Source organism: Mesoplodon densirostris, chromosome 2, assembly GCF_025265405.1.
Source record: "Mesoplodon densirostris isolate mMesDen1 chromosome 2, mMesDen1 primary haplotype, whole genome shotgun sequence".
In the NCBI taxonomy this organism is placed as follows: domain Eukaryota; kingdom Metazoa; phylum Chordata; class Mammalia; order Artiodactyla; family Ziphiidae; genus Mesoplodon; species Mesoplodon densirostris.
The window spans coordinates 130,390,089-131,543,521 of record NC_082662.1 but is presented as its reverse complement, the minus strand read 5'-3'; the positions used below and the strand labels follow the sequence as shown (position 1 = coordinate 131,543,521).

At 37.8% G+C, this 1,153,433-nt stretch overlaps 4 protein-coding genes and 3 pseudogenes across 4 annotated transcripts; 3 read left to right on the top strand and 4 right to left on the bottom strand.

Moving 5' to 3' along the window:
* Nucleotides 1–54,856: 54,856 nt before the first annotated feature.
* LOC132476120 (ferritin light chain-like) lies at nt 54,857–58,302 on the top strand (annotated as a pseudogene).
* A 10,542-nt stretch (nt 58,303–68,844) lies between these two features.
* Nucleotides 68,845–71,949, bottom strand: LOC132483140 (UDP-N-acetylglucosamine--peptide N-acetylglucosaminyltransferase 110 kDa subunit-like; annotated as a pseudogene).
* Nucleotides 71,950–96,650: 24,701 nt separating this feature from the next.
* Nucleotides 96,651–147,978, top strand: LOC132476113 (centrosomal protein of 78 kDa-like). The gene is given in 19 exon segments (XM_060077859.1): nt 96,651–96,707; nt 96,804–97,089; nt 97,092–97,139; nt 97,142–97,195; nt 99,761–99,941; nt 100,032–100,108; nt 101,174–101,276; nt 103,260–103,435; nt 109,856–109,991; nt 111,182–111,220; nt 112,647–112,785; nt 123,114–123,191; nt 124,647–124,813; nt 125,638–125,809; nt 126,132–126,179; nt 126,724–127,114; nt 132,479–132,565; nt 147,465–147,674; nt 147,743–147,978. Coding segments are annotated over 19 exon segments (2,685 nt in total).
* Nucleotides 114,050–115,020, bottom strand: LOC132483139 (RNA transcription, translation and transport factor protein-like; annotated as a pseudogene).
* Nucleotides 147,979–228,569: 80,591 nt separating the features above from the next.
* Nucleotides 228,570–843,534, bottom strand: RGS7 (regulator of G protein signaling 7). Its single transcript, XM_060088393.1, has 18 exons — nt 843,390–843,534; nt 842,090–842,220; nt 838,729–838,806; nt 534,518–534,614; nt 399,545–399,595; nt 356,613–356,719; nt 352,127–352,178; nt 306,892–306,956; nt 305,957–306,033; nt 305,769–305,850; nt 249,997–250,071; nt 244,835–244,933; nt 243,561–243,622; nt 242,442–242,552; nt 241,073–241,198; nt 234,034–234,220; nt 231,100–231,189; nt 228,570–228,644 (listed from the first exon to the last, which is right to left on the bottom strand). The coding sequence occupies exons 2-18, from the start codon at nt 842,165–842,167 to the stop codon at nt 228,570–228,572; spliced, it is 1,512 nt and encodes a 503-aa protein (XP_059944376.1). The 5' UTR covers nt 842,168–842,220; nt 843,390–843,534.
* A 178,720-nt stretch (nt 843,535–1,022,254) lies between these two features.
* FH (fumarate hydratase) lies at nt 1,022,255–1,072,324 on the bottom strand. Its single transcript, XM_060088392.1, has 10 exons — nt 1,072,157–1,072,324; nt 1,059,591–1,059,725; nt 1,051,342–1,051,452; nt 1,049,405–1,049,581; nt 1,046,324–1,046,506; nt 1,043,748–1,043,913; nt 1,042,406–1,042,609; nt 1,040,698–1,040,825; nt 1,025,153–1,025,306; nt 1,022,255–1,022,631 (listed from the first exon to the last, which is right to left on the bottom strand). The coding sequence occupies exons 1-10, from the start codon at nt 1,072,286–1,072,288 to the stop codon at nt 1,022,489–1,022,491; spliced, it is 1,533 nt and encodes a 510-aa protein (XP_059944375.1). The 5' UTR covers nt 1,072,289–1,072,324; the 3' UTR covers nt 1,022,255–1,022,488.
* A 23,867-nt stretch (nt 1,072,325–1,096,191) lies between these two features.
* Nucleotides 1,096,192–1,150,749, top strand: KMO (kynurenine 3-monooxygenase). The gene is given in 16 exon segments (XM_060088391.1): nt 1,096,192–1,096,266; nt 1,117,095–1,117,164; nt 1,118,717–1,118,814; nt 1,120,023–1,120,112; nt 1,126,214–1,126,262; nt 1,129,760–1,129,847; nt 1,131,263–1,131,428; nt 1,134,266–1,134,337; nt 1,135,261–1,135,382; nt 1,136,945–1,137,092; nt 1,145,007–1,145,064; nt 1,147,489–1,147,571; nt 1,148,786–1,148,887; nt 1,148,978–1,149,037; nt 1,150,547–1,150,684; nt 1,150,687–1,150,749. Coding segments are annotated over 16 exon segments (1,482 nt in total).
* Nucleotides 1,150,750–1,153,433: the final 2,684 nt, after the last annotated feature.

Sequence of the window (1,153,433 nt, the reverse complement as noted above, 5' to 3'; positions counted from 1 at the left end):
AAAGTCAATCAGTTATACATATACATATGTTCCCATATCTCTTCCCTCTTGCATCTCCCTCCCTCCCACCCTCCTTTTCCCACCCCTCTAGGTGGTCACAAAGCACCGAGCTGATCTCCCTGTGCTATGTGGCTGCTTCCCACTAGCTATCTATTTTACATTTGGTAGTGTATATATGTCCATGCCACTCTCTCACTTTGTCACAGCTTACCCTTCCCCCTCCCCATATCCTCAAGTCCATTCTCTAGTAGGTCTGTGCCTTTATTCCCATCTTACCCCTAGGTTCTGCATGACCTTTTTTTTTTTTTCTTAGATTCCATGTATATGTGTTAGCATACGGTATTTGTCTTTCTCTTTCTGACTTACTGGTTGAGTGTCTTGAACTGCTCAAACTTTAAGGTCCATCATCTCTAATTTCCACCTTACCAAAACCTCAGACAAGAAACAGGAGAAAGGGTAGTGCCATCCATAATTCATTCCCACCACACCTACAAAAATAATCACAAGGAACTTGTGTAGAATACCAATTCTTTTGTATTAGGAAGGCAGTTTTCAAAATTAAATGGTATTGGTTCATTTGGTTGTTTAATAAATATCTTGCAGATGCCTATCATAAAGCCAAATACCAAACTGACCATTTAAGTTGCAGGAATTTGTACGGTCTTGATATTTTACTATTTTAAAGTAACAGTTTACATTTGAGTGCTTACCACAATATGTAATACCAATAAGCTCCCTAGAAATCTAAACATTTATAAAATACACCAGATGCTACTGTCTCATGCCTTGCTTTGCAATCCTGGATTGCTTTCTACTATGGAGATGATGTAAGAAATATAAGCTAGATATCTCTTCTATGGGATCACCAGCCATGTCTCAACTAACTTTTCTCAGTGGAGACTCTCAGTACATACATATTTATTTATTATAAAACTCTTCGGTACTGATCATTAGGTAATTCCTGTAAAGGTGGGCGCGTAATAATAGTTAAGAATGTCAGCCCCATTTCATTTCAGCTTGATCCACTGCAGGAAAGCACAAATTAGATGAAAGCAATTTCCCCAAGAACAACTCACTTCCTTGAGATGAGACATAAACTTGGGTGAACAATGATTTGTCACAATTTATTTTTGAGGGTAGTGGTTTAAAAAAAGTGCTAATGTAATCTTTTCAGAATGAATCCTTTTAAAAATGCATTAATTCTCCAGTGAATATAGCTTATAATTAAAAACCTATACATGTAATTTTACTTTTCTAAATTTTTACATATGACCATATATAATAAATATGGAAACCTTAAAATCTTCATTATCTTTAAAATTTGATGGCCTTTAAATCTGAATTTGGATTTGGTGAGTCTGACGGATTATTCTTAGTGACTCTATTGGGTACCACCAATTCAGATTCAACATTATTTCTGCAAGTCTCAGAAGCATTAAGTTTTTTGAATGGATAGAGGGTATTAACATCCTGGTGGTTTTTCACTACATTGAAATGACCAGAGAACCTGAGTGTGAAAGATCATGGAGAGGAGTGTAAGAAATGGCACTAAAGGTATCACTGACTTCTCTCTATTTACTCAGATTCTGCAGGATACAACAGAAGGAACAAAGCAGGTTGTGTTGCTGCTACTGTTGCAATGACCAAGGATCCTCAGTCTCATAGCCATTGCAGTCCATTGTTTAAGATGTGAGCTTGTTGTTGCTTATTCAGGCAAAAGTCAGAATGCTTATTTGTTTTATGTCTGTTTTTTAATGAGGGTTTGATTAGACAGCAATAAAGACAAAAGTAAATAGGAGAAATGTTTATTAATAGGTCCCTCCATCCCTATCAACCAAAGAAAAGGCATACCTTAAAATACTGTCGTGAAATGTCTAGGGTGTGTCTGTCTGTGTTCTTGCCACCCTTCACCTTTAAGTAGCTTTTCAAAAATATGTTATAAACATGTTGCTTCATCCTTGCCCTTTTAGCCTGTTAATGTCTAACTTAAGTAAAGCAGGATGCAATCCCCAGCAAGTTATCTGTTTCTCCTTTCTTGGACCATGCAAATCAAAACAGTCTTCTTCTAAGGAGGGTGGTGAAAAGTTGTGCCAATTGTGTTCATACTTCAGCTCTTCCAACGTTCTTTAGTTTATCTTAAATGAGACATTCTCATCTTTGGGCTTTAATTATTCTGTTTAAAAATAAATTTTCAAAGATACTCTGAAGAGAAACTAAGAAAAAAACAACAAAATAAAAGATTTACCATAATGCAGGTACATAAATATGAACTAAAATACTTTTAAATTAAAAATTAATCTTTTTTATTTTAAAAATTAATCTAATTAAAATTACAGATTAGGCTGGATAGAATTGATCCATTGCTGAAGCTTAAAAACAAACTAGCTATAAATGTTACTAGTTTTCTACACTGCTGTTACAAGACTTGACTGACATCCGTGATGTACTCTGTAATATTTTTGAAATGATGAAATGTGTGATCCAGAGACTTGAAATATTTCAATACTTGTGTATAGGAATTTTCTTCCATGAACTAGAAATGAAAAAAGTGAGAATGTTTCCTTGCTCAAATCACATTAAGTGGATTCCCTTACATTACTTGCATTCATTTTTAAGATAGTCATAAATGGTTACATAAAATACAGGAATATTATCTGTTGAAGAAGTTGATGGTTTTTATAGTCAATGTATGTATTCAAATGATAAATGTTTCTGCATAATCTCTGACCCAACAATACCATTCCATGCCACTCCAAGAATTCTTCCATCAAAAGTAAAAGCTCCAGGACATCAAGACATGAACCTCTATGTCCATTACCACATTTCTTGAAATCATAAAACTGTTTGGAACTTAATAAATGTTTATCAATGGGTTTTGACTGAATGAAATTATGGCTCACTCATAGTACACATTACTGGGCATCTACTAAAGGTAATATGGTAGTGATATATGCTAGATATCATTAATATAATAGAAACACAATGTACTAAAAGTGTTTTGCAACTAAAAATCACTATACATTGTATGGCTTTAAAAAGGAATGAAATGCTGCTACATGCTATAACATGGATAAACTTTGAAAACATTATGTTAAGTGAAAGAAGCCAGACACAAAAGGACAACTATTATATGATTCCACTTATATGAGGTAGTTAGAATAGGCAAATTATAAACCCAGAAAATAGAATAGAGTTAACCAGAGGCTAAGGGGAGGGGAGAAATAAGGGGTTATTGTTTAGTGAGTACAGTTTCTGTTTGGGATAACAAGAAAGGTCTTAAAATGGATAATGGTAATGGTTGCTCAACATTGTGAATGTACTTAATACCAATAAATGATACACTTAAAAATGGTTAAAATGGTAAATTTTACATTATGGGACATTTTACCAAAATAAAAAATAAAAATATACTATAAAATAAAGTACAAATTTACCTCATACTAGGCATACTATGAAGTTTGCATAAAATTGCACTTATTTTAGGAGCTTATATGGTTATTATCATATTTGGGGACATGTAAAGAAAGCAACAGCTTAAGTAGTCCTCTTGAGTTCTTTCTCTCCATCTTTCCAACCTGGTGTTTTCTAGATTAATGGTTTTGTCACGCCTCTCTTTGAATACTAGCATCAGTAGGAATGCTAGCTAGTACTGGTTTCCTTAAGTATCAGCTAAAAAGTTTAATGTATTTTTTATGCTGGTAATTGTTTTAGAACCTGGGAGGGATGTCATTGTTTTCTTAACTTGCCAAAAGCAAATACAGTACTGTAGACAGCATTACTAGAAAGAAATAGTAACTTTGAAGTAGACATATGTCCATCCTAAGCAAACTGAATATATTTCAAAGCAGACCACACCACTCAACTGCTGGCAATGTTCTTCCACATACTTGGCAGTATACTACTCGAAGTCTGAGAACTGTTTCTTTTTTGTAAAAATGATTTTGATTGGAAAACCCTGAATAAATCCTTTGGAATGTGTAACGTTTAGAGCTCCTTCTGGGATTCCTTTTCCATGAATCAAGGTTCTTTGATTCACTATCCTCCTTGGCACTTGCTTCCTAGTCATCTCAGCAGCCTTTGTGCCAGTGCTAATGAAGAGCTCCCAGTTTAGGTCCTAAAGCAGGGAGAACAATAAAAGGAGAACCTCATTTCAAGTACCAGAAATGTCTGGGCTATAAAGGACACACATATTGTCAAAGTAAGCCCAGAGTGGGGTGACATCACCAAGGTCATTCCTGGCTCCACGTCCCCCACAGGAGGAACAACTAACAATTATTTGGAAACAGGACACTATTTGAGAGAATCCTAGAACATGGAGGTGAGGCTGAAGCACCCCCGTGCACCACAGAGACCAAGACAGACTGCATTAGAAGGGTGAGAAAAGGAGCTGGACCACACTGCCCCTCCCCCAAGCCAGTGGAGCACCATGGGTGAGGTCTCCCCTGAACCTCTGGTTCCTCCAGTAGGGGAAGAGAACTGGGGGACAGCAAGCACCACCACTAGCATTGGGGTTGCTTTGTGGGAGCCACTGCTCTAATCTGCTCCACTGGGATTGCAGGGGAATCTGCAGGGTTTGACCACTAAAAGTTGGACTTTTAGTGATGAAGGGGGAAGGGGCATGCAACAGCCAGCACATGGATTGTGACAGATGGAATTCATACCTGCAGTGCCCAAGTAGTGATCACAACTGGCACCTTTGCTTATCTACAGAGCCAGGTTGGTGGGACACTACAACCGGGGAACTCAGCAGGGTACAGATCCACCTGATATGCATCTGGCCCTTGAACCTGGTTTGCCCATACCCAGGGAAAGAGCAGAGTCACAGCCCACCCACTGTGGAGAGTGTCTTCTGGCCATCTGACCAAAAGGGCTGGCAATAAATCCTGGAAGCTATTTGGCCCAGTCGTGCTCCAGCCAAGAGGCAGGCAGCCAGAGCTCATCACTGGCTCTGGTACAAAGCAGAGCCAGTATCAGGTGTGGAGGGATCCTGTACCATGCACAGGCAGGGAGATTAATTCATATCCAAGGCTGAGAGGAGCTCCCAGCTCCTCCCAACTGGGGAGCCTGTTTGAGAAATTAAGAGTCGCCTGGAGTGGTCCCTCCTCATCCCACCCAGGCAAAGGAACTGGGACTAGCCCCATCCCATCTGCTGTGGAGAGTGTCTTCCTGGCCCATCTGACTAGAAGGATTGGTGACAACTCCTAGAAACTGTGTGGCCCAGCAGTGCTCAAGCCTAGAGAAGGGTAGACAGAGCTGATAGTCTGCAAAGCCAAGCCAGTGGCCTTGTTCAGCCACAGAACGTGGAGTGTGGATCAGCTTGAGCTAAGACAACAAAGAGCTTTACTGGCTTTAGAGCTGCTTCTCCTGCTGCACCCAGGCAGGAAATCTAATTCATAGCCCTACTCATCACTGAATACAGCCTTCAGCACGTCCAACTGGGGAACCTAACCAGAGAACATGGGAAGCTGTACAGCCCATTAAACAGCCCTAGATACAGTGGCACTTGAACAGACAGCACAGCCTGTGGTCTCCCCCTTCTGCAGGGCAAAACCACTGCCCTCACCTGACCAGGGAATTAAGTGCACACTCTGGCCTGATTTGGGTTCCCAAACAATGAACTATACAGGCTCTGGGTCCTGTCCAGAGCCAGGTCCTATACAAGCTCTGATTCTCTGCCAGGAAACTAATTCATAGCCCCATGTACTCCTACTACTGAATATAATACCCAGTTAAGTCTGGAGGAAGAGCCCAATTATTCAGATATGCAGATACCAATGTAAGGAATCAAGGATCACAAAAATTAGGCAAATAGGACACCACCAAAGGAAAGTAATAAAACTCCAATAACTGACCTTAAAAAAATGAAGACCTGGGCTTCCCTGGTGGCGCAGTGGTTGAGAGTCCGCCTGCCGATGCAGGGGATGCGGGTTCGTGCCCCGGTCCGGGAGGATCCCACATGCCGCAGAGTGGGCTGGGCCCATGAGCCATGGCTGCTGAGCCTGCACGTCCCGAGCCTGTGCTCCGCAATGGGAGAGGCCACAACAGTGAGAGGCCCACACACCGCAAAAAAAAAAAAAAAAAAAAAAAGAGAATATCTATGAACTGTCAAAGAATTCAGAATAATCCTCCTAAGGAAGTTTAGTGAACTACAAGAAAGCACAGACAGCTAAGTGAAATTAGGAAAACAATGCATGAACAAGACAAGAAGTTTGACAAGGAAGTAGCAACATCAAAGAAACAGGAACACTAGATTTTAAAAATACAATAACTGAACTGAAGAATTCAATAGAAAGTTTCAAAGGTAGAATCGACCATGCAGAAGAAAGAATCAGCAAACTGGAGGACAGGACTTTAGAAATTACCCAGTGAAAGGAACAAAAAGGAAAAGAATAAAAAGAGTGAAGAAAGCCTATGGAAATTATGGGACACAATAAAGTAAACAATGTTCATGTATGGGAATTCCAGAAGAAGAAAAGAGAGAGAGAAAGGGAAAAAAAGTATATTTAAAGCAATAATGGATGAAACCTTCCCAAACCTAGGATGAGAAATGGACATCCATATCCATGAAGTCCAAACAAGCCCAAATAGGTTGAACTCAAATAGGGCTACTCTGAGACACATTGCAATTAAATCATCAAAAGTCGAAAACAAAGAAAGAATTTTAAGACCAGCAAGAGAAAAGAGAGAAGTTACATACAAGGGAACCCTGGGATAATTGGATATTCACGTGTAAAAGAATGAAATTGGACCAATATCTTATACCACTCACAAAACTAACTTGAATTGGATTAAAGACTCAAATGTAAGACCTGAAACTATGCAACTGCCAGAAGAAAACATAGGAATAAAGCTCATTACATGGGTTTGGTAATGACTTTTTGGATATGACACTGAAAACACAAACAACAAAATAAAAAATAAACAAATGGAACTACATCAAACTAAAAAGCTTCTGCACAGCAAACGAAAACAAAAACAAATCAACAAAGTGATTGAAAAGACAACCTATAGAATGCGAAAAACATATTTGTAAACCATATATCTGATAAGGGTTAATATCCAAAATAAATTAAAAATTCATACAAATCAATAGCAAAAAAAAAAAATTACCCAATTAAAAAAATGAGCAAAGGACCCGAATAGACATTCCTCCAAAGAAGACACACGAAAAGCCAACAGGTACATGAAAAGATGCTCAATACCACTAGTCATTAGGGAAATGCACATTAAAACCACATTGAGATATTACCTCACACCTGTTAGAACAGTCATCCTCAAAAATGTCAAGAGATAACAAATGCTCGTGAGGATGTGGAGAAAAGGGAAGCCTTGTGCTGTTGGTGGGATTGTAGATTGGTAAAGCCAGTATGGAAAACAGTATGGAGGATCCTCAAAAATTAAGACTAGAACTACATATATCTAGCAACTCCACTTCTGGGAATATATCCAAAGAAAATGAAAACACTAACTCAAAAAGATATCTGCACCCCCATGTTCATAGCAGCATTATTTATAATAGCCAAGACATGGAAACAATCTAAGTGCCCATTGATGGACAAATGGGTAAAGAGGTTGTTTTATATATTTATAGATATATACGTATTATATGTACACACACACACACACTGAAATATTATTCATCTGTAAGAAAACAAAGAAATGCTACCATTTGAGACAACAGAAATGGACCTTGAAGGCTTTATGCTAAGTTAAATAAGTCAGAGAAAGAAAGGCAAACACTATATGATCTCACTTATATGTGGAACCTAAAAAAAAAGAAAACAATCATAGAAAAAGAGATCAGACCTGTGGTTACAGGAGACAGAGGGTCAGGGGAGGGGAAATTGGAGGAAGATGGTCAAAGGTACAAGCTTCCAATTGTAAGATAAATACATACTATGGACATCATGTACAACATGATGACTACAGCTAACACTGACGTGTGATATATAGAAAAATCGTTAAGAATAAATTCTAAGCATTCTCTTCACAGAAAAGTATTATTTGATCTCATTTATATAAATTTGTGTGTTTGTGTGAGAGAGGACAGAATACAAAAATGCAAAAAGAAAAGTTGTAAAGTACGAAGCTGCTTAGGTTTATATCTCAATCTATAACAGATAACAATTTGTTTAATTTTAATAGGTACAAAAATAAATATTAAGCATACAACAAGCAAAAAGAAAAACTGAGCCCAGCGTAGATGTCCTTAAAGCATTTGCAAAGGAGGGCTTTATTAGGTCCGCGAACACCTGCAATTACAGGCAAAATTCTATGTGTGTGTGTTGTGTATGTACTTGGGGAGTGGACGCATAGCCTTTATTGAATTATTAAAGGGGATGTTAAGACCCAAAAGTTTAAAAAGCACTGGAAAGCCTGACCACAAAACCATTTTAAACTACTCTGATTATGTTTTTATAGTTTTCCTTCACTCGTTAACACTTCAAAGAACAGCATGTGAATGTGGAAAGAATCTCTGCCATTTAGGTAAGATCTCTGAGTCTCAGTGTAAAATTAGCATATAGTAGAAGGATGAAATTATACACCACAGATGAAAGTACCTAGCAGAGCGCTTTAAGACTAGTACTTATTTATGCAAGACATCTTCCCCTGCTTACTTGTTTTCAGTAGAATGAAAGCATACTGAAAGCTGGTACAATGTCTTCTTTAAAGTTTTCTTTTGTAATGCTTACTATGCTTTTTGATACGGATGAGCCAATATCCACTTAAGGGCATGTAAGCTCACAATAACTTTTGTTGAATATAACTGTTTGAATGTACTTTCACTATATTATTATATAGGGATTTTAAACTAAAATGTACCTGCACACACTATTTAGAGCCTAACTTGGATATTAGAGTAGGTGGATATACACCCCTGGAAAATAATAGCTAATTTCTTCACTAAAATCAAATTGCTGAACATCTACTTTGCATATACATAGCTAGGCACTGTATTATGAGTTTCAGGTAATAAAAAGTTGTTAGTCAAAGACTCTGCTCCCTAGGGTTATTTTACAACAGCAAATCATGTTCAAACTAAAGGATAGACCAAAATAGAAAGTGCCACAGGCATTTAGACAAGGGAGAAACACATCTGAAATGAGAAGGAAGGTGGGTATGGGGAAGGGTTCATGGAAGAGGCAGTGTATGCTGTGAGCAAGGTTTCAACGTGTAGCAGGGTGAGTGAAAGGAACAAATGAAGACATATAGTCGTGATATCATGAGGCACAAACTAGAAATAAACAGCACTTGTTCTAGGCTGGTCATGAGGTAATTTAAGGGGATTAGTGAGAAACTAGATAAAGAGATATCTCTTTATGTATTACTTATTAATAATACTTTTGAACACAAGTATTTAATTTTTAAAAAAAGAACAATATAGGGATAGGAGACTAGGAGGTACAAACTATTATTATAAAATGAGCTATAAGGATATACTGCATAGCACAGAAAATATAGCCAATATTTTATAACTATAAATGGAGTATAACCTTTAAGAATCGTGAGTCACTATATTTTACACCTGTAACTTATATAATATTACACATCAACTATACTTCAATTAAAAATGCTATTTTAGTGAATAAAACACTAAGCAGTAAAATTTTTTAAAAAAGAACTTAGAAGAGAACTTAAAAATAAAGACATAAAGAGCAGGTTGAAACAGCGCAGAAATCTGGCAATTAAGAGGCCATTGATAACTTTCAAAATAGCACTTTTTCTACCCATTCTCAGTGGAGGCAAAGCCTTATTAATCCTACTATTTCTTTTTCTGTTTTTCAAAATCTCAGGATAAGTCTATTTCAATTGTAGCTAATGGCAGTAATGCAGCACCAGAAAATGCCTTTTGTAAAGAGAGGGCAACTTTGTGAATCCTAAGTGGGTACTCAAGTCTTAAATTACTGATAACACTGACCACCCACCAGACTAAATGTTTTTCTTTACGTGACTGGAAAGCAACAGATTGATTTCAATTCTATCTTGTCATATCTACAAAAAAGTTCCTACAGTTCATTTAGCAACTAATAGAATACATCCTTCTATTTGGTATTACTCCTCCTTAACACGGGGCAATTAATTTTTCCTTTCTCTGGGAAACGTTTTTAACAAAGGAAATAGAGTCATAAATTAGTTTCGGTTAGGAAACCATACAACTATTTCTACCTAGGGCTTGGAATTTAGCAACTTTCCTCAGAAATTGTTTAAATATAACGAAGTCCAAATTCAGAAATACCTTAAATTTAATTATCTTAGTTGCACTAAAATAACAAATTCTATTTTCTATCTTGTTTTCTTTCTTCCCCAGAAGGCTTCTCCAACCCTAATCCATAACTTCATGCATTCATCTCACCTATACAATCACTGGCAGGTATGATGCCGGCTTTGGCGGCTCCAGTCCCCTAATCCTGACCCATTTCTTGCCAAAGAACTCAGCTTCTTCAGAAACAAAGTAACAGACATTTCAATTTCTAACCATCATTAGCATATTTTCATGTACTAATACTCAACATAAAAACACCTTTCAAAATTACAGAAATTTTTACTGTACTTAAGATCAATTGCACTCACCTGTATTTCATAAACCTTGGGCTACTTTCTAAAAAATGAATTATTATTTTAATATGTTTTTCACTTATTATTCAGAATAATTATTCATATAATTAAATATTTTACAATTAGGTAAGAAAGGTGGAAAATAGTTTTGCTCTTCTTGTTCTTTGTTCTCTCTTCTAGTTGGTGTGCCTGAGCCAAAATTTTAGAATATTGAAAATTTAATATTTCAAACCCAAACCGCATTTAAAGATAATAATAACAACCAGCCAAAACAATATCGGTCCAGAGGTTTGCATGGTCCGGGGAACAGTTCTCTGAGGGGGCCATTTGGAGTGGGATTTGCCCACCCGCCTCCACTCCTTCTGCCTCATATACTGAAGATAGAGACAAAGAAACCAACTCAACTCTTTCCAAAGTGTATCTATAAATAGAGAATTTGTAATCAGAAAAACAAGAACGATATATAATAGAAGTAACATGATTTTTCAGAACCAGTATCTTGTTCTAAAGCAATATTTAAAAAAGAAGGTAAGAAGGTTAGCTATAAACCCTGGACCTCTTTTTCATTGGTCTCCTATTTTAATTTGTTAAAATAAAATCCATGGCCTTTTGAGTCAAACTGTCTCTTTAATTTCAGATTTAAAGATAACAAATCTCTTTTTAAATGGAATATTGGCACACAGACACCACACAGTCTGGCTTATTGCAACTGTTCTCTGTTGGTGAAGTGGCACATTTGTAATCCCCACCATAGCAATCTTCACCATTTCACAGAATATCATTCAATTGTACATCCCTAGGTGGGCAACAAGAATCGGCACTTGAGCTCAGCAGCAAAGCGTTTGTGGGGAAATCCTAGGTCAGAACCCCTAAAAGGGGAGACTAACTTGAGGATGCCCAAATAACCTGAGGTTTACCTTGGCCACCTCCCCTGGCTTTCTGACTGCCTGTGGGAAAAGCCTCTCTGGAATCTCTTTTGAGGTTATTGGGGGAATCCTAGGACAAACACACTGCTTGCTTTTGCAGGAGGACTTGCCCCATACCCTACCCAGCTAGGTGTCTCACAACCTAGCTGGACTAAAAAAGCTTCAAGAAAAACGGGACAGACTGACATTTGCATTTCTACTTCCACCTATTCTTAGGCACGTGGAGCAAAATATGTAGGTATAGCCCTCTTTCTCACACCCCAACAGATTCTGCTGTCCTCGAAACCCATCTGGTAGCTGCAGTGACTACAATGAAGGGAGTTATCGGAAACCATGTTGGTACTGGGTTTAAAGGATTTTTCATGCCATGCATTTTGGGGAAGGACACAGATAATAGTCCAAACATGGTATAAGGCCATGTCCTTTCTGGGTCCTTGAAAAATCAGTCAGGGAACAGAGGTGGTGGACAGGAGCTGACAAGAGCTGGCTTGTTAATGAGCACAGCATCCCCGGGGTGGGGGGTGGGGGAATCAATGAAATGATTGACAAGAGAAGATGGTAAATGAAGGGAGAAGTGGGGACAAGTGCTGCTCAACCCAAGCTGAACTCCAGGAGGTAAGTTTCTCCTCTAATTTGAGATTCTTTCTAAAGGTTCAGTATTGAAGTGGGTGTTTGACGTTGAAATGTGCAGACCCATTCTAATAACTGGAAAGGGAGAAGACTGAGGAAGGCAAAAGGAGAGGGAAGATTTCCGATTACTTCTCTAGGCTGCTGACAAGAACCTGCTGCTCGCAAACCAGAAATTAACCAAGCGAAGGTTGAAGGTAGCAACGTAAAAGTGAAACTCAAATTATTTTACATTCTGAATCCTCTTCAATATCGAAGCGAGTGTGGCACAGCAATGGTTGATTATCTTAAGATTACAGAGGCTGACCGCCTTCTTTGTTTGCCCAGTAACACCGCTCCTCCAATAATCTCAAGCACTTGGCTGATTAATATTTCAATTCCAGTTGCTGCTCTTTTTCCCATTGCAGAAGGCGGCAGGGATATTCCCCTTCTTCCCTCTGTATTACAAACCCCATTACTAACCAAGCAGAAAGCACCGCGCAGTGTGGCCGAGGCTAATAATAGCCGGGCTGCTTACCTTCTCCGGAGGGATCGAATCAGCGCATGTCCCCGCGCCGGCTGCCCCGGGGCCGCAGTGCCGCCGCGCCGGGTCTGTGCTTGGTCAGTTCGGCCGGCCCCCACCCCACCTGCCAGCTGCAGCAGCTGCTCCCGCCGCTCCGCCGCCGAGCTCCGGCCGCAGGAAGTCATCCCCCGCGCCGGGCCGGATCGCCACATTCCGCGCCAGCCGCGGGGGGAGAGGGGCCTCTCCCTGCTGCGGGGACCAGCTCCTGGAAACTGCGCTCAAAGATCGCTACCCTTCCCGGTTGTAGGGTTATTTTCTAGGAATGCTTTTACAGAAGAAGCGTCGCCGGCTGGTGGACCGAGAGAGAAGAGCCAGAGTGACTTTCTCTGCAGAGCGCCTTACCTCTGAGCGCTCCCCTGTCACTCCCGCGGCATGGACAGCTCCATTCCGCTGTGTGGGTTTTCCACCCTCTTCATCTTCCTTATCTGTATTGTTCATTTCGCTGAATTTGAGAGTGGGATTAGCTTTGAAGATATCATTCAAACACTCCGAAAATATTTTAAATTGGCGACTAGTTTTTCTAAGCCCCTGTAGCAAGCTCCACTTTCCCTCAACACACACACACACACACAGTTACTCGCACGTACACACCCAAGCCAAACCACTCACAATTAGGAAAGCTGGGACCTCTCGCCCTCTTGCCTACGTAATGGAACAGGAAACTCCCAAAGGAGTGGGGAAGTAGGACCGGCTAGCGAAAGCACTCGAGGAAAGAGAGAGGGGTCGCCCCAAGATTTTGTTGCTGTTCAGTAGTGTCCTTAGTGGACAGATGTTCCCCCTCTAACCCCCTGGCCCCGCCCCAAGTGGAATGGCTGGTCTGGTGACCGCTGTAACAGTTGGAAACAAAGAAGCTGAAGCCACATTAACAGGTGGCTGCATCTCTTTCTTTCCCGCAGGATTTATCAGAATTGGCTTTAGGAATAATATTAGCATATACATATATAATAAACCCTTTCCTTCTCTCTTTAAATTGGCACCACCTATTAACAGGTTTCTCTCTCTCTCTCATTTTCCTCCCTCCCTCCTTCCCTCCCTCCCTCTCCTAAGCTGACCAGATCATCAGTTTCCGGACTTAAGGGGGAAAAAAGGCCAAGGATGTACTCTCTTTACAGCTGAACCAGGGCTTATTTTCCCGGTGTTCAGCCATTCCCAAGTAGAGAGGCTTTTTGACACTAGGGTTCTCTGTGAGTGAACTTCTCACATTCAGCTTGCTTTTGGAATTGCCCATCACTAGGTCCAGGCCAGTTTTATCCTTGGATTTGTCCAGCAACCTAAACAGTATAATTGCACAAGGCCAAGGCAGTACTTTTAATCTAGGAAGAGTTCCCAACTCTCTGTTTAGCAGTTCCAAAATTAGGAGGTAGTGTAGCAAACAGTTTCAACAAGGCTCAGTAAGAATTCGTGACCCTAGAATGTGGGCTTTTTAAAAGCTGGAACAACCTAATTCATCTCTCTGAGTTTCACTTTCATAAAATTAGACCTCACCAAAGAGCAGGGGATTCTTAATATGTATCAAAGTGTATGTGGAATCTGGATGGGAATATTACATCTTTAATTTCACTAACCTCTAGCTGCAATTTAGTATCTAGCATGTCCTTTAAATCTAAATGCAGATAACAAACCACAATAATATTAGGAGTACCTGTGACTATATCCCCAGCAGATACCACAGACAATTTCCTAAGGCAGTTTTTATAGTTATCTCAAAGTATCACTAGTCTGATGTTACAATCAAATCATCATTACCTTTTTTGCTTTATCTAATAGACTATATCTATTTTAGAATGGTTTTAGATATACAGAAAAATTAAGGGGATAATACAGAGTTCTTATATATCTCATTCCCAATTTCCTCTATTATTGACACCGTACACTAGTGTGGTACCTTTTTTACAATTAACGAGCCAATATTAATACAATAATATTAACCAGAGTCTGTACTTTATTCAGATTTCCTTGGCTTTTGCCTAGTGTCCTTAATTCCATTTCAGGCTTCCATCCAGGACACCACATTACATTTAGTTATCAAGCCCCCTTAGGCTCCTCTGGGCTGTGGTAGTTTCTCAGGCTTTTCTTGTTTTTGATAACCTTGACAGTTTCTTTTTTAAATGTATTTATTTAATTTATTTATTTTTGGCTGTGTTGGGTGTTCGTTGCTGCGCGTGGGCTTTCTCTAGTTGCGGAAAACGGGGGCTACTCTTGGTTGCAGTGCGCAGGCCTCTCATTTCAGTGGCCTCTCTCATTGTGGAGCATGGGCTGTAGGCGCGTGGGCCTCCGTAGTTGCAGCACATGGGCTCAGTAGTTGTGGTTCACGGTCTCTAGAGCGCAGGCTCAGTACTTGTGGCGCACGGGTTTAGTTGCTCCCTGGCATGTGGGATCTGCCCAGGCCAGGGCTCGAACCCGTGTCCCCTGCATTGGCAGGCGGACTCTCAACCACTGTGCCACCAGGGAAGCCCCAACCTTGACGGTTTTGAGGAGCAGTGATCAAGTGTTTTGTAGCATACCTCACTAATGTAAACTGTCCAATGCTTTTCTCATGGTAAGACTGGGATTATGGTTTATTGGGAGGACAACCAGATAAAGTGCCTTTTTTATAACATCTTATCAAGGGTACATGCTATCAACGTGATTTGCCTGTTGATGTTGACCTTGATAACCTGGCTGAGGTCGTGTCTCAGATTTCTCCACTGTAAAGTTACTCCTCCACCCCTTCCACACTACACTTGTTGGAAGGAAGTCACTATGTGAAGCACAAACCCAAAGAGTGGAGAGTTATGATCCACCTCCTTGAGGACAGAGTATGTACATAAAGTATTTGGAATTCTTCCACACAGATTTGTCTATTTTCCCCTAAACATTAATTTATTCAATTACTGATATTTATTTATATCAGTATAGACTCATGGATATCTATTTTATCCTTTGGGTTATAATCCAATACTACTTTATTTTGTTGTTTGAATTGTTCCAGCTTTGGCCATTGGGAGCGTTTGCTTTTGGCGCCTGTGCTCCTTTGACATACTCCCTTTGGGGTGTGTGAGTTTGTGTGTGTCTGTGTATCTGCATTTAGCATGCATGTTTGTGTGTGTGTTTAACACTTCCTGACTTTCTGGTACCACAAGATGCTCCAGGCTCATTTTGTGTATTTCCTGCCCCAGTCCTAGAATCAGTCATTTCTCTGAGGAGCCCTGATTCCTTTTATTGGAGAGTAGTAATAGAAACCAAGATCTGGGCTCTAGATGTGCTGTTGCTAATGGGCTATTATTTGATTAGGCTCTCTTAACTGAGAGAACAAAGAAATATATATGTATACTAACCCATGTATATACACATATCAGTAAATATTTCTATATATAACTATCTATATCTATATTGAGCTGAGTGTATACTGATGTCTGCAACTATAATGCATTAACGCTGAGATTAGTTTAGCCTTCTCCTCTTGTTTATCTGTAAATTCATACTTCAATATTGAGAATGTGGCTACCACCATCCACCATCTATTTATTTAATTGTTCAATTTCAGTACACATGTATCAGAGTTGTGAACCCACCTCCCCAACATCACTATTTTTAAGTATAGTAGTTAATAGAGTCTCTGTTGTATCTCGTTATTTAATGAGTTTAAATACCCATTCGTTTCTATATCACAAATTTGGTTTTGAAAATATTCTAATGACTGCACTTAAAACATAGTAACTCGTTTCTTTTGAGATTCTATGTATTATATTTTATGAATTTAAAAGTGTTATTTTAAGACTCTTTAAATGGGCTACTCCATATTGTCAAAGGGATCCACAGTAAAAAGAAGGTTAGGACCCCAACCTCACAAAGATTATTGTCAGTTTATAATGAGATGATGTGAAATTGTCTGGTGCAAATGTTGGGAGCTCATGCTTGATAAGTGTTAGCTTTGTCCACTTGGGCAGGCTTCTTTCTCCTTTCAAGTTCTAAATACCTTGGAAGAGAGAACATGCTAAACCTATGGTTAATAATTTATAATGTAGTGGAAGGATTTGCTAGGTATCAGGGTTGGAGGTAAAGGTCCATATAAGGTTGACGGAGGATGAGTGATTCCACTGCAGAAGTTTGTACTTGATATAAATTAATATAAGTGCAAGCAATGTATTTTAAGTTCATTCTAGAGGAGTAGTTCAGAATAGCTTCACAGAGGAGAAGACCTGAGCTATCTTGGGAGATGTTTAAACAGATGAGGAGTGGAGCCGGAGTTGGGAAGGCAAAGGCAGTGTAGCCTTAGAATGCAAATGTTCACAGACATGATCTTGTGGCTTATTCACCATCCTTACCAACCTAATAAGGACACCTGCTGGTAGCTGCATCATCATCATCATCACCATCAACATCATCACCATCATGTTAATAAAGAATGGATATATTTGCCAGGTAGTCAAACAAGCTCTTTGCACGTAGCACCTAGATGTTTTCTACGATCCACCTTATGAGTTCAATCATTGTAATTATTCTCATTTTTCACATACAAAAATGAAGACTTAGAGAGATTAAGTAATTTGTTCAAATCTTGGTGTGTGCCCTCTCAACTCCATGCTCTTTACCTCTGTGCTTAACAGGCTAGGATGATTTGCCCATATTAAGGGCTCAGATATTGGTTGATAAGTATAATAATCTCATAAAAGGAAAAGTGAAGTCATCTACTTTGATGTTTATGATGCAGTTTGGTGAATGCACTTAAGTGCCAATAGATGAATAATAGAAGTTAGAAACACACAAAAATAGAGAAGAAAAATTCATATGTGTATGTCTGCTGGGAACAAAAAATCCTCCTGAATGTCTAACTTCTTAGTAAATATCAGGATATCACATACACATCATTAGGCAGCATCAATGGAGGATCCTCTGTACCCTGCAAGAGGGCACTGTTATAGATGCACAGAAAGAAAATTCATATTTCCTGTACATTATAAATAAGGACATACTATGATCACTCTTTAAGAATGAAGTAATTTGAGTTTTTAAATTTTCCATATCAATTGGTGTATATGAATCATGTTAGGTGAAGAATTATTGGTTGATTGGACATTTTATGTTTTAATTCTTTACAGAAAACAGTAAACAAATCCTTTTAGGCTTAAAATATCACATTCAGCAAATGAGTTATTATACTGAAGAAAGTGTATTCAGTAAAGTGTCTGGAATCTAAAATAAGAAGTAATTGAAGGAACTGGGAATAGATGACATGAAGCAAGACCAGGAGAGAAGTAGGTGGTCGCTCTAAACTATTTTAGGAGTTGTCCTATGAAAAAGGGTTTAGACTGTCCCACACTGAAGATTTTAGACCAAGTAGACAGGTTTAGGTTGATAAAAGGATGAATATTTTGACAAGTAGAACCTTTCAACTATAAAATGGACCGACTGCATTTTAAACTCAAGAACTCCCTGTTACTGAAGTGCTTTAACAGAGGTTGAAGTTAAGCAGTTGGAAAAGTAAGAGCCTTTACAGTGAGAAAATTCTATGATTCTATGGTTTTCAACTCATAAATTTGTGTAGTTCATCCATTTTACTCATTGTATACACTTAAGTATATTGTTCCTTGAAATGGCCATTCAAAGTTGTTTCCTGTGCCACACACTATGAATGTTAGGGTTGGTCCTGTGTAAATCTTACCCCCATTGAATTAGTATTAACCCTAAACAAGCAGCTTTCTTACATAAGGAAACAAAAAAAGAGGTTCAGAAATGTCCAAACTAAGTTTTTATAAAACTGTGTTATCAAATCTAATTTATCAAAAAACTTCAAACAGGGGCTTCCCTGGTGGCGCAGTGGTTGAGAGTCCACCTGCTGATGCAGGGGACACGGGTTCGTGCCCCAGTCCGGGAAGATCCCACATGCCGTGGAGCGGCTGGGCCCGTGAGCCACGGCCGCTGAGCCTGCGCCTCCGGAGCCTGTGCTCCACAACGGGAGAGGCCACAACGGTGAGAGGCCCGCGTACTGCAAAAAAAATAAAAATAAAAGGAAGATGCAGACCTGTATGCTTCAGGATTTTCTCACCAAAACCCCACACAATTTCTTTACTATTCCAGCCAAGTATGGCCTAGCCCTACCCTCATCCCTGTTTTTCTTGGTTTAGTAATAAAGAAAGAGATGGGAATAAAGAAGAGATATCAGGTAGAAAGATATAAAATAGTGGGGAAAATAATATAAGTGAAGTCAAGTACCACCATCATTTACTAGAAGTGAACTTTCAGCACCAGCATTAATATTTTTTCCTGTTATATCTGTAAATGATAATAACTAATATGTACATAACAATTTTCAATTTAAACAAATCTCATTTTTATAACTAACTACTTCGCAACAAGTAACATGCTAAGGCAACATCAATAGATGAAAAATGGTAGTCCCTGGCCCCAAGGAATGTTGCCCAGGAGAACACAGATATATGTAAACAACACAAGCACAATACAGTGTGGCGAGTGCAACAATCAGGCATGCAGAAGTGCAAGGGTAGCAAAAAGGAGCATGTGATCACAACACTAAAAAGAAGACTGCACAAAAGACATAATATGTAAACTGAGGTTTGAAAAATGAAGTGGGTTTCCCAGGTGCCCCATAGGGAGAAAGGAATTCTTGGAGGAGGGAAAAGCATAAATGAAGACAGTGAATTGTTCATATAATCCAGAAGTGAAGTAGGCAATGGCAGGAGAAATGATTGGACACAGGCGTCATGAATACTTGCATGTCTGCATTTTAGCAAGTCCATTCTAAAGGAAACTTTGAGGATCAACTCGGGGGTGGGGAGCCGCTGGGGGGACAGAACTAGTCATTGCTGCCAGAAACACGGGAACCACTTTCTACCAACCCACCAAAATAACGACTTCAAAGGCAACATGGTATCACAGAAAAGGTTTGTTTTTTTGTTTGTTTGTTTTTAGTTCATTAGGTCTCACTTAAAATTCTGATTCCACAATGCACTTGCTTTGGGATCTTGAACAACACTCATAACCTCTGCAAGTTTCAGTGTAGTAAGTTTATGTGATTACCTTCATCTGTAATATCCCTGTGTTGCAATCTTAATGGAAACTCAAGTTCAGGTCAAAGACAAGTTTCTCTGTGACCTCTCCTCTGAATTGATTCAAAAGCCGTCTCGCCCGTCCTCATTTGGCTTCTCTTATGGAATCTCATAAAAACTTCTATGACCTCTTTCGGGTTTTTTTGTTGTTGTTGTCTGTCTGTTTGTTTTTTAATTTAAGTATAGTTGATTTACAATGTTGTGTTACTTTCAGGTGTACAGCACAGTGATTCCTTTTTCACATTCTCTTCCCTTATAAGTTATTACAAAATATTGAGTAGAGTTCCCTGTGCCAATAAGGAGATCCTTGTTTTATCTATTCTATGCCTTATTTGAATGACCGTAGCACTCGTTGTCTGTATCATTTTTATGTCTCTGGTTGCTTTGTGACTGAAAATGAAAAATTTCTATTTGTTCATTTCCTTCCTTAAAAATGTGTTCATTTATGTATTTCATATTTATTGACTACATCTTAGACACCGTGTTAACTGCTGGTTCTAGATGTTAGTAAAATATAGACCTTCCTGCTCAAAAGGTCACAGTATTTATGGGAAAACGAAAAAATGAACAACCTATATCTCAAAGAGCTTTGTACTTCCCAAAGAGAACACACCTAGTAGGTACAATAAATACATGTATCATACATAAATGTATAAATAGTTAATGGGATTAAAAACTAGAGATAACTGCTTTTCGATTCTGAGGAAATGATGATTATATTTCACCAGGAGCTCAATACCACTCTGAGAATGAGGGCTTAACCCCCGTCCTGACTCACTGCATTGCTTTTCTGTATAAAAATACACAAGTCTGTATATGCGCTTTAGAAAAAGGCTTATCTGGCATGAATTTCAGATAGCAAGAAGAAAACTTCAAGAAGTTCAGAGAAGCATCCAGCAGCTCAGATGATTGGCACTAATACAACTTGCTTGACAGGAAAATTGAGCTGTAAATCTCACAAAATTAGATGATCTTTGAAGAATTTCAAAACCTCCTGCTATTAATTGGAAATCCTAGAAGAACCGCTTCTTTTAAAGCATACTGATAATATGCTTTACAGCTTAATATTCAGAAGCCTATGTTTTGGCTAAGTGAGCTTCAGGAAAGAAGGAAACTTGTGGTTCAGTTCCATCTACTCTGCAACCTCTGGTCAAGACAGCTACTTCTGTGCTCAGCCATCTTATCATCTGTAAAATGGAGGCAACTCTAAGAAAACATAGTTACAGCGATGTGGCACAGTTTCATGTGTCATTGTCTTCATTTGTTTCAGAAAACCAATAACATCTAAGCTACTACTGCAAAGAGTGCAATGTTACTTGGGGTCATCTAGTGCAGCTCTGTCAAAGTAAAGAAAAGAAAAGGGGCCTAGAATAACTATAATTTTCCCAAGAGGACACTATTATTTTATGGTAACTCTGGGACAAGAACCCTGATCTCTTTGATGCCATTCCATTGTTCTTTCGCTGGGTTCTGAACAACCCAGAGAAAGAAAGAGAAATGAAACTCCTATGTGCTGTGTCACTGGTACAGGACGTGGCCAGATTGGAATTGGATCACTACATATTAACAGGTATTTGGGGAATTCTTCAAACTAATTAAGATATATACTAGGTCCATAAAAAACAGTCTGTTTTCTGAAGATGATTCTGTGGCATGAACAGAACTGGTAACTGAAGGTGTCTGTGTGCTGCAGTTCCAAACAGCATGGATGAATGCTTGTTTTCTGGCACCTTGAAGACTCCATCCCAACATACACATTAAAATAAAATTAACATTTCAACTGGGTCATATTTAATTATGCATGCTCTTGTAAGTCAGCAAAATATTCCATATATCATTTAAGTTGTCACTCACTTTCTTTTTTTTTTTTTGCAGTACACGGGCCTCTCACTGTTGTGGCCTCTCCCGTTGCGGAGCAGAGGCTCTGGACGCGCAGGCTCAGCGGCCATGGCTCACGGGCCCAGCCACTCCGCGGCATGTGGGATCTTCCCGGTCCGGGGCACGAATCTGTGTCCCCTGCATCGGCAGGCGGACTCTCAACCACTGCGCCACCAGGGAAGCCCCATATCTGGTTTTCGTATTCGGACTCTTCTAACTTTTTATATATATTGGAAAATAACTGATGTCTTTCTAAGGTGTATATCTTTGATTATGTTTTCTATTTTCATAAAGCTTCTTGTATTCTCTACTCAAAACAGGAGTAAATAATGGCTGCATATAACTAATCATAATCAGCCATTTTGTCCAGATCTTTAGATGTGTTGGTATAAAGCTACCATAGTATTCTTTTGTAATGAAAAAAAAATGCTCTCTGTTTTTTAGCTAGTCCCATCTCTATCATATTTGCCAAATATTGCTTATTTTATTGGTGTTTGTAAAGAGCAAGCTTTTGGTTTTCTTTGTCACGTTGACTGCTTTTCTTCTCCAGTTTTGACTTTTCTCTGGATGACTTTTGTCCTTCCACTCTTTGGCAGTTACCTTGTTCCGTCTCTATGTCTCCTGTCCATTTCCTGTAGCTTCAAGAGCCATTTTCCACAACTCAACGAGCTCTGCCGGCTGTGTCGTGGCCACTTCATCATGTGCCATTAAAACTTCATCTCATACACGGGGTGAAGACTCGGCAGTCTTATTTTGCTTTCAAAATTGTTCTATAGCCTTGGATCCTTCTTCTTCTCCTAAATTAGCACTATCCTCAGGGAAAATTCTAGTGGGCCTAGAATTCTAGGCTTCCTTTCCTGCAGTTTCATAATCAAAGAAAAAAACATTTCCACCCTTTTTTTGATGTTGATCAAAAATTTAGCAACACTTCTTTGCACTGTATTCAAATCCCCAAATATAAGCAAGCCTTCATGCACACAGGCTCACTGAAATGTCATAACTTTAAACTATGTATGACCTTGAACAATGACCTTTCCAAATACTCCACACTCCTTCTAAGTGTTCAGACTTTTTCATTCCTACAACATCTTTTACATATGGTCGATTTGTGTCATAAGTTCTTCCTCACTCCCACTTCTGAGTATATATCCAAAGGAAATATCATCATAATTTGAAGAGATATCTGTACTCCCATGTTTATTGTAGCATTATGCACAAGAGCCAAGGTATGGAAACCACCTAAGTGTCCATAGTAGATTAATGGAGAAAGGAAATAGGGTATATATATAGAATAGAATATTATTCAACCTTAAAAAAGAAGAAAATCCTGTCATTTAAGTCAACATGGATAAAACTGGAGGCCACTATGCTAAGTGAAATAAGACAAAGACAAATAGTGCATGATGTCACTTATATGTGGACTCTAAAAAAATAATGAAATAGGGCCTCCCTGGTGGTGCAGTGGTTGAGAGTCCGCCTGCCGATGCAGGGGATACAGGTTCGTGCCCCGGTCTGGGAGGATCCCATATGCCGCGGAGCGGCTGGGCCCGTGAGCCATGGCCGCTGGGCCTGCGCGTCCGGAGCCTGTGCTCCGCAACGGGAGAGGCCACAACAGTGAGAGGCCCACATACCGCAAAAAGAAAAAAAAAAAAAAAATGAAATAAATCAACTCTTCCCTCCCTGGACATTTTCCTCAGCAGAATCTAGCAGCCTCTACTATGAGTCTTATCTCTTTTCTTTTTATTGTTTGTACCAGATCACAACCCCAGGGAACCTATGTATTTACTGATGTATATCTACATTATAGTTTACCATTGTTCTTTTCCTTTGTAATTCATTCCTTCCACTTCTGGCCTCAGAACCTCATTTTACTTTGGAGAAGTCCTTGTGATTCAGGTAGGCTGTGTGTCTCCTTCCTAGGCTGTGTGACTTGGGGCTGGCTAGACACAGTGTTTCACATATACTCTATATGTCTTAAGTACTTATTTCTCTGTTTTCCATCATTTTCCCTCCAAATTTTTGTGTAGTTATTTTTTAATTGACATTTGTATTCCTTTCTTTTGTTTGACTAAGGTACTGTTCAACCAATCTTCTGAGTGCTTAATTTCAACTTTTTTAATTCTAGAAGTTTCTTTTGGTTGCATTTCACAGATAATTTTTGCTTAAATTGTACATGTTGCCCTTCTTTTAATACATTAATCATAATTTTAAATAATAGTTTCATTGAGATATAATTTACTTTCCATATTATTTAAAGTGTACAATTTAATGTGTTATGCATCTACCACCACAATCAATTTTAGAACTTTCATCCACCCACCCAAAGAAAAAGAATCTATTATAGGTCACTCACTCCCCCATTTCTCCAAACCCTAGGCAGCCACTAATCTACTTTGTCTCTACAGATTTGTCTAGACTGGACATTGCATACGAATGGAATCATACAATTACTTAGCATGTTTTCAAGGTTCATCCATGTTGTAGCATGCATCAGTACTTGATGTCTTTTTATGGCTGAATAATATTCCATGGTGTGGATATTACTATGTTTCATTTATCCATTCACAGTAAATGGCCATTTGGTTATTTCCACTTTGGGGCTCTTATGAATAATGCTGCTGTGGTTGGATTTACGTGCAAGTTATGTATGCAGGTCTAGATTTGTTTTTTAAATTAACAGACTATTTCGGAGCAGTTTCTGGTTTACAGAAAAATTAAGCAGAAAGGACAGAGTTCTCGTACCTCCTTAGCTCTCTACCCAGTTTCCCCTATTATTAACATCTTACATTAGCGTAAGAGGTTTGTTATAGTTAATGAACCCATATTGATACATTATTACTAACTAATGTCCATGGTTTACATTAGACTTCACTCTTTGTTTTGTACATTATATGATTTTTGATAAATGTGCAATAACCTGTATCCACCATTACAGAACCATACACAGGAAGTCTCTTTGCCTTTAAAATTCCGCGCTTCACCCATCCTTTTCTCCCTCCCCGCAACCTCTGGCAACCATTGATCTTTTGACTGTCTCCACACTTTGGCCTTTTCCTAAATTTCATATAGCTGCAATCATATAATATGCATGTAGCCTTTGCAGATTGGCTTTTTTTCACTTAGCAATATGCATTTAAGCTTCTTCCATGTCTTTTCATGGCTTCATAGCATTTTCTCTTTATTGCTCAATGCTATTCCTTTGTACCGATATACCATAGTTTGTTTATCCATTCACCTATTGAAAAACATCTTGGTTGATTTCAAGTTTTGGCAATTATGAAAGAAACTGTTATAAACATCCATGTGCAGGTTTTTATGCGGACATAACTTTTCAGTTCCTATGGGTAAATACCAAAGAGCATGATTACTAGATCACTGTATGGTAAAAGTATGTTTAGTTTTGTAAGAAACTGCCAAGTACCCTGCTAGCAGCAAATGAGAATTTCAATTGTTCTGCATCATCAACAACTTTGGTATTTCATTATTTGGATTTTAGCTATTTGAATAGGTGTGTAGTGGTATCTCGTTATTCTAATTTAAAATTCCCTGATGACATGGAATGTGTAGCATCTTTTCATATGCTTATTTGCCATGTGTCTATTTTCCTTGTTTAATCATAGTTGTTTTCTTTTGTTTTTTAACCAATGCCTACTAACTCTTGTCCTCCTGTGTCTATTTATATTGTCTTTTTTCTTTCTTTCTTTCTCTCTTTTTTGAGCTTTTGATCATTTAGTCTTTTTCCTGGTATGTCCAATTATTTTTTACATTAAAATTGGGCTTAACTTATTTTAGGAAACTATAAAGATACCTCCACATTCTGGATGTTGTTATTGTTCTCTTGAAAAGATTTCCTTTTGCCCATGGCAGACAGTTACTATAGGGACTGGAAACCTTAGTCCATTCTCAGTTGGAGCTCATTCAAAGCCTTTTTTTCCATCTGTGTGAAGGGTGCTCTATTTCTGTCTTGTCCTTCCTCTACGGGTGGTGTTGCCCTTTGGAATTAACCATGTGAAAGTTTGGATTCTCCCTATTCCCAACTACCCTTGTATTTGTTAGGCTTTAAATGTAATGGTTCCCGCAGCCCTGTGAGACTAAGGATACGTGTAGCTTGTCATTCCATTAGTTGTTGCCTTTAGCTTGAGCTCTTGCCGTTTGGCTTCTGTGGTTACAGTCTTTTGAACTCCTTGGCTTTTCAGCTCCTAGGCTGTAACATTTGAATCAGCAAATGCCCCAAGGAGAAAAGCTGCACCAAATGTCAAGCTTGCATCTGTGTTTCCCTTCTCTCCAGAACTTGGCCCACATGTCTTGGTGTCTCTCTAACATTCGGATGCTGGCGAACAGATGTTTTCTTACTGTAACCAGGTTTTCTAAAATTTCTTTAGACCTCACCTGATCTTATGTTATTATTGAAGTATCATCTCAATTAGCCCTAGGAAGAAAGTTTACAATTTCATGTTTTTTTTAATTTTCTATATTACCTCAGTTTCTGTAGAGACCTTTTACCTGATAGTTCAGTCTAGTTCCTGTGTTACCAGTAAGATGGAGATAGGTGGAGGCTAAGAATATTGGGGGGAAAATCACTGATGAATGGTATGGCTCGTTCTTTTGTTTTTCCTCTCCTTATTTACTCTGGCAGCCTACATTTGCCCTTCTTGATTTGACCCAGTTGCCCAGATAAGCAACCCACTCTGGCAAAGACATGACTTTACTCTCATAAATGTCTGCATGTTAGGATAAGTTAGATGATGAACACCATGCCAAAGTTCTTTCTGTGACCAGTCAGAATGGCCATCATCAAAAAATCTACAAACAATAAATGCTGGAGAGGGTGTGGAGAAAAAGGAACCCTCTTGCACTGTTGGTGGGAATGTACATTGATACAGCCACTATTGAGTACAGTATGGAGGTTCCCTAAAAAACTAAAAATAGAACTACTGTATGACCCAGCAATCCCACTACTGGGCATATACCCTAATAAAACCATAATTCGAAAAGAGACATGTACCACCATGTTCATTGTGGCAGTATTTACAATCGCCAGGACATGGAAACAACCTAAGTGTCCATCGACAGATGAATGATAAAGAAGATGTGGCACATATATACAGTAGAATATTACTCAGCCATAAAAAGAAATGAAATTGAGTTATTTGCAGTGAGGTGGATGGACCTAGAGACTGTCATACAGAGTGAAGTAAGTCAGAAAGAGAAAAACAAATACCGTATGCTAACACAGATATGTGGAATCTGAAAAAAAAAATTCTTCTGAAGAACCTAGGGGCAGGACAGGAATAAAGATGCAGACGTAGAGAATGGACTTGAGGACACGGGGAGGGGGAAGGGTAAGGTGGGATGAAGTGACAGAGTGGTTTGGACATATATACACTCCCAAATGTAAAACACAAACTAGTGGGAGGCAGCCACATAGCACAGGGAGATCAGCTCGGTGCTTTGTGACCACCTAGAGGGGTGGGGTAGGGAGGGTGGGAGGGAGACACAAGAGGGAGGAGATATGGGGATATATGTATATGTATAGCTGATTCACTTTGTTATAAAGCAGAAACTAACACAGCATTGTAAAGCAATTCTACTCCAATAAAGATGTTAAAAAAACAAAAAGTCAGAGAGGAAAAAAATTCAAAAGAATTAGCCACACTCCTCCAATAGATTCTCTAACATTTAGCAGAACAGAATTCACACTGAATCTGGTTTATGAGTAAAAGACAAGTCAACTTTAAAGTGGATCAGAGATGACAACATTTATTTTCCATGTGGCTGCTTTGGAGCCATATTTCTGCTGACCACTCAAAACCTTCCTCTTGAGTATTCTGTGATATATTAGAACCAGGAATAAGGGGTGTTAGTGCTGGAAGGGTCAGACAGTGGTCTGCGATTTAATTCACATATCCTTTCTGCACCAGACTCTTTAAGATCATTGAGTTATCCTAAGAATTTTGAAGCTGTAGAATTCACGACAGTACATTACAATATGCCAATATTACTATTCTCCTGCTCTGACATTCTCCACTGATGGACAGATGAAGGAGAAGGAAGGGCAGTCAGCAGTAACTGAGAGTAAATGAAACTGGAATATTATAATTCAGTATCATTTGAGTGACTGAATTGGCTGGCAGAGTGTTCTCCAGTTAAGGGTGAGGGAAGATTAATTCTGCACATGACACCACTACTGTATTTATACAAGTCTACTGGGACAGTTGTTTGCCTTGATTTGTTTTCTTCATTCATTTCAGTCAGACAGCTGTGTTGACTGATTTTCCTTTTTGATGTATGAAATGACTGTTTGACTGAATTTACCATTTACTTTACACTAGTGCACTGGAAAAATGATACATTCGTCAAATTGGATTGGCAGGTATGAAAATGTTTACCCCAGAACTAGACAGAAATATAATATTGCCTTCTACAGAAATGTAAGTCATATGCCCTGGATTTTGGGGAAATGTTCCAACTTTAACTATTTTGCCAAATTTCAAAAATGTAGGGTAACTGATCCCATAGTAAAAATAAGAAGATCTGTGAAGTCCAGATAAAAATAGTTTGGTGTAGGGCTTCCCTGGTGGTGCAGTGGTTGAGAGTCCGCCTGCCGATGCAGGGGACACGGGTTCGTGCCCCGGTTTGGGAAGATCCCACATGCCGCAGAGCGGCTGGGTCCGTGCGCCGTGGCCGCTGAGCCTGCGCATCCGGAGCCTGTGCTCCGCAACGGGAGAGGCCACAACAGTGAGAAGCCCGCGTACCACAAAAAAAAAAAAAAAAAAAAAAAAAAAAAACCAAATAGTTTGGTGTGACTCTGACAATCACATAACACAAAAGAAAAAAGTATTATGACATAAATTTTAGTGATTTTCATACTTATTAAGAGGTGTTTCTATGTTAAACTTTTGAGTCTTATTCTAGAAGTTCTTTAGGAACAAACACTTCAAATATATTCATAGAAAACCCTCTTTATTTATAATTCCATTCTTCCAATATTTATAGTTACTATGACAGGCCACTTCTCCACATCCCATCCCATGATTCTCTGCTCCTATTGAACATTTGGAAATTGGTGGCATGAGCAGGAAAGTGAAGCAGTTTTTGAGATTACTGAATAATGCTGATTTTATAAAGACTGCTTTCTTCCATTGTTGACAAACTTATTATGGTACCGATGGTTGGATACTACTCTTAGAGATGAAAAAGGTCTTAAGGAATCTTCCATATTCCATTCACCAATCTGTGTTCTTGTTCAAAGCAAAATTAATTCCTTTCAAAATTAACATATTAGCTTAATAATACTTTTTATTCTTAAAATAATCTATCTGGGAGAATGGGAATTTTTGGTGAGAAAAAGTGACAGAAGATGGGACTAAAAGAGAGTTCGTAGAAAGACAAAACAGCATTTTTTAAATGGTGGGTACGAACTTCTGTTTCCAACTATATCAGTTTACCTTAGGAAAACATACTAGAAAGGCCAGATAAATCATAAGCAACATTGGACTGTGAGCGTTAGAAAGCTACTGAGGTAGCCATGACCTAGAAAAGTAAAATAGAGAAAGAAACTCACTGAAGTGAGAACAATATTCTGCACATGCTTTTCTAGCCCAGTCATTTAGAAACTACTGATGAAGAGCAAAAGGCTGAGAAACCAAATGTGGCTCCTAAGAGGTAGAAAAGCCAGTAGATCTTAGGACAATGTCATAGGACTAAGGAAACCAGAATTGGAATTGAGAAATAACAAGGCAGCTAGAATTTTAAGGACCAAAATCACAGAGAGAGTAAAGATTCAGAGAACGGAGCTGGATTCAGCAACAGTGTTCCCTTGCAGTATTTTCCATGTATAATATGTAGACAAGGCAAGATGCTAAGAAGTCAAACAAAAGCTAACTGAAGTCAAAGCAAAGACTTAGTTGGTTCATAATGCTGAAGAGACAAATTTGGGGTTCAGAACCTATGAAAGATTTGTGGCCCAATGGTAAACTAATGATATGAATTAGGACATTGAAATCTCTACATGTGTGTGTGTGTGTGTGTCTGTGTGTGTGTGTGTGTGTGTGTGTGTTAGGAAGGTTGAGGCAACATCTACATTGAACCTTATAAAGAAGGAAAATGAGTATGAAGTTGGTCCAGTGACTGAGGTGATCTTCCCCTCTGCTCCCTACCTAAGAATAGGAAATTCTCTCCTCAAGAAAATACAGTTGACCCTTGAACAATGTAGGGGTTAGAGACACTGACTCCCTGTGCAGTCAAAAATCCACATATAACTTTATGGTCGGCCCTTCTTATCTGTGGTTCTGAATCTGAGGATTCAACCAACCACACATCATGTAGTACTGTATTACTTATTGAAAAAAAATCCATGTATAAGTGCATCTGTGCAGTTCAAACCCAGGTTGTTCAAAGGGCAACTGTAATGTCATTCAGATTCTATACAACTTGTCATATCCCAAGTCTGGTATTCGCTGAAGAGCCACCAAGACTACCAAGAAAAGGAGAATTAGAATAAAAAACAAAACAGAATCAGAATCATAGATGACCTAAACATTAAAGTTCATACATATTTTGGTAAATATTATCAAGTTCAAGAAAATAGATGACAAGGTGGAGAACTTAACTTGACGACAAGAAACTATAAACTGATTGAAGTTGAACTGATAGAATTAAAAACTATACGAAATTTAAAACTCGGTACTGGATTGGACACAGGTAAAGAGAGGTAAGTGAACTGGAAGATAGAGTAGTAACAATATTAAGACTAAGGCATGGGAAACGAAAAGAATAAAAAGTAGACAAAAGCGCATTTGAGACGCATGGGCCACAGTAAATATTTTTTATCATATGTGTAAACTGGAGTCCAAGGAAAAAAGGAGAGAGAGATTGGGATGAAAACAATATTTCAGAAATATTAACAGCTGAGAGTTCTCTAAAACTACAAAGAATATATGGAGCCATAAATTCAATAAGCATTAAAAAATGCAACAAGAACAAATCCAAAGAAAACCACACCTGAGATCACCACAGTACAATTCATGAATAGCAAAGAAAAACATGACATCTTAAAAGCTGCCCGATGAAAAAGAGAGAGATTACTTTCAAAGGAACAATAGGATTAAGATTACAGCTTTCTTCTCAACGAAACTGACTGGATACTAGAAAATAATGGAATAACATTTTTAAGTGCTAAAGAAAAGAACTGCCCATTGGGAATTCTAGAGGCAGAGAAAATGTTGTTTGGAAGGAAAGATGAAATAAGGAAATTTGCAGACAAACAAAATTTAGAAAATATGTTCTCATCAGAACTGACTGAATTAAATTATAAAGGGAGACCCGCAGGCTGAAGGAAGATTATCATAGACGAAAATAAGGACTTTATAAAGAATTATGTATAACAGAAGGAATAAATAAGTGGATAAACCTAAATAAAATCTAACAGCACAAAAAAGTAATAATAAAATATATCAAAAATTAAAATGCATTAAAACAAATGGAAGAGAAAACGTAGTAAAAGATATTTAAGATCTCAGCATTGCTTGAGAAGCAGTAAAAGAGCTAATAAGTCATGGTACATGTGTAACTGCTACTTATGTAAAAATAACAAGCTAATACAAGGGAAAATGGAATTTGAAGAAATCTAAAAGGAAGAAAGAAGAGCAAAAGGAACATAACAAGGTGGGACAGATAGTAAACGAGGAGTAAACGGTCTACAAGAAAATACCTTAACTGTAAATACTCAAATTAAAGGACAAGGATTATTAAAACAAAAACCGTAATTCTATGCCACCTACAAGAGACAAGAGTCAGATTGAAAATTAAAGGATTCAAAAATTATGTCCTAACAACAATAAGTAAAATTGAAGAAGATTTTTTTAATGTTAACATAAATTTGAAAGCAAAAAGTATCACTGGCGATAAGGCAGGATAATAAAACCCACTGTTACTTTACAAGGAATATATTAGAAATCTAAACTTCAATGCAATAGATGAAGGGAAATTCCAAGAAACTAAGTAGAAATAGAAAAATCTAAATTACCTAGAGCAGTAACATAGAACCACAACAACAAATCAGCAGATTAGAGAAGATCTGAATACCAACATTAAAAACTTTGGCCTAAATTTACATAAAACACTGCAACAACAATGATGGAATATATATATTATGCAGAAAATGTTAGGTGCACATGGCACATTTATAAAATTGACTATATTCCGGTTATAAAACAAGACTCCGAATAAGCAAGAAATTTAAAAATATATAACCAATATTTTACCAAATAGTTGGATATTAAAAACATACTTCTGATCATTATGTAAGTCAAAGATAAAGTCACAATGGGAATTAGAATTATATTAATTGAATGATAATGAAAATATGCCATAACCAAACCTGTGGGTTGCAAATAAAGCTGTGGCCACAGAGAAGTTTATGTATTCAAATTATATTTTCTAAATGTAAACGGGAAAGGAATAAAGCAACTAGAAGATAACCTATCACCCTGAGGTAGGCAGCTCCTGAACTGTACCTGGTGGGGAAGGCAGGGCAGAACTTCAGGAGGCCAGCTGAGAGCACGGTGAACGCCACGTCAGGAGCAGTCTCCAAGAAAGAGCATTTAATGTACAAAGGGATGACTGAAATATTTTTAAGAGCTAGCACCCTGACTCCTCTTAAGGATGACTTAACTTTGCTGGGGAAAAAACAAGAAGTGCTCGATGTAGAAGGTGAATAGCTTTACAATTCCCAGGAGAATCTTGGTACCAGGACCACATAATGAAGAACTTGGAGTCCCCGTGGCTAATCCAGCAGAGAGAAAAGGAGAAACAGAGATGTGAGAGAAAATAAAGGGAACTCTTGGTGCAGTTTGGTGCTGCTGCAGGCCCAAGTCCAGGTATGTGCTCTCTAGCTCCCCATCTTAAATAAAAGCCACCATGTTCCTCAGTCTTTCAGGTACTTAGAATTTCTCTTTAGAACCTGAAAATGGGGTCAGGTTTCCTGTCTGCATTGCTACAGTCCAAAATAGAGGCAGGATGGTTGAAATAGTTCTCTATCTGGCAGAGGAGGCCTTGAAGCTGTGAGCCACTCACTGCAAACCAGCAGGACATGAAGGATTCTTGAGCAGATCTGAAGCTACTGGGAGGCCTTTCAGGAGTTAAATCCCTTAGTAAATACCGTACCTCCAATTCTCCCTCTCTGTCCAGTCTTCCTCCACTCACATGGGGACCCAAAGGGGCTAAATGAGCACTCTTTGACTTGTACTTGGTGGTCCCAGAACTTGACTTGGGCTTGGAGACTTCCATGAAAAGTCTGCCTTCCACCTACTGGCTTGGGTTTCTTGGTCTCTCTGCTCCAGGCTAATCCCTTCAACCTGCTTTTTCCATTTCTGCCAATAATCCCCCTCTCCAGACCTTCCTAATGCTCTTCTGGGGTGGGAGGAGACTTACTGAGGGCAATGTTTATTTCTAGAGGGAGAGGTGACCACATGACCTCACAGTGGCCGTCCCCTTGATTACTCAGTTTCTGTCTAGATTAGTCGTGGGTGTCTGTGCACCCCAGCCTCACCCCCAGGAGGCTGTAGATCACTGTCCTTATCTCAGCCCTGAGCCTCTCTCTATCCTCCTTCCCTCTCTCTCCTTACCCTTCTTTACCCACAGACTCGCAGGCTTTCTGGACCTCTGAGGAAGATAAGCACGTCACAGAACCTCTGCTACAGAACAAAACATACTGAAACAAAGCTATTGAAACAACAGAAAAAGAATACATGAGGATTGTTTTTCCTGAGCGTTCAATTACCTAGGGGACCTTCAAGCAAACTTTGATTGATAAATCTAACCTTTCTTTCCTTGGCAATAGTTGATCACACTGTGAGGAAAACATGTTAGAGAATGGAAAAATAATATTTGGATTTCAATGAAATAATAAAGATGCAGGGACTATCTTTGACTTTTTCAAGGTGAGAAGAGAGTTTACATTGTGATTATTGATGGCAGGAATCCCCTTTAAAACAGGGCCAGTCTGCATGATGCATTTAAAAATCAACCTTTTCAAATAGAGCCATAGCCCCCACAAGATTTCTTGATTTCTCTGGGGTCAGATAAACCATCACATTTCACAGTGGTGCCCTGTATATGAAAGTGATAAACATAATCTGGAAGCATGGCAGTGGCTAAAAGTATGGAACTGGCAGCCACACGTTGAAATGATTTTTTGCTTTTAATTCATTGCATAAAATGCTAATGTCCAAATTCAGGCAGGTAGATCTTACCAACCATCAAGAGCTTCAACCCTGCTAACAGCTAAGTATGCACTTTTAAGCCCTACTTTGACTGCTCCAGAAACTTACTGGGTTTCTTTAATGCCTCTATTACTATTTCCTTTGTGTCATTTTGTTTTTCTTTAAAAACATAGCTGTGTGACCTTGGGGAAGTTATATTATTTCCTTGAGACTTGGTTGCCTTCTCTGTGAATATCTGGGTATAATTTTAGGATTGCTCAATAGAATTTTTGGTGATAATGAAAATATTCTATATCTGTACTATGCAAAGCAGTATTCAATAGCTACATGGAGCTAATAAACATCTTTGAAATATGGCAAATGCAACTGAGGAACTGAACTTTTAATCTTATTTTAAATTTTGTTTACATATAAATAATGCCACATAGCTAGCATCTGTTGACAGTACAGATCTACATAATATTTTAAGGACACTCTCCACTCAAAAACTCTACCATTCATTAACCCAATCTAAATATTTTTGCCCTCTGACAAACAGAAAATAATTTATGCTTCCCTTGAAATTATCTGTCAAGACCTTTATCAGTTTGGGGACATTATATTCTTAAAATTGACTTTGCTTTATGAAACTTTAATAATGTTGGAGTTCCCTGCCCTTGCTATTACCTTTGTGATGATTTGAAATATTGTGGATGATCAAGGACCATTTCAAGAGATCATGGAGAGAAACCTCCTTCTGGATTTAATTTCATTATGACGATGTCAAAATGCTTAATTACTTAAAATAAAACCCATACCGTTTTTATGCTATTATATTCTACATGTAGCTGGAAAAATGTTTAAAATATTTTTAAAGAACTGCACATCTATTTTTGAAGCTGATTTGGCTGTTCAAGGCTTGCTAGAACTTTATCCATCTCAGTACTATTTCACTTAGCAAACAAATGCAGTTGCCATAATTGCTGCACATGTGTCTGTGTTCCATTCTAGGTTATATGTTTTTGAAGTTAGAAACTATATTTATATCACAGCCCCTACGTATAGCACAATATCCATTGCTAATTCAGATTGTGTTTTAAGATAAGAGACAAAATTTAAGACTTTTATTATAGTCATAAACATCTAGCAAACCAACCAGAAAATAAAAGCTAGTTTTCAATTGGTTGGCCAAGAACAAAAAAGAGAGGAATACCTAGTGCAAAACCATATCTCTAATAACTACTGTTGGATTTAGAGCATGCAGATGCTAAACTTATTTTAAAATATCTTCTTACCAAAGATTTGAGGTTGGACCTGAAAAAATTATATCAGAAGTGAAAATAATTATGTGGTCTGACCAGCCTGGATCACACAAAGTAAGTGTACACTATATATAAAGTAGATAAACTACGAGGTCCTACTCTATAGCACAGGCAACTATATTCAATACCTTGTAATAACCTATAGTGGAAAAGGATCTGAAAAAGAAATATATATATATATATATATATATATATATATATATATATATATATATATCTGAATCACTTGGCTGTACACCTGAAACACAACACTGTCAATCAACTATACTTCAAGTAAAAAACAAAACAAAACAAAGTAAGTGGAAAGGGAAGTATAGTTTTATAAATTCACCTCTGATATCCAATGGACCAACTGAAAGACAACAGAAACTACAACTTTCTAGGAGATAGGACATGGCTAGCAAACCAGGCCGTTACCCTTGGTAATGGTCATACCTGCCAAAAAATATACAGACTAGCCTGCATTCATGAATACATAGGTATTCTTCACTTATCTGGCATTATTAGGCAATGAGGTATTGTATGTTAGGAGAAGTTTTTTTTAAATGACAAATTTAAGAGGAGTTATTTTAACCTTCACTCGGTAAATTTTTCCTAAAATTAAGAAATGTATCCACTGGTGTATCTAATGTTTCCGTGATAACTCGGGGTCATCAGTTCAATCAACGTTTGCGTGAATAATGCAAATGGAAACAAGACAGGCATGCTTAATGAAACTGAAAATGACATAGCACTGGCTGGAATACCTGATGAGAGAGCAAGAAAAAAACAAAAATGAAAACAAACCGTGATCAAGAAACAATCAGTCAAGTTCTGACTTTCTGTACTTAGTTTCAAAAAGAGACACCACAAATCCCAGCGAGAGACTCCAGCAGCATTAGCTGTCTTTCTCCTTTGTTTCCACCTTCCTTTCCTTTTCCTTCTACCCTAGATTGTTCCAGGAAATGTTTATAGCTGCTTCCAAGACAAATGCTAATACTTACTTTCTCTCACAAAAACTTCACAATATGTCACGTGATAAATAGTGTGGAGGTAAAAGACAATTCATCACAGGGACATCTCCTATGAAAATAAAATTAGAAACTAGCTTCTAAACATGCAGAGAGAAGGGCGTGGTGTCAGGCACTAATTTCCTTGCAAATTCCTCTCCATTTCTAATAGACGTTCTTATTTACCAAGATCCCTTTTTATTGGTGTCCTATTCCAGACTGCTCCACTCCGCCCATCCTCATCCTGTAAAATACATTCACACTCTTTTGTGACCCTACCTATTTGCCCATTAAATAATCAATCATAGAACTGTCGGAATTAAATATAACGTGAAATTAAAATACTGGAGTCACTTGGAGAGTTTAAGCAGCTCCACCAGAAAATACTGGACATGGATTTAAAGAGGCTGTGTGGGACGTGCTCTTGTCCAAGTTCTTTCTCAAGAAGTATCTGAAATAAGCCTAAATTCAGAGTTAATCAGATTGGCCTGCTTTCTCAGGTGGACTGGAATTCATTGCTCTTTCCCCTCAACTCCCTGATGTCAGTGGCACTTTCCAGAGATGAGGTGGACTTCTCTGCCTACTGCAGAAGCTCAGTTCCCCCGGGGCCCATTCCCTGTCTGAATCCCACACTTGAGGCCAGGTGCCACCCTTCCCAGAACATTCGTGGTCTCATTTCAGTTTTTGACCTGCTCAGATTGAGTCCCTGTAGACTCTTTCTCAGCTTGAAACCTGATCTTCAACCCCTTTCCCTGACCACGATGGTTACCTTCCTACTTTAGGTCTCAGGTGCTTTAGCTATAAAATGATATAGTTGCCCTTAATTCTAAAGTCTTCTTTCTAAAGCTCTACAATGTGCTGGCTCCTTGAAAATGTTTCTCTTTGCTGGTTTTAATTTTGTAGAGAATTAAAACCACAGCTACTCTAAAAGACGGTATGTTACATTGGATAAGGGAAGTGTGTTTTTGTAGTTAGATTAACAGGGATGGAAGACGACTTAGTATGTTTTAAGATACTCATGATCCATTCTCGTGAGAGTCAGGAGAAGAAGGGGAAGAGAGTTAATAAAATACCAAACCATTGAGACAAATTAAGTTAACAAAGATGTAGCTGATTAGTTACTACTTGAATAAGCCACACATATCCAATTCAAGTTTTCCTTTATTTTTCTAAGGAGGGATCCCAGTGAACTGAGTCCCATGTTCAGGAACTCCACGTTCAATGGCTTAGTCTTTAAAAACTGTTATGTTGCTGGAAGAAGAAATATTTCCCATCAAGTCCTAATTGATGTTTAGCTATCACGCACATTTGAAATAAATTTATTACTTCGCCTGATCTCGGTGTAATACATTCCAAAGGGGCAAAGGGCACACGAAAATTTATGGAGTCTCCATCTTCTACACTAAAGTGTGCAATAAATTACATAATATTGGGCCGTGAAATTCACAAGCTATAGAAACCACACCATTAGCAATGTATACAGTGGTAAACAGCAGGTAATGATAATGATATAAAACAAAATAGACTGTGTATGTTGGCACTGCTGCCAATAAAGCAATCATTAAATGCATTCATATGCATCTACGCTAGGTAAGCTCTTTGAGGGCAATTGCTATGAATTCTACATACCTGTCAGGATACTATATAGAGCCCAGTTTCTATGGCCTTTATTCAGAGACGCTGAGAAACGGTTACTGTGGGTAAATTCAGACCTTTTCTCAATATAGAATTTGGTCAACATGCATTCTGAACAGCAAAATTTCACACTGCTTTCAATTTTCCTACAGTACTTGCCACCTCAACAAATGCAGGATTAAGTATAATGGATTATAAGAAGTTAGAAAGGAAAGATGGAAGAAAAGAAGGAAGGTAGAAAAAAGTTGCGTATGGAGTACATCAACATTTACGTAAAGAGTGGACCTAAAACTAACCTGAGGTTACCCTAAACTATTAGCATATGATATAGAAGCGTAAATGAAAAAATAAAAAAAAACAGCAAGGAAAACTCAAAGATTCTTTGTTTTTTCACTTTACTGCATATACACGTCCGTCTTAAACAATCTATATGCTTATATCCAATAAGAGAGCATTGTTTTGCAAGGCTATTTGGGTTCTATCAGCATGTAAAGGTCGGACAACTCAACTTTAGCAGAGTTAGCCTTCAGGTGAATAATTGCTTCTTTCAGGTTGTGAGCATTTCAATTTTCCAGAAATATTTCCCAAAAAATGAAAACTAAAAGAGTCCTAGGACAGCATCCTTTAGAAGTTTTATAGTATCAAGGTTTTTGGAGGAAGAGTATTCTTGTCGATTATCAACACAATGATTCCAAGCAGGTCAATTTATGCTGAGAATATTATATAACAGAACCCACTTCACCTCCATTATACTGACAATGATCTTCCTTACTTCAACCTTGTGCTTCTTAATAAAGTTGAAAATACTGAGCCAAGAACAGACAGTGACAATGCCAGAGACTCAGATGTACCTATAGGTGCCTTCAGACAACATCAGCCACCCAGGCTAAAGTCCTGGTTTTAAAACATCCCAACATGAATGAATCTCAAAAACCATATGCTGAGCAAGTGAAGCCAGATCAAAAGGGCACCTACCGTATTATTCAACTTACATGAAATTCTAAACTGGGCAAAATTCATCTCTAAAGATAAAAATCAGATCCGTGGTTTCCTTGGGGTGGGAGACGGGGATACTTTTGCAAAAGCCTAGGAGGAAACTTTCTAGGGTTTTAGAATTGTTATCGATCTTATGGGGGTGGTAGTTATACAAATGTGTACATTAATTAAAAGTCATTGAACCGTTGACTAAACATGTCTGCATTTTATTGTGTGTAAATGATACCTTAATAAAGTTGATTACAAAATGAACCAAAAACAAAACAAAGAAGAAGAAAAACCTCTCAAGACCTCAAAGGAAATACACTGTTTTCTTCCAGGGTACCAGATTGGAAATGAGGCACTGGTCTGTTCTACCCTCAGATTATCCCGAGGATTATCTAGTCTATTTTAAAGCACTAGAGTCCCCTATCAGAAAAACTCACCCCATGTTTAATTACTTTGATTTCTTCTCTGCCTCTTCTCCCACATGGTGAAGTCATTTACGGAAGAAAAACCAGCTTTTTCCAACTTTGCATCATCACATATTCTTTCCAAAGCTACTATTTATGGAACAAAATTTGGCTACACTTTGTAAAAATCTAGTTTTTTGAGCCTTACAAATCTTAACAGTTAACCTATTGCCTCCTTTGGAATTTGGGAAAAAAATTAGTTTGAAAATGAATAGCTGAGATTTGACATTTTTGTGTTTTGTGATTTTCTCTTCCCCTAAGAGAGAAGTGAGTAGGAATGAGAAACACATACATAAAGAAAAAACAAATTATCTTGCTGCCTTTGCATGGTTATAATTTATAGGAGGCCCTTTTCAACAATAATCTATTATCAGAATCAATAAAAATAATCTCCATGAAGGCCAGGCCAGGATATTTGTCTCTTTTTCAGCAGATTGCAATACAAACCACATTCATGGATATGCTTCTTCATGATCTTTGTAATACTGTAACAGCTGACCATTTCCTCATGCCTCTTCACCTTAACTTAAACCTGGTTTTTCACTAATGACCTCACATTTCCTTCTCTATCACTTGGTTGTCGGCCTCTTTTCCAACTCCAACTCCAACTCGCATTTCACTCTGGAACCAAAGGAAGACTCACACCTTCCTGCTTTTTAGTGGTACCTCAAGGTCATTACCATATTGTGATCAACCTGAAGAACAGCCAGACAATTGTTATTGCAGAGCCATCTGAGAGTTTGTAGCTCTAAAAATTAACTAAGGACCACATTTGTCAAAAATACCCTAGTTTAAGATTTTGGTAATATAGCAACAGTAATTCCGAAGTCATTTATGGCGATCAGTGTGGGAAGCACCCTCCTTCGGGAAGATCCTTTGCCATACAATACACTTTCCCTGTCAGGTAATAAGGAAGCACGACTGTGGAAATTAAACTTTTGTGGAAAGAAATACGTGGCTTCGAGAAGGCTTGAAGTTCATACATTTTTCTTGAATTAGATTCCCCATTAATTACATTACCCACAGAGAGGTAATTATCAGAATTATGTAAGCAATTAAGGAGATGCTACTCCACATTCTTTCAGCTTGTTGACCTTTCTCACTTTATTTCATGTGGCTATCTGAAACATCAGTGATTTACATGTCTTTCTTTTTTTTTAACAGATTTCTGTGTGTGTGTGTGTGTGTGTGTGTCCCCATGATGAAAACATCATTAAAATAAAATATCATGAATAGACTCTTAAGAAGCAGAGTCTACTTAAAGTCCTGGAAAATGTGAAAGCACTAATATTCATGGACAACTCTACACTCTGAATGCTACTCCAAATTTTATTGATCTCTATTTTGTCTAGGAGTTTTTCAAATTTTCTACCATGATCATTTGTTAGTTTTATAATTACATAATAAAGGCATTACATCATACAATCTTTTGTTATCCATTGCAGTTTTAAAACTATTCCTTTCCTTGTCCTCAGCAGATATGTCATAGATTATTAGTACACAAGCAAAGACTTTCAATGTAACAGTACTTTATAGTGAGAAGAACTATACTGAGCTATCTCTATCCTAAGACAATGCACTAGGAAAGCACTAGGAATACTTAAGCACTAAGAATACAGAGAGAATCAAGGGGCAAGTTCCTTGCCTTCGAGTATACATAATCATTATAGCAAATGCTTAAATAGCACTTAGTATATAACTCACCACAGCAGTCTTATTATACTCCTTTTAAATAGGTGAGCAGAGGAAGCCACAGGGAAGTCATAGGGTAAAGCCAGAATTTGAACCTAGGTAGACTAGTACACTGTCCACGGCTTTAACTACTATGATAAATATATATATATATGATATATATATATATATATATATATATATATATATATATATATATGTCATATATATATATATAACTCCAAGTATTCTGAAGTTACAAAACACTTATCTACCAAAACTCAAAAAGGAGCACACAAAATTGCATAGAAAATAAACATGTAAAAGGTCATAAATAAACCACAATATAACCTGCTCCACATAATATACTGACTGCAGTGTCCTGGGCCTCTTCCATCCTTAGGTAGCTGGAAATTACAACAAAATAATACTTTTCACTTTTGGAAGCCACACTATCTCTCATACCAACCAACTAATTACTTCCTTATAGAGAATAGGAAATTAACCTGAATATCAGAAAAAAACCATATATATATATATAGCATTACTGATGTAGAATCTTTATTTAAAGACAATAACTTCAATAGCAGAGGGAACTTTACCACTGCAGGCTTCAGATAACCTCTATATTTCTCAGATTTTATGCTAAATCATAAAATGCCATATTGTGTCTGAAGCTATTTTTTCAATAGTCCATTTACTTAAATGGACTAGCAAAGCAGTAAATACTGAGGAACATTTTGGCTCCCAAATCCTAAAGCCATTCTGATTATGCCTGGGTCATCATGGGGACATCATCGGAACTACCAGAGGACTGGCAGAAATACCAGTGGTCTAGCCAGCTTATAAATTAGAAATTATACAGAATCCAATTTTATTTTTTGTTAAGTAATTCCTATGAGGTTTTTGGGATGTCAGTGTAAAGTCCTTTGATGTGTAATCTTTATCCATTAGATAGGGAACAATGCCAATCCCCATCATAAATACGTTCACAATCTGACACTGAAAATCCACTGTAGGGCATAGGACCTGCAAATAGGATATGAATCACACACATCCATCCACTCATTCAGACAATCCAGAAATATTCATTTTTAAGTCTACTATATGCCAATAATGTACCGGGCTCTAAGATGCTAAACCATGCTAAATGCTGAAACAGACATACTCAGTTCTGGCCCTCCTGGAACTTATGACCTACAGAAGTGCCTTCATTGTAAATGGTCAGGACTCAGCCAATGCTATTATCATCAGCAGGTGACCAAATGATAGAGCTTGCTTTCTAAACAAGCTCCACACTCTTTGCTTTCAACATTTTTGCTTTCCTTCAAGCCACATAATCCAGTGGTCAGTTTCTCCCAGTTAGTGAGGTTTGGGGAAAATGTACCCAGTGAACAATTCCTTGTGGCCTCACTCTTTCCTCACACTCTCCTCTGTGCTCTTGAGCTAAAGAGACCTGGATTCAAGTCACTTGCTCTAACCTTGTTATTTTAAAATAGGGCTGCTCCTGCTTTGAGGATTTCCACGGGATCAACACAGTAGCAAAGCGGCACTGAATCAGAAGCAGGTAAATTTCAAAATGACAGCTCTAAAAATATCCACTCTCCTTTTGTTCTCCTCCTATCCCTTTGCTCTGAACACCTCTGCTCTGAGGCTTTGCCTTTACCCTTCTCTGATTACTGCTCCAAAAGGGTTTCCAAGAACCGGGAGTATTTATGGTTTCACTTGCTCCCAAGTCCTTGGTGGAAAAGGATGCTTGCTTTCTGATTCTTACTAATTCCACACTCACATTGTTAACACAAAAATCATCATTTAAAAAAACAATTTCCTCAGCTTCATATTTCATCTGGGCCAACACTGAAAGAATATTTTCAAAGAAACAATATCCTCTCTCCTTTGCTCTTCTGAGTTTCACGTTTTTACCTCCAGTCTCATTTTCAACCCTTATTACGGGATGCATCACCAAAATAGAAGAAAGTTCTTTCTGCTTTCCCTGTACCAGACAATTATTCTACTTTGTTCTGTCTCTAACGAACAGAATGCGAAATCAACACAAAGCCTGATTATGCGACCTCTTCCAAGGGAAAGGTCTGAGAGTTGTCTATTTACTAATGAAGCTCAGTGTGTATTAAGGGTTGACTGAAGCAATCATCAGGAATTTTCATCCCTTAAATTAGTGTTTTCCACCAGATGCACATCGTTCATTTCAGATAATATAACTTTTAAGTTCAGGATACAACTGGACAAAAGAAAAGAAAAAAAAGTAACCAACACAACATTTGCAGTAATAACACAGTAACAGCTATCATCCTTCCCTGAGGAATTCAGCCTACTTTATGGACACAATTTAGTACAAACTCATAAGAAAGCTAACAAAGCCCAAAACCACTTCACAAGAGTGTAGAGAGGTAAAGGTCAAAACTTATTACTGCCAGGCCCAGCAGACAATGGCACCTACCCGAAAGAGCACAGGACGGGAAAACCTGGAAGCCTGTGTTCCAGTTTTGGTTATTCCTGTAAGCATTGGTATGATCTGAGTGAACTCAGCCTGCCCTGCTTTTTCCATTTATAAAAACCTACATCATCCTCTCATTAGAATGAAATGCCACATCTGAAAAGTTGCAGATCTCTTTAGGAAAGAAACAAAACTCATGTTTCTAACCAAAATGGAATAATTCAGTCAATGGAGACATAATAAAAATCTGCCATAAAGCAACTGTTTACTTGAAATCTATCTTTTGTGGTGTATTTATATGGGTAAGGAGTGTAAGGATATCATAAGTAGAGTTACAAATTCTTCCAGATATCAAGGTCATTGAGTTCACATTCCAACTTTGACCTTGACCCAAGTTTACAGAGATGTAACATGTGCCAATACCTCATATCCACCATACATGGGAGAAACAAGGTATGCAGACAGATCTTCTAAGTATCCCATATGTAGTGGTTTTAATACAGGGTCTCAGATTCGTTGCCATTCTTCACATCCAGATGTGGGCATTTCCCCTTGAATTTGGGCAGGCTTTCCATGGCTTCAAACAATAGAGCAGGGGTCAGTAAATTATGGCTGGTGGGCCAAATCTAGGCCTCTACCGGCTTTTATAAATGAAGCTTGATTGGAACACAGCCATGTTCCTTAGTATATGTATTGTTTGTGTCTGTTTTCACATCACAGCAGCGGAGCTAAGTAGTTGCAAAAGAGACTGTATGGCGTGTAAAGCCTAAAATATTGACCGTCTGACACTTTATGGAAAAAGGTCTCCAACGCCTGCAATAGTATAAAGTGATGCTATGTAACATCTAAGACTAGGTCATAAAAGGTCATGCAGCTTTTGCATGATTCTCCTGGAATGCTTCAACCCTGAACGCTCATTCTTGGGATACTCTATCTTGAATCCTAACTACCACGTTATGAGAAGTCCAAGCCACATGGGCATCCATCTATAGGCACTCCAGGCAACAGTCCTTGTTGGGCCCAGTCTTCAAGTCATCCCATCTCAAGGGCCAGACATGTGAATTAAAATTATCTAGATGATTGCAGCCCCAGCCATTTGAATCCTCATGAGCTGAGGTTTCAGACATCAGTCACAGAGTAGAGACAAGCCATCTCCTCTGCGTACTGTTTGAATTGCTGACCCACAGAATCTGGGCACATATTAAAATTTTTGTTTATTTCACCACTAAGTTTGGACTTCTTTATTATGTAGCAATAGATAACTACAGCACTGTGTCTGTACACAGGAGATCTACATTTCACAGAGCACATACTTTTAGATGTGAATGTTGACTGCTCAATTTCTAAGAAGAACGTATACACACATATAGGTACAAAATATTTATGTATATGTAAATATTAGACCTATATAAACTAATCTATATTATCCATAAAATGAGGGGCCCTTGATAATGGCTAACATTTCTTTTCAGTATTTATTGTGTTCCAAGAACTGATAAATTCTTGCATTGTATGAATTTTCTTTTTTAACCCTCATAGCAACTCGCTGAGAGAAGTAATGTTATCTCTATATTATAGATGAGAAAACTGAGGCAAAAACAGATAACATGCTCAAGAGTACTCAACAAGTAAATTTTAGAGTCAAGATTGGAACCCAAGTTCTCAAGGTTTAGATCCCTTACTCTTAGTCACCAAGCTATATACTGAGTAAGGAGATGAAAGCTGAAGCCATTACCTCATGCTCAAGAAGTTAGACAGAAACTTAGCAGGCATGGTTGAAAGAAAACAGGACTTGGAGTCGTAAGTCCAGAGCCTGAGTTATGAAATGAATTCTCCTCTCATCTAGATATAGGTTTGTTTTTAGAAAATGAAAAAGATCACTGCATATTTTGATGGTTAATTTCTGTACTTAATGATTACAAAAGAATGGAATTTTACCAGGGAGCTATTTTGCAATGACATAACTTATTGATTCAAAATCAAACCTTTATTATAAATTCTTGATTCAAAAGCAAATCTTTATTAAGTCTCCGTTGCATCAGAAGTCTTTCCCATTCTTCATTTCTTTTAAAACCCTTTCCTGTCTACTCTTGGCCAAAGCTTGAAGCCTAATTTAACATTTGGAAATAAAATAATGAAATAGTCATAACACAGCAATTCCAATGCCTACTGAAATGGAAGCTCTAAATAATTTTTCAGATAATTTAGGAAATTAAAAATATTTACATCATAGATGCAAAGAGAGAAGTTACTTGTGTAATAAAATAAATGGTGAGACAAAAAGTTTCTGGTCAAGTAGATTTGTTTAAATATGAACACTAATTTGAGCTCTATCCCGGTGCTAAAACCCAGTGACAGGTTGCATACAGTTTCTAAAGGGATAGTTCAGTGCATTGGGTCAAATTCATGCCATAAAATGTGGTATTATTAGTAGTACTAGAAGACAGAGTGTGACTGTCTTCTTTGGGACATAGATGAAGACCCCAAGCTAGACAATATCAAGGACAAGTTATGTAGAATAAGATATTATCTCAGTCCTTGGAACATGTCATCTAGGATTGAACAAGAGATAGATTTATTATGAAGTACATGAAACCAGAGACAGTAAGCAATGAGTGGTAGTTGGTTAAAATAGACAGGTTTTAGAAGTAGAGGCAGGGATGTAGAAAACAAACTTAGGGTTACCAGGGGATTGTGGTGGGGAGGCTAAATTGGGAGATTGGGGCTGAAATATACACACTGCTATACATAAAATAGATAACTAATAAGAACCTGCTCTTCTTATTAGCACAGGGAACTCCACTCAATACTCTGTAACGGGCTATTTGGAAATGACTCTAAAAAAAACTAAAAGTGGATATATGTATATGTATAACGGATTCATTTTGCTGTACACGTGAAATTAACACAACACTGTAAATCAACTATATTCCAATAAAATTTTTTTAAAAAATAGGTTTTAAGAACCATAGTCAGGGAGCAGTGTGGATTGGAAAGACCTGGCAAGAAATATTTCTGCATCCTCAGACAATGCTCCCCAAGCCGGCTATTGCAAGGCTGAGCATTTAAGAGATCTTTGACCTAAGGAGGACATGAGATTAACAATCAACCCCAATGTGCATGAATTATTCTCCTCTGTGTTATCAGAAATCAGATGGCATCCTAGAGCAAGGGTCAGCAGATCTTTTCTGTAAAGGGTCAGATAGTAAATATTTTGGATTTTGTGTACCATATCTTTCTGTTGCAACTGCCTATCTGCTGCTGTAGCACAGAAACAGCCATGCACCATACGTTAATGAATGGGTGTGGCTGTGTTCAAGCAAAATGTTATGTACAAAACCAGGAGTCAAGCGAGATCTGATCAGTGGGCCAGAGTTTGCGGACCCCAGTTCTGGGTCAGTGTTCACAGCTGAATGAGTCATGAGGCCTTAAGTTCCAGTTCTCATTGTACTACTTTCTACCTGGGTGAACTTGGGTTCATCCTTTTATTTATATGGGCCACTATATTAGTCAAGCTTCTCCAGAAAAACAGAACCAACAGCATGTGTATACAATGTGCCCATATATATTGATAGATATAGATATCAATATTGATACCTAGATCTATATCCATATCTATATAAAGATAGAGAAAGAGAGAGAGAGATTTTAAACAATTGGTTCACACAATAATAGAGGCTTGGTCAATTCAAAATCTGCAGGTTAGGCTGTCTAGAGACTCTAGGAAGAGTTGCAGTTCAATTTCTGTAAGTCTTCTGGCAGAATTCCTTTTTGCGACAGGGAGGTCAGTCTTTGTTTTATTAAGAGCTTCAACTGATTGGATGAGGCGCACCCATACTATGGAGGATAATCTGCTGTACTCAAAGTCCAACACCAATTTAAATATGAATTTCATCCAAAAACACCATCACAGAGACTACCCTGGTGGCACAGTGGTTAAGAATCCGCCTGCAAATGCAGGGGACACAGGTTTGAGCCCTGGTCTGGGAAGATCCCATGTGCCGTGGAGCAAATAAGCCCGTGCACCACAGCTACTGAGCCCGTGCACCTAGAGCCCATGCTCTGCAACAAGAGAAGCCACTGCAATGAGAAGCCTGCACACCACAACAAAGAGTAGCCCTCGCTTGCTGCAAATAGAGAAAGCCCACGTGTGACAATGAAGACCCAACGCAGCCAAATAAATAAATAAATAAATAAATAAATAAATAAAATTGTAAAAAACACGAAAACACCATCACAGAAATATCCAGAATAATATCTGACCAAATAACTGGGCATGGTGGCCCAGGCAAATTGACATAGAAAATTAACCACCTAAGCCATAGTTTTGTCATCTTTTACTGAGAAATTTGACTTATCTGAACTATTTTGATAACTAGAAGATACCGTCTAGAGGTAACACCCTCAGGTTTTTACATGGTAGTCAGCAGAGGGAAAGAGCCCATTTGTCCAGTCAGATGACACCTAAAGATAAAATTCTGTCTTCTCTTTCCAACCCACAAGGATGAATGCCAAAAATACATCACTTATATCTGCTTTAGCTAACATAAGATAGGTCTGGAACAGACCTATGCTCCCAGTAAGCCTCATGAAATGCTATTTCATTAAGGGGAGACTTTACTTGCTAAGATTAGAAGCAAAAGAGGGTGGTGGATGAAACACTGCCCAAGGATATAAGTTCATGCAAGGAAGCAGGAGAGAGAAGATGTGCGCTCTAAGCCAACACTAATTCCACAGCATCAGGTTATAATTCAGGGAGCACAACTGCTGGGGTTTATTTCCCCCTCTTTTTTTCCCCCAAAGAGGGACAAATCAAGCATACTGACAAAGGAAGAGCATTAGTCACCACAGATAAATTCCTTTTCAGAGGTGATCTTGCAAATAATTTGGCTCAGTGTAGACTATGATTTGGTTCCAAAAACCATAAGCTAGAGCATTTCATTCCAGGTCCCTCCTCAAATATCCATGATAGGTAGAAATTTGGCATCAGTAGTCCTTGAAATCTCCCCAGGTGATTATAATATGCAACCAGGGCCGAGAATCTGGAGATGTAGAGAGAATTTAAATTGAACTTTAGTTAAACAGTAACACGAGCTCTGACTCTACTGGCTGGAGCTAGAAAAGGGATTTGCATTTACTGGGATGAGAAGATAAAGAAAACCAGGGAGAAAATCAAATGCTTTACACCTGTGCTTAGCTAATTGTTACTCAGATAATTCAGACAATCTTACAGCACCTGAACCCTGAAATTCCTTAGTTCTGTTTAAAAAAAAGTAACCTTCAAGTAACTGAACTCTGAGAATCATGTAAATCATAAAGAAAAAGAAGAAATCTTATTTTTTGAATTAGTTGATTTCATATATACTGTTTCACTTTCATGATGTTAATTAGTTAGCTTTCTTTCCATTTTATGTTTGAGGAAAGTAAGGCTTTAAAAATCTCAGTAATTTTCTCAAGGTCACTTGTTAAGGGTGTGGTAGGGAGCATAATGGCTCCTAAAAATGCCCTCACCCTAATCCCTAGAACCTATTAATATGTTACCTTACATGGTGAAGAGGACTTTGCAGATATGGCTGAAGTTATAGACCTTGAGATAGAAAGATTATCCTGGATTACCTCATGGAACAAATCTAATTGCATGAGTCCTTAAAAGTAGAAAACCATTCCCAACTGTAGAAAGAGAAAGAGAGAGATGTCCTAATAGAAGCAGAATCAGAGAGATTCAACATTTTGGGTTTTGTAGGTGGAGAAAGGGGACTCTGAGTCAAGGACTACAAGTGACCGCTGGAAGCGGATAAAGTCCAGGGAACAGAAACACCCCTAAGAGCCTCCAGAAAAGAATGTAGCTCTGCCAACACTTTTTTTTCTTTTTTAACCATCTATATTGGAGTAGAACTGATTTACAATGGTGTGTTAGTTTCTGCTTCATAACAAAGTGAATCAGCTATACGTATACATATATCCCCATATCTCCTCCCTCTTGCATCTCCCTACCACCCTCCATTCCCGATCGCACCCCTGTAGGTGGACACAAAGCACAGAGCTGATCTCCCTGTGCTTTGCGGCTGCTTCCCACTAGCTATCTATTTTACGTTTGGTAGTATATATATGTCTATGACACTCTCTCACTTCATCCCAGATTACCCTTCCCCCTCCCTGTGTCCACAAGTCCACTCTCTATGGCTGCGTCTTTATTCCTGCCCTGCCCCCTAGGTTCTTCATAACCATTTTTTCTTTTTTTTAGATTCCATATATATGTGTTAGCATACGGTATTTGTTTTTCTCTTTCTGACTTACTTCACTCTGTATGACAGTCTCTAGGTCAATCCATCTCACTACAAATAACTCAATTTCACTTCTTTTTATGGCTAAGTAATATTCCATTGTATATATGTGCCACATCTTTATCCATTCATCTGTCGATCCTGCCAACACTTTTACTTTACTCAATTGAGACCAATGTCAGACTTGTAAGGTAATAAATTGACATTGTTTTGAGTCACTATATTTGTGGTAATTTGTATGAAAGCAATAAAAACTATTACAGGGGTCCTATAGGAGCCAGGCTATATATTTATACTTAATTATTTCTGAAATGAATTTAACCTTGTGATTGACAGCAGCTTCCAAGGGATTCCACCACACACCTGAGACAAAAGCAGCCTAATACAAAGCAGTGACAGCAGCAGGTCACTGCCCCACACTTGGGGTAGAGGGAGACTTGATCTACTGTAGCAGCAGCATAGCCTGAATGGGAACCCATCCTCCTGTGGCACTAGTCCCATCAACATTAGTCTAATCTGCTAGAACCTGCTGCACCAACAGGCCCAACATATACAAACCCTCCAACTCAGCAGCATTAAGTGAGCCAGACTCAGTGTTTCCTGAAACTCATATCCAATGGCACTGGAAAGCCCAGATATCACCTAATGTTATGAAAACATTAAAAAAAAACAATAACAGAAGACTGGGAACTTCAGAAAGAAAAGGGGAACAATGGAATGGGTGAAAACAAATGGGGTATATATAAGAGAATATCATTAGCCTCATGAGTTTCTTAAATACTATATAATGGTCAAAGCAAATATTATGACACCATCTGATGTGGTTCTCAATGTAGAGAAAGGAAATACTATAGAAAGTCATACTTTAAACCTGGGGAATATTAAGAGACTAAATGGAAGTAAAATTTTGGAACTTCACTTGAAGTAATAAAACACTGATTCCAGTAGGCTATGGTAAGTTACATATGTATACTGTGATGCCAAAAGTAAGCACTAAGAAAACTATACAAACAGTATACACAAATGATTATAAATAAATTAAATTAAAATGGACTTATTAAAAAATGTTTAAGTAACCCACCAGGCAAAATAAGAGAAACACAGGATTGAGAAACTAAGGTAAAAGACAAAACAAAAAATAAAATGGTAGGCCTAATCTTTAACATAGCAATAATTACATTAACTGTAAATGATCTAAATAACCAAGTCAAAGACAGAGATTGGAAGAGTAGATTAAAAATTCACAAGCATGATCCAACTATATACTGTCTATAAGAAGTTTACTTTAAACATCATGATATAGGTAGTTCAAAGTAAAAGGAAGATAATGATATATCATGTGAATGTTAATCAGAAAAAGTAGGAATGGCTATATTAATATCAGATAAAGTAGACTTCAGAGCAAAGGAAATTATTAGGGGCAAACAGGGTCATTACATAAAGATAACAGGAATAATCCACCTAGATGACCTAATGATACTAAATGTGTGTGCACCAAACAACAGAACTTCAAAATATATGAAGCAAACACTGAAAAAAGTAGTAAAAGGAGAAAATTTTAAATCTACAATTATTATTTGAGACTTCAGCACAGCAATTTATAGAACTACCAGAGAGAAAAATCAGCAAGAATATGGAAGAAATGAAAACATCATCAATCAATAGGATATAACTGACATTTAAAGAACACACTCAGTAACAGCAGAATACATATTCAAGTGTCCATGGAATATTCACTCATATACTATATACTGGGCAATAAAAAGAACCTTAGCAGATTTAAATTGTAATGTGCCTAAGTGTTGGATGCTAAGACTCAGAGGTTTTCTTATTTCTTTCATTTATATATTCATAAAAAATTAGCAGATTTAAAAGAATTAAAATCATAGAGTATGTTCTCTAGCCATAATGGAATCAGACTAGAAATCAATAACAGAAAGACAACAGGAAAGTCTTCAATCACATGAAAACTAAACATCACAATTCCAAATAACTCATGGGTAAAAAAGACAGCATCAAGGAAATATTGTTTAATGCATAGAATAAAAGAAAATGGAGATATAACAGATCAAAGTTTGCAGAATGAAGTGAAAGCAATGCTGAAAGGGAAGTTTATAGCACTAAATTGGGAAAGAAAGTGTTTCAAAGCAATAATCTAATTTTCTATATTACAACAGTAAAAAAGGAAGAGGAAAAAAACACTAAACAAGCAGAAAGAAGGAAATAATAAAGATGAAATAGAAATCCATGAAACTGAAAACAGGAAAATAGGGGGGAAAATCAATGAAACAAAAGGCTGGTTCTTGGAAATAAACAATCTAATCAATAAAGATCTAGCAAAACTGATAAAGATAAAAAGATGGATGGCACAAATCACAGGTATCAGAAATGCAACCAGGGATACCATGACATATCCTGCAGGTTAATAAGGGACAAGTTGTTATGAACAAGTCTACACTATAAATTCAAAAATGTAGGTGAAATGGGCCAATGCTTCTACACTCAAAACTACCAAAACTCAGCCAAGATGAAATAGATAATCTCAATTTTCCTGTAACCATTAGAAACACTGGTTTTTCATTTAAAAACTCCCAAAAGGAATATTCAGGTTTAGATGTTTCACTTTTACCCAAGACATAAAGAATTAACACCAATTTTACATGATTTGATAAGAAAGAGAAGTAGAAGGAACAGTTCCTAATTAAATTTATGAAGCCAGTATTACCTTGATACCAAAACCAGACAGGGATAGTATAGAAAGAAGAAAACTACAGACCAATAATTTTTATGAAATTGGCTGTAAAAATCCTCTGCCAAATATTAGCAAATTAAATCCAGAAATATATAAAAAGAATAATATACCATGACCAAGTGGCATTTATTCTAGTTATGCAAAGTTGGTTAAATATTTGAAAATCAAACAATATTATCCACCATATCCAATAGATTAAAGGGAAAAGTCATGTGATCCTATCCAATAATGCAGAGAAAGCACTTGACAAAATCCAATCTCATTTATGATTTTAACAAAAGAAGAAAAAAGAACTCCAAGCAAACTAGGAATAGAAAAGGAACATACTGAAACTCATAAAGATGATCTACAAACAACCTATACCGACATTATATTTAACTGTGAAAGACTGAATGTATTCTCTGTAAGATCAGAAACAAGGCACGGATATCTGCTCTCACCACTTTTATTAAATATATTACTGGAGGTTCTAGTAAGAAAATAAAGCAAAAATAAATAAATACATACATTTAAAAGTTAAATTTTTAAAAGGTCATTTAAAAGATAAAAGGACTATTCCTACTATGTTGAATAGGAAGGAATATATCCTACTGAATGTTGAAGAGTAATATATCCTATTATATTGCCTAAGGAAAAGTAAAACTGTCTGTGTCTGAAGAGGAGATGATAATCTAAATGGAGAAAATACCAAGGAATCCACAAAAAGCTTGAGAAATAATATTAGTTTGTAAATGTTTTAGAGTACAAGATCAACACAATTTTATCACATTATATATTAATAACAAATGTGTAGAAGCTTAAATTAAAATATGTGATGCCATTTATAACTGACCTAAATAAATACTTAAATACAAGCCCAATAAGACATTTATAGGACCTCTATACTGAAAATTACAAAATGCTGATGAAGAAAACATTTAAAGTCCCAAACAAATAGGGAGACATACCTTGTTCATGGATTAGAAAACACAACATAATAAAGATGTCAATTCTCCCCAAGTTAAGAGGCTTAACACAATTACTCTTAAAATGCCCTCAAGGTTTTTGCAGATATAGACAAGCTTTTTCTAAGATTTATATGGTAAGAAGAGGCTGAAGAATAGCTAAAACAATTTGTAAAGGAAGATTAAAATGGGAGGAATTAATCCACCCAATTTCAAGACTTTGCAGTAATTTTGGAGGGTGGATACATAGATCAATGGAATGGAATAGAGAACCCAGAAATAGACTGACATAAATACATTTAACCTGTTTTTGACAGCAGTGCAAAAGCTATCAAGGAAGAATAGACATTTCAAAAAATGGTACTGAAACAGTTGGACATCCCTCGACAAAAACAAACAAAAAATGAACCTTAACCTAAACCTCCACACCTTACACAAAAATTAAATCAAAGTGGATCATAGTCTTAAATGTAAAAGCAGGACATTTTTTGAAAAAAAAATAGGAGAAAATCTTTGGCATCTAGAACTAGGTGAATAATTCTTAGACTTGACACCGAAAGTATGATCAATAAAAGCAAAAACTGATACATTGGATCTCATCAAAATGAGTTAAAAATGCTTCATAGAAGATCCTTTTAAGTGGATGAAAACTCAAATTACACAGTGGGAAAACATATTTGAAAATCCCATATGAGACAGATGACTTGTATCTATAATATACAAAGAACTCTCCAAACAACTTAAAAAAATCCAACTAGAAAATAGGCAGAAGACAGGAACAGACATTTCATGGAAGAGAATATACACATGGCAAAGAAGCACATGAAAAGATGCTCAACATCATTAGCATTAGGGAAATGCAAATTAAGACCATAATGAGATATCAGAGAATAACTAAAATTATAGTGACAACATCAAATGCTGGCGAGTACGTAGAAAAGTTATATCACGTCACTGGTGGAAAAATAAAATGGTTTAGCCACTCTGAGAAACAGCTTGACAGTCTCTTTTAATCCTAAAAGTAGATTCACCCTACAATGCAGTAATTGTACTCTTGAGCATTTATCCAAAAGAAACAAAAACTTAATTAAGTTCCCACAGAAACTTACACATAAATATTCAGAGCAGTTTTATTTATAATAGCCAATAACTGGCAACTACCCAAATGTCTTTCAATGGATGAATGTTGAAACAAATTGTGATAAAATCTTATGATAGAATACTACCGAGCAACGATAAGGAACAAATTATTAATATATGCAAAAATTAAAATGAACTTCAAGGGAATGATGCTGAAGAAAAAAATTTTAAAAGCCAATCTCCAAAGATTAAGTAATTCATGATTATGTTTACATATTATTCTTAAAATAACAAAACTGTGGAGATGGAGAACAGATTAGAAGTTGCCAAGGGTTAGAGATGGGGGTAGAAGGTACAGTGGGGAAACTTTGTGAGGTTTTTGTGGTCCCAGTACAAATAATACAGCACTCTTGGTTTTAATCCCTAAAGATGTTTAAAAACAATTCCTAATAAGAGTTGTCCAGATATTTAGCAATGGCAGCAGATTACAGGTATAGCTCCCCAACATGACAACTTCAAAAGAGATTGTACTAATTCAATGCATATGTTAATTTTAAAAAGGCCAGTCACAGTACTTAAATGGTATATATCTTAACGATATTATTCTAAGTATCTAGCTATACCAGATGGACTAGCAGGATTTTCTGTACATTCAATCTTATTTAAGACAGTAAATCTTATAATAAGAGAGTTAAAAAAAGAAAAAGAAAAAACAACAAACCTCAACTACAGTTGGGTATTCTCATAGGAAGATGAGGTGAAAAAAGTAGCAGTGGTTCAAAAGCTTAAGCAGTGGCACCTAAATTTGGCTGCATATTAGAATCATCTGAAGCACTTTTTAAAAACCCTCACACTGACTGTTGGTCATCCTAGACCAATAAAATAACTTTAAATCTCCTCAGACGATGCCAGTGTCTAGCCAGAACTGAGAACCAGCGGACTAAGCAGAAGGGGATGTTTCTACAAAGATTTCTTAACAATAAGTCCTTTCACCCAATCAGATTTACCTTCCCACAAAGGGGTAAAGAAGGCTAGATGTTGTCCATACTTGCTTCGCTTTAATTAGCACTTGTGACTTGCCCAAATCCTAGATCATGTTTCCCCTAAATTTCATGTTATTCCCTAAGTTTTTCAAATCCAGGGCTAAGGGGTTTGCCAGGATGAGATTTTAAGTGTTCACACAGGGGAAGTCCCTGGCAAACCAGGAAAGTGGTCACTCTACATTGAATTGTAAAGTATCCTAATTAACCCTGCCACTGCTTCCAGATACTAGTCTGTGCCAACCAGTGGAGAAAAGGCATTCTCCATTACTACCACGGCAAATGCTGCTGTACTTGCCTTGGCTACTCCCTATCTTTTCCAGGCGTCACTCCCCTTAACCTGCTGGTGGACGCTTTGGCAGCTGACAATGCAGATATTTTCAAACTTTAAGGTGAATAAAAATCATCTGGAGGGCCAGTTATAACAGAGATCACTGAGCCCCACTAGAGTTGCTGATTCCATAGGGCTGGGATAGGGCCCTAAAACTTGAATAACTGACACATTATCAGGGGACGCTGGTAAAGCTGGTCAGGTTGTTACCAAATGCAGGTTCGTGTGTCTGAAGCACAGTGAGGCCAAACAAACCTAAAGGTTGGAGTCTGGAGAAGAGAAAGGTTTATTGCAGTATCGAGCAAGGAGAGGGGTGGTCCGTGTTCCAAAACCCCTGAAATCTCCAAAGGATTTCAGCAAAGCATTTTTAAAGGCCAGGTGAGGGAGGGACATCCCAGGGCATGTGATCAGCTCGTGCACAATCCTCTGATTGGCTGATGTTGAGGCCACAAGGCAGGTAACATTATCCATCCTTAGGTGCCAGAAGGTCTGGGGGCTACGTGCTCATGATCATCAAGGAGTTCATTTCTTCCATTGGGTGGTGGTTTTTAGCATCTGAAAACTCAAGAAATATGCCTGAGATACTATTATCTGAGTACTTCAGAGAGAAACTACAATAGAGGATATGCGGGATGGGTCTGTCCTAGGAAGGCCCCATAGGGTACTGCTTGGTTACAAGGTGACCATACTTTGAGAACCACTGCTCTAGTGGCTTGGAATGTTAAGAAAGCAATGGAAGAATCCCTTCCCAGATCTAGATTCTAGTATCACCAGCTATTTTGGTGGGAGGAAGGGTAAGTTTTGTCCTTGCTTGGACTTCTTGTTCATTTATATCAAAGCCTATTTGAGGCAGTGCATTTGGCAGTCCTGCAGATCTGTCTTTTGCTTCAACAGTGTTTGGAATGAACAGACCCAGGGACGCTCCTTGCTCCAGCCACCGACCACCCTCCAACCTTTCTTCCTTTTGCAACCTTTGGAATCAGACACTCAGCTATCCTCAGCCTCCAGGACAGGCCAACACCAGTTTATGAGCTTAGCTCCTTATCACTGATCAACCACGAGTTCCCAGGTTCGTCAGAATTATTCCACCGAGGTGGAGGCCCCCGTCCACCGCCTGTTCATCTTGCATCTGTGGACACTTACCTCTCTCTGAGCATCTATTTCGACAGCAACAATGGGACTCTGGACAGTATGGGCCACATTTTTTGCCAACTGGCTGAGGAGAAGTGTGAGGGCGCCCAGCGCCTCTTGAAAATGCAAAACCAGTGCTGCGGCCACGCCCTCTTCCAGGATGCGCAGAAGCCTTCTCAGGATGAGTGGGGTAAAACCCAGGATGCTGTGGAAGCCGCCATTCTTAGGGAGAAGAATCTGAACCAGGCACTATCGGATCTGTGCGCCCTGGGTCCTGCCCTTGCAGACTCCCAGCTCTGTGACTTCCTGGAGAGCCGCTTCCTGGAGGAGCAGGTGAAACTCATCCAGAAGATGGGCGACCACCTGACCAACCTCCGCAGGCTGGCTGGTCCGCAGGCTGTGCTGGGCGAGTATCTCTTTGAAAGGCTCACCCTCGAGCCAAACAGGAGTCTCTGAAGTCCAGCCGCATCTGAGGAGACCCTCTGGCGTCAGAGCTTCTGCCTGAAGCCCCGCTCTGAAGCCACTAGGCAGCTTTGTAACCGCCCTGGAGCCCTCTCCCAAGCCTTGGACCAAATGGAGACAATAACGCTTTTTGCAGAAGGAAAAAAAAAAGCCTATTTGAAATACAAACAGAATAAAGCGAAAAAAAGAAATATATACATATATTCATGTTCTTTTAACATATGAATTGCCCCACTTTATCTGTGTGAAGTAAGTTTGTTCCCATTATTGGGCTGGTTCTCAAGCTTTGCTGCTCGTTTGAATTACCTAAAGAGCTTTGAAGAAAAACATTGGTGTCTGGGTCCCAGCCCCAGAGATTTTGATTCAGTAGGTCTAGGGAGGAGCCTGGGCACAGGGAGGTCTCAGAGTTCCCCAGGTGATTCTAATGTGCAGCAACTTTGTGAACCACCTCTTGGCTTCAATGCAGCTAGTCATCAGATATTAAATCTAAGACACATGGACTACTAGTGTGTGAGCTCTGTCGCTAGGTGTATTCCATTTTCTTCCTCCTGGAAGATTCGTGCCAGGGAAAATGATTGATAGTTGTGTTACTTCTCTGAAATGGATGGAAATTTCCAATTAGCATGAACAGGGGAGGGCGAATGGGTGAATGCAATAAGGTGTATCATTTACGTATTGCCCTATGTGTATGGCTAGAAGCTTTTGCAACTGAGGTCTGCCCTACTTTTCATGCTAATGGTAATGCTTGTCCTCCTAATGCAGGTGTAAACCTTATAAGCCCATAGGTAGACAGCATCACAAAATATTTACCCCTCCCCACTGGCCCACTCTCAAGCTTCACTCCCCTTCCCCAATACACAAATGTACATCAATGCACTTGAGACCAATACCAACATACTGACCTTCAATTCTTCTACTTTGCAGCTTCCCTCTTATCAGGAGATGTCAGCATTTAGTGCAAGGACAAATGCTTGCCTCTTGAGGAGTAATGTAGACAAAGCCTCCAAGAGACAAATAGCCCTTAGGGAGAGGGAAATAGTCTTTCAAAAAGGTTGATGCCCAGAGGAGGCGTTTTCAGTCATCTCAGCTTAGAGGTCAAATATCCAAAATTAAAAAGGTTAAAAAAAAAAGAAGAAAGCAAGGAAGAAAAGAAGGAAACAATTTTCTTATCTCATAGTAATAAGGCAGTTTTCCTTAAAAAAAAGACTCAAGCCTTAAATTCTCTTTCCTAATCAAAATGTGCTTTTCCATCTTTAGACTATTCCTCTTATATCGTGTATTATTCATGATGTTTAATTCTTGAAATAGCACATGGCTGAAAACAGAAGCTAACCTCTTGTTCACTATGAATTAAATCTTCTTTTCCTAGGACCCGTCTACAATGTACAATTTGGGGTTGGCCAACATAATTATTTTCTCTGAAATACGTTACAGCATTTTGCCTTTTCAATATATAGTTATACAATACATTGTTAACACAACATATTTAATATAGTCAATATAGTAAATACAACTATAACACACATGATATGATGTCACTTTGGTGATTTTCTTCATCCATGTAATTCTGAAATTTGACAGTATAGTTTTCGTATTCTAATGAGCTGAGTATTACCTTTGCAAGGATAGAAAAATAAAATAAATTCATAATATTCTTGTGTGGTTTGCCCCTGGGGTGGATTACCATAATGGGGGGATATTTGAGCCTTTCCCCAAGTCATTAAAAATCCTCCAGCAAGCAGCCCCTTGTCCTCTCCAGGGAGTGGGGGGAAAGGATCTTTAATCATAATAGTCCTGGGGGGAGAAATCTCGGAAATAAGACATCTGCTTCTGTGCCTTGTTGTTTTGCAGAATAGCAATGATTGCCTTAGCAGCTTCTATTGCCATATGTATACAATAAGTAAATGAACATAAAATTGAATGAACGCATAAAAGAAGGATAAACCCACCCACCTTAACAACCCCACTCTCTCAAATGCTGTGCCCCGAAACATGAAAGAAAGAATCACGGGATCATAAGGATTAATAAAATAACAGTCTCTGTTAACAATATTGACAGGAGGTATAAGGATAATTTGTCTGATGTGGGACCAACAGCTTAACTAACTGCTTAATTCTTTTTTTTAAGGGCAATTCATTCATTTATTGTTTAAAGATTGCAAGACAACATCTGAATTTTTGTAGCACAATTTAAATGTTTTACTTTTTTGATAAAGCAGAGTATAATAGCAAAAACAATTAGTTTCCAGTAATATCTATATCTCTATTCAGAATTAAGTCTTCCACAGACATGTAACCTGGAAACAAAAGCCTGTTACAATAAGCAAAGCTTCAACGGAGTGGCTACTTTTCAGGCCAGGGAAAGGTTCATCCCTATAGGAGGATGATGTGCTATGTAAAATGGCTGCAAGGTCACAGCCTTGAGGGCGTTGGAAGTCTAGTATCCTATTCCACATTAAGTAGTTCGGGGAACTTCAAACGTCCGTTCATCTGCAACCAAGCTGGCAACCTTTAACTGATATTTCAAGCAGGTAAGAAATAAATGAAAAGAAATCCCTACATTGATGTTCCTTGATTTACACTGTTAAATGGTTCATTAACATGTAATTCTGGCTAAGAATTACATTTGAGACTCCTTGCCCAGATTTTGGTTAACAGTACAAATCTTTCAGAAATTCATGTTTTCATTAATCAATAATTTGTCAGCTAGGATACGTTCAGGCATCAGCTACAACTTCAAAATAGGTGCACTGCCTCAGCGCTTTGGAAAGACATAATCTAAAACACTAATAGCAGACAAAATATCTGTTACTAGACAGCATAGGTGCAGTACAGCAAGACAAAAACATATTCATATGTGCCACGGACCAGCCTCAGAAAGAGGATTTCACCGCCCAGGGTCAGAAGGGACGGGGTAAGGAACTGAAGTAGCACCGTCGAATGGGGTCAGAAGGACCAAGACAACTGATGGTTGCAAGGCAAGTTTTATTATGCTACAGTTGCAGATTATATAGACAAGAAAAGGGAAGGTTGCCAGACGGTGGTTTACATGATCTAATGACTGTCTCGGCTCAAGGTTAACTTCCCTGGGAGAAAACCCATAAACCCAGAATCATCCAAAATAACCTGCACGTGCAGGGTGGAGACAGATTTGCTTGTCTCATTTTCCATTCTTTCTGATTTCTGGGCCCTGGTGATTTATCTCCCATGGAATGGATCAAGGAGGGGAACAAGTAGGGACAGTCCCTTCGAGCAGTGGCGGCATGCCTGGCATGTCTGTAGCCTGCTCTCAAGGCTGACTGCTTCCCACAGGTCCCCCTTTTTTATTTTTTAATTTTTGCTGCAAAATAATTCCATGAACCTTAGTGCCGAGAGTAGTATACTGTTGCATGAGGATACGAAACAGACATGAGAAGATTATTATCAATAATAGGCAAATTATGGCCAGGGTAATAAATCCTGACAACCCTCTAGTAATCCACGACTAAGGGTTTAACCACTTTAAATGATCCAGTAAACTTTGAATTACATCTTCTGGTGAAATATCATCAAGATGTGCATTTTGTATATCCTGAATTTCAGCATTTAATTTCTTAAGATCAAGACTAATATTATCTGACCAAACACTCAGCAGATGCATTTCTACTTCTTCCCATTCCCAAATACAGTCATTGTACTTGTAAGGAATAACACAAATCCACGTATACTTTGCATGACAAGCTAAACGCATCCTCAATTTTAATGCTGCCATCTGATCTCCAATCCTCAAAATTGCATTTTTAAATCCATCTAACTTGTTATTAATCTGTAAATCTATGTGACTTTGTAAAGATTAAGCAAGACTGGTATTTTGAGATAATTGATTAGCAAAGTGAGCATGATTAATACTCTGTGAAAGAGCAAGACGGGCAGTAGCCGCAGTAGCAGACAGAGCAGCCAAGGCAAGTAAACTTACTATTAGCCACCCAATAAAGCATCTCCTTCTCTGTAAGGCTTTAGAGAGTTCCACCCATGCCTGTACTCCAGTATCTTCATACCAAGGTTCTCTCAGATGTACAGGCACCATAACATATATGGGTTGCCTTAGTATAAGCACAGATTGTGTTCCTGCAGAAGGGAACATACAACTGCTAAAAATACAATGAACACAGCTAATATTATATCCTCCTTTGGAAGAATTACCAATGTTAATAGAACCAATCAAAAGTGTATATGGAGGAGCAACACAAGTTATAACAGGTGTATTGGAATAAGTTAGAGCTAGTTTCCATATATCCCAGTTCTTTTGAAATGTGATAAACCTATCTATGATGGGAATAGAAGAGAGAAGAATTGACCTCTTGGTATGATCTGTAGTACACCATATTTGGTTATTATTCCAAGATGCATTGCAACATTCAAAATTGGATCCAGCAAAGTTAATGGTCATAAAAGGAGGAAATTGAGTTTTTGATTTTCTGTTAAGAATAGTAACCTTATGTCCAACTATAAGTATCCCTTGTCCTCCAAGAAAATGCTTCATACAGAAATAATTTCCTGAATCTTCACCTGGAACCTTGGCTATAGTAATAGCGGAATCCCGAAGTGGTGAGGCATATGAGATTCGACCTCTAATATTAATAGCTTGCCCATTTTTATACCAAATGATGGTATCCTTAAGATCCTCTCGTCGGCTGGTAGCCGGGCCTGTAAGAGTAATGTTGGTTCCTGTAAAATGAAGGTTCATGCAAGCAAAACAGTGTAATAAATGAGTGATAACATGTTTAGTAGCTTCTCGGGTCTGTGCTGTAGCACAGAGGAAACCAGAATAAGTATCAATAGTGACATGAACAAATTGTAATTTCCCAAAAGACGGGATATGAGTAACATCCATTTGCCATAAATGACTAGGTAATAATCCACGAGGATTAACACCATAATGTGGAACAGGAAGGTGAGGTAAGCACTGTGGGCATTGCTTAACAATTTGTCGGGCGCCTTCACGAGTAAGGGAAAATTCTTTGCGTAACGTAGCCGCCGACTGATGGTGTAAAGCATGCGATTACTGTGCTGCTTGTGAAGCAGTTTGATCATAATTTACCATAATATGAGGGTGTCCAGGACATGGACCATGAGTATCAACAGTATGAAGATAATGAATGCAATACCTTAGCCATTCTTGACAGCATGACGAACGGAAAGGAGGAGGACGGTAAATTGGGATATGTCCTGCTTTAGGGAAAAGAGATTGAGGAGGAAGAGGAACTTTAACTTTATTTTTGGGAGGAAAACGCACAGGATAAAGATCACGTTTAGATCGAGTTAAAACATCTGCAGTCGCATTAAGTTTAGACAATGGACCAGGCAAGTTAGAATGAGCACGGATATGCAGAGCTGCAACACGACCATCGTGGGAACGAATAAGCTGTTGAAGCAAACGAAAAGAGGATGATAATTCAGGGTCATTAGTATGTCCTCTGGTCGCAGTCTCCAGAAGAAATAATAAGCTGATAAGATATTTACTATCAGAAAACAAATTAAAAGATATAGAAGGCAAATGTTTAAAAGCCATAATGACAGCATACAGTTCAACACGTTGAGCTGAAGTCAAGGAAGTTTGTTTAATGAGCTTGGTTCCGTCGTCAATGATTACAGTAGCCACTCCTGAAGAAGAACCGTCTGTAAAAACCAAAGGTACATGAGGAATAGGCTGTTGCCTAATTATAGAAGGAAAGATGTAACAGTTAACTTTGTCGAATTGGATCAATTTATCAGCAGGGTAATGGCATTCCAAGCTACCTGAAAATCCTGCAAGAGCAAGACCCCATTCATTACTATGTTGAAAAAGCCAATTTTGTTGACTAACTGAATAAGGGATAATAATTTGAGAAGGTTCTATACCCAGAAGTTGTAAGCATCTAGTTCTACCTTGCATTATTAGCTTACTACTAAGTTCAAAATAAGGGTTAATCACCTTAGAGGATGTAGTTTTCATATGAATCCATTCAATAATTCCAACAGTTTGCCAGAAGATGGCAGTAGGCACATGAGGTGTTGGACAAGCAATTAAAGAAATTGGCAGGTGAGTATGCATTCGAGTTAATTGTGCAGAGCTGATAGCTCTATTAACTATTTGTAAAGCTTGAAGTGCTTCTGGAGTCATAGAGCGTGAAGTAGAAGGATCTGAGTCACCTTTAAGAATATCAAACAAAGGCTCTAATTGAACAGTAGTAAGTTTTAAGGAAGGCCTTGGCCAATTAATATCTCCAAGTAATTTTTGAAAATCCTTTAATGTTTTTAAATTATCAACTCGAATTTGCAGTTTTTGGGGCCTAATGGTAGTGTTATCAATATATTTTCCCAAATAGAAAAATGGAGATTGTCTTTGAATTTTTTCTGAGGCAATGACCAAGCCAAATGATTGTAAGGATTGTTGTAAAAATTGAAAAGCAGTCTCTAATAAAGAAATATTATCTGTGGCTAAAAGTATATCATCCATATAATGTATGAGATATAACGTTGGAAACCTTTTGCTCACAGGAGTTAAGGCCTGAGCCACATAGTTTTGGCATAATGTAGGACAATCTGCCATGCCCTGAGGCAATACTTTCCATTGAAATCTCCTCATGGGTTCCTTAAAATTTAAGGAAGGCAAGCTAAAAGCAAAATGTTTTCTGTCTTCAGGAAACAAAGGAATAGTGAAAAAAACAATCTTTTAAATCTATAACTAAAAGATGATAATTGTGTGGTATGGCTGTTGGAGAGGGTAGACCTGCTTGAAGAGCTCCCATTATTAGCATAGTTTTATTAACAGCTCTTAGATCCGGTAATAACCTATATTTTCCAGATTTTTTCTTGGTAATAAAAATAGGAGTATTCCAAGGACTATTGGAAATTTCTAAATGCCCTAATTGCTCCAGTACTAATTGCTCTGCAGTTTCTAATTTCTCCTTTGTGAGGGGCCATTGGCCCACCCATACAGGGTCATCACTCAGCCAAGTAATTGGATCAGCAGTGAGTGGAGGAGAATCCAAGGCCCCTAAGAAAAACCCAAACCTTGTCTATCATTTTTTATTTTCACATCAATAGGATAGACAGTTCCTTGTTGATTTGTCCCCAGTCCTTTTGTGGGAAGAAATCCTTGATCCAACATCATATTAGAGACTTGAGAATTTGGACTATAAAGTAATACTCCCATTTCTTTTAATATATCTCGGCCCCAGAGGTTTAAAGGCAGCCTAGGCAAAACATAAGGCTGGAAGTATCCTGAATGGCCCTCACTATCTTGCCATAATAATAACTGACTACTTTGCATAGGAGAAGAACTCTGTCCTATTCCTTGAAGTTCTGTAATAGTAGGACTAACGGGCCAATGTTTATGCCAGTGAATCTGTGTCATAACAGAGACATCAGCTCCAGTGTCTAACAAACCTGAAAAAACCTTTCCATTAATGGTACATTTCCTTTCTGGACGTTCTTTCCCTATCTTCTGAATCCAGTAGGCAGCATTAGATGATCCAAAAGCCTTTGTGTCTCTCTTTTGATGTTGTAAAATTTGTCCATGAGGTACAAAGGGCAAAAGTAGCAATTGTGCAATTTTATCCCCAGGAGAAATCATTATTATATTTTTAATAGTTTGTGCCATGATTTTTATTTCTCCTTCGTAGTCACAATCTATGACTCCTGGCATAATAGTTAAACCCTTCATGGTGACACTACTTCTTCCCAATAATAGTCCCATCAAACCCTTGGGTAAAGGTCCATAGATGCCCATAGAGAAGGCATGAGGACCCATTTCAGGAGTTAATACATATCAGGCGGAGGTACTGTGGTCCAGTCCTGCGCTTCCTGCTGTATCTCTGGAGAGCAAAGATATTGTATGTTTTTGTTTTTGGTTAATGTCTGATTGATAGTTTGAGGAGGATACACAGACATTGCCCTTATTATCTGTTGGGGCCGGGGAAGGCCCCGGGAGGAGTTTCCCGACAGTGGTGTTCCATCCTTGTGGGCCACTGAGCGACAATCTCGTGCCCAACGTTTTCCCCTATTGCATTTAGGGCATAAACCAGGGATTTTCTGACCATCTGGAGGGTTTTGAGTAGGGAAGGAAGGACCAGGGTTACAGTGAAAAGATCTACATTCTCCAGAAAAATGACCTGCCTTTCTGCATTTAAAACTAGTCTTTGTTCTCTTTGGATTGTTTTTAAACCCCACTTTAGTTAATGCTGCAGCCATAGCAGCACCCTGTATATAAGCAGGCCCAATGTCTGCACAAAGGCGAATATAATCCTTCAATGTTCCCCGTTTTCTCCAAGGTCGAATCGCAGCCTGACATGCATTATTAACATTTTCAAAAGCAAGTTGCTTAACTACAATTGTACCAGTGAGTCCATCCACAATGAGCCTCCCCACCGGCTGTAACAATCTATCTACAAAATCAGCATATGGTTCATCAGGTCCCTGTCTAATTTTTGAAAGATCCTCAGTTTTGTGTGTAGAAGATAATTTCCTCCAGGCTTGTAATGCCAAATGATTTATTTGAAGATAAGCAACAAAGGGATAAGTTAATCGATCTTGTAAAGCGATATATGGTCCTTCCCCAATCAGCATATGATAATCAACTGTAATATCATGGGTAGCATTCTTTTCTGCTTGTTCAGCAGCCCGTTCATAAAAATCAAACTTCCATATTAAATAATCTCCACCATTTAAACAAGCTCGTGCAATAGACTGCCAATCAGCAGGGGGAAGAGCTTCTCCTGTAATAGTGTCAACCATAGCAGTAGTAAAAGGAGCAGTGGGCCCATATTGAGCACAAGCAGATTTTAAATCTTTCAAAACTTTAAAAGGAAGAGCCTGATGCTCCCTAATAGCCTGTTGAGGATTATTAGGATCAGGTCTTTCCGTGACAGGACAACAGAAAATAGGATCTTCTCCTCGTTTTATTGCTGCTTGTACAGCACGTTGCAAGGGACTGAGCATTTTTACAGATGGAGAATTTTGAGGAAGACAGTCCTTACTAATTTGCAGCTTTTGCACTGACTTATCTATTATAGCCATTAGAAAATCATCCTCAGGATATTTCTCTCTTTTATGTTTAAAAGCCTCATCTGTTAAGTCAAAATGTTCCTCTTCATCTGAAATATTTAAATTAATTAGCTCTTTCGGTTTAGGAAGTGGCGACACAGTAGCTGATAATACAGTCTTTTCTTCTGTCAGAGGCTTATGTTTTTCTGACTTTACATTCAAATCAACACTATCATGAGAAGAACCTAAACATATTTTTATCAGATTCCACAAACTAAATGTAACAACGGCAGTATGAGTAGACCCTCGAGACTCATAATAATTTTTTAAATCTCCAACTTTCTGCCAGATTTCTATGTCACAGAGCCGCCATCAGGAAACCAGGGAGATACATCATGGATATGCTGCAAAAATTCAGTCAACTGTGAGGTAGAAACTTTATTACCCCGAGCTTGAAGCATCAAAAGTAAAACCGGAGCAAATAATTCACGCTCCTTTGAGCCCTTTTGCCCCATCTTATTTTACTTCTGACTGTTGCCTTATGCCTCTATTAGTTTCACTTTTACTCGTGTCCACACATATTTTGCATAAGGGTTCTCTTACCTGCACTTTCTTTTTCTTTTCATTGGCTTCACGCTTCAGGTCCCTGTTCGGGTGCCACTTGCCACGGACCAGCCTCAGAAAGAGGATTTCACCACCCAGGGTCAGAAGGGACGGGGTAAGGAACTGAAGTAGCACCGACGAATGGGGTCAGAAGGACCAAGACAACTGATGGTTGCAAGGCAAGTTTTATTATGCTACAGTTGCAGATTATATAGACTAGAAAAGGGAAGGTTGCCAGGCGGTGGTTTACATGATCTAATGACTGTCTCGGCTCAAGGTTAACTTCCCTGGGAGAAAACCCATAAACCCAGAATCATCCAAAATAACCTGCACGTGCAGGGTGGAGACAGATTTGCTTGTCTCATTTTACATTCTTTCTGATTTCTGGGCCCTGGTGATTTATCTACCGTGGAATGGAACAAGGAGGGGAACAAGTAGGGACAGTCCCTTCGAGCAGCGGCGGCATGCCTGGCATGTCCGTAGCCTGCTCTCAAGGCTGACTGCTTCCCACACATATGTTGGCTTGTTTAAGCCTCAAGCCCTCGATCCTTTGTTGAAATACAATAATTTCCTTCCTATGGTTTTCAATACCAAAAACTCAACCTCCAGGAGGGCTAAAGTCTAATTTGTACTCCAAACCAAGTAGCAGTGCAGTTCGCTACTACTGAGGCTGAATCCATAAAGACTTCAAGACCACGACCAGAAGACAAGTTATTATATATAATACCCTAGAAGGCCTGAAACATAATTATCATATACATAGCTGGTCCTTCAGAGCTTTTTACCTATAACATGTTTTTTGATGAAAGTTATTTAATGTACTGGAGATAACTGTGACTTACTGATCAAATATTTGAATATTTATACTTACCTGGGATTTCATTTCTGCTGAAAGAAAAAGGAAGAACAGGACTCACCTAAAAAAAACCAAACTTTAGAAATGAAAGTAAAAATCTTATCACACACTCTCACTTTTGGAAGCAGCATAGAGGGGCAGTCAACGGTAAAACACTGGTGAAATAGGTCAAAACTCTAGGACAAAAATCCATTATTATTATCGTCAGTGACAGTACCACAACTGTGCCCTTCATAATTAATAAGTACTCCTAAGAATCTTCATTTGGCACCAGATGATGTGTTGAAGAGAAACACTCTGGGAGGTTGTGAATCACACTTGGTATTTTGTTAGCCAAGTTACAGGAGAATTTTTAAAGTGGGGGGAAGGGAAGAAGGAAACGGACCAGAAAAAGAATTGAAGCCATCATCTACAAACCAACAAAGCACTGAGAGTTCCAAACGTTATGTCAGACACTAAAGTGACTGATATAGGCTCAAGTGGTTTATAAAACCTATAAAAAGACTACACCAGCAAAGTCCCCATTTATCGGTAGAGTTCAGAAACTAAAACAAGGAATATTTTAGCTTAAAACCTTATCTCAAGAGAATCATATACACTTCACATGAATAAAAATACCTGAAACCAAACATTTTTAAAAGCTCCAATACCCAAGATATAAAGAAAAAAATTAATTCAGAAGACTCAATCAATCCATGATAATCACAAAACGGCTGGGCAATCTCTATCTCCCTTCCACACTAACCATCCATCCCCTGGGAGACCAAGGGAGATCAGACCTTCCAGACTTACCTTCCAGACCCTCCAGACACCTGGCTGCTGCAAAATTCGATGGAGACTCCTTGTGGAACAGCAGTTTCGCATCTCTTGGGTCTCTCCCTATTGTGATCATGCAGGAAGCAAGTCTGTCTGTGCTATTTCTTATCATTGTCTGTCACCCATCTGCACCATGATATTGAAAAAGTAGTTCCCTTTCCCCCAGAAGGTTGAGGCTCAGCTACAGGGGTAATTCTCCTGGGCACACAGTCGTTATTTAGGCCGACTCAGTGACTTCAACAGGCTTAATCATGTGATCAGGTTTGTTGCCAGCTGCATAATGCTCCCACATGTGTAGATAGAGCCGCTCTAGTTCCATTGTGTATTGTTTGGTGCTGAACAGAGGGCTAGATGTTTTCTGCTTCCAGACTTTGCCACGAATTTTCTTCAGGTATTCGAGATCAGTTCCCAGTTTCACAGCTATCTCTTCATATTCTTGCCTATTTTTAGCAATCAGCTCAAGACAGCCTAAACAAGTGAGCTGGGAACCTGCAACTCGGGAAGCAAGAGTCTCTCCTGGCATAGTCACCATGGGGGTCCCTGCCCAAAGGACATCCATCCCTGTGGTGTGGCCATTACAGAGTGGAGTGTCCAAGCAGACATCAGCCAGCTGGCCTCTCCGAACATGTTCCTCTTTAGGAGCAACAGGGGAAAAAATGATACGGTTCGGGGGAAGGCCCATATTTTGTGCGTACTGTTGAATATTAGCTTCTCCTGCTGCTGGAAAACGCAACAGCCACAGTACACTATTGGGAACACGCTTCAGAATATTTGCCCACATCTGCAAAGTAGATGGGTCAATTTTGTATAACTGATTAAAGTTACATTACACAATGGCATCTTCCGGTAACCCATACTGAGAACGTGTGGTTACAATAATGGTACGGGGAACCTCCTCTCCAGTGGCAGCCTTATTGTTGATCAGGGTAGTTGCCAGGCCATTGCTAATACTGAATCCATTCATTGTAATCTGAATTTGTCCTCTGTTAATCATTTCAATAACTGCTTCTGCAACAGTATTCATAGGAATGACAGGCATATTAAGAGCTGTATTACTGCTGTCTGCGTTGTCTTCTCCATCAGGACATTTCATCTTGACTATTTGCACATCTGATAGACTATCAAGAAATGCTTGGAGGTCGATGCCATTCAGCACAATCCGATTGTCATAAAGGTGCCCATTGGACTTAAAATCGATGACGGCTTTTTTCTTCAGGTGAGGGAACATATTAGCATGATCACCAATAAAGAACGTATGGGGCATATAAGCCAGTTTCTCAGAATACTGCTCAGCAACTTCAGCAGGTGACGTTTCCTGATCAGTGATGATATAATCCATGAAAAGCATGCCACTAGTCCCAGGGTACCCCAGCCACATTGCCTGAATAGGAGCTGGCCTGAGAGCAAAGAGTTCATTTCGAGCACCCCTGGTATAACCATTCATATTTACAAGGATGTGTATACCATCTTGATGGATGCGATCAGCTGCTTTCCCATTGCATGGAATCTGAGAAAGATCAGTGAAATGATTGGCTTCTGCCATCACCTTCGCTCGGCAGTTTGTGCCATCATGTGGGCTCAGGGCATAACAGAATATCTCAAATTTATCAGAATTGTGCATGCCTGGAATAGACTGCATAAGGTGAGAAGTAGGATGGTTCCCAAAGTCAGAACTCACGTATCCTACATGCAGTCGACCGTCACTGAGCTTCAAGTCTTTTGGATGTTCATATGGTGGTTTATGAAGGGCACTTATATTAGCCAAGCAGAGGTTCCCATGCCTCTCAGCAATAGCCTTTCTGAAGCCATGAGGAAGAGGATAGAGCATACTATGATGAGGCTGCACAGAAGGCAACCTATTCTTCTCCAACTGGTCAGCCACAATGCTGACTAACTTCTTCATTCGCTCATCATAGTCTGTCCAATCACAGACAACCTGCAGGCAATGAGCCAAATTACAATAAGCGTCAGGAAAATCAGGTTGAAGCTTCAGAACAGTGCGATAAGAAGCAATTGCTTCTGGAATATTCCCTGAATCCTGGTGAATGGAAGCCAGATTGCTGTGGGCATCCGCAAATGCAGGGTTGATCTGAACGGCACGAGTATAACACTGCAAGGCTCCCTGAACATCCTGCATCTCCCATAGAGTGTTTCCCATATTACAGTACGCATCAGCAAAGGTAGGACTGATTCGAATAGCCTCCTTATAATGCATCAGAGCTTCGTGCCGTTTTCCCTGCTGCTTCAATACACTTGCTAAATTTGAATGGGCATCAGCAAAGTCTGGGCAGAGCTCTAATGCTTTACGATACAAGCGAACTGCCTCTTCACTGTTTCCCTGTTCTCCTTTGATATTGGCTAGGTTATTCAGAGAGTCTGCATGGGTGGGACACAGCCGGAGAGCTGTATGATAACAATCTTCTGCTTCAGCAACACTGCCCTTCTCTTTGAGAGCGTTGGCTAGGTTGCAGTAAGCATCAGGGAAATGTGGTTGCAATTCAATAGCTCGCCTGTGGGTGTCTATTGCCAGATCCATCAGGCCTTGCTCGTAGTATACACAAGCCAGGTTGCCATGTACCACTGCATGATTTGGACTCAAGCTTAGGGCATGAAGGTAAGCTGCCACAGCTCTGTCAAAAATCCGTGCCTCATTGAAGACATTTCCTAAATTGATATAAGCATCCAGAAAATTGGGGTCAAGGGTGACAGCCTTTTCAAAGTGATGAATTGCAAGCCAAATCTCCCCTTGTGCATTGAAAACACAGCCAAGATTACTCCAAGCTACTGCAAAGTTCGGTTGCATCTCAATTGCTTTCAAATAACATGCCTTGGCTTCTTCTAAGCCACCCAGGGCTTTGAGCAGGTTCCCCAGGTCACTGCAAACACAGTACAAATAAGGATTGTACTGAAGAGCAGAGACGTAAGCTTGTACTGCCCCTTCCATGTCGCCTGCTGCTACCAAAGCGGCTGCCAGGTTAATATAACCATCGATGAAATCTGGTTTGAGACGCAACGCATGCCGGTAATGCTCAATTGCTTCCTGCAACTGCCCTCTTTCCTTGTACACATTCCCCAAATTTGAATAGGCTTCTGCCAGAAGAGGGTTCTGTTTATTTGCCAGAGTACTAAAGTGGGCAGATCTGTCCAGCCTTCGACCCTGGAAGTGTATAGATGAAAGTAATAAAAGTACACCAGTATTGCCTGGCTCTTGTCTCCACAGCTGCATGCAGTGTCTCTCAGCTGTCTCAAAATCTCCTGCCTGATATTCTCGATGTGCCAGCTCAGCTAACCCTTGGAAGGAAAGCATACATTTCGTTAGTTCTGTGCTGTCAGCCACGTTGCCCACGGAAGACGCCACCTGGAGCTTCTGGAGAGAGTGAAAAAAGGGGGTAATGGAGTCCCGCTGCCGCCACTACTGGCAAGAATGTTTCTAGTGGTAGCAAACACGAGCGCAGCAGCCGTACCACTGCTTTGGCATGCGTAAGCGGCGGCAACAGTTACAGGCACCGAACCTTAGGAACTATGGTTGGCCATCTACCTCTCATGCTCTTGAAATCTTAATTCTTAACCCTGCCCTCTTCCACCATTTTTCTCCTAATCAGGGAATAAAAATTACCTATCCATTTGCCTTAGAAGAAATCAAAAGTCAGTAGGCCAAACACTTTTTAAAATATTGTTTTCTGTCCAGTTGGAAATGAAATACATGATTTACTTTTCTTCATCATTCATATAGTCAACGTGGAAAACATTAGGGTTGTGAATTTCAATACAGTAAGATGAGAAAATTTTAAATTTGCCTTCCCAAACCACTAATAAGTAACCGATGTTGTATAGAATACTAAAATCTTAGAGACTGAGTTTGATATTTTAAAAGTTCTGCAAACATTAGCTAATTTCTCCTCATCAAATTTCTCATGCCTCAAACCTGAGTATTACTTTTTAAAAGATAAATTTATTTATTTTTATTTATTTATTTTTATTTTGGCTGCGTTGGGTCTTCAGTGCTGCGTGCAGGCTTTCTCTAGTTGCGGCGAGCGGGGGCTACTCTTTTTTGCGGTGCCCGGGCTTCTCATCACAGTAGCTTCTATTGTTGTTCCACAACTCTATGGGTTCCTTTTGAGGTCCTACGAAGAACCCTAGAAATTAGTTCATGTCATTATAGGTTTTTGCAAAATTGTCAAAAGTGAGATATTTTAATTTCCATCAGGTAAGTCCAGCGTCTATTTCTTTGTCAATTTTCCTTCTATCATATTCTGCTATGTTGGATCATATTGGATTGGTCACAGGCTTTTTTGAAATCTGGATACGGAGATGTTTTAAGTGAGGCTATTATGTGATTTTCAGACACCACCATATGTAATTGACTATATAATATCCCATTACAGGAATAACTTCCAGTACTCTTACTGACTACCCTACAGACATAACTAGCACAAGACACAGAAGCGTAAGGACAAAAACCACCTTACAATATAGCCATGTCTTGCACTTCACAGCTCTCAAAGCATGTGCGTTTGAAGAAGAAAAAAAGAACTGAAAAGTATAAAACCAGAAGTTATTCTGTGGAAAATTATTTCAATCATCAGGCATGTGAAAGATAAGTCAAAGATTCAGTTTTCTTCAATGCTTAGTCAAAACGGAAATTTCCTTCTGTCAAGAATATACTCCAGGGCTTCCCTGGTGGTGCAGTGGTTGAGAGCCTGCCTGCCGATGCAGGGGACACGGGTTTGTGCCCCAGTCAGGGAAGATCCCAAATGCTGCGTAGTGGCTAGGCCTGTGAGCCATGGCCACTGAGCCTGCATGTCCGGAGCCTGTGCCCCACAACGGGGAGAGGCCACAACAGTGAGAGGCCAGCATACTGCAAAAAAAAAAAAAAAAAAAAAAAAACCAATATACTCCAGGGGCTTCCCTGATGGCACAGTGGTTAGGAAGCCACCTGCCAATGCAGGGGACACGGGTTCGAGCCCTGGTCCGGGAAGATCCCACATGCTGCAGAGCAACTAAGACCGTGTGCCACGACTATGGAGCCTTTGCTCTAGAGCCCGTGAGCCACAACTACTGAGCCTGCGAGCCACAACTACTGAAACTTGTGTGCCTAGAGCCTGTGCTTTGCAACAAGAGAAGCCACCGCAATAAGAAGCCTGCACACCGCAACAAAGAGTATCCCCCGGTCGCTGCAACTAGAGAAAGCCTGCGCACAGCAACGAAGACACAACACACTCAAAAATAAATAAATAAATAAATAAATAAATAAATAAATAAATAAATAAATAAAAGAATATACCCCATCAATAATGTGTGTAATGGAATGGTGTGAATGAGTATTTTATCAGAATTCCTGTAATGCACAAACCTATAGCAGTACTGAAATCAGTAATGCATTTATAATAGTAAATATTTATGAGGAAGTAATCCATAGAGGTTTTCTCAAAGTTAACAATGAACATTAATGCGACATTATCAATAATAAATTGTGACGCTGAAATAAACTTTCTAAACTATTAATAACTAAAAGCAAACTCTAATCAACCATGTGAAAAGAAATCTATGTCTATAAACTACAAAGTTTATTTCTTAAAATTTTATTTCTAAAACACATAAACTGTCATATGAGGAGGCAGTTAAAGAATATATAGCTACAAGAGTGGGGAAAAAGTTTTATAGAGACACATCTGGCAGCAGTTAATTTTCAAATGTCATTTTTCTAGATTTTGTGACACCTACAGTATTGATATTTGAAAGCATTAAAAAAATTGTATTTTGAAGATTTGCTACTTCCAAGTAGAGTAAAATATTTTGAAGCAAAACAACATTTCCACTGAGAAAAATTTAAAAAGCCAAATAAAATAGTCAGCATTCAATCAAAAAGTTCTAGACATACCAAGAGATAGAATCATATGACTAAAATTCTAAGAAAAGAACAGATAATACACAAATATTTATATAAGATATTGTGTATATTTATCAGGAAAAGTCTTTATCAAGAAAAGACTTTAAAATCATCAGAATTAATATTACATTTTATTTATTTGTATATTTTATTTATATATAGATATTTATATATTTATATAAAGAACTTAAAGATAAAGCCCTAGTTAAGGCAGTGACCAAAGCAGTAGCAGTGGGAGTGAAAAGAAATGGTTATATTCAAGGATATTTTGTCAGTAAAAGTCCAAGATCAAATGTCTGACTGCATACATGGGATGGATAGACGGAGTGGGAAAAATCAAAGTGAACTATAGAGGTTCTAGTGAAGATGGGGTTGCCATCACCCAACCCAAGGGGTTGCGATCATCCCCAAGGTCTAGGAGACTCAAAGGGAAGGTCATGGTCGAGGAAAAGTTAGTTGCTGGGAAAATAAGACTCCCAGTCTCTCCATCTCCTTATACTAGTTTTTTTTTTAAACATCTTTATTGGAGTATAATTGCTTTACAATGGTGTGTTAGTTTCCGCTTTATAACAAAGTAAATCAGTTATACATATATATATGTCCCCATATCTCTTCCCTCTTGCATCTCCCTCCCTCCCACCCTCCCTATCTCACCCCTCTAGGTGGTCACAAAGCACAGAGCTGATCTTCCTGTGTTATGTGGCTGCTTCCCACTAGCTATGTATTCCTTATACCAGTTTTGTTTTTCTGCTCATATACGTAGCAGCATTTCATTCAAGGGGAAAGTCATTGATCTGACTGGTCAAATTAAACACCATAGTTCAAGGCACATTTACAGTGGTTAGTTCCTCCACAATTTAGAAAGTAACGTTCACAGTTTCCCTCTTCCTACACTGTGGAACACATTGGCCATTCCTCCAAAGTTTCCACTCCATAGAGTGGACCAGAGATGACGTTAGCCCAGAACTGAGAGCTTGGCATGAGATGATGTCAACCCCACCTAGAGCTCTGGCATAAGTTATGACCCAACCCAGCTCTACAGAGAGTTCTGCATGGAATCTTGTCTCAGCCATAATAATGTGATTCTGTTTTTCATTTGGTTTTCTTCTTTGCATAACTTTCCCTGGCCACTCTGACAAACAAAATTTCAGGAAATCCTGGGCCACTCACTAACTTTATTCCATCTAATGTTATCCAGATTCCCAAGAAAATTACTAACAATAAAGGGGGAAATTTGGAACATGGTGAGTTTTAGGTGCCTGAAATATACAGGTAACTGAATCCAGTTAAGTAGCAAATTATTTGGATCTTAAATATGCCAGTAGAAGAGCAGACTAAGCTCAATTTAATGTACTCTTACTGGAGACACATGTAAATTCTGGGTCAGTTTTGAAAATGTTAAAAGCACATAGCTGAGATTAAAAGAAAGAAAGGAACACCTGCATGTTTCAGAAAGTAACAGAGAAATTAAATCCAGAGAAATAAGAGCAGACTGATGTGTATGGGTTCCATTCCTTAGTATAGGCCTTATGTAACTAGAGGCTGGAGCTAGAAATCTAACATTACCTTGAGGCCAGGAATTTAGACTCAGGATGGAACAATATGGAGAAGTTAGTACAGATATCCTATAGAACTTTCATGAGGAACTGCTTAGTCCATTAAGAGGGCCAAGGGAGGTGGTGAGGAAGATTGATATCTCTTGAAAACCTTCAGGTACAGAAAACATCAACACCTCTGAAAAGTAGGCCTGTCCTTCCCAGAGTTGTGATGGCCAGGTTGTCACTAACCTGTAAGGCCCTGTATGAATCAGAAACTGCAAGGAGAGTAATTCAAAGAAAACCAGATGCAGGATGGGTGTGGCAATAAATCCTAGGACCCTATCAGAAACAAAATTAAAACCACTCTAGAGGGAAATTTTAACAAACCAGGGCAGAGAGTATCCTAACCAGAATAAAATAATAATTCTGAGGAAGTTACTTTACTTATTTAAGTAAGATTCAATGCATTCCCATGGCCAGGCCCTTTTGAAGAATTCTAAAACATATACAAACAATTCATTTACATCTTATATATCCCACCATCCAGAGCAAAATTCACTTAAGAACTGTACTGGTGGAAATTGGGCAGCACTATGGAGAAAATAAAATGTGTTTACCATCAAAAAACATGAAGGTAAGAAAGATAATGTCTAATTTTTTAATTATCCTGTGGTTTCTTGAAATCTTTTGGAAACCCAAACTAGAGAAACCTAGGAGGAAATGAAGATTTAAATATTTAGAGATTTATCAACTCATCTATAAAAGCTTTATTAATCTCTTCTTTTAATAACATTCCTGAGAGGTATAAATGTGTCCAGTGATAGGGTTGAATAAGCCTGAGAGAATTTCAATTGTTTACTATTCTTGGTCAGCTCTTAAGACCTTTCAGGAGCATTTTGATTTTCATGGCCTCATCCAACAAAAGCAGGATATTTTACAGAAAGTCCTGGTCCACTTTTCGGCTTGCTTTTGTGTTTATGTTTTTGGTTTTTTCACATCGGGCGGTACATTAGGCTACCTATTGCGTACTCCCTCATTCATGCATGCATTCATTCAAACAATATTGACTGAGTTGAGACATTTAATTAACACTCAATAAATGATGTTTAGATGAATGAATGCGCTTTCTATCAAAGTAAGTGTAAGTACTGAGAAAAATTACAGAATGTATGATCCCAGCCCCACAAAAGCTTATAACTGTGTTGAGGATATAACATATGCTGATGAAATAACTAATATATCATATTGGACAGTGTCTAAGTTCAAAAATGAGTTTTTATAAATAATCAGAGCCTAAGGAGCACAAAGAAGGGACAGTTCATTATGGGTTGAATCTATCAATAAATGTGCATTTCAGATGAGGTTTGAGATTGACCTCAAAGAAGAGGACTTAGATATATGAACAGAGAACAAAAAAGGCATAGTGATAGCATGTGCATAGACAGTATGGCCAATATTTATGTTCTTCATTAAAGATAGTCAGAGATAACCCAAATGTAACTGTTTCCATGGGTCCATTCTCAGTATCCAAAGAAAACGGCAAATCCTATCTTAGTAAAACTAATGAAAAACACAGTCTTTAACAAAGAGATTGTGAAGGAAAGAGGGAGAGAAAGGCTTGCATCCCACACCACACAACAAAACTTATTGAATTATTTGTTTAATTGTCTCCCTCTGAAAATTTCCTCTCCCTCTCTCTGTACGTGTCTCTTCTCCCACATCTGGCCACACTCTACCAGCCATCTTTCCAGATCTTTCCAGAACTCTCCATCCTAGATTCATTAGGCCACAATTTAAACATCTCACAGGTCTCCAGGATGCATCCCCATCACTTATTCCACAAAGACAAACAAAGGACCCTTCTCAGGATCACGTTTCTTTGAAGGAAGAGGTCATGAGGAGTGATTATAAATAATATAAGGTGGAGAGCAGTGACTTAAAATACCATTTTTCACCTTAGAATGTGAATACAGGGAACTTCGGGAAACTAGAAAATTTAGAAAGGATTCACTGATAATTATTTATGTTCAATTAATAAAATGTAATAATACAGCTAAACTCTGACAGATTCACTTTTTCAAAAGTTGCTTTCACACACCTTCACTATTGGGATGTTTGATAAGCACACCTTTCCTTCTTTACTTTCTTCTTTCTTTGCAGATACTGGCACCAAACTTTCAAACAATAGGAACCTTCCCATAAGTCCCTTGCCAGGCAAGATTAAGGTATAACAATCCAAGCAAAGTTTTGAAGAAGATAACTGCTTGAAAGCACAGGAAAAGAGCTGGGTTTCTCTTATTCAACAGTCACATAATGAGTAATGTGAGAACTGGTTTAAAAAGTCTCTCTGCATGAGGGGCTAAGGTTAAGATTAGAACTTCTGAGGCCAGAAGAGCAAAATGACTACAACAATCCACATATTTTCAAGAGCTGCCCTTTGGACGTGAGGGATTGATATTTCCCACTATTTTTTCAGCAACCCAACTGGTGTCTTTATTAAACGACATAAGAGAATACAGTGTGGCCAAGAAGGCTTAGATTTCCTTAGCCCCAAGTCAGATATTCTCCAGTGACTGTCCACTCAAATGAAAAAGAGAGATTTACAAGAGGAAACTGGATACAACTGAGTGTACTTTAATTTTACCTGAATTATTTGTTTTGTTTTCAATTCTCCGCTGAAGTGCATACATTAACACATTTTTAAGAACATTTCCTTAAGTTGAAGTATTCATTCAGTATATTCATTTACTATAATTTAGAAAAGCCAAACAATTTAGGCAAATTCATTTCTATATTGCCACAACAGTGTATTGTGAACTAAATGACACCTGGCAGTTCTTTACTCAGATACTAACTCAATTAGAAGGCAGAACAAGGATACCTACCCATTCAGGGAAGGAAAGGTCACTTAGCCTCTGTAGCTCTCTTAGGTCTCTTATCATCACAGTAACAAATTGAAGACTAAAAACCATATGATCATCTCAATAGATGAAGAAAAAGCTTTTGAAAAAAATTCAATATCCATTCATGGTAAAAACTCTCCAGAAAGTGGGCATAGAGGGAACATACCTCAACATAATAAAGGCCATATATGACAAGCTCATAGCTAACATACTCAATGGTGAAAAGCTGAAAGCATTTCCCCTAAGATCAGGAACAAGACAAGGTTGCCCATTCTCACCACTTTTATTGAAGGTACTTTTGGAAGTCCTAGCCACAGCAATCAGACAAGAAAAGTCAATAAATAAAAGGACTCCAAAATGGAAAGGAAAAAGTAAAACTGTCGCTGTTTGCAGATGGCATGATACATAGAAAATCTGAAAGACACCATCAAAAAATTATTAGAGCTCAAAAATGAACTTGGTAAATTTGCAGGATACAAAATTTATATCTAGAAATCTACTGTATTTCTATACACTAACAGTGAACTAACAGAAAGAGAAATTAAGGAAACAATCCCATTTACAATCACACAAAAAAAGAATAAAATACATAAGAATAAATCTGCCTAAGGAGGTAAAAGACCTGTACCCAGGGAACTATATGACACTGATACAAGAAATTAAAGATGAGACAAACAGATGTTAAGATATACCATGGTCACGGATTGGAAGAATTAATATTGTTAAAGTGACCATCATACCCAAGGAAATCGACAGATTCAATGCAGTCTGTATCAACATATCAAGGGCATTTTCCACAGACCTAGAACAAATAATTTTAAAGTTTGTATGGAAACACAAAAGATCCTGAATAGTTAAAACAGTCTTGAGAAAGAAGAACACAACTGGAGGAATCATGCTCCCTGGCTTCAGACTGTGCTACAAACCTACAGTAATCAAAACAGTATGGTACTGGCACAAAAACATCGATCACTGGAACAGAATAGAGAGCCCAGAAAGAAACCCATGCACTTATGGTCAATGAATCTATGACAAAGGAGGCCAGAATATGCAGTGGAGAAATGTCTGGGCTTCCTTAGGGATGGTTTCATCAATTAATTTGTTTTCTTAAATGGACCATACTTTTCCATGTCTTTGTATACCTTGTGATTTTTTTGGTTGAAAATTTGTCTTTCAAATAGTATAATGTGGTATCTATAGAAATCAGATTCTCCCACTTTCCCAGGGTTTCCTGGGCTTTTGATTGTTGGAGGCTGTAGTAGTCTGTTTGTTTAGGGACCTTTCCAAACTATTTTTGCAATGACTGTTTTCCTTATCGTATGTACGCACTGAAGTCTCTGTTCCTTTAGTTCATGTTTAGCTAATGTTTTGACAGAGATTTCCTTGAATTCCTGCACCTAAAACAAACAAAAATAAATACACACAAGCACATCCACATGCACACTCAAAACCACACACCTCTGCCCATTCTGCAGATTGCTGGATCACTCCTTCAACATTTAGCTGACCTGCATTGAGTTCAGGGCTCAGCCCATGGTAAAAGCTTAGAGACTCCTCTGGTGTTTTCAGAACATGCATCTTATCTAGAGTATGCATGTGGCTTTCCTAATTTCTCTGGACACATGTGTACTTTTTGTAGGTTCTAATTTCCCAAAGAATCTCCCCCAACTTTGGCTCCTGCATCTTATGTGGTCTATTGTATTTCAATGCACAGTCTTCTGCCCCAGCCATCTGTGCTTTGTTAGTTCACCTTGCACTTTTTTTGAGCAATGACCGCTGCTTTTCCAGACTGTGTTCCAAGTTAGCTAAGACAGAGATAAGCATCTTGTGTCAGTCCTTCAGGTAGCTCCCAGAACAGATAGGTTAGAACAGATACACATAATAATCTGAGAGTACGGTCTCTTCTGCTCCCTCCTGAAGCAGGATTGAGGGTCCCATACTAGGAATGGTCTGCTGCTACTTTAAGACTATCACTGCATTAAGACTCCACCACTTTAACACCATCACTACACTAACAGTGGATGGGGCAAGGGCAAGTAAAAATGCCACAAAGCTTTCCTGCCATTTTCAAATTGCCTCTTCCCTGGTTCACTATGTGTTTGGTTGCTATAAATCTTTGGCTGATTTCAGGACTAAGAGAAACTCAAAGAACCCCACAGCAAAAAACAGTATAATCAAACTCTCAGAAGCCAAAGGACACAGAAAGAATCTTTTCTCCCAAAGGAGAAAGAAAAAAGAAATTTGTTACAAAGCAGGGATCCTCAAAAAGATTAGAGCTAATTTCCTATATGAAACCACGGAAGCAAGAGGCCAGACATATTTAAAGTGCTGAAAGAAAAAAAAAATTGTCCACCAAGAATTCTATATTTGGTCAAACTGGTTGCAAAACTTAGGGAGAAATTAACGTATTCCCAGATGAACAAAGGCTGAGGGCATTTATTTTACAACTTCCTACCACTGCCCTATGAGAAATGTTAAATCGAACCTTCAGGTTGAAATGAAAGGACACTAGACAGCATCTCGAAGCTGTAAAAAGAAATAGAAATCTCCAGTAAAGATAAATACATGGGCAAATACTAAAGCCAGTATTGTGTTATTGGCTTGTAGCTCTACTTTTTATTTCTTACATGATTGAAAAAACAAATGTATAAAATAATCATAAATCCATGTTATTGGGCTCACAAAGTATAAAGGTGTAATTTGTGACAATAATAATGTAAAGAGGAGGAACGGAACTGTAGAGGAACAGAGTTTCTGTGTGCTACTGAAGTTGGTTTCTATTGAAATTATATTGTTTTAACTTTAGAATGGTAAATGTCATCTTCTTGATAACCACAAAGAAAATATCAATAGACCATATGCAAAAAGAAATGAAAAGGGAATCAAGAGTTCACCATAAGAAAATCGGCTAAGCACAGAAGTCAGTAATGGAGTAAATGAGGGGCAAAAAATGCATAAGACATACAGAAAACAAGCAGGAAATAGACAGAATTAAGTTCTTCCTCATCAGTAATTTTTGAAAAAGTAAGTGGATTAAGCTCTCCAATAAAAAGATAAACATTGGCAGAATGGACTTTAAAAACAACCATAATCCAAGTATATGCTGTCCGCAAAAAACTCACTTGATTTCAAAAGACACAAGTTGCTTGAACGTTAAAGCATAGAATAAAATATCCCATGCAAATAGTAACAAAAAAGAAAGAAAGAGAGACAGAAAAAGAAAGGAAGGAATGAAGGAAGGAAGATAGATCTGGGATGGCTATGTTACTATCACACAAAATAAACTTTAAATCAAAAACTATCACAAGAGGAAAAGGAGGCCACTATATGTTGATAACAAGTTCAATCTATCAAGAAGATAGAACACCTATAAACATATATGTACCAAACAACCCCCAAATATGTGAAGCAAACATTGACAGAATTGAAGGAAGAAATAGATAGTTCTAAAATAATAGTTGGAGATCAATACCTTGCTTTCAATAATGGAAAACACATCTAGACAGAAGATCAGTAGAGAGGTAGGGGGACTGAATAACACATTTAACCAACTAAACCTAACAGCCGTATATAGATCACTCCACTCAACAACAGCAGAATACACCTTTTTCTCAAGTACACATGGAACACTCTCCGGGAAAGACCATATGTTAGGCCACAATACAAGTACCAATACATTTTTAAGAAATTGAAATCATACAAAGTATCTTCTTTAGCCACAGTGAAAGGAAGGTAGAAATCAATAACAGAACCATTCATAGCCATTTCCCATCATGCCTGCCACACATGATATAAAGCAATGAAGGGAAAAACATAATTTACCACTTAGAAAAGTGGGAAGGAGGACATACCATTGACACAGAGTGTGTGCTGTTTCCCATTGTCAGGGCTAGAAATAAATTAGCATCATTTATTCATTAGTGTGTTAATTTCTTGGTCAATCATTGGGCAGCCAGTGCTTCTGCCTGATGGGAAGATTTCCTATACACTGTGTTGAGTGGAGCCAACCTTGAAAGGGACATTTTAAAGGATTATACTGTGATGGGCTTCGCAGTACCCTTCCTCCTATGCCAGTATTTAGGCTGGGGTATTTCCATGGAGTGTGTACAATCGTAGGCCCCAGTTCACCAGAATTTAGTTTGACTCGTTCTGTTAATACATTCCCTCAGTACTTTGTCTTTTGTATCCTTTTGCATTTACTTCATTCTTTATTATCACTGCGAAACAACTTTGTTTCCTGTTCAGATGCCAAAAAGTGGATATCAATGCCTCCTGAGTTTTACACATCACAGATCAGTTTTGGATATCAGGGACAGAGACAACAGCTATTTCCAATGACTTTGAGACATACTTTGAACATGTGATTAGCATGTTGAGTGCTGAAATGTGTGTCGAGCTCATTATACGTGCTCTAAAAGGTTTCAAACTGCAAATATTTAAAAATCTCTATCTTTGAATAGTTTTCCTGTGCTGTCCCTTTGTGTCAGACTGTTAATGTGCAGTCTGGCACCTTCAAATAATGTGGCTTTGTAACCAATTATTTACATGTTGTTTTATCCACAGAGAATCATTTTTTAAAAAATAAATTTATTTATTATTTATTTTTGGCCATGTTGGGTCTTTGTTGCTGCACACAGGCTGTCTCTACTTGGGGAGAGCGGAGGCTACTCTTCACTGTGGTGTGCGGGCTCCTCATTGCTGTGGCTTCTCTTGTTGCGGAGCACGGGCTCTAGGCGCTGGGGCTTCAGTAGTTGTGTCACGCGGGCTTCAGTAGTTGTGGCTCATGGGCCCTAGAGCACAGGCTCAGTAGTTGTGGCACACGGGCTTATTTGCTCCGCGGCATGTGGGATCTTCCCGGACCAGGGCTCGAACCCATGTCCCTTGCACTGGCAGGCGGATTCCCAACCACTGTGCCACCAGGGAAGTCCCCACACAGAGACTCTTAAGGTCAAAACATACAACTCGATTAACTACACTTCCTCCTGTTCACATTTCCCTCATCTTTTCTTCATCTTCTGTCTATGTTTCCTTGGCCCTGTTTATATTAAGTGCTTTTGCCATTATATTTGATTGTATGTATTCCGGTGAGTTACCACAATGCTTTATGAGACACGCTAGGATACAAATGCATTTAAGTTATATATATATATATATATATATATATATATATATATATATATACACACACACACACACACATATATGTGTAGTTTGCTTGAGTGCAGTGTTTTTTGTTTTCTGTACTGAATTCATTAGCATGGGTTGGTATAATATTTAGCATAGGTCGATATGTAATTTGTAAACTAATAAAGTCTTAAAAGTGAGGAAATAAGTCTTTCAAATTTAATTATTTATTTTAAAGAGCAGAATAGCATACATAAACAGGTGTCTAATGAAAACTTGTATTCTAATTTGGAACTCTCATGAACACCTATTTTTTTGTTCTTCTAATGGTATGATCGTAGGCCAGTTGATTATTTTTATTTTTATGGCTTTAACTTTAGAATAATGAAATATTCGTAAATTTTAAAAAGTATTTTTCTTTATTTGATGGGGGTGGGATACTGGAGAAATGAAAGGTCAAACACCTATTGAGGAATCCATACTTGTCTATATAGTGTGTACTTTTATTTCAATAACTGATTTAAAATTCCTAAAAGGATGCTATAATAAGTTATTATGCCATTTTACAGACTGAATTAAGTGAATTTCAGGGAGGTATGAAACTTGCCTAAGGCTATCCAGCTGCCAAGTGGTAGAAGTGAGAATTAAATCCAGGTATACCTATTGCCAAAGTTTCTGCTCACCTCTTTACATCATCCACTTTTAATAGCCAATGCTTTTCTGCTTACAAATATGACTGAGGTTTCCAGACAGTCAACATTGCTTTTTAATCAGATAGAAAAATTACTGCTGCTTCTCTAAAGACATATTCCTTTTCCATTAAGTGACTTTAGTTGTTCAGATAATACTTCCAGACAGTAGTCATCATACAGTTGGAGACTAAGAACAGAACTCAGGGAAAGGTCTAGCACTCAGTAGAGACCAACTGGGCTCACTGATGGTACTTATGGTCATTTCCTCTAGACTAACATAATCTTATTAATAAGACCCTAATAATTCACAGTACTGCCCTTGCCTGATTGTTTGTTCTTCTCCCTCTATCACTCTCTCTTTCCCCATATGATTATTATTTTTGACAATTTTTGGTGAATTAAATTCAGGGATTAGTATTCAGGAGCACTAGTCACAAAAGCAGAGAATCTTAGCTCACACCAAAGGAAGAAAATAGAGAAAAAGTATAAATTATATGAATACACACTTATCACACATGTATCAACTATATGTTGCACTTCTCCAAAATCTATTCTGTATCTGCACATTTATTGTATATTAGCAGTAAGACAAGAAATGAGTGTAACGCTCTGTTTACAAGATACAGAAAACAGACCCAAATATGGAAATTACTAGCGATGAGAATGGGGAAGAAAGACTACAACAAGGAATGTAGATCATATTTTTGTTTCTTAGCTATGATGCCAAATATTGAACTTTCACCTTGAGACAAGGAGGCCATAAAAAGTTGTATTAGTTTCCTAGAGCTGCTATGACAAAGTACCAGAGACTGAGGAGGTTAAACAACAGAAATTTACTCACTCACGGGTTTAGAGGCTAGAAATCTGAGATAAGGTGTCAACAGGATTGATTTCTTCTGAGGTATCTCTTCTTGGTTTGTAGATGCCATGTTTTCCTTTGGTCTTCACATGGTCTTCTCTCTGTGCATGTCTGTGTCCTAATATTTTCTTTTTATAAGGACACCAGTCATATTGAATTAGAGCCCACCCATTTGACCTCATTTGACCTCAGTTACCTATTTAAGGGCCTTATGTCCAAATACAGTCAGATTACGAGGTATTGGGGGTTAAGACTTCCACATATTAACTTGAGCAGGACACAGTTCAGGTGATAATAGAAGATAAGAGTAATTTAAGCAAGTAAGTAACTATTGTTTACAGTGAGTTGCTTAAGGATATGTATTTACTCAAGAAAAACAAGAAGAAATTACATAACACTGTGTGTTATACAAAGATATTAAATTAATCATCATAACATCCTGTGAGATGGGCATTAAATTAGACTAAGCAAGAGTAAGCAACTTATCCAGAATTGTACAGTTGGTACTTTCCAGAATTTAAACCAGGTATTTTCCCAGTTCCATTCTATGTTATATATTCATTTCATTATTTGAAATGAATTTTGAGTCTTCATTTTGCTTAGTTCCTGAAGTTATATGGGGATAGAATGGAGTTGGATATTTTCAGTGACATTCACACATGGGGAAGGAAATTGAGTCCAGAAGCTTCAGCAATGTTTCCATGGAGAACGCTAACAACAGAACCAGAAACACCATTATCCTTTTGGTTCAGTGATCTTTCCTATAGCACTACAAGAATCAATTTTAAGAAGCCCCATGTTTTCCAAACTTTCACCAATGGGCTCTGTAGGGTCCTCTAACAATATCTAAGAGACTAACTAGTTTCACATTCCAAGCCACTTAAGGTGAGGAGTTCTGATTGTTCTCTGTGAGGAAATCAAGTGACAATCATAGCTGGTAATTTAGGATAGTTTCTTCAGGGCCCAGGCAAAACCTAATACACAAGTGATAACCATTGTTAAGTGCATCTTTGACAAGGATTCATCAAGTATCAAAGAGGTCTACAAATTGGGAGAAATTATGATCAAAGACAAACATAGACCACAGATATTTAAGTAATGCTCAATTATTTATGAGTTTAACTTTGGTTAACCTCATTTTCCTTCTTCTAGACAATTTCCAATTTATCTCCACAAAGAGACCAGAATACTTACCTTCCAAAACAAGATTTATTGTGTTCCTTTAATTCAAAGCATACAGTGACTTCTACATTCACACCACCAAGTTTTGCTAGGAGAGAAAAGGAGACATTATATTTTGTCTTGAATTACATATGCCACCATACTTGACTTAGCTCATCCTACTGGAAGCACTTTGACGGCAGATTCTACAGTCTTGTCTTACATCCTCTACGGAATCAAGCCAAGGGAATCACACATAGTTACAGCTGGAAAAACGTTTGTTCTGGGTTGATACTTTTAGCCTTTACCACCAAGACTTTATCACCAAGATCTATCTTGACAGTCTCTAAACAGGAGACCTTCTTGCCTTCCGTTTTCATATTGACAAGGAAGGTAAAGGGAAGAACTGAGAAGTACACAAAGTCAGCTAGCAGCCAGCACAGATAAATCATCTGTGGAAATATTGTTTCTTTCAAAAGATATAAACATAAGAGGAAGTCCTAGTGTTTGAAACAATTGTGCATAATAAAAAATTCCATGAAAACCTAGAAATCCAGATGCAGATCAGTAACATATTGGCTAAATAAGCTGTTATGTTCATGCAATGGACAAGTGTACAGACATTAAGAAGAACGAGATACTCTTTTCTATGAGATTCTCTTTCACTGAACTCATCAGTGCTGCAAAAACAATGTTACATAATACTTTTTCTTTAACATTATATCAGGCATCCTCATCTTGTCCTGCATTTATTGCCAGTGTTACTAAAGTTTATCATTTACCTCTTTCTCTTGTAGACATATAATTTCTTCTTATTTTGGAAGCATTCATCAATCCCTATTTTACTCTTTCTTTTAAATTACAAATGAATATTGAATTTTATAAACTATCTTTTGCGGGATATTTCAAGTGATTGTATAGTATTGCTCTCCTTGGACCTTGTTATATGGTAAATTATATTTTGTTATTTTATATATGCTATTTATTATATATCATATTGTTTACTAATTACATTTATTATATTATAATTACATTATAACTAAGGTAGCATTTTGTTTTAGATAGGCAAAACAACCAGTGGAATAGGAAGCATCTTAAAATTAGATGCAAGAGCATAAGGGAATTGAGTTTAAAATAAAATTCACATTTTGGATCAGTAGCAAAAATTATTCAACAAAAGTGGGAAAATATGGCTATCGTTACTAAATTCTAGATACAGCAAGTAGTTAAAAGTTAAAAAATAATGAAACTGTAAAAGTATCAGAAACCTGGGAGACATGAAATAAAGTATTCATGAGGAATACCTTTCTCAGATACAAAGAAAAAAGGATACATTTAATTATATAAGAAATAAAATTTGCCTCATGGCAAAATGCACTACAAAGGTCAGAAAACAAGCAAAAGAAATTGGGAAATATATTAAGAAATGGATATGCTTTCTTTACAACTTTTGAGGAAGCACATGTTTCTTTTTCCTTTAACCTGTTATGGGGGTATTAATCTATAATGTAAGTGCATGGTTCCTTTCCTTTAACCTGTAATGTGAGACTTAATCTATACGGTAAGTGCATGGTTCCTTTCCTTTCATCTGTAATGTTGAGTGTCAACATGGGGCACTGTTTCCAAGCACACACTTTGGATGTTCCTGTACTGGTCCCATCACTGACCATCCACAAAAACTTACAAATGTTGCTTCACTTTCCTGGGGGTTAGAGTCTTAGCTAAGAAATGGAAGCAAAATAGAACTTTCCCGCAGGGATGATAGAAGGTTTAAAGGAGTAAATATGTAAGTGACTTAGCACAGTGCCTAGTACAAGAGAGATCAATATAAGTACTTATCATTTTTTAAAGAGACAAATGAAAGAAATAAAATGTGGTGCTTTCAATCTATTGATATATATCCTTGACATTAAACTACCTTTTCATTCATTGGATTACCTAACATGCTCATGCCTTTTCTTACTCTAGTGAACTTGGGTAGCTAATATCATAGTTTAAAATTTTTGCTTTTATATTTACAAGTAAATTTGACCTGTAAATTTCTTTTTCCTTACAGTCCTAATCTATTTTCAGTATTAGGATTATATAGACTTCATAAGATGAATAAAGGAGAATTCTTCCTTCGCTATCTCTAGAAGTTTTTCTTTGTTCATATTGATGTTATCTGTTTAATAGAAGTTCCATAGAATTCACCTCCCAAATGATCTGGCTGGGTCTGGTATTTTCTTGGTGAAAGATTGTAAACTATTGACATAATTCCTTTACTGGTGAAAGAACTCCAGCTATAAATTTCCTCTTGTGTCAGTTTTGGTAAACTTTAGGAGCTAGGATATTGTCCACTTTACAGAAATGTTCAAATTTACTGGCATTTCATATATTCTCTGCTGTAACATTGTCCTGATTCTTTCTGTATATTATTTACTTATGTTTTTGTTTTGCTTAATCAAAGTGTGTTTTTTAAATCTTTTCAAAGAATATTCTTTTGACTTACTAAATCACCTCAATTTTATACTTTTTTCTGTTTTATTAAGTTCTGCTCATGTATTTATTATCTATTTTTCTATGTTCTCAGGGTTTATTGTTTTACTCTTCTGATGTCAATTAAAACACTTGGTTATTAATTTTAAGGAATCTTTTTAGTTATAAAGAGTTGAACTTTTTGAAGATTCCAGCTTAGTTGTAAGTATCTAAGGGTCAGCTCGTCCACACTGTTGCTAGCCTAAGGCTTAGTTCACTCTACCGCAATGTATATATTGACATTTTTTCCCCTCGACTTTCTGTGTTTTGCTACTTCTCACTTTTCTTTGGAGAGAAGCCCTTTGAAATAACCTTAACTTATTTTACAGCCAATAAGTCTTTAAAATAATGTATATTTTTAAAAGATAAATCTACTTATATAATTAGGCAGAAAATCTGACCTGCCATATTTTTAAAAACAGCATAAATTCACACTTCTCCATGATTAATCTGCTGTATTACACAACCTTTGAGTCTTTAGCTTTATCAATGACATGTATTTGAAAAATGTTTTAAAGATCCTACCCAGTCTTTTAAAACATCCTTGTTCCTTGTTTCAGTTCTAGTTTTATGTATATTTTCTGCCTTGCACCTGATTGTTCCGACATCTGATGGATGGCCTTGGGAATATAATTCTGGTATTGATTGTTTTTTGCTGATTCTCTCCACTTCTAGCTGATTTCTTCATTATTGTGTAAATTTAGATCATGAGCTCATGTTTAGCTAAACTTTATCTGTGGGAATGCTATAGGCCTGTGTTGAAGGTCTACCTCTCCAGAAAGGGTTTAGTTTTGTGTTTGGAATACCACCGATTTGGGAGCATTTTAAGTTAATTTCTTAGCTTCTGTTTGCAAGACCGCACATAAATTTGCAACCCAAACACTGGGAACACAGATCTGGGGTTCAGAATTCTCAAGATTTCCTACCTGTTTCCTACCCAGAGCAGAGGCCAAGAGAATTTGGTCTTAGTCTCCCTTTGCCAGCAGATATTTGTTCTCCTGGCACACCCTTTCATTGAAGGTGAAGCTAGGGATAGATAGGTTTAGTTCTAACTTCCCATCTAGTAGGGATGGAGTCTTACCTCCTGCCTCTCACGTGGTTATGGCCATTTATAAACAAGTCTCTATGTCAGGTGTGTCATTAAACTATGGCCTGTATTACAAATCCAGACAGATGCCTATTTCTATGGCCTGTGAGCTATGAATAATTTTCACATTTTTAACTGGTAACATTTTAAATGGTTACCTAAGTACCTAAATAATATCCTCAATTTTGCTCTTTGGTCTACAAAACCTAAAATATTTGCCACTTGGCTCCATAAAAACAGGATTTCCAGCTTCTGTTCTAAGCTATCAAGATCTTCAATCCACTCCTAATATAGCTATAACTCTCACACATGTACCACCCTTCTTTCATGGGTCCTGGAAATTTCTACTGCATACTTCAAAAATCAACCACGCACTTAAAAATAAGTTGTGTACATTTAACCTAGCATACCTAACCCTTTTCCTTCAGGAGAGTTTTTCAAGTAATCTTGCCCACCGTATTCTTTAGAGCTTCATTAATAATGGCAAAAAATTAAAACAACTTAACATTCAACAAATGGGAATTGTTCATAACAATTATAGAAGCACATACAGTAGAAAACTATAAACTCTTATTGAAACAGTGAGACATAACTAGTTTTATTCTTAGAGAACTATGTTTATTTAGGTCCCTTTTGTTTAAATAAGTATATTTCTGTGTATGTATGTATATAGTCATGTATTTATATACACATACATTATTTGTATTATATAGATATATAAACGTATGAAATACATACCTATACACATACCTTTGATTTATATTTGTATACATACACAGGAATATAATTATATATATTATATAGTTATATACATTGAACTGAAAACTGGTAGTATACATATATATCGTGTATAAATGTGTGTCATCTATGTGCATGTGTAGAAAAGCAGGTTGAGAGATATGGAAGCATGAGTTAGACAGGGTTCACGATTATAAAAGTAGTTATGTGTAGGTAGTGAGGTTAAGGCCCATTTGATTGAAAATATTGCATATTTTTACATCAATTGTTAGGATGAACAGATTCCTATGTAAATAAAATTATAAATAGCTATACATACTTGTATGTGTAATGTATAATTAAAATATATATAGTTTTATAGATGTATATATTTATATTACATAATATAATTGTCTTATACTAATACATTACGTATTGTGTTATATAGAATATATTAACTATAGTGTATTATATCTGATAATAATAATTATATATTTATAATATATATAAATATATATATTTATAATTTATATATTATGATATAATTGTTTTATAATCAATTTTACAGGATATATCCTATTAATATTATGAACATATTAACCATATAAATACATTTCATTACCCATATATTTTGTATATAATATACACTAGGCAAAAATATATATTAATATAATACATAATTGTTATACATTAATATAAATATTAGTATATTAAATTTATATATCAATATAATATTTAATATTGGTATATTTATGTTATATTTAATATATACATAGCTAATGCTCTTTAAAGCCATCTGCTACAAGTAGAATAAGACCAGGAGTATGGCCAAAGCAAATTCTAAAAATATTAGATTACTTATATTCATTTATATGTCATTTTCCTGGAATCTGCATCTGGCTATTAGAGAGGACACACAGCAAAATCAACACAAAGTGCCCAGGAGGACATAGGATCCTTTATTTATCGGAACCTCAAAGGAAACACAGTGCTATCCAGTCCCCCATCAAAGAGCCAAGAGCAAACCTTGAAGCACCCAGTAAAAGCCCATTCAAGCAAAAAAGCTTTCCCACTTAAACTGGAAAAAGTTAAGTTCCCAAGAGACCCCCTACACCAACCACCGAAGCTCATTTGGCAGTAGAAACAATAATGTTCACCGAACAACAAGAAACCCAAAACAATAGTTGTTTTAGCACAAACAAAGAAAAAGCAGCTAATTAGTGTCTCTCCTGTTTGAAAGAAGGGGGTGGGAAGTGGGCAGAAGACCTGATAGGAAAGATAAAAAGAAAAGGAAAAGGAAAATAAGTTTCCAGTTTGACACTCAAGCTGTCTTCTGCATCCATTTTGTCAAGACCACCAAGTCAATGTGGAGGCTTTTTCCTCTTTCCCTTTTCTTTTCATGAGACTGATCACAACCAGCACTGCTGATCACAACCAGGAATGCTGTTGCCTACATGTGTGAATGAGCTGTGAGTAAAGTACTGAAGTAGAGGACACCTGAAGTGAAACGTCTTCATGAATGTCCATGTGGCTGAGCAGGAAGTTAACCTTTCACAGATGTGCTAAAGAAGAAGAGTTGGCTTTTATTTTATTTACTTTTCCCCGCACTGTGTTGAATGATTATCATCTACAAGTTCAGGCTACTTCTTCCTGAGGATTAATGCACTGGGAGAGCTGAGAGAAAACTGAACAGTAGAGCTGTCTTTTTCTTGACCAGTTCACCTTACTTTCCCAAACTCTAAGTCTTTCCCTAATTCTTTCTCCTTTTTATTGTAGCAAAATGAACAGAACACAAAATTCACCATTTTGATCATTTTACAATTCACTGTACCATTCAGTGGAATTTAGTACTGTCACAATGTTGTGCAGCTATCACCGCTGTCCAGCTGAAAAACATTTTCATCACCCCAAGAGGAAACCTACACCCATTTTAAGGAGTCAGTCCCTATTTCCCTCTGTTCCAAACCCCTGGCAACCACTAATGTATAATATTTGCCATATGTATGGATCTGCCACTGCTGGACATCTGGCATAAATGGAACCATACCATATGTAGCCTTTCGTGCCTGATGAGAAGTTGTGCAGTGGTAGGAAAAACTAAAATGCGATGTACTGTATGATGTATGTTTTACTGAAGTGGCTTGGTCAGATTATAATGATTTAGGATAAAATCACGTAAAGCAAGCATCACAATTCTCCAGGAATGGTCTGAAGAATGCTAATGTTAATTATGAATATGTGAATCCTAAATCTTTCATTTGTATTGACCTTATCTCATTAATTCTTCTCCCAACACTGCTATAACTAGAGTTGAGTTCTAAAATGTACCTTCCTCTTTTCCCATAGAAATTGTCCCACAATTTCAAAAAGTTCTCAAAGGTGAAAAAGTGCACACGACGTTTATCACGTTTGCAAATGCCAATGGAAATGCTAGGCTAACACTGTCCAAAATGCAATATTCTTCTGTGAGAGCACCCAACTTTAAACAAATACACATATTCTAAATACAGCTTAGATCTGTGACATGTTTTGGCCACTGAAGTATGAGCAGACATGATGGCCTTAAATGAGCAGAAGAGGCCTTAAATGGGCTTGTGCGGTTGGGCTCACCTCTTATGTTTCAGTGAACTTTTAGAGAAGACAGGACCTGGGAGCTGCGGCCTCACAGTTGGGCTCCAGACAAAGAGGTGTGTGACAGACCTCAAACTGACCCAAAACACGGAGCAAAACTAGCCATCTAGAGGTCTAAAAGAGAGCCACTGCAGCTAGCCCATAGGTCCAAGAGAAATAAATTCTTGTTTATGTAACTGACTTTGGTGTGATTTGTTCCAAAGCATTATCACAGCAAGAGCTGACTAACACAACATCCTCCAAATCATTGTTATGTAAATGGATGCCACCATGCCTACATTTAAGGCAACTGTGTACTCAAATTGTGAGAATTCTTGAACTCTTGGTGCCTCTCCAACACAATGTACCTGGCTAAATTTCCACAAATAAGTTCACTAATATACCACAAAGATCTCTCTAAACTTTTATTAAATGTAATGCAAAGTTCTTTCTTTTCATTTTCTGCTTCTACATAGTTAAAATGCTATTTATCAATGTAAAACGGTTCTTGCCGTTTGGCTTCTGTCGTTAGAGTCTTTTGAACTCTTTGGCTTTTCAGCTCCTAGGCTGTAACATTTGAATCAACAAATGCCCCAAGGAGAAAAGCTGCACCAAGTGTCAAGCTTGTGTCTGTGTTTCCCTTCTCTCCACAACTTGGCCCACATGTCTTGGTGTCTCTCTAACATTCAGACGCCAGCGAACAGAAGTTTTCCTACTCTATCCAGCTTTTCTAAAATTTCTTTAGACTTCGCCTGATCTTATGTTATTATTCAACTATCATCTCAATTACCCCTAGGAAGAAAATTTACAATTTTTAGAGAAAACGGAACCCTGGTACACTGTTGGTAGGAATGTAAACTGGTGCAGCCACTGTGGACAACAGTATGGAGGGTTCTCAAAAACTAAAAATAGAACTACCATATGACCTCGCAACTCCACTCCTGGGTATAAATCCAAAAAGAACAAAAACACGTGTTTTCAAAGACATGTATTTGAAAAGATACATGCACCCCAATGTTCGCAGCATCAGTATTTACAATTACCAAGATATGGAAGCAACCTAAGTGTCATCAACTGATGAATGGATAAAGAAGATGCGGTACATATAACCAAATGGCATACTACTCAGCCTTAAAAAAGAAAGAAATGTTGCCATTTGCGGCAACATAGATGGACTTGGAGGACACTGTGGTAAGTGAAATAAGTCAAACAAAAACAAACACTGTAGGATATCACCTATATATGGAATCTAAAAAATACAGCAATCTACCGAATATAACAAAAAGAAGGGGAGACACAGATATAGAGAACAAACTAATGGCTGCCAGTGTGGAGGGGGAGGAGGGGGCAATACGGGGTGGGGAAGTGAGAGATGTAAACTACTGGGTGTACGATAGGCTCAAAGATGTATTGTACAACACAGGGAATATAGCCAATATTTTGTAATAACAGTAAATGTAAAGTGACCTTTAGAAAGTATATAAAAACTTTTTAAAACAGAAATCATACTGAAAATTGGAAACAATTTAAATGTCCATCAACAGGAAAATGCACATATAAATTATTGTACTTCCCTACATGGGAATCCTACATAGTGAGGAAAGTACATGAACTAGACAGATCCTTATGTGTCAGCATGGATGAACCTAGCAAAGATAACACTAAAAAAAGCAAGTAAGAAGAGAAAACATAGTAGAATACTATATGAGGTTTAAGAATATTTAAAAATGTAGCCTAAATAGAAAGACATCCATGCAGTGATGGAGACCAAGTTCAGAAGAGTAGTTACCCAGGGTCAGCTGGGGAGTGGCTGTGTTTGGGAAAGTGGTCACAGCAGGCTCTTCAACAGGAATGGTAATGTTTCAGTTCACACGCTGGCTGGAGGACGGAGGAGTGTCTGCAATGTTATAATGTGAGCATCTAGGGGATCTGATGCGCGGGAGCTGGTAGAGGGTGGAGGCATCCAGAAGGTGGTGGTAGAAGAGGAACGTTGTATGCATAACGCCTAAGGCCTGACCAGAGGACGACCACTGTTCTAGAAACTGGACACAAATCCAACTTCTACGACCAATGTTAAAAGACAAACTGAGGCATATTTAAAATAAGACTTTACATGAGCAAAAATAGATTCAATTCAGGCACCACCAAAGCGGAAATGGTGAGGAGCACTCCAGCCACAGGAGCTGCAGAGATGTTTATTTTAAAAGGGCAGAAGCAAAGCAAGGAAATGACTGACTTGCTATAACTTTAAAGCGTAGTTGGTGGTTTGTGACTTGTTGTCCTCAGCAGTGTTCGTCACGCTGAGGCGTTGACAGGCTTAGATTTTTGTTGGTTTACATAGGCGGCCGCATCACTAGAGCCACCGCAGGCTAACGGCCTCCTTGCAGGGTTAATTTACTAACACCAGTTGTCTGAGTCCTTACTCGTACTCAGTCACTTCACTTCCTACGCCTCAGTTTCTTTTCTGGAAAGTGGATATTCAGTAGTACATTCTCTGTGGAGTTGTCAGTACCAAACAAAGTGATTATTAGTAACCACGATCATGTCCTGAATGCATGGAACACGTCACCAGTTGCCAACTACCGTGTCAAGTTAGCAGAAACTACAGAAATTAAGAGCTCTCCGCATAAATTCACACACCCGTGCACCAGGTAAGGGACCACAGGCAGACGTTCACTCAGCCTTTCGTGTGTCCCTCACGGAGTGCAGGCTCTCTCCTGGGTGGGGGGAGCACAGACACCTACGGGAGTTTACTTTTAAAATGCGTCGATACAACCAGGTCTCAGTTTTGTTTGGATGAGTCAGCAAACGCTTTTTGGAAACCCCAAAGTCTCCACACCTCGTACGTTTCGCGCTGCCTGAGTCTCAGAGTTCAAGCCCCTACTCTTCAGGCCGCGTCACCGTGGGAGACAGGGCTGCGTGCGGATGCACGCGAGCGTGCAGACGTCCTCGAGCCCCGCCCCAATGGTCCCGCCCGCTGACGTAAACCCCAGCCCCACGGCATGGAGGGCATAGATTCCTCCGCCAACACCAGGCCACGCGGGGTCTCTGGAGCGCGGCGTGGGCGGGTTGGCGTAGCTGGGGCCCGTGGCCCTATGTCTTCTGGCTGCGACGCCGATCCTGCGCACGCTGCGGGGCTGCAGCCGCCGGGCGGTGGGCGCCCGAGGGGCCGGGGCCCCCAGGCGGGTGTGGCCATCGTGTCCGCAGCCAGCGTCCCCGAGGCCGTGCTCGGGCCATGATCACTCGGTGAAGCTGCGCCGGGACAGTGCGGCCGACTTCTTTCCGCGCTCTGAGGACCTGTGCGCGCTACAGGACTTGGTGCCTCTGCCCTCCGTGCGCGCTTCCCTGTGGGATGCCCCGCTGGACTTAAGGCCGACCGCCTCCGCGGGGTGCACTGGGCGCCGCTCCTGAGCACCCGCTGCCCCTGATCTGTATCCAGAGCTTCTTCCAGCCACGGCTTGTCGAGACAGGTTTGTACTTCCCGCTTCCAGGGCCCCTCGTGTTGGCGCTGAGAAGCGGGGTTTTCGATGGTGCAAGGTGGAGGGTGGGCACTAGAACCAGTGCCCAGTGCCCGGGTGTGCGTGCACTAGACGGGGCATGCGGCCTAGGACTCCTGCCGGCTCGGTGACCCCGGCCGAGTGCCTTAAGGCTTCTAGGTCTCAGTGTTCTCATCTGTAGCGTGGGCTTAACAGGTCCCAGTCTCTGTGGTGGTTACAAGGATGCACTGTGTTAATGCTTCTAGACTCTACAAAGTAGAAGAACACTTAGCACAGTTTGGAGCATCGTTAATTGTTGCACAGATGTTACCTGGTGTGTTGAATGACTTTGCCTGGTACACACCAAAGCGATTAGGAAATGGATATATCCCAGCTTCATTTCCTTTCCATTAAAACAGGGTTCAGGAAAAAAAATTTTTTTTCAATAGTCGTATCATACAGTGCAAAGAGCACCGGTGTGAAGGCAGCTTAGGGTTTGAATTCCAGGGCTTATGCTGTCTGTGGCCTGGGCAGGTTTCTTTTGGACTACAATTCCCACACTTGTAAAATGACATTAATAACCACTCTTTCTGTGGGTTCTTAGAATTAATTAAGCGGGTTATGTGTGTAAAGTAGCCTGTCACTTGAATGAGTTGTCAGAACCAAGGGCTGCTGGAGACGATGCTTCTGCCCTAGGTAATCTCCCCTTCTACTGGGCGGCAGGTAAACACAAGCACAGTAGTCAGTGCTCTGGAAGAAGTGAGTTCTGGTGCTGCAGAGCACAGAATCTTTTTTTAAATTTAATTATTATTTTATATTGGAGGTTACTTGATGTACAATATTGTGTTAGTTTCAGGTGTACAGCAAAGTGGTTTAGTTATTCATGTATCCATTCTTTTTCAGGTTCTTTTCCCGTACAGTTTGTTACAGGATATGGAGTAGAGTTCCCTGTGCTATGCAGTAGGTCCTTGTTGATTATCTGTTTTATATAGAGTCGTGTGTATATGTTAATGCCAAACTCCTAATGTATCCCTCCCTCCGATCTTTCCCCTTTGCAGAGCACAGAATCTTGGAAGGGGAAGTTCAGGGTAGGCTTCTTGGAGGAGGTGCCATCCTTTCTAAGGATATGTAGAAGCTCCTGGGGTGGCAGGAGAGAGCAGTGTGTGTTGAAGTTTGAGAAATATAAGAAAATATAGCAAAACTAAGGCACAGGGCTGGAACTCAGGGTTTGGGAAAGAAATGAGAGTTGATACTGGAAACCGAGTGGGGCCCAGCAGAAAGGGGCCTAGTTTGTCCTGTCAGAAGTTTGGATGTTTATCCTGAAGGCTGTGGGAAACACTAAAGAACAATGAGATGGACTTCTGGTTTAGCGGCTCACTCGTACCTCCATGTGGAAGGCAGTTGATTGGGTGCAGGGTGAATCGTAATCTAAGGGTCCCACTGAAGTTCTAAAAGGTTGGACTGGATTTTGGAGATCAGAGACAGAATGGGTGGGGCCTGGTGAACAATTAGAAAAGGGAGGGCAGCAAGCGTGGGTGACAGTTTACAGCTGCATCTTTTTGTGAGATACAGAGCACAGTAGGAAGGGATTGGGGGTGGGGAGAGGATCTTACTTGATCTTCAGTGCTTTAGAGGGGCCTGGTAGACGGGTCTGGACCCAAGGTACAGATCTGGGCTTTTTGGGAGGACAGGTGTGTGAAGGCATGGGAGAGACTTAGGTTACCCACAGGGCGATACAAATAATCATAGGTCTGAGAGTTTTTTAAGTGGGTATATTTGAGGATGTTTGTAAGCTGTGAGAAAGTAGCCAGCAGAGAAAAGGTGTGAAGATCTAGGAGAGGAAATGATTATTCATTTGTTTTCAAAAAGCTGAAAACTTACCATGTGCCTGGCCCTTTTCTAGGATCTGGGGCTCACACCATCTGTTATCTCCTGTGCAAGGACAGTTCAGCTCATCCCCTGGTGAAGAGAAGTCAGATTATTCTTTGAATCCCATTCAGTTGTAGGAACTGTTCTGTACCTCTGAAGGGACTTTACTTAACCAGAGTAATAAGTTAGAAATCAAAAGGAATTATAGCTGGAAGGGACCTTAAAGGCCACGGTACTTAATTTTGCTAATAGTTTACATTGAATGTAAGAAAAGTTTATTGTAGAGCCCATTCTCTTCAGAGTTCCTTCACTGAACTTTCTTTATGTCTTCCATCCAGCAGGAGGCAGGTTTGAGTGTCTTTTCACAGATACTCCCTCTCCAGTTGATGCACCTCCTCCTCCAACTCTGCATAGCCTCATCTTTCTAGATTCTACTTCAGGGTTATCATGAAGCCGTCACTTAGATATAACTCTTTGCCTCCATAAGCACCTCTGTGCATAAAGGTTATGTTTATCTCATGTGATTGAAATTTTGAGTTTATACATCTCCCTCCTTAATGAAGGCTTTAAGGGCAGGAGTCGTTTCTTATCCTTAGCACAGAGCAGATGCTTTTGTTTTTATTTAGATGCTTTTTAATGATGATCAAATGTATGGTTTAAATCACTCATTTTACAATAATTTTGCTTTAGGTTGTGACAGAAATGAAGTTTACAGAAGTCGTGTTCCTGCGATAAGAAATAAAGATGTGACCTTACAGTTGTGTAAAGCTCTTAAATGCTGTGTAAGTATGTCAGGTGTGCTAAGGAACCTGGAGCTAAGTGGGCTAGTTCTGAGAGAGAGAGAGAGAGAGAGAGACGTAACTATGTTAACAAAGGTAAGCCTTCACTGTGTCCTGCCAACATTTGATAGTTGCTTTTGGGACAAACTAAAGCAATAAAATTTTAAACTGTTCCTGCCCATTAAAGGGATTGAATATTGGGCCACTTTGGTGCACCTGTGTCTTGCGAATTGTCCAGTTGGAGATGGAGGTTTAGAAAGTGAGTTTCAGTCTTGTTTAAGTCTCTTCCCATCAGACTGGTCTCGTGATTTCCTACACACCATGTCTGTCTACCTTTTCCTATCTACCTTTTCTTGGTGTTGTTCATGCATGGATTGTCTCCTGTACCTGCTCAAACCTTGGTCCATTCTCATTTGTACCATGGAAGTTTGTCATGCTGGATACTGTCAGAATTAATCTTACTTAAGTTTGTGTTAAGCCACAAACCACACGTTTTGTCTATTTTCTGTTTTTTGTGTTTCTTTATATTTTTATGGTTTCTCTTCAAGAAATATTATGGGAAGGGAAATAGCAAGATGTAAAGAGCAAAAAAGTCATCATTCTCCTTAAATTGTTAGAACATCTATCTGCAATCATAATTATAATGCACTGTGGTATGTGTTAAAATAGGAAATATATGTAACGTCCCATAGGAGCAGCAAACTCAGTGGTGTTGGTGAGGGTGTATGATGGAAGTAATCACAAAGCAGGTGATTCTTGATTGGGGTCCTGAAACATTAGTGTGCGTTCCCCGTGTCCATTAGTGGTCTGAAGGGGTAAGGAAGCCTGCCTTTCAATTTGAGGGAACAGAGGGTTTGAGGTCCTCTCTGTTCTATTGCTCTAGTATACTGCATAGCAGCTAATAAAATACTGGGTTTACAGTTGACATTTAAATCGTGATTGATCATCAAGATTGGCATGTATCATTGGAAATGAAAATCGGAAGAGTCTTATGCTTTTTAGGTTTTTCTTTTTTTTTCCCTTTGTCTCAAAAGTATGTAGTACTTTACTGAGTGGTTGGGAATAAAGTTTGCAGTATTCAGTGTATTCAGTTTTAGTACCTAAAGAGAATTAAACTGTTGCTGTAAACTGGTATAACACTTTGTTACTGACAAATTTTAGAATGCATCAGTTCATCAATCACCTGTTTGGGAAGATTGTAGTTAATGATTTTAAGAATTGGCTGTAAACCTCCAATTGACTCAAGAAAAGCAGATAAGTCAAGATTGACAAATGTATAGGCTCTTCATCTTACTGTGTGTGTGTTTTTTTTGTTTCCTTTTAGTTACTTGTCAAGGTGTAAAGAACTCTATCACTCTTAAGACAGTAAACTTCACGGGGTATAATCTGACATGGCAGGGAGCAGATTACATGGCCAAGATCTTAAAGGTGATTTTATGTTTAAACTTTCATGTAAACATATGGGATTGAAACACATTAATATGTAGATACAGAGGGCAGTTAATTTTTGTCTTTTGATATCTGTGAGTGCGTCTTTCGTTTTGTTGAAAGAATAAGACCAGTTTTCAGTTTGGGATTCTACCATTCAGTAAAGATAGTCCACTTAATTTTAGAAATAAGAGATTTAATATATAATACATAATACTTCTATGTATTTTTAGTTACTGAAAACATTGATTTTGATGCTGTGAAGAAACTCTGCCATTATAGTCTTCAATATTTAAATGAATCAAGTGTCTATTAGCTACTGTAGTTTGTAAACTAATAAAAATCACTACATCGGCAACTTGTAAATACAGTTTTGAAACTAATGCCTTAACCACTTTACAGTGGTTATAATTACTGTATTTAGGCCTAAATTATTTAATAATTTGACATGAAGCCTTTTTAGTAGTTCGATGGTGCAGACCAGGGATAGATAAACTATGGCTGGTGGGCCAGATCAAGCCCGTTGCCTGATTTTGTAAAGAAAGTTTTTTCGGAACATAGTGGCACCATTGTTTACATGGTAGCTATGGCTACTTTCAGCCTACGCCAGTGGGATTGAGTAGTTGCAACAGAAACTGTATAGCTCACAGAGCTGGAAATGTTTAAATTTAGATTTTGGAAATTGAAAAATTCTTTGAGCCTATACAGGGCAAGTCCATTGACCCCTGGGGAAGAGAACAGTCAAGAACTTTGGTGCCGAAGCCAAATGGCCTAGGTTCAAATTCCCTTTCTCCCTTTTCATAGCTAGTGACCATGGACAAATCACTTAACGTCTATGCCTCATTGTGAGGTTTAAATGAACTCATTTGTATAAATAGTGCTTGGCACATACTAAGCACTGTGTAAGTGGTTGCTGTTATTTCTGCTTGGAGCTTTTATAAGCTATTGTTAATGGGAAAATGACACTAATGATTTTCCTTTTAGAGTGTCAAAGGCACTTGGAGTCTTTTATGTTTTCAAAAATGTAACAAGACTTTTTTCATTTAAAGTCAGTGTTCCCTCTTACCAAAATTGATTTTATGAATATAAAGAATTGAATGTCTTTAAGACAAGACTTGTGGTTAAATGTCAAACCATTATCTTCCCAAGGCACATCAAACTGGCTGTGCATAGTCCAGGCCTCTAAAGTTTGTGTGCATACCCTAGGTAGCATGTGAGATCCATTTTGTAAATATAGTTTTAAAAATAATGCCTGGGACTTCCCTGGCGGTCCAGCAGTTAACACTCTGCGCCCCCAATGCAGGGGGCCTGGGTTCGATCCCTGCTCAAGGAACTAGATCCCACATGCAATAACTAAAAGATCAGGCAGGCCAAAACTAAAGACCCGGCACAGCCAAACAAACAAACAAACAAATAAATAAATAATTTTTAAAAATAAATAAAATAATGCCTTAGAAGTTAGGAAAAGAAAATATTAGAACCTATTTAGCTTTGTATCATTTAAAAATATCTATGTATCTTATAATGTACATAAATTATATGTATAGAACTTTGTGTATATAATTTGTGAAAAAATAAGATGCGTATTAAAAAGTTTTTTTAGCGGTTGCCCAGTCAGGTGTTTGGAGGCCATTGGAGGACAGAAAGATGAAATTTAGAGCCTCAGCAATGATAGAATTTAGAACCAATTCCCTGACTTAGAAGATAAGGAAATAATTCTTAGACTGTAATTGAGTTGTCCAACTTTACGTAAGTGTTCATAAACAGGTCATCCAGTGGCTGGAATCTAATCACTGACCGACTAGAATGTGGGTCACTGGACTCGTAAAGCAGAACTGACTATTTAATTTCTCAGCTTGGCTCTCCTGGCATATATGCTTGATATGTGTGTGTATAAATCTCTGACATAATAAGCCATACTCAGTACGCACACCCTGTTTCCTTATTCAGGCATCTTAATTTCATCCCATTAAATCTTTGACATATCAGACTACCAGAAAGCATGAAGAAACCTGGGCTGAGAGTCTTCGTTCCAGGAGACCTGATCTTGACTGTATGGCTGGTTTGAGGCGCATCACTCTGAACTGCAACACGCTCATTGGTGACCTGGGTGCAAGTGCTTTTGCAGAATCTCTTAGTGAGGATTTATGGCTTGGAGGTAAATTCTAAAATGGAAAATATTGAATTTTTAATATAATATATGCTTAGCTTTTGGCATGATACTGTTGTGATAGGATTTTTTAAGGCCTCATTTTTCTGATCATTTTTATGTTGCTTTTAAACTTTCTCTAAGAGTTACATATATACTTTACAGAAAATACAGAGTAACAAGAGAACAATTACCTATACATTTAATACCCAGACATAATCACTGTTCATTTTGGTGTATATATTCTCAGTCTTTCTATTGTTTTCTATAAATATATTTGTACACTTAGGGATTACAAAAATAGAATTGTAGTATACTTGCTATTTCATATTCCTGCTTTTTTCACTTAATGAGGTATCATGTAGTATTCCATCCTATTGATGTCCCATAGTTTAATCAATTATTTGCAATTAGATTTAGACAGTTTGCTTTTCCCTGTCACAAACAATGTGAATACATTGTATATACATCTCTGTGTCCATCGGGATTACTTCTGTAGAATAAGGTACTACAAGTGGAATGACTAAGTGTGACATATTTTTAAGTCTTTTGATACACATTGCCAAATTACCACCCAGAAAGGCTATGCCAATTTGTAGTCCACCCCAAGAGTGGATGTGAAGCCTGCCTCTCACAAACACTGGCTGGTAGCACTTTTAAAAAACTGTAAGACTACAAAAATGAGTACCTCTCCCTTTTTTATGCAAGTGGGATTACTCCAAATTTTATAACTTTTTTCAGTTAATTCAGTATGACCATTTTAGCAAGTCAGTAAATTTGCATCTACTGCATCATTTTTTTTTCTTTTTTTTTTTGCGGTACACGGGTGTCTCACTGTTGTGGCCTCTCCCGTTGCAGAGCACAGGCTTCAGACGCGCAGGCTCAGCGGCCATGGCTCACGGGCCCAGCCGCTCTGTGGCACGTGGGATCTTCCCGGATCGGGGCACGAACCTGTGTCCCCTGCATCAGCAGGCGGACTCTCAACCACTGCGCCACCAGGGAAGCCTTACTGCATCATTTTTTTGGTGACCCTTCAGTGTTCCATTATATGAATATGCCACAGTACACATAGCTTATCCAATCTTGTATAAAAGGTATGTCCAGTTTTTCAGTTACAAATAGTACTCTCATATATATCCTTACCTATATCTCTGACTATTTATTTTGGTTAAATTCGTAGAAAGAGAGTTATTGGATCAAAAGAGTATAGACATTTTAAAGACTTTTCTTACACAATCTTGGCTTAATCTGATAGGAGAATAACCACATTTTGTTTTATTTTGTATTCGTTTGATTTACTGGTGAGGTTTACTGGCTGTTTGTATTAATTTGGCTAGTTGGTTAATTACACCGTGTGTCCATTCTTCTGTAGTGAGAGTTTGTAAGGGTTGTATCATATCCTGTCAGATCCATACGTCTGACTTGCTATTTCTGTATGTCATGGGGTGTTGAAAGACTCCAGTTATTTTAATGTGATGGTCCACTCAACACTTCAGTAAATGACTCATGATAGTTTCCTTTCATGTAATATTTTTTAATACCTGTGCTTTTGCGATGACCCCTTTTGTTTAAATGAGTAGGTTGTTCAGCCCCAGAACTACTAGAATTCATGATCATTTGTTCTGGTTTTTGTCTGACCTTTTACTGTGAGAGTTCTTGACCATCATAATTTCATGATAGGTTTTTAGTATGTATTCTCTATTCACACATTGTTTGAATTTGTTATTATTTGTATCCTAGAAAACGGTACTTTTCTAAAGTTGTACTTCCCTTATGGTTTTAGCAGATAATTTTCTAATTAAAGTGATTTATACCTGTAAATTTTTCTTATCTCTACTGTGAATAGAGGTGAACCTAGATACTAAGCCTGCTTCCACCAAGAACATTATTTCCTTCTTGTGCAACCTCTGAATTCTTGAAAGGAGCACTTTATTCATTTGTCAGTTTCACAAGTAATTTTTTTAATACCTTCTGTGTGCCAGATGTGGATGTAGGCACTACGGATAAAGCAGTGAACCAGACAGACAAAAGTCTTGCCCTCATGGAGCTTACATTCTAGTGAAGGAGTTCAGCTAGAAATGAGTAAACAGATAAGTAATATAATTTTAGAGAGTAGGAAGTGCAAAAATATCTTAATGTAAGGAGAGTGAGTGGGGGCAGGTAGGACTCCATTGGACAGATATGTTAAGGGACAGCTTCACTGGAGAAGTGGCATTTGAATGGAGACCTGAATGAAGAGAGCAGCAAGCCATAGAAGAGCTGGTGTAAGCACATTCCAGGACAAGGGGGCAGTGAGTATGTGGGCATGTAGATGGGTGACGTATTTAAGGAAAAGCAAGGAGGCCAGTCTGGGCAGAGTACTGAGTGAAGAAGAGTGTGGTATGACATGAGGTCAAGGAGCTAGCCAGGGGTCTGCTCTTGTAAAGTCTTGAAGGCCAGAGTAAAGATGTGGATTATTCTAAATGAGTAGAGGGTTTGAACTGGAAAAAGGCATGACCTAATTCATATCTGAATAAGGTGACCTGGTATAGAGAAGGGACTTGGGAGGATAAAGAAGAGGAACAGGGAGACCAGTTAGGAGACTATCACAGTGCTCCAAATAAGAGATGTTTATGGCCTAGGTTAGGTTGGAAGTTTGCAGCAAGTGAAAAGTGGTTGAATTCAGGTTGTGTTTTGAGGGTGTAGCTATCAAGACCTGCAGATAGATTAGATGTGAGGTATGAAGGAAATAGTAACAAGGAGACAAGTCGTTGATGAGTATGTGTGCAACTGGGTGGTATCACTTAGAAAAAGGGGGCTGATGGGAGGAGCAGCTTTTGAGAGAATATCAGGACTTTGGTTTGTTATCTTAGATGCCCTGGTTTGATATCTTAGATGCCTTTAGGTATCTAAGTGTCTGGACGGTGCTCAGACTGTACTTTGTATCCAAAGGTATCCAGAGCCACTTTAGATGCAAAATGTTTAAAGTTGACCTTTGCTGCTGCCAAAATAGTAGCCACTGTGGGCAGTCTGCAAGATGGCATCTTAGGTTTCTGAGGAAGAAATTAGAATACACAAAGGGGGAAATAAGTGTATAATTACATAATGTAGATTTCATATTTAAATTTATGGGAAAAGCAATAATTAGTTGGCTTTTGGTTTTAAATGGAAATAGCCACTCATTGGGAAATAATTATTCTAATTTCAATTCATTTTACTTTAGATCATTCTGTGATGAAAACAGTTACCAGAAAAGTTCTCCAGATGGAAGGAGTGCCAAGTCAGAGGTATATAACATGTTTCAGTTCTCTCAGAAGAATTTCTCTTTAATGGCTTGTTTTTCTTTCTTTCTTAAAAGAAAATTATCAAGGTACTTTCTGCCATCTTAAAACTAAGTTTTTAGTCAAATCAAATGGCTTTTCTGTTTTTGAAAATGTTGTGTGATGATTTAATTTAGGTTCCCAGATAGGCAGATTGAAAACCTTTTAACTTTTTATTTTCTGGAACATATAATCGTTAGTCACAAATAGTCTTTTTTTATTTTTGGTGATAAGAATGAATAGCAGGAGCACCATTTGTGAAACCAAATCTAATATGAAACTGTTTCTTGTGAGTAAATTTGAATTTTGAAACAGCAAAACAATAAGGTTTAATATAAAGCAAAATAAATTTTTATGTTTATGATCTGCCAATTTCCCAGAAAGAGTTTTGTGGTGAGTTTAGTTACATACCAGATACATTAAAATCACCAATGGACAACAGATCTTTTATTCAGGTGCGCTCTGAAAGTTTTAAAAATTTGTTGATTTCATATCACTGAACGGTCCACTTTAAAATGGTTAAAATGATAAATTTTCTGTTTTGTGTAGTTTACCACAATTTTAAAAAAATGTGTTGTTTGAAGATTTTTGGGTTTTATAAAGGTATTGTATTAGCATAAAAATGAAAAATGTAAAAGACCACCTCTAATCCCATTATCCTATCAAGCAATATTTACATTTTTATTTTCTCTTCCTGCTGTCTATAAACATAATTCCACATAGCTTCAATATAATTTGCCATTCTTATCTTTTCGCACTAAATTTAAATTCTATGATTCCTAGTTATACTTTTTAACATTGTATTCACAAGGTTTCATTGAGTTGGTCAATTTTTTAAATTGGTGAAAAATTGGAAATAACCTAAAATAAACTATTGTAAACATCTTCATAAATACAGCTTTTTTTTAACTTAAAGATGTATGTTTTTGATTCTCTATTAATCAACTTGCTTGGACAATAGTGTATTAAATAAGTTGTTAAGAGTGTTTATGAAGTCAAAAAAAGCTTATGATTGTCTGCCAATTGTTATTTCAAGAGAGTGGTATTTTAATAATCAAATAGTACATACAAAGAAGTTAAGATTTGTGATATCACACTAATTAGATACTATTATTAAAAATTTATATCATATGTAAAGCATTCTTAAAATAGCTAAGTTGACTTTTGCTATGATATTAGAAATGGAAATATATATAAATAAAACTTGTATATGTAAAACATATTAGGAATTCTGTAAAATTAGTACAGAATAATAGGGCATCATGGAATGAGAAGAAAACAGTTAAACATTTTTTTTTATTTAGCATGATTAAACAAAATGGAAATGTAACTGAAGTATACAAGCTCATTGAGCTATTTCAAGAGTAATTTTATTTCTTGGGCTTTTTTTTGTATTTGCCTCAGTTATTTGGAGACATAGAGGTAAGCCAAATCAGTATCTGGGTATATACCTAGATCCAGGTGAGTATAGGGGTGAAATAATGGTGTGAATTGTGTCACATTTATATTGTAATTATGTATGCCTAAAAAGAGATGGGAACTTTTATTAGAAATTTTTTTTATCTCCTAACAAGAAAAGTGTAATTTAAAAAATTTTTAATACAAATGTATTTGCATTAGTTTCTGAAAGTAAAGGAAGGGTATACACATACAAACCACATGCATACAAACATTTTTTTGACGGTAATTAAGTTAGAAAACACAATGAAATAGCACAAAATGAACTGAGCTCCTATATATATATATATATATATATATATATACATATTTTTTTTTGCGGTACACAGGCCTCTCACTGCTGTGGCCTCTCCCGTTGCGGAGCACAGGCTCTGGACACACAGGCTCAGTGGCCCCGGTTCACGGGCCCAGCCACTCCGCGGCACGTGGCATCCTCCTGGACCGGGGCACGAACCCGCGTCCCCTGCATCAGCAGGCGGACTCTCAACCACTGCGCCACCAGAGAAGCCCGAGCTCCTATATTTTTTTAAGAGGCACGTAAATCACACAGGATCGTGTGGTGATTATCAGTAAGCTACACTCTATGAAATATTTGTCCTATATTACCGCATACACCCCATTTTACCCTGCATCCTAATGCTGCTAAAATATAGTAGAAAGCAGCAGCATAGCACACGGAGATCAACTTGGTGCTTTGCGATGACCTAGAGGGGTGGGATAGGGAGGGTGGGAGGGAGGCTCAAGAGGGAGGGGATATGGGGACATGTGTATGCATATGGCTGATTTGCTTTGTTGTGTAACAGAAACTAACACAGAATTGTGAAGCTATTATACTCCAATCAAGATCTATTAAAGTAAATAAATAAAATAACATAAAATATAGTAACTCTGAAGGATAAATATAACCATTTTAACCTATGATGTTTGTTTTCAGTAAATTCAAATTAAATATTTAAATGTGAATGTTAATATATGGCTTGTTCTAAGTAAAATATGAACACGTAGTTCTAGTTTTTCAAACCAAATGTTTCATATAAAGATACTTGCCTCTGTACTACTGAAATATAGGATAAGTCTCCACATTTCACTCTTTTAATCCAGTGGGTTTCATTTGCTCTTTGGGTGTTTTCTATATGAAATCAAAGGAGCAGTGAAGGTTGACAGGCTTATAGGAGGGTAACATTGACTCACCTACCCCCCAGCAACTTGCAGCCTTATAACTTGTATTGGTTTTACATAGAAACATTCATCTTAAATTTAAATTTTGTTCTACTTCTGAAGATTCTGTCTGGCAGAAGTCATGGATGTATCTCCGTTTCTGTGTCCTTGAGATTCAGAAATGCCAAAGGTGTTATAAGATTCAGTAAACATGAGTGTTTCTGCATGATACATAAAATGTATCATACATTGGGACTTTAAAAAAATATTTTTTCATTTCTGCACATCTCAATACTTTTGTTTTAGTTAAAATAACTTGTTACTGTAGAGAACTTATATTTTTTAAAAATGCTGGCTTATGTAAAACCTTTGTACAAAACGATCCTCTTTTTAATGGCCTTGGCATCATTGTCAAGTGCCTGTTTGATTCCTTTCAATGTGTACACGTGTGACAGTTGCTCTGGAGACCTTTGGTGCATCTTGACTCCTTCTTTTCATGTTTTGCCAAACATAGGCTTGGCCGCAAAGCAATCTGTACATAATGGAAGGAAACACTCTGCTGGTAAAGAATGTTATGGTCCTGAACCTCTACCACCTGGTGTGTCTGGTTTTCAGCCCTGGCGTACTGCAGAACGTGCAAAAGGCAACAGGTAATGTGTTGGCATTCCCTGTCTTTTTCAGTCATTTAGAGTTCTTTATTTTGGAACTTCTCTTATGTGGGTGGTCTCTGGTGCTTTGTATACAGGAAAAAAGGTAACTCACACATGGCTTCTGCCTAATGAGCCCTCTAAGGAAGAAAAATAAAAAGTAATTGGGAGTTTCAAGTTGTTTCTCAAGTGTCACAGGAGAGGTAACCCCGTGGGAGTCTTGAGGAGACTAAAATTATCACCAATTGTGCATGTGAGAAAAGTTTCATTAAAGGCAGGTGTAGTTGAGTGAAGCCCTACAGCACAGAAGTAAGAATTTGGATTTGTACGAATGGGAAAAAAGCCATTTTAGGCATGGGAAATAGTTTAATGCAGAATGGATGAAAAATATGCATTAGACTTATTCTAAATCAACTGGCTTATTAACTCAGTAAATCAGATTTAGTGAGTCAAACTAGCTTTACCTGATTTCTTATCCAGGGGATGGGTGTTCATAGTAATTTTTGTCACAGAACAGTAAATAAAATGGTTGAACTATAGCTTTAGGCTTGCTAAGTGAAATAGATTGCTCTAGATGATCTTCAGGTGACTTACTTGGTAGTATTCACGAAATTGGGGATTAACAATTGCTTAAGAAAACAAAGAGAATTGATTTTAAATAGTACTTGAAGTAGTTACTGTGTAAAATATCTGTTCAGTTGCTCATGTTAAATGGATGTTTATAATCCCCATTGGACAACTGACTAATTATTTGCAAATGGTAATGTGAATTGCTGTTGCATGAACTATAGTGTTGAATCCCCAGTCTTTGCACTTGAGTTTAACAGCTCTGTGGTTTCCTATCTTCTTCTTGAGACACTTAATCGCAGGTCCATCCTAGTCACACAGGGTGGTAAATTAGAGAACGATTAATATCACCATTTAAAGAAGTGAGACTGAAATCTCAACCGCCCTGAACATAGGAACTAAAGGGGCCTCTCAGCAGTTCAGAGAGTTATTACCAAGCCAGTCGGCTGAATTCTATTCTGTTTTCTCCGTAGCAGAGCACTCCAGGTCCTGGTTTTGAGCTTGTTTATTTTTATACACAATTCTGTATGAATACTATCCATAATACTAAATAGTTGTATTAACTGGGTTTAACTGGTGATGTATTTACATGAAGATCTAACTTCGTTTTGTTGATATCTTTTTAGGGGCTTTCCATTCATCAAAGCTCGTGATGTATGTAATCAGTTGCTGGTGTGTAGCTATCATATTTATGATATATAGGGCTTGAATTGGGAAAGGTGGATGGTCATTCTTCTTGCTTTTTAAACGGACAGAGCCTTACAAGAAGCATTTCCCTCTCTGAAATAAGTAAGTCCATGTAAAACATGTTTGGTCACTCTCCCAATGCAACTGTGTAGTTGTGTGGATTTGGCGCACAACGGGCAGCCTTGTGGTTATGTCTGTAAACAAGGAAGCCTGTTTTCCAGTCCGCAAATCAGCTGTTACCCAGTGAAACGAACTTGACTGCCATTTCTGACCCCTCACATGGAGCTGTCATACTCAAGAATGTTCATATGTTTTCAAGAAACGTTGTTTGCGGGCTATATGTACAAATTCCCGACCTGAAAGCCAAAATAAAGCAACATCTCCCAAACTTCTGTTCTCTCACCAAGGTCACATACATTCCCTTGCTTATGGCCTCATGGCAAGCTAATACTGTCAGTATCAGATTCTCCTTCCCAGTGGTTCTGGGAGACTGCATAGTTGCTCTGTGAAAGGCACCACTGCTGAGGTTGAGAGAAGAGCATCTTGGATGTCAGTCCTGCCCTTGCATCCCCAGAGAGAGGGGTGTGCACCTCGTTCTCCTGTTAGCGTTTTCCTATGCTGCAGGGTTTGCTGCTTGTTGTCAAAATGATGTCCTAGTGACTTGTCTTCTGCGTGGTTCTATAATCCCAGCACAGTTCTTTATGATCTGTAGACTTTTATGGGGTTGTGGCCAGGACAGTTTTTAAATGTTTGGAAATGTCCTATTGAAGAACATTGCAGTGGCAGTGAAGCTTGATGGGAGAATTGTATTACTGTTACCCTAGTTTTGGCTTAAGGGTGGTGAGAAGATGAAAGCTTCGATGGGTCAGTTGTAGTTGTGTATGTGTATGTGATTTATTTTTTAAAATTCTAATGTCTATTATTCACAGCTTAGATATGTTGACATTCTGATTATTCATCAGTCCCTTTACTGATGTATTTTCTATGAAAAACTACATTTTCTTCCACACTGTTTTTGTGTGATGGGGAAGAATAGATTTTTCATTTGCAGTATAAAGTTGATCTGAGAAAAAATGTTTACCTTGGATCTTCACTTGGCTTCTGTGAAAGAAACTTAATAAAATAATATGGGCAATTCCCATTACTAATCCTAACCATGTACAACAGAGGTCTGTAGAGTAACATAGCAAAAATAAGTTCCTGTAATTTTACTTAGTCATTGCCTGTTTTAGACTAAGGAGCAGTGAGAGACATTTATAAATAACGATACCTCAGATCACTTTTGTTAAATGTCCTCTAATACTTGGATATTTGGATCTGGCTTGTGTTATCTTTTTTACAATCTTGTCTTCTTTCTTTGCACTTTAGTGTAACAACTCTATGATTTCTTATCTTCTTCCTCAGACACTCAGGTCCATCAGAATTTCCTGTGACTGTGACAGTAGAGAGTCCTTCCTCGTCAGAAATTGAAGAGGTCGATGATTCCTCAGAAAGTGTTCAGGAAGAGCCAGAGAAAATCCGTTTGAAACAAGAAGCATTCTAGGTACAAAGTTATCACTTTAAAGCTATAGCAAAGATTATTTTTCAAATGGAAGCCTGATTGCAACACTGCACAGCTTGTGTGAGGGTTCTATTTTCTCCTCCCATCTGCATTGTATCCCCTTGAATGGTTCCTTAAGCTTAGACCAAGGTGAATGGTGGACATTTGAAATCTAAGAAATAAAAATCAAAACATGTCATTAGTAATATATTTTCCTTTCCTTAGAACCTTAGTATATTAGATTTAGGGAGAACCTTAGTGGTCATAAGATAAGGAAATTGAGTTCTGAATGAATATAGTCAGCTGATTCAGTGCTCTTGTTTTACAGATGAGAAAATTGACAGTTCTAGTTGAACTCTCTTTTTATAAGAGGAAAATATGGCCTCATTTTAAATAAAAGTAAAGTTGAAAAAAGTTTTGATGTTGATATTCTCCTTTCCTAAAATCAAAAATATCAAGAAGCTACATTATATTACCAAATAAACCTGACCTCTAATGTCACTCCATACTTTTGTTTGTATGGACAGAAAAGAAAAATTGATTTTCATAAGAAATTTTTGCACCTCAAAAATAATATAATTATTTTATTTCAACTTTAATGCACAGCTGAGCATTTCTAGTAAATAAGGGAACACCATTTGGGGGGACCTTGTCTTTGTGCTACAAAGTCCATGTTTAATTTTTAAAAATTATTTAATATGATTTTCTTTTCATATGAAATATGAAACTTGACAGGTTTCAGAACTAATTATCCCATTATTGTAGGACTATGGGAAGTACTCTTTGATTTTCAAAAGAGAAAGTTAGATTTTTATTTTTTTGATGAAAATTAATGATAATATAGAGAAATTTTAAGAAAAGAACTTAGAAACTTATGAAATGTTAGAGTAGGAGAAATCTATGTCATGTAGTGTTACCCCCTTTTGTTTTATAAATGAGCACCTACAATTTGTACCACGTAAGTGGTTTATCAGTAAATGGCAGAGTATGACAAGACCCTAGAGCATCTAACCCGCATTCCTTGTCATTTTAGATGTGGTGTATTCATTTCCTTCACGAGCAGACCAGGAGATTGTATTTCTAAAAGCAATGATAGACACTGGGGAAGACCAAGAAGTTTAAACACTGGGACCACAGAATAGCAGATTCAGAATGCATGAGATCCCTTTTAGCTCTTCTCCATTTTGACAAGACACTACAGTGATGGTATCAAAGTGTTTAAGTATATAAGCCCACAACAATCAAGAGACTTCAACATAGTTTTTTTTTTTTCACCTTCCCAACTTTATTAAAGAAAATGCAGTGATGGTAAATATCTCTAGGTCATAGTCAATTTTCTGGAATTCTTCCCTTGAAGACATGACATTTCCAAACACATGCCAAAGCGTACATGGTTCCCAACTGTACTAAGTAGGTGAGAAGCTGAAATCCTAAAATGTTCACCTTCCAACTTTCCCCAGTCTGTGGTCTGTCTTTGGATTGGCAATAATCGCCTGAACAGCTACTGTGGCTTCATTAATCTTTGTCTGTAGCTCTCTGAGCTCCTCTATTTGCAGCAGTCGCAGAATTTGAGCAGCTTCATTAAGAACTGCATGTGTTTCATGAGAAACACTCCTGTGTCAAAACCAAGAATATGCTTGTCTAAAGCAACAGGCAAGCCCTCTTTCGTTTGATTTGCTTTAGCAACTGCATCCTGTGTCAGGCGCTCCTGGACCAAAATGCGAATTGCCTTAAGCATTAACAGGTAATCATCATGAGCTGAATCTGAAGAAGGTTAGCCAAAGCCATTACACCACCTTAAAATCAGGATTATTTACATCCAAATTGATCAAGGGCTCTGCATTTTTACCTGCATTGTCAGCGTTTATTATATTATCAGGTACCAAGTCCTTGTATTTTTCAGCATTATCTCCATATTCAAGTCTAACAGCTAAACCAAGAAGCCAGTCGATTGCTTCTGGTCGATCTTGAATCTTGAAAGGACAGTTAACATCTCTGAGATACTTTTCAAAGAACTTGGGCCAGTCACTGCTATGGATGTTTCTTAAATTACCTCTGTCTTCAATCTTGTAGTGTCTGATTTTCTGGTCTTCGAGCCAAACAATAAAGTTTCTAAATTCTGTTTCATCTTTACAGTTGAAGCCGGCAGGGTTGTGGTAGTCGAGGGCCGTCAGCTTGCGTCGGAACATGGTGCCCACTGCTCGCTCCGGTCCACCGGGCTGGGGCCGGGAGAGGAGAGGCGAGCTTCAACATAGTTTTGAAAGACGGAAGACAGGTGGAAGAGTATGAAACTGAAGCAGTAGAAAAGAGGAAAAGCATCACCTAGAATATGCACAGGGACCACCTGCAACTGAGGTGGATTCTGACCCCACCTGCAGAAGTAGCCCCATGCTCAGGTGTGCACGTAGGAGAGAGGGTGGAGTTAGTTAAAAGTGTGACTGAGATTGGGGAGCTCATTGAAGGGTTGTGTTTGGAGGAGTGGACTCCCAGCCCCGCCCTCACACTCCTGAAATGAGATGATTTCATTTTGAAAACAGTGAAACTGGCAAGAACTGGGGCAGCTAGTTTGAGTTTTTACACCCTAGAAAATTGTGTTTTGGGGGGATCCTATTACAGTTACTCCCTGCTTTATCCTGCATAAGAAACCAATAAATCGTTGACTTCAGGGAGCTTTCTGCACTCATTCTTAAATAGAAAATAACTCTCATTTTCCTGTTAGTTGAGTAAGGCTTACAACATGAGAGAGGGGGAAAAAGAGTGAAAACATATCCTAGTAGGACCAGGGACAATTTAGGGAACAAAATAATTTAAGAAAAAACCCTAATTAGTATCCTGAGAGAGGTTTAAAAAGAGCTAGCAACTATAAAATAAGACTAGGGTGTTAATGAAAAACAGAATGGTCTGAAAGCAAGAGAGTTCTCCTGGAAATGAAAATATGGTTGCTGAAATAAATTCAGTAGGAATTTAAAAAATTTCTCAGTATATAACAAAGAAAGACACAATGGAAAATGTGATAGAAATATGTTAGAGAGGCTTCACCTGGAAGATCCAACATGTTACGATTAGAAACTCCAGACCCAGAAAAAAAATGGAGGGAAGCTGTCAAAGGGCAACAAAATTCCCCACAGCTGAAAGTAGACATCAGGCCTCAGATTGAAAATAGTTATGCAAGATGAGCAAGAATAGACTCATACCTAGGCACCCTTCATTGTGAAACTTTAAAATACTGAAAAAATAAATTCAAATAGAATATAACACTGAGAGGATACATCCATTCCAGAGAGAAAAATACTGGTCACCTAAAAAAACAAAAGTTAAAATCTGACTTTATCATAGTTGTCATCAGCACCATGGATCCTGGAAGGCATTAGAAAGATGCCTCCAAAGTTTTTCAGGCACATAATTTTCACCCTAGGGGTTTGTATCCAGCCAAACTATGAGTCATAAGTGGAGGCTGAAGAAGATATTTTGTACACAAAGAAATTTGAAAAATTGACCTCCTGTGCTACACCTTAAGCTATTTATAGAAATAATCCAGCAAAATGAGGCAATAAACCAAGAAGGAAGGTAATAGGGGATTCAGTGTAGATTGCAGCTAGTCTAGAGTGGAGAGGCTTCTATTGATTGTGTGATTGAGAGCTTAGAAACACCTTGAGGCGTATTGTACTTACTAGGTATCAGGCATGGTTGGAAGGGAGGAGGGAGAGGAAGAGGAGAAGGAACTTGAACTCCAGAGGAGAAAAGGCTATACGGACATAAACCTGAAGCCAACTAAACTATGGTTGATTTTTAACCTACTATTGGTGAGGAAGGGAAGAATCCACTTTAACTTGCCACCACTCAAGATGTCCCCCTTTTCAGTGACACACAGGGGTAATGACCACCTATCTAATTGGTTGTCCAAACCAGAACTTGTGCAAACTCCTTACACTTCAATAGTGTAAGGAGGCGCTCTAATGCTGTAACATCAGGACAACAGGTATGAACTGGAACAGCCCAAGGCGGCTTGGGGTATGTGGTCACCCTGCACAAGGGCAGTGACACTGGCCCAGTATGGAACGAGGTGTAGTCTATACATGGAGACACAGTACATCTGCAGTGGGCAATATTAATTTAATTGTAATAATGCAGTACTGTCTTGGGTTGCAGCTTTTATTGTCAACTTGCATGTAATCACAAATAAGTAAACTATACTTGCTATGTATTAGTATTAACTTGGTATGTACTGAAATGTATTGTGTACTAGTATGTACTTAGTATATATTAGGCTCTAAATGTTTTTGCATATATTAACTCATTGAATCTTCTGAATAGCCTTAGGAGGTTGGTGCTAATATCATTCCCACTTTTGAGAACAGGAAGCTAAGACAGGGAAGGAGCTTGCCCAGGCTGTACCTAATTTAAGGTTGGATCGAGGCTTTGAGTTTAGGCTCTCTGCCTGTTCTCTTAAACCTTACTCCATACTGACTCTCAAATAACAGAAGACTTAACTGCACATAGAATAGAATATAAATTTCAAATTTGACAACATAAGAGCTAGGTTTGGAAAGTAGACAGGAGGTAGAAAAAAGGGAAGATGGTATGAATGTCCTCATTTTACAAAGCGTGACGTTGAGAGAGTTTCTAGTTGATCAACAATGTAGGTTTTCAAGTATATCACTACAAGTCAAAGAGATCATGAGCAATGGAATAACTCATGATGACATAACTTTACTGAGCAGTGTGGACATAGGAAAGAGTGTAGAGGAACTAAACCCTTACTTGTTAGTAAGTCAGAAAGTGAACAGATAATGCCTCCAATTTAGTGAGAAAATAGTCATGTGAGAGTATTACTTGGAAATGGAGAAGAATTCAAAATGACAATAGTTGGACCTCCCTGGTGGTGCGGTGGTTAAGAAACTGCCTGCCAAGGCAGGGGACATGGGTTCGAGCCCTGGTCTCGGAAGATCCCACATGCCGCAGAGCAGCGAAGCCCGTGCGCCACAACTATGGAGCCTGCACTCTAGAGCCTGCGAACCACAACTACTGAGCCCACGTGCCACAACTACTGAAGCCTGTGCGCCTAGATCCTGTGCTCCATAACAAGAGAAGCCACTGCAATGAAAAGTAGTCCCCACTCGCCGCAACTAGAGAAAGCCTGTACACAGCAACGAAGACCCAACACATCCAAAAATAAATAAATAAATAATAATAAAATAATAAAAAGTAACAATAGTTGATGTAAAACTCATAAGAAAGGAAATCCAAACAGCCAGTAAACACAGAAAAGTGTACGACTTCATTAAGTAATAAGAGAAAAGTGAGTCAAAACCAAGGACACTACATGCCAATCAGATTGACAAATACATAAATAAAGTCTGGTAGTATCAGGTATTGTAGACCTGAAGTACTATGGGAATCCTCTACCCTGTTTATACTGGAGTGTAAATCAACACAACTACTTTGGAAAGCATTTCGCCCTCTCCATCAACTGAAGGTATATAAATAGCCTGTGAGCCAGCAGCCCTCACCCCCGCCCTGTGTAAATGCACCAGAATAACGGGCACAGCAAGATTCCTGTCCATGATTTGCATTAGCACAAACTGAAAACAAACCAAATGTCCATTAAGAGTCAAAAATAAATTATGTATATTTGTACAGTGGGAAAACTGTCCAGGAATAAAATTGAATGAACCAGAGCTACAGGCAGCAATGTGGATGAATTTTTTAAACCAATGTTGAGAGAAAGAAATAAGATAGAAAAGACTTCATATACTATGATCCTCTACATAAAGTTAGATGTTGACACAACTAAACTCTTTTGTTAGGGATGCATGCAGGTTAAAGGAAATGACTGTCAAGAAGTGAGGATGGTGTTTAACCAGGAAAAGGGAAGGAGCTTGTGATGAGAAAAGGATATGGGGGGGCTTTTGCGATGCTGACAAGTATCAATACTTTCAGATTCAAGTAGTGGTTATGTAAGTATTCTCTTTTTATTTGTCACATTGACAGTTTTGTTCTGTGAACTTCTCAGTACACATATCATATTTTACAATTAAAAACCTGCGTAAAGAATCGGTCGCTTCTTGAGTGCTGGATGTGGGAGTGGGATGAGACCATTTCATTTTAAGCCCTTCACTACTGTTTGCATTCGCATGTTCATTCATTCAGCATTAATTGCACATGTTCTATGTACCAAGCACTCTTCTAATTTTATATGTGTTTTAGCTCATGTAATCCTCACAAGAGCTCTGTGATATGGGATCTTATCTCCATTTTATAGATGAGGAAGTTGAGGCCTAGAGTTATAGAACTTGTCCAAGGTTATATACCTAGTGGGTAGTGCCAGGCCCTTTTGCCTCAGAGAATCTGAATTTTTACAATATAATCTAAAAGAGAAATTTAATGACTAATTATAAGCAAAAAAAGTTGCACATTAAAGAAGATGACAAGTTTTCATCTATCCAGTTAGAGAAAAACACAGAATCTGTCTTTCACACACGTACATCTTGTATTGGCAGGGATTTTCCTTATTAAGCAATTATTTATTGACCGTCTACGTTTTGCTAGGCACAGGTGCTGGGGATAAACACTTAATAAAATACACCCCCTATCTTCAAATAACTTGCACTCTAAGTGAGGAAGGACCAACAGTTATAGTAGAGGTTATATACCAAGTGATACATCGCTGATGGCAGTTTAAAATCTCAGAAATCTTTTGGAAAGAAGTCTGGAGATTGGTACCTCAGAGCCTTAAAAATGTTCATTTGCTTTGATCTCAAACTCATTTTTATGGATTTATTGTAAGAACGTTATTCTCAATATGGAAAAAAGCCTTCATGCATAAAAATGGTTATTTTGTCTGATAATGTTGAAAAGTTGGAAAGGATTTAAATGTGTGAAATGGTTAACCAGTAAACCCACTCAGTGGAATATTTTGTAGCCCACACAAAAAAATCAAGGTTATGAATCCCCTGATTATATGAGAAATGATTGATTTCAATGTTAAATGGAGAAAAGTTGAACATAAAATTTGATATCCAATATGATGGGAGCTTTGTCCCAGAAAAATCACCCTAGCCGGTGTACAGAAGGGAGGAAGGAGAGCAGATGACAGGAAGGAAAATTATTCCAAAGCCTTATCATTAGTCTTGTTTAAGTAATAGAATATCAAGCAATTTTACTTTCTAACTTTTTTGGTTCCATATTTCCATGTAAGGGACATGGATTCTGAATACTTTGTAGGAGGAGGGTACACTTTTTCACAAAAATTTAACACTGTGTTCTAATTCCCTCCATTAGAGGGAGAAACTGTTGCATGTAATTGCACTTTGATGTGCTATTTAGAACCAGTCAGGAATTTTAGTCTACTTTCCTCTGACCGTGGTGAGGGTTTTTTGTTTGTTTGCTTATTTGTTTAGAATTTCTTTGAAATCAGTTTTAGAAGATTGATGAAACCATTATAGTAAAAGTAGAGGCATTTTGCAATTTTTTCCCCTTTTTCCCCATTGAAAACTTGACTGGCTTTAGTAATGGAACATTAAAGAATTTGAAGTTCTTAGACTCTCAATTTTTTAAACATGTTCTGAATATAAAAATATATGTTCATTGAGCAAATGTTTGAAAACAATGAACAAGTTCTTGAAGGAAATAAAAGCCACCTCTGCATGTACACACACCTAATCTGCTCTTTTGTCTTAAAAATTTATCAGAAATATTTTGCCATGTCACTAAATACTCTTCTACATCAGAGAATTTGATTAAGCTTATGCATCATCTCCCAGGAAAAACGCATAGATATATTTTGAATGTAGAACTCCTGAAGCCCATTCATTAACTCTGGTTGAGACCTCTTGTCATTCTTTTCTTAGTGGCTTCATAGCACATTCCTTCAGACGGTGAGCTGTTTTTATTTAAACCAGTCCCAATTTGGAGGCTCTTAGCTTTCTTCTAGTGTTTGGTTATAAACAATCTTATGACATCATGTTGGTAGATACATCTTTGCCCACATCTTTGATTTTCTTAGGGTAAACTCCTGATGTAGGATTGTTGTTAGGTACCAAGAGCTACTCTCCAGAAAGTGATACCAGTTGCTCTCCCAATGATGGCATATAATAGAGTTCCTCATTCTTTAAGTGATTGTTCAAAGCAGTTAAAAGGTATAAATATACCATACTGCTTTCATAAGTATAGGAATTCTGATTGTTTATCGCTGCATAAGAAACCACCCCGAAACAGTGGCCTAAAACAATCATAGTAATTTATTTTGTTCACAAACCTGGAGGTTGAGTAGGATATTGATTCTTTTACTACACTCTTACTGACTGAGAACAATACCTATTTGACTAGCTCACAGTTCTGCAGGTCAGAAGTCCAGGCACAGCGTGACTGGGTTCCTGCTCAGATACACACGGGAACATGTGAGTTCCCTCCTGAGAGTGTTAAAGCACATGAAATTTAAGTGTAAGACATTGAGCCCCAAACATTGGATGTTCACCATAGTTTGTGTGGGTCACAGAGTGGAAATCAAGATGTCAGTCTGGCTGTGTTAGCATCCAGAGAGTCTGGGAAAGAATGCCTCCAGGCTTCTTCGGCTTGTTGGCATAATTCAGATTCTGCAGTTGCAGGACAGAGGTCCCCATTTCCTTGCTGGCTGTCAGTCGGGGGACAGTCTCACCTCCTAGAGGCCTCTCACTTGCCTTCCCTGGCACAGCATTGGACTTCTTCAGAGCCGGCAATGGAGAGTCTCCCTCTTGTCCCTTTTGTACTTCAATTCAGGAAGAGTTCAGGTCCTTTTCATGGGGTGCCTGAGTAGGTCCCATCCACCTAGAATAATCTCCCTATCTTAAAAAAAATCAACTGATTTTGAACCTTAATTCCGTCTGCAAAATCCCTTCACTGCAGCACCTAGATTTAGAGTTTGGATAAGTGGAAGGTTTGTGTACGTCAGTAAGTAGGAGTCTTAGGGGCTCTGTTAGAATTCTGCCTATTGCAAGCAGTGTCCCCACTTCAAGGACCAAAGTGTTTTAGTTCCTAAAACTCCTAAGAGAGTTTATCAGTGTTCATTTTATTTTATTGACCTTGGTGGATGGGAAGACTACCACCTCCGTGAGCAGGAATGGCAGCCAGCTTCGTGGCTCTGCTACTTAGTGGTGTGACCTTGGCTGTGCTGCTCTACGTACTCTACTTCTCTGCCTCTGTTTCCCTCATCTGTAAAATAACGTGGAGTTAGTGATTGTTCTTTCCTCGTACGTTTTTTTTTTTTATAAATTTATTTTATTTATCTATTTTTGGCTGCACTGGGTGTTTGATACTGCTCACGGGCTTTCTCTACTTGCGTCGAGTGGGGGCTACTCTTTGTAGTGGTGTGCGGCCTTCTCATTGCGGTGGTTTCTCTTGTTGCGGAGCACGGGCTCTAGGCGCACAGGCTTCAGTAGTTCTGGCACGCGGGCTCAGTAGTTGTGACTTGGGGGCTCTAGAGCGTAGGCTCAGTAGTCGTGGCGCACGGGCTTAGTTGCTCCGAGGCACGTGGGATCTCTCCGGACCAAGGCTCGAACCCGTGTCCCCTGCACTGGCAGGCGGATTCTTAACCACTGCACCAACAGGGAAGTCCCCTCTTAGGGTTTTGATGATTAGATTTACTTAATGCCCAGGGAACTCCAGGAACAGTGCTTGACTGTAAATTGCTTTAAAAGTGATTACTTTTGGGGCTTCCCTGGTGGCGCAGTGGTTGAGAGTCCGCCTGGCTGCCGATGCAGGGGACATGGGTTCGTGCCCTGGTCTGGGGAAGATCCCACATGCCACGGAGTGGCTGGGCCCGTGAGCCATGGCTGCTGAGCCTGCGCGTCTGGAGCCTGTGCTTCGCAACGGGAGAGGCCACAACAGTGAGAGGCCCGCGTACCGCAAAAAAAAAAAAAAAAAAAAAAAAAAAAAAAAAAAAAGTGATTACTTCTTAAAACACTACTTTTGTGTCTGCAATTATGCAATTTTGGTATGTTAAGCATGTTCATTAATAGGACTTCCTACTATAAAGAGACCCACAAATAAAAATAGAACTTTTCTTTCTTGGTCTTAACTATTTATTTCTGATTTGCTATGTTATACGCATATGCCTTTTATGGTGGGCTGCCACAAATTTATGCTGGAAAAAGTGGAATTTAAATAAATCTTTACTATGCTAATTTGATAGATTTGGTAATACATTTCACTAGCATGGTATGATATTACCAGTAGCAGACTAAAATCTGAGTTCACTTCTGGCTCTGCCCCTAAAACCTGACGAGGCCTATAGCTGGAAAGGCTTTTGGATATTATACTACGAATTAGTTATAACATTTACTCTGTTTGTTTAGGAAAAACTGGAGGAGTGCCTAAAGCAGTTAAAGCAGGAAAGAGTAATAAGACTTAAAGCTGATAAATGAGTCAATGAAGTAAACAATTTCTTATACTTTCCAGAGTGTTTTGGTTTTATTTCGATTTGATTTTAAGCCATATACACATAGTTTGTAAACTTTAAAACTGTAATATGTTGCAAATTGGTTGTATCATATGGACTTTTGCATTTGTTGGTATTTAGTGATCATATGATCTATATTCCAGAAAGCATGTTTTTAAAAATGTGAAAATCTCATTTTGTGTGTGTGTGTGTGTGTGTGTGTGTGCTTTCTTATGACATTAGCTTATTTTCTGTTCATAATTCTTTGATTCAAGAATGCACTTTTTGTGCATATACTGTATATACAGTAGCATAAAAGACACGATGAGACTCTCCCTGCAATGAATTAGGAAAGTGAATCATTTAAATAAATTTAAGATATTGGAAAACTTCTAAGAATGCAATGAAAGATAAAAATATATACTCTAAGAATTACATTAGGTAATGTGCATGAAAGCAGAGCATAATCTAAAAAGGTCTATCTAAATATACTTTATCAGAGGTTGAGCATAGGGAGGAATTTTTCAAAGTGCATCCACTGGATTGGCGGACACTCATTCAATAAATGGTGAGCACCTGCTTATATAAGGCAAAAGGGGCATCATGAACATAACAGCCTTTCTGAGAAATACTGGAGTTGAGCTTATCGGGGGTTTTAAGTGCATAGGTAATGAGCTGAAGGGAAGAGTGCATGGGAGTGAATATTTTGAAGGAGCCAAAGAAAATATTGGTGATCGTACATTTAATAAATTGGGTTGGTTATGATTTAGGCCTTTTGTATTTCTTTCTTTTTTGTGTGTGTGTGGTACGCGGGCCTCTCACTTTTGTGGCCTCTCCCGTTGCAGAGCACAGGCTCCAGACGCGCAGATCCCGCGGCCATGGCTCACAGGCCCATCCACTCCGCGGCATGTGGGATCCTCCGGGACCGGGGCACGGACCCGTGTCCCCCTGCATCGGCAGGCGGACTCTCAAGCACTGCGCTACCAAGGAAGCCCGATTTAGGACTTTTTAACGTAAGCATTAGATATTTTGCTCACTAAAGTTAATTGTTAACATTCAGCAGAGTTGTAATATGTTTTGTTCCAATCAGATTCTATAATTCACTTTCTAATTTAAGGGAAACTTAAAGCAGGTAATTTTCTAACGTGGAATGAGGCTCCATTATGAATTGAACCAGTTAGAAATGTGATCTTTTGTGAAAGATCATTAATAAAATGATAACTTTGGTTTATTTATATACCACCTAAGCGTTATATAGGAAACTTTGTTGGGTGCCTGGGGGTTTTGGTTATTATGTGATATGGTCTCTGTCTTTACTGGTGGAGAGTTAGGTTAATTACAGATTAATTACATTTTGAGTGTTTTAGCTTTGTTCCTTGAAGCTAGATAAGACTACTTTTGACGACAATGAGAAAAAATCATGTCAGACATTTTCAGTCTTCTTTTATAGCTGGAACGTGAAAATGCCCAGTTAAGAAATACAACTTTCTCTTTGTCTGAAGCCCTTCATGCCCACTCATTGACAAGCATGATCCTGGATGATGAAGGTGTTTGGAGCAGCACTGAGAATTCTTTTCAGAAGTTCCATGCTTTCCTGGTTTTCCTTAAAGATGCTGGGTTAGTTCATTTCTCTTCATGGCATTCTTCTCTTTGCGACTCTAATGGTAGTTTGCTGAGGAACTGGAGCAATTTTCACCACTTACGTGGCCATATTTAGCCAAATTTAGTGTAATTATAGGTAATATAGTTGACGTTTTAAAATGAGGAATTAAATTTTTTAAGAAATGCAAATAGGGGAGCCTGCTTTGGTAGAGTGGGGAGCCCATTATAAAAGAGTAACCTGTAGACAGAGTAATTAGTACGTACAGTTTTTTGTAAAGACTAAATTGAAGGCAGTTTTTCATTGAAAATATTCGGGAATGGATAAGAATTTTCCTCTCTTTCATTTATTTTGCTTGTTTAATAAGTTTGAATTAAAGTTATTTTTGTCTTAGACATAAAAATTATTATTAATCTGCAGGGAAGATATAGGTCAGTGGTTCTCAACCACGAGCAATTTTGCTGAAAGAGGGAAGTGGAGATTGATAGTTGATGGAGTGGTGTTTTGTTAGTGAATGAGCTGGTGTTGGGAAGGGAGGAACAAACACATTCTTGGAAACTGGAGGAAAGGTGGTAAAGAAGTGTGGGAATGGAGGTGTGACAGGCAGTGGATGGGGTGCATGGTACATGTTGAAGCTGCTAGTGAGACAGTGGGATGTCTCCTAGAGGATGAATCTGGAAAGGGCTGAGAAGTTGGGGGAGAGAGAGGCTTGTAGTCTGGAGTAGGATGTTGGCTTTTAAGATTTTAGAAGTATTTTATGATTGTAGCTCTGGGGAAATCTTAATTGCTCTTCTGTGATTATAATAACCTTTGTCTTTTCTCCTTTCCTCCTCTGGTCCAGGCTTGGGCAGCTGGCTACAATGGCTGGTATAGATCAGTCAGATTTTCATTTACTAGGTCGTCCCCAGATGAATTCTACTGTTAGTAGTCCACCTAAAGAAGAAAAGAAGGCACCTGAAGAAGAGAAATCAGAATCAAAGCAGAGTGCCCCAGGACCAATGCAAAATCTCCAAGTAAGTGGAGAGGGCAACACTTAATGATTCTAAGAGTGATTAGCAAAAAGGAAATGACCAAGTCACAGAGAAAATAATAATGGTCAGTCTCTAATAGTTCACATGCTCGCGAGCTAGAAGACTCTGGAGTCCTCTCCAAATCTGAGATTAGTAAATGTGGGCCCATTTCATGATACTGTATTGTTGTACATAAGAAAACTGGAAGTTCTTTAGAAAATGTATGAGTTACAGCAAACTCTCCTTAATGAAGAAAGAAAACATTACAGAAAATATTCCAAATTTTAAATTGTATAAATGTCTGTTCTATTCATATTTTATCTAGGTTTCTATTTGTATGCAGTTAGCTTACAATGAAGGAACACTAATGAAGGTACACGTACTGATACAATTTTTAAAATAAGTAATCTTGACATTGCTGATATATAAGATCTTATACTGGCTCACCTGGTCATGGGAATGGGAAGGGAAACCTGTGAGCTTTTCCTCCAGCCTCACTTGGTGCCCCCTTTGCCCAGCCCAGCCAATCTCAGACTGGTCTTGTGAACTGACAGCTTGAGAACACAGTCTGGTCACAAACTATATACTGTTTACTTGTGCCTGGAGGATAGCAAAGAAATTAATTTTCTTACAGAGTAGGGTTTCATTTTAGTGAGGGAAAGGAAATGGGTAATAACTACCCCAATCAGCAAAGTCTGAAAATGTAGCGGACATAGCCTTGGATATAGCTAGGTTAAGCTGAGAATCACTTGGCAAGATATAATTAGAAAAAAACTGGCTCTGAAATCTTCTGAATAATCAATTGACTGTGTTAATAATAAGATCACAGAGTAACATTGAAGTTTTGAACTCTACTTTTTAATGGTTGGCTTTGTTCATCACTGAATTTTTGTCTTGTCTTTTGTCTTTCCTTCCAGTTCCAGAAAATTACAGGTGATGCTGGGATTCCTTTGCCTGTCGACTCCTTCCATGTCCCAGTCTCTACTCAGGAGGCCTTAGAAACTTCCAAAGACAACCTGGGGGTCGTAGTCCCAGAGCAGCGGCAGGAGTCTTTTGAAGATTTCAGTGCTAGAACGTGTTCTTCTTCAGCAGACGTCATTTCTGCAACTGGAAGTCAAAGAAAAGAAGAGGAATTACCTAGAAATAGCAGGTCTTCTTCAGAGAAAATGACCAAAGCATAATATACCAAAAACGACTCTGCTAAGAAACAACCTGGGAAGGACCTGCATTCCTGCTCTGACTCACCTGTAAAGCAGAAAAGCAAAGGAATTGGGCAAAATAATTCTTTGCTTACTGAACCAATTAGAAGTGAGTCTTCGAAAAAACACATTTCTGTTAAGAAATTTCTGTACAATAGTGACTGTTTCATCAAAGACAACTAAAAGTAAACTCAGTCTACTAGAACATTCTGAAAGTGAGACTCTTGGATCTGATTGTGAATTTCCAGAAAGCATCCATATTCCATCACGCCTAACATAGGTCTAAATCTTTTAAAATTATGTTTTTGCCTTCAGATTTTAATAAATTACTTATGTTTTTATTATAGCATATGGTGTTTTAAAATACTTGACTGGAAGCCATTAGAGAAAGATTTATCTATACTTTTTTATTATAATGAAAGTTTTGGTGTATTTTTCCTTGTGACAGTTTGCACCATTCATTCAGCTAGTGTTTACTGAGGGCTTCATATGTACAGTACTTTTCTGGGTGCTGTTGCTTTCAGCAGTGAACAAAATAAAGCCTTTACTCTCCTGGAACTAACACTCTGTGGTGGGAGAATACGTAAACAACAAAACAGGGTAAGGGGTAAAAAGAGGTGGGAATAATAAATGGAATCGTTTTACCATTTGGTTAACTGTCAAACTATTATAAATCGTATGGCCAGAAGCCATTGACATATTTTAATTCACAATAACCAGAGAGCATCAAACATTTACCAAAGCACTTAACCGTGTTTATGGATTACAGCAACACTATGAGGTAGAGAAATGTTACCATCCCAATTTTATAGATGAGGAGTCTGAGGAGACATTATGTGAGTTGCCCAGAATTACACAGCTGTAACCAAGTGGGAAGCTGGGATGTGACCAGAACCCATGCTCTTTTTTTTTTAATGTATGGAGTTTATTATGTTTCATTTGTTTCTGATTTATGTGATTTTTTAAAATATTTTTTTTGATGTCGACTACTTTTAAAGTCTTTATGGAATTTGTTACAGTATTGCTTCTGTTTTATGTTTTGGATTTTTGGCTGCAAGGCATGTGGGATCTTAGCTCCCCGACCAGGAATCGAACCCTCACCCCCTCCATTGGAAGGCGAAGTCATAACCACTGGACCACCAGGGAAGTCCTCCTTATGTGATGATTTTTATGGCAGTTTTTTTAAATTGTATTTTTTATTGATGTATAGTAGAATTACAGTGTTGTGTTAATTACTGCTGCACAGGAAAGTGACTCAGTTATACATTTATATACATTCTTTTTCATATTCTTTTCCATTATGGTTTATCACAGGATATTGAATATAGTTCCCTGTTCTATACAGTAGGACCTTTTGGTGTTTTTTTTAATACATCCACTTTTTTTCATAAATGTATTTATTTATTTTATTTTTGGCTGCGTTGGGTCTTCGTTGCTACACGTGGGCTTTCTGTAGTTGCAGTGAGTGGGGGCTACTCTTATTTGTGGTGTGCAGGCTTCTCATTGGTGGCTTCTCGTTGCAGAGCACGGGCTGTAGGTGCATGGACTTCAGTAGTGGTGGCTCACAGGCTTCAGTAGTTGTGACTCACAGGCTGTAGAGTGCAGGCTCAGTAGTTGTGGCGCACGGGCTTAGCTGTTCTGCGGCATGTGGGATCTTCCTGGACCAGGGCTCGAACCCGTGTCCCCTGCGTTGTCAGGCATATTCTTATTCACTGCACCACCAGGGAAGTCCCATGTGGGACCTTTTTGTTTATCCATCCTGTATATATACCACTTTGCATCTGCTAATCCTAAACTCCCAATCCTACCCTCTCCCACCCCCTCCCCCTTGGCAACCACCAGTCTATTCTCTATTTCCTTGATTGTGTTTCAGTTTCACAGATAGGCAGAACCCAGGCTCTTAATCACTTTGTTATTCTGTTTCCTTGTTGTTAAGAGAAGAAAGGTTTAAGGAAGGCACTGAGAGAGAAGCCAGTGAGCACTGGAAGTGCAAAACAGTGGGGCTGTCAGAGAGCACACCTGTCTCCTTCCCCCATCTGAGCAGAATTTTTAAACAGCAGAGTATGTAAGAGTATGTGCTGACACATCTCTGGATTAAATTATGTCTCCCTGGTAAAATATGCACAGATAAGTCTTTAGTTCAGTCAGACTGAAAGGTGAGATCAGAGAAAAGCTAGAGTGTCAGATTTCTTCTAAAAGGTCCTGCCTGATTGTTACTAAGAGGACTACTAGAGTACTAGTTAGTTCATTAGTCATGGATTGAGTGTTAAGAGGAGTGAAACAATGAGCAAGATGTAGTGTTGGCCCTTTAGCAGTGGAGTGAGAGGGGAAGACGCACAGCAGATGTCTCATCCTGCACATGACATGCTATGACGGGCATATTCAGGGCGTTTAGTCATTGTTTGTGGAAGAAGAGAGGGAGCTGTGAGGCAAAGAAAAGTCATCGAAAGAGGCAATCCCTAAGCTAAGTCTTAAAGGACTCGTGAGAAACTGGTGAGTCAGCCGGTGAAAGGCAAGGATACTCAAGGTAGAGTGGACAGCGGAAGTCCAGAGCCATGAGTGTGCGAGGGGTGTGTTACGGAGCCACAGGCACAGGCTCTGGAGGATCAGTGCAGTGTCCCCAGGCAGCGGCAAGTGCCCCTAAAGGAGGCAGCGAGGAGGAGGAGAGCGGGTCTTAACCATCCATGTGCGTGGAGCTGGTTTCCTCAGAAAATAGCTAAGAATGGAAAGGAAAAGTTCAGGTGGCATTTTAGACCACTGACATCAGTATGGATGAGGAATCTGAAGAAGCCTGGAGATAATTATGCCTCACTCTTCTGAGGAGCAGTGTTTTTTATTTTCGAGTGGGACTTTCACGCTGCCACCTCCTCTCCTGTCCCTACTGAAAGGTTTATAGGTCGGCAGAAGGGAGAACCTGGCTTAAGTAAAGTTGAGGAGGTTTCTTTACTGTACAGCTTCTCGGGGCTGCTGTAGGCTAATGTTCATTCTGGATCGTCACAGCAGGCATATGGTACACAGCCATCCGCAAATCTGTTTGTCTGTAGAGTCCTCTTTTAGTAGAAGTGTCTACCAACTGGTTCCACCAAACAGCAATTTGGTAACTTCTAGACCAGGTAATAGAAAGGGGTCTGAAATAAGGTATAGATGAAGGGAGGAAATAAGTTCTAATTTTATTTAGGAAATTACAAGCAAGACTTGATCTTGGGAAGTAAGGGAGAAGTAGGAGGCGGAGGCTGAACCCCCATCCGTGTGACTAAGGTTGGGTGGTGGTATCATTGAGTTTGGACGTAGGGGATAAATAACTGAATTGGGGAAAAGACTTTAGTTCTGGACATGTAGAATTTGAAAGCACCTGTAGAATTCAGGAGACAAACAGGTAGGTAACTCGACATGCATGTGAAGACATGGAAAGATAAAAATTTGAATGTCACCAGCACTTCGCAGTCATTACAATCATGAAAATGGATGAAATTTCAGAGAATTGTGAGTACTGACAACGTTTAAGTAATAAGCAGAGAAAGAATTCTGGGAAGGAGAGAGGTGATAGAGTTTCAAGAAGGAGGAAGTAGATGACAGCATCATACTTCAGAGAATGTGAGTGTCCATTGGATTTGGGCAGTTAGGTTCCCAGTGACTTTAAAGCAGTTCAGTGAAGTGGTGGACAAGAAAGCCAGACTGCAATAAATTGAGGGCATAGGGCTGCCTGTGGGGGCCAGGCGGGCCTAGTGAAGACAGTGGGAATAGGCTGCTCTGAAGGAGTTTGGATGAAAAGAGAAAATAATTAGCAAAAAAGAATTGTTTAGAATGAGAAGGACTTCTATTTTATATGTTGAAATGGAGGAACTGATAAAGGAGATACTGAAGATGTAGACAATAATTTAGAGAATTGGGGAAACATGGACATATGAATAAGAAAAAAACCTTTCACAGTACATAAAAATCACTTGTATCCTTCAAGTTGGATGGATACTGGTAAGTTTGGGAGGAAATAAAGGTAAGAAGAGATAGAGGTAAATGAGTTTACACTGATAGCCCCAGTTTTCTTTGACCCAGATTTTTCAGACACATACATACACATACATAATTATAGTTTTAAAATTCTTTCGTAGTTACATGTTTTATTAATCACGTCTGAGAAAAGTCATTGATTTTCATTCTCTACAGCATTATCTTGTAAGGACAAGATACAGTGACAACTTCCAAGCTTTTTGCCTATCAGAGCTGAAACAAAGTATCTCCATAATTGAATGTTCACTTCTTATTTGTAATAAGTTTATCCTTAGGAGGATACTTCATAGTGTTTGATCACAGATGAGTTTGGGCATTGCTATCACTCAATAATGCTAAGCATCTGTCAGGTTCTCTCCTACGCTATATATTAATTTTTTCTCCATTAAGCAAATATTTATTGGCGGCCTGTGGGAATAAGATACACCTAGGTCCTCTTTCCTTGGTTTATTCACAAAAGCCTCTGAAACTAAATTTCCAAGTCAGGCCATAGTAAGGCCTGGCATAATACGTCTTCATCGTTAACAGTTTTATTGTGTTTGTGGTTTTCTTTTCTTTCTTTCTTTTTTTTTTTTTTTGAAGCAAGGATAAGATAACTCAGTAGTTGTCCATTGATTAATAAGTCAAAGAAGACATTGATGGAGCATGGTATTTTGAATATCCTTTCCACAGAATAGGTAATGGGCCATCCTGAAACTCTGGTGAGATGCTTATCATTTTCAGATTTTGCAGTGGCAGAGAAAACCCTATTACACCTTGAATTATCACTAGAAACATGAATTCAGCCAAACAAAAACAGTGCCTCTGCCTACTGAGGTTGTCAATTTCCATCTTAACAAAAGTGAACATTTCTCCTTTAGATTAAAGTCAAGAAAATCCCCTCTGTCCAGGATGCGATAATGGGGTGCCAGAAAGAGGAAAACTGAAGGTATTCCCTCTTTACACCTGAACAGTGAATTTATTCTGATATCAAATATTTGTTATGATTCTGCTATGACCAGGTGCTTTATTGTGTTTAGAGATCAAGTTACTGTTCATTCTTGGTAAGTAAGAAAAATCCATGTTTTAGGACTCTGAATAGTAACTTTATATATTTTATATATATATATTAAAATAAATATATATATATTATATATAATATATATTCCACCTATTCAACAAAATTGTAATTTTCATCATCTCTTACAAACGATGAACTGTATTTACTCTTTGGAAAGGGCTTATAGGGAATTCAAGTCTCCATATACTTTTTTATATAAGACCATGGAAACCAAATTCTCAACTGGGAGCAAACTTAGGTTTTGCTATGAAGGTTTATGCTTCCCTGGCCTTAGAGTGGTAGGCCAGGAACTCAAGGTGGAGTTTTTTTCCTCTAAGTTACTTTCATTGATGCCACCCTGAAAAAATTTGGAGGGAGTATTTTTTGAAATAGCTTTATCTCAGTAACCCTTTAAAAATGCTTCAGGGTATCGGGAACATAACTGTCAAAATGTTCAAGCAACTCTTGTTGATTTAAGTATAATTGATCAGGAGCAATACAGGAAAGAGCTGGGTACAAAAGACAAAAGGCGCGAGGCTATTTCATGTGTTGTTTTTGGCTTATTGTACAGGACAGAGAAAGTCTCATACACTCACGCAGCCAAGGTCCCCTACTGTTCTCTCCTTTTAGTAGAAATAAAAGAGAGTTAGTTTCTCAATAGCATCATTCTATCCTTAAGTGGGTACACAGTGATATTCTAATGGTCTCTGGAGCAGAGAATAATTTCGTGGCAGCTCTGACCTCCAGTCACCGGGTTCTCTGTAACTTAGTCTTTCATGGCCAAGGACTATAATCATTATTTCGATTTATATCTAGCATCTCAAAATTGAAAGTATTCCATGGACAACAAAACAGGAAGTGATTTCATGAAGTGTTTTAGTATGGATGAAATAATAAAGTATAAAAATACAAATCGTCAGTAAAGCTTTTTCTTTCCAGAGAAGTACATTCAGAAATTAATGTAAGCATCTAAGGTGCGCATGTGTGTTTTTTCACCCATGATCGTGTGTGTGTGTGTGTGTGTGCATTCCACTGCTACAGGAGATGTGCAAAATAGTATCAGATTTGCTACTATATGAAGTACTGGTTTCTCCCAAGAACTGTGTGCTCGCAGGGTTCGTTCAGGAAGCTGAGTGCCCTACCACCACATCGCAGTCGTATCTCATCACCTTCGGCGGGAATAACTTACACTTTAACCTTACATGCAGGCGTATTAAATTAGTATTACTCATCAGAACTTGCTTATTAATAAAACAAGCTGAATTAGCCACTGCAGAATCATATTTGGAAATTCAATGACAATTTTACATTTTTAATAAAGGCTCAGAAATATTATTGCAGAGCAGGTGGTACAGAAAACTGTGGTCAAATTTGACATTCATTAATCATTGAAGTGTGGAACGTGACAGGTGAAAATTGATATTGATTTCTTTCCTCTAATATTTGGAAGAGTTCTAACAGGTAAATAAAATGAGACAACAAGACATAGCAAGTCTCACTGATTTCTCTGATCACCTCCTCCCCACATATCACTCCTTCGCCTGCCATGTTTTGAATAATTCAATGCCCATAGTCTTTCCACTTCAGTGCATTATAAAACACACTCAAGCTGGGTTTCAATCATATTAGACTGAAAGCTGAACTTTTTATGGAGAATTATTTAAGACAAAATGCGACTTGAGCCCAACAGCCTTTGAAACCAAACAATCCTGGGAGTTCAGTAAGGAAACATCAACACTGTGGAGAACTTTTGGATTCAGAAAATTCAGTAATCCTATTTGATGTATGTTAACCGTATCAAATTAACAACCTTCTGCTTGATTTCAGCATTGACTTGAGAGCTGAATTATTACTGGTATTGTATTTTAACTAGTTATGAAAGCACTGAGAGAGCTGTTCTTGGGTTGAACTTGACCTACCCCTGGGAATGCTCTCTGTACTATGCATCTTGAAAAGTTTATTCAAGTGCATTTCTCTGCCTTCCTTCTTCTCATCTGCATCCCTTGGGAAAACGAAAGATGCTCAAATATAGATGTGAACTCTGCAGACGCTCTGTTTGACAATGGTGTCTTTCAGCTTCCCAATAAAAAATTATATTGCTGACCACCCATTTGACTGAAAAGTGACTCATTTTACTGACAGATATCTGGCTTGAGATGCCAAAAGAAATAGGTCATTTCAAATCTCCTTTTTAATTTTGTCATAGCTTTGTGTTGCCATACTACTTGTTCAAAAGTTAGATCATGAAGGTTCCTTCCTATGACCTCCAAATAATTAATCAAAATATTCTTCAATAGGCTATATAAAAAGCAAGCAGAATATTCCAATTATCAATCTTTCTCTTGAGTCATATAGTTCTTGTAATTTCAAGGAAGAGAAACTCAAATGTAAAGAGTTACAATAATCAAACCTATCAGCACTGTTATCTAACCATTCAGCAATTTTCTCTGCCAAGTCACTCTGAACCTTAGACTACTGAGAATGTGTTTTTAATTAATTTTTAAGGTTCTCCTCTTTTGAGTTAAAAAATGATCACAATTTTTATAAGTAAAATGAAAGAAAAAACACAAAATAGAACATCTGAGATATTTCCATTAGGCATTATATATATATAAACATATATATATATATATATATATACACATAATTTTAATATATATACATATATAAAGGCACTGGGATAAATCTCCATCTTCTGTGTCAGTCGGACATAGGTCCCTTTTCTTAGGAATAGGGAACTCCTTTCACAATGGAAGTTGGGAAATTGGCTCGACCATCCTTCTTGAATATAATTCCATGAAGCTGCTGTTTAAGGTCGTCTGGATCTTGGTTCCTTCTAGCAATCTACTACTCCAACAGTGTGTAGTTCATCAAATTCAGGTCTTTCTGAAGCCAGGCTACAAATACAAAGTGAGGTGGACGACTAAGGTAACTGACCAAAAAGGAGGAGGAAGAGGAGCAAAACAATTTCCCAATTTCATTTTTTCCCCATATTCTCTGTGCTTGACAAGGGAAAAAATATTCGGTTCTGAGTTCCTCTCATTCTTAGCCATTGTTGTTTCAAAGTCTGAGAGGAAAAAAAAAAAAAAAGGTAAAAACGAAAATATGGAGTCCAGAATTCCGTTAGCTCTCTTGCATGCAATAACACAACTTAAAAGTCCTTCCAAAATGAAGGGATAAACTTCTAAAAATATAGCCCAATCTTTTCAAACTAAACAATAAAAAGTAAAAATACATTTTAGAAATCCAACAAACACACTAACCACAGTCAAAGCAAAGGAAGGCTTATGGCTTACCAAATGACAGTGGCTGTCTACAAGAGAGAGAAAGAGAATACTCCAAAATTCTATCTGACCTAGCAGAGCTCAGCACAGCTACTATTCTTCTTTCCTAAAATCAAGGCATAAAGAAATTGAATAAAACTTGCCAAAATGTCACCCGGTGCCTCCAAAAGCAGATTAAAGAAGGAAGTGTCCAGAAATCAGGATGAAGAAAACTACTTAGAGAAGCCTCTTCTCCTATCAGTGGACCACCAGGGTTTATTTGGGTAATAAAATGATAATAGACATTTTTGTCATCTTCTTTTCATAATTTATACATTTAAATTCCAGTTAACATTTTAAAAATATCCAATCAGAATGACAGGCATTTCCAGAAGTATCAGTTTTTTTAATCCTCACCCTTTTACAAACGTGAAAACTGAGGCTCAGTATAGCTGTCAAGGAATTTTGCTAAATCATTGAAGCTGTAAATTTGGGACTTAAGTCTAAATCAGTTTCTCATTTTATCTTGGCTACCTTCTTAAAATTCTGTTTAGGGACATAGGGAGGGGGAAGGGTAATCTGGGATGAAGTGAGAGAGTGGCATAGACATATATACACTACCAAATGTAAAATAGCTAGTTAGTGGGAAGCAGCCAAATGGCACAGGGAGATCAGATCGGGGCTCTGTGACCACCTAGACGGGTGGGATACGGAGGGTGCGAGGGAGACACAAAAAGGAGGGGATATGGGGATGTATATATACGTATAGTTGATGCACTGTTATACAGCAGAAACTAACACAACATTGTAAAGCAATCATACTGTAATAAAGATGTTAAAAATATATATAAGAAAGCTATACTATACAATAGATACAGTGATAATATATCTGAGAGGTGGAATTATGGCTGCTTTTAAATCTATTTTTGGATTATTTGATTACATGATTTCTCTATAAAGAACATGAATCCCTTGTATAATAAAACTTACTCAAAACCAAAAAAAAAAAAAAAAAAACCAATTCTGTTTAGGAAGAGAGGATAGAATGAAGGTTTGAGCATAGAAATCATCTAGAAATCACTGAAGATACTGGGCCTGTAGTGCAGTTTCATTTGTAGTGGGTTTCGCTTACATTCTTATATTTAGTTTTATTTCTATACAACTATCAAAGAAGGAGAAAGAAGTTGGGTAATATTTGCATTTGCAACTAATCAAAGCAGAATTGCTTTTAGCTTTAACAAAAAGATCGTTCTGTGATCTCAGATTAACATCTTTATTCTTAAATGGAGCATAAATAACATTTATTGGCTAAGATTATTTGCAGTAAACAAGACTGTTCACTGTTTACCACCTAGCAGATGACTATTTGTAAGTCTCACTGAGTATGCTAAAACCTTATACTGAGCTCTCATTTTACCAGAGTGAATTTAAATTAACTGCAGCTGTCAGAATTAATGAAACCGGGTAAATGATGCAAAGATATTCCACAGGGTATTCTGTTTTAATTAAGAGATAGAAAATGTGAGTCATTAGAGGTTTTTAAAAATGTTGCATTCTATTACTTTCTCGTATTTTAAATCTAGGAATATAGATGAAAACTAAAACATGTTAGCCACCTTAGTTCAGTTTTTAATGTATATCAGCTCTGAATTTATATTGAGTGAATAGTTAAGAGTCTGAATGAAGAACATAATCTGGAGGCATTCAGGTACAAGTCATAAATTTTATTAGAAATTGAGTATCTGTTAATTAGCAGGCAGCTATATAACTTAACTATAAAGCCACTACAATTCAAACATTGTAGCATTACTACATGAATGAGCACGTATACAAATTAAACAGAAAAGAATATCAACAAATATTTCCAAGTATGTCTGGGAAGTTTGATTGTGATAAAGTCAAGTTATAATCTTTAAAATTCATGCCTAGAAAACTACACACCCATTGAAAACTAAAGTCTGTACCTCACACTACATACCACAATAAATTACACCATTTGCACATGTAAAAAGCTTGCAAGTTGCCACTTTACCCTAACAAGATGTGTCTTTTACAAATGTTTTCTCCCACTCTGTGGCTTGTCTTTTCATTATCTTGATAGTGATTTTCACAGAGCAGACATTTTCTATTTTAATGAAGTCTAGCTTATCAATTATTTCTTTCATGGATTGTGCCTTTGGTGTTATATTTTAAAAGTCATTGCCATACCCAAGGTCATCTAGGTTTTCTCCTCTGTTATCTTCTGGGAGTTTTACAGTTTTGTGTTTTACATTTAGGTCTGTGGTTCATTTTTGAGTTGATTTTTATGAAAGATATAAAGTCTGTGTCTAGATTACTTTTTTTTTTTTTTTTACTATGGACATCCAGTTGTTTCAACACTATTTGATGAAAAGACTATCTTTGCTCCACTGTATTGTCTTTGTTCTCTTGCCAAATATCAGTTGATTTTATTTATGTAGGTCTATTTTGGGGCTCTTTATTCTGTTCCATTGATCTATTTCTTCTTTCACCAATACCACCCTGTCTTGATTACTGCACCTTCATAATAAGTCTTCAAGCTGGGTAGTGTCATTCCTTCAACTGTGTCCTTCAATGAGGTGATAGCTATTCTGGATCTCTTGCCTCTTCATATGGACTTTAGAATCAGTTTGCCAATATCCATAAAATAACTTGCTGAGATTTTGATTGGGATCACACTGAATTTCTATAGATTAAGTTGGAAAGAACTGACATTTTGATAATACTGAGTCTTCCTATTCATGAACATGCAATATCTCTCCATTCTCCATTTATTTAGTTATTCTTTGACTTCATTCATCATGGTTTTGTAGTTTTCCTCCTATAGATGTTGTACATATTTTATTAGATTTATACTGAAGTATTACACTTTTGGCAATGTTAATGTAAATAGTGTGTGCTTTTTTTTAACCTATTCCACTTGTTCATTATTGGTATATAGGAAAGCAATTGCCTTTTGTATATTAACCTTGGATCCTGCAACCTTGCTATAATCACTTATTAGTTACAGGAGTTTTGGGTCAACTCTTTAAGATTTTCTACATAGATGATCATGTCATCTGTGAACAAAGACAGCTTTATGTCTCCCTTCTCAATATGTACACCTTTTATTTCCTTTTCTTGCCTTATTGCATTAGCAAGGACTTGCAGCACAATATTGAAAAGTGATAATAAAGGAGGACATCCTTGCCTTCTGCTTAATCTTAGTGGGAAAACACTGAGTTTATCTCAAGTAAGTATGATGTTAGCTATTGGTTTTTTTTTTTGTAGATCATATTTATCAAGTTAAGAAAGTCCCTCTCTATTCCTAGTTTACTGAGAGTTTTTCACATGAGCGCACGCTGGATTTTGTCAAATGCTTCTTCCGCATGTATTTATATGTTTTTTCCCCTTTTTTTGTCTTGGTTGGATTCTATTAATTAATTTTCAAATGTTGAACCAGCCTTACATACCTGACATAAATCCCGTTTGGTCATGGTATATAATTATTTTTTTTACTTTTTTGGCTTCAATTTGCTAACATTTTGTTGAGAATCTCTGACACAATTTTTATCACATTTCTACTATAAAAGGTTTGGGATTCTAACGAATTTAAGCTATTAGTTGGTCTTCTCAAATTGTGCTTTTTATTCAAAGATACACAATAGCAGAACCCTGAGGGAATGGATGGTGAATGGTAAGGCCTGAATTTACACTTCTTTTATTCTTTATACCCTGAACCCATCTCTCAACAAGTATTTACGGTTGATGTTTATTTTTTTGGAAATTAGACATAACTCACTCCATTCATTCAACAGATTCTACAGCAGAAGGGAGGCTTCTAAGGAGGTAGGGTGTATTAGTGGGGCTGCAGGTTATTACAGGGAATCCAAGCAAGGCCTCATAATGGAGACGGTGATATTTGAGAAAAGACCTAAAAAAGTGAGTGGATGAGTACTGTAGATAATAAAGACAACAGCAATTCAGGTAAAGGGAACAGCAAGTGAAAATGTCTTCCTACTATACTTGTTGAACATCAAGGACTAAAGACTATAAGGTGTTTGGAAAAGAGTGAGCAAGGAGTAGAGGTGGAGGAGATGAGATTAAATATATAATGTGGAGGGTAATCATGTAGCAACTTTCCAGCATTTAAAGAACTTCAGCTTCAACAATGATGAAGGGTAAGACACTGAAGTCACATAATTCTTCTGACTTAGATTCTCAAATATTCTCCGGCCACTGTGTTAAGGACACCTTTCAGATGGATAATAATTAAGATGACAGACAACGAAATCTTAATCCTGAGTCATAATAGTGGGAAAATTGAGAAGCTGTCAAATTCTTGTTCAATCTCAAAGATAGGGCTGACACATTTTGCTTCTGTGTTGGATGTGAAAGGAGAGAGAAAGAAAAACGTCAAAGATGAATCACATTTTGTAACTGAGCACCAGGAAGAATGGAGCTGCGCTTTTCAGTTTTGGAAAGTCTACAGGAAAAGCATGAGTGACTATGTGTGTATTTGATTGCAAGGTATATTAAATTTGGGATGTCTATTAAATGACAAAACAGAGATATTCTGTTAGTAACCAGTCTTGTTAGGTGGACTCAGTCCGTAAAGGACAACCTATCTAATCTGCTCAATTTGAAGACCCATGAAGGATTTTGGGGCATTAGTGTGAAGAGGGCTTCCTTTTGCGTTTGTGTGTATGTGTGTTATTTGCTTTGACACTGTGGTTAGGCTAAATTAGCACTATTCTGCGCTTTCATCTTTGGCAACTTTTTTCTAACCAAGAAGGTTTTTTATTGGGTTGAGGGCAAATGAGTATTTGCATGATTTTTTCTTTCCTGATTCTTTAACTATTTTCCTAGTTTGCACAGCCACAATTTGGTGAGTATTTGTTAATTTCACCCTTCAATGTGGACACACTTGAAGCGAAGTGAACTCCCACTACGCTGATGGTAGACTCCACCTGAGCATGCTCAAGAGAGCACAGAAGGTTGTCCATGGGGAGGGTACTATCAGACGCTGATTGACAGTATCTGTGTTGTAGACCAACTTAAGGGCAAACACATACGGTTCTTACCCTTTGCTGCTGCTGATAATAGGCAATGGCAGGCTCTGGATCACAATGTTTGAACCCAGCAGGAATAGTTTTGCACTCTATGTGGCATGACTAGGATAAGGGGTATATGTATCTTATCTAGCTTGTATCTTCTTTTCTATGCTACACAAATACAAGGCTGTCACTTTCTGAGACAATAAACTTTCTCTGACTGTGACAGATTCAAAGCAGATGCCAAGTTAGAAACATTTCTGAATTAGGTGATTTGGGTTCCTTGACCAGGTTAAAAAAAAAAAAAACTGTTTTTTTCTTGGTTTCACATTTAAACAATGTATGTTAGTCTAAACTATATGACCAAAAAATAGAACTACTAAAATTACAGGCTCTTATCATTACTATTTTGATATAATAAATAATAGAGGGATATTGTTTTACCAATAATTACCAGCATTTAGTAATGACAAGCCAAACATTAAGCCTTTAGGAAACTTGTGAACTCCTTCATTTCTTACAATAATTCTGTCAGATTGGTACCAGTATTTATCACCATTGATGAAGAAACTCAGTTTCAGAGGAAGACACTGCGGCACAGAGAGGTTAAATGTAACTTGTCTATAATTGCCCTAGCTGCTATGCTAGTCTGCTTCATCAACCACTATCACCACTATTACATTTCTTTAATTGGACTTTAGATTCAGATAAACAATTTTTCCTGGTTGCAAGGAAATCATTTTACAAGCCCAGATTGCAATGCTTGAAATGCAAGTCTGAGCCCAAATCTGAGAACCTAAACCATGTGATCGTTAAAAATACTGAGTATCAATTCTGAGCCTTATGAGTTTGCATTTAAAATAACAGGTCCTATTATGAATAAGTGTACAAATGGCATTCTAGGAGGGAATATATCCAACAGGTGTTTTCAATTCCTTTAGTGGCAGTGAAAACGTATGAAGGCATTGCCTGCAATACTAAATGAGCTGATTTGCTTTTGGTGGGTGAACACTGAACTTTGTTTACAAAACTTAACCTGAAAGCATTTTCTAAGTATCCTGCTATTACTCTACTCAAACTTAGCCTTGTTATCTTCTTTAACAAACAAGAATGGTAAGACACAGTCTCAATTAGTATAGTATGGATAAATCATTTTCGGTGTTGGGTAAACTTGTACCTTAACGAGTGTCTTCAGTTTGGGGAAGACATGAATTCAGAATTGCCATTCTCTAAGCACATTATTGCCATATAAACTAATTCCAGCAAGACAAAGCTATAGTTCGGTAGATCCTTTCATAAAATGATGCAGCCACTCAGGAATACTTTATAACCTAAAATGACTGGACAGTCAGTAACCAATGAATCATCCTAATGCTGATTCATCTGAGAGGTCCTTTATTCCAATGATTTTTGCTGCTATCCTTCTTTTTTCCTTTTGGGATTAAGAACTATGCATAAAGTCTTACTTACTCTAAGGTTCACCTTGTACCTCTCCTGTCATATAACTCATCATTTTCCCCATCATATGCCACCAAATGACAAAAAAAAATCTGAGTACTCTGCGGTCATGGCACAGGTATTTCTAAAGAGATGAACACCTGTTCAAAAATAACTAATCCGAGAATAAATATATGGGGAAATGAACTGGGGACATGTCTGGAATCAACTGAAACTGTGAGAGACCAGCAGGACAGATATGTGTGTCTGTATGTGCCTTAAAGAATAATGTTCTCTATGAGAAAAAATGCTTTATTGCCCCAAACCTTAATCCAATTAATATCTGGGAATATATTTCAAGACCTCTTGTATATATGTGTATGTACATAATGTTAGTATTGTATATTAGTTGGGTTATGTTCTCCCTTCTTTTCATGGGAATATGTTGCCTTTAAAGTTTAACCTTTCTTGTCGATTTTGTACATGGATGAAGGTTCACGCAGTAAGATAAGTTCAAGGGTTTCTTTCTCCAATACCATTGATATGAATTCCTATTACTTAATTTCTTTTTGATAGATTTGCAGATGACAGTCCAAGATAGTCCTGTCAATGGAAATCACAGGACTACCAAATATGGAAAAGACTTTGGAACACTTACAGTGTGTTTTCATGGTCTGCATCAGAATTCTACAGAAGGCTTTTGGCTGAATTGGCAGTGAAATGAGAATGGAAAGTTAGTGTATCAGTTACTTTTCAGTGTGGTATTTTTTTCTTTTCTACTATTCTATTATGTATTAGAAATCACGTAAAAATCAGAAGAGAAATTGTTAAGAAAAAATATAATCTGTCATGTTAAAGATATTCGGCACTTACCTAGACTCACAGGTACCACAAGAGAACATGAAAGCTGGGTTGTGAGAGCTAACCTTGTTCCATTTCCCTCACTGTCTTGATGAAAAGCTTTGAGGCTCAAAGAAGGAAGCGACCCTGCCAGGTGCATACCATGAATCAGTGATGAAAGGGAGACTCCTTGGCTTCTGTAGAGCCATGTCTCTGTGCACAAGGTATTAAAGAAGCATTAATTAAATGCCCCTATATCTAACAACGTGGAGCTTAATCATAGGGTTTGGGCTTCTTGTCTCTTCTTTTCTTTTGCTTTCTCTTTTACATCCTTGGGGGCCTTAGGTTTTAGTTGCTCTCTTGAACTGGATTTACAAGATATTTATTTTCACTAGCCCTTATATTTTTGGATTGTAGGCTGAATTTTTAAGAAGTTGGGGAAGGATATTGAATTGCCAAAAGTTAACAGATTATTGGCAAAGATATAAAAATAATTATAATGCTAATTTCCCTGGGTATTCCCTGTGTACTTTAGGGGTAGAAATAGTATTTGTAAAGTGATTTCAAAATGTGCAAATATTACCTGTGGGACATAACCTACTGGTTAAGAGCACTGACTCTGAAATTAATTTGCCTGGATCTTTTTTTCCCCAGCTTTACCACTTATTAGTGGTGGGACTTCAGGAGTGTTTCTTCTTTGTGTTTCACTTCCTCTTTGAAAAACAAGGGGTTAATAACCTCACCCATTTTACAGAGCTGTGGCATGGAGTTAATACATGTAGAGTGTTTAGGAATCCATGCCACTCTTAAGTCTTTTAAAGTCAACCTTACTATTGTTGTTACTACTATTATTATTTCGATAGCTGTCCTTGAAAAAGTTTGCCAGCAGTACTCACTTGCTTTTCTCTACATCCCACTTAAGCGTTCTACCAAACCCTAATAGTCTCTTTTCATATATTTTACACCTCTTTACTTGTTTGTCACAGCAAAAGTAAAAGGAGTGTGGCTCTCCTTGATCAAACAAACCAGAACTTTGGTTTTCTCCCATTCATACACATTGGTGAACAGATGTGAAAAAGCGACTCCATGGGGCTTTCAGTCTGGAGCCAAACATCCAGGCTCTGTGTAACTTGACAGTATTATGCACACATATTGGTCCCTTATGGCCCAAAAGAATCTCAACTAAGCCCATCATTATTTCAGGAATATGAAGAATGCTTTTTGTGAAGTAGTTGAACATAACAGAAATAAAAGAAAAGGCAGAGGTGTTTCGTATCACAAATTTTTGAGAAATGCTCAGAGCTCTAAGATGTAGCTGACAATTCCCCCATCAGCTAATACTTTCAAAGTTACCATAAATTTCACAATAAATACATTTTTTCAGCAATGGCAATAATGCGATGACTATACTGCTCAATTCCTCACAGTGTCAACATTAAATACATTAAAAGGGTAAGTTAAAATATCTGTCTGATTGCTTCTGACATAACCCTGAGATCTCTTTTATTTCTGTACTCCATCAATTATAATGTGGAACATTAAGACAAATTATTTCTAAACATCAACAAGCAATGTAGCAATAAGTGGCAGACAATCAAGGGGAATTTTGCCATAGCATGGTGTTTATTTTGGTACAAGCAGGAATGCAAATCCAAAGGATGTAATTTAGAGGAAACTCTGTCCTGTCTATTCTCTAGGAACTAGAACAAGGAGACTCAGAGAAGATGATTGTGGGTAAATCAAACCGTTTTCTCCTAATTATAGCTGAATAATAGCGAGCAAACTCCCATGGAAGGTTTTGATCTGCTTGAAGAAAGCTACGAGGTTGCCCTGGTTAGGGTCTTACATATACAGTTATTCAAGCTCAGACTTGATCATCTGTCAGGGATGCTACAGTAGGGAGAGTTTTGCTGTAGCTGTGAGACTCAGCAACATCACTTCCAACTCTAAAACCTACAGTTTTAATTTAATCACCAACACCAGCCATCATTAAGCGCGACCTCAAAGAACTCCAAATCTGTTCATCTACTCACATATTCTTTACACAGTCAACAGACCTCAAGTGATTACTACATGCCAGACACAGTTCTAAGACACAGAATAAGGGATAAGAAAGGTAACAACCTCTGTCACTGTGGTGCTTGTGTTCTTTGGAAAGAAGTTCATCTAAATACAAAGAGACACCAAAGATAATATTTGTTTTTATTATTATTCTGTGAAAGAAGTAAGGTAATCTGATAAATTGGGACTGAGTTAGGTTCGTAGGACAATCAAGGAAAAAGTATCTTTAAGAGATGAGTGCCCAAGAATAGAAAGGAATCATTTATGGACAATTTTTCTGTAAATAATATTTCCAAGACATGGGAACAGCAAATACAAAGGCCCTGAGGCAAGATGAAGCTTAACTACAATCAAGGAATAAAAAAGAAGCTAAAAGGTTAGGTCAGGAGATAACCACACAAATTTACACCAGCTGGTCCCTAACTTCAAGTCTACGTGGATATATTCTTGAGGTGAGTTAGACATATATATCATCCAAAAAACAAAAACAAGTTGACTCCAAAATTACCCTGGAAATTCTGAGTGAGCGTCTTTACAAAGGCACAACCATATTAAAGATCACAGCCATCATTCTTCAAACTCCACTCTGGCCGTCGCTTGCAGGCATTTAAAAGAGGTGGTTTAATATCCTCTCTAAAATATTGGGCAGGAAGAACAAACATCCTGGCATGTCTGCACCGTGCACCTCGTGTCTCACTATTGAGAAGTACCTGGAACTCACCCTGCTGATGGCTTTGCTCTTTTTTAACCTTTTATTAAGAGTCCCATCTCTTTTAAGAACTGGGATATATATTTTTTGAGGGAAACAAACTATAGGAAAATTCAACTGACAGAGATCATACAGTAGTTGACTTTTCTGTTCTTTGCTACATTTATTTGTTGAGACAAACGTCTGTTCTTAGCCTTTTTTTAATGGCTCTGTTAAATAGAATGGACACACAGTACACTGCACATACTTAAAGACCACAACTTAAGTTCTGAAATATGCATATACCCATGGAACTGCCAACACAAATCAAGAAAAGAAACATATCCATCACTTGCAAGTGTTTTTATGCCTCATTCATAAAGCCCCTTTTTTTTTCCCTCACATTCCACCCCTCCACATCCCGAAGTGACGACTGATATGGTGTCTATCGTTATAGATGTGTTTGAGTTTTTCTAGAAATTTATATAAAGGGATTCACACAGTGAGGACCCTTTTATCTGGCTTCTTTCACACAATGTAATTATTTTGAGAGTAATTCATATTTTTGTGGGTATCAATAGTTTATCACTTTGCTTTGCTGAGTAGTGTTTCACTGTATGAGTATACCACAGTATGTTTATTCATTCGCCTGTTGATGGGTGCTCGAGGTTGTTACAATTCTGTCTATTAAAAATAAAGATGCTATGATGATCCATGTACAAGTCTTTGTACGAACATATGCTTTCATTTTTCTTGCATAAATATCTAGGTGCAGAAACACTGGATCATACGGTAGGTGTATGTTCAACTTATAAAGAAACAGCCAAACTGTTGACTGAAGTGACTGTGCAATTTTCCTTCCCACTAGCAGTGTAAAAAACTTCCAGTTCCTACACTGCCTCACCAATACTTGGTGTGGTTGGACTTTTCTAATTTTAGCCATTCAGTAGGTGTGTAGTGGTATCTCCTGGGGCTTTCATGTTCATTTAGCTAATAATTGATTACACTGAGCAACTTCCTGTGCTTATTTGCATCTGTACACCTCCTTGGCAGGATCTCTTTTTAAATATTTTTACCCATATTGTTAATTTTTAACAATTTTTCTAATTACTGAGTTTTGAGAGTTCTATATGTGTTAGAGACACAAGTCTTTTCAGGTATATAATTTGTAAATACTTTCTTTCAACCTGTGGCTTTTCTTTTATTAATAATGGCTTCCAAAGATGAAACCCAATTTATCACTTTTTTTCTTTTATGGATCTTGTTTGTGGTGTCATCTCTAGGAAATCTTTGCTTAACCCAAGGTCAGAAAGATTTTGTCCAAGTTTTAGAGATTTATGTTTTGAACTACATTTAGTTAATTCTTTATATGGTGTGAAGTAGGGATCAAAGGTCATACTTCTGCATATGTCTATCTATGCACAATATCCGTGTGCTATATGCTTCCAGCACCATTTGTCAAGAAGACTATCCTTTCTCCTCAAAATTGGCTTTGCAGCTCTGTTGTAAAATCAATTGTCCTAATATGTGTGGATATGCTTCTGGGATCTACATTCTATTTGATTGACGTATTATATCTGACTCTTGGTTATAATATATTCTTGCACAGATGTCTTTTCACTTGCTCATGTAAATAGTCTCCCAGTAATATAGACTTACCATTTTACTGGACATACCTAGGTATACCTGAAATGCATTTGATAAATCGATGGAACTTGCACTCAAACTAGGGTTACTTTCCAAAAACTCTTAAAATGTTGAGGTGTAATAACTATGTACTCTACAGCCTTCCTGCCTCAACCAAGTGTATGTTAACACATCCCCACAAGCTATTTTGCATGTGTATGGGGCTGTAGAGTCTGGGGGGTATGAGAGTGGTATGTGCTCTCTATCCGAAAAGATCATCATAGGACGCAAAGGAAACATTAAGGAAATAGATAGGAATAGTCAAATGCCAAATGTTAAAATATTTCTCATGCGTTTTTAATATTTACGTTGAGATAAATAAGCAAATTATTATAAAATAAAATACAAAAATTTAGAGAATATTTCAAAATGCTCTTTTTTGCTAGATGCACTCTGGAGGCCATCGCAGACCCTCAGGTCCCACGTGAGGAGACAGCCCACTAGAAACACAGCAGGCGGCCCTCCTCCCAGATCTCACCCGGGTCAGCCTCCCCGGCACCCAGCCTCCTCTGCACAGCACGGGGCAGGCTCACAGAGGGAAGAGCGGCCCAAACCCAAAGGTCACACCAAACCCCACGGGAGAAGAGTAAAGCAAGGTGATGAGGGGAGAGGGGAGGGGTCCCTCAGGAAGCTGGCCACTCAGGATTTCCAGCCTCTTCCACAGGAAGCCAGCTCACGAAGCACCAAAACCCATCCTGGGTCACACTCAGAGGACTTGACCCCGTGACCCCACAGCCCCGCTTCCCAAGCCTCCTGGATGCTGATGATGCTGACGCGGATCAGCACGGAGGAATGGGGGAGCGCATGGCTGGGGGGCTGCTGGGAACTCAGGACTGGCCCACCCCGAGGCCCCGCCCCAGCAGGCGCCACACTCACCGGATGGTCTCGATGATTTCGTGAGCAGCATCGTGGGGTTTGTCCTGAAAGACAACGGGACAGGGTTCAGACCCATCCCTCCCCGCTCCGGTGATGCAGGCGACCAGAGGAGGCAGGTGCTGCAGCTCCCGGGACTCCCGGCCTCATTTCCCCACCCGCGGGTCCTACCAGAGAGCTCCACCCGCAGCGCTGGGGCCATGTTCTGCCACGGGGGACACGCTGGCTCCGGGAGCGCCTGTTCCTGCAGCGCCCTGCCGCCCAGCGGGCTGCGGGGAAGGGACCGGGACGGACTCAAAGCCCCTGACCCTCCTTCCCCAGGACTTCCCCCAGGCACTCGGGCAGCCTGGAAGCCACAGGCCTGCCTCTGAGTCCCTGAACGGCCTCAGGCCTCGGTCCCCATCTGTAAAATGGGGAAACACCACTCCTGCAACCCGGAGCGGGAGAGCAGCGGTCCTCCCTCCCGGCCACAGCGGCGCTCTCCTGGCCTCACTGCGCCCGGCGGGCTGGCCTCGCCGCTTTCCCCAAGGAGCACGTCGGGAGTCGCTCTGGCCTTTCGCCGGGGTCTTGGCGGCCAAGACCCCGCAGAAACCAAGTGAGGACGACGCATCGTGTGGACGGTCTGTAACTCTAGACCGCACCTCCGCCCCGCCGGTGAAGGTTCCTTTAGCGGTGAGGAGGGGCCTCGAAGAGGATGCACAGCGAGAGGAGGGGCCGCGAAGAGCACGGGCTGAAGCCCGAGGTGAGATGGTCAGGCCCAGAGCTGCCAGCTCTGCCCCGGGACGGCGACTGCCCTTCTCAGCCCAGGCAACCATTTCCACGCTTCACAGTGGAGGACGGCAACGCGGGCAGAGCCCCTACGGGCCAGGGCACCGATGCCCGGAAGGTCCCAGGACAGGCCCCCCCACGGCGCAGCGGTCCTAACAGGTCAAACAACTCCAGAAACACCCTTTGTGTCCTAAGCCTCATCTTTGCAACAGCAGCCCTACTGAGCTATAATTCACACAGAATGGGCCCCCGCTTCAAGTATACAGTTCAGTGGGTTTTAATGCATTCAGAGCTGGGCAACTATCCCCTCTATGTAGTTCCAGAACATCCCATCACCCCATTAGCAGGCGTGCCCCAATCCCCTCCCCAGCCCCTGACAACACTAATACACTCTCTGTTTCTGTGGATTTACCCGTTCTGGACATTTGTAAATAGAATTACGATATGTGACCTTTTGCCCAGAATCTTATTTTTTAAGGCAAAAGAAAAAAAAATCTTCTATCGTTAATAATATCCTCCAACTTACCAAGGATGGAGCAGTAAATATCCATTGAACTCATATTACGTAGACAAGGCCGGGGGTGGGAGATGGAGCACGTGCGGTCCAGCACAGGGCAGCCCTGCAGACCAGTGGTTCCCGACATGGGGGAACCGACCCGCAGCATCAGCGCCACTGCTGACCCAGAAACCTTGGGGAAGAACCACTGATGGGAACAATCGGCCCCAAGGCCTCCTGGAAAACGGCAGAAAACAGTGAGGACAGCTGGGTTTGGAAAACGGTCTGGCAGATCCTCAAAGTTTAAACAGTTAGCAAATGACCCAGCAATTCCTCTCCTGGGTGTCTGCCCAAGAGAAATGAGAATATTCGTCCACACAAAACCCTGAACATTGGGCTTCCCTGGTGGCGCAGTGGTTAAGAATCCACCTACCAAGGCAGGGGACACAGGTTCGAGCCCTGGTCCGGGAAGATCCCACAGGCCACGGAGCAATGAAGCCCGTGCGCCACAACTACAGAGGCCGCGTGCTGCAACTACTGAAGCCCGCATGCCTAGACCCTGTGCTCCGCAACAAGAGAAGCCACCGCAATGAGAAGCCCGTGCACTGCAACAAAGACTAGACCCCACTCACCACAACTAGAGAAAGCCCGCGTGTAGCAACGAAGACCCAATGCAGCCAAAAAAAAAACCACACCAAAAACCCAAACATTAATGTTCACAGAGGCGTGATTCATAACCGCCAAAAGGTGGAAACCACCCAAATGTCCATCAACAGGTGAACGAATGAACAAATGCGTCCCTCCACACACTGAAATGTTATCCATCCACGAAAAAGAGTGAAGCACTGACTCTCGCTACAACGTGGATAGACCATGAGAACACGGTGCTCAGTGAGAGAAGCCAGACGGAGAAGGACCCACAGGGTGTGATTCCATTGATGGGAAACATCCAGAACAGGCAAGTGCACAGAGACAGAGAGTGGGTTCCTGGTTGTCAGGGGCTCAGGAGGGGGATGGGAGGGATGCTAATGGGGATGGGGTTTCCTCTCGGGATGATGGAATGTTCTAAAATTGGTAGTAGTGACGACTGCACTCAATGAATACAAAGCACGGAATGGCACACTTTAGGTGGATGTTGTGGAAAGTGTGGGAATTACACCTCAAAACAGCTATCAACAACAACAAGACCAAGAGGGACTTCCCTGGTGGCCCAGTGGTCAGGACTCTGCACTTTCACTGCCGAGGGCCCGGGTTCAATCCCTGGTTGGGGAACTAAGATCCCACGAGCTGCACGGTGCGGCGAAAACAAACAAAAAAACCACAACAAAATCTATAGGAGGAAATGCGAGGTATTGTTAAAAGCACCTCCACCTCAGTAGGAAAACACTGAGCATCTAAGACACTCACGTGGCCGACGGACTCTGTTGCTGGTCCACAACATTCAGTGAGTCCAGACAGACAGTCCTGGCAGCCCTGAATTCCCTGGGCTCCTGTACCCACTGAAAGCAGAGAAGACGCCACGCTGTCCCGCAGGGTCTGCTCAGAGAAAAACGCACACAGCACAGTGTACAAGGTGCTGAGGTAGTCACAGGATGAGGAGGAGGGGCTAGAACTTTCCACCAACGCTCTCCCGCATCACACTCCTCCTGAGGGGAGCCGGCCCCCGTGCAATGTGGAGCCTCAGCAAGCCTTTGGGCCCCACGTGCAGAGGAGCCACAGGAGGGGTCTCCTGGAAGCCAGGCATCCCGCCCGGTCCGGCCTTCGGATGGGGCAGCCCTGGCTGAAGCCCCTACTGCAGCCTCCTGAGGGACCCTTGGCCGGAATCCCCTGGCCCGCCTGCTCTGAATCCCTGCCCTCAGAAACCACGGGAGGTCATCAGTGTGCGTCTTCTCAAGCTGCTAAATTCACGTCTGCGTTTAGGCCCATACGCTACCCTGCGAGCGCGGCCCGTAAGAACAAGTCTTAGAGCCACGGGAGGACGTGACAGTACCCAGGAGAGTCTCATTCCGGTCACCACTGTGGAGTTACAAAACAGCGTGCGCGCTGTGAAAGGACCCCGTGAGCACGCGCGTGTGCCTGAGCATGCGCCGCGTGGCAGCCCCGTGCCGGCTGGGACTGCGCTCCCTCCCTCCGCCCCCTCAGGAGGCTGGACCTGCCCCAGAGACGCTCCTCCTGCGTTTTCTGTGTTCTTAATAGGCTCGCATCTGGGGCCTTACTGACTGGGGAAAGACTGCCCCTCCCAGGGCTAGCCAATTCCTAGAGACAGATTGGTGGTTGCCAGAGGAGGGGGGAGATGGAGGTCAAATGGGTGAAGGGAGTCAAAAGGTATAAACTCCCAGGTATAAAATAAATAAGTTATGAAATATACAGCATGGCAACTATAGTTTATCATTATATTGTACTGCATATTTGAAAACTGCTGAGAGAGTAAATTTTTACAGTTCTTATCACAAATAATTTGTAACTATGTATAGTGATGAATGATAAGTAGACTTGTGGTAATCATTTCACAGTATGTATAAATATCAAATCATTATATTGTATACCTGAAACTAATAAAATGTTTATCAATTATGCCTCATTTTTTAAAAAAAAGAAAGAAAGAAATTTGCTTAGGTTGGAAGTTAAATAAAACTGCATATGTATAGCTTTACAGACATAATATGCCTAAATGAGCTAACATGAATTCTGTGAGATGAATATTTTTCTTGTCACAAAGGTAGGAAGTCTATAATCGCATAGAAATGGGGTGATTTAACCATGCCCTTATGTTTGAGATTGACATAATATTGCCTACCTCTTCAGTATCACAGCATTGCTAGACAGATCCAGTGATTAAAAGAACATGGAAAATGTTTCCTGTGGTTCATATCAAATTGCATTGTGATTCAGTATCAAATTTTTCTTCAGATTTTATTCATTTATTTACTCATTCATTTACTAATTCTTAAAATACAGCAATACTTACTAAAGGATGACCAGCTTCCAGGCTGAAGTGTTAGATGCTGAAATTTTAGCATTGAACAAGTCATGGCATCTTATAATTGGATTGGAAAGTTCTACACTGAGTGAGTTATTGTAAGAATGGTGTGTATTACTAAGAAAATAGGGCATTAAGGAAGCATAAAGCAGGTGGTCCTAACTTAACTAAGAGGGTTCAGAAACCCTGAACCCTCTTTTTGGATAAACTTTAAGGTACTCTGTTATGTTAGTAACACAATGTTTAAAATTCTTTTTTACCTCTAATCCTTGTTTTGAACTGGCTTTCATTGGTTTTCATATTCCTACCCAATTATTCTATCTTACTAGCTTTTCTTTCATGAATCCAATTTTCACTGGCTTCATTCCATTTCCCTTAGACATAATTTCTCCTCTCACAGAGCCAGGTTTCTTTGCTGTCTTTCATTATGGCATATACATTTCTCTCCTACCTTTCTTTTGCCATAAATATTTTGTTTTTTTTTCATGAATTTTCCCAGGATTCTGATTTTTCTCTATTTACTTCTTTCATTATTTTCTGGGTTTTCATGTCTCCCTTTGTATCTCCTTCATACTAACTTGTTTGTTTGCTTTTACATTTTGAGCACATATAAATATTTTCCTATTTTCTACCTCTGCCCTATGCGTTATTTTATATATTCAAATAAACTGATAGCAGTTCCACAGGAAGAGAAAACACCAAGTCTGCCATCATTTGAGTCTACTTAGAAAGCATTGAGCTTTGGTAACCAGTGATTTCTAAGTCATTTTCACATTGAACAATTTATGTTTCAATATTATATGTATTTATTCACCTATATATGTATGCATAAATAATAAACACTTTCAAACACCTATTATGTAGTAGGAAATTTATAGATTTTCTCTTATCCTTTCTCTCTGTTAATACTCACAACAGGATCTGAGGTACATAATCATTCCCCTCACAAGAATTAGAGCACAGAGGGATTAAAGAAAGTTCCCAAGAACAGCAATCTCTTAAGCGGCAAAGCCTTTATGTCCACGTATCTTTTTACCTCTGTTCCTGTTCCTTATATTGTTATTGGCATCAGGTAATATATGAGGAAAAGCTTTATATAAGTTTAAAAAATGCTAAATAAATATTAGCAATAACTTCCTGAAGGAAAATTAATTCTTATTTGACTTATAATTGATGTTATGAATGTAAAGCATGTGTGTGTGGGAGACGAACAAGCATGCAGAAGGCTGAGGGTCCCCTCTAAGCCTACATATGCCTGTATCTCCTCACTGTTCATCAAAGTGAACATGAAGAAGAAAGACAACAGTAACTTTGAGTGTAACTCATCCTTTTGTTGCTCTTTCTGAACATCTCTGTAGATGGGGGCCTCAGGCATAATGAGGCAGAAGTCATGTGTTTAGTGCACATGCGTTTTGTATCTTTTAGATACTGCACCCTCTAGTTCTGGACTAAGGTCTTTCTTCAATATACTTTTTGGCTCCCTATCCCTTAGAGTGGACATACTATCTTCGCACATGAATTTTATTTGCTGTTCCTCCTCTTCTACTACTTAAATCAACTGTACTTTCCCCCTGGAATATCTTCTAAGACTGACACACCTCCAATTCTTATCTTAGTTTGGTTCCAGGAAGTTGCCATGACAGCAAGAAATGTGGTAGAAAATAGGTGGATATTGAAGATTTTTGAGAGTATTAAGTCATAAATCACATCATCACAATCATAGTTAATTCTTTTGAGGCAGCTAATTTGTATCGGTTACCTATATTATCTTGTATCCTTCCTATACAAATGAAATATGGGTATTATTAAACAGCTGATGAATGAGAAAACTGAGTTTACATATCATGCCCAAGTCAACCTGGTCCATGGTAGAACTGAGATTCAAACTGCTCAGGATGCAATCCATGAGTAAGATCGGTCCCCTTGTCTCCATCCAAGTGGCTCAGTCCTTCCCCATCACACCCACCAATCCCTTCTCCTTTGTTCCATCAGAAGTCCAAGACTCAGGTCATATATCATTACTTGGACGCCCCACCTGTCCACACACATGTGTAATTTCCCTAATCTGACCATATCTTTCATACTTTCTAGTCTCCCAAAGTTTTCCTTGGTGCCTTATGAAACTCCCCAATATCCTCAAACTCTTCTACAAAATTTCCGTTCACTTTCTTGTACTAACCAAAACTTATTGTCCCCTGAGACAGGGTAAGCAGACTTAGGATTGTCTAGTTTGAATGATAACAGTTGGCTCTAGAGGGTAGAACTGTCCCATGATGTCTGGTACCTGGCCCTACCGTGATTAGAGCCGGGGACTAGTGGCCTGGAGTATAAGAGCCAGAGTGAGGGGTGGGGGAGCAGCCCCACTGGACATGTTGGTTTGCATAGGAAAGACACATCTCTGGGCAAGTTATTCTATATCTCTAAGAATTGGCTAGCCCTGGGAGGGGCAGTCTTTCCCCAGTCAGTAAAGCCCCAGATGTTAGCCTATTAAGAACACAGAAAATAAGAAAATATAGTTAATACAACGCTCCCAAATATTTCAGGGTCTGGAGGTGCACTAGGCTTTCCTTACTTCTCATTACTGTTTCTAAACCATTTCTCCTTCATTCCTCAAAACCTCCAGATGCTTTGAAACACAGGTGATCAGAAGTTTCCATCCATTACTCCTCTTAGTGTTATCATTTGTCAACCTCTTGGTTACTTGCCCTCAGTATTTGTGAGTTTCAAGATGTGACTATCTTTCTTTCCACTGCTACTATTTCTCTCATAATTCTTGTTGTCTTTAAAGTCTAAAGAGATTTATCTTTTACCCTGGTTTTTCTGTCCATATCCTCCTTTGCTCCAATAATCTTTTCTCTCACTCCACCCTAGCCAGCCACTCACATTGTCACACCCTAGATGTGGTTATCATCTTGTAACGTGGCCCTGTGACTTTCTACCTATGTGACTTGAACAAGTTAATGTTTTGTTCTGCAGTTTCTTCTGCAAAATGGGCATATCTGTGATTCTTAACTCAGAAAACTGTTGTACAGTTTGAATGAGTTCATGACTATAAACCTAGTATTTTGCCTGTCACAGTGTTAGTAAGCAATAACAGTTACTATTATTATTGTTGTTACCACTTGTAATATCCCCACTTTAAATATCTCATATGTGAACATCACTTTCCACTCATTCTATAACAAAACTTCACCCACATTGAGTCCTTCAGTTCATTCACTCTACCATTTCCCACTGTTTATCACTCTGCACATGTCCTTCTTCCCCTCCTTACCAAGCTTAGCTTCCATGATCAGTTCAAAAACCACTTCCTCACAGACCTCATTTTTTCTGCTCATCCTCTTTCCCACAGTCACACTTGCATGGAATTTCCTAACTTCTACTTACTCCTGTTTCAGAGCAACTGAAACAGTCTGAGAAAAGTCACACACTCAGGTTAGCTGGATCCATTGCAAATTTAAGACCACAAACATGAAACAAGCACTCAGCAAAGTCATACAATCCTTCCATGCTGCCCTAGTCACTTCTCTTTTCTGTTAACACTAATTTATATTTCCAACAACAGTGCACAAGAGTTCCCTTTCTCCACAACCTTGCTAATACCTGTTATTTCTTTTCTTTTTGGTGCTGACCATTCTGACAGATGTGAGGTGATATCTCATTGTGGTTTTGATTTGCATTTCCCTGATGATTAGTGATGTTGAGCATTTTTTCATGTAGCTATTGGGCATCTGTGTGTCCTCTTTGGAAAAATGTCTATTCAAATCCTCTGCCCATTTTTTAATTGGATTATTTGATTTTTTGCTATAGAGCTGTGGGAGTTCCTTAAATATTTTGGATATTAACCCCTTATCAGATATATGATTTTTTTTCAGATATATGATTTGCAAATATTTTTTTTTCCATTCAGTAGGTTGCTTTTTCATTTGGTTGATGCTTTTCTTTGCTGTGCGGAAGCTTTTTAGTTTGATGTATTCCCACTCTAAGCAAATTTCTTATCAGCTTCTCATAATTGATTTATCAGTTTCTAAATTTAGTTTGAGGTCAGGTCTGGTATGTTACCTTCCAAGCAGTGCACTAAATAAGAGAAGGCTGAACTTTCAGAAATCATGAAGAATCCTGAGGAACTTTCACATTGATACAAAGGGCCAAGTTGTAAGAGACTCAAATTTACCAACTGAAGTTTCTTTGAACAAGAATGGAGAAAAAAACATTGAAGGGATCAATAAGAGCTATTGTTACTACCCAAACTAGGCAGCCAATTTTATTGGCTATATATCTTGGCAGATGCTAGAATTTTCAGTCATAAAAATCTGCGTATCTGGTAGAAATTATCTAATGGCTCCCTCACTGCCTGTAATAAAATTCTTAGCACAGTTTACAGATCTTTTCCAGTCTCTCTAGAACCCACATTACCATTCTCATAATCAGCCAATCCCTTCAAAGTATACTGGATGCTGATCATGCCAGATCAACATAACATTCATTTATCCATTCTGGATCTTTGCAAGAGCTCTTCATTCTTCCTAGAAGTTTCTTCTTGTGACACTCTGTTTTTATTAGTTTGCTCAGTCTTCCATACAGAATATCACAGACCAAGTGGCTTTAAAACAGACATTTATTTTCTCACAATTCTGGAGGTTAAAAGCCCAAGATCGAGGTACTGTCAGGGTTGGTTTCTAGTGAGATCTCTCTTCTCAGCTTGCAGAAGGAATCTTCTCTATACCTATACCTCTATGTCTTCACATGGTTTTTCCTCTATGCATGTGCAAAGAGAGGTCTCTAGTATCTCTTCCTCTTACTTTCAAATTAGGTTCCTACCCTTTGATCTCATTTAATCTTAATTACCTCCCTAAAGACCCTATTTTTCATACAGTCACACTGAAGGTTAAGGCTTCAGCATGTGAATTGGCTGGTGGTCCGGGGTTGGGTGGAGGCAGGGAACAACACAACTCAGTTCATAATTCTGTATTCTAGAGAAACTCTTACTCATTCTTTAAGATGCACAGTGAATATTTAGGTGCTGAGAAAATAATAATTCTAGGACTATTGGATAGGGGAAATTTTTAATTGGTTTATAAAACATGTGACATATTGTCAAGGAGAAGAGAAGGTATTTTAGAGGAATAATTAATAGAGCAATGAGACAAGAATCAGTAAGTACCATGAAGAAAAACGAAAAAGTTTATAGCAGAGGAGTAACAACAGAGCGAATGCTCAACTAAAGAGGTATTTTAGCTTAGTCTCCAGACTTCTTAACAAACAGACAAAATGAAAAAGACTAAACCCACCAGGGAAAGACATACCTTAAATATGGATCTTTCTTAGCTCTCTGAACTTTCTTAGTAAATTCTTGAGTAACTCAACAGTACCAAAGCCAGTGGACTTTCAGTGAAAAAGTCTTGCCCTTATTCCCTGGAAAGTTAATTACAACTTTCTAACATGGAGATAATGACTAGTAATACTGAATCACCAAGCACATACATATCTCGGGGTTTAAATTAAAAGATGCTAGATTATTCCTTAGAAATGCATAACAACTTCTGAGAACAGAGGAGTGATGCCTTCACACACTCCTTGCTGCTCCCTGGCCAATTGCCATCCCCTTAGTGGATTCAGGAGTCAGTCCTGTGACTGTGTTGAAAGTTTTGGCAAAAGCTTGACTGAGAAAGATTAACATTAGGCAGGGACTGCTAGTTGTCATATACTGAGCAGCAGATCCCCTATTTATAAGGCTAAAATGAATTAGGTTCACAAGATTAGAAAATTCTCTGAGTGAACAAGTAAAGCAATTTCCAGAAGAAAGATGGTATCTAGGAGAAAGTGTTTCTTCCCTTTTGGAAGTTTTTCTATCCTTAGGACAAACATACAAGAAAAGCTTCACTTGATGGTGTCTTGAATAAAACAAACAAAACCCAAAAATAACTTTAAAAGGCAAAATTTCCATTCCATTTTTCCATACAGGTTTTTACTAAAAATATTGATCATGGAGGCACCAGCCTTGGTTTTCTAAACTTCAGAATCTAAAATAAACAACTATCTGTCTCCTCTCTGTCTCTCTTTTTATCTTTCTTACTGAAGAAAGTTAAATAGTACATTTTTCCCACTAAACCAGAAGCAATATAACACAGAAACTTACTGATAAAAAATGAATTACTGGATACAAAAATAACAATAAGAGTCCTACAGTTTAGCCAACCAATCAAATGTCTTGCATGATTAAAATACAGCCATGACCAAATCCTATACTTAAAAGAAATAATATTTAGATGCTATTAGAATTTCCATTCTGTAAAGAAATTCCAGTGAACTAGCTGTTCCTAAGAAATAGCAACTGAATCTTTTCTCTACAGCTATGATTACATATCTGTGTAGGGTCAGGCTTTCATCATTTCATGCCTAAAATATTGCCTTTTTATTCCATTCTGGAGCCTTGCCTCCAACCATTCTTCACTTTCATTCTTAATCAGATAAATCAACACTGAACAATGGCTACTTACTTTGAATTGCATCAAATCAAATGCACTCTTATGCATTATACTCACTCCTATGCTATTGGACACCTTCACTCCTCTTGCCAGTCCCTATACCATGTTCTTCCACATATCCAGGACACACCCACATGCACACTCTTGCTCATGCCTTTCCTTGAACCACCAATGCTGTAAGGTGTAGCCCTTCATTGTCTCTTCCCAGAGCCTTTTCTAAGAAACAGATCTGGTTCTGATGGCTCCTTTCCCTTACTTATTTTGCATTTGTTATTTATCCTTTTCTCTTATAATTTACTCAATGTCAATACGTTTTTCTGTGTTCTGGTAATTTTCTCTGTTCCGGTCATTTACATGTTTGTCATCCTAGTTGGGTTTTAAGAGCCCTGTTGATTTCAAAATAGTTTTTTTTCTCCAGTTCTAAGTATATAATATACACTCTAAATGTCAATTTGTTGATTGAATCTCATTCAGCTGAGATCTATAAAAGCCCTTATTTTTCCACTATTCTCAAATTTCTCTGAACAATAGCAAATAAAAATAGACTGTGGACAAAACAAGTCACCTGCCATATCAGTAAACAAAGGATGTTGTGACCATCAAGCCATCAACCACTGCAGCCACCCCCAGTGGTGCACCCTGAGTGGATTTGGGATGGAGAAAAACAAAATACTGGTCCTAGATAGTTAAGGTGCATATCAAAGGAGTGATTTCATTAAGCCCAGACTCTTGCATCTTCCTACATATAGAAAAGTGCTAAATGCGTTAACCTGAGATGTCTGGTTTTTCTTTAATTAGCAGTAATCTTTTGATGTTCAACTATCTGAGTTAGAGGGGTTTTCTTGCAAAAACTCTTATATGTGCTGGCTCCTCCCTTACCTCTTCAGAACAGTCCCCCAGAGCTATCTTAGAGGCTGTCTCCTGGGCTTAAGTCCACAGTAAGTCCACCAAATAAAACATAATTCTCAACTTTTAGGGTGTACATATTGTTTTCAGTTGATAAGACTAATCTAATTTTTTAACCTCTCTTTCCCTATAATTTTCTAAAACATCTTTAATAAGACAATTCAGCTGGAAAGAGAACATAAAATGCACAATAGAAATATTGAGGAGATGAACTGTATGTTCAGGATAATTCTGGGTTAAATTAATTCATGAATGCAGAGATATAGCAACAGATCTTAGTCTTTAGAACACTTTCCATGTTGTAATCTTTTGAAGTAGAAATCCCACCTCCAACAGCTCTGTGGTAGTTTCCATAATTACACACCCTCACTTCACCTTTTCTCTCTGTTTCATTCCTCCATTTGCTTTCCATCTGCACCCCTATATTATGATCCTGATCTGTAGACATCTGCTGCACATGACACTCTTCTGTTGCTTGTTCAGGAACTCCACCTCCAGCATTCTCTAATCTCTCAGGGCTTCTAAGGAATTACAGAAATGCCTCCTCACACAGAGAGCAGGCACAAGGGCATTTGAAGGATTATTCTCACTGTAGGATTGAAAGAAAGTCAACCATGGTGCCAACCACCAGTGTGCTAAGCAACTCTACATAGTCAACTGTGATAATTTTGATAAAGGAGAACTTACTGGATCTAGATTTTCCAGTTTATCTCTGGATAACTTGGATGACATCAGAATATTGTGTCAACATCAATTTGACTTTGGCTGGAATCACAGCATTATCTTGTTTACAGAGATATTTTGATCCAATAGCGAATCTCACTGCCTTTCTTCAAATCACATCAATTCTCCTATTAATTTGCAGTCTATACTATTTAATTTATGTACAAATACCATCTTGAAGTCACCATGATTTCCCACCTTCCACTAGGTTCTTAATTCTTCTGGAAAACTGAAGGAAGAGAGAACATCTTCTCGGAGAACAATCTTCTCTCACATGCTCTCCTTGGTCCTCCAAAAACCTACACTATAGGACCTATGTACAAGCCGCTGTTTAACCAACTTTTATTCCAAGCTTGCTTTAGCATTTCCTTTCATCTTCCAAACAGCTTCTGAATCCAAACCTCTGGGAAATTTTCAGGCTAAATAAAAATATGTAATACTTGCTCTCATGTAATTTATTACAGACTGAATGTTTGGGTCCCCCCCCCCAGATTCAAATGTTGAAATCCAATCCCCAATATGAAAGTATTTGGAAGTGGGGCCTTTGGGAAGTGATTAAGTCATGAGGGAGGAGCCCTCATTAGTGGAATTGTGCCATATAGAGTCCAGAAAACTCCCTTGCCCCTTCTGCCATGTGAGGACACAGTGAAAAGACAGCTGCCTGTGAACAAAGGAACAAATCCTCACCAGACACTGAATCTGCCAGCACCTTGATCTTTGAACTTCCTGCCTCCAGACCTGTGAGAAATAACTTTCTGGTGTTCACAAGCTACCTAGTCTGTGGTATCCTGCTATAGCAGCCAAAACACAAGACACAATTTCATTCTGTCTCAATATGTTTTAGCCTTTCTTCTTTTTTCTTTGCATAAAATCTTTTGTTTAGATATAATTTAAGTGTAGGATTTTTTATTTTGCTTGGTGATCTGTTCATAGAGATCATAGTGGTCTCATCTGTTTCCATATCAGTGCCTTGTCTTAAGTTACCATATCTCCATAGCTGGAAGAGATGATATAACATATCTTGGAAAACTAAGTGCCAGGCACTGTGCTAGGTGCTCTTCCATGCATTATTACCTTAGTTTCCACTGAATGGGATTATATTCATTTTTCTTTACACTGTGCCATATCCAGTAAATCATGGATAGATTTGTACTCACTCATCCTGTGGAGTAGAAAGAGGATGATGTGGTTGGGATGATGAAACATTTTATTAAAGCAGAACTACCAACAACAGCGGCCAAAACACAGCAAGAGATGATATATCTTCTTTGGAAATAACATGCCTCCTAGAAAGGAGAAAGCATCTTCCTAGAGGGGGAAAAAATTCTTTTAAGTCACTTAAAGCTGTGAATGTCTTCAAGGCACATCATTCTCTTGTGACACAGAAAGGCTGACAGAAGTGCTGAGCCCTCACATTTTTCTGTACTCCTCACTGCCTTGAGTAAAAGACTGAAAGGAGAATGATAAGGGCAATTGGCCTCAACTCCACAGGGGTCAGTACCCTCAGGGCCCTCTGTCTCTGTGTTTCAAGGTTAACAGCGAAATAGTTTTCCCCCAAATCCTTCTAAGAAGAGTTATTTACAGTTTTTTCACCTTCAACATGTTTTCTTCCCCTTTGCTTCTGCCTCCTCCCCCACTACCCTATTCACTCCTCTTTCTAAAGTTGGTTTAGGGTTGGAGTCAAAACAACCCCAAACACAGCAGGCAGTCTCCAAGACTGTCTATTTCCAAGGGGAAGCTGTCAGAAGCAAGGCTGCCTCTGTGTAGATACCAGTGCATGCAGGGAAGTGACATATTTCAGAGCTGGAGAGGAAACAGTGCTGGTTCCTCTGTGTTGGATGATGAGATTCCACAGCCCGGTAAACAACAGAGAGCCAGGTGGAGCTGCACTCTGCTTCTTGGAGATGGTACTTTGCACATTTTGGTTGGAATTTTGTTCTTCCCTTCTGTAGTTACCAAAGCCAGGGATTAACGGTGAGATCCAGGAATTAGGAATTTGAAGGTGCTCTGTGGTCTCTAAGGAAACTAGTGCCAATTCAAGTAAGGCCATTATGTGATACTGAGACTATTAGGCACTTGTAACTGAGCTAGCTTTTGGGGGGAGAAAAGACAAAAGAAGCAAGTGATGTGAACTCTAAATTTAAGGGGTGCTGTGCAGATTAGAGATAGTATATTTACACTTCATGCTATATAGCAGGCTCTCAGTAAAAGAGAGCTTTGAGAATCTGAAAAGCATGTGTGTGTGGGTGTGTGGGTGTGAACTAGGCTTATTCACTCTCTAGATATGGGTGGAAATATTACCACATGCCTTAAAAAATATATACATAGAAAAAGGAATAAAAAGATAAAAAAATAAGTTTCCTTTCCAAAGCATGGGCTGTGTGATCATATGTAACCTTTAAAAAAAAAAAAAGACCTTATTCCAGATAATCCAGTGGGTAGTGTGAATGAAAAATGTTGCCTGTCATATCAGTAAACAAAGGATGTTGCAGCCATCAAGCCACTACAGCTGCCCCCAGTGGTGAGCCCTGAGGGGACTCAGGATGGAGACAAATGGGCTGTCCCTTGCTAAATCCTCAGCCAATGCAACCACCCCCAAGGGGGAATACTGAGGGTGAAACCAAGCAGGCCCCTGTGGGGCTACTGGCCTTTAAAGCCTTTCTGTGCCCCCCATTTCTTGTTTGTATGAAATAGGCTTCATTCAGCCTCCATGACAGGCCCTGAGTTCCAAAGTGCAGGCTCAAAGTGTTGCTAATCAGGGAAGGGAGGGGATGTGGAGACAAGGGAGGAGCAGTCAAGAAACAATAGTGCAGTTTTAGGGCAAGGTCCTTGGTACCTCCTCAAGGGATATACATAACAATATCCTTGAACTCTTTAGTTCTGCAGAACTAAACCCCCCACCAAATGGAGGATGTTAACTACTTGATGAAGCATTTTTATTTCTAGAGAGAAGGTCACAGTTCCATACCACCTGAAGCCAGATGATCTCTGGATTGAAGGAATTCAGGCTCTGTACACACCCTGATCCTTATTAGCGACCCTGACCCTTGACTATAAGACTCCTCACAAATCCCCCTGGGTTGGGACACACAGTTTTCAGGGATGGGACACAGAGTTTTCACGGCATTAGCCAGCTGTGGCTCCCTTTGCCTGGCAAAGTAATAAGGCTACTCCTTTCTAATTTACCCAAAACTCTGTCTCTGAGATTCAGTTTGGTGCTGGTGCACAGAGGTTGTGTTTCAGCACCAAGGGGACTCAGGATGGGAAAGAACGGGATGCAGGGCCTAGATAGCTAAGGTGCATATCGAAAGAATGATTTCAATGAACCCAACCTCTTGCATATTCCCACACATAGAAAAGCAGTAAATTTATTAACTTGAGATATCTGGTTTTCTTTAATTAACAGTAATCTTTCGATGTTCTGACTACCTGGTCTTTGTTGCAAAAACTCCTATATATCCTGGCTCTGAGAGGCTGCTTCCTGTGCTTGATGTCCTCAGAAAGTCCGCCAAATAAAATACAATTCTCAACTTTTAGGTTTAGCATTTTTTTTTCAGTTAACAGTAGATAACAGGCAAGTTGGGGAGGAGACATGATAGAAATGCTTGCAGCCAACTGGAATAGTCAGTATCCTCAGTTTGGGAATTAAACAGAACTGGCTTCTTGACTGTCAAGTGAAAAAAAAAAAAAGCACAACCTAAAAGTTGAAATTTAATTAAAGAAAACCAGACATCTCAAGTTAATGAATTTAGCTCTTTTCTATGTACGTGAAGATACAAAATTCTGGGCTCACTGAAATCATTCCTTTGATATGCACCTCTGCTATCTAGGGCCAGTATCCTGAGTCTCCTCAGGATGCACCTTTTGGGGTGGCTGCAGTGGCTGACTGCTTGATGGCCGGTATCCTGTTTCCATCCTGAGTTCACTGAGGGCTCACCATGGCCGGCGGGGGGTGCGGGGGTGGGGGGGTGGGGTGGGGCGGGGCGGGGGTTGTAATGGCTGATGGCTTTATGGCAGCAACATCCTTTACTGATATAGCAGGTAGCATTCTTAGTCCACAAGTCCCAACACATCTTTGAGGCTCAGATTGCTCATCTGTGAAAGAAGAAATAACAGTACCTCAGAGTGCTGTGTTGAGAATTTAAATGAAAGAAAGGCTGCCAGGGTAGTGATGCTGTGATTGCTCTGGCAGTGAAACAGCTCAGGGGTGAAAAAAAGTTGAGAAAAGACCAGTAGAAGACGCAATAAATAGAAAAATGAAGAGATCTGTGTTCAAGAGCTCAATAGGACACCAGCTCATTGGGTGGTTTGTACAATTGACTTCTCTCTGGGATCAGTTTCCCCTTCTAAAATGATAGAATTAGCCCACATGTTAGTATCCTTTTCAGCTCCAATGTTCTGAGATTCTTCAAGTTGATGTCACATTTCCTGGAATTTTCCTCTCCAGCCAGGTGTAGATGGAGGTACTGGGGAAAATAATTTGAAAGCTTCAAATTTTCACTGAATGAATAAAATTTCACTGAATCTAATGAGAATTTTGCTCTGTTTTCCTGAGGGGAAGAAAAATCTAGAAACTTTCCTAATCTCACATTCTGCTGTGTGGCCAGGCATGTATTATTATTATTACTGTTATTATTATTATTATTAGTAGTAGTAGTATTTCCTTTCTCTACATGTTATTAAATTGATGGCAAGTTCAACTTGGCATTTCAAAAAAAAGTTTTATAAATGCAGACTGCTTTGGAATGTAAAATTTTTATGCAAGTAGAAAACATTAAAATATTTCAAAGCGTAGAGCACTTCAGTCACCAGGAGAGAAAGGAGCTTATTTTTAGATGCTCAATTCGTTGCTTACTTAATAAATATTTAATAGTTATGAGGCAGATTCTTTAACCTCTTACTTTCTGTATAACAGGAGGGAGGTAAGTACCAACTCTGAAACAGTCTTCCTGAGATCCAGGGGGTAAAGGAAGATAGAATTAGCTTTTCCACCACCTACTTGTGAGGTAGTTTCCACTTCATGGCTCCAAGACAAAACTAATTATGGACTGTAGTGGATGAGGCCCCTAAACTCTGTGTTCCAACCATGGTAACTACATAAAGTCTTCTTTTCTTCTTTCCCATCAACTCTATGGAATAGCTTATTGATTTATGTTACCAAACTAACCCTCAAAAATGTAGCAATTTGCTTTCCATAGATAAGTAAAGAAAGAGTTCAGAAACCTAAAAAAAAATTTTTCCCCCTTCAGTTGTGTAGGAGGAATACAGCAAAAACTGTTGAGAGAAAACACCCCATCTTTGCCATATTTGGCAGGTTCCCTCTGCTGGGACTGCTGTCCCCTCCTCCCAAATGGCTCCCAAAGAGAGAGGCCAGCCCTCCACACCAGAATGCTGCAGCAATTGCAGCCCAGCAACAATAGGAGGGTGCACACAGCCCACATACGGAACATTCCTGGAGCACCTGGCTTTGGCAACCAGAGTGGACCATGCTACTGGGCCCCACAGGACACCTTCTACATAAAGTCACTCCTTCAAGGCCAGAAGATGTAGTTGATCTACTTAATACACAGAAACAGAGAGTTAGGCAAAATGGGGAGACAAAGGAATACATTCCAAATGAAAGAACAAGACAAAACCTCAGAAAAAGAACTAAATGAAATGGAGACAGGCAAGGTTCCATATGAAGAGTTCAAATTAATGGTCATAAAGATACTCACCAAAGTCAGGAGAAAAATGGAGGAGCACAATAACATTTTCAACAAGGAGATAGAAAATATAAAAGACAATCAATCAGAGCCAAAGAATACAATAACTGAAATGAAAAATACACTAGAGGGAACCAAGAGTAGATCTGATGATGCAGAAGAACTGATCAACAATCTGAAAGAAAGGCTAGTGTAAATCACCCAATCAGAATAACAAAAAAGAAGCAAACAAACAAACAAATTAGGATAGTTTAAGGGACTTCTGAGACAGTATCAGGTATACTAACATTCACATTATAGAGGTCCCAGAAGGAGGAGAAAGAGACAGAAAACCTATTTGAAGATAATGGCTGAAAGCTAACCTGGTAAAGGAAACAGACATCCAAGTCAGAAGCACAGAAAGTCCCAAAGAAGATGAACACAAAGAGACATTATAATTAAAATGTCAAAATTTAAAGATAAAGAGAGAATTGTAAAAGCAACAAGAGAAAAGCAACTAGTTACATATAAAGGAGCTCCCACAAGACTGTCAGCTGACCTTTCAGCAGAAATTTTATGGGCCAGAAGAGAGTGGCATGATGTGTTCAAAATGCTAAAAGAAAAAAAATTACAACCAAGAATACTCTAACCAGTAGGTTAGAATTCTTTTAGAATTAAAGGAGAAAGCAAGATTTTTCATTCAGAATTAAAGGAGAGATAAAGAGTTTCCCAGACAAGAAAAGTAAGGGGTTTATCATCACTAAACCAACCCACCAGAAATGTTAAAGGGACTTCTTCAAAGAAAAGAAAATGCCATAACTAGAAATACAAAAATCCTGAAATTAAATCTCACTGGTAAAGGTAAACATACAGTAAAGGTAGTGGATCATCACCTACAAACCTAGTATGAAGGTTAAAAGAAGTAGTAAAATTGTTTATACCTACAATAATTAAGGAATGCACAAAAAAAGATGCAAAATATCATGTCAAAAACATAAAAATGGAGGCAGTTTGCTTAAGTTTAAGTTTATGATGCAGAAGAACTGATCAACAATCTGAAAGAAAGGCTAGTATAAATCACCCAATCAGAATTACAAAAGAGAAACAAACAGACAAAAAAACTTAAGTGACCATCAAGTTAAAATAGACATAGTTTGTTATGTAGGAATTTCATGCCCACAAACCAAAAAAATCTTTAAAAAGGAATACAAACTTAATAATAAAGTCACCAGAAAACAAGGGAAGAGAGCAAGAGAAGGACAAAGGAACACAGAAGAAAACCAGAAAACAATCAATAAAATGGCAATTAAGTACATACCTATCAATAATTACTTTAAATGTAAATGTAAATAACTGCAAGGATGTGGAGAAAAGGGAACCCTTGTGCACTGTTGGTGGAAATATAAATTGGTATAACCCTTGTAGAAAATAGAATGGAGGTTCCTCAAATAATTAAAAATAGAACTGCCATATGACCTAGCAATTCCACTACTGGCTATCTATTCAAAGAAAATGAAAACACTAATTCAAAAAGATATAAGAACCACAATGTACATTGCAGCATTATCAACAATAACCAAGATATGGAAGCAACCTAAGCGTTCATCAATAGAGGAATGGATAAAGAAAATGTGATACACACACACACAATGGAATATTACTCAGCCATAAAAAAGATTGAAATCTTACTATTTGAAACAGTGTAGTTCAGCCTAGAGTGTATTATGCTAAGTGAAATAGGTCAGAGAGAGAAAGACAAATCCTGTATATTATCACTTATATGTGGGATCTAAAAAACAAAACAGACAAACAAATATAACAAAACAGAAACAGAGAAGAAATGGTCTCCAGAGGGGAGGAGGGTGAGGGGTTGGGCAAAATAGGTGAAGGGCATTAAAAAGTACAAACTTCTAGTTATAAAATAAAAAAGACCCAGGATGTAATTTACAGCATAAGGAATATAGTCAATGATACTGTTACAATTTCATATGGTGATAGATACTTACTAGACTTATTGCGGAGGTCATACTATAATGTATTTAAATGTCAAATCACGGTGTCATATACTTGAAACTAACATAACATTGTAGATCAACTATACTTCAATTTTTAAGAAAGTAATCAAACAGTAAAAGAAAATTGAGGGAAAACAGGAAATTTCTTTTGCTTCTGAGACACTCCCAATACATTACATTGGCATTACTGATGTGTGTGTGTGTGTGTGTGTGTGTGTTTACTTGAAGGGCTCTCGAGAGGAATTTTTCTTAAACTCTGAAAATTGGGTTTGGCTTTCAGTTAAGTCCAGGTATAATGTATCTTGGAGAAACCGGTAATCAGGGACTCATGTTCTCATGTAATGTGAACAGATTATTTTAAAATAGTGTTTATTAATATATTTACTGCTTAAAATAATACATGTTCATTCTAGAGATTTTGGATAAAATATAAAAGAAAAAGACACTGAGTAATCACAACATCTTGAAACACATTGTTTGGATGGACTTCTGCCATAAAATATACATAGATTTCAGATTGTAGTTAAATAATAGTTAAATAGAATATGTGTACTTAATATTTCTTTCTTTCCTTTTTTCTTTCTTTCTTTCTCTCTCTTCCTTTTTTCCTTTTTTTCTTCCTTCCTTTCTTCTTCTCTGATAGTTCATCAGTAACTTATACAATTAATTATTGAATAATACATAATTTTTCTGCTGATTAGAAATGTCACCTTGGTCATTTAACACAATATTAAATATACATAGATTTGTTTCTGAACTAACTGTGCCATTCCTTTAATTTCTGCCTATATTTGAATCAAATATTGAATATTGTTTTCATAATTATGGCTTTATTATGTCTTTAAATACATACCAATCTTCCATTTTTTAAGTTGTCTTCATTATCTTCAGGAATTTTATTGTTCTAGGATTTGGGGAAAATTAACTTTAAAAAGCCAGTCAGAATATTATAGTACTAGTTGTATTAATTTATAGATTGATTAGGGAAGAACCAACATATTTCCAATATTAATTCATCCCATCTAGTACATAGCATGTCTCTTAATTTATTAAAGTCATCTTTCAATCCCTTAGTATTGATTTGTGTTATTTCTAAAAGTTTCATATATTTTTATTAAATTTATTCATAAGAATTTTGTATGTCTTGTTATTATTATGAATTGCATCACCTTCTCTTATACTTCCTATTTTCTTATTGTAGCAGATTTTTTAAAAGACACTGAGATTTTTGTATACTTTTTGTAATTAGTCAGGTTTCCAAACTCTCTATTATTTGTTATAATGGTATTTCAGCTGATTTTTCTTGTTTATATTTCATCTCCTTTTATATATGAATATTTTCATTTTTTCTCATTGTATTATAGACTGCTTTCAGAAAAATGTTAAAGCATAGTAGCAAAAATTATTATATTCTTCCTTATGTATTTAGATCACCTCCATTGTTTTTTTACATTTAATAAGAGATTACCTATTATTTGATACAGGTAAGCTTATCTTGTTAAGAAAATATTCTTCTGTTCATGGTTTATGAAGAGATATTGTTAAATTATAAAATGATATTAAATTTTATTGAAGAATGTTTGCCATCCTTCAAAGTGAGCATGAGGTTTGTCTCTTTGACTTATTGATGTAATGAAAATTAGTAATATATTTATATTGAACTATCATTGCATCTTTATTAAATTATACTTGCATTATTCTTTTATTATAGTATTTAATTCAGATGTTTGCATCTATGTTTATAAATAATGTATAATTCTTAAAATTGGAATAAAATTAAAATGTCTTTTTCTTCTACTATATTAGATGCAAGAAAAGCAGGTTGCAAAATTATATATATATAGTATGACCTTATTTTCATTTTCAGTACCCTGATACATGCATATATTTACATACATATGGAAAGATGCATATTAAACCACTAGTTTTGCTTATGTGAGCGGTAAGAGAGAAGAATTAGAAAGAAAGGGGAGTCTCTTAGGTGTACTCTATATACTTCTATATTGCTTGATTTGAATATATGATATTTGAACCACATATGTAATAAATAAGTATAATATATTTAAGAAGGATAAAATTATATAAAATACTCATGACAACTTCATTTTTGCCCCCTGATCAGTTATATTCTGGCACTTTTTACCAAGGAAACATTAGAAATAGAACATCTTTTCCATTAATCCAAATATCTGAGATATGTGGTATTATCACCACTTTACAGGTGAAAAAAAATGAATTGTGTACTCTAGTTGTTGTCTCATTTTCATACAGGGTTTTCCCATTCCAAATCCACTTTCTGCCACCCCACACCACCTAGACATTCTTGCTGTGTTTCTCTCTTTCATGCATAAGTAAGATTTTTCCAACTTTCTATGTCCTCCTATTCTATAATATATATCTCTATACAGTTGTCAAGTGGTTTTCAATCAAACAATTATACCAAGCACTACTTTATGGATAGAAGACAGAAAATTAGTCATTTTGCCTTCAGAACACATATAGAGGATATCTACTCAAATAATAATAACTAAATTATAAAGGTTTTTTATTCCTCCTTCTTTACCTATCCCGGTTCTCTGATTCAGGAGGGGTAACTCTCAAATATGAAGGATTTACGTTCTTAACCCTTTACCCCCTGCTCACTCTCTCCCCTGCCCAACAACTCCCAAACCTTTCAGTGTGGCCCTCTTTAATTGTTATAACCTCACAACAGCCCTCATTTTTTCTCCAGAGTATGGCCTTAGATCTGTAGGTCACTTTGATTACTTCTACATCTGGAATTAGTCTCGTACTTGTGTTAACCATGACCATGTGCGGAATTACCCAGCCAGATTTAGGGGATACTCAGTCAGAAAAATCATCCCTACTAAGAACAACATCTGGAGAGAATTAAGAGAAGGTATTTTCCATTGAGAATCCTTTGGAAGTATATTTAATGTGTAGAGACAGACAGTAGCACACAGGCATAAGTGGATGCTGCTCTTTTTCTCCTGAGGGCTAAGGAAGGGCCCTACCTCTTCAGAAGACTCCCAAATTAATTATGCACCATAAATGCAAATGCATGGCAACTTCCCCAGATGAACAAGGGATTTTCCCATAATGTCTTTTCTTAGAACCAGGCATTATCTCCAATAGAAATGTCTCCATTGACCTTTCTGTTACCACGTATGTGAACAAACAAAGATTTTATGAAAAGGAGAGGGGAAGTGGGCCACATTTTCCTGAGTTGTATTGTTGAACATCTCCAACTCTTTTTCTAAAGCTTTGGGGTTGGCAAAAGCCAAAATTGACTTTGCCAAGCATTTCCCCCGTAATTTTTAAATCCATGTGCATTAAGGGAAATTTAATCGTAGGTTTCTAATTCATTTACATTTAACTCATCAAAATATTGTTTTGTAGGAGTTATTTGGTTCTTAGTAGGGCTTAGGAGCCCTCTTAGCAGCACATAAATATTCACTCACACAAGCGTGGGATCACAAGAGTACCTACACACATCCTTGGTTCCCTAGAATCGAGTCATTGTCTCTCCCTAAACCCACATCCAAATAAATGGCTTTGTCTTGGTAAATCATGGGCATTTAATTGTGTTTTTGGCTACAGAAAGATTTACTTTAGACTCTGCTGAGTATATATGGAATAAATCATTTTAGGTGTTTATTATGGCTCTGGATGAGTAGCTCCTTTAAGGAGCTGATATTAGGCAATCTTAGGCTTCCCTCTGTTCCTTTAGTACAATATATAATAAAAAGTGCATAATTTTTCAAAAGTGGATTACAATGACTTGGGAGGAGATCAATGATGATGATGAAGATTTAGGGAAATGTGGACATGAGTACCTCTATGGAGACTGGGGTTGAGGAAAGCCAGGTAACATACATGAAGTTACAGAATTTGAGGAAGCTCTGCTAACATTTCTTTTTTTATATTCCCAATGCTGGAGCAGGAAGAATTTATTTACTTGAAGCCCCAGATCATGGTAAATACTTCAGAAAAATTCCTGATATTAGAAGCTGGAAACTATTAGAATGTATTCTTAAGAGAAGTTGTGAAATATGTGAGGCCACCTAACAATATGTGTCAAAGCAGTAGGACAAATTCCAGGACATCTGAAGCCATATGAAATCCTCATCTGATACATGTTTTTAATAAGCCTATTCTCCTATGTGGCAGATGGGGATTTGAAGTGGTAGTTAAGGAGGCAAAAGAGGGCTCAGCTGGTTTGCTACAGGGAGAATGATTTCCATTTCTTTTCCCAAGGCAACCATTAGAGATTTGGTGAGCTCAATTGTCATGTTTTGCAAATCTACACTGGAAGAAACAGGCTATTTGATAAAACATGTCTCTGACAAAGTGATCTGTCTTTCCTATTGTTAAAGTGACATCATTTGTTTTCCCTCACTTCTTCACAACTAATGTTTTTCTCTTCTTGGGGAGACATCTATTGTTTAATTGTATTTTCCCAGTTTGACAACAGGTAGTCTTTCTTCCTGAAGCACCCATTTTGCTATGGACAATTTTGTCAGACTATAATAGATTTTACCTTTTTGAATGTTGAAATTTTCCTAAGTATTTATTTCCAAATGAAATTACGCTGGTTTAATTTTGCTTAATATTAAATACTATTTATAGTTTCCTTCCAAAACTTTGAAATAAAGTGTCACATAATGGGTTTTATAAAAAGAATATGTTTAATAGCCAATTCAATTAACTATCAAATCTGTTTCAGGGATAAAAAGAATCTGGTAATGGCTTGATTTCATCAAACTACTTTGTATATTTTTATCTTCTGAAAAAGAAATCCTATTTCCTGAAGTTTAAGCTCTTCAAGGATTTTTTCCTCACTTAATTGAAACCACAATTTTCAAGGGAAATGGAATTGAAGGAAGATGATATTTTCTCACTCAGTAAAAACTTCTGTCATGTGAACGATAAATTCTCCATTGACATAATTCTACCTTTTGTTTTTTTTTGAGTGTGAAAATTTTAAACTATAGCACTCCAGAAATTCTACTCTTCTTAAAGCAATTACAGTAAAAAATTTAAAACACTCAAACATTTTTCTGATCTCCCACTTTCACTCTTCTCCAAACCTGGGCAGTATTTTCCCTATTCTTGTATACCTTATCTCTTCAAGCCATGTGGCTAGGCATCCTGAAACTGCAATGCCTTCCTCTCTTTTTCACCTGCAGGTCTCTGCTGAGCCCAGGAAACATGGTTCAAAAAGTCACACAAGGGGTTCTTTTCTCACTTTTCAGAACAGTTCACTTGTTCTCTGATCTTTTTTTTTTTAACATCTTTATTGGAGTATAATTGCTTTACAATGGTGTGTTAGTTTCTGCTTTATAACAAAGTGAATCAGTTATACATATACATATGTTCCCATATCTCTTCCCTCTTGCATCTCCCTCCCTCCCACCCTCCCTATCTCACCCCATTAGGTGGTCACAAAGCACCGAGCTGATCTCCCTGTGCTATGCGGCTGCTTCCCACTAGCTATCTATTTTATATTTGGTAGTGTATATATGTCCATGCCACTCTCTCACTTTGTCACAGCTTACACTTCCCCCTCCCCATATCCTCAAGTCCATTCTCTAGTAGGTCTGGGGTAAGATGGGAATAAAGACACAGACCTACTGTTCTCTGTTCTTTTTTCTTTTTATTTTTATTATTTTCTGCTTTATAACAAAGTGAATCAGTCATACATATACATCTGTTCCCCCATCCCTTCCCTCTTGCGTCTCCCTCCCTCCCACCCTCCCTATCCCACCCCTCCAGGGGGTCACAAAGCACTGAGCTGATCTCCCTGTGCTATGTGGCTGCTTCCCACTATCTATCTACCTTACGTTTGGTACTGTATATATGTCCATGCCACTCTCTCACTTTGTCACAGCTTACACTTCCCCCTCCCCATATCCTTAAGTCCATTCTCTAGTAGGTCTGGGGTAAGATGGGAATAAAGACACAGACCTACTGTTCTCTGTTCTTAAACCATTATAATATCAGCTACATTTCACTGAGTGCTCAGCATATGCCAGCACCTTATGTCACTGACCAGGTTAATGCTCACTCCCTAATGGGCAAACACTACATGTTTGTTGAATAAATTAAAAATAGAATAGTTTGTGTCTAGATTTGTTTACCTATAAAATATTAGAGTTAGATATCAATATAAAGGTGATAACAATGAAGTTTAGAGATATTTTTACAAAGTTGGAAAATTCAATCAAGGCCTTGACAGGTTGATATAACTTCACACATCTACAGTATAAGTTCTATAAACATAGTTGTTTCATTGAAGAATTTATTCATATTTTTTCATGGCTCAGTCATTCATTCAGTAAATATTAGTTGAGTACCTACTAAGTGCCAGGCATGGTTTTAGGTCTGTATCTTAAGGATACAGTAGAGAACTGAGCAGAAAAATTGAGGAGATCATGTAGAAATGAAATGAGGAGAAGAGATGAGGTTAAGTCCAAGTTCAGTGTAAGTTTATTCACTAATTTTCATGTTTTCAATGATATATTTACTTTCCTTACCAAAGCATATAAAGCTCTTAGATTAAGATTCAAATTACCTCAATTCTACATATTTTAAATATTAGATAGCAAAAATAGGAAATTGAAAGAACTTAGAATTTATAAAAGGAATCATGAAGAATGAAACATGAAATAAAAAACAAGTGTTAAGGCCCTTTGTAGAAGAGAGGGAAAACTAGGTAAGAGAGGGAGGAACAGCAGCATATTGGCAGCAAAGATCCAGATGATTTCATTTATAGTGTACTATCATAGTAATTTTTTAAAAAATTGACTACACCACAGGGGAATATTTTACTTTATCTTAATTTTCTTCAAAGTAAGTCTTTTTAACATCTAGTCAGGGCACAGACCATGGACAGAGGCACATACTTCAAGAATAAAGGTATATTCCTGCTACTCTGAAGGAATGAAAGCCACTTTTAAAAAACACCAAGGAAGACAATACACCTAGAGGAATAGATATTTTTTATTTCTACTTCCTCTCTTTAAAAATTGTTATTAGAGTGAAAATCTTCAGGCTTTGGGTTTTAATTCCTGCCACACCAATAATAGGAAGTTAAATGGTAATTAGAATTGAAAGGACCTTCTCAGTTGTAGCTCTTCTGAGTGAGAGCATGAATACATAAAGTTTGCAGAGGTGATATGTCAAAGTAATTGATTTTTAATGGGCACCTAATGGGATTCTAACTATAATCCTACTTCACCTACTTCAGGGATAAAATTAAGCTGCATCTAATTATATATTCAAAATAAATGTATCTAAGCTCCTATCCTGTTATCCTGAGAATGCCTTTCTTCCTCTTAAGAGCCCCACCTTGCCATGATCGTCAGAACAAAAGCCTTATGGATAATTCTCAGTCCAGAAAGATCAGTCCTAGATATTACCCACTTTATCAGAGCAACAGTGGTGTTTTTTATTGTTGTAGCTGTTGCTGTCACACAGTCTTGCTGTTGAAAACATCTCTGGCAGTCTGGTGGAGTCATTGTCCCCTGGGTGAGCCTATATGTGACCTATCTGCAATGCCATCAAAATTTAGCAACCCAAAGATACAAAGGACTGAATACAGCTGGAAGCAGTGGACCTGGACCTTCACTGTTGGGTCAGCTATAATTTCTCAGCATGTAAATGATCAAGAAGCCCCTTCCTGTTTTTTTTTTATTGAAAAATTAAAAAAAAATTATTGAATGAAAGATTCTTTGTATTCTATTACCACTTCAGAATTTTGAAAAGCTTCACATAGAGGAGAAGACCTTAAAGATGGCAGAAGAGTAAGACGTGGCGATTCCTTCCTCCCCACACATACATCAGAAATACATCTACATGTGGAACAACTCCTACAGAACACCTACTGACCACTGGCAGAAGACCTCAGACTTCCCAAAAGAGTGAAGAACAGATGCCCTCAGGCAACCTACTGTCAGAGGTGGGGTCAAATCCAAAGCTGAACCCCAGGAGCTGTGCTAACAAAGAAGAGAAAGGGAAATCTCTCCCAGCAGCATCAGGAGCAGCAGATTAAATCTTCACAATCAACTTGATGTACCCTGCATCTGTGGAATACCTGAATAGACAACGAATCATCCCCAAATTGAAGTGGTGGACTTTGGGAGCAACCATATATATATATTTTTTCTTTTTCTTGATTTGAGAGTATGTATCTGTATACTGCTTTGTGTGATATTGTCTGTACAGCTTTCCTTTTACTATTTGTCTTAGGGTTCTGCCTGTTCCTTTTTTTTAAAAGTATATTTTAGTGCTTGTTATCATTGGTGGATTTGTTTTTTGGTTTGGTTCTCTCTTCTTTTATTTAATTACCTTTTTAAAAATTACTTTTAATTTTAATAATTTTTGATTTTTTGATTTTATTTTATTTTTTCTTTCTTTCTTTCTTCTTTTCTCCCTTTCCTTCTGAGCCATGTGGTTGACAGGCTCTTGGTGCTCCAGCCGGGTGTCAGGCCTGTGCCTCTGAGGTGGGAGAGGCAAGTTCAGGACATTGGTCCACAAAAGACCTCCTGGCTCCACATAATATCAAATGGTGAAAGCTCTCCCAGAGATCTCTATCTCAATGTTAAGATGCAGCTCAACTCAACGACCATCAAGCTACAGTGCACGACACCCTATGCCAAAGAACTAACAAGACAGGAACACAACCCCACCCATTAGCAGAGAGGTTGCCTAAAATCATAATAAAGTCACAGACACCCCAAAGCACACCACCAGATGTGGTCCTGCCCACCAGAAAGACAAGATCCAGCCTCATCCACAGAACACAGGCACTAGTCCCATCCACCAGGAAGCCTACACAACCCACTGAAACAAACTTAGCCACTAGGGGCAGACAGCAAAAACAATGGAAACTATGAACCTGCAGCCTGCCAAAAGGAGACCCCAAACACAGTAAGTTAAGCAAAATGAGAAGACAGAGGAACACCCAGCAGATAAAGGAGCAAGGTAAAAACCCAACAGACCAAACAAATGAAGAGGAAATAGGCAGTCTACCTGAAAAAGAATTCAGAGTAATGATACTAAAGATGATATAAATCTTGGAAATAGAATGGAGAAAATACAGGAAAAGTTTAACAAGGACCTAGAAGAACTAAAGAACAAGCAAATAATGATGAACACAATAAATGAAATTAAAAATTCTCTAGAAGGAATCAATAGCAGAATAACTGAGGTAGAACAATGGATAAGTGACCTGGAAGGTAAAATAGTGGAAATAATGACTGCAGAGCAGAATAAAGAAAAAAGAATGAAAAGAATTGAGGACAGTCCAGAGACCTCTGGAACAACATTAAATGCACCAACATTGGAATTATAGGGCTCCCAGAAGAAGAAAAGAAAAAGAAAGAGCCTGAGAAAATATTTGAAGAGATTATAGTCAAAAACTTCCCTAATATTGGAAAGGAAATAATTAATCAAGACCAGGAAGCACAGAGAGTCCCATACAGGATAAATCTGAGGAGAAACACACCAAGACACATATTAATCAAACTATCAAGAATTAAACACAAAGAAAAAATATTAAAAGCAGCAAGGGAAAATTAAACACAAAGAAAAAATATTAAAAGCAGCAAGGGAAAAACAACAAAAAACATACAGGGGAATCCCCATAAGGTTAACAGCTGATCTTTCAGTAGAAGCTCTGCAAGCCAGAAGGGAGTGGCAGGACATATTGAAAGTGGTGAAAGGGAAAAACCTACAACCAAGATTACTATACCCAGCAAGGTTCTCATTCAGATTCGACAGAGAAATTAAAACCTTTAAAGAGAAGCAAAAGTTAAGAGAATTCAGCACCACCAAACCAGCTTTACAACAAATGCTAAAGGAACTTCTCTAGGCAGGAAACACAAGGGAAGGAAAAGATCTACAATAACAAAGCCAAAACAATTAAGAAAATGGTAATAGGAACATACATATTGACTATTACCTTAAATGTAAATGATTAAATTTTCCAATGAAAAGACATAGACTGGCTGAATGGATACAAAAACAAGACCCATATATATGCTGTCTACAAGAGACTCACTTCAGACCTAGGGACACATACAGACTGAAAGTGAGGGGATGGAAAAAAATATTCCATGCAAATGGAAATCAAAAGAAAGCTGGAGTAGCAATCCTCATATCAGAAAAAATAGACTTCAAAACAAAGATATTACAAGAGACAAAGAAAGACACTACATAATGATCAAGAGATCAATCCAAGAAGAAGATATAACAATTATAACTATTTATGCACCCAACATAGGAGCACCTCAATACATAAGGCAAACGCTAACAGCAATAAAAAGGGAAATCGACAGTAACACGACCATAGTAGGGGACTTTAAGAACCCACTTTCACCATGAACAGATCATCCAAAATGAAAATAAAAAAGGAAACACATGCTTTAAATGATACATTAAACAACATGGACTTAGTTGATATTTACAGGACATTCCATGCAAAAACAACAGAATACAGTTTCTTATCATGTGCTCAGGGAACATTCTTCAGGATAGATCATATCTTAGGTCACAAATCAAGCCTTGGTAAATTTAAGAAAATTGAAATCATATCAAGTATCTTTTCTGACCACACCTATATGAGACTAGATAACAAATACAGGAAAAAAATCTGTAAAAAATACAAACACATGGAGGCTAAATAATACACTACTAAATAACCAAGAGACCACTGTAGAAATCAAAGAGGAAATCAAAAAATACCTAGAAACAAATGACAACGAAAGCAGGACAACCAAAAACATATGGGATGCAGCAAAATTAATTCTAAGAGGGAAATTTACAACAATAGAATCCTACCTCAAGAAACAAGAAACATCTCAAATAAACAACCTAACCTTACACCTAAAGCAATTAGAGAAAGAAGAACAACAAAAAAAAAAACCCAAAGTTAGCAAAAGGAAAGAAGTCATAAAGATCAGATCAGAAATAAAGGAAAAAGAAATGAAGGAAATGATAGCAAAGATCAATAAAACTGAAGTCTGGTTCTTTGAGAAACTAAACAAAATTGATAAACCATTAGCCAGACTCATCAAGAAAAAAAGGAACACTCGGGCTTCCCTGGTGGCACGGTGGTTGGGGGTCCGCCTGCCGATGCAGGGGACACGGGTTCATGCCCCAGTCTGGGAGGATCCCACGTGAGGTGGAGTGGCTGGGCCCATGAGCCATGGCTGCTGGGCCTGCGCATCTGGAGCCTGTGCTCCACAACGGGAGAAGCCATGGCGGTGAGAGGCCCGCGTATCACAAAAAAAAAAAAAAAAAAAAAAGGAACACTCAAATCAATAGAATTAGAAATGAAAAAGGAGAAGTAACAACTGACACTGCAGAAATACAAAGGATCATGAGAGATTACTACAAGCAACTATATGCCCATAAAATGGACAACCTGGAAGAAATGGACAAATTCCCAGAAAAGCACAACCTTCCATGACTGAACAAGGAAGAAATAGAAAATGCACACAGACCAATCAGAGGCACTGAAATTGAAACTCTGACTAAAAATCTTCCAACAAACAAAAGCCCAGGACCAGATGGCTTCACAGAAAATTCTATCAAACATTTAGAGAAGAGCTAACACCTATCTTTCTAAACTCTTCCAAAATATAGCAGAGGGAAGAATACACCCAAACTCATTCTACGAGGCCACCATTACCCTGATACCCAAATCAGACAAAGATGTCATAAAAAAAAAAAGGAAAACTACAGGCCAATATCACTGATGAACATGGATGCAATTATTCTCAACAAAATACTAGCAAACAATCCAACAGCACATTAAAAGGTTCATATAACATGATCAAGTGGGGTTTATCCCAGAAATGCAAGGATTCTTCAATATATGCAAATTAACCAATGTGATAAACCATATTAACAAATTAAAGGAGAAAAATCATATGATAATGTCAATAGATGCAGAAGACGCTTTCAACAAAATTCAACACCCATTTATGATAAAAACCCTCCAGAAAATAGGCATAGAGGGAATGTACCTCAACATAATAAAGGCAATTTATGACAAACCCACAGCCAAGCTCGTTCTCGATGGTGAAAAACTGAAATCATTTCCACTAAGATCAGGAACAAGACAAGGTTGCCTCCTCTCACCAGTATTATTCAACATAGTTTTGGAAGTTTTAGCCACAGCAGTCAGAGAAGAAAAAAATAATAAATGGAATTCAAATCAGAAAAGAAGAAGTAAAACTGTCACTGTTTGCAGATGACATGATACTGTACATAGAGAATCCTAAAGATGCTACCAGGAAACTACTAGAGCTAATCAATGAATTTAGTAAAGTAACAGGATACAAAATTAATGCACAGAAGTCTCTTGCATTCCTATACACTAATGATGAAAAATCTTAAAGAGAAATTAAGGAAACACTCCCATTTACCATTGTAACAAAAAGAATAAAATACCTAGGGATAAACCTACTTAAGGAGACAAAAGACCTGTATAAAGAAAATTATAAGACACTGATGAAAGAAATTAAAGATGATACAAATAGATGGAATGATATACCATGTTCTTGGGTTGGAAGAATCAACACTGTGAAAACGGCTATACTACCCAAAGCAAGCTACAGATTCAATGCAATCCCTATCAAACTACCAATAGAATTTCTCACAGAACTAGAACAAAAAATTTCCCAATTTGTATGGAAACACAAAAGACCCAGAATAGCCAAAGCAATCTTGAGAAAGAAAAACGGAACTGAAGGAATCAGACTCCTGGACTTCAGACTATACTACAAAGCTACAGTAATCAAGACAGTATGGTACTGGCACAAAAACAGAAATATATGTCAATGGAAAAGGATAGCCCACAGATAAAGTCATGTACATATAGTCACCTTATTTTTGATAAAGGAGGCAAGAATATACAATGGAGAAAAGACAGCCTCTTCAATAAGTGGTGCTGGGAAAACTGGACAGCTACATGTAAAAGAATGAAATTAGAACACTCCCTAACACCATACACAAAAATAAACTCAAAATGGATTAAAGACCTAAATATAAGGCCAGACACTATAAAAGTCTTAGAGGAAAACATAGGCAGAACACTCTATGACATAAATCACAGCCAGATCCTTTTTGACCCACCTCCTAGAGAAATGGAAATAAAATCATAAATAAACAAATGTGACCTAATGAAACTTAAAAGCTTTTGCACAGCAAAGGAAACCATAAACAAGACGAAAAGAAAACCCTCAGAATAGGAGAAAATATTTGCAAATGAAGCAACTGACCAAGGATTAATCTCCAAAATTTATAAGCAGCTTATGCAGCTCAATATCAAAAAAACAAATAAAGTAATCCAAAAATGGGCAGAAGACCTAAATAGACATTTCTCCAAAGAAGATATACAGATTGCCCACAAACACATGGAAGAATGCTCAACATCACTAATCATTAGAGAAATGCAAATCAAAACTACACAGAGGTATCATCTTACACTAGTCAGAATGGCCATCACCAAAAAGTCTACAAACAATAAATGCTGGAGAGGGTGTGGAGAAAAGGGAACACTCTTGTACTGTTGTTGGGAATGTAAATTGATACAGCCACTATGGAGAACAGTAAGGAGGTTCCTTAAAAAACCAAAAATAGAACTACCACATGACCCAGAAGTTCCACTACTGGGCATATACCTTGAGAAAACCATAATTCAAAAAGAGTTATGTACTACAATGTTCATTGCAGCTCTATTTACAATAGCCAGGACATGGAAGCAACCTAAGTATCCATCGACAGATGAATGAATAAAGAAGACGTGGCATATATATACAATGAAATATTACTCAGCCATAAAAAGAAATGAAACTGAGTTATTTGTAGTGAGGTGGATGGACCTAGAGTCTGTCCTACAGAGTGAAGTAAGTCAGAAAGAGAAAGACAAATACCGTATGCCAACACATATATATGGAATCTTAAAAAAAACAAAAAAGTTATGAAGAACCTAGGGACAGAGTGGCAGGACAGGAATAAAGATGCAGATGTAGAGAATGGACTTAGGGACAGGGGGAAGGGGAAGGGGAAGTTGGGACAAAGTGAAAGAGTGGCATGGACTTATATATACGACCAAATGTAAAATAGATAGCTAGTGGGAAGCAGCCGCATAGCACAGGGAGATCAGCTCAGTGCTTTGTGACCACCTAGAGGGGTGGAATATGGAGGGTGGGAGGGAGATGCAAGAGAGAGGAGATATGGGCATATATGTCTATGTATAGCTGATTCACTTTGTTATAAAGCAGAAATTAACACACCATTGTAAAGCAATTATACTCCAATAAAGATGTTAAAAGAAAAGTTTCACACAGATAATTTCATATAATCCCATAATAACCCCTTTTCGTCCTCTACCCCTATATTCCCCCTCCCTCTTCCCTCTCCCCACTTGTAACCACTATTTTTTTCTCTGTATCTGTGAGTCTGCTTCATTTTTGTTGTATTCACTAGTTTGTTGGCAACAGGCTGGCTTTGACACCCATGGTTTCAGATCACACACCTCTTTGAACGTACAGGCTTCACAGTCATCCACAAGGAACCACCCCAAGTCAGGTAGTTGACCAGAGCCCAGAGTCAGCCTCTCTCATGAAGAAACATCTTGGTTTGAGATGAGAGAAAATTTCTCCTTCTCCTGATCCCAGGCCTGCCAGTTTCCTGCCTTGACGTTTCTTTCCACAGCAAGCAGCCCACCATTAAACAACAAATAACTTGTGAGCAGTGGCAGTGCCACAGCTTAATGAGTCTGGGCATCCACCTCCAGCCCCTTTCTGCACATCACCACCTACCCCTCCCTTGTTACACACTTATGAACATGTTCTAAGTTATTTGCTCAGTGTCTTTTTGAATCACGTTGCCCCTAGAAGCCTCACTCTAGCTCATTTAGAGTAGGGTTTTCTGACTCAGACAAGGGCTCTATGCCATGGTTAGGGTTCTTAGATGTCATGGGGATTCAGAGGAGTTCTTCTAGAAATTATGAGCTGCAAACTGAATAATGTCATAAGTCTTTTAGAATGACTAAAAAATCAGCCTGCAAAGCAATTTAAGGCCCAACCATACTTACTGACTGGGCCTTGTAATTTTTTAATTTAAATCTTCGGGGTTCACTGAGCTTCCTGAGTGCTGGGCTTAGGTCAGAAAAATACCTAAAGTACCGTCCTATTTGGCAATCGTATTGCATGGCAAGAAGCCACTCAAGGCTTGTAAAAGGTTGAAGCGTTTGTGATACTCAAAGGCCAAGCAATCATGTCACGTTGAAAGTTGCTCTCTGCTCAGAAAACTGGAGATGTGGAGTGAGTAAGGATTTCTTTGCTTGTCTTTTCTCTTCTAACATAGTCTCCAGCTGCAAATTATGACACCCTAAAGGAAAACACATGTGGTGATTATTTCGCTGTATATTTACATCAAAGCATCATGTTGTACAACTAAAACTAATCCAATGTTATACGTCATTCATATCTCACAAAAAATAAAACGGGGGAAAAAGGTTCAAATCTTAAAAATAATTCACACACATATGCTAATTGATTAATAAATAAAATTTAAAATTCTATTAAGGCAGAGGTTTATTTTTTTCTTTTACTTGTCTTCAATTTATGGATAATAATAATAGTTTATTATTATTTATTTTAACAATATTAATTAACAGTATTATTTATATTTAGTAATAGTATGATATTATTACCCCATATTACCCTTTAATCTTCTCTGACTGTTATGATGTGCTGGGCTATTATAGCCTAGCTGGAAATCCTAGAGATAAATCCTAGACAAAGGATTTATCTCTACTAACTTTTATTATAAGAATTTGGGCAACTCAGTAAGTCACTGAACCTCTCAATTTCATCAGCCATAAGTATCATATTACTTACTTTTCAAGGTTTCTGGGAAGATGGTGATGTTTGCAGCAGTTTGTATAAGACTTGCCATATGGTATCATGTAAAATATTATTTTTATCAATAAACACATACTATCCCATGCACATTTTCCTTTCTCTGTCCCTCTTTTCCTTGTGAAGTGATTGCCTGGACTCATATTTCTGAGTCCATAGTCACTTAAGTTGTCTGATCATAGAAAGGTATAACAAATATCAAGTAACCTTCATAATTTTCCATTCCTTACCTTTTAACTTTATTGCACTGACTCCATCAGTCAGGCTTACAATATCTGCACAACAGTTCCATCACAATTCATTTGAACAGAGCTGGCTCCTTTAGCTAGCTTAGAAATATCAATTGACCACTAGATGTCAGACTTGCTCAGAAACTACATTTATTTCTTCACCTTTTTACGAAGTTTTCAGTGACTTTGACAACCGTTTCATGAAGGTCACATTTCCATCAAGGATCAATTTTATTTGAGTTTGCGAGTTTATGTTTCATGCCAGTATAATTTGGTTTCTTCAAAGATAAAACTTAAGAACAGATTCTGCTATCTTTGCACCCCACGTGATGGAGTGGCTGACACACACTTGTCCATCGACCCAAGTTACACTGAGGAATAAAGACAACTGCAAAGCCCTAAATAAATCAAATGGCGATGAAAGACCAGACTCAGAGAGCGGTCTGATGACAGTGACAGTTAGAAGCTACATCTAAAAGAAAATATCTATTATGATATGAAAGAGAAAGGTCATCAAAAAAAGTCATCAAAAGACATCAAGCCTTTTGGAATAAAATGTCTCTTCTTTTTCTTTAATTGCACTGGGATCATGAACCAGAGCAGTGGGCATGTGAGTTTGCAATCATGGAGGGACTGTTTAAAGAACTGGCTCACAGGATAGCCTACATAAGTGCTTAGCGACTTTAGTGCTTAGTTCAAAAAGTCATCTAAATGTTGTCTGAACATAACAATAGACATAAGCTATAACAAGACTGAGGAAAGAGAAAAAGGAGAATGAACTATAGAGGAGAGACCTCTGTGGCAAGAATAAATGTACCAAGGCACACAGAACATTATTTTTTATAAATTAAGTTCCTAGGGTCTAAAAGAGTGTATAGCAAGAAAAAAAATAAATTTGATGTGAAATTTATTCATGTTACTTCATTTTTTCCCCTACATAGTTTTATAATCTGTGAATTAAAAATATATCTTACTTTTATTTTTGGACAGTCATACCCAAATTAATAGTCCAGAGCTAACCATTATGCTATGAAACCCCTCATAGTACATTTCAAAGCATCTATAACGTTGTCTCTTAAAAGGCAATATTATTCTGATGATTCTATCTTCATATTTGACCCTTGTTCTCAAAACTCCAGAAAGTAATCCTAGGAAACACTTTTCTTGTGTTCTGATGAAAGAATCTTAAAAAGTATCTATTTCAATTACCTACATTTTCAGAAGAAAGAAATACATACTTGTAGGTAATTAACTGCTCAAGATCCTATGTCTAGTCAGGGCAAGATAATTTTGGGGGTCCCTTTATGTCTTATGAACAATTTGATCAGAGAAGACAAGCATTCTTCAATGTTTTGCAAAGCAGGCAGGAGAGGGAGACTTTCCTGGTATGATATAGCACAATATATCTTAATCACAATGGCCAAGGGGACATCCTCAGAATTTGAAAACAGTTGGCAGACTTAATTCCCCAAGACCATGCCCTCACTCAAAGGTTAGTTCCTTCACTGGTGACAAAGGAGGCTCTTAACTTTATACCTTCTCAAAGTCACTCAAGCAAAAGTTTGTAGGTTAGTGGAATAAACACAGGGCTTGGGATAGATGGCTTCGGTTAAAATCCTACCTGGCTTGTCAATTAGCCTTGAGCTAATTCTCTGAGTGTCAGGCAAGTCAATTGTTAAGGTCAAAACTGCCCATTTAACCTCCTATTATAATGGTCAGAATTAAAGGTAGTTTCCTGAGAATCTGGAAGGGAGAAATAGACCTGAACACAACTCATGCAGTATAAAACGTGGCAACACAGATAATTTGGGGAATCACGTTCTGTTTTTTCAAGGACAGTCTCACATTTCAGGTAACAAAATGTATTAAATGAGTAACTTTATGTAAAGTATTATTACACCTCTGTAAGATTTCTTTTGTATGTAGATTAATTTTTATTTATACAAACCTCATTTCCTAAGGGATTTGAAATGGCTTATAGGAGCAAGTCACTAGTAAAATAAAATTAACTGTATTAATCAGCATGTATTTGCATATAAACACATTTATATGCTGGAGAAATTTCTGGATTGTTTTATTTGTAAAAATATACTCATTATATGTCTAAGAGTAGAAGAACAAAAATGTGCTTTAGTGTTCTGAGGAGGAAATGATTATTTCAGTGAAGGAAATCAAGAAGGGTTCCATGGAGCCAGCAGAGCTGGACCTGCACTAAATGATGTAAATGGGTGAGGATTTCAGGGAGCCTGGAGGCGTCCTCATAAACACCTGTGGGCCACTTCCCACCACCACCCGCTCCGCCAGATGGCTCCCTATGGAGAAGGTCTGGGAGATGCCCTATGTGGATACCATGGTGATTCTTGCTTGTCCTACTTAGATTCTTCCTTGGGGGAGCAGCAATATTAGTATTCCTACATGGCATCTTCATAATGTCAGTGATATAAATGCAGTTATATAAATCCCTCTGCTCTCCTGCCCTTCCCGCCTTTTCCTCCTCTCCCCTTTCCACTTCTCTTTCCCTCTCCTCCCCTGCTCTTTCCTTTCCTTTTCTCATTTCCTTTTCAGTTTTCAATTTTTTCTTTTCCTTCTTTTCCCCCCATACCTACCTCCCCCACACTTTGAGGTTTGATTTGTTAATGACCAATGAAAACAGCAAATACCAGGGAAAGTATAAATGGATCAAAAGTCCTCAAACTAATTATCCATTACTTGAACTAATTACCCTAATGATATATTGAAACAAAAAGTGGGTTCAACTCAGCCACTCATACCCTCTTCCCCAAATCTCTATAAAAGGCTTGTGGAAGATCTGTTTTGCCCATTGGTGGATAAAAATATCATCTCTGATGAGCTTCAAACTGATGCCAAAATGCAAGTTCTCTCCTTGTTTCTTGTTGGAATAAAGTTACACAGATTTTTATTTTTTTGTGCACTAAGCACTGTTACTGAAAATCCACTAGATTTAGATAATCATATTGGTAGAGTTGAGAGTTTTGTTTATATCTACCTCTTGGCAATCCTACAAACCTCTGCTTCACTATGCACCATTTCCTATGAGATCCTGCAATATTCAGGACAAAGATATGGTTTATCAGTGTCCCAGTCACTTTTGGATTTTTGTTATTCTTTTATTAATTTCATAATTATTAATTTAGTTAATTTCATCATTACTAATTTAGTTTGGAATATGCTCTTCATTAACCCTATGCATAATAATGCACATTTAGATCTACATGATTTCTGACCCTAATTGTCTAATAAATAAACTTTAAACTGGTATACATTGCAGCTCAAAGAGATACTAACCATGATATACCCAAATACTAGGTTGTTGATACAGCTAGTATTTTTAATTCCATTCCCCTACCCATTTACTTAAACAATGACATTTCAATGCTTATAGGCTGCTTATGAATTTGAGTTATATAAATAAATTTCAATATTCTGTCAAAGTAACTATAGTCAAATTACTGTATGTTTATTTATTGATTTGCCATCTGTGATGGTTAATTTTAGGTGTCAATTTGATTGGACCATGGAGTGCCCAGATATTTGGTTAAACATTATTTGGGGTGTTTCTGAAAGGATGTTTTTGGATGAGATTAACATTTTAATTGGTAGACTAAATAAATCAGATGACCACTCCCTAATGTGGCCTCAACCAATCTGTTGAAGGCCTGAATAGAACAAAAAGTCTGACCCTTCCCCAAGTAAGAGAATTCTTTCCTAACTGAATACCAGCCACCAGCACACCATTTTTCCCCTGTCTTCAAACTTGAACTGAAACATCAACTGAAACATCTGTTCTTCTTGAGTCTTGAGCCTGCTGGCCTTTACACTGGAACTAAACCATCACCTCTCTGGGTCTCCAGCTTGCTGATGTATGCTGTAGGTCTTGGGATTAGCCACTACCCTCCACCAATTCCTTATAATCTCTCTCTCTCTCTCTCTTCTCATATATACATATATATATATATATATGTATGTACATATAAGATGATAGATAGATAGATCTCCTATTGGTTCTATTTCTCTGGAGAACTAATACACCATCCAACATTTAGTTTTCCTTCTTAACAGCATCCCAGTCTCCCTCCTTGGGAATTATTTCCCTCACAATGCATACACATTACATACACAGTGTTTCACAGTGGGACTTTAGGTGCCTGCAATTCTATTAACAAGAATAAGTTGGATACCTTATTCACTAGACAATAATAAAGATAAAAACTGACAAGATGATAAAGATAATATTGACAAGATTAATAATCATGCCTACAAAGCCCTTACTCTGTGCCAGATCCTGCTCTGATTGTATTATGTGTATAAACTCTTTTAATCACACAGCAACTCTTATGTCCATTTCACAGACAATGAAAGTGAGGTACAGAAAGTGAGATGGTGACTGGTGGAAACTGGATTTGAGCCATAGACGTTCTGACTCCAGAGACTATGAAGAGCCAGATAAAAGGTTTGGATTTTTATTCAGAAGGCAACTAAAAGCCAGCAAGAGGTTTTTCTTAGTAAAGTCATATAGTCAGATCAGGTGTTTCTTGAAGTCTCCCACCCACACTTATTCAGCTATGTCAATCAGAGGAGATGATCCAGAAGCAGTATGGGGGGCCCAGCTGGGGAAGAGTTGGGGAAGCCTTGACTGATTGGTACAAGAGCTTCAACTGGGCCACTCACTCCAGGGGATTTAGCGTTTCCAAAAAACGCTAATCCAAGCCTATTACCCCAAAGAAGTACTTCTTCTCAGTAGCCCCCAAATTGTCACCCAGAAATCTTGTGACTTCCACTCAAGCAACTGGAAATTTTCCACCAGGATCATGACTCAGAGAGGCAGAGAATTGGAAAATGGTTAGAGTTCTCTCATTGTCCTGTGGGCCCAAGCTGCATGGCCAAGGTTCCCACTTCCAGGTATCTTCATTTCCAAGCCTGATGCTCCAGCTTCCCACCAGCTTGTGTAAGTCCCAACAGGCCTCCAGAATCTCCTTTTTTAGCTAGTTAACTAAACTGGGTTTCTGTTGCTTGCAAATGAAGAATCTGACCTGATGTTCTAAGTTACTTGAAATTTTAGGACCTTGTTTAAATATAACAATAAATGTAAGTTCATATTATTTCATGCACATTACTAAGTGATTCATATATATATATATATATATATATATATATATATATTGCTGTGTTTTCTCTGTTTTAGACAGAAAATTACTCTGAATATCAACCTCGATTTCAGATAGCATAATAGGGGAGGTGTTCCCTCCCAATACTCCCCAATATTCCAAAATTCCTATCTACTGAAATGAACAGAAATTAAATTTTATTGTCAAAGTATATTTAAATTGTGTTTCCTCCATCATTTTAGAAAGTAAAACTCTCAAAAGTCTGTATCATCTTATGAAGAGATATATCATTAACATGGGTAAGTAATGATAATAATATAACTACCAATTCCTTACAGCATTTTAATAAAATGTGTCCTGATATTCTAACACTAGTATAGTGTAAAAAGGGACAGAAAGAATTTCCATATTCTAACTTTTCAATATTCCATAATGGGCTGTATTTTAACATTCAAGTGGATGAGATTAAGATGTACTTTTTTTTTTTTTTTTTTTTTTTTTGCGGTACGTGGGCCTCTCACTGCTGTGGCCTCTCCCGTTGCGGAGCACAGGCTCCGGACGCGCAGGCTCAGCAGCCATGGCTCACGGGCCCAGCGCTCCACAGCACCCAGGACCCTCCTGGACCAGGGCAAGAACCCGCATCCCCCGCATCGGCAGGCGGACCCCCAACCACTGTGCCACCAGGGAAGCCCCTGAGTTTTTAAAACATTAAATAGTTGTACATATTATTTAAGAGCTTACTTGTTTATTCAACCATATTTTTGAGAGCTATCTATATTGATAAATGCAAATATAATTCATTCTCATAACAACTAAATAATAATCCATGATATTTCATTTCACTTCATTTAATTCCCCTATTGCATCATGTGGATACTTTCTTTTACTTTTCTATAATTAATTGGGTGCAGTACTTACCTTTGTATCTATCTCCTTGTCCATATATATTTATTTAACCCAGAGACCTGAAAGTAGAATTGTGGAGAAATTGGGTATGTACATTTTCATATTTAATAGATGCATCAAATTGCCTTCCAGAATGGTTGTAATTATTTTTACTCCCATCAGTGATGTGTCTGAGAACTTGTTTTTCATACAGTCATCAATATGCAATACTGTTAGACCCTAAAATTTTGGCCTATCTGATAGATGAAAAATAATGTCATTATTTTAATTTACACTTTCCTAATAATGGGTGATTTTTACCATCTTTTCGTATGTTTGTTGGCTGTTTGGATTCCACAAATTGTCTATTGATGCATTTTGCACACATTTTCTGTTGTCTTCTTAAATTTTGGAGTTCTCTTGGTTACATAGCTTTAAAAATAATTCTTGGTTTTATGTGTTCTTCTACTTACATGTTGTTTGTCTTATCCTTGTAAATGTTATTTCTCATTAAGAAGAAATTTAAAATTCTGATTATAGCCACATTTGTTAATGTTTTTCTGTTCTATGTGTGTTATTGGGATAATTTAATTAATATCTTTCTAACCTAAGGTCATAAAGTTAGTCTTCTTTTTGACTCAAATAGTTCAGTTTTTAAAATATTTATGTTTCTGATCCATCTGGACTTTATTTTGTATTTCACAATTTTATTATTTACATAGAGCTATGTAATTGTTTCAGCAAGATGTGTTAAATAGTCCAAATTCTCCCCCACTGATTCATGATGCCTCCCCATCATACAATTATTCTGTGTATGCTTCTAAGGGGGCTCTTTTCTATTGCATTTATCTATAGATTTATTCCTGGGCCAATTTCACTATTCTAAAATTACTATAACTTTATAGAATTCTTGCTAAATTGTAGATTAAGTGGCCTTACCTTGTTCATTTTATTTTTTGCCTCATTTATTCTTGCTCATTTATGCTTCTGTATAAATGTATAATTAATTTAAAAAGCTCCACAAATAGTTCTATTTATATTTGATTGAGACTGCACTGAATTTCTAAATTATTTGAAAAAATCAATATGTGTGTAATATTATTGAAAATTCTCATTCTCCATTTTTTAGATGTTTTATGTTCTTCAACAAAATGTATTATTTTCTTTATGAGGTTCATCCACTTTGTTAAAATTATTCTTAACTGCTTTTTATTTAAAATTATTTTGAATGAAGTATTTCACCTCATTTTTTCTTATTAGTCATTACTCTTATTTAGAATATGCTGTGTTTCACATGTGGATCCTTCCATCAGCAATGTATCTAATGTACATATGAGAAACTTGCTGAAATCTATTATGATAATTTGTTCATTGACATTTTTGAATGCTCTTATGCTTACAATCTTATGCTAACCCTATATTGTATTTCTACTTTCTTTTTCCTCTGAGGATAATCTACCTTCTTGTGAACTTAGTTATGCATTTAAAATAATTTTTTAAAATGTTGTCCAGTATTTTTAGGTGCTCCATTATAGGAGAGTTTGGTATTATATGAACTACCTGAATGCTCTAAATTATATTCTAGAAATTTATCCACTTCATCCAGATGTTAGAGTAAAGTTACTCAGGGTTTTCCCATATTTTTCTAAAAGTGAAATAAAACATTTATCTCTATTTGAAACAATTATCTTTAAACTTTTTCTTTTTATTTTTGAAGCAACTTCAAACTGTTGCAAATAAGTACAAAAAATTTTCCCCCCACAAGAATAATTTGATAGTAAGGTACTGACATAAGGCCCCATCACCCCCAAATCCTTATTTATTTATTTTGTATTGGAGTTAATAGTTTCTGCTGTACAACGAAGTGAATCAGCTATATGTATACCTATATCCCCTCTTTCTTGGACCTCCCTTCCATGCCCCGCCCCCATCCCATGCATCTAGGTCATCACAGAGCACCAAGCTGAGCTTCCTGTGCTTTATAACCTGTTCCCTCTAGCTATCTGTTTTATGAGTGGTAGTGTATATATGTCAGTCTTAATCTTCCAATTCGTCTGACCCTCCCCTTCCCCCACTGTGTCCACACGTCCATTGTCTACATCTACGTCTCTATTCCTGCCCTGCAAATAGGTTCATCTGTATCATTTTTCTAGATTCCACATATATGCATTAATATATGATATTTGTTTTTCTCTTTCTGGCTTACTTCACTCAGTGTGACAGACTCTAGGTCCACACCCACATCTCTACAAATGACCCAATTTCATTCTTTTTATGGCTGAGTAATATTCCATTGTATATATGTACCACATCTTCTTTATCCATTCATCCAATGATGGACACTTAGGTTGTTTCCATGTTCTGGCTATTGTAAAAAGTGTTGCAATGAACATTGGGGGTACATGTGTCCTTTTGAATTATGCTTTTCTCAGGGTATATGCCCAGCAGTGGGATTGCTAAGTCATATGGTAGTTCTATTTTTAGTTTTTCAAGGAACCTCCATACTGTTCTCCACAGTGGCTGTAGCAATTTACATTCCCACCAACAGTGCAAGAGGGTTTCCTTTTCTCCACACCCTCGCCAGCATTTATTGTTTACAGATTTTTTGATGATGGCCATTCTAACCAGTGCGAGGTGATAGCTCACTGTAGTTTTGATTTGCATTTCTCTAATAATTAGTGATGTTGAGTGTCTTTTCATGGGCCTCTTGACCATCTGTATGTCTTCTTTGGTGAAATGTCTATTTAGGTCTTCTGCCCATTTTTTAATTGGGTTGTTTGTTTTTTTGATATTGAGCTCCATGAGCTGCTAGCATATTTTGGAGATTAAAACTTTGTTGCTTCTTTGGCAAATATTTTCTCCCATTCTGAGGGTTGTATTTTCATCTTGTTTATGGTTTCCTTTGCTGTGTAAAAGCTTTTAAGTTTCATTAGGTGCCATTTGTTTATTTTTGTTTTTATTCTTATTACTCTAGGAAGTGGGTCAAAAAAGGTCTTGCTGTGATTTATGTTGAAAAGTGTTCTGCCCATGTTTTTCTCTAAAAGCTTTATAGTGTCTGGCCTTACATTTAGGTCTTTAATCCATTTTGACTGTATTTTTATTTATGGTGTCAGGGAGTGTTCTAATTGCATTCTTTTACATGTAGCTGTACAGTTTTCCCAGCACCACATATTGAAGAGGCTGTCTTTGCTCCACTGTGTGTTCTTGCCTCCTTGTCATAAATTAGGTGACCATATGTGCATGGGTTTATCTCTGGGCTTTCTATCCTCTACCATTTATCTATATTGCTGTTTTTGTGCCAGTACCACACTGTTTTGATTACTGTAGCTTTGTAATATAGTTTGAAGTCAGGGAGCCTGATTCCACCAGCTCTATTTTTCTTTCTCACGATTTCTTTGGCTATTCAGGGCCTTTAGTGTTTCCATACAAATTGTAAAATTTTTTGTTCTAATTCTGTGAAGAATGTCACTGGTAATTTGATAGGGATTGCATTGAATCTGTAGATTGCTTTGGGTAGTAGAGTCATTTTCACAATATTGATTCTTCCAGTCCAAGAACATGGGATATCTTTCCATCTGTTTTTGTCACCTTTGATTTCTTTCATCAGTATCTTATAGTTTTCTGGGTTCAGGTCTTCTGCCTCCTTGTGTAGGTTTATTTCTAGGTATTTTATTCTTTTTGATGGGATGATAAATGGGATTGTTTCCTTAATTTCTCTTTCTGATCTTTTTTTTTAATGAATAGGAATGCAAGAGATTTCTGTGTGTTATTTTGTATCTTGCAACTTTTCCAAATTAATTGATGAGCTATAGTAGTTTCTGGTAACATCTTTAGGATTTTCTTTTTATAGCATCATGTCATCTACAAACACTGACAGTTTTATAACTTCTTTTCCAATTTGGATTCCATTTATTTCTTTTCTTCGCTGATTGCCTTGGCTAGGACTTCCAAACCATGTTAAATAAAACTGGTGAGAGTGGACATCCTTGTTTTGTTCCTGATCTTAGAGGAAATGCTTCAGTTTTTCACCACTGAGAATGATGTTAGCTGTGGGTTTGTCATATATGGCCTTTATTATGTTGAAGTATGTTTCCTCTATGCTCACTTTCTGAAGAATTTTTATCATAAATTGGTGTTGAATTTTGTCAAAAGCTTTTTCTGCATCTATTGAGATGATAATACGGTTTTTATTCCTTAATTCTTTTGTTAATATGGTGTATCACATTGATTGATTTGCATATATTGAAGAATCCTGGGACTTCCCTAGTGGTGCAGTTGTTAAGTATCCACCTGCTAATGCACAGGACACAGGTTCAAGCCCTGGTTCAGGAAGATCCCACATGCTGTGAAGCAACTACCTCATGTGCCACAACTACTGAGCCTGTACTCTAGAGCCTGTGAGCCACAACTACTGAGCCTGCATGCCACAACTACTGAAGCCCGTGCACCTAGAGCCCATGCTCCACAACAAGAGAAGCCACTGCAGTGAGAAGCCTGCGCACTGCAATGAAGAGTAACTCCCTCTTGCCTCAACTAGAGAAAGCCCGTGCACAGCAACAAAGGCCCAACGCAGCCATAAATAAATAAATAAATAAATAAACTTAAAATAAAGAATCCTTGCATAAATCTCACTTCATCATGGTGTATGATCCTTTTAACGTGTTATTGGATTCTGTTTGCTAGTATTTTGTTGAGGATTTTTGCTTGTATGTTCTTCAGTGATATTGGTCTGTAATTTTCTTTTCTGGTGATATATTTGTCTGGTTTCTATATCAGGGTGATGGTGGCCTTGTAGAACGAATTTGGGAGAGTTCCTCCCTCTGCAATTTTTTGGGAAGAGTTTGAGAAGGATAATTATTAGTTCTTTTCTAAATGTTTGATAGACATTTTGGAGATTAATACTTTGTTGCTTCTTTTGCAAATATTTTCTCCCATTCTGAGGGTTGTATTTTCATCTTGTTTATGGTTTCCTTTGCTGTGTAAAAGCTTTTAAGTTCCATTAGGTGCCATTTGTTTATTTTTGTTTTTATTCTTATTACTGTAGGAAGTGGGTCAAAAAAGCTTTGATAGAATTCACCTGTGAAGCCATCTGGTCCTGGACTTTTGTTTGTTGGAAGATTTTTAATTACAGTTTCAATTTCAGTATTTATAATTGGTCTGTTTATTTTTTCTAATTCTTCTTGGTTCAGTCTTGGAAAGTTGTAACTTTCCAAGAATTTGTCCCTTTCTTTCAGGTTGTCCATTTTGTTGGCATATAGTTGCTTGTAGTCGTCACTTATGATCCTATGTATTTCTGTGGAGTCAGTTGTAATTTCTCCATTTTTATTCCTAATTTTAGTGATTTGAATTCTCTGCCTTTTTTTCTTCATGAGTCTCTCTAAAGGTTTATCAGTTTTGTTTATCTTCTCAGAGAACCAGTTTTTAGTTGTATTGATGTTTGCTACTGTTGTTTTCATTTCTATTTCATTTATTTTTGCTCTGATATCTATGATTTCTTTCCTTCTACTAAATTTGGGTTCTGTTTGTTCTTCTCTGTCTAGTTGCTTTACATGTAAGGTTAGATTGTTTATTTGAGATTTTTCTTGTTTCTTGAGGTGAGATTGAATTGCTATAAACTTCCCTCGTGGAACTACTGTTGCTGCATCTCATAGGTTTTGTGTCATTGTGTTTTCATTGTCATTTGTTTCTATGTATTTCTTTTTCCTCTTTGATATCTTCAGTGATCTCTTGTTTATTTAGTAGCACACTGTTTAGATTCCATGTATCTGTGTTTTTTACAGTTTTTTTCCTGTAATTGGTTTCTAATCTCATAACATTGTGGTGAGAAAAGATGCTTGATATGATTTCAATTTTCTTTAATTTTCTGAGGCTTGATTTGTGACCCAAGATGTGATCTGTCCTGGAGAATGTTCCGTGTGCACTTGAGAAGGAAGTGTATTCTGCCACTTTCAGGTGGAATGTCCTATAAATATCAATTAAATACATCTGGTCTATTGTGTCATTTAAAGATTGTGTTTCCTTATTTATTTTCTGTTTGGATGATCTGTCCACTGGTGTAAGTGTGGTGTTAAAGTCCCTCACTATTATTGTGTTACTATCAATTTCCCCTTTTATGGTTGTTAGCATTTGTCTTATGTATTGAGGTGCTCTTATGTTAGATGCATAAATATTTATAATTGTTATATCTTCTTCTTGGATTGATCCCTTGATTATTATGTAGTGTCCTTCTTTGTCTCTTGTAACAGTCTTTATTTTAAAGTCTCTTTTATCTGATACAAGTATTGCTACTTCAGCTTTCTTTTGATATTCACATGGAATATCTTTTTCCATCCCTTCACTTTCAGGTCTGAAGTGGGTCTCTTGTAAGTGGGTCTCTTGTAGACAGCACATATATGGGTCTTGTTTTTGTATCCATTCAGCCAGTCTGTGTCATTTGGTTGGAATATTTAATCCATTTACATTCAAGGTAATTATCAATATGTATGTTCCTATTACCATTTTCTTAATTGTTTTGGGTTTGTTTTTGTGTGTCTTTTTCTTCTGTGTGTCTCCTGCCTAGAGAACTCCTTTAGCATTTGTTGTAAAGTTGGTTTGGTGGTACTGAATTCTGTTAGCTTTTGCTTGTCTTTAAAGCTTTTGATTTCTCTGTTGAATATGAATGAGATCCTTGCTGGGTGGAGTAATCTCGGTTGTAGTTTTTTCCCTTTTGTCACTTTAAGTATGTCCTGCCAGAGGAATCAGCTTCCCTTGTATGTTATTTTTTGTTTTTCCCTGCTGCTTTTATTTTTTTTCTCTGATTTTAATTTTTGTTAGTTTGATTAATATGTGTCTTGGTGTGTTTCTCCTAGGGTTTATCCTATATGGGACTTTCTGTGCTTCCTGGGCTTGGGTGGCTGTTTCCTTTCCCATGTTAGGGAAGTTTTGACTCTAATCTCTTTGAATATTTTCTCATACCCTTTCTTTTTCTCATCTTCTTCTGGGACCCCTATAATTCGAATGTTGGTGCATTTTGTGTTGTCCCAGAGGTCTCTGAAATTGTCTACAATTCTTTTCATTCTTCTTTCTTTATTCTGCTCCTTGACAGCTATTTCCACCATTCTGTCTTCTAGCTCACTTATTCATTCTTCTGCCTCAGTTATTCTGTTATTGATTCCTTCTAGTGTATTTTTCATTTCAGTTATTGTGTAGTTCATCTCTGTTTGTTTGTTCTTTACTTCTTCTAGTTCTTTGTTAAACATTTCTTGTAATTTTGAAATCCATGTTTCCATTCTATTTCCAAGATTTTGTATCATCTTTACTATCATTACTCTGAGTTCCTTTTTAGGTAGGTTGCCTATTTCCTCTTCATTTATTTGGTCTTGTAGGGTTTTACCCCATATCCCTTCCCTCTTGTGCCTCCCTTCCACACTCTCTATCATACCCCTTTAGGTGGTCACAAAGCACCAAGCTGATTTCCCTGTGCTATGCAGCTGCTTCCCACTAGCTATCTATTTTACATTTAGTAGTGTATATATGTCAGTGTTATTCTCTCACTTCGTCCCAGCTTACCCTTCCCCCTCCCTGTATCCTCAAGTCCATTCTCTACGTCTGTGTCTTTATTCTTGTCCTGCCCTTACTTCATCAGAACCATAGTTTTTTAGATTCCATATATATGTGTTAGCATACGGTTGTGTTCCTATCTTCCTGTTTGGCCTGAGGCTTCTAGCACTGGAGTTTGTAGGCTATTAGGTAGAGCTGGTTCTTGGTGCCGAGATGAGCACCTCTGGGACACCTCACACTGATGAATATTCCGTGGGGTCTGAGGTTCTCTGTTAGTCCAGTGGTTTGGTCTTGGATCTCCCATCAAAGGAACTCAGGCCTGACCTCTGGTTCATGAACCAAAATCCCACAAGCTGCATGGGGTGGCAAAAAAAAAAAAAAAAAGAAAGAAAGAAAGAAAGAAAGAAAAGCAGGACAATAAGAAAGAGTAAAAAGTAAAATAAGATTAGAAAACTAACAGATATATTAGAAAAAATAAAATATGTAAGTGAAACTATGACTGTAAGGTATAACAGAACCACAATAGCAAAAAAGAGGAAAAAAAAAAGCTGGAAAAGGCCTTGGCTGTGGGAGGCAGGGCTTAGGCAGGGACATGGTTTAGGTGGGGTTCAGGACCTAGGCTTAGGACCCATGAAGCTGGAAAGGGCCCACTGTGGGGGTCGGGCAGGGTGGAGCTTAGGCTCAGTGCAGCTGGTGCGGCCCAGGAGTGCCTGTGGCCTTAGAGGGTGGAGGACAAGGCCTGGGACCCCAGAAGGCTCCCCAGGGCCTGAGTTGTCAGGGGAAATATTAAGTGTGTTCCCCCTGAGCCCCTGATCCTGGAGGGTCCTTCCCTGTTCACCTCTCCTCTTCTTCCCCCTCACCAGGACCCTAGGACCCCTATGGACAGCGGGGGCCCCAGAAAGCAGGGGACAAGGCCTGGAAGCCCAGCAGGCTTCCTGGGGCTTGAGCAGGTGGGAAACTAGCCACATCTCCCCTGATACACTGATCCCAGAGTCTCCTCCCCCCACTGTCTGTCTCTCCTACTCTTCTCCCCTCCTCCGCCCCTAGGACCTATGCAGCCAGAGGGGGCCTTGGAGGGCTGAAGACCAGGCCTGGGAGCCCAGCAGGCTCCCTGTGGCCCAGGTGGACAGGGGAAATGGTAGGCACATTCCCCCTGATCCTCCGATCCCAGAGGGCCCCTCACCATCCACTTCTCCTCTTCTCCCCCTCATCCCTCCCTTCTACACCCCTAGGACCCACACGACCAGAGGAGGCCATGGAAGGTGGAGGACCTGGTCTGGAAGTCCAGCAGGCTTCTCAGGGCTCAAGTGGGTGGGGGAAATGCCAGCTGCACTTTCCCTGATCTTCCGGTCCTGTAAGGTCACCCTGTCCGCCTCTCCTCCTCTTCCTCTCTCCTTCCTATGCCCTTAGGACCCATGCAGCCATAGGGGCCCTCAGAGGGCAGAGGACCAGCCCTGGGAGCCCAGCAGACACTCCATGGCTGAGTGGGCAGGGGACACACTAGGCACGTTCCCCCCTGATCCTCCGATCCTGGAGGACCCTTCCCCATCCACCTCTCCTCTTCTCGCCCCCCTTCCCTCCTAAGCCCCTAGGACCAGTCTGGTCAAAGGGGGCCTTGGAAGGCCAAGGATCCAACCTGGATCCCCAGCAGGCTCCTCAGGGCCGAGTGGGGAGGGGAAACGCTAGGCGTGTTCCCCCTTGATCCTCTAAGCCCCTGAGGGTACCTCCAGGTGTGGAAACCCCTCCCCTCTCCCAGTCACCCCTTAGGGGCACTGGTCCTGTCTGGCCTCCACTTCTCTTCCCCGCTCACTCCCCCCCATGTCCTACCTGGTTGCTCGGGGATTCCTCCCATCTCCTTGGGTGTCGAGGTCCCCCACCAGCATCTGGTAGGTACCCTAGTCATGGGGAGACATGAACTCTGTGTCCTCCCACTCCACCATCTTGACACCCCCCAAATCCTTAGTGTGTATTTCCTACAAACAAGAACATTCTTCTATATATCAACAATCCAACTATCAACATTAGGAAATTATCACTGACTTATTACTGCAGTCTATTCGACAAAGCCAGTTCAAGCTTTGGCAATTGCCCATAAAAATGCTTTATAGCAAAAGGATCCAGTCTAGAGCCATGCATTGCATTTAGTTGCTATGTTGCTTTAGTCTTCTTCCATTTGGAATACTTTCTAAGTCCCATCTTGACTTATTGGTTTTTTTTTTTTTTGCTGTATGCGGACCTCTCACTGTTGTGGCCTCTCCCATTGTGGAGCACAGGCTCCGGATGCGCAGGCTCAGCAGCCATGGCTCATGGGCCCATCCGCTCCACAGCATGTGGGATCTTCCCAGACCGGGGCACAAACCCGTGTCCCCTGCATCGGCAGGCGGACTCTCAACCACTGTGCCACCAGGGAAGCCCCCACCTTGACTTTTTTTTTGATGTTGACAGTTTTGAACATTATGTCAGTAATTTGCAGAATGTTCCTCAATTTGAGTTTGATGTTTCCACATGATTAAAGTTGTGCATCTTTGGCAGGAATATCACTGAAATCATGCTTATTCTTCTCATTGCATCCTTGAAAGTGGGTGCTTAATTTGGATTTGTCCCATTACTGGGACTTGATTAACGTGGTGCCTTCCAGGCTTCTCCCTTGTAAAGTTACTCATTCCTCTTTTGTAATTGATATGATTTATGGGGAGCTACTCTGAAACTATGTAAATACCCCATCCTAATCAAATATTCAGTTCATTCATTCATTCATTCATTCATTTGTATTAATAATTTAGATTCAGTGATTACTATTTTATTCACTAGATTATTATTTAATCATTAGATAATCTGTTAATTTCATTACTTATTTTGATACTCAAACTGGCCAGTGAGAGCTCCTTCAAGTTGACTTCTATGTCCTTTAGACATTTCCCCATCAGTCTCTGTGTACTTCCTTAGTTTCGGGTGTTTTATCCAGACATTTTATCCTCATATATTGCTATCCCTGCCCCAGTCCTGGAATTTTCTGTTTTCTCCAAGAAGCTACGGTTCCTTTTGCCCAGAAGCATCACTTAGAAGTTGTGATCTGGGAGCTTGGATTGTTTCTAGTCATTGAGATGCAGCTGCTCCTAGGCTCTCTCAGTGGACATAGGGAATTTGTTTGACCTATGTGTATGTATGTACACATTATATCTATTTATTTGACCTATGTGTATGTATGTATGTACACATTATATCTGTATCCATTGCTATATAATGAAAACAAGTTCACAGTGGCATCTCTAATGCTAATCAAACATCTTAGGGTTCTTTCTAGTTGTTTCCCTTTTCATATTTCTAAACCCCTTCTCCAACAGTTATAAAGCTGGCTGCCATTATTCCTCTCTTGACTGCCATTGCCTTTTTCCTCCTTACCTCCTCTCCCATACTTGGTACTGTGTAAGAATGCCTTCTTTACCTCTTTTGGGCTCCAACATTGCACCTACCTCTCCCCATTCCAATTGAATGCCCTATTCATCCTCCTTGGGCTGAGTCACTCCCTGCATGGTAGCCCTCTTCTATCCTTTTGGGCTCTGACATGCTGTACCAGTCCACTCACCATGTGGATCATAATATGCTTAAGCCTCTGGATTCTGTGCTGAGCCTTCCTTCTAGATAGACACATTCTCAACTTTTTCTGGCTCTGACATCTTGTGCTGGCCTCCTGTGAACATCCTCCTTACCCTGCTCAGGTTCCAATGCCCTGTTCTTGGCTGCTGCTGCTGCCCTCTCTATGCAAGGATTCCTTCCTCAGCATATGGCAGATCTAACATCCCATGCTGCTGAGCCAACTACCCTCTACCCCACAGGTGGATGCCCTCTGGCGTCCTGTGGACCCCACTCTGGATGTCCCCCTATATAGAGGTCCTCTTCCCTCTTCTTAATCTCCAAAAACCTATACCCTCAGGCCTGGGGATGCCCCCCTCACTTTGCTTGGTTTCTGGTATCCTGGTTTTCCCTGGGTTGTTGCTTTGTGTGCTTTCCTTATGAATGCTCTCTTCACGCTGCCCAGTCTTTCATAGGCCATATTAGGTTGCCTTCCCTGTGAGGACCACCTCATCTCCCTGCTTGGCCTCTGTCTCCTTATGTTGAGCCTCTATAACTCTCCCCAAGCACCCACATTGCATAGCCACTCACCTTGCTAAGCCCCACCTAATGATGTGTGCTTTGAATAGTTGGAGAAGGAAAGGAAAAAAAAGAGGGAGAAGATGCTAATTTGAATATTATTAATTTTGCTACATCTTTTATTTTCATGGTTAATCTGGAGATCTTATCATTTTATTTGTTTTTTTAGAATAACAGCTTTAGTTTCTTGATCAGATAGATCTATTTTCCAAGTATTATTTAGATTTCCTTTTTAATTCAAGAATATTGTAGTTTGCTTTTCATATTCTACTTGTATTAAAGAAAGTTTACCTGTTTATCATTCTATTGTTGATTTCTATTTTTATTGTATCTTAGCAAATAATACAAATAATTTATTGAGCCTATTTCAATAATTTGTTGAGCCTATTTTGCACATAATATCTGGTCAGTATTTCTAAATGTTTTGAGAGTGTTGGAAAACAAAGTCAGTACCCTCTCTGTTGTGTGTGTTTGTCTGTGTGTGCAAATGAATGTTTGTTAGTTATATTACTCAAATATTCTATGTCTTTAATAACTGTTACACTTAGTTTTTGCAAGCAGTATTTTAGTTTCCCACTATGATTATGTATTTGTCCAATTTGGCAGTTTTGTTTAAATTTTGAGGCTGTATTATTAGGTGAATGTACGTTTATGATTGTTTTAAATTCTTTATGGATTATTGATTATTTATCCATATGAATGTACCTCTTGATCTCAGTTAATGCTTTTCACATTGAATTGTTTTTTTTGGATAGATACATATTCTCAAAATTTATATGTTCCATTTTTGGGGTTAGTATTTCTTTCACTGACACATAATTGACTTATAATATATTAGTTTCGGATGTACAACATAGTGATTTGATATTTTTATACATTAGTTATCACCACAAAAAGTCTAGTAATCATACAAAGTTATTAAAATATTATTGACTATATTCCCTATGCTACACATTACATCCCCATGACATATATTTTACAATTGGAAGTTTGCAACTCTTAATGCCCTTCACCTATTTTAACCATCCCTCCTTGGAGGGGACCATACTCCTCCCCTCTGGTGAACACTAGTTTGTTCTCTGTATCTATTGGTCTGTTTCTGTTTTGTTTGTTCATTTGTTTTGTTTTTTAGATTTCACACATATAAGTGAAATCACATGGTATTTGTCTTTCTCTGACTTACTGCACTTAGTATAATATCCTTTAGATCTATCTATGTTGTCACAGATGGCAATATTTAATTCTTTGTATGGCTGAGTAATATTCCATTATAAATATATACCACATCTTCTCTATCCATTCATATATTGATAGACAGGTTGCTTCCATTTCTTGGCTATTTTAAATAATGCTGCAATAAACATTGGGGTGCATATATCTTTTCAAATTAGTGTTTTTATTTTCTTCAGGTAAATACCCAGAGTGGAACTGCTGGATCATATAGTAGTTCTATTATTAATTTTTTGAGGAAACTCCATACTATTTTTCATAGTGGCTGTAACAATTCCCACAGCAGTGCACTGGGGTTCCCTTTTCTCTACATCCTTGTCAACACTTGATATTTGTTATCTTTTTGATATAGCCTGACAGATGTGAGGTGATATCTCACTGTGGTTTTAATTTGCATTTCCCTGGTAATTAGAGATGTTGAGCATCTTTTCATATGCCTGTTGGCTATCTCTATGTCTTCTTTGGAAAAATGTCTATTCAGGTTCTCTATTTTTAAAAGATCAGGGTTTTTTGTTTTTGTTTTGTTTTTGCTTTTTTCGAGACAGTTGTGTGAGCTGTTTAAATGTTTTGGATATTAACCCATTATTTGTTGTACCATTTGCAAATAGTTTCTGTATATATCTATTAATTCTATCTGATCTAACATGTTGTTTAAGGCCAATATTTCCTTATTGACTTTCTGTCTGGATGATCTGTCCCTTGATGTAAGTGGGTGTTAGTCCCCTCATTATTATATTGCTGTCAATTTCTCCCTTTATATCTGTTTATATTTGCTTTATATATTTATGTGCTTCTATTGTTGGGTGCTAAATATTTATGAATGTTATGTCTTCTTCTTGCATTATGTAATGGCCAACTTTTTCTTTTGTTAGAGTTTTTATTTTAAAGTCTATTTTGTCTAATATACACATTGCTATCCCTGCTTTCTCTTTCCATTTGCATATAATATTTTTTTTCCATCCCTTTACTTTCAGTCTGTGTGTCTTTAGATATGTCTTTTTACTGAAGCATTTAGTCCATTTACATTTAGACCAAATATTAATAAGTATGTACTTACTGCAATTTTGTTACTTGTTTTCTGTTTTTTTTTTTTGTAGTTCTTTTCTGTTCCTTTCTTCTTTTCTTGATCTCTTCTCTTGTGTTTTGATGATTTTCTTTAGTGCCATGCTTGAGTCCTTTCTTTTTTTTTTTCCTGTATCTAATGTAGGTTTTTGGTTTGTGATTACCATAAGGTTCATATATATTGTCCTATATGTATAGTGGCTTATTTTAAGCTGATAGTTGCTTAGGTTCCAGCACATTTTAAAAGCACTACATTTTTAATCCCTTACTGTCTACATTTTATGTTTTTGATGTTATATTTTACATTTAAAAATTTTGTGTATCCCTTAACTACTTTTTGTAGTTATAGTTATTTTTGCCTTTTAGCCTTCATACTAGCCTTTAAAGTGGCTTATCGACTGCCTTTACCAATGAGACTTTTCTTTTTTATATTTTCTTATCTCTAGTCATGGCCTTTTCTTTTCTCCTTAAAGAAGACACTTTAATGTTTATTATAAGGCTGGTTTAGTGGTGATGAAGTCCTTTAGCTTTTGCTTGTCTGAGAAACTATCTCTCCTTCAATTCTGAGTGATAACCTTACTGAGTATTCTTGGGTGTAAGTTTTTTTATTTTTCGTACTTTAAATATATCATGCCACTCTCTTCTGGCCTGAAAAGTTTCTGCTGAAAAATTAGCTGATAGTCTTATGGAGGTTTCCTTGTATGTGACTGTTTTTCTCTTGCTTCCTTTAAGATTTTCTCTTTATCTTTCACTTTTTCCATTTTAATTATGACATGTCTTCCTGTGGCTCTCTTTGGGTTCATCTTGTGTGGGACTCTCTGTGTTTCCTGGACCTAGATATGTTTTCTTTTCCAGATTGGGGAATTTTTCAGCTATTATTTCTTCAAATATTTTTTTCTGCCCCCTTTTATCTCTCTTCTCCTTCTGGGACTGCTATAATGCAAATGTTAGTATGTTTAATGTTGTCCTAAAGATTCCTTAAACTGTTTTCATTTTTTAAATTTGTTTTTCTTTTTGCTGTTCTGATTTCATGATTTCCACTATTCTGTCCTCCAGATCACTGGTTTTCTGCTGTATCATCTAATCCACTGTTTATTCCCTCTAGTATATTTTTCATTTTAGTTCTTGTGTTCTTCAGCTCTGATTGTTCTTTCTCATATTTTCTCTTTGTTGACGTTCTCACTCTCACTGTGATTCTCCATTCTTCTCCTGAGTTCAGTGAGCATCTTCATGACCATTACTTTTCACTCGTTATGTGGTAAATTGCTTATTTTGTTTCATTAGGTTTTTTTCTTTTTTTTTCCCCTGGGGTTTTATCTTGTTCTTTTGTTTGGAACATATTCCTCTGATCTCCTGTGTAGACTTCATGTACTGAGTGGCTTTGGCAGGCCATCTGCAGCTGAAGTGGGCATGGGCCGGGGGGTGGAGGCACTGGGGCATGCCATGCAGGAGCTGCCTTGGCGGACAACTGGAGCAGGCATGGGCCAGGGGGTGTCCTGGGGCATGCTGCACCAAGACCACTTTGGTGGGACAGCTGGAGCTGGAGTGCATACAGTCAGGGGAACCTGAGATGCAGTGCACCAGCACTGCCTTGGGGGGATGGCTTGAGATAGTGTGGACTGGGGTCTGGGGCACACTGATCTGTCCTTGGCAGGCTGACTTACAGCCCTGGATCATGTTCCCACCTGTGATATCAAGGTGAAAAGGGAATACAAAAAATCATGCTGTCTTGCACCTCTGACCTTGGAGAGAGTTTCAGCAGTGTCCTTCCCGTTTGGCAGAAGTTCTAGGGTTGGTAAATGAATTTCCTTCACATATAGTCTAGGTGCCCTTTAAACCAGTGTTTTTCCATTGTGCCCCAGGGCAAGCAAGTCTATGCACCTGCCCTTCAGTGATATGCTTCCCTACTGCATGTCACAGTGTTGGGGGTGGGGTTCCTATCAATACCGTGTTAGGAGGTTTGAAATGGAAGTAAACTTGTTCAGGCTTCAGAGGCAACATTAGGCCTCTGATTAGTGACCTTGTCTGGACTACGTGCCTGCTTGTGAGCTGCCGCCAGCAAGTCTGGAGGCACTTAAGATAAAGAAGGGGGACTTCCCTTGTGGCACAGTGGTTGGGAATCTGCCTGCCAATGCAGGAGACACGGGTTCAATCCCTGGTTTGGGAATATCCCACATGCCTCAGAGCAACTGATCCCATGTGCCACAACTACTGAGTGCCACAGTTCCTGAAGCCCGCATGCCTAGAGCCCGTGCTCTGCAACAAGAGAAGCGACCACAATGAAAAGCATGCACTCTGCAATGAAGAGTAGCCCCCACTCTCCAAAACTAGAGAAAGCCTGCACAGCAATTAAGACCCAAAGCAGCCAAAAAAAAAAAAAAAAAGATGGGAGTGGATCATGGAATTTCTTGAGCCTCGGGGACCTGGCAAGTTCCTGGGGGTCTAGAACTTCTTATAATACACAAAATGAGATAAACAGCATTGCTAGAGAAACCCAGAGCTGCACATTTGCACGCAAACTGATGATATCACTTTGCAGCCTGGTATTATAAGCGGGACTCCTCTAAACTGCAATTTGAAGTCTCACCTGCAGAGTGGACACACTGCCTGGGACTTTTCCCAACTGGGACTCCAGATTACTGTTCTTGGGACTTCCCAGCTCTGTTGGAGTCTGGGTGTAGGTGTTGGCCCAATTTGGTGGTGTACATGCTTTTACTTTTCTTTCACTTTTCATTTCTATTTCTTTATTTTTAATGATTTTCTATTACAATTAAGTTGAAATTGTCATTTATGTGATGAGTGGTGTCTTTTTGTTAACGAATCCTTCGAACCTAAAACGAAAGTAAAACTTTTGGCAAAACATACTGTCTCCATTTCTCTTACCCATCTCTATGGGTACCCTCCTCCTACAAACGTCTCTATCATTTTTGTTGTACAGATGCTGTTCAATTAGCTGTCAGTTCTTCTTCAGGAGGAATTTCTTTACATGCAGATGTTGATATGTTGCAACCATGCGAAAAGGTGAGTTCAGAATCTTCCCACACTGCCACCTTGGATTAGAACTTTGGGTAGTATTGTTTTAGGTGTCTCTTATAAACTATGTCCAGATACACTTTTAGTCTAATCTGAAAATTTCTAAGAGATGATTTTAAATAATCTCCTGCATTTTAATTACTAATACATTTGAATGTATTTCTTCCACGTTATTTTGTGTTTGCCATTTAATATGCTCTTACTTCCCTTCCCCTTTCATATTTCCAACTATAGAGATCTAGTTTTATTTTTTCATCATTTCCCTATCATATATTTTAGGAGTGGTATTTTTCATTTCAATGTTCATATTGTATATTGTATAAGTACATAGTTAAAATTTTAAATGTATTTTTTTCTAGCGAAATATAAAGCTATTCTGTACTTCATTTCTCAAAAATAAGACAAAGTTAAAATATTTTGTTTCCTTCTACTCCCTTCTACGTTTCAACTTCCAAGTTTACTTCTTGATAGAGAATGGTCTCTATCAAGAGAAAAAAAAGAAGTTTGAAGAATATATGCAAAAAAGAAGAATTAATGGGAAGCAAAGAAATTATTAAAAAATTAGTTAACTAAATGTGTATTTTCTATAAAATAATAATAACAAAACTGAATATTTTAGTTACTTAATACCCACTTCCCTGTGTTATCCCAGGAGACCTCTGGAAATTTAGAGTGTGAGAGAGGGAGAAGTTTTTATTCTTGTACTTTGGGGCCAAAGATTACTTTGAATACCCTGAACTGGGCAAGATAGGTAATTTAATCTCTGCTACATTATAATAACCATCAACCACCTCTAGCTCATACTGGCTAGGTTCCCGCAAAAGTTTCTTTTCTATACACAGGTGAGGTCATTGATGCTCTCTGAAAAGTCCCATTTCTATATTGCAGAGCTATAATTTCCAGAATCCACTTGTTTAAGACATAGTCTCCTTGACTTATCAATTTCAATTTTTGGTCACCCATTTGGTCTTAATTCTTCATTGACTTTATCTGGTTGGTTCTCAACCCACCATCACACCTGACTGTTCTCTATACCTTTCCTTTGGTCTCTGGTATCCTGATTCAGCAGTTGGCTTTGGTCTCCTGTCCAGCTAGGAGCAATAGTCACAGGGAATAGTAAAACCATGGAATAGTTCAATGTGCTCTTTCAAGTATGTATCTAAGAACACAAAAATCATATGTGAGATGATCAGTGCATGTAGCTGGACTAAATTCATGCTAGTAGCCAAGAGTTGCCTTTCCCCATAGACCAAAATTATTAATAAACCATCGTATATCTACAAAGAGAAGTGAGAACTTTACTCTTAAGTAGCAAGATCAACTCACATACTTGCAATAATGAAGAGGGAAGGTTTCTACCTTCATTTATTTTCCTGGCATCTGACAGGAGACGGCTTAGTTAAGGTTGCTGACTACTTTTCTATTACTCTGATTCAAGTAGAAATTCCTTTGGAGATCCACCAAAAACATTACTGTAACATACACGGCAAAGGAAAGAAGTCGATGCAATTTAGAGGCTATATTACATAGTTTTGCAGTGTAAGTGTAGGAACTCTGGGTCACTGCTTTGGTGAATAACTTTTTAAATTGCTTTAAGGTAGAAAAAGACTTCTTAGAAACATTTTATTCATTAGAAACTAGACAGATTTTTATTCTATGCCTTATAGATAAAACTGTCCCAAGGTGGGGTGGGAGACAGTTGTCCCATGCTTATTTGAGTTAGGTGTAAGGAATTCCATAACTTTCCCAAGTGCTTTTCCTGAAATACCACTGTTTTGTATCCTGAGTCTTGTCTAAACCATATTAAAATGAGTCACTAGGCCACTTAAAACTTTTATGTACTTGAACCTAGAAATTGACTCACAATTTTACTGGGAGCTCCTGACTTAGGGATACTTGCCTGAGGGTTTCACTCCTTTGCCCTCTATTGTCATTCATACGTCTTTCATTTCTGTATAAATCCAATTCTATGATTTGGAATTAGTAAGAATGGTTTTTGAAAAATAGTCTCCAAAATGATCAATCATATTTGTGCAAGGCTTATTGTTTATGCATCATGTTCTTCTAAAAGGGTTATTGTTTTCTTTCAAACAATGTTTCCTTTACATAGGGCTTCAATTTAGCTTCAGTGCTCAAAGCTGTCCTGACTTAAGTGTTTTTAAGGGAGAACATCTATAAACATAGGTTTATTTGCATTTTATGTATTGTTCTTAAAAAGCCATATGGGCATATAATTAAATCTTTCTTAAATTATTCACAGTGTTCAGATTATAGCCTATATATAAGTCTCTTCCATCTTGCAGCAGTTTATAAAGTAGCCAACAAACTCCACTATTGATTTTGCATCAACATTGGTAAACTTTTTTGGAATTTAAATTACTCACAGTAATTAATAGCCATTAATAATGCGATCTCTTTTTCTTTTTTAAATAACCAGATTCTGCAATCCTTTGGTGGATGCAAAAGCAAACAGATTAGGCCTGTCTCTTGGCTGGGTGACCTTCTGTGTCACTGATCCATCCCTTAAAGGCAGTCAGGTTTCTTACCTGGGGTCCTTGGATGAATTTCAGAGGGTATTCTATGAATGTCTTAAAATTCAGTGCAAATATTTCCTATGTGAGAGTGTGTATGGATTTTCACTTAACTTTTACCAAAAGAATTTGTGTGGTATAGTGGGTCAGCGTAGTACAGTGGGCTCTAGAGTCCATCTTCTGGATTTGTTTCCCAACCCATCATTAGGCTGTGTGACTCTGAACAAGTTACTTAACCTTTCTCTGCTTCAATATTCTCAAAATTGCAGAAATAATCTTATAGGCCTGCTGTGTGGATTAAATGTGAGGATTTTATGGGCATGTGAAGCTCATAATACAGTGGTAGGTACTTAGTAAGCACTCACTAAATGTTAGTAATTACCATCATGTTCTCAAAGGAATTTGTAACCACCAGAGTTAAGAGCCACCGATCTAGGCATTTTAGAATTATACTTAAAGAAAAGAATCTGTTCCTGAATTGAAAAGTCACACTAAAACATAATTCTAATAAAATATGCATTTGTAAAACATAGAGATGCATATTCATAATTAGAAAGACCTCATAAATAGCTCTGAAAATGTGGAAGGCCAATTTGTGTTGTTTTCCAGGGGAGTAAAAGCATCTACCTGATCCTGGGTGAGCTCCCAGATGAATCACTTTCAGTCTGCTCCTGGCTGCGGCACCATCCAAGCTTGTCTTGAAACCCTGAAATAAACTTCCAGGGTGAGAGCTTACATTGTGACTGCATTTGTTGATGCTTTCGCAGCGTTTTCATTTTCAATTAGCACAGAAGTCAAAAGTTACAAAAGCAACGAGATTATGCATCTTTTAATGAAAGATAAAACAACAATATAAACATTCACAAATTTACAGAGAAGGGATCAACTTTAATACATTTGGAGTAAAAGGTGTTTCATTTAAATATGGTATAAAAATAAATGCGAGAAACATTAACCAAGAATATACAGACAACAGACAAAGACATAAGCTTGTTTCTGACTGTGATATATTGGTGAAATGAAATTTTCTGTGCTAATTTATTTAATAAATGTGAAGCTGTATGTATACTTATTGATATATGCTTTTTTTCCTTTTACAATTCTTCCAGTTTGTGACTGAATTTTTAGTGAACTGTGTGTCTAGAAGAAGCTTTAAGATAGAGAGAAGGGGGGGTGAGATTTACTTCACTTGAATCGTTAAAAAAGGAAAAGACACAGATCCAGCTTAGTACAAGGAGGAAGTTAGCAGACATTTTGAAATGGAGGCATCGAGATGGTAGAGTCCCTTGGAGATGGCAGTGCCTTAATGTACACAAAGAAAGAACAATTCAGGTCCTTTGCTCATGCAACATCTTGGTCTAATGTCCTCTGCTGCAGGTAACAACAAAGAACTACAAAGTATATTCAATGACTCCAGTTCACTTTCATGCTACAAGATGATCCTTTTAATAGGACTGAACGAGGCTTGTTAACCTCTTTGACGTGAGAGATTTCCCCTGAGAAAAAAATATAAACAAGAAAAAAAAAACAATATGATCACTGAAAACCTGCTTATGAGTAGCATCTATTTGTTGCAGCTGATTTTGTGCAAGGGTCAAAATGGAACCCTTTCGGTGCATCTTAGTTCAAACTTCATGACCAAGTTCCCTCCCTCCCTCCACCAACACATCAAACAAAATGATCCTCCCTTCTTCCATCCTCCCACCCCTCCCACCCACTTCCTCCCCACTGCAAACAGACTGATGGGTTCACAGCACAAATCAGCAAATCATAAAACATGTCCAAAATGTTCCACTGAGGCTTAGCGATGATGCAACACCTAGGTTTGCAACTGGTTATAAACATGTTACAACAAACCTTAGGAAGCTTCTCTGCAATGTGAATGCATTCTTGTTCCACTGCTGAAATTAGTGTTGCATTTATAAATATCTAGGTATGCAGAGGGTATGATTTAATTAAATAAAATGATTTTTGAGGGGGAGATTGCTCAAGATTGAGTCTATCCCCTATCCTATATTGTAATGGAAAAACAAACAACCAGTGCCAATTATACATCTAAAGTTAAAAGTTTATTTGTTCTGTACTTCAAACGGTAGACACTTTCCTTTTCCACTTGATTTCTTCCAACCCCAATCCCAGAAAAATCCCATATATTCTGATTCTACATTTTATGTTAATACCTAATATACATATTCATTTTTTGAAAACCTTGATAACCAAAACTGTCCCTGTAAATTACAAATACTCTAGAGAGGTAAGAAATTTTAAATTTCTGATCAGAATAGCAGATCATTAATTGTTTATTTCTGTTTTATCCCTCATTGTATGTTCTAGTATAAAAATAGATGGAATTTGTACTTCTCAGAGGATAAAATAATAATGGAAAATCAAAAGATTTTTTAAGAAATATAATACTTAGTAATAACTTAGTCATAGCAATAGTCTTGATTTACCACCTAATGTGGCTCAGAGTTTGATAAATGGGTGGTGTGGTTTGGGGAGAGAAATCATCATTCATGACCATATTTTGGGAAAAGAATGATATATTTAAGAAATTATTAATAATTCCAAAATCAAACTTTCTTTACATACTGTACAGTAACTGACAAGGCCTTTTTGTATACTTGAACAGCAGTGATGAAAGCGAAGCATCATTCTCTTTTAATTGGAGAAAGGGTTCAAAACTTAGTTTTTAGCAACTGATAGTAAAAGATCCAAAGTTTAGCAAAGATCTTTCCCACTTAGCTATGCTCTAATCACTCTATGGGAAGAAAAATATGAAAGAAAACACAGATTTTTAACAGGATACCCTACTTTACATAGGCCTTATAAACAAAATATGCTTTGTTTCTTCTTGCCACCACTTCTGTGCCTGTTTCCTCATTCATACAATGGGGATAATAGTAGTACCTATTTTTAAGGCTTGTTGTGAAGAATAATACAAGTAAATTACTTAAAACTGTTCTCAGAACATTCTGTGTACTCAGTTTTTGTTACCTATTACCTTATTATATTATTACTATTATTATTATTATTATTCTTTCTCATTAGGACACTGAGACCCAAAGTCACAATTCTGACTCTGAGAAGAGCAGAAAATTTCTCATGAATTGGAAGCTGACATTATACTACTTTTAACACTCCATACCTGAGCAATAGGTTAATCAAATAATGTTGGAATAGAAAAACTACTTTTCTATACTTGAAGACTATATTATTTCATATATTTACTACTGTTTTATGTTATTAACATGTGTGCATATATATTCATTCTGAGGCTAACGTATTTTTAAAAAGCGCTTACTGTTTCTAATGCCATTTGTGAGATGGAGAGAACCATATACTGGTTGAAGCATAAGAGTGAATTCTTATACAGTTGAGGAGGAGGATAAAGATGTTAATATAAAACTATTTATTTTAAAACTACAGATTAATGTAATTTGTTTCAAACTATTGGAAAGATGAATAGCATAGTTATATTGAAATAGGAAACCATTTGCAACTCAGAGTCATTTTTCATTTGGATGGGTGGAAACTGTGTCATCTTTGTAAATGTAACAAATAGTAACATTGTTCTCTTTCTACTTTTTTCCCCCAAATATCCTTGAAGCTATTAGTATTTGTCCTGGTATAGGCTTCATTAAAAGGGGGGGAGGTAAAAGTTTAGCTTGGTAAGCTGTTGTCCCAGGAGATAATTTAAAAACACTCATTCATGGAATGAGGCCTAAACCTCAGGTTTGTGACAATAGGAAAACAGATGAACAGAAATGGGAGAACACATGTATACATCTTAACATAGCCACACAATGAAACACTTGTGAGATATGGACTCACCAAATATGTAATAAGGGTATTTGTTTTGTGTATTGAGACAATTAAAAGGCAAATTTGGGTGTAACTAATAGTAAAAAGAACTTAAGTGCCCCTCTCAGGGGTCGAAGTAAATAGCATGGACACCCAAGTGAGTCATCTAGATTTGAAGACCTAGATTGCTTGGATCTATCTGTAAGCCCTGTGCAAATCTTGCCTTTTTCACATACTGGAAAGAAAAATACCTAGGTGCTCTCTAGTGCACAAAGAAATACCAGTTGCTTACTCTACTGGAAAATCTTAAAAAGAACACTAATCCTTTCTTGTGGGTAGGAAAGAATATACTTGCACATCAGATATTTTGTAACAATCCTTTTCAGTGTGTTTCCTTGGAGGCGGTATGAAATCACCTTAAAAGATAATCTTGCTAATTATCTTTTCATAACTTTTCTAAGTTGAAGAATCTGGGAAATTTTCTGGTTTTTTTTTTTTTTTTGGAAATTTTCATAGTTAAGTTCCAAAATCTTAATTCTAGAAACTAAAAGGGCTAAAAATCCCTTACCAATAACAGTTTTTACCAAATTGCTTACAACTGAATTCCATATGAATAATAATTATTTTTAACCAAATGACTACATTTGTGTTATATGATTTATACTCTTTCTTATTAGATTCTAAAGGAAAAGAATTTGAAAAAGAATAGATACATGTAATGTATGACTGAATCACTTTGCTGTACACCTGAGACTAACAGAACACTGTTAATCAACTATACTCCAATATAAAATAAAAATTAAAAAAATAAAGGAAATAGATTATATTGTAAATGGAAATCCATAGAGAAAGACAAAGACAGAAGCTCAAAACAAAACAGAATAAAAACTCAAGATCCTATGAAATTTTGTAATATCTAGTTAATGGACAGTATGCTACCAAAAGAAGCACATGATCAATTTCAGGACAAAATTAACCTGACTTTAACTGGCACTTAAGTGAAGACAGAGCCTCTGGCTAATCTACAATACAGCTACCACATAAACAAAGAAGGTTTTCTAGTGTCTCAATAAAATTTCATCTCCACCAAACTAATTCCTTCCTATCTTAAATGTTGCATAGAGATTTTGTTATAATTAGGAAAATAAAACTCCCCCAAACAAAACTACCTATTGCTGGTTCTTCGCCTTCTCAAGTTAACTATCAAAAGTTATGAATTTCACCTGATTTTTTAACATCTTTCTTGGTCTTAAAGTGATAACATAAAGTTGACAAAGAGCTGTGAGCCAGTAGAAATGGACATAAAGGTCAGGCTCTTAGCTCCAGTCTGAGAACCTTGAGATAGAGGCAAATTTCCACACTCCTTTCCTTTAGACATTAATCCATAAAGGAAGTAGAGAGAAGCTATATTTGCTTGAGTGACCAACAATTTGTTTTATTACTGTCATAAAAACATACAGCAGTCTTTCTGAGTCTACAGGACACTAAACAAACCAACAATAAATGAAGGGATGGATTTTTAGAAGATAGGCATGGAAGAGCTTAAAGAGAAGAATAGGAAATTATCAGCATCTTTTGGATTAAAAAAATGTTAACATCTTAACTCTTATAATTCCTACTTGTGTGTTTCTTATCATTGCCTCCTAGTCTTTCCCATATGTTGCTGTAGACTTAGAAGTATATTCTATAATGCCATGTAGGCTCCAGAGGCCACAGTGAGAGTCTGGGACCAAGAGAGGGAAAATCTTGTCATTGACTTTCTACTGGTGTATATGACCCAGTTGTCTAACCTGTGCTCAGCCCCACAGCTGTGTAATAAAAAGAGCTGACTCTTTGGTGGTAATGAGATGCTGTTGGACTACAGATAGGACATGTATGCTCTTAAAACAGGTTGAACTAAAGGATGTTATCTGTTTACTTTTTTACTCTCATACTGAAAATTGCCCTGGCTTCACTTAAAAAATATAAATGTCTTTGCCTGGGTTTCAAAATCCTTCATAACCTGGTTTCCCTGGCCTTTCAAACTACCTACTGTCACTCCACAGAATGGTTCTTTGGCTGGCTTTTGCACCTGTTACTCTCTCAGCTCAGGTTCTACTCACTCTTCAGTTGAACTTCTTACTCAGGTTTTGGCTGAAGTCTTCTAATTGCCCCTTAAGTTCTTCTGCAGTTTCCCTCTCTGGACTCTTTGCCAGTACTTGTACATTTTTTGTACATGCTATTTTGTACAATTCTCTAAGTTACCTGGCTTGGTGAAGCGATTGATACCTGTTAAACAATATTAATATTATAGAAGTCCCCAAATATGTGCTTGCTTTGCATGAGCTGAGTTCCTTGGCTGGAAATCACATTTTAAGAATAAGCTTCTAGAAACCAGGGTAATGAGATTCAAATGTATTGGGACAAGTAACTTTTATCTTGGGGGAGGAGAGGTAAGGTAGGATGAGAAATGGGAGCACTTGGTCACACCCTATTAAATAATTAACTGATGGAATTTGGGTCTTTTCAACTCTTATTTTGCCCTGGTTGTTCATATCAATGAAACTAACCGGGAATGTGTTAAGAAGGAATTGAACTAGGCTAGGGGTTTAGAAAGACCTTCCCCGCTTTAAATGAAACCAAGCCTCCTAGGTTAATCTGCAGGTGAGTTTACTGAATCACCGTGAATAATTTTAGCAAAACTGAAAAGTGTGAGTTTCTAGACAATTAAAGAAAGCTCAATTATTGAGATTTAAGAAAGAAAGGAAAAAAGAAAGAAAAAGAAAGGAAGGAAAGGAGGAAGAAAGAAAGGAAGGGGATTCTGTAGCTAGTTTGGAGGCTGGTATACTTAATGTTGAATGCTGGAAAAAATTCTGTTATTATGTACTTAAAAGAGATGGTTTATGAATACATTTATATGTAAGCACTTATTACTAGCTCCCTGTGTGGTTTGAGATAGAAAAAGTAAAGCCAAATACATTCATTTCCTTAGTTAAGAATATTTTCCTGAAATAGAAAGTGTATATCCATTAGAGAAAATGAGGAAAACATAGAAAAATATAAAGAGAAATAAACTTTACCCAAAATAGTTATTTACCTGCTAATATATCATTTTACTTTTATACAAAAATGTTATTTTATTTTTTTTACAAAACTGATATTATACTGTGCATAGTATTATGGCTTATTATGAGCAACATGCTTATTAAAATTATCCTATTTTGATCAATTACCCATGTAACATATATTTCTTCTAAAACAATGTTTTGTTGAAATTCATGACATTAGTGGGAAAGGAAATCAATTTAGAAAGATGTTACCAACATTAAGAAAAAAATTGCATATCATAGAATAGATAAAAATATATCAGGGTGCGTTGCACATAATAAGGGAATGTATTGTTTCTGAAATGTTATTTTAGTCCTACACACATATAAATGGACAAAAGTACAGTTTATATATACATACACACACAAACACTCACAAACATATATGTATTACTATGTCATATGTGGGTGGCAAAAAAGATGAAAGTCAATGCTCTGAAATCTAATTTTTAATAGCTGCATCAGGTTGATATACCTTGATGCATTTAAGGAATTCACTATTGTTGTATATACAGATTGTGTCATTTTTGGCAGATACATGATGCAATGAATATTCTTGTTTGTGTGTAAACATCAGAGTTTTGTTAGAATTAAATTATTAGAAGTTGAATTACTGATTGAAAGTGAGAGAAGATTTTTGAAGGGTTTGACATGTTCTGTGAAGTTCTATTCGAGAAAGTGATTAGCAATTCATATTCCTATTAACAATGTATGAAATCACCAATTTTCTTATCCTAGATATGATTATTTTAAAAACTAACCTATTTGAAGGAAAAATTGTTTTTTTGCTTTTTGAATTAAACTTGGTTATTATATAGATTTTCTTTTTGATTTCTTATGTATTTATTGACTATTTGTATTTCCTCTGTTAAAACTGTTCAAGACCTTTGCTCATTTTTCTAATGACGTACTGCTCTTCTGATTATTTTTTTGCTAAGAACTCCCCAGATAAACCATATTAGATCTTTCTCATGTACACGCTCATTTACTCATTTTTAAAAAGAGTTTACCAGACTTGAGGACAGGAAGTTGCTTTAAACAAAGGTTCTTGGACTAAGTAAGGCATTTAGCAGTCTTTCATGGTATCTCTGTGGATGACACAGAAAAAGGTGAGGTTCATAACTAAATAAACAACTACCTTCAAGGTGTGCTAATTTTTGGAGTAGTGGAACTCTGTCTTCCTCTCTGTACTTTATGGCATTTTAATCAATAATTTGCATGATTAAACTGATGGAATTCTGCTAAAACGAATGTATGATGTCAATTTGCTAATCTTAGTTAAAAGACAGGGTAACAAAGAGATACTCCAAAAAATTATGTAAGGCTGTAACTTACAAGATAAAACTTAATGGAAAGAAGGATAAAGAACCAAACTTACATGAAAATTAATAAACAAACAATAAACCAATCTAGCAGCAAAGGAGAGGATTGGGGAGACATAATCTGAGCTCACAAGAAAAGAAATTCTAGATTAAAAAAAAATTTAAGCCCCAAATGACCCTACAATTTGATATGGCTGCTGTGACTGGGAGCTGGGGTGGGGAAGCTGATACAATGCTCGGACTGGATCGTAAACTTTATATATGTTCTTTCTTTCCTGTTGGGCAGATGATATTTCCAATCTATGCTGGTTCTGTTACTTCTCAAGTATTGTGTTCAGTTATCAGTTTTGGAGGACTACTGATTAACTGGGGTGGATATAGGAGGTGAGCAATTAAGGTGGTGAAAGAACATGAGATTATTGAATGAGAAAACATTAGAAGCCCACTTTCCCAATGCAAGGCTCACTCAGATTTAATTTGATGGCAATTTTAAGGCAAGTTTATTAAGTCTTGTTAAGTGTTCAGCTTAGTTTTCATAGAAATATCTTTTTCTTTTCACACTCAAATTTCAGCAGCTTATATGACATTTAAATAAATTATGTAATTACTATAAGTTCAATTATGGTAAACAGCTATGGGAACAAACACAATTGACTCATCCATGTAATTCAAATGCTGCTTGCAAAAATGTGTGAGCACAACTGGAGAGTAGTCTCTCAGATGTGACACTAGGTGTTCCCTTGGCACCTATCAGTGGGGAGAGTGGAAGGAATCTCTTAGGCTAGGGCAGTGGTTTTCAAAGTGTGGTTTCCAAACTGGTAGTATCAGTATCATTTGAGAATTATTAAAAAATTAAAATTCTTGGACCTTACGAGAAAACTACTTAATTAGCCTTTCTGAGAGGTGAGGTCTAGCTATCTGTGTTATGAGAAGTTCTCCAAATGATTCTGCTGCAGCTAAAGTGAGGAAGTGAGAACCACTGACCTTTGGTAAGAAGTCCGGCTGCTACCTAGATCATGGTTCTTAAACTGAATTCTGAAGTGCTTGTAAACAGTGAGAGAGAGAGAGAGATTCTAACCCAGTTTATCTGGGATAAGGTCAAGGAATCTGCATTTTCCAAGCCCCTAGTTATTTTGAGATATGGGATATGGATAGTTGAACCATACAGAAAAACGGTGAACTAGATTTTAACTAATGGCAATAAAAACAAAACTTGAGAGGAGATATAATTACACCTTCAAGTAATTCAACAGATGTCTAGATCTACTGGAATGTTTGTATTATTCTGCCTAGCTCCAGGAGACAGAACTAGGATCAATACTCCGAAGTTAAAAAAAGGAGATTATTCTGAAAACAAGGAATGAAATTCTAAAAAATGGAATTGACTACCCCTGCGTTCTAAAGTTATCACATCTCTGGAAATTATAGGCCAGCAAATGCTGGATGCATACTTGTCTCTGAGTCTACAGAGGAGATTCATGCATGGCTGGGGATTGGACCTGGGGAAATTGATGCCTCTAAATCCCTTTTCAATTTTGAGACTCCAAAAATTCATCATTTTCAATGTCTCCCAAAAGTCCTTTGAAGACATTTAGAATTAGAAAAGATAAAGACTTCCCAATAGTCCTTTCTGGTGTTGGAAGTATGTTCCTCCTAGATATTAATATGTATATTTCAAGTGAACAATTTTGATAATGGGTGCTTGCTATCCCTGTTTACATCAGCCATGTCTATCGAGTAATTTTTCTATTACTTATGAAATAGAAAGAAAAATCTTTAACACCAAAATAAGTAAATTGGAATGAATTGATGAACCAAAAAAATGACGGCTTATCTTTTATTCTCCAGAAATAATAGCCAGTGCAATTTAGAAATGGTGTTTTAAACTTCCAATAATGACCACAAGCTTATTTTAATAATGGTAACTTCTGGACGTTGGAAAACAACAGTGACAAAAACATCAATCAAAATGTGATGCACAGATATCCTCTGATATCCCAGAGGATATGGGATTTTGCCCAATCTGGGCTTGCTTTATGGTACCTGCCAAACACTTAAGAAAACACAGCAGGGTGTTTGTTTATAAACAAAATATATCTGAGTCTATAAACATGTATGCAATTTAGATAAAGATGTCTATTGTCTAGCTATTTTAAATCACCCATTTTAGAGTTATTGCCTCCAAGTACTAGCATAAATTATGGAAAAGTAAAATTCACACCCATGGCTGGTCATAAATATAAAAATGGCTTTCTTTTCTGAAAAGTGTTTCATAAAGGAATGCTAATGAACACATACAATGGGACATGTGGCTTTAGAATGGATAACAGCAAATGAGATGGCCTGATGATGATATGGGGCTGCTTAGTAAGTGACTTCATATCTAGATATAATTAAACATATGAATGTATTTTTAGTGGAAATTAAATTTAGACATAATCCCAATCTTTATCAATTTAAGTTCCATTTATATTTTTCCTAGCTATGTAAAACACATTTATAAAAAGAATATGCAAATGTATTGTCCTCAGGCTATTGATGAAATTCTATTTAAATGTATGTAATTCTATTAAATTCTATTTAACCCAGGGAGGTCATTGAGATCAATACTGAGACTGATAGTTGACTGTCTTCAAGTACTTGACAAATATTGTAATGTACACAAGCATACACAAATATTCCCCATCATCTTGCTTTACTCAGCTACAATTTTTTGTCATAGTTGAGTAAAATTTCCATTTCATAAACTGTCAAATAAAATAGAAGTGATAATGTAAAATAATTTGTTAACTATTATATAACTCTTTCAATTCCTAATTGAGACAGTCTGAAGTTTATTTTTCTACTATCAACTCTTCCAGTAAACTTAGCTCAAAAATACTGTAGCCTATATGTAAATATACTGGTGCTAAAAGTTGTACTCTTCCTCCTTTACTTCTTCTGTCTCATTGCCCAAGTTCTTGGCATTATCATCAAATATGAATTAATATAGTAGCTACTGATCCTATCATGTCCTCTTATCTCTAGGTTCTCTTAACTTGCCTTCCAACTTCATCTTCTGCATATATAAAATGGCCCAGGGCTGCCCTGGTGGCACAGTGGTTGAGAGTCCTCCTGCCGATGCAGGGGACATGGGTTCGTGCCCCGGTCCAGGAGGATCCCACATGCCGTGGAGCGGCTGGGCCTGTGAGCTATGGCCGCTGAGCCTGTGCGTCCGGAGCCTGTGTTCCACAGCGGGAGAGGCCACAGCAGTGAGAGGCCCACGTACCGCCAAAAATAAATAAATAAAATAAAATAAAATAAAATAAAATAAAATGGCCCATTGTTTGGATCCAGATTATGAGCTATCTTTTTTTTTTTTTTTTTTCTTTTTGCGGTATGCGGGCCTCTCACTGTTGTGGCCTCTCCCATTGTGGAGCACAGGCTCCGGACGCGCAGGCTCAGTGGCCATGGCTCACGGGCCCGCTCCACGGCATGTGGGATCTTCCCAGACCGGGGCACGAACCCGTGTCCCCTGCATTGGCAGGCGGACTCTCAACCACTGCGCCACCAGGGAAGCCCTGAGCTATCTTTTTGATTACCTTATTCTGTACTATATTTCTCTAACTGGAAATCTCCATGGCAGTCTTGCCTGGAACACAACTCAATTTGTTAAGTCCTTAGACCCTCTTTCTGGTTCTACCTTTGTTCTCTCTCTCCTTCAGGGCTGCTTACCCCAACTATTTAGTAAGCAGATCTCTTGCTTAAGCTTATCTCTTCTTCCTGCCTACTCTGTGTTGCTTTAAGGAAAACTTTCATGATTTACATGAAATAAGCTAATGGGAAGCTGGTAGGAAACTAGTTCTGTTCATTGAACAGTTACCTTTCATGAGAAGAATGAACCGACTAAGGTATACATGTTAGTGACTATTATTTCTTATTTTTAACTATTATTATTACTTATATTTGTCATTACTACTATTATTAACTTATTATTATTACCTACTAGCTTCCTATTATTTTTTATTATTTATGTATTCTTAACTAGGGAGAAGGAGCCTGACCCACAATAGGAGCTCAATAAGTATTTTTTGTTGTTGTTGGATAAAAGAATCCAATAATGCTTGGACACATGGGTACTACTAGGTTATAAAATTGTTAAATAGAGCCCCCAGGGTGGTCTCCAATTATGCAGCTACCTGGGGCCTCATGATCACTGACTTCAACCCAAGGCCTTTGGTACATCAGAGCAGTGCTTTGGGAAATACTACTGAAACTTCTGCCTCTGGCATATATAGCAGCGAAGGGGGAAGTTTACTACTGGGGGTTGTCTACTCAGCAGCCTCAAAACATCCCTTAGGAACCTCCAGAGTTGTACTGGATGCTCTTTGACCAAAAAACACTATACAATTTATAGTTTGTAGAACTTGAGTGGCAACTTAAGAACTAATGATGCCACTAGGGGAAAATAAAGATATATTGGCCAAACTAAACAGCCTACATAGTTTGATACATTTCACACCAATCAATTTACATCATGCTGCAGGGAACCTAAAACTGCTTTCTCAGGCAAGTTATCACCACAAAGCAGTTTCAATAAAAGAAGATGGATAGCCATATATGCCAACTACAAAATGATAAATGAGATGAGTTTCAGGTCCACTAGAGAAGAAAGAGGAGAATGTAGTTCATTCTTGACCAGACTCACTTTATGTGTTTAATATCTATGGTAGGGAAACCCAATGCCAAGTTTATAAATTATATTTACTTAGGGTGCTCTAGGAGTTTTCTAACATAATTTTCTATATGAATATACTTATAACCTCAAGCAATAACTATAGCACTCAATCAGAAAAGAATATGCACAAAGCTCTCCTTTGAGTAAATTCACAGGTGCACAAATATAAAATCAAAACCTTCCCTCTCACAGTTTCTAAAGTGCCTTTATATCATGATGGATGTTTATGTGAAGCAGATGATCTGCTTCATTATGAGGGATGTTTATGTGAATCGAGGATCTCATTAACTCCATGGAGGTCTAACTATAGTGCAACTTCATTAGTATAAATACAATCTAGAGAATGCCCTTTCTGACTTCATTGTGGTAGAAATTGATATCAAGGGAAGTGAAAGTAAGAACAGGATGTCTTTCTAACCACAAAGGAGTAGCACATAACCTGTGTAGGGGAGCAAGATTTGCCACCCCAAAATGTCTCTTTGGCATGTGGATTATTTCAAACTGAAAATAACCAAGGCCCAAAACACTCAGGAAGAAATTTTGACCTTCCCCCTGACTGCCTAAAGAATGTAGATAGAGAACCTGTTCCAGGAAGGGAGCAATCACCATAGATAACTATAATATGAACTAGGCAAGGAGATAGGGAGAAACCTGGGAAAGTCTGTTAAAATTCCTCTATGTGTCCCATTGTTTCTGCATGTCCTACCAAACATTTGCTTTCCCATCTCCATGTCAGTTGCCTTCTTCTCCTTGGAGGTGCCAAACCACTACCCCCAACATCCTCTTTTGTCTTTAGCTGAAGATAGTATTTAAGTTAAAAGTTTCAGACATTTTGATGAGTTAGTTTTCCTGGGTCTCTCCCATGCACACATATTATTAAACTTTTGATTTTTCTCTTATTAATCTGTCTCATGTCAATTTAATTCTTAGACCAGCCAGACGAACCTAGAAGGGTAGAAGAAAATTTCTTCTTCCCTGACACCTGTCATATAGTCAAAACTCAATATATGTTGAATGAATGAATAATCTAGGAACTAGTGACATAATATATAAAAACAATGATAAAAATGTAGCATATGAGTGGAACATAGATCACCAGGTCAGTCAATTTTCTAAATTGGTATTATTCATGGTGAACAAACCCAGTGACACGTTTATAAATTTTATTTTTAGGGGCTCTAGGATCCTTTTCCAACAGCTTATCTACACTAATGTGCCCATATAGCAAAGTCTAGAGCACTCAACCAGGAATGCCATGTTTCAATCCTAAGGAGAACCAATGTCCAGCTCAACTGCACAGTTGAGGGGTCTGCATGAGTAGATTTGACATGGCATTGCACTCTTGTAGTATTGCTCCATAGCTGGTGTGAGGCTGTATTTCCAAAACCTGGAATCTGTATTATTCATAGGGTTATACTGGGTGGAGAGGGCAGTCTCGGTGTACAATCACAGTGATTGCTAGGGAAGTTTCACGCTAGATTTCACATTTAATAAAACCAAGTTAAAAATCATTTGACCAGGGACTAGAAATAATCCATAGTGTTTTTGACAGCATCTTGAAAAAAAGTGTAAGGCTCCCAGAAAACACTATAATTCTTCAGAGATTGAGGACTAATTGATAAGGAAGACCGTTATTAATGTGTAACACAAGTGGTTTTGGAAATCAAGAATATGACCTCTGATTTCTGTCTTCTGTGATAAGTTATTTTTCCCTCTAGTGTATCTTTTGTATTAGGACAAAAGTAAAGATAAGAGAGAGAGAAATAAATAGACATCTCTTCTTTCATAATTTTGCATTCCATTTAACCAAGCAACTCAATTTTTTATGAGTATGAGAAAAAAATCAATATTAAACTTGAAGAATGTTTACCACACTTTGAGCTATAATGACAACGAATAAAGAAAGAAATAAATAAGGAACAACATAAATGTCCACCAATAGAGGAATGGAAAAATGCATTATAGGTATATCCATTCAGAAGAATTTCAAGCAGTCAATAAATATAATCGTGTAGAAGAATATGAAATGAACTGGAAGATATTTCTGATGTAATTTAAGTAAATAAAGCATGTTTCAAAAGCATAATTAAAGTATTTCTTGTTTATTTATTTATTTATTTATTTATTTATTTATTTGTTTGTTTTGCACAAGTACTGATTAGAGCTATTTCTGGCTAGAGAAATTGTAGATGAAGAAATTAAGGTTCAGCAGTTTAACAGATTTCTAAAAATTCATACAGCAAGAAAAGTGTAAGACTGGGTTTTAAACCTAATATTAACGTCAGGCTTCCAGGTCTGGGCTTTTTTTTAAACCACATTTTGCTGCTTGTATTAAATCTGCATAAGGTGTATTAACTAGGAACTCCATGATGGGCTTAGAAAAAGAATTTACCTAGATTTAAACAAAAAGAACATTCTAAAAGAACTAAGCATATTGTATCTTTCTCACTTTTAACACTCCAAACAAGTTATAGGATTTATATTTACATTTGTTCTTATCAATACGTATACTAATGATTTATAGAGTTAAATACAGATTTGATTGCAAAAAATCAACTGATTTCAGAGCCAACTCAGTCCTTTTGTTAAAATTCTCTCACACAGTTTCCAAAACTTCTGGTAATTTGTTTCAGTCTTGAGAGGGTACCTTACAAGCCCAACGCACTAGCATCAGTGCACTGGAGGAGAGGGGGTGGGAGAGCAAAGTGGTCATTATATCTTGTATGTTGATTCTTTTAAGGCTCTGCAGTAAATTGTCTTCATTGAGATAGGGTAAAGTTTTTCTCCAAAAGAGGTTAGATTAGTTGAGTTCCTGGAAGTTCAACATTAACATTCTCTAGTTCTCATTTCTACTTCTGTAGCCCAAAGGCAAATTAAGGAGAAGAGGTAATAGGTAATACAGTTGGCTTTTGGCACTTGATTTGTGAATTTTGATTGAAGGTGTAGATGATCAATCCTCCTACTTTGTTTCTACCCATATTTCCTATCTGTTCTCCCTTAAGGTTTATATAGCAGACAGATGCTTTGACAATTTAATGGTTGGAAAGAAAACAACCGTTACATGAACTTTGTCAAAAGCGAATGAAATCAACTTAATAACATTTAAAGGCATGAGAGGACACAGCAACCCTTGAAAGACCTGAAGAAAATTCTCTGATGGCAAGGAAAATAATAAAAAGGTAAATGATAAGAAATGAGATTTCCTGGACAACAAGCCAAGGTGAAGGTATTATACAAATGTGAGATATTTTTATCCCTCCAGTGTTGGGTATAATGAGAAGAAAATGAGTAGTCTGTAAAGTAATGAATTTAAAGTCAGAAAACATTGCTTCTAGGCCTGGCCCTAACACTCAACAATTGATTACTATTGGTGAAATGACTTCACCTCACTAGTCCTCAGTTTGCTTATCTGTGAAATGATGGTAACACCTACCTGACCACCTCCCAAGATAGTGGTGTTTGTAAAGAACAACAACAAAAATACAAACAAAAAGTAATGAGTGTCCTTGGAACACTGTAAAATGCTATGCAGCTGTTAGCTGTTTACTATAATTATTCTCTAAAGTGCCTGCAAGAATTTATTAACCTCAGTAAACAATGGGATTTCCAATGGTATTAGGAAGAGCTGTCAAGCAAAACGTTTTTGACTCTTGTGTGAAAGAAAACAGTGATGCCATTTTTATAATCCAGGTTATAAAAATAGTTATGCTGAAATGTAAATAAACTTCTACAAATAAACACTAACGGAAATGGACTCAGACTCCAGAGGAGGTTATCATCAAGTGGAAAGATTTATCAGTCTTCTACCATTGGAAGAGCAAGGTGATCAGTGTAGAAAGAAAGAATTTGGGAACAAAATAAATTTGGGGTTAGCGCTAGCTCCTTAACTAACTGTATGATTCTGGGAAAATTAAGTAACTCCTCTGAACTTTCAGCGTTCTCACCTGTAAAATGGGTAAAATAATGAGTATTATATTATCTAACTTGTAGGTTCAGATTAAACTAAATTAGATAATATAAAGTGTCTAGTACAGAGCCTGGCACGTGGAAGGCACTCAGTGAATGTGAGTTATTATCATTATCTCACTTTTCCTAGTTCATTTTACAGTCTACACACTTATTTACCTGTAATTCCCCAAATCCATTTCTTCCTTGGATAGTCTATGTTGTAGCCTCCCCGTATTTACCAGAGCAACCTGCACATAGAACTCTTTTAAAATGTTTATTTAAACTGTGTCTTTCCTCCATTATGTCTATCTGATAATAAAATCACTCATTCTTTATCTTGTGTTAAAATCATTTTATTGATCCTATAAAGGTATTCCATAAAATGTATTATGTTAAGTACTTAGGATGGCTAACACAACTTCTGACCCTAAAAGTAATCATATTATGGAGGAACACTGAACCAAGGGGAAATAAAAAAATAAATGAAAATAGAAAGTTAAAGGTAACTTTAAATAGAAATTAACCATCATAAGACTTAATGATATACAGTATAATATTTTAAATTTTTGTATATAAATAATTTTCAGGATAAAAATTTATTTCTCATAACTAATTAAATAAATGTTATCATTCATAATCTATTGAGGAAATCAGAGAGTCTTTCTAATTTTCTTACTCCATTTCTTTAGAGTACTACCGAAACAAAATATTCAATAAAAATATTACTTTTTATTTTCCTGGATGGAAAAGGATTAACCCTAAACAATTGTGTCTGAAGTTTATCTGAAATTTATCAGTATGTTGTGTCTATATATGTGTTATGGTATGAATGTTACTCAACTTCTCTTTCTTCAGTAATCCCAGCCTTTTTTCCCCCTTCTTCTTAAAAGGATGGTTGCCTTTCATGGCCTAATGAAATCCTATTTATCCAGTTAAATGTAACTTCTTCTGGGAATTCTCACATTACCCATGGATCCTCCCTATCCACCCTAATACAAATTGAAATAGTTTATCTTTCTCTTGTACAACATAACATTTTGTGTATATCATTATGTACCTTAGCAGTTAAGGTCTTTTTCCTAAGACATAGCAATGTCTGCAGTATAGTTGGCACTTGGCGTATAAATTTTGGTTGAAGGTGTAAATGATTAATTCTCTCTTTCTTTATTTCCTACTGATCCTTTCTTAAAGTTTGCAATGGGTTACAATGTGGTACTACTTTAAGAATTGGGGAAGTTGGTGAGATTTGGGGATGGTGTTGGAGGAAAGACAGCCATTTTGCTTCCCCTTTCCATATTCCTTAATTTGCATTATATGTTTTTAATTATATTACAGAAATTTCCAATCCAATCTCAAAAACAATACTCTGTCAGCATTATGTTAGAAAAGAATGAATTTGAAACAATTCTTAAACAATACACAGAACACTGTGCAACATCCTGTGGTGACTTCCTCCAGCAAAATCTTGAGGCATTTCTTTAGCATTGTCTTTATCTTCCCATGGTGACTTATGAGGCATGCTTAAGAAAATTTTATATTAAAGGTTAGAGATTCCAAAAGATCCAGCCAAAATTTTGGGAGGTTTATAGTGTGATTAATTCCTGGAGTCCTTCATTCTCCAGCCCTTTAATTTGTGCAATCACATTGAGTGTTCAAAGTATACACTGCTTTTAAAAATCTTTCAAACACTCTGGACACAGCCACAACTAGGAATTCATAAAAAGCACTGATTAACATTCCCCACCGAAAGGATCCTTGAAGGAAACTAAAAACAAAAAACATATTTTTGCTGAATCCAATTTGCTTACATTTCAACACACATAACTCCACTTAACTGGCCATCACAGCAAAAGCCACAACACACACCCACAGCAGCAGCAGCATGGAGCTGACCACACAACTCAACAGACAATGCAGACAAACTTGAGTATAAACCAAGAATTTTCTACCTCTTTTCATAACAGGTTAGTGCTGGCCCTCAGTGTTGGTGTACAGTTTTTATGGCATGGGAAAATAGGGATGTTTCTGCCCTATAAAAATAAATGTGTTGAAGGCTTTAGTTTGAGCTTACATAATGTTAGAAAGTTCCAAAGGCACTGGCACAATATCAAAAAAAAAGAAAAAAAAAAGAATCCCACAAACAAATATATCACTTAAGCACAAGGAAAGATGCTAAGAAAACACTGGTAGGGAAACTACTCGTTTCCTGGATGATTTATGCAATAGTTTTCAATACCTTCCTGAAAAATAAAGAATAAGAAAGGCATGCTAGTGGGTCTTTAGTGGGGCATATATTGTCGCCGACCCCCATTCATACTGAGTCTGGCTTTAAACTGTTCAATAAGTCATTTTCTCCCTGCAAAAGTAGAAAGAACAGAACCCTCATTGTTCTTAATCTTTTAAGCCTTAGGAAGAGCTAAGGGAAATAGTATAGAAATGCATGCACTATCTTTAATAAAGAAAGAGATACATAGAATAAAAATTAAAATATAAAGAACAGTTTCTTCATTTTATGTATCATAATACACATTTCTTTCCAAGCCTTAGTTTGATACATATAGATTTTCACGTGTGATATCTTATCTACTCCAGAAAGTGCTGGGACAGAGAGATAAGTAGGAAGCAGGAAATTCTGAATTTGAATAAAGGCAATAAATACCTTTGCTGTTACATCAAAGGATGCAAGGTGGAAGATGGGGCTTGAAACTGGGAATGTTTCCCAATTGGAGTTAATGATTTGTAATTCCTTAAAAATTAAAACTTACCACATTCTGTGCAAAGTTTTCAAAAGATGTTCTGCGATCCATTGAATATTCCGACTTACATGTGTGGGGTTGGGTGGGGCAAAGGAACAAAGAAAGAGAGAGAAGAAAGAAAGAAAGAAAGAAAGGAAAGAAGAAAGAAAGAAAGGAAGGAAGGAAGAAAGGAAGGAAGGAAAAGAGAGAGAAAGGAAGAAAGAAAAGAAAGAATGAAAGAAATAGAGGAAGGAAGGAAGGAAGAAAAAGGAAGAAAGGAAGGAAGGAAGGAAGAGAGAGAAAGGAAGAAAGAAAAAAAATGAAAGAAATAGAGGAAGGAAGGAAGAAAGAAAGAAAGAAAAAAAGAAAAGAACAAAAGAAAGAAAGAAAAGAAAAGTCAGAAAGAAAAACAGCAGAAAAAGACAGGATGATGAAATGATGCAACACCAAATTCATGTTCTAAATCATAGGGATCAGGAAGACAGGAGAGTTGCCACAGAAGGTCTCTTGTCACAGGACCTGGGCTCTGTTTGCATTAGTGCTTTTACTTTTAACACCAAAACTCTTCTTGTGCAAACAAAATAGTGTGATTTCAAGCAAAATCAAATTACACTAAAATGAAGTAGGTATGTTAAGGTTTTATGCCAACATTTTCAAAGCCTAAATGTTTGAAAATCTAGTGGCTTAACTTCAGAATTTCCTCATAATTTTCTACTGGTATTAAATTTCTGTTGATAACATCATTAATTCTGTAGAGCATTGTTGTCCAGTAGAACTTTCTGAAAGCATGGAAATTTCATTCTATACTAACTAATATTTCAGAAGTCTTTAGCTGTGGCCACTGAGCACTAGAAATTTGAGTAGAATTTTATGTAACCTTAACTAATTTAAATTTAAATTTAAACAGCTCCATGTGGCTAGTGGTTGCTGTACTGGACAGTGCAACTACAGAGTATCTATTTCCCATTGCAAAGTCAGTGGACTTTGAAAAATACCATTAACTTAAATGATGATCATGAATTACACAAAATTATAATTTCATCTTAGAATTTCAAAAAGGTACGGACTATTTTAACATTACAAAATAATGAATGATGTTGATGTTTACATCCAGATTTTCCATTCCCTGTTATACTGGTTATATAAGGTGTTATTTACAGTGAGACTTTGATTATAAACATTAATTGAATAATGTAGCCTATTGCAGCTCTTCGAAAATGTGCTTGGCTATCATCTTAGGTATGAAACCTCATTGTAGGAATACTAAATGACTCAGAATAAATGCCAGATGAAAATATGTGGAAGCAAACATTACTGCATTTTGGCAACTATCATTGAAAACAATGAGTTATGTAACGTATGGCCTGAAACATACATTCTAACTTACTGGACAAGGAAAACTCTCTTTAAATTTTTGATCTGATGACATTGTTCTTTTCCTTCCTTTATTGTAATTTTTTACTTCCTTAAGCTGGCATACAGAAGACTAACATGAAACATGAAAACGGTGTCTAAACAACTTTGTAAAGCATAAACATCTGCAGAAACAAACAAACAAAGAAGAAAATAAGCAATCAACAAACAGAAACCCATAAAACTTAAATGGCCCTTAAAAAATGCAAAGGTTTGGGGGAGGGTCTTGGAGTATATTCACTTACCATTTGTCCAATACTGTGGGCCCAGCAGAGGTAACTACTCCAAATAACTACAACTGAGAACTAGGTCAAAAAAGTTCACAAATAACCAATACCTTTTTCTTTGCCTGTAGAAGCTCTTGATAGGCACTGGATCTTATAAAACGTGGGTATGAATCACTTTTCATCAGTTTGTAAATGTGCTCCTAAAAAGAAATAATGGTTGAGGTGCTTCCTTATTATTTCTCAGGAAAAATCAAGTACTGTGATAAGAATACAATATTTGGTTCAAAAACAAATCTGGAAGCAGCTAAAAATAATAATGATAATGCTGATGAGAATACCTTATGTGCTTATAGAACATTTAGACTTTCAAATTTATTATTTTATTCAAGGATCAATGTTTAAACCGGTTTGGGAGCTATGGAGGAGGTAAACCATATCCAGTCCTTAAAAAAAAATGGAATTTAGTTAGCTGATTGTCATGAAGTAATTTCAAATCAAGTTGTTGATTTACATAGATCATTTACATAGATCAGAATATAAATAAATCTACTGTCTCTTAAGATTACTCCAGGCCAAAAGAGAATGATGTGAAGTCAAGATTCAATAATCATTCTAGAAACGTTTGGTATTTATATGTAGTTGGAGGGTGCAGACTTCCCAAATGAATCATCTCTTTGGTGAAAACTGTCATCTACATCCACTTTAGGCCAGAGCACAAGTCCAAAAATAAATTTTGTGATATTTAATTGCTAAACCTCTCAATTTGTCTGCATGTTTTGACTTACTCAGAGATAGTTTTGGTAAATATTTGATAATCCTAATCAGTCTGCAATGTTCTGTTTTGATGATGAATATTGGTAGACAAAGAAGAAAAAAATGTATCCATCCAATTCAGTGTTGGCCCAATCTAGGGAGATTCTGCTTTGGCTTATTGCACTCTAGGGGAGCATAAATGCTTCTTGTTCATTCCAGTCTGTTAGACATAGAGTTTTGAACCATTTGAGCATAGCCAGAAAGTCCCAGTCTCTTCTTGTTTGGAGAAAATATATATTTTAAGAAATGACTCAGTTTCCCTTGTCTTAAATACACCAGCGATAATTTGTAGTTACTGTGAATCCACTTAAAGATGTTCTGGATTAAGTCTCAATATCTAGTCTAAGGTTCATCTCCAAAAGTATGGTACATTTGGAACTGTATCAGAATTTGTTGTTGGAAAAGTGAGGCAATGTCTTATTTAGAAGTCAATCATTTTGGGATTCAGATGTTATCTTGCTCAAGTTCTACCACTTACAAAATGTAAATTTTGACCACCTTATTCATTTCTCTGAGTCTAAATTTTCTAATCTATAAAATAGAGTTATTGTCAGGATTAAAGGAATGATAAATGTTTAGCAAAGTATAAGGGTATGCATAGTAAGTGCTCAAATATGCTTAAGTATATGCCAGGTACACTTCTAAGTGCTTGTCTATATTAGTTAATTATATCCTCACAAAACCTCAACAAGGTTTGTAACCATTTTTATATCTATTTTAAATATGAAGAAACTGAAGCATGAAAAGTGAATTACTTGCAATAGGTCACAGAGCAAAGCTCAGACTAAAACCCAGGCAATTTGGCTCCATAATCTGCTTTCTTATTACATTGCATCTCTTCTTAAACAGCAGCAGGAAATTCTATTATTATATTTTTGAATATATGGTTTAAAAGCCTACAAAAAACTGGAATTAAATATCTGAGGTTGATTGAAAAAAGAAGCCTATGGTCAGGTAGTAGTGTTTTCTATAGAAAATCATGCCTTTTCCTTTTATTGAAGACCCAATAAGCAAGAATATTCTTCAATGACACAGATAACAAAGAAATGTTCTTTTTAATATTAAGATTTGAGGAAGGTAATTTCAAATATTTTACACGCTGTTGGCTCCAGAAAAATGCTTGAAAGTTTATCTTGAACTGCAAGAAAGAAAAACCAGCAGAGAAACAAGCAACAGAGCCAGAATTTTCATCCTGCTCTCTCTCATGTGTCTCCATAGAATGTAATTATTTCCACATAGAAGACCATGGCAGAGCCAGGGTGAATGAATGGGTTTTTGGTTGGCTGTTTCAACTTGTGTTAGTTTTCTGCACAGTGGCTCATTTCCTTTTAAACCAAAGCCAAGGATAAATATATTTTCTACCGAGAGTAAAAATAAGAAAGGAAATTTGTGTACCTTATTCTTCATCTTCTATATTTTGTTTTAGTAATGTAGTTATTTTAAAAACAAGATATTTCTAGAGCTAACATTCTTCTCTAAAAGAGGTTTTAAGAAATTATGAAGCATGCATGTTCTGGTTTAAAAGCCAATTTCAACACATCATTAGGAAATAATATCCTCTCATTTCATGTTTATTTTTCCTATTGAGCACAATATATTTTTAGAAAAAGTAGAAATTCAAACTGCTTCTAAGGAGGCAATTACACCCAGTTTGAGAAAAAAAAGAAAAAACACATAAAAATTTGCCTTAGGATGTTAATATTAATATCAATTTCCTTTTTTCTTCTTTTTGTAGACTAAAAAATTAACTTGGAAAAATAATAAATGTCTAAATTTACTATTTCATTTTATCATCAGAGACAAAAGTGGTTTGAGTTTTACATAACTTCATGCTAATTTAGTTTAGTTCTGACTATCCATAATAATAAATTATTGAGGAATGTCAGAATCTTAGAATCTCCTCATTGGAAGACAAGTTAAAGAGTTCAAATACATGTTACTGAGGTGACAAAGTAGAAAATAAAGTAAGTTTTCAAATATTTAAAATATTTCCCTTCAATAAATTTTCATGTAAAAACATTCAAATTTACAAAAATTTCCAGGCTTTAAAAACTCATTTTAAAGCATCTGTGTTCTCTTATAGATCAATTGGTTATTTTACATACAGTTACCTAAATTGAAAATATTAGATATAGCCACCAATTACAATGGAAATAAAACAAAAGTATCCCAACTTTCAACTTCTCAGGAGAACATTTGTGACGCAATGTGAGGCCCATCCATGTACCAACCTGAGCATCTTCGAAGGTGTATCGCCCAGGCTCCTTCACATTCTGTGTGGTTTTGTCATAGCTCTTAGAATCCAAGTTAATAGCACTGGGGGCTCCTGGAGCCAGAAATTCTTGCCATATTTCCTGAACTCGAGAGGGAACTTCTCTAATAGGCCTTTTCTTCAAGTCCTCCACTGCTAGCCAGAATCTATGCAAAATGTGACACCAAGCATTTACTCCAATGCCTCATAATCTGAAAATTCTTAAAATATTGACCTATTATACAATTCACAATGAAGCATAATAATGAACTCATTTTCTCTGAGGTTTTCCAGAAACAGGCCTTTACTGATTTTTTTTAATTAGTTGTATTCAAAGATATAACATTTGGGGAAGGGAAATCTTGAAAACTATCTCTTTTAGATGTTCTCTGTTAAAAACAGATCTGCCAGGGTCCTGATTCTATACAACCTTAAATTTTACTGAAACAAAGGAGCACTGTTAAAGAACCATTTATTAGAAAGGAACAGGAGTTTGAAGGGCATTAAGGTGAGTGACGCAGATCATCTGATTGTGGGGGGATAAAGTATGCCACATTCTCTATCTTTTGGATCTTTTGTCCATTTGAGCAATGAGGGTTAGTATGGAGAGGATTTTCTGCTTTACCAGGTAAGGGAATTACAGTGAAGCTTTACTGGAATTAAAAGAGTCCTGGACACAGATTAGAAAATGTCCTCGCTGGAGAAATCAGGGCAAGTAACTAATTTTAGGTGATTTAATTCAGGGAGTTATGAAATGACAGAAGCATCAAGCTTTCACATGTAATTGTTCAAAAGGCTTAAATTTGCAGAGGCATTATAAAAATTCAGAAGTTCTGGAAAAAATAATACTGACTCATTGCTAAATATAAAAATATATTTTAAATGCTTCTGTATAGAATATAGTATATTCTGAAAGGAAAGAACACCAGAACATGTTTTTCTTGATAAAAGCAAATAACAAAGTCTAATAAGAAGTCACATTCTATTAATGGGTTTCATTTTTTAAAATTTTGCTCTATATTATGTCTTTTTGGTTAGACCTAGAAATGATGACAAAATGAATATGTATATAACACATCATATAGTGTTTTTAAATTAAAAAAAGATACTTGAAAAAGGAAGTACTAGATCTATGTTATCCTCAACAGGGGCCAGATGTGATCATGAAATGGAAAAGATGACCACAGAGGTGAAGGTCACTACAGGCTACAGAGTCTTAAGAAATGTAGAAGGGGATAAGCAGTACCTTCATAACTATTACGTTTTAACTTGTGGATTAATGAAATTTCAAAAATAAGTAATAAAGTAGTTGAGCTACAATTAGAATATCAAATATTACTCAACCTAGTAATTTTCCAGTTTCTAGATACTATTTTCCTGTAGATAGATAACAGTAGATAATCCAACATGAACAATGCTTTAAACATGAAACTACCATGGGTTGCTTTCAGAAGGGAAAGGTCAAGACCATTTCCTTTTAAAATACAGATTCTGCCATTCTGAGGGTTTTCTTTTCATCTTGTTTATGGTTTCCTTTGCTGTGCAAAACCTTTTAAGTTTCATTAGGTCCCATTTGTTTATTTTTGTTTTTATTTCCATTTCTCTAGGAGGTGGGTCAAAAAGGATCTTGCTGTGATTTATGTCATAGAGTGCTCTGCCTATATTTTCCTCTAAGAGTTTGATAGTTTCTGGCCTTACATTTAGGTCTTTAATCCATTTTGAGCTTATTTTTGTGTATGGTGTTAGGGAGTGTTCTAACCTCATACTTTTACATGTACCTGTCCAGTTTTCCCAGCACCACTTATTGAAGAAGCTGTCCTTTCTCCACTGTACTTTCCTGCCTCCTTTATCAAAGATAAGGTGACCATATGTGCGTGGGTTTAACTCTAGGCTTTCTATCCTGTTCCACTGACCTATCTTTCTGTTTTTGTGCCAGTACCATACTGTCTTGATTAATGTAGCTTTGTAGTATAGTCTGAGGTCAGGGAACTTGATTCCTCCAGCTCCATTTTTCGTTCTCAAGATTGTTCTGGCTATTCAGGGTCTTTTGTGTTTCCATACAAATTGTGAAATTTTTTATTCTAGTTCTGTGAAAAATGCCAGTGGTAGTTTGATAGGGATTGCATTGAATCTGTAGATTGCTTTGGGTAGTAGAGTCATTTTCACAATGTTGATTCTTCCAATCCAAGAACATGGAATGAAGCAACTGACAAAGGATTAATCTCCAAAATTTACAAGCAGCTCATGCAGCTCAATAACAAAAAACAAACAACCCAATCCAAAAATGGGCAGAAGACCTAAATGGACATTTCTCCAAAGAAGATATACAGATTGCTGACAAACACACGAAAGAATGCTCAACATCATTAATCATTAGAGAAATGCAAATCAAAACTACAATGAGATATCATCTCACACCAGTCAGAATGGCCATTATTAAAAAATCTAGAAACAATAAATGCTGGAGAGGCTGTGGAGAAAAGGGAACCCTCTTGCACTGCTGGTGGGAATGTGAATTGGTACAGCCACTATGGAGAACATTATGGAGGTTCCTTAAAAAACTAAAAATAGAAATACCATATGACCCAGTAATCCCACTACTAGGCATATACCCTGAGAAAACCATAATTCAAAAAGAGTCATGTACCAAAATGTTCATTGCAGCTCTATTTACAATAGCCAGGAGATGGAAACAACCTAAGTGTCCATCATCGGATGAATGGATAAAGAAGATGTGGCACATATATACAATGGAATATTACTCAGCCATAAAAAGAAACGAAATTGAGTTGTTTGTAGTGAGGTGGATGGACCTAGAATCTGTCATACAGAGTGAAGTAAGTTGGAAAGAAAAAGACAAATACCGTATGCTAACACATATATATGGAATCTAAGAAAAAAAAATGTCATGAAGAACCTAAGGGTAAGACAGGAATAAAGACACAGACCTACTAGAGAATGGACTTGAGGATATGGGGAAGGGGAAGGGTAAGCTGTGACAAAGTGAGAGAGTGGCATGGACATATATACACTACCAAATGTAAGATAGATAGCTAGTGGGAAGCAGCTGCAAAGCACAGGGAGATCAGCTCAGTGCTTTGTGACCACCTAGAGGGGTGGGATAGGGAGGATGTGAGGAAGGGAGATGCAAGAGGGAAGAGATATGGGAGCATATGTATATGTATAACTGATTCACTTTGTTATAAAGCAGAAACTAACACACCGTTGTAAAGCAATTATTCTCCAATAAAGATGTAAAAAAAATACAGATTCTGAAACTGTGCAATCTAATAGAAATGCTAGGTGTAATCTGAGGGAGCATAAGTGTTATAATTCATGCTCATTCAGGTTCATTTCAGCACTCTTTGAACACATAGATAAAAAGAATGTCTTTGTCCTTGAACTATCAAAGATACACCATTCAAATGCCCATAATACAAGGAGGCACATGAGAGATTCTCAAGAAATAGCACAAACCAGACAGTCTAGGAATGCAGAGCAGGAAGGAGCCCCTCTGCTGGGGCAAGTACTGGGTTGGAAAAGGGAGTTCTAGGAAGGCTGTACAGATTCAGTGACATCTTAAATAGACTTGAAATTACGGATGAAATATCAAAGTGTTGAGGAGGTATTACTAACAGCATCTACATGGATAAGTAAGTGCAGGCACTATTCTAAGTGATTTAGCTATATTAATTCATGCAATCCCTACAACTTTATAGAGTATGTGTTAATATTTCCCCCACTTTAGAGAAAACTGAAGATATGAAGGATAAGTCACTTATTTAAGTTACCCACTGTGAGTACCACAGCTATGGTTTGCCCCCAGACCTGCAGCAGATGACATGCTCAAAACCACTCTCTTGAATGCCTCCTTAAAAGTATCACTGCCTTTCTTATCCTCAGCATAGTCATTGTAATAATTTAGTAGAATGTAAAGGGCACTGGCTATTTATTATAGCCCCTTATTATATGGTAGCTGGACTATGAGGAATTATCTTAATGTCTTTGAGCCTTGATTTTGTCATCAGTAAGATGGAATGTTAATGCCTATCTCACTGGGTTTCCATTAGATTAAATGAGATAAATTATGTAAAGGGCACTTTTGAAGTGCTTGACATATTTTTGGGCACTCATATAACATTCATATTATTACATTTACTTAGTACTTACTCTGCTTTACCTGAAAAAGGAATGAGCATAAATACACCAAGGGAGAGCAGAAGTTATATTTGAGGAATAAGTACTTATCAATAAGCAGTTTTTCTTGACTATTGTTTCTGTCTCAGTACTAGAAGAAAATGCTCATGTGAGTGCCACACTTTCCTAAATAGCAGATGTTAAATAAGATGCATTGAGACTTATTTAGGTGTAATTAGCCCTGCTGGCTAATTTGACTGCTTTGTCTCCCTCGGTCTGTGACACCAGATACCTAGGCAGAAGCAGGGGGTTCAGGTTGGGGGCGCAGTGGACAGTAGCTTGGTTTTGGATTATAGAAAGCCTAGGATGCCAATTATTAGTAATCTGATTCTGAAAGATGCTTAACTTCTTCCAGTCATATTTTGCTTGCCTGTAGAATGGGGCAAGAATATTTACATTTCATTTTTGAAGTTATGATTAGATGAATGGTAACCAGAAATAATAAATACAAAATACAGCATGGCATACTTATAAAAGTAGTGAATATAAAGCATATTATGGCATATAGAAGGTATTCAAGAATTATATCTATATTTATCAATCCTTAGTATGGAAACATATAACAAGCTTATGGTATATACTCAAGAAATATATATGTGACTCTATATGAAATATATAATATTTCATTTTTAATTTTACTTTGTTTTTATTTCAACATAACATGCAGTAAAAAAAAAATTAACAGGATTTATTAGCATTTACAATGCTTACAAAGAAAAAGGCTCTAAAAGCAATTTAGTTCAGATTTAAGAAATTGCTCTAATTAAACACTTATCATAAATCTATTTCCAAATGATCAGTTTAGCCCAAAATTTAAGATAACATTTGGTAGATATTTATGTCTGCTGTCTATTTGCAATATTTTTATATAACCTCTGATTCTTGGGATATCCAGCCCCTCTTTTCCTAACACAGCAGGAAAAGATATATACATGTGACCATTTAAATTAAAGGAAGAAATGGAGCAAGGGAGATCCTAGACTGCAAAAATATATGCAAGCATTTACCTTTTCCAGAACTAAACGTTTCTTCCATAAAAATATTAAATATCCAAGCCCTATAGAACTAGGGCCGGGACTACTTCAAATTAACTATTCTGTATTTTTAAAATATAGGACAGAAAGCCTTTTGGATGATATTTATACATTTTCACACAATGAAATATGTAATATTTCTTATATGTAATTACTTATCAGGCAATCTAGTGTGGCATAGAATTACTGAGATAAGAAATAGTTAAGGCACGGATTAAGAAAACAGCAGTGATTCAATTTCATTCATGAAACAGAGTTTGCACACGCTATTCCTTTTGCCCCAAACTTCTTCCCTCTTCCTTTTTTGCCTGGTTATCTCCTTGTCATCCAAGCCTAGAAGCTGTTTCCCTTAGGATGCCTTTACTGATCTCCACCTCTGGGTTTGCCATTCCTCTGTATTTCTCAGATCTAATACCCATGATTTTGTGTTGTGATCTGTTTTCTCCTCTGTATTCACCACTAAGCTGTACTTTTAATAAGAGCAGGAAGGATGTTTATTTGATTAGGTGATACTGGTGGGGCACTGCTTATTTATTTCATCATGAAACCCATGATGTCAGCATTTTTTCAAAAACTTAGAGAATTAGAGGAAACTCCACCTCCCCATCCACTAAAAGGCTAAAAATAGACTTTATCTCTGCTTTATTTTTATGCATTCTTGTACTCAATAATTCATAATGTGACCTCAGGATAGAAAATGTTAATTATTAGGTCCAATAAAAATCCTTAGCAACTGCAGACCTTGTGAAAGCCAACAAGTGTTCTCATAAACTTGAAAGAGAATAGGAAGCTGCATCCCAACAATCCATGACAGGCATGCACATATAATTAAATTCCTCCAGACTCTGTATGTGGTCAACTTGCTTAATCCATGGGACATCTGTCAAAATATTATGTATTTCTAAATGGTTTGGTATTGGTATCTGTTAAATCTCCTGAAAAGAATGTGACATTTCTGGAGCTGCTTAGTTCCAGTGAAAATAAATGAATGCTGATGTCTTTCTGTAAATGAATTTCACAGGACTGCATAAGTCATGGGAAAGTAAATTAGGGTGTTAAGTTTCAAAAGAATAATGAATGAAAGAGCTTGTAGAAAAACCACTTTATGTAGTGGAAAGTTATCACTCACTTCAGTGATCTTAGAGCCATTAATATCTATTCCAATGTCTCACATTTAAAAATTCAATTTCCAGGTGCCTCAAGTCAGAAAAGTTTCAAAAATATGTAAGGATGCTGTTTACAACAGATGGGAAGGATGCATACCCCTCCAGCAGGGCTCAGTGAGATGCTGCTCTCAACTGCCCTGAGGCTGTATTTAAGTGTACAAAGTAAATGTACTCCATAGTTTTGTTTCAAGTTTTATAGAAGCACTCAATCTCTTTTTCTAGATCTTACTTGAGATGCAATATACAAAGAAGACCAATATTGATAAATAGGTGATATTTTAATTAAACTGCATAAATATTATCAATGATCCCACATTTTGCCAAATACTAGTCTAAGTGTTACACTTCTTTATGCAGGCCCTTTCAAATGCATCAGATTTACATAGTTAAAAGATCAGGAGACAGTGTAAAATAAACCTTTATGAGGAAGTGATAATGTTGGACAAAGTGCCTTGCCTTCATTACCTTTTCTTCTTCCATTAGGAGGCAGAAAGTCAATGGGCCCATATCATCATCATGATGTTGGTGGGATAGTAACTGGTCTATCAAGTGCAAAATAACCAGACTCATCACAGGTAGGTCTCTCTTGCATATAGTATAAGATTCAAACAACATGGTTTACCTTAAGTTTTCTGAGCTGAATTCTGACTCTAGAAATTTAAGGAACTGTTCTCTCCCAACTGGATCTTTCAGTGCTTCATCCATGCCAAAACCCCATCGTTTTACCCTCTGCTGGCTTGGTTCTTTGCTATAGAAGATAAAACAAATCCAAATATATTCCTTTCATTACAAATTCTATATTCTGCTATTATATTTCCCCTCAAAATCATATATGATTTTAATTTCCCATCTTTAACATATTTTTCAGAAAAAAATCTCTGATTCATGGATCTGCATGAAATTATCATGAGATGAAAGTTAGGCATTAATAATAAAATCTAACATTTATTAAGCATTAGATGCAAAGAGATGGATTCTCTCTCTTAGCTTTTTTTCAGCAACTTTATGAGACAGATCCTATTATAATTCTTATTTTAGAAATGAAGAAATCGAGGCAGAAAGAGGGTTATAACTTGCCAATGTTGAACAGGTAATATTCCACACATTCTGACCCCAGAGCTCAATTTCTTAACCACTACACAATGAAGTCTCATGGTGGCAAGTTGTATTGGAGGAAAATACATTGAGACTCAAAAGACTTAAATCCTGGTTTATGACTCTGCTGTTGATTAAATGTGTGAGCTAATCCTGGTTGAGTCACAACATTTTGGGGTTCCAACTTTCACATGTATAAAATCTAGAACTTAACGGATGAAGAGATCTGTACTTGTCAAGCATTTAAGAACCACTGGATGGAAGAGAAGGTCCATAAATGCAATCTAGAGGAGTGCTGCAGAATACTAAATCCTCACTCTGTGAAGGGGTATGCAATGATCTTTTTATGACTCCATCAAGATTGATGATATAATTCTTCCCTTATATAGCTGATGAAAGAAACCAGGGAGTCTTAAACTGTGCTTTGGTTTTCTTAAGAAGTCAGTCTCTTGTCAGTTTCTCTTAGAGTGTTTATGGTAAATTCATTTTGTTTTAAAATTGAATTTATAAAGGCATACTTGTATTGGGCTTAAGTAACTATGGGTGTAGCGTTCATTTTACTTGAATAGATGGGCTTTTGTGGCTATGCAGATTTTCAAGGAAGCTAAAAACAATGAGCTAAATTTTAAGAACTAAAGACCCTAACTCTGACTAGTTTTCCTTGAAACGCTTGCACCTCTAATTTTTTGTGCCATTCTTTCTGGAAATGCAAATCTAATATAAATGCAAATATCTAACGTTCAAAAACCATTACCTTGAACAAGAGCTTTATATCATGGCTAATGTAGACACAGAGTAAAATTACTTTTACAATTAGTCAGCCATAAGATTCTTCCTATTTCACTCAAACCCTGAAATAAGTGAAATATTTGGAAGGAAGAGAAAATGTCAATTACCTTGCTTCAAGTTCCCAGAAGGTAGTATCATCAGACAACCATGGGTTAGAAGGGTCAGGTGGCACAAGAAATGGGTCATATTCTATATACTGTTCCGTGTAACTTAGCAGACTCGAGAGAAAGAAACATTTTCATTTTCCTTAGTTTTCTGGCTGAGGTTTTATCTGATCTTTGTAAGGGACACAATATAAAAACATCTGGCCAAGGAATCCTTGCTTGCTTATAGAATGAAATCCAATAGCAGTTTTCATGTTTCAATAACTTTAATGCATCAACTTATTGTGCTTCTTGGAAGACAAATATGGCTAAGGATTCCATCTCTCCCCATGCCTAAGCAATATGAATTAATATCCCGACATTAAAATGAGACAAAATGGAAGAGGTCACTGTATAAAAGGAAGTGCTAACGGTCAGTTCCAATCCTTGGTCAACTAGCCCACCCACAGCACAACAGAGAAGTTTAGCTCAACTTGGAGAAGGGGTTAAATGGAAATTTTTTGTCAAAAGTATTTACAGGAATTAGGTAAAGGGGGAATCACTGACTACAAGTTTTTGAAAAAAAAAAATCTGTATCTAAAAAAAAACTAAAGGGAAAAAGGAGAGGAAAAAAGTTGGAGAGGTAAGATTTGGCAATGCCCCAAAGTGAAGAACATGAATGCCTTAAAAACAGATTTAAATGAAAAATAGGAAAATATATAAAATCTGAGTTTAATTCAAATTCTGAAGTCATAAAATAACTGAGTAGTGTGAATGTTAAGATGAATTTACAGAGAGCTTCTAAGTTGCCAAAAGGTAACTTAATAAATTGAAAGTTTCATTTCTCCTAGCAGGAGTGAAAAGATTCAACTCCTTGGAATTATCTTCTGTATTTGATTCTGGTTGCACAAAGACTGGACCTCTAGAGACCTAAGATAATAATGATTATTCTGTCATTTGAAGTACAACAAAAGAGCTCTTTGAAAGTTTTCCATGTTCAAAAAGGAAAAGGAAAATAATATTTCTTACAGGGTTCCAATTATTTATAACAATTCTCCTCCCACCAGTTCTCTTACCATATTGAGCACATTTAATTGTCATATGAAAATTTTTTTATTTATATGGGTGTCTTGCAATACTTACCTATCAGCAACTTTTGACATTTTTAACCGATGTCTATCTAACTGTATTTGCCAATACTTTATCTGAAAAAAGAGATAAAGAAGTAGCTACATTCTCACAATTTTCAACTCTAAATTCTGATAGACTGAGCAATTCTAAACAAGAATATGTTCTCAACCAGTAAAATTTCAAGGTCTGTAGAAAATATCAAACATGAGGGCTTTAAAAGAGTTAACAAAAAATTAAACTCTGTTTGAATGTAAACATAACCAGTATTGCTTTAGAACAGCAGAAAATTTGAACATTCTGCCTGCTTTAACAAAATGTAACTTTATTTTTAAAATGTTGTAGAAATTTTAGCATTTATCCAAATCAGAATCATTTCTCCCTCAAACATTAAATTCAGAAAATAAATGTCTTTGTTATTCATTACTATAATTTCAAAATAAACCCTACTTCCTAATACTAACCCAACAAAAGCATCAGTGATATTTGTTTTAAGAATAATTTTATCAACATTTCAGGACAAATTCTCACATGGACATAATAACATGTGGAAAATTTAAAACTCTCTGAATTACTTTTCCTTCATGGTGACTATAAATATAGTAGAAAAAGTATGTATTACACAATTGATAAACCATGTTACAATAAAATATTAGGGGAAAATAAGCAAAAGGAGAAAAAGTCCCATGACTTAACTAACCCAGGGATTTAAGTATGATTTGATATGAGACCCTTGGTGTTCGCTTTTAAATATTACTTGGAGCCAACGCTATTGATCAATGTATGAAACAAGAAACAATACATACCCTGACTGTTTGTCAGGGCTAATGAGGGAAAACTTCAAGAGGCTTATAGATATCAGTACTGCAGAAACAAGATTAAGCACTCTTTTGTGAAGATCATGTCACATGACTGGGGGTGGAAAACACATGACCTAATGTCACCAACCTCTTGTCTTCTCATTCTTTAAGACAGAGTTCTAGAGTATAAAATAACTGTTAATAATGGAGACACCTATAAATCATTGTGTGTAATTTTAAAAAATTGGTTAGAGGAAAAAGGATTTGGGGAATTAAAGAGTGAAGAGTTTTGAAAACTATCTCCATATACTGATAAATTTTCAAGTGACTACATATCTTAAAATCACCTTTTCACTACAAATCTATATGAAACAGTCAATCCTAAAAATCAGTTTTTAAAATACCTACTATTAACATCAACATCTGGTCTTCATGCCTGCTACTCTGTAACCCATGTACCTTGTAAACCATTATTATAGGTTGACTCACCTGTTGTTGTAACTCATCTTCTGTTGGAGGTTTAGTTTCTGGTGTGGGTGTGTGGGTAGGACTGTGACTTCTAATATCATTTTGAAGACCATAGACAGACTATATCAAAATAAAAACAAAATATGTTAGGACAAAATACCATTTATAGTCACAGACTTTCTAAAAGGTAGTTTTGTGTTATATATCCTGTAAGGTAACTCAAAGCTTTGCTGCATATTGGATTAAGTTTCTTATCAAAATTCAAAAGGCACTGCTATCATAAATGCTATCACAAATACGGATGTAAAATAGAAGCACAGCTTTTTGAAAAAAAAATACGTAGTTAGATTAACTGACAGAGTAATTGATTATATGAAAAAAACTAGCTTAGTGTGATAAAGTGTGGGAGTGGGCTGAGAGTACTAAGTTGGGGAATGACAACATAACACAACATCTAATACATATTGATTTCAGAATAAAATAGAGGTGGATATAGAATAGAATAAAAATGTAATAAGCCAAAAAAGCGTAAAAATAATCTGAGTTGTTTTACATAGGAAAGGAATGGAGTACTAAGGAGAGAAACTAAGTTAAGAATTCCATTGCTGATTTGGTCTCTGATGGTATGATAAAGACACTCTAGAGTGCTCCTACTTTCCCATCTCAGAATTGGGTTATTTACCCTACAATACTGGCCTTGTCATTTGGTTCCATTGGGTGCCATTTTCAAACATCAATGACTCCTAAGGTTTTGCACATCTTTGAAATTCTTAATGTCCCAGTGCTTCTTTACTATTTTGTCAAAATGTCAAACCTGCTATTTAGGAATGCTCTATTTTGAGAAAGACCCATAGTATATATAAATAAAGATCTGGGGACTTAAAGGGACAAAAATTCATTCCCAACTGAAGGTGAGACATCTCACATGTCAACTCAAGGAAGAGGCCAAATTAATTTTTGTTTAAATTCAAAGTATTATTACTTTAAAATAAAGAACTTAATGTAGCTACTGAGCACTTTTTCTTTGGACATGAGGATGAAGGATGAGGATGAGGACATGATAAAGTTTCATGAGCCCCACAGAATTAAAGTTACCAAACAGTGGAAAGAAACTATTGAAATCAGCAGAGGGTAGATGCTTAACCAAGCCAATTTTCAGGCCCATCACCAACCTTACCAGTAACTCTAAATTCAAATGTGCTTTGTTAACTGACCTGTTTTCACTTGGACTCCACCTCTTCTTAATGTTAACCTTTTGGCTCTATACCTGGGCCCTTTTTCCTTGTGACTCCCTGTTATTTTGCTCTTAGCCCATCTTTAACATATTTGACTTGGTTTTCAGACTATCTTTGGTAGGTCCTTCAATCTTCCCTCTTTTGCCATAGCCCCAGTCTCTTGAAACTCAATTCTTGTTACTGGGCATACATTTCAACCCAAGGAGTAGCACATATGCTGTGAATTAATTATTAACAGGACTGAACTAAATGGATTGGACTGTTTCTTTTTCTTTCCTTTTGGCATTTATTCAACGTTTATTGAACACCTACTATATGCTGGATATAATGCTAAGCATTAGGGATATAGACATAAACAAAAATAGGTATGCTTCCTCTTTCATTGGAACTCACAACCTAAAGGTTACACAAGAATCACACAAATAAACATGATTAAAACTGTGATAAGTATCATGAAAGAAAAGAATGACAAAAGCATAGTGTCTAGAACAAAAGGAGACTTAATTTCCACTGAAGAAACAGAAAAGCCCTGCATGAACTACTACTACTTGCTTTTGAGACTGATTAAATAACATAACCCTCTGAACTCTGAAATAACGGCTGAGGTGGCTATTTAAAAATTAGGCAAGTGGGGCTTCCCTGGTGGCGCAGTGGTTGAGAGTCCACCTGCCGACGCAGGGGACGCGGGTTCGTGCTCCGGTCCGGGAAGATCCCACATGCCTCAGAGCGGCTGGGCCCGTGAGCCATGGCCGCTGGGCCTGTGCGTCCAGAGCCTGTGCTCCGCAACGGGAGAGGCCACAGCAGTGAGAGGCCCGCGTACCAAAAAAAAACAAACAAACAAAAAAAATTAGGCAAGTGAAAGATCACTAATAATGAAACAATCGTACTTTCCAATGTCTGCTATTTTTTCAGTTGTCTCCCGCTAATTTTTGATAAAGAAAATAAAAAAGATTCTAAGGTGTGAACTTTCCATTCTTGTTTACATTGTTTTAATTACTTAAAGTTCTTTGATAAGAATCTCTAGTTCATGTAAAAAAATGCTTTTAAGACAAGATAGCTGACAGTTCTAACAAAGTTTTTTGGTTAAGATTTAAAATAATTTAAAAGATTTCTAGAAAATTTCTAGAAAATTTTCTAGAAAAAAAACACAATTTATGGTGTCATAGAAGTAAAATGATCCTTAAATTATCTTCTAGTTCTACATTTCTATGATTATTTCAATATGCATGCATTTCATATCGTCTTCATGAAGTTCTATATAAGACCCAAGCCATTGGGCAGTGTTGTTTCAAGTAGTCTACCAGCAGCCTGGCCACTGGCTCTGAGGTTACTGGGAAGTTTCCTTTTTAGTATTACATGTAAGTAAACATCATGAATTCTCCCTTTCATGATTCAGCGACCCGTGATAGCTGGACCCAGATAGCTTCATTTTCTGGGGACCAGTGATAGCTTTTAACTTTGATTCTTGGCTAGAGTGAAAATAGCCACGAATAATGCAATTTTATGTTCAGGGCTTAATTTATGGGTAAATATTGATCCTATTTTGGCTGACAAGTTATGAGGATCATTTGCAATGTAAAAGGATTTGCATTTTTTAGAAAAATGAAATGTATTAGAAATCTTGGCACAGGGTGGGTAAGGCTAGAGAGAAAGATAAATAAAATTTTCTCAGTGTCTTAATATCTGCAGATGGGGGAAAATCAAATTAACTAATTGGGATCCAGTTTGAATTTTAATAGCAAAGATAATTACTAAACCAAGATGCTTTGACTTGATTAACACAGCTTTTTTTCCCCAGGGTGCCTGGATCAGCACTTTCCATATGTAGTATAATCCAAATGAATCCTGAATACGTTATTCATTAAAGGAAACAGATTTGACTTTCTACTTAAATCTGTTCATATGTGATTTTACTTTACATTTCAGAAGAGATCTAAGAAAATTCTCTCCTACTTTTTTTTTTTTTTTGGTCAAGGGGAGGGGACTTTAAAATAAGAATTAAAGAGTGCAGGAAGCTTTTATGCCTTTCTATGTGGAGTGGAATTTCTGGGATTTTTCTAACTGGTGATGAGGGAGGGAATATTTCTCTTTCCTTTGGATTCTCAGCTCAACTGGAGAATGATGGTGACCATGTCTGATGCCATGTGGAGGAAGCCAGTGCAGATGGAGGGCAGAGAAAAGAGACTAGAGAAGAATGAGAGAGAGCTCTGCCTATGTCTGAGTCTCTGTGTCCAGTAATATCCAGGGCTAACTCTGCCCTGGTCTAATCCCAAAGTTTTAGACTATTCCACTCCTTTATCTATTTTGAGCAGAGTTTCTCTTGCCTGCAAGTTTATTGTACTTCTTACTTAAAACACTTTTGTGCTGCTCTAAGATATGAATAATTTATCCCATTTTATAACACATTAAAATTTAAATTTCCACATTTTGCATATGGAAGTAAAGAAATACCAATATTTTCATGTACAAACAGCTATAAACACTGCAAACTAATGCTTCCCAAATTTTCAAAAAGAATGATGCAATGTGTTGCACTGGTAAGATATCATCACTGAGTATAGTGCTAAAGGGAGAATGTAAACAACTACTTTATTAATCTTTAAGTTCTATCTCATCAATCCATATACTTTTTCTTCTGAATCAGAGCATAGCTACTCACTTGGTGTCTGTTGGAGTAAACTTGACACAAAGTAATGTACTCTGAACTCTTCAAAATTCAGAAAGTGGAGAGAAGTGGCTTAATGTACTTTGGGAGAGCTGATAGATTTTTGAATTTGGTTCCACAAAGCTCGCCCCGGTACACTCAGGCCATGCTGTGAGCAGAGGATGAGAGGAACTGAGTAGGGCTGATCATAAGAGAGAGGGGTCAATAGGCTTGTTTTGGTCTGGCTTTGCCTCTTTTTCTCAGAGATATGCTAGGGGCAAAAGCTTTTGAGCACCTCATCTGAATGGATTTTATGGCACTTTTCCTGTGGCTTCTTTATCCTAACATCAAGATAAACTGTCTTACAAGAAAGGAAAGGTACTTGGACCGTATTGGGGCCTTTGAACATAATGGTATGTTTCTAGGGATGGAAGAAGAAGACATTAAGAAATAAAACTACAAAAAAAATGTTTAGTACCTGCTGCTGGGACACATATCCTGGAAACTGCTGCTTAAGTAAAAAGCTATGGAAGAGAAGGTCTTGAAGTTGCGGGATGCTTTGATCTAGTGGCACTGACCTTCGGAGTGATTGCTATAGGCCAGACATTCTTACGTGCATCAACCATTTTTTATGGAATAAATAAAAATGTCTTCTACATGTATATGTTACTTTAAAAAAATGTAGATACTTCTGCTATGTGTTTTCAAGCAGTTATATTAAATGTCATTGAATTCAGAATAGCACTTTGTTTTTGTTATATACTTCCTCACATAAGAGATCCTGAACCTATAACTGCTACTCTATAGTTGTGTCACTATAAATTAAATTCTGATGTTAAAACATGGTCCTCATACGATATCTATAATTAAACATCTTTATGATGATGTCTTTTTTTCTTTATATTTTTCTTTAACAAGGCCCTTCTCTCATGAGTACCACTTTTTCTCAGATAATCTCTACCTACTTTTGCTCATTTCCTGGGCTCTGAAAGAGATACATTTTTCTGTAAATGGCTCTTCTCTCAGCATCCTTTTCCTTTCACAGCCAGCCCGCCGCCCCCCCCCCCACTTTGGGACCTTGGTACGCTTGAGAATCAGGATGGAGGCTATTTCCTGGGGACAGAGGAACTGACAGAAGTACAGGGCTTGAACTTCCAGATTTTCTTCCAGTCAAGCAACAAGGAAGAGCAGGGAAGATACTAGAAGTTACTCATGAAATGGAATAAAAATTTTTTGTGTGTGTTTGACATCCTCTAAACAGTCCAACACATTACCAAGATCAGCACAACAAACGTCAATTTTACCTTTCGTGTTTTGTGTGGATTTCTCATTCTGGATGACTTCTTAATGTCCACTTCAGTGGTATTTACGCATCCAGGCTAGAAATGGAAAACAGAAAGACAAAGGAATCTTTGGGTGTAAAGTTTTTGATCAGTGCACTCACTCTCCAGAACCTGAGCAAATGCTGTGATGACACAAGTCCCTGGCCGCCCTTTTCAAATGGCCACAGCCACTTCTCTCAGCAGTAGCCAGTGATGAAATGCTTTGCACTCTTTTACTCCTCAAGTTTAAAAGGCTTCAGATACCATTCTAGAATAACTCCCAGAGAAACAGGAAAAAGAAATACAAGAGATTTGCATGTGAAAGTGGGTGTTAGTATTATTAGTAGCTGCTAACCCAACAGATTTAAAGCAAGGGTGTCCAGAGACTAAATGGGGTGATACCCCCAGCTGATACCTGCATTCAACTTCACTGAGAGTGTACCCTCTCTGATGATGAAGACACTGATGGTTGCTTGCTTCTCCTAAGTTAGAAATCCAATGGCATTCAGTTGAACCAGCTCATATCCCAGAGTAATTTTTCTACAATGATTCATGAAATCCAGTGACTTGGAATATTTGTTTTCTATAGACAGAATGTGCAATGGAGTTAATGGTTAAAATGAGGAAGATGAAGAAAGCAACTGGGAATCAATATACCATGCTTCTCAGGAATTCCTGACTTTCTTTTTTGTTTCCCACAGGCAGGTGAACCCCTTTAAAACAGGGTGGATTGGAGGAAAAGGGTGGACAGCCTGTTCCTTGTTTTTTTGACAATCACAGAAGTGTCACTTTGCCAGATTTATCATTCTGTTGCAAAGAAACAAAGAGCTGTAAAGCTTCTTTTTTATTTGGAGAAGAAGAGAGGAAGAGGGAGGGAGGAAGAAAAGAGAAAGAGAGAGAAAAAGGAAGAGGGAGGAGGAGAAAGGAAGAGGAATAGAAAGAGAGAGGAGGTAGGGGAGAGAAAATATGAATCAAGAAACAGAAGTAAGGAGACTTAAAAATACTTGGGATCTTAAATCTAGAAAGGTCCTCAGATATCACTTATCCTTTAGAAGTGATTGGAAGTTAGCAGTTACATGGTTGTGTTTCCTTTACTTTCAAGTTTAGATACTGGATGTAGGGATCTCCGGTACTAGTAAAATTTATTACATTGCACATCTCTGCTCAATTTCTCTATTTTTCCCCCACAGATTGAAAGATCATTAAAACATCAGTTATCCTTGAAAGTGACTCCAGAGAAATATGAACGTGGAAAAAATCCTTTTGAAGAGTTGGGATGGGGTGGAGGGAAAGGCAAAAGGCAGCACTGATGTGATTAGGGAAATAAGTTCTCCACAAGCACTAGTAAGCAATAGGGATTAGCTCTTTGTATAATAAGGACATAGGACATTTTCCTTAAAGAACTCTCCCCTGATAGTACAACTATTGTGACAAAACTCCACCATAATGTGTAAGGGATAAAGAAGTAAATGAAGAAATCATTCTTTTCTTTGTAGGTTATATGTGAAATATATAGACTATAATACACTGCCCTATAAACATTAAATAAACTATAAATTTGGTTTGCATATCTATTTAAAACTAGAAATAGCTGGTTTAGCACCGTGGTCTGCTTGGCAGTGTAGGAGGAAGGAAGAGCACCCTCCTGGGTGAGACTTATTACTAACTGACACTGAGAAATTCACTTAAACTTTATCAGGATGAGGCTGATCAATATATGATATTCTGATTTAATTTTCTGTGGCTGGTCTAGGCATAAGTATGTTTTAGCCTCCCCACCAACTGCTCCCCACCCGGTGATTTTAATATGTAGTCAGGAGTCATAACCATTGATCTAGAAGTAACAAAGATAATGTTTTAAAACATGAACAATGTGTGTTCATTTCCTATTCAATTTCCATTTCCTTGCAGCCTTCCACCCCTAAGCTCATTAGGGAAGTGTGGGCAGTGAAATTCTTTAAGCTCTCATCGATATATCAAGAGCCAAGCATGGCAAGATAGATCATAGAGATTTTCTTCTATACATTAAGGAGTGGGATAAATGAGGATATGATATACAGGAGAAGGAAGGCATGTCCCTCTGTGACCAGGGGAAAAAGAGAAATAAAGGGAAGAGGCAGCACTCAACAGGTGTCCTCGTTTTCCTCCTCTAGAGAAGAAACCCCAGGGGGAAAGAAAAGAGTGATAGAAATCGTCAGACAATTATGAGGGAGCTTGTAATGTGTGGGTGGTATAGCTAGTCCCATTTATATACCTAGAAGAATCACCACATGTCATCACAGCCAACATGAATCTTTATAATTGGAGTTGGCAAGAGAGATGAGCCTGAAATAGTGTTTCCTGAGGCTTGCATACAGCAGGCAAGAGACCCAGAGTTTGTTGCATGCCTCAGTACTAAAGGAGGCAGATGTTCTGACAAGATTAACAGATGGATGGGAGCCTAAGGTTGAGACCAAGGCCGAGGTGTGCAGGGGTTTTACACTGGGAGCAAATGTCTGGAACACAAACTCCAGCAGTGAGTGCCCAGAGATGAGATGGTACCCCCATGATAGCAGTCCTGGGAATAGACTCCACTGACCTGGCTAAAGCAGATATCAGAAAGAAGCCAGAAGATCATATAAAAATAAAACATTTGTACCCCAAACTGCTATCAAAAACAACCTCGCATAGCAGCAGGGAGAGGTGGAAAAAAAAATTAAAAGTGTGATCACTTATCCAAAAGTTTCCTAGCAGATGATTTAAATGATTGTATCATGCAGAGCACACACGTTGAAAACTATCTTTCAAATGGGTTTCTGAGAAAAATTGGCCAAATATAAAAAATACAGAAAATATATTTTCTTTATGCACATGAGGAGTCTGAACTAATAGAACTTGAAAACTCCTTCTGTTATAAGCTAGAATTCTAAATCAATCATACTTTATACCAAGTCATAACAAATGGGTATTGACAAATGGCCCCAGAAATTGTGTCAACTACTGAAGGCATGAAAAAGAAAGATATTTTTCCCTTGCATAAGAATGTATCTGACTGCAGTCTCAAAAAGAATTAGAATTTTCATTTTCAGAGTTAAAAGAGTACGGCCTTTCAAATTTAGTTAATGATACCAAGCGTAAGGTGGATGGCTGGTAGGGGGTGGCCGCGTGGCACAGGGAGATCAGCTCGGTGCTTTGTGACCACCTGGAGGGGTGGGATGGGGAGGGTGGGAGGGAGGGAGATGCAGGAGGGAAAAGATATGGGAACATGTGTATATGTATAACTGATTCACTTTGTTATGGAGCAGAGGCTAACACACTGTTGTGGAGCAATTATACTCCAGTGGAGATGTAAAAAAATAAAAAATTTAGTTAATGAGCCATTAGCAGACATCTAAAATTCTATTTGAACCAATTCTTAACACCATTAATCAGCAAATTAATAAGAAGGCATTGATCCTAAAAGTAAACATTATTAGAAGACTGAACCCTGAGGTAATGTCCCATAACTCTGCTCCCATTCCAGGCTAATGAAATATGCCAGTCCAGGGCTTCCCTGGTGGTGCAGTGGTTGAGAGTCTGCCTGCCGATGCAGGGGACACGGGTTCGTGCCCCGGTCTGGGAAGATCCCACATGCCGCGGAGCGTCTGGGCCCGTGAGCCATGGCCGCTGAGCCTGCGCGTCCGGAGCCTGTGCTCCCCAACGGGAGAGGCCACAACAGTGAGAGGCCCGTGTAGCACAAAAAAAAAAAAAAAAGAAAGAAAAAGAAATATGCCAGTTCAAAATTTTTTGCTACTGGCAAAATGGTTAAAATAATAAACTGGACCTGGGATGCATGTCTCAGTGACCTTCCAGCTTCCTTTCATTTCTAAAGAGCCTCTTTGGACAGCTAATGCTTAGACAGATCTCTGGTACCTAAGTTAAATAGGGGATCCTTGAATATTAAAAAAGCTTAGATGCCCACAGTCGTCTAGTGTATTTCTGAATAATTAAGGTCATGACCTAGTGTTGATACTTGCAAAATAACTGCTTTCAGAAATCAGGCACTGTGGTGAATGAAATACAGCAATACATTTTTGGGGGGAATTTTAAAATAATTTTAAGAAAATTTATTTCTGTATCTAATTGTCAGATCTCGTGATAAATGGTAAGATATAAAAATGAAGGTATGTGGCTTCCCTGGTGGCGCAGTGGTTGGGAGTCCACCTGCCGATGCAGGGGACACGGGTTTGTGCCCTGGTGCAGGAGGATCCCACATGCCGCGGAGCGGCTGGGTCCGTGAGCCATGGCCGCTGAGCCTGCGCGTCCGGAGCCTGTGCTCTGCAACGGGAGAGGCCACAACAGTGAGAGGCCCGCGTACCGCAATAAATAAATAAATAAATAAATATGAAGGTATGACCATACCTCAGTATTCTGTTAATATAATAAGAATGCCAGACAGATGTATCATTGCAATGTAGGAGCATAAGGACTGGACAGAAGTTGGCAGAGGGCATTACACAACAACAGAACATTTCCGACATCCATTCTTATGTATATTCTGTTTGTCCTCACCAATATGGCAGATAAATATTTTTTAAAATTTTGCTTTTAAGCAATTTTAATCCCAATAAGACCTTGTTGGCCTTGGTATTTTAAAAAGGCAGTTATCTTTTTGAAGCATACATAATATATACCACTAGCTGCCAGCAGATCCGCTTGAAATGTTATGCATAAATTGTTTTTCTGAACTACAAAACATATCTTCCCAATAAGATATAAATAACGTTACCATTATCGAGTAGGCACTCAGTAAAAATGTTCAAATATGTACTATTTTACATATATAATATTAAGTACACAGTATTGTTGGATTTAAGGAATAATAAAGTTGTATTTACATTGGCCTAGAAAAGAAGCATACATTATTTCTAGTAATTCAAGGATGAATTTATTTTAAACAGAACTAAGCTGTGCTGTAACATTACTATAATATTATTTATTAAAAGTAGAATTTAATGTCTTGGAATCCAATCCTGAAGGGGCAAAATGATCATAATATTGAGAAATATTACTGCCATAGCATTCATTTAAGTGTCTTAATGAGTTGCAAAACAGAAGCTGGGATTCTTGCTTTCATTATTGATATTTTATTTAAAAGCATCTAAAAATCATTTATTTCCTCTCGGCATAATGCATTTTTATTAGTTGTAGTGGAAGGCACACTTGTTTTCAGGATAACTTAGAATATCTTAAGGATCCTTGGTGAAGAGCAGCACTATTAATAGTAATGGAGAACAACTCTCTTTAAATTCAATCAACTGTAGCTGATGTGTAACTGGGCAAAACAATGTCCTAAGTGGAGATTTAAGAATGCGGTGGCATATAGAGCTGACAGTAAGGGATACACATATTCCTGGAAATTTAAAAATCAGACATGACTCTGGGAAAATTAAAATTTTGAATATATTTAATTATTGGTTCATATACAATTAAATTATTGAAAATGATTTGTCCTTCTGTAACACTGTACCAGTTTTAAAAATTCAATTTGCAATGTATTGTACCTCAATTAAAATTATCCCTTACTCTCATACAAAATAATTCTAGATTTTTGAAGTGTTCAACCTCAGGATATTTTTTAAAGAGCTAATTCAAGCTTTTTTTTTTTCTGTTTTGGGCACTTGCCAATTGATTTAGCCTCTGATTCTTTCAGCCTTGCTGACCCACCCATTTACTAAATGCTAAACACAAACTGAAAGAAGTTGTTTGTGGCAATTACCCTGGAATTCCTTCCATTCATGTTCCTCTATAATATTTACTCATTTGATTCCTACTCAATCTTATTTGTTGGCTATAGATTCTTAATTAAGTAATCCTAATTCAATGTATTTTATGAATGAATTCCACATGTCAAGAGGCATGAGGGAGTCTGCTGTAGCAGAGGGGAGGGAAATGTACCATGACACTTTGGAGTCGTGGAAAGTGGTTAAGTTAGGTAGAAATTATAGACCATGATAAAATCTTTGGTTCAGTTCTAAACACAAGTGGAAGTCATTGGAGGGTCTTAAACATGAAAGTGCCTTGGTATGCTTTAGATTTTTAAAAGCTTACTCAAGCTTTGTGTCTTTCAAAAAAATGGACCTAAATGTAAAATGCTAAACTATAAAACTCCTAGAAGATAACATAGAAGAAAATCTAGGTTATGTTTGGTTTGGTGATGACTTTATAAATATAACAGCAAAGGCACAATCCATGAAAGAAATAATAGATCAATTTAACTTCAATAAAATTAAAAATTTCTGGGGGTGCAGTTAAGATGGCAGAGTAGGAGTATGTGGAGTTTGCATCTCCTCACAACTAGGGCACCTACCAGGTACTGGTTGGGGACCTTGGACACCTAAGGGGACAAGAGGAACCCCCAAGTGACCAGGTAGGACATGAGGGAGAGCAAGGGGGAAGGAGAAGTGGAGGTGGAATGGGACTGGTACCCTGAGGGGTGGCTGGGGAAGGGGAGGCGTTCCCACACTCAGAGGGACCCACTCACCATGAGGGAATCAACAGGGATGGAGAGAAAACCTTGGGGGATCAGAGGATTGGAAGGGAATGTGGCCAGTGTTTCCCCTGCCCAATTGTGCCCCATGGAGCCTGCTTGGGTACTGGGCCTGATCCTCCACACTCTGAGGCCCCCCTGGCCGAGCAAGCCTAAAATCTACCACCCAACACCCCCAGGGCATTTTCGGGGTCCTGAGCCTAGGCCTGTCACCCCCCAGACTAAGCCCCTCCCTGCTCCAGCCCCACCCCCAGGGTACTTTCCAACTGTGAGTGTCCTGAGCCTAGGCCTCTCCCCTGCCTAAGCCCCACCCCCCACAGCCAAGGCCTTTTCTGGCTTCTTTTTTTCTATTGTGGCTCTGTTTTACCTTGTTGTTGTTTCATTTATATATTTTTTCTAATATATTTTTTACTTTATTAATTTAATTTTTATTCTTTGTTACTGTTATACTCCTTTTTTTTTTTGGCTGTGCCATGTGGCTTGTGGGATCATGGTTCACAAGCTGGGGGTCAAGCCAGAGCTCCTGTGGTGGGAGCACCAAGTCCAAACCACTGGACTAACAAAGAACCTCAGACCCCAGGGAATATTAATCAAAGTGAGGTCACTTGGAAATCATCATCTCAGCACCAAGACCAGTCTCTACCCAACTGCCAGTAAACTCCAGTGCTGGAAGCCTCAGGCCAAACAACCAATAAGACAGGAACACAGCCCCGCCCATCAAAGAAAATGAAATGACAAAAACATATGTTACAGGTGAAAGAGCAAGGTAAAAACCCAAAAGACCAAATAAATGAAGAGGAAATAGACAAGCTACCTGAAAAAGAATTCAGAGTAATGATAGTAAAGATGATCCAAAATCTCGGAAATAGAATGAAGGCACAGATCGAGAAAATATAAGAAATGTTGACAAAGATCTAGAAGAACTAAATAACAAACAAACAGAGATGAACAACACAATAACTGAGATGAAAAGTACACTAGAAGGAATCAATATTAGAATAACTGAGGCAGAAGAACGAATAAGTGAGCCAGAAGATACATTGGTGAAATAACTGCTGAGGAACAGAATAAAGAAAAAAGAAGGAAAAGAATTGAGGACAGTCTCAGAGACATGTGGGACAACATTAAACATCAACATTCAAATTATAGGGGTCCCAGAAGAAGAAGAGAAAGAGAAAGAGCATGAAAAAATATTTGAAGAAGTCATAGTTGAAAAATTCCCTAACTTGGGAAAGGAAATAGCCACCCAAGTCCAAGAAGTGCAGAGAGTCCCATACAGGATAAACCCAAGGAGAACCACACCAAGACACATAGTAATCAAACTAACAAAAATTAAATTCAAAGAAAAAAATATTAAAAGCAGCAAGGGAAAAGCAACAAATAACAAACAAGGGAAATCCCCATAAGGTTATCAGCCGATCTTTCAGCAGAAACTCTGCAGGCCAGAAGGGAGTGGCAGGGTATATTTAAAGTGTTGAAAGGGAAAAACCTACAACAAAAATTACTCTATCCAGCAAGGATCTCATTCATATACAACAGAAAGATCAAAAGCTTCAGAGAGAAGCAAAAGCTAAGAGAATTCAGCACCAAGAAACCAGCTTTACAACAAATGCTAAAGGAACTTCTCTAGGCAGGAAACACTAGAGAAGGAAAAGACCTACAATAACAAACCCAAAACAATTAAGAAAATGGTAATAGGAACATACATATTGATAATTACCCTGAATGTAAATGGAGTAAATGCTCCAACCAAAAGACACAGACTAGCTGAATGGATACAAAAACAAGGCCCATATATATGCTGTCTACAAGAGACCCACTTCAGACCTAGGGACACATAAGAGTGAAAGCAAAGTGATGGAAAAAGATATTTCATGAAAATGGAAATCAAAAGAAAGCTGGAGTAGCAATACTCATATCAGATAAAGTACACTTTAAAATCAAATCTGTTACAAGAGATAAGGAAGGGCACTATGTAATCATCAAGGAATCAATCCCAGAAGAAGTTATAACAGTTGTAAATATTTATGCACCCAAAATAGGAGCACCTCAATACACAAGGCAAATGCTAACAACCATAAAAGGGGAAATCAACAGTAACACAATAATAGTGGGGGACTTTAATACCACAATTACACCAATGGACAGATCATCTAGATGGTAAATAAATAAGGAAACACAAGCTTTAAATGACACAATAGGGACTTCCCTCATGGCACGGTGGTTAAGAATCCACTGGTTTGAGCCCTGGTCTGGGAAAATCCCACATGCCACGGAGCAACTAAGCTTGTGCGCCACAACTACTGAGCCTCTGCTCTAGGGCTCATGAGCCACAACTACTGAGACCATGTGCCACAACTACTGAAGTATGTGTGCCTAGAGCCCGTGCTCTGCAACAAGAGAAGCCACCTAGAGCCTGTGTACCGCAACGAAGAGTAGCCCCAACTTGCCGCAACTAGAGAAAGCCCTCACGCCACAATGCAGCCAAAAAATAAAAAAATAAAAAATTAAGTTTATTAAAACAAATAAATGATGCAATAAACCAGACAGATTTAATTGATAGTCATAGGACATATCACCAGAAGGAGGAAGAATACACTTTCTTCTCACATGCATACAGAACATTCTCCAGGACAGATCATATCTTGGGGCACAAATCAAGCCTCAGAAAATTTAAGAAATTTGAAATTATATCAAGCATTTTTTCTGACCACATGCTATGGAATTAGAAATCAATTACAGGAAAAAAATTGTAAAAAACTCAAACACATGGAGGTTAAACAGTGCACTGGTAAATAACCAAGAGATCACTGAAGAAATCAAAGAGGAAATTTAAAAATACATAGAAACAAATGATAATAAAAATATTGTGACCCAAAACCTATGGGATGCAGCAAGAGCAGGTTTAAGAGAGAAGTTAACAGCAATACAATATCACTTCAAGAAACAAGAAAAATCTCAAATAAACAATCTAACCTTACATGTAAAGCAACTAGAGAAAGAAGAAAGAAAACACAAAGTTAGTAAAATGAAAGAAAGAATAAAGATCAAAGCAGAAATAAATGAGATAGAAACGAGGAAAACAATAGCAAAGATCAATAAAACTAAAAGTTGGTTCGTTGAGAAGAAAAACAAAATTGATAAACCTTTAGCCAGACTCATCAAGAAAAAAAAGGGAGAGGACTCAAATCAATAAAATTAGAAATGAAAAATGAGAAATTACAACTGACTTCACAGAAATACAAAGGATCAAAAGAGACTACTACAACAACTATATACCAATAAAATGGACAACCTGGTAGAAATGGACAAATTCTTGGAAAGGTACAACATTCCAAGACTGAACCAGGAGAATTAGAAATATAAACAGATCAATTATAAGTAATGAAATTGAAACTGTAATTAAAAATCTTCCAACAAACAAAAGTCCAGGACCAGATGGCTTCCCAGGTGAATTCTATCAAATATTTAGAGAAGAGCTAATACCTATACTTCTCAAACTCTTCCAAAAACTTGCAGATGGAGGAATACTCCCAAATTCATTCTATGAGGCCACCATCACCCTGATATGAAAACCAAAGATATCACACACAAAAATTACAGACCAATATCCCTGATGAACATAGAAGCAAATATCCTCAACAAAATACTAGCAAACTGAATCCAACAACACATTAAAAGGACTATACAACATGATCAAGTGGGATTTTTGTCCCAGGAATGCAAGGATTCTTCAATATATGCAAATCAATCAATGTGATACACCATATTAACAAACTAAAGAATAAAAACCATATGATCATCTAAATAGATGCAGAAAAAGCTTTTGACAAAATTCAACACCAATTTATGAGAATAACTCTCCAGAAAGTGGGCATAGAGGGAACCTACCTCAACATAATAAAGTCTGTGAAGGACAAACCTACAGCAAAAATCATTCTCAATGGTGAAAAACTGAAAGCATTTCCTCTAAGATCAGGAACAAGACAAGGATGTCCACTCTCACCACTCTTATGCAACGTAGTTTTGGAAGTGCTAGTCATAGCAATCAGAGAAGAAACAGAAATAAAAGGAATCCAAATTGGAAAAGAAGAGGTAAAACTGTCATTATTTGCAGATGACATGATACTATACATAGAAAATACTAAAGATGCCACCAGAAAAATACTAGTGCTAATCAGTGAATTTGGAAAGTTGCAGGATACAAAATTAATGCAGAGAAATCTCTTTCATTCCCATTCACTAACAACAAAAGATCAGAAACAGAAATTAAGGAAACAGTCCCATTTCCTATTGCAACAATAACAACAAAAAGACGTAGGAATAAACCTACCTAATGGAGAAAAGACAGCCTCTTCAACAAATGGTACTGGAAGAACTGGACAGCTACATGTAAAAGAATGAAATTAGAACACTTCCTAACACCATACACAAAAATAAACTGAAAATGGATTAAAGACATACATGTAAGGCCAGACATTATAAAACTCTTAGAGGAAAACAGGCAGAATGCTCTTTGCCATAAACCACAGCAAGATCTTTCTTGACCCACTTCCTAGAGTAATGAGAATAAAAACAAAAATAATCAAATGGGACCTAATTAAACTTAAAAGCTTTTGCACAGCAAAAGAAACCATAAACAAGATGAAAAGACAACCCTCAGAATGGGAGAAAATATATGCAAATGAATCAACGGAGAAAGGATTAATCTCCAAAATATACAAACAGCTCATGCAGCTCAATATCAAAAAAACAAACAACTCAATCAAAAAAATGGGCAGAAGACTTAAATAGACATTTCTCCAAAGAAGACATACAGATGGCCCCAAAACACATGAAAAGATGCTCAACATCACTAATTATTAGAGAAATACAAATCAAAACTACAATGAGGTATCACCTTACACAGGTCAGAATGGCCATCATCACAAAATGTGCAAATAATAAATGCTGGAGAGGGTGTGGAGAAAAGGGAACCCTCTTGCACTGTTGGTGGGAACTTAGATTGATACAGCCACTATGGAGAACAGTATGGAGGTTCCTTAAAGAACTAAAAGTAGAACTACCATGTGACCCAGAAATCTCACTACCTAGAGAAAAGCATAATTCAAAAATACACATGCACCCCAGTGTTCATTGCAGCAATATTTACAATAGCCAGGACACGGAAACAACCTAAATGTCCATCATCAGAGGAATGGATAAAGATGTGGTACATATATACAATGGAATATTAGTCAGCCATAAAAGGGAACGAAATTGGGCTATTTGTAGAGACGTGGATGGACCTAGAGACTGTCATACAGAGTGAAGTAAGTCAGAAAGAGAAAAACAAGTATCATATATTAATGTATATATGTGGAATCTGAAAAAAATTGGTATAGACGACCTTAGTTACAAAGCAGAAATAGAGACACAGATGTAGAGAACAAACATGTGGATACCAAGGAGGGGGGTGGCATGAATTGGGAGATTGGGACTGATATATATACACTATTGATACTATGTATAAAATAGATAACTAATGAGAACCTACTGTATAGCACAGGGAACTCTACTCAGTGCTCTGTGGTGACCTAAATGGGAAGGAAATCCAAAAAATAGGGTATATATGTATATGTATATCTGATTCACTTTGTTGTACAGTAGAAACTAACACAATATTGTAAAGCAACTATACTCTAATAAAAATTTTAAAAACAAGATGTCCTTCAGTAGCTGAATGTGGTACAGGTATGCAATGGAATATTTTTTAGCACTAAAAAGAAATGAGCTATTAAACATAAAAAGACATGAAGAAACTGATATGCATCTTACTTAGTGAAAGAAGCCAATCTGAAAAGTCTACATATTGTATGATTCCAACTATGTGACATTCTGGAAAAGGCATAACTAAGGAGAGAGTAAAAAAATCAGTGGTTGCCAGGGGTTGGGGAGAGGGAGGGAAGAATTGGTGGAGCACAGAGGATTTTGGGGAGGAGTGAAACTACTCTGTATCATACTATAATGGTGGATACATGTCATTATACATTTATTCAAACCCATAAAATGTACAATACCAAGAGTGAACCCTAGTGTAAACTATGGATTCTGGGTGACAATGATATTTCAATGTAGGTTCATCAGTTATAACAAATGTACCACTCTGGTGATGTTGATAATGGGGGTGGCTGTGTGTGGGGGGAGCAGGGGGGGATATGGGAACTATCTATACTTTCTGCTCAATTTTGCTGTGGACCTAGAACTGCTCTAAGAAATAAAGTTTATTTAAAAAAAAACTCACTCAGGAGTCGTGATTAGTTTGGGAATGGTTTATTGGGATGAGGTCAGGGCAAAAGTGGAAGCAAGCAGTTACAGGGTTATTGCAATAATTTAGGTAAGAGATCATGGTGATGGCATCTGCACATCTGCGTTAAAACTTGCTGATGGGTTGGGTCAGGAATCTAAGGGGAAGAGAATAGTCAGTGATGACTCCTAGATTTTGGCAACTGGGAAGAGAAAGCCTGGGAGAGATGAGGAAGCCTGGGAGAGAAATAAATGTAAGTGAAAACAGGAATCAAGCATGACTCCGGGATTGTATTTACAGACAATTTTAATATTTACTGAATTCTCCAATTGGAATGCAGCTCTTTGTGCAGTCCCAATCAAGATTCATGACTCAGATCATTTCCAGCATAAATGTTTGTACAATAATCTGTCTCTGGTCCACCCTTTTGGGTCTTTGCCTTTTTGCATCATCATTGGCAATATGAGCACATCATTGAATGTGCAAGGTTATTATCTACTGGTCAATTACCAAGAGGGTGGTAGAGCAGCCTCCTAGTACTCAGAGCCTCTGCTGTACTTCCCTAAATTATTCTTCACATTCTCCTAATCTGCTTTGGTTGAAATCAGACCACTTCCATTTAACATCTGTGAACTGTCTGTTCATCCTTCAGTGATATTTCTTTTTTATACACTAGCTGTTGTGGTGTAGGCACAGACTGTCACAGTTCTCAATAAGCTACCAAGAGGAGTCTGACAAGTAAGTTTGCTTTTGTGATCACTGGCATGGCTCATGTTTCAGGTTCAGTTTTAAAATACTGAAAATATTCCCAGCTAGAATCATTTAGGAATAAAAAAAAATATCACAGAGTAGAGGCTGAGTTGTTATACTTACCTTGAATAAAATATGAGCTCCTTGAAGAGACAAAGGCCTGAGGCAGACGTGCATGGACCCTTCTGTTCTGTTGCACTTGGCCTGCCATGTACACAAGTGACAGATCTCCAGCACTTTCTATGATTTTTTCCTTACAAAAATCTACTTGCAATTTGGGGACATGCAAAGATCTTCAAATGGGAGACTAAAAAGACCCCTCTTGGATTTAAAACACAAGCTCCAACTTGCCATAAACTGAGGAGTTCTGGATCGGCTTCTAGGGCACTTCTGTAACCATCAGTGAAGTGGCATTTTGGTTCACATTGTGTTGTTGTTTCTCTGGGATCTCATTCAAGAAGGGTGAGCAGCAACACAGAATTTTAGAATCCCTGGTCCTTAGGCTTAATATCATCAAATGAGTTAAAAAGTTTGACTTTAACTCTTAAGGTGCTTATTGAATGTAAGAATGAAGAAATGAAACCTAGGCTAGCTCTCTGATGGCAACAACAAATTTCGACACCATAAAAATTAAGAGCCCAAAAGGAGGGAAATGAATCAACTACTGAATTGGTGAAAACAATTTTTAATTTTGTAAATATTACTATTGCTAGTACTGGTGATGTAATGGTGTTATGTAGGGGGTGAAGAAGAACCAAACAAAATTTTGTTAGTATAAATAACACACAGTAAGTTCAAAAGGCTTACAATAATTGTTACAATAGGTAACAATGAGGCAACTAGAAAATGACAAGTTAAGTTCATAGAAATCTTCATATACTGGAATATATGATGAATTACATACATTGAATGTAATAGTGCCTTGAATTACAAAAGTGGCCTTGAATTCAATAGCCTTGAATCCCAAAGGATATGAGAGTCTCCTAAGTCATATGTTCCACATGGAGAGGTGTACCTCCCTTTACAGGCAAGGCACACAGAGAAAGGCTGCATGTAACAGAAATCTCAGTTAGCAAGAACTCTGTAGAAAGGAAGATAGATTTCAGAAACACATTTTAGTGCCTTAAACTTGATTTCCAAAAGTAGAAAAAGATAAGTACTTTATTTGGTTTTGTCAGAAAAGAGGGTTTCAAATAAAGTTATTTTCCAGATTACATACTTATCACTAAATACCAAAACTTTATTTTATTTTCACCTTTAGGACAAATTTTTAAAAAATAATTCCCATACGTCCCCTGAATTCTTACATAATTGCATTCAAAGCAATGCAAAATTTCTTGTTGATTCAAGGTCATTAGTGTGAACAAGACTTATTTTGCTGTCCTTAAGACAACAATGCCTATGAGGTGAGGTGGCCCTAATTCTCAATGTCTTTTGAGATTTTATGTCATTTTATGCCATTTCAGAGTGCCTCTGCCTTCTCCCTGTCAGTCATCACTTTTGTTGCTCTCAGTATCCTTGCCTCCAGCAACACCCCATCACTTAATTTGTTACTTGGGGTCTGACAGGGGTCAGGAAATCCGACAAATACTACTTTAACATAATGCCTCACATTTTAGCAAATGAACCTATCAAAGCACATGAGTTAAAGTGTGGGAGTTTTAACAAGTCTTTAAAAAAGTTAAGACTTTTAGAGTTTAATTTTTGGCTGTGTTTTGGATAGAGTTTGATTTTTGGATATGTGAGGTAGCAAGTATAACAACTGTGGCAAATGAAATGTTGATGAATTCTCATGATACCTTTTGGAAAACTTAGGACATAAATATGATACACACTGATTAAGTGGATTAGAGTAGATGACATCAAACATTTGCTTGGAGTTCTAAGACAGGGGATGACAGGAAGAACAGGAGCTGGAAATTCATTCTGTGCTCTGAGAGGTGGGAAGAAAAACAAACTGAAGTGGGTGACTGGCCAGCATTTTAAGGAAGCAGCTCCGCCAAATCCTGAAAGTGGATAATAAGGCACTCTGTTCTACACCCAGCCTTTTGTGGGAAAAGCTTTCCAGACACAGTATTAACCTTAGTTAAGTTTCCTGAAAAGGGAAAACAATGTCCAAACCAGAACTCTTAATTTCTCTGACCTCCAGCCTACTCCTTTTTAGTTCTCCTTTTAGTAGATGCCACCACCATTGATGCATCAGGATATTCAAGCCATGACCTAGGAGTCATCACTGACTCCTCTCTTTTCCTTACTTCCCACAGGTGATTCATCAAATTGTGAACTTTACCTCCAAACACATCTTGAATCTATCTGCTTCTCTCCATCTTCACTGTTCTCACCCTGGTCCAAGATGCCATTATCTCCCATCTGGACTATTGCAGAAGCCTTCTGATTTGTCTTCATCATTCCCTTCCAACTTTCTTCACTCTGTCCTCAAGCTATTCTCTGTACAGTAGCCAGAGTGACCTTTTGAAACTAATGCCATATCATCACTCTCCTCTTCTAAGCTCTTATCATCATACTTAGGATCCATGGTAAATTCTGTGCCATGTTCCTTGAGGTGCTATATAAACAGCCTCAGTTTACCTTTCCAACCCCACTTGGTACCTCTTTGCCTTTGCTAACTTCACTCCAATCTCACTGCCCTTCTTTCTGTTCTTCATATTTACCAGGTTCTTTCCTCTGTACTAGATGCTCCCTCCCCTTGCCATTTGGGTCTCAGAGAGGCCTTACTTGACTACTTGAATTAAAGTCCCCCCTCCAATCCCTTCCAATCGTGTCACCTTTTAAAATTTTTATCAAAATACTTACCTCCACCTGGAACACTCTTGTATATTACATTTGTTTGTTAACTCTGTCTTTCTCCATGGAAAAGTAAGCTCCTCAAATATAGGGACTTTGCCTGTCTTAATATCTGTCATTAGAGACTGAAATTTCCTAATAACTGGTAGGTGTTCAATGAATGTTTAGTGAATGAGTAAATGAATGAAAGAAAGAAATAATAGATTTTATATAATAGTGCCTTCTGAGCACTACTCATGTTAAAAGTACAAAATGGGTTTTATTTAATGTTTTTTGGTGCGTGTGAATGAGTGTGTGTGTATGCACTTAAGAACACTGGTATCTAGACTTTGGATCAATATGGCTAGTAGGAGGATATGGAACTCACCTCCCACCACAAACACATCAAAATTATGTCTACATGTGGAACAATTCTTACTGAAAACGAACGTGAAACTGGCAGAAAGACTACTATACAACCAAGGCTGTAAGAAAGATCCACATGCAATTGGGTAGGAAGAGAAGAGAAATTATCAAGTAGGGACCTGTGCCCCAGGAGGGGACTCAGAGGAAAAGGAAGAATACAAGGGTGGAGATCCACCCTGGGGAGTGAGCATTTTGAGTCACATATTGGGCATCCCAGTCCTGGGGTCTGACATAAGGAAGATAAGCCCCCTTGGCTGGTTGGAGGGCCACTGGGACTAACAAGAGGGTTGCGGGAAGCCTGGACTCTGCTCGTGAGTAGCACTTGCTTGCTTGCTTACAAGGGTAGATTAAGGACTGCTCCAGCGGCTGCCCAGTTTCCCACCACTACACTGGCCTGTTCTCCAGCCTGAACCGAGCGAACACTCAGCCCAGCTTAATTCACCAAGCAGCTCCACTCTGGAATGAGAGCAACCATGCCCAGGGACAGAGCTCAATCTTGGGATGCAGAGACTACTCAGACCTGGAGTGGCGCCTGAGTGTGGTAGGGGTGGCCATTCATGGTGCTTACTTAGGCAGGTCATCAGGAGCAGCCCCAGTCTCTGATGGCAGCAGGACTGCCACAGCCTGCACCCTGAAACACGTACCCACAAAGGTCCCACCTACGCTGTAGTGCAGCACCACAATAGGGCAGGGCTGGCGGAGGCTGGGGTAGTGGCCAGATGTGAAAGACAAAGGAGACTTAGAAATAGCAAAGGCTGCCATCACTGCCAATTGCACAGATGGCATATTAAACCTCTTTCTGTGAGCAACCTACTGAAACCTGTGCCTCATCCTGAGCTGAAAGCCCATAGGGGCCCCTTGTGATCCAGAACTGCTCTACTCTGGGGCAAGGTTGCAGGTGCTGGGAGAAGAGAGAGCACACACTTAAAGGGAATATAGCTAGCTTGGACCTGACACCCAGGACTTCTGCTCCATCAGCTTGGGAACTGACCCTGACCCTGATAGGGCAGTGATGGCCACTGAGAAAAGGAGAAGCTCTGCCTCACACCTAGCTCAGGCCCTACCCCCTTCATCTCCAGGCGCACCTCCTACCAAGGTGATAGCTGCCAGCATGTAGCAGAGAAGAACAAACCTGACTCCATATTAGATCTATTCCTTTAGCTCTAACCTTTGTGCTCTGTTGCTTGTGCTTATTCATGCTGCCTCTTCACCTTTCTCTTGTCATTCGGTAAAAGGATGTTGCATATAGCCTGAAATATACACAAAAGCTCTGCTTCCCAGGCTTGACCATTAAAGCCAGAACACTTTTCATTCATATAGAGATTAAAACTTTGCAAACTAGAAAATAACATTTGTCTTATTGGAGGTTTACGGGGGCATTATGACCAGGCCTACGTGGACAGCTGCAAGAACAAAAGATTATCTCATCCCCTTTGGAGTCTGGTTGTCACCAAGAAGTCTGCAACAACCAGCCAAACTCCCTCCTCTTTTAGTATAAAAGAAGCCTGAATTCTAACTCCAGTAAGATGGTTCTTTGGGAGACTAGTCTGCCATCTTTTCAGTCTGCTGGCTTTCCAAATAAAGTCACTATTCCTTGCCCCAACAACTCATCTCTCAATTTATTGGCCTGTCACACAATGAGTGGTATGAGCTTGGACTTGGTAACAAGTACGCCCTGAGAAAGAGGTGACTTCTGTTTATATCAAATCCAGCTCTTGCACCAAAGGCAGTAGGCACCTGCAGACTGTAGAGGGATGCTCCCACATAAGGACACCACTGCAAGACCATAATAGGTAATGGTTTCTCCTAAATTTATAGAGACAGAGAAGTTAAACAAAATGAAAAGACAGAGGAACTGATCTCAATTGAAAGAGCAAGGGAAAAGTCCTGAAAAAAATAATGAAACAGAAACAAACAATTTGCCAGATAAAGAATTCAAAGTATTAGTCATAAGAATGCTAACTGAATTAGGGAAACGCATAGATGGACACAGTGAGGATTTTTAATAAGGAACTATAAAATATAAAAAAACACCCAATCAGAAATGAAGAGTTCAATAACTGAAATGAAAACACGCTAGAAGGAATGAATAGCAGACTGGGTGATACAGAAGAATGCACAAGTGATCTGGAAGACAGAATAATGGAAATCACACAATCAGAACAGCAAAATGAAAAATAAAAAACAATGAGGACAGTTTAAGAAAGCTCTGCGGTAACATCAATAGTACCAACATTTGCATTATAGGGGTCACAGAAGGGGAAAAGAGAGAAAAGGGTCAAAATGTATTTGATGAAATCATGGCTGAAAACTTCCCAGACCTGAAGAAGGAAACAGATATTCAATAACAGGAAGCAAAGAGGGTCCCAAGCAAGATGAACACAAATAGACCCACGCCAAGATATATAATTAAAATGGTAAACGTTAAACAGAGAATTCTAAAAGAAGCAAGAGAAAAACAAAGAGTCATTTAAAAAGGAACTGAACTGAGATCCCAATTCTGAAAGCTGAAAGCTGAAAGCCATAAGGCTATCAGCTGATTTTTCAGCAGAAACTTTGTGGGCTAGAAGGGAGTGGCATGATATTCAAAGTGCTGAAAGGGAGAAACCTGTGATCTAGGATACTCTACCCAGCAAGGTTTAGAATCAAAGGAGAGATAAATAACTTCTCAGACAAGTAAAAACTGAAAGAGTTCATCAATACTAAACCTACCTTAAAATAACTTTTAAAAGATCTTCTCTAGGTGAAAAAGAAAAGGCTATACTAAGGACTCAGAAGTTACTATTGTATAAAAAGCAGTATTAATATTCTGTCATGTTTATTATGATATTCTTTGTTTGCATCATATCTTGTATGCTATTCTGTTGCACTTTGTTCTCAACATTGTTTCTGACCCTATTGATATAGTTATGAATTGCTCACTCTTTATTAAAAAAAAAAGAAAAGGCTTTAATAGGGAAGTATATATAGGAAAGGAAAAACCCTACTAGGAATAAATAGTAAGGGCTGAGGTTCAACCAGCTAAATAAGCCATTATGAAGATAATAAGACAAAAAATTGTCTGGTCAAATATAACTGCAATAAAAAGGGAAGGGATAAACATGAAAATGTAAAATATGATATCAAAAACACAAAGTATGGGGGGGGGGGTAAAAAGGTAGATCTTTTAGAATAAGTTTGAACTTAAATGACTACCAGTTTAAAACAAGTATTGATACATATAGTTATAGGTCAACAAATATGAAACCTGTGTTAACCACAAATCAAATCTACAAAAAAACTAGAAAGAAAGGAACATAACCATACTACTAAGGGGAAAAGGCAGGGCAGGATAAATTGGGAGATTGGGATTGACACATACACATTACTATATATAAAATAGATAACTAATAAGAACCTATTGAATAGCACAGGGAACTGTATTCAATACTCTGTAATGACCTATATGGGAAAATATATATTCCCACTCCTGGGCATATATCTGGAGAAAACCATAATTTGAAAGGATACATGCATCCCAGTGTTCATTGCAGCATTATTTACAATAGCCAGGACATGGAAGCAACCTAAATGTCCATCAAAAGAGGAATGAATAAAGAATATGTGATACATATATACAGTGGAATATTACTCAGCCATAAAAAAGAATGAAATAATGTCATTTGCAGCAACATGGATGGACCTAGGGATTATCATAGTAAGTGAAGTAAGTCAGAGAGAGAAAGACAAATATCATATGATATCACTTACATGTGGAATCTAAAAAAAATGATACCAATGAACTTATTTACAAAACAGAAAGAAACTCACAGACATAGAAAACAAACTTATGGTTTCCAAAGGGAAAAGGTGGGGAGGGATAACTTGGCAGTTTGGGATTAACATATACACACTACTATATATAAAATAGCTAATCAACAAGGACCTACTGTATAGCACAGGGAACTCTACTGTAATAACCTATATGGGAAAAGAATCTGAAAAAGAATGGATATACACACACACACACACACACACACACACACACACACACACACACACATATATATATATTCAGTTATATATATATAACTGAATCACTTTGCTGTACACCTGAAGCTAACAACATTGTAAATGAACTATACTCCAATATAAAATAAAAATTAAATCAAAAAAATAAAGAAAAACATAAAACCCCCAAAATAATTGAAATCAGAAACTCAAAGAGATATTAACAATCCTATGTTCACTGTAGCAATGTTCATAATTGCCAAAGTGTGGAAACAACCTAAGTACCCATTGGCAAAAGAATACATAAATAAATTGTTGTGTCCATTGACAGAAGAAGAGATAAATAAAGCATGGTATACTCATACAATGGGATATTATTCAGCTTAAAAAAAGAAGGGAATCCTGCAACATGTGACAACACAGATGAACCCTGAGAACACTATGCTATGTGAAGTAAACCTGTCACAGGAAGACAAATACTACATGATTCCACTTTTATGAGGTATCTAAAAATTGTCCAATTCACAGAATCAAAAGGTTGTTTCCAGGAGCTGGGGGGAAGGAGAAATAGGGAGTTGCTAATCAATGAACATAACACTTGAGTTAAGGAAGATGAATAAGCTCTAGAAAGCTGCTGTACAAAATTATACCTGTGGTCAACAATAATGTATTGTACACTTAAAATTTTTTATGAGGCTAGATCTCAGGTTAAGGTTTTTTTACTACAATAAAAAATACATAAAATGTGAGTTGTAGACCTAGAGTAAAAGAGCTAAATTTCCAAAAGACTCATTGTGGTATCATTGTTCCCCATTGCTCTTTATTAAGAAATTAAACATTAAGACCCCCAATGAAAAGAATCATTCATTGTAGAATGTAGAAAATCTTTGAATAAGTCACTTATTTAAAGGGTTATGCCACTTTAAAAAATGATACTAATATATAAAAAGAACAAAACAACACAACTACAAAAGAGTTAAGATCATGGGGTATATAGTCTCAAAAGAGTTAAGCAACCTCTCCAAGTCCTGGAGTCTCCACCTACACAGAGACGGCAATAGTAACAGCACCAAATTCAATGATGCATGAAATAGTGTGGAATGGGTTCATCATGGCTCCTGACACAGAGCTCAGGAAGCACATTAGCTGTTATTATTCTTAGCAGTATATCTTGACATAAAGAAAACAATCATATAGCAAAGGATTGAGTCTTTCTCCCATGCTTTCAGAGAGTTTATTAGGATCTGAGAAAACTGCTAATTAAAAACAAACCAGTTGAACTCTACTGAAAAGCAACAAACTTTAGCAAGTTAAAGGCCAGATATCATATTTAATAAATAGATGAGTAAGTACTATTGGGGGACTTATTATATGATGGGGATGGAGACAAGGGTGTAGAACTACGTTCAGTTCAAAATTCTTCAGATACATCAAGTCAGGCACCAGATTAATACCTTTGAATTTCATTTCCTTAATGGTAGTTTCAATTTTTCATTTCTCAAGGGCTAACTGCTACATTTGAAAATATGTAATGATAAATGTCTTTATGTTGGAGTTTCTGATAATGAAATTTAATTCATTTTGAAAATCCAGTTTTTGACTGTGAGGAAACATATACAATTGTAAAAAGGGAAAACAGCAGAGTAGGGGAGAAATTTTCTAGGACTTTCTGGGTGTTAAAGAGGATTTACTCTTTTTCTTATGAATTTAGATTGTTTAAAATTTTAATTTAATTATTTTTCTCAAGAAAAAGTTCATTTGAAACAGACACTTGCTGTCAGTTTAGGAGAACACAGCCTTTCTTTTCTTTTTTTTCAGTACAATTTGTGTATCTGGGGAAAAGTAAATGAAAAGAACAAAACAGAGCCTAAATAATAAGTTCTCTCTCTGACATCAGAACTCATACTGGCGCTGTCAGGACATTGGCAGATTGAGCCCATTTGTTTGCCCAGTCATCCCCTTACAGACTCTGTACACTTGTGTGTGTGTATGTGTGTGTGTCTGTATGCACATTTTAACTTTCATATGATTTTAAACCTACTGAAAGAACTTCAAGAATGGTTCAAAGGACTATATCGACTCTTTTTTTTTATATTCTTCAGTTGTTAACATTTTGCCTGATTTATTCTCTTTCTCTCTATATACTTACAAGATTACGTATTGACCCTTTCCCACTGGCAAACTGAATTTTATTTCAGCTATAGTAGGAATAGTCCAAGAGGCTGGCTCCCCAGTAGCTCATTGGAGCTAGAGGTTGTCCTTCCCTCCTGACACTTGACAAGGATACATACTATCAGTACTTGAGATCAATACTATAGTCTTCCCACCTCTTTGAGAGTTGGCTGTTGGTCCTCAGGGCTTTGCTCTAAGCATCACTCCAACAATTATCCATATTCTCACCATTTCAGAGGACATAGGTCAGAAATCTAGGCACAATATTTTGAAAAGTTGTCAACCCACTGGCTATAGAAGGACTGACTTAATAATAGGGAAAGCAGTTTTTATTCTACACTTGGCTCATGTAAAAAGCATCAGACGTTACATAATGATAGGACACTGTATCTCCAAGTCTATTTAAGGATGGAAAGAGCAAACAGAGGATAAAAGATATAACCAGGGAGCAAAAAAGAATAATTTCATTCATAGAGGCTCATGATAGCCACATTGTCAAAATATTTTTCAATCCAAAGATATAGGTTAGGGTAAGAGAGAGAAACACTATTATTTTTTTCATAGCACAAAGGAAAGAGTTAAATTTGGATTTTCTAAAACAGTTAAAAGAATCAGTAACAAGATCACAGACTATTGATAGAGAAGGCAGCATCAGGAACATGGGCTGATTTGAGGATTAAGGACAGAAAATTGCATCATTCTTAATGACTTTGACATAATTTGCTTCTCATGGACACCACAAAACTGACAATGCCAGAAGTTGCAATAGGATTATCACTGAGACCTTTCAAGGGAGATATTAGGAAATATATTAAAGTTCTGCTACTGTTTAAGTATCAAATGAACACATTAAATTATGCATGTAAATTATATGTGGTACAAAATTAAAAGTCATCTCCCTTACAATCTATAGAATACTACACCTGCTGGGTCCAGCCCAGAATCAGACCTGGGGGTTTCTAGGTTTTATACCTGTTGTACTTATAAGGCACATTCCATGTTGTGGCTTTTTCCCCAGCAGCCTAGTATGGCTGATAATATTTAGCTTCCTCTCAGAGATGCTGTGACAATGGACATATACTACCCTATGCCTTCCTCAGAGAGCAAGCAGACATGCAAGACACATTAGACCACCAAACAAATGAAAAGCTCAATTAATCATTTCCTTAATATAAAATAAAAACTAGTTAATGTGCACAAAGATGACCCCCATGCAATAAAATATCCTGATATACACTATGAATTGACAAAGAAAGATTACATACTATTTAATAGTGATTACATGGAGTTTTGGAGCAAATGCCCATCTTTTAGTCATAAGTAAAGATTGAGACTTAGCTGTATGATCGTCAACAAAACTCCTCAGAGTTTTGCTTCCCTTGTTTGTAAATTAAGGACAATAATTACCCACCCTACAAGGTCCCTGTAAAGTATGAGTGACATAATGAATGCAAAAAGCTTTTGTAACCAGATGCTTCCATAAAGGTACTAATCAATATTCTTATCATCATCAACAGAAATCCACATGTATTATTATACTCTTATGTCCGTGTGGTACACATTAAACATGTGTTTCAGTTGAAAAACGTACATCTGAACAGAGGCACAGCTTGAACAGCTAAGTACCTTTAGTGCATGGCCAATGCCAGAAATCATTGAGGTTTGTGATAGCTGACAAAGTTCTGTTGACTTGGACCTGACCATCGATGCCTTGATTGGCTCAAATAGAGCCCTGTGACAGAAAAAAACCTGTGTGCCTTTTAAACTATGCCAGTGAGTGTCATTCAAAAGATGTGTGCAGGGAAGAGAGAGAGCAGGTATTATTAATTCACTGGTGAATCCAAAATATATCTATGATATAACATTAAGTTGCTATATGCCTGGCAGTGGCTGAATATAGTTAGGGGCAAGCAGACTATATGTGTTAGGACTCTATCTTCTTATAGGGGATGATTACCACCTCATGCCTGTCACTCGACTTTCAAAGCTTGCTTTGCTCAATATTGTGAGAGAGATTATAGCTCTGCTTAGAAAATGTGGAAATTAAAGTTGAGAACATATACATACCTTGCCTAAAGTTTAATATGGGTAGCAAGAGGCATTCTTTAGTTTAGGAATTACTCTTTCATGTTCTTCCTCTGGCGGTTTGGCAAGGAAATCACTTTGTTCAACTGGGAGAAGTGTGTAGGGTTAGCCCTTCTCCATTGATCCAGGGCTCTGTTGTCTCCACCTCTTGCTTAGAGGTTACTGTAAGATAGCTCCATCAGCATCTGCATGGGTCACTCATGTCAAGGACAGGGATGTTGTTTGTGTTAGGGTCTGACCTAGTTTTCTATTTTCCTCCCAGTTTTGTTCCTTTCTGTTGCCCAAATTCTACTGTGATACTCACCCTCCAAGATGGTTCCTAATGACCTCCTCCTCCTGGTATCTACACCCTGTATAGTCCCCATGTTGTACCAGAGTTAGTCTGTGTGAACAAATAGACGATTGTGCAAGTGATGGTATGATACTTCTGAGATTAGTTCAGATGAAGTTTCTGACTTTGGGCTCTTTCTATCTTGGGGTGTCATGGGGAAGCCATGTCTTGAGTATCCTTGTATCCTTATGTAGAGGTCTATGTTATCAGGAACTGAAGCATCTCCTCCCACCCACCATTTGAGTGAAGCAGATTCTCCAGTCCCTTCAGATGACTGAAGCCCAGGCCAACAACTTGACTGCAATCTCATGAGAGACCTTAAGCCAGAACTACCCAGGAAAACAACTCCCAGATTCCTGACCCTCAGAACAAACAAAAAAACCAAACAATTTGTTATTTTATGTTTGGGGGCAATCTTTTATGTGACAATAGATACTAATACATTTACTCAAGCTTCAAACCTTAATTCCAGCTTTCCTGATCCCCAAAAGTCTTCCCTGATTATACCAGGTCAAAGGTATAATGCCAACTATTCTACACTCATTTACTCCTGCATTTTTTGTCTCCCTTTAAAAAAACTTCAACCACCAATTATTAAACAATGACTACGTGCCAGGTACATAAAAGTAATTTACACACATTATTTCAGTGTGTTCTCACTGGACCTATGAGGTAGGTATTATTATCCACATTTAACAAATGAGGAGCCTGAGACTTGAAGACATTTAGTAAAATCACACACTTAGGCAGTAAGCTGGTATTTGAGCTACGTCTTTTTTAGCTGCTGTTACTCTTTTGATGCATTACATCGAACTTTGTGGCTGCATTAGCTTCCCCCTAGTCCTTAGCATTTGAGAGGGGGAAAATATAAATGAAGAGAAGCTACAGTGTGTAGAGCTTATGCATGGTTGGAGGATTGGAAACAGAAGTGAGCAAAATGTTTCTTTCTGTCAAGCTTTGTGTAATCCATCATTTGGGCTCATGATAAAATGCTGCTTTACCCTACCTCACATCATAGATATCTACATTAGAGAAATTACATAATTCTGTATTAGGCTTTCCTGAAACATGGAAATATTAATGCCAAAATTAATACCATTGTGATACTTTACAGTAAATATTTCATTACAGAAATAAAAAATAAAACTAATACTAGCCAATTTTACTTTTGAATGTCCATGAAAAAGTCCTAAATAGATAAAACCAAAAAAATTCAGTATCACATTAAGAAAATTCACATGTTATTAATAGATATAAGGAGAAAAAAGAATCTGCCAGCCAATGCAGGGGACACGGGTTTGAGCCCTGGCCTGGGAAGATCCCACATGCCACAGAGCACTTAAGCCCATGCACCACAACTACTGATCCAGCGCCCTAGAACACAGCAGCCACAGCTACTGAGCCCATGTGTCACAACTACTGAAGCCCACATGCCTAGAGCCTGTGCTCTGCAGCAAAAGAAGCCACTGCAATGAGAAGCCCACGCACCGCAACAAAGAGTAGACCCCACTCACCACAAATAGAGAAAAGCTGACGCTCAGCAATGAAGACCCAACACAGCCAAAAATTTTAAAAAATAAATAAATTTATAAAAAAACAAAAACAACAACACTCTACACCAGCAGTCTTCTTTCAAGGGTGTTGCAAGGTCAAAATTATTATCATAAAAATACTATGACATTATGCGTCTTTCTCACTGTCATTCTCTCAAGAGTGTACAGTAGAGTGTCCCAGAGATTATATGACATGTGACATAGCAATGGATTGACTGAAGAAGCAGACATGAGAATACAGCTGTCTTCTATTTAGCTAAAGATGAAAATGATTTGCAAAAGTTTAAAATAGTGCCACTCTTCTCACTAATTTTCCTTTGGTATTTAAAATATGCCATTTTTTCATTAAAATTGTGCTAATAATTTATTATGCAATTGGCTTCTTGTTTTTTAAATGAGTCAACAAATACATATTTTTAAAATTCCTCAGTTTTAATTTTTAATGTAGTAAATACCAATAGATAAAAATCATATAAACAAATCTCTTTGGGATACACAATAGTTTTTAGGAGTGAAAAGGAGTAATAAGACAAAAATGTTTGAAAATCTCACCTATATACGATACCAGTTAATGCACACTTTCTTAATTATATACATAGTTTTTTTTAAAAAAAGAACAATAGAAAAGAAAACCTCATTTATAACAACAACAAAAAGATTTAAAAAAATAAAAAGAACGTTTTGGTGATATCAGCATCATGGTGGCATGAAATGTTCCCTTTGTCTCTCCCCTTAAATCTACCACCAGCAAAACATGCATAGAACAACAAATGTTCCTCTTCCCAACATATCAAGACACCAGAGAGCTCATACATCTGTACATCAAAAGGTGGGTAGACTGGAACACATAGAGGAGGCAGAACATGAGGAACAGCAGAAGAGGTGCTGATGCTGGACCCCTGACCACAGAGGCTGACCTGCAACTCCAGAGAACCTAATAGTAGCAGGGGAGGTGGTGCACAGCTTCCTGTACAACCTAGCCACAGCTGTACAGGTAATCAAGAAGCAGCAGCAGGAGGGCCTGAGACCCCATCCCTCTAGCAGTGGAGGTGCCTGTGACTCTGACCCCCACCCTCCCTGCAGCAGCAGAGCTGACAACCCAGGCGACACTGGGCATGGTGGAGGTGCCTGCCATTTGAGAGTCCCAGGAAGCAACGCCAGTGACAGTAGCAACAACAGCAGCAGCAAGGTGCCAGTGACCCTGAAGGCACAAGCAGTGACAACAAGGCCACCAGAGAACATGTCTGGCAGAGACTGTATAGGGTGGAAAGTGCCTACTCCATAACCAGAGGCAGTTCAGGCAACAGAAACTTAAACCTTGTGCTATAGTGCCACCTACTGAAAAACCAAAGAAAGGCCTCCAATTACTGATCTGTTAAGTTAAAATCAAGTTAAAAAAAAAAAAGCTTTATCTAAAGAAGAAAGGTTTCACTAGCTCAAATATGCTAACAGAGGAAAAACTCATTGAACACCATGAAGAACCATGGTAACACAATATCATAAAAAGAAAATGACAATTCTCCAGAAACCAAACTTAAAGTAACTGATAGAGAATTCAACTAGCTGTAATGCTCCGTGCTCTCACTGCCGAGAGCCCAGGTTCAGTCCCTGGTCGGGAACTAAGATCCTACAAGCTGCACAGTGTGGCCAAAAAAAATAGCTGTCATGAAGAAACTCAGTGAGCTACAAGAACACTCAGAAAGGCACTGCAATGTGGTCATGAATAAAATTAATGAACTGAAGCAACACTTTACCAAAGAGATTGAAACCCTAAAAAAGAACCAAACAGAAATTCTGTAGCTGAAGAACTAAATAAATGAGATAAAAATGCATTAGAAAGCATTGGAAACAGAACAAACCATATGTAAGAGAGAATTAGTAAGGTCTAAGAAAGAAATCTACAAAAGATACAGGTAGAAAAGAAGAGAGTGCTACGATCTAAAAAAAAATGAAGAAATTCTATGAGAGCTATCCGATTCCATTAGGAAGGGCAACATAAGGATAATGGGTACCTCAGAAGGAGAAGGGAGGAGTAGGGAATGGAGAGTTTATTTAAAGAAATAATAGCTGAGAACTTCCCAAATGTGGGAAAGGAACTGGATATACTAATCCATAAAGCTAAGAGAATACCTAAGAGAATACCTAACTACCTCACCACAAAAAGACTTTCTCCAATACTAAATTGCCAAGTCAATGACAAAAAAGAATTTTAAAGGCAACCAGGGAAAAAGGACAGTAACCTACAAAGGAACCCTGATTAGGTTATTAGGTTTCTGCAGATTTATCAGCAGAAATTCTACAGGCCAGGAGACAGTGAAATAACATACTCAAAATATTGAAAGATTAGGGCTCCCCTGGTGGCGCAGTGGTTGAGAGTCCACCTGCCGATGCAGGGGACACGGGTTTGTGCCCTGGTCTGGGAAGATCCCACATGCCGTGGAGTGGCTGGGCCCGTAAGCCATGGCCGCTGAGCCTGCGCTTCCGGAGCCTGTGCTCCACAACAGGAGAGGTCACAACAGTGAGAGGTCCGCATACAGCAAAAAAAAAAAAAAAAAAAGAAAAAAAATTGAAAGATTAAAAGCTGTCAGCCAAAAATCTGGCAAATTTACCCTTCAGATATGAAGTAAAACTAAAGGCTTTCCCAGATAAACAAAAGCTGAGGGAGTTCACTACCACTAGACTTGGCTTACAAGAAATGCTGAAAACAACTGCAGTCTACCTGAAATGAAAGGTAAAAGTACACAAAACATTGAGTAAGGTGAAAAATAAAATCAGAAAATTGCAACTCTATACAGGAATAGGCTGTTAAACACTTAATTAAAGCATAAATGTTAAAGGGGAAAAAAGCAGTAAAAATAACTATAGCTACTTCAATTTGGTAATGAACTTACAACATAAAAAGGGATATTTTGAGACAACAAAAACATAAAAGAGGAAGATGAAAAGAATGGAACCCATATAGGCAAATGAAGATAAGATGTTATCAGCAGAGAAAGGGCTATTTTATTTATGAGATGCTTTATACAAACATCATGACAACCACAAAACATAAATCCAGAGCAGAAACATGAGACATAAAAAAAGAGGAAACTGAGAAAAATATCATAGAAAACTACCAAACAAAATGACAGATAGAAACACAAGGAAAAAGAAATAATGGAGATATAGAGCAACCATAAAACAAAAGCTAAAATAGCAGTACTAAATCCTCCTATATCAATAATCACCCAAAATGTAAACAGATTGAATTTACCAATCAAAAAATAGAGTGGCTGGAAGGATTAAAAAATAAGACTCAACTATATGCTGCCTCCAGGAGACTTATCTCAGCTCTAAAGGCAAATATAGGCTCAAAGTGAAGGATGGACAATAAGACAAGCAAATGGCAGCCAAAAGAAAGTGGGTGTAGCCATACTCATATCAGACAAAATAGGCTTCAAGTCAGAAAAGGTAACAAGAGACAAAACTGAATGGTATATAATAATAAAGGAGACAATTAATCAAGAAGACATAATAGTTATTAATATATATGAACCTATCAAAAGAGCACCAAAATATATAAAGCAATTATTAACAGACCGCAAGGGGGAAACTGACATCAACACAATAATATTAGGGGACTTTAAAACCTCACTTACACCAGTGGATAGGTCATCCAGACAGAAAGTCAACAAAGAAACAGCAGCTTTAAATGGAACATTAGATCAAAAGATTTATACAGAGGATTCCATCCAAGTGCAGCAGAATACACATTCTTCTCAAGTGCACATGGATATTCTCAAGGATAGACCATATGTTGGGACATAAAACAAATCTCGATAAATTTAAGAAGACTGAAATCCTATCAAGCCTCTTTTCTGACCACAGTGGTATGAAACTAGAAATCAACCAAAAGAAGAAAGCTGGGAAAGTCACAAATATGTGGAGACAAAACAATATACTACTGAATAACTATTTGGGTCAAAGAAGAAATCAAAAAAGAAAATAAAAAAATATGTGAAGACAAATGAAAATGAAAATACAACATAGCAATATGTATGTGATGCAGCAAAAGCAATACTAAGAGGGAAGTGTATAGCAATACATGCCAACCTCAAGAAAAAAGAAAAATCTCAAATAAACAATCTTATTTTATATCTAAAGAAGCTATAAAAAGAAGAATAAATGAAGTCCAAATGAAGCCTCAGTAGGATGAAGGAAATAAAAAAAAGAATTGGAGTGGAAATAAATTAAAAAGAGATTAAAAAGACAATAGAAAAAGATAAATGAAACTAAGCTGGTTCTTTGAAAAAATAAACTGACCAACTTTTAGTTAGACTCACTAAAAAATAAAAAAAAGAGAGAGAGAAAGTTCAGATGAATAAAATCAGAAATGAAAGAGGAGGGGCTTCCCTGGTGCACAGTGGTTAAGAATCCACCTGCCAATGCAGGGGACATGGGTTTGATCCCTGGTCCGGGAAGATATCATGGATCTACTAATAAGCCTGCATGCCACAGTTGCTGAGCATGAATTCTAGAGCCATGCACCACAACTACTGAGCCCACATGACACAACTACTGAAGACCACGCACCTGGAGCCCGTGCTCTGCAACAAGAAGCCTGCGTACCACAATGAAGAGTAGCTCCCACTTGCCACAACTTGAGAAAGCCCACACACAGCAATGAAGACCCAACACAGCCCCCCCAAAAAAATAAATAAATAAAAGAAATGAAAGAGGAGAATTAATAGATACCAAATAAATACACAGGATTATAAGAAAATATTAGATTGGCCAAAAAGTTCGTTCAGGTAAGATGTTACGAAAAAACCCAAATGAACTTTTTGGCCAACACAATACTATGGACAGCTATATGCCAATAAATTAGACAACCTAGAAGAAATAGAAACTTTTAGCCTCATACAACCTTCCAAGACTGAATCATGAGGAAAGAGAAAATCTGAGTAAACTGATCACTAGTAAGGAGATTGAATCAGTAATCAAAGATATTCCAAGAAACAAAAGCCCAGGACCAGATGGCTTCACAGGTGAATTCTAGCAAATATTCAAAGATTTAATACTCATCCTTCTAAAATTCTTCCAGAAAAACGGAAGAGGAAGGAATACTTCATAACATTTTACAAGGCCAACATTACCCTGATACCAAACCCAGGCAAAGGACAACAAAAAGAAAGAAAATTACAGGACAATATGTCTGATGAATACAGTTGCAAAAGTCCTCAATATATTAGCAAAGAAACACAACAGTAAATTAAAAGGATCACACACCATGATCAAGTGGGATTCATCCCAGCAAAGAAAGAATGAATCAATATCTGCAAATCAATCAATGTTAAATACCACATTAACAAAAGAAAGATAAAAATCATTTGATCATCTCAATAGATGTAGAAAAAACATTTGACAACCATTTATGATAAAAAACTCTGAATAAAATGGGGGTAGAAGGAACTTTCCTAAACATAATAAAGACCATATATGATGAACCCATAGCTAACTTTATACTCAGTGGTGAAAAACTGAAAACTATCCCTCTAAGATCAGGAACAAGACAAGGATGCCCACTCTTACCACTCTTATTCAACACAGTAATAGAAGTCCTAGCCAGAGCACTTAGGCACAAAAATAAATAAATAAATAGATGATAGATAGATAGATAGATAGATAGATAAATAGCATCCAAATTGGAAAGGAAGAAGTAAACTTTCACTATTTGTGGATGACATGATTTTAGATACAGAAAACCCTAGAGAATCTACCACAAACCTAATAGAAACAATAAACAAGTATTTCTGGGTACAAAATCAATATACAAAGTCTGATGCACTTCTATACACTAACAACTAACAAGCAGAAAGAGAAACTAAGAAAACAATCTTATTCACAGTAGCAGCAAAAAGAACAAAATACCTAGGAATAAATTTAATCAAGGAGACCTCTACACTGAAAACTAAAAGACCATTGCTGAAAGAAATTTAAGACACAAAGAAATGGAAAAATATTCCATGCTTATGGGTTAGAAGAATTAGCATTGTTAAAATGCCCATATTACCTAAAGCAATCTACAGATTCAATGTAAATGCTACCAAAATCCCAATGACAATTCTTCACAGAAAAAGAACCAAAAAATTCTTAAAATTTACATGGAATTACAAAAACTTCCCAATAGCCAGAGCAATCCTGAGTAAAGCTATAGGTATCACACACCTTGATTTCAAATTATATTACAAAGCCATAGTAATCAAAACAGCATGGTACTGGCAGAAAAATGGACACACAAATCAATGAGACAGAATCAAGAACACAGAAATAAACCCACACATATATGAACAGTTAATTCACAACAAAGGAGCAAAGAACATACAATGGAGAAAGGCCAGTCTCTTTAATAATGGTGTTGGGAAAACTGGACAGCCACAGTCAAGAGAATGAAAGTAGACTATTCTCTTACACTATGCACAAAAATCAATTGAAAATTGATGAAATACTTGAAAGTAGGACATGAAAGTATAAAACTCCTGGAAGAAAACATTTGACTTAGAAACTTTTCTACATATGTCCCCTCAGGCAAGGTAAACAATAGCAAAAATAAAAAATGAAACTACATCAAATTAAAAAGTTTCTGTACAGCAAAGTAAACCATCAACCAAACAAGAAGACAACCTACCAAGTGGGAGATGATATTTGCAAATTATATATCCAATAAGAAGTTAATATTCAAAATATACAAAGAGCTCATACAATTCAACACCAAAAAACCCCAAAAAACCTAACAACTTGATTAAAAAATGGACAGAGGATTTGAATAGACATTTTTTCCAAAGAAGACATACAGATGGACAACAGGTTCATGAAAGGATATTCAACATCACTCATTATTAGGGAAATGCAAATCAAAACCACAATAGGATATCACCTCACACCCATTAGAATATTTATTATAGAGAAGGCAAAAAATAACAAGTGTTGAAGAGCATGTGGAGAAAATAAAACCCTCATACATTATTGGTGGGAATGTAAATTGGTGCAGCCACTATGGAAACCATCATGGAGATTCCTCAAAAAATTCAGAATAGAACTGCCATATGGTCTAGCTATTCTACCTCTGTGTATTTATCCAAAGAATATGAAAACAGTAATTCGAAAAGAAATTTGCCCCCCAGTGCTTATTGCAGCATTATTTAAAATAGCTAAGATATGGAAAGAAGCCAAGTACCCATGAATGAATGAATGAAGAAGCCATAGAAAAGCTTAAAAATCTTGCCATTAGAGACAACATGGATTGATCTTGAAAGTATTATGCTAAGTGAAATAAGTCCAACAGAGAAAGACAAATACCGTACGACTTCACTCATGTAGCATCTAAAACACAAAACAACAACAACAAAAAAACAAAATAAATGAACAAACCAAACCAATTAAAAACAAACATGTAGCTACAGTGAGCAGAATAGCAGGTATTAGAGGGGAAGGGGCGGGGGGAGGGCAAAATGTTGAAATATAATGTTGTACACATGAAACTTATATAATGTTACATCAATAAAACATTTAAAATTAAAAACAAAATAAAAAGAAAGAAACCTAACAAGAAATGTGTAAAAGGCCGCATGAGGAAAATTAAAGATGTTCCTGAAAGACACAAAAGTAAATATGTCAAATGGATAGGATAACTTAACTTCATAAAGAAGTCAATTCTCCCAAGTTTTACATAAATTTAGCAAATCCAATTAAAACGTCAAGAAGTTTTTTGTTTTTCTGATGTTAGACAATTGGTTCCAAAATTCAAATGGAAAAATAACTAGGAAAAACCTAAAATGAAGAGCACTGAGTGAGAAGAACAATCGGGGTAGGGGAGATGAGACTTACTAGATATTAAAACATACTAAAATCAAAACATCCTGGTGTAGAAGGTGAGATCTCCAACCTGGATGATGCCTTTGCCCCATTTTTAAAATCTGTGTTATCTCATCATCCATTTCCTTGCTGTGCTGGGACTCTCTAGTATCCAAAGATAATACTCCTTATTTTCTCTCTTCTCCTTCACTCTAGATTTTGTCAGTATAATTGTACTCGGTGGTGTGAGGTTTCTAGACAGGCATGTCTCTTTAAAAGATTTAATCTACTTTGCCTTTAATAAAGATTGTTTCATTGAAAAAGTTATACCTTTCCTTTTCCTTGGTTTATTGTAAGCCCTAACTCACCCTAATTGCTTTCCTTCAGGAACTGTCATGTTAGCCTCAGGGCCTGGCTTTGAGCTTGTGTTTTTTTTTTTTTTTGCGGTATGCGGGCCTCTCACCGTTGTGGTCTCTCCTGTTGCGGAGGACATGGCTCAGAGGCCTAGCTGCTCTGTGGCATGTGGGATCTTCCCAGACCGGGACACGAACCCATGTCCCCCGCATCGGCAGGCGGACTCCCAACCACTGCGCCATCAGGGAAGCCCAGGGCCTGGCTTTGAGAGGCAGCCGAGTTAGGGGAAGAAGCACTGGAATGTAATTCAGAAGACCAAGGTTCATTCCTGGCTCCTCCTAAAGGAGAACATGTCCCAGGGGAAAACAAAAGAAAACTCAGTATCTGAACTTCAGTTGCCTTATCTATGAAATGGGGCTAAAAATTAATGCCAACCTAAAGGAGTGAAGGATAGTAGGACAGGCCACCCCAAAATATGTTGCTTTGGCATATTGTTTATTTTGAGCTATAGCATTTAAAGCAGCTTTCTCTCAACTCGCCTTATTTGTCTAAAGACAGATCCTCCAAAAGAAATTCAATTGCCATTAATCCTCTCCCTGGGATTCAACTGAGGAAGATTGATTCTTATGAGAGAAGAGACTAGAAGTCAACACCACACCCAGACAAACTCTGTCATACCTCCCCCATCTGTTCTTCTAAGGGACCAGTCATCTTTCCTAAAAACCATTGATTCTTCTTTCACAGGCCTACATCCCTCTCCCCTTTCCCTATTAAGATGGTATTTAATCCTGAATTCTAAGCCACCTCTATGTAACTCATGGGAGCTCACATTTTCCCTGGGTATCTTCCATGTATATATGAGGTACACATGTTAATAGATTTGTTTGTTTTTTTCTTCTTGTTAATCTGTCTTTTAATAGAGGGTTCAGCTACGAACTCAGAGAGTAGAGAGAAAATTATTCTTCCTCCCCTACAAGAGTAATATAAGGATTAAAAAGAAAATTTATAAGCAATCGTATTACATGCCAATACTAGCTTTGTAGAGGGGCCCTTTGTCAGGTGTAGTGATGAAGAGCATGAGCCCTGGAGCAAGATCACCTGTTCAATACTGGCTCCCCACTTACCACTTGTGGGACTTTGTGCAACTTAAGTGTTTTGTGCCTGAGAGTCCTCATTGGCAAAGAGAAAATAACAATGCTTCCTGTGGTTGTTGTGAAGGCTGGGTGAACAAATTTACATCAAGTACTGAGAACAGTGCCTGACACCCAGTGAATGCTCTCTGGGTGCTGTTATTATCTATCTATAGCCATCTTCTTTCCCAACATTGGGAAGACTGAGGTATTGGTTTTCCCAGTGCTGCCTGTGCGTGTGTGTGGGTGACGGGGGCACTGCCTAAGTATGCAGGACCTCACTCTCCTTCCTCACAGTCAAAGGAAGCTAAAGAACCAACCAAGACAAAAAAGGGTATCATCAATGTAAACATCACCTTCTCCTGTCTCTAAGGCACACAAAAAATCATTCGGTCTTAGGGATCTCTGGGGGCTTTCGTTGCTTTCAGTGGCACTTTTCAGGAACTTGAGATTTGATGAAGGAAAAAAGACCAATTTTAGGTTACCTAGATTATAAGTAGTTACCCTTGTAAGTGTGGTTAAATATCAAACATTAGTGAAGTTTGCGGAGAGTAACCTCACAATCACATAAATTTTTTAAGCATGATTTTAGGTATTTTAAAAAGAAGAGATAAAATGTAAGACATCATATGAATAAATAAGATAATATAACAACTTGTATGTTTTAAGAGGTTCTAGACCAGGATTTCTCAGAAAAATGATACTAAATATATTTTCTCTGGAGAAAATATTGTCTGCCTTGGAGAATGTATCTGTATCCAATTTGCCATCACTTCTCTTAATGTAGCAAATAAAAAATAGTCACATCAGAAATTACCATGGTGGAATAGAGACATTTTTAGAGGATTGTTTTCCTCAGGATAGCCAAACATGAAATAATTATAACAAAAACTGTATTATTTTTATGATGAAAACACTCTCTCAAACACAAGATGCAACTTCTTGGTCCACATTATACTAAAATTATCAACATCCCCACTATCTAAGTTAATGCAGCCAATGATGGGAATTATTTGAAAATTTAACACCACTCCTCACAGCCAGAAAAACAGTATGTTTGCAAAAATCAATTCCATTTTTAAACTGATAGGAAAAGGGAGCAGTCTCTTAATGTACATCAAATTTCAAAGCACTTTATCTATTTTAGAAATGGAAAATATGTGACAATCCATGTTCATTATGGAGCATATTAAAAAATTCAATCATATTCTCTGTGGGAATGCATCTAACCTTCTTTCTGGAGTTACTTCAGAGAAACATCACATCTCCGTCTTTGAGGTTAAACAGAATAGAGACAGTTTAGATGACTGCTTTCACATGGGTGAAAATCACACCCTGGTCTTAACTAAATTCCAAATCATTGGCTAAAAAAATATCAGATACTAATTTCACATGCAAAATAACAGACTTTGGTCATGGGAGAAATGTGCAATCAATGATCAATCACTGTTGATAATACAACAACAAGAATTTAAACCTCAAGCTCTTTTCCCCTCTCTTGCTCCTTTATTCTTAGTGAGCTTACTATCATATATAAACTGATATATGTCAAATTTAAAATCTGAATTGATGAAAGAACATTATATTCTGTCTCTTTTCATTACGTTTGTTGGAATGTGACGCTTTCCAATTTCAGTCTGAAGTCCTTTCATCAATAACTCTCCCATTGCACCTTCTCCTAATGAGGAGCACTGAATCATAGGCATGGAGGCCCAAGCAGTGACCCAGGAGGGGTGACCCTTATGCCACAACCCTGGACTATTCAAAAGACAGAGACCTCTCTGCTCTGTGATGTCATCATGGGACAATTAAACAGATGGGAACGTTCTTCATTCCGACAAAATCTTCCTCCTTTATCCAAATCACAGTAAGACAATGCCACACCTTTTTCTGATAACAGCTGCTCAAACACTTGAAAACAGATGAGTAATAGCATCTAGCTTCTCTGTCCTAAGCTAAAGTTCTCAGATCCTCTCACTTATTCTCATACATCTTATCACCGCGCCTTATCCCTTACCCTCATTTTTCTGCTCACCCTGCTCAAAAGATAGCCAGCATTTCTACACATTATGCTTGAGAATGCAGTGTCTGGGACGGAATACCATACTCCAGGTGTGTTTTCGCCATTTCAGAGCATGGCAGAAACATGCCTTCCTTTCACCTGGATGATAAGGGTCAGTTAACAGGGTCTAAGAATATTTTATCTTTTATAATTTTTCAGAGTATAAATGTGACACACTCCCTGTAGAAATTAAAATTACCTAAGATATCAAATATCCCAGAATAACTACAATCAATATTTGGAATATTCTTTCTCTACCTGTTTCTCTAGGTGTCTATTTTTAACAAAATTGGGATCATATTACATATAATTTTATATACAGAGAATTTCATTTCATATTTCAGCATAGGCTTTTTCCACATCTTTAAAACTCTTTGAAACTCTCATTGTGAACAGTTATATATCTTACCTTGTGGGCACATCTTATTTAACCATCCCTTCCTGTTAAATATTTATTATAACATAAGTGTAATATTTATAGTTTAGATTTTTATCTATCCTTGTATGTTTAACCACTCCACTTTCTCTGCATGACTTCAGATAACTTACTTGTGCAAAATATTTTAACTTTGTATTCATATTGTTGAATTATTTTCAGAAGGTACCACCAATGCACCCATCTACCACAACTTTAGGAGCACTTATCTCCCTACTACTTTTGCCAGGATTACATATGATTTATTTTAAAATTTTTAAATGAAATGGATTGAAGACAAGTGGCACCTCTTTGTTTTAATTTGCATTTTTATGACTAGAAATGTTAAACTTAAAAAAAAATTTTTAATGGCCAGTTATATATTTTCTATTGTAAATTGTCAGGTTAAGCCTGAATTGTATAGTTATTTTATACATGGCTAATACTGATAGTTTTCAAAGATTGTCTATTTTCCTTTTAATTATATTTTTAAACATAAAAACTAATTTTTAACTGAAATGTATTTGACACTTATCTTCATGATTTCTTCTGCTGTCTTTAGGCATGAAAAACTTCCCCTATCCTAACATTAGCTAAATGTAAACCTCTATTTTTGCTCTTTCTTTTGTTTGTGTTTTGTTTTTTTTTTTTTTTTTTTTTTTTTTTTTTGGCTGCGTTGGGTCTTCATTGCTGCACACGGGCTTTCTCCCTAGTTGCGGTGAGCAGGGGCTACTCTTCATTGTGGTGCATGGGCTTCTCATTGCGGTGGCTTCTCTTGTGGTGGAGCATGGGCTCTAGGCATGTGGGCTTCAGTAGTTGCAGCACAAGGGCTTAGTAGTTGTGGCACGTGGGCTCTAGAGCACAGGCTCAGTAGTTGTGGCACACGGGCTTAGGTGCACAGCGGTATGTGGGATCTTCCTGGACCAGGGATCGTACCGGCATCTCCTGCAGTGGCAGGCAGATTCTCAACCACTGTGCCACCAAGGAAGTCCCTAAACCTCTATTTTTGAATAGGATATTTCCTTTTTTTCTATAGATTTCTTACTTTTCTTTTTGCCCTTTCTAAAAAAGAATTGCTTTTAAATCAATTTTCAATGTGTTTTAATGTGGAGAATAGGGCAAGAAATTGTTTTTTCCTCAGAATAACTTCTTTTGAGAGCATTTGTTGACTAATCTATCTCATCCTCACTAATGTGTGATGTTTTCTACCAAAAGCTTTTATTATATACCAAGAACATAAATATATCTCTATTCATTTCAGAGCTATCTATTCTACCACTATCATGAGGTTTTATTTATTGCATACTTAATGAAACTGTAAATGATTTCCATTGTTTACCACCAGTCTTTTGGATCATGACTTTTACATATTTTACTTATTTATTGGATTTACCTTTCATCAGCTGGAGGAAGTTCTCAAGTAAGATTCTTTTTTCCCTAATAAAGTGATTTGGGTAATAGAGTAATAGTTTAATTTATACCTGAGAGTTTCTATATTTCCACTGTACATGGAAGACAAGCTGCCTAAGTACAGTCTCTACTCCCTTAAATTACATAGATTCTGTTTCATTGTCTTGTGGCATAGACTAAATTTTGATTGCATGTAGCTAAGCTTTTTTTTCCTGCCTGGATAATACACATGATATACGTTTTTGTGTATTTATAGAATATAGCTATAGCTTACTTTTTTTTTTTTTTGTGGTACATGGGCCTATCACTGTTGTGGCCTCTCCCATTGCGGAGCACAGGCTCAGCAGCCATGGCTCACGGGCCTAGCCACTCCGCGGCATGTGGGATCTTCCCGGACCGGGGCATGAACCTGTGTCCCCTGCATCGGCAGGCAGACTCTCAACCACTGCGCCACCAGGGAAGCCCTAGTTTACTTTTTTAATTTGCAGAATTAATGAAAACAAAATTTTAACTTGATTTAAATAGATAGATATGCTCTCAGTAACTTCCAAATGTAGTAGGATTTTGAAAGCGGAAGTTTCAGCTAAGTCACATTTTATGCAAGTGATAGAAAATTCAAATAGAAGGCCAAGAAGCAGACAATCCTTAACCCTCTCACTGATCTGTGAAAATCCTTCTGCCAGCATCATAGTTGATGGTAGAACAGTAAATAAACCCTTTACTCCTGAGAATAAGAATAAGGCAATCTTGTCTGTTCTCACCAGTTCTATCAACATTGGACTGGAGGTACTAAGTAGTGCAATAGATGCTTCTTAAATCCCTCGCTGACTCTGGGGTTGAGTGGGCAGAATCAGGAGTCAGAGATGAGGAGGGAACTATAGGAGAGAAGTCCTCTGTAAGCTTTGCTTCTTCTCTGTCCAAGCCAGGAGAGAAGGGCTTTTAATGATGTGTCTCCTTCACTGTGAGGGACACAGTTAATTGGTGATGGCACCATATCAAGACAAGGAACGCAAGTGGCTGATGAATGAGCCTGTAGCAGCAAAATAGAGAGCGAAGTTTGGGAAGTGAATTACTCCTAGGGCTCGCTGGGACAACGAATATAGGCTTCTAGAGGGCCAGTTGTAATCCAGATGAGAGTTAGCTGGCATGGGCCTTCTCAGGTTCCTTTCCAAGAGGGCTTCCTGGAGGGGTGAAGTGACAGCAAAGAAAAGCAATAGATATTACTGGATCCCTAGGGGATGAGGAAAAATTATGTAACTAGCCAAACCAGAGATCCATTCTCCCTAATCAAAGACAGCTTCAAGGGAGAAATTCCCAGAGATAGGGATGTGGTCAGCCAAGGGCCTACAAAAGCACCCACAAGAGAATGGTGGCTTCGTGCTTCTGCCCAACCCAGGGAGCACCAAAGCTCAATTATCATAGAAGGTAAGAAGACTGCTGGTCCCAACTTCTCCAGCCCCTTCCATTCTCTGGACATATCAGAAACCATGGTTAGTGAGATGGGAACAAGGAATAAATATGCTAGATGGGAAAAGACAGAAGAAACCAACAACTGCTCACTTTTCCATGTGTGGAACCTTGGAAAAAAGAAGCCTCACTCTTAAATTAGGTATGCAGTTTGATTATGCCTTGCAACTGCATATTTAATCAATACTATGTTTGGGGGTATACTGTACTTATAGAGTGCTTCACAAGAGAGTGACCAAAGAAATCATGGGCCTATAGAGGTTTGTGACCAGGTCTGTGGGAAGAACTAGCATCATAGAGTGAATTTAAAGCAGAAAATGGGAGCCTAAAATAAAGTTACTTTATAATCACTGGCATATACCATACCGTTTTCATTCAGCATATTTAGGTCACCCCTGCCCCCTATATTTGACAGCCTTTCATATATAAGAAAAAGATTCCTGTTCCCTTAAGTCTTTTTTTCTAGGGATAATCATAACATTACTCCAGTTATTCCTGTACTCCAGTACTTTCCAGGCCACTGTATTCATAGCTCTATTATAAATCTCATCATAGTATCTACATGATAATTGTCCATCTAAGTCTCCATTCATTCATCCCCAGGCTAGAGTTCCTCAATCAAAGTGACAGTGTTTTATTCATCTTTGTGTTTTTAGCTTTTAGTGCAGCACACTTCTATAAATGTTAATTAAAAGATATACTAAATTAATGAGTCAATAAAGAAACATATTTTTTCAATGAAAATCAAAGAAATTTAATGTTTTTATTTTATTACATTTTTTCTTGCTAAACTACTCTCCTATTACTAGTATATTTAGAAAAATGTGTTCCACAGGGGCAATGAAATCTTATGGTGTACTTGTTTGTTTAAGGTGCACACTTAATGTATGGTCATGTCTCAAAATAACATGTGAGGTGTACCTATTACAGTAGTACATCTAATCCTTGAGAAACAGAATTTTGAATTTTTCTCAGTCTCTGAAATAGTATTTCCATTCTGTGTCAATAATGTATCTACCACAAAAAGGAAAACAAAAACAAGCACACTGAATAAAACAGAAGACCAATAAGTAGGCTTCATTATATTCTATTTCAAGGTCATGACTATAGAGTGTACAAAGACACACAATGAAAGGACCTGCAAATTTTCTGCAAGGATGGACCTGGTTGATATTATGCAAATAAAATTTATTTTTATCTGCTGATACCATATGACACTGGTGTGTCCTTGCGGTCAGAGATTTTGTTGGGCTCATTACTCTTCCTGTGATATGCTCTCTGTTTCACTTTTTAAAAAATCTAAGCTTTTTAAAAAAATAGACTTCTTTGAGCAGTTTTAAGTTTACAGAAAAATTGGACAGGAAGTACAGAGAATTGTCCCACCTCTAGTTTCCCCTATTAGTAACATCTTACATCAGTGTAGCACAGTTGTTATAATTGATGAGCCAATATTGATACATTATTATTAACTAAAGTACATAGTTAACATTAGGGTTCACTTTTTGTGTTGTAAATTCTATGAGCTTTGACATATGTATAGTGATATGTATCTACCATTACAGTATCCTATAGAATAGTTTCACTGCCCCTAAAATATCCTATGCTCTACCTTGCCTCTCTCTCAAAATCTAAAAACCACTGATATTTTTCCTGTCTCTATAATTTTGCCTTTTCTAGGATGTCATAGATTGGAATTGTATAGCCTTTTCAGATTGGCTTCTTTAGCTTTGCACTATGAATTTAAGGTTCTTCCATGTCTTTTTGTGGCTTGATAGCTCATTTCTTTTTATTGCTGAAAAATATTTAACTGTATAAATGTAGCACAGTTTCCTATTGAAGAACATCTTGGTTGCTTCTAAGTCTTGACAATTATGAATGAAGCTTCTATAAGCAAAATGTGCAGGTTTGTGTATAGACAATAGTTTTCAACTCATTTGGGTAAATACCATGGTGTATGAATGCTGTATCACATGGTAAGAGTATGTTTAGTTTTGTAGGAAACTGCTAAACTGTCTTCCGAAGTGGCTATACCAGTTTGCATTCCCACCAGCAATGAATGAGAGTTCCTATTTTTTTTTTTTTTTTTTTTTTTTACGGTACGTGGGCCTCTCACTGTTGTGGCCTTTTCCGTTGTGGAGCACAGGCTCCGGACCCGCAGGCTCAGCGGCCATGGCTCATGGGCCCAGCCGCTCTGCAGCATGTGGGATCTTCCCGGACCGGGGCACGAACCCACGTCCCCTGCATCGGCAGGCGGACTCTCAACCACTGTACCACGAGGGAAGCCCGAGAGTTCCTTTTGCTCCACATTCTCATAAGCATTTGGTATTGTTTGTGTTTTGGATTTTGACTGTTCTAATAGGCGGGCTGTGGTATCTTCATTGTTTTACTTTGAAATGTCCTAATGATATATGATGTTGAACATCTTTTCATATACTTATTTGTCATCTGTATATCTTCTTTGGTGAGATGTCTATTCAGATCTTTTGTCCATTCTTTTTTTTTTTTTTTTTTTTTTTTTTTTTTGTGGTACGCGGGCCTCTCACTGTTGTGGCCTCTCCCGTTGTGGAGCACAGGCTCCAGATGCACAGGCTCAGCAGCCATGGCTCACGGGCCTAGCCGCTCCGCGGCATGTGGGATCTTCCCGGACTGGGGCACGAACCTGCATCCCCTGCATTGGCAGGCGGACTCTCAACCACTGTGCCACCAGGGAAGCACCTTTCGTCCATTCTTAATTGGTTGTTTCTCATTGTTGAGCTTTAAGAATTCCTTGTGTATTCTGGATACTAGTCCATTTTCAGTTATGTGTTTGTTTTGATATTATGCTCCCAGTCTGTGATTTGCCTTCTCATTTTCCTAACAGTGTCTTTCACAGAGCCAAAAGTTTTAATTTTAATAAACTGACATCACTTTTTTTCTTTCATGCCTTTGGTGTTGAATCTAAAAACATATCACCAAACCAAAGGTCATCTAGATTTTCTCCTATGTTATTTTCTAAGAATTTTGAGTTTAACATTTTACATTTAGGTGAATGATCCATTTCGAGGTAATATTTTTAAAAGGTGTAAGGTCTGTGTCTAGGTTCATTTTCTTCCCATTTTTTTGAATGTGGATCTTCAGTTGTTCCAGCACTATTTGTTGGGAAGACTATCCTTTCTCCATTGAGTTGTTTTGCTCCTTTGTCAAATATAAGTTGACTATATTTGTGTGGGTCTATTTCTGGGCTCTCTATTCAACTGATGTATTTGCCTATTTTCTTAACAGTACTATACTGTTTTGATTACAGTAGCTTTTATAGTAAGTCTTGAAGTCAGATAGTATTAGTCCTCTTACTTTGTTGTTCTCTTCAGTATTGTGTTATTCTGAGCATTTGTCCTTTCCATAAACTTTAGAATTAGCTTGTCAATATCCATAAAATAATTTGCTGGGATTTTGATTTGGATTGTGTTAAATCTATAGATCTAATATTGAAGAACTAACATCTTGACAATATTAAGTCTTCCTATCTCTATTCACGGAATATCCCTCCATTTATTTTGATTTTTAAAATTTCTTTCAGCAAATATTGAAATTCTTTCAGTATTTTCCCCCATATAAATCTTGTGCATATTTTGTTAGACTTATATCTATATCTAACAGCATTTAACATTTTGTTAAATGTTAATGAAATGGTATTGTGTTTTTAAATTCAAATTCCAATTGTTCATTGCTAATATATAAGAAATCAGTTGACTTTTGTGTATTAACCTTATATCCTGCAACTTTATTATTATTACTTATTAATTCTAGGAGTTTTGTTGCTGTGGTTGTTGATTCCTTGGGATTTTCTACATAGACCATCATGTCATCTGTGAACAAAGACAGTTTTATTTCTTCCTTCCCAATCTATGTATGTTCAGTTTCCTTTTCTTGTCATTATATTAGCTAGGACCTTCAGTAAGATGTTGAACAGGAGTGGTGAGAGGGAACATCTTGCCTTGCTCCTGAACTCAGAGGGAAATCATCTAGTATTTCACCATTAAGTATGATGTTAGCTGTAGGGTTTTGGTAAATGTGTTTTATCAAGTTGAGGAAGTTCCCCTCTATTCCTAGTTTGCTGAAAATTTTTATCTTTGAATGGGTGTTGGATTTTGTCAAATTGATATGAGCATATTATTTTTAGCCTGTTGCCTATAGAATGTTGAACTAGCCTTGTATACCTGGAATAAATCTCACTTGGTTGTGGCATATACTTCTTTTCATACATTGTTGGATGTGATATACTCATACTTCACTTAAAATTTTTGCACCTATGTTCATGAGAGAAATTGTTTGCCTTTCTTGCAATGACTTTGTTAGGTTTGAGTATTAAGGTAATGCTGAATTCCTAGATTGAGTTAGGAAGTAGCCCCTCTGCTATTTTCAGGAAAAATTGTAAAGAATTGGTATAATTTCTACTGTAAATGTTTGCTAGAGTTCATCAGTGAACTAATCTGGGCTGTTGCTTTCTATTTTGGAAGGTTATTTCTTATAGATTCAATTTCTTTAGTTGAATAGACTTATTTTTAATAATAGATACAGGCTTATTCATTTATACATGTAGGCATATTTATATTAACTGTTTTCTTGGTGAGTTTTGGTAGATTGTGCCTTTCAAAAAGTTTGTCCATTTCATGTATGTTTTCATATTTGTGGGCATAGAGTTGTTTACAATACTCCTTTCTTATTTTAATGTCCATGGGATCAGTAGTAATGGTCCCTCTTTTATTTCTGATATTAGTAATTTGTATCTGCTCTCTGACTAGAGGCTCATCAACTTTACTGATTTTTTCCAACAACCAGCTCTCTATCAGATTGTATTTCTCTATCAGTTTTCTGTTTTCAATTTCATTAATTTCTGCTCTCTTATTTCTTTTCTTCTGCTTAATTGGATTTAATTTGCTGTTGTTTATCTAGTTTTCTAACGTAAAAGTTTAGATGATTGATTTTAGATTTTTCTAACATATGCATCAATGCATATATGTATAAGTTTCCAAGCACAGCTTTCACTGCATCCACAAATTTAGATAACATGTATTTTTATTTAGTTTGAAATATTTTAAAATTATTCTTGAAACTTCTTTTTGACCCATATGTTATTTAGAAGTGTGTTGCTTAACTCTAAGTATTTTGTGGTTTTCCATCTCTGTTTCTGTTATTGATATCTAGTTTAATTCCACTGTGGTCTGGGAATACTTCATATAATTTCTATTAAAAACCTTTTAAATTTAGTAAGGTGTATTTTGTGGCCCAGAATGTGGTCTCTCTTAGTGTGTTCCATGGGAATTTGAGGAGAAGGTGTATTCTGCTGTTATTGGATGAAGTATTTTATGATATCAATTAAATCTAGTTGATTGATAGTGCTCTTCAGTTCAATTATGTCCTTACTGATTTTCTGCCTGCTAGATTGGTCAGCTGCTGACAGAGGTGTGTTGAAGACTACAACTGTAATGGTGTATTCATCAATGTCTCCTTGCAGTTCTTATCAGTTTTTGTCTCATATTTTGATGTTCTGTTGTGCACACACATTACATCATAATTTGACACATTATGTCTTCACGAATGATTGATCTCTTTATCATTACATAATGTTGCTCCTCATCTCTGATAATTCTCCTCACTCTAGAGCTGGCTTCATCTGAAATTAATATAGCTATTCCACCTATCTTTTGACTAGTGTTAGCATCCCTTTACTTTCTCCATTGCTTTACTTTACTTTTAGTCTGTACTTCTGTCTTTATATTTAAGGTGAGTCTCTTAATATATAATTAGGTCTTTTTTATTCACTCTGACAATCTCTGCCTTTTAACTGGTATATTTAGGCCACTGCTGTTTAAAGTGATAGCTTTTATAGCTGGATTAATATCTACCATATTTTTTATTGTTTTCTATTGATATTTGTCACCATTGCTCAGTTTCTTTTTCTTTTCTTTAATTTTCTGCCTTCTATGTTTTTGATTGAGAATTTTTACAATTCCATTTTTTTCCTCCTCTCTTAACATATCAATTCTACTTCATTTTAAACTTTTCTAAGTAGTTGCCCTTGGGTTTGCAATATACATTTACATCTAATCCAACTACTCTTTCAAATCACACAATACTACTCCATTCAAGTACCTTATAATAGATTATTCCCAATTCCTTCTCCCTTCTGTACCTTATAACACTGCTGTCATTCGTTCCACTTACCCTTAATCTATAATCATAGAATACACTGTTGCTATTATCATTTGAACCATTTTTAATTAAGAATAAAAAATAGATCTGAGTTTCTGACTTATTTCTTTCTTTCTGAAGACATTCTTTCTGCATTTCTTACAAGATAAGTCTCTTGATGACAAATTCCCTCATTTTTTGTTTGTCTGAGAAAGCCTTCATTTCTCCTGCACTTATAGAGGATAATTTTTCTGGATATAGAATTCTAAGTTTTTTTTTTCTTTCAACACAAAATATTTCACTCTTCTCTCTTGCTTGCATAATTTCTAGAGAAGTCTGATGCAATTGTTAATCTTGCTCCTCTGGCTTCTTTCAAGATTTTCACTTTGTCTTCATTTTCTGCAGTTTGAATGTGATATGCTTAGGTTTAGATTTTTTGATATTTACTCTGGTTGGTACTCTCTGAGTTTCCAGTTCTCAGTTTGGTATTAATTTTTGGAAACTATTGGTCATCACTGCTTCAGATATTTCTTCTCTTCCTTTCTCTTTCTGGTATTCCTATTACATGTATGTTACACCTTTAGTAATTATTTTACAGCTCTTGGATATTCTATCTTTTTCACTGTCTTTTTCCTCCTTGCACTTGAGTTCTGGAAATTTCTATTGACGTTTCTTCAAGCTCACTGATCATCTGCTTGTCCATGTCCAGTCTATTGATGAGCGCATCAAAGGCATTCTTCATTAATGTTATGGTATTTTTTTATTCTAATATTTCCTTTTGATTCTTAGAGTTTCTGTGCTTATGCTTATAGTGTACCTCTATTCTTTATTCTTTTATGCTTTTCACTTCCTCCATTAGCACATTCATCATACTTACTTGTTTCAAGTTCTTGGTTTGATAATTTCAGCATTTCTGCCATATCTGAGTCTGATTCTGATGTTTAATGTGTCTCTGAGCTGTTTTTATTTTCTTTTACTGTATGTGCAATTTTTTATTGAAATCAAGACATGACCTACTGGGTAAAAGAAACTGAGATAAATAGGTGTTTATTGTGTGGTTTTATGTATATCTGGCTAGGGGTAAGCTGTAATTATTGTTTTCTTTTGCTGTATCAGAGGCTAAACTTTCATCTGGTTTCCTTGTTTTTGTCTTCCCAGTTGTCTTTGGGTTTCCCTGAGGCTTCTTAAATAAGGCCTGAGATGTGCAGTTCTTTCCTTTGCAATTCCCTGTTGTTATTTAGGCTCTGTTAATGTTGTGGTAAGGTGTAGGGGGAGGGGAAGCATCCTATAGTCGTGTGATTAGGTCTCAATCTTTTAGTGAGCCTGTGCCCCAGGGCTATGACCTTTACAAATTCCTCTCAGATTTTTTCCCCCTCATTTTGGTAAGACCAGGATTGAAGTTGGGTATTTCCCTTCCCTCATGTTGTGGCTCTGGTACAACCCTGATCAGTTTCTCTTAAAGGCAGGTCTTGTTAAGAAGAAGAGAATATCCTGAGTGTATTTCAAAATAGTTTCTCTTCCCCTTCCCCTGAGAGATGTACAAAGGGATTTTTCTTCAAACTTCATTGTGAGAATCTGGTAGAGTTCCTGGAGGTAAAACTCACAAAAATGTGTGTTGTCCCCTTAAGACTCAGCTCAAGTCTGTCTAGTCTGAACTTCCAGCAATTTGTCGCTTACAGTTTAGGATTTCTTACCCCAGCATTGGTTCCTCAGAGGTTTCTGCTCTTGGGCTTCTGTTCTGGTAAGTTGTATTTGCCTGTCTGTCTCTCCAGTTTTGGGGACTAACAGTATTTTGCCCAGTGACCTCATTCTGAGATGAATCTAAGAAAAATTGTTGATTTTCACTTTATTCAGCTTTTTTTCTTATTGTGAGAACAGGAGTGACAACTTCCAAGTTCTTTATATGCTAGACTGGAAGTCCTGATTCACTTTTTAAAACTATTATTGATTTTTCTTGCTGTATATCTAAACATTCATTAAATTTTAATTTTAAAACAGATTAGCAAAAGAAAATCAACAGAATTTCAACACTCATAAATAACTATTGTTGATATTTGTGTATATATCTTTTCAGTCTTTTTTCTACACATGTCTGCCTGTCCCTCTATCTTTCTATCATCTATCTATCTATCTATCATCTATCTATCTATCTGTCATCTATCTATATACCCATCTATCATCTATCTATCTATCCAGTTACCTACCTATCTACTTACTTATGTCTCTCTCAACAAACAAAGAATTAAAATGGGCCTTTGGACCTAAGATGGTAAGATTGTATGCAAATATATGGTTATGAAATTACCTTTTAAAAATTCTTTGCAAACTTAATAGGTAAAAATATAAATGTTTTCCATTACATTTTTTACTTCTTTGACATTTTCCCATTGATGTATGAGTTCTATATATAACAAAATATTACTCTTTTATTATATATAATACCATATGATACACTATCATTCACCTAGTTTTTCTATTTTATTTTGAGGTCTGCTTTGCTTTTGAACCTAAATTAAAGAGATTGAGTTGATGGTTTTGTGTGATAAACAAAAGTCTGGAGTAACTTAAGTTGAATCATGAACATAACAAGTTAGTGAAAATAATAAATTGAATATCAAAATTATGGATAAAATAATGGAGTAGTAACACTGTGGATGTTAATTTAACATCAGTATATAATGAAATCCTCTACTCTCACATAATAGAATACTAATACAGTAATGAGAATAAACAAACTACAACTACATGCAATAATATGAAAGAAACTCAAAAGAAGAGGTTGAATATAAAAAGAGTGATATTAATAATTCCATTTATATACAGATTAAAAGTAGGCAAATTTATCTATGGTATGAGAAGTTACCATTGACCTAGGGAGTAGTGACTGGAATGGTCACTAGTGATCAAATCCTGGTGATTTGGCTGTGTTCATTTCATGAAAATTCATTGTGCACTTATGCTTTGTGTAGTTTTCTGTATGTATGTTATACTTTAAAAAATTATTGTTGAGCAGGACTTCCCTGGTGGTGCAGTGGTTAAGAATTCACCTGCCAATGCAGGGGACACGGGTGTGATCCCTGGTCCAGGAGATCCCATATACTGCTGAGTAACTAAGCCCATGTGCCACAACTACTGAAGCCTGTGTGCCACAACTACTGAAGCCTGTGTGCTGCAACTATTGAAGCCCACGTGCCTAGAGTCTGTGCTCCGCAACAACAGAAGCCACTGCAATGAAAAGCCCATGCACTACAATGAAGAGTAGTCCCTGCTCACCACAACTAGAGAGAAAAAGCCCGTGCACAGCAAAAAAGACCCAAAATGAAATCTAAAAATTAAAAAAAAATTATTTTTGAGATATAATTGACATATAACATTATTTTCATTTCAGATGTACAATATAATGATTCAATACTTGTATATATTGTAAAATGATCACCACAATAAGTCTAGACAACATCCATCATGACACAGTTATAAATTTTTTTTCTTGTGATGCATATTTTTTAAATTGACTGTCTTAGCAACTTTCCAATATACACTTCGGTATTATTAACTATAGTCAACATTCTGTACATTACATCCCCAGGACTTACTTCTTTTATAACTGGAAGTCTGTACCTTTTCACCCCCTTCACACTATTTCTCCCACCCTCCCAACCCCCTGGCTCTGGCAACCACAAATCAGTTTGTATGAGTTTGTTTGTTTCTGTATCTATGAGTTTGTTTTTCAGATTCTACATATAAGTGAACTCATATGGTATTTGTCATACTCTGTCTAACTTATTTCACTTAGCATTATGTCCTCAAGTTCCACCTACGTTGTCACAGATGGCAATATTTCATTCGTTTTATAGCTGAATAATATTCCATTATATATGTGTATATGTATGTACAAATATATACACAAACACATACATACATACATACAGGCACACCTCATTTTATCCACTTTTCTTTATTGTGCTTTGCAGATATTGCATCATTTTACAAATTGAAGGGATTTGTGGCAACCCAAGTAAGTCAGTCAGCTCCATTCTTCCAGCAGCATTTGCTCCCTCTGTGTCTCTGAGTCACAGTTTGGTAATTCTCACAATATTTCAAACTTTTTTGTTATTATTATATTTGTTATGGTGATCTGTGATCTTTGATGTTATTACTATGACTTGCTGAAGGTTCTGATGATGGTTAGCACTTTTTAGCAACAAAGTATTTTAAAATTAAGGCATTGTTTTTTAGATGTAATGCTACTGAACACTTAATAGACTACAGTATCATGTAAACACAACTTTTATATATACCGCCAAAATTTTGTAGGTGTTCAGGAACTGAACCTACAATATTGCTGAGGTATGCCTGTGTCCCACGTTTTTTTAATTCACTCATCCATCAATGGACACTTAGGTCACATCAATGTCTTGGTTATTGTAAATAATGCTGCATTGAACATGAGGGTGCATATATCTTTTGAAGTTCGTGTTTTTATTTACTTTGGATAAATACCCAGAAGTGGAATTCTATTTTTAATTTTTTGAGAAACCTCCATACTGTTTCCATAGTGGTTGTACCAATTTACATTCCCACCAAGAATTCCCAGTGCACAAGAATTACTTTTGCTTCACATCCTCACCAACAGTTGTTACTTCTTCTCTTTTTAGAACAGCCATTATAACCGGTGTGAGGTGCTATTTCATTGTGATTTTGGTTTGCATTTCTAGTATGTATGTTATACCTCAATAAAAATTTTAAAAAGACCTGTACCTTGACCAAATACCAGGTTCCCTCCAACCCCCAATAAAAATGTGTCAAGGTGGTGCCTGTCATAGTGTATCTGCAAGAATATTTATAATTGTGGTCTTGTGCTTTATAGTTTGTGGTATAAATAATGTACCCCCACAGTACTGTCTCAAAGTACTGTCTCAGTGATCCCACCAGGTCACTGTGGATTTCCAAGGTGAGAGGAAAGGTGATTCATTCTATATTGACTCCACCTTGCAGTGCACACATCTGAATGTGCCCAGAATTAAATTGGCCTAAATTCCCTACACTACATCTCTTTAGATCAACTCTCAGTCAGTGTTAACTCAATGGTGGGAAACCTTTCACAATGAATATATAAAAAATCACCATATTGTACAATTTAAATATCTTACAATTTAGTTTGTCAATTACACCTCAATAAAGCTAAAAAAAAGTAACAGACAAACAAAACAAAAACAAAGTCTGTGCAAAGGATATAAACTGGCTCCATAGTAGGGCTGTGTGGAACAAGTTTGGTTGCTTTTCACCCCTCGGACCCAGAGCACCAGCACCATTCTATTTTGAAAGGCCAGTTCACTAGACTTTTTTTTGCTCCATGATGATTGTATTTTAAGAATCTCATTGCTCCTTTCTATTATTGGGCTTCAGAATCACTCTGATATAACTCAATAGGTTACAAAAACTTTGAATCTTATGGAACTCCTTAAACTTCTTATGCAAATCTATAACCTCTTCTTCAGACACTTTTAAACTCCAAATTTTAATGTATTTTTGTGTGCGTGTGCACACACACACAACACACACACACACACTTCACCAGACTGCTCCAAACTAATTTATTCAAAGAAAAAAGATTTACAGAAATGTATTTAAAATTTCAGACAGACTCCTGCTCTTCAAAAGACCATGATCTGATATTATTAAAACAAGTACTAGGAAGTTAGTATCAATGAAACCCTTCAGCAGTGTGACAAACAGAATTTTTACTTCAATTTAACTAGTTGCTCAAATTCAATTAATATAGACTAAGAATCCATTAGCCCTTGAAGAGTCTTCATAAAAGTATCAAAACACTAAATACACAAGTTAACCCAAATCCCAAATTATCTTTGACATTTGCTACAATTTGGGGTATTTCCCCTACTATCATCTTGAGTAGTTAGTGTGTGGCAATTCTGTCTTGAGTCCTTGATAACTGAAGAGTCCTTTTCAGTGTTATGACCTTAAATTTTTTTTTCTGGAGTAAACACGGACATGCTTAAAGAAGCTAAATTTATTTCATAAAGGTATTAAATGCAATAAAATGAGTATACTGTGTTAAGTGACATCATTTAAAAAAACTAAATCACACTGCATATATTTTCTACATCTCTAAGTTCATGTAATATAATATTTTACATTAAATTTAAGTATACTTTAAAGATTCTGAGCTTGTTTTTGAGATTTCCTCTTCCCTACTACACTTCTGGCTAATAGTTTCCAACCTATTTTAACTAAATAAATGGCAGCATCAAGCCACAGATCAAATCAAAGCAAACCAAACAAAATGCAATGTAGCACATCACCTTTACTTGAATTAGTAAAAGCTTTATAAGGATTAATTGCTCTCTGCTACATTCTTTGGAAAGGTTTAACAGTAGGGTTATGCAAGAAGAAATAAAATGAAAAAAATTCAACAAATAGTACTGATAGGAAAACTTCATTTCTGTTTTTTGAAAATAAAGATACTTTATATAGTAATAAAGCTAAAGCAGTCCAGGAAAATATAAATTGTGTTATGAATCTATTAAATCTAAGTAGAGATTTTTATTCTAATGAGAATATTAATTTCTACACTTTAAAAACTTGTAGTAGTGTGTTCATATTTTCGTAATAAGAGTTTTTCAAAACCAAAATAAAAATAAGGACACTTTTTGGAGGTATGGTTATCTTAGAAAGCTCTTCTTATCATTGCTTAGTTAACACTACAGCCAATGAATAGAGATATAGCTTATGCATTTTGCTGGGGAAATAGCCATTAAAAGCTCTTATAGCGTCTTGCTGCTAATGTCCCTGCCAGCATCATCTCTGTATTAACTCTCACTAAGGACCTAGAACTCTAAAAACCAGATACGAGGCAGGACCTGTGTGTCTGACATGGCCTCCAGACAAGTGTCATCACTTCACTTCACTGGGACCACTGCAAAAATTTTTTTTTTCTTTTTAAATGGGATACAGAGTTGTAATGTAAAAAATAAATAGTTGAAGGTAGGGTTGGATTAGGTGCATTCCATTCTCAGAGGCATACAGATAACCCAAAGCTCTATTTTTTTCCCTCTAGAAAATAAACAATAACCAAGTATTGCATAACATGTTCATTTTAAGTGATATAAAGCCCCTCATAAGCATCCACAAATTGAATAGGGGACATGGAACTAATGGCTTCAGGGTGGTTTCTGCCTCCAGGTGCTCCTTGGGATGACTTTCTAATTGAAAGCTTAATGAGGGGTACAGCAGGGGACCCCTTGGAGAGCACTCATATGTGCTCCTTGCTCTGTGGAGACACAGAGGTCTGGAGCCTGACTTACACTGGTTAGAGCAAAAAACAACTGTGAACATGTTCTGCTTCCAACAGGGCACATAGAAGACAAGGGACTGGCTGGGTAATTCTGGGGGGATGGAGCAGGGAAGTGTGTTGAGGTGAGATCAATCGACATGCTGGGAGAACATGAGTTTTTGCTGTAGAATGGATGCCCACATCCATTCTAGGGGAGCTGGCATGGAGTGAGTCCTCTTGGGTTGCCAGGAGGATATAGGCCATCAAAGTTAAACTAGGCTAGAGATGGACCACCAGATGTCCAGGGGCATAAAGTGGAGAAACATGAGAACATAATGTATTAACCAGTTTCTAGAGATGGCTTAAAACAAACAAACAAGCAAGGAAAAATCCTACTTCATATCCTTGCAATACTTATGCATGTGGCCTCACAATGCATAATGTAGATCATAAGCCATGCAAAACTGCTTTGTTGCAGTCTTCTTTCTTTCAAGTGTATGAAAGTATCAGGCACCTCAAAAGCAAAGAATGAGCAAGCAAGTAATGTCATGTTAGAAAAATGTATAGTTTTAAAAAATATTATACTATTGAACTTTAGTCATCTTACACAAAAATTCTTAAATAATTCACCAAGTCTTTGGGACAAGTGATGGAATTACTGCATTCTGCATTCTTCCTTTACTTTCCAAAGGCTGAGATTATGAAGTTAGACAACGTTGGTGCGCTTGCTTACCACGGGTCTGTGTACGTCCCAGAATGCTCTCTCCTGACTATCAAGGATCTTTCTTTCAATCTTGTCTCTCTTCTTGTCCACTCTGTTAATATCATAACAATGAATAATAAGTAGTGTTAATTGTAGTGCCTCTATGGACAGAAGGCCACAACTTGGACAAATCTTCCAAAAGACTCACAAGGACTCACTTTGCTTGTGCTTCTGCTTGCATAAAAATGAACTCCCACTTCCGAGCAAATGCCCTCTGCAGCCTGGCCAAGCTCTCCTGAAAAATATACCACGGTGAAGACATTCTGGTGCTCAGCTTTACTACTCCCTTCTATTTTATCTACCATATGTACTTACCAAAAAAACAAATCAGAATTTCTAAAGGAGTAAGTGTACTTGGAATGATAAGTCATGCTCACTGAATGCAGCTAATACTCATATTAACAGTCACAGAGGACACAGGAAAACCTATTATGAATATTAATATTGGCGAACATAACTAAAAATAAAAAATACTAAACTCACCTTATATAAAAAAGTGCTCAAGACTAATCCATTGGATTTTCCTATGCTCAGTTTACTAAGGATCAGTAAAGCAATACTCTCTACTACTGATTCAATCAGTCTATCCAGCTCCTGAGAAAAGTGTAAACCCTCAGCCCCCTACTACCCACTTGTAGACAGTGCTTCAAATTTAGTAAATCAGAACATAGCAAACATCTGAACAAACTACATGAGATTAATTTAATCTGCTGATGGTGACCAACATAAAGGTTTTGCAAAAACCATTTTCCCAGTGTAAATGCTCTATAATTCTCTAAGTTTGGATATCTTCATTATATACAGCATATATATACATATATATAAGTTTTCACATTTAAGTCAATTTTAGCAAATAAGATATGCTTCCTCCTTCTTCTCTGAGTTTGTGTATTTAGAATTTCACCATGCTCAGTGTGAATGATGAGAGGAAGTAAGCAAGTAAGGGATATGTTAAATCATTATGCTGCCCTTCCCTGGAAATCTGATCCCTAAGATCCATGAATGTAGAAAGTTAAGAGTGCCCAGAAATGACTGTAGGCCTTATTCTTGCTCATTTTATACCTTTCTTTGTCAGGAAGTCCTTGGTACTTACAGCTTCATAGTCGGCTAGCTCCAGCCTTGCTTTGTTTTGCATTGTTCTTTTGCAGAGGTAAACCGCTGTAAGGGAAAAAAAATCCATCATCTCTCACCTGCTTATTTACATTGAGACACTAAAAATAAAAATAGAGCATATAAACCAAGACATGTTGGTCTTTGTCATTTTTCCCCAAGTTGTAATTTTCTCTTTTTATCTTTTTTTTGGACAAAATAAATAATCTGTAACATCATTACTGAAATTCAAACATAGCGGTAATATAAACAGGTGTTATAAGAAAATAGATATGTTTAGAAACTTGGTAACCGTTTCCTTTATTTCATTAAATAGTTGTCACAATTTTAGTTTCCTCAAAATATAAGGGGAAAAAATAAAGCCTTTTCAATAAAAGATCAAATGAATGTTAAAATCTGGATATACAAATAACACAATTTTTTAAAAAAGAATTGCATGAAGAGGGAATCACTATTTGCATATTCAATTATTTCCGTATTCTATTGTCAACTGAAATAATTTATTAATGTAAACTGAAGGCTTCTTAGCATCTTCTTTGCTGCATTCCACAAGGATCAATCATCTATCAGTCATTTTGTCACTAGGAGATAGGAGAGTATAACATCTGACCTAACTATAATCCAATAACCTTTTAATTCAATTTTCCTTGAGGACTCTGTTTTCTCCATTACCAGGCAAAGTCCATCTGGGAAGAAGATTTACAGGAAAAATGACAGACAGAAAGAGGACGTTGACAGCAGCTTTGCCATCAAACAGTCAAATTTCTTCAGTGATTTCAGGAATATTAGTGACTCTCATGTTAATATCAAGACACTCAGAAGGGAGGAGATAAGATGTCGAAGTAGAAGGACTGGAGCTCTCTCACAAAATACCAAAATCACAACTATCTGCAGAACAACCACTGACAATAAAGGCTGTAACCTACAAAAGAAGATATTCTACATCCAAAGACAAACAGGAAGCCATGATGAGAAGGGGCGTTTTCACAATATAATCAAATCTCATACCCACCAGGTGGGCAACCCACAAACTGGAAAACAATTATATCTCAGAAGTTCTCCCACAGTAGTGAGACTTCTGAGCCAGACATCAGGCTCTCCAGTCTGAGGGTCTGGCATCAGGAGGAGGAACCACCAGAGAATTGGGCTTTGAAGGCCAGGGGACTTGAGTGCAGGAGCTCCACAGGACTGGGGGAAACAGACACGCCACTCTTGAAGGGTGCACACAAGGTTTCATGTACCCTGGCATCCAGGACAAAGCAGTGACTCCACAGGAGCCTGGGCCAGATCTACCTGCGAGTCTTAGAGGGTCTCCTGGGGAGGCATGGGTGGGCTGTGGCACATGGTGAGGACAAGGACACTGGTAGCAGAGGGCCAGGGAATATTCATCAGTGTGAGCTCTCAAGGAGGCTGCCATTTTGGCACTGAGACCCAACCCCACCCAACAGCCTGCTGACTCCAGTACTGGGACGCCTCAGGCCAAACAACCAACAAGGTGAGAACACAGCCCCATCCATCAGCAGACAGGCTGCCAAAAGTCGTCCTGAGCTCACAGCCTCCTCTTAACACACCTGTTGACATGGCCCTGCCCACAAGAGGGACAACACCCAGCTCCCCCCACCAGTGGGCAGACCCCAGTCTCTCCTACCAGGAAGCCTGCACAAGTCCCTGGAAGAACCTAACCACCAGGGGGCAAACACCAGGAGCAAGAGGAAGTACAATCCTGCAGCCTGCAGAAGAGAGACCACAAACAGAAAGTTAGGCAAAATGAGATGGCAGAGAAATATGTTCCAGATGAAGGAACAAGATAAAACCCCAGAAGAACAACTAGGTGAAGTGTAGATAGGCAATCTACCTGAAAAAGAATTTGGAGTAATGATCATAAAGATGACCCAAGATCTCAGAAAAAGAATGAAGGCACAGACCAGGAAGATAAAACAAATGTTTAAAAAAGAGGTAGATAATTCAAAGAACAAAAAACAGAGATGAACAATAAAATAACTGAAATGAAAAATATACTAGAAGGAATAATTAGCAGAATACATGAGGCATAAGAACAGACATGTGAGCTGGAAGACAGATTGGGGGAAATCACTGCCATGGAACAGAATAAAGAAAAAAGATTGAAAATGAATGAAGACTGTCACAGAGAGCTCTGGGAGAACATTAAATGTACCAACATTCACATTATAGGGGTCTCAGAAGGAGAAGAGAGAGAGTAAAGGACCTGGGGAAATATTTGAACAGATATTAGGAGAAAACTTCCTTAACATGGAAAAGGAAACACTCACTCAAGTCCGGGAAGCACAGAGAGTCCCATACAGGATAAAACCAAGGAGGAATATGCAGAGACACATATTAACCAAACTAACAAAAATTAAAGGCAAAGAGAAAATACTAAAAGCAACAAGGGAAAAGCAACAAATAACATGCAAGGGAATCCCAATAAGGCTATCAGCTGATTTTTCAGCAGAAACTCTGCAGGCCAGAAGGGAGTGACATGATATATTTAAATGATGAAAGGAAAAAAACTATAATTAAGAATACTCTACCCAGCAAGGCTCTCATTCAGACTTGAGGAGAAATGTAAAGTTTTACTGACAAGCAAAAGTTAAGAGAATTCAGCACCACCAAACCAGCTTTACAACAAATGCTAAAGGAATTTCTCTAGGCAGAAAAGAAGAGGCAACAACTAGAAAGAAAGAAACAAACAAAATTGTGAATGGGAAAGTTCACCAGTAAAGGCAAACATACAGTAAAGGTTGGAAATCATCCACATGCAAATATGATATTAAAACCAGCAATCATGAGGAGAACACCAATCCAGGATGTTGGATATGCATTTGAAGAGACCAGCAATTTGAAAAAATCATATATATATATATACACATATATACATATATATGTGTATATATATATGAATATATATATATATATATAGCTAAATAAAAACCACATGGGAACCTCACTCAAAAATCTACAATAGATACACACACACAAAAGAAAAAACATAATAAAACACAACACTAAAGATACTCATCAAATCACAAGAGAAGAGAATAAAATAGGAAGGGAAGAAAAAAGACCTACCTAAAGAAATCAAAAACAATTAACAAAATACCAATAAGAACATACATATTGATAATTACCTTAAATGTAAATGGATAAAATACTACTACAAAGAAAGGCATAGACTGGCTGAATGGATACAAAAACAAGACCTGCATATATGCTGTGTAAAAGTGACCCATTTCAGATCTAGGGACACATATAGACTGAAAGTGAAGGGGTGGAAAAAGATATTCTATGCAAATGGAATTAAAAAAACAAAGCTGGAGTAGTAATACTCATATCAGACAAAATAGATGTAAAAATAAAGACTGTTACAAGAGGCAAAGAAGGACACTACATAATGATCAAGGGATGAATCCAAGAAGATGACAAAACAATTGCAAATTTATGTTCACCCAACATAGGAGGATCTCAATATATAAGGCAAATGCTAACAGTATTAAAGGAAAAATCAACAGTAAAAGAATGATAGTGGGGGACTTTAACACCTCACTTACATCAATGGAGAGAACACTCAGACAGAAAATCAATAAGGAAACACAATAAGGCCTTAAATGACACATTAGACTAGATGGCCTTAATTGATATTTATAAAACATTCCATCCCAAAGCAGCAGAATACACATTCTTCTCAAGTACACATGGAAAATTCTCTAAGATAGAACACATGCTGGACCACAAAGCAAGCCTCTATAAATTTAAGAAAATTGAAATCATATCAAATATCTTTTCTGACCACATTGCTATGACATTAGAAATCAACCACAAGAAAAAAGACACAAACACGTGGAGGTGAAATATTATGTCACTAAACAATCAATGGATCACTGAAGAAATCAAAGAGAAAATTTAAAAATACTTAAAGACAAATGACAAGGAAAACATGACAATCCAAAACCTATGGGGTGCAGCAAAAGCAGTTCTAAAAGGGAAGTTTATAGCAATACAGTCTTACCTCAGGAAACAAGGGAAATCTTAAATAAACAACTTAAACCTACACCTAAATCAACTAGAGAAAGAAGAACAAACAAAACCCAAAGTTAGTAGAAGAAAGAAAACATAAAGATGGGAGCAGAAATAAATTAAATACAGACTAAGAAAACAATAGAAAACATCTATGAAACTAAAAGATGGTTCTTTGAAAAGATAAACAAAACTGATAAACCTTTAGCCAGACTCATCAAGAAAAAAAGGGAGAGGACTGAAATCAATAACATTAGAAATGAAAAAGGCGAAGTTACAACAGACACCACAGAAATACAAAGGACCACAAGACACTACTACAAGCAACTATACACCAATAAAATGGACAACTTAAAGAAAAGGACAATTTTGTAGAAGGTACAATCTCCCAAGACTGAATCAGGAAGAAATGGAAAATATGAATAGACCAATCACAAGCACTGAAATTGAAACTGTGAATCACAACAAACAAAAGGCCAGGAACAAATGGCTTCACAGGCAAATTTTATCAAACATTTAGAGAAGGGTTAACATCTATCCTTCTGAAACTATTCCAAAAAATTGCAGAGGAAGGAAAACACCCAAACTCATTCTATGAGGCCACCATCACCCTGATACCAACACCAGACAAAGATATCACACAAAAAAGAAAACTACAGGCCAATATCACTGATGAACATATACACAAAAATCCTCAACAAAATACGAGCCAACAATACCTTATAAGGACCATAAACCATGATCAAATAGGATTTATTTCAGATGTGCAAGGATATTTTAATATCCACAAATCAATCAGTGTGATACAGCACATTAATAATTTGAAGAACAAACATCATATGATCATCTCAATAGATGCAGAAAAAGCTTTTGACAAAATTCAACACCCATTTATGATAAAAACTCTCCAGAAAGTGGGCACAGAGGGAACATACCTCAGCATAATAAAGGCAATATATGACAAACTTACAGGTAACATCATATTCAATGGTGAAAAGCTGAAAGCATTTCCTCTAAGATCAGGAACAAGACAAGGATTTCCTCTCTCACCACTTTTAGTCAACATAGTTTTGGAAGTCCTAGCCATGGCAATCAGAGAAGAAAAAGAAATGAAAGGAATCCAAGTTGGAAAAGAATAAGGAAAATTGTCACTGTTTGCAGGTGACATGATACTATACATAGAAAATTCTAAAGATGCTACCAGAAAACTGCTAGAGATAATCAATGAATTCAGTAAAGTTGCAGGATACAAAATTAATACACAGAAATCTGTTCCACTTTTATACAACAACAACAAAAGATCAGAAAGAGAAATTAAAGAAACAATCGCATTTACCATTTCATGAAAAATAATCAAATACTTAGGAATAAACTTACCTAAGAAGACAAAATACCTGTACTCCCCAAACTATGAGATGCTGATGAAAGAAACTGAAGATGACACAAACAGATGTAAAGATATATCATGTTCTTGAATTGGAAGAATCAGTATTGTCAAAATGACTGTACTACACAAGGTAATTTACAGATTCAATCAATCCCTGTCAAATTACCAACGGCATTTTCCACAGAACTAGAACAAAAAAATCATAAAATTTGTATGGCAACACAAAAGACCCTGAATAGCCAAAGCAATCTTGAGAAAGAAAAACGGAGCTGGAGGAATCAAGCTCCTTGACTTCTGACTATACTGCAAAGCTAGAGCAATCAAAATAGTATGGTACTCGCACTAAAACAGAAATATAGATCAATGAAACAGGATAGCAAGCCCAGAAAAAAACCCATGCACCTATGGTCAATTAATCTATGACAAAGGAGGAAAGAACATACAATGGAGAAAAGACAGTCTCTTCAATAAGTGGTGCTGGGAAAACTAGACAGCTACATGTAAAAAGAGAAATTAGAAATTTCTTTAACACCATTCAAAAAACAAACTCAAAATGGATTAAAGACCTAAATGTAAGACTGAATACTGTAAAACAATTAGAGGAAAACATAGGTAGAACACTCTGACATAAATCACAGAAATATCTTTTTTGAGCCATCTCCTAGAGTAATGGCAATAAAACCAAAAATAAACAAATGATCATCTCAATAGATGCAGAAAATTATTTTGACAAAATTCAACACCCATTTATGATAAAAACTCTCAAGAAAGTGGGCATAGAGGGAACGTGCCTCAACAAAATAAAGGCCATATATGACAAACCGACAGGTAACGTCATACTCAATGGTGAAAAACTGAAAGCATTTCCTCTAAGATCAGGAACAAGACAAAGATTTCCACACTTTTATTCAACATAGTTTTGGAAGTCTGAGCCACAGCAATCAGAGAAGAAAAAGAAATAAGAGGAATCCAAGACACCAATCCATTAAAGATCTAAATGGAATACTGAATACTATAAAACTCCTAGAGGAAGTAATAGGTAGGACAATTTTTGACATAAATCGCAGCAATATCTTTTTGGATCCACCTCTTAGAGTAATGAAAATAAAAACAAAAATAAACAAAGGGGACCTAATAATCTTACAAGCTTTTGCACAGCAAAGGAAACCATAAACAAAACAAAGAGACATCCCAGAGGATGGGAAACAATATTTGCAAATGAAGTGATGGACAATGGGTTAATCTCCAAAATATACAAACAGCTCATGCAACTCAATATCAAAAAAACAAAGAACACAATCAAAAAATGGGCAGAAGATCTAAACAGACATTTCTCCAAAGAAGACATATAGATGGCCAAAAAACACATGAAAAAATGCTCAACATCACTAATTATTAGAGAAGTGCAAATCAAAACTATAACAAGGTATCACCTCACACTATTCAGAATAGCCATCATCAAAAAATCTACAAACAGTAAATGCTGGAGATGGTGTAGAGTAAAGGGAGCCCTCTTGCACTGTTGGTGGGAATGTAAATTGATACAGCCACTATGTAGAACAGTGTGGAGGTTCCTTAAAAAAACTAAAAATAGAACTACCATATGATCCAGCAATCCCACTACTGGGCATATACCCTGAGAAAACCATAATTCAAAAAGAGTCATGTACCACATTGTTCATTGCAGCTCTATTTACAATAGCCCGGAGATGGAAACAACCTAAGTGTCCATCATCGGATGAATGGATAAAGAAGATGTGGCACACATATACAATGGAATATTACTCAGCCATAAAAAGAAATGAAATTGAGCTATTTGTAATGAGGTGGATAGACCTAGAATCTGTCATACAGAGTGAAGTAAGTCAGAAAGAGAAAGACAAATACCATATGCTAACACATATATATGGAATTTAAGAAAAAAAATGTCATGAAGAACCTAGGGGTAAAACAGGAATAAAGACACAGACCTACTTGAGAATGGACTTGAGGATATGGGGAGGGGGAAGGGTAAGCTGTGACAAAGCAAGAGAGAGGCATGGACATACATACACTACCAAATGTAAAATCGATAGCTAGTGGGATGCAGCCGCATAGCACAGGGAGATCAGTTCGGTGCTTTGTGACCACCTAGAGGGGTGGGATAGGGAGGGTGGGAGGGAGGGAGATGCAAGAGGGAAGAGCTATGGAAACATATGTATATGTATAACTGATTCACTTTGTTACAAAGCAGAAACTAACACACCATTGTAAAGCAATTATACTCCAATAAAGATGTAAAAAAAAAAAGAGATTATCATACTAAGTGAAATAAGTCATACAGAGGAAGACAAATATCATGATACCACTTATATGTGGAATCAAAAAAATGATACAAATGAACTTATTTACAAAACAAACTCACAGACTTTGAAAACAAACTTATGGTTACCAGGGGGAAAGGTGGTGGGGAGGGATAAATTAGGAGTTTGGGATTAACATATACACACTACTATATATAAAATAGATAATCAACAAGGGCCTACTGTATAGCCAGGGAACTCTATTCAATATTCTGTAATAACCTATATGGGAAAAGAATCTGAAAAAGAATGGATATTTGTATGTGTATAACTGAATCACTTTGCTGTACACCTGAAACTAAGGCAATATTGTAAATCAACTGTACTCCAATATACAATAAAAGTTAAATTAAAATAAACAAAATATGACCAACCAAAAACAAAAAAGTTATTCAGAGCCCTCTGGAAAATCTCATTTCCATAATATTTTTGTAATTTTCCATAACATATGGTATTTGAGCCTCATAAAATTCAAGATAAACTCTATCAATTCTAGATGCCAAATAAATCCATTGGATAAAGAGTGTCAAATATCACTTTTTGTAAGGCTAGCCCTGGGGGATCTCTTATAAATACAACTTTTGCACTAATCTGTGCCACCTTCAGTTTTTGATAATGAAATCCAGCTATATCAGTGAGGAAATAACTTATGCAAAAAATCTGAGGCCACTGAAAACACTGATGCTATTTATTGAATTTCTGGCCTCTAAGATTTCCTGTATGAAAGTCATGGCAAAGGAGAGACCAACCTTGGGATGATGCTAATATTACTACAAACACTAAAAACCTAGGATAGATTTTAGAGCACATCTTTCTATAATCTACTATGGTAATTTTATTTGTCTATTAATATTACTAATTTTCATATGTAGATTTACAAAATTACTGATTTTTAAAATTATTAATTTTCAAAATGTACAAAATTGAAAAACAAAATTGATATGATGTAATTTCCTAATTGGATATAATTTACACTCTCTCCTGAAGAAACTCTTAATGTACAGGCCATTGTGATTTTAACAAAATATCTAAAATGTTTTCAGCAGTTGGTGAAAGAGATTGTAATGTATGTACAACATTCCTGAGGGTATCTCTTCATGAGAGAAAGATTGAATTTTCTTAAATACCTAATTAAATAATTTCAGATTTCCTATGGAATCACTTTGAATCAAATTTCAAGCCCCATCAGTCAGCTCTCCTCTATATATATGCAGAAGGCTGAATCAGCCTCTACTTGTTTTATTGATTGTGGTCATATAAACTTTGTTCTTTTCAAAATATGACCCCTGTTGGAAAACATATTTCTAACCTCATTAGGTAAACTAACGAATAAATCAGGAGCAGAGTGATATTTTTAAGATGAATGTTCACTAAGAATTTACACATCCTTTATTATAGGTAAATGCAATTTTCTTTAATTGTCTAGGAAACAAAATGAAGGTATGGACAGGCACTGCCAGTTATAGAGTAGATGTTTCATATGTATTTGTTGAATGAGTGAATGAATGAATAAATGAATGTGCAGGATATTTTCAGAAGGAGCTATTGAGAAGTTGAATTAATTCAAGTAATTTCTACTAGACTCTTTGGTAAAGAGAAAGAAGAGAAAAGATGAAGGCTGTATTAGTAGAGTAGGGAACACTCTGAAATTCTGTTGAAAATAGACCAAATATGGTCGTGACTGGAATGGCCCAAACCACACCAATCTAGTCTAGACACAGTACAGCATGTTGACAGGAACAGATGATACTTTTATTCTTTATCAGCAGAGAGTATCAGCATTGGGCTGATATGGATGAGGAAGGAGGATCAAGCAGATGAAAAAGAGTTTCAAATTAATTCAATTTATCAAAGATTGAAAAAATGGGAGTACTTGGGCATAGTCAAAACTATGGCTCAGTTCAATTCTTTTTGTACTGACCTCTAATTATTTAGGCACTAAAAGTGCCCTATGATGTTAGGTACAGACCTAGGCCCTGGTACAACATATGAATACTTTTTAATATAATGCTTGAATTTTTCTCTGTACTGCCAAATTATTGAAAATACAATGAAAAAACCCATTTCTGCAGTTCTATTTAAGATGTTTCCCATTATCAAGGGTTTAACTTCAATTTAAAATGCAAATATATCTCTTTGCAGTAGTTTTCTGGGAGACTATAATGAGATAATTTTGAGGATTTAAAGGGTCAACAAACAAGTAGTTTAATAGGAAGCTCTGCCACTAAGTGGAAGAAAGTTTGAGAAGTGTTACTCTGGCTAAAATAGTTGTGTAGTAAAGGCATAGAATTTGGCTTAAATACAACTTAGAATTTAGATGGAAAAGTCGAAGTTTCTGGATCACATGTCTAATTGAATAGAAAGTAAAATCTGGCATTAGCTTTTCCATTTAATTTCATAAAGCTCTAAATGTAGAGTAGCCTGTTGAGCAAACACTGATACTCATGACAAAAGGGTACAGAATTGTATCACAGAGGTCAATGAGAAAATCACTGAGATCCTAATATCTAAATATGGACAGGACATAAATATAATTCATAAAGACTAGAAATACAATTGCCAAGTAAATATTGGAAAAATATCCAACTTTCAACCAAAGTAATAAAAATGTAACACATTGTGTCATAATGCAACTCTTTTTTATCTTTTAAAGTCTACTTTGTGGTATAATAATAAAAATTCAGGCAAGTTTCACAGTCTTGTTTGTCACTCTTGGGTAATTCAAAAAGTCTCAGTTTATTAATAAGAATGTGCATCCAGGTAATAGTCGAAACTCCAAGCTTGGTTTAAGGTCTTGAAGGCTTCCCCTTTCCCCCAGCTTCTGTGAAATAAGTGTGAGTGCCTTCTTTCTCCACCTTGTTATTCTGTGTCTGCCTCAGAGCGGAAAGGAGAGTGCTGACATTCTTACCTTACTGGTACCACTGTGATGATCTAGTGTTGCCATTCTCTGGACTTGGCAGAGGTTTAAAGTTTACTGTATTTCTCAGGTACTTTTGTGGATGCTTTGGAGGACCTCTCCCCTGCGAGATCTCCTGTGGGGATCTCTCACCTGCAGCACACTTTTGCTGGGGCTGGCAAATGCCATAGCCCTTGATTTGTACCTTTAGTTTCTCTTTGCAATGCTGTTTGCCCCTCCAGCCTGCCTTCTAAGACAGGACTACCTCTCACACATGGCTTAGAAACATTCATGCACTCTTTGCCCTGAAAGTAGGCCACAGAACATAGCCACCTCCTTTTCAATGCCCCATCCATAGCTAGATGGCCTGTCTCTTGCCCTTTGTAATTCTGAGGCCTGGAAGTTCATGGTCCAGTGTGTCTCCCGGGGTAGGTGACTGCTGTCAAGCACTCTCAGAAGCCCATTGAATTCTCTGTCACTGGGCCTGAAGTGGAGGCACTCCCCACCCACTCCTCCCACTTGGGCTGGTGGGGGCAATGACTCCCAGCACCTAACAGCCACGAAATGAGCCTCAAGCCAATGTCTTAGCCTTAAATAACCTCAGTGTGAGTTGATGGCAACTACTGTGGTACTCTGTGTGTCAGTGTTGCATGGTGCGTTCACGTCTGTTCTTGATCTACTTCACACTTAAGCTGGATTTCCCTTTTAACATCCTGTTACAAAAATCACTCTACACATCGAAACAAAGACAGATACAGAGTGAGAATAAACTATTCTGGCAACAGAAGAGTGAAATAGCACTGTTGGTCAGCATGTAAACAGGGAAAATCTGCTTGGAAAGGTTTTTTTTTTTTTTTTTTTTTTTTGCGGTACGCGGGCCTCTCACTGTTGCGGCCTCTCCCATTGTGGAGCACAGGCTCCGGACGTGCAGGCTCAGCGGCCATGGTTCACGGGCCTAGCCGCTCCGCGGCATGTGAGATCTTCCCGGAGCGGAGCACAAACCCGTGTCCTCTGCATCGGCAAGCGGACTCTCAACCACTGCGCCACCAGGGAAGCCCTTGGAAAGGGTTTTGACAATGAGTAATAAAGCCTTAAAACATTCATGGCCATTGTTCCAGTACTTGCTCTTCTGAGACTATAACCCAAGGAAATAACACAAGAGGCACAGAGACTTAAGCATCCACGCTGTGGATACAGGAACGACAATGGGGAATAGGCAAAGAAAGCACACATATTTGTTCCATGAGATATTATATTGCCTTTCAAAGTGTGTGCAAATTGTTTTACCTCAAAGTTGAAGTAGTTTAAAATTTAAAATCCTTAATCCCTCATTGTAAAAGTTCAGAAAATGTAGAAAAAATATAAATATTAAAGTAAAAAATCATTGTCAAATATAATCTCACTGCCACTATTTTGGTGTATATTCTGGGTTTTCTTCTATATACATCCACTAATATACACATGAATATGTATATTTATATAAAAATCTATCTGCATATATTTATTTACAATGTACTCAAACTGTACTACAAATGCTGTCTTAGGAACTTTTTTCTTTAATATTATATTGTGGCTAAATTTTCATATCAATAAGTGTTGCTCTTTATATTAAAAAAATTATTTCACAACAGTCCTGTGTTGAGATGTACTATAATTTTTTTTAAAGATTTTTTTGATGTGGACCATTTTTAAAGTCTTTATTGAATTTGTTACAATAATGCTTCTGTTTTATGTTTTGGTTTTTTGGCCTTGAGGCATGTGGGATCTTAGCTCCCCAACCAGGGATCGAACCTGCACCCCCTGCATTGAAAGGCGAAGTCTTAACCACTGGACCACCAGGGAAGTCCCAAGATGTACTGTATTTTATTTAAATGATCCCTTATTGCTGGGCACTTGGGTTATATCCATAGTTTTGCTATTATATACTAATATTTCTGCATGTATGTATATATGCATGTGTTTTACTTTTTAGAAATTGTTTATTTCCTGAAAGTGTTATTGCTGATTAGGGACTATGCACCTTTCAAGCATTTTGATCCTTAAAAACAAATTCTGTAAAGTTTAGACATGAGTGTGCCTCATACCCTCTCTAACTCTGGAGAGTCTATTTTCAGCAAAGCAATCAGAATTATTCCGTTAAAATAAATCAGACTGCCACTGTGTGGAAACTCTCCAATTTTCCAACTGCTTCCCATCTCATCTCACTCTAAAAGCCAAAGTCCTTGCTTCTCTATTAAGTTGTCCTCTGACCTCCTTTCCTGCTGCTCTCTAGCTGTGCTTGAGCTGCATAACAGACGTTCCGCTTCTGACCTTTGCTCCTTTCCCTATTTCTGGAAAGCTTGGGCTCTGCCCTCAGGGCTGAACTGGTATTCTCTCAGCAACATCTCCCCTCCCCACCCCTTACTAGCCCCTTTCCCATTGCCTTCCTCCGCTCAACATTTTACCTCCTAATATACAATTTATGTATTCATTTATGTAGTTTGCTTATTAGCTTATTAGCTTAATTTTCCCCCCTACTGCCCTCACTAGAATGTCAGCTCCAAGAGGACAGAGATTTTTGCTTGTTTTGTTTTCCCAAGTATCCCCCTGCCTACAATAGTACTTGGCAAATAGTAGATGTTCAAAACAGATTTGTTGAGCGAAAACATCAATGAATGTTTACTGACTATTTGAGTACTTTTTCTTTTTGTGAGTTAGCTATTCATGACTTTGCTAGTTTTTCTATTGGAGGATTTGAATGTTTATTTATTAGACCTATGACCCATATATTTATATATATATATATAATATATATATATTATATATATATATATATATATATATATATATATATATAAATATATAATATATATATTCCCCCCTGCCCCAGGCTTTTGGAGAGAAGTTTAATAAAAACTATAATAAAAACTTCTTTTGGAGAGAAGTTTAATAATGATACAGACATATGGCATCTGTAGTACACGTTCAGAAACCTGCTTTTTTTTTTTTAACTCAGCATAACATCATTGAGATCTACTCAGGCTGTTTTCTATAGATATAGCTTGTTTCTCTTGACTGCTGTAGTCTATCCTATGACTGTAGCACATATTATTTAGCCATATCCGTATATTTAAATATTTAGATGTTTTCTAGTTTTTTTCTTTCTTTCTTTTTTCTAAAGCTATTACAGGGGACTTCCCTGGTGGTCCAGTGGTTAAGACTTTGCCTTCCAATGCAGCAGGTGAGGGTTCAATTCCTTGGTTGGGGATCTAAGATCCTACATGCCTCACGGCCAAAAAACCAAAACATAAAACAGAAGCATTATAGTAACAAATTCAACACAGACTTTAAAATTGGTCCACGTCATAAAAAAATCTTTAAAAAATAAAGCTATTATAAATAATTATCCAGTGAATTATTATAGCATATACTCCTGGAATTGGTAACAGGGGTTTGAGGGATGGGCACATTTTGAATTTTATAAGACACTGCCAAATTTCTACTCATTATATCTTTTCAGCAATATGCTAATATCCTCTCCTAAATGCCAGACTTGAATTTTTGCCATCCTGGCTTGAAAGAGGTATGTTAAGTGCAACACTTTCATCATGTTTCTCTATGTGTTTTCTTATATGTCCAACGGCTTTCATATCATAGATTTTAATATAAAAATTTTTTATGGATTGTTTTCTTCACTGATTTGGCTCCATTTAATACTTTGTACCTTAAACTATTTTTCATTTCGTGTATATTGCAACCCCTAATTTCATTTTACACTGTTATTTTCACCATTTATGCTAACTGAAAGTGTCAGTTTGTTTCACTTGTGTTCCTTGTAGAAAGATATTGTTGGATTTTATTCATGACCTAACATAAAGATACTTGTTCTTTTAATAGACAAATATTTATATTCATTTGTGTAAGTTAATGTGTGTTATTCCTTTTCTTATGTCATCATCTCCCTCTCTCTCTCTCTGACTGAAATTCTGTTTTCTGCCTTTTGTTACATGGAGTGTTCTCTAACTCCTACTTTAATAATTTAGAAGTAATAAAACTTGTTACTGTTCCTTTAGTGGCACTCATATATTTAAATAAATGCTTAAATACATATTTCTTGAAAGTTAACCTCAGAAATTAAACACTGTCTAATGCTTACCTTCATAAATGATAAATAAATTAACCTATCTTCACTTCCTCCTATATTCCTAATTCTTTTAGTGACCAGAATTTATCATATGCTCTGTTATAGTTTTTTAAAATTACTTACAGTATTCACATTCCATTTGTAAACTATTTTTAAACACAGTTATTGAATCCTGGAGGCCAGGAAGAGAAAGCTATTGTCTTGGATAATTGAAGAAAGGAAGTTTTGTTTTTGCACAACTTTTTAAAAATCTAAATTTGATGGGATGTGTATTTACCCAGGAAAGGAGAGATATCACCTGTTACGGTGACCCTTCTTATTTCTGGTTTCTTTTGGTGTTTGCTCACTCATTTTGGAGTGAAGCCACTGATGAACGTGAGCTGGAAAAGATGTTGATAATCCTGGGTTCTCTGTGGTAGCTGTTGGCCAGCAGCAACTACCCTTCAAGGTACTTCATTGTTCTTCTCTCAGTCTCTCCCCTCTACTCTTTAGCTTGCTTCCCAAATGTCTGAGAGAACCTGAGATGCTTTATGAAATCTAGGTCAGGGACAAAACATCAGGCAATGCTGTCTTTTCCAATGCTGTGTTTAAGCCTAAGAAACCTTGATCCAAGATGGAGCAAGTCTTTCTCTGCCATCCAAGACTTACACCCCAGCTCTCATGTATAGATACTGGAAATCATTAATGGGTTGGTCAGAATTTCATCCAATTTCATTCTGTAAAGCTGCCCTAAGTTCTTGAGAAAAGAAATGATATCACCATCTTCCTGTCTTGACTAAATTCTATTGATTCCAGAAAAGAGATACATCTTTCAAGTGAGTGATGTGTGGCATCATTCTCTAATTTTCACTGTTCTAATGATACATTCTAGTCTAGATTTGCTATCTTTGTTTTTTATTCTATTCAGGGGTGAGGGGGAGCAATATGGGAAAATTTCTGGGAAGTATGCTGTGTCAGTTAGTTCTTCTTACACCTACCCAAAGTTACAAATATATTTTGTAATTATATCTGTGCTGAATGGACATATATTTAAAACCTCAATAATTTTTGGACCTTTAAAAAACAAACTGAAATTAATCTTAATTTCACTCTGAAAAAAGAGATAATTATCTTCTTTAAAAACATAATTTCCAAAATAATTCCTTGGAAGTACTTTAAATTTGATGTTAATACAGTACTATAAAATCTAAGAATCATTTTACTATTTAGTCATTAGGAATGCGCTTAGAGGAATGAAAAGGTAAGAAATAACAGTAATTAAGGTAATTTTATTTTTTTAAATTTATGACTCTACAGCAACTCAAACATTAACAGCAAGATAAATTAAATCTTAAAAGAAAACTAACTAGGAGAATATATTATACAAATTATTTTTAAATTATTTAATTTTCTGACTATGTTAATAATGAAGACTATGTTATTATAAGATAGAAGTATGAATTCATTACTGTATGGGATCAAATGCCTTTATTAGAGAAGATTTATCAAGATAAAAACCCAGAAGAAAAACTAAGTGAAGTGAAGATAGGCAGTCTACTTGAGAAAGAGTTCAGAATAATGATCGTAAACATGATAAAAAAAAAAACTCAGGAAAATAATGTATGCACAGAGCGAGAAGTTAGAAGTTTTTAACAAAGAGTTAGAAAATTTAAAGAACAGCCAAACAGAGATGAAGAATACACTAGAAGGAATCAATAGTAGACTAAATGATTCAGAAGAAGGGATCAGTGAGCTGGAAGACAGGGTAATGGAAATCACCGCTGCTACAGAAAAAAGAAAAAATAATTAAAAGAAATGAGGACAGTTTAAGAGATCTCTGGGACAACATCAGTTGCACTAATACTCACATTATAGGGGTCCTAGAAGGAGATGAGAGACAGAAAGGGACCTAGAAAATACTTGAAGAATAATAGCTGAAAACCTCCCTAACTTGGGAAATGAGACAGTCACCCAAGTCCAGGAAGCCCAGAGAGTCCCATGCAGGATTACCCAAAGAGGAACACACCAAAAGACACTGTAATCAAAATGACAAAAATTAAAGATAGAGAATATTAAAAGCAGCAAGGGGAAAGCAGCAAATAACATAAAAAGTAACTCCCATAAGGCTGTCAGGTGATTTTCAGCAGAAACTCTGCAGGCCAGAAGGGAGTGGCATGATATATTTAAAGTGATTAAAGGGAAAAACTTACAACCAAAATACTCTACTCAACATGGTTCTCATTCAGATTTGATGGAAAAATCAAAAGCTTTACAAACAAGCAGAAGCTAAAATAATTCAGCAAAACCAGCTTTACAGCAATCTTAAAGGAACTTCTCTAGGCAAAAAATAAAAGGCCAGAACTAGAAACAAACAAAAAAAATATGGCATGAAAAAGCTCACTGGTAATGGCAAACATAGATTAAAGGAATGAAATCATCCACAAACAAAGCTAGTAGGGAGGTTAAAAGACAAAAGTAATGAAATCGTCCACCTCAGCAATAAGCAGTTAAGGGGTACACAAAACAATTAAATATAAAATATGCTATCAAAAACTAATTGTGGGGGGCTTCCCTGGTGGTGCAGTGGTTGAGAGTCCACCTGCCAATGCAGGGGACATGGGTTCGTGCCCCAGTCCAGAAGGATCCCACATGCCACGGAGTGGCTAGGCCCGTGAGCCATGGCCACTGAGCCTGCGTGTCCGGAGCCTGTGCTCCACAATGGGAAAGGCCACAACAGTGAGAGGCCCACATACCGCAAAAACAAACAAACAAACAAACAAAAACTAATTGTGGGGGAGAAGCAATCAAGGTGGTGGAAGAGTAGGATGTGAAGTTCACTTCCTCCCACAAATACATCAAAAATGCATCCACAGGTGGAACGATTCTCACATAGTATCTGAACTCTGGCGGAAGAACTCAGACTTCTGAAAAGGCAAGAAAATCTCCATGTAACTGGGTAGGACAAAAGAAAAAAGAAAAAAAAAAAGAAAGTGAGAAAGGAATCTGGACAGGACCTGTGCCCCTGGGAGGAAGCAACCTGGGAAGTCCCCTCACTAGCAGGGAAATCAGTCAGGACAGAAGGGGGAGCTTCATAGCCTTGGAGGAGATTGCAGTAACCGGTTTGCAGCAGGTAGAACAGAGAGAGACCTGAACAGATGGTCAGTGCCACTGCCCTGCACTCCACAGACTGAGATGAGTGTCTGCTGGTGTGGGCATGGGCTGGGTGCTGAAGCTGGGCTTTGGAGGTCAAACCCAGGGAGAAGACTGGTATGGGATTAGTGGAAACAGACTGAAGGGGCTGGAGTCTGGTGCAACTGCCACTGAGGGTGTATGCAGGGGAAGCCCAGCCCACCTTAGAGACCAGGTGCCATTGTTTGGGGGGTGCATGAGGGCACTGGGGAGACCCGCCATTGCAGGCTTTTCCCTTGCATGCACTCTCAGGTGGCAGGACACCACCTACACGAGGTACAGGAGTGATCACTAGCCACTGCTGAAACCACCCCTCAGGCTACAGCAGTGGTTGCAAGCCAGCACTGCCACCTTTATGGAATCCAGGAGCAGTTGCGAGCTCCCACCACCACCCCATCACCCCCCGCCCTGGGCTTAAGGAACAGTCACAAGCCCCACCCCCCACCACACCCCTGGGCTTCAGGATCAGTCAGAAGCCATCACCACTGCCCTTTAGGGCTCCGGGAATGGTAGTGAGCCACCTCTGCTCCCATCGTGTGCTCCAGGGGTGCACATGAGCTGCCACCACTGCTGAGAATCCCAGGACTGGGCTTCAGCCACTCCATTTGCACAACCCCTAACAAGGGGATAATGGCCAGCATACAGTGAGGAAAGAGGTGACAGGCATCCATTCTAAAAACATCCCTTGCACCAAAAATATTAAACCCTCACCAAGCTACACAGGGATGCTCCCACATCTAAATAGCCCTCCAAGACAACAGTAGATAATTGTTTCTCCTAAACTCACAGAATAAGAGAAATATAAGTAAAATGAAGAAGCAGAGGAACCACTCCCAATTAAAAGACCAAGAGAATTATCCTGAAAGGACAAACAATGAAATAGACCTCTTCAATCTAACAGACACCAATTTCAAAAAGGAGACAATGAAAATACTGAAGGAATTAAGAAAGGCTATTGACAGAAATGCAGAGTAATATAAAACTGAATTAGAAACTATAAAGAGGAACCAAGAAAAATTAGAAAACTCATTTGCTGAGGTGAAAGCTGAGCAATGAATAGCAGAATGAATAATGCAGAAGAGTGAATAAGTGATCTGGAAGATAGAATAATGGAAACCACCCAATCAGGACAGCAGACAGAAAGCCAAATGAAAAATTGAAAGCAATATAAGAGACTATGCGATAATATAAAGCATGCCAATCTATGCATAACAGGGAGTCGAGAAGGGGAAGAAAGAGAAAAGGGGATCAAAAACGTATTTGAAGAAATTATGGCTGAAAATTTCCCAAACCTAAAGAAGTAAAAAGATATCCAGGTACAGGAAGCACAGAGAGTCCCAAACAAGATAAACCCAACAGACCTATACCAAGACGTATTATAATAAAAATGGCAAAAGTTAAAGGTAAAGAGAGGATTCTAAAGGCAGCAAGAGATAAACAAAGAGTAAATAATAAGGGAACCCCCATAAGGCTATCATCTAGTTTCTCTACAGAAATGTTCCAGCCAGAAGGGGTGGTGAGATATATTCAAAGTCCTGAAAGGGAAAAATCTGCAACCTAGGATATTCTACCCAGCAAGATCATCATTTAGAATAGAGGGAGAGGTAAAGAATACCTCAGACAAGCAAAAACTAAAAGAATACAGCAATACTAAACCTATCCTAAAGGAAATATTGAAAGGTCTTCTCTAAATAGAAAAGAGGTAAGAATCTATAGAAAAGAGAAAATCACAATTGGAAAGGAAGTCACCTAAATAAGCCAGTATGCACATTAAAAATTTTTTTTGTGATAACCACAATGAAGAGCAAAAGGATGAACATGAAGGTGTAAAAGAGGACATAAAAATCATAAAATGTGGGGAACCAGAGTAAGAAAATGTAGATTTTTTTTTCATTTCCTAGAATGTGTTTGAGCTTATATGACTACCAGTCTAAGGCAAGTAGATATAGGAAGGGGTTAACATACTTGTAAAACAGGGTAACTACAGATCAAAAATATGCAATAGTTTCACCAAAAATAAAAAAAGAGAACATAAGGATAATACAAAAGAAAATCTTCAAACCACAGAAGGAAAAACAGGAAGAAAAAGAAAGGGACAAAGAAGGAATATAAAATCAAGAGGAAAAGAAGGTTTAAAATGGCAATAAATACATACCTATCAATAATTACCTTAAATGTCAATGGGCTAAATGCACCAGTCAAAAGACAGAGTGGCAGAGTGGATAGAAAAACAAGAGCCTACAATATGCTGCCTACAAGAGACCTACTTTAGGGCAAAGGACACACATAGATTAGAAGTGAGGGGATGGAAAAAGATGTTTCATACAAATGGAAATGATAGGAAAACAGGGGTTGAAATACTCCTATCAGGCAAAACAGACTTTAGAACAAAGGTCATAAAGAAAGATAAAGGACACTATACGATGGTAAAAGTATAAATACAAGAAGAGGGTTTCACACTCATCAACATATAAGCACCCAATATACAACACCCAAATACATAAAACAAATACTAACAGACATAAAGGGAGAAATTGACAGAAAAACAATAATAGTAGGAGACTTTAACACCCCACTCACAACAATGGACAGATCATACAAATAGAAAATCAATAAGGCAACAGTGATTTTAAATGATACAGTAGACCAGTTGGACTTAATAGATATCTAAAGGACACTCCATCCAAAAACAGCAAAATACACATTATTTTTAAATGAACAAGGAAGATTCTCCAGGATAGATCACATGTTAGGTCACAAAACAAGTCTCAACACATTTAAGAGATAGGCATTATATCAAGCATTTTTATCCAATCACAACAGTATGAAACTAGAAATTAATTACAGGAAAAAAATGGGAAAAGCAGAAAGATGTGGACACTAAACAACATTCTACTAAAAAACCAAATGGGTCAACAATGAAATCAAAGAGGAAATTTAAAAATACCTTAAGACGAATGACAATAAAAACACAACTATACAAAATCTGTGGGATACAGTGAAAGCTGTTCTCAGAGGGAAGTTCATAGCAATACAGATTTCCTCAAAAAAACAAGAAAAACCTTAAATAAACAACCTAACCTATCACCAAAAAGAATTAGGGAAAGAAGAATAAGCAAAACTTAAAGTCAGCAGAAGCAAGGAAATAATAAAGATCAGAGAGGAATTAATAAAAGAGAAATTAAAAAACAATAAAAAAGATGAATAAAACCAAGAGCTTGTTCTTTGAAAGGATAAAGAAGATTGACAAACCTCTGGTTAGGCTTACCAAAAAGAAAAGAGAGAGAACCCAAATAAATGAAATAAGAAATGAAAAAGGAGTTGTAACAACTGATACCACAGAAATCCCAAAAAACCCCCCCAAAAAAATAAACAAGGGAATACTATGAAAAATTATATGCCAACAAGTTCAACAACCTTGAAGGAATGGACAAGTTTTTAGAAACACACAGCCCACCAAAATGAATCAAGAAGAAATAGATAATTTGAACAAACTGATCACTAAAAGTGAAATAGAATCTGTAATTTAAAAACTCCCTACGAACAAAAGTCTAGGACCACATGGCTTCACAGGCAAAACATATAAAGAAGAACTTATACTGATCCTTCTCAAGCTCTTCCAAAAAATTGAATAGGAGTCAACACTCCCAAATACATTCTATTAAGCCAATGTCACTGATGAACATAGACACAAAAATCTTTAACATAATAACCAACAATATATTAAAAGGATCATACACCATGATCAAGTGGGATCTGTCCCAGGGATACAAAGATTTTTCAATATCTACAAATCAACCAGTGTGATACACCACATTACCAATTGAAAAATAAAAACCATATGATCATCTTAACAGATGCATAAATCTTTTGAAAAAAATCAACACATATTTATGATAAAACTCTCCAAACTGTGGGCTTAGAGGAAACCTACATCAACATAATAAAGGCTACATATGACAAACCTACAGCTAACATCATACTCAATGGTGAAAAGCTGAAAGCATTTCCTCTAAGATCAGGAAGAAGACAAGGAGGCCCACTCTTGTCACTTTTATTCAACATAGTTTTGGAGGTGTTAGCCACAGCAATCAGACAAGAAAAAGAAATAAAAGGAATCCAAATTGGATAGGAAGAACTAAGACTGTCACTGTTCGCAGATTACATGATACTATACAGAGAAAATCCTAAAGATGTCACCAAAAAATACTAGAGCTCATCAATGAATTTGGCAAAGTTTCAGGGTACAAGATTAATATGCAGAAATCTGTTGCATTTCTATACACTAACATATCAGAAAGAGAAATTAGGGAAACAATCCCATTTACCATTGCATAAAAAAGAATAAAATACCAAGGTTAAACCTACCTAAGGAGGCAAAAGACCTGTACTCGGAAAACTTTAAGATCTGATGAAAGAAATTGAAGATGACATAAACTGATTGAAAGATATACCATGTTCTTGGATTAGAAGAATCAATATTGAAAAAATGACTATACTACCCAAGGCAAGCTACAGAATCAATGCAATCCCTATTAAATTACCCATGACATTTTTTCACAGAACTAAACAAATAATCCAAAAATTTAAATGGAACCATGAAAGACCCAGAATTGCCAAAGCAATCCTGAGGAAAAAGAACAAAGCTGGAGGCATAACCCTCCCTGCCTTCATACTGAACTAAAAAGCTACAGTCATCAAAACAGTATTGTACTGGCACAAAAACAGAAATATAGATGAATGGAACATGATAGAAAACCCAGAAATAAACCCACGCACCTATGGTCAATTTATCTATGACAAAGGAGGCAAGAATATACAATGGCAAATAGTTTCTTCAATAAGTGCTGCTGGGAAAACTGGAAAGTCCCATGTAAAAGAATGAAATTAGAACATTCTCTAATATCACACACAAAAATAAACTCAAAATGGATCAAAGACCTAAATGGAAGACTGGATACTATAAAAACCCTAGAGGAAAACATAGGCAGGACACTCTTTGACGTAAATTGCAATATCTTTTTGGATCCATCTCCTAGAATAATAGAAATAAAAATGAATGAATGGGACCTAATTAAACTTAAAAACTTTTGCATAGCAAAGGAACCATCAACAAAACTAAAAGAAAACCCACAGAATGGGAGAAAACATTTGCAAACGAAGCGACTGACAAGGGATTAATCTCCAAAGTATACAAACAGCTCATGCAGCTCAATATCAAAAACACAAACAGCCCTATTTACAATAGCCCGGAAATGGAAACAACCTAAGTGTCCATCATCGGATGAATGGGTAAAGAAGATGTGGCACATATATACAATGGAATATTACTCAGCCATAAAAAGAAATGAAATTGAGCTATTTGTAATGAGGTGGATGGACCTAGAGTCTGTCATACAGAGTGAAGTAAGTCAGAAAGAGAAAGACAAATACTGTATGCTGACACATATATATGGAATTTAAGAAAAAAAAATGTCATCAAGAACCTAGGAGTAAGACAGGAATAAAGACACAGACCTACTAGAGCATGGACTTGAGGATATGGGGAGGGGGAAGGGTAAGCTGTGACAAAGTGAAAGAGCGGCATGGACATATATACACTACCAAACATAAGGTAGATAGCTAGTGGGAAGCAGCCGCATAGCACAGGGAGATCAGCTCGGTTCTTTGTGACTGCCTGGAGGGGTGGGATAGAGAGGGTGGGAGGGAGACGCAAAAGGGAGGGGATATGGGAACATATGTATATGTATAACTGATTAAATTTGTAAAATAAAAAACAAAAAACAAAACAAAACAAAAAAACAAACAAACAAACAAAAAAACACAAACAACCCAATTAAAAAATGGGTGGAAGCCCTAAACAGACATTTTTCCAAAGAAGACATACAGATGGCCAAGAGGCACATGAAAAGAAGCTCAACATCACTCATTATTAGAGAAATGCAAATCAAAACTACAATGAGATATCACCTCTCACCAGTCAGAATGGCCATCATCAAAAAGTCCACAAGCAATAAATGCTGGAGAGGGTGTGAAGAAAAGGGAAACCTCCTACACTGTTGGTGGGAATGTAAACTGGTACGGTCACTGTGGAGAACAATATGGAGGTTCCTCAAAAAAACTGAAAATAGAGTTACCATATGATCCTGCAGTTCCACTCCTGGGCTTATATCTGGAGAAAACCATAATTCGAAAGGACACATGCACCCCAATGTTCTTTGTAGCACTATTTACAGTAGCTAGGACATGGAAGCAACCTAAATGTCCATTGTCAGGTGAGTGTATAAAGAAGATGTGGTGTATATATATATATATATGTATATATATATATATATATATATATACACACACAATGGAATGTTAGCCATTAAAAGAATGAAATAATGTCAATAATATCAATATCAGCATGGATTAGAGATTACCATACTAAGTGAAGTAAGTCAGACAGAGAAAGACAAATATCATATGGTATCACTTATATGTGGAATCTAAAACAATGATGCAAATGAACTTATTTACAGAACAGAAACAGACTCACCGACATAGATAATAACTTATGGTTACCAAAGGGGAAAGGAGAGGGTAGATAAATTAGGGATTTGAGATTAAAAGATACACACTACCATATGTAAAATAGGTAAACAACAAGGACCTATTGTATAGCACATGTAACTATATTCAATATCTTGTAATAACCTATAATGGAAAAGAATGTGAAAAAGAATATATATCTATATATATTTGAATCACTTTGCCATACACATGAAACACTGTAAATCAACTATACTTCTATTTAAAATAGGGAGATCTGCTATGGTAATTGAACAATTGAACTTTTAAAATCTTCAAATACTTACCTTGAAGGTCTAGTTTTAAGGAGACAGAATTCCTTTAGGACATCTCTGGAATAAAAGCCAAGAACTATAAATATGAAAATAATTAAAGCTGTGGACTTCTGTCTCCTCCTTAAGGAAAAGGAAATGTCATCTAATCATGCTTCCATGGCATTTACATGTATTATCTTATCCAGACCCTTAAATCAACTGTCTCAGAAAGGAGGTACTGATGATAATAGTGAAACCCAAAGAGCCTAAGTCCACTCCCAGGGCCATAAAAATTATAAGTAGGTGAGTCAGAGTGTTCTTGGGCCATCTGACACTTAGTAACCAGACAATATGCTCTGGTTACTCATATTGTGACACAGATTTCAGTAGGGAAGTCATCTATGTCTATGTTAACTACAGTCGCCTAAGGCATAGAAATGCTAGATGGAGACCAGGATCTCTAAGCAAATTTCTATAAAGTTCACCCAAGGCTGTGCCAGTCACTTTGGAAAGAGGCTGTGGAACTATTCACTTTGATAACTTCTCATGTAACTGTGCCCTAGACAGGCTGCCAGGTATATCATTAAAAGTCCTCTCAGGGTACTGTACTGCCTTTGGGCAGGATTTAACCTTCAAAAAGCACTCAGCAATTGCTAAGTCATGTCCCAGTGATTCCATTTTGTGAAGTCACTCTTGACACATTTTAACTCCAAGGCATTTCATTTGGTGGTTTGAATTGAATAGTCAGTCAGAAGAATTCTAGTTCCTTCCTATAAATTAAGCGGAGATATTGTTTTTCCCCAGCTGGTAAACTATAGCTAAAACAGAAATATGTTTAAGATGGCTTTGCAGTTCTTGCCCTCTGCCTCTCCCTCCAGGAAATCAGCCTGATGAATAGTACAAGAACTTGACAAATAGCACGGTAATCTGGGAGTACAGTGTGTTATCACTGTTACTTTTATTATAATAGCTGGGAGCTGGCCAACACTTTACAAAGAAACCAGGAAGCAACAGTAGGAGACTGGGCAGCCTTAGGATAATATTTCTAGGCTTGCAGAGAAACTTAACAAGAACCTGACACCTCAAACTTAGCATGAAAGCATAGCCCAGGTCAGTCACAGAAAACTTATCTTGCCAAAATTTGTTCCATAACAATGACAGAAATGCAAAGGCATAGCACATTTGGTATATGTCCTTAATAGCCTGAGAAAAGTAGCAACTATTCAATAAGTTATTGAAAGTCTTTATTGAATGCTCTGTTAAGTAAGAATTCAGCAGTCTTCTACTCATCTAACTTTTAGTGTGTTCTAAACTTGGCCAATAACTTGTGACATTGGCTTGGCAAATCCTGTCACTCTCTGGAACTCAGATGCCTCCTCTTTAGCTGAGATGGTCGAATTGGATGATCTCAGGTTCCCTGCAGCTCTGAAATTCCATTACTGGGGAAAGTCATGGTTTAACCCTGACATTGACATTCTGAGGCAAGGAAGAGTTGTAGCGCATGCAATTGCTATGCCAACAGAAAATTCAGAACCTAGCCAGGTGCTCAAGTTTACTCTCTTGCTTCACTTTCTCCATGGTTCCCATGAGGACCTATTTCTAGTGTGATTTAAAACAACCTAAATCTCCCTTCTATTAAGAGAATGTAGAAACAAAATATTAAGTCCCCCTACCCTCTCCTTGCTCAAGAAAAATATGAAATCAGATATGCAAATTTCCCTTTAAGCAGGTTTTAATTAAAGAAAACAAATTTTTTGGGGAAAATCACTTGGACTTAGAAGTAGTCTTATTTCAGCTTTATGCCACAAAAATTTCTGTTACCTAACCGGAGAGTCATAGGATATAGAATATTTACCATTCAGGGTGTGAAGGTTCTATCTCTAACTTCCTAGGCTGAGAAAATTTCAAGGACCAAAAACTGAGTGAACAGTAGTCTGCATGCCCCCAGCCACTCTATATTAAAACAATGAAAAAATAATGCCTCTTTTGTTGATATGTGTATTCACTAAGACTTTTTTTCAGCTTTAATTGCTAGACTTGAGATAACTGAGTCTTCATGAAATAGTATTGCTAATTTGTAAAATGCATTGCCTATTAGTATTTACTTAAATTATAAATGATCTCACCAATGATCTTTGTTATTTTTAAATTTTCCCTTCCATTCTTTGATCTTCAAAAAAGTCTCCATAAGGAGTGTGAATTTGTTGGGTTTTTTTTCTCATGGTTACCATGATTAACTATTTTTCTTTAGTAAAACTTTAAATGAAATAATGTGCTTCCTGTAATTATTAAGCCTAAGCAAAATGGGAAGTTTTGCTTGTACACTGATACTGTCAAAGCCAGTTACCCCCTTTTTATTCCAACCCCACCAGGTAAAAACTCCACCTAAGCCAGAATATTTCTATCCTGATCCAGGTCCCAAATAACCACAGTTACAATTTTTAATACATGAAATTGTAATTACAAAATTGTAATTACAAAATTGTAATTACAATAACCAAATAACCAGTTAATAACAACAACTACAATTTTCTAAGTACTTCCACTGTATTGTCACTTGAAGAAAGGCACCTGATTAAGTGATTCAATTAATTCACAACAAAGCTAGAAGGCGTACTTGGTATATCCAAGGAACTGGTACTGGGAGAGCTTGTTAATCCAAACAAATCCCCAAATCCATGATTCTCAAAACTAGGCCCACAGCCCACTGCTCTAAGGCTCTTTCTGAAGTGCTGTGAAATGACCCAATGCTGTAAGTGTTTCCTTCAGTCTGCATCAGGATATGACAAGCAAAAAGGTTACACTAAAATTTGAAATTCATAAACTAAAATTAGCCCGTTAATAGAATTTACTGTGGTCTCTAATTCAGATTTTCCTGGGAAGTCTTACTGTCACATGACACTTGGCAATGTCACAAAGTTTTGAACACATCTATCCATGGATCATTGGAATTCAGTCATTTTTGAAGAGGATATTATAGCATCTGCAGTGTTGTTCTGAGTTGGTCATGATTTTCAGTGACTTTAAATTGAAAATTAATGTTTATTTTATATTATCACCACTATTTAGATTGTTATAAATTACTTAGTTAATCCCACGGTGTGTCATGATGTATATTTACATCAATGGCATTCCAAGACAATAGGTTTCCAATAATTTCACAAAAACATGCATACATTACAGTTCACATATGAGTTATCCATATTCCTTTGTCTGAAACAAACATATCTATTCCACAGTTTTTCCTATACAGTGCCACTTTATTGTTATTGAGGGTTTTTTTCCTACCTAAAACTTACTTAGGGTAAGATAATGGAGCCATAGAGTCTTTTACCCTACTAAAATGTGCCATAATCAGTTTGAAATTCAGTTCTAAATGATAGCACGGATGGATGGGAAATTATTATTCCAAAGGGTATTGCCTGTTAAGAATCAGCACACTAGAGAGAGGAAGAAGTGCTAGATTCTGGGCTGAATTAGGAATCCTCTGCTCTTTCTTACTGTATCCTGGGCAAACATCTGTAGAAGATGCATTGTTCATCCTACTTTTTCTAATCTCTATCCCTTCATTAAAACATCCCTTTATTTTCCAAATAAATCCATCTTTCTTCCATATTGAATGACATACCACTAACCCTGCATCATCATTTCCATCTACTGAGCAAGCTTGCTTTTTCCATTTTTTTCTCTCTCATTCATTCATTCATCCATCCACCCATCCATCCTTTTCTATCTTCTCACTTCATTGCCAAATATTTGGGAAAACAGTCGGAGCTTATCAGCTTATTACTGCCTTTGTTTCCTAACTTCCCATCCCTTCACAAATCTGATCTCCACATCTCTTACTCATTCTCTTTTGCTGGTTCCTCTTCTGGTAATTTGTCTGTAAATGTTGATATAATCTAGGTTTCAACATGGGTCCTCTATTTGACTCACTGTGCAGGTCCTTCCTGAATTATCTTGTGCATAACAATGTCTTTAACTATCATATCATTGCATAGGCAGCTGCATATTGGCCACATGTAGCTAAACACCCAGCTAGCTATAAGTCTTATAAATGCCACCATGGTATGGCGTAACTGAGAAACACCCATGCCCAGTGGATCATGAAAGAAAGGCAAGTACAGTAGAATGGGAATAGCATAAAACTCAGTCAGAAGTCCTGAGTTCCAATCCTGGCTCTGTCGTTTTTAGCAGTAGGGTAGATTCTTTACCTCTCTAGTTCTTTGTTTTTTCTTGGTTTTGTTTTTTTGTTTGTTTTGTTTTGTTTTTTTTCATCTGTAGAGTATGGCTAATAATACTCTGAAGACTTCCTGAGAGGGATTAAAGCAAATAATGTATGTAAAGTTATGATATAAGTTGTTAAGTGTTATTCAAATTTCTGATATACCATTATTTAAAATGTAGTTGAACAACAGTTCCCTCTGGGATAATCACCCATTGGGGTCCTGACTGCTGTGCCATTCAGGGGTGCTGGGAGCTGCTGCCAGGAGGGGAGGGTGTGGGGTATGCACCCAGCATTGTAGCTCCCAGACACAGGCTGGACAGTGCCCTGGGGTCCCTGAAAGGTACCAGTGCACTACAATAAATGCAGCTCACGAAAAAAAAAAATGTAGTTGAACAAACAGGAATGATCATTCAAAATGAGAGAAAATGTAGAGACACCAGAAATACAAATATCAAGTTAATCAGACTTGGTAAACTAAATAAATAATGATTGCCCGTTTTTCAAACTATAGTGTACATCTGGAAGAGCTAATTAATAATGCTAATTCTCAGGTTGAAGTCTCAGATTCAATTGGTCATGAAAGAGACCAGGAATCTGCATTTTAAAATCATCACAGCTGGGCCTCCCTGGTGGTGCAAGTGGTTAAGAGTCCGCCTGCCGATGCAGGGGATACGGGTTCGTGCCCCGGTCTGGGAGGATCCCATATGCCGCGGAGCGGCTGGGCCCGTGAGCCATGGCCGCTGAGCCTGCGCATCCGGAGCCTGTGCTCTGCAACGGGAGAGGCCACAACAGTGAGAGGCCCACATACCGCAAAAAGAAAAAAAAAAAAAAAAAAAATCATCACAGCTGATGCAGACAAATCAGGGCCACACTTCAAGAAACAGTGAGGGCTTCCCTGGTGGCGCAGTGGTTGAGAGTCCACCTGCCGATGCAGGGGACACGGGTTCATGCCCCGGTCCGGAAAGATACCACATGCCGCGGAGCAGCTAGGCCCGTGAGCCATGGTCGCTGAGCCTGCACGTCTGGAGCCTGTGCTCCGCAACGGGAGAGGCTACAAGAGTGAGAGGCCCATGTACCGCAAAAAAAAAAAAAGAAAAGAAAAGAAAAGAAAAAAGAAACAGTGAAATATAAAGCACTTGAGAGATAGCAAGTCCTAAAAATTCCATTCTCGTGACTTGCAAAGACACAGAATTAGTTCCTTGTTGGGAATTATGTTGCTGATTTTGCTTATTTAAAATTGTAATGTATTTCAATCCTTCCAAAATTGGTCTTTCCATACAAAAAAAATCATCCCTCATCCACCTGCAATACACATACACAAACATGAACACAATATATTTACATATGTATATCATACATAGTAGTTAATGGAAGATTTTCCCTGCTTAATATATGAATAAATAATAATGTAAAGATACAAAATAACAATGCTGACATTAGGCAGTTAAGAATTGAATACATTTTGCTATAAAATATCAAATATGTTAAATATGTTTCTCTTTTTTCATATCATTATTGGTAGCTGACAGGAAGAAAAGACTCATAAGGAAATGTAAGGATGGAGCCAAACCAGAAACCAATAAGTAGCACAACTCATGAGGTATGAATCTTCTCAATAGGCTTGTTTCACCACTTGGAGAGATAAGCGACATGCTACTTCCAAGCTGGTGGCTTGGTTAACTGCAGTTATTTTCAGTACAACAGACAGCATTTCTAGAGATTGAGCTTATAAACTAGGCTGGTATTTCAAAAATATTAATATAGCCTTAATTTTATTTTGTAGATTCTATGTTTAGGACTTATTTTAATTTTCCATCTGGATAACTATATGTGTATTTTATGTAGGCATGATGCAAGTATACATGTGTAAACAAAAAGAACAAAGAGTGTCATTCATTATCCCCTTACACAAAGGGTTAATTGGCAACCCACTGCACTTGCCCACAGACAGTGTGCCCTGAGGGTAATTCAAGATGGAAAAATAGGATGAAGCATTCTGTGCTTTGAACATACAGGCTCCTAGATGGTTAAGATGCATGTCTAAGGAAGAATTTCAATGACCCCAGATTCTTGCATCTTCCTATACATAGAAAAGCACTAAAATAATTAACTTGAGATATCTGCTTTATGGGATTAGCAGTAATCATTTTATGCTTGACTACATGCATTTCCCAGCCAGAAATTCATATATATATTGGCTCCTCCCCTACCTCAGAGTAGTTACTCAGAGCTATCTGAGAGGCTATCTCCTGGGCTCTAGTCCTCAGTAAGGTCCATGGATAAAACTGAAACTCATTGTTCTTACATTGTGTGTTTTTTATTTCAGTCGACACACACAATACATTTAAATGTTTGTGCAGGATAGAAAGCCCAGAGATAAACCCATGAACATATGGTCACCTTATATTTGATAAAGGAGGCAAGAATATACAATGGAGAAAAGACAGCCTCTTCAATAAGTGGTGCTGGGAAAACTGGACAGCTACATGTAAAAGAATGAAATTAGAACACTTCCTAACACCATACAAAAAAATAAACTCAAAATGGATTAAAGACCTAAATGTAAGACCAGACACTATAAAACTCTTAGAGGAAAACATAGGAAGAACACTCTGACATAAAACACAGCAAGATCCTTTTTGATCCACCTCCTAGAGATATGGAAATAAAAACAAACAAATGGGACCTAATGAAACTTCAAAGCTTTTGCACAGCAAAGGAAACAATAAACAATACAAAAAAACAACCTTCAGAATGGGAGAAAATATTTGCAAAAGAAGCAACTGATAAAGGATTAATCTCCAAAATATACAAGCAGCTCATGCAGCTCAATATCAAAAAACAAACAACCCAATCCAAAAATTAGCAGAAGATCTAAATAGACATTTCTCCAAAGAAGATATACAGATTGCCAGCAAACACATGAAAGGATGCTCAACATCACTAATCATTAGAGAAATGCAAGTCAAAACTACAATGAGTTTTGTAGTTTTGAGTTTTACTCAAGTTTTATTCGTTTCCTTAATTAAATTTTTAAAAATTTTCTTATATTATCCCTCATACCTGTCAGAATGGCGATCATCAAAAAATCTACAAACAATAAATGCTGGAGAGGGTGTGGAGAAAACAGAACCCTCTTGCACTGTTGGTGGGAGTGTAAATTGATACAGCCACTATGGAGAACAGTAAGGAGGTTCCTTAAAAAACTAAAAATAGAACTACCATACGACCCAAAACCTAAAAAAAAAAAAAAAAAATCGTTCTGATGAACCCAGGGGCGGGACAGGAATAAAGATGCAGGCATAGAGAATGGACTTGAGGACACCAGGAGGGGGAAGGGTAAGCTGCGACGAAGTGAGAGAGTAGCATTGACATGTATACACACCCATATGTAAAATAGATAGCTAGTGGGAAGCAGCTGTATCGCATGGGGAGATCAGCTCTGTGCTTTGTGACCACCTAGAGGGGTGGGATAGGGAGAGTGGGAGGGCAACGCAAGAGGGAGGGGATATGGGGATATATGTATATGTATAGCTGATTCACTTTGCTATACAGCAGAAACTAATGCAACATTGTAAAGCAATTATACTCCAATGAAGATGTTAAAAAAAAAGTTCAAATTTAGAGAGGGATGTAACAAGTCATAACTAAATCACTGTAATATTTTATTTTCTAACTCACTAAAATTTGTATCATCCTTAACTAAAAATTCTAAGTTTATGTGTAAAGTCCATGGAATGATGTTAGCAAACTCTCAAACCAAAGGGCATTATTAATATGTATTTACAAATGGCATTTGAAGAAAGGACTGCTTCAATCAATCACACATAACTATGGATACTGGAACTATTTAACTATTAGAGATGATCTATTTATCTTAAATAATTAAATAAATTTGTGTGCAATATTCATATACATATGTAAAAGCATATAATATTTGGGAAAAAGAGTAAATAAGGTGTCTTAATCTTTGCATAAGTCAGGTAAAAACCAAACCATTTAATGGTTTATTCCTTTTGTAAGCAGCTCTTGCAGAAAACTGCCCTCAGAAGCCTCTTTTCTTGTCACTTTAGGAAAGTTATATTGTAATTAACTTTTAAACCAGGCACCCCCATGCTCTACTCATCTCTGGCACAAGCACACCTTTCAAATCTTTTTTTTTTTTTAAATTGGAATATAGTTGATTAACAGTGTGTTAGTTTCTGCTGTATGGCAAAGTGAGTCAGTTATACATACACATATATCCACTCTTTTTTTAGATTCTATTCCCATATAGGTCATTACAGAGTATTGAACATAGTTCCCTGTGCTACTCAGTAGGTACTTATTAGTTATCTATTCTATATATAGTAGTGTGTATATATCAACAACAATCTCCCAATTTATCCCTCCCTCCCCTTTCCCCCTGGTAACAACTTTCTTTCCTACATCTGTGACTAAATTTCTATTTTATAAATAGGTTCATTTGTACCATTTCTTTAGATTCCACATACAAGTGATACCATATGACATTTGTCTTTTTCTGTCTGACTTACTTCACTTAGTATGATCATCTCTAGGTCCATCCATCCATGTTGCTGTGAATGACATTATTTCCTTCATTTTAATGGCTGAATAATATTCAATTGTATATATGTATCACATATTCTTTATCCATTCCTCTTTTGATGGCCATTTAGGTTGCTTCCTTGTCCTGGCTGTTGGAAATAGTACTGCAATGAACATTGGGGTGCATGTATCCTTTCAAATATGTTTTTCTCCAGATATATGCCCAGAAGTGGGATTGCAGGGTCATATGGCAGCTCTATTTTTAGTTTTTTAAGGAATCTCCATACTGTTCTTCATAGTGGCTTTACCAATTTACATTCCCACCAACAGTATAGGAGAGTTCCCTTTTCTCCATGCCCTCTCCAGCATTTATTGCTTGTAGATTTTTTGATGATGGCCATTCTGAGCAGTGTGAGGTGATTTCTCTAATAATTAGTGATGTTGAGCATCTTTTCATGTGTCTCTTGGTCATCTGTATGTCTTCTTTGGAGAATGTCTATTTAGATCTTCTGCCCATTTTTTGATTGGGTTGTTTGTGTTTTTTTTTTTTTTTTATATTGAGCTGCATGAGCTATGTGTATATTTTGGAGATTAATCCCTTGTTGGTTGCTTTGTTTGCAAATATTTTCTCCCATTCTGTGGGTTTTCTTTTCATTTTGTTGCTGGTTTCCTTTGCTGTGCAAAAATTTTTAAGATTAATTAGGTCCCATTTGTTTATTTATTTTTTTATTTCAGAGGTGGATCAAAAAGGTTCTTGATGTGATCTATGTCAGAGAGCCTATTTTTTCCTCTAAGAGTTTTATAGCATCCGATGTTACATTTAGGTCTTTAATCCATTTTGAGTTTATTTTTGTTTATGGGGTTAGGGAGTGTTCTAATTTCAGTCTTTTACATGTAGCTGTCCAGTTTCCCCAGCACTACTTATTGAAGAGACTGTGTTTTCTCCATTGTACATTCTTGCCTCCTTTGTCATAGATTAGGTGACCATAAGTGTGTGGGTTTATCTCTACATTTTCTATCTTGTTCCATTGATCTATATGTCTGTTTTGTGCCAGTACCATACTGTTTTGATGACTGTAGCTTTGTGGTATAGATGGAAGTCAGGGATCCTGACTCCTCCAAGTCCTTTTTTCTTTTTCAAGATTGCCTTGGCTATTTGGTGTCTTCTGTGTTTCCATACAAGTTGTAAATTCTTTCGTTCTAATTCTGTGAAAAATGCTATTGGTAATTCAACAGAGATTGAATTGAATCTGTATATTACTTTGGGTAGTATAGTCATTTTGACAATATTGATTCCCCCAAAGAACATGGTATATCTCTCCATCTGTTTATGTCATTTTTGATTTCTTTCATCAGTACGTTATAGTTTTCTGACTATAGGTCTTTTGCTTCCTTAGTTAGGTTTATTCCTAGGTAATTAATTAATTAATTAATTTGATGTGATGGTAAATGGGATTGTTTCTTTAATTTCTCTTTCTGATCTTTTGTTGTTAGTGTATAGAAGTGAAACATATTTCTGTGTATTAATTTTGTATCCTGCAACTTTAATCACAAAATACCTTGCCTAACTTGTCAGTTCCGTAGATCAAAGAAGTCGAAGTGAAGAATACATAATTAACAGATGACCATATCTCTTCCCTGCTTCCCTTTCAGTAATCTCCTAACTCTGTGACCAAACTGTGTGAAAAGATAACATCTAGAGGAAGATCATGAGGAGTCCACAAGCCTGCACACAGTGAGGGACTGAAATGATTCTGACCCCCATCTCAATAATTACCTGAGATTACTTCTCTGTTTGCCTTTAAGAGTGTTTATGGCTGAGCAGAATTTTTGGAGGTGGTTTTTGGGGAGTGCTGAGTCCAACATCTCCCCAGATTGCTGGCACTCTCATTAAAGGCACCTTTCCTTTCTACCGACATTTGTGAGTATGCAATTGATTTTGTAAGCAGTGAGCAGCAGGACCCAATTCATTCAATAACATTTTTATCAGTACGTTTTGTGTCTTGAAATGACAAAAGCTTGGGACATTTTATAAAGGAGAACAATTTGTGCCAATATTTGTATTTTTAAGATGTCATAAATGCTTTAGCTGTAAAATTAAAAATGAATAGTCTTAGAAAATAAATTAGTTCTGTTTATTGAGTAAATGCATTTTGTTTTTAAGACATAATTTGTTGTTGTTTTTGCTAAAACTAGTTCATGGTGAATATTTAGTTTATAAAACAGATTATATTACCAATACTACTTTTTATAACTACAGTAATAAAATATTAAATATAGATTTTCATTTTTATTAAAAGAGATGTATGGGAGTCCATCATTTCCACAAATTAGATTACTGCAAAGTGGCTGGATCAGTAAAGATTTTCATTTTGTTCATTTTGTGGTTTAAACTTTTAATTATTCCAGGTAATCTGTAATTTTGGATCATGATGGGACATTTCTGGTAAGATGTGACTTTTTATTTTTCTTTCTGAATCCACCTCTGATTTTGATCCAGGGCACATCAAATTAGAAATGACCACTGATCATGATAGCTTTTGGGAAAAAATGTTGGAACATAACATGTAAATTTTGTTCTTTACAGGTTTATAGTAGAACATATATAAAACTTAAGAACGTGAAAGGCTTACTAGCATTCTGCTTAAACACATTTTTATCTTGTTTCTCTGCCCTTATATCATTTTCCAATCGAGAGTGCCAGGTTTCTCTCCCTTTCCATTCTAGGGCAGCTCCAAAGCTGCCTACAGGGAAATCAAGAGGAAAACAACAACCTCAAAAGACACTAATGGTTGCTTTTCAGATACTCTCCAAAGCCCAGTGGGAAGGGAGAACACATAGAGCAGAAAGAAGCAACTTTATGTTTTCCATTTCTCTTAGATGTTGGCTCAGAGACCATCCCAGGATTAAATACTGAAGAAAAAAAAAATGAAAGAAAAGCAGATACAAAGTAAACAAAAACAACAAGCTTGGTCATGATCTGTTCATTTTTCCCCCTATAAAAATATGCTCTCTGACTGTTGGTCCATCCTATAAGTAGCTTGGAAATTGTTACTGCTGAACAAAATAAAAACCAACAATTCTTCCAGAACTGTGAGAAAAAAAATTTTTTGTTGTTGTTTAAGCCACATAGTCAGTGGCATTTTGTTATGGTAGCCCCAGGAAACCAAGAGACATTAAAACCACAGATCCAGGAAACTCATATAACACCAAGCATGATTAATACCAAAAACACTATACCTATATATATCATATTCTAAATGCAGAAAACCAAAGACAAAGAGAAAACCTTGGACAAAGCTGGGGTGGGAGTAGGAGGGAACACCTTACATATAGAGGAGAAAGGCTAAGAATTACATCAAATTTTCATTTAAAACTCTAGAGCAATCTTAAAAATGTAAAAAGAAGTATAATTGATATACTTAGACATGAGAGAAAATTGAATCATAAAATGCTCAATTAAAATCAGGGAAGGCAGAAAAAGGGTGGAAGAAAAAAGATAAAAATAAAGGAAGACAAAGAAAAAGGGAAATGAATAGAAAACAGTTACAAATATGATATATATTAATCCAACAATAATAATAATCACTTCTTGTGGGAATGGTCTAAATATAATAATTAAAAGACAAAGACTGTCAGAGTGTACTAAAAACTGGATCTAATTATGTGCTGTGTATATGAAACCCACTTTAAATATAAAGACACAGATTATAAATAAAGGGGAGGAAAGACATGTCATGTTAACACTAATAAAGAGAAAACAAGAGTAGCTAAATTAATTTCAGACAAAGTAGACTGCAGAAAAAAATTATTAGGAATAAATAGGGGCATTACATGATAAAGGAGTTAATTCTAATGAAGACATAAAAATCCTTAATGTTTATGCTCTTAACAACAGAACATCAAAATACCGGAGGCAAAAAGTGAGAGACTTAAGGAAAAATAGACAAATAACTATTATAATTGAAGAATTTAACACACATCTATCTGTAATTGACAGATCCACTGGGCAGAAAAATCGGTGAAGACATAGTTGAACAGAATAGCACCATCAATCAACTGGATCTAGTTGACATTTATAAAATACTTCATCCAACAAAAGCTGAATATACAACCTTCTCAAGTTCCCAGGTAATGCACCAAAGTGGACCACATTCTAGGCCATAAAACACACTTTAACAAATTATTAAAAATAGAAATCATACAAAGCATACTCTCAGACATCAATGGAATTAAGTCAGAAATTAATAACAGAGGGCCTCCCTGGTGGCGCAGTGGTTGAGAGTCCGCCTGCCGATGCAGGGGATACGGGTTCGTGCCCCGGTCTGGGAGGATCCCATATGCCGCGGAGCGGCTGGGCCCGTGAGCCATGGCCGCTGGGCCTGCGCATCCGGAGCCTGTGCTCCGCAACGGGAGAGGCCACAACAATGAGAGGCCCGCGTACCACAAAAAAAAAAAAAAAAGAAATTAATAACAGAAACACAGAAAGCCCTCAAATGCCTGTTATTAAACAGCACACGTGTAAATAACATATAGTCAAAGAAATCCCAAGAGAAATTGAAAAATATTTTTGACTAAATGGCAATAAAAATACAACTTAACCAAAATCTGTGATGCAGTGAAAGCTGTGCTTAGAGGGAAACTTATAGCATTGAATACATATATTAGAAAAGAATAAAGATCTAAAATCAATTACCTAAGCTTCCAGCATAGAAAACAAAAAAAGAAAAAGAAAATATTAAATCCAAGGTAAGCTGAAGAAAAGAAATACTAAAATTTTAGAGCAGAAATCAATGAACTAAAAAAAAAAAAAAAAAGAAGTCATGAACTTGAAAACAGGAAACCAATAAAGTAATTCAACAAAACCAAAAGCTGGTTCTTTGAAGAGATCAATATTAATAAACCTCTAGCCAAACTAAAAGAAACAAGAGAAAACACAAATTACTGACATAAGAAATAAAAGAAGGGCTCTCACTACTGATTCCATTGATTTAAAAAAGATAATAAAGGGATATTATAAACAACTCTAGCTCACAGGTTTGATAAACAGATAAACCTAGATAAAACAGGCCAATTTTTTGAAAGACACAATCTACCAATACTGACACAAGGAGAAAAAGATAATATGAACAGGCTTATATCAATTAAAGAAATTTAATCAGTAATTGATAACCTACCAAAACAGAAAGCACAAAGCTAATGTGGTTTCACTGGTGAATTCTACCAAACATTAAAATGGAAGAAATAATACCAATTCTCCACAATTGCTCCCAGAAAATAGAAGGAGAAGGAATACTTCCTAACTTACTCTATGCGGCCAGTATTATCCTAATACCAAAACCTAAAAAGGCATTACAAGAATGGAAAACCACATATCAATGTTCTCATGAACATAAATGCAAAGATCTCCAATGGCGGGGGGAGGGATAAATTAGGAATTGAGGATTAACAGGTGCACACTACTATATATAAAACAGATAAACAACAAGTGTTACTGTATAGTACTGGGAACCACATTCAATATCTTGTAAAAACATAATATGGAAAAGAATCTGAAAAAGAATATATGTGTATATATATATATATATATATATATATATATATACACATGTGTATGTAATTGAATCACTTTGCTGTACACATGAAAACACTGTAAATCATCTATACTTCAAGTTTAAAAAGATCCCCAATAAAATATTAGCAAATCACATCCAACAATGTATAAAAAGAATTATACACCATAGCCAAGTGAGATTTATTCTTGTTATGAAAGACTGGCTGACTAAAAGTCAATTAAGGTAACCCAGCATATCAACAGAATAAAGAAGAAAAACCATATGATCATGTCAATAAATGCAAAGAAAGTATTTGATGAAATATAGTACTGATTATAAACAAACAAAAACAAATAAGTAAATAAAACTCTCAAAAAACTAGGATTGGAGAGGAAACTCCCTCAACTTGATAAAGAACATCTACAAAAAACCTAGAGCTAACATGATAATAAATGGTTAGAAACTAGATGCATTACTGTTAAGGTGAGGAACAAAGCAAGGATGTCCCCTTGCACCACTCCTATTCAACATCTTACAAGACATTCTAGCTAATGCCATAAGACAAGAAAAAAGGAATTAAAGGTATATAGTTTGGAAAGGAAAATAGAAAACTGTCTTTGCTCACAGATGACAGATATTTGTCTGTATAGAAAATCCAAAGAAACAACTAAAAAAACTCTTAGAACTAAAAAGTGATTATAGCATGTTAATGTTATAAAATTTGCTTTTCTATAAATCAGTAATGAGTAATTGGAATTTGAAATTAAAAATATGATGCCATTTACATTAGCACACAACTGTAAATAGTGTACTAAATAAAAAGAAAAAGTACTTGGGTATAAATTTAACAAAATGAGTACTAGATCTTTATTAAAAGTCCAAATTCTGATGAAAAATATCAAAGAAGAAATAAATGGAAAGATAATCCATGTACATGGATAGGAAGACTCAATATTGTCAAGATATCAGTTATTTCTAATTTGATCTGCAATCCCAAATTCCAGCAGGTTATTTTGCGGGTATTGAAAAACTGATCCTACAGTTTTTGGAAAGCAAATTACCTAGAATATATAACATAATATTGAAGGAGAAGTACAAATTTAGAGGACTGACATTATCCAATTTCAAGACACACTATAAATCTATAGTAATCAGGAAAGTGCTGTATTAGAGAAAGAATAGATCAATGGAAATAGATCAGTGGAACAGAATAGCAGTAGCCCCACATAAATATAGTCAACCAATATTTGACAAAGGATCAAAGGCAATTCAATGGAGAAAGGATAGTGCTTTCAACAAATGGTGCTGGAACAAATGGACATACAAGATGTTCTTCAACTTTATTCAAAGACTCAGAAGGAACTAAAGTGAATAAAGCTAATCTGAAAAGGCTCCATTCTGTGTGATTCCAACTAATAACATTCTGAAAAAGGGAAAGCTAAGGAGATAGTAAAAATAGCAGTGGTTGACAGGGGTTCAGGAGGAGAGAGGGAGAGATGAACAGGTAGAACGCTGGGAAATTTTAGGGCAATGGTAGATACATGTCATTATACATTTGTCAAAACCCACAGAATGCACAATACAAAGAGTGAACTCTCATGTAAACTATGGACTTTAGTTAATAATAATGTTTCAACATTGGATCATCAATTGTAGCAAATTTACTACACTAATGTGACATATTAATAATAGGAAAGAGTGTGGGTGGTATTGAGGTGGTTTAGGGGAATTCTCCTACTTTCTGTTCAATTTTTTGTATACTTAAATCTGTTCCAAAAATAGAAATTTAAAAAATTCTTCTCTAAAACATGGTTTTAGGAGCCACTAACACCTACTTCAAAAATAGACATAACAGGGACAGAGTCATCAAAAGTGAACAGCAAAAGTTTTAGGTGTTCTATGTAGGACTATTACATAGAAATGTAGAGGCTCTATTAAAGGTCTTATGAAACAAACAACGTAAAACTTAAGTGCCAAAGAGAATGAAGTAGGAACCATACTACACCACACAATTTTATTAACGGGATGAATATTTTGGAAAGCATTTCAGTGTCTTAGGTCAAGAAACAAACTAATTTTTAGAAAAGTGAAGTTCTTCTATTTTCCCCCAAATCTTGAATTCTTAGTTTTTCAATATTATATATTATGGAATTATTAATATACAAAGATTTAAGGCATTGGTATTTTGTCAACTAAGATTTAAGACACAGACATGAAGTTATATATGTTATTAACTTGATTTTGCTCATGCAGTTATTTTAAAGTTCACTGAGTTATTGTGTATTCAATCTCTCTAATTAATCATAAATTCCTTGTCATCCATCCCCAAAATGCAGTATTTGGTTATAGCAATCTTTATACCAATGTTAACTAACCAACTTAAAATCTGTCCCTGAAGGAAAAAACTACTATTTATCTCAAAGCTGCTGTGATTATTTTATGTCAGCATACAATTGCTATGATTGGCCAACCAGAACTCTAATATTATTTCAGCATGGTTTTCACAGGTGGAACTTAGTGATGTCTAGTTCTTAGGGTCAGTAAGTGGAGTCTCTCTCCCTAGGCCTGAAAGACCTCACAACATCCTGGAGAAAATACAGGCCTTTGGTTGAATGTTTTCTGAGGCACAACCATCATCCTACAAGATAATGCAAGTTCTGGACAATTTGCATTGTTAAAAGGTCCTTATGTTGAGAACATCTCTGACTTTCTGCAATTGTCATATGTTGGTCTCAGTTGGCCCTAGGATGAGATGAGTATGGCACTTGCCTAGGGGGCGAAAGTCAAGGGAGTGCCAAAAAACTCACTAATCAAGAAAAATAATACTTTAATGTAATATATGAAAAAATAAAACCGCAAAAAAATCTACAATGAACAAAATATAAAAGTATTCAATAAAGATATGCTCCAACAGGGCTAGGATTTGGGTGAAGTGAGTGACGTGAGTCATACAAGTATAGGGTCAGCTCCTGTCTTTATTGGAAATTTTGATTTCTTGGGGTTCAAGTTCTATATGAACATTGGAGATTTAACCCTCAAAAGGAGCCAGACGAAAGACATTGGTCAATGTGTGATCATCTGTAGGAACTTCAATGTGTGTGCTTAGAGATATCAGTGAACTTCCTGTCTCTCGCTTCTGTTTTAGTTTGCTACCACCACTACTCTCTACTTCTTATCACAGTTCTCTTAAACTTCCTCATGTCTTGGCCTCCAGCCCTCATTGCAATCCTTTTATACTAGATGATTCTTATGCAAATACACCTGAGAAGTCCATTCCCGACTCCATTTTAATTGGCTTGGATTGGAATATTTTTTTGTACTTGGGTGAAAAAATACCAGAAATCTCACACAACTTTATTTTCAAAGTACTGTGTTTTTTCATAGCCCTTTAGTCCATATTGCCTTGTCTTAGTCATTAAACATGATCAACATATTCTATTTTTCTACAAAACCAAGGTAACCATGGAAAAGTGTTTCTCCACATAAACTGACCTAAGAGGTTTATGTTCTGCAGAGGCTTCCTAGTAAGTTTGAATTGGTGATGGAAATAGACATTAGATACTAACAGAATATAAGAAACCATTCTTTAAGCCTGCTTTAAGCAATAAACTCCTGTCTGCCCCAAGCTGTCTCAGAATAAACAGCCTAAGTAATCACTATTATTTCTATTGGGCCTCACATCCAACTACATCACAGTATCAACATCCTCTTTATAAGCAAGTGTTCACACTTTATAAATGTTCTTTATGTAAATGGTGGTAGAAAATTCGAAGTTGGATAATTTGAATTGCTTCTATACTTGTACCTAAAAAGAAAAATCATAGAAGACAAAGCATCATTGCCTGTAGGAGTGGAACAGTGTCTGAGATCATTATCATTTCACTTCCTTTCATTTTTTCTATAACTTTTTATTGAATATATTTATTCTTCACTTGTATATAATCCAAGCAAATGAGACATAAACAGGTATATGTTTATTCGGGGGGGGGAAACAAATAGAATAGTAAAGACTATGCTTATTTTTAGTTAAAAATTGCAGGCTCTCCAGGTTTCAGAAGAAAGTTTAGAAGATGATTCCCTTTGAAATGGACACCAATAAGAGCTAATGTTAAACTGAATGACATTAATAATTTTGAGATGACTGACTTTGAGGGATGTTCTGTAAATGATTTTCTGTGTAAGCCATGCCATTTTCTTGGCCTTACCACAGAAACATTAATCTACTGTGAAGTGTTGAAATATGAACTGCAATTGGGAACACTAACATATTTATGTAAAACACAAAATATGGACTGAGAGAACATTAAGAATAAGAATTTGCTTTTCTGTAAGGAACAGAGGCAGTTTATCTGTCAGGCAATAATGACGACGACCGAAAACAATTTTGATTTATTAAGTATGAGAGGAGCAAGCTAATCTGAAAAGCGAATCCAGTTTTTTTTAGGCATATTAATTTGGGTTATTTCAACAATTTTAGAAAGTCAATATTATTATTTCTGCTTGAAAAGTGAGCAGACTGAGGCTCAGAGATGTTATATGCTTGCCCAAAGTCACACAGTTAGCATGTGGTACATCATTGTGGCAGTATCTGTGGTCAGGTCTGTCTGCCTCCAACACCTGGGTTTTTCTCCATGAGCTCCTTCTCAGGTGTCCAGGTATTTTCTCCACTAGAACTTCATACTCTTTGGTGAAATAATTCCCAGGTATCATCCCAGGTTGGACAAAATACATCACAAAGTTCTCCAACTCAGATCCACAAATCGGCAGGGTTTTTTTTTTTTTTAATTAACTTCTTTCTCCAAGTGCATCAGTTTTGAAGAATGTGTACCCTGGATGAAAAAAAATCAACATTCCCACTACTGGAAAGGAATCATCTATTCTCTCTATTAATGGTTCAGTATTCTGGTTTTCAGATTGTCTTCCATAAATTATGTTAGTTTGAATCTTTGGTTGGCACCTGACCACCCTTGGATGAACTATGAAATTCAACTTTCTGAAATGACAAAAATGAGGGATGACTCCATGGGCTTTCCTATGGTTTTCTTACAAAACGTCTCTCCAGGAGCCGACAAAAGCCAGATTGCTGTGAAGTTTCTGTCTTTGAACATGCTGGTACTCTGCCTCAAATGCCTTCTCTGCCTTGTTTCCTGAAAAGTCTCCCCTCCTTTAAAATCCAACTAAGATGCCCTCAGTTCTTTCGTGAAATCACTCTGGAAACCCTCAAAGTCACTCTCTTATTCTTTTAAACTTCCATATATTTTACACATACCACTATTATATTCACTCAGCACTTCAAAGCAACTCCTGTATAATTCCCTTTTCTCGTCTAGCCTATGAGTTACTCAACAGTGTAGATAAAGTCAGAGTCTCCTTGTTATCCGAGCACCTATTATAACACTTTGCATTGGAACAAATCCTCAATGAATACTTGTAGAAATGACATTTAAAAACCATACATACAATATTATTTTTGAAAACTGTAGCCTTCAGGAAGATGTAAGAAGACGAGCACTTATAAGGGGCCTATTTCCTTGAAGAGCTTAACTAAAATCATGGTTGTTGAACTGAGTTCATTCTAAGTTGACTGAAGTTGATTCACTATGAGTAAATTTCCTATTGTATCTTTTCTTTTGCTTGCATTTGGTCTTTCATGTTTAACAAAACCTTCTGCTTATAGAATCATAGGATGCCTCAAATAATAGTGAGAAAAATGGAGTCTGGGAAAGACAAGGGATTTACCACAAATCATAGCTAAATAGGAGAGGTGAACTAAAACTCTGGCTCTCTGAGACCCTTTGTTAGTCTTTCTAGTAGACTAAGGTGGTACAGAAAAATAGTAATAATAACCATTTTAAGCTTGTTTATAGGTCTTTCATCTATTCAGAAGAAAGTAATTTTTTAATAGTCACAGGGGGCACTATAACATGGAATAAGCTGCCACCAGGTTTGGTGACTTTCCAAAGAAGGTCATTCATAAATTCAATGTTAGAAATATTAGTCCCATACTGAAAACTGTGGTTTTCTTTTCTCAGTGACAAATAATAAAATGCAAGCATGGGTTCATCCATACACACTAGTTGTCAATAATAAAATGAGGAGATATTGCACTGACCATAGTCTGTGTTTTCTGGCTCCCAACAATTTGATGGCCAAAAATAGGGTGTCTGTGGAATGAAAAGAAGTGGAACTTAGGTTAGACACATAAAGAATTAGTGGGGTTCCTTGTTTATGAGCTGTGTTTATCTTCAGCAATTACCTAGAATAATTTGCTAACAATGTATGTTTTATTATCCATAAAAAGTACTCAGAGAGGTATTGTAAGGTTTTTCTTTTACATTTATTTTGCTAAGCAATTGTTCAGCTTCCAAATAGGTGCAGCACCAGCAGATATTTAAAACAGTGTACATTTGCTACAATTGTATGTCATCTGACAAAAAGGTAAAAGGACTGATTGCATTATTCAAATAAAAAGTGTTAATACACAAAGACTGAAAGCAAAGTATTATATTCAGGAAGACTCATGATGAGATATGTTTAAATTTAGCAAATTGTTTTTTATGATTTATGTATTTCATCATTGCCCTCAGTAGATCCAAAAGCTCAACCGTCAAAATCTTTCCTTAAGATTTGGCAATCATTTGCTTGGTTCTATTAATTATAAAATGCAGCTCTCAACATTATCTAGCTAGATTAAAACTTTTCCCCCTCACTTTAAAAAATATTTTTTGATAGAGACACTTATTACTCTAAATTTTTAAACTGCACAAGTCAGAGATGATTTTTTTTAAACTAATATCTTAGTTGATTGCTTAACAACAGACAGATACATGATTCTGTGAAATTCTGGAAACTGATTGATGAAACTACAAAGAAAATGTCTGATCAAGAAACCCCAATTATTATCATCAGCATGTTATATTTTCTGATAGGGCTTTTCTAGCCCTGATGGCTGGACATGCTTGGCTCTAGACCCCGAGGATACTCCATCACCACCAGTCTACTCTTTCAAACTGTTTCCTTGGATGATGATGGCTCTGGGATTCAATGGAACAGTGACTACAGACATCAGCCTTGTGGGCTTAATTATATTTATTAGTTAATTATATTAACAATCTGTGTGTAACAAGCATATTTAGGGTAATCTCTGATTACCTGTTTGATAATTCTGCCTTCTAGAGAGGGATTCTCAAGGAGGGGAAAATGGTAATTGGGAGAACTGTTTGAATCTCTGGGAGAGAGCCCTTCCAAACTGTTTAGGACTCCCAGGGGATTTGATTTACCCTCTATGCTTTCTTGGGAATTGCTCCAGTATCATAAAGAAGGCTACTAATATTAATTTTGTATATATATGAACAAAGTGACAGAATACATTTAGAGGGTAAAAAAGTTGAAGCACTAGATAAAGGGGGATATCAAGGCTTTATACAGCACCCCCTCCTTGGCAAATGAATCCACTTAACCTAGTCTGAGAGTAAAACTGGGTCACTACTCTAGGAGAACCATAGAGAAACAAAGTAGTTAAAAATTCCTTTCACGTGGGCTGCTAGCTTTTGAGATTTGTCATAGAATGCATTATTCCCTTTGGGTTGCTTCTTTATTTTGGGAGGGGTGTGTGTGTGTGTGTGTGTATGTGCACACATGTGTATGCATATCTATTTATCTAACTCTAAAAATATATACTCTAGACAGACTGGTCAGACACATACATTTTTTCTCAAAACCACAAGGAATGTTTTCAATAGCATTCTTATAATTTTTCTTTATTTTTCTATCATTTACTTTAGTGAAAATTTCCTGACTGTAAAAATAAATGAATGAAGCTATTTTATCCTGTGATATTATGTGGAAAATGTACAAAACCAACACTCTTCACTAATATTGCAAGACTTTTTTTCTAGGAAAAATATTTTGACTTATAGTAAAAGAAAATTTAAAACACAAACCCTTATAGTTGGAATTTAAAAATTTACTTCCACAGTCAAACTAGGCTTTAGGACATTCTAATGTATGAGTTTCTCTGCTTTTCAGAGTTTGCTTCTTTAGCCGTGATAAAACAGATCCAAAACTGTCTAGCCATCGCTCGGTAATCTTTGGCACCTATACTACTGTGATGAAAGTCATGAAAGTGACCTGGATAATCATGTCAGAACTCAATTTCAGTTAGCTAAGGAGGATAAATTAGACAATTGCAAGTTTACAGTAAATACAAAAATCATATGATTGAAAAATTGAGACACATTTACTGCAGCATACCAGTGAAATTAAAGTAAGAGTTCTGTTTGCCTCAAACTCATGCCCCAAAGCTTCTTCATATTCCTAATGATGGTTAGAATCTCAATCATTCAGTGGAGCAATTGTAAACACAATATTGCAAGTTTCCTATTTTAACCCATGATTTTTAAAATCCTTCCATGGAGTTGAATTTCAATTCAATGTAATAAAGAACTTAATGCTGCTTGGAACCAACACAAAAATGGAAGTAAACACCTTGAAGAATAATGTATTTTCTGTTATTAGAGCTGTTCAAATATAAACTAATTAATGCCTTGGTAGACACTGTAGCAGGAATTAAATTATCCCTGAATTTTCTGGGGTTTCTTTTGTTTGTTTTTAAAACCTTGGGTTTTAGATTGTATGGTTATTAGATTTATAAATATGTCACGTTTCTATCCTATTTTGAATGTGGATGTGTCATTAAAATAACATTTAATATTTAACATTAATTCATGTAATTTAAAAGATTATCTATCATCTATCATCCATTTAGGGATATTGAACTTGATAATCTTCTGCCTATACCTAGTAGTGATGTAATTAGTTTATCATTTGCACTCATTCCCTTGCTTTGTTGTAAAGTTCTTTAAAAACAGTCTCTCCTTTTCTGCAGAATGCAGGGTGATCCATTCCCAGCTTTGCTCATCTTTGATTCATGAGCATGACAATAAAACCTTGTCTGCCTACTAACTTCAGTCTGGGAATGACAAAAGCAGAGTTAAAGGTTGTAAATTATACTAATTCAAGACATCACCACTAATTTTAGGCCATGTCTCAGCTAGTTTGTTTTGAGGGAAATTTTTGAATTAGATAATTGTCAACAGATAGACTATATTCAGTGCTTCCCTTATAAATATATTATTTTATACACAGATGATTTTACTTGTAATATTGATAGCGAAGATGGATAAAAGTTGGTATTTTTGTTAAAAAAATACATTTCATTTAGAATTTGTAAGAATTTTTTAGGCCTAATATTTACTTAGAGTCTGCATATGAAAAACTTGTATAAGAAAATAAAATTTTACGGAAAATGTAATACTGCAATAGCAAAGTAACTCCTTTTAAAGAACCAAAAAGTGTTAGTAACACATACATAATTTGTTTGCTAATCACTAATAATTTCTATTTATTAAAATGCTAACTTTAGGACCACAAGTTACTCTAACTTAATAATAAGCTGTTTTAAGCTACCATTACTTTAAATTTAACTCTATAAAGGATAAAGCTTCATTATTTTAAAGCCTTTTAAAATTAAGTGATTCAACTAATTTAAATTGCTTGAATACTTAGGTCAGTATCACAGTTTCAGGAGATTGCTTTATTTACTAGCTATTCAGTGCAGAAAGTCCTATGATTATTTGCCTTTGATAGATGTGCCCTAAGGAAGTGGCAGTGAGAGTTTTCTAGGAGGACAATGATCTTTGAGAACAATTTTTTTAAAACATATTCCCTCTGTTTTCAATTGCAAAGTCCAAGCAAGTCCTTAGGCATCTAAGTCACTTTATTTAGATATAGAACATCTAATCATTCAGAGCTAGTGAGAAGAATGCTCCAATGTCTAAAAGTTGGACGATGGGGAGAATCCTCTGAAAATACCTAGAGCTAGAGTTTGAACTCTGGCATTTTATGTGCCTTAATTTTTTGGGCTGGAATCTTCCAGTCAGTTACTAATGAACCATAATGTCTAATGAAATGTAGCATACACTTCAGGTAAACCACTGTAAACTCAAGTGTCAACTGAATGCTCAATAACTGAAATTAGAGTCCACAATCATTTCCTGAAAGATTATTCTTTATAGGTATCTCATTTGAAAATGACCTAGAATGACTCTTGTCAGTTTATAAGTTATCTAAGGTGGCTTCCTGTCTCAGATGAGTATATGCACGCAAAGCATCATGCATGTCAGTCTTCATAGACTTGTAGGTCTCAGACATGCAGAGGATATGTATTTATTAGCTAAATTCTATCCTGGAGTTTCAAGCGTTCCCATGACTATTTGCTTGGACTGTAGATGGCTCTGGATCACGCAGGGTCCAGAGTGTAACAAAGTTAGTTAATCTCTCAACTTCCTTCCTAGCAAATAAATGTTACTTACAGATGAACTCTCTCATCTTCCTGAATTCCATTGTCACTCTGAATTTTTCTCAAACATTTTATATAAAATATAATTTAGATCAGTACACAATTTAGCTTTCACAAATCATTAGATTCTAACTAGCTTAAGTCAAAGTAAAATAAGTCATAATTTTTAAAATTTTTGTAAAAACAATGAAAATGCAGGCTTGTTTTTACTGTTAAAGAATATTTTTATTAAACTTACTTGGAACCGGTAAAAGGTGCCATCATCCTTGAGTGTGAGGACATGATCCGAGATTGGAAAGAAGTAGCCATGGGCAGCCATTAGTGTTCCCAAATGGAGTGCCTCCACTGTTTCATGAAAATAAACAAACAAAAAAACACATATAAAAGCTCTCTTTAAAACTGTTGACTTATAGCCATGTAGAATTTTATCTTGTTCCATTTGAACACATTCTTGCATTGGAATTCTCAGCATCCTGAAAAACCTGTTTTTGTACTTCTTCTTTCAGCTCTTTCACATAAGGTACTAAGATGGCTCTGCTTCTTAATAGTGACTGTGCAATGACCAACAGTGCATGGCGACCAGCCCATGAGAACATAAAGTTATGGAACATTGAAACTGAAGGTTTTTCTGAAATCACAGAATCTGGTTCCTTCATTTTATAGATGGGACATATTTTGCTATATGTTAATAATCTTCAACAAACAATTCTATTTGGCATTTATATAGCACTTTAAACTTTAAAAAGTGTTCTTGCTTGCATCACCCCCTGCCCTGTAATATGAATATCCAATACTATCAGCAATTTTTCTAATGATATGGATCATTACTAGAGGCAATGTTAACAGGCAATGTTAAGGCATCTAGAAAAATTTATGCTGCACTAAGTGAGCCTGCAGTCTGTGGTTGGCCAGACTGTTCTAGCTTTTACTACTCTGTATACAGTATTCTATATATGGACTATGTAGAGGTTTATATGACAATGAAAACATTATATTTTCCCAGTAGTCTGGGAAATAGTTGGAACATAATACTGTAATTTATGCAGTAAATTACTCTCCACACTCCCATGCCTATATTGGCTGATAATAAGATAATTGTTAAATTTTACCTGTGATGGGGTACTACAGTGTCCTTTTAAATTATTATCTAGCATCTTGCAAATATTTTAATTGGTAACTTCTTCTACCTCCGGCCTCCACTCCACTGGTCTTGTCAATAATAAAGAACAACTGCTAATCATCCTCTTTGTCATGTGTCCAGAGACTGTTATTAAGCGTCCCAGTCATCTTGTTCACACTCCCAATCAAGTCTCTCCCTGCATAGAATGTTCTTTTTCTGCAAAGGAGGATTTTTTTTCATCACTTACGCATCCTTTTAGTTCAAAGTCAAGATCTCCTTTAAGTCTAAGCTGCTTATAAGTATATACCCACATATTCTGTGATTCTTATTAAAGCTCAGGAGGTAGTGTGATATTGTGGGAAGAACAAAACCTTTGGAGATACTCACTAGCTTTCGTTACTTAAATTCTCTGTAACTCTCCTATCCATTAATAAAGGTAATAAACCCACCTTGCAGAGCTGGTATGAAAATCAAATAAGAATATATGTAAAGAAGAAGATGGAATAGTACCCTGTGCATAGTAGATACTCAACAGATGGTAGCTATTGTGCTTCTTCATTTACACACTGAATGATTTTTACTTTTCTTTAAAGTATTTTCAGGAAATCCACTTCCATAAATTTGCCTTCAACTAGGCTGAGTGGGGGAGCTGGCAGTCCTAAATAGCATCAGCCAGTTATGTCTTCTTTATGTGGATTATTTATAAAATTAAAATGGCAAGAGGATCTGTGAAGAATGCTGGCCTATAATAATGAGCAGGTGCTTACAGCCTTGGTCATGTTCAGAATCCCTGGGTGTTCCTGTCTGGTAGCACTGGGCAGAGCAATGTATTACATCTGTTTGGGGATTTCAAAGTCAGGTGGCCCACCTAGCTTGTTACAACCATCTTTATTCATTTTATTCCAGAAGTCTGTGGCCTAGGAAAATATTATTAGCACTACTTTCCAGAAAGGTAAATTGAATTATGGCACATGAGGAAATTTTCAGTGTATAGATACAAGAAAGGAGAACAGATGCCCAGAAAGATTAATAGTAAAGAGTTTCTAAACTCTAAGCACAGGGAAGAGTGTGACTAAAATAAAACAAAGAAACATCAAAAAACAGGTGCTAATGTGTTGATGAGGATTAGAAAAACATAGTGTAAGTAAATATAGGGAAGCTGCAGAAAAGAAAATCAGAAGCAAATGAACATAAGCAAGTTCTTACTTTTCTGTATTCAATAGATACTAATTATATGATAAATCATACATTTCTAGAGGGCAAGATGAATGTCTGCAGGTTTTCTTCACATAACACTACCATAATTAGGTCTGCATAAATGCTTGCTGAAGAGAATAATAGTGAATTAGCAAGTAATCTCGACCTCTTTTTTTGAGGTACAATACTCCGTTTTTGTTTGCTTTAATGATATATATTCTCATTTTGCAACCCTCCAAGAGATTCTCATGCTCCATAATTTTATTAATAAGGAAAATTGGTTTTGATATGTTTTTTAAATGGCTTGAATTCAATAGATGTACATTTGTGGTGGTATCAATAAGATCAAAATTTAGTTTCTGCATGGCCCACACATAGTTCTATGTAGAGGTCAAATCAAACTATTTAACTTAATATATAAGAGGACTCAACTTCTAACAAACCTTATAAAATGATTTCAAGGTCATTGGTCAAACAGTAACCTAGAGAGATTGAGATTAGACAAGTTACATGCTCTATCACAGGACCTCCAAAGAACATGACCAAGACAGGATGAATGGTTAGATGAAAATCAGGGCATCGGGATGAATTTTCTGTCTCATTTAAGGCTATAAACTTGACATGTAGCATAGCAGTAGCAAAAGTAGCTATTGAATCAGTATTTCCTGAATGAGTGAATAAGTAAATTTATGAATAAATTACATATGGAATATGAAAAACATATACTGCACAAAAAAAACTAGTTATCTTGTGTTGTGATGATGAGCAGCTTAAGATCTGCCAAGATAATTTAGATGTTCATAATATCTTTTCAAAATACTTTTAAAGCTTTTGAGGTGGGACTGTTCTAAGTGTTTTATATGGGAAAAGATAATAGTGATATAAATGGCATAAATGCCACTAAGAGATTTTAGGGTGGGCTTGGGATAGTTTTCTCAAGGTTGAATTGTTTATTGTGAGTAATAAGCACGGAGCTACATTTCCCCATGATCCAGCTGCCCCTGAATCTCAGCATAGCCTTAATCTAATAAGAAGCTGAAGGACCACTGGCAGTCTTGGAACCAAGTGTTGAAAGAATCTAATGGGTAGTCTATCAAGATCATCCTCCCAATAATGGCACACCAGATAGCCCCACAACATTATGCTTCTTAGCAAAATAATTACGAATGAATCGTCTTGCACATGTGTTATCCATGTCACCCACACAACTGGATAAAGTTCAACAATAAACTTACCATTAAGATTCCAGTTTATTTTTCATTTGGATGTTCAAGCCATGAACAAACCGAGAAGTAAAAATGCATCTCTAAATAATTGTTACTATGTGAACAGCGTAGTGTAGCTTTGTTAAGCCTGATGTACTGATCACATTACTCCACCTCAAACCCTTAAACAACAGAATTATCAAAATCCTTTAAAAGTAAAAGGAATTCTGCATGGCGTAATTTGCTTTTGAATCACAACTACTTCAGAAAGTTAATAGGATAAAAAGCATACTATAAAAGAGACTTGTGTGTTCAGTTCTATATTTCCATATGTAGAAATATATATTTCTATATTCAGTTCTGTATTTATAACATATTTTCAGAACTCAGTAATATCTTCTTTATCCAGGGATCCCACAGCGGGTAATCTCAGCACCTCCTAAATATACCCTATAATTTCACAGTGATGGAACAATGCCTCTGAGTGAAGAAATAATAATAAAAAATTTCACTAAATCTTATATTTTTATTCCTGTCATGCATTTTTACTTTTATTTTATGTGTATATATTAGCAAATGTGATTGTTTCATTATCAACACAGCATATGTGATGTAGTAAATATGATTAGTGTTATGGGGAGAAGTATGTTAGAAGGAAATCCACTCAAAATAGAAAAAAAAATGACAGCGGATGATATGATATCAAGGAAAGAAAAACTAAAAAGTAGACAGAGGTAAGTTATTAAATAGTAAAATAACAGACATTTATCATGATGATTCTGAGTCATAAAGGAAAGATTTTGTTAAACTTGTTATTCTCTAAGAAGACAGGGAAGTGGTCATTAGAGAAATATTTCAAAATATTATACTTTTTTTTAGAATAGGCATTTGCAAGGTAAGATTAATCATGTAGAAAAATCACATACACAGAAGATTTCTTTTTTTCCAACAAGGCCAAATAAAAGTGACCTATTACTACAGTTAGGGATTTCTGAGGTAGGTCTATCTTCTCAATAGTAAGAGTTAGTCAAAGAATTAAGTATTGGGGCTTCCCCCCCCTTTTTTTTAAATCATTTCCACATAGAAAAATGAAGTGCCACTTGCCTTTTAGCAATCAAAAATCAGGATTTAGAAGTGTACAATATGGTAAAATAGATTAGATAAAATAGATTCTATTTGGGAGAAATAAAAACAGAAGCATAATTTATACCAACTTTGAAGCTTACACTAGGTAATTAATTCAAGCAAATAATATTTCCAAACAAAGGAGCACAGTGTGGGGTGAAGCAGCTAGGATGTACAAGCCAGCCACTTGGGTTCAAACTCTGACTCCCTCATGTGCTAGCTGTATGAATGGGGCAGAAGGCTCACATTCTCTGGGCCTCAGTGTCCTCATCTGTAAAACAAAGATAATAAAATGCTGATTTTAAAAGTCTGTTGTGAGGAACAATTGAGATAAATGTGCAATGCACTTAAAATAAGGCCAGCCACATAGAAGTGCTCCAAAAATGTGAGTTATTATCAGTTAGTTGATATTATGAAAGGACACATTCAGTAGCACTTAGTCTAGTGCAAAAGCCAGTGGGGAAACTAGTAGCTGGTATTGATCTAGGCTTCCAGATCACGTTAAACACTTCTAACTGAACACTATTTAAAGTCTTCCAGGTGATCAAACTGGGATCTTTAGTGTATAGATGATGAATCTGCTCTGGAATATACTTACACTTATTCCTAGGCAGCAAAGAACACTACCCAAATCCCAAAGATTTGGTATCATAGTCATAGGAAAAGATTTCCAAAGGTAACATATTCTGCAAACCAGATTTACAATCTGAAAGATGAAAATGCAACAGATCAGTGAGAACTCCCACAATTCAGGAGCTGGGGGCAGGGAGGAATGATATGAGGACACACCAAGAATGGCAATGCTGAAAAACAACAGTGACAGAGGAAGCACAGGAACAACAGTCAGAATGGAGAGGATTTCTTAAGGAAGCATAATATTTTCCCAGGACTCAAAAAAATTAACTCATTAAAAAATTGGTATTGAAAGTAACAGGATCAAACATCAATGGCCCTTATCACTCACATAGGGTAGAAAAGTCTAGTTGCCTAGTATCAGTAAGTATGACACCTTAAGTGATTATTTCAATATGAAGAATAATGCTGAAATTTTTAAAAAGAGAGAGAAAGACCTATGTGATATTGGTGTGGAGAATTGGTTTAAGATCTATGTTATCTGGTAACTATAGGATATCAGCATGTTCATTTCACTGATATAGTATATCCTTCTGTATAACTGGTAGTTCCATCATTGTGTAAAATGAGCTGCACTTCAACAAGATTCTATTTTATTTATATGTGTGATTAGGTGCTAGAATAGTATTCAGATGAGAGAAAACTCACAATGAGGTTATTCAAGAATAGTGTAAGCAATCTACAACAATCACAAGAGCCAAGGCAATAATAAATGACAGTGGAAAGCAACATTCCCTCTAAAATTCAGTATATATTCTGCAAAGTTTCCACCAGTTAGTCTGGCTGAATGAGTTGGAAGGAAAGTAAGACACTGAGCTAACTTTAATAGACAGGGACTACTATATATAAAAAAAATAACCAGAAAGGATCTACTGTATAGCACAGAAAACTATACTCAATACTTTGTGATAACCTATAAGGGAAAAGAATCTGAAAAAGTATATATATAAAATGGAATCACCTTGATGTACACCTGAAACTAATAAAACATTGTAAATCCACTATAGTTCAATTTTTTAAAGACAGGGAGCTTCTGTAGCTTATGTTGCTTCAAATCAAAGACAGCACATGCTACTTAACAAGAATGCATGCATATCATGGAAAAACATGCTCAACTGTAAGTCATGGGATTTGAATTCCAATCATAGTCTAGTTTCTGTGACTGTGTATCTTAAGTTATCTCATTTCTCTGGACCTTAAAGTAGGCATCTGGAAACGCAGGGGTGGATCACTAAACTGTTTCCAACTCTGATTCTATGACATGGTGTGCAATCAACACTCATGCTGGAAGTTGTGGCAGAGATGCTGCCACATTTATTTTGCCTCTTTGTATCAAATGGAAATAGATATATTTCTTTCTCCTTCAGATACTCTTGCCATTGTGCCTGCACCAAAAATACAAACAATAAATTTAAATGTACAATATGAAATACAATAGCAGATTTGAATTTCAGTTGCTAAAAACTCAATCCTATGGTAAATTAAGAGTGATGTGTGCACAGAGCAAATGTAACACTTATTCCAAATAGATAAAAACTCGATTGATGTATGTTCTATCTATATATTTTCAAAAGCTAGTTGTAAAAATGCACACAAATACCCAGTAATTCATGCCATGTGACAAAATCTCCTAAATGCATTTGGTTTGAAAATCAAATGTCACTCCTAAAGAATAAGCCACATAGTGGGATTGCTAGGTCGTATGGTAGTTCTATTTTTAGTTTTTTAAGGAACCTCCATACTGTTCTCCATAGTGGCTATATCAATTTACATTCCCACCAACCCTGAGAAAACCATAATTCAAAAAGATTCATGTACCACAATGTTCGTTGCAGCTCTATTTACAATAGCCAGCACACAGAAGCAACCTAAGTGTCCATCAACAGATGAATGGATAAAGAAGATGTGGCACATATATACAATGGAATATTACTCAGCCATAAAAAGAAACGAAATTGAGTTATTTGTAATGCGGTGGATGGACCTCGAGTCTGTCATACAGAGTGAAGTAAGTCAGAAAGAGAAAGACAAATACTGTATGCTAACATAGCTATATGGAATCTTAAAAAAAAAAGGTCTGAAGAACCTAAGGGCAGGAAAGGAATAAAGATGCAAACGCAGAGAATGGACTTGAGGACACGGGGAGGGGGAAGGGGAAGCTGGGACAAAGTGAGAGAGTGGAATGAACATACATATACTACCAAATGTAAAATAGGTAGCTAGTGGGAAGCAGCTGCATAGCACAGGGAGATCAGCTTGGTGCTTTGTATCCACCTAAAGGGGTGGGATAGGGAGGGTGGGAGGGAGATGCAAGAGGGAGGAGATATGGGAATATATGTATATGTATAGCCAATTCACTTTGTTATCAAGCAGAAACTAACACACACACACAAAAAAAGAATAAGCCACATAGTCTTCTGATATTACCCTCTCATGGTACTACTTTTTTAAAAAATCACTATTCCTTAATGATATTTAAACCATAATGAAGTATAAAGCTAATTTCAAAGCTATACCCTTGGATCATGGAAATAGTCAGTTATTATGAAATTTCTAAGCAAAACAAGATAAAATTTCCTTTTGTCTCTATTTTGCAGAAATCATTGCTTCAACTGGGGGTGTAGTGTGGGATATCAGGACTGATGTCAGCAACTGTTTAAATAATCGTTACAACATTCAAAGCAAAAAAATTCCAGTTTGTGTAAGTACATGTATTTATCAGTTTTCTTTTCTTCTCTCTGTGTTTATATACTGGTTTATGTGTGTGTTGGAAACAAGTTAACCTGCAAACAAGTGACATCTAGAATTCTAATACACAATATATCCCATGGATCTAATCAATAGAGATACTCTTTTGCAAAGAAAAAGTTTGGAGCCTAGAGGAAGTAAATTTATTAAAATGAGATGTATTAGAATAATTTTTCTTTTTGATGTTTTAAAATCAGCACAAACTTCCATCAACAATTTTCATTTTAAATATTGAAACTATGATTATTGCATAACACTAACAATAAGGCAGGTTCAGAAACATAAAGAAGAAATATGGATGAGCTAGTAAAAGGATTAACACCGCTCCACAAAATTATTTTCTATTTTTGCACAATAAGCCAGAATTTATAAACACCAGATATTTTTAAAGGATTGAAATCAATCAGCCTCTAAAAAGTATATGGTTTCATAAGATTTTTCTAATAAAATATATAGAGTAGAAGACTCTATTGACAGAATTCAAATCAAGAAATTCTAGAAGAGTGGCCAAGATGGTAGGAGTAGGAGGACCCTGAGGCTCATGTCCTCCCATGGACACACCCAAGTTACAACTATTTACAGACAAACTATTGATGAGAAAAAACGGGAAGGCTAGCAGTAAACATCTTCTACAACTAAAGATATAAAGAAGGAACAACAACAGATGGGTAGGAGGGTGAGACCCAGTATAGTCAAGACCCACACCCCTGGGTGGGCTACTCACAAATGGCATGATAATTACAGTTGCAGAGGTTCTCCCCAAGGAGCTAGTGGTCTGAGTCCCACATTGGGCTCCCCAGTGCAGGGGTTCTGCACCGGGAAGACAAGCCCCTAGAGCCTTTGGCTGTGAAGGCCAGTGGGGCTTACTTTTGGAGAGCCAGAGGACTGTGGGAAATAGGGAATCACTCTTAAAGGGTGCACACAAAATCTCACATGCTCTAGACCCAGGGCAGAAGCAGTAATTTGACAGGAGCCTGGGGCGGACCCACCTGCTGATCTTGGACAGCCTCCCGGAGAGGAAGGAGGCAACTAGAGCTCACCCTGGGGACACAGACAATGGTGGCAGCCATTGTGGGGAACTTGTTCTATCACATGGACACTGGTGCTGGTAAGCCCCATTTTAGAATCTTCCCTCTAGCTAATTAGTACCAGCCCCAACCCCTCCCACCAGCTTGTCTGCACCAGAACTGGGACAACTCAGTCCAAGCAACTAGCTAGGCAGTGACACAGCCCCACCAAACAAGCAGGCTTGCTTCCTTAAGACCTCCTAAGTCCACAACTGCCCTGAGACCCAGCAACGTTGACCAGAGGTCCCAGGACCAGGCCCCTCACACCAATGCACTAGCACTAGCCCCAGGACCCCCAGGGCCCTGCAGCCAGAGACCTTGGGACCTGGCTCTGTCCACCAGTGGGCAGACACTAGTCCTAGGACCACCATCACCCACAGTGATCACCCACCAGACCCAGGACCCCTGGGGCCCAGCCCCACCAACCAGTGGGCCAAAAAACTCCAGGACCTCAGCGTCCTACAGTCCAAGACCCCAGGACCCAGCTTCACCCATTAGTGGGCTAGCACTATCCCAAGGACCTGATTTTACCTACCAGTGGGAGGGCATCAGCCTTGAGAATCCTTGGGTCCTGGCTGTGCTCAAAAGCAGGCCAAGACCAGTTCCAAGACATCTTGGAACCCCAGCCATATTGGGATCCAGACCTTCTTACCAATGGGCCAACACCAGCTTTGGGACACACTGAACGCCACAGCCAGCTGTATCAGGAAGTGGCCCCACCCTCAAGCAGATCAGCACTAGATCCAGGACCCCCAGCCATGCAACTATCAACTCTAGAACCTGGTTCCACCTACCAGTTGGCCAACACTAGCCCTGGTACAAAACTGGGGCCCCAGAGCCAGCAGCCTTGTGACCTGGCCCCTCCAACCAGTGGCTGGCAGCCTGTGCGCAAGGCAGGCCCTGGCAACCAACTAGACCAGTGCCAGCCATGCTCACCAGACAGCCCACAGTAGTCAGCCCATTACAACAGAAGGACCCATGCAGCCCAAATAGGAGGCATCCTTAGAGCATATAGAGCTGGTGATAAGAGAGGAGTGCATTGCTGGGATGCACAGGATGTCTCCTACAAAATGTGACTTCTCTGAGGTTGGGAAATGTAACCAACCTAACAAATACACAAAAACAATAAATTAGGCAAAATGAGGTGACAGAGGAATATGTTCCAAATGAAGGAACAAGATAAAACCCCAGAAGAACTAAGTGAAGTGGAAATAGGCAATCTACCAGATAAAAAGTTCAAGGTAGTGATTGTAAAGACTTTCAAAGAACTTGAGAAAAGATTAAATGAATAGAGTGAGAAGTCAAAATTTTTTAACAGAGTTAGAAAATATGAAGAAGAACCAGAGATGAAGAATACAATAACTGCAATGCAAAATACACTAGAAGGAATCAACAGTAGATAGATAATAGGGAGGAACAGATCAGCAAGCTGGAAGACAGATATTCAAGCTGAACAGAAAAAAAAAAAAAAAAAGTAGAAATGAGGTCAGGTTAAAAGACCTCTGAGACAACATCCAGCATACTGACATTCTCATTATAGGGCTCTCAAGGGGGAGAAGAGAGAGAGAAAGGAGCAGAGAACAGATTTAAAGTCATAATAGCTGAAAACTTCCCTAACCTGTAAAAGGAAACAGACATCCATGTCCAGAAGCACACAGACTCCCAAACAGGATCAAGCCAAAGAGGACCACACTAAGGCACATTGTAATTAAAATGGCAAAAATTAAAGATAAAGAGAGAATAATTAAAAGTAGCAAGGGAAAAGCAACAAGTTACATACAAGGGAACTCCCACAAGGGGAACTCCTGCAAGGCTATCAGCTGAATTTTTAGCAAAAATTTTGCAGGCCAGAAGGGAATGGCACTCCCAACATCAAAACAATGAACATAATGGCAATAAAAACATACATATCAATAATTACTTTAAATGTAAGTGGACTAAATGCTGCAATCAAAAGACATAGAGTGGCTGAATGAGTACATGTGCATATATATGCTACCTACAAGCAAACTCACTTCAGATCTAAACTCACTTCAGATACATACAGTCAGAAAGTGAAGGGATGGAAAAAGTTACCCCATGCAAATGTGTATCAAAAGAAAGCTAGGGTAGCAATACTTATTTCAGACAAAATAGTCTTTAAAACAAAGACTGTAACAAGAGACAAAGAAGGATGTTACATAATGATCAAGGGAGTGATCCAAGAAGAAGATGTAACAATTGGAAATATATATGTACCCAACATAGGAGAACCTAAATACATAAAACAAATATTAACAGACACAAAAGGAGAAATTAACAGGAACACAATAAAATTAGGGGACTTTAACACCCCATGCACATCAATGGACAGATAATCCAGACAGAAAATCAATAAGGTCTAAAATGACACATTAGAATAAAAGGACTTAATAGATCTATATAGAACATTCCACCCAAAAGCAGCAGAATACACACTCTTTTCAAGTGCACATGGAACATTCTCCAAGATAGATAACATGCTAGGCCATCAAACAAGTCTCAGTAAATTTAAGAAAATTGAAATCATATCAAGCATCTTTTGCGACCATAACACTATGAGAGTAGAAGTCAGCTATAAGAGAAAAAACTTCAAAAAACACAAACATGGATGCTAAAAAATATACTATTTAACAACCAATGGATCACTGAAGAAATCAAAGAAATAAGAAAAATACCTGGAGATAAATGAAATAAAAAACACAATGATCCAAAATCTATGGAACACAGCAAAAGCAGTTATAAGAGGGAAGTGTGGGGCTTCCCTGGTGGCGCAGTGGTTGAGAGTCTGCCTGCCGATGCAGGGGACACGGGTTCATGCCCTGGTCCGGGAAGATCCCATGAGCCATGGCCACTGAGACTGTGTGTCCAGAGCCTGTGCTCTGCAACGGGAGAGGCCACAACAGTGAGAGGCTCGTGTACTGCAAAAAAAAAAAAAAAAAAAAAAGAGGGAAGTGTATAGTAATACAAGCCTACCTCATGAAACAAGAAAAATCTCAAACAACCTAATCTTACACCTAAAGAACTAGAAAAAAAAAAACCCCTACATTAGTAGAAGGAAATAAATCATAAAGATCAGAGAAGAAATAAATGAACTAGAGACCACAACAATAGAAAAGATGAATGATTCTTTGAAAGATAAACAAAATTGATAAACCTTTAGCAGACTCATCAAGAAAAAAAGAGGGCTCGAATCAATAAAGTCAGAAATGGTGAAAAAGAAGTTACACTCAACACCACAAAAATACAAAACATCCTCAAAATGTAAAATCTCCCAAGACTTATCAGGAAGAAACAGAACATATGAACAGACTAATTACCAGTAATGAAATTAAATCAGGAAAACAAAACAAAACAAAACGAACAAATAAAAACTTCCCCAAAACAAAAGTTCTGGACCAGACAGCTTTACAGGTGAACTCTACCAAACATGTAAAGAGTTAACCCCTATCCTTTTCAAACTATTTCCAAAAATTTCAGAGGCAGGAATGCTTCAAAACTCATCCTACAAGGCAAGCATAATCCTGATACCAAAACCAGACAAAGACGTCACAATGGAATAAAAGAACAATCTTAACAAAACATAAACAGAGTTACAGATACAGAGAACAAACAGGTGATTGCCAGAGGGCAGAGAAGGAGAGAAATAGGTGAGGGAGATTTTTCCATCTGTGTTCATCAATGATATTGGCCAGTAATTTTCAGTATTTGATACCTGTCTTTCTCCCATTCATCACATCCAGCCCATGAGAACATTCTGATGATTCTACCTGATGAGCTCAGAATCTACCTATTTAATACCCACTTCTGCCATCACCACTTCAGTCCAATCTGGTATCATCTTTTGGCTGAATCACTGAAACAACATTTCAGTGAGTTTCCATTCATGCCCTGCTCTTTTCCACAGTGATTATTTATAAATGTAAATCAGGTCATGTCACTCTTCCTAAAATCCTCCAATAATTTTTCATATTTCTCAGGATAGAGTTCAAAGTGCTTGCTTTGGCCTTACAAAAATCCTGCATGATCTAGCCACTAGTTACTTCTCTGTCTTCCTCCCTTTCACATATCCTGCTCTAGCACACAGAGCTCCTCACTCTTCCTCAAACTTACCACACATATTCATGCCTTGAGGCTTTGCAATTGCTGCTCTCTCTGCCTGAGATGCTCAGCACTCTTCCTCCAGAGAGCTGAACATCCTCCTTTCTTCCCCCAGTTGATGTCTGGTGAAATCCACCACATCAGGGTACTATAACCTGACTACACAGAATAACATAGGATTTACTCACTACATACCATTTTACTTTGATTTAATTATATGCATATCACTCATTACCACTTACAATTTTACATGTTTATCTATTTGTTATTTAGTATTAATCTTTTCCAATAAACATTTAAGTTCTATGTGAGTTGGAACTTTTTTTTTTTTGGTTTGTTTATTTTTTTGGCCTGCTCTCTTATTAGTGCCTTAACTTTCCAGAATATTACAAACAACTAAAAGGTATACTAGCAAAAACAGATAAATGAATCCTACATTATTTCATAGAACAAATTCTTAGAAAGAAGTAATGAAGTCAAAAGTTACACATATTTTTAAAGTGTTTCTGTATACTACAAAATTAATTTCCAGAAATGCATACAATTTAAATTCTCACCAGGAGGTTGTAAATGTGTTGGTATCCCTGCAAACTTGTGAACCACTTGGCATTACTATTTATTTCCTCATTCTTCATTTGATGGAATAAAAGGTGTCTTGCTTTAATTTGCATTAATTTGAGTTGTGCTGCATTATACTGAAATTTAGATAAAATGAATAGTCTTATTATATAGAGCATGAGTGAAAAAAAAAAGACATCCACCAGTTTCCAATGAAAGCTTTGAGAAAGCCTGGTGTAGACTAGGCATTGAAGGATATTAGACTCATGGTGAAGAGAAAGGTCCTTTAATTTATCTCCAATTTGCCTAAATGTGCTCTCCCTTCTAATTCTTTTCACTATTCATTCTGCATTTGTTTCCTAGGCTTATTTTATATAATTAATTAATAAAATTATATCTCCTTCTTATTTCCTTTAAACTTTTTCTCCATTATTGATTCATACCAGGTTTTAGCAATTTATGAGTCATTTCTTCGCCCATCTATACGTCCATATATCCATCCTGTTATCCATACAATTATTCACTGTATGCTTAGTTTCATCCCATGGATACAAAAGTCAATATGATGTTGTCTCTAGGTCCATCCTCAAGAGACTCACAATGCAGTGGAATACGCTGTGCTTAAAAATTCAAACAATGACTTCTAGTTTCAGCTGAGACAAGCAAAGCACCTAGAAGTTGTTACTCTCATCCTTACAACAAGGAAAAGCTGGACAAGCTGAAAATCAACTAATTTTTTTGGACCAATCAAAGAACTGAAGTTGAAGGACAAACCTCCACCCCAAAGTCTGCAGAGACAGACTCATCCAGGGACACAGCCAAGATTTACTTACTTTGAGGAGAGTTGTTAGATCCATTAGCTAGTAAAACACTAAAATAACAATTCTGACAAAGACCTTGGGGCTAAGTATGGACTAGCAGAAGAGTGAGAAACAGCAGGGACTTGTCCTGGGGAGGCACCACACTTTCATGGGCTATAATTCTAGGATACCACTAGATCCCCATAATGAAGACCCAAGAAAGACCCCTCATGGCTTTCAAAGGAGGAGAGAAAGAATAGTCATTGTGAAATATGCTCAGAGCTTTCTCCACAACACAGAACTATACTGCAGGGGAAAAGACTTTTCCAGATCTATTCTCACTGGAGAAAGGGCATTTCTTCCATGCCAGGCCTCCCTAGACTTCCTATCTCACCTAGGCAAGAGGAAAGAAAACATAGCTGATAGGAAAGTATTTAAAGAAAATAGTTTAGGAAAGCTACAGCCAGGGAATAAAGGTAGTTGTAAAGAGATGAAAGATGTATACAACTGGAGAATATTTGTGAAGGTCACAGCTCCAAGACACAGGCATATTAACACACTGGGATTTAGTTGGATATCATAGAATTCCCCCACTCCTCAATACCTAACCATAATACCTGAAGGATCCAGTATAATATCAGGACATTACACCTCAAAGCTGTAATAAACAGATGTTCTCTGAAGTGGAGCGCTTAGAGAAGCCCAAAGTCAAGCGCAGGGACAAAAATGAAAGCATTAGAGGAATTTGAAGCCTCTGTCATTGATCACTATAGCAAACATTAAACACAGCCCAACTACTTGCCAGATTACTAAAAATCAGAACATTAAAGGCCTTAGTTCCTATTACAAGGAAGAGGATGCCCAGCTTTCAATGAAATTACAAGGCGTGCAAAACACAAGACAAATACAGTGTAAAGAAACAAAACAATCATCAGAACCAAATCAGATATGACATAGAAGTTGAAATTATCAGAGAGGAATTAAAAATAACTATGATTATTCTGGTAAGGGCTCTTAATGGAAAAAGTGGAAAACATGCAAAAATAGATGGGTAATGTAAGCAGAGAGATTCTAAGAAAGAGTCAAAAGGAAATGCTAGAAATCAAAAACATTGTAACAGAAATGAAAAATGTCTTACTGGACTCATTAGTAGACTTCACAAGACTGAGGAAAGAATCAGTGAGCTCGGAGATAGAAATCCACCAAACTGAAATTCAGAGAAAAAATAATAATAAAAAAGAACAAAACAGAGTATCCAAGAATTGTGAGACAATATAAAAAGGTTTAGTATGTGTATATGTATGTTTAGTATGTGTATATGTGTTTAGTATGTCTATATAGAATACCAGGAGAAAAGAATTCAGCAGAAGAAATATTGAAATAGTAATGGCAAGGAACTTCGCAAAATTAATGGCAGACACCAGATCTAAACCCAGGAAGCTCAGAGAACACCAAAAAGAATAAATACCAAACAATCTAAACCTCTGTGGGTAAATTAGGCATATTTATTAAATTTAGGAGGCCAGTTGGGAGCTAGAAGGCATTAATAAAACTAAGGGTGCATGTTTGTAAAAAAGTGAGGTGATGGGAATTTGCCTATTGTACAGGGACAAGATGCTCTCCTTCCTTAATAGCTGTTAACTACACACCAGATTGAGTAGAAAGGTCCCAGAAGAGTAAGTAGTTCAGTAGTCGTGTGATCCAACCCACAATATCATCTTATCTCCTGATACTTGTTGGTATAAATGTGTCATTCCAGAAACGCTGTTCTACTGATTCACTCTCCTGAACTGTATGAAAAGAAATGTCTACAACTGCTACTTTTCTAAGCTGGAAGGAAGTGGAGAGACCTTGAATCATGTTTAAAAAAGAATTCCTGCTGGGTTTCAGGATACTTTCTCATAGCTTTATATTTTTTGAAAAATTCTCAGAAGAATAATCAAAGTATAACCTAAAGCAGCTATTTCACTTAATACGATATTATTTGAGGCCTAAAGATAAACTTCCAAACTATGTTGCCTTTTAATGATTTTTATGAGACTCTCATTATGTCATTGCTATGCCTTTGCTTGGGTTTTCAGAGTGCTGCAATATTTCAACACGTAAATCATGTTTTATTTCTAACAGGAGCTATTATTTGCTCATAAAACTCATTTTCCATGCAATAAAAACAACTTCCTTAGGCTGTTTCAGAAAACTTAGAATACTTTCCTGCAGTTGGATAACATTTATCCTTGCCTTTACTTAGAGAAAAATAGATTATATGAAACCTATGGATTGATAACCCCAGGATGTTTCATTTTCTGTTCTATAACTAAACCCTTTCTGTGTGATGTAGGGTAATGGGAACCTAGGGCTTTTCACTTCGAGATAAACCTCTATCTAGAGCTTGAGCCATAAATATGAAAATGCCCTCTATATAACATTAAGTGAAATATGAAAGATAAAAAAGTCTATTTTTTATGTTAATATTCTCTCTGTTAAAAATATTCAATTAAATAATATTTAAATGCCCAATAGGTGTGTCAGGCATAGTAAAGATGCTAGATATGAAGCAAAGAACAAAACAAAGTCCTTCTACTTACAAAGTTCCCAGTCAAGTGAATATCTGCCCCAGACTTTGGAAAATGTCCTGAAATCAGACCATCATGTGACAACGGAAGGACAACCCAGGCCTGCGAACAGGGGTGGTGTTATGTCAACAAGCCCTTGGAAGAAGTCAATCCAAAAACATATCCTTAGAAAAGGTCAGTCCTCAGATGTCCTCAGAAAAGTCCAATCCTAGAGTCATCTATGAGAATTTAGAAACTGTGGCTAAGAGTAGGATGAAGGCAAATTTCATCTTTTCTCATTGGCTAGGAGTTAATTTAGCCCAGATGCTGGGCCTGAATATGCCTGGAAGATTGTCAGTGTTGGGGATGTTGGCCACTGTCACTAGACATGAGGAGGGCAAGAGGGAATCCCCTTCTAAAGGACTCAAAGACAGATCTGGACTGTGAAGGGGTAATAGTTACGCTTCCTGATGTATTTTCCTTCTACTCTCCATAAGGCTCAAACAAATATGTGTAGAGTCAGAGTCTGGGAGATGAAAGTAGAAGTCTGGGAAGAAGCACAGGCTTCATAGCTTCCAGGAAGGAATGGTGCCTGTAGCTGGGGTCAAGCGATGGAGGCAGGGGGTCATCGTGCTGGAACACAGCAAACTTATATGGGCAATTGAAGCTGTGGCAAGGATGTGGGCATCACAAACAGATGAGGGCAAAGGGACATGAGATACTGGTTCCTGAGTGACCCAGGAAAACTCCCAGATGTGGGGAGGGAAAGACAGTGAGTGAGACAAATTCCAATAAAAAAGCTCAGGCCTTCAAAGAAGACTAAAAATATGTGCCAGAATTTTAGCGGCTGACTGCTTTTTATGAGAACGTTTTATTCTCCTCTTTATATATTTCCACATTTCCCAAATTACATATGGTGGACTTATATTGCTTTTTTTTTCTTTTCTTTTTTTTTTTTTTTTTTTGCAGTAGGCGGGCCTTTCACTGCTGTGGCCTCTCCCGTCGTGGAGCACAGGCTCTGGACGCGCAGGCTCAGCGGCCACGGCTCACAGACCCAGCCCCTCCGCAGCACGTGGAATCCTCCCGGACTGGGGCACGAACCCGTGTCCCCTGTATCGGCAGGCGGTCTCTCAACCACTGCGCCACCAGGGAAGCCCTATATTGCTTTTTAATAATCCAAAATGTTTTAAGAAAAATGTGCGCATTATAAGGTACTACGTGTGATATCTGACATCTATCCCCCCAAAAGATATGTTGAACCACCTATCAAGCAGGAGGCGCACTTGAGGAAATACCCAAGGAAAACCTGGCAGATCATTAAATGAAGGCCAAGGCTTCACTGGTGAAACAGTCAGAAGAAGATTAAAGAAGTGGTATGTTTATCATTGCTTACACAGCAGCTCCCAATTACCCAAACCACAGATATTTTAATGGATGAAACTCAGCAAAGGAAGAACCAAATGTCAGGTTTGCTGAAACAGACAAGTAACCCTCCAGAGTCTGAAAATCTGACACTCCCTTTTGGCCATTCAAAAGGATCAAAGTGCTAGTGAGACCTGGAAGATCCCCTTCCAAAAATTTAGATTAAATCAAAAGAGCCATTATTTATAGAAAAATGACACAAACCATATTCTGAGTGTGTGTCTCAGGTGAAATGTAGTTAACCAGAATTCTATAGTATGTACTCTAATGGGCCTCTGTGCCCAGGTATTAGGAAGGAGGAACTCTGGATAATTCAAGAGGTCCAATCACTTAAATTTTAATATTAACTGCAAAAATTAAGAAAGCATTTTAGTTTTATTAGACCCACGACTTTCTCATTTACATGGGAATTTTCAAAATTTAAAAATTATATTATATGTTACATTGAATTTCTCAGACTCATTATTTTACAAAGCATAATCTTTTTACTGTGAAAGCAGTAATCTTTATGTATGGTTTGTGACCAAGTGATAGTGAACAGACCGGTATATTTATGCCATAGTAGGAGCGTATTTAGGTTACAAAGCTTCTATCAGCACTCATCATGTTTTCTGTACTACTGTAGCTAGCATTTCCTAGCATTCTTAGTTGTAATAAAAGGAAAATCTTCACAATTATGACATAGGAATAGAGCAAGTAGTATTGCCCTCAACTCAAGATACAGAGGGGGAAAAAAACCTAACTCATTCTTCAGCTAGGAGATAAAAAATACTGTTATATTTAATAAAAGATAAAGGGGCCTGACTTTTTAGATAGCTTTTACACAACTGTCTATGGCTCCTTCTGGATAACAGATATAATCACTTACATTTCCCTTATTTTTCTGAGTAGCCTACCTTGATGAATAGATATATTTTCAACATCTTATGCTCTAGGCCTTATTAGCTTTACTGATCCTTTCTACTTTTCTTTCCTTCTTTCTATTTTTTTTTCTATTTTTCCTTAATTTTTCCTACTTTCCCTCCTTTCCTTTTTTTTAAAAATGGTTGTACATGCCCTATTTCTTCTTCAAAACAAAAATATTCAACTTGGCTTATAAAAGGAACATGTGTACATAAAAAGGTTAATAATAAAGAAAGTGAAGACCTAAAAAGAAGAAGACAGCAAATAGGCCAACCGGCTCCTAGAAGAATTTAGACAACACCACAGGACAATTTGGTCTGTGGCGTAATCTTTATTTTTGGTTTTTCTAGTGGATAAGATAGAGATATCAAGCTCTGCTGAGGTAGAAAACGTTCCTAAGTGGAATTAATAACCTAGTTAAAAGTACACCGAATGATGCTATCATTATGCCTGTTCAAGTTTTACAAACAAAAAGACTGCAATTCTAATTACATTCCCAGATACTTTTAGTATATTCCTTAATAAATAGTTGGCAACTATAAATAAAATACAGAAAATCATCCACTCAGGTAAACTTGAGAGAGGTTACAAAGCTCTAGGACTGACATTTATAGATGCGTGTGCTAGCCAGTACAAATCAAAAGAGAGAACTAGCATAGCCAGAGGGTACCTGCTGAATCTCTAACAAATGCATTGTTTTGACATCATGTCTGACATAGCAGGTGTGAATCCCAGCTCCACATCTCAGGTCTGTTCTGAGTCTTAGGAACCTCATCTGCAAAGTGAAATTGATATTCCTTGTCTGGACCTGAAAGAGTTCATTTTTTGATATCAAATGTATCTGGATTTGAATACTGGTTCTCTCTTAGTAGTTTCACGATCTGAGACTTCGTTTTCTGGTCTACCACCTACTTTATGAAGTTCTTCTCTCTTTATTCTTTAAGATTGAATAACATACAGTTGACCCTTGAACAGTTCCAACCCTCTACACAGTTGAAAATCTGAGTATAATTCTACAGTCAGTCCCTTCCATATCCAGGGTTCTGCATCTTCAGATTCAAAAACTTCAGATTGGGGCCTCCCTGGTGGCGCAGTGGTTGAGAGTCCGCCTGCCGATGCAGGGGACACGGGTTCGTGCCCCGATCCCGGAGGATCCCACATGCCGCGTAGCGGCTGGGCCCGCGAGCCATGGCCGCGGAGCCTGTGTGTCCGGAGCCTGTGCTCCGCAACGGGAGAGGCCACAGCAGTGAGAGGCCCGCGTACAGCAAAAAAAAAAAAAAAAAAAAACAAAAAAACAAAAAAAACTTCAGATTGTGTAGCACTGTAGTATTTACAATTGAAAAAAATCTGCAAATAAGTGGACCTGTGCAGTTCAAACCTGTGTTTTTCAACGGTCAACTGTATACCAAGTTTTCAACAGGTGCTTGGCATATAGTTGGTGTTCAATACATGTGAACTTTTTTGTCTCCTTTCTATTTATAATGATTTAAATAGGAAGAAAACATACAGTATGGTACCTGGGGGACACCCAATTCATTAATGCTAATGTATTATAATTTTTTTCTACTGTTATTGCAATATAGTAACCAAGGTGGGAGATGAAGACAGCCAGAAACCCAAACCAGAAAAAGCATCTATCAGCAGGAAAAATGGCCTGCCTGTGGCTAAAACTATGGCAGACAAGCTGGGAGTAATAGCCTCCATTCTGGCAATCAAAACTTTGATTTATGGACTTTATGAAGATTTTTCAGTACATTCTGGGTTTTGAGTTTTAATTACATATGGCAACTGCATTATTATATTAATAAAATGACAATAGCACTCACTTTTTCCATTATGAAATACGGTATTTAAATGCAAATGCAAAACATAAATAAATAAATAGAAAAATGGAAGAGAGGAGGTGAAGGAAGTGTGGCTAGGATATAAGTTAAATGAAAGAGTTGATCCCAATAGGCTAGATATGACTGGGCTTTACTTGTTGGTATGGATTACTTTGATTGGAAGATATCATAGAGTAAACATTTGCAGACTTTTTTACTTTCTGCCTTGCTAGAATATTCCCAAGGGGCAAAGGCCACCAAAAGACAGGCTCCTGATTATATTCCATATAAAGATACCGTGATTTGTATTTTAAAGAACTGGGGTACCAATAGAATATGTGCAAAAAGGAATTACTGCTCTCTTCTCAGGAGAAGCTAATGAGTCACTAAAATTAATACATAAAGGAAACTATGGCTCTTGCTCATCTCACATGAAAATAATTAGAACAACAAATAGTATTCCCTATGTAAATATGAATAACTATGAAGCTCTGGCTGCAGTAGCTGGGACATGGGTTGGGAGCAGGTACTCAAAGATATGAGGAATTTATTAATATTTTCTTTAAGCATTATTTAAAACAGAAAATGCACATTTGCAAGATGTATGCTTGGGTAATATCTATCATTCTGAACAAGGTCAAAGTAATCAATCTTGTTAGAGGTGTGTGTGATGGCTCCAATCTATGATTTCTTGCATATTATCATCAGAATTTAAAATTATGCCGTAGAAAGAAAGAATATTTTCCTATAATGGTTCATTAGCATTGAAACAATAAATAATAAAGGGGTCACTTTTATCTATTTCACATTGACATGATAACTTGTAGACTGGACAATAAAATATGTTTTTTTTTTTTTTTTTTGCGGTACGTGGGCCTCTCACTGTTGTGGCCTCTCCCGTTGCAGAGCACAGGCTCTGGACGCGCAGGCTCAGCGGCCATGGCTCACAGGCCCAGCCACTCCGCGGCATGTGGGATCTTCCCGGACCGGGGCACGAACCCGCGTCCCCTGTATCGGCAGGCAGACTCTCAACCACTGCGCCACCAGGGAAGCCCTAAAATATGTATTTTTATAGGTTCAGAGTGTTTTAAATGCTTCTTTCTTCCCACTACCGAAGTAAGACTATTGTTTGAAACAAGAGCATGCAGAAAAAAATCTCTTTTTAGTTTTCCTATAATACATATGAGTTGAAATATATAGGAAATAGCTCTAACAAAGGGTAGGGCCAGGATGCAATAGGTAAGTACAACACCAAATCCGAGAAAATCAATTTCTTTATTCCAACAAACATTATATAATGAAACATCTGGTCAGGTGGATCTAGGCACATCTCATGGTTGCCAACAATTTAAGGAAAAGTAGAATCTAGGTCTAAAATAATTGTTCAAAAAGGAGCATACACACAGGGTAGAGATTGGGAGACACGTTTCTATGTATTTAAACAGGTTTTTGTCATAATTCCCTCTCAGTTGATTCTCCAATTGTAAAATAACTATGTCTGCATGGCTACTTCTTGATATTTTTGTGGTATTCAAATGAAATGATCTATTTAAAAACTATATGGAAAAAGCATGGAATGCTTTGCAAGTAAACATTATCAAGGATAACAGAGATACTATATACTTTCTCAATTCTGATACATTCTGATTTCACTGGCAAGCTAACCAAATCCATAGAATACTAAGGCCATTTGTAACAGAGTTTTATTATATTTAACAGAATTTATATCACTTTCTCTAGAGAACTTGTGGCAGGATTTAGAGGCAGATGACAGACTCTGTATAATGGTGAACATAATAGGTTGATTGAATTAATTCAGTGACAAGATATTCAATCCAGTTTGATAATATGTAAGCAAAACATCTGGTTGAATCTCAATTTTGTCTGAATCTCAATTTTCACAGTTTTTTTTTTTACAACAGATGATACTTCTAAAGGAAGAAATTTTGCAACTATTCAAAATTAAGTTTTTATCCTGGATAAATCTATATTTATCCTTAATCTTATTCTTCTGTCTGCATTTTAAACCATTTCTTTTATATTGGGTTTGGTTTAGATGAAGAAAAGTTCATTTGAAATTTCTTCCTCCTCACTTCTCATCTATTTAGGAGATCACAAACTAAATCAGTAGTTACCATAAACTTGATATCACTTCAGTGGATTCCCATTAGTAAAAAAAATTCAAGTGATAATTGGGAACTGATTGATCTTGGCACTTCAGTCAATGGCTGGAGGGGTTATATGTTCTCTGCCATTATGTCCTCTAGATTTGAATGAAGCGACAAGACCAACATGTAAAATAAAAAATAAAAGCTAATAAAATTAAGCAACAAATTGAGTGCTCTCAAATGTAAATATGCTCAGAAAATATTCATTGTAAAGGAAAGCCAATGGGAGCTGAATGATGATGAGAAGGAATAGGTTGCATTTGAAGCCTAGTATAAAAATTGCATACGTTTTTAAAGAATTCAATTTAGTTAAATGTGCTTGCAAATGTTCAGAGTTTAAAAGAATCTGGCCTTTTTAAAAATAAAATCAGGATTTTGGCACACTTGCATGTTGACTTATTTGAGCTTCACAAAACATTGTAATAAAAGCATCTTACTGAAGAAGAAAAGAAAAAAAAAAAAGAGAAATTAAGTAACTTGCCCAATGCTCCATAGACAGTAAGTACAGATAACAGATTCAAGCTCAAGCATGTCTGCAAAGCCCATTATCCATCTTCATTTCCAGGATGCCTCTCAAGGAATACTGGGATCTCAAGAAGCATGGGCTGACAAAGAGAAGGAGAAAGGTAGAGCAAGCAGGTTGCCACTCAGGGAACACAGAAATATTTAATGTTCTTTGATATCCACAGGTCAGAGTGAGATTCATGTCAAATCCTAGCTACTCATTAGTCTGAGGTACTACTCACCTTGGTCACTATCACTTCAAGAGTTTGGTAAGAGTGACCCTTCTAGGGAGAGGCAGCAAGGATCACAAATGAGCAGGGTGATATCAAGAAGTTATTGATGTCTGTCAATCATTTTGTGAAGGATGCAAACTTCACCAAAGCTTTGTCTTTGATAAATTCACTCAAATCACATCTATAATTAGTATGATATGATATTGGACATAAAGCATATTTACTAAGAAAAAATGAACAGGTTCTGGAGGACGAATTTTGCAACTCCAAGTCAAAAGCTAGTAGGACATAACATAGGAGGGCAGACCTGAAAGGCAGAAGAAATACAGATGTGGACGATTTTTGTAGTAATTGCCCCAGTTTGCTTGCACGTTTCTGCATCCATGTTTTTGAATGTACCTTCCTACACTGGCTCTGTTCTTGGCCATGGCACTTGCTTGGCGAATGAAGCAATAGAAAATGTGACAGTAAAAGAAGCCTGTTGTATCTGGAACCCAGAAAACACCATGGTAAAAAGCCAGTGCTAGCAGGTTGAAGGATGAGAGAATGAGATGCACCTGGCTGACAGCCTATCAAGTACCAAATATGCCAAAAATCCTAGATCATCCATCCACCAGGTAGCTACAGTCCATCAGAAAGTCCAGCAGGAATCAACCAAGTAAACTCTGGCCCAGCCAATCCACAGGATCATGAGCTAAATAAAATAGCTGTTTGTTCTAAGTCACTAAATTTTGGGGTAGTTTGATACACAGCAAAAGCTAATTGATATGATAGAATACTATTTCAAACAATGGGGAAAAGAACAAGCACAAGGTTAATACCTGTATGCAAGAGCAGAGACCACCTGTTTCTTTTCCTAAATAGAGACCTGGTGACCCAGAAGGATCATACTGCAAGGACTGTATGGTTTGTCCAGGCAGAGAGGACCTCAGACAACTCAAAGAACCCCATACTTCAGAATAGTAAGAGAGCAGCAGAATTATTCTCATGCAGCTGGCAGTAAAACAGAAATATGCCACAGGGCCTTAGGAAGCACAACACACTTTCCCAGTTTGAGGCAGGATCACTCCTTGTGATATCCCGAACTAAGCCTGATAAAGCAAATATTGTCAAAGAAAGGAAGAGACCTTGTCAATGAGAATAAGAAACAACATTCAAGCAACTGAGTGAATCACCAACTGAAGACATTGGTAGTGTACAATATGCTTTCCAATGGATGCCAGAGAGAAAAGATGTTCACCAAGGGCTACATTCTTCCTCTCACACTCCTACCCTATCAATTTCTCTTTCTATGAAATCAAAGTACCATTTCATTTAGTCTATCAGCTAAGCTCTAACTCTAAGGCTAATGCAATTTATTCTGTGCTTTGCATTTGTATATATATTCTATGTTCTAAGAAATAGAGTTGAAAAGTATTAATAAAATCATTAACTTCCAGCACCATGGCAACATAAGCAAAGTTTATAACTATCAACTCAGCAGAAAAAATTACACAAATAGAAACCTGCATTAGCATTAAAAATTAGGGAAGGGTGGCAAAACATACACCCCCAAAGTCTAAGAATATAATATATACTGCATCAGATTGCAACACCTCCTAAGAAAGCACCACAGCACTGAGAAGACTTTGGAAGATCACTAATAAAACCCCAAAATCTGCATGGGAAGGGCAGAACACAGAAGAGAACAGAGCACACTATTTTGGATCCTGTTCATTCAAGTAGATCAACAGCACCCAAAATCAGCCGAAGTGGGGCTATAACAATGGTAAAATTTTTGGACTGCTTTTCTCTACCACAGTGGAGAACAAATACCACAGAAATCTGGAAAGGCCACAGCTTGCAGGCAGCTGGGCAATTGACAAAGCAGAATATAGGGAGAGAATGTAACCCAGTGAAATGGGTTCATCACACTCAGAGACAGTTACAATATCATGATGAAGTCCTGATATAAGGGTTTCCACAGTTCCAGCTGTGGAACTTCACCACATGACTCAGTCTATCAAAAGAAAGCTAATCTATTAAGGCAAATAAATATTACCAGCACTGAAGCTCCAGCTGAAAAAAAGGGAAACTGTGGCACTGAGTTTTCTAAGGACAATCCATCCACCCTATCAATAACTGTCAGTCCTATGTAGAATATTTTATATTTGAGGAGAATAAATGGGAAAACAATTCAAAAAACAAACCCACAAACATTTCTAAGACATAAAATGACAAGAAGTAAAATTATGACAGTATTTTCTATGTGCAATTATAATGTAAAAAGTGAATGGCACTGCTGTAATATAAGAAGAGATAAAAGATAACTAATAAGACAGCACACTGTGATTAGAAGGGAACTTGCAAAAGGGCAGGTAAAAATAAATAAAGAACTGGAGAAAATAAGAAAAATAATAAAAATTTGAAGTACCATAATATATTTATTTTCTATTAGCAGCAATAACAGCTGAATTGCCAGTGAAGAAAATTAAAAGAAATCGTGTAATGTACAAAATAAGTTAATCTAGATGGAGAAGAAAGGTGAAAAGCTAGGAAAATAATGAAAAAAATTGCGGTATAGAATGGAGTGAAATACACCAGTAAATGTTTCAGAAGAATAAACCAGAACAAATAAACAGGAAAATAATTAGATATAACAATAACAATGAATATAAAACTAACTATAATTGTTAACATGTTCTGAGCAACTAGATGCAGTATTAACTGCTTAATTTATTTATATGTATATATTTCAATTCTCAGAAAAGCACAAAATAGTCACATTTAAAAAATAAAAATATGAAGTTTAATAACAGAAGAGGAAAAAACAATTTTCTTCATCTTTAGAAAACCTAAATCAACTTAAATGATTCAGCACATAATATAAATACACCAAAAAAAAAAAAAGTATAAACAACTAGGAACTGTGTACCTATGTTTTGAATTTCAAAGAGAGGTAAGACATTATGGTAAGGATACTGGCAGGGGAAAAACAGCATATTGAATGCATAACAGCAATGAATTAATATCTACAGTGTTTTAAAAATGAAAGTTTATCTCATGTACTCTATATCTAGCCATGTTGTCAGCATACACACAGGCAACAAAAGTTACTGACACATATGCAAGGGCTCAGGTACTCAACCGCAACCACATATAATCCTGAAAAACTGCTGGAAGAAGTATTCTAGTTTTAAAATAAATTACAAATACAAAAATATTAATAAAAGTAAAATTTAGTAATGTAGTGATATATACAATTAGCATATATAAATTAATAATTTTCATATGTACAAACAATAATCAGTTAGTAAATATAATGGAAGAGAGAACCCACATATAATAGTTACACAAAATAAAATAACTAGGAATATGCCTAATAAGAAACATTCAGAGAAATGTGGGTTCAAGATGGCAGTATTGAAGACACTGAACTCACATCCTCCCATGGACACAACAAAGCTACAACTACATATGAAATAATTCTTTTGGAAAAGGACCTGAAAACTGAATGAACAGCACCTCCTCAACAAAGGGAAAAGGAGAGCTTCAAGACAGGAAGAAAAGGCAGAGATACTGGCTTGTCAAGGAAAAACCCACACCTCAGCCACAGCAATCCACAATTAGGAGGGATCACAAAGGTATAGAATTTCTCCCTGAGGAGAAAGGGATTCAAATTACACATCAGGCACTCTAACCCTTTGATCCTGAACAGAAGAGACACCCCCCCCCAAATGCTTAGCTTTGAAAACCAATGAGGAATATGCCCAGGAAAACTACGTAACTGCAGAGGGCATAAAACCTGTTCTTAAACATCTTATGTACAGACTCATTCAACCCAAAACCAGCACAAAAAGAACAGAACAAAAAGGACACAGGGAGACTGGCCAAGATAGCAGACTAGAAAGACCCTGAGCTCACTCCTCTCATGAGCACAACAAAATCACAACTATCTGCAGAACAACCATCAATGAAGAACACTGGAACTTACCAGAAAAGATCTTCTACAACTAAGACATAAAGAAGGAACCACAGTGATATAGGTAGGAGGGGTGGACTCATGATATAATTAAATCCCATATTCCCCAGGGAGGGGGGGAGACCCACAAACTGTAGAATAATTATATTGCTGAGGCTCTCCCACAGGAGTGAGAGTACTAAACCTCACATGAGACTCCCTAGCCTGGGGTTCCAGAGCCAAGAAGAAGAGACCACACAGTATTTGGCTCTGAAGGCCAGCAGGGCTTAATTACAGAGCCCCACATGACTAGGGGAAATAGAGTCTTCACTCTGAAAAGGGAGCACACAAAATCCTACCCACACTGGGACCAAGGGCAAAAGCAGTAATTTGGTAGGAGCCTGGGCCAGACTTACCTTCTGGACTCGGAGAGTCTCTTGGAGAGGTGGGGAATCTTGGGAACAAAGACACTAGTGGCAGGCATATTGAGAAACATCCAAGTATGTGAACACTGTTGGATCATTAGCACCAAGACCTGGCCCCACCCAAACCCTGTAGGCTCCAATGCTGGGATGCCTCAGGCCAAACAACTAACCTGGTACGGACCCATCAGCAGACAGGCTGCCTAAAGACTTCCTGAGCCCAGAGTCACCTCTAGACATGTGTCTAGACACAGCCCTGCCCACCAGAGGGCCAAGACCCACCTCCACACAACAGTGAGTAGGCACCAGCCCTGCCCTCCAGGAAGCTTGCACTAGCCTCTAGACCAGCCTCACTCACTAGGAGGCAGATGCCAGAACCAGGAAAGCCATGATCCCACAGCCTGTGGAATAAGACTGCCAACAGCAAGCCAGACCCTACACTGTGGTCAGCTGGGCCCTGGCCCTGCCCACTATTAGGCCAACACAATTTTCAGGACACCTTGAACCACATACATAACTGTGTCAGGAACTAGCCTTCCTTCACCAACAATCTAAAATGAGCTCTGGGATCCATGGGCCATGCAGCCAGGCTCCAAGAAACAACTTTGCCTGCCAGTAGTCCTGCACTAACCCCAGGATCTGGCTTCACATGCCAGTGTGTGGGCAACAGCCCCTGCATGACTTAGACTCCACCCACCAGTGAGCCAGCACTAGCCCTGGGGTGCCTTAGGGTTCTGCAACCAGCCGCTTCATGACAAGACCTCATTAAACAGCAGCCAGCAACATCCACACAAGGCAGGACCTTCCAACCAACTGGACTAGGGGCCAGTAAAGCCTACCAGACCACCCATATAAGTCAGCCCACCACAACAGAAGAACCCATGCAGCACTCTTTGGGGGAAGCCCTAGAGCATACAGCTGGGGTGACAAGAGGGAAGTGCACTGCTGGGACACATAGGACATCTCCTAGAGAAGGCCACTTCTCCAGGGTTGAGAAACAGAAATAACCTAAAATACATAAAAATACAAATAGGGACTTAGACAAAGTGAGGCAGCAGAGGAATATGTTCCAGACAAAGGAACAAGATAAAACCCGAGAAGAACTAAGTGAAGTGAAGATAGGCAATCTATCTGAGAAAGAGTTGAGAGTCATGATTGTAAAGATGAGCAAAAAACTAGGGAGGAGAATGGATGCACAGAGCAAGGAGTCAGAATTTTTAACAAAGAGTTATAAAATTTAAAGAATAGCCAAACAGAGATGAAGAATACAATAACTGAAATGAAAAATATGCTATAAGGAATCAATAGTAGACTAAATGATAAAAAAGCACAGATCAGTAACCTGGAAGACAGAGTAGTTGAAATCACTGCCATTGAACAGAAAAAAAGAAGTAAGAATGAAAACAAGGACAGTTTAAGAGACCTCTGGGACAACATCAAGCACACTTATATTCACCTTATAGGGGTCTCAGAGGGAGAAGTGAGAAAGGGCACTAGAAAACATTTGAAGAGATAATAGCTGAAAACCTGCCCAACATGGGAAAGGAAACAGTCACCCAAGTACAGGAAGTGAAGAGAGTCCTATACAGAATTCATCCAAAAAGGAACACACAGACACATTGTAATCAAAATGACAAAAAATAAAGATAAAGAGAGAATATTAAAGGTAACAAGAGAAAAGCAACAAATAACATAATAGGGAACTCACATAAAGCTATGTGCTGAGTTTTCAACAGAAACTCTGCAGGCCATGAGGGAGTGGCATGATATATTTAACGTGGTGAAAGGAAAAAACCTATAACCAAGAATACTCTACCAAGCAAGGCTCTCATTCAGATTTGAAAGAGAAATCAAAGCATTACAAACAAGCAGAAGCTAAAAGAATTCAGCACCACCAAACTGGCATTACAACAAATGTTAAAGAAACTTCTCTAGGTGAAAAAGAAAAGGCCACAACTAGAAACAATAAAATTACGAAATGAAAGAGCTCACTGACAAAGGCAAACATACAGGAAAAGTAATAAATCATCCACAAACAAAACTAGTAGGGAAGTTAACAGATGAAAGTAGTAAAATCATCTGTAACCACAATAAGCAGTTAAGGGATAGAGAAAACAGTTAGAGGTAAAATATGATATCAAAAACAGAAATCGTGAGGGGAAGAGAGTACAAATGCAGGCTTTAAAAAATGCATTTGAAATTAAGAGATCAGCAACTTAAAACAATAATTCATATATATATAATATAATATATGTATATTTATACACACGCACACACACACACACACACACACACATATATATATATAGAGAGAGAGAGAGAGAGAGAAAGAGTGAGTGAGAGAGAGAGAGAGAGAGAGAGAGAGAGAGAGAGAGGGAGGGAGACTGTTATACAAAAACCTCACAGGAACTGCAAACCAAAAAATCTATAACAGATATATACACAAAAAAGAATGAATCCAAACATAACACTAAGATAATCATCACATCAAAAGAGAAGAAAAAAAAGGGGGCAGGAATACCAATAATTACCATAAACATAAATGAAATAAATGTTCCAACCAAAAGACATAGAGTGGTTGAATGAATAAAAAAAGATGCATATATATGCTGCCTCCAAGAGACTTACTTCAGAACTAGAGATACATACAGACTGAAAGTGAGGATATGGAAAAAGGTATTCCACGCAAATGGAAATGAAAAGAAAACCAGAGTAGCAATACTTATTTTGAATAAAATAGACTTTAAAATAAAGACTGTTACAAGAGACAAAGAAGGACACTATATAATGATCAAGTGATCAATGCAAGAAGGAGATATAAAAATTGTAAATATATATGCACCCAACATGGAAGCATCTCAATACATAAGGCAAAAATTAACAGACACAAAAGGATAAATCAATGATAAAGCTTATTGTTTTAGGGGACTTTAACACCCCACTTACAGCAATGGACTGGAAATCCAGGTGGAAAATCACTAAGGAAATACAGGCTGTAAATGACACATTAGACCAAATGAACTTAATTGATATATAGAGAGATTTCCACCCAAAAGCAGAGAATACACATTATTTTCAAGTGCACATGGAACATTCTCTAGAGTAGATTAAATGCTAGGCCACAAAACAAGCCTTGGAAAATCTAAGAAAATTGAAATTATATCAATCATACTTTCTGATCAAAATGCTATGAGACTAAAAATCAACCACAAGGAAAAAAGGCAGAAAACACAAAGGTGTGGAGGCTAAACAATGTGCTACTAACCAACCAAGGAATCACTGGAAAAATCAAAGAGGAAATCAAAAAATACCTAGAGACAAATGGAAATGAAAACACGAGATCCAAAACCTATGGGACACAGCAAAGGCAGTTCCAAGAGGGAATTTTAGATCAATACAGTCTTACATCAGGTAACAAGAAAAATCTCAAACAACTTAACCTTACACCTAAAGCAAGCAGAGAAAGGAGAACAAACAAAACCCAAAGTTAGTAGAAGGAAAGAAATAAAGATCAGAGCAGAAATAAATGAAATAGAGATGAAGAAAACAATAGAAAAGATCAATGAAACTAAAAGCTGGTTCTTTAACAAGATAAACAAAATTGATAATCCTTTAGCCAGACTCACAAGAAAAAATAGAACAGGGCACACATCAATAAAATCGGAAATAAAAAAGAAGTTACAAGTGACACCACAGAAATACAAAGGATCATGAGACTACTATGAGCAACTATATGCCAATAAAATGGACAACCAAGAAGAAATGCACAAATTCTTAAAAAGGAACAATCTCTCAAGACTGAACCAGGAAGAAATAGAAAATATTAACTGATGAATTACAAGTACTAAAATTGAATCAGTAATTTAAAAATTGTCAAGAAACAAAAGTCCAGGACCAGATGGCTTCACAGGTGAATTCTACAAAACATTTAAAGAAGAGTTAACACCTATCCTTATGAAAGTATTCCAAAAAATTGCAGAGGAGAGAACACTTCCAAACTCATTCTATGAAGCCACCATAAACTTGATAGCAAAACCAGACAAAGATATTGCAAAAAAAAAGGAAAATTACAGGCCAATATCACTGACGAACATAGATACAAAAATCCTCAACAAAATACTAGCAAACTCAATCCAACAATACATTAAAATGGTCATACAACATGATCAAGTGGGATTTATACCAAAGATGTAAGGATTTTTCAATATCTGCAAATCAGTCAATGAGATATATCACATTAACAAATTGAAGAATAAAAACAGTATGATCATCTCTATAGCTACAGGAAAACCTTCTGACAAAATTCAACAGCATCTATGATAAAAACTCTCCAGAAAGTGGGCATAGAAGGAATGCATCTCAACATAATAAAGGCCGCATATGACAACCCACACCTAACATCATACTCAGTGGTGAAAATCTGAAAGCATTTCTTCTAAGATCAGGTACAAGACAAGGATGCCTGCTTCCACCACTTTTACTCAACATAATTTTGGAAGTCCTAGCCACAGCAAGCAGACAAGAAAAAGAAATAAAAGGAATACAAATTTGAAAGGAAGAAGTTAAATTGTCACTGTTTGCAGATGACATGATTCTATACATTGAAAAGACTAAAGATGCCACCAAAACTACTAGAGCTCATCAATGAATTCAATAAAGTTGCAGGATACAAAATCAATATACAGAAATCTCCTCCATTTCTATACACCAACAATGAAATATGAGAAAGAGAAATTAGGGAAACAATCCCATTTATCATCACATCCAAAAGAATAAAATAAATAGGAATAAATGAATAAACCTACCTAAGGAGGAAAAAGACTTGTACTCTGAAAACTAGAAGATGCTGATGAAAGAAACTGAAGACAACACAAACAGGTGGAATGATATATGGTGGTATTCTTGGAGTGGGAGAATCGATATTGTTAAAATGACCATACTACCCAAGGCAATCTACAAATTCAAGACAATCCTTATCAAGTTACCAATGGGATTTTTCACAGAACTAGAAAAATAATTTTAAAATTTGTATGGAAACACAAAAGACTCCAGATAGCCAAAAATCTTGAGAAAGCAGAATGGAAATGGAGGAATCACATTCCCTGACTTCAGAATCTACTATAAAGCGATAGTATGGTACTGACACAAAAACAGACACACAGATCAATGGAACAGGATAGAAAGCCCAGAAATAAACCCATGCAGCTATGGTCAATTAATCTATGAAAAATGAGGCAAGAACAAACAATGGAAAAAAGTCTCTTGAATAAGTGGTGCTGGGAAAACTGGGAAGCTAGATGTAAAAGAATGAAATTAGAACATTATCTAACACCATATACAAAAATAAACTAAAAATGGATTAAAGACCTAAATGTAAGTTTGGATACTATAAAATTCCTGGAAGAAAACACAGAACACTCTTTGACATAAAGCAGCAATATTTTTTTGATCCATCTCCTCGAGTAATGGAAATAAAAGCAAAAATAAACAAAAGGAATCTAATTAAACTTAAAAGCTTTTGCACAGCAAAGAAACCATACACAAAATGAAAAGACAACCTATGGAATGGGAGAAAATATCTGTAAATGATGCAACTGGCAAGGGATTAATTTCCAAAATATACAAATAGCTCATATAGCTCAATATTAAAAAATAGAACAATCCAATCAAAAAATGGGCAGAAGAACTAAATAGATATTTCTCCAAAGAAGACATACAGATGGCCAGCAGGCACATGTAAAGATGCTCAACATCTCTAGTTATTAGAGAAATGCAAATGAAAACTACAATGATGATCAAACTACAATGATCAAAACTACCTCACATCAGTCACAATGGCCAACATCAAAACTCTGCAAACAAATGCTAGAGGGGGGTTGGAGATAAGGGAATCCTCCTACACTCTTTGGGGGAATGTAAACTGGTGCATCCACTATGGAGAACAGTATGGATGTTCCTTAAAATAACTAAAAATAGAGTTACCATATGATCCAGCAATCCAACTACTGGGGATATATCCGGAAAAGATGAAAACTCTAATTTGAAAAGATACAAGCAATGGGAGAGACCACAACAGTGAGAGGCCCGCGTACCGCAAAAAAAAAAAAAAAAAAAAAAAAAAAAAAAAGATACAAGCACTCTAATGTTCATAGAAGTACTATTTACAATAGCCAAGACATGGAGCAACCTAAGTGTCCATTGACAGATAAATAAATGGATAAAGAAGAGGTGGTATTTATACAATGGAATATTAGTCATAAAAATGAATAAAATAATGTCATTTGCAGTAACATGGATGGAACTAGAGATTATCCCAATAAGTCAGACAGAGAAAGACAAATATCATAGGATATCACTTATACATGGAATCTAAAAAAATGATACAAATGAACTTATTTACAAAACAGAAAAAGACTCACAGACATAGAAAATAAACTTATGGTTACCAAAGGGGAAAGGCAGGGGGAGGAAGGGATAAATTAGGTGTTTGAGATTAACAGATGCACACTACTATATATAAAATTGATAAACAACAAGGACCTACTGTATAGCACAGGGAACTATATTTGATATCTTGTAATAATGTGTAATGAAAATGAATCTGCAGAATATATGTATATGTATATATATATATAACTGAATCACTTTGCTGTATACCTGAAAATAACTCAACACTGTAAATCAACTATACTTCAATTAAAAAAAAAAGTACATGGATCATAGGTCACATGGATCATACCCACTTCCTAACCTTGAAGCATCTGCCAGAGAGACAGGAACCAGGTGGAATACCCCCCCTGGAAATGAATCACTGATTGAGCCATTTATGTGATAGCAGGTTACCTTGCTAACACTGGCACTAGAGGGTGCCATTTTGGAATTGTCCATCTGTTAGCACCAGTGGGCATGCCTCACTAAAAGCCCTGCTGGATTAGCAATAGCCCCATCTACTAGTGCCCTTTGGCAGCTGCTCCCAGCAGCTAACCTGGGATCCAGACTCATCCACCAGTGGCACACAGCAGCCAGGATTCCACCACAACAGTAGGGTGCATGCAGCACACATAGGGGAGACCCCTTGAACTCCTGGATCTAGTGGCCAGGCAGAATTGTGCTTCTGAGTCCCAGGAAACATCACCTAAATAAGGCCATTTCTTCAAGACTGGGAGAGATAGCTGATATACCTATTAATAGAAACAAACAAGGAGAACTAGGCAAAATAAGGAGATAGAGGAGTATGTCCCAATAGAAAGAGCAAGATAAAACTTCAGAAAAAGAATTAAATGAAATGGAGATAAGCAATCTACCTGATAAAGACCTGAAAATAATGGTCATAAAGATGCTCACTGAACTTGGGAGCAGAATGAATAAACACAGTGAGAAGATCAACAAAGAGACAGAAAATATTAAAAAGTACCAAATAGAAGTTATGACATAACTAAAAATACACTAGATGGTTTCAACAGCAGACTGCATGATGTAGAAGAACGATTTGGTGAGCTGAAAGACAAAACAATGGAACTAACACAGACAAGAGTAGAAAAATGAAAAAAGAATTTTAAAAAGTGAAGAAATCTTAATAGAACTTTAGAACAACATCAAATGAAATGCATTATAGAGGTCCTAGAATGAGAAGAGAGAAAGAGCCAGCAAAATTATTTGAAGAAACAGTAGCTGAAAACTTTCTTAATCTGGGAAAAGTAATAGACATCCAGGTCCAGGAAGCCCAGAGAGTTCCAAATAAGATGAACTCAGAGACACACATCAAGACACATTATAATTAAAATTGTAAAATTTAAGGATAAAAAGAGTATCCTAAAAGCAGCAAGAGAATAACAACTTGTTACATATGAAAAGAAACCACATAAGGCTATCACAGATTTTTCAGCAGAAACTACAGGCCAGAAGGGGGTAGATGACCTATTCAGAGTGCTTCAGGGAAAATACTTCCAACCAAGAATCATGCAGAATTGAAAGAGAGGTCAAGATTTTCCCAGATAGACTAAAGCAGAAGGAGTTCATCACCACTAAACCATCCCTACAAGAAATATTATAAAGACGTATTTAAGGTGAAAAGAAAAGGCACTAATTACTAATAAGAAACATATGAAAGTAAAAATTTCACCAGTAAAGATAAATATATACTACAGGAAGTTGATCAAACATTATAAAGCAAGCATAGTGATTAAAAGACAAGTAAAAATAACTAAAATTATAATAATTAATTAAAGGATGCATAAAATAAATAATGTAAAATGTGTTATCACGAGTAAAACGTTTGCCCAGGGTAGGGGGGTGGAGGAGTAAAAAGATAAACGTTTGGAATGTGTTCACATTTAAGTTGCTACCAACTTAAAACAGTCTACCATTTAAACAGGCTGTCATGTGTGAACCTCATAATAACCATAAGAAAAAGACTTGTAGTAAATACAAAAGAAAATGAGAAAAAGAATCTCAATATAATACTAAAGAAAATCAACAAAACACAAGGGAAGAGATAAAGAGGAAAAGGGAAGAACTGAGAGTAACTGTAAGAACAGCCAGTAAACAATAAACAAAATGGCAAAATACATGATTATCACTACTTACTTTACATGTAAATGGACTAAATTCAATAATCAAAAGACACAGACTAGCTGAATGGATTAAAATGCAAGACCCATCTTGTTGCCTATAAGAGACTCCTTCAGAAGAAAGGACACACATAGACTTACAGTGAAGGGATGGTAAAAGATATTCCATGCATATGGAAATGAAAAGAAAGCAAGAGTAGCTATACTCATATCAGACAAAATAGACTTTAAACAAAGACTATAATAAAAGACAAAGAAGAACATTACATAAGGATAAAGAGGTCAATTCAGCAAGAAGATATAACCTTTATAAACGTATATGAACCCAACAGAGGAGCACCAAGATATATAAAGCAAATATTAATGGACTTAAGTTGAAAAATTGAAAGCAATACAACAATAGTAGGGGACTTTAACACACTACTTAAATCAATGCATAGATCATCTAGACAAAATAAGGAAACAGTGGATGTAAATGACACATTTACATCATATACTTAAGAGATATATACATTTGGATACATATGTTTCATCTCAAAGCAGCAGAATACATATTCTTCTCAAGTGCATATGGAACAATATCCAGGATAGATCACATGTTAGCTTGCAAAGCAAGTCTCAAGTAATGCAAGAAGATTGAAATTATGTCAAGTATTTTCTTTTACCATAATTGTATGAACTAGAAAACAATCACAAGGAAATAAAGAGAAAAAACTCAAAAAATGGAGATTAAATAAAATCTATAATTAAATAAAATTGATACCAAAGTATCAATGGATAATCAAAGAAATCAAAAGAAGAAAAAAATACCTAAAGATAAATGAGAACATAACTATAACATAGCAAAGTCTATGGGATGCAGAAGATCAGTTCAAAGAGAGAATTTCATAGCAATACACTCCTACCTCATAACAATAATATCTCAAATAAACAATCTGACTTTACACCTAAAGGAACTATAAAAAGAACAAAGGTAAAATTAGTAGAATACATGAAATAATAAAGATCAGAGTGGAAATAAATGAAGTAGAGATTAAAAAAACATAGAAAATACCAATGAAACAAGGAGCTGTTTTTTTAAAAGATAAAAATAACAAAGTAGCTAGACTAACCAAGAAAGAAAGAGAGAGGACTCAAACAAGTAAAATCAGAGATTAAAAAGGAGAATTTAAAACTGATACCACAGAAAAATAAAGAATCATAAGGACTACTACAAACAAGTATTTGCAAACAAATTGGACAGTCTAGAAGAAATGGATAAATTTTTAGAAATATACACTCTTCTAAGACTGAATCAGGAAGAAATAGAAAATCTTAATAGACTGATTACTAGTAGGGAAATCAAAACAGTAATTTAAAAATCTCCCAACAGGGGCCTCCCTGGTGGCGCAAGTGGTTGAGAGTCCGCCTGCCGATGCAGGGGATACGGGTTCGTGCCCCGGTCTGGGAGGATCCCATATGCCGCGGGGCGGCTGGGCCCGTGAGCCATGGCCGCTGGGCCTGCGCGTCTGGAGCCTGCGCGTCCGGAGCCTGTGCTCCGCAGCGGGGGAGGCCACAACAGTGAGAGGCCCGCATACCGCAAAAAAAAAAAAAATCTCCCAACAAACAAAAGCCCACGACCAGTAGATTTTACTGGTGAATTCTACAAAACATTCAAAAATTTAATATTGATCCTTCTTAAATTCTTCCAAAGAACTGAAGAGAAAGGAAACCCTCCAAACACATTTCATAAAGCTGGCATTACCCTGATACCAAAATCAGACAAGGGCATTACAAGAAAGAAAGTTACAATCCAAAATCCTTGGTGAAAATAGAAAATCATATGATTGATCATCCTGATAGTTGCAGAAAAGCATTTGACAAAATTCAACATCAATTTATGCAAAAATGCTCAAGTAAGGGGGTATTCAGGGAATGTACCTCAACATAATAAAGGTCATATATGACAAACCCACAATTAACATCATACTGAACAGAGAAAAGCTGAAAACTTTCCCTCTGAGATCAGGAACAAGACAAGGATGTCTACTCTTGCCACTTTTATTCAACATTGTATTGAAGTCCTAGCCACAGCAGTTAGGCAAGAAAAATAAATAAAAGGCATCCAAATTGGATAGGAAGAAGTAAAACTCTCACTGTTTTCAGTTTACATGATACTATATATAGAAAATCCTAAGACTACACCAAAAAACTATTAGAACTAATAAATGAATTCTGTAAAGTTTCAGGATAAAGAATTAATATACAGAAATCTGTTGTGTTTCTATACACTACTAACAAACTATCAGAAAGATAAATGAAGAAAACAATCCCATTTTCAATTGCATGAAAAAGATTAAAATACATAGGAATAAATTTAACCAAGGAAGTGAAATACCTGTACACTGAGAACCATAAGACACTGAGGAAAGAAACTGAAGACACAAATAAATGGAAAGATATTCCATGCTCATGAATTGGAAGAATTAATATTGTTAAAATGCCCCTAATAGCAAAAGCAATCTACAGATTCAATGAAATCCCTATCAAAATTCCAAAGACATATTTTGTAGAACTAGAACAAATAATTCTAAAATTTGTATGGAACCACAAATGATCCCAAATAGTAAAAACAAGCTTGAGAACAATGAACAAAACCTGAGGTATCAAGCGTCCTGATTTCAAACTATACTACAAAGCTATATTAATCAAAACAGGGGCTTCCCTGGTGGCACAGTGGTTGAGAGTCCGCCTGCCGATGCAGGGGACACGGGTTCGTGCCCCGGTCTGGGAAGATCCCACATGCCGTGGAGTGGCTGGGCCCATGAGCCATGGCCGCTGAGCCTGCGCGTCCGGAGCCTGTGCTCCATGGCAGGAGAGGCCACAACAGTGAGAGGCCCGTGTACCACAAAAACAAAAACAAAAACAAAAACAGTATGGTATTGACACAAAAACAGACACACAGATCAATGGAACAGAAGTGACAGTCCATAAATAAACCCACAAATATATGGTCAATTAATTTACTACCAAGGAGCCAAAAAAATAAAAGAAAGAAATGACATTATCTTAGTGTCATGAAATGTCATAAATGGTGTTGGAGAAACTAGACAGCCACATGTGAAAGAGTAAAACTAGATCACTATCTTATACCATACATAAAAACTAATTCAAAATGGATTAAAGGCTTGAGTGTAAGACCAGAAATCATAAAATTCCTAGAAGAAAACATAGGTGGTGAACTCACTGACACAGATCTCAGTGATGTTTTGGTGGATCTGACCCCAAAGGCAAGGGACACAAAAGCAAAAATAAACAAATGGGACTAGATCAAACTAAAAATCTTTTGCACAGTGAAGGAAACCATCATCAAAATGAAAAGGCAACCTACTAAATGGGAGAAGATATTTGCAAATCATATATCTGATAAGTGTTAATATTCAAAATATATAAAGAATTCAATTAAAAAATCTGATTAAAAATGGGCAGATGATCTGAATAGTCATTTTTCCAAGAAGACATACAGATGTCCACAACAGGTACTTGAAAAAGATGCTCAACATCACCAATCATCAGGGAAATGTAAATCAAAAACACAATAAGATATCACCTCACACCGGTCAGAATGGCTATTAGCAAAAAGATAATAAACAACAAATGTTGGCAAGGTTGTGGAGAAAAGGAAACCATTGTATACTGTTGGTGTTAACTGATGCAGACACTATGAAAAACATTATGGAAGTTCCTCAAAAAATTAAAAATAGAACTACCATATGATTCAGCAATTCCCCTTGTGGGAATTTATCAAAAGGAAACAAAAACACTAACTCAGAAAGATATTTGCACCCCAATGTTCATTGCAGCATCATTTACAATAGCCAGGATATGGAAGCAACCTAACTGTCCATCGTTGAATGAATGTAAAAGGAAAATTTGGTATGTATATGTAAATATATACTGGTGTTGGATTATGCAACCCCCTTCCCTCAGAAGTCCCTGAAGATCATGCAACCCTCTCCCCATCTCTAAATGGATCACCAGAACCTGCTCCCATACCAAAGCATTAGCCTTTTCTTCCTACTTGCCACAAAATTCTCTTTCAACAAATTATTGATCTAGAACTTCAAATAATCCCTAGAGTTCTTCAAACAACCACTTGACCACCAAATAAGCACAACATAAAAGACTGGCATGGGTTTCTCTTTTATTTTTAAATATCTTCAGATAATTTATGAAGTTAAATTAGACCTAGCTTTATAATAACTACATATCTCTTCATGAGCAGTTCTAAAATGGTATGATTAAATTAATCATGCAACCACCAAAGTAGATGTCAGCTACATTCCTGATCAGATTTAACTAGAATCATCTCCCAGATTGATTCATTTTCTGTGTGCAAAATCTGTTATATCTTCAGAACAATCATCAGTGCTTCTTAAAATCCAGCACAGAATTTTTCACTCCATACCAACCAACCAAAAACTAATTTTTCAGCCTGTCATAAATATTACTAAAAAACATGAATGTTCTTTCCCAGATATAATTGATTTTATCTTTTTATATACCTTCTAATGAAGCTTTACAACTTCCTTAAACTGTTGAACAAGCAAATAAAATCAGTTTTTCATATACATTATAGCTAAAATGATATTTCTTGTATAAATTATAAACAATGAATGTTTCTTACCAGCATATTATACCTGTATATTTTCCCTGCTTCTCAGACTATTACTGAAGTACACTTTCAGTCTTAATTTGCAAAAGAACTACTCTTTTGCATCTACTTCACCTTTTGAGAAATGATATTCTTTGAAAATCAGTAGTTCCCTGGTTTTCTGTGACTGTGCCAGTGTTTTCTTAGCACTGGAGTCTTTTGTCTGGTGCTACAGTTTATAAAGTCAGGAATGGCACTGAGCTGAGGCTGAAAGGTAAAACTGTCAAGACCGTGGCTTCCTTTCCCAATAATTATCTCCTTTTTTCACCTAGTAATAATTTGATGCTGGCAGTAGCTGCTTCATCTTTACTTACTTGTTTTATTCCTGTTTAACTTGATAGAGTAAGTATTTTAAAAGATCATATACCAAGTGATCAGGGGATGTACATAGACATTTTGTACAGAATTAGAAGTATATTTTCTGGTGGCACGGCCTTATAAAGTTAGCTCAAAATGAGTAAAAATAAAAACTTTGCATCTCCATGTACTATTATTTCTAAACCATTCTAAGGTGGTAATCACCAGAAGCAGGAGTAAATTTTTTTTTATCATTTTTTTTAAATTGAAGGAATAGTGTCTCTTAGTGTATTGCCATCTTTCTCTATTATGTCATTCTGTCACTGTAATCCCAATTTTTATGTTATTTACTTTTGTTTTTTTCAGCATCTTCTCTAAACAAAATAATCTCATTTTTATTTCAGTGATGTGAAATATTTACCACACATGAAGGCTCTTACACGATATTTTTTTTAAGTCATTAATTAAATTCCTCACAATTCAGAGTATGTTCTAGGCAATGAAGAAGTGCGCTGGTAGAAACTGTTCTCAAATTGTGGACATTGGTTTTGCATTGCAGAATACACAAAATGTCCACCACAGTAAATGAGTCCATGGCTGCAATAAGGGTATTAAAAACATAACGTAGGCATGATAAAAATTGGAATTACAAATAACATTGTTTTCAAACCTCACGCAAAAATGGAGTTAAGGAAAAATTATAAATTAATGAGATTTAGTTCTATGTGTTTTCAGAAGAGAAATTTCATTATTTCATAATCACTTGCTATAAATTATATGTATAATTATTTATGGACATGTGTACTGCTCATCCATTCTAGCAGTCACTAATCACCTGAATCAAATGTTATAAAATAGGACATTATATATTGAAAAAATTTTAAAGTAAACTAAATAAAATTTAGTTAAATATACATTGACTACCGTAAAATCTGTATAAATGGGAAAAACATAGTTGAAATGTAATTATAATTTTTCAGGTTTGCTTGCTTGTCATGTTAGCCCTGAGAAAACATATTTCTTAAAACCACAAAGAAAATACTTTTATCGATGGGAAAATTATTTATTTACCTGGATCTTCTATGGTTAAGTTCTTTATTAACCATTGAACAATGTCTGACCCTGAAAAAAGAGAAAAAGAAAAACACACATATATATATATATATGAATATCTATTTATATATGTTAACCTTAAGAACTCAACATTTAGCACTCATAAGAGTAGGAATGTTTCTAATTGTTTTAATAACAGATTAAAGATCAGCCACATATGAAGTATTGAAAACAGAGCGTGAATACATTGTTTTTCTTCAGTGAGCCAAGGTGCAAACTTGTTAATTATTAAATATGAAATGTTTAAACATAATGATTTAATATACTAGTAGTGGATAAAGTGATTCGTTGATTTATTCATTTAATGAATGTTTATTGAGTGCCCACTATGTTTCCAGCACAATTCTTAGCATGGCATAACCAATACTTTATAAGATGATACCTGTCTCATTTCTGGTTTTCCCCATCCAGTCCCTGTAACTACTCTCAAGCCAACCCAAATTGGTTGTCAGTTTTTGGCAACAAATTTGTGTTATTATAGTACTGTGTCTTTATAATACTATTTTCTTTGACTGAAAGGTCTTTCCACTATTTTCAAGACACTCAAGATTCATTTACACAACAGAACTTCCCTTGACCATCACCTTTGGCAATGTGTGTGGTGAGCCATAGGCTGGTCAAAAGGAAAGCAGGGCAGCCAACATTTCTACTGGGTTGTGATCCAAGATTGAAAGGATAAGGCCCTGAGCTAGTTCAGTGTACAAGTGAATTAGAACAAAATTAGACTTGTTCTAGGACCTTGTGACTAGGTCTGGGGTTGGCAAGTGGAAAAATAAAGAGGACTCAAAGTTTACAGTCCAGGAGCACTAGGAATGAATGGAATGGTGAAAATATGAGCAGAAATGGGAGATTCAGGAAGAGGTGCTGATTTACCTGAGATGTTCATTTCTGTTTAATTTGGCTTTCAGCGTAATTCATTTCTACATAAAACTGCAAATGTAAATAGTTACATATACTTAGTAAGCTGTATCAGGGCTGCATGAATGAAATTTTGTATGAACTGAGATTCCATTCCTACCTCTCTTGGAGACTGGGAACAGTTGTAGCCTACCCACCTGAGACCTGGCAAACGAGTGATATTAACAATGGCCAAATAATTCTAGTTGCTTAAAGCAGAATAGTTCAAAATTAATTTCAAAATAAACTTGATCATCAAGCTTGACAATAATGTCCTAAAACTTATGAAAAGTTACACCCAACATCAATTTCAATATGTGCATTTTAAAAATATTAACTTCAAGTATTGAATCTAACTTGTATTCTTTTATAACTGTTCCTTTACAACTGCCGTTGGTTTAAATGCATTTGAGAGGATGGATTCACCTAGATCCTAAAGGAAGCTCTGAGGGAAGGAAGGAGGGGACACCATTCATAAGAACACAGATGTTGGAGAATGTTGTGCTTAACTTATTACTTACAGCCTAAGTTATCTTGAGGCATGGTCTTCCCTTTTATAAAAGGGGAAACTCAGTTTTTCAAATGTGTATGTAGTGTTACTTGACCAATGTAGAATTCCAGGTACCTAAATCTTATTAGGTATCTCCAGGCACCCTGCTCGTTTTTCACATTTGAGCATCTATTTGGGGAAAACATATGAGCAGCCACTGGAAAATTTCCACTCTTTTGAAGAGAGGCAAATATTGGTTCCAGGACTATAATTTTTTCTTAATGTGAAAAGTGATTTTAAAATACCTTCAGAAAGTGTTTTTTTTTTTTAATTTTCTTCTCTCTCCCTCTCTCTTTCTCCCTCTCCCCCCACACATTCCCGAACAGAAAGAAATACAAAGCAGTCTAATTTGAAATTACATTTAATTCAGGAAAAAAGAAACTTATTTTCCTGGCCTAGTTTTTGATATTTCTGTCACAGTCGTGGTCTCAGTTCACTGGAAAAGAGCCAATGTGATTGCTTGTCAGTATCATTATAGTGGTTTTATTTTTGTGTGATTACCCAATATATGTATGGTTTTAACACATTATGAATTATTACTTTATTGTCAAATGTACATCCAGTTCACCATACTCATCTATTATGCATCTATGACAGCAAGACCTTAACTCCCAGTTGAGAGAGGCAGAGACAGAGAAAGGGAGAAAAAAAATTCCAGCATCTCATGGAACCAAAAGATTGAAAGAGAAATGTTATCATAGTCATGTTGAGAATTGATTCAAATGACTTTATGGCCAGGAGGGGTGTAGGAAGGAATTGCCCCTTTCTCCCAATTGCTCAGCTTTATGTTTAATAAATAAGTGGGCAGATCTGCTAAAATTTTCGTGTACAAATGTATATATCCAGAACACTTCAGAGTTCCATTTATCTTTTTTTTAACATCTTTATTGGAGTATAATTGCTTTACAATGGTAGATAGTTTCTGCTTTATAACAAAGTGAAACAGTTATACATATACATATATCCCCATATCTCTTCTCTCTTGCATCTCCCTCCCTCCCACCTTCCCTATCCCACCCCTCTAGGTGGTCACAAAGCACCGAGCTGATCTCCTTGTGCTATGTGGCTGCTTCCCACTAGCTATCTATTTTACATTTGGTAGTATATATATGTTCATGCCACTCTCTCATTTTGTCACAGCTTACCCTTCCCCCTTTCCATATCCTCAAGTCCATTCTCTAGTAAGTCTGTGTCTTTATTCCCGTCTTGCCCCTAGGTTCTTCATGACCATTATTTTTTCCTAGATTCCATATATATGTGTTAGCATATGGTATTTGTTTTTCTCTTTCTGACTTACTTCACTCTGTATGACAGACTCTAGGTCCATCCACCTCACTACAAATAACTCAATTTCATTTCTTTTTATGGCTGAGTAATATTCCATTGTATATATGAGCCACATCTTCTTTATCCATTCATCTGTTGATGGACACTTAGGTTGCTTCCATGTCCTGGCTATTGTAAATAGAGCTGCAATGAACAATGTGGTACATGACTCTTTGAATTATGGTTTACTCAGGGTATATGCCCAGTAGTGGGATTGCTGGGTCATGTGGTAGTTCTATTTTTAGTATTTTAAGGAATCTCCATACTGTTCTCCATAGTGGCTGTATCAATTTACATTCCCAACAACAGTGCAAGAGGGTTCCCTTTTCTCCACACCCTCTCCAGCATTTCTTGTTTCTAGATTTTTTGATGATGGCCATTCTGACTGGTGTGATATGATATCTCATTGTAGTTTTGATGTGCATTTCTCTAATGATTATGATGTTGAGAATTCTTTCATGTGTTTGTTGGCAATCTGTATATCTTCTTTAGAGAAATGTCTATTTAGGTCTTCTGCCCATTTTTGGATTGGGTTGTTTTGTTTTTTTGATATTTAGCTGCATGAGCTGCTTGTAAATTTTGGAGATTAATCCTTTGTCAGTTGCTTCATTTGCAAATATTTTTTCCCATTCTGAGGGTTTTCTTTTCGTCTTGTTTATGGTTTCCTTTACTGTGCAAAAGCTTTTAAGTTTCATTAGGTCCCATTTGCTTATTTTTGTTTTTATTTCCATTTCTCTAGGAGGTGGGTCAAAAAGGAACTTGCTGTGATTTATGTCATGTAGTTTTCTGCTTATGTTTTCCTCTAAGAGTTTAACAGTGTCTGGCTTTACATTTAAGTCTTTAAGCAATTTTGAGTTTATTTTTGTGTATGGTGTTAGGGTGTGTTCTAATTTCATTTATCTTTATACTGAGGATGTCAGAGTAACAAGCAGGATATTTTGTTTGGCTTTGGTTTTTTCTTTAAAAAAATATGAAACTAGTTAAAAGATGCAACAGTATCTTATACCCTAAGACAGGGATCCCCAACCCCTGGGCCACAGACCGATACCGGTCCATGGCCTGTTAGGACCTGGGCCACACAGCAGGAAGTGAGCAGCAGGCGAGCAAAGCTTCATCTTTATTTACAGCTGCTTCCCATCACTCGTGTTACTGCTTGAGCTCCGCCTCCTGTCAGATCAGTGGTGGCATTTGATTCTCATAGGAGCGTGAACCCTACTGTGAACTGCATGCCAGGGATCTAGGTTGTGCTCTCCTTATGAGAATCTAATGCCTGATGATCTGAGGTAGACCTGAAGCGGTGGTGCTAGCACTGGCGAGTGGCTGCAAATACAGATCATCATTAGCAGAGAGGTTTGACTGCACAGAGACCATAATAAATCAGTTGCTTGCAGACTCATGTCAAAACCCCTATCTGTGGGACTTCCCCGGTGGTGCAGTGGTTAAGAATCTGCCTGCCAATGCAGGGGACACGTGTTTGAACCCTGGTCTGGGAAGATCCCACATGCCACAGAGCAAATAAGCCCATGCACCACAACTACTGACCTGCGCTCTAGAGTCCATGAGCCACAACTACTGAAGCCTGCACGCCTACAGCCCATGCTCCACAACAAGATAAGCCTCCACAATGAGAAGCCCGTGTACCACAATGAAGAGTAGCCCCTGCTCACCGCAACTAGAGAAAGCCTGCACACAGCAACGAAGACCCAACAAAGCCAAAACAACAGCAACAACAACAACAACAAAAACCCTATCAGTGAGTGGCAAGTGACAATTAAGCTGCATCTGGTAGCAGGCATTATAGTGGCAAGTGACTTGTCAATTGTACAGCTGCATATGGTGGCAGGGTATAAGTCAGAATCCGACACTTACTTTAGTCTGTGCGTGGCCCTCCCATTATTTTATTTACCACTTCTCTTTGCCTCTCTTTCCCTCACTGTGCACTTGTCTCAGTCACAGTTTTGGTAAGCCCACAAGCTAACCCTAGCCAAAAAGAGTAAAAAACAAACGTCGTTAGAGAGCTTCTTTGGAAAGGGGAAAGACCCAATGGTGAAAGAGTAGAAGACTCTAAGACTGCCAACAAAAAGAAAGCTGCATTTAAAAGAAAATACCAAGAGTCCTACTTAAATTACAGGTTCATTGCAACAGGTGATTCACATTCTCCAAGCCCACTTTGTTTAATATGTGGCAACTGGCTATCCAACAAAGCCATGAAACCTTGAAAACAGCTTCGCCACATGGAGACCAAGCACCCTGCATTAAAAGACAAGGCTTTGGAATTTTTCAAAAGAAAAAAACGTGAACAGGAAGAACAGAAGTAACTACTGAAGGCCACCACTTCATCTAATGTGTCTGCACTGAGAGAATCATTCTTAGTGGCTAACCGCATTGCTAAAGCTAAGAAGCCCTTTACTATTGGTGAAGAGTTGATCCTGCCTGCTGCTAAGGACATTTGTCATGAACTTTTAGGAGAGGTTGCAGTTCAAAAGGTGGCACATGTTCCTCTTTCAGCTAGCACCATAACTGAATTGATGAAACAGCAGAGAATATTGAGGCACAATTGTTAGAGAGGATTAATGACTCACCATGGCATGCAATCTAAGTTGACGAGTCTACCAATTTTGACAACAAGGCAACAATGCTTGCTTTTGTGTGATATATTTTTCAGGAGGATGTGCATGAGGATGTTATATGCACTTTTGTTGCCAACTAACACCACAGGTGTAGAACTATTCAAGTCTTTGAATGGTTACATATCAGGAAAACTGAATTAGTCATTTTGTGTCGGTATATGCACACACGGAGCGGCTGCCATGACTGAATGGCTTTTTGGTTTCACTACTCGGGTCAAAGAGGTTGTTTCTGAATGTGAGTCTATGCACTGTGTCATCCATAGAGAAATGCTGGCTAGTCAAAAAATGTCACCTGAATTTACCAACATTTCGCAGGATGTGATTAAAATTATCAACCACATTAAGGTACATGCCCTTAACTCACGTCTGTTTGTGCAGCTCTGTGAGGAGATAGACGCAGAGCAACACATCTTCTCTTACACACAGAAGTGAGACGGCTTTTTAAAGGAAGATCACTGGCCAGAGTTTTTGAGTTACAAGAGCTACTCCAGAGATTTCTTTAGAAAAACAGTCACCACTGGCAGCACATTTCAGTGACACAGAATGGGTCACAAAACTCGCTTACTTGTGTGACATATTCAACCTGCTCAACAAACTCAATATGTCACTTCAGGGGAGAACAACAACTGTGTTCAAGTCAACAGATAAAGTGGCTGCATTCAATCCAAACTGGAATTATGGGGGTGACAAGTGAATATTGGGATTTTTGACACGTTTCAAATATTAGCAAATATTTTGAAAGAGACTGAGCCAGGGCCTTCTTTCTCCCAGCTGGTGCATGATCATCTATCTCAGCTCTCAGAAGAGTTTGAGCATTATTTCCTAACCACAAAACACCCCCGAACTGGGAAGGAATGGATCCACAACCCATTTGTGAATAAACCAAGTGAATCAACTTTGTCTGTGCTAGAAGAGGATCAACTGCTTGAGATCAAAAATGACGGTGGCCTTAAAAGTATCTTTGAGACAACTTCAAATCTCCATATGTTCTGGATTAAAGTCAAGGCAGAATATCCTGAAATTGCCACAAAAGCACTGAAAAGCCTGCTTCCATTCCCAACACCCTATCTCTGTGAAGCAGGTTTTTCTGCAGCGACAGCGACCAAAAAGAGATTGGGGAGTAGACTGAACATAAGCAACACACTTTGGCTGTCACTGTCTCCCATCACCCCCAGGTGGGACTATCTAGTTGCAGGAAAACAAGCTCAGGGCTCCCACTGATTCTGCATTATGGTGAGTTGTATAATTATTTCATTATATGTTACAATGTAATAATAATAGAAATAAAGTGCACAATAAATGTAATGCTCCTGAATCATCCCGAAACCATCCCCCCGCACCCTGGTCCATGGAAAAATTGTCTTCCCTGAAACCGGTCCCTGGTGCCAGAAAGGTTGGGGACCACAGCCCTAAGAGGGAAATTTGTCTCTGTGATTGCATCTTCTGGAAAGTTTAGCCCTGATCAGTGCCCATACCCTTGTCTTGAAATCTTAGAGGCATCTAACACTTTTAGAGTTACAACATTATGTGTTCTCTCTACTTAGCAGGAACAGTGGAAGCTTCATTATTGTATAATCCCATAATCTATGATTTGCAATGAAAACAAGCAAGACAAACAAGCAAAAATGTTCCTTACGTACTGCTCATGGTTCTCCACATGCCATATTGCTTCTTATTTCCATGACTCTGCTCACGCTATTCTGTCTCTGTCTCTTTTTCCTTTGGTTAATCTCAACTGACCTCATAAAGTTCAGTTCATATATTAACTACTCCAGGAAGCCTACTCTGTTCATCCTTATCTCACCTTGCCAGGTAAAGTCTTTCTCTGCTAAGACCTATTAATATCCTCATCATTCATTACACTTGTCAATGGTTTTATCATCTTCTGTTAATTTTTGTCTGTCTTTCCCATTGCATCATGAGTTCCTTGGAGGTAAGGGTGTGTGTTATTCATCTTTGGATCTCAAGCACCCAGACCAGTGCCTGGCATATAGAAGGTGATGAGTATATGTTAAAAGACTAGATGAACAAACAGCAAGATTCCCCTCCTCATATGCTACTCTAAGAGAATTTACAAAACGACGGCATTGGTCATACAAAGAACATTTGACTGGCCTGTAATTTTCAGCTACTGTAATCACCCTTCACAGTGATAATTTTCCCTTTTCAAGGCTATCAATTCACCACTCCATCCATAATTAAAGCAAAGGAATCAAAGACATTTAGACATCAATATTATTTCCTCACCCATGCATGGACCTGAGTAGTAAAGGGGCTTCCCCAAGTCTGCTCTGATGCCGAGTGACAGGGATTGGACTATGCTCTGTGCAGAGCCTACTATACTTCCTTGAAGGCCATATACCCTCTACAAGTTAGAGCACATCCTCACCTACAAGTGACAACTATAGCTATCCACACTCTGAACCTGAAACTGAGGTTCACCAAAAGAAAAATATTGTGAAATTTTTGCAAATATGATATATAAGGACTTCGTAAGCAACCAAAATGTTATGATTTTGATTTGTATCTTTAACAAAAAACCTTTTTGTAATTTCTGTTAGAGCTTTTAATGAAGACCTTTAGTTCTTAATCACAATGGAAGGGTTCCAAATATTTCTGAGGCAAAGACATTGACCTTTGTAATATTTCTCTTTCAGGAAAATGAGTAGTAGGTTCTTTGCACTGCCTAAATACTTTGCTGAACCCTGAGAACCATATAGACATGGTCCTGGCCATATTAATGTATTTTATTTAATGAATACCATAAATAGTCCATGTTTTTTATGGCTTAAGTATTCCCAAGATCTCTCACTAAATATAACATCCTGTATATATGGAAAATATTTTTCCAACATTATTCTTGGTTCCTTGAAATAGGAACAATAAATGTTTATCATCATAATCATTAAGTAGTATATAATGCACATTTATTGAGTTTCTATGAAAATCTTGCTGTAGACCTATAGTTTTAGGGACAAATAGGAAAGAATGTGGAGTGAAGCAGATTTACTCTTCTATGAGTCCTTTGAGGGAAGAAATGATGTCTTACTAATCACATTTCCCTCATTCTCTTCAAAGTGCACTAACACAGATCACTGTTAAACATTTACTGTAGGTATAGCTTCAATGTTCATAGACATGTACTTTATGCATAAAGGACCCCAAACCCTGAAAAATCAGCCCTAACAGTCATTCCCATCCAATATTTAATGACACCCCTGTGTATCGCTGTCATAATTTTTAAAATTCTTGGTGCAAAAAAAGTTTTAATTCAGTTTAATTTTTACTGCAGTATTTCTTTAAGATTTAAAAAAAATAAAGGTTTTTTTTGTAAGCTGACATATTAGCCATTTGTAAAGCTGAAAGAATGAACTGAATCTTTCCTTAATCTTTAGAATAAGTAATTGCTAATATCTAAAAACAACGTTTTGTTTTTGATGATTACTTGTTTTCCTGTTTGCTGACGTATACTGTCCCATCTTAAATGCAACTGCACAACCATCGTCAGGTCTGAGGATCCAATAGGGCATCCAAAGTCTAAATCCTGTAATAGATTATTTCTAACACTTTGTTACTGAGACACCCTTTGGCTTCCCTAGGGTGTGTGTTCTCTCTCGCTTAAGAGTAATAAATTCAGGGGTTTCCCTGGTGGCGCAGTGGTTGGGAGTCCGCCTGCCGATGCAGGGGACACGGGTTTGTGCCCCGGTCCGGGAAGATCCCACATGCCGCGAAGCAGCTGGGCCCATGAACCATGGCCACTGAGCCTGCACATCCGGAGCCTGTGCTCCGCAATGGAAGAGGCCACAACAGTGAGAGGCCTGCATACTGCCAAAAAAAAAAAAAAAAAAGAGTAATACATTCAACTTGTTCAATCATAGGTGTGTTCCTGGTGGTCTTTGGCTGGAGAGCATTGATTCTTTTTTTTAAATTGACATATAACATTATATTAGTTTCAGGTGTACAACATAATGATTCAGTATTTGTATATACCATGAAACGATCACCACAATAAGTCCAATTAACAACCATCACCTCATATAGCTGCAAAGTTGTTTTTTTTTTTTCCTGTGGCAAGGACCTTTACAATCTACTCTCTTAGCAACATTTAATTATACAATACAGTATTATTAACTATATTCAATATATTGTACAGTACATCCCCTGGACTGAGTTCTTTTATAACTGAAGTCTGTACCTTTCACTGCCTTCACACCATTTCTCCCACCCTCCCAAACCCCGCCTCTGGCAACCACCAATTTTTTCTCTGAATCTATGAGTTCAGGTTTTCATTGCTGTTGTTTTAGATTCCACTTGTAAGTGACATTATCTGGCGTTTGTCTTTTTCTGTCTGACTTATTTCCCTTAGCAGAATACCCTCAAGGTCCATCCATGTTGTTGCAAATGGGAAGATTTCCTTCATTTTTATGGTTGGATAATATCTCATACCACATTTTCTCTATCCATTCATCCATCTATGGACACTCAGGTTGTTTCCATACCTTGGCTATTTTAAATAATGCTGCAGTGAACTTGAGGGTGCAGATATCTTTTCAAGTAAGTGTTTTTGTTTCCTTCAGATAAATACCCATAAGTGGAATCGCTGGATCATATGGTACTTCTATTCTCAGTTTTTTGAAGAGTCTCCATTGACACTTTCTTGCTAATATCTAAGATTAATATATCAATAACAATAAAATTTGAGTTCTTTCATTAGGACACTTATGATTACAAAGAACAATCTTTGAGAGAAGTATAAAAAATAAACAAATAAATTAAGGAATTTGCTAAAAGGTATCCTGGACCAAAGGGAAAGGATACATTTGGGCCTCAAGGAAAAAATGGAAACAGGACTCTGATGACATGAGAGTTCCTTGTGGTTCCTCTCTGGACGTATTTCTCTCTAAAAAGCAGTCTCTGCTGTTTCTCATCCACAAAGTGGGTCATAAGGGCTCATACTTCTTGGGTTTACATCTCCTTCACTGAAGGCAGCAGGTAGTTTGAGGCTAAAATTTTGTAGTCACAATTCCTAATTTCTGATGGAAAGGTTTGGGGAAGGTACTCATTCCTATATCAGTCAACTGTGGCAAGAAGGGTGGGATCATAAACACAGCTGTACTGGTGGGAGGCATAAACGGAAAGAGTTTCCAGAAAGAATGATTACTTGGCAGACAAACCAACAGGTTAAACCACAGCTTCCTCGAGTTCTTTAGCTTTTATATTTCTGTCAGAAAAAAAAGCAGAAAAGAGAGAGGAGGTGGAGCTCAAAAGCATGTCAAATTGTGAATGAAATGAGCGTGCTATTCTGCTTTGTTATAAATATAAATGTTTTGTTCTATGAAATTATTATATTCCTGAAAGACTGTGAATACATTTTTGTGTGTGTGAATAAAGCCACACTTCATGTGTAGTAAAAGAGCTATGCAAAAGAACCTCATGGTGTATATGCAATTGGGTGTTTTTATATGAGTGTGTATCTTTTTAAGGAAAGAATTTATTTTCTAAAATGAATAACATCCAATTGAGTATTGTTATGCCTGGACTTTTATATATCAGCTTTATTTAGAAAAGGTTATCCAGTTTTCATAAAATTAAAGTTCTGGCCACAGATTGAAACTGGGTCAAAGTTATAATGTAAAAGCATGTCTTACAATCTTCCATAGCTAATAACATCCCTGAAATCCAGAATGATAATTAAAACAGATATTATTCCTTTTGCTAAACCTGAAACACATTTTAAGTCTTGGTCTACAACACTTTAAAGAAAAGAGGACATTTAAATGCATTTGTAGATGTGATGGCAAAAGCAAATTATGTGGTTGATTACATTTTCTTTCCAGGTTCTTACTCAGAGTGCTATGGCCCTGAACCAAAAGTAGAATCACAGAAAATACTGGCCTTTGTAAACATAACCTGAATCTGCAAATTAAAGAGACAGGAGGGACCTTCAAGATGGCAGAGGAGTAAGACGTGGAAATCACGTTCTTCCCCACAAATACATCAAAAATACACCTACATGTGGAACAACTCCTACAGAACACCTACTGAAAGCTGGTGGAAGACCAAAAAGGCAAGAAACTCCCCACATACCTGGGTAGGACAAAAGAAAAAAGAAAAAAACAGAAATAAAAGAATAGGACAGGACCTGCACCTCTGGGAGGGAGCTGTGAAGGAGGAAAAGTTTCCACACACTAGGAAGCCCCTTACCTGGTGGAGACTGGGGTTGGGCGCGGGGGAAGCTTCAGAGCCATGGAGGAGAGCGCAGCACCAGGGGTGCAGAGGGCAAAGTGGAGAGATTCCCACACAGAGGATGGCTGCCGACCAGCACTCACTAGCCTGAGAGGCTTGTCTGCTCACCCGCTGGGCTGTGTGGGTGCTGGAAGCTGAGACTTGGGCTTCAGAGGTCAGATTCCAGGGAGAGGACTGGGGTTGGCTGCGTGAACACAGCCTGAAGGGGGCTAATGAGCCACAGCTAGCCAGGAGGGAGTCTGGGAAATGGTCTGGACCTGCCTAAGATGTAAGAGACTATTGTTTTGGGGTGCACGAGGAGAGGGGATTCAGAGCACCACCTAAACGAGCTCCAGAGATGGGTGCAAGCCGTGGCTATCACTGTGGACTCCAGAGATGGGCATGAAATGCTAAGGCTGCTGTTGCAGCCACCAAGAAGCCTGTGTGCAAGCACAGGTCACCATCTACACCTCCCCACCCGGGAGCCTGTGCGGCCCACCACTGTCAGGGTCCTGTGATCCAGGGACAACTTCCACAGGAGAACACACAGCACGCCTCAGCTGTTGCAACATCATGCCAGCCTCTGCCGCTGCAGGCTCGACCTACATTCTGTACCCCTCCCTCCCCCTGGCCTGAGTGAGCCAGAGACCCCTAATCAGCTGATACTTTAACCCTGTCCTGTCTGGGCAGGGAACAGATGGCCTCTGGTGACCTACATGCAGAGGCGGGGACAAATCCAAAGCTGAACCCCAGGAGCTGTGTGAACAAAGAAGAGAAAGGGAAATTTCTCCCAGCAGCCTCAGGAGCAGTGGATTAAAGCTCCACAATCAACTTGATGTACCCTGCATCTGTGGAATACCTGAATAGACAACGAATCATCCTGAAATTGAGGCAGTGGAGGCTGGAACCAACTGTAGACTTGGAGTTTGCTTTCTGCATCTAATTTGTTTCTGGTTTTATTTTTACCTTAGTTTAGTATTTAGAGCTTATGATCACTGGTAGATTTGTTTATTGATTTGGTGGCTCTCTTCCTTTTTTTTCATATATATATATATATATATATATATATATATATATATATATATAATTTTTCCTTTTTCTCTTTTTGTGAGTGTGTATGTGTATGCTTCTTTGTGTGATTTTCTCTGCATAGATTTGTTTTTACCATTTGTCCTAGGGTTCTGTGTGTCCTTTTTTTTCTTTTTAGTATAGTTTTTAGCCCTTGTTATCATTGGTGGATTTGTTTTATGGTTTGGTTGCTCTCTTCTTTCTTGCTTGCTTTTTGTTTTTATTACTTTCTTATTTTAATAATTTTAAAAAGTTTTTTAGTTTAATAAATTTAATTAATTAATTAATTATTCTTTTTTCTTTCTTTTTTTTCCCTCCCTTTTCTTCTGAGCAGTGTAGCTGACAGGGTCTTGGTGGTACAACCGGGTGTCAGGCCTAAGCTTCTGAGGTGGGAGAGCCAAGTTCAGGACACTGGTCCACCAGAGACCTCCTGGCTCAACATAATATCAAATAGCAAAAGCTCTCTCAGAGATCTCCATCTCAACGCAAAGACACAGCTCCACTCAACAACCAGCAAGCTACACTGCTGGACACCCTATGCCAAACAACTGGCAAAACAGGAACACAACCGCACCCATAAGCAGAGAGACTGCCTAAAATCATAGAAAGTTCACAGACACCCCCAAACACACCACCGGACATGGTCCTGCCCACCAAAAAGACAAGATCGAGCCTCATCCACCAGAACGCAGGCACCACTCCCCTCCACAAGGAAGCCTCCACAACCCACTGAACCAACCTTACCCACTGGGGGCAAACACCAAAAGCAATGGGAACTACAAACCTGCAGCCAGTGAAAAGGAGACCCCAAATACAGTAAGTTAAGCAAAATGGGAAGACAGAGAAATACACAGCAGATGAAGGAGCAAGGTAAAACCCACCAGACCAAAGAAATGAAGAGGAAATAGGCAGTATGCCTGAAAAAGAATTCAGAGTAATGATAGTAAAGATGATACAAAATCATGGAAATAGAATGGGGAAGATACAAGAAACATTTAACAAGGACCTAGGAGAACTAAAGAGCAAACAAACAATGATGAACAACACAATAAATGAAATTAAAAATTCTCCAGAAGGAATCAATAGCAGAATAACTGAGGCAGAAGAAAGGATGATTGACATGGAAGATAAAATAGTGGAAATAACTACCACAGAGCAGAATAAAGAAAAAATAATGAAAAGAATTGAGGACAGTCTCAGAGACCTCTTGGAGAACATTAAACGTACCAACATTTGAATTATATGGGTCCCAGCAGAAGAAGAGAAAAAGAAAGGGGCTGAGAAAATATTTGAAGAGATTATGGTTGAAAACTTCCCTGATATGGGAAAGGAAATAGTTAATCAAGTCCAGGAAGCACAGAGATTCCCATACAGGATAAACCCAAGGAGAAACATGCCAAGACACATATTAATCAAACTATAAAAATTAAATACAAACAAACAATATTAAAAGCAGCAAGGGAAAAGCAACAAATAACATACAAGGGAATCCTCATAAGGTTAACAGCTGAACTTTCAGCAGAAACACTGCAAGCCAGAAGGGAGGGGCAGGACATATTTAAAGTGATGAAAGAGAAAAACCTACAACCAAGATTATACCCAGCAAGGATCTCATTCAGATTCGACCAGAAAAATATGTCACTAAGAAAGAAATCTACAGGCCAATATCACTGATGAACATAATGCAAAAATCCTCAACAACATACTAGCAAAGAGAATCCAACAGCACATTAAAAGGATCATACAACATGATCAAGTGGGGTTTATCCCAGGAATGCAAGGTTTCTTCAATATATGCAAATCAATCAATGTGATAAACCATATTAACAAATGGAAGGAGAAAAACCATATGATCATCTAAATAGATGCAGAAAACGCTTTTGACAAAAGTTAACACCCATTTATGATAAAAACCCTCCAGAAAGAGGCATAAAGGGAGCTTAACATAATAAAGGCTATATATGACAAACCCATAGCCAACATTGTTCTCAAAGGTGAAAACATGAAACCATTTCCACTAAGATCAGGAACAAGACAAGGTTGCTCACTCTCACCACTATTATTCAACTTAGTTTTTGAAGTTTTAGCCACAGCAATCAGAGAGGAAAAAGAAATAAAAGGAATCCAAATCAGAAAGAATAAGTAAAACTGCCACTGTTTGCAGATGACATGATAGTATACATAGAGAATCATAAGATGCTAACACAAAACTACTAGAGGTAATCAATGAATTTGATACAGTAGTAGGATACAAAATTAATGCCCAGAAATCTCTTGCATTCCTATACACTAATGATGAAAAATCTGAAAGAGAAATTAAAGAAACACTCCCATTTACTACTACAAAAAAAGAATAAAATACCTAGGAATAAACCTACCTAGGGAGACAAAAGACCTATGTGCAGAAAACTATAAGACACTGATGAAGGGAATTAAAGGTGATACAAACAGATGGGGAGATACACCATGTTCTTGGATTGGAAGAATCAACATAGTGAAAATGACTATATTACCCAAAGCAATCTACATATTCAAGACAATCCCTATCAAACTACCACTGGCATTTTCCACAGAACTAGAACAAAAAATTTCACAATTTGTATGGAAACGCAAGACACCCCAAATAGCAAAAGCAATCTTGAGAAAGAAAAATGGAGCTTGAAGAATCAGGCTCCCTGACTTCAGAGTATACTACAAACTACAGTAAAAAAGACAGGATGGTACTGATCAATGGACAGGATAGAAAGCCCAGAGATAAACCCACAAACATATGGTCACATTTTCTTTGATAAAGGAGGCAAGAATATATAATGGAGAAAAGACAGTCTCTTCCACAGTGATGCCGGGAAAACTGGACAGTTACATGTAAAAGAATGAAATTAGAACACTTCCTAACACCATACACAAAAATAAACTCAAACTGGATTAAAGACCTAAATGTAAGGCCAGACACGATAAAACTTTTAAAGGAAAACATAGGCAGAACACTCTATGACATAAATCACAGCAAGATCCTTTTTGACTCACCTCTTAGAGAAATGGAACTAAAAACAAAAATAAACAAATGGGACCTAATGAAACTTAAAAGCTTTTGCACAGCAAAGGAAACCATAAACAAGATGAAAAGATAACCCTCAGAATGGGAGAATATATTTGCAAAAGAAGCAACTGATATAGGATTAATCTCCAAAATATACAAGCAACTCATGCAGTTCAATATCAAAAAAACAAACAACCCAATCCAAAAATGGGCAGAAGACCTAAATAGACATTTCTCCAAAGAAGATATACAGATTGCCAACAAACACATGAAAGGATGCTCAACATCACTAATCATTAGAGAACTGCAAATCAAAACTACAATGAGGTATCACCTCCCACTGGTCAGGCTGGCCATCATCAAAAAATCTACAAACAAAAAATGTTGGAGAGGGTGTGGAGATAAGGGAACCCTCTTGCAGTGTTGGTGGGAATATAAATGGATACAGGCACTATGGAGAACAGTATGGAGGTTCTTTAAAAAACTAAAAATAGAACTATCATATGACCCACGAATTCCACTACTGGGCATATACCCTGAGAAAACCATAATGCAGAAAGAGTCATGTACCACATTGTTCATTGCAGCTCTATTCACAATAGCCAGGATATGGTAGCAACCTAAGTGTCCATCAACAGATTAATGGATAAAGAAGATGTGGCACATATATACAACTGAATATTGCTCGGCCATAAAAAGAAACAAAATTGAGTTATTTGTAGTGAGGTGGATGGACATAGATACTGTCATATAGAGTGAAGTAAGTCAGAAAGAGAAAAACAAATACCATATGCTAACACATATATATGATATCTACAAAAAAAAAAGCTTCTGAAGAACCTAGGGGAAGGACAACAATAAAGATACAGACATGGAGAATGGACTTGAGGACATGGGGAGGGGAAGGGTAAACTAGGATGAAGTGAGAGAGTGGCATGGACGTATATACACTACTAAATGTAAAATTGATAGCTAGTGGGAAGCAGCCACATAGCACAGGGAGGTCAGCTTGGTGCTTTGTGACAACCTAGCGGGGTGGGTTAGGGAGGGTCAGAGGGTGACACAAGAGGGAGGAGATATGGGTATATATGTATATATATAGCTGATTCATTTTGTTATAAAGCAGAAACTAACACATGAGTGTAAATCAATTATACTCCAATAAAAATGTTAATAAAGAAAGAAAGAAAGAAAGAAAGAAAGAAAGAAAGAAAAGTATCCAACTACTCAAATACGACTTCAAAGAATGTCAATTTTTCAAGGGGACTATTATAAAAAGTCAATCTATATAAATTCCAATAATATAGAACTTAATAATATGAATGGAAAATTGGTTTTATACCTATAGTAGCTGTTTATAATGTTCACATGGAAAATTAGACATGCAAAATACCCAGAATATTTTTTTTAATTTTAATAATATATTTCAAAAATATTATCATTTAACTTGTAATCAATATAAAACTGAGATTGTACATTCTTTTTTATTGAAGTATAGTTGATTTATGCTATTGTGTTAGGTCCAGGTGTATAGCATAGTGACTTAGTATTTTTGTATATTTTATTCCACTCTAGGTTATTATAAGATAATGGGTATAATTTCCTGTGCTATACAGTATATCCTTGTTGCTTAGGTATTTTATATATAGCAACTTGTATCTGTTAATCCCATAACCCTAATTTGTCCCTTCCAACTTCCTTCTCCCCTTTGGTAACCACAAGTTTTATTTTCTATTATCTGTGGATTCTAAAAAATAATACAAATGATTGTAGATGCATTTTTGTTGTTGTTTTTTGTTTTTCTGGTTTCATTTTCATTGATTTGTGTCTTATCTTTTTTTGTATGTTTATTTTTTATTTTTTACTTTTCTTATTAGTCATCCATTTTATACACATCAGTATATACATGTCAATCACAATCTCCCAATTCATCCCACCACCACAAAACCCACCCCCTGCCACTTCCTCCCCCTTGGTGTCCATACGTTTTTTCTCTACTTCTGTGTCTCAATTCCTGCTCTGAAAACCAGTTCATCTGTACCATTTTCTAGGTTCCACATATATGCGTTAATATACGATATTTCTTTTTCTCTTTCTGACTAACTTCATTCTGTAATACAGTCTCTAGATGCATCCACATCTCTACAAATGACCCAGTTTCGTTCTTTTTTATGGCTGAGTAATATTCCATTGTATATATATGTACCACATCTTCTTTACCCATTTGACTGTCAATGGGCATTTAGGTTGCTTCCATGACCTGGCTATTGTAAATAGTGCTGCAATGAACATTGGGGTGCATATGTCTTCTGAACTATGGATTTCTCTGGGTATATGCCCAGGAGTGGGATTGCTGGGTCACATGGTAATTCTATTTTTAGGTTTTTAAGGAACCTCCATACTGTTCTCAATAGTGGCTGTATCAATTTACATTCCCACCAACAGCGCAAGAGGGTTAGCTTTTCTCCTCACCCTCTCCAGCACTTGTGGTTTGTAGATTTTCTGATGATGCCCATTCTAACTGCTGTGAGGTGATACCTCACTGTAGTTTTGATTTGCATTTCCCTAATAATTAGCGATACTGAGCAGCTTTCATGTACTTCTTGGCCATCTGTATGGCTTCTTGGCCATCTGCATATCTTCTTTGGAAAAATGTTTATTTAGGTCTTCTGCCCATTTTTGGATTGGGTTGTTTGTTTCTTTAATATTGAGCTGCATGAGCTGTTTATATATTTTGGATATTAATCCTTTGTCCGTTGATTCGTTTGCAAATATTTTCTCCCATTCTGAGGGTTGTCTTTTCGTCTTGTTTATGGTTTCCTTTGTTGTGCAAAAGCTTTTAAGTTTCATTAGGTCCCATTTGTTTATTTTTATTTCCATTACTCTAGGAGGTGGATCAAAAAATACCTTGCTGTGATTTATGTCAAAGAGTGTTCTTCCTATGTTTTCCTCTAAGAGTTTTATAGTGTCCGGTCTTACATTTAGGTCTCTAATCCATTTTGAGTTTATTTTTGTGTATGGTGTTAGGGAGTGTTCTAATTTCATTCTTTTACATGTAGCTGTCCAGGTTTCTCACAACCACTTACTGAAGAGACTGCCTTTCATCCATTTTTATCCTTGCCTCCTTTGTCATAGATTAGTTGATCATAGGTGCGTGGGTTTATCTCTGGGCTTTCTATCTTGTTCCATTGGTCTATATTTCTGTTTTTGTGTCAGTACCATATTGTCTTGATTACAGTAGCTTTATACTATATTCTGAAGTTAGGGAGTCTGATTCCTCCAGCTCCCGTTTTTTTTCCCTCAAGACTGATTTGGCTATTGGGAGTCTTTTGTGTCTCCATACAAATTTTAAGATATTTTTTTCTAGTTCTGTAAAAAATGCCATTGGTAATTTGATAGGGATTGCATTGAATCTGTAGATTGCTTTGGGTAGTATTGTCATTTTCACAATATTGATTTTTTGAATCAAAGAACATGGTATATCTCTCCATCTGTTGGTATCATCTTTAATCTCTTTCATCGGTGTGTTATAGTTTTCTGCACGCAGGTCTTTGTCTCCCTAGGTAAGTTTATTCTTAGGTATTTTATTCTTTTTGTTGCAATGGTAAATGGGAGTGTTTCCTTAATTTCTGTTTCAGATTTTTGATCATTAGTGTATAGGAAGGCAAGAGATTTCCGTGCATTAATTTTGTACCCTGCAACTTTACCAAATTCATTGATTAGTTCTAGTAGTTTTCTGGTGGCATCTTTAGGATTCTCTATGTATAATATCATGTCATCTGCAAACAGTGACAGCTTTACTTTTTCTTTTCCAGTTTGGATTCCTTTTATTTCTTTTTCTTCTGTGACTGCCATGGCTGGGACTTCCAAAACTATGTTGAATAATAGTGGTGACAGTAGATATCCTTGTCTTGTTCCTGGTCTTAGAGAAAATGCTTTCAGTTTTTCACCACTGAGAATGATGTTTGCTGTGGGTTTGTCGTATATGGCCTTTATTATGTTGAAGTAGGTTCCCTCTATGCCGACTTTCTGGAGACTTTTTATCATAAATCAGTGTTGAATTTTGTCAAAAGCTTTTTCTGCATCTATTGAGATGAACATATGGTTTTTATTCTTCAAGTTGTTAATATGGTGTATCACATTGACTGATTTGTGTATATTGAAGGATCATTGCATCTCTGGGATAAATCCCTCTTGATCATGGTGAATGATCCTTTTAATGTGTTGCTGGGTTCTGTTTGCTAGTATTTTGTTGAGGATTTTTGCATCTTTATTCATCAGTGATTTGGTCTGTAATTTTCTTTTTTTGTAGTATCCTTGTCTGGTTTTGGCATCAGGGTGATTGTGGCCTCATAGAATGAGTTTGGGAGTTTTCCTTCGTCTGCAATTTTTTCAAAGAGTTTGAGAAGGACTGGTTTTCTAAATGCTTGATAGACTTCACCTGTGAAGGTATCGGTTCCTGGACTTTTGTTTGTTGGAAGGTTTTTAATCACAGTTTCAATTTCATTACTTGTGATTGGTTTGTTCATATTTTCTACTTCTTCCTGGTTCAGTCTTGGAAGGTTATGCCTTTCTAAGAATTTGTCCATTTCTTCCAGGTTGTCCATTTTATTGGCATAGAGTTGCTTGTAGTAGTCTCTTAGGATGCTTTGTATTTCTGTGGTGTCTATTGTAACTTCTCTTTTTCATTTCTAATTTTCTTTTCTTTTCTTTTCTTTTACGTGGGCCTCTCACTGCTGTGGCCTCTCCCGTTGAGGAGCATAGGCTCTGGATGCACAGGTTCAGCAGCCATGGCTCACGGGCCCAGTTGCTCCACAGCATGTGGGATCCTCCCGGACCGGGACACGAACCTGTGTCCCCTGCATTGGTAGGCGGACTCTCAACCACTGCACCACCAGGGAAGCCCTCTAATTTTCTTGATTTGAGTCCTCTCACCCTTTTTCTTGATGAGTCTGGCTAATGGTTTATCAATTTTTTTAATCTTCTCAAAGAACCAACTTTTAGTTTTATTGATCTTTGCTATTGTTTTCTTTGTTTCTATTTCATTTATTTCTGCTCTGATCTTTATGGCTTCTTTCCTTCTGCTAACTTTGGGTTTTGTTTGTTCTTCTTTCTCTAGTTCCTTTAGGTGTAAGGTTAGATTGTTTGTTAGAGATTTTTCTTGTTTCTTGAGGTAGGCCTGTATAGCTATAAACTTCCCTCTTGTAACTGCTTTTGCTGAATCCCATAGGTTTTGAATTGTCATGTTTTCATTGTCATTTGTCTCTAGGTAGTTTTTGATTTCCTCTTTGATTTCTTCAGTGATCTCTTGGTTATTTAGTAACGTATTGTTTATCCTCCGTGTGTTTGGGTTTTTTACGTGTTTTTCCCTGTAATTCATTTCTAATCTCATAGTGTTGTGGTTAGAAAAGGTGCTTGATATGATTTCAATTTTCTTAAATTTACTCAGGCTTGATTTGTGACCCAAGATGTGATCTATCCTGCAGAATGTTCCATGCGCACTTGAGAAGAAAGTGTAATCTGCTGTTTTTGGATGGAATATTCTATAAATATCAATTAAATCTATCTGGTGTATTGTGTCATTTAAAGCTTGTGTTTCCTTATTAATTTTCTCTTTGGATAATCTCTGCATTTGTGTAAGTGAGGTTAAAGTCCCCCACTATTACTGTGCTGTCAATTTCCTGTTTTAGAGCTGTTAGCTGTTGCCTTATGTATTGAGGCGCTCCTGTGTTGGCTGCATATATATTTATAATTGTTATATTTTCTTCTTGGATTGATCCCTTGATCATTATGTAGTGTCCTTCCTTGTCTCTTGTAACATTCTTTATTTTAAAGTCTATTTTACCTGATATGAGTATTGTTACTCCAGCTTTCTTTTGATTTCCATTTGCATGGAATATCTTTTTCCATCCCCTCACTTTCAGTCTGTATGTGTCCCTCTGTCTGAAGTGGATTTCTTGTAGACAGCATATATATGGGTTTTTTTTTTTTTGTATTCATTCAGCAAGTCTGTGTCTTTTGGTTGGAGCATTTAATACATTCACGTTTAAGGTAATTATCGATATGTATGTTCCTATTACCATTTTCTTAATTGTTTTGGGTTTTTTTTGTAAGTCCTTTTCTTCTCTTGTGTTTCCCACTTAGAGAAGGTCCTTTAGCATTTATTGTAGAGCTGGTTTGGTGGTGCTGAAGTCTCTTAGCTTTTGGTTGTCTAAAGTTTTTGATTTCTCCATGGAATCTGAATGAGATCCTTGCAGGGTAGAGTAATCTTGGTTGTATGTTCTTCCCTTTCATCACTTTAAGTATATCATGCCACTCCCTTCTGGTTTGTAGAATTTCTGCTGAGAAATCAGCTGTTAACATTATGGGAGTTCCCTTGAATATTATTTGTTGTTTTATCCTTGCTGCTTTCAATAATTTTTCTTTGTCTTTAATTTTTGTTAATTTGATTACTATGTGTCTCGGCCTGCTTCTCCTTGGGTTTATCCTGTATGGGACTCTCTGTGCTTCCTGGACTTGGGTGGCCATTTCCTTTCCAATGTTAGGGAAGTTTTTGACTATATCTCTTCAAATGTTTTCTCTGGTCCTTTCTCTCTCTCTTCTCCTTCTGGGACCCCTATAATGCGAATGTTGTTGCATTTAATGTTGTCCTAGAGGTTTCTTAGGCTGTCTTCATTTCTTTTCATTCTTTTTTCTTTATTCTGTTCCACGGCAGTGAATTCCACCATTCTGTCTTCCAAGTCACTTATCTGTACTTCTGCCTCGGTTATTCTGCTATTATTTCCTTCTAGTGTAGTTTTCATTTCAGTTATTGTCTTGTTTATGTCTGTTTGTTCTTTAATTCTTCTAGATCTTTGTTAAACATTTCTTGCATCTTCTTGATCTTTGCCTCCATTCCTTTTCTGAGGCCCTGGATCATCTTCACTATGATTATTCTGAATTCTTTTTCTGGAAGATTGCCTATCTCCACTTCATTTAGTTGTTTTTCTGGGGTTTTATCTTGTTCCTTCATCTGGTACACAGCCCTCTGCCTTTTCGTCTTGTCTATCTTTCTGTGAATGTGGGTTTTGTTCCACAGGCTGCAGGATTGTAGTCATTCTTACTTCTGCTGTCTGCCCTCTGGTGGATGAGGCTATCTAAGAGGCCTTTGTAAGTTACCTGATGGGAGGGAATGGTGGTGGGTAGAGCTGGCTGGTGCTCTGTTGTGCAGAGCTCTGTAAAACTTTAATCCACTTGTCTGTTGATGGGTGGGGTTGGGCTCCCTCCCTGTTGGTTGTTTGGCCAGAGGCGACCCAACACTGGAGCCACCCCGGGCTCTTTGGTGGGGCTAATGGTGGACTCTGGGATGGCTCACGCCAAGGAGTACTTCCCAGAACTTCTGCTGCCAGTGTCCTTGTCCCTTGGTGAGCCACAGCTGCCCCCGCCTCTGCAGGAGACCCTCCAACACTAGCAGGTAGGTCTAGTTCAGTCTCCTATGGGGTCACTGCTCCTTCCCCTGGGTCCCAATGTGCACACTACTGTGTGTGTGTCCTCCATGAATGAAGTCTCTGTTTCCCCCAGTCCTGCTGAAGTCCTGCAATCAAATCCTGCTAGCTTTCAAAGTTTGATTCTCTAGGAATTCCTCCTCCCATTGCCAGACCCCCAGTTTGGGAAGCCTGACGTGGGGCTCAGAACTTTCACTCCAGTGGGTGGACTTCTGTGGTATAAGTGTTCTCCAGTTTGTGAGTCACCCACCTAGCAGTTATGGTATTTGATTTTATTGTGATAGCACCCCTCCTACTGTCTCATTGCAGCTTCTCCTTTGTTTTTACATGTGGGGTATCTTTTTTGGTGAGTTCCAGTGTCTTCCTGTTGATGATTGTTCAGTATTTAGTTGTGATTCTGGTGTTCTTGAAAGAGGAAGTGAGAGCATGTCCTTCTACTCCACCATCTTGGGCTAATCTCCTGGAAGTACAAGGAGGCAGGCATCTGAAGGCACTGCTTCATCCTACAGGCAAGATGGCCCAACACAGCTGCCAGTGCCCATGGTCATGTGGGGTAGAGCTCAGCAGGCTCTGTGGTTAGACCTGTTTGTCAGCATCTTGAAGTGGACTGAGCTGAGTCATGCGCTGAGGCCGAAAATCCCAGGATATTTTTGAAAGAGTAGAGAAATGAGAGGTAATACTACCATATATGAAGTGTATTATGACAATATAATCATTCAAAATGTATATTAAAATGTAAAAATAAAGGTGACATCCTACCTCACCTTCTACACTAAAATAAATTACCTAAATGTAAACAAACAAAAAAAAGAAAAAATAAAGAGACAAAAGCCCAAATATTCATAGCAATTACTACTAATGTGCACTGAAGATAGAGTAAAAATATATTTCCATACCTTCTAGTGAAGCACAGTGAAAATAAGTTAGATTTATGGGGTAGAGCTCCCTAGTTGTTTTTTAAGCAGATATTTAATGAAGACCACGGGAATTTTTTTTTTTTTTTTTTTTTTTTTTTTTTTTTTTTTTTTTTTTTTTTTTTGCGGTATGCGGGACTCTCACTGCTGTGGCCTCCCCCGTTGCGGAGCACAGGCTCCGGACGCGCAGGCTCCGGACGCGCAGGCTCAGCGGCCATGGCTCACGGGCCCAGCCGCTCCGCGGCATATGGGATCCTCCCAGACCGGGGCACGAACCCGTATCCCCTGCATCGGCAGGCGGACTCTCAACCACTTGCGCCACCAGGGAGGCCCAAGACCACGGGAATTTTTATGGATTTTTAAAGTTTGCTGTGTAAATTCCATAAACCATAAGAAGATCTCTTTAGACACAAAGCAAGGATTTTGTGTCTTTTCAAAGTCTAAGAATCTTTAAAGATAGGCTGCAAAAACAAGAAGGCAGTAAAAATGACTATAATGAAGGGATAAAAGGAAATTGAGATGACCCTAAGGATTGTTTCTTACCCTCTCCCAGAGCTCAAGATGATTACTGACCAATCAGAGCAGCTTTTTCCAAATCGTGTTCTGAGAAAACCATCATGTCTCTTGTTTGGGACGGTGAGAGCAAGTGTGGGAAATGCTGCTTGATTTATCAGTTAGAAGAGTTTCAAAATCTCCAATCATAATAATGGAGTTATCTATTTCTATTTTCAGTTCTGTCCATTTTTGGTTTGTGCATTTTGATGCTCTCTTTTTAGGTATATATGCATTTAAGTTTCTTATGTCTTCTTAGAGAATTAAACTCTCTATTTACTATCTTTCTTTATTTCTTATGTGTTTCCTTGTAAGGAAGTCTGTTTTGTGTGAAATTTATATACCTACTCCAGCTTTCCATTGATTAAAATTTGCATAATGTATCTTTTTCTACCCTTTTACTATATACCTGCCTATATCAGTATGTTTCAAGTTAGTTTCTGGTAGAGAGTACGTAGTTGGGTCATGCTTTTTTGTCCACTGTGACAACTTTTGTCTTTTAATTGGTGTGTTATCAAGTTTACATTTAATGTAACTATTGATATGTTAAGGCTTAAGCATGCCATTTATTTTTTGTTTTCTGGTTTTTCTACATGTTTTTCTTGTCTCTATGTTCTTTTTTTCTGCCATCCTATGGATGGTACTAACATTTTTTAATAATTTCATTTTGAGAGATAGAGAGAAAAAGTGGAAGTGAGAGAACTTTTGTGTGTTGGGAAAGAAGGTATAGATTTATTTGTCCTTTCCAAAAATGATTTAATACTCACAGAAACCCATAGATAGGGATTTTCATCCTCATTGAACAAATGAGAAAACTTAAGATCTGAGAAATTGTTAATTGATGGAAATTATACAAATAGAGTATAATGGAACTAAGATTGAACCCATTTCTAACAAACTCGAACTTAATTCTTGTAAGTTTAACCAAAGTATTGAATTTCAGAGAAAGTTATGTCAGTGATGAATTCTAAAGAAAGAATTAAGCCTGTTTCATGAAGAGGTGAACATTGGAGAAAGAATATTTTAGACACAAGGTGAGTAATCAAAATAACAGCTATCATTTACAGCATTTATTATGTGTTAGATATTTAATGCAAAAGTATATAACTATTAAATTAACAGAACTTATATGGTTCTCATAACAATCTAATGAAGTAGGTGATATTACATTCATCTTAGAGAAGACAAGATGGAGCTCAGGAAAGTTTTGAGTAACCTACAAAATGTCTGACATGTCAGAACCTGGTTTGAAACTAAGTCCAAAGCATCACTAAAGTCTCTGTTCTTTCCAAAGTCTTAGGATCACTAGTGCAGCTGGATCTGAGCTGGGGGGGTGGGGAAGGAAAGTGGTGGGATTGAGCCTGGTGAGTTGAACAGACACAGGTCACAAAAAGCTATGTAAGCCAAAAGCTGTGTACCCCTTATTCTTAGTTGACAAGAAGCCTTTGAAAGATATTAAATGAGGGAATGACATGATCATATTGGAGCTTTAAGGTCATTCTGAGTAAGGGGTAAATTGCAGAGACTCACTTAAATTGAAAAGCAGAGAGACCAGTTAGTGAAAAAAAAAAAAAGAATTTCATTTTGAGTTATCTAAGTGTTTTTGAGGGTATCACTTTGTATATCATTTCATAGTTGATGCCAAAATTATAGTGTATATATATGTAACATCACAACTTACTGGTGTTACCATTTTACCAGTTTGAGTAAAGGATAGAAACCTTATTTTCCTTTATGTCCCTTTAATCTCCAGTTTGTTATATTTATTAAGTAATTATTCTACCTACATTTAGAAGCATTTCAGACTTTGTTATGTTTTTTCTTCAACAATGAAACAATTTAGGAAATTAAAGAGTAGAAGGAAAACCTATTGCATTTACCTACTTACTTGTTTACCATGTTTTTCTTTTTTTTTCTGTTGTTTCAAGTTTCCTTCCTTTATTGTTTCCTTTTAGTTTAGAAAATTTCCTTTAGCCATTCTGTTAGAGTAGGTCAGCTAGTGTCAAATTCTCTTAGTTTTCATTCATCTGAGAATGTTTTATTTTCACTTTATTCCTCAAGGAAATGCTTGCTGGGTATAGGATTCTGTGTTGACAATTCTTTTCTTACAGCATTTGAAAAATGTCATGCCATTTTTTTGGTCTGTTTTCTGATGAGAAATCTGTTCTCATTTGAAATATTTTTCTATTATAGTTAAAGTGTCATTTTTTCCTTGACAGCTTTCAAAAATTCTTTTTGCTGTCTGTAGTTTAATTATGATATGTCTTAGTGTGGATTTCATTGATTTTTATGTATCTTATTTTAGACTAAGTTTGTGTCTTGTCCTATGTTTGGGAAATTTTCAGCCTATTTCTTTGAGTGCTTTTTAAATCCTCACCCTTTTTCCTCTTCTTTCAGGACTCTGATGACATAAATGTTAGATCTTTTGTTATAGTCTCACAAGTCCCAGAGGCTGTGTTCGTTTTTGTCAGTCTACTGTCTATCTGCTGTCCAGATTAGGTAATTTCTATTGTTCTACCTTCCATTTTACTGATTCTTTCCTCTGTTTCATCCATTCTTTAGTCAAGCCCATCCACTGAGCTTTTTCATTTGGTTATTGTATTTTTCAGTTTTAAAATTTCTACTTGGTGGTTCTTCATATCTTACACTTCTTTGGTGATAATTTCTATTTGTTTTCCGAGTCTTTCCAGTGTTTTGTTTTAAAAATGTTCAAGATTATTCATTGAAAAATTTTTATCATAGCTGTTTCAAAATCTTTGTAAGATAATGTAACATCTCTGTCATCTCAGTGTTGGCATTACTGATTGTTTTTCATTAAGCTTGAGATATTTCTGGCTCTAGGTATAATAAGTGATTTTTAATTGAAATCTGAACCTTTTTATACTATGTTATGAGACTCTGGATTTTATTTAAACCTTCTGTTGGCTTTCTCTGACACTGCTTCTTCAAGGGAAGAGGTGTTGTTTCATTACTGCCAGGTGGAGGTAGAAATATGACACTGTAATGGGGGTGGCCTTGTTGCCACTGGGTGATGGTCAAAGTCCTGGCCCTCCACTAGGTTTCTTCTGATACCACTCCAGTGGGGAGATGTAAGATGCCTTGTTACTACCAGGTGGGTGTGGCTAACCAGTGACATCAGGGCTGGAAGAAGGGACCTCTTTACTGGCCAGTGGGGATGAAATTCCTGGTTCCCTGCTTGGTCTTCACTGATACCACTCCAGTGTCAGTATGAGATTACTTCATTATACATGGATAGAAATCTAGGCTTCCCACCTGGCCTTTGATGGTGTGGTTGGGAGGGGGGCTATAGCTTTTTCTGTGGTGTTTGGCTGGAGTGCAGCAATTATTATATAAAAGTTATCTACTTGCTAGGCTGTCTTTTCCTAATCCTTTGGTTTGAGAGCATGAGCTTAATTGGGATTGTTCTCTTTTTTTGTCTACACCCATTAACATTTCTGGGTTGTTGGCCTTTTTTGCTTCAAGTCTGGGATATATGAAGCAAATATATAACTGCCAGGGAACTCATAACTATGCCATTCTTTGGTTTCTCAGGTCTTGTAGCTTCACTTGTTCTATCTACCTTTCAGAGTCCTACATTTTTTTCATATATAGTGACAAGAGTTTTAAGTTGTATTTACCAGGAAGAATAAGTAGAAATAAATGTAGTCCATCTTCCTGAAAGTAAACACTTCAACATCTATTTTTAATAGATACATGTGTTGAATGGTTACATTATGAATGGAACTTTCCTAAAATGCAGGCACTTTTAATTTTACCATTCTCACCAAAGCATTCTCTTGAGGAAAAAAACCAACTGCCAAACCTTAGCTCACCATAGTTTTACTATATAGCATTCTTTATTATAGTGTTCATCTAAATTTAAGCAATAATATTAAAGCACTTTACCCCATGAAATAGTTATAAAAATAAGAATTTTTCATTATCCTTATTTTTGAACATAATATTTTGTATTTGAATTATGGGAAAATAAGCACTCCTCAACCTATCTCCTGTTTTATTATAGTTCACTTTCTCATTTCACAACTTGTGATGTAGGCTAGTAAGTTGTGATACAGGCTAGATATAAATTTTTTTACAGACATATAATAATATAACTTAATTTTTTTGCAAGTTCATGTATTTCAATGAAAAATCTGTTCATAGATATATTAATTATACTCATCTTGAAGATCCTTTTTAACTTAGAATTTCTATTATGAGCCCTCAGATGGTCAGAGTGTTATTGGTTTTCTGCTTCATTTTCTTGACATAAAATCATATTATGAAGCAAAACAAAGGAAAGGGAAGTGATACCTAATTGGCAAATGTATCCTTGTCTACTCTTCCTATTTCAGCTTTTCACTGATACTCACTTTACCAACTTTGTCAAAACAAATTTTCTACAATTCATTTAATAGATTTACTCATGATTCATTCCTTTAGAAGACTGTTTTTCACCTTTCTAAATAGGTCCATTCATCTCTTCTCTTGCAGTTTAAAATTTGGCTGCATATTATTCAAATACTGCTACTTAATTTATACGTAACATGTCTACAGTCCAATTGCTTATTTCTGTTAAAAAATAATAGTTCTCTCTCAAAGTCTCAGTATGATGTAAAGAGAAAATACATTTTAAGCATCTTGCACAGTCCAGCCATGATGGCCACTTCATAAATGGTAGTTTCTGAAAGACTGTAGTGCCTACAGTGAGCTAGGTCCTGTTCTAGGAATAGGGAAAATAGCAGTGAACAACATTCCTGGCTCTTATACTGTGAAGAGGATAGACAGAAAATAAGCAAATAAACATGTAAATATGTCAGGTGGTGATAACTGCAGTGGAAAAAAATAAAAGTAATGAGGCAAGAAGCCTGGAGTTGGGGGTGGGTGGCATGTTACTATCTTTTATAGAGTGGTCAGTAAGACATCTCTGGTAAAGTAAGGTTTTAGCATAGATTTGAAGGAACTAATGGGATAAATTATGTAGATATCTGGGGCAAAATATTCCAGGCAGAGAAAACTAATTCCAAGGCCCAAAGGTAGAATCTTGCTTGGCATATAAGAGAAGAAGCAAGGAGGTAAGTAGAGCTGAACAGAGTCAGTAAAGTTAAAAGCAAGAGGATATGAAGACAAAGAGGTCATGGGTTAATTTCTAGAAACATTAAATCTTCTAAGACTGAATGACAGAGAAATAAACAATCTGAACACACTAATCAGTAGTAGTAAAATTTAATTAGTAATCAAAAAAATCCCAGCAAACAAAAGTCCGGGACTTGGGAATTCTACCAAACATATAAAGAAGTGTTAATACCCATCCTTCTCAAGCTATTCCAGAAAATTGAAGAGGAGGGACTACTCCCAAATGCACTCTACAAGGCCACCATTACCCTGATACCAAAACCAGACAAAGATCCTACACAAAAAGAAAATTTCAGGCCAACATATCTGATGAATATACATGCAAAAATCCTCAACAAAATATTAGCATATCAAATACAACAATATATAAAAAGGATCATACACCATGATCAAGTGGTTTTTTTCCAGGGATGTAAGGATAGTCTAATATCCACTAATCAATCCATGTGATATAACACATTAACAAAAGAAGGGTAAAAATCACATAATAATCTCAATAAACATAGAAAGATCATTTGACAAAATTTAACATCCATTCATAATAAAAACTCTCATCAAAATTGGTATAGAGGGAACATATCTCAACATTATAAAGGCCATTTATGACAAACCCACAAGTAATATCATACTCAACAGTGAAAAGCTGAAAGCTTTCCTCTAAAATCAGGAACAGGACAAGGATGTCCGCTCTCACCACTTCTATTTAACATAGTTTTGGAAGTCTTGGTCACAACACTCAGACAAGAAAAGCAAATAAAAGGCATCCATATTGGAAAGGAAGAAATAAAACTGTCAGTATTTGCAGATGAAATGATACTATACATAGAAAACCCTAGAGTCTCCACCAAAAGACTATTAGAACTAATAAATGAATTCAGTAAAGTTGCAGGATACAAAATTAATATACTGAAATCTTGCTTTTCTGTACACTAATAATGAACTATCAGAAAGAGAAAGCAAGAAAACAGTCCGATTTAAAATCACATCAAAAAGAGTTAAATACCTAGGAATAAACTTAACCAAGGAGGTTAAAGACCAATACACTGAAAACTATAATACATAGATAAAGGAAATTGAAACTGACACAAAGAAATGGAAACATACTCTGTGTTCATGGGTTGGAGAATTAATATTGTTAAAATGTCCATATTACCAAAGCAAAGTACAGATTTAATGCAATACTTATCAAAATACCCATGACATTTTTCACAGAACTAGAACAAATAATCCTAAAATTTATATGAAACTAAATAAGGTCCTGAATAGCTAAAGCAATCTTGAGAAAAATGAACAAAATGGAGATAACATGGCACAGTACTACAAAGCTACAGTAATCGAAACTGGCACAAAAACAGACACGTAGAGCACTGGAACAGAATACAGAGCCCAGAAACAAACCCAGCAACACACTTATAGTCAAACAATCTACAGCAAAGGAGGCAAGAAATTACAATGGGTAAAAAACAGTTTCTTCAATAAACGGTGCTAGAAAAACTGAACATAACAGGTGAAAGAATGAGTTAGAATATTTTTCTCATACCATATACACAAATAAGCTCAAAATGAATTAAATACCTAAATATAAGGGCTGAAACCATAAAACTCCTAGAAGAAAATATAGACAGAACTCTCTTTGACATAAATTGCAGCAATATATTTTTATGGATCTGTCTTCTAAGGCAAAAGAAACAAAAGCAAAAATAAACAAATGGGACCTGTTTGAACTTAAAAGGTTTTTTCACAGCAAAGGAAACCGTCAATAAAACAAAAAGACAACTTATTAAATGGGAGAAAATATTTCCAAATGATATGTCCAATGAGGGGTTAATATCCAAAATACATAGAAAGCTCATAGAACTCAAAAAAGCAAACAACCTGATTTAAAAATTGGCAGAAGACCTGATGAGATTTTTTTCCAAAGAAGATATACAGATGGCCAACAGGCACATGAAAAGATGCAACATCACTAATCATCAGAGAAATGAAAATCAAAACCACAGTGAGATATCCCCTCACACCTGATAGAATGGCTATCATCAAAAAGAGCACAAATAAATGTTGGACAGGATGTGGAGAAAAGGGAGCCCTAGTATGCTGTAGATGGGAATGTATATTGGTGCAGCCACTTTGGAAACCGGTATGGAGGTTCTCTGAAAACTAAAAATAGAACTACAAATATGATCCAGTGATTCCACTCCTTGGTATACATCTGACGAAAACAAAAACCCTAATTCAAAAAGATACATGCACCCCAATGGTCATAGCAGCATTATTTATAATAACCAAGAAAGATATGGAACCAACATAAACGTCCATCAACAGAGGAGTGGACAAAGAAGATATGGTATATACATACATATACAATGGAATACTACTCAGCCATAAAAAGAATAAAGTCTTGCCATTTGCATCAACATGGATGGACCTGGAGGGTATTATGCTTAGTGAAATAAGTCAGACAAAGACAAGTACTCTATGTTTTCACATACTGAATCTAAAAAACTGAAAGAAGTAAGTGAACATAACAAAACAGAAACAAACTTACAGATATAGAAAACAAACTAGTGGTTACCAGTGGGGAGGGGCAAGATAGGCATAGAGGATTAAGAGGTACAACTTACTAGGTATAGAATAAATAAGCTGCAAGGATATATTGTACAGTATGGGGAACATAGCCAACATTTTATAATAAGTTTTAAATGGAGTATAATCTGTAAAACTATTGAGTCACTATTGTACACCTGAAACTAATATATTATAAATCACTATACTTCAATAAAAAATAAAATAAAATAAAATCTCTAGACACCCCCTCCCCCCCAAAAAAAAGAGTGCATGGGTGCAGATCACCTAGAGGGTTGAAAGCCATTTAAGGACTTTGGAATTTACTCTGAATGAGTTGAGAAGAGGCAGTATTTGCGTACTCAATCTGACTGTGTCAAAGGTAGACTATAGGTGCCACGGGTGGTATAAAATATAAAATAATAATAATATGATGATGAAATAGACTTTTTAGAAAAAAATTGGAATTTCTAGCTCTTTAGATCACTTCTCCCCTGACTCCTCTTTTTTTCCCCAAACTACTCTCCTCTCTGGTTGATCATAAGCTTTCTTATTAAGCCCATTGTGTTTACAGCAGAAAACGAATTGAAGAAAAATGTTAATGATACAAGCTAACCTTTGGTGTGAATTTAGGGTGCTCAAAATCACTAGGAGACAGAGTATAGGAAGTAGAGTTCTAAGGGAAGGAATAAAAGTGTAAATCTCTGTCTTCTGTTGACAGTGGTACTTTTCCTCTTTACATGGCTTTACCTGTGTGAACCATGCCTGAGGTGGGGACCCAGGCCCAGGTCCTCTGTGTGAAGAGCATGATCTCTTAGTCCTTGAGAGAGCAAAGCAGGTGATAGTATGTGGCCTGGGAAATGAAGAGCTTTCAGCTAGAGAATAAAAGGAAGTCAGACCAGTTGACCACCATAACAGATTGTGTAGTGATAGATGCCAAATCCTAGGGAGTAATAAAGTGTTCCCCTTCCTTGCCATAAGTACCCCAAAGAGACCTGCTTCTGCAGCAGATGGTGGTATATGATTCACAGATTTGGAACCTGATATAAAATGCTTCCTTGAAACCAGCACTAGAAGTTGCCATCACATAAATATTGATATTTGATAAGTATTTCTTAAATGAATGATTAACAGAATGCTTCTCCTAAGCAAAGACCTACACAATTAAGAGTATTCTAATTTACTTTTATGTATGGTATATTGATCATTCAAATGTTTGGGTATTGGAGGTTGAGTTATGCAATTATCTGCTACTGGATATGAAGTCCTAGCTCTACCCCTCAAACCCAGTTTCTTCCCTTTCAAAATGAAGAAACTCTACTGAAAGTGTCCTTGCTCTTTTTATTAAGGCTCTCTTTATCTCTCACTTGCATTTTCTTTTTCTATATGTTAATACTTTCAATTAGCAGGTGTGCTTTAAGAAACAGGTTACTGGCTCACTGATTATAATAGTAAAGATAAAATGCAGAATGTGGAATTTTCTCTGTTGAATGGTCTAATCCCAATGATTCTTAACCCTTATTCCTCTTTATAATCACTTTGGGATAATTTTAAACTATGAATGCCTAGGCGCAACCCACAACAAATCTGATTCAATATGTCAGGAGAAGGTCTGTGCATAGGCATTGTGAAAACACTTCCCAAGTGAATTTAATGTGTTATCAAGTTTGAAAATGAATGTTCTAACACAAACATATTTGCTAACTTTGATTAAATGGCCTCATAGAAGCTTTTATTTTTACTAATAAGGAGACAAAGACAGCCTTACCTCAAAAAACTCATCTAGATATTTCAATAAAAAATGGTAGTGTTTTCCATCAAATAACCCAAGTGATCATAATTCAGGCTCCTACTTTGCTCTTTCTCTTTTTGGGAACTATTTCACTAATTATGTCCACATGTTGTTAAAATCACTTTTAGAAAATTTATTTTGTTTTGTAATGGAAAAAAAGAAAAATTATTGAAATTTTAATTTCAATTATATTTTATATTTTAATATGTTAGAAGGCAGACATTTTATTTATAAAATAATTATACTGAATGAAAAAAGAAAATAAGAGTTCATATTGTATGATTCTATTTACATAAAATTATATGAAACGCAAATTACTCTAGATTGACAAAAACCAGAGCAGTGGTGACTGGGTCTGGGGTAGGTAGGGCTGGGGAGATAAGGAGGGTGGATTTCAAAGGGGAACAAGGAAACTTTGGGGGGTGATGGAAATGTTTACTATCTTGATTGTGGTGATGGTTTTAGGAAGGTATTCATATGTCAGATTTCATCAAATTTTATACTCTAAAACTATCCAGGTTACTATAATTATATCTCAACACATATAAAGCTCAATAAAACTGGAAAGAAAGAAAGGAAGAAAGAAAGAAAGAAAAAAAGAAAGAGAAAGAAAGAAGAGAAAGAAAGGGGCAAGGAAGGAAGGAAGAAAGGAAAGAAGGAAGGAGGGAGGGAAGGAAGGAAGGAAGGAAGGAGAGGGAGGGAGGGAGGAAGAAAAGGAGGGAAGGGAGGGAGAAATTTTAAACGGCCCTACTCATGTCTTTAATGTGATTCAAGTGGTAAGATGAAAATATTTTCTTTTTTTTACCATCAAATGGTCCAGAACTCTGCTGTCCAGTATGTTATCCCCTAGCCACATGTAGCTATTAAAATTAAATTAAATTAAAAATTCAGCAAACAACACATTAAAAGGATCATACACCATGATCAAGTGGGGTTTATCCCTGGAATGCAAGGATTCTTCAATATATGCAAATCAATCAATGTGATTCACCACATTAACAAACTGAAGAATAAAAACCATATGATTCTCTCAACAGATGCAGAAAAAGCTTCTGACAAAATTCAACACTCATTAATGATAAAAGCTCTCCAGAAAGTGGGCATAAAGAGAACCTACCTCAACATAATAAAGGCTATATACGATTAACCCACAACTAACAATTTTCTCAATGGTGAAAAACACTTCCTCTAAGATCAGGTACAAGAAAAAGATGTCCAATCTCACCACTTTTATTCAACATAGTTTTGGAAGTCCTAGCCATGGCAATCAGAGAAGAAGAAGAAATAAAGGAAATCCAAGTTGGAAAAGAAGAAGTAAAACTATCATTGTTTGGAGATGACATGATAATATACATAGAAAATCCTAAAGATGCTACCAGAAAACTACTAGAGTTTATCAATGAATTTGGCAAGGTTACAGGATACAAAATTAATACACAGAAATCTCTTGCATCCCTATTCACTAACAATGAAAGGTTAGAAAGAGAAATAAAGGAAACAATAACATTTATGAACATTCAAAAAGAATAAAACACCTAGGCATAAATCTACCTAAGGAGACAAAAGACCTGTACTCAGAAAACTACATAAGGTGCTGATGAAAGAAATCAAAGATGACACAAACAGATGGAGAGATACCCCATGTTCTTGGATTGGAAGAATCAATACTGTCAAAATGACTACACTACCCAAAGCAATCTACAAATTCAATGCAATAACAATCAAATTACCAATGGCATTTTTCACAGAACTAGAACAAAAATCTCACAATTTGTATGGAAACACAAAGGACCCTGAATAGCCAAAGCAATCTAGAGAAAGAAATATGGAGCTGGAAAATTCAGTGTCCCCAACTTCATACTAAATGACAAAGCTACAGTAATCAAAACAGTTTAGTACTGGCACAAAAACAGAAATATAGATCAATGGAACAGGAGAGAAAGCCCAGAGATAAACCCACACACCTATGTTCACCTAATCTATGACAAAGGAGGCAAAAATATACAGTGGAGAAAACACAGGCCCTTCAATAACTGATGCTGGGAAAACTGGACAGCTTCATGTAAATGAATGAAATAAGAACATTCTTTTAACACCATACACAAAAATAAACTCAAAACTGGATTAAAGACCTAAATGTAAGACTATAAAACTCTTAGAGGAATACATAGGCTAAATACACTGACAGAAATCACAGCAAGATCTTATTTGATCCACCTCCTAGAGTAATGAAAATAAAAATAAAAATAAACAAATGGGACCTAATTAAACTTAAAAGCTTTTGCACAGCAAAGGAAACCATATACAAAATGAAAAGACAACCCTCAGAATGGGAGAAAATATTTGTAAAAGATGCGACTGACAAGGGATTAATCTCTAAAATATATAAACAGCTCATGAAATTCAATATCAAAAAGAAACAAACAACCATTCAAAAATGGGCTGAAGATCTAAATAGACATTTCTCCAAATAAGACATACAGATGGCCAAAAAGCACATGAAAGAGGGAGACATTCAAGATGCCAGAAGAGTAAGACGTGGAGATCACCTTCCTCCCCACAAATACATCAAAAATACATCTACATGTGGAACAACTCCTACAGAACACATACTAAATGCTAGCAGAAGACCTCAGACCTCCCAAAAGGCAAGAAACTCCCCACGTACCTGGGTAGGACAAAAGAAAAAAGAAAAAACAGAGACAAAAGAATAGGGACAGGACCTGCACCAGGGGGAGGGAGCTGTGAAGGAGGAAAAGTTTCCACACACTAGGAAGCCCCTTCACTGGCAGAGACAGGGGTGGGGTGGGGGAAGCTTTGGAGCCATGGAGGAAAGAGCAGCAACGTGTGCAGAGGACAAAGTGGAGAGATTCCCACACAGAGGATAGGTGCCAACCAGCACTCACCAGCCCGAGAGGTTTGTCTTCTCACCCTCCGGGGTGGGTGGGGGATGGGAGCTGAGGCTCAGATCCCAGGGAGAGGATGGGGGTTGGCTGAGTGAACGCGGCCTGAAGGGGGCTAGTGTGCCACAGCTAGCCAGGAGGGAGTCCAGGAAAAAGTATGGAACTGCCGAAGAGACAAGAGACTTTTTCTTGCCCCTTTGTTTTGCAGTGCATGAGGAGAGGGGATTAAGAGCACCACCTAAACGAGCTCCAGAGACAGGTGTCAGTTGCAGCTATCTGTGTGGACCAGAGAGATGGGCATGAGACGCTAAGGCTGCTGCCGCTGCCAACAAGAAGCCTGTGTGCAAGCACAGGTCACTCTCCACACCTCTCTTCCCAGGAGCCTGTGCAGCCTGCCACTGCCAGGGTCCCAAGATCCAGGAACAACTTCCCCGGGAGAACACACGGCGTGCCTCAGGGTGTTGCAATGTCATGCTGGCCTCTGCTGCCGCAGGCTTGCCCCATATTCCATACCTCAACCTCCCCCCAGCCTGAGTGAGCCAGAGCCACCTAATCAGCTGCTCCTTTAACCCCGTCCTGTCTGAGTGAAAAATATATGTCCTCAGGCGACATACATGCAAAGGCGGGGCCAAATTCAAAGCTGAACCCCAGGAGCTGTGCGAACAAAGAAGAGAAAGAGAAATCTCTCCCAGCAACATCAGGAGCAGGGGATTAAATCTCCACAATTAACTTGATATACTCTGCATCTGTGGAATACCTGAATAGAAAACGAATCATCCAAAATTGAGGCAGTGGACTTTGGGAGCAACAGTATATATATATTTTTCCTTTTCCTCTTTTTGTGAGTGTGTATGTGTATGCTTCTGTGAGTATTTTTGCCTGTATAGCTTTGCTTTTACCATTTGCCCTACGGTTCTGTCTCCCCGTTTTTTTGTTTGTTTGTTTGTTTTTATTTTAGTATAGTTTTTAGCACTTATCATTGGTGGATTTGTTTTTTGGTTTGGTTGCTCCCTTCTTTCTTTCTTTGTTTCTTTTTTTAATTACTTTTCAATTTTTTTTTTACTTGTAATAATTATTTCTTATTTTTTATTTAAATAACTATTTTATTTTATTATTATTTTTTTTCTTTCTTCTTTTTTTTCTCCCTTTTATTCTGAGCCGTGTGGATAACAGGATCTTGGTGCTTTGGCCGGGTGTCAGGCCTGTGCCTCTGAGGTGGGAGAGCCGAGTTCAGGACATTGGTACACGAGAGACCTCCCAGTTCTGCGTAATATCAAATGGCAAAAATCTCCCAGAGATCTCCAACTCAACACCTGGACCCAGCTCCACTCAACGACCAGCAAAATCCAGTGCTAGACACCCTATGCCAAACAACTAGCAAGACAGGAACACAACCTTACCCACTAGAGGAAAGGCTGCCTAAAATCATAATAAGATCACAGATACCCCAAAAGACACCACTGGATGTGGACCTGCCCACCAGCAAGACAAGATCCAGCCTCATCCACCAGAACACAGGCACTAGTCCCCTCCACTAGGAAACCTAAACAACTCACTGAACAAACATTAGACACTAAGTGCAGACACCAAAAACAATGGGAACTATGAACATGCAGTCTGCAAAAAAGGAGACCCCAAACACAGTAAGTTAAGCAAAATGAGAAGAGAGAGAAATACACAGCAGATGAAGGAGCAAGGTAAAAACCCACCAGATGAAACAAATGAAAAGGAAATAGGCAGTCTACCTGAAAAAGAATTCAGAGTAATGATAGTAAAGATGATATAAAATATTGGAAGTAGAATGGAGAACATACAAGAAACATTTAACAAGGACCTAGAAGAACTAAAGAGCAAACAAACAGTGATGAAGAACACAATTAATGAAATTAAAAATTCTCTACAAGGAATCAATAGCAGAATAACTGAGGCAGAAGAATGGATAAGTGACCTGGAAGATAAAGTAGTGGAAATAACTACCACAGAGCAGAATAAAGAAAAAATAATGAAAAGAATTGAGGACAGTCTCAGAGACCACTTGGACATTAAACACACCAATATTTGAATTATATGGGTCCCAGAAAAAGAGAAAGAGAAAGGGACTGAGAAAATATTTGAAGAGATTATAGTTGAAAACTTCCCTAATATGGGAAAGGAAATAGTTAATCAAGTCCAGGAAGCACAGAGAGTCCCATACAGGAGAAACCCAAGGAGAAACACGCCAAGACACATATTAATCAAACTATCAAAAATTAAATACAAAGAAACAATATTAAAAGGAGCAAGGGAAAAACAACAAATAATATACAAGGGAATCCTCATAAGGTTAGCAGCTGACTTTTCAGCAGAAACTCTGTAAGCCAGAAGGGTGTGGCAGGACATATTTAAAGTTATGAAAGGGAAAAACCTACAACCAAGATTACTCTACCCAGCAAGGATTTCATTCAGATTTGATGGCGAAATTAAAACCTTTACAAAAAAACAAAACCTAAGAGAATTTGACACCACCAAACCAGCTTTACAACAAATGCTAAAGGAACTTCTCTAGGCAGGAAACACAAGAGACGGAAAAGACCTACAAAAATAAACCCCAAACAATTAAGAAAATGGTAATAGGAACATACATATCAATAATTACCTTAAATGTAAATGGATTAAATGCTCCAACCAGAAGACACAGACTGGCTGAATGGATACAAAAACAAGACCCGTACATACGTTGTCTACAAGAGACCCACTTCAGACCTAGGGACACATACAGACTGAAAGTGAGGGGATGGAAAAAAAATATTCTATGCAAATACAACTAAAAAGAAAGCTGGAGTAGCAATTATCATATGAGACAAAATAGTTTTTAAAATAAAGACTATTACAAGAGACAAAGAAGGACACCACATAATAATTAAGGGATCAATCCAAGAAGAATATATAAAAATGGTAAATATTTATGCAGACAACAGAGGAGTACCTCAATACATAAGACAAATGCTAACAGCCATAAAAGGGGAAATGGACAGTAAGTAACACAATCATAGTAGGGGACTTTAGCACCCCACTTTCACCAATGGACAGATCATCCATCCAAAATGAAAATAAATAAGGAAAGACAAGCTTTAAATGATACATTAAACAAGATGGACTAAATAGATATTTATAGCACAATCCATTGAAAAACAAAAGAATACACTTTCTTCTCAAGTGCTCATGGAACAGTCTCCACGATAGATAATATCTTGGGCCACAAAACAAGCTTTGGTAAATTTCAGAAAATTGTAATTGTATCAAGTATCTTTTCTGACAACAATGCTATGAGACTAGATATCAATTACAGGAAAAATGTGTAAAAAATACAAACACATGGAGGCTAAACAATACACTACTTCATAACCAGGCAATCACTGAAGAAATCAAAAAGGAAATCAAAAAATACCTAGAATCAAATGACAATGAAAACATGATGATAGAAAACCTATAGGATGCAGCAAAACCAGTTCTAAGAGGGAAGTTTATAGGAGTACAATCCTACATTAAGAAATAAGAAACAACTCAAATAAACAACCTAACCTTACACCTAAAGCAATTGCATAAAGAAGGACAAAAATACCCCAAAGTTAGCAGAAGGAAAGAAATCATAAAGATCGGATCAGAAATAAATGAAGAAGAAATGAAGGAAACAATACCAAAGATCAATAAATCTAAAAGCTGGTTCTTTGAGAAGATAAAATTGATAAACCATTGGCCAGACTCATCAAGAAAAAGAGAGAGAGGACTCAAATCAATAGAATTAGAAATGAAAAGAGAGAAATAACAACTGACACTGCAGAAATACAAAGGCTCATGAGAGATTACTACAAGAAATTATATGCCAATAAAATGGATAACCTGGAAGAAATGGACAAATTCTTAGAAAAGCACAACCTTCAGCGACTGAACCAGAAAGAAACAGAAAATATAAACAGACCAATCACAAGCACTGAAATTGAAACTGTGATTAAAAATCTTCCAACAAACAAAAGCCCAGGATCAGATGGCTTCACAGGTGAATTGTATCAAAAATTTAGAGAAGAACACCTATCCTTCTCAAACTCTTCCAAAATATAGCAGAGGGAGGAACACTCCCAAACTCATTCTACAAGGCCACCATCACCCTGATACCAAAACCAGACAAAGATATCACAAAGAAAGAAAACTACAGGCCAATATCACTGATGAACAAAGATGCAAAAAGCCTCAACAAAATACTAGCAAACAGAATCCAACAGCACATTAAAAGCATCATACAACATGATCAAGTGGGGTTTCTCCCAGGAATACAAGGATTCTTCAATATATGGAAATCAATCACTGTGATAAACCATATTAACAACTGAAGAATAAAAATCATATGATCATCCAATAGATACAGAAAAATCTTTTGACAAAATTCAACACCCATTTATGATAAAAACTCTCCTGAAAGTGGCATAGAGGGAACTTTCCTCAACATAATAAAGGCCATATATGACAAACCCACAGCCAACATTGTTTTCAGTGATGAAAAGCTGAAATCATTTCCACTAAGATCAAGAACAAGACAAGGTTGCTCACTCTCATTATTATTCTACATTGTATTCAAAGTTTTAGTCACAGCAATCAGAGAAGAAAAAAAAATAAAAGGAATCCAAATCAGATAAGAAGAAATAAAGCTGTCACTGTTTGCAGATGACATGACACTATACATAGAGAATCCTAAAGATGCTACCAGAAAACTACTAGAGCTAATCAATGAATTTGGTAAAGTTGCAGGATACAAAATTAATGCACAGAAATCTCTTGTGTCCGTATACACTTAGGATGAAAAATGTGAAAGAGAAATTAAGGAAACACTCCCATTTATCATTGCAACAAAAGAGAATTAAATACCTGGGAATAAACCTACCTAAGGAGTCAAAAGACCTGTATGCAGAAAATTATAAGACACTGATGAAAGAAATTAAAGATGATACAAACAGATGGAGAGATATAACATGTTCTTGGACTGGAAGAATCAACATTGTGAAAATGACTATATTACCCAAAGCAATCTACAGATACAATGCAATCCCTATCAAACTACCACTGGCATTTTTCACAGAACTAGAACAAAAAATTTCACAATTTGAATGGAGACACAAAAGACCCTGAAGAGCCAAAGCAATCTTGAGAAAGAAAACGGGGCTGGAGGAATCAGGCTCTCTGACTTCAGACTCTACTACAAAGCTATAGTAATCAAGACAGTATGGTACTGGCACAAAATCAGAAATATAGATCAATGGAACAGGATAGAAAGCCCAGAGATAAACCCATGCACATATGGTCACCTTATTTTTGATAAAGGAGGCAAGACTATATAATGGAGAAAAGACAGCCTCTTCAATAATTAGTGCTGGGAAAACTGGACAGCTACATGCAAAAGAATGAAATTAGAACACTCCCTAACACCATACACAAAAGTAAACTCAAAATGGATTAGAGACCTAAATGTAAGACCGGGCACTGTAAAAACCCTTAGAGTAAAATATAGGAAGAACACTCTTTGACATAAATCACAGCAAGATCCTTTTTGACCCACCTCCTAGACAAATGGGACCTAATGAAGGTTAAAAGCTTTTACACAACAAAGGAAACCATAAACAAGACAACAAGACAACCCTCAGAATGGGAGAAAATATTTGCAAATGAAGCAACTGACAAAGGATTAATCTCCAAAATGTACAAGCAGCTCATGCAGCTCAATATCAAAAAACCAAAAAAACCCAATCTAAAAATGGGCAGAAGACCTAAATAGACTTTCCTCCAAAGAAGATATACAGATTGCCAACAGACACATGAAAGGATGCTCAACATCACTAATTATGAGAGAAATGCAAATCAAAACTACAATGAGATACCATCTCACACCACTCGGAATGGCCATCATCAAAAAATCTACAAACAATAAATGCTGGAGAGGGTGTAGAGAAAAGGGAACACTCTTGCACTGTTAGTGGGAACTGAGATTGATACAGCTACTATGGAGAACAGTATGGAGGTTCCTTAAAAAACTAAAAATAGAACTACCATACGACCCAGCCATCCCACTACTGGGCATACAACCTGAGAAAACCATAATTCAAAAATAGTCATGTACCACAATGTTGACTGCAGCTCTATTTACAATAGCCAGGACCTGGAAACAACCTAAGTTTCCATTAACAGATGAATGGATAAAGAAGATGTGGCACATATATACAATGGAATATTACTCAGCCATAAAAGGAAACAAAATTGAGTTATTTGTAGTGAGGTGGATGGACCTAGAGTCTGTCATACAGAGTGAAGTAAGTCAGAAAAAGAAAAACAAATACTGTATGCTAACACATATATATGGAATCTAAAAAAATTAAAAATGGTTATGAAGAACATAGGGGCATGATGGGAATAAAGACACAGACCTACTACAGAATGGACTTGAGGACATGGGGAGAGGGGAGGGGAGGCTGGGACAAAGTAAGAGAGTGGCATGGATACATATACACTACCAAATATAAAATACATAGCTAGTGGGAAGCAGCCACATAGCAGAGGGAGATCAGCTTGGTGCTTTGTGACCACCTAGAGGGGTGGGATAGGGAGGGTGGGAGGGAGAGAGATGCAAGAGGGAAGATACATGGGGATATATGTATATGTATAACTGATTCACTTTGTTATAAAGCAGAAACTGACACACCATTGTAAAGCAATTATACACCAATAAAGATGTTAAAAAAAAAAGCACTTGAAAGAGGCTCCACAATGCTAATTATTACAGAAATGCAAATCAAAACTACAGTGAGGTATCACTTCATATCAGTCAGAATGGCCATCATCAAAAAGTTGACAAACAGTAAATCCTGGAGAGGGTGTGGAGAAAAGGGAACCCTCCTACACTGTTGGTGGGAATGTAAATTGGGAGAACACTTATGGAGAACAGTATGGAGGTTCCTTAAAAAAGTAAAAATAGAACTACCATATAATCCAGCAATCCCACTCCTGGGCATATATTTGGACAAAACCATAATTCAAAAAGGTACATGCTCTCCAATATTCATTGCAGCAGTATTTGCAATAGCCAAAACATGTAAGCAAGCTAAATGTGCATCAATAGAGGAGTGGATAAAGAAGATGTGGTACATATATACAGTGGAATATTACTCAACCATAAAAAAGAATGAAATAATGCCATTTGCAGCAACTTGGATAGACCTAGAGATTGTAATACTGAGGAAAGTAAGTCAGAGAAAGACAAATATCATGTTATCCCTTATATATGGAATCTAAAAAAAATTGGTACAAATGAGCTTATTTACAAAACAGAAATAGAGTCACAGATGTAGCAAACAAACAAATGATTACCATGGGGAAAAACGGGGGAGAGATAAATTGGGAGATTGGGATTGCCATATACACACTACCATATATGAAATAGATAACTAATACAGACCTATTTGATAACACAGGGAGATCTACTCAATATTCTGTAATGGCCTATATGGGAAAATAATCTAAAAAAAGAGTGTATATGTATAACTGATTCACTTTACTCTATACCTGAAACTAACACAACATTGTAAATCAACTATATTCCAATAAAAATTAAAAAAAAAATTCAGTTCCTCCCAGTCACACTAGCCACACTTCAAGTGATTAATACCCTCATTTGGCTAGTGGCTACTGTATTGGAACTGAAGATACAGAACATTTACATCATTGCAGAAAAGTCTAATGGACAGCACTTGTCCACATACTACAGTATTACAAGAACAATTTTCTTAATATGTATGTGTTTTCACAGGCTAATCTTTACTTTTTCAAAATGAAATTAACATGTGAAAGTAAATAGCACAGGACTTAACACAATATAGACATACAGCAACAACAAAAATGTGTTAGTATCTCTTCCACTCAAGTTGGAAGGAACATTTCCATGAAGTAAGAGTAAGAAGAAAATCAAGGGAATTTAAAAAAAGTGCTCCAAACTGAAAACAAGAGACAGAAGTTCAAATTAGCTTAGAGCAGAAGAAGAAAATTAGATAATTTTAAAGGTAGATGAGTAAGGATAAAAGCTTTCTAAACAAGATACAAAAGAAAGAAGCTAAAAAAATTAATAAATGACTGACATGAAGTTTTAAAATTAAAAAATTCTATACAAAAAAAGGAAAGGCATATAAACAAAGTTTAAAAAAGAGAACTGTTGTGAAGTTTTTGTAATGAATTTGGAAAAGGAAGTATTTCTTCCATTTCTTCTCAGCACTCATCATCTTGATGTTACATTTTATATTTATTAACACTAGATTTTATGGGTATTTGTTTTCATCCCCCATGAAGACAAGCATGTGATCTGCCATGTTCATGACTGCATCTTCAATGCCTCAAGTGGTTTGGGTATATGATAAGAATTCAATAAATGGTTGACAACAATTAGAGACCAGTAACCCAACTGCAAAGCAGGCAGATACATGAATAAGACATTCATTAAATATTAAATGGAAATAGGCCATATTAAATAATAAAACAATATATACATAAAATTTATACTCAATACATTGGCAAAATGAAAAAAAAATGTTTCATAATACACCATTTTGAGGAAAGGATAGGGAACCAGAAGTTTTATACACTAGTTAGAGTTCAGTCCCTCTGCAGGATAATTTTGTAAAATTTACTAAATTATAGCTATCACCTTAACAGCTCAGAAAATCTGCTATTTAAAAAATGTGCCCTATTACTATACAAGGGCATAAAGATATAAATACACATAAAGATGTTCACACACAAATATACTCATTTCAGCATTGTTTTCAATTACCCCCACCTCCCCAAATAAAGTGTCTCTACAACCTGATATTCTGGTGTTTTGAGCGAGTCCACTTTCCTGAGTGTCAACCTCACTCTTAAAAAAGAACTTTAGGGCCTCCCTGGTGGCGCAAGTGGTTGAGAGTCCGCCTGCCGATGCAGGGGATACGGGTTCGTGCCCCGGTCTGGGAGGATCCCATATGCCGCGGAGCGGCTGGGCCCGTGAGCCATGGCCGCTGAGCCTACGCGTCCGGAGCCTGTGCTCCGCAACGGGGGAGGCCACAACAGTGAGAGGCCCGCATACCGCAAAAAAAAAAAAAAAAAAAAAAAAAAGAACTTTAGTGACGAGGATAACAGAATCCCATAAAGTGTTTTAACAAGGGATTCTGAGTTTGCATCAAAACATAATCACTACAAAAACTCAATTCTAATTCACGAAGGTGTTCTCCCTCCTAGTCCTGCACCTGTCTCCATCAAAGCATCACAAGAATCCACACACCTGGTCATTAAGCCAAATTCACTTAGCACTCTCTTGGGAACTGAAAGAAAACACAAGGGAAGCATGACTTCTACCTAGAGGAACTTACTGCCTAGTCAGGGAAGGTAGTTGCATAAAGAGGAAAAAGTTGGACCCTTCTGACCCTGTGCCCTTACTCCAATACCAAGACTGAAAATCCTGAAGAATCTGCACAACCCATAGACATCCATTAGGAACTTAGTCTCCTACCTCAGCCTTTCTCACTGGTACTCAGTAATTTATTTCCCACCCATTCACACCACAGTCATGAATACATGTTGTGTAATTATGGGGACATTGGCACATTGGAGAGGAAAGGTAAAAAGAGTACGATGCTCTTTCTCAAAGAACTCACTGAATGGCAGCTGAAGCAAGGAAGCAGATGTGGTAAGTTCTAGGACAGACCTAAGAACAGTCCACTATGGGAGCAAGTACACAGGGTCCCTAACATAGAGTGAGAGAAGGAAGGAGACGGGACATCAGGAACTGGCATTCATAGTTAGCTTCCTCTCCTGTTCTTTACGGTGACTGTTCCAATCTTCCACTACTGGCTCAAATTTTTCAACTGCTATGAGGTTGCTAAAATTAATGTAAAACAGAGAAGCTTAAGTTAACTAAAACTTATGGCCCTACTTTACTGAGGTACAATTTATATACACCAAAATGCACATATTTCAAGTATAAAATTTGCTAAGTCCTGACAGATGTCTGTACTACTTCAATTAAGATACAGAACATTTTCATCATCATAGTAATTGAAATGCCCTCATGATCACTTTTGGACAAGATAACCCCTTCCCCAGAGAAAACTAGGATTCTCATTTCTATCACGATGTTTTAGTTTTGCCTGTCCCAGAACTTTATAAAACAAAATTTTACAATATGTACTTATTTGTGCCTGGCTTCTTTTGCTCAACATACTGTTTTGATAATCATTCATATTATTGCATGTATCAGTGTTCCTTCTAACTGCTGAGTTCTTTTCATTGTATGAATATACTATAGTTTGTTTATAGACCTTTGGGTTGTTTCTAGTTTATGGTCATTATAAATAAAGCTGCTATGAATATTCCTGTCATTTCTTATTATGGACTTATGTTTTCATTTTTTTATGTAAATACTTTCCACCTGCTTTTGACAAACAGAATGTAGTATTTCTGAACCTTAAAAGTTAGAAGGTGGGGATAAAAAAAAAACAGTGGTATCAGTGGGTCAATAAATCTCAAACTAATATTCAAATGAACCCCCTTGCCTCTCACTTCAATTTAAAAATGGAGGTTAACAAAGATTAACTCCATCAACTTACTACATCCACACGTATAAATTTGTTTGTCTTTATATCTCCTCCTTATTTTCCCCAGTTTCTGAAGAAGAGGGTTCTATTTTCCTGTCCAGAGCAAATCCCTTTTTATCTCATTTTATTCCATCTCCTCAAGGGCTTAACTGTACTTTACCCTCAAGTTTTTTTTTAATATTAAGGAAAAAAATGAAGCTTCATAGACAACAGTATGGCACTCAGACTCTAGCAAGTGAGAAAATACTGTACATATAATCCCAAATTAAATATATAACTAGAGTGGCAAATATTGTGACCGAAACTAAAGGGAACAATGAAAGATTAAAACAAACGATCCTGGTTTAGTTTGGAAGCTTGAGAGCTTTCTCTAAACACTTGGATGGAAAAGATTGAACCTATGTATGAGAGAGAATTATAGAAAAGGAAGGTCCTAGAAGAGATAAGATAGAATTAAAATCAAAGTACAGGACAAAGTAGATGCAGGATATGAATCAAAACCCTTTTTCTGAGATGGAAAGAAAGATGGGACTAGAAATTGAAAGTACTCTCAAAGTATGGAAACTGGTATGTTTATATCTCAAATTTTCCTATGAATCAGGAGCATGGCAATCTTTTGTCATTTGTGGTTATTATTTAAGAATTTGAAGGAAGGAGTGAGGAATTGTAAGTGCTGCTATGAGAAGTGGGAGAGGCTGCTGACAAAGGTTTGACAAGAGGCCCTAAGGGTCCAGGTGAGGTTGGGAAGCATGGTGTTCTGGGCAGAGAGGCTTCCACCAGCAGCACTCAGCTGTACAGGTACAAGCTCACAGAGGAAGCAGGGGGTTTTCAAGGTGTGTCTAGCACAAGGATAGGCCCTGGAGGACATTCAATGATCTAGGGGGGTTAGAAAAATTATTGAAAGAGTTAGAAAATATTCGAGAGTCTTAAAGTGACAATAAAGTTTAAAAACCTATCTTTTCTCCTGCCCCACATCAAACACAAGGATATGTGGTGCATGTTCAACCACTGCTATTCATGGCTGCAAAGAAAGCAGTGTCTTTCAGGAAAGACCAAGTTTCTATTAAGGTCAGGAGTCTAAAATAATCTCTATAAACAGACCTATAAGGGAGTTTCTATATATAAGTAAGACTTAGTAACTGAAAGAAAACTCTTTAGTTTTTCTCCTCTTGAATGACAGAGATGCCAGAAAGACCAGCATTTCTCAAATATTAATATGCATATGAATCACATTGTTTAAATCTTGTTAAAATGCAGACTGTGATTCAGTAAAACTGGATTGGGGCCTGATAGTCTCCATTTCTAACAAGCTCCCAGGTGATGTTGCTGCTGCCGGCCCTGGGGAGTGTAAATCAATTCTGAGTGACTTAGTGTTGGAGAATATAGGAAAAGAAGTTGCCAGGCCTCAGAGAAAGAGCAAAAGAAACACAGAAGGACCCTTGGGTCTCTATGGTGAAGAAGTCTACACTGATCTGAATTCCAAGACTACTCAATAGCTTTGGAGGTTATAGTTCCAATAGGAGGTGCCATTCACATATTTCCCCAGTCACTGAGTTGAGAACTGGCAGCATCATTTGGCATCCTGGGGACAGACTGACATCTAACGGTATATCCAGAAATGGAAGTGAATACCTCTGTCACCTTTATCATTGAATAGTGATGTTGGAAAGCACACTGTAAACTGTTGAAAGGAGAGCCAGTAATGAGGTACAAACTGTAAAGCAGAAGGATTAAGTCAGGTGAAAGTGTAACACTGTAGAGTTAAGTGAATGTTATAGGCTGAGTTGTGTCCCCCAAATTCCTATCTTGAATTCCCAACTCCCAGTATCCTAGAATGTGACTATATTTGGACACAGAGTATTTTAAAATGTAATTAAGGTTAAATAAGGTTAAATTAGACTGGGCCCTAATCCAATATGACAGGTGTACTTATAAGAAGAGAAAACTAGGACATAGATACACAGAGGGAAGACCATATGAAGATATGGAGAAGACGGCTATCTATAAGCTAAAGAGAGAGGCCTCACCTGAAACCAACCTTGCTGTTACCTTGATCTCAGACGCCCATCTCCAGAACAGTGAGACAATAAATTTCTATTGTTTAAACCAGCCAGTCTGTGATACTTTGTTATGGCAGCCCTAGCCAAGTAGTAGATTAAATGAGATGGCATTTGGGTAGTGCCTAGAATAAAAAGATAAGAGACTTGGTATGACTATCTGGGTTTGAGTATCTGAAGGGCACTTTTCTCTAAAGTGATTACCCTGTTGGTGCTGTGAATGAATATCTAATGATGTTAATAGCTCAAAGTCTGGGTGCTTGTTGTAAAGCCAAAGAAATTGGATCCCTCTATGGATTAACATTAGAAACAGAATATACATAGATGTAAACACTTAAGGTGAAACATTTGGCAACATGTGCTTTCCTGTTCCTAACCAAACACATCAGGAGAAAGTCCCAAAAGGATTAAGAATCGTGCTCTGTAATGATCTCTCACTGGCAGGTTCAACACCCGGAAAGGAACAACTGCTGATCATTTGTAATATGCCAAGAATGAAACTGCATTTTTGGATATTTTATTCTGCTCTCCAACCTAGCAGAGAAGGCCAAGAGGAAGAAATTAAATTAAAACTCATAGATCGAAAGCTTAACTTCTCTTCTAGAAATGCATTTACACATTACTTAACATTCATAACTAATTTTGTGGTTCTGTGACTTTCAAGTTAACATCTTTCATGGCCAATGTTCCAATTTCTTGCAGATCCTATCAACGGGTCTCATCTGAGAATATCAGCATCTAGGATGGCATAATGGGGAGAATATGCTGACTGGCTCCTGTGCAAGAGGTGATGAACTCCATCAGATGTTTGATCCTCTCATCAGAAATGCTGCACACAGACTGTTTTGGTATGTAACAAGAACTATATGTATTTTATTTTAACTAAAACTAAATATATAACTCTGGTGATATAAAAGGAAATTTTATTTTGTCTCAAGCAGAGAAAAGCCTATAAAAGAGGTCTGGGGGAGTATGCTCCCTGGGAGTGCTAATCCTTTTGCATTAGTCTAAGAAACATACAAAGATTTTGTTTTTTCATTTATATGTTTTGAGTTCTTTTAATGAAACATTCAGCAGAAAGTACTGGTTGACTGCCACAGAAGGACAGAACCTATCAGTCTATAATAATCCAGATAGGTTTGGTGATCCAAAGGCAGAATGATACATGTGCCACTTCCTTCCTAGCCCCATGGAGGGGCCAGCCTCATTGAAAGGCTGACAGCCAAGTGGAGAAGACTCAGGAGAGAAACAGTGGAATCTGGCCCTGTTTGCTCAAGAAGGACCTGTGAGAGGTAGAAGAGATCCCAAAATTCCTGAGGCCCTTGAGTGCTGGGCATGGAAGCCAGATGAGAATTAAGAAATATGTTGCCTACTGAGGTTCTCTACAGTGTGGAATGAGGGACCTGTAGATAAGGGTAGCCAGTTATAGACAACAGTGATGATGGTCGTGGTGGGGAAGGGAGTCTCTAACATTGACAAGAACAGACCATGGGCTGCACCAATGCTGGAAAATTGAACATTGGATACAGCCAGGCCAGAGGGCAAGACTCAAAGACATTAGTACAGCAAGACACCTCAGTGAAGGTCAGTGAGAGCCCAAGGAGCAAATAAGGACCTGAAGCCAGCAAGTGGTTCAAGGCTCCTCTTGCAAAACACGAGGTCATATTAACCTACCCATCTGCACTGGAATGCTGTCCAAGAAAAGGAAAGGAGAATGTAAGGGGACTTGGGAAGAAACTTTACCTAAATGACAGGAAGTCACTGGGAAGTGACAGGATAAACAAAAAGTGATTCGGTTATATGTAATAGGAAAAATTAAGCCATATTTCAAGAAATTGGAAATGAATGAATAGAAATAGGGCTCATGAGGAAGTTCAGGTCAGTTATTGAGAAATAAAAAGATGTATATATATGTATGTATATGTATGTGCCTATTGATGTCGTGTTGTGGTGGTTAATTTTAAAAAGCTGAACTAGGGGTTTAAAAGGGAAATTCCTTTCCATTTCATAGCTCAGAAGGCTTGACTATTGCTTTCTCCCTGATGGTGAGAAATCCAGCTCAATAAATGTGCATCTTTCCACTCATGAAAAGCAAAAGGAAACGAACCTAGTCAATGGCTTTAAGAACTATACCTTAAAATGGAAAATAGAGATGTTACTTGGTGCTACAGTGCATAATTAAAGTGTCTCTACCATAGCATATTAGTGAAAGACATAGCGCAGGAGAGGACAATGAGAGGTGATGCCACTCTTGAGAGTCAGCATATTAATGGGAACTTTCAGCCTAATAATGTAAATGAATCTTGTTAAATCCTACTCTCAGTAAAATTCCAGGGAATGAGAGCTACAAAGAGAACGCCCTTCTCAGGGAACATCACTAGCATTAGGACGGTAACTTGAGAAATGATGGCGATGGTCTATTCTAGATGAAAGACTTAAAAACACTATTTCTAAAAAGGTCTTAGCTGTCAAATATGAGATTCACATCACCAAGCCTACATCTCCTTGCTTCCTTTTTTTGTGAAATGAGATCTCTTTTTTCCCCACAATCTTCCATTTTCTACATTTATTGAGATTTTTGTTTCAAAATGCAAAAACTAGATGGCATGACAGTACCTAACATAGAAAATCAAAATTATTTCACTCTGTGCATACCCTCTATTTACATCCACCCCTCAGTATAAAATTTGAATCTATCCAATAATCAGATAGCATTGTCTAGATAATATTTATATATATTTATGATATTAGCCTTTTATGCAATCTTACATAAAGATAAATTTTTAAACATTAATGGGTCACACAGCACTTTAATTTTAAATCCACTGGACAGATGCACTCTATATTACTTGTCTACAGGTATCTTCAGAATTAAACTTTTACAGGCTCTCTCCAGTTGTTTTTGGCTATAGCCCAAAGGATATCATAAGACTGTTAAGATAGCAGAAATTACTGGGCCAACCATGTAACTGTATCATCATTTCCTAAACATGGAGACTGCTCAACTCATTTGTTTATTCATTAATATTCTTTGAATATTTATCATATTCCAGGAAGCACCATGATACTATGATGCCTAAAATCATATGAAGGAAGCAAAACATTCCCACAAATAACTACAGTATGGAAGTTTCCATATGAGTGATAGAAATAACTGAAAATCTTGGAAAGAAATAAGTCATTCCAGGCTCTAGTGAGTAGAAAAGGCATTTCAGCCGGCACGTTGAAGAATACAATGAAGAGTGGGTAAGTCTTCACCAGACTGAAAGATGAGATCCTCACGTGGAGATAAACAAGCTCCACAGCTTATACAAAAAGCAGGAATTTTAATGGAAACAACATTGCAGTCTAGTTCAGATGGGACATAGGTAAATACAGTAAGATATAACTAAAAGAGTCGCCAGATTTCAGAAGACCCCTTCAGTCTTCTGCATGCTTATGAGCACTGAAGCATGAATTGAAAAATTCTCCGATGTTCATAATTCATGATTAAGATACCTCTAAATTTAAAGAACCACAGTTTCAAAAAGCTTTGCATTTTTCATCTCCAGGCTCTCAGAGAAAGTGCAAGATCTTCTAAATCAATCTCTTGGGAACTGAGGAAAAGTCATGACTTTTAATGTTACATTTTCATTTTATCTAAAATTTTAAGTTTCATTATGTTCATCTGCCCCATACTTTCTAGGCTCATTGTTCTGCTACAGCTTAGAAGACAAAATATGATGCAAAAACCATCCAATAAAACTTCTCATTTTCAGAGTTAGGATTTTCACCACTTTTTCTTGGTTGCTAATGAAGTAAACTATATTCGATTAGCTTAATGTTAACTCGAACAATTAAAAAAATCCAATGTACAAGACTTTAACAAATTGACCATTATGGCTTGATTTCATAGAGATATTTCAAACCAAAGCACATGCTTTGAGATGAATGAGCTTCCCAGAAGGTTATTATGGCCTTGTAAATTATAGATTAATTGATTAATCTTATACTGATTGACAGTACTAAGTAAAGTCAACCTCTATTCTTTTCATGTTAGTGTCCTCAGATTTTTGGTAGATTACCATCACCATCAACTGAATTTATTTCAATTAATTTAATTAAATAAATGGCAATTACATATTTGGGATAATTTCACTTAGATCTTTCATCCTTTTAAAAACAAGCATTTTCTTTCTTTCCAATCTGTTATAAGTATCAAGTCAGATCAGAATAAGACATTGACGTGTCCGGATTCTCCATGTTTTACTTGTCTCTTCAAGTTAAAAAATAACGGAGCTCTGTGGCTTGTACTATACTAATTCCCATGTAAACAAATTCACAAAATTTTAAAACCCAGTATGTAATTTTGTCAAGCTGTTTGTTCAGTCCATAACTGGGTCTGAATTTATTCTTTAACTTAGAAGGTCACTAGAAAAATGTTCATCTAAAAATGATTAACCTGGAATTTGGCAGACCTACCTCATAAGACTATAACAGAAATCACAGGGTACAAGGTAGGACAGGATAACATGGTGCATAGAAAATGATGAAAAGTTGGAGCCTATATCATACCAAAGGTTTAAACTCCTTAGCAAAAATTTTACATGAAAACTCATAACAACATGAAAACAAATATAGATAAGGAAATGAGGTCCAGAAAGTTTAAGTGACTTTGTAATACATATCAATTTAGGGAGAGGATTGGGACTAGAATCTCCTTTTTCCGTCTATGTAGCATTTATCTGAGTCTTTATATTCAAAGTGGGCTTTATATACACAGCACACTGTTGGGTATTTTTTTTTAATCCAATCTGACGATCTTTGTCTTTACCTGGTACTTTTATACTATTCACATTTAAAGTGATTATTTATATATTTGGATTAAAATCTACCATCTTTGTACCTGTTTTCTACCCACTGCATGTGTTCTTTTTTCTTTTCACCTCTTTTACTGCTTTCTTTTACTGAGTATTTTATATCATTCTATTTTATCTCCCTTTTTTATGCTTATTTTTTTAATTAAAACATTTCTATTTAAATAATCTAAAAACTATTTAAAAGTTGTCCTGGGATAAACACTATATATCTTAAAATAAATTAAACCCACTTTCAAATAACACTACACTACTTCATCAGAAGTGCAGGTACCTTATAACAGAGAATTCCTAATTCCTCTCATCCCTGATGACATTGCTATCATTTAGATCATTTATCCATGTGCTCTAATTCCCTAATGTTATTATTATTATTGCTTTAAAAAGTTGTATTTTAGATCAGTTAAGAATAAGAAAATAAAAGATTTTGTTTTACCTTCATTTATTTCTTCTCTGATGCTCCTTCTTTCATTGTCTACATGAAAGTTTCTGACTCATATCATTCTACTTCTGCCTGAAGAATTTCTTGCAGGGAAAGTCTACTGGTGGTGAGCTCTTTCAGTTTTTATTTGTCTGAGAAAGGCTTTATTTCTATGTCACCTTTCAAGAACAAGTTAGTTAACACAGAATTCTAGGAAGGCAGATTTTCTTTCAATATTACAAGGAGTTCACTCCTTTCTCTTCCTGATTGCATAGTTTCTGATGAGAAGTATGCTCTGATCCTTGTGCATTTTCCTACAGATGATTTTTATCCTTGTCTGTCTTCTGTCAAGATTTTCTCTTTGTCTTTAGTTTTCTACAGTTTGAGTATAATATGTTAGGTTTTGTTCATTTTCCTTTAAAAAAATCCTACTTCACCTTCTTTTATGTTTTCTATATTTTCCTGTTAGGGTCCTTTACATTTTAATTACTGCTATGCTAAATTCTCTGTCTGATAATTCCAGTATCTGTGTTATGTCTTAGTCTGGTTCTGATGATTACTTTGTCTGTCCTGATGATTACTGCATTTTTTTCTTGCCTTTTTGTATGCCTTGTAATTTTTGTTGAAATTTTTTGTTGAAAGCTAGAAATGTTGTATCAGGTAATAGAGACTAAGGTAAATTAGGCTTTAATGTGAGAATTTCTATTAATATATCTAGGAGTCCAGCTGTGTTTAATGTTAGTTGCAGCTATAGGATCAGAGGCTTCCAATTCCTCTAGGGTTCATTTTGTTTGTTTGTTTTTGCTTTTGTTTCTTGTCTTCTCTCTTGATTTGAGGGTTACTCTTGGTACTAGTTTCAAGAAGATCTGTGCCTTACTGGTCTTCAAACTGTAATACAGTGTTATTATACTGGAGGCTTATTGGTGTGGTGGTAGGGAATAGCAGATAGGAACATTCTATAATTTTCTGATTACTTCTCAGTCATTTAGTGGGGCTGTGGCCTTCATGTGTGTTTCTGTCCCACCCTCCTCAAGGGATATAGATTTGTGGGTTTTTTCCCACTTTCCGTGCTCCCTTCTCTGGGTGTTTCTGTTTCCTTGTAGGGCTGCCCCCTGATGACCATGGTTTTTCTTTTTTCCTCAGGGTAGATAGTGCTGGAGTGGGGCAGAATTCCCTTATCCTAGCTATGATAAAGTTCCAGAATTGCCTCTGAAAAATTCCTTTTCCCTGGAGAGAACACCTTTGTTGCAGAAAAGAGACTGGGACAGTTACCCTTCCATTCCCCCTGCCAAGGCTCTAAGGAGATCTTTCTCAGAACCTAACCCTGAGAACCTGGTGTGCTTTCTGAAGGGAAAGCCCACAATGTATGAGGGCCTTACTCTGACTACGAGTCTCTCACTCTCATGCTACTCTGCCCTCAGTCTCAAGTAATTCATCATTGTTACTATTTAAGAGTTCCTACTAATTGACAATAGCTAGCATCTTCTGTTCTCCATAAGCAATTCTGCCCACCCCTTCCTGCTCTCATGTGGTATGTCCCTGGATGAATCTATCTCTATAGGTTTCAGGGTGGCAGGTAGACCTATCACCTCAGTTCTCTGATGGGTCTAAGAAAGGTCATTGATTTTCAGTTTGTCCAGGCTTTTCTTATTGTAAGGATGGGAGTGATGAATCGCAAGCTCTTTGTATATTGGAGGTGAAAGTGGAAGTCACATTTCTTATTATCTGTAAGAATCTTACCAAATTACTAAATCTACTTTTGAGGATTTTTTTATCTGGTGCTCTGTCAATGCTGATTCCATCTCTCATATGCCAAGTGACAAGTCTGACTCAATTAAAAGGAATGAATACTTGATTTGTTCACTTGATATAGAGTTATATAAACATGGCATATTTTTATAGTTAGGTGGGTTTTATTTTATAATAGTTCATCTACTAGTTGTCTCACAAGCTGTATCTAAACAAAACAAAATAATCCAGTGAATTGCTCATTCCATGGACGTGGCCTCTCTAGTCAAGAAAATATGCTTGTATACTTTCCTAGAGCTGCCATCGAAATTACCACAATCCTGGTGGCTTAAGTAAACAGGAATTTATTCTTATAGATCTGGAAGCCATAAGCACAAAATCAGGGTGTTGGTATGGCCATGCTCCCTCTGAAGGGCCTTGGGAAAAATCCTTCTTTGCTTCTTACTGCTTCTGGTGGCTCCAGGCATTCCTTGTAGTGGCATCACTCCAGTCTCTGCCTCCATCTTCACTTGGCCTTCTCCTCTATTTCTTCTCCTTTCTTGTCTCTTATGAGGACACTCATCATTGGATTTATGGCCCACCTAGATAAACCAGGGTGACCTAATCTCAAGATCTTTAACTTCAGCACATCTGCAAAGGCCTTTCTTTTTTCCAAATAAGTTGACATTCACAGGTTCTGGAAGTTAGGGTGTGGGCATATTTTTGAGGGGTCACCATTCAACCCACTAAAATGCATTAGCTAAACTGGCCGTTGCACTGAAACAATCCATCAGATTGGTCAAAGGATCAATCTTAAATTTTTGTGTAAATTTCTATATTTCCCTAGAAAAACATAGTGGAATATTTTTATTTCCTTGTCCAATATAATAGATTCCACGATACAATCATCAGGGCTAAATACTCAAGGAAACATGATCAACCATATCAAATTATAGTTTTTTCCCCAAAGCGGATCACAATATTTTATCTTCAAAAGCAATTTTGGATCATTCCTTTGAATAGAGAAGAAGCAAATAATATGGTTCTTATGTTGTAAATGGGAAATTTAGACAGAAGGGTAATTCAGTTAATGTTTACAGTTTAATTAGAAATGCTGACAGAAAGACTTGCAGTGTTGGTAGACCTCCTTATTAGTACTGTGAAATAGCTGCATTGCCTCATCTTATTTTCTTTCTCAAATTTCAATCTGAGCTCCAGAACCAAAGAAGTTCTATTTTGCATGCATCAGTAGCAATAAACAATTTACACTTATCTATCCTCCTCTGTAACACTACAGCAGCTGCTTGGAAGTCCTCATTCTACTGTGATAAGCAGGTTTGCTATTTTATTTCTCATTGGTTCCGTGCACATGCCAGGGGTGAGGCACAGAGCTGAGTAAGTAGGAGAGCAAAGACACAATAACATTCAATTTCTAAATAAACAAAAAAGGTTATTTCAAAATACAGCGTACTATCTTAATTTTCAAGGTCTGCAATTTGTTTTCAAAATGTTTAAATATACTCTTGGATATAATGCTTTAGCCTCACTTCTGAGCATATACATATCATTTGGACAGCAAACATACCTCTGACTGGTGCAGAGCAATGCGAAATTGCACAGCTTACTGGCAGGATGGATTTCAAGACCACTTACCCAATTTCAAAATAAGAACTAGGTATTAGCTGACTCAGTTATGTGTGGACAGTTTTAGATTCTCTATCTGTAAATTTTAAAATTATACAGAGAAAAAAGGAGATGGAAGGTAGATTATTAACTGGGATTGGATGTCTTTTTCTTTACTGTTAAAAATCTATGTGGAAACATTCCTAATGGATATGATAATATTTCAGTTTTGTGTCTTAGAAAAATCTAATTAGTTTCCATTATCAAATAATCATTAACCTCTTGGTGCCCCACCTCCATCACCTTAGTTTACTTTTCGATACACAAGCATATGCTCTGTTCAACCTGAGAAAAATAGTGGGAAAGGATAAGCAACTGCACACCTGACATTCCTAAGGTAGGGACGGGTCACAGTCAGTGATGATAAATGTGGCCAGTTACCTCTTGGGTTCTCTCTGAACACTGCGTGTTACACTGTGCTGTTTAAGACAGCAGTTTTTGATTCAGAACAGGAACCTAAGAGAACTATATTAGCTATCATTTATTGAGAACTGACTATATGCAAGGCTTGTAATACTCAACCTCATTAATCCTCACAATAGCCCTATTAGATACATGTTTTCAACCTCATGCAATATATGGTAAAAGTGAGGTTTAAAAGGTTAAGTAACTTGCCCATGCCCTCATTAAGTAGGAATTTATGGGCAGGTCTGTTTGACTCCAAATCCTATTCTCTAAACCATGGATGTTCTACCTATCGTGAATAATAACTGATACTCTTTGAGCATTTATGGCATTGTTTTTACTACTTTACATTTTACTCATATAGTTTTCCTTAGTTAATGATTGTAACAACATAAAAGGATGTAGGTGATGACCAAGATGGCCATAACATTCTCCTCAGCTTGAATAAACTGTAGACAGGCTTTTTCCCGACACTTGGCCCCTGACCTCCCTTTTCTTAAAGCAATTACTTTAGAAAATTTGTAATTGAAATTCCTTTTCTGCTCCTCTGAGGTGCATTTTTAAAACACCTCTTGCCTGTTTTACAACCTAGGACTCCTTTTCAAGGAGCTGGGAGCCATCCCCTTGAAATGAAATCATCATGAAGGATAGCACCCCTAAATCCCAGTATCTATAGGAGGAGAGGAGCCTAACCTCAGTGGGTACCTTGCTACAAGTTGTAAAATTACCTCCTGTCACAAAGATACGGGAAAGATTACTTTCTCTTTGAGTAAGCCCAACTGGAAAACACAGATGGCCTATGATCTCCCCCACTCACGTCTCAAAAAAATTCTCCCACCCTTTGTTTCAGTGAAGTTGAGTTCAGATTGCTTTCTGGTTTCTCTCCCCTACTGCAATAGACTTGAAAAATGTCTTCCTTGCCTCTTTGAGTTTGTCCAGTGCAATTTTTGCTTTGACAATGCTTTCTATCTCCATTTTAAGTATAAGAATACTAATGTACAAACATGAAGTGATTTACCCAAGGCTACACTACTGGTGGACAGGACTAGAACCCTGGGTTTCTCGTTTTAGAGGCCATGTCTGAATCATTATACTACAAAGGGAAATAGAATATTCACAGGGCTATGGGGAAGTTTGTGAACACCGGCACCTGTACATAATAGATGCTCAAAAGCTGAAAGCCGTGCTTATAGAGGGGAAGAAGGAAAATATGGCTCAAGTCAAGCAAATCTGGTTCAGATCCAGGAAGTACCTCTTAGCAACCTTGCAGACTTGGGTGAGCACAGTAATAGTTTCAGAGTTTTGTGCTTATTCTGATGCCTTATGGCTGAATACCACAGTGCTCTCATTGCTTAAACTGGTTTTACTGCCACTCTTGACCATCCAGTGGGAAGCACAAACACCACTGAGGAATGATGGGCTAGGGCGTCTGTGACATTTTTCAGTGATATCTCACTATATTACTACTAAGGTCAAGAAAGAAATGCAAATTGACCATTTTAAAGACAATCTAATCAAATCTCAGTGTCAATCTAATCAAATCTCAATGTCATTTGATAGAATGAACAATGCCACATGGAAGCCTAAATTATGAAGTGCAAGGTCAAATTTGGTCAAGAAACTAACACATGTACACAGAGAACAAAATAAATTGTGGAGAGAGATGTGTATTTATTATTCTCAAAGAGGGCAGGGAGCAATCAAGATGGTGGAGGAGTAGGACGTGGAGCCTACCTCCTCCCACAAATACATCAAAAATACATCTACAAGTAGAACGATTCATAAAGAACATCTACTAAATGCTGGCAGAAGACCTCAGATTTCTGAAAGGGCAAGAAAACCTCCACGTAGCTGGGTAGGACAAAAGAAAAATGAAAAAAAAAAAAAGAGAGAGAGCGAGAGAGAGAGAAAAGAATCAGGATGGGACTTGTGTCCCAGGGAGGGAGCTGTGAATGAGGAAATATTCCTGCACCAGCAGGGCAATCAGCCTGGACAGAGGGGGAGCATTGGAGCCTCGGAGGAGAGTGCAGCACCTGGTTTGCAGTAGGCAAGTGGAAGGTGATGTGCACTGTCAGTACTGACGCCATGTGCTCCCTAGCCTGAGACATTTATCCACCGGTGTGGGCAGCAGCTGGATGCCAGCTTTGGAGGTCAGACCAAGGGAAAGGACCAGGGTTGGCTGTGTGGAGACAGCCTGAAGAGGCTGGAGTGTAGCAACTGAGGGTATACTTGGAAGAAGCCTGGGCCTGCCAGAAGGGCAAGGTGCCATCATTGGTGGGGGTGGGGTGCACGAGGAGACGAGTGGAGTTGCCATTAAAGGTTTTTTACCTATGCATGCTCACAGGCAATAGGACACCACCTACATGAGTTCTGGGGGTGGGTGTGAGCCGTTGTCACCATACTGGGCTCCAGAGGTGGACATGGGCCACTGCCACCATTAACAGATCATGAGCAAGTGCCAATAACTGCCCCTGCTATCCTGGGACTGTGCAGGCTGCTGCTGTCAGTAGAAGACCCAGGAGCAGGTGCCAATCACTGCCTCCGCTGTCCTGGCGATATGCGAGCCACCATTGCCACTGTGAGATGCACGAGTGGGCACTGATTGCTGCTCTCACTGTCCCGGGAGTGCACACAGGCTGCCGCACCTGCACACTCCATATCAAGGAGATAACAGGCAACACACACTAAGAAAAGAGGCTGGAAACATCCAAACTAAAAACATCCCCTCAATTCCAGACAAGATGGCAGAGTAGAAGGACTTGAGCTCTCCTCCTGTCGTGAAAACACCAAAATCACAATTATCTGCAGAACGATCATCAATGAAGAAGACTGGAACCCACCAGAAAAGATATTCTACATCCAAAGACAAAGAAGAAGCCACAACAAGATGGGAGGAGGGGCGTTTTTGTGATATAATGAATTCCAATACATGCAAACTTAAAAATAATTATGTCACAGAGGTTTTCCCACAGGAGTGAGAGTTCTGAGCTCCATGTTAGTCTTGCCATCCTGAAGGTCTGGCATCAAGAAGAGAAGCCAACAGAGCATTTGGCTATGAAGACCAGCTGGGCTAGAGTGCAGGAACTCCAGAGGACTGGGAGAAACAGAGACTTCACTCTTGGAGGGCACAAACAAGGTTTCACATTCACTGGAACCAAACACAAAGCAGTGACTCCATAGGAGCTTGTGCTAGACCTACTGGTGGGTTTGGAGGGTCTCCTAGGGAGATGGGGCTCAGCGGTGGCTTACTGTGGGGGCAAGGGCACTGGTGGCAGAGGCTCCAGGAAATATTGACCAGTGTGAGCTCTCCTTGAGGTTGCCCTTGGCATTGAGATGTGTCCAGACCCAACAGCCTGCAGGCTCTAGTGCTGGGACGCCTCAGACCAAACAACAGGCAAGGTGGGAACACAGCTCCACCCATGCGCAAACAGGCTGCCTAAAGTTGTACTGAGCTCACAGCCACCACTAAACACACCCCTTGACACAGCCCTGTCCACCAGAGGGAAAAGACCTAGCTCCATCCACAAGTGGGCAGGCACCAGTCTCTCCCACAAGGAAGCCTACATAAGTCCCTGTACCAACCTCACCCACCAGGGGCAAGACACCAGAAGCAAGAGGAACTATGACCCAGCAGCCTGCAGAAAGTAGACCACAAACAAGACAAATGAGATGGTGAAGAAATATGTTCAAGACGAACAAACAAGATAAAAACCCAGAAAAACAACTAAGTGGAGTGGAGATAGGCAATCTTCCTGAAAAAGAATTCAGAATAATGATAGTAAAGATGATCCAAGATCTTGGGAAAAGGATGGAGGCACAGATCCAGAAGACACAAAAAAAGTTTAACAAGGAGCTAGAAGAACTAAAGAACAGAGATGAACAAAACAATAACTGCAAGAGAAGAAATCAATAGCAGAATAAATGAGGCAGAAGAACGAATAAGTGAGCAGGAAGACAGAGTGATGTAAATCACTGCTGTGAAACAGATAAAGAAAAAAGCATGAAGGAAATAAGGATGGTTTCAGAGACTTCTGGGAGAACATCAAATGCATCAAAATTCTCATTATACACGTCCCAGAAGGAGAAGAGAGAGAGAAAGGGACTGAGAAAATATTTGAAGAGATTATAGTCAAAAACATCCCTAATGGGAAAGGAAACACTCACTCAAGTCCAGGAAGCAAAGAGAATGCTATATAGGACAAACACAAGGAGGAATACGCCGAGACACATATTAATCAAACTGACAAAAATTAAAGGAAAAAAGAGAAAATATTAAAAGCAACAAAGGAAAAGCAACAAATAACATACAAGTGAATCTCTATAAGGATGTCAGCTGATTTTTCAGCACAAACTCTGCAGGCCAGAAGGGAGTGGCATGATATACTTAAAGTGATGAAAGGTGTCTTGCAAGATAGCAGAGGAATAGGAGGATGTGGAGTTATATCTCTCTAAAAACACATCAAGAATACCCTTAAAGGGCTTCCCTGGTGGCGCAGTGGTTGAGAGTCCGCCTGCCGATGCAGGGGACACAGGTTCATGCCCTGGTCCAGGAAGATCCCACATGCTGCAGAGTGGCTGGGGGCCCGTGAGCCATGGCTGCTGAGCCTGCACTCCACAACAGGAGTGGCCACAACAGTCTGGAGCCTGTGCTCCACAACAGGAGTGGCCACAACAGTGAGAGGCCTGCATACCACAAAAAAAAAAAAAGAAAAAAAAAGAATACCCTTAAAAATGGAACAATTCTCACAGAGCACCTGCTGAACTATCAGAGGACCCTGAACACCTAAAAGGACAAAAAGATCCCCACATAACTGGGTAGGATGAAACAAAGAAAGGGAAAAGAAAGAGGAGAGGAAGCAAGATGGGACCCGTGACCCTAGGCGGCGAGCTGAAGGTGAGAAGAGGTTCCTGCATCTGGGGAAACCCCTCACCACAGCGAGATCAGGTGGGACAGAAGGGGAGATTCAGAGGCTCAGAGGAGAGTGCAGCAACCAGTCTGTGGCATGCAGGACAGAGTGAGAACTCCAAAGATGGTTTGTGCCATGGCCCTGTATGCACCATCCTGAGACACAGTGCACACAGGGACTGGGTGCTGGAACATGGAACTTGGAGAGCAGACCCAGGGAGGACACTACCGTTGGCTGAGAGGAGACAGCCTGAGGGGACAGGAGTGAGGAGGTCCACAACCAGGAATGCTTGTGGAGGAAGCCCAGACCACCACAGAAGCAAAGTGCCATTTTGAGTGACAAGCAAATGGCAGGGCTGCCATTGCAGCATCTCTCCTCACCTACCATTCCCTGCCTCCATGGGCACTAGGGAGGGCTTCTGCCAGAGCTGGTTCATGCACCCATGGCAATCGTTTCCTCCACCCCCTCCCTGTCTGGGTGGTATGCTCGCCCTGATCAATTGTTTCCTCAGCACCCTCCAGCCTGGGCCACCTGCTTTCCCTGATCGTCACCTTGGCTCCCGCCCACCTCATGGGCTCGTGTGCTCCAGCAGCCTCAGGAGCAGACATGCAGAGGTGGGGTGTTGCATGTGAGAGGAACACATGTAGAGGTGGGGCTGAAACTACAGCTGAGCCCCAGGGGCCATGTGACTAAGGAAGAAGAGCTGAAATCTCTCCTCGTGGCTTCATGAACAGTGGAGTTACACCTCTGTTGATGGTTTCCTAAGTTCAGCACCTGCAGAACATCCAAACGGACAATAAGTGCTCCTGCAGCTGAGACGGGTATGGCTTTAGGAGCTGTGGGCTTTCTGGGCACATACATGTGGGGGTTGGGCCAGGTCAGAGTCTGAGCTGCCTCCATAACTCTCACAGCAGGTCCAAGTACACGATTACTGCAGTCCTGGGACCTGAACTCAGTGGATCTGCACCAGTGGCCTGGTGAAAACAATGCCTGAGGGACACCAGGGCTAACTGCCAGCATACCCATGATTAAGGTGGGACTGAGATCAGTGCAACCAACAGTGTACTTTGTGATCCAGCACAATGGGCGAAAGGGGATACAACAGAGCACATTCACAGGTGGACAGCTAGAGGGGAGGAACAGTGGTTTCTCCCAGTAGAAGTGCTCCAATACTGCCTCCCTCACAACTCAAATCAGAAACACAGCTAAGAAACAGATCTGGGGCCTCTACTCCAACAACTATGGAGCAGATCCCACCTCTGATAGGGAAGTGACAAGCACAGATCAAAGGGGAGGCCCCACTCAATATCCAGGGCAGGCTCTGGTCACCACAACACCAGTCAAACCCACTGTCAAGGGGAAAACAGCCAGCATACACTGAAGAAAGAGGTGGCAGTCATTCATAGTATAAACAGTCCTTGCACCAAAAAAAAAAAAAAAAAAAAAAAAAAAATTAAACCACTCAGGCTACAAAGGGAGGTTCTCACATAAAAAAAATCCCTCCAAGAAATTCTGAGGGTCTGACGTTGAGAGGAAGAACACCAGAGCACTTAGCCTTGAAGGCAAGTGGAGCTTAAGTGCAGGAGCTCCACAAGGCTGGGGGAAACAGAGACTCCACTCTTGGAGGTAGCACACAAGGTCTCTCATGCACAAAACAAAAGGGGCAGACAAAAGAAGCAACAGAATCTATGATCCTACAGACTACAGAAAGGAAAACACAAACACAGTAAGGTAGACAAATGAGATGACAAAGAAATATGTTGCAGACAAAGGAGAAAGATAAAAGCCTACAAGATCAAGTAAATGAAGAGGAGATAGGCAATCTACCTGAAAAAGAATTCAGAGCAATCACAGGAAAGATGATCCAAGATCCCAGAAAAAGAATGGAGGCGTGGATCAAGAAGATACAAGAAATGTTTAACAAAGACCTAGAAGAACTAAAGGACAAACAAACAGATGAACAATATAATAACTAAAATGAAAAATACACTAGAAGGAAGCAATATCAGAATAACTGAGGCAGGAGAATGGATAAGTGAGCTGGAAGACAGAATGGTGGAAATCACTGTCATGGAACAGAATAAACAACAAAGAATTAAAAGAAATGAGGACAGTCTTAAAGACCTCTGGGACAACATTAAATGCACGAACATTTGAATTATAGGGGTCCCAGAAAAAGAAGAGGAAGAGAAAGGGCCTGAGAAAATATTTGAAGAGATCATAATTGAAAACTTCCCTAACATGGGAAAGGAAATAGTCACCCAAGTCCAAGAAGTGAAGAATCTCATATAGGATAAACCCAAGGAGGAAAACACTGAGATACATATTAATCAAACTAAAAAAATTAAATACAAAAAAATAATAAAAGCAACAAGGAAAAAGCAACAAATAACATACAAAGGAATCCCCATAAGGTTATCAGCTGATTTTTTCGGCAGAAACTCTGAAGGCCAGAAGGGAGTGGCATGATATATTTAAAGTGATGAAAGGAAAAAATTACAACCAAGAATACTCTACCTGGCAAGGCTCTCATCAGATTCAATGGAGAAATAAAACGCTTTACAGACAAACAAAAGCTAAGACAATTCAGCACCAACAAACCAGCTTTACAACAAATACTAAAGACACTTATCTAGGCAGGGGAAAAAAGGAGGTCACCACGAGAAACAAGAAAATCACAAATGGAAAAGCTTGGTGGTAAAGGCAGACAGTACAATCAGGAACTCATCAATACACAAATATGATATCAAAACCAGCAACCATGAGAAGAAAAGAGTACAAATGCAGGAAATGGGAATTGCATTTGAAATTAAGAGACCAGCAACTTAAAAAAAACATTATATATATACACACACACAGACACACACACACACACACACTGCTATATCAAAACTTCATGGGAAATGCAAACCAAAAAACTACAACAGATGTACACAAAAAAGAAAAAGCTTCCTAGACAGAACACTAAAGATGGTCATCAAACCACAAGAGAAGAGAACAAAAGAGGAAGGAAAGAAAAAAAGACCTACAAAAACAAACCCAAAATAATTAAGAAAATGACAATAGGAACACACATATGGTAATTATATTAAACATAAATGAATTAAATGCTTCAACTAAAAGACTAAGACTGTCTGAATGGATACAAAAATAAGACCCATATATATGCTGCCTACAAGGACCAACTTCAGACCTAGGGACACATACAGACTGAAAGTGAGGGGATGGAAAAAGATACTATATGGAAATGAAAGTCAAAAAAAGAAGGAGTAGTAATACTCATATCAGACAAAATAGACTTTAAAATAAAAAGTGTCACAAAAGACATGGAAGGACACTATATAATGATCAAGGGATCAATCCAAGAAGAAGATATAACATATGTAAATATATATGCACCCAACACAGGAGCAGCTCAATATATAAGGCAAATGATATCAGCCATAAAAGGGGAAATCAACAGTAACACAATAATAGTGGGGGACTTTAATACCCTACTTACACCAATGGACAGATCATCCAGACAGAAAATTAATAAGGAAACACAAGCCTTAAATGACACATTAGACCAGATAGACTTTATTGATATTTATAGGACATTCCATCCAAAAGCAGCAGAATACACTTTCTTCTCAAGTGCACACGGAACATTCTCTAGGATAGATCACATCTGGGGTCACAAATCAAGCCTCAGAAAATTTGAGAAAATTGAAATTGTATCAAGCATCTGTTCCAACCACAATGCTATGAAATTAGAAATCAATTACAGGAAAAAGAATGTAAAAACCACAGACATACGGAGGCTAAACAGTGTGCTGCTAAATAACCAAGAGATCACTAAAGAAATCAAAGGGGAAATAAAATAATACATAGAAACAAATGACAATGAAAACATGATGACCCAAAATCTGTGAGATGCAGCAATAGCAGTTCCAAGAGGGAAGTTTATAGCAATTTGATCTCACCTCAAGAAACAAGAAAAATCTCAAATAAAAAATCTAACCTTACACCTAAAACAATGAAAAAATAAAGTTAGTAAAAAAGTTAGTAAAAGTTAGTAAAATGAAAATCATAAGGATCAGAGCAGAAATAAATGAAACAGAAATGAAGAAAACAATAGCAATGATCAATAAAACTAAAGTTTGTTCTTTGAGAAGATAAACAAAATTCATAAACCCTTAGCCAGACTCATCAAGAAAAAAAGGGAGAGGACTCAAATCAATAAAATTAGAAATGAAAAAGATGTTACAATTCAAAACATAGAAATTCAGGGGATCATAAGAGACTACTACAAGCAACTATATGTCAATAAAATGGACAACCTAGAAGAAGTGGACAAATTTTTAGAGAGGCACAACCTTCCAAGACTGAACCAGGAAGAAATAGAAAATATGAACAGACCAATTACAAGTACTGAAATTGAAACTGTGATGAAAAATCTTCCAATAAACAGAAGTCCAGGACTAGATGGCTGCACAGGCGATTTCTATCAAACATTTAGAACAGCTAGCGCATATCCTTCTCAAACTCTCCCAAACAACTGCAGAAGGAGGAACACTCCCAAAAGTGTTCTATGAGGCCACCATCACCCTGATACCAAAACCAGACAAAGATATCACAGAAAAAGAAAATTATAGGCCAATATCACTGATGAACTAGACACAAAAATCCTCAACAAAATACTAGCAAACTGAATCCAACAACACATTAAAAGGATCATACACCATCAAGTGGGATTTATCCCAGGGCTGCAAGGATTTTTCAATATCCGCAAATCAATCAGTGTGATACACCACATCAACAAACCAAAGAATGAAAACCATATGATTATCTCAATAGATGCAGAAAAAGCTTTTGACAAAATTCAGCAGCCATTTATGATAAAAACTCTCCAGAAAGTGGGCATAGAGGGAACATACTTCAATATAATAAAGGCCATATATGACAAACCCACAGCTAATATCATTCTCAAAGGTGAAAAACTGAAAGCATTTCCTCTAAGATCAGGAACAAGACAAGGATGTTCACTCTCACCATTTTTATTGAACAAAGTTTTGGAAGTCCTAGCCAAGGCAATCAGAGAAGAAAAAGAAATAAACGGAATCCAAACTGGTAAAGAAGAAATAAAGCTGTCACTGTTTGCACATGACATGATACTATACATAGAAAATGCTACCAGAAACTACTAGAGCTCATCAATGAATTTGGTAAAGTTGCAGCATACAAAAATAACACCCAGAAATCTTTTGAGTTCCTATTCGCTAACAATGGAACATCAGAAAGAAAAATTAAGGAAACAATCCCATTTATCATCACATCAAAATGAATAAAATACCTAGTAATAAACCTACCCAAGGAAGCAAAAGACCTGAAGCCAGAAAACTATAAGATACTGATGAAACAAATCAAAGATGACACAAACAGATGGAGAGATATCACATGTTCTTGGCTTGGAAGAGATCGTATTTTCAAATTGACAATACTACCCAAAGCAATCTACAAATTGAATGCAATTCCTATTAAATTACCAGTGCCATTTTTCACAGAATTAGAACAAAATATTTTACAATTTGTATGGAAACACCAAGGACCCTGAATAGTCAAAGCAATCTTGAGAAAGAAAAACGGAGCTGGAGGAATAAGGCTCCCTGACTTCAGACTATACTACAAAACTACAGTCATCAAAACACTATGGTACTGGCACAAAAACAGAAATATAAATCAATGGAACAGGATAGAAAGTCCAGAGGTAATCCCACACATCTGTGGTCACCTAATCTATGACAAAGGAGGAAAGAATATACAATGGAGAAAACACAGTCTCTTCAGTAAGTGGTGCTCAGAAAACTGGATAGTTACATGTAAAAAAAAATTGAATTAATCACTCTCTAACACCATACAAAAAAATAAATTCATAATGGACTAAAGACCTAAATGTAAGACTGCACACTATAAAACTCTTAGAGGAAAACATAGGCTGGACACTCTTTTACATAAATCACAGCAAGATCTTTTTTGATCCACCTCCCAGAGTAATGAAAATAAAAACAAAAATAAACAAATGGACCCAATTAAACTTAAAAGCTTTTGCACAGCAAAGGAAACAATAAGCAAAACAAAAAGACAACCCTCAGAATAGGAGAAAATATTTGCAAATGAAACAACCAACAAGGGATTAATCTCCAAAATATACAAATAGCTCATGCGGCTCACTATCAAAAAACAAACAACCCAATCAAAAAATGGGCGGAAGATCTAAATAGACATTTCTCCAATGAAGACATACAGATGGTCAACAGGCACATGAAAAGATGATCAACATCACTATTTATTAGAGAAATTTAAATCAAAACTACAATGAGGTATCACCTCACACACACAGTCAGAATGGCCATCATCAAAAAATCTAGAAACAATAAATCCTGGTGCGGGTGTGGAGAAAATTGAACCCTCCCACACTGTTGATGGGAATGTAAATAAGTACAGCCACTATGGAGAACAGTATGGAGGTTCTTTAAAAAAACTAAGAATAAAGTTACAATATGATCCAGCATTCCCAATTCTTGTCATATATCTGGAGAAAACCATACATCTAAAAGATACGTGCACCCCAACGTTCATTGCAGCAGTATTTACAATAGCCTCAACATGGAAGCAACCTAAATGTCTATCAACAGAGGAATGGATAAAGAAGATGTGGTACATATATGCAATGGAATATTAGCCAGAAAAAAAGAATGAAATAATGCCATTTGCAGCAACATGGATGGACCTAGAGATTGTCACATTGAGTGAAGTAAGTCAGACACCAAAAGACAAATATGACATCACTTATATGTGGAATCTAAAAAACGGTATAAGTAAACTTATTTACAAAACAGAAATAGAGTCACAGATGTAGCAAACAAACTTATGGTTACAGGGGGCAAAGTGGAGGGGGGATAAATTGGGAGATTGGGATTGACATATACACACTACTATATGTAAAATAGATAAATAATAAGGACCTATTTTATAGCACATGGAACTCTACTCAATACTCTGTAATTGCCTCTATGGGAAAAAACAAGTGGATATTTGTATATGTATAAATGATTCACTTTACTCTACAGCTGAAACTAACACAACATTATAAATCAACTATATTCCAATAAAATTTTTTAAAATTAAAAGAAAATAAAGTGATTAAAGGGAAAATCCTACAAAAAAAAGAGAATACTTAGTGAGGCTCCCACTTAAATTCTACAGCAAAATCGAAAGATTTACAGAAAAGCAAAAGCTAAGGGAATTCATCACCACCAAATCAGCTTATAACAAATCCTAAAGGAACTTCTCTGGGTGGAAAAGAAAAGGACACAATTAGAAACATGAAAATTATGGATGGGAATGCTCACCAGTAAAGGCAAACATACAGTAAAGGTAGGAAATCATTCACACAGAAATATATCAAAACCAGCAATCATGAGAAGAGAAGTGAACATCACTTATATGTGGAATCTCAAACAGTGATGTGGGGAGATACTAGGACTTTGGGATTAACCTATACACACTATTATATATAAAATAGATATTCAACAAGGCCCTACTGTATATCACAGGGAATGCTACTCAATATTCTGTAATATCCTATATGGGAGAAGAATATGAAAAAGAATGGATATATGTATATGTATGACTGAATCACTTTGTTGTATACCTGCAAGTAATACAAAATTGTAACTCAACTATACTCCAATATAAAATAAAATTGCAAGTAAAAAAACCCTTGCAGTTCACTAATTTGAAAAGATTATGTGTTAATTAGGTGGGTAATTTAGGCCAGCTTTCTATTGTGCTCATATTAAAAAAGGAAATGTGATGCTGTCATCCCTATATCAAGAATAGAGTAGGTCAAAGCAACTGCTGATTGCAAATTAAAATGTTACTTTCTACCCATGTTACTTTTTGATAAATTCCTATTGAGAGCTACTGATGATTTTAGAAAATTTGAAGGGCTGCAATAGCTTTCATTCTATTGAGTACCCAGGAATCAGCCTCAGGGGGCAACTTGTTTCAGGCTCTATTGTGAGGAAGTCTAAAGTATTCTTGGGAAGAGTGAATGCCATCTCTTGGTATGAGAGAAAAAATATTTCAACCCATGAAATGCAAAGTATTTGAAGGCAAGTGATGTACTCGCAAATGCACACAAATAGTTGAGGATATGGGCTTTCAAGGAAAGTTAAAATACACAATATTTGAAGAAAACAGGTCAGTGGTTAATAGGTAGTAGTGCTATCTATGCTTTATTGAACACTTACAAAGTACCTATGACTGATTCAAAGTCCTTCTATGTATTAGGCATTTTAATCCTCAAAACAACCCTTTAGATGCTATCCTTATCCAGGTTCACAGCTAATAAAAGTAAAACAGAGAAGTTCAGATATTTTCCCAAGGTTACACAGCTAGTAAGCTGAGGTTCAAACACTCAGTCCAATACCAGGTTCACGCTCTTAACCACTTAGAGTGCCCAGGGCTCTTGAGGCTGTGGCAGGGAGATTTTCATATTCTGCATTGCTGAAAATCACTAAAACCAAACTTCTGCGAGGGAGTATTGTCTTTTTCTTTTATCTGTGCCTGGAGAACCAGAGAGATGAAGCATGTATAAAAAAGGGAAATTATAATAAAAAAGCTTTTCTTTGAATGGAGGCTACTACACTTCATAATAAGAACACAACTATCACAGGGATCATTTTCAATGAATTCAGTTACCTGATGGAGCTACTAAAATACAGAACCCGGGGCTTCCCTGGTGGTGCAGTGGTTGGGAGTCCGCCTGCTGATGCAGGGGACACGGGTTCGTGCCCTGGTCTGGGAAGATCCCACATGCCACGGAGTGACTGGGCCCGTGAGCCATGGCCACTGAGCCTGCACGTCCGGAGCCTGTGCTCCACAGTGGGAGAGGCCACAACAGTGAGAGGCCCGCGTACAGCAAAAAAAAAAAAAAAAAAAAAAATACAGAACCCAAATGCCCAGATGTCTACTAGATAATTAACAAAATCAATACTATAATCAATAGCACACTACCTTCTAGAAGTGAGGGCATGTTAGCATGAAAACTGAATCACAATGGGATGATAAATTCCTCAGGTGAAATACAGTCTAAATTCTTTATGTTCTTTATTCAGTACATAGTATAAATGGCATATGGCGATGTAGGCATATATTCTAAATGTAGCAGTACTGGATACTGTCAAGTTGTCTCTTTAATATATTTTTAAACTTCTTTGTAGTACATAAAAATTGGTAAACATAATTAAATGAGCAATCATTTGGTTAGTATCTGCTTCCACCACCTGGATGTTAAGCTCTGGATGGGCAGTAGCCAACTTCCTAACAGTGAATCAGATAGGCAAGGTCACGGGCTGGCTATACTTACATTGTAGTGAAGGAGACAGACAATTGTAGTATGGCATAAATGAAATTATTTCAGATACAAAGCACTGTGAAGAAAATAAAAAAGATCATGTGAATGAGAGGCACTACTAAATGACAGGGACACGTTAACAATCTTCCCTTTGACCAAGAAAACACCTTATTGAATTGAAAGTGTCTACATTAAGTTGTCTTCTAGGAGAGAGTTTGGAACTCATACTCAGTTTGTAGAAATAAGTACAATTATAGTGTGTGCATATCCAAAGCTTTAATGTTTTAATATTATACTTGTTATACAGCTACAGATGATGTGCAGTTAGAGAATAGAAAAAGCTAGCATGGTACACAGACCGTGCCATTGGACTCACTTCTGTATTAGATTTTTGAGCCAGGAATAGAGACTGAGGATGAGACGGAGGAGAGCCCAGAGAGCATAGCACCGCAAAAGCCAACTAAAGGAAGTGCTCCAGCTAAGAGATGCTGCTTAAGAGTCAAGTAAGATGAAAGCAAAGAAGGTGGAGACCAGTGAGAACGTACAGAGGCATTGTTAGTTCTGTTGAGGGTATAGATACATTTGGATAGGTAAAAAGGGAGAGAACAAGTAAAGAGACAGAAATCAGACATGAAGAAGTCAAAAACAATATTCAACAATTTTATCTTTGAGGGGCTTACCATCTGGGTAGTGAGGACAAATTCATAACAAGCTTCGAAGGATACAAGACTTGATCTATATTTTAAAGAAACTAGGGATTAGATGCATGGAGAGAGGGAGAAAGGACGTTCTAGGCACGGGTTTGACCAATGTCAGTAGGTAGGAGAAATCAGTTGCTCTGTTGGGCTGCAACATTATCCTCAGGATAATGGAGGGTAAAATTGAAGAGGTAGAAGTCAAGAGGATAAGAAGAGTTTTGGAGATGGCTAAGAAGGGTTGTAGGGTGAGATTTTTTGGGTTTTGTTGTTTTTTGTGTTTTTTTGTGTGTGTTTTTTTTGTGTGTGTGTGGTACACAGGCCTCTCACTGTTGTGGCCTCTCCCGTTGCGAAGCACAGGCTCCGGACACACAGGCTCAGTGGCCGTGGGTCATGGGCCCAGCTGCTCCACGGCATGTGGGGTCTTCCCGGACTGGGGCACAAACCCATGTCCCCTGCATTGGCAGGCGGACTCTCAACAACTGCGCTACCAGGGAAGCCTGTAGGGTGAGGTTTTTAAAGTGAAAAAAAAAAATGGAAATTAGAGGAAGATGTTCTATTAGGTGGCACAAATCCAACAATTTTTTCCACTGACAAAATTACTAAGAAAAAAAGAGTAACACTCCAGTAAAATAGACAGCACCCAATTTTTTTTTAGCTTCAGGCACAGACATGAATACTTAAAGTGCTTTTTTATGAAATTAAAAAATGCATGTAATTATGTTCATCCATTCTAAACATAACCCCTCCCCAAATCTACCTTTTTAATAAATTTTTTTTTAAAAAAAGGCTGACATGGTGCTTGGAATTGTGGTTTAAAATGATTTGAGTGTCAAGTCAAATATTTTGTAAATGAGCTTCTGCCCATCTGCTATAGAGCCTGTTGTTGCCACTTGACCAGAATATTCCAAGTGTAGTGGCATGTGAAAATTAAGAAATTTAATATTTTAAGCCTTTAAGATGAATGTTACAATATCTGAACAAGAATAAACTTCATGATTATTCAATTACCTTGCATCCGAGTGTCTTATTTGCCATCAGTTTTCCAGCATACTGATCTATTTACTGCTGAATAGAATAATTCCCCCTAAAGAGGATAACATACTCTTACTGACAGCTTGTCTCTAAATTGTTTGATTTCACAGTATTGATAGACAATTGTATTATACAGATATGGTTGCCTGTGTGCATCAATTATGATGTAGACAGCAGCTGCCCAAAATACTGTATTAGCCTAAACGTATTTCATTTCTCTTTGTTGGTGTTCACCTTCTTTTTTTTTTTTTTTTTTTTTTTTTTTGCAGTACGCGGGCCTCTCACTGTTGTGGCCTCTCCCGTTGTGGAGCACAGGCTCCAGACGCACATGCTCAGTGGCCATGGCTCACGGGCCCAGCCGCTCCGCAGCATGTGTGATCTCCCCGGACTGGGGCATGAACCCGTGTCCCCTGCATCGGCAGGCGGACTCTCAACCACTGCACAACCAGGGAAGCCCTCACCTTCTTAAATATAGTTGGTTGTGGCAATCTGTGAAATGAAGAGGCACAAATATCAGACACCTCCATTCTACTGATGATGGTTCTACAGCTTTCTTCTGATGGCTTCCTTGAATGATGCGCATCACAACATACAGCTTCCATGTTTGTCCAAGAGCCTTTGATTAAGCTCTTACACTGAGCATAAAAATTACTCTTCTTAGATTGCCACTTTCTCACTAATGTTTGGCAATTTATTTAAAGGAATAGCCAGGTGTAGTTTCCCTCCTACTCCATCCAGGCAATGACAAAACTGGATTGACTGGGAGGCTTAAAGGTGGTTTCCTTTTTTCTTTTACATCAGCCATGATCTGTTGAGACAAGAGGTGCATTTGATACTGACTGAAAGATTTGAGTTTATTTTCTCCCCCAGAGCATTGGAATAAATTTAAGTTGGTCTGTTTTTACCACAATTTATGTAATTTTCTAAAAAAATATAAACATACACACACACACACACACACACCCCTCAGTAGATGGCTCCACCTCCCATCCAGCTGTGCAAATCCAAAGCTAGAGTCTCCCTGATCTTTCTTTTCCTCAGCCCCCATCATCAGCAAATCCTATCGGCTCTGTCAGCAAAAGAATTTCAAAACCTGACTATCTCATCTCCACTGTCACTACCCTAGTGTAAGCAACCATCATCTTTTCCCTGGACTATGCCACGGGATTTTTATTGGGTCTCCTAGTTTCCATTCCTCCTCCTAAAGCCAGTTTCCACATAACAGCCAGAGTAATATTCAAAACATGCTCCTCTTTAGAAAATCCTCTCCACATAGTACCAAAGATGGAAACTGACAGTCCAAGGTTGTGATCAGGGCATGGGGAGGGCTCAGTTGGGCCAGCCCAAGTCACACCTGCACCTTTGACAGGGAACACACTGGGTCCACTCACACCACCCCCAAACAAACCACACTGAGTGAAATCTTCGTTATTGAAAAGTGGAGGTTCTGATATTAAAAAAAAGGGGGAAGGAATGCTCCATAGACAAAAACAATTAAATTGTATTACATACTTATGGTGAAATTCTCATTGGTTCAAAATGGAATGAGAGAAAAAAATGAAATGAGAAAAATAAAAATGATATATTGAAATTTTTATGAAGCTAAATGTATTTAATTTTTAAAAGTTTACTTTTTACTGCACTTTCTAAATTTTGGGGTGATAAAATACCCTTCCTTTTAATAAATTATAGTGATAATAAATTACATTTTTTCTTTTTATGTCTTTACTTGGCAAAATAAGGCTAGCAACTCTATGACAGCCCCCTAAACCTTTAGGAATGCTTAATTTAGAGCATACATTTCCAAAGTACATCCTAAACTGAAATTGAAGTTGCCTGCAAAAAAAAAAAAAAAGATGGAGGAAGTTTACTGTCAAATATGCTCAGAAGTGCTGGGTTAAGAAATATTTTTTAAAAAGTATCCTTATTGGGGCTTCCCTGGTGGCGCAGTGGTTGAGAGTCCGCCTACCAATGCAGGGGGCGTGGGTTCATGCCCCGGTCTGGGAGGATCCCACATGCTGCGGAGCGGCTGGGCCTGTGAGCCATGGCCGCTGAGCCTGCGCGTCTGGAGCCTGTGCTCTGTAGCAGGAGAGGCCACAACAGTGAGAGGCCCACGTACCACAAAAAAACAACAAACAAACAAACAAAAAAGTATCCTTATTATATTTCAGAACCTTAAAAATGTTAATGAACATTGCATAGCTCCACAAAGAAGTTATAGTATATAGCACATCTCACAATTATTTGATCAAGTACTTCTCTCATAAAGAATCATCTTGAGAGACTTATCCTGGGAACTGCTAGTCTAGAAACTCATGAAACACTTCACCATATATGTGATGTTGGCTGGTAAATATAAGTGCATCATTACACTTTTCACAGAAAGAGGAAACCAAGGAACTGAAGATGTAAATTCAAACATTGTGTCATGTCATTCTTGACTACAATCTCTTTATTTATTTATTTTTAAACTTTATTTATTTATTTATTTATTTATTTTTGCGGTATGCGGGCCTCTCACTGTAGTGGCCTCTCCCGTTGCACAGCACAGGCTCCAGATGCGCAGGCTCAGCAGCCATGGCCCACAGGCCCAGCCACTCCGTGGCATGTGGGATCTTCCCGGACCGGGGCACGAACCCGTGTCCCCTGCATCAGCAGGCGGACTCTCAACCACTGCACCACCAGGGAAGCCCTAATCTCATTATTTTTAAAATATTATTCTTTTAGCTTGGTCTGCACGTCTATGAAAAATAATTCCAATTCACATACTTATACTTTCCCAAATGACTTTCCAAAATGAAATGTCAAGCCATTGTATGACTTGAAATGCATCTTTAGACCTTTACTAAAGTTGTATTACTGTTGCCAGAATAACTATCAAATACCACCAGGCATGGGATGACAGAAAAATATCTCTTCAGGTATCAAGCACTGAATAAAGCAAGAGGCTTTGAAACATGATGAAACTGGATGTTACAAAGCTATTGCTCATGTACCTGTATATTAGTGCTAACAAGGTCCAACTGGTGACAGAAAGTCATGATAAAGTCACACAGTTCCTCTCCAAAAGGAAACAATAAATACTTTTTAAAATACCAAGTAACATTATGCTTCTTGCTGTAAAATTATGCTGGTTGCATAACAGAAAGCAAGCAGTTTTATAATTAACATTTGTTTATAGATGTCTTATTCTGTGTCATGCAAGGGTTGGTAAAAGGGATTCTTATTTATTCATTCAGATAGAATTTATTGAGGCTATATGGAGAGGGAGCCAATAAACTAATGTTAAATATATTGAACAAGGGGCAAAGAACTAAAACCAGCACAATGATGGATCAGTTAATAGACATTAATACTATCAATAGAAAATATTTTAGAGTATGGTACAATACACTTTTAGGAGGTTAGGGACATCCATCCTATTTCCTTCTTCTAGCCCTCTAGTTCTTCTCATGCTTAATATTAATAGATACTCAGGGTAGAATGGACCCTCTTTTCAGAGGAATTGGGGGATATGCAGTGGACTAAGGATGCTAGAGTTGCTGAAGATCTGAAGATAAAAGGAGGAAAGGCATCATTTCTTTGGGGCATAGTGATTGGTGGCAGGGAGCTAGAACATCAAGACTAGGTCACAGCACACAGTTATCAGGTAATGTGCAGCTCAGTACTTGCTCTCAAATCAAGTGAGGTGATGGAAAGGAAATGTCTAACTTCACCCCTAGAATTTCCAAGCCAGACAGTCCTTTGAAATATTTCTACAGAAATCATATAGAGGATATTTAAAAACAAAACTGTAAGATCATTTCAAAGAAGCATCCAAAGAAATTTAGAGTACATCATTTAGGTACATTTAGTTACCTCATTTCTGGTAGAAATGATTAGGAAAAACTTCAGAACTGGGACACAGTTCAATATACACTCAAAATAATTTTTTAGTCTGCTTTCTCAATGACATGTATCAGTGACTGAAAGTTCTAAGGATTAGTAACATTTTTTTTTTTTACCAAAAGCTATAACCAAATTAACTCATACAACCACATATAGCAACATCACCACCACCACCACCGCCAGCACTATCAGCACCAGCATCAATATAACCATCAGCATTTTCACCATATTACCACCACCATCACCATCATCATCATTATAGCTATATTTATAGACTACTTACTCTGTACTTATCATTATTCTAAACCTTTAACATAAATTAATTCTTTAAATGTAATCTTTCTTCAAAATTTCAGCTGAAATGCCATTTCCCCCTGAGTATGACTCTTTTCTCTTCCTCTGTAAACTCAGTTATTTACTGGAAAAGAATATTATTCTGCATTGTAATATAGATGTAAGAGGTCAATTAATTACCTTCATGCATCTATATCAAACTGTATGTCTCTAAAATTCCCAGAAAATAAAGGACAAGTTACATACAAAGTTTAATTTAATGGTAATACCAAAGTATGAGCTGATTATTGGTACACTGAATGAAACACAAGTATGGAGAAGTGAGTATAGGTACATAGAACATCGAAAGAAACACAGGATAATTGTGCTATTGGATATTTATATGATATATTCTTGATTTGCAACAATTTTTTATACATAAGTTATGCCATTGAAGGTGTAAAGGGAAGAAAAATGTCATATAGAAGATAGTTTTGCTGTAGTTGTTTGGTGGTTGCTGTGTGGTGGTTGTTGCATTTAGCAACATTTATTACATCGAAAATCTGTCTTACTCTAAAACCCATAGTTACAAAGTTAGTACACTTTCATTCCAAAAATGCCTTTGCTCAGTGCAATGTGAGCAATCAACAGAGTTTCCCTAAGAAGGTTGTTAAGTTACTTGCTAAGTTATTTACTGCTTCCATTTAAAAAAATATGAATATTTGGGAACAGGATCAAATAATTTGCACCCAAGTACATTGTAGTAGAGACTAGCTAACCAAATCATCCTGGACACACAGCACACATGCCCAGCTTCTCTTGTAGTTCTGGCCATGTGTAAGGTGAGCAGAAATTTCCAGGTCTGGCCCATAAAAACCTTCCATGTATGAATCTCCAGACATTTTCTTGTTTCAAGCCACTGACAGGCATGGTGATCATGAGGAGGTGGGCCTGAAATCTGAGCAGTGTCCCAGTGGCTGTGTGATCCACAGATTTATGCCACCACCAGAAGCTTTGTAAGCTCAGTGCCTGCAGGACATCCGAGCAGATTACTCATGGCTCAGCACCTCCAGCGTTAATGGCTGTAGACTTTGCCAGCGTGCGCACATGGAGGAGTCCCTGTGGTCTGAGCTGCTACTGTAGCTCCTACAGCAGGTCCAGGTGTGCAACTATGGCAGTGCTGGTGCCTGACTTCAGCAGATATGCACCAAAGGATCTGTGCTGGTGGCTTTCTGAGCACAGTGCCTGAGGGACACCCAGGCCAATTGCCCGCATTTCCACAAGTATGGTGGTGCAGAGGGCAATGTCCACAGTATACTTTGTGAGACACAAAATGGGTGACAGGCGACACCATAGAGTGCACTTTCCAGTGGACAGCTCCCATGGAGGAATACTCAGTGGCTCCTCTCCCAGTGGAAGCGCTCCACACTCACCTACCTCACACTGCAGCTTGGAAACGGATCTGGGGGTTTCTACTCCAACAACTGGGGAACAAACCCTGCCTCTGACAGGGCTGTGACAACTGCAGAGCAAAGAGGGAGGCCCTGCTCAACATCCAGGGTAGGCTCTGTTAACCACAACACCAATCACACCTCTTATCAAGAGGTTAACAGCCAGCACACACTAAGGAAAGATATGGCAGGCACCCACACACTAAAAACAGCCCTTGCACCAAAAATATCAGAGTCACACAGGCTACACAGGGACACTCCCACATAAAAATAGCCCTTCAAGCACACAGTAGATAACTTTATCCTAAACTCAAAGACTCAGAGAAATATAAGTAAAGTGAAGAAGCAGAGGAACCACTCCCAATTAAAAGATGAAGAGAATTGCCCTGAAAGAGTAAACAATGAAACAGACCCCTCCAAACTACTAGACCCTGAGTTCAAAAAGGAGGTAATAAAAATCCTGAAGGAATTAAGAAAGCCTATCAATAAAAATGCAGATTACTATAAAAAAGAACTAGAAACTGGAAAAAGGAGCAAAATAAAATTAGAAAACTTATTTACTGAGACAAAAGCTGAGCTAAAGGTAATAAACAGCAAACTGAATAATGCAGAAGAATGAATAAATAAGTGATCTGGACTGGGAGAAAATATTTGTAATTGAAGTGACCAAAAAGGGCTTAATTTCCAAAATATACAAACAGCTCATACAACTCAATAACACAAAAACATACAACTCAATCAAAAAATGGGCAGAAGACCTAAATAGACATTTCTCCAAAGAAGACATACAGATGGCCATTAGGCACATGAAAATATAATCAACTTCGCTTATTGTTAAGAGAAATGCAAATCAAAACTACAATGAGGTATCACCTCACAACACTAAGAATGGCCATCATTAAACAGTATAAAACTAACAAATGCTGTAGACGGTTTGGAGAAAAGAGGCCCCTCCTACACTTGGTGGGAATGTAAATTGGTTCAGTCACTATGGAAAACAGTAGGGATGTTCCTTAAAAAACTAAAAATAGCCTTACCATATGATCCAGCAATCCCACTCCTAGGCGTATATCAGGAGAAAGCTCTAATTCAAAAAGATACACGCACCCTGATGTTCATAGCAGCACTATTTACAATAGCCAAGACATGGAAGCAACATAAATGTCTATTGACAGATGAATGGGTAAAGAAGATGTGCTGTGTGTGTATACACACAAACACACACACACAATGGAATACCACTCAGCCATAAAAAAGTATGAAATAATACCATTTGCAGCAACATAGATGGACCTAGAGATTATCATACTAAGTGAACTGAGAAAGAGAATCTAATATGATACGATATCATATCTCTTATGATATGATATCCCATATACAGAATCTAAAATATGATACAAATGAACTTGTTTACAAAACAGACAGACACAGAAAACAAATTCATGGCAAAGGTAAAGAGGGTGGGGGAGAGATAAATTAGGAGTTTGGGATTAGCAGATACAACGAGGTCCTACTGTATAGCACAGGGAATTATATTCAATATCCTGTAATAAACCAAAATGGAAAAGAACATGGAAAAGAATATATATAACTGAATCACTTTGTTGTACAGCAGAAACTAACATAATATTGTAAATCAACTATACCTAAATAAAAGGTTTTAAAAGAGATTTTTGTTGAGATTCAGATTAAGATGGTGGAAGTAGGAAGGTGTGGATATCCCCAAAGAACATATCAAAAACACATCTACATGTATCTATTCTTTTTCAAATTCTTTATCCCATTTAGGTTATTACAGAATATTGAGCAGAGTTCCCTGTGCTATACAGTAGGTCATTGTTGCTTATCTATTTTAAATATAGCAGTGTGTACATGTCAATCCCAAACTCCCAATCTATCTCCCCCTCCACACTTCCCCCCTGGTAACCATAAGTTCATTCTCTAAGTCTGTGAGTCTGTTTCTCTTTCGTAAATAAGTTCATTTATAGATACATGTATATATATATATATATATATATATATATATATATATATATATATATATACTGAATCATTTTGCTGTAATCTGAAACTAACACATTCTTAATCAACTACACTCCAATATAAAATAAATTTTTTAAAAAATAAATAAATAAAAGGGAGAAAAACACATCTATATGTGGTGCAATTACCACCGAAAACTAACTGGAGACTGGCAGAAAGCCTCTTGTACAACCAAGGCTTTAAGAAAGATCCACACATACTCAGGTAGGAAGGGAAGTGAGGTGCTCAAATTGGGACCTGTGTCCCTGGGAGAGGACATAAAAAAGAAGGAGAATTACACAGGCAAACAGCCTAACTGTAGAGTGAGTGGTTTGAGCCACATATTGGGCACCACGCCCTGGAGTTGGACACTGAGAAGATGACTCCCCTTAGCTAGTTAGAAAACCAGTGGGACTAAAAGAAGGGCTATAATAAACCCAGACTCCACTCTCTTGAAACAAGGTGGAGAAAGCAGAAAAAAACTGCATGAGACTCTGGCCAGTTTCCTGCCACCACTCTTACATACATCCCAACCTAAGATATGTGCCAGCTGTGGCTGGGTATGCCTCATGCCTGTAGCTCCACAATAGCACCCTATTGCTTCCATGGCCAAAGGGGTTCTCATCTGTGAGGGACAGAGCAAGCCCAGCCCAGAGGGTATCTGAATGGGGTGGGGATGCTGTTACTGGTGCTTATGGAGCCAATGAATCAGAAGTGGTGTGGGATGCTAACTGGGGCTGGGATCATCACCACAACCTGTACCTAGACTCATGCCAAGTGTCTGCTCCAGCACTGCTCCAACAGGGGGCAAAGGTGCTAGAGTGGACAGAGCATACTTAGACAGAAAGGAGCCAGCTTGCACCCAAATCTCAAGGCTTCTACTTCAGCAATTTGAGTTTGAACCCTAATGCCAATAGGGTAATATTGGCCACTCAGCATGGAAGAAGTCTGGCTCACACCTGGCTCTGGCTCAAGGACTTCCATATCCAGCCTCAACACCCATTAGGTGATAGCTGAAAGCACACCCAGGGGGAAGATGTGACCCATGCTCATGTCAGATCAAGCTCTCCTACGAAAGACACTGGGCACACACAGACTGTATAGGGATGCTCCCACAAAAGAACACCACTTCAAGATTGGAATAGGTAATGGTTTCACCTAATTTCAAAGAGACAGAGAAAGATAATCAAAATGAGAAGACAGATGAATTTGTTTCAGTTGAAAAAACAAGAGAAACCAACTACTGAAACAGAAATAAATAATCTACCAGATAAAGAGTTCAAAGCATTAGTAATAAGGATGCTAACTGAATTACGGAAAAGAATAGAGGAACACAGTGAGAATTTTCACAAGGAACTAGAAAATATAAAAGAGACCCAGTTGGAAATAAAGAATACAGTAACTGAAATGGAAAACATACTAAAGGGAATGAACAGCAGACTAGGTGGTGCAAAAAAAACAAATAAGTGAAATGGAAGAAAGAATAATGGGAATCACCCAATCAGAACAGCAAACAGGAAAACATATTTTTAAAAAACATGAACAATTTAAGGTCCTCTGGGACAACATAAAGCATATCAACATTCACATTATAGGGGTCTCAGAATTAGAAGAGAGAGACAAAAGGGTCGATAATGGATGTGATGAACTTATGGCCAAAAAATTCCAGAACGTTAAGAAGGAAACAGATATCCAGGTACAGGAAGCAGAGAGATGAACTGAAACAGACCAAAACCAAGACACATCATAATTAAAATGGCAAAAATTAAAGATAAAGAGAGAATTCTAAAGGAAGCAAAAAGCAAACAAACAAAGAGTGATATTCAAGGTAACCCCCATAAGGCTATCAACTGATTTTTCTACAGAAAATTTGCAGGCCCAAAGGGAGTGGCATTATATATTGAAAGTGCACAAAGGGAAATATGTGCAGCCTAGGATACTCTACCCAGTAAGATTATCATTCCGAATTGAAGGAGAGATGAAGAACTTTTCAGACAAGCAACAACTAAGTGTTCATCAATACTAAACCTACATTAAAAGAACTTTTAAAGGGTCTTCTCTATGCGGAAAAAAAAAAAGCTACAACAAGAAGTATCTATAGGAAAAGAAAAGTCCCACTAGAAAGACAAACATATAGATAAAGCCTGAGGATCCACCACTTAAATAAGCTAGTATGAAGACTAAAAGACAAAAATTGTAAGGTCAAATATAACTACAATAAACAGTGAAGGGATAAACATGGAGATATAACATATGACATCAAAAACATAAAATATGGGGAGGGGTGTTAAAATGTAGATATTTTAGAATGTGTTTGAATTTAAATGATTACTAGTTTCAAAGAAATAGATATAGTTATAAGTCAACACATATGAGCCCCATGGAAACCACAAATCGAAGACTTACATGAAAACTAGAGAGAAAACAAGATACACAAAAACTAGAGAGAAAGGAAAACAAGCATACCACTACAGAAAACCACAAAGGAAGAAACTAAAAGAAGAAAAGAACAGAGAAGAACTACAAAAATGATATGAAAATAAGTAGCAAAATGAGAGTAAGTACATAACTATCAGTAATCACTTTAAAGGTCAATGGACTAAATGCTCCAATCAAAAGACAAAGTGTGGCTCATTGGTTAAAAAACAAGACCCATCTATATGCTGCTTATGAGAGACTCACTTCAGAGCAAAAGACACACACAGACTGAAAGTGAGGGTAGAGAAAAAGATATTCACTGCAAATGGAAATGAAAAGAAAGCCAGTGTAGCAATAATCATGTCAGACAACACAGTCTTTAAAACAAAGTCTATAACAAAAGACAAAGAAAGGTAAGAAATAATGATAAAATGGTCAATACAAGAAGGGCATATAACACTCATTAACATATATGCACCTAATGTAGGAGCACATAAATATATAAATCAAATATTAACAGACATAAAATGAGAAATTGACAATGATGCAATTATAGTAGGCGATTTTAATACCCACTTAGACCAATGGACAGATCATGCAAACAGAAAATCAATAAGGAAACTGTGGTCTTAAATGAAACATTAGACCTACTGATCTTAATAGATATATACAGGATATTCCATCAAAAAACAGCAGAATAAACATTCTTTCCTAGTGCACTTGAAGTATTCTCCAGGATAGATCACATGCTAGGCTACCAAACAAGTGTCAAAAACCTTAATATGACAGAAATTATCTGAAGCATTTTTTCCAACCAGAATGATGTGAAACTAGAACTCAATTATAGGAAGAAAAATGGGAAAAATCACAAACACGCAGAGACTAAACAACATGCTACTAAAAAACCAGTGGGTCAGTGAAGAAATCCAAGAGGAAATCAGAAAATACCTCAAGGCAAATGAAAATGGAAACACAACTTTACAAAATCTATGGAATGCAGCAAAAGCAGTTCTAAGTGGGAAGTTAGAGGTATACACACCTACCTCGGAAACAAGAAAAATCTCCAATAAGCACCCTAAACTATAATCTAAAGGAATTAGAAACAGAAGAACAAACAAAACCCAAAGTCAGCAGAAGGAAGTTAATAATAAAGAATGGAAAGGACATCAATAAAATAGACATTCTCCCTCAAAAAATTAATAAAAAACATAAGTGAAACCAAAAACTGTTTTTTGAAAAGATAAACAAAATTGATAAGCCACGTTCATTAAGAAAAAAAGAGACAGGACCCAAATAAACCAAATAAGAAATGAAACAGGAGAAACAACAACCAATATCATAGATACACACACACAAAAATACTACAAACAGTTATAGGCCATCAAATTGGACAACTTAGAAGGAATGGACAAAGTTTTAGAAACATATGACCTTCCAAGACTGAATCAAGGAAGAAACAGACCATCTGAACAAACTGATCACTAATAGTGCAATAGAATTTGTAATTTTAAAACTCCCAGCAAACTAAAGGCCAGGACCAGACAGCTTCACAGGGGAAATCTACCAAACATATAAAGAAGAGCTAATACTAATCCTACTGAAACTATTCCAAAAAAATGAAGAGGAAGAAATGCTCCCAAATTCATTCTACAAGGCCACAATTACCCTGATACCAAAATGAGAGAAACACCCTACTAAAAAAAAAAAAAAAAAAAAAAAAAAAAAACAGAAGAAGAAGAAAGACAATTACAGGGCAATATATCTCATGAATATATTGCAGTAGCTGCAAAAATCCTCAAGAAAAGATTAGCAAACTGAATTCAACGATATATAAAAAGGATCATACACCATGATCAAGTTGGATTTACTCCAGGAATCCAAGGAAGTTTCAATATCCACAAATCAATCAATGTGATATACCACATTAAAGGAAGAGTAAAAATCACATGATCATCTCAATAAATGCAGAAAGTGCATTAGACAAAATTCAACATCCATTCATGATAAAAACTCTTTTCAAAGTTTGTATAGAGGGAACATATATCAACATAATAAAGACCACTTATGACAAACCCACAGCTAACATCACATTCAACAGTGAAAAACTCTTCCTCTAAAATTAGGAACAAGAAAAGGTTGGCCATTCTCAGCAGTTCTATTTAACATAGTATTGGAAGGCGTAGCCATGGCACTCAGACAAGAAAAATAAATAGAAGGCATCCACACTGGAAAGGAAGAAGTAAAATTCTCAGTATTTGTAGATGACACGAAACCATATATAGAAAATCCTAAAGTCTCCATCAAAAAACTATGAGAACTAATAAATGAATTCATAAAGTTGTAGGATACAAGATTAATATCTAGAAATCTGCTGCTTTTCTGTACATTCTTAAAGAACTATCAGAAAGAGAAAGCAAGAAAATAGTCCCTTTTAAAATTGCATCAAAAAGAATAAAATACCTAGGAATAAACTTAATTGAGAAGGTGAAAGACCTATTTTCTGAAAACTGTAATACATAGATGAAGGAAATTAAAGATGATACAAAGAAATGGAATGGTATCCTGTGTTCATGGATTAAAAGAATTAATTTTGTTAATATGTCTATACTAACAAAAGCAATCTACAGATTTAATGCAATCCCTATCAAAATACCCTTGACATTTTCACAGAACTAGAACAAATAATCCTAAAATTTCTACAGATCTACAAAATTCCAATTGTCAAAGCAATCTTGAGAAAAAAGAATGAAGCTGGAGATATCACACTCCCTGACTTCGGACTACATAACAAAGCTACTGTAATCATAAAGGCATGGTACAGGCACAAAAACAAAAACAAAACCAAAAAAACCAACAAACACACAAAAAAGTGGAACAAAATAGAGAGCCCAGAAATTAACCCATGCACTTATGGTCATTAATTTATGACAAAGGAAGCAAGACTGTACATGGTGAAAAAGTCTCTTCAATAAGTGGTGCTGGAAAAACTGGATAGCTACATGTAAAATAATGAAATTAGAACATTTTCTCACATCATATACAAAAGTAAGCTCAAAATGGATTAAAGACCTAAATGTAAGAGCTGAAACTATACTCCCAGAAGAAAACATAGGCAGAACACACTTTGACATAAACCACAGCAATATTTTTTATGGATCTCTCTCCTAAGACAAAAGAAACAAAAGCAAAAATAAACAAATGGGACCTATTTGAACTTAAAAGCTTTTGCAAGGCAAAGGAAACCATTGACAAAAGAAAAAGACAACCTATTAAATGGAAGAAAATATTTCCAAATGACATTACAGATCAGGAGTTAATATCCAATGTATTTAGACAGCTCATGGAACGCAATATCAAAACAAAAAGACAAAAACCAAACAACCCAATTAAAAAGTAGGCAGAAGACCTGAATAGACATTTTTTCCAAAGAAGGTATATAGATAGCTAACAGGCACATGAAAAGATGTTCACCATCACTAACAATCAGAGAAATGAAAATCAAAACCATAATGAGATATTTCCTCACACCTGTCAAAATGGTTATCATCAAAAAGTCTACAAAAAAAAATGTTGGTGAAAGTGTGGAGAAAAGGGAACCCTAGTACACTGTTGGTAGAAATGTAAATTGGTACAACCACTATGGAAAACTGTATGGAGGTTCTGCAAAATACTAAAAATAGAACTACCATATGGTCCAGCAATTCCACTCCTGGGTATATATCAAAAGAAAATGAAAACACTAATTCATTAAAAAGATACATGCACCTCAATGTTCATTATTTACAATAGCCAATATATGGAAGCAACCTGTGTCCATCAACACATAAATGGATAAAGAAGATGTGATATACATATATATCTCCATACACAAAATGGAATATTACTCAGCCATCAAAAACAAAATTCTGCCATTTGCAACAACATGGATAGACCTAGAGAGAATTATGCTTAGTGAAATAAGTCAGAAAAAGACAAATACTCTATGTTACATTTGGAATCTAAAAAATAAAAACAAAAATGAATGAATACAACAAAACAGAAACAGACTCACAGATATAGAGAACAAACTAGTGCTTACCATTGGTGTGGAGAAAGGGAGGAGGGACTAGATAGGAGTAGGGGATTAAGAGATACAAACTACTATGTATAAAATAAATAAGCAGCAATGATATATTGTACAGCACAGGGAAATATAGCCATTATTTTTTAACAATTTAAATTGAGTATAATCTATAAAAATATGGAATTACTATGATTTACACCTGAAACTAATATAAATCAACTCTACTTCAATTAAAAAATGATAATCTATAAAAATATGGTACTATGATGTACATCTGAAACTATTATAAATCAACTCTACTTCAATTAAAAAATGATTTTTTCAGTTCTTATATAATCTTCACGGTTTCCAAAAATTCATGGGTTTGGTATTCATCTGGTATTTGATATTCATTTCTTGCCTCCATATCTATAATCCTCTCTCTAAATAAGTTAACACAAGTAAATAATTTAGAGCAGTTTCTTTCACAGAGTAAATGCTCAAAATATTAATTATTAATATAATTAATTGTTTTAACCTCTTCTTTTTCTCTAAATTCAGGTAGCTTTATCACTGACTCAGCTTTGAAGTGTTGATTCTTTGAGTTTTAATGAGTTTTTTATTTCTGCAATGGCAATTACTTTCTCTTTAGTTTCTTTCCTTAACGTGGCTAGTTCCCTTTACATGAAATTCTCTTGTGTGTTCCTCTCATCTTTGATTTTTTTAATTCAGAACATTAGATGATATGTTTTAAATTTTATTAAATTCCTTCATGTTGTAAAATACTTGCTAAATTTTCTTCTACTTCCTTGAGTGTGCTTTCTTCTCAAATGTGTTCTTAAATCAATATTTTGCATGGTAGATTCCTTTCTTTTACTTTTTGGCCACATTTTGCATACATTTAGAACAGGTAAGTTATGTTATTCTAGGTAGGTTGGAATAATAAGGGTATTCCATGCAGGCCTGCTTTGCCCAAAACTAGAAATGGATGCCTTCCCCTTGAAACTCATCCTTGTTTTCCTGTTTATTGTTCAAAAAATATCTTTGGAACATGACCAAGAAGGCTAGAATCCATGTTTCTACTTTTTAAAAAGTCTTTCAAGAGGGAGATAGTCAAAGAAGAAAAAGGGACCCTTGGGAGTCAAGGGATTCTGTATTTCCTATCTCCTCCAACAATTCATCTGAATACCCAGCAACCTGGGCCAGCTCTACAAAATTGAAAATGTGCTCTGGTGTGTAAAAGTACCTTTGGGATTTTAACTTGTTTCATTACTTGGGGAAGGGCAGGCAAACTTTTTATGAAATCCTTGTGGTTTATGAGTTTAGAATTTTTCAGTTTCCCTCAACATTTCATTTTCTGTTGTTATTTTGGGCAGAGCCATTTGATCCTTAAATATTTGTCTCTTTCCTTAACTGGCCAAAGGAACGAATCATCAATTTTCTGGTGTCATTCAAATGAAAACCTTGAAAAACCATGTATCTTTAATGGAGAGAAAGAACTTCAAGTAAATTACTTCATGTCTTCCGTGAACTGCCTACACCCATATTCTTGATCTGTCAATATCTGAGACTACCCATGACACCATTTTTAGAATTCTTTCCTGAAAGATCTCACTGCAGTGATCTCTCACAATGGAAATTACCTCTCAAATGCTCAGGTCTTTCTTTTAGTTTGATACAAAGTGTTCTATAGCTTAGGATAATGAAAGCGTGTGATATGTTATTGAGAACTTTCTTTAGGAGGAATGTGCATTTTAAAAAATGTATTGCATCACTTTTTTCTATCCTTTCTCATGTCATATTAAGAGAGGGACAACATGAGGTCAGGTATAAAATCATAATTTTTTTCTGGAAGCTTTTCTTAGGTTCCTTAATACTCAGAAAGTTTTACAAATGAGAGGGAGACAATTAGGTATATCAGATAAGGATAAGCTTCATTGAAGCCTAAAGTTTTCAAGAGTGGTTCTCCGAGTTGTTGTAAGAAGTTGAACTACTTCTAGCATATTCTATCCCCAACCCCCAGTAAGTCTATTTATGGACTTACTACCCTTCTTCTCCTGAACTGTCTCATCAGACTTCAACTGTCCATGCTGATAGGCCTTTTCGTAAACTTGGTATCATTCTTAAAGCGAGTAGCCTACAAGCCACAGCACTTCCTCTGGCAAATTCTTTCTTCCAGACCCTAAGTTCACCACACCCTGACAAGCACCAATATCCACAGGGTCACAGTTAGAGCCTTATGATTGTGGAATAATGACTAATCAGGGTTCTTAGTGCCACATTTAAGCTACCTTATATCACTTTGTGGACTGGCTTAAAAAATAAAATTTTGTTAATAACACTGTCATTATAGGAACATGCATTATATCCAAAAGACTGATTTAAAAAATCCTTTTGAAATAAAATATATTCACAATTGGACACTTTTGTGTATTATGCTCGTTTTCTTTATGTTCTTTTATCTCTTACAAATTGCAGGCCTTATGGATGGAGACAACATCTTGTTTTATTATCCACACATACTTTGCAGGAAATTTGTTTCTCTAAAGAGCAGCGGCTATCTTTTAAAGTACTCATCTCACCATTCTCAGTTTATTAATTTAATAATAATTTTACCATCACAGGAAAGGTCAGGTCATGTAAGGGCCATGTAGTGGTTTCCAATCTCCAAAATAGACTTGTAACATATTTTAGTGAATATTTAAAATTCACTGCAGGAGATGTTTAAGGAGCTTTGGGCTTTAAAAAGGGAAGGATGTACAAATATTTTCCAGAAACAGTAATTACTGAGTAAATAAGAAGAAGAAGGAGGAGGAGAGCGGGAGGAGGAAGAAGAAAAAGTAGTAGTAGTAGTAGTAGTAGTAGTAGTAGTAGTAGCAGTAGCAGCAGCAGCAGTAGCAGTACTAAAATACTGAGTAAAAATATAAAATACTAAGCTCCTTGAAGACTTAGCTAAGAGGTCATTTCCTATAAGAAACTTTTCCTGAGCCTTCAGGCACCCATAGCATCCTCAGCATAATTTGTCTCAGCACTCACTAATTATTTGAAATTATCTGAACATATGTCTGTCTGTCACTAAACTGTAACTCTTACTCATGATAGGACCACACTCTACTGATTTTCCAGGTGCTATGTGTGAAGATTAATTCTCCCTTGCTGAGTAACTCGAATGAGCTCTTCCCCAAATCTGTAGACAGAAGGTTTTCATGCTTCTCCTTAGCCACTAGCCTTGTCACTTCCTCTTTATCCTCCTCAATCTAGCAATTACCTATAAAATGGATGAGCAGTAGCCAGCAGTGTGATTGAAACTCACACAAGTTTAAATTTTACTGCCCCCAGATCCCCACACATGCTCAGAAGGAACAGGATGAAAGGAAATGCTAGTGTTCCTCCAATGGCTTGTTCCAGCAGCAGTAATTTTCTGAGCAGCCAATGGGCCCACGTCTGAGGGTCAGTCTCAGATCTGCCAAGTTGCAGAGGACTGAAGGAACTTAAAGCTGTATTTATGGTCTTGATTACCTTTAGGTCAGGGCAAAGAGAAATGTTATAGAGAGAACAAGTCACTTTGGGGCTTGCACCAAGTCCACACCTCTCCCAGGTTGCTACCAATCAATGATTGAGCACAATAAGTTTACTAAAATGGCCCATTCCTGAGGGACACAGGAGAGTGCTTGTGATTTTAGCTTGAGAACTTCCAAATGGCATTACTGAACTTTTCCTAGAACTAGACAGGAGACTAAGACACTTTCAGTCAACCTTCTTTCTCTCGCCCATCCTTTTACTTTCTTTCCCTTCCTTCCTTTCCTTCCTTCCCTTCCTTTCCCTCCTTCCCTCCCCTTCCCTTTCCTTCCTTCCTCCCTCCACCTCTCTCTTCCCTTCTCTTTCTTTCTTCTCTTCCTTCCTCTGGCAAACATATTTTTACAACAATAGAATTCAAATCGGTCAAATGTTAAATTATTTCCTTTTAAAAATTAATTTATTTTTGGCTGCGTTGGGTCTTCGTTGCTGTGCGTGGTCTTTCTCTAGTTGCACTGAGTGGAGGCTACTCTTCGTTGCAGTGCACAGGCTTCTCATTGCAGTGGCTTCTCTTGTTGTGGAGCACGGGCTCTAGGCATGCAGGCTTCAGTAGTTGTGGTGCGTGGGCTCAGTAGTTGTGGCTCATGGGCTTAGTTGCTCCTCAGCATGTGGGATCTTCCTGGACCAGGGCTCGAACCCATGTTCCCTGCGTTGGAAGGTGGATTCTTAACCACTGCACCACCAGGGAAGCCCTAAATTATTTCCTTTATTACACTTTTTAATGTACTTCAAACAGGGAACTCTACACTCAAACATCACTATCAGTACTTACCACTTAGAAGACAAGAAACACTTTCAAACGAGCAAATTAACTCATTACACTTGAATATTCAGGCAAATTAGAAATACACACCATTCAAATCTTCTCAGTGAAATAACTGTCCACAATTCTCAATGGCCTGCTAATGGCCTCTGTAAACCATCATGGTATATGTGTGTGCATGTGGGGGAGTCACTACCAAATGTGAGGAGAGAGTCTAAGGGTATTCCCTTGTCTCAGGACAAAGTGTTCCCATGGTATTACCATGTCTCTGCTTTAGATCCATCTCTGTTCATAATCCCGGGACAGGGTCAGTAATCTGGAAACCTGGCTTAGCCTCCTTAAAACAAAACATAAAGTTCAGCATCAACAATTATACTCTCATAAAAATTATTAAGCCTTTTAAAAAACTTTTAGAGAATCTTCTTGAGGAACAGATGAATCTGCTTTCCTCATACTCTCCCCTTTACCTCCAGTTGATGCCTGCATAAATCCGAGGAGAGAAGCCCACCAGTAGGGCATGGCCTCCCAGCGTCTCACTCACAGTTCATGGTGTCACTGTGACAGTATTATTATTGATACCACGTGGTACCTTTTTCGATTTAAACTCTCTGGAGGATATTAAATAAATGTGCTGAAATTTTATTTTCTAAATTTGCCAAATAATGATACATTGTGCATAACATCTTGGATGCAGATAGAAAGTTTGCTACTAAATATATGCCTAATTTCATTGGGAAAAAAATCACATCCATGTCAAATAACATTTGTCAAATCTCTGCACCTGCATAACTCCATACTTGTCACTCAGGATTATTTAATAACATCAAGTGGAGAGGCCACCTGTCCAAGTGTAAAAGTACACAGCAGTTGTGGGTCAGGACACCTGAATTCCAGCATTCTCTCTGATACATTGAGCTCATCACCTGGATGAGCCACCTACTCTCTTGGGGCTACAGTGTCCTCACAAATCAATCAAGAAGTCTGGGGAAATTATTGCTACTCACCCTCTGATATAACGTCTTATGCCTGTAAGAGACTTGCATGTACCAAATGCTGTTTCTCTGGTCTTTTCACCCAATTCTTAGGCACTGTGTCTGCTTTATAGGGCTGCCATAACAAAGGACTACAAACCTGGTGGCTTCCAACAAGAGAAATGTATTGTCTCACAGTTCAGAGACTAAAAGTTTGAAATCAAAATGTCAGAAGGGCCAAGCTCCCTCTGAAATGTGTAGGAGAATCCTATTACCCTTTCCATTGACATTGTTCTGATTTTGGGGAGAATTACATGGGATTCTTTCTCCTTGTTGCGTTCACATTGTCTCCTCAACTTCACGGTACTCCTAGTCATTGTTTATATTAGAAAACAGCTGCTGTTAATAGTATTCACGTATCTAGTGTCCCTTTCATAATAAGTTTTATTAAATTACTTTGGAAAAATGATTGTCACTTCCATTTATCTTAACCACACAATTCACACAAACCAGTCGCACTGCCACAGAGCTCCAACTATTCCCTTTTCACTGACAGTGTTCTGATTCTTGAGGAAAGTCCTGACAGGACCATCCAGAGACACCCCCACCCCACCATGCCTCTCAAGCTGCCATGAGACAAGGACTTCCACAGATGCCTCTGTCCCAGAGCAGCTGCACCCTCTAAGGGCAGTGTGTGCTTTAGATACCTACTTTTTTACTGGAGCCTTTGCTTTGAATTTGAATTGGTTGGGATCACGAAGAAAACAGGCATTTTAAGAAAGACAAAACTTGGTTTTTCTTATCTGTTTGCTTGCATTGAATCCCTTTATTCTCTTTTTCCTATTTTTATTTTGATGATGCTTTTTTTTGTACTAGTGACAGATTAAGACTGAGAGATTAAATGTTATAAGATCCAAATTCATCTAGATAGAGTGATGCCCTTTCATGTTGAGGTAATTTAAATACCCCCAGCCAACATTCACTAATATTTGTACAAATGTGACATTTAATGGAACATACAAAAAAGAAAGAAAATTTCAAAAAGTATTTTTAGAGTCTAGAAAGCACTGTTAGATTTTGAAACATTGGGGAAAATACAGTAAACCTAAGAAATATATTCATATATTGAATCTCCTTTTTTGTCTATTACCAGAAACTTGGAAATGTTTTGCCAGAGAGGTTTTGGAATTAATCTAGCTAACATATTTTCAAATAAAGCTGTTAGTCCTCAAAAACTAGGATTTTAAAATTATTATTATTCATTAGGAAATGTGGCCCCTCTACTAAAAAAAAGGCTGGTATTGACAAATCAGCCACACTTGAGTGGGAGAGAAGAAAAAAATGCAACTACTATGTGTAGAAGAGGAAGGAGAGGATACTCTTTTTTAGTTGGAAAGTTTACTTAGCCCCAATTTTCACTGAGTTCTGGTGAACCACCTCATTGTATGACATCAATCTTCATTTTATTCTTGAGAGTATAAGTATTTTTCAAGAGGTATTTTCAGTGTTATTGCTTTATGATAATGAATTTCTCTTCCAAATAAACATGCCTTTAGGAAGAAAGAGTATATGTTTTGGAGACACCTGGAATTTAGTCAAATATATGCAGGTATCTTTCAAGAGATTAGATTTTCACCCTAATTAGTGAGAATTTGGGTGAAAAAATTATCTTGTTCTGGCAGACTAGTGACATGATTAGGCTACGTTTAAGCTCAGCTGTATAGATGCTTTCTACTTATTTTCAGAAATCAGTGTTCTATCAAAAAAAAAAGAAATCCACACTATGCACACCCCACAGAACAGGCAGACTCCTGCTCAGTGACCTGCAGGACACTTCCCATCATGGCTTTGTAGATCTCTGCTTAATTTGCTTTACTGAATATTGCCCACACTGACCCTAAAAGTTGGAGACTTTTCCTAGGGTTTCCCCTGGGAAGTAGAAAAGTTATAGTTAATTTTGGGAATTTAAAAACAAAATTTCCATCACTATTTGTCAACAAAGAATACAGCAAATTCCAATGTACTCTTTGGTCACCTATTATTTCTAGATTGACTGAATACATTTAAATAATTCTGCATTTGGGGATTCTCTCTAACAATAAGAGTCTCGATGCTCACTCACTATTGTCATCATGAGGTTTTTTTTGCATGCAAAAAGCATCTAATCTTCTGTGCTCAGAAATGTTCTATGACCTATGGCTGTCATGCTCAATAAATATGCATTGAATTAATGGATTTGACAGACATAAAAGAGGTATAAGAGAGTCCTTGATCTTATTAGACCTACAATAAAGTTAGGAAGAGAACATATAAAACTAAAGATTAATAAATAAGTAGTCCAGAACAATATCAAATGCAACTAAGTGCTAAACTGTGATTTGATGATGTAGTCCAGCAACGGGAGACCAGTGCACAGCAGAAGAATCAGTGAGAGCTACACAAAGGAATAAGTTTGTTTAAAATGCACAAAACTGCCAAACTCCTGGGCAACTCCTTCCTTTAAATACTGGTGTTTCTCTGGGTTTAGTCTTTATCCTTCTTTTCACCTCCATCTGTGTTGTTTCCCTAGATGAAAACATCCAATTCCATGGAGCACATACCAGTGAGTCCCACTCAATATCTCTGACACCAACCTCCCCTTTGAACACCTGATTTGAAGATCCAACCATCTACTTGACAGCTCCACTTCCACGTCTAATAGGCAGTCCAAATGTACAATGTGTTTAAAACAGAACTTTTAAATTACACTTCCTGACCTGCTACTTCCCCAATAGCCCAAAAATTCATTAAGAATCCCAACATCCTGCCAGTTACTTGGACCAAAACCTAGAAATCATCCTTGATTGTTCTCTTTTCTTTACTGCCCATATCCAATTCATCAGCAGATTCATTAGCACCCTTATCAAATTCATCCAACACTCTCACCCTCTTCACCATCCCTTCATCCAAGCCATCATCCAATCTTTCGTTTAACTGGTCTCCACTTTTGCATGTCTACTGTTCAACAAGTAGAGTTGTTTTTTAATTCCTAATCAGTACTCTACTTAAAACACACCAATGGTTTTCAATTACTAATGAAATTAGTAATTTCATTACTTTTCTTACTATGCTTTACAAGATCCCACGCCAGTAAATCATGAACCATTAATCATATGAGTTTGGCAGATTATGACCTACATTAAAAAAATACAGCGGAATAAATACCATAGTGAATCAGATGTAGTGGGGTCTTTTTTTTTTCAGTTTTATCTATATAGGCTGTGTATTTGTTTGCAATGCAAAACATATGTCTTAATACAAGTTATGCTTTTAAAAAATGTTTGCAAACCCCTGTTCTACAGATCGTGTAGGTCACCTCTCCAGTCTTTTCTCACACCATACTCTACCTTGTTTACTGTGCTGCAGCCTTACTGACCTTTATTCTAGCTCTCAATCAGGCAAGCCATCCCTGCTTCAGGATCTTTGCACATAGTATTCAATATTACCTCTGCTTGGAATGATTTATCTTTAGATTTTTAAGTGGCTGATTCTTTCTTATTATTGATCTCAATTCAAGTGTCACGTCCTAACAGGCATTGTATGTAAAGCAGTATCTTCCTTCCTGTGTTGCCTCCTATGGCTATCCCATCACCCTATTTAACCTTCCTCTTAACACTGTAGCCATCTCATCTCATTCATTTACTTGTTTGTCTTTATTTTTTTATTTTTATTATTATTATTATTTTTTGCGGTACACGGGCCTCTCACTGTTGTGGCCTTTCCCATTGCGGAGCATAGGCTCCGGACGCACAGGTTCAGCAGCCATGGCTCACGGGCCCAGCCGCTCCACGGCATGTGGGATCTTCCTGGACCGGGGCATGAACCCATGTCCCCTGCATCAGCAGGCGGACTCTCAACCACTGCGCCACTAGGGAAGCCCGTTTGTCTTTATTTTCTGCATCTCTTTTTTAGAATGTAAACCTCTATGAGTTCAGGGATCACATCTGTCTGATTTACTACTTTAACAATGCAAAGAATACTGTTTATCACATAATAGTTTTTCAATACATACTTGTTGAACAAATAAAGGAATGCGAAGACAATTATCCTGTGGAGGCATAGCTGGGGAGATCTGTGGTCTCTCTTGGGCTCCTCAGGGCTCCATTTAGAGAAGATGATGCAGTGGGATTAGTATTCAAAACTCCTCCCTTTGGCTTTGTATTCAGTCCAAGAACCATTTAATATTCATTTCAGCATATTACTGTTAATTGTGGGGTCTGGCTTCTCCTTTCTTTATGTGTACAGGATAAATAGTTATTATTAGTCATTTAACAGGTTGAGATTTCTTTCAGGGCAATCATTATTACAATTGTACAAATACATACATAAAGACATTTATTTAAAATTAAGACAGACTGACTTAATAGTTTCCATTTATCTTCTATTCACTATCATGTGTACTGCTTCTTGGAATAAGAAGAGTCCTTTTTTGCTCTTCCTCCCAATTGATTTCCTAGCCCATGCAAACATGCACACCATTGCTATGATCAAAGTAACTTTAATCTATTTATAGAAATTCACTTTCAAGACAGTGAATTTCGCTGGCATTACTGATTTAGTTAATATTATTTTAGACACTACGTAATTTTTAAATAATTGTGGAGATTTAACCAAATTGATAATCTTGTATAATATGTACTCTGTAAGAATTGTTTTCTCTGAATTTTCATTGCAAGTAGATGGAACAGGGTTTATTAACAACATAGAAACCTAGATGAGACTTCAGTTATTTGGTGTCTTGGTTCCAGCTCTAACCTTAACTAGCTGATATATTTAGATCAGTCATTTAAATTCCTTGAGCCTCAGTATTCTCATTTGTACAATAAGAGGGCTAGTTTAGGTAAAAATCCCCACTATTTATTGGGATTTATTATATTATATTAAAGCCATATTTTAAATTAATCATCAGTTAATCCTCACAAAAACCTTATGAAATAGTTATATTACTTATCCCATTTTTACATATGAGGAGGAGGCAGAGAGAGAGAGAGAGAAAAAAAAGACAGTTAAATGGTGTAGACGGTTTGAATTTAGTTAGACTGACTTCAAAATTCACACACTTATTCACCTATCTTACTATAGGATCTGTGTTCTTGTCCCTCTCTAAGAATTAAATTTACAAGTTTTGAATCCTTGGATCTTATGTTAGCTTATCTGTATACTTAGTCTCATTCTTCTAGCAGATTGTAAACTACTTAGGACAATTAGCTTAGTGTCTTGCATGTAGTAGTTATTCAATATTTACTTTTAAAATGGGTGGGAGTCAAGATGGATTCATGTGACAGTTCTTTGATAAACAAGATGAAATCGAAGGTCCACTCTAGAGTCTATGATTCAGGTATTAAACATTCTTCTTGAAGGACTTGGCTGTGTCTGCATGAATTCACATCTAACTCATTCCTCAACCTACTGCAATCTGGTTTTCACCCCATCATGCCATTGAAACTGCTCTTGCCAAAGTCAGCAGCAAACTTCAAAAGACATCTGAGAACATCTGATACTGTTGCTACTTCCTCACCTCCCTTGAATTGAGTGACAAATCATTATCCTCACTTCTCTCCCAACTCTCAGGGTGCTATCTTTATTTCAGGAGCTGCATGCTTGGCCTATACCTACAATGTTGGTATCTCACAAAGCTGGCAGAGACCCTTCTCTTATCATTTTACACACTATCCTCTGAATATCACATTTGCTCCCTTGGCTTTGCTCTACCATCTACATGCTGATGATTTTTAAATCCATACCTCTAGCCCCTATCTCTCTCACGAGCTTCAGATCTGGTAAAATGGTCAAAAGTCATAATTCATTTTAAAAATATTTCAATATGAATAGCGTTATGTATGTGTGGAGTAGGTTAGTTAGCATTTGAAGCAGCCAAATAAGTAAAATCCACACTCCAGGGATGGACAGCTAACATTTGGAGCTGATCAGGGATCTACACTCCAGAGGCGGCTTCAAAACTGCTTCATATAATGTTATCACAGTGTCTCCCAGAGGATTTAATTAAATAATAGTGTTAGAAATAAATTTTTATTTGTGAAATGAGTGATGTATACAAAGAAGGGGTCAAGATCCAGTAAGCCGAGCAGACCATTCCTTTGAAGCATCACTAAGGGAGACTAGCCTTGATGGATCTATACCTTCTCAGTTTACAAAGAACTCTGTTGTCATCTAACTGACTCGACCCTGTAAGCTGACTGTTTCCCACATTCAATCAGTTACCAAGCTCCCTTAACTCTATCACCTAAATAATTTTCAAATCCATCAGTTTCTCTCCATCTCCACTGGCACATCCAAAATCTAGGCTGCCAGCACCCTCCCACCTTTCCTAGGTCACTATGATGACTTTCTCACTGCTTTTCTGTCTCTAGTCTTGACCCTTCTACTTTATTCTCTACCCATCAGCTAAAGTAACTCTTATAAAATGGAAATCTGTATTCTAATTACATTGTAGCTACTTACTGTAAAAAAAGGGTGATATTCAAAATATATAACTGTTCATAGTATATGCAACAACCAGTCAGAGCAAATACCAAGCTATTTACAATGAGAAACTATTATAAACACCATTTTGGACAAGCTAGGTTATTCATGCAGTTATAACCCCTGCTAGTCTGCAAACTCTGTTATGCTGTAGATTAGGTATGTCAGTGTTAACCCTGGTATCCTTAGCACCTAACTTGACATACGGTAGCCTGTTGCTGAACAAATGAAAAAAATATCAATGAAGAGATACTTCAATAAATCAAATAAGGCAATAGTTTCAACATGGTTTCCAGCATCTTGGTTTCTAGAACCAATTCTTAACCTACACTGAGGGTGGGAAGTAGTGTGGATTTAAGAAATAGTAATCTAAGACTTTAAGTGCACTAAAATTAAGTCACTCTTGCTGCTGTTCTAGCCCTGATATTGAATCCCACATTCACATCTTACTCTCTCATTCTCTTGTCTCTTTAGGAAAGGGAGTGATTCCCTTTCCTCCCCTCCCTCTTCACTTCCATCCTCCAGGTTTGGTTCTTAGGGACTGGAGTATGCCCCAAACCTAGAGACTGAGAAATTTCATTAACGCATGTTGACTGATATCCTGGACTTAGTACAACCAAATTCTCTATTGTCTACCAAGGTTCAGTTAAGTCCAGTTCAACAAATATTTATTGACAAACTCTTATAATACAATAATAAATGAATCACAATTTCTTTCCCTTTAAGAGCTCACTGTATATTGGTGAAAATAAACACAAAAATGGGTCAATTAAAAGAATTATCCAACAGAAAGATTAACTCATCCTTAGGATACTAGCATAAAAGGGAACAAAGGATGTTGAGAAAAAATTTAGAGGAGTTTGATATAGTTGGTATAAAAAAGAAACAGAACAAGCACCAGTGGACAAATTCAGAGCTTTGTGGACTTCATTCACCTTACATTATCATTTAATATTACCTTAATTTTTATTACATTGTTGGGTTACACAATAGTTTTGTCTTCTCAGTACAAGGGTCTCTAAAATTCTTAATCCATTCCTAATCAGTGCTAAGATAGAGACATAAACAGGATGTTATGGGAGCATACAGGAAGACAGTTAAATCAGTTAAGAAAGGGGAGGGTAGCAGACAGGACTTTAGAAGAAGTGATGCTTGAACTAGGTATTGAGAGACAAACTCACCAGGTGAAGGCTTGGGAAGCAAGGTGAAACATACAATCCCTTTGGTGGGATTCTTTCATCACCCTGAGTTACAGCTTTCAATATTTCCTGCGGGCCTAGATCATCATCTGTTTCTCTCTGTAACCTATTAAATCTGCCACACTGAATCTTCGCTATCTACCACCTAAAAGGTATATCTAGCTTCAAGACCCATGCTTGGCTGCATCCCAACAGTCAAGAATCATAGATCATTTATTCCATCCCAGTAAGGCTAGTTTGCTCACAGTTTCTATTTTTGTTTTTCCTTCAGTGATCACCTGCACTTCTTAATCATTAAAAAAAATGTCAGTTAGTATAATCACTACCCTTCAAAGCCTTATTAGAAATTATCTTCTATAGGAAGTCTTTCACAGTGAATAGAGAAGTATGCATATAAAGGGCTACCTTCTAATGAAAAGTGACCAATTGTTTAGAATTCAGTATTTATACATATATAGCCAAAGTACAGAAATCTGTATGGCTAAGCATAACTAATAACATTTAGCCAAGACTGTAAGTTTTTCAGCTGAATGTATCCAATCTCTCCTTGCTTCACATTGTCCTGTCATCATTTCAAATGCCTAGTGGAACAACACCAACACTGTAGAGTCACAACGGTTCACTGAATCCTCACCTAGATTTTTTTTTCTTTTTTTTTTTAAGCATCTTTATTGGAGAATAATTGCTTTACAATGTTGTGTTAGTTTTTGCTTTCTAACAAAGTGAATCAGCTATATGTATACCTATATCCCAATATCCCCTCCCTCTGGTGTCTCCCTCCCACCCTCCCTATCCAACCCCTCTAGGTGGTCACAAAGCACTGAGCTGATCTCTCTGTGCTATGTGGCTGTTTCCCGCTAGCTATCTATTTTACATTTGGTAGTGTATATATGTCCATGCCACTCTCACACTTTGTCCCAGCTTACCCTTCCCCTTACCCGTGTCCTCAAGTCCATTCTATACATTTTCGTCTTTATTCCTGCCCTGCCCCTAGGTTCATCAGAACCATTTTTTTCTAGATTCCATATATATGCATTAGCATACAGTATTTGCTTTTCTCTTTCTGACTTACTTCACTCTGTAGGACAGACTCTAGGTCCATCCACCTCAGTACAAATAATTCAATTTTGTTTCCTTTTATGGCTGATTAATATTCCATTGTATATATGTGCCACATCTTCTTTATCCATTCATCTGTTGATGAATGAACACTTATGTTGCTTCCATGTCCTGGCTATTGTAAATAGTGCAGCAATGAATATTGTGGTACATGTGTCCTTTTGAATTCTGGTTTTCTCAGGGTATATACCCAGTAGTGGGATTATTGGGTCATATGGTAGCTCTATTCGCAGTTTTTTAAGGAACCTCCATACTGTTCTCCATAGTGGCTATATCAATTTACATTCCCAACAACAGTGCAAGAGGGTTCCCTTTTCTCCACACCCTCTCCAGCATTTATTGTTTGTAGATTTTTTGATGATGGCCATTCTAACGGGTGTGAGTTGATACCTCATTGTAGTTTTGATTTGCATTTCTCTAATGATTAGTGATGTTGAGCATCCTTTCATGTTTTGTTGGAAATCTGTATATCTTCTTTGGAGAAATGTCTATTTAGGTCTTCTGCCCATTTTTGGATTGGGTTGTTTTTTTGATATTGAGCTGTATGACCTGCTTGTATATTTTGGAGATTGATCCTTTGTCAGTTGCTTCGTTTGAAAATATTTTCTCCCATTCTGAGGGTTGTCTTTTCATCTTGTTTATGGTTTCATTTGCTGTGCAAAAGCTTTTAAGTTTCATTAGGTCCCATTTGTTTACTTTGGTTTTTATTTCCATTACTCTAGGAGGTGGGTCAAAAAGGATCTTGCTGTGATTTATGTCATAGAGTGTTCTCCCTATGTTTTCCTCTAACAGTTTGATAGTATCTGCCTTACATTTAGGTCTTTAATCCATTTTGAGCTTATTTTTGTATACAGAGTTAGGGAGTGTTCTAATTTCATTCTTTTACATGTAGCTGTCCAGTTTCCCCAGAACCACTTATTGAAGAGGCTGTCTTTTCTCCATTGTATATTCTTGCCTCCTTTATCAAAGATAAGGTGAACATGTGTGCGTGGGTTTATCTAGGGGATTTCTATCCTGTTCCACTGATGAATATTTCTATTTCTGAGCCAGTACCATACTTTCTTGATTATTGTAGCTTTGTAGTATAGTCTGAAGTCAGGGAGCCTGATTCCTCCAGCTCTGTTTTTGTTTCTCAAGATCACTTTGGCTATTCGGGGTCTTTTATGTTTCCATACAAATTTTGAAATTTTTTGTTCTAGTTATGTGAAAAATGCCATTGGTAGTTTGATAGGGATTGCAATGAATCTGTAGATTGCTTTGGGTAGTATAGTCATTTTCACGATGTTGATTCTTCCAATCCAAGAACATGGCATATCTCTCCATCTGTCTCTATTGTCTATAATTTCTTTCATTAGTGTCTTATGCTTGTCTACATACAGGTCTTTTGTCTCCTTAGGTAGATTTATTCCTAGGTATTTTATTCTTTTTGTTGCAATGGTAAATGGGAGTGTTTCCTTAATTTCTCTTTCTGATTTTTCATCATTAGTATATAGGAATGCAAGAGATTTCTGTGCATTAATTTTGCATCCTGCTACTTTACCAAATTCATTGATTAGCTCTAGTAGGTTCCTGGTAGCATCTTTGTGATTCTCTATGTATGGTATCATGTTATCTGCAAACAGTGATAGCTTACTTCTTCTTTTCCAATTTGGTTTCCTTTTATTTCAAGATTTCTTCTCTGATTGTTGTGCCTAGGACTTCCAAAACTATGTTGAATAATAGTGGTGAAAGTTGTCAACCTTGTCTTGTTCTTGATATTAGAGGAAAAGGTTTCAGCTTTTCACCATTGAGAACGTTGTTGACTGTGGGTTTGCCATGTATGGCCTTTATTATGTTGAGGTAGGTTCTCTCTATGCCTACTTTCTCGAGAGTTTTCTTCATAAATGGGTGTTGAATTTTGTTGAAAGCTTTTTCTGTATCTATTCAGATTATCAAATGGATTTTATCCCTCCATTTGTTAATATGGTGTTTCACATTGACTCATTTGTGTATATTGTAGAATCCTTGCATTCCTGGGATTAACCCCACTTAATCATGGTGTATGATGCTTTTAATGTGCTGTTGGATTCTGTTTGCTAGTATTTTGCTGAGGATATTTGCCTCATGTTCATCAGTGATGTTGGCCTGTAGTTTTCTTTTTCTGTGACACCTTTTTCTGGTTTTGGAATCAGGGTGATGATGGCCTCATAGAATGAGTTTGGGAGTGTTCCTCCCTCTGCTATATTTTGGAAGAGTTTGAGAAGGATAGGTGTTAGCTCTTCTCTAAATGTTTGATAAAATTCGCCTGTGAAGCCATCTGGTCCTGGGCTTTTGTTTGTTGGAAGATTTTTTTTTTTTTTTTTTTGTGGTACGTGGGCCTCTCACTGTTGTGGCCTCTCCCGTTGCGGAGCACAGGCTCCGGACGGGCAGGCTAAGCGGCCATGGCTCAGGGGCCCAGCCGCTCCATGGCATGTGGGATCTTTCCAGACCAGGGCACAAACCCATGTCCCCTGCATTGGCAGGCAGACTCTCAACCATTGCACCACCAGGGAAGCCCTGTTGGAAGATTTTTAATCTCAGTTTCAATTTCAGTGCTTGTGATTGGTCTATTTACATTTTCTATTTCTTCCTGGTTCAGTCGCAGAAGGTTGTGCTTTTCTAAGAATTTGTCGATTTCTTCCAGGTTGTCCATTTTATTGGCATCTAGTTGCTTGTAGTAATCTATCATGATCCTTTGTATTTCTGCAGTGGCAGTTGTTACTTCTTTTTCTTTTCTTATTCTGTTGATTTGAGTCTTTTCCTGCTTTTCTTGAGGAGTCTGGTTAATGGTTTATCAATTTTGTTTACCTTCTTGAAGAACCAGCTTTTAGTTTTATTGATGTTTGTTATTTCCTTCATTTCTTTTTTATTTATTTCTGATCTGATCCTTATGATTTCTTTCCTTTTGCTACCTTTGGGTTTTTTTTTTTTTTTTTTTTTTTGGTCTTCTTTCTCTAATTGCTTTAGGTGTAAGGTTGGTTGTTTATTTGAGATGTTTCTTGTTTCTTGAGGTAGGATTGTATCACTAGAAATTTCCCTCTTAGAACTGCTTTTGCTGCATCCCATCGTGTTTTCATTGTCATTTGTTTCTAGGAATTTTTTGATTTCCTCTTTGATTTCTTCAGTGATCTCTTGGTTATTTAGTAGCATACAGTTTAGCCTCTATGTGTTTGTATTGTTTACAGTTTTTTCCTTGTAATTGATATCTAGTCTCATAGCATTGTGGAAAAGATACTTGATACGATTTCAATTTTCTTAAATTTACCAAGGCTTGATTTGTGACCCAACATAAGATCTATCCTGGAGAATGTTCCATGAGCACTAGAGAAGAAAATGTACCCTCTTCTTTTTGGATGAAATGTCCTATAAATATCAATTAAGTCCATCTTGTTTAATGTATCATTTAAAGCTTGTGTTTCCTTATTTATTTTTATTTTAGATGATCTGTCCATTGGTGAATGTGGGGTGTTAAATTCCTCTACTATGATTGTGTTACTGTCAATTTCCACTTTTATGGCTGTTAGCATTTGACTTATGTATTGAGGTGCTCCTATGTTGGGTGCATAAATACTTACAATTGTTATATCTTCTTCTTGAATTGATCCTTCAATCATTATGTAGTGTCCTTCTCTCTTGTAATAGTCTTTATTTTAAAGTCAATTTTGTCTGATATGAGAATTGCTATGCCAGCTTTCTTTTGAGTTCCATTTGCATGGAATATCTTTTTCCATCCCCTCACTCTCAGTCTGTATGTGTCCTTAGGTCTGAAGTGGGTCTCTTGTATACAGCATATATATGGGTCTTATTTTTTTTTTTTATCAATTCAGCCAGTCTATGTCTTTTGGTTGGAGCATTTAATCCATTTACATTTAAGGTACTTATCTATATGCATGTCCTTATTACCATTTTCTTAACTGTTTTGGGTTTGTTATTGTAGGTCTTTCCTTCTCTTGTGTTTCCTGCCTAGAGAAGTTCCTTTAGCATTTGTTGTAAAGCTGGTGTGGTGGTGCTGAATTCTCTTAACTTTTGCTTGCCTGTAAAGTTTTTAATTTCTCTGTCAAATCTGAATGAGATCCTTGCTGGGTAGAGTATTCTTGGTTGTAGGTTTTCCCCTTTCATCACTTTAAATATGTCATGCCACTCCCTTCTGGCTTACAGAGTTTCTGCTGAAAGATAAGCTGTTAACCTTATGGGGATTCCCTTGTATGTTATTTGTTGCTTTTCCTTTTCTGCTTTTAATATCTTTTCTGTGTATTTTACTTTTGATAGTTTGATTAATAGGTGTCTTGGCTTGTTTCTCCTTGGATTTACCCTGTTTGGGACTTTGCACTTCCTGGACTTGATTGTCTATTTCTTTTCCCATGTTAAGGAAGTTTTCAACTATCATCTTTTCAAATATTTTCTCAGACCCTTTCTTTTTCTCTTCTTCTTCTGGGACCCGTATAATTCGAATGTTTGTGTATTTAATGTTGTCCCAGAGGTCTCTGAGACTGTCCTCAATTCTTTTTTCTTTTTTCTGCTCTGTGTTAGTTATTTCCACTATTTTATCTTCCAGGTCACTTACCCACTCTTCTGCCTCAGTTATTCTGGTACTGATTCCTTCTAGAGAAATTTTAGTTTCATTTATTGTGTTGCTCATCACTGTTTGTTTGCTTTTTAGTTCTTCGAAGTCCTTGTTAAACGTTTCTTGTATTTTCTTCATTCTATGTCCTAGATTTTGGATATCTTTACTATAATTACTCTGAATTATTTTTCATGTAGATTGCCTATCTCCTCTTCATTTGTTTGGTCTGGTGGGATTTTACCTTGCTACTTCATCTGCTGCATATTTCTCTGTCTTCCCATTTTGTTTAACTTACTGTGTTTGAGTTCTCCTTTTCACAGGCTGCAGGTTTGTAGTTCCCTTTGTTTTTGGTGTCTGCCACCAGTTGCTAAGGTTGGTTTGGTGGCTTGTGTAGGCTTCCTGATAGAGGGGACTGGTGCCTGTGTGCTGGTGAGTGGGGCTGGGTCTTGTCTTTCTGGTGGGCAGGGCCATATCCAGTGGTGTGTTTTGGGGTGTTTGTGAACTTAGTATGATTTTAGGCAGCATCTCTGCTAATGGGTGAGGGTGTGTTCCTGTCTTGCTAGCTGTTTGGCATGGGGCGTCCTGCACTGGTGGTTGCTGGCCATTGGGTGGAGCTGGGTCTTAGCGTTGAGATAGAGATTTCTGGGAGAGCTCTTGCCGATTGATATTACATGGGGCCGGGAGGTCTCTGGTGGTCCAATGTCCTGAACTCGGCTCTCCCACCTCAGAGGCTCAGGCCTGACACTGGGCCGGAGCCCCAAAACCCTGTCAGCCACATGGCTCAGAAGAAAAGGGAGAAAAAAAGAAAAAAAATATTAAAATAAAAAAATAATAATAATAAATGAAGAGAGCAACCATACCAATAAACAAATGCACCAATGATAACACGCACTAAGAACTATACTAAGATAAACTTAAAAACCAGAAACAAATCAGTTCCAGACAGCAGACGCCAAGTCTAGACCTGCTCCCAAAGTCCACTGCCTGAATTTTGGGATGATTCATTGTCTATTCAGGCATTCCACAGATGCAGGGTTCATCAAATTGATTGTGAGGATTTAATCTGTTGCTCCTGAGGCTGCACAGAGAAATTTCCCTTTCTCTTCTTTGTTCGCACAGCTCCTGGGGTTCAGCTTTGGTTTTGGCCCCACCTCTGTGTGTAGGTCGCCCTCAGGCATCTGTTCCCACCCAGACAGGAGGGAGGTTAAAGCAGCTGCTGATTAGGGGGCTCTGGCTCACTCATGCCAGAGGGAGGGAGGGGTACGTTAGTTATATTTGGAATGCTGGACAAGCCTGCGGTGGCAGAGGCCAGTGTGACTTGTAATAGCCTGAGGCGCACCATGTGTTCTCCTGGGGAACTTGTCCCTCGACCACAGGACCCTGGCAGTGGCGGGCTGCACAGGCTCCCAGGGGGATGGTGTGTGGATAGTGACCTGTGCTTGCACACAGGATTCTTGGTGGCTGCAGCAGCAGTGTTAGCATTTCATGCCCATCTCTGGGGTCCGAGCTGATAGCTGTGGTTTGCACCCATCTCTGGAGCTTGTTTTGGTCGTCCTCTGCCTTCTGTGGGCAGACAGGGAAGGAATCCCCTCTCCTCGTGCACCCCAAAACAATGGTCTCTTGCCTCTTCTGCAGGTCCAGAATTTTTCCCGTACTCCCTCCTGGCTTGCTGTGGTGCACTAGCCCCCTTCAGGCTGTGTTCACACAGCCAACCCCAGTCCTCTCCCTGAGGTCTGACCTCCGAAGCCTGAGCCTTAGCTCTCAGCCCCCACCTGCCCCGGTGGGTGAGTAGACAAGCCTCTCAGGCTGGTAAGTGCTGGTTGGCAGCGATCCTCTTTGCGGGAATCTCTCCGCTTTGCCCTCTGCACCCCTGTTGCCGTGCTCTCCTCTGTGGCTCCAAAACTTCCCCTCTGCCCACCCCCAAACTCCACCAGTGAAGGGGCTTCCTAGTGTGTGGAAACTTTTCCTCCTTCACAGCTCCCTCCCAGAGATGCAGGTCCCATCCCTATTCTTTTGTCTCTGTTTTTCCTTTTCTCTTTTGCCCTACCCAGGTACGTGGGGAGTTTCTTGCCTTTTGGGAGGTCTGAGGTCTTCTGCCAGCGTTCAGTAGGTGTTCTGTAGGAGTTTTTCCACATGTAGATGTATTTTTGATGTATTTGTGGAGAGGAAGGTGATCTCCAAGTCTTACTCCTCTGCCATCTTGAAGGTTTCCCCTACCTCACCTAGTTTTTATTTAGCCTTATTCCTTCACAATTCCTCACTAACATTAGATTATTGGTGAAAATCTGATCAGAGTGAGTGATGTAGGAAAGCTACAGATTACTAAGTCTTTTGGTGGACGTTAATAGTTTTGAAGAATTCGAGTATTTCATATGGGGATCACTCCATATTCTCCTCTTAAAAAAGGCAGTAAGAGTTTTGTTTCTGGCTTGGATTAGGGCCTGATCAACTACCAAAGAACTGCAGGCTCTCACACAGAGATTCAGAGCAGAATTACAGCTTCTCACCATGGAAATCTCAGAAAGCAAGTAATTTAGGCCCACAAATAGACATTTTAAACAGAGGACCTGTTCTCTTTAAAAGTATGGGATTTATTTAATTGATAGTCATTTAAAACTTTCTGCTGTCACCTGCCTTTCTTTCTGTAGATGCCATCCTCTATTACCAGAAGATGCTCTGAAGTAACAAATGTACAGAGAATTAATAGGATTCGAATTTAGTGCCTTACTGGGTTTCTGTAAAGCTGGTTAATTTTTCTGTAAATTAATGCAAATTATTCAAAATAGAAAAACAATCACTAAGAAGAAATCATTGGCATAAAAACTCAGATGTTGATCCATGACACCATTATTTTTCATAACAATTATTTTACTCAACTCAATTATCTTTTTGCACTGGACCGATATACTGTGTCTCTTCCTACTTCTCAACTTGGAGCAATTCTTGAAATTACATTATTCATTCATTCATCTATTTATTAATTTGGCAAATATTATTGACAGCCCATTGTGTATCAGGCACTGATCTTTTTTTATTACATTTACAAATGATGGTATTATTATAATAAATGAAATCAGCATTTACTTTTACAATCCAAGTAAATTTACCAAATTTAAGAATCTTAGAGATCTTGTCCAAAAACCTAGGCATGTGATACTTTAGAGAAATCAGATAAAGGGCAGGCGATGCATTTTGCAGGTCAATGTTTTTCTAAGACATCTGTATTGGAAACACTTTAAGTGCTTATTTAAAATGCAGATTCATAGCCTCAAATCAGGGGCCATGGCCCAGGAATCTGCATTTTTAAACCAGTGCTCCAGGTATTCCTTGTGCACCTAAAGTGCCATAGGAATCTTATGGAAGAGGGAGTAGAAAGGAGCTCTGCACACAGTCCCTTCGACAGGAATGTCTTCACTTTTTAAGTTTTTAATTTACTGGGATCCCTGTGTGGTGTATCCAGAAAAAAAAATGGATTCCAGTGCTAGAGTTTCTTTGAAAATCACTTCTTTTAAGTGTAACTTCACTATAAAGTCATATATATGAGACTCTAGCTTGAACCATCATTATATTTTAAACATGGTGTAGTGAAGAAAGCATGGATTTTGGAATTAGAAAGATAAACCTTCACCACTTCTAGTTGCATAAGCTTGACAAGCTAATTAATCTGTGTGAGTCTTGCTTTTTTCTTCTATAAAACTGGGACAATAGCAAGGAATAATGACAAGGTAGTTGTTCAGATTGAAAGATTCACAGATAAAACACCTGGCAAAAGAGTTGGCTCAGATGGGTGCTCTCCAAGTTTTAAACATCCTCACCATTCCCCAATTTTCTCAGTTTTTATAGAGTAGCCATACAAAAACTCTTTGCTGAAATGCTGTTCCTGAAGACATTAACCTTTCTGTTGTACAAGATGTCAGATGTTAAGTTCCCTTTAGAATGTGGCACCAGGATCAAGTTCACTGTTTTTTGGTTAAAATATTATGTTTCTATTTAATATCAATGGGAATTATACAACCACCATAGTTTAGTTTAAGTTACTGGGAATGTTATTAATGTTCAATAACAGAAAACATTTATTACTCTCTATATATTGCTTATGTTTATTTTTTAAAGTATCTCTTTCTTATTTATTCACCAATTTTTCTTATCCATCCAATTGATTTATTGGGAGCATATACTGTCAAGTGGAAGATCTGACTACCTGGGTATAAATAAACTTTATTTACTAATTAGCTGAGTGATGTTAGATGAACTATTTCTTAGCCTCAAACTTCCCAGGTGTTAAACTAGGCTAGTACTTCTTTCATAGAATTGTTGTGGGAGTTAAATAAGATAAATCGTATGTAGCTCTTAGAACAATATCTGGCATTTGGTATGCACTCTAATGATGCTATTTTGTATTATTTACCACACAGAGAGTAGTTACTGACAATACATGGTAAAAACAGCATGTAAGTGCATACAAAGCATACATTATAAATTAATAATGTAGTAAATGATATTCTCATTTATCTCATGCAAGAAAAAGCAACTACCACCTTTATGAAATTTTGATCTTTATTTCACTCCTAACTCTAACCTATTACCCATAAAGGCATTCCTTATTTACCCTCAAGATTATCTATATGAGTGAATGGATGAGCAATCAGAAATGTACATGCATTGATCCAAGTTCCATTGATCCATGTTATGAAGAGCAGTATAACATTGAAGCACCTAGTCCCTTCTAGGATGGTCCACTCAAACAATCATGCTGACAATAAAAGATACTTTCAGCTCTGCTTTGCTCTGCTCTCCTTAAGTATAAACACTGCAAATGAAGAAACTACACTCGCAGGACTCCTGCGAGTTGAACAAAGCACTTCTCATTCCTTCTCTCTACCCATGCACCAAGTTCATTACTATTAAAAATAAAACTGTGACATCTTGTTTAAATATTTACAGTGGGCAACACTGTGACCTCAACACATAGTTCTTACAGCCTTCTTTCTTTATTTCCTAAGAGTCTCATCTCTTTAGATGAGCCCAATTGTCTACCTCTCATCTCTAGCTCCTCAAATAATAATTACCATCACTTCTAAGACCCACTCAGAGACACTCACTGAAGCTTTTAAATTAAGGTACTTGATTGACTTAGGAACAAGAACAGCGAAACTGAAATCTATCAGAGGCATTATGTGGACCATTATCGTAAGACTTCTTGGTGTTAAGGTGAAACTGAACTGCTTGCCCTTTACCTTGCTGTAGGAAGAAATAAGAAAGAATCTTCAGGCAAACTTGGTTGTTACGGAGCTTCTGAGATCATTGGCACAAATAATCAACTAATGTGTTGATTTGGTGGAAAGACCAGAAATGTTTCCTTCCTGCACTAAAATACAGTGTGTCCTACTTTACATCGTTTAGCATCAGGAGGTCTGAATTTCCCAAAGGGCTTAACTGCTAATTAGCTGTGTGAAGTTGCCAGATGAATGCTGTTAAGCCTTAATGTACCCATTCTGATGAAATACCACAACAGTTAAATGAAGCTAAAGTAATGATCTCTATTACCTGTTGTAGCTTGACTTAGCTGTGCCCTCTGTTCTATTATAATATTTACAACATGGTGTTATGAAGATCATTGTGTATCTATCTTCCTCTCCCACTAGGCTGGAAACTCCTTAAGTATAAGGATTGTCCCTGATTTAACTCTGTATTCCATGATACTAGGTGATACTTAGCAGATACTTATCAATGTTAAGTAAGCAGGGACTGGGTGAGGACCACTGAGAACTATCTTTCCAGGACTTTGGATACCTATACATACAGTTAGTAAACATTCATGAAAAACCAGAAACCTACTCAGAAATTAGAACTTTTTCTAAGTACAAGATCTGCAAATATATTAATAATTACAGAAATCATTATAATCAGAACAATAAATTATTACGTTTCCTATGGTTGGTTTCTTACCTAATAGTTAAGATGCATAGGTAACTGCTCCCATCTAAATGATCTGGACAGAGAGTAGAGTTGATGGGCTGAGTCCAAAATGGAATATAAAGTAAATCTATACATTGAGGTTTTTAAAAAAGCAACAATATAGAATGGAGCAGAATTGACAGCAACTTATGAGATTTGTTGTTGTTGACCATAAGCTTCCCCACCAGCCAACAGTGGGATGAAGCTAATAAAGAAGCTATACAGAATGAATTGCATTAATTCAATGGGTAGGTATTTAGACTAGAGAAAATAAAGTTTACTTTCAGCTTTTGGGCTCTTTACCTTCCTTCCTCCCTCCTCCCCTTCTCTCCCTCCTTCTTTCTTTCATTCTTTCTTTCTTCCTTTCTCCCTCCCTTCTTTCCTTTCCTTCCTTCCTTCCTTCCTTCCTCCCTCCCTCCTTCCTCCCTCCCTTCTTTCCTTCCTTCCTCCCTCCCTTCATTTCTTTCTTTCTATCCATCTATCTAAAATACTATTGGTAAATCTAATTTTGTAAAGACCCATACTGTAACCAAAGCTAAAGATATATGGACACTCTGGACTTCCTTTAGCTTTTCTTCCTTATTCTGCTCTATGACAGCTAACAACCATAGCTAAAAACTTCCTGAGCATTTACCAGCACCCAACTACTATAGTAATATATTACATATATTAACTCATTTAATTTTCACAACAACCACTATCACTCTTTTTCCACAGATGAAGAAACAGAAGCACAATAGAGTCTAAGGTCACAAAGTTCATGAATGGAAGGGCTGGTTTTAACTGGGGAGTGTGGTTTCCGGGTCATTCATAATCATTTACCTCACAGTGCCTCTCCTCTGAGGATGTTGTAAATGGAAGGTGCAGGAAAGCAGTATAGTCGTGACATCAGGGAGAAAGATGTTTAAAACACAAGAAGCACAATAGGAGTAGATATTTTTTCAACTTTGTTCAATATCACAATCTTTCTATTACCAGATATAGATATTTTAAAATTAGTAGTGTACTTTTGTATAGTTAATACAATGATAACTCTGATTCCTCCATATTCCGTTTCTCCAGAGAAATTTGACTATGCCTAATTTAAAAGCTTCAGCACCTAGTAGTAAAATTCCAATACCTCAGAGCAATAAAGAATAAAAGGTACAAATTTGCTAACACAATTTCTACATAAGTCAGTAAGAGAAAAATTTAAACATTGCGTGAATGACAATCCTAATGAGGAGAAGAAATTATGCAATGATATCAGACTGCTTTGGGGAAGAAGGGATAGTATAACAACTTTCGCCTTTATTCAAGTTTTCATATATGGCTTTTTGTACTACTGAAATGGTGAGAGATTCATGAAAATGTAAAAGAAACACAGTTTACTTTATTGCTGACTTATTTCTGACCCATATGAAAATGTACTAATGTAATAATCAAAAGTGCCCTTGATAGCAACATGCTATTGGAAAAAATTACATTGAAACAAAATTAAATGACAGAAGGAAAAAATAAACAGAACCTGTACTAGGAGGAATTCATATATCATAAATGCCTTATATTTACTGGGTGTGTGCATATATGCATGTATAGATATGAGATATATATGCATATAAATTACATTTAATGTTCCAACACTCTTAAGAAAAAGGAAGGCATGGTTTTACCCATTTTACTGAGAAAATGGAGTCTCAAATACACTACACTAAGTACTTTGCCCAGTGGTACATAGAAGTTAGGCAGGTTCAAAGAGGATCAGATGACAAAGCCTCTGTCTCTGATAATACAGGGCCATCCAAAGAAAGGCAGCATTCTTTCTCCTATATGCACATCTGCTCCCTGACCCAAGGTGAGGGAGCAAGTGAACAGGTGTGGAAAGGACACATGAAGAGGAACTGTAAATGTAACATCTGGAAAGGTAAGCAGGGGAAGAAAGGAGCAGCTGAACTGGTCACTTTTATGACACATAAGTTGATCAGTTCATTGATAATTTGCCATTCTATTCCATACAGCTCAGTAATCCAAATAAACTTGTGGGATTCTCCACAGCTTGGTAGAAAGTAAAGAAGCCTCCAGCCAAGAAGTCATTAGGGTAGGCTAAAGAAAATCAATTTATTTATGATCTGTCACTTTTATAAGCTGGGGAATTAGAGGTTTTCCAGTGTTAGTCAAGCAACTGTTTTCTAGCCTCTTTGTAAAACTATTTTTAAAGTTCACCTTGACCGAAAGATGACCTTATAAAAAGCTTTACCAAGATGAGAAAATGTTTTCCACACAGCCATCTGTGAGTGCCATAAGGAGATGCCTCTTCAGGGCTTGATTAGGGACAAAGCAAGCCTCCATAGGAGGATGGCCACACGGTGAGCAGAGCTGCCCCACTGCGAAGCAGGCACAAGGACAAACCCAGAGGATGTGCAGGCATGCCTGGAATGGGTAATAATTTTCTTAGGCATGGAATTTAGCAAGCCATTACAAGAAAATATTGTGAGAACAAACCAACAGGAGACCATGTTTGTGTAACCAGCTATCGGGTACAATGTGGGATGTTCCCTATTTAGAAGAGAAAATGAGACAAAATTCATTATATTCACATAACTCAGAGGGATGAATGATGGGGATAAAAAAAATGCCCATTTCTCCTCAAAAAGCTGGACAAGAACATTGGGTTTCTATTATGTGCACATTTTGTAAAAACTGAATCAAAAAAGGTTGATTGTCTTCCTTTTTCTGATATTTACTAAACATGTATTCTCTAGTTATCTTGGTGGCATGTGACATTTTCTATAAAAACTTTGTATTTCATGACTACTTTAATTTTTTCCTATTTCTGTAGGTATTTCACTTTAGTTTATAGCTGGAGGAGCATACTCTGCAATTTTAGTTTTCTAACTCACTTTCTAGGTAGGAGGTTTTGGACTGGACTGATTAAATCTTAGGTAATAGGGTATTTCCCAGAGCCAGCATGCCTTGCCAGATATTTTAAACATCACCAAATAAAAAGATATCCATTCACCTTTCACAGCACTAGTTTAGTAGACATTCCATGGTTTCTGCTAAGAACTGCTCCTGAACAGAAGGCTGGTTTGGTTTAAGAATGTGGTTTAATTAATGAATTCCTCAGTTTCTATTTTGTCCCTATGCTAGTTTGCTAGGGCTGCCATAACAAAATACTATAGACTGGATGGCTTAAACAACAGAAGTTGCTTTTCTCACAGCTCTGGAGGCTGGAAGGACAAGATCAAGGTGTCAGCAGGTTTGTTTTTTCCTGAGGCCTCTGTCTTTAGCTTACAGATGGCCGCCTTTCTCACTGTGTCCTCATGTGGCTTTTTCTCTGTATACACCCATCCATGGTGTCTCTCTGTGTGCCCTAATCTCCTCTTTTTGTAAGGATACCAGTTAGATTAGATTGGAACCCACCCCAAGGGCCTCATTTTAACTTAACTACTGCTTTAAAGGCCCTATACCTCAAAACAGTCACACTCTGAAGTACAAAGGGTTAGGGCTTTAACATATGAATTTGGAGGGGACAAAATTCAGGACATAACAGTGCCTTAGAGAACATGCATGAGATTAAAGACAGTTATAACTATGTAAAAGTATGCCAGGCCTGGGTTCAAATCTTAGTTCCATATTTATTAGCAGTGATTCTGGTCAAGACATTTTTGCTCTCTGATCTTCAGTTACTTTGCTATAAATGGTGAAAAAGCAGTTGTGCTTACCTCACAGGGTACTGAGAGGCTCAAATAAAATGTCCTGTAAAAGCTTTGCTAATCCTTAGATGTTAAATTACTTTTAAGGTAAATTTTTACTAAGAATATTATATATGAAAGTATGCTGTGCTAAAGTTTTATACACTCCTTAATTTAGTTATATGAGTAATCTCACTAGACAAATACAAAGAACAATTAACAATCAAAGGTCCAATCAAGAAATCTGGATGAATGTTCAGGTCTACATCCTGACTTTCACTCACTCTCTAATATTAATTAAATCATATTTCTTATCACCTCCATCCATAGATGAACATGGGACTACACTACCTACCCCAATTAAGGCAAAGATGAAAGAGGGAGGGAAGAATAGAAAGGAGAAAGAAAAGGGGAAGAAAAGAGGATCTTCACTTTAAACATGAAGTGCTACGTGACACTTAGTCTTTTCCTTTTACTGAAAGATGTTTTACCACTTTCAAATTACACAAAAAGTGTAGAAGTTGAAATAATTAAAGAAATGGATAGAACTAGATGGGAATATTTCTGACATCTCTCAGAATAGATCCACAATCTAATAATCTAAGTGGTAAAGATATTTTGAAAGACATCTGATAAACATACAGCACATCTGATAAGTTAAGCTGGGTAGACTTTAAAGCTTTCATTAAACTATCACAGTGCTAGAAATACCAGAAGACCTTGAGAAGTGACAAATGTAGGGGACAGTTCTGCCAGAGTGCCCTGTGACCTTGCATATGCCCACATAGACCATGCAGGCAAGGCTCAACTGCAGTCTGACCATGTCTGTGCAGAATGTTCTCTGCCATCCTTCCTGGAGCATGGCAAGACAGATGTTCTGTGAGGAGCTGTTGCACAGACTGTCTTGCAGGAGGCTCTCCGTTTTGCAAAAGGCTGCCATGAGGCTGTTTCCCATCCACCTCCCTGGTTCCAGTGAAGCATGGAATTTTCCACTTTGTCCTTCTTTGGGCATAGCTGCAGACCATAATGCCACTTAACTGCAGTGTGGAATTGACTTCTCAGCTACAGAATGACCCACCACTTGTGTCATGTGTCATCTGGTCCCTTTTGGTTTGGTGGTGTCTTGTGCGAACAGGGACATGGTGAACTAACACCATGCTGATGTTGCTTTTGTTCTCTGTGTAAGTGAAAACACTGAATACATTTGGGCACAGCAATGTTTCCTTACCAGCCAAGTCTATGAATAAGTCAACTGTTTTAAAATGTATCTGGGATTTTTCTTAATCAGGTATGGTAAGACATGCAGACACCGAAATGATAGTCATGAAGGAAGAAGTTTTATTCACAGTTCTGTATAGTAGAAGGAATGGCATGACATGTGGGGTCACATGGGGAAGCACCAGGGTCAGTCAGGAGGCAGACAGAGATGGGGAAAAGCATGGGCAAGAGCTTCATTGTCACTTTCATGGGAAAGGCAATGTAAGACAGGGTAAGCAGAATTAGGATTGCCTAGTTTGAATAATTTCAGAGGGCTCTGAGGAATAGGGGCTCTCCTGAGTTGTCTGGTACCTAGCCATGGAGTAAGATGGGAGCAGTGGTCCAGAAGCATAAGAATCCTGTGACAGCCAGAGAGAGGAGGTGGTGGGGATGTGGGCTTTGGATTTTTTGGTTTGCATATGAAAGGCACACTTGCATGCCAATCCTTTACTTTCTCTAGAAATTGGCAGGCCCTGGAAGTGGCAGTATCTCATGGGTTAGCAAGGACCCAAGATGTCAAAGTATCAGAAAATATATAAAATAAAATTATGACTGATACATTGTTCAAGGAGATGACACTGCGCTGTTGCTTAAGGACTGCTGTACTACTCAACAATAGACACACAAAAAAGATAACAAGCATTTATTTAGCATCTCTGTGTGTGGGGATATAGAAGTGGGTGAGACAGAGTCCTGACCTCAAGGAACTTACAGACCCAAACTAATGAAATAGAAATGAGGCACCAGACTAAAAAAAAAAAAAAAAAAAAAAAAAACTTAGAAAAGAGGATCATTAATGTAAGAACCTGACCATGATTTCCAAAACTATTAAGAAAAATATAATGCATAAAAAACATTTTAGAGACAGGAAAAAGTATACAAATCTTAAGTTACCTTTGAATTATGTTAACACAGAACCTTTTCTTTCAATGAAAACTTTAGTGCCTATAAATTAAAAGCCAGAATAAAAATTTTAAGTTTAAAATTACTGGGAATACACAGGTAAACAGATTTTAAGTTCCATCATTTGCTCTCTAAATTCAGAAAGAGTATACCCCTCTCACTAGCCAGTCTTGGAAACTCTCTTACCTACTGATACCCTTGATTGCACAGGGCCTTGGCTGTTGTCAACTTGAAGAAATATTTGCCGAATTACTGAAGCTGAATCAACGCCCTTCTCCAGGTGTGTGTATGTTTGCACCTGTCTTCCTGTATAATGTCATTACTTTATACTTCAAAAGAAATTTAGGATGGAAACAAATGTCAGTACATGATGGCCATTCTCTGGGGCCAGTGACGTCCTCCAGAGGGGAATTCCCTAAGCTCCCAGCTAAGCAGTATGTTGGTACCCTGCAGGCAGACTGGGGAAAGAAGAACAAAGTCAGTAATTCAGATTTTCACTTATTTACCTTTTCCACCCCAGCTCTCCCTACTGCATTTGGGATTCTCAAATTAGGAGCTACACAATATTTCCAGAAAATAAAACTCTGTGACTTTTCTGGAAGGTTGCATGGAGTGGGGGAGGGTCCTGAGGATCTAGCTGCTCTAGATCTATTGTTTCAATAAATCTCTTTCCAGCCTTGTTTCTCAACTAAGTCTTTCACAGAACTGAGTTCTGTGGGGCAAACTGGCTCATTTCTCACTGGGTTGGAAGTTGGGTTATATAGTTCTGTCCATTCTGCTAAGTGTGAACACTTACTTCTCCTTCATCACTTTCCTTATTAAAAATAAAAAAAAATTGCATCTTTCATCCGTTGCTTCATTCTCTCATTGTCCCTGGGGTTAATACCTTTCAAACAGTCCTTTATTGTCACTTCTGTGGGTTTGGGGAAGAATAGGAGATGATAAACTCTGTTGGTCATTCTTCCATGTTGATGAAAAACCCCCAGTGGAATTGGGTAGACTATGCCTTCCCATTTTTGTATCATCAATGTATTTCACAAAATCTGACTGTAGAAGATACTCAATGAGAAAACATTACTGAAGAGGTGACTATGTAGAATTAATATACACTTGAACTACAAAGGTAGATAAACTAGTTGGTTGAGCAAATATTTTCTGATCATGTATTCCATACCAGGACCATTGACACATGATCTGAGAGTAAATAAAACACAGCTTTTACTTCTTGTGGTCCATATTGTGGTAAAACTCCCTCAGAAAGGGGTGAGTCTGAAAAATTGCAGTGGGAACAAGAGTATGCATTACCAGGCTTCTTTCTAGTGTTAAGCATCTAGGAGGAAGAAGAAGCCACAGAAACTTGATTATAGTAATATAATTAAGAAGTTAATGGGCAATACCTGGTAAAATTAATTCATCCTTTAACATCATTTATAAATGCCATCTTCTTTCTTTGAATCTCTGTAACTATGGCACGTCAAGTCTAGGCCACAGACCTCAGTGATAAAAGCAGACAAAAATTAACTGTCTTTGGTCTTAGACTGCTCTGTTTTTAAGCAGGAAAAATGATGCATTATTTTAGTTTTGCAACTCAAAGCAATAAAAATAGGCAACTTTAAAATTACCCCCCCCCCAAAAAAATCAAAATAACTAAGTTTGGTGTCAGATGCAAAGAATCCCTTGGGAAAAAAATGAGGATTGAAGATAATTAAGAGGAATGTATAATTCAGAACTCATTACCAGAAGACAAGGTTAAGCTAACTTAAGTAAAATGGAAATTTATTTGCTCAGTAGCTGAAAAGCTTCAAGTATAGCCGGATACAGGTGCTCAAAAGTTGTTCTCAAGACCAAATTTCATTCTAATCTATGGCTCTGCTCTCCTCTGTACTAGTTTTACTTTCAGACAAATTTTACCTTAGGTTTACACCTACTAGCTTAACAACATGCAGAAAGAAAGGGTCTCTTTCCTCAACTGTTCCAGCAAAAGTACTGGCCATGATTATCTGATTTGCCAAGGCTGAGTCACATTCCTTCCCCTAGCCTTGATCCAGAGATTGGGTGGCCCCACTCAAACCACTTGGACTGAGAGTGGGATGAGATGGTTACCCAAAGGAAATCCAAGGAGATAGTGCCAGGAAAAGGGAGGATGGCTTTGAAGCCATCAAATACAATAGCTACAAATTGGTGTAATCTAATACTGGCCTTGGAGTTTTGGCTGTATCACCATTTTCCAAAACTATTTAAGTTGTGAAACAAGCCAGACTGCTTGGCACTGAAGGGTGGTTTTGAGTGCAGTTATCTTTTTTTTTTTTTTTTTTTTTTTTTGAGGTACATGGGCCTCTCACTGTCGTGGCCTCTCCCGTTGCAGAGCACAGGCTCCGGATGCGCAGGCTCAGCAGCCATGGCTCACGGGCCCAGCCACTCCGTGGCACATGGGATCTTCCCGGACCGGGGCATGAACCCGTTTCCCCTGCATCGGCAGGCAAACTCTCAGCCATTGCGCCACCAGGGAAGCCCTTGAGTGCAGTTATCTTGAATTATTTACTGATCTTCCACCACATTTGCCCCCAGCAACCATTAAAATCCATCTCTTGGCACCTGACCAGAAAGGTTAAGAGAAATATTCAGTAACCTCTAGAGAAAGGGTAGAATACTTATTTTTAGCTTTCTGGTATTTGATCATAAATGCTTTGAGCCTGGAATGACTTCAGTGAGATTTGTATATGTGAAGGCTGCCAAAAAAGAGAAGGGGGAAAAAGTCAAATATTAAAAGAAACCTCCTTGCTCTCATCCGAAAGAGGAAGATCCTTAAATTTTTAAAGAAAATGTTGGTTCTAGTTTGAACTTCCTTTTTGTGTTCTCTAAGGCTTAGTCTAACAAAGAGGTCAGGTAGCAAAACGCTTTAAAAACCAAAGATTTTATACGTAGAACTCATTAACCCTTTATTAACATGTCTTTGATAAGGGAGAGAAAGAGAGAAAGCAGGTCTTCCCAGGCAATCCAGTCCTCTATATTCTCAGTATCTTCCACAGATGGGCCCTGGAAGATTTCTAACCTGAAATTTGTTCTGAGGAAGAAAGATCACTAAAAAGCACATGATCTCATGAAGATGTATGGGTCCCAAAAACTGTCCTTCTGAAGAGAACTACCAAATTAGTTTGTCAACTTAAGATACCACTATTTGTGGGGTGAGAATGACCAAGTGACCAATGATTTTTCACATGAAGTTTACATCAGGCTTTGCTTTCCAAACATTTTAAATCATCAGTGCAACTCCGTTGATTATATCTTCTAGATTAACTCTTGGAATGATGCATCCATCATCAAACTCTGCTCCAAAATCATTTGAAATTGGCAGTTTTCAGGTATCAACTTGCAATGGCTTAACACTCAAAGCCATCCTAAGGTGGCTTAACACTCAAAGCCATCCTAAGGTTACACTGAGCAGCCCACCTGGAGGACCCCACAGAGGGTGATCCATATCTGCCACGATGTGTGGAAAAGATGACGCTATTTGATTCGAGTGCCATTTTTCTCAGACTGAGCCTCTTCTACAATGTTCTTCATTTGCCTCCATATCCCTCTCCCTTTAACTGATGAGCTTTCCCTGACCAACCCCCAGACCTCCTGATGGCTTCCTTCCACCAGGAACCCCCACAGACATGGAACACTCAGCACACAGCAGTAAAAAAATGGGGGAAATTTTGCTCAGTGAAGAACTCCAATGCTGCAAAAGAAAGGGTGTAGTTTCCAAAATTGTCATTTTGTTCACATGTGAAATTTGACCGTGTGTAAATAATTCCCCAAATCTCCAGCTAATGACAGAAATCACACTATAAATTAATTCCACATCACAGGCTAGAGACAAACCTGAAAGTCTAATCTCACAACTTTTCTGACTCTCCCTGCTCCAAACAAACCCTCTTAAGTCAACCTTCTCCTTTCTCAATAGAGTCCTTCATATAGCAAAAGGGATAAGTAATTTTGTACATGATTTCCACAAGAAATTGTTTCAAAGAGAAATTTAAGAATAAACAACTACCCAAAATGTCTCTTTGTAACAAAATGTGACAGAGGGGAGTTAGGACAAATATCTTATATTTACACGGAAAGTAAAACCGTTTCCCTGGAAACAGATCTGAGCAGTTATGCAGATGACATGAGTTAGTAGACATCTGACCCAAAGATTAAATGAAAGGGACAAAATGGCTAACTGGGACACAAGTCTGTCTGTGGTCATCAAAAATAAGAACAAATGTGAAAATTATGTAATGTGACAGTCCTGGTATTTGGATAAAAGTGATGGACATAGTGCTGTGGAATTCTGGATGTGCCCCAGTTCTGGGAATATTCATGGTTTGTTCCTGTGTCTGCTGCTCAGTCAGTGGAAAGGAAGGAAGGGAAAAGGGTCCAGTGTGTTTGGTGCAGTGATGAGTCCCCAGGGAAGTTTACATAAGCATGGTCCCTTGTTCAGCCCTCCAGCTATTGTTCTGTTTGTTTTTGCTCTGCTTTGTTCTGTTTCTTTCCACTACACATTCTCAGCATGTTGTTTTCTTCTTCTTCATTGATTGTGTATATCTCCTAAATAAACATGGCACTTTTTCACTGGATAAGATACCCAAGTACTATGGTGAATGGACTGATGCTTGTAAAGTAATCAAGTCTCAAAAGAAAAGCCCCTTGATTACTACCCATGTCAGCTTACCCTGAGAAGTCTCTTACTTGACTGATTTCTTTGTAAAAGAGAAAAGGACATTTCCAAGCTGAATGCAGAATGAAACAGGAAGGATTCAAATTATTTAATGGGATCAGATTATGATATGTATATATATATATATATATATATATAATATTTATCACACTATATGATAATGTATTATAATTTGTTATATGTACACACATGCACACACACACACACACACACACACACTAGATTATCCTAGATTTAAATGTCAGTTCTACAGCTTACCTAACATGTGTCCACTGTGTTCCTATAAATACTTTCCCTGCAAGCAGTTTCACCTACAACTAACTGGCCGTGAGGCCATTTTGCTGTAAAAGATAAAATATATGGTTGACATCACACTAGAAAATGATAACATATCAGTTTTTGCAAATCCTTTGGTGAGCTAACCTAAGCCATATTCTGTTAAAATTTTCAACGTTTTCAAGAAACTTATACTTATCAGGAATCATGTAACCATTTGGGGGCCAGGAGGATAAGAGGAGCTTGATTCTCCTTTTGCCTCCAACTTCTAGTATTATGTCATAAATTTGGAAAACACAGCAAGAGAGAACAAGCCGTTGTAACTAAATTAGCTGAAGAATCGATCATTAATGCCTTCAAAAGCTGTTGGGAATCACTAGCCGCCTCTTATATTTGCTTAACTCGGAAAACTTCTGATTCTGACAGGTGGGAGGGATGACTGTTCACCAAAGGATTTGCAGAAACTGGTATTTTATTATTTTCTACTGTAATCAAAACAAAACTGTCAATCAACCAGTTATTTTTTTCTTTTATAGCAAAATGGCTTTACAACCAGTTAGTTGTGCTGTGAAACTACTTGTGGCAAAGGTGTTTATGATGAAAATACCTAGAACCTTTCTAACAGTCTCTCCTTAGCCAAGTTATTTAATTTTTCTGAACTTTACTTATCTTTGTAAGGACAATAATATATAAAAGAATACACCTAAAATGTAAATATTTACTGAATATCAAGTATATTGTAAGCACTCAATAAATGCCGGTAGTTCCTTTGATAGTGGTTATGACCAAAACATTGATATTCTTATAAGCATTGGAACTGGAGCTGTCACTTAACACATAATGTTCTCCTTTGCAACATGAGATATAGGACTAAAATCCAGGTATCTTTACTACCAGAATATATATACTTTTTGCACTATTCTAGACAGGGTTGAAGAATATTTACATTTAAATATGGGAATGTCTGATGTAAACATTCACTTTAAACCAAATAAAATTTAAATTGAGAGTGTTTTGGACTCTGGAATCCATGCTGGGTTTCCATCCTGAAACCCATCTAAGCTAGTAAATGACAGCAAAGCAGAGATGCCATCTTTCTAGTGCTCCTTGCTGAGATAGAAGTATCATACAGTGCTAGATGCCAACAGAGCAAATAATTACACTGAGTGTTCTTTCCACTGCCAATGAATCGAAAAGTGGAATTTGTTGTGGATGTACCTGAATGCCTGGGACATCAGCTGTCCTATGATAAGTCATTATATTTGCTGAGTATCTACTATCTGCCAGACACTGAATCTACAGAGGATTCAAATTGAAATAAGAAATTATTGTTCTCCAGGTGCTTACAGCCACTAGTAAGAATCATAGTACATGCTCACTGAGGACAAAATGTCAGGTAAAATAAACTCCATGAAGACGAACATAGTGCTAGAAAAACCCAAAGAAAGGAATGATTAGTACAGGCTGGCTTGGGGATGCCCATAGGGTAGGATGAGGGTAAGGACAGGACAGTTCTCTATCTTAGAATTTCTAGGAGATGAAAAATGGAAGCCCTTCAAAATATGTTCAGAGAGAGAGAGAAATGAAGAAAAACCCAGATGGTATCATCAGAATAAAAAGGCAGAGCAAAATGGTATACCTCGAACATTGTGCAGGTTCATCATTTCACAAAACACATACAGACCAGCAATTCAGTCATCAAGATTTATTCATTCTTGGAGATAATGAAGGCTTTAGTATCATCCCAAATAAACGTCTATCTCTACAGTCAATTTTGATCTCCTCCCAAAAGAAAGCAATGCTAATGCATTAATTTAAAGAAGTAAAGCTCCACTTTGATAGACTTTTCTTTAGCAACCTATCATTTCTATGATTTTAGAAAAAAACTCACCAATGAAAAAAATTAAGCTTTTCAGGTCTGTTGCTTTAAAGAAAAGTCAATATTTGTGAAAATTTTCAGAGTAGGTAACTAAAAAATGAAAAGTTAATATGTCTGCATCATTTAAGTCTCCCAAGACAAATTTGCAAGATTGCCTCTATCACTATTTTATTCATTCACTAAGAGTCCAGATGACACAATTTGCTGGGTATTGACATTATGATAATAAAGAAGTTAGTAAAGAAAGTCAAAATGTGATTTATTTAAGGAAAAAAAATATCAATGTGTAATGATCTTAAGTTCCAATGATATTATATGAAAAGAGCAATTAACATGCATTCATCACCCTAGAAGATTTCAATTTCATATGTTTAGTTACTTGTGAGGAATGAAAGATAGGACACATTAAAGAGTGTTAAAATCTATAAGGCACCTTGAGAATGTGGGAAATGATCATCAATTAATGAATGTAATAGGTATTTAACAAATACCTTTTAAGGAGATACTAAAAAAACCTTGTGCCAGATGCTACAGAGCCTCCAGCACAGGTAATTACTCCTGGTCTTGCAACAGATTAACTATATAGGAGGAAAGAGAACGTATAAACCGGGGCCTAATCCAGTCCTCTGAAGGTGGTAATAAAAGTAATAATATTATTGGTATTAACTACAGTAATTTTTCCATTTATTGCTCATTTCCTGTGTGCCACACACAGATATATTGAATTTACCAGTAACATCAACATCAAAAAATAAGAATAAACCCCAAGTATCCCATTTTTTCTTGTTCATCTCTTGTGCATGCATTATCTATATTTATCTAACCCTTTCGAACTGTTTACATTTTTAACACATGACCAGTAACAACTTCTACCTTTCATTACCTAGGCTTCCTTTTCAATCAATCAAATTTTCAATCGAATTTTTCAAACTGTTAAATCTGCCTTGAAGTTAGATTTAAAAATGGCATGAAATATCTCTAATTCTGAGGAGCTCATATTCATACGGTTCTAAATATGGGTAGGATAGTTTCCTATTTCTGTCCAATTTCCTCCTATGTTATACTCAACACCTTATTCAAGACCTCAGTGGGGTCTTGATCACAGGAGCACAACGGAGCAGCAACTTTAGGGACTAGGCTATTGGTGACCCTCTAGTTCCTTTCATGGGTCTTAAATATTAGTGCTGAAGCTGCCCCAGACTTGTCTTTGCATTATTTTTTATAAATGTATTATTTTCTATTTGGCTCATTTTTCTCTCTCTTGATAACTTTCCAGAAAGTTCTTCACATATCCTGGTGTTCTCATCTCTGATTTTTTTTTTCTTTTATGGTTTGGGTTTTTACTTTTTGGAACAATTTGGCATCATCTGTAAATCTGAAGAGTCCAGACGCCTAAAGATAATATTTAAATTCTAAGATAAAATTCAACACCAGATGGGATTCCCCAGACTTACAGACAGTTGTTTGTTTATGACTGCACTCTGTTTTCTGCCTTTTATCAATATATTGTTCCTTAACAATGCCATCAACACTGCCATGTACAGTTCTTCTTTGTAAAAATGTAGTAGTGGTTTCTGGAAATTCTAAAAAAAGTACATCAATTGTCCCTTTTCCCCAAGTCCAAAAAATAAGCTACAATATTAGTGAGCCTCAGTATTTCTCTATAGCACCTTGGCTACATGTTTGTGCATTCACCCTGTGTTTATCTATGAACCCTGTCAGATTCCCAGGTAGGAATGAGAGAACTAGAAGTTCATCATAGTTCTTAGAGTCTTTTCCAGAGAGCTCCTTAAGGATAGAAATCTGCTATTCTGTAGGCACAATGATTTTTGTCAAGTAAATTACATATTTTGGCTACTGATAATGATTTACTCTTGAGCTGTGTTCATAATCTTAAGTAAAAAGGTCCATCTCCAGAGGTTTATTTACAGCTGTTGTTCATACAACAATAAAATGATTCAGCTGTGTTGGAAAGAGTTTTTGCTCTAGCAAGCACATATAGGGAGAAGCCATGTTCTGAGTAAAAGATAAGGTAAAAGAACTACTCCAGAAAACCAACACAGTTGGTAGTCAGAGAGGACTCTTATCTGTAGAATTTTGACAGACATATTTATGTATTTGAACAGACTTTCCCTCTCTGGAATGAAGTTATTTGGAGGACAAAATCCAATCCAATCCCAATAATATTCACTTAAAATACAAAATAGCAAATTCAGATGTCCAAAAAGCACTCCAGAGAAACAGCACCACCATCTACAGTTACCCTGAAAGAGAAAAATAGTTCCTGGGTCTAATTTGTGTGGCTACAAAGAAAACTAAAGGTGAAATCAAAGCATTAAGGTATTCCTGAATTTTTACCATTTCTTCTAATATTCTGGTGAAAACAAGAGCTTGCTTTTTATCTTGGTCAAATCAAGTTGATTCAGCCACATTTTAAAATAAGTCATTTATCTACAAATACAGTGAAAGCCCAATACATAGCTAACCTTATAATTTTCCCAGTAGTATTTAGCTATAGAAAAAGAATTATCTAGAACAAATGTCAGAGAGTCCAAGTAGCTGAGATTAGAATTCTTTACTATTTCTAATCACTTCATGGTGCTATTTTACAATAAGAGTGACAACCAAGATGGGTTGAAGAATCTTTCACAGCAAAGATAATTTGAATACCTGTTTGATTATGTGACAGTTCAGCTTCCCCTCTGTTCCTCAGTTTGGCTGATTGTGTAGTTACCATGTGCCAGTTGTTTTGTGACTTTGTCAGAGAGGTATGTCAAGAAGATGACAAAGAAAGGACTGGCTTTTTGCAAATGTTTATGTTTCTTGCAAATCTAGTTAACATTTTTTGTTTTCTCCAAGAATTTATTTTTTCAGAATTGAACTTTAAGAACTTCCAATATTTTTAGATATTTTTTCTTTCTTATTTATTGCTTATAAATTTCCTCTTTGGATTCTTGAATTACCAATGGGATATTCTAAAAGCAAAATATTACAAGCATGATTCATGCCAAAATATTTTACAATTGTTTTAAAAGCAATCTAGTTCTCTCTGAATTTCTGTAGAACCCATGCTAGCCATTCCAATGACAGATGAAAAATATTTCACAGTAAGATGTCAGTTTCAGAAAAGAGCATCTTAGACTCTTAGAAATATCTTAGAATTTCTTAAACAGTCTTACAGTCTCCAGAGAAAAATATTCCATAATATTTATTTCTATTTTTATTGTCCTTAATTTAACTCCAGATGTAATCAGGTTTAAGTCATAAGGCACCCTGAAAGCTGTTCTCAAAAACTTTTAGATGCAAAATATGCACTTATTAAACTTGCATTCAGCCAGTCCATATCACCAAGCTTTCTCCTTTTCTTTCTTACTGGTGCAGCTACCCACAAGATAAGTTTAAGCCTATACAGATCATTTCTCCATGACACTAATAAACATTCATACAACCTTTGGAAGAATAAAAGATAAGAGGCATGACATATTCAAATTATTTCATTTAAAAGCAACTTAATTTTTAAGCTCATACATACTACTCAGTTTCATATACATGCCTGAAAAGAACAGGGCATCACAGAGAACTGTATACCCTGTTAGAGGACCAAAATAATAATAAAATATGAATAATGATTCCTTATCCAGTAATATGAAATATAATAATTCCTATTTCCATGCAATTGGAGTAGCTCAGCATGTTACTGGTTAGGGCTTCCTTTGTTATTAAACTTGCTGAGGGTAAGAATAGAACACAGAGGGAAAAAATGGCCTGAGTGGATTCTAGAGAATTAAAGGTGCTTTCTTGAGCCTAAGACTTGAGGCTAAAGTCTCAATAGAGTACTATTTAGCCCTAAAAAAGAAGGAAATCCTGCCTTTTGTGACAACATGGGTGAATCTGGAGGACATTATGCCAACTAAAATAGGCCAGACACAGAAGGACAAATACTGCATGACACCACATATATGAGGAATATAAAACAGTCAAAGTCATAAAAGCAGAGAGTAGAATAGTGGTTGCCAAGGGCTGGGAGATGGGGAAGTGGGGATATATTAGTCAAAGGGTACAACTTTCAGTTACACAAGATGTAAAAGTTATAGAGATCTCCTGTACAGCATAGTGCCTATAGAAGGCAGAAGCAAATTTTATGGGATGATGGATATGCTTATGGCATGGATAGTGGTGATGGTTTCACCTGTTCATACTAATCTCCAAACTCGTCAAGTTGAATACATTAAATGTAAATAGGTTTTTATTTTAATCGTACCTCAATAAAGTAGTTAGAAAAAAAGACTTGAGGCTAGCCAAACCCACACATCATAAGGACCCTTAAATAACTCTACTGACTATAAATTTTGCTCTTGCCAATTGGTGGCAAGCCATTTTTATGAGAGCATGTTAAAAGTGATCAATTCAGATGAAGAATGGAAATAAGTTGCAAAAGAACAGTAACAAAAAGATGCAACTCCTTAAGTATCAATGTGCTTGTGATGGAGAATGTCCTCAAGCTATTAAGACAAAAGACAGAAATATATGAAATGCAGGAATGGCTGACTTACAACCCCCAATTTATTTCTGACCATTTTAATGAAAATCTACACCATATATAAAGAACTGAGAAGAGCGTTCAGTTTTATTTCCTGCGGTGGCTTATCTGGAAACACAGTAACTTCCCAGTCAATCCACTGAAGAAAATTAAACTCATACAATGGGTAAAGGCTTATTTCACCATGATCTAGAATAAGTGAAATACTGAATGTCCAGAATATGAAAACATTCAAATGCCCACCACTGATTTCATTTCTTGAACTTCAGGGGGTCCAGTCATATAACACCAATGGAACTGCCTAAGCTATCTCACAAGTTGAGAAGGCAATTCTGGGGAAAAACAATGTTGTGATTGGACATTGTCCTATCCAAGGACATCTCCTATCCCATAGTTCAAGAGATCAACATGGAGTGTTCATCCAAAGATTTTTCATCTGATGTTGGGACCATGGAAACCAGGAGGCTGAAATTAACAATTCCAAAACCAAAATAATTAGAGAAGTCTTGGATGTTTAGCTGGAAGAAAGCATTTATCAGGAGGTGGGGAAAAATAAACAAACAAAAAATCTCCAAAGCCCAAACCACTGTTAGTTATATTATCTATGTAATAGCCATGATTCTGGGTTTGGATCTCAGATGTTGTGAGAGGATGGACTTGCATCATCATGTTCTCAATACAGCTGTTTTCCCCTGAGGTAGATGTGAACATTACTTGGCCACCATGACATGTGTATTATATACGGGTGCTGCCTGGTAGAGCTGGAGAGTTTCCATCCCTCCACGTAACTGTTAACATCCCTCAATCTTAGAGGTTGAAGAGGCTCTTGGCTTGGAGTAAAGGAACTAGAAGGAACTAGATTCTTCTTTATAATCCCTTCTGCCTCCCACAAGTAAAACAAACAAATCAAAACAAAACCAAAACAAGAAAAAAACATTAGACAAACTGGGGTGGGCTTGACTGAGGCCAGATTGCAGAAAAAATAATCAGGGCCTTTGAAGGGAAACAGAAAGCTCTGCACAAACACGTTGGCCACTGCATCCAGTAGAAAATGAGTGCTGGCCTGGAACCCAGTCTGGCCCTGCTGCCCTACTTAAGGCAGTACCTCTTAAACTTTAGAGTTAAAATTGTGATTCAGATTTAGTAGGTCTGGAGTGGGCCCAGATGCTGTATTTCTAATAAATTCCCAGGTGATGCCGATATTATTGGTTCATGGACCATGCTTTGTTTGTCAAGGCTTTAGGGAGCATAAATGTGTAACCTGAATGAGCTAGATCAACAGTATTTAAGACAGTTTTTCCCTTGTGGAATGGTCCATAACAAAATAGACTCCTTTCCCCAACAATCACACTACCTTCCTCTCACATATTACATCACTCATCACAGTTGGTTTCTGACTGAAGTAAGGGCCTAAAGTTAGTAGATCCCTTGTTTCATTATCAGCTCTGAAGTAGAACATGAAAAAGAGAAAGAAGAAGCAGAAAGAGGCAGGAAAGTAAGCAGTGGGTAGCAAGTCAGGCCACAAAAGAACACAGGGATTAATCCCAAATCACCATAAGAAATAGCAGGAGAAGAAAATTACTAAAAAAGACCAAAAACTGCTAGTAAAGTAGATGGAGATTCAGACCATTATAATTTGGGGATATTAATACAAAGAGGTTGGTAAAATACTAGACATAATACTAGACATACAAATTAAATCTACAGCAAAGCATCTAATTGAAGCTGTGAGGCAGAGAGCTCCTAAAAGTTTCTAGGAAACACTGAATGATAATTAGAAACTACAGTAATATGAAAATTGTCATTGATATTCTCTTTATTTCACAGCTAACATTGTTGGTTTATGTTAATGAACATTAAAATAACAGGCACTTCATGGTTCAATCTCATTCTTACTTTTTAATTAAGACCTTAATATTGTCAATCAAGAGTTCTTCCAATACAATGCTATATTGGAATTGTATTGGAATTGTATTGGAGGTGTTATTACTTGAAGAACTCAACCAAAATTTTAGATTTACCATTAGAGCAGGTAACTCTAACTTGAAGCTCAGCTTAAACTGATGGGCAATCCTTTTGCGTTCAGCCATTAAATTACTGAATTAAAATGCCTCTGGATGGGCTATGCACTATTTAATTGACCACAGCTCCCAGTTCAGATGGGCAACTTAGTGAATTTATTTGCCTGGATTGTGAATGCATTTCAGTTTACAACCCCAGTATTGAAGTATTTTAAAGAGATAAGTTCTCTTTTTCATTGGTTGACAAAATACAAGTAGTTTTCATACTTGTGTTTAGAGGTAAAGTTAACTCTCTGAGTTATTGATGGCAAGGAACTTAATACTTACTCAAGGATATAGGACATATAAAAAAATAACTATAAGGCAAGGTGGGGCATAATAACTACTAACAGGGAGGCAAAACAACAATAACAACAAGTCTTTTGAGAGAACATAGAACAAAACTCAGGATAGTTTTCTCCAAAGAGCTCTCTGAGCTAGCTGCTGAAGAATGGACAGAATTTAACGGTCAGAACGACCTCAAAGTCTGGAAGCAGAATAGTGAGGAAGGAAGAGATAAAGTCCCAGATATGGGAAAATATAGGGCATCATCAAGGAAGAACAAGAAACTGGAACAAAGTGGGACTGAAAGGCAGTAACAGGAAAAAGAGAATACGTTTTATTAGAGTAAAATGTCATGCTACTGCAGCTCTTATCTGCTCCATTGCTTTCTCTCTTTCATCTGAGAACAATCCAGCTATTAAACATCAATATCTGGGCCTACTTATTTGTGTTCTGGTCTTAATTATTACCATCGTACCAAGGCTGAAGGATTCCTGATCATTGGTCTTCTTTTGATCCTTGTTCACAAGAAAGCATCACACAACTCTTGTTCATGAATTCCATCAAGCACCCTCCCCTCCACATGCTCAGCACCAGCCTCCTTACTCTCCTTACTGGCTGTGAAGGCTTTGGTCTTTCTGATTCTGTCTCTTCTCTAAGCCATGCCATCCAAGGACAGAGCACACCTGAGTCCCCAGAGCTTGGCCATTCACTGTCTCATGGAGCCAGAGCACCTATTTCTAACTTATTATTATCCATTTTCTCTAGGGCTCCTCTAGTTACTTTCAACCAAATCTGTGGGGTTTCCCTATTTCTAATAATAATTCCTATATCTCACAATCACCCAATTAAAAAACAAAAACCATTGGGTCATGTCATCTTATATCCTATATACCTAGCTATTCACCAAATCCCCATGCTTTTTCCTCTTTATTCCTCCACTCCCTGGCTATCAGATCCTTAGCATTCAAACTATTCCTACAAGAGCCTTATACCTATCACAGTGACAAGGACCCTTACTGAATACCAATTCACGCCAAGCACTTTCATAATAACATTCTCTGCAAAAATTGTAGGTGTCTCCATATTTTGTTATATCAGAATTAGATTTTTTGGTTGGCTTTCAAAGACCCTAGACCCTCATTATTTGACCCAACTCTATTGGTTCCCGTCTATCCACCCTGTTCTCAGCAGTTTGGTCACTCCCAGTTTTGCATGCAGAATTGGTTGAGGTAGTGGTCTTGAGGCTGATATAATTCCTCATTTTTCAAACTCAGCTTATCATTGCTCTTCAGGAACCCTTTCTTGCCTCTTCATTGATTTTTGTCACTTTCCTAACTTTTGTATATAATCTACAGCACACTGTTTCATACATCTATATTTTAATCTTTTCTTTTTTTTCTGTTATTTCACGTTTGTTCATTATGTCTTTGCAACTACTTTTGGGTAAGGTCATGATTTTTTCTTTTTTTTGCTGTTTTGATTTGTTTTACTATCAAGTCAAGTATCCAACATGATGTTGAACATGACACGAATTTTTATAAGTAATTATTGAATAATGAGTTAGAGGCAGTGTCAATAGTAAATGGCTAGAATAGATTTTAAATAGTTATATGAAAAGTGCTGGAGAAAATAGTGTTACACTGAATGCAAACTTACCAGAGAAGACGCTAGGTATCTTGGAAAGAAAGCTTTTGACGGTACGAATAGGAATTCCATTTTTTTCATCTTGCATGCGTGCTATGACGTCTTCCATCTAAATAACAATAATAAAGTAATTAAAATGTTTTAAAAGTTGAACTTTTTGAGAAAAATCAGTCCTCATAAGAATTTTGTATACCTGTTTTTCATAACTAAGAATAATGCCATATTCTTGTCTTTCTATACTTTGTCACATTAATATTTTCAGTTTGGTTAAAAGACGATTGAGAAAACAGAAAGAAAGGTGGCTATTTCAGAGTTCATTAAGCTTAAGAAGAATTTTGTGCTTGGAATATTGCCTCTCTCCTGGTTTCACATTCTTTGGTTATAAATGATCAGAAAACATTGTGATAACACGATCCACATTTCATTAATGCTATCTCTACTGAAGTCAGTGCAAAAGAAAATAGAAGACTTAAAAGCATCAGTTTTGATTTCCTCTTCAAACAAGAGAGTTTATATGATTTGGTTTAACATAAACTTCCACAACCTGACAAGAAATACAGGACTGGCTGCCAGCAACTTCTTCTTCTCTTGCCCAGGCATTTACTAAACTGACATATGAAATCTACATGCATGCACACACATGTACAAAAGTAATAAAATGAATGTCACACCATAGCCTTTTGCTAATTTAGTATCTTCCAATGTATGTATCTTTCTTTCAATCTGATTAGTACATTCTCTTTTGTTTTTGAAAATTTTTCAGTTTTAAATGGCTTTGCTTTACCAAGTCTAATGTGGAACTTAGCTCTGAATAATATTCATTCAAATCACAGCTTCAGACTTTTGTTGTGCTTCTAAGCCTGTGGCACATATATACACACAAATTACACAACTTGTATTGATAGTATGAAACTCAGAATCTATCATTTACTCATCTCACAAGCAGTTACTTGTGACTGATTCTAGACCAGACTTACAGAGGGCACTATGGATGTGAATATGAATATAATACACTTGCTGCCTTCAAAAATTCAGTCAATATTGAAAACAATGGGTGAGTAGTGAAATTTGAGTGAGGTTTGTAGTTTAGTTAATAGTGTAGTACCAATATCAATTTCCCATTTTTGAAAATTATGTTATCATTATATAAGATGATGAAATTAGAGGAAGCTGAATAAAGGGCATACAGACACTTCTCTGTATGACTGTTGTATCTTTTCTGTAAATCTGAAATTATTTCAAAATAAAAAGGTAAAAAAATCACAGTCTAAATGTTGCATAAAGTAATCATCAATCAACACAGCTTCAGAACAGTTTTCAATGAAGAGATCTTATTTGCCTGGATAAGTATTTTCAGATTTATTAACATGAGAAACTAAGATGTGGGAAAATGGGTTTCAGATCTTCTCATCATTCATGACACTTTGAGCAAGCTAAGCAACTTCTCTAAGGTTTCGTTTCCTCAAGTGTAAAATGTATATAATAATATTTATAACAACTATTCCACAACCTTTGTAGGGTAGGGTTGGGGTGGGAGGAGTACAGTATTTTATTAAATAATACAGCATATATAAAACACCACACACAGACAATAAATATTGGACTTCAGATGTCTACACACACTACACCCCTGATACTTTGAGCTGCATATTCTCCACTCCTCATGTTCCTTTTTCATGTGGAGGGAGCACCATTAGCCTAATTCTCCTGCCTCTCTCTGTTCCCTAACTCACTCCACTCTGGGGAGCTGGGCTGACTTATCAGGTAGGTATAAGAGTTGGGAATGAGAAATTGGCCTACAGAGCCCATCCCTTTCCTGTAGGGAAGCCCATATCCAAATCTGCTGATGTGGAGAGGCCTATCCCCAGTGGGTGAGTAGTCTGTTAAGGACTGGGTTTTAGGATTAAGTCTCCTGTGTTCACAAACACTCTTCAATATAATAGCTTTGTCAGCGATCAAGGTGATACCATGACCTCTAACTGCTTTACTCTTTGGTTGTGATATTCAGTGAGTTCAGAATTCAGCTAGGAAAGGAAGTCTGTTTATTTTTAATCAGACCCCCCCAAAGACCACAACAATATTCAGTTCTTTACATGTAATAAAATATTTCATCCAATTATAGAAACATGAAAAAATATACACTTTTATGGCTTTACTTTGTTGTTGCTTGTCCTTCATTTACCTGATACAATGCTGAGAAATGAGGAATAAGCTGCTTTGCCTTGCCTAGTATCAGCCTGTAAACCCTTTTATCATCAGCTTAATGGTTTAAACTAGGCCAGCTTAGATGGGCATGGAAACCTCTCTGACTCCCACTTTAATCACCTAAGCTCCCTGGATATGACAATCACCACTTCTGGTTGGGTGCTGAATTAAGGTCCATCTCTCAGTTCGCTGGATCCCAAAGTAGCAAGGTTAGGAATCTGGGAATTAAAAGTGACCTCTGTGGTTGTATTTTAAAATCTTCAATGTTTCTGAGCCATAAGTTCCACAGAAGAAAAAAATTTTAAACTCCATGTAAAAATAGGATTTGTGTTCTAGATTGAAAATGTGATCATCAAAATGTATTCAGCTGTTTTTATCTTAATTCAGATATGATTTACACATGAACCTTATCATGACATAGAATAAGCAAACAAACAAAACAACAAAACAAAACAAAAACAAAGACCCAATACAATCTAGTTTTTAAAAGCTAAAATCAGTCACAAAGGCCACATATAAAAAACACATTATTCTAAGCTCATTTAAGCATTAGTTAGTTGTAACATTCATTAAGCAGAGACTATTTTTATAATAAGCAGGTTTTAACATGCGTGATCATCTGCTTTCTGACTATAAGCAATAGAAAATGGATGAGGAGAATGCTAAAAGCAGACAAACTAAAAAGCAAGCTACACAGCAAGATACTAAAAAAGTAACTCTAATAAATATTAAAACTCTTTAGGACAATTTAATTTAAGGCCAAAAGACTCAGATATCACGAGCATCCCAAAAGAAGATTACCTATCTATCTATCTATCTATCTTCATAAGGATGATATTGAGTTATACAGGGTCAGAATGTGTTTTCACACTCATGAGTGTGTTTCTGAAGGTGAGGAGATTTGAGCGTGGGATAACATAACAGTGGACTATGGGCAGTAAAACGGGGCATGTCTTTGGTCACGGAGGCTCTCTCTCAGTCTTATTTAATTAACCCTTAAAATAAAAAGTTAGAAGCAGGTGATTTGTAAGATTTCTTCTAGCTACAAAATTACTTAAGTCTGGAAATAATCATCAGTGTTCGGAACTGGGTAAGTTTTCTTACTTAAGTCAAAGAGTCAAATCTCAATCAAAAACCGATGAGCTGATTAAATTGACCAGACCTTTTACAAATGCATTTGCTTCCAGCTGTCAACACATTTCAGTTTCAATCCAAACAGCAGAGTGATTATGAACATGCACTTAGGACTGTCAGATCTAAGTTTGATCCTGGCTGTGCTACCTGCAAGCTGTATGAACAGGTAAGTTACATTGTTACTCTAAGACTTAGTTTTCTCATTTTTTAATGGAAAAAAAGATAATAGTATACATATTATCAGGGGTGAAGATTAATGAAACAATACTACTTAAACGTTTATCATAATGCTGCCATGAGACACCATGGAGGCTTGTTAATGCTCAAACATCCATTTCTTATTTTTTAGAGATTTACAGTTTGGAGGTCTACAAATCACCATTTCACAAGCCAGACATGAATACTATAGGATGGCAGGCAATACGTAGGAGAACTAGTTACTCAATCAAAAGTCAGTACTGACTGCCTAAAAAGTGTGGCCAAGATGGAGGAGTAGGAAGACCCTGAGCCCACCTCTTCCAATGGGCACACCAAAATTACAACTATTTACAGAGCAGCTATTGATGAGAACAATCTGAAGACTAGCAGAAAAGATCTTCCACAACTATAGATATAAAGAAGGAATCACAGTGAGAATGGTAGGAGAGGCGGAGATGTAGTATAGTAAAGACCCATACTCTCAGGTAAGCAACAAAAACTCCCAAGGAAGAGAACCTCAAATGAGAGGATACTTAAAATTGCACAGGTTCTCCTCAAGAAGCTAGGGGTCCAAGCCCCACATCAGGCTCCCTGGCCGGGGGTCCTGCACCAGGAAGATGAGATCCCAGAATTCATCTTTGAAGGCCACTGGGGCTTATTTTCAGGAGAGCCAAAGGGCTGTGGGAAATACAGACTCCACTCTTAAAGGTCACACACAAAATCTCACATGCTCTGAGACTCAGAGCAGAAGCAGTAATTTGAAAGTAGCCTGGGTCAGACCAACTTGCTGATCTTAGAGAGCCTCCCAGAGAGGCAGGAGGAAAGTAGGACTCATCCTGGGGAAACAGACACCAGCGGCAGCTATTTTGGGGAACTTGTTCTACCACAAGGACACTGGAGCTGGCAAGTGCCATTTTGTGGAGTCCTCCCTCTAGCTTATTAGCACCAGGACCAGACCCTCCAGCCAGCTGGTCGGCACTAGTCCTGGGACTGCCCCAGCCCAGCAGGGGACACAGCATCACCCACCAGAAGGCAGGCAGCAGCCATAGGCCCCCATGAACAACCCCTGCAGACCCAGGAACTGGCCTCACTCCTGAGGAGGCTCAATACTTGGCCCTGCCCACCAGTAGACTGGGCACTAGCCCCAGGAGCTGACCTTACCCACCAGTGAGACAGCACCAATCTCTAGACACCCTGGGCCCCAGCCCAGCCCCAAGTGAACACCAACTCCAAGACACAATGGGCCATGCAGCCAGCAGTCCAGGGATCTGGCCCCAACCCCAGGGGCCAACAGCAACCTGACTCCCAGGACCACAAAGTCAGACACCTCATAACCTGGCCCCACCCAGAAGCAGTTGACAGTCTCTGGGCTATGCAGGGCCTGGCAACCAACTAGCCTGGAGCCAGTCACGCTTACAAGTATGCCCACACTAGTTGGCCCTGCCACAACAGAAGGGCCCATGAAGCCCACATACAAGGCACTTCTAGAGCATACAGTTCTGGTGAACAAAGTAGAGTGTGCTGCTGGACCCCATATGACATCTCAAGCATAAGGCCACATTTCCAAGATTGAGAAATGTAACTGACCTTCCTAATACACAGAAATAAAAACTGGGGGTCAGGCAAAATGAAATGACAGAAGAATATTTTTGAAACAAAAAAACAACATAAAGCCCAGAAAGAGAGTTAAGCAAAGTGGAGATAAGTAATCTACCCAATAAACAGTTCATGATAATAATCATAAAGATGCTCAGAGAACTTGGGAGAAAAATGGGTAAACACAGTGAAAAGTTTAACAAAGATTTAGAAAATATAAAGAAGAACAAAACAAAGCTAAAGAATACAATAACTAAAGTAAAAAATACACTAGAAGGAATCAAAAGTAGACCAGATGACACAGAGGAATGGGTCAGTGAACTGGAAGAGAGTAGTGCAAATCACCTAAGCTGAAAGGAAAAAAAAAAAATAGGACAGCTTAAGAAACCACTGGCAAAAATCAAGCATACTGATATTAGCATTATAGGGATCACAGAAGGAGAAAAGAGAGAAAGCAGCAGAGAACATATTTGAAGACATGATAGCTGAAAATTCACTAACCTGGGAAAGAAAACAGAAATCTATTACCAGGAAACACAGAGTCCAAAACAAAATCAACCCAAAGAGGACCATACCAAGACACAAAGTAATTAAAAGAGCAAAAATTTAAAATAAAGAGAGAATATTAAAAACAGCAAGGAAAAAACAACCAGTTACATACAAGGGAACTGCCATAAGACAATCAGCTGACTTTGCAGTGGAAACTCTGCAGGCCAGAAATGATGGCATGATATAATTAAAGTGATGAAAGGAAAAGACCTATAACAGAATCATCTACCCAGAAAGGCTATCATTCTGATTTTAAGGTGAAATAAAGAGTTTTACAGACAAGCATAAGCTAAATGAGTTTAGCCCCACTAAACCGACTCTAAAAGAAATGTTAACGGAATACATCTAAGCAGGAAATAAAAGACTATAACTAAAAGCATGAAAATTATGAAAAGAAAAATCTCATTGGTAAAAGCAAATATTCAATAAAGATGGTAGATCAACCATTATAAAGCCAGCAGGAAGGTGAAAAGACAAAAGCAGTAAGATCATCTATGCCCACAATAAGTAGTTAAAGGATACATAAAACAAAAATAATGTAAAATAGGATGTCAAAAATCATTAAATATGTAAAAACTTAAGGTTGGTAAAATGTGTTTGACCTTAAGAGATCATCAACTCCATCACATATATGAACAGATTGCTATATACAAATGATCTGGTAAAGACAAACCAAAAATCTATAATAGATACACACGTACAATAAGAGAAAGGAATCCAAACATAACACTAAACATAGTAATTAAATCAGAAGGAAAGACAGCAAAAGAAGAAAGGGAAAAAAAGACTACAAAAACAACCCAATAATAATTGACAAAATGCCAATAAGTACACACCTAAAAATAATTACTTTAAATGTAAATGAACTAAATACTCCATTCAAAAGAAATAGAGTGGCTGAATGGATACAAAACAAGACCCATATACATAGGTACATATACACTGCCTATAAGAAACTCACATCAGATCTAAAGACATAGACAGAGTGAAAGTGGGAGGATGGAAAAAGGTATTCCACGAAAACTGAAAGGTAAAGAAAGTTGGGGTATCAGTGCTTATATTAGACAAAATAGACTTTAAAGCAAACACTGTAACAAGAGACAAAGAAGGACACTGCTTAATGATAAAGGCATCAATCCAAGAAGATATAACAACTGTAAATGTGTATGTTCCCAACATAGGACCTCCTAAATACATAAAACAAATAGTAACAGACATAAAGGAAAAAATTCACAGTAACACAATAATATTAGGGGACTTTAAACCTCACTTACATCAATGGACAGTTTATCCAGACAGAAAATCAAGAAGGAAACACTGGCCTTAAATGGTACCTTAGACAAAATAGAGTTAATAGATAAATACAGAAAATTCCATCCAGAGGCAGCATAATGCACAATTTTGCAAGTGTATATGAAACATTCTCCAGGACAGATCACATGCTGGGCCACAGAATAAGTCTCAGTAAGTTTAAGAATATTAAAATCATATCAAGCATTTTTTTGACTACACCATTATGATACTAGATATCAACTACAAAAAACCAATCAAATAAAAAAGTTAAGACTGCAAAAAAAAAAATGAATACATAGAGGCTAAACAATATGCTACTGAACAACCAATGAGTCACTTAAGAAATCAAAGGGGAAATTTAAAAAATACCTGGAGACAAAAAAATAAAATAAAAATAAAAACACAATGATCCAAAATCTATGGTTTGGAGAAAGAAGTTCTAAGAGGGAAATTTATGGTAATAAAAGCTTACCTCAGGAAACAAGAAAAATCTGAAATAAACAACATAACCTTATACCTAAAGGAAGTGGAAAAAGAAGAAAACAAAACCCAAAGTTAAGAAAAGAAAAGAAATAATAAAATTCAGAGTGGAAATAAATGAAATAGAGACTAAGAAAATAAAAGGTAGAGAAAAGATTGATGAAACCAATCACTGGTCCTTTGAAAAGAGAAACAAAATCAATAAAACTTTAGCCAGACTCATGAGAAAAGAAAAGAGGGCCCAAATAAATAAAATCATAAATGAAAAAGAAGTAATTATAACTGACACCACAGGGAAATAAAATGATCATAAGAGAAAACTATGAAAAATTATATGCCAATAAATGGACAACCTAGAAGGAATGGACAAATTCCTAGAAGTGTGCAATCTCAGAAGACTGAGTCTGGAATAAATAGAAAATATAAGCTGACCAAATACTAGTAATGAAATTGAATCAGTAATCTAAAATATCCCAAAAAACAAAAGATTCAGGACAAGATGGCTTCACAAGTGAATTCTACCAAACATTTAAAGAAGAGTTAACACCTATCCTTCTCCAACTACTCCAAAAAACTGCATAGGAAGAAATGCTTCAAAAATCATTCTCTGAGACCAGCATCGCTCTGATAACAAAACCAGAAAAAGATACCACAAAAAATAAAATTACAGGCCAATATCACTGATAAAACACAGATGCAAAAATCCACAATATATTAAGAAACAGAATTCAATTCAATAATACATTAACAACATCATAAATCATGATCAAGTGAAATATATCCCACGGTATCAAGAATGGTACAAAATCTGCAAATTAATCAATGTGATATACCACATTAACAAATTAAAGAATAAAAATTATATGATTGTCTAAACAGATGCAGAAAAAGCTTTTGACAAAATTCAATATTCCTTTATGATAAAAAAAACACTCAACAAAGTGGGTATAGAGGGAACAAACCTCAACATAATAAAAACCATATATGACAAACCCACAGTTAACATCATACTCAAGGGTGAAAACATGAACTTCTTTCCTGTAAGATCACAAAAAAGAAAAGAATGTGAACTCTCACCAATTTTATTCACCGTAGTATTGGAAGTCCTAGCCACAGCAGTCAGACAAGAAAAAAGAGGAATTCTAATTGGAAAAGAAGTAAAACTGTTATTGTTTTCAGAGAACAGGATACTATGTATAGAAAATCGTAAGGATGCCACCAAAAAACAATTAGAACTCATCAATGAATTTAGTAAAATTACAGAATTTAAAATAAAATATAGAAATCTATTGTATTTCTATAAATTTACAACAAACTATCAGAGAGAGAAATTAAGAAAACTATCCCATTTACAATTGCAGCAGAATAAAAAAATACCTCGGAATAAATCTAAGAAGGTATAAGACCTGTAATCGTAAAACTGTAAGATGCTGATGACAGAAAATAAAACACAAACAGATGGAAAGATATACCATAATCTTAGATTGGAAGAACTAATATTGCTAAAATGACTATACTATACAAATCAATCTACAGCTTCAATGCAACCCTTATCAAAATACATATTGCATTTTTTCCCCAAGATCTTTGTTCTGATGCTGTCTCTGCCCAGTGGTCTGAATGTTTTCATCTGCTTTTCTTTTTTTTTTTGCATCGATTTTATACACATCAGTGTATACATGTCAATCCCAAACTCCCAATTCATCCCGCACCCACACCCACCCCTGCCACTTTCACCCCTTGGTGTCCAAAAGTTTGTTCTCTACATCTGTGAATCAATTTCTGCCCTGAAAACTGGTTTATCTCTACCATTTTTCTAGGTTCCACATATATGCGTTAATACACGATATTTATTTTTCTCTTTATGACTTACTTCACTCTGTATGACAGTCTCTCGATCCATCCACTTGTCTCAGCAAAAGACCCAATTTCATTCCTATTTATGGCTGAGTAATATTCCATTGTATATATGTACCACATCTTTTTTTTTTTTTTTTTTTTTTTTGCAGTACCCGGGCCTCTCACTGTTATGGCCTCTCCCGTTGAGGAGCACAGGCTCCGGACACGCAGGCTCAGCGGCCATGGCTCACGGGCCCAGCCGCTCCGCGGCACGTGGGATCTTCCCGGACCGGGGCACGAACCCGTGTCCCTTGCATCGGCAGACGGACTCTCAACCACTGCGCCACCAGGGAAGCCCCTGTACCACATCTTCTTTATCCATTCGTCTTTGTCGATGGGCATTTAGGTTGTTTCCATGACCTGGCTATTGTAAATAGTGCTGCAATGAACACTGGGGTACACGTGTCTTTTTGAATTATGGTTTTCTCTGGGTATATGCCCAGTAGTGGGATTGCTGGGTCATATGGAAATACTATTTTTAGTTTTTTAAGGATCTTCCACATGGTTCTCCATAGTGGCTGTATCAATTTACATTGCCACCAACAGTGCAAGAGGGTTCCCTTTTCTCCACACCCTCTCCAGCATTTGATGTTTATAGATTTTCTGATTATGGCCATTCTAATGGGTGTGAGGTGATATCTCATTGTAGTTTTGATTTGCATTTCTCTAATAATTAGTGATGTTGAGCAGCTTTTCATATGCTTCTTGGCCATTTGTATGTCTTCTTTGGAGAAACGTCTATTTAGGTCTTCTGCCCATTTTTGGATTGGATTGTTTGTTTTTTTAATATTGAGCAGCATGAGCTGTTTATATACTTTGGAGATTAATCCTTTGTCCGTTGACTCGTTTGTAAATATTTTCTCCCATTCTGAGTGATGTCTTTTCATCTTGTTTATGGTTTCCTTTGCTGTGCAAAAGCTTTTAAGTTTCATTAGGCCCCATTTGTTTATTTTTGTTTTTATTTCCATTACTCTAGGAGGTGGATCAAAAAAGATCTTGCTGTAATTTATGTCAAAGAGTGTTCTGTCTATGTTTTCCTCTAATAGTTTTACAGTGTCCGGTCTTACATTTAGGTCTTTAATCCACTTTGAGTTTATTTTTGTGTATGGTGTTAGGGAGTGTTCTAATTTCATTCTTTTACATGTAGCTGTCCAGTTTTCCCAGCACCACTTACTGAAGAGACTGTCTTTTCTCCATTGTATAACCCTGCCTCCTTTGTCATAGATTAGTTGACCATAGGTGTGTGGGTTTATCTCCGGGCTTTCTATCTTGTTCCATTGATCTGTATTTCTGTTTTTGTGCCAGTACCATATTGTCTTGATGACTGTAGCTTTGTAGCATAGTCTGAAGTCACCAAGGCTGATTCTTCCAGCTCCGCTTTTTTCCCTCCAGACTGCTTTGGCTATTTGGGGTCTTTTGTGTCTCCATACAAATTTTAAGATTTTTTTGTTCTAGTTCTGTAAAAAATGCCCTTGGTAATTTGATAGGCATTGCATAGAATCTGTAGATTGCTTTGGGTAGTATAGTCATTTTCACAGTATTGATTCGTCCAATCCAAGACCATGGTATATCTCTCTATCTGTTGGTATCATCTTTAATTTCTTTCATCAGTGTCTTATAGTTTTCTGCATACAGATCTTTTGTCTCCCTAGGCAGGTTTATTCCTAGGTATTTTATTCTCTTTTTTGCCATGGTAAATGGGAGTGTTTCCTTAATTTCTCTTTCAGATTTTTCACCATTAGTATATAGGAATGCAAGAGATTTCTCTCCATTAATTTTGTATCCTGCAACTTTACCAAATTCATTGATTACCTCTAGTAGTTTTCTGGTGGCATCTTTAGGATTCTGTAAGTATAGTATCATGTCATCTGTAAACAATGACAGTTTTACTTCTTTTCCAATTTGTATTTCTTTTATTTCTTTTTCTTCTCTGATTGCCATGGCTAGGACTTCCAAAACTATGTTGAATAATAGTGGTGACAGTGGATATCCTTGTCTTATTCCTGATGTTAGAGGAAATGTTTTCAGGTTTTCACCATTGAGAATGATGTTTGCTGTGGGATTGTCGTATATGGCCTTTATTATGTTGAGGTAGGTTCACTCTATCCCTACTTTCTGGAGAGTTTTTATCATAAATGGGTGTTGAATTTTTGTCAAAGGCTTTTTCTGCATCTATTGAGATGATCATATGGTTTTTATTCTTCAATTTCTTAATATGGTGTATCACATTTATTGATTTGAATATATTGAAGAATCCTTGCATCCTTGGGATAAATCCCACTTGATCATGGTGTATGATCCATTTAATGTGTTGTTGAATTCTGTTTGCTAGTATTTTGTTGAGGATTTTTGCATCTACATTCATCAGAGAGTAATTTTCTTTTTTTGTAGTATCTTTGTCTGGTTTTGGTATCAGGGTGAAGGTGGCCTCATAGAATGAGTTTGGGAGTGGTCCTTCCTCCACAATTTTTTGGAAGTGTTTGAGAAGGATGGGTGTCAGGTCTTCTCTAAATGTTTGATAGAATGCTCCTGTGAAATCATCTGGTCCTGGACTTTTGTTTGTTGGAAGATTTTTAATCGCAGTTTCAATTTCATTACCTGTGATTGGTCTGTTCATGTTTTTTATTTCTTCCTGGTTCAGTCTTGGACAGTTATACCTTTCTAAGAATTTGTCTGTTTCTTATAGGTTGTCCATTTTATTGGCATAGAGTTGCTTGTAGTAGTTTCTTAGGATGCTTTGTATTTCTGCAGTGTCTGTTTAACTTCTCCTTTTTCATTTCTAATTCTATTGATTTGAGTCCTCTCCCTCTTTTTCTTGATGAATCTGGCTAATGGCTTATCAGTTCTGTTTATCTTCTCAAAGAACCAGCTTTTAGTATTATTGATCTTTGCTATTGTTTCCTTTGTTTCTAGTTCATTTATTGCTGCTCTGATCTTTCTGATTTCTTTCCTTCTGCTAACTTTGGGTTTTGTTTGTTCTTCTTTCTCTAGTTCCTTTAGGTGTAAGGTTAGATTGTTTACTCGGGATTTTTCTTGTTTCTTGAGGCAGGCTTGTATAGCTATAAACTTCCCTCTTAGAACTGCTTTTGCTGCATCCCGTAGGTTTTGGATCATCGTGTTTTCATTGTCATTTGTCTCTAGGTATTTTTTGATTTCCTCTTTGATTTCTTCAGTGATCTCTTGGTTATTTAGTAACGTATTGTTTAGCCTCCATGTGTTTGTGTTTTTTACATTTATTTCCCTGTAATTCATTTCTAATCTCACAGCATTGTGGTCAGAAAAGATGCTTGATATGATTTCAATTTTCTTAAATTTACTAAGCTTTGATTTGTGACCCAAGATGTGATCTAACCTGGAGAATGTTCCATGCACACTTGAGAAGAAAGTGTAATCTGCTGTTTTTGGATGGAATGTCCTATAAATATCAATTAAATCTAACTGGTCTATTGTGTCATTTAAAGCTTGTGTTTCCTTATTAATTTTCTGTTTGGATGATCTGTCCATTGGTATAAGTGAGGTGTTAAAGTCCCCCACTGTTATTGTGTTACTGTCAATTTCCTGTTTTAGAGCTGTTAGAAGTTGCCTTATGTATTGAGGTGCTACTATGTTGGGTGTATATACATTTATAATTGTTATATCTTCTTCTTGGATTGATCCCTTGATCATTATGTAGTGTCCTTCCTCATCTCTTGTAACATTCTTTAAAGTCTATTTTACCTGATATGAGTATTGCTACTCCACCTTTCTTTTGATTTCCATTTGCACGGAATACATTTTTCCATCCCCTCACTTTCAGTCTGTATGTGTCCCTAGGTCTGAAGTGGGTCTCCTTTAAGCAGCATATATATGGGTCTTATTTTTGTATTCATTCAGGAAGTCTGTGTCTTTTGGTTGGAGGATTTAATCCATTCACATTTAAGGTAATTATCAATATGTATATTCCTATTACCATTTTCTTAATTGTTTTGGGTTTGTTTTTGTAGGTCCTTTTCTTCTCTTGTGTCTCCCACTTAGAGAAGTTCCTTTAGCATTTGTTGTACAGCTGGTTTGGTGGTGCTGAATTCTCTTAGCTTTTGCTTGTCTGCAAAGCTTTTGATTTCTCCATGGAATCTGAATGAGATCCTTGCTGGGTTGAGTAATCTTGGTTGTAGCTTCTTCCCTTTCATCGCTTTAAGTATATCATGCCACTCCCTTCTGGCTTGTGGAGTTTCTGCTGAGACATCAGCTGTTAACCTTATGGAGTTCCCTTGTATGTTACTTGTTGTTTTTTCCCTTGCTGCTTTCAATAATTTTTCTCTGTCTTTAATTTTTGCCGATATGATTACTATGTGTCTCGGCATGTTTCTCCTTGGGTTTATCCTGTATGGGACTCTCTGCACTTCCTGGACTTGGGTGGCCATTTCCTTTCCCAAGTTAGGGAAGTTTTTGACTATTATCTCCTCAAATATTTTCTTGAGTCTTTTCTCTCTCTCCTCTCCTTCTGGGACCCCTATAATGTGAATGTTGTGTTTAATGTTGTCCCAGAGTTCTCTTAGGCTGTCTTCATTTCTTTTCATTCTTTTTTCTTTATTCTGTTCCACAAGAGTGAATTCCACCATTCTATCTTCCAGGTCAATTATCTGTTCTTCTGACTCAGTTATTCTGCTATTGATTCCTTCTAGTGTAATTTTCATTTCAGTTATTGTATTGTTCATCTCTGTTTGTTTGTTCTTTAATTCTACTAGGTCTTTGTTAAACATTTCTTGCATCTTCTCGATCTTTGCCTCCATTCTTTTTCTGAGGTCCTGGATCATCTTCACTATCATTATTCTGAATTCTTTTTCTGGAAGGTTGTGTATCTCCACTTCATTTAGTTGTTTTTCTGGGGTTTTATATTGTTCCTGCATCTGGTACATTGCCCTCTGCCTTTTCATCTTGTGTATCCTTCTGTGAATGTGGTTTCTGTTCCACAGGCTGCAGGACTGTAGTTCTTCTTGCTTCTGCTGTCTGCCCTCTGGTGGACAGATTGCATTTTTCACAGAACTAGAACAAATAATTCTAACATTTGTATGGAAACACAAAAGATCCCCCAAAGCCAAAACAAGCTTTAGAAAGGAGAACAAAGCTGAAGGTAGCACATTTCCTGATTTCAAACTATACTACATAATTACAGGCATCGAAACAGTACAGTGCTGGCACAAAACCTGTCACATAGATCACTAGAACAGAATAGACAGCATAGAAACGAACCCTCACTTATATGGGCAATTAATCTACGGAAAAGAATCCAAGAATATACAGTGGGGAAAAGACAGCCTCTTTAACAAATGGTGTTGGGAAAACCGGACAGTTAAATGCAAAAGAATCAAACTGGATTACTCTCTCACATGAAGCACAAAAATAAATTCAAAATGGATTAAAAATTTAAATGAAACACCTAAAACCATAGTATTTCTAGAGGAAAACACAGGCAATAAGCTCTTTGCCATCAGTCTTAGTTATAGTTTTATTAAATATATCTTATCTGGCAAGGGAAACAAAAGCAAAAATAAACAATTGGGACTACATCAAAGTAAACAGCTTTTGCAGAGCAAAGAAATTATTAACAAAACAAAAAGTCCACCTACTTAATGGGAGAATACATTTGAAGTGATATATCTGATAAGGAGTTAATATAAAAAATATAAAAAGAACTCATATAGTTCAACTTCAAAAAAATAAACAACCCACTTTGGACTTCCCTGGCAGCACAGTGGATAAGACTCTGTGCTGCCAAGGCAGGGGTCCTGGATCCCTGGTCAGGGAACTGGGTCCCACATGCATGGTGCAACTAAAAGTTCATGTCCCACAACTAAGGAGCCCAAGTGCCACAACTAAGGAGCTGGCAAGCTGCAACTAAGGAGCCCTGGAGCCACAACTAAGGAGCCCATATGCTGTAACTAAGGAGCTGGAGAGTCGCAACTGAGCCTGTAAACTGCAATTAAAGAGACTGCCTGCTGCAACTAAGACCTGGTGCTAATTAATTAATTAATTAAAATAAAATAAACAATCCATTTAAAAAAATGGGTAGAGAACCTGAATAGACATTTTTCCAAAGCAGACATACAGATGGCATATGAAAAGATGCTCAACACTGTTAATCATCAGAGAAATGCAAATTAAAACCATGATGATAATATCACCTCACACTTTTAGAATGGATATCATCAAAAAGACCACAAATAACAAATGTTGGCCAGGATGTAAAGAAAAGGGAATCCTTGTACACTGTTGGTGGGATTGTAAATGAGGCAGTCACTATGTATAAAAGTCTGGAGGGGGGCTTCCCTGGTGGCGCAGTGGTTGAGAGTCCGCCTGCCGATGCAGGGGACACGGGTTCGTGCCCCGGTCTGGGAAGATCCCACATGCCGCGGAGCGGCTGGGCCCGTGAGCCATGGCCGCTGAGCCTGCGCATCCGGAGCCTGCGCTCCACAACGGGAGAGGCCACAACAGTGAGAGGCCCACGTACCACACACAAAAAAAAAAAAAAAGTCTGGAGGTACTTCAAAACACTAAAAATAGAGCTACCATATGATACAGCATATCCACTCCTGGGTGTATATCCAAAAAACACAAAATCACTAATTTAAAAAGATACATGCACTGCAATATACATAGCAGCCTTATTTATAAAACCAAGAAACTGAAGCAACCTAAGAGTCCATGAAAAAATGAATAATAAAAGAAGATGAGAGATACACACACCAAAAAAAAAAAAAAATCAACACAATAGAATACTACTCAGGAATAAAAAAGAATGAAATTCCGCTATTTGCAACAAAATGGATAGACCTGGAAGGTCTTATGCTTAGTGAAATGATTCAGAGAGACAGGGACAAATACTGTTATATTATCACTTACATGTGGAATCTACATATTAAAACAAATGAATGAATATACTAAAACAGAAACAGGCTCACTGGTATAGAAAAAAGACTGTTGGTTACTATTTGGGAGAGGTAGGAGGGAAGAGGCAGGTTGGGGTAGGGGACCAGGAAGTAAAAACTACTATGTTTAAAATGGATAGTGTACAAGGAAATATAACCATTATTTTGTGGTGAATTTAAATAGAGTAAAATCTATAAAAATTCTGAAGTGCCATGTTGTGCACCTGAAACTAATATGATGTAAATGAACTACACTTCCATTAAAAAAAGATCTGGATGAATTTATGAATGACAGAGATAAAAATAGCTACAGAGGGAAGATGGAATATAATTCAGGAGACATCAGATTCATTTTGGAGTGCATGTTAAAACATAAATGTTATTTAAGTTATAATTTACTTTCACCACAAATTTACTTACAAACTATAAAATGCACTTAAGTCTATCCATCCACATCTCATAAACAGCTGTGTTTGTGACCAAGAATGTCATTAATATATTGTACTTAAGTTTAACATTCATGCTTAAATAATTAAAAAAGACAATAAAATCCTGAATTTATTTTACTCTTTCCTTTCTTCCTTTCAACCTAATTAAAATTTTCTTATATCATCAAGCATAGATAAGTCATACCTTTGACTAGGGATTAAGGTGGGTAGCAGTACAGAAATCCACCTAATAAAAGTAAACACAGGAAAACTGATGCCATGTTTTATCATTTAATGAAAGATATCATCATGCATTCATTATTTCTACTTTAAGAACTTACAGAGATTCTTAAAGAATGTCCTAAAAGTTCTTAAAAGGTCTCATCATTACAAAATTTCCATAACAACGTCTGGCATAATGTGGAAACAATGTCACGAATAGTGGAACTGAACAAAGGAGGCAAAAAGTCAGGCAACACTATCACAATTAATTTGAACATATAAAGATCCAGAGTTAGCAAAGTGTCTAGAGGTAAGAGAGGATGCTATTCAGTCTGGATCAAGTGTGAAATAACAAAATGGGGCTAAGTTTAATACTCAGCTAGGTGGCGTATTAGGTAAATAATCCTGAGCAAGTCACCTATTTTTAAGCCTTTGTGTCCTTATTCATTAAATGGAGATAATGTTACTTACCTCTCATATTCAATGAGATACATATGTAAAACAATGTTTCTAAAACTGTGAAGTACTATTATGAATATTGCCCTTAAGTCATACTTCCCAGGGTCTTCTTAAGTGAAGTTGAATCCTGATTTCAGAATATTAAGCATTATGTGGTAAAGTAACAAGTAGTTAAACTAACAAGAGCTGGTCCTTTTGATCAATCTCACACTAACTTTCTTTGTTCTTTCTGTCCCCTTAGCCTGGCTAGAGCTATAAATATAAGGTTAAGTTCTCTGAGTCCCATCACTATCAGGAAGGCTTCAGATACAGAAAACAGTCAAGAGATTTAAGACCAGATGGGAAGGTGCACTGAGTAAGAAATTTAAGAGACAAGTGTCCTTGCAGCATTGATCAAGGTAGAAAAACTTTCTGAGTTAGGGAGGCAAGAAAAGATCTGTGTTCACCCTGTGTTGCACTGTTTCCCAACCTGGAAGCACCATGCAGCTCTTTGCCGATCTGTATGCTTGAAGACCTAGAATTTGAACATTCTTGCCAGGGCCCAGGAGTCAGAGGTGTGAGATCCTTTCCAAGGACTAGAAAAAGAGGTTTGTCCAGTGGTTTCATTGATGTATAGGTTCCCCTAGTTTGGACTATTCTTTCATAAAAATGCAAAGGGCAACGCCAAATGAAGTAATACCCTGCCCAGCCTCCTTTCCCATAAGGGATTCCATAAGAGAATTAAGCCCTTCAGAATATGATGTTAGTGATTATCTCTCAATTCTCTCAAAGTTGGTAGTGGACTAGTGGTATTCTGAAGTTAATTTATCACATAAAATGAAACCCTCAGGCAATTAGGGTTTAATATTCTCAGAAAATCCTGGTTGAGAGTGCTGGTCCAGACAGGACCTAATTGTCAGTGCATGGAGGGTTATTTTGGGGGCCACAAGCAATAGCTGTATTCTGCTTCCACTGAGAGGAAACATGAGGGCTTTGGATTAAGTGTGGGCAGAAGGGCTAAAAGCACCTATTTTAATGATGTTATATCAATATATATTTCTTAAGTAATTTACTTTATGACAATTTCTTCAGTAAAATGGATGCTCAGAGATATCTCTGGAGTGATTTCAATATTGTTTTAACAAGTGTAATCAAAATAATGACCTGTGGTCATCACCACCGTATATATGATTACTGCTTAGCCTAAGTTAATCCAGCCTGCTTAGTGTAAGAAGTAATACCCTGTCTCTGGCTCCCATTCAAAATAATTTTTTAAAGGATTATGACCTGAAGACAAGGCAAAAGCACTTTAAAAGGACAAAAGTATAATCATGCCAATGATGAAGGTTTACCTACTTCAGATACACACACTAAAAATAAAGATACGACGACTTGGCTATCTGCCTTATGTTTCATGTTTTTCAGAGTTATAAATTGGTTTTTGCTGCTGCTGATCCTGACTTTTTTCTCTATGGGAAATTCCTTGGTTTCCTTATTTCACAGCTTGATTTTTTTTTTTTTTTTTTTTTGCGGTACACGGGCCTCTCACTGTTGTGGCCTCTTCCGTTGCGGAGCACAGGCTCTGGATGTGCAGGCTCAGCGGCCATGGCTCACGGGCCCAGCTGCTCCGTGGCATGTGGGATCTTCCCGGACCGGGGTATGAACCCGTGTCCCCTGCATCAGCAGGCAGACTCCCAACCACTGCGCCACCAGGGAAGCCCCACAGCTTGATTTTTAAATTTCAATTTCTTAGAATTCTTTTGAGACCAATGAATAAATTGTAGAAGGCAAAAGGGAAAAAAAAAAACTCCTCCTTTAACTCTACCTTTCCTGGTGCTGAAAATTCAAGGCACTACAAAGCTAATATCTATTTTATTTTTTCAGAAGAATTTGAACAGCCATATTGATCTTTCCAACCTACTGAACAGTTAGCTCTAAATAAGGAAAAATTCTTCGTGACTTTTCTGATTCACCCTTTACATGTAGAAGGCTGGAGATGGGGATTTGGCAAAAATCAGCTCCCTCTTACTGATCTGTCTACAAAAAAGTTCTCTGCACCAAGTTTAGTGCAACTATTCACTCATTCTACTCTACTCTTAAAAGATAAATTAGGGGCTTCCCTGGTGATACAGTGGTTGAGAGTCCGCCTGCTGATGCAGGGGACACGGGTTCATGCCCCGGTCTGGGAAGATCCCACATGCCACGGAGCAGCTGGGCCCGTGAGCCATGGCCGCTGAGCCTGCACGTCCAGAGCCTGTGCTCCGCAACGGGAGAGGCCACAACAGTGAGAGGCCCGCGTACCGCAAAAAAAAAAAAAAAAAAAAAAAAAAAGATAAATTAGGATGCATAATGATTGAGTTTATACAAAATCCCTAAGCAAAGTATGTCCAAACCTAGACATACAAATGTATAACGTCTCATCCAATAACTGTGCCTTTTATCTCCCCCACAATATTTTTTTCCTCATGAAAACACAATTTTCATGCCAAGGAAATCAGACCCTTGGCTGCCTTCTTCTTGACAACAATACTCAATAATTTTATGAGAAAAAATAAAGTCAAATAAGGAGTTTGCCTTACTTACTGCTAGAACGCCTATATCTATTATTTTACAGTTAAAACATGGATGTCAGGTATAATTTCACTTATATGTGGAATTTAAAAAACAAAACAAATCAACAAACATAACAAAACAGAAATAGAATTGTAGATACAGAGAACAAATAGGTGGTTGCTAGAGTGGAGGGAGGTAGAGGGAAAAAAGAAATAGGTGAGGGGATAAAGACTTAAAAACTTCCAGTTGCAAAACAAATGAGTCACAGGTATGAAATGTACAGTGTGGGACATATAGTCAATAACTATATAATATTTTTGCACAGTGACATATCATAACTAGGCTTACCATGGTGATCATTTTGAAATGTACAGTAATATTGAATCATTATGTTGTGTAACAGGAATTAAAAGTGTTCTAGGGCAATTTTATTTCAAAAACAAACAGAAAAACTCATAGAAACAGAGATCAGATTTGTGGTTACCAAAGCGGGGTAGGGAGAGGGGGTACTGAATGGAGGCAGTCAAAAGGCACAAACTTCCTTCCAGTTATAAGAAAAATAAGAGCTACGAATGTGATGTACAACACAATAAATATAATTAAAACTACTGTAATGAAGTTGTTAAGTGAGTAAATCCTAAGAGCTTTCATCAAGAAGAAAATTTTTTGTCTTTAATTTTATATCTATATGAGATGATAGATGTTTACTAAACTGATTGTGACAATCGTTTCATATGTATATATGTCAAAAAAATGATGTTGTAGGAGATCAACCAAGATGGCCGAGTAAGAGGACATGGAGCTTTCTCCCCAAAAATATATCAAAAATACACCTACATGTGGAAAAATTCTCACTAACCAGAAAAGTAGCAGAAGGACTCCACTACAACCAAGGCTGTAAGAAAGATACATAATCAGGCAGAAAGGGAAGAAAAGTGATCAGGTTGGGACCTGTGTCCCTGGGAGGGGGCTCAGAGAAAAGGGAGAATACACAGACAGACATTCACCTTGGGGAGTGAGCAGTGAGAGCTACAGATTAGACACCCTAGTCCTGGGGTCCTATATGGGGGAGATGAGCCCCACTGGCTGTATGGAGGACTATGGAGGACTGCTGGGACAATGGGGCATTAGGAAGCCTGGACTCTGCTCATAAAGAGCATGCAATATTTTTCAGGGTCTGTTTTAGCAACTGCCAAAGTATCCTGCCACTGCCTCGGTTTGCAGCTCAGCCCCAGGCAATTAAACACTCCTGCCTTACTTACCGTATCTTACAACGTGGCCCTGAACCTGGAGATGAGAAGACTCAACCCCAGGATGCACAAACAACCCAGTCCAGGAGCAGAGACTGGGCAGGGCTGTGGCACCCATTTGGGGCGCTTACTCAAGCAGCACATCAGAAGCAGCCCAGATCTCTGACAGCACTGCTCAACCACAGCTCACATCCCGATGCACGTCAAAAGTCCACACTGACCCCGCCAGCTCTGTGGTGTGACCCCACAACAAGCTGGGAGAGGCAGAGGCTGGGGGAGCAGTGATCAGTTGTGAGGGATAAAGGAGAGTTGCACCCAAGGCTGCATCTGAGTGGAGTGAGGGATACAAATATGGATGCCTGCACAGGCAGAGCATTGGAAACAGCTCAAATCTCTGTCTACAGCCAACCACAAGCTGAGAGCCTGCATGGCCCCTCTTGCTTTGGTACTACCCTCTCTGGGGCAAGGGTCCCAGTGCAGGAAGAGGGGAAAATACACTTAAAGGGAACAAAGCCAGCTCAGTCCCAATCCTCAGGACTCCTGCTCCAGCAACTTGGGATCAGACCCCACACTGGATATAGCAGTGACAGCCACTGAGCAGAGGACAATTTCCACCTCACAAATGACTCCAGCTCTATCCCTCCCATCTCCAGCCCCACCTCCTACCAAAGTGATAGTTGCCAGTACACCCTGAGGAAAGACATAACTTGTGTCCACATCAAATCCAGCTCTCCCACAAAGGCAATGGTTACAGTCTATATAGGAATGCTCCCACATAAGAACACCCCTCCAAAACTGCAATAGGCAACTGTTTTACCTAAATTCATAGAAGCAGAGACAGTTAAGCAAAATGTAAAAGCAGAGGAAGTGCTCTCAACTGCTCTCTTCTCAAGAGAAAGAGAAAACCACTGAAAAAATAATGAAATAGAAATAAGCAATTTACCAGATAAACAATTCAAAGCATTGGTTATAAAAATGTTAACTGAATTAGGTAAAATAATAGATCTACACGGTGATAACATTAACAAGGAAGGAGAAAATATAAAAAAGACCCATCAGAAATGAAGAATTCAATAGCTGAAATAAAACAAACAAACAAATAAACCAAAACACTAGAAGGAATGAACAGCAGACTAAGTGACATAAAAGAACACATAAGTGATCTGGAAGATAGAATTATGGAAATCATCCAAACAGAACAGCAAAGAGAAAAGCAAATTTAAAAAAATCAAAACAGTTTAAGAGATCTCCAAGATAACATGAAGCATACCAACATTCATTTTATATGGCTCTGAGAAGGAGGAGAGAGAATGGGATAGAACTTATACTTGAGAAAATTATGGCTGAAAACTTCCCAAATGTGAAGAAGGAACCAGATATCCAACCACAGGAAGTACAAAGGGTACCAACAAGATGAACTCAAACAGACCCACACCAAAACATACCATAATTTAAAAGGCAGAAGTTAAAGACAGAATCTAAAAGGAGCAAGAGAAAAACAAAGAATCACATACAAAGGAATCCTTATAAGGCTATCAGCTGATTTCTCACAAAAACTTCTTGCAGACAAGAAGGGAGTGGCATTATATATATATATACATATATACCTAAACATGTTCATCAATACTAAGCCTACCCTAAAATAAATGTTAAAAGGTCTCCTCTAAGTGGAAAAGATAGAAGTTATAGGAAAGGGAAAATCCAACTATGAAAGACAAATATATAGCAAGGGCTAAGGACCAACCACTTAAATAAGCCAGTAGGAAGACTAACAGAAAAAAATTGTAAAAGCAACTATAACTACAATAAATAGTTAAGGGATAGATAAACATGAAGATGTAAAATATGACATTAAAAACACAAAATGTTGGGGGGGAAATGTAGATATTTTAGAATGTGTCTGAACTTAAAAGACTATCAGTTTAAAACTAGTAGATTTAGGTATAAGTCAACACATATGAACCTCATGGTAATCACAAACCAAAAACCTACAATAGATACACAAAAACTAAAAAGAAAATACACAAAAATACTATTAGAGAAAAATCATCAAATCAAAGGGAAGAAACAAAAAGAAAAAGAACAGAACAGAACTATAAAAACAAACAGAAATCAAGTAAGAAAATGGCAATAAGTACATACTTATCAATAATTACTTAAAATGTCAATGAATGAAAGGTTGCAATCAAAAGACATAAGGTGGCTGACTGGATAATAAAACAAGATCCACCTATATACTGCATACAGAAGACTCACTTCAGAGTTAGAGACACAAACTGAAAGTAAGGGGATGGAAAAAGGTATTGCATGCAAACATAAAAAACAAACAAGCAGAGGTAGCATTCTCATATTAGACTTGACTTTAAAACAAAGGCTATAAACAAAAGACAAAGAGGGGCATTATACATAATGATAAAAGGATCAATACAAAAAGCGAATATTATGCTCATTAACATATAAGCACCCCATACAGGAGTACCCAAATATATTAAAAACAAATATTAACAGACAGTAGTACAATAATAGTAGGGGACTTTAACACCCCACTTACATCAATGGACAGAAAATCACAAGTCAACTGTGATCTTAAATGACACAATATAACAGTTGGACTTAACAGCTATCTATACGACCCTGATCCAAAAAACAGCATACTACACATTATTTTAGAGCGCACATGTAAAAATTCTGCAAGATAAATCACATGCTAGGCCACAAAACAGGCATCAACAAATTTAAGAGATTAGAAATTACATCAAGCATTTTTTTCCAACCACAATAGTATGAAACTAGAAATCAATCACAGGAAGAAAAATGGGGAAAACACAAACACATGGAGACTAAACAACATGCTACTAAAACCCAATGGGTCAATGGAGAAATCAAAGAGGAAATCAGAAAACACCTTGAGACTAACTAAAATAGAAACACAACACACCAAAATCTATGAGATGCAGCAAAAGCAGTTCTAAGAGGGAAGTCTGTAGCAACACAGGCCTTACTCAAGAAACAAGAAAAATCTCATATAAACAACCTAAACTATCACCTCAAGGAATTAGAATAAGGATAAACAAAGCCCAAAGTCAGCAGAAGAAAGGAAATAACCGAGATAAGACAGGAAATAAATACAATAAAGACGAAAAAAGCACTAGAAAAGATCAGTGAAACCAAGAGTTGGTTTTTTGAATAGATAAATGAAACTTATAAGCCTTTAGCCAGGTTTATCAGGAAAAAAAAAAAAGGACCCAAATAAACCAAATAGGAAATGAAAGAGGAGAAATAGCAACGAATATCACAGAGATACAAAAAAAATCACAGGAGAATACTACAAACAATTATATACCAACTGGGACATCCCTGGTGGCACAGTGGTTAAGAATCCACCTGCCAATGCAGGGGACATGGGCCCGAGCCCTGGTCTGGGAAAATCCCACACGCCGCAGAAAAACTAAGCCCGTGTGCCACAACTACTGATCCTGCACTCTAGAGCCTGTGAGCCACAATTCCTGAGCCCATGTGCCACAACTACTGAAGCCCACACACCTAGAGCCCGTGTTCTGCAACGAGAAGCCACCACAATGAGAAGCCTATACACCGCAATGAAGAGTAGCCCCCGCTCACCGCAACTAGAGAAAGCCTGCGTACCACAACTAAAGCCCGCATGCAGCAATGAAGAGCCAATGCAGCCAAATATAAATAAATAAATAAATAAAATTTTTAAAAAGTTATATACCAACAAATTGGACACCCTAAAAGAAAGGGAGAGAGTTTTAGAAACATAGAAACTTCCAAGACTGAATCAGAAGGAAACACAATTTGAGCAGACCAATCACTAGTAGTGAAACTGAATCTGTAATTTTAAAAAACTACCAGCAAACAAAAGTCCGGGACTGATGGCTTCACAGGGGAATTCTAACAAACATATAAAGAAGAGATAATACCTATCCTTCTCAAACTATTCCAAAGATTTAAAGAGGATGGAACACTACCAAACTCATTCTTTGAGGCCCCCATTACCCTAATACCAAAACCAGGCAAAGACTACAAAAAAAGAAAATTGCAGGCCCATATCTTTGATGAAAATAGATGCAAAAATCCACAACAAAATATTAGCAAAGTGAATCCAATAGTATATAAAAAAGGATCATACACCAGGATCAAGTTGGATTTATTCCAGGATCACAAGAATATTTCAATATTTGCAAATCAATCAATGTGATACACCACATTAACAAAAGGAAAAATAAAAATTACATGATCATCTCAGTAGACATAGAAAAAACCCTTGACAAAATTCAACATCCAGTCATGATAAAAACTCTTATCACAGCTGGTATAGAGAGAACATATCTCAACATAATAAATGCCATTTATGACAAACCCATAGTTAACATCATACACAACTGTGAAAAACTGAAAGCCTTTCCTCTAAAATCAGGAATAGACAAGGATGTCCATTTTTGCCATTTCTATTTAACACAGTATTAGAAGTATGCCAATTATATCTCAATAAAACTGGAAGAAAAAAATAAAACCATGGACATGAGAAGGTCATGGGAGACTCAGCACCATAATCAACATTGTCTTGGGCTAGCCACTGCCCTAGCTAGAAATAGTAATCTGAAATCCTAATTTTGTTCTGCTATTGCACAAAGCTCAGGCACTGCCCTAGAAATAGTGCAAATATAGTAATGTTATAACAATATATTATTATGTTATATTTATGTGTCTGTGTGTGTGCATCTAACATAATTATGAGATGTAATCACTTTTTAATACTGGTTTGAAGGAATAGTCCTTACATCGACTATATTTCCCCTCCAGGTTCTATAAGAGTCATGAGTTTTACAACTATTAGGTCTCAGAGGTCTAACTGGACCTGCCATATGTGCACTTATGTGCAAAAAGGAATCACATTATAATAGTGTCTCAAAAGCAAAAATTGTCTGTATTCTATAATCTATAAAGTACTTCCTTGAATGTTATGCAAATATGTAATGTAACACTGTGTGATGCAAAAACCTAAGTTGTATCCCTAGGGAAACATGACTGATTGAATGTAACATGATTTATTGAATATATAATTTGTAATTAAATCATTCTTTTTTTCCATTCATGTCTACTAACTTATTCAATTTCTAAATGTACTCCATTTCTTCCAGTGAGTGTGCTAAAGTGTAGATAGAAAATACTGAGGAAACAGACATAAATGCTAAAAGCATCGATTCACCTAAAAGGCTGGGATAGATCTCAGCATCATTTATGCATGTTTAAACCCTTGCCAGGATACATCTTCCATTAAACAGCACTTTTCTCCTGTAGGCTAAATTTCCTTATTACAAAGTATAGTATCACATGCTATATAATACATATGTTATCAAGGCAACAACAGAGATATACACCAAGCATTAAAAATAGAGATTAGGGCCTCCCTGGTGGCGCAAGTGGTTGAGAGTCCGCCTGCCGATGCAGGGGATACGGGTTCGTGCCCCGGTCTGGGAGGATCCCATATGCCGCGGAGCGGCTGGGCCCGTGAGCCATGGCCGCTGAGCCTGCGCGTCCGGAGCCTGCGCGTCCGGAGCCTGTGCTCCGCAACGGGGGAGGCCACAACAGTGAGAGGCCCGCATACCGCAAAAAAAAAAAAAAAAAAAAAAATAGAGATTAACCACAGACAATTATCTAGTATTACAAAGAAGGAAGGTAAAATATAACACAGCATAACTTATCTAACACACAGTGGCTGAATGGAAAAAAGAATCCAGGTGAAGAGAATCATAGTGAAGGTGTCATTAAGCATAGAGAGAGGTAGCTAGGATGAACTGGGAAATAGTTATGCTGGAGAGAAAGATCTTACTCCACATTTTATATATATAGGAATTTGTATGAATCCCTCTGCAGGGGGAGGGATTAATGGAATATGCAGTATGTTTGTAAAGCATAAGTGCAAAATAATAGAAAATGTACATATATTGGTCTCTGCTCCTGATTCCTGGTATAGAACTCTTAAAATCCTTGTAATTTCCTAAGTGATAAGGGTACCAGGACCATCTTTCGTTCTAATATTTGATCTTTGATACTGGTTCCTGACAGAGTTTCTAAATCCCTTGGAATTTCTTGGGTGATAAGAGTGTCTTTTGTTCTAATGAGGTAACTCTTAATAGGCTCCTTGATGGGGGCTGGTCACCAGAAAAACCAAGCCATGTTTAGAAGCTTGGGATTGTCAGCCCCCCCACCCCGACCCCAATTTACCAGAAAGGGGAGAGGAGCTAGAAATGGAGTTACTTTTCAATCTTTCATAGTTGATGAAGCCTCCATTAAAAAATCTCAATAATACGGGGTTCAGGGAGCTACTAGATTGGTGAACAGATCAACATGCAGGGAGTCTGACACATCCCAACTTCATGGGGACAGAAGCTCCTGCTCTTAGTACCCTCCCAGGCCTCATCCTATGTATTTCTTCATCCGGATGTCCATCTGTAGCCTTTACCACAAAATATAATTTATCATAAAAGTAAGCCAGTAAACATAAGTGTTTCCCTGTTCTAGCAAAGAGTCAAATGCTCTTAGTCTGTGAGTATAGGAGAAATAATTATCTATTGTAGACTTGGAGGGTTATTTATAAGTGGGATTGTCCCTGTGTGGCTTGTGTGGGTTTAATATTTTTTTGGCGTGAGAGCAGTTTTTGGTTTGGATGCTTTCCATCTCTTTTCTCAGCGTGTGCTGGCTATTATCCCCTTGATACGGGCTGTGTAGGTGTGCAGGTGCATGGCTTGCACAGGCTCCCAGGATGGCATGGGCAGAGGTTGGCTCCTGGTTGCAGGTGCCTCCACAACAGAGCTGGCAGGTCACGTGCCCCTAGGGAAGCTGGCCCCGGATCGTGGGACCCTAGGTGGCAGTGGGTCATGCACCCCCATGGAGGTGGGGGCAGTGGTTGGCACCAGATCACAGGACCCTCAGCAGAGGCAGACCTCACGTGCTCCCGGGGAAGTTTGCCCCAGATAGCAGGGCCCTTAGCAGTGGCCGTGGTGGGTTGTGCGCACTGGGGGTGGTGGGGGAACTGGTCGGCACCAGGTTGCAGAGTCCTCGGCAGTGGTGGCAGGCCACACGTGCCCCTGGGAAGTGGGCCCCAGATCGCAGGACCCTCAGCAGTGGCAGGCCATGCAGGCTCCTGGGAAGGTGGGGGCAATGACCTGCACCCACTGACAGGACCCGCAGCAGTGGCGGCAGCACTCCACGCCTACCTCTGGAGTCCAAGATGTTAGCCGAGGCTTGCACCTGCCCCTGGAGCTCATGGAGGTGGTGCCTTGTCACCTGCGAGTGCACAGAGAAAGAAGCTCCTATGGCAGGCCCACCTCCTCCTCTCATGCCCCACCAACAGTGGTCCCTTGCCTCTCTGGCAGGCCCAGGCTTCTTCCTGAACTCCCTCCAGGAAGTTGTGGCGCACTACACCCTAGCCCCCTCAGTCTGTCTTCACACAGCCAACCCCAGTCGTCTCCTTGGCGTCTGACCTCTGAAGCCCGAGCCTCAGTACCCAGCCCCCACCTCCCCCAGCAGGCGAGTGAGCAAGTGTCTCAGGCTAGGGAGTGCCAGTTGGCACCAACCCTCTGGGCAGGTCTCTCTCTGCTTTGCTCTCTGCACACCTGTTGCTGTGCTCTCCTCTGAGGCTCTGAAGTTCCCCCTCTGTCCCTGCCAGTGAGGGGACTTCCCAGTATGTGGAAGCCTTTCCTCTTTCACAGCTCCCTCACAGAGGTGCAGGTCCCATCCACATTCCTTCCTCTCTCTCATTTTTTTAATTTTATTTTTTCTTTTGCCCTACACAGTTACTTGGAGATTTTCCTGCCCTTCTGGGAGTCTGAGCTCTACTGCCAGTGTTCGGTAGATGTTTTGTGAGAGTCATTCCACAGGTAGATTTATCTTTGATGTATCTGTGGAGAGAAGGTGAGCTCCACATCCTACTCTTCTGTCTTCTTGATCTGATCTCTAAATTTGCACAGAGAGAGAGGAATGAATGTGGATGGGACCTGCACCTCTGTGAGGGAGCTGTGAAAGAGGAAAGGCTTCCGCACACTGGGAAGTCCTCTTACTGGCAGGGACAGAGGGGGCGCTTCAGAGCCTCAGAGGAGAGCACAGCAACAGGTGTGCAGAGGGCAAATAAGAGAGAGACCTGCCCAGAGGGCTGGTGCCAACTGGCACTCCCTAGCCTGAGAAGCTTGCTCACTCGCCTGCTGGGGGAGGTGGGGGCTGGGTACTGAGGCTCGGGCTTCAGAAGTCAGACGCTGGGGAGAGGACTGGGGTTGGCTGTGTGAAGACAGCCTGAGGGGGCTAGGGTGTAGTGCGCCACAATGGAGGGAGTCCAGGAAGAAGCCTGGGCCTGAAGAGGCAATGGACCACTGTTGGGGGGCGTGAGAGGAAGAGGTGGGCCTGCCATAGGAGTTTCTTTCTCTGTGCACTCGCAGGTAACAAGGCACCACCTCCAAGAGCTCCAGGGGCAGGTGCAAACCTCGGCTGCCATCTTGGACTCCAGAGGTAGGCGTGGAGTGCTGCCGCCACTGCTGTGGATCCTGTCAGCGGGTGCAGGTCATTGCCCCCACCTTCCCAGGAGCCTGCATGGCCTGCCACTGCTGAGGGTCCTGCGATCTGGGGCCCACTTCCCGGGGGCATGTGTGGCCTGCCACCGCTGCCGAGGACCCTGCAACCTGCTGCCGACCAGATTCCCCACCACCCCCAGTGCGCACAACCCACCATGGCCACTGCTGAGGGCCCCATGATCCAGGGCAAACTTCCCCAGGAGCACGTGAGGCCCACCTCTGCTGAGGGTCCTGTGACCCGGTGCCAACCACTGCCCCCACCTCCATAGGGGTACACAACTCACTGCCACCTAGGGTCCCACGATCCGGGGCCAGCTTCCCTAGGGGCACGTGACCTGCCAGCTCTGTTGCAGAGGGATCTGCAACCAGGAGCCAACCTCTGCCCATGCCATCCTGGGAGCCTGTGTAAGCCATGCACCTGCACACCTGCACACCCCGTATCAAGGGGATAATAGCCAGCACACGCTGAGAAAAGAGATGGAAAGCATCCAAACCAAAAACTGCTCTCACGCCAAAAAAATATTAAACCCACACAAGCCACACAGGGACAATGCCACTTATAAATAGTCCTCCAAGTCTACAGTAGATAATTAGTTCTCCTAAACTCACAGACAAAGAGAAATATAAGTAAAATGGAGAAGCATAGGAACCACTCTCAGTTTAAAAAAACCAACAAAATTCCCCTTAAAGAACAATCAATGAAACAGACCTCTTCTGTCTAACAGACACCAAGTGCAAAAAGGAGGTCATGAGACTACTGAAGGAATTAAGAAAGGCTATTGGCAGAAATGCAGATTACTGTTAAAGGAACTAGAAACTATAAGGATGAGCCAAGAAAAATTAGAAAATTCATTTGCTGAGATGAAAGCTGAGCTCAAGGCAATGAATAGCAGAATGAATAATGCAGAAGAAAGAATAAGTGACCTGGAAGATAGACTAATGAAAATTACCCAATCAAAACAGAAGAGAGGGTTTCCCTGGTGGCGCAGTGGTTGGGAACCCGCCTGTCAATACAGGGGACACGGGTTCGAGCCCTGGTCCGGGAGGATCCCACATGCCACGGAGCAACTAAGCCCATGAGCCACAACTACGGAGCCGGCGCTCTAGAGCCCGTGAGCCACAACTACTGAAGCCTGTGTGCCTGGAACCCATGCTCCGCAATGGGAGAGGCCACCACAATGAGAAGCCCACACACCGCAAAGAAGAGTAGCCCATGCTCGCCGCAGCTGGAGAAAGCCCATGCACAGCAACTGACCCAATGCAACCAAAAATAAATAATAAATAAATTTTTAAAAAAAAGAAGAGAGAAAGCCAAATAAAAAACTAATGAAAGCAATATGAGACCTATGGAATAATATATAGTGAGACAATCTATGCATAATGGTATCCCAGAAGGAGAAGAAAGAGAAAAGGGGAATGAAAACGTATTTTAAGAAATTATGGCTGAAAACTTCCCAAACCTAAAGAAGGAAACAGATATTCAGATACAGAAAGCACAGATGAACCAAACAAGATGAACCCAAACAGACCTACACCAAGACATATTATAATAAAAATGGCAAAAGTCAAAGATAAAGAGAGGATTCTAAAGGCAGCAAGAGAAAACAAAGATTTCTTTACAAGGGAACCCCCATAAGAGTATCAGCTGATTTCTCTACAGAAACACTGCAGGCCAGAAGGGAGTGGCAAAATATACTCAAAGTCTTGAAAGAGAAAAATCTGCAACCTAGAATACTCTACCCAGCAAGATTATCATTTAGAATAAGAGCAGAAATAATTTCTCAGACCAGCAAAAATTAAGAGAATACAGCAATATGAATCCTATCCTAAAAGAAATATTGAAAGGTCATCTCTAAAGAAAAAAAGCAAGACGAAACAGGAAGGAGGAAATCACTATTGGAAAATAAATCACTTAAATTAGCCAGTATACAAATCAAAAAGAAAATAAAAACCTATTTCTGAAAGCAATGATAAACATAAGGAACAGCAAAATGATAAAGATGAAGATGTAAAAAGGGACATCAAAATCATAAAATGTGGGGAAGGTGAGTAAGAAAATGCAGATTCTTTTTCTTTTTTTAAGCATGTGTTTGAGTCTATATGACGATCAGTCTAAAGCAAGAAGATATAGAAAGGGGTTAACGTAACTGAAAAACAGGGCAACAACAAATCAAAAACATACAGTAGATTCACAAAAACCTAAAAGAAGAGAACACAAGGATAAAATAAGCGGAAATCATCAAATCACAAAAAAAAAGAAAAAGAAAGGAACAAAGAACCAGCTGGAAAACAAGGTTTGAAATGGCAATAAATACATATGTTTCAATAATTACCTTAAATGTCAATGGACTAAATGCTCCAATCAAAAGACACAGAGTGGCAGACTGGATATAAAAAACAAGAGCCTACAATATGCTGCCTACAAGAGACCCACCTTAGGGCAAAGGACACACATAGATTAAAAGTGAGGGGATGGAAAAAGATATTTCATGCAAACAGAAATGACAAGAAAGAGTGGGAGTTGTAGTACTCATATCAAGAAAATAGAATTTAAAGCAAAGTCTATAAAGAAAGATAAAGAAGGACACTATATAATGATAAAAGGATCAATACAAGAAGAGGATTTTACACTCATCAACATATATGCACCTAATACAGGAGCATCCAAATACATAAAACAAATACTAACAGACATAAAGGGAGAAATTGATAGGAATATAATAATAGTAGAAGACTTTAACACCCCACTCACATAAATGGACAGATCTTCCACACAGAGAATCAATAAGGCAACAGAGGTCCTAAATGGTACAACAGAACAGGTGGACTCAGTTGATATTTTCAGGATACTATGTCCAAAAAAACCCAAAATATACATTCTTTTTAAGCTCACACAAAACATTCTCAAGGATTGACCACACCCTAGGGCAAAAAATTAACCTCAACAAATTTAAGAGTATAGAAATTATTTCAAGCATCTTCACTGACCACAATGGCATGAAATTAGAAACCAGCAACAGGAAAAGAAATGAGAAAAAAACGATTACATGGAGACTAAATAACATGCTACTAAGTAACCAATGGGTCAACACAGAAATCAAAAATGAAATTAAAAAACACCTTGAGACAAACAAGAATTAAAAACACAACCATACAAAATCTATGGGATGCATCAAATGCAGTTCTTAGAGGGAAGTTCATAGCGATACAGGCTTTCATAAAAAAACAAGAATATCTCAAGTAAACAACCTAACCTATCACCTAAAAGAATTAGAAAAAGAAGAAAAAACAAAACCTGAAGTCAGCAGAAGGAAGGAAATAAAAAAAAATAGAGACTAAAAACATAGAAAAAAAACAACAAAACCAAGAGCTGGTTCTTTGAAAGGGTAAACAAAATTGACAAACCTCTGGCCAGGCTCACCAAGAAGTAAAGAAAACCAAAAAAAAAAAAAAGAGAAAGAAATGAAAAAGGGGAAATTTCAACTGACACAGCAGAATTACAAAAAAAACATAAGAGAATACTAGAACAATTATATGCCAACAAATTTGACAACCTAGAAGAAATGGACAACTTTCTAGAAACATAGTATTGGAAGTCCTAGCCACAGCAATCAGACAAGAAAAAGAAATACAAGGTATCCAAACTGGAAGGGAAGAGGTGAAACTGTCACTATATGCAGATGACATGATACAAAATATAGAAAACCCTAAGGACTCCACACATAAGCTACTAGATCTAATAAGTGAATTCAGCAAAGTAGCAGGATACAAGATTAACATTCAGAAATCGGTTGGATTCCTTTACACTAACAATGAAATATCAGAAAGGGAATGTAAAAAGACAATACCTTTTAAAATCATACCAAAAAAACCCAAAAAACAAACAAACGAAAAACACCTAGGAATAAACCCAACCAAGGAGGTGAAAGACTTATACACTGAGAACTACAAAACATTAATAAAGGAAATAAAAGAGGATTAAAAGAAATGGAGAGATATTCCATGCTCTTGGATTGGAAGAATTAATACTGTTAAAATGGCAATACTACCCAAAGCTAGATTTAATGCAATCCCTATCAAATTACCCATGACATTTTTCACAGAACTAGAACAAATAATCCAAAACTTTATACGGAACCACAAAAGACCAAGAACTGCCAGAGCAATCTTGAGGAAAAAAAAACAAAAACAAAAAACAAAGCAGGAGGCATAACTCTCCCAGCCTTCAGATAATACTACAAACCTACAGTAATCAAAACAATGTGGTATTGGAACAAAAACAGACATGGATCAATGGAACAGAATAGAGAGCCCAGAGGTAAACCCACACACCTATGGTCAATTAATCTTCGACAAAGGAGGCAAGAATATAAAATGGGGAAAAGACAGTCTCTTCAGCAAGTGGTGCTGGGAAAGTTGGACAGCTGCATGTAAATCAAGCAAGTTAGCACACACCTTCACACCATGCACAAAAATAAACTCAAAATGGCCTAAAGACTTAAACATAAGACACGTCACCACAAAACTCCTAGAAGAGAGCATAGGCAAAACATTCTCTGAATGTTTTCTTAGGTCAGTCTTCCAAGGCAATAGAAATAAAAACAAAAATAAACAAATGGGACCTAATCAAACTTACAAGCTTTTGCACTGCAAAGGAAACCATAAAAAAAAAAAAAATGAAAAGACAACCTACGGAATGGGAGAAAACATTTGCAAATGATGCAACAGACAAGGGCTTAATCTCCAAAATATACAAACAGCTCATACAACTCAACAATGACAAAACAAACAAAAAACCCAATCGAAAAATGGGCAGAAGACCTTAATAGACATTTCTCCAAAGAAGACATACAGATAGCCAGGAGGCACTTGAAAAGATGCTCAACATCAATAATTATTAGAGAAATGCAAATCAAAACTACAATGAGGTATCACCTCACACCAGTCAGAATGGCCATCATTCGAAAGTCTACAAATAACAAATGGAGAGGGTGTGAAGAAAAGGGAACCTCCTACACTGTTGGTGGGAACGTAAGTCGGTACAGCCACTGTGGAAAACATTATGGAGGTTCCTCAGAAAACTAAAAATAGAATTACCATATGATCCAGCAATCCCATTCCTGGGAATATACCCAGACAAAACTATAATTCAAAAAGATACATGCACCCTATGTTCATAGCAGTGCTGTTCACAGTAGCTGAAATATGGAAACAACCTAAATGTCCATTGACAGATGAATGGATAAAGAAGATACGGTACATATATACAATGAAATACTACTCAGCCATAAAAAAGAACAAAATAATGACATTTGCAGCAACATGGATGTAACTAGAGATTATCATACTAAGTGAAGTAAGTCAGAAAGAGGAAGACAAATACCATATGATATCATTTATATGTGGAATCTAAAATATGGCACAAATGAACCTACAAATAAGAAACAGATTCATAGACACAGAGAACAGACTTGTGGTTGCCAAGGGGGATGGGGGGAAGGGAGGGAAGGATTGGGAGTTTGGGGTTAGTAGATGCAAACTATTACATTTAGAATGGATAAACAAAAAGGTCCTAATGTATAGCACAGGGAACTATATTCAATATCCTGTGATAAACCATAATGGAAAAGAATATAAAAAAGAATGTATGTGTATAACTGAGTCACTTTGCTGTACAGCAGAGACTGACACAACATTGTAAATCAACTATACTTCAACAAAAAAATGTGATAAATAAAAAAAAAATCAAATTTAGTTCTACATAATTACACTAAAGTGCAGTGATGTTTAATCACTAAAACTATTTCCCCTTTGACAAGTGCAATCCACAGACTCCTAGAAAATTTGAAACACCTCCATTGACAGTCATCAATTTCTGCAGGTCTCCACCAGTCAAGAGAAACTTGTGGAGATTTATTTTCTGTAGCTCGAATAATGAAAACAATAGCTTTGTTTTTTATGGTCTTAAAGAAAAAATTAAAATATTAAATATATTTTTATAACTGCATCTGCTCCCTTAACATTTTGATACCCTCATAAGTATGCACTTTTGGGAACTAGAAGTGAGAAGTAAATGACCTTTCTTGTTCAAGAGAACCAGGTGGAAATCTCAGCTCTGTCATTTGCTGAATGATTTTAGGAAAGTAATTTGACATCTCTGAAGCTTAGTCTTTTTCTCTATAAAACGAGAATGCTACTTCTTTGATGGAACATGTGCTTGTCAACATTTGTTCTCCTTCCCAGACCCTGGGATGACAGTATTTCCAAAAGTGCACTACTATGAAGTGAAACTGTCCTATTTTCAGAGTGACTATTACGACTTTCTTTATTCCCTTCTTAATGACACACTCTGTATTACTATAATCATCTATGTACAATATTTTTTCTGCCCTCTTTTACTGCAAGTTTCTTGAGAATAAATACTGGTTTAATTACACCTGTATGTATATCCTGAACAGTACCCTTTGAGAGGCTGAATACACAAAGAGACAACAGCCAGACCACAAATGACAAAAGAACTCTGACCCACAAACTCTGCAACCAGCCCAAGAAGCCAAATCACAAGCTCTGCAACAATGAGCCTAGAACAGTCAGGACCTGGGCAATGAATAGTAGCTTCCCTAATTTTTGCCCCTGCTTCCAACTCAGGACCAACCAGAGAAAGCTAAATATGGTCCCCAAGCCAATAAGATATCCACCTCCAACTTTCCCATGCCAACAACATGCAATCAGGGCCGATCTGAAGCCTTCTCTTTTTCAGTATAAAGCTTTCCCACTCCCTTGCCTGCTTTTGAATATCTGCCAAATGCTACTGATGGTGGCTGACTCTGTAGCTATTCAAGCTCTGAATATCTTTTGTTCTCACTTGGGTGGTCTATATTTCAACACTTTTAAACATATACAATTATATGTAGTAGAATTCCAGAGAAGAATTGGGAGTAAATCCTTGTCCAAACAATGTCTTTTATAGAACCAAAATCCCTCTCCAGTTCTAACATTCTATGACTAATAGAGAGGTGTTGAGGTCAAATAAAACACTGATTTAGTAGGTAGTTGAGCAACTGATCAGAAATAGATTATTCCTATGTGAAAGAATGATTTGCTCTGAATCTTTGGACAGTTGTTGGTTTAAATGTTTATACATTAAAAGTTCTAAAAGACCAAAGTAAATCCCAACCACTCCAACCCCAGCAATGCTGTACTGCTCAGTTAAGAGCCATGGGTATAAACCTAAATGGTTTCTTCCAGGAGACATTTATTCTTCTATTAAATACTTATCAATTAACTTTTTCAAAATTCTGCTTATGTACCCTTGAGGGTCATGCATACTAAGAATTCTCAAATGGAGAATCATTGGATTCAGGCCCTAGTGGGGAACCATCTTTCCTCAGTGCATTTGTGAAATGTGGCAGGCTGGCTTCTCCTTTCTTCTTGCCAGCCCTCGTCATTTGGATTAGTTTCCTTTTGGGGAGTATAAACGTTCTTTACCCTGCTTTCTAAAGGGCCACGCTGTGTCCTTCCATTGGTGCTAGGTATTGACTGACATGGAAGAAAATGAATATATCCAGCCTAGGAAATCTGTGCTCTAGAAAGGGGGGAGTGATGTGAAACCAAATCTTATGTGATCTATAATTAGACCTCTCTAAAATTTGCATTATATGTGTAATTTTTAAACTTTTATTGTAGAAAAATTTAAATAGACACAGATAAACAGAATACATTGGGCCCCTATGTACTCATCACTCAGCTATAAAAATCAAGTTATTATGCCAACTTACTTTTTAAAAGGAATATAAATTCCCTCTACAAAAGGTATTATTTTAAGAAAACATATATTAATTTTTCAATTAGTGTGAATTTCTCACATAAAAAGTGACTGGGCTCGGGCCTCCCTGGTGGCGCAGTGGTTGAGAGTCCGCCTGCCGATGCAGGGGATACGGGTTCGTGCCCCGGTCTGGGAGGATCCCATATGCCGCGGAGCGGCTGGGCCCGTGAGCCATGGCCGCTGGGCCTGCGCATCCGGAGCCTGTGCTCCGCAACGGGAGAGGCCACAACAGTGAGAGGCCCACATACCGGAAAAAAAAAAAAAAAAGTGACTGGGCTCATCTAGTAAGCTTTGGGTGCTAGCCTCCTGCCACTATGGATACTTTTGGCACTAGATCTGACCTTTTTTAATGAGCAAAATAGTTCATATACTAAAAATTTGCACTGTACTTTTATATACATTTTTTAATTTGCTCCTAATAACCATGTAATATAGATAATGTTATTACTATTAACATCTTTTTACAGATGACAGAACTAAGGGTCTGAAAATTAAAGTGATAGATTCAAGGTTACACAGTTGGTAAGACGTGAACACTCTAGTGAGCCCACTTGCAGAGCATGGCAATGGAGAATAATATTAAAAAAAAACATACTGCCATAAAAAAAAGAACATCAATTTTCCTCTTAAAATACAATATAAATGTCCCTAGAACACAGTCTAGTCTCCTATTAGGGGAAATTTGAGGAAAAGACTTATACCACCTTGAAAATTTTCCATTTGATTGCATACAGTACTAACAATCCTTTGAATTTCAACCAAGACTTTGAAATACTCTCACTTCAAGTTCTGCTTGTCTTCATGCATTCCCTGGGAATAGCTGCTAAGATTTATAGAATTTTTGAAACTATACAGAAACTATGTCATTCAGTCCATATGTCAGTGGTTGAACCAACTGTTTAATAATTCTCTCTAAATGCTTCAGTAAAGTTGCTAGTATTATAGTTACTGTGAAATCTATAATGTAGAAATGTCAAATGCCTACACTGTAGTCTGGGGTTTGTGACAGGAAAGGAGGAGAGGAATGACTTCCCAGAGGAGAGATCTTTTGGGCTGTGCTTTGAACACTGAGTACAAATCAGATAAACTGAGTGGAGGGATGTAAGCAAAACAAAGGCAGTAAGAAAGCTTTGGATTAATCTGACTAGAACAGATAGTTTGTGGAGTAGGTATTTGTAAGAGAAAGTGAAAGAGTTGTTATGCACAGGCCTGAGTAGAAATAGGACAGGGGCAACAAAGAGGAAATAATCGGAGGAAAAAGAAAAGCTGCAATATAATTCAATCCTAAGGTTGTTATGGGGAAGCCAACAAAGACAAAAAGGACCTTGGGTAAGAAATCAAGGAATGGCTTTGGGAACCAGAGCCAGTGCTGCAAAGAATCAAAACAGCATGAGCTCCAAGCTGATCTCCCTCTGCTGTGTGGCTGCTTCCCACCAGCTGGGTGCTTTGTATCCACCTAGAGGGGTGGGATTGGGAGGGTGGGAGGGAGATGCAAGAGGGAAGGGATATGGGGATATATGTATATGTATAGCTGATTCATTTTGTTATACAGCAGAAACTAACACACCATTGTAAAGCAATTATACTCCAATAAAGATGTTAAAAAAAAACAGCATGAGGTCAACCAAAGCAGAGGCTGGGTTAATACAACCACTTGTAAGAGCGTTGTAAGATCTCTCTTGCAAAGGCTTTCAGACTTTTTACATCAATGTACAGTGACATAAACATTTTCCATTATGACCCAGTTCAAACATGCATACTTCTATATACATATATAGATTTAATTGAAAAAAATAGTTTTATGAAACAATAGTTGCACTTAGTCTGGGTAGTGAAGTCTGGCATTTTCCATTATATTCCCATTATATTATAATAAAAAACACTAGTTACAACCGTCTCAATTGCTTCCATAACCTAATAGAACATAATTAACTAGAGTTTGTAAAATACTACTCTATTGGGTGCATTCCATGAGGAAATAAATGTAAGCAAGTAGTTCCCATACTTAAGATCCACCCAAACAATTAAACAAACAACAAAAAAAACACCTCATTTCATTTAAAGCCAAAGCTCTGGTCTCTAGAAAGAGACATCTAACCCAGCTCCTCAAATTTTTTGATCTCAGAACCCCTTCACATTGTTAAAAGTTATTGGGAATCCTAAACAGTTTCTGATCAAATGGGTTATACCTATTAATATTTACCATTTTTGAAATCAAAACTAAGCAATATAAATATACATATACACATTTCATTAAAATTATAATAAATCCATTACATGTTAACAATTTTTATCACAAAATAACTATATTTCCCAAGTCATACTTAGTAAGAAGTGTCATTATTGTACATTTTTGCAAATCTCTTCAATGTTTGGCTTAGGAGAAGACAGCTGGATTCTTATATCTATTGTGCATTCAATCTGTTGCAGTATGTTCTTTGGTTGAAAAGGAAGAGGTATTTTAATAGCTATTTCAGACAGCTGAGGATATTCCTCTTTGATACTACACTAAAACACTATAGGTTATCAATGGTTAGTTGAGCTGTAGAATCTGACACCTTATCAATGAACTTTTCATCTTCTGTTACATTCAAATCTGTTGGTCTCTTTTGCACTTTGAATGAATCTTCTACCCAGGGATATTGTGCATTGGTCATCTGAAAACTGAGTCACTGAGTTATGTAGATCTCTCAAATCCTGACACATTTCATTATATAAGAGCAAACATGACATTTGTTAATATCACCACCAATCTAATGATAAACGTCTTTAACTATTAGGAAGCTGCCAGGTCCACTATGACAATTACAAGTTTTCCAAAATTCTAACTTTTACTCCAAAGACAGAACTTTGTTATTGGCAATTAATACTGTCAGTTTTTTTTTTCCTTGAAGTGACAGGATCATTTTGCTCAAACAAATAAATAAGTCTGCCAAACACCCATGTCTGAAACAACAGTTTAGTCATTCTTTCAACTAACAATGGTGTTCCATGAAAAGGAAGACTAGCTCTGCTTGCAACTCAGAGGATCGCACAGGACTTATCCTGGAGACAACCATTGCACTCTGTATGTAGTCCTGATCTCTAAAGGCTACCCTCCACCCTGTGGTCAGAGTAGTGTGTTGTGAGTCAATCTAATTATTTTGCTCTCTTGTTGAAGATACTTTGGTGTTTCTTTTCTTTTTTTTTTTTTTGCAGTACGCGGGCCTCTCACTGTTGTGGCCTCTCCCGTTGTGGAGCACAGGATCCAGACACGCAGGCTCAGCGGCCATGGCTCACGGGCCCAGCCGCTCCGCGGCATGTGGGATCCTCCCAGACCGGGGCACGAACCCGCATCCTCTGCATCGGCAGGCGGACTCTCAACCACTGCGCCACCAGGGGAGCCCTCAATAAATGATTTTTAAGTGAGTGAATAAAGAAAGGAAAGTTCTTGCTTTTGTGTGATCATGGAGGCCTCTGGAACTCAGTGTGAGCTACTCTCAGGAGTGCCCATGAACCTTAGAGGACATAAAATGGTGGCCTCAGTCAAGCCTCTGTTATGACTTACCCCTATGGCCTGTCCTGTTGTATCAGGCCTGCTTAAACTCAGCAATGCCCTTGGCTCTGGAACCTTACATCCAGTCTGGCTAAACGGCTCCCTCTTCCTTACTGTTTCTTTATTATCCAATCAGATTCCAAATTCTACTGATTTTATTTCATCAATGCCTCTCAAAACCAGTTGCTCCATTCTGTCTATAAAACAACTGCTTTAGTCCAGAGAGCTGTGGCTGAACTAAGCAAAGTCAGTGCCTCCTTCCCTCCACTAATAATCTCCCACAGTCTGGCAAGTGTATTCTTCCTAAAAAACAATCAACCAAAGGCTTAGGGGCCAGATAAGAGAACATAGCTTTAGGTTTGATACCAAATAGGCTTGATAATACTGCACCTCAGACTGATGCAGATTTATCCACCCAGTCGTGGCAGCACTGGACTGGGCAACCCCCAGGAATGCCTCTACCCTCACCCTAAGAGAGGCCTGCCCCTGGGGAAGCAGGGGAACTCATGCACCTTATAGGAAGAAGCCTGAATCCAAGAAGAAGAATAAAGATGCAGCTGGACCTAGGATGCTCAGTTATTCTTCCAAAACTTACTGATCAAGTTAAACATTTGATTAGTTAAGTCAATTTTCCAGGCCACGAGTCAATATAGGGGTGGGGATAAGAGAGCGGTGTACTTAAGAATATGCCTCTTGGGGGCATCCCTGGTGGCGCAGTGGTTGAGAGTCTGCCTGCCGATGCAGAGGATGCGGGTTGTGCCCCGGTCCGGGAAGATCCCACATGCCGCGGAGTGGCTGGGCCCGTGAGCCATGGCCGCTGAGCCTGCACGTCCGGAGCCTGCGCTCCACAACAGGAGAGGCCACAACAGTGAAAGGCCCGCATACCGCAAAAAAAAAAAAAAAAAAAAAGAATATGCCTCTTAATAAGAGCCAAAAGGTGCCTTCTACCACCAAGCTTTATAAAATCATTAGTTAGCAGATGGGGAGACAGGTTTTGAGGACATCTGTTTTTCTCTTTAGATTTTTGTCTCGTTACTATTGAAGGCAGAAGTAGGGGGTTAGGAGTAGCACTCAAAGAAAAACAAAATAATAAAAAGCTGTTCCATTAAAAGAGTAACACTAGGTGGGAATCAGTACTAATGCTTTGGAACCAATCTCAGCTTCCTGCAATGAAGTGTCCAAAACTGTGGGAGCTAGACTGTGCCTAGTGGACAGGGCAGAGCCATGTGACCCCCAACTAAACCATCAATGGTCCCTGGGAGCTGACCTGATCATGTGGACATATGAAACACACTTTGGGCCCTCCTAGGGGTGCTTGGGGAAAATTGATGGGAAACAGCAAGGAGCTGCAGATAGAGGCAAGAACCAGTGAAAACTGGATTGCTACTGATCAACTGATTCTCTCTGTACCATCATACTGGTAAGGCCTGAAGAAACTTGATTATATAAAGATGTGGGAGGCCTTCTTCGGAGACTGAAGCATTTGTCTTCTCCCAAGACATTAGGCAGAAAATGCTTCTCGGTACCTTAAATATTTTGGCATTGTCTTGCCTTTTTGCTTCATGAACCACAACCTAGATATCAGCTGGGATTCTATGCCCTTGGAGTTTATGTAGCACTTCTTTGACCCTCCAATGAACAATATGAGGAAATCTTAAGCCGTCCTGAGGTTTCTGCTAATACCTTTCCTGGCTCAGGTTTATCCAGACACAAGGTCATTATTCTGTGCCTGCATATAGTGAGCTCAAACTCAGCTCTTACATAGCTCTCCACAAGAATGCTACTCACTTCAATTCAAGGTTTTCTAGAATTCACTCAATATTTGAGGGGATAACAAGGAGAGGGCTACATCCCACTGCAATGTTCGAACTTCTCTAGGTCTCTGTCCTCCCTTCTCCCTCATCCAGATACTGCCGATGCACACACACATACACTGACTTCAGCCTCCCCTTCCTCTGCAGAAAAGCCACGGGTTCCTCCTCTGCTCTCCTGCACATCAGCTTCCTCACCCACACTCAGCCTTCAGCTTCTATTCCAAGTATGCTTTCCCAACAAAGTCAGTTCTCTACTTAAGAAAAGTTCTCATGCCAGCTGTTAAAAGGATAAAGCAATCTTCCTACTTTTCAGAATTAATTTAGACACATAGTAGGTGGGTTTAGAATGTAATAAGTACATACATATTTATTGCTCTGAGTAGGGAGGTCCTCTTCACTGTGACCTGGCATGGAAATAGCCTGAGCTGATGGAGAGTTTTACATTCCCCATCTAATTTATGGCATATATTGACTCCCCTTTACTACATAGATCTTACTCCCTCTTAGGAATGTGCATTTCAGACATTATCTCACAGCTGCCCTCTTACAAAGGAAAAATGCTCTTATTTCCAATGTGCAGAGGGAACAGAGGGAGATGTAAGCGGTTTAAATGACTCTAGAACTGACCCTCAGGCAGCAGAGAGCAGAACCACAGCTGGGACCTGGAGTTTGGAAAGCCCATTCAAGGGTCAGAAGACAACTCCATTCAAGAGGACCCCAACAAAAAAAGTTTTCAAATTTTGCTCCTTCTTCTCTCAAAATTGCTAAAATCTGAGGTTCTTCCCATTTGTACTTATTAAGGTAGTATGTATAGCATGAGGTTCAAACCACAGGCTCTAGAGCAATAATGCTTGGATAAAAATCACAGTTCTGCTATTCTCCATCTTCTGATCTTGGGAAAGTTAGTCAACATTTTAGTGCCTCAATCTCAGCATCTGAAAAATAGAATTGATAAGTAATAGTATCCACCTCACAGAGCTGTTGTGAGGATTAAATGAGTTTACACCCTCCTACCCCCAGCCCCCACACACCTACTGCAGAGCTTAGGAAAGTGTCTGGTACAGAAAAACACCACGTAAGTGTTGGCTATAATTACGTCTTCTCTTCAAATTGCTCATTCTTTATTTAGCAACCCTGAGTTGATATTTTTTTTTTGTCTTGGTGACAGCATTATCTAAATACAGAAACCAACCTTGCAGAATCCTAAGCATATTATTAAGTTCAACATATTACCATTCTATTGTTCACTTCCCTCCTTTCTTTCTTTCTTTCCTCCCTTCCTTCCTTCTTTATTTCCTTCCTTCCTTCCTTTCTTCCTTCCCTCCAGAAATATTTCCTGAGTGCCTACTATGTGTACTATGGTACAGTATTAAATTAGGTACAGTAGTAAAGATCAGTTAGAAGTTTCTTTTCACCTAGGATCTTATGGTCTAAGGTGGATATGCACATAAATGTACAAATTTCAATGTCAAAGTAATATTATTGGGGGAAACCAGATGAAGGATCTGCCTGAAGCAATCAGAAGAGCCTCCCTGAGGAGGTGACACTATATTGGAATCTTTGAAGGATAATTAGGGATTTATCAAATAAATAATATTTGTAATATTTGGGAAACATATTTTCAAAATACTTAATAGTTTTTTAAACTTACATGTGACAGTTATAAAAAATGACCATATACTAGATCATAAAGTATGTCTCAACATATTTCAAGGACTGACTCATACAGAGTGCACAATTATATTAAGCTAGAAAAAAATAATACATTTCCATACTATTTTATCAATTAAAATTAAAATAGAGGTAAATATTTATACAGGGTAGACTACAAACAGTGGTACTAACATGTATCTAGGTGTATATACTTAGATGTAAAAACATAGTTTTAGAGATTGTTCTCTGCAAAAAGTTTAACATATTTCATAAATATATAAGGATAAACAAATTTTAACTGAAACTGAACTTTCAAAAATGTAGCTAAATAGAGTTAAAGGGGAAATATAGAGAGATATGTTACATAAAAGTTCAGAAAATATTTCACAATATCAAAAAGTTTAAACTATAGAATACATGTATATATGTAAGTATACATGAATGATCGACAACTCTACGAAATATTTCAAAATTATTTTGCAGGGCTTCCCTGGTGGTGCAGTGGTTGAGAGTCCGCCTACCGATGCAGGGGACACGGGTCCGTGCCCTGGTCCGGGAAGATCCCACATGCTGTGGAGTGGCTGGGCCCGTGAGCCATGGCCGCTGAGCCTGTGTGTCCGGAGCCTGTGCTCCGCAACGGGAGAGGCCACAGAAGTGAGAGGCCCGCGTACCGAAAAAAAAAAAAAAAAAAAAAAAATTTGCGAAGGAATTGCTGAGAAACTGGTCACTTAAATGCTATTTGAACATACAGAATAATAAGCAAAAAAAGCAGCTCATGAGAGGAGTAGGTAGGGAATCTTATGGAAAGGGGTGAGAACTCTTTTAAGATTTTTCAGCCTTGGATACAGTTCACATTTTCCTCCTCTATGCTATATCCTGTCTTAAGCCCAGAAAGAAGGCAAATTAAATAACAGTTAAACAGCTAAATAATTATAATTGATGTTCCTACCCAGAAATATTGACAGAAGGACAGCTTCTATTTATACACCAATTAGCATTGTAGAGAAGGGGGAAACATAACTTTAAAAATTTTCTCAAAATTATACTTTTCTAACATTTTGAAAAAGGATTTTCAAAGCAGAAGTGATATAAAAAGAGGTGAGTTTTTCACCCTCAGTCTTAACACTCAAATCAACAATAAGATTTATTTGCAAAATGCCATAAATGGCCTGTGTGCTCAAGTGTACTTGGCTATTGGCCACCAGAAACAAACAAGCAAATAAAGAAACAAAAAACTGAACTAAAATGCTTTAAGCAGTAATAGGTTTTTTGTTTGTTTTAAAATCTCACAAAATGAGAAGTCCTGAGGTAGAGTGACTTAAGATTTGGTTACATCTTTGTGACATTCATAATCATAAAATGGCTGCAACAGTCCCAGGCAACACATTTCACATACCAATGTTTAAATACAAACATAATGGGTCTACCACTTACTTTTGCTTCCTTTAAATAGCAAAAAAAGTGTTCCTGGCAGCCCCATAGAAGAAATCTCTTTAGGTCAAGTCAGCCAGAATTTGGTTAAGTGTGCTTGATAAGCCAATCACTGGCAAAGAGAATGGGATACATATAATCAACCCCCAAAAAAGCGGTGGTTTTCAAACTTGAGTGTGCACTGGAGTTTTCTGGAGAGCTTATTAAAATACAGATTTCTGGGATCCACATAAAAGTCAGTAGTTCTAAGGTAGGGCCCATGAGTTTGCATTTCCAACAAGCTCCCAGGTGATGCTAGTCCTTCTAAGCATTGGTCTAAAGCATGTGGAAGTATGAATGCCTATATAAAATTGGGGGTGTGGGCTTCCTTGGTGGTGCAGTGGTTGGGAGTCCGCCTGCCGATGCAGGGGACATGGGTTCGTGCCCCGATCCGGGAAGATCCCACATGCCGCAGAGCGGCTGGGCCCGTGAGCCATGGCCGCTGAGCCTGCGCGTCCGGAGCCTGTGCTCCGCAACGGGAGAGGCCACAACAGTGAGAGGCATGCGTACCGCAAAAAACAAAAACAAAAACAAAAACAAAAAAAACTGGAGGTATGCCAAGGGTAGGGGGAATGACTTTTACACAATCAACCTAAGTTCATCTCAGATCTCTTATATTATTAAAACTGTTTTTCAAGTAATTACTTTTATATCAAATTAATGATGTAACTGAATTTCTTCCGGGTGTTTTAGAATTGCAAGCTTTTTATTAGTATAATCGCTGATCCATCTCTTTGAATCTAGGGCAAGAATATAAGTCAGAAAGTTGCTGTCACTGCTCAGCAAACAGTCTTCGAATTGTCAGTGTTACTACAGACTATAGATGGAGCTATTACTTCTATTGAGAACGAGCATTGTTTGGCTGACTTTCAAAAGGAGAATAAAAACAGGTTAAGGTTACAATTTTTCTAGCCCAGCAAGCACTCACTTGGTAACCACTTCTTTGTAAAATAATCCAAAATAATGCAATTCACCAGATGTTCCTTTAATTTTCCAGGGATTAATTTGAGAATTAATTGCCCATTTTAAGTGATTAACAACAACAAAGAAAATAAAAAGAACTAAGCTCTGTATTTATGCTTTTAATTGTACTATGGACCATTGTTCATTCTCATTTTTAAAAACTAGAATCATTTTGACACTCAAAAATAGTCCTGGAATGAATCTCCTGTTTGCTTGGCAACATTTGAGCAAGTAATTACTTCTATAAATCCTGCAGGAATCTTTCAAGTATTCATGTCTATTAATAAGAAGGGAGACAATAAGAAAAAGGCAAAGATGAAATCAGTAATGACTTCATGCCAAAAAATACATATTTCTTAGTAAGTCTAAAATCTTTTTCCTAACTATGCTGAATTGCTAACAACAAACAGTGATAAACATTCTCTGCTAAAGCAACAGAGATCCTAAATTTGCAAGCCACTTAACTTTCTTGAACACCATTTCCTTTCCTGAACCGTTAAGGGTTTGGATTGAGTGTTTTTGCTTTTTAATATTCCTTTCAGATGTAAGCTAAATGTGACAACTCCTTACTCTGTCCCATTCATCTTTGGAGATAGGTGTTAATAGCAATTAAATGCAAATTAATAGGAAAAAAGATTTAATTACAAAGTGAAAGAAAACAAGAGGCCAGGATAATTCTGCTCTGAAAGGAGAGGTGGTTGTAACATGATATTGATGGCAGCAATTTAGGAAGTAATATTAACTGAATTAATGTCAGTCTGAAGAATGATGTGTTTATGCCTATGACATGATTCACTTTTTAAAAATAGTTGAGCAATATATGTTTTTCTCCTTTAGACTTTACTCTCTGTACCTTAAAAATAAAAACACCTTTCCAGAGTCACGCATGAATCATACTCATTCTTGAATTAAACTAAACACTCAGCACACAGGGAAAGAAACCAAATGCTTATTTGGAAAAGTAAAGGAATTTAGATCTCTGCTCATTCGCAAGAATCTAATCACCAAAATAAAGACATTATTTCACTCTTTCTAGAATAGAAGTTCTCAGACTTGAGCCTGCATCAGAATCAAAGTGAAGGCTTACAGAGATTTCTGGGTCCCACCCCTGGAGTTTATTAGTCAGTAGATCTGCAGTAGGGCCTGAACATTTGCATTTTAAACATTTTTCCTGGATAAGCTGGCTGGTGTTGATGATATCGGGACCACTGTTCGGAATTACTGTTCTAGAAGATGGGTTAAAGTTGGTGAGAGTGAGGAAGAGACTGTCTCTCTAGACATATGTGTGGGAATTGGGCAAAGAATAGGAATATATTTTAAAAGAAAAGAAGACACCTAAACTGTTAAGGATCTACCAGAATTTCTCTCATAACATCACAGACCTCATTTTTCTGTATCTTACTTATGATTCCAAATCTAAGCAGTACAAATATACAAGCTGGAGCTGATTACACCCAACATCCAATGCTACTTCACTGATGTTTTTTCTTTTAAAGAAACAAAAAACTTTGGCTTCTTTGCTAGCTATCCCATAATAAAATGTGGAATAAATATTTATTAACCAAGCAGAGAATGAAGGACATTTGTTTTTACTTGTCTGGCTCATTATACCAGCTTGAATCACATTACATACCCTGTTAATAGATGATGCTTTAAAATACAGCAAACTAAATGCAGCAGCATCATCCATCCTAACTGGAAAATATGATGTATTAGGTTTAATAAAAGGAAAGAAAGAAGTGGCAGTCTATTAGTGATGGACCTCTTGAAGTACTGTCAGTCTTCACAAGCTAGGGATTCTGCTCCTTTTTTCACTAATAAGAAACTCCCATGAATACAATGTAAACCTTTTTGAAAGCCTGAAGACAATGGAAAATATTCTACTTGTTATGTGTCATACACAAAAATAATTAAAAAGTAGGATAATTTGGGGGGACTAATATTTTTCAGACAGAAATCCATAAATACTTTGTTACAATATCACAAGGACTTTGTTGAATGGTTCCCGCATCTCCACATGTAGAGTGAAGCCCAGAGACGTGTTCATTATGTATCTGTTCAATAGTCATTTATGGAAAACACAGGGTCAAGCCTGTGCCTTGGGTAGGGAAAAAGATCCCTGTCTTCATTAACTTTGACAGCCTATCAGCTATGAAGAAAAATATAACACCTAGCAAAGAGAAAAGTCTCAAGCAGTGTTATTTTTAATCAAAGTAAAAAATAATCAAGCAACTAAATAATAAGTATAACTGTCATGAGTATAGGACTATGAGATCCATTGACACAAATTTATATGAGATACTTGCATTTCTTGAGGGGAGGTACATTAGCTCAAAATTTTACAGAATACAAGCAATCTCAAAGTTAAAAATCAGATTTATTGTTAAAATTTTTCAATAACTCAACTTATAAGAATGGATCTTTTATTAAAAAAGTGGCTCTGAAAAATGTAAGTGAAACACTGTAAATGCATTGTAATACACTGCTGAAATGTAATAGATTGTAAAAATTGCAATACAAAGGAGGAGTGGTCAAGATGGTGGAGTAGGGAGACCCTGAGCTCACCTCCTCCCACAGGCCCACCAAAATTGCAACTACTTACACAGCAACTATTGATAAGCACAACATGAAGATTAACAGAACAGAATTTCCACAACTAAAGGTGCAATGAAGGAACCACAATAGGATAGGTAGGAGAGGTGAAGATGCAGTATAGTCAAGACTCATACACCCTGAATAGGCAACCCACAAACAGGAGGATAATCACAATTGCAGAGGTTCTCCCCAAGGAGTGAGGAGTCCAAGTCCCATGTCAGGCTCTACAGCCTGGGGTCCTGCACCAAGAAGACAAGCCACCAGAATACCCAGCTCTGAAGGCCAGTGGGGCTTGCATACAAGAGAATGGGAGGGTTACAGGAAACAGATTGCTCTAAAAGGATGCACACAAAAATCACAGATACGTTGAATCCCAGCACAGAAGCAGTAAATTAAAAGGAGCCTCTGTCAGACCCATGTGAGGCTCTTAGAGGGACTCCTTGAGAGGCAGGAGGCAACTGGGAATCCCCCTGAGGATATAGGTGCTGGTAGCAGCCATTTTGGGGAGCTCCTTCTACCACGAGGACACTGGTGCTGGCAAGCACCATTAGGGGTCCTCCCACTAATCTATTAGTGCCAGGGGGGGTTACCCACCCACCAGTGGGCCAGCATAAGCTCCACGATCCCTCAGGCCATGCAGCCAGCTGCCCCAGGACCAGCCTCCTCCACTAGCAGCCCAGCAACAGACCTGGCCCCCAATCTCTGCATCCAACTGCCCTGGGACCTGCACCTGCCCATCAGCAGGTCAAAAGCAGCCCTGGGCCCCTGCATGCACCACAGCCAGCCAACCCAGGATCCAACCCCACCCACTAGCAGGCTAACAGCCACCACTAGAGGCAGGGGCTGGCAGCCAACCAGGCTGGGGGCAAGCACCACCTACCAGTGTGCACAAAGTAGTTCACCATGCCACAACAGAAGGGCTCACACACTCACATATTGGGCAACCCTAGAGCATATAGCTCTGGTGACCAGAGGACAGTGTGCTGCTGAGCCTTATAGGAGGCTTCCTATGTAAGGCCACTTCTCCAAGTACAGGAAATGTAACCACTCTATATAATATGTAGAAACAATCACAGAGAATTAGGCAAAATGAGGAGACAGGGGAATACATTCCAAATCAAGAAGACAAAACCTCAGAGGAAAAACTAAACAAAGTGGAGATAAGGAATCTACCCAATAAAGAGTTCAAATGATGATCATAAAGATGCTCAACGAACTTCAGAGAAGAATACATGAAAACAGTGAAGTTTAACGAACAGCTAGAAAATACAAAGAAGAAAAAAGGAGCTGAAGAATAAAATAAGTGAAATAAAAAAGCCATTATAAGGAATGAACAGTAGATTAGATGATACAGAGGAATGAATCAGTGAACTGAAAAACAGAGTAGTGGAAATAGCCCAAACTGAAGGGAATAAAAGTAAAAATAATATTAAAAAATTAGGATAGTTTAAGAGGCCTCTGGAACAACATGAAGTGTACTACATTTGCACTATAAGTGTCCCATAAGGAGAAGAAAGAGAGCAAGGGGCAGGGAACTTATTTGAAGAAATAAGAGCTGAAAACGTCCCTAACCTGGGAAAGGAAATAGGCATCCAGATACAGGAAGCACAGGGTCTGGAACAACACAAAGAATTCCACTTCAAGATACATTATAATTAAAATGTAAGAAATAAAGGATAAAGACAGAATTTTAAAAGCAGCAAGAAAAAAGCAACTAGTTACATACACAGGAACTCCCATAAGACCATCAGCTGACTTTTCAGCAGAAACTCAGGCCAAGAAGGGAGTGGCACAATATATTAAAGGGGAAGAAAGAAAAAACCTACAACCAAGAATACTTTACTTGGAAGGTTACTATTCAGATTTGAAGGAGAGATAAAGACTTTTACAGGCAAGCAAAAGCTACAAGAGTAAAAGGACTACTAAACTGGTTCTACAAGAAATCTTAAAGGGAGTTTTCTAAGAGGAAAAGAAAAGACAACAACTAGAAATGTGAAAATTATGAAAGGAAAGATCTCATTGGTAAAGGCAAACATTCAGTAAAGGTAGGAGATGTACCATTTATAAAGCTAGTAGAAAGGTTAAAAGACAAAAGTACTAAAATCATCTATATCAACAATAAGTTGCTAAGGGATACATGAAAAAAAGACATGTAAAAGATGATGTCAAAACCACTGAATGGCAGTGGTGTGATGGGGGGAAGTACAGGGTTGTTAGAATGCATTTGAACTTAAGTGATAAGCAATGTAAAAATGTATGTTTTTTAATATACTCCTGTCCTAAACGCAAAAAATATGTATAATAGATACAGCCCAAAAAAGAGAAAGAACAGACTTCCCTGGTGGTTCAGTAGTTAAGACCCCACACTTCCACTGCAGGGGCTGTGGGTTAGACCTATGGTTGGGGAAACTAAGACCCCATATGCCGTGTGGCTTGGCTTAAAAAAAAAAAGAAAGATATCAAAACATTACACTAAAGATAAAGTCATCAAATCAAAATGGAAGAGAGCAAAAGAAGAGAAGAACAAAAAAGAACTACAAAAACAATTAAGAAAATGGCAATAAGTGCAAACCTATTGGTAATTATTTAAATGTAAATGGACTAAATGCTCCAATAGAAAAGAGACAGGGTGGCTGACTGGATTAAAAACAAGACCCATAGATATGCTGCCTACATTTCAGATCTAATGACACACACAGACAAAAAGTGAAGGGACAGAAAAAGGTATTCCATGCAAATGGAAAAAAAAAGAAAGCTGGGCTAGTAAAACATAGATCAGAGAAAACAAACATTAAAACAAAGACTGTAACAATAGACAAAGAAGGACATTACCTAATGATAAAGGGATCAATCCAAGAAGACATAAAATTGTAAATATATATGCACCTACCACAGAAGCACCTAAATACATAAAGCAAATATTAACAGGCAAAAAGGGAGAAATTTACAGTAATAAAATAATAGTAGAGGATCTTAACACCCCCCACTTATATCAATGGACAGTTTACCCAGACAGAAAAATCAATAAGGATATAATGGCCTTAAATGACACCTTAGATGAGATAGAGTTAATAGAAAAATAAAGAATATTTCATCCAAAAGCAGTAGAATACACATTCTTTTCAAGTACATATGGAACATTCTCAGGATAGATCACATGTTAGGCCACAAAACAATTCTCAATAAATTTAAGAAGGTTGAGGGCTTCCCTGGTGGTGCAGTGGTTGAGAGTCCTCCTGCCGATGCAGAGGACATGGGTTCGTGCCCCGTTCCGGGAAGATCCCACATGTCACGGAGCGGCTGGGCCTGTGAGCCATGGCTGCTGGGCCTGTGCGTCCGGAGCCTGTGCTCCGCAACGGGAGAGGCCACAACAGTGAGAGGCCCACGTACCGAAAAAAAAAAAAATTAAGAAGGTTGAAATCATATCAAGCACCTTTTCTGAACACAATGCTGTGAGAGCAAAAATCAACTACAAGATAAAAATGTGAAAAGCAATAATATACTACTAAACAAAACATGGGTCATTGGAGATGTCAAAGAGGAAATAAAAAATACCTAAAGACAGTGAAAATGAAAACATGATGATCCAAAATCTATGGGATGCACCAAAAGCAGTTCTAGGAGTGAAGTTGATACTGATACAAGTCTACCACATGAAATAAGAAAAATCTCAAATAAACCATCTAACTTGTACCTAAAGGAACTAGTAAAAGAACAACCAAAACTCAAAGTCAGTAGAAGAAAAGGAATAGTAATTGTCACAGGAGAAATAAATAAAATAGTCTAAAACATAATAAAAAAGAACAATGAAAATAAGAATTGCTTCATTGAAAAGATAAACAAAATTGATTAATATTTAGCTAGATTTATCAAAAAAAAGATAGTGTCCAGAAAAAAACAGAAGTGAAAGAGGACACAACAACTGACATCACACAAATACACTGAATCATAAATGATTACTATGAACAATGACATAAAATGGACAACCTAGAAAAAAATGAATTATTTCCTAGAAATGTACAATCTCCCAACATTGAACCAGGAAGAAACAGAATATTTGAACAGATCTACAACAAATAATGAAAGTTAATCAGTCATTTGAAAAAATTCCAAAAAACAAACGTCCTGGACCATATGGCTTCATAGGTAAATTCAACTAAATATTTAAAGAAAAGTTAACACTTTTCCTTCTCAAGGAATTCCAAAAAATTGCAGAGGAGGGAACACTTCCAAACTCATTTCATGAGGCTAGCCATTGTCCTGATAACAACACCAGACAAAGATATCATAAACAAGAAAATTATAGGTCAATATCACTAATGAACATAGCTGCAAAATCCTCACCAAAATATTAATAAACTGAATTCAACAATACATTTAAAGGATTATGCATCATGATCAAGTGGATTTAACCTGGGGATACAAGCATGGTTAAATACCCTTCAATCAATTACTGTGACACACCATATTAACAAATTGAATAATAAAACTCATATGATCATCTCAATACAGAAAAAGTTTTTGACAAAATTCCACATCCATTTATGATAAAGAAAAATCTATCACTGTCACTGTTTGCAGATGACATGATAATATACATAGAGAATCCTAAAAATGCCACCAGAAAACTACAAGACCTAATCAATGAATTTGGTACAGTTGCAGGAAACAAAATTAATGCACACAAATCTCTTGCATTCCTATATGCTAATGATGAAAAATCTGAAAGAGAAATTAAGGAAACACTCCCACTTACCATAGCAACAAAAAGAATAAAATACCTAGGAATAAACCTACCTAGGGAAACAAAGACCTGTATGCAGAAAACTATAAGACACTGATGAAAGAAATTCAAGATGATACCAACAGATGGAGAGATATACCATGGTCTTGGATTGGACGAACCAATATTGTGAAAATGACTATACTACCCAAAGCAATCTACAGATTCAATGCAATCCCTATCAAATTACCAATGACATTTTTTATGGAACTAGAACAAACAATCTTAAAATTTGTATGGAGATAAAAAAGACCCCGAAGAGCCAAAGCAGTCTTGAGGTAAAAAAATGGAGCTGGAGGAATCAGACTCTCTGACTTCAGACTATACTACAAAGCTACAGTCATCAAGGCAATATGGTACTGGCACAAAAACAGAACCACAGATCATTGGAACAAGATAGAAAGCCCAGAGATAAACCCACACACCTATGGTCAACTAATCTATGACAAAGGAGTCAAGGATATACAATGGAGAAAAGACAGTCTCTTCAATAAGTGGTGCTGAAAAAACTGGACAGCTACATGTAAAAGAATGAAATTAGAACACTCTCTAACACCATACACAAAAATAAACTCAAAATGGATTAAAGACCTAAATGCAAGACCGGACACTATAAAACTCTTAGAGGAAAACATAGGAAGAACACTCTTGGACATAAATCACAGCAAGGTCTTTTTTGATCCACGTCCTAGAGTAATGGAAATAAAAACAAAAATAAACAAATGTGACCTAATGAAACTTAAAAGCTTTTGCACAGCAAAGGAAACCCTAAACAAGATTAAAAAGCAATCCTTAGAATGGGAGAAAATATTTGGAAACAAATCAACAGACAAAGGATTAATCTCCAAAATATATAAACAGTTCATGCAGCTCAATATTAAAGAAACAAACAACCCAATCCAAAAATGGGCAGAAGACCTAAATAGACATTTTTCCAAAGAAGACATACAGATGGCCAGGAAGCACACGAAAAGCTGCTCAACATCACTAATTATTAGAGAAATGCAAATCAAAACTACAATGTGGTATCCGCTCACACCAGTTAGAATGGGCATCATCAGAAAATCTACAGACAACAAATGCTGGAGAGGGTGTGGAGAAAAGGGAACCCTCTTGTACTGTTGGTGGGAATATAAATTGATACAGACACTATGGAGAACAGTATGGAGGTTCCTTTAAAAACTAAATATAGAATTACCATATGATCCAGCAATCCTACTATTGGGCATATACCCAGAGAAAACCATAATTCAAAAAGACACATGCACCCCAATGTGCACTGCAGCACTATTTACAATAGCCAGGTCATGGAAGCAACCTAAATGCCCATTGACAGACAAATGGATAAAGAAGATATGGTACATATATACAATGGAATATTACTCAGCCATAAAAAGGAATGAAATTGAGTCATTTGTTGAGACGTGGATGGATCTAGAGACTGTCATATGGAGTGAAGTAAGTCAGAAAGAGAAAAACAAATATAGTATGTTAACGCTTGTATGTGGAACCTAGAAAAATGGTACAGATGAACCAGTTTTCAGGGCAGATGTTGAGACACAGATGTAGAGAACAAACGTATGGACACCAAAGGGGGAAAGCCGTGGTTGGGGGGATGGTGGTGTGCTGAATTGGGTGATTGGGATTGACACATATAAACTGATGTGTATTAAATTGATAACTAATAAGAACCTGCTGTATAAAAAAATAAATAAAATTCAAAAATTCAAAAAAAAATAGCTATCAAAACAAAGTGGTTACAGAGGGAACTTACCTTAACATATGAAAAACATATATGACAAACCTACAGCTAGCATCATATTCAACAGGGAAACTCTGAAAGCACTTGTTCTAAGATCAAGGACAAGAAAAGGATGCCCATTCTCGACAATATTTACTCATCATAGTACTAGACATCCTATCCTCAGCAATCAGACAAGAAAAAAAAAATACATGGAAGCCAAATGGGAAAGGAACAACTGAAACTGTCACTGTTTGCAGGTGACCTGATACCATATATAGAAAGGCCTAAAGAAGCCACAAAACAAAAACTATTAGAAACAATAAATGAATTCAATAAGTTACAGGATACAAAATTAATATACAGAAATCTGTAAGTTTCTATACACTAAAAGTAAACTATCAGAAAGAGAAATTAAAAAACAATCTAATTGCAGCAAAAATAATAGAAATAAAATTTAATCAAGGAGATAAAAGTCCTGTACTTGGAAAACTATAAGACATTTATGAAAGAAACAGAAGATGTCACAAGAAAATGGAAAAATATGCCTTGCTAATGGATTATAAGAATTAATATTGCACAATGACTATATTCCACAAGGCAATCTATAGAATCAATGCAATCCCGATCAAAATACCAGTCATATTTTTCACAGGACTAGAACAACTAAGTCTAAAATTTGTTTGGACACCAAAGAGGCCCCACACATCCAAAACAATCTTCAGGAAGAAAAACAATGCTTTAGGCATCATGCTCCCTGACTCTAAACTATACTACAAAGCTACAGTAATCAAAACCATATATTACTTACAAAAACAGACACAAAGATCAATGGAACAGAATAGAAAACCCAGAAATAAACCAATGATTATATGGGCAATTAATCTATGATAAAGGAGACAAGAATATAAAATGGGGAAAAAACAGCCTCTTCAATAATTTGTGCTAGGAAAACTGGACACCTACATGCAAAAGAATCAAACTGAACTATACTTTCTCACACCATATCCAAAAGTAAACTCAGAATGGATTTCAGCCTTAAATGTAAGACCTGAAACCATAAAATTTCTAGAGGAAAACACAGGCAGTATGCTCTTTGGCCTCAGTCTTAGCAATGATTATTTGAATATGTCTCCTCAGGCAAAGGCAAACCAAAGCAAGAATAAACAAATGGGATTTCATAAACTAAAAAGGGTTTGTACAGTAAAGGAAACTATCAGCTAAACTAAAGACAGCTTATGGAATAAGATATTTGCAAATGACATACTCAAAAAGGGGTTAATATCTAAAATTTACAAAGAACTCATACTACTCAAATTTTTTTTTTGTAAATCTGATTAAAAAATGGGCAGAAGACTTGAAAAGACATTTTTCCAGAGAAGACAGATGGCCAACAGGAACATGAAAAGACACTAAACATCACTAATTATCAGGGAACTGCAAATCAAAACAACAATGAGATTTCACCTCATAACTGTGAGAATGTCTGTTAATAAAAAGATAACAAACAAAAAGTGTTGGCAAGTATGTGGAGAAAAAGGAACACTTGGGCACTATTGGTAGGATTGTAAATTAGTCCTGCCACTATGGAAAACAGTATGGAGTTTCCCCCCAAAATTAAGAATAGAACTACCATATGATCCAAGATTCCACTTCTGGGTATTTTTTTGAAGAAAACAAAAGCACTCATTCAAAAAGATATACACACCCACATGTTCATTGCAGTGTTATTTGTTAACAGCAAAAATATGGAAGCAACCTAAGTGTCCATCAATGGATGGATAGAGAAGATGTAGTGTGTGTGTGTGTGTGTGTGTGTGTGTGTATCTCTCTCTCTCTCTCTCTCTCTCTCTCTCTCTCTCTCTCTCTCTCTCTCTATATATATATATATATATATATATATATATATACTCAGCCATGAAAAAGAATGAAATCTTGCCTTTGTGACAAAATGGGTGGACCTAGAGGGTATTATGTTAAGTGAAATAAGTCTGACAAAGAAAGACAAATACTGTACACCTATATGGGGAATCTAAAAAAAATGAACAAATATTGATATAACAAAAGGGAAACAGACTTATAGACACACATAACAAAATAATGGTTGTCATAAGGGAGGTAAGTCAGGGAATGAGTGACATGGGTAAGGGAGATTAAGAGGCATAAACTTTCAGTTATAAAATAAATAAGTCACAGGATGTAATATACAGCATATGGAATATAGTCAATAATATTATAATAACAGCATGGTGGCAGATGGTAACTACACTTACCATGGTCATCATTTTGTAATGTATAAAATTATCAAATTACTATGCTGTACACCTGAAACTAATATAATATTGTAAGTCAGTTATACTTCAATAAAACAATGGTAATACAAATGGAAATACTGTTTATTTACATTGGTAAAGTGAAGAAATACAGTTATGAAAGTAATTATAAAAGAAAAAAAAGAAAACCCCTTTTTATATAAAACTAAATAGAAAGATAAATAAATAAGATTAAGTGTATTTCAAATTGATAACCACACAGAATAAAATTATTTCAGATAACTTTTGTAATTGGCTGTCCAGTTTTAGTGATATATGAGTTTATGAGCAAAAAAAAAAGTCTGAAAACATATCCTATATTTTACTATATTTACTGTTTGTAGTAGTGTTGGTATTCTAGTTTTGAGACTGTTTGGTGCATTTTATTGTACAATAAAGAAAATAAGTAGATGTATTGATGATATTAGGAACCATGATGTTTACTTTAAGGGAGAAGAGATACAAATATAAAAGAAAAGTAGAAGTAGAACATCTTTTCATGTGCCTATTGGCCATCTTTTCTTCACCAAGAAGAAAAGAGAGAGGATCCAAATAAACAAAACAAGAAATGAAAGAGGAAAAATAACAACCAGTACCACAGAAATAAAAAAAAAAACATAAAAGAAAACCATGAACAATTCTATGCTAACAAATTCGACAACCTCCAAGAAATGGACAAGTTTCTCAAAACATACAGCCTGTCAAAACTGAATCAAGAAGAAACAGATAATTTGGACAGACTTATCACTAGAAGTGAAATGGAATCTGTAATTTAAAAACTCCCTACAAACAAAAGTCCAGGACCAGATGGCTTCACAGGCGAATTATACCTAACATATAAAGAATTATACTGATCCTTCTCAAACTCTTCCAAAAAACTGAAGAGGAGGGAACACTCCCAAGACATTCTATGAAGCCTTCATCAACCTGATACCAAAACCAGACAAAGACACCACCAGAAAAGAAAATTACAGGCCAATATCTTTGATGAATATGGATGCAAAATGTCTCAACAAAATATTAGCAAACCAAATCCAACAACACATAAAAAAGATCATACACCATGACCAAGTGGGGTTCATCCCAAGTTCACAAGGATGGTTCAACATACACAAATCAATCAATGTGATACAGCACATCAACAAAAGAAAAGACAGGGCCTCCCTGGTGGCGCAGTGGTTGAGAGTCCGCCTGCCGATGCAGGGGATACGGGTTCGTGCCCCGGTCTGGGAGGATCCCATATGCCGCGGAGCGGCTGGGCCCGTGAGCCATGGCCGCTGGGCCTGCGCATCCGGAGCCTGCGCTCCGCAACGGGAGGGGCCACAGCAGTGAGAGGCCCGCATACCGCAAAAAAAAAAAAAAAAAAAAAAGAAAAGACAAAAAACACATGTGATCATCTCAATAGATGCAGAAAAAGCATTTAATGAAATTCAATATCCATTCATGATAAAAACTCTTACCAAAGTGGGTATAAAGGGAAAACATCTCTACATAATAAAAGCTATTTATTACAAACCTACAGCCAACATAATACTCAATGATAAAAATCTGAAAGCCTTCCTGCTAAAGTCTGGAATAAGGATGCCCACTCTCACCACTTCTATTCAACATAGTATTGGAAGTGCTAGCCACAGCAATCAGACAGGAAAATGAAATAAAAGGTATCCAAATTGGAAGGGAAGAGGTAAAACTGTCATTATATGAAGATGACATGATATTATACAGAAAATTGTAAAGACTCTACACAAAAATTACTAGAACTGATAAAAGAATTCAGCAAGGTAGCAGGATCCAAGATTAACATAGAGAAAATAGTTTCATTTCTTTACAGTAGCAATAAAATCTCAGAAAGGGAAAGTAAAAAAAAAATCCCATTTAAAATCACATCATAAAGAATAAAACACTTAAGAATAAACCTGACCAAGGAAGTGAAAGATATACATGTTGAGAACTATAAAACACTGATAAAGGAAACTAAAGATGATTTAAAGATATGAAAATATATCCCATGCTCTTAGATAGGAAGAATTAATATTGTTAAAATGGCCATACTACCCAAAGCAATCTACAGATTTAATGTGATCCCCATCAAATTACCCATGACATTTTTCACAGAAACAGGACAAATAATCCTAAAATGTACATGGAACAATAAATGACCCAGAATTGCCACAGAAATCCTGAGAGAAAAGGACAAAGCTGGAATCATAACTCTCCCACACTTCAGACAATACTACAAAGCTACAGTAACCAAAACAGCATGGTATTGGCAGAAACACAGATATATGGATCAATGGAACAGAATAGAGAGTCCCAAAACAAAGCCACACACATATGTTCAATTAATCGATGACAAAGAAGGTAAGAATATACAATGGAGAAAAGACAGTATCTTTGGCAAGTGGTGTTGGGAAAGCTGGACAGTTGCATGTAAATCAATAAAGTTAGAACACTCCCTCACACCATATCCACAACTACTGTAAACTCAAAATGGGTTAAAGACTTAAATATAAAATGGACACCATAAAACTTCTAGAAGAGGACATTCTCTGACATAAATCATAGCAATGTTTTTTTAGGTCAGTCTCCAAAGGCAAAAGAAATAAAAGCAAAAATAAACAAATGGGACCTAATCAAACTTAAAAGCTTTTGTATGGTAAAGGAAACCATAAAAAAATGAAAAGACAATGAACAGAATGGGAGGAAATATTTGCAAATGATGCAACCAACAGGGCTTAATTTCCAAAATACACAAACAGCTCATACAACTCAATAATACAAAACACAAACAAGCCAATCAAAAAATGAACAGAAGCCCTAAATAGACATTTCTCCAAAGAACATACAGATGAACAATAGGAACATGAAAAGCTGCGCAACATCACCAACTATTAGAGAAATGTAAATCAAAACTACAATGAGGTACCACCGCACACTGGTCAGAAAGGCCATCATAAAAAGTGTACAAATAGTTAATGTTTGAGAGGGTGTGGAGAAAAGGGAACACTCCTACACTACTGGTGGGAATGTAAGTTACTGCAGCCACTATGGAAAACAGTATGGACATTCTGCAAAAAACTAAAAGTAGAGTTGCCATATGATCCAGCAATCGCACTCCTGGGTATATATCCAGAGAAACACATAGTTCAAAAAGATACATGCACCCTAATATTCATTGCAGCACTATTTACAATAACTAAGACATGAAATCAACCACTATGTCCATCGTCAGATGAATGCATAAAAAATATGTGGTATATATATATATATATATATATATATATATATATATACACACAATGGAACGCTAATTAGCCATAAAGAGAATGAAAGAATGCCATTTGCAGCAGTGTGGATGGACCTAGAGATTATCATACTAAGTGAAGTACGTCAGAGGGAGAAAGACAAACATCATATGATATCACTTACATATGGAATTTAAAATATGATACAAATTAACTTATTTACAAAACAGAAACAAACTCACAGACACAGCAAACAAACTTATGGTTACCAAAGGGGAAAAGGGTGGGGAGGGATAAATTAGGAGTTAGGGATTAGCGGATACAAGCTACTATATAGAAAATAGATAAACAGGACAAACTTTCAAGATGGTGGAGGAGTGAGACGTGGAGATCACCTTCCTCCCCACAAATACATCAGAAATACATCTACATGTGGAACAACTCCTACAGAACATCTACTGAATGCTAGCAGAAGACCTCAGGCTTCCCAAACGGCAAAAAATTCCCCACGTACCTGGGTAGGGCAAAAGAAAAAAGAAAAAACAGAGACAAAAGAATAGGGACAGGACCTGCACCTCTGGGAGGAAGCTGTGAAGGAAACCCCTCCACTGGAGGAGATGGGTGTGGTGGGGGGGAAGCTTCAGAGCCACAGAGGAGAGTGCAGTAATAGGGGTGGCAGAGGGCAAAGAGGAGAGATTTCCACACAGAGGATCAGTGCCGACCAGCACTCACCAGCCTGAGAGGCTTGTCTGCTCACCCGTTGGGGTGGGTGGGGGCTGGGAGCTGAGGCTCTGGCTTTGGAAGTCAGATCCCAGAGAGACGACTAGGGTTAGCTGAATAAACACAGCCTGAAGGGGGCTAGTGCACCACAGCTAGCTGGGAGGGAGTCCGGGAAAAAGTCTGGAACTGCTGAAGAGGCAAGAGACCACTGTTTCAGGGTGCACGAGGAGAAGGGATTCAGAACACCACCTAAACGAGCTCCAGAGATGGGTGTGAGCTGCGGCTATCAGCGCAGACACCAGAGATGGGCATAAAATGCTAAGGCTGCTGCTGCAGCCACCAAGAAGCCTGTGTGCAAGTACAGGTCACTATCCATTACCTCCATTCCCAGGGAGCCTGTGCAGCCCACCACTGCCAGGGTCCCGTGATCCAGGGACAACTTCCCCAGGAGAACACACGGCGCTCCTCAGGCTGCTGCAACATCACATTGGCCTCTGCTGCCCCAGGATTGCCCCGCATTCTGTACCCCTCCCATCACCCAGCCTCAATGAGCCAGAGCACCCTAAGCAGCCGCCCCTTTAACCCCCTCCTGTCTGACCAAAGAACAGATGTGCTCAGGTGATCTATACACAGAGGCTGGGCCAAATCTAAAGCTGGCCCCCAGGAGCTGTGTGAACAAAGAAGAGAAAGGGAAATTTCTCCCAGAAGCCTCAGGAGCAGTGGATTAAATCGCCACAACCAACTTGATGCACCCTGCATCTCTGGAATACCTGAATAGACAACAAATCATCCCAAAATTGAGGCGGTGGACTTTGGGAGCAACGATAGACTTGGGGATTGCTTTCTGCTTCTAATTTGCTTTTGATTTTAGGTTTATTTAGTTTAGTATTTAGAGTTTATTATCGTAGGTAGATTTGTTTATTGATTTTCTTGCTCACCTCCTTTTCTAATATAGATATAGATATATAGAAATATAGATATTTTTCTCTTTTTGTGAGTGTCTATGTGCCTGCTTCTCTGTGCGATTTTGTCTGTATAGCTTTGCTTTTACCATATATCCTAGGGTTCTGTCTGTCTGTTTTTCTTTTCTTTCTTTTTTTTTTTAGTATAGTTTTTAGCACTGGTTATCATTGGTGGGTTAGTCTGTTCATTTGGTTGCTCTCTTCTTTCTTTCCTTTTTCTTTTTTAAATTACTTTTTAATTTTTTTTCATTTTAATAACTTTATTTTCTTTTATTTTTTAATTTCTTTCTTTCTTTTTTTCTCCCTTTCCTTCTGAGCCATGTGGCTGACAGGGTCTTGGTACTCCAGCTGGGTGTGAGGCCTGTGCCTGTGAGGTGGGAGAGCCAAGTTCAGAAGATTGGTCCACCAGAGACCTCCTGGTTTCGTGTAATATCAAACAGCAAAAGGTCTCCCAGAGACCTTCATCTCAATGCTAAGACCCACCTCCACTAAACGAACAGCAAGCTACAGTGCTTGACACCCTATGCCAAACAACTAGCAAGATAGGAAGACAACCTCATCCATTAGCACAGAGGCTGCCTAAAATCATAATAAGGTCACAGAGACCCCAAAACACACCACCAGACGTGGTCCTGCCCACCAGAAACACAAGATCCAGCCTCAGTCACCAGAAAACAGACACCAGTCCCTTTCACCAGGAAGCCTACAAAACCCACTGGACCAACTATAGTCACTGGGGTCACACACCAAAAACAAGGGAACTATGAACTTGCAGCCTGCGAAAAGGAGATGCCAAACACACTAAGTTAAGCAAAATGAGAAGATAAAGAAACACACAGAAGAAGAAGGAGCAAGGTAAAAACCAACCAGACTAAACAAATGAAGAGGAAATTGGCAGTCTACCTGAAAAAAAATTCAGAGTAATGATAACAAAGATGATCCAAATTCTTCAAAATGGAATGGAAAAAATACAAGAAACGTTTAACAAGTACCTAGAAGAACTAAACAGCAAACAAACAATGATGAACAACACAATAAATTAAATTAAAAATTCTCTAGAAGGAATCAATAGGAGAATAACTGAGGCAGAAGAACGGATAAGTGACTTGGAAAATAAAACAGTAGAAATAACTACTGCAGAGCAGAATAAAGAAAAAAGAATGAAAAGAATTGAGGACAGTCTCAGAGACCTCTGGAAAACATTAAATACACCAACATTCAAATTATAGGGGTCCCAGAAGAAGAGAAAAAGAAAGAGACTAAGAAAATATTTGAAGAGATTATAGTTGAAAACTTCCTTAATATGGGAAAGGAAATAGTAAATCCAGTCCAGGAAGAGAAGAGTCCCATACAGGATAAATCAAAGGAGAATCACGCCAAGACACATATTAATCAAACAATCAAAAATTAAATAAACAGAAAAAATATTAAAAGCAGCAAGGGAAAAACAAAAAATAACATACAAGGGAATCCCCATAAGGTTAACAGCTGATCTTTCAGCAGAAACTCTGCAAGCCAGAAGGGTGTACCAGGACATACTGAAAGTGATGCAAGGGAAAAATGTACAATCAAGATTGCTCTACCCAGGAAGGATTTCATTCAGATTTGATGGACAAGCAAAAGCAAAGAGAATTCAGCACCACCAAACCAGCTTTACAACAAATGCTAAAGGAAATTCTCTAGGCAGGAAACACAAGAGAAGGAAAAGACCTACAATAACAAACCCAAAACAGTTAAGAAAAGGGTAATAGGAATATAAATATTGATAACTACCTTAAATGTAAATGGATTCAATGCTCCAACCAAAAGACAGAGACTGGATGAATGGATACAAAACAAGACCCATATATATGCTGTCTACAAGACACCCACTTCAGACCTAGGGACATGTACACACTGCAAGTGAGGGGACAGAAAAAGGTATTCCATGCAAATGGAAAACAAAAGAAAGCTGGAGTAGCAATTTTCATAGCAGACAATATAGACTTTAAAATAAAGACTATTACAAGAGACAAAGAAAGACACTTCATAATGATCAAGGGATCAATCCAAGAAAAAGATATAACAATTGTAAATATTTATGCACCCAACATAGGAGCACCTCAATACATAAGGCAAATACTAACAGCCATAAAAGGGGAGATAACAGGAACATAATCATAGTAGGGGACTTTATCACCTCACTTTCACCAATGAACAGATCACCCAAAATGAAAATAAATAAGGAAACACAAGCTTTAAATGATACATTAAACAAGATGGAATTAATTGATATTTATGGGACATTCCATCCAAAAACAACAGAATACACTTTCTTCTCAAGTGCTCATGGATCATTCGACAGGATAGAGCATATCTTGGGTCAAAAATCAAGCCTTGGTAAATTTAGGAAATTGAAATCGTATCAAATATCTTTTCCGACCACAACACTATGAGACTAGATATCAATTACAGGAAAAAACCTGTAAAAAATACCAACACATTGAGGCTAAGCAATACACGACTAAATAACCAAGAGATGACTGAGGAAATCAAAGAGGAAATCAAAAAATACGTAGAAACAAATTACAATGTAAACAAGATGACCCAAAACCTACGGGATGCAGCAAAAGCAGTTCTAAGAGGGACGTTTATAGCAATACAATCATAACTCAAGAAACATGAAACATCTCAAGTAAACAACTTAACCTTACACCTAAAGCAATTAGAGAAGGAAAAACAAAAAAACCCCAAGTTAGCAGAAGGAAAGAAATCATAAAGATCAGATCAGAAATAAATGAAAAAGAAATGAAGGAAACAATAGCAAAGATCAATGAAAGTAAAAGCTGGTTCTTTGAGAAGATAACCAAAATTGATAAACCATTAGCCAGACTCATCAAGATAAAAAGGGAGAAGATGCAAATCAATAATATTAGAAAAGAAAAAGGCGAAGTAACAACTGACACTGCAGAAATACAAAGGATCATGAGAGATTACTACAAGCAACTATATGCCAATAAAATGGACAACCTGGAAGAAATGAACAAATTCTTAGAGAAGCACAACCTTCCGAGACTAAACCAGGAAGAAACAGGAAATATAAAAAGACCACTCACAAGCACTAAAATTGAAACTGTGATTAAAAATCTTCCAACAAACAAAAGCCCAGGACCAGATGGCTTCACAGGTGAATTCTATCAGACATTTAGAGAAGAACACCTATCCTCCTCAAACTCTTCCAAAATATAGCAGGGGAAGGAACACTCCCAAACTCATTCTGTGAGGCCATCATCACCATGATAACAAAACCAGACAAAGATCTCCCAAAGAAAGAAAACTACAAGCCAATATCACTGATGAACATACATGCAAAAATCCTCAGCAAAATACTAGCAAACATAATCCAACAACACCTTAAAAGGATCATACACCATGATCAAGTGGGGGTTATCCCAGGAGTGCAAAGATTCTTCAATACATGCAAATCATTCAATGTGATAAACCATATTGACAAACTGGAGAAAAACCATATGATCATCTCAATAGATGCAGAAAAAGCTTTCAACAAAATTCAACACCAATTATAATAAAAACCCTCTAGAATGTAGGCATTGAGGGAACTTACCGCAACATAATAAAGGCCATATATGACAAACCCAGAGCCAACATCGTTCACAATGGTGAAAAACTGAAACCATTTCCTCCAAGATTAGGAACAAGAGAAGGTTGTCCACTCTCACCACTATTATTCAACATACTTTTGGAAGTTTTAGCCACAGTAATCAGAGAAGAAAAAGAAATAAAAGGAATCCTAATCAGAAAAGAAGAAGTAAAGCTGTCACTGTTTGTAGATGACATGATACTATACATAGAGAATCTTAAAGATGCTACTAGAAAACTATTAGAACTAATCAATTAATTTGGTAAAGTAGCAGGATGCAAAATTAATGCACAGAAATCTCTTGCATTCCTATACACTGATGATGAAAAATATGAAAATTAAGGAAACACTCCCATTTACCATTGCAACAAAAAGAATAAAATAACTAGGAATAAACCTACCTATGGTGACAAAGTCCTGTATGCAGAAAAATATAAGACATGATGAAAGAAGTTAAAGATGATACAAACAGATGGAGAGATATTTCATGTTCTTGGATTGGAAGAATCAACACTGTGAAAATGACTATATTACCAAAAGCCAACTACAGGCTCAATGCAATCCCTATCAAACTACCAGTGGCATTTTTCACAGAACTAGAACAAAAAATTTCAAAATTTGTATGGAAACACAAAAGACCCCGAATAGCCAAAGCAATCTAGAGAAAGAAAAATGGAACTGGAAGAATCAGGCTCCCTGACTTCAGAGTATACTACAAAGCTACAGTAATCAAGACAGTAAGGTACTGGCACAAAAACAGACATACAGATCAATGGAACAGGATAGAAGGCCCAGAGATAAACCCACCAACATATGGTCACGTTATCTTTGATAAAGGAGGCAAGAATATACAATGGAGGAAAGACAGCCTCTTCAACAGTGGTGCCGGGAAAACTGGACAGCTACATGTAAAAGAATGAAATTAGAACATTCCCTAACACCATACACAAAAATAAACTCAAAATGGATTAAAGACCTAAATGTAAGGCCAGACACTATAAAATTCTCAGAGGAAAACATAGGTAGAACTCTCTATGACATAAATCACAGCAAGATCCTTTTTGACCCACCTCCTAGACTAATGGAAATAAAAACAAAAATAAGCAAATGGGACCTAATGAAACTTATAGCTTTTGCACAGCAAAGGAAACCATAAAAAAGACGAAAAGACAGCCCTCAGAATGGGAGAAAATATTTGTAAATGAAGCAACTGACAAACGATTAATCTGCAAAATTGACAAGCAGCTCATATGGCTCAATATCAAAAAACAAAGAACCCAATCCAAAAATGGGCAGAAGACCTAAATAGACATTTCTGTAAAGAAGATATACAGATTGCCAACAAACACATGAAAGGATGTTCAACACCACTAATCATTAGAGAAATGCAAATCAAAACTACAATGAGGTTATTACCTCACACCAGTCAGAATGGCCATCATCAAAAAATCTACAAAGAATAAATGCTGGAGAGGCTGTGGCGAAAAGTGAACCCTCTTGCACTATTGGTGGGAATGTAAACTGATACAGCCACTATGGAGAACAGTATGGAGGTTCTTTAAAAAACTAAAAAGAGAACTACCATACGACCCAGCAATCCCACTGCTGGGCATATACACTGAGAAAACCATCATTCAAAAAAGGTCATGTACCACAATGTTCATTGCAGCTCTATTTACTATAGCTAGGACATGGAAGCAACCTAAGTGTCCATTGATAGATGAATGAATAAAGATGATGTCGCACATATATATAATGGTATATTACTCAGCCATAAAAAGAAATGAAATTGAGTTATTTGTAATGAGGTGGATGGACCTAGAATCTGTCATACAGAGTGAAGTCAGAAAGAGAAAAACAAATACCATATGCTAACACATATATATGGAATCTAAAAAAAAAAAAGAAAGAAAAATGGTTCTGAAAATCCTAGGGCCAGGACAAGAATAAAGACACAGACGTAGAGAATGGACTTGTGGACACGGGGATGGGGAAGGGTAAGCTGCGACGAACTGAGAGTGGCATGGACATATATAGAGTATCAAATGTAAAATAGATAGCTAGTGGGAAGCAGCCACATAGCACAGGGAGATCAGCCCGGTGCTTGGTGACCACCTAGAGGGGTGGGATAGAGGGTGGGAGGGAGGGAGACGCAAGAGGGAAGAGATATGGGGATATATGTATATATATAGCTGACTCACTTTGTTGTAAAGCAGAAACTAATGCACCATTGTAAAGCAATTATACTCCAATAAAGATGTTAACAAAGAAAAGAAATCAGAAAAAAAATAGATAGACAAGGTACTACTGTATAGCACAGGAAATTATATTGAGTATCTTGTAATAACGTATAATGGAAAAGAATATGGAAAATAATATACACATGTATATACGTGTATATATATACATATATATGTATATATATATATATATATATATATATATATATATATATATATATATATATAAGTGAATCACTTTGCTCTACATGGGAAACTAACAAAACATTGTAAATCAACTATATTTCAATAAAAAAAAGAATGAGTAGAAAAATTCAAAAAAAAGAAAAAGTAAACACAAGTTTCCACTGTCTCCACAGGTAGTCATGATGGAGATTTTTCTTGGATAGCACCTTGTGAAACCTTTCCTAGTGGTTTAGAGGTGAGTGGAGACATCCACAGTATAAAGGTGTGTGTCACCCCAGAGTTCTCTCCTGCTCACACAGCTGCCATGAAATCACACAGTGAGTGGCCATGTGGAGCATTGGGCATCTGGTAAGGAGCTCCAGGCACAAAGCCCCTAGGCAGCAACTGGGAAAGTTGGGGTGAAGAAGCAACAAAACTACCTGACTATCTGAAAATGTTCATACTCTTTATTTTTAAAGAGCACCCAAAAATAGCTAATTTGTTCTACCTTGTTTTCATTTTCAATTGGTTTGGGGACTGCTCATGGTCTCAGCTCAAGTGCATTTGTAAATTCATCAGTTTAAAAATTACAAATGGGAGGGCCTCCCTGGTGGCGCAGTGGTTAAGAGTCCGCCTGCCGATGCAGGGGATACGGGTTCGTGCCCCGGTCTGGGAGGATCCCATATGCCGCGGAGCGGCTGGGCCCGTGAGCCATGGCCGCTGGGCCTGCGCATCCGGAGCCTATGCTCCGCAACGGGAGAGGCCACAACAGTGAGAGGCCCACATACCGCAAAAAGAAAAAAAAAAAAAAAAATTACAAATGGGAATTATACTATTCTTATTTTGTTTTCACAATGATTTGTCATCTATTTTCTCTTCCTTTGTATTAAAAATGTGTAATTTTCATATATTAGAGTTAGGAGAGGCCCAAAGAAGCCATGAAGATGTGCCTTCTGTTAATCTGTTAGTTGCCTAGATCATCTTGATGTACATTTAAGCAAATGTAAAATTATATTATAAACTTCATTATTAAAACAATGTTTATCATATTTAATTGCTTGCCAGTATAGTTGAGGAAGATAGTTTCTCAGGGGTATATCGTCCCTGAGGGCTCTGTTCAGACATCATTCCTTTAGGAAGTTTTTCCTAATCCTAGACACTCCTCCCTTCAAGTCTGGTATAGATGTTCCTTGACTTCCACCAGCAAAAACTATATTTTATATGCATCTCTTTTTACTTTTCCCCCTTTCCTACTGTGAACTCTTTGAGGGGAGTAGTTATGTTCCTTTGGTCTTCACGTATCTGGGGCTTAAGTCAGAGAGTGGCACAGAGTCTATGTCAAATAAGTAACTTTAATGAATTATATCTGAATTAAAAACACTGAGCCTTTTTAATATATGTATGTTACTGGTATCTGTTTTTACTGTTTTTTTCTTTCTTGTTGTTTTAGGGAGTATGAATATACAAGGGCTTACAAAGGGGTCTTTTATGACTTTGAGCTCCCAAATTTAATATTCATTATAAGATCCTAAAAATTCAACTTCCATTGTGAGCCAATTGAGACTGTCCAAGCAGGCTGCTGGACATCATTAGTCTCTACACTAGTTGCAGTGTGGGCTGGAATTTTCACACACCTGTTTGCAGGACCCAGTGGTTAAATTTTCAGGAATTGTGTAAGAGATTGTTCAAAAATAGCTAGCTTGAAATTGGCCATGGCAAGAATGTTTAAACCACAGAATTTAGCAAATGTTACAAATCAGGGCCTTTTTTTCCCCAGAGAGCTGGTTTACCAGTATATCACTATTTTTATGGAATAACAAAGTGTATTTATATGCTAACCTAAGAGGAACTTGAATGCTATCATTTGAGAAGATGATATGAATCAATACAAAGCTATTAGAGAATAACAAAATAAAATATATAAACAATTCCTAAATTTAATTTAATCAAGAGCCAAAATTTGTAACACTAGTAACAAATGCTATGGGCAACCAAAAAGGGAGGTATCATAGTGAACCAAAATTAAGAGAGGCATTAGAGAACAAGTGGAGAGAGAGGAGGAGAGAGTAGAAAGAGGAGAGATTTAAGGATACTGAACAGGCTGAGCACAATTGTGCAACTGGAGCTAAATACCCCACATGTGAATAGGCCAACAAGAAGCACAGCATGCCGCTGTGAGGGACGGCCCCCATCAGGCACACCTGGCTTCTGCAGAATTTGGTTGTTAAAAGTATCTCAACTGGGCTTCCCTGGTGGCACGTAGGGGACACAGGTTCATGCCCCGATCCGGGAAGATCCCACATGCCGCGGAGCAGCTGGGCCCGTGAGCCATGGCCGCTGAGCCTGCGCGTCCAGAGCCTGTGCTCCGCAATGGGAGAGGCCACAACAGTGAGAGGCCCACGCACCACACACACAAAAAAAGTATCTCATCTATTGTCTTGATCCAGTGATAGTCATAGATGCTTAGAATTTGATAATTAATATAATTTCATACCCTCTGCCTCCTCTTTATTTCACTTACTTCACTTATCCATATCCAACATTTTAAAAGATCATGTCCAGAAAAACTCATCTCCATCCTTTCCACTTACTACTTGAAGTTCTCTGCATAAATATTTCTTTTATATTTCTTCAAAAGCTTTGAGGATTATTTCCATTTCCCTTAAACATCTTAGTTGAGGTTTTCCCCCCATAATATGCTTTTAAAAAATAACATATCTTCATAATCCAGATTAGGGCTGAACGAATGCACCTGACATTAAGCTAAGTACCAACTCTAGGCCTTTTTGTAATATTTTATACAAAATCATCAATCAATAACACTCAGCTCCAGGAGTGAAGAGAAGTAAAATATCAGCAAAGATTAAAAATGCTCCAAAACTCTTGTCTCCACAGATTCATCTTTGCTGGATACTTCATATAAATGGAATCATACAAAATATGTCTGACTTATTTAGCAAAATGTTTTTTTGTTTGTTTGTTATCGCGGTACGCGGGCCTCTCACTGTTGTTGCCTCTCCCGTTGCGGAGCACAGGCTCCGGACGTGCAGGCTCAGCAGCCATGGCTCACGGGCCCAGCCGTCCCGCGGCATGTAGGATCGTCCCAGACCGGGGCACGAACCCGTGTGCCCTGCATCGGCAGGCAGACTCTCAACCACTGCGCCACCAGGGAAGTCCAGCAAAATATTTTTTTAGGTTCATCCATGATGCTTCATTTATTAGTAGATAGTGTCCTTCCTTCTTTCCTTCTTACCTTCCTTTCTTCCTTTTTTTTTTTTTCCAGATAGCATTCCACTGGATGAGTGTACTACATTTTGTTTATCCATTCACCAGTTGTGATGACCGTTTGGGTTGCTTCCACTTTGGGTCTATTATGAATAATGCTGAAATTAACGTTAATGTACTATCTTTGGATGAAAATACATTTTTCTTTCCCTTGGGTAGGTAATGGACACTTAGGAGGGGAATTGCTGGGTTAGATGATAAGCTTATGTTTAAGCTTTTTAAGGGAATGTCAAACTGTTTCCCAAAGTGGCTGCACCATTTTGCATTCCCACCAACAAGTCTGAAGGCTCCCATTTCTCCACATCGTAACCAGCATATTATTGTCTGTCTTTTTTGATGACAGCCACTGTACTGGGTGTGTAGTTGTACCTCACAGTGCTCTTAATTTACATTTCCCTAATGACTATTCATGTTCAGCATCTTTTCATGTGCTTGTGCCATGCTTTCTTATAAAGTGTTCATTTCAAAATACTTTCATTTGACTATTCTCAACTAATTTTTTTCTTGTCATTATAATTCCCCAATTTAGAAGTAACTCTCCTTAAAAGCTTTGCCTCAACTAATATTTACAGTCATAATCTTGATTCTACACCAAGATTACGACTGTAATTTACTTCTAGCCCACGTAGATTCTTTTAGTGAATCATACCCAATAACCATCCTGTGTCTGAGTACTGCTCCTTATATGAACTACCCTGCAGAGAGAGACCCTGTTGGATATTCTTGTTGGTTCTCCACATCTCCCCTGCTCTTTTCCCTCCTCTACTCTCTGCCCTGCAGGCTGTCCTCCACACCAAGCTGCTTGTGTCTGGCTTATGACTGGGACACAGGCAGGAGGAGAGCAGGATTGGAGAACATTCTTCCCCTGCCCTCTCCCTGCGGGCTGCAGTTTGGCAGTGGATAATGCCTTTCCTTTCCTATTGAATAGTCCTGCCAGGCAGGCCCTTTTCTGTGGCTGGATACTCTTGACAACTCCCACCAAGACCCCCCCTCCCCTTGTACCATCAGCCCAGAGGTGTGAAGGGCTCCTGGCCATGACTGGTCCCTTATTTTTTTCTCCATTCTCTGATGGTTTCCTTAACCTTGCCCACCCTCTAGAAAGAGTATCTTTCATTCTCTTCAAATAGCTCCTTTCAAGTGTTTATCCTCCTTCCCATTGGCTCACTGACTGACACAGAGAATAAGCAAAACTCCTCATTTAAAATCAAGACCAATATTTATATGCATAAAACAAAAGTATAATACTAATAGTTATCTTGAAGTCATTGATTCAGACATATTTTGACACAATTTACCCATTAGTGTCCATTCCCCTCTGATTTCACAGCATTTGGGTTTCTTGTGAGCACTGTCACCTCCTTATCTTGCTTTGTAGCCACTCACAGTAGAAGACATTCCCACCACCTCCACCCTACTCAGCATAAAAATAGGAAAGGCATACTTCTTCAGTTTCCCTAAAGTTACCAGAGCAGCTTTCTCCAACCCAAAGGTAGGTAATTACTCTAAGAGCCAGTGTGCTTTTATAATAGATGTTCTCTACCCAAATTGGAGATATGGATTGTTGACTATTGAACTTCTCTACTGATGGGGAGTGAGGGCAAGAGAAGAGCAAAGCCCCAGCCAAAGCCCCCAGCAGGAGCAGCCCAGGAAGGAGCAGCTATGAGGCCTGGTCAAGGGGCTGAGAATCCCCAGTGCCTCAAATGCCGGTCCCTGGCCTCCCAGATACACTGAGCTGGACTCTCTGTGGGCAGGACTGGAAATCTGCATTCTTGACAGCCCTCAGGGAGATGGCTATTCCCTCTAGAGGTAAGAACCACTGCTATACGCAGGCAGTTCTGAATGGAATATTTAAGGCAAGCAAGGGAGGGATGTATTTTCCAAAGAATTAAACCACTTACTTAGCTGAAATAATAATGTACAGATTTGACTGACTTTCCAAATTTGTTCCAGTAATACATAGAAAAATAAAAGCATGTTTCAGATGGACTGCTTCAGGAAGATAGACCAAATTCTCATTCAAACTGATACCCATGTGCCGGGGCATATGCTATTTATTTCACTGGTCTTTATACCAAACATTTCTTGTAAATGCATCTACCACACGCACTTGCGCACATGTGCACACAGATACACACACAGTAAATATGGCCCAATACCCTCTGTGGGTCTCACAGGATGTTTGGCAAAAGGTCTTATCAGTAAGAACTTCTAGACACTATTATCATTGACTGAGGCACAGAGGATTAATCACAGAAGCAGCTTTGTAAACCTTCAAAATACCTCACCTTCCTTGGGAAGCCATAAATGTAATCTTTCACTGATCTGCACTGAGGCAGAATATTAACCCGCCAGGCAAGTGCTTTCAAAGTACTGGCACTCCTCAGCAGAAACCTAATCATCTCTGTCATTGTGTTGTCCTGGGCCTGCCTAGATAAGTGCTGTGTATCTGGCTGCATTTGCAAGACAGAAGCGGAGGGATGCTAAACCTGGTATTTGGAATCTTCCATCCCCCATAGCAGCAACAAGCCTGCAGCACAGGGTTGACATCCAGCCAGTCAACCCCAGAGCTGCCAGTGGGGCAGGAAACCCTTGAACTAGCCAATGTTGCAGGACAGCATGAGAAGCACTATCATTTTTCCTCTTCTGTTAGCTCACCTGCCTCTTCTTCTTCCTTAAAATCTCACCCTCCCAAGAAGGGCCAGCTTAGTGAGTCGGGAGGAGTTGGCCCTTTCTTCCTTTCTGCTCCTGCTTCCCCACCTCAGGCTTTGGTGTCATTTATAAAATGTTTTAGGTGCCTGCTTGCTCCAGGCAGAATCTCACACCAATTAGAGCTCTATAAGAAGGGAGTATGTTGCCCTGAGAGAAAGCATCCCTACTACCACTGGAAGTATTAAAGCAGGATTTTTGACAAGAGATTTGTACTTTGGATTCAAGGTTGAATTAGACTTCAAGGTCCTCTGCTATTTTTAAATTCTATATTCCATGGTCTTATCCCCAGTTTAATTAGCAGTTCTAGTGATGATAATTAGAGTGAAATTTGCATTTTCTTTGAGTGTTTTTCAACCTTGCAAATTTCCTGATATTTCTCACTGTTTTGCGGAAGATGCAGTTATACGATTTTTATCACTTAAGTTTACCTTTAAAGGGAAAAGTCACAGTTTGGAAAGTGTAAGGTGTTTTTGTCTGTTAGCTGAGGACAAAGAGGTAACCACAGCTCTGCTCTGTTGTGGGTGCGGTTGGCAGATAAAGAAGGTTGAGGAAGGGAAGACAAGTATGCTCTGGGCTGAAGCACTTCCAGAAGCCACTGATGCAGCAAAAGAGTCACACAATTGCTCCCTTATCCTTACTCAGTAAAATGTCAGCATCAGAAGAAACAACTGGAAAACCTGATCTTATCACAATAGCTGAGCTCTGAACATAAATAATTTAGCGACAAGATTCCCAACCTAAACTATATACCAAAGCAAGAAAATAAGATATTCTCTTCTTTCTCCCCAGAGGTCACTCATTGCCTTTCCCAAGAAGGCTGGTTTTCTTGTTTGTTTGTTTGTTTTGCTTCATTGATAGCTAAGTTTTGTGACTCTACTTGCACAACTATTTCATACTTGAAGCATCCCTTGGGTTGACAAACACCACCTCTATCCAGTCTGCCTCATGGAACTAATAACACATGCACACAAGATTCCATTTTCCAGCAAAGTCAACCTCCAGAAAGAAATTACTCTCTGGCTAGTCAGAGAAAGGTGCAGAGATTATTATAAAAAATAGGGAGACACACTGACTAATGCAAAGAAATTCAATGTCCCGGGTTCTTTTCCTTCCCCACTCATTTGCACCCAATATGATCATTCCCTATATGCCAAAAGTGCAAAATCTAAGTTAATTTCAGTCTGTTGTAAGGTTACACCACCATTACTGTTTGCTCTGGTTAGCAAAACTTAACCTAGAGCCTTAACCTAGAAGTAGGATTCTTTCCTCAGTTTTGGATGAATTTACTTGCTATATGACCTTGGGTAAGCCACATTACCTGTCTTGGTCTTCTACTGTCTGTAAAATATAAAATATAATGAATTTTACTTCTCCATATTTTATGATTAAGGAAAAAACAAAAAAAAAAGATTCAGTAATGACAGGCATAAATGACTCAAGACAATAATCCCAATACTACCAGTAAATCACATAGTTTTAACATGTAATTTCTATGCAGAGTACCAGTAAAAGGCATCTTTAAAGCATTTCGAGAATCAGTCCACAAAGTAATTAAATTTTTATTTTTTAAATTTTTTTGACAGATTAAGTATTCCATCTAGATTAAGTATTACATATGTAAGGAATCAACACAATACCATAAAGGGACTCAAAAAATATGCTCTTTTCTTATTTCTTTACTTTCTTCTCATTCATTTGTTTGTTCAACAAATATTCATTGAATGACTACTATTTTCCAGGAAGTAAGTTAAGCCTCAGAGGCTGGAACTGCATCTATATGCCCAGTGACAAGACAACTTTACTGGTACTATGTGGTAGTTTCAAATGTTCTATTCACTTCACTTCATTTAGCCAGATGGTAATGAATAGGGTCTGCTGGTAATATTGGTCAGTATAAGTTAGAAACCCTTTTGTTTTCTATGTATGTCTTAACTTCTCATGGACTATGTCTCAATACTTTATTCCCAGCACTTAGCCCAGTACAACTATGAGTGTCAGTTAAAATATAATAATCATAATACTAAATGACAACACTCCTTCCACTATGTGTGGCCTAAAGCAGGTCACTTCACCTGATGTTTTCCTCACCCAAAAAATAATACAGATAGATATAGATAGGTGGTTCCCAACCAGTTGGGTCAAGTCGGGAGTTACTATAACGATCTGAAAACCCACATATAGTCTAAGGCTACGTAAAGACTGAACACACATGCATACACACACAATAACAAAATAACAGTTTCACATATATGTAGTTTTTATGCCTAAGAAAACCAGTATCATTCAAAAGTATTACTGAAATTATAGTAGCTTTGGTCCGTAATTTTTTTTTTTTTTTTTTTTTTTTTTGCGGTATGCGGGCCTCTCACTGTTGTGGCCTCTCCCGTTGAGGAGCACAGGCTCCGGGCGTACAGGCTCAGCGGCCATGGTTCACGGGCCTAGCCGCTCCGTGGCATGTGGGATCTTCCCGGACCGGGGCACGAACCCGTGTCCCCTGCATCAGCAGGCGGACTCTCAAACACTGTGCCACCAGGGAAGCCCCGTAAATATTAAAAAAAAAAAAAAGACTTTTAATTTTATCTTTATACCTTTCTTAAGGTTGTCCTAGTTTAAAAAAATGTTTTTAAATGATTCTTTTTGTGTGATAGGAATACAACCTCAGCAACTTAAGTATACAATAAAGTTTTGTTAATTATGGGCTCTACACTGTTCAACAGATTTCTCTAGGACTTACACATCTTGTATAACTAAAACTTTGTGCCCTCTGGGAAAGAATCTAAAAAAAAGAAAGAAAGAAAAAGAGTGGATATATGTATAACTGATTCACTTTGCTGTACACCTGAAACTAACACAACACTGTAAATCCACTATTTACATTGTAAATCAACTCCAATAAAAAATTTTTAAAAATAAATAAAATTCAAGTATGACATATAAAAGTAAATAAATAAATAAAATAATAAAATAAAACTTTGTGCCCTCTGACTAATACCTTCCCATTTCCCCCTTCCCACAGTCCCTCACAACCATCATTCTACTCTCCGCTTATGTGAGCTTGACTATTTTAGATCCCTCGTGTAAGTGGTACCATGTAGTATTTGACCATGGCCAGGTACCGTGATCTTCTGTGTCTGGCTTATTTCGTTTAGCATAATATCCTTCCAGCTTCATCCTTGTTGTCACAAATGGCAGAAATTCCTTCTTTTTTAAGGCTGATTAATATTTCTTTGTATACATATATGTGTGTATGTATATATATGTGTGTGTGTGTGTATATATATATATATATATATATATACACACACACACACACTACTACATTTTCTTTATCTATTCATCTGTTGATGGACATTTAGATTGTTTCCATGTCTTGGCTATTGTGAATAATGATGCAGTGAACATGGGAGTTCAGATATCTCTGCAAGATCTTGATTTCAATTTTTTGGATATATACTCAAAAGTGGGATTGCTGGATCATATGGTATCTCTATTTTTAGTTTTTTTGAGAAACCTCCATATTGTTTCCCATAGTGACTGTACCATTTACATTCCCATCTAGATTGCACTAGGGTGCTCTTTTCTCCACATCCTCTCCAACATTGATCTTATTTGTTGTTAAATAGCCATCCCTTGGAGCCATTCTTTGGAGAAATGTTTATTCAGCTTCTTTGCCCATTTTTAAATCAGTTTATTTGGTTTTTGTTATTTATTTGTAGGAGTTCCTTATATATTTTGGATATTAACTCTTTATCAGATATATGGTTTGCAAATATTTTCTCCCATTCTGTAGGTTACCTTTTCAATCTGTTGATTGTTTCCTTTGCTGTGCAGTAGCTTTTTAGTTTGATGCTATCCTAATTGTTTATTTTTTATTTTGTTGCACATACAAAAAATACAGTAGCAAATATGTTGACATTTTAAAAGGTCTTCATGTTTCAACAGGGCATCACTGGATGGATGAACTTTAGTGTACAGTCTAGCACAAATATCTGTGGTTCTAACTGAACAAAAAGCAGAAAAAATTCCTCAGGTGCTTACTTTGGCTATACACACAGCAAACAAATAGCAAACAACCAAGTGAAAAGTGGAAAATGTAACCAATTAACTTCATAAGTAGCTAATGTGAGCATTTTCTTTTTTACAAAACTACTGACATGACTTGCTGTTTTGTTGTATCATCCTACTGGTACTATACTCACATGGCCCTGTTCTCCAGAATAAGTTCTATAGACAAACAGACTGGCTAGGCCTTATCTTATTAACCAGCAGTAGTTGTTAACTCTCAGTTAACCATACCCATACCTATATCCATACCATAGTATAATAGCAATAAATGTGTTGGGGGATGAACAAAAAGACCAGTGTGGACATCTGCTGCATGTCCAATAGAGATTGACAGTGGGGGAGGGAATGATGGACATTTCTTCTAAACCACTCTACTCGTCTTCCCTGCACATGGGGAATGTACAGACCAAGGGTACAATGCTCATGTGTTAAAGGGAGGCTGCCATCCCTTGTCACTGAATTACATATATATCAGTATGGATGAGCAAAAAAAAAATTATGTGGATCATAAAATGAAGACAGGTGGTAACATGATTGCAAGTTGTTTGGGAATATGAGCAACTGTAGTAACCAATAAAATTACACTTAGTGCAATATGTAACCCATTTATAGAGATGCATGTTTTCACTCTATGTTCACTTGTAGACAGATTTGAGAATAAATGTAAGCACAGTAAAGATATCAAAATGTAATTATTTCAGTCTCAGTTTTGCCTGAGGCCTTAATTCCTTACCTTCCAGGATAAGAAAACAAGACCATGGGGAAAAATGATGACTTGGTCCCTCAGTCATACTGAAGATATAAAATTGAGTCCCATACTGAGGTTCAAAATGGTAGGTTTGGAGATTAACAAAGGGGTTTTTGGATAAACTGTGCCATATGCCCCACTCCATAGGGAATGCTGAAGAGTTTGCCCCTCACCTCCATCCTAGAAAAAGGATTTAGAAGCTTGATCTATATCCCCTGGAGCTTGGCCCTTGATGTCATGCCTGAAAATCTGTAGGAAGAGAGATGGTGCTGGCAAGCATTTGTGCCTGTGCCCTGAAGAGCAGGTAATACAACTTGTGCCCCTAAAGTGTCAGAGCAAAGAAAGCCTGAGCTCCTTAGACCATGTCCATGAAGGCAGCCCAGATATGTGTAGAGACTCCAGCAGAAGGAAACTGAAGCATTCACTTCGCATGTGGGATTGAGGAAGGGATTGTAAATGACCAGAGGAGAAACACCCAGTTCTGTCACAGGCAGTACAGATGGGAGCTATCAAGTGAATAGAGGGAATAGTGGACTAGGAACTCTTTTAGGTCTGGACTCCAGGCTGAAAAAACACTTGGGTTACATCTAATAAGATGACTCCATTTCCACTGGCTTGCTATTATGGTAAGAAAATGCACTATAACATAACATGTTTGTTAGAAGAACCAGAAAAATATCAAGTAGAATTTCTCTTAAAATATATTAAAGAACTTTATCTCAGAGGGAGAGACACATTTTCATGTTAGCATCTTTAGGTATTGTGAATGTGATACCAACTCTTGTTGCCATGTGGTTGTCTATAAAAACATTTACTCTACCTTGGGCTGTGAAGTGATCCATCTTTGCAAACTATGCTCATGGTACATTCACTTTATCAACAAAGCTAGTCTAGAATATTCCACTTACTTCTTATTTGCCTTCATAACCTAATATTGTCCCTGTAAGTAGCATTCTTATTGATTCAAATGAGAAATTTAATGAGTGATTTAATGGAAAATGAGGAAGAAAGATGACTCTGTCTCACTGAGATTAAAGAAAATGGAATTTTAGGACACGCTTAAGTCCTAAGGAGTCCTAAGGAGAATGGAAAATGTAGAGCTGGATATCAGTGCCATAAATGTTTTGATAGTTTTCTTGACAATTTAACTCTAACTCTGGAACAAAAAACCTCCCAGTTTAAAAATATCAATAGGGCTTCCCTGTTGGTGCAGTGGTTGAGAGTCCGCCTGCCGATGCAGGGGACGAGGGTTCATGCCCCGGTCCGGGAAGATCCCACATGCCGTGGAGCGGTTGGGCCCATGAGCCATGGCCGCTGAGTCTGCGCGTCCGGAGCCTGTGCTCCGCAACGGGAGAGGCCACAGAAGTGAGAGGCCCGCGTACCGCAAAAAAAAAAAAAAAAAAAAAAAAATATATATATATATATATATCAATAAAATATGCCCTAATTGCAGAATGTATGTTACTTAAAAATAGGTAAATACAGGTCCCAGGTAGTGTTTTTTTGCTTCATTATTGAAAATATTATTATTCATTGAAGATAGAGCAGTGGTTCCCTAGTAAAAGCTCTTTTAAGTTATTCAGGCATATTGAGAACTTTACCCAATAGCAATTGCTATTTTTTTTGTCACTGAATGAAACTCTTTCATTAAGCTTGGTGAACGCTCCAGACGCTTTTACCCACAATATAGTCTGCTTTAGTCTCTGACTCAATGTAGCCATATGCTTCACATGCTACATATGCTACAATGCTGATGTAGTCCCTAATGCCCTTTACCAAGTATTTCTGGCTGTCCACTACCTGGGGACATGTTAGGAGGATGCGAGTTGGACCCCTGTGTTGAGTAGAGCTATGTGGCTACCTCTGGCACTGTGCTGTGAGTGGGAGATATGACAAGCATTTTGCACGTTTGCTGCTAGGAGATCACTTTCTTCCTCCTATCACAGGAGCCAGCAGTGTTTCAGTAGGTGAGGACAAAAGTGAGAAAGAAAACTTTGTTTTAAGCCACTGAGATTTGGAGGTTATTAGTTTCCATACCCTAACTGATTCTGACTGAAACAAATGTCTTATTGCCTATCTCTTTACTGATATTTGCTAATCAGATCACTTACTAAATACACCTGGACTGCAAATCAGTGCATATTTTTATTTATAAACACCTATGAGTTGTATAATTGGAACTCAGAGTAATTTAGATAATACATTCCCCATTTGTCTCACTCAGAAGAAAGATCAACTGATAATAAGTAGTCATTGTGGATTTACACATAAACCCACAAACGGATTCTGTTCATTTTGTAAGACAAAAATGAGATACATTTGTCAGGCTGATAACAGAGTGGTAGTATTGTAAAGAATAGTATCAGAACTGCTGACAACTTCAGTGACAGCATAGCATTCCTGCAGGTACCATGAGACCCAACCATTGCCTTCAAGCCGTATGCAATTCAGCTCAATCCACTTTAAAAGTAAAAATATGGGCTTATATGGAAAAATATGTTAAGGGAAATATTCTCCACTGTGCCGCCAAGGTAAGCTGTTCACAACAGAGGAGGGGTCTGGCCCAATCAAGTGCTGCCTATGGCCACGCAGGTGAGTGTGTCTACTTCGAGTGCTCCGCACTGGGTAGCACATTTGCCTGCAGAGCTAAACCCCATCTTCCAGCATAGCCTTCACCAGTAATAATGGTGGTAATGTGGTCTCAGCAGTCTGACTGCTATGTTTTGTGTCTCTACCTGCCCAGAATATGGGCAGGGAAGCAGGCACTATTTATTGGGCTCCTCAAATACAGCAACAGAAAGGTCTAATGGAGAACAGCCTAGCCTTAGGCTGAGCTTGGAAGGAAGGAAGATACATGGCTTGGAAGTGAGGAGGGTGAGAAGTATTCCAGGGTACAGTACTACTGCACAAAATCAAGGACTAATATTCTTATTTGGGTATACTTTAAATGCTCTAAAGTGCTTTGACATACATGATTAAAATGTTTAACTTTATGCAAATCAAAACTACAGTGGGGTAACACCTCACACTGGCCAGAATGGCCAATATTAAAAAGTCTGCAAATAACAAATGCTGGAGAGGGTGTGGAGAAAAGGGAACACTCTTACACTGTTGGTGGGAATGTAAATTGCTGCAGCCACTATGAAAAATAGTACGGGGTTCCTAAAAAACTGAAAACAGAGTTGCCATATGATCCGGCAATCCCACTCCTGGGCATATACCCAGAGAAAACTATAATTTTAAAAGATACATGCACCCCAATGTTCATAGCAACACTATTTACACAATAGCCAAACATGGAAGCAACCCAAATGTCCAACATCACAGGAATGGGTAAAGAAGATGTGGTACATATATACAATGGAATATTATTCAGCCATAAAAAAGAATGAAATAATGCCATTTGCAGCAACATGGATGGACCTAGACATTATCACACTAAGTGAAGTAAGTCACAGAGAGAAAGACAAATACCATATGATATCACTTATATGTGGAATCTAAAGTATGACACAAATGAACTTATTTACAAAACAGAACAGACTCACAGAAAACAAACATGATTACCAAAGGGGAAGGAGCTGGGGGAGGGATAAGTTAGGGGTCTGTGATTAGCAGATACAATCTTACTATACATAAAAAGACAACAAGGTCCTACTGTATAGCACAAGGAACTATATTTAATATCTTGTAATAAACCATAAGGCAAAAGAATATGAAAAAGAATATATATACATATATAAAACCAAATCATTTTGCTGTACACCAGAAACTAACACTGTAAATCAAATATACTTCAATAAAAAAGATTTTTTAATGTATAATTTTATCAAAATGTATAATTTCCTAGATGGTCAGTGTAAGGATCTTTGTCCCTTTGATCTTTGACCTTTGTCAGTGCAAGGACACAGGATAAACAGCGAAGGAGAGAGACAAAGGTCCTGTTTTTGTGGGTGACACTGTAATGGGGGAAGATGAAAAAAACCAAGTGATAAGTATATAAAATATTTTTAGATACTAATAAGTACCACGGAGAAAAATAAGGAAGGGTAAGAGGATAGAGAAGAATGGGTCTGGGCTTCCCTGGTGGCGCAGTGGTTGAGAATCTGCCTGCCAATGCAGGGGACATGGGTTCGAGCCCTCGTCTGGGAAGATCCCACATGGCACGGAGCAACTAAGCCCGTGCCCCACAACTACTGAGCCTGCGTGTCTGGAGCCTGTACTCTGCAACAAGAGAGGCCACGACAGAGAGAGGCCCGCACGATGAAGAGTGGCCCCCGCTCACCGCAACTAGAGAGAGCCCTCGCACAGAAACGAAGACCCAGCACAGCCAAAAATAAATAAAATAAATAAATTTAAAAAAAAAAAGAATGGGTCTGGCTTCTCTGGTCTGTGAAAATGGAATTTTATCAGAGTCCTAAGTGCAGGGAGGGAAAGAGCCCCATGGAGATACAGGGAGAGCAGAATCTCAAACTGAGGGAACAGCAACTGTACAGAACTCAAGGGAAAACCAGTGTGTCTTCCTAGGAGGCCAGTGTGGCTCTAGGTGAAGAGAAGGGGTGAGCCCAGGACATAAGTAACAGGCAGCAGTGACAGGAGGGGGACCTTAAGAAAAGGCCAGTGAGAGCCAGGGCAGCATCCAGAGAAAGTAAAGCTATTAGAACCTCTTGAAAATAAATCTGTTGTTGGATGTAAGGTGTCTCCACAAATGCCAAGAAAACAAGCCAGAGGCCATTAAAATATTTTAAGTGTAAGATAAGTAGAAGCTAGCCTTAGGCAGATATTGCAGATGCCAAAATCTGAAAACCCATACTAAGGTGAAGTTGGCAGAGCCTGGAGACATATTGGATGACAAGGGCAAAGAGGAGAGAGAAATAATAGACAATTTAGGGTCAGCTACCTGATTTCATTGTCAGTGATAGCAGAGATGGGACATGAGGGCATCTAATAAATGATCACTCCAAGCGAAGATGTAGTCAACAATGACAGTAACTTGTAAACAAACAAAAAAAATTGTCAAAACAGCCATGTTCTTTTCAGAAGAGTGCAGTCCAGATATGAAAAAGAAAATCAATAAAGGCAATGAAAAAGAACTTTATCACAAACTCACTAATCTCAAGATAAGCTGCCAAAAGATAAATTTCATGCTAAGTAATAAAAACAAAACAAATACTTATAACCAGCTATGATGCCTCGCCAGACATTAATTATAGTTAATTCTTCCAGCAAATTATTTCAAGAGCTAGGCACTATGCTAGGATCTATAATTTTAGAATTCCTAAATTTACACACATCTGTACACACACACACGCACACAGTAGACTGACTGATACATAGATAAATGAATGGATGGATTGATGGACAGATGGACAGAGAGTTAAGGGATAGAGAAACAGAATTCTTCATTAAAGGACTTGTAGCCTAGTCTGTGAGTGCAGTCAGTAGAGAGCCTTCAGCTGTCAGCCAACTGCAGAGAATGGCCTCACATAAGGTCATACCCCTTCCTGGGTGGCTCTCAATCTAATGACATAATTAGTGTGAGAGCATAAAGACGTGCCTATCCTGGCCCAACCTGGGACAACTCTGATGGACAATTCTAATTACAGAGCTCCCCACAGGGTCTTTGTCTTTGGGCCTGCACAGCAGCTCAACTTCTCCCTCTACTCCCTATTGCTTCTTTTTCCTCCCTTCCAGATACTGGTTCCAAGGATACTGCTTAATTATCATTTTATATCCCAGACTCCGACTACAGCCTGCCTCCTGTACATGAGTACATGTATACATACTTACGTGTGAATGTACATATATATTTTTAAAATCTCTACCAAAGGTAAGCATGCTGTTGGTCACTCAGCTGCTAGGACTGGCATTTCCATCAGTGCAACTTGCATTCCTAGCTTACTGGCAGTTCTTGGGAAAAAAAGGAAAACATCTATTCCAAGATATAACCTGGAAACAAGGGTCACCCTGTTCCTGCTAAATGTTACTTTCCATTGCTTCTACCTACTTCCAGGAGCCCTGGCTGGCATCAGCTCCTGAAAAGTCTGATGCTCTAACATGAGTTAGTGAAGAGGGAAGGGAAGGAGTTGAGGCTAGGAAGGCTTTGAAAATAAGGAATGGGATTTCCCACACCACCTTCCCTCCGTGACTCACAATGCATTCCTTGGTTTGCACCACATGGAAAACCACCTGTTGTAAAAGGTAATTAGTAGTTGGTGTGAGAATCATTCTCATCAATACTTAAGTAAAAACTGGTTTCCAAGGAAGGGATGCTTCTCATCCAGGCAACTTGGAAGCAGATCCATCAGGCAGATCCAGAAAATGATTCTAGATGCAAAAATGATCATCATTGTCTGGAATCAGCAAACATTGGCTCATGGGCCAAATCTGACTTGCCACCTGTTTTTGTATGGCTCATGAGCTGATAATGTTTTTTAGGTCTTTTATTAATGGTTGAAAAGAATAAAAAGCATAATATTTCATGATATGTGAAAATCATACAAAGTTCAAATTTCAGTATCCATAAATAAAGCTTTATTAGAACACAGCCATGCTTATTCATTTACATGTTGTACATGGCTGCTTACCCTGGAATGACAGAAGTGAGAAGTTGTAACAGGTATCGTATAGTCCACAAAGCCCAATATGTGCACCATCTGGCCCTTTTTAGAAAAATTGCCAACTCTTGAGCTATAAGATTTATCATTCGACGGGCAAAATATCATACATTTGATTATTGATGAATACCCCAATTTGGGTATTCACATAGATAGACTTGCTACATATACAACTGTCTATAATTATCTCGCCTCTCACAAAATACTAAACACCTTACACAGAAATGCATAATGACTTATAGACCCCAATTCAGACTCAATCCCTTCTTCACATAATTTTAGGTCGAAATATCTGCATTAAATATGGAGCTGGAAAAATAGTATTTGTCAAATAAATGGGAGCCATTTTAATGTTGCCTAGATAAATGAATGGATACATCTTCAAACATGTAAGCAATAGGGAAATGTACTAGCAATGATGATACCTGTTTAAGTGTGAAGAACATTTATGATCTGCCTCCCAAACTAAGGTAGAAAATGGTTTCTCTGGACTATTCCTAAAAGTTCCAGAATTTTAATTTATCCCTGGGAGTCAGTGGCTTTGATACAATAGCACTTAGTCTCCAGATGCCTGAAACTTTATTGTCAAATATATCAGAAGATTAGAAATAAAAATTTTAATCCCAAAGGGCACATTAATGGCCAATTAAATACTAACATGTCTGGGGTTCCCATATGCACATGCAAATCGTAACAATTTTGTTCCAAATCTACCCATGAGCCTTCTATCTTTCTCTCCATCCATCAATTTATTCATGCAATATTTCTCAAAAGAGTACCCAAGAGCTTATGTCTATTCTTACTTTTCAAAGTATACTGAGCTTTATGGAGCCAGAGTTCACAAAGAAATGATACATGTGTTTATCTTTTCTATTGTTTGTAAACACATAGTCCATTTCAATTACATCTGTTGCTTGCCTAAGAAGTAACAATGCTTTCTTTTCTGCTTACACCAGCTTCAAAAGCCTTTCATAATTTAATCTCACCTGACCTGTCCAACACTGTTCTATTACCCACCTGATTCCACTTTATCTCATCCACTTGTCTCACTATACAGCAAAACATTAACTCCTCCCTCTACTCGCCAAGTGTTTTCATTTCTTGTCCTTGTCATGCACAGTTCTTTCTACCTAGAATCCCCTTTTTTGTTCCTTTATTGACAAACACCTACCCATCCTTCTAGACAATCCAAATGTAGGAACTTTCCAACTGCCCCAGGCAAAAATAAACATTTCTTCCATTCATCCCTTCATTTATTCCTTATTAAACAAACATATAGGGTGTCTACTATATGCTAAAAAAATGGACAAGAAAATGAGTTATTTCTACTTAGTTAATAAGAGCATTGAAGTATGAGCAGAATGCTATGGTATCAGAGAAGAATACAGAAGAACAACACCTAAGTCAGAGTGGAAGGAGGCCAGTGTAGACAGCATCTTTAAGAGGAGGTGATGTTGAGTTAAGTCCATGCAGGACAAGCAGCATGAAGCCAGATGGATGAAGGGTGGGAAGGGCAGGTTCTGGGCCAAAGGCAAAGCAGGTGATGAGAAACTGGAGCACCGCTGGAAAAGGTTAAGTCAATATGGCAGGAAGAAAACCTTTTCCTAGGGCCATTTTGTCATATTTTTGATAGAACACTTAGAACTTCTTATTATCATTAAGTAATATGGACCTGAGATTCCTATGTTAGCTCTTCCTTTTACAACATGTCAGATGTATGATTTCAATGTGGAAAAATTGGGGGCTAGTTATTATCATGGAAGGGAATTTGAAAAAGCAATGTTCCATCATCCTGGATTTCTTATCTTATGATACAGACAATGACTCAGCCCTCAAGATCAAGAGAGGGTATTCCTTTCTTCTGTACAGTGCAAAGAGTTCTGGGTAAGATCTCATCCTCTTTATAAAATTCAAGACAGACGTTAAAATGAAAGATATTACTTTGTTCCTCTTCCAAGTAAGAAAGACTGAGTGACTCATCACCTGAATGATATGTGGAGAGGTGAGATAAGTAGCAATGAAGAACTGGGATGTGGAATGTATATTTGAATTTAAAATAGAGCATTGTTATAGCTTTCATGCTCACAAAATTCAATGTGAGTTTTATGTATTGGCTCTTTATTTGTATTATCAATTATACCTGCAAAATAAGAGCTGTTTCATAATAATAACAAATCAACTCAGAATTAAAATGGTGATGAGTCAATTTGATATTCAAACTGTCCTGGAATTATGGAGGAGTTGCATATTTTGTTGCACCATTCCAGCTTATTAAATATTTTAATTGAAATTTGATTTCTCTTTTCCTGACCATCAAACCACCCAGGCCATGTTATCTATAGCAGGGCTTTTCAAAGTGTATTCATTTTGTCTACCACATTTTGCTGGTTTGAAATCAGAAGAAATATGGTAGCCAATGCATTGTGAATTTGGTTAGATATCCAAATAATCTGTAGAAATGACTAAGAAATCTTCATAAAACAACCTCTTTGAGAAGTTCCAAAATAGAAACTACATCATTCCCAGGTTGTATCTGCATATGCAGAGGTACTGGAATAACTGAAATATAATTTTTGATGGGATTTAGTCATGAGAAGTGACTATAGCTTTCAGTGTATCCAAAAGTAGCAGTTAGAAGGATCTTGGAAGTTTTGCCATTGACACAGAGAACTCATTGCACCAAGAGAATCAAAATCTCCATTCAAACCTGATCAGCCCACTTCACCTGACTGGTGGTTTTAAGGCATGATTAAAAAGAGCATGTATTATAATACTATAAATAGTAATAACTAACATTCAACTTAATGCTTACTTCAATAAATGCCTGGAAATTTGCTTAACCTTATGTATATATCATGTCGTTTAATCCTAACTATTCTATGAAGCAGGCAATATTATTATTCCCATCTTACAGATGGGAAAACTGAGACTTAAAGTTGTAAGTTTCTTTGCCAAGTCTACATAGCCAGTAAATAGCAGAGCGCTTATTAGAATTAAGGCAGTCTGCAACTGTTTTTAAACCATAGTTTCCAGTCCTTTGAAAATCGTTGCCTTTATTAAGCCTGTTATACCTTTAGAATGTAGACCTAGGTATTTCCCTGGTGATCCATGGTAAAGAATCCACCTTCCAATGCAGGGGACACGGGTTCAAGCCCTGGTCAGTGGAACTAAGGTCCCGCATGCCATAGGCAAGTAAGCCGCGCGCCACAACTACTGAGCTTGCGCGCCTCAACTAGAGAGCCCACGTGTCACAACCACAGAGCCCAAGTGCTCTGAAAGCCCGCATGCCACAACCATAGAGGAGTCCATGCGCCCGCAACGAGCACCACAATGAAGACCCCACATGCCACAAGGAAGACCCAACACAGCCAAATAAATAATTTTTTTAAAGTGTAGAATGTAGACCTATAGTTAGTATATTGGAAATGACAGCATTATGTTCCAAGAAATTGGAACATAAAAGATGTAAGTTAAGTTGCCCTGGCTTTGAAAACTATATGATAGGAATAGTTATATACAACATCTCCTTAAAGAAAGACTAGCTCCATGGGTAGGAAAGCATGATCACTTCTGGCTGAACTCAGCCAATGGGATGAATAGGGGCTTAATCAGAATCCAGGAAAAGAAGGTGCCTGAAGCAAGCAACTGTAGTGACCTTCCAATCCTTTCAGTGAAAACAGGGTGATTTAGCTCAACTCGTTCAGTACTAGGGCTAAATGTGGCTTTGCGGAGATAACGGTGTAACACCCCTCTTTTCAAATAAATGTTCACAACTAGCTTTCCATTTTTAATTTGGCTTCTTAGGTATTTTGACTGTAGAGAGCATTTGGGTTGACTAGAGGACACAAGATTTCAGCACTCTTGCCAATTTTACTGGAAATTAATAAATTCTGCTCTGCTTTATGTCCAACTATATGAACGGGGATGATATGTAACTGCATGCTGAGGGACAGGTTGACTTCAATTGTGTTAACCAGTCAGATCTCTGAGTCTGTAGGTCCAAGCCAACCTCTGGATCACAGTGGGTTGACCTTATCAAAACCATGCTCAGGGACTTCTTGGAACAGGACAAAGGAAGGCCTGGGCAACACCAAAGGCTTCCCTCTTGCCTCCTATTCACAACTCCTAAAGCCAAATCAAATCAAATTGTAACCTTTATTCCAACACACTAGAATAGTTACCTTGAGGGTCAATGATTTTCACTAACTACTTTCTATTACCTTTCTAGAGTTTGCCTGAGGCTTTCCACTCTCTAAATAAAATGTCAGTTTGGTCAGGAACAAGTAACACAAGGACTGGCCAGCAGAAAATCAGAGAAAACTGGCTCAGTTGGAAATTTAAACATGGTGGTCAATTCTAGTCATAACAATGTGCTGACCCTCAAGAAAGGACCAAGGAAAGGTAAAAAAATGAAAAGCACAGCAGGGTTTTTAACAACACACTCAGTAGGATATCCTAATCAGACTGACACAACTCCAAGTTCTCAGTGCAGCCAGACACACCAGATGACACTAACTTTAAAAGAAATCTTTCACACCATATGAATTCACACTGTTCTAAACATGTTAAGCACAAAACAATGCTCAGTACTCTTCATGTTTCAGGAGCTAGACTCTCAAGAAATACTTGCCATACTTCAGTGAAACTTTAAGGATGATTTTTATTTGGTTGCAACAACCTGATAACAATATATATTTAATTCTTTCCTAGACTTTATCAGGTTAATTCTTATTACATTTTAACATAAGAGACAAAAATATTTATTTTTATATTAAAAAGAAGAGACATAAGGCAAAGATAACTTAACATCCTTGGCCAAGACAATACACTGGAAGAAAGTAGAAGTACTAAGTAGGACTGTAGGGAAAGAGAGAGAGAGTAGAAGAGAGGCATTAGTATAGGGGGGATGGAACACATGTAATAAAAAAATAAGACTCAGAAAGTCAAATGATTTGCACTGACTGTCACATTAAGAACACTTTGAAATTCTTAATGGATCTAGTATTACACTTAATATCTCACTTTCATTTTGGCAAAAATTCTTTGTTGGTAGACCTTATTATATTGTTCAAGATAATCTCATGTACAAAAATCTTTAGACTTTAAGCCTGAGAACCTCTTTTCTCTAGATGATCCTGGTGCTTCATTCCTTTTCCACCAGTAATTAACACCAGTAATTAACACAGATAATCAGGTGCATATTCCTGGGAGTAATAAAAATTCTTTTAGGCAGAGGTCATGAGCAGAAACAAGCATGATGCCATTACAAATTATAAGGAGGAATTTCTCCAAGTGTTCCTATACTAAATCCTACATGAAATCATATTGGGTTGGCCAAAAAGTTCATTCGGGTTTTTCTGCAACATTGTACAGAAAAACTGGAACAAATTTTTTGTCCAACCCTATACTTCTGTCATAATTACCCAGGCAATTATCATGCTTCATACATCCAGGTTAAAAATGATGATTCTGATGAAAAGTAAAACAAGTCATTGATGAAAAGTGTCTTATACGCCAGAGTTAGCTAAAACCAAAACACTATTGGCCAAATACAAAATATATTGGTGGCGGTGGTTGGTAGTACTTTGTTTACTTAATTATTTTTATTATCATTTGTTTCTGGTGACACTGAAAACGCAGTAATCTGAAATGAAATATTTTATCATGTGCATGACAGCATGAAGAAAGTAAAAGACAAAATCAATAAACTTGTTACCATATCGATATCTTCAGTGGCAAAGATAAGAGGAGCACAAACTAAATGTTTTCAATAACAAAATAGTTACATATAAAAAGGGAAAAAAGCAAAGGATAAGCCCAGTAGAAATCATGCACTTTGCCAAGAATCATCCTGCATTTAAAAAAAATCTTCCCCACATCTATGGCATTTCATCTGAGAAAGAACAAAAACTTTTGGATCTTTTTTTTCCTTTCTCTCGCTTCTTTGCAATAGTTAGTAGTAATTCCTCTAATACTTTATGCAAACCTCCATTCTAGATACCACTTTAACCATTATAATTATTTGCTTCAGTGCCTATCTCTCCCAATAGACCATGTGTGCTTGGAGGCCGAGGGCTGTCTTAATCATCTCTTCACATCCAATTTCAGTTCCTGATACACAGCACATGTTCACTAATGTTTGTTATATAACACGACAGGTTGAAAACTCATGTGTCTACAGGAAGGCCAAGGAAGTAACGGAATGAAAGTCAGGTGTAAGATAAGCAGTGGAGTACTGTCTCTCTGAGGAGCCCCTGACCCATCTAAACATGGTTGCTTCTAATTAGATCTGGCAGACTGTTGCTTTAAGGGCTTTTATCAAGAAGGTAGATATCTAAATATGTATGTGAAGTTTCCCACATTTAAAAAATACTGTGCAAACCAAACAAAACACATCAACTAGGCAGATTTTGCCCATGGACCACCAGTTTGCAACCGACATATGCTAATATGTACTTGGGATCAATAAATCCCAATATTGAGGAAACGTTTTTCCTCAGTAGTCTGAATGCAAGGAACTATTCTCAGAGTTGCCAATAAGGTTTTATATAATCTGAACATCACTGGAAAAAATTTAACTCAAATGTCTATAACCATAACCACAGTACTGAACAGTAATATTCACATGAAATCATATAGGTCAAATTTCCATTCCATTGTATTCAAATCCTCAGCTGCCTCTGTGTAAAGGGTTCACTCCTTCTGTATATGAAGTCTCACTATTTGATGGACTTATTTTGGTGAACAGCCAGGATACTTAGCTATTAACACCACAGAAGGAGGTAGGTACTAAGTTTGTATACAACTTTATTTTTGGGCACAGCAGTTTATATTTGTAACCAGCATTCATGCTAGGACTAGAATATGTTGAATGAGTAACCTATACAAATATGAGTTTCTTAACCTACCAACTTAATAATTCACTTAACAAATATGTAATGATCGCACACCATGTGTCAGACTCCATGCCAGGGCTCTAGTGTACAATGCTGAAAATGGCAAATCTGGTCCCAAACCTCAGAAGTTTATGCCTGAGAGCAGTGGTCCTCAAGGTTTGACCCCACAGTCCAGAAGCATCATCATGAGCTGAAAAACTGTTAGGAATGTAAATTCTTAGGCCTCATCTTAGAACCTCAGACCTACTGAATCTGAAATGTTGGGGCTGGAGCCCAGCAAGTCTGTTTTAAGAATCCTTCATGGTGACTCTGATGCAGATTCATATCTGAGAAGCAGCATTCTACAGAACAGTCAGGAAAAAATCAAATAAAAATAAAAGTATATTAGTTTCCTAGGGTTGTCATAACAAATTATCACAAACTGCATAGCATAAAACAAAACAAAACAAAAATTATTCTCTCTCATTTCCAGAGTCCAGAAGTCTGAAATCAAGGTATTAACAGGGCCATGCTCCCTCCAAAGGCTCAAGAGGACAATTCTTTGCCTATTCCACTCCTGGTGGCCTCTCACATTCCTTGGCTTGTGACAATATCACTCCCATTTCTGTCTCCTTCTTCACATGGCATTCTTCCCCATGTGTCTTTCTGTGTCCTCTCCTCTTCTTGCAAAGACACCAGTCATTGGGTCTGGGGCCCGCCCTAAATCCAGGATAATTCTATCTCAAGATCCTTAACTGATATATCTGCAAAGATTCAATTTCCAAACAAGGTCATATTATGAGATTCTAGGTGGACATTAATTGGGGGGGGGGGCGGGTAACACTACTCAACCCATTACAGAAAGCAAATTTTAAAATCATCCATTGGGTAAACATCATGAAGGAAACATGAAACCAAAATAGAGAATAAAAGTGGGGGAATTTATGTACATATAGTGGTCAGAAAAGTCTCTCTTAATAGGTGACATTTGAACTCGGGAACTGGGCATGCGATGGAGTTAGTCACTGAAGGATAGGAGGAAGAACAAGAGGCTATGAGGGGAAAAACATTTCAAGGAGAAGCAGCAATGGCAATGGCCCTGAGCAGGAAAAAAAGTTTAGCTATCTGAAGAACTGAAAGAAGACACTGTAGTTGGAGCCTAACAAATGGGAAGACATAGAATATAAAATGAGATTAAATCAGCTAGTCTAGAATAGCTCCAAGGTGCAGCCACAACAGGAATGAAATGATAATCCTGTCTTACAAAAGCCCTGAAACTGAGGACAGGGAAAAGCTTAAGCTTTTTAGAAGATCACAAGGAAGTCACCCTGTAGTTGACATAGGCTGCGATGAGTAGAGCCAGAGATTTTGTATTGAAAAATTTCCTAGACAGTGCCTTTGGCTATAGTTATTTGCAGATGAGACTATTATGAATAAATAGGTCAGAAGCCTTTTAAGTTTTTGAAAGACTATTGCCAAATAATCCACACTCCCAGCCTGAAAAAGCCCATAAATGTTCAGACTCCGTGAGAACCCTGGCCCCAAAACTAACACCAACTGAGCAACCTCAAGCATGGCATGCTCCCCAATACCCTCCCATAGAAAGGTCATGTATGATAATGCACTAAGAACAATCTTTTGGAAGGCTGAGCCAGAGGGCACAAAGACAGTGAACAATGGAGGGCAGAACCAGGGCCTGCAGGACAAGTTCAGTAAGAAGAATGCTCTACTACCAGGGAAGGAAATCTTTGCTATTCCTAACCAGTCAGATTGGTAATTATTGGGTTGGCCAAAAAGTTCGTTCAGCTTTTTTCCATAAGATGGCTCTAGTATGGCTTAGTTGTCTTCAACTTCATTTGAAACAATTTTGTTAGACTGTATTGTGACAGCTGCCATATCAGCATGCATTAAAAAAAAAACTTAACAAAATAGGTGAATTTTTCTGTAGCCATTTTAATATTGAAGATGGAAGAAAAGAAGCAACATTTTCAGCATATTATGCTTTATTATTTCAAGAAAGGTAAAAATGTAACTGAAAAGCAAAAAGATTTGTGCAGTGTATGCAGAAGGTGCTGTAAGTGATCAAACGTCAAGAGTGGTTTGTGAAGGTTCGTGCTGGAGATTTCTCACTGGAGTATGCTCCGTGGTCGGGTAGACCAGTTGAGGTTGATAGTGATCAAGTCAAGACATTAACTGAGAAAAGCAACATTATACCATGCGAGAGATAGCTGACATACTCAAAATATCCAAATCAAACACTGAAAATCATTTGCACCAGCTTGGGTATGTGAATCGCTTTGATGTTTGGGTTCTACATAAGTTAAGTGAAAAAAAACTTCTTGATCATATTTCCGCATGTGATTCTCTACTTAACATAATGAAAACGTTCCATTTTTAAAACAAATTGTGATGGGAAATGAAAAGTGGATACTATACAATAATGTGGAATGGAAGAGATCGTGGGGCAAGCAAAATGAACCACCACCAACCACACCAAAGGCCGGTCTTCATCCAAAGAAGGTGATGTTGTGTATATGGTGGGACTGGAAGGGAGTCCTCTATTATGAGCTCCTCCAGAAAACCAAATGATTAATTCGAACAAAGCACTGCTCTCAATTAGACCAACAGAAAGCAGCACTCAACGAAAAGTGTCCAGAATTAGTCAATAGAAAATGCATAATCTTCCATCAGGATAATGCAAAACCGCATGGTTTTTGATGACCAGGCAAAAACTGTTAGGGCTTGGCTGGGAAGCTCTGATTCATCCGCTGTATTCACCAGACATTGCACCCTTGGATTTCCATTTATTTCGGTCTTTACAAAATTCTCGTAATGGAAAAAATTTCATTTCCCTAGAAGACTGTAAAATGCACCTGGAACAGTTCTTTGCTCAAAAAGATTTAAAGTTTTGGGAATATGGAATTATGAAGTTGCCTGGAAAATGGCAGAAGGTAGTGGAACAAAACGATGATTATGTTGTTCTGTTGTTATATTGTTCAATAAAGTTCTTGATGAAAATGAAAAATGTTTCTTTTTACTGAAAAACCAAAGGAACTTTTTGGCCAACCCAATGCTATGGAACAGTGCCTATGTCCCCCATTCTCCTCTTGTCTGAGTGAGAGTTTCTATTAGTGTTTCTTATGCCATTGGTCCACTGAAATGGGATAAGCTGGGAGGGGCAAATAACATGTCATTTAGTTTATAGGTCACCAAAATAAGAAAAATACTACCCATACATGGGGGAAAGCAGGAGACTGAAGCAGATATCTTGGACTTTGGTTCAGATACAGTAAGTGGTTAGAACATTGGGCTTGCCTCCTTTGGGAAGGAGGAACTGTGTCAGAGGTGTGGAGTAAAGAACACACACAAATAGTTGGGTGGCTAGAGGCGCACTAAAGCAAAGATGGTAAGATTTCCTCCAGTATCTGTTCTCCCTGTCTTTCAATGTAATAAAGACACCAACCTTGGTAATAAGACCATATAACTGGATTCTATCCAATATGACATAAATGAAAATGCTGTGTGACAGCAGCAAATGCTCTCTCTCCATTTCTCCATTGTTAACTTGGAAGAAGAAAACCACCATGAATTCTACAGCCAAAAGGAAATGAATTGTGCAAATAACCTGAGGAAACATAGAAGTGGATTCCTCCCTAGTTGAACCCTTGGATAAGAATGTAGCCTCGTTGACATCTTGATTTCAGTCTTTTGAGCCCCTGAATAGAGGACCCAGTTAGGCTGTCTCCAGACTCCTGGCCTTTGATCCACAGAAACTCTGCATTCATAAATGGGTGCTGTTTTAAGTCACTAGGAAGTTTATGGTATTTTTTCTGCAGCTATAAGAAACTATAAATATATACACACATATATATGTTCTGTATGGTCATATATAAATAGATATAGAAAAGCATATATATAGATATATATGTATATATATGAATATGCTCAAGTTTATGGTCCTTAAGAAAATCAAGGGCTTCCCTGGTGGCGCAGTGGTTGGGAGTCTGCCTGCCGATGCAGGGGACACAGGTTCGTGCCCCGGTCCGGGAGGATCCCACATGCCACGGAGCGGCTGGGCCCGTGAGCCATGGCTGCTGGGCCTGCGCGTCCGGAGCCTGTGCTCCGCGACGGGAGAGGCCACAGCAGTGAGAGGCCCACGTAGTGCAAAAAAAAAAAAAAAAAAAAGAAAATCAAGAGTCGTCTTCATCCGAATGTGTGACTGTGACAATGTGTGTATGCATATATGTATGTGAGCTTCTTTAGCCGTTAGTTGAAAACAACATATTGTTAACTTGAGTCCAGTATATACACTTTACTGATGGCTAATGCAAGATGACTTGATCACTTTTTAGTTAGTAAATGAGGAATTTACATATTAAACAGAAGCAAATTTGAGTGAAATTCTTATATGTAGTTTATAAGAAATTGGTTTGGTTTTTTTCTTATATATGTTCATATGCATGTGTGTTAGTGTGTTTACAATTGATATCCTCAATGGTTAGGACGGTTCTCAACCAGCCTCTTTCCCACATTAACTCAGCTGAGAATAGGTAGTTGCAACAATAAAGAACATATCCAAATCTCAACTGATCTCCTAGTGACATCCCTAATGGAATCCTAAAATGCCTCTGTTAGACAGTTACCATGTGGCTCTCCTTTCAGTTACTATCAGCATGGTGGGTAACCACTATGGCAGCTGAGTCATGCAGATAATAGTAGTATTCTCATATACAAGTGTGCTGGAATTTCCTTGACATGCCAATTGTTTATCACAAAGTGTGTTGGGGCACCATTTAGATTTTCTACACAAGGCATTCCAGTAACCATACAGGTTTTTGCTTTCAATTAATCTCCAAAGATTTGAAATAATGAATAAACATAATTTTCATTTATATTCTTTCCTTCACACCTCCCTCACTTTTATTTATCAAGTGGATAATATCTTTTTAATTTTTATTTATTTATTTATTTATTTATTTATTTATTTTTTGCGGTACGCGGGCCTCTCGCTGCTATGGCCTCTCCCACTGTGGAGCACAGGCTCCGGATGCGCAGGCTCAGTGGCCACCGCTCACAGACCCAGCTGCTCTGCAGCATGTGGGATCCTCCCGGACCGGGGCACGAACCTGTGTCCCCTGCATCGGCAGGCAGACTCTCAACCACTGCGCCACCAGGGAAGCCTGATAATATGTTTTTTAAAATGTCATTTAAAAAATTTTTAAATGCCATAGACATAAATCACTGCAATCAGCTAGGTAAACCCCACATCTATGGAATATCTGAATGGACAACAAGTGTTCCCACAAATGAAACTGCTCTAGCTCTAGAAGTTGTGGACATTGGGGACTAGTACACACAGGAGTTTGGCCAAGTCAGAGTCTAAGCTGCCGCCACAGTGCCCACAGGGGGACCAAAGACCTACCTAGAGGTTTTGGAGGGCCTCCTGGGGAGGCAGAGGTTGGCTGTGACTCACGGTGGGGGCAAGGACCCTGAGAGATGAGACCCCAGGAAAATACAATTTTTACTATTTTTTTAAGTTTTGTTTTTTCTGTTGTTGTCTTCTTACTTGCTTTATTTTTATTATACTTTAGCTTTTTATACATATTGTTATTGTTTTATATTCCTATTTCTACATTACTTTTTTCTGTTTTTTTCTTGTTTTTCTTTTTTCTTTCCTTTGTTCTATTTTGTTTACATATTTTTTCCTTTGTTCTTCGTTATCTTTTTTATCTTTTTAAAATCATTTTTGTGTGTTTGTTTTGTTCTATTTGCTTTTTCATTCAGTTTGCATTCTGCTTTTGTTTTTTATTTTTTGTTTTTGTCAATTTTGTTTTAATTGTTTGATAACGTTTTGGGGTTCTTTTCTTTGTCTGGTTGTTCTCTTGTTTTTTATTTTCCCCGTTTTTCTTTTTCTCCTCTTTTTGTACGTGTGTATGTTCTTAGTTTTTTGTTTTGTTTTGTTTTGTTTTTGTTTGGTTCTGCTTTAACCACCCACCAAGGGTTTTGTCTGTCTGTTCATTTGTTTGTTTGTTTGTTCTTAATTGTTGTTGTTGCTGTTTGCTTGTTTTTGTCTTCGTTATCTGTCTTGGGTCTTTTTGCCTCTTTGTTTTCATATGTTTTCTACCTGCTCTTTTTTTTTTCTTTCTTTCCTTTTTCCTTTTATTGCCAAGCTGTGTGGCTTGCAGGGTCTTGGTTCCCAAGCTGGGGGGTCGGGCCTGAGCCTCTGGAGTGCGAGTGCCAAGCCCAGGATGCTGGAACGCCAGAGAATTCCCGGTCCCTGGGAATATTAAACAGCAAGAGCTCTCACGGAGGTCTCCATCTCAATTTAAAGACCTGGCTGTACCCAACTGACCACATGCTCCAGTGCTGAATGTCCCACACCAAACTGCAAGCAAGACAGGAACACAAACCCACACATCAGCAGACAGGCTGCCTAAAATCATACTAAGCCCACAGACACCCCAAAACACACCACCTGATGCAGCACAACCCATCAGAGGGACTAAATCCAGCTCCAAACCCCAGAATGCAGGCACCAGTCCCTCCCATCAGGAAGCATACATAAGCCACTGGACCAACCTCGCCCACGGGGGCCAGACACCAGAAACAAGAGAAACTACAACCCTTCAGCCAGCCTGCAGGAAGGAGACCTCAAACACAGAAAGTTAGACAAAATGAGAAGACCAAGAAATATGTTGCAGACAAAGGAGAAAGATAAAAATCCATAAAACCAAGTAAATAAAGAGGAAATAGGCAATCTACCTGAAAAAGAATTCAGGGTAATGATAGTAAAGACATCCAAAATCTCGGAAATACAATGGACAAAATACAAGAAATGTTTAACAAGGACGTAGAAGAACTGAAGACTAAACAAACAATGATGAACAACACAATAACTGAAATTAAAAATACAGTAGAAAGAATCAATAGCAGAATCACTGAGGCAGAAGAATAAATAAGTGAGCTGGAAGACAGAATGGTGGAAATAACTGCCGTGGACCAGAATAAAGAAAAAAGAATGAAAAGAATTGAGGACGTTCTCAGAGACCTCTGGGACAACATTAAACACTCCAACATTTGAATTATAGGGGTACCAGGAGAAGAAGAGAAAGAGAAAGGGTCTGAAAAAATATTTGAAAAGAATATAGGTGTAAACTTCCCTAACATGGGAAAGGAAATAGTCAATCAAGTCCAGGAAGTGCTGAGATTCCCATAAAGGATAAACACACCAAGACATGTATTAATCATACTAACAAAAATTAAATACAAAGAAAATATATTAAAAGCAGCAAGGGAAAAGTAACAAATAATATACAAGGGAATCCCCATAAGGTTATCAGCCAATCTTTCAGCAGAAAATCTGCAGGCCAGAAGGGAGTGGCATAATATATTTAATGTGATGAAAGGGAAGAACCTACAACCAAGAATACTCTACCCAGCAAGGATCTCATTCAGATTCAACAGAGAAGTCAAAAGCTTTACAGACAAGCAAAAGCTAAGAGAATTCAGCACCACCAGACCAGATTTACAACAAATTCTAAAAGACCTTCTCTAGGCAGGAAGCACAAGAGAAGAAAAAGACCTATAAAAACAAACCCAACACAATTAAAAAAATGGTAATAGAAATATAAATATTGATAATTACCTTAAATGTAAATGGATTAAACGCTCCAACCAAAAGACAGAGACTGGCTGAATGGATACAAAAACAAGACCAATATATATGTTGTCTACAAGAGACCCACTTCAGACCCAGGGACATATACGGACTAAAAGTGAGGGGAAGGAAAAAGATATCCCATGCAAATGGAAATCAAAAGAAAGAGGGAGTAGCAATACTCATAACAGACAAAATAGACTTTAACATAAGACTGTCACAAGAGACAAGGAAGGACACTACACAATGATCAAGGGATCAATCCAAGAAGAAGCTATAACAACTGTAAACATTTATGCACCCAACATAAGAGCACTTCAATACATAAGGCAAATGCTAACAGCCATAAAAGGGGAAATCAACAGTAACACAGTAAGAGTGGTGGACTTTAACATTCCACTTACACCAATGGATAGATCATCCAGACAGAAAATTAATAAGGAAACAGAAGCCTTAAATGACACATTAGACTAGATAAACTTAATTGATATTTATAGGACATTCCATCCAAAAGTAGCAGAATATACCATGGAGCAAAGATAACCTCTTCAAAAGTGGTGCTTGGAAAATTGGACAGCTACATGTAAAAGAATGAAATTAGAACACTCCCTAACACCATACACAAAAATAAACTCAGAATGGATTAAAGACCTAAATGTAAGGCCAGACACTATAAAACTCTTAGAGGAAAATATAGGCAGAACACTCTATGACATAAATCACAGAAAGATCCTTTTTGACCCACCTCCTAGACAAATGGAAATAAAAATAAACAAATGGGACCTAATGAAACCTAAAAGCTTTTGCATGGCAAAGGAAACCATAAACAAGACGAAAAGACAACCCTCAGAATGGGACAAAATATTTGCAAATGAAGCAACTGACAAATGATTAATCTCCAAAATTTACAAGCAGTTCATGCAGCTCAGTATCAAAAAAACAAAAAACCCAATCCAAAAATGGGCAGAAGACCTAAATAGACATTTCTCCAAAGAAGATATACAGATTGCCAACAAACACATGAAAGGATGCTCAACATAACTAATCATTAGAGAAATGCAAATCAAAACTACAATGAGGTATCACCTCACACTGGTCAGAATGGCCATCATCAAAAAATCTACAAACAAAAAATGCTTGGAGAGGGTGTGGAGAAAGGGGAACCCACATGCATTGTTGGTGGGAACGTAAACTGATACTGCCACTATGGAGAACAGTATGGATATTCCTTAAAAAACTAAAAATAGAACTACCGTATGACCCAGCAATCCCACTACTGGGAATATACCCAGAGAAAACCATAATTCAAAAAAAACACATGTACCCCAATGTTCACTGCAGCACTATTTACAATAGCCAGGACATGGAAGCAACCTAAATGTCCATCAACAGATGAATGGATAAAGAAGATGTTTGTACATATATACAATGGAATATTACTCAGCCATAAAAGGGAACAAAATTGGGTCATTTGTAGAGACATGGATGGACCTAGAGACTGTCATACAGATGAAGTAAGTCTGAAGATGAAGAAAGAGAAAAACAAATATTGTATATTAACGTATATATGTGGAATCTGAAAAAAAAAATGGTATAGACGATCTTATTTACAAAGCAGAAATAGAGACACAAACATAGAGAACAAACGTAAGGATACCAAGGGAGAAGGGGGCTGGTGGTGGGATGAATTGGGAGATTGGGATTGCCATATATACACTATTGATTCTATGTATAAAATAGATAACTAATGAGAACCTACTGTATAGCACAGGGACCTGTACTCAATGCTCTGTGGTGACCTAAATGAAAAGGAAATCCAAAAAAGAGGGGATATATATATATAAGTATAGCTCATTCACTTTGCTATACAGTATAAACTAACAGAATATTGTAAAGCGACTATACTCCAATAAAAAAAATTAAAATTAAAAAAATTTTAAAAAGAAGTGAAAACAATGAATTATCCCTGGATATTATAATCAGAAACAATTATCCTTTAATATGTTTTGATTATTTTGATTCTTTGCAAGCATCCTGAAAAGACACACAACAGCACTATTTGGAGAGCCAGAGAGCCAGAGAGCTGGTAAATCTCTTATGCGTTTATTTCTACAAATATTTATTATAAACTTACTATGTATGTCAGGTATAATGATAGGAGGTATACAATTGATGATTTCTGCCCAAGTTTACCATGCTGTCAAGGAAGCGGCAGGCTGGCAGAGCAATTTGCAATTACAAATACGGGTCCATGTGCAAAGGGTAGATGGAAATCAGAGCAGAGAGCAGAAAGTGACTTTGCCTGTGCAACAGGGAAGATTTCACTCTGCTACTGTAGCACAGAAAGAGAATCCAGTTCCAGGGTGAAAATTACTTGCTTTGCATTAGATCCCCATTTTCTCCTGTCAATCCTACCTTATCCAGGCCTACAGAGAACTAAAGACTAGAAGCAATAAAGTCATCTTCTTAGGATAGTCAGAAGTGACAGGTGATAGGAATAAGCTTAGACAAGCAAAGCAGTCAGGGGCCATTTGATGTAGGAGCCATCAGTCCTACAAACTTAATCAAGAAAAAATTATTACTTTGCAGCCCACTTTGTAACGATGAGTATGAGTCATTAGAGCAAGGTTAAATTATGTTCATTATGTTCTGTTTAATAAAGGAAAGAAATATATACCATATTTTAGAAAATTTCTGTCAAACTGGTTATTTTAATACTACCTAAATTGGTGAATGCCTAGAAATTTCATTCATCAAACATGTCATTTTCTCATAATGTTGGAAAAATTAAATGTTACCATACTAAATAAAGCATCATATTACATTTAAATAGTTATTAGTGGTTTCCAAAGTTTTCTTTTTTTCATTTCTCACTATAATCCCATAAATCAGACAGCAGTCCCATTGTGCTGATGATTCAGCTGAGACACAGACACACAATCTTAGTCAACAACTCAGTTCTTTTAACTCCTATAAATGTTCTTTCACTTATCCATTTATTCACTCATTTAACACATACTTATAGATCATTTATATGACCCACAGTTCCATGAAATAAAATGTCAGAAATTTAAACATAAATTTAACTCTACTCTTACATAGTATTGTATTATACAAAAATCTTCTGAAGTTCAACTTTATAATCATAAGTGAGTTCTAGAGGTTTTTAAATCACTTTATAGTACCTGTCATTGAGTTAACACATGGGAATATCTTAGGTATTTTGAGAAACAGATTATTTCTGTACCTAATCCATGAGTAACATAGGTACATTAAATGGAAAGGATTCCAGCTTTCTCTACATTCATCAGATACTTTGTTAATTTAAACAACTTTGTAATGTTTTTTTAATCATTCAGTTCAGTAGATTGAAAAAAAATCAAAGTTAATGCATCTGTAACAAATGGATTGACTAGATGGTTTTTTTTCAGTTGATTTCTTTTGATATTGTGTAAATTTAGTGTTTGTGCTACTCTTGAAATATCCCATTTATCAACCCAGAAAAAACTGCATTATCTTCACAATTTAACAAGTGGAAAATTGTGAGATAGAAAGTTTAACTGAACTCATTATGCTCAGATCAACCTTTAGCAAACTAGGATTTCTCTACCGGGACTCAGCGTGTTCTAAAAACTGCTTTTCCACTGATCCTATTGTTTATACAATCACTCTGTGCTGCCAAGATACTTGTTGGTTATGTCTTCTGCTTTCTGATTCCGCTAAGTTATTTTTTAAGAAGCACAGCTTACGTGGCAATCTGGATACCAAGGTCTTTCCTGGCATCACTGGCTATGATTTTGGGTGAATGAGCACACTGACTTTGATAAGGAAACTGCAAAATGTAAAGTTAAAATGGTAAAATAAAACAGGTATTACATCCAGGATTTGAAATAATTACATTCACTCACAGGAAAAAAAAAAAAAAAAAAACAGGGCTTCCCTGATGGTGCAGTGGTTAAGAATCCACCTGCCAATGCATGAGGCACGGGTTCGAGCCCTGGCCCAGGAAGGTCCCACATGCTGCGGAGCAACTAAGCCCATGTGCCACAACTACTGAAGCCTGCGCACCCTAGAGCCCATGCTCTGCAACAAGAGAAGCCACCGCAATGAGAAGCCTGTGCACTGCAATGAAGAGTAGCCCCCACTCACCACAACTAGAGAAAGCCCGCGCACAGCAACGAAGACCCAATGCAGCCAAAAATAAATAAAATAAATAAATTAATTTAAAAAAAGCAGTATCTTAAAATCCAATACTTAATCAGAAGAATAGGGCAAAGAATAGGACATGGTTGCTGGACTTTGTACGTTTATAAATCACTGACTAAAATTAAGGTACTATCCATAGTTTAATGCTTCGTGGTCAGCAAGTTGGACTCACATTAGACAGAATTCACCAGAATTTGAACTGACAACCCAAGGACAAAATAAATCTGGTTTTGGGCTTCCCTGGTGGCGCAGTGGTTGAGAGTCTGCCTGCTAATGCAAGGGACACGGGTTCGAGCCCTGGTCTGGGAGGATCCCACATGCCCCGGAGCGATTGGGCCTGTGAGCCACAACTACTGAGTCTGCGCGTCTGGAGCCTGTGCTCCACAGCGGGGGAGGCCGCGATAGTGAGAGGCCCGCGCACCATGATGAAGAGTGGCCCCCGCTTGCCACAACTAGAGAAAGCCTTCGCACAGAAACGAAGACCCAACACAGCAAAAATAAATTAATTAATTAATAAAATCCTACCCACAACATCTTAAAAAAAAAAAAAATCTGGTTTTGTGTCTAAACTCAGCCTGAAGTCAGTTAATTTGCTGGTGACTTTGAAAACTTTACACCGTTGCCATCTTCAAACCTTGAGAAATGAGTCATCTGTTTCTGTCAAGTGGAAATGAACAAAATGAGCAGGAAATGAAATTTTATTTTCAAAGTTCAGAAAGAATGCAATAAACAGTGAAGATTATTTACCCGTAACTGCATTACTTTTTTTTCAAGAATTCGCAAGAATTCTTTTAAAGAGCAAAAGGCAAGCAACTTTAAGTATACATGTCGATCGGGGCTTCTTTCTGTCAAATTTTTGCAGTAAAAAGGAGCCAAGGAATTTTCTTGGCATAACTTTTTGGTCCTAGAAAGAGAAGCATAAATAGGCCATTGCAAAAATTTTCCATAGAGATTATTAGACCATCTTCCTATCTTACATACAGCTTCAAAATTATGTCCCGTGTAATAAATCCTACATAATAACTATTACAATCTTCATTTTTCAGATTCATAAGCTGAGGCTCAGAGGTTTTAAATCCCTTGGCAAAGTCACCATTATATGGGGCAGGTCTAGGATTTGAACCACAGCCTCTGGCCTCCACAATTGGGCCTCTATTCTAGCTTACTTCTTCCAGTGGATTTTTATACTTTGATTGCCTGACTCTTCTTTTCCTTTTTTGTATAGATAAGTAAAGATGCCTGAGTTACCTAGGTCACAGGGTTGTTATGAATATCAAATATCATAATGTATATAAACATATTTTAGGAATTTAATAGCCAGAAGTTTTTATTTCAAAGCATATAGAAAGTATGGTTGATTAGTCTGAGAGAAAAGTGGTTATCTGGCTTTAGGTTAGCTACTTTATGGTAATCTGATAATTACCAGTTTTTGCCTCCCAACCCCGCATCCACCCAACCACCATCACTGCTCTCCTACTGGTCAAGCCAGATGATACCGCAGTTTTACAGTAAGCCATGCAGCTTGAGGCAGTACTGAGAAACAGGGGTCCACAGTCCCATCCTTCCAGGTTACTCAGAACACACTTATTCATACTTACCCTGGAGGAAGGACAAGTGAGGAAATATTGTTCATGTTTCTGAATCAGTTTACCCTAACACCACGGTACACAGAGAGTTTAACCGTTTAAAGATACAAATTATTTCCAAGTGCACTGACTTCATATGTTCACTTGCTACCCACACTGAGGTCTGTTGAAGGGAAAGCAAAAAAAAAAAAATTGGAGCTCACAACCCTTTTTCATTAATCCTGAGGATTTTAGGATCCGAACAATTTTAGTGATCCTAAGAAATTAATACGACATGACCCAATTTTAAAATAAAGTGGTTAACTTGGGGCATTGCTTGAAGTACCATGTTGAGAAAATTGAAAATCTGACATGGAAGCATTCCACCACTTTAATTATAGTCCACAAAAGCAGTTTCTATGTGTTAAAACCAGAGTCAGAAAGGACGAAGCAACTTTAGAAATCTAAATCTTTACTTTACCCGACAAATTTGTAAGAGGTTAATTCTTCTGTTCCCAATACCAGATAAGAAATGTATTTGTTCAGATCCACAGAATTAGAGTGAGCCATTAATGCTAATGAAAATTCAATGTATTGCATGGCACACCCAAGGGAAACTTTTATTTTTAAGATCCCAATCATCCTCTTCACCAGGCACTGGGTTGAGAGCTTTATATGAAGTATTTTAATTAATCCTTAAAACTCTATTGGGTGAGGCTCTTTTTTTTAATACATATATCCCCATATCTCCTCCCTCTTTTTTTTTTCTTCACACACACACACTGCATTTTATTTTTACAAGAGATAAATAGACTGACACCAAGCATTGTAAATGGATGACCACAACAAAAGCAACAATGATGGCAATTACCAAACACGAAACACACTCATACTGTGTCATAATATTGACATTCAGTCCAGTAATGGGTGAGGCTATTACTAATTCCCATTTTACACATCAGGAAACAGCTAGTTAGTGGTGGACCCAAAGCCAGAACACATTACAATCTTGAGCTATTTTCAAAAATTAAGTGAAAAAGTGGTTATACTGGGACAACTCCCTCCTTCTCCTCCATACTTTGTGGCTAGTAGGAAGAACACTCCTGTCTGTGGTAGTTCTGTGAACACTGAAAAGCAAATAATGGAGTTCTTTTTTAGTGTATTTGAAAGGGAAAATGTCTCCCATGTGTTTCTAGACTCCAATTCACAGAAAACATCAGAAGATACATGAGAAAAAGAAGGCATCCTTGTCTCCTGTTACACATGAGGGGCATGTAAGATTCTTTTATACCATCACTACAAGCAGGAGAGAGAAGAGAGGAGTGGGAGATTAGTTGTCACAGCAGTCACTTCAGTCATCACCAGTTTGGTGGGGACTCCTCTAGCTCTCTGAGTGTCACTTTCTCACTCACTGCTCCATGAATAACCCCCAGGATGCCACATGTGTGGAAGAAGTCTTCTCCAGAGGGAAGACCAGGCTTTGGTCCAAGGTTTACAAGTTTTCACAGACCTGCAAGACTGCAAGGTGCCTGTAGACTAGGAAAGGACGTGGATGTCTGCATCAATGCCAGAACGCTAGCCAGAATGTGGTACGTATAATACCGCAAGAGGGCAGTTGAGAAATATGAGAATTCAAAGAGAGAAGTGGGTCAGGCTGTATGGTGGGAGGAATCCATGACAGAGGAGGAAAAGAGGATTGAGCTGTCAATAAATTTAAACAAGGAAAGATCAGAGGCCTAATCACTAGAAAGTAACAAGAGCTGAGGCAAAGCAGAAACCCAGGCAGCCTTACCCCAGCTCCCCTTTGTTATTCTGCCATCCTTTGAAGTAAAGACATGAGAGATAAGGTTGTGAAGGGGAGTCATAGGCTGAAATCAGGAGCCCTTGAACATTATCCTAAAATAGGATATGTAAGCAATAGGAAGCTTTGAAAGATTTTTATCAGGGTTAGTTCAGAGTTGAGCTTTGGAAAGACCAAAGCTGCCCGGGATACTGTTTTAAAATCTGGGTTATTAGTTTGTTTACTTGTTTGCACACTCATCCAAAGGACGGAGGAAAAAGTGCTTAGCTATCCCTGAGTCGGTATCTTTCAAGTGCTCATTTTACCCTCTACCACCTCCAGGAGAACATCAGTTACCTAGAAGTCAGATGAACTTTTCTAATTGGCTAAACCCAGGAGTAGTAAATGAGGGTCTGAGATTTATACTCAACCAATGGGACAGAAAACAAGGGACTGGGGCTTATATTTTAGATAAAGGCACAAAGCAGCTGCATTTTGGGTAATCAAGAGTCACACACTCTGCAGTCTCCCTATTATAGGGCATTGTGAGCTTTGGATATGACTAACAATAATATTAACCTTATGAGGAAAAACAGACTCTACTCTGAAGACTTAGTACTTGAGGGAAACCCAAGAGAGTGAAGTCCCATGGCAGGATCCTCTGGTAGTCTAGTGTGCTAATTCCCTCCTCTGAGAAATGCTGAATTAGGTATGAGGCACTCTCCAGCAATAGGACTCTATGCAACTCGGCCTTTCAAGTTCTAAAATGGCGATGTGTAAAGTTGACACGGTACCGCCTCACCAAACTGAAAAGGATTTCGAGGCTATGCACAGAGCTAAGTGATTTATGCAAGCAGTATTTCCTGAGTGCCTGATAGGTACCCTGTTTGGCTGACTAGGAGAGAACAATGAACAATATGGAAAAGCACATGCCTTCAAGGAGCTTACATTCTTGTGTAGGGATAAAGATGCCTGTAACAGTCACTAAAGAGATAATGAAAAGGGCTGTGAAAGAAATAAAATCAGATCATGTCACAAAGTGAGTGAAAAGCTACTTCATAGAGCTGGCCAAGGAAGACCTGTCTGAAGAAGCAGACACCAGAGTGGTAAGAAGTCAGGGGCCAGACAAGGGCATCCAAGGCAGAGGGAATAGCAGATATGATGGTCTTCAGACAGGAACACATTTGGCATGTTCAAAACAAAGAATGCCAGTAATCCTACAGCCCAGAAAGGGATGGGGAACACACTGGAAAATGGGGTCAGAGAGGTTCATACTGGCCATATTTATGAATTTGAGTTTTATTGTAAATACAGGAAGCCACTGAAAAGGTTTAAACAGGAGAATGTCTTTATAGGACTAATAATATTAAAGTTATTCAAGTAACTTTATGCACTCTGAATGCTGAGTGTAGAATGGACTGCAGGAAAGCAAACTTTGAGACAGAATAGTTAAGAGGTTACTGCAGAAGTTCAGGTGAAAATTAATAATAGCTTGGACAGAGGGTGGCAGTGGGGAGGTAGAGGAATGAACAGAGTTAAGATATATTTTGGAGATAGAGGCAACAGGACTTCCTGTGGGAATGGGGTAGGAATGGAGAGAAAAAGAGAGTAATCAAAGCCAATTCCTAGGTCTTATTCTTAAGAGCCTAAGCAACTGACTGGATGGATGTGTCATTTACTGAGACTGGGAAAACTGGGGAGGAAGGGAAGGGTGGGGGAAACCCAGAAGTTCAATTTAGTTGCAGTATGCTTGAGATACCTACTGGTAATAAGATGGAGATGTGAAAAAGGTAGCTGTATATGTAAGTCAGGAGTCTAGGATATTGAGAGTAAGAGATATAAATTTGGGAATCATCAGCATTTGGATGGATTTAAAGCCATAGGAGTAGCTGTGATCACTTAGGGAGAGACTAAGCATAGAGACAAGAAGAGTGCCCAAGATCAAACCCTGGGAGTTGACCATTTGGAGGTTGGTAGAAGGTGAATAGCCATCAAGGGCCACTTCAATAGGAGGAAAACCAAGAGAGAGAAAAACCAAAAGAAGCCAACAGAGGAGAGTGTTCCAAGGAGGATGTGGTCAACAGTGTATAATGAGGTTGATATGTTGTGTAAGATTCAAACCCCTCTAAACATATTATTTTCCTTGTGGATATAGTTTCTAAGTACTACATCCTAGGTTTTACTGATATGATACCAGAATCCAGTTAAAATTTAATCCATTTATTCATATCAGATGTTTGGAATAAAGAAATAAACTTTTTATTCATTATCATTTCCATCTATCTCTTGTGCAGCAGTTTTAGATTCTACTGTAAGATTTATATATAACAATCTGTGCTATATACCAAGATATATACCAAACTGTGCTATATATCTTTAGTGCTCACTGTGTAGAATTCTAAAGATGCCTACAACGTTGTAGCTCAGCCTAAAGACACATGATAATTACCTTCCATCATGGTACATCACTGGCTACATTTCTACTGAACCGTAAGCTCTGTTGAGGGTGGGAACAGGCCTGATATGTTGACAGCTGAAGTCCTAGAATTTAGCAAGTGTCTAATATTTGGTAGGTTCTCAAAAACTCTGGTTGATGGGGTATGTTAATCATCAATCAATTATCATTCTGAGTCACTGCAGCACCAAATCAGAGCAACTAAAAGACAGTTAGCACTCCCATTTGACATACTGGAACGAGGAAGCCACAACTAAGCAAAGTCCTGTAGGCAGGTAAATCCCAATCTAGCTCTAAAGGCCTTTCATTATTCATAATATTGGTGCATAATAAATCTCCACAAGCACGATTCATTGCCACACAGATTCAGATGGACAACATGTGACCCACAGTTTCCCTCAACACAATAATTACAGAAAGAAAGTCTAATGATTTACAGTTGATCTAAAAAGCATGTTAGTCCAATTCTGCACCAAATTCCAGAAGAATATAACATCACAGTCTGTGGACACCCAAGAAAAAATTCACCAAGAGTTTCTGTTAATATGGTGTGATTACCAGAGTTTGGTTTTAGTGACAGGTTAATTGGCAAATCAATATCGAATCATACTTATATGAGGCACTCTGATAGGCACTATGAGGGACACAAAGGAATACAGAATATACTTCCTGCCCTTTAGGGGTCCTAAAATCTAGTTGGGTAGATGCCTTTCCCTTTATGAAATGTTAAATTAAAATCTAATATTGCAATAATAGAAAAAAATTTTAAATGTTGTGATGTCCTATATAATTAACAGTCATCCATCCATCGGTGTGATTCAGATATAAGGTAGACAAGAATCTTTAGTGGAATTTTTGGTAAACAGAGGGACACAGTAATGTAAGGGGTGTGTGTGTGTGTGTGTTGTTCTCCCTTAAGATAAAAATTATCAGTCTAGAGCATCATATATAAGAAACACACCTTGAGGGCTTCCCTGGTGGCACAGTGGTTGAGAGTCCGCCTGCCGATGCAGGGGACATGGGTTCGTGCCCCGATCCCGGAAGATCCCACATGCCGCGGAGCGGCTGGGCCCGCGAGCCATGGCCGCGGAGCCTGTGTGTCCGGAGCCTGTGCTCCGCAACGGGAGAGGCCACAGCAGTGAGAGGCCCGCGTACAGCAAAAAAAAAAAAAAAAAAAAAAAGAAACACACCTTGACACATATTTCTTGTTGCATGGCAACCAACAACCATAAGGAAGTGTAATGCTGAGAAACAGATCTCTAGGACAGGGCTGACATGTGGGACAATGTTTCCAAGCAGAGAATAAGATTTCCATCCCTATAATTACTCTTCTATTATAGCAGCACCTTTTTTGAGAAGCAAAATGGCATTGTAGAAAGAGCAACAGATCAGGAGTCAAGGGGCTTGAAGGTTCCTGACTCTGCTACCAACAAAGGTCAGCGGGACGAGCGGAGTCTGGAGCTCTCTCCAGCTCTGAAGTCAGACACATCTGCCACTCACTCTTTCTTTTTTTTCTTTTCTTTTTTTTTTTTTTTTTTTTTTTTTTGCGGTACGCGGGCCTCTCACTGTTGTGGCCCCTCCCGTTGCGGAGCACAGGTTCCGGATGCGCGGGCTCAGCGGCCATGGCTCACGGGCCCAGCCGCTCCGCGGCATGTGGGATCCTCCTGGACCGGGGCACGAACCCGTGTCCCCTGCATTGGCAGGTGGACTCTCAACCACTGTGTCACCAGGGAAGCCCTGCCATTCACTCTTTGTGTGATCCTAGGCAAGTCATTCAGCTTCCACAGACTGTATTTTTCTCATCTATATATTGGGAAGACTAGTACCTCTGGAACCCTAAATGCTTGTTACTAAATGAAAGAAGCCAATCTGAAAAGGATACATACAGTATGATTCCAACTCTATGACATTCTGGAAAAGGGAAAACTATGGAAAGAGGAAAATGATCAGTGGTTTCCAGAGGTTAGAGGGAAGAATAAGCAGAGCACAGAGGATGTTTCAGGGCAATGAAATTATTCTATATGATGCTATAATGGTAGATACATGTCATCATACATTTGTCCAAACTCATGGAATGTAGAGCACCAAGAGTGAACTCTACTGTAAACTATGGACTTTGGGTGATAATGATACGTCAGTGTAGGTTTATCAGCTATAACAGATGTACCATTCTAGTGGGGGATGTCGATAGTGGGGGAGGCTATGCATGTGTAGGGGCAGGGAATATATGAGAAATCTCTGTACTTCCTCTAAATTTGGCTGTGGCATTTACAACTGCTCTAAAACTAGTCTATTTAAAACAAAGCATAGTATTTCTACCATACAGTAGTAAGAATTAAATGAGATAAAACTTGTAAAGGACTTAGCACAGAACCTGTCAGACAGCCAAGGTTCAATAAATGGCAGGTATTTACACAACTCCCAGCATATAATAGGTGCTACATCAATATTAGTACGGTTGTGAATGCTTTCTAAGTGATAGCTCACACTTTCAGGTGTCAACAAAGAGCTACATCTGCTATTATTTGGGACCTTGGTACTGTGTCTCTGTTCTGAAATTTGAGTTTCCCATTCCTGATCCTTAGTTTCTCCAGGTCTTATTTGTTTCTTAGCCTACAAAAGATCAAAAGCTGCTGATTGGAATGAAAAGCCAGAACTGTGAGAAGAAGCCCTACTGATGGTGGCAAGATGTATAGGGGAATACAGAAGAAAAATAGGAAGGAAGCATAAGAATTCTGAAAGAGTTTTGTTCTGAGACCATACAGTGGGGGAACAAATAATGTTCTGTATCTTAACAGGCCAGAAAGATTAGTATATTACAGTATTACAATCAATGGCACTGTGATGCAAGAAAAGCAGGGTTGGAAATTCTGACTCTCCTTCAGTCCCATAATTTTGGTACCTTGCCTAAGTCATTTCATTTTCCTGAATTGGGTCTCTACCATCAGCACCTGCAACAGATTCAGCTCAGCTACTGTCTGCTCCATCTCAGCAGACAGGATTAGGACCTTACTGGCCTGGGCCATCGTGTTGTAAATAACTAAGCAGGCCCCACAGAAACACAAAGAACAATAAATCATACTCTATTTGTCACAGCTGTGATTAATGATCAATTTCTTCACCTCTAAAAATGAAGATAATGTGTACCTTACAAGGTAGTTGAGAGAACTGAATGAAATCATGCAAATAAAGCATTTAGCACACACAACTCTCAGCATATAATAGGTGCTACATCAATGTTAGTATGGCTATGAATGCTTTCTAAATGATAGCTCATACTTTCAGGTGTCAGCACAGAGCAACATTTGCTGCTCTTCTGACCTTTGTATTGTATCTCTGTTCTGAAAATTGAGTTTGCATCCCATTCCTGAGCTTTAGTTTCTCTAGGTCTTATGAACAAGCTTCTTTCTAACATAGCACCAGGCACATTTAGGTTTCCATAAATGTCTTTTAAAAGAAGGAATGAATAAATGCATTCATACATGCTCTGATCCCCATTTATTTGCTTCATTTTGATAACCCTCTCTTGGCACTGGGTCCCTGCCATGTACTCACTAATCCCTTATCTAAAACCTGAAGCCTAGACTCAGAACTGAGTCTGATGGCTGGGCCCTTCTCCCTATTAGTGATCACGCAAATACCACTTGCCTTCCTGCTTGGACATAGAAGTAGACCACGTCTCAGCTTCTCAGTCCTTGGACTTCATACATGTGCCTATTACACTACCTTTTCTGGAAACCTCTATTGCTAATTGTTTCTCTGAAACAATGAATACAGTACGATTTGGGTGTGTGCCTATCTGTGGTACTTGATTTCTACTATTAGGACATGCAAAAAGGCTCAGCTCAGCCAACAGCTATCTGCTCCATCTCACCAGACAGGTGTAGGACCTTTCTAGTCTGGCCCATCCTGTTGTAAATAGCTAAATAGGCCCTGTAGATACTCAAAGCACAATAAATCATCCTTCATTTATCACAACTGTGATGACACCTGGAATTAAGCAATGTAGGTATGTGTGGTAGATAGGTGGGTCAGGCTTGTAGGCAGTCTATCTACCTAAGGTACTGAAAAGTTTCCTGGGGAAAAAATTCACTCTCAGGAAGAAGTCAAGCTGGGTCAAGTGCAAAGATAATTTGTAAAGAAGAAGAATAATTCTACAAGTTCAAATCTGTCCTCCAGACCAGTCTTCCCATATATTCCTGTCTGAATTCTAGTAAGGGATTGGGAAAGAGAGGTTTTATATATAGAAAAACATTTGCGAACCACATGGGAACCATGTGGAAAAAATGGAACAGCAATGAGAGAGGAGCATTCTCCCTACTTCTATATGGCCTTGGCACAAGAAGGATATCAGAGAACCTGTCATCCCTTAGGCATCTTCAGACCAAAGCACATCTGTGACATCATTGTCAGGAAAAAGCAGTAGCTAAAAGAAGTGATAATGTTACCTGGTAGAAGCAAGATGGACAGAGCAGAAGAGGGTGGGAATAGAGAGCTACAAATTGACAGCAGCTCACCTCTGGGTATTACAAGTAAGGATGAGGCACCTCCATGCAACTTTGCATCAATCAACAGACAAAGAGGGTTACATTAGAAAAAGCAAAGTCACTTATTAGCTAACTAGATTATTTGTGCACTCCATGATCATAAACAGCTCTGGTTAGTTAATAAAAAAATGTATTAAGTAAAAAAAAAAAAATGTATTGAGTGAAGTAGTCTACTAAGGATCACGAGTCCACAATTATTAAGTGAGGTCAGGAGCCAAAAAAACATAAATTACCTAGCTACTTTGTTGAAGATGACAGAAAATTTACACTCATTTTTATACCTATTTATTTATTTTTTTTATTTTTATTTTTTTGCGGTACGCGGGCCTCTCACTGCTGTGGCCTCTCCCGTTGCGGAGCACGGGCTCTAGACGCGCAGGCTCAGCGGCCATGGCTCACGGGCCCAGCCGCTCTGCAGCATGTGGGATCTTCCCAGACCAGGGCACGAACCCGTGTCCCCTGCATCGGCAGGCGGACTCCCAACCACCGCGCCACCAGGGAAGCCCTATACCTATTTATTTTAAAATAACCCCTAATGACCTAACCATATGTCAGGTTGCTATGACAAGCACTGGATAAACAGATGGCTAAGTTATTCTTGGAAGGCAGCTAATAGATATATCAAATATAATGGAATTTCAACTGCCATGATACAGACATAATTGAAGAGATATGGAAGCTCAAATTAATCTACTAAGGAAAAAAGTAGTTCATAGAATTTAGCTGAGACAGTAACCTTTGATTTGAACATTCTCAAGTAGAATAAAGGAGAAAAAATATTGTGGAGGTGCATTTTTATAGGAAGTTGTGCTCTAAAGTAAGTACATTAGGAAAAATCAGATAAAGTTAAATTTATCCCTGTACATTCCTGAAATTATCCATGAAGTACACATGGATTTTGGTCTACAATCATGTAGGATTTTTAACTTTAAAGTCTGAGAACCACTAAGTAGTCTAAGGGACAGAACAAAAGAAACTGTGCCTACATGGTCTATGCATGAAGATGATTCTCCTTTTAAATTAACTTCTTAAAGAGAAATACAGAATTCTATTGTTTCTACTTGTCTATCCTATTTTAATATGAAATCCCTATGATCACTTAAAAATAGACCTTCACAACATCACTAATCATTAGAGAAATGCAAATCAAAACTACAATGAGGTATCACCTCACACCGGTCAGAATGGCCATAGTCAAAAAATCTACAACCAATAAATGCTGGAAGGGGTGTGGAGAAAAGTGAACCTTCTTGTACTGTTAGTGGAAATGTAAATTGATACAGCCACTATGGAGAACAGTATGGAGATTCTTTGAAAAACTACAAATAGAACTACCATACGACCCAGCAATCCCACTACTGGGCATATACCCTGAGAAAACCATAATTCAAAAAGAGTCATGTACTACAATGTTCATTGCAGCTCTATTTACAATAGCCAGGACATGGAAGCAACCTAAGTGTCCATCGACAGATGAATGGATAAAGAAGATGTGGCATATAGATACAATGGAATATTACTCAGCCATAAAAAGAAACGAAATTGAGTTATTTGTAGTGAGGTGGATGGACCTAAAGACTGTCGTACAGAGTGAAGTAAGTCAGAAAGAGAAAAACATACTGTAACTAACACATATATATTGAATCTAAAAAAATTAATGGTTCTGGAGAATTTAGGGGCAGGACAGGGATAAAGACGCAGATGTAGAGAATGGATTTGAGGACACAGGGAGGGGGAGGGGTAAGCTGGGACAAAGTGAGAGAGTGGCATGGACATATATACACTATCAAATGTAAGATAGATAGCTAGTGGGAAGCAGCCACATAGCACAAGGAGATCAGCTGCGTGCTTTTTGTCCTCCTCTAGGTGGGGTAGGGAGGGCGGGAGGGAAATGCAAGACGGAGGAGATATGGGGATATATGTATACATATAGCTGATTCACTTTGTTATACACCAGAAACTAACACACCATTGTAAAGCAATTATACTCCAATAAAGATGTTAAAAAAATAAAATACAATAAAATATGGATTAATCACACAAAAAATAAATAAATAAAATAAAAACAGAGCTTCAAAATCCATGAAGCAAAAACTGATAGAACTGAACGAAGAAAAATTCACAATTATAGCTGAATATTTCAGTACTTTTCTCTTTGTAATCAATAGAACAAATAGAAAATAGGTAAAGATACAGAAGACCTGAGAATGGTACCAACCAACTTTACCAACTGACATTTATAGGATATTCCACCCAACAGCAGAATACACATTCTTTTAAAGTGCATTTGGGACATCCACCAAGATGAACCATAATCTGAGCCATAAAATAAACCTTAAGAAATCAAAAAAATTAAAATCATATAAATTCTCTGATCATAAAAGAATTAAACTAGAGATTAACAACGAACAAAAAGATAACTGGAAAATCCCTAAATGTTTTGAAATTTAAAAACATGCCTCTAAATAACCATGAACCAAAAAAAGAAGTCACAAGGAAAATTAGAAAATATTTTGAATTGAATGAAAATGAAAACACAACATATCAAACATGGTGGGATGCATTCAAGACTGCTTAGAGGAAAATTCATAGCATTAAACACTAAAATTTAAACAGAATAACTAAGTTTCCATCTTAAAAAATTAGGGAAAGAAGAGCAAACTAAACCCAAAATAAACAGAGGAAGAAAACAGCAGTTACGAAAAGAAATCAAGGGAATTGAAAGCAAAAAAACATAGACAAAATCAAAGGCTGTTCATGAAAAAAAATCTAAAAAATTGATAAACCTTAGCCAGTTTGATTAAGAGAAAAAGAGAGAAGATTACCAGTATCAGGGATAAAAAAAGCAACATCATTATTAACCTTACAAATATTGAAAAGATAATAAAAACTGTTACAAACCAGATATTAAACCACTCCTACCTACCCCCCAAATTTTTACGCTCACCCAAAAACCTGTTCATGAAGTTCATAGAGGATTTATTAATAATTTCAACCCAAATACCCTTCATCTGGTGAATAGATAAACAATAATGCATCCATGAAATAGAATATGACTTGGCAATAAAAATGGACAGAATACTGATACCTGGCAACACCACAGCTGAATTTCAAATGTTATATTAAGTGTAATAAGCCAGATTCAAAAGGCTTCGTACTATATTATTCTATGTATAAAACATTATGGAAAAGGTAAAAATATAGGGACAGAAAACAGTAAAAGGTCTCCAGGGATTGGAAGCAGGGAAAAGTATTGACTATAACATGATAGCATGAGGGAATCTGGGGGAGGGAAGGGTAGTGATGGAACAGTTCTTGATTGGTGGTTATATGACTGTAAATGTTAGACAAAACTCATAGGATTGTAATGCAAAAAAAAGTGAATATTACTGTTTATTTTTAAAAAGAATAAAACAATTTCTATGACCTTAATGTATGTTTTATGATTTGTCTCTGCTTTGAGATTAAATAAAATGATGGAGTTGCATCGTAGCAAAGGTCAGGTTCCAAAGTCAGTCATAAGTTCAATGCAGGTGTTAGGCAATTCTACGATGTAAGGGAAAGGGAAGATGATCAACAGAAATAATTGCATGCATTTCAGACAGACATTAAAAACTGTTAAATTTTAAAAAGTTGGCAGCATATTTTAAAACATTTTAGTGTTGAAATGTAATTTAAAATTCATCTCATAAAAATGTACAATTCAATTATTTTAAGAAAATATATAGTGTGTTAGTAACCGTCACCACAATCTACTTTTAGAGCATTTCCACCACCCCAAAAGATTGCCTTGTGCTTATTTGCAATCAATCACTGCTCCTCACACATTCCCTGGCCACTGCTGATGTGCCTTCTGTGTCTATAAAATTTGCCTTTTATAGATGTTTCATACAAATGAAATCATACATTATATGATCTGCTATGTCTGATTTCTTCCATTTTGCATAACTTTTCTGAGGTTTACCCATGTTGTAACAAATATCAGTAGACTGTTTCCTTTTTCTTTTCTTTTTTTTTTTCAAATAGCATGCTTCTGCATCAATATACCACATTTTGTTTATCCATTACCAACTGATGGACATTCAAATGGTTTCCAAATTTTGACTCTCTCATGAATAATGCTGCTGTGAATATTCACATATAATCTTTGTGTAGGTATAGTTTCTTCATTTCTCTTCTATTGAGTAAATACTTAGGAGGAGAATTACTGCACCACATGGCTAGTTATTGTGAACTTTTAAAGTGCCAAACTGTTCTCCACAGTGTCTATATATTTTACATTTCCACCAAGCAAAGAATGAAAGTTACAGCTTCTCCGCATTCTCATCAACATTTACTATTGTCATTTTTCGTTATAGCCAAAAATATGCAAAAATTCTAGTGCGTGTACAGTGGTATCTCACTATACTTTTAATTCAATCTCTCTAATGACTAATCCCTTTAAACATCCTTTCAGGAGCTTATTTGCCATTTGTATATCTTCCCTGTGAAAATGTCTACTCAAAGCCTTTGTACATTTTATGGGGCTGTTTTTCTTTCATTTATTAAGTTGTAAGAATTTTTAAAATATTCTAGATACAAGTCATTTATCAGATATATATGTTTTGTATGCATTTTCTCCCAATCTTCAGCTTGACTTTTAATTTTCTTAGTAATTTCTTTTGAAATGGAAAAGGTTTCAACTTTGATTATGTCTGATTTATCAACTGATGCAAAAGATCACAAGATCCCTCATTTAAGATGGTTTTCCCTAGCATTTTTATCTGACTCTTACAGCTCTTCTCAAACCTCTTTTCCCTGAAATTCCATTTCCTTGATCATGCTTCTAACATTAGCATATCTCTATGACAAGGAACTCCACACTGAATGAAAAAGAAATGTAGACAGGTGAAGAACCCTGTAGTCTTTTGTGTCAACTCATTTGCCAAGAATGATACAGGCATATTATCCTCATATAAACTTAAGTTCCTTTAATACTGAACCCCACAGACTTCTCCAGCATGCTGAAGGAGAAGAGACTGCCTATTGTAGATGAGAAAAGTGTGACAAACTTGTTTTTCAAGTATGGAAAGGTTATAGCAGTGGGGAAAGGACCCAATACAAACCTCTGTGATTATTTTTTAATAAAGAAAAAAAGAAAAGGTAGATGTGAAGGAGTGATAGAAAAATAAAGAATAAACAGGGGAGTTTATAGTATTACATAAGATCTCAATTTAGGTTCAGCATCTACTAAGATCCTACTGGACAGCAGTCACAGTACTGTCACCTCATTTCATCCTCCTGACAATCCTGTGAGGTAGATAACAGTTCCCTATGCATAGATGAAGAGAGCTAAGTTTGGAGTGATAAATGAATTGTCCAAGGCTATACTGTCAGTAAGTGAAGTAGCTAAGATTTGAACTCAGATTCGAGATTTATTTCAACTGTCACTTTCAGGAGGAAAAAATCATTAAATACCAGTATGAAATTATTATTTCAGGGAGAAAAGATTTTTAGAGAAGGTAATTCTATTGTTTGGAATACTAACTGAAGGCTCTTTTCATCATCAGTTCTCTATGTCATACAGCTCAATAAAACTGGAATGCCAAAGATCAAATTTTTAGGCTCATAGGTTTGCCCCACTTCAAGGACTGAGAATCTTTTTATAAAGAAATTAACATTAACCTACTGCATACTGCCATTTATCTTACTTCATTTCTAAAAAAAGCAAACTATAAGTTATTCCCTATAGCCATCTTCACCTTTAAGTATCTGTTTGTTTCTCTTCATCTAGCAAGGGGATTGCTTATTTCAATTCCATTATTCAATTTGGTGTTTGATCAAATGATATGAACTAACAAACATCCACTACACTGACTGCATTACAACATTATCTAAAGGTAAAAGGGGAATTAGACTCTTCTCTAGCTTCCATTATAGTCCTTTCATTCCACTCTCCCAAAAGCACAGGCAGGCCTTGAGCAATCATGCAGAAAGTTTTTCACAAGTGAATATGTTAATTACTTATATAACCAATCTACTTTTTAAATAGTTGAGTAGGTCTTCAGAAAAAAAAGAACTTTATAATAAATACGAAATACGTATAAGAATCAAAAGAGAACCTCAATTATAAGATATTTTTCTTTATAGCAAACTGTTATAATGTGGTAACAAAAAATATGGTCTTCATCTTTCAATCCATGGAAATTTTATTTGAGGAATTTTATGATTATAGGCTCTTAATCCTCCTCACAAGTTTTACAAAGAAACCATACTTAAAATTACAAATCAGTAACAGAAATAGTAAGAATCACCTTGGAAAACCAAGGAAAAGCCTTAGGACTAATATTGACTGCCTTCTATGTTTCTGTGACATTATTTTGTGATCTTGGGTAGTAAATTAACCCCTCCATAAATTTGCTTACTTATTTAGAAAGAGAAGTACTAAGAAACCCTTCCTATCACTACCTCAAAGAAATGTTTTAAAAGTATATGAGGAAATATAAAAATACTTCTAATGTTTAGCAATTCATCAGAAATTCAAACTATCAAACAAAAAATACAAAATGTACTTGCTATACAAATCTTATGCTTATCTATTTCATATGTCTTCTTGAGGGTAAAGAAACAAAACAAAAATACCGTATTTTTCTTCATTTTACATTTCCAACTCAATGAAGTAACAGGGTTCTGTGATAACACCACTTATCTCAGTTATTTACCCAACTGCCAAACACATTAAGTGAGGTTCACTTCCACATGCTCAGTATTGGTGCAGGAATTGTGGAGCATGTGGAAAAAGGGCATATGAAAGACATCTCTCTGTGCCCAAGTGGCCCACAGTCTACCTGAGGAGGCTAAAACAACACACGAAAAGAAAAAGAAATGGTCTGTGATAATGAAACAGGAATCAGATAAAATCAAGGAATTAGGTCAGCAAGTGGTAGTCTCAGTCAAGGTATTCGTGGGTTTAATTTTTTTCCTCCTAAGATTATTACATTTTAATAAGAATTTTTACCAAAGATATACAGATGGCAAATAAGCACATGAAAATATGTATGTTATTATCCATTAGGTTAAAACCACAATTAAACACATCTATCAGAATGGTATAGTGCCAACACTAATTGCTGGTGAGAATGTGGAGGAACTGAAATGTTCGTATATTGCTTGTGGTTATTTAAAATGATTTAGCCATTTCAGAAAGCAGTTTGGCAGTTTCTTAAAAACTAAACATGCAACTACCATACTACACAGTACTTGCACTCCTGGGCATTTATCGCAGAGAAGTGATAACTTATGTTCACATAAAAACCTATATACAAATATTTAGAAGCTTTATTCGTAATAGCCCCAAATGGGAACAGTTCAGATGTTCTTCAATGGGTGACTGGTTAAGCAAACGTAAGTAATATTACATGGTATGGTATATCCATACCATGGAACACTACTCAGCAGTAAAATGAAACAAATGATTGATACATGCAACAACATGTATGACTCTCCAGAAAATTATGTGAAGAAAGCCAATTCCAAAAGGTTATATACTATATGACTGCATTTACATAACATTCTTAAAATGACAAAATTATACAGTTGGAGAACAAATCAATGGTTGCCAGAAGTTAAGGAGGGCATGTGGTGGAAGGGGAAGTAAGTTTGGCTGTAAAAGGACAGCATGTGGGATCCTTGTGGTGATGAAGATGTCAATGTCAATATTCTGGTTATGAGATATCAATGTCAATATTCTGGTTATGAATATCAATATCAATATATGGTTATGAGATATCAATGTCAATATTCTGGTTATGAGATTATAGTATAGTTTTGCAAGATGTTACCATTGGGGGAAACTGAGTAAAGGGCACATGGTATCTTTCTGTATCATTTCTTACAGCTGCATATGATTCTATAATTATTTCAAAATAAAAATTCTTATGAAAATTTAATAATCATAGGAGGAAAAAAATTAAACCCACGAATACCTTGATTGAGACTACCACTTGCTGACCTATCGTTGCCCATGTTCTAATTGTATTGTTTGCTTGTTTCACTGTTGGATTTTGAAAATTCCTTCTAGATACTAGGCCTTTGTCAGATATAGGATTTGCAATTATTTTCTCCCAGTCTATAGCTTGTCTTTTTATCCTCTTAACAAGGTCTTTCACAGAACAAAAGTTTTTAACTTTGATAAAGTCGAATTTATCAATTTTTTGTTTTATAAATCATGCTTTTGGTATCAAGTCTTAGAGTTATTTGCCCTGACATAGATACTGCAAAGTTTCTTCTCTTATCTCTTAACTTATATGCTTTTACATTTTATATTTAAGTCTGTGATCCATTCTGTGTTAATATATGTGGTAGTTTTGTATAAGCTGTGAGACTGATTGAGGTTCAGTTTTTTGCCCTCTGGACATCCTACTGTATCAACACCATTTATTGAAAAGGCTAAAGTCTATCTATTCTCCACTGACTTGCTTTTGAAGCTTTATCAAAACGCAATTGGTGATATTTGTGCAGGTATATTTCCAATTTTCTGTTCTGTTCCATTGATCTATGCATTTATTCCACTGTTAATTCCACAGTCTTGATAGCAAAATCAGGTAGACTGATTCTTCCCACTTTATTCTTCTTTTTCAAATTGTTTTAGCTCCTCTAGTTCCTCTGAATTCCATGTGAATTTTAGAATAATCTTCTCTACATCTACAAAAATCTTGCTGGAATTTTGCTAGAAATTGTGTTGAATCAGTAAGTCGGTTTTGAAGGGAATTGACATCTTTACTACATGAGTCTTCCAATCCACAAAAATATAATTTAAAATAAGGCATATTGCTATAGGGTGAATTGTGTCCCTCAAAAAATATATATTGAGGCCCAACCCTGGGACCTGTGAATGTGACTTATTTGGAAATAGGGTCTTTGCAGATATAAATAATCAAGTTAAAATGAGGTCATAGTGGATTAGGAAGAGTGGGTCCTAACCCAGTGACTGGTCTGGTGTCTTTACAAAATAAAGAAAATTTGGATACAGGAATGCCATGTGAAGATAGAGAAACTCAAGTAGAATGCCATGTGACAACAGAAGCATAGACTGGAGTACTAAGTCTACAAGCCAAACATTCCAAGGATTGCCGGTAAGGATCAGAAGCTAGGAAGAGGAAAAGGAATAGATTCTCCCTCAGAACCAACAAAAAGGAATCAACAGTGTTGACATGTTGATCTCAGATTCAAGCCTCTGAAACAGCGTGAAAATAAAGTTCTATTGCTTTGAGTAATAAAAAAGATATTTCTCTCCATTTCTTTAGATTTTCTTTGATCAGCATTGTGTAGTTTTTAGCATAAGAAGTCCTGTACATTTTGTCCTGTACTTACTTTTTATTTTGAATGATTATAAATGGTAATATTTTTTAGTTTTTATATCCATGTGTTCACTACTCTGATAGAGAAATACAATAGGTTTTTGTATGTTTATCTTAGATCTTGTGACTTTGCTGAACTCACTAATTAGTTCTAGGAATTTTTTTGTAGATGCGTTAGGATTTTCTATGTAGACAGTCATTCCATCTGACAATAGTGCCAGTTTTATTTCTTCTTTGTATACTTTTTATATCCTTTTTCTTGACATACTGCATCTGTAAGGACTTCAAGCATGATGTTAAATGAAGGTGTTGAGAGCAGCCATCCTTGTCTTGTTTTTAATTGTAGAGACACAAATGTTTGTATTGGGAACCACAAGTTTTTCTTTTTCTATGTATTTCGCATTCCTTATAGCCAAATCTATCACTTACAAAATCAGACTTAAGTCAGTTCTTAAGCCAATTCTGACTGAGGCTGGAAGTATACCAAATGAGAAATAATTCATCCATTTTAAGCCCCAAATCAGATAGCTAATCCAATAATGCTAGCCACTTCCCTCAGAACCTCCTTCATCCCTTGCTGCCCCAGAGGATGGTCCTGGGTAACCCTGTGGATCTGAGTCTCAGACACTCTCTACCACCCTCCTATACTGGAAGAAGGGCTTGGCTCCTGCCGTCTTTAGTCAGGTCTCCTACGATGATAACTCCTAACATCCTGGACCCTGAAAATTAACTAATGTGATTTCTAACCATCATGTCTCTCTAGCTGGTGAGTTTCAGAAAATGGGTAGTCTAATAAAACTTCAAAGACAAGGTTTTTGTTCTTCAAAAATGAAGTGGACTTCTGCTCTGGCAATGGAAGTCATTTTGTTTCTCACCAATTTCCTGCAGAAAATAATATAAAAGCTGAAAAAATTTTATAAAACCTTTATGTTTGAACTCATCAGACAGTCATGAAGATAAAGAGGATTTTCAAAGCCAAGATTCTGAGATAAGGGAAGCCACAAGACAGTATACCTCCAAAGCAGGTGCTGAAAGGCTTAGAGACTGAATGAAGTATTTAAAAGTTCCACAAGGAAGGGCAAAAAAAAAAATTTGACTTCACAGCCATTAAGGGATGAATAGCCTTGGGTGAAGATATAAGATGCCATTAGGGACCACAGAGGGCTTCAGACTGAAATTAAGTGTAAAGAGAAAACAGATCAGCCCTCATAAAAACCTAAGAAAAGTTTCAGTTCAGCTCAACCCCTTAAAGGGTTAAGCGGATTGCCATTTCACCAAGCTGCTTTCAAGAAATAAATCTAAAAAAAGAAAGAAAGAAATCTAACTCCTACCTGGAAAAAGAACATTCATTCAAGCTTCAAAATATCTTACAAGTTTTCATCTACAACATATGAGATTCAATTAAAAATAACCATATTAAAAGATGTGGCTAGAGCTTCCCTGGTGGCGCAGTGGTTAAGAATCCACCTGCCAATGCAAGGGACACGGGTTCAAGCCCTGGTCCGGGAAGTTCCCACACACTGCAGAGCAATGAAGCCCGTGCACCACAACTACTTAGTCTGCGCTCTAGAGCCCAAAAGCCACAACTACTGAGTCCTCGTGCCCCAACTACTGAAGCCCATGCGCCTAGAGCCCATGCTCCACAACAAGAGAAACCACCACAATGAGAAGCCCACACACCGCAACGAAGAGTAGCCCCTGCTCACCACAACTGGAGAAAGCACGCACACAGCAAGGAAGACTCAATGCAGCCAAAAATAAATAAATTAAAAGAAAAAAGATGTGGCCAAATAGCAAGGGAAAAAAAAAAAAAAACAGTACTCAAAGACCCATGAGAAATCCAGTTATTTTATTCATCTGATAGGAATTTCAAAATAACTGCGATTAAAGAATAAAATAAGGTGAAAAAACTTAGCAAAGAGCCAAAAACTCTGAAAACAAAGAAAATTTAAATTCTAGAACTGAAATTTAAAACTTTGTGGATAGATGGAACAGTAGGCTATAGAGAACCAAAGAAAAGAAATCAGTGAATTGGAAGATGAGCCAGAAGAAAAAATTAAGGCCAGCAGAATAAGAAAATAATGATAGAAAATTAAGAAAAGACAATGAAGAGAGCAGCCAAGATGGTGAAGTAGAATAAGCCTGAACTCACCTCCTCTCACTAGCACACCAAACTCACAACTATCTGCAGAACAACCATCAATGAAAAAGACTAGAACCTACCAGGAAAGACCTTCTACAAATAAAGGCATAAAGAAGGAACCATGAGACTGATAGTAGGGGCAGACTCTTGATACAATCAAACCCTGTACTCCCCTGGGTAGGTGACCCACTAAATGGAGAATATTTATATTGCAGAGGTTCTCCCACAGAAGTGAGAGTTCTGAGCCCCACATCAGGCACTCCAGCCTGGGGGTCCAGTACCAGGAAGACAAGCCCCTAGACAGTTGGCTTTGAAGACCAGTGGGACATACTTACAAGTGCCCCATAGGACTGCAGAAAGGCCAAGAACCAGCTCCACCCACCAGTGAGTGGTCACCAGCTCTTCCCAACAGGAAGCCTCTAGACTAGCCTAACCCACCAGGGGCAGTCATCAGAAGGAGGAAAACTATGATCCCTAACCAGCAGACCAAATTCATGAACAGGATGCCAGAACATACTCTAGGAACAACTGGGCCCTAGTCCTGTCCACTTGCAGGCCAACACAACCTTCAGGACACCCTGGACCCCATATTCAACTGTGTCAGGAACAAGTACCCCCTCCATGATCTGAAACAACCTCTGGGAACCCCAGGTCCTGCAGCCAGACTCTAGGAAACAGCTGTGCCTTTCAGTAGTCTGGAACTAACCCCAGGATCTGGCTTCACATGCCAGTAGTGGGCAACAGCCCCAGAGTTTTGGGACCCTGACTCCACCCACTAGTGAGCCAGCACTACTCCTGGGGCCCCCAGGGTTCTGCAATTAGGTCTTGTGACCAGGCTCTGCTAAACAGCAGCTAGCAGCATCCATACAAGGCAGGGTCTGGCAACCAACAGGACTAGGGGCCAATCAAGCCTACCAGACCACCCACATAATCAGGCTCCTACAACAGAAGGACCCATACAGCCATCTTAAGGGGAAACCCTAAAGCATAAAGCTTGGGTGATGAGAAGGGAGTGCACTACTGGAACACATAGGATGTCTTCTATAGAAGGCCACTTCTCCAAGCTCAAGAAACACGACTAACTTACCACATACATAAAAATACAAATAGCAACTTAGACAAACTGAGGAGGCAGAGGAATATGTTCCAGACGAAGGAAAAAAGATAAAACCCCACAAGTAGAACTAACTGAAGTGGAGATTGGCAAGCTACCTGAGAAAGTGTTCAGAGTAATGATCCTAAAGATGTTCAAAGAACTCAGGAGGAGAATGGATGCACAGAGTGAGAAGTTAGAAGTTTTTAACACAGTTAGAAAATTTAAAGAACAACCAAACAGAGATAAAGAACACAACAACTGAAATGAAAAATATACTAGAAGGAATCAATAGTAGACTCAGTGATACAGAAGAGCGAATCACTAAGCTGGAAGACAGAGTAGTGGAAATCACTGCCACTAGACAGAAAAAAGAATGAAAAAGAAATGAGGATAATATAAGAGACCTCTGAAACAACACCATGCACACTAATATTCACATTACAGTGGTCCCAAAAAGAGAAGAGAGAGAGAGAGAAAGGGCCTGAGAAAAAATTTGAAGATATAATAGCAGAAAACTTCCCTAAACTGGGAAAGAAAACAGTCACCCAGGTCCAGGAAGCATAGAGAGTCCAACACAGGATTAACCCAAAGAGGAACACATCAATACAGATTGTAATCAAAATCACAAAAATTAAATATAAAGATAAAATATTAAAAGCAGCAAGGGAAAAGCAACAAATAAAATAAAAGGGAACTCCCATAAGGATATCAGCTGATTTTTCAGCAGAAACTCTGCAGGCCAGAAGGGAGTGGCATGATATAAAGTGACGAATGGGAAAAACCTACAACCTAGAATACTCTACCCATCAAGGCTGTCATTCAGATTTGATGGAGAAAGCAAAAGCTTTACAGACAAGCAGAATCTAAAAGAATTCAGTATCACCAAACCAGTTTTACAACAAATGTAAAAGGAACTTAGAAAAAGAAACACAACACAAAAAGGCGGTAACTAGAAACAAGAAATTACAAAGTAAAAACTCACTGCTAAAGGCAAACAAAGAGTAAATGTAGGCTATCATTCCCACACAAAGGTAGTAGAGAAATTAAAAGATAAAAGTAGTAAAATCATGAATCTGCCTGGGGGAGAGGGATCTGGAATCTACATGGTTGTGGGGACCCCCCTTGATTTTGGATATTCTTTTGACCCTACACCAATCAAAAGATAAAGTGAGCTGAACCATTTGCAGCATGCAACAGCTATTAGAGGTTACTATTGATAGATTCTTCACACGGGTTTGTGTGAGTGTGAATGTGTGCCTGCTTTTGCGAGAAAGAGAAAGTGCGTGTCCACAAGTGTGTTTCTTTGTATGACAACCAAAGCGGGTATATAGTACTGTAGATTTCAACAGCATGAAAATATTCTCTGGCTACTTGGGCTCCCAGTCCAAAGACTCCCAGCTTTCACCATCCCCTTCCTTCTCCACTCCTCACTTCTTCGTTTTACCTTTGATGAGTTTTTGGCTTACTTTTTGGCAGAATCACTTGGACACATTTTTGCTGGTGCAGGGAGATCAGATCAATGGAACTTTGAAAACTGATTATTTTTCTCCTGTGTGACTTTAAAAATAGAAGAAGAGAAAATAGAGTAGTGCAAGATAAGCTAGAGGATTTTTAAATTTTTTGATGAACTTTGAGGATCCATAAAGAAGAAACCAAATGAAGTGTTTACTGTCATTATCCCTGTTTGATGAAGAGAATACTGAGGCTCACAGAGAATTAATAACTTGTCCAAGATCATCTAATGTCAAGTAATCAAGAGTGAATGACCTGAAAGCACACACACCAACTGGGACCAGCCGTTGATTGAGGGGAAAACTTACAGAGACAGAGCAGTAGCAGGCCTGGGGACAGGCTCTGTCCCTGTAGGAGAGAAAATCTTAAACAAACTTATGAGAAGAAGACAAGGGCCATGTCCTTTTTAATAATCTCTTCATCAGTACTGCAAGAAAAAGCTTCTCAGCCTCCATGTTAAGTCAGCCAACTACTTGGCTGTAGTTTCGAGTTGCTGGCGGTAATGCAAACTAGCAGCTGTGTGGTTAATGAGGGGCCTTTCCATTTGTACCAACCATTTGCTGAGTGTCCTCCTGGCTGTCACCCTCAGCCCCAGAAGCTACTGTTTGGTAAAGTTCACATAAATCTCTGGAGGAAAAAAAGATGGCAGAATAGAAGCACCATGGGGTCACCTCCTCCCACGAATACACCAAAAACACAACCAACTGCTGAACAGCCATTAATAAAAAAAGACTGGAACCTGCAAAAAAAGATATTCTATATCCAAGAATATAAAGAAGAAACCACGGCAAGACAGTAGGAGGGGTGCACTAGCAATATAATCAAATACCACACCCCACGGGTGGGCCATCTATAAACTGGAGAATAATTATACTGCAGAAGTTCTCCCACAGGCATGACAGTTCTGAGCCCCACATCAGGCTCCCCAGCCTGAGTATCTGACACCAGGGGGAGGAGCTCCCAAAGCATTTAGTTTTGAAAGCCAGCAGGGCTTGATTGCAGGAGCTCACAGGACTGGGAGAAACAGAGACTTCACTCTTTGAGGAGACACACAAGGTCTCACACGTACCAGAGCCCAGGTCAAAGGCAGCGTCTTTACAGGAGCCTAGGCCAAAACTACCCACTGGTCTTGGAGGGGTTCGTGGGGAGGTGAGGTATGGCTGTGGTTCTCCCTGGAAACGTAGACACTGGTGGTGGAAATTTCGGGTACTGTTCAGACACATGAACCCTTGAGAAGGCAGACATCTTGCTTGGGTCATCAGCACCAAAATAGGGCCCCACCCAACAGCCTGTAGGCTTCAGTACTGAGATGCCCCAGGCCAAAGAACAAACAGGGCATAAGCACAACCCCACTGATCAACAGACAGGCAGCCTGAAGAGCTCCTGAGCTCACAACTACCTCCACACACAACCCTTGACATGGCACTGCCCACCAGAGGGCCAAGACCAAGCTCCACTCAGCAGTGGGCAGGAACAGACCCCTCGCATCAAGAAGACTGCACAAGCCTCTAGACCAGCTTCACCTACTAGGGGGCAGACAACATAAGCAAGAAAACTATGTATGATCCAGCAGCCTGTGGAACCAACTGGGAAAACACAGAAATTTAAATAAAATAAGACATCAGAGGAATATGTTCCAGACTAAGAAAAAAGATAAAACCCCAAAAGAACAACTATGTGAAGTGGAGATTGGCAATCTAACAGAGAAAGACTTCAGAGTAATGATCATAAAGATGATCCAAGATTTCAGAAAGAGAATGAATGCACAGTGCAAAAAGTTAAAACAAAATTTTAACAAAGAATTAGAAAATATAAGGAACAACCAGAGTTGAAGAATACAATAACTGAAATGAAAAACATACTAGAAGAAATCAATGGCAGAATACATGAGGTGTAAGAACAGATAAGTGAGAAGGAAGACAGAATAGGGGAAATCACTTCTGTGGATTAGAATAAAGAAAAAAGAATGTAAACAAATGAGGACAGTTTAAGAGACCTATGGGACAATATTAAATGCACCAGCATTCACATTTATATGTGTATATGATACACATATAAATTGAATTGAAAAAAATTGAAGACATACAGAAAATATTAAAAGCAACAAGGGAAAAGCAACAAATAACATAAAAGAGAATGCCCCTGAGATTACTGGGTGATTTTTTTTTTTTTTTTTTTTTTTTTCTTTTTTTGCTGTACGCGGGCCTCTCACTGCTGTGGCCTCTCCCGTTGCGGAGCACAGGCTCCGGACACACAGGCTCCGCGGCCATGGCTCGCGGGCCCAGCCGCTCCGCGGCATGTGGGATCCTCCGGGATCGGGGCACGAACCCATGTCCCCCGCACCGGCAGGCGGACTCCCAACCACTGCGCCACCAGGGAAGCCCTACTGGGTGATTTTTCAGCCGAAACTCTGCAGGCCAGAAGGGAGTGGCATGATATATTTAAAGTGATGAAAGGGTAAAACCTACAACCAAGAATACTCCACCCAGCAAGGCTCTCATTCAAATTTGACAGAGAAATAAAAAGCTTTACAGACAAGCAAAGGCTAAGAGAATTCAGCACCACCAAACCAGCTTTACAACAAAAGCTAAAGGAACTTCTCTAGGCATAAAAGAAAAAGCCACCACCAGAAACAAAAAAATTACAAAACGGGAAAGCTCACCAGTAAAGGCAAACATACAGTAAAGGTAGGAACTCATGCACACACAAATATAATATCAAAACCGGTAATCTTGAGAGGAAGAGAGTACAAATGCAAGATATTTGACATGAATTTTAAATTATGAGAACAGCAACTTAAAACAATCTTGTACATATATAGACTGCTATATCAAAACCTAATGGGAAAATCTACAATACACATACACACAAAAATGGAAAAGGAATCCAAACACAGCACTAAAGACAGTCATCACATAGCAAGCGAAGAGAACAAAACAGGAAGGGAAGAGAAAACAACTACAAAAATAAATCCAAAACAATTAACAAAATGGCAATAAGAACATACATACAGACAATTACCTTAAATGTAAATGGATTAAATGCTCCAACCAAAAGGCATAGAGTGGCTGAATGGATACAAAAACAAGACTCATATATATGCTGTCTACAAGAGACCCACTTAGGATCTAGGGACACATACAAAGTGAAAGTGAAGGGATGGAAAGAAGTATTCCATGCAAATGAAATCAAAAGAACACTGGATTACCAATACTCATATCAGACAAAATAGACTTTAAAATGAAGACTGTTACAAGAGACAAAGAAGGATACTACATAATGATCAAGGGATGAATCCAAGAAGAAGACATAACAACTGTAAATATATATGCACCCAACAGAGGAGCACCTCTATATATATGGCAAATGCTAACAGCCATAAAAGGGGAAATCAACAGTAACAAAATAATACTGGGGGACTTTAACACCCCACTTACATCAATGGACAGATCATCCAGAAAGAAAATCAACATAGAAACACAGGCCTTAAATAAAACATTAGAACAAAGGGACTTAATTGATAGTTACAGAACATTCCATCCAAAAGCAGTAAAATATACATTTTTTTCAAGTGCACTTGGGACATTCTCCAGGATAGATCACATGCTGGGCCACAAAGCAAGCCTTGGTAAATTAAAGAAAATTGAAATCATATCAAGCATCTTCTCCGAGCACAATGTTATGAGATTAGAAATCAACTACACGTAAAAAAAACTGTGAAAAGCACAGACACGTGTAGGTTAAGCAATATGCTGCTAAATAACCAATGGCTCACTGATGAAATCAAAGAAAAAATCCAAAAATACCTAGAGACAAATGACAATGGAAACACGACGATCCAAAGCCTATGGGATGCAGCAAAAGCAGTTCTAAGAAGGAAGTTTATAGCAACACAAGCTTACCTCAGGAAACACCACAAAACCATCTCACATAAACAACCTAAACTTACACCTAAAGGAAATAGAGAAAGAAGAAAAACAAAACCAAATTTAGTAGAAGGAAAGAAGTCATAAAGATCAGAGCAGACATAAATGAGATAGAGACAAAGAAAACAATAGAAAAGATCTATGAAACTAAAAGCTGGTTCTATAAACAAAATTGATAAACCTTTAGCCAGACTCATCAAGAAAAAAAGGGAGAGGGTTGAAATCAATTAAATTAGAAATTAAAAAGGAGAAGTTACAACTGACATTACAGTAATACAAGGGATCATAAGAGACTACTACAAGAAACCATATGCCAATAGAATGGATAACCTAGAAGAAATGGACAAATTCTTAGAAGGTACAATCTCCCAAGACTGAACCAGGAAGAGATGAAAAGTATGAACAGACCAATCACATGTACTGAAATTGAAACTGTGGGTAAAAAATTCCCAACAAACAAAAGTCCAGGAACAAATGGCTTCACGGGCAAATTCTATCAAACATTTAGAGAAGAGTTGACACCTATCTTTCTAAAACTATTCCAAAAAATTGCAGAGGAAGAAATACTCCCAAAATTATTCTATGAGGCCACCATCACCCCAATACCAAAACCAGACAAGATACTACAAAAAAGAAAACTACAGGCCAACATCACTGCAAAAGTCCTCAACAAATACTAGCAAACTGAATTTCAAAATACATTACAAAGATCATAAACCATGATCAAATGGGAATTATCCCAGGGATGCAACGATTTTTCAACATCTGCAGATCAATCAGTGTGATATTCCACATTAACAAACTGAAGAAGAAAAAACATATGATCATTTCAATAGATGCAGAAAAGCTTTTGACAAAATTCAACATCCATTTATTATAAAAACTCTCCAGAAATTGTGTAATGAGGGAACATATGTCAACATAATAAAGGCCATCTATGACAAACCCACATCTAACACCATATTCAATGGTGAAAAGCTGAGAGCATTTCCTCCAAGATCAGGAAAAAAACAAGGATGTCCCCTATAGCCACTTTTATTCAACGTACTGTTGAAGTCCTAACCACAGCAATCAGACAAGAAAAAGAAAAGGAATCCAAACTGGAAAAGAAGAAGTAAAACTGTCACTGTTTGCAGATGACATGATACTATACATAGAAATTCCTAAAGATACTCCCAGAAAACTACTAGAGCTCATCAATGAATTTGGTAAAGTTGCAGTATACAAAATTGATACATAGAAGTCTCTTCCATTCATAAATAGTAATAATGAAAGATCAGAAAGAGAAATTAAGGACACAATCCCATTTATCATCACATCAAAAAGAATGAAATATCTAGGAATAAACCTACCACAGGAGCCAAAAGATCTGTACTCCAAAGACTATAAGAAGCTGATGAAAGAAACATAAGATGACACAAAAAGATGGGAAGATACGCCATGTTCCTGGATTGGAAGAATCAATATTGTCAAAATGACTATACTACCCAAGGCAATCTACAGATTCAATGCAATCCCTATCAAATAACCAATGGCATTTTTTACAGATCTAGAACAAAAAAAAAATCTTAAAATTTGTATGGAAACACAAAAGACTGTGAATAGCTAAAGCAATCTTGAGCAAGAAAAATGTAGCTGGAGGAATCAGGTTCCCTGACTTCAGACTACACTATAAAGCTACAGTAATCAAAACAATATGGTACTGGCACAAATACAGACTTATAAATCAATGGAACATGATAGAAAGCCCAGAAATAAATCCATGCACCTATGGTCAACCTACGACAAAGGAAGCAAAAATATATAATGGAGAAAAGATAGTCTCTTCAATATATGGTGCTGGGGAAACTGGACAGCTACATGTAAAAGAATGAAATTAGAACATTCTCTGACATCATACACAAAAACAAACTCAAAATGGATTAAAGATCTAAATGTAAGACTGGATACTATAAATCTTAGAGGAAAACATAGGCAGAAAACTCTATGACATAAATCGCAGCAAGATCTTTTCTGATCCACCTCTGAGAGTAATGAAAATAAAAACAAAAGTAAACAAATGGGACATAATTAAAATTAAAAGCTTTTGCACAGCAAAGGAAACCATCAACAAAACTAAAAGAAAACCCACAGAATGGGAGAAAATATTTGCAAATGAAGCGACCGACAAGGGCTTAATTTCCAAAATATATAAACAGCTCATGCTGCTCAATATCAAAAAACAAACAATCCAATCAAAAGATGGGTGGAAGATCTAAATAGATATTTCTCCAAAGAAGACATACAGATGGCCAAGAGGCAAATGAAAAGATGCTCAACATCACTAATTATTAGAGAAAATCAAATCAAAACTACAATGAGGTATCACTTCACACCAGTTAGAATGGCCATCATCAACCAAATCTACAAACAATAAATGCTGGAGAGGGTGTGGAGAAAAGGGAAACCTTCTACACTGTTGATGGGAATGTAAATTGATACAGCCACTATGGAGAACAGTATGGAGGTTCCTGTTGTATAGGCACTATGGAGAACAGTATGGAGATTCCTTAAAAAAACTAAAAATTGAGCTACCATATGATGCAGCAATCCTACTGCTGGGTGTATATCTGGAGAAAACCATAATTCAAAAGGATACATGCACCCCAATGTACATTGCAGCATTATTTACAATAGCCAGGACCAGAAGCAACCTAAATGTCCATCAATGGAGGAAAAGATAAAGAAGATGTGGTACATATATACAATGGAACAATACTCAGCCATAAAAAAAGAATGAAATAATGCCATCTGCAGCAACATGGATGGACCTAGAGACTGTCATACTCAGTGAAGTAAGTCAGACAGAAAGACAAATATCATATGATACTGCTTATATGTGGAATCTAAAGAAATGGTACAAATGAACTTATTTACAAAACAGAAGTTGAGTCACAGATGTAGAAAACAAAGTTGTAGTTACCAGGGGGTAATGGGGAGGGGGGGTTAAACTGGAAGATGAGGATTGACACATACACACTACTATATATAGAATAGGTAACTAATAAGAACCTACTGAATAGCACAGGGAACTCTATTCAACACTCTGTAATGACCTATGTGGGACTAGAATCTAAAAAAGAGTGGATAAAAATTTTAAATTAAAAAAATAAAAATTAAAAAAAAATAAAACAGATTAAGAGGAGGCTACTTTGAACAACTGTGTGCCAATGCATTTAAAAATTTAGATAAAATGCACAAATTCCTAAAAAACAAAAAGCTAACCAAACTAACATAAAGAAACATTTTAAAAACATTAAAATTTTAGGTAATCCCATAATTATAACTTTCATAGTAGCTCTCTCTCTCCCCTTTTTCTGTTTCTATGTCTTTACACAGTTCTCTTCCACCATTATGGACACTCATCCTATAGGTGAGGGCAGGAGAAGTCTGGCCATGGCTATAGAGATTTTCGGATTACATCATCCCAGCTAGTGAGGCTCCCAAAATGACAGAACTTGTCTCTTTTGGCATCAGAATAGGAAACCCCAAAGGGATAGGTGTTAAAACCACAAAATTCACATCCTACATTATCAAGATTCATTCATAAATATCTACTCAGTTCTTATGATAGATATTCATGTTATCTGTTTCCCCATGCCTGTGGAACTTACAAACATAGTAAACAACAATAAAATATCATCAGCTGGCATAATTTATTAGTCTAGAAGTAGTTCACCTATGAGGCAAACATACGTTTAATATTTTCCTTTTCCTGTAATAAGAAAATAGGCCTCTTTATAAGAATAATAAGGACAATTAATTTGGGCCACAGCACCAAAACTGGAAGGAATCTAGCAAAGAGAGGGATAGATACATCCTGAAGCTTTGTCCTCAACACTTAGCATGTAATCTTGTTGCTAGGCAGATCCTGGGCAGATTCTGTACCTTTCAGGTGTGACTTTTCTCATTCAAACCCAGGCCATGTATCCATTCTGCTTTACTTTCCTGTCTTTAGAAGGCATCTGCATTTCTGGCTGCCATGGCCACCTAGAGGTATCTTGGTCCCTGCTCCTTTTCAAGCTGGGTCCTCCAGTTTCTCATTGACTCTGTGAGCACTGAATACCCCAAACAATATCCTTTCACCAAATTTCTTTCTGCTTAAACCAGTCAAAGGAAGGTTCTATGACTTGAAAGCAACAATCCGGCCTGATATAATCCCAATCTCTTGATTGACACATAGAGGGCAATCACAAAACAAGTACACTAACCCCTCCAATGCTATTTTTTTCTGTTAAAATATAATAAATTCCCTTTGTTTTTATTTTTCATTCATTCATGGCAGGTACATTTCTAAACAATTAAGGTACAGTAGTGGCAGGGTAAAAACAGTACTAACCTTCATAAAATTTACAATTCCTTTGATATTTTTGCTGTTGGCAACCAGAAGACATAACACATGCAGTCCAGATGATGACATTATTTGAAAACAGAATTTATCTTCCTGAAGCCATCATCTGAGGGTCAAACCTAATAGGAACTCTACTGCCCTTTCAAATGGCCAACAATCTAGATACATAGACTAAATGTCAAATATTACCAAATTTGTAGTTTTTGGGAAAAAAAATGCCTCTTTGCCACTAAGCTACTAGATCTTTACTTACTGATGCTTGCTATGATTTATTTTATTTTTTTAATAAGTGGGGGAGTGGGAATAATGGGTGAAGGGAGTATAAATTTACCAAAAGTAAATTAAGGGGGAAAGTTCAGTTGACCAAAGTTCAAGAAAAACTTTAGAAAGAATGAGCCTAAAATGATGAAAAGAACTTAGATATGTGTGAAGGGGGAGGGACAGAACCATATGTGGTGAAATACTCTTAGAAACCACACAAAAAAAGGAGCTCAAGAATCAGTCAACACACAACAAAGAGGATAATTGGTTGAAATGAAAAGGATCCCAGAGGAACAGAAAGTGGAAGAACAAAAGGTCAAGCATTGTGACTGCCTGCCAAGCTCCAGAGTTGTTCTCTATCCTGTAGGACATGGGGAGGGGTCGGGATGGGTGAGGTGTGATGTGCAAGGTCTTAAAACACATAGCACACATAATAAATTTGAGGTGGGTGCTGTACAATTTTCTTAGTGAATAAAGTAGAAATTCATTTGGCAAAAAAAATAAAATTAAGGTAGTTATAGCACTCTTTTTCTTTCTCTGTAAAAAGCTAATAATCGTGGTGTCTTCCAATTTAGCATAGAAATATTTAAAAATGAAAGAATCCAATTTAGAGCACTCACTTTAAAAGTCAGCTAGATTGGGCTTCCCTGGTGGCGCAGTGGTTGAGAGACCGCCTGCCGAGGCAGGGAACACAGGTTCATGCCCCAGTTCGGGAAGATCCCACATGCCACGGAGCGGCTGGGCCCGTGAACCATGGCCACTGAGCCTGCCCGTCTGGAGCCTGTGCTCCACAACGGGAGAGGCCACAACAGTGAGAGGCCCGCGTACCGCAAAAAAAAAAAAAAAAAAAAAGTCAGCTAGATTTATCAACAAAAGAGAAAAGACTATTGTCTCAACTACCTTTTTGTTTTGTTTTTGTTCTTCTTCCTACCCCTACAAAAAACAAACAAAAAAAGAATGAGTATATTAAAAGAAATGTTAATGGTGGAAAACTCTGGAGTTTTCATTAATGTTTTAAACTGGCTTTTCACAGAGTGACAATACATAAGCTATAATATAGATAATACAGTTAAATTGTATCAATAATGAAATACTCCATTTGAGGGCTTTTAAGTGCCTTATACTAAAAATTCATATTTGAACATCTTGCTATCAGAACTGTTGAGTATAAAATAATATTCACATACATATATATGTAAACAGTATGTATACATATAGATACACAAAAGTAAAATTATTTATTAATAGATTTATCTCTTTTTATCCATGGGCATGAAATTCAAGAATCAATAACAGAATCCACAGATAGGCCACTAAATTTATGTTAATCACTGTTTTTGAACTTTTTTGCTAATTCATGAAATAATTAACTAATAGAGAAAAAAATCAATTAGTATTCATAGAATCTCCTATCTTGAATATTTCCTGACCCTAACTTAGAAGAAACTCCTTTAAAAAGCATTATAAGGTACCAGTAATGATTGCAAGAGGTAATGGGTCTTGATAATTCATAGCCTGGATGAATAGAACTGCAAAGGAATTTATCAAGACACCTGACTTTTCTCACAGCTTTGAAGTTCTTTGCTCAAGCCAAAAATCTACGCAGTAACGTCCCTTTTTTGCATTTAAGCCCCATGTCTATCTATTAGCAAATTCAGTTGACTCACCCTTCAAAAGGCATCTGTTATACATCTATTTCTCCCCATCCTCATTACAACCACCTTGGTCCCACACATCATTATTAGTTATGAACTAATACAATAGCTTCTAAACTGGTCTCCTGATGCCACACTTACCGAGTTACAATCCATTTGCCTCATGACCAAAAGAGTGAACTTTAAAATACCTAATCAGATTGTTTCACTCCTCTTCTAAAAATTTCTCATTGGCTTCCCATACTCTCAGCATAAATTAGAACTTCTTAACCATGACTTACAAATCTTTGTTTTATGGAGCTCCCATCAATGTGACTAACCTTATTCCTCGTCACCATCCTGTCACATACCATGCTCACCCCACTGGTATTCAGTTCTTCAAACACCGTGAGCCATTTCTTCCTCGGAACCATTGGACTACCTACCACTCTGCTTGGAATTCGCTTCTTGCTCACCTTTACATATCAATCTTAAATAAATGTCACCTCTTTAAAGAGGCCATGTGACCACCCAATTTAACATAATTCTCCAGTCACATTACATGGCTCAGTCTTATTTTTCTCCATAGCACTTAATGCTTTCTCAAATTACCTCTTTCCTTCCTTCCTTCATATTCTCTCCCCTTCCTCCTTTCTTTCTTTCCTTCCTTCCTTCCTTTGTGAGCTGAATGCGTCCCCCACCCCCAATTTATATGTTGCAGCCCAAACCCCTAATATGATGGTACTTGGAAATAAGACTTTTTTGAGAGGTAATTAAGGTTATATAAGGTCAAAAGGGTGCGGTCCCTATGATGGGATTAGTGTGTTTATAAGAAAAGGAAGAGTGAGAGAGACAGACAGAGATCTCCATGTACACACTGCAAGAAAAGGCAATGTAAGAACTCACAGAAGGAAGCCATTTGCAAGCCAGGAAGAAAGATCTCACCAGGAAACAAATTGGCTGGCATCTTGATCTTGCACTTCCAAGCCTCCAGAACTGTCACAGTCATTCTTTCTTCCTTCCTTCCCTCCTTCTTCCTTCTTCTTTTTTTTTTTTTTTTTTTTCGGTACGCGGGCCTCTCACTGTCATGGCCTCTCCCGTTGCGGAGCACAGGCTCCGGACGCGCAGGCTCAGAGGCCATGGCTCACGGGCCCAGCCGCTCTGCGGCATGTGGGATCTTCCCGGACTGGGGCACGAACCCGTGTCCCCTGCATCGGCAGACGGACTCTCAACCACTGCGCCACCAGGGAAGCCCTTCCTTCTTATTTTCTTTCTTTTTTTTCCTCTCCTTTCCCTTTTTTTCCTTCATCCTTCCTCCCTCCCTCCATCTTTCCATCTTTCCATCTCTCTCTCTCTCTTCCTTCCTTCATTACCTTTCCTTCCTTCCTTTTCTGCTTTTCTCTTCTAAAAATTGAGAATCACATAGGACTATTTTGTTTACCACTATGCCAGGAATAGAGAACGCACTTAAAAAATGTGTTTGCATAGTTTACATGTTGATGTAATAGAGATGGCTAGAAAATCTGATTGTTCATTCAGTGAATATTTATTAAGCAACTACCTATTCCAGGCATTGGAATATGAGACAGACAATACCATTGTCTTCATGCAGCCCACATTTAGCTGGAGGAGACAGAGAACAAACAAGCAAGAAAATTTCAGGCTGTGATAACTGCTGGGGATGAAATAAAAGGTACTAGCAAAGAGAATTACAATGGGCTTGTTCAAAAGGGTTCATTAACCAAACCCACCAAAAAAATCAAGTGAAGTGTTCAAGTAAAAGTGTTTTGCAAATTTTTTATATTTCTTTCCCCTAGATCAATTAACAGAAGCAGTTAATTTTCCAAAAAAACTACACTCAAATGGAAGGTTCACTGAATTGCTGCCACTGGAAAAGAAAATAATGGCTCAATACTCAAGATTAAAGAGTAGACTGATTCTTTCTGCTTTACTTGTTGTGGGATTTTGAGTAGAAACACTGATATCTTTGCCATCTGTTTTTTCTCCAAAATAAAAATAGTAGTAATTCTTAAATTTGTTTAGGACACAATTCTTCTCACTTGGTCTTTGTCCCACACTATGCATCTCATACTCAAGTCTGAGCCAATCACTGATCACAGGAATGGGGTTAATGTGACAGGCTTAGTGATGTCCACAGACCAGGAGGCATTTCCAGAACCACACCAGCATTCTCTTTTTGGAAGATGGAGGAAAGGCAGTGATAATGAGGACCTCAATGAACTGATCTAATTTAAATCCTTAGCCCTTCCCAGTTAGCCCTGCCCCTATGCAATTTCCTCTGCCATAGCAAAGAGGAACATCCCAGGCGAAAAGTATGCTACAGTTTCCCTATTTCACCCATCTGTCCCACCGCAGCCCTACACCACAATGAGAAACAAGATCCCAAACATGCTCACAACACTGCAGAAGCTGTGTGTTCAAGCAATAGTTTTGTTCTTTCCAATCTGCCTATGTGGTCTGGGAAACAGGGGAAGAAACCCTGAGAGATTTAAAAACACAATTAACAGAGAAATATTCAGGTGAGGTAAGAGGATCTTTGTTGTTCTAACTACATTATCAGGTACTGAAAGAACTTGCCAAAGAGCTCACAGAGCCACAGTTGAAAATCTGTGAGCACTCAGGCAGAAGCGGAGCTCCTCTGAAGGCAGGGGCTCTGCCTTCATCAACACCATGTCCCTGGATGAAGGATCTATTGTGCACGGAATACAGGCTGAATAGTATAAATTACAGTCAGCTTTTTACTGATTGGGCATCTATCTGCAAAGAAAACTAATTATTAAATCAGTGTCGACCTGGAGCAATGTCTCTAGTGGTCCACTGCAGGGACCAATCTGACACTTTTAACAATGATTTAACAGCCTGGGACACACAGATGATGCACTTATCACATGTGAAATAATGCACAGCCTAGAAGAACACAGCATGAATTGGATAAGAGTATCCTGATTTAGATAACATGGCATAACGGATTTTTAACAAGATTATATTTAGTAAATCCAAATCTTTCCCTTAAAGATAAAAACAAAAACCCCATTAGAATGGATGAGAAGAATGTGATTGAACATCAGTATGATTAAGACTTAGGAATTTTAACTGACCATTAATAAGAATAATAATAAAAATCATAAAATAATAGCAGCTAACATATATGAAGGGTTTATCATGTACTGGGCACTGCTCTAATCATTTAAAGTGTCTAATCATTTAAAAGCATTAACTCATTCTCTCTGGACAAAACCCTTAAAGTAAATTTATTGGCATTCCTATTCTACAGGTGAAGAAACTGAAGCACAAAGATATACAGTAACAAAATAAATCAATAATGTAATGTGTTTGTCAAAAATATTAATGTGATCTTAGGTGCTGTTAAAGAATAGTGCCCAGAATGAGAGAATTAATAATGCTTCTATAGTTTGTCCATATCAGACTGCACTGAAAATACTGTATTCTGTTCTAGGAAAAATGGGGCCTTGAAGAGAGAGGCTATGCAACCACCTTAAAAAAAGAAGAATGGAAAAGATTGGTGAATTTACACCTAAATAACAGAAAGTGGAGAAGAATATGACAGCTTGCAGGGGTCCTCAAGCCTCTCTGTCTGCCTGCTGTCTGCACTGCTGCAGAGGGTAGTCATGGAAATCATAGCAGGCACATTCCACAGTGTTTAAGTTTCCCAAATCACAAACAACAAGGATTAGATGTGAAGGAGAGTAAGCATGGACTCAATAAATAGATTTCTAGTGGGAATCAAACCTTGCGGAGGATGAACAAGCTTTGGACATGAGATGACACAGAACCAAGTGATTGCCAAGGATCTTTACCCTGTGATTCTAAAAGTAATAAATTATAGACACTATTTTGGTAACATAGCAACATAAGTAAATTCAAGGCTAACAGTATATTATGGTCACCAAACCAAAAGTCCTCTGAGAAGGCCTCTACCTGTACCTCTACATGTTTCAATTAAATTCAATAAATATTTATTGACTTTTATATGCCTGATTACCCAGAGGCAGGGATCATACCTTATTCATAAGCTTATAGCTTACTTTCTCCTGAACTAAACAACTATTTTAAGAGAATTGTCATCTACTCTTTTGCAACATGCTACAAATAGATATTTTAAGAGTGCACTGACATAAAGCAAAACTGTAACCATATAAATTTGAACTTGGTTACAAATTACCTTAACCTTAATTGTTTTCAACAGTTCCTAAACCCATTTTACATTAGTTTTAATCTGGCTTTCAGTATAATGCATATTCTGTGTAAATAAAGTAACTGAATTAAAGGTTGTATTTTTTATTTTCTTATATAATCTGATTTGGCTAATTTTACTTTTCTGAAGCTTAGTTCAGATATTTTTTGTTTTGACTGAGCTTTTTGTTTTTGTGTGCTTGTTGTTTCTTGTTAGTTCCCTTACTATTAACATTTTCCCCTAAATTCTGTTTTTATCATTTTCATTCCATTTTTGCCATCTCACTATATCACCATTTTCCATACTGTTCCTGGAGTGTGTCACCAAGTTGCTAATAAAATCACTCATAAAACACTGTTCTGGGCTTCCCTGGTGGCGCAGTGGTTGAGAGTCCACCTGCCGATGCAGGGGACACGGGTTCGTGCCCCAGTCTGGGAAGATCCCACATGCCGCGGAGCGGCCGGGCCCATGAGCCATGGCTGCTGAGCCTGCGCGTCTGGATCCTGTGCTCCACAACGGGAGAGGCCACAACAGTGAGAGGCCCGCGTACCCGCAAAAAAAAAAAAAAAAAAAAAAAAAACACAACACTGTTCTATCAACTCTTCATTTTACTTCCTAAAATAATAAATTGTTATTATCTAATTTTTATGGAGCAAACTATGTGATTTATGTTTCTTTTACTCACACAATAATCCTTTTTTGTTGGTACAAATATTTTCCAGTATTTTAGTGACACAGGATGATTACGTAAGTTGCCAAAGATCACACAGTTAGTAAGTAGGGAGCTAGAATTTGAACTCCCAACCCCGTGTATTAATTCATCAGTCTATCCTCCTCTACCTACCCCAACCCCCAACATAAAATGAGAGACAGGTAGAGTATAGTATCAAGCAGATAACAGTTTCAATATTATTTGGGAACAATGCATCTTATTCTTGAAACAGCAACTTTATTGTAAGGTTTAGAAACCCCTGTCTTTCATAACTAAAGACCCCATTACTCTAGTTCAATAGCAAGAAATGTAAAGTGTGGGGATAAAAGCCATTCGCAGCAGAGGTAAGTGTCCTCTGTACTCAACAAAAGAAAAAAAAGATCACAAAAGACCTTGCAGCCAAGGCTATTCTAGCATATGGTTGGTATTCATAAAGGTTCTTTTGAATGGTGTCTGCTGTACCAGTTCTATTTATACAAAACAGCCAAATCAATCTTCCATAAGGAATTGCACCTAGAGCAGTTTGAACTTTCTAAATAAAAGTGTCTTTGTGTTCCATCAAGTTTTATTTCAGGGAGGTGATGTAGTGGGGTATCATGGTCTCAAAGAAAGAAAACTGGACCAAGAGTAAAAAGAGATGGCTCTGAATCATTGTTCTGTCTCAGTGTGCCTCATTTTCTTAACCTGGAAAATAACTGTATTTTTCACTGGATTCTAAGAATCCAATATAATTGTGTTAGGTGAGAAGCACTGTGTGTATGGTGACAAGTTACACAGGTTAAAAAAAAAGCCAGTATCACTATAAAACTCCTAGAAGAAAAAACAGGAGAAAATCTAGGTGACCTTCAGTCTGTCAATGACACTTTTTAGACACAAGACCAAAGGCACAATCCATGAACAAAAGAATTGATAAGCTGAACTTCATTAAAATTAAAATTTTCTGCTCTGCAAGAAACAACTCAAGAGAACTAGAAGACAAGCCACAGACTGGGAGAAAATATTTGGAAAACAAAAATCTCATAAAGGATTGTTACCCCAAAAATACAAATAATTCTTAAAACTCAACAATAAGAAAATAACCTGATTTTTTAAATGGGCCAAAGAGTTGAACAAACACCTCATCAAAGAATATAGGCAAATAGCAAATAAGCATTTGAAAAGATGTTCCATATGATGATACTTAACCAGGAAAATGAAAATTAAAACAATGAAGTACCACTACACCCCTTTTAAAATGACCGAAGTTCAGAAAACTGACAGCTCCTAATGTTGGTGAGGATGTGGAGCAGGAACTCTCATTCATTGCTAGTGAGAATAAAAAATGGTACAGCCACTTTGGAAGACAGTTTGGCAGTTTCTTACAAAATTAAACATACTCTTACTATACAAGCCAGCAACTGTACACCTGGGAATTTATACAAAAGAATTTAAAACTATGTTCATACAAAACTTACACACTGATGTATACAGCAGCTTTATTCATAATTGCCAAAACTTGGAAGCAACCATGATGCCCTTCAGTAGGTGAATGGATAAATAAACTGTGGTGTATCCAGACAATGGAGTATTATTCAGCACTAAAAAGAAATGAGCTATCAAGTCATAAAAAGACCTGGAGAAAATTAAATGCATATTACTAAATGAAAGAAGCCAATCTGAAAAGGTTGCATATTGTATGATTCTAACTATATGACATTCTGGAAAAGGCAAAACTATGAGACAATAGAAAGATCAGTAGTTGCCAGGGGTTAAGGGGAAGGGAATGACAAATACGTGGAAGCACAAAGAATTTTTAGGTCAATGAAACTACTCTATATGATACATGTCATTAGATTTGTCTAAACCCATAAAATATACGACACCAAGAGTGAACCCTAATGTACACTGTGGACTTTGGGTGACAATGATATGTTAATGTAGGCTCATCAGTTGTAACAAATGTACCACTCTGGTAAGTGATGTTGATAATAGAGGAGGCTATGCATGTGTGTGGTGGTGGGTGAGTGGTATATAGGATACATATAATACATATACCATATATATATATATATATATATATATATATATATATATATATATATATCTGTACTTTCCACTCAGTTTCACTACGAATCTAAAACAGCTCTAAAAAATAAGGTCTAATAGAAAATCAATATCATTACTAGTAATTAAATTAACTCAGTAAAATTATGGTTAACCATTATCACCATTTCTCTACCATGTCAGATATCAAATTTGTACTATGAGGAGGCAGGTTTATACAATTACGGTTTATAAATATTCTACCATCAATATGTAATATTTGCATATTTTTCATTTGGGATAATCTGTGTCACTACTAAGTTTCCATATTCAAAGTCCAGGGAGCAGAGGTGGCTTCATAGACATGTGACCGGGGCAGTCACACAGGGTACCACATTTAGAAGGCCCTGTGCTTCTAAGACATGCTCTGCTCTCTCCATCCTGAATTCTAATTAGTATCTGAACAAGGTGCCTTGCATTTTCATTTTGCACTAGACCTCACAAATTATGTAGCTGGTCCTTCCAGTGAGGATAAAAGATGAATCTGAAGGTACCAGGGTTGGGGGAGTAGGAGAAGGAGGGCTTAGTGGAGGATGCTCTTGGTTGTGCAGGAAGGGGCCTCAGTTGTATCTGACTGCAGCACTGAATCAGAATCTTAGGGACCTCAGATATCATTTAGTCCCACCCTCTCATTTCAGTTGAAAAAATTGAGGCCTCCAGAATTTTGGTGACTTTCCCAAGGTCCCCAGTTCATCAGTGGTATGCTCTCTGCATTCTGTCTAATGAATGACTTGCCCAGGAACATAAGCAGATGTTGGAGGACCAGCTTTGTGTCCCAGGTCACAGATGTCACTTCCATAATCAACACCTCTCCTACTGCTCCTTGGTCAGAGCTCCATTTATTTGGTAACTCTCTCACATTTTCCCAAAGCTCCTGAAATCAGTTCCTGAGAAAATGGGCCAATCCTTATATTAATCCAAGCGTTTTTTTTCTTTTTCCTATTTACCCTCAACTGTTGTCAGCCTCCTGGTGAAATATACCTGAGGATGACCTTCAGCCACATACTGTGGGCTCTGCTTTGATGCTGCTGACTTGGAACGCTTTCGGGATTCTGGGTTATATACCTTTTAATTAAACTGCTTCTGAAGGATGAGGACTCATTGATAGATAATGTCTTCTTTGTAAGCATGTCCTTGGGTATCAGACACTGCACTTTCATTACCGACCGTAAATCTCACTTGTAGTGGCAAAGCATTGAAATATCTCTGCTCCAATCATTACTTTATGTTCATCGCATACAAATCAGAATGAATCCTGAATGCAAATCAAGTTATCTGACTGAGGCTGTCACAACTCATGTGAAAATGGACCATATATGACAGGAGGTGAAAGTTAGCCATAGTAATGGAAACAGGAAAACTTACTTTAAGTCTGTATAAAGACTAGTCAAGGGCTTCCCTGGTGGCACGGTGGTTGAGAATCTGTCTGCTAATGCAGGGGACATGGGCTCGAGCCCTCATCTGGGAAGATCCCACATGCCGCGGAGCAACTAGGCCCATGAGCCACAACTACTGAGCCTGAACTTCTGGAGCCTGTGCTCCGCAAAAAGAGAGGCTGCGATAGTGAGAGGCCCATGCACCGCGATGAAGAGTGGCCCCCTCTTGCCGCAACTGGAGAAAGCCCTCACACAGAAAGGAAGACCCAACACAACCATAAATAAATAAATAAATAAATAAATAAATAAATAAATATCACATTACAGAAGAGTATTAAAAAAAAAAAGACTAGTCAACATCCACCTCCCTCCTCATGGTCACACTCAACATCATTACTGAATTTTTCAGTACTCCTCTTTGTAGTAGTCTTTTAGTTGCTACCATCATGATTAGGACATGTATTCTGAACTTAGCACAGTTTACCTTGAATATTAATAATATTAATATAGTATTAATATTACACCACTTGATACATAATGTAAGTATAAATCCATTACAGACCTCCCAATCCTTTTGCTGTTGTTTAAAGTACCCTTACCCATGTTATAAACTCAATAAATGCACCATCATTAGTTTAGGTATAAACATTCAGTTGACTTTAAATAACTTTAGAAAGAAACTAAAATATTCATTATATTTATCTACATATCAATAATGTCCTTTGCTTTTCTTTCCTGTATTTCTAAGTTTCCATCTTGGATCATTTTCCTTCAGCCTGAAGAACTCTATTTTAGCATATCTAGGACTGCAGACCTGCCAGCAACAATTTCTCTCAGGTGTTATTTACCTGAAAATGTCTTTATTGTGCCTTCATTTAAAAATATATGATTTGGGCCTCCCTGGTGGCGCAGTGGTTGAGAGTCCGCCTGCCGATGCAGGGGATACGGGTTCGTGCCCCGGTCTGGGAGGATCCCATATGCCGCGGAGCGGCTGGGCCCGTGAGCCATGGCCGCTGGGCCTGCGCATCCGGAGCCTGTGCTCCGCAACGGGGGAGGCCACAACAGTGAGAGGCCCGCATACCGCAAAGAGAAAAAAAAAAAAAAAAAAAAATATATGATTTTGTTTTAATACAGAATTCTAGGTTAACAAGTTTTTTTCCCAGAACTTAAAAGATATCATTCCATTTTTGTCTGGCCTCAATTATTTCCAATGACGTGTCAGCTATCTTTAAAAATTCTTAGCATTTTTATCCAATATATAATGTTTCTTTTTTCTCTGGTTGACCTTAAGATTTTTTTTTTTTAATCTTAAGACCTCAGCAGATGTGCCTAGGTACAGTTTTCTTTATATTCATTGACTGAGATGCTTGGATCTGTGAATTACTGTTTTAGACCAAATTTAGAAATTTTTTAGCCAAAGTTTCTTCAACAATTTTTCCTTCTTCTTTTTCTCTCTTCTCTCTGCCAAGGACTACAATTAAAAGCGTATTGTACCATTTGATACTGTCCCTCAGATCATTGTGAGTTTGTTCATTTTTAAAATCTTTTCATTTTGTGCCTCCTTTTAGATGACTTCTATTGATTTATCACCAAATATATTGCTTCTTCTGTTGTGTCTCGTCTGCTATTAATCTCATCTCATTTCAACTTTCATATTTTTCAGTTCTTGCATTTCTATTCAGTTTGTTTTGTTTTACATTTTTCTTATTTTTCCTCAAATTCCTCATGCCTTTTTAAATATACCTATTTTTCCTGTAGACTATATATTTATGATAAAGTACTTGTCTGCTAATTCTATATAAGTATTCTTCGTGGGTCTATTTCTATAACATTATTTTTTCCAGTGGGTCTAGTGATTTTTTTTATTGTATAGTGATATTGTGGATATTTCATTGTAAAATTTTAGAATCTGTTGTCTTCCTTTGAAGAGTATTGACATTTGTACTAGCAGGCAGTTAAATCACTGGTGAATCGCCTTGACCAAGTTGAGATTTAATGTCATGTTTCATGAGGTTATGCCCTATATTGGCTATGCTTTTAGTCTCCGAGCAGATATCTCAGTCTGGATACACAGTATTTATTCCTAAACAGTGACCCTTCTAGGTTTTCAATGAAAAGTCCAACAACATGTTTACCAGCAATCTCTTAACTTGACCAGACTCAAATTTCAAACTCTATCTCTTAGTAATAGGTAGTGGCTGACATCCCTGCTAAGCTCTTTCAAGCCTCCAGCTGCTATTTTTCTCCTTAGATCCTTTGGAGATTTTCCAAGCACATGTGTAACACATGTGCAGTTCACGGGTCAAGCAAGGATTTGAGGAGAGTTTACATTATATTTTGCAGCTCCTTCTATCTCTCTCTCTTTTCTGGTATTACTTCCCTCAATTTCCAGCTACTCTGGCTATTCCAAACTCTTTCTTTTTATGACTCCTCAGGCTGATAGGACTTCAACTTTCTGCCTCAGTTCTAGCTCCCCATAAGATGTGATTTAGGAGGTGTTCTTGGGGGAAAAGACTTACAAATGTGAATCTTAACCAGTGTAGTTTTCTTGTTGGAGGGCTGGATGCCCTCTAACTTCTGTCTGCTTTTGATTGCTTTCCAATGACTTGAGAATTTTAAAATCTTTTTCCGCAAAATTTATCATTCTTATAAGCAGAAGGGTTAGTTTTACACAACTTATTCTGATACTACCAAGACCAGAGTGTTTCCCTCAGTTGAATTTCCAACTATGTGTTATAGTATGTTCAACAACATTATTTTTAAATAAACAGATAAAAACAGGCCATGTACCTGTACTTACTCTCTACCCAGTTTCTTTTATAAATGTTTAACATATATTAACTTTTTAAATTCTCCTAACAGCCCTGTGAGATAGAGTCTATTACATTTAGTTTACAAATGGGAAAACTAAGGCCCAGAAATTTTAGGTAACTTGTGTAAGTTCACAGAGCTAATAATTAATGGAATTACTTCAGGCTTCATGATTTCAGCACTAGCCTCCCCTTTTTTTCCAGAAAATTTAGATGGCTTTGCATTTCTGTGAGTGGACTGTCTCCCAGATTGGACTGTAAACTCCTTCATGGGGATACCTTACTTATGTCTTTTATTCACCAGCATACATAGTACAGTCATAACCACGGTTATGCCTTTCATATCAGCTGGCAAACATCCAATGCCTAAGCCTTTTATAACTCATATGAGTGGGGAAGATAATGTCTTTAAAATCCCCAACAGAAAAAAGTACATTCCAAAAATTGGCATTATTAAATACCTCATCTTTCAGCTCATCTACCTGCAAGGATAAATCACTATATAATTTATAAATTAAGTGAAGATAATACAAGGAAAATGAAATTCATAAAATAACTGAACTTCACTTCTGTCTAAAATTACTCGATAGGAAAAACACTGCTGTTTATACATCATATACACATAGAAATTTTGAATAGAATATTAGAAAATTATACTAATTAAAAGTAGCAGTGACCCATGTCATTTGAAGAGCAGGAACTTCACTGAGCTTTTAAAAAGGAGAAAGAAAGGACTTCCCTGGCATCCAGTGGTTAAGACTTCACCTTCCACTGCAGGGGGTGTGGGTTCAATCCCTGGTCGGGGAGCTAAGATCACACATGCCTTGGGGCCAAAAAACAAAAATATTAAAAAAACAAGCAATACTGTAACAAATTCAATAAAGACTTTAAAAATGGTCCACATCAAAAAAAAGAAGAAAGAAAAAAAGCATGGCCAGCTTAATTCTATATATTTAAAATATACCTGGTTAGATTATGACTTTTTACACTTAAACCTTCAAATGGTGTTCATGAAGTCACTCTAAATCCAGCTCACTCTTAGAAAAAATGTATACCAACTAAGACAGGATCCTATCAATACCAGCCAAATTTGTAGGAAGATAAATGCAGTTTTCTGAAGGAAGGTCCACTCTGCTTAGGAAGTATGGTGCCTATGTTACTTCTCCCTGCCAAGAATGGGTTCTCCTTTCATCAACAGCATTTATAGCTTCCTTTGTGTAACTTCTCCTCCTTTATTCCTGATCCATATTTTTGGACATGTCTGCCCCAATCCTTGATCTGGACACATAACCCAGGTCTGACCAATTGGCCTCCTGATCAATGTAATTGATTTAGGAATGAATTTGTGGCTCAAATAAACTAAAAGAGGTACAATCATAGCAATCTGAACAAAACAGTTGGTAAAGTGAAGCTTTCTTTCACTGAGTTAGATGACAGAATATAAACTTGGAATTTGGTAGTGGTCATCTTGCCATCTCTTGGAGTCTGGCCAAGAATAAAAATCAATGCTAAAAAATATAGAAGAACAGAGTCCCAACAACTTCATTTAAGCCTGCATCCAGCAACTTTGAGAGATAATCTGAACTTTCAGTTATATGAACATTTGAATTGCCCTTAAGACATTTTCAGTTAAGTTGGTGTTATAGACTGAATGCTTGTGTCATTCCAAAACTTATATGTTGAAGGCTTAATCCCCCAGTGTGACTGTATTTGGAAATGGAGCCTCTAAGGAAGTAATCTAGGTTAAATGAGGTCATAAGGGTGGAACCCTGATCCAACAGGATTAGTATCCTTATAAGAAGAAACATCAGAAAGCTCTTTCTCCTTCTCCTACTCATCCAATCCAATGAGCACACTGGGGAGAAGCCATGTGAGGACACAGTGAGAAGATGGCTGTCTACCAGCCAGGAAGGGAGTTCCTCACCAGAAACCAAATCTGCTGGAACCTTAATAATGGACTACCAGCCTCCAGAACTGTGAGAAAATAAATGTCTGTTGTTTAAGCCACCCAGTCTGTGGTATTTTGTCATGGTAGCCTGAGTAGACTAATACAGTTGGAGTCACTTAAAACCATGAGTACTGTGTAATACAGCAAGTAAGGGTTCCATAGGCGATTTGTGTTACAACCTATCATGCCCATTTACTCCACTGATGAAACTTCCCTTCAGGTAAAACCTATACTGCAATCAACAAGAGACCCCCACTAAAACTAAAAATCCACTCTACCAACAAAAGCCTTTTAAATACACTTTAAAAATTTTTCTTTTACCTTCCCAAGTGGTTCACTGGCAAAGATCAATGTTCCACTTAAACTAAAAGAGCTTTCCAATAACAAGATTGCCACCAATTATTCACTTAACTATGTATGTGTTAAGCCTAGACTAATTACATTTTCCTCAAACCAGAGCCATTTCACATAAGCCATTCAGGATTATCTCAACTTGACACAAGAGGATAATACTGAAAATGGTAATAAAGAATTCTCTACTACAGGATACACTTTCAGATGGTTTTTAATCAGTTTTGAAAGTTCCAAAACTCAAAAGAACAAAGCTAACCATTTAACTGGTATATTCCTTTCCATCTTTTGAGGCATTAATAAAAAGAAAGATTTAAAAGAGAATTAAATAGTTGGTAAAAAAAGAAAAAAATTTAAAAATGAAGGAGGAGGAAGGAAAGGGAAGGGAAGGAAAAGGGGAAGGAAGGAGGGAAGGGGAGGGAAGGGAAGGGAAGGGAAGGGAAGGGATGGGAAGGGAAGAAAAACAGGGAGGGAAATTTGTGTGTCTGTGTGTACATGTGTGTGGGTGTGTGTATGTGTCCTTGAATGACATGTTTCTTTGCCCTCAAATTCTGTTAACTCTAATGAGGAAGGGCACAAATGTGTTTCTTGCAAAAGACTCAAATATCCTTTCACCTTCCCTCCCTATCCCTTGTTCAGGTGAGAACTTTTGCTTTAGGGGAAATGGAATTTAATAGGTGAAATTGACTCTTGGTGAGTTTCACCACAAATAGGAATTTTATCTTATGTTATGATCCACAAAATATATGTCAAACTATCCTCATTAAATGCTAAAACCAATTCTAACCCATTGGGGAAACACGTGCATTTCCCTGACACTTTTTTTTTTTTTTTTTTTTTTGCGGTACGTGGGCCTCTCACTGCTGTGGCCTCTCCCGTTGTGGAGCACAGGCTCCGGATGAGCAGGCTCAGCGGCCACGACTCACGGGCCCAGCCTCTCCACGGCATGCGGGATCCTCCCAGACCAGGGCACGAACCTGTGTCCCCTGCATCGGCAGGTGGACTCTCAAGCACTGGGCCACCAGGGAAGCCCTCCCTGACACATTTTTGAACATAGTTAATGCACAGTGCACACCAGAGAAGATCACTGTCATAGGTTCAATTAAACACTCAGACACACAAGACTACCATAGGCCACACTTGGCATCAAGATCACTCAGAACAATGGTTCTCAATCTTGAGTAGGTGTCAGAATCGCCTCAAGGGACTGTTAAGACAGAATGCTGCTCCCCAACCCTCCCCTTCCACCTGGGTTTCTGATTCAGTGGTCCTGAGATGAGGCCCCAGAACCTGAACTTTCAAGAAGCTTCCTGGAGATAATGATGATGCTGGACTGAAGAACCACCCTTTGAGAACCACTAATAAGATGCTATAGGATAGTAGATACAGCATGCCAGCAGGAAAGCACCAAGTGTTCCTCTTTCTGGAGGAGTCCTTGTAGTAGCTTACCCAGTTGTCAGGAGCTACCAGATTCACATCTGGCAGGTATGAGGGGTATCTTGGTTTAGAAAACACATGTTTCACATCTTTTTTGAATAATTCCATAGACATACCTTTCAGGAACCCCAAAAGGGACATGTTGATTATTCAAGTCACAGTCTGGGACCAAAATTATGGCTTCCTATCAGGCATTTATAGGTCTCCCAGTCCAGGTACAGCACCAATCAAGGGTCAATTTCACAATGCAGCCTCGTAACGAAGTTGACCCAAGCCATTTTTATATGGTTACAGGAAAACAGAACTAGGAAGGTAAGTGAAAGCCAAAGAGGAAAGGATTATTTTGTTCACTCTTTGCACACTACATACATATCTTAATTTACATTATACTCCTATGTTAAAAGGTGAATAAAAATAAAAACTAAATTATGTCCAAAATTTCCTCATTTTTTCATCCTTGGTTTAACTGAATCTCAAAACCTAGAGTTGGAATGATCATGCCAACAGAAGAAGAGGTGGTTTGCTTTGGGCTTCCTCATAAAAATCATCTGGATTCTAAATTGCCATTGATATGACAATGCACATTTTTTTAATCTGTTGTATGTAATATCACAAAACTTCCACATAAAGGCAGTCTTTAAATTCCATACCAAGAATACTTGCTAATCTCTAATCTGATTTATAAATAAGAAGTAAATTTCTACTTTCGGCTCTTCTGTCATATATTTGATGTCATATATATTTAATATGATTGCTATTATGGTCTGCTTCATTCTGTTATGTTGCCTGCTTGAAAAAGTTTTATTCATAAAACTTTATACATGTATATATACATACACACACATACATACATATGTATATATATAACTTTATATTATTTTGTATTTAAATAAGTATCTAATTTTGCAATTCTAGATTTTAACACTGCCAATAAAAGTAATTTTGGAAGTAATTCTTACCCCGGTCATATTCACCAAGGAATCTCCTTAGAAATATCAATGCCTGTGCCATACTGCAGACCAATTAATTTAAAATGTCTGGAGACAGGGTCCAACACAGAATATACTTGAAACTCTCCAGGTATTTCTAATGTGTAGCCAGGGTTAAGAACCTTTGAAAATAGAGTCTATTCCTGAGAGAAAATTATTTTTCTTTCCTCTCATACTCCCTTCTCCTCCCCCCCCTTTTTTTAAAAATAGGAAAGGGGGCAAATTCCTCTCAAATAAGGGAGAGAAAGTACTAGGAGACAGGTGTTCAAATTGTGTGGGGTGGTTATAGTTTTTCATGAACCCTATTGGGTCCTCACAAAGATCATTCTAATCTTAGGGCAGGAGGACTCTTCCTGTAGTGACAGTGTAAGTGTTAATATTATTAATATTGTTAATACTCTACAAGTATATTAAGGATTTAGATTCTACTGAAATAAAAAGAAGGAATGAAGCAAAGCTTAAAAATAGAGGGAGACAAAAATAAGGTTCTTCACTTCGGTTAAATAAGAAGAAACAAGAACAAAACCCTCTATTAGTTGATAAGAGCTAATATTTATTTATCTGCTTTTTAAATGCAGATGTGGCATATACTGGCTAGATGTTCACCCATTTCCTCTCTTCTTGAGTGCACATCTAAACTATATTTTCCAGCTTCTCTTGTCCTTGGTTGTAGTGATGTGACTGAGTTCTAACCAGTGAAACATGAACAGATGTAATAAATGCCACATCCAGACCTCATTAATGAAAATTATTCAGGCTTAACTGTGATGGCTAATTTTATGTGTTAACTTGGCTGGACCATGGAGTGCCCAGATAGATGGTCAAATATTATTCTGGACGTTTCTATGAGGATGTTTTGGGAATAAATTCACATTTAGTGCACTCTGCGTAAAGCAGATTGCCCTCCATAATGTGGTGGGTCTCATCCAATCAGTTGAAAGTCTGACTAGAACAAAGGGTGATGTCGCCTGAGCAGGAGAGAATTCTGCAGTAGAGGGCCTTCGGATTTGCACTACTGCATCAGATCCTCTCAGGGTCAGCCTACTAGCCCAACCTGCAGATTTTAGACTTGACACCCTTCATTATTGTGTAAGAAAATTCCTTAAAACAAATTTTTAAAGAAATATAGATATAGTTATATTCATGTATATACATGAATATGTACATATATATGTGTATGTGTGTATGCGTGTGTGTGTACATATCCTATTGGTTCTGTTTCTCTGGAGAGCCCTGATCAAGACAATGACTTTTTAGGAAAAACTCTAAGAATTAGAGGAGATCAGAGACAAAATGGAAGGAGTTCAGGTTTCTGCATCAGAAGTCCATATGGATGACTAGGATCATCCATATTGGACACAGTGTAAGTGAGAAATGAACTTTCATGGTGCTCAGCTACCAAGATTTGTGGATTTATTATACCTGTTAGCATTACTTAATCTGAATAACATGGTAAATGTGGAATTACATAGTATTTAAGCTATCTTTATTCTCAGCATTCTACAGCAGGGGTTCTCAAAGTTAGCTGCATATGCAAAATTGTAAGACCTTAAAAAATACTGGTGCTTGGTCTTTACTCCCAGAAAGTATTCCTTATTATTTAATTGGTTTCTGAAGTACAGCCTGGGCACTGGAATTTCTAAATGCTCTCCAGGTGATAAGTTGGAGAACCACAGGTCTACAGGATGACAGAAACCAGATTTTAAAAGTAATGTGTAAGAGAAACCAAGAGTCTGTTGGTGAAAAGCTTAATATAAATGAACAGGGTGATGCACTTGCCTCACATCCAAGTTTTGAGCTATATTATTATTGTTATTAATAGTAACAAGAAGATTACACACATATCTTACAACAAAACTGCTTTGTAAATATTACGCTTTGCATGTTTTAGCTGAGGAAACCAAAGCTCAAACTGAGAGGCTAGGTAAACTGTTCAAGGTCTTACAGCCACAGGCAGACAGCCACAATTTAACCAGTGGTCTTGCTGACTCCAAGTCCACACTCTGAACTCTACGCTATGACACCTCCCATTCACCTGAAGAAAATGCCTTGATCAAGATAAGTAAGAATCTCACTGTGCCACACACAGTCAGGTATCTACATTCTATCCCCAGCACCCCAGTTTAAAGATGATAGTAAATTTGTGTCCAGAGAGGGGTGACCAGGTTGTTGGAGAGTCTGCAAGCAATTTCCACAAGGAATAGGTTAAAATAATATGGAAGAGTTTGACCCAAAAAAAAGGCAAAATTAAGTTGATGAGTGGAGAGAAAAGATGATTGGAAAAAGAGAACATTGGTAGTACCTTCAAATATTGTTAAAGTTGTCATTTAAAAGAGGTTATTATGTTCACCCAGATAAAATAAGCATGTTCTACTTAACTCTAGAAAGTTAAATCAGGATCATAAGTTAGATTTTGCAAAAAAGAAAGTTCTGGTTGATATAAAGAAGACTTTCCAAAAATTAGTGCTGTTCTAAAAATATCAAGCAAGGTTGCTAGGAGAATTTAATAAGAAAATAAGTTTTGTAAAAGCATATAAAACACTGGATATTTTTGTTTCTATTATCACATTGTGAGGTCCCATCCATTGAAATGTTCAAGTTGATACTAAAATTGTCACTCTGCACTAGAAGGGAACAAGACAGGGCCCATGACAGTCCTAAGACTCTACCTTTACATATCGTGGGTTTCCAAGAAAAGATGTTTTGTGAAATGCCTTGTCTAATGACCGGTAAACAAAATACACACTCTATATTTATATAGTATATCGATTGCAAATTCATTTATTAGAATACGCAGTCTCTTTCTTCCCATCACTAAAATTAGACAAAAATTCATGACAATAATTTGGTCAGATGTAGCTTGATGAAGACTTAATAGGAGGCTAACTGTGAAATGTTCACTGTATTTAAATATAAACACTGCCAAATACATCAGTGGATAAAATACTTCCTGAGAAAGAATGGAGGCCCAGGTTTCTCCTCTTTAGCAACAACCATGGGCAATCATTCCATTTAGTTTCTTGAGTCTGTGCCTTGTCTCATCTTCTCCACAGCAAGCTTTTCTAAACAGGCCCACTACAATTTTGGTTCCCCAACAGTGTATAGCAGAGTGATTGCAGCATAGAATGTTTTCAACAAAAGTTTGATTTGGAAATGACCTAGACCAAAAAAAAAAAAAAAAAAAAAAAAACGTTGTTTGTGGTGCTGCACTCAGAGCACAGTGGAGAACTGAGGAAAATGTGCTATTTAGGAAATATGCATTTTAGACAGGTCCCTATAATTCAAGGAAAAGTAAAAGAATTGGGCTTAAATTACCTAAATAATTCATGCAATTCTCCAAGAAAGACATATATAGTAAATATACTGTCTTAAGGTATAATATACCTGACTTCATTGCTGATACCATAAGAACTGCAATAAATCTTCAAATTCTATGCTCAGCTTCCTCTCTTATAAAATGGGGTAGGACACCTGAAGGCAGGAAGGATTCTTCTCACATTCACTGCTGTATCCCCAGCACCTGGCACATAGTGTCTGCTCCACAAATATTGGCTGAATGAATGAACGAGCAGGCTTTGGATGTGAAATGTTTAATGTGCCTTTTAGAGAGATATTACAAGGCCTTTGAGTGACTGTGATATTTCCACCAAGCTTCTCTTTGAGCATATGACTTATTTAGCATCTTAAAGTTCATGTTGACGGAGAGGGTGAAAGTATGAATACTTTCTTGAGCTCAGTTATTTCTGACTTGTTAGGTGCAGAAATCAACAGTGATAACAGTCCAGCCTGAGCGAGACATAAACAGGAGCTGTATGCCAACTTCCCAATTGCAGTTTTCATGTTAAGTCGCCTTTCTTTTTGCTGCCACTGAGAAAAGAATGCCATTTAGCAGTGGTAGGAGTGAGGAAAAATTGATTTATTGGACTAAATATTTGAAACCTCTTCAAGGGTGCTGACGTTTGCAACACCACTCGAACCTTGGGCTAGAAGCCAGGAGAAATTCATGTGATCAAGAGGGTACTGTTTCATCCACAAGGGCAGTTCAGCAGCTACATCTCAAACCAAGAGTGTCGGAGGTGAGAGCACCCCAAGTCCTTTAAAATTCCCTAACACACTCATCCGTTAAAGAAGACAATGGCATTAGCCAAATAAAGTTGCTCCCTGAGTAAAGAAGAGAGAACGAGAAAATCTATTTTACCCTCTAGGTGAGGAAAAAAAATGTTTTATTAAATATTAAATGCTCCTACAAAATGTAAGGAACAACAAGCTGGTTACCATCACAGTATGCAAGTACCCTTGAGAGGGGGCTGGAGGAAGGCTAGCATCCTTTTCTGTGACCACTTGCTCCAGTCATGTTCAGGATAAGGCAAGTTGCACAGTCTGCTGGTTAAGATGATTAGATGATCTCTTTCAATATACAGGATTGAGAGTATATCCTATTCTTCATTCCTGCATACAGTGAAACTCTGCTGAGCACCTATTAATGACCAAGTAGTGGGGGAAATAATGAGTTAGGCCACCATGGAGTTTATACAAAAGTGGAGGCAAAAAAATAACAGATTCTAAATGTAAACACAGTCTAAAGAACTGACACAAATCAACTTATTTACAAAACAGAAACAGAATCACAGACTTTGAAAACAAAGGGGAAAGGTAAGGGGAGGAATAAATTGGGAGTTTGGGATTAACATATACACACTGCTATGTATAAAGTAGATAACCAACAAGGACCTACTGTACAGCACAGGGAACTCTACTCAATAGTCTGTAATAACCTATATAGGAAAAGAATCTGAAAAACAATAGATATATGTATATGTATAACTGAATCACTTTGCTGTACACCTGAAACTAACACAACATTGTAAATCAACTATACTCCAATATAAAATATAAAAAAGAATAAAGACAATGGGAAAAAACAATATATTATTCATTGCATAATAATTATTCAATTACATAACACTTGTGACAAGTGTTATGAAGGAGATAAATAAGATATTAGGCATTTATATAATAGGGAAAATTGACCGATTACTTCCAGATGACATTTCAGCTGAACACTGAAGGATAAGCAGGAATTGATCAGAGAAAGCCACCATCACACTTGATAAGAATAGCAAATAATTATTTTTCAAAACTCAATATATTAACAATTTATTCTGCATTTAGTTTTTGTTTTGTTTTCTTTGCTTTTTTAAATTCTGAAATTTCAAAAGTTTGTATACAGTGTATACACTGTAATACAAAATAGGTTTTACTTTCCCAGATGACTTCATGAAAAATGGTCATGATCTTCTTAGGTAAAACATTCAAATGTATAAGAACGTGTGTCACTTTTGCTTTCAGAAGGCAAGCTGGGATCTGATGCAGTAAAGACTGTGAACTGCCAGTACAAAGGTCAGCCATGGTGAGGAATTCCAAGGTCGTTAAAATTCACTTATGTCAGCTAGGGAAAAGTTTTCTAAGGTGGGATCTACTTTAGCAAAATAAAACCCATGTATAAGGCTACATCCATGTGCACACATGCAATGAGAGAATATGAAAGCTGTAGGGGAACGTAGGAACCATATATCCTGAACTCCTCACACTTCAAATTAGGGGCTCATAGAGATGAAAGAAACTGCTCAGGTTGCCCAGCCAGCAAGTGACAATGGCTGAGGATGTATTTGACTGTGATGAAATCCAACTGAGGGCAAAATAAACTCTGTGGCAAAAATTGTTCATAGAGGGAAAAGGTAAGGTGTATCAGGTAGCAGGTAACTGGTATGGAGCCTGAAAGCTCAGGACAGAGTTTTATTTGGTTTCAGTATGCAAAAGGCCAGATTTCAGGGTCAATAAAAGACATTTGTCAAATTAAAGATACTCAGAGCTTTAACAAGCAATAGTGATTTGATTAACTAGGTACCCTGAGGGTACTTCTACTTAGCATAGAACTCTTTATTATCATTACTTTATTTAATGCAGTGGCATACTGTGTTTTCCAAAGATGTTCCCCACAATATCTCTCAGCCCACGTGTTCTTCTCCAATATGACCTTGTCATTTCTCTATTAAGGGGTGATATCTAGAATAAATGCTGGAGAGGGTGTGGAGAAAAGGGAACCCTCTTGCACTGTTGGTGGGAATGTAAATTGATACAGTCACTATGGAGAACAGTCTGGAGGTTCCTTAAAAAACTAAAAATAGAATTACCATATGACCCAGTAATCCCACTACTGGGCATACACTCAGAGAAAAATGCCATTCTTGGTAATTAGAAAGTATTCAATTTCCGTTTGCTACCCCCATCACAACTTGCTAATAAAGCAAGAACAGATGTTCTACTGACTCGCAGTTCAGGCCTTGCTTTCCGAGGCAGTATCCTAATATACTGTAGCTATACTCAAGCACATTGCAGCCAAAGCATTTTTGAGAAAATTAACTTAGGAAGTAGATGATAGGAAACTTCCCACAGTAGTGAAATCTTTAAACCTCTTCTCTGGTCTTTGAATTCTTGGCAGCCACACACTCTGTTCTAGCCAAGAGTCCTCATGCCTGCAGCTTCCACTTCTACTTGCCCTCATTTACAGGTGAGACATCCTCCGCACTAGTCATTTGATGCCATCTGTCTGTGGCCAAGAGCTAGCTGAAAGCTCTCTGAAACTGCCTTCCAAAGCTAAGTGAGCTGCTCTAAATATATGAAGAGACAAAAATGCGGTTGCACCAAAGAAGGCTGAGTAAAATATTTAAAGAGCTTTTTACAAATGGTGTAGTAGGCCACTTCCTTCTTTCCTCCTCCTCAAGAAAACATTCACTTTATCAGTTTACATTCAGAATTGAACTTGACTGGCCTGGGAACCCTGCCAAACGATAAAGGGGAGAGTGAAAGATACATTTGGAGGAAATGATCAGAATCATTTAAAAATAATTTTGCCAACACTGATCTTCAAATCCTGGGAACATTCATAAAATTTATCAATGAACATAAAGATACCAAACAGAATAGCAATGGGCTTGGCCTCCTATCTCAAAACCAAAGGAATTGATTGTTCTAAAACATATGGTTGTAGATCTATAACAGAAAACAGATAACCTCTATAGTTCAGCTAAAAAGGGCTACTGCCCAACATTCAGAATTTTGGCTACAGGATGATAAATCTTCACCAGTTCCTAAAACCAATAACCTCCACCATCCATATTCAAGATTCTTTTTACTGTACTATACTGTCTCTCTAACATCAGGCTGACTTTCTACCTGAAGTCCTTGCCTTATCATTCTTGGAAATTCCTACTCGATGTGTGTCAATGGAGTAAGAAAACACATTTAATTTGGGGGCACACAGACTCATTTTTCTAGGAAGAATTGCGGAGCATGTCACAGAGACAAACTATGGGCCATCTTTGATTCTTACAGTCTGGTACTCACTTAGTGAGCAATAATATTGACCCCAAAGCCTGTACAATGCCTGAGAGCATTTTCTGAATCATTAAATAAAGTTGAATTATGCTTAATAAAGCCATAGGGTCAAATATGGTTTGTTTCATTATTATGCACTGTTCTCCAACCAGACTAGATAAAGTAAAGTAGCTCTATACAAACATTATCTATTCCTGCTCATTTTCACTTCTTTATATTCAGGGAGAAATTACTTCTCTTTCTTCCTTCTTCAATTACTTCACTATTTATGAAATTAGATCACATCTTATTATCTTCATAAGATGTCAAATAACTCCTAGAAGCCATAGTTCTTGATCTGTACTACAAACAGTCACTTGATCAGGCTGCTTTGTTCTCATCCCCAACTCTCTCCCAGAGTTAGTATGAAGCAAAATGTGATTCTACCACTGGAGTGCTAGGAAATCATTAAGAGGAAGACATTTCATAGCTATACGATATTATGGTAACAAAGGAATTTTTATTAGAATTAAAGAGGGTACTATTAATTTTCATCAAATAGCCTGTTATGTTTTACATCTTCAAAAGGCATAAATAAATAGATGCTCTTTGGCTTTGTAAAATGCAAAAATATTGGCAGAATCTTCCCTGTCTGGCCTCAAAGGGCATTTATGTCACCCTCCTGCCCATACATTTATTTTATGAACAAAGCAATAAAACAGAAGCCATTTCAGACCTAGTTTCATCAAAGCCAACATGAGAAAGTTTTGACCTAAGGATAAAGACAACAGTGTAGCGAACTTAAGGAGTAGAGACTCCTAGAAGGTTTACTGAGGGAAACAGGAGAGGGTACTAAGAGCTAGTAAAAGTATTAATGCTCAGAGGTAAAATTTGATAAAATGAGGAAACAAGAATGTATTGGGCACTATGTTGCTTCTCCAGGTCCACAACTATGGCCCTCTCAGCCGACAAACTTGCTTTCTTCTTCCAAGAGCACAGCGAGGTGTCAGCCCCAATGTAGGGAGAACTAAAGTGCCTGTTTCCAAGCTCAGCTCCCCATCTCCTCCCCACTTGCAAGTGCCCCTACCATCACATCCATACTCGTGTTCCCCCTGTCACGGAGGGTGAGGTCTACCCAGTCCCAACCCCTGCTTGCCCACTTCTCTCCTGTGTCGTCTTGATTCCTTGTCCTGTTGAATTTTCCTTCTCTTATAGAGTCCGTATTACCATGTTCACCTGATCATCCAAATCTACATTCCTGATTCTTCAACATGTCCCAAGCTGCTGCTAGTGATAATAATCATAATAGTAATTGCAAATATTCATATAATGCTCTGTGCCAGGAGCTGTTCTAAGCACATTACACATATAAACTCATTTAATCCTCACAACAACTCTATGAAGTAAGGTCTAATAAAATGAGTCTATTATCCCCATTTTATAGATAAGGAAACAGGTGTTTTAGCTTACCTCAATTTGGGTCCTTATCATTTTTTCCCTGAACAAGTACAATAAGCTCCTAACATATCTCTGCCTTACAGTCAAATTATCTTCAAACCCACCCTCCTCTAAACTGTCATTGTTCTATATCTAATGGATAAATGTAACCCTAGGCCTCTCCTGATTACAAGCCTTTGAGTGTCTCCCTCTTACAGTATCATCTAAAGGTACACATCAAACCCACCTGGGATCATTTCCATAAAATAAATGCCTAAGCCCACTCCAAACCTAGAGGATCAGAACAGCCTTGGGGCGGGAGGGTGGGTGGGACTCTGAATATGTATATACTTATAAGTCTTCTCAGGATTTCTGCCATATGTCTCTAATTCAGAACATAGACCACTCTAATTCAGATCATTGTTTTGTTTTGAGAGTGTTATCGAGGTATAACTTACATACTACAAAATTCACCCATTTTTAAGTGTATAATTCAATGATTTTTAGTAAATTTACTGTTTGGCAACCCTAACCACAAGTCAGTCTTTGAACATTTCTATAACCCCTAAAAGATTTTTTGTCCATGTGCAGCAAAGCCTGCTTCCAACCCAGCCCCAAGGAAACCACTATCTGCTTTTTGTATCTATAGATTTGCCTGTACTGCCCATTTCACATAAATGTAATCTGTTAAGTCTGGGTTCTTTCACTTGGCATAATGTTTTGGAGGTTCCTACATGTTACATCTTGTATCAATAGTTCATTCCTTTTAATTGCTATAAATATTCTACTATATGCATATACTCAATTTTTTAGTCATTCACCATTTGATGTATATTTGGATTGTGTGCATCTTTGGCTACTATGACTAGTTCTGCTATGAACATGTGGGTACATATTATTGTGTGGACATATATTTTCAATTCCCTTGGGTAAATAGCAAAGTGTAAAATTGTTGAGTTGTATTGTAAGTTCATATTTAACTTTTCAAAAAAATGCCAAACTGTTTTCCAAGTGGTTGAATTACTTGACATTCCCACTAGTAATGCATGAGAATTTCATTTTCTCCACATTCTCACCAACACTGGTAATTGCCTTTTCGATAATAGACATTTTCTACTGGGTGAGAAGTGGTACTCCATTGTGGTTTTAATTTGTAATTCCTTAATGACAAAAGCTGTTGAGCATCTTTTCATGTGCTTAAGGGCTATTAATATGATATATCTTCTTTGACGAAATAGCTATTCAGCTTTTTTCCCATTTTTAAATGAATTGTCTTATTACTGATTTGTAAGATTTCTCTATATATTCTATAGCACATATCTTTATCAAAGAAATTACTTGCAAATATTTTCTCTCAGGCTAAGGCTTGTCTTTTCAGTTTCTTAATGGTGTTTTTTGAAGAACAAAAGGTTTTAATTTTGACAAAATCCAATTTATTAATTTTTCTTTCATGATTGTACTGTTGGTGTCATATCTAAAAACATGTTGACTAACCCATGATCACAAAGATTTTCTACTATGTTTTTTCTTTTAGAAGTTTTATAATTTTAGCTCATATTTAGGTCTATGATATATCTTAGGTTGATTTTGTGTGTGATAGAAGGTAAGGATCTAAATTCACCACTTTACCTGTGGATATCTAACTGTCCCACTACTACTGTACAAAAAAACTGTCCTTATCCCCTTTTAATCATCTTGACACCTTTGTTGAAAATTAGTTGACCATAAATACAGGATTTATTTTTGGATCTCATAATTCTGTTCCACTGATCTATATGTGTATTCTTAAACCAATACCACACTGTCTAACTTATGTAAGCTCATAATAAGTTTTGAATTGAGTGGTCTAATTAGTGGTCTAATTTCTTCTTTCAATTGCTTTGGATATTCTGAGTCTTTTACATTTCCATTTAAATTTTAGAACTATCTCATCATTTTCTAGATAAAACAAAAGCCTATGGGGACTTAGCGATTGTGTTGAATATACAGATCAACTAGAGAATTACCATCTAGACTATATTAAGTCTTCCAATCCATGAACATGTAATTTCTCTCACCCACGTTTTGTAATTTTCAATGTCCATGCCTTGCACTTCTTTTGTTACATGTAATCCTAAGTGCTTTGGCCTTTTTGATGCTATTATGAATGAAATTGTGCTTTTATTTTCATTGTTAAATTGGTCACTGCCAGTATACATAAAATTAGTTTTGTAGACCACTGGTTTTTATAAAATAAAATCTTATAATCTTTTGACAGAATTCATATGATGGTATGAGAAGATTGCCATGACACAGTCTCTGCCTGCTACTTAACATCATTTCCCATCATCCACAACTCAGAGTGTTTGTTTCCTTAGCACTGAACTTTTGGTAGCACCCTGCAATACTATGATGTTTCTTGCTTAAATTTTAATTTATATCTCATGTCTAGTTTATACATTACCCTATCCTAGGAACCTCTCTTGATTTCTCTCCACCTGCCTTATCTTCCACTGTGAAATGCACGTACACAGTGCACACACACACATACACACATACACATGGAGCTCCTCTTACGTGCTTCCAAATTGCTAAAATTGGAGGTCTATCATTGTTTTTTCTATATTGCATTTTAACTAAATACTTATATACTTATCTCGAAAAACTGAATCACCATGTATAAGAAAGTCTGCTAGTTGTTCATCAATATTCATCTTCTCCCTCCAAAGTAATAGAGCCCCTAAGTTTTCAGTAAGCACAGCAAAAAATTAAAGACTATATCTCTCAGCCTCCCACCAGTTAGATGTAGCAGCATGAGTATGTTGTGGTCAGTGAGCAGGAGTTCATGCGGCAGCTTCCAGAAATCTTCCCCTCAAAACAGCCAGTGTATATCTTTTCCTTCTTTGTATTTATATATATTTATATTCAGTCTTTAAATATAATTTTTTCTCCTTCTCGATAGCTAGAATCTGACCTGACCAGCAGGTCAGGAGCAGCCATCCTGACCATGAGGTGATCTTAGGAATGGGGGATCACACATAGCAAAGCAACAGTATGAGAAGAGCCTGCATGTCCATATACCACTCTGGTCACCTACTTCTGGGCTTTCCATGAGAAAGAAATACAGTGCTCCCTGATTTAAGCTGTTGTGTCTCTAGGTCTCTGTTCCCTATTGTCAAACTTAATCCAAACATATACACCACACTTTACTGCATCCTCAGTAACTGGAGTACTGTCAACACATTGTAGGTGCTTAGTTGATATTAGCTAGTTTCCTGCAAAGGAGTAGCAAAAGTAGAAAAAAAAAAAAACTTCATGGAATATCAACTTTGAATTCCATGATATTTCCAGGGTACTAAATTCCTAAAATTTTAGGTATACAATTTGGCCTTCAGAAGCCTCTCAGATTTTTAAATCTAATTTTTATTTTAATGTATTCATCATGATACTAACAAGCTCTTTGTTTTTTTGATGTAACAGAAAAAAAGCAAATTTATTCAACCATTCTGGGAATATTCAAGAGACAGAAGGCCTGTAATTGAATATAATAATAGATCTTACAAAATCATAGATGTTAGTGACAATAACATGCAAAGCTATTAAACAATTCGATTCCATAGATGAGAAGCTGAAGTTCAGAGAGGTAGCATGATTAATTTAAGAAGGTCACACAAACATTGAATGGCGGAGCTGATGTCAGAACCCAGATTAATCTGGCTTCTAACTTAGTCTCTGAAAAAGTTAGGGTTCCTTTGGTAAAGAGCAAACTGGCAACATAAGCAAAAAGGGAAATATTTTTTAAATCTGGGGATGTATAAGATCAAAACTTGGAACAAACAGAAATCAGGCAGCTCTGTAAGATTTCCATCGCAATATTAGCTCCATGGCTCATGCTGATGTGGCCAATGGAATGAATTTATAAACTCCAGCAATACTTACTGTTTGGTTTTTCATCCTGATTGTGGCAGTTTTTTTGTTTGTTTTGTTTTTGTGCCCATTCCTCCCTTCCTTTCTTCCCTGCTGACTGAAACCTGCTTCCCAGGTATCCATTTTCCCTGTTTCCCTTAACTAGGCATAGGGAAATGAAACATAAGAGGAAGTCTCTTGAAGGTGACCTGGGAAGTGTTTGTTTTCTGAGAGAAAGAGAGTGTGTGTGTTTTCTGGCTTCCTGACTACCCCTCAGGTCTGTTTTCATTTGCTCCTGTGTGCCTGTGTGAATATATAACATCTGTAGTTTGGGATCATGATATGACAGACGTGAGACTGAAAAACCAGCCCTCTGAGGAAAGGGAAGCTGTTGAGTCTTCTATGCTGTTTCTGAGCTGATGAACTCTCGTGCTACCAAATGTTTCCCTCCAGATCTCTTGCTATATGAGATCATACATTTATTGCTTAAGCCACTGTAAGCTGGCTCATCTCATGCTTTCAGCCACAAAGCATTCCAACTCATCTGTCACTCGGGATTTTAAGTATATGGACAAAGGGTCTGACTTGTCAACTTTGGATTTTGTGTCTGCCTCTGAGTGGAAATGCAGCAGTGAGAGGACAATCCAGTGGAAGGAACCTCTGGGACCCTCCAGTTTTATTGGTATGAAGCCAAGCACCTTGATTTGCTTCCCACCGAGATACTGTCAGAAAGAGGAAGAGGAGGCAGAACACCCAAGGTGACAAATGTCCCTAATATATATATTCTATATCGCTAGCATTTTAAAAACATAACTGAATGCATGACTAGCACAAAGCAAACTGTCTAGTGCATGAATGTACATATTTAAACACTTAGAAAGGAACCACTCACCTGTTTTTTTAATCTGGAAACTAATAAAAAGTGAAATGTATTCAGGATATTATATTGTGTAACATGCAATTCTGGAGTTCAAGGTTTTTATTTTTCCTCAGTGTATACAGTTAGACATGAAGCAAATTTACAGACACCAAATGACCCAGTTAAACCTCCCACAGATGCTAATTTCTCTTGTTAACACCTTGTCATTTGACCCAAAATAAGGACTTCTGAACATCCATCACATATAGAAAATGGTGTTAATTTTTTGATATTATGCTTCTAGTTAACACATTATTTACAGATAAGGAAGACCTATGTTATTAAACTGTGCACATTATCTGCCACTAAGCCACAACCTCAGTCAGACTTAGGCTGAGCTTGTTTAGATTTGAGAGAATATGAACAATATAGGACAAAGAAAATTCAAGTGGAAGGTCCCAGCATTATTATCATGCCCACGTTACATTCACTAAAGAAGCAATATGATTTTGGTCTGAATTTGAAGTTGACATAGGTTAAAAATTGAACACAGAGCTGAGCAAAAAACCTATAGGAACAAAATTTTCCATAGATCAAGGGCTCAACGTAACTCATAAAATCCATCTTATCTTCAATGTACATAAATTTCAGGGGCAAAACCTATGCTCTATTAAATGCTACAAAGAATAAATCTTTTCTGCCTTCCCAAAACCTCTGCTTTGCCCACTTTAGTTCATTATGCAGCATTTCCCATGGAGACCAAGCCAAGGTAAATGCACATCAAGCACTTGTTTTTGGTCTTTTGAGAAAGCGATTTAAGTACACAGAAAAGGGCTGGGTCAAATCTGATTGTATAAACCAGAAGGAAAGAAAAAAATGGAAAAAAGCAATAAGCAATAACCCAACCATAAGTACAACAATAAGCAATAACCCAACTATAAATACAACAAAACTGAGTACAACAGATTTTTGCCACATTCCTAAAATATTCAAGAATTAGCATTACTAACAAAAAAACCAATTAAAAAATGGGCAGAATATCTAAACAGATATTTCTCCAAAGAAGACATATAATTGGCCAGCAAGCACATGAAAAGATGCTCAACATCGCTAATTATTAGAGAAGTACAAATCAAAACTACAATGAGGTATTACTTCACATCAGTCAGAATGTCCATCATCAAAAAGTCCACAAATAATAAATGTTGGAGAGGGTGTGGAGAAAAAGGAACCCCCCTACACTGTTGGTGGCAATGTGAATTGGTGCAGCCACTATGGAAAACAGTATGGAGGTTCCTTAAAAAAACTAAAAATAGACTTACCACGTGATCCAGTAATCCCACTCCTCAGCATACATCCAGAAAAGAAAAAAAACCCTAATTTGAAAACACACATGCACACCAATGTTCATTGCAGCATTATTTACAAAGTCCAAGACATGCAAGCAAACTAAATGTCCAGCGACAGAGGAATGGATAAAGAAGATGTGGTACACATAAACAATGGAATACTACTCAGCCATAAAAAAGAATGAAATAATGCCATTTGAAGCAACATGGATGGACCTAGAGATTATCATACTAAGTGAAGTAAGACAGAGAAAGATAAATATCATATGATATCACTTATATGTGGAATCTAAATAAAATGATACAAATAAACCTTTTTGCAAAACACGAACAGACTCACAGACATAGCAAACAAACTCATGGTTACCAAAGGGGAAAGGATGGGAGGGATAAATTAGGAGTTGGGATTAAAATATACACACTATTATACATAAAATAAGCAACAAGGACCTACTGCATAGCACAGGGAATTCTACTCAATATTTTGTAATAACCTATAATGGAGAAGAATGTTTATATATATATATATATATATATATATATATAAACTTTACTGTATAACTGAAGCTAACAAACATCTTAATCAACTATACTTCAACAAAATTTTTTTAAAAAGAATTAGCATTACTTCTGTACCATAGAATTCTTAATCTCACGTCAGAATATTTAATTTAAAACTAATTTATATTCAGAGAATATAATTTAGAAAAAAATAAAGTTTAGGGTCTCAACTCACCCCCACCCTTGTCCAGATTATAATGAAATTATACTGAAAGTTACACTAATCAGACAAACACTACACAATTTTGCCTGTTTGAGGGGCTTGTGCACATGACCATGTATCAGTACGTTTCAAACTCCACCCACAGAGATTGTGTTTCCTTAGGAAGCGCCACCAGAATCTCTATTTCAGAATATCTATCATCAGAAGCATATTTTATATACTTATAAACCACAGAATGAGATTCCACCAAGCCTTCTTTTCAGGACTGAATATACAGAATATAAATTAAGAAAGCTTTATTCACAGACTTAAAATATTTTTCTTTAATGTTAAGAAATGCTCTCTTCCACAATGGATGGAGGTTCCATCAGGAAAGGCAAGGGGAGCATGACCACCTAATCAGAGCAGCTCCACTTATGTCTGCTTTACATATTGTTTCTAAATATTTTGTCTCACGAAAGGATAGTACAAAACAAAGCCCCCAAATATCAGTGCTCAAGTATAATTTAGACCACAAAAGATGGCAGTTCAGGTTTCTACTCTGTTCTAGAACGTAGGAAAGAAAGGTTTTCTGGGCTCGTCTGAGAATTCTGACCAGCTTGGAGAAGATCAGATGTAACAAGGGCTTTGCAGATACCTTAAAAAAAAAAAAAAAAAAAAAAACAGCCTCTCTGACTGAGCCTAAACTCCCATCCACCAACTTAGTCCCTGAGACTAAGCCTGGTAAAAGCTGAGGGATAAATCACTAATTCTGCTCCTCTCTCATAACATCTCATTCCCTCAAGGTTCTCCCATGTGCAAGGAGGAAACAAAAGTGGAGTATAGAAAGTGCTGAGAGGAGGACCTTCAAGATGGCGGAAGAGACACGGAGATCACCTTCCTCCTAACAAATACATCAGAAATACATCTACATGTGGAACAACTCCTACAAAACACTTACTGAACGCTGGCAGAAGACCTCAGACCTCCCAAAAGGCAAGAAACTCCACACGTACCTGGGTAGGGCAAAAGAAAAAAGAAAAAACAGAGACAAGAGAATAGGGACGGGACCTGGACCAGTGGGTGGAAGCTGTGAAGGAGGAAAGGTTTCCACAGAGTAGGAAGCCCCTTCGGGGGTGGAGACTGCGGGTGGCCGGGTGGGGGGAAGCTTCGGAGACACAGAGGAGAGCGAAGCAACAGGGGTGCAGAGAGCAAAGTGGAGGGATTCCCGAACAGAGGATCGGTGCTGACCAGCACTCATCAGCCCAAGAGGCTTCTCTACTCAACCACCGGGGCAGGTGGGGGCTGGGAGGTGAGGCTCGGGTTTCACAGGTCAGTTCCCAGGGAGAGGACTGGGGTTGGCTGTATGAACGCAGTCAGAAGGGGGTTAGTGTGCCACAGCTAGCCAGGAGCGTGTCCAGGAGAAAGTCTGGAACTGCCAAAGAGGCAAGAGATTTTTTCTTGCCAGTTTGTTTCATGGTGTGCAAAAGAGGGGATTCAGAGCACCGCCTAAACGAGCTCCAGAGATGGGTGTGAGCCACAGCTATCAATGCGGACCCCAGAGACTGGCATGAGATGCTAAGGCTGCTGCTGCAGCCACCAAGAAGCCTGTATGCAAGTACAGGTCACTATCCACACCTCCCCTCCCGGGAGCCTTTGCAGCCCGCCACTGCCGGGGTCCCGTGATCCAGGGAGAACTTTCCCGGGAGAACGCACGGCGCGCCTCAGGCTGGTGCAACGTCACGCCAGCCTCTGCCGCCCCAGCCTCGCCCCACATTCTGTACACCTCCCTATGCCAGGCCTGAGTGAGCCAGAGCCCTCTAATCAGTTGCTCCTTTAACCCCGTCTTGTCTGAGCGAAGACCAGACACCCTCAGGTGACCTATATGCAAAAGCGGGGCCAAAGCTAAACGCCAGGAGCTGTGCGAACAAAGAAGAGAAAGGGAAATCTCTCCCAGCAGACTCAGGAGCAGCAGATTAAATCTCCACAATCAAGTTGATGTACCCTCCATCTGTGGAATACCTGGATAGACAACGAATCATCCCAAATTAAGGCAGTGGACTTTGGGAACAACAATATATACAACTTTTTCCTTTTTCTCTTTTTGTGAGTGTGTATGTGCATGCTTCTGTATGTGATTTTGTCTGTATAGCTTTGCTTTTACCATTTGCCCTATGGTTCTGACTGTCGGGGTGTTTATTTTTTTTTAATATACTTTTTAGTGCTTGTTATCAGGGGATTTGTTTTTTAATTTGATTGCTCTCTTCATTCCTTAATTACTTTTTAATTTTTTGATTTTTAATAGTTATATTTAAATTTTTATTTTAATAACTCTTTTTTACTTATTTATTTTTCCCTTTCTTTCTTTTTTTTCTCCCTTTTATTTAGAGCCATGTGGATGACAAGGTCTTGGTGCACCAGTGGGGTGTCACGCCTGTGCCTCTGAGGTGGGAGAGCCGACTTCAGAACATTGGTTCACCAGAGACCAACCGGCTCCACGTAATATCAAATGGCGAAAACCTCAAAGAGATCTCCATCTCAACGCCAAGAACCAGCTCCACTCAATGACCAGCAAGCTACGGTGCTGGACACCCTATGCCAAACAACTAGCAAGACAGGAACACAACCCCACCGGCTAGCAGAAAGGCTGCCTAAAATCATAATAAGGTCACAGACACCCGAAAACACACCACCAGATGTGGACTTACTCACCACAAAGACAAGATCCAGGCTCATCCACCAGAACACAGGCACTAGTCTCCTCCACCAGGAAGCCTAAACAACCCACTGAACCAACCTTAGCCAGTGGGGGCAGACACCAAAAACAATGGAAACTACAAACTTGCAGCCTTCAAAAAGGAGACCCCAAACACAGTGAGTTAAGCAAAATGAGAACACAGAGAAACACACAACACATGGAGGATCAAGGTAAAAACCCATCAGACCAAACAAATGAAGAAGAAATAGGCAGTTGACCTGAAAAAGAATTGAGAGTAATGATAGCAAAGATGATCGAAAATATTGGAAACAGAATGAAGAACATACAAGAAACGTTTAACAAGGACCTAGAAGAACTAAATAGCAAACAACGATGAATAACACAATAAATGAACTTCCAAATTCTCTAGAAGGAATCAATAGCAGGACAACTGAGGCAGAAGTGCAAATAAGTGACCTGGAATATAAAATAGTGGAAATAACTACTGCAGAGAAGAAAAAAGGAATGAAAAGAATTGAGGAGAGGGCCTCCCTGGTGGCGCAGTGGTTAAGAGTCCGCCTGCCGATGCAGGGGATACGGGTTCGTGCCCCGGTCTGGGAGGATCCCATATGCCGCAGAGCGGCTGGGCCCGTGAGCCATGGCCGCTGGGCCTGCGCATCCGGAGCCTGTGCTCCGCAACGGGAGAGGCCACAACAGTGAGAGGCCCGCATACCGCAAAAAGAAAAAAAAAAAAAAAAAAAAAAAAAGAATTGAGGAGAGCCTCAGAGACTTCTGGGACATTAAACAAACCAACATTCGAATTATAGGGGTCCCAGAAGAAGAAGAGAAAAAGAAACGGACAGAGAATATATTTGAAGAGATTATGGTTGAAAACCTCCTTAATATGGGAAAGGAAATAGTTTGTTAAGTACAGGAAGCACAGAGAGCCCACTACAGGATAAATCCAAGGAGAAACATGCCAAGACAAATATTAATCAAACTATATAAAATTAAATACAAAGAAAAAATATTAAAAGCAACATGGGAAAAACAATAAATAACATACAAGGGAATCCCCATAAAGTTAACAGCTCATCTTTCAGCAGAAACTCTGCAAGCCAGAAGGGAGTGGCAGGACAGGTTTTTGTTTTAGTTTTTGGGTTGTTTTTTGTGTGTGTGCTAGGCGGGCCTCTCCCTGCTGTGGCCTCTCCCATTGCAGAGCACAGGCTCCGGAGGCACAGGCCCAGCCACTCCACGGCACACGGGATCCTCCCGGACCGGGGCACGAACCCGCATCCCCTGCATCGGCAGGCAGATTCCCAACCACTGCGCCGCCAGAGAAGCCCCAGCAGGACATATTTAAAGCCAAGAAAGGGAAAAACCTACAACTGAGATTACTCTGCACAGCAAGGATCTCATTCAGAATCGACAAAGAAATTAAAACCTTTACAGACAAGCAAAAGCTAACAGAATTCAGCAACCACAAAGCCAGCCTTACAACAAATGCTAAAGGAACTTCTCTAGGCAGGAAACACAAGAGAAGGAAAAGACCTACAATAACAAACACAAAACAATTAAGAATATGGTAATAGGAACTTACATATTGATAATCACCTTAAATGTAAGTGGATTAAAAGCTCCAACCAAAAGACATACACTGGCTGAATGGATACAAAAACAAGCCCCGTATATACGCAGTCTACAAGAGACCCACTTCAGACCTACAGACACAGACAGACTGAAAGTGAGGGGATGGAAAAAGATATTCCATGTAAATGGAAATCAAAAGAAAGCTGGAGTAGCAATTCTCATATGAGGCAAAATACACTTTAAAATGAAGACTATAACAAAAGACAAGGACACTACATAATGATCAAGGGGTCAATCCAAGAAGATATAACACCTGTAAATATTTATGCACCCAACATAGGAGCACCTCAATACATAAGGCAAATCCTAACAGCCATAAAAGGGGAAATCAAGAGTAACACAATAATAGCAGGGGACGTTAACACCCTACTTTCACCAATGGACAGATCATCCGCAATGGAAATAAATAAGGAAACATAAGCTTTAAATAATACATTAAACAAGATGGACTTAATTGATATTTATAGAACATTCTATCCAAAAACAACAGAATACACTTTCTTCTCAAGTGCTCATGGAACATTCTCCAGGATAGATCATATCTTTGGTCACAATTCAAGCCTTAGTAAACTTAAGAAAACTTAAATTGTATCAAGTATCTTTTCCAAGCACAAGGCTGTGAAACTAGATATCAATTACAGGAAAAAATCTGTAAACAATACAAACACATGGAGGCTAAAAAATACACTACTTAATAACCAAGACATCACTGAAGAAATCAAAGAGGAAATCAAAAAATAACTAGAAAAAAATGACAATGAAAACACGATGACCCAAAACCTATGGGATGCAGCAAAAGCAGTTCTAAGAGGGAAGTTTATAGCAATACAATCCTACTTTAAGAAACAAGAAATATCTCAAATAAACAACCTAACCTTACACCTAAAGCAATTACAGAATGAAGAACAAAAAATCCCCAAAGTTACCAGAAGGAAAGAAATCATACAGATCAGATGAGAAATAAATGAAAAAGAAATGAAGGAAATAATAGCAAAGATCAATAAAACTAAAAGCTGTTTCTTTGAGAAGATAATCGAAATTGATAAACCATTAGCCAGACTCATCAAGAAAAAAAGGGAGAAGATTCAAATCAACAGAACTATAAATGAAAAAGAAGTAACAACTGACACTACAGAAATACAAAGGATCATGAGAGATTACTACAAGCAACTATATACCAATAAAATGGACAACCTGGAAGAAATGGACACATTCTTAGAAAAGCACAACCTTCCGAGACTGAACCAGGAAGAAACAGAAAATATAAACAGACCAATCACAAGCACTGAAATTGAGTCTGTGATTAAAAATCTTCCAACAAACAAAAGCCCAGGACCAGATGGCTTCACAGGCGAATTCTATGAAACATTACAGAAGAGCTAACACCTATCCTTCTCAAAGTCTTCCAAAACATAGCAGAGAGAGGAACACTTCCAAACTCATTCTACAAGGCCACCATCGCCATCATACCAAAACCTGACAAAGATGTCACAAAGAAAGAAAACTACAGGCCAATATCACTGATGAACATATATGCAAAACTTCTCAACAAAATACTAGCAAACAGAATCCAACAGCACATTAAAAGGATCATACACCATGATCAAGTGGGGTTTATTCCAGGAATGCAAGGATTCTTCAGTATACACAAATCAATCAATGTGATCTACCATACTAACAAATTGAAGAATAAAAACAATATGATCATCTCAATACATGCAGGAAAAGCTTTTGACAAAATTCAACACCCATTTATGATAAAAACCCTGCAGAAAGTAGGCATAGAGTTAACTTCCCTTAACATAATAAAGGCCATATATGTCAAACCCACAACCAACATCATCCTCAATGGTAAAAAGCTGAAACCATTTCCACTAAGATCAGGAACAAGACAAGGTTGCCCACTCTCACCACTATTATTCAACATAGTTTTGGAAGTTTTAGCCACAGCAATCAGAGAAGAAAAAGAAATAAAAGGAATACAAATCAGAAAAGAAGAAGTAAATCTGTCACTGTTTGCAGATGACATGATATTATACATAGAGAATCCTAAAGATGCCACCAGAAAACTACTAGAGCTAATCAATGAATTTGATAAAGTTGCAGGATACAAAATTAATGCACAGAAATCTCTTGCATTCCTAAACACTAATGATGAAAAATCTGAAAGAGAAATTAAGGAAGCATTCGCATTTACCACTGCAACAAAAAGAATTAAATATCTAGGAATAAACCTACCTTGAGAGACAAAAGACCTGTATGCAGAAAACTATAAGACACTGATGAAAGAAATTAAAGATGATACAAACAAATGGAGAAATATACCATGTTCTTGGACTGAAAGAATCAACATTGTGAAAATCACTATACTACCCAAAGCAATCTATAGATTCAACGCAATCCCTATCAAACTATCACTGCCATTTTTCACAGAACTAGAACAAAAAATTTCACAATTTGCATGGAAACACAAAAGACCCCGAATAGCCAAAGAAATATTGAGAAAGAAAAACGGAGCTGGAGGAATCAGGCTCCCTGATTTCAGACTCTACTACAAAGCTACAGTAATCAAGACAGTATGGTACTGGCACAAAAACAGAAATATAGATCAACGGAACAGGATAGAAAGACCAGAGATAAACCCACGAACATATGGTCAGCTTATTTCTGATAAAGGAGGAAAGAATATACAATGGAGTAAAGACAGGCATTTCAATAAGTGGTGCTGGGAAAACTGGACAGCTACATGTAAAAGAATGAAATTAGAACATTCCCTAACACCATACACAAAAATAAACTCAGAATGAATTAAAGACCTAAACGTAAGGCCAGAAACTATAAATCTCTTAGAGGAAAACATAGGCAGAACACTCTATGACATAAATCACAGCAAGATCCTTTTGACCCACCTTCTAGACAAATGGAAATAAAAACAAAAATAAACAAATGGGACCTAATGAAACTCATAAGCTTTTTCACAGCAAGGGAAACCATAAAAAAGACGAAAAGACAGCCCTCAGAATGGGAGAAAATATTTGCAAATGAAGCAACTGACAAAGGATTAATCTCCAAAATTTACAAGCAGCTCATGCAGCTCAATATCAGAAACACAAACAACCCAATCCAAAAATGGGCAGAAGACCTAAATAGACATTTCTCCAAAGAAGATACACAGATTGCCAACAAACACATAAAACAATGCTCAACATCATTAATCATTAGAGAAATTCAAATCAAAACTACAATGAGGGGCTTCCCTGGTGGGGCAGTGGTTGAGAGTCTGCCTGCCGACGCAGGGGACATGGGTTCATGCCACGGTCCGGAAAGATCCCACATGCCGCAGAGCGGCTAAGCCCGTGAGCCATGGCCACTGAGCCTGCACATCCGGAGCCTGTGCTCTGCAATGGGAGAAGCCACAACAGTGAGAGGCCCACGTACCGAAAAAAAAAAAAAAAATGACAATGAGGTATCACCTCATACCAGTCAGAATGGCCATCATCAAAAAATCTACAAACAATAAATGCTGGAGTGGATGTGGAGAAAAGCGAACCCTCTTGCCCTGTTGGTGGGAATGTAAATTGATACAGCCACTATGGAGAACAGTATGGAGGTTCTTTGAAAAACTAAAAATAGAACTACCATATGACCCACCAATCCCTCTGCTGGGCATATACCCTGAGAAAACCATCATTCAAAAATAGTCATGTACCACAATGTTCATTGCAGCTCTATTTACAACAGCCAGGACATGGAAGCAACCTAAGTGTCCATCGACAGATGAATGGATAAAGAATATGTGGCACATATATATAATGGAATATTACTCAGCCATAAAAAGAAACAAAATTGAGCTATTTGTAGTGAGGTGGATGGACCTAGAGTCTGTCATACAGAGTGAAGCAAGTGAGAAAGAGAAGAACAAATACCGTATGCTAACACATATATATGGAATCTAAGAAAAAAAAAACGAATGGTGATGAGGAACCTAGGGGCAGGATGGGAATAAAGATGCAGACCTACTAGAGAATGGACTTGAGGATACAGGGAGGGGGAAGGGTAAGCTGGGACAAAGTGAGAGTGACATGGACATATATACACTACCAAATGTAAAATCAATAGCTAGTGGGAAGCAGCCGCATAGCACAGGGAGATCAGCTCCGTGCTTTGTGACCACCTAGAGGGGTGGGATAAGGAGGGTGGGAGGGAGGGAGACGCAAGAGGGGAGAGATATGGGGATATATGTATATGTATAGCTGACTCGCTTTGTTATAAAGCAGAAACTAGCACACCATTGTAAAGCAATTATACTCCAATAAAGATGTTAAAAAAAAAAAAAAGTGCTGGGACAGAAATGTGGTGCAGGGTGCCATGGAAGCCAGGAGAGGGAGCAACCAGGGGCTGGCCCACCTGGATGGTTTATACTGTGTGTGTGTTGTGTGCCCACATGTGTGCACGCATTTAGATGTCTGGAGAGGGCAGGAAGAAAAGTAAGCAATAGTGGCTACAACTTCTGCCTGAAGATACTACAATGTTGTACAGGTAGGTTTTTGTGGATATCACATGGCTTTGCCTACAACACACCATTTAGGATTCGCTGCATTGGGGCCCGTGACTTTGTACCATCAAAACAGATTTCACCAGCTTTATTACACATACAGTTGCCCTAAGAACTTTAATAAACACTATTTTCCCTTATGGAACTTTACTAACCCTCACTATAACCCATTCCACTAAATCTATTGAACATTCCAGGCAGAAACAATATGAGAAAAGAAAATTGCAATTTTTATTAAGTGAATATATGTATAATGTCTACATATATTAAAAGTGGTAGAAGGTGGTATCTTCTCACCTTTCAGGATAAAGTCCAAATGTTTTAGTCTATTTTTAAGGCCCTCCATAACACTGTTGACTCTTCTTGTTACTTGCTCATCTATGACTTATGCTCCAGACAAATAAACTATCTTCAATACCCCAAACATACTGTGATCTTGTGTCACTCTATCCCCTTTTACTGGCCACTCCTCTTGCCAAGGATGAACTGCCCCTGTTCCTAGTCTAGATCATTGATTCTCAAGGGTTATCAGCAGTATCAACAAGGGGAACTTGTAAGAAATGCAAAATATCAGGCTTCATACAGACTTTCTGAATCAGAATATAGGAATGTAAATTGGTACAAGCACTATGGAGAACAGTATGGAGAATAGCCAGGACATGGAAGCAACCTAAGTGTCCATCGACAGATGAATGGATAAAGAAGATGTGGCACATATATACAATGGAATATTACTCAGCCATAAGAAACAAAATTGAGTTATTTGTAGTGAGGTGGATGGACCTAAAGACTGTCATACAGAGTGAAGTAAGTCAGAAAGAGAAAAATAAATACCGTATGCTGACACATATATATAGAATCTAAAAAAAGAAAAAATGGTTCTGAAGAACCGAGGGGCAGGACAGGAATAAAGACGCAGACGTAGAGAATGGACTTGAGGACACGGCACGGGGGAAGGATAAGCTGGGACGAAGTGAGAGAGTGCCATGGACTTATATATACAACCAAATGTAAAATAGCTAGCTAGTGGAAAGCAGCTGCATAGCACAGGGAGATCAGCTTGGTGCTTTGTGACCACCTAGAGGGGTGGGATAGGGAGGATGGGAGGGAGACGCAAGAGGGAGGAGATATGGGGATATATCTATTTGCATAGCTGATTCACTTTGTTATAAAGCAGAAATTAACACACCATTGTAAAGCAATTAGACTCCAATAAAGATGTTAAAAAAATTTTTTTAATTAAAAACTAAAAGTAGAGCTGCCATATGATCCAGCAATCCCAGTCCTGGGCATATATCCAGAGAAAACCATAATCCTAAAGGATACATGCACCCCAATATTCATTGCAGCACTATTTACAGTAGCCAAGTCACCACAGAGCAAAACAGTCAAGACATGCAAGCAATCTTAATGTCCATCAACAGAGGAATGAATAAAGAAGATGTGGTACATATCGATATATACAATTGAATATTAGCCATAAAAAAGAATAAAATAATGCCATTTACAGCAACATGGATGGACCTAGAGATTATGATACTAAGTGAATTAAATCAGACAAAGAAACACAAATATATGATATCACTCATATGTGGAATTTAATTAAAAATGGAAACAAATGAACTTATTTACAAAACAGAAAGAGACTCACAGATATCGAAAACAAACTTATGGTTACCAAAGGGGAAATGTGGGGGGAGAGATGAAGCTTGGAATGAACACACACACATCACTATATATGAGATAGAGAATCAACAAAGACCTACTGTATACTACAGGGAACTCCACTCAATATTCTGTGATAACCTATATAAGAAAAGAATCTAAAAAAGAATGAATATATGTATATATATAACTGATCACTTTGCTGTACACCTGAAATTAACACAACATTGTAAATCAACTATACTCCAATAAAATTTAAAAAATAAAATTAAAAATTTATAATAAATTTACAAAAGAAAACAACTGGTTAGATGGTAGATTTTAATTCAACCATGTCAATAATCACATTAAATGTAAGCCACACTAATTCAAATATAGACTGTTAGATTAGATAAAAAGCAAGACCCCACTATATACTGCCTATAAGAATACCACTTTAAATATAAAGGGATAAATGGATTAAAAGTAAAAGATTGAAAAAAGATATTCCATTCAGATACTACTCAAAAGAAAGCTAAAGTAGTTTTATTAATCTCAAAGTAGGCTTCAGACAAGAAATATTACTAGTGATAGACAGGCTTTTTACATTATGAAAAGGGATTCAATTCTCCAAGACAAAAACATTAACGATTTTATGCCTATAACTTCAACAGCTTAGAGCAAGTGGAAGAATTCCTTGAAAAGCACATCTTACCAAAATTAGCACAAGAAGAAACAGAAAAATTCAAAGAGCTTTATATCCATTTTCAAAATTGAATTCATAATTTAAAACTTTTTAACAAAGAAAACCCAAGACCCATATATCTTTGCTCATAAATTCTATCAAAGGTTTAAGGACAAAACGAATACCAGTGTTATACAAACTCTTTGAGAAAATAGAAGGAAATACTTTTCAAGTAGTTTAATGAGGCCAGCATAACCCTGTTACCAAAACCTCACAAAGACATTATAAAAAAAGAAAATTATAGACCAATATCCTACATGAATACACAAAGTCCTCAATAAAATATTAACAAATCAAATTCAGCACTATACAAAAAGGATAAATTTCATTAATACATGGAGCTTATGCCAGAATTAAAGGTTGGTTTTACATTATGAAATCAATGGTGGTAATTCATCACATTAACAGAATCCAAGAGAAATAAAATTGATTCAAAAACATTTTTGACAAATGTCACACCCATTCATGAAAAAAAAAAAAACTCTCAAAACACTAGGAAAAGAAAGGAATTTCATCAACCTGATAGTGGGCATATATGAAGAAACAAACAGTTAATGTCATACTTAATGGTGAATATTGAACACTTCTTAGTTCAGGAACATGATTTCCACTGTCTCCACATCTATTCAAAAATATACTGGAAGTTCTATGTAATACAACAATGTAAGAAAAAAATAAAGGCATAAAAATTAAAAAGAAAGAAGCAAAACAGTCTTTTTTGAGGTTGACATGATTGTACATACAAAACATTCTAAGGAATCTACCCCCCCAAAACTACTGGAACTGAAAAGTGAATTTAGCAAAGTCACAGGAATTAAGATCAATATGCAAAATTTAATTATATTTCAATATTTTATCAGTGAACTATTAGATAATGAAACTAAAAAGCAATTCATTTACAATTGTAGGAAAAACATAAAATACTCAAAAATGAATTTAAGATAGGTAAGACTTGTATTCTGAAAACTATTACATATTGTAGAAAGTTATTAAATAAAAAGTTAAACCATATAACATGCTTAGGAATGGGAAACATTAATATTGCTAAAGTGTCAGTTCTCCCCCAATTGATCTATAAATTTAGTGCAACCCAATCAAAATTCCATGAGGCTTGTAGTAGAAATTAACAAGCTGATTGTATATGTGTATGAAAATGCAAAAGATGAATAATAGTAAAAATAACCTTAAAAAGAGGAACAATTTTGGAAGACTTATACTACCTGCTTTTAAGACTTACCATAAAACCACAATCATTAAGACACTTGCATAAAGGTAGACAAACAAGTCAGTGAAACAGAATAGAGTCCTGAAATACACATACACACACACACACACAGAACCAATAGGGAAAGGAAAGTTTTTGCAACAAATGATGCTAGATCAATTGTATATCCATATTGAAAAAAAAGAACCTCGACCCCTACCTCACACAATACACAAGAATTAGATTTAGATAGGAAGCCTTCATGAAAAATCTGAAATTAGAAAGCTTCAACACAGGAGAATGATCTTGTGGTTGGTAAAGAGTTCTTTGACAGGATACAAAAAGCACTAGGCATAAAAAAAATCATAAAATGGACATAATCAAAATTTTAAATTTCTGCTCATCAAATGACACCATTAAGAAGATGAAAAGATAAAACACAGACTGGGAGAGATATCTGCAAAACCAACTTCTGGCAAAGAACTTTTTATCTAGAATATATAAAACTTCTATGAATCAATAATAAATAGACAACCCAATAATCCCAAAATGGAAACAACTGAGCATCAACGAGTAAATATATAAACAGTAGTATCTTCATATAGTGGAACACTACTTGGTACTTGAAAGGAATAAATTTCTTCATGAATCTCAAAGACATTTTAAGCAAGTCAGGAACAAAAACAGTACCTACTGCATGATGCCATATAGAAAGTTCTAGAGCAGGTAGATATGACCTATGATGAAAGAAGTAAGAAAAGAGATTGTTTCATGGAAAGGGACTGATTGCAAAGGTGTACAAGTGAACTTTCCAGGGTGATGGAAATGTTTGACAGTTTGGTGCAGTTATGTGGGTATATTCATTTGTTAAAATTTATTGAACTGTACATTGAAAATCTGTGCATTTGTTGTATATAAATTATACCTTGGTTTTAAAAAGAGTAATTAAAGGAAAATCCACTTTCATGGTAAGTGGGGAAAAAAAAAAGAAATTCTGGGAATGGGGCCAGAAATCTGTAAATAAGTACAGTATATCTTACACCTGCATCTGTTGTGCTTTTATCAGAGAAGACAGAAAATACACAAGCAACCAGCATGTCATCAATTATTACACTGTCTGCAATTTAGCACACATATGGCAGGAGTGAAGCCCACCAAGGCCGCTTATTGAAGCTAAAACAGAAGTGGCTCAAGTAAAGTAAATGAATAATGATCCAGGGCCCCATGGCTTGAGGAGTCAGATAAACATTATAGAAACAGAGACTTTCTATACTTCAGACTTTCAGACTTTCCTCCTGCAACACTTTCAACACTGAAGTGAAAGTGTTGCAGGGGGAAAAGGCTGCATGGCAAAACAGTTGAGTCATCTAATTGCCACTGACACAGGCAAATGCCTGAGTGAACACCCCGGCAGAACGAGAAGAGTGACATGTGCTACTCTTAATGATTCAGTGCACTGATTCTGCAGTTTAGACACCTGCCACCACAGAAGTGATGCCCCATCAGGCTTACATGATTCTGACTAATATCAAACTCAAGGAATAAGCCTGATGGAGCTAGAGAATTTGCTCTTTAAACATGGTCACAAATACTACACACGTGTGTGTGTAAACATTGCTTGTAAGAAAACAAAACATATTAAATTCAAACTGGGTTGCCACTTTTAAGGTAGTAACCATACAAAAGAGTAGATCTCATTGAAACATGGGTCTGCTAAACGTGTGTTTATATAAATAAATACATATAAATAATAAGTATAAATATATAATATACATATATGAGAAATATATAAATATAACCATAAATAAGTCTGTAACTATATATTTTAGATATAGTTAAGTTATATATATAGTTTTATATATAGCTTCACATACACATTATATTCCTATTATATATAGTTAAGAATTTTATATATTAATGGTTAGCAATTATATATATATATAATTAGGAATATAATTATTCAAAATATGAAATTATGATGTTAATTATAACATTAAAACATTAAATTATAATGCTTTAATAACATAATTTTAAATTATAACATGAAAAACACAGATAAATACTATATTATTGGGGGACATAGATTAAGGTAAACAAATCACTGCCCTGCTCCCTGAGCCACTTCTGTTCATATTAAGCACTCTTCTGACAACTCATGCTGGCCTACTGGGCTTCAGGAAAACATGCCATCCAAATGCCTTTAAGTTCCTTCCATCAGATGCCATCACTTCTTCATCTTCATCACATGTAGTCCATCTGCCCTCCTGAGGAGGTCAGCAATAATTAGAAGGATAACCTCAGCTCACCTTCCAGCATTCCTAATCAGCTGCAACAGTCTGTTTGCTTCCCTCTTGGTCCTCTCCAGGAAGAGCCCTCTGCTTCTCTCCAGTGAGAGAGAAAGTAGGAGACTTGGGACCTCAAGACAGCCTTATTGGCCTCACAGAGGAAACGCCTTCCACTTGACAATTCAAGTAAAGGAAATAGTCCTCTGACACCTTGCCCCACATCTGCTTGAGTCATTTTACTTTTCTATAAAACCGATTAGCAATGCCTTAGCAAATAAATTTGGCTCAATATTTCTTGAGGCATAAATTTTCCAGAGCTGTTTTCTATTTTCATCTCAATATTCCATGGGCTTAAAGGCCACAGAGAAGGGGGAGCACATGTCTGTGGAACTGCTTGCTTCTAAAGGGGGCTACTTTGACCTTCACCCCTCTGCCTCTTAGAAGTGATTGGCAACTTCATGGAAAAGCAGCCAAAATAATGCAACACTTAGAAAAAGACCTTTGAGAGCCTGGTGAGCTTAAAGAACCCTCTTCACCTTTCAGGGTGCATGAGATACGTAAGACCCCTACAGCCCCTACTCTGCTAACAGTGACTCAGACACCAGAGCAAACGCAAACACGTCTGTGAACCTAAACAGACCCCTACTGTCCATGTTTCTCAGAAGCCTATTCTTTCACGTTTATCACCTGAGAAGCAGCAACCTAGAGTGAAGCTATTTTCCTTTTTCACAGGTAACAAACAACATGTTTGCTTTTTGAAATTTATTTTTTAAACATTTGTAATATCTTTTGTCACTTTCATTCTCCTTTGTGTCTTCTGTGTCTCCCATTCCCATTCTCCAACCCAATCCTGTTTTCTCTCTTTATCCTAGAGAAGGTGATTTAATCAGAAACCTATGCCAAGCATTTGCACTGAAGAAGCAAAGCTGATATCACTCCCACTGCCTTCATAGCCAATAAGCCACCAAGAATCAAGGATTCTTACTTCATCACATAGGATTTCATAAGTCATGGAAAGAAATCTGAATATTATTTTAAGTGCAGTAGGAAAATAGTTGAGTCTTTTAGCAGGAAAGTAGCATTTGGTTTTCACTTTATTTTTTTGAGGTTGCAAAATTATATTCTTTATTTTTTTAATTGAAGTATAGTTGATTTACAGTATTATATTAGTTTCAGGTATACAGCATAGTGATTCAATATTTTTATAGGTTATACTCCATTTAAAGTTATTACAAAATAATGGCTATATTCTGTGTTGTAAAAAAAATCCTTGTTTCTTATGTATTTTATAAAGAGTAATTTGTATCTCTTAATCCTTTACCCCATCTTGTCCCTTCCCCCTTCCCTCTCCCCGCTGGTAACCACTAGTTTGTTTCCTATATCTGTGAGCCTGTTTCTCTTTTGCTACATACATTCATTCACTTTATTTTTCAGATTCCACATATAAGTGATAACATGGAGTGTTTGTCTTTGTCTCATTTATTTCACTAAGCATAATACCTTCTAGGTCCATCCACGTTGTTTCAAATAATAGAGTTTCATTCTGTTTTTATGGCTGAGTAATATTCCACTGTATATATACCACAACTTTTTTTTTTAACATCTTTATTGGAGTATAATTGCTTTACAATGGTATGTTAGTTCCTGCTGTATAACAAAGTGAATCAGCTACACATAAACAAATATCCCCATTATCTCCTCCCTCTTGCATCTCCCTCCCACCCTCCATATCCCACCCTTCTAGGTGGACACAAAGCACCAAGCTGATCTCCCTGTGCTATGTGGCTGCTTTCCACTAGCTATCCATTTTACATTTGGTAGTGTATATATGTCCATGTCACTCTTTCACTTCTTCCCAGCTTACACTTCCCCTTTCCCATTTCCTCAAGCCCATTCTCTACATCTGCATTTTTATTCCTGTCCTGCCCCTAGGTTCTTCAGAACTCTTTTTTTTTTTTAGATTCCATATATATGTGTTAGCATACGGTATTTATTTTTCTCTTTCTAACTTACTTCACTCTATATGACAGTCTCTAGGTCCATCCACCTCGCTACAAAAAAACTCAATTTCATTTCTTTTTATGGCTGAGTAATACTCCATTGTATATATGTGCCACATCTTCTTTATCCATTCATCTGTCGATGGACACTTAGGTTGCTTCCATGTCCTGGCTATTGTAAATAGAGCTGCAATGAACATTGTGGTACATGACTCTTTTTAAATTATGGTTTTCTCAGGGTATATGCCCAGTAGTGGGATTGCTGGGTCATATGGTAGTTCTATATTTAGTTTTTTAAGTAACCTCCATACTGTTCTCCATAGTGGCTGTATCAATTTACATTCCCACCAGCAGTGCAAGAGGGTTCCCTTTTCTCCACACCCTCTCCAGCATTTATTGTTTTATACCACATCTTCTTTATCCATTCATCTGTTGATGGACATTTAGGTTACTTCCATATCTTGGTTCCTGCAACTAATGCTGCTATGAATATGGAGGTGCTTGTATCTTTTCAAATTAGTGTTTTCATTTCTTTTCAGATATATACCCAGGAATGGAGTGGTCAAATCCTATGGCAGTTCTATTCTTAGTATGTGAGGAATTTCCATACTGTTTCTCATAATGTCTGCACCAATTTACTTTCCCACAAACTGTGTACAAGGGTTCCCTTTTCTCCACATCCTTGCCAACATTTGCTATTTGTGTTCTTTTTGATGACAGCCATTCTGACAGACGCAAGGTGGTATCTCATTGAGGTTTTAATTTGCATTTTGCTAGTAATTAGCGATGTTGAGCATCTTTTCATGTGTCTATCGGCAATTTCTATGTCTTCTTTGGAAAAATGTCTATTCAGGTCTTTTGCCAATTTTTTGACTGGGTTGTTTGATTTTTTGATATTTGTATGAGCTATTTATATATCTTAGAAATTAATCTCATCAGTCATATCATTTGCAAATATTTTCTCTCCCACTAGGTTTTCACTTCAAGGAAATCACTAGCTCCTAGAATATGTAAGAATAGAAGAAGAAAGACCAGTCGTTACTACAATAATCACAGGGTCACTTGACTAGAGGGGAGAGAAATAGATGAATTTGGAATATATTTTATGCGGTGCCAACAAGACTATAGTTAACAGCTTGGAAGAAAGAGAGAATGGGGAAGATGAGGAAAAGGGATGAATCCAAAAAAAAATGTAGGTTTTTACTTCAGCAACCAAATTGCTGGAGTTGGCCTTTATGAAATGGGGTACAGAGGGATAGGAGAAATTTGGGGGCGGAAGAAATCAAGAGTTCTGTTTTCACTACATCATGTTCCAGGTGCCTATTAAACATGCAAAGAGAAATGAAGAAAGTCACCTGTTTCATTGGAAAGGCAAAAACCTGAAAACACCATGCTATTGGAGCATCCAGCAAAGACATTTTCTATGACAAGAGGTAAACAGTTGACTTTGTTTTGGAGGCAGTGATCTCATCATTCAGAGAACATTTTTTTTCAGAAGGACCATGAGATATACAAATGTACAGCAGAGATTTTTCTGGATACAGAGTGTTAGAAGCCAAAAATAATACAGCATAATGATGTAAAAGTGCCCCTTTGTGGTAGGCAGAGTTGAATGTCTCCAGATTATTTCCTTTAGAGCAAATTCCTTTCCCAAGTATGGATTAAGACTGACCTATGCAATTGTACATTATTATTTTCTTTAAAAATGTTTGAATGTCTTTGGTGATTGGGTATGGATTAAGACTTGGGTGGCTATCTCAGAGATCAGAAATGAATACCCCCAAAATTAGCAGGAATGATATGCAGGCCACAGGGTCTGCTTGAAAGTGAGACATGACTATAAAAAGGAATGGAACCTGGCTCACTTAAATTTGACTATATTTTTCAACTTGTATATTTCTAGACAATAATTCAAACTTAGGGAAATATACTGATTCTTCACTATTGTGGTCTATCATGACAGTGTGCTTTTAACTCTAGGAACAGACTATGTCCCTACAGAAGTAGAAGGTGAAACTTCTTTTGAAGGAAGTAGATATTTTCACTGTCCATGTTCCAATGCAGAGATTAATTCCAGTACCAATACAAGGTTTAGGAAGGCATGTCTTAAACTGAAAGGAATGGATATGAGGAGAACAAATCTCCCTCTTGCTCAGACTTGAAGGATGCATGGCTCTGGGTTTTGAGCAGTCCTTTACGGGTAGGTAAATTGGCTTCTGCAACATCGTACTAGGCTAGAATCTGAGGGGTCTGGGCCTGTGAACTTTAAAATGGCCTTTCTAGTAGCCATTCTTAATTGTTCTCTTCGTTGTTATTTTCTTCTGTTATTCCTGAACATATTGTAAATCTCATAAAATTAAGCACCCATGCTTGGATGAAGCAATACAAAGGAGAGCAGCAGTGGCCCAAATGGAGCCATTTCCAGGAAGTAGGGGCACAGAAGGAAACCAGCAGTGGCCCTAGGGCAGAACTGACATGACTGGCTGACTGGTGAAAACACAGCAACAACCAGAATTCATTTATTAGTAACCATCCCCTTGGGACTCCCAGAAATACATGAAAAGAGACATGGCAAAAGACTAGAATTACTGCACTAAAGCAGGAGGGAGGCTGAAGTAATCATACATCTGGTCTTTAAAAGAGAATATATCCTCATTTTGTCTACAAAATGAGACACACTTGGAACACTTCACTGTATCCTTTTCTAAGTTGTAAGCTCTCTCAAAACAAGGCCCATCTTGTAAGAAAGATTCAATAATTATTTCTGAATGAAAGAATAAAGCTATACTTGAATTAAATCTTTTAATTCAAATAGTTCAGTTTATTTTAAAGTACCACCAAGTCGTATTTCTTGAATTTAGTTATCATGAATTCCATTGTTATTAATATTACAAGGTAAGTACTTTTGCATGAACCTGAAATTGCAATATAGGAAGAAAGAGAATCTATGTGCATAAATCATTTAGTTGAAAGAAAAATCCACATGCTATAGTTCTTTACCAATAGTGCCAGGGACAGCCAGCCTAGGAGGCCCAGAGGGCAAGGCTTTGTGATAGCTTTCTTAAATAATACAGTCATGTAATTGGTTTGTGTGGCCACCAAGAGCAAGAATCAAAATGGATTTAATTAGAGTAAGCTGGGAGTAAATGAGCTTCCTTTTCCCAACAGAAAAAAATAGGGATCGTGATGTTAGATTAATAAAATAATTTTAAAATATTTGTCTTTTGGAAGAAATAGAGACAGAATTAATGTCTTGTATCAATACATTTGTTTTATGACCCAAAATACAATTTCTTCATAAATATTACATGTACACTTGTAATGAATGTGTAGCCTACATTAACTGGATTATTATGGTGTAACTTTCAATATGGTCAAGTTGATGGATAGTGTTGATCAAATCTTCTGTATCCTCACTGATTTTCCAACTCCTTTTTCTGTCAATTAAAGAGAGAGGAATGTTAAAATGTCTAAATATATTTCTCTCTTTATTTCTGACAGTTTTTGCTTTATATTTATTGAAGTTATATTTTTAGGTACATGAACATTTAGAATTGGTATGAATGTTTTATGAATTGACCTTTTAATCCTTATTTTACCTTATCTATGGTATTATTCCTTACCTTGAAATTTACTTTGATAGTAATAAAACCAACCAAGTCTTATAATATGTTTGCAATGGTATATGTTTTTCTATCCATCTACTTTCAATTGATGTGTGTCTTTCTATTTAAAGTATATACAGGTAGACATCATATACTTAGGTCCTGGTTTTTTTTCAATATTCAAAAAATCTGTCTTTTAGATAAAGAGTTTATCCCATCTAAATTTAATGTAAATAATGACATGGTTGTGTTTCAGTCTCCCAACTTACTGGGTTTGTTGCTTTGTCCCTCATTTCCTGCACATTCCATGTATTCTTTTGGGGTAAGTGCTATTTTTTGAAATGTGTTCCTAGAGCTGGAGACAACGTGGTGGCTTAGGAGGACTTGAGCTCACCTCCTCTCATGAAAACACCAAAATCATGACTAACTGCTGAACAACCATTGACCAAAAAAAAACAGAAGCTACTAAAAAAGATATTCTACATCCGATGACAAAGAAGAAACAATGAGATGGTAGGAGAGGCACATTCGTGATAAAATCAAACCCTATACCCACTGGGTGTGTAACCCACAAAAAGGAAAATTGTATCACAGACGTTCCCCCACAGGAGTGAGAGTTCTGAGCCCCATGTCAGGCTCCTCAGTCCATGGGTCTTACATCAGGAGGAGGAGCCCCAGAGCATTTGGCCAGGGCTTGATTGCAGGAACTCCACACGACTGGGAGAACCAGAAACTCCACTCTTGGAGGCTGCACACAAGTTCTCTTGCACACCAGGAACCAGGAAAAAAGCAGTGAGTTCACAGGAGCCTGGGCCAGACATATCTGCTAGTTTGAGAGGTCTTCTGGGGATGCAGGGGAAATGTGCCTCACGGCAGGGACAAGAACACTGGTGGTGGAGGTACCAGACAGTAATCACTGGCTTAAGCTCTCCTGGAGACTGCCCTTTAGACACTAAGACCTGGCCCCACCCAACAGCGTGTAGGCTCCAGTGCTGTAATGTCTCAGACCAAACAACCAACAGGGCAGGAACACAGCACCAACCATTAGGAAATAGGCTGCCTAAAATCTTCCTGAGCCCAGAGCCACCTCTAAACACACCCCTTGACATGGTCCTGCCCACCAGAGGGAAAAGGCCCAGATCCACCCAACAGTGAGCAGGCACCAGTCCCTCCCACCAGAAAGCCTACACAAGTATCTAGACCAGTGTCACCTACCAGGGGGCAGATATCAGTAGCAAAACAAACTATAATCCTGCAGCCTACAGAATGGAAACCACAACACAGAAAGTTAGGCAAAATGAGACAGCAGAGGAATATGTTCCAGAGGAAGGAACAAGATAAAACCCCAGAAGAACAACTACGTGAAGTAGAGATTAAGCAATGTACTTGAAAAAGAATTCAGAGGAACAACAGCATAGATGATACAAGATATAGGAAAAGGAATGGAGGCACAGACTGAGAAGTTACAAAAAAGGTTTAACAAAAAGCTAGAAGATATAAAGAACAGAGATGAGAAATACAGATGAAAAATACATTGGAAGGAATCAAGAACAGAATAAATCAGGCAGAAGAACAAATAAGTGAGCAGGAAGAGAGAATGGTGGAAATCACTGCTGCAGAACAGAATAAAGATAAAAGAATGAAAAGAAATGAGGACAGTCTAAGAGACCTATAGGACAATATTAAATGCACCACCATTCACATTATAGGGGTCCAAGGAGAAGAGAGAGAGAAAGGGCCTGAGAAAATACATGAAGAGATAATAGCTGAAAACTTTCTTAACATTAGAAAGGAACAAGTCACCCAAGTCCACAAAGGGCAGAGTCCCACACAGGATAAACCCAAGGATAAACACACCAAGACACATGTTAATCAAATTGACAAAAATTAAAGACAAAGGGGAAATACTGAAAGTAACAAGAGAAAAGGAACAAATAACATACAAGGGAATCCCCATAAGATTATCAGCTGATTTTTCAGCAGAAACTTTGCAGGCCAAAAGGGAGTGGCATGATATATTTAAAGTGATGAAAGGGAAAAACCTACAACCAAGAATACAGTAAGTCCCCGAAGTATGAACAAGTTCCATCCCAAGAGTCGGTGTGTAAGTCCAATTTGTCTGTATGTCCAACAAAGTTGGATACCTAGTCTAGGTATCCAACGAACAAAATAGGCTATATAGTACTGTACTGTGATAGGTTTATAATACTTTTCACACAAATAATACATAAAAAACAAACACACAAAAATTAAAAAAAAACATTTTAAATCTTACAATACAGTACCTTGAAAAGTACAGCAGTACAGTACAACAGCTGTCATACAGGGGCTAGCATCGAGTGAACAGGCAAGAATAGTTACTGACTGGAGAAGGAAGAGGAGGTGGGAGATGATAAAGCTGAAGGATTCTCAGCAACAGAAGACAAAGGGAAAGCTGCAATTTCACTCACGCCTGACGTTGACAGAACAAACGTTCGCATCTATGAATGTTCACAACTTGAAGGTTCGTATGTAGGGGACTTACTGTTCTCTACCCATCGAGGTTCTCATCCAGATTTGATGGAGAAATCTAAAGCTTTACAGACAAGCAGAAGCTAAGAGAGTTCAATACCACCAAACCAGCTTTACAAGATAAGCTTAAGAGAATTTTCTAGGCAGAAAAGAAAAGGCCTCCACCAGAAACAAGAAAATTATAAAATGTGAAAGTTCACTGGTAAAGGCAAACATACAGTAAAGGTAGAAACACATACAAACACAAATATAATATCAAAACCAGTAACCTTGAGAGGAGGACAGTACGAATGCAGGATATTTGAAATGAATTTTAAATTAAGAAACCAGCAACTTAAAACAATCTTGTATATATATAAACTGCTCGATCAAAACCTTACAGGAACCACAAACTGAAAATCAACAATAGATACACACAAAGAAAAGAAATCCAAACACAACACTAAAGTTAGTTATCAAATAACAAGAGAAGAAAACAAAAGAGGAAGGAAAGAAAAAACCCTACAAAAACTAATCCAAAACAATAAACAAAATGGCAATAAAAACATACCCATCAAAAATTACATTAAATGTAAACAGATTAAATAGTCCAATCAAAAGGCACAGACTGGCTGAATGGATACAAAAACAAGACCCGTATATATGCTGTCTACAAGAGACCCACTTCAGATCTAGGGACACATACAGACTGAAAGTGAGGGTACAGAAAAAAGTATTCCATGCTAATGGAAATGAAAAGAAAGCTGGAGTAGCAGTACTCATATCAGACAAAATAGACTTTAAAATAAAGACTGTTATAACAGATAAAGAAGGACTCTACATTATAATCAAGGGATCTATTCAAGAAGAAGATATAACATTGTAAATATATATTCACCCAAAATAGGTGCACTGGAATATATAAGGCAAATATTAACAGCCATAAAAGGAGATATTGACAGTAACACCATGATAGTGGGAAACAATAACACCCCACTTACATTAAAGGACAGATCATCCACACAGAAAATCAATAAGGAAACACAGGCCTTAAATGACACATTTCAAGAGCACATGGAACATTCTTCAGGATAGATCACACCTTGGGTCACAAATCAAGCCTCAGTAAATTTAAGAAAACTGAAATCATATCAAGTACCTTTGCTGACCAAAATGCTATGAGATTATAAATCAACAACAACAAAAAAAAACTGTAAAAAACACAAATACGAGGAGGCTAAACGATATGCTACTACACAACCAATGGACCACTGAAGAAATCAAAGAAGAAATCAAAAAATATCTAGAGAAAAATAAAATGAAACATAAAAATCCAAAGCCTATGGGATGCAGCAAAAGAAGTTCTAAGAGGGAAGTTTATAGCAATACAAGCTTCCCTCAAAAAATGTGAAACATCTCAAATAAACAACTAATCTTACACCTAAAGGAACTAGAGAAACAAGAACAAACAAAACCCAAAGTTAGTAAAAGGAAACAAATCATAAAGACTGGAGGAGAAATAACTGATATAGAGATGAAGAAAACAATAGAAAAGATCAATGAAACTGAAAGCTGAATCTTTGAAAACATAAACAAAATTGATAAACCTTTTGCCAGACTCATCAAGAAAAAAAAGGAGAGGGTTCAAATCAATTAAATTAGAAATGAAAAAGAAGTTACAGTTGATACCACAGAACTACAAATACTCATAAGAGATTACTACAAGCAACTATATGCCAATAAAGAGGACAACCTAGAAAAAATGAACAAATTCACAGAAAGGTACAATCTCCCAAGACTGAACCAGGAAGAAATAAAAAAAATATGAAAAGATCACTCACAAATACTGAAATTGAAACTGTGATTAAAGAAAAGCTCCCAACAAAGTTCAGAACCAGGTGGCTTCACAGGCGAATTCTATCAACCACTTAGAGAAGAGACGACACCTACCCTTCTGAAACTATTCCAAAAAATTGCAGAGGAAGGAACACTCCCAAACTCATTCTATAAGGCCACAATCACTCTGATACCAAAACCAGAAAACATACCACAAAAAAAGAAAACTACAGCCCAATATCACTGATGAACACAGACACAAAAATACAAGCAAACCAAATCCAACAAAACATTAAAAGGATCAAACACCATGATGAAGTGGGACTTATCCCAGGAATGCAAGGATTTTTCAATATCTGCAAATTAATCAGTGTGATATACCACATTAACAAATTGAAGAATAAAAACCATATGATTATCTCAATGGATGCAGAGAGAGCTTTTGACAAAATTCAACACCCATTTATGATAAAAACTCTCCAGAAAGTAGGCATAGAGGTAACATACCTCAACATACTAAAGTCCATATGCGACAAACCCACAGTTAACATCACACTCAACGGTGAAAAGCTGAAAGCATTTCCTCTAAGAACAGGAATAAAACAAGAATGTTCACTCCTGCCACTTTTATTCAACATAGTTTTGGAAGACCTAGCCATAGAAATCAGAGAAGAAAAAGTAATAAAAGGAATCCAAATTGGAAAAGAAGTAAAATTGTCATTGTTTGCAGATGGCATGATACTATACATAGAAAATCCTAAAGATGCCACCAGAAAACTACTAGAGCTCATCAATGAATTCGGTAAAGCTGCAGAATACAAAATTAACACACAGAAATCTGTTGTGTTTCTATACACTAACAATGGAAGATCAAAAAGAGAAATTAAGGAAACAATCCCATTTACCATCACATCAAAAAAATAAAATACCTAGGAATAAACCTACCTAAGGAGGTGAAAGAACTGTATTCCAAAAACTGTCAGATGCTGTTGAAAGAAATCAAAATTGACACAAACAGATGGAAAGATATACCATGTTCTTGGATTGGCAGAAACAATATTGTCAAAATGACTATACTACCCAAGGCAATCTACAGATTCAATGCAATCCCTATCAAATTACCAATGCATTTTTCACAGAACTCAAACAAAAAAATTTTCAATTTGTATGGAAACACAAAAGACCCTGAATAGCCAAAGGAATCTTGAGAAAGAATAACGGCACTGGTGGAATAAGGCTCCACAACTTCAGACTATACTACAAAGCAACAGTAATCAAAACAGTATGGTTTTGGCACAAAAACAGAAATATAGACCAATGGAACAGGATAGAAAGCCAGAAATAAACCCATGCATCTACAGTCAATTAATCTATGAAAAAGGAAGCAAGAAAATACAATGCAGAAAACGGTCTCTACAATAAGTGGGGCTGGGAAAACTGGATAGCTACATGTAAAAGAATGTAATTATAACATTTTCTAGCACCATACACAAAAATAAACCTAAACGTAATATCGGATACTATAAAACTCTTAGAGGAAAACACAGGGAGAACATTCTTTGACATAAACTGCAGTAATGTCTTTTTGGATACACCTCTGAGAGTAATGAAAACAAACACAAAAATTAACAAATGGAACCTAATTAAACTTAAATCCTTTGCACAGCAAAGGAAACTATAAACAAAATGAAAGGACAACCAACAGAATGGGAGAAAATATTTACAAATGATGCAACCAATGAGAGATTAATCTCCAAAATATACAAACATCACATGCAGCTCAATTTGAAAAAAATACACATGCCAATCAAAAAATGGGCAGAAGATCTAAACAGACATTTCTCCAAAGAAGACACATAGACAGCCAAAAAGCACATGAAAACATGCTCAACATTGCTAATTATTTAAGAAATAAAAATCAAAACTATAATGAGGTATCACTTCTCACCAGTCAGAATGGCCATCATCAAAAAGTCTACAAACAATAAATGCTGGAGAGAGTGTGGAGACAAGGGAACCCTTCCACACTGTTGGTGGGAATCTAAATTGGTACGGCTACTGTGGAGAACAGTTTGGAGGTTCCTTAAAAACCTAAAAATAGAGCTACCGTATAATCCAGTAATCCCACTCCTGGGCATACATCTGCAGATGTACCATAATTCAAAAAGATACATGCACCCCAAGTTTCGCTACAGAACTATTTACAATAGCCAAGACATGCAAGCAACCTAAATGTCCATTAATAGAAGAATGGATAAAGATGTGGTACATATATACAAGGGAATATTACTCAGCCATAAAAAGAATGAAATAATGCCATTTGCAGCAACATGGATGTACCTAGAGATTATCATACTAAGTGAAGAAAGTCAGACAGAGAAATATCATATGATATCACTTATATGTGGAATCTAAAAAAATGATACAAATGAACTTAATTACAAAACAGAAACAGACTCGCAGACTTAGAAAAGAAACTTAGGATTACCAAAGGGGAAATGTGAGGGGGGGAGGGATAAATGAGGTGTTTGGGATTAACATACACACGACTATATGTAAAACAGATCATTGGACTTCCCTGGTGGCACAATGGTTAAGAATCCACCTACCACTGCAGGGGACATGGATTCAATCCCTGGTCTGGGAAGATCCTACACACTGCATAGTAACTAAGCCCATGCGCCACAACTACTGAGCCTGCATTCTAGAGCCTGCAAGCCACAACTACTGAGCCCACGCACCACAACTACTGAAGCCCGCATGCTCTAGGGCCCACATGCTGCAACTACTGAAACCCACATGCCTACAACCCGTGCTCCACAACAAGAGAAGCCACTGCAATAAGAAGCCTATGCACCACAACAGAGTAATCCCTGCCTGCCACAACTAGAGAAAGCCCGCACACAGCAATGAAGACCCAACGTGGCCAAAAAATAAATTAAAAAAAAAATTTTTAAATAGATAATCAACAAGGTCCTACTGTATAGCACAGGGGACTCTTCAATATTCTGTAGTAACCTAAATGGGAAAAGAATCTGAAAAAGATTAGATGTATGTATACATGTAACTTAATCACTTTGCTGTACACCTGAAATTAAAACATTGTAAATCAACTATACCCCATATAAATTTAAAATTTTTTAATGTATTTCTATCTCCTGTATTACCTTTTCCAGCTTTATTAAGATAAAATTAACTAACCCTATTGTGATAATCATTTTGCAATTATATATGTGTATCAAATCACCAGACTGTACTACTTAAACTTACACAATATTTCTTACAGAAACAAGTGTATTTTACAAAGGTAACAACTTAATTCGGTAGCACACAAAAACTCTACCCTTTTACTCTCCCTCTTTTATGGTTCTGATGTCAGTTTACCACTTTTTATATTGTGTATTCATTACCAAATTATTGTAGCTATAGTTATTTTTAATATTTTTTCCTTTAACCTTTAGAGTTAAGTTTATATGCCACTATACTACAGTATTAGAGTATTATTAACTTAACTACATACTTATCTTTACCAGTGTATTGTATACTTTCATGTTTCTGGGTTACTAATTAGTGTCCTTTCATTTCAGCATGAAGAACTCCTTTCAGAATTTCTTGTAAGGCAAGTCTAGTGGTGATGAACAACCTCAGGTTTGTTTGTGAAAGTTTTTTATCCACTTCATTTCTGAAGGAAAATTTTATTGGATAAAGTATTCAGTTTTTCTCATATAGCACTATGAATATATCATCCCACGCTCTCCTGGCCTGTAAGGTTTCTGCTGAAAAATCTACTGATAACCTTATGGGGATTCCCTTGCAAGTACAAATGTTTTTTCTCTTGTTTCTTTTTAGATTCTCTCTGTTTTAGATTTTTGACAGTTTTATTATAATGTGTCTTGCAGAAGATCTCTTTTGATTAAATTTGTTTCAGGAACTATATGCTTCAGGAATTTGGATGTCCAAATTTCTCCCCAGATTAGGGAAGTTTTAGTTATTATTTCTTTAAATAAGCTTTCTGTCCCCTTCTCCCTCTCTTCTTCTGGAATCCAATAATTTGAAGATTGTTTCTCTTCATGATATCCCATAGTTAACACAGGCTCTCTTCACTCTTTATTTTCATTCTTCTCTGACTGGACAATTACAAAAGTCCTGTCTTCTACTTCACAAATTCTTTCTTTTGCTTGATCTGTTCTACTATTTTTTTTTTTTTAATAGGGAAAGGGGTGGTGGGATAGGGATCGATGGGGCAGTTTCTAGGAATTTTGGAATCTGAGATTTGATTAGGGGCCTGAGATTCCTTCTCTGTTTCTCTGCCACACCTGGGTCTCTATACATCTTTTTTTCTCCTTGTAGTCCTTGGACACCTTTTTTTTTTTTTTTTTTTTTTTGCGGTACGCGGGCCTCTCACTGTTCGGGCCTCTCCTGTTGCAGAGCACAGGCTCCGGTCGCGCAGGCTCAGCGGCCATGGCTCACGGGCCCAGCCGCTCCGCGGCATGTGGGATCTTCCCGGACCGGGGCACGAACCCGTGTCCCCTGCATCGGCAGGTGGACTCTCAACCACTGCACCACCAGGGAAGCCCTATCTGTTCTACTATTGATGCTCTTTATTGCATTTTTCATTTCATTAACTCTATTCTTTAACTCTAGAATTTCTGTTTGGTTCTTTGTAATGATTTTACCTCTTTGTTAACTTTTTATTTTACTCATGTATGGTTTTCCTAGTTTCATTCAATTGTCTTTCTGTGTTTTCTTGTAGCTCATTAGGCTTCCTTGAAGCAACTATTTTGAATTTTTAACAGGTAAATTGTAGACCTCCATGTATTAGGGATCTGTTACTGAAAAAAAATATTTTATTTCTTCGTTGATGTTATGTTTCCTTGATTTTTCATGTTCCTTCATGTCTTGCACTGCTGTCTTCACATCTGAAGTAGTAGTCACCTCCACTATCTTTTAGTGACTGATTTCAGGAGAGAAATGCCTTCTGTTAGCCCTACTAGGGATCCTAAGGCTCACTCAGACTTTCTACGGATTTGCCTGCTCCACATTTCTTGCTCTCTCATGGCAGAATTCTTAAGCCTGTATGCCTTCTCTCCATCCTGCCAAGCCAGGCTGGATGCTGACAGCTTCCCTTTTGCTTTCACAAGGACAGTGCTAAATGCTCAAGTTTGTGGTCTCTCCCAGGCCTGCAGATCCTGGTTGGCTTTCTGCATGTACTCACTCGCCATCTACAATAGCTTGCTCTCGCTGCCATCAGGAGCATACCGATAAACCAGGCATGGAGTGGGGGATATGTGAGTGAGGCCCATGGAGCACTAGGGGTGCCCATGGGCCAACTGGAGTTATCTGCAGGCAAGGCATCCCCAGCAGCTCATGGGCAGGCCTCCCAGTAGAGTCCATGACATGGTTAGTAGAATCCATGTTCTGATACATTCCATTCTGAGCTCTGGCTGCTCTTCTCCAAGCCACTCACTGCCACCACCACCACCCCCGCCAAATCATGCCTCTCACAATCAGTACTCTAGATGGTGAAAGAGAGAAATGGGCCTCTTTGACAGTGTCCAGCATAGCTAGGGAAGTGCTCACTAACATAGTTTCACTTTCCTCCACAGCAGAAATTATGGCCCAAGATGTGTCCTCTTGGCACTGAGCTGAGGGAAGGGTGACAGGGGAAAAAGTCAAAATATTCTTCTTGGGCCTCCCTGGTGGCGCAAGTGGTTGAGAGTCCGCCTGCCGATGCAGGGGATACGGGTTCGTGCCCCGGTCTGGGAGGATCCCATATGCCGCGGAGCAGCTGGGCCCGTGGGCCATGGCCGCTGAGCCTGCGCGTCCGGAGCCTGCGCGTCCGGAGCCTGTGCTCCGCAACGGGGGAGGCCACAACAGTGAGAGGCCCGCATACCGCAAAAAAAAAAAAAATATATTCTTCTTACCCTCTCCAGTGTATCCAACAGTGTGCTAAAATTTCTTTGCTGGACATTTGGACTTCCACAAAGGCTTCGCTGAATATAGAATTCTAGGTTGACAGGGTTTTTTCCTATAGCACTAAAAAATGCTGTTCTTTTTTTTTTTTTTTTGTCTATGGTTGTTATTAGGGAGTAGTTAGCTGCCATTCTTATCAACATTCCCATTTACTTAATGAGTCTCTTTTTGGTCTCTGTGTTTAGATTTCTGTTTTTCTTTACTTTTGTTTTCCAGAAGTTTTATAATGATGTTCATAGGTGTGCTTTTCTTTTCTTCATTATTAATCTGGCTTGGGATTTTCTCAGATTCCTGAATCTTTGGCTTGTTTTTAATTATAAATACACTCACTTTCACAGCCAAAATGATGGACCTGGGCTGCTAGTAAAAAGTGAATTTAGCTAAGACACTCTGATTGGCCTAGATCACAGAGTAATTAATTGGCCTGGAAGAAACAAAGTTTCTGATTGGCCAAAAATGCCTGTAATAGGCCAAATAGTACATGCAAAAATGGTAGAAGAAAAAAAATAAAATATAAAAAAAAAATAACAAGAAAAAAATACTTCTGAAGCTCTGAGGGGAAGAGATATGTGGGGGCTAAAAATCAACCTGAACTTCAGTATTGCAGTGTCTGAAGAAAATAAAGTAGAAAAAAATTGCTATATATATTTGTTGTGAGATAGGTAACAATTTCTGCAGGAAACTCTGGCCAAAAGCTACCAGCAATCCAGTAGTACTTTGCGCCTCAGTGTTTGATGCTACAAGGGTTACAACCTCTAAAGTCCATCACAGGATGTGGGTAGGGTGGGGTATGTGGGGTATGTGCATCTGTTGTGTAGAGTAGTAAACATTTTTATGTACCACAACTGCATTTATATTTACAGCTGTATCTTGGCATAGGAAATGCAAGAATATCCACAATGACTTCCTTAAATTATGTGTATATAATATACATAGAAAATAAAAATCTAGATGATAATCCAGTGTATTCTATTTATATTAAGGAAAAATCTGATACATTAGTCATCTATACTCATAGGCCACTCTAATGCATAAATTTTTTTCATATATTATTTCATGTGACTCTCATACTAATCTTATTAAATACAGCAAGTCCTACTCTTACATCCATTTAATAAATGAAAACCTCAAGGCCCAGGGTGTGTGTGGATTACCTAGTTGCTCCAATATTATAGGGTAATGCTGAAGTGCAAATCTAACCAGGTGTCATACACCATATCTTATTCAATTTTTAATCTGAAACAATTGGAGTGCTAGCATCTAATCCATCCCTACCTACTTTAAATCCCCAGCAATTAATGACTACTAATTCCCTGTGAGTTCAGGATAAGTAAATCTTATTCTAATGCTGTCTACAATTTTAGAATACTTACCAAAGAAGTCAATAAGGTCAGTTTTATTTATATTTTACAGATGACCAAATGGAAATAGGAAAATTTAAATGACTGGTTTAAGAATACACGGTGAGTTTTAGAAAATTAAAAGTTGAGCTCTAGAAAACATACCTCATCTTAGGAGTATTATATTCTGATGAGTTTAAGACTGTAGCATCAGAGAAACCTATTCTGATTTATTTTGTGTTAGATAACAAATACTTACAAAGACTTTTCACAATAACTAATCACAGTATTACAAAAACTTAAGTCAACTTAATGGGAAGATTATGTTCCCCGAAACAGAGGCCCACACAGTCATAGCCTAAGCTCTCTGAGGCCAGGAAGTTGATCTTATTCTTCTTTGACTTTCCTCTACTTATAACAAGGAGCCCCCTTACTGGATGTCAGACCAGGAGAATAATTTATTAAGGCAGTGTTTTCAAACTATACTATATCTGAGATATAATTATATATATAATATATTGGGTTGGCCAAAAAGTGCCTTCAGTTTTTAAGTAGAAATGAAAGACACATTTTTCATTTTCACCAAGAACTTTATTGAACAATGTATTCACCCTTTTGTTCCACTACCTTCTGCCATTTTTCAGGCAACTTCATAATTCCACCGTCCTAAAACTTTTCATCTTTTTGAGCAAAGAACTGTTCCAGGTGCTTTTTGCAGTCTTCCAGGAAATTGAAACTTTTTCCATTAAGAGAATTTTGTAAAGACCAAAATCAATGGAAATGGAAGGTGCAATGTCTGGTGAATACAGTGGATGAATCAGAACTTCCCAGCCAAGCCATAACAGTTTTTGCCTGGTTATCAAAGAAACATGAGGTCTAACGTTATCCTGATGGAAGATTATGTGTTTTCTGTTGACTAATTCCAGACACTTTTCACCGAGGGCTGCTTTCAGTTGGTCTAACTGGGAGCAGCACTTGGAATTTATCATTTGGTCTTCCGGAAGGAGCTCATAATACAGGGCTCCCTTCCAATCCCACCATATACACATCACCTTCTTTGGATGAAGACCGGCCTTCGGTGTGGTTGGTGGTGGTTCATTTTGCTTGCCCCACGACCTCTTCTGTTCCATGTTGTTGTACATTATCCACTTTTCATTGTCCATCACAATTTGTTTTAAAAATGGAACGTTTTCGTTACGTTTAAGTAGAGAATCACATGCGGAAATACGGTCAAGAAGGTTTTTTTCACTTAACTTATATGGAACCCAAACATCAAAGCGATTCACATAACCAAGCTGGTGCAAACGATTTTCAATGCTTGATTTGGATATTTTGAGTATGTTGGCTATCTCCCACGTGGTATAACATTGATTGTTCTCAAATAATGTCTCAATTTGATCGCTATCAAGTTCAACTGGTCTACCCGACCGTGGAGCATTGTCCAGTGAGAAATCTCCAGCATGAAACTTCACAAATTACTTTTGAAACATTTAATCAGTCACAGCACCTTCTTCATACACTGCACAAATCTTTTTTTTTTTTTTGCGTTTCAGTTGCATTACCTTTCTTGAAATAATCAAGAATATGCCGAAAATGTTGCTTTTTTCTCCTATCTTCAATATTAAAATACACAAAAATTCAGCCTTTTTTTTTAAGTTAACCATTTTATTTATTTATTTTTGCCACGTTGGGTCTTTGTTGTGCGTGGGCTTCTCATTGCAGTGGCTTCTCTTGTGGAGCATGGGCTCTAGACATACGGGCTTCAGTAGTTGTGGCTCATGGGCTCAGTAGTTGTGCTTCACGGGCTTAGTTGCTCCGCGACGTGGTATTTTCCTGGACCAGGGATCGAACCCATGTCCCCTGCATTGGCAGGCGGATTCTTAACCACTGAACCACCAGGAAAGTCCCCAAAATTCACCAATTTTGATAAGTATTTTTTTAAATGCATGCTGATATGACAGCTGTCACATACAACCTATTAAAATTGTTTAGAATGAAGCTAAAGACAACTAAGTTTACTAGAGCCATCTTATGGAAAAAAATGAATGAATCTTTTGGCCAGCCCAATATATACATATGTATATATTAAGAGAAGTACTTTAAATTGTTTGCCAGAGTGTGCGTTATTATATGGACTCTACTACAAAAGTTATTTCAAGATAATTTTTAAGTAGATTAAAAACTACTGTTTGGCCATATCTGCTCTAATCTCCGAGCTCATAAGAGGAATTTTTATAAAACACACACCACCTTCAGAAATCCTGGTAACTCTGCTGAACTTACTTATGACAGTCTCTTAGAGAGGTGAAAATTAAATAGAAAAGGCATAAGAACAAAAGAGGGACTCTTGAAAATATACAGGTTATCTTCAAAATTATAACATTCCTAAGTCATAGAAAGAAGAATTTTCTTTACAGAGTTCAATGTTTTAATTTTTACAGGAAGTTTGTACAGGAGTATCTGTAGGTAGATGAAAACATTTTCAAAGTTCAAAAACTAATTAAACATATTTAAAATCAGTCAGCTTCATTTCCCTAATGAAATGATCACATGCAAAATTTAATGGCCTTTTATTAAAATAATCTTTTGGATTTTGTAAAAATAATACTTGGTTGTTTGGGAAAAGATCAAACAACATAAAAAAGTTAAAAGAAGAAAGTTATAGTCAGTAGAAATCTCACTACCCAAAGATGAGCACCATAAGCTTCTAAGTGACTGTATTCAAGACATCTCTTCTTATAAGCATACACTGATGTACAATAATAGGTGTGTTTTGCTTCAGCAGTTAGGGAATTAAATGATATTACATTTCTTTTAATATTCAAGTTAGGTATTAACTCTGAATCTGAATCTCATCCTGCACAAAAAGCTTTCTTCTCTCCCTAAGTTCTTTCCCTGGGGATAATAACATCATTGGAGGGAGGCTCATTCAGTCCATGGGGCAAATGTAGACATTACCACAAGGAGTATAGTCTTCTTGAGCCATGCAAAATATTCTATCATGATTTAGAGCCAGCATCTCATTATTTTCACTTGTCCATATGTATTTTCTCAGCTTTTCCTAGACCCATCCCTCTCTCCTAAACCCCCTACCACCTCAAGCAGGGGAAGCACTTTTATCTCCGACTGAAAAACTCTCATTTTCTGCCTCAGAACATGGAACATTTAATTTAGGAGTAACTTCACCTAGTTACATACACACATATGCGCACACACACACACACACGAAGAGATAAATATATGGATGGATAAAAGGATGGATGGAAATGGGAAAAACTGGCCAATCATCACTTTTTATAACTACATATTGCATACTATGCATATATTATAATTTATGTAACTACTCCTCTGCTAATAAGCATTTAGGTTGTTTCTATAATTTTACTAATATAAATAGTGCTACAGTAAATATATATTTCAAGATATACAATTATTTTCTAAGTGTGCGATTGCCCAGTCCACAAGAATGAAGTTGGGATACTCAGACACATTTAGCACAATGCCCTCCACCAAATTTCTGTGAATATACACCATCAGAAGTACTTGAAATTGCCTGTTTTGCTTTACACCTGATTTGCTTAGATTTTTTTAAATTTCTGAAATCTTGGTAAATGAAAAATATTGAGTTACTTTTATTTGCATATTTAATTATTAAGGGGGTTAAATTAGTATTTTTTGTTGTTTTGTTTACTGTCTATTCACATACCATCCACATTTTTCTATCACGGTGTACTTTTTCTTATTGAAAAGCATTTTCTTATTATAAGCACTCCTTCTTTTAGGGATATTAACATTGGATATATTAACATTTCTCCCTGTTTTTAGTTGGACTATACTGAGTTGTAAGAGTTCTTAATATAGCCTAGGTACAAGTGCTTTACTGAACATGTGCTTTGTCTGTAGCTTGTCTATTCATCCCTGTTTTTAACTTTCATTAAGTCTAACTTACTGACTTTCCTTTTATAGTTCTGTATCGCACATAAGAAAACTCTGTCAAATTTAAGGACACTAAGATTTTCTTCTAGAAGTTTTAGATTTTTATATTTTAGTATATGATTCATTTCGAGTCAACTTTTGCACACGGTACAAGGTAAAAGTCAAGGTTCACTTTTTTTCTCATATGACTACATAATTGTTACTGCACAATTTGTTGCAGAGATTATTTTACCCATAGAATTGTCCTAGCATTTTTATCAAAACTCTTCGACCATATGCGTGTGGTCTATTTCTAGACTACTATTCTGTTCTGTTGTTCTAATTGTCTATCTTTACACAAATAGGATGATTATTTTGCTTACTTTCCTATAGTAAGTCCTGAAATCAGTAATGTAAAATTTTCAGTTTTGACCTCCTTTTCCCAATTGTTTTGGCAGTTCTAGGCTTTTGGCATTTCCATATAAATTTGGAATCAACTTGTCAGTTTCTACCTAAAACGCTTGCTGGGATTTTGACTGACATTGCATTAAATCTATAAATTTTTTGTGAGAGAACTGACATACTAATAACATTGTGTCTTCTGAACATATGCAGACCTTATGACCCAGCAATCTCTTCCTAGGTATACATCTTAGAAACTCTTAGACAATTTGCCAGGAGACATATGCAAGGATGCCTCTAGTACCACTGCTTGTAACACAGAAAGATACTGAAAATTTCCTTCAGCAGTTTAAAGGATAAATAAATGGTAGTGTATTTGTACATAAATAAATTATGCGATATTATATGGCAGTTAACAATGAATTGACTCATAATGGTTAAATTTTTAAAGAATATATACAATATGATTCTATTAATATTACATTAAGAATATGAAAAGCCAGAGATGTTGTTTCAGAATGCAAACATATACGGGAAAACTGTAAAGAATTAGAGAATGATAAATAGAAGAATCAGGATAAGGGTAATTTTTTCATGGAAGGAAAATGATGAGTACCTTACACACTTAAGTGTTATTCTCTATGGCATACATTATATTTTACACTACCTTTTTATATTTCATATTTAATAAAAATTCATTTTTTAAAAGAAAGAGCAAACAATTTTGTTGGAGGAGGGAATAAGGGTAAATTAAATCTTAAGTTAGTGAAACAGGTCAAAAGCACCATTTTACGTTTGTTCAGGCTGCTATAACAGATTACCATACACTGGTGGACTTATAAACAATGGAAACTTATTTCTCATAGTTCTGGAAGATGGGAGTCCAAGATCAAGGCACTGGGATATTCATACGAGCCCACTTCCTAGTACACTGATGTCACACTGCATCCTCACATGACAAAAGGGGGGAGGGAACTCTCTGGGATCTCTTTTACAAGGGTACTAATACCATTCATGAGAGCTCTAGCTTTATGACCTAATCACCTCCCAAAGTTCTAGCCTCCAAATACTATCACATTGAGGGTTAGGATTTCAACATATAAATTTGGTGGGTACACAAACATTCAGTCCATAACAAGCACTTATGGTTATTTTTCTTTTAAAATTGTGTAATTGATTATCCCTACCTTTCTACTTTTGACCTATGAACTACAAAATGATGCTCTAAATAATATCTGGAGTCACCATTGTAAACATTTTAGTGCTGTGGTTTTTGACATCCACCTCCTACAAAGTAACTTAAAGCACTTTAAAATGAGAGAATTAATGTTTGGATAAAAACACCAAACACCACAGAAGATAAAGCAGGCAATGCCTTTCTCTCTGCCTCTCTGTTGTCTTTCAGATCCCTCTAGTGCACAAACCGTCTGTACTTAGGGGTAAGCACTGTGCCTTTAAAGCACTAGTCACTTTGATAAATGGCTGTTATAGGAGTGTTTGAACATTTGTCAGATGATGTCTGTCATTTGTCAAGTAACAAATATAAAACTCTATAATTCAAGAGGAAATAATAACTCATTCAAACCAAGAAATATTGGTAGCATCAGGAAGTTCAATAAACAAGGAGGCTGAGCCCAGTGGATTTCTGAAAGGCCCTTTGAATAATGAGTTGTTCTGCTGTATTTGTTATTTTCATGTCTGCCTCCTCTGCTCAGCTCAAAAGCAGGGCTCAGCCTTGCTCATCTTTGAATCCCTTATACTTAGTATTGGCTTTCAATAAGTGTCCTTGATTGATACTCTAACATTTGCTTATTGATCACTCTTTAAAATAATAACATGCTAAAGCCTCTTTCATTGTATATTTTCAAATCTTGGTTTCTGCACCAAATACTGAATCCTCTGAAAATTTAAACACACTTTTACAACATTTTGGAGACATTATTCAAGTAACTATTTGATACTGAGAAGATACTACCAGTGACACAGATTTAAAATTAATCCCTGGCTGCTTTTAATTAATTTTTGTGTTTGGTGCTAATAAAAAAGTACCTGAAGCCTTCAACAACCACCTTGGGCTTCAAAGACACTAATTATTACTCAGATATCTTACCTTTATCATTGTAGCTTAGCAAGACAAGAACCTCTGCTGAAATGTTTTACTATTATTCTCTCACTGTAGAGAGTATATGACTGTGAGGAAGAAAGAAAAGAAAGTAAATAGTCTAAGGAATAAAGCACATGAAGTTTGACTGGAGTGAAGGTCTTTCCAGTCAAAAGGCTCTCCAATTCACAGGAGGCCCTGAATTTTTCAAGAATGTATGTTCAGGTTCCAAATACTAAGCTAAACATTTAAATCATAGTAAGGCAATCCTTTTGCCACCTGAAGAAGCAAATTATTTGGGAGCTCTGTTAAGAGCAAAAGAACCCTCACCAGCCACACCCAGATTTACATGACAAGGCTGCAGAGAATGGCACTGCAGGCGTGATGTAGTCCTTCATAAGCATAGGTCAAGAAAAGGTTAGCTCTTGTCCTTCTTTCTTGATGACTCTGAAAGCAAATGGAACTGAAAGGTGAGCTTATTACCAGGAGGTGAAGACCAAGTTCTCATCATGTCCCCAAGCAGACACCCACCCTGAACAATGCACTGTGGTTTTCTTTCTTTGGGAAACATCACAAAGTCAAGTCTCAATACTTGAGGAACATGTTACACACAGTTCAGTGTTTTCTCAGTTCATTTAGTAGCTATTTCCCAAGAGATCTTATAGAGAAATTCTGTAATATGATGCCCCTTTTCCGTGAGGATCAAAGAATTTAGAGGAACAGGAGGCCTTGAGACCATACTTGGTCGTCTCTCACCTGAGTTCTGCTAAGCCTCACAACTCCCCCCACCCATACACATCCACTTAGTTCTACAAATTATTAGTTCTACAAATAAATTTTAAATCCTTCAAGGGTAGATGTTAACAGCATTTTCACCTTCTCTAGCAGATGTTTGACATTGTGCATTCCTTTTTTCTTTTTTTTTTTTAGCATCTTAGAACAACATATATTTAATACCTCACAGTTTCCATAGGTCATGAATCTGGGCACAACTTACATCAGCCCTCTGTTCAGGGTCTAACAAGGCTACAGTCAAGGCGCTGGCTAAATCTGCATCCTGTTTGAGGCTCAGGGTCTTCTTCCAACCTCACCGTTTGTTGACAAAATTTATTTCTTGTGGTTGTAGGAGCAAGGCCCTCGGCCTCTAGAGTGTGCCTATCATTTCCTGCACATAGCTATCTCCACAACACGGTCTCCAGACTAACAAGAGCCCATCTGCCGCTACTTCTTTTCTCCTACCTCTACACCAACATGGTGCATTCTCAAGGAAGATAAAGGTTATTCTGCATGGGGCTTGAGGCAGAACATCAAGTCCACTATGCCTTGCCCTAAGCACACTGTCTTTTGTTCCTCAGGATTCACTGTCTTTGTGAGAAATAAGCAGTATTCATTCTCTGAAATTCCAGAGTTTCACAGAAACTTGAGGAAAACCTATGTCATGTGTAGTAACCTAAGTCAGAAATAAGCCTTCACACAGAATTCTATAGTGGTTACTTATTTTCTTCCTAATCTGAGTTGGTTTTTGACCTATTCTCATCTCTATGGTAACTCAATTTAACTCCCAAATTTATGAAGACAAACAATATTGTTGATAAAAACTCTGGATGAGAACTATTATCATTTGCTAGGTATATCTACATGTAACACACTATTAGTAAGAAATAAACAGTAGATTCTGGTGTTATTCTCTTCAAATTTCTTCTCACTAGGAGACAAGTTAAGAAATGCAAGCGTGAAAGTTAGAAGAGTGGTTTTGGTCCAGCTTGGATCTCCATGTTCTGAGGTTTTATTCTGTATAGTTTAATGTGACATGTTCACTTCTTCATTCTTGAGGGCTTCCTGGTGGCTGCAGATTTCTATGACATGAACATCTGTTGGGCATTCTTGTGATAGGAGGGAGGCTTTAAACCCCATTTGACAAGAAGAATCACCTTCTGCTTGGAATAGAAATGAAAGCGGATCCCTAATTGTGCAAGAGGCAAAGATGAAATACCACTCCCTGTGATGCTCCAGCAATAGCGCCTGGCAATAGGATTACTACTTGATTGCTTTATGCCAACTCTTGTTTGGGCTGTAAAAAAAGGGCTAAAGTACACTTCTCTCTCCCTCCACAATTCTGACTCAAAGATGCATGAGGTTAAGAACAATGTGGGGCATGTGGATGTTGAAAAGTTCCCCAGGGTCTCTGATTCTGTGGTCCTCCTTCTTCCCCAGTAAAAAAAAAAAAAAAAAAAAAAAAAAAAAAAAAAAAAGCTAATAAATTAGAGACTAGAAGTAGAGGAGGGAAGAGACAGAAAAGAAGCAATCAGAGATAGACCTAAGAATCACAATTTCAGCATCAAGGATGACAACGTACCATGTGGTTAAGAAGTGAACTAAGCAGAGGCCATGAGGCCATGAATGGTTAGTGGATACTGTTAAGAAATGAATGCTAAAGTTGTGCTGTAAAGGGGTAAGAAGGACACGGGAGTCATTCAAGGAGGTAATAAAATCATGTTTGTAGGAAATGAAATCCAAAGAGAGGGAGCTTTGATTTTTTTTTTTTGAGATGTGTCTTAGTCTGTTCAAGCTGCTATTAACAGAATTCCATAGTGTAGGTAGTTTAAACAACAAAAATTTATTTCTCACAGTTCTGAAGGCTGGGAAGGCTGAAATCAGGGTGCCAGCATGACTGGGTTCTGGTGAGGGCCCTCTTCTTCTTCCTGGTTTACAGAGAGCCTTTTTACTGTGCCCTCACATGGCAAAGAGAGAATAACTCCAGCCTGTTCATCCTCTCATAAGGGTACCAATTCCATCTTGAACCCTCCACCGTCAACCAAACCCAATTACTTCCCCAAATCTTCACCTCCAGATACCATCACATTACAAATTAAGGACTTCAACATAGGTATCTGGGGAACACAAACATTTAGTCCATAGGATGCTGGGTTTTGAGGATTTAGTTGTATATAAATTTTGTTTATAAATTAGTTGTAAGATGCTGACTATTCTCAAAATAATATTGACTAATCTCAGAATGTTCTCAGAAAAATAACTGAATAAATTGCAAAGCAATAATTATATACTAAGAATTATATTGCCTGGCACTTTAACACCTGGAGAGTACTAGCAACCAACATTTCTGATATTCCCCCCAAAATGTTCAGTTTATTCCTGAGACTGATCCTGATTCACCAACTCAAGTGCTGAAATACCCACAACATAGCATCACAGAATTTCACAGCTGGTAGATCATCTTGTCTAATTACTCTGTCTTCATTCCTTTTGAAGATGAAGAAACTAGGCCACACAGAGGACTGAAGGTGACTGTTGAGATATTTTCTAACCCTGAGGATATATAATCTGAGGAACTAGTTTGCTAAAGTTCTCACAATTCTTCTAAATAAGTGAACAATACCTTACACTGATCCTGTTTATATAATTATCAGTTAGCAACTACTGATTTTCAATTTATTTGGGTGATAAACATGAAACACAGCAAGCAGAGATCACTAGTTCTGAATCAGTCATGTCCAATTTTATGAGGCATAAATAAAGGTATTCTAAGCTTCTACTGGGAATGAGAAATAACTCTATTATTTTACTCCTGAAGCCAGGTTTTGTAGAGAGACTGGCATTAATCACCACCTAAAAACCTTTCCACCATGTCATTGACAGATGCAGTTAGTAATGCCCATAACTTGAACAGAGTGTCATTCAACCTGAATCAAAGAAATTCCAGGAACTAACTGCCTATGACAGGAAACACTAACACAAAAAGCACTCTAAGAACAGACAGAAAAATGAGCAGACACTGAATCTGAGGGAACAACAACAAAAATATTCCCTGTGTTTAAACTGGATGAGGGAGGTGAAGAGTAACTGCCAACAGCATTTAGGGGGCCTACTGTCCAAATGTAAGTAGACAGGGCTCGATTCCTGGAGGATTTGCAATGTGCTTCTTTCTTCAGATAGATATGGAGCAGAAAGGGCTCTGAATTTGGGTTTGACTGGAAGGAAGGCATTCCCTAGCTTTATGCCCTTCACTAAAACTCTCAAGTGGGTGCTTAATGACATAAACACTCACTGAAAAACAGAATGTGGGAAATTCCATTAATGAGAGAAAACAGAAGTTATGGCTGGAATTCAAAAATATTTTTATGAAAATAATCTACTTTATATTTCTTGAAATTTTGAGATACCAGAGGTGGAAAAAGAAATAGACTGAGAAGTCCCTGAACAACAACAGAAACTAAAAGAGGAGAAGCTGGAAACAACATTATTGAATACAAGTAGACATGGATCAGGTAAAGTTTTTTTTTTTTAATTTATTTTTGGCTGCATTGGGTCTTCGTTGCTGCACGCGGGCTTTTTCTAGTTGTGTCGAGCGGGGGCTACTCTTTGTTGCGGTGCATGGGCTTCTCATTGTAGTGGCTTCTCTTGTTGTGGAGCACAGGCTCTAGGCACACGGGCTTCAGTAGTTGTGGCACATAGGCTCAGTAGTTGTGGCTCGCAGGCTCTAGAGTGCAGGCTCAGTAGTTGTGGCACACGGGTTTAGTTGCTCTGCGGCATGTGGGATCTTCCTGGACTAGGGATCAAACCCGTGTCCCCTGCATTGGCAGGTGGGTTCTTAACCACTGCACCACCAGAGAAGTCCCAGGTAAAGTTTAAAGATCTTTAAAGATCTTCACCAGTTGGTAACCCCTGTTCCGTAATCCTATAGCCCACCCCCAAAAAATTTACTGCTGCAAGCCTGAACCATCACTCCATGTGGTTTGTGTAAGATGATTTAGGAAATTAGGGTGTCAAGATCTTAAAAGTTATACATCTCTAGAATGGCTCTAGGTGTTTGGAAAAATTTAGATTCATTCTCCAGAGACAGAAATTATTAAAAATGACTTTATGCTCTAAACAAAATGTCTGTCCAACACCTGACATAATTTCAAAAAGTCTTCCGGCACAGAGAAGTATCAAACAACTGGTATCTGCTGAAACACATAATGGTCAACAGTTGAGGATGAGGATCCATTGTAATTGTGAGGTAGTCTTGCTGTCACTTATTTACATTTTGCACTATTTCCTCAAAGGACTATCTTAGCTCAGGCTGCTATAACAAAAATACCATAGACTGGGTGGCTTATACAACAGAAATTTACTTTTCACAGTTACAGAGGCTGGAAGTCCAAGATCAAGGTTCTGGCATATTCAGTGTCTGATGAAAGCCTGCTTCTTGGTTTGTAGATGAACATCTTCTTGTTGTATCTTCATATGGCAGAGAGCAGAAAGTGGTAGAGCAAGCTCTCTCGTCTCTCCTTACAATCTCAGTCATGAACTATAAACTGATGACCTAATATAAGACCTCCCAAAGCCCCACCATCAAATACCATCACTTTGGGGGTTAAGATTTCAACATGTGACTTTGGGGAATAGAAGCATTCAGTCCACAGCAAGGACTTTCTCAAACTTCTTCCACAGGCCAAGATGCTGATTATTTTTAAACTGCCATTAGAATAATATATGTATACATTACTGTACTGAAAACTTTGGAAGGCTTTGCAAAAAAAAAAAAAGCTAAAACAACCAAGATTGTGCCTAAAGGCACAAACCTATGAAATAAAAATCTGCAATATTTGGGTCTGCCTTGTACAGTCTAAATTTATATGGAGAAGGCACAAGTTCCTGTCTTCAAAATGCTTATATTCTAATTTAAGAGAAAACAATACATTTCCCTCTGGGAATTAAAATTCTGTCTAAAGTGTGAGGAAAACACCATTTTTAATTCAGTAGGAGAACAGTAACGAGACTTTCCCCACTTGCTTTCTCCCCACCTCTCATTCTCTAACTCCCCTTGCAGGCACACACAAAGGAAAGAAAAGAAAAACTATGTGCCTTGCCTCACAGATAAGGAACCAGAGATGCAGAGAATTGAAATGGCTTGCCAAATTTCACGCAGAAAGTGTTTGCTAGAATTAGAATCAGCTTTTACTCTATTAGACCAATCATTAAATAAGTAGAGAGAAAATTAATTAAATTATTTTCATCATTGAAAATTAACAATCTATACGCAGGTAAGAGGACTTAAACAGTGAATTAAAGACATATATCATGGCCTCTTAAAAACTTAGATCTGGAATCGTTGGATACAATTAATCTAATGAGATCTCATATACTGTGTTGGCAAGAGGTTTAATCCTTTTTTTCATTTCATCCTATTCATTTTGATTTATGGAAGGGAGAACGACTTCCCCTTTCTTCCAGAAAAGGAATTAACTGTAGCACTTCAATAATCACAGTGAACCCTATTTCCCCTGCAAGAAGGAGAAAAGCCTGAACTCAAAGTAGAGAAAACAAATTGACAGGGAATGTGGGTGGGAAAGAAATGAGAAAACTATTCTAGACTAAAAGTCTTATATGTTTCAGACACAAGAAGTAATAGAAGAATTTGAGTGGCAGAATTTAGTTTCATTGAATCACATATTTTATAACATCTAAAGATTTTGATGACCTTTTCCAAGGCAATTAATTTACTTAAATATTTAGTGAGAGCTACAGCAGCCTTTCAGCACTCATTCATGCATGCCATGTCTTTTAAGGAACAGAATTAAGTAGACGAAATGAGGAAATCATAAAACGCCATGTTTTTATTTTCCCCAGCAACCACAGGTTCTTCTCAGTCCATGCCTACATTAGGAAAGGTCAAGGTCATGCAAGTCAAACAACTTATAGTCTTAACAAGGAACAGCCAACCCTAGGGAGGCTCTAATTGAACTGATTTAGGCTAGAAATTCTGTGAACATCACCAAAGTCTGAATTTTAACAAGCAAAAATTCAGAGGGGAAGTAAGGAGAGGATTACTCAAATGATCTATGAGAGGCAAGATACACAGAAAATTTTCTACACCAATTAACTTTGCCTAGCAACATGATAATTCACATTTCCATACTACTATCCTACAGTACCTCAAAGAAAACAATTAGTCTAAATCTAAACCATCATTCTTTTATTTCTACATCTAACTAGAAATGATAATTCTCCAATAATATAGGCAATGTCAATTGCATCAGGGGACCAGGCTCCACAGCAGGAAATTATACAAAGATAGAGATATTAGCCCCAATTCCATTTTTTTTTTGGCCCACATAACCAAGGCTGTTTCTCCCTTCTTTTTGCACTCTCCCTCATCTCAGTTTCTAGCACAATTCTAAGGACCAATGAAACTTCTCTCATGTTACAAAAAGTTGAAAAGCACTTTAAATGTTCTATTTAACTCTATCTGGCAAGTATTTAGCAGCAAATATGTGGCATACATTGTACTAGGCAAGTATTAATTAGGCATGCTGTGCTCTAGAACCTGCGAGCCACAACTACTGAGCCCACACGCCCTAGAGCCCACATGCCGCAACTACTAAGCCCACGTGCAGCAACTACTGAAGCCTGCACACTCTAGGATCCGTGTGCCGCAACTACTAGGCCCACGTGCTGCAACTACTGAAGCCTGCGCACCTAGAGCCTGTGCTCCACAAGAGAAGCCACCACAATGAGAAGGCTGCACACCACAACGAAGAGTAGCCCCTGCTCGCCACAACTAGAGAAAGCCCATGCACAGCAATGAAGACCCAACGCAGCCAAAAAAAAAAAAAAAAAAAATTAGGTATGGCCATTTTCAAGGAGCTTATCACAATATACTCACTGGGATGACATATAAAGGTATTATAAGTATAAAGACTAAAAAGAAACCACAAAGAATGAAGTCAGGAACAAATTATATACCACTAAAATACTAATCTAATAGCAACAACAATTGTTTATGAGGCCCAAGAATGAAAGGGTCTAGGACAAAGCAGGCAGGACACTTTTGCCATCCCCACTTGTAGGCATCATTGGGCCTCATGACATAGTACTCAAACCTCAACTAATACCACACTATTTAATGTGCACCATTTAAAATTATAAAATATTAGCACTAGAAGGGACCTTAGAGATCATGTAGTCTTATTCCCTCATTTTAAGACTTAGTCTAGAGATTAAAATCATAATCATAATCCCATAATCAATTTGTTGAATAGCAAAGACCAAAATGAATGCAAAGTCATCTGACTCCCTATGTTTGCTCAGCTGCACCATACTGCCTCCTATTCATATAAGATTTATCCTATATCCGCCCAAATTCTCACTGCTTGTCCACTAAAAGCTCCACCTTCACTGTGGAGCTCCTCTAACCACCGTGGCTCTACTAGCCTCAGTCTTCTTTGAGCACCTACAACTCTAGCAGGCTAAGTCACACAGCTGTCCTAACAGACATTCAACAGTTTCTCCTAGGAAACTCTTACAAGCACGCTACAGATGACTGGAGGGTAGGCACTGGTTACTTGGTACTGCTCTTCTGTTCCTGTCTTCTACTGAGCACAGATAAAGCGGCTCTAAATACCTGTTCAGAGGTTGATCATCATTAAATGTAACCTAATTGTTTCTGTCCACCTATGTTGAGTATATCAATTACCTATATTGCCTGAAAAAGCCAGACTTCAAAGTAACACCTGATTTTTCACAGGGTAATCAATCCAAGCATTCATGCTTCTGAAGTCAAAAGACATTCAACTTGGGTTTAGATAACGCAAAAGAATAAAGTGTTATATCATTTATTTTGGGAGGATTTGTTTTTGTTCCATAGGTAGACCTAAAACACTTAACGTCTCTGAATCTTGGGCTCCTCATCTCTAATATGGGGATAATATTATCTACCTTATATGTAGACAATATTGTCATGAAATTCAGTAACAAAGCATTGGAATGCCCTTTCCCTCCATATCCCACTGTTCCCTGTCCCCTAACTCCAGATCAATGCTGTGTCTCACTCTGCTAATTCCTTGTAGTGTTCCAGCAAATATCCAAAGGTTTGGCTAACATGGGCTTAACATGGGACTCTTCCCTGAGACATCTGGTTTCAACAGAGGACTTCTAATGTAAAACTTCTTCAAGCCTCAATGGCTCCAGTGTCCTCTTGGATGACAGACAGTAGAGCAGGCGTTTAGCAAGGGAGCCCTGCTGGCACTCCTCAAGCCATGCCACACAAGCAGCAGCCTCAAACTGTCTGGTTTCTCATGCACTATACTCCAGTTCCAGCTCTACCTGGGTTTCAAGTTACTCATCTCAAAAATGAGGGCAACAGCAGGTGTCCACTCCTCTGGTGAGACGGGGCTAGGAGACGCTCTCCTCAGCTCCTTGCCTGGGTGGGCAAGTCAGGCACTAGGGGCGGCAGAAATCCTCATTTGAGGGTCCCACCAAGTTCCCCGGTAAGAGTGTTGCAGCTGAGCAGAGCGGCTGCTTGGGACTACGGCTCAGGTGCTGGAGAAAGTGTTCTTGGAATCTGACATGTTATCACTTTGGGACCATTGGCCAGCTGCTCCTGACTTGGCCACATGAAGGCTCAGACTGTTCCAGTCTCTGAACAAAAGAGAACCAACACTATTAGCATATCTCTCACTACCATGAATGAAAGGTATTTCAATGAAGAGTATTAGGAGGACATCTAAAAATCTTAAACTGCCATGTGCAAGTTCTGAGGAATGGTGGAATAACCTAATGTGTCTGGGTGACCTTTGGAGACAGCTGAGACAGAGCTACAACAGGGCAGTAGCTGACACACAACTCATAGCCGATCTTCTCCAGCCGTGGGGCTGACAGGGTCTTGGTGCTCCGGCCGGCTCTCAGTCCTGAGCTTCTGAGGTGGAAGGGCCAAATTAAGGACTTTGGTACACCAGAGACCTCTCGGCCCCACATAATATCAATCAGTGAGAGCTCTCCCAGAGATAGCCATCTCAATGCAAAGACCCAGCTCCACTCAACGACCAGCAAGATTCAGGGATGAACACCCCATGCCAAACAACTAGCAAGACAGGAACACAACCCCACCCATTAGCAGAGAGGCTGCCTAAAATCATACTAAGGTCACAGACAGCCCAAAACACACCACCGGACACAGTCATGCCCACAAGAAAGACAAGATCCAGCCTCATCAACCAGAACAAAGGCACTAGTCCCCTCTACCAGGAAGCCTACACAACCCACTAAACCAACCTTACCCACTGGGGGAAGACACCAAAAGCAATGGGAACTACGAACCTGCAGCCTGAGACAAGGAGACCGCAAACACAGTAAGTTAAGCAAAATGAGAAGACAGAGAAATACACAGCAGATGAAGGAGCAAGGTAAAAATCAACCAGACGAAACAAAGGAAGAGGAAATAGGTAGTCTGCCTGAAAATGAATTCAGAGTAATGATAGTAAAGATGATCCAAAACCTTGGAAACAGAATGGAGAAAATATAAGAAACGTTTAACAAGGACCTACAAGAACGAGAGCAAACAAACAATGATGAACAACACAATAAACTATACTAAAATTTCTCTAGAAGGAATCAATAGTGGAATAACACAAGAACGGGTAAGTGACCTGGAAGATAAAACAGTGGAAGTAACTACCGCAGACCAGAATATAGAAAAAAGAATAAAAAGAATTGAGGACAGACTCAGAGACATCTGGGACAAAATTAAACGCAGCAACATTCAAATTATAGGGGTCTCAGAAGAAGAAGAGAAAAAGAAACGGACTGAGAAAATATTTCAAGAGATTATAGTTGAAAACTTCCCTAATATGGGAAAGGAAATGGTCAATCAAGTTCAGGCGGCACAGAGAGTCCCATACAGGATAAATCCAAGGAGAAACATGCCAAGACACATATTAATCAAACTATCAAAAATTAAATACAAAGAAAAAATACTAAAAGCAGCAAGGGAAAAACAACAAATAACATACAAGGGAATCCCCATAAGGTTAACAGCTGATCTTTCAGCAGAAACTCTACAAGCCAGAAGGGTGTGGCAGGACATATTTAAAGTGATGAAAGGGAAAAACCTAAAACAAAGATTATTTTACCCAGCAAGGATCTCATTCAGATTCAACGGAGAAATTAAAACCTTTACAGACAAGCAAAAGTTAAGAGAATTCAGCACCACAAAACCAGCTTTACAACAAATGCTAAAGAAACTTCTCTAGGCAGGAAACACAAGAGAAGGAAAAGACCTACAAAACCAAACCCAAAACAATTAAGAAAATGGTAATAGGAACATACATATCGATAATTACCTTACAGGCAAATGGATTAAATACTACAACCAAAAGACGCAGACTGACTGAATGGATACGAAAACAAGACCCGTACATATGCTGCCTACAAAAGACCAACTTCAGACCTAGGGACACATACAGACTGAAAGTGAGGGGATAGAAAAAGATATTCCCTGCAAATGGTTATCAAAAGAAAGCTGGAGTAGCAATTTTCATATCAGACAATATAGACTTTAAAATAAAGACTATTACAAGAGACAAAGAAGGACACTACCTGATGATCAAGGGATCAATCCAAGAAGAAGATATAACAATTGTAAATATTTATGCACCCAACATAGGAGCACCTCAAAATATAAGGCAAATGCTAACAGCCATAAAAGGGGAAATCAAAAGTAACACAATCATAGTAGGGGAATTTAACACCCCACTTTCACCAATGGACAGATCATCCAAAATGAAAATAAATAAGGAAACACAAGCTTTAAATGACACATTAAACAAGATGGACTTGACTGATGTTTATAGGACATTCCATCCAAAAACAACAAAATACACTTCCTTCTTAAGTGCTCATGGAATATTCTCCCAGAGAGATCATATCTTGGGTCACAAATCAAGCCTTGGTAAATTTAAGAAAATTGTAACCGTATCAAGGATCTTTTCCAAAAACAACGCTATAAGACTAGATATCAATTACAGGGAAAAAACTGTAAAGAATACAAACACACAGAGGCTAAACAATATGTTACTAAATGATGAAGAGATCACTAAAGAAATCAAAGAGGAAATCAAAAAATACCTAAGAAACAAATGACAATGAAAACACAACTACCCAAAACCTATGGGATGCAGCAAAAGCAATTCTAGGAGGGAAGTTTAGAGCAAAACAATCCTACCTCAAGAAAAATCTCAAATAAACAACCTAACCTTAAACCTAAAGCAATTAGAGAAAGACGAACAAAGGAAACCCGAAGTTAGCATAAGGAAAGAAATTATGAAGATCAGATCAGAAATAAATGAAAAAGAAATGAAGGAAACAAGAGCAAAGATCAATAAAACTAAAAGCTAGTTCTTTGAGAAGATACACAAATTTGATAAACGATTAGCCAGACTCACCAAGAAAAACAGGGAGAAGACTCAAATCAATAGAATTAGAAATAAAAAAGAAAAGTAACAACTGACACTACAAAAATACCAAGGATCATTAGAGATTACTACAAGCAACTATATGCCAATAAAATGGACTACCTGGAAGAAATGGACAAATTCTTAGAAAAGCACAACCTCCCGAGAATGAAGCAGGAAGAAACTGAAAACATAAACAGACCAATCACAAGTACTGACATTGAGACTGTGATTAAAAATCTTCCAAAAAACAAAAGCAGAGGACCAGATGACTTCACAGACGAATTCTATCTAACATTTACAGAAGAGCTAACACCTATCCTTCTCAAACTCTTCCAAAATATAGCAGAGGGAGGAAGACTCCCAAGCTAATTCTACGAGGCCACCATCACCCTGATACCAAAACCAGACAAAGATGTAACAAAAAATTAAAACTACAGGCCAATATCAATGATGAACATAGAAGCAAAAACCCTCAACAAAATGCTAGCAAACAGAATCCAAGAGCAGGTTAAAAGGATCATACACGCTGATCAAGTGGGGTTTATCCTAGGAATGCAAGGATTCTTCAATATATGCAAATCAATGTGATAAGCCATATTAACAAACTGAAGGAGAAAAACAATATGATCATCTCAATAGACTCAGAAAAAACTTTCGAAAAAATTCAACACCCATTTACGATAAAAACCCTCCAGAAAGTAGGCATAGAGGGAACTTCCCTCAACATAATAAAGGCCATATATGACAAACCCACAGCCAACATTGTTCTCAATGGTGAAAAACTGAAACCATTTCCACTAAGATCAGGAATAAGACAATGTGGCCCACTCCCACCACTATTATTCAACATAGTTTTGGAAGTTTTAGTCACAGCAATCAGAAAAGAAAAATAAATAAAAGGAATCCAAATTGGAAAAGAAGAAGTAAAACTGTCACTGTTTGCAGATGACATGATACTATACATAGAGATTCCTAAATATGCTACCAGAAAACTACTAGAGCTAAGCAATGAATGTGGTAAAGTAGCAGGATACAAAATTAGTGCACAGAAATCTCTTGCATTCTTATACACTAATGATGAAAAATCTGAAAGAGAAATTAAGGAAACACTCCCATTTACCACTGCAACAAAAAAATTGAATACCTAGGAATAAATCTATCTAAGGAGACAGAAGACCTGTATTCAGAAAACTATAAGACACTGATGAAAGAAACTAAAGATGATACAAACAGATAGAGAGATATACCATGTTCTTGGACTGAAAGAATCAACATTGTGAAAATCACTATACTACCAAGGTAATCTATAGATTCCATGCAACCCCCATCAAGCTACCAATGGCTTCTTTCACAGAACTAGAACAAAAAATTTCACAATTTGTATGGAAACACAAAATACCCCGAATAGCCAAAGCAATCTTGAGAAAGAAAAATGGAGCTGGAGGAATCAGGCTCCTGGACGTCATACTATACTACAAAGCTACAGTCATCAAGACAGTATGGTCCTGGGACAAAAACAGAAATATAGATCAACAGAACAGGATAGAAAGCCCAGAGGTAAACCCATGCACTATTGGTCACCTTATCTTTGATAAAGGAGGCAAGAATATACAATGGAGAAAAGACAGCCTCTTCAATAAGTGGTGGTGGGAAAACTAGACAGCTACATCTAAAAGAATGAAATTAGACCACTTCCTAACACCATACACAAAAATAAACTCAAAATGGATTAAAGACCTAAATGTAAGATCAGATACTATAAAACTCTTAGAGGAAAACATAGGCAGAACACTCTAACATAAATCACAGCAAGATCCTTTTTGAACCACCTCCTAGAGAAATGGAAATAAAAACAAAAATAAACAAATGGGACCTAATGAAACTTAAAAGCTTTTGCACAGCAAAGGAAACCGTAAACAAGACGAAGAGACAACTCTCAGAATGGGAGAAAATATTTGCAAACAAAGCAACTGACAAAGGATTAATCTCCAAGATATACAAGCAGTTCATGCAACTCAATATCAAAAAAACAAACAACCCAATCCAAAAATGGGCAGAAGACCTAAATAGACATTTCTCCATAGAAGATATACAGATTGCCAACAAACATATGAAAGGATGCTCAACACCACTAATCATTAGAGAAATGCAAATTAAAACTACAATGAGGTATCACCTCACACCGGTCAGCATGGCCTCATCAAAAAATCTACAAACAGTAAATGCTGGAGAGGGTGTGGAGAAAAGGGAACACTTCTACACTGTTGGTGGGAATGTAAATTGATACAGCCACTATGGAGAACAGTATGGAGGTTCCTTAAAAAGCTAAAAAGAGAACTACCATATGACTCAGCAATCCCACTACCAGGCATATACCCTGAAAAAACCATAATTCAAAAAAAGTCAGGGACCACAATGTTCACTGCAGTTCTATTTACAATAGCGAGGACATGGAAGCAACCTAAGTGTCCATCAACAGATGAATGGATAAAAAAGATTTGGCACATATATACAATGGAATATTACTCAGCCATAAAAAGAAACAAAGTTGAGTTATTTGTAGTGAGGTGGATGGACCTAGAGTCTGTCATACAGAGTGAAGTCAGAAAGATAAAAATAAATACCATATGCTAACACATATATATGGAATCTAAAAAAAAAAAGGGTTCTGAAGAACCTAGGGGCAGGACAGGAATAAAGATGCAGACGTGGAGAGTGGACTTGAGGATACAGGGAGGGGAAGGGGTAGGCTGGGACGAGGTGAGAGAGTGGCATGGACATATATACACTACCAAATATAGAATGGATGGCTAGTGGGAAGCAGCTGCATAGCACAGGGAGATCAGCTCGGTGTTTTGTGACCACCTAGAGAGGTTGGATAGGGAGGGTGAAAGGGAGCCGCAAGAGGGAGGGGATATGGGGATATGTGTATACATATGGCTGATTCACTTTGTTATATACCAGAAGCTAACACACCATTGTAGAGCAATTATACTCCAGTAAAGATGTTGGGAAAAAAAATAAGAAAATAAGGGCAACAATTGAGGTGGTCACAAAAATCCTTTCCAGCTCTAGAATTCTATTCTACCCTTTATACTGGGAAGACAGCTGCTAAATAAGGACCAGCAGTCATGATGTTAATTGTAACCAAGGAGAGAAAAATAACCATTTAGTAATACTAGACCTATAGAAAAGTATGATGGTTAAGAAAGCAGGAAACAAAAAATGCTATTTTCCCTGATTTTTACAGTGTGTTTGCACACTAAAAAAGAAAAAAATGTTTAAAAAATGAAGGTAATTTTCAGATTGAAATAAAAATAATACATATTGCATATATACTATGTGGATGGGCCAGGGAAAATAACAGTTATTTTCAAAAGACAAGTGGAAAAAGGAATTTTCAAGTGAGATAGAATTATTTAGCAACACTAGGGCACATTTATATATCCTCAAAGTCTGAATTTCAGCCCTTCATATACAGGGTTACAGCCCACTTCCCTACTCCATTCATCATTCCCCCTTGCAATGCCTTGGTCATTCACACTATGCTAGGGAAGAAAAAGAGAAGGAAGCCTCCCTGGATGGATCCCAAGTACTGTAGAGGCCACAGGAGAGATGTGTGTGTCTATGGCTAATGACCCATTGCTATAATTCTTAAAGTATTTAAGGTCCCTGTTCAGCTGATGAGGACCCAGGCATTCTACGGCTCCTGGATGGAAACTCCAAAGTATCTCACTGTCAATCAAATAAACGAATATTTTATCTTAATAACTTCATGGCCTGGCAGCAATACTAACTGTGGGATTATGATCAAGGCATGCCATAGCCTCCATTCCCTCAGCTAAGAAATGAAGTTATCCAGGCAGACAATCTTGAGGTTTCCACCAAGCTATTTTATCTCATAATACTAAGTAGATCAATGCAGTGGGTGTGGAATGACTTTCTCCCATGATGTCGCAGGAGATGGAAAGGTAAATGCAGTGTTTGGGGCAGGAAAGGATTAAGTAGACATAAACACACAAATAGGGCAGGAGATAAAGGAAAGACCCTAAGGTTATCAAGGCCTAATATTATACGTGTCTTGACAGTCTGCAGCAAACCAGGAGGGGCCTGGAATGGCCCAACTGCAAGTTCCCACAGGTAACGTCCCCTAGCTAAACAAACAGCCCTCCTTATCAAGGAGAGCAGACACAGTACCTGCTTATCCATGAATAGTGTGCTTCAGTTCCTTGCCAGCCCCTGGAATTATTCAAACAAGACAATCACATCCTCCCATAGGAACCAGAGATCACCTCAACCTCTTATTACTACAAAGGCTACCAACCACATTGCCTTCTTGTTCACTCTGTTCCAAAGTGCAGCCTTCACATGTTCTGTGTGGTAGTCTGTTCTCCTCTGCCAGGCTGTGAGTGTATATGCTTTAAACTGCTTTTGATCTCATCTGTCCAGTTTCAGGTGCCATGTGTTCGGCCATCCCATAATCTTAGGATTGTAATCCCTCCCTCACCAATAGGTGAAGAGAAGATAATCAAAACAGACCCATGGGCAAAGTTAAAGCATACAGTTGATTCTGAGTACCCAGAAGGTGGTTTTCTAGAGGGTATCCAGGAAGCCAGCAGAGGCCAAGAAGATGCAGAGAAATTTTCCATAGGCAAGTGGAGAACAGCCATGGGTGGTGTTCCCAGAGGCAGTCCTACAAGGTCCATATCTATCCTCAGGATGCAGAGTCAGGGCAAGAGGGTGGGGTAGGGGGCAGGGCTCCAAGATGAGCCTGAATGGGTTGGACAAGCGAAAGAAAGGAAGGATTTGGATGAGTTACAAGGACCGAAGCATAGGGTAACAAATATAAAAGAGTTAACAGCACACATGAGATGGACATTTAGTCTCAGGAAAAAAAAAACAGAACTGTGACTACTCAGATTGAATCATGGGCTAAAATGATTCAACATTCAATTAATGTGTGACATTAGCATCCAGGTCATACAAATCCTGAGTCATCTGAGTACTAGACAAGAGCAATTTATATTCACCTCCCTCTTGATCCTCCCTGCCTTTCAATGTACAAGACAGCCTGGTTTCCAGGGGCTGGAATAGAGGTTATCTGTAGAGGGTGTCTGTGGAGAGCTCAAGGTTTTGTGAACCACAAAATTCAGAATTCTCTACCTAGGATTCCAGAGCCTCAGAGCCGCTTGCCATTCTTCTGCCTTTATCTCATTTAAATCATTGTTGTTCTGAGGATTAACACCAAATTTTTAAGACTGTTGTTCTGAGGATTAACACCAAATTTTTAAAACTGTTATTCACCTATTTTAGAAACTATTATGCAGCTTCTATGCAAAGACCTGGTTTCATGCAACGTCTCCAAGATTTCAGAACAACTGGAAGTGCCTCATTAAATTTGTTAGCTAAACCCCAAGGACTGGGGAATTGCATGTTGTCAAGATCACACACTGACTCCATTATCTGATTTTTGAGAGTGGTTTTTATCGGGATTATCTTGGCTCCATAATTGGTGAAATCTCTCCATTCCTTTTCCTTTATTTAAAAACTCTCTCCAGTTCTTAGTCACTGATGAATACCCCATTTCTCGAGCCTTCTCATTTGGAATCAGGCTTCTTTCACCTGAATGTTACCTTCCCTCAAGACAGAATTGAGAACTTCTGTGCAGTCTTCTGTACTCTTCCACAATTTGTGGAACCAAGGTCCATATCTGAAACATTCATTCAACTAATATTTATTTGTGGAACACCTAATATTTTTTAAACATTGGATAGAAACTTCAGGGACATAGTGAAAAATAGAGTTTTATTTTAAGGAGTGTAAGCAAGCCTTTTGGATATATTGGGTTGGCTAAAAAGTTTATTCGGGTTTTTGGTACCACCTTATAGAAAAACCCGAGCGAACTTTTTGGCCAATCCAATAAAATGTGACAACAAAATCAGACAAATTCTTTCTTCCTTTTCCTCAAACCTCCTCAGATCTCAGATACAGCACTGTATTTATGAGAACAGCACAATAATTCAGACCTCTGCTCTCTGTATGTGCCATGATTAAGTCAAGTCTGTGCTCCACTAATCCAACAAAACAGGAAATCATTGTTTCATTTTTCTTTACCTGGAGACTCTGCCCAAGAGCTTCTGCCTGTCTCCAGGCTAGACTGGGTGCTCACCAGACCACCTGCACAGCTGTTCTGCATCTGTCTTCAGACACTCTCTGAGGTTGGGACCTTGCTTCCAGAATCCCAGGTTCACCCCTTGTACCTTGCCCCCGTTTCCAGTATCTTCCTCAAAAAAGGATGAATAAAAGGTAGATTTGGGGCCTCTTGCCTGTCTGAAAATGCCTTTATTCCTTCCTCACCTTTCACGGAGGGTGTGACTGGGTTTAGAATTCTAGTTAGATGACTGTGACCAGGTCACACCATTGTTCTTCATAACTCTGAAGGGATCATTCCATTAACTTCTAGCGGATCAGGTTGCTGCTAAGAAGACTGATCCAATTCCTATTCCCAGTCCTTTGTTTGGACCTATTTTTTCTCTTTGGTGTTCTACAAATTCACAATGATTTGCCTTGATTTCTCTCTTTCAATTTCTGGTGCTGGCTGCTTGGCAGTTCTTCCCCTCTGGAGACTCATATTCCTTGGTTTGGGGAATTATTCTCACATTTCTTTGCCTATTATTCTCTATATAGAACTTCCAGTAGACACATGTCAAAGCCTCAGCTTTTATATCTTTTCTCTCCAATTGTCAATTTACTTCTTATTTTACTTCCTAGCAAAGTTCAACTTTCATTTAACTCTTCTATTTTTTTAGCCCCACATATTTTTAATTTCAAAAAGCTCTTTCCTGCTCTCTGATTTCTCTTTTTAGTATAGAATACATTGTAACTTCTATTATCTCTCTGAGGATATTATGAGATTTTTTTGCAGTGTTCTTTTTCTACACTTTTTTTTTTTTGGTTTTCTCTGTTTACACTTTTTACAATTTTAATTTCAGTTTAAGTGTGTGCTTTTTTTTCTGAGTCTGAAATATTTCTAAGATTATTTCCTGTCATTCATATTTAAAGATAAAATGGTAACACGTTGATTGTGTATTGGTGGTCTTGTCAGTTGGTGGTTGGACAATCTGGCAGTGAGAGGCATTTTTATTGGCACCTCCCTTCCCCAAAAGTCACTGCCTGGTGGCCTTTTCTTCTCTCTTGCAGAAGAGACTCATCAGAGTTCCTGCCTTCCATTTGGCATTCCAAGACCAGAGTAAGGAAAGGAGCTGGGGTTCCCAATGTTCAATGTGCAGACTCTGGCTTAATTCCCATCAAGCCCTGTGCCTCTCCTTACCCCAGAGCAGGGTTTCTCAACCTCAGCACTGAGGACATCTGAGGCTAGACAATCCTTTGCTATGGGAGGCCGTGCTGTGCATTGCTAGACTGTTTAGCCTCTAACCACTAGATGCCAGAAGCCTCCCCAAGTTGTGACAACTAAAAATGTCTCTTGATATTGACAAACATCCCCCAGAGGGTGGGGAGCAAAACAGTCCCTGCTTCAGAACACAGGCCTGCAATGTGCCTGAGCTCCCTGAGGTAACAGTTTCTCCAGTCTGTTTTTCCAGCTGTAGACTTCTAGACTCCTATAGAAGCAAGGGTAGGGGTGGTTGCCTGGCACTATGGGGTATGGGAGGGAAAGTGGAGATTTAAATGCTATGTGTGGATTGATTTTCCTATAGTCTTGCCTTGTACTTTATCCTTGCTGTCTGTGGTACCTGAAGTCTCCAATCATGTTGCCTTTCTGGGAATCTGTGGTGTTGCTTGATGACATCTACAGGCATAAGTTACAGTTTTATCTCACTGCTAAATCAGTCTCCACTCCCCCAACTTCTTTACATATTCCAAAAATGTGTGGACACCTCTAGCCCACTACTGACTTCTCTCCTTCCTCTTCACTGTTGAACTTGATTTTTATGCCTTACACTAGCATTTAAGTGGACTTTTAAAAGGGAGCTGAGGTAAAACATGGGGAGGGTGGGAGGGAGATGCATGAGGGAAGGGATGTGGGAACAGATGTATATGTATGACTGATTCACTTTGTTATAAAGCAGAAACTAATAAAAAAAATTGTAAAAATGAAAATAAATAAATAAATAAATAAAAGGGAGCTGAGGTAAAACAGGTGTTCAAAGTTCCATGCTCAACTAGAAACCTGTACTATTATTTTAAAACTTTAATTCTTTGTTTAGATAAATATATAAGAAATTTCTTCAGTAGTTATTCTAGAGATTATATAGACTAATTATATAGAGTGATACTTATCATTTCTGCCATTTTTTTTTCTAACTCAAATCAACTATCTCATGTTTCCAGGAGATTAGCTTTAATACTTTAAGGAAAATGGAAGAGTTGACAGAATCTCAGGCCTTTTTTAAAAAAATTCTCTTTTGTAACCAGCCTAAAAGCCTCAGCTGAACATGGTAGGAGAATTATGGAGGTGACACTCTAGTCCAGTGATGCTTTTTGTGGAAACATGGGTAGACACCTCCTAGTGGACAAACACAATGACTGAGGATGCCAGCAAGTAAAAATAAACCTGAAAGAAGACTGGGTTCAACCACACATTTCATTCCCAGGGGTCCTCAAGCAAGGGCTCCGGCCGATTCATGTATTTTTATCTTGATAGATTCTACTAGGTGGGAATGGTAATACAACAGTCACATAATTTTCCAAAGTTTTTTCCAAGAATAATTGCCAGAAATATGTATTCAGCTTGTCTGTTTATATGCCTCTGGTCAGATTTAGAAAGCAAGGAAAAGGGAAAAGAAAAGACTGAGTGAGAGTAATTGAAAAAGAAAGAAAAATATAAGGGAAAGAAATTTAAAAAGAACGAAAAGTGATTCTGACAACAAAGGGGAGATCTACTATTCTTTGAACCATAAGTACATTTCCTCTATCTAAATGCATCATAGGTATCCCAAATGAGACCTGTCACGTTTTCAACACTTAATCTATGGATTTTCCAGTAGAAATTTACACTACTGTCTGAACAATACAAGAACAAATCCTGCATTGTACATCATTCTAGCCATTTAGGGCTATGGATTCGAAAGTAGTTGGCAAACTTAGGTCGTTATGAAGCTGGATTAAAAACAGCTCACTCTTTCTGAACACCGTTACTTTCAGCAGTGCATTTATCAGCAAGCGAAATGACTTGGATAGCACATAGGAATAGATTTTTTTTTTTAAATAAACTCGAAGACCTTGAATATTAAGAAATATTAGTTAATTCATCTCAATTCCTTCAGAACTAGTTTAAGCCTCACCCTCTCTGGGAGGCCTACTGTGCCAGCCCTGCCTGACTCCACTGACGAATGCCTACCCCTGTCTCCTTGAGTACTCTCAAGGGTCCTAGCTTTAAAATGGCAGTCCCTCTCCCACAGGGCCAATTCCCATTGAAATTCTCCATTTCGGTGGGCAAAGTAGAATAAGGCTAAGGACGCTCCTATGACACAAGCAAATCCGTGCCCTTGGCCTAACTAGCACCATATTTAAAACTGGACACATGGAACAACAGAAGTGCATTCCTTCCATCTATCTCAGGGTACAGAAATATTCCTCTTTTAATGATCTTGGGGTCATTTGTTTTTTGTATTGCAAGTCTTACAAGGATAAAACTTAATCCTAAATCTACTTAAACTTCTTTATTTTAACAGACAAAATTTAAGCCATATTCCCAAGGCTTACATGAAAACTAAAGCAATTTTTTCCAATCTGGTGGCCTTGGAAAGTGTACTGATAGCTCGAAGATCAAGTACCTGTCTGAGTAAAGAAAATTTTCAAGATTTAACGTAGTTTAAAGAAACTTTAACGTAGTTTAAAGAAAACTCCAATTGAAGCTCTAGTGAATCTGCTTTTCACTCGTCAGGTAGGTTACTATCCTAGGTCATGAGAAGTACAGAAGACCTGACATTCAGGATGACTATGAAGTAACATTCATAGAAATAAAACTCCCTGTTCAGACATTTAACGTCCCTTGTGAATTCTGCATGGCTCCTATTTTAAATATCACCACAGTGGCTGAAACATTCATCATTTCACTTCTGACCTATGTGGAAAATTAACCTGTATCTTTTCTGCTGGTGGAAACTAACCTGGCTAAAACGTTTCTTTTAAAATGTAAATTTAAAAGTCCAAAATGGTAAACAGATTTTGTAACCTTTAAAATTATTTTGATCCTTACCCAAAGATGACCTCAGAGCTTCCTGATGAGCTTGATTAAAGAGACAAGTAAAGAATCTTCCCTGAATTAACATTTTTGTATCTCAAAATGTTAAAAAAAGAAAAAAAGGAAATCAGATGTGGAAATCTGTTCGGGTATTCCCATAGTCCAAACACTTCCCATCAAATGCATTAAGACTTGCCAATATCTTCCCATAGCAGAATTGGCCCATCACCTCTTGCAATGGCCTACTCAAGGTCATGTTATCTCACTTCTGCTGACCTCTACACATTATTTCCCACAGCTTTCCCCTCACTGGCTTCCTGCCACCCTCAAACACACGAGGATTACTACCAATTTAGGGCTTTTGTTTGTTTTTTCACCCTAGAATGCTCTCAACTATATTTTACCATGGCTAACGATTTCTGCTCAAATTATGCTAATCTCATATAAGCATTCCTTGAATACCCAATCTGAAAAGAAGTTCCTAACCCCATCCATATAACCAGTCTTTCTCCAGATCTTTCGTCAAGGTTGAGGCCTTTAATCAATTTTGAAAAATTCTCAGCTACTCTCTCTTCAGATATTTCTTTTCTCTCTGCTCTTCTCCTCTTTTTCCATAGGTTCTAATTACCTATGATTAGACCACTTTGAAAATTTCCCCATGTTCCAAGTAGCTTGTTTCATTTTTTTCCTCTTTTTTTTCTCTGTATTTTACAGTTTGGATCATTTGTTCACTTTTCACGTGTTCACATTTACTGATCCTTTCCTCTATTAAGTTCATCAAGTATTTTTTTTTGTAGTTTTCATTTCTAGCATATTCTTTGACTTTTTTTTTATAGTTTCTATCTCTCTGCTGAAATTTCCTGTATGTTTACACATTTTGTCCACTTTTCCACTGATCCTTTAACATACATATCATGGGCTTTTTAAATTCTGCCTGATAATTCCATCATCCAGTCCAACCCTTAGTCCAGTTTTATTGACTATATCCTCTCTTGACTTCGAGCCATATTCCTTACATCTTTGCTTACTTCATGTATTTTTATTGTAGTTGAGACATTGTAAGTAAAGTAATATTAGAGACTAAAGTAAATAATAGTACTTCCTAAGAAAGGATACATTCCTTCTTCTGTCAGTGCTTAGTTAGGATAATCTGTAGTTGAGATGTGTCTGGGCTAAAGTTTTGCTTTAGTCAGATTTAGTTATGCACCGGCTTCAAAAGTTCTAAGACATGATCAAGACTTTCCCTTCAGCAAGACTGGGCCATTGGCAAGTCTCAAGAAATACTGTTCTGCTTTGGCACTCAGCCACCAAATTTTCAAGCTCTGAGAAATCTCTACCTACTTTTCAGTACATCTTCCCTTTTTTTTGGGGGGGGGGGTCTCTAGGGAGTTATCTTTCTTCTCCAGTCCCACTTATAGCTTTCTGTACCTCAAGACATCCCTCTTAGCACTAATACCTGACCCCTAGCTTTCATAAGGCTTTTACAGTACATTCTGTGAAGTCCCTCATTACTCTAGTGAGATGATCTCAGCTTTCCTGCCCCACTCCCAGCCTTTAGGGAGCTACTATAGTATACTTGACAATGGTCTAAAATGCCTAAGAGAAATTTGTCTTATCTCCTGCCCTATCCCTAGCCTTCAATAGTCTTCCACCTTGTATTTAAGAAAGACCTCTCATATCTCAGGGATGAATCAGTTCAGCAAACTTGTTCTGATGCCACTATTTGGCACTGTACCTCTGCACATTTGGTGAAGGTCCCTGGAAAAGAGTTGGCAGATGGCAGCAGATATGCTGTGTCTGGAGCTCTTTGGAATTCTAATCCTTCATGCCAACTCACATGCAACTGTCAAAAGTTAAGCTGGCTTCTCTTTATCCTTGTGTCTATGGTAGATTTTTCCTCTCCTACTAATCAACCAAGAATGAAAGCAACTATGGGTCTCCCCTCTCACAGAAACAGCTTGTCACTTTCTGAAATTTAGTTAATTTGGCTTTCTCTTCATACTCAGCTCTGATGAATTTGGAAGGCTATAATACTATAGAGTATGAACTTTGACTTGATGTCAAAGTTAGTGTGGGAGTGATAATGTCAAAGTTAGTGTGGAAGTGATAGTCTCTTGTAACTTCCTACATGCATCCAGAAATCTCCTTCATCTTTATATTTTCAGCATCTGGACTGGTGCTGATACTTGGTAGCCGCTCAAACTTTTATTGAATGTGTAAAATGAGGAGAGTGGTATTAGACACCAAACTGGTTGTATTAACCAGACACCTAACTGGACAAAGATTAATTAAACTAAACTTCCCCTGAATTTTTTGAAGAGGCAAAGACTACACAAATAACAGAACTATTTAAATAATTTTTAGTAATGATGCCATTCTAAGGCAACTTTGTACCCAGAACTAATATTATTTATTATGATTTTGTAACATGGATATCTGAAGAAATTTTACAGATGAAGAAATATCAGTGTAATCTATGCAGATATGATTATGACATTAACTGAGACGGCTCAAGAAACTCTAATGTATTTAAGTGGAAAATATAGAAATTAAGTTAGAAAATTTTTAATGGATGGTTTGAACTTATTACTCATTGACTTTTCCAGGTTTAAAATGAATACAATTATATTACTAATAAAACCTCATTACTGCCCATGGAAATGCCCTGTGGTTACATTCAGTATTTCCTCCCAATCTCATGACTGACAATGGAAAATTGCAAGCCTAGGTTTCCCCTGGTTTATATTAAGCTGAGAAATTATACTAAATTATCTGTATCATTGACCTTCTAAATATGTTCTTTCAGATCATATCACAACCAGAGCACTGAGAAGACCTTACCTTATACAGGATGGATTGATTATTCAAGTTAACTCTGGCAAAGTAGATGTGCTCCTATTTTATCTGGATAGCCACTTCATTTTACTGACAGAAGTGAGAAGTAAGGGTAAGAACAGTGTACTATGAGTGTACTTATGGTACATGATTACAATAGGCAAGGCAGGGCTGGCTCAGCGTAACAGTTTTATAGACCTCCCTCACCATAAAGACTGAGTATAGCTGAAAATTCAGCTCTGGTTGAAGAAACAGAATGGATTATTAGAAAGACACTTCAGAAGTGGCCACAGTCATAAATTAAAGCCACAGTCCTGGACTGTGCTTTGACCCAGGACAGACAAAATTTTGCTCAGTACCTACTAATTTATATGATGACCCAAGGAAGTTGTCTATTTTTTCAATTTGAGGAAAGGTGATATTCAGTAGGAAGAGTTTATGCAATTAGTTATTTGCTTCCTTAAAAACACGTTATAACAAACCCCTAACAGGATACTTGTTTATACATTCTTAGGCTTGGTCACCTTGCAAGTATGCTAGCTTCCTATTTGCAACTTAATTTTTTGAGGATAATTTTTTTTAATTTTTATTTTACATTGGAGTATAGTTGATTAACAATGTTGTGTTAGTCTCAGGTGGACAGCAAAGTGATTCAGTTATACATTACATGTATCTATTCTTTTTCAAATTCTTTTCCCAATGTAGGCTATTACAGAATATTGAGCAGAGTTCCCTGTGCTATACAATAGGCCCTTGCTGGTTTTCTATTTTAAATACAGCAGTGCGCACATGTCAATCCCAAATACCCAATCTATCCCTCCCTGCCACCCTTACACCCTGGTAACCAGTTCATTCTCTAGGTCTGTGAGTCTGTTTCTGTTTTGTATATAAGTTCATTTATATCATTTTTTTAGATTCTGCATATAAGCGATATCATATATTTGCCTTCCTCTGTCTGACTTACTTCACTTAGTATGCTAACATCCATGTTGCTGCAAATGGTATTACTTCATTCTTTTAAAGGCTAAATAATATTCCATTGTATGTGTACCACATCTTCTTTACCCATTCATCTGTCAATGAACATTTAGGTTGCTTCCACGTCTCAACTATCATAAACAGTGCTTCAATAAACCCTGGGGTGAAAGTATACTTTCAAAGCAAGTTTTTCTCTGGATATATGCCCAGGACTGGGACTGCTGTATCATATGGTAGCTCTATTTTTAGTTTTTTAAGGAACCTCCATTACCATTCTCCACAGTGGCTGTTACCAACTTGCATTGCCACCAAACGTGTAGGAGAGTTCCCTTTCTCCACATCCTCTCCAGCATTTGTTTATAGATTTTTTGACCATGGTCATCCTGCCTGGTATGAGGTGATATCTCATTGTAGTTTTGCTTTGCATTTCTCTAATAATTAGCAATGTTGAACATCTTTTCATGTGCCTCTTGCCCATCTGTATGTCTTCTTTGGAGAAATGTCAGTTTAGTTCTTCTGCCCATTTTTTGATTGGGTTGTTTGTTTTTAAGGTATTGAGTCACATGAGCTGTTTGTAAATTTTGGAGACTACTCCTTTGTCAGTCACATCATTTGCAAATGTTTTCTCCTATTCTCTGGGTTGTCTTTTCATTTTGTTTATGGTTTCCTTTACTGTGCAAAAGCTTTTGAGTTTAATTAGGTCTCATTTGTTTACTTTTGTTTTTATTTCCATTACTCTGACTCATCAAAAAAGATATTGCTGTGATTTATGTCAGTGTTCTGCCTATGTTTTCCTCTAAGACTTTTATAGTATCTGATCTTACATTTAGGTCTTTAGTCCATTTTGAGTTTATTTTTGTCTGTGGTATTGAAGAGTGTTCTAATTTCACTTTTTGACATGTAGCTGTCCAGTTTTCCCAGAACCATTTACTGAAGAGACTGTCTTTTCTCCATTGTATAGTCTTGCCTCCTTTGTTGTAGATAAATTGACCATAGGTGAGTGGGTTCATTTCTGGGCTTTCTATCCTGTTTCACTGATCTATATTACTGTTTTTGTGCCAGTACTGTATTGTTTTGATTACTGTTGCTTTGAAGTATATTCTGAAGTCAGGGAGCCTGATTCCTCCAGCTCCAATTTTCTTTCTCAAGATTGCCTTGGGACTTCCCTGGCAATACAGTGGTTAAGACTTCAACTTCCAATGCAGGGGGTGTGGGTTTGATCCCTGGTCAGGGAGTTAATATCCCACATGCCTCATGGCCCAAAACCAAAACACAAAACAGAAGCAATACTGTAAGAAATTCAATATAGACTTTTAAAATGGTCCATATCAAAAAATCTAAAAAAAAATTTTTAAAAAGGTTCCTTTGGCTACTCGGGGTCTTTTGTGTCTCCATACAAATTATAAAATTTTTTGGTTCTAGTTCTATGAAAAATGCCATTGGTGATTTGATAAGGATCGCATTGAATCTGTAGATTGTCTTGGGTAGTACAGTCAATTTGACAATACTGATTCTGCCAACCCAAGAACATGGTATATCTTTCCATCTTTTTGTGTCGTCTGTGATTTCTTTCATCAGCATCTTATAGTATTCAGAGTACAGGTCTTTTGTATTCTTAGGTAGGTTTATTCCTAGGTATTTTATTCTTTTTGATGCAGCAGTAAATGAGGTTGTTTCTTTAATTTCTCTTTCTAATCTTTTGTTGTTAGTGTATAGCAATGAAACAGATTTCTGTATATTAATTTTGTATCCCACCAATTTACCGAATTCACTGGTGAGCTCTAACAGTTTTCCGGTAGCATCTTCAGGATTTTCTATGTATAGTATCATGTTGTCTACAAACAGTGACAGTTTTACTTCTTCCTTTCCAATTTGGACTCTCTTTATTTCTTTTTCTTCTCTGATTGCCATGGCTAGGACTTCTAAAACTATGTTGAATAAAAGTGGTGAGAGTAGACATCCTTGTCTTGTTCCTGACCTTAGAGGAAATGCTTTCCGCTTTTCACTGTTAAGAATGATGTTAGCTGTAGGTTTGTCATATATGGCCTTTATTATGTTGAGGTAGATTCCCTCTATGCCCACTTTCTGGAGAGTTTTTATCATAAATGGTGTTGAATTTTGTCAAAAGCTTTTTCTGCATCTATTGAGATGATCATATGGTTTTTATTCTTCAGTTTGTTGATGGGGTGTATCACAGTGATTGATTTGCGGATACTGAAAAATCCTTGCATCCCTGGGATAAAGCCCCCTTGATCACTGTGTAAGATCCTTTTAATGTATTGTTGGGTATGGTTTGCTAGTATTTTGTTGAGAATTTTTACATCTATGTTCATCAGTGATATTGGCCCGTAATTTTCTCTTTTGTGGTATCTTTGTCTGGTTTTGGTATCAGGGTAATGGTGGCCTCATAGAATGAGTTTGGAAGTATTCCTGTGCAATTTTTTGGAATAGTTTCAGAAGGATAGGTGCTAACCCTTCTCTAAATGTTTGATAGAATTTGCCTGTGAAGCCACCTGGTCCTGGACTTTTGTTTGTTGGAAGTTTTTCAAACACACTTTCGATTTCAGTACTTGTGATTGGTCTGTTCATATTTTCCATTTCTTCCTGGTTGAGTCTTGGGAGATTGTACCTTTGTAAGAATTTGTCCATTTCTTCTAGGTTGTCCATTTTATTGGCATATAGTTCATTGTAGTAGTCTCTTATGATTCTTTGTATTTCTGTGGTGTCCACTGTAACTTCTTTTTCATTTCTAATTTTACTAATTTGAGCCCTCTCCCTTTTTTTCTTGATGAGTCTGGTTAAAGGTTTGTGAATTTTGTTTATTTTTTCAAAGAACCAGCTTTTAGTTTCCTTGATCTTTTCTATTGTTTTCTTTGTTTCTATTTCATTTATTTCTGCTCTGATCTTTATGATTCCTTTCTTTCTGCTAATTTTGGGTTTTGTTTGTTATTCTTTCTCTAGTTGCTTTAGGCGTAAAGTTAGCTCATTTATTTGTGATTTTTTGTTTGTTTGTTTCCTGAGGTAAGATTGTATTGCTATAAAAGTCCTTCTTAGAACTGCTTTTGCTGCATCCCATAAGTTTTGGATCGTTGTGCTCTCATTTTCATTTGTCTCTAGGTACTTCTTGATTTCTTCTTTCATTTCTTCAGTGATCCATTGGTTATTTAGTAGCATATTGTTTAGCCTCCACATGTTTGTGGTTTTTTACAGTTTTTTTCCCTGTAATTTATTTCTAATCTCACAGCATTGTGGTCCAAAAAGATGCTTGATATGATTTTAATTTTCTTAAATTTACTGAGGCTTGATTTGTGGCCCAGCACGAATCCTGGAGAATGTTCCATGTGCACTTGAGGAGAATGTGTATTCTGATGCTTTTGGATGGAATGCTCTATAAATATCAGTTAAGTCCATCTGGTCTAATGTGACATTTAAGGCCTAAGTTTCCTTATTGATTTTCTGTCTGGATGATCTGTCCATTGATGCAAGTGGGGTGTTAAAGTCCCCCACTATGTCGGTTTCTCCCTTTATGACTGTTAGTATTTGCCTTATATATTGAGGTGCTCCTATTTTGGGTCCATATATATTTACAATGTTATATCTTCTTCTTTGATTGACCCCTTGGTTATTAGGTAGTGTCCTTCTTTGTCTCTTGTAAGTCTTTATTTTAAAGTATATCTTGCCTGATTTGAGAATTGCTACTCCAGCTTTCTTCTGATTTCCATTTGCATGGAATACCTTTTTCCATCCCTTCACTTTCAGTCTACATGTGTCCCTAGGTCTGAAGTTGGGTCTCTTGTAGACAGTGTATATTCAGGTTTTGTTTTTGTATCCATTGAGCCAGTCTGTGTCTTTTGGTTAGATCATTTAATCCATTTACGTTTAAGGTAATTATCGATATAGTATGTTTTTATTACCATTTTGTTAATTGTTTTGGATTTGTTTTTGTAGGTCTTTTTTCTTCCCTTTGTCTTTTGTTCTCTTCTCTTATGATTTGATGACTAACTTTAGTGTTGTGTTTTGATTCCTTTTTCTTTTTTGTGTGTGTACCCATTGTAGATTTTCAGTTTGCAGTTACCATGAGGTTTTGATATAGCAGTCTATATACAAACAAGATTGTTTTAAGTTGCCGGTGTTTTAATTAAAAATGCATTTCCAATATCCTGCCTTGTGTTCTCCCCTTCTCACAATTGCTGGTTTTGATATCATATTTGTGTGTGGATGATTTCGTACCTTTACTGTGTGTTTACCTTTACCGGTGACCTTGTTTCTAGCTGTGGCCTTTTCTTTTCCACTTAGAGAAGTTCCTTTAGCATTTGCTCAAAGATGGTCTGGTAGTGCCGAATTCTCTTAGCTTTTGCTTGCTTGTAAAGCTTTTGATTTCTGTGTCAAATCTGAATTAGAGCCTTGCTGGGTAGAGTATTCTTGGATGTAGATTCTTCCCTTTCATCACTTTAAATATACTGTGCCACTCCCTTCAGGCCTGCAGAGTTTCTGCTGAGAAATCAGCTGATAACCTTATGGGGGTTCTCTTATATGCTATTGTTGCTTTTCCCTTCTTTTTAATATTATTTCTTTGTTTTTAATTTTTGTCAATTTGATTACTATGTGTCTCAGCATTTTCTTCCTTGGGTTTATCCTGCCTGGAACTCTCTGTGCTTCCTGGGCTTGGGTGACTGGTTCCTTTCTAATGTTAGGGAAGTTTTCAGCTATTATCTCTTCATGTATTTTCTCAGGACCTTTCTCTCTCTTTTCTCCTTCTGGGACCCTTATAATACAAATGTTGGTGCATTTAATGTTGTCCCAGAGGTCTCTTAGACTGTCTTCATTTCTCTTCATTCTTTTTTCTTTATTCTGTTCTGTCACAGTGATTACCATCATTCTGTCTTCCATATAACTTATCCATTCTTCTGCCTCAGTTATTCTACTATTGATTCCTTCTAGTGTATTTTTCACTTTAGATATTGTATGTTCATCTTTGTTTGTTTATTCTTTAGTTCTTCTAGGTCTTTTTTAAACATTTCTTGCACCTTCTTGATCATTATTACCTCCATTCTTTTTCCAACATCCTGGATCATCTTCACTATCATTATTCTGAATTCTTTTTCCAGATAGGTTGCCTATCTCCACTTCAACACTTTAAGTTGTTCTGGGCTTTTATCTTGTTCCTTCTTCTGGGACATATTCTGCCATTTCATTTTGCCCAACTTTCTGTGATTGTGGTTTCCATTCCACAGGCTGCAGGATTGTAGTTCCTCTTGCTTTTGCTGTCTTCCCTCTGGTGGATGAAGGCTATCTAAGAGGCTTATGCTGGCTTCCTGATGGGTGGGATTGGTGGTGGGTGGAGCTGGGTCTTGTTCCTCTGGTGGGCAGGGCGATGTTCAGGAAGGTTGTGCTTTTCTGCTGACCAGTGGGGCTATGTTCCCACCCTATTGGTTGTTTGGCCTGAGGCTTCCCAGCACTGGAGCCTATAGGCTGTTGGGTGGGGCTAATGGCGGCCTCCAGGAGGGCTCACGCTAATGAGTATTCCCAGAATTCTGCTGTCAGTGTCTTTGTCCCTGCATGAGTCACAGCCACCCCCACCTCTGCAGGAGACCCTTCAATACCAGCAGGTAGGTTTGGACCAGTCTCTTACAGGGTCACTGCTTTTTTCCCCTGGGTCTTGGTGCACATGGGTCCTTGTGTGTGGCCTCCAAGGGTGGAGTTGCTGTTTCCCCCAGTCCTGTGTAATTCCTGTGATCAAACCCCACTGGCATTCAAAGCCAGATTCTTTGGTGGCTCCTCCTCCCATTGCCAGACCCCCAGGTTGGGAAGCCTGACATGGGTCTCAAAACTTTCATTCCAGTGGGAGAACTTCTGTGGTATAATTGTTTTCCAGTTTATAGGTTGCCTACCTGGTAGGTATGGGATTTGATTTTATCATGATTGCGCCCCTCCTGCCGTCTTGTTGTGGCTTCTTCTTTGTCTTTGGATGCAGGGTATCTTTTTTGGTAGGTTCCAGTGTTTTCTTTGTCAGTGGTTGTTCAGCAGTTAGTTGTGATTTTGTTGTTCTCATAAGATGGAGTGCACTTCCTATTCCACCATCTTGAGTTTTGTGTTTCCCTATTTGCATCTTATGGTAGCTTAAGGCATTGTCTTGATTCTTTAAAACCCTCTGTGGTAGGAAATGTTAGCCACCATTGAGAGCATCTTTCTCTCCCTTGTAGCAGTTAAGATCAGCTGGTATATTTTTATTAATGGCCCAGATGGAAAAACAGAGTTAAGAGTAGGCAGGGTAGGGCTTCCCTGGTGGTGCAGTGGTTGAGAGTCCGCCTGCCGATGCAGCGCACACGGGTTCGTGCCCCGGTACAGGAAGATCCCACATGCCGCAGAGCAGCTGCGCCTGTGAGCCATGGCCACTGAGCCTGTGCGTCCGGAGCCTGTGCTCCGCAACGGGAGAGGCCACAACAGTGAGAGGCCCACGCACCAAAAAAAAAAAAAAAAAAGAGTAGGCAAGGTATTCATCTATAAAAGCTTTCCAGGGACTTCCTTCTCCCAGGGATCTCATAGAGCCCTACTTGAGGACAAAAGGGAAAGAATCAAGCTTGTATGCTTTAAACCATCCAGGGCCCAAGCACTGCCATTCCAGATAGCATTTCAGCTACTTTTCACTCAGTTACTTTTCACTCAGCTCTTTTCACTCAGTTCTGTCAGTTGAATATACATTTCGCAAAAAGTTACAGTAGGAAACAAAATCAAATCAGTAAAAGAAAAACCTATTTGTTTAGTAGGGGTAGCAACAACTCAAATGGAGACTTAATCATTTGAAGCTTTTAATGAATCTAGATAGGTGCCTTATACAGGCTTGTGTGGGTTAAATCATGATCAAAATGAGCCATGCTAATGGCTGAGAAATATTGATGTGGTTGTATGTGAGATACGGAGATAATCCAATTATTTTATCACCTTCCCCCATTTAAAGCCTTTGTCTGTCATAACTCTTGTGTCAGTAGTGGGAACCACAGGGGTTACAGTGAGGTTTGTCCTACAGAACTTGGAAATGAAGTAGGTGACTTTAAGATCAGCTCAGAATGGATCAGAGCACAGAATACTCTAGGGACTTCAAAAATATTCTATAAACAGTTTAGACTAAACACCATTAACTTGGGGCAACTCTTGCCGTTAGTACATTTAGCTCTTGATAAAGCCTGAAAGGTAATATGATTCTACTGACAGGTCAAAAAGGAAAAATACAGTTCTTAAAGCAGAGTAAAAAATGGCTTCAAAGTGTTAATTTTATTTCTAATTCTCAATTCCATGTTTCATTTGGCTAAATGAGTTTAAGGAGCAATGCTGACAATCTGGTAATACTTTCATACTCAAGCAACAATATGAATCATCTTAAGGATCCTATTTTCTTGCTTCATTTTAGCTTAGTGAATGTCCAGACGATCAGTGTTTGTTGAGCATCTTCTCTTTCATGAGCATCATGACTCTTTCATCTGTCACCTGCATTCTGCTGTTGAGCCCATTCACTGAGCTTTCTATTTTAGTTATTACATTTTTCAATTCTAAATTTTTCAGTTAGTTTTTTTCTTTAATATCTTCTATTTCTCACTGAGGCTTTTCATTTTTTCTTTTGTTTCAAGTGTGCTCATATTGCTCACAGAAGTATTCTTATCATTCTTATGTCTACTTTAAAATCTTTGTCAGATAATTCTAACATTTCTGTCATCTTGATGATGGTAGCTATTGATTTTTTTTTTCATTTAATTTGGGATCTTCCTGGTCCTCAGTATGATTCGTGATTTTCAACTGAAACACAGGCATTTGTGTCACATGTTAGGAGACTCTGGATCTTATGTTTTCTGACACTGCTCTGGCAGGATACTGGGGAGGGTGCTACCTCATTATTGCCAGATGAAGTTCAGTTTTTCCACTTGGATTCCACTGACAACTGGGAGTGGACGGCGCTCCCTGTCACTCTTCGTCATGGGTGGTATTTCCAGCTCTGACACCACAATGGGAATATTCTCATTACCCCTGGGCAGTGGTGAACGTCCTGACTCTCCATTAAGCCTTCTCTGACACCACCTCAGAGGAAAAGAAAGGTTTTACCTCGTTACTGTCCAGGCTACCCATATTGTTTCCACTGACCATGGTGTGGGATGGGGGAGAGAGTCTTGATACTAACAACAAGGAATGAAAGTCCCGACCCCTACTTGGTCTTCTCTGGCACCACCGTGATGAAGGTGTTGGGTACCTCATTACAGCTTTGTGAGAGAAAATGTCTAGTCTCCCCACAGAGCCTTTGCTGGTATGGGTGGTGGTGGGGCCACAGTTTTTTCCATGATGTTTGGCTAGAGTGGAGCTGTTATTATCTAAAAGTATCAGTCTTTCTGAGTTGCCCTTTTCCTGGTCCCTCAACTAGAGAGATCAGGTTTTTGTGGCATTTTATTCTGGTCTGTGCCCATTGGAATTTCTGGGTTGCTGCCTTCCTCTACCCCAAGTCTGGGATATGAAGCAAAAAGATTACCCAGAGAACTCATTAGCGGTATCATTCCTCATGTTCCAAAGTCCCTAGCTAGTCTAACTTCTTATCTCCTCCTTTCATAGTCTTCTTACATTTGTTTGTATATAGTGTCCAGGGCTTTTCATTGTACTTAGAGGATCCAGTAGGGAAAAGTATGTCTACTTCACCTTCTTGGAGACAGAAGTCTGTCCTAGGTATTTTACATCTAATCTTCTTAATACCCTCTAAAGTAATTATCATCTCCATTTTACACACAAAGAAACTGATTCAAAAAGATATTAAGTAGCCTGTCTAAGGTCACACAGCTAAAAGTGGCAGAGCCTGGTTTCAAACCCAAGAAGTGTGTCTCCAGAGTCAGTGCTTTCAAACAGTGTACTAAAACTCCTTTCAGGTAATAAATGTTCTTACCAATAAGGAAGCTCCTTATTGGTCTTGGTTGACCTCTTCCTGCGGGGCTGGACTCCTGACTATTTCACAGTAGCTAGGAGTGCCCTCTGTGGAATGCGGTCCTCAAGGGTACATGCCCCAACCTTTCCCCAGCCCTCACCCACAAACATACACCAAATCTAAAAGGTTCAAGCCTCTTAGAATATAAGATTATCAATCATATTCCTTATTTTTGAAACTCTATCATAAGAGTTAATAATAACCTGAAAATGATAATTGTAAATGTAATCATAATCCTTTTGTTCATTGATCATATCCTTTTGAATTCAAAACTTTTTGTTTCTACCAACTTTTTGCTGCATTATCTTCAAGGAAATCATTCTTTCCAAGTCCCTTTTTGAGGTCACTTCCATTCTCTCTACCTTCATCTCCAGTCATACCCATTCCATCCCAGAAAACCTCAACAATTCTATTACCTTCTCCCATACCTAAGGTCATGGCAGTACTGAGACAGAAAGAGCCTTAGGGGTCTTTTCATAGGTGATAAGGCAATGAAGTGGCTTGGACAATTTTATGCTACTTCTTAGTGGTAAAACTAAGATCAGAATACAGATTCTCCATTCAGTCCAGTTTGTTTTACACTGACTCCCTTCATCAGCTCTAATAAAGGAGAATGAAATTGTTTCTTATTATTTTATATATGAGACGCTTCCCTTCCTTCCATCCAAACCTAATTCTGAAACACCATCAGGAAGAATTCCCACTGTAATTTTAAAGGGGGGGGATGAACAGATGATGGTATTATCCTATTAGCAAACCTGAATATACAGACTATCTGCTGGTTCAATTGCATAGAGAGTATATCAGTCTGATTCAACCTCTGAGTTTCTTCTCCTTCTCTCCATCTAGTCCAAACAGAGATCCTTCTATCAGGTCTTTTCAGCTTCCTGAATAAAAGTCAGCCCCCTGCGGCTTGCTGCTACCAGACTGACTAATGCTATCTTCCAGAAGTCTCTAGTTATGCCACATTGTTCAAGGAAGAGTAATATCATTAAAGTGACTTCACAGTCCCATAAACATGCCACTTGCAGCCCTCTTCTTCTGTTTGGTAACCTATACACCACCCACAATTGACAAATGGCATCTAGATTTCAGTGCTTAATTCCCGCAAAGACTCCAATCATTGGAGAGCCTTCAAAATATAGATTCCTGTAAGTCATGATAAAATAACCTGACCTTAAAGCTCAAAATACATCTGACTACAGTATTTTTTAAAAGCCACTGGACGGTGACACATGTAGACATCACTAAGTTATTCTAAACAAAATTATTCTGATCAATGTTAAGAGAAGTCATGATGTGTCCAGGGTCTTTGCACAAAAGGAGTGGTTTCTGCCCATTAACATAAAGATTACAGTGAAGATAGAACACTTTCTCTCTGGGTACAAAGGATACATGGCAATGAGGTCACTAGTACAGTGTATGACCTGTAAGTCGCTGGCTCTAGTTTTTCCAGTTCTATTTGTCTGTTATACAGAAATGTTCTGCATCATATAATGATCTTAGGCAAAGGAAGATCCTTCTGGTTCTCCTCATTTCTATAAATACCTATAAATATCTACTATACATATGACAGATGAACTTCTCCCGTATAAACATCACATGCACTGCCAGAAATCAGGTTTCTGCCCTGTTCTAAAGGAAGTAACAGTCAGGCTTGGACATCTGTGGTGGCCAGATTTTCTGATTGAAAAAAAAATCAAGATACATGACATAGGACAAGTCATTTGAAAGTCAAACTCTTCTAGAAAACTAGGGGCACCTCATTGCAGATCAATTAACATTTTACTTGATGTAGAAACTTATGAGAAATAATGAAAATTTCCACAGCACAGAAATTGTGAAGTTTTGGCAATGAGAAAAAATGAACATCAACAAATCATATAGTTTATGTGACCAAGCACCTGATATTTTATTATCCGTGAAGTTTTCACACATGTGAAAACCGAGCTAAGAGAGGTAAAGCAACATGCTTGAGATCACATGGCTAGAGATGAGAAGATTCAGGATTTGAGTCCAGGTTTGTTCTTCTCCAAAGCTCCTGTTCTTTTTCATGTATCTAGTTCAGGCTTCATCTCTGAGCAGGTAAGGAGACCAGCATGCCAGTTACTTGTCCTCTGAGAAGGCTTCTCAGGAAGCCTTATGAAGTGTACAGTGGATCCTCCTTCCAACTCCATCTGAATCTGTTATGAATGTGCTGAAGTGCCTGTGGGGCAGAAATATAAAGGAAGGGAACCTTCTCTCTGATCTGTAGACTCCTCAGATGGGAAACTGCATTGCTGCAGACATTAAGGTTATCTGCCATCAAGAGGAGTAAGATAAGTAAAAAGGCCTACTTCCATTTTCAAACTGAGGGCTCCTAACAACTGCAACAACCTGTAAAGGAATAAATCCATTTCTGGAAAGTCCTGAAAATTCTCCTCATGGCACCCTGCCCAAAGCCTCTCACAAGAAATTGAGGACCTACAGGATAGGAGTCCTCCCCAACCTCTGGAACTCAGGTTCCACGTCTGATTGGTGGTTCTGGCCCCTGTAGCCTCTCCATCCTAACCACTAGCTACTCAGCAGGAAATACACCTTTCTGGAGCACAATTACCACTACCACGAGGATGCCTTCCAGTGACTGCATTGTTCTGACATTAGATGCCAGCCAAAACCAAAGCAACCTGCCTGCTTAGTAACTGTATAAATCCACTCAACTTCTGCAAATGCCCAGACCATTCTTTGTTGTTGTTCTTGTTGTATAAGGCTTAATATGCAAGGCAAGTAATGACACCAATTCTTCCTTCAGTAAGGGGTGCTGGTCTCAGAGCAGCCCCATACCCAAGACAATGCAAGTCAAACTTTCCATGAGATACTAATCACATAAGCCCTTCATGGTCTGGCTCCTGCCCCTCTATCAGCCTCAGCATCTAAGTCTCCTTCTCCAGTCAATTCAAACTAATAGCAGGTCCCTAAATACATCATCCTTTCCTTAACTCTGCACTTTTCTTTGCATAATTTTTTTCCTCTTTCTGCCCTGTGGATCTTCTCCATCTAGTAAATGCCCACTCATACTTCAAAATTTAGTCCCATTGTCCAGTTGTCAGGAAATACTCCCTGATTTACAAGCTTGATTTATTTGTCCTCTATATTCCCTTAATAGCCTTTCCAGGCTTCCATCATAATACTCACCATGTTGTATAGTAACATCTAGTAACCCTCCTCAAAAATTAGATTCTATGCAACAACTCATTCAATTTTTCTCATTCAATTTTATAGTTCCAGATTCCATGATACAGTAGTTGTTAAGTGCCTAGTAAAAGGTGCACTTATCTCACTCATTGACTGAACAAATATTTATGGAGTAACCACAAAGCATATTTAGAAAGCACCTGGGTTCCTGAGCACTTATTCTAAATTAAGGAAGCTTTCATCACACTTCACTGTCTCAGGTGCATCAGAGATCAAACAGACTCTCAAACAATCTGCCTGGGGGGAGATGGGGAATGGTGCGGGGGAGGAGGACGGAGTTGGGTCATGACTGTGCCTGCTGCTACTGAAGTGAGAAGAGGAGCAATGGAGGCAAGGTAAAGCACAGGAGCGCTCTCCACGGCTCTGCCCAGTGCACTCACATTGAAAGTAGGTGGTGCTATCACTTATTCAAGCTCAGCAGGAATCCTTTGTTGAGAAATTTCTTATCTCACCAAGGGAGATATCATTAGAATATATGCAAAAGTTAAAGCAGCCCTGCATTTTCCATCTCAGTATTTTTATGCTCTAGTTAGTTGCATACACATGTGAAAATCTCCCTTTAAAATCAAATGCCACAGTAGAAAGTAGGGTTCACATGTACAAGTGTTTGTAAATGAGAAGTATGTATTTTAGGGAGTGCATATGTAATAATGTCTCACCCAGAGATGCTATAGGCAAGATGATCAACAAAAGGAAAATAGCACTAGCTGATGCCAAATGTGCAATTTACATGATTTGAAAATAAAGTGGCATTCCAAAGAACGTGTGCAAATTTCCCTCCGACACAATCCACTAGCCAACAGATTAAATTTTTAAGATACATGAATAACTTCTCTAACAAAAGCTTACTAAAAGGTAGCACTGACTTAGAAAATTAGCATGGTTATGTGAACTCCAAATATCCAAATATCTCTCTAACCATCCACCATCTCAGGGTGCAAAATAAAAACCCTTTGTTTCATTTTTTTATTTATGCAAAGTAGAAAGGAAATTTTGGCCTATTCTCATTTCAAGTTAGGTTAATTGATTGATAAAAAAAAAAGAGAGAATGAACTCTGTACTCAATTGCACATTAACTAAACACCTCAGCATACTTTTATAAAAAGTAGGGGGTGTGGAAGGGTGACAACGAGGCTCTACAATTGATTTGATCTGGATTTGGATACCAGTTTTGTCGCTTTATAGTTGTGTGAGTCTGGATAAATTATATAAATTCTCCAAAGCTCGGTTTTCTCAACTGTCAGTGGAGAATGAGTGTAGACATTTCATGGATTGACTAGATGGATTATAAACTTATTTACAAACACATGTATATGTGAACACGACTTTCTAATGTGACATTGGCACTTAAAGGATATCTGCATGTATGCATGCAATTAATCAGTATAATGGAAGTATAAAATGGCACAGGTAAAGTATCATGCACCTGACTTGTGTGCCACAAGCACTCATGTTTTGTTTCCACTCACCCCACCTCCTTCCCAGATTTCTATTGAGAACATGAAAAAGTAAATAAAGCGCCTCTCTGTCCTTAACGAATTTAGACTGGTAAAGGGGATAAAATGTACAGATTATGCCAAGTGAGATATACACTTTGAGAGCAGAATAATCCAAGTATTATGAGAACACAAGAGAGGAAGACAGTGAGCCAAGTTCCCCTGGACATCAGGATCAGTTCACGTAAAGGCCATTTTAGATGGGCCTCGTAGAATTGTGGGTGCTTTTGATGTGTGGCTTATAGTTCGTAAATCTAGCAACTGAAATAACATGTTAACACAGAAAAAGAAGCTAAAGCAGATGGCTGTCTGATAAAGAACCCTGAGGAATTTCCACTGGTCACTAACTTGTAGAGCTGACCTGAGGATTGCTACTGGCCAGAAAACGGTTTACCACCTAAAATGGGACAGTGCTACCAGCCTAAGGGGAGAACAGGCATTCCTTATTCTTCTAATTCCAGCCCAGAGAACACTCAGTGTCCCAACCAAAGCACTAGGAGCACTCCTTCTATAGTGCAATCAGTGAGAGAAATTATGTCTTGGCCTCTACTTTAATCCATACTATTTTTTCCACAGCTTTCTATACAAACTAATTCCTTAAAACAAGAAGAGAGGGTGTAAAAGGGATCATTTAAGAAATAAAGCACTCCCTGGAAACGGGTATGACCCCAAAAAGTAAAATGCTACAGGATGGTGAAGTGCTACTTCACCATCCTGGTAAAATGTTACCTGTATAGTGAAGTTTGAAGAGCCCTAGTAGCAAAGGGACATCAGGGCTGTGGATTTTCACGTACTTTGTCCATTTATTAGTCCATCAGAGAGACAAATACTGAAGATAGAAGAGGATCCCATTAATCCAATGGAACAGTACAGGACTTAGAAACTGCTCATAGCACAACCAGTCCAGGTTATGGGTCTGAGAAGACACTATAAGCACTCAAGCCAAGAGTGGGTGGATTATGTACAAGCCATCGCCCCTGCTTTCAGACAAATGCTTAATCTACACTGAACACTGCTCACCCCAGGAAAAATAAAGGGCAACAGAGAGAAGAAAGGGAGGGCAGAAGGAAATAAACCATGTGTCCTAAAGAAACAGTATAGGGATAATCATCTTAAAAATTCAACAGAAAACTATACCTCTTTAAAATTATTTACTACACAAACCAGTAGATTTTGAATGTTACAGTACATCCATATGATAAAATATTTTGCAGACATTACACGTTCTCAAATAACATTTAATGCACCAGAAAATGCTTACAATGTAATTCGAAGTAAAAAGAGCTGATGTAAAACCTGTACATACAGTGTTTATCAATATCACTAAACTAAATGTGTGGTAAATATGTATCAATGAAAATAAAGTTAACTAATATAATAGTTCTTACATCTGAGTGATGTGACTATGCAAGAATTTTAATTCCTTTCTAATATTTTCCTATTGTCTTCCAAAATTTCTGTGAGGTTACTTTCATGATTTAAAATTTGTTATATAATAAGAAAAATAGTTACATTTACAAATGTAAAGGTAACAAACGTTGAGGGAAAGAGTCTTCAAAGCGAAGGGGAAATGTCAGCAAGGACAAGTCAGTAAGAAAACATAACCCATTTCCTACGCGGCCAGAGCAGTGGTGTGTGGGTGCAAACAGCCGTGTTGAGGCAGAAAACAGGGAATAGGGTCAGACCACCACACTTACGAATAGAGATTTTCTTCTGTCCACAGGGCATATTTTGAATATCAGGAAAGGCTAACTTGGAGCTGTGTTTGTGGAGCTCCAGCAAGTAACATCCTGAATCAATCAGAGGTGAAAAACCATGCTAGGAGTCCAAGTGTCAGGCAGTGACAGCTGTGGCCTCAGTGACAAAGGTGAGGATGAGGTAGATCCAAGTGTCGGGTTATAAAACTACTCAACCAATGCTTGGATACAAATGGCCTGGGAGAGGCGAGGATTGAAGATAGCCTCAAAGACTCAATTCTGGGTGGTTAGTTAGAGATCCATATTATTCACAAAAATTGAGGTAAGAGTATGAGTTTATTTTGAACAAGCTGAGTTTAAAGTGTCCACAGAGTATCTTGAGAAGATTCTAACTGGGAGTTAGAAATGTGAATTTGCAACTGGAGACAGAATCCTGGGCTGGTAATGAGGGTTCAGGAATCATCTGTATAGACATGAGAGGTGGCCAGATAATAGAGGAGGAGACAGGGAGATGAAGAGCAGGAGGAGAGAGAGGAGAAGGGAGAAGGGACACAGAAAGAGTCAGACAGAGGAGATAGGCAACAACGTCGGAGGATCACACTTCGGAAACTAAGAGGAAAAGGAGGCACTGACAGAGCCAGGAAAAACAAACAGAAAGGTGATCCCTTATTTCAGTACCACGGAAAAGGAGCTGAGAATGCTGAGTCACCCTCAATGGTAAGCGCTGTACAAAGTTCCATCAGACTGAGCTCTGAGAAATGGCTGCTGGAAATGGTGATTAGGGGGTCAAGTGACATAAAAATGTTTTCAAGTGAAAAATTAAAGTCAACTTGTCTCAGAATAGACATTTCTCCACAGTAACTGTCATGTTAAAAACACACCTGGAGTGCCATACCCTAAGCATCACGTCATTTCTGCCTCATCCAAATGAGCTGGAGACGTTCATCTCTGAAGTGCTACCAGCTTGAGGCCTTCACCACAGCAACCAACAGAAAAACGGTTGTTTTTTAACTCTGCCCATCACTAACTACATACCAGCTTTTGAAATGCATAGAAATGAAGTTGTTCTTTCAGACACTGTTGCATGGGACTTAGCCTGGTTGCAGGTGTCTGTGAACAGTGCCTGACTTAGGATATTTTCTTTAATAACTGTAATGATAAAATCTGCCATGCAGTTTGGTAGCAGCCAGGAGAGAGAAATTAACTCCTAGATTTGTAGACTAAAATATATATATATATTTATCAATTCAAATTGGATTTAATTACTTGTTTTTTAAGACACAGTTTTAGCAGTTCCTTAATCAAACTGACACTTTTCGTTAATATCAAAGAGGAAATTTTTTACACCTAATACATCCCTGCAAAAGCAAACCAAAAGCTGGGGCTTGCTTATGTCTCTCCTTGCCCTCAAGGGCCAGCTTGGGAAAAGGACAAGAATCAGCTGTTCAGTCTATTCTCTTTTTCACATAAATTGATTCTTCTTTTATTCATTTCTATGAGCCAAAGTAGATAATATTTAAAATTATTTGAATCTATGTTACCTATCTAATTATTGTTAATAATAGTACTAAAATAACAAAAAAAAAACATGCTTGAGAAGCAGCCCAGGGTAACTGAGAGTTGAAGATCCATGTACTATATTTCTTACAATTATTAGACAGAATCAGAAGAAAAGTACCATTAATGCAGTGGAGAATTTCCATAAATCCCAATTGTCTGAATATGACCTAAGGCATGCAAAATCTCCAGTCTTCAACATACACAATGATAGGCTGAATGACCACTGAGCAGAGCTATGGAAGAATATTTCCAAGTATCAACTGGTTGTTTAGGTTAGACCTGTGTTTCCCAAGCTTATATTTACATCCCAACCTTCACAATTTTTGCTACAACTATGACCCTCTTGTACTATTACTTAAGTTTTCCTTAAATCAACACTTTTTAGGTGACCCTCTTTCAAAGTAATAACACAATTGGCCTTATAGTATAAATATGTAAACACTACCAGATAAAATAGTTTACAAAAAAACTGACATGCTAATACCTCTGAGAATTCTGAATCTCAAAGATTTATTCCATTTTCAGCTTTAAAATTTTGTAGCACATTACTTCTTTGCTATCATTCAAATAGCTTATGTACCCATATCTCAATGAACCCCTTCCCAATGAAGCCCAATCTCAATGTGAAACACTTATGTAAAGGAAAACCAATTACAAATAATAGGATGATCTGTTATAACCAGAGAGCTTTTTACGGCACAAGTCACATCATAGAGCTGAACGCCATTCATTCAACAAATTCAGCTGTGAAGAAACAAATATGGGCCCTACCCAACAGGCTGGGAGTAAGACCTAAAACCAGGCAGGAGGGGCTCAGGAGGTGAAGGATGGCATGAGGGAATCAAAAAATGTGAATCCCAGAGGAATGGCTTCTAGCTTGAGGTCTCAACTCTGACATGAAAGAGGAAAATACATACCAGCATATCAGAACAGCTACAACCAAAGTTCTTTATTTCACTCCTTGTGAGATTATGTTACTTTAAAATGAAACATGAATTCTAGTATAATTTGTATTTTTCTTCAAGTCCCTGGCCCTCCAGGACTCCATCCAAAATTCAGATGTTAAAAAGGCAACTCTGTCTCTACACGTATCCTCTCCCCTCCCTCAGCCCCTTTGTTCAGCACTAAATGAGACTCTAGCTCCCAAGAACCTGTCAACCACCTTCAGTGGGGAATGAGTGAGTGTGTATGTGTCAGGACTGAGGAAGGCCTGAGAATAGCCATGGGTCTTGAGAAAGGGAGGAACGAGGAGGCCTTGTCTCAAACTTCCCATCTTCTACCAAACCTACGCTCCTCCAGCCTTCCCCATCTTTTTTTTTTTTTTTTTTTTGCGGTACGCGGGCCTCTCACTGTTGTGGCCTCTCCCGTTGCGGAGCACAGGCTCCAAACGCGCAGGCTCAGCGGCCATGGCTCACGGGCCCAGCCACTCCGCGGCATGTGGGATCTTCCCGGACCAGGGCACAAACCCGTGTCCCCTGCATTGGCAGGCGGACTCTCAACCACTGCGCCACCAGGGAAGCCCCCCCATCTCTCTTAACAGCAAATACACACCTCCAGTTGCTTGGGCCAAAAAACTCTGAGTCATCCTTGACTTGTTGCTTTCCTTCACATGCCCATCTATCAACAAACTCTCTTAGATCTACCTTACAAATATAGCCAGAATCCTTCTCTTTCTCACCACCTCCACAGCCACCACTATGATCCAAACCACCTTTACCTCCTGCATGGATTATTGCAACAACCTCCTAACTGGTCTCCCTGCTTCCAACTGTATCCCTTTCAGCCTATTACACAACAGCCAGAGTAAATTTGCTTATGTGTAAATCAGATCATGTCATTCCTCTCCTCAAAACTCCAGGGGCTTTCCATCTCCCTCACAGTAGCTAAGCCACAATGTCCTTGAGGTAGCCCACACAGCCCCACATGGCCTGATCCCTGCCACATATTTGACCTTATCTTCTTTCCTCTCCCTATTGGTCCTACCCCTCTGGTCTACTCATTGTTCCCTGACCATTCCAGGCATCTTTTCTCTCTAGAATCTTCCCTCTTGCTGCTCTTCCTGTTTGGACATTCTTTCCCCAATAGAGCCATCTCATTTCCTTTACATCTGTTCTCAAAGGTTAGTTTCTCAGCTAGGTTTTCCCCTGGCCACCTGATTTAAATTTTCAATTTGCCCACCAACACTCTATCTCTCTCCCTTATTTCTTCTACAGCACTCATCACCAACTAAAATGCTATATTTTACTTATTTCTCTTACTCATAGTCTCATGCCTTTAGAATGTGAACTCCATTAAGAATGTGATTTTTGTGTCTTTAATTGACTGCAGTAGCCCCAGATCCTAGAAAACTGTCTGGCCCATAGAATGTGTTCAATGAATATTTATGGAATGAACTTGTAAAGGGAAGGATTGAAAGGACAGATAAATTATGAGAATCAATCCTTAGAAGGATAGCAGCACCATTTTAGAACCAGATTAAGATGAGTGGATTAAATTCAGAAAGAATACAACAAGAATGCCTTACCAATATAAGGAGAAGATGTGAATTTTTGTAATGAGGTATAGGAATAGATAGTCAGCTTTCTTCATGTCTGGTTTGAATGTGGCTTTGATTATTCAGCTCTACTAGGAGAAAAGTCAGTAACAAACTCTGTGATCCTAAAAACCTCATTTCAGAAATTTAGGAATTCATTAGCAAGTAAGAATGATCCTGTCACCAGGGGCATCACCACCAGGTGAAAATTCAACAGTATAATTGGCCAATACTAGGAAGAACTACATGGTAAAGCTTGAGCTGCTGTGAAGTCTATAAAAGGCATGGCTGAATTCTTGACATGTAAATAATTACAGGACTAAGCCACAGACAGCTTTTGACCTCATAAATCCTTAAATCCGCCATTAATCTGGACTTCAATAATGGGTTGATTTAAGGAGTTGCAGATTTTCAGTGTCCTAATCCTGAGATATAAGTGCACAAGGTAATGAGAATCCTTTTCTTTTTTTATAATTATATATATATATACATATTTTATTTATTTATTTATTTATTTATTGGCTGCATCGGGTCTTAGTTGCAGCACGCAGGATGTTCGTTGCAGCGTGTGGGATCTTTTCATTGTGGCACGTGGGCTTCTCTCCAGTTGTGGCGCAGGATCCAGGGCTCATGGGCTCTATAGTTGTTGCACGCAGGCTCCAGAGCACTCTCTGTAGTTTGTGGCATGCAGGCTCTCCAGTTGAGGTGCGCAGGCTCTGTTGTCTGTGGCACGTGAGATCTCTAGTTGAGGCACGCAAGCTCAGTAGTTATGGCGTGCAGGCTTAGTTGCCCTGCGGCACGTGGGATCTTAGTTCCCTGACCAGGGATCTAACCCACATTCCCTGCATTGGAAGGCGGATTCTTTACCACTGGACCACAAGGGAAGTCCCCAAGAATCCTCTTCTAATGAACAGTATCAGAGAAAGTAAAATCAAAGTGACTCAAAGTAGCATCTACTTCAGTCTGAAGGTGTCCAATGAAATGGTGAAGGAACAACTGTAATATGTTGCAAAGTTTAAGTACTACAAGACCTATATCAAACACTGAAACACAAGTGTGCTATTACTATAAATGGTAAAGCAATATATTAAAGATAGTCAACCAGAAAACCACCAAAATTATTTTATTAAAGGGAACTTGGGCAGCACAGAAAAATATTCAAGCCAAATCTCATTCATCTGCCATTGGATCTGCTACCAGTACATTAGCTCACTCCCTTCAAAGGAGATGTTGGGTGGATAGTGACTAATGGGACAAAGAAGAGGAATCACAAAGTAATTCAATATTACTCAAATCCAGATGATAAAGAAAGAAATATAGCTCCTGACTGTGGATTACTAGGGAAGACTAATATTAAATGGATAATTACAAAAATAATCACAAACCAGGAGAGGACCAGCATTTCAAGCCAATGTTAAGTAGCCTGTGTGAATACCCTGATCAGGGAGCGCATTATGTCTGAAAAGTTGAAATAAGGTCAGTTAATCCAAGTAGAGTTGTTTGCCTTACTGACACCAACTCGTTCTTTTGGTCCCAGCTTAAATGTTACCACTTCAGGAAGATCTTGGCTCATCTCACCCCTCCGACTATATCAGGTTTTTCCATATTCCCTAATGGCACCTTCTATTGTTTCTTCATAGCACTCAGCACAGTCATCTACACCCTTGTGTATTATTATGCTTAGGCTAAGTGGAAACCAAGACCCAACTTTAGAGAAAATTCTGGTAGACCAGAAGAAGTATCTCACAAATAGTTTTCCCCAAATAAGGCTTGTTCTCTTCTATGTATGTTAAACACTAAGCAAATACTTGGTAGCACCAGTCAACAGGGAGACCATGTTAATTGGTAGTAGCAATACTGGTAAAGGTCAGTTCTCTCAAAGTCTCCAGGACTCCCATCATCTAATCTTCCTAGGAGATCCCATAGCCATGGAGAAAGAATTTAGTGTCCATTGTTTTGATTCCGTTCACAACATTCTGGTGACCTTACGATAACTTTCTAGAAAAGATAAACAAATGTAATAAGGTCAATTGAGCTGTGCCTAAGGCTGGGGCATGTTTACCATCACATAAATCAGCAGATAAAGAACAAGAGGCTACAAAATTGCATCTCCAGGGGAGTCCAGAGCTGGTTCAGTGATCTCTGCAGACATGACAAGTACTTCTCACCCTTTAATTTTAATTCTAGTGTGTACAACCTTTTTTTTTTTTTTTTTTTGCTGCATTGGGTCTTCGTTGCTGTGTGCGCGCTTTCTCTAGTTGTGGCGAGCGGGGGCTCCTCTTCGTTGTGGTGTGCGGGCTTCTCATTGCAGTGGCTACTCCTGTTGCGGAGCCCAGGCTCTAGGAGCCCAGGCTTCAGTAGTTGTAGCACAGGGGCTCAGTAATGTGGCTCACGGGCTCTAGAGCGCAGGCTCAGTAGCTGTGGCACATGGGCTTAGCTATTCCACGGCATGTGGGATCTTCCCAGACCAGGGCTCGAACCCGTGTCCCCTGCATTGGCAGGCAGATTCTTAACCACTGCACCACCAGGGAAGTCCCTAGTGTGTACAACCTTAAATCTAGGATTAGTCCCCAAGAAATGATAATATGTTTAAAGAGAAAGAAGGGCTAACTAACCTGAGCTAATACGGTTCTGAAGGCTCTTGGAGCTTCCATTTCTAACCTCTGACACTCCTAGTCTTGTTAATAGTCTCCATATTTTCCAGGAAAGTCAGTGTTTCAATTATCCTGTCTAGTTACTACACTGACCATTTCATGTATGTCACTTATTAGATGATAGGTACATATTTTTAGCTCAAAAAAAAATACTATCTTAAGTTGCTAGAATAAATGCTGAGAACTTATAAGCAAAGAAATGTTTTGAAGATGAGATATGAAAAAGCCAACTATCTTGAGCAACTCCAAAGACTTTTGGCAAATCTCTTTTCTGAGGGTTTTTTATATAAATTCCATCATCAGCTCTGGCTGCTATGGCAACTGGAATATTTAGGAAATGATCTGAAACCAGCATCACTACACATACAGCATCTTTTGCAGGAAACAGAAAAGACTATGAGATCTAATCCACTCTAATTTCAAAACACAGCTTTGATTTTCATTCCTAAAATATATTTATGCTCATATTTGCAAATCAATAAATAACAACCTAGTTCATTATGGAGCAGCCTTTCATTTTATTCCTTACCTAGTCACATTAAGGCATTACTTATGTACTCTCCTCTCAGTTTTATTAGGCCTGCCTATCTTTTTTTTAAACAGACCTTATTTTTTACAGAAAAACTGAGCTGCAAATATAGACTTCTCATATCCTGCTGCCCCCGCAACACACACAGAGCCTCCCCTATTATCAATCCCCCACCAGAGTGGTACATTTGTTACAATCCAATAAACTACACGGACACATCATAATCACCCAAAGTCCACAGTTTACATTAGGGGTGCACTTTTGGTATTGTATATTCTATGAGTCCTGACAAATGTATAGTGACATGTAAATACCATTATAGGATCATATAGAGTAATTTCACTGCCCTAAGTATCCACTGTGCTCCACCTATTTATCCCTTCCTCGCTGCTAATCCCTGCCAACTACTTGTCTTTTTACTGTTTCCATGGTTTTGCTTTTCCCAGAATGTCATATAGTTGAAATCATACAGTACGTAGCCTTTGCAGATTCACTTCCTTCACTTAATAACATGCTTTTAAGGTTCTTCCATGTCTTTTGATGGTTTGACATCTCATTTCTTTTTAGTGCTGAATAATACTGCACTGTCTGGTTATACCACAGTTTATTTATCTATTCGCCTACTGGAGGACACTGTGGTTGCCTCCAACTTTTGACAATTTTGAATAAAGTTGCTATAAATATCCATGCATAAGTTTTTGTGTGGACACAGTTCCAATGTGTTTGGATTAATAACAAAGAAAGTGATTGCTGGATTGTAGGAAAGAGTATGTTTAATTTCTTGAGAAACTGCCAAACTGTCTTCCAAAGTGACCACACCATTTTGCATTCCCACCAGCAATGAATGAGAGTTCCTATTACTCCACATCCCCACCACCATTTGGTGTTGTCAGTGTTCTGGATTTCAATCATTCTGATAGGCGTGTAGTAGTATCTCATTGTGGTTTTAATTTGCATTTCCCCATCTTTTCATATGCTTATTTTCTAAGCCTTTCTCCTTTTACTCAAGACCTGAGTGTCCCACTGAATGCTGTGCAACAGAATGAAAACCAAGCCCTTTAGTCATTAGTTGGCTGTGATTTAAGCAAAAAACCAACCATGGTTCTTACATTCTATACTGGAGTGTTCCTATTCCTGGGTCACTGAAATAGCTACTTTTGTTTGCCAGAGCAAAGAAATCGGTACAGAAGTGAAGAGTAATAAAAGGACTACACAGTTCAATGTAGCATTTAGGTCCATGTACCCTAACTACATGTACGAAAAAAACATCAGACAAGTTTTTGAGCTCTCTGTTTGGGCCATGGCATTAGGAAGTTCATCTAGAATTAACAGTGTTTGCTTGAAAGTCCAAAAAGTGGGGAGATTTGTTCTTCCTTGAAGTTCTTACAAGATGTTCCCCTGAATATTTGGGGATGATGGTTAAGGAGTGTCAAAGTTAATCTACCTAGATGAACAAGTACTGAAAAAAGCATATATCTCAGTATATGCTGTAAGATAATGGGGGAATAGTGGAGGTGGGGGAATTCTGATTCAAGCAAATATTCTAGAATCTAAAAGATTCTAACTAAAAATTGTTTCAGCTCCTAACTAAAAATTGTAAACTCCCTAAAACAATGGCCAAGACATTTTGGAAGTAAACTAATCAAACTGTCATTCTTTTTCCTCTGGAAGCTTACTGATTCTGTTTTTAAGATACTTATTATAGTCTCTTAAAAGGTTTCTACCTCTGCATTTCTGGTGTAGAAACAAATTTATATTGACCTTTTGAAGAGAATCTAAGATAATTTGTACTATTTTTATCAATATTAAAAAGTGTTTCCAGCAGCACCATCTTCCAAAAATATAATTTAAATGTTGTAGTCAGTGCAGGTAATATAATCAGAAGTGTCAAACAAGAGAAGAAAAATTCTGTGACATTCACAGATGTCACCTGCATCCACTCGTTTTGTTCAATAAAAAATTATTTTGAGTAACCACTACATTCCAGGCATTATTCTAACTACTTAAATAAGTAGTTTATATTGATTTAAATATGTAAATAATATTATGTGTTAGAAGATGATAAGTACTAGGCGTCTCAAGTACTAGGCTGGGGCTGTGGGCAGAATGGAGCATTCAATGGGGCCCTTATTAGGAAGATGGCATCTAAGCAAAGGCTTGAAGAAAGTGAAGGTGTGAGTTCTGTGGTCATCTGCGGGAAAGTTTTCTGGGCAGAGACAGCAGCCAGTACAAAGGCCCAAAGGAGAAAGCAGGCTTAGCATACTGAAAGGCCAGCAGGGAGGTCAACACCAGTGGAGCAGAGTGAAAGGAGAAGGTCAAGTGTAGGCCTCTCAAGTTATAGTCAGGACTTTGGCATCTACTCAGAAAGGTAGTCCCTGGAGGATTTTCAGTAGAAGATATGACTTACTTTTTAAAATCTTTCTATTTTAGAAAATGTAAGTCATATGTAAAGTAGAGAAAATGTATAAGAAACCTCAGTATATTTATGACTAAAGTACTTTTTCATTTATACTCCCTACTCACCCCCACCCCAGATCATTTTGAGGAAAACCTCAAACATCATGTCATTTCAACTATAAGTATTTTAGTAGGCACCTCCAAAATATAGGCACCTTTTTTTTTTTTTTAATAACACCACTGCAATATAATTATCACCCCCAGTGTGGGCTGGAGCAGTTCATATTGGCTTAGCCTGAAAGCACCCGTGTGTGCATCTCTTCTCATTCAGGGATCTCTGACCTCAAGTAGGTAACTTGCAATTGGGCACAGGGGGAGTATATACTTCACGGAAATCAACAAACATGAAAATCAGGGCTTTTTTATTTCTGGAGATCCAATTGTTAAATATTTACCATCACACCTCTGATTCAAACTTGAAAAATTAACAATGCTTTATTAATATCATCAGATGTCCAGTGAGTGGTCATAGTTCCTTGGTAAACTTACAATTTTTTTCAGTTTGTGTGTTTGAATAAGAATCAAAATAAGATCCACACTTTGTAATTGTTGCTATCTCTTGTCTCTTTTAATCTATAGGGTCTCCAACATCTCTTTCTTTTCTTGCATTTATTTTTGCTGTTATTGAAAAACCTGGGTTGTTTATTCTGCGGAATTTGCCACAGTCTGGATTTTGTTGATTTCAGGCCTATGGCTTCATGTAACATGTTCCTCTGTCTCCTATAAATTGGCAGTAAGATCAACTGGCTTGTTCAGACTCAGGTTCTATTTTTTGTATAAAACTCCTTCATAGGTGAAGGAAGAATACTTTTATCAGGAGGAACAGTAATGCAGGTTAAATTTTATTTTGTGGTGCTAACAGCCTATTGATAATCCTTTCAAAACAGTTTGCATTCTGTCACTTATCCTTCATTTACTATTTGAATATATCTATAAGAGAAATTTCGATTTGTCAACCATTTGGTGAATTTACATTTTAACAAGGTCACTCTGACTGCTGTGCAGAGAAAAGACCATAGAGGCAAGTGTGGAAGCAGAGATATGAGTTAGGTGTTTCACCCATCCAGAAGAGCCACAGTCATGGTTAAGGCCAGGGTGTAACCCTGGAAGTGATGAAAAGCATCAGATCCTAGATCTGTCTTGAAGTACATCCAACAAAAGTTCTCAATGGATTGGAGTTGTTGTTTTTGCTATCTGCAAGTGGCCCAGGAGGTGCCTGATGATTAAAAGTTTGTAATGTGGCTGAGGCAGGAATTTGAGTTCTAGGTGCTACAAGCTGGATAGAAAAGCAAGTGACTCAGCAAGGGGCAGAGAGGGGATTGGGAGAAGTGCACATGGAGAAGAGAACTGGCCATTCAGTTTTCCTATATTAACAAAGTTTGGGTTGTATACATACTGCTAAATAAGCAGTTTTAAAAATATAGTTATTTACTTTTGAAAGATGGTAGGGGACAATCAAAGATAGTTACGGTGCTGGCTTGAAAATAAAGTAAGAAATCATGTATCTGCCATGTGTGAGGTTTGAGAAGGTCCTGGGAATGTAGTGTCAAAGATTTATTTAACTTCACACTGTTATTGGTATCTTTTATTATTACCTTTATTTAGCTATGTCATGAATTAAAACACAGTGACTAATTGTAGTAATTGTAATTGTAGTTGTAACCCTCTTGATCTGTCAAAAAAAAGTTGTCCCAATATCTAACAACCAAACTTTAAAATAAACCTGATCTACTATATTATTTAAAGGTTTAAATTTTTCAGATCTTCTGTTTATGAGTGGTACAACTGCCTAATTTCTCTAAAGGTATTCTGTGTTTTCTCCGGTAGATTCTTTTTAGGAATTTTAAACTATTTTCGCCGGCTCATATCCTTTTCCAAGTTTTAATGAAGTAATTTACAAACATTTTTTTTCCCAGCATTTCTACCCCAGTGGCTAGCTTTCTCTTATTCAAAAATAAATACATAAATAAATAAATAACTAGAGAAACAGGCATTAATATGAAGCTGATGCTCAATCCCACATCATTTTCAATCTCAGTTTTTCTAGATCGAGTTCCACCAAAGTGATTGCCATGCTCTTACAGGCTCAGATAACGGTCATTCTTGCTAATGAGTTTGTCAGGATATTAGAGGATGTGTTCAAAGAACCCAGAGTGGTCACTGTCCTCAGAGACATTTATTAAAAGAATAGAATAGGGCTTCCCTGGTGGCGCAGTGGTTGAGAGTCCGCCTGCTGATGCAGGGGACGTGGGTTCGTGCCCCAGTCGGGGAAGATCCCACATGCCGCGGAGCGGCTGGGCCCGTGAGCCATGGCCACTGAGCCTGCGCGTCCGGAGCCTGTGCTCCGCAACGGGAGAGGCCACAACAGTGAGAGGCCCACGTACAGCAAAAATAAATAAATAAATAAATAAAAAAGAACAGAATAATCTTATAACTGGATGGACTTCAAAGGCCTTCTCAAAAACTTCAGTCTCCCCACTCTCTTCTTTATAGAAGGAAAAAGATGTAAAGAGGTGAAGTAACTTCCTCCAAGGTCTAACTAACCTATAACTAACCAGTAGAAATGAAGTTGGAATAGTTTATTGTCTTGGAGCATGGAATTCAGATCAGAATAAAGAAAAGATATATTAATATATTTTCTAAGTAACTACAAGAAGACCTCCTACTCATTCTCTCTCTCTCTCTCTCTCTCTCTCACACACACACACACACACACACACACACACACACCTACCTCTAGAAGCCTACTTTGGAACAGAAGAGGCTAACTGGCAAAATAGTGTCATATGACTGATTATCCAGTGTTTCCTTTCATAGCACACTAACAACAAGGTAAGAAGGTAATGAGATGGCTTGTAAGGGAGAAAGGCTTTAAAAATGAAATCAAAGCCCTTGGCAGGCAAATCAGTATTTGGTCACCTGTTGAGTGTTTTTTGCTAAAACAGATTTTTTTTTTTTTTTTTTTTTTTTTTTTTTTTTGCGTTACGCGGGCCTCTCACTGTTGTGGCCTCTCCCGTTGCGAAGCACAGGCTCCGGATGCACAGGCTCAGCGGCCATGGCTCACAGGCCCAGCCGCTCCACGGCATGTGGGATCCTCCCAGACCAGGGCACGAACCTGTGTCCCCTGCATCGGCAGGCGGACTCTCAACCACGGCGCCACCAGGGAAGCCCCTAAAACAGATTTTTATTGAAAGATTCTACTGTGTTTCTTGTGGTTTAGGTATTATTTTTTCATCTTTACTATAAATGTGACCATAAAAAAATGCTCTTCTTACTGTCCAATCTCTATATGCAATCTATTGGATGAGTGACTTATAGGAACATTTTGAGAACATCCCAAACACTATGAGTGGACCCTGGAAGTGCATACTCTCCACTCCATCCTAATGAATTTAAAAGTGGTTAAAAGAAAACTTACTAAATTCACTGACCTGCTAATAAGGCCACACTGAGAAAGATTCTAATGGAAACTGGCGTAACCAACTGCCAAAAGAGATAAATAACAAATGCACATTATATAAAAATAAACAACAGACTTTTGAGTGCATCAATTATCTTGGTACTTCCCACTGAGCAAAGGCAGTGATCAGGGCTTTCAAATACATTTCTATTAACTCACCAATAGATCTCAACAAACTGCTAAGAGATTTAGTTATTCATTCAAACCAAATGAAAGAAATAGGTTTCCTTTAGAAAAGTAAAATTCAGGTAAGGAGAAGATAAGAAGAGGATGCTGGTCATTGATTACTCATAATATGGCAGGCCTTTTTCCAGGACCTTTTCATAAATCATATCAAGCCATGAATGAATGTACACTGGAATAGAAATTCCCTAAGAGCAGGAGTCTTACTTGTTTTGTGTTTCTGTTGTGTCTCCCAGCATCTGCAGTGTCTGACACACACAGATGCTCAGTTAATATTCTTGAATGAATGACTGAATGAATGCGATGTCTTACCAAAGAAGTTGCTGACCCAAAGCTCCAGAGCATTCAGCGGGTGTCCTTGATGAAACTCTTTATCTTCCCTTGACCTCAGGGTACAGATACAGATGGCAATAAGAATATGTGTTCAATGAGAATTCCAGCTGTATGTTGATACTCAGCTTTTCACCTCAATCCAGTAATTTTCACTCTTGTGATTTTACGCTTAAAATGTGCAGATGGATGCACACACATCCTTACCTCTGCGAAATTAGGAATAACTTTGGACACAATGATCTTTATTCTTTTTCAAGGTCTGTTTCAGGCACTGATGCTATTGCAGTTGCTAGGGAGATGAGAATAATGAGGTGGGGAGGCACTGAGTGCTTTCTTTAGCCTGCAGCCCAGGGCACACTGACCAGAATGGAAAAACAATTCCAGTCCAGCCTCCCAATCAAATCCCTTACAGTCTATTGAATATAGAAGGAGCTGTGATCCCATTTTGGTATTTAATACAGGACCATCAAAATAACAGCTTAAAACGTAGCTATATTCTAATATCCCAGTTCTGTTTAACCAAAAACAAATCAACTTTATATTTTTACACTGATGTGGATCAAGCAACTGGATAAAGTATCACACTTTAAACATTTGCCCTGTAAGATGACAGCAACAAGCCTGTTAGGCGGTCAGAGCAAATTATTTTTATCAGCTGGTCTATTTCCTGAGAGACCTAGAAAGGATTGTGATCATCTGTGTAAGTACTTCTAAGGGCTTGGGCTAGACAGTTGCTAAGTATTTTTAAAGTTTCTAACATATCCTGGATATAAGTATCTGTAATCTAGTAGATTTGAGCATGAATCTTGGCTGCTTTTTACAGCATGCTCTCCAGACTTATACATTGGTTCACACCACGGATACTTACAATGAGCACACTGTGTGGGTGTCCTCCGAGCTTAATGCACAAGGATATAGTCAGCAAAAGAAAGAAAGCAGGATTTATTAAAAGAAAGCTAGCTAATGCAGATTTTTAAACTAAAAACGTTTGGAATTACTTATGTACTGGTTCTTATAACATCAGGTCTCCTTTGTTTTACTCTCCATCATCCTCTCTAAGCTGAGGACAGCCATCACCTATGTCAGAGTGGCATTAATGAGTGAGTACATGGACAAACAATGGGCTCAAAACTGTTCATTTTATTTCACTTGCTTATCTTTCAATAATCTCTCCTATAAAATTCAAGGCATGCAAGCACCGAAATGAAAATGACAAGAATAAACAACCCAAGGAGTCCATAAGGAACAGGAACCACCCAATCATCTTGGTCATATTGCAGGCTGTTGTAAACAAAGTTTATTATTGGGCTTCCCTGGTGGCACAGTGGTTGAGAGTCCACCTGCCAATGCAGGGGACACGGGTTCGTGAGCCATGGCCGCTGAGCCTGCGCATCCGAAGCCTGTGCTCCGCAACAGGAGAGGCCACAACTGTGAGAAGCCCGCGTACCGCAAAAAAAAAAAAAAAAAAGAAAGTTCATTATCAAAAGAAATTATTCAAAAGTCACGGCATCTGGCATTAAAATTATAGACATCTGACATTTGCACCTGGGAACAGAAGATTTCAGCAATAAACTCATACTTAGAAGCATTACTAGAATGCAAAAGTGACAAGGTCAGTATAATACCAAAGATCTGAGGAACACTGTGTTACAATGTTATACATTACAGTGTCTTTTCCTATAGAAGATTCCTGATTCATTGAAAACTTAGGAAAACAATACAGATTGTGACATTTGATTCTCTGGCATAGGAGGCAAGGCAAAATGCAAATGTTAGAATCAATTTCAAATTACAATATTGTGCTTAATGTGATAATTAAAATAGCACATGATTCATGAGTCTCCATGATTGCATCAGTCTGACACCTCACCATACAGTGCTCAGATTCTTATTAATTAATTTATTTATTTTTTATTTTAAACATCTTTATTGGAGTATAATTGCTTTACAATGGTGTGTTAGTTTCTGCTTTATAACAAAGTGAATCAGTTATACATATACATATGTTCCCATATCTCTTCCCTCTTGCGTCTCCCTCCCTCCCACCCTCCCTATCCCACCCCTCTAGGTGGTCACAAACCACTGAGCTGATCTCCCTGTGCAATGCGGCTGCTTCCCACTAGCTATCTATTTTACGTTTGGTAGTGTATAAAATAATCCATTAGTCACACTGGCACAAGTATCCTTGAGAACCCTAGTGAGAGGGGTTTTAATGCCACAGTCTCTTCTACTCACAAAAATATGCTAGCATTCCAGAGCAAGATAAGAGATGCATCAGCCCAAAAATGCCATTAATGCTGTCTTGTAATTCCATTACAAGTTAATAAGTCATATTTCCAAGGCACACAACATGTTTGCTTCTTCCTGAAGGTGGATTTTTTCAAAGAACTTTCATCTTAAGGGAACAAGAAACCAATACTTGCAGTCATTCTTTTATGAAAAAAAGTCAAGAACTTGAGAAATTGACTCGTGGCAGCAAATATATCTTCTAATTTAGTCAAGTCAACCATTTTCCATTAAGTATATCTATCTTAAGAAACAGTGTAAATTAAGACCTGGATGAAGAAGCCGTGTGTGTGTGTGTATGTGTGTGTGTGTTGAAAGACAAAGAGACAGTCAACACAGGAAGACAGGAATATGTTCTTTTTACTGATATACCATCCCCTACAGTCAAGAAAACCCAGGACAAAATCATGGCATCATAAAATTCCCAGGGAGCTAATGACTATCCATGAAAAGGAGCTTATAGGAGCAAATGATGGGTGAATCATCCTCCCTTAGCCTTTAAATGCCTCCCTCACTCAATTCAGAATTGCTCTCTTTCCTATTCTGCTGTTATGTGAAATTTTAAAATTCTTAACTTAATATTCTTGTATTGCTTTTTAAAATTCACTGCTCAATCAAAGGTATTCATTTGACTATCAGAAATATTTTTCCCACAGAGGGATATGGAATACATATCTCCAAGACAGTGATCAAAGAAATGAGCCAGTATCCTCTCATTTTGGTCCTTGTAGTTGCTGAGGCAGAGAACTGCACTTATAGACAGAGGTTTGGATTTGACTAGAGTTTTGACATTGATTTTTGACCCCTGACAATGTTCTCAACCCTCTCTCATGTTTTGATTCTTCATTTATAAAGTATCTTACTCAAAGAATCATTATTAAAATAAAAAAATTGGATAACAAAAATGGAACCTATAGATTGCAAAGTGTAACACAATTGTAAGGTATTATTATTACCAGACATTTTGCTAGTCCCTTTTGAAAACACAGCTAGTTCAGCTATAACACAACATAGGTGTTCCTAAAAATTATGCACTACAAAAACTTGGGCAATAGGGACTTCCCTGGTGGTGCAGTGGTTAAGAATCCACCTGCCAATGCAGGGGATATGGGTTCAAGCCCTGGTATGGGAAGATCCCACATGCCATGGACCAACTAAGCCCATGTGCCACAACTACTGAGCCTGCGCTCTAGAGCCCATGAGCTGCAACTACTGAAGCCCACATGCCTACAGCCCATGCTCCGCAACAAGAGAAGCCCGAGCACCGCAGCGAAGAGTAGCCCCCACTCACTGCAACTAAAGAAAGCCCACGCGCAGCAACGAAGACCCAACGCAGCCAAAAATAAAATTAATTTAAAAATTAAATTAAATTAAATAAATAAATAATAAATCACAGAGCTTATGAGGGGAAAATGTAGTTAGAGGCACAACACTCAAAACTTCATCTGTGGGAATGTAAATTGATATAGTCACTATGGAGAAAAGTATGGAGGTTCTGTAAAAAACTAAAAAGAGAACTACCATATGACCCAGCAATCCCACTACTGGGCATATACCCAGAGAAAACCATAATTCAAAAAGATACATGCCTCCCAATGTTCACTGCAGCACTATTTACAATAGCCAGGACATGGAAACAACCTAAATGTCCATCAGCAGAAGAATGGATAAAGAAGATATGGTACATATATACAATGGAATAATGCTCAGCCATAAAAAGGAATGAAATTGTGCAATTTTCAGAGACGTGGATGGACCAAGAGTCTGTCATACAGAGTGAAGTCAGAAAGAGTAAAACAAATATAGTATAGTATCACTTATATGTGGAATCTAGAAAAATGATACAAATGAACTTATCTGCAAAGCAGAAACAGAGACACAGATGAAGAGAATGGATTTATAGATACCGGGGGTGAAGGGGGGTGGGATGAACTGGGAGATTGGGATTGGCATATATACACTACTATGTATAAAATAGATAACTAATAAGAACCTACTGTATAGCACAGGGAACTCTACTCAGTGCTCTGTGATGACCTAAATGGGAAGGAAATCCAAAAAGAGGGGATATATTTATACATATAGCTGATTTACTTTGCTGTACAGCAGAAACTAACACAACATTGTAAAGCAACTATACTCCAATAAAAATTAATTTTTAAAAAAAACTTCATCTCTGACACATGAAAAAAAGACGCAAACCTATTTAAAAGGGCAGCAGTTTTTCACATGTTAATTGGTTAATAAATACACAACTTCTACAGTATTTAAGTACTTTCAAGATAATACATAATCTCCATCTTGAAAAGACCTGATGCTGGCTAACAGGTGTGGGCATGGCAAGGGTTACAATTTGTGTTACTGTGAAGTGATAGAAAAAGGGTTGTCTGAAATTGCAAAGTGGTAACACCATATGGAGGTGGGTGTGGCTCATAGCAGAGGTCTGAACTGTGAGGTAGTTGGTAGATGTTTGAGAAATGTGCGTTTTGTGTATTTCTATTGTATATGGCTCAATTCAGCTGGGTGCAGTTTTCTTCATTCACTCACAAGTGAATTTGCATTATATGCAAATTGCTCCCTAATATATCAATTGTGTTGGAACAAATTTGTGATTTCAAATGAGTGTTATAGCAGAACTGACTGTGTCGTGGAATGTGTTCCCCAAATGGAAAATAAAGCCCCAAAATAATTTAAGCTGATTCTCTCTGCCCCTGATACTTAAGAGACGAGTACATACACAGCAAGAGCAACAGGGCATTGCTCTGAGCCTCTTTTTTCATCAGCAAATAGATGAACATTTGATACTTTGAAAAATTAAAGCTTTCAAAAGTGAACTTCACCACAACTGGGATTTTCTTAGCATATTACTAACTTTGAGCCTCCCAAAGGACATTTGATTAGGGAATTAATATCACTAGGTTACAAACCATAGGGAGCTTTTCCTTACTTTTTCCAATCACTCAACAAATTTTTCATTCCTCATCTTTATTCATTCAGTTACTATCTATTGAGCACCTACTATTCTAGGCACTGGGGATGCACCAGTGAACAAAACCTACAAAGGTACCTACTCTCATGGAGCCTACATTCTAGTGAGGGAAATACACTAGGAACAATAGCATAATATTACATACAATGTTAGAAAGTGATAAATGCAATGTATAAGTATAGCAGAGGGTAAAGGGAATTAGGAATATCAGGGAAACAGACTGAGCATTATTAAATTATGTGGTCAAGGAAGTCCTCATTGAAAAGCAGACAATAAACACTAAAAATCATATGTAATATAATATCATGTAATGATTAATGTTAAGAAGAATAAAGCAGGGTGAAAACAAAGAGAGTAATGCAGGGAGCTCAAGAAAGTTGATGTATGAGCTAAGAGAAATCATGACTCGTGAGTATCTGAGGAAGGAGAATTTCAGACAGAAGAAGAGCAGCTGTAAACTGCTTGAGGTAGGATGAGCTTGGTGCCCCATCCAGAGACCAAAGCAGTTGTAGCAAAGGGCCAGAGACAGACCCTTGTGGGAGATTTGGTGAGAAGCAGTCAGAGCAATGGCCAGGCCCAAGCCCCATAGGGATTTGTAGACTAAGGCAAGGATCTACAGTGCACTGAGTTTTGAGTATGCTGTGGCATAAGCTAATTGAAATGTTTAATAGACCATTTTGTCTGTACTGTGGAGAAAACAATAGCAGTAGTCTATGTAAGAGATGATAGTGGTAACTATGAAATGATTTAAGGTGGATGAAGTCATGATGTGTTTTAAAGGTAGAGCCAAGGAAACTTGTTGATGGATAGAATACAACGTGAGAAAAAGGACAGAATCAAGAATAGCTTCTAAATTTCTTTACTTAAATAATGGAATGAATGGTAGTACCATTTTTTGAGGTGCAGATGATGGCAGAAATAAGTTTGGTCCCGGGGAGTGGAGGAGTGCCAGAAATGAAGATCTACTTAACAGTAGCGAGTTCAACCTAAGAAAAAGAGAAGCCTCATACAGAATTATTTAAAATTGAATAGTGATCAATCTCACAATCAACCACTTCATTTTGTTTACCAGGGGTATTTTAATGTTTTGACTTCATATTTTTTTAATAATTAACTTAAGGGCTTCCCTGGTGGCGCAGTGGTTGAGAGTCTGCCTGCCAATGCAAGGGACGTGGGTTCGTGCCCCGGTCTGGGAAGATCCCCCATGCCGCGGAGTGGCTGGGCCCGTGAGCCATGGACGCTGGGCCTGCGCATCCAGAGCCTGTGCTCCGCAACGGGGGAGGCCACGGCAGTGGGAGGCCCATGTACCGCAAAAAAAAAATTAAAAAAATAATAATAAATAATTAACTTAAAGTGTTTCTCCTGAGTCCTGTATTTCCTCCAGCATAGTTATCCTGTTAACTCTCTATTCTGAAAATTGCTATGCCTTATTGCCTTAAAATTTCAGACTAAGAGAAAATAAATTTCAGGAATTTAATGGCTTAAAAATGTATCAATAAGTGAGTCACTTTCTGGTTGTAACAAAGATTTGAATGCATTCTCTAATATGATTTCTTTTTGATAATTTCGACTAAATTAAGTTTTGAACAATACCAACAATTCTCCCTTATTAACTTTCCTGCCCCTGAGCTGTGGAATATCACATAGCACCAGCTGACCAGAAAAGACCCTGATAAAAGAAGCAAACTATTTAAACCCCACAACAGATGTTAAACTCTCCTGTGACCAATACTCATAAATAATTCTAATTCTAAATTCCTTGCTGCCACTGAACAAAATAACGAAGTGTGTAAAATTCCTCTTTGATTTCTGACTCTCCATTCTGAGCTTTTTCACTTCCACAATATCCCTGGCTCTCTAATCAATGAATCAATATAACAATTTCAAGCATATTATAATGCAAATGATTAATAAAGAATAATGTGCCACTTCTCCCAAGAATGTTAACATTTTAAACAAACAGGAAGGCTTGAGTCTATGAAATAAATTTCTACTCATCAAAGGAAGGAGGAGAAAGGGCTTTTCCACATCCTCATAATCATAGCCCTATAAACAGGCCCAAACTTTTAAGGTTAAGGGGTAGGTGGTATTGCTGTCAGCTTCTAGTCTGGCAGCACTATGCTAATGAATCACAGCACCTGGCCCTCCAAAAATGTAAGTATAAACATAAGTTTATTATAAATTATACTGATAGAATGAGTACCACACAGTTTACCAAGAATATACATACTTCTTATTGTAAATTCTACACAGCCAATTGATTCTCACAGGATGCTTTCATTGGTTTCTACCCAACTGTTGTATCCATAGCCAACTGTGGTTGCAATTCAACCATGATTTGACAAATGGAGTTGCATCTCAATCCATAACTCCTTTCCAAATAGTTTTTGTTATAATTTTATATGTGGCATGAATGCTGGTTGATATTTTTATTTTAACGAGGAAAACAGTGAAGATGAATGTCAAAACTTTTCTTGTTTATCGATGATGTGAGCAACTTTGTTGATTCAGATAACAGTTTTCAAATATCAGGAGAACATTTCCTCTTTTTTTTTTTCTTGGCTGTTCACAATGTAACAGCTCTAAACACAATGTATTTTAAGTTTATATCTGCATTGTCAATGTTTTTGCCATCACTTTCTCAGATCTAGAATTCAATAAAACAATCAAGTAAGCAATTTGTACTGCTAGCTGATTTCTGTGGTGTAACTATCCCAATGTGGCTGATTTCAAGCTTCCAATGTATGATATGGAACCTAGAGTTGGGAAGAGATAAGCAGTTTATTTACAAGATGTAAACAGTTTTAAAAGCACAGAAAATAATAAAATTTGGAAAAAATAATTAGGAAGTGATGAGTTTTGAGTATTTATTACCTCCTTTTAATATAATTTACTGAATTGTAAGTTTATGTTACTTAATACTAAATAATGGCTGTGTTTAAAAACCAACACAGAGACTTGCTAGAATTTAACAATTGACTCCTTTTTATAACTTATTTTATTGAAGTATAGTTGATTTACAATATTGTGTTAATTTCTGCTGTACAGCAAAGTGATTCAGTTATACATACACAAATTATTTTTCATATTCTTTTCCATTACGGTTTATTACAGGATATTGAATACCGTTCCCTGTGCTATACAGTAGAACCTTGTTCTTTATCCATTCTATATGTAATAGTTTACATCTGCTAATCCCAAACTCCCAATCCATCCCTCCCCCACCCCCTCCCCCTTGGCAACCACAAGTCTGTTCTCTATGTCTGTGAGTCTGTTTCTATTTTGTAGATAAGTTCATTTGTGTCATATTTTAGATTCCACATATATGTGATATCAGATGGCATTTGTCTTTGTCTTCTGACTTACTTCACTTAGTATGGTAATCTCTAGGTCCATCCATGTTACTACAAAAGGCATTATTTCATCCTTTTTTATGGCTGAGTAATATTCCACTGGGAATATATAACATATCTTCTTTATCCATTCATCTGTCAATGGACATTTAGGTTGCTTCCATGTCTTGGTTATTGTAAATAGTGCTGCTATCAACATAGGGGTGCATGTATCTTTTCAACTTAGAGTTTTGTCTGGATATATGCTCAGGAGTGAGACTGCTGGATGGCAATTCTATTTTTAGTTTTGTGAAGAGCCTCCATACTGTTCTCCATAGTGGTTGCACCAATTTACATTCGCACCAACAGTATAGGCAGGTTCCCTTTTCTCCATACCCTCTCCATCCAGCATTTGTTAGTTGTAGACTTTTTGATGACAGCCATTCTGATCTGTGTGAGGTGGTACCTCACTGTAGTTTTGATTTTCGTTTCTCTAATAATTAGCGATGTTCAGCATCTCTTCATGTGCCTATTGGTCATCTGTATGTTTATTTTGTGAAACAACACAAGTCAGCTCTAGAACTTCAGCTTGGTCTCCAGTAAGCAAGCTGTTAAGATGACCTGGAGCCAAATATGGGGAAAAGACCTTTGTCTTGCTTTCTGCATTTATCTTTTCATGGGTCTCTCAATGTGCCTGAGAGAAGCTGCTATCAACCCTTCAGCTGAATCAAACCCTGAACCTCGAGCCAGGCTTTTTTAGACCTCACCCAAGAACCCACTATACTAAGGACCACACGCCCAGCCACCCAGGATTCTGATGATGAGTTTTGAGAGGAGAGACCAATGTGGTCCCCACATACCAAAGTATGTGCCCTTTACAAAACATCATGGAATAAACATCTCAATTGTTTTCATTATAGATGTATCTCCTTGGATTATCGAGATTTCATACATCTGCTTCGAAGACACTCCTCAGCTGCTGTTGTTGGATATATTTTGGGTTCTGAATATATCTTCCAAGGACAATAATATCATCATCTCCTTTGCCAAAGCAGAAGATAACACTGGGCAGTAAACAGTGATTCATATGCCATACAAGTTATTCTGAGATTCCTTTTCAAGGCCTTGGCTTCCTTACATAAACTAAATCCTTTCTTGTGTATTCCATATGAAAGCCATCTCCTGCCATATTGATGCTCCTGACCCACTTCACCTTCTCAATGGAGAGTTTGAGCATAATATTTATCCCTTGTTTAATACATTTGTCTATGTATTACAGACATATCCCCTGCTACTCAGGAGTTTATAACCAAAGAGTAAACATTCTGATAGAAAAGGGAAAATAATAAATACATATATATGGACAGTAATTTAAAGTTATTAAGTCAATATGGGAATCCAAACATCAAACACTAATGGAAGTATCTCAGTTTTAATAATAAAATAACAGTAAAATTGTACACATCTACAATATTTCACATTAACTATAAAGTAAGACTTGGCTGAAATGTAGCAAGTAGGTGGTCTCAAAGAGCTCACCACTTTTAAAAGTCAGTTCTTATATGTGATAGTATTTTAAAGTATTCTTAGGTACATGTATGCAATTGCCAGCATTTAAGTGCTTCTACTGTGAGGACTTTCAACATAGGAGTGTTGTTTTACAAGTAAAAATAGTCAACATTCATGCTATTTTTAATCATTATAAAGCAATAAAAAATTATTCAATTTTTATTATTGAATAAAATAATTCAATTCTCTGCTTCATTTAGAAAAGGCTGCATAGACTTAACCCTTTAAATATGCATGGCATTTAACTTTTTTTTAAAAACAGAGGGTAGAAAGAGATGATCAAATGAAGGGCACTGATCCATAAATTACTCCTCAAGTAAGACATTTGGGTTACCTGTGATTTTTCAAGTGATACATCAGACTGTTTAAATGATTAAGTGAACAACCAGAACTGTAGCAGGAAATCCATGTAGACATGGTAGCATCCCATAGGCATGTCTTATCTTCTAGAGATTAGAGTCTGAATTCCTCTGGCAACGTTAACTTGGTTGACTGATAATATTTAATATGAAAAACCTAACATTTTGCCTATAAATGTTAACTTTCTTCTCCCTTTCTAAAATAAAGGCCATTTAATGATCTATTGCTTGACTTTCATTTTTCCCATGTTCTACATCTATGGAATCAGATATGGAATACTGATATAAAAGAAAAAACCTACAAAAACACATCAATTATTACTGTTAATGGTATCTGTTAAATGTTGATATTTTAAAAATCAGTAAGAAAATACACCAAAATATTAATGGCAGTAGTATCTCTGAATGGAGGGATTAAAGGAGGAGTTTTATTTTATTCTACCTTTTCCATGTAGTCCAATTTACCATATAATCATGTATTACTATTGGGTTGAAGAAAGTTTTATTTATTTATTTATTTATTTATTTATTTTGCGGTACGCGGGCCTCTCACTGCTGTGGCCTCTCCCGTTACGGAGCACAGGCTCCGGACGTGCAGGCTCAGCGGCCATGGCTCACGGGCCCAGCCGCTCCGTGGCATGTGGGATCTTCCCGGACCGGGGCACGAACCCGTGTCCCCTGCATCAGCAGGCGGACTCTCAACCACTGCGCCACCAGGGAAGCCCCGAAAGTTTTACTTTTAATAAGGATAAATGAAAAGAAAGAGAACATTATCATCTCATTCCACTTATTAAATATCTTTAAGAAAATATTTTATAATTTCTGTTTTAAAGTTTTAAAATGTCCAAAAGAAGCTAACTACTCTCCCAGGCTTTTTCCCAGCCATGCTGAAGTACTTGTAGTTCACTGAAGCATCATGCTGACTCCAAGTCTGCGCCCTTATAGATGCTCTTCCTGATATCATAAGTACCGTTCCCTGTGTTCTTAAAGTAATTAACTCCTGGTTTTCCTTCAAAACTCAGCATCACCTTCTCCAGGAAGCCTTTTCAGGCTCTCTAGTGCAATATAAATGTTTATCCTTTGGACAGAACCCTCCATGCATTCATCAACAGTAAGCACTTATCACACTGAAATAACTGCAGAAAGTGTGTTATTCCCAAATGACATAGCACAGCACCTACTGAATAAAGAGATGAGTGAATTGATAACTTTGACATTTCCATAAGTTAAACAAATGGTTGACCTTTGTTCTTTCTCTCACTTAAGCGATTGGCCCTTTGACTGGAGTAGTTAAACCAAACTAGGTGATTTGATGCCTTAGAAAAAGTTACAATTATTTATGTAAACAATCCATTAAGTTAATTAATTAGCATTTATTGACTAAACATTAATTGATGGCACTGTGTTAGGCACTGGAACATAGAAAGAAGAGACACTGCCTCTTCTCTCAACACACAGAGACTAGTGGAGATACAAGGTAAATCTACAGTTACGGTAGAGGGTGCTGAGTGTTGTAGTGAGGCAAGCACTTTCTGTAGCAGTAGCAAAAAAGGGGTGGTTGGGATGTGGGCACAAGCCTTCTCTGTTCCAATAACATATAAAATTAAAATGCAGGGCCTCCCTGGTGGCGCAAGTGGTTGAGAGTCCGCCTGCCGATGCAGGGGATACGGGTTCGTGCCCCGGTCTGGGAGGATCCCATATGCCGCGGAGTGGCTGGGCCCGTGAGCCATGGCCGCTGAGCCTGCGCGTCCGGAGCCTGCGCGTCCGGAGCCTGTGCTCCGCAACGGGGGAGGCCACAACAGTGAGAGGCCCGCATACCGCAAAAAAAAAAAAAAAAAAAAAAAAAAAAAAAAAATTAAAATGCAGCTGCGTCTACAATACAAAGCAAAATAGAAATTGGACTGGACAATTACCTAATATATCAGTGTAAACACTCAATGTTATATATATAACTTGAATGGACAGAGGAAACAGCAAAACCCACTGTTATAAGCACTGGCCCACAGTGAATGACTGCAAGACATGCAGACTGCCACTCAGTACAGGAAGTCTAGATCTGAAAAAGAAAGTTTCATAAAGATTTTATAAATATTTAAACCTGGTGTCAATTTATTCTTTCCCAAATCCAATTCCTAGGTCCAAACTTGGACAGCGTGGTGGGGAGGAGATAATAAATTTCTCCTTAAACTGTACCACCACAGGGAGAAATTCTTTCAGATCAAATTGTTGCAGAATAACAGAGTCACTTTTGGCCATCTCATCTTTAAGCATTATTGCCCTATCTCCCAAAGAAATGAAGCAGTTTCTATATTAAAAACGTAGTAAGCATGAGTAGTCTTTTTCTCTCCAAAGCTTTCTGCTTCTAAGCAATTCAGAGTCTCCAGCTGGATGTGAACCCTATCTCCCCTTCAGCTCAGCCAACATGCTTCCATGACATTCCAAATATGAAGTTGGGGGCTTCCCTGGTGGCGCAGTGGTTGGGAGTCCGCCTGCCGATGCAGGGGACACGGGTTCGTGCCCCGATCCCGGAGGATCCCACATGCCGCGGAGCGGCTGGGCCCGCGAGCCATGGCCGCGGAGCCTGTGTGTCCGGAGCCTGTGCTCCGCAACGGGAGAGGCCACAGCAGTGAGAGGCCCGCGTACAGCAAAAAAAAAAAAAAAAAAAAAAAAAAAAAAAAATATGAAGTTGGGTGGACACATCAGATTCACTTTCCAAAAGCACAGTGAAAAATATTCCACTTGATTCAGAATCACAAGTCAGATTTTTAACTACTTCAATGTCAGACTCTTCCAAACTTCTTCCTAAAATTATTACTTCAAACCAAAGAATATTGTCATTTATACCTAACAACATGAAGATAAGACGTGTGGTTGCTTCAGTTCTATCAGAATTACCACATATATCAGATATTTACTGCCCAACTTAAAGAATAAAATATACCTAGAACTAATAACCATAATCCTAAATAATCTTCTCTAGTATATCCCACACATAGTAGACAGATTAGACTTCTTAAAACACAGCTCAAAAATGTGTATATGTGTATGTGTATGTGTCCTGATTTAAACTGTATAATTCTTCCTTGTTATTTGTAGAATAAAGTACAAACCTCTGGTCTGGAATTCAAGCTCTTCACACGCTGGCTCCAACCTGCCTCCTTCACTGGTAAGCCACATATCCTTTGTAAAATCTATACGTCATCTCCAAAAGACCCTGTGCTATTCTCCTAGCATTCAGAGAACTCACCCCCGCTCCATGTGTGCTCTCTCCTCTCTTTTTCAACTGGACTAACATACCTCCCATTCCACGTATTCAAACCCAACTCATCCAAACCCCTCCTCTATTAATCTACCCAAATTATGCCATATGAGGGTAACATCTCTGTCCTCGACACTCTCAGTCTTCTGGTTTACATCTCTCTTGCCACCTCTAACACATCTTATTCACTTTCATAGCCTCCCACAGCAGTGAGGACATAGTAGGTATACAACTGCAGAACTATAAGTGAATGACTGGATCTTTTAAAATAATTATTCAGAAGACATTCCAGGATTATTTTATTTCTCCACATAATCCACACATATCTGCTACCATTATTTAATAGGATCAGGTGTTGTAAGATATTAATGACTCTATGTTCACCCTATAACTGACATCAGAAGTTGTTTTAACAAAAATATATATAGCAGCTTATCTGTCACTTGTTTATTTCTCATATAAAGAAAGTTAATGAAAAAAATCTGATGGTTGAATAACCTACATGTAAAAAATTCAAGTTAAAAAACGGTTTACCCTGAATTGAATTATCAGCTGCATGAATTGCCCTTTAAGGGTGAACTAAGCCTTGATGCTAGGCAGCCCCTCAGGTGTTCTTTAAGTTCCAACCTCAGAAAACCCGAAGGCCTTTATGGCATTAAATAATAAATACCAACATGATTACTACTGAAGGTGCTAGTTTCAGAAATCCTATTAGGCTGTAGAAGAGCAAGTATCAGTTCCATACAGTCACAGTGTCAATGGCCCTACCTTTTCCTAGCAAATAGTCTATGAGATGTAAGATAAAGATATCATAATTCATGAATTCCCACATGAGGAACAAATGAAAACAGAATCACACAAATATTGCCCAGATCTTGAATTTTATGCTGCAGTCTTAGAATACTCCAAAGGACAGAAATCAATTTGATAGAGCTGGGAAATAAAATGATTTCTAAATTCTTCTGACAGTAAGAAACAAACATGTAAATTTTATCAGAGTAGAAAACAAAAACCAAGGGATTTTGATTATCTGATTTAATCATTTAAATACCATAGTTATTCTCATACACTACAAACTACTGTGATATTTTTATTTGGAAATTAAAAAAAAATAAAAAGTGAAGTGTTTGATTCTGTGATAATATAAAATTTCCTGATAATATGTTTCCGTGGCTATATTAAGTGCCAATGAACACACCAAGTTCTGGCTGATACGCAGTGTTTACCATACCAATTGATGTGACAATTTATTTTACTTCAATAGCGATGCATTTGTAACATATACCATCTACTTCTTCTAAACCAAAGAGGTACCTGTTGGAGCCTGTGTCACCCACCACTCTCGCTGAAGGGGCAGGCCTAGAGGAGTACAGTCTTCTCCTTCCCCCAAATCCAGTTTTAAGAAGAGAAACTGGGTTCTCATTGAAGGACAGCCAATGCACACACTAGGCAGTGGCAAACCTATGCCCAAGTATCAGAAGATAAACCAGGTAATCAGATTCTAATCTCAAAATTTTGTAACTAGAAATCAGAAGAGTGAGCCAACATAATTTAATGTTATGAGGGAGGACAAAAGGTGAAGTATAGGATGAAGGCTAACTAGTAGAAAAAAGGACAAATGAAAATGCCAGACAGAAGCAGTTCCCATTAGAGAACAAGCCTGAGAGCTGTCTGAGGTCCTGACACCCTGAGAATCTGATTCCAGTCAACCCGCTGGGTTACAGCTATTCTGAAATATACCCCAAACCCCAATATGACAGATTTGTAATATACCCAAATAAATAGGATAAATTCTGGAAGTTCAAAGTAAAAGAATTTAATCTTTTCTTGATATACTGCTGTAGCAAAGCGGCATAGGCAAACAGTGTCATTTTTTAAAGCCCAGGCTGCCTGATCCCAAAGCCCAGCTCTGCCATTTACTACCTATGTGGCCCTAGGCAAGCTATTTAATCTCTCTAAGCCTCACCTATCTCATGTGTAAAATGGGTATAGTAAGAGGGCCTCAAGGGGCTATTATGAGCAGTAAGTGAGATTATGAACAATAGCAGTTAGCATAGATAGCCTTCAGTGTTGTTAGATGATGGTCCTGATCATGATGATAATAATGATGATGATTTTCTTTTCTACTCAATAGAGGAAGGAATAAATGAGCTTTAAATTTAAACTAACTCTCTAGCTACTTATCACTAGCTTGTTCACTTAAAACAGTTAGACTATTATAGTGAATATTTTAAACATAGGATGCATTGCCCTGGGGACAATTTGTAATGGAAAAGAATAGATATGGAAGCAGAAACCCAGAACACTTTTTGCCTTATGACACAGATGATGGTTGCTTTTCTGTTTCCACCTAGTGATGCTAGTCTCACATATAACCAATGCCCTTTTTTCCATTTTCTCTGCAAATAGTATAACTTACGCCCTCACTACCTCCTGGGGATTTTATGAGGGCCTTATCATTGAGCCTTCTGCCTTCTCACATGTGCAATCTTTGTATTGCTTCAGAAGACCTCCTAATTCATAGTCATCCCCAATTAAATACTCTTCTATAGAGCACCACTGTCTGCTGAATAAAGGCTAAATTCTTTTATCATGATCATCACAACCTTTCAGAATCTGATCTCACTTCTTGGCATCATTCCCTACTGTTGCCCACCAACTTTCTATGGCTTATTCTCGTATCTATCTGGCTATTTTTCCCCAGCTAGACGCCTCTTCTAACTTATATGTTTAAGTCAAAATGTGACCTATTTCATAAGGCTCAGCTCATTGCTCTTTCTTTAATATATATATTTAATACTTATATTCAGAATTAAAAATTTTCTGTGGTCAGAGTAATCTATAACACTTCACATTCTACTATAAAGTTATGACTTTATAGTCATAGCTACATTTTAAATGAAGAGGAATGAAAAAAGTGAATGTAAAGTTCATAAACAAGGTAATCTTGATATGAGAAAAATATTGGTAAACACATCTGAAACTAGTCAACGTCATAGATATTTCAATGTCCACTCATCCCCATCAACAACCTGACTCTAAGGAGATTTAAAGGATTCTAGTAACTAAGAAAAAACAATTATTTACACAACAAAGATTTTCTCTATTTCAATGTGACAAACTTTTTACTGACTACAATGGCAGGCCTTCCTGGTGCTGTTAAGCACAACAATGTGAAACTAGATGCAAGGGACCTATGCAGCCCTTTTCAATCAATTCTTAGTGAGTGATCACTGTGATCCAAACTAGCAGGGGATCCTTGTACCTACTAGTTACACAGAAGCCATACAATACTGAATGGATCTTTTTCCAAAGAAGATATTCAGGTGTCCAGCAAGTGTATGGAATCATTAAGAAGGTCAGAGCAGGGCTATGGTGAGGTGTCACCTCACAACTGTTGGAATGGCTGTTATCAGGGGGATGGGGGATAGCTAGTGCTGGCAGGGATGAGGGTGGGCCTCATTCACTGTTGGTAAGAGTATGGACTGATGCAGCCACTGAGGAGAACAGAACAGAGGTTCCTCAAAAAACTAGGAATGGATCTGCCATATGGTCAAGCGGTTCCACTTCTGGATGTGTCTGAAGGAAACAGCATCACTATCCCCAGAGGATGTCAGCACCTCCACGTTCATTGTGGTGTGTGTTGTCTATGGTGCCAAGGACATAGAGGCAGCCTGGGTATCCATCAGCAGATGGATGGATGGAGAGGATGTGGTGTGTGTATGTGGTGGAATACTGTTTAGTCATAAAGGGAGGAAGGGGCTTCCCTGGTGGCACAGTGGTTGAGAGTCCGCCTGCCAATGCAGGGGACACGGGTTCGTGCCCCGGTCTGGGAAGATCCCACATGCCACGGAGTGGCTGGGCCCGTGAGCCATGGCCACTGAGCCTGCGCGTCCGGAGCCTGTGCTCCGCAACGGGAGAGGCCACAGCAGTGAGAGGCCCGCGTACCACAAAAAAACAAACAAATAAAGGGAGGAAGGTCCTGCCATTTGCAATGACGTTGGTGGACCATGAGGGCATTGTGCTAGGTGAAGCGGGTCAGACAGAGAAAGACAAATACTGTATGATCTCACTTATATGTGGAATCTAAAAGAAAAAAACTCATAGAAACAGAAATCACATTTACAGTTTCCAGGGGCTAGAGAGGGGGATGGAGTAGGTGAAGGTGTTCAAAACGTACAAACTTCTAGTTATAAGATAAGTAAGTTCTGGTTATATAATATACAGCATGATAATTAAAGTTAACAATATTGGATATTTGAGAGTTGCCAAAAAGTACATCTTAAAACTTCTCATCAAAAGGAAAAAAATGTGTAACTATGTGATGTTATGCATGTTAACTCGACTTACTGCGGTGATCATCTCACAATATATAGAAATACCAAATCACTATGTTGTATACTTGAAACAATATAATATGTCAATTATAGCTCAATAAAACTGGAAAAAATAAAAGGGGAAAAAGTCATACAATAAGTACTACCATTCTTGTCACTCTCCAGTTACTCACACAAAGCTGTAAATACAAAATTGCAAAATGACCACACAACAGTAAAACGGGTATTTATGTTGTTAACATGAGTGTTGGAAGTAGGAGAAAATTAAAGGATCTGAACAGCTTCAAGGCATGTTTCATGTATGCATAATCCACTGTCAGACACAGGTGCACATACTTACTTGCCTCCCAAATAAATCTTTTTTGACATTCACTTCATTACTATAGGAAAGTAACAGGATATGCCTATTGACAAGAGAAATGGTGATCCATTTGGGTCACTCCAACCTTTATGTAGAGACCATTTTTCAAACTCCAAGGCATCAAGCACAGATTTTAGATCTGATATCTGCTGTGCACGTGTCTGTTGTGTGTAGGATAACATTATGCTCAGAAGTTATTAACATTTTTTTCTTAAATCCAAATCAAGTATTGAGACACAGAGAGGGAGAGGGAGGGAAAGAAAGAGGGAGAAAGGTGGGGGGACAGAGAGAGAGAGAAAGAGAGACTATCTGTAAGCTGATTAAAGGAAAATGTAATTTTTCTCACTTTTCCAGGTAAACAGGATGACTTCGAACAACCATTAGTTTTTTATTTTTTTTTTTACTATGTCACAAGTAGCCTCTACTCTAGAGACTACACTGTTAAATAAACTTAAGTACATGGTAACAGGATCTACCCATGAAACAGTGTAATCCCTTTGCCAAATCCCCCAACAAAGGTCAGCTTCCCCAGGGCTATTAGCTTCCTTAGGAAAGTCATTAAGCTGTTCAAGCACCACCGGTAACTTCGGTTTTCCTCCCTAGGATTCCTATGTAGACAGAGGTACCTCCAGGAGCTTCATCTCCAGTCACCTCTAATGGGAAAAGACTGAGGGAAAGAAGCAATCCCTCAACATCCAACTTATGGGACCCCAGCCGTGTTATTACATCAACTCCTGAGTGAGGGGCAAAAAAGCACCACTCTTAGTCTGTCTTTCTCTCAGGACACTCTAGGAAGTAAGGCTTATCTCCATAGACTGTCTGCTGGGCATATCTGGTCTCCTCACTTGCACCTTCGCTTATTAAACGTAGAGAATCCTTCTGCTATCACCTCCCCTTCTTCACTTCCCTATGAGAGTATTTCGCTATGTATATGTTGGAAGAGGGCATGGAAAGGATGTGACCGCAGGTTAACCCTTGAGCTGCACCTGGGCAGTCAGAGGCTCCTCACCCCTCTCCAGTCCTTGGAATACACATTTCAGGCAAGGTTCTTCCAGCAGGAGCCGTTCTGAAGAACGCAGACTTCCGAGAGCAACGTGGTGTTGAGATCGTCTGAACTGAATATGTGACTGAACTCGGTTAAAGGCCGCTAGATAAACTTTTTTTTTTCCAGGGTTTCTCAACCTTAGCACTACTACTACTTTTCATTGACGTATAGTGGATGTAACTGGATAACCTTTTAAGTTTCTGGCGGGCAGACGTGGAGACCTATTTTAGCTGTCCAAGGCAAGTCTCATACATGAGTTTCCTGCTTATTCCGCCTACCACCTACCAATCTGGAGTGTCTGCCTCTTCCATCTCCCCTTGCCTTCCATGTATGGAGCAGGTTTCAGGTTTCACCCAGGAAGCACCTGAGGTTTCGAACCCACAGTATCAATAGGCCTGCCCGCAACAGCTCTTACCAAATTTTGCATATGTTTATTGTTTGTACTTCATCTTCTTCTTTAAAAAAATGTATTTGAAGTTTATCTATATTATTATTTATGTCATACCTATTTTTAAAATATATTTAAGGTCAATTATAAAGATACATTAAATTTCAATGATTAGAAATTAGAATTGAAAATGATGTTTTCAAATTATATTTTACAGAAAATACTGGTTAATAAGTCAATGAAAATTTGGTGGCAAGTTTTTAACTAAAGTGAGACCTCATGGCTCTCTCTCCTGATGTGATCAGCTTTAAGTGGCCCATATCACACATCTGAGAGTGAAATGGATTAGAACGTATAATCTGTCCAACAAAAAAAACCAACATGATGAAAAACTGAATGAAATTTAATAAAATGTAATTAGAAAGATTTCAACATAAAGCCAGTGTTTAGGTTTAAATAATCAATCACGAAAGTATCAACAGAACTTGAAGAGGGCCTTGCTATACAGTAGCTTCTCTGAAAAATACTTCCTTTGATTGCAAGCTCAATGTGATCTGAAGTGTAAGAGGGGTGATAAAACAAAAAGCTACTGAGGGCTTCCCTGAGGGTGCAGTGGTTGAGAGTCCGCCTGCCGATGCAGGGAACACGGGTTCGTGCCCCGGTCCGGGAAGATCCCACATGCCGTGGAGCGGCTGGGCCCGTGAGCCATGGCCGCTGAGCCTGCGCGTCTGGAGCCTGTGCTCCACAACGGGAGAGGCCACAACAGTGAGAGGCCCGCGTACCGCAAAAAAAAAAAAAAAAAAAAAAGCTATTGAAACCATTTATGCAAAAACAGAATTATAATGTCCAGAAAATAGGTGGTAGAAGTTCCACTATACTAACCAAGACACTCTGTGGTTGAATTTTCTTATGGAAACTATTTATACACCCTAGAATCTAAAGGCATAATCTTCCACACTACAAAGCAAAATAAAACCCTGTTTCTATTTGGATGCAACAAACGTTTTCATCAGTCATCATTTCATCTCTATTTAGTACAGCTTTTTCATAATTCCTATATTAAATGCATTATTCTTCAGTGGATTTTTCCTTCTATTTTTTTAAACTGTTTGCTCTAGCAGATGTCAAAAACCAACTAAAGAGACATTTAAAATATACATACTATTGTACTGCCAACTCCTAATCCTGTCTATCAAAAATGAGAGAAACAGTCTAATTTTAGAAAGAGGGTATTATCACTTACCCATTGTGCTGTTGTTTATTGAACTGAAAGTCACCACTAAGATTGCAAAACCTCTTAGCTTCACTTTGAGGGTGAAAAACTGTTAATGAAACCCGATTGAGAATCTATTGCATTATAAATATAATGGTGGAGAGAACAAGCTTTAAAAAAAAATCTGGGTTTGAATCCTGGCTCTGTCAATGCAGCTTAGCCTTGGCATCTTCCTTAAGTTCTCCAAATCTGTAACTAGTTTAAGGATTAAATTATATAGCATATGTAAAGTGCTTAGCACAATGCCTCACATACAGTAAAGAAATAATATATTTTAACTATTATACTGTTGTTTTTGATATTCTTATTAGAGTCACTATTATTACTATTACTTATTCACTTTTACATACTGTGAGACTGTTTTAGACCTGGAATGTAGCAATCATTTTTGCTATTTTATTTCTGCACTTACTTACTAGTTTCACTCAATCCATTGACTCTCTAAAACAGCAGAGATTTAAATCTACTCATGGGTAGAACTCTGGGCAATTTTACTAGCCAGCTAGTAGTTTGCCCAGGAATATTTTATAGAAATACGAAATGAGAAATACAGCTTATATTCAGATATTCCCAGTTAGAGGGTCACAAGGTAATTATTCATTCATACACACACAATACAAAGACATATGGTAAGGCAGAGATGAAAAGTGATTCATATCATAAAAGAAACATCAATCAAATGTTGGGAGAGTTCGACAGACAGAGGAGGAATTTTGTTGGTCCAGGAAGTTTAAAATTGTAATAGACTGAGAGCACAGTCTAGTTTCCAAAATTGTTCTTGGGATACTTTCACACTGAATCTCCCTCTCACCCACTGTACCCTCAGCCTCCACTCCAGTCCTTTCATTTAAACATTTATTCCAAAGAGTACCATTCAATTTTATTTTATTTTATTTTTTTTATTTTTTTTTGCGGTACGCGGGCCTCTCACTGTTGTGGCCTCTCCCGTTGCAGAGCACAGGCTCCGGATGCGCAGGCTCAGCGGCCATGGCTCATGGGCCCAGCCACTCCCCGGCATGTGGGATCTTCCCAGACCGGGGCACGAACCCGTGTCCCCTGCATCGGCAGGTGGACTCTCAACCATTGCGCCACCAGGGAAGCCCTACCATTAAGTTTTAAAATGTAATTTTTTACTTCATACACTGCCAATGAAATATCAAAAACAACGAAACACTTCCCTTTTAGATAAAGCCTAATTAATTGTGCAAACTGTTTTGAAAACTTGACCGTGGTGTATCTCCTAGTTACATACCTGTAAACAAATGAGAAACAGAAACTTATTGGCAGCTTGACCTTCCCTGGGGAATTTAGTTGGAATACTGATAAAATAAAGCCTCTGAATCCTCCCCACAAATTGACACGAACAGGAGGAAGAAAAAAATTTAAATTTCAACTCCTGAACCATATAATACGGGTTCTGACATTATAGGAATGCAATAGACAGTCCTATTTCCCCACCAGCCTTTGGTTTCACTGCCTCCTGCAAGGGATGGAGAGTTTTTTTCCAAAATGGTGAATAGTCATAACTGAGTTGGTCTCAATTCACTGTCTCCTGGCGGGGAGAAGGATAACAAATACAAGGTTTTATTTTGTTTTGAAGAGTCTGTCACAGAGAGGAAATTCAGTAGGTGGAGTTTAGAAAAAATCTCCAAACAGACCAACAGAGAGGCAGACCTAGGCACTCCTTAAAGGCACCAACCACTACAATATTGTCATTTGCCTCGCCTAGCTTTCTCCACCACTTACTTCTCAAGGCGTGCTGGACTACTGATATTGACAGAAAAACACTCAGTTGGTGAGATGAGGTTACTGAGGTGACAGCAACTTCACAAAGTTTGTTTAGTCACATGTGAGAATTTGCCATGAGTAATCTAGTAGTGACTGGATATATCTCAACTGGATCATTCCAGTCTTTACTTTGAGGCCATTATAACAGATGTATTCAAAATGGTACCTAGACGACTAAGGAAAGACTTAGGTTGGAAGAATGAGAACTACTTTGTGAGTTAGAAAACCTGGGTTCGTGTCCTCAGATCTATAATCTTGGCTAAGTCTACGACTGAGGTTTCTCATCTGCCATACTCAATAAGGATAATAACTCCCACAGGATAATTATGAGGGCTAAAAAGAAATAGCATCTCTAAAAGCACTCTGTAAAGGTCAAAATACTGCTTAAATGTTAGGCTATGGCAGTCTTTTACTGAGCCTGACAGTCATGATTTGACCCCATAAATCTCAATAATTTAACAATGATTTAAAGGAATACACTGTATTTTCTTATTTTTTATAAGAATATCAAAACTATTTGTATAGGCATTATGATCTATTAGCAAGATCAAAAGGCCATTTTGAGTTTTATTAGCTCTCTTTATTAATACAAAAATGTTCTATTTATTTTGCATCTTAGTTTTCTCATCTTTTTCGTAGAAAAAATAGTCCTTTGTATTTCTCTGTTTTAATAAGTTTCTGTGAAAGTTCTACATAAATAGCAAGTATAATAATATAGTTTCATGAACACTGTTTCGTTCTATAATGTTTAAGTAAAACAAAACCATAACCACAAAGGAACTTGCTCAGAAATCTATTAGTAGAATAAGTCAATGTAATATATATCAAAAAGTGTTTTATTCCCTTCTAAAAAAAAAAAAAGGTAAACCAGAAATAAAATCATCTAGAATAAGCAGATGATGGATGAGAAAAGTAAAAGCTTTTCAGAATTCTCAGCTTCTAGACTGACATTATGAAGATGGTGGTTAATTGGTGGTTTAAAGCCTTTAAAGAATAATTAAGGTTTCCACTAAAAACAAGGGCAATGGTTGAAATAGCAGAATCCGTTCTCAGTCAGAGGTTGTATGGGTCATATAGATCATTAAGATCATTCTAGGCCATGGAATGCTTTAATAAGCTCAATGACACTCAGTCTCACTGAACTGATGCACCTCTTAAAAAAGAAACTTCCTATCCTGAAGGGACTCATTCTACAGTTGAATGGCTGCTAGAAAGTTCTTTTGTATATCATAGGGCAATACAGTGAGGAGGGGCAAACAGAGCATTCCTCCCAAACAGCAATAGCCACTCAACTGATAAAAGTTTCCTTCTCTAATGTAGTTTTTAAAAAGCAGCATTAAGAAAGTCCATGGATTTTTCAGTTTCCTTTGAATACTATGACCATTTTGTATTTTTATAAAAAGAGGCAACTGCAATGAAAAAGGCCACGTCTTGGCAAAAATCCGTATCAGTAGTTCTAGCTATAAAATCACTTCTAGAATCATCAGTTGATTTATGCAAAGGCTCTAATATATGCAAATACAAAAGAAAGCAAACATTTATTTCCACAAGCATTATTAAATTACGACATATTAGGAGTCATTAACAATTAGCAGGAAGGGGTACTAGGTTTTGCCAGTCAAATGTTCCAAACAATCAAAAATAATATCCACGAGACAATTTATTTCCTGCACATTGATTATTCCAATCTGCACACTAATAAGAAGGGTTAAACCAAATAAAATGAAACAGCACAGCAAGAAACTAAAGGCTGAGCCCACTTGTAATGGGGTGGTCTATAACCTTGAGAGATGGATTATATCTCTCAGATTACTGGGACAGTATGGGAAGTTATTCCAGCACCTTGAATCATACCTTGAAACCTTAGCACTGCTTGGAAAGCATCTTTACATCAGCTATGCCCTTCCCACATGCACAAACACACACACGTTTCACAAAGCAAAGAATTAAGACCCAGACAGATTGTCCAAACCAACCAGCTAGTAATGATAAGCAAAGTCGGAACCGGGGACTTCGGATTAGTCCAATGTACTTTTTACTCTATAAGGGCTTAAGTGGCTATTTAAACACTCTTGAGATTGCAGCAAATGCCACTGCTATTAACAACTTACAAAGCAAACTGAGAAAGTGCCATTTTTGTCTTAGTTTGTGGAACTACTTTTTAATAAAATAGTAGAAACAAATATTTTGAATCTGTTGTAAAAATTTTAACCACAATTCTCTTTCTTCCTCAAACAGTCCTAAATCTGTCAGACAGTTATTAAATATCCACTAAATCTGCCAGGTGATACATTAGTTTCTCTAGGGACACAAGGGAAACCAGAACCAGATCCTCTTCTTAAAGAGCCAAAGATAAAAAAAAAATAAGCACACATGCAAGCAGTATCTGCAGCTGGAATCAATGGTTCCCTCCTTCAGTTTACTTAACATATAGAAGCGTTTTGCTTTGGAACCAAACTTCCCAGGGACTTTCCTCTTTCTGCTTTTTAACTTGTGACTATATAAACTACTAAGCCTGTAATCTTAAAAAAACATTTATAAACATTTGTAATGTAAAGAGCTGGAAGTTTCGTGGAGAGAAAATAAGATGCTTTATTGTTTGCATAATGTTTACACATTTGCAAAACACTTCTACGTGTGTAATCATATATAATTGTCACAATAATCCTCCACAGTGGCTATTCCTAGCACCTCCATATGTGAGGAAAAAGATTCCCTAAGTTCACAAAGCCACAGAAGTGTGACCCACTGCCTTCAAGACACAGGCTACAGGGCCCATATTCCAACCCAGTAGGGAAGTCACCTGCTATAGTTTGTAAAACACAGGATTTGGGGTTACACAGACTTGATTTCAAATCCTGACACCACCATTTTCTATCTGTGCGACCTTGGGCCAAGTCTTTACCCTCTCTGGGGCTCATTCCCCTAATATGCAGAACGAGGGAACAGTATCCCCTCATAAAACTGTTACGAAAATCAAATAAAATCACACATGGGAAACAGTGTGTTCTCAAAGTATTCACCTTCCCTTGTCTGCCTTTATCTACCCATTGTTCACCTCCTCTGCCTCCTTTCCTTGCGCCACCCTTAGTTCAAACACACTTGCTTTTTTTCTTGCCTGGACTGGGCAGGTCTCCCTTGCTCAACAGTGAGGAGTTTAACAATCATTTGATGTAGTGTGTTTCACACAGAGTGTATTTCCATAGCAAGAATTAGCCCATTGGTAAACCAGGGAATTATGTCAGACCAACATAGAAGCCCCATAAGTTCATGCACAATATTTCTTAGCACACTACGTTTTGTGCCACCACAATACAACAGCCAAACACAAAGTATACACATAGTGGGTGCAGCAAGCACTGGAGGAATGTAGCACTGCTCACAAGACCCATTCTTCCTCTTGGCTCAGTCTGGCTAAATTCTAGGTTTCAAAAGGGTTTATTGCACATTTCTCTCATATATTTGTACAAAACAAACAAGCAAACGCTAGAAAAGGAGCCAGAACCATTTCATGGTAAGCCTGTCACTGCTCCTCTACCTGCATATTCTGCTGCTAATGTCCCTCTGTCCTTGTTTTCATAATTCAGCAAGCAATACTTCCTTATATACTCGTCCACCAAGCCACCCTCTCCTGCATTTTCTAAAGGTAAAGGCTTGTATTACTGTGTTATTTCTTTACTTATAGGGAAGTTAGCATGTTTTTATAGACATGCTAGAACTTTTAATAAGATTGTTTTGGTTATTGCTTAATTATAACATTAAATGTTTTGGTGGTTAAAACATTTTGAGTGATCTATTCTATTTCCTTCAAACTGCCAGTTATTTTTAGTGTGTGATTTTGCAGAGTGTGGGGCTTTTTTAGTGGAACTTATTATGCCACAGCAGAAATGTCTATATTTTGCTTTGTTGTGTGGGTATTTCTGATATACTCGGGCACCACAGATTGATGGAATAGATGGTGTAAATAAATTGTTTTCATTGCACTTACTTGACTCTCTTTGTTAAAATTCAACTCAGCACCTCATCTGCATGGTTAAGAATGCACAATTTCCCACGAAGACGCTACCAAGAAGGGTAATTACCAAGAAGGGTAATCTTTTTCATAAATATGCTCAACAAAATGCTTATAAAATGTTTTATAAGCATAAAATAAGGCTCATATATAGTGTTCAAATAAATTTAGGCAGTACTGGCCTAGCTCCACAACTTTAAGTAGCTTGTGCTTTAGCATGTAAAATGATTCCATTTTCAAATCAGCTAAAAAGACATTGCAAGAAGAGCATCTTCAGCTATAAAATCTGTCATATGAGTAATTTCTAAGGTAAAGAAATAAATTCAAAATTTTTAAGTGTTTCCTCTTATACCTAGCATATTTAATTGGCAATAAAATGAAACATGGTTTTTGTTTGTTTTTTTTAATTTTATTTTATTTATTTATTTTTGGCTGCGTTGGGTCTTCGTTGCTGCGCGTGGGCTTTCTCTAGTTGCTGCGAGCGGGGACTGCTCTTCATTGCGGTGCAGGGGCTTCTCACTGTGGTGGCTTCTCTTGTTGCAGAGCACAGGTTCTAGGCGTGCAGGCTTCAGTAGTTGCGACTCGCGGGCTTGTTGTTCCGCAGCATGTGGGATCTTCCCGGACCAGGGATCGAACCCGTGTCCCCTGCATTGGCAGGCAAATTCTTAACCACTGCACCACCAAGGGAGCCCAAACATATGGTTTTAATGTGCATTTATTTTTTGACATGGGAAAATAACCTTTCCAGGCCTTGGTTTCCTCATAGGAAAACAAGAATTTTTTAAAAAAAATTAAGTAAGGGACCTCCTTGGTGATCCAGTGGTAAAGAATCCACCTTACAATGCAGGGGATGCGGGTTCGATCCCTGGTCAGGGAACTAAGATCCCACATGCCACAGGGCAACTAAGCCTGCACACCACAACTACTGAGCTAGAGAGCCTGAGTGCTGCAAGCTACAGAGCCCACATGCTCTGGAACCTGCGCGCCACAACTACGGAGCCCATGTGCCCTGGAGCCTGCATGCCACAACTAGAGAGGAGAAAATCCACACGCCACAACTAGAGAAGAGAAAAACCTGCACACCACAACTAAGGAGAAGCTCGTCCACCACAACGAAAGATTCTGCATGCCTCAATGAAGATCCCGTGTGCCGCAACTAAGATCCAACGCGACCCAAAATAAATTAAATAAATAAATAAATAATAAACAAATCTTTAAAAATAATAAATAAATAATAAATAATTTAATAAGTGCACCATCAATTATATGAGGTTTTACACATACACATATATATACAAGAAATTAACTGTAAAACTGTTGATCCTCCAATCTTGGGATTGTAAAGTGCTCTGATAAAGAATATATGATTGTCATCACTGATTCTTTTTTTTTTTTTTTTTTTTTTTTTTTTTTTTGCGGTATGCGGGCCTCTCACTGTTGTGGCCTCCCCCGTTGCGGAGCACAGGCTCCGGACGCGCAGGCTCAGCGGCCATGGCTCACGGGCCCAGCCGCTCCGCGGCATATGGGATCCTCCCAGACCGGGGCACGAACCCGTATCCCCTGCATCGGCAGGCGGACTCTCAACCACTTGCGCCACCAGGGAGGCCCCATCACTGATTCTTTACCCCCCTGACACTTCTAGCAAAATTACCTAGCACAAAACAATTGTTCAATAAATATTTACTAAATTAAATTGAACTATTTACATAATTAATGCAGCAGAATTTCTCAATTATATTATTTAAAAGAAACTAGATTTATTCCTAGAAAGCAAATAGGCTGCTTTTAAAATAAAACAAGAAACGTATATTTCAACAAAAAAAAAAAAAAACTTTTTCTCTATTACTGTCTTACAAATTAAAAATAAAAGGTTTTGGATGTAGTTGTTGAGTTGGTTAGAATTTGATTTGGTCGCAAGTAACAGAAAATCCAAATCATGGTATCTTAAAGAAGACATAAAGATGGCAATAAAACTACTCTGTATGATATTATAATGATGGATACATGTCATTATATATTTGTTCAAACCACAGAAGGTACAACGTCAATAGTGAACCCTAAGGTAACCTATGAACTTTGGGTGATTATGATGCATCAGTATAGGTTGGTAAAAATCTACCACGCTGCTGAGTAATGCTGATAATAAGGTTGGTTAAGTAGGGTAGGGCTTATATGGGAAATCTCTGTACCTTCCTCTCAATTTTGTTGTAAACCTAAAACCTAAAACTGCTCTAAAAAAGTCTTTTAAAGACATAGAAGAAGAATTCTTAATTTTTAATTTTTCTCTAACATAGAATTATGTAGGCAGGTCAGGTTTGTATGCTGACTCTATAATCATCAGGGACCCAGGTTCATTCCCTTTTGTTGTTCTGCCATCCATAACTCTCAGCTTCTACCTCCTGGCCAAGATGACTGCATTCTAGCCAGGAAGAGTAAGAAAAGGAAAAAAGAAAGGTATACACCCTTTCTTTAAGGGCACTTCCCAGATACTATATACACCTCTTCTGTTTACATCTCATTGGCCAGAATATATCAAATGGTCATGCCTAGCTGCCTGGGAGCCTGAGAAATGCAATCTTTATTCTAGTGGCCATGTGGCCATGTGCTATTACTACAGAAGAAGAGGAAAGAAATATCAAGGACAGAGGGGTTTACCACAGTTTTATAAAGTGATAATGAGCTTTGAGTCAAACAAATCAGTAGGGTACAAGTCAAACAAATCATAGTGTACAAGTAAATTAATTAGTTTCTAGTAAACTTTCAGAGTAAGACAGCAATGGGGAATGCTAGAACACATTTCCAACAGATAAAGTCCTTTTGATTGAAGCCACCGAAAGTCTCATCCCAAATGACCTATACTAAGACATCTTCAAATCACTTAATCAGTTCAAATCAGTTAAATGTTATGAAAAGAACATACAACTGCATAAAAACAAGATTTAAGATGAAAAGAGAAAATCATTTGAAATTATCTTTCTATACTAATCTAAATGAATAGTAACTTTTCTGGTTAAAATCAATTATATCTCTATTCTTACCTTAAGAATAGAGTGAGTGCTCTATATTCACTAACATTTTCCAAACATAAATGTACTAAAAATAAAAGGATGGAAAGACTAAATAAAAGTCAAAGAAAGACAATAAATATTCTAATTTGAGAGAGTCTGGAATATTCTTTAAAACATTTACACGATTCTGTAAGAGATGTGGACTGCCTGTCCCATCCCAATAGCCCCAAAAGCAGTTACTTCATAGATTCAAAACAAATAAAACTGAATTCATTTTTAAATGTGCTATTATTTTTAAATTTTTTATTCATTAAGCTTCATCACTACCATCACCCAAAAGAGTCAATTATGGAGGTTTCGCTTTAACTGTAAACTTGGAAGCTAAGGATAGAAAGGACTTTAAAGACCTCCCCATTATTAAAAAGGTAGCTCAGAAATACAAACAAAAATAAAAGAATTTTGGTTAGACATAAATCTAAGTGGTCATGTAGTTCATAGGTCAAACCATTCCTAACTGCAGACAACCAAATCTCTTTAAAAGTTCACAAACTCTCCAAAGATATGAAAATAGCCAATAAGCAAAAGATGCTCAATCATTTGGGAAATCAAATCAAAACCACAAAGAGATGGCACTTCATACCCATTAGTATAACTACTATCAAAAATAACAAGTGTTGGCGAGAATGTGAAGAAGCTGTAACCTTTGTGCACTGCTGGTACGAATGTAAAATAATAGTGTAGCCACTATGAAAAACAATATGGTGGTTCCTCAAAAATTAGAAATACGATAACCATATGATCCAGCAACTCCGATTCTGGGAATTAAAAGCATGGACTCGAACAGCTATTTATACACCAATGTTCATTGCAGCATTAGCACAATAGTCAAAGGTGGCAGTAACACAAATGCCCATCCATGTATGAAAGGATAAACAAAATGTGGTATATACATACAATGGAATATTTTTCAGCCTTAAGAAGGAAGAAAATTCTGACACATGCTATAACATGGATGCACCTTGAGGAAATTATACTACGTGAAATAAGCCAGTCACAAAAGAACAAATACTGTATAATTCCACTTACATGAGGTACAAAGATTAGTGAAATTCATAGAGACAGAGAGTAGAAGGGTGATTATCAGGGGTTGAGGGAAAGGAGAATGGGGAACTGCTGTTTAATGGGTACAGAGTTTCAGCTTGGGAAGATGAAAAAAGTTCTGGAGATGGATGGTGGTGATAGTTGCAGAACATTGTGAATGTACTTTATGCCACTGAACTATACATGTAAAAATATTTAAAATGGTAAATTTTATGTTAGATGTATTTTACCACAAAGAAAAAAGAAAAAGAAAGAATGATAGATCCATTTGAGCAATATGAAAAAAATGATAAAGCTCATGGAATAAAATATGCCATTATTTTAAGGATCTAGGACAAATTATCATTTTATTTACCTTTATTTACCTTTATCTTCCTTAAAAGTACTTATACACACTAAAGAATTTATATCTTAAATGATATATTTTCTGAGATTTGCTTCAAAATAACCAACTGGGAGAAATCCGAAGTGAGGAAGCATGAATGAAACAAGGTCTACCAGCAGTTAAGAATCGTTGACACGATGTGATGGGTACATGAAGATTCTTTATATTATTTTTCTCTACTTTTGTATTTGTTTGAATTGTGTATGATGAAAAATTTTTAATATTTATTGTACATTTACCATATGAAACAGCTTTAAACAAAATCACCAAGAGCCAATGAAGAGCAGCAAATTCTAAATTCTAAAATATGTATAAGAAAGACAAATTTTAAAGGGAAATCCTCCTTATATGTCATCACTTCCACTTATAGAGAAATCCTTTTGGGGCAGCATTTATAAGTAATAGTTAACATATATTAAATGTTTCCTACTTATCCAAGCTTTACATGCACTATTTATAATAACTTATCATTATTATTTTTACTATCTCCGTTTTTCAGAGGAGGAAACTGGGACTCAAAGAGGCAAAGTAATTTCATTCAAGTTCACAAGTATTAAGTAAATTTTAAGTCTATGGAAGGAGACACTTGGTTTTCTAAGAGATAAGATCAACACTCTTGCCTCCTCTGTCTCCATAAATCTCTGAAGACTTTCAGCATTAGCTTAGCTCAGTTTAGTTCATTTATTGAGCACTTACTAAGTTTCAGAAGTTGGGCACTTTGGGCACTGTGCTAAGCACTCAGAACTGCAAACAGAAGATACATATCAACATAATATTTATTTCAGAAACCAGATGACCCAATATAAATAAATTTTCCTAACACCCAGTTCTTCCCTTTTCACAGCAGTAATCACTCTATGATAAGTTGTCTGACATCTGTCCTCACCACTGTAAAATAAGCTCAGTGAGGGCTCAAACCCTATCTATCTAGACCACAACTCTATCCCCAATGCCCACACAAGGCTCAATCAGAGCTGAGGCTCAATGTATGTATGGTGTACAGAACTGAATTTTGAGTGCGCTGTCCATTCACTAACTTAAATGGAAGCAACACAGTGAAGAGGCAAGAATATGGTCTTTGGATCAAGCATTCATTCAGTTATTCACTCACTGATTCATGTGCTTAGGCACTCAATATTCAGAAACAACTATTATGTGCCATTTTTCTAGGTGCTGGGAACACAACACTTAAAAATAGGAGTCTCCACCCTCGTGGAGCTCACCAGCTCCGTTACTTATTCCTGAGCAATCTTGGGCAGTCACTTAGTCTGCATAAGTCAGTTTCAGCTTTCTTTTTTTTTTGGCTGTACGTGGGCCTCTCACCGCTGCAGCCTCTCCCACTGTGGAGCACAGGCTCCGGACGTGCAGGCTCAGCGGCCATGGCTCACGGACCCAGCCACTCCGCGGCATGTGGGATCTTCCCAGACCGGGGCACGAACCCGTGTCCCCTGCATCGGCAGGCGGACTCTCAACCACTGTGCCACCAGGGAAGCCCCAGCTTTCTTATTAGAAAAACAGGATGCTAATAATCAACGTGCAACATATTTTAAGGAAATCAGGTAATACAGATAAAAGCCTTGACATTCAATAAATAACAACTATTCTAATTAACAATAAACCAAAAGTTAAAACCCAAAATACTAAATATAAAACAGAGCAAGTGACAAATGGCATTAATTTCCAGAGGAAATGCAACTAAAAAAAGTTCAGCAAGAGAAATATTATTAATAATATGTTCTATGTGTACTTAATTTTCTTCAAAATGCTTTGGTATACATCATTTTAAATATTAAAGGTGAAAAATTTCCCTAGATTTCTGTACTAGAGAAAAACTTTCTACTGAACCAGTTTGCCTAACGTTCAAAAGCTTCTGTGTGGCCAAAGATTGTTATGTAGATTTATATTGGTCTTGACATCCTCCAGCAATGATCAAATGGGGGAAAGCATGTTAGCTGGACTTCTAAATGACCTACAGACAGGAGGACACTCAGCAAGCAGGGAAGACTTGTTAAGGAGAGTTTTGCAAAGTTTTTTCTTGCAAGGAACCTCAGTAACTTCCACAATTCCCAAAAAGAGTCTGTATTACCTGTCAATCACTCTCAGTCACACATTCTCACTTATACTTCATCTTTTCAATGATTCTGTAAAGTAGTCTCTAGAAGAAGTTAACACACTTGCCCAAACTTACACAGCCAGTCGGGGGCAGAGCAGGAATTCACATCTAGCCCTTCTGACTCTGGAGACTCTGTCACTCCGTCATGAATTACTACTTTCCCTAGACTACTGCCTTCCTTTCAACATTCTGAGACATATGAAAGAGAAGTGAGCTTAAAAACAATGGATTTCTTTATAACCCAATTTTAAATTCTGAACAAGGATTCCAAACACTTTAAATCCCTTTTACCCAGGGCTTCTGGTTTTCCCTCAGTCTTATTAGGAATTGGAATGGCTATGATGCATGTCTGAGACACCATAATATAGAAATTAATTGGAATACTTTCAACATCAGCAAATCATCTGAGATGCTGCGAGTGCACTTCCTGGAATATTCATGGCATATGCAGACTTTAGTCTTACTGAAAGACAGCCCCTATCATCTGACCTCTGGAGGGCCAGCCTCTGCAGACAACTTAAAGTCTCCACAGGATGAAAAATAACAAAACATCAACCCTTGGTGTCATTTATTATAATATCTCCTAATATCTCCTTAGCAGACCATGGTCCTCCTTTAAAACCTTACATCTGTATTATTATTTTTAAAAATTGTTTGTTGGGCCCTACTTTGTTGCAAGCACTGCATGCCAAGTCTCAAGCTAAGTATAGCATTTTCTTTTATCTCTTCTCTTGCGTTTGATGCTGTTTTTCCAAAGGTCTTTATTCCATAATCACTATGCTATCAAATATAATAGCCACTAGCCACAGGGGGCTATTTAAATTTAAATTATAATTAATTAAAATTAAATATAATTTATAATTCAAGTCCTTGGTCACATTAGCCACATTTCAAGCGTTCAACTACCCTCTGTGGCTAGTAGCTACTATACTGGACAGTACACAGAATACTTCCATCATGATAGAAAGCTCTATTGGACAGTGTTGCCACAGAGCATCAAATTCTGGGTTTTCATCAGCCTAGAACTTCCAGTCAGGATCAAATCAAGAACAGAACTACTACCAGCGTAGGTCAGTCAGTCTAGTTCCCAATCTTATCATTCCTGGGGCTCCAAATGCTAAACTATAGTTGAAGGGAAAAGGGAATCTAGTAATCTATTTATAATGGGTGATTAAATATACTGAAATAATCCATAGATGCCACAGAGTAACCAAGATGCTGATTTCTTACTGAAACTGAACTACAAACACAAGACTTACTGCATTTATTTTAAGAGAGAGACACACACACACCACAGAAAGACAAAGACCTGAATTCAACCTGTGTGACCTTAGACAAATCATGTTACTTCTCTGATCTTAAATTTCATAATCTGCAAAATTAAAAAGTAGATAAATTCTTAGTTTCCTTTTACCTCTGAAATTCCAGAATGCAAAGGCTTTACTGAGTGTACATAATATCTAAGTAAACTATTGAGTTTACATAATATCTAAGTAACTTCAAAGATATATTAGATAATAATTCAAAGGGCTTATTAAAAATAGAAGAAGCTAACTATATTGAACTAATAACATAAGACAGGACACTCATTGTGTCATAAAAATGGTATTACCAAAGCATCTTACAGAATTTGCCTTTTTAACTACCAGAAAGACATGAATGGAAGTGGTTAAAATGTTCACATTTTCACCTTTATCAAAAAGTACAGCAACATATTGGACCCCATGGAACATACAAGGTGTTTCATTAAATAAATAGTAATAAGAAAAGAATAGTTATTAGAATTACAATATATAATGTAACTATTATATATTATAAATTATGTTATAATTATATTTGTATAATTTTATTATTATTATAGCATTTTTGAGACATTCATTGAGGGTCTAACGTAGGCTACCTCATTTTATCATCAAACAGCTCTATAAAGGAAATATTTCCTTATTTTTTGTCATTTTATACATAAGGAAACTGAAATCAAAGGAGTTAGGTTGCTAAACCGCAACTACAGAGCTAAACAATGGCAGAGCCATGATTTAAAACCAAAACCGCCCAACTGCAATGCACATGCTTCCACTTCAGCACACTGACTCCTTAAGAAAATTTTACTTGCTAATCACCAGAAAGGACCTAACATAAGAAGCCTTCTAGACTATTCTTAAGAACCCAGCTAGAACAAAGCTGCCATTTTCCTACATATTTTTCCGGAAGACAGAACAACTTATCTCCGTGGATAGGCCCCTCAGTCAAAATTTTTTCTAGCCTAGGCCAGGTGGCAATTTTAATGGAGCTGAAATAACCTTCATGATTGTCTATTAGAGTTCCAATGTCCTGAGACCTTTGTTAATTGAATTAGACACAAGACAAAGGGAATTAAAAAGAGGGAAAGTTAAATTTTCATATTGCCTTGGGCAAATGGCAGAGAAGTGGGGTTTTTTTTCCATAAGGAACCGCATACCCACACTCACATTTACAATTATTTTATAATTAGATTGATATTTTGTAAGATAGAAGCCTCTGTAACTCTGACATTCAAATGCCTCCTTTTCACAGCTATGAAAGGGGGAGCAAGGGCCAATTACTTGTGTTGCTTGTTTTCCACAATATCATTTTCAAGGAGACTTAATATTTATTAAGTCTCTAAACTATCCAAATCTAAAATATTTTCATATTCTCTGCAGTGATCACATTCCATCAACCATACTACAGAAATATACCCTGCTTTCCATCACTCAACAGAGCCACAAAGGCTATTATAAGGCAATAAAATCCCTTCATAGCTTCTCCTTTCTACATCTGCACTTTCCTCTGATGGATTAGATTTGGGGAGGTTGGAGGTGAGAAACGGAAATAAAATTCAGGCCACAAATTCTTATCTTAATCCCACAAATAGTACTGATAAGCAACAACTAGTGAGGAAAAAGCTCCACCATGAAAGGCTTTCTTGCTCCGAACTCAAGTTAATTATTACCCAAAATTCAACATTAAATTATTACTCATAAAATGTCTCTATCTACTTCTCAGAAGTATCATAGATGGTGGTCCTATCCTATCTCAGGACGCATTTGTGTCACTGAGGGAAAAACAGGTCTGCATTTGATTCAAACAGATTAAATTCATATTTATAGTAGACAACATCCTTTAGTCTAGGAAGGTGCTTTCAAATAATGCATATAGAAGACACTCCATTTTGGAATTTTTTAGAAATGGAATCTTTCTGATGCCCGCCTCCCATCTGAGCCCCTAATTTAGAAATCTGAGGGGCCTAAATGCCTTTTGTGATTATCCATTTGCAAACATTCCTTCCTTTTCTAACAGGCCTTTCTCTGGTTATCACTTAGAAATATTCTTTACTGTACTAACATGTAGCTGCACCCTATACCCAGACAGATCAAGATAACTAAGGTTCAAAAATGTCAAAGGCTATTTTTCATAATGGAGTTTGAGGAGGGAGGAATGTAACACCTTCAAGGTTGACCAGACTGGACAATCCTGAAGTGACAAATGCACTGAGTTAGTGTCAAAAATGTCAGCTAACTCACCCCTAAAGGAACTAGTGATGTCTGTGACTAAATCTTTTCCAAAAAAGAAAACTAGTCACTCCCCTCTCTTGCAGATATATCTGTTTTCACAGAACAGATTGACTTCAGAAAAAGCTTTCAAAGGCAATGTCTAGGTCAAGCCAATCAGCAGAGGTCATCTTCCTACTGGGTTGATAGCTCCCATTACACCTTTATGTAAGAAAGGCCAGTGGTCCCATCTTACTCTGCAAAAAATAGAGCAGTCTTAATCTTTCAAGACTAACCTTTTGCCACTACCACAATATAATATCGAGTTTAAAAGCACCTGAATGTCTGTGTATAACAGGTACTCAAACAAGCTGGTACCTGCTCTCATCTCCAAAAGACATCATTTTCTCTTTCACAACTAAAATGAGCAGCATCTCAGGGAGAATTACATCTTCACCCTAGGTCTTTTTTTAAAATATTTATTTATTTATTTGGCTGCATGGGGTCTCAGTTGCGGCACACGGGATCATTAGTTGGGGCATGCGGTACCTAGTTCTCTGACCAGGGATCAAACCTGGGCCCTCTGCATTGGGAGTGCAGAGTCTTAACCGCTGGGCCACCAGGGAAGTCCCAGCTTAAGTCGTTTTTGAAAAGTGAAAAGGAAGAAGCAAACGGAATGAGAGTGACTAGATGGAAAATGAAGAGAGAGGAGGGGAAGAGAGAATGGTTAAGGGAAAAGGTGGGGGGAGGGGAGAGGCATAGTGAACTTTATAGGTTTGCTATTTCCAAAATATGTGTTCATTCCACTAAAACAGTGAATGAGGAAAATATTTTCATTTTCTTTTCTGACAACCGGAGGATAAACTGTTGCTGTAATAATAACAGAAATTATTGGTCATTTTGAGCATTCTTGCTAGTAAGAAGCCAGCATTCCAGCCAATATGAAATATTGGCCCCAAGGTGCCCTAGAAATTTTGTTTTTCAAATGCAGGAATGTCAGCTTCTGGACAAAAAGTGATGTATACTGTCTAGTGGGCAGCATGCTGGCCAGACACCAAATTTAGAATGTGTCTCCTTGTAACCCTGGGTTCTAGCTCAGCGATCCTTTACAGCCAGTACCACCCCCAGGAATGAGAGTTTTACCCAAAGCAAATCAAGAATGAGAGTAGTGTTTGAGTTCTGAGTTTTCACCTCTACATACATTTCAAGAAACTAGTCTGAACCCAAGGTGAGTTGGAGCTAGGTGGGTCTCTTCTTAAAGAAGTTGATTATTTCTATTCCATTCTAGTTAAGGTCTATCTGAAGGGAGCATAGGAAGCCCCAGAAATAAAAGTGGTTAAGCTTCACATTTTATAAACTTTTGAATGTTTTCAAATACATAAAATGACATAACCACTCTAACTTAATCACTTGCTTATAAAAAAAAGCAGCATTATAAATTGTAAAATTGGTAAGGAAAGTATTTTGTCCATATGGATTTTTTTAATGTACCTCTGATATCAAATGAAGCCTACAGAGAGCCCTCACATTAAGCCAAAAAGGTACTGGCAAATATTCGAGACTGATTTGCAGGTACCAACCCTGATTGTGAGGCAGTGGTGAGACAGGCTGGGACCTGGGACCCTTTGCTGCAGTGCTTGCACCTGGATGAACGTCTCCTGGAGCAACAGAATACAAAGAAACTATAAGGGACTAAAAATAACTGTGTGCATGTGCAGCTGGGGCAAATTATGAACAAGATACAAAAAGACCAAAAACCCAACTGCCACTTATGAGGCATTCAGAGCAAAAGCAGGGTGCTGTGCATGATCCCTGCACCCAGCACCACCAAGGGAGTGGGCAGACCACCCAAGCCATACCTCCAGTCCAGCCCCATGGACCCGCCCCTACCCTCACCCCATTTAAGGGACCAGCTCACCCTCCACTCAGGCAGCAAGCAAGGGGAACTGTTCCTTGTTTTCACCCCCCTGTGCTGCAGTGGGCATCCCAATAAACCCCTGCCTGAATTTCTCATCTGACCTCTTATCGATTTCTATTGATTAAGGAGTCCAAGAAGCCTGGTCGGTAACAGTGTTACTAATGCCTGTAGCCCTCACTATGGCAGCACTCACTCTGCCTGGAGGATCATAGTTCTACCCACTGAAAATACATTTTTCCTGAACATCGCTAAGGAATTCTCCATGGAAAAAAGATCCCTGGAACTTTCCCATTATTTGGAGGAATTCCAATAATCCATATGAGGATAATCATAATGGAGAGACATCAGACGAACACAAGAAATTCACAAATCCCAGCTCTTTTCTGTGCATTACACTTTGACAACCATTCACTGTTTTCTATCCCGCACAAGAATATTCCTAAACCTCATTCATAACCTACCGAGAAAAAATGGAAACAGCACATGCATATCTTTAGTAGGTATAAACCATCAGAATCCTGGGCAGTAAACAAGAGGTGGCTTGCAGGGAGGGGAAGTGGTGAGAACACAGAACCCACTTTAAGAACTGTGTTTCAACAGTGACCTAGAAGTGGAAAATTGGCATGAATCGATAAAACAGCAATTTCTCTAACTATTCTCTTCACTGATACTAAGCAATGCACCATGAGGCTGAAGCTCTTTCCTAACCTTTGACTGACTTCATGATTAATAAGCATTTGTAACAAGTCGCTTATTCTTTCATGCAGGTTGAGCAGTTGACATATGGAGTCAACCTACTCCTTTCCTTTTTACCCCTCTCCAACTATTCTGCTGTTCTTCACATTAAAATCTGGCCTCTAGTGAGAAGATATTAAATGTCAAAGCCCACATAAGATACAAAAAACAGAGGTAAAATGGTCACATGACATCATGTTGTATGTCTGCCTACAGACATGGACCATTTGACTTGGTAACCAGCAAATGCTAACCAAGAACAACTGTGTTTCTTTATACAAATTATCTGGTATTTCTTTATATATTATTATTTATATCACAAACAAAAAGATATATGTTCAGAGAATAAAAGGATAGACAGGCAATGCATAAGTAAGCATTATGAGTAAAATTTACTGGTGTTAACTTTTTCCCAACAATGATTTATCAGGGAAATCTTTTCTAGAAATAAATTGTATGTGTCATTACCCTAAACAAAAAGCTAGGAAAAGGAGGGCAAAGAAGTAGCACAAGCAGTTCCAACCTTACCCAACAGAATAACAATGCTTACAAGAAATGAGGCATTACATTCTCTCCCTGAAGTTATCATAACCTCTTAATTTATAAGTAGCCCTAACGGCAATTTGATGCTAAACAACAATTTATAGAGTGTTTCAAAATTAGCAATATGAAGCTTCAGTACTCTAAATAATCCAATAACTATCTATAAAACTCCTAGCCTCATTTTTCACATATTCTCATGATAACTGACTAAATGAGACACAGACTGATGTAATATTAAGTTTATTTCTAATCAAGATTAACTGTTAGGTATCCAATCAATTCAGCCCCTGATCTTTTAATAGGGACACAGAGAATATAGTGTTTGACCTAACAAAAATACTGATAATTTTACAGAAGTCCAACTCTCAACATTGCACAAACCTATAAGATAGAATTTACAATTCTCACATCTTGCATATTACAATATTCAGTCATACAAAACAATAAAGAATACTATAACTTCTTTAAAAAACACATAACTGCCCCCAAATAGTTCTTCTCAGAATCAAATCTATACAGAATGGGCAAATATCCAGTAATTTCAATCAATGTAGGAAAATAATAGTAATAACTTAGGCTCAAGTGGATTATTTTCTTGATTTATCCAGTTGGGATGCTTTAAGACTAAAAGAGGCAATTTTTTTCCCCTGTGGGAAAAAAGTTTTACTGTGCTATCCCAGACCCACAAAAGTGCATTCACAGGTACACAATACACTATGGTCTACAAGGCTAGCATTGACAGGATGCCCATGCATATTCACATCAAAGCAATAACAAGATTTCCTCAAACACACATCATCACCACCCCTTAATCATCCTGGCCCACATAGAAGGAGAGTTTTCATTTAGTATAGGTCAAGGTGGAAAGCTTTTCATCTTTATTCATAACCAGTTCTGATCCTCTAGCAAACTCATCCTAGACTCTTCAATGGGCTCACACTAATCAAAATCTTTAACAATTTCCTTCATTTCGAGGTCTGATTTCCTTTTTACCATTGCTAGTGTTAACTAAAGAAATCTTGCCCCATAAGCACTACAGATAATATGCAAAAGAAAAATAATCCCAGCATAAAAAGCAATAGAAACAAATGGTTAAGAAGTTAAATAAAAAATACTGCTTCCTTAATTTTAGGAAGATTGTTGACTATAACCAGAATGAACTTACCTAAGCAACCACTCTGAAGCACATACAATATTCAAATACACCTTTATTATGGTGGCTTTAAAGCTAAGATTTAACCAAAAAAAAAAACTGGAATTGTTTAGTTAAAAAGTAAAATTATTAAACCACCCATACATTCACAGCCACATTCACTCTTGCCCCAGAATTGTAAAGTAGTCTATTTTCATTTCTAAAATGTTATACATTTATATAATCATTATAACCTAAATGCTTAGAAGGAGTATAAGAAAAAGCTTCTAAAATCTATTACAGATGCTATAAAATCATGTATGTAACAAACAAAATATGTGGGATGTCCAAACTTGCTGCTATTGCTGACTGCAGATTAAGATCACCAGGGAAAGTGTGAGAACACAGTATGAGTAGCCTCATTTACTTCACTGTGTCTCTACACATCTGCATTACTTGAGAATGTCAGATCATCCTCAAGTATAATGTGCAGTCACTGGGGATTTGGAGAATCCAAAAGGCCACAAAATTGATATATACTCTGATCTGAAGGAAAAAAAATTCAAGGAAGCCAGAAGTTTCCCTTTTTCCACGAAAGTGAAGAAATCCTTACCTTTCTGTACACCAGCATGTTGGGTGATTCATCTGCCACCCCATTGCTGGTCTGCCCATAATTATTCCCCTGGGCCATGTCACCACACACGTGGTCGGTCCACTCTTAGATACAAGAATTATCAGTCCTCCCTGCAAGAGTCAGAGAGACATCAGTGAGATCCTAATGGTAGTACTTAAGAAGGTTGACTCTTTTTTTTTTTTTTTTTTTTTTTGCGATACGTTGCGGAGCACAAGACTCCGGACGCGCAGGCTCAGCGGCCATGGCTCACGGACCCAGCCGCTCCGCGGCATCTGGGATCTTCCCGGACCGGAGCACGAACCCGTGTCCCCTGTATCGGCAGGCGGACTCTCAAACACTGCGCCACCAGGGAAGCCCTTAAGAAGGTTGACTCTTGATTCATCTTCCCCATCCACAGCACCCATCCCACAATGGAGCATGCTTAAATGCTGGGGCTGGCTTGCAAGAAATAGCACAGAAATAGATTTAAAAAAAAAAAAAAAAAAACGAATTTACACCTACAGTACTCCCAGGGAATTATAAGTAAGAAATGACAATCTTTTAGTTAAAATAGTCATTTGACTATGGTTTTAATTGACTTGATTTTCTGGGTACTCATTTTTTAAAGTGTTTAAGGCTCACTGAAAAAAAAAACAAAAACAAAAAAAACCACGGTTACCATTTCCATCCTATGAGTTCTCTTCTCTCCCAATACTGCATCTCCACAGTATCTTCGGTGTTTTCCCCGAATGGGCAGAAAGGCAACACCCTGTGGCAGCACACTTTCTCCCAGGTGTCTGTCTAGTTTCCCGCATGCAGGCGCATCAGAGAGGCCCATTCCCCGAGCCATTCTCCAGTCATGTGTTTCGTCTTCATTCCCCTAGGTCTCCCGCACAGAGTCAGGGCAGCTTCTCCGACTTTCACCTGCCTGCACTGCCGGCCACTGGCTCCTCTCCCCTCGGCCCACTCGGCTTCGGAAGTCACGGCGTAACCCTGCCCAACCTTTGCAAGAAGGCTTCAGAAGGTGTCCCGGAAACAAGACCAGGCGGGAGGTCGGCCCTTTAGGCAATTACCTGGGTCACCGTGAGCAGCACCTAACTGCGGAAGCCTCAGAGTGACCAGGCACTGAGGGGAAAACAAGCAAGCCCAGCTCGCCTGCTTGGCTCTCACGGCGGCAGCAAATGGCAGGCGAGCCCGAGCCGCGCGCGGGAGCCGGGCCAGCGGCAGTGTCAGCCCCGAAGACCGGGTCGCGGGGCTCCGGGACGCCGCCTCCCCCCAACCCCCACCCCCAGCCACGTACCTTCTCCTGAAGGTCGTGGCCCGAGGCGCCTTCTTCCCGGCGGCTGGGTGCGGCGGTGTCAGCGCGCGGCCAGCTTCATCACCTCCGCGCGGGCACAGGGCTCTGACGGCCCGCGCTCCGCCGCTCCCTCCTTCGCTTCGCTTTGCTCCCGGGCTCTCGGACCACGAGCGCGCGCGGGACCGAGACGCCCGGCCCGTGCGCGCGACTGGGGAGGGAGGAGGGGATTGTCACGTGGGACCCGGCGTCCGTAGGTGCTGGCTAGGGGGCGGGGCTCGGCTCCGCGCGGCCTCGCTGCCCCTCCGGCCCTGCCGCCCCGCAGTCTCCGCCGTGGGAAGCTGCCGCCCTGCCCCCAGCGCGCGCAGCCCGGGCCCTTGCACACCCGGCCCGGCGGTGTGCGCGCCGCTGAAGGCCTGGCGATGGGAGTGTAAGCCGGAGAACAGGAAGGGCGATGGGTAGGTGGGTGGATGGATGGAGGCATGCAGGAATGGATGGAGCCCCTTGCAGCCGGCAGTTTCGTCACGTGCCTGATGACTTCGCTGACTGTGCGAGCGAAGCAGATGATTGTTCATCGTTATGCTTAAATAACGAGAGTAGAGAGATATTGAGACATCCTAGGAGTGAAGGAAATGTCCAGGATCAAATGAGTCATTCAGCCCGTTTGCCTGCGACTTTCACAGCTTCCTCCTAAGTTAGAGAAACGGGAAATGATCTGGAGGCTGCCAACTCTAGGTGAACATCTTGCCACCTGTTAAAATGAAGGCACATCCCCAATATCTGGTTTCTCTCTCTGACAGATGGTGCTCAGAGGAACTTTCACCCACTTACTCTCAACCTCCAGCAGTTTTCAAAGAAGGTGTGGGGTGCTGATCCTGCATAATTATTCTTCAAGTTGCTGTCACTAATTCTTCTGTAAGGATTAGAGCCACATTAAGAAGAAAAATCACTTGTGTCCCAGTTATAGTAAAGAAACTTGTGTGTCTGACTTTCAGGGGCAGGGTTGTGAAGTTATAAATATCTGAAGTTTTCCTTCCACAGCTGGGCCAGGTGTGGTGGAGAGACAGAAAATAATCAAGCCAGCCCCTCCTAACATCCTAGGTAAGAATAGAACTTACCCCTGGTCAGGACAACTGTTCAAAGCAAACCCAGGGGCCATGTGCACCAGTGCATTTCCCCAGTCCCACCCAGGTCCTGTCAGGTTTCACTCAGGGAACTAATATTTATTCAACCTATCCTCTGTTCTAAATACTACAGGGCAAAGATTACTAGCCCAAAGTACATTTACACACACCCTAGTCTGACCCATCTCCCACTCTTCCCCAATTCCCAAACTCCTTCCATGGTGTGCTCTGGAAATTGTGATCTTTTAAAGCAAAATTGCCATTTTTTCAAATTCTCTATATATGTGCTTAACCTTCTTACCATAGCCAAAAACTACCTCTTCCCCTTCGGCCCCTTTCTCTTCCCCTTCACTCAGTCAACTCCGGGAAGTTGTCATGAACTGGATTAATAAGTTTGGAAAGAATAACTGGGCATATTCACTCAGTATGAACATTTTTCTCTTAAGGAGGAACTGCCTGAAACAAGCAGTCTTTCCCCTTCACATCTCAAGGTAGAGGTTCTGTCCCTATAGGGGGGTCTCACCCAAGCTCAGCACTGATGGAACATTCCCATCAATCAACAAACTAACAGAATAGAGCTAACATTTCATATTTTATGAATGAGGTGTAAAACATAGCCCAACCATCTATCCACCCATCATATAGATATGATATCTATATCTATGTGTAGATTATCTTAGGTAAGATATGTACGCAACATATCTATATGTAGGTACAGTTATAGATACGTGTAAAATCTCCCTTGACACACTTCCCACTTACTCCTGTCCTATTTTTCTGCTTCCTTTTACACCAAAAACTTCCTCACCCTAATTCTGTCTTGAACCCATTCTATTCTGACAATGACCTCCTTGTTACTAAATCAATGGTCAGTTCTCAATTATCATGTGAATCAACTTTTCAGCAGAAGTTAAAGTTGATCCCTCCCAAAAACTTTCTACATTTGGTTATCAGGACACCGCTGTTATTTCTTTTTTTTTTCTTCTAGTTTTATTGAGACATAATTGACATACAGCACTATATAAGTTAAGGGTGTACACCATAATGATTTGACTTACATACATCATAAAATGATTACCACAATAAATGTAGTGAATGAAGATCCACCATCTCATATAGATACAAAAGAAAAGAAAAACATGTGTTTTTTCCTTGTGATGAGAACTCTTAGGATTTCCTCTTAACAACTTTCATATGTAACATGCCACAGTGTTAATTATATTTAATTATACTTATCATGTTGTACAGTACATTCCCTAGTACTTATTTATCTTATTTATCTTGTGACTGGAAGTTTGAACCTTTTGGCTACCTTCATCCAATTCTACCTCCCCCCCCACCCCTACTTCTGGTAACCGCAAATCTGATCAGTTTTTCTTTGAGTTTCTTTGTTTGCTTGTTTTTGAGGTTTAATTGACCTATGAGGCTATGTTAGTTCCTGTTGCACAGCATAGTGATTCAATATTTCTATACATTTCAAAATGATCACCACAGTCAGTCTAGTTACTATCTGTCACTATACGAAGATAGTACATAATTATTGACTATATGCCCCACACTGTACATTTCATACCTGTGACTCATATATTTTGTATCTGTAAGTATGTACCTCTTAATCTCCCTCACCTATTTCTCTCATCCCCTCACCTCTTTTATTTCTTTTCTACATTTCTGGCTGCTGTTTCTCAGCCTCATTGCTTGTTCCTCTTTATCTTTTTCACTTCTAAATTTTGGTATGCCTCATATCTCAGTCATTGGGCTTCTACCTCTCTCAATTTACGAGCACTCCCTAGGTGAGCTAAGTCAGACTCAGAGCTTCAAATGCTTCCTAAATACTAATAACTCCCAAATATATACCTTTAATGTAGACCCATGCTCTGAAATCCAGTCTTTCATCTGCTTGCTTAACACCTCTATTTGAATATCTAATTGGTGTTTGATCAGCTTCATGATAACAGGGATAATGTCTGTTTATCTCACTGCTATATAACATCTCAGGCATAGTACAGTTTCTGGCACACAGTAGATGCACATTAGCTAAATGAATAGATGTATCTAATAATAATAATATGATAAGTAATTTTTATATTTAGTAATACATTCTTTACATTATTATCTCATTTAATCCTCACTAAAACCCTGCAGAGGTAGTTATAATTGTCATGACTTTTACACTGATACACCAGTGGGAAAGGGGAAGATTAGAAAGCTTACATAAACTTTCCAGATACAGCCCACATAACCAATAAGTGGCTGTGCTGGTTGTTACTGTGTCAACTTGGTTAGCCAAAACTACATTTCCCAAGATCCCCTTCCCTGTGCGCATGTGAGCAGAGTTTGCCAAAGGAGGAATTTGTGCAAAATAAGGAAAACAAAGTGAGATAGCACCTATTCCTCTCTGAAGGATTTTGTAGTTTGACACCGTGACACACACAGAGTCCCAGAGCATTCTAGCGCATCCTTGCTCTCCCTCACTTCACATTCAGACATTCCTAATTCCCAACCCTTATGAGCAACAGTCGCCCCACACAGATACCAAGAGTCTGAATGTGGACCTAAAGGAGCAGTAGCCATGCAAAGACCGTAGCTTTCCATTGACTTTCTACTAGCTTCCTGTAATGGTCCCCTCCAGCACCCGACTATGTCTGGCTTCCGAGATATCCCTGTAAGCTTCAACTTGCCCACTGACACAAAGGCCTCAGAGTGTCTGGTAGTGACTTTTCTCAGATATTTCAATTGTGTAAACTCTTGTTCCTAAAATACACCTCTTATTCCATTATACTCATAGTGGTTCTACTTCCCTGACTGAGTGGCTGGCAGAGTTCATACCCAAGTCTTCCTGGTGCTTTTCACTATTCTACAAGAAATCCAAGTTAGGGAGCTAAAACCTTGAAACCAATAACTACATGAAAATGCAAAACTGAATGATAGAAAGTATGTGAACTGACTGAAGGGAAGGGGTCGACATTCAAACTGGACTCTTCAAGGACTGATAGGATATCTCCATGTAGAGATGATGACCAAAAGGGTTTTCAGTAAGACACAAAGGCAAGAAATTCTGAAACGCATTAGGAAATTAATAAGACCACCATTTACAGGATTCCTACCATATATATATTTATATATAGACACAATTTATATCTATATTCGTCCTATACATTTTTTTTAATTCTCACAATTTCTGACAAAATTTACCCCAAAAACTATGTAAAGTAACTGAGGTTCAAGTTAGGAAACTTGACCATGGTCATATACCTTCTAACTGTCAAGAGCCTGGATTCAAACATGCCTCTGTGTGTCTCCAAAGCCCTATGAAAAAAAATGTGCAAAAGTGCCTCTAGCAACAGCATGAGTTTAAAAAAATCCAGGGGTCTCCCACCAAGATGCCTCTCATTCTATTGTCTGTCTCACCTCTCATCCCACTGTCATCCCTCCACATACCTAACTTACACCTTTCTCTCTGTGCAGTTACGACTCAAGAATGCTTCTGACTACTTACCCTTGCAAGGCAAATATCAAGGAGGAAGATTCAAGGAATAGCACATTTCACCATTTCTTCTATTGTCATTATTAAGCCTCATTAAACAATTCATAATTTGTGTTACAGTATATTGGAAACAAAATTATGTCCATCACGTTAACATTTCTAGGACTCACATTTTTCATATATAAACTGTGGAAGTTAGACTAGATCACCTCTCAAAGCCTGTCTGGATCTTAGAGCATAAAGCTTTAATATGTTCTTTTTTGTATTTTTGGCCTATGTAATGACTTTTCATGTTGCAAACAGCAAAACAACATGGATATTCTGGGATGTTTTTCTGTTTCTTTCCAAAACCATGTAAATATGTGATTCTCAGATATCATTGCTCAAAATCACGTATCATTTTCCTCATGGACCCTATATTTTGAGATATTTTTGTCAAACAAATTAAATTGTAAAATGTAATAATGCATCCATTTTTTCATGCTATATAGAACTCCTGACCATCAGGTAAAAGTCCTGTTACTTCACCCAATAAATGTAATTCCACCTCAAACAATGACATTTAAGGTTTTTGTTGTTGTTGTCTTTGTCTTTAGCTTCAGTCTTACCTTGGAAAAAAATAGAATTTGATTAATATTTTTGAAATATTGGAGATAGTTTATTAGTTTGCTAACTGTTGTAACAAAGCATCACAAACTGAGTGGCTTAAACACAGAAATGTATTCTTTCACAACTCTGGAGGTTCTGTGTCCAAAATCAGGGTGTCAGCCAGGGTTGGTTTCTTCTGAAAGGCTCTGAAGGAAGGATCTGTCTGAGGCCTCTCTCCTTGGCTTGTAGATGGCTTTCTGTGTCTCTTCACGTCATATTCTGTGTTTTTCTCTGTGTCCAAATTTCCCCCTTTGTATAAGGACACCAGTCATGCTGGATTTGGGCCCACCCTAGTGACCTCATTCTGACACCATTCGAGCTGACACCATGTTACCTCTTCTGGCCTCAATTTGTGCTACTCCCCTTATTCACTCTGTTCCAACCACACTGCCCTCCTTGATTCCTGAAACATTCCAGGAGTGCTGCCACCACAGGACGTTTGTAGCAGCTGATCCCCCTGCCCTGACAGCTCTTCCCTCAGATATTGCTGAGGCACCCTCTCAGTGAAGCCTACTCTAAATAACTTATTTAAAGTTATGCCCCCTCCTGTCACTCCCCTTCCTTTTTACACTGATTTGTTTTCTTTTTCAGAGCATTTATCACCTTCAAACATACAATACACTTTACTTATTGACTATGTTTGTTGTCTGTCTCCCTCTGAAAGAATTTAAGTTCTGCGAGGTCAAGCATTTTTCCTCTCCTCTTCACTGCTATATCCCCAGGGTCTAGAACAGGACCTGACATATAGAGAGCACCCAGTAATTATTTGCTGATTTATTGAGTGAATAAATCCATGAACATGATTCTGTTTGAAAAGAACATGGTCTATGACTTTGAACAAAACTGAATTAACATCACATTCCACAATAGATGGAAATGATATGCTCTTCAAACCTGTTTCCTATGTGTCATAAAGGGAAAGAATAATTCCTTTTCCTACTACATGCCCATTCCACAGAGAAATGCTTTGAGAATTAATTAAACATTAACATGGAGAAAGAATTTTGAATTTCTAGAAGAAAGCACTTTACTAATTTGAGGCTTTTATTGTGTGAAAGAACTGCAAGTGACACAGGGGCAAGTACAAAGATGAGGACATGTTAAATGGATAATGTTAGTCACAATATTACATTGGCATTTTATGGGATAATTGATTTGAGATTGATATAGGCAGTGTGAAAAAAGCAAAGTGGTTTAAGAAATCTTATCCCAAATGACAGACTTTTAAGAAATACTTCCTTCTTTGTAGTCAACTCTCAATTATTTATGGCACAATACTCACATTAATGAATTATTCTCCACTTTTACCATACTTTTGTCTATTTTATGGCCATTTTCTTGCTAATTAGAATTCCCATACCAATGTCAGGGGGCTGGCAAAAAGGAAACAAATAAAAATAAAAACTAAACTTTGTCCTTATCAGGAGTTTATTCCTCTCTCCTTGTTTGTCAGGACCCAGCGGTGAGGCCAGGTTAAAAATCACAGAATTAGAGAGACCTTCAAGATGGCAGAGGCGTAAGACATACAGATCACCTTCCCCCCCAACAAATACATCAGAAACACACCCACATGTGGAACAACTCCTACAGAACACCTGCTGAACACTGGCAGAAGACCTCAGATATCCCAAAAGGCAAGAAACTCCCCATGTACCTGGGTAGGGCAAAAGAAAAAAGAATAGGGACAGGACCTACCTGCATCTCTGGGAGGGAGCTGTGAAGGAGGAAGTTTCCACACACTAGGAAGTCCCTTCACTGGCAGAGATGGGTGTGGCGGGGGAGAAGCTTCAGAGCCACAGAGGAGAGCACAGCAACAGGGGTGCGGAGGGCAAAGCGGAGAGGTTCCCGCACAGAGGATCGGTGCCGACCAGCACTCACCAGCCTGAGAGGCTTGTCTGCTCACCCGTCGGGATGGGTGGGGGCTGGGAACTGAGGCTCGGGCTTCAGAGGTCAGATCCCAGGGAGAGAACTGGGGTTGGCTGTGTGAACACAGCCTGAAAGGGGCTAGTGTGCCACAGCTAGCCGGGAGGGAGTCCAGGAAAACGTCTGGAACTACCTAAAAGGCAAGAGACCATTATTTCTGGGTGCGCAAGGAGAGGGGATTCAGAGCACCACCTAAATGAGCTCCAGAGACAGGCGCGAGCCGCAGCTACCAGTGCGGACACCAGAGATGGGCATGAAACACTAAGGCTGCTGCTGCAGCCACCAAAAAGCCTGTGTGCAAGCACAGGTCATTATCCACACCTCCCCTCCCTGGAGCCTGTGCAGCCCGCCACTGCCAGGGTCCTGTGATCAAGGGACAACTTCCTCAGTAGAACACACAGCGTGCCTCAGGCTGTTGCAATGTCATGCAGGCCTCTGCCGCTGCAGTCTCGCCCTGTATTCCATACCCTTCCCTCCCCCAAGTCTGAGTGAGCCAGAGCCCCCTAATCAGCTGCTACTTTAACCCCGTCCTGTCTGAGGGAAGAACAGACACCTTCAGGTGACCTACATGCAGAGGAGGGGCCAAATCCAAAGCTGAACCCCGGGAGCTCTGCGAACAAAGAGAAAGGGAAATTTCTCCCAGCAGCCTCAGGAGCAGCGGATTAAATCCCCACAATCAACGTGATGTACCCTGCATCTCTGGAATACCTGAATAGACAACATATCATCCCAAAATTGAGGCAGTGGACTTTGGGAGCAACTGTAGACTTGGGGTTTGCTTTCTGCATCTAATTTGTTTTTGGTTTTATGTTCATCATAGTTTAGAATTTAGAGTTTATTATCATTGGTAAATCTGTTTATTGATTTGGATGCACTCTTTTATTTTATATAGAGATATACATTTTTTTCTTTTTCTCTTTTTGTGAGTGTGTATGTGTATGCTTTGTGTGATTTTGTCTGCATAGCTTTGCTTTTACCATTTGTCCTAGCATTCTGGCTGTCTGGTTTTTTGTTTTGTTTTAGTATAATTTTTAGTGCTGGTTATCACTAGTGGATTTGCTGTTTTGCTAGGTTGCTCTCTTCTTTCTTTCTTTCTTTTTTATTACTTTTTACTTTTTTTATTTTTAATAATTTTTATTATTTTTATTTTAATAACTTTATTTTATTTAGTTTTTCATTCTTTCTTTTTTTCTCCTTTTTCTCTGAGCTGTGTGGCTGAGAGGGTCTTCGTGCTGCAGCCAGGTATCAGGCCTGTGCCTCTGAGATGGGAGAACTGAGTTCAGGACACTGGTCCACCAGAGACCTCCCAGCTCCAAGTAATATCAAATGGCAAAAGGTCTCCCAGAAATCTCCATCTCAATGCTAAGACACAGCTCCACTAAACGACCAGCAAGCTACAGTGCTGGACACCCTGTGCCAAACAACTAGCAAGACAGAAACACAGCCCCACGCATTAACAGAGAGACTGCCTAAAATCATAATAAGGTCAGAGACACCCCAAAACACACCAACGGATACAGTCCTTCCCATCAGAAAGATAAGATCCAGCCTCATCAACCAGAACACAGACACCAGTCCCCTCATACAGGAAGCCTACAAAATCCATTGAACGAACCTTAGCCACTGGGGACAGACACTGAAAACAATGGGAATTATGAACCTGCAGCCTGCAAAACGGAGATCCCAAACACAGTGAGTTAAGTAAAATGAGAAGACAGAGAAACACACAGCAGATGAAGGAGCAAGGTAAAAACCCAACAGACCAAACAAATGAAAAGGAAATACACATGAAGAGGAAATATCATTACTCTGAATTCTTTTCTCCCTGAAAAAAAATTCAGAGTAATGATAGTAAAGATGGTCCAAAATCTTGGATATAGAATGGAGAAAATACAAGAAACGTTTAAAAAGAACGAAGAAGAACTAAAGAGCAAACAAACAATGATGAACAATGCAATAAATGAAATTAAAAATTATTTAGAGGGAATCAATAGCAGATTAACTGGGGGAGAAGAGTGGATAAGTGATGTGGAAGATAAAATAGTGGAAAAAACTACCACACTGCAGAATAAAGAAAAAAGAAAGAAAGAATTGAGGACAGTCTCAAAGACCTCTGCGACAACACTAAACAAACCAACATTCGAATTATAGGGGTCCCAGAAGAAGAGGAGAAAAAGAAAGGGACTGAGAAAATATTTCAAGAGATTATAGTTGAAAACTACACTAATATGGGAAAGGAAATACGCAATCAAGTCCAGCAAGTGCAGAGACTCCCATACAGGACAAATCCAAGGAGAAACATGCAAAGACACATATTAATCACACTATATAAAATTGAATACAAAGAAAAAAATTAAAAGCAGGAAGTGAAAAACAACAAAGAACATACAAGGGAATCCCCATAAGGTAAACAGCTGATCTCTCAGCAGAAACTCTGAAAGCCAGAAGGGTGTGGCAGGACATAGTTAAAGTGATGAAAGGGAAAAACCTAAAACCAAGATTACTCTACCAAGCAAGGATCTCATTCAGATTCGACGGAGAAATTAAAACCTTTACAGACAAGCAAAACCTAAGAGAATTTAGCACCACCAAAATAGCTTTACAACAAATGCTAAAGGAACTTCTCTAGGCAGGAAACACAAGGGAAGGAAAAGACATACAATAACAAACCCAAAACAATTAAGAAAATGGTCATAGGAACACACATATCGATAACTCCCTTAAATGTAAATGGATTAAATATTCCAACCAAAAGATACAGACTGGCTGAATGGATACAAAAACAAGACCTGTATATATATCCTGTCCACAAGAGACCCACTTCAGACCTAGGGACACATACAGACTGAAAGTAAGGGGACAGAAAAAGATATTCCATGCAAACGGAAATCAAAAGAAAGCCGGAGTAGCAATTCTCATATCAAACAAAATAGACTTTAAAATAAAGACTATTGGGGCCTCCCTGGTGGCGCAAGTGGTTGAGAGTCCGCCTGCCGATGCAGGGGATACGGGTTTGTGCCCCGGTCTGGGAGGATCCCATATGCCGCGGAGCGGCTGGGCCCGTGAGCCATGGCCGCTGAGCCTGCGCGTCCAGAGCCTGCGCGTCCGGAGCCTGTGCTCCGCAACGGGGGAGGCCACAACAGTGAGAGGCCCGCATACCGCAAAAAAAAAAATAATAATAATAATAATAAAATAAAGACTATTACAAGAGACAAAGGAGGACACTATATAATTATCAAGGGATAAATCCAAGAAGAAGATATAACAATTGTAAATCTTTATGCACCCTACATAAGAGCACCTCAATACATAAGGCAAATGCTAACAGCCATAAAAGGGGAAATCGACAGGAACAAGATCATCATAGGGGACTTTAACCCCCCACTTTCACCAATGGACATATCATCCAAAATGAAAATACATGAGGAAACAGAAGCCTTAAATGATACATTAAACAAGATGGACTTAATTGATATTTATATGACATTCCATCTAAAAACAACAGAATACACTTTCTTCTCAAGTGTTCATGGAACATTCTCCCAGATAGATCATATCTTGGGTCACAAATCAAGACTTCGTAAATTTAAGAAAATTGAAATTGTATCAAGTATCTTTTCTGACCACAATACTATAAGACTAGATATCAATTACAGGAAAAAATCTATAAAAAATACAAACACATTGAGGTTAAGCAATAAAATGTTAAATAACCAACAGATCACTGAAGAAATCAAAGGGGAAATCAAAAAATACCTAGAAACAAATGTCAATGAAAACACGACTACCCAAAACCTATGGGATGCAGCAAGAGCAGTTCTAAGAGGGAAGTTTATAGAAATACAATCCTACCTCAAGAAACAAGAAACATCTCGTAAACAACCTAACCTTACACCTAAAGCAATAAGAGAAAGAACAGAAAAACGCCAAAGTTAGCAGAAGGAAACAAATCATAAAGATCAGATTAGAAATAAGTGAAAAAGAAATGAAGGAAACAATAGCGAAGATGAATAAAACTGAAAACTGGTTCCTTGAGAAGATAAACAAAACTGATAAACCATTAGCCACACTCATCAAGAAAAAAAGGGAGAAGACAAATCAATAGAATTAGAAATGAAAACGGAGAAGGAACAACGGACACTGCAGAAATACAAAGGATTATGAGAGATTACTACAAGCAACTATATGCCAATAAAATGGACAACCTGGAAGAAATGGACACATTCTTAGAAAAGCACAACCTTCTGAGACTGAACCAGGAAGAAATGGAAAATATAAACAGACCAATCACAAGCACTGAAATTGAAATTGTGATTAAAAGTCTTCCAACAAAAAAAGCCCAGGACCAGATGGCTTCACAGACGAAATCTGTCAAACATTTAGAGAAGAGCTAACACCTATCCTTCTCAAACTCTTCCAAAATATAGAAGAGGGAGGAACATTCCCAAATGCATTCTACGAGGCCACCATCACCCTGATACCAAAACTAGACAAAGATGTCACAAAAAAAGAAAACTACAGGCCAATATCACTGATGAACATAGATGCAAAAATCCTCAACAAAATACTAGCAAACAGACTCAAACAGCACATTAAATGGACCATACAGCATGATCAAGTAAGGTTTATCCCAGGAATGCAAGGATTCTTCAGTGTATGCAAATCAATCGATGTGATAAACCATATTAACAAACTGAAGGAGAAAAACCGTGTGGTCATCTCAATACATGCAGAAAAAGCTTTTGATAAAATTCAACACCCATTTATGATAAAAAACCCTCCAGAATGTAGGCATAGAAGGAACTTACTGCAACATAAAAAAGACCATGTATGACAAACCCACAGCCAAGGTCATGCTCCATGGTGAAAAACTGAAACCATTTCCTGTAAGATCAGGAACAAGACAAGGTTGTCCACTCTCACCACTATTATTCAACAGAGTTTTGGAAGTTTTAGCCACCTCAATCAGAGAAGAAAAAGAAACAAATGGAATCAAATCAGAAAAGAAGAAGTAAAGCTGTCACTGTTTGCAAATGACATGATAGTATACCTAGATAATCCTAAAGATGCTACCAGAAAACTACTAGAGCTAATCAATGAATTTGGTCAAGTAGCTGGATACAAAATTAATGCACAGAAATCTCTTGTATTCCTGTACACTAATCATGAAAAATCTGAAAGAGAAATTAAGGAAACACTCTCATTTGCCATTGCAACAAAAAGAATAAAATACCTAGGAATAAACCTACCTAAGGAGACAAAAGACCTATATGCAAAAAACTAAGACACTGATGAAAGAAATTAAAGATGATACAAAGAGATGGATAGATATGCCATGTTCTTGGATTGGAAGAATCAACACTGTGCAAATGACTATACTACCTAAAGCAATCTACAGATTCAATGCAATCCCTGTCAAACTACCAAGGGCATTTTTCACAGAACTAGAACAAAAAATTTCACAATTTGTATGGAAACACAAAAGACCCCGAATAGCCAAAGCAATCTTGAGAAAGAAAAATGGAGTGGGAGTAATCAAGCTCCCAGACTTCAGACTATACTACAAAGCTACAGTAATCAAGATAGTGTGGTACTGGCACAAAAACAGAAATATAGATCAATGGAACAGGATAGAAAGCAAGAGATAAGCCCACACACCTATGGTCACCTTATTTTTGATAAAGGAGGCAAGAATATACAATGGAGAAAAGACAGACTCTTCAATAAGTGGTGCTGGGAAAACTGGACAGCTACATGTAAAAGAATGAAATTAGAACACTCCCTAACACCTAATACACAAAAATAAACTCAAAATTGATTAAAGACCTAAATGTAAGGCCAGACACTATAAAACTCTCAGAGGAAAACCTAAGCAGAACACTCTATGACATAAATCACAGCAAGATCCTTTTTGACCCACCTCCTAGAGAAATGGAAATAAAAACAAAAATAAACAAATGGGACCTAATGCAACTCAAAAGCTTTTGCACAGCAAAGGAAACCACAAACAAGACGAAAAGACAACCCTCAGAATGGGGGAAAATATTTGCCAATGAAGCAACTGACAAAGGATTAATCTCCAAAATTTACAAGCAGCTCATGCAGTTCAATATCAAAACAACAAAAACCCAATCCAAAAATGGGTGGAAAACCTAAATAGACATTTCTCCATAGAGGATATACAGATGGCCAAGAAAACACATAAAAGAATGCTCAACATCACTAATCAAATGCAAATCAAAACTACAATGAGGTATCACTTCACACCTGTCAGAATGGCCATCATGAAAAAATCTGCAAACAATAAATGCTGGAGAGGCTGTGGAGAAAAGGGAACCCTCTTGCACTCTTGTTGGGGATGTAAGTTGATACAGCCAGTATGGAGGTTCCTTAAAAAACTAAAAATATAACTACCGTACAACCCAGCAATCCCACTCCTGGGCATATACCTTGAGAAAACCATAATTCAAAAAGAGTCATTTCCACAATGTTCATTGCAGCTCTATTTACAATAACTAGGACATGGAAGCAATCTAAGTGTCCATCGACAGATGAATGGATAAAGAATATGTGGCACATATATACAATGGAATATTACTCAGCCATAAAAAGAAATGAAATTGAGTTATTTGTAGTGAGGTGGATGGACATAGAGACTGTCATACAGCATGAAGTAAGTCAGAAAGAGAAAAATAAATACTATACGCTAATGCATATATATGGAATCTAAAACAAACAAACAAAAAAGGTTCTGAAAAACCTAGGCACAGGACAGGAATAATGATGCAGACGTAGAGAATGGACTTGAGGACATGAGGAAGGGGAAGGGTAACCTGGGACGAAGTGAGAGAGTGTCATGGACATATATACACTACCAAGTGTAAAATAGATAGCTAGTGAGAAGCAGCTACATAGCACAGGGAGATATGCTCCATGCTTTGTGACCACCTGGAGGGGAGGGATGGGGAGGGCAGGAGGGAGATGCAAGAGGGAGCAGATATGGGTATATATGTATATTTATAGCTGATTTACTTTGTTATAAAGCAGAAACTAACACAACATAGTAAAGAAATTATACTCCAATAAAGTTTAAAAAAAAAGAAAAGAATCACAGAATTATAGACTTATAAAATGCAGCCAATTCAATTCACAAATCACTAGGTACATTGCACACAATTAGCACACAACATGAATTAGTCAAAGTGGGGAAATAACAAGGGGGTAACAAGACGCTCCAAGGAAAAGCATGGGAAGGAGGCATCTCAGGTCCAGCAGCAGGGCTCATGACAAGCGACAAGTATGTGTGGGAAGACATCTGTTGTTCTGAGGGAGCCCCCAGCAGTTTCCTGGAATAGCTCTCAGCAGCTCAGAGTTGGCTCCTCCAGCAAAGATCCTTCCAGTCATGCAGCTCAGTGGTCTCATTTTAAGAAGTCTGTCTGTCAGTAGGAGCAACAGTTATACCCCAGGGGATCTTGTCTCTATCAGTTACTCCTTCAGTTCCAGTCACATAAATCCTAATTTGCCTAATAAATCCCTAATCGAAATTACCACTCTTAGTTTTTTACTCAAAGACACTTGCAATCCCACAGCAGACGTTTCAAAACAACTAATATGAAAGTTCACATTGACCACTGTGACCCCATTTGAACTACTTAGCATAGATTAACATAACATAAATCCTATAACTTTCACACTAGATGACTAGATATCATAACACAAAAGAAGTCACATCATAACACTCCTTCCTGTTAAAATGTTTAACTTCTGATATAGATTACTTCCAAAATGACACAATTTTTAAATATTATATACACTTTTCAATTAGTTGGCAAATTAGTTGAACACATATTATGAGTGAGATGCTGTATAATATTTGGGAAGGAATACAGAAAGTGTTGCCACCTTGTTCCTGCCCTTTTGGCATGTTGGAGTAGGACTAGAGAGGGCATCAGAACACCTGAGTTTTAGCTGACTTCACTGCTTAAAATCTAGGTCACAGTGGGCAAGTGACTTGACCATTCTAAGCTTCAGTGTCCTTAACAATAAAACAAAACTCATATTATCTGCTTTGTTCTGTGTGAAAATCTTTTTATTGCAAGGCAAGTAAAGTATTTAGAAAGGTAGTCTGATAGCAGTCATATTGATTAGATCAGAAGCAGTGGCCTAGAAATAGACCATCATTTCTGTTGGTCAGACACCAGGGGCAACTGTAGCTACAGTAATTGAAAACAGTCCATCCAACAGGCAGTGTATGGTGTCTAAAATGTAGTGAAAACCAGGTGACAGCATCAGAATGGTATAATGAGAGCTAGAAGGTAGAGCCCCTGCAGTAGGGCTAAGCATGGCAAGAACAGGCCATGTTTGGAGTTTTCAGCAGGGCTCGTATTGGGATGCATGGGTGCAGAGTCCAGCAGCTGGACAGGGGTAAGTGGGGTCCTGACCCCATAAGATAGGAAAACACAGAAGAACTCATTTCCTATTTAGTTTCCAAATTCTTAGCCAAGAACAGTCTTCAAATTAGAAATGATAGAAGACATGATTAGAATATTAAAATAATAAAAATGGAAGCAATAACCTTCAAATAACAAATAAAGAAACTGGGCTTCAATAAAGTGAACTTACTTTCTCAAGGTCACACAAGTTGGCAGAATTAGAGTCAGGACTTAAACCCCAGTCTTAAGATTCCAAATCTAATGATTCTTACATTATGTGATAACACCTCTAAGAGGCAACTGAGGCTCAGGATAAGAGAACAAAAAAAAGGGGGCACTCAGGGACTTCCCTGGCGGTCCAGTGGTTAAGACGCCATGTTTCCAATGCAGGGGGGTTGTGGGTTCGATCCCTGGTCAGGGAACTAAGATCCTGCATGCCGCACGGCACAGCCAAAAACAAACAAACAAACAAAAAATGCACTGAATCGTCTTAATGAATTTATCTCCAAAGTCAGAGATCTTCCAGTCATTGACAATGAGAGAATTTGGAAATGAAATTCTCAGGAACTTTTAAAGCATGGTAGAGAAAAGGTGATAGGAAAATTCAGCCAGTTTGCCGGAAATAAGGGAGAAGATGCACATACTGGATTGGTACCTAGAGCCTGCCCATAGGAAAGTTCTACAATAGAATTCAACACAGGTCTATTAAGTCCTTTACAACATACCAGACATTATGCTAGTCTCTGATCATGAATAGACCTTTCCCAAGACCGAGTTCAGTAGAAAGATGGGTAAATCACTATAGTGTGATGTATTCAGTGCATGTGTGGACAAAGTGTTAGGAAAGCACAGAAATGAAAGTCAAGGACATTTTATCAGACTCTAAAATTGATAGGAATCTTCCAGATGGACAAAGGGGAAGAAGAGCACAGCAGCATCTCAGGTGGGTGGAATAACATATGCTGAATTACAGAAACATAAATAAGAGACAAATATTTAATGAAGAGCAAGAAGTTTGATGTGGATGGTTTCAAAGAGAAGGAATGACTTTGATGAAGATGAAGATAGTATATAAATCGGGGCCAGATTGCAAAGAACCTACAGCCCATGCTGGGAAGTCTGGGATTTAAGCAACCAGAAAGTGGATGGGCTTTGAACATTTGAAGAGAAGAATGGGGATCACAATGAGCCAAATGAGGATGCACCTACCACAACATTGTGCAGACCAACCACATTTCCTCTGTAGGTATGGTCTCTAGACTGGCAAATGAGGACTATATGAAGGCAATATGTACTATTCAACAAGGCATTTGATAGTTTCTTTTGTGAGAGCTTTGTAAACATGAAGATAAAGTGAGGGCTTGAAGAATGGTTCATTGGATTCATAGCAGACTGAATAAAGTCAGAAAAAAGAGCTGCTTAATTGACCAGAACACACCAGAAAAGAGTACTTCATGGGGAGGATTCAGAGTTCTGACCTTAGAATTTCCCTGTTCTAACTGGGCTTGTGCAACAGCTCAAGTAAGGGTGTAAGTAGTCCACTTATCAAATTTATGACTGCCACAAAGCTATGAAGAATAGCTAATGCACCGGTTAATGGTGGCAGAAACCAGGGAGATCAAGGCAGGCTGGAAAGATGAACTTGTAACCAAATAAGATGAAACTTAGGAAGGATTAATATTAAACCTTATACCTAGATGGGAGAGAGTTAGATTAACACTAAGTACAGGATGGACAAAATATGACTGAACATCAGTTCAAATGAAAAAAATACTTGGGTTTTGTTTGTAATTGAAAGCAAACTCAATATTGTTCAAAAAGAGTGCACGTCTGCCCCCCCCCCAAAATAATGTAATCTCAGACTGCATTGCTAGAAATACAGTGATGGAGAAGTAGAGACCAAATGAATGGAGTTATTAGAAACTGGGCCTGGCACAGCACTGCTCTGTGCAGACACATCTAGAATGTTCTGGATTCCACATACCAAAGACATAGACCTCCACATTCAATCGTTTGTTAAAACTCTGCCTCTACCTCTGCTATTAAAGATCCATGAGCACAGAGATTTTGTTCTGTTTTCACTACTTATTGCACCCTATTGTACACCCAGTGCCTACAACAGTGCCAGGAACAAGCAGGGCACAACAGGTTGAAGGAGTGATGAAATGAATCTGGAGGAAAGCAATAAGGATGTGAAGGTGCTCAAAGTCACTCTGATGATAGGAAGAAATAGAGATACTTTGTCAGTAAAAGAAAAGGCTTGGGTGATTTGTGATGATTATCTTAAAACATTAAAGGATTCTCTTGAGGAAAAAGAATCAAACATAATCTTTCAAGCCCCAGAGGACAAATTTAAGTTTAAAAGGTAGAAGTTTCAGGCAGATGGATTTCAGTTCAATGCAAGGAAGTAATTTCTAACAATTAGGGCTGTTCAGAATGGCCTTACTGAGGAGGTGAGTTGCATGACCCTGGAGGTGTCCGAGGGCATGATGAATGGTCATTAGGGATTATTGTTACATTGAGAATGCTGGACTAGGTGACTACAATGGTTACTTCTAATCCATATTGTCTAACTACAAAATGAGATGGCATAGGAGGAAATGATTTGAAACTGGACACTGAAAACTGAATACCATTTTCCTATGAAGACTTAAAATAATTTTCATCTAAATTGAGACAAGATTGACCTGAAATATTAAAAATGACAGATGAAGGATACCAATAATAAAATATCTGTTTGTTTTCATTTAGGGCTTTCTTGGTGTCAGGGAAGACCTCATGCAGGAGAGGGGACTTAGTTTTAAACATTGCATAAAGAAGGGGTGGGCTGGTTGCTGCTGAAGTGTGACTGTGAGAGAAGCTGCACACCTAGAAACATTTGCTATCTGATATCATGAAGTTGGTCTTCACCACACGGTTGTCTTATATGTGTCTTCCTGCCAGCAGCTTGTATTTTCTCAGAAGTTGCTAATTTTATCATGTTCAGGGCAAAGGGTAACTGCTCACCCCAAGTCAGAACCTCACTTGTAATTCTCTTATTATCCTTTTCTTTGATTCTCCATTATCTCTACTTATAAATATTTCCTAGTTCTTCCATCTAGCCAAGCATCAGCACTACTGAATTTCTACAAACCTAACTTGTTTTTAAGAAGAAACAGCAAAAGGAAACCAAAAAAGAGTGAACTGAAGACTTACTTAAATTACTTAATACACTTCTGTAATTTATAGAAAAACATTTAGAAAGTAGACCCTAAATTAGTTTATGTTTACCAGCTTCAAATACTATACAAAGAATAATGCTGTAATTGAAAGATGGCAAAGCAGTCTACAGCAAAGAGCTTAGCACCAGGATTAAGATTCTCCCTATGCTGTGTAACTTTTTCTCTTATGGTACTTAAACCATCGAATCTGCAGCTTTCAATCTACTTGACACAGGGTGGTATTTTCCAATTCTCCTTAAATATTAGACCCCTAGAAAGAATTACTGTTCTTTCTTACCATTGGTTACTCCAGAAATAATTTTTCAAGGTATGAAAATCAATGTTATTTGCCCTTGACTAATAGAGCCCATATTTGGAAAACAAGGTTTTTCCAAGTTTCCCAGTGTAGCGTATGGCCACCTGGGAGAGAAACTCTCCCTGAACAGCAGATTAAGGCCCTGAAGCCATCTCTTTTGGTCCTCTTGAGCTACTAAACACATGTTCTTGGGCTCTCCAAATACTATAGCTCTTAAATCGAGCATCTGTCTATTTCTGGACCGGCAATGAAGCTTTTGCTTTCATTTTTGTTTAGATGCCTTGAGCTCTGCATGTTGAGAAAGAGGTCATCATTCCTGGGATCAGGAGAAAGAATGCCATGACTGATTAAAAATCCTGCCTTGGGCCAAGGGTGTGACATTCCAGGCCTTCAGGAGTGATCCTGGTTTAAAGCTCTCCCTCCCTTCTGAGACCCATTGGTGAAATGTGCCAGATTCAATTCAACTCTCTGGTTGACACAATTCTATGCTGACTGAAAGCAGAACATTTATGCTAGAAGATCTTTGAGGGAGAACCTGAAGTTCTCTATCAAGACACTACAGGTGGAGGGAGGCCCGGGAAGCCACTGCAAGAACTCCTGTGGATTCCCAAGCATCTCGCCCACAAATAACTATCTTTTCTGAATCATTAAATCTTTATTCATTAAGCACCTACACAGTGGCTGACAAGTTTCTAAATGAATATCGCAGCCCAAGTAGATGGAGAATCATCCAGACCCAAATTAGAAATACAAGAGAGCTACTAAAGTACCCTGGAGGATGTCTCTTCCTGGCCCACCTTCTTTGCCTTCCCCCAGATACTCTCTTCTGGTGACCTCAACCAGCTCAGTGGCTTTAAATGCCATCATTATGCTGATGATATCCTAATTTACATCCCCTATTCTGATTTCTACCCCATCACCCAGAACTCCAAACTCACATTTCCAACTGTTTACATCTTCACTGGGATACATAATAGGCTTTTCTATTTAAAGAGATCCAAGACAGAAATTATATTTTCCCAACCTACATCCCAAGTTATTCCTTTCCCAGAATTCCCCATGTGAGTATGTAGAACACTCTTTTCCCAATTACACAAACAAGAATCTAAGAATCATTCAAAGAAGCCATAATCCTTCCCTTTTCCTCATTCCTTTATACAATCCATTAATGTCTTGTCAATATATATCAAAATAAATATCACATCAAGATAATTCTCCCACTTCATCTGCATCCTCCTAGACTAAGCCATCGTTATGTCTTGCACAGACTACTTAAGTAGCCTCCTACTACTTTCTGCTTCCATGCTTAGCCACATTAATATATTCTCCAACTAAAGCCAGAGTAATATATTTAAAATACGTGATAGATCATGATGATATTTGAGAGCTTAAATCCTTCAATAGCTTCCCAATTCCCTTAGAATAAAATTCAAGCTTCTTACAAAGATTTTGTGGCCTACAAAATCTTAAATCATCTGACCCCTTATCACCTCTCCAAGTTCATCTGATGCTACATTCCCTCTTGCTCAAAACTCAAGAGATGATCATCTTTATCTTACACAAGCTATTTCAGGGAATAGAAAAAGAGGAAAAGTCAGCCAATGTATGAATCTAGTGAAACCTAATGTCAAAACTGGACAAGGATAGGGTAAGAACACATGATAGACCCATCTCACTTGTGATCCTAGAGCCAAGAAATAAATAAAATAATTTTATTAAATGTAGTATATATCAAATAGGCCATGTCAACATACTATATCATAATCTAGGAATTACCTCAAGAATTCAAGGATAAGTCAACATCAAAAAATCTTTTAATGTAACATTTCAATAAATATATTAAGGGGGAAAAAAGTATGATCAACTCAATACAGGAATATATTATTCAGGACAGGCAGGCTATGCTGTGGTAACAGACAAGCCCCAAAATCTCTATGGTTTAAAATAAGAGGGGGTTATTTCTTTCTCAAGAAAAGTCCAGCTTAGTAAATTAAATGTACTCTATATAAAACATAAATATCAGATTAACTATAGAAAAATTATAAGCCATGTATTATTTCACGGCTTTCAAGTAACTGTGGTGTCATGGGATGGGTATTGGACTAGATGTTGAGACTGGAAAAGTTTAACGTTGGGCAAGTCATTTAATATCCATGTGGCTCAATATTTTTTTAAACATATTTATTGGATTATAATTGCTTTACAATGGTGTGTTAGTTTCTGCTGTATAACAAAGTGAACCAGCTATATGTGTACATATATCCCCATATCCCCTCCCTCTTGTGTCTCCCTCCCACCCTCCCTATCCCACCCCTCTAGGTGGTCACAAAGCACCGAGCTGATCTCCCTGTGCTATGTGGCTGCTTCCCAATATATACTTTACATTTGGTAGTATATATATGTCCATGTTTCTCTCTCACTTGCTCCCAGCTTACCCTTCCCACTCCCTGTATCCTCAAGTTCATTCTCTACGTCTGTGCCTTTATTCTTCTCTTGTCCATAGGTTCTTCAGAACCTTTTTTTTTTTTAGATTCCATATATATGTGTTAGCATACGGTATTTGTTTTTCTCTTTCTGACTTACTTCACCCTGTATGACAGACTCTAGGTTCACCCACCTCACTAAAAATAACTCAATTTCATTTCTTTTTATGGCTGAGTAATATTCCATTGTATATATGTACCACATCTTCTTTATCCATTCATCTGTCAATGGACACTTAGGTTGCTTCCATGTCCTGCCTATTGTAAATAGAGCTGCAATGAATATTATGGTAAATGACTCTTTTTGAATTATGGTTTTCTCAGGGTATATGCCCAGTAGTGGGATTGCTGAGTCATATGGTAATTCTATTTTTAGTTTTTTAAGGAACCTCCACACTGTTCTCCATAGTGGCTGTATCAATTCACATTCCCACCAACAGTACAAGAGGCTTCCCTTTTTGCCACACTCTCTACAGCATTTATTGTTTGTAGATTTTTCGATGATGGCCATTCAGACTGGTGTGAGGTGATACTTCATTGTAGTTTTGATTTGCATTTCTCTAATGATTAATGATGTTGAGCATTCATTCATGTGTTTGTTGACAATCTGTATATCTTCTTTGGAGAAATGTCTATTTAAGTTTTCTGCCCATTTTTGCATTGCGTTGTTTGTTTTTTTGATATTGAACTACATGAGCTGCTGGTAAATTTTGGAGATTAATCCTTTGTCAGTTGCTTCATTTGCAAATATTTCCTCCCATTCTGAGGGTTGTCTTTTCGTCTTGTTTATGGTTTCCTTTGCTGTGCAAAAGCTTTTAAGTTTCATTAGGTCCCATTTGTTTATTTTTGTTTTTTTCCATTTCTCTAGGAGGTGGGTCAAAAAGGATCTTGCTGTGATTTATGTCAGAGTGTTCTGCCTATATTTTCCTCTAAGAGATTTATTGTATCTGATCTTACATTTAGGTCTTTAATCAATTTTGAGTTTATTTTTGTGTATGGTGTTAAGGAGTGTTCTAATTTCATTCTTTTACATGTAATTGTCCAGTTTTCCCAGCACCACTTATTGAAGAGGCTGTCTTTTCTCCATTGTATATTCTTGCCTCCTTTACCAAAACTAAAGTGACCCTATGTGCATTGGTTTATCTCTGTGCTTTCTATCCTGTTCCATTGATCTATATTTCTGTTTCTGTGACAGCACCATATTGTCTTGATTACTGTAGCTTTGTAGTATATTATGAAGTCTGGTAGCCTGATTACTCCCACTCCGTTTTTCTACCTCAAGATTGCTTTGGCTATTTGGGGTCTTTTGTGTTTCCATACAAATTGTGAAATTTTTTGTTCTAGTTCTGTGAAAAATGCCAGTGGTAGTTTGATAGGGATTGCATTGAATCTGTAGATTGCTTTGGGTAGTATAGTCATTTGCACAGTGTTGATTCTTCCAATCCAAGAACATGGTATATCTCTCCATCTGTTTGTATCATCTTTAATTTCTTTCAGCAGTGTCTTATAGTTTGCTGCATACAGGCCTCTTGTCTGCCTAGGTAGATTTATTCCTAGGTATTTTATTCTTTATGTTGCAGTGGTAAATGGGAGTGTTTCCTTAATTTCTCTTTCAGAATTTTCATCATTAGTGTACAGGAATGCAAGAGATTTCTGTGCATTAATTTTGTATCCTACTACCATATCAAATTCATTGATTAGCTCTGGTAGTTTTCTGGTAGCATCTTTAGGATTATCTAGGTATACTATCATGTCATTTGCAAACAATGACAGCTTTACTTCTTCTTTTCCAATTTGGATTCCTTTTATTTGTTTTTCTTCTCTGATTGCTGTGGCTAAAACTTCCAAAACTATGTTGAATAACAGTGGTGAGAGTGGACAACTTTGTCGTGTTCCTGATCTTACAGGAAATGGTTTCAGTTTTTCACTATGGAGAATGATGTTGGCTGTGGGTTTGTCATATATGGCCGTTATTATGTTGAGGTAAGTACCCTCTATGCCTACTTTCTGGAGGGTATTTTTTAATCATAAATGGCTGTTGAATTTTGTCAAAAGCTTTCTCTGCATGTATTGAGATGACCGTATGGTTTTTCTCCTTCAATTTGTTAATATGGTTTATCACATTGAGTGATTTGCGAATATTGAAAAATCTTTGGATTCCTGGGATAAACCCCACTTGATCATGGTGTATGATGCTTTTGATGTGCTGTTGGATTCTGTTTGCTAGTATTTTGTTCAGGATTTTTACATCTATGTGCATCAGTGATATTGGCCTGTAGTTTTCTTTTCCTGTGACACCTTTTTCTGGTTTTGGTATCAGGGTGATGGTGGCCTCGTAGAATGAATTTGGGAGTGTTCCTCCCTCTGCTATGTTTTGTAAGAGTTTGAGAAGGTTAGGTGTTAGTGCTTCCCTAAATGTTTGATAGTATTCGCCTGTGAAGCCATCTGGACCTGGGCATTTTTTTGTTGGAAGATTTTTAATCACAGTTTCAATGTCAGTGCTTGTGATTGGTCTGTTTTTATTTTCCATTTCTTCCTGGTTCAGTCTCAGAAGGTTGTGCTTTTCTAAGAATGTGTCCATTTCTTCCAGGTTGTCCATTTTATTGGCATACAGTTGCTTGTAGTAATCTCTCATGATCCTTTGTATTTCTGCAGTGTCAGTTGTTCCTTCTCCGTTTTCATTTCTAATTCTATCGATTTGAGTCTTTTCCTTTTTTTTCTTGATGAGTCTGGCTAATGCTTTATCAATTATGTTTATCTTCTCAAAGAACCAGCTTTTAGTTTTACTGATCTTTGCTATATTTTCCTTCATTTCTTTTTCATTTATCTCTGATCTGATCCTTCTGATTTCTTTCCTTCTGCTAACTTTGGTTTTTTTTTTTTTCTCTTCTTTCTCTAATTGCTTTAGGTGTAAGGTTAGGTTGTTTATCTGAGATGTTTCTTGTTTCTTGGGGTAGGGTTTTATTTCTATAAACTTCCCTGTTAAAACTGCTTTTGTTGCATCACATAGTTTTGGGTAGTCATGTTTTCATTGTCATTTGTTTCTAAGTATTTTTTGATATCCTCTTTGATTCCTTCAGTGATCTCTTGGTTATTTAGTAGTGTATTGTTTAGCTTTCATGTATTTGCATTTGTTACAGTTTTTTTTCCAGTAATTGATATTATAGCATTGTGGTCGGAAAAGATACTTGATATGATTTCAATTTTCTGGGCAATTTAGCAAGGCTTGATTTGTGACCCAAGATGTGATCTATCATGGAGAATGTTCCATGAGCAGTTGGGAAGAAAGTGTATTCTGTTTTCTTGGATGGAATATCATACAAATGTCAATTAAATCCAACTTCTTTAATGTGCTTAACGTGTGTCATTTAAAGCTGGTGTTTCCTTATTTATTTTCATTTTGCATGATATGTCCATTGTTGAAAGTGGGGTGTTAAAGTCCCCTACTATGATTGTGTTACTGTCAATTTCCCCTATTATGGCTGTTAGCATTTGCCTTATATATTGAGATGCTCCTATGTTGGGTGCATAAATATTTACAATTGTTATATCTTCTTCTTGGATTGATCCCTGAGCATTATGTAGTGTCCTTCTTTGTCTCTTGTAATAGTCTTTATTTTAAAGTCTATTTTGTCTGATATGAGAATTGCTGCTCCAGCTTTCTTTTGATTTCCGTTTGCATGGAATATCTTTTTCCAACCCCTCACTTTCAGTCTGTATGTGTCCCTAGGTCTGAAGTGGGTCTCTTGTAGGCAGCATATATACAGGTCTTGTTTTTGTATCCATTCATCCAGTCCATATCTTTTGGTTGGAGCATTAATCCATTTACATTTAAGGTAACTGTCGATATGTATGTTCCTATTACCATTTTCTTAATTGTTTTGGGTTTGTTATTGTAGATCTTTTCCTTCTGTTGTGATTCCTGCCTAGAGAAGTTCCTTTAGCATTTGTTGTAAAGCTATTTTGGTGATGCTAAATTCTCTTAGGTTTTGTTTATCTGTAAAGGTTTTAATTTCTCCATCGAATCTGAATGAGATCCTTGCTTTGTAGAGTAATCTTGGTTTTAGGTTTTTCCCTTTCATCACTTTAACTATGTCCTGCCACACCCTTCTGGCTTTCAGAGTTTCTGCTGAAAGATCAGCTGTTAACCTTATGGGGATTCCCTTGTATGTTATTTGTTGTTTTTCCCTTGTTGCTTTTAATATTTTTTCTTTGTATTTAATTTTTGATAGTTTGATTAATAGATATCTTGGCATGTTTCTCCTTGGATTTATCCTGTATGGGACTCTCTGTGCTTCCTGGACTTGAATGACTCTTTCCTTTCCCATATTAGGGAGGTTTTCTACTATAATCTCTTGAAATATTTTCTCCGTCCCTTTCTTTTTCTCTTCTTCTTCTGGGACCCCTATTATTCACATGTTGGTGCATTTAATGTTGTCCCAGTGGTCTCTGAGACTGTCCTCATTTCTTTTCATTCTTCTCTTCTTTATTCTGCCCTGTGGTAGTTATTTCCAGTATTTTATCTTCCAGGTCACTTATCCGTTCTTCTGCCTCAGTTATTCCACTATTGATTCCTTCTGGAGAATTTTTAATTTCATGATTGTGTTGCTCATCATTTTTTGTTTGCTCTTTCATTCATCTAGGCCCTTGTTAAATGTTTCTTGTATTTTCTCCATCTATTTCCACAATTTTGGATCATCTTTGCTATCGTTACTCTGAATTCTTTTTCCAGTAAACTCCTTATTTCTTCCTCATTTGTCTGTTCTGGTGGGTTTTTACTTTGCTCCTTCATCTGCTGTGCATTTCTCTGTCTTCTAATTTTGCTTAACTTACTGTGTTTGGGGTTTCCTTTTCACAGGCTGCAGGTTCATAGTTCTGTTGTTTTTGGTGTGTGCCCCCACTGGGTAAGGTTGTTTCAGTGGGCTGTGTAGGCTTCCCAGTGGAGGGGACTGGTACCTGTCTTCTGCAGGCTGCATCTTGTTTTCTGGTGGGCAGAACCACGTACGGTAGTGTATTTTGAGGTGTCTGTGACCTTATGATTATAGGTAGCCTCTCTGCTTATGGGTGGGGTTGTGTTCCTGTCTTGTTAGTTGTTTGGCATAGAGTGTCCAGCTCTGGTCATTGAGTGGAGCTGGGTCTTAGCATTGAAATGGAGATCTCTGGGCGAGCTCTCACCAATTGATATTATGAGGGGCCAGGCGGTCTGTGGTGGACCAATGTCCTGAACTTGGCTGTATCACCCTAGAGGCTCAGGCCTGACACCCAGCCAGAGCACCAAGACCAGACATATAGCATCTTGATGCTGCAATGCTAAGTTTAGTTCCAGGGGAAGGAGCTTGGTGGTGGTACTCTTGCTGCTCTGGTTGACCACTGCCTCTGCAGGAGCTCCACTAATCCTGAGGGTCTACAAGCTGCAGGAAGATGAGGCCACCCAGGGCAGCCTGCAAGCCATGATTCTTGTCATGAACCTGCTGCTGCAGTTGTGGAATCCATCTTCCCCTGCCACTGCCACATGTGTCTCAATGTTTTCATCTGAAAAAAATGGGCCAATTAGACTTTATGATCTTTGAGCTTTCTTACAGCTCTGACACCTCTGAGAGATCAGCCTTAGCACCAACAGTGGAGCTGACATGATATGGCCATGTATTTCCAGGCACACAGTTTATTTATTTTTTCTATTTTGATCTAATCTACTTCCATATTCCTTTTCTTCCCATTTTCTGTCCACACGTACATAGCAGCAGAAAGCACAGCTTCTCCACAAGTGAACCTTCTTCTTTTTTTTAAATTGAAGTATAGTTGATTTACAATATTATATTAGTTCCAGGTGTATAACATAGTCATTCAATATTTTTATAGGTTATACTACATTTAAAGTTATTACAAAATAATGGTTATATTTCTGTGTACTATACAGTACATACTTGTTGCTTCCATAAATGAGCATTCTGATTTTGAATTCATTTGTAAAGAGTGACGTGACCCAAAAATGTCATTCATAAATGATCCTTGATAAAACTGACTTGCAATAAGCTTCTGTCATGCTTAGCTTCTTCTGACAAAAGTCCCATTTTCAGTGAACTTGGCTGGAAGCGTGAGTTATACACCTTATCCTAGAAAAAAATCAAGGAATTGAAAACATTTTCTAAAACTGTATAGGAAAAAACACACTTTGGAATTTAACGGAAATGTAATTGTAGGCCAGGGAAACCCAAGTCTACTTCTTTTGCATCCTGAGCACAGGACTCTCATGCAATCTCCTTGGGGTGGGATAGTGAATATGGAAGAGGAAGTTGAGGCTTTGGAGTTAGACTAGGATTCAGAGCTCTCTTCTGCAGTGTGAGAACCCTCAGTTTCCTTATCTGAAATAGGTGGAGATAATAAAAGCTACCTCATAAGCCTGCCGTAGGATCAAATGTGATAACACCTTTGGTCTTTGGCCTCTGGCACATGAAGACCTACATAGAAGTTAGTTCCTTTCTTTCAACAATTTCTTGATAAAATAGCTTTAGCCATACCTGAAGAAAATCTTATCCTCTGAAACAACTAAAGTGAAAAAACCTAGAGAACATGGTTAACTGAAACTGGCAAATATCAGTGTTTTCTGTTAATACTAGTGCCATGAAAAATCCTGTGAATTTGGCACCACTTGCAAGTAATGCAAAGATGATTCACAGTCACATTTATAAAGTTCTTTGACCTCCTTAGGAGAAAGATGTTAAATAAATACAAGCAAAATTCTGTTCATATCATTCTTCAGTGGAAATGCCACACTTAACCACATTCAAACTCCATAACATGTTCTTTTTCTTTCTATGCTATGTACCCAAGTCAATATTTCAAAAATCTGTGTCTGTTACCAAGAAGAATGATGAAATAGCATACAGGACAATTTAAAATAAAGAAGTGAGAGAGACTGGACCGATAGAGAACATTAGCTGCTCCCAGAAAGAAATTTGAAAAGATACAGCACTGAGCCCTTAGAGAAAACTTGCTTAAAATACATGGTCATCTTACTTTGCTCATGATTTGAAATTAAATATGTTATAATTTCACTATCTTATTCGTTTCTCTAATGTGTTATCAAGAACAGGCAGAATCATTTAGGTATTCACACAGCCCTTTAGTGATCTAGAATTGATTAATACCCATTGGCACTGACAGTCTGTTTGGAGTGAATGAAAATGCACACTTTCAGTACTCCAGGGGAATAGAATAAGACGTTTTCATATTTGAAACAAAAGCTGTCAAACACCTGTACTTATAAGTTAATTCTTAGCATAGTGGAGAGAACAGCAAAACTACCCATCACAGACCCTTGATCAGTATGGAGGTTGATGCTCCCTATTCCTCTGTCATTGTGCACCTCATGGTGACACTGGTTATCTGGCCTTGACACATCTGGGAGTTATTTTTCTCACTGACCAAGACGTAGCTGTATACCTAAGCCTTTTTCTTCCAAGGAGCATGGCTGGGCTAAATTTAAGACCCATAAATTGTAGTTAGAAAACTGAAAAATACAAGAGAAGCATAAATAATTGTTAGTCCATACCAGGTAAGGGAAGGATAAGAGAGAAGTAACATAACTAAGGGGAAATTCCTTCAAAACAGAAAGAGGGCAGGAATTCTATAAATTCTCCCCATGGAGAACAAAGAAAAAAAATGTGAAGAAAAAGAAACTGATTTAATAAATTAATAACAAATTGATGTGTATTGTGAAACAACTTTCTTCCAAGTATGAGTTGTCTGGCTATTTTGATGAAAGTCATTTTGGAATTTTCAATCCATGGACGTAATAATAAATATACTTTGTCTTCTGAGGAAAGAGGAAAAAAGAACAGGTTTTTCCCTTGTTGAATTTAAATGTGGGTCTGGTTATTTTAATCAGAAATATCCTGTACCACAATACAAGTGGAGCATGAAGAGTATATATGAGTCTATATTCTAGTGTAACTATGAAACATGTCCATCCTTCTAGTCTTGTTCTCAAACATAATTTGAGTGTTATAAGAATAGAACTGGAACGGATACCCAAACAAGAAAAGAGTCAAAGATATGATTTCTTACTTCAGAAAAAGAAACGCAAACAGGCTTTAAAATACAAAAAATATGTTCTTCTGATTCATAAGATAAATGTAATTTTAAACTATACTGACAGTGCATTCAATGCAAACCCTATTGAAATATCTGCCTTTTTTTGAGAAATGTATAAGCTGATCTTAAAAATCATATAAAAATTCAAGATATCCAGAATATCCAAAACAATCTTGAAAAAGGAGAATAAAATTGGAGAATCACACTTCCCTGCTTCCAAACTTACTACAAAGCTATGGAAATCAAGACAGTTTGGCACTGGCATAAAGATAGACACATAGATCAAAGAAATATAATTATGAGTCCAAAATAAAATCCATATATCTATGGCCAATTGATCTTTGTTAAGGGTGCCAAGGTCATTCAACGGGGAAAGTATAACTTCTCCACAAATGTGCTGGGACAACTAGCACCCACACACAAAAGAATGAAAGTGGATCTCTACTCACACCACTTACCCAAAATAACTCAAAATGGATCATAGACCTAAATGTCAGAACTCTAAAACTTTAAGAAAAACTTATGAGTATATCTTCATGTCCTCAGCTTAGGGAACAATTTCAGGTATGACAGCAAAAGTACAAAAAACAAAAGGAAAAAATGATATAATAGACTTCATTAAAGTTAAAAACCTTTGTGCTTCAAAGGAAACCATCAAGAAAGTGAAAAGATAACCTATAGAAGGGAAGAAAGTATTTTGATATCATATATCTGATAAGGAGCTTGTATCCAGAATTTATAAACAACCCTTAAAATTCAATAATAAAAAGAAAAAACCCAGTTTAAAAGTGGACAAAAGATTTTTGCCAGAGAAGATATATCTATGACTGATAAGCACATGAAAAATGCTCAACATCATTAGTCATCAGGGAAATGTAACTTGAAACCACAATGGTAGCTACTTTGTTACTGAAGGCAATTATCAATTTCAGTTCCAAGGCAAGAGGCTGATAATTTGGGCTTTTCCCAGGCAGGGGGCCGTAGCTGGAGGACAGAAACCAGAAGAGACTATGTAAACATCACAAGGCTAGAGAGACAACATTGGAAGTGAGGAGGCAACATTCCAGTGAGTAGAGAAGAGTGAAACTGAATCTGGTGGGGAACGATTTTGCCCTCTAGGAATTTGCCTATTTCTATAGCTGAATGTCTTTGGAAGATATAAACCTGAGCCGAAATCTCCTGAAATTCAGAGCAGTGCTTTTTGCAGTCTCACTGTGATATTGACATAAAAATTAGAGTTCAGGATTTGCTAGGGGAAGGGCTCCCAGTGAACATATCAGGCTATCAGAAATGTGAAAAATTAATAGAGCTCAGAGACCAGAAAAGGGAGCTCCCATGTCCTGGGACAAAGGCAGAGCTCAACAGGAAAATATTCTTCTTCTTCCCTGGCAAGGACTAAGCCAATGAAAAGCCATGTACTCTTTGCTTACTGTAGCCCTTCCAACTTCTTTATTGTCTCCATAAAAGTATTCTCATTCCCTTGCCACGTGGGAACTTGCACATGGTTTGCCATTGTTGCAGATCCCAAATTGCAATTCTTTGCTGATCCTGAATAAACCCACCTTGGCTGGAGAAATAGCTAGCAGTCTATTGTTTCAGATCAATATTTTGGTGGTATGTATGGGGACCAGAGAAGACCCCCGCAGCTCTGTGGCTGGTGAGCAAATAGGTGTGACATACACAGTGGAGGCCATTGTCAATCACTGCTTTTCTGCCTGACCCTGGCATTTGAAGGTACATCTTTCTCCTGGATCCAGGTTCACACCCTCTTTGCATTTGAAGCTCTCTAGTTTTTACCTGGGATCTACATAAAGGTTTCATCCTCGTGGTTAAGGCCATGTTCTGTATGAAGTACTTGTTTGGCACTTTGATCTGATCTTGCGATCAGACTGTTTCAACTGAAGCTGGCTAAGAATGCCTTCAGCCCAATTCTATTGGGGAGAGGCTGCTTTAAATGAAACTGTAAGGTTTTTATCATAAATGGGTGTTGAAATTTGTCAAAAGCTTTTTCTGTATCTATTGAGATGATCATATGGTTTCATCCTTAAATTTGTTAATATGGTGTATCACATTGATTGATTTGCATATATTGAAGAATCCTTGCATTTCTGGGGTAAATCGCACTTTATCATGGTATATGATCCTTTTAATGTGTTGTTGGATTCTGGTTGCTAGTATTTTGTTGAGGATTTTTGCATCTATATTCATCAGTGATATGGCCCTGTAATTTTCTATTTTTGTGACATCTTTTTCTGGTTTTGGTATCAGGGTGATGGTGGTCTCGTAGAATGAGTTTGGGAGTGTTCCTCCCTCTGCTATATTTTGGAAGAGTTTGAGAAGGATATGTGTTAGCTCTTCTCTAAATGTTTGATAGAATTCGTCTGTGAGACCAACTGGTCCTGGGCTTTTGTTTGTTGGAAGATTTTTAATCACAGTTTCAATTTCAGTGCTTGTGATTGGTCTGTTTATATTTTCTATTTCTTCCTGGATCACTCTCGGAAGGTTGTTCTTTTCTAAGAGTGTGTCTATTTCTTCCAGGTTGTCCATTTTATTGGCATATAGTTGCTTGTAGTAATCTCTCATGATCCTTTGTATTTCTGCAGTGTCAGGAGTTACTTCTCCTTTTTCATTTCTAATTCTATTGATTTGAGTCTTCTCCCTTTATTTGTTTTTTTTTTTTTTTTTTTTTGCGGTATGCGGGCCTCTCACTGTTGTGGCCTCCCCCGTTGCGGAGCACAGGCTCCGGACGCGCAGGCTCCGGACGCGCAGGCTCAGCGGCCATGGCTCACGGGCCCAGCCGCTCCGCGGCATATGGGATCCTCCCAGACCGGGGCACGAACCCGTATCCCCTGCATCGGCAGGCGGACTCTCAACCACTTGCGCCACCAGGGAGGCCCTCCCTTTATTTGTTGATGAGTTTGGTTAGTGCTTTATCAATTATGTTTATCTTCTCAAAGAACCAGCTTTTAGTTTTACTCATCTTTGCTATATTGCCCTTCATTTCTTTTTCATTTCTTTCTGATCTGATCTTAGTGATTTCTTTCCTTCCGCTAACTTTGGGGTTTTTTTGTTCTTCTTTCTCTAATTGCTTTAGATGTAATACTGAGTTGTTGATTTGAGACTTTTCTTGTTTCTTGATAGAAGATTGTATTGCTACAAACTTCCCTCTTAATGGAGGCATAGAGGGAACTTACCTCAACATAATAAAGGCCATATATGACAAACCCACAACCAACATTCTTCTCAGTGGTGAAAAACTGAAACCATTTCCACTAAGATCAGGAACAATACAAGGTTGCCCACTCTCACCATTATTATTCAACATAGTTTTGGAAGTTTTAGCCACAGCAATCAGGGAAGAAAATGAAATAAAAGGTATCCAAATTGTAAAAGAAGAATTAAGGTGTCACTGTTTGCAGATGATATGGTACTAGACACAGAGAATCCTAAATATGCTACCAGAAAACTACTAGAACTAATCAATGAAGTTGGTAAAGCAGCAGGATACAAGATTAATGCACAGAAATCTCTTACATTCCTATACACTAATGATGAAAAATCTGAAAGAGAAATTAAGGAAACACTCTCATTTACCATTGCAACAAAAACAAATAAAATACCTAGGAATAAACCTACCTAAGGAGACAAAAGACCTGTATGCAGAAAACTATAAGGCACTGATGAAAGAAATTAAAGATGATACAAAGAGGTGGAGAGATATACCATGTTCTTGGACTGGAAGAATCAATACTGTGCAAATGACTCTACTACCCAAAGCAATCTACAGATTCAATGCAATCCTTATCAAACTACCACTGGCATTTTTCACAGAACTAGAACAAAAAATTTCACAATTTGTATGGAAACACAAAAGACCCCGAATAGCCAAAGCAATCTTGAGAAAGAAAAACAGAGCTGGAGGAATCAGGCTCCTGGACTTCAGACTATACTACAAAGCTACAGTCATCAAGACAGTACGGTACTGGCACAAAAACAGAAATATAGATCAATGGAACAGGATAGAAAGCACAGAGATAAACCCACACACATATGGTCACCTTATCCTTGATAAAGGAGGCAAGAATATACAATGGAGAAAAGACAGTCTCCTCAATAAGTGGTGCTGAGAAAACTGGACAGCTACATGTAAAAGAATGAAATTAGAACACTCCCTAACCCCATACACAAAATAAGCTCAAAATGGATTAAAGACCTAAATGTAAGGCTAGACAGTATAAAACTCTTAGAGGAAAACATAGGCAGAACACTCTATGACATAAATCACAGCAAGATCCTTTTTGATGCACCTCCTAGAGAAATGGAAATAAAAACAAAAATAAACAAATGGGACCTAATGAAACTTAAAAGCTTTTACACAGCAAAGGAAACCATAAATAAGACGAAAAGACAACCCTCAGAATGGGGGGAACTATTTGCAAATGAAGCAACTGACCAAGGATTAATCTCCAAAATTTACCAGCAGCTCATGTAGTTCAATATCAAGAAAACAAACAACCCAATCCAAAAATGGTCAGAACACGTAAATAGACATTTCTCCAAAGCAGATATACAGATTGCCAATAAAAAACGTGAAAGAATGCTCATCACTAATCATTAGAGAAATGCAAATCAAAACTACAATGAGGTATCCCTTACACCAGTCAGAATGTCCATCCTCAAAAAATCTACAAACAGTAAATGCTGGAGAGGGTGTGGAAAAAAGGAAACCCTCTTGCACTGTTGGTAGGAATGTAAATTGATACAGCTACTATGGAGAACAGTATGGAGCTTCCTTAAAAAACTAAAAATATAACTACTGTACAACCCAGCAATCCCACTACTGGACATAAAGAAGACATGGCACATATATACAATGGAATATTACTCAGCAATAAAAAGAAATGAAATTGAGTTATTTGTTGTGAGGTGGATGGATGTAGAGACTGTCATACAGAGTGAAGTAAGTCAGAGAGAGAAAAACAAATACCGTATGCTAACACATATATATGTAATCAAAAAAAAAAGATTCTGAAAAACCTAGGGGCAGGACAGGAATAAAGACGCAGATGTAAAGAATAGACTTGCGGACACGGGGAGGGGGAAGGGTAAGCTGGGATGAAGTGAGAGAGTGGCATGTACATATATACACTACCAAATGTAAAACCGATAGCTAGTGGGAAGCAAAAGCATAGCACAGGGAAGTCAGCTCCGTGCTTTGTGACCACCTAGAAAGGTGGGATAGGTAGAGTGGGAGGGATATGCAAGAGGGAGAACATATGGTTATTTATGTATATGTATAGCTGATTCACTTTGTTATACAGCAGAAACGAACACACCATTTTAAAGCAATTATACTCCAGTAAAGATGATTAAGAAAAAATAAATGAAACTGTGCTGGTTTTTCAGCCCATAGCCCATTCCTTTAGAAGAGCTGTCTTCTGGAGACCTGGCTCCTCCCAGACAAAGTTATCTTTTTAGTATTGGCTGGGATTAGCTTGCAAGCTGTTCGAATTGAGCCATTTGTTCTGTAAGCTGTTTAAGTTGTTTGAAAATTGTTCTTTATCCTAGAGGATAAAAAACCTGTAGGAAATGGGATCCCAGTTATCTAAGTATTTTGAGGGTGCCCCCCTTACAGGAACTCCAGCTGATTTTATGTTTAAAAATCATAACCTGGGAATTCCTTGGCAGTCCAGTGATTAAGATGTGGTGCTTACACTGCCGTGGCCCAGGTTCAATCCTTGGTGAAGGAAATAAGATCCCGCAAGCTGGGCAGCACAGCAAAAAAACACAATCCTTCCTCCTGTGAGTTTCTAATTAAAGAGACTGACCTGACCAAAGGCAATTTAGAAGACCAATGGCCTTTATGGGGAATTTTGGAATCCCCAAACTTAATTCCCTTAAAACAGAATTGGACTACAATAGCTCAGAATTTTTCAGAACTGTGTGGAATGCTTATTCCGATTGGTATTTTGAAGCTTCCCAATGCTGTTAGGAATCTAAAATTGCCTCACTAAAGCATAAGATTTTAAGATTAACTGAGGCAAACAAATTACCAAAGAGAGATAAAATGGCTCCCGGCACCTCAGGCTCTTCTTTCTTGGCTTCTCTGTTTCTGGCTCTGCCTCCAGCAGAGCCTTGTCTCTTCTCCCTCAACTCCTTGTGGTCAGACTTTTCCTCCTTGCCTTCTGTGCTGCCTATGCCTCCACTACAGCCTCAGTTCCCACAAGCCTCTCACCAAACTTCTCCCTTTCTCTGAAAATCTTTTCACTCTTTTTTCCTCTGAACTCACCAGAACCTGTCCCTTTAAAATTAAGCCATCTGAGGATCCAGAGGTTAAACCCTTAATTTCTTATACTACCTGGACTAAAGCTGAACTGCAAGGCATAGTCAAAAAGTTTCCCAAAGTAACTGAATTCCTCAGATTTGCTAAGGAATTTAATAAAGTCGTTCAGACTTATCAACCTAAGAGTTCCTAGGACTTTTCTGAAGACTGTTGATTGAAACAAAATTCAGTCTTGCGCACAAAACTCTGAACAACCTGTTCATGATTATTACAACCGACTTCAGATTGTTTTTAAAGAAAATTCTAGTCTTCAGATATTGATTCCACCTGGGTAGCTTTTAATTCTATGTTTATTAATTTGCTGAACTGGGACCTTTTCCTTCTACTAAGAAAGACCAGGATGGAATGGAAACTATGTCCACTCCTGATTTCGTTAATCTGGCAATCAGCTCTTAGTCTTCAACTCCATCAAATGAAGGTTCCTAAACAAAAACAAAACCTTCCTGATTTCTGCTGTTATTGCAAAGAGCCAGGACATTGGAAAAGAGATCATTATAAATTGAAGTGCTTTAGGTGCCTACAGCCCTCTAACCAGCCTTTCCAACTTTCTCCCAATTCTCAATGATGGGGCTCCAAGGAACTGCAGGGGCTCTTCCCACTCTTCCCTTTCAATTGGCTTTCAGAAACATTTCTCCAGGCTGGGGATGACTTGCTTCCAATCTTAATTGACACCAGAGCCACACTCTTGGTGCTCAACCCCATTACTGTAAAGCAGCCCCTACCTCGGAGTACTAAAACAGTTCAAATAGTGGACATCTCTACTAAACCTCAAGAGGTTCCTCTCTCTAAACTTACTCTCTTTTGTTTAGGCTCTTTGAGAGATACTGACACTTTTCTCCTTAGTTCCTCCACCCCTGTCTATTTATTAGGTTGAGATTTCTTCTTAGAGAAGTATCATGCCAGTATGTCTTTCTTCCCAAAGACAGAAATGATTCTAAAAATTAACAGTAATAATCAAAGGAACCCACCAAGTGAATTAAATGACCCTTGACACCTTTTATTTGTTCCATCTCTGATGGTACTAGAGATGATTCTGGAAACACTAATACTTCATCCCTATTGAATCAGCTACCACTTTCCTTATAGGCAAAATCTCCAACTGATGTTGGCAAAATTCACAGCACAACTCGTATCAAGAAGCAACTAGACCTCTCAAAACGTCTTCTCAGAATTAATCAATACCCTATAAAAGCCCTCCAAAGATAAAGCCCATAATAGAAGATTACAATGCTCAAGGTGTCATTATTCCTTGTACTAACCCCTGTAACACTCCCATTTTATTGGTGAGAAAACCTAAAGGCTAAGGGTGGAGGTTTGTCCTGGACCTCTGAGCAATAAACAGCATTGTTATCCTTCAACACCTGTTGTTTCTAACTCCCATACACTATTAACATCCATTCCCATTGGAAGTAAATTCTTTGCTGTAATTGATTTATGCAGTGCATTTTTTAGTATTCCATTTAATGAAGCTTTTTGCCTTAACCTTTTTGCCTTCACTGGGGAAGAATAATTCACCCGGACAGCAATGTCTCAGGGTAATAGTAAGAGTCCTTCTTATTTCTCTCAAATCCTAAAGGCTGGTCTGGATGTCATAAAGTTCCCTAGAGGTTCTACTTTGTTGGAATATGTGGATCATTTGCTTCTTTGCTCTACTTCTGAAACCTCCTCATGGGAAGACAGCATCTAAAAACTTTTAGCCTTAAAGGGACACAAGGTCGTCAAAGAAAAATTACTGTTTTCCCAAATCCAGATTCGGTATTTAGAGCTTCTGATATTAGAACAAGGGTTACATCTAGATCCAGATAGACTTCATGGTGTCCTATGTTTTCCAAAACCCAAAACTAAGCACCAACTGTGAGGTTTTCTTGGGCTACTTGGTTATTGCTGAAATTGAATTTCAAATTTCTCTTATGCCCAAACCACTATAGGTTTTACTCAACATTAACAACCCCAGTCCAATTTTATGGGACAATGTAGCCTTAAAAGACTTAAAGGAGAATTTGATGAATTCATCTCCCCTTGGGCTCCCTAATTATCATATCCCCCCCCCTTATATATATGAAAAGAGAATGCCCTTGGAATACTCACCCCAAAACACAGGGACTACCATGGACCTATGGGGAATTATAGTCAGCAACTGGACCCTGTGGCATGGGGATACCACTCTGGTCTTAGTGCCATTATGGCCACTGCCCTTTTGGCTAAGGCCAAAGAGAAAATTATTGTGGAATCCCCTTTAACTATTTTTGTACTTCATGCAGTAGAAGCTCTCCTGAATTGTCATCACACTCAGTATTTCTCAGCCAGCTGCCTCACCTCCTATGAAGTCCTTTTGTTAACTGCCATGCACATAACTCTTTATATTGCAATAAACTTAACCCAGCTACTCTTCTTCCCTCCATCACTGACACCGTCCCTCATGCCTGCTTAACACTGATGGACCACCTCTTGACTACTCATGATGATCTACAGAAAATCCCATCGGATAATATTTACTTCTCATGGTTCACTGATGGTTCTTATTTTAAAGGTGACAATGGCAAATATTGTGCTGAGTATGCATTATAACTACTTTTGATGTCGAGGCAGCATTTTTACCCATGGCTACTTTGGCCCAACAGACTGAATTATATACTGTTACACAGGCTTGAACTTTAGCCAAGGACAAAACTGCCAATATTTATACTGATAGTAGATATGCTTTTGGTAGTTCATGATTTTGGAATGTTGGTTTCCTTACTTCCAGTGGAAATAAAAATTTAAATGGTCGCTATATTTAAGAATTATTTGATGCAATATTTTTTACCTGTCACTTTAGCTATTATTAAGAATCCAGGGCTTTTTAAACTTGACTCTCTGGAAGTTAGGGGAAATCACCTTGCTGATAATCCTTCAAAGAATGGTGCCTTTAAGGGGAACAACATCAACTAAACCTTTGTCATGGTCCAAAGAGATGTTTTCCCAAATGATAATTTTTAAAAACTAGCAAATGGATTTCATACAACTTCCTTTGTCTAATATGTTTAGTCATGATCCGTACATTTTCAGACTGGACTGAAGCCTTCCCTTGCAGACAGTCTACTACCTGTTTTGTGGCTAAAGTCCTTTTGGGAAAGATTATTCGAACTTCATAGTGACCAAGGAACCTGTTTTTTTGGCCAGGTGTTTTAACAAGTCTGTGCTGTGTGTCTGGTTTTACAACACTTTCACTGTGCTCAATCTTCTAATGCACTAACAGCATTATTAACACTCAATTGACAAAATTTGTAGAGGCCCTCCAAATACCTTGGTCAAAAGCATTGCTGTTGGTCCTTCTAAATCTCAGACCCACCCCCCGTGGAGCTCATAAACTCTCACCCTTTGAAATGGTCACAGGACATTCAATACAATTGGCACCTTCTTCTTTTGATCCACAACTGATAGAAGGAGAGATACTCTAATATTGCAAAGGCCTAATTGCTTCTATTAAAATAACCATGTTTTGGTAGAGCCACCTTTTCACAGTGTACTCTCTAGAGATGAAGACCTTAAGCATCACATTTTGCAACCTGGAAATTTTATCTATTGGAAAAGACACCACCACAAGAACTCTCTTCAACCTTGCTGGAAAAGCCCCTATCAAGTACTGCTAACAAACCCTTGTGCACCAAACTCTAAGGAATAGACTTTTGGATTCATGTTATACACCTAAAGAAAACACTGAACCCTGACTGAACATACACTTCATCTGGTGACTTGAAAGTAAAGATTTCCCAGAATTGAAGCAGATGACATCTGATGAGACAGCTTTCCTAAGATATCTGGACCAGGTCTATTGGAAGTTTATTGCCAAACCTTTGATGATGTAAAGTTTCACATGATCTCCAATGTCTATGAACTTGATAACATACGGACTTTAGATAAAAAGTGCCTGACAGTTCTCCCTCCTACCCTTAACTTGTTACTTCACTGTGACTTTAATAGGTTTTCAATCTGTGAACTTTCCCATTGATAAGACACATGACACCCAGGAAAGGTCCTTCCTAATGTTGAGGGACAAAAAGCTGCTGAAACTAGAAAACCTGATACTTGATCAGAGATGCTTTCAGAGAATGGTCTTGATCAAAAGGGGGAAATGTAAAAAATTAATTAACAGAAACCTCAATTAAATAGAGTGGGAGACCAGAATGGGGAGTTCTCACACCCTGTAATGATAACAGTCCAACAGGAAAAAGGAAGACTCCTTTTCTTTTCTGGCAAGGACTCAACAAATGAAAAGCCATGGACTCTCTAATGTAACCCTCCCTACTTCCTTTTCCTCTCCTTCCCTTGCCACATGGGAAGTTGTCTGGGACTCACCATGGTTTCAGACCCCAAATTTCAATTCTCAGCAGGTCCTGAATAAACCCATCTTTGCTGGAGGAATATTTGGCAGTCTACTTGTTTAGGTCAACACAAAAAGGCACTGAAAATTTACAACCTAGGATTTAAATTAACCAGAACTAGACAAAGCCTTTCCAAAAACAAAATATAGTCTTGACTCACCACAGTCTCTGACTGAAATAAAGTTATAAGCCTTTCTCTATATGCCCAGCAGAGGAAAAGGTAAAATCTCTATGGAGAAATATAAACTGGAGGCTCTATAATTTTTTTTTCTATTCAATATCTACCTTTCAATTAAAAATTACTAATCATGCCAAGACACAGGAACATATGATTGTAAGCCAAGAGGGAAGAAGACAAGAAACAAACTCAAAGGTAATCAAGATAAATAGTTGAAAATTAAGAATTTCAAAGTAACTATGATTGGCATGTTCAAGAACATAGAGGCCAAGATGGAGAAAATAGATGAAAAGATAAAGACCTTCACCAAAGTGTTGTAATTCATTTAATATTTAAATTCTATAACATAAAAATATAGTAACCAAAATTAAGAATCAAACAGGTCTTTGGCAGCAGTTTTGACACAGCTGAAGACAGGATTAGTGAACTGGAAGAAATGTTAACAGAAAATAATCAAACAGCAGCACTGAGATTAAAAAACAGAACCATTGAGAATAGGATATACAGAAAAAAAGTGGAAGATATTGTGGGGTAAAATGAAGAGTTGTAATGTACAGATGAAAGAAAGAAAAGAGTAAAAACAATATTTGGAGAAAAACTATATGAGAAATTTTCAAAACTAATCAAAGCCATCAACCCACAGATCAACCACCAACCTAGAATTCTGATCCACCAAAATTATCCTACAAAACTGAAGGAGAAATATATTTTGAGATAAATGATAATTGGGGAAATTTCTCACCAATAGACCTGACTTGCAAGAAATGGTGAAATAAATTCTTTAGAGAGAAGCAAAATGATATAGAAGAAGCACTGCAAACCACAAGCTAAATAAGTCAAGTAAGATGTAAGCAAATAATAGTAAAGCCTTTCATCACCAATATAATGAAAAACTTTAAAATGAATAAAAGAGAAAAATGACACATGACTTTAAAATGACAACTGAATTCTCAACAAAAATGATGGAGGCCAAGAGATAACAGAATGATATTTTTAAGGTGTTAAAAGAAAATAACTGCCAACTTAGAATTCTTTAACCAGTGAAAATATCCATACCAAAAAAAAAAATCACAAAAGTCATTTCCAGAAAGAAAGAAAAAAAAAAAAAAAAAAACTAAGAAATTTGTTGCCAGGAAAGATAGAAATGAATGAAGAAATAAAGTGCACTAGAAAGGGCAAATATGTGTGTAAAAATAAATAAATATTGACTTTAATAAAAACACAATATAAGTAAAATTCATGGCAAGAGTAACAAATATTGAAAGGGAACTAAAATATCCCTAACTTCTAACATTATTAGGAAGTAATAAAAATAATAGTTATTATTGAACTATAATAAGTCAAGGGTACATATTGTAATCTCTGGGGTAACCATTAAAAGAATAGTAAAAGAATAAATATATGTCAAATAAATAGAGAGCATAATGGAACAAGAAAAATATTTCACTAAGATATTAATGGTATTAATTTATTTATAATTAATAAAAGACACCAGAAAGGGATAAAAACAAAGAGAAGTGCTGAATAGGAAAAATATAATATAAAGATATAAATAAATCTATATACATCAGTAATAACAAAAACATAGATGTGCTAAATACTAAGACTATGGATGAGTTAAAAAGAAAATATAACTACATGTTATTTATTAGAGACACACTTTAAATATAAACACACAAAGGTTGAAAATAAAGGGGAAGAAAAGTATATCCCAGTAACCCTCCCCCCAACAAAAAAGGTGGAATATCTATATTAACTCCAAAAATGTACACTTTAAGCAAAAGGCAGTTCTAGAGATAAAGATGTACATTTCATAATAAATATTAATAATATAAAAATTAACTAAATAAAATAATTATGTTAGACTTCTTTTAGAAGCCATGCAAGGAAAAAGAGAATGGAGTGAAATATTTAAAGTGTTGAAAGAACAAAAACAAACAAACCAATCAATGTAGAATTCCGTACCCAGCAAAATTATTCTTCAAATGTGAAAGAGAAACAAAGACTTTCTCAGGTAAACAACAATGAAGGAATTGCTCATCAATAAATCTGGCTAGCAAGAAATGCTAAAAGGAAGTGCTTCAGAGAGAAGGAAAATGATATAGGTCAGAAAATCAGATTTATATGAATAAAGGAATATTAGAGAAAGAACAAATGAACTTAAAATAACATCTTTTACTTTTCTTCTTTTTAACTGATCTAACAAATAACGATTTGTTAAAAAAATAGTAACAATGATGAGTATAGCTTACAGATAAGTGAAATATATGACAGTAATGTTATAACGTAGGGGAGGGAGAAATTGGTAATACTCTGTTATGTTACCTGCACTACCCATAAAGCAGTATAGTATTATTTGAAAGTGGACTGAGATAGTGGGGAAATCTAGGTCTGCCACTTAAACATATTTTTAAAGAATTATAATTGATATGCTAAGAGAGAAGAGGAAATGGAATCCTATAAAATGTTCATTTAAAAACAAAAGGCAGAAAAAGATGTGGAAGACAAATAAAAGGGAAAAAGACAAGGGCAATGAATAGGACCCAGTTACAGAGGTGGTGGATACTAATCCAGCAATATAAACAATTGCTTTAAATTAGAATGGTCTAAATACAACAATTAAAAGACTATCAGAATGGGTTGAAAAAAACCACCACCAACAACAAGACCCAACATTATGTTTTCTATAGGAAACCCATTTTAAATATAAAAACACAAATAGATTAAAAGTAAAGGAATACTGCATGTTAAGATGGTGGCGGGGGAGGACACAGAGTTCATGTCTTCCCACCACGAGGGTGCCTGCTGGATGCTGGTGGGGAACTTCGATGCCCAAGGAGACAGGAGGAACCCCTGAGCAACCAGGTAGGATGAGGGGGGAGTGAGAGGGGAAGAGTAGTAGAGGCCGGACAGGACCAGCACCCCTAGGGGGTATCTGGGAAGGGGGAGGGTTTCCCATGCCAGGAGGGACCCTCGGGGGCTTGGAGGATCGGGAGGAGTGTGCTTAGCATCTCCCCTGCCCAGTTGGGGCCGAGGAAGCCTGCAGGGCACCTGGGCCGGGTCCTCTGCCCTCCGAGGTCCCTTCCAGGCTGCTTTAGTCCTAGGGGCATAGGAGGGAGATGGGGAGAGAAGAGGAGAGGTGAGAAAGAGGGGCCCTCCAGGACCGGAGGATGAGGGGAGGCTCAGCAGGCGTTTCCCCCACCCATTCAGGCCCTGGGAAGCCTGCTGGACTCCTGGTCCTGGTCCTCTGCCCTCTGAGGCTCCTCTGGTTGCAGGGGTCCTAGGGAAGTAGGAGGGAAGGAGGAGGTAGGAAGAGGAGGAGAGGCAGATGGGAGGAATATCCAGGGCTGGGGGATCAGAGGAGGCACTGCAAGTGTTTCCCACTTGCTCTAGGCCCTGGGGAGCCTGTTGGGTTTCTGGGTCTTGTCCCTTGCCTTCCAGGGTCCCCGCTGGCTGCATGGGTCTGAGGGTCATAGGAGGGAGGGGGCAGAAGAAAAAGAGAGACCATGGGGAGGGGCTCTCTGGGATTGGAAGATCAGGGGGGAACATGCCTAACATTTCCCCTGCCCATTTGGACCCAGTGAGCCTGTTGGGGTCCTGGACCTGGTCCTCCACCCTCCAAGGCCAGAGGCATGCCTGGGCCCCTCCTGCTGCGTTGAGCCTAAGCCGCCCCCCCAGCCCCCTGAGGGCCTTTACTGGCCCTCTGGGGCCTAAACATAGACCCTGCCCACCACCTAAACCCCACCCCAGCCTAAGTGCCGTCCCCCACAACCAAGAACTTTTCCAGCTTTTTTTGTTTTCCTTTTCTTCTCTTTTTTACTATTGTGGTTCTGTTTTACCTTCTGGTTGTTGTTTCATCTATATTTTTATTTTTTTTATTCTTTCTAACATATCTTTTAGTTTTCTAGTCTAATTTTATTTTTTACCTTTCTTATTGTTCTGCTCCATTTTTTTGTTTTATGTTGTTTTTTTTTTTTTTGGCTCCATTGGGTCTTTGTTGCTGTGTGTGGACTTTCTCTAGTTGCAGCAAGTGGACGCTACTCTTTGTTGCACTGCGTGGGCTTCTCATTGCAATGGTTTCTCTTGTTGCAGAACACGGGCTCTAAGCATGCGGGCTTCAGTAGTTGTAGCACACAGGCTCAGCAGTTGTGGCTTCGCAGGATCTAGAGAGCAAGGTCAGTCATTGTGGTGCATGGGCTTAGTTGCTCTGTGGCATGTGGGATCTTCCTGGACCATGGCTCGAACCCATGTCCCTGGCATTGGCAGGCTGATTCTTAACCACTGTGCCAACGGGGAAGTCCCTCTTTTTTTCTTTTCTTCTTTTTGCCACCCCATGCTGCTTACAGGATCTTGGTTCATGAGCTGGGAGTTGGGCCAGAGCTCCTGCAATGGGACCTCTGACTCTGAACCACTGGACAAACAGAGAACCTCAGACCCCAGGGAATATTCATTGGAGTGAGGTCTCCCAGAGGTTGTCATCTCATCAGAAAGACCCAGCTCTACCCAACAGTCTACAAACTCCAGTGCTGGAATCCTCAGGCCAAACAACCAGTAAGACAGGAACACAATCCCACACACCAAAAAAAAAAAAAAAAAGAAAGAAAGAAAGAAAAAAAGAGACAACAAAAAAATATGTCACAGATGAAGGAGCAAAGTAAAAACCTACAAGACCAAATAAATAGAGAGTAAATAGGCATTTTACCTGAAAAAGTATTAAGGGTAATGATAGTAAAGATGATCCAGAATCTCAGAAATAGAATGGAGGCATGGATTGAGAAAATACAAGAAATGTTTGACAAAGATCTAGAAGAACTGAAGAACAAACAGAGGTGAACAACACAATAACTGAAATGAAAAATACACTAGAAGGAATCAATAACAGAATAACTGAAGCAGAAGAACGAATAAATGAGGTGAAAGACAGAATGGTGGAAATAACTGCCGAGGAGCAGAATAAAGAAAAAAGAATGAAAAGAATTGAAGACAATCTCAGAGACCTCTGGGACAACACTAAGTGTACCAACATTTGAATTACAGGGGTCCCAGAAGAAGAAGAGAAAAAGAAAGTTTCTGAGAAAATATCCAAAGAGATTATAGTGGAAAACTTCCCAAACATGGGAAAGGAGAGTCATGCAAGTCCAAGAAGAACTGAGAGTCACATACAGGATAAACCCTAGGAGAAACACACCAAGACACATATTAATTGAACTAACAAAACTTTAATTCAAAGAAAAAATATTAAAAGCAGCAAGGGAAAAGCAAAAAATAACATACAAAGGAATCCCCATAAGGTTATCAGCTGATTTTTCAGCAGAAACTCTGCAGGACAGAAGGAAGTGGCAGGATATACTTAAAGTGATAAAAGAGAAAAACCTACAACCAAGACTGCTCTACCCAGCAAGGATCTCATTCAGATTCAATAGAGAAATCAAAAGCTTTACAGACAAGCAAAAGCTAAGAGAATTCAGTACCACCAAACCAGTTTTACCTTTATGCTAAAGGAACTTCTCTACGTGGGAAACACAAAAGAAGAAAAAGACCCACAAAAACAAACCCAAAACAATTAAGAAAATGGTAATAGGAGCATACATATCGATAATAACCTTGAATTTAAATGGATTAAATGCTCCAACCAAAAGATACAGACTGGCTGAATGGATACAAAAAAAAGACCCATATATATGTTCTCTACAAGAGACCCACTTCAGACCTAGGGACACATAAGACTGAAAGTAAAGGGATGGAAAAAGATACTCCATGCAAATGGAAATCAAAGGAAATCTGGAGTAACAATACTCATATCAGACAAAATAGACTTTAAAATAAAGACTTTTACAAGAGATAAGGAAGGAGACTATGTAATGATCAAGGGATCCCTCCAAGAAGAAGATATAACAGGGATAAATATTTATGAACCCGACATAGGAGTACCTCAATACATCAGGCAAATGCCAATAGCCATAAAAGGGGAAATTGACAGCAATACAATAATAGCAGGGGACTTCAACACCCTACTTACATCAATGGACAGATCATCCAAACAGAAAATAAATAAGGAAACACAAACTTTAAATGACATAATAGACCAGATAGATTTAATTGATAATTATAGGGCATTCCATCTGAAAGTGGCAGAATACACTTTCTTCTCAAGTGCACGTGGAACATTCTCCAGGATAGATCACATCTTTGGTCACAAATCAAGCCTTGGTAAATTTAAGAAAATTGAAATTGAATCAAGTATCTTTTCCGACAACAACGCTGTGAGACTACATATCAATTACAGGAAAAAAACTGTAAAAAATACAAAAACAAGGAGGCTAAACAATACACTACTAAGTAACCAAGATATCACTGAAGAAATCAAAGAGCAAATCACAAAATACCTAGAAATAAATGACAATGAAAACACGATGACCCAAAGCCTACAGGATGCTGCAAATACAGTTCCAAGAGGGCAGCTTATAGCAATAAAATCCTACCTCAGGAACAAGAAACATCTCAAATAAACAACCTAAACTTACACCTAAAGCAATTAGAGAAAGGAGAACAAAACCCACCAAAGTTAGCAGAAGGAAAGAAATCCAAAAGATCAGATCAGAAATAAATGAAAAAGAAATGAAGGAAATAATAGCAAAGGTCAATAAAACTAAAAGGTGGTTCTTTGAGAAGATAAACGAAATTGATAAACCATTAACCAGACTCATCAAGAAAAAAAGGGAGAAGACTCAAATCAATAGAATTAGAAATGAAAAAGAAGTAACAACTGACACTGCAGAAATACAAAGCAACATAAGAGACTACTACAAGCAACTCTATGCCAATAAAATGGACAACCTGGAAGAAATGCACAAAGTGTTAGAAAAGTACAACCTTCTAAGACTGAACCAGGAAAAAATAGAAAATAGGAACAGACCAAATACAAGCACTGAAATCGAAACTGTGATTAAAAATCTTACAACAAACAAAAGCCCAGGACCAGATGGTCTCACAGACGAATTCTATCAAACATTTAGAGAAGAGCTAACACATATCCTTCTCAAACTCTTCCAAAATATAGCAGAGGGAGGAACACTCCCAAACTCATTCTACGAGACCACCATCACCCTGATACCAACACCAGAAAAAGATGTCACAAAAAAAGAAAACTACAGGCCAATATCACTGATGAAAATAGATGCAAAAACCCTCAACAAAATACTAGTAAGCAGAATCCAACAGCACATGAAAAGGATCATACACCATGATCAAGTGGGGTTTCTCCCAGGAATGCAAGGATTCTTCAATATATGCAAATCAATCAATGTGATAAACCATATTAAGAAACTGAAGGATGAAAACCATATGATCATCTCAGTAGATGCAGAAAAAGCTTTTGACAAAATTCAACACCCATTTATGATAAAAATTCTCCAGAAAGTGGGCAAAGAGTGATCTTACCTCATCCTAATAAAGGCCATATATGACAAATCCACAGCCAACATCATTCTCAATGGTGAAAAACTGAAACCATTTCCTCTAAGATCAGGAGCAAGACAAGGTTGCCCACTCTCACCACTATTATTCAACATAGTTTTGGAAGAATTAGCACTGGCAATCAGAGAAGAAAAACAAATAAAAGGAATCCAAATTGGAAAAGAAGAAGTAAAACTGTCACTATTTACAGATAACATGCTATTATACATAAAGAATCCTAAAGATGCTACCAGAAAACTACTAGAGTTAATCAATGAATTTGGCAAAGTAACAGGATACAAAATTAATGCACAGAAACCTCTTGCATTCCTATACACTAATGATGAAAATTCTGAAAGAGAAATTAAGGAAACACTCCTATTTACCATTGCAACAAAAAGAATAAAATACCTAGGAATAAACCTACCTAAGGAGACAAAGGTCATGTATGGAGAAAGCTATAAGACACTGATCAAAGAAATCAAAGATGATACAAACAGATGGAGAGGTACACCATGTTCTTTGATTGGAAGAATAAACACTGTGAAGATGACTGTACTACACAAAGCAATCTACAGGTTCAGTGCAATCCCTATCAAACTACCAATGGCATTTTTCACAGAACTAGAACAAAATATTTTATAATTTGTGTGGAAACACACAAGACTCCCAAGAGCCAAAGCAATTTTGAAAAAGTAAAATGGAGCTGGAGGAATAAGGTTACCTGACTTCAAACTATACTGTAAAGCTCTAATATTCAAGACAGTATGGTATTGGCAGAAAAACAGAAATATAGATCAATGGTAAAGGATAGAAAAGCAGAGATAGGGCTTCCCTGGTGGCGCAGTGGTTGAGAATCTGCCTGCCAATTCAGGGGACACAGGTTCGAGCCCTGGTCTGGGAAGATCCCACATGCCGCAGAGCAACTAGGCCCGTGAGCCATAACTACTGAGCCTGCGTGTCTGGAGCCTGTGTTCCACAACAAAAGAGGCCGCAATAGTGAGAGGCCTGCACACTGCAATGAAGAGTGGCCCCCGCTTGCCACAACTAGAGAAAGCCCTCGCACAGAAACAAAGACCCAACACAGCCAAAAGTAAATAAATAAATAAATATTTTTTAAAAAAAGCAAAGATAAACCCATTCACATATGGTCACCAATTTATGACAAGGGAGGCAAGAACATACAATGGAGAAAAGATAATCTCTTCCATAAGTGGTCCTAGGAAAACTGGACAGATACATGTAAAAGAAAGAAGTTAGAACACTGCCTAACACCATACACAAAAATAAACTCAAAATGGATTGAAGACCTAAATGTAAGACCAGACACTATAAAACTCTTAGAGGAAAACACTCTTTGACATAAACCACAGCAAGAGCTTTTTTGACCCACCTCCTAGAGTTATGAAAATAAAAACAAAAATAAATGGTTCCTAATGAAACTTCAAAGGTTTTGCACAGCAAAGGACACCATAAACAAGATAAAAACAGAACCCTCAGAATGGGAGAAATTATTTTCAAATGAAGCAGCTGACAAAGGGTTAATCTCCAAAATATACAAACAGCACATGGAGCTCAATGTCAAAAAAACAAACAAACCAATTAAAAAATGGTTGGAACACCTAAACAAACATTTCACCAAAGAAGACTTACAGGTGGCCAAGAGGCACATGAAAGATGCTCAACAACACTAATTATTAGAGAAATGCAAATCAAAAGGACAATGAGGTATCACCTCACACTGGTCAGAATGGCCACCATCAAAAAATCTACAAACAGGGGCTTCCCTGGTGGCACAGTGGTTGAGAATCTGCCTGCCAATGCAGGGGACACGGGTTCGAGCCCTGGTCTGGGAAGATCCCACATGCCGCGGAGCAACTAGCCCCGTGAGCCACAATTACTGAGCCTGCGTGTCTGGAGCCTGTGCTCTGCAACAAGAAAGGCCGTGATAGTCAGAGGCCTGCGCACTGTGATGAGGAGTGGTCCCCGCTTGCCGCAAGTAGAGAAAGCCCTCGCACAGAAACGAAGAGCCCACACAGCCATAAATAAATAAATAAAATTAAAAAAAAAAAAGAAAGAAATTAGCAGTAAGTATAAAAAAAAATCTACAAACAATAAATGCTGGAGAGAGTGTGGAGAAAAGGGGGCCCTCTTGCACTGTTGGTGGGAATGTAAATTGATACAGCCACTGTGGAGAACAGTATGGAGGTTCCTGAAAAAAGGAAAAATAGAACTACCATAAGACCCAGCAATCCCACTACTGGGCATATACCCTGAGAAAACCATCATTCAAAAGGACACATGCACTCCAATGTTCATTTTAGCACTATTTACAATAGCCAGGATATGGAAACACCCTAAATGTCCATCAACAGAGGCATGGATTAAGAAGATGTGGTACATATATACAATGGAATATTACTCTGCCATAAAAAGGAACAAAATTGGGTCATTTGTAGAGATGTGGATGGACACAGAGTCTGTCATACAGAGTGAAGTAAGCCAGAATGAGAAAAACAAATATTGTATATTATCGCATATATGTGGACTCTAGAAAAATGGTACAGATTAACCTATTTGTAGGGCAGGAATAGACATGTAGACGTAGAGAATGGACATGTGGACCCCAGGGTGTGGGGGATGGGGAGGGTGGGATGAACTGGGAGATTAGGTTTGACATAAATACACTACCATGTGTAAAATAGATAGGTAGTGGGAACATGCTATAGAACACAGGGAGCTCAGCTCGGTGCTGTGTGATGACCTAGATGGGTTGGATGGGGGGTGGGGGTGGGAGGGAGCTCCAGGAGGAAGGGGATATAAGTATACATATAACTGATTCACTTCATTGTACAGCAGAAACTAACACAACTTTGTAAAGCAATTTTACTCCAATAAAATAAATAAAAGAAAAGAAAGGGATGGTGAAAGATATACTACACCAACACACGCAAAAAGAAAAGAGAATGGCTGTATTAATTGCAGACCAGTAGAATCGAGAGCAAGGAAAATTATCTGTGATTAAGAGGATATTGTGTAATATTAAAGAGGTCATGTCTCCAAGAAGTTATAACAATTCTTAACATGCATAAACCTAGCAAGACATCATCAAGACACATGAAAGAAAATTTGGCAGGATTGCAAGGAGAAATAGAAAATTCCCCTATTATAGTTGGAGACCTCAGCACCCCTCTATCAGTACTTAATAGGTCCAGCAGGCAAAAAGAATCAATAAGGATATAGTTGAATCAAACAACACCATCAATCAACTGGATCTGACTGACATTTATAGAATATTTCATCCAACAATAATAAAATACACATACTTCTCATGCCCATGTGGAACATTTACCAAGATAGACTGCATCCTGGGGCAGAAAACACACCTCAGCAAATTTTTAAAAGTAGAAATCATACAAGTATGCTTTCAGACTACAATAGAATCAAATTGGAAATCAATGACAGAAAGAGAGCTAGAAAATACAAAAATATTTGAAGACTAAACAACACAATTCTAAATAACATGTGGTCAAATAATAAGTCTCAAGAGAAGCTAAAAATATTTTGGACTAAATGAAAATGAAAATACAACTTATCAAAATATGTAGAATGCAGTAAAAACATGCTATAAGTATTAATTTATAATATTAAATGCATACATTAGAAAAGAAGATCTAAAATAAATTATCTAAACTTCCATTCTAAGAAACAAGAAAACAAAGGAGAAAATTAAATCCAAAGTAAAGAAGAGGAGATGAAGATGGTGGACTAGAAGGACATAGAGCTCACCTCCTCCCACAAATACATCAAAAATACATCTACAGGTGGAAAAATTCTTACAGAATACCTACAGAACACTGGCAAAATACCTCATATAACCAAAGTTGCAAGAAAGATCACTAGATAACCAGGTAGGACAAAAGAAAAAAAAAACAAAAAAAAAGAGGAATCTGGTTGGGATTGGTGCCCATGGGATGGAGCTGTGAAAGAGGAATGGGACTCTCAGCCTGGGAAAGCTTTTTACTGATGGGAGATCAACCAGGACACAAAGGGAGCTTCAGAGGCTCAGAGGAGCATGCAGCAGCTGGATTCTGTCAGGCAGAACAGAAAGAAACCAGTACAGACAGTCCTGGCCACCTCCCTGCACTTCCCAGACCAAGACACACAACTGTTGGTGCTTACAAGGGCTGAGAGCAGAAACTCGGGCTTCAGTAGACAGACCTGGTGAGGGGACTGGGGTTGGCTGCAGGGAGACAGTCTGAAGGGGCTGGAGTGTGGTCTGAGGTGCAACTGGGTGTGTGCAGAGGATGGAGCCCATGTCTGCCATAGAAGGCCCATTGTAAACAAAGGGAGGGGCAAGATGCAGCCATAGCAGCTTCATTCTTGGTATGCTCACAGCAGGTCCAGCTCCACCTCTATGAACTCTGGGAGTATGCAAGCATGAGCAGGTTGCCCACACAAAGAGGCTGGGCTGAAATCTGCACTGAGCCCCAGGGTGCCATGTGACTTCATAACAAGGGCTGAAATCTGAGCAGTGTTACAGGGCTCTTGATCCATGGATTTACTCCATGAGCAGCACCAGCTGGACATATGAGTAGATTACTGGTGCTCTCACTGCTGGGGCGGGTCCAGTGTTAGTGGCTGTGGGTTTTGCTGGTGAACACACCTGGAGGCAGGCCAGGTTCTGTGCTGATTCCAAACCTCCCTTGGTGGACCCAGGTGCATGGCTACTGTGGTCCCAGTGCCAGACTTCAGCAGATCTGCACCAAGAGACCTGTGCTGATGGCTTTGTGAGCACAGAGCCTGGGACACCCAGGCCAATTGCCTGAATCCCCACACTTGAGCTGGGGCCAAGGGCATGCCATCAACAGTGTACTTTGGGAACCTGCACAATAGGTGAAAAGCAACACCACAGAGCACAATTCCCAATGGACACCTCCTATGGAGGAATACTCAGTGGCTCCTCTCCCAGAAGAAGCACTCCAGTCCCACCCACCTCACACCACAGCTCAGAAATGGATCTGGGGGCTTCTACTACAACAACTGGGGAAGACTCCTGACCTGATGGGACTGTGACAATGATAGAGCATGCTCATTTGCCAAGACAAAAGGTGAGCTAAAGGCAATAAATAGCAAACTGAATATTGCAGAAGGATGAATAAGTGATCTGCAAGATAGGATAATGGAAATCACCCAATCCGAATAGCAGACAGAAAAACAAAAGCAAAAAAATGAAAGCAATATATGAGACCTATGGGATAATATACATCATCCATATCTACACATAATAGGGATCCCAGAAGGAGAAGAAAGAGAAAAGGGCATTGAAAATGCATTTGAATAAATTATGGCTGAAAATTTCCCAAACTTAGAGAAGGAACAAGACATCCAGGTACACGAAGCACAGAGAATCCCAAAGAAGATGAACCCAAACTGACATACACCAAGACATATTATAAATAAAATGACAAAAGTTAAAGGTAAAGAGAGGATTCTAAAGGTAGCAAGAGAAAAACAAAAAGTTAATTACAAGGGACCCCCCCCCCTACAGCTACCAGCTTACTTCTGTACAGAAAGGTTGCAGGCCACAGGGGAGTAACAAGATATATTCAAAGTCCTGCAAGGGAAAAAAATGCAAACTAGAATTCTCTATGCAGCAAGATTATCATTTAGAATAGAAGGAGAGATAAAGAATTTCACAGAAAAGCAAAAACTCAAAGAATACAGCAATACTAAACATATCCTCAAAGAAATATTGAAAGGTCTTCTCCAAATAGAAATGAAGCAAGAAGCTATAGGAAAGAGAACACCACAATTGGGAAGTAAATCACTTACTCCAGTACACAGATTAAAAACAACAACAAAAGCAAAAAAAAAAAAAAAATCTTGTGAAAGCAATGATACCTAGAATGAACAGCAAAAGGATAAGCATGAAGATGTAAAAGAGGACATCAAAATCATAAAATGTGGGGGAGCGGAGTAAGAAAATGTAGGGTTTTTTTTTTTTTTTTAGAATGTGTTTGCACTTATATGACTACCAGTCTAAAGCAAGTAGGTATAGTAATGGGATAAAATACGTGAAAAGCAGGGTAACCACAAATGAAAAACATATAGTAGATTTACAAACACCAAAAAGAAGAGAACACAAGAATAATACAAAGAAAACCATCAAATCGCAAAAGAAAAACAAAAGGAAAAAGAAAGGAAAATGAAAAAATACAAAATCAAATAGAAAACAAGATTTAAAATGGCTATAAATACATATCAATAATTACCTTAAATTGTCACTGGACTAAATGTGCCAATCAAAAGACATAGAGCGGCGTATTGGATAATAAAGAACCTACAATACACTGCCTACAAGAGACCCAATTTAGGATGAATGACACACAACGATTAAAATGGAGGGGATGGAAAAAGATATTTCATGTGAAAGTAAATGACAAGAAAGAGGAGGTAGCAATACTCATATCAGAAAAAGTATACTTTAAAACAAAGGCCATAAAGAAAGATAAAGAACAACACTTTAATTCAATATCCCATGATAAACCATAAGGGAAATGCATATGAAAAAGAATATATATATATGTATAACTGAATCACTTTGCTGTACAGCAGAAATTAACACAACAGTGTAAGTCAACTATACTTTGATAAATAAATTTTAAAAAAACTACCCATAAAAAGGACAATATATAATGATAAAAGGATCAATACAAGAAGAGTTTATTTCACCTGTTAACATGTGTAAATCCAATATAGGAGCACCTAAATACATAAAACAAATCCTAACAGACAGAAAAAGAGAAATTGATGGAAATACAATAATAATAGGAGACTTTAACACCTCACTGATAACAATGGACAGATCTTTCTGGGAAAAAATCAGTAAGGCAACAGAAATCCTAAATGATAAAACAGAGCAGTTAGACTTTTGATATTTTCAGGACGCTATATCCAAAAAAACAGAATACACATGCTTTTCAAGTGCACATTCTCTAGGATAGACCACATATTAGGGCATAAAATAAGCCTCAACAAATTTAAGAGGATAGAAATTATTTCAAGCACCATTTCTGACCACAACAAGAAACTAGAAATCAACCACAGAAAGAGAAATGAGGAAAAAAAAGAAATAAAAAAACAATTACATGGAGACTAAACAACATGTTACTAAAAAACCAATGGTTCAATGATAAAATCAAAGAGGAAATTTAAAAATACCTTGAGACAAGTGACAATGAAAACACAACCATACAAAATCTATTGGATGTACCAAAAGAAGTCCTTAGAGGGAAGATTATAGTGATACAGGCTTTCTTCAAAAAACAAGAAAAATCTCAAATAAACAACCCAACCTACCACCTAAATGAATTATAAAGAGAAGAAACAAAAACCTAAATTCAGCAGAAGGAAGGAAATAATAAAAATCAGAGAGGACATAAATAAAATAGAGATAAAAATCAATAGAAAAAAACAATAAATCCAAGAGCTGGTTCCTTGAAAGGGTTAATGAAGTAGACAACCTCTGGCCAGGCTCAAGAAGAAGAAAAGAGATGACCCAACTAAACAAAATAAGAAATGAAAGAGGAGAAATAACAACTGATACCACAGAAATCCAAAAAAAAAGTGAATACTATGAACAATTATATGCCAACAAATTTTACAACCTAGAAGAAATGGACAAGTTTCTAGAAACATACAGCCCACCAAAACTGAATCAAGAGGAAACAGATAATTTGAACAGACTGATCACTACAAGTGAAATAGAATATGTAATTTAAAAAACTCCCTGCAAACAAAAGTCCAGGACCATACAGTTTCACTGGAGACTTCTACCAAACATACAAAGAAGAACTTAAACCAATTCTTCTCAAACTCTTCCCAAAGACTGAAGAGGAGGAAACACTCCCAAAGTCATTCTATGAAGTCATCATCACCCTGGTACTAAAACCAGACAAGACACTACCAAAAAAGAAAATTACAGGCCAATAACTTTGATGAATATAGGTACAAAAGTCCTCAACAAAATATTAGCAAACTGAATCCAACAACACATGAAAAAGATCATACACCATGATCAAGTTGGGTTCATCCTAGGGTCACAAGGATGAATATGCAAATCAATCAACATGATATACCACATCAACAAAAGAAAAGACAAAAAGCACATGATGTCTTAATAGATGCAAGAAAAGCATTTAATAAAATTCAACATCCATTAATGATTAAAAACTCTTGCCAAAGTGGGATTAGAGGGAAAATATCTCAACATAATAAAATCTATTTATGACAAACCCACAGCCAACAAATACTCAACAGGGAAAAGCTGAAAGCCTTCCCATTGAAATCTGGAAAAAGACAAGAATGCTCACTCTCACCACTTCTACTCAACATTGTTTTGGAAGTCTTAGACACAGCAATCAGACAAGAAAAAGAAAGAAAGTGTATCCAAATTGGAAGGGAAGAGGTAAAACTGTCATTATATGCAGATGACATGATACTATATATAGAAAATCTTAAAGACTCCACATAAAAACTACTAGAACTGACAAAATTATTAAGGAAGGTAGCAAGGTACAAAATTAACATACAGATATCCATTGCATTTCTTTCTTTTTTTTTTTTTTTTGCTGTACGCGGGCCTCTCACTGCTGTGGCCTCTCCCGTTGCGGAGCACAGGCTCCGGACACACAGGCTCCGCGGCCATGGCTCGCGGGCCCAGCCGCTCCGCGGCATATGGGATCTTCCGGGATCGGGGCACGAACCCGTGTCCCCTGCATCGGCAGGCGGACTCTCAACCACTGCGCCACCAGGGAAGCCCCATTGCATTTCTTTATACTAACAATGAAACATCAGAAAGAGAAGGTAAAAAAAAGAAAACCTTTTAAAATCACATCAAGGGAGACTTCCCTGGTGGTGCAGTGGTTAAGAATCCACCTGCCAATGCAGGGGACATGGGTTTGATCCCTGCTCCAGGAAGATCCGACATGCCATGAAGTGACTAAGCCCAAGTGCCACAAATACTGAACCTGTGCTCTAGAGCCCATAAGCCACAACTACTGAGCCTGCGCACCACTTGTAAAGTACTGAAGCCCACACACTCTAGGGCCCACGTGCTGCAACAAGAGAAGCCACCATAATGAGAAGCCTGTGTACTGCAATGAAGAGTAGCCCCAGCTCACCACAGCCAGAGAAAGCCCACATGCAGCAACGAAGACCCAACGTAGCCAAAAAAAGAATTAAGGAAATTCCCTGGTGGTCCAGTGCTTAGGACACAGCGATTTCACTCCCAGGGCCTGGATTAAATCCCTGGTCAGGGAACTAAGATCCCACAAGCCATGCAGAATGGCCAAAAATAAATACATAAATAAATAAAGATTTAAAAATCACATAAAAAATACTTAGGAGTAAACCTGATCAAGGAGTTGAAAGACTTATATACTGATAACTATAAAACATTGATAAAGAAAACTGAAGATGATTCAAAGTAATTTAAATATATCCCATGGTCTTGGATTGCAAGAACTAATATTGTTAAAATGATCATACTATCCAAAGCAATCTACAGGTTTAGTGGACCCCAATCAAATTACCCATGACATTTTTCACAGAACTAGAACAAATAATCCTAAATTTTATATGGAACCATAAAAGGCCCAGAATTGCCAAAGAAATCCTGAAGAAAAAGAACAAAGCTGGAAGAATAACCCTCTGAGACTTCAGACAATACTACAAAGCTACAGTAAACAAAACAGCATCGTAGTGGCACAAAAACAGACATATAGGCCAATGCAACAGAATAGAGAGCCCCCAAATAAACCCACACATCTACAGTCAATTAATCTATGACAGAGGAGGCAAGAATATACAATGGAGAAAAGACCATGACTTTAACAAGTGGTACTGGGAAACCTGGGGAGCTGCATGTAAATCAATGAAGTTAGAACACTACCTCACACCATACCCATAAAACTCCTAGAAGAGAATATAGGCAAAACATTCTCTGACACACATTGTAGCAATTTTTTTTTTTTGGTTGCTGTCCTAAGGCAACAGAAATAAAAGCAAAAATAAACAAACAGGACCAAATCAAACTTAAAAGACTGCACAACAAGGGAAATCATCAACAAAATGAAAAGACAACCTATGGAATATGAGAAAAGTATTTTCAAATGATGCAACTGACAAGGGCTTAAAATCCAAAATATACAAACAGCTCATACAACTCAATAACAACAAAAACAACAACAACAAAACAATCCAATCAAAAAATGGACAGAAGACTTAAATAGACATTTATCCAAAGAAAACATACATATGGCCAATAGGCACATGAAAAATGCTGAACATTGTTAACTTTCGGAGAAATGCAAATCAACCCTACAATGAGATATCACCTCACACTGCTCAGAATGGCCATCATTAAAACGTCTATAAATAATAAATGCTGGAGAGGGTGTAGAGTAAAGGGGACCTGCCTATAGTATTAATGGGATTGTAAATTGGTGCAACCACTATGGAGAACAGTATGGTTGGTTGTTTCCCAAAGGGGAAAGGGTGTGGGAGAAAGGATAAATTAGTGATTTGAGATTAACAGATACACACTAATATGTATAAATTAGATACATATAACAAGATTCTACTGTATAGCACAGGGAACTATATTCAATATTCTGTAATAAACCATAATGGAAAAAATATCCATAAGAAAAAAATATATATATATATATATAAACTGAATCACTATGCTGTAAATCAGAAACTAACACAACATTGTAAATCAACCATACTTCAATATAAATAAATAAATAAATTCAAAGTAGAAAGAAGAAAATAAATTGTGAAAATCAGAGCAGAAATAAATGCAATCAAAACGAAGATATTAATAGAGAAAATCAACAAATCCAAAAGCTAATTCTTTGAAAAGATCAATAAAATTGTTATATCTCTAGCCACTATAATCAAGATAACAAAGGAGACACAAAGGACTGTGAAAATTAATAAATGAAACCTCAATTAGAGTTGGTCAGGAAAGTCTGTTGAAGGAGTTCTCATGTTCTACCTCTTTTGTTTGGTGTTAATTTCCTCAAACAGGAAGAGACGCACCTTGCACCTCTAACATGAAGGTGCTTCTACTTTACTTCTCTAGGAAGAGGAAGGAAGATTTTCATCTTGCCCAGCAACAAGTTCAGCCAATGAAAAATGACACAGCTCAGCTAATGGGAAGCCATTGCCACCCTGAATTCTTACATTCCTCTAATGAACTTTCATTTTGAACAGCCCTTCCCATCTCCTTCTTTTCCCTATAAAAGCAAGCTCCCCTCCTTTTTTCTCTGTATTTGCCCATGGCTTGCCATAGCTAGTGCTTCACAAACTGCAATTTCTCTGGCTGTTCCTGAATAAACTAACTTTGCTGGTGAGATAACTGGATGTTTTATTTTAAAGTAAACAATATTAATATTTGAAATGAAAGGGGTCATCACTACTGATGCCATAGACATTGAAAGGGAAAAGAATAATAAACAAATATTATGAACGTCTTCAAATATATGAAATCTTATATCCACAAATTTAATAACTTAAAAGAAGAACCAATTCCTTGAAAGATACAATCTACCAAACTCACACAAGAAGAAATAGATAATTTGAATTGGCTGATGTTTATTAACAAACTTGAATCTACAATTAATAATCTTCCAAAATAGAAAGTAACAGGCACAGATGGTTCCACTAGTGAATTCTACCTAACATTTAAGGAAGACATTATACCAATTTTATACAATCTCTTCCAAAAATAAAAACAGAGGGAACACTTCATAACTCATTCTATGAGACTAGCATTATCCTAATACCAAAACCAGACAAAGAGATTATGAGAAAGGAAGAATAAAATAAATACATAGATCTTAACCAATTTGGGGGATTTTAACACATATCTTACAAAATGTGCTAGAACAAAGAGATAGCATAATAGTAACAATATATAAAATGTAAACATTACATACTTTGCCTAAAAGTAACACTATGGTCAAGAATTACAGAATGCATAAGAGCATTTGCCAAAACTCTTCATATGTTGCATTAGAAAGCAAGCCTCAATACATATCCAAGAATTAAAATAACTGAGAGTGCATTCTTAAATTGTAGTGCAATTAAGCTTAAATTCATCAACAAAAATACAACCAGAAAATTTACAAACATTAGGAATATTAATCAGTAAGCTTTTAAATAACAAATAATTCAAAAGAGGAATTGAAATAAATATTTGAAAGTATTTTTAATTTACTTTCACTGAAAATATATCAGGCCAAAATATGGCATAAAGCAGAAACAGTGTTTAGAAATGAAGAATTTATAGATGTAAATACATATATTAGTGAAGAAAAAAGGCAGAAAATAAATGAGCCAACATTTCATCAAAATAAATAGAAAGATAATATCAAATCAAAGAAAAATAAATAATAAATATACATCAAAATCAATTAAGTGAAATAAAATGTTCAACAGAAAAAATCCAAAATCAGGGTCTACAAAATGAATAATGCAATTAAACAGACTTGAACAAGACTGATCAAGAAAAAAAAGAGAATGCATAAACTACCAATTTCAGGAATAAAAAGGAGAAATCACTACAGTCCCCACAGACAATAGAAAATAATAATATATTATCAAGAACTTAATGCTAAAACATTTCACTATGAATTGGAAATATCCATTGAAAAAGCCCTAGCCACAGTCATAAAACAATGATCAAAACTGAACCCACTATTAGAGTTTTTGTCATGAAGAAATATCCAGATCTAGATGGTCTCATTGATGAATTGTTCCAAATATTTAAAGAGGAAGTAATACCAATGTCACACAAACTTTTTCAGAGATTAGAAAGGGAAAGAGTTTGCTTCTTTTTGGTGGGTTTTTTTTTTTGCCATTGATTATTTTTTAAATTGAAGTATGGTTGATTCAGGCATACAACACAATGTTTCAGCTGTACAGCAAAGTGATTCAGTTACACATATACATATATATAGAGAGAGAATATATGTAAAAGAATATATATTCTTATGCATATTTTTCCATTATGGTTTATTACAGGATATTGTATATAGTTCTCTGTGCTATACAGTGAACCTTGTTGTTTATCTATTTTATATATAGTAGTGTATATCTGTTAATCTCAAATCCCTAATTTATCCCTCCCCCTTTTCCCCTTTGGAAACCTTAAGTTTGTTTTCTATGTCTGTGAGTCTTTTCTGTTTTATAAATAAGTTCATTTGCATCATTATTTTAGACTCCACATGTAATATATTATATTACTTATATGTAATATATTACTTATATTATAAGTAATAAATTACTTATATTACATATAAGTAATATATGTGGAGTCTAAAATAATGTCTTTCTCTGTCTGACTCACTTCACTTAGTATGATAATCTCTAGGTCCATCCATGTTGCTGCAAAAGGCATTATTTCATTCTTTCTATGGCTGAGAAATAGTTCATTGCATATATATACCACATCTTCTTTATCCATTCATCTGTCGATGAACATTTAGTTTTCTTCCATGTCTTGGCTACTGTAAATAGTGCTGCTGTGAACATTGGGGTGCCTGTATCTTTTCAAATTAGAGTTTTTTTCTTTTCCAGATATATGCCCTAGAGTGGGATTGCTGAATCATATGGCAACTCTATTTTTAGTTTATTAAGGAACCTTCACACTGTTCTCCATAGTGGCTGCACCAATTTACAATCCCATTAATAGCATAGGCAGGTTCCTTTTTCTCTACACCCTCTCCAGCATTTATTATTTATAGACGTTTTAATGATGGCCATTCTGAGCAGTGTGAGGTGATACCTCATTGTAGGTTTGATTTGCATTTCTCTGAAAGTTAGCAATGTTGAGCATCTTTTCATGTGTCTATTGGCCATGTGTGTGTTTTCTTTGGATAAATGTCTATTTAGGTCTTCTGTCCATTTTCTGATTCAATTGTTTTTTTTTTATTGAGCTGTATAAGCTGTTCATATATTTTGGAAATTAATCTCTTGGTTGTATCATTTGCAGATATTTTCTCCCATTCCATAGGTTGTCTTTTCATTTTGTTGATGGTTTCCTTTGCTGTGCAAAACTTTTAAGTTTAATTAGGTCTCTTTTTTTTTTTTTTTTTTTTTTTTTTTGCTTTTGCTTCCATCACTCTAGGAGATGGATTAAAAAAAAAAAAGTTGCTGTGATTTTTTTCAAAGAGTGTTCTGCCTATATTTTCCTCTGGAATTTTTCTAGTACCTTGTCTTACATTTAGGTCTTTAATCTATTTTGAGTTTATTTTTGTATATGGTGTTAGAGAATGTTCTAATTTCATTATTTTACAGGTAGCTGTCCAGTTTTCCCAGCACCACTTTTTCCCTCACCACTTTTTGAAGAGTCTGTGTTTTCTCCATTGTATATTTTTGCTTCTTTTGTTGACTGTAAGAATGTAGTTTTATTTCTGGGCCTTCTATCCTATTCCATTAATCTACATGTCTGTTTTTGTGCCAGAACCATACTGGTTTGATGGCTGTAGCTTTGTAGTATAGTCTGGAGTCAAGGAGCACGATTCCTCCAGCTCCGTTCTTCTTTCTGAAGACTGTTTTGGCTACTTGGGGTCTTTTGTGTTTCTATACAAATTAAAAATTTTTTTGTTCCAGTTCTGTGAAAAATGCCATTGGTAATTTGATAGGGATTGCATTGAATCTGTAGATTGCCTTGGGTAGTATGGTCATTTTAACAATATTGATTCTTCCACCCAATTTGTTTAGAGGCCAGTATTAACACAATACCAAACTGTGACAAAGACAGTACTAGAAAGGAAAGTTAAGGTCAGTGTTTCTCATGGAAAGATGTCAAATCTTAAACTAAAAAAGCAAATAAAACCCAGAGATACAAAACAGAAATACATCACAAAAATACTGATTTTAACCCAAGAATGTAAAGATATTTTAACATTTAAGAACAATGAAGGTAATTCACCACATTAACAGAAGGTGAAAAATCATTTTGATAAATTCAGAAAAAAGATTTAAAATTTAACATTGATTAATAATAATGTTAATAATAAGAAGAAAAATTCTTAGCAAACTTGGGAGACAAGGGAACTTTCTTAACCTAGACATAGATATCTACAAAAAATCAACAGCAAACATCACATTTAATTGTGAAACATTGAAATATTTTCCCCTATGCTCAAGGATGAGATAAAGGTGTTAGCATTGTAAGAAAGGTAAAGTTTCAAGCCTAAGCAATAGGGCAACAAAAGGAAATAAAAGATAATGAGGACTGGAAAGGAAGTAATATGACTCTCATTTTATACAGAAAAGATTATTTTATATATAGAATGTGAAGATAAACTGTTAGAATTAATAAATGCACTTAGCAATATATAAATAACACATATGTCTACTTGCCTTCTGAGATTTAATATTACGTCTGGCCTCTGACTTTCCAGAAACCCATCATACTCATTGTTAAAAGGAAGTCCAGTTCCATGGCAGAATTACCCTTTTGTCAACCCTCACTAAGAGAAGAGAATGCTACCAAGCCTTTTAAAGATTCTGGTCCTTCCTTCATTTTTAAAAAATATTAATTAATTAATTAATTTAGTTAGTTAGTTAGTTAGTTGTTATTTGGCTATGCTGGGTCTTAGTTGCAGCATGTGGGGTCTTCACTGCAGCATGTGGGATCTTTTTTAGTTGTGGCATCCTGGATCTTTTAGTTGCAGCCTGCACCCTCTTTGTTGTGGTATGCAGGATCTAGTTCCCTGACCAGGGATCGAACCCAGGCCCCCTGTATTGGGAGTGTGGAGTCTTAACCACTGGACCACCAGGGAAGTCCTATGATTCTGGTCCTTCTTGATTGCCTTGGTGAAGTAACCATTTTCTGACTACTCCTGTGGCAACACTGTCAAGTGATGGATTTGGAGTTTTACATGCAAACCCATACTCATACTCTATACCCCTGAGTGTTCTGACTCCTTCCTCAATCTTGGTCCAAGGAGATTCTGTCATCTCTATTTCATCTATTGAAGGTCATTGTCATGCCTAGCTTCAAGGAGTCATCCCAACAAAATATAAGAACCAGCTTTAAGCAAATGTCTTTGCTTGAAAACTTCACCAATATGTCAGCCCCATGAAATTGGCACACTTGGCACACATATGTCTTTCCAGGAAAGAATATTAAATCCCAAGTCATGAGAGAATTCTCCCCATGTCAATAAGTTCTTTTCTATTCATCCTGCTCCAGCTTTCTCCATACCACAATATAATACCCTAAATATCTCCTTTCAGAAATATTCTCCCCTTTCCTACTGGTGCATAGTAGTCATGCCACTTGATTATTTTTGACATGTTTTGGCTATCTTTCCTGAAACAGAGGCTATGTTTCCCTGCTCAGGCTGTGCTGACATATGGCCCTGTTTATTGGCCTGAAGCCAAAGAGGAGTGGAGAGGTGAAACTTGGAAGCTAATATTATATTACAGGTAACCTCATTCAGATGGTGTTTTCTACAGCTTCCAGACAAGTAAAATTTATTTTTCTCTGGCAAGGAAAGGAAGGCTGTATTCCTTGCTAGAAGGATCTTGGGGAATTTACAAGTATAAGATGCTCAGATTAGTCCAACCCAAATGTCTTCATCCCAGGTCTCAAGGTCTACTGTTTCCCTGTGAGGGCCTTGACTTTGACATAGAAAACCTGTCAATCTATGCATTAAGCCTTGTTTGTAACACAGTCAAACTTATAATTTGATCCTAGACTTGATATTTCAGCAGAGCATGCCCTGAGGCTTCAGTTGACAGGAATCCCCTTTAAAATTGCCACAAGGGCCTCCCTGGTGGCGCAAGTGGTTGAGAGTCCGCCTGCCGATGCGGGGGATGCGGGTTCGTGCCCCGGTCTGGGAGGATCCCGTGTGCCGCGGAGCGGCTGGGCCCGTGGGCCATGGCCGCTGGGCCTGCGCGTCCGGAGCCTGCGCGTCCGGAGCCTGTGCTCCGCAGCGGGGGAGGCCACAGCAGTGAGAGGCCCGCATACCGCAAAAAAAAAAAAATAAAATAAAAAAAAAAATAAAATTGCCACAAATGTACCCTAACATTCACAGTATTCCTTGAGATGGCAATTAACTACTCTGGACTTATTGTTTATATTTTTTGCAAGATCTTCAGTGCTCTCAGAAGTACTTACTTCAAAGTCAGAAAGAGAAAAACAAGTACTATATGCTAACACATAAATATGGAATTAAAAAAAAAGGTTCTGAGAAACCTAGGGACAGGACAGGAATAAAGATGCAGACATAGAGAATGGACTTGAGGACACGGAGAGGGGGAAGGGTAAGCTGGGATGAAGTGAGAGAGTGGCATGGACTTATATATACTACCAAATGTAAAATAGATAGCTAGTGGGAAGAAGCCACATAGCACAGGGAGATCAGCTAGGTGCTTTGTGACCACCTAGAGGGATGGGATAGGGAGGGTGGGAGGGAGATGCGAGAGGGAGGAGATATGGGGATATATGTATATGTATAGCTGATTCACTTTGTTATACAGCAGAAACTAACACACCATTATAAAGCAATTATACTCCAATTTAAGATGTTAAAATAAAATTCAAAAAAAATACATAAAACAAAGCTCTGGAAGTTAGGGGGAAAAAAAGTACTTACTTCACAGCACAACTTGTAATTATTCTTGCCCTTATACCAACCTAGCGTTGCATGTACTTGATCTCTTTTCTCCTTCCCTTCCACCTGCATCTTGTCCCAATTAAATACATGTGAAAACTTTAGTATTTGTTATGTTCTACATGCCAGAGGAGTTGTGCCATCACACTTACTCCAGCAGTAACTTCTTACTGACTTTATAGAGGTGGGAAGAACATTGTCAAAATCTCATGCTAAGTGTCTGCTTTCCAGAGCCCCTTCTTGTACCAATTGTTATAACCAAAGCTCCCTGGAAAACAGAGGCAGAGACAAAGCTTACAAGCTAATACTTTATTCAGGGAGGAGGTACAATCCAGGAAATCAAGAATGAGGGGAAAAGAAAAAAAGGGAAAACAAATACAATTTGTAACATTGCCAGGTTGGTACAGCCTCCAAAAAAAGCACTGTTCTTTTGCTTGTTCTCCAGGGGATGTCTCCAGATAAGATGTTGGAACCATTGTGCCGTGAAACAGTTGTCATGGGAAAGCAGGAAGAATAAGGTACCTGCTGGCTCTCTCCATTTTTTGTCTTTTATTAGTCAAATTTCACCACCTGGACCATTTACTTCCTATACTTCCAGGTTATGGGAAGCTGTTGCAGAAGCCAATCTCTCAGGGTAGTACTTCATCTAAGTCCAGAGTGGTAGAGAAACCAACACCTCCAGATGCACTCAGGCCAGGTTTGGAGGCCAGAGCTGCAGTGACTCCCACTGTTCTGGGGACAATGGAGACTGCCAGAGCCTGGCCTTCCCTAACAGTGACTGGAACTGCCAGCAGTGTTGAGAGACAAGGTGGCAAGAGTTCAGGTTCTCCACTGAGCAAGTGACCAAGTGCTTGGGAAGCAGGAGAAGCCAAGAAAATCTAGAGACATGTAAAAATTGGGAGTAAGGTATATACCATTTAGACATCTACTGAACATCTCCACAGGAATGGGGATACAACTGGTGTGTCCAAAACTGAACACATTACCTGTACTCAAGCTTATCTCTTCTCTTGTGCTCCCTACCTAAGTGAATAACATCACCATTTATTCACTTACCAAGAGGCAAACCAGGATGTCATATATCTCAACCCTCTCTCTCCTGCAAATCAGTCTATCTAACTTCTACCTCCTTAATGTTGCAATCTACTCCCTCTACAGTATTACTTCTATTTTAATTCAAGTGTGTATCACTTCTTGCCTGGACAATTACATCAGTCTCTTAACTGGTCTCATTTTCTTCATTCTTGATTCCATCAAACCCATTCTCCAAATCATAGTATGGGGATGTTGTGGAAGTACAGTAGGGATTAAGAGCACACACTCTGGAGTCAGACTGTCTTAACTTTGAATCTGGTTCCTTTACTTATTGACTGGGTGACCTTAAACAAGTTAATTAACTTTTCTTCAGCTCCCTGTTGCTTTTAGCATTCAGCCAGTGGCATGTAAACAGGATCTCTAAAGTGAAGGAGTATGATCCATATCTAGATTTAGCTGTGAGGCCACTGAGAAACAAAGTGTTTTAGGGGTAGAAATCTACTTTTGCGTTGTTTTAGTTTTGCTGCCCCCGTAATGAGGAGGTATTGGTCACAGTCTTATCTTGCAGAAGTTTAAGTAAGGAAGAACATTTACATGGGTGGGCATTATCTGTACTGTGAAAAGTCCTGCGTTTCATAGCCTTCAGCCTTTTGTAGGTTATTGGTGTGATTATCTACTTCTGAGAGTCAATTTCTCTCTAGAATCTAATCAATACTGACATAGCCCATTGAAAAGCGACAAACTCAGACAAATTCAAATGCTTGCATTAAGTTTTGATGCTGTCATCTGTGCTATAAGTGCCTGTATTAGGAAGTGAAGAGACGGCAAGAACAAATGAAGAGTATTTTCAAAACTGAAGTCATTTTAGATTACATTTTACTTAAGAGATTTGTAGAAGAAACGTCATTTTAAAAGGTGTATTGAAGGATCTGAGTAACTGTGATATTAAATGGCTGGTGCAAAGATTATTTTGGGGAAGGGCATGATTTAGGATCATAAACTGACAAAGATGAGGGGGATTTTACAGGTCATTTAAACCAAACTCCTCATTTTACAGAAGAACAAGAATGGTTTCAAGTTTAGGTCTGTTTCTATTATAGCACGTATCAGTTTCCTAGGGCTGGCATTACATAAATTTGCTGGTTGAAGACCAGAGTAATTTATTCTTGCACAGTTCTGGAGCACAGACATCTGAAATCAAAGTATCAGCAGAGCCATGTTTTCTCTGGAGACTTTAGGGAAGAATCCTTCCTTGCCTCTTCTGGTTTCTGGTGGCCCCGAGCATTCCTTGGCTTGTGATCACATCAATCCAATCTCTGCCTCTGTTTTCACATGGACTTTCCTTCTGTGTGTCTCTCTGGGTCCTCTGCTCATCTTCTAATGACACTAGTCATTGGATTTGGGACCCACCTTAAATCCAGGATTATTTTATCTTAGATCCTTAGCTAATTTTAACCCTGTTTCCAAATAAGATTACATTCTGAAGTTTTGGCTCGACTTGAATTTTGGTGGGGACACTATTCAACCCACTATATACCATGTGTTCCTCCTTGACACAAAGAGATCATTCCTGGATCTAAGGGAGCAGGTACTGGACTCTGCATCTCTCCTATTGTTTTAGGCCATAATTCCCACATACATGTTAAGAGTCAGACTACCTAGATTCAAATCTCATTGACCCTAGAAAAGCAAATTCATTCTAAGCCTCAATTTCCTCAGGTACAAAATGGAGAAACTAGTACTCCCCTCCTCACAGGAACCCCACCCAGTTACAGTGAGGAGAAAATGAGATAACCCACATGACCCATGGGAAGGGCTTGATAAATATTAGCTGTCACTAATCAAACCAGCACTGATACTTTGGAAGGGTTCACATAATATACAAAATAAGACTCATTCAGCCCTGGGGCCATGTGAGAAGTGTGCCATCTGTCAGCTAGCTAGCTGTTCCCAACCAGGTCACTTATTCTTCTGACTCTATTAAGGGAAATGGCCTGACCTCCGTGCAAATATATTCAGTGGGGCTTGTTTTGTTGATTTTTACCTGATTTTCTGGCTAGTGTCTGGCTATTGGCAGTTTTTTTGTGCTGTCTGACTTGTGCCGGGTTCATGTTTGAAACTTGAACTCTAGTATCTGAAGTAAAGAAGAGATGAGCAGAAATGTGCAAAGACTCTCAAGATAAGCAGCTCCAGGATGTAGGCTTTAAAAGGTGGTAGCTCTAAGGAACTTCTCAAAGATAGTCTCTGAACTGAGTGACTGGGTCTTGCCTGAAAGTCATGCTGTCACCTCAGGAAAGGAAGCTGGGAATGGGGCCAGGAAGACAGACGATCCCTAGGGTAGACGCCAACGGTGGCAGCTCAAATTTCAATTATAGTGTCTTAAGGAAAAACACAGTGAGACTCTGAGAAGGAGAGTTAGGGTGAAGAGGCATCTACTGAGTCATGGGATTGGGGCTTTACCTACTCTAGTGGATACTGTGGGCCACTACTTAGGCCCCCCTTCACAACGGAAGCACTCATTCTGCCATCCCTTGAGAGTGTCAGCTCTTGGGTAATCTGCTTAAGCTAAAGAGAGCAGCCTAGCCCAAGGTCAGAAACTCCCCACTGGACACAACCCACATCCAGTCGTCTGGTCCACAGGGAGAGGTGGGATATAAAAACCTGGCCCTTTGCCTCAGGCAGGACAGCTCTTAAGGATCATCTCAGCTCTAGAGCTCCTACAGGATCAGCTGAGGTTTCTGTTGCAAATGCCCAGGCCATCAGCTTCCTGCTCAGCCCAAACTTGCTTCCCTTGTTCCCCCACAGGTGGGGGAACACCTGAAAACAGCCCAATAAAACTCTTGCATGCAAATTATCATTTCATTATGTTTGCCAAAGAAACAATTCCAGACACCTACCTCCGCAAAATCCCAGAAAGGCCAAGCTTTTATTAGTTTCATTTTTCAGATGAGAAAATTGAGCCATAGAGACATCAAGCAGCTTCCGCAAAGACATACAGCTGGAAGTGGCCAAGTCCTGGTATTAAACCCAAGTATGTGCAGCCCCAAAGTCTTTGGTCCTTTCACTCCAACCTCTGTCTTCAGTGAGCCAACAGTAGTAAAATAGAGATTAAACATTCGCAGGATAGACAAATGGGAAACTAACCATGTTGCTGTACGAATAAGATTACCTTTATGCTCTCCCTGGCTTGCCCAAAGCCCTGTGATTATGGCTGCAGTTCTTTTTCTTGTTATCTCATTCAACACTGGTTAGTAAATGTTGGTTTTCTTTATTAGCCCACTGTATGCTTAGAAAAGGCTCCAGTTTCCTAGTTGTGTTTGCGTAGCTCCTTGTAATCTTGAGCCATCTGTTCCTCCTGAGGTGAATGACATTTTCCCCCAGAGATTTCCCTACTTTTTCTTTTATAAGGGATATCAGACTAAGTGATTCATTGTCATCATCCTCATCTTTATCCTCCTTTTTCTCCTCATTAACATATGAAAATAATGAGAAGAAGCCTTAGGGAACACACTGAAAATTATGTTATGTGATATCAGCAGCAAATTTATCATGTTTGGATTTAGAACTACAATCAAAGTAAAGCAGCAGAACATTGTAATTAATCAAACAGGATTTTTTTCAAAAGCTTTATTTTTTAAAAATATTTACTTATTTGTTTATTTGGGTACATCGGGTCCCAGACACAGCATGCAAAATTTTTTGTTGCAGCCCACAGGCCTCTCTCCAGTTGTAGCACTCGGGCTGCCTCGTGGCATGTGGGATCCTAGTTCCCCGACCAGGGATCGAAACTGCATCCCCTGCATTGGAAGGTGGGCTGTCAACCACTGGACTACCAGAGAAGTCCCTCAAACAGGATTTTTGAATAAAGATCTGAGTTTGGTTTCCTGTTTCAGTTCATACTAGCTACACAACCTTGAGTAAGTTACTAAACTGCTACGTACAAAGTTCTTATCTGTAAAATAGAGCTAATAACAGTAATTATTTTGTGTGTGTGTGAGAATTTGCTGATATACATATAAAGGGCTGAGCACAGTGCTGTAAATATAGCAAATGCATTTTCAAACATATCTATTGCTGTGTGGAATTTAAGGGTGAATAAATTTGAACTGTTCATTAAAAAAATACTATGTGATATTTAAAGAAATTCAACAAAGTGATAAATTGTCTGAGGGGAGGCAGCTCTTAAAAAAGTCTTGGAAGAATGCTTTTGATATTGGAGTTTAAGGGTAAATTATTGACTTGGCCTCTGATGCAGACAACTGGTGTCTCAATTCCATGGGACTGACTAAGACTATATACATCATGCTTTCAGGACGTTTGTCCAAGTAAGATAAAAAGTGAACACATTAACCCATCAACTCTTCCCCTGCTGGTCAAATTTTTACCCTAAAAGGTGGTATAACTCCCTGTACATCCAGGATGCTTATGTATGGACTCATTGTGGTACTGAGAGAGATGTCCTGGGTCTGGATGCCAATACAAAATGTATAGAGAACTCCTACAAATGAATAAGTAAACATCAAACAACCCAGAAACATCAAACTAGCCCAGAAAATTGGAGGAGATGCCTGAGCATGTACTTCACAAAAGAGGATAGTTAAGGGCTGGTAAGAATATGAAAACACATTTATAATCTTTAGTCATCATGAAAATGGAAATCAAAAACACAAAGAGATATGACTACACAACCACCAGAATGGCCAAAATTAAAAAGACTGAAAAAAACATGTTCATGTGGATGTAAAGCACCTGGAGCTCTCCTACACTGGTGATGGGAATATAAATTGGTAAATCCCTTTGGATAAATTGTAAATAGAATAAATTATAAATCCCTTCAGAAAACTGGTCATACATTCTAAAACTGAACATGTGCCTACCCTATTAGCCAAGATTTCATTTTCCAAGTGTTTACCCAAGAGAAATGCAATGTAAATTTACCAAAAACCCCACACAATAGAGTTCATTGTTGTGCTACTGTGATAATCCTATGAGCTCTCTGGGCTCTCTTTCATATGAAGGTACTAATCCCATTCATGAGGGCTCCACTGTCATGACCTAATTACCTCCCAAAGGTCCCACATCCTAGGACCATCCCTTCAGGCATTAGGTTTCAGGGGGACACAGACATCCAGTCTATAACTTATTGATTTTTTCTTTTTTTCAAGTGGTTCAATACTTGGGCAGGGGGAAAAATAGATGTGTACAACATCTATTGGATTGGGCCAGAAATCTGAGAACCAGACCAAAATAAGACATGGTGAGTCTTTAGCTGAGGCCAAGGCATGGGAATTTAGGTGTGGGCTTCAGTAAGTACACAACTTGGACCCTGACAACCTAGAGAGGCCATTCAGAGCCAAGTGGCTGTGTCTTAACAACTGCGCCTTTATTTAGTTTTTAACTGTCATCACCAAGGTACGCAGCTTTGGGTGTGAGGCTCAGCCATGTTGGATTTTTCACCTTAGTGGTTCACATGAGTTTATGGCAACTTTGCCACAGTAAACTGCTGTTTCTATGGAGACAAAGCTGTAGGTACCAGCGTTCTGGAAAACAGTGCAAAGTATCAGCATGCAGTATCTCCACAGCCTGACCTTGGACTAGAAGGCATAATTTCTCTAAGTACTTGTAGCTGAGGTAAGGATTCAACTTTAAGACAAAGAGAATTTCTCCACATACAGGCCTTTTAGGCATTGTTGAGCAGAAATTTTTGCTTTTAAATTTCAAGGCAACGAACAACATTCCAGGTATTGGAATGTTGACACTAGGGAGAATTTACCTTTAAATTATTAATTTAAAGCTTAGGTGGGAAGTGCTAGAGTCACTGCCCAAATTCCATTCTCTTCTCAAGGTGAAGGAGCAAACTGTGAATGGATAGCCTTGAATAGAGGTAGCTTATCCAAAGGCTGAATTTTGGCATGTGGGACCTTCCTGGACCGGGGCACGAACCCGTGTCCCCTGCATCTGCAGACGTACTCTCAACCACTGCACCACCAGGGAAGCCCAGGCTGAATGTTTTTAAACACTTGAAGAGTAGCTGAATGAACTTCAGGGACATGTAGGTATCTCAGCCTGTGCCTGGGGGGTCCTGCAGTTTTAGAGAAATAAAGGAATGAATAAAATCAGCAAATTAAACACAACTTAGAAGTTCTAAAAAGAAAAGTGTAATGGCAGGGCTGTATCCCACACCTACAGAAAAGGTGAAGCAGAAGGAATTGTGCTTAGAGTCTAAAAGATTGAGGCAACATGAGAAAAATTCAGTCCTCACTGGGCTCCAAAGCTTCAAAAACATCCACAGAAGCTGCTGAGTGACTCTCAGCTGAGACAAAAGTGGGGAAGAGAAAAAGCTGTTCCACAGGAGGTGGGTTTCACAGGCTTAAATAGTTCCATAGAAAGAGGAGTGGCAGTAGCCATGTGACATGATGAAAAGACACCCCAAAGTGACAATGGAGGCCACTGGGCCGAGCCCACCCTCAGGTTAGCATTCTGTCCAGAACCAAGGACTTCCAAGATTAAATTAAAATGAAGACATATGGAGTATGCTGAATAGTTAAAAGCAACTCAGATAAGATCTGTCACTTGGCAGTCACCCTGACAAACTGCTCAACTTTGCATAAATGTAGCAATGCCCTCAAATGCTACTCTCTCTGAGAGCAAAACATGGCATTCATGAGGGACTTCTTGCCACAATCCCACCAGAGTATATGCATTGTGCCCAAATTAACCACTTGGTAGGTAATTTGTCTAATAAATTGATAGGTATAAAAAAGCCTGTCAGCTAAAAATTGTTGCTTGCCATTTGGTTATGGAAGAAAGAAGTCATTAGCCACTGCAGTCGCTGACCTTCAACACACCCTGAAAGTAGTTCAAGGCTGAGATCAGGAATGAGACACTCTGTGCTCCGGGAAAACCAGCTGAATAGGCCTTCAGATAGGTATTTTCCGAAGACAATTTTATGACCCCAGTTTCTTACATCTCCTCATATCTAGAAAAGCACTAAAATCATTAATGGTGACGTCTGCTCCTCATGACTAGCAGCAACCTTCTGCCAAAATGGGTGCTTGATTACACTTAACCCCCTTCACCAAAATCACGTATATACTGACCTCTACCTTTTTTTTTTTTTTTTTTTGCAGTACGCAGGCCTCTCACTGTTGTGGCCTCTCCCATTGCGGAGCACAGGCTCCGGACGTGCAGGCTCAGTGGCCATGGCTCACGGGCCCAGCCGCTCCGCGGCATGTGGGATCTTCCCGGACCGGGGCACGAACCCATGTCCCCTGCATCGGCAGGTGGACTCTCAACAACTGTGCCACCAGAGAAGCCCCCCGCTACCTTTTCAGAGCAGTTTCCTCAGAGCCATCTGAGAGGCTATCTCCCAGACTATAGTCCTCATTAGGCCCCAAATAAACTTAACTCACAACTCTCACATTGTGCATGTTTTTCAGTCGACGAGGCTAAATCCAAAATTACTTCTTCCGTATACCTTCCTTCCCCTAAAAACCATTGAGTTTTTTCCCTTGGTGTTTGACACAACTGAGAATGAAGTTCTCAGAAAATATCTACCCGGATTAACTATTCTCAAAGGTGAAAATATGTTTCTTTCCAAATTTGATAGATGTAAGACAGAATAGTGAACTTTTGGACAACTTGGGATGTGGCCACCAGCAGGAACCATTCCTTCTTCTGTGTGTTCCACCAGAAAGCGAAAGGGAACGCTCTGGCAGTTCACCACTGCCTATGATTAAATGAGGAATTGCGTTGGGGTTCCAGCCATGACACTACATTACAGGCAGGCCCTTGGGGGCTGGAGAGGGTAGAAAAGAGGGGACAAGAAAGGCATGTGCCAGCTACCTCCTAAGGAACATTCCTAAAACCCCACAACTTCCCTGTTGTCTTATTTTTTATTTTTTTTGTGGTACGCGGGCCTCTCACTGTTGCGGCCTCTCCCGCTGCGGAGCACAGGCTCCGGACGCGCAGGCTCACTGGCCATGGCTCACGGGCCCAGCCGCTCGGTGGCATGTGGGATCTTCCCGGACTGGGGCACGAACCCGTGTCCCCTGCATCGGCAGGCAGACTCTCAACCACTGCACCACCAGGGAAGCCCCCCTGTTGTCTTATTGACTAGCCCTAGCTGCAAGGAAAGCTGGGACATATAGTCTTTTAGCTGAGCACAGTGACACCCAAAATAAAATTGGGTTCTGTTATTGAGGACTATGGGAGGACAAATGTTGGATAAGCAGCTAGCATTCTCTGCCAGGGAGCAGAAGTCCCTGAGGGAGATTTTGCTTTTCTGACAAAGTAGAAAAGTCACAGCCTGCATAACCTCCTGCCCTTCCTTTCTTTCCTAGCCTTGAACATGTGTTGGTGCCAAGAAGAGGAGTGCTTATCTTACAACATAAGGTGTTGAGCATGGGATGAAAAAACAAAAGGCAAGGCAAATGAATCATGAGGTTTCTTATTATCAAGTCATTGAACCAACACTAACAGCTACTTTGATGGTCATATTACATAAGCAATTCCTATTTGCTAAGTCAGTGAAGTCATATTTTCTGCTGCCTATAGACAAACATATTCATAACTAATAAAAATCCCCAATATTGTTTTTTTGTTTTAGGTTTAGCTCCCTTTCTCCGTGTGTGTGTGTGTGTGTGTGTGTGTGTGTGTGTGTGTTGAGGGAATGTTTTGGAGTTAGAGCTCTGTCTTATTGTTTCCTTTCAGAAATGACAGGAACTTTATGGGACTTATTCAATATAAAAGTTTTCCCAAGGATCAAAAAGATCCCTAGAATTCATTTACTCCCTTTCTATATCTATTTTGTCTATATTTTCTAAAAAAAAAACCCTCTTCAAACATGTTTTTCATCATCTCAAAGCCATTCGTATGACCAGAGAAATTCCTTGACAACCCTGGGCCCTGGAGGACAAGTACTTCAACTTTGTTATTCTTTTGTGCTTCTCTGGACCTCTTTCATGGCCTCCATATCTTATTTCTGTAACTTGTCAGATGCCAGAAAAAAAAAAAGTCCTGATTAGTGCCTAGAATTGAGAGAGGATCATCTCAAACTCCCTTCATGATGTTCTAGCCTTGGAAATATTCCTCACCCTTTAACACTCTGACGAGTTTGGATACATCTTATTTGTTTTAGGAAATGCTGACTATATGTTGAAGTTATCTGCAAAGCTATTAAAAAGTATCCATTCCCCGGCCCCAGTCTCAGAAATTCAGAACAGGGTCTCAGCATTGGCATTGCATTCGAGCTTTCCAGGTGAACTTAATGCACAGACAAGTTTGAAAGCCAGTGAGCTAATCCCTCTGGCTGTTCTTTAAATTTCATCATCTCCTGCCTCCAGTTTGTTCTTGCTCCATGAATCCTCTCACAACCCCGTAGGAACTTATTCTCCATGGCTGTACCTTGTCTATAAGTAAATATACTCAATTCTTCCCCACCTAGAATAAAATAAACAATAATTAAGCAAACAAACAAACAAAAGTTAACCTCTGCTCTGAGAATTCCTCTAGCTATCACCCTTTTCTCCTTAATAGCCTAACTTTTGGAAGAAGCAACATACATCCACTATTTCTTCATTTTCCATTCTTTCCTCCATCCTACTGGCTTTTTATACTTACCTCCTCACCTATACCCAAAACTATTACAGACATCAAGGTGCCAAATCTGAAATCTACTCCTCATTTTTATTTTACTTCACTTCTGCAACAGTTGGCATTATTGTCTACACTTTCCTTTCAGAAATACTTTCTTTCCTTTCTTTAAAAAAATCACACTCTTTTTACCTGTCACTCTGCTTCCATGGGTTCTCTTTGCTCAACTACATTCCAAATTTGCCCAGACACCAACCTAGTCTACCTCTAAAACTTCTAAACATTCTCCCTGATTAATCCTAACTTCTTGTCTTCGATTTGCTGGTTGATGTGTTCTAAATAAATCTATATATCTTAGTTCCTGTTTCCTGAGTTGCAGACCCACTCATTCAATTGCTTTCTGGCATTTATAACATCAGGCCACCACTTCAAGTTTAATATCTTCAAAGTGGAATTCGTTATCTTTCCCTCCTCACACCATCCACCAATCTTCTGCTCCTTCCCTTGCCTTTGTTAATATCACCACTAATCACCAAGATGCCTAAGGCAAAAGCCCAAGAGTCATCTTCAGCCTTCATTTGTGGACTTTTCCCATATTTTGGACACAAAATCTCATTAATCCTACTTCTAGACTATCTCTTAAAATTTCCCTCCACTGCACATCCTTTAGTCCAAATCCTCAGCTCAAAAGTTAACATATATCTCTAATTGGTCTCCTTCCTCCTCTCTCAGCTTTTTCTAATCCAGTGGTCTCCAACCCCCGGGCTGCGGACCCATACCGGTCTGCGGCCTGTTAGGAAATGGACGGCACAGCAGGAGGTGAGTGGTGGGCGAGTGAGAGAAGCTTCATCTGCCCCTCCCTATTGCTCCCCATCACTCACATTGCCACCTGAACCATCCCTGCCCCCCACCCCACCCTGTACATGGAAAAATTGTCTTCCATGAAACCAGTCCCTGGTTGGGGACCACTGCTCTAATCCATTTCCACACCAATGCTAGAATTATCTTCATAAGATAGGAATTTGATTACATTACGACCCCAATGAAAAGCCTTCAAATGCTCCTCATTTTTACAATATACAATTCATTCATTCAGGGTTTTTTGTGATTTCACTTTTCTTTCTCTTCATTTTGACTTTCTGCCCCTCTCCAAGGCACATTGAACTTCTTGGAGTTCTCTAAACAAGTTATGTCTTAGCACTAATTATTTATTATTCCATTAATGAGAAATTAAGGCTATCATCATTAAACTGATTAAGGAGGAGCAGGCTTGTGAGGCTAATTAGCAGGCTATGGGCTGTAGCATTAATTCAAATTATATTACTTTTTGATAGCCAAGTCAGGGGTATTAATATAATCATAGGAACAATAAATTTTAGCATTGGAGGAGGTTAAGATTTTGTACGTAGTCGGTGCCATATATGTTTGATACTGTCACTAGTAAGAGTAGTCTGAGTGCGGCCTCTCAGGCTGTGAGCACTAATAGGATGATTGGTATTATGCTGGCCAAGATGAAGTGTGAATTTAGGATCACTAGGGTTGCCAATAATGAAATTAGGAGCAGGGCTATGGTGAGTATTGTTTTTAGTTTATTTGAGTTGCTCAGGGGAGGGGCAGTAGAAGGACAATTTCTAGGTCAAAGAGAATGTCACTAACATTGTTAGGAATGTCACTAACAATCTTCCATCTGACAAATTCCTCCTCCTCTTTTAAGGATGGTAAGACCTGTGAGGGCTTTCTTATCTCCATTGTAACCCCATCCTTCAGCATAGTATCTGAACCTGGTAAGTGATCAAGGGGCATTTATTGTATGCAACCTTCCCTGACCACCCACTCCTTACTCAGGCAGAATTGGATCTGATAGCTATGGTCTCTTAACACCATGTACATCCAGGTATAATAGCATTCATCCCATTAGATTGTGATTATTTGCCCATCTGTCTGAATCCCCTAACGAACTATGAGCTCTTTGAACGAAGGAAATGTGTTATGTTTGCCTTTGCATTCCTATCACTCAGCAGTGTCTGGCATAGAGCATACAGTGCTGATTTTTTTTAAATTAAGTTTGTTAATTTATTCACCGAAGGGATGAAATGGAATAATCAAATTGAGAACTTAAAAAAAATGAATGTGCAGCTTTCAAAAAGAGAAGAGAGGCAAACATTAAACTATATTTGTATAGTTTAATATATATTTGCCATTTTCACGCAGAGCTTGAGAAGGAAGCCAACAAAAGAAGACCAGATGAGAAATGGAAAAGACTCTAAAAAGATGTAAATAGATGGCTCTATTTACGTGCCTAGATCAAGCAGTATGGACAAATATTCCCCGTGCCTTTTTAGTTATGTGAGTCAATAAACTAGTTTTGTTTAATCCACTCTGAGTGAGATTATTCTGTCACTTGTGTTCAAGAGTCCTACTGATGGACAAATTACAAGTATCCTACGGGATTTACCTTGAAAGATGTGTTCTAGCTTACTACCTTTAAAATTCAACATAAATCAGCTGAGTCATTTAGAGACTGATCAATCAGTTGAAATGTGATATATGCTTTGAGGATTTCATTTTATTTTCCTAAAATAATATAGACCAAAATTTAATGCATAGAGATTTAGTTAAATGATGGTAAATACTTTCATTTTAATAACTGTGAAGAAAGTTTGAGAATTAAGCATTTTCAATAACTGAAAAGACCTAGGGCATTGTAAAACAGAGGTTAGCTAATTATCTAGACCAGAGGTTTAAAATGCACATGTCTATAAAGGTCAGGAAAATAACATGAAAGAATAAAGTATGCCTGTTATCAAACAATAAGTGGGTGGAGACTGTGGCAAACTGGAGATAAAATAGCCAATTAGTGTCATCTGGAAATAAAAGCCCAGCATTGTCCAATATTTCCATTTTTTTTCCCCAAACAGACAAATTCAGATTAGGTGAAAATCTCTTGATTTTTAAAATGTTGATAATGAGAAAGTAAACAAATGGCCCTATTGACAACCAGACCACAATGTTACCCCCAAATTATAATACTCAAAGCAAGACAAATAAGGTCACTCCATGACCATGTTCAGAACAAGACATAGATGAGGTCACCCCATGACACAAAAATGGCTAAAACTCCTCTTCTGGCTAACATCTCTTATTTCTGAGTGGATACTGCTTCTTTAACAATCTTATATCTAGACTCATATAATGCTCCCACCTTGTAGGTACAAATTATTAAGATACTCAATGTCTGAATTTTCCTAGTTTCTTGGTAGTCTGAAATCCAGAACTGGTATCTGCTTCCCAATTCCTCCTCAAAATCGAACACAAGCCCAACCTCTAAAAGAAGACCCTTTCAACAACCCTTTACCAGAAATTTCCCCAGAGTGAGATCACCCTTGTAGCGACAATATAAAGAAACCGAATGTCCTTAACTACAGATGTGTTCTTAATAGTCTCTGATCCATTGGCTTAACAACAAGTACTTAGAAAATCTCTTAAAACACTGGGCCAAACATAGCTGGCCTATGAGCCAGGTCTGGTCTGGTGGGCAAACCACTATGACCTTATAATCTCTATTAAAACTAATAATGGAAGCAAAAGCAGGGATGGACAGATTTCCCCATTGTTTCATTTCATTTCTTGTTTTCTTTATCAGTATGTTAAAAGGAGAGGCATAATCACGACATCTATGTAGTACATGCTACTTGAAGATTATGATTGTTTTTATTCATGCCAGGAGGGAGGACTTTATTCTGTTTGATTTGAGCAAATCCATTACCAGTGCTTTCAATTTCAGGCCTGCCAAGTTGAGGTCTGCTTGAAGCTTGGAAGACTGCCGTATCTTAGAGGGCCTTTTCCTTTGTATTTTCTTAAAATACAGGAACAGAAGTCAGGAAAGATCAGAGAGACCAATAAAATTATTCAGATGTTTATTATACAGATAACTAAGATGTAATTACTTTTCTTGTCTAGAATTCTGTTATATATTCATTAGACAAGGAGACTCTATGCCTAATATCACATCTCATGGAATTAGTAGGTAAAAAATATGTTAAAGGCAAATAAATGTCTTCCCAGGCTATTACGAGTCAAACAGGATTAACTGAGGGTGATTTGAAGGCCTAAATGATAGCTCGCCTTGCCTATCTAGCCCCAGCTTCCCTCAGACATATCAGATGCTAGAAAGTGGCATACCCAGACAACTCCCCTGAACATCCAGCACAAAACCTAAACCCAGCCTTTTTAGTCCCCTGAATGACTGTCCTCATTCAGAAGAAAATGACAGAAGAGCAGAAGACCCATGTTACAACCCAAACGTGACTCTTCATAGAATGTCCAGAAGATGGGGAGATCATTCTGCTGATTCTTCCACCTCTGAGTCCCAACATGTACTAGCGAAGCTTGCTACTATGTACCTGGGCCCAGGCAGGGTAACCCTGTTTGACACAGGCCTTCATCTGTCCCAAGGTCTTTTACCTAAGAGAGTACTGCTGCCCCCTCTTGGCCTCACCTCTCCTTTTGGCCTCTGGCACAGTCACACTCTTCTGCCTCCTCAGCTTCCTTAGGTACCATCACCCTCACTATATAAACCTCACAGTTGCCTCCTTCACAACCCCATTGCCATTTACATCATTTCAGGTATTGCTTCTATGGACTTCCCAAAACTAAGAATGTTTGACCTTCCTCTCTTTTCCATGACCTCTTATTTCTCTTGGCAACCAAGCCACAGTTTATTAAAATGTGGCCGTATACATGTATTTACACAAAAACTCAACTGCCGGGATTTAAACAAGTAAGGGACTTTTTAACATAAGAAGGAATCTAGAAATTGACAGTCAATCCATAGCTGGTGCAACTGCTCAAGGAAGTCACCAGGAGCTAGCTTTCGGTTAGCTACCTGCTCCACCATTCTCAGCATGCAACTTCTGTCTTAATGGTCTCAAGGTGACTCCTCCACCTTCAGGCTCTGAGTCTTAATTCCAGCCAAAAGTAAAAGAAGAGAGGAAGATGAGGGGCAAATAGTAAATGCTAAACAGCTTTATTCTTTTTTAATCAGGAAAATAAAAGCTCTGGAGGCCTAGCCAATAGATTTCTGCTTGTATCTCATTACTCCAAGTGGGTCAGATGACTATTCAAGGAAGTCTGGGGAGGTTATAGGTAAGTGGAAGGTGATTGGTAAGTGGGTGATTGGTAAGTGGGATTGTTTGTTTGCCACTTCAAATAAAATTAGAGTTTCTTTAGTAAGTAAGGGGAGAATGGCTATTGAGACAATTAGCTATATCTGTCATGGTCACCTCCTTCGACTACCCAACATTCACACACACCCTTCCTTCCAAGGCAGAATATGTTAGCATTGCTCGTCAAAGGCATCAGCCTCAAAGCCTAATTTATTTGCTTCATTTAGCTCTTCAAAGTCTCTGGGTGCAACCTTTCCATCACATCTATATGGGACTTCACATAGTCTAATGACTGGTAAACTGAAAGACAAGCTATGTTTCCCCAGAACACTCAATATTTAATGGTTAAAAAAAGGAACAGGTTAAGGGCAATATTAACTCCTATTTGGGAAAGAGAACCATGGAAAGCACACAGCAGAGATATTACCAGAGTAAATACCAAACATTGCCAGGCAGGAAAGCTCAGAACTTCTGTGCTCTATCACTAGGATACATTCCTGGGTTTACTCAATCCAACAGCCTCACATTCTACTCCCTGGGAGAGCATCTCTTGACCATTGTCATCCAAGACTACATATGAAGCAGGCTTTGTAGAGGATAACTTCCCTTAGGGGGCCACAGATTTTTGGGGCCCACTTCTTTTGGTTTGAATTTGGGATACAGGAATGGACTTAGAGGTTTAGTAATTATGGCTTTTGGCAATATAGTTCCATCAAAAATTTAGATTTCCAATCTTTTTGCTCTTGGTCAGTTAATTCCATGTGTGAATAACCACAGACAAATATTTCATCTAGACATGATATTTAGCTTGAAGGTTCAGCCCAGCTGATCTCTGTGCCCTTCCAAGTCCTCTATTCCATAGCTTAATGGCCATGTTTTGAGGTGGTTTAAAATATAATAGGCATTAGTGGGGAGATATCAAGCATAATATGATCTTAGTTAATTGGTATTTGTCTAAAGAACATTTAGGAGACTGTGTATAAGAAAAGTCCTCAGGTACTGAGTTTGGTAAGAATACATTTATTTTTAAAATTCTGCATGTATGCAAAATATAGGCTTCGCAGTGAATTTAGAATGCAGGCCACAGGTAAAGAATACCTCTCCCATCCCTGCTTACAGATTAGCAAACTCTAGGCTGAGTACAGAGCTCTCCTTCAGAAAAAAAAATCTATAACCTCATGCCAGGGTTCTGGATTTTTCCTACTACTTATGCTAATAGCAAAGCTGCCATGGCACATGGTCTGTATTCCAAAGAACAGCAGGTGGCAATCTGACCAAATGTTTTTCCATCACATAATAAGGGTCACCAGATTTGTAGCCTGAAATATCTGAGTCCTAACTGTCCAAAGTCCCACCTTTTTCACTCAGCTAATTCCAGATTTTAGAATCTTACTTGCAGCATCCCCTTCCAGATAGAAAATTCTATTTCAGGTGGACTGAATTCAGCTGCAGCTACTGAATAAATCAGCAGGAAAATGGTCGCCTACCACCCAGTTCACAGAAGCAGCTTTGGAGACAGATTTGCCTATAGTAATAAATAGTGTTTCTTACACTCTAGTCATGTCAATTTCCTTGAAGAGCAGCTTAAATACATCATCTAATTTATTCCTCAAAGTAAGGCAGTGAGTGGTATGCTAATATCCCCATTTCACTGATGAGTAAATTGAGCCTCAGAGCCTAGATGACTTACTCAGTTTCACCCATTTGCTAACTAGTGGAAAGAGGATTTGAATCCAGATTTGAGTGACGAAAAATCTGGTGCTTCTTATCATTTGATCATTTTAATCACTGAATCTGTGTTTATGGTAAAAATTCATCACAGAAGAAGAGGAGAACTACAGTGCAAGTCAGTGTGCCTGTAGCCGCATGAGGCTGTAGCTCAGCAGGTACTTCGTGAAAGCTCAGAACAGTGCCTGCACTCTTGTGCTGAGCTATAGTCACACACGGACATCACCGCTCAATGGACAGTATTTTTAATCTGAGGACACTGATCAGGATGTAAACATTATCAGAAAATAATGAGTCATGCTCTGCCAAGCATACGCTTCATTCCTGAGCCAAGTGTATGTAATCACTGCCAAAACTCCTTCAGGCCACTAAATCACCAAGATAAGACCCCAGCTTCAGAGTACAGTACTCAGGCACATGAATCACACGCTTGCCTGAGGCAGTCTCCAGGAGTAGACCCTGTGTGTTTGTTCACTTTCCCCACCACCTTTGGGGGCCATCCGGCAATGCTTTCTGTGGGGACCTGAAAGAAAGAGTCCTCTCAAGCTGTGACTCTTTCTTCCTTGGGAAATGGGATATATTTTCTTGGTTTGAATTGTTGTTACTGCTTCTCTCCTACAGCTCCCTTTGATCAAAGGGTAGTGTATGGCAGCCCCTTCCTTCCCGGCCTCCAGGAGCAGTTGTGAGCCGCACTCAAGGGCTACAGGGGAGCTCAAAACCTGCCATTGCTGCCAAGAACCAGTAGCTGCATCTACATAGCCCCTACCAAGGGGATAATGGCCAGTGAATGCTGAGGAAAAAGGCAGCAGGCATCCATACTAAAAACAGCCCTTGCACCAAAAATATTAAACCCACACAAGCTACACTGGGACAGTCCCACCTCTAAATAACCCCCTAAGACCACAGTCAATAATTGTTTCTCCTAAAATCACAGAGTAAGAGAAATATAAATAAAATGAAGAAGCAGAGGAACCACTCCCAGTTAAAAGACCAAGAGAATTCCCCTTGAAGAACAAACAATGAAACATACCTCTCCAGTCTATTAGATCCCGAGTTCAAAAAGGAGGTAATAAAAATACTGAAGGAATTAAGAAAGGCTATTGACCGAAATGCAAAGCTATTGTAAAAAGGATCTAGAAACTATAAAGAAGAGCCAAGAAAAATTAGAAAACACATTTTCAGAGAGAAAGCTGAGCTAAAGGCAATGAATTGCAGAATGAATAATGCAGAACAATGCATAAGCGATCTGGAAGATAGAATAACAGAAATCACCCAATCAGGACAGCAACAAAAAGTCAAATGAAAAAAAATAAAAGCAATATAAGAGACCTATGGGATAATATAAAACATGCCAATCTATGCATAATAGCGATCCCAGAAGGGGAAGAAAGAGAAAAGGGGATCAAAAATGTATCTGAAGAAATTATGGCTGAAAACTTCCCAAACCTAAAGAAAGAAACCGAAATCCAGGTACAGGAAGCACATATGCAATGGAATACTACTCAGCCATAAAAAATAATGAAATAATGCCATTTGTAACAACATAGATGCAACTAGAGATTATAGTACTAAGTGAAGTAAGTCAGAAAGAGTAAGACAAACACTGTATCACTTATATGTGAAATCTAAAATATGACACAAATGAACCTATCTATGATGCAGAAACAGACTCACAGACATAGAGAACAGACTTGTGGTTGCCAAGGGGGAGGGAGGGTGGGAGAGAGATGGATTGAGAGTTTGGGGTTAGTAGATGCAAACTATTATACATAAGATGGATAAAAAACAAGGTCCTACTGTACAGCACAGGGAATTATATTCAATATCCTGTGATAAACCATAATGGAAAAGAATATTTTAAAAAAGTGTATATATATGTTTAACTGAATCACTTTGCTGTACAGCAGAAATTAACAGAACGTTGTAAATCAACTGTACTTCAATTTTTTTAAAAAGGTAGTGTATAGCACACATTGGATAAATTCCATTGACATACTGTGAGCATTTCATGGCCTCCCACAACCTGGCAATGGGAAGGACATTTGGTCATGAGCTATACTGGTTACCAGTGGCCTGGAGCCAAGTGTGCTAAAGAGCCAGACTGTGAAGGGCACAAGTCCCCTGTAAACTGGGTCTGCCCACAGCTCTTTCAAAAGAGAACTAGGCAGGGCTGTTTTCCACAAAATGAAGTAAAAACATGAAAAAGAGTGAGGAATGTTCACATCTTGACTCTACTGAATAAATGATTTTGGGGGGTGCTCCTCAGCTTGCATGTAAGGGATGCAGAATCTTCTAGGCACAAACTCCCCTGCCTGCCCTGGGTGCTCTGTTGCTGGTAGCAGAAGCTGATTTTCAGTGGTTGGATCACATTTTGGGTTTCTGTCTCTTTAGTAGTTGGTAAACTCTAAGAAGACAGGGGTATGTGTGTGCATGTGTGTGGTTATTCTCCATAGCTTCTAAGGTAGCAATGACTACTTTGTCATTTGATTTGTTGAATGCCCTGAAATGTGATACATTAAAGAGAGGAAAAGTCTCACAATAATCTTTCCCTCTTGAAACTATTTTTTATCACTCTAGATTCCAGAGTGGGCTAGAATTAGAAATGGAAAGATTTTCTTGTAAAATGTAGTTATCTTGAACAGAGATTTTTATGCTGGATGAGTAGAAGGATAGATGGCTATATAAATAGGTGATAGATAGGTAGGTAGATGATAGAGATAGATAGATGATAGATAGATCTGGTAAATGTGATAGATAGAATATAGTAGTACAATATATATTACATAGTGATATTTACCAAAACTATGAGTTTTTAAAATATACATACACAACATGAACACAAACAGAAAATATAAAAGCCATTTAAAAAATAAAATATCATCTAAAAGCTTTCCCTTTTTTAGTAGGGAACTGGAAAAGTACATCTCCTTTTTCTTCTACTTGGTCTGTCCTTGAGGAAATAACAAATGAATTCCTCCCTCCCTCCTTCCTTCCCTTTCTCCCTTTGGTGTAAGTAACTGCCTTAAGTTTCTGTGATACAGATTTTTGTCTTCAGGGAATCTCCAGTTCCCATACTGTTATCTTTTCACTTCACAGAATTAATAGGAGTTATTACTGCTGCCAAGGTACAACTATACCTCTCTCTATATTTAATACTTGTACCCCTAAAGAGTAATATGTCAACTGTGAATATTTAATGGATTTTATCAAAGTTTTAAATACATAAGAGGAGCTTGCCTCTTAAAGGAATTAGTTATGAATCTTTTGGTAAAATGAATAATCAGTAATTGACCTATTGTTTAAATCTAGATCTGTGCATACTGGATTTATTTACAAATCTTTCAAATATATAAGGTACTCCTGCAACTCTGAATCCCAATAGTGATTTTACAAGACCAGAATGAGCAGAGAAAGTCACCAAGAGTGTAAGTTGACTGGGCTGTAATGTGGCTAGCAAGAATTTCTAACATCTCATGTGACCCATTCCTTAATAATAGTGCAGGCAGGAGTGTTGTTCTTGGCCTCAGTCACAATCATTTAATTCTGCATGGCCATGCAGAAATATTAGATGATGCTTTTAATAATGGTCCCATAACAAAGTTCCCACCGGAATGAAAGCCACTAGCTTTTGAGCTCCTTCAGCTCAGAGTGTTTGCCTGTCCATGTTCATATTTCAATTTCCAGCCTGGTACTTTGAATTTTTCTTCTTTTTTGTATACCTTTCCATTATGATTTACCCCAGGACATTGAATATAGTTCCCTGTGCTATAGAGTAGGACCTTGTTGTCCATCCATTCTATATGTAATAGTTTGCATCTATTAACTCCAAACTCTCAATCCATCTCTCCCCCACCCTCCCTCCCCCTTGGCAACCACAAGTCTGTTCTCTATGTCTGTGAGTCTGTTTCTGCATCATAGATAGGTTCATTTGTGTCATATTTTAGATTCCATATATAAGTGATGTCATATGGTATTTGTCTTTTTCTCTTTCTGACTTACTTCACTTAGTATAATCTCTAGTTGCCTCCATGTTGCTGCAAATGTCATTATTTCATTCTTTTTTATGGCTGAGTAGTATTCCATTATATATATGCACCACATCTTCTTTATCCATCTGTCTGTTAATGGACAGTTAGGTTGCTTCCATGTCTTGGCTATTGTGAATAGTGCTGCTATGAACATAGGTGTGCATGTATCTTTTTGAATTATAGTTTTGTCTGGATATATGCCCAGGAGTGAATTGCTGGATCATATCATAATTTGATTTTTAGTTTTCTAAGGAACCTCCATACTGTTTTCCATACTGGCTGCACCAATTTACATTCCCATCAACAGCGTAGGAGGGTTCCGTTTCTCCACACCTTCTCCAGCATTTGTTACTTGTAGACTTTTTTTTTTTTTTTCTTTTTGCGGTATGCGGGCCTCTCACTGTCGTGGCCTCTCCCGTTGCGGAGCACAGGCTCCAGATGCGCAGGCCCAGCGGCCATGGCTCACGGGCCCAGCCGCTCCGCGGCATATGGGATCCTCCCAGATCGGGGCACGAACCCGTATCCCCTGCATCGGCAGGCGGACTCTCAACCACTGCGCCACCAGGGAGGCCCTTGTAGACTTTTTAATGATGGCCATTCTGACTGGTGTGAAGTGGTACCTCATTGTAGTTTTGATTTGTATTTCTCTAATAATTAGTGATGTTGAGCATCTTTTCATGTGCCTATTTTCCATCTGTATGTTTTCTTTGGAGAAATGTCTATTTAGGCCTTCTGACCATGTTTTGATTGGGTTGTTTGTTTTTTGTTGTTGAGTTGTATGAGCTGTTTGTATATTTTGGAAATTAAGCCCTTGTTGGTTGCATCATTGGCAAATATTTTCTCTCATTCTGTAGGTTGTCTTTTCATTTTGCTTAAGGTTTCCTTTGCTGTGTAAAAGGCTGTAAGTTTGATTAGGTCCCATTTATTTTTAAATTTTATTTCTATTGCCTTTGGAGACTGACCTAAGAAAACACTGGTACCATTTATGTCTGAGAATGTTTTGCCTATGTTATCTTCTAGGAATTTTATGTTGTCATGTCTTATATTTAAGTCTTTAAGCCATTTTGAGTTTATTTTTGTCTATAGTGTGAGGGTATGTTCCAACTTCATTGATTTATATGCAGCTGTCCAACTTTCCCAATACCACTTGCTGAAGAGACTATCTTTCTCCCATTGTATATTCTTGCCTCCTTTGTCGAAGAATAATTGACCATAGTTGCATGAGTTTATTTCTAGAATCTCTATTCTTTGCTTGATCCATATGTTTGTTTTTGTGCCAGAACCATGCTGTTTTGATTACTATAGCTTTGTAGTATTTTCTGAAGTCTTGGAGGTTTACTGGTGCTTTGAATTTAAATGGTGCTTGGTAAATGTTTTTTAACTTATATTTAATACATATAAATATGATTCATGTTTCAGACGAGAGGGAAAAGAGTATCAAAGAAATACAAATTGCCATTTGAGAGTAGAAACATTTGTTTCACATTCTAAATTCTAAGTTGGGGAAGAAAGAACTCATAAAAACAAAAGAGGATGAGAGAGAAGATTCTCATATTTATTTGGAAAGCTCTTCTATTCATCTTGTCTTGGATTCTTTTTTAATTAATTAATTAATTAATTAATTTTTGGCTGTGTTGGGTCTTCATTGCTGCGTGCAGGTTTTTCTGTAGGTGAGGCAAGCGGGGGCTATTCTTCAGTGTGGTGCGAAGGATTCTCATTGTGGTGGCTTCTCTTGTTGAAGAGCACAGGCTCTAGGCATGCGGGCTTCAGTAGTTGTGGCACGCAGGCTCAGTAGTTGTGGCTCGTGGGCTCTAGAGCAGGCTCAGTAGTTGTGGCACACAGGCTTAGTTTCTCCGCGGCATGTGGGATATTCCCACACCAGGGCTCAAACCCGTGTCCCCTGCATTGGCAGGTGTATTCTTAATCCCTGTGCCACCAAGGAAGTCCCTTGTCTTGGATTCTTTATGGGAACTATGTAGGTAAAAAAGGAGGAAAAACAGAGAATATAAAAGAATCAATTAACAGGTATTAAAAGAATTTCATGTAGCTACTGGCATATGCTCAAAAAATACAAGAAAAAAAAAATACAAGAAAAAAAAAAGAATTATGCCCAAAGTCTTGTGTTTTCTTTGTCACATACATTGAAATTTAAAGTTTTATGTATAACTGAAAATAGGATCTTTCAGGGAAAATTCAATTTATGAAACTGAAATCTTTTCACAAAATGGAGGAAAGAAAGATGAACATCAAAGAGATCCAACCTGGAAGTAAGCCTGGGGTTATAAATCGAGATTCTTAAATCAGAGACCACACTTTCCTTTTCTGGTTATTACTTGCCCCCATGTTTCCTACACTCCATTGCAGTTAACATTCTAGGCTTGACTACAGCCACGTCTTCTCAGCTGCTTATCTTAGTCTAATGAAATGAACACTTGCCATGATTTTGATCTTGTTAAGATCCAGTCTTAACCTACATGAGACATAGTAAATGCACAATGATAAATTAGACATTTAAGCTATCTCAGTCTATTCTCAACACAGCACTCTTTTAAACTTAATCAATCACTTTTTTACTCAAACACCCTTAATGGGTCCCTATTTCAAAAAATTAAAAGAAAAGACCTTCCAAAATCCTTTGTGTGCAAGAGTCTCTGTATTCCTCTCCTTCCTTCCCCTCTCCCTGACTCCCAATACTGCTCACTCTGCTTCAGTCACATCAGAGCCTTTGGAAAGTCTTCTACCACCCAGTTGCTCTCTTGACTCCTTCAAGTCTTAGCTCAAATGACATCTTCTCAATCACCACTCCATTTCAAAATGTAAACCTCCCTCTAAACCACATACTGTGTGATTCCCCTTATCTTGTTCTATTTCTTTTCTCCTGTTTATTTACACTTTTGAATATACTACATAATTTACTTATTTATTATTGTGCTTATTGCTTATTTTCTATCCCTGACCCTCTAGAATGTGAATTGTACAAGAAGCAAGAATTTTTGTCATTTTATTTCATTGATGTATCCCAAATGCTTAAAACAGTGCCTGATATGGAACTTATTCAATAAATGTTGTTTGAATAAATGGAGGAATATGTTCAATATTCCTCCATTTATTAAGTGATATTGGAAAAATAATGTGAAACTCAAATTTCATTATATCTGATTCTTTAGAAATTGGGCTATATGTCCATAAATAGATGTTCAAGTGAGGCACTGATATGGAGAGGAAAGAAAAAGGCATAGGGACCAAATCATAATTCTGCCCTTTACCAGCTATGGAAAAGTTAAGTAAATTTCTGTGAACTTTAGTTATCCCCTTTGTGAAATGGCAGTGATGTACATATTAAGTGAACAACTAGCACAGTTCCTGGTGCAGGAGGCACATGGTAAATGTGAGTTTCTCCATTTTTCTCCCTCTAACTTCAGAGGAGAACCCACATGGTAGGGGGCAAAAAGAAAAATCTAAGGCCCTTGCAGAGATACAGTGTGTCCCCAAACCTCCCATCATAAGCAATTGTGCAGGAGATTGGGAGAATGGTGAAAAGTCAGCTTTCAGATCTTTTCTAGTCCTTCTTTAATGGAGGGCCTGGACAATGGGGATACTGAGAATGAAGATAGACAAGATCACATCTTACCTGTGACTGCGGTGGAAGGAACTGGAGACCAAATGTGGACAAAATTGTAGTTGAAAGTGCTGGCCATGCAGAGCCAAAAAACCTGACCAAACATATAATCAAAGCAAAACAGTCACAGACCATGTGCTAAGCCAAGGGATGAGAGAGGTAAAGAGGTCAAGAATACGAAAGTTGAATAGACGTTTCTCCAAAAAAGACATACAGATAGCCAATAGGCCCATGAAAAGATTCTCATCATTGCTAATTGTTAGGGAAATGCAAATCAAAACTACAATGAGGTATCACCTCACACCAGTCATCATTAAAATGTTTACAAATAACAAATGCTGGAGATGGTGTGGAGAAAACGGAACCCTCCTACACTGTTGATGGAAATGTAAGTTGGTGCAGCCAGTATGGAAAACATTATGGAGGTTCCTCAAAAAAGTAAAAATAGAGTTGTCATAGGATCCAGCAATCGCACTCCTAGGCATATATCCAGACAAAACTATAATTCAGAAAAACTATAATTCAAAAAATTCAAAACTATAATTCAAGTATATTTCAAAATCTATAATTCAAAACTGCTATACAGCACTATTCACAATAGCCAAGACATGGAAGCAATCTAAATGTCCATCGACAGATGAATGGATAGAGAAGATGTGGTACATGTATACATAGGAATACTACTCAACCATTAAAAAGAATAAGATAATGCTGTTTGCAGCAACATGGATAAGCTTAGAGATTATCATACTAAGTGAAGTAAGTCAGAAAGAGAAAGACAAATACAATATGATATCACATATATGTGGAATCTAAAATATGACACAAATAAACATATCTAGGAACAAAAACAGACTTACAGAGATAGAGAACAGACTTGTGGTTGCCAAGGGTGGGGGGTGGGTGAGGGAAGGAGTGCAAATTTGGGATTAGCAGATGCAAACTATTATATATGTTAACAGGATGGATAAACAACAAGGTCCTACTGTATAGCACAGGGAACTATATTCAATGTCCTGTGATAGACCATAATGGAGAAGAATATGAAAAAGAGTATATATATGTGTAACTGAGTCACTTTGCTGTACAGCAGAAATTAAACACAACATGTCAAATCAACTATACTTCAATTAAAAAAAATAAATAAGAAGGTTGAAATTGTCTATAGGGAATATGGACTCAGTGAAGTCATTGCAAATGGCCATGTCCTGCAGCTAGATTGAGAGACCTGGATGTATAAGGATGTGTGATGCCACAAATTCTTTAGAAAGTCCTGCACAGAATGGACAGCAATGTTTTTTGACAGTCTGGGGATCTGTCTTCACTGATACTCATCTGACATTTCTAAAGAAGGCTTTCACCTTCAGGAAATTGGAGAAAGAGGCAGTACTGGGGAATACCATTCCCCTTCCTCAGGTCAGAGGGAGTAGTACTTCATACTCTGAAGTCAGAAGGAAAATTAAAGTGAAAATATGTTTAAAAAAATAGAATACATTTTAACCAATGCTCATCGACTCAATGAACAATAAATGGCAAGTCAATAAATGAGGATGTCCAGTTGTTCTAGCAGATTGAGCACTTTTCTAGGAGTTCCATTCTGAGGGAGACAATTGGGGAAATGCTCACCTAATCTCATGTTATATTGTATAAGTGAAGAAACTGAAACCCAGAAAAGTAAATTGATTTTCTGAAGGTCACACAATTAATACTAGCTACATTAAGACTAAACACTGATTTACAAAACAAAATTCCAGTTTCCACTGGAAGCTATTTTTTCAAGGGCCAAGATACTTGTATTTGCTGCCTGATGCCTTTCAAGTTGGAAAGTGTTTCCAGACAGAGTAAATAATCAGATGGCTGAAACAGTAAAAACATTTCCTTTAGATTGTGGTGTAATCTGAACATTTTTTCCTATTTTATTTTGTAGTCACCTTTTGTAGTGACAGAAATTCTTGTATCTCTCAGAGATGGTGTCTTTTTTTCTTAGTCACAATATATACACATTAAAAAAATTAAAATTAAAAGAGTATATATATATGTGTTCATACTTTATATATGATTATATATATAATGTTATAGAGTATACATATATCTTTAATTTTCTTTGTCCTTGAGTATATATACCACAATACATATATATTGTTACCACTTGAGGCATAACATCATTAATAGTTTTACAATTTATCTTACATTAGTCATTGTCAATGCTGATAAATAACATTCAGTTCAGTTCTTTTTTACTGAGCTCCTGCTTTTTACAGGCCCAATAACAGGTGTGGAGATTTCAGAAAACCTGAGATTTTTTTTGATAAATGTTTTAGACATTCTTCCATGTCTTTGATGAGCTTTTGAAACCTTCCATAATCTTATCTCTTATGTTTGCTACACAAAGTTACCTCTATGCAGAGTTAGTCTGTTTAATTTGTGTTGACTTTCCTGACATTGTACCCAAATTCTAGAAGTTAAGACAGTTCAGGGCCTGATCATACCTAGGGACATCAATCTTCCTTTGGCTCTAACAATTGCCCCCAAATAAATATCTTAATAAGGTTTGTGAATGCAATATCTCAAATGTCCCATTATAGGTGATTCTGTTTTAAGGGGAAGCAGGGAATGAAAAACATTCTAAAACTGTTCTTCATTCTCTTTCTTCCTTCCAAGATTTTTCAATAAATATATATACCTATTTTTCAAATAGGTAAAGGTAGAATTATGGACTGGCTACTTCAGTTGAGTACATTACCCTTTGATGGGAGGAATTCACCTATTTCATCTCTATATGAAGTAAATCAGTTTTACAAAGTGAGACCTTGTTGTCACTCGGAGCATGGCATTGAATTACTGTCTCTGCTGGACGTCATCTGAGGGGGGTAAATTACTTTTTCCAAAACCTAATTATCTTACCACATTGCAAAGTGTTTTGCTTCAACGATTACATGTTTTGAATTATGAGGGTAAAAACTCCATTATCTATAAGAAACCTCTATTATCTATAGATAAAATATGGGAAAGGAAGGCGATCTAGGGAGAGATATAGAACAGAATGTTTCTAAGTTCATACTCTTGACAATAATAAAAATTCAGTGAAAAGGAACAGAAAATACCAAATTTAAAAACAATGACATGACTATCTGCTTCAATCAATCAGGAACTGGCGGGGAGAAAAAAAAATAATGCCATAAGCATCAACACGAAATCCTGCATATAACTGATGTACAATCAAAATTTGTTAAATTGAATTGGCTTAAGTTAATTTGTGGTTTAATTCTCTGGTGAGACACTTGAAGATTGACACTGTTCTTTATATATATATATATATATATATATATATATATATATATATATATATATTTATTTATTTATTTATTTATTTGGCTGCATTGGGTCTTAGTTGCAGCATATGGGATCTTTCATTGTGGTGCAGGCTCTTCATTGTGGTGCATGGGTTTCTCTCTAGTTATGCATGCGGATTTTCTCTCTCTAGTTGTGGTGCATGGACTCCAGAGTGCATGGGCTCTGTAGTTGCAGCACACTGGCTCTCTCCTTGAGGCATGCTAGCTCAGTAGTTGTGGCACATGGGCTTAGTTGCTCTGTGGCATGTGGGATCTTAGTTCCCTGACCAGGGATCAAACCTGTGTCCCCTGCATTGGAAGGTGGATTCTTTACCACTGGACCACCAGTGAAGTCCCGGATTGATACTGTTTAAAAGAGACAGATATACTTTAGGCAACAGAGGAGTGGGAAACCAAGTGTTTGTTTTGTTAATTTTGATTTAATATTAACTTTCAAAATACTTTTTATTTAAAAATATACAGGCATATATAAAAGTAGAAGAAATAGTATAATGAGCCCCCATTATGAATCAACTAACTTCATCAACTGTAAACACATTGCCAATCTTCTTTCATCTCTACTTGTCCAACAATTACTCCTTGCTGCTTATGATTTTTCACAGCTTCATTGAGATATAATTTACATAGCATAAATTCACCCATCATACTGCACACTACAATGATTTTTAGTAAATTTATAAAGTTGTGCACTGTTACACAAAACTAGTTAGAGAACATCTCTCTCACCTCCCAAAAGTTCCCTTGTGTTCATTTGGAGTCAATCTCCCTTCCAACTCAGACCTAAGCAAACACTGATCTGGTTTCTTCTTTGTAGATTTGCCTTTTCTAGACATTTTATATTGATGGAATCATATAATATGTAGTATGTGACATCTGGCTTTTCTCACTTAGCATAATATTTTTGAGGTTCATCTATTATGTACATTTGATTTGTTTCCAGTTTGGAACTATTATGAATAGTGGCTGTATAAAAATTCATGTATAAGTCTTTTTATGGGCATATGCTTTTATTTCTCTTCTAAACACCTAGAGTGAATTGCTCGGTCATATGGTAAGATTACATTTAACTTTTTAAGAAATGACCAAACTGTTTTCCAAAGTAGTTGTACCATTTTATGGCCACTCATGGCCATAAATGTTTACATTCAGTTTAAATATTTCATAACTACCCTTGTGAATTTTTCTTCAACCAATGGGTTTTTTAAAAGTGTGGTTTTTTAATATCCAAATATTTGAGGATTTCCCAAATTTCATCCTACTGTTAATTTCTAATTTACATACTTTACATGATCCTAATCCTTTAAAATCTATTGAAGTTTGTTTTATGACCTGGCATATGATCTATTCTGAATAATGTTGCATGTGCTTCTGAAAAACCTGTATATTCTGCTATCATTTGAAGTATTCTATAAATATTGATTAGTACAAGTTGGTTGACAGTTTTGTTCAAGTTTAGTGAGTCTTTGCTGTTTTTCTGCACTCTTTCAATTATTGAGAGTGGCATATTCAAGTCTCCAACTATTATTGTTAAATTGTATACTTCTCCTTTTAATCTTTAAAATTTTTGCTTCATGGATTTTTGCATTCTATTGTTATTTGCATATATGTTTTTGAAGCTTACACTTGTACATATATCCAGACAGGGCCAGCTCACTACTTGCATGTACTTGGGTACTTGTTAACTTCCTCTTACAAATATATAACAATAAATGCTTTGACTGTTCTCTTGTAATTTCTGTGCCTCAGTTTTCACATCTTTCAATGAGAGTTGGGAGCTAATAAATGTGAAACATCACAGAGTTTTTGCAAGGATTAAATGAAATAATTTCAATGTTCTAATAAAAGTTTTTGTTGCATTTAAAAGAAAGGAGCTGCCATGAAAATATCTATTTTTTTATGATTTGACATGGGTTAAAATGAAATACAATGCTTCAACAAATTCCCAAAATGTTAAGAGGATATTTTCTTCCAGGATCAATCAAGATATGTCTGCCACATAGAAAACTAATCATCAATTGTCATTCATACATTAGAAGTTGATGATGAAGTTCTTGGCTCCAAAATGAGAGAAGCCATAGGAAGTGTTCACTATCACATTCTCCTCCAAGTGTCAAAATACGACTCAGAACTAACCCAAACTTAAAATACATCAAAGATTCTTCCCATGTTAGCATTTGTTTCTATAGTCCCTCAACTCTCACCTTTACAGCAGAGGAAATGTACAGTTGTAGAATTGGTATTTGGGATTAAACATTTTCTTTTAAAGGGCTTGTATCTTCTGTTTATTCTATTTTATCAAGAGCCTGATCTATGATCAACCAAATTCATATTCTTACTGAAGTCAGATATCTGGTAGCCCAAAACTAGTCACCTCAGTGACTAAAAGTTAGTGAAATTCATCATTTAGATTATTATATACCAAAGTCTACTCTTCTTATTTTTTAGAAAATCAGTTGTATTGGTCTCCTGTAGGGATTTAGAAATTAACTTTAAGATCCTTCAACTTAGTGAATGACAGTGATTTGCCCTCATAACTTTAAAGATAGTAGAACCAAGGATCTGTATTCCCTGACACTATGAGTCTATGAAAATTCTTGTCCGAGCTTTTAATAAAGAGGCAGGATATTTTCTTCAAATCACTTATTCTGTCTAGTATTATTTTCAAAATAACTTTATTGAGGAATGATTGTCAAATATAATTGTATATATTTAAAGTGAACAACTTGTAATATACATATACATTGTAGAATGTTTACCAAGATCAAAATAATTAGCACATCTATCACCTCACATACTTAAGTCTTTTTCTTCTTGTGCTAAGATTGTTCAAGATCTGTTCTCAACAACTTTGTTATACAACACCATATTATTAACTATAGTTATCGTGTTGTACATTAGATCCTCACTACTTATTCTCATAACTAGAAATTTGTTCCTTTGGCTTACATCACCATTATGGAAAACTGTATAGGGGTTCCTCAAAAATTTAAAAATTGAACTACCTTATGATCCAGCAATCCTACTTCTGGGTATATAGCCAAAGAAATTGAAATCAGTATCTCAAAGAGGTATCTGCATACACATGTTCATTACAACATTTTTCATAATAACCAAGATATGGAAAAAACCTAAATGTCCTTCCATGGATGGATAGATTTTAAACAATGGAATATTTATATAAACAATGGAATATTATATAAATAAACAATAGAATATTGTTCAACCATAAAAAACCAAAGGAAGTTCTGCCATTTACAATAACATGGATAAATCTAGAGAGCATTATTCTAAGTGAAATTAGTCAGATAAAGAAAGGCAAATACTTACATGTGGAATCTAAAAAACCCCTACGTCTAGTAGTAGTATTAATTTAAGTTTAGCCCAAACCCATTTCACACAGTATGCAGTTGTTCACTAATCTAAAAGCTCTAAGGTAGTTTTCCTCCATCTCAATTCACCTCCCGAGCTAAAAATAATAGGAACAAAAAGGTCTTCTGGTTCATTTTATCTGGCTTTAGGTATTTTTTAAAATGCAAAGCAGAAAGTACTTACCCATAAGCAACAATATGTGAGGCCTACTTGTTGGATTATTTTAATAATTGTTTATAACTTTTATAGCTCAAGTGGCATTTTCAAAATTTTTTATCATAAAAAAACTTTGATGTCAGATGATAAAACATTATTATCTTCACTTTAAACATCAGCAACTGAATGAAGTTCAAAATGGTTAAGAGAGATGTCCGATGTCAGATAGCTAGTAAGTGGCAGAATGGTAATTCAGATTCAGGCCTCTGAATCATCACATAACTTTGAAATGAAGTGTTATTTTAATAAATGAATGATTCTGGATGTTTGCCATTACTTATACTTGTTCTTAAAATATAGCTTTACTTTCTAATCCTAATGAAATATATACTTTATAGACTATTCATTAAGGACCTTTCAGGGCCACCTCAACAGAATCCTGGATTTGATTATGACCTAAAAACAAGTTCAAGGAAGAATGATCTAAGAGTAACGTAAAGCCAAAGATTAAAGATATTAATAGATCTTATTGCTTTTGCCTAATAGGTCTGCAGAAGGCAGGTTGGCTTTCTTGACAGAGCAATTGCTGTTTTCCCATGATCTCCAGACTGACCATTTTAGGTTCTTTTTTTTTTTTTTTTTTTTTTTTCTTTTTTTTTTTTGCTGTACGCGGGCCTCTCACTGCTGTGGCCTCTCCCGTTGCGGAGCACAGGCTCCGGACACACAGGCCCCGCGGCCACGGCTTGCGGGCCCAGCCGCTCCGCGGCACGTGGGATCCTCCAGGATCGGGGCACGAACCCGCGTCCCCTGCATCGGCAGGCGGACCCTCAACCACTGCGCCACCAGGGAGGCCCCATTTTAGGTTCTTAGGTATCAGTTTTCAGGGAACTAGATCCATTTCTGTCTACACAGGGTACTGGTTTTCTTCCTTGTAAATATTAAAGGAAATAAATTTCATTTAGATGACTTTTCATGATTGACACCAATAATTTGGCTCATGTAGTTAATAAAACAAAATCATAAAAATAGAAGTCAAACAACCAGTTGGAAGAGTAAGAAAGGGCTGGAGTTGGTGAGGTCATCAGCTGGAAATTAGAAAATCTGGTAAAATGCACACAATGTAGATGTTGGTGATAGGACCAGAACTGAGAATGTTCCATATTCTTCTTGACATTTTTTTTGAAATTGAAAACATAAACAACCATTTAGCTGATATCCCAACAAGACACAGTATTTTATGTCCTTATTGCCTCATTACTGAAATTTTCTTCATGAAGAAGAAATGTGGTGAGGATCTTTGATTCTTCCTCTAATGACATTAACTTGGCATTAAGCCTGCTGCCCTTGGGAATTATCAGTGGGCCATGTAACATTTGTAACAGAGTATGAATCCCTGGGGCTACAAAGTCATCATATTCCTCAAGCTACTGAGGAACCTCATGATCCATTTAATATAAGGTGTTTGAGAACTTGGAGCTTGACTTGATGTACTGGCTGATAAATGTCTCACTGGGAAGCAGTGTTTTTTAAAGCTAATTCTCCTGATTGCATAAAAAATCACTAACTTCTGCTGGTTAGGGTGTCCTCCAAACTCAGCTGCATCTGTGGGAATAGCTATTTATATGCATTTTAGTTAACTTACTTCTTAAAGAGGGTAAAAACTGTCCTTCTGACATGTGTAATTCTAATCCTTGGGCCTGGCAACCAGAAGATTCTTCATGGGAAGAATCACTTTCAGGCACATATGTATGACAAGAACGTTCTCTTTGGAGACATCAAATGTTTAACATGAAAATTATGGCTTTGACAGTAGAAGGTTTTCACCCAGTCATCTTTTCTCCACTTTCCTCTCACTAGAACTAGGAAGTGGGAGATGGCATCTGAATGTTAGGTGTACCGGAGTCTCCAGATAGGGAAAAGGTAAAGCTGATACCCTAGAACCATCTAGATGATAGGAGGTATTCTAGAACCAGCCCCTCCCTGGCCTCAGAGAACAGGGAAGGGAGCAGTTCTATAAATGGTTCTAATGTGGTGCTTGTCACTATTTTCCTTGTATTCTTGTTCTTGGTGATGTGTCTGGGCTTCTTTTGCAAAGCAAAAGTATGTCTAATAAATCTCTGTATTCCCCCAAGCATATGGGACAGCAGCACTGTGGAATATGCTCATGCCTGTGGAAATGGAAGAAAGGGAGAGAAGGAGGGAAGAAGGAAAAAAATCTCCAGCTAAGAGAGAGTCTGACTAGAGACATATGGTACCTCTTTGATGCCCAACGAACAAATATTTCCTAGAATTTTGCCAACTTGTCACAGCACTTAGGTTCATTACTAAGAAGTCCACATACTCTGATGTCTTAGGTTTTTCAATACATTTTGACTATGTTTAATTTAGGGAAAACAGGAGGATGGGAAACTGCATTTTATTTCTACAAATATACATGAAATGGCACTGTGTGCTGGATGCTATAAAGAAAGATTCATTCAATCACAAAAAAATCCAAGAATTATTGTTGTGCCCTTAATATGTGTTAGAGACTGCTCCCAGTGCAGGGAACACAGCAGTTAACAAAACAAAGTACTGGTCCTTTTGGCTGGGCCATGTGACTAGTCCATGAATGTACACCAATGTAGTATTTATAGAACTGAAGTATATTGAAGTGGATAAGATGCAGAAGTGCCTTCTACACTCTGTCTTTTCTCTCTTCTGGATGCCAATGAGATATCAGAGGTTGTGTGTTGAAAATGTCAGAGCCTCTCAACCTCGATCCCTGAATGACTTTAGGGACTGAGCCCCATCCACATCCACACCCACACCCACCCCCAACAGGAACATCTGCATTAGACCAAAACATGAATAAGAAACTAACCTTTATTGTATTAGGCTACTGAAATTTGGGGGTTTATTCATTCCAGCAGTTACTATCCCCTTAACTAATAATGTGCCTACCCACTCCCACTCCTAGCCATGTGGACTCCTCTGAGACTTAGATAAAGAAATTCACCTTTAAGAAATTCACCCTGACCACTCCACCTCTCCAGCCCCCAGACTCACTTATGTGTGTAATGTAGCACTCCTGCATTTCATTTACTAGATTGTTTTGTAATTATGTGTGTATTTTTTGCCTTCACTAGAATTTGAGCTTCTTGAGAGAATGGATTATGTTTTACTCTTTCTTGCCTCTCCAGAGCCTAGGGCAAAGACTGACACATAAAAGTGCATAATAAACATTTGTATTGAATATAAAATATATATTATGCCTGAGGAGATGTTTTAGATGACAGATGACTGGAAGGGTTTATTTTTAAGTTTAGAGGTGTATCTCCTACTCTGAAAATTGGGAAATTCTGTTCTAAACTGAAACATGGAAATAACAATTGCTTGAAAATTTCTTGCAAATCTGAGCTATATATAAGCCATGGAGGCCAACATTGAAAGGGTGGTAAATAGGGTCCACAGATTCATCCAGTTATACCTACACTGTTATGAAAGATACATATTGCAATGAGAAGCCCTGCATTTCCAATTCCAAATAACCACTTAAAGAAAATTCCCAGGCTTGCAGGAGGTACCTGATTATAGCATCTTTTTTTTTTTTTTTGGCTGAACCACATGGCTTGCGAGATCTTAGCTGCCTGGCCAGGGATCAAATCTGGGCCCTCGGCAGAGAAAGTGTGAAGTCCTAACCACTGGACCCTCAGGGAATTCCCTGATTATAGCATCTTTGAAGTCAGGAAAACTAATCTTCAAATCCATCTGCTAACCAACTCACCATGGGCAAGTTACTTTCCCTCTCTGAGCATTAGGGGTTTTTTTCTCTTGTAAAAATAAATATGGTGCATTAACCATGTAATTGTGAGGATTAATGAGATATAAAATATGAAAGCTCCCAACACATGGAAGGCACTCAATAAATGTTAAGAATCTTTTCCTTCATAATACTGTATAAATTGCCTACCCAAAATGTAAATTACTGATAACTACAACATTTACCTGTCTAAATTTCAAGAAAGTCATTAATTTAAAAAGATATTTTTGCAACACATATATTTGTGTCTTTATATTTTTATATGCATATATCATGCCATATGCATTTGTAGGGCTGCAATTTGAGCCTAAAACAGCAAAAATGTATAAATAAATATGAGCCATCATAGTTTATGACACTGTATCAGTTAGTATTTGCTATAAAATAAACAAACTTTAGTGGTTTAAAATAATAAACATTTATTTAGTTTATGATTCTGTGGGTCAGCAATTTGGGTTGTGTCGTTCTACTGCTGATCTCAGCTGGGCTCACTCATGTATCTAAGGTACAATTCTGGTTAGGTAGGCAGCTTTGCTTCTGGGAAAATGTGGGTAACTGAGACACAGGCATTTCATCACCAAGCAGGTTAGTCTGGGCTCACTCACATAGTAGTCCAGGGATCCAAGGACAGCAAACTAACAAGCCCAATGTGCATATACTTTTCTAGTCTTTGCATCAGGTTTGTTAATATCCTGTTAACCAAAACAAACCACATGGCCAAACAGATTCAAGGATTAGGCAAAGAGATTTCACTGCTTGAAGTGAGAGGGGAAAGTGGTGGTCATTTTTGTAATCTATCACATATAGCCATTAAGATGATGATGAAACCACAGCTACACAGAGGCTTGGATGTTGTGATATCACTGACCAGCCATGAACTGCCCAGCAGACCACTCCATCACCCTACTTACACCATGGCAAATGTCTTATTTGGGTGTCCCAGAAGTCTCAGAAGGTGAGTCTTGCGCAGTGATTTTTTGTGGGAGTGCTCTCAAAAGGAGCCTGTAAAAAAGAAGAAAGAAAGAAAGAAAGAGCCTGTTAAAAAAAAAATGAAGGGGGGGGGGAATCTTCAAGATAGCAGAGGAGTAAGACATGGAGATCACCTTCCTCCCCACAAATACATCAAAAATACATCTACATGTGGAACAACTCCTACAGAACACCTACTGAATGCTGGCAGAAGACGTCAGACTGCCCAAAAGACAAGAAAATCCCCACGTTCCTGAGTAGGGCAAAACAAAAAAGAAAAAACAGAGACAAAAGAACAGGGACAAGACCTGCACTTCTGGGAGGGAGCTGTGAAGGAGGAAAAGTTTCCACACACTAGGAAGCCCCTTAAGTGGCAGAGACGGGGGTGGGTGGGGGGAAATCTTCAGAGCCACACAAGACAGTGCAGCAACAGGGGTGCAGAGGGCAAAGTGGAGAGTTTCCCACACAGACGATCAGTGCCCACCGGCACTCACCAGCCTGAGAGGCTTGTCTGCTCACCTGCCAGGGTGGGTGGGGCCTGGGAGTTGAGGTTTGGGCTTTGGAGGTCAGACCACAGGGAGAGGACTGGGGTTGGCAGTGTGAAGACAAGCTGAGGGGGCTAGTGCACCACAGCTAGCCAGGAAGGAGTCCAGGAAAAAGTCTGAACCTGCAGGAGAGGCAAGGGACCATTGTTTCGGGGTGTGCAAGGAGAGGGGATTTCTTCCCCATGTGCCCACAGAAGGCAGAACACTGCCTAAGCAAGCTCCAGAGATGGGCATGAGCTGTGGCTATCAGCTCAGACCCCAGAGATGGGCATGAAATTCTAACGCTGCTGCTGCCACCAAGAATCCTGTGTGCAAGCACAGATCACTATCCACCCCCCCACCCCCCCGGGAGCCTGTTCATCCCACCACTACAATGGTCCTGTGATCCAGGGACAACTTCCCTGGGAGAAGACACAGCACTCCTAAGGCTGTTGCAATGTCACAGTGGCCTCTGCCACTGCAAGCTTCCCTCACATTCCAATTATGACAATGGTACCCATCCCTCCCCCCTGCCTGAGTGAGCCAAAGCACCTTAATCAGCCACTGCTTTAACCCTCTCCTGTCTGAGCAGGAACAGATGCCTGAGGGCGACCTACACACAGAGGTGGGACCAAAACCAAAGCTGAACCCAGGAGGTGTGTGAACTAAGAAGAGAAAGGGAAATTTCTCTGTGCAGCCACAGGAGCAGTGGATTAAATCCCCACAACCAAAGTGAGGTAACCTGCACCTGTGGAATACCTGAATAGACAATGAAGCATCCGAAAATTGAGGCAGTGGACTTTGGGAGCAATGGTAGACTTGGGGTTTGTTTGTCTGTGACCGATTTGTTTCTGATTTTTATATTTGTCTAGTTGAGTTTTTAGCGCTAGTTACCATTAGTGGATTTGTTTATTGGTTTGGTTGCTCTCTTATTTTATTTATTTTTATATTTTAATAATGATTTTTTAAAATTAATTAATTAACTTTTTCTTTCCTTTTTCTCTTTTCTTCAGAGCCATGAGACTGACAGGGTCTTGGTGCTTTGGCCTGGTGTCAGGCCTGACCTCCAAAGTGGGAGAGCCGAGTTCAGGACATTGAACTACCAGAGACCTCCCAGCCCCATGTAATATCAGTCAGCGAGAGCTCTCTCAGAGATCTCTGTCTTAATGCTAAGACCAAGCTCCACTCAACGTCCAGCAAGCTCCAGTGCTGGACACCCCATCCCAAACAACTAGCAAGACAGGAACACAACCCCACCCATTAGCAGAGAGGCTGCCTAAAATCATAATAAGGTCACAGACACCTCAAAACCATCAATGGACATGGTCCTTCCACCAGAAAGACAAGATCCAGCCTCATCCTCCAGAACACAGGCACCAGTCCCCTCCACAAGGAAGCCTACAAAACCCACTGAACCAAGCTTACCCATTTGGGGCAGACACCAAAAACAATGGGAAATACGAACCTGCAGCCTGGGAAAAGGAGACCCCAAACACAGTAATTTAACAAAATAAGACAGAAAAATATGCAGCAGATGAAGGAGCAATGTAAAAACCCACTAAACCAAACAAATGAAGAGGAAATAGGCAGTCTACCTGAAAAAGAATTCAGAGTAATGAGAGTAAAGATGATCCAAAATCTTGGAAATAGAATAGAGAAAATAAAAGAAACATTTAACGAGGAACTAGAAGAACTAAAGAGCAAACAAACAACAATGAACAACACAATAAATGAAATTAAAAATTCTCTAGAAGCAATCAATAGCAGAAAAACTGAGGCAGAAGAATGGATAAGTGACCTGGACGATAAAACAGTGGAAAAACTACTGCAGAACAGAATAAAGGAAAAAGAATGAAAAGAATTGGGGACAGTCTCAGAGGTTTCTGGGACAACATTAAATGCACCAATATTTGAATTATAGAGGTCTCAGAAGAAGAGAAAAAGACAGGGACTGAGAAAATACTTGAAGAAATTATAGTTGAAAATTTCCTTAATATAGGAAAGGAAATAGTCAATCAAATCCAGGAAGTGCAGAGAGTTCCATAATGGATAAATCCAAGGAGAAACATGACAAGATACATATTAATCAAACTATCAAAAAATAAATACAAAGAAAAAATATTAAAAGCAGCAAGGGAAAAGCAACGAATAACATACAAAGGAATCCCCATAAGGTTAACAGCTGATCTTTCAGCAGAAACTCTGCAAGCCAGAAGTGGGTGGCAGAACGTATTTAAAGTCATGAAAGGGAAAAACCTACAGCCAAGATTACTCCATTCAGCAAGGATCTCATTCAGATTCTATGGAGAAATTAAAACCTCTACAGACAAGCAAAAGTTAAGAGAATTCACCACCAAATTAGCTTTACAACAAATGCTAAAGGACTTCTCTAGGCAGGAAACACAAGAGAAGGAAAAGACCTACAAAAACAAACCCAAAACAATTAAGAAAATGGTAATAGGAACATACATATCGATAATTACCTTAAATGTAAATGCTCCAACCAAAAGACACAGACTGGCTGAATGGATACAAAAAGAAGACATATATACATGTTGTCTACAAGACACCCAGTTCAGACTCAGTGACACATACAGACTGAAAGTAAAGGAATGGAAGAAGATATTCCATGTAAATGGAAATCAAAAGAAAGCTGGAGTAGCAATACTCACATCAGAAAAATAGACTTTAAAATAAAGACTATTACAAGAGACAAAGAAGGACAATACCTAATGATCAAGGGATTAATCCAGAAGATATTACAATTGTAAATATATATGCATCCAACCTAGGAGCAACTCAATACATAAGGCAAATGCTAACAGCCATAAAAGGGGAAATCAACAGTAATACAATAATAGTAGGGGATTTTAACACCTCATTTTCACCAATGGACAGTTCATCCAAAATGAAAATAAATAAGGAAAAACAAGCTTTAAATGATATATTAGGAAAGATGGACTTAATTGATATTTATAGGACATTCCATCCAAAAACAACAAAATACACTTGTTTCTCAAGTGCTCATGAGAAATTCTCCTGGATAGACCATATCTTGGGTCAGAAATCAAGCCTTGGTAAATTTAAGAAAATTCAAGTCATATCAAGTATCTTATCAGACCACAACGTTATGGGACTAGATATCAATTACCGGAAAAAATTGTAAAAAACACAAACAGGGCCTCCCTGGTGGCGCAAGTGGTTGAGAGTCCGCCTGCCGATGCAGGGGATACGGGTTCGTGCCCCGGTCTGGGAGGATCCCATATGCCGCGGAGCGGCTGGGCTCGTGAGCCATGGCCGCTGAGCCTGCGCGTCCGGAGCCTGTGCTCCGCAACGGGGGAGGCCACAACAGTGAGAGGCCCGCATAACGCAAAAAAAAACAAAAAACAAAAAAACAAAAAACAAAAAACAAAAAAAAAAAAAAAAAAAAAAAAAAAAAAAAAAACACAAACATATGGAGGCTAAAAAATACGTTACTAAATAAACAAGATAACACTGAAGAAATCAGAGGAAATTAAAAAATACCTAAAAACAAATGACAGTGAAAACATGATGACCCAAAACCTATGGAATGAAGCAAAAGGAGTTCTAAGAGGGAAGTTTATAGCAATACAATCCTAACTCAAGAAACAAGAAACATCTCAAATAAACAAACTAACCTTACACCTAAAACAATTGCAGAAAGAAGAACAAAAAAATCCCTTAAGTTAACAGAAGGAAAGAAATCACGAAGATCAGATCAGAAATAATGAAAAAGAAATGAAGGAAACAATAGCAAAGATCAATAAAACTAAAAGCTGTTTCTTTGAGAAGATAAACAAAATTGATAAACCATTAGCCAGACTCATCAAGAAAAAAAGGGAGAAGACTCAAATCAATAGAATTAGAAATGAAACAGGAGAAGTAACAACTGACACTGCAGAAATACAAAGGATCATGAGAGATAACTACACACAACTATATGCCAGTAAAATGGACAACCACGAAGAAATGGACAAATTCTTAGAAAAGCACAACCTTCCAAGACTGAACCAGGAAGAAATAGAAAATATAAACAGACCAATCACAAGCACTGAAATTGAGACTGTGATTAAAAATCTTCAAACAAACAAAAGCCCAAGAGCAATTGGACTGGCAAGAGAATTCTATCAAACATTTAGAGAAGAGGTAACACTTATTCTTCTCAAACTCTTCCAAAATATAGCAGAGGGAGGAACACTCCCAAACTCATTCTATAAGACCACCATCACCCTAATACCAAAACCAGAGAAAGATTTCAGGGAAAATAAAAACCAAAAAACCAACTACAGACCAGTATCACTGATGAACATGGATTCAAAAATGCTCAACAAAATACTAGCAAACAGAATACAACGGCACATTAAAAGGATTGTACACCATGATCAAATCAGGTTTATCCCAGGAATGCAAGGATTCTTCAATATATGCAAACTAATCAATGTGATACACCATATTAACAAATTGAGGAGAAAAACCATATGATAATCTCAATAGATGCAGAAAATAACTTTCGACAAAATTCATATATTCATTTATGATAAAAACTCTCCAGAAAGTAGACATAGAGGGAACCTACCTCAACCTAATAAAGGTCATATATGACAAGCCCACAGTGAACATCATTCTCAATGGTGAAATATTGAAACCATTTCCTCTAAGATCAGGAACAAGACAAGGTTGCCGAATCTCACCACTATTATTCAACATAGTTTTGGAAGTTTTAGCCAGAGCAATCAGAGAAGAAAAAGAAATAAAAGGAATCCAAACTGGAAAAGAAGAACAAAAACTGTCGCTGTTTGCAGGTGACAAGATACTATGCACAGAGAATGCTAAAGATGCTACCAGAAAACTACTAGAGCTAATTAATGAATTTGGTAAACTAGCAGGATACAAAATTAATACACCAAAATCTCTTGCGTTCCTATACACTACTGATGAAAAATCTGAAAGAGAAATTAAGGAAACACTCCCATTTACCATTGTAACAAAAAGAATAAAACACCTAGGAATAAACCTACCTAAGGAGACAAAAGACCTGTATGCAGAAAATTATAAGATGGTGATGAAAAAATTAAAGGTGATACAAACAGATGTTGAGATATACTATGATCTTGGATTGGAAGAATCAACATTGTGAAAATGACTATACTATGCAAAGCAATCTACAGATTCAATGCAATCCCTATCAAACTACCAATGGCATTTTTCACAGAACTAGAACAAAAATTTCACAATTTGTATGGAAACACAAAAGACCCTGAATAGCCAAAGCAATCTTGAGAAAGAAAAACAGAGCTGGAGGACTAAGGCTCCCTGACTTCAGACTATACTACAAAGCTACAGTCATCAAGACAGTATGGTACTGGCACAAAAACAGAATATAGGTCAATGGAACAGGATAGAAAGCACAGAGATAAACCCACGCACATACGTTCACCTTATTTTTGATAAAGAAGGCAAGACTATACAATGGAGAAAAGACAGCCTCTTCAATAAGTGTTGCTGGGAAAACTGGACAGCTCCATGTAAAAGAATGAAATTAGAACATTCCCTAACACCATACACAAAAATAAACTCAAAATGCATTAAAGACCTAAATGTAAGGCCAGACACTATAAAACTCTCAGAGGAAAACATAGACAGAACACTCTATGACATAAATCCCAGCAAGATCCTTTTTGACCCACCTCCTAGAGAAATGGAAATAAAAAAGAAAGAAACAAATGAGACCTAATTAAACTTAAGACCTTTTGTGCAGCAAAGGAAACCATAAACAAGATGAAAAGACAACTCAGAATGGGAGAAAATATTTTCAAATGAAGCAACTTGCAAAGGATTAGTCTTCAAAATATACAAGCAGCTCATGCAGCTCAATATCAAAACAACAAACAACCTACCCAAAAATGGGTGGATGACCTAAAAAGACATTTCTCCAAAGAAGTTATACAGATTTCCAACAAACACATGAAAGGATGCTCAACATCACTAATCATTAGAGAAATGAAAATCAAAACTGCAATGAGGTATCACCTCACACCAGTCAGAATGGCCATGACTAAAACATCTATAAACAATAAATGCTGGAGAGGGTGTGGAGAAAACAGAACCCTCCTACACTGTTGTTGGGAATGTAAACTGATACAACCACTATGGAGAACAATATGGAGGTTCCTTAAAAAACTAAAAATAGAACTACCATATGACCCAGCAATCCCACTACTGGGCATATACCCTGAGAAAACCATAATTCAAATAGAGTCATGTACCACAATGTTCATGGCAGCACTATTTACAATAGCCAGGACATGGAAGCAAACTAAGTGTCCATCAACAGATGAATTGATAAAGAAGATGTGGCACATATACACAATGGAATATTATTCAGCCATTAAAAGAAATGAAATTGAGTTATTTTTAGTGATGTGGATGGACATAGAGTCTGTCATACAGAGTGAAGTAATTGAGAAAGAAGAAACAAATACTGTATGCTAACACATATATATGGAATCTAAAAAAAAAAAAAAAAAAAGAGAGAGAAATGGTTCTTAAAAACCTAGGGGCAGGACAGGAATAAAGACACAGACGTAGAGCATGGACTTGAGGACACCAGGAGGGGGAAGGGTAAATTGCAACGAAGTGAAGGAGTAGCATTGACATATATACACTACCTAATGTAAGATAGATAACTAGTGGGAAGCAGCTGCATAGCACAGGGAGATAAGCTCAGTGCTTTGTGACCATCTAGAGGTGTGGGATAGGGAGGGTTGGAGGGAGACGCAAGTGGGCAGGGATATTGGGATATACGTATACATATAGCTGATTCACTTTGTTATACACCAGAAAATAACACAACATTGTAAAGCAATTATACTCCAATAAGGATGTTTAAAAATAAGTTAGAGACACTGGAGTGGGCAGAGGAAGAAGCTAAGCAAAGACACAGCTTCATCTGGTCCCTCAGGGAGCTCAGGAGCATGAATGGCAGCAGTGGTGTCCTGACTTGAAGCAGCAGTGCCAATCTTCTATTCCCCAACATCTCTGTCTCAGTCAGTGACTGCAGGCTTTCCCTAGGTGGGGGTGGGGCATAAGCTTTTAGGTATCTCCAGGTAAGGCTGCCATCTCCAGGCTTGGCACCTCTCCCATGTTGAAGAAAATGCTCTGGAGAAATAACAAATGTGACACTTTTGCATCTAAGTCTTTGTTATGGACTAAATGTTTGTGTCCCTCCAAAACTCATCTGTGAAACCCTACCTCCAACGTGATGGTATGAGGAGGTGGGGCCTTTGGAAAGTGATTAGGATTAGAAGAAGTAATGGGGACTCCACTCTAATCAATGCTATTAGTGTCCTTACAATTATCTCCAAAGAGCTTGCTTCTCCTCTCTGCTGTCCTCCCTGTGAGGTCACAGAGAGAAGCTGGCAGTCTGCAGCCTGGAAGAGTGCTCTCTCCAGAACCAGACCATGTTATCACCCTGATCTCAGACTTCCAGCCTCCAGAGCTGTAAGAAGTAAATTTCTGTTGTTTATAAACCACCCAGTCTGTGGTACTTTGTTAGAGGAGCCCCAGCTGACTAAGACAGTCTTGGAAGTTAAAAAGGTATGCATGCCCTAGCCTTAGGTTTAGGCTTCTCCTCACTTGGATAGTTTCATCCCAAGACCCAGTCCTAGAAATCTTCAGCTCTGATCCTTCACTGAGAAATGGTCCCTTTATAGAACTGCATTTGTCACTCAGAAGAGCTTTGATTTTTCCAAGAATTTTTCTAAAGTAAACAATAGACTTTTCCAGACTTTTATACTGGTTTCGATTTTTTTCATAGCTGCCTATTTTCTCCTTTTAAATTTAATTATGATTAATTACCAAAAATGTTTACATAAATATTATAAATACAAAATAGAAAATACACTTGATAGGATAAGCTAAGACAGGCTAGAGGTCTTCTTTTGTAGACCGATACATCATTTGGGGAACTTGAAGTAGAGGAGAGGAAAAATTGTGTGGAGTTTATGGTCTATAGTGACTAAGTGGGAAGTTAATAGTAAGACAAGGGAGTGATCAAAAGAGAGAGATGTGGCCACTGCCATATGGAGAGCAACTTCAGGTAAAGCCAGAAGTGAAATATTTTGTTCAGTATCCTTCTTCATGTTCCTCCATCAAACTTCAATAAAGCATGTCCAATACCTTGACCACATTGAGAATTAGGGAGTGGGCTTGAGAGGTGGGCAGTCAAGATGGGACAACTGTTAAAACTTCATGTAAGTCAGGTACTGGAAAGGACAAGGGCAAGTATAAATGCAAGGAGAGCCGGGCATATTCGGGTTATATACACACAGGAGGAATCCTCAAATCACCATTTCTCATAGACTCAGAGCTCTACACCCCCATTCTGATTTATATGCTTCCCAATATCTTTCACTTTAAACAGGAAATAAGAAGTGGTAGCACAAAGGATCCTGATAAGGGAGTAACATACATTCTCACAAAAGGAGTGCCATCCTCTTTTCTCCCCATTAGTGTTGCCAGCACCTACAGAACCCCAAAACCAGATTCCCTGGGCTGACATCTGTAAAGCTCTTCGTTCTAACTTAATAGGTAGGACAGTCTGGCAAAGCCATAGGTAAGTTGGTTAGGAAAGCCACAAATCAAGTCATCCTCACAGAAAGGTACAAAGCAAACTACTCCAAAAGAAAATGAGGTTTGGGGGTTTTTAGGGGGCAGGCGTTGTTTTTGTTTGGTTTTCTAGACCACCAAGTCAGTTAACAGGAGGTGCTTAAACAGGGCTCTCATCCAGAGTACTCAGACCCTCATGAAGAGATGCATAAACTACCACACATGCTTCCACATGATTCTGAGCCACCATGTCCAGAGCATATTTTTCATTTCCAGTCACTTCTTAGTAGCCATCTTCTCAGGGAAACCTCCAGAGCAAATCAGATTGGTCCTTGCGTTTAGACTTTAAAATTGACAGGTACCAACCACATGACAGGCACAATGTTGGGCATCTGACAAACATTCTTCTTTAATTCTCACAGCACCTTAAATCCCCTAAATTTATACTCACCCCTTATACAGATGAGTTTGCCCAAAGGCACTGGGGAGTAAGTGACCAGGGAGGACCCAATGTCAGATCTGTCTGAGCCCTAAGGCCACACTTTCACTACACATCCTGAGCTAAGGAGAAGATTGTCTTGCCAGCGCCCCTGGCCTGCCTTTTCATCTCCACTGTCCAGCCTTACCCAAATACCTTAGGCCCAGGTGTTCATTTTTTAGCTTTTGAATTAAGTTTCCACACAATAGTGTCTTTCCTTGGCCTGCCCTTTCATCAGACACTTACTTGTGGAACATGGTCCCATGATATCAGTTTCTCTGGGTCCTTGTAGGTCTCTTCAGGTCATTGAGATGAGCCACAATAACCTAATTCATACCAAGGTGTGGAAGGTTAGCATGGCTGGACATGAAATGTCTCCTAGACAGTCCCTTTGTATTTTGAGAGGAGCCACTAACAATCCAAGGAATGGGTTTTGGAAGCATAGCATTGTCCAGAATTAATACAATTACAAACAAGGGATGTACTACCAATGCAGACTTTTCTACTTTCTGTAATTTTTCTCATCCAAATCTGGAGGCTCTGTCCCAACTGATGGCAGATAATGAGAAAAACCTGGAACTTGCCAGGACAGGATGGTAAAAACTATTTCTTGTCTAACAACTATTTCAATTTCTTATCCATGATGCCTCTTTCCTCCAAAACATCTTGCTTTCCCAGTCTTTTCCCACAGGCATAAGCGCACATAGGATTTTATGGAAAACCCTCAGCTTTGTCAAAACGGCCCCATTCCTTTTTTCTGGCTCCTACCATCATCAGTTTGGGGTATAATTCCTGAGGACTGGAGGTTCTGGGTTACTGAGGGATCGTAATCCTTGAATCATTTCCTCTGAATCCCCTTTTCTCCTGCCCTATAACCCAGGAAGAGCTTCTACTTTTTCCTGTCTGGGAAGAACACCCCAGTCACTACCTTCCTCTTTCCTACATTATGGACTTGGGCTATATGTGTTGCCTTTCACTAGGGCAATAAATCTCACTAATTTGCTTTAGTAATAGAAAAGGCTACAGAGGGGAGAAGAAAGAAAGAAAGAAAGAAAGAAAGAAAGAAAGAAAGAAAGAAAGAAAGAAAGAAAGAAAGAAAGAAAGAAAGAAAGAAAGAGAAAGAAAGAAAGAAAGAAAAAGAAAGAAAGAAAGAAGGAAAGAAAGGAGAAAATAGAAAGAGAGGAAGGGAGGGAGGAAGGAAGGAAGAAAGAAAGGGAAGAAAAAGAAGAAGAGAAAAAAGAAGGAAGGAAGGAAAGAAGAAAGGAAGAGGAGATGGAGGAAAGAAAGAAAGAAAAGAAAGAAGGAAAGAAAGAGAAAAGAAAGAGGAGGGAGGGAAAAAATAAAGAAGGAAGGAAAATTGAGAGACGAAACACATCCAGGGGAATTTTAAAAAATAGTGTCTCCAATAGAGGAGCAAAATTAGAGCTGAGGGTCTTGTACTAGGTAAGGGGAAGAGCTTTGTAAGATTTGTATCAGTCCGTGTACATGGAAAAGGGGTGGTTCAATTGCATTAATCTCCCGAATTTAGCATCATTTCAGCCTTGTTTTTAGCCCAGGCCTAATCGGAGCTAATGAGTACTAAGTAGCTATACTACAAAGAGCAAACATTTGGAGTCAGAGCTGGACTAAAATCCATGTCCCAGCACTTCATGTACAGTAGTCCTTGGGCAAATTTACTCAGTCTCTTTGAGAGTCACGTAACCTTTCTGAAATGTTATCTATATCATAAGAGTGTTACTGGTACACAACGAAGTCATATCATATGATGCACCTCACATAGAGCAAGGAACATAGTCTCAATATGTGTTTTCTTCCTCCACCATTTTTCTTCATAAGGATGAAGTAAGAAATGCTATGCCCTGGGAAACTGCAGTCTGCAAAGCCTGGAGTTGTTTCACTTTCTGGATATACTGCCTTACTCCTGGCAAACCTGTACTGATTAAAAGTTCCACAGAGGAGGAAAAAATCTAATTTGGAAGGGGTAATCAAGACTTTCCATACTCCAAAAGGGATACTTTCCCAACTGTGTGGAGAACCACTAAATCTCCATCCTGAAGACAAAAGTAATTTTATGAAACTGCATGATGTTTTCCAGAGGGAAAGGGAGATTTCACAGAGCCCAGTGGTCATAGCTGTGCAATGGAGACAAACAACCCCGAATTTGTGTCATCAAAGGAAAGAATAGCAGGATTTTCTGCTAAAGAAACATGATCCTATTTAAAGTCTTATCGGCATCCATAGTACTTAAAATCACTGCAGGTGATCTGACTTTGGCAAAAGCTCCTTCCTCCCACTGCACTGTGGAAAGTGTAGGAACCTCTCTTCTGCTCTTGCTCCATTTCTCATCTGAGCTCAGGTCTTCATGTTTTGTCTCCATATTGTACGTGGTGTCTCCTCCCACTTTCTATTCTTTTCTCTACCTTAATCCACTTCTTTTCTTTCCTTGTGAATATTATACTCAACGTTCCTCTTTCCTGTGGAAATTGTTACTCTCACCACCAGAACAATATGCTTGCTGAATAACTTTTCCAAATAGGCTTATATTCAGCCCCCCATTCCCCACAGTCTCTTTCTGCCTCCAGTGCCTTAAGTTACAAGATGACTTCCCAAGGTTATGAGTAGACTCTGGTGTTCTAGAGCTGAATTAGACTTTTTTCTGTGTGAGAAACTGGGAAACTGTCTGAGGTTTAACTTCCAATTGCCAATTTGAAAGTTTCAGGTGATAAGACAGTAAGCAGTGTACATGTCAAAAATATTTGCTGGCACATAGCCACTAAGAGAAGATACCCCCAAGCACAACCTCTACCATGGAGCAGACCTCAGCACATACATAGGACAGAGGATTCAGCTTCACCCTTGGCCTTACAGATTGGACTAGGGGTAGGCACTTTACTCATTGGCAGCCAGTTCATAGGTTGACCACCGTGCTCCAAAAGGAGACCTGACAAATAATAGTCATTCTTCAAAGAATTTGAGTAAGGAAAAGGAAAATCAGTGAAGTAGCCATAGGAGATAAAAGCAAAAGTTGTTGGGGAAATATAAGTAAAAACAGAATCTTCTCTCAACCCAGAAAGCTTCACAAAGTGGTAGCAAAAGAAAACACTTTTGTTTCTGAAACAAAGAAACTCTTTATTTCTTGGCTTTAAAATGTTTGTTTAAATTAGATAACTAATAAGCACCTACCGTATAGCCCAGGGAACTCTACTCAATACTCTGTAATGGCCTATATGGGAAAAGAATCTCAAAAAGAGTGGATATATGTATATGAATAACTGATTCACTTGGCTGTATACCTGAAACTAACACAACATTGTAAATCAACTATACCCCAATAAAAATTTTTAAAAAAACATGATGGAAAGACATTTTCCTGAGGGACTGTTAGGGAAACGTGGGACTCTAGGGTGCAGAACACCCTATCATCTGGCTAAAATTCACTCCCCTTAGGAAGCCTTGACATCTGAAACATGTGAAGGTCATTCTATGAATTCGATCAGACAACTCTAGCAAAGGGTCCACATGGCTTTGTGGATATGCAAATTAACATCTTCAAGTGAATGGAGGATCACAAATACAGGAGCTCTGGTTTGTGAAAGGCAATCTTTGGTTTCCTTAAATATAACACTCTTCCTTGGTAAGAATCTAATAGAATTAACCTCTGCACAAGATATTTACAGAGCAATATATACACCTGTTTGTTCATTCTTCTGTTTATTCATTAAATCAACTAACAGTTAATGGTCCAAGAAGGGTTCTGTGAGCTGGGGACACAATAGCAGATGAGCCAGACCAGAGCACTGTGTCAAGGCTGTTGCATTCCAGTTGGGGACCACAGAGCACAGAAGCATAAGAAGATATAATATCGGGGGCACAGTTGAAGGACAAATAAAGCACAGAGGATGGGTACTAGTTTAGATAGGTGATTGGGGGGACATTTTATTATCACTCTGATATTTCTGTTACATCTGCCTTGTGCTATAATTTGGTGAGAGTGGACTGTCTTTAAAAAACAAACGGCTAGAGCTGGGAAGTTCTTAAGTGACTCTTAGAGGTAAAGGATTGGAGTCCTTGGAATGAGAAGCTTGATAAAGCAATTGCACTCCTCAGTGGCTTTCCAGAGTCCTGACCTTCAGAATTCACAGTCCTGCTCCTGTGTTTGCACAGTGGTCCCTGGAGACTCTTGTCCAGGATACTTGTTGACAAGGCATAGCTTATTTAGGCTCATATGCCCTCTGGGAAAGAAATGACCCCAGGCTTTTCACTCCATCTCATCCCACATCCAGGGACTGATCCACTCTGGCCATCTGGCACTGAGGGCTCTGACAAAACAAATCTTGTGTACTGAGGACCCCTGCAAAGTTAGCACAGTTACATTGTTTTGGATGTGTAAATGTCTAGAGCAACAGTGTGTATTGTTCATATTAAAATGAACTCACAGAATCATTGGAAGTTAGCAAAAACCACTCAAGTAAAGTGATGAATACTAAACTGGGGAGTGGTCAGCCTCCAAATAAGAGTACAGTCAGTCAAATACAAGCGCTACTCCCCATCACCTGCCCCCCCAAATAAATCTCTGTTGAAGCATGCTAAACAGGTAGCCCTCCATGGCATCTAAGTAGTGGGGAGAGGTTAGCAATTATTCAGTGAAAGCAGATGTTCTCCATCAAGAGAAGCTGGGCTTGAAGTGGACTTGGGCCTGATTCATTCAAGCAACTACAATAGTTAGAGTATTAATGTCTCTCATTCTTCGTAGAGTCTAAGCAGGATGTCCCTCTCAGACAGGTAGGTCTTTGTGCAACCGTAGGCTTCCACCTGAGCACACAACACAGAATACCATGGTCAGAGGCAGACGAAGAGGCAGTGGATGGCTGGGAGAGGATGTGGAGTTTGAAGATCGGAGTTGAGACTCTAATAAATCTTTTACTGATTGTGTGATGGGCAACTTACCAAGACACAATGGGCCTTAGTTACCTCATCCACACAGTCCATATAGAGTAATTATCTAGAAGAGTGGACTAATCAAGATTTGGCTCATGAGGTGTACAAGATATTCTATGAGGGTGTGAGGAGAAACTATTAGAACTTCTATTTGCATGTATTTTTATCACAGTCTCTCTCTTTTTTTTTTTTTTTGATACGCGGGCCTCTCACTGTTGTGGCCTCTCGTGTTGCGGAGCACAGGCTCCGAACGCGCAGGCTCAGTGGCCATGGCGCAGGGGCCCAGCCGCTCCACGCCATGTGGGATCTTCTCGGACCGGGGCACGAACCCATGTCTCCTGCATCAGCAGGCGGACTCTCAACCACTGCGCCACCAGGGAAGCCCCACAGTCTCTCTCTTTTTTTTTTTTTTTTTTTTTTTTTTGTGGTACGTGGGCCTCTCACTGTTGTGGCCTCTCCCATTGCGGAGCACAGGCTCCGGACGCGCAGGCTCAGCGGCCATGTCTCAAGGGCCCAGCCGCTCCACGGCATGTGGGATCTTCCCGGACCGGGGCACGAACCCGTGTCCCCTGCATTGGCAGGTGGACTCTCAACCACTGTGCCACCAGGGAAGCCCCCCACAGTCTCTTTTTAAATGGCTATTTTGGGTGTGTTTTTAATGCACATTGTAGTACATTAGTACCTACTTTTAAAGTTATGTGGCCAAAATAGCATGAAGGCCACTGGTTTAGAGTACAGTGAGTCAGGAAAACATGGGAGTTCAAAAGGGGAGTTTTCAAATATGGAGTTTCAAAAAGGGAAAATCTCCTTTCTGCCACTTATTAGTTGCCTGACCGTAGCCAATTTCCTTAATTTTTCTGAGCCTAACTTTCAATCTGTGTATTATGAGGATAATAATAGCACTCATGTCATAAGATTGTTGTGAGGATTAAATGAGCACTTAGCATGGTGCCTGGCAAGAAATGAATGTGAAATAGATAATAGCTCTTATTACTCATCAACAAAATGGAGATAATTTCTTTCTTGCCAAATTGTTGTGAAATTTAATGGTATGGTATATTTAAAAGCACTTTGTAAAGTATAAATTCCAGACAAGTGTAAGGTACTATTTTTTACTGCTTGTTGAAAAACAGTTCTTTTCAAGTGCTGGAGTCTGAGACCATTTCAATTTAATCGTTCTTTTATGGGACATCTGACTTTTCTTCATATCTTGGAATTATCACAGGGAAGCCTGGGAGAAGTTGCTCATAGGACTCGTACCGTGAGATTTTTCTCTATAAACAGAGAATTTGGGCATTAATTAGGTGACAGGGTGTGGCCTCTCTAAAGCCATTCTGCTATGTCCATCCTTCAAGTGTTAGCATTTTCCAGCTAAGACCAATAAGGCCCTAGTATTCCTCAAAGTTCTTATCCTTTAAAAATTAGGGTAAGAACTTGAGGTGCTTTGTTCATATAAAACAGTGCTTTAGAAAACACAAATTTGTGTATTTAATAAGATCTACAGAATCCTGGGAGTCAGTGCCAAAATAGGTTTAGGAAACAGGGCTGGCTCCATGAGCAAGCTGTTTAAAAGGAAGGAAACATAAGCAACTTAATTCCAACTTTTTGGGGGGGATAGTTAACAGTTTATAACTGAAATCATTGCTGTTTTAGCTCTAGTAATACCATATCACGTTGGTTGGCAGAGCAATGAATAAAATAAGATATATATTCTGACTTTCCCCATTGAATCACCTTTTAATTTCTTTCAATTACCCAAAGGAAAGGTGGCAAAGTGAGATTCAAGAGTCAGTGAGCTGGATGGCAGATGGAGACCAATCACCTCTCTAAGTCCTGCACCACATTGTGGTAGAAGAGGGGTGGCTGAGTGATGGCACCACAGCTGCCATTCTACAGTCATGAAGTTAGTGCACCAAACTCCTATGGGTTAACGATATGGAACTTTACCTGAGCTCAGTGCTCCTGGAAAACAGTGACGTGCAAGAAATCCTCCACCTTTTGTGTTTCAGGAGATGGTTGGCTGTGGAGGGCCCCCTGTCCCCATTGACTCAGACGAGGCAGACAAAAGTCCTCCATGTTCTGATTCTCTGTCTCATGAATGCTTAGCTGAATGGTTGGTCCCCACTGACCAATCTGGAAAATTATTCACTAACTTAACTCATTTAAACGTTATCAGGTTTCTTTCCTTCCCCCACGTGGCTGAACCTTGGCTCCCCCATAAGCTTAAGTAAGCTTAAGCAAGCACTAAAATGCAGACTATCTTCCCCTTAAAGGCCCTTTCCTGCTCAAAGTGTCTGTTCACATCACCTACTTATCCCATTCCTGCATACCCAATTCTCTCTAAACTTCATTACTCCTCCCTATAAGAGGAAAAACCTTTTCTTCCTGACCTTTGAGACACTTGTAGATGTTATGTTTTCTCCCTAATGCAACAGACATCCTCCCACTGTTGTCCCCCAGCTCCATTGAAATTGTCTCTCTACCCCTATTGCAATGATCCTTATAAATAGTTTTTCCAGATCTATTTTTTATTTGACAGGAGAAAGCTACACTTTCTGTTCTACCCCTAGTCTTTTCTTTTAAATATGTCTTTTCTTGTATTCATCTAGTAAACAAATATATATATATATATTTACATATATAGCTCATTCTGGTGTTACAGATAAAATAAAGGCAACAAACTTCTCTTGTGTCATAAAGCTGTTGGGGGAGTGGTTGAGAGACAGATAAGAAAAAACAAACATCAACTGATATGCAGTGTTTTGGAGATAAAGCTAGGTAAGTGAGAGGATGTCCTGGCTTGGGGATGACTTGAAATTGTATCTATGGTAGTCAGATAAAATTTCATAGATACAAATAGACCTAAGAGAAATGACAAAAAGGGCTAACAAGCAAAGACCCTGAGATGATTTCACTAATATTTTAAAAGAACTACTCTGGGTTCTAAGTGGAGAATAGGCTGGAGAGAGGACAATGATAGAAGCATAGAGGGCATCTAGAAATCTATTGCAAATATATCTGCATTAGAAGATGGTGGATTGAACCAAGGTGGTGATGACTACGGTTTGAGAAGGCAAGATAAGAGGGACTGGAATCGGGACTTGAGTTTGGAGCATGCTGTGCTTTAATGCTTATTACACATAAAATGGATAGTCCTAGTTGAAAATTTTATATGTTGATACAAATTGTGAGTTCAAGAGAGAGATCTTTACAGATCTTGGATGTTGATATCTATGAAAGGAATATTATTAATTTAAATAATTAAGACAGGGCTTCCCTGGTGGCGCAGTGGTTGAGAGTCCACCTGCCGATGCAGGGGACACGGGTTCGTGCCCCAGTCCGGGAGGATCCCACATGCCGTGGAGTGGTTGGGCCCATGAGCCATGGCCGCTAAGCCTGCGCGTCCGGAGCCTGTGCTCCGCAATGGGAGAGGCCACAACAGTGAGAGGCCCGCGTAATGCAAAAATAATAATAAAATAATAATAATAATAATAATAATAATAATAATAATAATTAAGACAACCATTTAAGTCAAATAATTATTTAACTATTTAGTGTATTTATGCTAAATATACTTATTTAGCTGTGTCTACTCAATCTGTCTACTTGGCCTAATGTGCTAATTATCTTTTTGCCTCGGGCCTTTGTCCTTTGTTCCCTCTGTCTAGCAGGGTCACTCAAAGTGCAAGAAGATAAAAAGCCAGAGATAATGAGCCAGAGTGCAAATTGACAAACTGCTTTCTTCATCAAGAATGTCTTGCACTATGAAAGAAAAATAGCAGGACTGAACAGTATTCCATGATGTAGTTGGTTTACATTCTGGGGTATTCTCCTTATCTTACTGTCAACCGGAAACAAACATTTCATGGACCATGCTGTTCTAGATCACTGAAGTATCCCCAAATAACTACTACATGGCTCTTCTTCATTTCATTCAGGTCCTGGAACACATGTCATTTCCTCAGAGAAGCCTTCCCTTCTAAAATGCTGCTTCCCTCACTGTCTCCTTTTACCTTGCTTTAGTTCCTGTATAGCATTTACCATTATTTGACTTTATATTATGTAATTATTTGTTTAGTTTTTGTCCCCCCTACAAAGCAAGCTCAAGTATGACATGAACTTTGTTTTACTCAGTTATATGCTCAGTGCCTAGGAAATTGCCTAGCTGGCACATACAAGGTACGTAAAAAGGAAAATGAGTGAATAAGAATATAATGAATTGAACACATGCTTATTAATATCAATGCACTTGCTTTCCTACATTTTGTGTTTATCTAATAAATCTTTGCACCTCTTTATTTTTAACAGTTCATTTTCCTTATTTTAGGTATATTCCTTGTAAACTATACTGTTGGGGAGGGGGAAGTTTCCCCCTCTACCCCTCTTGAGTTCTTGTGGCTGGACTAACCATACAATTGACACAAGACAGATTAACAGGAGAAAAAGAAATAATTTATTTTATTTTATTTTTTAAATTAATTTTTATTGGAGTATAGTTGCTTTACAATGTTGCATTAGTTTCTTGCTGTACAGCAGAGTGAGTCAGTCATACATATACATATATCCACTCTTTGTTAGATTTCCTTCCCATTTAGTCACCACAGAGCATGGAGTAGAGTTCTCTGTGCTATACAGTAGGTTCTCATTAGTTATTTATTTTATACATAGTAGTATATATATGTCAGTCCCAATCTCCCCATTTCCCTTTTCCCCCCTTGGTAACCATAAGTTTGTTCTCTACATCTGTGACTCTATTTCTTCTTTGCAAATAAGTTCACCTCTACCATTTTTCTGGATTCCACACATAAATGATATACAACATTTGTTTTTCTCTTTCTGACTTACTTCACTCTGTATGACAATCTCTAGGTCCATCCACATCTCTGCAAATGGCAATATTTCCTTCCTCTTTATGGCTGAGTAATAATCCACTGTATATATGTACCACATCTTCTTTATCCATTCCTCTGTTGATGGACATTTAGGATGCTTCCATGTCCTGGCTATTGTAAATAGTGCTGCAGTGAACATCGGGGTGCATAGATCCTTTCGAATTATGGTTTTCTCCAGATATATGCCTCGGAGTGGGATTGCTGGGTCATATGGTAGCTCTATTTTTAGTTTTTTAAGGAACCTCCATACTGTTCTCCATAATGGCTGTACCAATTTACATTCCCACCAAGAGTGAAAAAGGGTTCCCTTTTCTCCACACCCTCTCTAGCATTTATTGTTTGTAGATTTTTTGATGATGGCCATTCTGACTGGTGTGAAGTGATACCTCATTGTAGTTTTGATTTGCATTTCTCTAATAATTAGTGATGTTGAACATCTTTTCATGTGTTTGTTGGTCATCTGTATGTCTTCTTTGGAGAAATGTCTATTTAGGTCTTCCCATTTTTTGATGAGGTTGTTTGTTATTTTGATAGTGAGCTGCATGAGCTGTTTGTATATTTTGGAGATTAATCCTTTGTCAGTTGCTTCATTTGCAAATATTTTCTCCCATTCCGAGGGTTGTCTTTTTGTTTTGTTTATGGTTTCCTTTGCTGTGCAAAGGCTTTTAAGTTTAATTAGGTCCCATTTGTTTATTTTTGTTTTTATTTTCATTAATGTAGGTGGTGGGCTGAAAAAGATTTTTCTGTGATTTATGTCAATGTGTTCTGCCTGTGTTTTCCTGTAAGAGTTTTATAGTATCCAGCCTTACATTTAGGCCTTTAATCAATTTTGAGTTTATTTTTATATATGGTGTTAAGGAGTGTTCTGATTTCATTCTTTTACATGTAGCTGTCCAGTTTTCTCTCCATTGTATATTCTTGCCTCCTTTGTCATAGATTAGGTGACCATATGTGCAAGGGTTTCTCTCTGAGCTTCCTATCTTGTTCCATTGATCTATATTCTTGTTTTTCTGCCAGTAACATCCTGTTTTCATTGCTGTAGCTTTGTAGTATAGTCTGAAGTCAGGGAGTCTGATTCCTCCCGCTCTGTTCTTCTTTCTCAAGATTGCTTTAATTATCCAGGGTCTTTTTTGTTTCCATATGAATTGTAAAATTTTTTTGTTCTAGTTCTGTGAAAATGCTCTTGGTAATTTGATAGGGATTGCATTGAATCTGTAGATTGCTTTGAGTAGTATAGTTATTTTCACAATATTGATTCTTCCAATCCAAGAACATGGTATATCTCTCTATCTGTTTGTGTCATTTTTGATTTCTTTCATCAGTATCTTATAGTTTTCTGAGTACAGGTCTTTTGCCTCCTTAGGTAAGTTTATTCCTAGGTATTTTATTCTTTTTGATGTGATGGTAAATGGGATTGTTTCCTTAATCTCTCTTTCCAGTCTTTCATTGTTAGTGTATAGGCATGCAAGGGATTTCTGTGTATTAATTTTGTCTCCTGCAACTTTACCAAATTCACTGATGAGTTCTACTAGTCTTCTGGTAGCATGTTTAGGATTTTTTAGGTATAGTATCATGTCATTTGCAAACAGTGACAGTTTTACTTCTTCTTTTCCAATTTGTATTCCTTTTATTTCTTTTTCTTCTCTGACTGCCATGGCTAGGACTTCCAAAACTATGTTTAATAAAAGTGGAGAGAGTGGACATCCTTGTTTTGTCCTGATCTTAGAGGAAATCCTTTCAGGTTTTCACCATTGAGTATGGTGTTAGTTGTAGGTTTGTCATATATGGCCTTTATTATGTTGAGGTAGGTATGCTCTAAGCCTACTTTCTAGAGAGTTTTTATCATAAATGGGTGTTGAACTTTGTCAAAAGCTTTTTCTGCATCTATTGAGATGATCAGACGGTTTTTATTCTTCAGTTTGTTAATGTGGTGTATCACATTGATTGATTTGCACATATTGAAGAATCCTTGCATCCCTGGGATAAATCCCACTTGGTCAAGGTGTATGATCCTTTTAATGTGTTGTTGATTTGGTTTGTGAGTATTTTGTTGAGGATTTTTCTGTCTATGTCCATCAGTGATATTGGCCTGTAATTTTCTTTTTTTGTGATATCTTTGTCTGGTTTTGGTATCAGGGTGATGGAGGCCTCATAGAATGAGCTTGGGAGTGTTCCTTCCTCTGAAATTTTTTGGAAGAGTTTGAGAAGGATAGGTATTAACTCTTCTCTAAATTTGTGATAGAATTCACCTGTGAAGCCATCTGGTCCTGGACTTTTGTTTGCTGGAAGATTTTTAATCACAGTTTTAATTTCAGTACTTGTGATTGGTCAGTTCATATTTTCTATTTCTTCCTGGTTCAGTCTCGGAAGGTTTTATCTTTATAAGAATTTGTCCATTTCTTCTAGGTCATCCAATTTATTGGCTTATAGTTGCTTATAGTAATCTCTTATAGTCCTTTGTATTTCTTCTTTTTCATTTCTAATTTTATTGATTTGAGTCCTCTCCCTTTTTTACTTGATGAATCTGGCTAAATGTTTAACAATTTTGTTTTTCTCAGAGAATCAGGACTTAGTTTCATTGATCTTTGCTATTTTTTTGTCTCTATTTCATTTATTTCTGCTCTGATGTTTATGATTTCTTTCCTTCCACTAACTTTGGGTTTTGTTTGTTTTTCTTTCCCTAGTTGCTTTAGGTATAAGAATAGGTTGTTTATTTGAGATTTTTCTTGTTTCTTGATTTTAGGATTTTATTGCTATAAACTTCCCTCTCAGAACTGCTTTTGCTGTGTCCCATACATTTTGGACTGTTGTGTTTTCATTGTCATTTATCTCTAGGAATTTTCTGATTTCCTCTTTGATTTCTTCAGTGATCCTTGATAATTTAGTAATGCATTGTTTAGCCTCCATGTGTTTGTGTTTTTACAGGTTTTTTTCCCCCTGTAATTGTTTTCTAATCTCATAGCATTGTGGTTGGAAAAGATGCTTGTTATGATATCAATTTTCTTAAATTTACCGAGGCTGGATTTTTGACCCAAGATGTGATCTGTCCTGGAGAATGTTCTGTCTGCACTTGAGAAGAAAATGTATTCTGCTGCCTTTGGGTTGTATTTCCAATAAATATCAATTAAGTCTATTGGTCTAATGTGCTATTTAAGGCTTGTGTTTCCTTATTAATTTTCTGTCTGGATGATCTCTCCATTGGTATAAGTGGGGTGTTAAAATCCCCCACTACTCTTGTGTTATTGTCAATTTCCCATTTTATGGCTGTTAGCATTTTCCTTATATTTGAGGTGATCTTATGTTGGATGCATATATATTTACAATTGTTATGTTTTCTTCTTGGACTGATCCCTTGATCATTATGTAGTGTCCTTCCTTGTCTCTTGTAACAGTCTTTATTTTAGAGTCCATTTGTCTGATATGAGAATTGCTACTCCAGTTTTCTTTTGATTTCCATTTTCATAGAATATCTTTTCCCATCCTCTCACTTTCCATTTGTTTGTGTCCCTAGGTCTGAAGTGTGTCTCTTGTAGACAGTGTATATATGGCTTTTGTTTTTGTATCCATTCATCCAGTCTGTGTCTTTTGGTTGGAGCATTTAATCCATTTACATTTAAGGTAATTATCAATATGTATATTCCTATTGCCATTTTCTTAATTGTTTTGGGTTTGTTTTTGTAAGTCTTTTTCTTCTCTTGTGTTTCCCACCTAGAGAAATTCCTTTAGCATTTGTTGTAAAGCTGGTTTGGTGGTGCTGAATTCTCTTAACTTTTGCTTCTCTGTAAAGGTTTTAATTTCTCCATCGAATCTGAATGAGATCCTTGCTGGGTAGAGTAATCTTTGTTGTAGGTTTTTCCCTTTCATAACTTTAAATATATCCTGCCACTACCTTCTGGTCTGCAGAGTTTCTGTTGAAAAACCAGCTGATAACCTTATGGGGATTCCCCTGTATGTTATTTGTTGTTTTTCTCTTGCTGCTTTTACTATTTTTTCTTTGTCTTTAATTTTTGTTAGTTGGATTAATATGTGTTTCAGCATATTTCTCCTTGTGTTTATCCAGTATGGGACTCTCTGTGCTTCCTGGGCTTGGGTGACTATTTCCTTTCCCATGTTATGGAAATTTTCAACTATAGTCTCTGCAAATATTTTCTCAGTCCCTTTCTCTGCCTCTTCTTCTTCTGAGACCCCTATAATTCAAATGTTGGTGCATTTAACATTGTCCCAGAAGTCTCTGAAACTGTCCTCATTCTTTCCATTCTCTTTTCTTTATTTGTCTCCACGGCAGTTATTTCCACCATTCTATCTTCTGGCCCACTTATTCGTTCTTCTGCCTCAGTTATTCTGCTATTGATTCCTTCTAGTGTATTTTTCATTTCAGTTATTGTGTTGTTCATCACTGTTTATTTGTTCTTTAGTTCTTCTAGGTCCTTGTTAAATATTTCTTGTATCTTCTCAATCGTTGCCTCCATTCTATTTCTGAGATCTTGGATCATATCTGAATTCTTTTTCAGGTAGATTGCCTAGTTCCTCTTCATGTATTTGGTCTTGTGAGTTTTTATCTTCCTCTTTCATCTGTAACATATATCTCTGTCATCTCATTTTGTCTAACTTACTGTGTTTATGGTCTCCTTTCCAGAGGGTGTAGGGTCATAGTTCCTCTTGCTTCTGGTGTCTCCCCCTATTGGGTGAAGTTGGTCCAAGCACTTGTGTAGGCTTCCTGTTTGGAGGGACTGGTGCTTGTGCTCTGGTGGGTGGAGCTGAGTCTTGTCCCTCTGATGGGCAGGGCTGTGTCAGGTGGTGTGTTTTGGGGTGTCTGTGAGCTTAGTACAACTTTAAGCAGCCTTTCTGTTGATGGTTGGGGATGTGTTCTTGTCTTGCTGGTTGTTTGGCCTGAGGCATCCAGCACAGAAACTTGCAGGCAGTTGGGTGGAGCTGGGTCTTGGTGCTGAGATGGGAACCTCCAGGTGAGATCACACTGATTGATTAATATTCCTTCAAGCTAGGAATTCTCTGGTGGTCCAGCATACTGAATTCAGTGCTTCCCCCCACTGTGGGCACAGGCCTGACCCCTGGCCGGTGGACCAAGACCCTGCAAGCCACGTAGTGCAGCCAAAAAAAAAAAAAAAGACAAGAAAACAGTGAAAAAAAACCGAAGAAAAATAACAAAAATAAAAACAACAAAACAAAAGAAAATGAAAAGAAACAGTCAAACAAAACCCAAGACAAGTAATAAAAACAAAACCAAACAAACAACACCAAACAGAAACAAAAGGAAAAGAAAATAAACAGTCAAACAAAATCCAAGACAAATAACAAAAAGAAAAGCTAACAAGAAACAACAAAAAAGAAAACAAACAAAACCCAAGACAAGTAATAAAAACAAAACCAAACAAAAACAAAAACAAGCAAAAAACCAACTAAAGAAACAAACACTATGAGAAGAAACAAGAAACCAACCGAACAAAAGAACCCAAAAACCAAAACAAAAAAGAAAAAGACAACAAATAAAAAAACAAAGCAAAAACAGAAAGCAAAGTAAAAAAAGCAAAGAAAACAAAAAACAAATACACAAAAATGACCAAAAAAAGATAAAATCAAAAAAATTAAAAAAACAAAATCAAAAAACCAAAAAGAAACAAAAACAAACAAACAAAATAAATGGACAATCAAAAAAGTAAAATAAAAGTAGAAAAATAAAAAATATATTTAAAAATTTCAAAAAAAATTTAAAAGTTTTAAAAATTTGAAAAATAAAAAAATAAAATGACCACAAAACAAAACAAAATAAAATTTTCCTGGGGTCTCCACTATCAGTGTGCTTGCAGCTACTGTGAGCCACAGCCAACCCCCACTTCCCCAGGAGGCCCTCCAAGACCTCTGGGTAGGTCTCTTGTACCCACTCTGGGCACTGTGGGGGCAGCTCAGACTCTGACCTGGCCCAGTTCCCACATGTTCTTGCCCCCAAATTCCACAGCTGGTAAAGCTAGACTGGTCTCAGTTGTGGGAGCACTTTTTGTCCATTCAGATATTCCACAGATGCAGGGTTTACCAAGCCTGTCATAGGGGTTTGATCTGTGGCTTGTGCAGCTCCACAGAGAGATTTCGGTTCCTCTTCCTTAGTCCCACAGTCCCGGGGGCTCAACTTTGGTTTTGGCTCCACCTCTGTGTGTGGGCCACCCTCAGTCATCTGTTCCTCACTGAGACAAGAGGGGGAGATGGCAAGATTTCTTACTCAGGCAGGAGAGGGATAAGGTGGCCATGACTGGGGCTCACATGCTCGCTCTGATGGGATCCCCCTCTAGAGCCTGCGGAGGTAGGGGCTGGCAGGAAACTGTGATGGATTAGGGCATGCTCACTCTGGTGGGAGTTCCTCCCACTGCCTGCAGAGACAGGGACTGGAATGTGTGGAGAGAGTCCATTGTGGTGGCCCTGCCCTTTGCATGCCATTCAACTATGGTGCCTCATTTCCAAGGCAGAACCTGCTTAGTCCAGGAGCATTCCTGGTAGCGGAGCTCCTCATTCCCATCCATTCAGGTCATCTCTGCACAGTCAACAGCAGTCCTCTCCCCAAGTCTGCTCTCCTAACCCCATACTTTAACACACAGCCCCCACCAGCATTGGTGGACACCCGTCTTAGGCTGGGGTGCCCAGAGCTGACTCCCAAGGAGGCTTTGGCAGGTGTGGTGTGTGGGTCCCCGGAGCCTGTGCTGGTCGGGGAGTCCTTGGCTTGAGGGGTGGGTAAGCCTACTCAGATGGGCACTCCTCCCAGTGCCCGCAGAGGCAGGGGACAGCAGGTAGAGAAGGGGGGTGCAATGGCGGCCCCACCCCTTGCACACTACTCAACAATGGTGCCTTGCTTCTATGGTGGCCCAGGCTTCTTCCACAGACTTTCCTGGTCATGGAATTCCTTACTCCCGACCCTTCAGGCTGTCTCTTCACAGCCAACAGCTGCCCACTCCCGGGGTCCAGTCTCCAAACCCCACTTTCCAGCACCCAGATCCCCTCCACACCAGGAGACACACAACTCAGGCTGGGGTGTGCAGGGCTGCAGCATGGACCATGCACACAGATCTTACTCTGTCCTGCCTTCCACTGACCAGTTGCTGCATTGCTCTTTGATACCTTGAAGTTCCCTCTCTGTCCTAGCTGAGTCCCCTGCTGTGAGGGGGCTTCTCTGAGTGTGGGAAACTCTCCTCTCTTTCAGCTCCCTGCCAGGGGTGCTGGTCCCTTCCCATTTCCTCTTTTCTTTTTTTCTTTCTTTAGTCTTACCCAGTTGCATGGAGATTTTTCTTGTACTTTTAGGTGTTTAAGGTCCTCCGCTAATGTTCTGTAGGTGCTCTGTGAGATTTGTTCCATTTATAGATGTATTCTTGATCTACTTGTGAGGAGAAGTGAACTCCACGTCCTCCTATTCTGCCATCTTGACTCCAGAAATAAATTTTAATACATGTACCTGGAGGTCCCATAGAAATAGGACCTCAGAAGTGGCCAAAGCAGGCAGCTTTTATACTTTTTAGATAAAGAAACAATAAATTTGTGAGGAATTGATAGGACAAAGAAACTTAGGTTTTGGGTGCTCAGTTAGTGAAGAATCTAAGCAGAGTTTGGACTTGGGGTAGTAACTTAACGAAGTAACAAGTTTTGTTTATACAGTCTTCTGAGTGTGAACATCATATCTTTAGTGATAAGCATGCCCTTCTACCTCCAGATGCAAGGAGTGCATCTTTCACTTGGGAAATTTATTTCATGCTTTACAGGGAAACAGAAAGGAGACTCAGAGTGTCCCCATTGCATTGGCCACTTCTTAAGTAAGTTTAATTCAGAATACTCAATATGACATTGAGTCACATTTTGGTGTGGCCTACTCTGGGCCCCAACAATATATTATGGGATTTGGTGTTGTTTTGTTTTTGTTTTAAACCAATCTGAAAGTTTTTCACTTTAATAAGGGAATTTAATCCATTTACATTGTCAGACATATTGATATGTTTAACTCACGTCAAATTTCTTTCTTTCTTTCTTTCTTTCTTTCTTTCTTTCTTTCTTTCCTTCTTTCTATATCCATTCTCTTCTTGCTTTTTCCTATTCTGCTGTACGGACTGTGTTTGAAAAATTACCTTCCTCTCAAATGTTCTATAGTTTTCTCTAATTCTTACATCAGGGAGTAAAAGACTAACTTTTGATTTCTCCCAACCATCCTTTCATTTATAATTATTAATTAGTAACTTTTACTTTCCCTATGTCCCCACCTAACCATCTTTTTGTTTTCAAAAAATATATTTTTCATCTCTATATAATCTTTCTGTCCTAAAATTGTCTTCACTTCACAAATACCTATTATAAAATCATATGTATACAATGGACTAATGATTTTTCTAGAAGTTAGAATTTCCTTCTCAATCAGGCAGAAAATCCATTTCTGAAGAAGGCAATAGAAGTAATTGTTTTTGAGTGATCCATTTTATGTGTACTACAGTATATTTTCATACATCCTACAATATTTCAGTTAACTCATCTCATAGTGAACTTTTTTTTTTAACAGAGATTTCTCCTTTCTTTCTTTCTTTCTTTCTTTCTTTTGGCTGTGTTGGGTCTTTGTTGCTGTGTAGGGCTTTCTCTAGTTGCAGTGAGTGAGGGCTACTCTTCATTGGGGTGTGCTGGCTTCTCATTCTGGTGGCCTCTCTTGTTGCAGAGCATGGGCTCTAGGCATGTGGGCTTCAGTAGTTGCAGCATGCAGGCTCAGTAGTTGTGGCACATGGGCTCTAGGGCATGCAGGTTTCAGTAACTGTGGTACGCAGGCTCAGTAGTTGTGGCTCGCAGGCTCTAGATTGCAGGCTCAGTAGTTGTGGTGCATGGGCTTAGTTGCTCTGTGGCATGTGGGATCTTCCTAGACCAGTGATCAAACCCATGTTCCCTGCATTGGCAGGTGGATTCTTAACCACTTGTTACCAGGGAAGTCCTCTCATGGTGAACTTTTGAGGCAAGCAAGAAATAGGTTGAATAACTTTGATCTCAGTCCACACATTTTAAAGAAAAGTTTACTGTTATAAACCACTGTCATGATCTATAAGTCTGGGGCATGGAGATAGAACATAAATCATAGATTTTCACTTGATGTATATTCATCTATGCCACCAATACTGTCAGTTCACTAGAGAGAAGTCTCCAGCCACTTTTCTCCTCAGTCTCACAAGAGTAAAGAGCAAACCTTAGCTGAACTCTAGTTCTCTATTTTCTAGACTGAAACAAGAATGAACACAGGGACCTATGAGTTTACTAGTGGGATACAAATCCTATTGGTGGGAAAGGCAGGTGGGAGTTATAGCTCCAGGGCCTATTTTTGCTTCAGTTCTTGAAATTTATAGCTTGTCAGAAGAGCTCTTCTAGGGTTTTGTATTCACTTCCTCTAATGTATGGATAATATTCATGTCTAGTTTTTAGTTATTTAAAAATATATTTGTATATTGTACTGTTCATTTAAATAGGAATTTGGGAGCAAGAATAAAAATGCCTTTTTCTCATGCCACCATCTTGCTCAAAAGCATTTTCTTTGTACTTTACTTAGTAACAAGCATGCTAGGAAAAGCCTGAGAAACAGTTCTTGTAGCCAGCTTACTAGATGGTCAGCTTATTTATTTATTTATTTATTCATATATTTTTTAAAATAAAATTTTATTGGAGTACAATTGCTTCACAACACTGTGTTAGTTTCTGTTGCACAACAAAGTGAATCAGCCATATGCATACACATGTCCCTATGTCCCCTACCTCTTGAGCTTCCCTCCCATGACCCTATAGGTCATCACAAAGAACCAAGCTGATCTCCCTGTGCTATGCTGCTGCTTCCCACCAGTGAACTATTTTACATTCAGTAGTGTATATATGTCAGTGCTACTCTCACTTTGTCCAGCTTTGCCCTCCCACCCCATGTCCTCAAGTCCATTTTCTATGTCTACCTATTTATTCCTGCCCTGCAACTAGGTTCATCAGTACCATTTATTTTTTTAGATTCCATATATATGCATTAGTATATGGTATTTGTTTTTCTCTTTCTGACTTACTTCACTCTGTATGACAGACTCTAGGTCCATCCACTTCACTACAAATAACTCAGTTTCGTTCCTTTTCATGGCTGAGTAATATTCCATTGTATATATGTGTCACATCTTCTTTATCCATTCACCTGTCAGTGGACCTTTAGGTTGGTTCCATGTCCTGGTTATTGTAAATAGTGCTGCAATGAACATTGTACAAGTCTCTTTTTGAATTATGCTTTTCTCAGGGTATATGCCCAGTAGTGGGATAGCTGGGTCATATGGTAGTTCTATTTTTAGTTTTTTAAGGAACCTCCATACAGTTTTCCATAGTGGTTTTATCAATTTACATTCCCATCAAAAGTGCAAGAGGGTTCCCTTTTCACCACACCCTTTCCAGCATTTATTGTTTCTATATTTTTTGATAAAGGCCATTCTGACTGGCCTGAGGTGATATCTCATTATAGTATTGATTTTCATTTCTCTAATAATTAGTGATGTTGAGCATCTTTTCATGTGCCTCTTGGCCATCTGTATGTCTTCTTGGTGAAACATCTATTTAGTTCTTCTACCCACTTTTTAACTGGATTGTTTGTTTTTTGATATTAAGCTCCATGAGCTGTTTGTATTATTTTGGAGATTAATCCTTTGCCTGTTGTTTCATTTGCAAATATTTTCTCCCATTCTGAGGGTTGTCTTTTTGTCTTATGGTTTCCTTAGGTGTGCAAAAGCTTTTAAGTTTAATTAAGTCTCATTTGTTTATTTTTGTTTTTATTTCCATTACTTTAGGGGGTGGGTCAAAAAAGATCTTGCCGTGGTTTATGTCAAAGAGTGTTTTTCCTAAGTTTTTCTCTAAGAGTTTTATAGTGTCTGGTCTTACACTCAAGTCTTTAATTCATTTTGAGTTTATTTTTGTGTATGGTGTTCGGTAGTGTTCTAATTTCATTCTTTTACATGTGGCTGTCCAGTCTTGCCAGCACCACTTATTGAAGAGGTTGTTTTTTCTCCATGTGTATGTTCTTGCCTCTTTTGTCATAAATTAAGTGCCCAGATGTGCGTGGGTTTACCTCTGGGCATTCTATCCTGCACCACTGATCTATATTTCTGTTTTTGTGCCAGTAACATACTGTCTTGATTACTGGAACTTTGTTGCATAGTTTGAAGTCTGGGAGCCTTATTTCTCCAACTCCATTTTGCTTTCTCAAAATTGCATTGGCTATTTAGGGTATTTTGTGTTTCCATATGAATTGTAAATTTTTTTGTTCTATGTCTGTGAAGAATGCCATTGGTAGTTTGATAGGGATTGCACTGAATCTGCAGATTGCTTTGGGTAGTATAGTCATTTTCACAATATTGATTCTTCTGATCCAAGAACATGGTATATTTCATCTGTTTATGTCATCTTTGATTTCTTTCATCAGTATTTTATAGTTTTCTGAGTACATGTCTTTTGCCTCCTTAGGCAGGTTTATTCCTAGGTATTTTATCCTTTTTGTTTCAGTGGTAAATAGGAGTGTTTCCTTAATTTCTCTTTCCGATTTTTTGTTGTTGGTGTATAGGAATGCCAGAGATTTCTGTGCATTAATTTTATATCCTGCAACCTTACCAAATTCATTGATTAGTTTTCTGGTGGCATCCTTAGGATTTTCTGTGTATAGTAGCATGTCATTGGCAAACAGTGACAGTTTTAATTCTTTTCCAATTTGTATTATTTTATTTCTTTTTCTTCTCTGATTGCCATGGCTAGGGCTTCCAAAACTATGTTGAATAAGAGTGGTGAGAGTGGACATCTTTGTCTTGTTCCTTATCTTAGAGTAAATGCTTTCATTTCTTTCACCATTGAGTATGATGCTTGCTGTGGGTTTGTCATATATGGCCTTTATTATGTTGAGGTGGGTTCTCTCTATGCCCACTTTCTGGAGAGTTTTTATCATAAATGGTGTTGAATTTTGTCAAAAGCTTTTTCTGCATCTACTGAGATGATCATATGGTTTTTATTCCTTAAATTGTTCATGCGGTGTATCATATTGATTGATTTGCATATATTGAAGAATCCTTGCATCCCTGGGATAAATCCCACTTGATCATGCTGTATGATCCTCTTAATGCACTGTTGGATTCTGTTTACTAGTATTTTGTTCAGGATTTTTGCATCTATGTTCATCTGTGATATTGGTCTATAATTTTCTTTTCTTGTGATATGTTTTTCTGGTTTTGGTATCAGGATGATGGTGGCTTCATAGAATGAATTTGGGAGTGTTTCTCCCTCTGCGATTTTTTGGAAGACTTTGAGAAGGATGGGTGTTAGCTCTTCTCTAAATGTCTGATAGAATTCACCTGTGAAGCCATCTGGTTCTGGACTTTTGTTTATTGGAAGATTTTTAATTACGGTTTCAATTTCATTACCTGTGATAGGTCTGTTTATATTTTCTAATACTTCCTAGTTCAGTTTTGGAAAATTGTACCTTTCCAAGAATTTGTCCATTTCTTCGTGGTTGTCCATTTTATTGGCATATCATTATTTGTAGGAGTCTCTTATAATCCTTTGTATTTCTGCACTGTCTGTTGTGATTTCTTCTTTTTCATTTCGAATTTTATTGATTTGAGTCTTCTCCCTTTTTTTCTTGGTGAGTCTGGCTAAGAGTTTATCAGTTTTGTCTATCTTCTCAAAGAACCAGCTTTTAGCTTTATTGATCTTTGCTGTTGTTTTCTTTGTTTCTGTTTCATTTATTTCTTCTCTGATCTTTATGATTTCTTTCCTTCTACTGAATTTGGGTTTTCTTTGTCCTTCTTTCTCTACTTGTTTTAAGTGTAGGGTTAGATTGTTTATTTGAGATTTTTCTTGTTTCTTGAGGTGAGATTGTATTGCTATAAACTTCCCTCTTAGAACTGTTTTTGCTGCATTCCATAGGTTTTGGTCATTGTGTTTTCATTGTCATTTGTTTCTATGCATTCTTAAAATTTCTTCTTTGATTTCTTCAATGATCTCTTGGTTATTTAGCAGTGCACTGTTTAGCCTCCATGTATTTGTGTATTTTACAGTTTTTTTTTTCCTGTAATTGATTTCCAATCTCATAGCATCATGTTCAGAAAAGATGCTTGATATGATTTCAATTTTCTTAAATTTTCTGAGGCGTGATTTGTGACCCAAACTGTAATCTATCCTGGAGAATGTTCCATGTGCACTTGAGAAGGAAGTGTATTCTGCCACTTTTGGGTGGAATGTTCTATAAATATCAATTAGATCTATCTGGTCTATTGTATCATTTAAAGCTTGTGTTTCCTTATTTATTTTCTGTTTGGATGATCTGTCTATTGGTGTAAGTGGGGTGTTAAAGTCCCCTAGTATTATTGTGTTACTGTCGATTTTTCCTTTCATGGTTACCATTTGTTACCATTTGACTTATGTATTGAGGTGTTCCTATGTTGGGTGCATATGCATTTATAATTGTTATATCTTCTTCTTGGATTGATCCTTTGATCATTATGTAGTCTCCCTCCTTTTATCATGTAACAGTCTTTATTTTAAAGTCTATTTTATCTGATACGAGTACTGCTACTCTAGCTTTCTTTTGATTTCCATTTGCATGGAATATCTTTTTCCATCCCCTCACTTTCAGTCTGTATGTGTCCCTAGGTCTGAAATGGGTCTCTTGTAGACAACATATATATGGGTCTTCTTTTTGCATCCATTCAGCCTGCCTGTGTCTTTTGGTTGGGGCATTTAATCCATTTACATTCAAGGTATTATCAATATGTATGTTCCTATTACCATTTTCTTAATTGTTTTGGGTTTGTTTTTGTGAGTCTTTTTGTTCTCTTGTGTTTCCCACCTAAAGAAGTTTCTTAACATTTGTTGTAAAGGTGGTTTGGTGGTGGTGAATTCTCTTAGCTTTTGCTTGTCTGAAAAACTTTTGACTTTTCCATCGAATCTGAGTGAGATCCTTGTTGGGTAGAGTAGTCTTGGTTATAGGTTTTTCTCTTTCATCAATTTAAGTATATCCTGCCACCCCGTTCTGGCCTGCAGAGTTTCCACTGAAAATCAGCTGATAACCTTATGAGGATGCTTTTGTATGTTATTTTTTGTTTTTCTGTTGCTGCTTTTAATATTTTTCTTAGAATTTAATTTTTGTTAGTTGGTTTAATATGTGTCTTGGTGTGTTTTTCATAGGGTGTATACTGTATGGGACTCTCTGCATTTCCTGGATTTGAGTATTCTTCTTGTCCTTCCTCCTATCTCTTCAAATGTTTTCTCAGACCCTTTCTTTTTCTCTTCCTCTGGGACCCCTATAATTCGAATGTTGGTGTGTTTAGTCTTGTCCCAGGGATCTCTGAGATTGTCTTCAATTCTTTTCATTCTTTTTTCTTTATTCTGCTCCTCAGCGGTTATTTCCACCATTTTGTCTTCCAGCTCACTTATTCGTTCTTCTGCTTCCATTATTCTGTTATTGATAGCTTCTAGTGCATTTTTCATTTCAGTTATTTTGTTTTTCATTTCTGTTTGTTTGTTCTTTTGTTCTTCTAGATCTTTGTTAAACATTTCTTGTATTTTCCCAATCAGTGCCTCCATTCTATTTCTGAGATTCTGGATCATCTTTAATATCATTACTCTGAATTCTTTTTCAGGTAGACTGCCTATTTCCTCTTCATTTATTTGGTCTTGTAGGTTTTTACCTTGTTCCTTCATCTGTGACTTTTTTTTGCCATCTCTCTTTTTTTTTATGATTGGGATTGTGTTCCTGTCTCACTGGTTTTTTGGCCTCAGGCTTCCAACACTGGGCTTTGTAGGCTATTGGGTAGAGCTGGGTCTTGGTGCTGAGATGAGGAATTCCGTGAGACCTCACTCTGATGAATATTCCCTAGGGTCTGAGGTTCTCTGTTATTCCAGTGGTTTGAACTCAGAGCTCTCACCGCAGGAGCTTCAGACTGACCCTGGGCTCATGAACCAAGATCCCACAAGCCACCAATTCACTTTGGGGTTCCTTCCATCTCCTTGGGTGTCAGAGTTCCCCATCAGTGGCTGGCAGGTGCCCTAGTTGTGAGGAGATGCTAACTCCATGTCTTCCCACACTGCCATGTTGACTCCCTCTACTGGTCAGCTTCTTTATTGAATGCTGTTATCAAATCAATTTTGATTGTGTGAACTCACAAATATCACAATCTTTATAATTATCCAAATCTAGGAAGTAATTATTGATATAAACTAGGTGATGAAGAAGAAAGAAGGAAAATTAGGGAGAAGTGAGAGATCATTTTTTATTCCACTTAAACTGTGAAGGGAGGTTGGGAAATGTGAAAAGAGAAATAATGGCTTTTCTCAATATTTATTATCCTCCAAAAACCAAGATACCAATAAGTATGAGATGTATGAAAATAATAAATATCAATAAGCTGAAGAAGACAAATTTGTATATCTAATCTCAAGTTCTGATTAAAAAGCAAATAGTAGGATTTCATGTCTCCTGTATTTAAAATCATGTATTAATTTTTCTATCACATTTTATGTGGGCAATTCAGCAAAATGGAAATGATTTAATGTTAATTGCCTTAAACTTTCCCTTCTGATGTCTATTCATTACATTACTCATCTTACTTTCTTACCAGAACTGTCAGGAGACAGATTCTCAAGGAAGTGATCAGCAGTTCTGTGTCACATAAACAGCTGTCAGGTTTCAGTGGTGAGTGAAGTGGTAGATTTACACAGATACCTCTGACCATTTAATTAATAGATTTAAGCAAGACTAAAGGCTAAACTAATGCCACTGTGGGGTTAATTTGAAAGAACAATAGTTCATTACCATAATAAAACATTATCATTAACATATAATTATGTTATTAACACCATGTTCATGCAGGCAAGTAGCAGATATTAGCAGCTTTTCTGGGTTTGTTAATTTGCTCACAAATCACAACTATAATATACATAAAATCCACAGTTTCATAATCAACCTAAAAGAGGCTCCCTAGCTTTTGATATTAGCGAAGATATTTGGAGTATTATTCACAGACTTGCTGGGAAATGTTTGGAAGGATAGAGTCCACAACATAGAGTGGCCTTATGTAGTGAAGGTACATTGCAGAGTATAGGCTTATATGCAGAAAGTAGAGCCTTGGGAGATGCCTGGAGAAGTGGTCATGGGAACAATACTCGGTGGCACTGGTGGTGGGCTAGGAGTACAGAAAGATGTTGGGAATGCATGGGGTGAGCAGACAGATGGAGAGTTGGAGGGTGTCTTATAGATTTAGCTAATTTCCCCTTACTTCTAAGTATAATTCAGAGGCAAATCAAATCTGAAACATTTTATTTTCAAAAACTAAAATCTTCTTCATTTTTATTCATATGAAAGTCCAAGGTGGTGCCAAATATATAAAATGTGTGATCACATACTCCAAGTCCTGTGATTCTGCTGCTATTTCCTCACTAAGCTTGGCTAAGATATTTCTTGCTCACAACTATTACTAAGCTGCATTTTCTATTTGGAAACAACCCAGGTGCTTCACAGGGAGAGAAGAACAATTCAATTTCATTTGTATTACCTTGCAATTTGACTGTCCTCTTCTACTGGTTTCGGAATGACAGCAGTGAGCAGCCACTGGAAGCAAGACTGGGATTAAACCCTGGTTGCAGCAGTGAGAGTGCCAAATCCTAGCCACTAGACCACGAGAGTCAGTGGCTAAAGTCTGGGCCTCAGTTCTTGTCTGCCTTGAAAAAAATTTTTTTTGACAAGGAGATAGAAGGTAGAAAGTCTAAGGTATTTATTTCAAAAGCAGAGTACATGCTGACAGACACACGGTGAACTCAGACAAAAGTCATGCCTCTGGGAAGTTTAAGTCATTTATAAGGGGGTAGTCTTCTGAATCTTTCTTTTCATCTCATCAATTGTCTTGCTTTGTTCTTTGACTCAGGACGCTTCCTTTTTGACCTCTGAGGAGTCTTTCTGTGCATGTGCAGTCAAGGTCTCCCTGACCCCAAGGATTGCAATATGTGACCTCTTGATCTTTTACCCAAGCAGGGTTTAGTCCCTTTCTGCCCCTGCCATTACCGTTACCTTAGCATGTCCACTGGAGACAAAGGCCAGCTATTTACTTTGTTCCTGTTGTTATTTTTATCTGGAAGTGTAAAGAGAGGCCTGGCTGTAAATGTCTAACCTGGAGTCCCTCTATTTCCTGCCTCAAGAAATATAAACAGGAAGCAGTTGTAAATGTCTAGCCTGGAGCCCATGTATCTCCTGCCTTACTACAAAGTGACCTAGATTCAAATGTTGAGCTAGCAGGAAACTTAAGGATCTTTTAACTTCTACCATTTTATAGATGATGAAACCAGGGATCAGAAAAATTAATGGACATACTAGAACCTGCTCTCTTAGAACTTTGAATTAGCTTTCTTTAAATTTAGAGAGAAAGTAAGTTAAGAGACTACAAAGGAGCAGCTACCATATTTTATTGAATTCCAAGATCTCATAAATTTTATGTATCACTAAGAAAAAAAAGTTAACCAATTATAAAATGCCAACAATTGTAAAATGCATCCAGTTTTAGAGATACAACTCTAAAACTTTTTTTAAGCATCTTAGAATTATTAAAATATGGTAATATAAATCCCTGGTGTTTCCTCCAAACTGGAAGCTCATCAAGGTAGTATATTCTACTCTTACTTCTCAGATGAAAACCAAGCATAGTGCCACACTCAATAGCTTCGACTAGTTTAGTTAGTTGCTTAGTCTATTGTAAGTCCTCTATGGTAAGCTTATTCTATAGTTGGTGATTCTATAGTATTTGTTTTGTAAAAATCCATTTATATTCTGTACACTTTTGCATATTTTTAATTAATTGAGCAGAAAGTATACTTGTTACAATTGATAAACCAATATTGATGCATTATTGTAAACTGAAATCCATATTTTGCATTAGGGTTTATTAGTTGTGTTGTATAGTTCTGCAGGTTTTGACAAATGCATAATGTCATGTATATATCATTACAGTTTCACACAGAGTAGTTTCACTGCTCTAAAAATGCTTGTTACCGCTTGTAACCACTAATTTTTTTTGCTTCCTCCATAGTTTTATCTTTTCCAGAATGTCATATAGTTGAATTCATAAGGTATGTAGTCTTTTTAGACTAGCTTCTTTCACTTTCATTTATCACCTTTCACTAAAGATGGATTTAAGTTTCTTCCATGTCTTGTCATGGCTTGATATGTCACTTCTTTTTATCACCGAATAGTATTCCACTGTATGGATATACCAGAGTTTGTTCATTCACTCATTGAGAGAAATTTTGTTTCTAATTTTTGGAAACTATGAGTAAAGTAGTGCATGTTTTTGTGTGGACATAAGTTTTCAACTCATTTGTATAAACATCAAACAGAGCAATTGCTGGTTTTATGGTAAGTGTATGTTTAGATTTGTAAGAAACTGTCAAATTGCCTTCCAAAGTGGCTGTACCATTTTGCATTCCCACCAGCAATGAATGAGAGTTCCTGGTACTCCACATCCTCAATTGTATTTGGTGTTGTCAGCGTTTGGGATTTTCACCATTCTAATAGGTGGTAATGGTATGTCATCATTGTTGTAATTGCAATTACCTAATGACAATGATGTATGATGTTAAGCATCTTTTCATATACTCCTTTTCCATTTGTATATCCTCTTTGTTAAGGTGTCTGCTCAGATCCTTTGCCCACTTTTTAATTGGGTTGTTTTGTTTATTGTTAAATTTTAAGAGTTCTTTGTATATTTTACTTTTAAAATTTTTCAAAATGAAACATTTTACATAATTCTCAAGTAAAAGGATTTAAATAATTTACAAATAAAAAAGTGTAAGTAATTTTCATCAGAATCAGAAATTTCCATTAGCAATAAAAATAAAAATAACCTCTAAGTAAGACAATACATTTCAGTTCTATCCACATAAAATATGTTGGTTTTGATAAGATTTTTTAAAGCACCAAAAAACTTCTTATAATGTTAAGTCACTAAAGTCAGATAAATAATTTTCCTCCTTCCAACTTTGATGAATAGTGAAAGTTTGACTATTGGTTAATAGTCAGAACCAAGTAAAATAATTTTCACTCATTCAACAATCAATTTACACAAAGGAAGGAATTACAGAATTACATACAGATAAGCAGTTAGAAAGTCTCATTTTATATATCATCATTGTATTTACAAAAGGCCAAAACAATTTGCAGGTTTGGTCAATTTCTTGAAAAACAATTAAACATTAGTTCTGATTGTCAGAACAAATTGTTTAACTGGATCAAAGGGTCCATTCTTTCTAGATATCCCGTGTTTGGGCATCTTTTTCAATCTCTTTGTATGCAATTTATGTAAAATAAGATTAACAGTATTTTTAATGGAGCTTCTATGGGAACTTATTTTGTTTCTAAAACTCTTTAGCTATTTAAAGTGTTAGTTAATTATGATGAAATAGAAAAACCAAAGTAAATCAATTCCTGAAGAACAGAGACCATACTTCTTAATCCACTTCCTAAAATGTTACAACAAAATAGTACCCAAAATAAGATTATTTCAGAGTTAATGTTTCCCCAGAGATCTGACCTAACCAATCTGGAGATATGAAGTTGGGAAGGTCAACCTTCTATTTTATGGAGAAAACTGAACCCGTATAGAACATATATCTTCTCCCTCCTGCTGTCATACCTGTAGATGTGGATGGAGGTCAGGGATGAGGTAAAGTTTAGTTTTACACATATTTCTTGGTTATAAAATGAAACTAAAGGCATTCATTTCCCCCTCAAAACCTGAAAGGCTCAATAGTGTGCTGTATTTTGATGTGTTATAACTAAGGAAGCTGTCAGTTTTAATTCTTACAGAACTATTTGATCTATCTATCATGTTTGAAAACAGCTCTTCTGTTTAGATTTTTCAACAGTATGCCATGTTTTGCTAATCAACCAACATTTGGTGTTCATCTCCTCTGTATGAAAGTTTATCAGAGCTTTGTTACTATGAGTTTCATACTTAATAAGGAACTGAAGCAGATAATCTGTAGGTGTGTTCCAGTTTTATGCTTAGGTGATATAACAGCACACATCATGGCTTACATTCTATTTAGTAATTGAAAGTAGTCTTTCTGTAGGATTATCTGCCCAAACCCCATTCATCATGCTGGTGAAAAGAAAATTGAATTATGAACTATAGCATCCAAACAGTATACCTCTGAAACCCAAGACTTCATGCAGCTGGTGATAGCATGATAATAGGGCAGCTAGCTGAGCAATTGTAGGCTTGGAAATCTACTTTAAAATAAATGTGCTTTTAAAATGTGGGTAATAACTCCAACTTTAAGATTAAAACAGATTCTTCTCATTGTGTAGATTTCTTCCCATATCCTACCACCCCGCCTCCACAATGGTAATAGATTTATGACTAAGACTGGTGTCACCATAATGTTCTTGGGACAGAATGATAGTCCAATGACTCATCAGGCACTAGAAAGGGAAAATATTCAAGAAATCTAACATCATTGGCATTTGAAATATTTCAATGCTGTGAATATCTTCCTAAAAATAAGGACAACAAAACAACTTTATACACTGATAAAAGCCACAAATCAAAACAACTGTGACAAAGTACAGAATAAATTATAATTACTTTAAAAATCATCATGATTACTCATAAAAACCATAACATTTGCCAACCAATTTTTCTGGTCAAAGCACATTGTTTCTTCTGGGGTTTATACCCTCAACTTGCCCAATTACTCTCCATAAATGTTCTTTTTGGTGGCTGAGATACACAATAGTACTCAGAGTCTAAAGACTTCTTTCTGTAAGAACAAAATTTGAGAAGCAGATGAATACCTTTCAAAAGCAATTGTAGTTGAGATTGTGGGTGAGAATGATAGAAAAAAGAAAAAAGTTATCTGAGGGCTCTGGCCTATGCCAAGAAATGGTTGAGTAGAGCAGGAACTCTGAAACACAGCTCAGGTAACTAATGGCAGGCAGCTCTCAGACTGTTAGCGTCTCATTTTTTCCTTTCTAACCTTTATTTTTCCCTGCTTCTTCCTTCCTTCACTCAATCCATACTCCTGTCACTTCTCTTCTCCTACTCCCTCTCCTCTGTCCTCATTTTCCTGTGGTTCTCTCTGTGCATATTGGCCTTATGAGATCTATACTTCAGAGATAACTGGGTTGTGGGACCTGCAAAAATGGGTGTCTATCCCTTTCTGATTTCTTCTAGGAAATACTAACCATATTCAAGATATGATTAATTCCATAATGTCTTATCCCCAGTAAGATAGAGACTCAAACTCATTTAAATTTGTATAGGTTCAGAACTTATTCCCAGGAAGTTTTTCACAATTGCTTTAAGTGTCTGTTTTTGGAAACCTTTTCTTAATTTTGGGTGTTCCTCTTTCAATGCATTTAACTTCCTCTAGCTCCCTACTGCTCAGCAACCACCTGCCCCAACACCATAGTTTTACCTTCCTTACTCAATAATATCCCACGGTCTAGACTTCATTTATCAAAACTATGTTCCATTCCCCAAGGATATTACTACATGGCTGAAGTTAATTTGATTGATTAAGCCAATGTTAATGATTTAATAATGTTTGGTTTATCAGGAATTTTTGCCTAGAGTCAAGGTTTTCTCAAAGAAGGAGTTTGAATAATGTCTTTATTTGATCAACAAATATTTATGAAGTACTTACTATGTGTCAAGTACTGTGTAAGATGTTGGATATTCAGAGGTAGACAAAATACACATGATCACTATATTCATGGAGCCCTATAATGTAGTGGGTCTTCAAGCCAGCATTGAGAGGGACTGTTTCCAGACCATTTGAATAATGTCTGGTATGGCAACCACGTACTCTGTCACCACAGGCCAGACAACGTTTAGAAGGTCATCCTTGATAGTAGTTACATTCTGGGACTTATGGCAGCAAAAACAACAACCATGTGAGTTAGAAAGTTCTACTCCTGTTTTGCAAAGAAAGCTGGTTTTACAAAGCTAAGTCCTCTACTTAGGGTATCAGGACAAGCAAGTAGCAATGTCAAGATCTGGAGAGGACTTTGGCATCTAAGTCCAGAATTGTCCACTCTACCACAGAAGTCACTTCAAATTCTTCCCAAGGGCCCCTTGGATATGTGGTAAGTAGATAATCAGGAATCGCAAGCCGTCTTCAGCTTCTCATTGAATGCATACCATTTTCTCCCACCAGAGAGACAGAGCTATAATGCAGGTTTTAAACTATTGCTATTACTATTTCAACAGTCCCATGCTAATAACGTTCTTGCTGCATAAAGTATGCTGACAAGAGTCATCCAGCTAGCACCCTCTTTGTCCTTTACTTCATTAATTTTTATATGTATGAACTCACTTTATTCCTATGTCTTCCCCCAAAGTGTTAGTATGGCATTAGAGGTTGAGTCCAATTGGTCTTTTTCTGTCTGGTATTGAATATTTTATCTCTAGGCACAAACTGTTATCCATTGCTCACCCTCCTCTTCTGTCAGCTGATTGACAATGGCTTAGCCCTCCAGCTCACCCTCAATAATCATTCATTATATTGATGGCACTGAGAGTTGATGCGGCATGAGAAAAGTGTGGTACAACTTTATGTTTATTTTATAAATGAGCCAAAGATGTCTTCTTTGTAATGGACCCTAGCTTATTTATTTCTTCACTGCTTCAAAGACCTCTTAGCTCAAAAGCCTACCAGAGACAAACAAATTTTTACACATCCAGCTATTTTAAACATGGTCCAAAAAAGCAGATTTTTAATCATTAGAGCTTGCCTGTTTTGTGTACCTCATGAAAAACTGCACCCAACATATGCTAACTATAGATAAGATAAGATCCAGGCCATAAAGACCCCAAGCTGCTGCTTCCTTTTGGCACTCTCTCACTGAAAGTCTCCCACCATGCTGCTGGGTGACTTCATTCTTGTGTCCACATAAATCCCATCTCTGATGCCCCTCTACCTTAAGAGTTCCCTTGCCTTCCTACCCTTCTGAGTGATGACCCCCTAATCTTTAGACTTGAGGAGGTCAAATACTATGAGAGATTTTGCCCTCATTCACATCTGTCAAAGTGTCACCCAATAAAGCTTGGGTGTACTACTTCCATCTTATGGTCATGCCTTACCTTGACCAACCCCCAAATCCATTGAAACCCCTACAATAATCTGAAGTATACTTAGGTTCATTTGGAGGTATGTACATCAACAAACAATTTTTTAAGTTAGATGTGATTTCAGTTTATTATTTTTCATTTATGTGTGGTATTTGGTAATACTCGTCTTACCCACATTATGTGACATTGGTATCACTGAGGTGCAGGCAATTCTCAATTTTACAATTATGTTGGTTATAACATAAAAATGAAATAATTAATGGAGAAGATAATTACCAGTCACATTAGCTCATCAGTTTTCTACTTCAAAGTGAACACTTTGCACATGTAAGATCATCATAGAAATGTTTGGAGATCATGTAGTTACAAATGATGAAAATCTTTTATTACCAGGAAAGTTAAAATGCACTTGAAATAAGAGGGCTTGTCAAAAGAACATAAGGGGCAGCCTAACCTGAATAGCCAAACTTAGAGCAAATTGAGTCACAAAATTAATAATGTTTGTATTGGTTTTAACATAGAGGATAAAAATAATTTTCCATAGTTTCATACTGATATAAATAAATAATAAAATAAGTAATAAATGATGAAAAGAACAGCTCTTCTTTAAGGAAAGAAAAGAAAAAAGAGAATCACCACTATTAAGCAAATACCACAATAATAATTGATGCAGAAAAGATCTACCCACGGATGCAAAAATTCGTGAGAGAAATAGGACTTGCATACTTTCAACATACTTCCTTGAGATATTTATTAACTACAAAGGGAGAGATAGTAACTTTACATTAGAGAAACATGGAAGGCAAAAGCTTAACCAAGACATCAAGGTAAACAACATTGGTAATAAGGTAAACACAGAGACCTTCAAGATGGCAGAGGAGTAAGACGTGGAGACCACCTTCCTCCCGACAAATACTTCAGAAATACATGTACATGTGGAACAACTCCTACAGAACACCTACTGAACGCTGGCAGAAGACCTCAGACTTCCCAAAAGGCAAGAAACTCCCCATGTATGTGGGTAGGGCAGAAGAAAAAGGAAAAAACAGAGACAAAAGAATAGGGACAGGACCTGAAACGCAGGGAGGGAGCTGTGAGGGAGGAAAAGTTGCCACACATTAGGAAGTCCCTTCACTGGCAAAGACGGCGGGTGGCGGTTGGAGGAGAAGCTTCAGAGCCATGGAGGAGAGCGCAGCAATAGGGGTGCAAAGGGCAAAGCAGAGAGATTCCTGCACAGAGGATTGGTGCCGACCAGCAGTCACCAGCCCAAGAGGCTTGTCTGCTCACCCACCGGGGAAGTCAGGAACTGGAGCTGAAGTTCCTGCTTTAGAGGTCAGATCCCAGGGAGAGGACTGGGGTTGGATGCTTGAACACAGCCTGAAGGGGACTAGTGCACCACAGCTAGCCGGGAGGGAGTCCGGGAAAAAGTCTAGAACTGCCTAAGAGGCAAGAGACCATTGTTTCAGGATTCCCGAGGAGAGGGGATTCAGAGCACTGCCTAACCGAGCTCCAGAGACTGGCGCAAGCTGCGGCTATCAACGCAGACACCAGAGTCGGGCATGAAATGCTAAGGCTGCTGCTGCAGCCACCAAGAAGCCTGTGTGCAAGCACAGATCATTATCCACACCTCACCTCCCAGGACCCTGTGCAACCCACCACTGCCAGGATACCGTGTTCCAGGGACAACTTCTCTGGGAGAACACACAGCATACCTCAGGCTGTTGCAACATCACAGCGGCCTCTGCCGCCTCAGGCTCCCCGTGCATTCCGTACCACTCCCTCCCCCGGGCCTGAGTGAACCAGAGACCCCTAATCAGCTGCTACTTTAACCCTGTCCTGTCTGAGTGAAGAACAGATGCCCTCCCGCAACATACACACAGAGGCAGGGCCAAATCCAAAGCTGAACCCCAGGAGCTGTGTGGACCAAGAAGAGAAAGGGAAATTTCTCCCAGCAGCCTCAGGAGCAGTGGATTAAATCTCTACAATCAACTTGATGTACCAAGCATCTCTGGAATACCTGAATAGACAATGAATCATCCCAAAATTGAGGCAGTGGACTTTAGGAGCAACTGTAGACTTGGGGTTTGCTTTCTGCATCTAATTTGTTTTTGGTTTTATGTTTATCTTAGTTTAGTAGTTAGAGTTTATTACCAGTAGTAGATTTGTTTATTGATTTGGTTGCTATCTTTATTTATTTTATATATATATATAGTTTTTCTCTTTTTGTGAGTGTGTATGTGTATGCTTCTTTGTCATTTTGTCTGTATAGATTTGCTTTTACCATTAGTGCTAGTGTTCTGGCTGCCTGATTTTTTTTTTTTAATTATAGTTTTTAACACTGGTTGTTTTGGTGGGTTTGCTTTTTGTTAAGTTGCTCTCTTCTTTCTTTCTTTTTTGTTACTTTTCAATTTTTTTACTTTTAATAATTTTTTTATTTTAATAACTTTATTTTCTTTTTTCTTTCTTTCTTTCTGTTTTTCTCCTTTTTCTTCTGAGCTGTGTGGCTGACAGGGTGTTGGTGCTCTGGTCGGGTGTCAGGTCTCTGAGGTGGGAGAGCCAAGTTTAGGACATTGATTCACCAAAGACCTCCTGGCTCCACATAATACCAAATGGCAAAAGCTGTCCCAGAGATCTCCATCTCAATGCTAAGGCCTAGCTACACTCAAAGACCAGCAAGCTACAGTGCTGGACACCCTATGCCACACAACTAGCAAGACGGGAGCACAACCCCACCTATCAGCAGGGAGGCTGCCTAAAATCATAATAAGGTCACAGACACCCCAAAGCACACCAACAGATGTAGTCCTGCCCACCAGAAGGACAAGATCGAGCCTTATCAAGCAGATATTAAGCACCAGTCCCCTCCACCAGAAAGCCCACAAACTCACTGAACCAACGTTAGCCACGGGAGACAGACACCAAAAACAATGGGAACTACGAACATGCAGCCTGCAAAAAGGAGACCACAAACACAGTAAGTTAAGCAAAATGAGCAGACAGAGAAATACACAGCAGATAACGGAACAAGATAAAAAAAACCACCAGAAGAAACACATGAAGAGGAAATAAGCAGTAGACCTGGAAAAGAATTCAGAGTAATGATAGTAAAGATGTTCCAAAATCTAGGAAGTAGAATGGAGAAAATACAAGAAACGTGTAACAAGGACCTAGAAGAACTAAAGAGTAAAGAAACAATGATGAACAACAAAATAAATGAAATTTAAAATTCTTTAAAAATAATCAATAGCAGAATAACTGAGGCAGAAGAATGGATAAGTGACCTGGAAGATAAAATAGTGGTAATAACTACAGCAGTGCAGAATAAAGAAAAAAGAATGAAAATAATTGAGGAGAGTCTCAGAGACCTCTGGGACAATATTAAATGTGCCAACATTCAAATTTTAGGGGTCCCAGAGGAAGAAGAGAAAAAGAAAGGGACTGAGAAAATATTTGAAGAGATTATAGTTGAAAAATTCCCCGATATGGGAAAGGAAATAGTCAATCAAGTCCAGGAAGTGTAGAGAGTCCCATACAGGATAAATCCAAGGAGAAACATGCCAAGACACATATGAATAAAACTATCAAAAATTAAACACACACACAAAATATTAAAAGCAGCAAGGAAAAAGCAACAAATAATATACAAGGGAATCCCCATAAGGTTAACAGCTGATCTTTCAGCAGAAATTCTGCAAACCAGAAAGGAGTGACACGACATATTTAAAGCTATGAAAGGGAAAAACATACAGCCAAGATTACTCTACCCAGCAAGGATCTCATTCAGATTCAATGGAGAAATTAAAACATTTACAGACAAGCAAAAGCTAAGAACAAGCAAAAGCTAAGAGAATTCAGCACCACCAAAGCAGCTTCACAACAAAAGCTAAAGGAACTTCTCTAGGCAGGAAACACAAGAGAAGGAAAAGACCTACAATAAAAACTCAAAAGAATTAAGAAAATGGTAATAGGAACATACATATTAATAATTACCTTAAATGTAAATGGATTAAAGGCTCTCAACAAAATACATAGACTGGCTGAATGGATACAAAAACAAGACCCATATATATGCTGTCTACAAAAAACCCACTTCAGACCTAGGGAAATATACAGAATGAAAGTGAGGGGAAGGAAAAAGATACTCCATGCAAACAGAAATCAAAAAAAGGCTGGGGTAGCAATTCTCATATCAGACAAAATAGACTTTAAAATAAAGACTATTGCAAGAGGCAAAGAAGGACACTAAATATGATCAAGAAATCAATTCAAGAAGAAGATATAACAATTGTAAATATTTATGCACCCAACATAGGGGCATCTCAATGCATAAGGCAAATGCTAACAGCCATAAAAGGGGAAAACGACAGTAACACAATCATAGTAAAGGAGTTTAACACCACACTTTACTAATGGACAGATCATCCAAAATGAAAATAAAAAGGAAACACAAGCTTTAAATGATACATTAAACAAGATGGACTTCATTGATATTTATAGGACATTCCATCCCAAAACAACAAAATACACTTTCTTCTCAAGTGCTCATGGAACATTCTCCAGGATACATCATATTGTGGGCCACCAATCAAGCCTTAGTAAATTTAAGAAAATTGAAATTGTATCAGGTATCTTTTCTGACCACAATGCTATAAGACTAGATATCACTTATAGGAAACAATCTGTAAAAATTACAAACACACGAAGGCTAAACAATACACTACTAAATAACCAAGAGATCACTGAAGAAATCAAAGTGGAAATCAAAAAATACCTAGAAACATATGACAATGAAAACATGATGACCCAAAACCTATGGGATGGAGCAAAAACAGTTCTAAGAGGGAAGTTTATAGCAATACAATCCTACCTCAAGAAACAAGAAACATCTCAAATAAACAACCAAATCTTACACCTAAAGCAATTAGAGAAAGAACAAAAAACCCCCAAAGTTAGGAGAAAGAAAGAAATCATAAAGATCAGATCAGAAATAAATGAAAAGGAGATGAAGGAAACAATAACAAATATGAATAAAACTAAAAACTGGTTCTTGGGCTTCCCTGGTGGTGCAGTGGTTGAGAATCTGCCGGCCAATGCAGGGGATACAGGTTTGATCCTTGGTCTGGGAAGATCCCACATGCCATGTAGCAACTAGGTCCATGAGCCACAACTACTGAGCCTGCGTGTCTGGAGCTTGTGCTCCACAACAAGAGAGGCTGTGATAGTGAGAGGCCCGCACACCATGATGAAGAGTGGCCCCCACTCGCCGCAACTAGAGAAAGCCCTCACACAGAAACAAAGACCCAACACAGCCAAAAATAAATAAATAAAAAAAAATTTAAACCCCAAAAAACAAACAAACAAAAAAACTGTTTCTTTGAGAAGATAAACAAAATTGATAAACCATTAGCCAGACTAATCAAGAAAAAAAGAGAGGAGACTCAAATCAATAGAATTAGAAATGAAAAAGGAGAAGTAACAATTGACACTGCAGAAATACAAAGGATCATGAGAGATTACAACAAACAAATATATGCCAATAGAATGGACAACATGGAAGACATGGACAAATTCTAACAAAAGCACAACCTTCCGGGACTGAACCAGGAAGAAATAGAAAATATAAACACACTAATCACAAGCACTTAAATTGAGACTGTGATTAAAAAGCTTCCAACAAACAAAAGTGCAGGACCACATGGCTTCACAGGTGAATTCTCTCAAACATTTAGAGAAGAGCTAACACTTATTCTTCTCAAACTCTTCCAAAATATAGCAGAGGGAGGAAAACTCCCAAATTCATTCTATGAGTCCACCATCACCCTGGTACCAAAACCAGACAAAGATGACACAAGAAAGAAAACCACAGGCCTATAGCACTGATGAACATAGATGCAAAAATCCTCTACAAAATACTAGCAAACAGAATCCAAAAGTACATTAAAAAGATCATACACCTTGATCAAGTGGGGTTTACTCCAGGAATGTAAGGATCCTTCAATATAGGCAAGTCAATCAATGTGATACACCATATTAACAAATTGAAGGAGAAAAACCATATGATCATCTCAATAGACGCAGAGAAAGTTTTTGACAAAATTCAACACCCATTTATGATAAAAACCCTCCAGAAAGTAGGCATAGAGGAAACTTACCTCAACCTAATAAAGGCCATATATAACAAACCCACAGCCAACATTGTCCTCGATGGTGAAAAACTGAAATGATTTCCACTAAGATCAGGAACAAGACAAGGTAGCCCACTCTCACCATTATTATCCAACATAGTTTTGGAAGTTTTAGCCACAGCAATCAGAGAAGAAAAAGAAATAAAAGGAATCCAAATCAGAAAAGAAGTAAATCTGTCACTGTTTGCAGATAACATGATACTATACATAGAGAATCCTAAAGATGCCAACAGAAAACTACTAGAGCTAATCAATGAATTTGGTAATGTAGCAGGATACAAAATTAATGCACAGAAATCTCTTGCATTCCTATACATTAATGATGAAAAATCTGAAAGTGAAATTAAGAAAACACTCCCATTTACCATTGCAACAAAAAGAATAATATATCTAGGAATAAACCTACCTAAGGAGTAAAAAGACCTGTATGCAGAAAATTATAAGACACCGATGAAAGAAATTAAAGGCAATACAAACAGATGGAGAGATATACCATGTTCTTGGATTGGAAGAATCAACATTGTGAAAAGGACTCTACTACCCAAAGCAATCTACAGATTCAGTGCAATCCCTATCAAACTACCAATGGCATTTTTTACAGAACTAGAACAAAAAATCTTAAAAATTTGTATGGAAACACAAAGGACCCCGAATAGCCAAAGCAATCTTGAGGGAATAAAAAGGAGCTGGAGGAATCAGACTCCCTGACTTCAGACTATACTACAATGCTACAGTCATCAAGACAGTATGATACTGGCACAAAAGCAGAAATATAGATGAATGGAACAAGATAGAAAGCCCAGAGATAAACCCACACCCATATGGTCACCTTATTTTTGATAAAGAGGCAAGGATATACAGTGGAGGAAAGACAGCCTCTTCAATAAGTGGTGCTTGGAAAACTGGACAGCTCCATGTAAAAGAATGAAATTAGAACACTCCCTAACACCATACACAAAAATAAACTCAAAAATCATTAAATACCTAAATGTAAGACTAGACACTATAAAATTCTTAGGGGAAAACATAGGCAGAGCACTCTATGACATAAATCACAGCAAGACCATTTTAGACCCACCTCCTAGAGATATGGAAATAAGAACAAAAATAAACAAATGGGACCTAGTGAAACCTAAAAGCTTTTGCACAGTGAAGGAAACCATAAACAAGATGAATAGACAACCCTCAGAGTGATGAAAATATTTGCAAATGAAGCAACTGACAAAGGATTAATCTCCAAAATTTACAAACAACTCATGCAGCTCAATATCATAAAAACAAACAACTCAATCCAAAAATAGGAAGAAGACCTAAATAGACATTTCTCCAAAGAAGATATACAGAGTGCCAGCAAACACATGAAAAGATGCTCAACATTACTAATCATTAGAGAAATGCAAATCAAAACCACAATGAGGTATCACCTCACACCAGTCAGAATGACCATCATCAAAAAATCTGCAAACAATAAATGCTGGAGAGGGTGTGGAGAAAAGGGTACCTTGTGGCACTGTTGGTGGGAATGTATATTGATACAGCCACTGTGGAGAACAGTATGGACGTTCTTTAAAAAGTAAAAATAGAATTACCATACGACCCAGCAATCCACTACTGGGCATATACCCTGCGAGAAGCATCATTCAAAAAGAGTCATGTACCACAATGTTCATTGCAGCTCTATTCACAATAAATAGCCAGGACCTGGAAGCAATCTAAGTGTCCATTGACAAATGAATAGATAAAGAAGGATTGACACATATATAGAATGTAATATTACTCAGCCATAAACAGAAACGAAATTGAGTTATTTGTAGTGAGGCGGATAGACATAGAGTCTGTCATATAGAGTGAAGTAAGTCAGAAAGAGAAAAACAAATACCGTATGCTAACACATATATATGGCATCTAAAAAAAAAAAACCTTCTGGGGAACCTAGGAGCAGGACAGGAATAAAGACGCAGACATAGAGAATGGACTTGAGGACATGGGGAGGGGAAAGGTAAGCTGGGATGAAGTAAAGGTAGGCTGGCATTGACATATATATGCTACGAAATATAAAATAGGTAGCTAGTGGGAAGCATCTGCATAGTACAGGGAGATCAGCTCAGTGCTTTGTGACCACCTAGATGGGTGGGATAGGGAGGGTGGGAGGGAGATGCAAGAGGGAGGAGATATGGGGGTATATGTATATATATAGTTAATTCACTTTGTTATAAAGCAGAAACAAACACATCATTGTAAAGTAATTACACTCCAATAAAGATGTTAAAAAAATAAGTAAAGACACCATGAAACTCTTGATATGATGTTACTGAGAAGAACACCATATCATTCTTTATTACTCTTGTTAAAATTGTATAATTTCACCCCCCAAATCAGAAAATATCAGAGGAATACAAATAGAGGAATATTCTATTATTTAACTAGTCAATACACTTTAAAAGCGTCAAGGTCATAAAAGATAAGGAAAGACTGAGAAACTGTTAAAGACTGGAAACAACTAAAGGGAAGTAACAACTAAGTGTAGTTTGGGACATCAGATAGAATCCTGGAACAGAGAAGGGATAATAGTGGAAAAATTGCTGAAATTTGAGAGAAAAGTTATAGTTTAGTTAATAATACTGTATGAATGCTTATTTTCTCTTCTTGATCATTGTACTACTATGTAAGATGATAATATTAGGGGAAGGAGGATGAGAGCTATAAAGGAACTTTTTGTATTATTTTTTCAACTTTTCTGTAAGTCTAAAATAGTTCTAAATGAATAGCTCAATAAAATAAGGTAAAATAAAAATAGTGGGTAGTCAGTGAGGAAGACACTAGGATGCCATTCAAACAGCTGGAAAAATTAGATGATGTGAAGATTTTGATCCAATTTTTTCAGTTTAAATAATTGAGAAATAGAGAAATTCCATGACTTAAGCACGTCAAACTAGACACAAATACCTTGGTCTTCAGCTCAGGTTTGACTATTACTATCCTATGACAAGTAGAGTTATATAGAATGAGAAAATGTTATGTGATATACTTATTGTATTCATAAAGTTAGGATGATTTTTTGGAATACATGTTCATTTATGATTGGGGAGTATTGAAATGGGCAGTGAGGAATCTCAATAAAATTACATCTAACAATTATGAAAATATAAAGTCACATATTGCTTATATTAAAATAAGAATAGCAGTAGACAATATGTGCTACGTGTGTGGGGGGGCGGTGGGCAGGGGGAATTTTTATTTTGGGAAAGTATCACAATATTCCAAGAAACTGTGACTTTACTATTCTCTCCAAAATGCTGTTAGTAATACAGAAAAATTACTTTTGAAAAATGTTTGATTATTAAAATAAAATGGCAATGAAAAATTTCTCCCATATAATTAAGGCCCTTTAAGACTTCAAGGAAATAAAGGAGAAGTAACTAGAGAATTTAAAATAACATAAGTAATTGATAATGTGAAATCCTACCCGGATGATTTAAACACCGTCATAACAAGAACTGCACAATGTACATTCATTAGACAAACTAAAAATGACTATATTTTATCTGGGATGTAGTGAATTGATTATTTATATATGGAAAAATATACCATTGTGTTATATAGGTTGGTGGTTATCAATCCTGGCTAGACATAAAAATCACCTGGGAAGCTTTCTATACAAATGGCAATGCCTGGGACCCTCCCTCAGAAACTGATTTAATTCATGAGGATGGAGTAAGACATTGATTTATTTTTTAAACTTCCCCAAAGATTCTAATGTGCCACCCCCCTACCTCCCACTACCAACTGGGGTGAGAATCACTTACAGTTGCTTTTTGCTCAAATACGTCTGTAATTTGATATACAAGATAAATACTATAGTCAAAAATTACATTTTTGCAAATATACCATAATTTATTCCTAGAAACAGTGTAATAGAAAATGAGGCAGAAATATGCTAGATAAATTGAATCTAAATAAATATAAGTATAAACATGACCAAAAGATAATTAAAATCAGAGTTTAGTTTATTATCATCTCATCCCAGTAGAATGGAAATTCATCCTATTTCATTTAAGATTATTTTGGTATAAAAAATGTGGTTAGTTTAATGATAGTCTATATAGAGACCCCTAAAATCTCCACAAAGAAACTATTAAAACTAATAAATGAATTCAGCAATGTAGCAGAATACAAGATTAACATACAGAAATGCATTTCTTTACACTAATAATGAAATATCAGAAAGAGAATGTAAAAAAAAACTCCTGTTTAAAATTGAGTCAAAAAATAAAATACCTAGAAATAAACTTGACCAATGAAGTGAAAAACCTATATGCTGAGAACTATAAAACTTTGATAAAGGAAACTGAAGATAGTTCAAAGAAATGGAAAGATAACCCATGCTTTTGGATTGTAATGGCCATACTACCAACAGCAATTTATAGATTTAATGCAATCCCTATCAAAATACCCATGACATTTTTCACAGAACTAGAACAAATAATTCTAAAATTTATATGGAAACAGAAAAGACCCAGAATTGCCAAAGCAATCCTGAGGAAAAAGAACAAAGCTGGAGACATAATCCTCCCAGACTTCAGACAATACTACAAAGATACAGTAATCGAAAGAGTGTGGTATTGGCACAAAAACAGACATATAGATCAATGGAACAGAATAGAGAGCCCAGAAATAAACCCACACTTATATGGGCAATCAATCTGTGACAAAGGAGGCAAGAATATACAATGGAGAAAAGACCGTCTCTTTAACAAGTGGTGTCGGGAAAGCTGGACAGCTGCATGTAAATCAATGAAGTTAGAACACTCCCTCACATCATATTCACAAATAAACTCAAAATGGCTTAAAGACCTAGATATAAGACATGACACCATAAAACTCCTAGAAGTGAACATAAGTATAACATTCTCTGATGTAAATCACAGCAATATTTTCTTAGATCAGTCTCCCAAGGCAAAAGAAGTAAACGCAAAAATAAACAAATGGGACTTAAAATCTTTTGCACAGCAAAGGAAACCATCAACAAAAACAAAAACAAAATCTACTGAATGGGATAAAATATTTGCAAAAGTGTGACTGACAAGGAATTAGTATCCAAAATATACAAACGACACATACAATTCAATATCGAAAAAACGAATAACCCAATCAAAAAATGGGCAGACCTAAATAGACACTTCTCCAAAGAAGACATAACAGATTGTCAATAGGCACATGAAAAGATATTCAAATTAGAGAAATGCAAATCAAAACCACGATGAAGTATCACCTCACATGGGTCAGAGAGGCTATCAGCAAAATGTCTATAAATAATAAATGTTAGAGAGGGTGTGGAGAAAAGGGAACTCTCCTACACTGTTGGTGGGAAAGTAAATTGGTGCAGTCACTGTGGAAAACAGTAGGTATGTTGCTTAAAAAAACTAAAAATAAAACTACCATATGACCCAGCAATCCCACTCCTGCGTATATGTCCAGAAAAGATGAAAATTCTAATTTGAAAAGACACATGCACCCCAATGTTCACAGCAGCACTATTTACAATAGCCAAGACATGGAAACAACCCAAATGCCCATCAACAGATGACTGGCTTAAGAAGACGTGGCATATATATATAATATGGCATATAAATATATATAATGGAATATTAGCCATAAAGAATGAAATATTGCCATTGTAGCAACAGAGATGGACCTAAAGAATATTATACTAAGTGAAGTAAGACAGAGAAAGACAAATATTATATGATGTCATTTATATGTGGAATCTAAAAATAATACAAAACAGAAACAGACCCCCAGACATAGAAAACAAACTTATGGTTAACAAAGGGGAAAGGGAGAGGAGCAGATAAATTAGGAGTATGGGATTAACAGATAAAAACTATTACACATAAAAATAGATAAGCAACAAGGATTTGCTGTATAGCAAAGGGAACTATATTCAATATCTTATCATAACCTATAATGCAAAATAATCTGAAAAATATATATATAAATGAATCACCTTTCTTACACTTGAAACTAACACAATATAGTAAATCAAATATATTTCAATTAAAAAAAAAGTGGTCAGTTTAAAGTCCATCCCCAAAAAAAATAACTACGGAGTATAAATCTAAATCCGTAGTTTTGTTTTGTGTGTTTATTCATACATCAAATAGAACCATATATAGATACATAATCCAAAATCAAAATTCATGTTATACTGATAATTTTCATGATTAATGATTTTAAAAAAAAGACAAAGTGCAAAGCACTTCTAACCTTGTAAAAACTGTGAAATACATTAGGAATAGCTTAAATTAAAATGAAAATTAACACATCTTTTGCTACTGTTGTGAGGAAGTGACTATTTTCATCATCTTTTCTGGTTGGTTTGACAATTGCAAGGACATACACGTTTTATTTAAACTAGCCTTTGCCATCCTCCTTGCACACTGTACAGGACCTGGTTGATGTGATATATCAATCTGGCTTGATCCACAGAATTCTGGGTGATGGTTTTCTCAGCAATTCAGTCTTCAGTACAGTAGTAAAGTCCTATAAGTGAAGTTTTTTGACTGGAAAGGCAGCTGTCCATCTGCTATTGAGCAGTCTTTTTCTTTCCTTCTTGGTTTCTAAAGAAAATTTTAGGGGATAATGATTGAGACTTTTCATCTCAATGAGCTAAGGATGCACCCATCTATTGTATTGCTTCAGTCAATAAAATACTCTTTCAAATATTTACTTGGCAGGCATGGTATTCAAAGAAACAAAAGACTCATTGTAGTACAGAAAAAATGTGTTATACCTCAATAAAGCTGCAATCTTTTTATAAATGTGGTTTAGGAGAGAGTCCTTGATTATAACCCGGCTACACATTAAACCTTCAACCCCTGAAGGATTTGTTGAGCACCCACCAACCATGTGCCAGGCCCTCTGAAGAATAGAGACTCCAGAAAAGAATAAAATCCCTTTCCTTGGGTCTCCTTAATTGATTCTCACTTCCGTATCCCCAGTTTAAAATATAAACTCTGTCCTATTCCTTGCCAAATCTAAACTATCCATGACATTCATTTTTGTTTCTTCTGGGACTTTACTCCATCCAACACTTTTTCTCTTGTATCTTTGGTGTCTTTTCAAATCTAATTCTATGTCCAAAAAAAGTTTAAGTTTCAGCATTTAAAAAAAAAGAAAGGAAGGAAGGAGGGAAGGAAGGAAGAAAGCAAGGAATGGAGGAAGAGAGGGAGGGAGAAAAGGAGGGAGGGAGGGCAAGAGAGGAGAGAAAGAAGAAGAGAAAGACACTGGAATAAAACTTCCCTGGATTCTCCTTGTCCCTCAAATTATACCCCTGTCTCTTTCTTTTGCTTCCAAATATCTTGAAATAGCCAAAGGGAAAAGTTGACAGATTTGAGTGTTCCATAAAAAATGCAAAATCCCTGCATGTCAAAATATACTACAAATTCAGCTATAAGGCAAACGGAAAAACTGGAAAAAATATTTATATCATTATATCAAGGCTTGATAAACTAGATACATACAAATCTCATTCAAATTGATACAAAAACACTAAAACCCATTAGAAAAATTAACAAAGTTCAGGAACAAAAACCAAATTAATAAATGGGTTAAAAAATTGACTACAGTAGTAACAGAAGAAATTTAAACTAAACTATGAGGTATCCTCAAAAAAAGAAACTGTTAGTTGAGCAATTTTTTTAAATGAAAACCCTCATTGTTTGCTGAAAGAATATCCCCATACAATTATTACTAGTTGTAAAAGTTTGTACAACTTTTCTAGAAAAGTGTTTTGTAACACAGTCAATCTTAATTATTTACAGATTCCATAATTGCTAGTTCACCTACTCACTAAAATTTATTTGTAACCCCAAATTAATACTGATAGTGCTTTTGTGGTCCATTTGTGAACATATGCAGAGTGGTGAAAAATTTAGGTTGTTTGACACACTTGGTCCTAGCTGAGTTCAAACAAGGTAAGCTTGGCCTTCTTGTTTTAGCTCTCATTCTGTAAACAAGTGTCCTTTTGTTGGTCTAGTTAGCGCTATGTTTTTCTCATTTTTGTGCTTTTTGTTGGTCACTTTGCTGTTTAAAATGGCCCCCAAATGCAGTGCTGTCCAGTATTCCCAAGCACAAGAAGGCTGTGAGTTGGCTTCCTGAGAAAGCATGTACATGAGATAAGCTTGGTTCAGGCATGAGTTACAGTGCTGTTGGCATGAGTTCAATGTTAATGAATCAACCATAGATACACATATATATTCATATGTATATATACATATATTCATATATATATGAATCAAACTTATATACATTAAATAAGAGATTTTAAAACAGAAACACACATAAAACAAGGTTATATATTGATTAGTTGATGAAAATATGTTGCCCAGAGGCTTGTGAGATCCAAACTTTCTATTTCTCATGGGAGCAGTGCTTTAGTATTCACTAAATCAGTCTTTGCTGTGACTTTTGTAGAACATAACTGCCACAAATAATAAAAATCAACTGTATATATCTAAAAGTTCATGCCCTTTTGCCTCCAAATTCTCCCCCACTGCTTTATCTAAGAAAAAAAGTAAAAGAGTGGCCAAAATTTAGAGTATGCAGTAGTTCACGACAGTGTTGTTATAATAATTTAAAATACTCAGTGGTGGAGGGAAGGTGTGTTTGGTGTAGTCATTCCTGCCAGAATGAGTAGTAGAAAATGTGAGGACAGAAGCAAGACATGGAGCATTGGGAGGAAGAGCCAGTGAGCCAAGAAATGGAAGGCAGCCTCTGAAGCTGGAAAAGGCAAGGCAACAGGTGCTTCCTTAGGGCCCCCCAGAAGGAACCAGTCCTGCAGAAATGTGAGACTGATTTTGGACTTCTGAGATTCAAAATTATAGAGGAATAAATTTGTGTGGTTTTAAGCCACTATGTTTGTGGTAATTTGTTACAGCAGCAGTAGGAAACTAATATGGTCTATTTGAAACATGTATAGGAAATAGGGGTTGAGAGTTTCTTGTCACAATGGTTTTGATATTTATTGTACAGCACAAACCTACAATTATTTATTTGTTTTATTATTTGGTAATACTTTTGATGGTTAGTAAGCCTCTTCAGAAGCAATAAACTCAAAAAGTGCATTTTAATAAAAAAATTTAAGTACTGACTTTCATTTACCAAGGAAAATTAAGGATGAACATGAAACTTGCCCCAAATTTTTGTCCACATTTAACATCCACGTTTCATCCATGTGAAAACCAGAAGGTGCAAATCTGCTGAAGAGACTTTAGCATCTATTTCAAAACTTAATAGTTACTTTAAGAGACAGTGCTCAAAGGTGACAATTTAAAATATGTAGCTGCTGGGCTTCCCTGGTGGTGCAGTGGTTGAGAGTCCACCTGCTGATGCAGGGGACACGGGTTCGTGCCCCGGTCTGGGAAGATCTCATATGCCGTGGAGCTGCTGGGCCCATGAGACATGGCCACTGAACCTATGTGTCCAGAGCCTGTGCTCCACAGTGGGAGAGGCCACAACAGTGAGAGGCCCACGTACCGCAAAAAAAAAAAAAAAAAAAAAAAAAAAAAGGCAGCTGCAGAATATGCATTTACATATCACTCTGTGAAGCATGCCTTTTTCATTTAGGTCCAATGACTATTCTACTAAATGAATTTCATTTGTTTCTGCTTGTAAGTTTTCTTGAGTACATACAAAATGTGAAGGCACAATATCTGTCACTAATGCATTTGCCCAAACCCATAGAATGTATAACACCAAGACTATGATGTAAACCAGGAGCTTTGACTGTGTAATGTGTCAGTGTAGATTCATCAATAGTAACAAACACAGCATCTGGTAGGGGATGTTGATAGTGAGGGAGGCTGTGCATGTATGAAGGTAGACAGTTCATGGAGAATCTCTGTACCTTCCTCTCAATTTTGCTGTGAACCTAAAACTGTTCTACAAAAAAAAAAAAAAAAAAATAGTGAATCCACAATGTTGGGTTCATTAATGTAAATGATACCATCTTTATATCAGTTATCAGTTGTTTCAAACAGAAAGTTAGTTCTTTCCAATAATGATTGGAAGTTCTTTTTGCTGCGGTGTTGGAGGTGAAATAGTACCATGAATATTATTGTAAATGCTACTAAAAATTTCAACATTGAAGAAAGTTATTTGATTTTGCAGTAATATGGATACTTATTTTGGTTGAGCACAGTGTTGTGGTAAAAACAATGTTTTTGTTCAGAAGTGTGAGGAGAAAAAGTATACTTGGAACTGGTTGTGGTCCAAACCCAATTCAAGCAAGCTGTGATATTTTCCCAATTGAAATAGAAGATGTCCTTGTCAAAAATTATAAATATTTTATATACAGCTTCAGAGTAACTGAGTCAAAAAATTTTGTGATGAAGCTGACATTAAAAACAAAATAATTTTAGTTGGTGGTACACACTTTTCCTCCAGATTTTAAAGAATTAGTTCATAAATCACCCTGTGTGTCCTACAGTAGAACTGAGTATTTTGTGAATGCATCTTATAATTCTGATGGCATTCTGTTCAGTATTATTTGGTAGAATAGGCTAAATTATGACTGCCAATGATATCGAGGTTCTAATACCTAGAACTTGTGAATGTTACTTTATATGGCAAAAAAGGACTTTATGATTAAGTTGAGGATCTTGAGATGGTCAGCTTGCCCTGGATTATCCAGGGGGACCCTATATACAGTCATATGTACTTTTTTTCTTATAAGAGAGACAGAGGGAAATTTGACACAGACAGCAGAGGAGGAGGCAATGTGACCGTGGGATTGGAGAGTGGAATGATGAAGCCATAGGCCAAGGACTACTGGCAGCCACCAGAAGCTGAAAGAGGCAAGGGAGGTTCTCCCCTAGAGTCTCTAGAGGGGACATAGTCCTGCTGGCACTTTGATTTTGGCCCAGTGAAACAGATTTCAGACTTTTGGTTTCCAGAACTGTGAGAATAAATTTGTGTTTTAGGCCACCAAATGTGCAGTAATTTTTTATAGTGGTCACAGGAAACTAATAGAGTTGGAAACCTTGGATCAATGTATTTGATGGAGACAACAATTTCAGGTTTTTAGTTATTAAATTTGAAATACAAAGCTTGAAAACAAAACTTGCAAACAGAAACACACTGAAATTTATCCCAACAAAAACAAGAGAACTAAACAAATTAAATAATGAAGTTCAAATCATGCATGATTTAACTTGGAATATCTCAACTTTTGATGAAATTCCTCTTTTTAATTATGCAAATTTATATTCTATATTGGAATAGAATGAATGAGAAATCCTTTAATTTTATGGCATCTAAATATGGCAAACAAATCATAAACTAAAACAACTTATCTGACAAGTTTTGTTTTTAAAAACTATTTGTGAAATGAAGTTAGTCTGAGTAAAGGCAAAAAGACAGTACTGGGTTAAAATATTCACACATGTCAACACACACACACACACACACACACACACACACAATAGTACTGAAAGGCTTTGAGACTAGGGTGGCGCAGAAGGAGCTTCAAGATGGGGGAAGAGTAAGACGTGGAGATCACCTTCCTCCCCACAAATATATCAGAAATACATGTACATGTGGAACAACTCCTACAGAACACATACTGAATGCAGGCAGAAGACCTCAGACCCCCCAAAAGGCAAGAAACTCCCCCACGTACCTGGGTAGGGCAAAAGAAAAAAGAATAAACAGAGACAAAAGAATAGGGACGGGACCTGCACCAGTGGGAGGGAGCTGTGAAGGAGGAAAGGTTTCCACACACTAGGAAGGCCCTTTGCAGGCGGAGACTGTAGGTGGTGGAGGGGGGAAGCTTCAGAGCCACGGAGAAGAGCGCAGCAACAGGGGTGCAGAGGGCAAAGCGGAGAGATTCCTGCATGGAGGATCGCTGCCAACCAGCACTCACCAGCCCGAGAGGATTGTCTGCTCACCCACCGGGGCGGGCAGGGTCTGGGAGCTGAGGCTCGGGTTTCGGACGTCGGATCCCAGGGAGAGGAGTGGGGTTGGTGGCGTGAACACAGCCTGAAGGGGGCTAGTGCACCACAGCTAGCCGGGAGGGAGTCCGGGAAAAGGTCTGGAGCTGCCAAAGAGGCAAGAGACTTTTTCTTACCTCTTTGTTTCCTGGTGCGCTAGGAGAGGGGATTAAGAGCACAGCTTAAAGGAGCTCCAGAGACGGGCGTGAGCCGTGGTTATCAGCGTGGATCCCAGAGACGGGCATGAGACACTAAAGCTGCTGCTGCACAAGAAGCCTGTGTGCAAGCACAGGTCACTGTCCACACCTTCCCTCCTGGGAGACTGTGCAGCCCACCACTGCCAGGGTCCCCTGATCCAGGGACAACTTCCACAGGAGAACGCACAGTGCGCCTCAGGCTGGTGCAACGTCACGCCAGCCTCTGCAGCTGCAGGCTCACCCCGCATCTGCACCCCTCCGCCCCCCGGCCTGAGTGAGCCAGAGCCCCCGAATCAGCTGCTCCTTTAACCCCATCCTGTCTGAGCGAAGAACAGATGCCCTCAGGAGACCTACATGCAGAGGCGGGGCCAATCCAAAGCTGAACCCCGGGAGCTGTGCTAACAAAGAAGACAAAGGGAAATCTCTCCCAGAAGCATCAGGGGAAGTGGATTAAATCTCCACGATCAACTTGATGTACCCTGCATCTGTGGAATACTTGAACAGACAACGAATCATCCCAAATTAAGGAGGTGGACATTGGGAGCAACGATATATATATATATATTTTTTCCCCCCTTTTTCTCTTTTTGTGAGTGTGTGTGTGTATGCTTCTGTGTGTGCTTTTGTCTGTATAGCTTTGCTTTTACCATTTGTTCTAGGGTCCTGTCTCCGTTTTTTGTTTTTTTGTTTTTTTTTTTTGTTAGTATAGTTTTTAACACTTGTTATCATTGGTGGATTTGTTTTTTTGGTTTGGTTGCTCTCTTCTTTCTTTCTTTTTTTTATTACTTAAAATATTTTTAAAATAATTATTCTTTATTTTTATAACTTTCTTTTCTTTCTTTTCTTTCTTTCTTTCTTTCTCTTTCTTTTCTCCCTTTTATTCTGAGCCATGTGGATGAAAGGCTCTTGCTGCTGCAGCCAAGAGTCAGTGCTGTGCCTCTGAGGTGGGAGAGCCAACTTCAGGACACTGGTGCACAAGAAAACTCCCAGCTCCACGTAATATCAAATGGCAAAAATCTCCCAGAGATCTCCATCTCAATGTCAAGACCCAGTTCCACTCAATGAGCAGCAAGCTATAGTGCTGGACACCCTATGCCAAACAACTAGCAAGACAGGAACAAAACCCCATCCATTAGCACAGAGGTTGCCTAAAATCATAGTAAGTCCACAGACACCCCAAAACACACCACCAGATGTGGACCTGCTAAGAGAAAGACAAGATCCAGCCTCATCCATCAGAACACAGGCACTAGTCCCCTCCACCAGGAAGCCTACACAATCCACTGAACCAACCTTAGCCACTGGGGGCAGACACCAAAAACAATGGGAACTACAAACCTGCAGCCTGCAAAAAGGAGACCACAAACACAGTAAGTTAAGCAAAATGAGAAGAGCGAGAAACACACAGCAGATGAAGGAGCAATGTAAAAACCCACCAGACCAAACCAATGAAGAGGAAATAGGCAGTCTACCTGAAAAATAATTCAGAATAATGAGAGTAAACATGATCCACAATGTTGGAAATAGAATGGAGAAAATACAAGAAACATTTAACAAGGGCCTAGAAAAACTAAAGAGCAAATAAAGTGATGAACAACACCATAAATGAAATTAAAAATTCTCTAGAATGGATCAATAGCAGAATAACTGAGGCAGAAGGACACATAAGTGACCTGGAAGATAAAATAGTGGAAATAACTACCTCAGAGAAGAATAAAGAAAAAAGAATTGAGGACAGTCTCAGAGACCTCTGGGACAACATTAAACACACCAACATTTGAATTATAGGAGTCCCAGAAGAAAAAGAGAAAAAGAAAGGGACTGAGAAAATATTTAAAGAGATTATAGCTGAAAACTTCCTTAATATGGGAAAGGAAATAGTTAATCAAGTCCAGGAAGCACAGAGAGTCCCATACAGGATATAAATTCAAGGAGAAACATGCAAAGACACATATTAATCAAACTATCAAAAATTAAATACAAAGAAAAAGTAATAAAAGGAGCAAGGGAAAAACAAGAAATAACATACAAGGGAATCCCCATAAGACTAACAGGTGACCTTTTAGCAGAAACCTGTGAAAGCCAGAAGGGAGTGGCAGGACATATTTAAAGTGATGAAGGGGAAAAACCTACAACCAAGATTACTCTACCCAGCAAGGATCTCATTCAGATTTGATGGAGAAATCAAAAACTTTACAGACGAGAAAAAGCTAAGAGACTTCAGCACCACCAAACCAGCTTTACAACAAATGCTAAAGGAACTTCTCTAGGCAGGAAACACAAGAGAAGGAAAAGATCTATAATAAGAAACACAAAAAAATTAAGAAAATGGTAATAGGAATATACATATTGATAATTACCTTAAATGTAAATGAATTAAATGCTCCAACAAAAAGACATCGGCTGGCTGAATGGATACAAATACAAGACCTGTATATATGCTGTCTACAAGAGACCCACTTCAGACCTAGGGACACATACAGACTGAAAGTGAGAGGATGGAAAAAGATATTCCATGCAAAAGGAAATCAAAAGAAAGCTGGAGTAGCAATTCTCATATCAGACAAAATAGACTTTAAAACAAAGACTATTACAAGAGATAAAGAAGGACACTACCTAATGATCAAGGGATCAATCCAAGAAGAAGATATAACAATTGTAAATATTTATGCACCCAACATAGGAGTACCTCAAAACATAAGGCAAATACTAACAGCCATAAAAGGGGAAATCAACAGTAATACAATCATGGTAGAGGACTTTAACACCCCACTTTCACCAATGGACAGATATCCAAAATGAAAATAAATAAGGAAATACAAGCTGTAAATGATACATTAAACAAGATGGACTTAATTGATATTTATATGACATTCCATCTAAAAACAGCAGAATACACTTTCTGCTCAAGTGCTCATGGAACATTCTCCAGGATAGATCATATCTTGGGTCATAAATCAAGCCTTGGTAAATTTAAGAAAGTTGAAATCATATCAAGTATCTTTTCCAACCACAACACTGTGAGACTAGATATCAATTACGGGAAAAAAATCTTTAAAAAATACTAGCACATGGATGCTAAACAACACACTACTTAATAACCAAGAGATCACTGAAGAAATCAAAGTGGAAATCAAAAAATTCCTAGAAACAAATGACAATGAAATCACGACGACCCAAAACCTATGGGATGCAGCAAAAGCAGTTCTAAGGGGGAAGTTTATAGCAATCCAATCCTACCTTTAGAAACAAGAAACATCTCAAATAAACAACCTAACCTTACACCTGAAGCAATTAGAGAAAGAAGAAAAAAACCCCAAAGGTAGCAGAAGGAAAGATATCATAAGGATCAGATTAGATATAAATGAAAAAGAAATGAAGGAAATGATAGCAAAGATCAATAAAATTAAAAGCTGGTACTTTGAGAAGATAAACAACCCAATCCAAAAATGGGCAGAAGACCTAAATAGGCATTTCTCCAAAGAAGATATACAGATTGCCAACAAACACATGAAAGAATGTTCAACATCATTAATCATTAAAGAAATGCAAATCCAAACTACAATGAGATATTATCTCACACCGCTCAGAATGGCCATCATCAAAAAATCTACAAACAATAAATGCTGGAGAGAGTGTGGAGAAAAGGGAACCCTCTTGCACTGTTGGTGGGAATGTATACTGATACAGCCACTATGGAGAACAGTTGGGAGGTTCCTTAAAAAACTAAAAATAGGGCCTCCCTGGTGGCGCAAGTGGTTGAGAGTCCGCCTGCCGATGCAGGGGATGCGGGTTCGTGCCCCGGTCTGGGAGGATCCCATATGCCGCGGAGCGGCTGGGCCCGTGAGCCATGGCCACTGAGCCTGTGCGTCCGGAGCCTGTGCTCCGCAACGGGGGAGGCCACGACAGTGAGAGGCCCGCATACCGCAAAAAAAAAAAAAAAAAAAAAAACTAAAAATAGAACTACCACACGACCCAGCAATCCCACTACTGGGCATATACCCTAAGAAAACCATAATTCAAGAAGAGTCATGTACCACAATGTTCATTGCAGCTTTATTTACAATAGCCAGGACTAGGAAACAACCTAAGTGTCCCTCAACAGATGAATGGATAAAGAAGATGTGGCACATATATACAATGGAATATTACTCAGCTATAAAAAGAAATGAAATTGAGTTATTTGTATTGAGGTGGATGGACCTAGAGTCTGTCATACAGAGTGAAGTAAGTCAGAAAGAGAAAAACAAATACCGTATGTTAACACATATATATGGAATCTAAAAAACAAAAAAGAAATGGTCATGAAGAACCTAGGGGCAAGATGGGAATAAAGATGCAGACTTACTAGAGAATGGACTTGAGGATACGGGGAGGGGGAAGGGTAAGCTGTGACAAAGTGAGAGAGTTGCATGGACATATATACACTACCAAACGTAAAATAGATAGCTAGTGGGAAGAAGCTGCATAGCACAGGGACATCAGCTCGGTGTTTTGTGACCACCTAGACGGGTGGGATAAGGAGGGTGGGAGTGAGGGAGACACAAGAGGGAAGAGATATGGGCATATATGTATATGCATAACTGATTCACTTTGTTATAAAGCAGAAACTAACACACTACTGTAAAACAATTATACTCCATTAAAGATGTTTAAAAAAAAGAAAAACAAAACAAACAAAAAATAGTACTTAAAGTATCTTTCATTTAGAATTTGCTCTGAGCTTATCAGGTACATCAGCAGCTGTAGAGCGACTAGTTGCTCAATTAAAAATATTGTAGTCTACAAAGAGTCAGTTGAAAATGTAAAAGATTTATAATCATTCACCACAAATGGAGCTTTAAAGATTATAGCCAGGCTTCCCTGGTGGCGCAGTGGTTGAGAGTCCGCCTGCCGATGCAGGGGACACAGGTTCGTGCCCCAGTCCGGGAAGATCCCACATGCCACAGAGTGGCTGGGCCCGTGAGCCATGGCCACTGAGCCTGTGCGTCCGGAGCCTGTGCTCCGCAACGGGAGAGGCCACAACAGTGAGAGGCCCGCGTACCCCCCAAAAAAAAAAAAAAAAAAAGATTATAGCCAATTTTGTGAAATAATTCAAAATAATAAGACCCTATTGGAAAAACATACATTCTTTAGAAAACACAAGTGATGCTTTATTAGAGACATAATAATACACTGATCAAATTACTTTAATATGTACCACCAATAATAGTTCTGCTTCTGTTATTTTAAAAATTTGTTATTGAAGTAACATTGGTTTATAATATTATATGTTTCATGTATGCAACTTTATAATTCTACTTCTGTATACTGTACAGCATGTTCACCAAAAATTTAGTTTCCATCCATCACCATTTCACCCTTCCCCTGACCCTTCCTCTCTGGCTACCTCTAATGTGTTCTCTGTATCTATATGTTTGTTTTAGTTTGGTTTGGTTTGCTCATTTATTTTATTTATTATTTTTTTTTAATATTCAACATATGATGGAAATCACACAGTATTTGTCTTTCTCTCTCTGACTTATTTCACTTAGCATTAGTGAAGCATTCACTGAGTATTAACCTTCAAGGTCCATCCATGTTGATGTAAATGGCAAGATTTCATCTTTGTTTATGCTGAGTAATATTTAATTGTATATTTATGTATTACTCCTTTTATATCCATTCATTTGTTGATGGACACATAGGTTGTTTCCATAGCTTAGCTATTGTAAATAATGCTGCAATTTATTTCTAATCTCATAGCTTTGTGCTTGGAAAAGATGCTTGATATGATTTCAATTTTCTTAAGTTTACAGAGGCTTGATTTGTGGGCCATGATGTGATCTATCCTGGAGAATATTCTGTGTGCACTAGAGAAGAAAGCGTATTCTGCTGCTTTTGGATGGAATGTCCTATAGATATCAGTTTAGTCTATCTGGTCTAATGTGTCATTTAAGGATTTGTTTCCTTATTAACTTTCTGTCTGGATGATCTGTCCATTGGTGTAAGTGGTGTATTAAAGTCCCCCACTATTATTGTGTTACTGTCAATTTCCCCTTTTATGGCTGTTAGCATTTGCCTCATATATTGAGCTGCTCCTATGCTGGGTGCATATATATTTTCAATTGTTATATCTTCTTCTTGGATTGATCCCTTGATCATTATGTAGTGTCCTTCCTTGTCTCTTGTAACAGTCTTTATTTTAAAGTCTATTTTGTCTGATATGAGAATTGTTACTCTAGCTTTCTTTTGATTTTCATTTGCATAGAATATCTTTTTCCATCCTCTCACTTTCAGTCTGTATGTGTCCCTAGGTCTGAAGTGGGTCTCTTGTAGACAGCATATATACGGGTCTTGTTTTTGTATCCATTCAGCCAGTCCGTGTCTTTTGGTTGGAGCAAACCATTTACATTTAAGGTAATTATCAATATGCGTGTTCTTACTGCCATTTCCTTAATTGTTTTGTGTTTGTTTTTGTAGGTCTTTTTTCTTCCCTTCCTCTTTTGTTCTCTTCTCTTGTGGTTTAATGACCATCTTGAGTTGTGTGTTTGGGTTGCTTTTTCTTTCTTTGTGTGTATCTATTGTAGTTTTGGGGTTTGCATTTCCCATGAGGTTTTGATTTAGCAGTCTATATATGTACAATGTTGTTTTACATTGCTGGTCTCTTTCCCACCTAGAGAAGTTCTTTTAACATTTGTTGTAAATCTGGTTTGGTGGTGTCGCATTCTTTTAGCTTTTGCTTCTCTGTAAAGCTTTCAGTTTCTCCTTCGAATCTGAATGAGAGACTTGCTGGGTAGAGTATTCTTGGTTGTACATTTTTCCATTTCATCACTTGAAATATATTGTGCCACTCCCTTCTGTCCTGCTGAAAAATCAGCTGATAACCTTATGGGGATTCCCTTGTATGCTATTTGTTGCGTTTCCCTTGTTGCTTTTACTATTTTGTCCTTTGTTTTTAATTTTTGTCAGTTTGATTAATATGAGTCTCGGTGTGTTCCTCCTTGGGTTCATCCTGCATTGGATTCTCTGCACTTCCTGGACTTGAGTGAATGTTTCTTTTCTCATGTTGGGAAAGGTTTTGGCTATAATATCTTCAAATATTTTCTCAGGCCCTTTCTCTTTCTCTTCTCCTTTGGGGACCCCTATAATGCAAATGTTGGTGCATTTAATATTGTCCCAAATTCTCTGAGATTCTCCTCATTTCTTTTCATTTCCTTTTCTTTATTCTGTTGTGGCAGTGATTTGCACCACTCTGTCTTCCAGCTCACTTATTCCTTTTTCTGCCTCAGTTATTCTGCTATTGATCCCTTCTAGTGTAGGGATTTCAGTTATTGTGTTGTTCATCTCTATTTGTTTGTTCTTTAAATCTTCTAGGTCCTTGTTAAACATTTGTTGTATCTTCTCCATCTGTGCCTCCACTCTTTTTCTGAGATTTTGGATCATCTTTACTATCATTACTCTGAATTCTTTTTCAGGTAGATTGTCTATCTCTTCTTCATTTAGTTGTTCTTGTGGGTTTTTATCTTGTTTCTTCATTTACAACATATTTCTCTGTCATCTCATTTTGTCTAACTTTCTGTGTTTGTGGTCTCCTTTCCACAGGTTGCAGGATCATAATTCCTCTTGCTTCTGGTGTCTGTCCCCTGGTAGGTGAGGTTGGTCCAGGGCTTGTGCAGGCTCCCGGTGGGAGGGACTGGTGCCTGCCCTCTCTTGGGTAGAGCTGGGTCTTGTCCCTCTGTTGGGCAGGGCCATGTCAAAGGGTGTGTTTTGAGGTGGCTGTGAGCTCAGTATCACTTTAGGCAGCCTGTCTTCTGATGGGTGGGCCTGTGTTCCTATCTTCGTGGTTGTCTGGACTGAGGCATTCCAGCTCTGGAGCCTGCAGTTTGTTGGGTGGGGCCAGGTCTTGGTGGAGAAGTGTGGACCTCCGGGAGATCTTACTCTGATCAATATTCCTTGGGACTTCTGCTACCAATGTCTTTGCGCTCACAGTGAGCAATAGTCGACTTTTGCATTCCCAGGAGACACTTTAAGACCCCTAGGTAAGTGTAGCCCAGGTTCCTACGGTACTATTGCTTTGTGCCAGATCCCAGTGCATGTGAGACCTTGTGTGTGCCCTCCAAGAGTGGAGTGTCTGTTTCTCCTGCCCTGTGGAGCTCATGTACTCAAGCCTTGATGGCCTTCAAGGCTAAATGCTCTGGGGGCTCTTCTGCCCAATGGCAGACCCTCAGACTGTCTTGGAGGGCTATTTTATGTGGAAACTTCCCTGTGTAGCCTGTTTGGGTTTAATCGTTTTTGGTGTGAGGGTTGTTTTTACCATAGTCGTCTGCCACCTCTTTCCTCAGTGTATGCTGGCCATTATCTCCTTTATAGGAGGTGTGACTGATGTGGTGACCAGAGCCTGCACTGGATATTGAGCAGGGCCTCCCCTTTGCTCTGTGGTTGTTACTGCCCTGTCAGAGGTAGGATCTGTTCCTTCTGTTCCTTATTTGTTGGAGTAGATGCCCCCAGATCTGTTTCTTAGCTGTGTATCTGATCTGCAGTGTGAGGTAGGTGGGATTGGAGCACCCCCACTGGGAGGGAAGCCACTGAGTATTCCTTCTCTGGACCTGTTCACCTGTGGCTGTGCTCTGTTGTGTCACCTTTCACCCGTTGTGTGAGCTCTCAGATTACACTGTTGTTGGCACTGCTCTAAGCCTCACCTTAACTATGGGTATGCCAGCAATTGACCCTGGTGTCTCTCAGATGTTGTTTTCACCAGGCCACCAGCGTAGATCCACCTAAGTCAGGTCCCAGGATTGCAGTAATCATGAATCTGGACCTGCTGTGCATGTTATGGGGAAGCTTCAACTCTAGCCTGGCCCAACCTCCATGTGTATGTGCTCACAAAGTCTATAGCTGCTAAAGCTAAGCCTGTCTTGGCTGCAAGAGCACTTGTTGTCTGTTTAGGTGTTCTGTAGGTGCTGAGTTTACAGGGCTGGTGGAACAGGTGCTAATTTGCAGTTTGTGCAGCTGTGAGGAGAGATTTCAAACTTTCTTCCTTAGTTGCATGGTCCCTGGGGCTCAGCTGTATTTTCAGTCCCACCTCTACGTGTGGGTCACCCACAGGGGTTTGCTCCTGAGGCTGCCCTGGAGCACAGGAGTCCACCCCGGTGAGGAGGGGGTGCAGAGGCACCATGGCGGCTGGGGTCGCTGGAGCCCTGGTGGTGACAGGTGTGTGGTGGAGCCAGTGGCCACTGGCATGAGAGAGTTGTCCTCAGCAGGAGCCCTTCCTAGCACCCAGTTGTGGGTGTGAGAGAGAGGCCCCAGCAGGGGCCCTTCCTAGTGCCAGGTCACAGGCGCGAGAGAGCCGCCCTGGTGGGAGCCCCTCCTAGTGGCCAGGGAGGCAGGGGCCAGTGCATGGGGAGAAAGGCTGTAATGGCAACTCTGCCCCTTGCGTGTCACTTAACGATGGCGCTTTACTTCCATGGCAGTCGGGTTTCTTCCACACTATCCGGTTGCGGATTTCCTCACTCCTATCCCCTCAGGCTGTCTCCTCGCAACCAAGAGCAGTCCTCTCCCTGGGCTTGCTCCCCAAACCCCTCGTTCCAGCACCCAGCCCCCGTCTGCACTGGGGACACACATCTCAGGCTGGGGCACGGACTGTCTGTGTAGGTTTCATTCTGTCCGGCCACAGACCTGGTGGTGCACTGTCTTGCAAGAGCCCCCCAAAGCTCCCCTTCTGTCCCATCTGATCTCCCCGCCGGTGAGGGGTCTCCCCGGATGCAGGAACCTCTCCTTTCCTTTCGCTGCCCCGCAAAGGGCTGCGGTTCCCGTCCCACTTACTCTCCTCTTTCTCCCTCTTTCTCTCATCCTACCCAGTTATGCGGGGATATTTCTTGTCCTTTTAGGTGTCTGAGGTCCTCTGCTAGTGTTCATCCAGTGCTGTGTGAGAACTGTTCCACTTCTTTTTTTTTTTTTTTTTTGCGGTACGCGGGCCTCTCACTGTTGTGGCCTCTCCCGTTGCGGAGCACAGGCTGCGGACGCGCAGGCTCAGCAGCCATGGCTCACGGGCCCAGCCGCTCCGCGGCATGTGGGATCTTCCCGGACCGGGGCACGAACCCGTGTCCCCTGCATCGGCAGGTGGACTCTCAACCACTGCGCCACCAGGGAAGCCCTGTAGATGTATTCTTGATGCATCTGTGGGGAGCGATGAGCTCCATGTCCTCCTACTCCTCCGCCATCTTGGCCCCCCTCCCCGCCCCCCTCTGGCACATTTGAAGTAGTGAACACCCTCTTCACACAAAGCTTTTTTAAACTTGAGTCTAAGGATTCAACAGGTTAGAAATTAGAGGCCTTTCTTTTGTTTTCCAGAAGGTGGTGCTATAGCACAAGTTTTTGGTTTCTCTTGCTTGAGCTACTTCTAGTTATATTTGAGAACCAGCAGTTTCCACGCACTGCCTTTGCCAGAGTTGATGCTCAGTGCCCTCATTGTCCTTGCTTGTGCTCCAGGGTCACTTGTGCCTTGCTGCTGCTGTTGTCTCTGGCATCTCTGCCTGGGGTACCAGGATGGTGGGCACTTATGTCGCATCTGGGATTTCCTGAGTCACAGGTTCCACCACCACAGGGAGGAGTCGAAGGTTAGGGGGTGCCTGGGTTGTGGGCACTTCTGCCATGTCCAGTGTTGTCAGGTTCATGGGCTGCACTGGTGTGGTCAGGGAGCGGGGTACCAGATTCTCGGGTGCCTCTCGGTTGGAGGGATGGGAGCACAGGTTTTGCTTCCACTGCTGCCAAGTTATCTGTGACTGTGGGCACTGCTGTGGCTGGGAGGCCACAGTTGTGTGTGCAGCCTCCCCTGCTGCTACCAGGTTTTCTGGGGCTGTAAGCTCAGCTGCTGCAATCAGAGGGCCCCAATTGCAGGCACCACCTCTGCTATTCCTCCAGTTCCACCTCCTCTATGTGTTCCAGTTTAGCCACCTTTAGATGTACAGATATGTGGAATTCTCCTGTGTCCCATTGTGTTGGGCAGAGGAACCTTTGTTGAGCTGTTAATGTTTTACTGGTTGTAGATTGAAGGGGAGAGATAAAGAGAGTGTCTCACCCAGTCATGATGTTGATGTCACTCTGCTTCTCTATTTTTTTTTTTTTTTTTTTTTGCGGTACGCGGGCCTCTCATTGCCGTGGCCTCTCCCCTTGCGGAGCACAGGCTCCGGACGCGCAGGCTCAGCAGCCATGGCTCACGGGCCCAGCCGCTCCGCGGCATGTGGGATCTTCCCGGACCGGGGCACGAACCTGTGTCCCCTGCATCGGCAGGCGGACTCCCAACCACTGCGCCACCAGGGAAGCCCTGCTTCTCTAATTTTTAATGTTCAGATAATCGTTTAAAATTTTTGCCTTTTAATGTACACACATACTCATACATGTGTTTTTAGTATTTTGGAGAAAAATGTTTTTAAAATTAACTTTTGAGTAGCACTATTTATAGGTCTACCAATATGATAAAAACAATTTTTTGGTCAATAAATTTTTAAAAAATTATACAATTTAAATTAGTTTAGCATCTCCTTTTGTTCTGGAACACAAAGTGTTCCAGTTTGGATGATAAATTATATGGCTGAACAGTCTTCTTGAAGGAAAAAATGGCTAATCCAATTTTACCTTTTAAAATCTGTTTAACATTTAGGAATTTTGTCCATTCTCTTCAGGGAAGGAAACCTAGAAAGCCAATTGAGGCAGGGACTGTGCTTGGTACTTTGTAAGTATGAAATATGTTATCAATAACTCCATTTTAGGGACAAGGAAATGGGTTTATAGACATAAAGTGGTGGCCAGTAACATGACTAGTAAGCAGCTGAGGTGAAATTGAACTCCACTGGATTTACCAGCTTCCCCCTTCTCCTGCCTTAGCATCTAGACTGAACCACTCCAATTTAACCTCCATGACCACATCTATCTCGTTCAGTGGTTGCCTCTCATTTTCCTTTTGCCTTTTCCTTGGCCATTCTCTTTTACAGCTTCAAATTTCACCTTTGTTTAAATGTCTTGATATGACAATTAGCCCCAAGTTACTGATGACAATGTGTAGCTTTCATCAAAAACTCTTCATTCTAAACCCCTTTCTCACCTGATTGAGGCAAAATTATGCACACTTGACCACAAGTTTTGTTTTTTAAAGATTTTTTTAAATGTGGACCATTTTTAAAGTCTTTATTGAATTTGTTACAATATTGCTTCTGTTTTGCTTTTTGGCTGCGAGCCCTGTGGAATCTTTGCTCCCTGACCAGGTATCAAACTCGCACCCCCTGCATTGGAAGGTGAAGTCTTAACCATTGGACTGCCAGGGAAGTCCCAGACCACAAGTTCCTAGAGAGGAGTATTGTCTATTAGAGTATGGTGTTTTATATAGGAAACATATTTCATTATCTCCCACCCCTTAATCCTAGGGACAGAGGTCTTCTCAATCCCAGATTCCATAGGCTTATGAATGAATATGTTTGATGCTAATACAGCCAATAGATTTTAATGAGCTCCTTTGGTACTCAGCATCCTGGCCTGTGGCTGGGTAGCCATAGTTACGTCTTTTGTGGAAAGCCCTGAAGAGCAGGGTAAAGTGTCAGCAGGTATCTCCAGGGTAATCTGAAGATACCATGACAATGTCCTCATCTGCCTGGCTTCACACAGTTGTTCTATGATCTTGATGCTCTGCTTCTTGACATCACAGATGGCAGACAATGATCAGCAGCTTCTTTCATCTCACTCAGCTTGCAGATGGAAGCAGCTCTAGGTTAGTTGCTCAAAAGCCAGTTGCTAAATGGTCAATTTAGTGAATTTGCTTAAAAAAAAACTAATTCATTTTAGCTTACCAGTTTTAATCTTGTCTTTTAAATATCTTTTTAAAAAAACATTAAATTTGTCTCTCCAAGATTTCTTGCTGCTGTAGTTATAGACCGATAGGACAGTTGAAGAGATAGAACAGCCATATTCAAGCATATGATCTTTAAAATATACTTGAGTATGAAATATTCTCATAAATTTTTGTGAATATATACTTTTTCTGTCAACCAAATGAAACAGTTAAATGAGTAAATTTAGCCCGTGGCTTTCTATGAACTTCCCTGCTGCGTCTGTGTGTCAAGTTTGGTGTAGTTCCAGACTGATCTGTTCGTAAGTCCCATGACTTTCCTCCTCTGAAATGTGTTTGCTCAAGTAAGCCCCTTGGCATTCTACATGTTTGCTAATAAGGATCAATGGATTGTCTTTGTCTCCATCTTAAAACATATTTTTCTTGGCGTTTTTGCAAGTACTTGACCGCCCCTCACCCCCATTATGTTTATCCAGCACAAATCCTTGGATACCCTGCTGGGAGTAGGTCATTCCAAGGCATGAGCACTGGGATCACTTAATATTTCATTAACACTTTTCTGTTCATGCTCACATCTAAGATACCTCATGGTTTCAATTAATAAAGTCTCTGCCATGCCAGGATATAAATACACACAAGCAAGCAGTGAAGCCTAACTAAACAGTGAGCATTTCCAGAGATAATAGCTTTGGGGTTTAAGTTTCTGTCTCACCACTATTGATATGTGGGGGTGGACAATCCTTTGTTGTTGGGGGTTGTCCTGTGCATTACAGGATGTTCAGTAACATCTCTTTCACCCACTAGATGCCAGTAGCACTCCTTCCTCAGTGCTACCAAAACTGTCTCTGGACATTGCCAAATGTCCCATGAGACAACAGTGTCCTCAGTGTACAAAAACTGAAGTTGATTTTCAGTACAACCCTCTCACAGGGAATCCTAAAACCCTTATGTAGGATTTCACCATAAAGCCCAGTGTTTTACTTCACGAACATCACACAAAGATGATTGTCAGCTCAAAGGATTCAATGATGGCTCATAATATGCTAGGATATAGCAGAGAGCTGTGCAAAGACTGTTTGAGGCTACAAACCTGATCTGCTATTATCTTTATTACGTAAGTGGTTATGTTTCTAGTTGAGCCCTCCAATGACAGCTTGTTTAGATTAAGGATGCCTGCTAAGGCAAAAACATCATTCAATTCCACAACTATAGAACAGTTGCCAGTTTGGTTGTTGAGTTCCAGGCACAATCTGATTTTGTTTTATGACTTTTTCCAATAAAAAAAATTTTTTTAAACAAAATGGGCTACAGTAAATCAAACTGCACACGCATCACATCATCACCATGTGAAAAACACTGCCAAAAACAATACGGCATGGGCTAAAAGTAGATCCTATGGGCTCCATTAAAAGGTTTGAAATCCCTTGTACAATAAAAAAAGAATACCCACTCAGGCTTAAGAGATTAGTTGTAAGAATATAATTTCATTTTTCATCACAATACTTCTACAACTTTTAAAAATTGAGGTACAATTGACATAGAACATTATATTAGAATTTTAATTATTTTTTTAAATGTTATATATGCTATTTTCTAAATACCACAGCGGAGTTGGTGTTAATGAGCCTAATTTTCCAAGAATAAATATCAGGAGTAAGTATTCTTTTTTTTTTTTTAAACATACTTGATAGAGCACTACTTACAGATGAGATGCTTTAGCTAGTGGGAATCACTCTCTTCATAATCCTGTTATTTATTATACATGTGGGAGGGGAAAAAAGAACAAACCAAATTGTTCCAACTCCCTACATAATTGAGGTTGGGTCTATTTTAAACAAAGCCTTCAGTTCCAGGTTTAAATCAACTTAACCTGGATCTCCCTAGAACTGCTAATTCCCTGAGGTTGTTTCAAATGAACTCCTGCTGAAAAATCCTGGCACTGGTGCACAGAGAGATGATGGGCAAGACTCACTCCCATGACACCCTCTCTTTCTTTCCAAGCTTCCGGCTTGCCCCCCTTATCCTTTTTAATCCATGTCCTATAATTCTTAACTCAGTCTTTCCAGTCTTCCTAGGATAATTTAAATAAGGTCAGGAAGTGTGTGTGTCTCTGTAATCAGCACATAGGATATATATGTCTTAATTTTGTTAATCTATCCTATTTCCTTATATATGCGTACATATATATATTCCATATATATGCATGCATGTGTGCATGACACGTACACACATACAAACACTCAAAACCCCACTTAGGAGGGCAAATGCTTGGTCAGCTTATGCTCCCAAATCACAGGAAAATAAAAGATGTCTGAAGACCTAACTTGGGAATGAGCTAACAAGTACTTTTTTACTATAGGGGGATTTTTTAAAAACAAAAACCACCCCCCAAAATTACAACTCTTTAAAAGCTGATATGGCTCTTATAAAACATTTGAAATGGTAAACACCCATACACAAAAATCACAGATTCAACTATATAATACAAGTCAATTAACATAAAAGAAAAATAAGTCTGTTTTCCTTTTGATTTTATACAATTTAATTATTTTATTTTACACTTTTAAAATTCATTTTGGACCTAGCATGTCCTGGCGTTTTATACACTGACCAAACTGCTCTGCTAGAGACAGTCAAGTTCAATAGCAGTTTCCTTTCACATTTATCCATTTTTGTTTAAGAAATATAAGGAGTCTGTTTCACTTTTTATTTTATATGACAATCATTTTTATTATGAATTTATTTAAATCACTTTGGACCCAGCATGTCCTTAGGTTTTACCCACTCATCAAACTGCTCTGCTGTGAGATAGCCAAGTTCAATAGCAGTTGCCTTTAAGGTCGATCCATTTTTGTGTGCGGTCTTAGCAATCTTGGCTGCTTTGTCATATCCTAAAGAAAAAATTAAAAGGCGATGTAGGAGTTAATAGTGAAACTTGGTTTTCTAAAGCAAAAGGTAATCGTTATTATTTACTTAATGCTACTGATGTCTTATGTAAACATTTTTTAATCTTAAAAATATTTAGCAGTGGATTACCTTGATAGTTGTCATTTCTTATATGGACTAAAACCTTTACTTTTCTGAAGGAATACATACTTCCCTTTCTACAAGATTTGTCCCTAAATTAAAATTGCCTACTAACCCAGATATTTTCATAAGGGGGAAAATATATACACATAGACGCATCTCTCTCTCTTGATATATATGTATACATATACACAAACATGCACACACAACCACACACACACACACATACATGGCACCAAGAGATAAAAGTATACATCTGACTAGTAAAAATGTGCTGTTTCAATAGCATGCTTAACCAGAAAAATTATCTTTCTAACAAAGCATTAACAAGCTCAATGCTGCAGCACTACAGAAAATACAGGACTGCACAACCAGGAACTATGGTAAAGGGCTCTAAGAGGGAAAAGAGAGGAGAGTCCTCTCACAATGAGGGAAGAGCTGGCAGGGCTCTGAGACATGAGCCTTCAGGGCTGCTTCTAACATCTCTCTCTGGTTCAGCACTCCATGCCCTGGCCTCTTTCCAGACATTAAAAGGGTACAAGTTGGGAAGTTTTAGTATAAATATATACTTGTGCAAGAGATCACAGGTCTACTGTTTACTTCAAAGTTACTTGCTTTTAAAATTAATAAAGATAGGGGCAGGGTAATTCTGCAAGTTATCTCGATTTAATGTAACAACAACAAAAAAAGAAGGCAAAAACCAGAAAGAAGGGAAAAAACAAAAATGAAACCAGTGAAAGAGAAAAAAACAGAAAAACAAAAACAACCCAGGATTAGAGGACTATGACCAGAGAGAAGAAAGAAGCCTGCTGAGGCAATATGATTATTGACCAAGCAACATGTTATGTGTCATGTGCAATTATCAACCACCTACAAGATGTTATGTGTAGTATGCAATTAATCTACCTATAAACATATTATGGACATAGTTAATAATGAAATTAATTTGTGAATGTTAAGCATGTTGAAAAGGGCATTTACTGGTCAGACTAACTTTGAGAGAAAGAATTCTCATGTCAAACCTTTGGGGTTAATATTAGATATTCTGTACTTTTATGTTAATAATGACATTAAAGTCTATGCGTTATGCTAACCCTTTCAGTTCTCTTCTTCAAGCCCCACAAAACATGATTACCAATCAGCCTGTTACACATGAGCACAAACAGAACCCATGATGTGGAGCTGTAAGGCTCATGCTCTGTCAACCAGTAAGGTGTGGTTTGCCCACTTATCCTTGTACGGCCTTTACCTCACATTAAATTGACTCTAAGAAAGACATCAATCATTCTGCTTTAGGAGTATCTCTAAATGTTTTTGTAACAAATTCTGAAGTATATATGTGATGAAATATTTCTCACATGAGCCTTTGGGTTCCTCTGTATATCTCTCCAGTTGAATGCTGATGTACAATTATTTCAAAAGAACCCAGTATTACTGTCAATCTTAATACTATTTCAAAGAGCAGATAGCATATTGGGCTCAAGCTACCTGAAGCAGTTATGAGATCTAACTTTATAAGACTGAAATTACAGCTTGACATGAAGCCAAGAATATAAAATCAGCCTTGAAAGTTCAGGATTATTGAAGTAAGACTGTTTTAAAACAGTAATCATATCACACCAAATGACTGCATCATAACTTGTTCTAATGTAGAAAATCAAAGAATATGTTAATAACCTCAGCTCAGCAGTAAGGAGAAGGTGGGAAAAGGCTTTTAACACATTATAACAATGCAATGAACGCCTCAAAATCCATGACTTAAAACAGTGTATTTAATGGGGATCGCTAGTCAATCTACAATCCAAGCTAACATTTTTGAATCTACATAATGAAATATTTATAAATCTGGAAAAGGCTTGCAACACAAAAGCCATGGTTTTAGACAAAGTATTTGTATTTCCCCCCTTTCCCTATAAGCAATGCATACGTAACCCTTTTTCTTTTAATTTAATCCATTTCTGAGTTGAATAAAACAACAAAAACAAAGTATAGTATAGCATCTAGAGAAGGTAGAAAAATGAACTCATTCAGTGTTGTTAATCAGCCAGTGCCACCTAGTGACATTAAAAACTGAGAGGACACTTAGTATCTGAATTTAGTGTCCCACAGTATCTGAATTCCATTAAGATTAAAATAAGTTTAAAGTTCTGCTTCTGAACTTAGCACATTTCAAATAAAATGAAGCATAATCAATCAAGATTTTGAAAGAAATATGATACCATAAAGGTTATAAATATATATAGCATCTTTCAACACAATTTGAAATGTCTTAAGAGATTGTCCAAAAGACATCTGTTGTTCACAAACATTGATCCAGTAGTCTCTTAAAAATTTTTCAGCTTTTAATTGTATTCAAAATGACACTATTATTCTTTAAACACATACCTATATGAGGATTAAGAGCTGTCACCAACATTAGAGACTCATTCATTAGCTTGTTGATCCTTTCTGTGTTGGCCTGGATTCCCACCACACAGTGTTCTGTGAAGGAAACTGATGCATCCCCCAACAGTCTGGCTGAGTGTAATACATTTTTAATCTAGGAGAGAGAGACAAACTTATTAAGCCTAACTTGTTTCTTTGTCCAATAACACATTATTTGCAATTCATAAATGAGTATGTAATATAATTAACATATAGCACTCCTACAACCTGTAAGGCATCATACCCAAGAAAACAAATATGAAAGAAATTATAAACATCTGAGGGAACCGAAGTGCCCTTTTAAGAGGTAAAAAGGCATAAATACAAATAAATAAAACACAAGATAGTCTGTGGTGTTATAAAATACAGGTATGAAATGTTAAAGAGCATAGAGAGAGAAATAAATTCCAGTTGTAAGAGTTGATAAAGTTTTATTTGATGGAAAGCACTTAAATAGCCAGAGATGGAAAAATAATCTTCTATGTAGAAGGAAGAGTAACAAAGATGCAGAGGTTAGAAAGTTCAGCGTGAGGAGATTGGTTCAAGATGGTGGAGTAGAAGGACGTGCTCTCAATCCCTCTTGCAAGAACACCAGAATCACAACTAACTGCTGAATAGTCATTGACAGGAAGACACTGGAACTCACCAAAAAAGATACCCCACATCCAAAGACAAAGGAGAAGCCACAGTGAGACAGGAGGAGGGGTGCAATCACAATAAAATCAAATCCCATAACTGCTGAGTGGGTGACTCGCAAACCAGAGAACACTTACACCACAGAAGTCCACCCACTGAAGTGAAGGTTCTGAGCCCCACATCAGGCTTCCCAATCTTGGGGTCTGGCAACAGGAGAAGGAATTCCTAGAGAATCAGACTTTGAAGGCTAGTGGGATTTGATTGCAGGACTTCAACAGGACCGGCAGAAACAGAGACTCTACTCTTGGAGAGCACACACAAAGTAGTGTGCTCATCGGGACCCAGGGGAAGGAGCAGTGACCCCATAGGAGACTGAACCAGACCTACCTGCTAGTGCTGGAGGGACCCCTTGAGAGGCGGGGGGTGGCTGTGTGTCACCGTGAGGACAAGGACACTGGCAGCAGAAAGTCTGGGAAGTACTCCTTGGAGTGAGCCCTCCCAAAGTCTAACATTAGCCCCACCAAAGAGCCTGGGTAGGCTCAAGTGTTGGGTCACCTCAGGCCAAACAACCAACAAGGAGGGAACCCAGCCCCAACCATCAGCAGGCAAGTGGAATAAAGTTTTACTGAGCTCTCCCCACCAAAGCAACAGCCAGCTCTATCCACCACCAGTCCCTCCCATCAGGAAACTTGCACAAGCCTCTTAGTTACCCTCATCCAACAGAGGGCAAACAACATAAGCAAGAAGAACTACAATCCTGCAGCCTGTGGAACAAATACCACATTCACAGAAAGATAGACAAGATGAAAAGGCAGAGGGCTATGTACCAGATGAAGGAACAAGATAAAACCCCAGAAAAACAACTAAATGAAGTGGAGATGCACAACTTTCCAGAAAAAGAATTCAGAATAATGTTAGTGAAGATGATCCAGGAACTTGGAAAAAGAATGGAGGCAAAGATCGAGAAGATGAAAGAAATGTTTAACAAGGATCTAGAAAAGTTAAAGAACAAACAAACAGAGATGAACAACACAATAACTGAAATGAAAAGTATACTAGAAGGAATCAATAGCAGAATAATTGAGGGAGAAGAATGGATAAGTGACCTGGAAGACAGAATGGTGGAATTCATTGCTGCAGAACAGAATAAAGAAAAAAGAATGAAAATAAATGAAGACAGACTAAGAGACCTCTGGGAAAACATTAAACGCAACAATATTCGCATTATTGAAGTCCCAGAAGGAGAAGAGAGAAAGGACCAGAGAAAATATTTGAAGAGATTATAGTCGAAAGCTTCCCTAACATGGGAAAGGAAATAGCCACCCAAGTCCAGGAAGTGCAGAGAGTCCCATACGGGATAAACCCAAGGAGAAACACGCTGAGACACATAGTAATCAAACTGGCAAAAATTAAAGACCAAGAAAAATTATTGAGAGCAACAAGGGAAAAATGACAAGTAACATAAAAGGGAACTCCCATAAAGTTAACAGCTGATTTCTCAGCAAAAACTCTACAAGTCAGAAGGGAGTTTCATGATATACTTAAAGTGATGAAAGGGAAAAGCCTACAACCAAAATTACTCTACCCAGAAAGGATCTCATTCAGATTCAATAGAGAAATCAAAAGCTTTACAGACAAGCAAAAGCTGAGAATTCAGCACCACCAAGCCAGCTCTACAACAAATGCTAAAGGAACTTCTCTAAGTGGGAAACACAAGAGAAGAAAAGGACCTACAAAACAAACCCAAAACAATTAAGAAAATGGTCATAGGAACATACATATCGATAATTACCTTAAACATGAATGGATTAAATGCTCCAACCAAAAGACACAGGCTTGGTGAATGGATACAAAAAACAAGACCCATATATATGCTGTCTACAAGAGACCCACTTCAGACCTAGGGACACATTCAGACTGGAAGTGAGGGGATGGAAAAAGATATTCCATGCAAATGGAAATCAAAAGAAAGCTGGAGTAGCAATACTCATATCAGATAAAATAGACTTTAAAATAAAGAATGTTACAAGAGACAAGGAAGGACCCTACATAATAATAAAGGGATCAATCCAAGAAGATATAACAATTATAAATATGTATGCACCCAACGTAGGAGCACCTCAATACATAAGGCAAATGCTAACAGCTATAAAAGAGGAAATCAACAGTAACACAATAATAGTGGAGGACTTTAACACCTCACTTACACCAACGGACAGATCATCCAAACAGAAAATTAATAAGGAAACAGAACCTTTAAATGACACAATAGACCAGATAGATTTAATTCAAATTTATAGGACATTCCATCCAAAAACAGCAGATTACAATTTCTTCTCAAGTGTGCACAGAACATTCTCCAGGATAGATCACATCTTGGGTCACAAATCCAGCCTCAGTAAAGGTAAGAAAATTGAAATCATATCAAGCATCTTTCCTGGCTCCAATGCTATGAGATTAGAAATCAATTACAGGGAAAAAAACATAAAAAGCACAAACACATGGAGGCTAAACAATACGTTACTAAATAACCAAGAGATCACTGAAGAAATCAAAGAGGAAATAAAAAAATACCTAGAGACAAATGACAATGAAAACATGACGATCCAAAATGTATGGGATGCAGCAAAAGCAGTTCTAAGAGGGAAGTTTATAGCTATACAAGCCTACCTCAAGAAACAAGAAAAATCTCAAACAATCTAATGTTACACTTAAAGGAACTAGAGAAAGAACAATCAAACCCAAAATTAGCAGAAGGAAGAAATCAGAAAGATCAGATCAGAAATAAATGAAATAGAAACAAAGAAAATAATAGCAAGGATCAATAAAACTAAAAGCTGCTTCTTTGAGAAGATAAACGAAATTGATAAACCATTAGCAAGACTCATCAAGAGGGAGAGGACTCAAATCAATAAAATCAGAAATGAAAAAGGAGAAATCACAACTGATACTGCAGAAATACAAAGGATTATAAGAGATTACTACAAACAACTATATGCCAATATAATGGACAACCTGGAAGAAACGGACAAACCGTTAGAAAGGTATAACCTTCCAAGACTGAACCAGGAAGAAATAGAAAATATGAACAGACCAATCAGAAGTAATGAAATTGAAACTGTGATTAAAAATCTTCCAACAAACAAAAGTCCAGGACCACATGGCTTCACAGGTGAATTCTATTAAACATTCAGAGAAGAGCTAACACCCATCTTTCTCAAACTCTTCCAAAAAATTGTAGAGGAAGGAAAACTCCCAAACTCATTCTATGAGGCCACCATCACCCTGATACCAGAACCAGACAAAGATACTACAAAATAAGAAAATTACAGACCAATATCACTGATGAATATAGATGCAAAAATCCTCAACAAAATACAAGCAAACAGAATCCAACAACACATTAAAAGGATCATACACCATGATCAAGTGGGATTTATCCCAGGGATGCAAGGATTCTTCAATAAATGCAAATCAATCAATGTGATACACCATATTAACAAATTGAAGGATAAAAACCATATGATCATCTCAATAGATGCAGAAAAAGCTTTTGACAAAATTCAACACCCATTTATGATAAAAACTCTACACAATGTGGGCATAGAGGGAACCTACCTTAACATAATAAAGGCCATATATGACAAACCCACAGCAAACATCATTCTCAATGGTAAAAAACTGAAAGCATTTCCTCTAAGATCAGGAGCAAGACAAGGATGTCCACTCTCGCCACTATTATTCAACACAGTTTTGGAAGTCCTAGCCACAGCAATCAGAGAAGAAAAAGAAATAAAAGTAATACAAATTGGAAAAGAAGAAGTAAAACTGTCACTGTTTGAAGTTCACATGATACTACACATAGAGAATCCTAAAGATGCCACCAGGAAACTACTAGAGCTAATCGATGAATTTGGTAAAGTTGCAGGATACAAAATTAATGCATGGAAATCTCTTGCATTCCTATACACTAATGATGAAAAATCTGAAACAGAAATTAAGGAAACACTCCCATTTACCATTGCAACAAAAAGAGTAAAATACGTAGGAATAAACCGACCTAGGGGTAGCGGAGGAGAGCACAGCAACAGGGGTGTGGAGGGCAAAGCGGAGAGATTCCGGCACAGAGGATCGGTGCCCTCAGGCACACACCAGCCCGAGAGGCTTGTCTGCTCGGCCCGCCGTGGCGGGCGGGGCTGGGAGCTGAGGCTTGGGTATTGGCTTTCAGTCGGAGCGCAGGGAGAGGACTGGGGCTGGCGGCAGGAAGAGAGCCTGAAGGGGTTAGTGCACCACGGCTAGCCCGGAGGGAGTCCGGGGAAAGGGTCTGGAGCTGCTGAGGAGTCAAGAGACTTTTTTCCCTTTTGTTTCCTGGTGTGCGAGGAGAGGGCATTAAGAGGGCTGCTTAGGGAAGCGCCGGAGACAGGCGCGAGCTGCGGGTAAGGCGCGGACCTCGGAGACGGGAGTGGGCCGCCGCCGCCGCCGCCGCCGCGGGGCCTGTGTGCGAGCGCGGGTCACTGTCCGCCCCGCCTTCCGGGGGGCCTGGGCACCCCGCCACTGCCGGGGTCCCGAGACCCGGGGACGGCTTTCCCGGGAAAGCGCACGGAGCGCCTCGGGCTGCTGCAACGTCACGCCAGCCTCTGCCGCCGCAGGCCCGCCCCACACTGCGCGCCCCTCCCTCCCCTCTGCCTGAGTGAGCCAGAGCCCCCGAATCAGCGGCTCCTTTAAACTCGTCCTGTCTGAGCGAAGAACGGACGCCCTCTGGCGACCTACGCACAGAGGCGGGGCCAGGTCCAAGGCTGAGACCCGGGAGCTGTGAGAGCAGAGTCAGGGAAATCTCTTTGTGCAGCCTCGGAGGCAGCGGATTAAAGCTCCACGGTCCATTTGATGTGCCCTGCGTCTGTGGAGTGCATGAATGGACAGCGAATCATCTCACATTGAGGAAGTGGACTTTGAGGACAAGATTTAAGACTTTCCCCCCTTTTCCTCTTTTTACAACGAATTATTCCAAATTAAGGAGGTGGACTTAAAGAGCAAGATTTCAGACTTCTCGCCCTTTTCCTCTTTTTACAACGAATTATCCCAAATTGAGGAGGTGGACTTGGAGAGCAAGATTTTTGATTTTTCCCCCTGCTCTCTTTTTGTGACTGTGTATGTGTAATCTTCTGTGTAAGATTCTCTCTGTATAGCTTTGCTTCCACCATATGTCCCAGGGTTCTATCGGTCCGTTTTTTTTTTTTCAATAATTACTTTCTAATTTTAATAATGCTACTATATTTCATACTTTATTCTATTTTACTTTACCTGCTCTTTCTTTTTTTCCTACCTTCCCTTCCTCCCTCCCTCCGCTCTTCCTTTCCTTCTTTCTTTTTCTATCCTCCCTCCCCCCCACCCTTCTTCTTTCCACTTTCTTTTTCTTTCCTTCCTCCCTCCCTCCTGTCTTTCTTTCTTTCTTTCCTTCCTCCCTCCCTCCCTCCCTTCTTCCATTCACTCTTCCTTTTGCTTTCATTCCTCCCTCCCTCCCTCCTTTCTTTCCTTCTTTCTTTCCATCCTTCCTCACTCCCTCCCTCCTTTCTTCCTTTCTTCCCTTCTTCCTTTCTTTCCCTCTCTCTTTCTTTCTTCTACTAATTCTTTCTTTCTGCTTTTTCTCCCTGTTATTCTGAGCCGGGTGGATGAAAGGCTCTTGGTGCTGCAGCCAGGAGCCAGTGCTGTGCCTCTGAAATGGGAGAGCCAATTTCAGGACACGGGTCCACAAGAGACCTCCCAGCTCCACATAATATCAAGCAGCGAAAATCTCCCAGAGATCTCCATCCCAACACCAGCACCTAGCTTCAGTCAACGACCAGCAAGCTACAGTGCTGGTCACCCTATGCCAAGCAACTAGCAAGGCAGGAACACAACCACACCTATTAGCAGAGAGGCTACCTAAAAACATAATAAGGCCATAGGCACCCCAAAACACACCACCAGACGTGGACCTGTCCACCAGAAAGACAAGATCGAGCCTCAACCACCAGAACACAGGCATTAGTCCCCCCCACCAGGAAGCCTACACAACCTACTGAAACAACCTTAGCCACTGGGGTCAGACACCAAAAACAACGGGAACTACGAATCTGCAGCCTGCAAAAAGGAGACCCCAAACACAGTAACATAAGCAAAATGAGAAGACAGTAAAACACACAGCAGGTGAAGGAGCAAGATAAAAACCTACCAGACCCAACAAATGAAGAGGTAATATAGGCAGTCTACCTGAAAAAGAATTCAGAATAATGATAGTAAAGCTGATCCAAGATTCTATTTCCAAGATCCAAAATCTTGGAACTAGAATAGACAAAATGCAAGAAACAGTTAACAAGGACCTAGAAGAACTAAAGATGAATCAAACATCAATTAAAAACACAATAAATGAAATGAAAAATACTCTAGATGGGATCAATAGCAGAATAACTGAGGCAGAAGAACAGATAAGTGAGGTGGAAGATAAAATAGTGGAAATAACTGATGCAGAGCAAAATAAAGAAAAAAGAATGAAAAGAACAGAGGACAGTCTCAGAGACCTCTGGGACAACATTAAACGCACCAACATTCGAATTATAGGGGTTCCAGAAGAAGAAGAGAAAAAGAAAGGGACTGAGAAAATATTTGAAGAGATTATAGTTGAAAACTTCCCCAATATGGGAAAGGAAATAGTTAATCAAGTCCAGGAGGCACAGAGAGTCCCATACAGAATAAATCCAAGGAGAAATACACCAAGACACATATTAATCAAATTGTCAAAAATTAAACACAAAGAAATCATATTAAAAGCAGCAAGGGAAAAACAACAAATAACACACAAGGGAATCCCCATCAGGATAACAGCTGATCTCTCAGCAGAAACTCTACAAGCCAGAAGGGAGTGGCAGGACATAGTTAAAGTGATGAAGGAGAGAAACCTGCAACCAAGATTACTCTACCCAGCAAGGATCTCATTCAGATTTGATGGAGAAATTAAAACGTTTACAGACAAGCAAAAGCTGAGAGAGTTCAACACCACCAAACCAGCTTTACAACAAATGCTAAAGGAACTTCTCTAGGCAAGAAACACAACAGAAGGAATATACCTACAATAACGAACCCAAAGCAATTAAGGAAATGGGAATAGGAACATACATATCAATAATTACTTTAAATGTAAATGGACTAAATGCTCCCACCAAAAGACACAGAGTGGCTGAATGGATACAAAAACAAGACCCATATATATGCTGTCTACAAGAGACCCACTTCAGACCTAGAGACACATACAGATTGAAAGTAAGGGGATGGAAAAAGATATTCCATGCAAATGGAAATCCAAAGAAAGCTGGAGTAGCAATTCTTATATCAGACAAAATAGACTTTAAAATAAAGACTATTAGAAGAGACAAAGAAGGACACTACATAATGATAAAGGGATCGATCCAAGAAGAAGATATAACAATTGTAAATATTTATGCACCCAACATAGGAGCACCTCAATACATAAGGCAAATACTAACAGCCATAAAAGGGGAAATCGACAGTAACACAATCATAGTAGGGGACTTTAACACCCCACTTTCACCAATGGACAGATCATCCGAAATGAAAATAAATAAGGAAACACAAGCTTTAAATGATACATTAAACAAGATGGACTTAGTTGATATTTATAGGACATTCCATCCAAAAACAACAGAATACACATTTTTCTCAAGTGCTCATGGAACATTCTCCAGGATAGATCATATCTTGGGTCACAAATCAAGCCTTGGTAAATTTAAGAAAATTGAAATTGTATCAAGTATCTTTTCCGACCACAATGCTATGAGACTAGACATCAATTACAGGAAAAGATCTGTAAAAAATACAAACACTTGGAGGCTAAACAATACACTACTCAATAACGAAGTGATCACTGAAGAAATCAAAGAGGAAATTAAAAAATACCTAGAAACAAATGACAATGGAGACACGACGACCCAAAACCTATGGGACGCAGCAAAAGCAGTTCTAAGGGGGAAGTTTATAGCAATACAATCCCACCTTAAGAAACAGGAAAAATTTCGAGTAAACAACCTGACCCTGCACCTAAAGCAATTAGAGAAAGAAGAACAAAAAAACCCCAAAGCTAGCAGAAGGAAAGAAATCATAAAGATCAGATCAGAAATAAATGAAAAAGAAATAAAGGAAACAATAGCAAAGATCAACCAAACTAAAAGCTGGTTCTTTGAGAAGATAAACAAAATTGACAAACCATTAGCCAGACTCATCAAGAAAAGAAGGGAGAAGACTCAAATCAATAGAATTAGAAATGAAAAAGGAGAAGTAACAACTGACACTGCAGAAATACAAAAGATCATGAGAGATTAGTATAAGCAACTCTATGCCAATAAAATGGACAACCTGGAAGAAATGGACAAATTCTTAGAAATGCACAACCTGCCAAGACTGACTCAGGAAGAAATAGAAAATATGAATAGACCAATCACAAGCACTGAAATTGAAACTGTGATTAAAAATCTTCCATCAAACAAAAGCCCAGGACCAGATGGCTTCACAGGCGAATTCTATCAAGCATTTAGAGAAGAGCTAACACCCATCCTTCTCAAACTCTTCCAAACAATTTCAGAGGAAGGAACACTCCCAAACTCATTCTACGAGGCCACCATCACCTTGATACCAAAACCAGGCAAGGATGTCACAAAGAAAGAAAACTACAGGCCAATATCACTGATGAACATAGATGCAAAAATCCTCAACAAAATACTAGCAAACAGAATCCAACAGCACATTAAAAGGATCATACACCATGATCAAGTGGGGTTTATTCCAGGAATGCAAGGATTCTTCAATATACGCAAATCAATCCATGTGATACACCATATTAACAAGTTGAAGGAGAAAAACCATATGATCATCTCAATAGATGCAGAGAAAGCTTTCGACAAAATTCAACACCCATTTATGATAAAAACCCTGCAGAAAGTAGGCATAGAGGGATCTTTCCTCAACATAATAAAGGCCATATATGACAAACCCACAGCCAACATTGTCCTCAATGGTGAAAAACTGAAACCATTTCCACTAAGATCAGGAACAAGACAAGGCTGCCCACTCTCACCACTCTTATTCAACCTAGTTTTGGAAGTTTTAGCCACAGCAATCAGAGAAGAAAAGGAAATAAAAGGAATCCAAATCGGAAAAGAAGAAGTAAAGCTGTCACTGTTTGCAGATGACATGATACTATACATAGAGAATCCTAAAGATGCTACCAGAAAACTACTAGAGCTAATCAATGAATTTGGTAAAGTAGCAGGTTACAAAATTAATGTACAGAAATCTCTGGCATTCCTGTACACTAATGATGAAAAATCTGAAAATGAAATCAAGAAAACACTCCCATTTACCATTGCAACAAAAAGAATAAAATATCTAGGAATAAACCTACCTAAGGAGACAAAAGACCTGTATGCAGAAAATTATAAGACACTGATGAAAGAAATTAAAGATGATACAAATAGATGGAGAGATATACCATGCTCCTGGATTGGAAGAATCAATATTGTGAAAATGACTCTACTACCCAAAGCAATCTACAGATTCAATGCAATCCCTATCAAACTACCACTGGCATTTTTCACAGAACTAGAACAAAAAATTTCAAAATTTGTTTGGAAAAACAAAAGACCCCGAATAGCCAAAGCAATCTTGAGAACGAAAAACGGAGCTGGAGGAATCAGGCTACCTGACTTCAGACTATACTACAAAGCTACAGTAATTAAGACAGTGTGGTACTGGCATAAAAACAGAAAGATAGATCAATGGATCAGGATAGAAAGCCCAGAGATAAACCCACGCACATATGGCCAACTTATCTTTGATAACGGAGGCAGGAATGTACAGTGGAGAAAGGACAGCCTCTTCAATAAGTGGTGCTGGGAAAACTGGACAGGTACATGTAAAAGTTTGAGATTAGATCATTCCCTAACACCATACACAAAAATAAGCTCAAAATGGATTAAAGACTTAAATGTAAGGCCAGAAACTATCAAACTCTTAGAGGAAAACATAGGTAGAACACTCTATGACATAAATCACAGCAAGATCCTTTTGGACCCACCTCCTAGAGAAATGGAAATAAAAACAAAGGTAAACAAATGGGAACTAATGAAACTTCAAAGCTTTTGCACAGCAAAGGAAACCATAAACAAGACCAAAAGACAACCCTCAGAATGGGAGAAAATATTTGCAAATGAAGCAACTGACAAAGGATTAATCTCCAAAATTTATAAACAGCTCATGCAGCTCAATAGCAAAAAAACAAACAACCCAATCCAAAAATGGGCAGAAGACTTAAATAGGCATTTCTCCAAAGAAGATATACAGACTGCCAACAAACACATGAAAGAATGCTCAACATCATTAATCATTAGAGAAATGCAAATCAAAACCACAATGAGATATCATCTCACACCAGTCAGAATGGCCATCACCAAGAAATCTAGAAACAATAAATGCTGGAGAGGGTGTGGAGAAAAGGGAACCCTCTTGCACTGCTGGTGGGAATGTGAATTGGTACAGCCACTATGGAGAACGATATGGAGGTTCCTTAAAAAACTAAAAATAGAACTACCATATGACCCAGCAATCCCACTACTGGGCATGTACCCTGAGAAAACCATAATTCAAAAAGAGACATGTACCAAAATGTTCATTGCAGCTCTATTCACAATAGCCCGGAGCTGGAAACAACCTAAGTGTCCATCATCGGATGAATGGATAAAGAAGATGTGGCACATATATACAATGGAATATTACTCAGCCATAAAAAGAAACGAAACTGTGCTATTTATAATGAGGTGGATAGACCTAGAGTCTGTCATACAGAGTGAAGTAAGTCAGAAAGAGAAAGACAAATACCGTATGCTGACACATATATATGGAATATAAGAAAAAAAATGTCATGAAGAACCTAGGGGTAAAACGGGAATAAAGACACAGACCTACTTGAGAATGGACTTGAGGATATGGGGAGGGGGAAGGGTAAGCTGTGACAAAGCGAAAGAGAGGCATGGACATATATACACTACCAAACGTAAGGTAGATAGATAGTGGAAGTAGCCGCAGAGCACAGGGAGATCAGCTCGGTGCTTTGTGACCGCCTGGAGGGGTGGGATGGGGAGGGTGGGAGGGAGGGAGATGCATGAGGGAAGGGATGTGGGAACAGATGTATATGTATGACTGATTCACTTTGTTATAAAGCAGAAACTAATAAAAAAAATAGAAAAAAAAAAAAACCGACCTAGGGACACAAAAGACCTGTAAGCAGAAAACTGTAAGACACTGTTGAAAGAAATTAAAGATGATACCAACAGATGGAGAGATATACCATGTTCTTGGATTGGAAGAATCAATATTGTGAAAATGAGTATACTACCCAAAGCAATCTACAGATTCAATGCAATCCCTATCAAATTACCAATGGCATTTTTTACAGAACTAGAACAAAAAATCTTAAAAATTTGTATGGAGACACAAAAGACCCCGAATAGCCAAAGCAGTCTTGAGGGAATAAAAAGGAGCTGGAGGAATCAGACTCCCTGACTTCAGGCTATACTACAAAGCTACAGTAATCAAGACAATATGGTAGTGGCACAAAAACAGAAATATAGATCAATGGAACAGGATAGAAAGCCCAGAGATAAACCCACGCACCTATGGTCAACTAATCTATGAAAAAGGAGGCAAGGATATACAATGGAGAAAAGACAGTCTCTTCAATAAGTGGTGCTGGGAAAACTGGACAGCTACATGTAAAAGAATGAAATTAGAACACTCCCTAACACCATACACAAAAATAAAGTCAAAATGGATTAGAGACCTAAATGTAAGACCGGACACTATAAAACTCTTAGAGGAAAACATAGGAAGAACACTCTTTGACATAAATCACAGCAAGATCTTTTTTGATCCACCTCCTAGAGTAATGGAAATAAAAACAAAAATAAACAAATGAGACCTAATGAAACTTAAAAGCTTTTGCACAGCAAAGGAAACCATAAACAAGACGAAAAGACAACCCTCAGAATGGGAAAAAATATTTGCAAACGAATCAACAGACAAAGGATTAATCTCCAAAATATATAAACAGCTCATGCAGCTCAATATTAAAAAAACAACCCAATCAAAAAATGGGCAGAAGACCTAAATAGACATTTCTCCAAAGAATACATACAGATGGCCAAGAAGCACATGAAAAGCTGCTCAACATCACTAATTATTAGAGAAATGCAAGTCAAACTACAATGAGGTATCACCTCACACCAGTCAGAAAGGGCATCATCAAAAAATCTACAAACAACAAATCCTGGAGACGGTGTCGAGCAAAGGGAACCCTCTTGCACTGTTGGTGGGAATGTAAATTGATACAGCCACTATGGAGAACAGTATGGAGGGTCCTTAAAAAACTAAAAATAGAATTACCATATGACCCAGTAATCCCACTACTGGGCATATACCCTGAGAAAACCATAATTCAAAAAGACATATGCACCACAATATTCATTGCAGCACTATTTACAATAGCCAGGTCATGGAAGCAACCTAAATGCCCATCGACAGACAAATGGATAAAGAAGAGGTGGTATATATATACAATGGAATATTACTCAGCCATAAAAAGGACCAAAATTGGGTCATTTGTAGAGATGTGGATGAATCTAGAGATGTCTTACAGAGTGAAGTAAGTCAGAAAGGGAAAATATCATGTATTAACGCGTATATGAGGAATCTAGAGAAATGGTACAGATGAACCGGTTTGCAGAGCAGAAATAGAGACACAGATGTAGAGACCAAACGTATGGACATCAAGGGGGCAAAGCAGCAGGGGCTGGTGGTGGTGTGATGAATTGGGAGATTGGGATTGACATGTATACACTGATGTGTATAAAATGGATGACTAACAAGAACCTGCTGTAGAAAAAAATAAATAAAATTAAATTAAAAAAAAAAGTTCAGCGTGAGCTTGAGGCAATCAGTGAAATCAGGGCTTCTCAGTTCTTAATGATCATCACGTTTTTTATGCTTAACAAAACAAATATTCCATAATCCCTTGAAAATAACCTTTCACACAGTATTTTAAAACAGTATAAAGTCAATTAGTTTGTTTTAGCAGTTTTTTTCTTTTTGGTAACATTTCCAATATATATTAAGATATATATCCACATCCTAATCTCTCTGGTCTAAAATCCCAGGAATTGAAAACCAGACTCCCAACAATGGACTCTAGTAGAAGACACAGAACTTCAAGGTTTAATTTGATACTAATCACTTTATTATATGGCAAATGTTGATCATCTTGACTTATTTTCTATTAAAAACAAAACAGACCTTTGTTTAAAAAAAATTGGCAAGACACTTATTGTTATGCACATATATTTGCCAGGCAGCTGGTATTAACTGTTTGGAATTTGACCTGAAAGCAAAAGCTTATGGGTCTGGGGCTTCCCTGGTGGAGTAGTGGTTAAGAATCCGCCTGCCAACGCAGGGAACATGGGTTCAAGCCCTGGCCCGGGAAGATCCCACATGCCGTGGAGCAATTAAGCCCATGCACCACAACTACTGAGCCTGCAAGCCACAACTACTAAGCCCACGTGCCACAATTACTGAAGCCCGCACACCTAGAGCCTGCACTCCACAATGAAGAGCAGCCCGCGCTCGCCACAACTAGCGAAAGCCCATGCACAGCAACGAAGACCCAATGCAGCCAAAAATAAATAAATTAATTAATTAAAAAAAAAAAGCTTATCCGTCTGAGTTGTGCTTTGCTCTGTCTTCTTTCTATTTTCCACCACAATGTGCACTCCATAAGGGCAAAAAAAAAAAAAAAAAATCTGTCTTGTTCATTGTTCTATCACTAGCAACGAGTACAGTGCCTAACACAGACTAGTACTCAATAAATATTTGATGAATACACTGAAACAATACACTTAATATTTGTTATTTGCATATTCTCATCAAATTAAAATCAGACTTTACACCAGACACAAACTGGAAATAAGCCTCTAATATATACTTAGATATAACACTTCACACAAATAAAGGATTGTAAATGATAATAGCTCCATTATCTGAAGTTGGGGAAACTGGATAAAAGATGATGCCATTTTGTTCTGTCTTCATAAAGATGAAGGAAAAAGAATAGATTGAGTGGACACAATGTTTTCAAGGTATGTGGAAGAGTAAAACCAATGGAAGAAAGTCTTGAGCAAGGGAAGAGAACTGGAGAGAAAGTGCTGAAGAAACCAAGGACAAAGAGTGTTTCAAAGAGCAACAAGTCAAGGTCAGATGTTAGTTAAGAGCCGTGGCATGTCTGTTGGACTCAAGAGTTCACAAGTGTTACAAGAACAATTCAAACGTAAGTGCAGGGGTGGAAGCCAGACTTCAGTGCAAATGAGAGTGAGAGTGGGTATTTCTTTAAAAAGGCTGAATTCAGAGAGAGGAAGAAAGCAGCAGCATGAGAAGGAGACAGGCTGGAAGGAGAGTTTCTTTTTTTTTTTTTTAACTGAGGAGACTGGAACTTATTTCTAGCAATTGGCATCCCCAGTGGCGAGGGAAAAGAAAGAAACCTATACCCTACTTCCAGAATTTTTCTTCCTATTATAAAAAGCAAACCACCAATTACTTAAGCTAAAAGTTACCTAATTAAATATACAGGATTAGTCCTCTAACATTAACATATGTTTAACTTCCAAATGCTAGGTATATTATCCAAGTACCTAAAGAACTGTAAGAAACCTTAATGAAAGACAGAAACCAAGACAACTAGCTTTTGGTTAAAGCCATTAAAAATCAAATTTAAAGCTTACCATCAATGGCTTGAAAACATTCAACTCAAAATGTCCATTGCTGCCTCCAATGGTAATGGCGACATGATTGCCCATGACCTGGGCTGCAACCATGGTCACTGCCTCACACTGGGTGGGGTTCACCTTGCCTTCAAGAAAACCACCAAAGAGAGATATCACATCAAACACACTTGTGGCTTCAAATATGAGTTTAAGATTAGGTTTTATATCAAATAACCAAGAGAAGAAGGAAAACTAACTTCATTAAATAAAGACATATAATAAAGCAATGTCCCAACCATCAGTGCTGTTTAATGAAACAAACCATGTAGCCAGAAACTCTGAATCATGCAATGGCTAATAAGTAGAGTACCTACAACTACACAGTAAATATAGCTCTTTTCACCTTCATGGCTTACATGCACTCTAGAAATATTTATGGAGCCAGGCACTGAATATACAACAGTGAGGAAGAAGGATGCAGCCCCTGCCCTCATAGAACTCAGAGGTGAGGGAGAGAGAACTGGCAGTTACAATAGATAAGGGGTCAATACAGAGAAATGCAGACTGCTATGGGAATACTTATAAAAGAAGCACCTCACCAACATCTAGGAGGCTTCCCAGAGGAAACTGATGTTAAGCTGGGATTTTCCTATTTGAGTTTCCAGAACCCTACCACCCTGTAACACTCCTCTGACAAGCTCAAGTTTGAACCAAACATCCCTGATTCCTCTGACAAGTAAAAAGCAGCGCAGTGGGAAGATTAGTTCCTTATCTGTGACTCTGCATTTCTCTTTTTTAGGTAATCACCTTGAATTTGCAATCAACTGAACTCATGTCATTTTTCAACATGACATACTTTAAAATCAGATCTTTTCTCATTCTACACATGCCTAGATCTAAAAGAATCTATAGTCAGGTCTTTCTTTTTCACTCTTGTCAGTTTTAGTCCAACTACAGAGTCCTTTATGAATCTAGACTCTGTCATTTGATGTACTGCTATTTCAACTTTATCTGCTAATATGATCAACACATATTCTCTACCTTCACCCTCAGTCACCAGTAAAGTGGTGAAAGGGCACAGCCCTTCAGCTTGCTGCCAAGATATCCCTCCAGTCTGAAGTCAACTCATTAGGCACTCCTTAAATGTCACTGTTCACCCAGCTACATGCATCTAACAGTACTGCCCACACTTCTCCACTGGATTCCATGAATATCAAGTGAGTCCACCAAATGACGTACTGGAATCCAGACATCAAGAAAAGAAGGAAATCAAACTTCATTAAATAAAGTAAGACATAATAATAAAGCAAGGCCCCAGCCATATCTGTGGAGCCTCCCTTACCTAACTGGCCAAAACCTAAAGCAAAAAATGAAATAAGAGGCATTTGATATAATTCATCTTTATTCATCCCATGCAGATCACTTTAACAGCCTGTTCTAGAATTCTACTTGCTTTGGATTGTGAAAGATAGAACTATTACATATTTTCTAAGGTGGAAATCAAAATACATGCTGCTAACTAAAATTCTTTTCTCCTATATTGTTGGGGGATGTCCCCAGAAGTCCTGATCAAAAGTAGCCCACAAAGACATTGTGAAACAAGTGCACCACACATGTCCCTATCCACTTTGAGATCACGTTAAACAAAAGCAGATATGCTTTGTAGATGAGAATGCCTGGGTTCTAGTCAAGTTCCAGTTCTAACATTTACCAACTATGTGATTACCTGGCATGATACTGCTTCCTGGTTCATTTTCAGGCAAAATCAGTTCTCCCAGACCTGAGCGAGGACCAGAACCCAGAAAACGAATATCATTTGCAATCTTCATCAGACTGCAAGCGGCAGTGTTCATGGCTCCACTGAGTTCAACCAAAGCATCATGAGCAGCCAAAGCTTCAAATTTATTTGGAGCTGTGACGAAAGGCAAGCCTGAAGAAAAAATAATAACCTGTATGAGTTAACAGGTAAAATTATACATTTTTCTAATATGAGCAAGTTAAACAGAAAGTGCCAGCATATGAAAAGCAAAAAAAGAACAGAATAAAAATTTTACTTCAGAAAAAAATGCTTAAGACTCAAGCTTTGTCTACATTTCTTCAAGAAGTCCTAAAGGGGTAGAAAATCTGATGATACTAGCACACTTAAAAGATAAAAAGAACAAGTACAATAAATGTTGAAAGAAATATAAAATATTGAAATAAAAAACATTATCCTACTGCAAACACCTGTGTATGATGCCTGACTACGCTTGAGTAAAGAGGAAAAGTAGGTAAAATTCACTCTGCTTTATTCCACACTCCTTTCCTAGTACAATTTTTCCCCCATTTTAGGTGTTCTATTCTCTTCTCTAGCCAGGACCCACAAGGTCCTCTGAGAGATTAGGGAGCCAGAATGAGTTAGACATTCTCAATCTCTCCCATGTTCAAAATTTAAAAAATCTACATATTCTAAACACCATAATACAGTTCTTCTTGATTAAAATTTGATTTAAAAAAATCTCTGCTAGTAAGCAATAATGAGCATTGTATAATTATCTGTACCCTAACTCTCTGGTAATATCTGCATCTTAATAAGAGTTTTCTGGAGAGAATAGCTCTAATAACAGTTATCATTATCAAGAGCACAGTACTCTACTAAAGGAAAGAGAATTCAAAAAGGTCATTAATTCAAAGAAATGTCACAGCATGCCATAGGAAAAAAAGAAATTAAGCCTGTCAATCTCTAACATATTTGTCATTCAAATGAATTTCTCAACCATCAGTTGATTCCTCCTGCTTTGAAAATGAGTATTCAAAACAGCTTTAAATGGAAAATAATTGAATACTACCAGATAGTAAGCAAATTAGCACTGACAGATTTTAATAATTACATGCTGTATGAACTTACAGATGGAAAACTTTAAAAAAGCAAAAGGTTAACATTACAACTTCTAAAATAGATACAAAGTACATGTTTGATGGGAAAATATTATTTCTAACTTTAAATTTGTAAGAATTCAAAGCAGAAACACCCAGAAAAATACAGACTAGTGTAATGGAAATGAGTAATAAACCGTGTTATCACTTACCTGTGAGTGCAGCCACTTTTGCGGCAACCTTTTCTGCAAAGCCAATTCTAGTATTTAAACCAGTACCGACAGCAGTGCCCCCAGCTGCGAGCTCGTAGATTCTTGGCATGGCACCTTTTATTCTTGTTGTTGCATATTTCACTTGTTGAACATAACCACTAAATTCCTGAAATGCAAAAGAAATTAAGGTGAGAATATATAATTTTCTAATGGCATACAAGTTACTCTAACTACATTAAATTCAAGTTTTTAAAAAACACATTTCAGGTACAAAATTAGAAGCTACTCAAGTGGTAACTGTATTATTTAATTCATATGATAAACAAAGTATAGGAGAGAAAGAGAATTTATAAACCTATCAGGTAGACAATGCCACTGATAACATGTGGCCTATTTATAAACTAGTCTTTCCATAGAAAGCAAAGAAAAACAACACAGGAAATTAAAAAAAAAAAACTTTACTAGATTAAATTACTGGTTTATTTGTAAATTATTTATTTTTTGGTGTATTTCAAACAACTCTGGGGCCTCCCTGGTGGCGCAAGTGGTTGAGAGTCCGCCTGCCGATGCAGGGGATACGGGTTCGTGCCCCGGTCTGGGAGGATCCCATATGCCGCGGAGAGGCTGGGCCCGTGAGCCATGGCCGCTGAGCCTGCGCGTCCGGAGCCTGTGCTCCGCAACGGGGGAGGCCACAACAGTGAGAGGCCCGCATACCGCAAAAAAAAAAAAAAACAACTCTGAGAAAGCAAAAAACTGAATCCCCTCAAGAAAAATGCAAACATAGAAATATCCTCCATACAATTTCAGTTAAAAAACCTGACATGGAATTTGAGGATGTTTTATAGGGACTTAAGAAGCTATGTGACTCACTGAACAGCACAAGAAGGTAACAGGTTAGAGTTAAGACTATAACTTCAAGATGCATTTTAATTCTGCTATTAATGTCACACTGGTTCCCAAAGTATAACATCCTTTAAGTAAAGTAACCACAGAATTCATCATGTTTAGAACATAGCAAGGGCCTTATCAAGAATTATGCAGGGACAGAAGGTATAAGCTGGAACTCAACTGAGCAAGCCGGGATATAGGGTTACCCTAAATCTTTTTTTCCCTGCCTAAAAACACTGAAAAATCATGAATACTTTTGATTAGTACTAGGATTTCACACTGCTCTAAAGAAAATGTTTTAGAAGATACAACTCCTTTCAGGTAGACCTGATCCATCTGATCTAACACCACTTACATATACACCAGCTGGATTCACTTCAGGAATGTATTTTTATTGAGGAAGAAAACTGCACTTTGTCAAAAACCTCAAAAGACAATAACAATAAAAGCAAGTATAAATGCTTCTGATAAGATAAAATCAAAGAGAAAAAAAAAACTTTCTGTCATAATACGAAGAATGATGATTTCACATAGGAGGTTGAGTAAATGGCCCAACCAGACTTCAGCATATAATGGTTTTCCTACATGTAACACACACAAAAAAGGAGTATCCAGAGGGATACTCAAAAGTTTCAAAAACATATACTGTATCTCCTTAGAAATTATGCATGGTACTAAGAGCCAATGATGTAAAGAGAAATAAGATACATCCTAAGAAACAACTTAATTTAGCAAGCTCAATTTAGTCATATCATCTGTATGTCAATTAATCACTTCCAGTTTTCCTCATTCCTTCCATGATAAAGTTAAGGTAAATGATCAAGTTTTTTTTTCAGTGTTTGCTGTCATCCGAACAAAACTACAAATGAAATCTTTCCAAATAACCAGCAGCCAAACTCTCTCCCTCATCTGAATGTCTACAAAAATACTGTTATTGGATACCTATCCTTTGATACTTGATATAGAATTTGCATATGTCCTACCTCCCAAACTGGAGTGAACTTACTGAGACAAAAACTGTTCCTTGTTTTTCCTTTGCAATGTATACTATTAGGCATTCTTTAAAGTATCAATAAAGAAACATAAAAATACTTTCTGGATTTTGGGAAAAGAGAGAAATACCTCTTTTACATGTGGCCAAAACAATTGTAAAGAGTAAGATATGCCCCATTTAATCATTTTAAAATTAAATTTTAAAGAACTTACTAATTTTGAGTAAGAGAGACAAAGGAAGAAATTATGATAATGATACTGATGAAGATGATAATGACAGCTAACACCAACATGTGCTTATAATGTGTCAGGGACGGTTCTAAGCACTCTACATGAATCAGCTTATTTGAAACTCATAACTATCCTATGAAAGAGGTATCTTCCTCATTCTACAGCTCAGAAAACTGATGCACAGAAAGGCTAAATAATTTTCCTAAGGTCCAATAGTTTGCACATAGCAAAGCTAAGATTTGAACTCAAGTAGACTGATGTGGAGTCTGGCTCATAGCCAGTATGCTCTGAGCACTTCTGAGTGGATACCAATAAAAACTACTGACTGGTTAATGCAGAATCATCTGTCACTGAACTGAATTGTTATAAATTTGGCCTTTTAAACCAGTGTGATTTAGAGGGTAATATGCTGGCCATTTGTACCAAGCCCGCAATTGAACCAAATCTAATTGCACGCAATATACCTGCCCAAGAGTAAGTGGAACAGCATCCTGTGTATGAGTACGCCCAATTTTGATGATCTGGGCAAATTCTTTGGATTTTGCATCAAGGGCATCATGTAGCTTCTGTAGTCCTGGTAGCAGTACTTCATGAACTTCTATTGCAGCAGCAATATGCATTGCTGTGGGAAAAGTATCATTTGAGCTCTGTTGAAAAATTTTCAAAAGAAATATAAAATGTTAAATCAGAGGCAAAAATAAACCAAACTTGAATGCCTCAATTAAAAATCTCACTAAATGACTACTCAAAACTTGGCATATTTAGTACTCAATTACATTTACCTGTGGCAAGTCACTTAGGATCAAATAAGAAGCAAGCTGATTTCCTTTGTGGAAGGTATTTAGGACTGTATTACATATACCACCTACAATGAATGTATTATATGTTACTATATCTGCCTGCTAAGAAATGACAGCAAGACACAGAGAAGTACAACTAGCAAATGTATGTAAGGATAGCAATAATAAAATATCTTACAGTTAAATAGCACATACAGTCTTTCAAAAACACTTCTTCCTTTACTAAACTTGAGGAAAATTCTGTGAGGTAGTTCACCACTTTAAAAATATAAAAGCTGAACTTTCAAAGAAATTATGTGACTTGCCAAAATATTTACAGTTGGCAGAACTGGGACCTGACCAGGTAGTCTAAACTCCATGCTCTTTCCTCAACTGTAAACCCATACTTTTAAATTACGATGCTATTTTCTTTTTCTTTTTTTTTTTTTTGTGGTACGCAGGCCTCTCACTGTTGTGGCCTCTCCCGTTGCGGAGCACAGGCTCCGGACGCGCAGGCTCAGCAGCCATGGCTCACGGGCCCAGCCGCTCCGCAGCATGTGGGATCTTCCCAGACCGGGGCACGAACCCTTGTCCCCTGCATTGGCAGGTGGACGCTCAACCACTGCACCACCAGGGAAGCCCTACGATGCTATTTTAAAAAATATATTCATTACTCATTTGTTAAACTTTGTATTATGGACATTATCAAACTACTTACAAAAGTAGGATGAATGGTATAATGAACACTCATGTATCTACCACCTGAATTCAAACAATTAGCATATAGCCAATCTTGTTTCATCTATAACTCCATCTCACTCCTCCATCTGACCATACACACTAGATTATTCTAAAGTAGATTTCAGACTTCAGTATATGTAAAAGATATGTCAACTCATATTTAAAGGCAAGCCTTGGGTTTGCAAAATCCTTCATACAATGGATTTATGTGAAAAAACTTCCTCACTACTTAAAAATATATTAAATTACACTCAGAACCCAGATCGTGGTTTCTAAATATCACTTCCCAATAAGTGACAAGATCCTCCAAGAGCTCTTTGGAAAAATGAGCGCTTATGAGGGCTGGGGCAGGAAAAATACAAGATGAGAAGCCTGGAGCATCTTATAGTGCAAAAAATTAACCAGTGCCTTAAAAAAAAAAAAGGATGGTGGCATGTCCTAAGGACACAGGAGCCAACAAGCTATGGCTCTGTGGCAACAATATGAGTAGCAATATAAATATCAAAAATATTGGATTATAACCTTAAGAAAAGAATATTAATGAACTCATACTGATATACATAAATGATTAAGTAAATAAATGTCAGGGGAGAGAGGACAGTATTCCTTACAGAAAAATTTCAATTAATAAATGTGGAAAGAATGAGGGAAACAGAAAATCACTACTGAAACACTAATGTAGTTGTTATTGGCAAGATCCACTGATGAATGTTAAAATTAATAGGCAAAAGTTTAAGGAGAAAGAGGCTATTTGCATAGCCTCAAAGTTCTCTATTAATTCTGTGGTGATCTTAACACATGTCCAAAAATTTCTTGATACTCATCCCTTTAGGAAGTGGAGCTTAAGTGTAGTAGCTGGAGTACAGGCTGGACACAGTGGCTTACTTCTACCAAATAGAGAATAGAAGATGGAGAAACCAGGGAGACACCATCTTAACCAAGTGATTCAAGTTAACATCACCAGTACCAAGTCATGTTGCTATCATGTACCCCTGATACGATGCAAGAAGAGCCCTTCATTTTTATAACAGTCTTTCCAAAAATCCAGTCTCAGTCTAATCATGAGAAAACAACAGACAAACCCATATTGAGGGACATTCTATAAAATACCTGGCCACTGCTTTCAAAAGTCACAAAGACAAAAGACAAGCTCTCACAGATTAGAGGAGACTAAGGGGATATGATGACTAAATACAATGTGGAGCGTGGACTGGATCCTGGTTAAGAGAAAAAGGAGATGAATAGAAAACTAGGCAAATCCTAATAAAGCCTGTTTAATTAAGAGTATTGTACCAATGTTAATTTCTTAGTGTGATAAATGTACCAGGGTTATGTAAAATATTTAATATTAAGGGTAGGTGGGTGAAGATGGTATACAGGAACTCTGAAATATTTTTGCAATTCTTATAAATAATTTTATATTTCAAAAGAAAGAGTTTTTAAAATATAAATCAAACAGCGAAAATATACATATATACTAAATTCAGGTGTCCTAAAAGTGATTTTTTTCCCTAAAGGTGCTTTTTATGAAAATTTAAGACATAGACTCAAGATTCCTAAAAGAAATAAGGAGAACATAAAAGAAGTCCTTTCCATTAAAGAATATAAGCAGAATGAACATTCCCTGTCAAAAGTTAATGCCTGGGGCTTCCCTGGTGGTGCAGCGGTTAAGAATCCTCCAGCCAATGCAGGGGACACAGGTTCGAGTCCTGGTCTGGGAAGATCCCACATGCCGCAGAGCAACTAAGCCCGTGCGCCACAACTACTGAGACTGCGCTCTAGAGCCCGCAAGCCACTACTGAAGCCTTCGCGCCCTAGAGCCGTGCTCTGCAACAAGAGAAGCCACTGCAATGAGAAGCCCAAGCACAGTAACGAAGACCCAATGCAGCCAAAAATAAATAAATAAATAAATTTTAAAAGAAAAAAGAAACTCATTAAAAAAAAAAAGTTAATGCCTGTTTTACAAGGAAAATCTCAGGATTCTTTTCAATTTATAACAAAGAAAAGAAGAGATCGTATACCAACCTGGCTTTTATTAACATGATCGTTGGGATGCACGGGTTTCTTGCTGCCAAGTTCACCTCCTAGCATTTCAATTGCTCTATTGCTAATGACTTCATTTACATTCATATTTGTCTGGGTTCCTGATCCAGTCTGCCATACCACGAGAGGAAAATGATCATTTAATTTACCTTCAGCTACCTGCAGAGCAAAATGTTACAAAATGAATTTTAAAAAATAAGAAATATTCATTTATCTATTTAAATCAAATATGATTAAGTTGGTACTATTTATAGTACTATTTTAAAGGTATTCACTTTTTTCATATGCTATTGATGGTGCCAAATAGTTCGTGGTTGTCCAGCAAATTGAAGCTCCTGCAGTCGAGCCACTGTTACTTTAAAAGGTGAAAGATTATCTATTGTGAATGGTATAACAATTTCACTGATTCCAAATGAAAACTGAATCAAAGGTATCTTTCTCCTATTTCTCAACTGCCCTCTAATAATATACAGACAGACCCACCCACCCATTAAGGCTGGCAAATGTGTTAAGCCTCTAGATAAATTTACTGTTGGTACTCAGCAGGAATATCCAACAGATGTTACAGCCAGGGTCAGCATGATAATCAATGAGTGACTTAACAGTGTGAGTTCACTAATAGCTACTGTATCCCACACATGTCCTATGAGTAGCAACCTCCAAGCAGAGACATAAAAATGGTCCAGATTTGTCCTTATTTTTGTCATATTTTTGTACTTTTAGTTAATTTGTTAGTTTTTGGATTATAAGCTTTCTAAGAGAGTGGGTGCTTAACTTCACCTTCTGGAATGATTTTAGCTTAAAAAAATCAGCATGCACTTTAGAAATCTATTACCTTAAACAACTGATTCACTTTAAAGTAAAACTTTTTTCCTAGTTGTATAAAAATAACAGGTGATCAGTGTAAAAAATTCTGAGAACTAAGAAAAGTATAATAGTCATCATAGTTCTACCCTCAGAAATAAAGATGATTAGCATTTTGGCATCTCCTTCGTCTCTACTTCCAGCAATGGGAGTATATATGTAGATGTAGAAAAACATGTTTTTCTGTTCATTTTTTCAAAACAAAATTAGGATCATAAAATACATGCATTTTGCAATCTTTCCTCCCCAATTCTTATATGGTAGGCTTTGTTCTATGACATTCTTTAAAAAACTAAATTTCTATGGCTTCACAATATAACTTACATAAGCAGCTGTTATAATAAATAGTACTGCAATGAACAACATTATATTCAGAGCTTTTATTTTTATTTATTATTATTTTTTTTTATTTTTATTTTTTGCGTTACATGGGCCTCTCACTGTTGTGGACTCTCCCGTTGCGGAGCACAGGCTCCGGACGCGCAGGCTCAACGGCCATGGCTCACGGGCCCAGCCGCTCCGCAGCATGTGGGATCTTCCCAGACCAGGGCACGAACCCGTGTCCCCTGCATCGGCAGGCAGACTCTCAACCACTGCGCCACCAGGGAAGCCCTCAGAGCTTTTAAACTGTTATCTCTGACTGCTTATCTTTAATTGCATAAGCAATTAATTATGTTATTAGTGAAATAGTGAAATTACATTCTCCACACATATTATCAAATAACCAACTAGCTTTAAAAGGAATCATCTATACATAAAACAAGAAATCAAATATATAAGTTCAAAGAGTATCTCTTCAAAAAGTTTTCTTTAAACTATATAAATTAAAAGGAAAAGTAAATTAAAAATAAAAGGTATAAAATCATCCAGAAAATTTGCCACAATATTTTAAGCACCATATTAATATCCTCACCAAATAATAATGCTACCACCCTATGTTGAAACTCATTAACTCAAGAATTCACAGTGCCCCTTTCCTCATGCCAGCACTTATCATTATCCAGCAGTTAATATGGGTCTGATGCCATTAAGTAAACACACTTATCACCTCTTACCTCATCTGCTGCCTTCATTATTGCATTAGCAATCTTTGGATCAAGACCATAATCCTGGTTTACTTCAGCAGCTGCTCGCTTCAAGATGCCAAATGCTTTAATAACTGGGATCTAGAGTTAATCAGAAAAATATCTCAAATTTGCAATTGTAGTTAAGCATGAAAGTTTAAGATTACTATCTTATACAGGTACAAAAATTTAAGATTACTATCTTATGCAGGTACAAAAAAAATGCAGGTACAAAAAAAAAGCATAAAAGTTTAAGATTACTATCTTATGCAGGTACATAAAACAATAACTTAAGTAACATTATGACCCTAAAATGTTTAGGATATAGAGAAGGATTAAAAATAGATATGTAAAAACCAAGAATCATCATTTATCTATTTGTTTAGGGAACCAAACAAAAGCAAATATAATGACTTTTCATAGATATAACGTATGCCTCACACGCACATATACACACATTCACACATATATAATATACCATTCGTCCTATTTATTATAAGACATTATAATGTATATGTTTTTATTTCATATATTTAAAAACAAATGATAATCATTTCACCAGCCTACACCATTATTTACCCTCACTGGATCCCGTGCTACATTATAATTTTTCCTTCTCTTTAGGAAAAAGTAAAAGTAGCAAATAAAATAAAGGTAGCAAAATGGTGCTGGGAAAACTGGCCACATGCAAAAGAATGAAACTGGACCACTAACTTACACCATACATAAAAATGAACTCAAAATGGATTAAAAACTTGAACATTAAGATCTGAAACCATGAAACTCCTAGAAGAAAACATAGGCAGTAAGCTCCTTGACATCAGTCTTGGCAATGATTTTCTGGAGGACTCCAAAAGAAAAAGCAACAAAAGCAAAAATAATCAAATGGGACTACATCAAACTAGAAAGCCTCTTCGCAGCAAAGCAAACGTCAAAAAAATGAAAATGCAGAAGCTGGAGGGTGCAGGACCTGAGTGCTGGATGCCAGGGCCCCCTCACTGACAGCAGCCCTGCATGAAGGCCAGAGGCTGCCAATACCTCCAAGGAACAGGATGCTGAGGGGCCCAGGGTCCAAGCACCTAGCTCCCCAAGGGCCACAGAAGCTCCTTGCTGCCCTGAAGCACCGAGCACGAAAGGATCAGGCCAAACGGGGCTTCAGGAGCCTACCTCCTCCACTGCTGAGGGAGCCTGCACCAGGGGCATGCTGGGAAGGGAGTGAGCAGCCCAGCCAGGCCTGGCCTGTGCAAGGCTCTCACCGCTGAGGCCCAGCGTGCTCTGACCTGGCTGGCGTCTGATTCTGCAGTTTTGGATTTTGTGGGTCAATTTTACGTACATATGGCATATGGGCAAGGCCTCATACACTTATATCTGTAAGTGTAAAATGGGCTTGCCTTGGAGGTGGGGGTGTGTACACATGAAGTCAGTGGCTCTTCTGTGAGCTGAAGAGTCTTAAAGCGGAGCTGTCATCTGTGGCTGCTGTCACAGTATGCTGGCAGGACAAGCGACTTGAGCGTTTTGCTGCCTGATTTGAGGCTCAGTCCCTCCCTCCCTGCCCTTCAGGGCTCACGACAGGTGACACACCCAGGCCTTGACTGTGTTTCTCCTGTTAGCAGGACTTGGGCAGCTCTGGCTCTCCTAGCTCCCCTGGAAGCTCCTTTGCTTCTCTTGACCTAGAAAAGGGGTTGCCAGGCAGTGCTGATTGGGCGCTCAAAGACAGCGATGAAACTGCTTCCCTGCCTAGGACAAGGGACCTGCAGAATGTTCTGTGTGGGATGATGTGCTGTTAGGGAGCCCCTCAGGCACCACTTCCTCTGCCCTCTGGCAGTGCCAGGACCATGCCACTGACGTTTCGCAGTAGCCCTATCGTTCACAGCTGCCTCTCTAGCCTGCACAAATGATTGACAAGAGATCACCCAAAGGATTCTTTCTAAAGGTTTTTGGGTTTTGTTTTGTTTCCTTTGCTTTTGTTTTGCACGTGACAGTGTTTGTCTTGAGGACCTTCTGAGAAAGAAGGGGTGTTTTAGGGGTGGTGCCTGGGTTCCTGGCCTCTAGTGCTCCACCCCCTTCAGCACCCCACCTGGTACCTTTGCCGTGTTGGTGCTGAGGTTTCCTGCTTGATGAAATCAGATTGTTTGGAGTAAGAAAAAGGAAAGGGCTTCTCATGGCTTTGCCACAAGCTTACCTGTGGTTTCAATCTTGGGAGGCCACTGCTGATGCCATCACCACTATCTCCATGCAGCAGTTGCTGGGCCCTGGGCCCAATTGTCCCCTTGGCTTTATGAGTCTGTTTCTGCTTCCTACACCCATACCTGCAGTGTACAATCTTTTGAGATTTGCTCTGATCCTGTTGCCCAAGTAATAAGAGCTATGTCCTCCTTGACATCTTACTTCTTCTTATGTGGGAGCCCCCAGCTCTTGTCTGACAGCTTATGGATAAGAATGAGACTCAGCCATTGACTAAGCCCCAGAAATCCACAAAAATGGCTGCAGACAGTTATGTCTATTCCTTCTCTACCCCCACTCCCACCCCTTATACATGATACCCTATACTGTGAAAGTCCTGCTAACTGCAAACTTGCCAGAGTATTAGCCAATCTTTGTACAGAACAATGTTCTGGAACAGCAGAATGAGTCTTGGGTCAGGAAGCAGGGCTACACTGGGCTTGGGGTACTGTAACTCCATCTCCATCTGGGGCTCAGCTTCAGTGTAGCTGAGGGAGCCACAGACCAAGATGAATCGGATGCTTGAGTTTTTCCTTCTTCCTGTATTTCCTTGAAGTCGATTCATTATCTTACACAAATAGCCTCCTCTTTCAGCCCTTAACTTAAATCCTTCAGATAATTAAGTTCATGAAGAGTACTCCTGAATTATGTTAGGACTTAGACCAGAGATGGCAAATGAATGGCACATCACTTCCCCTCTTCCCCCATGGTAGGTACCACTAATCTGCTTCAGAGTATTTCCTGCTAAATCCCTGGTATATATTCTCATTTCTCAAGATTTCCCCAGCAGCCTGTATAAGTGTTGAGACCCATTTGCCATCCCTGGCTGAGGGAATACTACTCTACTCTGCTGAGGAACATAAGAGCTGCCAATCCCATACAGGGTTTGCTGGGCTAACGAAGCACGGGGAAGAGGCATAAGTTTCTGCCTGTCCCCAGCAGGAAGGCTTGCAGTAGCCAACATGATTGCCTGCCCCACTTCAGTCATCTCTTAAAGTCCTAATGTTGGCAGGGAGGGGACTGTTGGAGTCCAGTGTGGTGTGGGAAATCACAGCCGCATAGGACAGCAATGCTCAGAAACCAAGTCTAGCTGCTGTGGAGCTAGTGAGCAAGGTGGCCCCAGCTGTGCAGGGTACAACCTCTGCTCTCACCTCCAGCCGTCTGTCTCTAGGCATCCAGGCCAGGCTATGGATGGGGATCCCCTTCTTCTTCCTCTCCACTGACCAAATCTTATTAACCACTACAGCTGCTCTGCTTTCCAAATTCAGCCCAGGTTCCTGGGTGCTGCCCACACCAGCCAGGGTCCTGGGCCAGATGAGAGGTGGCCTATCCATGAGTGAAGGTCAGTTCCTTCCTCACTGGAGCAGGTCTTATACCCCAGTTTTAGGACCAAGAGTTGTGTATCGGTTTCTTAGATTGCTAGCTTTTCCTGCAGGAGACCAAAGCAGGTCAGGCTCTGCTGACAGTAATTTGCGTTCAGGGTCTTGTCCAGCTGAGAGCTTTGTGTACACCAGATTCTACGAGGTGTCAGCAGTACTTTTAAAAATTTGTTTTCGGTGAGGTTTTTGGACCATGCGCTGAGCTCAGGCACTTTCTGTAAGAGAATGTTATGTCTGTAAAGATGGTTATTTCCCCTCCTCCACCCCCATCATGGTGGGTGTAGAAGCCTGTAGAAGGCTGACCAGAAGGCCAGTGGAGCTGCCCTAGTGTCTATGGGGGAGGGTGAGGCCTGCTGAGTTGGTGCTCTAGCCCTCTCACCTTGCACAGCACAGAGGAGGTCACCCCAGGGACAGCCAGGCACCTGCCTGAGGGAGGGGTGCTGTCCCTGTAACTCCTTCCCTTATGGCCCAAACTGGCCGCCCAGATTTGTTTGAAGGTGTGCTGACAACTTTTTGGTCTCGTTTTGGTATACAGAACAGCCAGGGACTTGATTTTGATGTATTTTAAAACCACATCAAATAAAGAGTCTGCTGCCTTTAAAAAAAAAAAAAAGAAAAGAAAAGAAAATGCAACCTACTAAACGAAAATATTTGCAAATCATATATCTGATAAGGGGTTAACATTCAAAATATATAAAGAACTCATACTACCCAGTAGCAAAAAACAAACTGATTAAAAAATGGGCAGATGATGAGAACAGACATTTTTCCAAAGAAGATATACAGATGGCCGACAGATACATGAAATGATGCTCAACATCACTAATCACCAGAAAAATGCAAATCAAAACCACGAGATACCACCTTACACCTGTTAGAATGGCTATTATCAAAAAGACAACAGGGGCTTCCCTGGTGGTGCAGTCGTTGGGAGTCCACCTGCCGATGCAGGGGACACGGGTTCGAGCCCTGGTCTGGGAGGATCCCACATGCCGCGGAGCAACTAGGCCTGTGAGCCACAACTACTGAGCCTGCGAGTCTGGAGCCTGTGCTCCACAACATGAGAGGCCGCAATAGTGAGAGGCCTGCGCACCGCGATGAAGAGCGGCCCCTGCTTGCCACAACTAGAGAAAGCCCTCACACAGAAACGAAGACCCAACACAGCAAAAATAAATTAATTAATTAATAAACTCCTATCCCCAAAATTAAAAAAAAAAAAAAAGAAGACAACAAATAAGTGTTTGCGAGGATGTGGAGAAAAGGGAAATCTTGTACGTTGTTGGGAGGAATGTAAATTGGTGCAGCCACTTTGGAAAACAGTATGGAGGTTCCTCAAAAAATGGAAGTATATCTACTGTCTGATCCAGCAATTCCACTACTGGGTATTTACTTGAAAATGAAAACACTAATTCGAAAAGATATATGCATCCCCATGTTCATAGCAGCATTATTTACAATAGCCATGATATGGAAATAACCTGTATCCATCAATGAATGAATGGATAAAGAAGATGCGGTAAAAAATACAATGGAATATTAATTGGCCATAAAAAAGAATGAAATCTTGTCATTTGTGACAACATGGATGGACCTTGAGGGCATTACGCCAAGTGAAATAAGCCAAACAGGTAAACACAAATACCACATGATCCCACTTATATGTAGAATTTAAAAAACAAAACAAACAACAATCAGAAAACCAAGTTCATAGACAGAACAAACTGGTGGTTGCCAGGGGCAGGGGGTGGACAAAATGTATACAGGAGGTCAAGAAGTACAAATTTCCAGTTATAAAATAAATAAATCATGGGGATGTAATGTATTGCATGGTAACTATAGTTAATAATACTGTATTGCAATTTGAAAGTTGCAAAGAGATTTTAAAAGTCCTCATCACAAGAAAAGACATTTTCTTGTAACTACGTATAGTGATGGATGTTACTAGACATGTAACTAGTAACTAGACTTACCGTGGTGATCATTCTGCAATGTATTCAAATATCAAATCATTATGCTGTATACCTGAAACTAATTTTATATGTAAATTATACCTCAACTAAATAAACAAATAAATAATAAAAAGAAATAATATATTTAACTGCTAATTAGTATGAAATACCCAGTTACTGAATGGGTATCATTTCATCCCAAAGCCAAAAAACATGATATTTTAGCTAGTCAGTGAAGCCTTGACACTCAATAAGTCACTGGACATTTCTCGCAGAATAATTTTTTTAAAAACCCAGAGTTCGGGCTTCCCTGGTGGCACAATGGTTGAGAGTCCGCCTGCCGATGCAGGGGACACAGGTTCGTGCCCCGGTCTGGGAATATCCCACATGCTGCAGAGTGGCTGGGCCTGTGAGCCATGGCCGCTGAGCCTGCACGTCTGGAGCCTGTGCTCCGCAACAGGAGAAGCCACAACAGTGGGAGGCCCGCGTACCGCAAAAAAAACAAAAAACAAAAAAACCCAGAGTTCTATAGACTTAAAGGTGATAGCTTCTGATATATATAACCACATATCAAACCCTTTTAGTTTGCAGTTCTTTTCACTTTCTACTCCAAAGCACTTAATAAAATTTAAAAGGATAAATTGAGTAAATTCTGATGAGGTTTCAATGAAATACCTGGTTTCCACAAGATAAATTATGTGTTCTTGTCAGAGTTAGTAATATAGACTGTGATTTAGATACCATACCAGGTTTGAATGAGAAAGAAGGAAGAAAGGAAGGGTGAGGAAGAGAGTGATAAATTTGTAAAAGAGAAGCTATAGTCCTTAGAGGAAAATAAAAGTGGTAAAACAACAAAAAGTAATGAGTAAGACACACTGAACCTGGGTCACACAGAGGATAAAATGAAGGGCAAACAAAAGGAAATAAAAACAAAACATTTTTACTTTGAATTTTAAGAAATTAAAATTAAAACATTACAAATGTTTTACCCAAATGAAATGGAGATATACAGCACAAAAGATTAGAAGCTTTAAAACTTTACACATGAAAACAAATGGGAATTTAATTTTCTACAGGAACACTGCAGTGGGTTAAACCACTGCCAAAGTCACAACCAAGCCAAAGTCACAACCAAATGCCAATCAACTCAGACTACTAGAATGGAGTGACTGACCCCACAGTGCTTGTGGACTCATGAAAATGAACAAAGGTCACAGCAGAGAGTTTCACTGGACCCTATTAAAACAAAATAGTAAATGTATCATTGGAGATGAAAGAAGGGTCTCATTATCCTTCATTTACTCACATAGCAGTTCATAATCTTTTTTTGGTTTTATTTTCCTAGGGACCTGAGGTACAAAGGGTTGGGTTTAATCATACTACTTAGTTCAAGGCACACAGTCTGCTTTATATTTAACATAGTTCAGGAAATTAATCCAGATGAAGCCAAATGTGAAAAAAATCGATAACCCACGTATCCATGTTTCACAGACACCTGTCCAAATCCAAACAACTTCTCTATCTCTGGGACAGCAGCAGCGGCAGCAATCACACACTCCCAGAACCACACACCTTGCTGGTTGAAGCAGGAAATTCAAAACATGAGCCATGCTTATTCCAGTCAATACTGGTTAAGACTGATCTCTTTAATCCCAGGAGTTGAACTATATGAGAATACTTTAGGATCTGCTACCCTCTGTCTCCCAGCCGTGTAGTCTGACCCTATGTTTACCTCACCATTAAACTGGATGTGGGTGGCAATAACAGAGAGATTCTTCTAAGAAGATTCAGCTGCCTCTTGGGAAATTGTATGAACCTGTCAAGATTCAGCTTGAAGCCTTAGTAATTAGCTAAAATCCATAAGTTAAAATTATTGTAAGATAAAAAGTATATTTAGAAGATAAATGTTAAACAGTATCTCACCAGATGAAGCCTGGCTACTGCTAGGCTTACTAGCCTATCCTGAATTCCTACACTGACTATTTTTCTTACCCTAGTTGGGCTCCAGTAGGATATGTAATATATTCCATCAATTCTTTTCACACTTTAACATCCCTGAAATTACAGTCAATGACATGTCACAACTTTAATTGGCAGACTTTTTCTTTCTTAGTAGTACACATCAGTTCTAACTAAGGATCAGTTCTAATCTAAGGATTAGATTAATATGGTAAAAGTTTTCTAATCATTAAATCATTCATGTAGCAATGAACAAATACTTATATATTACCTATTATATGCCAGACATCATGACAAATAGTATTTTTATGAATTTGTGTATACTTTTCTACAAACTGAAGCCAAGATAGATAAAGTATAATATTAAAGAAAAATTGGTTTTCTTTTAAATCATTTAAAAAAATCAGTTAAAAAATTAAGTTTCAAAATTAAAAATGCTTACAAACTGCAAAATTCTAGTAAAAATACGAACAATCCAAACAAGAATGAAAAACAAATCACTTAGTTCTATCAAAAATCCAAAATACTCAGTCACAGGTCAAGATAGTAGTATACTAAACTTCAAAAAGTTCTTTGACACTTTACTGAGAAACATCTTATTATTTACAAAGCCAGTTCTCTAATAACTACATTTTAACTCTGTACAATACTTATTTATAAGGTAAGGTGACTCACTGAATAATGCCTAGTTCATCCAAAATAAGCCAACATTTCCACAAAAGCCACTTACTGGCATGCGTTCTGTCACCCCTCCAATCTTAAAGTTCATTGTTGATCTCACAGTCTGGGCGCCATAATACTTATCATTTGGGACCTTGAGTTCACCAAAGGTATCATATTCTATCCGAAAAGAATTTTGGCTTGCCTAAAGATAAAGACAAGACACTGTTATAGCTTGAAAAGAAACCAAGTATCAAGAACAATAACATCATATAAACAATACATCATGTACAGGTAAAGAAACCTTAATAAGTACCAAAAAGACAAAAAAATTCCATTTTGATTCTCATTCTACTCCCCCTGCTTCCAGCTTTTTTCTTGAGAAATTTTTGTCACACAAATTTATTAATATACGTGTTAAAGACAGATTGTAGAATTCATACACTGTGCCAATGATAAATAAAAAAAATAATCTTTTCCAATTCTGGAGTATGCCTATTATTGGTCAAGCTTTGATGTACTTAGGTTAATGCTTACTTTACTGGGAACTTTTGAAAATAACCTAAGAATGATACTTTAAAACTTGAAAGTATTATACATTTTTTATATATATATATATATATATATATATATATATATATATTATAATTATATATCTAAACAAAGCTTAACTGTGGTCTACAAATATTATGCATGAGAGATAGCTTAGTGCCATACAAAACAGTCCAGTCTTTGCAGTGAGACAGCCCACCATCTGGTAGCTGTGTCATCTTCAGCAAGTCAGCTTTTATCATCTATAAGTTACAGTAAATGTACAGACAAAGGGACATGGGCTAGATCGGTTCTTAACCTTTTCAGGGTGTTGGAACCTTTTGAGAATATGAGGAAAACTATGGATCTTCTCTCTAGAAGAATGAACATAAATACATATATGTAAAATCTTACATATGATTTTAAGGAGTTTATATCTTGAAACCAATCCACTCCCCAGGATAAGAACCCATGACCCCAAATCTCTTTTATGGAGAACCTAGGACTCTACTAAGTACATCAACTTACACTAATTAAAAAAGAAATACACATCTGGAGTTTACATATGATACTTTACATTAAAGAGATTAAGAGTATCAGAGAGATACTCAGAACTTTAATTAATGTTCATCTTGCATTAATTATAAAATAAACATGGTCAGATGATTCAAAAGATTTAAAAACACCCAGCCAAGTAACCTTACTTTAGTAAACAGTCCTCTGAATAAGAAAAAATTAATTTTGTAGTTATCCCCTGGGATTAGAAAGATTTTTAAAAAACCCTTTATATATTACAAAGCCTTTTAGATTGCATGAAAAGAAAAATATCCTTGTACCTAGTTAGAAATATAGGCATATAACCAATGAGGTACATTTTTTTTCTACGCCTAAAAGTCTGCAGAGGAGGGGAGTGGCCAAGATGACAGAGTAGGAAGACTCTGAGCTCATCTCCTCTCATGGGCACACCAACACTACAATCATTTACAGAGCAATGATTGATGAGTAAGGCTGGAAAATTAGCAGAAAAGACCTTCTACAACTAAAGATATAAAGGAACCATGGCAAAATAGGTAGGAGGGAGGAAGACACAATAAAGTCAAAACCTATTACCACCGCCCCCCACCCCTGAGGAGTGGTGACCCACAAACTGGAGGATTATTACAATTGCTGAGGTTCTCCCCAAGAAGCAAGGGGTCCAGGCCCCATGTCAGGCTCCCCAGCATGGCGAAGAAGAGCCCCTTGAAAGTTTGGCTTTGGAGGCTAGCAGGGCTCATTTTTGGCCAGAGGGCTGTGGGAAATAGAAACTCCACTCTTAAAGGGTGCACACAAAATTTCACACACTCTGGGACCCAGGGAAGAAGCAGTAATTTGAAAGGAAGCTGGGTCAGAATACCTGCTAATCTTGGAGAGCCTCCCGGAGAGGTAGGAGGCAACTGGAGCTCACACTGGGAACCTACACACTGGGGGCAGCCACTAATGGGAGCTTGTTCTACCACAAGGACATTAGTTCTTGAAAGCACCAGTTTGGAATACAGCTTATGAGCGAAGGGACACAGCTCCACCCACCAGCAGGCCAGCTGCCTTAAGACCTCCTGAGCCAACAACCAAAGAGAGCTAAAGAATACAACAACTGAAAGAAAAAGTATACTAGAAGGAATCAACAGTAGATTAGATGATAGAGAGGAACAGTTCAGTAGGCTGAAAGAATAGTGGAAATTACTGAAATTGAACAGAAAAAAGAAAAAAGGATGAAAAGAAACATGGACAGTTTAAGAGACCTCAGAGACAACATCAAGTGTACTGGCATTCACATTATAGGAGCCATAGAAGGAGAAGACAGAGAGAAAGGGGCAAAGAACATATCTGACGACATAATAGCTGAAAATGTCCCTAACCTGGGAAAGGGAACAGACATCCAGGTCTGGGAAGCACAGAGAGTTCCAAACACGATCAACCCAAAGAGGACCACACCAAGACACACTTCAATTAATGGCAAAAATTAAAGATAAAGAGAGAATACTAAAAGCAGCAAGGGAAAAGCAACAAGTTAAGTACAAGGTAATTGTACTTAACATAAGGATTTCAGCTGAGTTTTCAGCAGAAACTCTGCAGGCCTGAAAGGAGTGCATGATATATTTAAAGTGGTGAAAGGGAGAAACCTAAAGCAGAAGACTCCAACAGCCAAGGCTTTCATTACAATTTAAATTGACTGATCAAAAGTTTTACAGACAAGAAAAAGCTAAGAGTTCAGCACCACCAAACCACCTTTAAATGGGTTTCTCTAAGAGAAAAAGGCCACAACTAGATGTATGAAAATTATGAAAAAAAATCTCATTGGTAAGGCTAAATATAGTAAAGGTAGTAAATCAGTCATGTACAAAGCTAGTAGGAAGGCTGAAACACAAAACCAGTAAAGTTGTCTATATCCACAATAAGAAGTTAAGGGGCACACAAGACAAAAAGATGTAAAATACAATGTCAGAAACAGAAGAACTGTGGGGGGGGGAATAAAAATGCAGGGTTCTTAAAGTGCTTTTGCACTTAAAAGATCAGGAGCTGAAAATAATTATACATACATACACATACACACACACACACACACACACACACACACATTGCAATATATAAGCCACATGGTAACCACAAACCAAAATCAATAATCGATACACAAAAAAGAGAAAGGAATCCAAATGTAATATTAAAGACAGTCATCAAATAACAAGAGAAGAGAGCAAAGTAAGAAAAAAGGAACAAAAAAGAACTATAAAAACAACCCCCAAACAAAGGACAAAATGGCAATAAGTGCATATCTATCAAGAATTACTTTAAATGTAAATGGCCTAAATGCCCCAATCAAAAGATATTGAGTGGCTGAATGGTTATGAAAACAAGACTCATATATATACTGCCTTCAAGAGACTCACTTCAGACCCTGAGACACACACAGACTAAAAGTGACAGGATGAAAAAAGGTATTCTATGCAAATGGAAATGAAAAGAAAGCCATGGTAGTAATACTTACATTAGACAAAATAGATTTTATAATGAAGACTGTAACAACAAACAAAGAAGCCTATTACATAATGATCATGGGATAAATCTAAGCAGATATATAACAATTGTAAATATGTATGTACCCAACACAGAATCACCTACAAATATAAAGCAAATATTAACAAACACAAAGGGAGAAAATGACAGGAACACAATAATAGTAGGGGATTTTAACACTCTACTTACATCAAGGGACAGATCATCCAGACAAAAAATTAACAGGGAAACACTGGCCTTAAATGACACATTAGACCAAATGGACTTAATAGCTCTATATAGAACATTCCATCCAAAAGCAGCAGAATACACATTCTTTACAAGTGCACATGGAACATTCTCCAGGGCAGATCACAAGCTAGGCCACAAAACAAGTCTTAGTAAATATAAGAAAACTGGTATCATATCAAGCATCTTTTCTGACCACAATACCATGAGTCTAGAAATCAATGACAAGAAAAAAAATTGCAAAAAACACAAACACATGAAGGATAAACAATATGCAGTTGAATAACCAATGGATCATTAATGAAATAAAAGAATACCTAGAGACAAATGGAAATAAAAACACAATGATGCAAAATTTATGGGACAGAGGAAAAGCAGTTCTAAGAGGGAAGTTTATAGCAATACACACCTACCTCAGGAAACAAGAAAAATAAAAAATCAACCTAACCTTACACCTAAAGGAACCTGAAAAAGAACAAAACCCAAAAGTCAACAGATGGAAAGAAATCATAAAGATCAGAGCAGAAGTAAATAAAATAGAGACAAAAAATTATGAAAGATAAATGAAACTAAGAACTGGTGCTTTGAAAAGATAAACAAAATTGATAAACCTTTAGCCAGACTCAAAGGAAAAAGAGAGAGGGCTCAAATCAATAAAATCAGAAATGAAAAGGAAGTTACAACTCACACCACAGAAATACAAAGAAACATGAGAGATTACTACCAACAATTATATACCAATAAAATGGCCATTAAGAAATGGACAAATTCCTTAAAACGTACTATCTCCCAAGACTGAACCAGGAAAAAATAGAAAATATGAACAGACCAATTACCTGTAATGAAATTAAATCAATAATTAACAACAACAACAACAAATGAAAATCCAGGCTTCACAGGAAAAATTCTACCAAACATTTAGAGAAGAGTAGCAACTATCCTTCTCAAACCTTTACAAAAAAACTGCAGAGGAAGGAACGCTTTTGAACTCGTTCTACAAGGCCAGCATCACCCAGACACCAAAACCAGACAAAGCACAAAAGAAGAAAATTACAGGCCAATCTCTCTCATGAACACAGATGCAAAAATCCTTGACAAAATCGTAGCAAACCAAATTCAATAACACATTAAAAGGACCATACACCATGATCAAGTAGGATTTATTGCAGGGATACAAGGATGGTTCAATATCCACAAATCAGTCAATGTGATATACCACATTAACAAACTGAAAAATAAAAATCATAGAGTCATCTCGACAGATACAGAAAAAGCTTCTGGCAAAATTCAATACCCATTTATGATAAAAATTCTCAACAAAGTGGGTATAGAGTGAACATACCTCAACACAATAAAGGCCGTATATCACAAACCCACAGCTAACATTATACTCAACAGTGAAAAGCTGAAAGCATTCCCTCTAAGATCAGGAACAAGACAAGGACACCACTGTCATCACATTTAATCAAAATAGTATTGGAAGTCCTAGCCACAGCAATCAGACAAGAAAAACAAAAGGAATCCAAGTGGGAAAGGAAGAAGTAAAACTGTCACTGCTTGCAGAGGACATGATACTATACATAAAAAATCTAAGGACACCACCAAAATACTATTAGAGCTCATCAATGAATTCGGTAAAGTTGCAGGGTACAAAATTAATATACAGAAATCTGTTGCATTTCTATACACTAACAATGAACTACTAGAAAGAGAAAAAGGAAACAATCCCATGTACAATCTCATAAAGAAAGAATAAAATACCTAGGAATAAATCTAACTAAGGAGGTAAAAGATCTGTACTCAAAAAACTAAAAGACGCCGATGAAAGAAACTGAAGATGACACAGACATGGATTGGAAGAATTAATAATTTTAAAATGCCGATACTACCCAAGGCAATCTACAGATTCAATGCAATCCCCATCAAAATACCAATGGCATTTTCCACAGAACTAGAAAAATAATTTTAAAATTCATATGGAAACATAATAGACCCTGAACAGCTGAAACAATCTTGAGAAAGAAGATCAAAGCTGGGGGTATAATGCTCCCTGATTTCAGACTATACTACAAAGCTATAGTAATCAAAACAGTATGGTACTGGCACAAAAACAGACATATAGGTCAATGAAACAGAATAGAGATCAGAAATGAACCCACACTTATATGGGCAATTAATCCATGACAAAGGAGGCAAAATATACAATGGGGAAAAGACAGCCTCTTCAATAAATGGTGCTGGAAAAACTGGACAGCTACATGCAAAAAATCCAACTGGACTACTCTCTCACACCATGCACAAAAATAAATTAAAAAATGGATTAAAGACTTAAATGTAATACCCAAAACTTACGTAAAACTTCCAGAAGAAAACATAGGCAATAAGTTCTTTGACATGGGTCTTGGTAAAATTTTTTAGTATATGACTCCTTGGGCAAGGGAAACAAAAGACACAAAAGCAAAAATAAACGGGACTACATCTACATCAAAGTAAAAAGCTTTTGCACAGTGAAGGAAACTATCAACAAAACAAAAAGACCATCTACTGAATGGAAGAATATATTTGCAAACAATATATCTGATAAGGGGTTAATATCCAAAATATAGAAAGAACTCATATAACTCAACATCAAAAGAACAAACAACCCAATTAAAAAAATGGGTAGAGGATCCAGATAGACATTTTTCCAGGGAGACATACAGATGGCCAATAGGCACATGAAAAGATCTCAACATCACTAATCAACAGAGAAATGCAAATCCAAACCACAAAGAGTTATCATCTCACACCTGTGAGAATGGCTACTATCAAAAAGACAACAAATAACAAGTTTTGGTAAAGATGAGGAGAAAAGGGAACCCTCATGTACTGTTGGTGGGAATGTAAATTGGTGCAGCCACTGCAGAAAAGAGGTTTCTCAAAGAACTAAAAATAGAACTACCATATTACCCAGCAATACCACTCCTGGGTATAAACCTGAAAAAAACAAAAACACTAATTCAAAAAGATACATGCACACCAATGTTCATAGCAGTATTATTTACAATTGCCAAGATACAGAAGCAACCTTAGTGTCCATCAACAGATGAATGGATAAAGATACGGTTATATACACAATGGAAAACTATTCAGCTGTAAAAAAGAATGAAATTTTGCCATTTACAATACCATGGATGGACTCGGAGGGCATTATGCTAAATGAAATAAATCAGACAGAGAAAGACAAATATCACTTATATGTGGAATCTAAAAAATACAACAAATGAGTAAATATTAAAAAAAGAAAAGAAAGAGACTCACAGATATAGAGAACAAACTAGTAGTTACCAGTGGGGAGAGGGAAGGGGCAATACAGGGGTAGGGAATTAAGAGGTACAAACGATTATGTGTAAAATAAGGTACAAGGCTATATTTTACAAAACAGGGAACATAGCCAATATTTTATAATAACTATAAATAGAGCATAACTTTAAAAAATTGTGAGTCACTATACTGTACACCTGTAATTTATATAATATTGTACACCAACTATACTTCAATAAATAAATAACTTTTAAAAATCACTATGTTGTTTAACAGGAATTAACATAGTGTTGGTCAATTATACTTCAAAAACAAACAAGCAAGCAAACAAACTCATAGAAAAAGAGATCAGATTTGTGGTTACCAGAAGCAGAGGGTGGGGGTAGGTGGAATTGGATGAAGGCAGTCAAGAGTTACAAATTCCCAGTTACAAGATAAATAAGATCTAGGGATGTAATGTACAACATTATAAATATAATTAACACTGCTGTATGTTATACATGAAAGTTGTTAAAAGAGTAAATCCTAGTTCTCATCACAAAGAAAAAATTTTTTCTATTTCTTTAATTCTCTATATGATATCATGCATGTTTACTAAACTTATTGTGTCAATCACTTCATGATGTACGTGAGTCAAATCATTATGCTGTACACCTTAAGCTTATACAGTGCTGTATGTCAATTACATTTCAATAAAAATGGAAAAAAAAAGTCTGCAAAGGACTGGTCTAAGCCAATAAGGAGAAGCCAATAAAAATAATCATTTACTGTGCTATGTAGCAAACACTTTTTAGGTATCACCTTATTTGAATTTCACAACCACCCTAGGAGATTTTACTATCATCATCCCCACGTTAAAGAAGGAGACACTGAGGCTACACAAGATTAAATAATCTCAGCAGATCACCCAGATAGCAAGAGGGAGGGCCTGAGACACTCAAACCCTGGACTTTCGTATTCTAAAAGCTGTTTGGATTCCCTTTTTTATCACTTCCATAAACCAAGAAATGGAGGAAGTAACTCCAGACTGGCCCACAACAACCACTACCCTGTAGGATCTGAAGATGTACAGTTAGATTTTTCTCTAATAGAGTGTGCTTACACTGACACCACTGTATGCCAACTTGCAGCTGGGGTTTTATATCTCAAATGCACACAAAAAATTTTTGCATAATGATCTTTGTTTCAAATATCCTAAGTAAATATCCTTGTATGTTAAAATATACTTTGGTGCAATAACATTAGCAACGACAACGGTGGCACTGGACACATGAGCTAGGTTCTTCTTCCTCTCCATCACCTTGTTATAAGACAGCAAATAGTTACTGGCTCCAAAGAAAGGAGATTGGTTTCCATCAGTCATTTGTGAAATCAAGTTCGATTCCTTAAATTTACAGCATCATTTTTTGTGTTCAAAATTATTAAATTTTCATCATAAAACAGGAATAATGTTGTCACCTAAATAACAGGGTGCTATGATAAAACTCATATCCAAAGTATTTTGGAAAGATTTAAATGAATAAATTTTACCTATGTTCTTCAGATTAAACTTTAGAAAAATTTAAATTCTAACTCAAGAAACAACAGCCTACATCAAATTCTAGATCTTGACACTGACCATTAAAAAATGGCAGATGTCAATTGTGGCTGAAATCACAATCTCAGTAAACACTTCAAAAATATACTTACTGTCCTTACAGTAATAAAAATAAACATCCCAAATTTCCAACAACAAACATTGTAGCAGCTTAGCTAGCTAATAAAGTATTCCAAAAAACCAGAAAGTTCTCCCTTTATTTAACCCAGGAAATATATAGGTTGCACAAATCTGCAGATCAGAAACTGAAGCAATGCTGTAAAATACTCTGAAAGGTTCCAGGCTCTGTCAGTGGAGGTAATGCCTATGGTTGGGTGCCTGTTAGACAAGCATATATACACAGATAGAGGCACAATGAAACAGGTAACTGCCAAATCTCTTCAAATGTTCTTCCCAATGACCTACAGAAGAAAAAACCTTTATATTATACATAAACACACATGTATATGCACACAAACCTGAAACAAAAATTCCGTGAAAAAATCTGTCCTGTACTCCTATTTTCTATTCTATGCTATTCTGTCAAGAAACCAAAAACCAAAAAAAAAAATGCTGTTAACTTCCTACTACATTGATTTCTCCACCCACTAATGAGTCCACCTGAAGTCTTAAAAACATATGTATGATTTTCAAAACCTTCCCACATTATAATGTATGTCACCTCTTCCCAGTGGCTTGGGCAAGAAGAGGAGGGCTGCTCACCTAAATTAATGAGAAAATTATCAGTGCTTTTGATGAAAAATGAGGTCATGGGCCTCCCTGGTGGCGCAAGTGGTTGAGAGTCCGCCTGCCGATGCAGGGGATACGGGTTCGTGCCCCGGTCTGGGAGGATCCCATATGCCGCGGAGCGGCTGGGCCCGTGAGCCATGGCCGCTGGGCCTGCGCGTCCGGAGCCTGCGCGTCCGGAGCCTGTGCTCCGCAACGGGGGAGGCCACAACAGTGAGAGGCCCGCATACCGCAAAAAAAAAAAAAAAAAAAAAAAAAAAAAAAAAAAAAAAAAAAAAAAAAAAAAAATGAGGTCATGATGGTATCTATTAAATATGTTTTTAATTCATATAATATAATCCATTGTTATAAAAAAACTAGTTTTTTTTGAAAACCATGTCTTTATAACCCGTAATTCGGAGAGCAGAATTTCTGGGAGAAGTTTAAAGAGTTTAACCAGCTAGGCATGGGGCAGGTACAAATGTGCAATTTCCTGATGTCCTGAGAGATGCATGTTTATTCACAATCACTTCCCCTCCAGGAGAAGCATGAACGAATAATGTGTCCAGTGTTCACTGCAGTATGATTGCTATTTAGCCCTAGAAATACCAAGTGCTATTACCAACCACTAACTCTTGTAACCTCAAGAATTGATGAGGTGGTCTCCAAATTTGCATGCCAGTCTAAATCAGAAAGGCCAGCCAAAAAAATATAGGCCTCAGGCCTATAGTATATCTCCACGCATGTGTAAGATAACCATTAACTAAACCATGGTATCTCCTAAAGAAAATATAAAATGCCTTTCAGATTCTTATCCTAAGGTGGTTTAAAAGAATATTTCAGTGTTCAAGAAAATCCAAATCATTTCCTAGGCAAAAAGACTATCTCAAGAGATAAAAATCCCAAATTTGACTTCATTGTGTTTGGGCTTTCAGTTTCTTTAAATAGACTTTATAAAAAGTCTTTCTGGGGCTTCCCTGGTGGCGCAGTGGTTGGGCGTCCGCCTGCCGGTGCAGGGGACGCGGGTTCGTGCCCCGGTTCGGGGGCATCCCACGTGCCGCGGAGCGGCTGGGCCCGTGAACCGTGGCCGCTGGACCTGGGCGTCCGGAGCCTGTGCTCCGCGATGGAAGAGGTCACAACAGTAAGAGGCCCGCGTACCGCAAAAAAAAAAAAAAAGTCTTTCTGTTCTCAAAATACAGGGTGACCACCAAGTCTTGAAATATTGACAAATATGTAATAAATGGTTTATTGATATTGCATTGTAACACAGAATATTATCTATGTTTCCAGACTTTATAGCCATCCTGAAGATCATAAAATAAAGTAACTTTAAAAAATGTAGGACTTCCTTGTCCACCATGCTACTGCAAGGCAGTATCACAGCAGGTCTCTATTATATATTCTCACTCTCACTGTACTTTTTCTCCTCGGCATCACAGTGTTATTAACTGTGCATGACTTCTTTGCTTATTTAATATGCCTCAGTAGTCTCTAAACTCTGTGCCCATAGTGACTGTTTTACACACAGGGAGCATTCAATGTAATCTTCCTGTTGGATGAAGTTCTTTGTGTTCTTAATTGAAATAAAAGGTAACTTCGGGCATTTACGGTTATGTGAATTTCTTTGTTTTGTTAAAAAAATTTGTTTTTTTTTAACAAAAACAAAAAATTTGTTAAAAAAATTTTATTGAAGTATAGTTGATTTATAATATTGTGTTAACTTCTTCTATACAGCAAAGTGACTCAGTTATACATATATATTCTTTTTCATATTCTTCTACATTATGGTTTGTCACAGGCTATTGAATATAGTTTATTTCTTAACACTAGCAACAAGAAAAACTTTTAATAAAATCAACTGAGAGATTTTGGAGCTGAGAAGATTAGAGGGCAAAAGATTTAGGATTATATAAAAAAAGCTATCCTCATCTGATGTTAGCTAACATTACAACATTAAAAGCAACGCAAGGCTATTTTTTTGACATTGACAGCGGGATAGAGTCAGTTCTCCAGCCTTCTATTCCCTTTTACAAAACACTAAGTAAGTGAAAAACAAATTTTTAAAAGGCTCTAAAGTGCACTAAAATTATTCAAGCAGGGAGTTGCAGAAATATAAAGCACCCCTGATTTCGCAGTTTCAAGTACAGTGATGTCATCAAATTATCCTACAGTTTATAGCCCAGAAAAATGTCTTGGGCCTTTGAAATACCTTAGATGGAAGCATTCATTTAATAAGCACTCAACATATCCCAAACTCAAAGTACTTTCACAGGGGCAATCTTGCTGAGTATCTGTAATTATTTTCGTTTTACCGGCAGACGCTGAGGACAAATATTACCTGCTCCAGATCCCAACTGAGTAGCAGACTAGGGTCTGAAATCACATCTCGCTGAATGAAAGCTCATATTACACAGCAGTGAACAGTGCAGAATGTAAGTCTTCCTAAACTAGCATTTATTTCTCAAACTTTTCCTGATAATACACATGTGAGCATACGTATTTAATGCCTGTTGAAGCCCAAATTACCGAAGGTGACACTCTAAAGAGCAAAAGGGCTCATGTAAGTCAGGGTATCATAACCTGAAATTGGACCTTTAAGTTCCTTGCAGGTCTTTCTCAATAAAAAGTGCTGATTCAGCTGTAGTTATGTTATGGTCCATGCAATTTCCTCCAACGTACTTCAGGACACTCTGCCCCTGTTTCACATTTCAGGGTTTATACAAAAGTTAAGCGGGGGAAAACCAGCCTAACAAACTAAACGGCCAATTTCATGAAAAGTAAAATCTCTTAGGTTCACAAGAACTTTCAACCCCGCCTGGAGGCCTAAGAACAGTTCCCTGCAGAGCTGTGACCCCAGAACCTAGCTCAGAGGGGCTGGATCCAGCTGGGACCACCAAAGGCAGGGGCGGAGCAGCCCCCTCCGGACACCGTCCCATCCCGGCGCCCCCCCCTCTTCACACCGTCCACCCCAGCACCGTTCCGAGGGCAGCCGCCGCGGGCAGGGGCGAAGCACTGAGCGCGGCTGGGGCGGGGTCGGGGAGGCCCGGCAGGTTCTCGCCAACAGCTGCCGCCCCTCCCGGGCGCTCCCCCGGCGGAGGAGGCGCCCCCGGCCGGCAGCGAAGTTCCAACACGCAGCCCAGTATCGGGATCTTAGGGCCGACAGGCGGGAGGCCTGAAGGTCACCGCGGGGCGGCCACGGCGGTTGGGCGGCACGACCTCACCATTCGAACGACGTTCGGGGTCCGAAGCAGTAGGAGTGCCGCGCCAGCCGGGCCGGGGCCAGAGCGGGGGTCGGAAGCTGGAGCGCGCGAGAGGAAACGCGAACGCGCGAGAAGCCGTAGCGCGCGATCCATAGCGCGGCGGCCCGGGTAGAACTTCCGGGGGCTATGGCCACGCCTCCACACCGGCTGTCAGAGCCCGTCCCCTCCACGGTCCTCACTCATATCCAATCAACGGCTTCAAAGCCAAGCTTGTGGGGCGGGACCAGTGGCCAATGGCCAGTGAAGTGTGAGGGGCGGGCTTAACTTCCTCACTGTAGAGCCCTGGGATTCCTGGGAAACGAATGATGGGAAAGGGGGTTCGTGGTGTCCTTGAACCAGTGTTTATTTGGTTTGGTTTGGTTTTACTGTGTTACTGTGCCTAACAGAGAGGTATTAGCTAACGAGTCAGTATTTGGTTGGTGGCGTAGCCTAGAGAGGAGAATTTACTTATTCATTTATCTACCATGTAAACATTACAAGTTCTATTTGCTCTTTTTTCATCTGTTCCAGATTACCTCTTACGTACAGAAATTTTAGAAAACAAAGTATAGAGAATGAAATCATAATTATCCATAAAAAGCCAACACTAATTACTCAGTTCTTTTAACTTGTTGTTTTCAGGTCTGTACAGTTTCCTTTCTCAGTAGGTACTCTAAGAACTCTATTTTTAAAGGTGATGGGGAAGATGTCCATAATCATAGGTGATTTCGGAATTTTAATTTTTTGCATATAGGTTCTCCAAGTCTTTTGCATTGATAACATATGTTTTCAGATTAAAGGCATGTTGTTTTTATAGATGATGATAGGAAAGCAGGAACAGATATAAAATTGCATAGAAACCACAATTTTTTCTCTCCTTTCTTCTTTGAACTGCTTGAAACCAGATGACAGTTAATCAAGAAAGAGAACCATTGGATGATGTCCAGAAGTCAAAAGTCCAGAACCTGCACAGCCAAGCTTCTTAGAGTTAGTCTCTGTAAAACGTCTTGGTAACACTGTTTGTTATTTTGTGGCTTATGAACTTGACTCGTATATATTTAAAATTTGAAAATTTAAATGAAGGAGCATAATAGTTGAACTACCATCTAAACATTCCAGAACCACCCCCCTCACCTCTTTGTATCTCAGTATCTCCTCCCTCTGTCAAACAAACCAAGATTTATTTAGAAGTTAGAAGGTCAGAATAAAAGAAATTGAGAGTAAAAGACAGTGGAATGGTTTTAGAAAACAATGAACCGTCCATCCCATATGGTTATGCTTTCCACCATTAAAAGACAGACAACACTAAATAACAAGACAGCACACCAAAGTTTAGTGTGAAGGTAGTATTGTTAGCGTTGTCATCAGTTTGACAGAAAACTACAGAAACAAGCACTTACTAATAATTACTCTCATTTCCTAGGAAAAGCTAGCATTTTGATATATTTGCTTCATACCCTTTGTAAAATAAAATAAATTACTAATAATGGAGTGGCATTTTCTTCCCCATCTTCCCAGAAACTGTCATTATTTTAATATAATATTCAATGTATTTTTTGGTTTGCATATTGGTATGCAAACAACAGTTTTTAAAAATTTACAGTTTTACTGTTCTATAACTGGATTCTGTTTTTAACATCTAGCCATGATTTTTTTACTTAATAGTATTCCATCACATGAATTTAGCACATTTTATTTATGACATTTTCTTAATAATCTTTTAACTTAACAGTATTTCATTGAATGAATGTAAAACTTTTTATTTATACAGTTTTTAATGAAGAGTAATTTTTTGCTATTATATACAATGCTCCAATGATTTTTTTTATAGGTAGTCTCTCTTCATTGGGAACATCACTCTTTATTTCTGTTACTTGTTATTTTAAATTCTTTTAAATATTGTTTTCTATGCCAGTTTTATAGTGGCTATTATTTGCCTGATGTATGTTTCTCATTTTATTTTAGATAATTCTGTTTCATTTTATTTTGAGTGTATCTTCTGTTTCCACCATACATTTTAACTTAAAATGTTAACTGACAGATGTTTTATAAATGGGCTATTTTAATCCCTTTTAATTATCACCTATTGATACGTGCTATGATGTAGAAAATTTTCTAGCACTTATATGTATTAATTCTTTTAACACTGAGAACAACCCTATAGGTAGGTCCTATTATTATTCCTATTTATAGAAGAGAAAATTGATGCCCAGTATCATCCAACTAACCCACAATCTTAACTATTTTGCAGCCACATAGTGGGATTTGTTTTTTGTATCATTATTAATATTTCTCAGGAAATGGAGCTTGGTACTGCAGAATGATTAAAAATAATTAAAAAAATAAATAACTGGGTGTGGCAAAATTTATTTTCCAACAGCAATATCTCTCATCCCATCTGCTTTTCTACAGTGTGACTTTTTCACAGGTGAGTCTAAATAGTATCTTCCCCTTTAATTTAGGCTGGTCTTATGACTCACTGATAACAAATAGAATCTGAGTGCTGCTGAAAATAGGTCAGAAAAGGCTGTGCTACTTCCCCGTGAGTCTTTTGAGACATTTACCCTGTGCTAAGTCAGCCACCATGTAAAAAGTTTGACTTCCCTAAGATAGTTGTGCTGGAGAGGCCACAGGCAGGCATTCTAGTCAACAGCTTAGCTGAGCTCACAGCTGGCACCCAGCATCAATTCTCAGCCATGTGAGTGAGCCGTCTTGCATATCCAGCCCAGATGGACTCACATAACTAAAACTGTTACCCAACTGGACTTGGGTCTGCTTGCCTGTGCACAGTAAAGCCAATCTACTGACAATGGGTTGTGGTGAAGGGAAGTGCAGCATTTATTGCAGGCACCAAGCAAGCAAGGAATATGGGCAGCTAATGCTCAAAACCCCCGAACTCCCTGATGGGTTTCAGGGAAGGTGTTTTAAAGGGGAGATGAGGGAGAGGAGTCAGAGAGAATTGTCCATGATCAGCTCATGCACAATTCCCTGATTGATTGATGGTGAGGTAACAGGGTGGTGTCACAGGGATTAACATTATCAATCCTCAGGCTCCAGCATGTCTGGGAGCTACATGCTCATGGTCATCATGCCATTAGCTTCTTCCATCTGGTGGTGGTTTTAGTATCTGTAAAACGACTCAGGAATGTGCATCAGATCCTGCTATCTATATCCTTCAGAGAAGAACTAAAGATTCTGCTATATGCCTGATTTATTGTTCAAATTGTTACCAGTTCTCCTGGCTCAACTGCTATTTTTTGTTACTACATGTTCGCATTCTTTCAATCATTAATTCTTGAGCCAGACTTTTGCAACTCAGGGGAGCCTGGGACACTAAAGCTTTTCTAAAACAAGAGGCAGGTGGAGGACATTGGTGGCGCTTCTGTCCCAGGAAGGTCACATAGGGTCCTGCTTGGTTACAAATCCACAGATAGAACAGTTTCCAGACTAGATGATCTGACTGTTGTAGTTTTACCTCTCTTATGTTATCTTCATTCTGCCCTTTTCTTTGTGTAGGCTTCATCTTCAGATTTTGACAAGATGGCTACAGCAATTCCAAACCTTGAATCTGCATGTAATAACTTTCAGTGAAAGAGGGTCTCTCCAGAAACAATCCCCCAAAAATGAGAAAGAACTTTCCCAGAAGACTTTAGCAACCTTCTCTTCCCATATATTTTAGCTCTTGTTCTTTTCTTCAGTATTCTTTCTTAGCTTTCTGCAACAGAAATATTAAATGGTATAAAACTTAGATTATAAATTAAATCTCTTGTTCAACATTCATAGCATTATGCCCCATTTTCAGAATTTCAACTGACTTTGACTGCCACTCTCAAGGGATTTGCTTAGGTTTAAATTCAGACTAGACTTAAGGTTGCTAATGTGGTTATAGTTGTACTGTGTTACTAAGAGAGGAGTACTTTACATTTATTCTTCATTTTCATTTCCATTCAAAGTCTCTGCCTACTTCAGGAAGAGCAAGACCAATTTACATTTATTATTTACATAAGGAGTCATATATGTAGCTCCCTGCTCACTGGAACCCTGTTTACAATTTATCCCAGGGGTATTTGGTTGCCTTTTACTGGGTTGGCACACTGTGTCACTAAGCCCAATGAACCAGCTCTACCTTGTTTGCTGTTCCTCTTAATTTCTGGGGATATTGCACACTGGCTTTATAGAACTTATAAAATTAATTTTTAAAAAGTTGCAACTAGTTGCTCTAGCCCTCTTGGACCCATCTCTCTCACCTTATTAATTTCCTGTGACTTCTGGTGAGCCTACTTCTCAAAGTAGAGAAAAGGTAGCCATTTCAAGGAGTTTGTCAGGGAAGGGGCCCACTTCATTTCACATTTCCCATGACAATTTGTGTTTTCTAGAGATCAAATAATGGCTCAATATATATCAACTCCTTTTTTGCCCTGTTATTTTGAAAGTGCTTTTTTGATTATTAATTTCTTCCTATTTTCTTTTGGTTTATTTTGTATTTCCTTTTTTTTGGCACAACTTCCTGACTTAAGTCGAGTTCAGAGTTTCTGCAAGGGTGTGATATAAACCAATATTGCTACCTGTACATGGCCCAGGAATGCAACATTAAGTAACATTGGCCATTATCCCATTTTCGATCTCTGTTTAGTAAGAAAGAGCCTTTTAGGTGTATGAGCAAATGTTTATTTTACACTTCTCCAACACTTGCTAATATATCTTGTAAAAAGAGAGCGAAAGCCTTTGGCTAAAGTTCATCCAAAGGTGAAGAATTCAGCTACAATTTAGAATTTATTTGTATGTTTCCCTTCTATTTATCAATGAACCTGATTTCCCCTCTCCAGCAGCAGTATAATGTTACATTTTTATATAACTAAAATGTACATAAGTTGAAACAAAACTTTAAGTATATTGTTAAGGTGCTATACAAATGACTGAAATTTGGGAAACATTGACTTAGTTAATTTATTTTTGTTACTTAATAATGAAAATGTAATGTAAGTGCCTTTAAATTAATAGTTGACACTATACATCTTCATTTTAGGATGCAAGCTTTTATCTATGCAAAATATGTTTTAATTTTGCTTAGAGATTTGTGTGCATGGTTTTTTAATTCTTTTTTTCTTTTTTTACCTTGAACTTTGTCTGATGACAATATTGACCTGCTTTATTCTTGTTGATATTTGCATGGTTTGTTTGTGTTTCTCTTTGACTTTGCTTTCTGTTCAAGTTATGGAACTTGATGTCCTGCCATGAAGGCCAAATGAACAATGCAGTGGTTTTCTCTTTCCTTTGTTCTAAATCTAAACACCTTGTTGACAAAATTTATAGTAAGTTTCTATGCTTATCAGTTAAAATATTCTCATTATCCTATAATAATAATAGAGGACTATATGTAATAATGTATAATAAATAAAAACTCTCAAGATTCTAATTTAAGATACCTCCCAACCTGGGAGATTACTGGGGTATTTCTTAGAAAAAATTTAGTAGAAAGGTTGGAATATATGGCTGTAAAAGTCTACAGAAATTAGAGCAAATATTCAAAGAGAAGGAAAATGTGAGAGAGAAGTTAATTAGAGGAACAGTTCAGTATGTCCAACATCTGAATAATGTTGGAAAACGAAGGGGAAGAAACTATTAAACAAATTCAAGAAAATATTTTAGAACTAGCAGAAATGAGTTTTCAGAGTAAAGCTGTTAAAAGAGAAGTGGAGGCAGGTTAAAAATTTTGTTTATTTGAGAAAAACTCGATTGTAACAGGGCAGCATCAAACCAGAAGTGGTTAGGAGCAATCTGCCGGTAGAAGCCAGGACAAAGACTTACATAGAGAAAGTGCAGAAGCAAAGGAAATTACTGGATTAGCTATAGCTTAAAGCCAGTTGGCTGTCTGTGATTGGTTATTCTTAGGTTTTACTTTCTTAACCTTGAAACACTTACAGGCTTAGGTTTTGGTTTGCTTATATAGGCCACAAAAGCATTAGAGCAACTTAGGTCTAATGGTCGCCTTGTTTAATTAGTTTAACAAAGTCCACTAGTGCCAGAACAATGGGGAACACAGGCCAGAATCCGTCATGTCATCAATAAATGTAACAACACTGGGAGCAGAGAGAAGAACTTCTGGAGAGAAAAATAAGTCACAATTGAAGGATTAGGAATCTTCATGACTTCTCAACAGCAACATTGGAAATTAGAGAATAGCTGACTGATGTCTTCAAATTGTTGAAGGAAAATCATTTCCAACTTAATATTCTATACCTAGCCAAATCAAATGTGAGGATGGAATAAAAATATTTTCACATAGACAAGGTCTCAAAAAACTTACTTACCATTTACTCTTTTTCAGAAAATCCTTTCAGAAAGGGCTTCACCAAAAGTAGGGAGTAAACCAAGAAAGGGGAAGGCATGGGCTTCAAGAAGTAGAGTCTCCAACACATCTGATAGATATTTAAAATCTCTAGATGAGGATATGACAGCTTGCACTTAACACAGAGAGCAACCATCCCAGATTGAAGCAAATTAGAGCATCCAGGAGCTATTTCTTCAAGAATATAAACTATCTAAAACCCTTGAATGTATTCATAAGAGATTTAGATAACTGGGGGAGATTTTGGAGATTAAATTTATGATGTCCTTGAAAATTCAGCAAAGAAAAAAAATACCATTTTTAAATTGAGAAATAAAAATAGTTGTATTTTTCAGGAAAGTAAACATAATCATTATTAAATTTGACAAGCCATAGTTATAATAAATTAAATGTTAAATATCAATCTAACCAAACTTTTGATGTAACAATACTGATAGAGAAATAGAGAAATGGAAAGAGTATAGGTGCTGGGAGAAAAGAAAAGTTGGTGAAAAACATTAATCCTCACCTTCAATGATAGGAAGTCATGATCTAATACCTAAAACCAGAAACTAAAACAACCAAGAAGTCATAATATTGCATGTTATTTAGAGATATGGATATATATACCCTGGAGTTGGGAGTGATGGTTCTGTGCAGGGACAAATGGCAGAGAGATAAAGGGGATGATGACCATTTATGTTGGCTATCTTGTAGAATTTTTTGATTTGTAAAACTATGTGGATGTACAGTAACTTTGAAAAACACTAAAATTAACAACCAAAAAAAAAAAAAAATAAATAAATAAATAAATAAATAAGCAGCTCTCTCTCCATTCCCTAAGAAAAATAAAGAATAAAAAAAATCTACTAATGTGCTGGATTCCACACCCCATCAAGGACGTTGCACCTTTAATTTTCCACTCTTCTTCCTACATCATCAGTTTATTTATCTTTATTGGACCACTGCCATAAACTAATACTGTAAACTTGCTGTATTATCTCCTATGTTTAAAAGCAAAACCAAACAAAACTGCCTCAACTTGCATCCCACTTCAACTACCTCTCCATTTCTAGGGCATATTTGCTCACCATCTACACTTCACCTCTCATTCTCTCTTCAGTTTACTAGAGACTGCCTTCAGTTCACATCACTCCACTGATACTGCTTTTGTCAAGTTCACCAATGACCGTCAAGTTGCAAATCCAATGGACAGTGTCCGATATTTTCAGCAGCAGTGATGCAATTGACACTCCTTCCATTTGGGAATGTCTCTTTCCTGATCTTTGCAGTATTGAATGTCCCCCTCTTCCCTTATCTAATTAGCTAGTCCTTCATGCTATTCTTTGCTAGCTCCGCACCTGAGGAGCTAGTTTTGTCAAATCTTGTGTACTTGATTTTCTTTAAGACAAGTGATTAGTGAATAAATATAGCATATTTTGTCTAGGATTGAATTCAGTCCTTTAATGGAGGTTGCTGTTAATCAAGTATAAAATATCATACAACAGAAGACATGATAAATGCAGTAGCTGGCATTGTGGATGCTGGGGAAAGAGTGATCTGGGAAAAATCAAGAGACAGTGGCAATTTAGCAGAAGCTCAAAAGAGGCAGGATGGGTCATGGGTCTCTGTCATTGAAACAGAGCATGCATTTTAGTGTTTACCATTTTTTAGATCGACCCTTCCCTTCTGATTAGGCTCCCCTTAGCTAGAAAGCCAAAGCTCTGTTTTCATTTCCTTCCTCTTGTCCTCTGCCTTCCTTCATCCCCCAAAGAGGATGGCCCAACACCAGCTCAGCCCACACTTACTAACCTCCCACATCCATACACACCACCCCATGTCCTCATCGAGAAGAAAGCCCCTGAGTAATTCCTGAGCCGCAGCACTAGTGTCCTGACAGTTACTCTGTGTCCCTCCAGCTCTCCCTGAGGATGTGGCGGATGACCTGCACCGTGATAGGACAGAAGAAAAGCCTCCGTGGATCCCCAAGGTAAGCTGGATTTTTTCTGGTCTGAGATAGAAATATTGCTTTATTTCTCTTTCAATAGAATTAAGTTATGAATATTTGAGGGTATTCCTTCCAGATACATAAAATTCCCTTGGTTGGGAGAATGTGGAGTGAGAGTCTATTACCAACTCATGGTGCCTGATTCCACAGGACATTAAAATTGACAGCATCCATTACAGCCTGTAGAGTATGGAGCTCAGTCTTAGATGATCTGTGATAACCCTTGCTGGGTTCCCTGGACCACTGTTTCTTATCAGGTTTTCTACTGTCAGCAAATGAACAAAAGACCTGAGCATCACTGTGATCTTATCCTCATATCCATATAGTTTTAACTTTGCTGGGAGGATGGAACTTCCAAGTCCATTTAGGTTGGAAATTACAGAATTCTTTTCCTAGAGGAAAAATCGCTGCAGGAGAGAGAGCTCCATACTCTACAGATCTGTGCCTCAGGGCTCAGTCTTAGATGATCTTTCCTTTATCTTCTGTTAAAAAAATTTTTTTAGTTGACCTCAAGTAGAGAGGGTTAAGTTAACCACACTCCTAACTTTATGGCACATTATAGAGTATAAGGTCCATTCTTAATTTATTTTAATATTTATTTCCTTTCCTATTCATCCACTACACATTTTTTCTTTTCAGACCTAAACACGCAGAGCCAGCCCTGCAAAGACAGAAGACACAGAGCTGTAAGTGCCAAAGACCTGGTGAAATGAATAAATAATTATTGAGCAAGCTGAGTTCATCTCAACTTCAACAGTATAACAATGATGAAAACAACAGAACAAATATTGTATTAATTAATCTCTTCTAAATTTTAATTTTTTATAAACTTTTATTGTTCCCAACAATGCAGATTTTTTAAACATAAATATATGTAGAGAAAAGTGGAAACATTCAGTGTCTTCTGTAAAGTAAAGCATACTGTAAAGTATGCTCCACTTGGAGTCATTCTGTTGGAGAAGGACCTGATTTAGGGATTAACAAATAATCAAATCCCAATGAGGATGAAATGCTGCTGCTCCTGACACAACAGTTACCCCATAAATCCCTAACTTGTCCCACAGCCTCACATTCTTCAGGCTCAGAGGAGGAGGAAAACAAATTCATTAATTCCTTCTTTCCCTCAAGAAAACCTTCCATAGAAAAAGGGTGTGGTCATCTTTAAGTTTCCTGAAGCCCCTCTGAGGCAACTCTTTCTACCTGACATTTAGGAAGAATAGAAAGACAAGTAGCTGTGGTCGAAATTGTAGCTTTGTAATAGTTAAATTTTGTTCAAGCTTTTGATGCCCTTTCTCTTATCAGACACCCAAGGCCCTCATGCCATTCTTCAATTTATAAAGTTATTGACTATGTTACTCTACTCAGATCTGTTTTCTCCTGCCCAACCTCAAGCAAAAAGTTATCTCTTTCGTTCTCCTCCAATCCAAAGAACATCAAATCCACATTATTCAGGTGTTATGAAATGTAGCTACTTTATAATTCAAATTTCATTTAGTTTTGTATTGTCAAAAAGAGAAAAAAAGGAAAAGCTAAGATGAGACTTGAAAATTGTCACCTAACTGGAGCAACAGTCAAGTAATACTGACTCTCCCTGTTACAGGGACTGGGGAAATTCCTGGGAGACAATAATACAAAGTAATTTTACTTGTTCTACTGAGAGTGAACTGAGACAAGAGCTGGGACTTGCTACCAAAGTTATAATGATCATTGCCTAGCAGTCCAGTAGCATGTTGTTTACAGGCTGCATAGAACCACATGATTCATTATTAATCTCTTATCTACTTGCTTGATGCGTGTTTCTTTGGCTCAGACCTGGAAAGTTGTTTGATCCACCTCATTAATTATCTAGAAACATCATGGAATAACAGTTATCAGCATCCTCATAGTTAATCTCAATGTTATAAAACATTGTTTTAACTAGATCATTTGTGAAGTGGGTCAACAATATGTCATACATAAGAGTTAGGTTTTGAAATTTTTTAAATGATTTTTTAAAATAATTAAAGCAGTCAGAATGTTACTCAGGTAATAATGTACTATCAGATGTGCTTTTTGAGTAGAAGATAAATTTTACAGTTACAAGCAGAGAATTATATGTAAACTTCAGGCTATCTTATTTGTGACTGATCTGCCAATGAGTACTTCCATAAGAATTTGTCTTTCAGATGAATAACGTTCAAAATGGGCACATCATGTATTGTGGAAAAAAACTCCTAGGCTGAAAGAGAGCAAATAGTTGAAGATAACTAGTTTAGTCTCGTAAGGGACATAGAGACATCAAAGGAACAACTATTTCAGAAACAGACAGACCGCGCTAATTCTACACACCGAATGAGTGGGAAATCACCCACAGGCACTAGGCAGAAGCAGAAATACTCTCTAAGGCAATATACTGATATCAGAAGCTTTGAACTACTGCAGCTCTTTTTCTTTTTTTAAGTCATCATTTCTTTTTTTATTGAAGTATAATTCATTTACAACGTAGTGTTAATTTCTGTTGTACAGCAAAGTGATTCAGTTATACATATATATTATTTTTCATATTCTTTTCCTTTACTGTTTATTACAGGATATTGAATATAGTTCCCTGTGCTATACAGTAAGAACTTGTTGTATAGTAGTTCGTATCTGCTAATCCCAAACTCCTAATTTATCCCTCCCCCACCCCCTTTCCCCTTTGGTAACCATAAGTTTGTTTTCTATGTCTCTGAGTCTGTTTCTGTTTTGTAAGTAAGTTCATTTGTATCATATTTTAGATTTCACATATAAGTGATATCATATGGTATTTGTCTTTCTCTTTCTGACTTACTTCACTTAGTATGATAATCTCAGGTCCATTCATGTTGCTGCAAATGGCATTGCTCATTTTTTTTATGGCTGAATACTATATATATATATATATATATATATATATATATATATATATATATATATATATATATATATCCATTCATCTGTTGATGGACATTTAGGTTGCTTCCATGTCTTGGATATTGTAAATAGTGCTGCTATAAACATCAGGGTGCATGTATCTTTTTGAACTATAGTTTTCTCTGGATATATACCCAGGAGTGGGATTGCTGGATCATATGACAACTGTAGTTTTTTGAGGAACCTCCATACTGTCTTCCATAGTGGCTGCAGCAATTTACATTCCCACCAACAGTGTAGGAGAGTTCCATTTTCTCCATATCATCTCCAGAATTTATTATTTGTAGATTTTTAATGATAACCATTCTTTTTTTTTACATCTTTATTGGAGTATAATTGTTTACAATGGTGTGTTAGTTTCTGCTTTATAACAAAGTGAATCAGTTATGCATATACATATGTTCCCACATCTTTTCCCTCTTTCGTCTCCCTCCCACCCCTCTAGGTGGTCACAAAGCACCGAGCTGATCTCCCTGTGCTATGCAGCAGCTTCCCACTTGCTATCTATTTTACGTTTGGTAGTATATACATGTCCATGCCTCTCTCTCACTTTCTCACAGCTTACCCTTCCCCCTCCCCATATCCTCAAGTCCATTCTCTAGTAGGTCTGTGTCTTTATTCCTGTCTTACCCCTAGGTTCTTCATGATATTTTTTTCCCCTTAAATTCCATATATATGTGTTAGCATACGGTATTTGTCTTTCTCTTTCTGACTTACTTCACTCTGTATGACAGACTCTAGGTCTATCCACCTCATTACAAAGAGCTCAATTTCGTTTCTTTTTATGGCTGAGTAATATTCCATGATATATATGTGCCACATCTTCTTTATCCATTCATCCGATGGTGGACACTTAGGTTATTTCCATCTCCTGGCTATTGTAAATAGAGCTGCAATGAACATTTTGGTACATGACTCTTTTTGAATTATGGTTTTCTCAGGGTACATGCCCAGTGGTGGGATTGCTGGGTCATATGGTAGTTCAATTTGTACTTTTTTAAGGAACCTCCATACTGTTCTCCATAGTGGCTGTACCAATTCACATTCCCAGCAACAGTGCAAGAGTGCTCCCTTTTCTCCACACCCTCTGCAGCATTTATTGTTTCTAGATTTTTTGATGATGGCCATTTTGACTGGTGTGAGATGATATCTCATTGTAGTTTTGATTTGCATTTCTCTAATGATTAATAATGTTGAGCATTCTTTCATGTGTTTGTTGGCAGTCTGTATATCTTCTTTGGAGAAATGTCTATTTAGGTCTTCTGCCCATTTTTGGATTGGGTTGTTTGTTTTTTTGTTATTGAGCTGCATGAGCTGCTAATAAACTTTGGAGATTAATCCTTTGTCAGTTGCTTCATTTGCAAATATTTTCTCCCATTCTGAGGGCCGTCTTTTGGTCTTGTTTATGGTTTCCTTTGCTGTGCAAAAGCTTTGAAGTTTCATTAGGTCCCATGTGTTTATTTTTGTCTTTATTTCCATTTCTCTAGGAGGTGGGTCAAAAAGGATGTTGCTGTGATCTACAGAGTGTTCTGCCTATGTTTTCCTCTAAGAGTTTGATAGTGTCTGGCCTTACATTTAGGTCTTTAATCCATTTTGAGCTTATTTTTGTGTATGGTGTTAGGGAGTGATCTAATCTCATACTTTTACACGTCCCTGTCCAGTTTTCCCAGCAGCACTTATTGAAGAGGCTGTCCTTTCTCCACTGTACATTCCTGCCTCCTTTATCAAAGGTAAGGTGACCATATGTGCATGGGTTTATCTCTGGGCTTTCTATCCTGTTCCATTGATCTATCTTTCTGTTTTTGTGCCAGTACCATACTGTCTTGATTACTGTAGCTTTGCAGTATAGTCTGAAGTCAGGGAGCCTGATTCCTCCAGCTCTATTTTTCGTTCTCAAGATTGCTTTGGCTATTCGGGGTCTTTTGTGTTTCCATACGTATTGTGAAATTTTTAGTTCTAGTTCTGTGAAAAATGCCAGTGGTAATTTGAGAGGGATTGCATTGAATTTGTAGATTGCTTTGGGTAGTAGAGTCATTTTCACAATGTTGTTTCTTCCAATCCAAGAACATGGTATATCTCTCCATCTATTTGTATCATTTTTAATTTCTTTCATCAGTGTCTTATAATTTTCTGCATACAGGTCTTTTGTCTCCCTAGGTAGGTTTATTCTTAGATATTTTATTCTTTTTGTTGCAATGGTAAATGGGAGTGTTTTCTTAATTTCACTTTCAGATTTTTCATCATTAGTGTATAGGAATGTCAGAGATTTCTGTGCATTAATGTTGTATCCTGCTACTTTACCAAATTCATTGATAAGCTCTAGTAGTTTTCTGGTAGCATCTTTACGATTCTCTATGTATAGCATCATGTCATCTGCAAACAGTGACAGGTTTACTTCTTCTTTTCCGATGTGGATTCCTTTTATCTCCTTTTCTTCTCTGATTGCTGTGGCTAAAACCTCCAAAACTATGTTGAATAAGAGTGGTGAGAGTGGGCAACCTTGTCTTGTTCCTGATCTTAGTGGAAATGCTTTCAGTTTTTCACCATTGAGGACAATGTTGGCTGTGGGTTTGTCATATATGGCCTTTATTATGTTGAGGAGAGTTCCCCCTATGCCTACTTTCTGGAGGGTTTTTATCATAAATGGGTGTTGAATTTTGTCGAATGCTTTCTCTGCATCTATTGAGATGATCATATGGTTTTTCTCCTTCAATTTGTTAATATGGTGTATCACGTTGATTGATTTGCATATATTGACGAATCCTTGCATTCCTGAAATAAACCCCACTTGATCATGGTGTATGATCCTTTTAATGTGCTGTTGAAATCTGTTTGCTAGTATTTTGTTTAGGATTTTTGCATCTATGTTCATCAGTGAGATTGGCCTGTAGTTTTCTTTGTTTGTGACATCCTTGTCTGCTTTTGGTATCAAGGTGATGGTGGCCTCGTAGAATGAGTGTGGGAGTGTTCCTCCCTCTGCTATATTTTGGAAGAGTTTGAGAAAGATAGGTGTTAGCTCTTCTCTAAATATTTGGTAGAATTCACCTGTGAAGCCATCTGGTCCTAGGCTTTTGTTTGTTGGAAGATTTTAAATCACAGTTTCAATTTCAGTGCTTGTGATTGGTCTATTCATATTTTCTATTTCTTCCTGATTCAGTCTTAGCAGGTCGTTCATTTCTAAGAATTTGTCCATTTCTTCCAGGTTGTCCATTTTTTTGGCATAGAGTTGCTTGTAGTAATCTCTCATGATCTTTTGTATTTCTGCAGTGTCAGTTGTTACTTTTCCTTGTTCATTTCTAATTCTATTGATTTGAGTCTCCTCCCTTTTTTTCTTGATGAGTCTGGCTAATGGTTTATCAGTTTTGTTTATCTTCTCAAAGAACCACCTTTTAGTTTTATTGATCTTTGCTATCATTTCCTTCATTTCTTTTTCATTTATTTCTGATCTGATCTTTATGATTTCTTTCCTTCTGCTAACTTTGGGGTTTTTTTGTTCTTCTTTCTCTAATTGCTTTATGTGCAAGGTTAGGTTGTTTATTCGAGATGTTTCCTGTTTCTTAGGTTAGGATTGTATTGCTATAAACTTCACTCTTAGAACTGCTTTGTTGCATACCATAGGTTTTGGGTTGTCATGTCTCCATTGTCATTTTTTTCTAGGTATTTTTTGATTTCCTCTTTGATTTCTTCAGTGACCACTTCGTTATTGAGTAGTGTATTGTTTAGCCTCCATGTGTTTGTATTTTTTACAGATCTTTTCCTGTAATTGATATATAGTCTCATAGTATTGTGTTCAGAAAAGATACTTGATACAATTTCAATTTTCTTAAATTTACCAAGGCTTGATTTGTGACCCAAGATATGATCTATCCTGGAGAATGTTCCATGAGTACTTGAGAATAATGTGTATTCTGTTATTTTTGATGGAATGTCCTATAAATATCAACTAAGTCCATCTTGTTTAATGTATCATTTAAAGCTTGTGTTTCCTTATTTATTTTCATTTCGGATGATCTGTCCATTGGTGAAAGTGGTGTGTTAAAGTCCCCTACTATGAATGTGCTACTGTCTATTTCCCCTTTTATGGCTGTTAGTATTTGCCTTATGTACTGAGGTGCTCCCATTTTGGGTGCATAGATATTTACAATTGTTATATCTTCTTCTTGGATTTATCCCTTGATCATTATGTAGGGTCCTTCCTTTGTCTTGTAACATTCTTTATTTTAAAGTCTATCTTATCTGATATGAGTTTTGCTACTCCAGCTTTCTTTTGACTTACATTTGCATGGAATATCTTTTTCCATCCCCTCACTTTCAGTCTGAATGTGTCCCTAGATCTGAAGTGGGTCTATTGTAGGCAGCATATATATGGGTGTTTTTTTTGTATCCATTCAGCCTGCCTGTGTCTTTTGGTTGGAGCATTTAATCCATTCATGTTTAAGGTAATTATTGATATGTATGTTCATATTACCTTTTCCTTAATTGTTTTGAGTTTGTTTTTGTAGGTCATTTCCTACTCTTGTGTTTCCCACTTAGAGAAGTTCCTTTACCATTTGTTGTAAAGCTGGTTTGGTGGTGCTGAATTCTCTTAGCTTTTGCTTGTCTGTAAAGCTTTTGATTTCTCTATCGAATCTGAATGAGATCCTTGTTGGGTGCAGTAATCTTGGTTGTAGATTCTTCCTTTTCATCATTTTAAATATATCATGCCACTCCCTTCTGGCTTGTAGAGTTTCTGCTGAGAAATCAGCTGTTAACCTTATGCGAGTTCCCTTGTATGTTATTTGTTGTCTTTCCCTTGTTGCTTTTAATAATTTTTCTTTGTCTTTAATGTTTGTCAATTTGATTGCTATGTTTCTCAGCATGTTTCTCCTTGGGTTTTTCCTGCCTGGAACTCTCTGCACTTTCTGGACTTTGGTGGATATTTCCTTTCCCATGTTAGGGACATTTTCAACTATAATTTCTTCCAATATTTTCTTGGGTCCTTTTTGTCTGTCTTCTCCTTTTGGGACCCCTATGATGTGAATGTTGCTGCATTTAATGTTATATCAGAGGTTTCTTAGGCTGTTTTTATTTCTTTTCATTCTTTTTTCTTTATTCTGTTCCATGGCATTGATTTCCCTCCATTCTCTTTTCCAGGTCACTTATCCATTCTTCTGCCTCAGTTGTTCTGTTATTGATTCCTTCTAGTGTATTTTTCATTTCAGTTATTGTGTTGTTCATCTCTGTTTATTTGTTGTTTAATTCTTCTAAGTCTTTGTTAAATATCTGTTGCATCTTCTCAATATTTGCCTCCATACTTTTTCCAAGTTACTGGATCATCTTCATTATCATTATTCTGAATTCTTTTTCTGGAAAGTTGCCTATCTCCACTTTATTTAGCTGTTTTTCTGGGGTTTTATCTTATTGCTTCATCTGGTACATAGTCCTCTGCCTTTTCATTTTGTCTATCTTTCTGTGAATGTGATTTTCATTCCACAGGCTGCAGAATTATAGTTCTTCTTGCTTCTGCTGTTTGCCCTCTGGTGGATGAGGCTATCTAAGAGGCTTGTGCAAGCTTCCTGATGGGAGGGCCTGGTGGTGGGTATAGCTGGCTGTTGCTCTGGTGGGCAGAGCTCAGTAAATCTTTAATCCACTTGCCTGCTGATGGGTGGGGCTAGGTTCCCTCCTTGTTGGTTGTTTGGCCTGAGTTGACCCAGCACTGAGGCTACAGGCTCTTTGGTGTGGCTAATAGTGGACTCCAGAAGGGTTCATGCCAAGGAGTATTTCCCAGAATTTCTGCTGCCACTGTCCTTGTCCTTTCAGTGAGCCACAGCCAACCCCCACCTCTGCAGGAGACCCTCCAACACTAGCAGGTAGGTGTTGTTCAGTCTCCTATGGGGTCACTGCTCCTTTCCCTTGGGGCCTCATGCACACACTGCCTTGTGTGTGCCCTCCAAGCATGGAGTCTCTGTTTTCCCCAGTCCCGTCGAAGTCCTGCAATCAAATCCCGCTAGCCTTCAAAGTCCAATTTTCTGGGAATTCCTCCTCCTGTTGCCAGACCCCCAGGTTGGGAAGCCTGATGTGGGGCTCAGAACCTTCACTTCAGTGGGTGGACTTCTGTGGTACAATTGTTCTCCAGTTTGTGAGTCACCCACCCTGTGGTTATGGGATTTGATTTTATTGTGGTTGTACCCCTCCTACTGTCTCATTGCAGCTTCTCCTTTGTCTTTGGATGTGGGTGTCTTTTTTGGTAAGTTCCAGTATCTTCCTGTTGATGATTGTTCAGCAGTTAGTTGTGATTTTGGTGCTCTCACAAAATGGAGTCTCTGGGCTCTTTTGCATGTAATGTCCTGAAAATATCAAGTCTAACTGTTCTATTGTGTCATTTAGGATCTCTGTTGCCTTACTGATTTTGTCATGAAGATCTGTCCACTGATGTTAGTGGGGTGTAAAATCTCCTAATATGATAATATTCCATTCAATTTCTCCCTTTATGTCTCTTAGTATTTGTTTTACATACTTAGGTGTTCCTATGTTGGCTGCATATATGTTAATGAGTGTAATAGCCTCTTATTGATCCCTTTATCATTATGTAGTGTCATTCTTTATCTTTCTTTATGTCCTTTGTTTTAAAGTCTATTTTGTCTGACATGACTTTTGCTACCCCCACTTTCTTGTCATTTCCATTTCATGAAATATCTTTTTCCATCCCCTCACTTTCAATCTGTGTGTCATTCGCCATAAGGACAGCAAGTTTTAGGCTGTTGTTTTATTATCCAATCTGCCATTCTGTTTTTTGATTGGAGCATTTAATCCTTTAACATTTAAGGTAAATTTGATTAGATATGTATTTCTTCCCTTTTTAAACCTTATTTTCCAGTTGATTTTGTATTTTTTATTTCTTCCTTTATTTTTCTTTTTCCTTTTGTGGTTTGATGGATTTCTTTTGCATTATGACTGTGTTCTCTGCTTTTCGGTTTCTGTAAATCTATTGTATGTTTTTGATTTGTAGTTATCCTGTTTTTCAAGTATGGTAACCCATTACTATATCGACCTGCTTTAGACTGGTAGTCATATAGCCTCAAACACATTCTAAAAAATAAATCTGGGCTTTGCTTGTGATGAAGTGGTTGAGAGTCCGCCTGCCGATGCAGGAGATGTGGGTTTGTGCCCCAGTCTGGGAAGATCCCACATGCTGCGGAGAGGCTAGGCCCATGAGCCATGGCTGCTGAGCCTGTGCATCCAGAGCCTGTGCTCCGCACTGGGAGAGGCCACAACAGTGAGTGGCCCGTGTACCGCAAAAAATTAAAAAAAAAAAAAATCTACATTTTCTTAGCCCCCCATCCCCCATATTTGATGATTTTGATGTCCCCTTTCACATCTTCATGTTTATCCTTTTGCTGTTCATTCTAGTTATCCACTCTTTCATAAGAATTTTTTTGCTTTTTTTTTTTTTTTAATCTGTGTACTGGCTTATTTGAGTGATTTACATTCCAATTGTGATTTTCTCTTTCCTGTAGTTTCTTGCTTCTTTTCTATTTAGAGAAGAACTTTCAATATTTCTTTTAGGATAGGTTTAGTATTGCTGTATTCTTTTAGTTTTTGCCTATTTGAGAAATTTTTATCTCTTCTATTCTAAATGATAATCTTGCTGGTTAGAGTATCCTATGTTGCAAGTGTTTCCCTTTCAGTGTTTTGAATATATCTTGCTATTCCTTTCTGGCCTGCAAACTTTCTGTAGAGAAATCAGCTGATAGCCTTATGAGGCTTCTCTTGTAACTAACTCTTTGTTTTTCTCTTGCTGCCTTTAGAATCCTCTCTTTATCTTTGACTTTTGCCATTTTAATTACAATGTATCTTGGTGTAGGTCTGTTTGGGTTCATCTTGTTTGGGACCCTGTGTGCTTTCTGTATCTGGATATCTGTTTCCTTCTTTAAGTTTGGGAAGTTTTCAGCCATAAGTTATTCAAATGCAGTTTTAATCCCTTCTCTTTCTTCTCCTTCTGGGATCCCTATTATGTGTAGATTGGGACACTTTATATTATCCCATGGGTCTCGTATAGTGCTTTCATTTTTTTTATATGCTTTTGTGTCTTCTGTTCTTATTGCATATTTTCTATTTTTTATCTTGCAGATCATTTATTCATTCTTCTGCATTATTTAGTTTTGTATTTATTGCCTTTAGTGCAGCTTTAATTTTGGCAAATGAATTGTCTAATTTTAATGGTCTTCTCTTTATAGTTTCGAGTTCTTTTTTTACAGTGATCTGCATTTCTATTGATAGCCTTTCTTAATTCCTTCAGTATTTCTATTACCTCTTTTTTGAACTCAGGATCTAATAGACTGGAGAGTTCTGTTTCATTGTTTGTTCTTTCAGGGGAATTCTCTTGATTGTTTAACTGATAGTGGTTCCTCTACTTCTTCATTTTACTTATGTTTCTCTATGAATTTAGGAGAAACAGTTATATACTGTGTTCTTGAAAGGCTGTTTTTATGTGGGAGCATCCCTGTGTAGCAAGCATGAGTCTAATATTTTTGGTGTGAGAGTTATTTTTAGTATGAATTCCTGCCATATCTTTCCTCAGTGTGTGCTGCTCTTTATCCCTTTGATAGGTTGTGTGATTGGTGTTGTGGTGAACAGAGACTGCACTGGATGTTGAGTGGGGCCTCCTCTTTGTCTGTGGTTGTCACAGCCTTGTTGGGGGTAGGGTCTGCTCCCCAGTTGTTGGAGCAGACGATCCCATATCTGTTTCTCAGCTGCAGTGTGAGGTAGGTGGTACTGGAGCACTTTTGCCTGGAGATACGCCACTGAGTATTCCTCCTTAGGAGCCGTCCACTAGGAAGTGCACTCTGTGCACTCTGTGGTGTCTGTCACCCATTGTGTGGGCTCACAAAGTACATGGTTTTTGACACTGCCCTCAGCCCCACATCAACCATGGCAATGCAGGTGATTGGCCTGGATGTTCTTCAGGCACTGTACTCACAAAGCCACCAGTGCAGATTCATCAGTGCAGATTTGCAGAAGTTAGGCATCGGGACCACCACAGTTGTGCACTTATACCTGCCATGGAAGCTATAGAATCAGTCCAGTCCCCAGCTCTGCCCCTGCATGTGCCCACCCACAAAGACTGCAACTGCTATCCCTGGACCCACCCCAGTTATGGGAGCACCAGTAATCCACGTGGATGTCCAGCAGGCACTGAGTTCACAGAGCTGCCACTGGTGGCATAAATCTGTGGCTCACACAGCTGCTGACACATGGCTCAGATTTCAGCCCTTCTTTCTAAGTCATGCAGCCCCTGGAGATTGGCTCAGATTTCAGTTCTGCCTCTGCATGTGGACAACCCACTGTTGCTTGCACACTCCTAGAATTTGTACAGGTGGAGCCATGCCCACTGTGAGCATGCTGAGAATGAGGCTGCTATGGCAGGGCAGTGTCCCTCCCTTCAGGCTTGTGTTAACAATGGGGCTTCTATGGTGGACCAGGGCCAGTCCTGTGTACACCTGTGGTTGCTGCTCAGACCACACTCCAGCCCCCTCAGGCTGTCTTCATGGAGCCAACCCCAATCCCCTCCCCAAGTCTGTCTGCTGAAGCCCAAATTTCAGTAGCCAGCTCACACACACCAGCAGACATTCATTTTGGTCTGGGGAGTGCCGGGAGGTGGCCAGGACTCTCTGTGCTGGTCTTGCTCTGTTCTGCCTGCCACAATCCTGCTGTTGCACTCTCCTCTGAGCCTCTGAAGCTCCCTATGTATCCTGGCTGTTATCTCAGCTGTTGAAGGGTGTTCCTGGGATATTTTCCTCTTTCACAGCTCCCTCCCAGGGATGCGGGTCCCCTACCAATTCCTTTTTTTTCCCCCTTTCATCCTACTTGATTACATGGTAATCTGTCTCGAAGTTTTGGTTGTATGAGATCTTCTGTCAACATTCAGTAGGTATTCTGTGAGAATTGTTCCATATATAGATGTATTTCTGATGTATTTGTGGGAGGAGGTGAGTTCCACGTCCTTCTATCTATCTCCCTCCTGCGGGTTTTTTTTTTTTTTTTTAATTTTCAAAAAGAATTTTGAGCACTCAGTTTAAAATGCTTGTATGGAAATTAGATAACATGATTACCTACTCCCCCCAAATAAATAACCATCAAAACAAACCAATAGGGGCTTCCCTGGTGGCACAGTGGTTGAGAGTCCACCTGCCGATGCAGGGGACACGGGTTCGTGCCCTGGTCCGGGAAGATCCCACATGCCGCGGAGCGGCTGGGCTCGTGAGCCATGGCCGCTGAGGCTGTGCGTCCGGAGACTGTGCTCCGCAACGGGAGAGGCCACAACAGTGAGAGGCCCACGTACCGCAGGAAAAGAAAAAAAAAAAACCCATAAGGGAAAAGGTTGATAACATTTGATATGTTAAAATTCAGAATATCTTTTCATCAAAACACATCATTAAGAAAGCAAAAAGGCAAGCCACAGAGTAGAAGAAGTTATTTGCAATATATAAAAAGAATAGGGCTTCCCTGGTGGCGCAGTGGTTGAGAGTCCGCCTGCCGATGCAGGGGACACGGGTTCGTGCCCCGGTTTGGGAGGATCCCACATGCCGCGGAGCGGCTGGGTCCGTGCGCCATGGCCGCTGAGCCTGCGCATCCGGAGCCTGTGCTCCGCAACGGGAGAGGCCACAGCAGTGAGAAGCCCGCATACCACAAAAAAAAAAAAAAAAAAAAAAAGAATAAAACTCATATCCAGTGTGAGTTTAAAAAAAAAAAAAGGCTACACAAAAGAAAAAATGAACACCATACAGAGGAAGAAAAGCAAATGTGAATGAACAGGAGAAAAGGTGCCCAACTTCATTAATAATCAAAGAATGCAAATTAAAATGACAGTGAGATACAGTACACACCCACCAGACCAGCAAAAACTAGATGTACTAGTGAAGTACATGATAATGAGGATGTAGCAGAAGAGAAACTTCTATACACTGTGTCAAGTAAAAGTATAATATTTTGGAACATAACTGTGGTTTATTTTGGAAAGTTAAAAATATGCATAACCAGTATGTAATTCCTATACATACTCATATGTATGTGCACTACATCGTATATACAAGGATGGTCAAGCAGCAGCATTATTCAAAATATTAAAAAATTGGAAACACCCGAATATCCATCAGCAGTAGAATGGATAAGTGAAAATGAGTGAACTAGAACTCCGTGGAATAACACAGATGGATCTTAAGAAGCATAATATTGAGAAAAAAAGCAAATTTCAAAGAAAAAAACCCGACATAAATTCATTTACAGTAAAGTTTAAAAAGAGGCAAAAGGGCAAAACTAAAGTATTTTAAGGATGCTTGTATAAATGGTGGTTACCTCTGTGAAGGGGGTGGTGATCGGCAGGGAACACATGTAGACTTTTGGCAATGATTTTTTGTAGCCTGAGTGGTGAATACATGGGTGCTTGCTTTACAGTAAGTTATTGTACTGTACACTTGTGTTTTATGTACTTTAGTTTTTTTGTGTTACAGTCCACAATTTTAAAAAACAAATGAAACTGTTCTCTGTATATTGGAATTCTTGAGTTTATGTTGTAAATGAAAAAATAGAGCATGGAAAAGTATGTAAAATTGGCTACTATTTATGAAAAGGAAGGGAGGAGGAGGGAGGGAGGGAGAGAGAGAGAGAAAGAGAGAGAGAGAGAGAGAGGGAGAGAGAGAGAGAGGGAGAGAGTGCTGTTTACAGAAGAGTAGGGAAACCCAGACACCAAAACAGTGGCTGTCTCTGGGCAGGAGAAATAGTTGGCCAAGGGACAGGGTTAGAAGAAAAATGACTATTCACTGTATACCCTTTTGTGCCTCTTGTATTTCATACCATGTGAATGTAATATTACCTATTCTAAATAAAAAAATAAATAAAAATTCCTAACAACAACTTCTTCTAGCAACTCTAACCATACTTATCCACAAGGGTCACTATTGAATGATGTCTAACTCTAGTTCCTCACCAGGGAAAAACCGTTCTGAAGTCTGTCTGCTCTCACCAGGGAGAAAGCATCTTCATTTACGTTCTTACTTTATTTTACACATCATGTTCCATTTTTAAGAAACCCTCAATTCAAAAATATGCACAAAAAATTTAAAATATGCTTTTAAAATGGGGTGAAAGAAGACAAAGAAGTGGAAAGATAATATGAAGCCATGAATAAATTTACAAAAAGCATATATTAACCATCTCCCCTAGTGTTAATGCACAAATTAGATTCTAACGTTTCTAGCATTTGATGCAAAAAAAAAGACAATCCATGAGGACCATTTAGCTGAAATTCCTGACCAGTCTTAATAACAAGAATAATCCACAGATCAATTATGAAACCATTCCATCTTCCTAAGAAAAGTGTAAGATGCTCTGGGACATGAGACCAGGGAAGTTTCATTCATGGTTAGTCATGGATGAAAATGAAAGTAAGAATACACGGTTTAGAAAAGGAAGAAGAAAAGCTGTAAAACCGTGCTTTAAAAATTCTGTTTTACACATAAGATAGTGAGTGGCTTCACTTGTCTGGATTTTTCAAAATTTGATTATTGCAATGAATTCCCTTTTTTTCTAAAGTTGAGCTGATTGTCCTCTGGGCAACTAACAGGTTAAATGCTACCTTTTAAGTTCAAGGAAAATTAGCCTTGCTCAAATAATGCTGCTGGCTCACATTTGTGAGGGCTTTGGGCAGAGTAAAGACCGGAGGAAATCAGTGTGTAGGAGACAGTTTTCTCCGTGACAAGACCAGCAAAAATTATGGAAACCACTTTGGCAGTGATGGATTCTTCTGATATTCAAAGGAAAAATATAGCTGTCATTGGTGGTGGCTTGGTAAGAATCTCTTTGGATATATTATTCCTGTTAGCAGTATTATATTAATTATCATTACTCTTTTTTATTTGTTTATCAGAGATTAACTTCTTTAATTTTTTTCTTCCAGTTTTATTGAGGTATAGTTGACATACAGCACTGTATAAGTTTAAAGTGTACAGCATACTGATTTGACTTACATACAAAATGAGATGATTGCTGCAATAAGTTTAGTGAACATTATCCCTCTTCTCATACAGATTCAAAATAAAAGAAAAATATCTCCTTGTGATGAGAACTCTTAGGATTTACTTTCTTAACTTTCATAAATAACATATAGCAGTATTAATTACATGTTGTACATTACACCCTTAGTGCTTATTTACATTATAACTGTAAGTTTGTACTTTTTGACCACATGTTTGTTGTCATACAGAGATACTATATAATTATTGACTATATTCCTCATGATGTACAGTTCATTTATCTTGTAAGTGGAAGTTTGTACCTCTAATCTTCCTTACCTATTTCACGTATTTTAATGATTATTACTAATCACTTGTAAGGATTGTTCACTTTCTTTTGAAACTTTTCTGATATTTAAATACACCTTTTTAAAATGTGGTATTAGTTTAGTTTGCTCTTTCCTAGAAAAGCAGTTTTATTTCCATTAAATACAGAAGTGTCTGTTTTCCCTTGCTTTTTGAGTACAGCATTTTAAAAAATAGAAAACAAAGCAAATCGAATTTGATTAATCCCCAAATTGGCTACTCTTTAAAAACAGATTATTAGTGTAAATAGTCATTTTAATCAAAACATTTGCCCCACTTTGGTTAATAACTCAGTTTATACTGTCTAATAAGAATAAAAGGATCAAGCAACATGAAGTTAATGCAAAACTATCATGTTGAATGTTCACTAGTTATCTGAGTACTTGGGAGTAAAACCTGTTTAGTCACCTTATTTGGCTGCCGCAGTGGAGCTGGTCCTAGGGTGGTGAAGTTAGGCCTCCTCTCTCACAGAGCCGGTGAGATGAAGGGGCTGAGATGGCCCACATTTAGCAAGATGTAGGAGGGGACTCTCCTCTGCTCTGGCGTTATTATATGAAAGCTCGCTCTGCTTAACGTGGGGCTGCCTCAGCTAAACTGTATTTCCCCTCCCTTAGCAGAACTCCTATTTTGGAGTAAAAATATCCCCATTAGTTAAAGTTTAATCATTTTGGTTTTGCTTTTGGTCTAATGATTTGCAGGCCTTAAGCTCATTCATTCATTTACTCAACAAAAATTTGTTAAGGGCCTAATATGTGCCAGACACTGTTCTGGGTTGTATATAGATCAGTATATCTTATATCGCACATAGAGTTATACAGTTTGTACTAATTCCGACTTTTGTTTTGCCTTCTGTCTTGTGTTTTCCCAAAAGTACGATGACAGTTCTAACTTTTCTGGTTCTAAATTTCAAAATGCTAAGGTAGGCTACCACATGCCGTGTTGGCCAATGCATGTGACATGTGTCGTCATTTGTTCATACTTCATACCAGGCTTCAGTCCAGTTTCTTCCTTTCTAAATTTTGCATAAAATGAGAATTCATGTATTCAACAAAATCTTATTGGGTGCCAGCTATGTGCCAACATTTCTTTAGGTACTAGGGATACAGTGGTGAGCATTCAGGGAGAAGGAAGACAATGGAGAAGAAAACGAATAAATAAATTCAGTGAGATCTAAGCACTATGAAAGAAATGCAAGCAGGGTAATGCTGTAGTGTCTTAACGGGTGTCCATTTAGAGTGTGCTCAGGGACAGCCTTTCTGAGGAGGAGGCATATGACCTGAATAATGAGAAGGAAGCAACCATGAGAAGGGCTACATAAAGAGCATTTTGGGTAGATGAACGACTGTCTGAAGAGAAACACTGAGGTGATAGATAATGGGCTGGGCACTTTCTTGGAGCAGACAGAAAGGCAGAAAGAATGAGAGTGGAGAAGAGTAGCTGCTGAGGCTGGGGAGAATGAAATAGCCAGAGATCCTAGGATCTTAGAGGGCAAGGCAGACAGATTTTATCCTAGACACAACTGAAAACCATTGGAAGGTTTTAGGTAGGAAAGCAAGCTGCAATTTTAAGATTCCTTAGGCTGTTATGTAGAGAAGAGTTGGGAAAATTGTAAGAAGACCAGATACACCAGTTAAGAGGCTGTTGTGTTTGTCCAAGACTTGGACCAGGGTGACAGGAGTGATATATCTTAAAATGTCTCTTAGAAGTCCAAGGGGAGATAACAAATATGTGATTGGATATATGATTTTGGAAGGCATAAAAATGTGGGTATCATCCACAGATTTCTCCCTGAATAACACTTGAACTCTTCATCATGTAAACACATCATTATCTGTGCATGCATACATACATGTGCTAGAAAATAGAAGACATGAATTAATACACATGTATTAACAAGCAACTAAAATTCCTCTGCAAAAGAATTCTATTTACCTAATTGCTCAGGTCCATGCCTAGGAATCATGTTTGATTCTTTTTCTCATTTTATGCAAACCCCATTCCTCTTTCACTCTACCAGTAAGCCTTGGTGGCTCTATATCCAAGATATATTTCAATTCTGGCCATTGCTAACATCCTAGTCCAGGCCATCATCATCCTTCAACCATAGTCCTGATTTCCTCCTAAGTGGTCTCCCAGCTTCTACTCTTATCCACAGGCAGTCACACAGCATCCACTTTTAAATAATTAGTGTGATAATTATCACTGTTTGCTTAAAACCTTCCAGTGGTTTCCCACTACAAAAACATAAAATCCAAACTCCTTAACAAAGGCCCTATAGGAACTGAGCCTGTCTACCTGCCTGGCCTCATCTTTTCCCTATTTTTTGTTTTTTTGTATTATTTATCAGTATCTGAACTTATACACTTTATTTGTTTTTGGTAAATAAAGGTAAACTCTTTATTAAATATCTACTCCAACTAGGATATAGACTCTTATGGCTGAAACCATGCCTAACATTGCTTAATGTCATTATTTAGTTGGTATTTGATGGATGAATGAATGAGAGGGATGAAAAACTCTTCTTAATGATATGAAGGTAAAAGAAATTTCATATTGGATGGAAGTCTGAATATTGAGGAAATTAAGAACAAAAAACATTGATTAAATAGAGCAATTCAAGAAGGTTAAATTCAATACATAAAGGACAAAATTATTTTCTTGCTCATCTACTTCCTTGCATTTTATTTTTGTGGTACGTGGGCCTCTCACTGTTGTGGCCTCTCCCGTTGCGGAGCACAGGCTCTGGACGCGCAGGCTCAGCGGCCATGGCTCACGGGCCCAGCCGCTCCGCGACATGTGGGATCTTCCCGGACCAGGGCACGAACCCATGTCCCCTGCATTGGCAGGCGGACTGTCAACCACTGTGCCACCAGGAAAGCCCCCTTGCATTTTTTCCCCACCTTTCCCATACTCTTCCTCCCCATGGACTGATCCTAGTCCTTCATACTGTCTACTACATTAAAGACTCTCTCTGGGCCCCAGGGGAAAAAATGCAATGGAGCTGAGAACCTTTACTCAGAAGTCCAAAGAATATAGTGAACTTATTTTTTTCCCCAATGGTGCCTTGCCTAGTGAAAGATTACCCTTAGAATTTACCTTTGCTCTAGTATAGTGATCATCTGATTCTGTGATTAACCAGTTGATTTCTGTTCTTTGAAGACATGTCAAGTCCAAAAGGTCAGAAGGAGCCAATAGATCAGTGAAAGAATCTTACTCAGAAACTAAAGGTGAAAGAAACTGTAAACCATGGTCATAAATTGGTGAAAGTTGAGCTATTGAAGAGTGGAAAAAGATGTTAAAACAGTTTTTCAAGAACATTAATCCGGATATTTAGCAAAATGACTGTATTGACTTAGTTATCTTCCTTCTTGTGTGAAGCACTGCTCCCAACCCCTTCCCCTGCAATAGTGATTACCTCCCCTTCCCCTGCAATGCGCATAGAGCTTTGCTTGCCTTTCTCACAGACTGCATTCTGTGAAAGTTATAGATATGCATAGTGTATTCCCCATAGAAGGTTTTTAACTTCATGAGTCTAAAGATTTTCTTATCTTTGGGTCCTGCTCCCTTTCCTTTTATGAAGGTTATCCCAGTGCCTTATACTGTCAAACACACTAAAATATTTTGTGTGCATGAGTTTGCTTTCAGAACAAAATGGGGGATCATGCTCTTAGAAGTTATGGGCAATTAAAAGAAAGACAATATTTTTCATCAGAATGGAATCATAAGGAATGCAGTCCTTTGAGGGACTAGTTTGAAAAACAATCTCTACTTTTCAGGCTGGAAGGAGTTTTACAGTTTTCCAATTCTAACAAGTTGACCTAGGGGAAAAAAACTGCCCCACAAGCTGCCTTACTTTGTGTTACAGTGAGATGTGTTTTCTCCACAAAGTGACAAGCCAGAGAAGTCAAAAGAAAGGCCATCTATTCTTCACATGTATCCTTAAGATATGTAGGTATTCAGGTCCTTGGTATTCAGAAATGCTGCTTCTGAGGTGACTATTTTCAGTGTTTACAGGTATGATAAAAATGACCAGAGATTTCAGTGACAACTACAGCTACTGAACCCTCACTTTTTGGCTGAAGTTTAAAAGAGTTTTAGCTGAAAGGACTATTAAGCATTCCAGCCTTAGCTGCAGCCTTCTGTTGAAGTATGTGTGCATTGTTCTGGCACACACTTTGAAGATGTATTTTAGGGCAATATTGAAGCAATTCTTTTGTCTCCCCTGCTGAGAAGCAACACCACTCCATTCTCCCTATGTTTGACCCAGCAAAATTCTCCATTGAGAGCTATTTAGAGGGTAAAGTCATTCAAAACATCAGGGTAAGGAGACTTGTGCATTTTATGACTTACTGTGGTTAATTGTGCCCTCTCCCCTAGTATTCAAGTCATTGCCTTTGAAACTGCTTGACCTTGATTCTATGAGAGGTTGTGTCTCACTTCTATAGATGATAATTCTGTCACAGATTTATAGGCTCAAAATAGTCCTGATGCCAAATTGGCCCTAGATGGTGTTTTCTGCCCTTTCTCCCTAGGATCTTTCCCCTCAGAGCTCACTCTTCACTCAGCTCAGTTGGACAGAAAGAGCAGAAGTCAGTGAAGAGGAGGAGGAGAGGCTGCAACCAGCTGGAAGCCCAAGAAATCTTACCCTCTCTGCCTCTCATTTTCTTCATCATGGTCTAAAACTAGGTCCCTAGGTCTTTTTTTTTTTTTCCCCTACTTGTTTTATTTTTATTATTTATTTATTTATTAACATCTTTATTGGAGTATAATTGCTTTACAATGGTGTGTTAGTTTCTGCTGTATAACAAAGTAAATCAGTTATACATATACATATATCCCAGTATCCCCTCCCTCTTGCGTCTCCCTCCCACCCTCCTTATCCCACCCCTCTAGGTGGTCAGAAAGCACTGAGCTGATCTCCCTGTGCTATGCAGCTGCTTCCCACTAGCTATCTATTTTACATTTGGTGATATATATAAGTCCATGCCTCTCTCTCACTTCTTCCCAGCTTACACTACCCGCTCCCCGTTTCCTCAAGTCCATTTTCTACATCTGCGTCTTTATTCCTGTCCTGCCCCTAGGTTCTTCAGGACCATCTTTTTTTTTTTTTTTTTTTAGATTCCATATATATGTATTAGCATACGGTATTTGTTTTTCTCTTTCTGACTTACTTCACTCTGTATGACAGTCTCTAGGTCCATCCACCTCACTACAAATAACTCAGTTTCGTTTCTTTCATGGCTGAGAAATATTCCATTGTATATATGTGCCGGTCCATAGGTCTTTTAATTCTACAATTATGCTGCTTCTTTTTCATACTTCCTCACTCACAGATCGTTAGCTTTGTTCTCAATGTAGTCTTCGTAAAAACAGAAATCAAATGTCACCCAGAATTTTTACTTTCTACAAAATAAATATTCTAGACACATATAAACCATCAAATGTTTCATAATCTTTGGTCAAGGTCTATATATAGTTCCATATATAGGTCTATATATAGTTGGTTCAAGTATTTACTTTTTATTTTATGCACATATTGATGAGACAAACCATGTAAATAATTTAATTACCTTTATTATTATCATTGTTTTATTAATATTAAAATAAACAAAACTCTATTCACTCCACTCTTGTTTTCTGCTCTTCAGGCACTAAAACCTGTGTATGAAAAACCTTTATTACTGCCCTGATATCTAGCAACTTCTACAAACAGAAGTAGAGTGGATTTTTTTTGTGACCACAGATGTCATCCTGAATTTACTCAATAGCTAGGGATAAGTTTTCATTTCACTCTACCAGCTTTCCTCAATCTCTTTTGTAATTTTGCTTGTGTTTCATTTCCTCCCACTGAACAAGTTTTCTTTCAGCTATCTTGCTGAAGTATCTGTATTTCTCTAACACACCAGACTAACATTTTGAATTTTTTTATTTTTTATTTTTTGCTATCCTGATGATGGACTTCTAAGGTGTCTCATAAATCCTGTTCTCACCTACATAAAACAGAATTCCTTGCTCAGTGTTTATTTCATTTGCTACCTGATGAGCAGTACCTGGAATGGAACCAGTAACTCTAGACAGATCAAAGTATTAACTGCCTGCAAGGAACGTGTTTTGCTTTCCTTTTCATTGGTTCCAAAATACTGTTTGTCCATCTGTCCATAAACATCTATCCATCCACCTATTCATCTAACTGTCCACTCAAAGAGAAAAGAGCACTCCTCCACTGTTGATGATAATCTAAATTGGTACTTTTTTCTGGAATAAAATTTGAAAAAATACATGCTGATTTTCTTAAAAATAGGGGGGAATTGCGGAAAGCAGCATCAGCTCTCTCTCTCGAAGTCATCCTCAACAAGACACTACATTTAGAGGGACGATCGTCCTTCAACCTGAGGGGAATTAAAAGCATTAGAATCTTTAACGTGGTCTCCCAAACACACCAAATCTGGAGTATGTTCAAAACCTGTAACAAAACCTTCTAAAAATCTCACTCACTCTCAATCTCTTTCATGTACTTTGCAGCTATTCCAAAAACAAAACCAAAGAAGATACAGCAAACTCCTCCCACACTCCAGGCAATCAAAATCATCTCCTCCACTTATCTCAGATTTTCTTCTCCCTCCTTTCTCGTTACCCTGTTATATTTATTCCATTCCTCCCTGGTACTAAGGCCTAAGAACCAATGGGGCAGACAGAAAGAGGGTGTAGATCTCAGAAGTTTCTGAGAGTTTGGTCCCTGCCACTAAGACTTGTGCTTTGATGGACCATTTCCTTACTGTGATTTTATCAAAAGAACTCAGTGGGCACCATGCAATCATTTATAATCCTAAAAAATTAAAATAACTCAAATGTACAAACATAAGGGCATTGCATACAATGAAATGTATTGCAATTATCAATTATTATGATTTAAAATATTTTATGACTTGGAAATATATTCACAGTATACTATTCATTTTTTAAAGGAAATTATGAAATAAAATATATATCCTGCTACCATTTTTAAAAGAAATATTGTTTGCTTTACATATACAGAAAATCTTAACACTGGTTCTCCCTGATGGTAAGATTGTGGGAGATTACATTTTTCTTCATGTTTATCTCTATTTTCTAATTTTTTATTAAAAAATGTTAAGTTTTTTACTAAGTATCAGGTCTGTACCAGAAATAGAAAGATTGATAAAGTACAAGCCATACACCACATATCATTATTCTCTGGGCACTCACAGCCTGGTGAGAAAGTCAGACAGGAATGTAAATAAATAATTTAGTTAATTATGAGAGATGTTAAAACACATATATACATATGTATACACACACACACACACACACACACACACACACATATATACATCCATGGAGTTAAAGAAGAAAAGACAAGTCTTTTGGAGTAGGAGAAATACTGAGAGAAATTGCACAGAGGACATGAGTCTTGAATGAAGGCTAAAGCAGAAAAAAATAGTCCAGGCAAAAGGAACATTAGATTCAAAGGCTCATACGTATAAAAGTGCATGGCATATTCAGGAAATATACAGTGACCTTGGTATACCTCTTACAGATAGTACAAGGGAATAGCAAAACATGAGCTGGAGAGAGAGGCTGGGTTCCCATGTAAAAGTCTTTTATGCCATGTTGAAAATTTGGGACTTTTTCCTAAGGACTTATGAGGAGCCATTAAAGGATTTTAAGAAAATGCATCATTTGATTTCTGTTTTAGAAGATAACTAGCTCTGGTGGAAGTATGGCTTAAATACATAGAGACTGGGGGGGGGGGAGGGAGAGTTATTAGAAAACTTGTAGTAGTCCCGGTGAAGGGTAATGAGGGCCCCATATAAGGAATGTGGAAGGTATGGGTAGGAGATCTATTTTGAGAGAGATTCAAGAGGTGCAATAAATAGGACTTGTCACCTAATTAAATGTATATTGGTAGGTAGGGAGGGGCATTAACTATTCTCCGAGGTATCCTGGTTGGGTGAAATAGTGGGCAGAGTTGCCATTCACTAAGAACTACAGAGGAGGAGAAGGGTTTGAAGGTTGAGGAGTGGGAATAAGCTGAATATGAGGTATGTTGAGATGAAGACTCCTGTAAGACACCCAGGAAGAGAGGTTCAGTAGTCAGTGATAGTATTCTGGAGAAGGATCTAGGCCAGAGAAAAAGTCATGAACAAGCTTTCCTAAGAGCCCCTACTTGAAAGTGTGTGGAGCATTCATCTTATCATCATCAAAGGAGGGAAAATCAAGACTATTGCTCTGCCTTAGAGACCAATCTCAGATGATACAGGACAGAGAGTTCAGAGTAAGTCTTAAATAATAAAACAACATTTGGCATAACATACACAATTCTAGCAGATGGAATAGTTACAAAGTATGAAGACCTTTTTTTAAAAAAATATTTATTCATTATTTATTTATTTAGGCTGCGCTGGGTCTTAGCTGTGGCATGAGGGATCTTCATTGCGACACATGGGATTTTTTTTTTTTTTTTTTTTTTTTTTGCGGTACGGGGGCCTCTCACTATTGTGGCCTCTCCCGTTGCGGAGCACAGGCTCCGGACGTGCAGGCTCAGCGGCCATGGCTCACGGGCCCAGCCGCTCCACGGCATGTTGGATCCTCCCGGACCGGGGCACGAACCCATGTCCCCTGCATCGGCAGGCGGACTCTCAACCACTGCGCCACCAGGGAAGCCCACATGGGATGTTTTGTTGCGGCATGTGGGATCTGTAGTTGCGGCATGTGGGATCTTTTTTAGTTGCAGCATGTGGACTTCTTATTTGCGGCATGCAAACTCTTAGTTGTGGCATACATGTGGGATCTAGTTCCCCAACCAGGGATTGAACACAGGCCCCCTGCTTTGGGAGCTCAGAGTCTTACCCACTGGACCACAAAGGAAGTCCCTGAAGACACTTTTATTTGCTTATTTCAGAGTAAGTACAGTTAACAGTCTTGTTCTTCTCATTACATTGCTATGTTCAAAGATCAAGTTCTTCAGAGATCAAGCTATAGTTTCATGAGTAGGAGGTAGTGAAGGACTTTACAAAAGTCTGTTTGGTGACAGACTCATAAACAAACAAACTCTGTGACTCTTAGGGAGAGTTTTATATGCTTCATTATGTTGACACTATGTGTCGACATAGTTGACACATGTTTAACATTACATTATCAGATTAATTTCAAACACATTATATTAAAAGGCATAAAAGGTATGACTTGTTTATAATCATGTCGCCTCTTCCTGTCAAAGTCAGCATTTATAAATTAAAAGGTACAGTTTTCTCATGATCATTGGACACTTGAACAATCATTGCTGAAGAGGTCACATGGGAATCAGCAGAAAGTTAATGAATCCTATTACAAAAAGCCACACCTGCTGAATGCCTGAGAAGCTTATCTCACTCACATTTATATAAAAGAAATTTTCAAATTATCTTTTAAATTGTAAGTTAGGCATCAATATAATGGGTCAGGGTGGGGTCAAAGCATATGACCTTTAAAGAAGGAAGTAAGACAGGAGGAAGTAGAGAAATGGAAGAACAATACATTGGGTAAATCCATAATTACGTAACCCAGGAATCTCATCAGAGCTCTGTTTAAGCAAACAGGCTAGACCAGTTGTTAATAAAACATTTAATTTACAAATTATTTTATGATCAAAACTGTTTACTATTGTGGACTATTGGTGTTTCAAAAGAAATATAGAGATTTTTCATAATTGTTCATGTCATTAATAGAACTGTCTTAGCTCTGTCCAGGCTTAACTCTAAGAACTGGCATGAAAACTGCTGACTGTTCCCAGGAGTCTGACCCTGCCTAGTTTCTTCTCTCCTCTCACCACCCTCCTCCCCTATTGATGCACAGGAACCAGCTGTGCCTTAACTGAGAGTTTGTGGTGTGCTCAGAATGATGTACACACATTTTCCTTTGCATTTATATCTTTATGTCTTGGTAGCTTTTTTGCCTGTGTAACAACTAAAGAAGGCACTTCATTCCTGATTAAGTGCATTTTACACAAAGTAAGAAGTAGAAATAAAGTTAGAGTCTGAAAAGTACTTTATTAGCCATGTTACTAATCCTTCTAGTTGAATTTATGTAACATCTACCAATATTTTTTCTTTTAATTTTATTCAAACCTTAGTTATACAGAATTGGACACCTTATTATGACTGGTCTTGGAGAAGGCATTTTTGTTTATTCTTTTGTGTGTTTATTAATAATAATAAGCAGCAGTACTTTTGAACTCACCACTCAACCTGGAATTGATACACTGAATGACTTATAACAGCCTCTGTGCTTCTCTCCCACCCATTACATTGGCCTGAATCTTGTGTTTATCATTCTCTTGATTTTATATATATAAAAGTTTTATGTATATATGATATATGCTGATCATATATATACACACATAAATAATATGCTTCTAAAAATATATACTTCTGGGGCTTCCCTGGTGGCGCAGTGGTTGAGAGTCTGCCTGCCAATGTGGGGGGTGCGGGTTCGTGCCCCAGTCCGGGAGGATCCCATGTGCCACGGAGCGGCTGGGCCCGTGGGCTGTGGCCACTGGGCCTGTGCATCCGGAGCCTGTGCTCCACAACGGGAGAGGCCACAACAGTGAGAGGCCCGCGTACCTCAAAAAAAAAAAAAAAAAATTCTATAAAATATATACTTCTAAAAATTGTTATATACATGTATCTGTGGTTTAGTTGTAGTTGTCTTTATTATATGAGTATCATGCAGTATGAAGTCATCTGGGACATGTTCTTTTTACTTGTAGTGTTACTAATATATTCATATTGTAGTATTTTATTGTGTAAATATACCATAATTTATTTGTCCATACCTCTGTGATGGCTATTTAGGCTGCTTCCAGTATTTTGTTTATTTTTAGTTATGAAAACTGTAGCTCTGGATATCCTGGCATGTGTCTCCTGGAGTTTCTCTTGGGTATATGCCTTGAAGAGGAATTGCTGATTTGTCAGTTATGTGAATACTCAACTTGAGATCATTGCAAGCAATGCATAAGAGATCCTATTTGCCCTCATCCTCTCTAACCCTTGATATTTTCATGAACCAAGATTATATTTAACCCTGTTGTGTCCATATCACCTGAGGTTCCTTCTTTTCCTTCTGCCTCATGAGGAACCATTTATACACGCTCAGTTGGTAAACACAGAAGTTAGAGAGGTAGGGATCAACACTTCCAACCTTAGAAAGGATTGAAGGAGAATCTCCACTTGAGTCAGCTTCATCTCCCAAGATCCTGGAATCAAATTTTGGTCAAAGAAAAGTAACATAACAAGCACATGAAAGTAGACCATTGGCCCACCATTGGCTTGGAACTGAGCCTCTTCTGAACCCAGTCACTGAGACTCTTGTTTGTACATCATTTGTCACAGCTCATTTACTCTATAATTCAATTTGAATTCCCAGGAAACAGATGAATGGATTTCTTCCTTCTGAATCTCAGTTTCTCCACTTTTCTGTCATTGTCACCAAAGGCAAGTTTGTCTGTCTGACACACAGTGAGGCCAAACAAACCAAAATTTTGGAGTTTGGAGTAGAGGAAGATTTATTGCAGGGCCATGCCAGGAGACGGTGGCTCGTGCCCAGAAAACCCTGAACTCCCTGAAGGGTTTCAGCAAAGCATTGTTACAGGCCAGGTGAGGGGTGGGTATCACAGGGTATGTGATCAGCTCATGCACAATTCTCTTGTTTGTTAATAGTGAGGTAACAGAGCAGTGTCACAGGGGTTAACATTATCAATCCTTAGGCTTCAGGAGGTGTGGGGGCTATGTGCTCATGGTCATCAAGTAGTTAACATCTTCCATTTGGTGGGGGGGAGGGGTTCACATCTGTAAAACAACTCAGGAAATGTGCATCAGATACTATTATCTAGGTACTTCAGAGAGCAGCGAAAGCAGAGGACATGGTGGAAGGGCATGCCCTGGGAAGGCCCTATAGGGTCCTGCTCCGTTACACCATTTCCCTATATTAGGTTCACTGATCTTTCGTTGTTTAGATCGTAGCTTGTGTATCCTACTGTCTTTCTCCCTGGCCTGTTTTCCCAGTAAGAAAAACTCATTTCTAAATTACTTCCTCTAGCCTCATTCCAACTTTCCTGACCCAGTTAGTCTCCTGATCAATATCCTTTCCCTGTCCTGCTTTCCACAAACATAAAAAAAGCAGTTATGATTATAATACTGTGAAAGAAAGAGGAGTTTCACAAATCTTTCTCTTTTCCTTCCGTGAGACTTATTCTATCTAGCCTTTAATCCTTTCTATTTTTTTCCCCAATGCTATAGAGCAATTTAGCCTTTGGAAGAAATTTATTTTATTGTATGAACTTTAGTTAGCCTACAGTTTTTCTTTTCCTTGATACAACTTACTACTATTGCCCTTACTAGATATTCTTTAACACACACGTGAAAGGAAGATAGGCAGGCAACTTTTCATAAGCTGGAAGAAATTAGGGGAGGAAAAAAGGGAATTAAGAAGATCAAAGGAGCTGTGATTAGTGAAACACAAAAGAGTCCAGGGCTTTGCTGGAAAGGTGTGAAGAAAGGCATGAAAAAGATATTAAGACAGTTTTTTATGCCGAGCACCAATGTCAGCTGAGATAGCTTGATCACTGATGAGAAAATGATGACAACAATACAAGGTGGAGTCACTTCAGACTGAGGGATTAAGAGGGAAGCAATTTGTAATGATCTCTTCAGACACACCAAATGTTAACAAATAATGTGTTCTCAATTTAAGTAGTGGCTACACAGGAAAAAAATGGCTTGCTTATTTATTTATTTACTTACTTTTTTTTCTTTTTGGCTGCACTGGCTCTTCGTTGCTGCGCACGGGCTATCTCTAGTTGCGGCGAGTGAGGGCTACTCTTTGTTGTGGTTCTCGGGCTTCTCATTGTGGTGGCTTCTCTTGTTGTGGAGCACGGGCTCTAAAGCACGCAGGCTTCAGTAGTTGTGGTGGGTGGGCTTAGTTGCCCTGCGGCATGTGAGATCTTCCTGGAACAGGGATCGAACCTGTGTTCCCTGCATTGGCAGGCAGATTCTTCATCACTGGACCACCAGGGAAGTCCTTACTTATTTATTATGACTATATATTTTAGAACAGTTTAAGGTTCACAGCAAAATTAAGGGGAATACAGAGATTTCCCATATACCTCTGGCCCCATTATCAATCTCCTGATACATCATTATCACTCAAATTTCATAGTTTAACTTGTGGTTCACTCTTGGTGTTGTACATTCTGTGGGTTTGGATAAATGTATAAAATTAGGGTATCATACAGATTATTTTCAATGTCCTAAAAATCCTCTATGTTCTGCCTACTTACCACCCCTTACCTCTAGTATATTTATTTAACAAAATAATTCAACATGAATTTCTTGGTTGGCCTTTCAGGATATTAAATATGTGAATTACTTTGCAAAATTAAATTTTTAAACTTTCCACACACTTAATGGTTTAAACAGGGACTGACTACAAAATAACCATCACAGTCTACAGAAAATGAATAACATGAAGAAAGTTAGGTGGCTGCAGTATCCATGGTAAGAGGAGACACAAACCCTGAACCATCAGATTATTAAGAAAAAGAATATCTAAGTGCTTAGATGCTAAGTTGCCTTGGAGCAGAGGGAAAAAAAACTCATGTGGAGTAAATAGTAGAAGAGGACTCAGGTCCTCCTGTGCCTACAATTGTACTAATTGGTCCCCTAAACACTGCTCAGGTGCAAGGCCCTCTCCTTAATCCCCACATCCACTGGGGGCTGCTGAGAATGCACCAGCCTCACATCTCAGAGCTCCTCTAGTTAAGTAAGCCCTCGCAGGTGTACTCTCATCCATCTCTGTGATTCCTGTCTCCCTGATGAACTTCTCTTTTCTCCCTTCCCTTCCAAAATCTTCCACAGAGCCCACTGGATCTGTTTTTTGATAGGCAAAATTTCCAGTGTTTTCACTTTACTTATAGCATTTCCCCTCAGACTCCTGGCCTTAGCTTAAACCTGAGGACAACAGCTCTCTTGCAGCCTTCTCCCACAGCTCAAGTATCTCAAGATTGGGAGTTGCCATGGTACCCTTACTCTACACTGAAACCTCCAGCCTTGTCTCCATTTTTATGTGCAAATCATTTGAGGTTACTTATACTACTTATATCACCTCTGTCCCCTCACTGTTGTCATCAGTCAACCTCTAGGCCGCTTCTACCCAATATTGAAGACTTCAAAATCTTTTTTCTATACCCCAGCCCTGACATCACACTGAGTGACTATCAAAGTTTACATTGCTGACCTAACCAATTCCCTAGCCTGTTAGTTCCTAGAATTCTGTGCTTTCAATCCCTTCCACCTCCACCGTACTTCAGTCTCCAAGTCCCATGACCACATCCTGGACCTCGACCTTGTCATTCCACAGAAGTGTCTCATCTACGATAATAGGGTTGGATTTAGGACTCTCTGTTCAAAGCCTCCTAACTTACTAGCTCTCTCATTCAGTTGTTTCTCCTACATCTATTCTTCACAGGGAACTCCGACTCCCCCCATTCATCAGTCCTCTCTGTTTTCCTTCCATCCCATCCAACTTAATTGTTACTGTTTATCAGTCTAAATAATACTTCAACTCCTTGCTTTCTATTCCATCCAAATGGATGGATCCCACTCTGCTTGATTCCAGTGGTTTTCTTCCTCTCCATAGAATCCAAGCTGTTCAGTGTTACAGTGAAAAAATATAACAAAACCTCAAATCTTGGGGCCACTCTTAATTCATGGTCTCAATCTTCAGCTGTATGCTATTCACCCATACTTCTACTTTATTGATTAAGAGCCTGTGTTCTGGAGACAGGTGGGATCCATTTGAATCTTGATACCAACTCCAGCACTAACTAGCTGTGTTACCTTAGGTGAGCCACTTAACTTCTCTGTGCCTCAATTTCCATATCTGTAAAACAAGATAATAAAGTATCTACTTCATATGGCTGCAGAGAAGATTAAATGAGTTAGAGCAATGAATGAATGATACATAACAACTTCTTGTTGGGTTTGTACATTATTATTATTGTTTCTTTAATTGGATTTCTGTTTTATTCTTTCTAGTAGTTATTTTTAACCTTTTCATGTGTTCCTTCTACTTAGAACCCTCTTCCTCCTGACCCACCCACACTTATTTGGCTGACTCCCACTCATTCTTTCAGTCTCAGCTTAGATTTCATTTTTTTTCTGAGAAGTCATACCCTATCTTACTCTGTAACCCTACATTTGGGTTAAGGGTCCTTTCTCCGTACTCTCATAGATGTACTTCCCCCATCATACTATTTATCACTCTGTGTTATAATCGACTGTAATCCCCTTGAGAGATCTAGATATATCTTGCTCTTGGTTGTATCCTTAGCATCTAGCACAGAACTGGCACATAGGAAAAAATCAATATATATGTGCTAAATAAATATGTGAATAATATTTGAAAAAATGAAGATCCAGCCAAGACTGTGAACTCCCTTGGGGCAGCCATTATGTATTATCTTTGGATCACTTTTAATGCCTAACAAAGATTCTTGTAATACTTAGGAATCAATAAATATTTTTCAAATAATCATTTTTCTATGTCTCTTGAAAGTTGTTTTTAAAATTCCAAAGGATTCATACTCTTTATCAATTTGCTTCTTCTCTACATGTCAAAATAGTCTCATTCTGCAACTCAACTAAAAAATAATCTTCTCCAGGAAGCTTTTACCAATCCCTTTGTTCTGGTTATCTATTGCTGTGTAACAAACTACCCCAAAACTTAGTGGCCTAAAACAACAATCTATTATTACACCTCACAGTTCTGTGGGTGTTCTGCCATGTGCCTGGGGCTGCAGTCGTCTGAAGGCTTGACTAAGCTGGATGTCCAAGATGGCGCACTCCCATGGCTGGCAGTTTGTGTTGGTTGTTGATGAGTGAAACGCTCAGCTGAGGCTCTTAACTAGAGCAACTGCATGGGTACTGTCCATGTGGCTTGGGTTTCTCACACATAACAGCCTCCAGATAGGTACTCTTCTTATATGATCACTGGCTTCCAAAAGTCAGGAACCAGAAGCTTCCAGGCCAGCTAAGGACTATGCCTGGAAATGGCTCAGGTGTCACTTCTACTGCATTTTATTGATCAAGGCTATCACAGGCCCTCCTAGATTCAAAAAAGTGAAGAAATAAACTCCATTTCTTGCTGAAGGAGTGTTGAGATCAGATAACAGAAGAGGTATTGTTATGACCATCTTTGAAAAATACAATCTGCTAGATCCCTTAAGGCAAAATTAATCCCTTTCTTGTATGTTCTGTAAGACTTCCTTTATTCCTTTTTTTTTTCCTTTCTTTTAACATTGATTTCCACCTCTGGGCCGAGAATTATTTTGCAGGGAAAGGTATCTCAATCTATGTACACAAAACATTGGGTAAATGGAATAAAATTATATGACTAAAACATATAATTATTTTAAAAGTATATATAAATGTTTTATGATTAAATTTATTATATATTTTTTTAACCAACCCATATATGAAATCCAGATACTGGGGGGGATCTGCAAAATTTTTATATAAAATTTACTAAACATTGATTAGTTTATGTTTGTCTCTTCTTGAACTAGATTAAACTAGATTGAACTAGATTGACACCTGAACTAAATTACGTGTCAGTGGGCCTGAGTACTTAGCTTGACAATCTTCAGATCCCTAAAATCTAGCAGATTAAGTCATGCATAACAGATGCTCAATATAATTTGTCTTGGTTTGGTTACAAATTTTATTTAAAAATGTAATCTCTACCATTCATTTATACATTCAACAAATATTGATCAGGTACTTATTATGTTGCAAACACAGTGGTTTTGGCCAGGGATAAAATGGTGAACAAAAACAATTTGCAGCTTAGTGGGGTAGACAGATATTGATTACAGAATCACCCTAAGGATGTAAACTTTCAATTGTGATAAGCACTTTGTATTAGTTTCCTAGGGCTGCCGTAACAGAGTACCACAAACAAGTGGTTTAAAAAATAAATATTTATTGTTTCACAGTTCTGGAGGCTAGAAGTCTAAAATCAAGGTGTCAAGAGGGTGGGCTCCTTCTGAGGGATGTGAGAGAAAGATCTGTTCCGGGTCTCTCTCCTTGGCCTGTAGATGGACGTCTTCTCCCTGTGTCTCTTCACATCATCTTCCCTCTATGAATGTTTCAGTATCCAATCCCCCTTTTTATAAGGACTCCCATCATATTGTATTGGATTTGGGGGCACCCTAGTGACCCCATTTTAACTTAATTACTTCTGTAAATACCTTGTCTCCAAATAAGGTCACACTGAGTTACTGGGGTTAGGACTTCATCATATGAATTTGGGGGGGGGCACAATTCAACCCTTAACATTTCTCAAAGGAAAAGTCTGTAGTGCTATGAGAACTCATAAGAAGGGGTTTGAGGTAGTTAGAGTGGTTGAGGAAGGCTTCCTTAAGGAAGTAAACCTGAGTGGAGACCTGAGGATGAATGGGCATTTACTAGAAAAAGAGGAAAGAGAAGAAGATTGTTAGCCACAGAAATCTTTTGGTGAGGGAGAGCATGATGAGTACAAGCAGCTGAAAGAAGACTAGCAAAGCTAAGGCAGAACAGTGATGTGATCTCCATAACGTAAAAATATTATGGAGAAAATCTTAGGCCTACAATGATGTCATTTTTCTCTGAGAAGATTATGTTTGCTTCTGTCAGGTGGCTGTGGTTACCAGAAATCCCAGATGAACATAATCCAATCAGGGCTAGAGATGATTCCTAAGCCTACTTTGGTCCTTTTGATCATTGATTTATTTCCAGTTTACCATACTTCTAAGATATACCTGTTTAGGGTCCTAACCCAAAGCCTGGGCATTTATTAAACCCTCCTGAACAGGAGGTTGGGGTACATGTCCTAAACTCCAGATTTTGTCCTTCTAACTTCATGAATCTATCAAAAATTCTGTTGAAATTCTTTGTCTCCCCTGTAATCAGTACATAACCCTAGATGTTGTTCCAAGTGCCAAGTTCACCTGCCTGGGCTTCCTTTTTCTCTTAGCAGAAGATTTCATTCAAATGACCTGTTTCACTATTACACCAAATGGCTGCTTGTAGAGAATCAATGGTCAAGAAGTCAGATGAATGCTGGTAGAATAAAAAGGAAACTTGACATTAATCAAGCACAATGATTATGATAACTAGCAGCAGAATGGTGAAAATGAAAAGAGATGGATAGATGGAGAAACATTACAGGGTAGAATTGGCAGAACTTGGAATGGATTGGATGTGGAGAATGAGAGAGAGAGGTGTCACAGATGACTCTTAGATTTCTAGCTTGAGCAACTGGATGGATGAGATGTCATTCATTGAGACACCCCATCCATCCCATGTGAAGAGAACTGACACAATTTGGAACAAGGATCACAAGTTTCAATTTGTATCTGTTGATTCTGAGGTGCTTTGAGACATTTAAAAAGGTACATCAATTAAATATCTATATGCATGAGCTCAAAAAAGAGATCTGAGCGGGAGATGTAAGTTTGTGCATCACCATGGATGTGGAAGATAGACCAGGATGGAGGCTTAAGAAGCCCCAACATTTGATTGTCCTTCTTTGCAAGGGTGAAAGACAGAAAGAGGAAATGGCCAGAGATGTATGGAAAAAAAACAGAAAATGAAGGAAATTTAGTGTTTCAAGAAGAAAGATTAGTTAACAGTATTGAATGCTGCTGAAAATTCGAGTGTGATAATTAAATATAGATGGTGTTCTCTAATTTAAGTTGCTAGTGGTGAGGCATTAATCACTGCAACCTATATAAAGCTATTTAGGAGGGCAACACTATAAAGCTTTGAGAAGACAATAAACAAAAAGTTGTTATAATCTCAAAGTAGGGAAAGATTTCTTAAGCAGGATACCAAATACATTAATGATAATGTAAGATTCTTAAATGTGACTACATTAAAATAGATTCTCATCATTAAAGATACTATATAGTTTAAAAAGCAAGCCACAGAATGGAAGAAGATATTTGCAACATTTAAAAATGACAGACCCTGTACTCAGATCTCTGAATAGCTCAAATGATCGATAGAAGAAAAAACAGACAGCTCAACTGAAAATGGGCAAGACAGACACTTTACAAAAGAGGAGATGCAAATAGGTAATCAATATATGAAAAAGTGTTCAATCTCTTTATTAGTAACTATTTATTTATGTAAATTAAACCTATACTCCTCCTCACCTTACCCAACCACTATTATGTTTAAAAGTTTGAGAACACCAAATGCTGGCAAAGATGAACTCTCAGAAGCTGCAGGTAGGAAAACACATTAGTATAAAATTTTGAAACAGTTTGGCATAATAAAGGTGAAGATACATAAACCTTTGACCAGGGATTCCACTTCTGTGCATAAAACCCTAGAGAAAAATCATGCACATGTGTACCAGGATACATGTACAGAAATGTTCTTTACAGCATTGTTAATTAACCCAGGCCATTAATGCACAGTATACACATATATCAAACCATTACCCTGTATACCTTAAATTTATACAATTTAATCTCAATAAAAGTGGAAAAAATAATATTCTCAGGACAGAAACAACTCAAATGTCCTTCAACAGTAAAATGGTTAAATAGTCTGTGAGATTTCACATAATGAAGAATCATACAGTAATGAAAATGAATTTTATGCGAGATCATATGGATGGATCTCATCAGCATATTATTGAGTTAAAGAAGCATCTGCAAAAAAAAATACACAAGTGTGATTCTAATTATCTGATTCAAAAGCAGACAAAATTAAATTATATTGCCTAGGGAGGTATACCTAAGTGGTAAAACTATAAAGAAGCAAAGATTGGTTATCACAAAAGTCAGAATGTTTACCTCTAAGTGAAAGTTTGGGGATTGTAACTGGGGAGGAGTTTGGGGGAGCTATAGGAGATTGGCAATGTTCTACTTTTTGATCAGAGTGGCTATACGGGTGTTCACTTTCTAATTATTCTGTAAACTGTACACATGGTTTATGATTGTTCTGTATGAAAGTTATATCTCATCATATAAAAGTAAAAAAAAAAAGAAAAAACAAAACTTCCTTGAAAATTATACCACTTAATCTTGAGTTAATCCCATTATTTTTGCAAATGGTGTTTTCCAGTAGTGATTGAGTAAATCAGTGTGATGACTGAGGCTATGACCACACAAGATGTTGCATTTAGCCAGCAAAAATTCTCTGTATTTGTGGAATCAGATAAAAATATGAGAAAAATTTCTTTGATTCCTAGGTTGGATCATTAAATGCATGCTTCCTTGCCAAGAGGAATTTCCAAGTTAATGTATATGAAGCTAGAGAAGGTAAGACAATACTGAATAATGTGAGATGTTGTTCTGATTCTTTGACTTCTTCCTCCTTAGAATTTTTTCTTTTTTTTTTAAACATCGTTATTGGAGTATAATTGCTTTACAATGGTGTGTTAGTTTCTGCTGTATAACAAAGTGAATCAGCTTTACATATACATATATCCACATATCCCCTCCCTCTTGCATCTCCCTCCCACCCTCCGTATCCCACCGCTCTAGGTGGGCACAAAGCACCGAGCTGATCTCCCTGTGCTATATGGCTGCTTACCACTAGCTACTTATTTTACATTTGGTAGTGTATATATGTCCATGCCACTCTCTCACTTCATTCCAGCTTACCCTTCCCCCTCCCCGTGTCCTCAAGTCCATTCTCTACATCTGCATCTTTATTGCTGTCCTCCCCCTAGATTCTTCAGAACCTTTTTTTTTTTTTAGATTCCATATATATGTGTTAGCATACGGTATTTGTTTTTCTTTCTGACTTACTTCACTCTGTATGACAGTCTCTAGGTCCATCCACCTCACTGCAAATAACTCAGTTTCATTTCTTTTTATGGCTGAGTAATATTCCATTGCAGATATGTACCACATCTTTTTTATCCATTCATCTGTCAATGGACACTTAAGTTACTTCCATGTCCCTGCTATTGTAAATAGAGCTGCAGTAAACATTGTGGTACATGTCTCTATCTCTTTTTTTTAAAAAATTATTTATTTATTTATTTTATGGCTGTGTTGGGTCTTCGTTTCTGTGTGAGGGCCTTCTCTAGTTGTGGCAAGTGGGGGCCACTCTTCATCGTGGTGCACGGACCTCTCACTATCGTGGCCTCTCTTGTTGTGGAGCACAGGCTCCAGATGCGCAGGCTCAGTAGTTGTGGCTCACGGGCCCAGTTGCTCTGCGGCATGTGGGATCTTCCCAGACCAGGGCTCGAACCCGTGTCCCCTGCATTGGCAGGTGGACTCCCAACCACTGTGCCACCAGGGAAGCCCCTACATGTCTCTTTTTGACTTATGGTTTTCTCAGTGTATACGCCCAGTAGTGGGATTACTGGGTCGTATGGTAGTTCTATTTTTAGTTTTTTTAAAGAACCTGCATACTGTTTTCCATAGTGGCTATATCAATTTACATTCCCACCAACAGTGCAAGAGGGTTCCCTTTTCTCCACACCCTCTCCAGCATTTACTGTTTGTAGATTTTTTGATGATGGCCATTCTGACCAGTGTGAGGTGATACCTCATTGTAGTTTTGATTTGCATTTCTCTAATGATTAGTGATGTTGAGCATCCTTTCATTTGTTTGTTGGCAACTCCTTAGATTTTAAAAAGAAAAAAAATTAAAAAGATGCACTGTTAGATTTCATTAAAAACCTCAACTATCTAAATTTAATTTAATGCAAATATATTACTCTCCATGTTTTCTTTAAAAGAGTTAACAAGGTCTTTTAATTTGGCCCAGATGGCACCAGTTTTTCAGGTGCTCTATGCTCATCCTGTATTAGGATATAAGAAAGTGTGTGTAACATGGGGTTTACTTCCAATATCTTAGATATCCGAGTGACTAAATTTGCACGTGGAAGAAGCATTAATTTGGCCCTTTCTTATAGAGGACGACAAGCCTTGAAATCCATTGGCCTGGAAGATCAGGTACCTTGTTAACGCATTTTCCTTCTAGAAAATAACACCTGCTGTTTTTCAACAACTGCACGGTCTTGATTTCTCCTAGGTCAAAGCACCACTTAATGCCAAAAAAACCTCTGCATGAGAGCTCATTTTACAAAGGTTTTCAAACTTCTAAATTTCACAACAGGGTGAACATTTTACACTTGAGGCACCTGGGGGGACCAGAGCAGGTTGTGGGGCAGGCAGATACTGTATCAGGTGGGAACTTGATCATCACTTCTGACACTGGGCTCTCAACAGTATCGTGAACCTCTGCCTACAGAAGTGTGATCTGAGATGGCATCCAGGGTGCAAGTAGGCAGGCGAACTCCATTCTTTTGACTACTTAGGCTCATAATCTCTTATCCACAACTCTGTACTCCAGAAGTTCTGGGACTAGAAAGCTTTTTCATCACCCACTCAGCAGAAAACTTGACCTGATGTGAGGCTTTTTACAGCCTTTTTAAAAAAATCTCATTTCGTGTGAATGTGTTTTACTAAAGAAATATTGTGTTATGGGGCAGTGCCCTAGACTCCTCTGTGTGTCATATAATAACCACATATGCACTACATTGCCTATCTAAAATTTGAAAACTTCTGAATTCGGAAACCAATGAGCTCTCAGTGTTTGGATTGTGTGCCTGTTGCAGATTTTCCTTATATGGATTCAATGTTGCCAAACTTATCACTATCATGTATCTTGGAAATGTGAAGAGAAATAATATATTTTTATTGATAGTATTTTTGCAACAGTGTGTCTTTGAAATGATATATAAGTCAATATAACTGCCATTTGCATTTCCACATTTTTCTTAGGCATGTGTAGGAAAACACTTTGCACTGGATTTCAGGAATCCTGGGATTTACTCCTCATGCATTACTCTCTTTTGTGATCATGAGAAAAATAACTTAATCTCTCTGACAATGAACCATTTCTTCGCTTGTAATATTTGATTTAGACCAAATAAACTTGACGTCTATTCTAAAATCTAAAGGTTAAAAAAAATCTAAAAAGTAAAATTTGCAAGAACATAGTTTTTATTGATTTTCTACCATACTGTGTTCTCATGGACCTTTACATTTTTTGATTTTTGGAAAATACTTGAATAATCACATTTTAAAATTGGTATCTATCTTATTTGCATGATGCCACATTATGGAAATTGAAATTGATATTTCTGATTTTATTTCAGATTGTATCCCAAGGTATCCCCATGAGAGCAAGAATGATTCACTCTCTTTCAGGAAAAAAGTCTGCAATTCCCTATGGGACAAAGTCACAGGTAGGTTTACCTGGAGATACTTTTTTTGTAAAATGGTAATAACTGAGTCTAATGTCTGGAACCTGCTACTTGCTTCTTGGCCCTGCCTTTCTTCTCTAACCCTATCTTTGACATTGCTTGCCTGTTTAGAATGCAAGAACATATACTAGTTAATTCATATGAGATGCTTAGAAAGGGCCCAGTCCCTAATAACCATTCAGTAATGGTTATTATTGTTATTGCTATTAGGCTGTTTTATGCCTCTATGCTTCACTCATACTGGCCTGGGATGCACTTTCCCTCCCATCTCCTTTCAACTAGATAGAGATTACCATGTATTTATTGTTAAGCATACTATACAAGAACAACGCTATGCAAACTTAAGTTTTATGATGCTATTGCCTAGCCCTGACTCTCTTGCCTCAAATTATTATTATTCTAGTTATAATAGAATTTATAGAATTAACTGGAAATGTTTCAGCATTGTATAATTTCTCAAACAGAGGCCAGATGATGATGTAGTGTTTAAGAAAGAAAATCCATTATCCTGCTTTGTGTTTTTCTTCTTATCTTTGAAATAGTAATGTACAGAGTTGGGCAAAGTATTTATTTTTATCTGATTACACTTTCTTTCTATGTTTATTTCTTTGAGAGAGAGAATGAATGTACCATAAATCTATCAACCATAGAAAAACCCCAGCTTGCTTTATCCAGCAATGTCTCATTTTGCAGAGCCCAAGTGAGGTTCATATTCTTCTGAGTCTCTGATATTCTGCAGAGTGTCCATTGTAGGTAGATCAGCACTTCTCAGACTCACCTGGGATCTTGTTAAAATATAGAGTCTGATTCTATAGGGCTGGGGTGGAAGCTGAGGTTCTACAAACCAAATTCACCCAGGTGGTATCCATGCCGCAGGTCCACGGACCACACTTTAGGTAGCAAGAAATAAAGCACATATGCTCATGGGAGTAAGGTCTTTGTGGATCTTGTGCTGATTAAAGAAGCTGAAGCACCTCATACTCATTAGGATGGCTACTATCAAAAAATAAGTGTTGGTGAGGATGTGGAGAAATAGGAACTTTGTACCCTGTGGGTGAGAATGTAAATTGGTGCATCTACTGTGGAAAACAGTGTGGTGGTTCCTCAAAAAATTAAAAATAGAACTACCACATGATTCAGCAATTCCACTTCTAGGTATATATTCAAAAGAACTGAAAGCAGGGTCTGGCAGAGATATTTGAACACCCATGGTCATAGCAGCATTGTTCTCAGTAGTCAACAAGTAAAAGCAACCAAAATGTCCACTGATGGATGGATAGATAAACAAAATGTGGTATATACTTCTGTGAGATAATAGAAAAAATACATACAGGTCTCTGTGCTGGTTCCTGACATAGGGCTCCTAAAACCCTTGTAATCTCCTAAGTGATAAAAACACTAGGAGCATCTTTTGTTATAATATTTGGTTTTTGGTTCCTTACACAGAGTTTCTAAATCCCTTGGAATTTCCTGGGTGACAGCAGTGTCTTTCCAGGTAACTCTGGATGGACTCCTGGATGGGGGCTGGTCACCAGAAAGACCAACTCATGATTAGAAGCTTGGAACTTTCAGACCCAACCCCCATTCTCCAGAGAGGGGAGAGGGGCTGGAAATGGCGTTAATTATCCATCATGCCTACATGATAAAGCCTCCATAAAAATCCCAAAAGTATGGGGTCCAGAGAGCTTCCAGGTTCATGAACACATGGAGGTACTGGGAGAGTGGCACACCCAGAGATGGCAAATACATACTTTATCCTATGCATCTCTTCCACCTAGATGTTCATCTGTATCCTTTATCATATTCTTTTATAATAAACTGGTAAATGTAAGTAAACTGTTTCCCTGAATTATGTGAGCCACTCTAGCAAATTGATTGAACTTGAAGAAGGGATCATGGGAACTTCTGATTTATAGCTGATTAGTCAGAAGCACAGGTGACAAACTGAATTTGCAATTGGCATATGAAGGAGGGGAATGGTCTTGTAGGGCTGAGCTTTTAACCTGTGGAATCTGACACCATCTCCAAGTTAGTAGTGTCAGAATAAACTGCAGGACACCCCCCTGGAGTTGCAGAGAATTGCTTGGTTTGAGGAAAACTCCCACATGTATGGTGTCAGAAGTGTGGTGAGTGTGGTAATAGTATGAGAGTAAAGGAGAGAGACACAGCAGAGGTGTAGGTTTTCTATACAACATAAAAAGCAATACCATTCAGCCTTGAAAAAGAAAGAAGTTCTGATATTCTACAACATAGATAAACCTTGAGTACTTTATACTAAGTTAAATAAGCCAGTCACAAAATGTTAAGTACTATATAATTCTGCTTATGTAAGGTATCTAGAGTAGTTATATTCATAGAAAGAGAAAGAATGGTGGTTGACAGGGCCTGGAGGAAGGGAGGAATGGGGAGCTATTATTTAATGGGGACAGAGTTTCAGGTTTACAAGATGAAGAGTTCTGTGGATGGATGGTTCTGATAGTAGTGCAACAATGTAAATGTATTTAATGCTATCGAACTGTATATTTAAAAATGGTTAAGATGGCAAATTTTGTGTGCGTTTAAAAAGTAATTGAAAAGTAAAACATTCCAACGACTAAGTGGGAATGAGGGGGTAGTGGGGAAGGACTAAAATTTTCTATTTAATGACTTTTTAGAAATAATAACCTGCTTATTTTGGCATTATGAAAACTTAGGTACAGAGTCTTAATACATGAGCTTGGCAGGGGAAAGAAGGGAAAGAAAGTCCACTGACCGTCTATAGTCAGATAAATGTCTTCAGATAATTAATATGTCCTGTTTAATTGGCCCCAAATTGAGCTTGGTGCTATAAGAAAGAAAAGAATTGCCTCTTCTTGATAGGCAAGTAAGATTTACACATGCAAGTCAAGTATAAACTTTACTACTAACTAAATGTATCTTTTCTGTAAGCAATAATTGTCCTCCTGTGCTATGCTAGCCATGCCCTGTGCTAGTTGCTGAGGAGCAGGAGAGGAGCTTGCAACCTGGGGAGGACACATAATAATAAAGTTCTTGTGAAAAGAACTCACCCAAGTGATGGCAGGAGCACTCAGCTATATGGTTCAGAGAGGGAGGAAAGCTTTCATTTTCAGAGAAGAGAAGGTGAGGCTTGAGACAGACATTTTGTTTAAATCTTAAATTGGCAGCAAAATAACACTGTCCCAATCAAATGACAGTCTATCTATGGAGGGACATTGGGTGAGACCAAATTTCTAAAAAATGTAAATTTTTAAGTGTCACGTGCGTCCAATGATGAGAAAACTTGCAACTACACTTTCGAATAACAGAATCTCACAGTGATCAGCAGCTTTAGATGCATTGACTCCAACCACCTTGGGGAAAGAAACAGGCTGCATGATCACGTGAGGTCAGCAGCAAGGGAGAAACAAGACAGGTTTCCTTACAGACAACAGCCAGCGGGCATGGTGTAGGAGGCCCTCAGAGGAGTGCTGGTAGTACTGCTTAGTTGCACTATTTCTTTTTGCTAAAATGAGAGCCACTCATAATAGTCATCCCACCTTTCTCTTGGATTAACATTGTGCTGAGGAGGTCCAATTCAGCATATCCATCCCTTCCCCAGAGATTGAAGCAATAAAGTATGAATAGATCAAGGAGTAAGATATGGTTCAAAAATAACAGGGAAGCTAGATGAAAAGAGTGACTTGGACCTGAGGCTAAAATTGACTTCCTTACCCTCACAGAGAGAGACAGACAGAGAGAGAGAGAGAGAGAGAGAGAGAGGAGCATTTTCATCACCAATGACTCCCCAGGAAGTTGAAAGTGTTGGTGGGAGTTCTCATTTTGGGGCCTTCAATATGGAAGGAGGAAATGATCCTTCCCCATCAATCTTGCCATTTCTCAATTCTTAACAATTGAGTTAATGCTAAATTTATAGCTTTGCATCACTGTCTTTATACTGGAGTCGAACATGGGGTCTCCTTATCTTTTAAGAACTATATAAAATTGCTTTGAATTGGTCGATTCCACAGACTGTGGAAGTGCAAAGCCATTCCCATGACCCCAGGATTTCTTCGAATGCTCAGGGAGCCTACCTACTGTCCTGTGGACTTCTTGGTGTCCACTCCCTCTCCTCTAGTATTGGCTGTGTACCATGATGGCCACACATGAAGCTCACCATTTTCACCATTTTCCACACAAAAAGCACTCACTCAAAATACACATGAATATGCTGAAGACTTGGGGGTCATGGAAGGTCCACCTTGCACAGGGCCCAGCAAACAATTTATAAATCTCTAGTGTGTACAGTTTGACCTCTGAAATCCTTTCTATACCCCCTTCTCTGAGCCTCCCTCCCCCAGCTGTTATCTCTCTGCCCTTTCTCCCTTGTGGTGACTGTCTTACTGGTTCCTCCCATTTCCCTCCCCAGTTGCCAAAATCAAAATACTCTCCAATATACAGAGCAGGTCAGAGTTCCACCAATTCTTCTTGATAAACTCCTATACCCAAAATACAGAAACGGTGCCCCCTTACTAGAAAACATTCTCATTTGAAGGCTTTCAGGACTAGAATGTAAACATTTTTTCCTAGCATATTTGAAAAAGTCAGCCCTGCAACTATCGTTTTACAAATCTCCAAAGGAGATTATCTTACTTCTTTTAGGTTTGGTTACAAGGGCCACTTTATAGCTCTTGACTTGTTTGTTCTTATTCTTACTTATATTATTCTTACTTATTCTTCACAAGATAAGCCTTTTAGAATATGTATTGGAGAAGTGAAGCTTGATGTGAGTGACTCTAACTTTTGGTTATAACAGGATACTGCCCAAAGATATGGAGTAGATTAGACCGGAACTCTCCCTGGCCTTCCTGCAGGACCGACAAGCCTGATAGGAATCAACTGAAAGGGAAAGAATATTTTCCTCACATTAATAAGCCTTCATAATTTGAATGTTTCCTAATATACTTTGAATAACAAGTGTGGTTTCTATGGAAATGCAATGATTAATAATGTAGAAGCCTAGAAAACAGCCATGAGGCAAAGAATGAAGACATCCCTGTTAATTTTAATTTATAGCAAAGACACAGGAAGCTCCTCCTCAGCAGTGCTACTACAGTCACTGCTTCTGTAGCATGACCAAGTTATTTTTACACCATGTATAGATTTAGCTGTTAATTTAAAAAGCCTATATTTGAATGAGGTGAAGACTAATAAATTACCATATTTGTGTTAAATGTTGTAATGTCCCATAATTTGGAAAATTATATGCTTTAAAATTTTAAAGCAATAGACTTGCCCTGAATTACAAGACTGCATTATGACTTTCATGAGCTCTAGATAGGCACTTTTGCCTTTGTGAGACCCTTTCTCTATAAAACAATAAATATTGAAAATTAGATTGTATGAGTGCATTGATATAAAGATTATATTAATCTTTAATATAATCCAGACTGGATTCATTCTTATATATACTCATTGTATTTATTTTTTCTCCTGATTTTAAAATAAACTAAAATTAAAATATTTTCATGAATCCCTGAAAATATCGTGGGCCCTCTGTACTGTCTGACCTTGCCTCATGGAACAGTTGGCCCTATGAAGTCAGAAACAACCAACACATGTTCCAGCTGGGGTCCACCTACTCCTAGCAACCCTCACCCCACCACAACCACACCACACACACACACACAGCCTTTCACACTGAAATGAAAGCTTTCAAAGTAGTTTCTTTGGGAAATAGTACATTTATTCTAGTAATGCTGTCATTTCTGAAGTTTTTTACACAGCTCGATTTGGAGACCTAAGATGAATATATGAGATTTATATTTGATTGTTAAAACAAAACTATCTTAGTGAAAATAATGTTTTTGCTACCAGAAAAAGGTTTGATTTTTGTAGTATCGAACCTAAGTTTAAACGTGAACATTGTATAACATGTATTTGATTAAAGCGTTTATAGAGAAAAGGTTACTTAGTTAAATGGTTATAAAACTGAGCTTGCAACCTTCTGCTAAATGATTAATATTTCCTGTTGCTGAGTAAATAAAATAGAAGCATATTTGTCCATTCTTCAGAAACAAACAGTATCTACTATATTTTTCTTGCAGTATATTCTTTCTATAAGCAGAGAAAATCTAAACAAGGATCTATTGACTGGTAAGTCCAGTGCTTTATTCACCAGTTGTCATTTTCTGTAAAGCACATGAGACTAATGATTGTCACATGATTTACTGAGATTTGTTTAATATTCCTTTTTTTGGGTTATTAAGAGTAAGACTATGTACAATACAAAGTGTTTATTTAAAAGTAGTGGTGATGCATCTTCCAGCTTCTCTTTTTCACTTTATCAGTGGTCTAAATAAAAATCATTTGTTCAGCGTGTATTGAATTTCTATTGTTTTCTAGGCACTGGATTGAATGAGAGTGCTCACTCCTCAGTGAAGAACTCATGGTCCAGTGGAACAACAGATATACAGATGTAACAATTTTCAAAGAGACAATTAGATTTTTTTATCAGAAAGATGAAACGCAATAGTGTGAAGGCTGATAGAGGGCTACAGTTTTTAGAGTATTATGATAATCCCTGTGTGCAAAAACAAGGCCCTGGACTAAAGCTATAGCCAAGTGGTTAGGGGGAGGTGTAGATTCAAGATATTTGTAGGAGACAAAACAGATTCAGGGTTAGGAGGCTGAGAAAGAGAAAGGTGTATATAAGCCTGAAGATTCTCATGTAACTAAAAAGACCTACCTATTAACTGAAAAGCCCCTGGATTGCAAATTAAATTTGTAGCTTGGATAATCAATCCAATCACATTCCATGTAGCCCTTTATCATAGTTTTTTCTTTTCTTCAGCATTTGTACTAAACAGATTCATTCCATGCAAAGCATGCCATTAGTATTTCTACTTTTTTTTAAAATCAATCAATCCCTCAATGCGTTCCAGCAGCCTTGGAGTTTTGGAGAGCAGAAGTTCCAACTATTTATCTGTGTTTCTCCTCAGTTCCCTACCCAGGGTGAGTTTGCAACATATCTGTTGAATTGAATTCAACTGAGAGGAGGAGTGATAGGGACGGTCACTCTAGTTGATTCACCAGGTACTTAAGAAATAGGGCTTAGTATTCTTCTTATTTCCATTTCTTTACTTGTAGTTGTAAGACTGACTTTTGGATGAGTAGATAGGTGGGGGTGGGCTAGGTTGCTTGGTATATTCATGTTGATCTTAAGAAATGAAACTACAAAACAGCTTTTTGAAAAAGTAGCATAGTGGACCTAAGATAATCTTTTAAGGGTATCCTATGAATTTATTGATAAAAATAATAGAAAATATTCACTGATGCACCAGGCACTATGTTAACTGCTTTATATTGCATCAATTTGTATAACCCTCCAAACAACTCTGAGAAGTGGGAATTATTTTTAACCTCAGTTTTATAGATGGTAAAGGAGGCTTGGAGAGCTCCACAGAGCAGCAGATTACACTGTTAATAAGTAGTAGAATCTGGATTTGAACTTGAGTCTGTCTATTCCAAAGTCCATGCTTTTAACTATTACAGTCACTGCCTCCAGTATTATATATAATATATGAAACACCTGCTAATAATAAGGAGCTCCAATCTTGCATGCTCCCCTGGTTTTCATTAGGGATGCACTGCACAGCATGCAATTTCATAAATGACATAAATATGTTGATAAAAAGAATGCTGAATCTCTTGACTCCTAAAGTTTGTTTGACATATAAAGTTCATTTACACAGCTCTTATTCCTTTACATGGCATCAGATGTGTGAGCCACCCATTCCACAGATAAACGCTCATTCCTTCTAATAGAAGAGCCTCACCTCTGAAAGTACTGTAACTAAATCATTTCCCTGAATCAGCTTTTCATGTAGGATTGTTTCATAGTTTACTATTTGGTGGGCTGTTAATAATTGTTAAGTAAAACAAACAGAAAAAGTAAATGTGGTCAAGTAAATTTGATGAACCCTGCATCAACTTAGTTTTAAAAGTCTTTTCTTACAGTACTTCTCAGGGCCTTTATTCTACTAGTCTGAAGTGTGGATTTTCTAGAGCAATGCTGTCTAAGATGTGACCACAAATGCCAGCCACATGTATAATTTAAAACTTTATATTAACCACATTAGAAAACCTAAAAAGAAATAGGTGAAATTAATTTTAATAGTATATTTAACCTAATATATCCAAAATATTATCATTTCAATGTACAATCAATGTAAGAAAGCTACTCATGAGACAGTTTATTCTTTTTATTTTTTGGTACTAAGTAGTCAAAACCCAGTGGGTGCATCACATCTCCATTCAGACCAGCCGCATTTCAAGCACTCTAGAGCCACATATATCTGGGGGCCAGGACAGCACAGCCAGGAGGGTCAGAGTATGAGCATTTCTCTAATGACTGACCACAGAACAATTATTTTGGGGAGCATATCACAGGACTAGTGCTCCATGGAAAATTCTTTGGGATATATTACTATACATCTAATTTGAAAATAAAATAAAATTTAATTTACAAAATGGTTGATTCCACAAACACATTTTGTGTTTGTATTGATAAAAGACACCCATAGTGGTTCAGGTAAACTCTGACTTCTCCAAGTTATTTGTCAAAAGGTTTCTTAAACATAGATCAGTCTTTGGCTTATCTCAGATTTCAATATTCTAAAGCTTCTAATCCCATGTCCAAGAATCTTAAAGTCTTCAGACCCCAAATCAAACTCAAGCAAAGCAGAACAACAACAAAAAAAAGACAAAACCTGAGATGAAAAGGAGAGATAAGTACAGTTAGGAATATTGAATTGAAAGTCAGGTCTCTGGATTACTTTTCCTAATTTTTTTACTTTGTATGATCTCAGGCATCTCGTCTTTCCCTCTAGGATCTTGGTTATTCCATATATAAGATGAAGAGTTTTGAAATAAATCATCTCTGAGGTCCATTCCAGCTCTAACACCTGCATTTTAATTTGTACTTTTAAGAACAATAAATAACCACTAATTATATATCTCCTGCCCATGAGAATTAATAGGAACAAAAATAAGTTTACTATTATGATAAGAACATAATTAATAATTCAGAAAATGAGATACACTATAGATTGTTAGCAGGCAAAGAAAACACAAATAATTTGAGTCTACTTATTACTCATTTTCCCCTAACTGTTGCAGTGTTTGATTACAAAAAGAATTAGTATCAATAATCTATATTTATGACAAATTGAGTCAGAAGTCTAGAGGACTTGCTAAAAAGAAATATAAAGTCAGACATAGTATGAAAAAGGAAGTTTGACTGAATATTTCCAATTACAAATTAAACCTTAAATTGGGGAAAACTTTTAAAATATATGATGACAGCTTCTTTCCTAGGGTGCCAACAATTACAGTGATATAAGAATTTGCATAATGGAATTAGATTTTTTTTTTGAGATGAAGATAGTTGATTTTTATTTATCTATTTTGCTACCAAATTATCCTGGAACATTTGCCAAATTGTTGTCAAATTACCTTTTAACTAAATCATTTTTACATTAGCAAGAATATCTATCACACTGTTCTCAGAAATTGATTAATATTTCAATTTGATTAAGTGAAATAAGAATTGGAATTTCATTTCTATTAGTTGTCTTTCTTTGTCTCCTCAGCTATTGAGAAATATCCGAATGCAAAGGTCCACTTTGGCCACAGACTATTGAAATGTAATCCTGAGGAAGGAACGATCACAGTGCTTGGGTAATCACCAGTTAACCTTTTGACTTCAGAGGTGAAGGGTTGACATGGAGAATTGTACCTGTAAACTTTGTTCTCTGGCTCCTTTGAAAGAATTAAATGATTAACAGGGTAATTCAAATAGTTTCTAGAACCAAGTAATTTTATATTGAAAATAGGTCTTAGATGCCTTCTGAATACTAGCACCAGCGATTCTTCCTGATTCTCCTGCTCACTCATCTTCTTATAGTATTTGACACTAGTAACCATACTCTGCTTCAAACACTCTCCTCCCTTGAAACAGATGACCCTCCGCTGCCCTGTTTCTCCTCCCCTCTTTCTGAATACTATTTGTCTGCCTCCCCTTGGCCGACTCCATTTCCTCTAGAGTTCTAAGCCTCACATCCCACTCGTGGGATATGTCATGGATTCACAGTTCATTCAACAACTACTTGTAAATTCACATTTCTATGATTAACATCTCCAGGCCAGGCCTTTATCTTCATTCTCAATCTTTATTTCAATCTTAATCAATATTAATTTCTCATTAAACACCTTCACAACTATTTGCCATAATCTCAAACACATCTAAAACCTTGATCATCTATTTGTCACCAAGCATCTCCCATTCCTGACTTCCCTAGTACTATTACCCAAATAATTAAAATCATCCTTGATGTAGCTCTTTCCTTATTTTCTCCCACTAGACCTATAAACATTCACCAATCATTCATACTTTCTGTTTGCCTCAGAGCCTATGTCTTCCTTCTTCCTGAGCACCACAATCCTTGGGCTCTCATCCCCACACATGCAGGCTACTACAGTCACCTTGTCCCTGTTTCTTTCCCATCTGCACTCTGGCTCCACCTCAATGTTTCCACTCCTAAGTAAGTTATCTTAAATTACCACTCTTTATACACCATCTCCCCAATGGAAAAAAATTGTTTTCTCCCATTTGCCAGAATAATGTATTTAAACCTTTCGTCTTAACATTCAAAATTCTCTTCTCTTCCCTTCCCAACTGTATTCTTTTCTTAAAGTCATCTTCTGATCCCCTCTGTTCAAGACAAATATGTTGCTCCTAGAAGATTCTGGTCACATCCCTATGGCTGTTCATACATTCCCTCCGTTTGAAACACTTTGCTTTCTTTTCAAGGTTCTCTTCCTTCATGCAGGGAACTCAACTCTTAGTCATGCTTCTGTGGCTTAGCATGTCTCTATTAATCAGTATGGTTGTGTGTTATCCTCATTCTCATAAGCAAACCCATGACTGGGACAATTGTTATCTTCATTTTATAACTATCCACTCAAAGTTCTAAATCAGATAGGTAAAAGTGAGTAGTGGTCCCATTAAGTCACTACTTTTTATACCCAATAGAGGTACTTCATCATTTTCACCACTAGACTTTTTTTTTTTGATGATTTATTTTATTTTTCAGACATGAGAAAGTTCCCAAAGATGTCAACTGTGACCTCATTGTAGGATGTGATGGAGCCTATTCCACTGTCAGAACTCACCTCATGAAGAAACCCCGCTTTGATTACAGTCAACAATACATTCCTCATGGGTTCATGGAATTGACTATTCCACCTAAGAATGGGGATGTAAGTCCTTTCCCTTTCTTTTCTTCTTTCTACAGCTCTCCTCCTCCCCCTGCCCCATATTAGTATAGAAGCATATTCTAGTGCAGTTGTTCTCATAGCATATCTTGATCCATGCCACAAGTATTCTGTAATTAATAATAAATTGGATGTACATATATCTCTTTAATAATATCACTCTCACTCCCTTACCTTTTGATATGTTTTCTTGAATGGGGAAGAAAGGAGAGGAATTACAACTACTTTATTGGAAACACACAGGGGATTTGTCTTACACAATAATATCATTTTTCTATTATCTCTTGGGAGAAAAAAATTGGGTTGGGAATCAACTATGTATACTGACAATCCAGAGTTCTCATACTCATGATTAAATGAAAAAGTTATTAAATAAAGCAAACAGCAAGTTGTTGCAAAGAGATTTGTATTGCATGTTTCTCATTCCCTGCTTCCCATGTTAAACCATATGTGGCTAGAGGGAAATATGTAGTATGTATATTGTGTATTGTCATAAGCAAATAAATGTAGGAATTTAATAAGGAAAATTAAAACACCAACAGAAGCAATGAGGATCTTGGCTTATCAGAAATGAAAAGTAAACAGCATTAGTTAAATTGTTGATTTGCATATAAAACATACATTTTTAAGGTACTGATTTAGTCTATACTATTTGAAATTCAGACATCTATGAAATAGTTTGTCAGTTTGGGATAGTGGTATTATATACCACTTATATACTAAACTATCAGCCAGTCAAATCTATATTTTAACATTTTGTTGTCTTTCTACTTCTTCCTCCTGGTTAAAAATGGATTTACTAATTCTTCAATGATATTTTACGGACTTCAGGTGGGTCATATTCTAATGGCCCAGGATCTGATAATTCTGGATTATAGGATTCTGTTGAAAAGTTGTCCCAAGTTTGAGTGGGATCATGCCTACTAATGTAGATTTAAGATAGCCATTTATTTACAAGGTGTTCCTATTTAATAGTAATGATTGGTGGTTTATAGAAAGTTTTTACTGTTTTAAGAAATGCTGTTTTGACATAGTAATGTGACCAGACATGGGAATATTTTGACATGGCCCAAAAACAATTCTATGAAACTTTCTCTCCACTTCTTTCTTTCTTCCTTCCTTTTCTTTTTCCTTTTCTTCCTTCCTTTTTTCTTTTTCTAATGTAGCAGACATTTTCACTCCATCTCTGACAGGTGGAGTAGGAGGGGGAGATTGGATGAGTGACAGAGTTGGGTGAATATTAGGGGGGTGCTTTTGGGAATTATGTGGGAGCTCATCTTAAAGCTGTTTTTGCACAGCAAGCAAACTGTCTTGCTTAGACTTTATGTGTGGAGGGACTTGTAGTAAGAAGACCCATGGGAATTATGACGAACCTGACCTTGGGACTGCTGTTGCATAAGGATATCTATTGAGAGCATGACTTGGAATAAAGAACCTGAAAATTTAAAGAGTTGTTTTCTAGGGTTATGAAATACGTATGAATATCAAAATATTTTTGGTATCATATTTGCTTTATCAACACCATGTAGAAGAGGTCAAAAGATTGCAAGAGGGAAGCAAGGAGGCTCACCTCATCCAGGCTGGTGTCCTATTACCATTAAGCCGCCGTGCTCATTTGTGCCTCCTCCATGCTGCTCAGCGTGCTCACCCTCACCAGCAGCCACTGTCCTTCACTGCTATCTAATCTACCAATCCCTTGTTTCAGCCATCCTAGCCCCACAATCCTCTTACCTGAATAGCTTTTATTTCCTGAACTTCTACCTAGGCACTAAATCATTTTGTCTCTCTACCACTTGAGTTGATGTTAAAGAGAAGTTTTTGGGAGCTCTTCACATGTATATATCTTGCCTATTCAACTGCTTTGTGAGATCTTTGGTGTCAAAGTGTTATTCACTTATTCATCTCTTTGTCTATGTATTGGGCTTTCTTTGGGGCTCTGGGGACAAAAAAGCTGGGAAGAAACAGTTTCATCTCCTAAGACACAAATAAGTATTAAAAAAGTGTGAAAATGTTAGCTAGGAGACTAAGATGTACTTTCTGTCATCTCTTTACTACCATAAGACATATACATGGTAGGTGCTCTCTAAACATTTATAGAAAATAATACAAACTTAAAATAGTTGGGAAACATTGCATATTCTTATGTATGTAATACCCCTGGGAACCTCAGTGGTTTGGGTCACTTGGGTCTTTGGGTCAATTCTTGTGCCCAAGCCATACATACCTACTCAGGCGGCTATTGCTCTGTAGTGGCTTTGCTAAAGAGGGAGCATTTCTCCCTATTATTTATGTTGTAGTAAACAAATGATAAGAGGCTTGTTTGTAAAATTTTGTTTTGTCCATGAAATTTAAACTTAGGACCTTTCTGTTTATACAAATAAGTACCCAAATAAGGTAAAAAATAAAGTAGAAAAATATTACACATATATACACACATCCACACATCCACAGCTTATGTGTGTATATAATATATATTTTATATATGTATGTGTACATATTTGTGTATGTGTATATATGTGCGTGTGTCCATGGAAATAGAGGAGAGAGAGAAAATGAATATCTTATGGCATGTTCTCAAATCTTGAATTATACATGGTATCAAAAACTCACCTAAGCCTGAGTTTATAAAGACAGAACACAAAGTCTTTTCTAAGAAAACTTCTGCTTTACGTAGCAATGGATGTGCACATCACCATGCATATGACACTGATTTAAATTGCTGTGGAAACAATTATAACATAAACAGAATCATCGTGTTTAATTTGTTAATGCAGATGTGCTACATTAATACACTAATTATATATACCTTTTTTTCCCTGCAGTATGCCATGGAACCTAATTATCTACATATTTGGCCTAGAGATACCTTTATGATGATTGCACTTCCTAACATGGTAGTGTAAAATTTCTTATCAACTGTCATTTTGCATATATAATTAATGTTTTTCATTACTTACTTTTATATTCTGTATGCATGAATGTAATCAACTTCATCATTGTTTAATCTATTTAGTGATTTTATCTGAAACTCTGGGGATACTGAGGAAAAACCTGAAGGAATCCAAATTATTTACTTTGGAGAGGATATTTAACATATATGAATGACTAATGGGGGTTTATGTGTGGTGGTACCTGACTGCCACCTCCCCCAAGACAGCATAGGGAGAAATGGTCCCCAAATAAAGCCAAAGAGATTTAGGTTATATATTAGGAAGTATTTTTCATCCTTTAATATCTGTAGGAAAACATTGGAATATACATTATCTCAAAAGAGCATGGCTGTTCTTTCATTACAAAGAAACTTGTTTGCTATATTAATATATAATATATACATATATATAGTTATTATTATCTATATTATCTATATAGATAATATAGACAGATATACCTATTGATATTTCTCTGGTTGGTCTTTTACTTTATTTTTTTCCTTCACTTATTAACAGTCCTAGGGCCCAATGCCTTAATATCTTAACATCTTAAATGGAACAACAATAAAGCAAATAAAAAGAGGAGAAATCAAATCCAACCAACCTATTAATGATCTAAGAAGTGTAATGTTTGCTTGGTGAAAATATCTGGAGTTTACGGTATAAAATTCTCCTGATAACCAAGAAGCTGGGGAGCACCTTGGGACTTGATGGAGCTTTTCCTTGGGAGTGAGGGAAGAAAGAGAGTGTGCCTTTCCTGTCTGCTTGGACATTCTTCCCAGAGGCCCCTGAGCCACAGCAAGCGGTCTGTGATTTAGGGATCTGCCTTAGTGCCAGCATTGCCTGGCCCCCTGATCTCTCTCACACTGTTCCTCTTCTTCTCACAGAACAAATCTTTCACGTGTACTTTGTTCATGCCCTTTGAAGAGTTTGAAAAACTGCTAACTAGTAGTGATGTGCTGAATTTCTTCCAGAAGTACTTTCCGGATTCTATCCCTCTAATTGGAAAGTAAGTCTCAAGATGTACAATTGTGTCTTTTGCCCCACTGGTTTGAATTATTCAAAGTTCAAATAAAGGCTAATGTACTTATTTCCATTTTTGTGAAACATAACCAATCATGCAGTGACCTGGACAGGAGGCCTAGATTACAGCAAAAGTCCAAGAGGATCTTGTGCTGTGAACAGGAATTCTGAAAAAATCCAGGCCAGGCCAGTTTCCCTGGGAAAGACAAGTCACCAATGTCCCTGGACCTTCTATGTACTCTGAGCAGGCACTCAGGCCCCTTAGGTCTTGGCTGTGCTTCCTTCTGCTGGTGGGAACACAAATCTATGTCAAGGCAGAAATAGCTGGCAACCTCAAGTCTCAAGTCCACCAGTTGCTAGCTGTACAGGCTTTCCTATGTCTCACGCCCCTCACAGTAAAATGGTGATAATAGTAGTACCTGTGCCAAAGGGTTGTTGTGAGGAGTAAAGGGGATCATGCTTATAAATCATTCAGCACAGGGCCAGGCACATATAAAGTTCCCCCAAATTGATAGCTAATTGTATTAGCTGTCTGGCTTATCAGTCTCAGCTCCTCTGGCCCATATCAACTTCGCCTCCATATGGACCTTGTCATTTGGTCTCACTCAGTGCCTCTCTCCCACTGTCACTCCGTCCTGGAATCCAGTTCACTTTCTATCTCCAGAGATGTCTTCATGGAGGCAGCACAATACTGCAGAAAGAGCAAGATTTTAATATTGCTCTTGTCCCTGACTTACCTGAGTCTCAGATTTTTCATCATTAAAATAGACATCAGGATACCTAACTTTTAGGGCAATTTTGAAAATTGAATGAGCTAATTATGTAAAAGGGATAGCTCACTGCCCACCCATAGCAGATCTTTTAAAAATTGTCAGTTCTCATCCTTTCCTGCAGAACAATTCAATTGCCTGTGTTGGTTTCTCCTTCTCTGACTTTGAAGGGAAATCTCTGCACACCAAAATTTAGCCCTTAGCTACTTCAGAATTTGTTCTGTGGCTCTTTCTTGCCTCTCACACTAGATTTAAGATCCTCTAGTGTATGTACTACTTCTCTACCTATAGCTTCCACAAAACCTCTGTAGATGTTTGAACAGATACTAGCTTGATTACAGTTGTTCATTTCCAAATACACATGGATTCACATTAACTTAATTTTGGTTTGTTGTGTGTTAATCAAATGCACAACTACATCTCAAGTTTTTCCAAGGAAACCTAAAACATTCCAACGTAGTTGAAAATTGTGTGATCTGTGTGCTTGATAATAAAATTTTCATGACATATAACACAGACATATTTCAAGTTATTCAAATGCAGCTAAACTTGTTCTTTTTGGATGTGATTAAAACTGTTGCAAATTAAGAATATAAATAGAACAGTGGAATTTGGGAACTAGAAGAACCTTCAGTTCTCCCTCTCCTGTTTTCTTCCTGGCATTCTCACGTACTTTTCAATGAAATATTATGTTAACAAAGCCAGTAAATCTGAAAGAATTACACAATATTTAATACCCAGCTTAACATTTTTACATTTTTATGGTTTTCCTCTAAAGGCAAACCCTGGCACAAGATTTCTTTCTGTTGCCCGCCCAGCCCATGATATCCGTTAAGTGCTCTTCTTTTCACTTTAAATCACACTGTGTGTTGATGGGAGATGCAGCTCATGCCATAGTGCCCTTTTTTGGGCAGGGAATGAATGCGGTAAGTTCTTTTTCCGTAGGTGAGTCCCTTAAATTTCTCTGGGTCAGTCTCGACTAAAAAGTCTTAAATAAAATCATGCTTAAAACTATCCCCACATAATCTCTGAGAAAACAGTCAACTCAACAACCATACCAGCTATTTAACTAGATTGATCTCTAAATATAGTCAATTCTTGGATTACTTGATGCAGTAATTTAGTGTATAAAAAAGCATAAGATAGTTTTCTGTTCGGTTAGAAAATATATTGATGACTTGAAATTTGGAAACTTGAGTGTCAGCAATTCAAGACTTAATTTTTAAAGTATATTTTTTCTAGAGATTATAATGTTAGTATCAAAAAAGAAAAATATCCCAAATTATCTTTTTTTCCCTCTGCTTTTTCATTCCAAAGGAAAAGAAAACACAATTGATAGAGTTAAATAAAATGATGAAACAGACTAGATGTTGAATACTACTGCTTTCATGGAAATTTTACCATTCTGGCTAAAAAATATTTCAGAAAATGAATAGTGTTCAAATATTGAACATTAATTTTAAGGAATTCTGTAATAATTGTCTAGACAAACAATTATTTTATGTGCATGTGTGTTTGATTACTAATAGTTTTATAACCATAGTCTTATATTGTTTTGGTGAATGGGACATAGTCCAAGAATAAAGAGCTTATGAATCTAATCAATTATATTTTGAGCAAAGTAGTCGTAAACATTTTGTTTTACAAAAACATAAAAAGAGAGATGGGATCAAGTTGGCAGAGTAGGAGGACCCTGAGTTCACCTCCTCTCATGAACACATCAAAACTATAGCTACACATAGAAAAACTCACTGGGAACAGCCTGAAGACTAGCAGAGTAGCTCTTCTACAACCAAGGCTATAAGGAAAGAATCACATGGAGTCTGGTAGGAGGGGAGGAGAATTGATCTAGTCAAGACACACACCCCTAGTGTGTGACCCAGAAGAGGAGGGGGATATCACAGATTTGGAGATCCTCCCTGGGGAGCAAGGAGTTTGAGCCACATATTAGACACCCCAGGTCTGAGGTTCAAGGCCAGGAAAATGAGACTCCTCAGCTGTTTTGAAAACCAGTGTGGCTTACTAGGGGGCAGTAAGAAACTGATACTCTGCTCCTGAAAAGCATGTACACAGACTTGCTTGCTCCCAATCCCAGCATGGAAGCAGCAGACTGACAACTTCTGATTGCTCTGGATGGCCTGCCAGGGCTGCCCTAGTGTGCCCCCAGCCTGCACTGGGCTCCTGCTCCAGCACCTCCTACTCTGGCGCTGTTCCCCACTAAGGTGGAAGCTGCTATTGCCAATGAGCATGCACATACCAGGGAAGGAATGCAACCAGCTCAGCAGTGTGGCTCCAACCCCTCCAGACCCCACCCTGCCTCTAGCCAAGGTGTGTACACCTGGGGAAAAAGCAGAACCAGTTTAGAAGTGCGGCTCCAAGCCCTCAGGAACCTGGCCATGCCCCCAACCAAGGCAGAGGTTGCCATCACACTCAACAGAAACCCACCACCCTCAGGGCTTCTACTCCAGTCCCTTGAGCCTCAAATCCTACCCCATAGGGCAGTGACTGCCACTGAGCCTAGGAGAAGCCCTGGCTGCACCTGGATCTGGCTCTAGTCCCTCTGAATACAATCCTATTTCCCACCAAAGTGGTGGCTGCCAGCATACCCTAGGGAAAAGTGTGGCCCATGCTCACTTCAGATGCAGCTCTCCCACCAAAGCCAGTGGGCACATGCAGACTGAATAGGACATCATAGGACATGCCTTCAAGACCAGGACAGGTAACTTTCACGTAATTTCATAGAGACAAACATAGAAAGTTAAACAAAATGAGAAAATGGAGGAATATGTTTCAAACAAAAGAACAAAGTAAAACCCTTGAAAAATACCCTAATGAAATAGAGATAAATAATTAACCTAATAAAGTGTTCGAAGCGATGGTCATAAAGATGCTCACCAAACTTGGGAGTAGAATGAAAGCACTCATTGAAAACTTTAACAGAGATTTAGAAAATATAAGAAAAAACCAATCAGAGCTAAAGAATATAATAACTAAAATGAAAAATACACTAGGGGTATTCAACAGCAGATTAGGTGATAGAGAAGAATGCATATGTGATCTGAAAGAAGGAATAGTGGAAATCACAAAATCAGAACAGCAAAAAAAAAAAAAAAAATTCTTAAAAATGAGACCTCTGAGGCAATATCAAACATACTAACATTGATATTATAGGGGTCTCAGAATAAGAAGAGAGAGAAAGAGGTAGAAAATGTATTTGATGAAATTGTGGCTGAAAACTTCCTTAACTTGAAGAAGGAAACAGATATCCAGGTACAGGAAACAAAGAGAGTTCCAAACAAGATGAACCCCAAAAGACCCACACCAAGACAATGAAAATGGCAAAATTAAAGAAAGAATTTTAAAGGCAGCAAGAACAAAACAAAGAGTCACAAAAAAGGGAACGCCCATAAGGCAATCATATTAGTTGATTTTTCAGCAGCAACTTTGCAGGCCAGAAGGGAATGGAATGATATGTTTAAAGTGCTGAAAGGAAAAAACCTACAACTAAGAATGTTTTACCCAGCAAGGTTATTGTTCAGAATTGAAGGAGAGATAGTTTCCCAGACAAGCAAAAAGTAAAAGAGGTCATCATTACTAAATTGACCTTACAAGAAATGTTAAAGTGTCTTCTTTAAGTCAAAAAGAAAAGGCTGTAACAAGAAATAAGAAAAATAAGAAGGGAAAAATCCCACTGGTAAAGGCAAATATATGGTAAAAGCAGTGGATCAACCACTTAAATAAGCTAGAACAAAGGTTAAAAGACAAAAACTGTAAAATCAAGTATAATTACAATAAACAGTTAAAGGATAAGCCTGAAAATGTAAAATATGACATAAAAAACACAAACCATGGGGGAGGAATAAAAAAAGTAGATCTTTTAGAATGTTTTTGAACTTAAATGTCTATCAGTTTAAAACAAATAGGTATAGTTTAGGTCAACATATATGAACTCCATGGTAACCACAAATCAAAAACCTACAATAGATACACAAAAATTAGAGAGATAGAAACACAAACATAACACTAAAGCAAATCATCAAACCACAAAGGAAGAGACTAAAAGAAGAAGAAAAGAACAAAGAAGAACTACCAGAAAACAAATAATAAAATGGCAATAAGTACATACCTATTAATAACCATATTAAATGTCATTGGACTAAATGCTTCAGTCAAAAGACATAGGGTGGCTGATTGGATTAAAAAATAATATCCATCTCTCTGCTGCCTACAGGAGACTCACTTCAGAGCTAAAGACACACACACAGGTTGAAAGTGAGGGGATGGAAAAAGATATTCCATGCAAATAAAAACCAAACGAAAGCTGGGTAACAATACTCATATCAGACAAAGTAAATTTTAAAACAAACTCTATAATAAAAGAAAAAGAATGGCATTATATAATGATAAAGGGGTCAATACAGGAAGAGGATATAAAAATTGTAAACATATATGCACCAAATATAGGAGTACTTAAATATATAAAGTGAATATTGACAGACATAAAGGGAGAAATTGACAGTTATACAATAATAGTAGAGGACTTTAACACTCCACTTGCCTTAATGGATAGATCATCCAGACAGAAAATCTAAAAGGAAACAGTGGCCTTAAATGACACATTAGACCAGGTGGACATAATAGTTATTTACAGGATGGCAAGAGCAGTTTTAAAAGAGAAGTTTATAGCATTTCAGGCCTACCTCAAGAAAATAGAAAAGTCTCAAGTAAACAACCTATCTTATCTGAAGAAATTAGAAAACGAAGAAAAAACAAAGCCCAAAGTCAGCAGAAGGAAGGAAATAATAAAGACCAGAGTGAAAATAAATAAAATAGAGAACCCCCTCAAAAAAAAAAAAGAAAAAATCAAAGAAACCAAGGGCTGTTTTTTTAAAAAGATAAACAAAAAACAAATAAATATTTACCCAGGCTCACTAAGAAAAAAAGAGAGAGGATCCAAATAAACAAAATAATAAATGAAAGAGGAGAAGATATAACCATTATCACAGAAACACAAACAATCATAGGAGAATACTATGAATATGCCAACAAATTGGACAACCTGAGAGAAACAGATAGATTTCTAGAAACATACAACCTTCCAAGACTGAAACAGGAGGAAATAGATAATCTGAACTGACTGATTATTAGAATTGAAACTAAGTCAATAATCAAAAACACTCAACAAACAAAACCAGGACTAATAACTTCCCAGATGAATTCTACCAAACATTTTCCAGAAAATTGAAGAGGAGGGAACACTCCCAAATTCATTCTGAGTCCATCATTACCCTGATACCAAAATATACAAAGACACTACAAAAAAATAAAAGAATATTACAGACCAATTTTTCTGATGAGTATAGATGTAAAAATTCTCAACAAAATATTAACAAATAAATTTAACAATAAATTAAAAGAATCATAAACTATGATAAACTGGGATTAATCCCTGCAGTACAAGTATGGTTCAATATCTGCAAATCAACCAGTGTGATAAATCACATTATCAAAACAAAAGATAAAAATCACATGACCATCTCAATAGATGTAGGAAAGGCATTTGACAAAATTCCACATCCATTCTGATAAAAACTCTGAACAAAATTTGTACAGAGGGGACATATCTCAACATAATAAAGGTCATTTATGACAAACACACAGATAACATCATACTCAGCAGTGAAAAGCTGAAAGCTTTTTCTCTAAGATCAGGAACAAGATAAGGATGTCCACTCTCACCATTTCTATTTAATATAGTACTGGAGGTCCTAGCCATAGCAATCAGACAAGTAAAAGAGGTAAATGGCATCCAAATTGGAAAGGAAGAAGTAAAACTGTCACTATTTGCTGATGACATATTATATATAGAAAACCCTAAAGTCTTCACCAAAAAAATATTGGAACTAATAAATGAATTCAGTAAAGTAGCAGGATACAAGATTAATATACAGAAACATGTTGCTTTTCTATGCACTAATAGTGAACTATTAGAAAGTGAAAGCAAGAAAACAATACCATTAGAATTGCACCAAAAATAATAAAACACATAGAAATAAATTTAACCAAAGAGGTGAAAGACTTATACTCTGAAAACTATAAGACATTGATAAAGATAATTAAAGATGATAAAAATAAATGGAAAGATATCCTGTATTCATAGATTGGAAGAATTAATATTGTTAAAATGTCCATACTACCCAAAGCAATCTACAAACAATGCAATTCTTATCAATATCTTCACTATAGTTTTCACTGAGCTAGAAAAAAATCCTAAAATTTGTAAGGAACTACAAAAGACCCTCAGTAGACAAAGCAATCTTGAGAAAAGAGAACAAAGCTGGAGGTATCATGGACCCTAAATTCAGACTATCCTACAAAGCTATAATCATCAAAACAGTATGGTAATGACACAAAAACAGACACATAGGTCAATGGAACAGAGAGCCCGGAAATAAACCCATGCAGATATGGTCAGTTAATCTACAGCAAAGGAGGCAAAAATATACAATGGGGAAAAGACAGTCTCTTCAATAAGTGGTGTTGGGAAAACTGGACAGCTACATGTAAAAGAATGAAATTAGAATATTTTCTCATATTATATACAAAGATAAACTCAAAATGGATTAAAGATTTAAGCATAGGATATGAAACCATAAAACTATTAGAAGAAAACAAAAACTTTCACATAGGTCTTAGTAATATTTTTTTGTATCTGTCTCCTCAAGCAAAAGAAACAAAAGCAAAATAAACAAGTGAGACCTAATCAAACTTAAAAGTTTTGCACAGTATAGGAAACCATCAACAAAAGGAAAAGGCAACCTACTGAATGGGAGATCTTTGCAAATGTAATGTCTGATAAGGGGTTAATATCAAAAATATATAAAAACTCATGGAACTCAATGTCAAGAAAACAAACAACCCAATTTAAAAAATGGGCAGAAGACCTGCATAGGCATTTTTCCAAAGAAGACATACAGATGTCCAACAGGCATATGAAAAGATGCTCAACATCACTAATCATCAAGGAAGTACAAATCAAAACCATCGTGAGATATCATATCATAGTTGTCATAATGGCTATCGTCAAAAAGACAACAAAGAACAAGTGTTGTCAAGGATGTGGAGAAAAGGGAATTCTAGTAGTGTTGGTGGGAATGTAAATTGGTGCAGCCACTAAGGAAAACAGTATGGAGGTTCCTCAAAAAATTAAAAATAGAACTACCATACGGTCCAGAAATTCCACTCATGGTATGTATCCAAAGAAAATTAAAATGCTAATTCGAAAAGATATATGCACCCCATGTTCATATCAGCATTATTTACAATAGTCAAGATATGGAAGCAACCTAACTGTCCATTAACAATGGATGGATAAAGAAGTGCTATGTATATACAACAGAATATTACTCAACCATAAAAAAGAACGAAATTTTGCCATTTGCAACAATGTGGATGGACCTGGATGGTATTATGGTTAGTGAAATAAGTCAGACAAAGAAAGACAAATACTGTACGTTTTCACTTATATGTGGAATCTAAAAAATAAAGCAAATGAACGAATATAACAAAGCAGAAACAAACTCACGGATATAGAGAACAAACTAGTGGTTACCAGTGGGTAGAAGGGTAGGGGGAGGGGCAAGATAGAGGAAGAGGATTAAGAGGTACAAACTATGAGGCATAAAATAAATAAGATGCAAGGATGTAATATACAGCACAGGGTATATAGCCTATATTTTATAATACCTTTATATGGAGTATAATCTATAAAAATATCAAATCACTATGTTGTGATATAAATATAATATTTTAAATATTATATTTAAATAAATATAATTATATTTAAAATTATATTTAAAATTATATTTAAATAAATAAATATTTATTGTGAAATAAATATAATATTGTAAGTCAACTGTACTTAAATTTTTAAAAAAGTAAGGAGACATCAATTTTAGCATGGTGGATAATTAGAACTCCCTGGTTCAAAGCCTGGTTTCATGATTTATTAGAATATGTTCTCATGCAACTAACTTATCTCTACCTCCTTATCTGTAAAATTCAGATTTTAATATACCTATCTCATAAGAATTCTCCAGGAATAAATGAATTAATTAAATAAAGAATTTAAGAGTGTTATCTCATCCTTATATGGTATCTCTCATTTCTAAATTCCTATAGCATTAACAGCCTATATAATTGACAAATTTATTTGCTTCAGGTATGATATGTATAATTGATATAGAAATATTTTATTTCTTAATGTTTACATATTTTTATATTGTCTTAAAACCATAGTTTGAATTCTTAGGATGCAGGAAACATAGCTTTTTATTTTCTTCTCCCTACTGCATTTAGCATAGTACCTTACTAATTTTGTGGATTTGTTGATTGGAAATTTGCTTTAATCTTGGTTTATAGAAAGTAAGTTAATATGAAAGTTCTGTCCTGTTAAATTGTTCTAAATGTGAATCTTAAAACCCTGAATAGTTTAAATATTATTCTAATGCTCATGGTAGAACAACATAATTATTTTTGCTTCTTGAAGAAGCAATGGAATTGTCAAAATTACAAGTAATTTAAAATTTTGATCATACTCTAAATTATATATATATATATATATATATATATATATATATATATATGAATAAATCGGGCAAAGACAAAACCATCAAACATGCAGTCAATTGTCTTTTTAATCAGAATTCAATGCTAAGCATGACTATTTGGCTGTTATGTGCTGATTGAGAGTAAACATCCTGCGAATTATACTCACCAATGAAAAGTCTATTCAAAATTGCTAAGATTTATTATTTACAGTTTATTTTTTCTTGTTTTAGGGATTTGAAGACTGCTTGGTATTTGATGAATTAATGGATAAATTCAATAATGACCTTAGTAAGTAAAATTTCTCAATTGGACACGGACTAGCCTTGCTGATTAATTGTACACCTATTTCTGATACTGGAAGATTACAAACCATGATGCATATTTCCTGTTCAGGATTATAAATTTTTCTATTAACAGTCTATGCCACTGTTTTTGCTCATATCAGACAAGGAACACCCAGAGAGGAAAAGATAGTTTCTTTTAAGTTTTACATGGAGGTCTATGCATTGATCAGTACAAAGATAAAAGTTCCGAGCACCAAAGTTTGGCAAAGATATACTCCTTTCCCTCCCTCTCAGCCTAGTTAACCCCCATGCCTATAATCCCTACAGCATGCCCTCAGAAACACTTTTAGAAGCTCCAGCATTTTCTTGCTTTTTGCCTTATCAAAGGTTGAATCTGATACTTCCATTTGCCTTTTTTTTTTTTTTTTTTTTTTTGCTCTATGCGGGCCTCTCACTGTTGTGGCCTCTCCCGTTGCGGAGCACAGGCTCTGGACGCGCAGGCTCAGCGGCCAGGCCATGGCTCACGGGCCCAGCCGCTCCGCGGCATGTGGGATCTTCCCGGACCGTGGCACGAACCCGCGTCCCCTGCATCGGCAGACGGACTCTCAACCACTGCACCACCAGAGAAGCCCCCATTTGCCTTTTGATTAAAATTAATTCCAGAAATATATTAATTTTACAAGTATTGAAGTTTTAAACTTTATGTATAATTCTGAAAGTAAGTTAAATTAAATGTACATAATTTTCATCTGTAAAAGAAATTGCAAATAGTAGCCTGAGAACTGGATAACTTTTACTGCTTCTCAGCATTACATGTTCTCAAAGGTCACCTCTGAATTTAAACCTGTTTCAGGTAAGGGATAGACTTAGAGAACCAGGTTTAAATCTACACCCAGTTTCCAGTCTTGACTTGTGGACTTATTAGCCCTTTGACCTTGAACAAGTCACTTTATCTTTTTAAAGTCTCAAGATTTTTTTTCCATCAACAAAGTGGGGATAATACCACTTCAAAGAGTTGTGAAGGTTAAATCAAATGATTTGTGGAAAGCTTTATTAAAAAAAAGCCTAACCCACAGATTACAAACTAGTGGTTGCCAGTGGGTAAAAGTGTAGGAGGAGGGGCAAGATAGGGGAAGGGGATTAAGAGTTAGAAACTATGAGGTATAAAATAAATAAGCTACAAGGATATATTGTACAACACAGGGAATATAGCCAATATTTTATAATAACTATAAATGGAGTATAACCTTTAAAAATTGTGAATCACTATGTTGTACACCTGTAACTCATATAATATTGTACATCAACTATACATGAAGAAAAAAAAAAGAAGGCTGGAACAAAGTAAGTTCACAGTAAAATTTTTTTTTATAGTGTTATAGGGAGTCAGTGAACACTGTGTTGTCTGAATCTGAAGAGATTATAGATTCCAGAGTAAATTTCTTCTGGTTTTCTTCCTTTCTTTCCCAGTTATCTCACTCAGATGCTAAGGATCCAGAAGTATTTTGTTTCCTCCCTTCTTAGCCCTTGTGTGATTGGTTAGCATGTAATGACAATGGTGGAGACAGAGGGAGGGCTCATATAACAGAACATACTGTCAATACTGGTTTTAGTTACAAGAGAATGAAGATTGAACAATAATTATCACAATAATAACTAACATCACTGAACATGTAATGTGTGTTGGGTATCTTGCTGTTTTTTATCACATTATCTCATGAAAAACATGGGGCATAGGTACTATTCTTGTCCCTATTTTACAACTGAGGAAATTTAAGCTTAGAGATGGTTAAGTAACTTGCCCAAAGTCAAGTAGCTAGAAGTGGTGAAGCTGGGACTAGCACCCATGTTCTCTGACTTTAGAAATGGCTTCCTCAAAACTAGAGTTGCTAGTGAAGTTATGTTAGTTATGTTAGTTATTAATTTATCAAATATTTATCCAGTGTTTACCTTATACCAGGTTAAGTTTTCAAACATGAATATAACATGAGTCCTGCCTCTGGGAGATAACAGAATAACAGGGTATGTTTAAGCTAATAAGGTGGCTTAGGTACAAATGAAACAAATGTATACGGGGTAGCAAAGAAGAACAAAAAGGAGAGTAGCAAATTCTAAGGATTTGGCGTCATTTACAGTCATTTATATGAACTGCTTTCCATTTGTGAAACAAAAATAATGATTTACTAATCTAGTATATATTATAACAACTTTATCTAAGTTTTATTAAATCATAGGCAATGGAAAATGCCCATGTGTTATTGCTCAGTATTCATAGATTGTTGGTCATACAGTCTTGTTGTCCAGAGTTTTAAAAGGTTAGTAGAGACCATTGATAGAGAATACACCATTTCATTTGAACTGTGTAGAGTCAAGCACGTTGTTTACAGATTGTTTGGGAAAAAAACATATTATTTAACTTGGTTTCTAGGTATGTGCCTTCCTGAATTCTCAAGATTAAGAATTCCAGATGACCATGCAATTTCAGACCTATCCATGTACAATTACATAGAGGCAAGTGAGAAAGTTTGGTTCTATTCAATGAGATAATACACTGATACTCTAATAAACATTCTTTGCTTTTGTTTCTTTGACCCCCGTCTTATGCATGCTGCATAAGAATAGGTGCCAAGAGAAAACACACACACACACACACACACACACACACAGAGCATTCCTTACACATAGTTGAACTTTGACTATAAAGACAGTGATAATGACCCACACACATCATCTCTATCTACATTTCAGGGACATTTAGGAGGTAACAAAAATGACAAAATGTCTGGTTTCAATATCTGATAATTCATAGGCTCAAGACTTAGACATTTAGTAGAGGTAGTAATATGCTATTTTAATGAAAACATCTTTTTGATATGAGTTAACATATTTGGAAAATTTGAGATATTAAATAACTTTTCCATTCTTAACATTATAAGCTGCAAACTTAAATTAGCACTGAATATCCTTCGGGGTTTTTTGCATTGAAAGAAATATGTAATACCAAAGAAATTCATAGTCAATAGATTACTACTCAGAAGAAAAACACAATTCCATTTTAAGCCAGTCACATGAAAAGCTCACAGTAAATGGTTGTGGTTATAGTTTTTAAATAATCAAATGAAAAAAATTACAAAATAAAAATTTTAAAAAGAGTATAGTTGTTTTCCATCTCTCCTGAAGACAGAGAGAAATAAAGTAGACTTCAACTCGAGCAGAATTGTTTCATATGTGGTGAAGGAAGTTCTATAAGATACTGGAAGTCTCACTGATGTATTTTGCCTTGTCTTTGAAAACAAGACAACTACAACATAATATTTATCCTGAATATGGAGTATATCAAGACAGGCCTAGTTTTAAACAGATCTCTTCTTGCCATAAATAACGTTCCAAACTGACCAGGAAGTAACAGAAATTAGTCAAATCTTTGGGCTCACAGACTACTCACAGATCCATACAAACAAAAACTCTTACTGAAATAGAGTTGGCCCCCGAGGAAAATAGAGTTCTCTAACAGGTTTTGCATAATTGCTCTACTTTTTCAAGTTATTGTTTTCTGACATTGACTGAAAAGGATTAGAAATGACTGAGAAGAATTGGAAATAAGAATTTATTTGACTACCTTGTCTGGCTTTGTGGTGAATGGGAATGAAGGGTGATAAAGTTGCAGTAAACAATTAAAGGTCCTTTGTTCAAGGTATTCTTTGAGACTCCTTACATTATTGCAGATGCGAGCACATGTCAACTCAAGGTGGTTCCTCTTCCAAAAGAACATAGAGAGATTTCTTCATGCTATTATGCCATCTACTTTTATCCCTCTTTACACCATGGTAAGGTCTGGATTTAAGAATTTTCCTCATTTTAATCTTCTGTTTAGCCATTAAAGAATACACAAGAATACTTTTAAAATTTTCTTACAGGTCACCTTTTCCAGAATAAGATACCATGAGGCAGTGCTGCGTTGGCATTGGCAAAAAAAGGTTGGAACAGATTACACTTAATTTTAATCTGATGTGTTGAAGTTCACAGTGTTATGGTTATGTTTACCTCAGGCAAATATGGAAATAATGTGACATACACTAGATGTTTGCCTTCCAAATTCAAAAATGTCTTAGAAACACAGGTGGCAGAATGCCTAATGAACAAAATTACAAAGAAGAGGCAATCCCTGAGGAGAAGAAATTCAAAAAAGACATTGATGCTAATATTTCTAAACTTTCTACTTTATTTTAGCAATGTGACCTTTTACTTTTATTTAGCAATTGACTTTTGCTTCATGCAATACTCCTATGGGTTTAATTTACAAAATTGGACAGAATCAAATCACTTATAAAACACAGTCTAATTCTAGTGTAATGCTATTCCACATTAATTTTGGGCAGTTGACTCACAGATGCCATTAAATGGAGATTCAGATTCCTGATCTTCCACTGTGGAAACTTTACAACTTCACTCACTAAACAAATAGTATGTAAACATTGAGCTGGGCATGGTGATGAACATAAAGCAGCCCCTACCCTTTGCATAGCTCAGAGACTAGTGGGGGAAATGGACACCTGCAGTGAAGAGGCACTGCCCTAGTGGAGAATGGGCATGGGCATAGGGAGGGGGGCGTGGAGGTTGAAGAAACCTCCCACACATTCAGAATGGGAATGCCAAGTATTTCAGTGGACCTGGAAGAAGCACATATGTGTGAAAATGGCTAGAGGTGGAGCTGGAATAGTAAGTAGGACCTGAAACATCTTGAATATTATTTTGAGGGAAACAGGAAGACAAAGGCAGCTCATAGTCTCAGGTGTGGATTTTAGAAAGATTTAGAGGCTAGATTGGAATGAATCAAGATTTATTCATACAGAGGTGAATAAAATAAGGTCCCTGCCCTCAAGGAACTAAAAGTCCAAAGGGGAAAGAGACAGTGACAGGCAGTTAGAATGAAGGACAATAAGTGCAGTGAAAGAGACCAGGATGATACGAGAGTGCACACACCCAGACTAGACTGAGCCTCAGCTCGTGTGATTGATAGACTGTAGGTGGTGAAGGTGCACATTTAAGTCTTTGAATGTGTGTCTTCCAAGTCACAGAGGCCACTGAACCCATCACTCTTCTCAGGGACACTTTGTGCAGGGTCTGAGCAATGACTGAATCATTTGTGGCTTCTTTCAAGACAGAGTTAACAGTTCTTTGTTTTTTCAACTGCGAATTTTTTTATGGCTGGACAAAGGCTAACTGTTAAGAATTCTTTATACAGAACACATAGATTCAGGAGTTTCTGGGAAGAGAGGGAGGAGGGAGAGAGGGAGGCAGGAAGCTCCAAATTCTTGACCTTGCCAGGTATTGCAGGACTTCACCTAGTGGTCATGCAATTACATCACTGTTTCAATTTAAAGAACAAAGAGGAAATTGTATAAAACGTCATTTAAAAATGAAGTCTACTTGCAATATTTTAATCACTGTACAAATAAAGTGAAAGTTCTTGCTCTTTTTTACAGGTGATACACAAAGGACTCTTTTTCTTTGGAACACTGATAGTTGTCAGTGGTACTTACCTACTTATGCGCTGCAAGTCACTGAGACCCCTGGACTACTTGAGAAGACCATGGGATTGGGTCACTTACTTCCAGAATACAGGGCATGTCTCCCTGTAAACTCCCTGGAGTCACTAGAACAAATTCCCAATGTCATTAGCAAGTGATAAAACAATCCTGAAGTAGCAAATATTAGATTTCTCTGTAAACAAAACAGGATTAAAATCATGTTTCCATCATCATATTTAATTCACTAATAGAAGATATTTATCAGCTTATAGTTAAATTCAATGTAGAATTTCTCTGTGAGCTCATTGAAATTATTGAAAAAATAACCCACCACCTTAAGTAAAACTCAACTTCCCCACAGCACTATGCTTAGGTCAGATCATTCTAAATATAAAAGTTCAGTGGCTAAGATCTCTTTCACTTCTCAAAAAGTAAGGCCCTAGAGACCTCAAGGAAGTCACTGATAACCCTTTTCTTTAAAGGACATAATAGAAGTCATGATAGGATTGACTTAACACCTGGGACTAAAAGTCACAATTTGCCTAATATATTAACTGCATTTTTCATTACCTGGATGGAACTTACCTAAGCACAGGGCTCAGATTTCCTTGCTAAAACTAGAAGTATAAATGAGGGGTTGGGGGGCTTTTGAGAGAGTTCAAAATGAATTGATTTTATTTCCCAGTCTTCAAAAGGCAACATTACCTTCTGAGGATTTTTTTTTTAAAGGCTATTAAAGCCACACTAAGTGAAGGATAAGAAGAGCTTTATTTATAAACTAAATATCTATATACATAAAAGAGTGGAAAGGAAACAAGGGGAGACAATTTTCATAGAAATATGAAGCTGTATTTTATTCCATTTCAGAAGCAATTTACTAACATTCTTGAACTGTATGCTGCAAAACTAGCAACAAACTTGATGTTTAAATGTTCATTTAGTGAAACTTTTTTCTTCCTTCTTCCTTCTTCAATAGGCCAACTGAATCATTTAGAAGCCTTTCAAATGTGATTAATTATGAAGATGCAACACTAGTAGAACAGTCATGTAAGAAATAAAAATTAGGAAATAAAATGTTTCACTTTCTTTCCTATATTGTCAAGGAAATTCTTGAGTCCTAATAATCCATGTTTAGACTAAATAATGATTCATGGAAAAATGGTCTCTTCACTAACACTGACCACTATTTATCCAGTGTATTGATTGAAGAGCAATAAAGATCATATCTTTTTATTTAATATTCACATTTTGTGAATACAGTTTTACACTTATTTTCATCTCTCTTCAAATGTAGGTTTGTTTGGATTTTGCTGGAACTCCTTTTCTAAATCTATCAATAGAATTCTTGGCAAAATTGTGGGAAATTACTAGGAGGAGAGGCTAATCCTGCCATGTTCATATTTGAAATGAAATAGATGCAGACACCTATCTGCCATTAACATCAGCTTCACCATGTACATCCTCTGCTAATATATGATTACCAATAAACCTTGACCACCTTGACATTCTATTTTCTTTCCTGTGTTTCTTTCTAATGGTATCTTCTAGAGCCTGCTCAGCAGCACATTGGTCTGAAGCTCCTCTTTATCATATTATACATAGAGCAATAGTCTCTTTTTGCACATAAAGTTAAGGAATTGATTTTCTTTTTCATCCTGGAATTGTCTCTTTGATAAATTTGATTGAGCAAACATTTGACATGACACTGAATAGGACCCAACACTACAGAAAATTCAAGATTTTCTAGCTATTTCACACAAGTGCATGAGACAAAGTTATTTTAAGAGCTAAGTATTTTTGAGAAATATGTTATGTGCCTTGGAAAATACAGTTTTTTTAGAAATATACATTTGAAGTGAAAACTTCCAATATGTTAGAAGTTGATGGTGCCTGATGCCCACCTTGTGCCACAAGTGGTTTTTCATTATACAAAGCACCCACTGAATTAAAAGAATTTGTCTTGCTCATTTACTCCCGAGGTCAGAGAGCAATTCAGATTTCCTGTTAGACCACAAAAGTTCTGTTGATATTACATAGAATGGGGATTCCAAAACAGTCCTTATAATGGTAGTCTAAAAGTGGTATCTGATTTAAAGCCCCATCTTTCATTATAATTATTCTTTCCTATAAAGGACAAACTTGGATTACATTGACCTATGATGGTTCTGTCACTGTCAACTGATAGTAATTCATCATTAGTGATGATAAAAATGGTGGAAGAACAGTTAAAAGTCACTTTTTTCTTTGGTCTGTCCCTATCTTTTTTTTTTTTTTGCAGTACGTGGGCCCCTCACTGCCGTGGCCTCTCCCATTGCAGAGCACAGGCTCTGGACGCACAGGCTCAGCGGCCATGGCTCATGGGCCCAGCCGCTCCGCGGCATGTGGGATCCTCCGGGACCGGGCACGAACCCGCGTCCCCTTCATCGGCAGGCAGACCCCCAACCACTGCTCCACCAGGGAAGCCCGATCTGTCCCTATCTTTCTGTGACATCACAATGAGTTGAATTTGCATTTCACTCCCAACTGCTGGTAGGTCTTTAGCTGGTCACTGGCATCTCAGCAGTCAGAAACATAGGAGCTGCAAAAGGGCTCTTCGAAACTGGGCAGGGAGAAAATAAAGTTGAATATTAAGTAAAAGTTTGGATTGACATTCAAGAAAATTAGGTAAATTTAATTTGGGTTGTTCTTTTTTATTTGTTAGCTGATGTGGAGTTAGGTGGTAATGCTCAGATCTACTTAAGCCTGGAGTTTAATGTCTTTTATTTATTATAATTCTTATTAACTTTACCACATAGGTCTCTTTCAATACCTTATAATAGCCATAGATTCAAGTTGCATGAAT

Coding starts and splice junctions, on each gene's coding strand:
- RGS7 (XM_060088393.1), bottom strand. CDS start 842,167: ATGGCCCAGGGGAATAATTATGGGCAGACCAGCAATGGGGTGGCAGAT. Junction 534,615..838,728: donor ACCACTGCCTCACAATCAGG/GTTGGTACCTGC, acceptor ATTGTTATTTAG/ATGGAAGACGTCATAGCACG. Junction 234,221..241,072: donor TTCAGCTCAGAAAACTTAAG/GTAAACCATGTT, acceptor CATTTTGCATAG/ATTCTGGCTAGCAGTGGAGG.
- FH (XM_060088392.1), bottom strand. CDS start 1,072,288: ATGGATCGCGCGCTACGGCTTCTCGCGCGTTCGCGTTTCCTCTCGCGC. Junction 1,059,726..1,072,156: donor CCCCGAACGTCGTTCGAATG/GTGAGGTCGTGC, acceptor CTTTATCTTTAG/GCAAGCCAAAATTCTTTTCG. Junction 1,043,914..1,046,323: donor TTCCACTTACTCTTGGGCAG/GTATATTGCGTG, acceptor TTTGCATTTCAG/GAATTTAGTGGTTATGTTCA.